Genomic DNA, 909,271 nt, shown 5'->3' with positions numbered 1-909,271 from the left:
GCCAGGGAGGTAGCCAAATCACTGCTCTGCTCGCCTGGTGTCACTCTCCTGCGCCTTCTCTCTCCTGATCCTGAACACTTTACACAAGCTGTCCTTTCCTTCTTAATTCTCTTTCTCCAGGAGCTGTAGCAACTCTGGCTACACAGCCCCTTCAGACCTCCTGACACTGTATGTCCATCTACCTTCCTCTCTGTCCTCTGACTGAATGATCAAAAACTCCCTATCCCTCCTGACCAAAATCTATTTATAGGGTAGTTCACCCTAAACCAGGTTTAGAGGTCCCCCTTCTGGCCTGGAGTGTGAATGTGTTGTGTGTATGTGATTACCTGGTGAAAGGTATCCTTCATCACTTCCAAGCGTGACATCTGTTGTGAATTCTGCTTTTGGGCTCCCTCCGGTGGTTGTAGGTGGTAATGCAGTTGTCCCTGGCCTGCAGTCCTGGACAGGTGTATCTGCTGATTGCAATTCTGACTGGGGTATTTAGGTTTGCAGGACTCATTAGTCCTTGCCAGTGGTCAATGTTTCTTGGGAAGTGTTGGATCTCTGTCTGGCTTCTCCTGCTTAGCTGCCAATTCAGCAAAGATAAGTGTCTGTTTCTTTTTCTATGGCACACAAGCTGTGTGCTTGTTTTTTATTCTATTCCTGCTCTGAGTGTAGGAGTCTCTGGAGTTGCAGATATACGTTCCACGTCTTTAGTTAGTTGGAGGAATTTTTTGTATAATCTGCTGTGGATATTTTTGGAAGGGTTTTAATACTGACCGCACTGGACTCTGTTCTATCCTTTCCTATTTTAGCTAGAGTGGCCTCTTGTGCTAAATCCGGTTTTCTGCCTGTGTTTGTCTTTCCTCTCCTACTCACAGCCAATATTTGTGGGGGGCTGCCTATCCTTTGGGGTTCTGCTCTGAGGCAAGGTAGTATTCCTATTTCCATCTATAGGGGTATCTAGTCCTCCGGCTGTGACGAGGTGTCTAGGATTTGTTAGGTACACCCCACGGCTACTTCTAGTTGTGGTGTTAAGATCAAGATTTGCAGTCAGTATAGTTACCACCTACTCCAGTGAAAGTTTTCATGCTGCTCCAAGGTCACCGGATCATAACAGTACAACTGGCCAATAATGAGTTAAATGCATCTCAGAAGAAGGGAAGAAAGGTGTTGAGCCATTTTTTTTCTTCAGTCTGCTTTATCTTCTCTTCCCTCTTTATCTCTGGGTGGCTGAGGAGCCTAGGGCTAGCATGAATGTTCAGGAATTAGCTTCTCGTGTAGACCAGCTTGCTGCTAGGGTACAGGGTATTTCTGATTATATTGTTCAGACTCCTGTTTTAGAACCGAAGATTCCTACTCCTGATTTGTTTTTTGGTGACAGGTCCAAATTTTTGAGTTTTAAAAACAACTGTAAAATGTTTTTAGCTTTGAGACCTCGATCCTCCGGTGATTCCATTCAGCAGGTTAAAATCGTCATCTCCCTGCTGCGTGGTGACCCGCAGGATTGGGCGTTTTCCCTGGAATCTGGGAATTTGGCTTTGCTTAATATTGACTCCATTTTTCAGGCTTTAGGATTATTATATGATGAACCTAATTCTGTGGATCAAGCTGAGAAGACCTTGTTGGCCCTGTCTCAGGGTCAAGAGGCGGCAGAATTGTATTGTCAGAAATTCAGAAAATGGTCTGTGTTGACTAAATGGAATAATGATGCTTTGGTGGCAATTTTCAGAAAGGGTCTTTCTGAATCCGTTAAAGATGTTATGGTGGGGTTTCCCACGCCTTCCGGTCTGAGTGATCCTATGTCTCTGGCCATTCAGATTGACCGGCGCTTACGGGAGCGCAGAACTGTGCGCGCTGTGGCGTTGTCCTCAGAGCAGATTCCTGAGCCAATGCAGTGTGATAGGATTCTGTCTAGAATGGAACGACAAGGATTCAGACATCAGAATGGGTTGTGTTATTATTGTGGCGACGCTTCTCATGTCATTTCAGTCTGCCCTAAGCGGACAAAGAGGATCGCTAGTTCATTTACCATCAGTACTGTACAACCTAAATTTCTGTTATCTGTGTCCTTGATCTGCTCATTGTCATCATTTTCTGTCATGGCGTTTGTGGATTCAGGCGCCGCCTTGAACTTAATGGACTTTGAGTTTGCCAGGCGTTGTGGTTTTCCCTTGCAGCCTTTGCAGAACCCTATTCCTTTAAGGGGCATTGATGCTACACCCTTGGCTAAAAATAAGCCCCAGTTTTGGACACAGGTGACCATGCGCATGGCGCCAGCCCATCAGGAAGATTGTCGATTTCTGTGTTGCATAATTTGCATGATGCTATCATGCTGGGTTTTCCGTGGTTGCAGGTACATAATCCTGTGTTGGATTGGAAGTCCATGTCTGTGACTAGTTGGGGTTGTCAGGGGGTTCATAATGATGTTCCTTTGATGTCAATCTCCTCTTCTTCCTCTTCTGAAATTCCAGAGTTTTTGTCTGATTTTCAGGATGTATTCGATGAGCCCAAGTCCAGTTTCCTTCCACCGCACAGGGACTGCGATTGTGCTATTGACTTGATTCCAGGCTGTAAGTTTCCTAAGGGTCGACTTTTCAACCTGTCTGTGCCTGAACATACCGCCATGCGGAGCTATATTAAGAAGTCTTTGGAGAAAGGGCATATTCGGCCATCTTCTTCACCGTTGGGAGCGGGGTTCTTTTTGTTGCTAAAAAAGATGGTTCCTTGGGACCCTGTATTGATTATCGCCTATTGAATAAAATCACGGTCAAGTTTCAATACCCTTTACCTTTGCTTACCGATTTGTTTGCTAGGATTAAGGGAGCTAGTTGTTTTACGAAGATTGACCTTCGGGGGGCATATAATCTTGTTCGTATTAAGCAGGGTGATGAATGAAAAACTGCGTTTAACACGCCCGAAGACCATTTTGAATACCTTGTGATGCCATTCGGGCTCACTAATGCTCCATCTGTTTTTCAGTCCTTCATGCATGATATTTTTCGGACTTATATTGATAAGTTCTTGATTGTATATTTGGACGATATTTTGATTTTTTTCGATGATTGGGAGTCTCATGTGAAACAGGTCAGGATGGTATTTTAGATCCTTCGTGACAATGCCCTGTTTGTGAAAGGGTCAAAGTGTCTCTTTGGGGTGCAGAAGGTTTCCTTTTTGGGCTTTATTTTTTCTCCCTCGTCTATAGAGATGGATCCGGTTAAGGTTCAGGCCATTCATGATTGGATTCAGCCCCCATCCGTGAAGAGCCTTCAGAATTTTTGGGGTTTTGCAAATTTTTATCGCCGTTTCATTGTTTTTCCAGCGTGGTTAAACCCTTGACCAATTTGACGAAGAAAGGCGCTGATGTGGCGAATTGGTCCTCTGCGGCTGTCTCTGCCTTTCAGGAGCTTAAACGTCGATTTACTTCTGCTCCAGTGTTGCGCCAACCGGATGTTTCCCTTCTGTTTCAGGTTGAGGTTGACGCTTCTGAGATAGGGGCAGGGGCCGTTTTGTCTCAGAGGGATCCTGTTGGTTCCTTAATGAAACCGTGTGCCTTCTTTTCCCGTAAGTTTTCGCCTGCTGAACGCAATTATGATGTCGGCAATCGGGAGTTGTTGGCTATGAAGTGGGCATTTGAGGAGCGGCGACATTGGCTTGAGGGAGCTAAGCACCGTACTGTGGTCTTGACCGATCATAAGAATTTGATTTACCTCGAGTCTGCCAAACGGCTGAATCCTGGACAGGCTCGATGGTCCTTGTTTTTTTCCCGTTTTGATTTCGTGGTCTCGTATCTTCCGGGTTCTAAGAACATTAAGGCTGATGCCCTCTCTAGGAGTTTTTTGCCTGATTCTCCTGAGGTCTTGGAACCGGTCAGTATTCTGAAAGAAGGGGTGGTCCTTTCTGCCATTTCCCCTGATTTACGATGGGTTCTTCAGGAATTTCAGGCTGACAAACCTGACCGCTGTCCTGTAGGGAAACTGTTTGTTCCTGACAGATGGACTAGTAGAGTGATTTCTGAGGTTCACTGTTCCGTGTTGGCTGGTCATCCTGGCATTTTTGGTACCAGAGACTTGGTTGGTAGGTCCTTTTGGTGGCCTTCTTTGTCGCGTGATGTGCGTTCTTTTGTGCAGTCCTGTGGGACTTGTGCGCGGGCCATATTTCTATGGATTTTATTTCCGATCTTCCGGTTTCCCAGAGGATGTCGGTTATCTGGGTTGTTTGTGACCGGTTCTCTAAGATGATTCATTTGGTGCCTTTGCCTAAATTGCCTTCCTCTTCGGATTTGGTTCCGTTGTTTTTTCAGCATGTGGTCCGTTTGCATGGTATTCCGGAGAATATTGTGTCCGACAGAGGTACCCAGTTTGTTTCTAGATTTTGGCGGGCCTTTTGTGCTAGGCTGGGCATTGATTTGTCTTTTTCTTCTGCATTTCATCCTCAGACAAATGGTCAGACCGAGCGAACTAATCAGACTTTGGAGACTTATTTGAGATGCTTTGTGTCTGCTGATCAGGATGATTGGGTGGCTTTCTTGCCATTGGCCGAGTTTGCCCTTAATAATCGGGCTAGTTCGGCTACTTTGGTTTCGCCTTTCTTTTGTAATTTTGGTTTTCATCCTCGTTTTTCTTCTGGGCAGGTTGAGCCTTCTGACTGTCCTGGTGTGGATTCTGTGGTTGACAGGTTGCAGCAGATTTGGGCTCATGTGGTGGACAATTTGGTGTTGTCTCAGGAGGAGGCTCAACGTTTTGCTAACCGTCATAGGTGTGTTGGTTCCCGGTTTCGGGTTGGGGATCTAGTCTGGTTGTCTTCCCGTCATGTTCCTATGAAGGTTTCTTCTCCTAAGTTTAAGCCTCGGTTTATTGGTCCTTATAGGATTTCTGAGATTATTAATCCAGTGTCTTTTCGACTGGCGCTTCCGGCCTCTTTTGCTATCCATAATGTCTTCCATAGATCTTTATTGCGGAAATATGTGGAGCCCGTTGTTCCCTCTGTTGATCCTCCGGCCCCTGTGTTGGTTGATGGGGAGTTGGAATATGTTGTTGAGAAGATTTTGGATTCCCGTTTTTCGAGGCGGAAGCTTCAGTACCTTGTCAAATGGAAGGGTTATGGCCAGGAGGATAATTCTTGGGTTTTTGCCTCTGATGTCCATGCCGCTGATTTGGTTCGTGCCTTTCATCTGGCTCATCCTGATCGGCCTGGGGGCTCTGGTGAGGGTTCGGTGACCCCTCCTCAAGGGGGGGTACTGTTGTGAATTCTGCTTTTGGGCTCCCTCTGGTGGTTGTAGGTGGTAATGCAGTTGTCCCTGGCCTGCAGTCCTGGACAGGTGTATCTGCTGATTGCAATTCTGACTGGGGTATTTAGGTTTGCAGGACTCATTAGTCCTTGCCAGTTGTCAATGTTTCTTGGGAAGTGTTGGATCTCTGTCTGGCTTCTCCTGCTTAGCTGCCAATTCAGCAAAGATAAGTGTCTGTTTCTTTTTCTATGGCACACAAGCTGTGTGCTTGTTTTTTTTATTGTATTCCTGCTCTGAGTGTAGGAGTCTCTGGAGTTGCAGATATATGTTCCACGTCTTCAGTTAGTTGGAGGAAGTTTTTGTATAATCTGCTGTGGATATTTTTGGAAGGGTTTTAATACTGACCGCACAGGACTCTGTTCTATCCTTTCCTATTTTAGCTAGAGTGGCCTCTTGTGCTAAATCCGGTTTTCTGCCTGTGTTTGTCTTTCCTCTCCTACTCACAGCCAATATTTGTGGGGGGCTGCCTATCCTTTGGGGTTCTGCTCTGAGGCAAGGTAGTATTCCTATTTCCATCTATAGGGGTATCTAGTCCTCCGGCTGTGACGAGGTGTCTAGGGTTTGTTAGGTACACCCCACGGCTACTTCTAGTTGCTGTGTAAAGATCAAGATTTGCAGTCAGTATAGTTACCACCTACTCCAGTGAAAGTTTTCATGCTGCTCCAAGGTCACCGGATCATAACAGACATCACCCTCCCCGTGAGGAGAGCAATGCCACTGTGACGACCAGGACCCTGGGGCGTCACACATGCGTCGGTTGTCAATTCTGACGTATGCTCAGTAGGATCTTGTCACTGTGCAATTCTTCTCAGTGCACAATGACAGTGCACAACCTCGCTGGCTCTAATGAGAAATGATGAGCTGGAAAGTGAGTGCACTGTTAGTGCGCATTTTAAGGAGAGAACAGGGAGAGATCCGCCCTGCCCTAGATAGTGAAGTCACTTTTGTGGGTGGCCTGGTCCCTGCTCCCTGCGTTCCTTTCCTGACTGACAGCCAGCTATGCATCAGTGCATAAGCGGCTGTCAGTCAAAAGTGCCAGGTTGTGATTATAGCTGTTGCTCTCACTGGGGTTTGTCACTGTTTGGTGGTACTATGTAGTCACGGTGTAGCGGTATTACTTTTTTTTTTCCCCAATATTTTTTATTAGGATTTTAACAATTTTTAACTGGGTAGGGTAAACCAGGAGGGGGAGGAAGGGAAGGGAGGGAATATGAAATTAGGAAATGAAACCCCTATGAGAATAGGAGGAAAATGGCAGGTGTACAAACGTATAGAAGTCATATTTTTATGATACATCCTGAAACAAAATTCCTACGTGTACATTAGCTTATGATGTAGATTAAAGTATTATTGAAAAAGCTTAAACAGTGTAACTGAGATATAAGATTATGTGTTGTAGCTTCATAAAACCTGAAACAAAGTTCCTACATGCGTACATTAGCTTATGATGTAGCTTAAAGTATTATTGAAAAAGTTTAAACTGTGTATCTGAAATATAAGATTATGTATAGTGGCTTCATAAAACCTGAAAAACTAGCATAAAATAGATTTCTTATATGAATACATGTGCTTGTGAAGTTATTGAGTTCAACAACGCTTCTCTCGTAAAAATAATTATTTAGACTGAAATACAAAACTAAAATCTGTAGTACTCAGTAAAATATGAAAACCTGCCCGGTCCGGGATCACCTTAAGTGACCCAGAAACCTGTTGGAGGGCAATGTCCAGTTCAATATTAGTAAGACATTCAAGTGGGAAGCAAACTTATTTCAAGTAGGGTATGCTTCTGGTGTGGCCAGAGGGACGGTATCAGGTGGAGTTGAAGAAAACGATAGCCCCACTTTTTTTAGGAGAGTCATTCCCTCCTCCGGACTTGAGAGAGTGTACGCCTTTGAATCAAGTTTGACATATAAGTTGGAAGACTTTGTCCACAGGTAGCGGATTCCAGCGTGTGTGAGTCTCCGGGTGGTTTGGAAAAAAGATTTGCGTCTTTGTAGCGTTATTTTTGACAGATCCTTAAAAAAAGATAAGTTGCTGCATGGGGCTGGGAGAACTTTTGAGTTTCTTGTCAACCCCAGAAGGTCGTTTTTAACCCCTGTGGGGAAGAAGGACACAACGACGTCGCAGGCAAGATGTGAAGGAAGAGATGGAGGCCTCTGGATTCTGAAGACTTTCTCAACTAAATTTTCCCCATCTCTTTTGGGTTACAGGTGGGAGATCATTTTAGAAATATACTCTTTTAGTTGTGCAGGTTGAATCGATTCAGGTATGCCCCTTATTTTAATATTGTCTTTTCTTCTGAAGTCCTCATAGTTGGCCAGATATTCTCTGAAGAAGGTGATGTCTTTTTGAATCCCCTCCAGAGAGTCCAAGACTGAGTGTGGATTGCCAGTCTGGGCAGGAAGCGAGATACGATAGTTTTGGACCATGGGTTCCATCCTCCTTTTGTCTTGAAGCAGAGTACCGCTGTCCCTGTTAGGGCAAAATTTAGAGTCACCAACAATAAAATGAGCAAAATCTTTGAAGAGCTGTTTAATAAATGATTCAGAGGCTCTTTCCGTGTTTGGTTGTTGAGAAACGGAAATTTTTGGTTCATAACCAGTATGATTGTTGCTCCTCTTCAAGATATTTGTTGATGTTAAAAGAGCCCTGCAAATGTCTATCATGAAGCTTTCGGATGGATGGTCGTCGGAAGCTGGGATGTTATCTATTAAAGTAGTCGGAGAATGGATCACGGGTCTCTCTTCCTGGTTCTTTTGACTTTGTTTTTTAGGCACATGAGTCTCAAGCTCCATAGGGCTCCCCGGAAGGGAATTCTGGGTGGAAGTTGCGTTAGAATCTGTGGAATTGTGAAAATTACTGTCCTCACCATCAGAGTAGTCTGTCATTTTTATAAATTCTTCAAAATGGAAATTTCCTGATTTCTCGGATAAGTCAGAGGAGTTATCTGAGTCATAATTAACAACCTCCTGTTCCTTTTGGACTCCTGTGATGATCCTGTCTTTATTGAATGATTCCGTAGAAGAAAAGATATAGGGGGTGAATCCTGTCAACATTTCTCCTCTTTCACATATCAGATTGATATTCTCTGCCAACATATTTTGTTGTGACCTGAGCTGTGTGAAAAAATCACCCACTGAAGTGTCAGAGGACTGGTCGCAATCATTGTAGTGACTAATGTCTGGTGTGTCCCTGTAGCGGTATTACTTGATCTATAATCTATATCTTGATTTACTCCAGGCAGAGTAATATTTCTAATAGCGACCCCTAACTGGAGAATGAAGGGGGAAGCAGCATAGGCCTGTCTGCTTTCAAATTCCTGGGTTGAATTTCAGTGCCAGTCCTAATCTGGCCCTGGGTGCACCGTAAACATAAGTGGTTCTATTTCTGCAAGTTCTGCAAGAATCAGGTATGCTTCTCTAACCGTGCACAACCCTTTTTGGTTCACTGCCTCCCTGCTTACAGTTAATACTTTGCCACACTGTCACAATGGAGAAGGTTGCGCAGAACCGTACAGCTCCAGAGCCCATTCCGAATGCTCTGAATGTCCTTGTTACAGCCCACCGTTTCATGTTAGCTCAAGGTTATGAGCACAGATGACAGGATTATTCCCTCTAGTTTTGTGTGAAGTATTTTGTAAGAGATTTGAGATCAACAACGTCAAACTCATTTTTTTTACGCATTCATAATACAATCTCAGGAGTGCGGCTGTCTGACCCTCGCCAAAAGGGCTTGAATATTTTTAGATATGCCACGAATGGCTGTGAACATTCAGCAGCTCTTTATAGCAAGAAGTATAAAATATTTCTGCTTTTCTCAGTGGCACGCTGCTCTTACAGCCAATGAATATTATTGGCAATAAGTATTAGTAGATATTATATTTTTGAAGGTAAAATGAAAAATGTATCAAATTATGGGGTAGTCGCTAACAGGGTTTAAGGACTTTTGTCAAGTGGGGATCCACTTGTGTGCTTACGGATATGCATGCACCTACATGGGTTTCTTTTCCAGGACTTTACATATTGATGACCTACCCTAATAATAGGCCACCAGTATCAATCGGTGGGGGTCTGAGACTCGGCACCCACACTGATGAGTTTCTCACAGTTCCTGCAGCAAATGGATGTACACAGTGTACAGAACTAGAACAGCAAAGCTCCATACACAGTGTAGAGGTCATTCTCGGGTACTGCACTTAGGCTCCTATTGAAGTGAATGGGTGCTAAGCTGCAGTACATAAGGATATTCACTACGCAGTATATGGAGCTATGCTATTCACTATATAAAAATAATTGCACCATACAGTACACAAAAAATAAACGCAACACTACACAAATCCTATCTATACTAACATTGTGAGAAAAAATGACATTGAATTATAAATAGTGCATTATTTCATTATCTCTTGATTAAAAGAACATTTAGCTCTTTCCTCCAGAGACTAATTGTATGGGATGATTTTATTTTATTTTTTTTAAAAAGGAATTTGATTCATAGCAAAGGCCATTCACAAACGCGTTTCAATCCAATGAGATTTTTAGACGTCCCTTGAGCCTGCATGAAAAAAGTGTCATTTAATTTCACACTCAAATAATCCTTTAACAGTTTTCTTTCAAACAGAATATAAAAGGCAAACATTATTAATTTCCTAATTAAATAAAATAAGTCATAAATGATACGTCTGTAACCCCTGACAGATAGTAATATGAATTTTCTGAGCAGACAAAGACCATTGCTAGCGGAGAATGATAAATTACTCTTTCAGATTTTTTTTTAATTCATCAGATGGCACCGACTGATTCATTTGGACTTCAAATAAGTTTTGAAAATTATTTGCATTTTTTAAAGATTCCTCTTAAAACATATCCGCGTATCTGACAGTACAAAAGATGGTGCAGCTGTCACCGAATATTTCTATTATACATGATCCTCATAGATCTGTTCGTCACATCAGAATTCAAAAAAGTATATTTGTGCACAGGGGTGTAAATACTATATGTAGGGGTGCATTTTATGAATCCATACAGTGTCTAAAAATTTCTCCATGGAAGTTGATAAGTTGCATATTTCTGAGGCTCCACTGAATAAATAACACTTTTTTGGAAGATTGCTCTCACCTTGTCTTTTTCTTCTGGTACCCTAGGATTTGAGATGGTCCCGCTGGGGCTTACACCCAACCGTGGAGAATTTCTTACAGTGCAGCACATCCTCTTCTCTTTTTTAATAATTCATCTAGTGGTATTTCTATATTTTTTTTATCCCAAAAGGACACACACATCTAGTGGGATTTATTAAGACTCGGAAACGTCTGTTTGGTAATATGATTACTATTTCCCTCTACACCAGGGGTGGGCAATTAATTTTCCCAAGGAGCCACATGAGAGATCATGACTATTGTGGAGAGCCGAACCAATAGGCCGAAATTAATTCTGCTCAATATTAATATCAATATATTATAATTATTATATTATTGATAATTCTATTAATATTAATTGTATCACTTAATATTGAGCAGAATTAAATATGCTGACATCCTCCTATATATCATTTGAACCCGCGTACAGCCCCTTCTGTATATCGTATGAGCCTCCCCAACAGCCCCTTATATGCGGCATGAGCCCCACACAGCCTCCCCCATATGCGTCATGAGCCCCACACAGTCTTCCCCATATGCGTCATGAGCCCCACACAGTTTTCCCCATATGCGTCATGAGCCCCACACAGCCTTCCCATATATGTCATGAGCCCCACACAGCCTCCCCCATATGCGTCATGAGCCCCACACAGCCTTCCCATATACATCATGAGCCCCACACAGCCTCCCCCATATGCGTCATGAGCCCCACACAGTCTTCCCCATATGCGTCATGAGCCCCACACAGCCTTCCCATATATGTCATGAGCCCCACACAGCCTCCCCCATATGCGTCATGAGCCCCACACAGCCTTCCCATATACATCATGAGCCCCACACAGCCTCCCCCATATGCGTCATGAGCCCCACACAGTCTTCCCCATATGCGTCATGAGCCCCACACAGCCTCCCCCATATGCGTCATGAGCCCCACACAGTCTTCCCCATATGCGTCATGAGCCCCACACAGCCTCCCCCATATGCGTCATGAGCCCCACACAGCCTCCCCCATATACGTAATGATCCCCACACAGCCTTCCCATATACGTCATGAGCCCCACACAGCCTCCTCCATATACGGCATTAGCCCCACACAGCCTCTCTATATACACTGCATGAGCCCTGTACAGCCTGCCCCATGTGCAGCAAGTTGCCCCCATAGCATCCCCATGTGCAGCGCCATGTCACCCCCCATGTGCAGCACCATGTCACCCCCTTAGCCTCCCCATGCTCACCCAAATAGCCCATACACATGAGGAGAAAAAAAGCCACCACATACTCACCTCGGTCCCGTTCCCTGGTGCTCTGCTTCTCTCCCTGCCTCCGGTGCGCGGACTCTCCGCAGTACACAGCTGATGCGATGAAATGATGTCATTGCGTCAGCTCTTTCATGTGCTGATTGGTGGAGGAAGTGGCTGGAGGCCCCTCCTCCACCAAAGACAGAGGTGTATCTAGGTTTTCTTGTACCTGGTGCAAGAATTTAGTTTGGCGCCCCCCCCTTTCCCAAGTACATATGCGATTTGCACACTTAGTCATGTACCGACGAGCTGCTCTCTTTAATAATAATAATTTTTATTTATATAGCGCCAACATATTCTACAGCACTTTACATTATAGATGCTCTCAATGTACAGTGAAAAACTGAAGCAAGAAGAGAAGCTCGTTGTCACAGGACCATAAGTATGAAAGTCGCATATGAGTGAAGTGTCCATGTGACGACTGCTGGAACCTGCAGAGCTGAATCCTGACATCGCAGCTTCTGAATTCTCACAATGAATGCACTGCACACTTTTAGGATTCTCCCTTGCTGGTGGCAAGAGTGAACGGTCATGCCAGCACAAGCATGCGATATGTATACTTCTGGCCACACTCCGATTAGACGTGTCTGACCTCGCTTAGTTCATTTTCATTGAGTGAGGCCATGCATGTCTAGTCAGCGCGTGACTGTGTAAGGAGGTGGTGGGGACCCTCACTTGCCTTCTCTCTCCTATACACCGAGCACGTGTCACCCTGATGGTCCACTAATGTTGTATTTGGTTATGTCATTTAGTAATGTCATTGTCATATCTTGTATCTAGTGATGAGCGAGTGTACTCGTTGCTCGGGTTTTCTGGAGCATGCTCGGATGGTTTCCGAGTATTTATGACTGCTCGGAGATTTCGTTTTCATCTCTGCAGCTGAATGATTTACAGCTACTAGCCTGCTTAAGTACATGTGGGGGTTGCCTGGTTGCTAGGGAATCCCCACATGTAATCAAGCTGGCTAGTAACTATAAATCATTCAGCTGTCGCGATGAAACTAAATCTCCGAAGACTAACAAATACTCGGAGACCACCCGACCATACTCGGGAAAACCCCAGCAACGAGTACACTCGCTCATACTCAGAGGTCACCTGAGCAACGAGTATACTCGCTCATCACTAGTTGTATCCTAGATGCAGGGCCGTATTTGCCACTAGGCACTCGAGGGCACGTGCTTAGGGCGGCGACATTGCGGGGTGCGGCACCTGGGCAAGGAATTTTTTTTTTTTTTAGTCACAAACGCAACTGACCGCAAAACCCCGCCCCCCCCCCGCCTTCCCGCCCCCACCCCCGCCTCCCCGCCTGAGCGGTCACATGGTACCTGTCATTAAGGTCATGAATATGCGCATATTCATGACCTTATTGAGGAGTATCACATGACCGCTCACTCAGGAAGAAGGCGCTGCGGCGGGACAGAGCGCCAGAGGGATGTCGGCGGCTGCGGCGCGCGCGGTGTGTGGGACAGGCAGCTGACAGGTGAGTATGAGGACGACGGGGGGCGATGTTCTGCAGGGAGGAAGGGGGGGCGATGAAGTTCTGCAGGGAGGGAAGGGGGGGGCGATGAAGTTCTGCAGGGAGGGAAGGGGGGGCGATGAAGTTCTGCAGGGAGGGAAGGGGGGGCGATGAAGTTCTGCAGGGAGGGAGGGGGGGCGATGAAGTTCTGCAGGGAGGGAGGGGGGGCGATGAAGTTCTGCAGGGAGGGAGGGGGGGCGATGAAGTTCTGCAGGGAGGGAGGGGGGGCGATGAAGTTCTGCAGGGAGGGAGGGGGGGCGATGAAGTTCTGCAGGGAGGGAGGGGGGGCGATGAAGTTCTGCAGGGAGGGAGGGGGGGCGATGAAGTTCTGCAGGGAGGGAGGGGGGGCGATGAAGTTCTGCAGGGAGGGAGGGGGGGCGATGAAGTTCTGCAGGGAGGGAGGGGGGGCGATGAAGTTCTGCAGGGAGGGAGGGGGGGCGATGAAGTTCTGCAGGGAGGGAGGGGGGGCGATGAAGTTCTGCAGGGAGGGGGGGCGATAAAGTTCTGCAGGGAGGGAGGGGGGCGATGAAGTTCTGCAGGGAGGGAGGGGGGCGATGAAGTTCTGCAAGGAGGGAGGGGGGGCGATGAAGTTCTGCAGGGAGGGAGGGGGGGCGATGAAGTTCTGCAGGGAGGGAGGGGGGGGGGCGATGAAGTTCTGCAGGGAGGGAGGGGGGGCGATGAAGTTCTGCAGGGAGGGAGGGGGGGCGATGAAGTTCTGCAGGGAGGGAGGGGGGGGCGATGAAGTTCTGCAGGGAGGGAGGGGGGGGCGATGAAGTTCTGCAGGGAGGGAGGGGGGGGCGATGAAGTTCTGCAGGGAGGGAGGGGGGGGCGATGAAGTTCTGCAGGGAGGGAGGGGGGGGCGATGAAGTTCTGCAGGGAGGGAGGGGGGGGGCGATGAAGTTCTGCAGGGAGGAAGGGGGGGCGATGAAGTTCTGCAGGGAGGGAGGATGATGTTAGGGAGGGAGGGGGGCGATGATGTTCTGCAGGGAGGGGCGATGTTCTGCAGCTGTCGCGGTCCTGTAGAGTTATCGGACATGTTTGTCTTCTCTGTTGGGCGCAGATGGAGCAGATAACGGCAGACGACCCCCATCCTCCGCGGAGTTCCGTCCACTCTGATATTCTGACCTATAGCGCCGCTCCTCTGGTGAAAGTGAGTGCAGGCGTCACATGACCGGCAGCCGCGTGCTATACTGCACGTGTCCACAGCTACAGAGCGCTCTGTCCCCGCCATTCTCCGGTGTCTCCTGGTGCTGCAGCTTCAGCCACCATTTCCATTATATTGCAGGATGTCAGCGCCGGACCGAGCGTTCAACCGAATCTCCTGAGACAAGTGGACGAGGAGCGCAACACCCCGAAAGGTGAGCGGAGGATACAATGTAACAACCACAGGAAGGTAAACCCCGGCAACCAGATCCAACAGTCACAATAGGAGATGTCACAGCTCACCTCCTCCTCCTTAAAGGGAACCTGTCACCCCCAAAATCGCGGGTGAGGTAGGCACACCGGCATCAGGGGCTTATCTACAGCATTCTGGAATGCTGTAGATAAGCCCCCGATGTATCCTAAAACATGAGAAAAAGACGTTATATTATACTCACCCAGGGGCGTTTCCGCTGTTCGTCCGGGTCCGGGGCCTCCCATCTTCATCAGATGATGTCCTCTTCTGCTCTTCACGCCGCAGCTCCGGCGCAGGCGTACTTTGTCTGCCCCGTTGAGGGCAGAGTAAGTACTGCATTGCGCAGGTGCCGGGAAAGGTCAGAGAGGCCCGGCGCCTGCGCAATGCTGTACTTTGCTCTGCCCTCAACAGGGCAGGCAAAGTACGCCTGCGCCGGAGCTGCGGCGTGAAGACCAGAAGAGGACGTCATCTGATGAAGATGGGAGGCGCCGGACCCGGACCAACAGCGGGAACGCCCCTGGGTGAGTATAATATAACGTCTTTTTCTCATCTTTTAGGTTACATCGGGGGCTTATCTACAGCATTCCAGAATGCTGTAGATAAGCCCCTGATGCCGGTGGGCTTACCTCACCCGCGATTTTGGGGGTGACAGGTTCCCTTTAACACCTCCCATAGAAGTGAATGGTCCCCACAATACAGTCTGATGTTCCTTACATATTACAGTGTCACCCGGGCTCAGTACATGGGGTGTCGCGCCCGTCACCCGGGCTCAGTACATGGGGTGTCGCGCCCGTCACCCGGGCTCAATACATGTGGTGTCTCGCCCGTCACTCGGGCTCAGTACATGTGGTGTCTCGCCCGTCACTCGGGCTCAGTACATGTGGTGTCTCGCCCGTCACTCGGGCTCAGTACAGTCATGGTCAAAAGTATTGACACCCCTGCAATTCTGTCAGATTATACTCAGTTTCTTCCTGAAAATGACTGCAAACACAAATTCTTTGGTATTATTATCTTCATTTAATTTGCCTTAAATGAAAAAACACAAAAGAGAATGAAGCAAAAAGCAAAACATTGATCATTTCACACAAAACTCCAAAAATGGGCCAGACAAAAGTATTGGCACCCTCAGCCTAATACTTGGTTGCACAACCTTTAGCCAAAACAACTGCGACCAACCGCTTCCGGTAACCATCAATGAGCTTCTTACAATGCTCTGCTGGTATTTTAGATCATTCTTCTTTGGCAAACTGCTCCAGGTCCCTGATATTTGAAGGGTGCCTTCTCCAAACTGCCATTTTTAGATCTCTCCACAGGTGTTCTATGGGATTCAGGTCTGGACTCATTGCTGGCCACCTTAGAAGTCTCCAGTGCTTTCTCTCAAACAATTTTCTAGTGCTTTTTGAAGTGTGTTTTGGGTCATTGTCCTGCTGGAAGACCCATGACCTTTGAGGGAGACCCATCTTTCTCACACTGGGCCCTACATTATGCTGCAAAATTTGTTGGTAGTCTTCAGACTTCATAATGCCATGAACACGGTCAAGCAGTCCAGTGCCAGAGGCAGCAAAGCAACCCCAAAACATCAGGGAACCTCCGCCATGTTTGACTGTAGGGACCGTGTTCTTTTCTTTGAATGCCTCTTTTTTTCTCCTGTAAACTCTATGTTGATGCCTTTGCCCAAAAAGCTCTACTTTTGTCTCATCTGACCAGAGAACATTCTTCCAAAACGTTTTAGGCTTTTTTAGGTAAGTTTTGGCAAACTCCAGCCTGGCTTTTTTATGTCTTGGGGTAAGAAGTGGGGTCTTCCTGGGTCTCCTACCATACAGTCCTTTTTCATTCAGACGCCGACGGATAGTACGGGTTGACACTGTTGTACCCTCGGACTGCAGGGCAGCTTGAACTTGTTTGGATGTTAGTCGAGGTTCTTTATCCAACATCCGCACAATCTTGCGTTGAAATCTCTTGTCAATTTTTCTTTTCCATCCACATCTAGGGAGGTTAGCCACAGTGCCATAAGCTTTAAACTTCTGGGTGACACTGCGCACGGTAGACACAGGAACATTCAGGTCTCTGGAGATGGACTTGTAGCTTTGAGATTGCTCATGCTTCCTCACAATTTGGTTTCTCAAGTCCTCAGACAGTTCTTTGGTCTTCTTTCTTTTCTCCATTCTCAATGTGGTACACACAAGGACACAGGACAGACGTGGCCATTATACAGTATGGAGCATCATTTGTGGCCATTATACAGTATGGAGCATCATGTGTGGCCATTATACAGTATGGAGCATCATGTGTGGCCATTATACAGTATGGAGCATCATGTGTGGCCCTTATACAGTATTGAGCATCATGTGTGGCCATTATACAGTATGGAGCAGTATGGAGCACTGTGTGGCCATTATACAGTATGGAACATCATGTAGGGCCATTATACAGTATGTGGAGCACTGCATAGCCATTGTACAGTATGAAGCACTGCGTGGCCATATTTTTTTTTTTGTTTTAATGTATATGAAACAGTGTGATCAGCAGTGCTAAATGGGTGTGGTTGGGACTTGGATATGGGTGTGATTAGTTGTGAAATGGGTGTGGTCAGAGGCGTGGCCTAAAATTTGCCGTGGCGCACTTAGTGCGCCGCAACCTTTAGACCTTTTTCCCTTCAAAAGTTGGGAGGTATGGCACCGCATTTCCCAGATCACACCAAGTACCGCAAATCCCATAGGGAATGAATGAAACCAAACGCAGTGTTGCCGTAAGTGATCCGTTACGTGGCAGATGCAGAAAAACTGCCTGATCTGCTGCAAAAGGCAACTTTCACATCAGCGATTCTTCCCAAAGTCACTGCCGATAGTGTCATACTCACCAAAGGGGGAGGCAGCACTAAAAGTGCCTAGGGCAGCAGAAACTCTAAATACGGCCCTGCCTAGATGTGCATGTACTTGTATACATTTAGTTTAGGGACAAAATGAGTTAAACTGTTGGGAGGAGTTAAAAGAGGGATGATGCAAAGCCTCAGAACTTAAGGGAAGGCACCTCCTGCTCTTAAAGCAGAGCCTGGGGCAGGCTTGCCCAAGGCAGGACATGCACCATAGCAAGGACAGAGGAAGCTTCCCTGGCTTGACGAGCAGCAAGGATAGATACTGGCTCAGTGGGATCGACCCCAGGAGAAGTACGGGGTTCGGGACCAGGATTGGAGCTGGTGTGGTGCAGCTTACTGAAGTCGCAGGGACAGAGCAGGAAATATTGTCTTGTTCGCACTGTGTTCAGTAAAGTTTTGCCGTTGGAATAGAACTTTGGCTTGTGATGTGTTCTGAGACCTCGTCCCCTACAAGAGAAGTAAATGTGTGCTGAAGGTAACTGACTGTACCGCAGGACTGGGACATCACCTGCCTTTTCATGTGCAAGGTGCTTGGAAGTTCACTAACTGTGACTTAGTAAACTTGTCCATGACTACCACCCTGTTCCACCTTGTTACAACTGCATGTATGTAAATCACCGCCACAAGAGAATCCTAACAGCGTGCAGTGAGCACTATGAGAATTCAGAAGTCTTGCAGTCACATAGAATGACTGCAGACTCATCACAAACCTAGACAACCCCTTTAATGCTCCAAACATAAATAAAAATATGAGAATTAGTCAGTATCACAAATAATATTTACATCCAGGTACCTTATAGATGACATCATCTCTGGAGTCGTTCTCCTTGTTTTCATCTTGTCCTGACCCCATGATGAGTTTTCTCATCCACAGCCATCTCTGCAGACTTCCATCTTCTCTGGCAAATCTCCACATGATTCCTTTAAAGATACCAGTGTCATTATAATGCTCCTGAATAAAAATATCTGCCCTATGCTGAGCCCATGAATAAATAATTGCTCCTCACTATATTGTCTGCACAAAATATGACCCCACACTGTCCCTCTTATGGTACATGCTCTTCACACTGACCTTTCCTTTCCACACTGGCCCCCTCTTCACACTGTCCTCTCACACTGTGTCCTCTCTATAGAGCCCAGTTGCTATACTGTACCCTCTCATCACACTCCCCCCTCCTTGGTATACTGTCTCTCCTGGCTGTACACTTATACTGTCACCCCATGATACACCCCCACACTACTCAGTCTCTATTCTGTGCTCATCCACTTTTCTTCCACCATACTGTCTCCTCACACTATTACCCTCCCTCCTCATATTGTCTCCTCTCATATCCCCCCTGTTCACCACACTGTCTCCTCATATATTTACCCCCTCACTCTCTATACTGCCTACTCACATATACCACTTACTCCCCATACTGTGTCTGCACACATCCCATCACCCTCACTCCCCATACTGTGTCCACATACATTTTCCCATCGCTACTCATACTGTCTGCACCCATCTCCCCATACTGTTTTCTCATACATGCCCCCATTCACCCATACCATTTCCTCATACCTGCCCCCATACTGTTTCCTCATACATGCTCTGCATCTCCCCCTTTGCTCCTCATTTTGTGTCTTCAAATCCCACACACATTGAACTCCCCCATCCCCACTCCAAATCTCCCCCCACACATTAAATCCCCTCAACCCCACTACAAATCTCCCTCACACATTAAATCCCCCATCTCCACTCCAAATCTCCCCACACACGTTAAATCCCCATCCCCACTTCAAATTTCCCCCCACACACATTAAATCCTCCCATCCCCACTCAAAATCTCCCCACACACATTCAATCCTCCCATCCCCACTCCAAATCTCTCCACACACATTAAATTCCCCAGGTGGAAACAGTGAGCAGGCAGGCACCGTGTGGCCCGTGGACCTCTGATTTCCAGCCCCACGTCTGTTTCAGTCAGCGGGCCGGACTGAGACAGCCAGAGGGCCGGATGTGGCCCTCAGGCCGCATTTTGCCCAAGTTTGCTCTACACAGATGTTGGGGTAAAGGCTTGACTCTGACGGCACTCTGAAGTTGCTTTATTTTTTAAAAGGCATTATCTCTCAATAAACATTTATCACTAATCCAGTGGATAGATAAAAGTGCAATTACGAGGGGCCACATCAATAATTAGTACAGGGGCACTAGACCACCATTCCATTGATGTTTGGATGGAACATTGATCACATGCGAGTACTATCTCTCTATAGGGCTGCCAGAGGTACCTGAGCACTGTTTTCAACTACCAGCATTCCATAAAAGGGAATTTCTCAGTAGGATCAACCCTGCTAAGCCATCTATATGTCATGGAGGTCATAGGAAGCTGAATATAATTATACCTTGAGATCTATGATCTGATTTATTCCAGAGAAATCCCCTTTTTCATATATAAATGAGATGTTCAAGGCTATGGGCAGGGCATAGATCTGCATGAGAATCTGCCTCCAGAGATTATTTTAATTAAACAGGGCAGTGTGAGACATGTAATTAACACAGCAGAAGAACAGAATTTTATCTCCTACCAAACACATTTGCTGCAGCTCTCACAGCTCTACTGTATTACAGTAATATTGCCACACTGTCATCCTCTGAGATTGAAACTGAAGCTGAGAGGAACCTGTAGATGTGTCAATAATAATCTCACACAGCTCTGCAGTGAGATCAGGAGAGCAGAGAGCGGCCATTACAGATCACACAGGTAACTTCCACACTGGTAAATAGTCTCTGGAGGCAGATTCTCAAGAAGATCTATGCCCATATAGATGGCTTAGGAGGATTGATCCAACTGACAGATTTCCTTTAAACTCCTCCAAAATGGGACTTCTACTGTTCTAGTAATCAATGGGGATCCCTAACCATCATACACTCCTAACATTGAAATTGCAATACCTAGAAAAAGGTCATGAAATTATGTTGTGGTATGGTCATTTCTCCAAAGTGTCCCGGAAGCTGTTTTTCAACACAAAATTCCAGGCCGCATGTTTCTTGTGCTACTGTGAGCAGATTGCGTGGCCTAAAATTGCTATCATGGCATGCATCGTCTTACGGATTTGTAGTATTCTTGGACGGGGCAGCAAGGGGAAGACATTGCAAAGTTTGTGTCCTACTTGTTGAGTGTCAGGATTGAGGTCAACAAGATTCTTTGCCTTTTTTTTCCAAAGTAAACCTTTTCCCTGGGTAAAGCAAAACTTAATTATTGAACTGATACGTAAAATAATCGGCATTTCATTGAGGTTTCGTTACAAAATGTTCCTCCACGAATAGTAAGAAGCGAACTGGAGAGTTAACAACCCAAAGGAATTTTTCAGAAAAAAATGTAAGAATATTCCTGTAAAACTGGAACACATGTAGGCATTCATAGAAGATATGCAAGAACATAACATCCATTGCCAGAGATCTGCTTTGATTGGATGCATACATTAAATAATGATAATATTAGTTTATTAGATGCTCACATTGTGTTAGTCTTGTAGCAGTTTATTATAAAGCTGTTTTGTTACTTTACAGCTGAAGTGCTTTCTGCCTCAGAACAACATTATCCAGCTTTTTTTTTATTACCAAGTAATAAGCTCCTTAATTTTTATGCCTTGAAATGCGTCGGGCAGTTAAGTAGACAGCTGTAAAAACAGAGAACAGCACTAATGCACCATTTGCACATAAAGCCATCAATTCCAGCCTGTTAACGGAGATCACAAATTCCCATAGAAGTGGCGCACTGAAAAATAGCACTTGAACATACTAATGAGAATGGTGGAGTTTGCAGCTTCTGAAGCAGCAGCACATCCATTAATGTATTATTTATGAAACTGTAAACTGCAAAATAAGTGTCAGGCTGTAAATTATGTTTCGTTACAGTTCTCTACCATTCGCTGCCATTTCCCAGCATTCTCCTAACACAAGGAACCACAGCAGATGTAACACAGCCGACTATTACATACGGAGCTGCTGTCATGTGGATGGGTGCAAAGTGGTAGCAATTTCTCCATCAGTGATCCGCTACAGTAGTGCGATCTTGTGTTCTGCACAGATACAGTCTGTTAAGAAGGGATCAATCAGCCACAAATTTTGCATCATAGTATGAAATACTAGAATTTTGGGATAATAAAAGGATTGGCAGAGTTTTACCAATATTTGTCAATGTTTACCAATATCAAAATTGTGTACCTATGGAATAATATATTTAAAGGGAGTCCATCACCACCAAAATGCATTTTAATTTGGATAAAGAGTATTGTAGGAGACTTAGCCCCTATAACAGCCATACTAGCACTATCCTTGGTATTATACCTGAACTTGTCTGATTGACAGTACTCGCTTCCCAGACTGAATGCTGCTGTCGTGTGTGTGGTCGCGTGCACAATGCGTTCTACTTGTCTCCTTTCCTCAATGCCGTTTGCAGCACCTCCTGGTGTATTAGTGTAGCAAGCAGCGTGGGAATGATGGAAACAAGGAGCATAACGCTGCACACTTGCAAGCAGCAACGCTCTGGGAAGTGATTACTGTCAATTAGAAGCAAAGGAAGGGTCCCAATATGTAAATGGGACACTCCCTTTGCTTATAATTGACAGTGCTAGCTTCTGATTGACAGTGCTAGCTTCTGATTGACAGTGCTAGCTTCTGATTGACAGTGCTAGCTTCTGATTGACAGTGCTAGCTTCTGGTTGACAGTGCTAGCTTCTGATTGACAGTGCTTGCTTCTGATTGACAGTGCTAGCTTCTGATTGACAGTGCTAGCTTCTGATTGACAGTGCTTGCTTCTGATTGACAGTGCTAGCTTCTGATTGACAGTGCTTGCTTCTGATTGACAGTGCTTGCTTCTCTAAAGTTATTTTCTCAGGCATGGTACCAGTAACAGGTACAGTTCTAGTATGGTTCTTATAGGGGCTAAGTCCCCTACAACACTGTAGATAATTTAAAATGCTTTTCAGGGTTGACGGACTCCCTTTAAGTCTAGAGTCTCATAACAAAAACAAACTTGGGATAAGCTCAGATGTGTTGGATATACATCATATATGAAATCTTGGTTCCCAAATATTACACTATATTAATTTACATAATTCTCTGTTTTTCCTCAAATACCAATAGTCCCTACAGTTTGAAAACATTAGCATGGATAAGCATTCACTAGATATTAACAGGTAGTACAGATGGATAAGTGGCTGCTGATGGCGGCTTTGAAACTGTAAATGGATGTGGCAGGATCCTTGTTTTTCCAAAAGCAGGACTTGTACCTCATCAGGCATTTATAGCAGTCACTTTGGATATGCAAGTAGTATTCCCTACAAGGCAGCACACCTTTTAACCACTTGCTCTGTGACCTGGTCTTATTCTTCTCTATTCTATTTTTTATGTAAAGATGTCCAGTCCAAAAAATATATACTCCACTTTGAAGACCGACTCAACCATTTCTGGAATTATGTAATTTATTATTCCAGGTTCTAAAAGTCTTAATTAGAGCATCAGCACTTTCTCTGAGATCCATTATATGTGCTAGATGCAGAAAGTATACGCATGCACAATGCAGATGATGCCTTCATGGAAAAATAACTCAACATCCCAAGGTCGGGGAAGTAGTTACTTCAACTATGAGTGTAAACGAGAAGAGCAAAGATGGCAAAGCTGAGAAATCATATGGATAGCCCAATGTGGAGCAGAGACACTGGACATATACAGTCATGGCTGAAAGTGTTGGCATCCTTTAAATTGTTCCAGAAAATGAAGTTTTTCTCCCAGAAAATAATTGCAATTACACATGTTTATTTCCTTTGTGTGTACTAGAGCAACACAAAAACAAACAAACAAATAAATAAAGGCAAATTGGGCAAAATTTCACACAAAACCCCAAAATGGGCCGGACAAAATTGTTGGCACCCTCAACTTAATATTTGGTTTCACACCTTTTGGAATAAATAACTGCAATCAATTGCTTCCTATAACTTGATTTGGAAAGTCACACACCTGTCTATATAAGACCTCGCAGCTCACAGTGCATGTCAGACCAAATGAGAATCATGAGGTCAAAGTAACTGGCCAAGGAGCTCAGAGAAAGAATTGTGGCAAAGCATTGTTCTGGCCAAGGTTACAACAGAATTTCTGTAGTACTCAAGGTTCCTCAGAGCACAGTGGCCTCCATAATCCTTAATTGAAAGAAGTTTGGGACCACCAGAGGTCTTCCAAGACCTGGCCATCCAACTAAACTGATGAACAATCATGGGAGAAGAGCGTTGGTGAGAGAGGTAAAGAAGAACCCCAAGATCACTGTGGCTGAGCTCCAGTGATGCAGTAGGGAGATGAGAGAAAGTTTCACAAAGTCAACTATCACTGCAGCCCTCCACCAGTGGGGCCTTTTGTTATGGACCTGGTGGTTAGGAGCACACGGAATGACCTGATGGTTAAACTAACACAGGACAAGCTCTGGGAAGTGGGAGCTCTGCTGACCGCAACCCCTAATCCTATCACACACACTAGAAATAGCCGTGGAGTGTACCTAACTCTGCCTAGACGCCTCTTCACAGCCTAAGAGCTAACTACCCCTAAAGAAAGGAAATAAAGCCTACCTTGCCTCAGAGAAATTCCCCAAAGGAAAAGGCAGCCCCCCACAAATATTAACTGTGAGTTAAGATGAAAGTCACAAACACAGGAATGAAACAAGTTTCAGCAAAGGGAGGCCAGACTTACTAAACAGACTGAGGATAGAAAAGGTATCTTTGCGGTCAGCACAAAAAACTACAAAAAGACCACGCAGAGTGTGCAAAAAGACCCCCGCACCGACTCACGGTGCGGAGGTGCCACTCTGCATCCCAGAGCTTCCAGCTAGCAAGGCAAAATCATGATAGCAAGCTGGACAAGAAAACAATGAACAACAAATTAACTAGCAGGGACTTAGCTTCTGCTGGAGTAGACAGGTCACCAGAAAGATGCAAGAGCGAACTGAACCAGTACTAGAACATTGACAGCTGGCATGGAGTAACGATCTGAGTGGAATTAAATAGAGCAGCCAGCCAAAGGATAAACTAGGTCACCTGTGGAAGGAACCTCAGAACCAGCAGCTCCACTCACAGCCACCAGAGGGAGTCCATGGACAGAACTCGCCGAAGTACCATTCATGACCACAGGAGGGAGTTCGATAACAGAATTCACAACAGCCTTTATGGCAGAGTGACCCGACGGAAACCTCTCATCAGTGCAAGACATATGAAAGCCGGCATAGAGTTTGCTAAAAGCACATGAAGGACTCCCAGACTATGAGAAATAAGATTCTGATGAGATGAAGATAGAAGTTTTTTGGTGATGATTACAAGTGGTATGTGTTGAGAAAACCAGGCACTGCTCATCACTGCCCAATACAATCCCAACAGTGAAACATGGTGGTGGCAGCATCATGCTATGGGGGTGTTTTTCAGCTGCAGGGAGAGGGCGACTGGTTGTCATTCCAAGAAACATGAATGCGGCCAAGTACAAATATATCCTTGATGAAAACCTCTTCCAGAGTGCTGTGGACCTCAGACTTGGCAGAAGGTTCACCTTCCAACAAGACAATGACCCTAAGCACACAGCTAAAATAACAAAGGAGTGGCTTCAGAACAACTCTGAGACCATTCTTGACTGGCCCAGCCAGGGTCCTGACCTAAACCCAATTGAGCATCTCTGGAGAGACCTGAAAATGGCTGTCCAACAACATTCACCATCCAACCTGACGGAACTGGAGAGGATCTGCAAGGAAGAATGGCAGAGGATCCCCAAATCCAGGTGTGAAAAACTTGTTGAATCACGTGGGATATTTCAGTTTTTCTTTTTTAATAAATTTGCAAAAATTACTAAATTTCTGGGTTTTTTCAGTCAAATTCAGAGTGTACATTAATGAGAAAAAAATGAACTTTTTTGAATTTACCAAATGGCTGCAATGAAACGAGTGAAAAATTCAAAGGGGTATGAATATGTTCCGTACACACTGTATATGATACACATTTCAGTCTTCCCTTCACAATAATAATATACACTGTGTGCAGAATTACATGATGAGATGAGTGACTCTTGACTGACCATATGGATGGTCTGTGATTGAATCAGTAACGTGTACAGACCTCAACTTGGACGATCGAATTGACTGTGCCTTTGACACTTTATGAGTACAGTCCTACTCTCTTTATGTATTTATTTTACCCATTTACCATTATAGCACTTTTAATTCTACATCGCTTTACAGATATTATCATCACTGTCCCCATTGAGGCTCACAATCTAAATTCCCTATCGGTATTAGTAGGAGGAAACCGGAGAACCCAGAGGAAAACTACACAAACACAAGGAGAACATAGAAACTCCTTGCAGAGGACGCCAGCACTGCAAAGCAATAGTGCTAATGCTAACCACTGAGCCACCCTGCTGACCATTTATTTTATCTAATTGTACTAGGAGTATAAAAACCTACAGCTGAGATAGCATCACCACCATAAGAAAGCTGGTGCAAAAACACGTGTCGGGGCTGACGAAATCCCAGTAGAAGAGGATGACTGGTACACATGCATTATCTCTAAACAACTGTGTTATAAGCCTAAACCACAATATATACATGCATAATTGACTTACTATCATAACACTATGATGCACATAGTCTATAACCCTTGGATTTAATGTTGTAGGTTGCTCTGTACCGTATCTTTACCACTACTTAATCATGTTGTTCATTGTATGTGGGTCACTTACTGTTTCATCTATGAGATATATTAAATTGCTGTGGTTATACATAGTCTCGATTTAACTTTTAACTTTGTCCTCTCTTGCTGCATTGGATGATGCCTATAATCAGTGAGAACCACTTTGTAATCATGTAATCATGGTATTTAATAAAGCATCTACTTTACAATATGGTTGATTGACAATGGTGTTTGGCTTTTATATATATATATATAGTGGCATGGCCACCATTACCTTAGCACATGTGTGCACTTTCACACCAGTCTCCCTGGACAGCATCTTCTAAGATCTCCCACTGGAAAAACCACCATTGCATTAAACCCACCAGGCAGCCGCCCAAGCATATCTATGGTTATAGCGATGTTTGAAAAAGACCCAGTCGGGGTCAAAGCGTAATTTGCTATCGTTTTGCCTATTATGCACTGTTTTGAATTTTGTGGTGTACAACTATATACTCAACTAATATAATTAAAAATGTCCTGCTAAGAATCTCTCTGAGTGCGGCTGATTCACCTCAACTCGTCTATTTTTTAATTCTTCCAGTTCAGCCAGCACCCCTTCCACTGCTATGTGTGCATCCTTCCCATTCTCTATGACATGAGACAAGACATGAGACAAGAAAAAAGCCAGACTGCAATTTGCCAAATGTACGTGAGGAAGCCAAAATCCTTCTGGAAAGGCATCTTGTGGACAGATGAGACCAAGATAGAGCTTTTTGGCAAACACAGAATGTAGTTTACAAAGAAAAGAACACAGTACCTACAGTCAAATATGGTGGAGGTTCAAAGATATTTTGAGGTTGTTTTTCTGTCTCTGGTACTGGGTGCTTTGACTGTGTGCAAGGCATCATGAAATCTGAAGATAAACAATAGATTTAGAGTCACAATGTAGCACCCAGTATTATAATGCTGGGTTTGCATTCTAGGTCATGGGTCTTCCAGCAGTAAAATGACCCCAAACATACTTCAAGAAGCACCTAGAAATAGAAATGGATGAAAACAAAGCACTGCAGAGTTCTGAAGTGGCCAGCAATGAGTTAATCTAAATCCCATTGAACACCAGTGGAGAGATCTTAAAATTGCTGTTGGGTGAAAGCACCCTTCAAATATGAGAGACCTGGAGCAGTTTACAAAAGAAAAATGGTTCAAAATTCCAGTTGAGAGGTGAAAGAAGCATGTTGATGCTTATAGGAAGCGATTGTTTGCAGTTATTTATTCCAAAGGGTATGCAACCAAATATTAAGTTGAGGGTGGCAACAATTTTGTATGGCCCATTCTTGTTGTCTTATGTGAAATTGTTTCCAATTTGCCTTTTTTTCTCTTTTTATTGCTGCTCAAATACACACAAAGGAAATACACATGAGTATAACAAAACAAGTGTAATTGCAATAATATTTATGGGAGAAACAATTAATGCACACATATATATATATACTGTGTATATATAGTGAGGCAGTGACCCCTGTTACAGCTACCAAGGGGCGCTGTATGTGCTCTCCAGAATGTGCATGGAAGCGTAGTGAGGCCATGAGGGCGTACTACAGACACAGGTGTGGCTGTAATTAGAATAGTGAAGCAGTGACTGATTAAAAAGCCCTGTAGTAGTGGGCGAGGTGTGTCAGTGTGTTCTTGGAAGCAGACAAGGCAATTGTCTGCAGAGCTCTCTCTGTGTGGAACAACACAGAGGCTAAAGGAACCAGAGAGACTGACACCCTGCGTTTTGGGCTGTCTCATGTGTATCCGGCTACACTTCAGAGGATAAAGAGTGCAGTGCGCTGAGTGAGTGCAGAGACTTGATACAGGCATGCGGTCACCCAGGGAAACTGGACAGAGGGAAGTTCGGCCTGTGTATTGACTGCATCATATAGCCATGCATTATTAATGGACTGTATGAAGAAGCTGTATACTATATTGACTGTGTGAAGTAACACAATAAAAGAACGTTTTATTTGAACTTGCTTGGGTCACTGCCGTTTCACTGTGTATGGTCCTACCGCTGCATCACATATGGTGGAGAATGCGGGCAGTGTGAACTGAGGCATACCCAAAGCGTGCTGCATGTCAGTGATTAAGCCTGCAAAGCTACAGTTTAAGCCAGCTGATAAAATGGAGGAGCTTTTGAAGCAGTTTGTCCGCTCACAGCAGCAGCAAGAGGCGCTGCAGTTGCAGTGGCAACAGTTGGAGCTACGAAAGCAGCAACAGCAGCAGACTACTGAATTGTTGATGCAGCAAATCGCTGCTATGCGAGAGGCAGGTCCACCAGGGACAGCATTCCGGTCTGAGGCTCGGTACAAGGTCCGGTCAGCGCTGAGGAAAAAGGAGCCTGAGGATGACATGGAGGCTTTTCTCATAATCTTTGAACGCACTGCGGAGCGGGAGAGCTTGCCGGTGACTCAGTGGGCCGAGGTGGTGTCCAATTTCCTGATGGGAGATGCTCAGAAAGCCTTCATAGACCTCAGTCGGGATGATGCCCTGGACTATGGGAAGCTGAAAGTGAGATCCTTGCTAGACTGGGGGTTAATACATATGGGCGGGCCCAACTGGTGTTCCAGTGGTCCTTTTCCGAGAGTCGCCCTGCCCGATCTTAGGCGTATGACTTGCTGCAACTCGTTAAAAAATGGCTTCAGCCTGAGACATTAACCCCGCTCCAGATGGTAGAGAGGGTGGTGGTTGACCGCCTGGTGAGGGCTCTGCCAGCAGCCATACCGCGTTGAGTGGGACAAGGGGACCCAGGCACTCTCGATGAAGTGGTGGGACTGCTAGAGCAATATACAGCCACTCAGGACTTTATACGGGACACTGCTCCATTTCGGCTGTCAAGTAAGGTTTCCCCAGCCCAGGAGCCGGGGAAAACTAAAACGGCTCCTGGGCACAGTCGTGCCGCTGCGATCAGGTGTTGGCGCTGCCAAGGGCCAGGCCATGTGGCTGCTAACTGCCCATTGGTCTCTGAACCTATGGACTGCAGGTATGGTCGCCGTATTTCTATGTATGCTCAGCCAGGCGGTACCACAACTACAGGCACCGCCGACAGTGAACCCCAGCTGTGCCAGGTACTTGTGAACGGGTACCAAACAGAGGTCCTCCTGGACTCGGGGAGCATAGTGACCATGGTTCATGGGTCCCTTGTTGCCGGTGACAACCCCAAAGGACTGAAAGTGGAAGTGATGGGTATCCACGGGGAAATCCGGGAGTACCCGACCATGGATGTTAATTTGTCCACACCATGTGGGGACATTAAACATGTGGTGGGAGTGGTGAAGACGCTTCCATATGGGGCTGTGTTGGGGAGAGATTTGCCCCTGTTTTGGTCCCTGTGGGAGACCAGGGTCAACTCTCTCAAGGAAAGTGTTGTACCGGGTGCAGAACCCAAAGATATTGAGATACCTGCCATAGAGTTCGCCAACCTAGGGACAGAGTGTAATCCTGATAGGCTCCCCCTAGAGGTAGTGGCAGGAGAAACTAAAGATGTTGTTTCAGGCGTAGAACCCGAAGATCCTAAGATGTATGCCACAGCGGTCGACAATTTAGGATTAGAGTGTAATCCCAATAGGCTCCTTCTAGAGGTTGTGGCAGTAGAGGTTGTGGGGACCCCATTGAACCCTGAGCTGGAGGTGTTCCCTGGTAAGCTTGGGACAGCTGAGATCCAGGGTCCCTTTCGGAGACGCAGGTATGAGAAGAGCCAAGAGTGTATGGTCGCAGAGGCGACTGGGGATGTGCGCACGAGGAACCCTCTGACACTGGTCAAGGATGGGGCCGGGGGTCAGGGTAAATTAGATAGCGTAGTTAGAAACACGTGTGCACAACCGTATGAGGTGCACGGGTAGATTCCCAAACCGTAATCAGCAAATAATACAAAACCCGGCACTCAACTTTGTGGTGTGAAGAAACAAAAGATTTATTATCCCAAATCTGAAAACATTTCGGTCCCACAGCTGGACCTTCATCAGTAACGTTTACTGGGACAATGTATGGATTCAAGTGGCTATATGGCCTGCCCGGAGGTTGCTACCAATATAGTATTGGATACCCCTGGTAAATTAGATAGACCGCTCGCTAGATAGCAGTGTCGGGAGGCTCAGGTTCGGGTGCGGCGTAGTACAGGTATATGCTCAGAGTTGCCAGCGCGGTCTGCGGCGTTTCAGCATGATATAGTCACAGAAGCACGGGTAAGGGTACACAGCAAACGGTAACGGACCTGAAAGCAGATCCTTAGGTGACAGGATGACCCGTGGGGTTAGTGAACTTGAAGTAAACAAAGTAAAGACCACCCAAAACTGGCCCAAATCTGCGGTTAATCAGAAAAGAGTGTTTGGCTTCTGCAATGGAGATCGGAGTGGGTGGTCCCGTAATGAAATATGGAGGAGAAATTCAAAGGGGAGGGATGCGTGTGCCGATCAATGGTTCCGTTCCCTACTTTGGTTTCTTAATGTAGTATCGAGCGGGGATGTCAGGGGGTCATACCGATGCCCTATCTTTTGCCCTTAAGGGGTAACAAATGTTCAACCCCACAGGTATGAACAGGGGGGGAGGATATGTGAGGCAGTGACCCCTGTTACAGCTAGGGGGCGCTGTATGTGCTCTCCAGAATGTGCATGGAAGCGTAGTGAGGCCATGAGGACGTACTACAGACAGGTGTGGCTGTAATTAGAATAGTGAAGCAGTGACTGATTAAAAAGCCCTGTAGTAGTGGGGGATGTGTGTCAGTGTGTTCTTGGAAGCAGGCAGGGCAGTTGTCTGCAGAGCTCTCTCTGTGTAGAGCAACACAGAGGCTAAAGGAACCAGAGAGACTGACACCCTGCGTCTTGGGCTGTCTTATGTGTACCCGGCTACACTTCAAAGGATAAAGAGTGCAGTGCGCTGAGTGAGTACAGAGACTTGTTACTGGCGTGCGGTCAGCCAGGGAAACTGAACAGAGGGAAGTTCGGCCGGTGTATTGACTGCATCATATAGCCATGCATTATTAATGGACTGTATGAAGAATCTGTATACTATATTAACTGTGTGAAGTAACACAGTAAAATAACGTTTTGTTTGAACTTGCTTGGGTCACTGCCGTTTCACTGTGTATGGTCCTACCGCTGCATCACAATATATATATTATATATATATATATATTTTTTAATAAAAATATCTATCTATCTATCTATCTATCTATCTATCTATCTATCTATCTATATATATATATATATATATATATATAGTGAGGCAGTGAGGAGGTTCACATATGAGGGTCATCACGTGTCCCCCAGGATGTGCATAGAAGCATACTGGATGCGCTGGAGAGCACTGTAATTACGGTCACAGCTGTGGTTACAAAGCAAAATAAAAGAGACTGTGGACTTGGTCAAAATATTTGACCAAGTCAGATTTAGAGAAACCTGGGCTTTTATTTTTGGAGAGATCTGTAGGAAGGTAGTAGGATGAATTTTTTCCTCCACCCCATTTAAACTTTCAGTTAAAGGTTGAGGTGTCAGTATTAGAATTTGCAAGCATCAGAGCAGGAGCTCTGTGTATCTCAGGTCTTTTTGAGAATAAACACAAACCAGAGCCAGAGAGAGCAAAGCCATTGCCACATCCTCAAGTTACATGGTGGTGCAGTCACCCATATCAATGGATTGATAAGTACTACTACGGACGAACCGGCTGCGAACTGGAGGATAATGTTTGAGTTTATTTCCGTAAGTTGCTAAAATAAAGGCATTTGAGCTGAACTATCTTGGGTCACTGCCTCATTACTGCATTACCGGGATAAAGCATCCGCCTTAACACTTTTTTGGACACTGGGTGAAATGTAATGGAAAATTGAAACCTGGAAAAAAATAGCGACCACCAAGCCTGCCGGGGAGTCAACTTTTTAGCAGACTCGATGTAGGCTAAATTTTTATGATCTGTGACCACAGTATTAGGATGAGCCGCCCACTCCAAAAAATTTCTCCACTTCTCAAAAGCCAACTTGACCGCAAGTAGTTCTCTACTACCCACATCATAATTTCTCTCTGCTGAAGTGAACTTCTTGGAAAAGAAAGCACATGGTTTGAGATTGGTCAAAGTGGCGGGTCCCTGGGACAAAACCACCCAACCCCCACCTCAGAAGCGTCAACCTCCACAATTAAAGGTTCAGATGGATTCAGCTGAACCAACACCGGGGCTGTCATAAAACACTCTTTCAACTTTAAAAAAGATTTTACAGCGGACGTTGACCAATTTTTTTACATCTGCCCCCTCAACCGTGAGATCAGTAAGCGGCTTAACCACTTGAGAATAACCCTTGATGAAGTTCCGGTAGTAGTTTACGAACCCCAAGAAGCATTGCAAACCCTTAAATTCCCGGGCCTGAACCCAATCCCTAATAGCCTGCATCTTCTTGGGATCCATGCGAAACCACTCATTAGAAACAATTAAACCCCAAAATGACAGTTCTTGTACAAAAAATGAACATTTTTCCAATTTTGCAAAGAGTCAGTTTTGAATGAGTCTCTGAAGAACAACACGTAAATGTTGCCAATGGGTCTGAATATCAGAGGAGTAAACTAAGATGCTGTCAAGGTAAATAACCACAAAGCGACCGATAAGGCCCGCAAACACCACATTAATAAAATTTTGGAAAATGGCCGGGGGATTTGTCAGGCCGAACGGCATAACCAGATACTCGAAAAGACCTTCTGATGTGAGAAACACCATCTTCCACTCATCCCCCTCATGAACCCTTATCAAGTTATTGGCTCCCTGTAAATCCAATTTAGAAAACCACTTCGCCCCAGATAATTGGTTACACAGATCAGGGATGAGAGGGTGTGGCTATGTGTTTCTCACAGTGATTTTGTTAAGTTCCCGAAAGTAGAGGCAAGGATGCAAACCACCATCTTTTATTTTCACAAAGAAAAAGCTATCCGCCACAGGAGAAACAGAAGGACGGATATGACCCTTACGGAGACTCTCAGCAATATACTCCTTCATGGCCAGCCGCTCTGGACCAGACAGATTAAACAATCGGGCCTTGGACAACTTAGCCCCAGGGATGGATCGATGTGGTGGTAGAACCTCAGCCTCATTTTCGTAGAACACGTCTTCAATGTCTTTCAGGTACTCCGGAATACCTTCCAGACCAACAGACGACACAGATACAGATCTCAAGAGTTTAGCTAAGGACACAGATTTACAACATTGGTTGGTACAGTTTGACCACCATTGAACAATTTCCCTGGTCTCCCAATTAATAACATGGTTATGATGTTGTAACCAAGGCATTCCCAAAACCAACCCCGCACGTAAATTGTCCAACACAAAGCAACTTATATTTTTGACATGAACTGGGCCCACCTTGAGTGAGAAGACCTCTGAGACAAGAAAGGATCCACTTCTTGGTGAGAGGAGAGGAGTCAATGGCCACAATTTTGACTGCAGTCTCAAGCCTAAAGGTACCGTCACACTGAACGATATCGCAAGCGATCCGTGACGTTGCAGCATCCTGGCTAGCGATATCGTTCAGTTTGACACCCAGCAGCGATCAGAATCCTGCTGTGCCATCGTTGGTCGCTGCAGAAAGTCCAGCACTTTATTTCGTCACTGGACTTCCTGCTGACATCGCTGAATCGGCGTGTGTGACGCCGATTCAGCGATGTCTTCGCTGGTAACCAGGGTAAACATCGGGTTACTAAGCGCAGGGCCGCACTTAGTAACCCGATGTTTACCCTGGTTACCAGCGTAAAAGTAAAAAAAACACTACATACTTACCTTCCGCTGTCTGTCCCTCGGCGCTCTGCTTCTCTGCCCTGTGTAAGCACAGCGGCCGGAAAGCAGAGCGGTGACGTCACCGCTCTGCTTTCCGGCCGCTGTGCTTATGTAGTGTTTTTTTTTTTTTACTTTTACGCTGGTAACCAGGGTAAACATCGGGATACTAAGCGCGGCCCTGCGCTTAGTAACCCGATGTTTACCCTGGTTACCGGCATAGTTGGTCGCTGGAGAGCTGTCTGTGTGACAGCTCTCCAGCGACCAAACAGCGACACTGCAGCGATCCGGATCGTTGTCGGTATCGCTGCAGCGTCGCTTAGTGTGACGGTACCTTAACTGTCCCTATCTTACATTGAATCACCAAGCGAGAGTCAATCAGGTTGATGGTAGAGCCACAATCAACAAAGGCCGTGGTGAGGGACAGATCACCGTCTACCCCCAGCTCCACCTGGAGTAGAATCTTAGAAATTGAGAAAAATTGTACCTGAGGGTCTGGATAACTTCCTTGACCGTTTCCCAGACCTAGACATTTCCCGACGGCTTGACAGATGAAGGTTAAGGACAGTCCTTTTTCCAGTGACCTGGGGCTCCACAGTAGAAACATAGCTGTTTTTCCCTGTGGCACCTCATCTTCTCCTTGAATGAAACTGCTCCCACCTCCATGGGTTCAGCAATCTAAGACATATCATCTTTGCTGGAATATATAGGGGTTGCCAGCTGCATCATCCCCTTGGCATGAAGCCTACGGGCCTTGTGGACAGCCTGTGTCATGACATCCTCAAGGGAGTCAGGAAGAGGATGTAACACCAATGAGTCCTTCAGCCGTTCAGATAGGTCCCGACGGAACAAACCCCTGAGGGTTGCATTGTCCCATGATACTTCTGCAGCCCAAAGCCTGAACTCTGAACAGAACCATTCAGCTGAGTGATTTCCCTGCGCCACACTCATAACCATGTCCTCAGCCAAACGCACACGATCAGACTCATCATAAATGTGCCTGAGGGCCTAAAAAATTGATCTACAGACACTCTTTCAGGGGCTGCGGGAGGGAGAGAGAAAGCCCAAGCCTGCGGAGCCTCCCTTAATAACGAAATAATGAATCCCACCCTCTGACTCTCATCCCCCGAAGAACGGGGTCACAGAGAAAAAACAACTTACATCCTTCCCTGAAAGCCCAAAATATTTTTTGTCCCCAGAGAAGGTGTCAGGTAATTTAACTGGCGGTTCAGGGGTGATAAGAGAGACATTACCGACACCGTCAACCCGAGCTCCAAAAGAGAAAGCACCCTGCATAAGCAGCAGCAACCTCCCTCTGAACTTGCTGCTGAGACTGAGCCAGGGTTTTCTGCTCGACAGACAGCTTTTGCATCATCTGAGTGAGACTGCTAACCTGTCCAGATAGTGCACATAGAGGATCCATAACACACACACACACACACATTTCCCAGAAACCCCCACATATAAAGAGGGAAAAACTTTGAGGTCAGTGATAATGTGATTGACACCGTAACGGACTCATCACCAGAGACTGTACGTGTGTCCACGGACGTGCTGAGGAACCCGAGGAGTTTCTGCAGCGGAATGTGAACATGGCTGAAAGTATGCTGCAAGAGGAACAGGACCTGCAACACGTGACCACTGGGGGAGTGACTGGGGGCGGAGCTAGGTCCCAGGCTCCTAGCAGGGATAGTGGGACCCAGCAGAGCCAGGAGAATAGTCAGTAAAGCTGAGGTCAGACCAGAGGGCAGCGCAGTAACAAGATTGCCTTGCGCAGGCGTGTACTACGGAGGACAGAAAATAAACTTCAATCCAATATTGCGGCCAGCATGCAGCCAGCGGGTAAGGAAAGGGTGAATCAAACACCCGAAAACTCCGCCCGTATGACCCAAAACCAGTCCCGCCAAATTCAGGTGACAGGTTCCCTTTAAGTGGATTGCTATTGATCTGGTAGGGCCCATACACTGTGTGCAGAATTATTAAGCAAGTTGTATTTTAGAGGATTACTTTTATCATTGATCAACAACTACGTTCTCAATTAACCCAAAAGACTCATAAATATCAAAGCTTAATATTTTTGGAAGATGGAGTGTTTTTTTTTAGATTTGGCTATCTTAGGAGGATATCTGTTTGTGCAGGTAACTATTACTGTGCAGAATTATTAGGCAACTTAATAAAAACCAAATATATTTTCATATCACTTGTTTATTTTCACCAGGTAAACCAATATAACTGCACAAAATTTAGATATCAACATTCCTGACATGCAAAAACAAAACCCCCCAAAATTAGTGACCAATATAGCCACCTTTCTTTATGATGACACTCAACTGCCTTCCATCCATAGATTCTGTCAGTTGCTTGATCTGTTTACGATCAACATTGCGCGCAGCATCCACCACAGCCTCCCAGACACTATTCCGAGAGGTGGACTGTTGTCCCTCCCTGTAGATCTCACATTTTATGAGGGACCACAGGTTCTCTATGGGGTTCAGATCAGGTGAACAAGGGGGCCATGTAATTATTTTTTCTTCTTTGAGACCTTTACTGGCCAGCCTCGCTGTGGAGTAGTTGGAGGCATGTGATGGAGCATAGTCCTGCATGAAAATCATGTTTTTCTTGAACGATACCGACTTCTTCCTGTACCACTGCTTGATGAAGTTGTCTTCCAGAAACTGGCAGTAGGTCTGGGAGTTGAGCTTCACTCCATCCTCAACCCGAAAAGGTCCCACAAGTTCATCTTTGATGATACCAGCCCATACCTGTACCCCACCTCCACCGTCTGAGTCGGAGTGGAGCTCTCTGCCCTTTACTGATCCAGCCTCTGGCCCATCCATCTGGCCCATCAAGAGTCACTCTCATTTCATCAGTTCATAAAACCTTTGAAAAGTCAGTCTTAAGATATTTCTTGGCCCAGTCTGGACATTTTATCTTATGCTTTTTGTTCAAAGGTGGTCGTTTTTCAGCCTTCCTTACCTTGGCCATGTTCCTGAGTACAGCACACCTTGTGTTTTTGTTACTCCAGTAACGTTGCAGCTCTGAAATATGGCAAAACTGGTGGAAAATTGCATCTTGGCAGCTTCATGCTTGATTTTCCTCAATTCATGGGCAGTTATTTTGCACCTTTTTTGCCCAACACGCTTCTTGTGACCCTGTTGGCTATTTGCCATGAAACGCTTGATGGTTCGGTGATCACGTTTCAAAAGTTTGGCAATTTCAAGACTGCTACATCCCTCTGCAAGACATCTCACAATTTTGGACTTTTCAGAGCCCGTCAAATCTCTCTTCTGACCCATTTTGCCAAAGGAAAGGAAGTTGCCTAATAATTAAGCACACCTTATATAGGGTTTTGATGTCATTAGACAACACCAATCCTCAGAGATGCACATCACCTGATTTACTTAATTGGTAGTTGGCTCTCAAGCTTTAACAGCTTGGAGTAGGACAACATGTATGAAAAGTATCATGTGATCAAAATACAACTTGCCTAATAATTCTGCACACAGTGGAGTAAAGTCAGCCCATATCCACCAACACGTATTAGAGGTAGTAGACTATGCTATTCCTTACACAGAGGCACTTCCTCTTTGTCACACTTTGGCTAAATTTATTGCCCGGGAGCTGTTTTCCATGTTCTGTCACCTTGGGCTACCTAAGAAGATCCGTACTGATCAGGGGATTCCTCTTATGTTCAAGGTTACAAAGGAATAGTGTTAAGTTAACCACCAGATAATTGCGTGTGTCGGTGTACAACAGATAGATGGTCTAGTGGAAAGACTTAACAAAACCCTTAAATCTATGCTAAAAAAGTGGTCTCCATAGATGGGAAGGATTAGGATATGTTACTGCCTTATATAATGTTTGCCGTCCTGGAGGTACTGCAGTCCTCAATAGGGTTCTCTCCATTCAAACTATTATACGGTAGACATCCCAGGGGCCTGCTGGACATAGCCAGAGAGACGTGGGAACACGAGCCTACTCACCATAAAAGCGTAAGAGAGCACGTCGCGAGTATACAGGACTGGATAGTGGTTGTGATGCCGATTTGTAAAAGAACATCTAGTGGATGCCCAGGTAGAGCAGCGCCGAGCGTGCAATAAAAAGGCCATAGTCAGTTCTTTTAGAAAAGGGGATAGGGTATTAGTTTTATGGCCAACTGCAGAAACTAAGTTCATGGCCAAGTAGCAAGGGCTGTATGAAGTCCGGGAAAAGGTTGGGGAAGTGAATTACAGAGTATATAAGCCCGGCAAGAGAAAACCTGAGCAGCTATATCATATTAATCTGTTAAAGGCATGGAAAGACTGGGAATGTTTGGTTACAGACGCGACTCCGGTCATATTGGTGGTGGACCCTCCAAGACCTGCCCGGGAGGCAGCCAGGAATGACGTAAAGATAGGCCCCATTCTGTCTAAACAGCAGCAATGAAAGGCTTGGAAATTAGTGGAGCAGAATACAGACATATTCTCAGAACTACCTGGTCGTACATCTGTGATCCACTATGACATTGTCATCGAGCCTCAGTTTAGGGTGCGAATGAAACCATACCGTGTGCTGGAGGCAAGCCATCACGGCTGAGGTGAAACAAATGCCCCAGCTAGAAGTTATAGAGGAGTCCAGGATTGAGTCGGCTATCCCATTGTACTGATTCCAAAGCCGGATGGATTGTTACAATTTTGCAATGACTTCTGGAAATTGAATGAAGTGTCAAAATTTGACCTTTATCCAATGCCCCAGGTAGATGAGCTGGTTAAGAGATGGGCAGGTGCAGTACTTCACAACACTCAATCTGACCAAGGGTTACTGGCATGTGCCTCTGACAGATTCTGTGAAAGAAAATACCACCTTCATTACACCGGAGGGTCTCTATCACCATGTTGTCTTGCCTTTTGAGTTTCATGAGGCCCTGGCCATGTTTCAGAGGCTGATGGACATAGTTTTAGAGCCTCATGAGAGGTATGCAATGGTGTACATGGATGATATTATCACTTGTCGCAGGTGCACGCTCTAGTGGATTCTTTCCGAGCCGCGGGCTTAATGGCGAACCCAAACAACTCGTATACAGGCAAATAAATAAGGCAGCACACTGTGGCGCCAAAACCTGCAAACATGAAACATGAAAATTGAATTCCATTACTGCACTAGAAATATGAAAAATGGAGAAAGTTTAGCGCATAAATTGGCCAATTTATGTGTACCTTGTAGCCACGTTAAGGCATTTCTCGTATACAAGGTCCTAGCCATGCCTTTCCTCTCTGAGAATAAAGTCTTCATCTGAATGGAAGCCTAAAAGGGAGTCCTCTCTTTGTCTAAAAATCTCTCTCTATGTGGAGGGGTAGTGAACTTTCCATTAATATGCTTGTCTACAGGGCTCTGTGAACAGCCTGCTTCTTAAGCAATGACCTTTTGTGGCTTACCCTCCTTGTTGAGTGTGTCAATGACTGCCTTCTGGCCATCTGTCAAGTCAGCAATCTTCCCCATGATTGTGGAGCTTACTGAAACAGACTAATGGACCTTTTTAAACGCTTAGGAAGCCTTTGCAGGTGATTTTCGTTAATTATTCTAATTTACTGAGACAATGACTTTTGGGTTTCCATTAGCTGTAAGCCATAATCATTAACATCAACAGAAATAAACACTTGAAATAGATCACTCTGCTTGTAATTACTCTATATGAGTTTCACTTTTTGTATTGAAGAACTAAAATAAATTAACTTTTTGAAGTTATTCTAATTTTGTGAGAAGGACACACACCGTATTTTTCGCTTTGTGAGACGCACTTTTACCCCCCAAAATTTTGGGGGAAAATGGGGGTACATCTTACAATGTGGATATACAGTACCTTATCTGTGCTGCCACTGCAGGTGTCCGGTGTTTGCCGCCGCTCTCTGTCTCTGGTGCCGCCAGGTGCTGCCGCCACACTCTGTCCTCCGGTGTTTGCCGCCGCGCTCTGTCCTGTGCTGCATGGGGGCTCTGCCATTCCATCTATGCTTTCCTGTGCGTGTGCGGTGGATTCCTTGCGGGAAAATTACCACCGGAAGACGGCGCATGCGCAAATGGAGATCTCGGCACTCAAATCTCGGGAGATGAGTCCACCGCACAGGAAATCATGGGACTGCCGAGGCTCTGGCCTTTCACAAAATGTTTGCAGAGCCCCGGCAGTACCGGAGACCGCCGCAGCAGCATCGGCAGCGCCGTCTGGGCACCTGCAGCATCGGATACACCAGCAGGATCACTGGACACCCGCAGCAGGACCACCGGAGACACCTGGAGAGCACCGAGCAGCAGCGCCAGACACCAGCGGCACTGCCGAACACCCCTTCATCCCAGCCTGTGGCCTGCAGCATCACCCCACTCCTCCAGCAGCGACCCCGCTTCACCGCAACCACCACCCTCGGTAAGCAATAAGACACATGGATTATAAGAAGCACCACTATTTTGTTAAAAAAAATGTTTTCCTATTTTTCTCCTCAAAATTTGGAGTGCATCTTATAATCCGGAGTGTCTTATAAAGCGAAAAATACAGTATATATAGACTACCGTTCAAAAGTTTAGGGTCACCCAGACAATTTTATGTTTTCCATGAAAACTCGTACTTTTATTAATCAAATGAGTTGCCACATGAATTGAAAATCTAGTCCAGACATTGACAAGGTTCTAAAAAAAGGTTTTTAATTGAAATAGTAATTTTCTCCTTCAAACTTTGCTTTCGTCAAAAAATGCTCCCTTTGCAGCAATTCCAGCACTGCAAACCTTTGGCATTCTAGCAGTTAATTTGCTGAGGTAATCTGGAGAAATATCACCCCATGCTTCCAGAAGCAAGTTGGTTTGGATTGATGGGCATTTTTTGCACATATGGTCAAGCTGCTCCCACAACAGCTCAATGGGGTTGAGATCTCGTGACTGCGCTGGCCACTCCATCACAGATAGAATACCAGCTGCCTGCTTCTTCCCTAAATAGATCTTGCATAATTTGGAGGTGTACTTTGGATCATTGTCCTGTTGTAGTATGAAATTGGCTCCAATCAAGCGCTGACCACAGGGTATGGCATGGCGTTGCAAAATGGAGTGATAGCCTTCCAGATTCAAAATCCTTATTACCTTGTCCAAATCTCCCACTTTACCAGCACCAAAGCAACCCCAGACCATCACATTACCTACACCATGCTTGACAGGTGGTGTCAGTCACCCTTACAGCATCTTTTCAGTTGTTCTGCGTCTCACAAATGTTCTTCCGTGTGATCCAAACACCTCAAACTTGGATTTGTCTGTCCATAACACTTTTTTCCAATCTTCCTCTGTCCAATGTCTTTGTTCTTTTGCCCATATTAATCTTTTCCTTTTATTAGCCAGTCTCAGATATGGCTTTTTCTTTGCCACTCTGCCCTGAAGGCCAGCATCCTGGAGTCGCCTCTTCACTGTAGATGTTGACACTGGCATTTTGCGTGTACTATTTAATGAAGCTGCCAGTTGAGGACCTGTGAGGCGTTGATTTCTCAAACTTCAGACTCTAATGTACTTGTCTTGTTGCTCAGTTGTGCAGCGGGTCCTCCTACTTCTCTTTCCACTCTGGTTAGAGCCTGTTTGTGCTCTCCTCTGAAGGAAGTAGTACACATTGTTGTAGGAAATCTTCAGTTTCTTGGCAATTTATCACATGGAATAGCCTTCATTTCTAAGAACAAGAATAGACTGTTGAGTTTCACATGAAGGCCATTTTAAGAGTTTAATGGAACCAACAAATATAATGCTCCAGATTCGCAACTAGCTCAAAAGAAGCTCATGTTTATAGGTTCTCTAATCAGCCAAACTGTTTTCAGCTGTGCTAACATACTTGCACAAGGGTTTTCAAGGGTATTCTAGCCATCCATTAGCCTTCTTATACAGTTAGCAAACACAAAGTAACATAAGAACACTGGAGTGATGGTGGTTGTAAATGGGCCTCTATACACCTATGCAGTTATTGCATTACAAACCAGATGTTTGCAGCTTGAATAGTTAGTTGCCACGTTAACAATGTATAGATCGTATTTCTGAATCATTTAATTTTAGCTTAATTGGAAAACACTGTGCTTTTCTTTATAAAATAAGGAAATTTCTAAGTGACCCTAAACTTTTGAGTGGTAGTGCATATACAGTATATATATATATATATATATATATATATATATATATATATATATATATATATATATATACACACTGCTCAAAAAAATAAAGGGAACACTAAAATCCCACATCCTAGATATCACTGAATGGAATATTCCAGTTGTGAATCTTTATTCATTACATGGTGGAATGTGTTGAGAACAATAAAACCTAAAAATGATGAACGTAAATCACAACTAATATCCCACGGAGGTCTGAAGTTGGAATGATGCTCAAAATCAAAGTGGAAAATGAAGTTACAGGCTGATCCAACTTCAGTGGAAATGCCTCAAGACAAGGAAATGATGCTCAGTAGTGTGTATGGCCTACATGTGCCTGCATGATCTTCTACAATGCCTGGGCATGCTCCTGATGAGGCGCTGGATGGTCTTCTGAGGGATCTTCTCTCAGACCTGGACTAAAGCATACGCCAACTCCTGGACAGTCTGTCGTACAATGTGACGTTGGTGGATGGTGCAAGATATGATGTTCCAGATGTGTTCAATCGGATTCAGGTCTGGGGAACGGGCAGGCCAGTCCATAGCTTCAATGCCTTCATCTTGCAGAAACTGCTGACACACTCCAGCCACATGAGGTCTGGCATTGTCCTACATTAGGAGGAACCCAGGGCCAACCGCACCAGCATATGGTCTCATATGGGGTCTGAGGATCTCATCTTGGTATCTAATGGCAGTCAGGCTACCTTTGGCGAGCACATGGAGGGCTGTGCGGCCCTCCAAAGAAATGCCACCCCACACCATTACTGACCCACTGCCAAACCGGTCATGCTGAAGAATGCAGCAGGCAGCAGATCGCTCTCCAAGGCGTCTCCAGGCTCTGTCACATCTGTCAAATGTGCTCAGTGTGAACCTGCTTTCATCTGTGAAGAGCACAGGTCGCCAGTGGCGAATTTGTCAATTCTGGTGTTCTGTGGCAAATGCCAAGCATCCTGCAGGGTGTTGGGCTGTGATCACAACCCCCATCTGTGGACGTTGGGCACTCAGACCATCCTCATGGAGTCAGTCTCTAACCATTTGTGCTGACACATGCACATTTGTGGCCTGCTGGAAGTCATTTTGCAGGGCTCTGGCAGTGCTCCTCCTGTTCCTCCTTGCACAAAGGCTGAGGTAGCGGTCCTGCTGCTGGGTTGTTGCCCTCCTACGGCCCCCTCCACGTCTCCTGGTGTACTGGCCTGTCTCCTGGTAGTGCCTCCAGCCTCTGGACACTACGCTGACAGACACAGCAAACCTTGCCACAGCACGCATTGATGTGCCATCCTGGATGAGCTGCACTACCTGAGCCACTTGTGTGGGTTGTAGAGTCCGTCTCATGCTACCACATGTGTGAAAGCACACCAGCATTCAAAAGTGTCCAAAACATCAGCCAGAAAGCATTGGTACTGAGATGTTGTCTGTGATCCCCACCTGCAGAATCACTCCTTTAGGCCAGTCTCACACGTCCAGATAATTCCGATACCGGAAAAATCGGTACCGGAATTATCCGTGTCCGTGTGCCCATGCGTTTCTGTGGCACATCAGTGTAACACACGTGCGGCACACGTGTGCCGCCCGTGTGCCGACTGGGTACCACACGCACCGTGCAGGAGACAGCGCAGTCCCCTGCATCTGGTGCTGAAGCTGCCATTCATATCTTCTCTGCAGCAGCCTTTGCTGTAGAGAAGATATGAATAATCCTTTTTTTTTTGTTTCTCGTGTTTAAAATAAAGATCCATGTCCCCACCCCCCTCCCACCCCCTGTGCGCCCGCCCGCTGTTATTAAAATACTCACACGGCTTCCTCGCTGGCGCTGCTTCCTGTCCTGGCCGCACCTTCTACTGTATGAGCGGTCACGTGGGGCCGCCCATTACAGAAATGAATATGCGGCTCCACCCCTATGTAATATATATATATACCTATACATATGTGTGTATGTATATATATATACATATACTGTCTATATACAGTATATATATACACAGTATAAATATATATATATATATATATATATATATATATATATATATTAGAGATCTTATAAGCAAGGGCCATAAAAGAGGCACAAAGGTAAGTTGTAGCTTGATAAAGGACGGCTAAAATAGTCTACACAACATGCTGTCTGCAGAGTCCTAGTACCTTCATTCAATGGTTTCATCACAGAGGTCATCATCACATCCCATAGCTAAATACAGACAGAACATATCTCCTGTACGCACAAGAACCTTGTCAATCACCACAGAAGTCAGATTTGGACTGCGTTTGTGTATTTATTTACATAGTGTGATAGCTCCATCTAGAGTGATAACGTCATCCTGCAGTTATGATGCCTGCACAATATTTAAATTGTATAAAGGAAAGGAAAATATGGACTTTCTCTAAGCATACCTCCTAACCGTCCATTGGCACAGTCCCGAATTTGGGTTACTGTTTCGCAATCTCGGTAGGGCAGGGATATGTTCAGACTTCAACTCCATCTGTGTCCTTAGAATACAGATATAGTTAAATATACAACCACAAGAACAAGGAACCAACAGATCCTTGCTTCACACTTCTATCTAGGTAGAGCCTAGAGGTCCAACAAGGACCTTCAGGTCAAGTAATCTTAGAATATCTCATGAGCTGAGGTCTTGGCAGGTCTTCAGGTACTACTTAGACCAACAGCAGTGACTTGTAACACAGGAGCAGCGAGCAGGCATGTGAAAGTTATGTATGATCAGGGGCGGATTATAAGAGGGTCAATCTGGGCGGTAGCCCAGGGCCCAGTGGTGTGGGGGGACCCTGGGCTACCGCAGATTGCCCGCCACCATCAGGGCATTACTGCCCGTGCCCTGACTGGCGTATCATGTATGGGCCCGGTGGGCAGAGAGAGGGGGCCCGCATTGGGCCCCTTCTCATCTGCTCACCGGGCCCCTACCGGCTCTGCGGCGTTTTTCTATTGATGTGTGTGCGCGGTCCCCGCACGTCAATAGTTAACAACAGCCGCCAGCCAATTGGAGGCTGGCAGCTGAAGTCAGCCGCAGGCGCAGCGCACACATCGCCGGCGTCTGACATCATTGTCAGTTGCTGGCGAGTGCATGCTGCTGGAGGGAGCCGCCGCCTGGAGCGCTGGTCAGGTGAGGAGAACTCGGTTTGGTTTTTTGTTTTTTTTGCTAACCTAATGGCAATCCAGGCAGGCCAGAATGCTGGACAGTCAGTGACACTGTCTGACTGGGGGCAATATGCTGGAGCTGGAGGACACACTGGGGCAGATGATAGCTGGACACCCTGGGGCAATGCTGGAAACACTTGGGCAGATTGCTTGGCACACTGGGGGCAATGCTGGAGACACTGGGGCAGATGATTGCTGGACACACTGGGGCAATGCTGGAGACACTGGAGCATATGATAGCTGGACACCCTGGGGCAATGCTGGAGACACTGGGGCAGATTGCTGGACACACTGGGGGCAATGCTGGAAGACACACTGGGGCAATGCTGGAGACACTGGGGCAGATTGCTGGACACACTGGGGCAATGCTGGAGGACACACTAGGGCAGATGATTGCTGGAGACAATGGGGCAATGCTGGAGACACTGGGACAGATTGCTGGACACACTGGGGGCAATGCTGGAGGACACACTGGGGCAGATGATTGTTGGACACACTGGGGCAATGCTGGAAACACTGGGGCAGATTGCTGGACACACTGGGGCAGATTGCTGGACACACTGGGGCAATGCTGGAGACACTGGGGCAGATTGCTGGACACACTGGGGCAGATTGCTGGACACACTGGGGCAATGCTGGAGGACACACTGGGGCAGATGATTGCTGGAGACACTGGGGCAATGCTGGAGACACTGAGACAGATTGCTGGACACACTGGGGGCAATGCTGGAGGACACACTGGGGCAGATGATTGCTGGACACACTGGGGCAATGCTGGAGACACTGGGGCAGATTGCTGGACACACTGGGCAGATTGCTGGACACACTGGGGCAATGCTGGAGGACACACTGGGGCAGATGATTGCTGGAGACAATGGGGCAATGCTGGAGACACTGGGACAGATTGCTGGACACACTGGGGGCAATGCTGGAGGACACACTGGGGCAGATGATTGTTGGACACACTGGGACAATGCTGGAGACACTGGGGCAGATTGCTAGACACACGGGGGCAATGCTGGAGGACACACTGGGGCAATGCTGGAGACACTGGGGCAGATTGCTGGACACACTGGGGCAGATGATTGCTGGAGACACTGGGGCAATGCTGCAGACACTGAGACAGATTGCTGGACACACTGGGGGCAATGCTGGAGGACACACTGGGGCAGATGATTGCTGGAGACAATGGGGCAATGCTGGAGACACTGGGACAGATTGCTGGACACACGGGGGGCAATGCTGGAGGACACACTGGGGCAGATGATTGTTGGACACACTGGGGCAATGCTGGAGACACTGGGGCAGATTGCTAGACACACTGGGGGCAATGCTGGAGGACACACTGGGGCAATGCTGGAGACACTGGGGCAGATTGCTGGACACACTGGAGCAGATTGCTGGACACACTGACTGGGGGCAATGCTGGACACTCTGGGGCAATATGCTGGACATACTGGGGCAATATGCTGGACATACTGGGGCAGATTGCTGGACACACTGGGGCAATATGCTGGACATACTGGGGCAGATTGCTGGGACATACTGGAGGTAATATGCTGGACACACTGGGGCAGATTGCTGGACACACTGGGGCAGATTGCTGGGACACACTGGAGGTAATATGCTGGACACACTGGGGCAATATGCTGGACACACTGTCTGTGGGCAATGCTGGACACACTGGGGGTAATATGCTGGACACACTGGGGCAGATTGCTGGACACACTGTCTGGGGGCAATGCTGGACACACTGGGAGTAATATGCTGAACACACTGGGGCAGATTGCTGGACACACTGTCTGGGGGCAATGCTGGACACTCTGGGGCAATATGCTGGACATACTGGGGCAGATTGCTGGACACACTGGGGGCGGGACAGGAGGCATGGGCAGAATGTAGATACGGGGCATGATTGGAGACACGGGACAGAATGAAAGACATGGGGCAGGATGGATACGATGGAGACAGATGGGACAGGATGGAGAGATCATATGGGGTAGAATGGATACTCATGAGGGCAGGATGGGAGAACATATGGCTGGAGCCAGGAATGAGATACACGGGGCCAGGATGGGGAATATTATTACCATAGGGGCTAATTAAGGGATAATATTACTGCAGTGATGTATTTATTTTATTTTTTGAGGACACTGTTTTAAATGGGGGGGACGGTCTTGTTACTGTGCAGAGTGACACTATATCGCCTCTTTTTCTTCATGTGGTGTAATGTAGAAATTGGAAAAAATTAAGTAATGTGTTCTGCAAGCGGACCTTGAGATAACCATGTTATTTCCTGCAGAAACGAGCCCTGGTTGGAAGAAATGATGGCAGTCTGTGTTGGATGAAAGATGAAGGACTTCACTGTTGTGAATTCTGTTATCGAACTCCCTCCTGTGGTCATGAATGGTACTTCGGCGAGTTCTGTCCATGGACTCCCTCTGGTGGCTGTGAGTGGAGCTGCTGCTTCTGAGGTTCCTTCCACAGGTGACATAGTTTATTCTTTGGCTGGCTGCTCTATTTAACTCCACTCAGATCGTTACTCCATGCCAGCTGTCAATGTTCTTGTACTGGTTCAGTTCGCTCTTGGATCTTTCGGGTGACCTGTCTACTCCAGCAGAAGCTAAGTCCCTGCTAGTTTATTATTTGTTCATTGTTTTCTTGTCCAGCTTGCTTTCATGATTTTGCCTTGCTAGCTGGAAGCTCTGGGATGCAGAGTGGCACCTCCGCACCGACTCACGGTGCGGAGGTCTTTTTGCACACTCTGCGTGGTCTTTTGTAGTTTTTTGTGCTGACCGCAAAGATACCTTTCCTATCCTCAGTCTGTTTAGTTAGTCTGGCCTCCCTTTGCTGAAACTTGTTTCATTCCTGTGTTTGTGACTTTCATCTTTACTCACAGTCAATATATGTGGGGGGCTGCCTTTTCCTTTGGGGAATTTCTCTGAGGCTAGGTAGGCTTTATTTTCTATCTCTAGGGCTAGTTAGCTCTTAGGCTGTGAAGAGGCGTCTAGGCCTGTTAGGTACGCTCCACGGCTATTTCTAGTGTGTGGGATAGGATTAGGGGTTGCGGTCAGCAGAGCTCCCACTTCCCAGAGCTTGTTCTGTGTTAGTCTAACCATCAGGTCATTCCAGGTGCTCCTAACCACCAGGTCCATAACAGTACAGCTGGCCCAAAGTATTAATGCATCTCAATAGAGGGATAAGAGAAGTTCTGAGACCATTTTTTTCTCTGCAGTGCGTTTTGTCTTTCTTTTCCCCTTAACCTCTGGGTGGTTCAGGACACAGGTGTAGATATGGACATTCAAGGTCTGTCCTCTTGTGTGGATCATCTCACTGCAAGGGTACAAAACATTCAAGATTTTGTGGTTCAGAATCCGATGTTAGAGCCTAGAATTCCAATTCCTGATTTGTTTTCTGGGGATAGATCTACCGTATATACTCGAGTATAAGCCGACCCGAGTATAAGCCGACCCCCCTAATTTTGCCACAAAAAACTGGGAAAACTTATTGACTCGAGTATAAGCCTAGGGTGGAAATGCAGCATTTACCGGTGAATTTCAAAAATAAAAATAGATCATTATTTCCCCATAGCTGTGCCATATAGTGCTCTGCACCGTTCATTATTTCCCCATAGCTGTGCCCCATATAGTGCTCTGCACCGTTCATTGTGCCCCATTGCTGTGCCCATATACAGTGCTCTGCACCGTTCATTGTGCCCCATTGCTGTGCCATATACGGTGCTCTGCACCGTTCATTGTGCCCCATTGCTGTGCCATATACGGTGCTCTGCACCGTTCATTGTGCCCCATTGCTGTGCCATATACGGTGCCATATGCTCCCTGCATGTCCCACATATATACACAGCTCTGCCGCCTGCATGTCTCACATATATACACAGCTCTGCCGCCTGCATGTCCCTCATATATACACAGCTCTGCTCCCTGCATGTCCCACATATATACACAGCTCTGCCGCCTGCATGTCCCACATATATACACAGCTCTGCTCCCTGCATGTCCCACATATATACACAGCTCTGCTCCCTGCATGTCCCACATATATACACAGCTCTGCTCCCTGCACCGTTCATTGTGCCCCATAGAAATCTCTGCCGCCGCCGCTGCTGCAATAAAAAAAAAAAACACATACTCACCTCCCTTGATTGCAGCTCCCGGCGTCTCGTTCCGGCACCTCCATCTTCCCGGCGTCTCTGCTCTGACTGATCAGGCAGAGGGCGCCGCGCACACTATATGTGTCATCGCGCCCTCTGCCTGAACAGTCAGAGCGCAGACGTCGGGAAGATGGAGGCGCCGGCCGGTCGGGAAGATGAAGGACTTCACTGTTGTGAATTCTGTTATCGAACTCCCTCCTGTGGTCATGAATGGTACTTCGGCGAGTTCTGTCCATGGACTCCCTCTGGTGGCTGTGAGTGGAGCTGCTGCTTCTGAGGTTCCTTCCACAGGTGACATAGTTTATTCTTTGGCTGGCTGCTCTATTTAACTCCACTCAGATCGTTACTCCATGCCAGCTGTCAATGTTCTTGTACTGGTTCAGTTCGCTCTTGGATCTTTCGGGTGACCTGTCTACTCCAGCAGAAGCTAAGTCCCTGCTAGTTTATTATTTGTTCATTGTTTTCTTGTCCAGCTTGCTTTCATGATTTTGCCTTGCTAGCTGGAAGCTCTGGGATGCAGAGTGGCACCTCCGCACCGACTCACGGTGCGGAGGTCTTTTTGCACACTCTGCGTGGTCTTTTGTAGTTTTTTGTGCTGACCGCAAAGATACCTTTCCTATCCTCAGTCTGTTTAGTTAGTCTGGCCTCCCTTTGCTGAAACTTGTTTCATTCCTGTGTTTGTGACTTTCATCTTTACTCACAGTCAATATATGTGGGGGGCTGCCTTTTCCTTTGGGGAATTTCTCTGAGGCTAGGTAGGCTTTATTTTCTATCTCTAGGGCTAGTTAGCTCTTAGGCTGTGAAGAGGCGTCTAGGCCTGTTAGGTACGCTCCACGGCTATTTCTAGTGTGTGGGATAGGATTAGGGGTTGCGGTCAGCAGAGCTCCCACTTCCCAGAGCTTGTTCTGTGTTAGTCTAACCATCAGGTCATTCCAGGTGCTCCTAACCACCAGGTCCATAACAGTACAGCTGGCCCAAAGTATTAATGCATCTCAATAGATGGATAAGAGAAGTTCTGAGACCATTTTTTTCTCTGCAGTGTGTTTTGTCTTTCTTTTCCCCTTAACCTCTGGGTGGTTCAGGACACAGGTGTAGATATGGACATTCAAGGTCTGTCCTCTTGTGTGGATCATCTCACTGCAAGGGTACAAAACATTCAAGATTTTGTGGTTCAGAATCCGATGTTAGAGCCTAGAATTCCAATTCCTGATTTGTTTTCTGGGGATAGATCTACCGTATATACTCGAGTATAAGCCGACCCGAGTATAAGCCGACCCCCCTAATTTTGCCACAAAAAACTGGGAAAACTTATTGACTCGAGTATAAGCCTAGGGTGGAAATGCAGCATTTACCGGTGAATTTCAAAAATAAAAATAGATCATTATTTCCCCATAGCTGTGCCATATAGTGCTCTGCACCGTTCATTATTTCCCCATAGCTGTGCCCCATATAGTGCTCTGCACCGTTCATTGTGCCCCATTGCTGTGCCCATATACAGTGCTCTGCACCGTTCATTGTGCCCCATTGCTGTGCCATATACGGTGCTCTGCACCGTTCATTGTGCCCCATTGCTGTGCCATATACGGTGCCATATGCTCCCTGCATGTCCCACATATATACACAGCTCTGCCGCCTGCATGTCTCACATATATACACAGCTCTGCCGCCTGCATGTCCCTCATATATACACAGCTCTGCTCCCTGCATGTCCCACATATATACACAGCTCTGCCGCCTGCATGTCCCACATATATACACAGCTCTGCTCCCTGCATGTCCCACATATATACACAGCTCTGCTCCCTGCATGTCCCACATATATACACAGCTCTGCTCCCTGCACCGTTCATTGTGCCCCATAGAAATCTCTGCCGCCGCCGCTGCTGCAATAAAAAAAAAAAACACATACTCACCTCCCTTGATTGCAGCTCCCGGCGTCTCGTTCCGGCACCTCCATCTTCCCGGCGTCTCTGCTCTGACTGATCAGGCAGAGGGCGCCGCGCACACTATATGTGTCATCGCGCCCTCTGCCTGAACAGTCAGAGCGCAGACGTCGGGAAGATGGAGGCGCCGGCCGGGAAGATGGAGCGACGCCCGGCGGCTGGAACGAGGACAGGTGAATATGCTATACTCACCTAGTCCTGGCGATCCTCGCGCTGTCCCTCTGCCTGGTCTTCGGTGCCGCAGCTCTTCCTGTCAGCGGTCACCGGCACCGCCGATTAGAGGAATGAATAGGCGGCTCCGCCCCTATGGGAGGTGGAGCCGCTTATTCATATCTCTAATGAGCGGTCCCACGTGACCGCTGAAGAGAGGAAGAAGCTGCAGCACAGAAGACGGGGAGGAAGGCAGGGACAGCGCGAGGATCGCTGGGACTAGGTAAGTATACCTCAGCGCCCTCACCCTCTCACCCGCCGACCCTGCCACCCACATTGACTCGAGTATAAGCCGAGAGGGGCACTTTCAGCCCAAAAATTTGGGCTGAAAATCTCGGCTTATACTCGAGTATATACGGTAAGTTCCTGAATTTCAAAAATAATTGTAAACTGTTTCTTGCTTTGAAACCCCGCTCCTCTGGAGACCCCGTTCAACAAGTAAAAATCATTATTTCTTTGTTGCGTGGTGACCCTCAAGACTGGGCATTTTCCAATGCGCCAGGAGATCCTGCATTGCGTGATGTTGATGCGTTTTTTTCTGGCGCTTCGATTGCTTTATGATGAACCAAATTCAGTGGATCAGGCAGAGAAAATCTTGCTGGCTTTGTGTCCGGGTCAGGATGAAGCGGAGGTATATTGTCAGAAGTTTAGAAAGTGGTCTGTGTTTACTCAGTGGAATGAGTGTGCCCTGGCAGCAATTTTCAGAAAGGGTCTTTCTGAAACCCTTAAGGATGTCATGGTGGGATTTCCCACGCCTGCTGGTCTGAATGAGTCTATGTCCTTGGCCATTCAGATCGATCGGCGCTTGCGGGAGCGCAAAGCTGTGCACCATTTGGCGGTATTCTCTGAGCATAGGCCTGAGCCTATGCAATGTGATAGAACTTTGACCAGAGCTGAACCGCAAGAACACAGACGTTGGAATGGGCTGTGTTTTTACTGTGGTGATTCCACTCATGCTATCTCCAAATGTCCTAAGCGCACTAAGCGGATCGCTAGGTCTGCCACTATTGGTACGGTACAGTCTAAATTTCTTTTGTCCGTTACTCTGATCTGCTCTTTGTCGTCCTATTCTGTTATGGCATTTGTGGATTCAGGCGCTGCCCTGAATTTGATGGACTTGGAGTTTGCCAGGCGCTGTGGTTTTTTCTTGGAGCCCTTGCAGTATCCTATTCCATTGAGAGGAATTGATGCTACACCTTTGGCCAAGAATAAGCCTCAGTACTGGACTCAATTGACCATGTGCATGGCTCCTGCACATCAGGAGGATATTCGCTTTTTGGTGTTGCATAATCTGCATGATGTGGTCATTTTGGGGTTGCCATGGCTACAGGTCCATAATCCAGTATTGGATTGGAAATCTATGTCTGTGTCCAGCTGGGGTTGTCAAGTGGTACATGGTGATGTTCCATTGCTGTCAATTTCGCCTTCCACTCCTTCTGAAGTCCCTGAATTTTTGTCGGATTACCGGGATGTATTTGATGAGCCCAAATCCAGTGCCCTACCTCCTCATAGGGATTGCGATTGTGCTATTAATTTCATTCCTGGTAGTAAGTTTCCTAAGGGCCGACTGTTCAATTTATCTGTGCCAGAGCACGCCGCTATGCGGAGTTATATAAAGGAATCCTTGGAGAAAGGTCATATTCGCCCATCGTCATCACCGTTGGGAGCAGGGTTCTTTTTTGTGGCCAAGAAGGATGGTTCTTTGAGACCTTGTATTGATTACCGCCTTCTTAATAAGATCACAGTCAAATTTCAGTATCCTTTGCCGCTGCTGTCTGATTTGTTTGCTCGGATTAAGGGGGCTAGTTGGTTCACCAAGATAGATCTTCGAGGGGCGTATAATCTTGTGCGTATTAAACAGGGCGATGAATGGAATCTTTGGTAACAGAGATTTGGTGGCTAGATCCTTTTGGTGGCCTTCTTTGTCACGGGATGTGCGTTCTTTTGTGCAGTCCTGTGGGACTTGTGCTCGGGCTAAGCCCTGCTGTTCTCGTGCCAGTGGGTTGCTTTTGCCCTTGCCGGTCCCAAAGAGGCCCTGGACGCATATTTCCATGGATTTTATTTCAGATCTCCCTGTCTCTCAAAGGATGTCGGTCATTTGGGTGGTTTGTGATCGCTTTTCTAAGATGGTCCATTTAGTACCCTTGTCTAAATTGCCTTCCTCCTCTGATTTGGTGCCATTGTTTTTCCAGCATGTGGTTCGTTTGCATGGCATTCTGGAGAACATCGTCTCGGACAGAGGTTCCCAGTTTGTTTCGAGGTTTTGGCGGTCCTTTTGTGCTAAAATGGGCATTGATTTGTCTTTTTCTTCGGCTTTCCATCCTCAGACAAATGGCCAAACCGAACGAACTAATCAGACTTTGGAAACATATCTGAGATGCTTTGTTTCTGCTGATCAGGATGATTGGGTGTCCTTCTTGCCTTTGGCTGAGTTCGCCCTTAATAAACGGGCCAGCTTGGCTACTTTGGTTTCGCCGTTTTTCTGTAATTCTGGTTTTCATCCTCGTTTCTCTTCGGGGCAGGTTGAACCTTCGGACTGTCCTGGTGTGGATACTGTGGTGGACAGGTTGCAGCAGATTTGGAGTCATGTGGTGGACAATTTGACATTGTCCCAGGAGAAGGCTCAACGTTTCGCTAACCGCCGGCGCTGTGTTGGTCCCCGACTTCGTGTTGGGGATTTGGTTTGGTTGTCGTCTCGTTATGTTCCTATGAAGGTTTCCTCTCCTAAGTTTAAGCCTCGTTTCATTGGTCCGTATAAGATTTCTGAAGTTCTTAATCCTGTGTCATTTCGTTTGGCCCTTCCAGCTTCTTTTGCCATCCATAATGTGTTCCATAGGTCGTTATTGCGGAGATACGTGGCGCCTATGGTTCCCTCCGTTGATCCTCCTGCCCCGGTGTTGGTTGAGGGGGAGTTGGAGTATGTGGTGGAAAAGATTTTGGATTCTCGTATTTCGAGACGGAAACTCCAGTACCTGGTCAAGTGGAAGGGTTATGGTCAGGAAGATAATTCCTGGGTTTTTGCCTCTGATATTCATGCTGCCGATCTAGTTCGTGCCTTTCATTTGGCTCGTCCTAATCGGCCTGGGGGCTCTGGTGAGGGTTCGGTGACCCCTCCTCAAGGGGGGGTACTGTTGTGAATTCTGTTATCGAACTCCCTCCTGTGGTCATGAATGGTACTTCGGAGAGTTCTGTCCATGGACTCCCTCTGGTGGCTGTGAGTGGAGCTGCTGCTTCTGAGGTTCCTTCCACAGGTGACATAGTTTATTCTTTGGCTGGCTGCTCTATTTAACTCCACTCAGATCGTTACTCCATGCCAGCTGTCAATGTTCTTGTACTGGTTCAGTTCGCTCTTGGATCTTTCGGGTGACCTGTCTACTCCAGCAGAGGCTAAGTCCCTGCTAGTTTATTATTTGTTCATTGTTTTCTTGTCCAGCTTGCTTTCATGATTTTGCCTTGCTAGCTGGAAGCTCTGGGATGCAGAGTGGCACCTCCGCACCGACTCACGGTGCGGAGGTCTTTTTGCACACTCTGCGTGGTCTTTTGTAGTTTTTTGTGCTGACCGCAAAGATACCTTTCCTATCCTCAGTCTGTTTAGTTAGTCTGGCCTCCCTTTGCTGAAACTTGTTTCATTCCTGTGTTTGTGACTTTCATCTTTACTCACAGTCAATATATGTGGGGGGCTGCCTTTTCCTTTGGGGAATTTCTCTGAGGCTAGGTAGGCTTTATTTTCTATCTCTAGGGCTAGTTAGCTCTTAGGCTGTGAAGAGGCGTCTAGGCCTGTTAGGTACGCTCCACGGCTATTTCTAGTGTGTGGGATAGGATTAGGGGTTGCGGTCAGCAGAGCTCCCACTTCCCAGAGCTTGCTCTGTGTTAGTCTAACCATCAGGTCATTTCAGGTGCTCCTAACCACCAGGTCCATAACACTTCACCTAGAGACGTCACTGGTGAGTCAGTGTGTTACCTACACACTGACACTATACACTGTATACTATATACAGAGCTCCTATGTATAATGTCACCAGTGATCGCTGTATAACCTCTACACAGACACTGCATACTAAGTACAGATCACCTGTGAATACTGGCACTTATAGTGATAGTATTGTGTTTTTTTTTATTATTGATCAGTATTGTAGTATTCAGTCACTATGTGGTGGTAATATGTGGCCTGGAAATGGTGTTGCGGTATTTGTCCCTTGTATGTGCTATTTGGTCACCAAGTGGTGGTAATATGTTGTCTTGACATGGTGCGGTGGTATTTGTTCCTCGCATGTGATATTATTCGATCACTGTGGTTGTAATTTGTGGTCTGGTCATGGTGCGGTGGTATTTGTTCCTTGTATGTGATATTGGTCATTTTAAAAATTGAAAAATAAATCTGGAATAATCTGGTTCAGGTATATCATGACCCCCGTCACATGACCGGGGGGGGGGGCCACAGTGTCTGAACAGCCCGGCGCCCTGGCTACCCTTAATCCACTCCTGTGTATGTTGATTGGGTAGGGTCATCATGCTGTTTGGGGTGATTGTAAAAGTCATTATGTTGTGTTATAGAGTGTGGGGGCATCTTATTGTGTAGTGGAACTGTGGAGGGCATCATACTGTGTTTGTGGAGGAGTTTAGTCATATCATACTGGGCTGAAGACACTGGGGGAATCATACTATGTATCAAGAAATTATATTGTATCAGGGGAGCTCTGAACCCCCCATACCCCCACCCAAGACATAGTATAACTACTGTGATGGTGACATCTACTTTTAGAGTGCATTCATTAAGTACATTTATATTGTATTTTAAACCTCTATAGCATCACACCATTCCATGGTTCTGCAAACTGGAAAAAAGCCATTGTACAGCTGGGAATACCCCAGTGCAGAGGAAGTAATTTTCAGCCACCTATATTCTTAGGACTGGTGGGGCTACCAGAGGTGTGAACCCAAGCGATCGTTAAGAAATGACATAACGTATCAATATGCAATCACTTACTGAGATGCAAAAACTCTTTAAAGGGTGCTCCAAAATATGAAAAAAGAACAGACAGAAAAAAACTGGGATGTACTGAAATGTATGACAAATACAGCCATAAATAAATATGAATTCCATGAAGAAAAATAATACATCACTTTTGGTAGGCTGAAAAATGTACAGTAACTCCTGATGCCAGGGAACACATGCCATTGCTAGTGAGCTGCCATTGTATGAGTCTGATACGTTCATCACTGACAGTGCAGCAGAAGACAAGATCATAGTCGTACTGTCCAGAACACAGCAAATGTTTACAAGTCACTGAGAGATCAAGGTCTAGAGAGCATCGAGATGAGACAGCTCCGCAAGTCCTGTCACTGCTACAACATGTTCACCTGAGGGAAACATCCGTGAACCTATTATGCTTCTGTCTGGATTTATTCTAAATATATTTGTCGTCAAACTTGAAGACTTAGTATTCCCTAACCTCACAGTGGGTCAAGCAGCACCAGGCTTTTGGGACGGCAGTGGATTGTTAATTCAGAGCATGGAAAGCATTACTGAAGAATATATGATTGTCATATAGAAAGTCCTTCAGTATTGAAAGACATTAAACATTACCCTATACAGCACGTGTTTGGCATTAAAATAGGATTCAAATTGTGTTTGAAAAATTCAAGCCAATTCTTGAAAGTCAAAGAAATTTAACTCTTCATAAAAACTTCTTGGTAGGAGTGTCTGCCACAAAGGGTAAAATATCTTTTTAGAATGAGTTGTTCTAATGTTCCATCTTCAGGAGCACACTGCTCCTCCGCCTCCTGGCGTCTTGCATTGCTTAAGTGTGGCACTCCTGAAGATTGACAGTTTGGATCAGCGCAGTGTAAGGAGGAAGACTGGGCTGCAAGTATCTGTGTCGAGCCGGGTCCGGAACGGTCGGGGCTGCGTCCTATGTTTCCCCAGGGAAGAAATAGGGGACTGAACAAACCCCATGACCCGGGAGAGGGGGTGTGTACACAAAAAACTCAGAGCAGAAAGCGCATGAAGGGGGAGTTAGTTGCTGCCGCCAGAGAGCACAACAGTGTGATCAGCGCACTCCACACCCAGCGCAGCAATACCAAGCCGGGCACCGTCAAGCGGATAACCATCAGGCGGTGTTCATACGGAGGATTGTGTGTCAGCTGCAGGACTCTGGGGCACGTCTTCCCTAGCGGACCAGCGTGCATCAGCTCACGTACACTACTAAGACTTCTGCTACCTCGTTGGCCCTCACTGATCGGGCTCATGGACTGTGGGCTCAGAGGGTAAAACCGAAGGCCGACCACTGCCGCTAGAAGACAGATCGCTATTCTATGACCCCATCAGAGGACTCTACACCGGCCGTTGCTGGCAATACTACCCCATCGGACTGTGGCTTAAAGAGCATTAGCGGGAGCCACGATAAGGCTACGTTCACACTAGCGTTCGGCTAGTGTGCGTCGCGCTAGAGTCGGGCGACGCAGCGGCGACGCACGCGTCATGCGCCCCTATGTTTAACATGGGGGACGCATGCGTTTTTGCTTGTTGCATTTTCCGACATGTGCGTCTTTTTTTACGCTAGCATCGGACCAAGAAAACGCAACAAGTTGCATTTTTCTTGCGTCCGATTTTCGTCAAAAAACATCGCACGCGTCGAAAAACGCAGCGGTTTTTTTCGGTGCGTTGTGCGTCGCGTAGCCGACGCAGCGGCGCACAACGCTAGTGTGAACGTAGCCTAAGTGCTATTTGAATATAGGACTGTTGCGTTAATTCTGCCTGTTCCTTTAACTCTGATTCATTGTTTATTAACTCCCTGTGAGGAGAGCACCCCTTAATTTGTCTGTTACATTAAATAATTTTGTTATACCGTACTGCTCTGCAATCCCTGCGTACTGCATCTCAGCACCTGCTTACAGCTGCTCCATACTATGCACTTGTCCTGGCTGCTAGCACAGGCAGTTTGGAGAAGGGCAGAGGGACTAAGGCCACAGATTCAGAAAGCTTCAGAGAGCCGCAAGCTAGCACTGAAGCATAAGGCCTACAAGTAGCGCATGCACCTCATCTAGGTTAGCAACCACTCTGAGAACGCACTAGGCAATGAGAGGTGTACTATAAATTTAACAATCACTCCGCTCTTGAGAACAAAGAGGATTTTTTTTTTCAATAGTAGGCAAATCGCAAAGTTGCTTATTTTTGGAAGCATTTAAGCAATTTTACATAGCGTATTTAAGATCTTGAGACAACCCCTTTAAGGTTAAAGAACTTGTTTGAGCACAGGATTTAGGATGGTTTACAAACTCTTTAAAGGATAATTTTGTCATAAATTCCATTTCTAGAACACTTTTTCTTACAAGTCTGTATTGTAATGTTCCTCTATTGCCTGGAAATGGATTAAATTGGTAATTGGGTGTCACCGTTCCCCTTGTCACCACTTGCTCGTAGGGTGAGTTATTACATAGTATTATAGTATTATCATCAGTGATTGGACAATGTTGTGAATAACACACCTTTTGACAATAATAGTAATAATAATAGCTGTAGGTGTCCGTTAACCTATTTTGGATTTAAGAGGTTGTTCACTACTTTAACATTGATGATCTATCCCTAGGATAAGTTATCAATGTCTGATCAGTGGGGTATCACACCCTGCAGCTCTACCGATCAGATGTTCTTGGTACCGAAAGCAACGGGAAGTGTTCAGTTACGGAGCTGATCAGTCTTCTGATGGTGGCCATGGCCGGGTCCTGCACGTCCGCTCCCTATTCAAATCAAGAGGTCTGATATCATTTGAGAACCTCTGGAGCACTGGGAAAGTCTTCATGATTTTATTCTCATTGCTGTTGAACTGACACAAGTTTGAATGTCCAGTAATTTTTTGTTGGGCACGACTTGGACAATTCCATGTGGATCTTGTTACTGTACTGTTACTACTAGTGACGGCCCTGCTCGCTCACGCTGTCCCTCTATAACTGAAGGTGTGCTCCTCTGGTTGTCATCTCCAAGCGGATCTTCGGTGCTTGACCGTCGCCGAATGTCTCCTGGGCCTATGCCAGAAAGGAATGGGTCCCAACTCTTGACAAGTGTCGCTTGGCCTTCGGGACTTGACCGGCTTAGGGCGTAGGTTCCGGTCTTGACCAGTGCAGTCTGAACTCTGGGTCTTGACTGGCGCAGTTTTTGGCTCTCGGTCTTGACCGGCATAGTCATACGCTTCCTGCTGGCCTCAGTGCCATCTCAGGTCTGCTACAATCTCCTCCTTGCAGTTTGGGGCTTTTATATCCAGGAACTATGTCGTGTGAGTCACCTGACCAGGTCCAGCTCAAGAACTCGCTCCCCTTGCAATACTACTGGTACCTATTGGTTCCATCTGGTTTCACCCGACCAGCAGATGGCAGTCTATCCCCATTAGTGTCACAACACGCAAGGGCTCTTCAGGGGTATCATAGCTTCTTCTTACAGACATGCCAATCTCTCCTGCAGGACTCTTGTTTCAGAAGGCTTTGATAGTATTCTTTTTTCTGTCTTGATTTAGGATTCTATATTTCAGAATTATAAACAAGACAAAAAGATTATTAATATATATGGTTATGAAAAAGGGCAGTATTTTGTGTTCTTGGAGAATTCTCCAAGTTCTTGAGGCTTCTTATCTTTAAAAGGAACCATTATTGTCTGTGTCTTTATTGCTTGTGCTACTGTATGTAATTTGGTTGAGATGGCTGTGTAAGTTGATGGCTGGTTTCTTCCATACTGAACAGGTCCACATGTGATGAGCTTATAGACTGGATCCACATAACATGAAAAGTTAAATCCAGTAAACCAAATCCTGAAAATTGTATCTGACTGCAAATGGCTCCACATAATTATGGTACTCAGAGAAAACTCAACAGCAGGAGTCGATGTAAAACTTGTGTTGGAATTTTGTTGAGTTGCTCAAGTTGCTGCAAAGCTTGGATATAATAATGCTTGGATGTAAAAGCTTAGATGTAATAATATGCACTGAGTCATGAACTCATAAACTATAGTTCTGTTAGATTGGTTTGATATGTAAAATGTTGAAAGAAAGGAGCTGAATAAAATGTTGTAGGCTTAAGTATTCTAATACTCCTTCATGTAAAGGCTTCTCATTCACTGAAATATTAGCTGATTAATACGTCCTCGAAATTGTGAGTTTTCCCACTGCCATACTGCAGACCTTGCTTAACCTTCACAAACTCTTTCTATTAGTGCAGTCTAGAAGGAAACCTAACCATGTGACTAAAAAAAATGCTATCTGATTCCATTAGGTGCTTTATACAGACTCTTTAGATAAAAAAAAATCAATTTAGGATTTGTTATAATATATAATAGAGAAGAGCATAGTACAATATAATACAGTATTATACACTGCAGTGTAGTTTGATTATAGTATACTATTATATAACATAGAATAGTACAGTATACTTTTATATAGTGCAGTATAGTAGAGATCAGTGTATCATATGTGTTGTATGTACAGCAGTATCAGTGTCTCCTATGTGATGTATATACAGCAGTATCAGTGTCTCCTATGTGTTGTATGTACAGCAGTATCAGTGTCTCCTATGTGATGTATATACAGCAGTCTCAGTGTCTCCTATGTGATGTTTATACAGCAGTCTCAGTGTCTCCCATGTGATGTTATGTGAGCAGTGATAAATTTCCCTCTATGAGGAGACCTGTAGTGTAATATTCGTCTTGTTTGGTACAACTTACTACTGCAAGTTCTTTTCAAAACTTATCATCGCTGAGTCGCCTGCGCTCTAGATGGACACAAACCTGGAAAAGGGCATAAAAATTACGGGGAGTTACATTTGACCAAATATAGCAGGTTAATTTTCAAGTTGATAATTTTGTACCGCCTCTGAATAATATTATAAATATCCAAATGGCCCTTGATAGAAAAGCGGTTCCCCAGACGTAGAGGATGCCGCCTTCACATCATTGCAGGTGTAAGTGTTCATTATGAATATCTCTGTATTGTCCTCTCATATATTTATACATAGTAATAAGATCGCCTCTAGGCCTTTGCTTTTCCAAACTCGATAACCCCAAGTTTGGTAACCGCCATTGATATTGCTTCCATCCATTTCCTTAATAACCTTGGTCGCTCTTCTCTGCACCCTATGTCCTATGTTTTTTTTTATCCTATCAGGTCAACTCTTAATCAGAATCAACCCCCCCTCCCGGCTATTGAAACCTCCTGTGATATCAGTAGTGAGAGTCATATAGAAATTACTCTTATAATGTATTGCGCTGATTATCCTACAATGGAAGTCAATCCAGTGGTTTTGTTACCTGGCTAATATAGAGAGATCTGGAGCGAAATGCCCACCTCTATTATAAGACATATGAAATAGGGGTATGACAAGTATATATGAATACAGGGCTGCTCATTTCCTGCTTATTTTTGTTTAATCAAGTGAATAGTGGAACAGCAGGTATATAAAATATTCATGTAAATTCTATATTCTGTTTTCTCATTTATTCTAGATCTGATTTATCAAAAATACCTTTTTCATTTTTTGTTTAATCAAAATGAACCTATGCTGAAACTTGTTGCTTTATTCAAACCATCAGTACAGATTTTCCAACACCACTTTTAGCTTAAGGGTGCTTGGCGCCACCATGTGGACAGTTTGCATTGCTTTGAAGCCGCCATATTTTCTGATGATACAGCTATGTAACAAGATGCTCAGAGTTCAGGATAAGTTTTTACAATGAGTATTCTCATCCATTGTTGTGAAATGCAAAGAGCTCATGTTAAAATGTGGAAGCGGTATATCAATGATAGCACACTTTATGAGGAGTACCATTAAGGTAGTAAGGAAGGCATAACTAGAGAAGAGTAAGTGTCCCATAGCCCTTATCCCCGCCTCAACATCCCCTTCTCTGAAAATGCTTTCTTGCAAAGCCGAGTTTAAAGGGAGCCTGTCACTAGATTTATGCTGCCTGAACCATGGAATGCATGAATCAGATCCTGACTGCACCATCGTAGCCAGGTATGATGAGAAGTACAGCAAGAAAGGCCGGCATCATAGGGAGAGGCCTAGCTAGTATGGTGGAGCCCCTGACTGACTTCTCTCCAACTCGCTCCGGGTGATTGATAGCTCGGAGCATCTCAGAGTAAGCCATACCTGGCTGCAATCATGTAGCCAAGCACGGATTCATGTGTAATGCAGGTGCATGGATTCAACGTACAGAGATCACGAGGCAGAAACAGCCAGGAGTTGATATATTGGTATTTTTATACAACAATAACTTCTAAACAACTAGGGTTAGTAAATATGCAGTCTAACAATATAGATTATTGTAACAGGTTATGAACAAGCTAGAAAGTCTCTCAGTACTTAACGTTAGTGGTGCGCCCAGTACTGGGAGACACCATGTGAGTTCTCACTTGAAGCTCTGGCTCTAGCGGAGGTCACCGGGTTTTCCCCCTAGGCCGCAAGTCTCTTCCTGACGTAGTCTGATAAAGCCCGTTGAGCCTCCCACACACCAACCGGCCCCCTCCTAACCTGTAATCCTAGTCCCAGCCGACCCCGGCACCATAGGTGATAGCTGGAAGTGAGGGCCCTGCTCACTAGCACTGTTCCTGCTCTATCGCAGTTGTGCCTCTCCTGTCACAGCCGCCGCACGGTTCTTCTCGGTTTGACAGTTGGCGAAAGTCTCTCAGGTTCGGGGCAGAAAGGACCAGGCCTCAACTCTTGACAGGTGTAGTCCGACCTGGGAGGCTTGACCAGTGCAAGGCGCAGATTCCGGCTCTGACCAGCGTAAGCTGTACTCGGAAATATCCGGACCTTGCCAGGTGGTGACCGACACCCAGGTAGCACAGGCTCCCTGCTGAGGCCTGTCACGTTGGTCTCTGTGGAGTCTCTGCAGCACGTCTATCCCACTCTTTTTCCTGGCATCAAATCCCCATGTGGTTTGGCAAGCTGGGCTCTTATATCAGGTAAGTTCTTAGGATCTGGTCCAGCACACAAGGTTGCTCGCTCTGCAAATCTTCCAGCGCACTTTGGTTCCGCTTGATTTTGGCTGGCCAGCAGATGGCAGTCTCTGGCACATCTTGCACCAATTTTCCAGAGGGCTCATGTTTTCTGGTTACACATGCTTCCTGTGGTTCAGGAAGCATAAATCTAGTAACAGGTTCCCTTTAGAAACAGAGACAGGAAGGGCATGCACCGACACACGTCACACAACCAGGTTTTAATGTAGAGACAAACTCTTTACATTTCAACTCATTTCCATCCAATTATTGACGAAGAACAAAAAGCTCGGAGTATGTTTCTCAGTAAATATTTTATTAACAGGTTTGGCTTGGCTTTGTGTAGTATGCACCACATTGACATTGAGATGAGAGCTACGGTAAATATACAGCATTTCCGATCACAAAATTCTCACTCTCCTGTTGAACAGTCTGAGGCAAGAAATGTATTGGTCGATACTAACAAGTCAGAGGTCGGCTACAATGTGTTTGGTGAACAGAGTCGTGTCCTGGCTTTTTAATGGCTTATACAATAGAAATAAAGATTTATCCACATGTATCTCCCTGCAGAAAAGGAAAACTAATGCGTTGTGTTATAGCTGCTGGTTGGTCTGAGGGGCGGAACATGACACAAGGATTTTCTCGATGCTGCTGTGAATTCCTCTGTTATGCGCTGCGCCCTAAGGTATAATACATATTAGTTCTCCCCGGAGTGTGCCTTTATTAATGCTTTATATTGCAAATCACAGACAGTATCCATCAACAAGGTTATTAATAGACCTTCAATGGCATTTCAATCTAAAGCAGATTTCCATTCAGTTGTGGTGGCCATCTTGTAAAGGTGACACCAAGAACAGCAACCGAGGTATTTGCCACACAAATAAAAAGGGTTTCTCATGATTTCACCATCACTGCTCAATTGCCTCCAGTTGTCTGTGCAGCTCTTTGTTTATTTCCCTGAAGTGATGACATCACGTCCATCCACGTGACCACCACAGCCAATCACTTTCTTTGGTCACACTACACTTGTAGACACATCCACCGAGGTCACTGATTGGCCACCACAGTCACATGTGTGCACAGTACTTTATTTTTGCAGGGAAATAAACAAAAAATGGCAAAACCATTTCAGCACTGGCTCTAGAGTGGTGATGGGTTTAACAGGTAACTGTTTTTCATTTTTTTTAATCCTGGAGAATTCCTTTAACTACAGAGACCTGTAAGGCTACGGTCCCATGATAAGATTTGTACGCTGAATATTTTTGAAAAAATGCAAGTAACTTATTTTACTTAATACGTGCAGAAATATTAAAAAAAAATCATCAAAAACGCATCATTAGAGCATAGCCAAAGAAACAGAATCAGTCACAATCTGATTGCATCTTCTATGGTCAAGTTTCCAAAATAGTTGCCACAAAAATGATCAGAAAACAGAAATAATTACTGAACATTGTATCACAAGGCTCTGAATTATTGCAGTGAAGATTCCCAGACAACCCTAACCTAAAAATGAAAAAATGTGGAAATAGAAATATCTCCAAACAGTAACACTCTCATTATCCAACACAGAAAGAACATTGGCTGAAAAGCAAAGCAGAGATGGCACACAAATGGCTCTTGGCATGCCTTCTGCTTTTTTGTTAGTCTTCTTCTGCATGATGATATTTTTAGGTTTTTCAGACCAATATTGTAATGTTATCAAATCCAAGAATTTCCAGATGAAACTCGGCGAAATATAATGCTTCAATATTCTCACATTTGGATTCTTTTATTAAAACTTGGATTATTTGTTTTAGACAAATTTCAATTTCAAGTGTATATGGGGCTCAACTTTCCAAACCCCCCATCTGTTCCAGACTTCCCAAGATCACTCCCAAAAGGGGTAGAGATTTGGAAACTCCACCCAAAAGTGTGTACATTAGGGTGGGTTTTACCAGGAAAGTGTGGGCGTTCCTGGGAGTCACAAGTATTGGGTAGAAACCAAAATAGTAATCATCAAAACTCATGCATATGTATATTTTACGGATCTGTATTATTTACACTAGTAATCTTTGGGCCCATATTGAGTCATGAAGAAAGATAGAAGATGCAAGAAATATAGATCTCCTTAATATTCAGAACTTATGAAGATGTCTGTGAAACCTCGATCCAAGCATGGACCACAATACACGGGACTGTCTGCTGGTCTTATATATCACTATGAGGCAGTCAAGCTTGTGTCGGGAGACCCGCGGACAGTCCACGCATTATGTCTTGTGCTCAGACCGAATTTCTGGGACGTCTGTATGAACCATAAGTGTTAGGCCCGCTGCAGATGAGCGTAAGAAAAATAATCTGATTTAAATTCAGAAAACACCCGATTTTTAACAAATTGTCATCTGTGTGCCATCCTTGTATCCGTTTTTTATGTTCGTGTGTAATCCGTTTTCATGCATCTACATTTCCAAATGCGTATGATCATAGTAACATAGTAACATAGTAACATAGTTAGTAAGGCCGAAAAAAGACATTTGTCCATCCAGTTCAGCCTATATTCCATCATAATAAATCCCCAGATCTACGTCCTTCTACAGAACCTAATAATTGTATAGTAACATAGTTAGTAAGGCCAAAAAAAGACATTTTTTCGGCCTTACTAACTATCGGATCAAATACAGTTTCCTAGGTTAATAGAAATGTATTCATAAAATCGGATGGATGTTCTGTGTGGGATCCGATTTTTTTTTTGTATGCACCCATAGACATGAATGGGTGAGTGTCATCTGAGTCCAATCAAAAATCGGTCAGCACAAGACCGATTAAAACACAAGTCTTTAAAGAAGTTTTGCTTAAAGAACTGACAGCAACAATTCATGAGGATAAAAGAAGAAATGAAGATATACTCACCCCGGGAAATATGCTCCCCACTCCAGCACTGATGTTCTGAAAGTCTCTACCAGAATGGAACTGATGACCTCAACTGTTCTGATCCTGCAGCTGCACTGAGCACATTGAGCTTTTATGGGGTATGGTATACCACCACTCCAGTGGCTTTGTTTATTGCACCACCGGAGGTGTGATTTAAATGAAAATCCTCTGCCCCCCTGTCTCCTACACACCTGTCGTACCCTTCATTCTTTCCCAGCGGTGCTCTGGTCCATCGCCAGTGAAAAGTGACCTACCGGCACGCTCCAGTGTCTGCTAGAGCGCACCGGATGTCACTTTTCAATACATCTCTAGGAAAGCCTCGTTCTGGCCTCGTTCCCTCACTCATAGACTTGCATTGAGCTCTTGTGATGTAACTTCTGACTTCTGGCGCACCAGAAGTTAAGGGCACAAGATCTCTCTCTGGACCAGAGAAGCATCGGTAAAAGGTGAAGCCACCGGAAGCTGAGTATAAGATCAGAGCTTGGGAGATTACACTTAAAGCACCACTCCAGTGCTGAAAAACCCAGATGGAGTGGTGCATTAATAAAATGACACCAAAGAGGACATTGTGGTTGAAATTGGTGTTTCCTCCAGAGTCTCATACACATGCATCATGGTTTCTGTTAAAAACGAAAGCCACGATGCTGTGCCGAATATGATGACTAATAAGGCAGTTGTTTTGAGGCAATAGTAGCACCACAAGCAGTGTATTCGTCTTGTAGCAAAACTGGCAGAATTTATCTTAATGTGAATGGGGCCCTCCCATTTCTCCACCAAGAGATAATTTGGAGAGAAAGAAGGATTGGACATTTTGAATATTAATGCCCTGTCCTTTCGTTCTCAGGAAGGATACATCAGCACTAGCGGTGTCTGGCAGAATCTTTCACCCTTCTCTCCATTGAAAATACATGCATGCTCAACCAAACCGAGTGTGCATGTGTGCAAGGAGCTTGGGGAAGAATAGCTGTTGGCCCAACGTGCCTTCAGCTTTTGAGAGCGTATGGCCACCTTGGTGCCCCCTCTATGTAGATCAACGTACTTGACATTTTACTGCATTTGGGATGATAAAGACCACAAGATAATTGGGATTTCCAAAAATACGAGAAAACGGAGTTATCACGGTCAGCCTAATGATAATTGAACAGTACTTCTGATCATTAATTAATCTACAATTTCAATAATATAGCAATATATTCTACTCTAAGGGTCATTGAAAAGTTATGGATTTGGAAGGAAAAGCTTGGTTTACCCAATTCAAGAAGGGCTCCGGGCAGATCTGGTGCAGAGTCTGAAGGGACGTGACAGGGTACAGGGCCATGCAGCGCCCCCTCAGGTCCTGCACCAGATATTACGCGGTAGTGCCCATAGGATTCATTTACAACACCCAAGGAAAATAGTTTAAAATTGCGATATAAAAGGACGTTGGAGTTTCGTCAGGGAACATGTCCAAGTTCCCAGAAATAAACTTAAGTTAACGACAATCTTATGTTTATTTTGGAAGAAATAACCTCTTTTTAGGTTATTTATTATAGTGTAATAACATTTCCGAAACAGTATAATTAATTTAACTTAATCAGCATTTTCAATAATGTATGTATCAAAACATATCAGGTTTCCACTGATATCTCATGCAAATACATTTCTTGCTCAGACAGTAAAATATAAAAGATCAGCAGAAGGGCTAAAACATAGCTGACGGCTGTACTACAGGTTATTGCAAATGAATGATTCTACAGTTTACATACATGATAAAGATATAACATGGACACTAATCATCAGAACATGGCGTCATCTGTTTCCCTATACCGAGTAGTCCGTGTGGTGATGTCTATGTCATGCTTCGCCTTATGACAAACATACAAAATGGCACAATTGTAGAAATGACTCCTCTTGGAGGAAGTCAAAGCCGAGGGTCAGTTGACCTTTCCCCATGGCTTAATGCTACATCTAAAACAAGATGAGTGTCATCATTACCCAATTAAGGGCCGTCAGAAATATGGCACCAGACTTATTTTTGCTACTGGATAGTTATGTTCTTTTTTTTATGTTTAGAACTAAAAAGAAATATGTTTAAGAAAATAATATTCATTTTTTGAGACCCTTTAAAATCAAAATGTTAAAAAAAACCTGAAAATTTAACTTATGATGTGAATATTTTCACTTTAGATTTAAAAGGAAATTTGTCACATTCAAAACAGATTGTTATACTAGTTTGCAGAAAAATATTTGGTAGAAATTGCAATTTATTTAATCTCATTCTGGGCTTTTCAGTCAAGTGGGCGGTTCTTATCATTGACTGACAGATGTCAACCGCACGTGCAGTGGGCAGCATCAGGAGAAAGGAGACAGGGAGGAGAACATTCATGGCCACTGTCCGTACACTCGCCGGCAGCATTCAGACAGTATTGGCTCTGGGGAGCAAGCCCGGTCAGTCAGAAGCACGAGGCTGGCCCCAATATGCAATTGAGGAGGAATAACAGGGCACCAAACTTTAGGTCTTGCCATTGAAGCCTCCTTATTTGCATATAAATTAAAAGTTATTTTCTCAGGCACTGTACCAATAACATCTACTGTACTAGTATGGTTGTTATAGGGGCCAAGTCCCATACAACACTGTATAGCCTATTTAAAATGAATTTTGGGGCTCATGGACTCCCTTTAACAATTGCTCAGTCCCTTCACAACTTGCATTGTCCTATGTAGAAGGACCATAAACAAATGCCAATCTGGACAAAAATAGGTCTAATGCAAACCCAACTTTAAAGGGACACTGTCACCTGAATTTGGAGGGAACAATCTTCAGCCATAGAGGCAGGGTTTTTGGGTTTTTGATTCACCCTTTCCTTACCCGCTGGCTGCATGCTGGCTGCAATATTGGATTGAAGTTCATACTCTGTCCTCCATAGTACACGCCTGCACAAGGCAAGGCAAGATTAATAATGTTACAATTATAAGATTGTTCTCTGTTTTTGTAGATATCTGTCAGACTTCAAGCTCTTGAGCTCTAATGCAGAACCCATAACAGACCCCAACTTATCAATTGCCATTCACAATACAGTGGTCATTGTCAGTGGAATGGGAGTTTTTTGACTCAAACCTAGGGGCGATTGCTAACTTTGCCCTTCCTATAGCTACACCTTTAATCCTTTTTAATCCCCATTAAAACATATCTGTTTTCAGATATTCACACCAGTTTCTAGTCAACTTTTAATAAGTTAAAGGGAATCTGTCATCAGGTTTTTGCTACCTTATCTGAGAGCAGCCTGATATAGGCAAAGAGAAGCTGAATCCAATGATGTGTCATTTAGATTACTGGGTGCAGCCATTCTCACACAATAAGAGCTTTTAGATTTAGCAATACAGCAGAGCTGAGGAAGCTGCTCCCGCCCACACCAGGCTCTCTGTGTACATTCTCTATAGACAGTGAGCTGCCTATCACAGGAGGGGTGTGTCGGACTAGCAGGTGCTGCTCCTGGTGCTAAAACAATCATCGTAAGCACATGAGAGGCATTGCGGAAATCTGTTTGATCCCTACAGCATGCTGTCCTCAGCTTACATAGCAGAAACCTGCTGACGGATTCCCCTTAAGAAACGGGATGGATCAGCTCTTTCCCATTAAATGAGCAGGTTTCTGTGGGCTCCAAGTGTTACTGATATAATATCTTACTTCTGCACATACTTGACCAAAATTTAGAGCAGTATCCAGTTGTGAGATGTTTCTAGTGTAGATTCATCATCATCAGATCCTTTTATTCTTCACTATGCTATGATTTAATTTTGTTGAAAAAAAACAACCCCCAAAACTCCCTTGAAGCAATAAAATGTTATATGAGGCTACAACAACTACTTCCACCACTAAGACTTTGCCCTAAAAGATGACTGTCACACGGGCTATGTAGCTGACTAGGATCCTATAGATTAATTTGTAAGCTGCTCATCTGTAATAGAAATTCTGCTACAAATACCAACACTCCGAGGATAACGTCGCTAATAAGAAAACTTCATACTCCACTTTCTTAAAAAGCAGCACATTCAATTCATCGCCAATATGGCACAAAATCCAGAAAGCTGGCGTAACCCTTCAAAACCAGTTACCGTAAGTTCTATTCTAATGGACTGCATGAGTGTCTGAGATTACAGCTGAGAGAAAGATATTTAACGGGATTGCTCAGTTTTATGGAAATAAGTTGAATTATTCTACAGTGAAAACATATGTATCCCACTTACATGCGCTGTGTTCTATATCCTCACCGACATTAAGATCTTTACGTACAGTCAGCGAAAGGAAACTTTCTTGCTTACGTGTAGGTTCCGAAGACCCATCATGACTGATTACTTCTCTGATACAAAGTATCCAGTCCAGGAAATCATTTGTAAGTAATGCAGCCTGCTCTCCAGGATGATGACCCTTTCATCATTAGTAAGGTTGGTACATACCCACTTAGCCCATGACACTCAGGACAGGAGTGAGATATAAGTGGCTGCTTAGGTTGGATAAAAATGTGAGAAAAACCTCTAATGAAAAAAAGATAAAATCCAGAAAGATGGATCCTTGAGAAACATTTATTGAATATACAAGAAGACAGAAAAAAAATCAGACGTAGTCCTCGGTACTCAGTAAGGACTACGTCTAAAACACGTCTGCTTACTCATTAAGGACCATGGATGAAAAGCATCTGATTTTTTAATGATGTTAGAGTGATTTTTTTTATGGCTTTTTATATATTCAATAAATGTTTCTCAAGGATCCATCTTGCCGGAATTTTATCTTTTTTCACATTTCTCACCGTTCTCCTGTTCTGATGCTGCCCATTCCCAGTAAGTCTCTACTTTCTGATGCAGCAATGATGTCTCAACACAGGAACACATGACCTGCTGAGGCCAATCAATGCCTGAGTTGGGTCATTGCTGAGGTTAGTGATTGACTAAAGGTACCTTCACACATAACGATATCGTTAACGATATCGTTGCTTTTTGTGACGTAGCAACGATATCGTTAAGGAAATCGTTCTGTGTGACAGCGACCAACGATCAGGCCCCTGCTGGGAGATCGTTGGTCGCTGAGGAAAGTCCAGAACTTTATTTCGTCGCTGGACTCCCTGCAGACATCGCTGGATCGGCGTGTGTGACACAGATCCAGCGATGTCTTCACTGGTAACCAGGGTAAACATCGGGTTACTAAGCGCAGGGCCGCGCTTAGTAACCCGATGTTTACCCTGGTTACCAGCGTAAAAGTAAAAAAAACAAACAGTACATACTTACCTACCGCTGTCTGTCCCCGGCGCTCTGCTTCTCTGCACTCCTCCTGCACTGAAGTCACCGCTCTTCTTTCCGGCCGCTGTGCTCACAGTCAGTACAGGAGGAGTGCAGAGAAGCAGAGCGCCGGGGACAGACAGCAGTAGGTAAGTATGTACTGTTTGTTTTTTTTACTTTTACGCTGGTAACCAGGGTAAACATCGGGTTACTAAGCGCGGCCCTGCGCTTAGTAACCCGATGTTTACCCTGGTTACCCGGGGACCTCGGGATCGTTGGTCGCTGGAGAGCTGTCTGTGTGACAGCTCTCCAGCGACCAAACAGCGACGCTGCAGCGATCGACATCGTTGTCAGTATCGCTGCAGCGTCGCTGAGTGTGAAGGTACCTAAAGGCCCCGTCACACTAAGCGACGCTAAAGCGATCCCGACAACGATACGACCTGTCAGGGATCGTTGCTGCGTCGCTATGTGGTCGCTGGTGAGATGTCACACAGTGCGATCTCCCCAACGACGCAGCAGCGATGCGGCGACCTGTAGCGACCTGTACAACGATGTCACATGGCAGCTATTTCATGACGATTAACAGACCTCAATGAGGGAAGTCCTGTCATGAGGTCGTTGGTAAGGTGTCAAACACAGCAATGTGTGCTACCCAGCGGGACCTCAATGACCAAAAAAAGGTCCAGGCCATTCCGACACGACCAGCGATCTCACAGCAGGGGCCTGGTCGCTGCTACGTGTCACACATAGCGAGATCGCTACTGAGGTCGCTGTTGCGTCACAAAACTTGTGACTCAGCAGCGATCTCGCTAGCGATCTCGCTATGTGTGACGGGGGCTTAAGTGTGGAGAGAAAGCAAGAAGTAGAGACTAGTGGGGGACCCAAGCACAGTGGAAACGGCCACGGATTAATATTTAGGAAGTATGACTTATTTTTTTAATTCCATTCTGGAATTTTTTTTCCAATTCTGAAATAAAAAATCACCATCTAATTGCATGTTGAGAACTTTAGATACTAAAATATATTAGAACGTATAACCAAATTAGAACTATTATACCCTGTTACAGTACAGCACTACTTGAGCAGAAGTGCATGATATTAGCCATTTTCCTTTTCTAGCTATTATATAATATTGCCAATATTAATATAAATGTGCAAAGTATTTAATCCACCATTGTGTTGTATCTCGAACTACTTCTGGCCAATTGTCTTATTCAATATCTGCAGGCTGGATACATTACAGAGGGAGATACAGTAGGATTGGATGGGCTTTGTGGTCCACATCAGTAGTTGTCACTAGTGATGAGCGCAAGTGCTCGTCCCTCGAGTTTGCCTAGGGTGCTCGGGAATGCAGCTAGTATCGCGGGTGCTGGAGTGACATGTTCTGGTCCTCATGGCAGCATATTTCGCAGCTGCAAAAACGTTCCGAGATTGCCCGCGTTTGTCAGGCAATGCCTGCGTTTTTTGTGGAGGTCTAACAGCTGCCCAAAATGCGTCCGCGGGGACTCGAACATGTAGGTCGCGAACCTGCAATACTCGGTGCATGCTCGAGCACCCTAGGCAAACTCGAGGGATGAGAACTTGTGTTCATCACTAGCTGCAATCCAATGAAATGAAATGAGATGACCTAGCAGTAATCCAGCCCCACGTGCAGAGACATCTAACATCAGCAATCTTTCTTCGCACTTTATGCCCTGATATTTCTTTAATACAAAATATAACGTTCTGTATACCCTTGTGCTTTTTACATTTTAATATATGAGAAAATCAATGCTGTTTATAGTGATCGCTTTCGGGTTGGATACAAAGCGGCCCATGTGCCCAGTAATATATATATTGTAGACAGCAAAACAGCGCTGAAGGATCATCAGGAGATCATCAAGAGATGCAGTTTACACATGATGCAGAAATACCAAAGGCCAATGATGAAAGCAGCACTGTGCATTGGGCACTGCACATATGGGGGGTCATACAGGTAATATACTTTCATCAGATTCATCACAGAATCATTATTAGGCCGGGATCACACACAGCGAGATACGGCCGAGACTCGCAGGTTAAAAACAAGCTCTGGCACCGGCACTCCAGAGCAGAGCGGGCGGCCGCATAGCAATACATGGAGCCGCACGCTCCGCTCTGCTGGTGCCAGAGCTTGGTTTTAACCTGCGAGACTCGGCCGTATCTTGCTGTAGAGTGACTCCGGCCTTATGGATGGATCTGATGAGCTAAACTTCATTGAATATTCACTCTGATTTCATCTAATGAATATGACTGAACTAGATTTTATAGTGTAAGATTATTGCACATTGGTGATCAGATGAAAAGGTTACAAAGTAAAACTTTATAACTACTAACTTTGCATTAAGGTGGAAAATGTCACTAAAGTGCAGCTACCAATAACAATAAGCTTTCTGCCAGCAAGTTTATGATACTGTACCGCTGCATATAGATCACCTCACATTAAAGAAATGCATTAAATTTTTTTTGCAGGTTTCAGGGGGTGAAATCTATAAATATTTCATGGATACTAAATATCCGCACATGCTTTACACTAGGACAGCAATCTGATATAGGAAATCTAAGCTATTAAAGGGAATCTGTCCATAAAGCTATTTACCCGCAAATATAGGGTTAATCTGGAGGTCAATAGTGTTTAAATCAGGTGTACCTGGCTTATTTGAGCAGTGGCTGTAAGGAGAAAATGAAGTTTTATTCTCCCAGCAGCTGCTCGCTTCCAGTCTTTGGAGCGTACAGGGACCGATTACAGTCATTGCTCACTACACAGAGAGCGAGTCTCTAATACTCCTTCACGGCTGCAGAGCAGGCTGTCAATCAATGTGCTGTGGAATCGTCACAGGATTCTCACTGTGTAGTGAGACGTACTTGTAACCCTTTGACAAAGAACCGTTGCATCCATTCGAAATGCCTCACTTTCTTCATTTCTACCTTGTTTCAGAATTATATTTTTAAATCTATGATGGAATAAAGTTTAAAGAAATTTTACCAGGAGCTGGAAATATCTTTTTTTCTATTTTTCTGATTGTAAACCTTCCCCTATGCAGGGGAGAATATAACAATGTCTCCCTGTAGCTGCTGCTTTAGTAAGCTGGCTACATAGGATTGAAATGGTACTTTTCTGCAAATTGACCCTATATTTGCAGGTAAATAGCATTTCTGGATGATACAGGTCTCTTTTGAGGGGTTATCTAGGACTATCTTAATTTTTCACTGTGTGCCTTAGAAATAACAGGCACATACAGTACAGACCAAAAGTTTGGACACATGCTATTTTTTTACCTAAATGTCCCTGTCCTCAATCTGACATTGTTTTGCTTTTGTTCCTGTCTGTTACTGTGACATAGCTCCCTTTTCCCTGTATACAAGTCCCCTCTAGCCAAGTAGGCGTGATCCTCAAGGAGACGCTCACAGAGAGGAGTTGAAGACCACGCCCAATTGGGTAAAAATAATATATATTATATATATATACTGTAGTTGCAAACTACGTGTCTGTTGTGCCGGCACAGAGTGGTCACTTATCGCTTCTGCTGGTGACTCTGTGGATTCAGTTGATATCACGTCATCAGAGCAGCAGCTTCGCTTCTTATCTTCCGCTCTGCTGATGGGGAGTGACTTCGATGTCATGCTGATTGATAACCGGCTCCATGCTGCATAACTGCGGGAAGCTGGCTGTCAATCGTAAAGACGTTGGCAGGTCGCACCTTATCAGCACAGCAACCCGGAAGAAGAAAAGCTCCTTTGTTGATGTGGAGCAGCTGATTGCTGACAGGAGTGGTCAGTGACTGCTCTGAACCAGTGCCGAGGTAGCGACTATCTGCCTGTTAGTTTATTGGCTCATAGTAAAAAAAAAAAACAATGGATAACCCTTTTAAAGATATGTTTAACAACAAGGAGAATTTGGCAGAATTAAGATTGCTGCTCAGGACTTTATCAAAGGCTTTAACTAAGGTTTAGTGCAAAAAGCAAAGTGTGTACAATTACCTTGCATCTTATAGATTATCATTGTAAATAAAAACTGGAGAATGTGGAATAAAGATGTACTGATAACACATCCTAAAACCTGCAATGTTAATAAGCTGTAGTGAAAAAAAATATGGTTGTTTTAATGCTTTACCATACCTTTCTGCTATACATCTTGCCTTTTTTTCTTTTTTTTTTATAGTTATAACAGTTTTCATCGCAAGTCCATAGCTACAAGTGACCCCCAAAGTATGTTACAAAATAGGGTAAATGGGGTAATTCACAGAAGTGGAGCAATCATAAAATCGTTGTTATTTAGTTCATTCAATGTTTTAATGACAATATTACTACAACAGAGGACAATGAAAGTGAAAAAATGGGTATGACCAAAGCAAATTGAAAAACAGTGACCAAAGATTCAGACTTTATTTTTTCTTTTTTTAAATGACAAAACGAGAAAAAAATATTTGGATTTATTTCTTGGTGGAGAATGACAGACGTAGAAAGACAACAGGCAAGAAAGACATACAACGCTCTCACACATTGGCATCCAAGATATCCGTTACTACTCCATAAGCTGACAAACACTAACTGGTCATTTTGGCTTTCGGTAAATGTAGATTTCATTTTTTCTGGTTTTCAACAACGTTTTATTGATACATCCACTCTCTGCGAATTTCCTGCCGGGCTTCCTGGAGAATGTATGATGGAAGTGATAGCGACATGGACTGGACTGACATTAGATTGCCCTTCAATCAGTCCATACTTGCAAAACAACTTGTAGCAATCCCTATTTTCTTTCTCATGCATCTGTGCTAACGTAGGCAAACAATCATGACTTGGCCTTTTATAGGCCCTGCAAACAGATGTTCGGAAACATTAGGTTACCCACCATAATGTGGCTGTGCTTCATATTACATATAATAATTCACAATAATGATATTCTATCATTCTCCTATAGCTCAGTATATTCACTATTAATCCTGGCCTTAACATGTTATAATAATCTGCATGGTTGCTGTATGTGGTAATCAATGTAAACCGTACCCCATTTATGTCTTTCCCACATATAGCAGCCTTATATTCATTCATGTATCAGTCATTCGTAAGAACATATTACAAGCATTTACCCCCATTGGGACAAAAGACATTCTCAATCTCATATTTTCACCCCTGCTATTTGTTCTTTCAAATCTAGAATTATTGTCAAGACTGGTAATGTCCAAAACAGAGTTCCAGAAGGGTTTTCTTTTTTTCTCATTCTGAAGTCTCGAAGGGTTAAGCCAAGACTTTAAAGTGTTTCCTTAAAAGGGTGAGTTAGGTGAGCGAACAGTCTCAGATGAACTTGGTGAATAGTCCTCTGACTCCGAAGTCAGTTCAGGTGCAGCTGGCTGGGCCATGAATCGTCTCCTCACATCCTGGTTGCGTCTTCGTCTGAAAACCTGCCTCTCCTTATCAAGAGCGGTGGTCTGGGGGGGGAGAGCAGGAAACCATAAAGGATGTTAAATTCTGGTTATAACAATACAACTTTAAGACATAGAAGTCACCGAGTCAAAATGTAACTTCTGATTAGTGATGTTAACATAGAAAACATTGAATTTAGAAGTTTTTAGGCTCCTATGACGTATGGTAAAATCCACCCAACAGTAGCCTACTCTCGACTTGCTTAATCTCAACAGTGCACTTTGGCTTTGTGCCGCAAAAACTCTCAACTAATGAAAGACTCAACTAAAAACAAGATGAGAAGTTCCCAGTTTTCTACCAACATTGAGACACAAAAGAATAAACTGTTCTGCATTGCAAAATCCCAATGTGTTGTATGAAAACAGGTAAGGAGCAAGCCTGGAACTTGACCACTTCATTCTTCAGTGTCTTTACACCGTCTACAATTGAATACCAAGAAAAGACAGAAACTCTCCTCAACTTAGATGTCTTTCTGCATTAGCTGGTGGCACAACTTGCTAATATATTCCTTTCAGTTCTATTGGCTAATATATAAAGTTATGCTGAGTAAGGCCTTCAAGATTATTGCACACCATAATTTATATCACCTATTTATTTCACCAAGAGGGTTAAAGATGCTGTCCGCCTTTCAGGAGATTTTTTTTTTTCCTTAAATGCATGTAATTGGGCCTGAAAATCATTTTTGCAATTAAGTTCCATTAAAATATTTTCAGAATTTGCCTATGGCCTCTGTGTTGAAAAGTTTATCTTTTTCCTAAGCGTCTCTTGGCTGATTTTTGACCACAGACCACATCAAAGTTGAAGGCGTAGGGAAAAAAATAGCAATAGTAAAACAGTGCAACATTCTTAATAAAACCCAATTGCAAAAATTATTTTTAGCCATTTACAGGCATCTAAGCAAATACACAAAATGTCCCCAAAGATGAACAACCCCGGGGTCAATCCTTATTTGTTAGAAGTCTCTCTTGACAATAAGCTGATCAAAATGTGTAATACAGGACAGGGTGTCCAGAATGGGAGATGCAACTTGTAAGCTCTCTTCGTTCCGACCATAAGAGGACAATCTTCTGTCCAGGATTATCGTCATTAAAACTAAGAAGTCTGTACTATGGTTTGATGATAAGTTTTCTAAATTGTACAGCCCCTTGAAGCCTTGTTCACGCAGTGTTTTTAATGTCTATTTTTCCTCTTACACAAAATTTGGATCCCAAAATTTGAAATATACAAAAGGAAAGACTGATACTTCTGGTTTTTTAGGAATCCATCCTGATTTTGGCTTAAAAATGCCTTACTAAACCGTAAACTTAACTTGCAGCCATGAAAATTATTCTACATGTTATATGTCATATTATAAATAAAGATTATTATTATTATATGGACATCTAGAATGGCTGGCCAATTTAGCACTTCTTTAGGCATGAGGGTAAAGATTGATAAAGAACCTATGGTCTCTGTGGCACAGGGATTGGGGATCCCATAATGTGATTCTGAATTGGTAAATAACAGTGAAGGTTTCATGGCTAATTTCCACGATTAATTGGGGTTGAACAAGTTTAAGGGAGTTATCTCTCAACAACGAGAAGACCAATCAGCTGTGAAGTTGCAGCCATTTTGACTGGCCATGCTGCTATCAGAAAATACAAGAGGCCTTTAGATTATAACGGTTGGGGTTTTAACTTATACAAAAAAATAATTTATAGACCAGCTTTATTACAAAAGTGGACAGTCCTCATGACACAAGCCCTTTAATTTTAAGGTAGAGGGCTTCAGTAAACCAAGCAGAGCAAAAAATTAAATAAAATAATGATTATTGGCTAACAGTGACAATATTAAATATTCATCTGCTTCTATTATAAATTATATGAAAATATATTTGATCTATGAAATGTGCTTTAACGCAGGTATTAAACAAAATTGAGTATATGAAGATGCATTTTAAAGATTTTTAAGTACTTTACATTAACGAATGTACATTTCCCTGTTATCCTTCAAACCACACTTGGATGGAAGGGCTGATTGTAAACATAATTATTATCATGCTTTATTTATATAGCGCCAAAACATTACGTAGTGCTGTACATTACATTGTGGAGTGTCCATCTTACGTAAGTAATTTGTGCCCCTAGTGCTTCTGTAATATAAAAATTGACTTCATGTCTGGGTGCAGTTTAGCATCCGCATGAAATATTCTGTCCAGGTTCTGACCACTGGAGAGGGATGTGTGCAACTATCCAAGTGCGGCTGAGGTACGATGTTCTCGTAAATCCCATAGAAATTAATGGGACATCCAAGATAGCTCGGCTGCTGATTGAGTATGTCCTTTCCACCTCTGGTGGCTGGAGTCTGGAGGAGTTATTTCCCTCTAAGACATGAGAGGCTGAGGTGGCTGAGATGGGGCTAACCCTCTGGGTTGTCCAGAAATAGCTATGAAGTCTAAAATAATTAGAGTAGATATTTCCAATTTCTGCAGAAGCTTAATTTTATATTCTTTATCTTGAGATCCAATTGACATGCCTATAATCTGCAAATGAGCTGTATACTGTAGCGTTCTATAGACTTCTAAATAGATTACTGGCGACTGTCAGCCAACCTTATAATGATGGTGGAACCCGTGAAGCACGTGTCATTCCTTGGAATCCCCCATCCCCATTACAACCTCAAGTATCTTTGTTATAGGGGTCTATAATATGGAGATCCTTAGCCATATTTCAAAGAGCATCCAGGGTTTGCTATACGTTTTCTTTGTGTGATCGTCACCGAGACATGGTGGATTTTTAATATTTAAATAGAATTAAGTTTATATTTTTCATCTATAACTTGATTTCACTAGCTGGATATTGGATGTCTTTTCCCCCCTTCCTCTGAAGATTATCCCAGGCGTGGCTCTGGCATTTTCATGAGTGGGAAATATTTGCAATAGCGGACATTTATTGACTTTCTCTTCTTCCCGATGTCCCTGTTCGGGAATCACTGACATTCAATGAGTTCCCTCAGCTTAGTTATGATGGCAGCATGAGGCAAACAAAACTTTTGACTCTTATTTCAGGGCAAATTCTCTCAATTTACCTGTCAGATTCAAATCAGCCAGAATAAAATCGTTCTGAAACTGAAATGTCAAAAATTGGTCCAAAATGTCAATGACGTGCATCACCCCCTACGTGACCACGTGACACTCGGCACCGGAAGAACCGGATGCCCATCCTGAAGACCGGGGAGCTCCGAGAACATAAAGAGGAAGGTGAGGCCTTAGGACATGTGAGGATAATTGCTTTTCATTTTAACCTCTTTGTGTCCCTCAAAATAATTTGGATGGATTTGGAGGGATTTAATTTCCAAAATCTTGGATTTGCCAAGATCAGATGTTTTGGAGAGATTTATAACAAATTAATTTTTTTGCTAACTTATTTACTAATCTCTTACATTAAATGGGAATTGCTATATTCTTTATGTAAAATACCTCAAGTAAAGCAAAGGTATAAATGAATCCTACTGTCTATTTATCACTACAGCCCCAAGTATCTGCTTTGCTGAATATAATAATGGAAATATAACCTTCCTATTTACTTTGCTCAGGCTCTGCACGATACCCAAGAGAGTCATTCGCCTCAAGGTGAATTGTGCCTGTAATTCCGAGCACTGAAAACTGTGTAAATAAGTAATGCCCTGCTTGTGGCGTAATGGTTGTTTCAAGAATATGTCCATTCTCTTAACGGTCAAAGCACAGCTTAGCAGTGTATTACTTTATCACAGGAAAGCCTGAGACTGAGTTTTTGAAAAGCCATCCTCGGCAGCTGGATGAAACGAATGGGGTTGTCAGCCATGTCCGGGAGGATAGACAAGGTTTACATTGGAATAATTTGTTGTAAAAGTTTTATGTCCGAAGCCAATAGTGATCAATGTATGTAAATGTCTCCCAGGCTGCTGTCGGCCACATCAGTCTTCTCTTCACTGCCATTTATGCATATAAATATAATTTCTTTGTAGAAGGGCTAAATTTGTCCTTTTACCTGTTAAAATGAACCTGTCACCTCTTAAAATGCTATTCACCTTCAGATATAGGTGTAATCTACAGATAAACAGCATTTAAATCATGTCTATAAGGGCTCGCGTATTTTCAGTCCAAGTGTAATCCGACAAATGCTATGCTATGGGGCCATGGACATGTTCGATTTTTTCCTCAGACAGAAGTGTATGAGGAAATATTCGCTGCATGCCTGACTTTGATCCAATTATCGGATCGCACTTGGCTATGCAAATCAATGAGTCATCGGACGGCACTCGGATGTAATTGAGCGCAGTCCGATATTCGCAGCCTCACAGAACCTATAACTTTGCCCTTTCTCTGGCCAAACAATCCTACTTCACCACCCTCATCACCTCACTATCCAACAACCCAAAATTACTTTTTGAAACCTTAAAATCCCTCCTGAAACCTAAAGTACAGGCCCCCATCACCAATCTCAGTGGTGAGGATCTGGCCACTTATTTCCTAGAAAAAAATCAACTACATCCATCAGGATATCTCAGCCCAATCTCCTCAGTGCCTGGATCCCCTTCCCTGCTGCACCTCAAGCTCACAAGACATCTTTGAGCCTGTTTCAGAAGAAGTTTCCAAGCTCCTCACTTCTGCTCGGTCTACAACCTGCAACAGTGACCCCATTCCTTCACCTCTCCTGCAGTCTCTCTCACCAGTGGTCACCACTCACCTGATAAAATATTTAACCTCTCTCTTTCTTCAGGTATCTTTCCCTCCTCATTTAAACATGCCATCATTACCCCTTTACTTAAAAAGCCATCCCTGGACCAGAACTGCACGGCTAACTACAGACCTGTCTCTAACCTTTCCTTCATCTCTAAACTCCTGGAACGCTTGGTCCACTCCCGTCTAATCCGCTATCTCTCGGATAACTCTCTTCTCGACCCCTTACAATCAGGTATCCGCTCTTTACACTCCACTGAAACTGCCCTCACTAAAGTCTTTAATGATCTAATAACAGCTAAATCCAAAGGTCATTGCTCTCTGCTTATTCTCCTGGATTTATCTGCCGCATTTGACACTGTGGATCACCAGCTCCTCCTCACTATGCTCCGCTCCATAGGCCTCAAGGACACAGCTCTCTCCTGGTTCTCCTCCTACCTCTCTGATCGCTCCTTCACTGTATCTTTTGCCGGCTCCTCTTCCTCTCCTCGTCCCCTTACTATCGGGGTTCCGCAGGGCTCAGTCCTAGGCCTCCTCCTTTTCTCTCTATACACTGCCCCTATTGGACAAATAATTAGCAGATTTGGGTTCCAGTATCATCTTTATGCTGACGACACCCAATTATACACTTCTTCCCCTGACATCACCACCACTCTAATTCAAAATACCAAGGATTGTCTGTCTGCTGTCTCTAACATCATGTCCTCCCTCTATCTGAAACTAAATCTCTCTAAAACTGAACTACTTGTGTTTCTCCCTTCTACTAACCTCACTCTACCCAACATCGAAATTACCCAATAACTCCCAAACAGCATGCCCGCTGTCTTGGGGTCATATTCGACACCGAACTTTCCTTTACTCCCTAAATCCGATCACTCACTCGCTCCTGTCACCTGCATCTTAAAAACATCTCCAGAATCCGACCTTTTCTCACCTTTGAAACTGCTAAGACTCTTACTGTCGCTCTTATTCATTCTTGTCTGGACTACTGCAACTCTCTTCTAATCGGTCTCCCTCTTTCCAAACTTTCTCCTCTCCAATCCATCTTGAATGCGGCAGCCAGGGTCATATTTCTGTCCAGCCGCTCCACTGTGCCAGTCATTACACTGGCTACCCATTCACTACAGGGTCCAGTATAAACTCATCTCTCTCACCCACAAAGCTCTCCACAGTTCTGCACCACCTTATATCTCCTCTCTCATCTCTGTCTATCGCCCTACATGTGCCCTCCGTTCTTCAAATGACCTAAGGCTAACATCCCCCGTAATCCGAACCTCGCACCTCCGTCTCCAAGACTTCTCTCGTGCTGCACCAGCTCTCTGGAATGCACTTCCCCAGACAGTCAGACTGATACCTAGCCCCGACGTATTCAAGCGCGGTTTAAAAACCCATCTCTTCAAACAAGCCTACCACATCAACTACTCAGTAAACTAACTTTGCCCTGTTCCCTCCTTCCAAATATTATTCTGAATCTGCACCCTACTATTCATCTGTCTCCACACCCTCCATGCACATGATAACTGCACTTGATACTTGACTATTGCACTTAAACACACGGGCTGATGACCGGATCATGCAGCTTTATATGAAAATCCCTATTTATTATAATTGCCAGACCTGAAATAACAAGCACTTTTCACCTATTGTGCCCCCCCATTTCCTTGTAGATTGTAAGCTTGCGAGCAGGGACCTCACCCCTAATGTCACTGTTTAAATTGTCTTAACTTGTACTGAATTTATTGTCTGTACATGTCCCCGCTTAATTGTAAAGTGCTGCGGAATATGTTGGCGCTATATAAATAAAAATAATAATTATTATTATTATTATTATTAATGGAGAAGATGGAGACATTTTTTCTTCATCTTCTCTTAATCTGAGAGCATCGGATCACACCATGCTCACACTCCGATCTAACTCTGATCAGAGTTTGATCAGTGTCATTTGTAAATTCTCAGGAATCTACAACGGTCTGCAGCTGCCATTAGGCTTACTGACCGAAGCAGTGGCTTCAGGAAGAAAGCGAAGTTATAATCTCCCTGCAGCTGCTCACTTCTAGTCATCGGGGTGGTGCAGAAAGCAGTTTCAGTCACCACTCACTACAAAGTGAGCATGGCTTTAATCACTCCCTGACACTGTGACTGACAGCCTGCTCTGCACACATACGCTGCACACACAGTCTGCAGAGATGTCTATCAATCAATGTGCCAGAAAGTGATTACAGCGGGATTATCAGAGCCAGCTCCAGTTGCTCATGGCAGCGGCAGGTGCTGGCAGTATGGCACAGCTGGTAACTGTCCCATATGGAGAGGGATCAGCTCTCAAACCTGCTCCATATACCTGCACCTGACATGTACATTGTACATGAACATCATATGTCGGGAAGGGGTCCCGTTTTTATGGCATATTCATGGGACAAGCAATTAAGGTATGATAGGCATGGGTTCCACATTTCATGGCCCTCAGATTTTGTGAGAACCAGGTTGAAGGACCCCTCTATAGATTTCAGTTGAGGATTTGTCTCTCCACTGTTTGCTAACAGGCCATAATAATTTAACATTATTGTACCCCTAAGATTTCAGTACATCAATTGGACTTCATTTATCAGAACTGTCTCACAGAAGACATGTGTTACCATGGCAACCAATTATAGTGCTTTCATTTTTCAGAGGAATTTGAAGGCGTCACTCTGGTCGCTATGGGCAACCACACCAGTCTGTTGTTAATCAGTTTGGATAAATTACAGCCTATATGTTAACATTTGTTGCCCAGTTAACTCTTTTGCCGACTCAGAAAAACAGAAATGTAGTACGGTAATTTTTGTAAATTTATTAAAAAAGAAAAACTGAAATATCACATGGTCATAAGTATTCAGACCCTTTGCTCAGTATTGAGTAGAAGCATTCTTTTGAGCTAGTACAGCCATGAGTCTTCTTGGGAATGATGCAACAATTTTTCACACCTGGATTTGGGGATCCTCTGCCATTCTTCCTTGCAGATCCTCTCCAGTTCCATCAGGTTGGATGGTGAACGTTGGTGGACAGACATTTTTGGGTCCCTCCAGAGATGCTCAATTGGGTTTAGGTCAGGACTCTGGCTGGGCCAGACAAGAATGGTCACAGAGTTGTTCTGAAGCCACTCCTTTGTTATTTTAGCGGTGTGCTTAGGGTCATTGTCTTGTTGGAAGGTGAACCTTCAGCCAATCTAAGGTCCAGAGCACTCTGGAAGAGGTTTTCATCCAGGATATCTCTGTACTTGGCCGCATTCATATTTCCTTCAATGACAACCAGTCGTCCTGTCCTTGCAGCTGAAAAACACCCCTATAGCATGATGCTGCCATCACCATGTTTCACTGTTGGGATTGTATTGCGCAGGTGATGAGCAGTGTCTGGATTTATCCAGATATACCGCTTACAATTATCGCCAAAAAGGTCTATCTTTGTCTCATCAGACCAGAGAATCTTATTTCTCATAGTCTGAGAGTCCTTCATGTGTTTTTAAGCAAACTCTATGCGGGCTTTCATATGTCTTGCACTGAAGAGAGGCTTCTACTGGGGCACTCTGCCATAGAAGACCGACTGGTGGAGGGCTGAAGTGATAGTTGACATTGTGGAACTTTCTCCCATCTTCCTACTATCTTGGGTTTCTCTTTTACCTCTCTCACCAAGGCTCTTCTCTAACGATTGCTGGACGGCCAGGTCTAGAAGACTTCTGGTGGTCCCAAACGTCTTCTACTTAAGGATTATGGAGGCCACTGTGTTCTTAGGACCCTTGAGTACTGCAAAAATTCTGTTGTAAGCTTGGCCAGATCTGTGCCTTGCCACAATTCTGTCTCCTTGGCCAGTTCCTTTGACCTCATGATTCTCATTTGGTCTGACATGCACTGTGAGCTGTGAGGTCTTATATAGACAGGTGTGTGCCTTTCCAAATCAAGTCCTATCAGTTTATTTAAATAAAGCTGACCTCCAATGAAGGAGTAGAACCACCTCAAGGAGGATCACAAGGAAATGGACAGCATGTGACTTAAATATGAGTGTCTGAGCAAAGGGTCTGAATACTTATGACCATGTGATATTTCAATTGTTTTTTTATTATTATTAAATTTCCAAAAACTTCTGCATTCTGTTTTTTTTTCAGTCAAGATGAGCTGCAGAGTGTATATAAATGAGAAAAATAATGAACTTTTTTTAATTTACAAATGGCTGCAATGAAACAAAGGGTGAAAAAATTTAAAAGGGGTCTGAATAATTTCAGTACCCACTGCATATGGGCAAGTTACACTAGTTCCAATTATATTAAGAAATATTATTTGGACATGCCACCTCTCACTAAGTGAAGATCTGACTGCTGGACTCACCAATCCTCAGAAGGAAGGTTCAACAACGCCATTGACAATGAAGTAGTGTTGTGTTGGGAGAATCTGATTGAGGCCGTTCACACATTTGACAATCACGGTCTAAGTACTGACTGCGAAGTCCATAAGGGCTGCGGTTATCCAGAACCAAACTCAACAGCCCCATCGACATGGACAGGCTGATGAGTTCAGGTCAGGAGACCACGGCCAGACTTTCAAAAGGCATAAAGGTTGAAATCCAATAAATCAATTTTTTTCTCCTGACATCTACTACTGGGGAAGAGAGTAGTGCCATTCACATTAGACAGATGGCCAGTGTCACTGAAGTTGGCAGGTTTGGCTGACTTTCATCAAATTTGTAAGAGCCACTACCTGATCAAGGGGCTGTGGACCACCTCCAACCACGCGACCTTGGGCAACATCCCAATACCTGAATTTTCAGGGATCAATGTGTAACACTTTCTAATGTAATTTCATCTCAGTACAAAATTACCTTTAAGTGAACAGCTCCCAATTTTCACTTTTTAGTAACAACATGATACAGATCGTTGCACATTATTGGCCTATAATTAGATTGTTCTACACGTCGTTACTGAGTATTAACCTAAAAATAAAAGTCACTTTATGGACCCTGTGCATTTGCTTAAAACAAAAGTTTATAGACACAAAGAAATCAAGCTCTGTATCGTACAAACAGAAACATAGCTAAAATATATTGTATATATAGAGACAAACAGAACGAAGAGTCAGACAATAAACTGCAGACCATGACACACGGAAGTGACTGATGCTCAATGCATTGTCTTGTTATGCATTGTTAGTCGTCAGGTTTTCGGTAAGGATTGTGTTTTGTGTGGTTTAAAACTACAGACTATAAATATAATACATTACACTGATATTCTGAAAATTTAATATGTAGTATACAGATGTAACAGAGCTGAGTTGGCCATTTGGTGTGGCCTCTGTCCTACGTAGTACATCTTACCTGCACAAATAGAGGTAATTAGGGGTTGTCTCATGTCTTCAATCAGTAGCGCAGTGCTCCGCTGACTCCTACTGTTTACCGGGGGCGCTGTGCTTCTGATTGACTGACAATTCAGACCGCGCTGCTGTTCCAGACTGAGCACTCTCCAATACTGCACACAGGCTCCGCTTTGCCTCTGCAGTATCAGAGGAGCACAGGGAAGCGGAGACAGATCCTTCAGAACAGAGCTTCAAAGTTCTAGAGGAAAGAGCATGTAAGTGCAGAACTCTTAGCCCAGGAGACCTGCCTCCGCGGATAGACTGCAATGGTGGCCAGTAACCTAGGGAACTGATAGTAAACAATAGAATTAAAGGGTTGTCCACTACTAGGACAACACCTTCTTAAACTAAATGTTTGGCCCCGATAAAATAAAGCCTATACTTCCCTCCCGTGTCGGTACCATGTTGGCATTTGCGGTCCCGGGCCTGTGATGTGTGGTGACACGTGATGCCGGCGCCCAATCAGCGCTGGCGCCATTGTCTCCGCCTTTGGACAAACAGAACATGCAGAGGAAGTCCGTGATCAGCTGCAGCCCTGGCTTCCTCTTCATGTTCAGTTAGTACAAAGATGGAGACAGTGCTGATTAGGTGCCGGCATCACGTGTCACAACACCGCATCAGAGCCTCGGGGAGAACGACGTAAACTGCAAAGTTGCTTGTTTTAACAAGCTTTTTGCAATGTTAACCATTTATAATATGATTAAGGGCTCGTAACATGACCATAATATTGGTCCGATCCGGCAAAACATCAGATCGCACTGAGACCAATCTTAGTCTATGGGGCCGTGCACATGTCCGAGTTTGATCTAATATTCAGATTGGACATGCAAGTCAATGAGTCAGTGGAAAACATCAGACTGCACTCGGATGACATCTGAGTGTAGTCCAATTTCCATGGACTGACACAATGGAGTTGGAAAAACTTCTTTTTCCATCTTCTCCTCATCCAAGAGAATCAGATCGCACTCTGATCAAACGCTGTTCAAACTCTGATCAGACTGTGATCACAGTGTCACTTGGACTATCAGCCGGATTTTCTCCGATGGCGTACTCTACGGTTGTCTGTCCCTGCCCTAAGTCTTTAAATAACAACTTCAGCTCTGCTACATCTGATAAAATTAAGATAACATTTTTTTTTATATTTTTGTACTTCAGGTTAATGCACCGCACTTTATTTGTATGTACACTGTCTTTTAAACCACAAGAGGTATTCAGCAAATGTGAGATGAAGAAAGCTGGCCATGTCAGCGTGAATAATGGACAAAAAAGGATGGAAAAGGCGGATGCGAAATCTCAACAGAGACTGAGATTATAACTTATAAAGCGGCATATGGACTGGGTATAAAAAAACAAAAAATTAAAAAAGCATGTTTATCCACTGAAGGAACTGGTTAATGGAGACTGCCAGCACGTCGCCATGGAAACACTGACTGTTGGCGCTGAACCATCTCATACCTTATCCAATACATTCCTGGCTGTTGGTAGTAGTCCAAAGACCCTGATCTCTTGATGGAAAAACCGTGGTCCAGCTGAGCAGAAAGAAATGGGGCAACTCAGTGGATCATCAATTTGGTAAAAAGATTCTATTTCCACATGACCCTGGTATAATATAATACATCATATTATCTATCCCCCCCCATACCCTCCATTGATCAGAGGGGTCACAACAACATCATACCCCCTACTGAACAATGGATCATTTAATGGAATAATACAAGACAAAATGACCTACTTACTAAAAGTGTTACTCTTCCTCAATATTCAACGTATTGAATATTAATAAAGCAGCGCTACAGGAAAACTCATAGAGTGTGTTATCCCGGATGTAATGCCTGAGGGTCCGGTACGTGACTGCTCTATTTCATATGTTCCACGCGCTGCCTCCCCCTTAGGCCCTGCACTAGGCCCTGCACTAGGCCCTGCACTAGGCATAACACCGTATATCTGTTCTCAAGTGTTCCTTCACTGCCAACATCAACATGTGCGTCTGGGAATATCTTTTAGAGTATTTATTACTGTCCTCTAGATCATTACTGTGGTTGTTCACACAATGATGGAACATGTTAGATCATTTTAATTACAGTTACATTATTTTCCAATATATAACTATACTACTAATATAAAAATACACAACTGATAAGATAACTACCGTACTAATATATTATGCATCAGAAGAACTAATTAATATACCAATAAAATAAGTACACTACTAATAATATAATTACACTACCAATATAGCACCTACTATACTAACAGAAGAACTAAACTGCTAATATGCAGTAGTACCTAATATACTAATAAAATAACTACACTACTAATATAGTAACTACTATACTAACAAAATAACTACTAATATAGTAACTAATATACTAGTAAAATAACTTCACTACTAATATAGTAACTAATAAACTAATAAAATAACTACACTACTAATATAGTAACTACTATACTAACAAAATAACTACACTACTAATATAGTAACTACTATACTAAAAAAAAAAAAACTAATATAGTAACTAATATATTAGTAAAATAACTATACTACTAATATAGTAACCAATATACTAGTAAAATAACTACACTACTAATATAGTAACTAATATACTAATAAAATAATTCTAATATAGTAACTAATATACTAGTGAAATAACTACACTATGAATATAATAACTATTATACTAATAAAATAACTACACTACTAATATAGTAACTACTATACTAACAAAATAACCACTAACATAGTAACTAATAAACTAATAAAATAACTACACTACTAATATAGTAACTACTATACCAATAAAATAACCACTAATATAGTAACTAATAAACTAATAAAATAACTACTAATATACTAGTAAAATAACTATACTACTAATATAGTAACTAATAAACTAATAAAATAACTACTAATATACTAGTAAAATAACTATACTACTAATATAGTAACTAATAAACTAATAAAATAACTACTAATATACTAGTAAAATAACTATACTACTAATATAGTAACTAATATACTAATAAAATGACTACACTACTAATATATAGTGATGAGCGAGTGTACTCGTTGCTCGGGTAGTCTCCGAGTATTTGTTAGTGCTCGGAGATTTAGTTTTCATCCCTGCAGCTGAATGATTTACAGCTACTAGCCAGGCTGAGTACATGTGGGGGTTGCCTTGTTGCTAGGGAATCCCCACATGTTTTCAAAGTTGGCTAAAAGATGTAAATCATTCAGCTGCAGGGATGAAAACTAAATCTCCGAGCAGTCATAAATACTCGGAGACCACCCGAGCGTGCTCGGGAATACCCGAGCAACGAGTATATTCACTCATCACTACTAATATAGTAACTAATATACTAATAAAATAACTTCACTATGAATATAATAACTAGTATACTAATAAAATAAGAATACTACTAACATAGTAACTACTATTAGTGATGAGCGAATGTACTCGTTACTCGAAATTTCTCGAGCACGCTCGGGGGTCCTCTGAGTATTTTTCAGTGCTCGGCGATTTAGTTTTTCTTGCCGCAGCTGAATGATTTACATCTGTTAGCCAGCTTGATTACATGTGGGGATTTCCTAGTAACCAGGCAACCCCCACATGTACTTATGCTGGCTAACAGATGTAAATCATTCAGCTGCGGCAAGAAAACTAAATCTCCTGCGGTCACCCAAGCGTGCTTCGGAAATCTCGAGTAACGAGTATATTCGCTCATCACTAACTATTATACTAATAAAATACCTACACTGCTAATATAGTAACTACTATACTTATAAAATAACTACACTACTAATATAATAACTACTACACTAATAGAACTACCCTACTAATATTAACTACTAAACTAATATAATAATTACTAAACTAATATAACGGAGAACTACACTACTATAACTGCTATACTAATAAAATAACTAAACTACTAATATATTAAGTACTATACTAATAAAATAATTACACTACTGATATTACTAAATACCAAACAACTACACTACTAATATAGTAACCAATACACTAACCAATAACTATTATAAGAATAAAATAACTACACTAATAATATAGTAACTACTATGCCAATAAACGAACACCACTACTAACATAGTAACTACTATACTAATAAAATAATTGCACTACTCATATAGTAACTATTATACTAATCAAAGAACTGCAATACTAATAAAACAACTGTTACACAAAAAGTAATATAGTAGCTACTATATTGATAGAACTATGCTACTAACATTGCAATGACTCTAGTAATATAATTAGAAATAATCTAGTAATATAATTACCTTACAATCATAATAAAAACAATTCACCTATAATTACATGATGAATAAAATAAACTCTCTAAATATAAAACTTACACTACAAATATGACTACATTACTAATATAATAACAATTGATAGCATTAATTCCTCACCTTTCAAGTTAGTCCTTTAGGAAATTAACAGAATATGATCTTAATGGTCTAGACGCAACACGATGATCATGTTTTATAATTGAGTAACATTAAAGGGGTGGTCCACTTTACTTTAACAGATATATTGAGGGCATGATTTTATGGTGCATACTAATCTATGAGTATTACAGGTAGCCCTCCTGTCCTTGTCAGTACAGCCTTCCTCACAGACTGGTCAGTTCTCTTGTTTTCAATATAGCCGATAGTGGAGGACGTGACCAGTCCTGTCCATTAGCCTCCTCCAATTGAAAAACAGCTTTACCATGAGCAGTTTTTTTCTACTGGAGGAGGCTGAGGAAGGAGCAGACATATCATTAGGGCAACGTGGGCAGCAGCATATGGGCCCAAGAGGTAAGGGGCACACTTTCACCTTCAAATCAGCAAGCAGGTCCTGCCATAGACACAAAGAAAGGTCTATATGCTGTTCTTGCACAGGGGCACTGTCCTGTCTGTGTCTGCCACTGGGTTGATTAGCTATAGAAGGTGTTGGTGGAAATAACCCCATGACCCCTGACATTTAATTTTCACATGTACCGATGAAGGGGGCTTCAAACAATTTTTATTCCCTACACCACAAAGGTGCTCATGTTGAAACCTTCAAACAATTAGTACTAAAAAATTTGCGCTCGATTGAACACTGTAAAAAAGTGGATAATCTTAAAGTGGAAGAAAGGAAAGCAACAACATACCTAAGGGAGAACAAAGAGGTTATAATAAAAAGTGCAGATAAGGGGGTGGAGTCATGATAATGGACAGGACCTGGTAGTTGAATGAGGGCAAACTCTGTTTGAGTGATCAGGATTACTACGAGAAGTTAGATTCAGACCCCTCCATATCAATTTATTTGAAATTGAATACTCTGGTAAAGAAAGCTTGGGAAAAAGGGATCCTGAATAAAAATGAAACTTTTTGGGGGATATTCCCCGTTATAAAACACCCGTTTTTTATTTCCTCCCGAAATTGCACAAGAACGCAACCAACCCCCTTGGCCACCCTATCATCTCGGGTATTAACTCGATAACTGCGGACTTATCACATTATGTTGATCTATTTCTTCAAAAGTTTGTATTGAATTTGGACTCCTATTTGAAAGATTCTTCTGAATTGATCAAATTAGTGAGACATCTACTCCCTCAGAGTAATTGTTTATTGCTAACTTTAGATGTGACATCACTGTATAGCAATATCACCCATGAGTTGGGTATGCAAGCAGTGGAACATTTTCTAACAATGTCTTCACTTTTGATTGCACAATACAGTTGTGGCCAAAAGTATTGACATCCCTGCAATTCTGTCAGATAATACTCATTTTCTTCCTGAAAATGATTGCAATCACAAATTATTTGTTATTATTATATTCATTTAATTTGTCTTAAATGAAAAAACACAAAAGAGAATGAAGCAAAAGGCAAAACATTTCACACAAAATTGCAAAAATGGGCCAGACAAAAGTATTGGCACCCTCAGCCTAATACTTGGTTGTACAACCTTTAGCCAAAATAACTGCGACCAACCGCTTCCGGTAACCATCAATGAGTTTCTTACAATGCTCTGCTGGAATTTTAGACCATTCTTCTTTGGCAAACTGCTCCAGGTCCCTGATATTTGAAGGGTGCCTTCTCCAAACTGCCATTTTTAGATCTCTCCACAGGTGTTCTATGGGATTCAGGTCTGGACTCATTGCTGGCCACCTTAGAAGTCTCCAGTGCTTTCTCTCAAACCATTTTCTAGTGCTTTTTGAAGTGTGTTTTGGGTCATTGTCCTGCTGGAAGACCCATAACCTCTGAGGGAGACCCAGCTTTCTCACACTGGGCCCTACATTATGCTGCAAAATTTGTTGCTAGTCTTCAGACTTCATAATGCCATGCACACAGTCAAGCAGTCCAGTGCCAGAGGCAGCAAAGCAACCCCAAAACATCAGGGAACCTCCACCATGTTTGACTGTAGGGACAGTGTTCTTTTCTTTGAATGCCTCTTTTTTTCTCCTGTAAACTATGTTGATGCCTTTGCCCAAAAAGCTCTACTTTTGTCTCATCTCACCAGAGAACATTCTCCCAAAACGTTTTAGGCTTTTTCAGGTAAGTTTTGGCAAACTCCAGCCTGGCTTTTTTATGTCTCGGGGTAAGAAGTGGGGTCTTCCTGGGTCTCCTACCATATAGTCCCTTTCATTCAGACGCCGACGGATAGTACGGGTTGACACTGTTGTACCCTCGGACTGCAGGGCAGCTTGAACTTGTCTGGATGTTAGTCAAGGTTCTTTATCCAACATCCGCACAATCTTGTGTTGAAATCTTTTGTTAATTTTTCTTTTCCGTCCACATCTAGGGAGGTTAGCCACAGTGCCATGGGCTTTAAACTTCTTGATGACACTGTGCACGGTGGACACAGGAACATTCAAGGTCTTTGGAGATGGACTTGTAGCCTTGAGATTGCTCATGCTTCCTCACAATTTGGTTTCTCAAGTCCTCAGACAGTTCTTTGGTCTTTCTTTTCTCCATGCTCAATGTGGTACACACAAGGACACAGGACAGCGGTTGAGTCAACTTTAATCCATGTCAACTGGCTGCAAGTGTGATTTAGTTATTGCCAACACCTGTTAGGTGCCACAGGTAAGTTACAGGTGCTGTTAATTACACAAATTAGAGAAGCATCACTTGATTTTTCGAACAGTGCCAATACTTTTGTCCACCCCCTTTTTTATGTTTGGTGTAGAATTATATCCAATTTGGCTTTAGGACAATTCTTTTTTGTGTTTTTTTCATTTAAGACAAATTAAATGAAGATAATAATAACAAAGAATTTGTGGTTGCAATCATTTTCAGGGAGAAACTGAGTATTATCTGACAGAGTTGCAGGGGTGTCAATACTTTTGGCCACAACTGTATACAGGCAGGTCACGGGCTGCGCGATGGGGACGAGATTCGCCCCAAGTTATGGCAACTTGTATATGGGTCTTTTTTTAGTCCATTTTCATCACGCAGTCCCCTCTGGCATTGGGCCGTATTAATTTCTACCGTTGTTTCATAGACGATTTGATTTTGACTTCGAATGGCCCTGAAATTACGGCCCTTGATTTAATTGATGAATTAAATAGGAATCCATGGGGCTTATCATTTACAGTGTCCATGTCCAACACATCCATCCAATTTCTCGATCTCCTCACCAAAGTAGATGATCAGGGGAGGTTGTCCACGTCAACACATTTCAAACCTGTTGATGTAAACAGCTATCTCAGGTTTGATAGTGGGCACCTCCCCAGATGGATTAAGAATATTCCATTTGGCCAGTATTGGAGGGTTCGTAAAAATTGCACAAATGATCAAGATTTCATGAAAGAATTGGGAATTCTTAGGCTGAGATTCCTACAGAAAGGATATCCTATGAAGATATTAATAGATGCCTATAAGAGAACTCAACCTCTCACACAAGATTGTTGCATTGCAGAAATCCTTTCCGATAATAAGATCAATAAAACGAAATCTAGGGAATGGAAAATGGTAACCACTTACAACCAATCTCGAGCAAGTATTCAAAGGTTATTAAGCAAGTATTGATTAATCTTACAGGCTGACCCAATTCTTTCAAACCATTTGCCCAACAGGCCAAATATTTGCGGAAACCGCAATTTGCGGAGTATGGTGTCACCTAGCAACATTTTTTGGAATTAAAAAAATACAAAGGAGAGAGATACCCATGAATTCTAATTTGGGTTGTTACACTTGCAACACCCCAAAATGTCTGTGCTGCAGCACAATTGTTGGTGGAGCCACCTCTTTCAGATCCCAAACCACTGGGGAGAGGTTCACCATCAATTGCAGGTTGGACTGTCAGTCCACTTATGTTGTTTATCTCCTGCAATGGACGTGCGGCCTACAATATGTGGGTTGCACTCTTCAGACAATGCATGCTAGATTAAACAAGCATCGTCACAATATACGCAATGGGTTTCAACAACATAGTGTGTCCAAACATTTTTGCACTTTCCATCAAAAAGATCCAAAAATCTTAAAACTTATAATTATAGATCAAGTAGCTGTTACTGCTCTGGATCGTTATAGCAACTTGATAAAGAAAGAAAGTTTTTGGATCTTTAAATTGGGCACTTTGAGTCCTGAGGGTCTGAATTTAACCAATGAGAATGTGGCTAAGTAACAGTAGTAAGGATAAAAGAAATGCACTGTATGGTAATAATTAGAAAAGGAAAGGACTGAATGTGTATGTCCTTGTCAGATTGCAGATGCTAAGCAGGCTGGGTCAGCACGAGCATGGGAGACTGGCTGGGAATCCCTGGTTATGACATTAATAAAGAAAGAAAAGATAAAAGGGATAAATTCATATTTCCTTTGTGTTCTTATAGTTTTTGAATAAGGATTTTATATGCTACAGTACAATCTGTTATTAGTATTTTTAGATTGTGCATGATAAATATTTTGTAAAAAAAAACGTTTTGCAGGTGATTAGGTGGTTGAATCATTTTGAAATATATTATCTTTAGATCAAATGTTATATTTTATTTTATCATGATATTGATATATTTTACATATTTTTACATCTATATATTGTACATTTTATATTTTATATCACTTTATTTTTTGAGCATTTTTGGAATTTGTTTTGTTTTATTGCTTCATTTCTGACAGCTGACTGCTTGTATAGAAAGAGTTAATCGACATCATTGAATGCTTCCATCCTATTGGTCCCTACCCCTATTTAATGTGTCACTTCCTACACTGACCGTAAATCCACCTGAGGAAGGTAGCAGTCCGCTACCGAAACGCGTAGTGGTTTAATAAAAGGTTGGTTTACCACTAATCCATTGCAGTGTGCTCTATAGCCATAGCGTTCCTTAAATTGACCACATATTTTTTCCAAAAAACATTCATATTCCCCTTGAAGGATTGTGGTTGGAGAAGCTTGGGGCCATACAGTTCATCTCCAGGCAACAGGACCTGAAGTGACATCACATCCTGTGAAGTGGCATTACATGACTGGATCTTGGGCCCACGTGACCAGACCAGGAAGCACAGGAGCAACAGAGCAGGAGTGCAGGAATGCACGGAGATGTCCGCTACCGGAGTTGTGCAGGGGTGCACAACCCTTCCAGGTGAGAGGCTAATCCCCCACCTTTCATTCAAACATCCCAATTAAATCACCTGGTGCTTCTCATGCTGCGCTCTTCCATGTTTATTGTCTTACTGGGTTGATGGACTGGCCTGGTCACATGTTCCTCCATCATTCTGTGGCCAGGAGGTGTAGAAGGCGATATTACAATTCACAGGAGAATAATCTGTAATACTTACCGAAGACAGGAAGAGAGATGCCGGCGCCTGAAATGCAGGGACTGATATGCAGCACCAGGAGGGTGAGTAGGACTGGGGAAGGGTGAGCCATGTGATATTTACCTGTCCCCGTTCCACCGGGCTGTGTCTTCCGGGTCCTCTGGCTGTTATGTTCAGGTCAGAGGGCACGATGGCGATGACGTGGTTAGTGCACGCCCTCTCCCTGAACAGTCACAGCAGAGAATCGGCAACGCTGAGGAGCAGCAGGCAGCAACGAGAGGTGAGTATGTAATTTTTTTTTATCGTAGCAGCATTATATGGGGCCATCATTAACCTTTGTGCAGCATTATATGGGGCATATTTTTGTATGGAGCATCTTATGGGGCCATCATTAACCTTTATGGAGCATAATATGGAGCATATTTTAATATGGAGCAACTTATGGGGCCCATCATGAACTTTATGGAGCATCTTATGAGGCCCATCACGAACTTTATGGAGCATTACATGGGGTGTATTTTGTATGGAGCATCTTATGGGGCTCCTGATTCAATATGGATATTCAAAAACATTTAACCTACTTATGTCTCAATTAATTTTACTTTTATTGGTATCTATTTTTATTTTGGAAATTTATCAGTAGCTGCTGCATTTTCCACCCTAGGCTTATACTCGAGTCAATAAGTTTTCTCAGTTTTTTGTGGCAAAATTAGGGGTCTCGGCTTATACTCAGGTCGGCTTATACTCGAGTATATACGGTATATATTAGTCAATGCCATAAAATCATGTACACAACGCATCTGCTGAAAAAGAGAGAAAGTGGACAACCCCTTTAAAGGATTCCATCATAGAAAAAAGCTAATTTTTCACAATTCCTAATGCTTAGAAATGCTGATGTATTCCAGTTAATGTGCCCAAGGCTGATATCTAGAATAGGTTGATGAATGCGTGGTCTTGTCTGGATCTATCATACACAAACGCTAATCGTGCTCATGACGTGGCAATGGTTTAATGCTGCCACCTACTGGTCTAACGTGTCATTGGCCTATTCCAATGTGAGGTTCATATACTGCAATAATTCTGCAACATTTGGAGGCGTTATTTGCTAGAATCAGATTAATTATTGGGGCCAATGTCTTTTAAATATGTCCCTATGTCTAGATCAGGGGTGGGGAACCTCAGGCCCCAGGGCAATTTACGGCCCTCAATGACCTTTTATCAGGCCCCCGAGCAGTTTCTCAGGGACCCGCATTCTTGGGCAGGGAGCTGTATTTTGATTACAACCAGCTCATTAATTTCTACTTGCTCTATTAGCACACACACGCAGTGTTCACTACTGAACACTGAAGGGCATGCAATGAAAGATTACGTCCTGACACAAGTGCCACAGTCAGGATGTACTTTGTGGGCGGAGATTGTCCGGCCCCAGTAGGATGTTATAAATTTCCAAATGGCCCTTGGCAGAAAAAGGATTCCCCACCCCTGATCTAGATCTTGATATCATGGCTCCTCCTAGTATTCTTTTGATTCCCTTCTCACCCAGTATGGAAATCCCTTGTAGGGTCCCAATTGCCATTAATATGCTTGGTAAAAGAGGGTCCAGGCAGTGGGACTGAGTTACAGTGCTCGCATGTCCACGGTCTCTGGACACATCAGGTTGATGTTTTAGGAGAGGATAATAAGACGGGTGCTGTCACGATATTGTATGAAATATAATATGATTTTGTAGCTTTGCCTTTCCATGCTGCGGGCTAAAAACCCCCTTTCCTTGTGTGTTTCGGAATGTGTGTGTAGAAGAGCTTTTATTGCTTCTTGCTGCATTCCTGACTTTCAGCTCCCAAATCCCTCATGCCCCTCCTAAAGGAATTTTTACGATCGATATAGATGCATAGACAGTTGTACCAGCTGAAACTGGTTGGATCTCCCTTGTAAAACATGAGGTTCTTTGTCCTAATATTGCAAGATATTGGGCCAACGATTTAGGCTAGGAAAATAAAAAGTACATATTGTTAACGTCCATCGGTGGATCTATCCACCACGGTAAACGCGGGCTTCTAGTTCCAACAGGGGCAGAGTATGGATTTATCTGGAACTATGCATTGCATCAAGCCCAAATTTGGTCTCATTAGAACGCCAATGTTAAAATAAGGTGAATGCTGGGTGTGTTATGATTCTGACATGTTCTGGACCGAAAATACACAAATTATAAGAATTGTTGGAGAAAACTAGAAGGCTGAAGATAAAGGAGGGTCTGAGTAAACCAGCCCTGTTGGTGATGTCACGGGCTGCGGTTTATAAGTTTCTGCCAGGCCCCCAGCAGTTAGTTTTTACCTGAGGAGCCCTGACTGCTAGTTCTGATGAACTGGGACATATGGGAGCTCCGCCCACTAGCATGGTTTTGCCTGATATGAACTGAGAACATGTGAGTTTTACCTTTCTTCTTTATTCCCTGTTATTTTATAATTGCTTGTACATATTTTCAATTGTCTCATATTGTAACATCTTTTATACCTTTTTATAAACACTGTCTTAATCTTTATTGGAGTAAAATATTTAAAATACTAGATTCGTTCTCCTGTTCTAAAACATACCCTAAGTCTTCTGAAGGGAATTACGCTACTGTTTTGGGTTAGCTTCGGACCCATTTAATCGAAGCTGGTGGCAGCATACCTTTGTTCTGTGCCTTTGGGAGTCATTGTAGTGACTGCGGCGTTGATAATTATTGTTCATGTCTGAGCGGTAGTGGTTATATTGCGTTGCTGCAGCGTGCCCAATAGCCAGTAGTACATAGCAGGCAGACTTTCTGGTGACTAATTACCCTAGGTGCAGTACCTAATCTGACCTGAGGGTAAGGGGGCGTTAGAGAGCTGCAAGTTCAAGCAGAACTGTAAAGCGTGATATACATAAATCCCTGCAGTTCGTGGTATATTGAAGAGCAGTGGGATAACTAGAATAAGCCCCTGCTGTAAACTAAGAGGTTAATAGCCTTGTGTGTGTTTTTTCATCACATTGTCGCAGTGGAGGGACAACTAAGATAAGCCCCCCTGCACATGTGATAGCCATCTGTTGGCCTAAAGTCACCCCGATCCGTGATGTGGGAGTGACGGTAACGGTGTGAATCGTGACATATTAGTGGCAGCGGTGGGATTCGTGACAGGTGCTCTTTAAGGGATTTTTGTCGACATTATACATCATTAAAAGTTCAAAGTGCTTGTAAAAAAAAAAAAAAAATTGGCAATTTATCTTTAATAAAAATCCTCTTCATTTTAAAGAATGAGGGGATTTTTAATTCTATAGTTTACTACTTGCAGCGTAGGTTACCGACCACTGCTGCCGTCTATCAACGAGGGCTGGTCTCTTAGGCATCAGAGAGCGCACAGTTCGGACTAGTGGAGGAAAATGGTCAGAAATGACAAATGTCGGTAGCACGCCGCCCCCGCCACCAGGAAGCCAATTCTGAAAGAAGCATTGCAGGAAGTCAATTGAGACTCAAAAAAAGTTACTGGTCACATAAGTTTTTTAAAAAAAATAAGGTTAAATTATTATTATTATTATTATTTTTAAAAGGGTAACTGTAAGATGGCAGATATGGCACCTGCTTTGGGTCCTAACTAGTGATGAGCGAATATACTCGTTACTCGAGATTTCTCGAGCACGCTTGGGTGATTTGCGAGTATTTTTTAGTGCTCGGAGATTTAGTTTTCATCGCCGCAGCTGAATGATTTACATCTGATAGCCAGCATAAGTACATGTGGGGGTTGCCTGGTTGCTAGGGAATCCCAACATGTAATCAAGCTGTCTAACAGATGTACCGTATTTTCCGGCGTATAAGACGACTGGGCGTATAAGACGACCCCCCAACTTTTCCAGTTAAAATATAAAATCTTAAAAATCGGGGGTCTTCTTATACGCCGTATGTCATCTTATACGGCCGGTGACTAATGTGCCTTTTTTTTGGGGGGGGGAGTGGTCCCGATGACGGAGGGGCGTCTCACAGGGAAGTGTGAGTATGCCCCATTACCTCATATTGTAGCTGCAGCGTCAGCGTGGGGTGCTGGGCAGCGGCGGCGGCTGCTCCTTTGTGCCGCGTGGGTGCTGTGGGGCAGCGGTTCCTTTTGGTACAGCGCCGGGGCTCTGTGCTGTGGGGCGGCAGCGGCGGCGTATCTTCAGGGAGAGTCAGTCGGGGCTCCTCCGGCATCTCCCGAAATCCCGGAGGCGCCGGCAGCTCCATTGCTGCGATGAGGTGGCCTCCGGGAAAATGGCCGCTGGGGGCGGCGCAGGCTCAGATTCAGATCTCGTCTCCCGAGATCTCGGGACGAGATCTGAATCTGAGCCTCCGCCGCCCCCAGCGGCCATTTTCCCGGAGGCCACCGCATCGCAGCAATGGAGCTGCCGGCGCCTCCGGGATTTCGGGAGATGCCGGAGGAGCCCCGACTGACTCTCCCTGAAGATACGCCGCCGCTGCCGCCCCCGCTGCCGCCCCACAGCACAGAGCCCCGGTGCTGTACCAAAAGGAACCGCCGCCCAACAGCACCCACGCAGCACAAAGAAGCAGCCGCCGCCGCTCCCCAGCACCCCACGCTGACGCTGCAGCTACAATATGAGGTAATGGGGCATACTCACACTTCCCTGTGAGACGCCCCCTCCGTCATCGGGACCACTCCCCCCCACCCACCATAGATACCCGGCGTATAAGACGACCCCCGACTTTTAAGAAGATTTTCAGGGGTTAAAAAGTCGTCTTATACGCCGGAAAATACGGTAAATCATTCAGCTGCGGCGATGAAAACTAAATCTCCGAGCACTAAAAAATACTCGGAAGTCACCAAAGCGTGCTCGAGAAATCTCGAGTAACGAGTATATTCGCTCATCACTAGTTGTAACCACTAAAGAGCGTGCTCCAAAGGCCCCTATTCTAAGTTTAATTTAACTATGGCACCCCATGCATCAGCTATTCTCTGTAATGTTAATTTTAATATTATTCCAATGACATTACTATATTTTTTCTGACCTGTGCGAACACAATTTGTCTTGTTTTCTTTGCTGTGAGGTAACAAGTACATTGTGCCTTTTGTGTGTGTGTGTTATTACTGTGATATAAAATTATGAAAATATTATTCCCCCTCTGTGACACCACTTTCTTTATAATTACTATGCTGTAGCATCACTGAGTAAATTATCCCTGTACTGTGACATCACTGTGTTTATTATCCCTGTACTATGACATCACTGCGTATATTATCCCTGTATTGTGACATCACTGTGTTTATTATCCCTGTACTGTGACATCACTGTGTTTACTATCCCTGTACTATGACATCACTGCGTATATTATCCCTGTACTGTGACATCACTGTGTTTATTATCCCTGTACTGTGACATCACTGTGTTTATTATCCCTGTACTATGACATCACTGTGTTTATTATCCCTGTACTGTGACATCACTGTGTTTATTATCCCTGCACTGTGACATCACTGTGTTTATTATCTCTGTACTATAACATCACTGTGTCTATTATACCTGTACTATGACATCACTGTCTTTATTGTCTCTGCACTGTGACATCGCTGTTTATTATCTCTGTACTGTGACATCACTGTGTTTATTATCCTTGCACTGCGACATCACTGTGTTTATTATCCTTGTACTATAACATCACTGTGTCTATTAACCCTGTACTGTGACATCACTGTCTTTATTGTCTCTGTACTGTGACATCACTGTTTATTATCCCTGTACTGTGACATCACTGCGTATATTATCCCTGTATTGTGACATCACTGTGTTTATTATCCCTGTACTATGACATCACTGTGATTATTATCCCTGTACTATGACATCACTGCATATATTATCCCTGTATTGTGACATCACTGTGTTTATTATCCCTGTACTATGACATCACTGCGTATATTATCCCTGTATTGTGACATCACTGTGTTTATTATCCCTGTACTATGACATCACTGTGATTATTATCCCTGTACTATGACATCACTGCATATATTATCCCTGTATTGTGACATCACTGTGTTTATTATCCCTGTACTGTGACATCACTGTGTTTATTATCCCTGTACTATGACATCACTGCGTATATTATCCCTGTATTGTGACATCACTGTGTTTATTATCCCTGTACTGTGACATCACTGTGTTTATTATCCCTGTACTGTGACATCACTGTGTTTATTATCCCTGTACTATGACATCACTGCGTATATTATCCCTGTACTGTGACATCACTGTGTTTATTATCCCTGTACTGTGACATCACTGTGTTTATTATCACTGTACTATGACATCCCTGTGTGTATTATCCCTGTACTATGACATCACTGTTTATTATCACTGTACTGTGACATCACTGTGTTTATTATCCCTGTACTGTGACATCACTGTGTTTATTATCCCTGTACTATGACATCACTGTGTTTATTATCCCTGTACTATAACATCACTGTTTGTATTATCCCTGTACTGTGCCATCACTGTCTTTATTGTCTCTGCACTGTGACATCACTGTGCTCATTATCCTTGTACTGTGACATCACTGTTTATTATGCCTGTACTGTGACATCACTGTCTTTAGTGTCTCTGCACTGTGACATCACTGTGTTTATTATCTCTGTACAGTGACATCACTATTTTTATTATCCCTATACTGTGACATCACTGCCTATATTATCCCTGTACTGTGACATCACTGTGTGTATTATCCCTGCACTGTGACATCACTGTGTTTATTATCCTTGTACTATGACATCACTGTGTCTATTATCCCTGTACTGTGACATCACTGTGTTTATTATCCTTGTACTATGACATCACTGTGTCTATTATCCCTGTACTGTGACATCACTGTGCTCATTATCCTTGTACTGTGACATCACTGTTTATTATGCCTGTACTGTGACATCACTGTCTTTAGTGTCTCTGCACTGTGACATCACTGTGTTTATTATCTCTGTACAGTGACATCACTATTTTTATTATCCCTATACTGTGACATCACTGCCTATATTATCCCTGTACTGTGACATCACTGTGTGTATTATCCCTGTACTGTGACATCACTGTGTTTATTATCCTTGTACTGTGACATCACTGTGTCTATTATCCCTGTACTGTGACATCACTGTGTTTATTATCCTTGTACTGTGATATAGCTGTGTGAATTATCTTTGTGCTGCGACATCACTGTTTATTATCCCTGTACTGTGACATCGCTGTGTGTAATATCTCAGTACTGTGACATCACTGTGTATAATCCCTGTACTGTGACATCACTGAGTTCATTATCCCTGTACTTTGACATCACTGTGTGTATTATCCCTGTACTGTGACATCACTGTGTGTATTATCCCTGTACTGTGACATCACTGTGTGTATTATCCCTGCACTGTGACATCACTGTGTTTATAATCCCTGTACTATGGCATCACTATGTTCATTATCCCTGTAATGTGACAGCACTGTGTTTATTATCCTTGTACTGTGACATCACTGTGTTTATTATCTCTGTGCTGTGACATCACTGTGTGTATTATCCTTGTACTGTGACATCACTGTGTTTATTATCTCTGTGCTGTGACATCACTGTGTTTATTATCCTTGTACTGTGACATCAGTGTGTTTATTATCCCTGGACTGTGACATCACTGTGTTTATTATCCCTGTACTATGACATCACTGCGTATATTATCCCTGTATTGTGACATCACTGTGTGTATTATCTCTGTACTGTGACATCACTGCGTATATTATCCCTGTACTGTGACATCAGTGCGTTTATTATCCATGTACTCTGATATCACTGTGTTTATTAACTCTGTACTGTGATATCACTGTGTTTATTATCCCTGTATTGTGACATCACTGTGTTTATTATCCCTGTACTGTGACATCACTGTGTTTATTATTCCTGTACTATGACATCACTGCGTATATTATCCCTGTATTGTGACATCACTGTGTTTATTATCACTGTACTATAACATCACTGTGAATGAATGAAAAACCACAAGTACACCAGTCACTAAATACAAAATAAAAGTACTGATATAAAGAATAAAAAAATTATAAACTGTATATATTAACCAGTGACTAGTGTCCTGTGGAGAAGGGAGTGTAGGAAACACCAACGTATCAGACGAAAGCAACCACAGCCGACATGGAGTAATCCAAGAAGAACCCCCAGACAGGGATAAGGTACAAAAAATGTCTTTATTATATCAGATTGGCAATTATTAACAATAATAAAAAATCAAAAGAATTGTGCGCACAAGGGACAATATAATTAATAATTAAAATCAATACAGAATGGTACAGGCTGACCCAAAGAGTATATATAAAAAGATATAGAAACAGGTACATACACCCCCGGACAAGTTATAGGTAACTAAAATCATATGGCCAGAAAATTACATATTCATATCATGGATATTCAAAAGTTGTGCAAATTATGGCAAAGAGTCCTCGATCAAAAAAGCCAAAATGTGCGTGCAATGCTGCAGTGTAAAGTGCGCCTCTCTGGGACCTGGCTGACCCATTGTTACAGGTAAATCTAGCATAACATACATTCCCCTCCTATTATAGGCTCTTATACCGGCACTTGGCTTGTGCTGTGGCCGGGCAGTGGCAGCTGTTTCCTGCCTTAAGGACAGTGTTAGGATCTTATACTATTATACAAACGTCTAGCCATTTACGTATATCCATTGTTTGCGATTTTTTGGCACATCGTAAATTAGCCATACACTGCTATTAATCCTGTATTGCTTGGTTTATGCAAATTTTGTGCTAACCACAACCTTTATGGTCCTTGCACTTTATTGCACACTGCACTTTTATTTGCAGTATACATTTTATGACATTTTATTAAATGCCATATTAACTTTAAATACCTTTCTGTTTAGCACTTTACACTGCAGCATTGCACGCACATTTTGGCTTTTTTGATCGAGGACTCTTTGCCATAATTTGCACAACTTTTGAATATCCATGATATGAATATGTAATTTTCTGGCCATATGATTTTAGTTATCTATAAATTGTCCGGGGGTGTATGTACCTGTTTCTATATCTTTTTATATATACTCTTTGGGTCAGCCTGTACCATTCTGTATTGATTTTAATTATTAATTATATTGTCCCTTGTGCGCACAATTCTTTTGATTTTTTATTATTGTTAATAATTGCCAATCTGATATAATAAAGACATTTTTTGTACCTTATCCCTGTCTGGTGGTTCTTCTTGGATTACTCCATGTCGGCTGTGGTTGCTTTCGTATAACATCACTGTGTTTATTATCCCTGTACTGTGACATAATTATGTTTATTATCACTGTACTATAACATCACTGTGTTTATTATCCCTGTACTATGACATCACTGTGTTTATTATCACTGTACTGTGACATCACTGTGTTTATTATCCCTGTACTGTGACATCACTGTGTTTATTATCTCTGTTCAGTGACATCACTGTGTTTATTATCCCTGTACTGTGACATCGCTGTGTATAATCCCTGTACTGTGACATCACTGTGTGTATTATCACTGTACTGTGACATCACTGTGTGTATTATCCCTGTGCTGTGACATCACTGTGTATAATCCCTGTACTGTGACATCACTGTGTGTATTATCACTGTACTGTGACATCACTGTGTTTATTATCCCTGTACTGTGACATCACTGTGTGTATTATCCCTGCACTGTAACATCACTGTGTTTATAATCCCTGTACTGTGACATCACTGTGTATATTATCCCTGTACTGTGACATCACTGTCTTTATTATCTCTGCACAGTGACATCACTATGTTCATTATCCCTGTACTGTGACATCACTGCGTATATTATTCCTGTACAGTGACATCACTGTGTTTATTATCTCTGTGCTGTGACATCACTGTTTGTATTATCCCTGTACTGTGACATCACTGTTTATTATCCCTGTACTGTGACATCACTGTGTTTATTATCTCTGTACAGTGACATCACTGTGTTTATTATCTCTGTGCTGTGACATCACTGTTTGTATTATCCCTGCACTGTGACATCACTATGTTTATTATCCCTGCACTGTGACATCACTGTTTATTATCTCTGTACTGTGACATCACTGTGTTTATTATCCCTGTACTGTGACATCACTGTTTATTATCCCCGTACTGTGACATCACTGTTTATTATCCCTGTACTGTGACATCACTGTGTTTATTATCTCTGTACAGTGACATCACTGTGTTTATTATCTCTGTACTGTGACATCACTGTGTTAATTATCCCTGTAATGTGACACCACTGTGTTTATTATCCCTGTACTGTGACATCACTGTGTTTATTATCCTTGTACTGTGACATCACTGTGTTTATTATCCTTCTACTGTGACATCACTGAGTTCATTATCCCTGTACTGTGACATCACTGTGTTTATTATCCCTGTACTGTAACATCACTGTGTGTATTATCCCTGTACAGTGACATCACTGTGTTTATTATCCCTGTACTGTGACATCACTGTGTTTATTATCCTTCTACTGTGACATCACTGTGTTTATTATCCCTGTACTGTGACATCACTGTGTTTATTATCCTTCTACTGTGACATCACTGAGTTCATTATCCCTGTACTGTGACATCACTGTGTTTATTATCCCTGTACTGTGACATCACTGTGTGTATTATCCCTGCACTGTGACATCACTGTGTTTATTATGCCTGTACTTGGATATCACTGTCTTAATTGTCTATGCACTATACACCGATGTCTCTACCTTGTGCCAGTCATTACACTGGTTACCCATCCACTCAAGAATCCAGTACAAAACTACTACCCTCATCCACAATGCACTCAATGGCTCAGCACCACCCTACATCTCCTCTCTGGTCTCAGTCTACCACCCTACCCGTGCCCTCCGCTCCGCTAATGACCTGAGGTTAACATCCTCAATAATCAGAACCTCCCACTCCCGTCTCCAAGACTTTTCACGCGCTTTGTCAATTCTTTGGAATGCACTACCCAGGTTAATACGATTAATCCCCAATCCCCATATTTTTAAGCGTGCCCTAAAAACGCATTTGTTCAGACTGGCCTACCGTCTCAACGCATTAACCTAATTATCCCTGTGTGGCCCATTCATATAAGTTAAACCAAAATCAGATTCCTCGCATTATGTTCTCATTCACTTTATACAGTTAATAGCCCTCTAGTGTCTGTACTGCTACATACTTAGGCAGTTAACTGGTTCATGCAGCTTTACATGAACACCCGAGCCTTACACTATGGCTGGTCCGAATAACTAAAGCAATTGTTACCATCCACCTCTCGTGTCTCCCCTTTTTCCTCGTAGTCTGTAAGCTTGCGAGCAGGGCAAATGCTGGTGAATCCTACAGCCACCCAATTACACATGCACATATACATACCTTTTGTTACCTGTACACTCCTTTTCCCTGTGCATGTGTAATTGGGTTGCTGTATGATTCACCAGCATAGGGTTATCTAGGAGATTTAGGGACAGCCACCGAGGAGCGGGAGCGCCATTTCTCGTTTTCATTTGATTAGGGTGCCAACCTCCGCTGATAGGTAGGCTTTTGAAGCAGAAATAATTGTGCAGGGTGAATGCAGTCAGCACGGTTGTTTGTATGGTGATGGTTTAATGTTTTGTGTCCGTTTTAATAGGTACTCATTAAAAGTTAATTTTTATCTGATATATCATTGGGATACAGTATAAAGTTATTTTTTGTTGGTTTTCTTGATTTTTTTATCTTATTACCGGTAGTTTATTGTTTGATAATTTCTCTGAAATTCAAGACTATGAACAAAAGTAGTGTGGAGTCTTAGGGTATGTGCACACGCTGCGGGTTTTGCTGCGGATCCGCAGCGGATTTGGACCTGCAGATCGGCAGAAGTTTTCCATGAGTTTACAGTACCAAGTAAACCTTTGGAAAACAAAATCCGCAGTGCACACGCTGCGGAAAAAAATGTGCAGAAACGCAGCGGTTTAGCATGTTAATTCTTTGTGTGGATTCTGCAGCGGTTTATACCTGCTCCTCAATAGGAATTCGCAGGTGTAAAACCGCAGGTGAAATCCGCACAAAAACCGCAGTGCGGTTTTCCTGCGGATTTACCAAAATCAGTGCAGAAAAATCCGAACAACTTTCTGCAGCGTGTGCACATGCCCTTAACGTTCCGCAGTAAAACAACCTTAAAGTGGTTGCCCCCTTTTAGATATTCAACACTGTGTCTCCGGAGCTACTCCGTCTCTGTTGTTTGGCTGCAGTGGTGACGTCATGTCATCAGCGCTGTAGCTAATCACTGAGGTTATGCCATCTACATCGACAGAGCTGCTGAGCTCCGTGACTGGCTGCAGCGCTATCAACGTGCTGTCATCACAGCAACCTATACGCAATCAGTGGAGCAGCGCCAAAAAATCAGTGCTAGCGCCATGAAGGGTAGGTAAAGCACAGTTTGTATTTTTACAACGAACTGAGCCAGCAGGTAAATATTTCCTGTAAAGGGACAACCCTTGTAAAATTCCAAACAGGCATATGAATGAATACCTTATTAAGACGAGGAAAGGCCTATTATAGGGTACGATTATTTTTGATGTTTTAATTGTCTTGTTTCTATAACTTTTAGGTTGTGGATTGAACTCTACAGATCTCCCATCTCCATCTTCTGGTGATTTTATTTCACATTTAGGAAAATTAAGTTGATCTTGAATTATGTCCGACAATTGCCAATCCGCCATTCAGTAGATGATTACATTTACTATCATTTCCCTTTCTTTACTGTTTTCATTATCCTTTGCTTTTTACCAATTACTATTCTTCTTGCTGCTCACATAATGAGTACAGATCTTTGAGGTTCCTTTCTGTGCTGACCTCGATGGTAGTAAAGGGGTTCACAACTGATTTCCAACTGCAGGATGTCCTCAATGAAATGTGTCAATGTATGGCTTTCATGAGTCCGGCAGCGTCTGATAATGAATGTAGACTGCACAGTATTACGTTACCATGTGCTTGGTAAATGGCGCATAAGCTGTAATTGGTACCAGCAGTGGCTTTAGTTACAATGATACCGACTGTGTCGGACATTGTCTGGGGCTGACAGACGCACATCTGCTACAAATAGCTTATTCCCAGAACATGAGCGGAAGGTCACCATTCACATTGCTGCACGATGAACTGCCCAACTTTTACAGTATTTATACAGACTGGGCATTTTACTCTATGCAGTCTACGCATAGAGGGAATTTTTACAAAAAATACTAATATGTAATTAAATGGTGAAAGCACACTTTAAAATAATAACCAACTATGATCAAATGTTACTGAAGTTTCATGGGGACAGTTTTATTGTATCTATAACCACTGACCCGAAAAAGCTTGTTAAATGTGTTAATATGGCCCTAATTGGGTCTCTAAGGGGTAATGCTTCTCCTTGTGGAGAATACCAAGCCATCGTAAGGAGACTTAGAGGCCATGCAATGCTCCTCAAGGCTCGTTAAATTGTCAACATTGAGTTTTAGTATACCATTAGGTGGCGCTAGATATCAGTCCTCTTCCTCTCTGAAGAGGCCTATTTTCTTGTGGCCCTAATTGGAAGTCATCTACCATACGGCTGAGTCCACACGCAGAGGCTTGGATTTAACTTCTCCTTACACATTCGCTTCATTTTTCAGAAAAACATCTATTTCACCAGTAAAGCGGCACTGCTATTAGTGCCACAACAGCCAATATGGGAGTGCTAAACCGCTCGGCTATCTCTGGTGGTCCCATAAGAGTGAATGGAGTGGCAGTGTGCATGATTGACCTACACTCCATTCACATGATGCTCTTCAGAGCCCTGGTTCTCAGGGTCAGAGGGGGTTCCAGTGGTCGGACCCCCGGAGATTAAGAAGTATACCCCATTTAGGTATCACTTTAAATCCCGGTTGTTTGTTTGGGCTTGGCATGTCTTGAAGTGCATGTTCACCTCGTAACACTGTTAGGGTATGTGTCCACGTTCAGGATGGCCGGCGCTTTGGAAGGAGCGGAAAACTCGCTCCGCCCCCTTCTGGAGACGCGATGATGCCGGATTTGTTCATTGCACACATCCGGAATCATCGCACCCCACACATAGGGCTCTGTGTTTTATCTTACGACGGCGCAGCGTCGCCGCAAGGTAAACGGACATGCTGCAATCTAAAAAGACGCGCCGCATGTCCGGAATCGCAGGGCCGCCGGATGCGTGTTACCATGCATAGTGGAGACGGGATTTCATAAAATCCCCTCCACTATGCTGTAACATCTGGATGCTGCAGATTGAACGCTGCGGCTCCACGCAGCGTTCAATCCGCAGCTAGTCCGGATGTAAAACGGCCCGTGGACACATATCCTTATGGTGGTATATAGACTGCAGCTTGTACATAAACTATTGAGTAAGTGTGTGCATAAACTGAATTCTTTATCTTAGGCCACATTCACACGTTCAGTATTTGGTCAGTATTTTACATCAGTACTTGTAAGCCAAAATCAGGAGTGGGTGATAAATACAAAAGTGGTGACGTGTTTCTATTATACTTTTCCTTATTGTTCCTCACCTGGTTTTGGCTACTGATGTAATAGTGCATGTGTGAACATGGCCTTAGGGCTCGCTAACATTGGATTAGTGCTATCTGATATTTTATTGGATAGCACTGGGACCAATGTTATTCTATGAGGCAATGCTGATCAGTTTTTTTTTTCTCATGCTGATTCGGCATGAAACAAATCACAGCATGCTTCAAGTTTCTGTGCAAATTGAATGCCACTCACCTATTCAAGTCTATGGGTGCATGGAAAACATTAGATTGCACCAGGATGACATGCAAGTGCAGTCCGATTTATGGATGGAAAGTCTAGCTCTAATACATCTAGATGGCAGGCTGCATGGTTGCATGATGCAACCATACAGCCTGTCATCCAGAAGAGACACTGAGCAGCGTTTGCTACAGAGCTACACTTGTCGTGGGACAAATGGATTATCATCTTCTCTGCGGAAAGGTGAGAAATATTGTTCGTTTTTTTAAACTCTTTTGCAAAAGACAATGGCTTCGGTGGAATGGGCGAGGTCGTAAGTATGGTTTAATTAAGATTTATTAAAGGAGTCTGTGTCATTATTTCAATTAAAGGACTTTTTTCTGTCTGTGTGTGTGTGTGTGTGTTTATATGATATGACTGTGGGGTTAGTAATGGTGGTGTCTTATTAATGCCCCTCCGATACCAATCTTGGGGCTTGATGTAACCTGACAATACAATATATATATATATATAGGTCATGAATGTTGAGGACTACATGGCAGCAGGTTTAATAATCCTCTAGTGATAATCTCCTGCTGATAAAACAGTGATTTTATCAAAACTACAGCAAGCAGACCAGTAAGTGACACATCGCTGGATAAGGGTCTATGGCTCTACATCATGCAGCTTTCAGATTAGGTGGCAAAAACCTGGTGATAGATTCCCTTTAAGGGCTTGTTTTCACTTGCGAGGAACACGTCCGTATCTCGCATGTGGAAACGAAGCTCTGGCGCCGGCACTGTGGAGCGGAGCGTGCGGCCGCATAGCAACACATGGAGCTGCACGCTCCGCTCCGGAGTGCTGGCACCAGAGCTTCGTTTCCACATGTGAGACACGGACGTGTTCCTCGCAAGTGAAAACAAGCCCTTAATGGCCAAAAAATAAAGTATGTACTCTACATGGGTACATGGCTTTTCCCATTGCACTATAGCTGTTGCAAGCTTGATGACAGTTTCCAGTAGCGACCAGTGGAATTGTGAATCAAATAAAAAACAGATTATAGTCCAGGGTCGATACTAGATATATGTTGAAATGTATTTACCAGGTTAATTATCTGTTTTATAACAATATTGTAACTAAAAAGGTGCTGAATAATGCAATGTACTGTATATTAACCCATAAAATGGCCACTAGCCCCGAAATAAGCCAATAATGAAAATGTGTTCATCAGCGAGGCAGTAAAATAAAATGTTTTCTCAATATTGTAAGCAGTTTAAGATACACCCTGGTTAATAAGATCAATGCTGTGGGATGCTCGTACTACAGCACCCAACAGGCTAGCAAGAAAAGAAAAAACGAATGTAAAACTGGATTGTTAGAAAGTTAGGAAGGAATTGCCCGATCCCTTTCATGGACAAGCGTGCTGGCGGTCCTCGGATGTGCTGCAGAATGCTGCCGCCTATGTTATCCACGTGAGCAATGACAACATAATACATATGAGCAATGAGCAGACACTATGCAATGTGCATGTGTGCAAAGAATAACTGGGAGAGAAATCGCGAAAAACGCATGCAAGTAAGAAAATGTGCATAGTGCTAAGGTAAGGAGAAAGCCAACAACTCAAAAGAAAGAAAATCATGAGAACAGGTAAGTTTCATGCTTCCATAATAAAATCAAAAAAGCATTGCTAATAATGATGTTCTTCTATCTACATGGCAGGGTCAATACGCACAGCCCACATTCATAAGGGTAACAGCAATAGCACACCTATCATTAACATCAGCCGCGGGGGGAACGTTAAACATTTAGGGTCAACAGTCATGTTCTCATCCAAGAGTTGGATTTGCTGCTTGGAGAGTCCTAGACGCCTCTGGAGGTGATTGGATAGGATAATGCCCAAGTGTTTAGAACAACCTATTAATTTAGCTTTTGTCCTTTTCCAAGGAATTTATGGCTACGGTAACATGATGGCTATTCTCAGCTCTAAATCTTCAATAGCTGTTGGCCGACGGCCATTCCTCTTGACCTCCTCAACACGCGGCTCTGCCTGAAGCTTTTCTAACAAAACAAAGCATCAGGCATGCTGAAATTCAACATGCCCGATCGTTATTTTCTCCAATATCATCATTTGGAGGAGGATCAGGAGCCCACCGTATACATATGATACTGGTGTATTTGCAGATTTGGCCAACTTTGCTACAGCTTTCGAGGGGGCTTAGGTCTAACTGATGCAGGTCTGTCCATATTATACACCAGTGACTATTACATCCATCAAGCTTCTGCTGAACTATCCTTACAGCTCCATAAATCCCCATGGTGCTGTAACTCCAATTCAGTAGAAGTAAAGGGATGAAGAAATTGGAAGAGGGGGCTGAGTTCTTGGTGGTACATCCAAAATATGGACAGTTCCAGTTCCTGACCCTAGCCATAAATATGCTATTTTTTACATAAATGCCCCCGTTCTCAATCTGACATTGTTTTGCTTTTGTTCCCACACCTGTCTGTTACTGAGATATAGCTCCCTCTTCCCTGTACATAAATCCAGTCTTCTTAGCCAAGTAGGCGTGATCCTCAAGGAGACGCTCACAGAGAGGAGTTGAGGACCACGCCCACTTGGGCAAAAATTATATATATATATATATATATATATATATATATATATATATAACCAGGATAATTGGTCTATTGATTTCAATGGATGCTTGTGATGCTCCTGTCTATTCTCTTGTACTAGGAGGGCCGCCTAAGTTACTGACTAGTTAAGATTTCTGTAGGATACCCGGATTATCTCCAGAGTAACATCTTTATGAGCGCCCCCCCCTCCCGAAGGTCAATAATTAGCACTGCTAATAATTGTATCTCTGACGTCAATGTCCTACCTGACTCTCTAGACATATCGACATTTAAAGTGGAATATCATTTCGATCGGATCTATTTCTCCTAAGAGAACGGTGTTAATCTGTCCTTCTCCCTCTGGGGAGCAATGAATAGTGTTGTACAGAATAAATGTTTTTAATGGCTGTAAATTTAGACAAGTCTTTTCTTAACTGGAAGGATGTTTTCGATGCCCGCTCATTACACTTTCTACGTGTGACGTCCTGAGTTTGGTGGCGGTGGCACATTTCGATACATATCTCCATATCATTATAGCACACCGGCCATGTTTGTAGTCTGTGTCAGCATGACAGTGTTCTTCTTATGTGAATATGGAGCTTTGCTATATGTTACTATACTCTGTGGATAGCAAAAAGTCTAACCAACCTTCCCATGTTACTGTGAATCATGGAAACAAATCACTACTTGCTGCATAGATGTTTTATTAAGCTTACTGTTATGTTCTCATTTTGAATCTGCCATCTAAAAGGAACAAGATCATTTCTTTATACAGATATAAATCCACTGTATCTGGTATATTATTAGCCTAATCGCTATGTAATTGATATAATGTGAAGCTCCTAGTGTGCTTATATCCAAACTAATAGCCTAACTATCAATAGTTCCCAGTGAAAAGATTCCTTAAAGGGAATTTGTCAGCAGGTTTTTGCTATGTAATTTGAAGACAGCAGGAGATAGAGGCTGAAACACAGAATTCAGGGATGTGTCACTTGTCAGATTCAGTGCTGTTGTTTACTAACTGTGAAGGATTTATCACTAAGAAATTAACATAGCAAACTAGTCCAACACGCCCCCTCCTGTGATAAGCAGCGCACTGTCTATGGACTTTGTACACAGAGCCTGGTGTGGGCGGGGCTAGCTTCCTCAGCTCTGCTTCATTCCAAATCTAAAAGCTCCATTTGTGTCAGAATGCCAGCACCCAGTAGTCTAAGTGATATATCGTTGGATCCAGTTTCTCTTTACTTACATTACACTGCTCTTAGACGCGGTAGCAAAATCCTGCTGAGAGATTCCCTTTAAGCTCAGGTTTACTCCTATAGTTTGCAGATGTTTAGCTACATCTTGGTATACAAAATTAGAGGTGCAATCTTAAGACTAATGATGTACAGATGCACTATTACTACAGCCTTACCTAGTAATAGTGGATCTCATTAGTCCTACATGATCACACAAACATGCAGTATAGGGCTGTACAACGTAGGGGTGATAATCGTAGGGGTAGGTAAGTGACTTACTGCAATGACGGAGACTCCAGCAGTGGTGCTGTTCGGCTTTGGACCTGTGTTGAAATGTTTCTTGATCTTTCCAGCCACCGACAATGGGTACTCATTTTCAGGCAAACCATCATCCTGGGAAGATTGGATAATGATAAATTAGTAGAACGTCATAGTCAGAAATTAGGGCAGTCCGCACAAATTCTAAGTGTATTGCAATGCGTGATCATGCACATCTGAATTTCAGACATGCCCATCTATCTTATTTCTTCGTCAAAGAATACGAGTTTGTAGAAGCCATCATGTGAGAGCAACTGCAGCACTCTGACTACAGCACACACTGATTTCAATGGAAATCAATACTGTGAACTTTTCAGTCATTGAACAGACTACTAGAAACATCGATAAGGACTCACCATTCCAGCTATGGTCAGAATGTTGAAAATAATAGTAAACGTAGAAAAAAACTGTCAGAATGGTATCTGGCCCACACAGAAAAGTGGGGGCCTCAGCACCATAATAGGGGCTATTTTTAATTTTGTTCTGGGTTTTCCCATCTTGGACTGAACAACTTAGTTCCTTAAGGCCGGTTTCACACGTCCGTATATTTCCGGTACTGGAAATATCCGTGTCCATGTGTACTACGTGTGGCACACGTGTGGCAACGGTGTGCCGCATCAGTACCACATGGACAGCCGCCGGGGAAGAAGTGCTACTGTAAGCGCTGTTCCCCGGCGGCTGGTGCTGAAGCCGACTTTCATCATTCTTCCCTGCTCTGCCGGTGAGCAGAGGAGAATGATGAGCGTTATATTAAAGTCCAAACGACAGCAGGTGGTGGCTTTTGGGACTGTTTTTTTTTATTTTTTCATCATTGGTGTGCCGCTATCCTCTCAATTTTCCCAGTTTGGCTGTGCTCACTAGCCTTGCGAGCACCCACCTGCCTTCTGATTTGGCTCTACCCATTTGGTATTGCATGTGGATCCCATTGAAGCTCTCAGACCTCCTTCTCCTGCCTTTTCCTGTAGTGCTAATGTCATTGCCAATGGGGAGTAGCTCACATGACTTTCTGGAGCCATGTCTTAAGGCTGCTCTGCATTATTTCCTTGTGACCCAATATAAAAATCCATTTCAAAAGACTGACCGTCACATCCAAACATAGACTAAGTGTGAACAGGTGCTGAACCTAGAGTCGCCAACTCATGTGCTGCCTTATTTACTTGACTAATATAAAAATCAACATAAAATAAAAAAACAAACATCTCTGGAACTGTATGGCAGATATAAAAAAAAATAAAAAAATGGAATAATCAGGAAAACAGTGGGAATAAAATAAGCACAAAAAGGCCACTTCTGACCTAGTGACAGGTCCTCTTTAAAGGAGTGTTCCCATCTCCAAGATCCTATCCCAATACGTAGAAGGTGTAATAACAATACCATTAGCAAATACCTCCAATTAAAGATGTAGTATAAGTTTTTCTGATTTGCTATGTCTCTTTTCTCATCTGCAGGCATTGCAGGACCTTCGGTATCCATGGTTACGACCACTAGCAACTAGCTAACTAACTGCCACTATGTCAGTGGTCGTAACCATGGATACCTAAGGTCCTGCCTATGTAGGACATTACAGTAGCTTTGGTATCCATGGCTACAACCAGTCATAAAGTGACAGGTAGGTGTTAGTAAATATACCCATGGATACCTAAGCTACTGCAATGCCCTGCACACAGTAAATCAGAAGAACTACTGTATACAACATTTCTAATTGGAGATATTTGATAATATTATTATTACACACACCTACTACATATTGGAATAGGATTTTGGAAATGGAAATACCCCTTTGAGCCAATTCTCCCTCCACCTCGCCCCTTGTTAGCCATCAGCATGTTTTTCTGGAGAGATGAGTCTTTTATAGGCTTTTGCTACCTATTAGCAAAAGGCACTGGCATGGGCTGCCCGTATGGAATGTAACCCCCTTATCATCGCTAGCATATCACTTACATTGACCCATGGATGTTCCAGAACCTGCAGAGCAGAATACCTCTGGTCTACTTCTACCTGTAGCATCATGGTGATCAGTCCCTGAAAAAAGAAACAATGGGAGACTCAATTGTATTGACTGTATGCCACCAATGTAATGTTATTGTAGATTTAGGGGAATAACTAGACTATTTCAATAGAAATCCCCTATCCTTAGAAATAAAACTCTAGTTTTGTTCTTGGCATCAACAGTAAAATATTTCAGCAGCGAAGAAGAAACTTGGCGGCACACACCGGTCTTCAAACAGGTATTTATTTAATAACTTCACGGCAGGGGGGTGTATACAAAGAGAGCAGCAGGCGAACGACGGCCGTTTCGCGCCCTCCTGGCCATCCCGTGCCGTGAAGTTATGAAATAATTACCTGTTTGAAGACCGGTGAGTGCCGCCAAGTTTCTTCTTCGCTGCTGTATCGCTGATGGTCGTTGTTGTGGCTGTAGCACCTAAGGTCTGCCGGCTGGCTGGAAGCTGTGAGTTCTATGCATTTTGGTCGGAGTAGCGGTGGTGCGGTCAGCTGTTCTCTCCCCCGCACGTAGTAAAATATTTCACTTTTCAGATTGCTCAGTCAACAAAGACTGAGATTGTAAAACTGATAAACCTCCATAGATAACATACACTGCCATAATATTTCTACCTAATCACAAGCAGCCCTTTCTCGTGTCACATTCAATGCATCTACATTAGTAATAGGAATCAGTGATGTCTCTAACATTTCATTTCCTCCATTGACATACTCACCTTCCAGTGTCCCCACTGATCCAGCACAGGCCAGTTTGGAGATCTGGAAGCGGTGTCTGTTCCATGTGATTGGCTGCAGCGGTCACTAGAACAGCGTGTCATTGGATGTTTCTCTAGTCACTTGACCGCTGCAGCCAATTACAGGCTGCAGTGGTGATGTGACTTCCGTATACAGCAGAACCCTGGAGCAGCCTGCACTGGATCAGTGGGAGTGCTGGAAGGTCAATATGCCTTTGCTTATTATTTTTAATCAATCCATGCTTAAAAAAATATTATAATATCGGACAGCTCCTTTAAGACTGGAACATTGCAAGTTTGCAACATTATACTCTTATGAAACCAAATCTCATGAGTTGTGCATTCAGCAAAAACTTCTATTATGTCCGAAGAGTATATCCAATGACATATAAGGCTGAAGCCATAGGACAACGTTGGCCGTGCCTCTGTTGTGCGGCTACATTACGTAATGCCGGTGAATGTGGGACAAGTAGCAAAAAAGTGAGAACCAGTTGGATTTTGGTGTGAAGTTGGCGTGTAGCCCCAACCTAAATATTCTGAAAACATTTTAAATGACCCTGATAGGTAGTAAGTGCAAATGACCCTGACTGAGGCTGGGGTCACACCAGTATATATCCTCTCATCCGGTAAAATCTCGCCAATTATGCTAATCACACGCTGATCAAACTCTGATGTGATCAAAGTGTTATCCGATTTTTGATGAGAAGATTGAAAAAAATGTCTCCATCTTCTCCATTGTGAAAATTGGACTGCACTTAACTATCATCTGAGTGCAGTCCGCTGTTTTCCATGGACTCATTGACTTCAATGGCCGAGTGTGATTCGAATATCAGATCCAACTCATGCATGTTTCGATTCTTTCCTTCGACCGAAGCAGTCAGAGAAAAAAAAAACGATATGTGCACGGCCCCATAGAGTAACATTGGTCCGAGTGCGATCCGATGTTTTATTGGATCGCACTCGGACCGAAAATATGGACGTCTCTACGAGCCCTAAATAATACTCATATTATCATACAATTAGAAGTACAAGACTCTTATATTACCTTAGCAGATTCAGAAACATTATCCCAGTAAGGTGATGGGAAATCCACTTGACCCATTAGGATTTGATCAAAAAGTACTTCTTGGTCGTCTCCACTACTTATTGAAACAGAATAGAACAAATAAAAGAAAATTCACAATTAATACAAATTCATGTCAGTGCATGGAAACTCATCTTCCAACACAAAAGTTAATACAGTGTTATCCCATTAATGTTTATTTTCCCTTCAACTTTATTTAAGGTGGAAGAAAATGTAAAAAAATAAAATGAAAATATCACTGAGACATCCAACTTAAGGAGATGTTCTTCCATAGTGTAAATGCAGCAGATTTTCCGTTGCAAATTCATTGCTTATTGCAGAACTAGGGTTATGATTGAAACGTAACTAAATCTCATTCCCACACTCAAAAAACACTGTGGAAAATGGACGCAGATTAGAAATCTCAAAGATATCAATTAAAGCTGACGTTGTCAGTGCGTATTTCACCCATTTCAATGCATCAGCTAAAATAGGTATAAAATCTGTAACATACAGGTAACCCCCACATGTACTTATGCTGGCTATCAGATGTAAATCATTCAGCTGCGGCAATAAAAACTAAATCTCCGAGCACTAAATACTCGGAGGACCCCCGAGCGTGCTCAAGAAATCTCGAGTAATGAGTATATTCGCTCATCACTAGTGTTGAGCATTCCGATACCGCAAGTATCAGGTATCGGCCGATACTTGCGATATCGGAATTCCGATACCGAGATCCGATACTTTTGTGGTATCGGGTATCGGTATCGGATCAATAGGGATGTGTAAAATAAAGAATTAAAATAAAAAATATTGATATGCTCACCTCTCCAGCGGCCCCTGGACATCACGCTGGTAACCGGCCGGCTTCTTTGTTTAAAATGAGCGCCTTTAGGACCTGCGAGTGACGTCGCGGCTTCTGATTGGTCGCGTGCCGCCCATGTGACTGGCACGCGACCAATCAGAAGCCGCGACGTCATTCTCATTCACAAAACTCCTAATTCTAGGAATTAAGGACCTGCGAATGACGTCGCGGCTTCTGATTGGTCGCGTGCCGCCCATGTGACCGGCACGCGACCAATCAGAAGCCGCGACGTCATTCTCATTCACAAAACTCCTAATTCTAGGAATTAAGGACCTGCGAATGACGTCGCGGCTTCTGATTGGTCGCGTGCCGGTCACATGGGCGGCACGCGACCAATCAGAAGCCGCGACGTCATTCGCAGGTCCTAAAGGCGCTCATTTTAAACAAAGAAGCCGGCCGGTTAGCAGCGTGATGTCCAGGGGCCGCCGGAGAGGTGAGCATATCAATATTTTTTATTTTAATTCTTTATTTTACACATCCCTATGGATCCCAGGGCCTGAAGGAGAGTTTCCTCTCCTTCAGACCCTGGGAACCATGAGAATACCTTACGATACTTGGTGTCCCATTGACTTGTATTGGTATCGGATATCGGTATCGGCGATATCTGATATTTTTCGGGTATCGGCCGATACTATCCGATACCGATACTTTCAAGTATCGGACGGTATCGCTCAACACTACTCATCACTACTTATTACCCCATATCCCACCGCTACACGGGAATGGGAAGAGAGTGGCAAAGTGCCAGAATAGGCGCATCTTCCAGATGTGCCTTTTCTGGGGTGGCTGGGGGCAGATGTTTTTAGCCGGGGGGGGGGGGGGGGGCCCAATAACCATGGACCCTCTCCAGGCTATCAATATCTGACCTCAGTTACTGGCTTTACCACTCTGGAAATTTCGCGGGAGCCCATGCCAGTTTTTTCCGTGATTTAACCCTTTATTTTAACACCTAGAGCTACCAAATTTTGCATACACAAACTACTAACATTATTAGTGAGGAATATGTAAAAATATAACGAATATGAAATGGTTTACTGTATGTAATCCATGTCTCATATACTGTCGGGTTTGACAAGGAGACCGCAAAAGCCGGCAATTAAATTGCCGTCTTTTCAGGTATCTAGCGCTGTATGAAATATAAATACATACATATATATATATATATATATATATATATATGTGCGTGTGTGTGTGTGTGTGTGTGTGTCACTGACATTAGATCTAATATATATATATATATATATATATATATACACACACACTGTATATATGTTTTCATGAATATTTGAGCCCATGGATCCATTATATGTCCATTTTGCAAGGTTGCGAGAAAAAAAACGCAGTACGGATGCCATACGGATTACATTCAGAGGATGACATGCGTAAAATACGCAGCTACACCCTGCCTACGGAAGACATACGGATCACTGTTCAGGAACTTTTCTGCGTATCTCGACCGTAAAAAACGGACCGTATTTTTATACGTTATGTCTGACCCCGGCCTAACAGTTCTTTCAAATTAAATATCTACCCTTGAAATTATTATTTATTTATTTTTTTAATCTAAGTGGGACCTAATTTTGTGTGCCATATGTGGCCAGATTCATGCGAACATGTCTGTTTTTTATCCAGAGAAAGGACCCTTTTCACTTGTTTTGTCATCTGAATCCATCCGTATGTCCATTGTTTATATCCCATCAGGAATCTGTTTCTACATACCAGCAGTTAAAAAAAAAATTACCCGACCAAATAGAGTTTCCATTATTATTAATTGCAATGAATCCTTAAAAAACAGATGGAACATAAATGATCCGTGAGGTATTCACGTTTTATGGGGGGACCTTTGCGCTCCCATAGATTTCAATAGAGGAGTCTCATCCAAAATTGAGGAGATACTAGTGGCATGCTGCCACTAGTATCATCGTCCCGTGTGCTATCCAGTGTGAACACGGACAGCACACGTACAGGGTGACACATTACAGAACATATATGGCCCCCAATAATTGTCTACAATGATGTAAGTGATATACACGGAATAAGGAAAAAGGGAAAAAAGAAATGATGAATCTATTATATAAGTCCATAAATATATCAGTTTACATAGAAATATTTGCACTAAGAAACTTACCCACGGAATGGAGGGAAGCCACAAAGCAGGATGTAAGTAATTACACCAGCGGCCCAGATATCCACCTTTAATCCATATCTGGAGAAACACAAGAACGGAATAAAATATTCAAACAATAGTAAAATAAAACAACTAATAATCATATCATGGGCCTAACCAAATACGAATATGAGAAATCCCCAATGGCTGCGACCATCAGAGACTGATGAGGTAGCAAATCTGGGTATTTCTTTTGTAGATCAGAGTTCCGGGGCTTATTCATGAAAAATAGCCTACCTGTTGAAGGAAGGGCTTCAGTGTGACTGGGTAACAGGCAGACCACCCTACTTCTGCCGATATATCTACATGCAGGGCTAGGATGAATACCGAATATGGGCCCAGGGTAGAAAAACAACTAAAGGCTCATGTATACGTTAGTTTTTTGACGTACGAGAAGAACGTACTGAGTTCTATCAAAGTTTCATCAGTATTTTTCACTGATGAGAAAAAAAACGGTTCTCCCCTTTCTCCTATCAGTCAGTGAAAAGCGGATCGCATTCATATGGCATCCGAGTGCAATGTGATTTTTAAACAGATCCTCAATCATTGCCGGGTTTGATCAGATCTTTGACATGTCTCTGTGATTTTGCATGGACCACTCAGTTGGCAAAAAAAATATGGACAAGTGAAAAGCCCCATAGACAGTCATAGGTACAAGTGGTATTCATGAAAAACACAGATAGCACTCGTACATGAAAAACTGACATGTGAATGAGCCCTAACCCTGACCCCCTCAGAGCCCTAACCCTGACCCCTCAGAGCCCTAACTCTGACGGTCTGACCCCTCAGAGCTCCAACCCTGACCCCTCAGAGCCCTAACCCTGACCCCTCAGAGCTCTAACCCTGACCTCTGAGTTCTAACCCTGACCCCTCAGAGCCCTAACCCTGACCCCCCAGAGCTCTAACCGTGACCTCTCAGAGTTCTAACCCTGAGCCCTAACCCTGACCCCTCAGAGCCCTAACCCTGACCCCTCAGAGCTCTAACCCTGACCTCTCAGAGCTCCAACCCTGACCCCTCAGAGCCCTAACCCTGACCCCTCAGAGCTCTAACCCTGACCTCTCAGAGCTCTAACCCTGACCCCTCAGAGCCCTAACCCTGACCCCTCTGAGTTGTTCCCTGACCCCTCAGAGCTCCAACCCTGACTCCTCAGAACCCTAACCCCTCAGAGCTCCAACCCTGACCCCTCAGAGCCCTAACCCTGACCCCTTAGAGCCCTAACCCAGAGCCCTAATCCTGACCCCTCAGAGCCCTAGCCATGACCCCTCAGAGCTCCAACCCTGACCCCTCAGAGCTCCAACCCTGACACCTCAGAGCCCTAATCCTGACCCTTCAGAGCCCTAACCCTGACCCCTCAGAGCCCTAAGCCTGACCCCTCAGAGCCCTAAGCCTGACCCCTCAGAGCCCTAAGCCTGACCCCTCAGAGCCCTAACCCGGACCCCTCAGAGCTCTAACCATGACCCCTCAGAGGCCTAATCATGACCCCTCAGAGGCCTAACCATGACCCCTCAGAGCTTTAACATTACATCAGTTGTTGGTCAGCACTTGGGACCAGGAATATTAATGAGGTATAAGGGTATACACAGTGCTTTGTCCGCATGTTTTTCTGCATGAAAAAACCCCAGAGAAGTGGTGGGAAAAACACTGCGTACAATATGCATATTTTGGGTGCTTTTTTGTTGCGTTTTCACATGCATTTTTTTCATTCATTTGAATGGGTGAAGAACACTTAAAAAATGCATGGGAAAAATCAATCGTGTACATGAGATTATTTAAATCTTATTCAGTTGGCTGGTACTGTAAAACACAGAGAAAAACAGAGCAAAAAAAAAACTGAACAAATCGCCATGTGTGAACATAGTATTATGCAAAGAAAAGTGGTTTTGTTTCAGATTGAGAAATGATGTGCTTGTGATTTACAGCGAGCTGTAGTACCAGACACAGACTGGGGACACAAGTGGCGCTGTTTGCAAAAAAATATTTTTTTCTCCCAATCTCACGATGTCCTTTAAGGACGCCTAGAAGAGGACTGGAGACGGAAACTTGAGAAGACAGATATGATTAAGCATTGTATTGTTCTTACACTACACTAGAAGGGCTTAGGGAATAAAACATTAGCTGGAAAGATTTCTTACAGTATTACAACACATTATACATGATTCTAATTCCTTAGATATATTTTCACATTTCCTTGGCAAGTGATCTTATTAAAGGGAACCTGTCACCCTGTTTTTTCAATAAGAGCTAAAAATAGCGTTCAATAGGACCTGAGCTGTGCTTTACAATAGTGCCTTTATTATCCCCTGATTCCCCACCTTTGCTGCCAAAATAACTTTGTAAACTTGCCGTTTTCGGCTGTCAATCACCCCGGTCCGGTCCGATGGGCGTTGCCAAATCGCTGTCTCTCCCCCCGCTCCTCGGCGTGTCAGACGTAACTCGATCTGTGAATAGCACAGATCGCGCTCATTTTTGGCGGTTGCACAGTGCATTAGGCACTAGCGCATGCGCAGTATGTATTGCCCAACTGTTGGCAAAGTATACAACACATCATTGCGCATGCGCTGGTTTTCACTGTAACCTCTGTGCCCCGGAAGTCAGCATATGCACAATTTGCATATGCTGACTTCTGGGGCACAGAGGTTACAGTGTAAACCCGCGCATGCGCAATGATGGCCTGTATGCTATGCCCACAGTTGGGCAAAGCATAATGCGCAGGTGCGAAATACAATGCCATCGGTGGGAAGAAGTTTCTTAGTGAAAACCCGGAGGTGGTGAGAATCGGAGATTAGCCAACGCCCGGGGTGTTGACAGCCGAAAACGGCGAGTTTACAAAGGTATTTTGGCACCAAAGGTGGGGAATCAGAGGATAATAAAGGCACTATTGTAAAGCACAGCTCAGACCCTATTGAAAGCTATTTTAAGCTCATATTGAAAAAACAGGGTGACAGGTTCTCTTTAAACATATTTGTTTCGGTCTGAATTTGCTGGTAAATGAGACTTTTCAAAGTGCAAAGAACATGTTATATTTTCGATTTTTTTTTTTTTTACAATATATGAATACCAGGCCTTACCCAGTCTCTGCAATGATTTCTGGAGCTACATATGTTGGGGTTCCACACACAGTGTAAAGAGGTCCATCGACCACGGTGGCCAGTCCAAAGTCTCCAAGCTTTAGAGATTTACTTCCGTCCTGGTGCTCATACACCTGCAAAATAATGGGAATGCACACTTAACGCAAATCGGATATATTTATCTCTTTTGCTTCACTGGACCTTACATAAATGTTGAAGCTGATCTGTCGTGATATTTCACAATACAAACTGTATGCATTGTTAAATGGATCTCTATGACCTGACTTTACTGATGTACTTGCTTTGAAAATCCATGTCAGAATGACTCTATAATCCTTAAATTAAGATGATTTACGGAGTCCAGTGATAAACGGAGATCGCTCATGAGGCCAAGTGTATGCAGTCTCTGCCCTCTCACCTTGCATGACTGACAGCTGCAGCCTGTCCTGAGCAGTGTGAGATCTCAGCACAGAGGGGGGACACAGAGGAGCTCTCAGAGGGCTAGTTGGGAGAGGATTTAGTTAAACTTTTATAAAAGTTTATTCAACCATTCTGACATGTATTTTGTACATTGGTCTGATCTGGTCTAATGTATCTATAAATAATGGATGCAGTATGTATTGTGAAATCTGGTGACAGATTCACTGTAAAGGGTGAATCTTGTACAATAAAATTACATTTTGTAAATATGAGAACTATACATGGTATAAATGGTTGTTCATCTGTGATAACATTCGTGAACAGATGGGTTTTATTTGGCTTTACCACTCAGAGATAAATGTCACCAAAAGGGCTCATGCAAACGACCATTTAAATCGAACAAGCGCTATCTGTGGTTTTGAAGGATCACACTCGTACCCATGTTATTCTGTAGGGCTGTGAACATGTCCGATTGTATGTCTTGGCCAGAGTGGTCCGAGGGAAAAAGCAGTGGCATGTCCGATTTTGGTCTGAATATTGGATCCAAATCGACAATGCAAATCTATGAGTCCGTGAAAAACATCAGACGACACTTGGATTTTCACAGACTGACAAAATGGAGAAGGTGGAGAAACTTGTTTTTTCTCACCACCTCCGAGAAAAACTGATCCCACTCTGGTAAAATTTTGATCAAATTCTAATCAGAATTTGATTAGGGTAATCAAAGAAAAAACGCCCGATGTAGAGAAAACAGTTGTGTGACCTTAGCCAAGGAAGAAGTGTGACCTTAGCCAAGCAAGAAGTGTGACCTTTGCCAAGGAAGAAGTGTGACCTTAGCCAAGGAAGAAGTGTGACCTTAGCCAAGGAAGAAGTGTGACCTTAGCCAAGGAAGAAGTGTGACCTTAGCCAAGGAAGAAGTGTGACCTTAGCCAAGGAAGAAGTGTGACCTTAGCCAAGGAACAAGTGTGACCTTAGCCAAGCAAGAAGTGTGACCTTAGCCAAGGAAGAAGTGTGACCTTAGCCAAGCAAGAAGTGTGACCTTAGCCAAGGAACAAGTGTGACCTTAGCCAATGATGAGGTGCCTGGTGGCCACTTATCTACCTTTTGTTATTAAACTTTGTCAAACCCAAGTGCTCTCTATTGTTCTTTGCTTTACTTTTAACTTATAAGGCAGTCTTGTTAAAATATCCTAACAGAGAGGGATGAAATATAAGAGAAGAAATGCTGGACAGAATTACAGCAGGGGAAATGGCAGCTTTGCAATGAGGATCCTTTAACAGACGGAATACAACACTGTACGGTCATAAATAAAAAATAAAGTGGAAATCCTTCAGTAACGAATTTCAGAAATTAATTAGTATATTTTATAATATATGCAGAGTTTAAAATTGAAAAGTAGAATAATCACTTCATTCAATAAATGAATTGCAGAATTACAGCTGTACAATTCAGGAAATTAGCTGTGATTAAAAAGTGCTTTATACTTGTAATTGAACAGTACAGAACAAATCACAGAAAGCCTCCAACAGTGACAGTTCCGCTGCCTCGCTACATGATAAATATCTTATCTAAAAATCCCCCATTTCAACATTAGGTTCATAGGCCACCTTATCCTGAAAGAACCACTGACCACATGGCAGCAGTGAGTGCTACTAGCACTTCTGTAGCATACGGTTTCTACAAGATCATGGACTTCTAAGTAATCACCTCTGGTGTTAGGACTTGTATTCATACAGAAACTGTCTTGAAAGTTCTAAAAGACACAGTCAGGGTTCATTCTGACGTCTTTTTTTTCATGTATGAGAAACAGTCCTATATTCATCAGGGATTTTATTCAGAGTTTCATCTGAGTTTGATCAGAGTTTCATTAGTTTTTCTCAGATGAGGAAAAAAAAGTTTCTCCAGCTTCTAGTAGCAGTCTATGAAAAATGGACAGCACATCGATGACATCCAAGTACAGTCTGATTTTTTCACAGACCCATAGAGTTTCATTGCTGATTTTGATCTAGCACTCGGACATGTCTCAGGTATATTGTGCAGACCACTCTGTCTGACAGAAAAAAACAAATATATGAACAGCCTTATATACTATCATAGGTACCCCCTGACGAAGTACATGATCTGAAACGCGCGTCGGGGTGCACTCCGCACTCACCATTCTGACTATCCAGGTAATCTTCCTTACATTGATACCCTTTCATCTGCCTATATAAATAATCAATGTGCTTGTGCTGTTCCTTCCAATCCAGCTCTGGTCATTATTCCACAGTTACTTTTTCATACGAGTCTTGCCTCTTCTATACAATTACCAGTAACACAGCCTTATGTATATACCTATGCAAAGATGCTAGGGTTTATTACCCCACTTTATCTTTCAGCTGTAGGCACTCTCATCCAGGTACTGTTTCCTTACGCATACATTGTCTCCTTACCCAGAGATGTAAGACATTATATCTGATTACTTTGTGTGCCTACAGTTCCTTTACTTATTCCATGCTGTACCTTTGCTTCCTCGGCAGGTCTAATCTCAGAAACACTTCTTCATATTATAGGCACCAATTATGAATCATTCTACTGATGCACTATTGATCTTTCCTGATAAGTTCACATATACCATCGGAGTTTTCTTTCATATTATTAAACCTTGTATCTTATACATCAACTACATCTGGCAGACTTTACCATACACAGCCATCACCCTCTCATAGTCTCTTTTTTTGATCAATATACTTTTTTTTTATTATTATTGTGTATTATCATGCTGTACACATGAGTGCGGGAACTCTTGTTTGCAGTGCCAACTTTTAACATAATTTGTCTAAATATTTTTTTTTCTTTTCTAAGTATTACTTATACAGTACAGTATTTCTATTTTATTTGGACCTTATGTTCGGCAATTTCTTCCTTCTCTACATATCATGTTACATCTATGAATATCACAAATACGTGAAAAATGGACGTCTGAATGAGTCCTTAGGCAGAGTTCAGACGGGCATTTAAAAAAAAAAAATCGTACAATTTTCATCCATAGAAACATGGATGATTGTTCATCTGAAGTGTCATCAGCGCGCCATCCGTATGTCCAACATGATCCATATGGGATGCAGTTTGCTTTGCGCACCCATGAGAAGTCCGTGTGAACAAGTTGTCGTCTGAACAGCCCTAACATTGGTTAGTGTGCTGTCTGTGTGAGGTCAGGTATTTCACAGCATTCGGACTGATAATACGTAATGGATTTCCAGGAACATCACAGAGAATGAGAATGTCAAAAACAGTAGAATATAAGCACTGGGTCCTCACTACGGCACATGAAAGGCGACATTTCCACGTAGAATCTTCACTGTGAAACTTCTCCAGCGGAGATACCGCAGTGATACCTGCAGTGACATTTGCCGCTGAGGATATCATTATAAAACCGGAGCAAAGGAACCACGCACATCACACCTTGTATTACAAAGGGTAAAATTTGCATCTACATCCTACATTGACATGATGTGGATCTTAATCCCGCCATCCTTGTCGATTTACAGTAGACTACTTTCCCAAGATGAGCATTTGGTGAGTTTTCGATGTTGCAGATTTTCTGCACCGATCAGGTAAATTAGATTACTTGTGTTTTATTCATCACTTTTTAATGTGTTTTTATCTCTCTTTTGATGCTGCGTTTTTTATCTCTTTTTGGTATGTCAGGTTTTAAATAAAGCTGCTCTTTGCTTGATACTTCCTGGTATTTGGCTTTGACAAAACTTTATTGATAAAGTGATTTATGAATCACGTGTTTTTTTTTACCTGCAGATTTTCCGCATATAATGCAATTCTATAGGGAAAACCCGCACCTACAAGCGTGCCTGCAAATGACATGTCACAGATTTCACAAATGTGCTGCAGGTCACTTTATGCAGCGTAAAAAAAGCACAGAAGGCAGGAGATTTCTATAAATCCCATACACTTTGCTGGAACTGTGAAATTTGCTCAGAGAAAATATGCAGCATGAAAAACTCATCATGGGAACTTAAAGAGGTATTCCCATCTCTAAGAGCCTATCCAATATGTAGTAGATATATTAATATTAGCAAATACCCCCAATTAGAAATGTAGTATAGTTTTCGCTTTTCTCATGTACAGGAATTGCAGGACCTTAGGTATCCATGGTTACGACCACTAGCACCTAGCTAGCTAAATGTCACTATGTCAGTGGTCGGAACCATGGATACCTAAGGTCCAACAATGCCTGCAGATGACAAAAGAGATATAGCGAATAAGAAAAACTACACTACATTTCTAATTGGAGGTATTTGCTAATGTTATTATTATTATTATTACACCTACTACATATTCAGATAGGATCTTGGAGATGGGAATACCCCTCTAAGCTTACTTACTCTGTGGAAATATTTTACAGCAAGTCTATGAGGCCACGTCCACGCTATCAGTATTTGGTCAGTATTTCACATCAGTATTTGTAAGCCAAAACCAGGAGTGGGTGATAAATACAGAAGTGACGTGTTTCTGCTGCACTTTTCATCTGATCGTTCCACTCCTGTGTTTGGCTTACAAATACTGAGCTGTCACGCTCAGATCGGGAGACCTGCTGGCCAGTCTCATCATACGTTTCAAACTCGGTACCATTTATGAGGCCATTTGACCTAATAGTAAGTAAAAAATGGGTTATTTAAGTATTTTAAGTTTAATCAATCCTGAAAGAATTTACCGGATTTTTAAAAATGGGTTAAGATTCAAAAGTGTACTGTATTAAAATAATAGAAGAAGCCATACTCAATAATAATAATAATAATCATCCTGTACTAGCCAGACACTCTTTTTTGCTTTCCTGCAGCAATCATGTATACCGACATGACTTCCAAGGTCTTGTGCCATACATGTACTGCCGCTGCTGCCAGTGATTGTCTGCAGTCACATGGATGGATGGTACGTGACTGCTGCAGCCAAGTATGTAAAGACAGACTGGAACCTCCGGAACTGTAACGCAGCACCGAAGGGGGATCGAACAGGTTTTTGTTTTATTATTTTATGACATTTACTGCTCTTATTATAGGCTAAGTGATTATTTAGAATAAGGTTGAGCAGACCCATATAATTAAGTATGGACTTATACACAATACATAGCGATTAAATGAAAATCAATCTCAGCTTTCTCAGAAATCATTTTAAATCTACCAAAATGTATTGATCATTACTGTAGCATAAATCAAAGCATTTTTTGCTTTCGAAGCAGCAGTGGATGATAGATGTTATAAGTCAACCAGATACAAAGCTCAGCCTTTATGTTCTCAGTTGCCAAACCAGAGAGTTCATGCTTGGCTTCCCTTCCTGCTGGACGGACCTGTAAGGAATCTTAGTAGTCATTCCCAATTAATTGAGATGCTTTTTGCATTATATCATGGGAATTTAATCAGCAGAACAATTTCACAATTCTATTCCAACTACACTGCTGCCTCATTATCCCTCCTATTCATCCCATTTTAGCTCAAAGAAGCATATGTTAAACACATTGCAAGCTAGCGAAAAGAAAAACAACACAATTTTGCCTAGTCCTGCCAGCTACCCGACAATCAACCAACTATGAAATAATTTGCTTTGGAATAAAAGGCAGAAAATGCCATGTTAGCAATTTGGCCTATTCCTGGCGGTAAAGAGAAGACCCTGGAAACAATTAAAAAAATCTTATGAGAGTCACAATATAATGAAAAATGTTGAATCTTCATGGGTTATCCCAGCATATGGTATTTATATTTCCCACATCCAAAAACTGCATACACATAACTTATTAGTTCTGACCTAGTAAGTACACCAGTACCTGTTGTCACTGAACTGGGGGTTCCTTGGACCCACAAATGAAACTGATTCCTTCCACCCATCATCTATATTTAAATAAGTCTTCTTTAAATGTAATTGTTAACTTTACAGTTAAAATTGTACACACCAAACATGGCATCATTAAAGGGGTTTAGAGTGGATCCTAAATTCTCTAAAATAACTAAAATTGTGTGAATTTAGGAATGATAGTATACCTCTCCATCAGGGGTCCCCACCATTGGCTCGGGACCATGATATGTGGCTAGCGGCTGTTGTCCAGCTTAGTGCATTAACACCAGGTCTAGCAAACAGCTATGAAGAGAAGGTCTCCAGATGGTGACCTTTGAGTAGTCCTGAAGAAAGCAGCAGATCTGAATGTACCTTTAATGGCGGCGGGTGGGGGATAACTATAGAAATTTTGAGATAGGATGATACTCACAGTTAGAGGGGTGCTTGAAGCTGGTTGAAATAGTGTGGTGAGTGTGCTTGATGCAAGAATACCCAATGGGGGAAAAGTCGAGACCTAAGGATGTAATTTCTGCCTATAAGGGAAGTACAAGGTCTTAGTGTGCTTTCTGTGGGGAAGCTTTGGCTGTCCTTATACCAGCAATTTGGGCTCTGGGTGTCACTAAGGTGGAAAGAGGGGGCATCTCTTCGGGATGAATGTAGGTCTCAAGATAAGTAAGGTTGGTGACCACTGCTATAAATCGATGACCCATCCAAAATAATCTAATTCATCCAACACAGATGGCTCTCAAGAAAGCTAGTGTATCCTATGTTGGGCTGAGGTTCGAACATAGTTATTATAACCCTAATAAAAGGAGACCCCATAGGTCAAGCAAAGAGCCTACTAAGGAATAATTCATTGGCCTCTAGGATTTATTTCTTATTGGGTAATTTGCAAAATAACCTTTTCGATCTGAAAGAAGTTTTCCACTTTCAGGAACGTGGACCCCAAACGCTCTAAAATACCTGAAATATTTTCATGTTTTCAGTGCAGTGGCGACATAAGGTCAACCACGTACATCACAGTTCTACTAATGACTGAGCTCGGCAACTCGTGCCATCTACCTCGGCAGAGTCGAAGTGCTCAGGGACTGGCTACAGTAGTACTATAAACATGATGCAGCTGCAGAAAAACTACAAGATCTGAGCCCCAGTGAGGATTGGCACTGGAGCCGTGGAGGGTAAGTACCTGTTCTGTTTGCTATTTCAATAATTTTAGAACATTTTGGGTCTATTTACCTGAAAGCATTTTGGGTCTATTTTGCAAATTATCTGATAAGAAATAGAATCTAGTAGAAACCTATGGGGACACATCTATTAAGACTAATAAGTATGTTCAAGCCGCTACCCAACAGAGGACATGCTGGTTTTCTTAAGAGTCAATGTTTTCTGGATGCATTAGACTAAGATGGGTCATCGATCTTTGTTAAATTGACTCAACACTGTATGACCATAAGTTTAATTACAGAATTATACAGTGGCATGTAAAGGTTTGGGCACCCCTGGTCAAAATTACTGTTATTGCAAACAGGCAAACTGAAGATGAAATGATCTCTAAAGGGCCTAAAGTTAAAGATGACACATTTCCTTTGTATTTTAGGCAAAAATATATACTGTCATCATTCACATTTTAAAAATTACAAATAGAAAAATGTGCCAATGCAAAAGCTTGGGCACTCTTGGAGATTTATGTGCTCATATTACTTTGTGCCAGGTTTCAGATCTTAATTAGCCTGCTAGGATTATGACTTTGTCACTATCATTGGCAAGAAAGGCCACGTGATGCAAGTTTTCCATTTTTATAAAAACCCCAAAAAACAGCCAAAAAAACAGCAGACATGGGTTCTTCTAAGCAGCTGCCCAGCACTCTGAAAATGAAAATGGTGGAGGCCCACAAAGCAGGAAAAGGCTATAAAAAGATAGCAATGCGTTTCCAAGATGACCTTTCCTCAGTTTGAAATATGTAATTAAGAAATGGCATTTTACAGGAACTGTGGAGGTCAAGATAAGGTCTGGAAGACCAAGCACAATTTCAGTGAGAACTGCTCGTAGGATTGCTAGAGAGGCAAATCAGAATCTCCGCTTAACTGCAAAAGACCTTCAGAAAGGTTTAGCAAACTCTGGGAGTTGTGGTACATTGCTCTACTGTTCAGACACACCTGTACAAATATGACTGTTGTGAATTCTGTGGCAGAGCTCCCTCCTGTGGTCACAAGTGGTACTTCGGCTGATTCTCTCTATGAGCTTCCGTTGGTGGAGGAGAGTGGTACTGCGGCTTCTGAGTTTCCTTCCTCAGGTGATGTGGTGAAGTCGTTAGGTGCTACTCTATTTAACTCCACCTAGTGCTTTGATCCTGGCCTCCAGTTAATGTTCTAGTATTGGACTTGCTTCCTCCTGGATCGTTCCTGTGGCCTGCTGATCTGCATAGCTAAGTTCCGCTTTTGTTATTTTTGTTTGCTGTTTTTTTCTGTCCAGCTTGCTTATTTGGTTTTTCTTGCTTGCTGGAAGCTCTGGGACGCAGAGGGTGTACCTCCGTGCCATTAGTCGGTACGGAGGGTCTTTTTGCCCCCTTTGCGTGGTTGTTTGTAGGGTTTTGTGTTGACCGCAAAGTTACCTTTCCTATCCTCGCTCTATTCAGAAAGTCGGGCCTCACTTTGCTAAATCTATTTCATCTCTACGTTTGTCTTTTCATCTTAACTCACAGTCATTATATGTGGGGGCTGCCTTTTCCTTTGGGGTATTTCTCTGAGGCAAGGTAGGCTTATTTTCTATCTTCAGGCTAGCTAGTTTCTCAGGCTGTGCCGAGTTGCATAGGGAGCGTTAGGCGCAATCCACGGCTGCCTCTAGTGTTGTTGGAGAGGATTAGGGATTGCGGTCAGCAGAGTTCCCACATCTCAGAGCTCGTTCTATGTTTTTGGGTTATTGTCAGGTCACTGTATGTGCTCTGACTTCTATGTCCATAGTGGTACTGAATTACCTAATCATAACAGTACTGGAGGCCCAAAGTACTAATGATTCTCAATAGAGGGAAAAAAGAAGTTCTGAGACCATTTTTTTTTCTCTGCACTGTGTTTTGCCTTTTTTTTCCCCCTAGACATTTGGGTGGTTCAGGACACAGGTGTAGCGATGGACATTAAAGGTCTGTCTTCATGTGTGGATCAGCTCACGGCAAGAGTACAAAATATTCAAGACTTTGTGGTTCAGAATTCTATGTTAGAACCAAGAATTCCTATTCCTGATTTGTTTTTTGGAGATAGAACTAAATTTCTGAGTTTCAAAAATAATTGTAAACTATTTCTGGCTTTGAAACCTCGCTCCTCTGGTGACCCAGTTCAACAAGTTAGGATCATTATTTCTTTTTTACGTGGTGACCCTCAGGACTGGGCATTTTCTCTTGCGCCAGGAGATCCTGCATTAAATAATATTGATGCGTTTTTCCTGGCGCTCGGATTGCTGTACGATGAACCTAATTCAGTGGATCAGGCAGAGAAAAAATTGCTGGCTCTGTGTCAGGGTCAGGATGAGATTGAGGTATATTGTCAGAAATTTAGAAAGTGGTCCGTACTCACTCAATGGAATGAAGGTGCGCTCGCAGCTATTTTCAGAAAGGGTCTCTCTGAAGCCCTTAAGGATGTCATGGTGGGATTTCCTATGCCTGCTGGTCTGAATGAATCTATGTCTTTGGCCATTCAGATCGGTCGACGCTTGCGTGAGCGTAAATCTGTGCACCATTTGGCGGTATTATCAGAGCATAAACCTGAGCCTATGCAGTGCGATAGGACTATGACTAGAGTTGAACGGCAAGAACACAGACGTCAGAATGGGCTGTGTTTCTACTGTGGTGATTCCACTCATGCTATCTCTGATTGTCCTAAGCGCACTAAGCGGTTCGCTAGGTCTGCCACCATTGGTACGGTACAGTCAAAATTTCTTCTGTCCGTTACCTTGATCTGCTCTTTGTCATCTTATTCTGTCATGGCATTTGTGGATTCAGGCGCTGCCCTGAATTTGATGGACTTGGAGTATGCTAGGCTTTGTGGGTTTTTCCTGGAGCCCTTGCAGTGTCCTATTCCATTGAGAGGAATTGATGCTACACCTTTGGCCAAGAATAAACCTCAGTACTGGACCCAGCTGACCATGTGCATGGCTCCTGCACATCAGGAGGTTATTCGCTTTCTGGTGTTGCATAATCTGCATGATGTGGTCGTGTTGGGGTTGCCATGGCTACAAGTCCATAATCCAGTATTAGATTGGAAATCCATGTCTGTGTCCAGCTGGGGTTGTCAGGGGGTACATGGTGATGTCCCATTTCTGTCTATTTCGTCATCCACCCCTTCTGAGGTCCCTGAGTTCTTGTCTGATTACTGGGATGTATTTGATGAGCCCAAGTCCGATACCCTACCTCCGCATAGGGATTGTGATTGTGCTATCGATTTGATTCCTGGTAGTAAATTCCCAAAAGGTCGACTGTTTAATTTATCTGTGCCTGAGCACGCCGCTATGCGGAGTTACGTGAAGGAGTCCTTGGAGAAGGGGCATATTCGCCCGTCATCGTCGCCATTGGGAGCGGGGTTCTTTTCTGTGGCCAAGAAGGATGGTTCGCTGAGACCTTGTATAGATTACCGCCTTCTAAATAAGATCACGGTTAAATTTCAGTACCCCTTGCCGCTGTTATCTGACTTGTTTGCTCGGATTAAGGGGGCTAGTTGGTTCACCAAGATAGATCTTCGTGGTGCGTATAATCTTGTGCGTATTAAGCGAGGCGATGAATGGAAAACTGCATTTAATACGCCCGAGGGCCATTTTGAGTACCTAGTAATGCCATTCGGACTTGCCAATGCTCCATCGGTGTTTCAGTCCTTTATGCATGACATCTTCCGAGAGTACCTGGATAAATTCCTGATTGTATACTTGGATGATATTTTGATCTTCTCGGATGATTGGGAGTCTCATGTGAAGCAGGTCAGAACGGTGTTTCAGGTCCTGCGTGCTAATTCTTTGTTTGTGAAGGGATCAAAGTGTCTCTTTGGTGTTCAGAAGGTTTCATTTTTGGGGTTCATTTTTTCCCCTTCTACTATCGAGATGGACCCTGTTAAGGTCCAAGCCATCCATGATTGGACTCAGCCGACATCTCTGAAAAGTCTGCAAAAGTTCCTGGGCTTTGCTAATTTTTTTGTATAAATCATTTTTATTGGTCACAGCAATAAAGAATAAAGGTAAACAGTACAAACTGGTAAATCTGTGCGATGGTAGGCAGTAATTACAAGTCGAACAAGAGGAGCATTGTTACATCATTTAAGTCTTATAATTTAACTGTCTGATTAATAATGCTATTGGCTGTCCCGAGATTATGAGATAATAACAATAGAAAACAGCCGGGATAGTTGGTAACCATTGATTGGTTCCTTTGTATTCATTTAAAATACTATATATATATATATATATATATATATAATCAAACTGGATATGGGGAGGACAAACATAGAAAGTCAGAAAGGGGAAAGAAAGGAGGGCAGGAAGAAGAAGAGACGGATGGAAGAGGGTGTGGGAAATTCAGGGAAGGAGTGTGGCTGCCTCCGTACACCAGCTGACAGAACGCACGCCAAGAAACGGCCCGGAAGTACACGAAAATAGGCTATACAGTGTGTCGGGTTCTGGAAACCCAGAGATCTAGTTCAGAAGTTTCCCTAAAAGCGATCCAGGGTGCCCATACGTTGTAGGTTTTTTCTGCGTTACCTGGTGACTTGTTTATCAGCTGCTCCATTCTATAAGGCTTTGCTAATTTTTATCGTCGCTTCATCTGCAATTTTTCTAGTATTGCTAAACCATTGACCGATTTGACCAAGAAGGGTGCTGATGTGGTCAATTGGTCTTCTGCTGCTGTGGAAGCTTTTCAAGAGTTGAAGCGTCGTTTTTCTTCTGCCCCTGTGTTGTGTCAACCAGATGTTTCGCTTCCATTCCAGGTCGAGGTTGATGCTTCTGAGATTGGAGCAGGGGTTGTTTTGTCGCAGAGAAGTTCTGATTGCTCGGTGATGAAACCATGCGCCTTCTTTTCCAGGAAGTTTTCGCCTGCTGAGCGAAATTATGATGTTGGCAATCGAGAGTTGCTGGCCATGAAGTGGGCATTCGAGGAGTGGCGTCATTGGCTTGAAGGAGCCAAGCATCGCGTGGTGGTATTGACTGATCATAAGAACTTGACTTATCTCGAGTTTGCCAAGCGGTTGAATCCTAGACAGGCTCGTTGGTCGCTGTTTTTTGCCCGTTTTGACTTTGTGGTTTCGTACCTTCCGGGCTCTAAAAATGTGAAGGCAGATGCCCTGTCTAGGAGTTTTGTGCCCGACTCTCCGGGTTTATCTGAGCCGGCGGGTATTCTCAAAGAGGGAGTAATTGTGTCTGCCATCTCCCCTGATTTGCGGCGGGTGCTGCAAAAATTTCAGGCTAATAAACCTGATCGTTGCCCAGCGGAGAAACTGTTTGTCCCTGATAGGTGGACGAATAAAGTTATCTCTGAGGTTCATTGTTCGGTGTTGGCTGGTCATCCTGGAATCTTTGGTACCAGAGAGTTAGTGGCTAGATCCTTTTGGTGGCCATCTCTGTCGCGGGATGTGCGTTCTTTTGTGCAGTCCTGTGGGATTTGTGCTCGGGCTAAGCCCTGCTGTTCTCGTGCCAGTGGGTTGCTTTTGCCCTTGCCGGTCCTGAAGAGGCCTTGGACACATATCTCTATGGATTTTATTTCAGATCTTCCCGTCTCTCAAAAAATGTCAGTCATTTGGGTGGTTTGTGATCGCTTCTCTAAGATGGTCCATTTGGTACCCTTGTCTAAATTACCTTCCTCCTCTGATTTGGTGCCATTGTTCTTCCAGCATGTGGTTCGTTTACATGGCATTCCAGAAAATATCGTTTCTGACAGAGGTTCCCAGTTTGTTTCGAGGTTTTGGCGAGCCTTTTGTGCAAGGATGGGCATTGACTTGTCTTTTTCCTCGGCTTTCCATCCTCAGACTAATGGCCAGACCGAACGAACCAATCAGACCTTGGAAACATATCTGAGATGCTTTGTTTCTGCTGATCAGGATGACTGGGTGTCCTTTTTGCCTTTGGCTGAGTTCGCCCTTAATAATCGGGCCAGCTCGGCTACCTTGGTTTCGCCGTTTTTCTGCAACTCTGGGTTCCATCCTCGTTTCTCTTCAGGACAGGTTGAGTCTTCGGACTGTCCTGGTGTGGATACTGTGGTGGACAGGTTGCAGCAGATTTGGACTCATGTAGTGGACAATTTGACCTTGTCCCATGAGAAGGCTCAATGTTTCGCTAATCGCAGACGCTGTGTGGGTCCCCGACTTCGTGTTGGGGATTTGGTTTGGTTGTCTTCTCGTCATATTCCTATGAAGGTTTCCTCTCCTAAGTTTCAACCTCGTTTCATTGGTCCGTATAGGATTTCTGAGGTTCTTAATCCTGTGTCTTTTCGTTTGACCCTTCCAGATTCTTTTTCCATCCATAACGTATTCCATAGGTCATTGTTGCGGAGATACGTGGCACCTATGGTTCCATCTGTTGATCCTCCTGCCCCGGTTTTGGTGGAGGGGGAGTTGGAGTATATTGTGGAGAAGATTTTGGATTCTCGTGTTTCAAGACGGAAACTCCAGTATCTGGTTAAGTGGAAGGGTTATGCTCAGGAAGATAATTCCTGGGTCTTTGCCTCTGATGTCCATGCTCCCGATCTTGTTCGTGCCTTTCATATGGCTCATCCTGGTCGTCCTGGGGGCTCTGGTGAGGGTTCGGTGACCCCTCCTCAAGGGGGGGTACTGTTGTGAATTCTGTGGTCAAGCTCCCTCCTGTGGTCACAAGTGGTACTTCGGCTGATTCTCTCTATGAGCTTCCGTTGGTGGAGGAGAGTGGTACTGCGGCTTCTGAGTTTCCTTCCTCAGGTGATGTGGTGAAGTCGTTAGGTGCTACTCTATTTAACTCCACCTAGTGCTTTGATCCTGGCCTCCAGTCAATGTTCTAGTATTGGACTTGCTTCCTCCTGGATCGTTCCTGTGGCCTGCTGATCTGCATAGCTAAGTTCCGCTTTTGTTATTTTTGTTTGCTGTTTTTTTCTGTCCAGCTTGCTTATTTGGTTTTTCTTGCTTGCTGGAAGCTCTGGGACGCAGAGGGTGTACCTCCGTGCCGTTAGTCGGTACGGAGGGTCTTTTTGCCCCCTTTGCGTGGTTGTTTGTAGGGTTTTGTGTTGACCGCAAAGTTACCTTTCCTATCCTCGCTCTGTTCAGAAAGTCGGGCCTCACTTTGCTAAATCTATTTCATCTCTACGTTTGTCTTTTCATCTTAACTCACAGTCATTATATGTGGGGGCTGCCTTTTCCTTTGGGGTATTTCTCTGAGGCAAGGTAGGCTTATTTTCTATCTTCAGGCTAGCTAGTTTCTCAGGCTGTGCCGAGTTGAATAGGGAGCATTAGGCGCAATCCACGGCTGCCTCTAGTGTTGTGGGAGAGGATTAGGGATTGCGGTCAGCAGAGTTCCCACGTCTCAGAGCTCGTTCTATGTTTTTGGGTTATTGTCAGGTCACTGTATGTGCTCTGACTTCTATGTCCATAGTGGTACTGAATTACCTAATCATAACATATGACCTTCATGGAAGAGTCATCAGAAGAAAACCTCTCCTGCGTCCTCACCATAAAATTCAGCATCAAATGTATGCAAAAGAACATCTAAACAAGCCTGCTGCATTTTGGAAACAAGTCCTGTCGATCGATGTGGTTAAAATAAAACTCTTTGGCCACAAAAGGCACTGTATGTGTGGAGAAAAAAAGAGCACAGAATTTCAGGAAATGAACATCTCAACAACTATTAAGAATGGGGGTGGATCAATCATGCTTTAGGGCTGTGTTTCAGCCAATGGCACGGGAACATTTCATGGGAGAAGGTTGAATATATAAAAATTACATTTCAACAAATTCTTGATGCAAATGTAACACCATCTAAAAAAAAAAGCTGAAGTTGAAAAGAGAATGGCTTCTGCAAATGGATAATAATCCTAAACTTGTCAAAATCCACAATAGACTACCTCTAAACGTGCAAGCCGAAGGTTTTACAATGGCCCTTACAGTCCCCTGATCTAAACATCATTGAAAATCTGCAGCTAGACCTCAAAATAGTAGTGCATGCAAGACGAACCAGGAATCTCACAGAATGGGAAAGGAACAAAATCCCTCAAACAAGAATTGAAAGACTCTTGGCTGGCTATAAAAAGCATTTACAAGCTCTGATATGTTAAAAGTGGGTGCTACTAGGTACTAACCATGTAGAGTGCTGTCACATGTTTATAGCGCACATCACTACTGCAGCCAGTCACTGAGCGCTTCGACTCTGCCGTGGTGTCACTGCTACATCTTAACACATTACATGTGAATGTGGTTGCATTGTTACTCTCAAGGTACTGCGACAAGCAAGTCTTAAAAAAATCCTAATCAGAATCTAATGTTTACTGATCTCTTCTACCTTCATATTTGCCATAGTATAAGTAGATATGACATTGCCTTTCACAAATTGGCCAAACATTGCAATAATTGACTAACCGCATGTGTTAACTCCTAAAAGAGGAGGGCAGCATGAAATGGCAGCAACAAACCTGATTCAATCCAGCACTGTGTCACTTACTGGGCTACTTGCTGTAGATTTGATCATATGACATCATATTCATGTGCTAGTGTTCTCAATGATGGGCTCTGTCCAACCCCACTCTTGCCATTGATTGGCAGCATTCTGACTACATTATGCATAGACAGAAAGCTACCAATCAATGGTGGGTGGAGGAGCTAGCCAGAGCTCGTGAATGTGTTATCAAAACTAAAGCAAGAAGCCCAGTAAGTGACACATTGCTGGAATCAAGGTTTCTGCCCCCACTTCATGCTGCGCTCAGATGGAACTGCAAAATCCTGGTGACAGATTCCATTTAAGCTGAACGTCTAGCTTTTCATTTTATTTTTATTATTACTTTTTAATAACATTTTCTTTCATCGTTTTATTGTATCGTGTTGTAATTTTGCAATATGGTGAGAAAACGTTTTGGGTTTCACAGTCAACGTGCTTCTTTATAACTCGTGCTTATGGCTCCAAGAGCAAATTGGTTCCCGAGCCTCTGACGCAATGCTTGGCTCGCCAGAAATTCTTTAATGAACACATACAACTGGATCTCATCATTGTGCAGCAGTCTGACTCAAAGAAAGAGCCACGCTTGTCTGTTTCTGTGCCAGGGAAGGATGTCTGCATGGATGACAGCTCAGCTATGTATTTACGATTCTTTGGAAACCACATCTAGTTAAACACATCTGTCCCCATAAAAACAAGTAATATTCGCCATAAAAATCCCTTTGAAAATGTATAATAAAATTATAGATATGTTAGTCAACATGGCTTCATGCTGTCACTGAAGGATGTGGATGCTGATGTGCGGAATGTTGTGCAAACCAGACATGTATATTACAGAGTTCAGCTAAAGGGGGATCATGTATGAGAAGAAGAGTGTTTATACTGTCACCAGCGATCAGGTTTCCATTGTGATCCGTTTTGAAAATTAAAGGAGGCTTCTGGCTGTTGGTGCAGGCAATGCCAACGCTGTGATAGGTGATCTAAGACCCCTATTACGGCTTTAGAGCCCATGATTTGGGGGCCCGGTGCCAAATCGGATCTGCACACTCCTTTCCACATCCGCTGAGAGGAAGCGTGATTGTCATGCGAAACGGCTACCAGCCACAATTGTCTCCACAGACTCTGCTTATGGAAATCACAATAGAGTTACATTTTATGCCAACTGATGAATGCCCCCAATTTTTTCTATTCTGTATTTCTGTACATACAGTATGTTCATTTTTGGGGGGTGTCTTGTTTAGTGGTTTTTCAGGAGGCTTTCAGCTAGTATCTGCCTGAACAAAACGTGCTGTGCACATACACAAAGCCGGCTTCATACCCGGCGGGTGCTGGCTTTTACATACCCGGCGGGTGCTGGCTTTTACATACCCGGCGGGTGCTGGCTTTTACATACCCGGCGGGTGCTGGCTTTTACACAGCAGACACCCATTAGTGGCTGATGCAATTGCATTTTTGAAACCAGCAAAGTCCGACAGTCAATGCAACGAGCACCGTTCCCACCTGCAGAGGCGCCAATGGACACGCAATTTTACATCCACAGGCAAACATGACCCACATGCCTCCCTTATGAAACGATGTGCGCAGGATATAGAAATGGCAGATAATTCATTGCACTTTTAACCCCTTAATGACCATCAATACATTTTTTATATAATTTATTTATAAGAGAATAGCCTCCCCATACAGGTGACAATCCAGCAGCTGTCGGCTGTCCACTATAGCTGACAATTTGCTGCATCAGCCACCATCAGTGTCGGCAAGTCCATATCTGTTTAACCCCTTCGATGCTGCTGTTAATAATGACTATATCATTAACAAAGTGTGGCTTCTCTCTGTTTATCCCTGAGATCATGACTGTGTGGTCCAGATGTTTGCCATGGCAATTCACGGCCAAATAGCGGCCTTAGAGTCTGCCGGGCTATAGCGACATGTTCAAATGTTAGCGACATTTAGGTGGTAAAAATCACATTTTCATTTCTGTCATGCCACTTTGCATTAATTCCTGAAAATCACCTGAAGGGTTAATTAACTACCCGACAGCAGTTTTCAATATGTGGATGGGTGCCGTTTTTAAAATGGTCCCACTTTTGAAGTTTTTCCAATGTATAGGACCCTGAAAGTCACTTCAAACCTAGATAGGTCACACAAAAAAAATAATTTGTAAATTTCCTTGAAAATATGAAAAGTTACTGCTGCATTTTTAAACCTCTTAAAAGGCTAACAAAATAAAGTAACATTTTACAAACGGTGCTGATATAAAGCCGATATGTGGGAAATGTTATTTATTAATGTTTTTCTGTGGTGTGACTATCTGGATTAAAGGGATAATCATTCAACTTTTGGTTCCAATGTAGCACACAGCCAAATAAAAAGAAGTAGTGGTGAGCGAGTGTACTCGTTGCTCGGGTGGTCTCTGAGTGTTTGTGACTGCTCGGAGATTTAGTTTTTGTCTACGCAGCTGCATGATTTACGGCTGCTACCCAGCCTGAGTACATGTGGGGGTTGCCTGGTTGCTAGGGAATCCCCATATGTAATCAAGCTGGCTAGCAGCCGTAAATCATGCAGCTGCGGCAAGGAAAACTAAATATCCGAGGACTCACAAATACTTGAGACCACCCGAGCAACGAGTACACTCGCTCATCACTAAAAAGAAAGAGAGAGAGAGAGAGAGAGAGAGAGAGAGAGAGAGAGAGAGAGAGAGAGAGAGAGAGAGAGAGAGAGAGACAGAGACAGAGACAGAGACAGAGACAGAGACAGAGAGAGAGACAGAGACAGAGAGAGAGAGAGAGCTCCTGGGAAAATGCTGCTACGGGGCATGCTCAATTGAAAAAAACAGAATCGGTTGCCGATTCATCATTTCACAGATCCTGCGCCATAGGCTTTCATTACAACAAACTCCAGACACCGCCGGATCCGTCACTATGCGTTTTTTCGACGGACAAAAACAATGTTCCTATGTATGTTTTTTCTGGCCGCCGGAAAACAACTTTTCGACGGACCCAGTGAAAAACGGATGAAATGTTAGGCCATGTGTCACAATCCGCCGCTAATACAAGTCTATGAGAAAAAGACGGATCCGGCGGCAACTTTTGCTAGATCAGTTTTTTTCAAAATTCGCCGGATTGTGACTGATAGCAAAAAACCTGATGTGTGAAAGTAGCCTAAGGGTACATGTCCACGTTCAGGATGGCCGGCGGTTATGACGGAGCGGCAAACTCGCTCCGCCCAAAGCTCCGCCCCTTCTGGAGACGCGATGATGCCGGATGTGTTCATTGCACACATCTGGGATCATCACACCCCACACATAGGGCCCTGTGTTAAACCTTGCGGCGGCGCAGCGTTGCCGCAAGGTAAACAGACATGTTGCGATCTAAAAAGACGCGCCGCATGTCCGGAATCACAGGGCCGCTGGGTGCGTGTTACCACGCATAGTTGAGACGCGATTTCATGAAATCCCCTCCACTATGCTGTAACATCTGGACGCTGCGTGTTTGACGCTGCGTCTCTAGGCAGCGTCAAACACGCAGCGTTTCCTGAACGTGGAAACATACCCTAAGGCATGTGGGGAGGTCTACAGTCTATGGACCTTTACAAGGTGGCCATCCCCATATATTTACTTCCAAATACAGAGCTAACATGTGTAGCTATGGATGAACCCCAGACAAGAATATTTCCTAAACAATAGTTCTAAAAGGTTTATAAATGATCTGCACCTAAAGATCTACAATATCTCGGAGCCTCATATTATTTGTACCCTGGCAGAATTCTCCGCTTTCTACCCTGATAAACAATGAAACGTAGGACAGGATTAGCCGACAAACCTTCTGGGGCAGCAGTGCTATAATGTGACTGCACCAGGGTGAATGAAGGCATCAGACAGCCATCACTGAGCAATGCAGAACGCCTGCTAAGGGCAGGAGACATAACTGAGTATCCTAGAAAATGACCCACAGATGCGGATGCTGGACCAGGTCATTACAAATGTAGAGGTTACATAAGGCTGAATTCTCATGTCTGCATTATAGGGTCTGTGCTTGGGCCACAGCACCTGCCCGTGGGTCTCCTTACCTGAAATAGTAGCCTCATACATGACTTGGAAGATATTCATTCAGGCCAGCAGACTTGTGGTCAGGCCCGGTATTGCAGCCTAAGTACGGACTGTGTGACATGGACTTGTAAATTCAGCCCAGGTAAATTCTAGGACTATTCTGTCAGTATTTGGCTATGGTAACACCAGCGTATATTCTCTCATCCGAGAGAATCCGGATGATTGCGCAAATCAGTTAGATCTGATTCTCTCAGATGAGGAGAAAATGGAGGAAAAATTTTTTTCATCTTTTCCATTTGGTGATTGCATGGAAATGGGACTGCACTCAGATGTCATCCGAGCGCATTCCAATGTTTTCCACGGACTCAATGATTTACATGGTTTACTGCGATGCAATGTTTTGATCAATGTGTGCACGGCCTCATACCATAACATTGGTCCGAGTGTGACCGAATGTATTGTTGCAACGAAAATTTGGTTGTCTGCACGGCCCCTTTGAGTGATAAAGAAGCAATTTGCAGAATCGGTCCAATTCTCTTGTATGAGAGAATATACTCTTGTGTATTATGTCTTTTAGGCCGGGGTTACACTAGACCGTAATACGGCCTAGTGCAATGCGATAAAAAAAAAAAAAAAAAAAAAAAAAAAAAATCGCATTGCACTCGGACCAATGCTACCATATGGGGCGGCTCCCACCAGCCGACTTTTTGTCGCCGTTTTCCTCGGTCCGAGACAATCGCAGCATGCTGCGATTGTCTCGGACCGAGGAAAACTCTTGGCTCACTCGCACCCATATAAGCCTATGGGTGCGAGTGAGACAGCGCACACCACCCGGATATCATCGTTATAAGCGGACCCCGGCAATGGAGGAGATGGAGAAAATCATTTCTCTGCCTCCTCCGCAGCTGTGCTCCGATCCTCCCTGTGCAAGAGAATCGGAGCACAGACGCATGACACTCAGCTCCTGCTCTGCTGCGAGCAGGAGCCGAGGGTCATTAGCATATCGCATCCGATGCTCTCGCATCCGATGCAATACGCCAGTGTGACCCCGGCCTTATAGCTCCTCTCAGCTGTTTTTTTAACCACAGAGTAAATAAAAGTGTAATGTGCAAAAAAAGGCGCAAATATAATAATTAATTGGATGCAAACACAATAAAGGTGCAAAGCGCGCAAAATTATACAAAAAACAGGTGCAAAGGTAAATGGAGTTGGGGCCGATGTGTTTATGATGAAGGTTTGGAAGGTTATAGGTCGCTCGTGTAGTACTGCTCAATGGCAGCCTTGCTGGCAATATGTGGGAGCGAAAATGCTTTATTAAAGGGGTTTATTAAAGGTCACTTTTAGCCATATGGATGAGTGGCAGGGAAGGGGGTTGGAGCAGAATCTGGACCTTCTTATTTAGTGCTAATGTTTATGATCTTTATAAGTGGGCGTGGCTCACAGGATCCTCGGGGGCGGGCTTTTAAGGTACTCTGCCTTGTTTCCCTCTGAGTAATGCCCTCTTAGAAAAGACCATAAACTGAGAACGAAATAAAAAGGTCTCTGAAACCGTACAGCGGATTTTAAAAGATCTAAAAATGGATTTCTCAGTAGCGCAACGGGAATGAAATAAGAGCAAAAACTGGTCACTTTTGATCTGGTGAAAAGTTCTGTTTAGGGCAGGGACAGACAAGCACATTTTCTTGGCTATGCAAGTCAATGAGTCCGTTGAAACCATCAGATGACATCGGAGTGCAGTCTGATTTCCAAGCACTGACAGAATGGACAAGATTGAGTGATTTTTTTTCCTCCATCTTCTCCTCATTCGAGAGACTTAGAGAACAATAAACTGACACTCTAATCACATTCTCTCAAGAGTTTGATCAGAGTGTCATTTGCCCGATTTTGTCAGATGAGTACACGGTCATCCACACCTGCCCTAAGGCCGGTTTCACATGTCAGTGGCTCCGGTACGTGAGGTGACAGTTTCCTCACGTACCGGAGACACTGACTCACGTAGACACATTGAAATCAATGCAACTGTGCAGATGTCAGCGTGTTTTCATGGACCGTGTGTCCGTGTGCAAAACACGGAGACATGTCAGTGTTCGTGGGAGCGCACGGATTACACGGACCCATTAAAGTCAATGGGTCCGTGTAAAACACGTACCGCACACGGACGCTGTCCGTGTGCAGTCAGTGTGCCGTGCAGGAGACAGAGCTACAGTAAGCGCTGTCCCCCCAGCGTGGTGCTGAAGCCGCCATTCATATCTTCTTTCCACCAGCGTTTGCTGGAGGGAAGATATGAAAAATCCTTTTTTTTTTATTTTTCGTGTTTAACCCCTCTGTGACCTTAGACGTACTATCCCGTCGAGGTGCCCTGGGCTTATCTGACCCTGGACGGGATAGTACGTCATAGCCGATCGGCCGCGCTCACGGGGGGAGCGCGGCCGATCGCGGCCGGGTGTCAGCTGCTTATCGCAGCTGACATCCGGCACTATGTGCCAGGAGCGGTCACGGACCGCCCCCGGCACATTAACCCCTGGCACACCGCGATCAAAGATGATCGCGATGTGCCGGCGGTGCAGGGAAGCACCGCGCAGGGAGGGGGCTCCCTGCGGGCTTCCCTGAGCCCCCCGCAGCAACGCGATGTGATCGCGTTGCTGCGAGGGTCTCCTCACCTCCCTCCCTGCTCGAGCCCCGGATCCAAGATGGCCGCGGATCCGGGTCCTGCAGGGAGGGAGGTGGCTTCACAGAGCCTGCTTAGAGCAGGCACTGTGAAGCCTGCAGCGCTGCATGTCAGATCAGTGATCTGACAGAGTGCTGTGCAAACTGTCAGATCACTGATCTGTGATGTCCCCCCCTGGGACAAAGTAAAAAAGTTAAAAAAAAAATTTCCAAATGTGTAAAAAAAATTAAAAAAAATATTCCAAAATAATGAAAAAAAAAAAAAAAAAAATATTATTCCCATAAATACATTTCTTCATCTAAATAAAAAAAAAAAACCAATAAAAGTACACATATTTAGTATCGCCGCGTCCGTAACGACCCGACCTATAAAACTGTCCCACTAGTTAACCCCTTCAGTAAACACCGTAAGAAAAAAAAAAAAAAAACGAGGCAAAAAACAACGCTTTATTATCATACCGCCGAACAAAAAGTGGAATAACACGCGATCAAAAGGACAGATATAAATAACCATGGTACCGCTGAAAGCGTCATATTGTCCCGCAAAAAAAGAGCCGCCATACAGCATCATCAGCAAAAAAATAAAAAAGTTATAGTCCTGAGAATAAAGCGATGCAAAAATAATTATTTTTTCTGTAAAATAGTTTTTATCGTATAAAAGCACCAAACCATAAAAAAATGATATAAATGAGGTATCGCTGTAATCGTACTGACCCGAAGAATAAAACTGATTTATCAATTTTACCAAACGCGGAACGGTATAAACGCCTCCCCCAATAGAAATTCATGAATAGCTGGCTTTTGGTCATTCTTCCTCACAAAAATCGGAATAAAAAGCGATAAAAAAATGTCACGTGCCCAAAAATGTTTTCAATAAAAACGTCAACTCGTCCCGCAAAAAACAAGACCTCACATGACTCTGTGGACCAAAATATGGAAAAATTATAGCTCTCAAAATGTGGTATTGCAAAAAATATTTTTTGCAATAAAAAGGGTCTTTCAGTGTGTGACGGCTGCCAATCATAAAAATCCGCTAAAAAACTCGCTATAAAAGTAAATCAAACCCCCCTTCATCACCCCCTTAGTTAGGGAAAAATAAAAAAAAATGTATTTATTTCCATTTTCCCGCTAGGGTTAGGGCTAGGGTTAGGGCTAGGGCTAGGGTTAGGGCTAGGGTTAGGGCTAGGGTTAGGGCTAGGGTTAGGGCTAGGGTTAGGGCTAGGGCTAGGGTTAGGGTTAGGGCTAGGGTTAGGGTTAGGGCTAGGGTTAGGGTTAGGGCTAGGGTTAGGGCTAGGGCTAGGGTTAGGGCTTAGATTACATTTACAGTTGGGAATAGGGTTGGGATTAGGGTTAGGGGTGTGTCAGGGTTAGAGGTGTGGTTAGGGTTACCGTTGGAATTAGGGTTAGGGGTGTGTTTAGATTAGGGTTTCAGTTATAATTGGGGGGTTTCCACTGTTTCGGCACATCAGGGGCTCTCCAAACACGACATGGCGTCCGATCTCAATTCCAGCCAATTCTGCGTTGAAAAAGTAAAACAGTGCTCCTTCCCTTCCGAGCTCTCCTGTGTGCCCAAACAGGGGTTTACCCCAACATATGGGGTATCAGCGTACTCAGGACAAATTGGACAACAACTTTTGTGGACCAATTTCTCCTGTTACCCTTGGGAAAATACAAAACTGGGGGCTAAAAAATAATTTTTGTGGGAAAACAAAAAGATTTTTTATTTTCACGGCTCTGCGTTATAAACTGTAGTGAAACACTTGGGGGTTCAAAGTTCTCACAACACATCTAGATAAGTTCATTGAGGGGTCTAGTTTCCAATATGGGGTCACTTGTGGGGGGTTTCTACTGTTTAGGTACATTAGGGGCTCTGCAAACGCAATGTGACGCCTGCAGACCAATCCATCTAAGTCTGCATTCCAAATGATGCTCCTTCTTTTCCGAGCCCTCCCATGCGCCCAAACGGTGGTTCCCCCCCACATATCGGGTATCAGCGTACTCAGGACAAATTGGACAACAACATTTAGGGTCCAATTTCTCCTGCTAACCTTGGAAAAATACAAAACTGGGGGCTAAAATATAATTTTTGTGGAAAAAAAAATATTTTTTATTTGCATGGCTCTGCGTTATAAACTGTAGTGAAATACTTGGGGGTTCAAAGCTCTCACAACACATCAAGATGAGTTCCTTAGGGGGTCTACTTTCCAAAATGGTGTCACTTGTGGGGGGTTTCTACTGTTTAGGTACATTAGGGGCTCTGCAAACGCAATGTGACGCCTGCAGACCATTCCATCTAAGTCTGCATTCCAAATGGCGCTCCTTCCCTTCCGAACCCTCCCATGCGCCCAAACGGTGGTTCCCCCCCACATATGGGGTATCAGCGTACTCAGGACAAATTGGACAACAACTTTTGGGGTCCAATTTCTCCTGTTACCCTAGGGAAAATACAAAACTGGGGGCTAAAAAATAATTTTTGTGGGAAAAAAATTTTGTTTTATTTTTATGGCTCTGCATTATAAACTTCTGTGAAGCCCTTGGTGGGTCAAAGTGCTCACCACACATCCAGATAAGTTCCTTAGGGGGTCTACTTTCCAAAATGGTGTCACTTGTGGGGGGTTTCAATGTTTAGGCACATCAGTGGCTCTCCAAACGCAACATGGCGTCCCATCTCAATTCCTGTCAATTTTGCATTGAAAAGTCAAACGGCGCTCCTTCCCTTCCGAGCTCTCCCATGCGCCCAAACAGTGGTTTACTGCCACATATGGGGTATCAGCGTACTCGGGACAAATTGGACAACAACTTTTGAGGTCCAATTTCTTCTCTTACCCTTGGAAAAATAAAAAATTGGGGGCAAAAATATAATTTTTGTGAAAAAATATGATTTTTTATTTTTACGGTTCTGCATTATAAACTTCTGTGAAGCACTTGGTGGGTCAAAGTGCTCACCACACATCCAGATAAGTTCCTTAGGGGGTCTACTTTCCAAAATGGTGTCACTTGTGGGGGGTTTCAATGTTTAGGCACATCAGTGGCTCTCCAAACGCAACATGGCGTCCCATCTCAATTCCTGTCAATTTTGCATTGAAAAGTCAAATAGCGCTCCTTCCCTTCCGAGCTCTCCCATGCGCCCAAACAGTGGTTTACTGCCACATATGGGGTATCAGCGTACTCAGGACAAATTGGACAACAACTTTTTGGGTCCAATTTCTCCTGTTACCCTTGGTAAAATAAAACAAATTGGAGCTGAAGTACATTTTTTGTGTAAAAAAGTTAAATGTTCATTTTTATTTAAACATTCCAAAAATTCCTATTAAACACCTGAAGGGTTAATAAACTTCTTGAATGTGGTTTTGAGCACCTTGAGGGGTGCAGTTTTTAGAATGGTGTCACACTTGGGCATTTTCTATCATATAGACCCCTCAAAATGACTTCAAATGAGACGTGGTCCCTAAAAAAAAATGGTGTTGTAAAAATGAGAAATTGCTGGTCAACTTTTAACCCTTATAACTCCCTAACAAAAAAAAAAATTGGTTCCAAAATTATGCTGATGTAAAGGAGACATGTGGGAAATGTTACTTATTAAGTATTTTGTGTGACATATCTCTGTGATTTAATTGCATAAAAATTCAAAGTTTGAAAATTGCGAAATTTTCAAAATTTTCGCCAAATTTCCGTTTTTTTCACAAATAAACGCAGGTACTATCAAAGAAATTTTACCACTATCATGAAGTACAATATGTCACGAGAAAACAATGTCAGAATCACCAGGATCCGTTGAAGCGTTTCGGAGTTATAACCTCATAAAGGGACAGTGGTCAGAATTGTAAAAATTGGCCTGGTCATTAACGTGCAAACCACCCTTGGGGGTAAAGGGGTTAAAATAAAGATCCCTGTCCCCTCCCCCCTCCCAGCCCCTGTGCGCCCGCCCGCTGTTAATAAAATACTCACCCGGCTCCCTCGCAGCGTCCTCTCAGCGCCAGCTTCTCCTGTATGAGCGGTCACCCATAGGGGTGGAGCCGCATATTCATGACTGTAATGGGCGGCACCACGTGACCGCTCATACAGGAGAAGCTGCGGCGAGGACAGGACGCTGCGAGGGAGCCGGGTGAGTATATTATTAACAGCGGGCGGGCGCACAGGGGGTGGGAGGGGGGTGGAGACAGGGATCTTTATTTAAAACACGAAAAAACAAAAAAAAAAGGATTTTTCATATCTTCTTTCCAGCGAACGCTGCTGGAGAGAAGATATGAATGGCGGCTTCAGCACCAGATGCAGGGGACAGCGCTCATCTCTAGTGCTGTCTCCTGCACGCTCCGTGTGGTACCCAGTCGGCACACGTGTGCCGCACGTGTGCCACACGGATGGCCTACGTGAGCTGACGGACACACGGACATGGATAACTCCGGTACCGATTTTTTCGGTACCGGAATTATCTGGACGTGTAGGACAGGCCTAAGGCCGGGATCACAAGCTCTGTGAAATCCAAGCTCTGGCGCCGGCACTCCGAAGCGGAGCGTGCGGCCGCATAGCAACACATGGAGCCGCACACTCCGCTCCCATGTGCCGGCGCCAGAGCTTGGATTTCACATGCGAGACACGGACGTGTTTCTCGCATGTGTGATCCCGGCCTAAGGCTGAGTCACAGCTATAGCTACAGAGCATTCTCCTCTCCACCCCTGCTGGTGAATGCACGCTGTGCTTTATGTAGCCCTCTATTCTACATATTTCCACAGGTACTGCACTGCTATTACAGCCGCAGATACTATAGTACTATATACTGTACTGCTTCTTCACCAGGCCTTGTATCCTGGGCTGTATCGAGTATCTGCCCTGGTGAATGACCTGTATCACTGATGGCGAGGGCCACGCTATGTTTAGCTGCATTACTCAGCTTAGCGGGGCGCACAGCACAGAGATTAGTCAGACCATATAATGAAAGAAAGGGGGCATGAATGACATGTATGTGCCCTATATGAGGTCTTGTTGTGTCTTCTAGGTTTAATATAGAAATATAATTGACATTTTATGGGGACAACTTTATCTTACCCTAAAAACGTGACTTTACATATTTTGGATATCATGTGGGACCATTTCTACATTTCTAATGCCTTCTTTTTTGTTCCAGGTGTTTCACCCCATTAAAACATGCTGCAGGCTAAATCTGTCAAAAGTTCAGTGTGTAGAAAGATTGCCTGAGAACTAATGGATGAGCCAAGACCCCGAGAGACGTGTGTTCTTATTGTGTCTCATACTATTACTGACCGCTGACGCGATCGCTACAGCTCCGCCATAAAGCCTTCTATGTAATAATTAAATACCGTATATATTTCACCCAGAAGAGCGCGATAAATCCTAGTCTGTAATGAGAGAGAGCTCAGTTATTATACTAAATGCTAAGCACATGCAAACTGGCATCGAAGGAACTGACCTTGTCCAAGTGCAGCCATCTTCTACGTTTCCCTCATCCTAAAGAGTTTTGCCTAGTGCCAACGTTCAACAGTTAGGACATTTTTTAATAAATATACTGGCTTAGTCTCGTCTTGACTGACAATCTTTGCCCTATCCGGGGGGTGTTTGTCTCCCCTATCCATAGCTTTAGACGATACCACATACAGAGGAGTTCCTGGAGAAGAACATCACTTACCAAGTTCTTCCCACCTACTCTGCCCATGGCGGAGACACGAATATGAGCGTCCGACCCCGACCACAGGAGGCGCTATTCTGGAAACAGCCCAGTGAGGCAGAACTATTTTATTTCTGTATCTACCATAGCACAATTTTGACTTTGTAGTCTTGACGTTAAATCTGTGCACTGGCCAAAGAAGAATATTACATGAAGGTCCAGAAAGGTCCATGAAAAGGGTCCTCCGACAGGAGTAGTAGCAGGTCTCTATTCATGCACGACAATGGAAAGCGTTATTCCATTTTTAGAAAAGAGGAGGCAAAATGTTTCCTGTAATCTAAAAGAGCCGGCTATTCGCCTCGGCTTCGATCTCACAGTTTTTGGCTGCAGAGGTGACATCACGTCGCCAGTTCACATCATCACTGAATCTATTTAATGAACTCAATCAATGAAGAAAGCTCGAGTCTATGGGATCAGTGATTGGCTGCAGCGCTGATGAGAACTGTCAACTTAACAAAATCAGACAGCACTCACCTTTCTCCGCTCCAGTGCCGCCTTGTTATCTTACATCACAAGAAAATATTTGAGGTCCGTTATTCTAAAAGTGAAATCCCCCCTGAGCCTAAGAGTCCGAAATGGTCGCTTTGGTCTATATGAGAAGGCCAATACTATTAAAGACCCGTGACTGTTGGGGCTCTGCTGAAGATTCTGCATTGTGAGGCATGGTACTGTGTATGAGGCATGGGTAACAAATAATACCCTTATATCTGTGGCCACTTGGCTAGCAGGAGCCAACAGGCTTTAAACAGTCATTCTTCATAGCGCAAATACTATATATCATAAATCAAATAAGCGCTGTCTACCCTATCATTTACACCACAAACGTAGCAAAAGATGATACATACCGGGCTGGTGCTTTATTGGAAGTGTAAGAACTAGTGATGAGCGAACGTGCTGGGATAAGGTGTTATCTCAGCATGCTCTAATGCTAACCAAGTGACTTCAGCGTATTCGAATAATATGTTCCAGTTCCTGCGGTTGCATGTCTCATTGCTGTTAGACAGCTGCAGCACACACAGGGATTGCCTAACAAACGGGAAATCCATCCATGTGTTGCAGCTGTCAAACAATGAGACATGCAGCCGCGGGGTCTCAAATGTATTTTTCGAGCATGCCGAAGACACTTGGTTAGCACCAGAGCATGCTGAGATATCACCTTATCCCAGCACGTTCGCTCATCACTAGTAAGAACCTATATTGGCATTTTTCCATCATGTTCTTGTGGTACTTACCAACAAATTTTCAGGTTTGATATCCCTATGAACAATGTTCAAGCTGTGCAGATATTTGATGGCGCTCATTAAGTTATAGAGCATCCCATTGGCATCTCGTTCTGTGTATTTGTTAGTAGAGGTAATGGCATCGAACAGATCCCCACCCTGAAAAAGACAAAATAATCTCCTGAAGACATATTAAAATCACAGTAAAATAATAATCTGTTTATAGGGTAAAATAAAAGCCGAGATATCGTCAGCCTCCTTTCAGTAAGTGCTGATTGGCTTCCGCTGACGGCTGGATCTTCATACAGTGCTGGCCACTTGTGGGTGAGATAGCGCCCCCATGTGGAGGCCAATGGTGGCGTGATCTTTAAGGCTATGTATACCTTGTCTCATGCAAAAATGCTCTTTACTGGCTGTTATAGGATTAATCTGCAGATAAACAGTGATATAATGCTGCCTGGCCGCCTTAGTCAATGTGCAGATGCCGGGAGAAAAATGAACTTGCAGTTATGGCTGAAAGTGTTGGCACCCTTGAAATTGTTCTAGAAAATGAAATTTTTCTTCCAAAAAATTATTGACATTACACGTTTTGTTATACACATGTTTATTTCCTTGGAACAATAATGAACAACACAAAAAATTGAGAAAAAAATGCAAATTGGACATAATTTCACACAAAACCCCCAAAATGGCCCGGACAAAATTGTTGGCACCCTCAACTTAATATTTGGTTGCAAGCCGTTTGGAATAAATAACTGCAATCAATCGCTACAGTCATTGCTCACTCCCAGACAAGCGTTGATTGCCAGCCTGCTGTGCTGCGCCTCTGTGCAGAGGGAGCTGTCAATCACAGTTTTAGGGAGTGATTACAGCCGCTGCTGACACTACAGTGACGGTTATCGTTCGGCTATAATGCCCTATTACTGACAGTGAGTGGCTGCCGGGAGGATGTAGGTTCATTCTCTAGCTGTAGCCGGGATTCCAGTAAGGCGGTCAGGAAACATTTTAACGCCATTTACCTGCAGATATGGGTCTAGTGTGGACATGACAGGTTTTCTGTAAGGGACTTTCTAAATAGTCTTAATTGAAAAAAAAAAGTTGATAATTTTCCTGGGGTAGAGTGCCTGTAATTCCTTTATCTGCTCTCTCTGTACTCTCTTCTCTCACAGTTAGGCCGGCGTCACACACAGCGTAAAACATATATATATATATATATATATATATATATATATATATATATATATATATATATATATATAATATTTCTTCCAGCGCGAGATAGCTTTAAAGCCGGTAATTCAATTGCCGGCTTTTGCTCTCTCCTTCCTAAACCTGACATGATATGAGACCTGGTTTACATACAGTAAACCATGTCATATCCCCCCTTCTTTTTGCATATTCCACACTACTAATGTTAGTAGTGTGTATGTGCAAAATTTGGCCGTTCTATCTACTAAATTAAAGGGTTAAATGGTGGAAAAAATTGGCGTGGGCTCCCGCGCAATTTTCTCCGCCAGAGTAGTAAAGCCAGTGACTGAGGGCAGATATTAATAGCCTGGAGAGGGTCCACGGTTATTGGCCCCCCTGGCTAAAAACACCTGCCCCCAGCCACCCCAGAAAAGGCACATCTGGAAGATGCGCCTATTCTGGCACTTGGCCACTCTCTTCCCATTCCCGTGTAGCGGTGGGATATGGGGTAATGAAGGGTTAATGCCACCTTGCTATTGTAAGGTAACATTAAGCCAAATTAATAATGGAGAGGCGTCAATTATGACACCTATCCATTATTAATCCAATACTAGTAAAGGGTTAAAAAAATACATAAACACATTATTAAAAATTATTTTAATGAAATAAAAACAAAGGTTGTTGTAATATTTTATTCAACGCCCAATCCAATCACTGAAGACCCTCGTTCTGTAACAAAAAAAACATAATAAACCAACAATATCCTTACCTTCCGCAGATCTGTAAAGTCCAACGATGTAAATCCATCTGAAGGGGTTAAAATATTTTGCAGCCACGAGCTTTACTAATGCAACGTTGTTGCAACGTTGTCCCTAGATCGTGGGAATTTTCTCCCAGGCTCGAGTTCATATGAGGACAACCAGCAGAGGGCGCCTCACCGCAAATGAAGGTAAATATAGGTCATTGACCTACTTTACCTTCATTCCCCGGGGTTTTGCAGCCACGAACAACGTTGCATTAGCAAAGCTCGTGGCTGCAAAATATTTTAACCCCTTCAGATGGATTTACATCGTTGGACTTTACAGATCTGCGGAAGGTAAGGATATTGTTGGTTTATTATGTTTTTTTTGTTACAGAACGAGGGTCTTCAGTGATTGGATTGGGCGTTGAATAAAATATTACAACAACCTTTGTTTTTATTTCATTAAAATAATTTTTAATAATGTGTTTGTGTATTTTTTTAACCCTTTACTAGTATTGGATTAATAATGGATAGGTGTCATAATTGACGCCTCTCCATTATTAATTTGGCTTAATGTTACCTTACAATAGCAAGGTGGCATTAACCCTTCATTACCCCATATCCCACCGCTACACGGGAATGGGAAGAGAGTGGCCAAGTGCCAGAATAGGCGCATCTTCCAGATGTGCCTTTTCTGGGGTGGCTGGGGGCAGGTGTTTTTAGCCAGGGGGGGGGGCAATAACCATGGATCCTCTCCAGGCTATTAATATCTGTCCTCAGTCACTGGCTTTACTAATATGGCGGAGAAAATTGCGCGGGAGCCCACGCCAATTTTTTCCACCATTTAACCCTTTAATTTAGTAGATAGAACGGCCAAATTTTGCATATACACACTACTAACATTAGTAGTGTGGAATATGCAAAAAAAAAGGGGGATATGACATGGTTTACTGTATGTAAACCAGGTCTCAAATCATGCCGGGTTTAGGAAGGAGATAGCAAAAGCCGGTAATTGAATTACCGGCTTTAAAGCTATCTCGCGCTGGAAGAAATATTAATAGATATACATATATGTGTCTCACTGACATATATATATATATATATATATATATATATATATATATATGTATATATATATATATATATATATATATATATATATATATATATATATATATATATATATATATATATATATATATATACCTATTCTATGTGTACACATTTATTCTACCTATTCTTCTGTAAGCTGTCAGTGTGATTTTACTGTACACCGCAATTAATTACCGGCTTTTCTCTCTAAGACCGCTGCGTATTTCTCGCAAGTCACACTGCTGGTCCGTGTGTAATCCGTATTTTTCAGGCTTCCATAGACTTTCATTGGCGTATTTCTTACGCAGTACGGTGACAAACGCAGCATGCTGCGATTTTCTACGGCCGTAGAAAGCCGTATAATACGGATCAGTAAAATACGGCAGATAGGAGCAGGGGCATAGAGAATAATTGTGCCGTTTGTTTTGCGAGTTTTACGGACATATTTTCTGCGCTCATACGTCCGTAAAACTCGCAAGTGTGACGGCGGCCTTAGAGATAGCAGCAGGGAGTGAGATCCAAAGAGGAGAGAAAAGATAAAAGAAGAGGCATAAACAACAGGCTACAGACAAGGAGAAAACAGGAGATTACTGTGGAGTTGGAGCTGTGCTGACATATGAGATATGAGCTCTCGTCCAGCCTATATTACAGGGAGAGACACTCCAACAACTTGGATCAGGCCGCACACTGCATATCAGGGGTTCAGAAATTGGATGAAGAATGCAGACTGAAACTTAGTGACCACTTGAGATGGGAGCAGTGATATGTAGGACTCCATCAACCAGGTCAGTAATCTGTGACAGCTGGATGGGATCCCTGCAAATCTCCTTACTTTCCGGTATTCTTGGCTTGGAGTCCTGAGAACCATTTCTCCCATCTCTAGCAACCACTAACAATAACACATCTAGAATTTTTTTTTCCATCTCAAAGGTGTCCATAGCCTTTAATAAGAATTCTTCTGTTTACCCACAGAAATACGTGGCCATTGCCCACCATTAGTGGCAACATGTGGCAGCAGCACAGAATGGAAACCCAGCCTGCAAAGTTTTCTTTTTTTCTCATCAGATCATAAAAATGTATTTCTTAACTACAAGAAAAACAGTATAAAAAGACACAATCTGCCATTCCATGGTATAACTACTTATCTGGTATTGCTTTACTTGTTCTAATCACTAATGCAAAATATATGTTTTCCTTTATTGCAGCCGGGATGAAAGTATTAATTAAGATATTTGATATTTTAAAGATCTCTATTGGAGTAAGACCCCCCCCCCTCCCCCCCCCCCCCAACATCACTGGTTTCAGTCAACCTGTCACATTTTCTTATTACTTGATATGACTTAGAACTGTAAATAGGTTGAAAAATTAAAAAAGTTAATAAGTACTTTTTTTTTATACTTTAATTTGTGTAATGCAAGGTGGCCTGACCAGAAACTGTTCCCAGATGTCCCAGCTGTGATCAGCACTTTGGGAGATGAGGTCTGCGGTGTGTTAAAATAGTGATGTTGGCCATCACCACCAGATGGCAGCAGTGGTCACTAATCCACCATAACTCTATGGACACTGGCTTCCAATATGACGATTAGTTTTGACTAGTGATGAGCGAATATACTCGTTACTGGAGATTTCTCGAGCACGCTCGGGGGTCCTCCGAGTATTTTTTAGTGCTCGGAGATTTAGTTTTTATTGCTGCAGCTGAATGATTTACATCTGTTAGCCAGCATAAGTACATGTGGGTTGCCTGGTTGCTAGGGAATCCCACTAAAAAATACTCGGAGGACCCCTGAGCGTGCTCGAGAAATCCCGAGTAACGAGTATATTTGCTCATCACTAGTTTTGACCTACAAGTTGTTTTATATGATTACATGGAGCCATTTTATAGAAATAATTTTGTAAAAGAAGCAGGACCACTGGTAGAGAATATCCAACACAGGATCTAGAAAAATGAAGCTTCCTATGCCTCTTCCATATTTAAAGGGGGTTTTCCATTTCCAATGACCCATTATCTCCAGGTGCAGTTCAGAGTTAAACAAACAACCTGCGCTTTGCTTACCCTACCCAGGTCCAGTGTCTCCACCGCTGCCGTGCTGACTTCACGTTGACAGTGCTGCAGCTCATTAACTACATCAGCAGAGCCAATAAACTCAGTGACTGGCTGCAGCACTGTCAACATGATGTCAGCACTGCAGACAAACATAGACAAGAGCAGCGGCGGAGACTAGGTCCTGTACCCAGTAAGGGTAACTAAAGGTCAGTTAGGCTGTAGCTACACGGCGACTTTAGAACAACGCGTTTCGGCCACAGATTGCTGAATGTCGCTGCTACATCACATCACAATGCAAGCGAATTGGATCGAACTGTTGCAAAAAATCCAAGTGGTACTGACATTTTGTGAGTCAAGTCAGATGCAGCACCTTGTGGGTCGCGCGCAGCCCTGTTTGTCTCCGTGTAGTCTCAGTCTTAGGCCGGAGTCACACTACAGCGAGATACAGCCGAGTCTCGCAGGTTAAAACCAAGCTCTGGCACCGGCACTCCGGAGCGGTGCGTGCGGCTCCATGTATTGCTATGCGGCCGCACGCTCCGCTCTGGAGTGCCGGTGCCAGAGCTTGGGTTTAACCTGCGACACTCGGCCGTATCTCGCTGTGTGTTACCTCAGTATTTGTAGCTAAAACCAGGAGAGGAACAGTCAGAGGAAAAGTCTAATAGAAACACGTCACCACTTCTGCACTTATCACCCACTCCTGGTTTTGGCTTATAATTACTGAGGTAAAATACTGACCAAATACTGAGCGTGTGACCTAAGGTTTGTTCAGAGTGTCAGCATAGTGTCATCCGATTCTTTCAGATGATACAACCAGAGCACAACGGGGGGAAGATGGAGAACATAATTTCATGTAACATCGTAACATGTCGACCATTACATTGTAGTAAACTAGTGGAGAGAGTTGTCAGCTCCTGCTGATGTATTCAGGCCGGGTTCGGATGACCGTATAATAAATCGTGCCTTTTTCATGCAGAAACAAACGGACAATATTCTATCTGTACGTCTGATTTTATGCATCAAAAATTTAAGAAAATATACGGGGTTTCCTATGTTAACGAACGCAATGGATGTGTTAAAAAGGAACGTCATACTGATGGTGTCCATATAACATCTGTGGGGGGGGTTTTAAAGCAAATATTGAGTATTATTTGTGTATTTACATGCTGTGTGTATTTACACGTGGACCATGGTGGCATAGTGCCACGTGGCGTGCTTCCTACAGAGCAGATCATGCTGGCAGGTGCTTCAGCAATGGCTACCTCATTACTAATGTAACATACTGACCAAGATACTGACGCGCGAAGCGGCTTCTGTATCTAAAGCAGAGTGTTTTCATTCACTACCAATATAATGAAGAATTTAAACATAAATGCTTCGATTTAAAGTCTTAAAGATGGGAGTAAGTTGTTACGATATTTCAAGCTGTTGTGTTAGAACTGATTGAAGAATCAGCACCAAAGTATATAAGAAAGTTGTAGAACTGTTCAGTGTTGCCCATGGATTAAGCATGGCCGCTGACCTTCACTAGCTCCATCACTAGGTACAGCTCGTTGGGCATGTCCATCTCCTCAATGAGCAGGACGATGTTGGGATGCTTCACTCTTCTCAGGATGGAGACCTCATTTTGGATCATATGTTCCTGATCAAGAGAAAAGAAAGACATGGATGAATACTCCAAAGTGATAAGACAGAACACTGACCATCGTATTCACAATTGATAAAAACATTAATATATAGTGAAAGTATAATATTTTAAAGGGGTCCTCCACTTATATCTTTATTTTCATTAATGTGTTGGCAACATGATTATGTGGCTCTTTCTAATACATCAAAATCAACATCGAAATTCGAGCATCAAAAAGAAAAGTTGTGTAATTCTGGAAATCAGGGAATGGATACACATGTTAACAATATTTTAAAAATAACAAGATCTATTCAGTATCGAGTATGAGAGCCATGTGCAGAAAGCCACACACTTACACGACTTGGTTACCATCAATACAATTATTAATAGTTGCCTGAGGAACGTTCTGCCATGCTGAATGCAGTGAGGAACGTTCTGCCACGCTGAATGCAGTTGGGCACATAATCAAGATCCGCTGCTGGCAGCTCCCTTTGCAATTGCCGGCCAATGACATCCAGATGTGGTCGGTGGGAGATGCTTTAGGCAAGATAATACATTTAGGCCACACAGACTGCTCGCTGTAGCACGAGCAACTTGCAACCTGGTGTTGTCATGTTCAAAAACGGCTCCTGGGACACTTTAGAGAAATGTCCAAACCGATGATTCCACAAGCGTGTGATGTAACGCCAAGCCATCAGTGTACCTGAAATGTAGGCTAGAGGTTCCATCTATGCCATCCCACAATATAATCATCCAGTGTGATATTCACTGCTGAAGGGCTCTTCATGGCATTGCTCACATAATATACTGACCAATCTCTGGCTATTATTATGCACAAGACAAAAGTAATTGGTTGGAAATTGCACAAGGAGCTGCCAGCAGTGGATCTTGATGATTTCTATGCTTAATTGCATTCAGCTTGGCAGAAAATTCCTCAGACAGCCCCTTCTCATTCCCCACACTTAGCCACGATAAAATAAAAAAGCCTATACTCACCTCTGGTGCCGGCGCCTTTCCCGTGGTGTTGGAACTCACGTTCCCAGGGCTCCCATGCTGTTGAATAACAAGCGGTGCCGGTGCCCAATCAGTGCTGTGGTCCCTGTACCCGCCTTTGGACAAATTGAACATGAAGAGGAAGTCCGGGCCAAAGTTGATCTCTGACTTCCTCTTCATGTTCAATTCGACAGAAGGCGGTGAGTGACGCCAGAGCTGATTGGGCGCCAGGCACGCTCATACAACCACACGAGAGCGCCGGGACCACGAGTGCCGACACCGTGGGAACGGCGCCATTACAGGATGAGATTATAGGCTTTTTTATTTTATCAGGTGAGGAATGAGAAGGGGTTGTCTTAGTAGCGAACAACCCCTTTAATAACCTTATTGATAGCATCCAAGGCTGTAAGTGCTGGGATTTCTCAAGTGCAGCGTTTTCAGTTGGAAGAGGCTGATAAACAGTTCTGGGGACAAACTTTGAAGTCTGTGAAGGAGGAGAACCTGTTAAAAAATCAGATTCCCAATACATGCTAAAAAGAAGTGGCCACCCCTTTAAGGAACTGTCTAGATTTAAAAATAATAATCCTTTATAAATTATTCCAATACGATTAAACTTATATACGGTAATTATTTTTGCACTGATCGAAACCCCATCATGGGTGATGGGAGCGCAGTATAACCCCAGTGGGTAACACTAAGGGAATTATTAATGAGGGGGCGATATGATTAGGACATGTAGGTCCAGTATAAAACTCCTAATTTACTCAATTCTGTAATTACATTTCCAGTCTCCTGAGGTCAGCGCTTCTCATTAAAAAAGCAGATTTCTAGTTCTCGGCTGCACTGAGATAATGGTAACATCTCTTAAGATGGCACCAGCAAGGTTGGAATTATTAACACTCACTCCAGGAAAGAAAAGTCACATGAGGCTAGGGTCGAGATTGGGACATCTTATTCATATTCCATCCTATAGTGTCCAACACATAGAGTTCAAGTCCTCTTCCTCTATGAAGATGCAATTTGTATTTTATATTTTCAAGAATTTGTCATTTTATATTCTTATTTTTCAAATGTAAAATTATTATTATTTTTTTTTTTACTAGTCATAGCCATCTAGGAATGAAAGCCTGCATTCACACGTTGCGGTCGAGTAGCATTCTTTTAGCTGCTAAATGTAGAGATCCAAATGCTGGGGGCTCCCAAGAAAATGAACAATTCTCAGTGATCACCAACAAGGAAAAGGAAAAAGGACAGGTAACACCTGAGGAAGCCTGGTCACAGCCGAAACGCGTTGTGGTTTTAATACGTTTTTTAAATTCCTTTTTAGCTTTATTTTTCCTTTTTCTTGTTCACTTTAGTGATTACTGGGTATTGCTCATATTCTTGGGAGCGCTCAGCAGCTCCTTTTCCTACCAGGTATCACACGAGCTTATAAAGAATCGTTCAACGTTTCATCCAGAAAACTTTGACTATTTTTTTCTCACTTGTCATCTATATACAACCTTTTTTTTCACAGGAACAGCTATTAATAATTTACAAGACCATTTACAGTTTCCTATGTTACAGAATTGGAATGTGCCCAGAAAAATTGTATATTATACTGTAACTGCGTAAGGCATCCAAATTTTTTTTGCGTGCCCATAGACTTGAATGGGCGAGTCTCATTCAATTTATGGAAGAAACTTGTGCACGCTGCAATTTATGTTACATGCACATTTGGTCAGTAAAAAAAAAATCACTCATCTGCGCTGCTCCATTGAATAACATAGGTCCGAGTGCGGTCCGTTTTTTTCAGACAGTACTCAGACCAAAAATATGGTGGTGTGAACGTAGCCCTAACAGCAACAATAATGCGCAGTCACTGATATGAATGCCTTCAGAAGTTGCTGAATGCAATCGCTCTAGGGTAGACTAAATATGATGGCCATGGCCAATGCACAGATCCAAAAATGTAAATATATTAAGGCCAAAGAGTTGAAAGTGCACAGTATAAGGACTAATGCACATACCGCAGCTTTAAATCTAACAGCGGAAGTCACATGGAGGTACTGTGTGGCCCCCCAAAAAAAAATTTGGGTATTTTAGATTTACAGTATCTCAACTTTCCCAATGGAAAAGGAAAATAATAATAATAATAATGAGGCCTCATTCAGACCTGTGATTTTTCATGAAAAACGGCCAAGAGTGATTTTTAGCAGTGTTTGGCCAGTGTCTCAGTTTTTACCATCAGTTTCAGGAATTTTTCATGTATGGAAAAATAAATAAATAAATAAATAAATGCCAAAGCTTCTCCTATACATTACAATGTTAATCAAGGACAGCACACGGATTGTACACTGATGATATCTTTGTGCTTTCCGTGATTTTCATGGACTTATAGACTTGTACATGTCACTGTGATTTTTTTTTGCGAGCACCTGGTCTGCAGAAATATAATAAAGACGTGTGCAAACCTCCTGTCACGATATGACTGACCCGGTATGAAACGACCCAACCGTAGGTCGGTCACAAACAACACAACAAACAAGGGAACACCGGGGACACAATTACAACGGTGGGCCCTGTCAGTAGGGAACGGGGGACTGGACACCTCCTGCACATGTGCCCTGGTCTTGCTATCGTCCCTATATCCCTATATGGGTTCTTTCACCCCATCGCCGACCAGGATACCTTGCCCCTCACTTGCCCTGCTCTTATCCCTACGTAGGGAACTGGCAGGTGAGAGCACTGGTCCCACCGCTGCACTAATGCAACAAGAGGTAAGGAAAGACAGACACCAAAAGGGGCTGGGTAATAAGATCACCACACTTGGCTTTCTGCTGTAAAGCACCGCGCAGCAAGAAAACTACACCAGGAAAATCGCACTCAGCTTTAGAACACTGCTCCCAGAAAGCTCCTTCTCCCTCCTAGGTTGCTGCCGAATGAAGTAACACCAACAGTCAGCTGATGCACCAGGTGACCTCTTAAAGTATGGTGGGAGTGGTCAACCCCAACATCAGCTGACCCAGCAGCAATGCAATGTAATACACCAGCGGCCACCGAGGAAACTGCATTAACCCCTGAAGACCTGAAAGGAAAGAGGTTTTAAACTGAGGGAAACCAGATCTGCCACAAATCCAAAAATGAATCGTGACACCTCCATAGGTTATAATGGGTACACGGATAGAATTTGTGAAAGATAGATGTCTTAATGGGCCTAGCTACCAGTCTCTAGTCTTCTGTACATTCCCATCCCACACACTAATGATCAGGACCGTATATATTTAGGGCTCATTCACAAGTCAGTTTTTCTCCTAAGGCCGGGGTCACACTTGTGAGTTCAATGTGAGAAACTCGTGCGGGTCTCTCTCATCAAGTCACGGCACTGCCGCCGGCACTCGGGACCGGAGCATTCAGCAGCATAGAAATACATGCAACGGCACGCTCCGGTCCTGAGTGCCAATAGCAGTGCTGGGACTTGATGAGAAAGACTCGCACGAGTTTCTCGCATTGAACTTGCAAGTGTGACACCGGCCTGAGAGTCGTAATCACGGATAGAACGATGATGTGAAAGACGGATGTCTGAATTGGGTCTTTCTTTTAAAGCAAAGTATTTCAGATAAACCACTCACCTTTCCTCTGCACTTGCTTTTGTTGATGATTTTTAGTGCATATTCTCTGCCAGTTGACCTAGAAAAAAAAAATTAAAAAATAATGATATAAATGAGCAATATTTTGCAAGGTGCTTAATGATGAAACTTTTTTTCTTTTCAAATTACATTTCAAGAGCCATACCTCTTATATTCCCATCAATATAGTGGTATAAGGACTTGCTTTTTGCATGATCAGTTGCATTTGTCAGGGGCACTAATTTGGCATATGTATAATAACTCAGAAACATAGCTAGCTGGGGTGGGAGGTGGAGGGCAGTTGCCCCAGGTCCACTCAGGTCCCATCACATGTCTGTGTTTCCGATATGTGTGGCGTCCGTTTTCACACAAACTGGAGAAACGTACACACATTATAATCTATGGGGCTGCACATATGTCCATGTTTTCACAAGGACAGTGTGTGTCCCACACGTAGACATGTTTCCGTGTGGTGTGTACTGGAATAGAATGCAGAGTAGAAATTACAGATTATTATATATTAAAGATATGCAAATATATATATATACTAGATGGTGGCCCGATTCTAACGCATCGGGTATTCTAGAATATGCATGTCCAAGTAGTATATAGCACAGCCCACTTAGTATATTGCCCAGCCACGTAGTATATTGCCCAGCAACATAGTATATTGCCCAACCATGTAGTATATTGCCCAGCCACGTAGTATATTGCCCAGTGACGTAGTATATTGCCCAGTGACGTAGTATATTGCCCAGTGACGTAGCATACAGCACAGAGCCACATAGTATATTGCACAGCGACGTAGTATACAGCACAGAGCCACGTAGTATATTGCCCAGTCATGTAGTATATTGCCCAGCTACGTAGTATATTTGTCACAGGTTAAAAAATAAACATATACTCACCTTTCCGAGGGCCCCTTGTAGTCCATGGCAGCTTCCGGTCCCAGGGTTGGTATGAGTGCAGGACCTGTGATGACGTCGCGGTCACATGACCGTGACATCATGGCAGGTCTTTCTAGCGCAGGCGCGCAGGGCCTGTGATGACGTTGCGGTCACATGACCGTGACGTCATGGAAGGTCCTTCTCACGCAGGCGCACAGGGCCTGTGATGACGTCGCGGTCACATGACTGTGATGTCATGGCAGGTCCTTCTCCCATACCATCTTTGCCACCGGAACCTGCAACGGAAGATGGCGGCCGGCGCGAGCGACTACGGAGGCTGAGTATAGCAGGTTTGCTTGTTTTTTTAAATTATTTTTAACATTACATTTTTTACTATTGATGCCGCATAGGCAGCGTCAATAGTAAAAAGTTGAGGACACATAGGGTTAATAGCGGCGGTAACGGAGTGCGTTACCCGTGGCATAACACGGTCCGTTACCGTCGGCATTAACCCTGTGTTAGCGGTGACCGGAGGGGAGTACGTGGGCGACAGGCACTGACTGCGGGGAGTAAGGAGCGGCCATTTTCTTCCGGACTGTGCCTGTCGCTGATTGGTCGCGGCAGCCATGACAGGCAGCTGGCGAGACCAATCAGCGAATTAATAACCGTGACAGAAAGACAGACAGACGGAAGTGACCCGTAGACAATTATATAGTAGATATACTATATATATATATCAGTGAGATATATAATCAGTGCTTTGAGTGTACATTTTTGGTAACCTGAAAAGGTAAAGCAGACAGCTGAGAGCTGATATTATCAGGCTGGGTAGGTCCCTGGTTATTGGACCCTTCCCAGCTTAAAAATACCAGCCCACAGCCACCCCAGAAGACCACATTAGATGTGTCAATTCTGGCACTTTGCCTTGGCTTTTTCCAATTGCCGTGGTGCATGGGCAATCGGGGTAATGGTTTTGGGGTTAATGTCAGCTATGAATTGTCCAAAAACACAGCTGACATCAAGCCCTTGTGTTAGTAATAGAGAGGTGTCTATCAGACACCCCCATTACTAACCCATAAAAAAAATAACACACACAAAAAATTATTTTATTTAAATAAACACTCCTCGACACTTTCCCCAGTTCACCACTTTATAAAAAAAAATCCCAAGCCGGTCCGACATAGTCCAGCGACTCCAACGTAGTACAGTGAATGGAAACCTATAAAGAACGTACACAAAACACAGGGAAAAGGAAACAAAAACACTTTCCCTTGTTCACCACTTGAAAAAAGTTCCCACGTTGTCCACCGAATCCAGTGATTCCTCCCTTCAAAGTCTATGAAGCTGTTGGCAAAGCCCATGGAGCCTCAGGACAAGGCTCCGTAGACTTTGTGAGGCAGATTTAAGGGCTTCGTTGGATTAAGGTGGACTACATCGAACCTGCGTGTGAACTTTTTTTTTATTATGTCGAAAAACAAGGGAAAGTGTTTTGTTTTTGTTTTCTCTGTGTTTTGTGTGTACAGTATTTACTTTTTAGGTCTCCATTCACTGGACTATGTCGGATTCGCTGGATTATGTCAAATCTGAGTGGGATTTTTATTTTTTTTTAAATTTAAATAAAGTATTGACACCTTTCCATTACTAACACCAGGGCTTGATGTCAGCTGTGTTTATGAACAATTCACAACCTTCAAAAACCATAATCTCAATTGCCAAAGCACCAGAACATTTGGGAAGAGCAAAGGCCAGAATTGGAGCATGCCATGTGGTGCTTCACTTCTGGGGCAACTGCGAGCTGGTATTTTTAGTCTAGGAAGGGCATTTTAACAGGGTATCTATTGTTAACCTTCTATTAATTTATCATTTTATGTTCCAATATGCGGTGCTTGGTTCTTTTTTTTCTATGACAATTGATGCAATTGAATATTCATGATTTACAGCGTGTACAGTGAATATCACAACGGTCTATTAATGTTTGTTTTTACGTTGACATTTTTACGGTCTATCGCACAGAATCCGTGATTCCATCTGCAGCTTTATCACTTTTTCTGTATCCTTTTTACATCTATCAATAGGGTGCTGGACCCCATCTCCTCAATGTCTCAGCTCAGGGACAGGAATCCATCTCCTCAATATTACAGCTCAGGGCCACGGCTCAAAACACCAATATCACAGCTCAGGACCATGGCCCCACATGCTCAATGTCTCAGATCAGGGCCCCATCTTCTCAATGTCAGAGCTCAGTGCCAGGGCCTCACATCCTCAAAGTCCCAGCTCAGGGCCAGGACCCCATCTCCTCAATGTCACAGTTCAGGACCAGGGTCCCCATCCTCGATATCACAGCTCAGAAACAGGGCCTGATCTCCTCAATATCATAGCTCAGGGCCAGGACCCCATCTCCTCAATGTCACAGCTCAGGAACAAGGATAATAAGTAATTGCTGCAGCCAAAGAGCGGACAAAACATGAGTAAAGCCTCACTGCTATGGTCAGTGATTGGCTGCAGCGGTCATGTTCCATCTCTGCCAGAAAAGTAAGCAAAGAGACTGTGACTCTGATAATTGTATGGAGTAGCAGCAGGGGATCAGTAGGTGATTTTTTTTTATTTTTTACACCAGGCTGGACCAGTTTTTATTATGAAAAACGAAGTGGGTTGCCCTTTAAGTGCTACCCAGCGACTTTGACCATTAGACAAGACCCAGTCCAAGATCTTAGCATGCTGATAACATAACGAATGTGAATGTGATCATGTTGGGGACTCTCTGAATCGGAGATATGCAAGTGGCCAGACATTTAACAGATTTGGATTTCTTGAGATTTAAGTGCCACAGCACAAGAAAGCCGGTGTATTTCTATAAAAGCAGCAAAAAAAAGGTTCTAAACTACAAGCATCTATAGCACCAGTGAGAAAAAGAGACTTTCACACGTATCCTGAGCCAAACGAGCTTCAGTATTGGGGTGACCTGGGGATCTGTGCTAATTACTATGCGAGCCAAAGCGACGCAATAAAAAGAAAACCTTGATTATAATTTATTTGCAATATTTAATTATGATGATTAAAATGAAGGATCAAAGGCATTGTTACATGTAATTGTTATCTTATGCCATTCATTTCTAAACGGCTATTTTTTCCAGCTGCGCCTAGAAACAATTTATATACATTTTATTGAAAGCTCCGATATAATTCATCCATCCGCTGAACTGTGCAGCTGCTCCTTATTGTTGCACATTAATCATCCTACAAGCACCGCTTCATATTTTCTCTGTTACCAATATTAATACAGTTTATATTCGGGGCATTAATTAAGTTCTTGGCCTCGTTCACCATTACATTGTAGACTGATATAGGCTGAGCGGCTGTACATTGGCATAACACATCAGTAAGGTCGGACCTTTTTCCGCTATTCATCACGTTGGCTATATTTCTTGCACATAATGTAATAATTAGGCTTTTTGAGATATTCTAGACCTTTTGGGTCAAGACCAAAGATAATATGGATTAATAAGTGGGTTGTCTTCTTGTAAACCTGATCTTCTACTCCTAATGACTTCCCCTGAAGAAGGCACGCCGCCAAAACACGCGTAGGGGCTGTGGCACCATCTCCTGGACATCAGCAATAACTGACATCTCCGTGTGAGTATACTGGCATATACTATCCTTATGATTATGGGCATTACTGAGTAGGAGTATTTAGATGTGCCACTATGGCCGATAGGCTACCCTAAGTATTGCTCTCCAAATTTACTATATGGATGTGTGTCAGACGTACGAACACATTGCTATGTGGACTATTATTTACTAGGAATGCTGTTTGTCCAGGAGGGGTGCCGCATATATTTGTTTGTCTCACATTCTGAGCATTTTGTTGGCTACCAGACTTTTTAATTTGTATGTTTTTCTATGGTTTTCAGTATATATATTTTTTTTTATACTTGTTTCTAATAAAAAATTTGTTCTTAATACGCAACTTTTTCATATGGTTTCTTCTGTATATACAGCGTAGAACATGTGCAAACTATGCTTATTATGTAGACACAATACAATAGATATTTAGCGTCTGTTAGATTTAGGGGTATGCGTAAGGCTCTTTACTCCTAATCCTGTAAGACTTTATCGTTTACAAACATCTGATTTTATTTTGGAATTGGGTAAAACAAATGAGAAACCGAATAATTGTAAATTACGTAATCGGATCATGAAGGGTCAGGACATGAAGGGGACCAAGTTGGACGAGAGGCTAATTGGAAAGGCCGGTCACCAGCGGCTTCTTCTCATCCGCTGCTAGTGACTGACAGGTCTTTCCTTATACTTGCGCGCAGTGAGAGACGTGACGGTCTTCTGTACGGAAGAGAGGGCCTCAAACTGTCCCTGGAACGTTAACTGTCACTGTCCCGAGAGTAAAATTAGAGATGCCCGAGTCTCTGACCTCACACTCCTGCTAATGTCCTAAGCTGTCCCCTCCCCCAGGAGGCCTAGGACAGATATGTTAGTGTATATACACGTAAGACAAACAGGGATAACCAAAAGCAACTTACATACAAATACACTCACCAAGGTTAAAGAGGAATTAAGGGAAGGCTAGGAAGGTACAAACCAAATGGGAATAGAATAATGGAGAAAGTATACACCACAGAGCAGCAGATAATCTTCAGCAACAACTACAGACTCCAACTTCAGCACCGCAACTCCAGCAAGCCAGGAAGCAAAACTTTCACAGGCAGGGATGACAAGGTCTAGCATACAAAGACTCTTGCTCTTAACCTCTTAAGCGCCAAAGGAAACAGTCCATTTAAAGGGAACCTGTCACCTGAATTTAGCGGGACAGGTTTGCGGTCATATGGGCGGGGTGTTCGGGTGTTTGATTCACCCTTTCCTTACCCGCTGGCTGCAATCTTGCCTTGCGCAGGCGTGTACTTCGGAGGGCACAGCATGAACTTCAACCCAATATTGCGGCCAGCATGCAGCCAGCGGGTAAGGAAAGGGTGAATGAAACACCCGAAAACCCTGCCCATATGACCACAAACCTGTCCCACCAAATTCAGGTGACAGGTTCCCTTTAATATGAGGAACAAAACACACAGGCTAAACGGAAGACCTGTGATTCACAGTACGTAAATATCACCTAACCCCAGATCTCCCAGAAGGATATGACACACGACCGTATTTTTGGTCTGAGTGCTATCTGTGAAAAATGCGGAAGGCACACGGACCAATGTAATTCAATGGTGCAATGAAGATGAGTGAATGTTTTCACTGACCGAATCATGAAAAAAGTCGCAGAATGCAGTAGTTTACCACGTAAGGGTAGGTACAAAACAATCATTCAGAGCTTCAGAAAAGCGGGACGATTTTTTTCTCACTTGTCATCCGTATACAATCCGATTTCTTAAGGCAGAAGCTATTATATTTATTTACAAGACATTTACAGTTTTCTATGTTACAGAACTGCAATGTATCTGTAAAAATCGGTTGCTATACTGTGACATTCGATTTTTTTTGCGCACCCATAGAATTGAATAGGTGAGTCTCATCCAATTTGCGAAAGAAATTTGTGCATACAGTACCTCGATTTCTTTCATACGGCAATTCAGTCGGTGAAAAAAAACCACTCATCTGTACTGCCCCATTGAATAAAATTGGTCCAAGTGCTGTCCGTTCAAGTCTACTGGTGTGAAAAAAAAAATTGTATTTCACATCATAGCATCCGATTTTTTACGGATACATTGCAATTCTGTAATATAAGAAACTGTAAATGGTCTTGTAAAATTATTAATAGCTGCTGCTGCAAAAAAAAAAGGATTGTATACGGACTGCAAACAGATGACAAGTGAAAAATAAGTCGTGCAACTTTTCTGGATGAAGCTCTGAACAATTTTTTAAACAGTCGTGTAAAGCTACCCTAAGGAAAAGGGCAGGCAGAAGTCTCCGGGGACCTGCTGTCACGAATCCTCCGCTCAGTGTGTTTTGGACGCAGTGACTGACAGCTCAATCATCCAATCTAGTGCAGGGTATTCTGAGCTGTTGGCATTTTGACTGACAGCTCAGCCGTACAATCTGTGACTGGGAGGTGCTGAGCTTCCTTCAGGTGTTCCCTGTTCCAAGTGATTACTCAGCTACTTAGCTGAGCTGTCAGTCCCAGATCTTTGCCAGATGTAGCATTTGCTCGGTGGTTTGCCGTGTATTCCTGTGCTCTGTTTGTTGATCTACTTCTGCCTGACCTTGGACCTCATCCTGACCATCTATTTGCCTAGCCCCTTTGGTCTGATCCACTACCTTCCTGGTATTCTGACCTCAGACCGTGACCTGACTATGCCTTTGTCTTTCCCCTTTAGTTTACTAATTGCTCTCTTGATATTTGGTCCTGGAACGTTGGACGACCTGGCCTCATGGCTTGTCCGTGAGTAGTGACTAGCGTCACACCTTCCTTTCCGACTAGTCTCCTGTGCGACTGTCACCGACAGCTTTTAAACTATTTTAGGCTGACATGCCACAGCATTTCAGAAATAAACATACCTGGCTGAAGCCATGCAGCCTGTTGATGGGGTAGCATGTACAGTTAGGTCCATATATATTTGGACAGAGACAACATTTTTCTAATTTTGGTTATAGACATTACCACAATGAATTTTAAACAAAACAAGTCGGATGCAGTTGAAGTTCAGACTTTCAGCTTTCATTTGAGGGTATCCACATTAAAATTGGATGAAGGGTTTAGGAGTTTCAGCTCCTTAACATGTGCCACCCTGTTTTTAAAGGGACCGAAAGTAATTGGACAGATTCAATAATTTTAAATAAAATGTTCATTTTTAGTACTTGGTTGAAAACCCTTTGTTGGCAATGACTGCCTGAAGTCTTGAACTCATGGACATCCCCAGACGCTGTGTTTCCTCCTTTTTGATGCTCTGCCAGGCCTTCACTGCGGTGGTTTTCAGTTGCTGTTTGTGTGTGGGCCTTTCTGTCTGAAGTTTAGTCTTTAACAAGTGAAATGCATGCTCAATTGGGTTGAGATCAGGTGACTGACTTGGCCATTCAAGAATATTCCACTTATTTGCTTTAATAAACTCCTGGGTTGCTTTGGTTTTATGTTTTGGGTCATTATTCATCTGTAGTATGAAACGATGACCAATCAGTTTTGCTGCATTTGGCTGGATCTGAGCACACCGTATGGCGGCTCTGAATACCTCAGAATTCATTCGGTTGCTTCTGTCCTGTGTCACATCATCAATAAACACTAGTGACCCAGTGCCACTGGCAGCCATGCATGCCCAAGCCATCACACTGCCTCCGCCGTGTTTTACAGATGATGTGGTATGCTTTGGATCATGAGCTGTACCACGCCTTCGCCATACTTTTCTCTTTCCATCATTCTGGTAGAGGTTGATCTTGGTTTCATCTGTCCAAAGAATGTTCTTCCAGAACTGTGCTGGCTTTTTTAGATGTTTTTTAGCATAGTCCAGTCTAGCCTTTTCATTCTTGATGCTTATGAGTGGCTTGCACCGTGCAGTGAACCCTGTGTATTTACTTTCATGCAGTCTTCTCCTTATGGTAGATTTGGATATTGATACGCCGACCTCCTGGAGAGTGTTGGTCACTTGGTTGGCTGTTGTGAAGGGGTTTCTCTTCACCATGGAGATTATTATGCGATCATCCACCATTGTTGTCTTCCGTGGGCGCCCAGGTCTTTTTGCATTGATGAGTTCACCAGTGCTTTCTTTCTTTCTCAGGATGTACCAAACTGTAGATTTTGCCACTCCTAATATTGTAGCAATTTCTCGGTTGGGTTTTTTCTGTTTTCGCAGCTTAAGGATGGCTTGTTTCACCTGCATGGAGAGCTCCTTTGATCGCATGTTTACTTCACAGCAAAACCTTCCAAATGCAATCACCACACCTCAAATCAACTCCAGGCCTTTTATCTGCTTAATTGAGAATGACATAACGAAGGGATTGCCCACACCTGTCCATGAAATAGCCTTGGAGTCAATTGTCCAATTACTTTTGGTCCCTTTAAAAACAGGGTGGCACATGTTAAGGAGCTGAAACTCCTAAACTCTTCATCCAATTTTAATGTGGATACCCTCAAATGAAAGCTGAAAGTCTGAACTTCAACTGTATCTGAATTGTTTGGTTTAAAATTCATTGTGGTAATGTCTATAACCAAAATTAGAAAAATGTTGTCTCTGTCCAAATATATATGGACCTAACTGTATCTATCAGCTGTCAGGTTACCTTTAAATTTACAATACCTTGATTAGAAAAATGCAAGACCACAGTGAACTTCGATTACATGTTTAAAATCTCCATATTCAAGCAAATACGTCATCTTCATCCATCTCTCTATCCTACAATTGTAATTTAACACTTGAACTTGCAGGTTAGTAGAAATTTATTGTACCCAGTGATAGACTCTACATATGTGTCAAGATTCCTACAATACAAACTTTGTACAATACATTAGTTATGTCCACGAGTAATGGACGCCAGGATTCCTTCGGGAGCTCTTAAAATATCTGGGAGACAATTTGGGTTGCGATAAATCTGAAGTGCATATATTATTATAGTGGAGGATCTGCAACGTGATTCCAGCGTATCTCGGTCTGTGTTCCCAGCTGATCTGAACAGAAAAATAAGATGCACCCAAATGTTATGTGGTGGGGTTTTACTCATTATACTTTTAAAGGCTATTGACTTTTTTTCATTAATGCATATATTTTAGGCTAAAAAAAAATTGTGATTGGGTTTCATTAACAATTTTGAACTGTGTGCTTTTTTTTAGGTGGTTTCCTTTCATATTACTGACTGCTGAATGAGTCAACTGAAAATTCATAAGTGAACTCGCTCTGACGGGGAGTTTGTAACTCTATATGACTTTTACTATGCTCCTCTCAGCTTGTTTACGACCACAGACCGCATCAAAGTTGAGCTGTTCTTTCATGTGGTCATAAATGAGCAGAGAGTGGTCTGTAATAGACAGGTAAAAACCTAATAAACTCCCTGCCAGAACAAGCTCACTGGTGGTTCCTTAGTTAACTCATTCTGCAGTCAAAAATGTGGAAGGAGATAAAAATCTTGTAAAAGCCAAATGGTGCAACATTTTTAATGAAAGCCAATTACAAAAATTATTATTAGCCCAAAATACATATCCTTTAGTTAAAAAAGTGACCACGGAAAGTGTCCATAAAGTCCATATAATTTAAAGCGGATGCATGAGAATGTATCATTGCTTGCGCAATAACATGAAGCAAAATAATATTCATCTATTTATTTTGATCTTTCCAATTTTCATAAAATATCTAGCTTTCTCCTCTGTTCACTATGCTAATATATAAAAGTGAGAATAAAACAGATGTCACGGCGAAGCCATCCATCTACTGACATCATATTTCTCACTCATGTTGCAAAGTTTATTTTTCCAATGTCCCTATAACTGAGTGTTACATAAGATAAAATGAAGACCTGTAGGAGGGAGATGGTGATGGGTCAGTGCTCGCTAAGCCCCCGATCACTTCTCTATGGTCGGTGCAGGATGAGTGGGCAGACAGGTGTAAATATGCCTGGTTCTTACAATATATTCTTCCACGACATACAGTGGGTACGAAAAGTATTCAGACCCCTTTAAATTTTTCACTCTTTGTTTCATTGCAGCCATTTGGTAAATTCAAAAAAAGTTCATTTTTTTCTCATTAATGTTCACTCTGCACCCCATCTTGACTGAAAAAAAACAGAAATGTAAAATTTTTTGCAAATTTATTGAAAAAGAAAACTGAAATATCACACGGTCATAAGTATTCAGACCCTTTGCTCAGACACTCATATTTAAGTCACATGCTATCCATTTCATTGTGATCCTCCCTGAGATGGTTCTACTTCTTCATTGGAGTCCAGATGTGTTTAATTAAACTGATAGGACTTGATTTGGAAAGGCACACACCTGTATATATAAGAGCTCACAGCTCACAGTGCATGTCAGACCAAATGAGAATCATGAGGTCAAAGGAACTGGCCAAGGAGACAGAATTGTGGCAAGGCACAGATCTGGCCAAGGTTACAAAAGAATTTCTGCAGTACTCAAGGTTCCTAAGATCACAGTGGCCTCCATAATCCTTAAATGGAAGAAGTTTGTGACCACCAGAAGTCTTCCTAGACCTGGCCATCCAGCCAAACTGAGCAATCGTGGGAGAAGAGAGAGAGGTAAAGAAGAACCCCAAGATCACTGTGGTTGAGCTCCAGAGATGTACAGAGATAGGTTCTACAAAGTCAACTATCACTGCAGCCCTCCACCAGTCGGGCCTTTATGGCAGAGTGGCCCGATGGAAGACTCTCCATGCAAGACATATGAAAGCCTGCATAGAGTTTGCTAAAAAGCATATGAAGGACTCCCAGAATATGAGAAATAAGATTCTCTGGTCTGATGAGACGAAGATAGACCTTTTTGGTAATAATTCTAAGCGGTGTGTGTGGAGAAAACCAGGCACTGCTCATCACCTGTCCAATACAATCCCAACCGTGAAACATGGTGGCGGCAGCATCATGCTATGGGGGTGTTTTTCAGCTGCAGGGACAGGACGACTGGTTGTCATTGAAGGAAACATGAAAGCAGCCACGAACAGCGATATCCTGGATGAAAACCTCTTCCAGAGTGCTCTGGAACTCAGACTTGGCCAAAGGTTCACCTTTCAACAAGTCAATGACCCTATGCACACAGCTAAAATAACAAAGGAGTGGCTTCAGAACAACTACAGTGGGGCAAAAAAGTATTTAGTCAGTCAGCAATAGTGCAAGTTCCAACACTTAAAAAGATGAGAGGCGTCTGTAATTTACATCATAGGTAGACCTCAACTATGGGAGACAAACTGAGAAAAAAAAATCCAGAAAATCACATTGTCTGTTTTTTTAACATTTTATTTGCATATTATGGTGGAAAATAAGTATTTGGTCAGAAACAAACAATCAAGATTTCTGGCTCTCACAGACCTGTAACTTCTTCTTTAAGAGTCTCCTCTTTCCTCCACTCATTACCTGTAGTAATGGCACCTGTTTAAACTTGTTATCAGTATAAAAAGACACCTGTGCACACCCTCAAACAGTCTGACTCCAAACTCCACTATGGTGAAGACCAAAGAGCTGTCAAAGGACACCAGAAACAAAATTGTAGCCCTGCACCAGGCTGGGAAGACTGAATCTGCAATAGCCAACCAGCTTGGAGTGAAGAAATCAACAGTGGGAGCAATAATTAGAAAATGGAAGACATACAAGACCACTGATAATCTCCCTCGATCTGGGGCTCCACGCAAAATCCCACCCCGTGGGGTCAGAATGATCACAAGAACGGTGAGCAAAAATCCCAGAAACAAGCGGGAGGACCTAGTGAATGAACTGCAGAGAGCTGGGACCAATGTAACAAGGCCTACCATAAGTAACACACTACGCCACCATGGACTCAGATCCTGCAGTTCCAGACGTGTCCCACTGCTTAAGCCAGTACATGTCCGGGCCCATCTGAAGTTTGCTAGAGAGCATTTGGATGATCCAGATGAGTTTTGGGAGAATGTCCTATGGTCTGATGAAACCAAACTGGAACTGTTTGGTAGAAACACAACTTGTCGTGTTTGGAGGAAAAAGAATACTGAGTTGCATCCATCAAACACCATACCTACTGTAAAGCATGGTGGTGGAAACATCATGCTTTGGGGCTGTTTCTCTGCAAAGGGGCCAGGACGACTGATCCGGGTACATGAAAGAATGAATGGGGCCATGTATCATGAGATTTTGAGTGCAAACCTCCTTCCATCAGCAAGGGCATTGAAGATGAAACGTGGCTGGGTCTTTCAACATGACAATGATCCAAAGCACACCGCCAGGGCAACGAAGGAGTGGCTTCGTAAGAAGCATTTCAAGGTCCTGGAGTGGCCTAGCCAGTCTCCAGATCTCAACCCTATAGAAAACTTTTGGAGGGAGTTGAAAGTCCGTGTTGCCAAGCGAAAAGCCAAAAACATCACTGCTCTAGAGGAGATCTGCATGGAGGAATGGGCCAACATACCAACAACAGTGTGTGGCAACCTTGTGAAGACTTACAGAAAACGTTTGACCTCTGTCATTGCCAACAAAGGATATATTACAAAGTATTGAGATGAAATTTTGTTTCTGACCAAATACTTATTTTCCACCATAATATGCAAATAAAATGTTAAAAAAACAGACAATGTGATTTTCTGGATTTTTTTTTCTCAGTTTGTCTCCCATAGTTGAGGTCTACCTATGATGTAAATTACAGACGCCTCTCATCTTTTTAAGTGTTGGAACTTGCACTATTGCTGACTGACTAAATACTTTTTTGCCCCACTGTATGTGACCATTCCTGACTGGCCCAACCAGAGCCCTGACCTATACCCAATTGAGCATCTCTGTAGAGACCTGAAAATAGCTGTCCACCAACGTTCAACATCCAACCTGACTGAACTGGAGAGGATCTGCAAGGAAGAATGGCAGAGGATCCCCAAATCCAGGTGTGAAAAACTTGTTGCATCATTCCCAAGAAGACTCATGGCTGTGCTAGCTCAAAAGATGCTTCTACTCAATACTGAGCAAAGTATCTGAATACTTATGACCATGTGATATTTCAGTTTTTCTTTTTTAATACATTTGCAAAAATTGCTACATTTCTGTTTTTTTCAGTCAAGATGGGGTACAGAGTGTGCATTAATGAGAAAAAAGTAAACATTTTTGAATTTACCAAATGGCTGCAATGAAACAAAGAGTGAAACATTTAAAGGGGTCTCAATACTTTCCGTACCCACTGTATCAAGGTGTCATTTCATTCTGCTTCATATGACCTACATGCCCATATAGATGGCTTAGGAGGGTTCATCCTACTGACAGATTCACTTTAAGAGTTTTTTCCATCTAATAAAGTGTTGGCATCTCACTAGGATATATCACCATTATGTAAACGGTGAGGGTGTGGGAACCTGGACCACCGCTGGTCCTGAGAATAGAGAGGCCCCAGTACAGATATAGTGTTGAGGCTCAGTAACAATTTTTCATAGTGTCTCTGCTACAATAAATTGTGCAACCAGCGCAGTGAGCCTTAGGGCCCCTTTCCACTTGTGAGAAAAACGGACGAGTGCAATCCGATTAAAAAAAAAAAAAAAAACGGATTGCACTCGGACCAATGTTATTTAATAGGTGACATTCCATCTGCGATTTTTTTCTCTGCCGAAATTGGACTGAGAAAAAAAAAAAATCGCAGCATGCTGCGAGTCTCAGACGAGACTCGCCAATGCAAGTCAATGGGTGCGAGAAAAAAAACGCATGGAATACGGACCATCCGTATTCCATCCGTATTTTATGGATACCTTACCATTCTGTGGCACAGAACACTGTAAATAGTCCTGTAAATGACTGTATAAAAATAGTAGCAGAGAAAAAAAAAACGGATTGCATACGGATGTCATACGGATGTCAAAACGGATGATGCGATTAAAAAATCTCATTACACTCGCATAACAATCGCACACGTTACATCCGTTTTTTCGGTCCGTAAATCGGACCGTTTTTTTCTCACACAAGTGGAAAGGGGCCCTTACTGTGCAGAATAAACTTTGAAGGAAATGCAGTGTTTAACCACCACTGTGGCCCCTTCATTCTCTTCATTGGTAGGTATCAGCAGTCGGATCTGTGACGCTAGTCACTTCTCACGGCCAAGCCATGAGTCAGAGTGGTCAAGGAGTCCAAGGTCAGAAGCCAGGAGGGTACGTCATAAACAGAAGGAAGAGACAAAAGCAGAGTCAGGTAAAAATCCGAGGTCAGAGTACCGGGAGGATAATGGATCAGAGCTTAAGGGGTTAGACAGGTGGATGGTCAGAACGAAGTCCAAGGTCAGGCAACAGATGAAGCATACAGAACTCAAGGCATAGGAAAGCACAAACCTCACCAGCTGAATGTACGTCTGGCAGAGTTCTGGGAAACTCAGCTCAGTTAAGAAGCATGGCAATTACCTGGAATAGTGAACACCTGGAGACAGCTGACGCCTCCCAGTCACAGATTGGATAGTCGAGCTGTCAATCAACACACTGACAGTTCAGCACGCCCTTGTTCCAGATTGGATGACCAAGGTGTCAATCAAAGTACTGACAGCTTAAGCACACCCCTATACCAGATTGGACAGTTGAGCTCTCAGTAACTGCATCCCAGACACCCTGAAGGGTGGAACCGAGACAAGATTCACACCGAGCTGAAAATGATGCCATTTCCTAACAACATACCATCATCTAATTGAAAAAAACTATGTACCATAAGTGTCTGCTACTGACAGCTGCAGGAAGCAGCATTTTTAATTGAACTCAAGAACCACAGTGCAGCACTCCATATCATCATGGACTTCTTACCTGTGGCTTGGTCTGCCCATATAAGTATGCCACAGTGAAAAAAGTAAATAAAAGTTAGATTAGATGGACATATAGGGGACTCTGGCCCCTAATATCATGCCTGTTGTTTAATTTTTTTCAGCTTTTATTATCCAGAAAATGTTCTTTACTCCATATGCAAATGTGGGTTCTTGCTGCATCCAGGCATGGCCAAAACTCTCAGTGCACCGTTCCACCCCTCCAGCCTTGGTTGATTGATAGAGTGGTCTGAACTTAAAGAGGTTGTCCACTACTTTTATCATTGATGACTTATTCTCAGGATAGGTCATCAATGTCTGCCTGGTCAGGGTCCGACACCCAGCACCCCAACCAATCAGCTGCTATCGGTGTCGCCGCAGCCAGCCGGAACTGCCCAATAGCGCAGCTGCTCCACCTTCTAGTAGTGGCCAGGGCAGGGTACTGCACATTCGCTCCTTATTCAAATCAACAGAAGGCGAATGTGTAGTTCCCTGCCGCAGCCACTATCAGAAGATGGAGCAGCACCGCAAGTGAGCATTTCTAGCAAGGAACCGCTGCCGCCAATACCAAGAACAACCGATCGGCAGCTGTGCCGGGTGTTGGACCCCGACCTTTCAGACCTAAGGCTAGGTCATCAGTGATAAAGTAGTGGACAACCTCTTGAAAACTCACACGCTGACCTTGCAGGAGCAGAGTGCACACAGTGTCAGTGCAGGAGCCACAACAGACAGGAGATATGGATGTGTGCGCACCTTCTTGGCTCCTGCACGGATAGAGCCGTGGCACTCCACTTCTACAGGGTCAGTGTGTGCGCATGGCTGTGTGCAGTTCAGACAGCACTGTCAATCAGTAAAGGGGCGGGGGTGTAACGGTGCACAGAGAGTTCTGGCCACACTAAGGGTGCATCGAGCACCCACATATGCATGCAGATTACAGATCATTTTCTGCATAATCAAAGCTATGAAAACTTCACATGCATGATTTTTATGAAACCTGTAAATGACCATTTGATTAGTTTAAATTGAGTTTGACAGACTTCCTTTAAAGGGGTGTTTACAATGATGTTATTAATGACATATTTAGCAATCTAGGTAACCAATATTTGATTGTGGGAGTCCAGTCAGCACTTCTGAGCTTTGGTGGTGACCACATCTGATCAGTTGCGGAGCTGAATGCCCTAGCTCTGAGCTCTGTCAATAGTTTAATAAATGTAGTCGGGAACTACAGATCAGCTCCCATTCAAATGATGGCAAGTGCCGGACTTCCTCCGAATCTGGCATTGATGACCCATCTATACCATAGCTCATCAATATATTTAGTGAGTTCTCCGGAGAAAAAATGTTACTTGCCTTTCTATACACTCTTTCACTATGGCAAAATTTCCATCTCCTATGGTTCTTCCAACTTTGTATCTCTCTGCTATAGACACCGGTACCTGGAATCCTTCATCCATGATATCTGTAACAGAAATGTGAATACTGACATACTGTATAATGCAGGCCACAAAACTAAATCATTGAAAATGTTGCACTTTTAGGCTTGGGTCGCACCAGTGTACATTCTCTCATCTGAGACAATCAGACCGACTATTCAGATTGTCAGCAGAGTGTGATCCAATTCTCTCGGGTGAGGAGAAGATGGAAAGAAAATTCTCCATCTTTTCTATTGTGTCAGTTTGTGACAATCGTACTGCACTCAGATGTCATCCAAGTGCAGTCCCATGTTTTCCACGGATGCAATGACTTGCATTGCAGAGTGTGATCTCGTAATTGGATCCAATTGGATGCCACAATTTTTTTTAGGACTGGCTCGGTCCAAGGAAAAAATCAGTCATGTACACGGCCCCACAGAATAATATTGGTCCGAGTGCGATGTGAGGGTTTGTTAGATTGCACTCAGATTGAAAATACAGTCGTCTGCACGAGCCCTTATACATATTTACCTGTCTATCTATCTATACATCTATCCATCCTAGCTAGCCTGCTTTAAAGAGTTTACTTGCACAGTGTGGCCACTAGGTGGCAAGAGAGCCTCATTTTGCTTTAGAGAAGCTTATAAGTAAGGGTTAACCATTGTATTCATAGCATAGCTTCCATTGGGGAGGATTGAGTGTGGACTTAGGCCCTTGACAACAATGGCATCCCAACAAACACACAAGTAGGTTTAACACAACATAATTAATTGAGCATTGTTTTTTTGTTGTTTTTTTTTATTTAGACTTTTTTTTTTAGATCTCCAACCCCCACTCTTGCGAGGAGATCACAGACATTACCTAAATGATCAGTCCATACAATATATCCTCACATTACAGTATATTAATGCATGTTAATTTAAAGGGAACCGATGAGATGATCCATGCAGGCAGTATGAAAGAGATCAGCTCTGTAATTACATCTGTGTATGTTTCAAAGGACTTTTCCCATAATTAATTCATCTTAGGGCTCATTTCCACTTGCGAGGAAAACGGACGAGTGCAATCCGATAAAAAATCGGATTGCACTCGGACCAATGTCATTCAATAGGTGTCTTTTCATTCGCGATTTTTTTTCTCAGCCGAAATCGGACTGAGAAAAAAATCGCAGCATGCTGCGATTTGCTGCGAGTCTTGGACGAGACTCGCCAATGTAAGTCAATGGGTGCGAGAAAAAAAACGCACGGAATACGGACCATCCGTATTCCATCCGTTTTTTACGGATACCTTACAATTCTGTGGCATAGAACACTGTAAATAGTCCTGTAAATGACTGTATAAAAATAGTTGCTGAGAAAAAAAACGGATTGCATACGGATGTCATACGGATGTAAAATGGATGGTGCGATTAAAAAAATCGCATTGAACTCGCATGACAATCGCATACTTTTCATCCCTTTTTTTCAGTCCAGATTACGGACCGTTTTTTTTCTCGCAAGTGGAAATGATCCCTTAAACTGAATACCTCCCCCAATAGCTGCTGCCCCACTGATGATGGAATAGTTTATACTTTTCTTCTGTGACTCTCCGTTCCAAAGATATGTCCCCCGGAAATAAAGATGCATGTGTTCCCTACAACCTGCAGAACTTAATATACCAACAAACGGGGCAAACAATACAAACGCTTGGCCACATATATATATATATATATATATATATATATATATATATATATATGCAAAACCAAAAAAGAACCACTGGGCCCAAGAGCACAAAAGCAGTATAAGTAGAAATACATTTTATTGTACACAAATTTAAAAAAAAAAGCATAAAAATATTATTTAATGTAACGACACAATTTTAGAAGAGATAAGACAACAAACTAGTACCGCAAAAAAGGAAACAGGATATTGCACAAAAATGATGACCACTGTAGGAATACACAGTAACCAAATAAATCATATAAAGCTCAATACAGGTCTATGGAAAATACAATATAGATTACTACCCAGTTGGTCAAGACTCAAATAATCCCATAAAAATATCTAAAGTGCATAGTGCCAAAGTGCAATCAATCCAAAATTAGCATGACCTATCAGTAACTGTGCAAACATATGTATTCCGAATCATACCCCAAGTGAAAAACTAAGAAGAGTGCCCAGTAGACAAATATATATATATATATATAGATGTAGTATAATAATGCACTCAAATCAGTTAAATTGGGGGCACAGTAAGGTTACCCAGCATAATAGGCACTGTATTCAAATAGTAATACAAAAAGTAAAACCTGCAGAACTTGTGGGCGTTTGTTTTTTGTCCTCTGACATTGGTCAATCAAAACATGGCCACGCCCACAGAAGGTGGAAGGCGGAAAATTTGCATCTCTGTTTCCAAGAGGAATAACTTTGGAACGGAGGGGAACAGAAGAAAAAGAAAAACTGTTTCAGTGTCAGTGGAGCAGCAGCAATTAGAGGAGGTATTGGTTTCAATAAAAAAAATACATTCGAAGATCCTCTTTAAAATGGAAGGAGGTGACTGAGATGACCAGTCACAGAGGTATGTCCCCACTGGCTTTTCCCTGCCTGACTTTGCATGATTGACAGGTCTCCTCCTATGTGTGTATAGGGAAGGAATTGCCAATGTGAATGGAAAGGGCAGCAGGGGCCAGTGGGGACATACACCTCTGGCTAGTTATTCTATTCACTTTGTCCCTGGCCGCTTTATTAAAGAATGTTTCTCTAACAATCCGCAGCTTTTCAGACTGAAGCATTCTGACTTCAATAACAGAGCTGATCTCTGATTCTTACCGTCCATGGTTCGAGCAGCATGAATCATCTGCCAGGTTCCCAGTAACAGCGCCTAGGAGCTATCCAAGGGAAAAGTACATACTGCATGAGAAGTCCGATGAGAGGAGCGTTAACATCATTGTTCTTCATACTGTTGGGGTCTTCCAGATGGGGTGCAGCCCACATACAGCATGGTGGCTCACTGATTAGCACCATGGTCCTGATGCACTTGGGGCTACATTTGTGCAGGTTTCCTCTGGGTGATCATGTTTCCTCCCACACTACAAAACTATACTGAAAGGTTCAGGTGTTGGGGGTGCGGTGCCCATATGGAAACCACTGACCACTCTTCGCGCCAGATTTCAATGTTAGCAATGGTTTCCAGGCTGCGTTTTGTGCCTCGAAAAGCGCATTATAAATATCTGTTGTTCTAGGGCAGCAAGCACAGATACACCTGCTTAGTGCTCCTAATCGCAGTAATATATATGTATATGTAGGTGGTGTAGTCTTTCTAGGTGACACTATTTCTCATCTTACCTTCCACGGAGACATCACCCTCGTCCATAGAGCTGCACACTTTGGTGGATGCTAATGAGGTAGAGGAGCCGCTGTGCTGAGAACCCTGAAAGAGCAAAGAGGCCGGTTATTATATTACTAGTTATTTCCAAACCAGAGGAATGTAGATAATGCATTATCCTTTTTTCTCCAGAAAAGCCATTTCTTGCATGATTCGGATTTTAGTTTCTGCAATGTTTTTTCTAAGGATTAAAATGTTCTCTTTCCAGGAGGATTGTCCATGTGCGGATCTTCATCAATGACTATTTCTGTGACAGATCAGTGTTGATGGAGCAGAGACAAGTGTTTCTTACCCGCAGTAACCATCGGGTATCAGTGACTGTTCTTGATTGACATATACTGAGTATATATGATCGGTTGTCATGGTTACGGGACATTACCGTGCTTTATATCATGTCATTAATGGAGATGTCTCGCTGAGTGAATAGGTTCCTGCTTCGAGGGACTTCCTTGATCAGATTCTATTGCAGAGGAACGTGCAATGAAATGACCTCACTGCCCTTTGAAATGAATGGATCTGGGACCGATGGCGATCTCTGTACAGCGCTGCAGGATATGTTGGCACTATTTAAAGCGGTGTTCTCATCTCACAGATTCACCGGCTAGGTCATAGTTTTGAGACCCAGAAAAAGATCCCACAATTTGTGCCACCAAGACTGGAGAGGAGGCCGCATGTGCCCAGATTTATCGATCAGCATTTATGGCAGTTCTAAGAACAGCTCTTGATCAGCCATTTTCTGCACCTCCATAGAGGAATGGAGAGAGCCACACATGTGCAGCCACTTCTCCAGTCACAGTAGCCACGACACATGACTACATGATCGCCTAATGGCACCCTGCAGGTGCCACTGGGACCCACTACCATACATCTGGGCATATCCTGACAGAAAAGTCTGAGGTGACTATATTCCAGATACATGAAGATAGAATCCAATCTTGGCCTAAAAATGTTCCGGTCAAAATGAAAAATAATTGTGTTTTCAGCCCCCCCAAAAATCCATACAGTGTGGTAAGTTATGCAGAGGTTTATAGAGTACAGCATATACCCGGGCAAAATCTGTATCCGATCTGAGGAGGTCATGGGGTTAGAGGAGTAAAGGCATGGATTCTCATACTAGGCCTCCTATGGGCATTTCCTCAAAGAATCAGCATTATTTGATCTTTTTACCTGCTGAAAATCTTAACAGTAAATAAAAAGTATATATATATATATATATATATATATATATATATATATATATATATATATATATATATATATATATATTACATCTAAAAGACTTCAATTATACAAATACTTGATTTTTCCTTATGAACTGGTGGTCACTATGAATAGCTGAGAAACATTTCCCTTATATCATTGAGAATACAGTTATTCTGTCCAGAAATAAACTTTTGCAGACCCAAGTTAGAGGGCTCGTCTACTTTGGAAAACTGATTTACAGGTTGTTGGTGCCCAGCACTAATGTTCTCCTGACATATAGGGAAAGTGCAATGTAAATGCCTGTATTCCTTGTAATGCCATTGTAGATAACTTGAAGAAATGTATGGCACCCTTTAGGCCGGGATCACACATGCGAGAAATACGTCCGAGTCTCGCATGGTAATACCCGGCATTGCCACCGTCTCTCTGGAGCGGAGCGTGAGGCTGCATGTATTGCTATGCGGCCGACGCTCCGCTCCTGAGTGACTGCGGCAATGCCGGGTATTACCATGCGAGACTCGGACGTATTTCTCGCATGTGTGATCCCGGCCTTATAGGGCTTTACTCTGTCTACTTTGCTGGCCTATCCATAGGGATCCACAGGTGCAGTCACCTAGGATTGTCTCATGGAGTATTACTACAATGGGGCATTTGCTTTACTACACTGGGGTCACTGGAGTGGAGTGACGTCCCAGGATTCGTACTCTACATTGATGGCTCCTTTAAAACAAATGTGGTGATAATTCATTAAAATCGTTGCAAACTCAGAGGTTTGTAATGACACTTTCCTAAATCACCAAATCTGTCTTTAAAACCCATAAAAAGTTTAACGAAAGTTAGACCCCTTTCACTATATATACGGTAGAAAAATATGATAAACTTACCTTATTGTATGAGGTTGGTCGGGTAAAAATGTGTGAAGGGTACTGTTAGTATTCCTTTCTTTAAAGTCTGCGTATTAATTTATTGTATGCCCATACTGTTATGATTAGGTAATTCAGAACCACAATGGACCTTGAAGTTCAGAGCACACAAAGTGACCTGACAATAGCCAAAAGACATAGGACGAGCTCTGAGACGTGGGAACTCTGCTGACCGCAATCCCTAATCCTATCCAACCACACTAGAGGCAGCCGTGGATTGCGCCTAACGCTCCCTATGCAACTCGGCACAGCCTGAGAAACTAGCTAGGCCTAAGATAGAAAAATAAGCCTACCTTGCCTCAGAGAAATACCCCAAAGGAAAAGGCAGCCCCCCACATATAATGACTGTGAGTAGAGATGAAAATACAAACGCAGAGATGAAATAGATTTAGCAAAGTGAGGCCCAACTTACTGAACAGACCGAAGATAGGAAAGATAACTTTGCGGTCAACACAAAACCCTACAAACAACCACGCAGAGGGGCAAAAAGACCCTCCGCACCGACTAACGGTACGGAGGTGCTCCCTCTGCGTCCCAGAGCTTCCAGCGAGCCAGAAAAACCAATTAAGCAAGCTGGACAGAAAAAATAGCAAACAAAAATAACACAAGCAAAACTTAGCTTATGCAGAGCAGACAGGCCACAGGAACGATCCAGGAGGAAGCAAGACCAATACTAGAACATTGACTGGAGGCCAGGAGCAAAGCACTAGGTGGAGTTAAATAGAGCAGCACCTAACGACTTCACCACTTTACCTGAGGAAGGAAACTCAGAAGCCGCAGTACCACTTGTGACCACAGGAGGGAGCTCTGCCACAGAATTCACAACAGTACCCCCCCCTTGAGGAGGGGTCACCGAACCCTCACCAGAGCCCCCAGGCCGACCAGGATGAGCCATATGAAAGGCACGAACAAGATCGGCAGCATGGACATCAGAGGCAAAGACCCAGGAATTATCTTCCTGACCATAACCCTTCCACTTAACCAGATACTGGAGTTTCCGTCTCGAAACACGAGAATCCAAAATCTTCTCCACAATATACTTCAACTCCCCCTCCACCAAAATCGGGGCAGGAGGATCAACAGATGGAAACATAGGTGCCACGTATCTCCGCAACAATGACCTATGGAATACGTTATGGATGGAAAAAGAATCTGGAAGGGTCAAACGAAAAGACACAGGATTAAGAACCTCAGAAATCCTATACGGACCAATGAAACGAGGCTTAAACTTAGGAGAGGAAACCTTCATAGGAATATAACGAGATGACAACCAAACCAAATCCCCAACACGAAGTCGGGGACCCACACAGCATCTGCGATTAGCGAAACGTTGAGCCTTCTCCTGGGACAAGGTCAAATTGTCCACTACATGAGTCCAAATCTGCTGTAACCTGTCCACCACCGTATCCACACCAGGACAGTCCGAAGACTCAACCTGCCCTGAAGAGAAACGAGGATGGAACCCAGAGAAAAACGGCGAAACCAAGGTAGCCGAGCTGGCCCGATTATTAAGGGCGAACTCAGCCAAAGGCAAGAAGGACACCCAATCATCCTGATCAGCAGAAACAAAGCATCTCAGATATGTTTCCAAGGTCTGATTGGTTCGTTCGGTCTGGCCATTAGTCTGAGGATGGAAAGCCGAGGAAAAAGACAAATCAATGCCCCTCCTAGCACAAAAAGCTCGCCAAAACCTCGAAACAAACTGGGAACCTCTGTCAGAAACGATGTTCTCTGGAATGCCATGTAAACGAACCACATGCTGGAAGAACAATGGCACCAAATCAGAGGAGGAAGGTAATTTAGACAAGGGTACCAAATGGATCATCTTAGAGAAGCGATCACAAACCACCCAAATGACTGACATTTTTTTCAGAGACGGGGAGATCCGAAATAAAATCCATAGAGATATGTGTCCAAGGCCTCTTCGGGACCGGCAAGGGCAAAAGCAACCCACTGGCACGAGAACAGCAGGGCTTAGCCCGAGCACAAATCCCACAGGACTGCACAAAAGAACGCACATCCCGCGACAGAGACGGCCACCAAAAGGATCTAGCCACTAAATCTCTGGTACCAAAGATTCCAGGATGACCAGCCAACACCGAACAATGAACCTCAGAGATAACTTTATTGGTCCACCTATCAGGGACAAACAGTTTCTCCGCTGGGCAACGATCAGGTTTATTAGCCTGAAATTTTTGCAGCACCCGCCGCAAATCAGGGGAGATGGCAGACAAAATTACTCCCTCTTTGAGAATACCCGCCGGCTCAGACAAACCCGGAGAGTCGGGCACAAAACTCCTAGACAGGGCATCCGCCTTCACATTTTTAGAGCCCGGAAGGTACGAAACCACAAAGTCAAAACGGGAGAAAAACAGCGACCAACGAGCCTGTCTAGGATTCAACCGTTCGGCAGACTCGAGATAAGTCAAGTTCTTGTGATCAGTCAAGACCACCACGCGATGCTTAGCTCCTTCAAGCCAATGACGCCACTCCTCGAATGCCCACTTCATGGCCAGCAACTCTCGATTGCCAACATCATAATTTCGCTCAGCAGGCGAAAACTTCCTGGAAAAGAAGGCGCATGGTTTCATCACCGAGCAATCAGAACTTCTCTGCGACAAAACAGCCCCCGCTCCAATTTCAGAAGCATCAACCTCGACCTGGAACGGAAGCGAAACATCTGGTTGACACAACACAGGGGCAGAAGAAAAACGACGCTTTAACTCTTGAAAAGCTTCCACAGCAGCAGAAGACCAATTGACCACATCAGCACCCTTCTTGGTCAAATCGGTCAATGGTTTAGCAATACTAGAAAAATTACAGATGAAGCGACGATAAAAATTAGCAAAGCCCAGGAACTTTTGCAGACTCTTCAGAGATGTCGGCTGAGTCCAATCATAGATGGCCTGGACCTTAACAGGGTCCATCTCGATAGTAGAAGGGGAAAAAATGAACCCCAAAAATGAAACCTTCTGAACACCAAAGAGACACTTTGATCCCTTCACAAACAAAGAATTAGCACGCAGGACCTGGAACACCATTCTGACCTGCTTCACATGAGACTCCCAATCATCCGAAAAGACCAAAATATCATCCAAGTATACAATCAGGAATTTCTCCAGGTACTCTCGGAAGATGTCATGCATAAAGGACTGAAACACCGATGGAGCATTGGCAAGTCCGAAAGGCATAACTAGGTACTCAAAATGGCCCTCGGGCGTATTAAATGCAGTTTTCCCTTCATCGTCCCGCTTAATACGCACAAGATTATACGCACCACGAAGATCTATCTTGGTGAACCAACTAGCCCCATTGATCCGAGCAAATAAATCAGATAGCAGCGGCAAGGGGTACTGAAATTTGACCGTGATTTTATTTAGAAGGCGGTAATCTATACAAGGTCTCAGCGAACCATCCTTCTTGGCCACAAAAAAGAACCCCGCTCCCAATGGCGACGATGACGGGCGAATATGGCCTTTCTCCAAGGACTCCTTCACGTAACTCCGCATAGCGGCGTGCTCAGGTACAGATAAATTAAACAGTCGACCTTTAGGAAACTTACTACCAGGAATCAAATCGATAGCACAATCACAATCCCTATGCAGAGGTAGGGCATTGGACCTGGGCTCATCAAATACATCCCGGCAATCAGACAAGAACCCTGGGACCTCAGAAGGGGTGGATGACGAAATAGACAGAAAAGGAACATCACCATGTACCCCCTGACAACCCCAGCTGGACACAGACATCGATTTCCAATCTAATACTGGGTTATGGACTTGTAGCCATGGCAACCCCAACACGACCACATCATGCAGATTATGCAACACCAGAAAGCGAATATCCTCCTGATGTGCAGGAGCCATGCACATGGTCAGCTGGGTCCAGTACTGAGGCTTATTCTTGGCCAAAGGCGTAGCATCAATTCCTCTCAATGGAATAGGACACTGCAAGGGCTCCAAGAAAAACCCACAACACCTAGCATACTCCAAGTCCATAAAATTCAGGGCAGCGCCTGAATCCACAAATGGCATGACAGAATAAGATGACAAAGAGCAGATCAAAGTAACGGACAAAAGAAATTTTGACTGTACCGTACCAATGGTGGCAGACCTAGCGAACCGCTTAGTGCGCTTAGGACAATCGGAGATAGCATGAGTGGAATCACCACAGTAGAAACACAGCCCATTCTGACGTCTGTGTTCTTGCCGTTCAACTCTGGTCAAAGTCCTATCGCACTGCATAGGCTCAGGTTTATGCTCGGATAATACTGCCAAATGGTGCACAGATTTACGCTCACGCAAGCGTCGACCGATCTGAATGGCCAAAGACATAGACTCATTCAGACCAGCAGGCATGGGAAATCCCATCATGACATCCTTAAGGGCTTCAGAGAGACCCTTTCTGAAAATGGCTGCCAGCGCACCTTCATTCCATTGAGTGATCACGGACCACTTTCTAAACTTCTGACAATAAATCTCTATCTCATCCTGACCCTGACACAGAGCCAGCAAATTTTTCTCTGCCTGATCCACCGAATTAGGTTCATCGTACAGCAATCCGAGCGCCAGGAAAAACGCATCAATATTACATAATGCAGGATCTCCTGGCGCAAGGGAAAATGCCCAGTCTTGAGGGTCGCCACGTAATAAAGAAATAATGATCCTAACTTGTTGAACTGGGTCACCAGAGGAGCGAGGTTTCAAAGCTAGAAACAGTTTACAATTATTTTCGAAACTCAGAAATTTAGCTCTATCTCCAGAAAACAAATCAGGAATAGGAATTCTTGGTTCTAACATAGAATTCTGAACCACAAAGTCTTGAATATTTTGTACTCTTGCAGTGAGATGATCCACACATGAAGACAGACCTTTAATGTCCATCACTACACCTGTGTCCTGAACCACCCAAATGTCTAGGGGAAAAAAAAGGCAAAACACAGTGCAAAGAAAAAAAAATGGTCTCAGAACTTCTTTTTTCCCTCTATTGAGAAGCATTAGTACTTTGGGCCTCCAGTACTGTTATGATTAGGTAATTCAGAACCACAATGGACCTTGAAGTTCAGAGCACACAAAGTGACCTGACAATAACCAAAAGACATAGGACGAGCTCTGAGACGTGGGAACTCTGCAGACCGCAATCCCTAATCCTCTCCAAACAACACTAGAGGCAGCCGTGGATTGCGCCTAACTCTGCCTATGCAACTCGGCACAGCCTGAGAAACTAACTAGCCTGAAGATAGAAAATAAGCCTACCTTGCCTCAGAGAAATACCCCAAAGGAAAAGGCAGCCCCCCACATATAATGACTGTGAGTTAAGATGAAAAGACAAACGTAGAGATGAAATAGATTCAGCAAAGTGAGGCCCGACTTTCTTAACAGAGCGAGGATAGAAAAGGTAACTTTGCGGTCTACACAAAACCCTAAAGAAAACCACGCAAAGGGGGCAAAAAGACCCTCCGTACCGAACTAATGGCACGGAGGTACACCCTTTGCGTCCCAGAGCTTCCAGCAACAAATTAGACAAGCTGGACAGAAAAAATAGCAAACAAATAGCAAAGAAGAACTTAGCTATGCAGAGCAGCAGGCCACAGGAATGATCCAGGGAAAAGCAAGTCCAACACTGGAACATTGACAGGAAGCCAGGAACAAAGCATTAGGTGGAGTTAAGTAGAGAAGCACCTAACGACCTCACCAGATCACCTGAGGGAGGAAACTCAGAAGCCGCAGTACCACTTCCCTCCACCAACAGAAGCTCACAGAGAGAATCAGCCGAAGTACCACTTGTGACCACAGGAGGGAGCTCTGCCACAGAATTCACAACAGTACCCCCCTTGAGGAGGGGTCACCGAACCCTCACCAGAGCCCCCAGGCCGACCAGGATGAGCCACATGAAAGGCACGAACAAGATCGGGAGCATGGACATCAGAGGCAAAAACCCAGGAATTATCTTCCTGAGCATAACCCTTCCATTTAACCAGATACTGGAGTTTCCGTCTAGAAACACGAGAATCCAAAATCTTCTCCACAATATACTCCAATTCCCCCTCCACCAAAACCGGGGCAGGAGGATCAACAGATGGAACCATAGGTGCCACGTATCTCTGCAACAACGACCTAAGGAATACGCTATGCATGGAAAAAGAATCTGGAAGGGTCAGACGAAAAGACACAGGATTAAGAACCTCAGAAATCCTATACGGACCAATGAAATGAGGTTTAAACTTAGGAGAGGAAACCTTCATAGGAATATGACAAGAAGATAACCAAACCAGATCCCCAACACGAAGTCGGGGACCCACACGGCGTCTGCGATTAGCGAAACGTTGAGCCTTCTCCTGGGATAAGGTCAAATTGTCCACTACATGAGTCCAAATCTGCTGCAACCTGTCCACCACAGTATCCACACCAGGACAGTCCGAAGACTCAACCTGTCCTGAAGAGAAACGAGGATGGAACCCAGAATTGCAGAAAAATGGCGAAACCAAGGTAGCCGAGCTGGCCCGATTATTAAGGGCGAACTCAGCCAAAGGCAAAAAGGACACCCAGTCATCCTGATCGGCAGAAACAAAGCATCTCAGATATGTTTCCAAGGTCTGATTGGTTCGTTCGGTCTGGCCATTAGTCTGAGGATGGAAAGCCGAGGAAAAAGACAAGTCAATGCCCATCCTACCACAAAAGGCTCGCCAAAACCTTGAAACAAACTGGGAACCTCTGTCAGAAACGATATTCTCTGGAATGCCATGTAAACAAACCACATGCTGGAAGAACAATGGCACCAAATCAGAGGAGGAAGGCAATTTAGACAAGGGTACCAGATGGACCATCTTAGAAAAGCGATCACAGACCACCCAAATGACTGACATCTTTTGAGAAACGGGAAGATCAGAAATAAAATCCATAGAGATATGTGTCCAAGGCCTCTTCGGGATCGGCAAGGGCAAAAGCAACCCACTGGCACGAGAACAGCAGGGCTTAGCCCGAGCACAAATCCCACAGGACTGCACAAGAGCACGCACATCCCGCGACAGAGACGGCCACCAAAAGGATCTAGCCACTAACTCTCTGGTACCAAAGATTCCAGGATGACCAGCCAACACCGAACAATGAACCTCAGAGATAACTTTATTGGTCCACCTATCAGGGACAAACAGTCTCTCCGCTGGACAACGATCAGGTTTATTAGCCTGAAATTTTTGCAGCACCCGCCGCAAATCAGGGGAGATGGCAGACACAATTACTCCTTCCTTGAGGATACCCGCCGGCTCAGACAAACCCGGAGAGTCGGGCACAAAACTCCTAGACAGAGCCTTCACATTTTTAGAGCCCGGAAGGTACGAAATCACAAAGTCAAAACGGGCAAAAAACAGTGACCAACGAGCCTGTCTAGGATTCAACCGCTTAGCAGACTCAAGATAAGTCAAGTTCTTATGATCAGTCAATACCACCACGCGATGCTTAGCTCCTTCAAGCCAATGACGCCACTCCTCGAATGCCCACTTCATGGCCAGCAACTCTCGGTTGCCCACATCACAATTTCGCTCTGCAGGCGAAAACTTCCTGGAAAAAAAAAGCGCATGGTTTCATCACTGAGCAATCAGAACCTCTCTGCGACAAAACAGCCCCTGCTCCAATCTCAGAAGCATCAACCTCGACCTGGAACGGAAGAGAAACATCTGGTTGACACAACACAGGGGCAGAAGAAAAACGACGCTTCAACTCCTGAAAAGCTTCCACAGCAGCAGAAGACCAATTGACCAAATCAGCACCCTTCTTGGTCAAATCGGTCAATGGTTTGGCAATACTAGAAAAATTGCAGATGAAGCGACGATAAAAATTAGCAAAGCCCAGGAACTTTTGCAGACTTTTCAGAGATGTCGGCTGAGTCCAATCATGGATGGCTTGGACCTTAACAGGATCCATCTCGATAGTAGAAGGGGAAAAGATGAACCCCAAAAATGAAACCTTCTGCACACCAAAGAGACACTTTGATCCCTTCACAAACAAAGAATTAGCACGCAGGACCTGAAAAACTGTTCTGACCTGCTTCACATGAGACTCCCAATCATCCGAGAAGATCAAAATGTCATCCAAGTACACAATCAGGAATTTATCCAGGTACTCTCGGAAGATGTCATGCATAAAGGACTGAAACACTGATGGAGCATTGGCAAGTCCGAATGGCATCACTAGATACTCAAAATGACCCTCGGGCGTATTAAATGCAGTTTTCCATTCATCTCCTCGCCTGATTCGCACCAGATTATACGCACCACGAAGATCTATCTTGGTGAACCAACTAGCCCCCTTAATCCGAGCAAACAAATCAGATAACAATGGCAAGGGGTACTGAAATTTAACCGTGATCTTATTTAGAAGGCGGTAATCTATACAAGGTCTCAGCGAACCATCCTTCTTGGCTACAAAAAAGAACCCTGCTCCTAATGGTGACGATGACGGGCGAATATGCCCCTTCTCCAGGGATTCCTTCACATAACTGCGCATAGCGGCGTGCTCAGGCACGGATAAATTAAACAGTCGACCTTTTGGGAATTTACTACCAGGAATCAAATTGATAGCACAATCACAATCCCTATGCGGAGGTAGGGCATCGGACTTGGGCTCATCAAATACATCCCGGTAATCAGACAAGAACTCTGGAACCTCAGAAGGGGTGGATGACGAAATTGACAGAAATGGAACATCACCATGTACCCCCTGACAACCCCAGCTGGACACCGACATGGATTTCCAATCTAATACTGGATTATGGGCTTGTAGCCATGGCAACCCCAACACGACCACCTCATGCAGATTATGCAACACCAGAAAGCGAATAACCTCCTGATGTGCAGGAGCCATGCACATGGTCAGCTGGGTCCAGTATTGAGGCTTATTCTTGGCCAAAGGCGTGGCATCAATTCCTCTCAATGGAATAGGACACTGCAAGGGCTCTAAGAGAAACCCACAACGCTTAGCATACTCCAAGTCCATCAAATTCAGGGCAGCGCCTGAATCCACAAATGTCATGACAGAATACGATGACAAAGAACAGATCAAGGTAACGGACAGAAGAAATTTTGACTGTACCGTACCAATGGTGGCAAACCTAGCGAACCGCTTAGTGCGCTTAGGACAATCAGAGATAGCATGAGTGGAATCACCACAGTAGAAACACAGCCCATTCAGACGTCTGTGTTCTTGCCGTTCAACTCTGGTCAAAGTCCTATCGCACTGCATAGGCTCAGGTTTAAGCTCAGGTAATACCGCCAAATGGTGCACAGATTTACGCTCACGCAAGCGTCGACCGATCTGAATGGCCAAAGACATAGACTCATTCAAACCAGCAGGCATAGGAAATCCCACCATGACATCCTTAAGGGCTTCAGAGAGACCCTTTCTGAACATAGCTGCCAGCGCAGATTCATTCCATTGAGTGAGCACGGACCACTTTCTAAATTTCTGACAATATACCTCTATCTCATCCCGACCCTGACAAAGAACCAGCAAATTTTTCTCTGCCTGATCCACAGAATTAGGTTCATCGTACAGCAATCCGACCGCCAGGAAAAACGCATCGATATTACTCAATGCAGGATCTCCTGGCGCAAGAGAAAATGCCCAGTCCTGAGGGTCGCCGCGCAAAAAAGAAATAACAATCAAAACCTGTTGAACTGGATCACCAGAGGAGCGAGGTTTCAAGGCCAGAAACAATTTACAATTATTTTTGAAACTCAGAAACTTAGTTCTATCTCCAAAAAACAAATCAGGAATAGGAATTCTTGGTTCTAACATAGATTTCTGATCAATAGTGTCTTGAATCTTTTGTACTCTTGCCGAGAGCTGATCCACAAATGAAGACAGACTTCTAATGTCCATCGCTACACCTGTGTACTGAACCACCCAAATGTCTAGGGGAAAAAAAAGGCAAAACACAGTGCAAAGGAAAAAAAAATGGTCTCAGAACTTCTTTTTTCCCTCTATTGAGAATCATTAGTACTTTTGGCTTCCTGTACTGTTATGAAAGGCAATTCAGTACCACAATGGACATAGCGGTCAGAGCACATACAGTGATCTGACAATAACCAAAAATCATAGAACGAGCTCTGAGACGTGGGAATTCTGCAGACCGCAATCCCTAATCTTCTCCAAACAACACTAGAGGCAGCCGTGGATTGCGCCTAACTCTGCCTATGCAACTCGGCACAGCCTGAGAAACTAACTAGCCTGAAGATAGAAAATAAGCCTACCTTGCCTCAGAGAAATACCCCAAAGGAAAAGGCAGCCCCCCACATATAATGACTGTGAGTTAAGATGAAAAGACAAACGTAGAGATGAAATAGATTCAGCAAAGTGAGGCCCGACTTTCTTAACAGAGCGAGGATAGAAAAGGTAACTTTGCGGTCTACACAAAACCCTAAAGAAAACCACGCAAAGGGGGCAAAAAGACCCTCCGTACCGAACTAACGGCACGGAGGTACACCCTTTGCGTCCCAGAGCTTCCAGCAACAAATTAGACAAGCTGGACAGAAAAAATAGCAAACAAATAGCAAAGAAGAACTTAGCTATGCAGAGCAGCAGGCCACAGGAATGATCCAGGGAAAAGCAAGTCCAACACTGGAACATTGACAGGAAGCCAGGAACAAAGCATTAGGTGGAGTTAAGTAGAGAAGCACCTAACGACCTCACCAGATCACCTGAGGGAGGAAACTCAGAAGCCGCAGTAACACTTCCCTCCACCAACAGAAGCTCACAGAGAGAATCAGCCGAAGTACTACTTGTGACCACAGGAGGGAGCTCTGCCACAGAATTCACAACAGCAGCCCCCCACATATATTGCTGACCGCAATCCCTAATCCTATCCAACCACACTAGAGGCAGCCATGGATTGCGCCTAACGCTCCCTATGCAACTCGGCACAGTCTGAGAAACTAGCTAGGCCTAAGATAGAAAAACAAGCCTACCTTGCCTCAGAGAAATACCCCAAAGGAAAAGGCAGCCCCCCACATATAATGACTGTGAGTAGAGATGAAAATACAAACGCAGAGATGAAATAGATTTAGCAAAGTGAGGCCCAACTTACTGAACAGACCGAAGATAGGAAAGATAACTTTGCGGTCAACACAAAACCCTACAAACAACCACGCAGAGGGGCAAAAAGACCCTCCGCACCGACTAACGGTACGGAGGTGCTCCCTCTGCGTCCCAGAGCTTCCAGCAAGCAAGAAAAACCAATTAAGCAAGTTGGACAGAAAAAATAGCAAACAAAAATAACACAAGCAAAACTTAGCTTATGCAGAGCAGACAGGCCACAGGAACGATCCAGGAGGAAGCAAGACCAATACTAGAACATTGACTGGAGGCCAGGAGCAAAGCACTAGGTGGAGTTAAATAGAGCAGCACCTAACGACTTCACCACTTCACCTGAGGAAGGAAACTCAGAAGCCGCAGTACCACTTGTGACCACAGGAGGGAGCTCTGCCACAGAATTCACAACACCATACATCTCTGAATACCTCCCAATAACTTATTGTATGCTCATACATTACTGTATACTTTCCAATATTTTACTATATGTTCATAAATCTCTGTATACCTCCCAATAATTTACTAACCGATCATACATTACTATATACCTCCTGAATGTTCATACAATTGCTTTGTATCTCAAAAAACTTTATTGTATGTTCATACAATTCTTAATACCTCCCATAAATCAATAGTAAAAGTAAAGATAAGAAACTTTGAAATATATCCTATTAGACAAATATGCCTTTTTCCCCACTTATCAGTTAGTTTTTCATTCCGTGCACTGATCATTCACTCTCAAAAACTGCATAAATCTGACTCCAAATCTGTCTTCAGTGAGGGATCCAACTACACCTTATGATAAAAAAAACTCTGATGAGGGGAGGTGGGAGCTGGAAGGAGACACAAGCGGAAAGACACAAAAGACACTGTCACATCAATGTTTGAACATACTGCTGCAATCCCTGCCCTGGTCACTAGGTGGCGCCACACTAATACCGGGGTTACTGCTGGATATCGGCATGGGACAGTTTAGCTTTTTGAGACAGTTGTTCCTTTCCTGTCCATCTGTGTTTTGCTGTAGTAAGCTGGTGTGTAATTAGCTCTCTGCTGGGAGCCATGGGAAGGGATCCCACCTATATAAACCTCAGAAAACAATCTCCAGCTGCCAGTAATTCAGTTCCGCTAAGACTTGGTCACTCTCATCCATGGCTCCTGTGTGCCATTTTGTATATCCAGTTTTCTGATCTCTGCTTGTGTTCTCACCACCCGCTTGCTTTCACATTTTATCCCTGACGTGACTGCACGTGATGAGCCTTCTTGCCTCCACCTTGCTCCACCGGTCAGCAGCTGACTCCATGGCTCCTGCCCAGTGGCCACTGTGTAAGTCCAGTTCCCTGTTCAGGGCTTAATAGGAGAAGGCCAGGACAATCCATAGGAACTGGTCAGCGGAGTAGCTTGTACTAAGCCTATCCATGGAAGCCCAATTAACAGCTGCCAGACTTCCACAAACAGTGCACCCATAACAGACACTAAGGGCTCATTGACACGTCCGTACACGTATTATCCATGTTTTGATGGATGGAACTTGTGCCTGTAGTAGTGAATGGGGCCGTTCATATGTCCTTGCTTTTTTGCAGCGGATTTTACACGGATTGTTAGATAGGAAAAGGTGGAGAAACTTTTTTCCCACGTACGAGATAAACTGATGAAACTCTGATAAATCTCTGATGACATAATGATGAAAATCACTGATAAAATTAGGTACAATTTTCTCATAGGTCAAAATAACTGATGTCTGAATGAGACCTAAAACTGCTAAAATTTTGAGATCTTTTAACGGCCAGAAAGCGTTTTTCCATATGAGCACACGGCAGCTTATTCTGAAAAGTCACCTGCAAGTTCAGCTACACTTTAAAGATAGTGAATGTCACATCTTAGGGAATATACCGTAAGTATTTTTACAGTAGACACAACTCATTTTTTTCTTCCGAAAGTTACATAATGTACATCGTCTTGGTCACTGAAGCAAACACATGAGAAACCTCAGCATATCAGAATTATTTTTGCAATATCAACCATTTTGCTCAAAGTAGTTGTTGAAAAGCTTAAATATTAATATTTCCATATCTCCTAATACTCCAGTATGTAAGGTGCATGATCATATTTCAGTATATTATAGCAGGAAATTCACAAGATGGAAGATCACATCTAAAAATATGATCATGTAACAACTTATTAATGCTGGAAGTTAATAAATGTAGGAACCCGCTACGTGCCATTACATATGGCATTATACTGACAGTGTGGGGCCCCACTTTATTAGCGGTTTCTATGTAAAGAGTTGGTGATGGCACAATCAGAATGGGATTCCCTAAGTGGTGTGTTCCATAACATCCCATCATCCCAGGACGGGGGCACTAATCACTTGGGGTCCCACACCCACATATCATTCAGTGCAGGACATGGTCGTGACCCTATTCTCAGTAGCGTAACATGCAGCTCGTGGGCCCCAGTGGAAAAGTTTCATCAAGGTCCCCAACTATCACAGGTTTTTTAAAATATTGGTCTTCTGATTTGGGCCAAAAGAACCTTTTGGGTCCCGTAAGGGTCCAGATGCGACTGCAATCCCCTCCCCCACAATAGTAATGCTCCTGCCTATTCTCTACTTTCATAGGGCTAGTCTATACTTGCGCTTCTTCATCCATCAAAACTCCTTAGTTTGCCTATATTAGAGACAGCTAGCCAACAAGCTGTCACCTAAACTTGCTTCAGTGATGTCTGCGTCTGTCACTAGGTACCACCGTTTTTACTCTGCAGAGTTACTGGTGTAGTTGGGACCACTGGTTGGACCCAGCCTAATGGGTGTGTTTTTTCTACTGATTCTGTACTTTGTTTCGTGCCTCCTGATATTGGCTCAGTTTTGTAGGACCATCCTTGTTGCAGGCTCGCTTCTACAGTCAGCAGGTACTTTGTGGACACAACCCAGGGGACCCTATAGTTCCATATCACTTTATGGGGGTGAAGCCTGGGGTTACCCTGGGATCTGGTAGGTGGAGTGGCTTGAGCCAAGTCTGTCTGAAGTTGCCTTTTTTGGTTCTTCAGCTTCTGACAGACAAAACACAAGGTTTCCTATGAATAAAACGCATATTCTTGTGTATGTGGAGCAGTGTTTCCCAAACTCCAGTCCTCACGGACCCCACAGGTCATGTTCACAGGATTTCCCTAGTATTGTACAGGTGGTGGAAGTTTCATCAAGCCCTCGGGAATAGTGATGAGCGAATATACTCGTTACTCGAGATTTCTCGAGCACGCTCGGGGGTCCTCCCAGTATTTTTTAGTGCTCGAAAATTTAGTTTTTCTTGCCGCAGCTGAATGATTTACATCTGTTAGCCAGCATAAGTACATGTGGGGGTTACCTTGTTGCTTGGGAACCCCCACATGTAATCAAGCTGGCTAACAATTGTAAATCATTCAGCTGTGGCAAGAAAAACTAAATATCCGAGCACTAAAAAATACTCGGAGGACCCCCGAGCGTGCTCGAGAAATCTCGAGTAACGAGTATATTCGCTCATCACTACTCAGGAATTCTCTCACCTGTGCAACACTATGGAAATCCTGAAAACATGACCTGTGGGGTCCGTGAGGACTGGAGTTTGGGAAACACTGATGTAGAGTTTATTCTCACACAGGTTACAGTGGGGATCATGACACATTGAAGTTGCTTGTCTATAGCATTTTTCATTTTCTTAAGAGTTCATAAAAATGAGTTGGCATCTGACTGCTCGCTATGGGCAGCTCTTGCACTTTTTCCTGTACTGGTTTTGGTAAATCTCCCTCGAAGTGATTGCGCCTATTATCAGTAACGTGCAACAAATGAAAGTCAAGAACAATGGACTCCTGAGCTGATCACCTTCAGCAAGAGTCATTAACAGCGGAAATTGTTCAGTCATTTCCAAAGTCTCCAGACATTTGGCGCTCATAGGGGTTGACCTACTTTGCTGAATGAGATCAGTTCCATTACACCATATAATTTATTGCCTGTTCGCACAATTCAAAGGCAGAAGATCTGGCACCATTAGGCCACAAAATGCTACCTGTTAGATTTAATGTGAGCAATAACCTATTGAAGTCCGTGCTACATAATTAATTTGCAGATTAATTAACGAAAGGGCATGCCTGTCCTCCGAAGGGATAAAATATTTCCTGTATGATAAAATTAATTAACAGCAAGATGATAGGACTTTTTCACGATGAAAATGGTAACATAAAAAATATATACTAAAATGGTTAAAAAAAAAGCTAATAACAATGAACATGGGCATTATATAAGAAGGGATGTCAGGAGGGACCACACCGTCCACCGCTCTTTATTCTTTCACTGTATTCCCCTTCAAAGCAATATGGTTATGAAAATTAGAGGTTGCAGGAACAGACGAGGTGTCACGCCAGGGACAGTGACAAGAAATGTCAATGCCGCTTTCATGTTTTACTGTATTACTCTTGTTATTGTAACAGCACAGATGATGGAAGAGGCATTTCATCTTCCACAGATGAATGAATTTTATTTCACATCTTTTTTCTCTGACAGACATATGTTATAGTTTCTTTATTCTCACAATCATATTCAGAATCTGCTACATGAATATAATACATTCAATTCAGCTCAAACGGGGTATTCTCATCTCCAAGATCCTATCCCAATACGTAGTAGGTGTAATAATAATAATAATAATATTAGCAAATACCGCCAATTAGAAATGTAGTTCAGTTCTTCTGATTAGCTATGTCGCTTATCCCATGCGCAGGACATTGCAGTTGCTTAGGTAGCCATGATTATGACCACTCATATAATGACAGCTATACTAAGCTACACCCTGTGTATGGGATAAGCGACATAGCTAATCAGAAGAACTATACTACATTTCTAAGCGGAGGTATTTGCTATTATTATTATTACACCTACTACATATTGGGATGTGATCTTGGAGATGGGAATACCTCTTTAATGTTTACCTTTGCAACAATTTTTTTTTGGTAATTAGATTACCCTTCCTTTGTTCTCATATTGTTTGGTTTCTCTATATTCTCTGGATAATAAGAGAGGAGGAGGTGTTTGTGAAGGGTACTGTTTTCCATTTGGTCAGACGGGATATAGACCCACGCCTCTCCTACCTTGTGATAGAACAATGTTATATATGTAATATATTATTATTTTATTTTTCTTGTTTTCTGTTCTAAGGGCAGCACTGTGGTTCAGTGTTTAGTCCTGTTGCTTGCCAGCACTGGCGTCTTGGGTCCACATCCCACCAATAGAGGTGTACCATCCATAGCGGCAGACCACGCCCCTACCGCCCCTCTCCCTGTTTGTTGTCACAATTTTTATGGTATCTGGATCCATGGGATGGAGATACCCTTGAATAGAATGGTGCAATAGGGAGTCATCAGCGCACCACTGCACCACTCTGCCAGTGCACCATGATGTGATTACACCACACCTCCTGGGCGGATGGAGCCTCAGTCTTCACAGTGCACTGACGGAGCAGACACTGCTGGAAGGTGAGTAGTTTGTATTTTTTTATTATTACTACTTGTGGGAGCATCTAATTGTGTGTGGGGAACTGTGGGGACCCTCATACTGCCTATGGGGCACATCATATTGTGTGTTAGGGCCCTCATACTGACTGTTTGGGCTGTGGGGGACATCATACTGTGTGTGGACGCTGTCATACTGTGTTGAGGCCTTCATATTCTCTGAGGGGGACAATATACTGTGTGCAGCGGCTGTGGGTCCTCACACTGCCTTCGGAGGGCTGTGGGAACCATCATACTGCGTGTGTGGGCCATCATACTGCCTTTGGGGACTGTGGAGACCATCATACTGAGTGTGTGGGCCATCATACTGCCTTCCGGAGCTGTGGGAACCATCATACTTCGTGTGTGGTCCATCATGCTGCCTTCGGGGGCTGTGGGAACCATCATACTGCGTGTGTGGGCCATCATACTGCCTTCGGGGGCTGTGGGGACCATCATACTGCGTGTGTGGGCCATCATACTGCCTTTGGGGACTGTGGAGACCATCATACTGAGTGTGTGGGCCATCATACTGCCTTCAGGAGCTGTGGGAACCATCATACTTCGTGTGTGGTCCATCATGCTGCCTTCGGGGGCTGTGGGAACCATCATACTGCGTGTGTTGGCCATCATACTGCCTTTGGGGACTGTGGGAACCATCATACTGCGTGTGTGGGCCATCATACTGCCTTTGGGGACTGTGGAGACCATCATACTGAGTGTGTGGGCCATCATACTGCCTTCAGGAGCTGTGGGAACCATCATACTTCGTGTGTGGGCCATCATACTGCCTTCGGGGGCTGTGGGAACCATCATACTGCGTGTGTGGGCCATCATACTGCCTTTGGGGACTGTGGAGACCATCATACTGAGTGTGTGGGCCATCATACTGCCTTCAGGAGCTGTGGGAACCATCATACTTCGTGTGTGGTCCATCATGCTGCCTTCGGGGGCTGTGGGGACCATCATACTGCGTGTGTGGTCCATCATACTGCCTTCGGGGGCTGTGGGGACCATCATACTGCGTGTGTGGTCCATCATACTGCCTTCGGGGGCTGTGGGAACCATCATACTGCGTGTGTGGGCCATCATACTGCCTTCGGGAGCTGTGGGAACCATCATACTTCGTGTGTGGTCCATCATACTGCCTTTGGGGGCTGTGGGAACCATCATACTGCATGTGTGGGCCATCATACTGCCTTCGGGGGCTGTGGGGACCATCAAACTACATGTGTGGGCCATCATACTGCCTTCGGGGGCTGTAGGGACCATCATACTGCGTGTGTGGATCATCATACTGCCTTTGGAGGCTGTGAGAACCATCATACTGCATGTGTGGCCATCAAACTGCCTTTGGGGACTGTGTGGACTATCATACTGTGTGTGTGGGCCATCATACTGCCTTTGGAGGCTGTGAGGACCATAATACTGCGTGTGTGGGCCATCATACTGCCTTTTGGGACGGTGGAGACCATCATTCTGCATGTGTGGACCATCATACTGCTTTTGGGGACTGTGGAGACCATCATTCTGCATGAGTGGACCATCATACTGTCAATGGGAAATATCATACTATGTATGGGGGCCCTCATACTGCCTGTGGGAGCTGTTGGGTCATTGTGCTGTGTATTAGGGGCTGTGGGGCAATCATTATGTACATAGGGGGCAATGACTGTGGGGGCCATTGTACTGTGTGGGAGGCACATTAGAGGCATCAAGATGTGCATGGTATATTCATTGGGGTCATTGTGGCAGCATCATAAGGGGACGGGGGGCAATGATGTCTGTAAAGCAAAGTTGAAATTATTGGCACATTACGCGAATAAAATAAATGAATAATATTACTAATGCTACTTTTCTATAATGTTTAAAAAAAAATGTGTCTCCATGGCTACAGACTACAAAATATCACTTTGTAGTCAGTTCGTTTGCATCCTGTCCGTATAGGTTTTTATATGAGTTATAGACAAAATACAGAATAATATTTTATAAATCAAGACTATTTTGCTGTTTTCAATGTTTTCTGCAGCATTTATTTTCACCATTGCTGGTGACAAATGTCTTCTTTAGCTCACAATGTAAAAGCATCCCAGGCACTAATCGAAGACTGTTTCCACATGGCATACTACAAGTTCTCGAGCCGCCGCAGTTCTATTGACGCCTATGGTGATGTCCGCTGAGTGACTCATGGGCTGCACAAGTTTGTGGCCAAGAAAATGATGTTCACACATCAAGCAACAACTTTTGGAATAAAATCTTCACTTTTTGGAAGACCCCTCATTTAAAAAAAGCTCCACAAATCCCTGAGCAGAATAATATAACAATATGACAGCAAATGCCAGAGTAAAATTATGTGGAAAGTTTTGTTCCTTTGCAATTCATTAGAACCGAACAAATCTCTAACTCTGACATAACGGTTGGTTTTCTGTGATTATTCCCTAGAAACAATTCACTAAAGCTTGAAATAGCTGACACTCTGGGAAATAGGTATTCACAGGAGAAGTTATTTGGGTTCAACACATTTATGAAAAGAAAAATGTAGTTTAATCTAAAACTTTGCTGCAGGGAAAAAGTTGGAAATTGGAATTTAAAGGAGTATTCCCATCTCTAAGATCCTATCACAATATGTAAAATGTATGATAATAAATATAGTAAATACCTCCAATTAGAAATGTAGCATAGTTCTTCTGATAAGCTATGTGAAGGGAATTGCAGTAGCTTAGGTATCCGTGGTTATGGCCACTCGTATAATGACAGTTCTTAGTGGTTGTAACCATGGATACCTAAGCTACTGCAATGCCCTGTACACGTGGTAAGCGACATAGCTAATCAGAAGAACTATTCTACATTTCTAATTGGTGGTATTTGCTAATATTATTACTTTCTACATACTCGGATAGTATGTTGGAGATGAGACTACCCCTTTAACGCCCAAGTGATTTTACAGTCATTCAATACAAGAAAAGTATATCAGAAACATGAAATATAAACTGCTGTACAATACACAACACTCAGGGAGTGTTTCCTATATAAGTCACATTCATAATATTAAAGAAGAATCCCCATAATTACATTACTATGATGATGAATATTAAGAAATCATGTTTGCTATAGAGCAGAGAGCAACCAGTAACAGTTTGATTTCAATGGACAGTGTGTGGTGTTGTTTTACTCCTGAGGTGGCGCTGCAGGAAATGAAACACGTTCTGACTATACACTCTAGTCTTCAATTGTAAACTTGTATGACTTTTAAACTTATATTTTATTAAATTAAATCCTTGAGTCTGTATGCTTAGGAGTCCAGTAGGCGGTGCTTAGCAGTAACTGAGAGCTATATCTGTCTTACTGGACTATTATGCAAAAAAGTATTGGTTCAAATGAAAATGATACAAGTTACTGGATCTTTTGCCACAAGTCTCATATTTAATTTTCTCATCTCTTTCTGCTGTATATCATGCTGCCTGCAGATTAGACATCGTGATCAATGTGACAGATTCCCTTTAAAGCTGTTTTTCACTATGTAATCTGGGAGCAACATACTATAGGACAAGAGAGCCTGATTCCAGTGATGTGTCACTTACTGGGCTGCTTGATGTAGATTTCATAGAATCCCTGTTTTCTCTGCTGTAGATGTAGCAGTGGTCATAATGCTGCTCTGTGTGTAACCGCGCCCACACCACTGATTGGCAGCTTCCTGTGTACACCGTGCATTGTAAGCAAGCTGCCAATCAGTGTTGGGGCGGGGTTACACAGATTAGCCTGACTGTCATGCACCTGAGACCTAGTCTCTCCTGCCGATAAAACACTGATTGTATTGAAACTACAACACACAGCCTAGTAAGTGACACATCCCTGAAATCAGGCTCTCTTGCCCTATATTATGCTGCTCACAGATTAAATAGCAAACACCCACTGACAGATTCCCTTTAACCTTATTCTGCCTGTTGCTTTTGATAATACATTGTTGCGAACACATTAGCCCAAATATCATTAGTTGCGAACACATTAGCCCATATATCTGTCCACTGAAACTCTTTCTACAGCTGTAATCCATAAAGTCTCCATACTTTTCAATGTAACAAACTATACTCCTAAAAAGTACATTTTAGAGGAGAGTAGTGAATGTACATGCGGACTACATTATATTTCTAGGACTAATGCATAAGGCCACAACATAAATTCATGCCGTACAGAACTGTGATACTGTTCCCATGGCCTTCTATGGGCTCATACTTTGTGCATTGGATCCCATTTGGAGGCACATGGAGGATTTTCTCATGTTTTCTATATGAGTTTGGGGCTTGCACCGTGGCATTATTGTGCTGCCACAATTGTTACGTTTAACATCAGATTCTCATAGAAATCTATTGGTGCTTTAGTATAAATGGGTGTCCTACTTATTACTATCAATGAAGCAAGGGGAAAATCCTCCCCTATTATATAGGAAAGAAGAAAATCAGCGCAAGTATCTGATAATTCATCATACAAATCCCAGATTAGAAAAGAAGGTTGACTTTATTTTTTTTCCCCAGAAACGGCGCCACTCTTCTTCAGTGGTTGGAGGTGGTACTGCAGCTAAAGACCAGTTCTGCTGACTGGAGCTTAGCCCATGGAGAAGAGAGGTGGTGTAGAATATTTTTTAATCTCAGATAACTCTTAAATGTATACAGTAGTTGGTTATGATTGTCATACCTTTATGGAAACACAAAACCGAGTAGACGGGATGAGTTAGCAACCCTTAGTACAAGACAGTTAGTCATATAGCCTGATGGAATATACAGGATACAGAGAACTGTGTAACTAAAAGTCAACTTCAAGAGAGGAAGCAAATATGTCACACTCCACTCCCAACACTACATGTTATTCCATGTGCAAAATAAAGATGTAAATGTGCTGTCAGGAAATCACAGAGTTTTCAGCCTGGCAGGACACATATTTATTGCAGGATACTGCAACTGCTGAGAATAAGATGAGCGCTTGTCAACCGGGACAGATTAGTTCACATATAATTGCACTGCTCGACATTATTTGTGTATAAAACAGCTATCAGGATGTGAGCTTCGGCTACGCCACATTTCAGAGCTGGCAGTGGCTTTAATGACAGTAGTCATATTCACTAAGTGGAATTTACAGAAACAAAATCTAGTAATGCACCCAAAATATCCAAAATGATAAATATTAAATGAAAGGGGCAAATAATATTGATGACCTATCCTATCACTCATTATTTCAGGAGGCGGAAAGATTTAAACAATGAACCAAGCTGAACAACTCAGCTCCATTGAATATGTAGCGCCCACTGCTGAGTACTGCAGATCAGCTCATATTACGGTAAATGGGGGGTGACCTGGAGTACCCGGCAGAGACTGATACACACTGAACAGTGCTGAAGATCATTTTACATTATGTTTTTAACAGTTTTTTTCCTAAAGCCCCCCAAAAATAATATTCAAAGTGAATCCTGATGGAGCCATTAAATATATTGAAGAAATTGGGAATACAACAACTGTAACTGTGGACTCCATTTGACCTTTTCTCTGGTGGCATCATGTGCCCAGACTACCCTGCCAATGATGTTCAACCATTAATGGTGACTATTAGAGATGAGGGGATAAATTCATGTGCAATTGAATTCTACTCAAATTTGACAAAAATCTGCATTCATCATAATGAACTCCTCACTGCCACCCGCTGGGCCATCGTCGCATCTTCAGATTGGCTTCGGCGGTAGTGAAATCTCTCAGTAATTAGGTCTGGAGTGGTTGTATGCATGTGCCCGTAAAGGTAGCGTGGGGCAAGTATACACAGAACCCTCCGCAGATCACCACTGCAGACGGTGAGGAGCGGAGGGGCCAGAGTTGTGAGCGGTAAGGTGAATATAAGGATTTTTATTATTTTTTCTAGATATTACGTTTATTATTTTTTTAGATATATTTGTAATACTTTGCAATACTGCTACAGACAGTGATAATACTGGCACAATTCTAGTCGGTATGATGCCTGTAATATCTGCATTTCCCACAGTTCTATTGAAATGTACTGATTTTTTGGGAGACCTTACCATACTTGCCAACATTTGTAGGTAGCATAATCTGTGGCAACAATTTTTGGAAAGCAGCTACAACTGTTTTTGAACTGACTCCCATTCGAGTCCACTTCCTTCCTCTCTACGCCCATTCTTCACCTCTCCACACTCTTTCTCTGCCTACCTGAATTGAAAACCCTCTCAAAGTATCTCATTTCTGGGAGGCTTCAAGCAGGTTCAGGGAGGTTCCTCCTTATTCTGGAAGCCTAAAATGAAACTCGAGCCTTGGCTGTCAGTAAAGAATTTCTAGTTTTTTTAATTTTATACACAATACTACAACTGAATGCTTTTAACCCTTTAAATGCAGAAATTAGCCAGTGAAAACCCTTAATGTGATGAATTCTATTATTCATGTACAGTGTTCTGTCTACACGCTACCAACTGGAGCTGTCATGATATGGCATTACACCACTGATTAATAAACTTCTAAAGTATCCCATCCAAAGATATATAATACTTACATGGAACATGGCTTGGTGGAAAAAAATTTGTCTATGGCCTTTATTAAAATAATTTAATACATGGATAACCAAACTTCAACCAATCATGTAACAATCTTATTACTTAAAACCCGATCTGTGGCTTAGTCAAAGCTCAAGCCCACGTACCCTTTACAAAACCTGTTGTCCATTCAGCTTCCTGAACGACTGACCCAAGGCCGTGACTTATTCCTAATTGTAAGGCAGTATAATGGAGTAGCACTTATGATATGGCAGTGTTGAGGACTCACACGGCGCCTCGGAGCGGCCATCTTTTATCCTATACAATCCCCACTATTTACATACACCTCGCCCTATTAGCAGACATCATGGGGGAAACACAAGCTTCCACTGCGATGCATCACTGACTGGCAGCCAATCCTTAACTTTCTTTCCCCCCATGTAAGAGCGGGAAGACCTAGGCGGGAACACCTTTTCCCGCCATATAATCCTTCAGGAGAGGAATAGAAATGCATGGTGATGCCACATATTCCTCTCCTGATGGTCAGGGTCTGCCATTCTGTGTATCCTATGTTGTGACATGGTCTTGGGCTATTATGATGACCTCTGTGACAGTCCACTAACAGAATAGGCCGACGTTCTGATATTCTGGGAACTAGAACTACGATAGATATGACTTTCAAAAAGAATCTCACTAAGGATATTGGACCTGACGCATCGAAACTGACAGTAAGGACTCGTTTTTCACTGTAAGGACCAATATTTTTCACGGATAGAACATGTACCCATTATGATTTATGATGTAGCTTTCAAGGCTGTGTTTTTATTTTAGTTTTTTAAATATTACATGTCTGCTTTTGATCCGAGTCATGTTTCAAAATCACTTATACAAGTCTTTCATCACTTAAACTGCTCTTGAAAATTAAAGCTGAGCTCTGATTTTGATGCTCATAGTAACGAGCCAGTTTTGCTGTTAGAATCTATTATATACAGTGGGGAAAAAAAGTATTTAGTCAGTGACCAATTGTGCAAGTTCTCCCACTTACAAAGATGAGAGAGGCCTGTAATTGATATCATAGGTACTACAACTATGAGAGTCAAAATGAGAAAACAAATCCAGAAAATCACCTTGTCTGATGTGGCAAGATTTATTTTGCAAATTATGGTGGAAAATAAGTATTTGGTCATTAGCAAAAGTTCATCTCAATATTTTGTTATTATTATTATTAATTAATTAATTCATTTATTTATATAACACCATTGATTCCATGGTGCTGTACATAAGAAGGGGTTACATACAAATTACAGATATTACTTACAGTAAGCAAACTAACAATGACAGACTGATACAGAGGGGCGAGGACCCTGCCTTTGCTGGCTTACATTCTACAGGATGGTGGGGAAGGAGACAGTAGGTTGAGAGTTGCTGGAGCTCCGGAGTTGGTGAGGCGGTAGCTTCGGTAATGGTGAGGAGGTAGCGGGGTCAGTGAAGGCTGTAGGCTTTCCTGAAGAGGTGGGTTTTCAGGTCCCGTCTGAAGGATCCGAATGTGGTTGATTGTCGGACGTGTTGGGGCAAAGAATTCCAGAGGATGGGGGATATTCGGGAGAAGTTTTGGAGGCGGTTGGGTGAGGAGCAAATAAGTGTGGAGGAGAGAGGGAAGTCTTGGGAGGACCGGAAATTACGTGAGGGAAGATATCGGGAGATTAGTTCAGAGATATATGGAGGAGACAGGTTGTGGATGGCTTTGTAGGTCAGTATTAGTAATTTTAACTGGATACGCTGAGGGAATGGGAGCCAGTGAAGAGATTTGCAGAGGGGGGAAGCGGAGGAGTAGAGAGCAGAGAGATGAATTAGTCGGGCAGCAGAGTTAAGGAAGGACTGGAGAGGTGCAACGGTGTTAGCAGGGAGGCCGCAGAAAAGGATGTTGCAGTAGTCAAGGTGGGAGATGAGGGCATGCACAAGCATTTTAATAGATTGACGGTTGAGGAAAGGACGGATTCTGGAGATATATTTGAGCTGGAGGCGACAGGAGGTGGAAAGATGTGCGGTTTGAAGGACAGGGCAGAGTCAAGGGTTACTCCAAGGCAGCGGACTTCCGGTACGGGGGACAGCGTGATGTTGTTATTTGCGATAGATAGGTCAGGTAAGGCTACTTTCACAATAACGTCGTGCGCTGCACGTCGCGATGCGACGTGCAGACGCAATGACGCTAGCGTTGTTAGCGCCGCACAACGGGTGCAGCGGATGCAGATTTTCTACGCATCCGCTGCCCCATTGTGAGGTGCGGGGAGGTGGGGGCAGAGTTCCGGCCGCGCATGCGCAGTTGGAAAAAGCGGTCCGTCGGCAGCAAAAAACGTTACATGTAACGTTTTTTGCTCCCGGCGGACCGCCACAACACGGCGCAACCGTCGCACGACGGTTACAACGTGTGTCAATGCGTCGCAATGCGTCACTAATGTTAGGCTATGGGGCAAAAACGCATTCTGCAGACAACTTTGCAGGATGCGTTTTTTCCCCTAAACGACGCATTGCGACGTATTGCAAACGACGCTAGTGTGAAAGTAGCCTAAGGAAGATCTATGAGATGGAGGAAAGATGATGAGTTCAGATTTGTCCACATTGAATTTGAGTAAGTGAGAAGAGAAGAAGGAGGATATGGCTGATAGACACTCCGGGATTCTGGACAGCAGGGAGGTGATGTCTGGGCCAGAAAGGTAGATCTGAATGTCATCAGCATAAAGGTGGTACTGGAATCCATGGGACGTTATGAGTTGTCCCAGGCCAAGTGTATAGATTGAGAAGAGTAGGGGTCCTAGAACAGAGCCTTGGGGGGAGAGAGAGGGTGGGATGAGGAAGTAGTGTGGGAGTGGGAGACACTGAATGTGCGGTTGGAAAGGTATGAGGAGATCCAGGATAGGGCAAGGTCTTTGATGACAAAGGAGAGAATATGTAGTAGGAGGCAGTGGTCAACTGTGTTGAAAGCAGAGGACAGGTCTAGAAGGAGGAGTACAGAGTATTGTCCGTTAGCTTTGGCTGTAAGTAGGTTGTTAGTAATTTTGGTCAGGGCTGTCTCAGTTGAGTGATGGGGGCAGAAACCAGATTGTAGATTGTCAAATAGCAAGTTAGATGAGAGGTGGGAGGAAAGTTCAGCGTGGATGTGCTGCTCCAGGAATTTGGAAGCGAATGGGAGCAGCGATATTGGGCGATAGCTGGACATAGCAGTTGGATCGAGGGTTGGCTTTTTAACGATAGGCGTGATAGTGGCATGTTTAAAAGCAGAAGGGAAGGTGGCAGAAGTTAGTGATAGGTTGAAGAGGTGGGTTAGGGATGGGATAAAAGTGGTGAGGTTGGGGAGGAGGTGGGATGGGATGGGGTTGAGCACACAGGTGGTGCAATTTGGAGAGGAGACAGTTAAGCCCCCGTTCAGTGATGCTGGATAGGGAGGTTATGGGGTTTATATCCTTTGTTGGCAATGACAGAGGTCAAACAATTTCTGTAAGTCTTCACAAGGTTGGCACACACTGTTGGTGGTATGTTGGCCCATTCCTCCATGCAGATCTCCTCTAGAGCAGTGATGTTTTGGGCCTGTTGCTGAGCAATGCAGACTTTCAACTCCCTCTAAAGGTTTTCTATGGGGTTGAGATGTGGAGACTGGCTAGTCCACCCCAGGACCTTCATATGCTTCTTACAAAGCCACTCCTTCGTTGCCCTGGCAGTGTGCTTGGGATCGTTATCATGCTGAAAGACCCATCCATGTTTCATCTTCAATGCCCTTGCTGATGGAAGGAGGTTTGCACTCAAAATCTCACGATACAATGCCCCATTCATTCTTTCATGTGCACAGATCAGTCGTTCTAGTCCCTTTGCAGAGAAACAGAATCAAAGCATGATGTTGCCACCCTCATGCTTCACAGTAGGTATGGTGTTCTTTGGATGCAACTCAGCATTCTGTCTCCTCCAAACACAACGAGTTTTGTTTCTACCAAACAGTTCTACTTTGGTTTCATCAGACAATATGACATTCTCCCAATACTCTTCTGGATAATCCAAATGCTCTCTAGCAAACTTCAGACAGGCCTAGACATGTACTGGCTTAAGCAGGGGGACACGTCTGGCACTGCAGGATCTGAGTCCCTGGCGGCGTAGTGTGTTACTGATGGTAGACTTTGTTATGGTGGCCTCAGCTCTATGCAGGTCATTCACTAGGTCCCCTGTGTGGTTCTGGGATTTTTGCTCACCGTTCTTGTGATCGTTTTGATCCCACAGGGTGAGATCTTGCATGGAGCCCCAGATCGAGGGAGATTATCAGTGGTCTTGTATGTCTTCCATTTTCTTATTATTGCTCCCACAGTTGATTTTATCACATCAAGCTGCTTGCCTATTGCAGATTCACATCTTTTACTAGCACTTGCGGATTACTGCAAACATTTTTTCAAACTGAGTGTTTTTGGTTTTACCATTCTCTTTTGTGTCTTCAGGTTTCTTGGTGGTGTGTGAACATGTTCTTACAGACTTGTTCTCTGTGCAGGTAGCCCATGTGTTCCTGTTTCCATAATTGTTCTCTTGTGTCTACAAGACTGGGGAGTTCCACCACTCCTCTTGGGCTAGCTGCACAAAAGCTGTTCTACCCTGTATGCACACATGGATTTTTCCTCTCTGAACCCTGTTCACACAGGTAATGTACAGATGATCAGGTTTTTAAATACATCAGATAGGGATTGCATACATTAGTTAGGACTGCTCTGATATGGGTATACCGTGAAGATTGGTAGAGCAGCTTAGTATACATTTTTTGCAAAAAACGTATCAACCAAATACCCTGTTATTTACATCTTTTACTAGCACTTGCGGATTACTGCAAACATTTTTTCAAACTGAGTGTTTTTGGTTTTACCATTCTCTTTTGTGTCTTCAGGTTTCTTGGTGGTGTGTGAACATGTTCTTACAGACTTGTTCTCTGTGCAGGTAGCCCATGTGTTCCTGTTTCCACTATTGCAGATTCAGTCTTCCCAGCCTGGTACAGGGCTACAATTTTGTTTCTGGTGTCCTTTGACAGCTCTTTGGTCTTTACCATAGTGAAGTTTGGAGTGTGACTGTTTGAGGTTGTGGACAGGTGTGTTATGCTGATATGCTAAAACAGGTGCCATTACTACAGGTAATGAGTGGAGGACAGAGGAGCCTCTTAAAGAAGAAGTTACAGGTCTGTGAGAGCCAGAAATCTTGAAAGTTTGTAGGTGACCAAATTCTTATTTTCCACCATAATTTGCAAATTAAATCTTGTCAAATCAGACAAGGTGATTTTCTGGATTTGTTTTCTCATTTTGACTTTCATAGTTGTGGTCTACCTATGATGTCAATTACAGGCCTCTCTCATCTTTTTAAGTGGGAGAACTTGCACAATTGGTGGCTGCACAAGCCTCCCGAAGAAGCAGGGCGGCGAAACACACGCGTCGGGGCAGGAGGTAAAGGGTTGTGACAGCGGCATGCTAAGAGAGCACCTAAATAATCAGATAATAAGGGCTTTCAGTGTTATCATTTGCACTTGATACTCTCATAGTGATTGTGTTTTTTTCTAACCTTCACAGCAGCATTCCGGCTATTGAAGCTATTTGTTTGGTTGGTGATAGGATCTAAAATAGGGATTAACACTAGTGTGACTCGTATTTACTGGCACAGATTATAAGTTGATAATTAAACGGCAAAGTTTGATTCTTTATGCAACACTACCCTTTGGTGGTGAGTTTAAATATTGATTAGGTCCTTTTGTGGAAAAGCACTTTATGACTATTTACCGTAATATATGTAATCTTTACACTCTTTTTTTGCACAATGCACTTTATTATATCTAAATATTATTTGCTCTTTTGCTGTTACTATTTTACCTAATTAATCTGTCAAATTAATGCCTGCTGGGAACCTTCCTTTTGGTTTACCTCCATTATTCCAGCTAATTTCTATTCCTGAACATTTTTTAATTGTGTTGTATTTAATTGAATAAAAACTAATATAGTTTTTAAATACATTTTGTTGTCACTGCAGATTTTTCTTTTGCATCTAAACTATGTGACTATGGTGCATAAGGAATATGGTCTTCTAGTACAATTGGTGGCTGACTAAATACTTTTTTTCCCCACTGTAGGTTCGCCATAAATATGTCATTTATTTGCAGTCATATAGCCCAATGTCAAAAATACTAATAAATAGTATAAGGTCAGTTGCCACCAGACTGTTCTTTACAGGTGTATACATTGCGGTATCATTGAGTAAGCCATTAAGATTGTATGTATATTTCATGTAAACTTATCAGGACTGTACAAGAAATGCTTAAAGGGAACCTGTCAGCAGGATTGTGCACAGTAACCTACAGTGTCAAGTTGGTGCCGTTATACTGATGAAAATGATACCTGGATTATTATTTGGACATGACTGCTATATTGATTTAAGTTATTTCTGTTGTTATAAAATTTAGTTGAATAAAAAGTTTATTTAACCCCTTAGCGACCGCCGATACGCCTTTTAACGGCGGCCGCTAAGGGTACTTAAACCACAGCGCCGTTAATTAACGGCGCTGTGGAAAAAGTCAATAGCGCCCCCCACAGGCCGATTTTCTCCGGGGTCTCGGCTGACCCCAGAGAACATGATTCGGGGTTTTTTTAACCCACCCCGCATTTGCGATCGCCGGTAATTAACCGTTTACCGGCGATCGCAAAAAAAAAAAAAAAAAGCGATCTCTTTTTAATTTCTCTGTCCTCCGATGTGATCGCACATCGGAGGACAGAGAAAAGGGGTCCCAGGTGGCCCCCCAATACTCACCTAGCTCCCCCGATGCTCCTCGTGTCTCCCGGTGGGCGCCGCCATCGTTAAAATGGCGGGCGCATGCGCAGTGCGCCCGCCGGCCGGCACCGGGAGAATCTTTGGGGTCTCAGCTGCCGGGGGTAGCCGAGACCCCAAAGAGCATGATCGGGGTCGGTTTTACCGACCCCTGTTTTGCGATCGCCGGTAATTAACTGTTTACCGGCGACCGCAAAAAAAAAAAAAAGTAAAGTGTAATTCTCTGTCCTCTGATGTGATCGCACATCAGAGGACAGAGAAATAGGGGGATTCGGGGACCCTACAATACTCACATGTGTCCCTGGATCCTCTTGCTGCTCCTCCTGGCCGCCGGCAGAAGAACATGGCGGACGCATGCCCAGTGCGCCCGCCATCTGTCTCCATCTGCCGGCCGGCAGGAGAACAGCAGTTGGGGCTAAAATTAGGGTTAGGGGTAGGGTTAGGGGTAGGGTTAGGGGTAGGGTTAGGTTAGGGGTAGGGTTAGGGGTAGGGTTAGGTTAGGGTTAGGGGTAGGGTTAGGTTAGGGGTAGGGTTAGGTTAGGGGTAGGGTTAGGTTAGGGGTAGGGTTAGGGGTAGGGTTAGGGGTAGGGTTAGGTTAGGGTTAGGGGTAGGGTTAGGGCTAGGGTTGGGGCTAAATATAGGGTTTGGGTTGGGGCTAAATTTAGGGTTAGGGTTGGGGCTAAATTTAGGGTTAGGCTTCTTTCACACTTACGTCGGTACGGGGCCGTCGCAATGCGTCGGCCCGACATACCGACGCACGTTGTGAAAATTGTGCACAACGTGGGCAGCAGCTGTAGTTTTTCAACGCATCCGCTGCCCAATCTATGTCCTGGGGAGGAGGGGGCGGAGTTACGGCCACGCATGCGCGGTCAGAAATGGCGGATGCGACGTACAAAAAAACGTTTCATTGAACTTTTTTTGTGCCGACGCTCCGCCAAAACACAACTGATCCAGTGCACGACGGACGCGACGTGTGGCCATCCGTCACGATCCGTCGGCAATACAAGTCTATGGGCAAAAAATGCATCCTGCGGGCACATTTGCAGGATCCGTTTCTTGTTCAAAACGACGGATTGCGACGGAATGCCAAACGACGCAAGTGTGAAAGTAGCCTTAGGGCTAGGGTTAGGGTTGGGGCTAAAGTTAGGGCTAGGGTTGGGGCTAAAGTTAGGGTTAGAGCTGGGATTAGGGTTTGGATTAGGGTTGGTATTAGGGTTAGGGTTGGCATTAGGGTTACGCTTGGGATTAGGGTTAGGTTTGGGATTAGGGTTAAGGTTAGGGTTGTGATTAGGGGTGTATTGGGATTAGGGTTAGGTTTGAGGTTAGGGTTGAGATTAGGATTAGGGGTGTGTTGGATTTAGGGTTTTGATCAGGGTTATGGTTAGGGTTGACATTAGGGTTGTTTTGGGGTAAGGGTTGTGATTATGGTTAGGGTTAGTGATTAGGATTATGGATCAGGTTGGGATTAGGGTTAGGGGTGTGTTGGGGTTAGGGTTGGAGCTAGAATTGGGGGGTTTCCACTGTTTAGGTACATCAGGGGGTCTCCAAACACGACAGCCAATTTTGCGCTCAAAAAGTCAAATGGTGCTCCATCCCTTCTGAGCTCTGCCGTGCGCCCAAACAGTGGTTTACCCCCACATATGGCGCATCAGCGTACTCGGGATAAATTGGACAACAACTATTGCAGTCCAATTTCTCCTGTTACCCTTGTGAAAATAAAAACTTGGGGGCTACAATATCTTTTTTGTGAAAAAAAAATATTTTTTATTTTCACGACTCTGCATTCTAAACTTCTGTGAAGCACTTGGGCATTCAAAGTTCTCACCACACATCTAGATAAGTTCCTTGGGGGGTCTAGTTTCCAAAATGGGGTCACTTGTGGAGGGTTTCTACTGGTTAGGTACATCAGGGGCTCTGCAAACGCAACATAATACCCGCAGACCATTCTATCAAAGTCTGCATTCCAAAACGGCGCTCCTTCCTTCCGAGCTCTGCCGTGCGCCCAAACAGTGGTTTACCCCCACATATGGGGTACCAGCATACTCAGGACAAATTGGACAACAACTTTTGGGGTCCAATTTCTCTTGTTACCCTTGTGAAAATAAAAACTTGGGGGCTACAATATCTTTTTTGTGGAAAAAAAAAATATTTTTTATTTTCACGGCTCTGCATTATAAACTTCTGTGAAGCACTTGGGCATTCAAGGTTCTCACCACACATCTAGATAAGTTCCATGGGGGGTCTAGTTTCCAAAATGGGGTCACTTGTGGGGGATTTCTACTGTTTAGGCACATCAGGGGCTCTCCAAACGCGACATGGCGTCCGATCTCAATTCCAGCCAATTCTACATTGAAAAAGTAAAACGGCACTCTTTCTCTTCCAAGCTCTGCGGTGCGCCCAAACAGTGGTTTACCCCCACATATTGGATATCGACGTACTCAGGAGAAATTGCACAACAACTTTAGTGGTCTAATTTCTCCTGTTACCCTTGTGAAAATAAAAATTTGTGGGCAAAAAGATCATTTTTGTAGAAAAAAATGCAATTTTTTTTTTCACAGCTCTACATTATAAACTTCTGTGAAGCACATGGGGGTTCAAAGTGCTCACCACACATCTAGATATGCTCCTTAAGGGGTCTAGTTTTCAAAATGGTATCACTTGTGGGGGGTTTCCACTGTTTAGGCACATCAGAGGCTCTCCAAACACGACATGGCGTCCAATCTCAATTCCAGCCAATTCTACATTGAAAAAGTAAAACGGCACTCCTTCTCTTCCAAGATCTGCGGTGCGCCCTAACAGTGGTTTACCCCCACATATTGGGTATCAGCGTACTCAGGAGAAATCGCACAACAACTTTTGTGGTCTAATTTCTCCTGTTACCCTTGTGAAAATAAGAATTTGTGGGCGAAAAGATCATTTTTGTGTAAACAAAAACGATTTTTTATTTTCACGGCTCTACGTTATAAACTTCTGTGAAGCACTTGGGGGTTCAAAGTGCTCACCACACATCTAGATAAGTTCCTTAAGAGGTCTAGTTTCCAAAATGGTGTCACTTGTGGGGAGTTTCCACTGTTTAGGCACATCAGGGGCTCTCTAAACGTGACATGGCGTCCGATCTCAATTCCAGCCAATTCTGCATTGAAAAAGTCAAACGGTGCTCCTTCACTTCTAAGTTCTGCGGTGCGCCCAAAAAGTGGTTTACCCCCACATATGGGGTATTGGCGTATTCAGGAGAAATTGCGTAACAAAATTTATGGTTACATTTCTGTTTTTACACTTGTGAAAATAAAAAAAATGGTTCTGAATTAAGAGGTTTGCAAAAAAAAGTTAAATGTTCATTTTTTCCTTCCACATTGTTTCAGTTCCTGTGAAGCACGTAAAGGGTTAATAAACTTCTTGAATGTGGTTTTGAGAACCTTGAGGGGTCTAGTTTTTAGAATGGTGTCACACTTCATTATTTTCTATCATATAAACCCCTCAAAATGACTTCAAATGTGATGTGGTCCCTAAAAAAAATGGTGTTGTAAAAATGAGAAATTGCTGGTCAACTTTTAACCCTTATAACTCCCTAACAAAAAAAAATTTTGGTTCCAAAATTGTGCTGATGTAAAGTAGACATGTGGGAAATGTTATTTATTAACTATTTTTTCTGACATATCTCTCTGATTTAAGGGCATAAAAATACAAAGTTTGAAAATTGCAAAATTTTAAATTTTTTTGCCATATTTCCGTTTTTTTCATAAATAATCGCAAGTAATATCGAAGAAATGTTACCACTAACATGAAGTACAATATGTCACGAAAAAACAGTCTCAGAATCAGCGGGATCCGTTGAAGCGTTCCAGAGTTATAACCTCATAAAGTGACAGTGGTCAGAATTGCAAAAATTGGCCTGGTCATTAAGTACCAAATTGGCTCTGTCACTAAGGGGTTAAAAAAAAAAAAAAGATACCTGGATTAATTAAATCTGTGTTGTGGTTGTCGTTTAATTTTTATTTGTAGTTTTCAGTTAATGAAATTCTTGTGCCTCGGGGTGGCCTGTGTGCGGGACCTGCCCCCGATTTTTCCTACTGCTTATAACAGTGTTAGCTTTGAAAAACATTTTTAGAAACAGCAAAATGACACCTGCGGCATTAACTTACCGATAGATGCTACTGCGCATGCGCCACCGCCATCTTGCTGCAGGCAAAAAAAATTTTACCAACAAAATGGCACCAGCAGGGGCGCATGCGCAGTAGCATCTAACACTGCTAGTGCAGTGGTGCAGGACCCGTAGAAGCGCAAGGGAGTACGAAACGGCTGTCGTCCGATTTTTTCTTCCCGTTCTACACCCACCCTGCTGAAGATGTTTTAAATCGTCACAATAAAGATTGGATTTTAGAAACGGTGAGTGCCACTTTTTTTCTCTTCAGTATATGGATTTATGCAATTGTTTACAGGGTTTGGCACCTGTGAATCCGAAAGGGCGATGTATTTGACGTGGTAATCACACACAGTGGATATTTGGGCTCAGGTGTTGCAGCGGTGCAGGATTCTTTCTTCTACAGTATTGATACCACTGCTGGTGCCATTTTGCAGCAGCCAAACTTTTTTCCTCCAAAAAAATGTCACCATGGTGGGTGTTTGCACAGTTTGAGAGCATCGCTTGCTGACAGATGCTGCTGCATATGTACCGCCATTTTGTTGGAGGGGAAAAAACTTGGCTCCAGTAAGATGGCGGCCGCGCTATCGATAAGGCACCATTTTGCTGGATGTAAATTTTTTTTTCAAAGCCAACACTATTATAGGCTGTAGTTAAAATAGGAGGCAGGTCAGTGAAAGATAAGTGACCTGTCAGTTAAGCCCATAAGGATGCATTTGTGAACAGAGCACTAAAAAAAGAGCCACCCACAGGCCGCACCGGAGCATGAGAATCTCATTAACTGAGTACTACAACCACAAGATGGATTTCATCAACCCAGGTATCATTTTAATCAATGTAATGGTGCCAACCTGACAGTGTCTGTAGTTTACTTAGCAAAATCCTGATGACAGGTTTGCTTTAAGGGGTTATTCCCAACATGTGTCTTGAGCAGCACACACATTGTTAGTCTCTTCACTTCCTTGTTGCTGGGTGGGCAGGCACTCCACCTTGAGTGACAATTCTGGTCAGTTTCCTTCTGCTGAGCTTATCGTGCTAATGTGACACACTCAGATCTGTCAGTGTTTGTTCTGACGTCTACACTGATATCACAATATTTGCAAATAGAGGAAACTATGTCTTTGAACAGATGCTGGGCTCAAGTGAGCAGTAATTAGGAGAACTGACCTGGCTAAACAGCCTAATTCCTGAAGGTAAGGGAACAAGGAGGAATAAGCAGAGCTTGTGATTTAGCAGGACTGTTAACAGCTCTGAATCAGGAGCAAACAGGGAGGGAGATGGAGATGAGCATCTAACTGCTCTATAAAAATCAATGGGCTGAGAGATCTGACTTGGATGTTAGGAGTTAACTCTTCAGCCTGGAATGTAACTAATGCACATACTCATCCAGTCTATTGTTGTTAGTCTCCTGGCAACAAGCAGTACATTATGTAAGGCAAAAAAAGCAAGTCAATAGCAAACTTGCTTATTTTCACAGTCTAACTATAGCAACTTCATAACATGAGAATAGAATACGCCCATTAAACAATATTGGAAAAGAAGAGGCGACTAAAGACAAATCAATGTATTCAGCTGAATATTTTATTGTAGATAAGCAATGTGGTTTGTTGGAACGTTTGCAATAATTAACAATGAGTTTTCATCCTGACTTTACACAATTAATATTACAATGAAAGAACTCATGCGGGTACAACCAATACAAAAGTGTAGGTGATGGTCAATGGGCCTCATGTATGAAAATTAAGAAAATAACCTCCATGGTGCTCATTGCCAACGATCACCTATTTTCTCTATACACTTTATTAGCCAAAAATTGAACCCTGACTGGTGACTATGAACAACAATGGTATTTTTTCTCATTTTGATACATAAAGCCCAGTGTAACTAGTATTTTAAAGGTATTGTTGACACATGAATATAAATTCTGTTTCAAAATGGCTGCCTTTTGTGAATGCAGGGGCCTAGTTCCTAGTACAGAGGAAGGTGCCCTAGTCACAAAGCAACCTATAATAGACCATGTTTCATTTTCAAGTGAGTATAGAAAATGAAAGCTGGACTTTCATTGGTTGCTGGGGTAGTAATAATACTAATGCTCAGTGAGGCATAGACCACTCACATTCATGTTGCCTATGACAACAAATTCAAATTTTTTCTTATATATTACACCCTTGAATCGATCGATTGGGCCTACGCCAAAGCTTAGACCTCTTATATTTGTGTCTCACTCTTTCCCATTATTGTTTCTCAAAGCCAACGTATAATAATAATAAAAAAGACAAGGGCCCGATTCATCATACCTGGAATTCATTGATGTTTTTTGCTCCAAATATTTCAAAATGGTGCACGTAAACCATGAATTTTGCACAAAATCAAAACAGTTTTTTTTTTAATTTTGTCTTTTTTTGCATATTTTTGGTGGAAAAGTCACACGTTCCTCTAAAAAAAATTGAAGCATTTGCCCCAAAATTTCAGACATAAATAAAATAACTCCAGCATGGGGTGGGACTGGAGTATAGCTGTGCAAAAAAAATTGTGACTTTTTAAAAAAAATTGATGAAGCAGCTGAAAAGATCTGGAAGCCCCCAATCCCAGACAACGTCGAAGACATTAAAAAAAGCTACAGACAGACACATATAGAATAGACTTCCAAAAAGGCACAACTTAACAGAAGTGTAAGGCACAAATGAAAATCAGGTGACAAATACCAAAAATTTGACAAAAAAAAGGTATAAATGAATCGGGCCCATAGTGTATCATTTTACCAACCTTTTCCTGTCAGCCATTTTGGTAACAGAACCAACAGTCATGAGAATGCTCAATAAGAGGTTGCCCGGTCAAAAGTTATAGCCTATCCACAGGTAGGTTATAACTTCCTAATTGATGAGGGTCCAACTGTTGGCAGATTGGGGTATCTTTATCGCTGACAGGGAACTTTTATCCCCTTTACAAAATAGCACAGCAGATTATACACCCGACCAAAGAGTCATCCATTCTCTATGGGGCCCCATAAGGATTGATGGAGCAGCATTTGAACAGGACCCCATTTTGTTGACCGGTGCCAGTCTCATCGATTGGACCTCCACTGACGGAGAACCCCTTTAACACGAATCTCACCTCGCAAATATTAATCGTGCTGACCATCAATATCGTACAAACATGACAAACATTGTACAACCATGGGCCTCATGTATGAAAACTATCTGATTAGGCAAAAAAGTAGAGGATATAGTAAATTGTCCTTCTTGCTCATAGCAACCGATCCATGTGGAAATTTGGTGGCTCTGGGCAATGAACCGACTCTTTCTATGATCTAGTTTTGATAGATAAGGCCTCATGAGTATATTTTATTGATAGAAAGAAATTTCCATAACGATATAATAACCAATTAACAATGCTCTCCTCACACACCCAACGCTCAGATCCTAGAAAACATGACTTAATAAGGAATTTTTAAAAAGTGCAAACAGTAAATGAAAAGATCAATAAGCGATTCAATGGGTACAATCGGAATATTAAATGGCTTTGCATTAATAAATTAGGCATTATCACGAAGCTTTGTTAAGACTCATCGATCAAGAAAAGCAGTTAAAAGTTAAGCACAAAATGATCATTAGTTGACAATATCTTGACAATTCCGAAGTGATAGAGTAGACGTTAGCAAAATACCACGAGACAAGAGCTGCACATCTGATTCATAATATGCACATTGGGGACCAAATTGTGGTGTAGAGAGACTGAATAAATCATGTATCGGGAATTAATGGTCCATCTGCTACAAGGACAAATCTCCTGCCAACTGTGGTCAACCTGAAATAAACCAGCCTGCTACAGCTCGGCTCAGGTGGGTGCTAGGAGGTGCCAATACGGGGGGGATATATTCAGACATAATAAAAAAAAAAAGAGTCAGCCTTATTTTAACAGTAACAGCGCCCCTTTGGTCAATGGGCTGTGTTTGGTATCGCATCTCGATTTGCTTGAATTAGAATGGGCTACAAAACCAGATATAGCCCAATAACCAAAATGGCACTGTATCTGACAGAAAAATGTGTACTGGGCAACCCCTTTAATGCAATATTTTTCCTGTATTGAATTTATAATTAAGGTTTTTTTTTCCAATTTTAATATTCGTTGAATTTGCACAGCAACTCACTTGAAAGTATCAAGGTACAAAATCCAGAATTAGGCCTCATTCAGAGTTTTGGATCAGATTTGGGTGTTTGGTCAATTTGTCAGCTTTTACCATCAGAATTTCATAAATTTTTCTCAATTGTGGAATATAGTAAAACTAGTCCGAATTACAATGTCAGATTGTCACATACTCTGGATTATCAGATGGCAATAAAAACGCATATTGAAATTGCTGGCAGGATTATCAAACCCTCCACAAAAACCTACAAAAATAATCAGTTTTTTTATTGGCTGTCCCTATTCCTTTTATTTTTTTGTATTTTAAAGATCTATATTATTTTAAGGTTCTTACCTAGAAACACAAGATGACAGTGTTGGACTGGAGTGGCAAGGGCCCACCAGTAACATTGAATCTAGGGGCCCACTGTTCAACTATATGCAAAAATAACCTGATCCTAGTACAGATATTTACTTATGTTTCTATATAATATTAAACTGGGTAGTTTATTTAATGAATGATTACATGATGCTTTTCTCTGTGAATATGGAATCAAGCACTGCTTATTAGCAATCCCACAGAGGGGCCCACCAGGGGATTTATCTGCTGTCCTGTTGGCCAGTCCTAGCCTGTTAGATGGATTACCAGAATTTCTGAATTATATTGTACGCCAGATTAAATAAATTTGACTCAAACTATTAACGACAGAATTGCTCCTCTTACCAACGGGAATAATCCCCCCCCCAAAAAATACACAGAAGTCAAGAGGAATTTCAGGTGATTGCCCTGAGCGCTTGCCAGCCAGTTATGGCCATACGTAGTGTGCCAATAGGACAGGCTGTTGTCTGCTTACTGGCGGCAGGGAAGCCAGAGGGAATATGAAATTCTTTAGACTGCCATGTTTTATTTTCGAAATGCTCTCTCCGCATTAATGATAGCAATATCAATATTGCTGTTAATACAATAGTCTAATATTTCCAGACTAGGTTGCCCTTTAATATTGTACGTAGGCAGTGTCCATTGGATAGTCGGGTTTTGCATAGATAAAATCTAAAGTCTTGGTTTATGTGGATATCCAAGAAGAATCGTTTCTCCTTGCGGAGATTGACATGCTAAGCATGCTGAGATGAGGAGACTGAAAGACTTAAACATTGGTTTATGTGGAAGGGCAGATTCTGATATAATGAGATCAGCAATTATAACTTTTATACTAAGTTTGTAATATTTGGGCTCCTTGACATGGATGGCCCCTGCTGATTCTCATGTGGTGTAATATTTTATGACCAGAAGCCACCACTGCTGCAGACGACTGCATATATTAAAATGACAAGCCCCTGAATCTCAGCATGCTGGAACAATGCCTAAGCATTACCTAGTGCGACTGCAGATTTGGACGCAGTCATTATGAGATCATTTTTGGAAGTCACACTCATGAGATTGTGTTTCAGGTGCGTCTTGAAATGTGCTAAATATGCTTGAATAAAATAAATGTGACATACCTAGTGCCCCAAGAATACTTTATGAACCAGAGTCAGCCTTTGTTTCACGTCATGTTACGTTAATTAGCTTAAACTATCACCGAGCCACAAACCAGAAACACTGCTCCGTTTTCTCTTTTAAACTGAGTCTCCTACTGAATCCAAATCATCCGACGACAGGTGACGATACAGGTCCTGTAAGATGAAGTGGATTATAGATTTGTTCACCTGTTATTTCTCGTAATATATTATTCATATTCATTCTGTCACAAGCAAACGTAGCACTGACGATTCACAGAAACACATTCAAAATAGTGTAAGAACTTCATAACACCATGTGAAGAAATACAGAGCAAAAAGTACACGATACGTGAGACATAGTAACGGGTCAGAAACACTGCAATAAAGTAACAGAGGAAATAAAATGGATTTTATAGCAGGAGACAGTTTGATTGTTCCTTTTCCTTTCTTGACAGAACAGTTTAACGGGATATAACAAATTAGGTGCTAACGGCGGAAATATTTTCTGAGAAAATGTCTACTGAGGTTAAAGTCAATAATCTAGAAGAAGCAACAGAAAGTGGAAAAAAAGAAGCTGTGTATGAAAATAGGTTACAGAAAAGAGAAGCAATTATTATGCTGGCATCAAGCTCGGAGTATAGTTCTGTGATTTATTGCAGTAAGACCAAGAGTCATGTGAAAGTCGCATTTAAAGGGATCCTGTCAGTTCCCTGGACTGTTCCCAACATATAACGTACAGATGTAGCCAAGTTTAGCTTGACAGATACCTCACCATCTTGATAACTTGTCACAGAAGATTATCTCACTTAAAAGGATTAAGATTACTTTTTGGTGCCCTAATATCCAGGTGTTGTGTTATTTGTGCAAACTTGCCTACATGGGGATTTCTTTAATCTGGGATTTCTTTATATGATTCCTAACACTGCAATCTTTGAAACATAAACGTTAGTCCTACTGCTTTGTATATTCTAATAAGCAAGGACTAGTCCAGCGAGACATTGTTGTCCCCAGACTAATCTGACTCTGGTCTTCTAATCGCCCTTTCATGGTCATGACTGACAGCCGTCATAACGGTATTACCATAGAGCAGAGGTCCCCAACCATTCTGACCTTGAGAGCCATTCAGCTATGAAAGAGGGTCCCAAGCCACATTCAGGTCTGAGAGGTCGCGAGCCACATCCAGCTCTTGCCCCACTCACAGTAATGACACTCAGAGCCCCCATTGCCGATATGACAGCCAAAGCTTTTCCACTGAAATCGCACCAAGGCAGTACGCGAAGCGCCAAGGTTTAGTATCTTAACCCTATTCAGATCTGCTCTTCTATGATGGGCTGCAAACAAAAGTCACCATCTAGAAATCTACTCTTCTGTGCAGGACCACACAAAAGTCACCATCTAGAAATCTACTCTTCTGTGCAGACCACACAAAAGTCACCATCTAGAAATCTACTCTTCTGTGCAGGACCACACAAAAGTCACCATCTAGAAATCTACTCTTCCTGATAGCCACAAATCACACATCACAGGCCCACAAGAAACATCACGGGCTCGCAAGTCACATGTGGCTCTTGAGTTACAGGTTCGGGGCCCCTGCGATAGAGTATTGTATGTAGACTGTCAATAAAGCTCAGCGAAGTGCAATTTCAGGATCCAAGGCAAGAATAGTCCGGGGGACAACACTCCCCTCCAGACTAGTCCTGCCTCATTAGAATAAAGGATGGGTCAGGATTAAAGTTCATTTTACAAAGATTGCATAAACCCTATAAAATACCTTAAATGCCTAATCAGGGGATTTGATACATTCTCTTTCAATGCAACTTTCATGAGAATATCATACAGATAACATGTAAATCACGAAAAAAATCACATTGTAAGAGAATTACTAATAAACTGTCACAAAAAAAAAATCTGCATTTAGCCTCCAACCGGAGGACTGGACTGCAAATTGGGTGCACAATGCCAAACTATATTGTGGTCTTGTAGGCCATGTGCCTCACTGTTCTCTCCGAAAGTCAATGCATTTAGCAGAGAAAGTAGCAGTATATGCTATTATTCTTTTTCCTGTAATCCTTGTGGAAAAAAAACTGTGTATCACATGAAAGTTTAGCAAGGTCTCATGGAATACAATGGACAGCATATTTGTAAGCAATGATCAAGTGTTTAGAAAGAAACAGCAACCGCCACACAATTTCTATACAACGTTTTTCACTTTTGATGTATTTCTCTCCCAATTGCTGGGATGCAGGCGCCAGATTATCATATATTCAGGATTATCATAACCTTAGAAAGTACATAAAAGTGACTAGTAAAGGTAGCGAACCTTCAGGAAAGAAACCTAATATATAGTTTCTACAGTTCCTGCGCTGACTTATTCATCTCCATAATAACAGACTGTGGTCTGATCCCGCTGTCACACTTCCCTTCATCTATTCTCTAATGGTGCAGTGACAAGAGTAGATAATTGGTGAAATAGCATATGTAGGAATTCACGTCACCGATTATTCACCTAAATAAACACGCCGGCCATCATTCCTCTTGAATGAGAAAAACGCCAATTCATCAGGTGTTCGGATTAATTACGCCAACAAAAAACTCACTGTTTTCAGCAGCACTTCGCACCATATAAACAGGAATATGCTGCTGACAACATGATGCCGTATGGGGACAGAACAATCATATTATCACTCTGTTTCCAATATTTTTCATTAGCCGCTGTAAACAGGTGAAACAAATTTCACAATGGCATTTGGGGTGATTTTAGACTCATTCTTCCTGTCCTTTCAGTTAGAGTTTTCAGCAGACTCCTTATCATCAGAGGCAGGATAACAATGATGGGTACACATCTAAACACAACTAGGCTATCTACTATATAATTGTTTAAGGGTCACTTCCGTCTGTCTGTCTTTCTGTCTGTCTGTCTGTCATGGATATTCATTGGTTGTGGCCTCTGTCTGTCATGGAAATCCAAGTCGCTGATTGGTCGTGGCAAAACGCCCACGACCATTGCCACGACCAATCAGTGATAGGCACAGTCCGGCGGCAAAATGGCCGCTCTTTCCTCCCCACAGTCAGTGCCCGCTCCATACTCCCCTCCAGTCAGCCCTCACACAGGGTTAATGCCAGCGTTACCAGAGCGCAGTGTAAAGCAATCCTGTAACGCAGCTATTAACCCTGTGTCACCAACTTTTTACTATTGATGCTGCATATGCAGCATCAATAGTAAAAAGATCTAGTGCTATAAATAATAATAATAATAATAATAATAATAAGGTTGTGATCTCGCGAGATGATGACGTAGCGGTCTCGTGAGACCGCAATGCACTCTTGAGACCGGAGCGCGCGAGGAGCATCGGTGCAAAGTGTGGGCCAACGGAAGATGAGTATATAACTATTTTTTATTTTAATTATTTTTTTTAACAGGGATATGATGCCCACATTGCTATATACTATGTGGGCTGTGCAATATACTGCGTGGGCTGTGCAATATACTACGTGGGCTGTGCAATGTACTGCATGGGCTGTGCAATGTACTGCATGGGCTGTGCAATATACTGCGTGGGCTGTGCAATATACTACGTGGGCTGTGCAATGTACTGCATGGGCTGTGCAATATACTGCGTGGGCTGTGCAATATACTACGTGGGCTGTGCAATGTACTGCATGGGCTGTGCAATATACTGCGTGGGCTGTGCAATATACTGCGTGGGCTGTGCAATATACTGCCTGGGCTCCAACTCCAATATTTACCATGCTACGAGCTAAAAATATTTGGTACTAATTTATGTGCAGATGCCATGCGCGTTAGTTACGTAAAGGACAGCTACAGAAACATTGCATAATCACAGAATCAATTAATTAATCTTAAAACTTTTCAAGTGTGTTTGTGTATAATTGCTGCTGTTCATTAATGAAAGTACGCTTATGCTACGGGGCAAAATAAGTGATGAATATTCCCATCTGGCAAACCAGCGCCGACATACACATCTGTCATTACAACAGCACTAACATCAAAGTCTGGCACCAGGAGTAGCTTCAAATCTGTGCTTCAACATGTCAAAACAAAAGGTCTGGCAAAGACGACCTTCCATCTAGATCAGGAAAAATAAACCTTACACTGACGAGAAAAAATCCTGAAAATTGGGGCATGCATTGCTTAAAAGAAGGAACGGATTTTCTGTAACAGTACCCGTTGCTTGGCAACAGTGCAAAAGCATGAGACCAGTTACAGATACTTTTCAGTACATGTATATTTAAAGAATATTCAGCTAATGATGGAAGACGTGCCAGGAGATAGTCTCCATACTAAATGAATGATTAATATGGAACCCTTTCACCATAATATTGCAAAATAAGCCATGGAGTATCATATCTTCATAATGATAATCCGGCTGACGAGAATACATCAGATTCAGGGTGAGAATATGAATTCTACCTAGGAGATCAATTATTTTGTCTGTCATTATGCATTTTATCGTATGTCATAAAATCATAATATCATTTCAAGAATAAGGTCACGATGACTGAAGGACAACTGTGACTCGATGACCTGAGCTTTAGTGAAGGACAACAGTGCTTCAATAACCTGCGCTTGAGTGAAGGACAACAGTGACTAGATGACCTGAGCTTGAGTGAAGGACAACAGTGACTTGATGACCTGCCCTTGAGTGAAGGACAACAGTGCTTCAATAACCTGCGCTTGAGTGAAGGACAAGTGACTAGATGACCTGAGCTTGAGTGAAGGACAACAGTGACTCGATGACCTGAGCTTGAGTGAAGGACAAGAGTGACTTGATGACCTGAGCTTCAGTGAAGGACAACAGTGACTCGATGACCTGACCTTCAGTAAAGGACAACAGTGACTCTATGATCTGACCTTGAGTGAAGGACAACAGTGACTCAATGACCTGCCCTTGAGTGAAGGACAACGGTGCCTCAATAATCTGCGCTTGAATGAAAGACAAGAGTGACTCGATGACCTGAGCTTGAGTGAAGGACAAGAGTGACTTGATGACCTGAGCTTCAGTGAAGGACAACAGTGACTCGATGACCTGACCTTCAGTAAAGGACAACAGTGACTCTATGATCTGACCTTGAGTGAAGGACAACAGTGACTCAATGACCTGCCCTTGAGTGAAGGACAACGGTGCCTCAATAATCTGCGCTTGAATGAAAGACAAGAGTGACTCGATGACCTGAGCTTGAGTGAAGGACAAGAGTGACTTGATGACCTGAGCTTCAGTGAAGGACAACAGTGACTCGATGACCTGACCTTCAGTAAAGGACAACAGTGACTCTATGATCTGACCTTGAGTGAAGGACAACAGTGACTCAATGACCTGCCCTTGAGTGAAGGACAACGGTGCCTCAATAATCTGCGCTTGAATGAAAGACAAGAGTGACTCGATGACCTGAGCTTGAGTGAAGGACAACAGTGCCTCGATGACCTGAACCTGAGTGAAGATGGATGATGACCTGAGCTTGAGTGAAGGACAACAGTGAATCGATAACCTGAGCTTGAGTGAAGGACAACAGTGACTTGATGACCTGACCTTGAGTGAAGGACAACAGTGACTCGATGACCTGACCTTGAGTGAAGGACAACAGTGACTTGATGACCTGACCTTGAGTGAAGGACAACAGTGCCTCGATGACCTGAGCTTGAGTGAAAGACAACAGTGACTCAATTATCTGAGCTTGAGTGAAGGACAACAGTGACTCGATGACCTGAGGTTGAGTGAAGGACAAGAGTGTTTTTCTGACCTGAGCTTGAGTGAGGGACAACAGTGACTCGATGACCTAAGCTTGAGTGAAGAACAACAGTGACTTGATGACGTGAACTTGAGTGAAAGGCCACAGGGATGATGACCTGAACTACTGTATATTTTTACATAGTTTTAGGAATCTTCATTAGCATATGAAAGGGTTAAAAAATGTATTTCTAAATATGCACTCACGGGGGCACTCATGCCATAGGACGCAATTACCAACTCTCTTGAAACATCTGGGAGGCTCAAAAGAAAAGGCAGACCCCCCAGAAGAGTTGGTGAATCTCCGAGGTGCCGTCAAAATCTCTCAGAAAGCAGCACTTCTGTATGTTTCCTTGTTCATGTCACCAGGATGCGCCAATATTGGACAGTACCCTGGTCTATCCCTGTCCCTGGATTACACCTCAAGTTAAAGATGTCAGGTTCACATGCCTTACTAAGGTCCTAAATTAACCCTTATCAGAGGGTGAATAGAAGCTGAAGTGTATAGGAATGCACTTAGCAGACAAACAAGGGGAAGACAGACAAGGTTAAATGAAAATAAAAATCATACAAAATACACTCCCCATACAATAGAGTGAAACAAAGGGGAGTTAAAGGAAGGAGAAACCAAATAGGAGAGGATGAGGATATGCACACAGACAAGCTTCAAGCAACAGTCTCCTGAACAAACTCCAAACGCCAACTCCAAACACAGACAACACCGCCAACTTAACCAGGCATTAAGAACTAACACTGGTGACTTCTACGTATATATATATATAATGTTCTAAGTATACATATATAGCAGAAGGGAGTGGCCAACCCTGAACAGCTGAGACAATCCAGATAGGAAAGATCCAGGAGCTTCAACTTAATCCTTGCACTGCTAGCAAGTAAAAAAATCTGCACTATTTCATAAGTTGGTGAAGTAGTTCTAACCAGTGCAGGAGTTTGTGACACCAGACACCGCAATCTTCTGGTCTCTCTCTGCCGTGGTATTCCCATGACAGACACCCCACATATAAGATAAGGATTATTTTATGGAACAACATTTATTGATTTCATCTCCACTTTGTTCTTGTGTAAGAATTAAACAACAAATTGCCCATCCCCTTCTAAATTGTACAAAATACTTAAAATAACTCATTGTATATGTGAAATATTGTATATCCAGTAAAAGCTTAGAGCATCACTCCAAAGTTTTTTTTATTTCATCGCTGGAGTTGTATCACCAGTCCATGTTCCCTCACCCTCGTAATATACCAGCCGCTCTCTTATGCTATTCCCTGTGCTGCTCCAGTCCCGTTCAGCCATCTTGTGACCGTAGCTTTTAATTGATGTAATGATCACAAGCTAACAGTATAAGACTATAAGAGTCTCATTCTGTCTTCATAGCCTGACATCCAGCAGGTCACAACCTGAAAAGACTAACCAGTGCGACGGCGGTAACAGAAGAAGACGGCGGCTGGTAAGAACATTACTAGGAGCAGGGAACTTACATCAGTAATCAGCGACGAAATGAAAAAACGCTCTCCATCCAATCTCTATAAGCTCGAGCTAGTTTGCAAAGAAGAATAGGAAAAAAAATCAGCCTCTAGATGTGCAAAAATGGTACAGACATACCCCAAAAAACTTGCAGCAGTAACTGCAGGAAAAGGGGGTCTTACAACGTATTAACTCAAAGGGACTGAATACAAATGCACAGCAAAATTTTCAGATTTATATTTTTAAAATATTTAGAAAATCATTTATCATTTCATTTACTCTTCACAAATACTTATTACTTTGTGTTGTTAATTAATGTAAAATCCTAAAAAAAAAAAAATACATTTACGTTTGTGGATGTAACGTGAAAAATGTGTAAAAGTTCACGGGGTATGAATACTTTTTCAAGGCACTGTACATAAATCTCATCCACTTTGCTGAAACCCGGGGAAGGTCCTCCGTTTATTATTTTATATGCGTAAAAGTCCATGAGGCCATGGTTTTTTAAAACCCTTTTAATATTTTGCCTAGTTATATTACCTAGAGGAGAGCATATTGGAAATGTTTAGAAACAATGTAGTTGAGTACATTCATGTTTGGTCCCGGTGGGATGGTGCTTGGCTATCTTGTACATATACGTGCATTATCCCCATCTGTTCTCTGCTTCCATTTTGCTCTTTACTCATACGCTCATTTCTACTACAAGATCCTGTGCGCATATAATAAGTGTCTATACGGGCAGGATAAGGGTCTCCATCTGATTGTATTTGGTGTTACAATAGTAGAGACCTAGGTTTGATGGAATTCTTGTATTGATTGATAGTTTTCATCCAGAATACACCTTTCAACAACGTTCGTGATGTCACTGTGCCCTTAGTGGGTCAATAATAATATCCCTGGTGGACCAGTGCCCACATACTTGTCCAGGACCTTTATGTAACAGTACAATTTTATTCAAACTGTAAATTTTTACAATAGCAAAATGAATACAATTGGTTTCTTCACCATAACTGTTTTTGCCAAGTCTTCATACCATACACTTTTATGACAAGTATCCAGTCACAGATTATATAGTTACATAGTAACATAGTAACATAGTTAGTAAGGCCGAAAAAAGACATTTGTCCATCCAGTTCAGCCTATATTCCATCATAATAAATCCCCAGATCTACGTCCTTCTACAGAACCTAATTGTATGATACAATATTGTTCTGCTCCAGGAAGACATCCAGGCCTCTCTTGAACCCCTCGACTGAGTTCGCCATCACCACCTCCTCAGGCAAGCAATTCCAGATTCTCACTGCCCTAACAGTAAAGAATCCTCTTCTATGCTGGTGGAAAAACCTTCTCTCCTCCAGACGCAAAGAATGCCCCCTTGTGCCCGTCACCTTCCTTGGTATAAACAGATCCTCAGCAAGATATTTGTATTGTCCCCTTATATACTTATACATGGTTATTAGATCGCCCCTCAGTCGTCTTTTTTCTAGACTAAATAATCCTAATTTCGCTAATCTATCTGGGTATTGTAGTTCTCCCATCCCCTTTATTAATTTTGTTGCCCTCCTTTGTACTCTCTCTAGTTCCATTATATCCTTCCTGAGCACCGGTGCCCAAAACTGGACACTGTACTCCATGTCTAACTAGGGATTTGTACAGAGGCAGTATAATGCTCTCATCATGTGTATCCAGACCTCTTTTAATGCACCCCATGATCCTGTTTGCCTTGGCAGCTGCTGCCTGGCACTGGCTGCTCCAGGTAAGTTTATCATTAACTAGGATCCCCAAGTCCTTCTCCCTGTCAGATTTACCCAGTGGTTTCCCGTTCAGTGTGTAATGGTGATATTGATTCCTTCTTCCCATGTGTATAACCTTACATTTATCATTGTTAAACCTCATCTGCCACCTTTCAGCCCAAGTTTCCAACTTATCCAGATCCATCTGTAGCAGAATACTATCTTCTCTTGTATTAACTGCTTTACATAGTTTTGTATCATCTGCAAATATCGATATTTTACTGTGTAAACCTTCTACCAGATCATTAATGAATATGTTGAAGAGAACAGGTCCCAATACCGAACCCTGCGGTACCCCACTGGTCACAGCGACCCAGTTAGAGACTATACCATTTATAACCACCCTCTGCTTTCTATCACTAAGCCAGTTACTAACCCATTTACACACATTTTCCCCCAGACCAAGCATTCTCATTTTGTGTACCAACCTCTTGTGCGGCACGGTATCAAACGCTTTGGAAAAATCGAGATATACCACGTCCAATGACTCACCGTGGTCCAGCCTATAGCTTACCTCTTCATAAAAACTGATTAGATTGGTTTGACAGGAGCGATTTCTCATAAACCCATGCTGATATGGAGTTAAACAGTTATTCTCATTGAGATAATCCAGAATAACATCCCTCAGAAACCCTTCAAATATTTTACCAACAATAGAGGTTAGACTTACTGGCCTATAATTTCCAGGTTCACTTTTAGAGCCCTTTTTGAATATTGGCACCACATTTGCTATGCGCCAATCCTGCGGAACAGACCCTGTCGCTATAGAGTCCCTAAATATATAGTTGATATACTTTCTTGATGTATTGGATCATTTCTAACATCATATTTTTCTCATTTATTTTAGTTTTTTTTTTTTACTGAAGGCTGCCATATACAAGCACTGGGCAATAGCTACTGATTTCAGGGCTGGACCTTTATCTTATCAGTATGGAGACATCCCAGCTCTTCTCCGACATATGAAGTTGAGGGACAGAAGCATTGGGCATGTAAAATTCTAATGCCTGATACTTTTGTTCTCCTTTTAAAAATAATTAGCTAGTATTGAAACCTCATGTAATGCACACTCCACTGAACTGAGCGTGCACAAGTATGGGAGGGTCGGGAGAGATAGCCATCAGCAACACAAGCATTTGATGGAACACTTCTTGGAGGTGGTTTGCATGTTGACCTATTCCATAGACGGACGCAATAAGATAACCAAAGAATACCAGATTTGGCCAAATGAAAGATGTAACTGCCTATGGGCAAATCACTGACCAAATGTTAGTGCTCATTATCATGCAGCCTAGCGTTGAGCCAATTACCGTAGTCAACAAATGGGTGTGAAAACATAACATTGGTCAACCATAATAATACTCTGTGTTCCTTAACGTCTCTATGCTAAGTACTCCCTACATCAAAATATCCTCAAGGCTATATCTAAGTAATATCTATGAAACACAGCATTAGACCAATGTGAGTACTCCCTACACATCCCATGAATTGACAACTTTGGCGTTAACATATCTCAACATTCTAAAGGTTCAAATCAAACCATTTTATTTGGATACTTTGGACTCTAAAGTATCTAGAAAATGAAGAAAACAGGATGAGGTCCCATGAAAACATTGCATGTTCTGGCGGGAATTTTATCTATTCGTTCAGGGTACTCCTGCAACTCATTCCATGAAACCCATCTGTCAATCCAGCATTTAATATCAGACAGTAGAGATGAGTGAATCCAAGCTTTTTGAATGCCAAACACGGACTTCTCCCGAAAGTTCATTTTAATATTCGGAATTCTGGGGGAAGTCCTGGAGGAGATTTAGGAAAGAGGAGAGAGAAAGAGGGAAAGAAAGCGAGAAAGAGAGAAAGGGAAAGAGATTTCAATGGAGTTCGGGTCAAGTTCGGCTAAAGTTCTGGTACCAGAACCGAACTTTGGACTAAAGTTTGGTAGGGTACCAGAACATGAACTTCCACGGGTCTGCTCATCGCTACCAGACAAATTAAAGTTCAAAAGGCAAGTCATGGACACACTGTGACAGGCAGATCAGACATTGCCTTCAAGCGTTTTCATTGTCTGCCTTAAATGGCTACAAAGGGGAAATCAGCAGTGATACTATAAATTGCTCATTTTGGCTTATCAAAACAATTTAAGAATCCAATGATAAAAGATAGAGCGTAAGGAGCCCATGGGGTACAATGGAGAATTTGTTAAATCTCCACAAGAACCTTTTCTGAATAATTTAATAGCTTACAATGTGACATGGAGCAACGCCAAAAATCTAAGCTTATCCTGGCTGTACTGTACCTCTAATGTGCGGCTCCCAAGAGGTCATCTGGTTTAACAAATTATTTTTCAAATATCTGATTAGTAAGTTAGGGATATAAGGGATAACGTTTTTCCTTGTGGAAAATAACATGCCAGGCATACCAGTGTAAGGAGGCTTATTCCTGTCCTCTTCCACAAGCAAGAGGCAATTTGCACATTTAATTTCCCATAGGAGCATTGCACGGCTTATAAGCCTCCTCACACTGGCGTGTGAGGCATGGCACTCTCCACAATAAAAAACATTATCCCTTAGATCCTGTCAAAGGCATCTCATACAGCCAAGTCAGATCTCATTCTTTGCACTGATGAGGGGAAAAACGCTGAAACAGGTGTCTGCAAATTGAGATTCTGGTTTGGATTTTATCCTGGCTCGGTAAAGGGTTAATATTGACTTTCAGGAATGCTCCTTCCAAAAGATGGCAATATACTGTAGTTCAAGTCTTCTTCCTCTCTGAAGAGGCAATTTGCATATTAGCAAGTTAAGGTACCGTTACACTTAATGATTTACCAACGATCACGACCAGCGATACGACCTGGCCGTGATCGTTGGTAAGTCGTTGTGTGGTCGCTGGAGAGCTGTCACACAGACAGCTGTCCAGCGACCAACGATGCCGAAGTCCCCGGGTAACCAGGGTAAACATTGGGTTACTAAGCACAGGGCCGCGCTTAGTAACCCGATGTTTACCCTGGTTACCATTAATGTAAAAAAAACAGTACATACTCACATTCTGGTGTCTGTCACGTCCCCCGGCGTTTTGCTTCCCGCACTGACTGTGTCAGCGCCGGCCGGCTGTAAAGCAGAGCACAGTGGTGACATCACCGCTGTGCTTTATGGCCGGCGCTCACAGTCAGTGCGGGAAGCTGAAGGCGGGGGACGTGACAGACATCGGAATGTGAGTATGTAGTGTTTTTTTTTTTACTTTTACAATGGTAACCAGGGTAAATATCGGGTTACTAAGCGCGGCCCTGCACTTACTAACCCGATATTTACCCTGGTTACCAGTAAACACATCGCTGGATCGGCGTCACACACGCCGATTCAGTGATGACAGCGGGTGATCAGCGACCAAAAAAAGGTCCTGATCATTCCCAGCGACCAACGATCTCTCAGCAGGGGCCTGATCGTTGGTCGCTGTCACACATAACGATTTCGTTAACGATATCGTTGCTACGTCACAAAAAGCAACGATATCGTTAAAGAAATCATTATGTGTGACGGTACCTTTAGTAACTGATAGTCTCCTCATTTGGGACCTTCACATATTAGAGTCTAACTGAGAACCAAAACAAGATAAATTACCGTAAGTAAAGTATCAATCAATATATTATTCTTAAATTTCCAAATTTAAAACAGTAATTGTAGAAAAGAGATTTTTCGCACGTAACTGACTAGTGATTTGGTAATTATTGCCTGGAATTATGCTCCTATCATCTTTATCAATGGTAATCACACTAAAATTAACTGCAGAATTTCTATAATGAAGAACAATGGAACGGAATTCCTCCGCTACATTGTAATTATGTTGTTTCCACCCCATGTGACAGGGAATATGTGCATAGTGGATAACTAATACCACTCACTGAATCTTACAGAAAGGGTTTATTTTTCTGAAAAAATATCCACAGCTTCTATACAGTTTATTCTGTGTGACCCATCATTGGCTTTTTATTGTATTAGAAATGTCAACTTTTTGTTTTCTGAAAAAGATGAGAAATGTCAGAATGTCTCCAGATTTAGTGGTCTTATGTGTCAGACTATAATGTCCATGTATTTGTAACTTTCTTCATACAGTTTCAGAACATGTAAAAATGCACGATCCTTCCAAACGCACTAATTCACTTTCATCTAATGACGTTAGTATCTTGGCTTAAGATTTGCAACTCAGTGGTTAGCATTGTTGCTTTGCCGATATGGGGTCCTGGGTGCAAAGAGTTTTTATGTTCTTCCCGTGTTTGCGGGGGTTTCCTCCCACATAGGAGGTCCTGGGTGCAAAGAGTTTGTATGTTCTTCCCGTGTTTGCGGGGGTTTCCTCCCACATAGGAGGTCCTGGGTGCAAATAGTTTGTATGTTCTTCCCGTGTTTGCGGGGGTTTTCCTCCCAGACTCCAAAATTTAATTTAGATTGTGAACCCCAAGAGGGACAGTGATGATGATTATGTCTGTAAAGCGCTGTGGAACATGATGGCGCTATAGTAACAGTTAGCAAGGTTGAAAAAATACATTTGTCCATCCAGTTCAGTCAGTCAGTCAGAATAAATCCCCAGATCCCCAGATCTACGCCCTTCTAAAGAACCTAATAACTGTAAGATACAATATTGTTTGAGAATGTCTCCAGGTATTGTAGTTCCCCCATCCCATGTTAATTTTGTTTCCCTCCTTTGTACTCTTTTTTCATGCACCCTATGATCCTGTTTGCCTTGGCAGCCGCTGCCTGGCCCTGGCTGCTCCAGGTAAGTTTATCATTAACTAGGATCCCCAAGCCCTTCTCCATGTCAGATTTACCCAGTGGTTTCCCGTTCAGTGTGTAATGGTGATATTGATTCCTTCTTCCCATGTGTATAACCTTACATTTATCATTGTTAAACCGCATCTGACACCTTTCGGCCCAAGTTTCCAACGTATCCAGATCCATCTGTAGCAAAATATTATCTTCTCTTGTATTGACTGCTTTACATAGTTTTGTATCATCTGCAAATATCGATATTTTACTGTGTAAACCTTCTACCAGATCGTTAAAAAATATGTTAATAAATTAAGTGCTAAATACATGCAGTTGAAGGGAGTCTATGGCCTCAATTTATAAGGGAGTGTTTATCAGATGGCGTTCTGGAGTCAGAGACATGCCTCTTAATGAACCAGGTCCGTTGGACAAGTGGTGTGTGCCTCAGCACAAATCTTACTCCAGTCGGGGGACTGGTGTAAGGCTTGTGGTGTAAGGCACACTGAAACTTGTCATGAATTTGATAAGCGGGTGTTAATCAAGCCCTTATCTTGTCCCAGTTTTGCTCACTTTTTCGGAGCTGAGTGAAAACAGAAGGAGAACATAAGTCGCAAGATTCTAGCGCAGCCTTGCATTTAGCACTTTTTAACGCTTTTAACACCAGAATTCTGTCGTAAAAGCTTTGATGAATGGAGCCCTATAATTATTTGTTCTAAAGCCCTGATTTATCAAAGCAATTTTCCCAGAATTCTTGAGTAAATTGATTTGAATAGCTGCAAAAAATGTTTGCAAAAATTCTGCGACTTGTGGAAATTCCACACGAGTTTCTCGCAGCTCCGCCAAGATAGGAGTAGCTGAGGTGGGATAGGGGTGCAGCAGGGGGTTTGATGCCACATCCCATCTAACTCATAATGAGCTGCGACATTCCTTACACTACAAATCTTACTCCAGTCAGAGGCTCATCGGACGCTCCTAATTCAATAAGAGAAAAAGGAAGTTTTCTCCAGTGATGAACTTTAAACCGACGCGTTTCGACAGCTAGGTCTTAGTCATGGTCAAAACCTGTCGAAACGTGTTGGTTTTACCTCCAGGCTATCTGTGGTATGCCATGCCCTTGCTTTTATAATGTCAATACAATAAACATGAAGTTTTATTCATAAAGTGCATGGCTGGAGAAAACGTCCTTTTTCTATTTGTGACCCACGCCCCGGACCAGGGCGGCTCCGTGCGAGGACTCATTGCCAGACAAGGTGCTTGTACACATGGTGAGCTGACATCACATCTTTTCCCTTTCCATTACCTGCTGTAATTCAGTAAGAGGCGCCTCTTAATGAATCAGACGTGTTTAACGCCCCCTTATCAAGACTGGCGTGAAATCACTGTCCTTGATGAATCAGAGCCATATTGCTTTAGTCATGAGACAGAACCACGTAAAACTGGGAAGATCACAATAAAAGTATAGAAGGATCATCCTTATTCTCATTTGCACATGGAAACACAAGAAACAATGGAATGAAACATAAAGGGAGAAGATACAGATTAGATATCAGAGAAAACTTTTTGATAGTGGGGGTGATCAATGAGTGGAAAAGGCTGCCACAAGAGGTGGTGAGTTCTCCTTCAATAGAAGTCTTCAGAGACTGGACTGAGATGGTTTAGTAAATCCTGCATTGAGCAGGTGGTTGGACACGATGACCCAGGAGGTCCCTTCTAACATTCTATGATAAGTTAATTGAGTGGGGGCGACACGCTACTACTGTACAGCTCCCAAGGAAATGGGGCAGTAAACAATGTCTAGCATCTAACTGAAAAGAATATTTGGCAGCAGTAAAGCCTGGTACATCATCTGTTTTCAGCCAATCAGAAATGCCGAGAACTCTTATGGTGATGATAATTGCCTGGTAGCTGTTGATTGGCGAACACCAGCTCACAAATATCATTTTCAGATGGATGCTAAGAGAACTTCCAAAACATTGCATTGTTTTAGATCAGTCCTACAGAAAGATTTTGAAATTTGTGAGGGGTCTGGACCTAGTCAGTCTCAGCAACAGACCAGCTGTGAAAGAGGCCTTGGAGGAATTGGAGTATGAGCAAGGGAGCAGCTGTCTGGCTGTTGAGAGAGGTCAGTGAGAATGAAAGAAAGATGGGTCCTGGAAAAGAGCTCATCAAATATAGTGCTTAGGAGGCTGATGAGTCTAAGAGACTGTTTGCAAGGAAGCCAGTGGCTAGGTATTGTCAGAACAAACTTAAAATTAAGAGATTTAGGCATAGGAATGATTGTCGTAGGCCTGACCAAAGGCTATTAGCGATTAAAACTTGGAACATGCATGCGATGTAAGTGGAAGAAGAAGGAATTAGGTCTACAGGTGACCACATCACGGTATCACTAATATAGAATCAGCACCAGCAGTTGTTCTCCGTAGTGTTGCTATAGTCAAGGAAGACTAAATACTAAAGAAACTGTTGCGCTAAACTGTATCCTGTTGAAATCCGCTAAAGTGCAACTTTTAAAGAGGTGGTATCCCAGTGTATGGACCGTCGTCTTAAACTGTGGTAAAAGGGAATGGTGTATGTGATATACAAGTGTGAGAGGTGCATATAGTACAAGCATGCATCGATTCTAGAAACAGGTGCTGGCTTACTGGTTTCAAACATTCCCAGAGGCACCAGCTCATTTATGCGCCAGTATGCTGTGTTACATGGGTTTGGGGAACAGCTGTTACCTACCTTGGGGCATATCCTAATCTACTGGCCTTATATAAAGATTATAAAACAGCTGCAACTCTTCTATGGCTTACTAGAGTTGAACAAAATGGTTCTTGGGACTTTGGTCCAGCACTATGTCGGTAGTCCATGGCTACTGGACAAAAGCCCTGCTAATCTCCTTACACCTGCTGGCATTCCCAGTGTCTCTCATGATTGGTAGGTCCGGTGTGATGTCGTGAGTGCATCATGCCACAACAATGATGTCACACGAGACCTAATAAACAGAACGGGCATTGGGAATCCTGGCAGAAAATGGAGGATAATGGCTGTAGCGGATACTACCGACATGACTGCTGTACCAGAGTTCTTCATATCATTGTCTACCACTTGATGTTCAACAGACTTTGCCCACTGATTGTGAGAGTAATCAGTAATCTGTCTTCCAGACAATAACCATTATGCTTATAAAATAACAGCTGCTACTAGAATGCCTGTGGCACATTGTGAAAAAAAATATTGTGTGAACTTTGTAGATTGTGAGCCCTCGCGGGCAGGGTCCTCTCTCCTTATGTACCAGTCGTGAAATGTATTGATTAAGATTATTGTATTTGTCTTCTATTATGTATACCCCTCCTCACATGTAAAGCGCTATGGAATAAATGGTGCTATAATCTACTATATAATTGTCTAAGGGTCACTTCCGTCTGTCTGTCTGTCTGTCTGTCACGGATATTCATTGGTCGCGGCCTCTGTCTGTCATGGAAATCCAAATCGCTGATTGGTTGCGGCAAAACAGCCACGACCAATCAGCGACGGGCACAGTCCGGCGGCTAAATGGCCGCTCCTTCCTCCCCACAGTCAGTGCCCGCTCCATAATCCCCTCCAGTCAGCTCTCACACAGAGTTAATGGCAGCGCTAACGGACCGCGTTATGCCGCGGTGTTATGCACTCCGTTAATGCTGCTATTAACCCTGTGTGACCAACTTTTTACTATTGATGCTGCCTATGCAGCATCAATAGTAAAAAGATCTAATGTTAAAAATAATAAAAAAAATAAAAAATCGTTATATACTCACCGTCCGTCGGCCCCTCGGATCCAGAACAGGCCTTTCCCACTCCCCGCGACGCTCTGGTGACTGCTCCATGCATTGCGCATCATCTCGTGAGACCGCAATGCACTCTTGAGACCGGAGCGCGCGAGGAGCGTCGGTAACCGCTTCGCCATGATCCGGGGGCCAACGGAAGGTGAGTATATAACTATTTTTTATTTTAATTCTTTTTTTTAACAGGGATATGATGCCCACATTGCTATATACTACGTGGGCTGTGCAATATACTACTTGGGCTGTGCAATATACTACGTGGGCTGTGCTATATACTACATGGGCTGTGCAATATACTGCGTGGGCTGTGCAATATACTACTTGGGCTGTGCAATATACTACGTGGGCTGTGCAATATACTGCGTGGGCTGTGCAATATACTACGTGGCCTGTGCAATATACTACGTGGGCTGTGCAATATACTACATGGGCTGTGCAATATACTACGTGGGCTGTGCAATATACTACGTGGGCTGTGCAACATACTACGTGGCCTGTGCAATATACTGCGTGGGCTGTGCAATATACTACGTGGGCTGTGCAATATACTACGTGGCTGTGCTATATACTACGTGGCCGGCTGCGAACAATCAGCGACAGGCGCAGTCCTGTGTATTCAATGTATTATTCTAAATTCTTCATAAATAAACTACATACATATTCTAGAATACCCGATGCGCTAGAATCAGGCTACCATCTAGTAATACATAATAATAATAATAACTATGTAGCGCTCCTCTAAGGTTTAGCATTCTTCAGTGCAGTGTGCTGTGTATGTGCTATTCAAAATCACTGAAGCATCCTTCTCTGTGTGTAGATAAATTAATTAGAGAGAGGCTGACAGTTTCTGAAAAACCAAACTCAAATGTGCAGATAATTACCCCTAAGGCAGACTGGATTTCTCCATAACACGGACATCACATGGCAGAAATGGAAATGTCACATTTCCCCTGTCATACCTTTAAAAATTTGATGTCCAAACAATGGATGGATATATCTGTATTCGGGAAACCTAACTGCTTCTGTGGCTGCAATCACCATGGTTTTTAGACTTTAGGAACCACAGAAATGTAATATCAACCCAACCCAAATTATGGATATATCATAGTCCTGTTTAGTTTGTCTAGGATGGTAAAAATATACTCAAAAACATGAATGTGAATTGTAGATCTGCACAAAATTCTGTGGTGACTCCTCTGCCAGAAGGTTTCAAAGATTCCATCTGGAAGACATTTCTGTATTTTATCATTTTTTATTTTATACTTTTTTTTCCTTGAGTGTATGTCTTTTTGTTATTTTATCTTTTTTAAACTTTTTTAAGCACTGTAGCTTTTTTCATAAATGAAATCTAAAATTGTATGCTTCTTACTTGCTGCTCTAAACGAACCCACAACTTCAACGAGGGAAAGAATAGCCTGGTTGTACTACCCAGTGAATGCCAGAATGCAAGAAGGGTACATGACACTACATACAGAGCTCCAGTGTACAATATCACCGGTGATCACTGTATTATCTATTTACTGACACTATATACAGAGCTCCTGTGTATAATACAACCAGCGATCACTATATTATCTATACACTGACTGTATACAGAACTCATGTGCATAATATCACAGGTGAGCACTGCATTATCTATACACTGACACTATATACAGAGCTCCTGTGTATAATATCACCAGTGATCACTATATTATCTATACACTGACACTATACACAGAACTTCTGTGCATAATATCACCAGTGATTACTATATTATCTATACACTGACGTTATACACAAAACTCCTGTGTATAATATCACCGGTGATCACTGTATTATCTATACACTGACACTATATATAGAGCTCCTGTGTATAATGTCACCGGTGATCGCTGTATTACCTGTACACTATAGACTATATAAAGAGCTCCTGTATATAATGTCACTTGATCACTCTATTAGCTGTACACTGACACTATATGAAGAGCTCCTGTTTAAAATGTCACTGGTGATTACTGTATTATCTATACACTGACACTGTGTACAGAGCTCCTGTGTATAATGTCACTGGTGATCACTGTATTATCTGTACACTGACACTATATACAGAGCTCCTGTGTATAATGGCACCGGTAATCACTGTATTACCTATACACTATAGACTATATAAAGAGCTCCTGTATATAATGTCACTTGATCACTCTATTAGCTGTACACTGACACTATATGAAGAGCTCCTGTGTAAAATGTCACTGGTGATTACTGTATTATCTATACACTGACACTATATATAGAGCTCCTGTGTATAATGTCACTGGTGATCACTGTATTATCTGTACACTGACACTAAATACATAGCTCCTGTGTATAATTTCACTGTTGATCATCGTATTACCTGTACACTATAGACTATGTACAGAGCTCCTGAGTATAATTTTACTGGTGATCACTGTATTACCTGTACACTGACACTATATACAGTGCTCCTGTGTATAATGTCACTTGATCACTCTATTAGCTGTACACTGACACTATATGAAGAGCTCCTGTGTAAAATGTCACTGGTGATTACTATATTACCTGTGTACTGACATAATATACAGAGCTCCTGTGATTCCAGCATTACCTGTACACTATATACGGAGCTCCTGTGTATAATGTCACTGTTGATCCCTTAACTATCTGTAAACTGACACTATACACAAAAATCCTGTGTATAATGTCACTGGTGATCCCTGTATTACCTGTACAATAAATACTATATACAGAGCTCCTGTGTATAATGGCACTGATAGTAATATTATGATTATTAATAATGTTTTTGTTATCAATATTAATGATCAATATTGTAGTATTCCGTCACTATGTGGTGGTAATATGTGGTCTGGTCATGGTGTGGTGGTATTTCTCACTTGTATGTGGTATTATTCGGTCACTATGTGGTCTGCTCATGGTGTGGTGTATTTTTCCCTTGTCGTATTATTCAGTCACTATGTAGTAGTAATATGTGGTCTGGTCAGCGTGGCGGTAATTATGACTTGTATGTGGTATTGTTCGGTAACTATGTGGTGGTAATAACTGGTCTGGTTATGGTGTGGTGGTATTTTGCATATATTTGGCCTGTGGCTGCAGATTCCAGAGATTAGGTGCCAGAGACCATTGAGGTGACAGAAGGACGGGTGCTTGTCTTTTCCAATTTGAGCAAGGTTCCTTTAGTACTAATTTTAAGAACTTGTAGCATATCCTTTAATACTATTCACCCTATTAAGGAGTGACTGGGACAACGTGCACTGGACAGGAGGTAATGAGAGGGTACATGAAGGTACATGCAGGGGTAAGGGCTTTTACTTTTAGCTCCTGTTACTTGTTTTTTGTGGTTGAGGAATGTGACTTTTTTTGAAAATGAATGTGGCTTTAAAATGGGCATGGCTTCTTAACAAAAAACAGGGAACCTGTTAAAAATTCAAATACCGCCACTGGGTGAGCGGACAAGTGAGTGTGAGAAGTATGGTTCCCTTCACAGTTACATTCGAGTCACGAATGTCAAGAATCAGTCTTTGTGACAGTGTATATAACTAAGATTCAGGGCAGTCAACACCAATCTGTCAAAATACTCTTTCAGAAGTCTATAAATCTATGTTGGCACAAGTATGAGCCACACCAGTCAGCTCCATTCTCCTTAGGCCACCCAAGAATACATCACACTTGTGAGATACTAGCTTGTTGTCGCCATTTCACCCGCTTTTAATTACGGTTTAGTTACGATCAGACTTTTACAGTTTTTGCTCAAGGCAAGAAAACATAATATTCATATCTTTGGGAAACTAGGTTACCTCCATAACATTTCTATTTAGAGTACACTAGTGATGACTTCAAACAAAACTGTGCTGTGCGCCCAGTGGGTCAGTAAAAGCCAGGGGCAAAAAATTGAAAAAGAGTCAGAAAGAGTGTTTCCTTTTATTTAGCACTTGATGTTTCCCTGTGCTTCAGACATACATGCAATCACAATGGCACAATAACTGGAGATATTACCAGTACAAGAAAAATATGTTATGTATCTTTAGAAATAAATAACATTAATAAAATAATAATACTATCTTTAGAAACAATTATATTTTCTCTTGTAAATTCTATCCCTGGTTCACACCTATACCATTCTATATATTTTTATAGATTCACCTTTTTGCTTCACATGTGCCATTTACATAGGGGACCATAGGAAAATTCGGACCTGTACCATAGGCAAACATTTTCTATTCTACATAAGTCTTCTGCCCAGAATAATAGAGTAAATCAATGTTCTTTTCACTTTTGTGTGGAGAAAATAGAATTAAAACCTTTATAGAAACCCTAATAAAAAGCCGCCATAGTACTACCATATGGCCTCATCACGACAATGAGCAAAATATATAATAATAATTGGGTCACAGGCGCAGAGCTTTGTAAGGATGATACTTTACCTAAGTAATGAGAACTAAGGAGTCTACAGAGAATAGACAGATAGATGTGTAGATTAATTGTAGTATTAACAAAATGACGTCTAGTCTGTATGTTTTCCATTCAAAAAGCTTTTTATTTTTAAGTCAACAGTTATTTGCTGCATCCAAAGTCTCTCATTTTTTTTCTTCTAGTTCTCATTAAAGGAGTCCTCCAGGCTTAGGATATTGTTGAACGGATCGGTGCTACGCTAACACCCGGCATTCCCACCAATCAGCTCCGTTCAACAGTGGACGGAGCTGTGATATTCTGCTACATTCACTGCTGACATCTGGCCGCGTGTGGGAGTGTTTTGGGTATTGGTCCCACACCGGTCATCAATATATAGTAAGCCCAAAAATCCATCGGACGTCCATAAACATGACCTTCTGATATGTGTCACATACTGTACATGTCAAAGGATCACATTAGTAAAGTCTGTCATTTCCAACGACTGCCAATTTTTAAGAACAAAATGGCTTGAGTCTCAAGACGCTAGAATTCCTTCTTAAATAAATAACTGATGATTCCAGGAGCACAGACTTTACAAAACCATCACAGAAAATAAAAAATATCAGAAGACTAATCTCTGTGGATTATGGATTTGCCCTTTAAGGACACTGATTAATCCAATTTTCATTGCAAGACACATAGCTATTCAAAACCATGAAGTTCAAAAGAAGAAGACAGCAAGACCAACCTTAGCAAGGGCGAGAAACTGATAGATAAACATGTAAATGTTATGAAGGGAATCCTTTATCTTTTTGGATGAGGGCTAAGTGACATTCATAGAGAATGTGGATGATGGCTTTGTATGTTATTACTCTCTAAAACACCATCTATACTAAGCTGGAGATGTATAACCCAAGTTATTAAAGGGACTGTGTCATCAGGTTTTCCCCACATAAAGTATGGCCACCATCTTTAAGGCCTCTCTTGCCGCACACCAGAATGTCGTAAAAAAAGTCTCCAATCCCAAACAAGACCTTTCATTATACCCCCATTTGGTGCAGTCCGTTCAGATGGACGTCTTGCTTCGGCGCCCTATGTAACCCGGAAATCACCATTTTCCAGCCCTGCTTCGTATGGATGGCGTGTCCTATGTCACCCACACAGTGTCCCCCAATCGCGTTCCCTGCCGAGGGCATAGCAAAGTACTGTAGTGCGCATGCACCGGCTTTACTTCCGGGTTATCAGCGCTCTTTGGCCTTTCCCCTTGCATGCACAGTACAGTACTCTGAACATCGTAGAGAGAAGTGCGCCTGCGCAGGAGAGCGATGGGGGGGCACTGTGGGTGACATAGGACACATCATCCACACGAAGCAGGGCAGAAAAATGGTGATTGCAGGCACAGAGGATGAGCCGAAGCAAGACTAGAGACACCCATAGGGCCGAGCCGCCCTGTCTGTGGCTATAATGAGAGATCTTAGTTTGGAATCTGCACAGGGGATCAGGGACTTTTTTCACAGCATTCTACCATAATGTAAGAGAGGCCTTAATGGTGGTGGCCTACTTATTTATGGGGGAAAACTGGTTCCATTTAAGAAATGTAGTCTTGAGAGAGCATTAGCATGTCCCTAACGTATAATATATATATTATATATATCCGCACACACAATTCATTCTGGCAGAGCACATTTCGGATTAACAGGTGACATTGACAACAGGAAGCGATGTATAAGTGCATGGAATATTCTGCCAGCAATAACAAAAGATAAGAGATGAAAACTGTACCCTCTGTCTCCGCAGGCTTCCTGGGCTTGTCGGTGATGGGCTTGGCGACTTCCCCGAGCGAGGAGTGGAAAGCTGGCTCCCTGGGGTACCATTGACTGGGAGAATAAAACAAGGAGAGCAAGTTAATTAAAAAATGATCTTCATCTCCACGTGACCTTGTTTGCACTGAGTCAGCCTGTAATGTATCACTGTCATTTGTCTGCACTTTCCCTATAAGAAACAACCATTTGTGCTTCGCTTCATTCATGAGGCTGATTGCAGTCTACACGGCAGCAGTGAAACGGCGAGAATACCAATCCACACCCAGCCAGTGTGGCCTTACACCTGCAGCAGGATGATGTATGTCCTGGAGGTACCGGCTGAAGCGCAGCATAACCCTGCAGAACCGGTAATTGCATGCTACATATTATACACTCTAATACATGAACCAAGAGGAGAGCAAGAGCAAGAGGATCACAGTCACTGTGCAAAGTATTATAGAACTAAAATATTAATAAAAGAAGCAATTTATTCCCTCTCTGTCTAATCACTTGCATAGTTACACTGATAGTGCATTAAAGTTTTACATTTCTTAATTAATGTGGCAGTTTTGTATTCACAATATACAAATATAATCTATAGCTAGATATATATATATATATATATATATATATATATATATATATATATATATACACACACAGTACAGACCAAAAGTTTGCACACACCTTCTCATTTAAGGATTTTTCTGTATTTTCATAACTATGAAGATTGTGCATTCACACTGAAGGCATCAAAAGTATGAATTAACACATGTGGAATTATATACTTAACAAAAAAGTGTGAAACAGCTGAAAATATGTCTTATATTCTAGGGTCTTCAAAGTAGCTTTGATCACTGCTTTGCACACTCTTGGCATTTTCTTTATGAGCTTCAAGAGGTAGTCACCAGGAATGGTTTTCCAACAATCTTGAAGAGTTCCCAGAGATTCTTAGCACTTGTTGGCCCTTTTACCTTCACTCTGCGGTCCAGCTGACCCCAAACCACCTCGATTGGGTTCAGGTCTGGTGACTGTGGAGGCCAGGTCATCTGGCGTAGCACCCCATCACTCTCCTTCTTGGTCAAATAGCCCTTACACAGCCTGGAGGTGTGTTTGGGGTCATTGTCCTGTTGAAAAATAAATGATGGTCCAACTAAATGCAAACCGGATGGAATAGCATGCCGCTGCAAGATGCTGTGGTAGCCATGCTGGTTCATTATACCTTCAATTTTGAATAAACCCCCAACAGCGTCACCAGCAACGCACCCCCACACCATCACACCTCCTCCTCCATGCTTCCCAATGGGAACCAGGCATGTAGAGTCCATTCGTTCACCTTTTCTGCGTCGCACAAAGACACGGTGGTTGGAACCAAAGATCTCAAATTGGAACTCACCAGAACAAAGCACAGATTTCCACTGGTCTAATGTCCATTCCTTGTGTTCCTTAGCCCAAACAAGTCTCTTCTGCTTGTTGCCTGTCCTTAGCAGTGGTTTCCTAGCAGCTATTTTACCACGAAGGCCTGCTGCACAGTGTCTCCTCTTAACAGTTGTTATAGAGCTGTGTCTGCTGCTAGAACTCTGTGTGGCATTGACCTGGTCTCTAATCTGAGCTTCTGTTAACCTGCGATTTCTGAGGCTGGTGACTCTGATAAACTTATCCTCAGAAGCAGAGGTGACTCTTGGTCTTCCTTTCCTGGGGCGGTCCTCATGTGAGCCAGTTTCTTTGTAGCGCTTGATGGTTTTTGCCACTGCACTTGGGGACACTTTCAAAGTTTTCCCAATTTTTCGGACTGACTGACCTTCATTTCTTAAAGTAATGATGGTCACGCGCTTTTCTGTACTTGGCTGCTTTTTTTGGCATAATACAAATTCTAACAGTTTATTCAGTAGGACTATCAGCTGTGTATCCACCAGACTTTTGCACAACACAACTGATGGTCCCAACCCCATTTATAAGGCAAGAAATCCCACTTATTAAACCTGACATGGCACACCTGTGAAGTAAAAACCATTCCCGGTGACTACCTCTTGAAGCTCATCAAGAGAATGCCAAGAGTGTGCAAAGCAGTCATCAAAGCAAAAGGTGGCTACTTTGAAGAACCTAGAATATAAGACATAATTGCAGTTGTTTCACACTTTTTTGTTAAGTATATAATTCCACATGTGTTAATTCATAGTTTTGATGCCTTCAGTGTGAATGTACAATTTTCATAGTCATGAAAATATAGAAAAATCTTTAAATGAGAAGGTGTTTCCAAACTTTTGGTCTGTACTGTATATATACACCACACTAATTTATATACAAATATATACATAATAATATACATCTATAATCTATAGGTATATATTATATATATAAAGATATATATGCATATAATACTAATTTATATACAAATATATAAATATTAATCATAATATATTAATAATAAACACATTTAATCAATAGCTATATATTATACTGTATATATATATATACATACAATACTAATTTACTGTATATACAAATATATAAATATTAATAATAATAATAATAATAATAATAATATACAAATATAATCTATAGCTAGATATTATATGTATATATATATATATACACACATACAATACTGATATATAAAAAAAATATCAATATTATTATTAATAATAATAATAATAATAGTAATAATAATAATAATAATAATAATAATAATAACATACAAATATATATCCTATAAATGTTATTGCATTGTTTATATAATGCTATTTTTTCTCCATTATCTTTTATAACATAAAAATGTAACATAACTATGAAGCACAATCTAATGACTTCATGCAATGCTTTTATAGCTGAATGACATCTAACAGTTCACCTGCTATAACTATAATTACTGGCTGCTTACATTGTACATTGTAACTAAGGTGACTGCACAATATACCTTATTATACCCGGCTCGGTGCTAGAAATATTTACATTAACACATAATAATAATAATAATAATAATAATAATAATTATACTATTCACTATCATCACCGTAACATAGCTGAAATAATAATGCAGCTGTAAAGGTTTCAAAAATTGATCTAACGTTGTGAATGTTTAGGAAATGAGTAGGTGAACTTACCTTCTATAAGCTCTAACATGGGTAAGGCTTATGTGATAAGACAGGTTGTATATAAAAAAGAACAAACCAAACACGACGTGAATGAATGAATGTAAAGCCAGTGCTGCCTTGTGGTTGCTGAGGCTCTGGCAGCGCGGTCGGGAGGCAGCGAGGAGTTGATGGGATGCTGAGCTGCTCATACACTGAGATGCAGGATGCAGGAGCAGACGCTTTTAATGCGTAAGCCTGACGTCTTCCGAGCAGCAGAGGGAGGTGCAGGTGCAGAGTTGGGGCTATATCAAAGGTATCCGAACATTGCCGCGAAACCAGTGGAAGGACTGCCCCCCTTCCATCCCATCACTGTCACTATCCTTCTCTTGCCATTACACCCAAAGGCTGCTAATTTAATAAGCTTTGGTGTGAATCATTAAAGCTCTTCAACAAGGGTAAAATATCAATTGACTCATCTTCAAATTGGAAAGACAATAACTTTTAATATCCAATGATGATTATTGAAACAGCAATTAAGTGGGAGAGCTGTCTTACTACTGTAAGGTTTCTAGAAGAATGTGGCCAGCACGGTGGCTCAGTGGTTAGCACTATTGCTTTGCAGCGTTGGGGTCCTGGGTTCAAATTCCGCCAAGGACAACATCTGCAAAGAGTTTGTATGTTCTCCCCATGTTTGCGTGGGTTTCCTTCGGGTTCTCCTCTTTCCTCCCACACTACAAAGACATACTGATAGGGAATCTAGATTGTGAGCCTCAATGGGTTCTGAGAATGTTTTTTCGGGACATATTATACTTCATAATAGTGGTAAAATTTATTCGTTATGACTTGCATTTATTTATGAAAAAAAAACGGAAATTTGGCAAAAATTTTGAAAATTTTGGAATTATCAAACTTTTAATTTAGGTGCCCTTAAATCAGAGAGTTATGTCACACAAAATAGTTAAAAGGTAACATTTCCTACATGTCTACTTTACATTAGCACACTTTTGGAAACATTTTTTTTTTTGTTAGCACATTATAAGGGTTAAGAGTTGACCAGCGATTTCTCATTTTTCCAACAAAATTTCCAAAACCATTTTTCTAGGGACCACCTCACATTTGAAGTGACTATGACAGAAGGTACCCAAAAGTGACACCATTATAAATCTGCACCCCTCAAGGTGTACAAAACCACTTTCAAGACATTTATTAACTCTTCAGTTGCTTCACGAGAACTTAAGCAATGTTGAAGGAAAAAATTAACATTCAACTTTTTTCACAAAAAAATTACTTTAGATCCAAACTTTTATATTTTCACAAGGGTTACAGGAGAAAATGGACCCCAAAATTTGTTGTGCAATTTCATCTGAGTACACCCATACCCCATATGTGAACTGCACTGTTTGGGCGCACAGCAGGACTTGTAAGGGAAGGAGCACCATTTGACTTTTTGGATGGAATCGACAGCGGATACCATGTTGCGTTTGGAGAACCCCTAAAGTGACTACACAGTGGAAACCCCCACAAGTGACTCCATTTTGGAAACCACACCCCTCAACGATTTTATCCAGGGTTACAGTGAGGATTTTTAACCCACAGGTACGACCCAGAAACACAGAATTTGATAACATTAGGTTGTCATATTGAATATGTCGTCACTAGTGTTGAGCGCAAGTGCTCGCTAGTCTAGTTTGCATCAGGTGCTCGGGTATGCACCAAATATTGCAGGTGCACGATAGACATGCTCGAGTTCTTAAAGGATCCGTGATACTCCCTGCATACCCAACCACCCGATGCAAACTCGAGTAGTGAGAACTTATGGTAAAAACTAGCCATCACATAGTCATCTTTTTTCTAACTCCAACCATAACACAATCCTAAACCTAACCCTAACCCCAACCCTAACACAACCGTAACCCCAACCCTAACCCTATCACAACCCTAACCACAGCCCTAACCACAACCCTAACTGCAAAGAATAGAAAAAATTACAATTTTTTTATTTTCTAATTTTTATGTCAATAAGGGTGTGACAAAGGGGGATTTTGATTCACTATTTTTATTACTGTGATAGGGTCTATTACAGTGATCCAAAGGAACCAATAAGAAAAATTCCCTATTGTTGCTGGGTACCGGCTGGCAGATCTCGGCAGGCACACTGCGCATGAGCCCACCTTTCTTTTCTAGGGAGAGGATGTGGAGGGCTGGGAGACAGATCAGGAGGTACCGGGGATGGCGAAGGTACCAAGGGTTTCCGGGGACCCCATTTTTCTCTTCTCTGATATGCTAGATCATATCTGAGGAGAAATTAATTTTTAATCTGACTTTTTTTTTGGTGAATAACGGCGATCATGTGAGAGACGATCATAAAACCGGCCCTGATCATGTTCTCCAGGGTCTTAGCCGAGACCCTAGAGATTTTCTGACGCTTGGAGCGCTATGCCCTTATTTCTCAGTGTCGTTAAAAAGCGGCGCTGAGGAATAAGTACCCTTAACTGGAGTCGTTAAAAGGCGTATTGGCAGTCGTTAAGGGATTAAGGTAATTGGACACCTTTGATATGTAAAACCCTGTTTTGACATATGTTAGTGGTTACATTTTGTTAATATAATTGGCTCTTTAGAGAGGGAGAGGACTTGAACTCTAGAGCCACCTATTGAAAGTAGCAATCCGAAAAGTCAATATTGACCCTTTAAGGAGCCTTGCCACATGACTTAGGTAAATCTGGTGTAGGGAGTCCTACAGACCAGAAAATGCTCCCTGTGAAAATAATATACTGGGTATCTCTGACTTGGTGAAAATCAAAGATTCTTTATAGGGTTTTACATTGACTTTATAGAGTAGAAACCTTTACGTCGTACTAAAGAGACAGTTTTCTTCCTTTTGGAGGAGAGCTAATTTGTAAGCACTGCCCCACAATTTGTGAGCAAAAGAAAGACACCTGTTTGCATATAAGAAAAATAAAGGGTCTGTCTTATCAAATATATTGGGGGCATGTTAGTGGGACTAATTATAATACCAGTGATACTGAAAAATGTCCCACAAATAATAAAGAAGGTGGATTGCGTAAGCCTTGAGGAACTGGATGCCGGCTGGTATAATTGGGACTATGCTTTGTTCTGGACAATGTGCTTTGAAATCAATATTGTTTCTTCCTCAGGTATATACACCCACCAAAACTTATACAGCCATATAAATAGCAAATGGCCATGACGCAATCATCACAAGATCTGGATCATACAAGTGATCAATGGCAGTGACCTACATACAAAAAAAGGTGTACTCTGTAGAGCCAGGGTTGCGGCTCAGCGGATGAAGCTGCAGTCAGTCCTTGCTTGATTAATTGATCACACGCGCCTTTCAGCAGCTTGTGCCTGGTTCCAGCACAATTTCCCCATATGAGCACCGCTTCCCTCAGGCCTTCTCTGTACACCATCATGGTATCACACTATGTTGTGGCCCTTTTGTATCTTGCAGCACTAAAGCCAGCTTGTCTTCTTTCTGGTCTGCCGCTTGGCTTTCTCAGGACAGTAACTTATGTTCATAGCGGTCACACTGCCATTGTGCAAACACTGGTGTCATCCTTGCAACCCGCTAGCAATGTCTATGATGAGATGTATGCCATGGTGGAATATCTGATTAATATAATCCAGTAGCTGCCATTAATTACTGGGTACTATACAGTCATGGCGTTTCGGCAATCTCGGAATGATATTGGCGATCATTTGCAGAAATTAGCTTAGAAAAGCAAGTTATCGGATTCTCATTTTATAGTGAAGAGTAAAGAATAAAAGCATGGAAATATAAGTATGAAAATCAGTTATATGCTGCTGTAGGCAATATAATTACTTCTCTTTTTGCTTAAAAACCGTAGCATCAAACACTGCCCTACTTTCAAACAACAGATAATGCACAGTTCAATATGCACATTCAAGCTTTTAGCTCTTGAAACAGAACTACCAAAAACTATGATATGACAGAGCATTAATTCACAGTGAAGAGATTCCTAGGGAAAGGTTCTAAGACGCAGCTCCTCGCCTCCAAATATTAGGCCCAATGGGAACTAAATCTGTGCAGTGAGCTCCCTATAGTGGCAGCTCCAGTCAGATAGAATTTTATCATTAACTAGATGGTATAGGATAGTTAACCTTATGCCAAAAAAGCAGCACCCCAAACCATCACAAGACTCGAGTTAGTTCATTAAATACAATTTAATAATTATTTTGACCACCATTAATCCATTCATATGTAATATTAATTTCAAATTAAAATTTTAATTATAAATCCACACCCTCCTAGACCACTGCCAATAGTTCATAGTATTCTACACTTAAAATTAAAGGGGAAGACCTGAAGCGTGGGCAATAGCACAAAGTAAATTGAAGGTCTTGGATATGCTACAAATTTTTGCTAGGATGCCACTCTTGTTTAATTATCACCTTCCACATTTATACTCCTTGCCTGATGTGGTCCTGTGGGCGAGGTACGGTGACAAATTTACCATTCATGTTTTCTTAGATACTTCTGAATTGCTCACCCTGGAGGATTTCCAAACTAGGTATGGGGTTCATGCAGGGGAGGAGATATATATTACTGGAAGGGGTCCAGGATGGGGGACATTATACAGGATGGGGAACATATATTACTAGAAGGGGCCCAAGATTGGGGATATTATACCAAGAAAGGAAGACATTACACCAGGAAGGGGGCCAGGATGGATGACATTATACCCGGAAAGGGAGACATTGTTCCAGGAAGGAACGTTGTAGAGTCTCCTTTTGCGGCAATTACAGCTGCAAGTAGCTTTGGATAAGTCTCTATGAGCTTTTCACTTCTTGTAACTGGGATTTTTGCCCATTCCTCAAGTCAAAATTGCTCCAGCTCCTTCAAGTTACATGGTTTCCTCTAGTGAACAGCGATCTTCCAAGTCTGACCACAGATTGTCAATTGGATTAAGGTCTGGGCTTTTACTAGGTCACTCCAAAACTTTTACACGTTTCCCGCTAAAGCATTCAAGTATTGCTTTAGCAGTATGCTTTGAGTCATTGTCTTCTTGAAGGTGAACTTCCATCCCAGTCTCAAATCGCTGACGGACTAAAACAGGTTTTGCTCAAGAATACCCCTGTATTTCACCCCATCCCTCTCCCCCTCAACTCAGACCATTTTCACTGTGCCTGTTGCCGAAAAACATCCCCACAGCATGATGCTGCCACCACTATGTTTCACTGTGGGAATGGTGGTCTTCGGCTGACCACATAGCGTTTACTTTGATGTGCAAAAAGTTCAATTTTAGTTTGATTTGACCACAGCACCTTCCTCCATACATTTGGGGAGTGTCCCACATGTCTTTTGGCAAACTCAATATGAGGCTTAGAATTTTTGTGTCTAAGTAAAGGCGCTTTTATTTGCCTACTCTTCCATAAAGGCCACCTCTATGACGTGTACGGCTTATTGTGGTCGTATGGACAGATACTCCAGTCTCTGCTTGGGAACTCTGCAGCTCCCTCAGGGTTACCTTTGGTCTCTGTGCTGCCTCTCTGATTAATGCCCTCCTTGCCCGGGCTGAGAGTTTTGGTGCGCAGCCCTGTCCTGGCAGGTTTGTTGTGGTACCATATTCTTTAAATTTGATGATAATGGATTTGGTGGCGCTCCATGGAATCATCAGAGATTTTGATTTTTTTTTATAACCAAACCCCTACTTGTACTTCTCAATCACTTTGTCCTTGACTTGTTTGTAGATCTCCTTGTTCTTTGTGGTGCTTCTTGCTTAATTGTGTTGCAGCCTCTGTCGCCCTTCAGAAAAGGTAAAGTGTATACACTGACAGACAATGTGACACTTAGCGTGCACACAAGTTGACTTCCTTTCACTAAGCAAGTGACTTATTAAGGTAATTGCTTGCATCAGATATTTTGGGGCTTCGTAGCAAAAGGGGTGAATACATGTGCACGTCAATTTTTATTTATTTTATCCCATAAACTTGATTTTTGCCTTAATTTTTCTCACCTCACTAACTTAGACTATATGGTGCTTGATGCATCACACAAACTGGATTATGAAAATATTTAAACATAGGTTGTAATGTAAAAAAAAAATTGGTAAAACGCTTAGGGGTGAAAATTTTTTCAAGCCACTGTATGTCTTCACTGGATCTGGAATGCTACAAGGACCATACATCTGACGAACATGCAGGTGGGCCCAGGTAAAATTTGGCACCAGGGCCCATCGGACTCTAGTAAAGCAACTGGGTTCCTCATAGGGTTAAATTCCTATACATACAATTCCATCATGCAGTGCATGTGCAGTTTGGAGTCGTGCCAGGGTCTCTGGGCTTTTCAAAACTGGAGGAGCTCTTGGGGACCTCTGATTCACCTAAATCCCTCACACAATTATATTCTCTTCTCCAGTCATCTGTTGGACAGCCTTATGATATGGCTTATGTGAAATAGGTGGCGGATATACTGGATTTGATGATGGAGGAATGGCGGGAGGTGGAAGACACATTGTGTTCCTCAGTGGAGAGTGCTAGGGACTGTTTGATCAAGACCAAATTTCTAAACAGAGTTTTTATACCCCAGAAAGGTTGAGTAACTTTGGGATTTGTGTTTTCATAGTCCAACGGCGGTGGGCTCTTTTCTACACTCAATTTGGTCCTGCTCAAAAATTCTTCTATTCTGGTCTGAGCTTCTATTGTGTCTTCATGAACACTATTAATTCTCTAGGTTGTTGTCCCCTAAAGTGTGCCTGCTGGAGATTATAGAAGACCTTATTGAAGGATCTCTTATTTAAATTCCTGCTTTTCTGTGCTAGGAAAGTAATTAAAATGGCATGGAAATCCACGGAAGTCCTCAGTATGCGCCACTGGCTGCAATTAGTCAATAAATATATTTCACTATGTAAAGTACACTATGTGAATAGGAGATGTGGCTATAAATTTGATAAGACCTAGGGACGATAGTTAGCAATAGGATCCCAATGGGATTATTAGCAGTGTTCTCTGCATCTTTAGTGTTATCATAGGTCTGCAAAAGGTGTTGACATATCGCGGAGGTGGGTGGATCAGCGATGGGGAATGGTATGACTGAGTGTTGTGTATGAGGTGTATGTACAGAGTGTATGGGTATATATCTCTGATTCTTTATTTGTCATTAAGTATTTCACTGTTCACTATATTAATCTAGAGTCATGCTGCCATTAATATACTCAAGTCTTCAAGGTGTGAAGACCTTCCATCTTCTTATTGAAGTTATTTCAAAGAACATTGTCATTGATGATACTTGTCACATCAATTGCATGATTCTAGTGGATGCTATTGTTTATTATGTTTTGTTATTGTCTTAAAATGGCGTTATGCCTTTAAAAAATAAAAATAAAAGGGTAGGTTTCACTTAGTTTATTTAGTATGACTTTTTGTTTGTGGGTGAAAACCACACGTACATGTATAGTCATGGCCGAAAGTTTTGGCACCCTAGACATTATTCCAGAAATTGAAGTAATTCTCGCTGAAAATTATTGCACTTACACATCTTTTGTTATACACATGTTTATTTCCTTTGTGTGTGTTGGATCAACAGAAAGAAAAACAGAGAGAAAAAAGGCAAACTGGACATAATTTCACGCAAAATCCCCAAAATGGTCTGGACAAAATTATTGGCACCCTCAACTTAACATTTAGTTGCACAACCTTTGGAATAAATGATGGCAGTCAATCGTTTCCTATAACCATCAACAAGCTTCTTACACCTCTCAACTGGAATTTTGAGAGGTTTTGCAAACGGCTCCAGGTCTCTCATATTTGAAGGCGTCTTCTCGCAACAGCAATTTTAAGATCTCTCCACAGGTGTTCAATGGGATTTAGATCCGGGATCATTGCTGGCCACTTCAGAACTCTCCAGCGCTTTGTTTCAATCCATTTCTGGGTGCTTCTTGAAGTCACTTTGAGGTCCCTGTCCTGCTTGAAGACCCATGACCTAGGACACAAACCCAGTTTTCTGACACTGGGATGCAAACCCACTTTCTAACATTGTGACCCAAAATCCTTTGGTAGTCTTCAGATTTCATTATGTCTTTCACACAGCCAAGGCATCCAGTGCCATAGGCAGCAAAAAAATAAAAAAAATCTTTGAACCTCCATCATATTTGACTGTAGGTACTGTGTTCTTCTCTTTGTAGACCTCATTCTGTTTTTGGTAAACAGCAGAATTATGTGCTTTACTAGAAAGCTCAACTGACCACAAGATGCTTTCCCAGAAAGATTTCAGCTTTGTCATGTATATTTTGCAAAACTGAAGTCTAGCTTTTTATGTCTCTGTGTCAGCAGTGGGTTCCTCCTGGGTCTTCTCCCATAGTGTTTAATTTCGTTCAAATGTCACCATAGCTTGCTCTGACACTGACAATGTACAGAGCCAGGACACCACAGCTCTGCACACTGTGCAGTGGCCTTTCTCAGGTTCTACAGCTCATCTTCCATTCACTTCAATAGAAGTTTAGCTGCAGTACTGGAAATAAGCCACTAGCTGGAGTCCTGAGCTATGATGTTGGGGCTGCTTACACTGTTTATTTCCTGCCACTGCAGCACCTCCAAATAGAAGATTGTTGGAGCTGCCAGGTGTGGGACCCCCCTTCCTCCTCTGGTATTAATGAATTAACCTATATATAGGCCATAAATATCTACATCCTGGGCAACACCTTTAATTCCCTTATCATCCTAACCACATTAGTCACTAAGGTTAAGGCCAGATGCGACTGTTATAGCCATGCGGTTTTAAGGGTGAAACCAAGTATTGCTTAAAGGGGTGGTCCACTACACTGATAACCCCTTCTCCATCACTATGCTTGCCCTTAGTAAAATAATAACACTGATACTCACCTCTGGTGCTTGCACCACTCCAGCAGTGTTGTCACTGGTTCTCATGGGGATTGCGTGTCATTGTTATGTTACACAATCCCTGCAGCCAATCAGCGCTTCACTCTCCCCACTTTCAGACAAATCACACAAATCCTGAGGAAGTCAGAGCAGCGGCTGTTCACTTCCTCCAGATGTATATGATTTGTCTGAATGTGGGGAGAGTAAAGAAGCCACTGAATGGCCACAGGGATTGCATGACAATGTCACGTGATCTCCGGGAGAACCAATACCGACACCGCTGGAACGGCGCCAGCATTGGAAGTTAGTTATTTTATTGGGGGAAAAATAGGGATTGAGAAGGGATTCTAGGAGTAGCTGACCACCGATTTAACAATTTGAAAACCATGATGACTCTGGGTCGCTGCCTTTCTTGGCCACATCAATGTCAGCGTTTCTTTTAAGCTGAGCAAGTTGGGAAAAAAGGAGTTAACATAATTTACCAATGAGTTAAAGGAGCCCACTAACAGCTATCCGCAATCTTTGGTGTAATTTAACTCTATCATTTCCAAAGCTTAAAGCTTGGAGGGAGCAGTGGTCGTGGCCACAATATGGCAAGGGAACACCACATGTCACCTTACCAGTAAGGTTTCCAAATAGTTCTTATTGAACATAACAGGATTTGGAGGGGGAATGAAGGGAATTTTGCCATTTCCTTCCTGAGCACTATAGCAAATAATCCCCCTTTAGAAACAGTGACCCCTATGTAAGGCATTACATTCTTGAAACAAACCTATATTGTAGATTACATATGCATACATATATTTTCTGCATGAAATACTTGGGGTAAAGCCGGCAGCACAGTTGTGGTCTGGTTATAACGCAGTACAATCCATTTTTTTATTGCGTGATGGACATTATCATAGTAGGGTCATTATCATAGGTTCTTCCACATTAATGAAATGCACCTTGTTAAAGTCGGGTCACCCAGTCACAACCACAGGATCTACAGTAAGTGTGTTACCTGCGTCATGTCTGCGTCACAACTGCGCTGTCTGACCTTACCCTTAGGGGGAAAGAGAACAACATAACAAACGATGAGTGCCACAAACATCACTATAGTGACCAATCACTTACTGGGAGTCTCATTATGGGCAAATAATGGCAGCCATTATGTATTTTGTTGCCTTGGGAAACAGACCATTACTGCTATTCCTGCCATGTAAGAAATTAGCATCATTACCAGGAAATTGCATAATTATGATAAAAGACCATCCTGCCATTGACATATTTTAGAAAGTCAAAGCTGCGACAGTTTGCAACACATCTGGAAATCTTCCTGCCTCCCACAAAGATAATTTCCTCCAGCATTAACAGAGGAAGAAAGCTGGAGTAGGCTGCAGCTGAAAAGGTTATGTAAATCTCTGCTTGCTGCCAGTGAAAGGAAATGTTAGCATTACTGAAAGCCTGTCCTCATCAGGAGTGACCGGGTGCACAGCTTGTCATAAGAGTTTGGATACACTTAAAGCGAATCTGTCTCCTATGTAATCTGAGAGCAGCATGATGTAGGGGCTGAGACCCTGATTCCAGCGATGTATCACTTACTGGTCTGCCTGCTGTTATTTTGATACAATCACAGTTTTTGCTGGTGCAGATCTAGCAGTGCTCAGAATGCTGAGCTCTGTATAATTCCACCCATAGCACCGATTGGCAGTTTTCTGCATCCACTGTTATTTTATTGAAACAGCAACACACAACCTAATAAGTGACACATGGCTGGAATCAGGCTCTCTTCCCATACGTCATGCTGCTCTCGGATTACATAGCAAAAATCTGCTGACAGATTCGATTTAAAGAGGATCTGTCACCAGATATGGCTATATAATCTGTGTGCATCATTAAATAGGTCACCTGGCCCTGGTGTGGACGGTGTACTTACTTTGAAAATCCATCCCAGAATTACTTTTACTAAATTCTGAGTGCTTACCACTGGGACCCCAACCAATGATCAGCACAGGACTCCCATGTTCTTGTTTTATTGGAGCGTTCTAGTATGTGTGCTGCCACTTTCTTTAACCCCTTAAACTGTGTCTTTTATTTTCCTCATAGGTCCCACGTGAGGTGTATGAAGTTGAGCCAACATTTAAAAAAATGTTCAGTCCAATAGGCCATGAATAGAACGGTGGTCTGAATGCCTCCAATCCTAAGAGGGTATTTCGGAGCCTTGTTCTCTGGGTTAGTGGGGGTCTCATGAGCTGGACCCTCAATGCAGGGGTGAACATAAAACAGAGGCCTAGAGGGTAAGGGGTTCCACCTCCACTCATAAAGCAATGGGCCCTTATAATGTTCTTGCACAGGGGCCCCCCTTCCGTCTGTGTCCGCCCCTGCCTCAATGATCCTGCGCGGAGGTCTTAACTCGCTGCGGTGGAACACCCATCAGTAGTATCATTACTATTATAACTCCAAGGCAGGTTTTTTCATACTAAGAACAGTAAGTTTATAGTTAATCACAATTAACAGCAAATTTTACTGTAAAAAGTCACTTATCTAAAGTCAACAAAGTCCTGGAAGGTTTTGTTTGCAGCCCTCTAACACATTGATATTGATATAGGAGAAGAATGGATTTATCATGAGATCTCCAGCGTGACTGATGGAATGGTTAGTAATTATTTGCAGCATTTATGCGTCTTCCTGAGTAATACTGCTGTCATAGGACGTACAACAAGCCTCCTGGTAAACGGAAAGGTCAGCCGCTTCGGTTCAGAGCACACAATCAGATCCTGACCACAACACCAAAATGTCAGGCAATATGAATTGTGAGTCAAGTGGCTAACAAAATGTCTCCAAACTCCACCGGCAGGGGCTGACAAATGTGTTTATCCTGAATATAAAATCTAATACATCGGGATAATTTTGGAAATTAATCTAGAAGCCATTTTTAATGAGTATGGTAACTCTTCTGAACTTTTCAATAAAATACGCACACGCTCCCTCTTATCATGCATCACCTCTGATGGCCGTCACCTAAACTGATAGCCGTCTCCTATGGACCACATAATTTGGGCAAGATTTTCAATTGCCCTTTATTCTATTTATATGGCTTTTATTGAGAGGACCATCTCTCTATAACACAATATTTAAGGCAATTTTGGGAAAAAACTTTATTCTTTATAAAGTTCAACACACAAAACAGTGTTGTGGATTGTACTTATCATATAGGACCACTTCTCTTCCTCATAACATGGTGACGTCAGGGTGGTCCTCCATTCTAAAATACTCTCAGCGTGAGAGGGGCATTCACCATTTCATTAAACTTTCACTTAATATCATCCAAAAATGTCTAGGCTATTGGTAGGAGAGAATTGTTTCCGCAGACAAGGAGCTTCTACTCACCATAGTTGTCTATATTATATCATATAGAAGCATAGTACTGCAGTGCTTAGGCCTGCTACATGCCATCTTAAACAGAGATACAAGTTGTCTGTTGGGTATAACCCTGTCTGATGAGCAGTGCTATGGGACCTGGGGATAGGTGAGAACTTGTTTTAACTAGACATCCCCTTTAAAGAGGACCTTTCACCAGTTTGAGGATGTTGAAATGGCCACGTCATGAAATGGGCATCTCTTTCTTCCCCTGCATGAGATTGACCAATCATAAACAAACAGGAACATACTGGGGAAAAAAGAATGCGACCCCACAATAAGTTAGAGCAGGTTTCTCAGTGTGAGACATGTAATAACAGACAGTCTGCTCTACTATCTGGTCTCACTGCAAAGCTGTATGTAATTGACAAGTACAGCAGAGATTACAAACGCCTTCATTTTTCCTTTAATGGCAGCCAGTGTGGAGGGAGGGGTTGTACAGTAGATTTGACAGCACTGTGAGAGGAGAGCTGCAGCTACAGATGTGTTTATAATAAGACAAAACTCAGCTCTGCTGTACTGCTCTACCTTCCACACTGACTTCTGTGAGATACAAGTTGAAAGGAGAATATAATCCAGCTCATCTCTGCTCTGCTCACGACACTTTGTAATTATACACAGCACTGCAATGTGATCAGTGAGGAGAGCAGACTGTCATTACACACCTCAAAATGAGAAACTTGCTGTAAGATTTTGTGGGGGCGTGTTCTTTGTTCTCCTGCATGATGCTGCCTTCTTATAATTGGTCAACATCATGCAGGAGAAGAACACGAACCCAGTAAAAAATCTCTGGTAATGTCTAGATGAACCTTAACAGAAATTATAACCTAAACTTTATTAGCTAATATATTTGCAAGCGAGAGAAGAAATTAATAAAATAAAAAAAGATTAATTTAGCTGTGCAGCCAGTTTAACATTGTCAAACTAGTGAAAGGTCCTCTTTAATGACGAGCCAATTTTATTCATTTTTTCTGCTTTTCATGAACCATAACCTTTTTTTCCACTGGCGTCGCTATATAAGGCTCTGTTTTATGCAGGACAAATTGCATCATTAACCCCTTTACCCCCAAGGCTGTTTGCACCTTCCTGACCAGAATTTTACAATTCTGACCAGAGTCACTTTATGTGGTAATAACTCTGGAACGCTTCAACAGATCCAACTAATTCTGAGAATGTTCTTTTGTGACATTTTGTACTTTGTGATAGTGGTAACATTTCTTCAATCTGACTTGCACTTATTTGTGAAAATATGGAAATTTGGTGAAAATTTTGCAATTTTCAAACTTTGAATTTGTATGCCCTTAAATCAGAGCGTTATGTTACACAAAATAGTTAAAACAATTTCCTACATGTCTACTTTACATCAGCACAAATTAAAAAAAAAGAAGTTTTTTTTAGGAAGTTATAAGGGTTTAAACTTGACCAGCAATTTCTCATTTTTTTAGGGATTACATTACATTTGAAGTGACTTTGAGGTGTCTATATGACAAAAAATACCCAAAATGACACCATTCTAAAAATTGCACCCTTCAATGTGCTCAAACCCACAATCAGTAAGTTCATTAACCCTTCAGGTGCTTTACATGAATTGATGGAATGTGGAAGGATAAAAGTAACATTTAACTTTTTTCAGAAAAATTTTACCCAAGTGTTTTTATTTTCACAAGGGTAAAAGGAAAAAATGGACCACAAAATGTGTTGTGCAGTTTCTCCTGAGCATATTTTAATAAGGTAAACAGGATAAATTGCACAGCAAATTGTATGGTGCAATTTTTCCTGAGTACGCTGATAGCCAATACGTGGACGAAAACTACTGTTTGGGTGCACAGCATGGCTTGGAAGGGAACACCATTTGAACGCACCATTTGACTTTTTGAAAGAAAAATTTTCTGGAATAATTAGTAGATGCCATGTCGCTTTGTAGAGACCCAAATGTGCCTAAACAGTGTAAACCCTCATAAGTGACCCCATTTTGGAAATTAGACCCATCAAGGAATGTATCTAGATGTGTGGTGAGCACCTTTAACCCCGAGGTGCTTCACAGAAGTTTATAATGTAGAGTTGTAAAAATAAAAAAATAAAAATCACATTTTTCCCACAAAAATGTTCTTTTAGCTCTATTATTTTTTATTTTCACAAGGGTAACAGGAGAAAATGGAACCAAAAATTTGTCGTGCAATTTCCCTGATACCTCATATGTGGTCGAAAACTACTTTTGAGGCACAGTGCGAAGCTCAGAAGGGAAGAAGGGCCATACTGGAGTTCAGATTTTGCCTTGTCACATTGGAAGAGCCCCTGAGGTGCCAAAACAGCAGATCATCCCATTACAGACACCATTTTACAAACTAAATCTCTCAATAAATTCATCTAGGGGTGCAGTGATGATATTGACACTACAGGTGGGTTACATAATTTTATATCATTGGGCAGTGAAGAAAAAATAATGACATTATTACCACCCAAATTTTGTTTTAGCCCCAGATTTTACATTTTCACAATGGGAAATATGTAAAAATGGCACTAAAATGTGTCCCACAATTTCTGCTGAATGTAGAAATAACCCATATGTGGCTGTACAGTAATACTTAGCCACACAGCGAGACTCGGGAGGGACGGAGCGCTATTTGCCTCCTGGAGTGGAAAATTTCCTAGACCAGTTTGAGGACTACATATACAGACCTTATAAGTGCTAGAAGGGCAGAATCCCCTCTCATTTTGGAAATTATACCCCTTTGGGAATTTATCTGCAGGTGTAGTGATGATTTTGACTTCATGGCTGCTTTCCAGAAACACGCAGCAGTGGATGATGATGTGTGAAAATTGTAAACTCCCGTTGAGGTAACCAGTACATTGTAGTGACCAATACGTTATGCCCAGCTCATGCTTCTGGAGACCCGCACCTGTAAATTAGGTGGAATCTCATCACTGCTGAAGTGCCAAACATGTGGATGCTAAATGTGGTTTAGGAACACTGTGAGGGCCAGAAGGGAGGGGGGCATTTGGATTTGGGAGAGCAGAACTTGCTGAATTTCATTTTGGGGGTGAGGAGCCATTTTGGTCTTCCAGAGCCTTTGTGCTACCATTAACGTGGAAGCCCCCAATATTTCCATTGACAGATGACAGACCTGAGTGGGGACTTTTTTTGTGGATTGAGTTGAAGCTTTTATTGGGAACATTTTAGAAAACGTGTGGGATCAAATTTATCCAGCGCTCTTCTTACTTACTTTGGGGTTTCCATTTAAATCTCTGAGTGACATGATTCAGATGAACCCCCCGAAGGATCCATTAACTATAATGAGGCAGCAGAGTTACCTCTGTTCAGCGAAATTTTCAGAAATGCACAGAGCTGTGACGGATTGCATTTTTATGAACACCTAAAAAGAAGGCACCGCTAGATCATAGGACAGATGGCCTCCACAGTGCCTCATTATAGTGAATCTTCTGCAGGAGGTTCTGTATGAATCAAGCATTTTAGATTTATACAGAAACCGCAATGTAGGCGCTCAGTACAAAGTGCAGGATAAATATGAGCCGAGCCTTACTGCAACCTTTGGGAAGCAGAATGAACAAATCAACAGCAGGTGAAGAATTGGTTTTATTTATTTTTTACGCCGTTCCTCGTGCTGTGTAAGAGATTAGACAACTTTATTCTTCGGGTCTGTGTTATTACAGCGATACCAGATTTATATTGTTTTTTCTGTTTGGCTCTGTCACACACTAAAAGACGATTAAAAAAAAAAAAATAGTTTTTGCATAGCCGTATTTTGAGAGCTATAATTTTTCTATATGTCGGCCGAGAGAGTCATGTGTGGTCTTGTTTTTGAGAGACGAGTTGGTGCTTTTATTGATAACATTTTCGGACTCATGACATTTTTTGATTGCTTTCTAATCCGATGTTTTGGAAGCAGAATAAAAAAACACCAGCAAATCTAGAATTGATTTTTTTTTTTTTTTTTTTTAATACCGTTCCGCGTTTGGTAAAATTGATAAGGCAGCTTTATTATTTAGGTCAGTATGATTACAGCGATGCCACATTTATATAGTTTTTTTTATGTTTTGGGGCTTTTACACAAAAACAATTTTATAGAAAACTATCTAGCGATAATATCTCGGGGGCGTCGATCGGAGAGGAGGAGGAGGGTCCCTCCCTCTGCTTGCCTGCTAAATAATGCGATCGATATCGCTCACAGTATTTAGGGGGTTAAAGTGCCTGGAGAAATGTGGGCAAAGTCACCATGACATATGGATACGTAAAAGGTCGTAAAGGAGTTAATATATTTTAGCATTCTATTGGCTACATATACATTTCCAGGGAATTGCAATTTTCAAAATTTAATTTTTATGCCCTTAAATCAGAGAGTCATGTCACCCAAAATACTTAATAAATAACATTTTCCACATGTCTACTTTACATCAGCACAATTTTGTAAACAAATTTTTTTTTGTTAGGAAGTTATTATAAGGGTTAAAAGTTGACCAGCGATTTCTCATTTTTCCAACAAAATTTACAAAACCATTTTTTTTAGGAACCACCTCACATTTAAAGTGAGTTTGGGGATGGCAAGGAAGGTAATAGCAAGGAACTGGATCAAAGAGGAACCGCCTACAAGGGGTGAATTCCTGAATTATGTTAAATATGGTCTCAATTTGGAAAAGGGGGTCTATAAAAGACGTGGGAAAATAGAAACATTTGACAAAATGTGGTCTCCGTGGCTCGAGCTGGGATGAGTAGTTATGGGAAATGGGAGGATGAGGGCCTCTGAAAGGAAGAGAGTGTTAGAGGAACAAGCGGACATAAGTGAGTCAAATGGCTCAAAGAACCATCAATACTGGTAACAAAAGTATAACTGGGTATGAGCTGTCAGGGGAGGGGGGGGGTTAGGTTTTGTTGGGATTGTTGGGGGCTTGGAAAATGTTAAAATTTTGCAAAATACTGGAAAATGCATAAATTGTATTGTTCACATTTGCTTTCAATAAAAAACTATTTAAACAAAAAAAAAAAGTGAGTTTGGGGGGTTAAATTTACAGAAAATACCCATAAGTGACACCATTTTAAAAACTGCACCCCTCAAGGTGCGCAAAACCACATTCAAGAAGTTTATTAACCCTTCAGGTGCTTCACAAGAACTAAATAAATGTGGAAAGAAAAAATGAACATTTAACTTTTTTGACAAAAAATTTAATTTGGAACCAATTTTTTTTATTTTCACAAGGGAATCAGGAGAAAATCGACCATAAAATTTGTTGTGCAATTTCTACTGTGTACGCCGATACCCAATATGTGGGGAAAAGCCACTGTTTGGGTGCATGGCAGGCCTCAGAAGAGAAGGAGCACCGTTTGACTTTTTGAATACAAAATTGGCTGGAATCAATGGTGGCGCCATGTCGCGTTTGGAGACCCCCTGATGTACCTAAACAGTGGAAGCCCCCCAACTCTAACTCCAACCCTAACCCCAACACACCCTTAACCCTAATCCCTACCCTAACCATAACCCTAACCACAACCCTAACCCCAACACACCCCTAACCCTAATCCCAACCTTAACCATAACCGTAACCACAAAGCTAACCTTAACACTCCTAACCCTAATCCCAACCCTAACCGTAATCCCAACCATAACCACAACCCTAGCCCTAACCATAACCCTAACCACAACCCTAACCCCAACACACCCCTAACCCTAATCGCAACCCTACCCATAATCTCAACCATAACCACAACACTAACCCTAGCCCTAACCATAACCCTAGCCCTAACCCTAGCCCAACTCACTTCAGCCCAACCTTAACCCTTACTTTAGCCCAACCCTAACCCTAACTTTACCCCAACTCACTTTAGCCAAACTCACTTTAGCCAAACTCACTTTAGCCAAACTCACTTTAGCCAAACTCTAACCCTAATTTAAAAATGGAAATAAATATATATCTTTTTTCTTTTATTATTTTTACCTAACTAAGGGGGTGATAAAAGAATTTTTTATTTGTTATTATTTTATTTATTTTGATCACTGTAATAGGGTGTATCACAGTGATCAAAATGAACCAATGGGAAAAATTTTCCATTGTCGCTGGGTGCCGGCCGGCAGATCTCTGCGGGCGCACTGCACATGCGCCCACCATCTTCTCCCAGAAGAAGATGCTAGTGACCCGGGGGACTTCACGGGGGGATGCTGAAGGATCCAGGGACAACAGGGGTATTGGGGGGAGGATCAAGGGAACCCTATTTCTCTCTCCTCTGATGTGTGATCACATCAGAGGAGAGAGAAATTAAATGTAAAATCTGAATTTTTTTTAGTTCGCCGTTATACCGTTAACAACTCTGATTGCAACACCGGGGTCGGTATCATGTTCTCCGCGGTCCCAGCTACCCCCGGTTGCCAAGACCACGGAGAAATTCCATTAATTAACGGCGCTGAGGTTTAAGTACCCTTAACGGTCGCTGTTAAAAGGCGTATCAGCCAGTCATTAAGGGGTTAAAAGGACACATATATGGACAGTTACACAGGGGTGAGATTGTTTGATACATCAGTTCAATTGCATCATGAGTATTATTGGATTAGTTTAGATCAGAGATAACTGTTTCATTCCATAGTTATTCATATGTCTAAGTTTTTGCACATTTGTTATTAATTTCCTGCTTCATCTTGATGTTTACATACAGTGGGGGAAAAATATTTAGTCAGCCACCAATTGTGCAAGTTCTCACACACACAATCTTATTACCTAAAACCCAATCTGGGGCTTAGTCAAAGCTTAAGCCAACGTACCCTTTACAAAACCTGTTGTCCATTCAGCTTCCTGGACGACTGACCCAAGGCCGTGACTTATTCCTAATTGTAAGGCAGTATAATGGAGTAGCACTTATGATATGGCAGTGTTGAGGACTCACACGGCGCCTCAGAGCGGCCATCTTTTATCCTGTACAATCCCCACTATTTACATACATCTCGCCCTATTAGCAGACATCATGGGGGAAACACAAGCTTCCACTGCGATGCATCACTGACTGGCAGCCAAACCTTAACTTTCTTTCCCCCCATGTAAGAGCGGGAAGACCTAGGCGGGAACACCTTTTCCCGCCATTTAATCCTTCAGGAGAGGAATGCAAATGCATGGTGATGCCACATATTCCTCTCCTGATGGTCCGGGTCTGCCATTCTGTGTATCCTATGTTGTCACATGGTCTTGGGCTATTATGATTACCTCTGCAACAGTCCACTAACAGAATAGGCTGACGTAAATGGTTCTGATATTCTGGGAACCAGAACTACGATAGATACTACTTGCAAAAAGAATCTCACTAAGGATATTGGACCTGATGTATCGAAACTGACAGTAAGGACTCGTTTTCACTGTAAGGACCGATATTTTTCATGGATAGAACATGTACCCATTATTATTTATGATTGCGTACATTAGTTAGGACTGCTCTGATAAGGGTATACCGTGAAGATTGGTAGAGCAGCTTAGTATACATTTTTTGCAAAAAACCTATCAACCAAATACTTTGTTTTTTACATCTTTTACTAGCACTTGCGGATTACTGCAACATTTTTTCAAACTGAGTGTTTTTGGTTTTACTATTCTCTTTTGTGTCTTCAGGTTTCTTGGTGGTGTGTGAACATGATCATACAGACTTGTTCACTGTGCAAGTAGCCCATGTGTTCCTGTTTCCATAATCGTTTTCTTGTGTCTACAAGACTGGGGAGTTCCACCACTCCTCTTGGGCTATCTGCACAAAAGCTGTTCTACCCTGTATGCACACATGGATTTTTCCTCTCTGAACCCTGTTCACACAGGTTATATACAGATGATCAGGTTTTTAAATACATCAGATAGGGATTGCATACATTAGTTAGGACTGCTCTGATAAGGGTATACCGTGAAGATTGGTAGAGCAGCTTAGTATACATTTTTTGCAAAAAACGTATCAACCAAATACCCTGTTTTTTACATCTTTTACTAGCACTTGCGGATTACTGCAACATTTTTTCAAACTGAGTGTTTTTGGTTTTACTATTCTCTTTTGTGTCTCCATTATTATTTATGATGTAGCTTACAAGGCTGTGTTTTTATTTTGTTTTTTTAAATATTACATGTCTGCTTTTGATCCAAGTCATGTTTCAAAATCACTTATACAAGTCTTTCATCACTTAAACTGCTCTTGAAAATTAAAGCTGAGCTCTGATTTTGATGCTCATAGTAACCAGCTAGTTTTGCTGTGAGAATCTATTATATACAGTGGGGAAAAAAGTATTTAGTCAGTGACCAATTGTGCAATTTCTCCCACTTAAAAAGATGAGAGAGGCCTGTAATTGACATCATAGATAGACCACAACTATGAGAGTCAAAATGAGAAAACAAATCCAGAAAATCACCTTGTATGATTTGGCAAGATTTATTTAGCAAATTATGGTGAAAAATAAGTATTTGGTCCCTTGAAAACATGCAAGATTTCTGGATCTCACAGACCTGTAACTTCTTCTTTAAGAGGCTCCTTTGTCCTCCACTCATTACCTGTAGTAATGACACCTGTTTTAACTTGTTATCAGTGTAAAAGACACCTGTCCACAACCTCAAACAGTCACACTCCAAACTCCACTATGGTGAAGACCAAAGAGCTGTTGAAGGACACCAAAAAGAAAATTGTGGCCCTGCACCAGGCTGGGAAGACTGAATCTGCAATAGGCAAGCAGCTTGGTGTTTTGAAATCAACTGTGGGAGCAATAATAAGAAAATGGAAGACATACAAGACCACTGATAATCTTCCTTGATCTTGGGCACCATGCAAGATCTCACCCCGTTGTGTCAAAATGATCACAAGAATGGTGAGCAAAAATCCCAGAACCACACAGGGGGACCTAGTGAATGACCTGCATAGAGCTGGGACCACCATAACAATCAGTAACACACTACACCACCAGGGACTCATATCCTACAGTGCCAGAGGTGTCCCCATGCTTAAGCCAGTACATGTCCGGGCCCATCTGAAGTTTGCTAGAGAGCATTTGGATTATCCAGAAGAGTATTGGGGGAATGTCATATGGTCTGATAAAACCAAAGTAGAACTGTTTGGTAGAAACAAAACTCGTCGTGTTTGGAGAAGACAGAATGCTGAGTTGCATCCAAAGAACACCATACCTACTGTGAAGCATGGGGTTGGCAACATCATGCTGTGGGGCTGTTTCTCTGCAAAGGGACCAGGACGACAGATCCATGTACATGAAAAAATTAATGGGGCCATGTATTGTGAGATTTTGCGTGCAAACCTCCTTCCACCAGCAAGAGCATTGAAGATGAAACACGGATGGGCCTTTCAGCATGATAATGATCCCAAGCACACCCCCAGGGCAAGAAGAAGAAGTGGCTTCGCAAGAAGCCTATGAAGGTGATAGAGTGGCCTAGCCAGTCTCCAGATCTCTACCGCATAGAAAACCTTTGGAGGGAGTTGAAAGTCCGTGTTGCCCAGCGACAGGCCAAAAACATCACTGCTTTAGAGGAGATCTGCATGGAGGAATGGGCTAACATACAACCAACAGTGTGTGCCAACCTTGTGAAGATTACAGAAATCGTTTGACCTCTGTCATTGCCAACAAAGGATATACTGTATAACAAAATATTGAGATGAACTTTTGTTAATGACCAAATACTTATTTTCCACCATAATTTGCAAAATTAATCTTGCCAAATGAAACAAGGTGATTTTCTGGATTTGTTTTCTCATTTTGACTCTCATAGTTGTGGTCTACCTATGATGTCAATTACAGGCCTCGCTCATCTTTTTAAGTGGGAGAACTTGCACAGTTGGTGGCTGACTAAATCTTTTTTCCCCACTGTAGGTGATAGTAAACATGACTTATTCCTTCCAAAGACCATAATAAGGACCAGGGAAAATACACATCTTTGTATCGTGTTAGCCAGTAGATAGAAAAATATTAAAATTTGAGAGTCCTCAGTGTTTGAAACCTTTTAATGGCTAACTGAAAAGATGGTAACAAATTGCAAGCTTTTGAGCATATTCAGGTCTTTTCATCAGGCATAGAATGACACAAAATCTGAGAAATCACATATTTATGCACAAGAGGACACATGAATAACGCAATTGAGCCTTATCTATGAACTGATCCAATATTTACGGCCACAACTGTTTTCTCTACGTCCAACATTGATAGTTCTGATTCATGTCACTTGTCTTATCTATTGCATTATTCCTGTGTCCTCTTGTGCATAAATATGTGTCACGAGTGGGTTACGTCCTCCTGGGAGCTATGGGATTAGAAAGTCACTACGTATTGTGAATCACAGATCTTCCATTTAGCCGCTATGTTTGTGTTTCATATTAAATGGATTTAGAAGAGGTTTTCGACCCTTTCTATGCTGGTTAGAAACTTGCAGCTGCATAACACAGCTGTTCCTGACCTGGTCATTACCTCTTCATTTTAAATCTGGTCAGAGTTTCTCTTCCTTGCCAGTGAAAGGTTTGCTTCCTAGCTCCGTGGAGACGTTGTGTTGAATTGGAGATCGTTGTTGCTACTGGAGATTATTGCATGCTAATTTTGGGTGTATGCTTTCCTCACGGTCCTATTCCCATTTGGTTGGTACATTCCTATCCCTCCCTATATACCTCTCTACTTTTGTTCAGTGTTTTTGTATATTTGTTGCTTTCTTTTATCCCTGTCTGTCTTACATGTTAATACACTAGTATTTTTGTCCAAAGCTTCCTGAGGGAGGGGACAGCTTAGGGAATGACAGGAGAACAGCAAAGCTGGTGGCCCAAACCTCCTCACATTTAGAGACACCTTTGGGAGCAGGGATAGTTAGGGCCCCAGTCCTAGGGACAGTTTAAGGCCCCTTCCCCTAATCACGTGCAGTCACTGCGCGCCAATATGAGACTCTTCATATTTTGTGTTATTCTAGGCCTGATGAAGAGACCTGAGTAGTCTCAAAAGCTTGCAATTTGTTACCATCTTTTCAGTTAGCCATTAAATGGTATCAAGCACTGAGGACTCTCAATTCTTAAGGAAAAGGGGACACTCATTGCAGGGGGAAGAAAGGCAATTGCGACAGCTAAATAGGAAAATTTGAAGTGGTTGGATTTACGTTATTTCATGACCTTACTGTCGCGATTCCACCACTTACAGTGCCCTATAGGATTGAGAGCTTGCTGAGCTTTCAGGATTGTGAGTAACAGCTCAATTGCCCATTCTGAGGCAGAGGTTTGAGAATTGTGATTGCAGCTTAGCCATCCTATATGGCTGGGTCTGTGGCATCTCCTCCTCCAGGTGCCATCTATTCGTGGTGATTACATGGCTACTTAGCAATCTGACAATTGTCAGACTATTGCTAATTGTAGCTTTGCTCAAGTGGCGCGTGTTCGTCCTGTGCTCTGTGATATATTCTGATCTCGATTGCTGACCTTGGATTTACCGTTGACCATCCGTTTGACCTACCCCTTTGACTATTATGAGCCCTCATGGTACTGACCTCTTGACTACCTTACCTAACTGCAAGTCTGTGAGTAGTAACTAGAATCACACTTCGGCTTCCTTCATGTGTCCTGGTGATTTTGCTACTGGAAAAAACAGTACTGTGAGATCTGTGGTCCGTGTGTACGTATGTAACATTCGTGTGTCCGTGTGCTGTCTGTATCCATGCGCTGTCAGTGTGACATGTATGGAATGAAATGCAGTATAGAAATTAAAGTGTGTTATGTATTAAAGATATTCCAAGATAAGGATAGTGATGAGGAACATGATAGATAGATACAGTAGATAGATAGAAGTATGTCAGTGTGCTATATAATCAGTGCTTTGTTGTTTTTTTTCTGTACCTATTTTTTATTTTTAAATAAATAAATTACTTTAAATAAAAGGGAACGTCGACCACTGGGGGCTGATATTAACAATCTGGGAAAGCGGCCATTCGCCCTAAGTGTTTCCAGGCTATTAATAACAGCTCACAGCTGTTTGCTTAGCCTTTACTGGTTAGGTTACAGGAAGACCCTACCTAGAAAAAAAATAATGTAGCATCGCCATATAAATTCTAACCAGCAAAGGCTAAACAGACAGCTGTGGGTTTAAATTAATAGCCAGGGAAGGGACCATGGATATGGGCCCCCTCCCAAGCTAATAACATCAGCCCTCAGCGGTCCAGAAATGGCGCATCAATAAGATGTGTTAAATCTGGTGCTTAGCCTCGCCATTACCATTTGCCGTGGTGCGGTGGCAAGTGGGATAATAGGGTTGGGGTTGATGTTGGCTTTATGGCCTCTGACATCAAGCCCAGGGGTTACTATTGGAGATGCATCTACGAGACGCACCCATTACTAACCCCCTTGTCATATTGTTAAAAATACACAGCCAGAATAAAGTCGTTTAATTTGAAGAAAGACACAGAGTCCTTTATTTGAAATACACACTCCCCACCCTGTGTTACCTATTTATTAGAGTTAAATAAAAAATAAAAAACACCATATTCCACACCTATCCGACGATATTCCATTTCTCCCATGCAAAAAATCCATCTCTGCTTCATCTGGATGCATTTTCTGAACGGTGGCATGATGCGACTTATCAGCCTGACATCCATGAGACACTGAGCTGACCGTCAAATCGCAGCTTCATTGACCTGCGGTGACATAGTTGAGATTACTGCAGGTCACTGAAGCTGCGGTTCCCATGGGCAGCTCATTGTCAGTGGTCCAATGAATTGTGGTGACCTCAATGAGATCACTGCTAACACAATGAGAAAGTTCTCACAGTGCTGGCGGTGACGCAATGAAGGTTACTGCAGTTCTTCGGCCGGCTCACACTGAGCTGAGCATGGGAACAGCTGGCAGTGACCAGCGGTAACCTCTATGATATTACCACTCAACACTGAAGCTGTGTTCCAAGCTCAGCTCAGTGTCTCCTGGATTCATGACTGAGCGATCGCATAATGCCACTGCTCAGCCATGGATTATCTTTGGACAGGTGAGGAATATGTTTTTATATTATTTTAAATTTTACAGTAATAAATGGGAAAATGAAGATGGGGTGTGGTAATGTCAATTAAATAACTTTATTCTTACTTTGTCTCTTTTAAATATGACTATTGGGTCAGTAATGGGGGCATCTTATAGACGCCTCTCCATTAATACCCCCTGGACTTGATGTCAGCTGACAATACAAAGCTGACATCAACCCCAGCCCTATTAACCCACTTGCCACCACACCAGGGCAAATGGGAAGAACGAGGCTAAGTGCCAGATTTGATGCATCTTATGGACACGCCATTTGTGGTGCGGCTGTGGGCTGGTGGTGGTAGCCTGGGAGGGCAATATCCCTGGCCCCTTCCCAGGATATTAATATCAACCCACAGATGCCTATTTAGCCTTTGATGGTTGGAATTTATAGGAGGGCCCTAAGTCATTTTTTTTCTGGGGTCTCCCGTAAACTAACCAGTAAAGGCTAAGCAAACAGCTGTGAACCTTTTGGGATATTGTCCCCTTTCCCAGATTATTTACATCAGCCCTGCTGATCACAGGGAGAGCAGGCGACAATAAGCAGAGCTGTCTTCAGCACATGGAGCATGGAAACAGTGCAAACTGTATCGCTTTTTCCCAAGCGGTACATGTCACGTTGATGACATGGGGATGTCATCCGTGTGTCATCAGTGTGCACGTGTGGGATGTTTGGCAGCCCGTGCTGCTGATATAAAACGGACATTTCATTGTGTTTTCCACATGGACACACAGTGTGAAAAACTGACATGTGCGCACTACCATTGAATACAATACGTATTTGCGGAACGCATATGAACATGAAAAACGAACGTGTGAAGGGGGCCTTTCTATATGACTATGTTACAAGTGCCATTGCTCTTAAGTTATTATATGTGTTAAACAGGTACACCAAATCCAGAGTTTTGGAGCTTCAATCTGCTGCACTCTTTGGAAGTTTTATAGTTGGCTTGGGGCACAAGAAACCTATCAAGAGATGACGCAGGCAGATTTGTCTTCTTCGAATGTAATACTTTACGAATAGATTTTATCTTCAGGCTTCATATAGTAATGTAGACTCTGCTTTAATAAAATGTGATTGACACTTTTAATCATGTTTTATATATTGAATTGGTGTCTCCCTGGTCCCTACACAGATCAGGCTCCTACTGTTGTTTCACTTTTCAATAGCAAATGAAACATTTCTTTAAAACATGATATGAATACACATCCAGGTCTTAACAATTCTTCTAACTACTCACACAATGTATCCTCCTGGGTCAGCGCAGCCTTGTTTAATTCAGTTCGGTACAGTCTGTGTTTTGCCAAATAATAAAACAAGAAAACAGGACTGGATTTGCATCTCATTGGCCTGTTGGCATGAAATGTCTCGGTCCTTAGATTCTGCCTACACCTTTAGGCAGGGCCGTATTTAGAGTTTCTGCTGCCCTAGGCACTTTTAGTGCTGCCTCCCACTTTGGTGAGTAAGACACTATCAGCAGTCGCCTTTTGCATCAGATTGGCAGTTTTTCTGCATCTGCCGCGTACCGGATCACTTACGGCAACACTGCGTTCAACCTCATTCATTCCCTATGGGATTTGCGGCACTTGCCATGATCTGGCAAATGCGGTACCATACCCCCCAACTTTTGAAAAAGGGAAGGAGTTATGAAGTTTGCGGCGCACTACGTGCGCCGCGGCAAATTTTAGGCCACACCTCTGACCACACCCATTTCACAACTAGTCACACCCATATCCACGTCCCAACCACAGCCATTTAGCACTGCTGATCACACTGTTTTATATACAATAATTATAAACAAAAAAAATATGGCCACACAGTGCTCCATACTGTATAATGGCCACACATGATGCTCAATACTGTATAATGGCCATTGGCCGCACATGATGCTCCATCCTGTATAACGGCCACACATGATGCTCCATCCTGTATAACGGCCACACATGATGCTCCATCCTGTATAACGGCCACACATGATGCTCCATCCTGTATAACGGCCACACATGATTCTCCATCCTGTATAACGGCCACACATGATGCTCCATCCTGTATAATGGCCACACAATGCTCCATACTGTATAATGGCCGCACGTGATGCTCCATACTGTATAATGACCACACGTGATGCTCAATACTGTATAATGACCGCACATGATGCTCCATACTGTATAACGGCCACACATGATGCTCCATCCTGTATAACGGCCACACATGATGCACAATACTGTATAATGACCGCACATGATGCTCCATACTGTATATTGGCAGCACATGATGCTCCATACTGTACAACGGCCACACATGATGCTCCATCCTGTATAACGGCCACACATGATGCTCCATCCTGTATAACGGCCACACATGATGCTCCATCCTGTATAACGGCCACACATGATGCTCCATCCTGTATAATGGCCACACACTGCTCCATAGTGTATAACGGCCACACATGATGCTCCATACTGTATAATAGCCACACATGATGCTCCATACTGTATAATGGCCGCACAAGATGCTCCATACTGTATAATGGCCACACAATGCTCCATACTGTATAACGGCCACACATGATGCTCCATCCTGTATAATGGCCACACATGATGCTCCATCCTGTATAATGGCCACACAATGCTCCATACTGTATAATGGCTCCACATGATGCTCAATACTGTATAATGGCCACACAATGCTCCATACTGTATAATGGCCACACATGATGCTCAATACTGTATTATGGCCACGCACAGTTCTCCATACTGTATAATGACCCCCCCTCTTGTATGCATGGCTCATATTCCCCACCCCCCTGTATGCATGGCTCATATTCCCCACCCCCCTGTATGAATGGCTCATATTCCCCACCCCCCTGTATGAATGGCTCATATTCCACCCCCCCCTGTATGCATGGCTCATATTCCACCCCCCCCCCGTATGCATGGCTCATATTCCACCCCCCCTGTATGCATGGCTCACATTCCACCCCCCCCTGTATGCATGGCTCACATTCCACCCCCCCCTGTATGCATGGCTCATATTCCTCCACCCCCCCCCCCCCCGTGTGCATGGATCATATTCCTCCACCCCCCACACGTGTATGCATGGCTCATATTCCTCCACCCCCATCTTGAATGGCGCGGCTTACCGTCCTCCTTCTTCCCCCCTCCCCTGTCCCCCCATCCCTCATACTCACCTGCTCCTCACCACGCGGCCGCGACGTCCCTCTGGCTGTCCCGACTCCCGGCGCGCTGCACCTTCTTCCTGCGTGAGCGGTCAGGTGATACCGCTCTGCTCATTAAGGTCATGAATCTGCACATATTCAAGACCTTAATTAGCGGTACCACGTGACCGCTCATTAAGGACGAGCTCCAGACGCCGAGACCAGGCATCGCTGGAGCAGCAGGGTGAGTATTGTCTTCAAGGAGGGCGGGTGGGAGGCGGGAGGGAGGGAGGGTGGGCGGCCAGTTGGGGCGGGGTCGTTCGGGAGGTGACCCAGCTTTAAAAAAAAAAAAAAAAAAAAAAACCTTGCTCAGGTGCCGCCCCCTGCATTGTCCCCGCCCTAGGCACGTGCCCTCACGTGCCTAGTGGCAAATACGGCCCTGCCTTTAGGCCACATTCACACAGTCAGTGTTTGGTCAGTATTTACATCGGTATTTGTAGCCAAAATCAGGAGGGGAACAATCAGAGGAAAAGTATAATAGAAACACGTCACCACTTCTGTATTTTTCACTCATCCTGGTTTTGGCTTCCAAACACTGATGCGAAATACTGCAGCTTACGTGACATAACACCGTCACACGATCCCCAGGAGACCTGTTCCCGACATCACTGGAATGGTGACGTATCAGAGGTGAATTCAGGCAGAATTTTTCTTCTATCGGAGAATGTGGTAATTGATTAGGAATTGTCAGAGTAGTGGGCAACCTCTTTAACCCCTTTACCCCCAAGGGTGGTTTGCACGTTATGGACCGGGCCAATTTTTACAATTCTGACCACTGTCCCTTTATGAGGTTATAACTCTGGAACGCTTCAACGGATCCCGGTGATTCTGACATTATTTTCTCGAGACATATTGTACTTCATGATATTGGTAAAAATTCTTTGATATTACCTGCGTTTATTTGTGAAAAAAAACGGAAATTTGGCGAAAATTTTGAAAATTTTGCAATTTTCCAACTTTGAATTTTTATGCAATTAAATCACAGAGATATGTCACACAAAATACTTAAGTAACATTTCCCAAATGTCTACTTTACATCAGCACAATTTTGGAACCAAAATTTTTTTTTTGTTAGGGAGTTATAAGGGTTAAAAGTTGACCAGCAATTTCTCATTTTTACAACACCATTTTTTTTAGGGACCACATCTCATTTGAAGTCATTTTGAGGGGTCTACATGATAGAAAATACCCAAGTGTGACACCATTCTAAAAACTGCACCCCTCAAGGTGCTCAAAACAACATTCAAGAAGTTTATTAACCCTTCAGGTGTTTCACAGGAATTTTTGGAATGATTAAATAAAAATGAACATTCAACTTTTTTTTCACAAAAAATTTACTTCAGCTCCAATTTGTTTTATTTTACCAAGGGTAACAGGAGAAAATGGACCCCAAACGTTGTTGTACAATTTGTCCTGAGTACGCGGATACACCATATGTGGGGGTAAACCACTGTTTGGGCGCATGGGAGAGCTCGGAAGGGAAGGAGCGCCGTTTGACTTTTCAATGCAAAATTGACAGGAATTGAGATGGGATGCCATCTTGCGTTTGGAGAGCCACTGATGTGCCTAAACATTGAAACCCCCCACAAGTGACACCATTTTGGAAAGTAGACCCACTAAGGAACTTATCTAGATGTGTGGTGAGCACTTTGACCCACCAAGGGCTTCACAGAAGTTTATAATGCAGAGCCGTAAAAAAAAAAAAAAAAAAAAATTTTTCCCACAAAAATTATTTTTTAGCCCCCAGTTTTGTATTTTACCAAGGGTAACAGGAGAAATTGGACCCTAAAAGTTGTTGTCCAATTTGTCCTGAGTGCGCTGATACCCCATATGTGGGGAGGGAACCACCGTTTGGGCACATGGGAGAGCTCGGAAGGGAAGGAGCTCCATTTGGAATGCAGACTTAGATGGAATGGTCTGCAGGTGTCAAATTGCATTTGCAGAGCCCCTAATGTACCTAAACAGTAGAAACCCCCCACAAGTGACACCATTTTGGACAGTAAACCCCCTAAGGAACTCATCTAGATATGACGTGAGAGCTTTGAACCCCCAAGTATTTCACTACAGTTTATAACGCAAAGCCGCGCAAATAAAAAAAAATTTTTTTCCACAAAAATTGTTTTTTAGCCCCAGTTTTGTATTTTTCCAAGGGTAACAGGAGAAATTGGACCCTAAATATTGTTGTCCAATTTGTCCTGAGTACGCTGATACCCGATATGTGGGGGGAACCACCGTTTGAGCGCATGGCAGAGCTCGGAAGGGAAAGAGCATCATTTGGAATGCAGACTTAGATGGATTGGTCTGCAGGCGTCACATTGCATTTGCAGAGCCCCATATGTACCTAAACAGTAGAAACCCCTCACAAGTGACCCCATATTGGAAACTAGACCCCCCAAGGAACTTATCTAGATGTGTTGTGAGAACTTTGAACCCCCAAGTGTTTCACTGCAGTTTATATCGCAGAGCCGTGAAAATAAAAAATCCTTTTTTTCCCACAAAAATTATTTTTTAGCCCCCAGTTTTGTATTTTCCCAAGGGTAACAGGAGAAATTGGACCCCAATAGTTGTTGTCCAATTTATCCTGAGTACGCTGATACCCCATATGTTGGGGTAAACCCCTGTTTGGGCACACGGGAGAGCTCGGAAGGGAAGGAGCTCTGTTTTACTTTTTCAACGCAGAATTGGCTGGAATTGAGATCGGACGCCATGTCGCATTTGGAGAGCCCCTGATGTGCCTAAACAGTGGAAATCCCCCAATTATAACTGAAACCCTAATCCAAACACACCCCTAACCCTAATCCCAATGGTAACCCTAACCACACCTCTAACCCTGACACACCCCTAACCCTAATCCCAACCCTATTCCCAACCGTAAATGTAATCCAAACCCTAACCCTAACTTTAGCCCCAACCCTAACTGTAGCCTTAACCCTAACCCTAACCCTAGCCCTAATCCCAGCCCTAACCCTAACCCTAGCCCTAATGGGAGAATGGAAATAAATACATTTTTTTCAATTTTTTAATTTTTCCCTAACTAAGGGGGTGATGAAGGGAGGTTTGATTTACTTTTATAGCTGTTTTTTTAGCGGATTTTTATGATTGGCAGCCGTCACACACTAAAAGACGCTTTTTATTGCAAAAAATATTTTTTGCGTTACCACATTTTGAGAGCTATAATTTTTCCATATTTTGGTCCACAGAGTCATGTGAGGTCTTGTTTTTTGCGGGACGAGTTGACGTTTTTATTGGTAACATTTTCGGGCATGTAACATTTTTTGATCACTTTTTATTCCGATTTTTGTGACGCAGAATGACCAAAAACCAGCTATTCATGAATTTCTTTTGGGGGAGGTGTTTATACCGTTCCGCGTTTGGTAAAATGGATAAAGCAGTTTTATTCTTCGGGTCAGTACGATTACAGCGATACCTCATATATATCATTGTTTTATGTTTTGGCGCTTTTTATACGATAAAAACTATTTTATAGAAAAAATAATTATTTTTGCATCGCTTTATTCTGAGGACTATAACTTTTTTACTTTTTTGCTGATGATGCAGTATGGCGGCTCGTTTTTTGCGGGACAAGATGACGCTTTCAGTGGTACCATGGTTATTTATATCTGTCTTTTTGATCGCGTGTTATTCCACTTTTTGTTCGGCGGTATGATAATAAAGCGTTGTTTTTTGCCTCGTTTTTTTTTTTTTTTCTTACGGTGTTTACTGAAGGGGGTAACTAGTGATATAATTTTATAGGTGGGGTCGTTACGGACGTGGCGATACTAAATATGTGTACTTTTATTGTTTTTTTTTCTTATTTAGATAAAGAAATGAATTTATGGGAAAAAAATTTTTTTTTAATTATTTAGGAATTATTTTTTTTAATTTTTTTACATGTGTGGAAATTTTTTTAAAAACTTTTTTACTTTGTCCCAGGTGGGGACATCACAGATCGATGATCTGACAGTTTGCATAGCTCTCTGTCAGATCACCGATCTGACTTACAGCACTGCAGGCTTCACAGTGCCTGCTCTGAGCAGGCTCTGTGAAGCCACCTCCCTCCCTGCAGGACCCGGATGCCGCGGCCATATTGGATCCGGATTTGGAGCAGGGAGGGAGGTGAGGAGACCCTCGCAGCAACGCGATCACATCGCGGTGCTGCGGGGGGCTCAGGGAAGCCCGCAGGGAGCCCCCTCTCTGCGCGATGCTTCCCTATACCGCCGGCACATCGCGATCATGTTTGATTGCGGTGTGCCGGGGGTTAATGTGTCGGGGGCGGTCCGTGACCGCTCCTGGCACATAGTGCCGGATGTCAGCTGCGATAGGCAGCTGACACCCGACCGCGATCGGCCGCGCTCCCCCCGTGAGCGCGGCCGATCGCGCTGGACGTACTATTCCGTCCTTGGGAAGTAGGGCCCACCCCACATGGACGGAATAGTACGTCCAATGGCAGAAAGGGGTTAATACCCATTTATGATAAAAGCTAATATTGCTATTATTTTAACATGGTTGTAAAAGACCATGCTCAGTGTAAGAAAAATACATATTACATCCACATATATAGCACTCGCAAAAACTAGAGACCGCTGCAAAATTGTCAGTTTGTCTGATTTTTCTCTTTATAGGTATATTTTTGAGTAAAATGTAAATTGTTCTTTTATTCTATAAACTTCTGACAACATGTCTCTGAATTTCCAAGCAATAAATTTTGTATTTTTTTCTGACAAAGAAAAATGGTCAAAATTTAAAAAAACAACCCAGTGCTTTCAGACCTCAAATAATGCAAAGAAAACAAGTTCATAATCATTTAGAAACAACAATACTAATGTTATAACTCAGGAAGAGTTCAGAAATCAATATTTTGTGGAATAACCATGATTTTTAATCACAGCTTTCATGCGTCTTGGCATGCTTTCCCCCAGTCTTTCACACTGCTCCTGGTGCAAAAATGTAAGCAGTTCTTCTTTGTTTGATGGCTTGTGACTATCCATCATCCTCTTGATTCATTTCCAGAGGTTTTCAATGGGGTTCAGGTCTGGAGATTGGGCTGCCCATGACAGGGTTTGATGTGGTGGTCTCTTAATTTTTGCCAGAGTTGTATATAATTCTCCTTGACATTATTCATTAAGGGAAAATCATTATTCGATTTTCCTCCTTATCCCCAGGATCTTCTCAGATCGGAGCTTCCTGTATCACTTTCCACAGATTAAAAGAGTTATTCCCGATAAAGTAAATTATCCCCAATCCATAGGATAGGGAATAACGTACTAATTGCTGGGTGTTTGACTCCTGGGCCCAGCCTACAATCCTGAGAACAGGCTATGGAGTTCAGGAATTGCAGAGTCCGGTCTTGAATTGAGTGGAGGAACATGTGCTTGAACTCATCTCCATTAATTGTCTGTGGAACTGGTAGGGAATTTTGTCAGTCCCAAAAACACTGAATAGAAGAAAGGTCAAGCATGAGCATATCCGCTGCATTCAAGACAGGGCTCCGCACAACCTGGGCTCCATAGGTCTGTTCTTGGGGGTTCAAAAGTAGGACACCCAATGATTAATAGGTTAATTGTTGTGAATTCTGTTATCGAACTCCCTCCTGTGGTCATGAATGGTACTTCGGCGAGTTCTGTCCATGGACTCCCTCTGGTGGCTGTGAGTGGAGCTGCTGCTTCTGAGGTTCCTTCCACAGGTGACGTAGTTTATTCTTTGGCTGGCTGCTCTATTTAACTCCACTCAGATCGTTACTCCTTGCCAGCTGTCAATGTTCTTGTACTGGTTCAGTTCGCTCTTGGATCTTTCTGGTGACCTGTCTACTCCAGCAGAAGCTAAGTCCCTGCTAGTTAATAATTTGTTCATTGTTTCCTTGTCCAGTTGGCTTTCATGATTTTGCCTTGCTAGCTGGAACATCTAGGATGCAGAGTGGCACCTCCGCACCGTGAGTCGGTGCGGAGGTCTTTTTGCACACTCTGCGTGGTCTTTTTGTAGTTTTTTGTGCTGACCACAAAGATACCTTTCCTATCCTCAGTCTGTTTAGTAAGTCTGGCCTCCCTTTGCTGAAACCTGTTTCATTTCTGTGTTTGTGACTTTCATCTTAACTCACAGTCAATATATGTGGGGGGCTGCTTTTTCCTTTGGGGAATTTCTCTGAGGCAAGGTAGGCTTTATTTTCTATCTCTAGGGCTAGTTAGCTCTTAGGCTGTGAAGAGGCGTCTAGGCAGAGTTAGGTACGCTCCACGGCTATTTCTAGTTGTGTGATAGGATTAGGGGTTGCGGTCAGCAGAGCTCCCACTTCCCAGAGCTTGTCCTGTGTGAGTTTAACAATCAGGTCGTTCCGGGTGCTCCTAACCACCAGGTCCATAACAGTTACTGCTATCTGAAGGGATAGGATCATTTATTATTTTGGGATTAACCCTTTCAGAAGACATTGACACTCAACAATGTGTAGTAGCCAACAGAGGAGGCCAATGTGTAACAATGCAATGGCAAAGTGGAGCCAGTGAAGAAGACAATATCAATTGGCAGGAGATGGCACAGATCTTGATATGACCACTGCTACATATAAAGTAGCTTCTGATTTGGGCATTGTATAGAACTATGTTCTGGACCCTAGATAATTCAGATATTAGTAGACAGTGGTATCACTTAGGTCGCATTATTATGCTATATCATGTATAGCAGGGGTGTCAAACTGCATTCCTCGAGGCCTGCAAACAGGTCATGTTTTCAGGATTTCCTTGTACTGCACAGGTGATAATTTAATCACCAACTCATTATTTGTGTAGGTAATTAAATTATCACCTGTGCAGTACAAGGAAATCCTGAAAACATGACCTGTTTGCAGCCCTCGAGGAATGCAGTTTGATAGCCCTGATGTATAGCGCAAAATTTTTCTCCAGGAACCTTCACATTTCCTACCTCAGCCCTGACCGTATTGAAATAAAAGTCATAGCAGCTACACCAATGTGAAAAAACCCTACTAAGTTTGCAATGATTATTGAGCAGAAACTATGAAACGCAGATAAGATTAGTCTTAAGTATGAAGCCGGCTGAAATGATTGTTTTCATGTTTTAGAAATTATTTGTGCTCAGCTGAAATTAAATCTTTCATTTAGCACATCACTGGTGTACAGCCGAGCATATAAATCCTTTTCTCCATTTAACGCTCTTCAATTTATTCCTATTTTAATCCTTGGGGCAAGAGCTGCTTCTAGAATATTCAGAAGATAAATGAGTTTTGTCAAGCTGTGGCCGGCATTATTGACATCCAGTCTCACACTGGGTACCGTATTTGCTTTCATGGAAAAAGGCCAATATGAATGGCAAGGCAGACATGAGAAAGATGTGACGTGGCTTGAAGGGAAGCGGTCGCTATCTTCTCCAATATTAAATAATCTTTCGGGAGTGGAAAGAGACTAAATTAAACCCTAGACATCAACTTGTAATTTTTTTTGTTGCTTTTTGCTACATACTATACTATTTATATCCATCGGACTAGCCCACACAAAATGTTGAGCTGGTCCACCATCGCTATACTGGCAACTTAATTGTCTGTGTACTGGCTATATGTACAGATGGAGCTATCCTGGACCACAATGCAGAAGGACATCCAGACACAGAAGAGTGAAACTCAACACCTAGGTACACAAATAAAGAGATTTGTTGTTAGGGCTAGCGGAACGCACCGAGTAAATCGAGATGTTTATTGATATTGGTGCGTTCGCAGCCCGGGGTCCACTGTGCAGGAGTACCTGCTGCTAGCAAACGGCGGAGCTATATGGCGGTATAGACTAACTCAGTTAATTCACTGAGTAGCCGTGAAAGGAAAGCACTGTGCCCTGTTAGACTCCACAGAGGCACAGGCTAACTGCCCAAACAGAGAGCAGTCAGTGGTCACACAAACACACAAAACTCCTCGCCGGAGGAGCCAGCATTCTAGGGGCTTATTTCAGCCGGGTCCCTGAATACACTCAGACTCAATCTCCTCGCCGGAGGAGCCAGCATTCTAGGGGCTTATTTCAGCCGGGTCCCTGAACACACATACATGTGACCACACTGGCGCAAAGCACATAACATTAGACAATACTAGTGCATGGCCGTGCGGTCATGCGCAGCTTATATAGTTGCAGCACAGGAAGCTGCTACCGAAGTTTTGCCCTTTCAGGACCTTCCTGGAGGACCAATGCGATGCGCTGCAGTACCTGAGCATGTGACCCTCGACCTCCAATGGGAGACCTTGCCCTGGGCATGCTCAGTGTGTGTAAATAAGGACTTAGTCCCTGAGAGGCCTGCTCGCCGCAGATCAGTGCAGGGTACCATAGGAAAGCCAGAAAAGGCAGTAGTGACCCTATGCACAGAATCAGCCTCAGCGAGACGCTGGGAGCGACGTCTCCGCTGAGCAGACCCCACAGCGTCCGATGCTGAATGGGAGACCGCAGCAGACACGGATCGAGATTCCCCCTGTGCAGCAGAGGAAACTCGACTCCTAACATTTGTTGGGTTAAGAGTTAATGGGTTTATCCAGGACTTTTTTCTATACAAAAAAAAAAAATAGAACTCGTACATCTTTAGTATTAAATTAATGTGCGGGTCCTATTTTTTCTTTTTTGTGTAGTACATATAGGTGGGGGTTAGCCTCCTCCAAGGCCAAGCACCCATATCAATGCATCATTTCCAAATAATTGGGAGCTACGCCTGGCTTCCTTTTCACCCCCATTCACATGACGCTGTTTTGGCACATAGAGAGGTAAGACATATAGTGGTGAGTCACCATCCATATTAAAAGGTACACCTTGACATGGTTGGATGACTTTTGCACGCTTTGATCAAAAAAATCTAAGTACCTTTATGCTTTTAATGTTTGGAGAAATATTGGCATTCGTGTATTCATTTGTTGCATTGTGCTTACGCATCATGTATCTTTTTGCTTTCTTTTACTATGGGCTTAAAAACTAATAGGCAGGTAGTTGCTAACAACGTGCCTGTTCTACAAGGAGCGGCACAGAGTGGTCATTGACCTCTCGTGTCGGTGACTCAGCTGCTCTTCCTCTCTAGGCTGCTCTGTTGACAGGACATGACTGTTGATGTCATGCTGATTGAGAGCCAGTTCCCCGCAGTAAGGCAGCAGGTAGCCAGCTGTCAATCAGCATGACATCTACAGTCATGTCCGGTCAACAGAGCAGAGCGACCTAAGCGGAAGCTGCTAAAATTGATGGCAGCAACGGTCTGTAACCACTCCATGCCGGAAGAGATTGACACTGGTAGCACCTACCTGCCTGTTAGTTTTTAGGGAAGGCCCATTTAACTTCTTGCACCGTGAGATCTTTCTTGTGCATTAATTTAAGAAAGACTACCTCCTATATAGCTAAACAATAAGGCTATGTTCTAAATTGCATTTCGGAACTCATTTATAACGGAAATCATGAAGTAGTCTTAGAGCTACGTTATATGACTTATAATGGTATCCATCAGCTTAAGATGTCATGCCCATTGATTAGATGGGTAGACTAGAGGGGGTTTTTGAGTGAGAGTCTCTATTTGTATAACAACAGTACATATGGGCAGCTATTATTTATTATGTGATAGCAGAAAAACACTAAAAGGGAACCTGATAGCCCTATTTCCATATCTAAAAAATATGCTATGGTTGAATAGGTGTTTTATCCCCAAGTAACAATGATACTTTTTTTTGTAGAGATCTAATGTGCCAGTCAAAGAAATCTAGCATAGAAGCCCCATGCAAATCAGGCTGAAAGTGCACTGGGGGCGTGTGTTAAGGACCGGCGGAACGCACCAAGTATAGATAATAAGAAACTAGGTGCGTTCGCAGTCCGAGGTCCACCGTGCAGGTAAAAGACCCTGCTGCTAGTAAGACGGACTATATGGCGGTACTAAGTATACACACATGGGTTAACTTCACCCTGCGTGAAGGAAGCGATCCTGTTGCGTCACAGGACCGCAGTACCGCACATAAAGCGCGAGCAAGAAGTCAGCGGACTCAACCCCTACACAGGATTGAAGTCCGATTAGACACTTGCTGGCACAACACCGCAACTGGGTTTGTCAGAGGAACAAAAATAATAATATAAAGGAACAAGAGTGCGTGCGGTGCCGCACTGACGGACGCCACTAACCACCCAGGCTTGGGTCAGGAAAGCGCAGAGCAAGCGCACGGCGCCGTACTGGCGGACACAGCAACTAGTAGCTGTAATGTGTGTTTCGTGCTGTTGGATAAGTCGGGCGCTAGACAGCAAACATACACCTTCCGCGAACAGACATTCAATAGGGAGGGTTATTTAAAGAGCGACTATCACTCACAACACACACACATATTTACAAGACAATACTAGCGCATGGCCGTGCGGTCATGCGCAGTTTATATAGTAACAGCACAGGAAGCAGCTCCAGAAGTTTTGCCCTTTCAGGACCTGCCAAGAGGACCAATGGGATGTGCTGCAATACCTGAGCATGTGACCCTCGATCTCCAACGGGAGATCCTGCCCTGGGCATGCTCAGACAGAGAAAAGCAGGACTTAGATCCAGAAACGTCCACTCGCCGCTGCCCAGCACTGGCTTCAATGGCAGAAGCAGGAAAAGCAGCAGTAACTCTACGCACAGAGTCAGACTGAGCGAGACGCTGGGATCGACGTCCCTGCTGAGCAGACTCCACCGCGGCTGGAGAAGAATGGGAGACCGCAGCGGAGACGGAGATTCCCCCAGTGCAGCAGAGGAAACTCGACTCCTAACAGCGTGTCAGTGCAATTGGACTGCTCCTTCTAAGTGCATTGATACACCCCCAGTGCACTTCAAGCCTATTTGCATATTGATTCTACACTAGATTTATCATGATTGGCACATCGGAAGTCCACAAAAAAGGTATAATTGCTATTGGAGACAGGCGCCTATACAGCCACTACTTTCATATGCAAACAATTTCAGGCATGTTCCTTTACTAATGTCTAAAAAAATACAGCAGAAAAGGTAGTAAAATAAAATGATAACAAAAGAAAAAACAACAACAATTACATCTACTGAGTCCCGGCCAATCTACTATATAATTGTCTAATGGTCACTTCCGTCTGTATGTCTGTCTTTCTGTCTGTCACGGATATTCATTGGTCGCGGCCTCTGTCTGTCATGGAAATCAAAGTCGCTGATTGGTCGTGGCAAAACAGCCACGACCAATCAGCGACGGGCACAGTCCGGCGGCAAAATGGCCGCTCCTTCCTCCCCGCAGTCAGTGCCCAATCCATAATCCCCTCCAGTCAGTGCTCACACAGGGTTAATTGCAGAGTTAACGGACCGCGTTATGCCGCGGTGTAACACACTCGGTTAACTCTGCTATTAACCCTGTGTGACCAACTTTTACTATTCATGCTGCCTATGTAGCATCAATAGTAAAAAGATATAATGTTAAAAATAATAATAATAAAAAAAAATCGTTATATACTCACCGTCTGTCGCCCCCCGGATCAGGAACAGGCCTTTCCCGCTCCTCGCGACACTCCGGTGACCTCTCCATGCATTGCGGTCTCGCGAGATGATGACGTAGCGGTCTTGCGAGACCGCTACGTCATTATCTCGCGAGACCGCAATGCACTCTTCAGACCAGAGCGCGCGAGGAGTGTCGGTAACCGCTTCGATCCGGGGGCCAACAGAAGGTGAGTATATAACTATTTTTTATTTTAATTTAATTTAATTTTTTTAACAGGGATATGGTGCCCACATTGCTATATACTGCATGGGCTGTGCAATATATTACGTGGGCTGTGTTATATACTTCATGGGCTGGGCAATATACTACGTGGGCTTTGCACTATACTGCGTGGGCTGTGCTATATACTACGTGGGCTGTGCAATATATTACGTGGGCTGCGCAATATACCACGAGGGCTGTGCAATGTACTGCGCGGGCTGTGCAATATACTGCGCAGGCTGTGCAATATACTGCGCGGGCTGTGAAATATACTGCGCGGGCTGTGAAATATACTGCGCGGGCTGTGCAATGTACTGCGCGGGCTGTGCAATGTACTGCGCGGGCAGTGCAATGTACTGCGCGGGCTGTGCAATGTACTGCGCGGGCTGTGCAATGTAGTACGTGGGCTGTGCAATATAGTACACGAGCTGTGCAATGTACTACACGGGCTGTGCAATATACTGCGCGGGCTGTGTTATACACTACGTGGCCTGTGTTATACACTACGTGGCCTGTGCTATACACTACGTGGCCTGTGTTATACACTATGTGGCCTGTGTTATATACTGCGTGCGTGGTACTGCACGGGCTGTGCAATATACTTCGCAGGCTGTGCAATATACTACGCGGGCTGTGCAATATACTACATGGGCTGTGCAATATACTGCGTGGGCTGTGCAATATACTCCGTGATCTGTGCTATATACTCCGTGGGCTGTGCTATATACTCCGTGGCCTGTGCTATATACTACGTGGCTGTGCTATATACTACGTGGCTGTGCAATATACTACGTGGCTGTGCTATTTACTACGTGGGCTGTTATATACTACATGGCTGTGTTATATACTACGTGGCCGGCCGCGAACAATCAGCGATAGGCGCAGTCCTGTGTATTCAATGTATTAATCTAAAATCTTCATAAATAAACTACAAACCTGTACATATTCTAGAATACCCGATGCGTTAGAATCGGGCTACCATCTAGTCATTAATAACACATTAACAGTGCTCCTTTTATATATTTACCAGTGACCAGCATGTAACTACTGCAGACAATTAGTGGCTGTAGCAGTCATATACTATACTGGCAACATCACTCAGCACTGAGCCATAATGCCGGTATTATAGAACGTGATCAATTTGGCCACCAAATGCGCCCCTGGAGCATTAAAGCTACAGTAGATCACAGCTGTTTTTATATTTTTTTCAATGATATTTTAGTTGTAAGAATACTTTCATTTTTGCACCCCAATAAATGAAGGGGGAGGATTATGCCCAGAAGCTAAATCCTAGTGTCTGAAGGTCCTAATGATATTTTCTAGCATTGTCTGTATTTCACAAGATTCCCAAGGTTATGGCCATATATTGTGAAGCCTAATAAAAGAGAATATTGAGAACATCCTAGGAAATGTACAACAGATACTACTAAACCCAAAAAAGTGTCAAAAAATAAAACTGTGCCAGGAGACTATGGCCGCTCAGTGCAATGTGCCCTATACAGGATACAACCTAGTGATGACAACAACCATTCTACATCAACAGCTGACGGGAATAATTCTATGGATCAGAACTTCTTGTACAATACCATATAATAGCTTAGTAGGAGTATTATTACGTTCCTGAGAACATCCGGATTGTTGAAGCTGACGTCAACTGTGTAGGCAGCACAGAGCTCCACGTGAAGACATTTTGTTCGAACCGACCTCACTGTCCCCTAAGTTCAATTACCTAATTTTATTATTTCCTTTGAGATCTTCACTAAAGAGTTCTATGGCATGAAATAGCTAAATGTCCTGGCCTATGAAGATGCCAGGAAAACAATGGGGCAGCACCAGACTTAATTTCTTTGCTGTACTCTTTCCTATTCAATATTCAATTACACTCCCACACATCATCCATTATTTCAACCCTGGGAGTAGCTCCGCACTGAAGAGTACATGATGTGGGTGTCTTTTACGTTAATGTGAAGGGCATTGGAGATTCTCAACATATGACTATGATGACCCAGTAACAGACAAAATGATAGAATTCAAAACAAGGTGTGATCGATACATGCACCATGGCTTCATAATACAAGTTGGTTCCAGAAGATTTGTCTGGGGATAGTCTGGGCATTGGGTATTTTTTCCTATATAGCTAAGAACATGGAGGCAGGTACTTGCTAACTACCTGACTGTTCTAACCGGTGACGATCTCCACCGGCTCATGGAGGTCAGCGACTGCTACTACTGGCTTTTCTGCTACTTCCATTCATGTCACATTTACAGAGCAGCTTCTTCGTTTCTGCTCTGCTATGTCAACGGGGTGTCATTGCTGATGGCATGCAGGCAGAAATCATCGCCAGGCACTACATGTTTGTAGTTAGCAAGTGCCTGCCTGCCGGTTCTTACAGAATAGGAAAAACTACTGGACATTTCCTGTCCCTCTAGTTATAACAAGATCTGGAGTAAAAAGTTATTCATTAAGATAATACAATGCCTTCCTTACTCATTTATTTAGGAATAGTGATGAGCGAACGTGCTCGGTTAAGATGATATCCGAGCATGCTCGGCGTGCTCAAAAACTATGTTTGAGTCCCCACGGCTGCATGTCTCGCAGCTGTTAGACAGCCGCAACACCTGTAGAGATGGCCTGTATGTTAGACAATCCCTGCATGTGTTGCGGATGTTGAATATACCATTCGACATATTTTTCGAGCACGCCAAAGTCACTCGGCTAGCACACAAGCATGGTCGAATAACACATTATCCAAAAACGTTTGCTAATCACTATTTAGGAACTGATTATAATTTATCTGATATTTTATATATAAGTTGTGCATGTTTTATTTTATCCTGTCAGGTTAGTTATTATAGAGATTCACTTCTGTTAGAAATATTAATCATTTCTATTTTGAGCATAAAGTTTTGTACTTATAAATCATGTACTAATTTATTTTTTTGTGGTTAATTATATATGGTTTCATAAAATTTTAATAGATTTGTTTTAGACATTTTTAAGACCATTGTCAATATACAGTATATTGTAATCTGCATATAATGATGGCCAGGAAAAAAACAAATTCAATTAATTTATTCCAATGAACTAGAGACACACAGTCAGTCTAATGTAGATTAATACTTTTAATAAATTATGGATATTTAATATGGACAATTCTGGACATCATTGACAATGAAAAACTGATTTTACTTCTAGTACTTTGCAAAAGTATTCTACAGGTGAGGAGAAAATGGTGCAAGGTACAAATGCTTTCAATAATCGAAGTGTTTATAGTTTATTTGGATCAAATAATAATATGGAGATTTAATCAACAAAATAAAAATCTAAATCAAATCAATATTTGGTATGACCACTGTTATGAAAGGTAATTCAGTACCACAATGGACATAGAGGTCAGCGCACATACAGTGACCTGGCAATAACCCAAAAAACAAGAACGAGCTCTGAGACGTGGGAACTCTGTTGACCGCAATCGCTAATCCTCTCCAACCACACTAAAGGCAGCCGTGGATTGCGTCTAACGCTCCCTATGCAACTCGGCACGGCCTGAGAAACTAGCTAGCCTGAAGATAGAAAATAAGCCTACCTTGCCTCAGAGAAATACCCCAAAGGAAAAGGCAGCCCCCACATATAATGACTGTGAGTAAAGATGAAAAGACAAACGTAGAGATGAAATAGATTTAGCAAAGGGAGGCCCAACTTTCTGAACAGAGCGAGGATAGGAAAGGTAACTTTGCGGTCAACACAAAACCCTACAAAAACCACGCAAAGGGGGCAAAAAGACCCTCCGTACCGAACTAACGGCACGGAGGTACACCCTCTGCGTCCCAGAGCTTCCAGCAAGCAGTAAAAAACAAATTGACAAGCTGGACAGAAAAAAACAGCAAACAAATAGCAAAGAGGAACTTAGCTATGCAGAGCAGCAGGCCACAGGAACGATCCAGGAGGAAACAGGTCCAATACTAGAACATTGACTGGAGGCCAGGATAAAAGCACTAGGTGGAGTTAAATAGAGCAGCACCTAACGACTTCACCACATCACCTGAGGAAGGAAACTCAGAAGCCGCAGTACCACTTTCCTCCACCAACGGAAGCTCACAGAGAGAACCAGCCGAAGTACCACTTGTGACCACAGGAGGAAGCTCTGCCACAGAATTCACAACAGTATCCCCCCCTTGAGGAGGGGTCACCGAACCCTCACCAGAGCTCCCAGGACGACCAGGATGAGCCATATGAAAGGCACGAACAAGATCGGGAGCATGGACATCAGAGGCAAAGACCCAGGAATTATCTTCCTGAGCATAACCCTTCCACTTAACCAGATACTGGAGTTTCCGCCTTGAAACACGAGAATCCAAAATCTTCTCCACAATATACTCCAACTCCCCCTCCACCAAAACCGGGGCAGGAGGATCAACAAATGGAACCATAGGTGCCACGTATCTCCGCAACAATGACCTATGGAATACGTTATGTATGGAAAAAGAATCTGGAAGGGTCAGACGAAAAGACACAGGATTAGGAAACCTCAGAAATCCTATACGGACAATAAAACGAGGTTTAAACTTAGGAGAAGAAACCTTCATAGGAATATGATGAGAAGATAACCAAACCAAGTCCCCAACCCGAAGTCGGGGACCCACACAGCGTCTGCGATTAGCGAAACGTTGAGCCTTCTCCTGGGACAAAGTCAAATTGTCCACTACATGAGTCCAAATCTGCTGCAACCTGTCCACCACAGTATCCACACCAGGACAGTCCGAAGACTCAACCTGCCCTGAAGAGAAACGAGGATGGAACCCAGAGTTGCAGAAAAACGGTGAAACCAAGGTAGCCGAGCTGGCCCGATTATTAAGGGCGAACTCAGCCAAAGGCAAAAAGGACACCCAGTCATCCTGATCAGCAGAAACAAAGCATCTCAGATATGTTTCCAAGGTCTGATTGGTTCGTTCGGTCTGGCCATTAGTCTGAGGATGGAAAGCCGAGGAAAAAGACAAGTCAATACCCATCCTACCACAAAAGGCTCGCCGAAACCTCGAAACAAACTGGGAACCTCTGTCAGAAACGATATTCTCTGGAATGCCATGTAAACGAACCACATGCTGGAAAAACAATGGCACCAAATCAGAGGAGGAAGGCAATTTAGACAAGGGTACCAAATGGACCATCTTAGAGAAGCGATCACAGACCACCCAAATGACTGACATCTTTTGAGAGACGGGAAGATCTGAAATAAAATCCATAGAGATATGTGTCCAATGCCTCTTCGGGACCGGCAAGGGCAAAAGCAACCCATTGGCACGAGAACAGCAGGGCTTAGCCCGAGCACAAATCCCACAGGACTGCACAAAAGAACGCACATCCCATGACAGAGATGGCCACCAAAAGGATCTAGCCACTAACTCTCTGGTACCAAAGATTCCAGGATGACCAGCCAACACCTAACAATGAACCTCAGAGATAACTTTATTCGTCCACCTATCAGGGACAAACAGTTTCTCCGCTGGGCAACGATCAGGTTTATTAGCCTGAAATTTTTGCAGCACCCGCCGCAAATCAGGGGAGATGGCAGACACAATTACTCCCTCTTTGAGGATACCCGCCGGCTCAGATACACCCGGGGAGTCGGGCACAAAACTCCTAGACAGAGCATCCGCCTTCACATTTTTAGAGCCCGGAAGGTATGAAATCACAAAGTCAAAATGGGCAAAAAACAACGACCAACGAGCTTGTCTAGGATTCAACCGCTTGGCGGACTCGAGATAAGTCAAGTTCTTATGATCAGTCAAGACCACCACGCGATGCTTAGCTCCTTCAAGCCAATGACGCCACTCCTCGAACGCCCACTTCATGGCCAGCAACTCTCGATTGCCCACATCATAATTTCGCTCAGCAGGCGAAAACTTCCTGGAAAAGAAGGCACATGGTTTCATCACCGAGCAATCAGAACTTCTCTGCGACAAAACAGCTCCTGCTCCAATCTCAGAAGCATCAACCTCGACCTGGAACGGAAGCGAAGCATCTGGTTGACACAACACAGGGGCAGAAGAAAAACGACGCTTCAACTCTTGAAAAGCTTCCACCGCAGCAGAAGACCAATTGACCAATTCAGCACCTTTCTTGGTCAAAATCGGTCAATGGTTTAGCAATACTAGAAAAATTGCAGATGAAGCGCCGATAAAAATTAGCAAAGCCCAGGAACTTTTGCAGACTTTTCAGAGATGTCGGCTGAGTCCAATTATGGATGGCTTGGACCTTAACAGGGTCCATCTCGATAGTAGAAGGGGAAAAGATGAACCCCAAAAATGAAACCTTCTGAACACCAAAGAGACACTTTGATCCCTTCACAAACAAAGAATTAGCACGCAGGACCTGAAACACCATTCTGACCTGCTTCACATGAGACTCCCAATCATCCGAGAAGATCAAAATGTCATCTAAGTACACAATCAGGAATTTATCCAGGTACTCTCGGAAGATGTCATGCATAAAGGACTGAAACACTGATGGAGCATTCGCAAGTCCGAATGGCATTACTAGATACTCAAAATGGCCCTCGGGCGTATTAAATGCAGTTTTCCACTCATCGCCTCGCTTAATACGCACAAGATTATACGCACCACGAAGATCTATCTTGGTGAACCAACTAGCCCCCTTAATCCGAGCAAACAAATCAGATAACAATGGCAAGGGTTACTGAAATTTAACCGTGATCTTATTTAGAAGGCGGTAATCTATACAAGGTCTCAGTGAACCATCCTTCTTGGCTACAAAAAAGAACCCTGCTCCTAATGGCGACAATGACGGGTGAATATGCCCCTTCTCCAAAGACTCCTTCACATAACTCCGCATAGCGGCGTGCTCAGGCACAGATAAATTAAACAGTCGACCTTTTGGGAATTTACTACCAGGAATCAAATCGATAGCACAATCACAATCCCTATGCGGAGGTAGGGTATCAGACTTGGGCTCATCAAATAAATCCCGGTAATCAGACAAGAACTCAGGAACCTCAGAAGGGGTGGATGACGAAATAGTCAGAAATGGGACATCACCATGTACCCCCTGACAACCCCAGCTGGACACAGACATGGATTTCCAATCTAATACTGGATTATGGACTTGTAGCCATGGCAACCCCAACACGACCACATCATGCAGATTATGCAACACCAGAAAGCGAATAACCTCCTGATGTGCAGGAGCCATGCACATGGTCAGCTGGGTCCAGTACTGAGGCTTATTCTTGGCCAAAGGCGTAGCATCAATTCCTCTCAATGGAATAGGACACTGCAAGGGCTCCAAGAAAAACCCACAACGCCTAGCATACTCCAAGTCCATCAAAATCAGAGCAGCGCCTGAGTCTACAAATGCCATGACAGAATACGATGACAAAGAGCAGATCAAGGTAACAGACAGAAGAAATTTTGACTGTACCGTACCAATGGTGGCAGACCTAGCGAACCGCTTAGTGCACTTAGGACAATCAGAGATAGCATGAGTGGAATCACCACAGTAGAAACACAGCCCATTCAGACGTCTGTGTTCTTGCCGTTCAACTCTGGTCAAAGTCCTATCGCACTGCATAGGCTCAGGTTTAAGCTCAGGTAATACTGCCAAATGGTGCACAGATTTATGCTCGCGCAAGCGTCGACCGATCTGAATGGCCAAAGACATAGACTCATTCAGACCAGCAGGCATAGGAAATCCCACCATGACATCCTTAAGGGCTTCAGAGAGACCTTTTCTGAAAATAGCTGCGAGCGCACCTTCATTCCACTGAGTGAGTACGGACCACTTTCTAAATTTCTGACAATATACCTCTATTTCATCCTGACCCTGACACAGCCAGCAAATTCTTCTCTGCCTGATCCACAGAATTAGACTCATCGTACAGCAATCCGAGCGCCAGGAAAAATGCATCGATATTACTTAATGCAGGATCTCCTGACGCAAGAGAAAATGCCCAGTCCTGAGGGTCGCCACGCAAAAAAGAAATAACGATCCTAACTTGTTGAACTGGGTCACCAGAGGAGCGAGGTTTCAAAGCCAGAAATAGTTTACAATTATTTTTGAAACTCAGAAATTTAGTTCTATCTCCAAAAAACAAATCAGGAATAGGAATTCTCGGTTCTAACATAGAATTCTGAACCACAAAGTCTTGAATACTTTGTACTCTTGCCGTGAGCTGATCCACACATGAAGACAGACCTTTAATGTCCATTGCTACACCTGTGTCCTGAACCACCCAAATGTCTAGGGGAAAAAAAAGGCAAAACACAGTGCAAAGAAAAAAAATGGTCTCAGAACTTCTTTTTTCCCTCTATTGGGAATCATTAGTACTTTGGCCTCCAGTACTGTTATGAAAGGTAATTCAGTACCACAATGGACATAGAGGTCAGCGCACATACAGTGACCTGGCAATAACCCAAAAAACAAGAACGAGCTCTGATACGTGGGAACTCTGTTGACCGCAATCCCTAATCCTCTCCAACCACACTAAAGGCAGCCGTGGATTGCGCCTAACGCTCCCTATGCAACTCGGCACGGCCTGAGAAACTAGCTAGCCTGAAGATAGAAAATAAGCCTACCTTGCCTCAGAGAAATACCCCAAAGGAAAAGGCAGCCCCCACATATAATGACTGTGAGTAAAGATGAAAAGACAAACGTAGAGATGAAATAGATTTAGCAAAGGGAGGCCCAACTTTCTGAACAGAGCGAGGATAGGAAAGGTAACTTTGCGGTCAACACAAAACCCTACAAAAACCACGCAAAGGGGGCAAAAAGACCCTCCGTACCGAACTAACGGCACGGAGGTACACCCTCTGCGTCCCAGAGCTTCCAGCAAGCAGTAAAAAACAAATTGACAAGCTGGACAGAAAAAAACAGCAAACAAATAGCAAAGAGGAACTTAGCTATGCAGAGCAGCAGGCCACAGGAACAATCCAGGAGGAAACAGGTCCAATACTAGAACATTGACTGGAGGCCAGGATCAAAGCACTAGGTGGAGTTAAATAGAGCAGCACCTAACGACTTCACCACATCACCTGAGGAAGGAAACTCAGAAGCCGCAGTACCACTTTCCTCCACCAACGGAAGCTCACAGAGAGAACCAGCCGAAGTACCACTTGTGACCACAGGAGGAAGCTCTGCCACAGAATTCACAACAGACCACCCCCCTTTACCTTCACAACAGCATAAACTCTTCTAGGTACACTTGTACAATGTCAATGATTTTGTAGGATTATTGTCAGGTGTAGGTTGAAATACAATCAATAACTGAAACAGAAACATCCATGTAAGAGGCTAAAACTGGGTAAAGAACATCCCAGCTCTACTACAAAGTTGAGGATGTGGAATACTGTTTCATGTCAGAGCATAAACACTATGGCAAGACTGAGTTCAGCAACAAGACACAAGGTAGTTATACTACATCACCAAGGTCTTTCCCAGGCCAAGATTTCAAAGAAGACTGGTGTCTCAAGATGTGCTGTTCAAGCTATTTGACAAAGCACCAACAAATGGGCAACAGTGAGGACATTGATTATCCAAGGAATGTTAGTGCAGCAGGTGAAATACACATGCTTACTTCCCATCGAAATCGGAAGATGTCCAGCAATACCAGCAGCTAAGAACTGTCCGCAACCAGTAGCAACCAGCTTCACCCATCTACAATTCAGAAATGTTTACCCAGAAGTTTGGCCTTAATGGAAGAATTTTGGTCAAATAATGTCAACATGGATACATGGTTAACTGAAAAATGACAGTGAGTGCTCTTGACTGATGAGTCAAAATAAAGAGGTACAATAATATGTGTGTACAGGCAAAAGTGAAGCATGGTGGAGGTACCTTACAAGTTTTGGGCTGCAATTCAGAAAATAAATTTGGTGATTAATGGTGTTCTCAATGCTAAGAAATACAGGCAAATATTATCCATCATGCAATATCATCAGGGAGGCGTCTTATTGTCTGCAAATATATTCAGCAAACTCTGCAGTAGGAAAACAACCTGCACATACATGTCAATAAGAACTATCTCCCACATAAAGAAGTCCACGCAGTCCTGGAAGTGATGACATGGCCCCCATAGAGCCCTGATGTTAACATCGAGTCTGTCTGGGATTACACGGAGAGACAGAACGATTTGCACAAGAGGAAATCCACAGATGATCTGTGGTTAGTTCTCCAAGATTTTTGGAACAACCTCACTGCCAAATTTTTTCTAAATCTGAGCATGTCCCTAGAAGAACTGATGCTTTAATGCCGTTTTGAAGGTAAAGGGCGGTCACACCAAATATTGATTTGATTTAGATTTCTCTTTTGTTCATTCACTTTGCATTTTTTAATTGATAAAAATAAACTATTAACACTTTTCTCCACACCTGTTTTGCACCATACTGTATATTATTAGTTACATTAAGTTAAATAATTAGAAATAACTGTAATTCCTATATTTTCTTGCAGACCTCCTGAAATGTAGTTTGCAGACTTCTGCTAATTTCAGACTGTTCTCTTGTGGATATAATAATAATAATCTTTATTTTTATATAGCGCTAACATATTCCGCAGCGCTTTACAGTTTTTGCACACATTATCATCACTGTCCCCGATGGGGCTCACAATCTAAACTCCCTATCAGTATGTCTTTGGAATGTGCGAGGAAACCGAAGAACCCGGAGGAAACCCACGCAAAAACGGGAGCAACATACAAACTCTTTACAGATGTTGTCCAAGGTGGGATTAGATCCCAGGACTCCAGCGCTGCAAGGCTGCAGTGCTAACCACTGAGCCACCGTGCTGCCCAATACGTTCCTCTAAGTAGTAGATGCTGGATGGGGGGGGTTTGTATCCTGGGTGATGGTGCCTCATTGGCTCTCATGTATCAGCACCGCTACTTAGGGTGCTTTCACATTGCATTTAGGTACATGCTTGGTGGCCCTGCCGGGGCACAGATATAAATACTCCGCAAATTGGGATTCAGACATATGCGCCGACGGGCCATAGACTGTAATGGTGCAAGCAGAGCAATCACGGGTTCTGACGTGCATCATTTTCTGGAGTGTACGCCTACTGTCGGTGGACACTCAGACATAGTAGACTGCGATGGGTGTCCGTCTCCAGTGGGCGCAAGGGAAGCAGAATGATACTGAGAGCAGTATGATGTTAGGGAAAAGACCCTGATTCCAGCAATATATCAATTACTTGCCGCAGCCTTGATGAAATCACTGTTTACTGGAAGATTAGCAGTTGCTGAGAATCTACCATAATGCTTGAGCTCTATATAAAAAGTTGGTGACAGATTCTCCTTAAACAATAGCTAACAGTTGTTCAAAAAAACACATGGATGGATATAGTGGAGTAACTATCACATGAAATTTTGACACTTTAGACGCCATCCGGGGCCCATATGGGACCCTAACCCCAGTACTATCATTTACCTCCTTTACTCCCTTGGATGGACATACAAGAAGTCAAGTAAACACCACGGTGTGCACAGTTTTGCATTTGTAACTAATCCACACAAATGTGGTAGTTAAGTAAATGGATTTTGACATTTTTCCAGCAGTAAACTTCAAAGGGGCTATCCAGGACATTGTTGGTTTTCTGTTGTGAATTTCGCTCTTGGGCTCCCTCCGGTGGTTGTAAGAGGCACTTTTGTGAGTTCTGCTCTTGGGCTCCCTCCGGTGGTTTTAAGTGGAATGGCTGCTCCTTGGATTTAGCTGTCAGCAGCTGCTTCCACTGATTGTCTTTTCTGCTCGGCTATTTAGCTTGGCTCTTTCCTTCAGCTTGTGCCACTTGTCAATGGTTCCTGGTTGGATTCACATCTCTTTGGATTTCCCTGTTATCCTGACCAGTTCAGCAAAGCTAAGTCCTTGCTTGCTCTTTTCTGTCCACAGGTTGTGGACTTATCCGTTCTGTGCTTTCTATGTTTGTCCAGCTTGTCAGTATGAATTAATTCTGTGATGCTGGAAGCTCTGGGAAGCAGATTTACCCTCCACACCTTTAGTCAGGTGTGGAGATTTTTGTAAACTCTGTGTGGATTTTTTGTAGTGTTTTATACTGACCGCACAGTATTCCATCCTGTCCTATCTATCTAGCTAGACTGGCCTCCTATGCTCATCCTAGTTTCATTCTGTGTATGTCTTTTCCCTCTCCACTCACAGTCATTACTTGTGGGGGGCTATCTATCCTTTGGGGATTTTCTCTGAGGCAAGATAGTTTTCCTGTTTCTATCTTTAGGGGTAGTTAGTTCTCAGGCTGTGATGAGGTGCCTAGGGAGTGTTAGGAGCATCCCACGGCTACTTCTAGTGTTGTGTTGAGCTTAGGGACTGTGGTCAGTACAGATACCACTTCCTTCAGAGCTCGTTCCATGTTGCTCCTAAACCACCAGATCATAACAGTACAAGTGGCCAAAAATGAATTACCGTATATACTCGAGTATAAGCCGAGATTTTCAGCCCAAAATTTTGGGCTGAAAGTGCCCCTCTCGGCTTATACTCGAGTCACGGTAGCGGTGGGGTCGGCGGGTGAGGGGGAGAGGGCGCTGAGGCATACTTACCTAGTCTCAGCGATCCTGGCGCTCCCCCTGCCGTCCCACGGTCTTCTGTGCTGCAGCTTCTTCCCCTCTTCAGCGGTCACGTGGGACCGCTCATTAGAAAAATGAATTGGCGGCTCCACCTTCCATAGGGGTGGAGCCGCGTATTCATTTCTCTAATCAGCGGTGCCGGTGACCGCTGATAGAGAAAGAGGCTGCGGCACCGAAGACCAGCTGTGACAGGCAGAGGGAGCGTCAGGATCGCTGGGACTAGGTAAGTATGTAATATTCACCTGTCCGCGCTCCATCTTCCCGGCGTCGCTCCGCTCTGACTGTTCAGGTCAGAGGGCGCGATGACGCATATAGTGTGCACGGCGCCCTCTGCCTGATCAGTCAGAGCAGAGACGCCGGGACCGGACGCTGGGAGCTGCAAGCAAGAAAGGTGAGTATGGCATTTTTTTTTTATTGCAGCAGCAGCAATGGCACAGCTTTCTATGGCACAGCTATGGGGCAATACTGAACGGCACACAGCAGTATATGGCAGCTATGGGGCAGTACTGAACGGCACACAGCACTATATGGCAGCTATGGGGCAGTACTGAACGGCACACAGCACTATATGGCAGCTATGGGGCAGTACTGAATGGCACACAGCAGTATATGGCAGCTATGGGGCAGTACTGAACGGCACACAGCACTATATGGCAGCTATGGGGCAGTACTGAACGGCACACAGCACTATATGGCAGCTATGGGGCAGTACTGAACGGCACACAGCACTATACGGCAGCTATGGGGCAGTACTGAACGGCACACAGCACTATATGGCAGCTATGGGGCAGTACTGAACGGCACACAGCACTATATTTCAGCTATGGGGCAGTACTGAACGGCACACAGCACTATATGGCAGCTATGGGGCAATAATGAACGGTGCAGAGCACTATATGGCAGAGCTTTCTATGGCACCTCTATGGGGCAATAATGAACAGTATGGAGCATTATATATGGCACAGCTTTATATGGAGCATCTTATGGGGCAATAATGAACGGTATAGAGCATCTATTTTTATTTTTGAAATTTACCAGTAGCTGCTGCATTTCCTACCCTAGGCTTATACTCGAGTCAATAAGTTTTCCCAGTTTTTTGTGGCAAAATTAGGGGGGTCGGCTTATACTCGGGTCGGCTCATACTCGAGTATATACGGTAAATGCATCTCAAAAGAAGGAAAAAATTCTGAGCCATTTTTTTTTCTGTGCTCTCTTTTGTCTTTTTTTTCCTCTTGATCTCTGGGTGGTTCAGGATTTATGCTCTGGCATGGATGTTCAGGGTTTGTTTTCTCGTGTGGATCAACTTGCTGCAAGAGTACAGAGTATCCAAGATTATGGTGTCCAGACTCCGGCTTTGGAGCCTAGAATTCCTACTCCTGATTTGTTTTTTGGAGACAGATCCAAGTTTTTGAACTTTAAAAATAACTGCAAATTGTTTTTTGCTTTGAAACCCCGTTCTTCTGGTGATCCCATTCAGCAAGTAAAAATCATCATATCCTTGCTGCGTGGTGACCCTCAGGACTGGGCATTCTCCCTTGAATCAGGGGATCCGGCATTGCTGAATGTAGACGCATTTTTTCAAGCGCTCGGATTGTTGTATGATGAACCTAATTCTGTGGATCATGCAGAAAAAACCCTGTTGGCCTTGTGTCGAGGTCAGGAAGCGGCAGAATTATACTGCCAGAAATTTAGGAAATGGTCTGTGTTCACTAAATGGAATGAGGATGCCCTGGCTGCTATTTTCAGAAAAGGTCTTTCTGAAGCCCTTAAAGATGTTATGGTGGGCTTCCCTACGCCTACTGGTTTGAGCGAATCTATGTCTCTAGCCATTCAGATTGATTGGCGCTTGCGCGAGCGCAAAGCTATACACCATATGGCAATGTCCTCTGAGCGGAGTCCTGAACCTATGCAATGTGATAGGATTTTGACTGGAACAGAACGGCAGGAATTCAGACGTTGGAATAGCCTGTGTTTTTACTGTGGTGATTCTGCTCATGTTATTTATGATTGCCCTAGACGTACTAGGAGGTTCGCTAGGTCTGTTACCATCAGTACTGTACAGCCTAAATTTCTTTTATCTGTGACCCTGATTTGCTCATTGTCGTCCTTTTCTGTCATGGCATTTGTGGATTCAGGCGCTGCCCTGAACTTAATGGACTTATAATTCGCCAGGCGCTGTGGTTTTTCCTTGCAGCCTTTGCAGAGCCCTATTCCTTTGAGGGGCATTGATGCTACTCCATTGGCCAAGGATAAACCTCAGTACTGGACGCAGATGACCAAGTACATGGCTCCTGCACATCAGGAAAATTGCCGTTTTCTGGTGTTGCATAACCTGCATGATGTTGTTGTACTGGGTTTTCCATGGTTACAGGAACATAATCCGGTGCTGGATTGGAAAACTATGTCTGTGACTAGTTGGGGTTGTCAAGGGGTACATAGTGACGTTCCTTTGATGTCAATTTCCTCTTCCCCCTCTTCTGAGGTCCCTGAGTTTTTGTCGGATTTCCAGGATGTATTTGATGAACCCAAGTCCAGTTCCCTTCCTCCACATAGGGACTGTGATTGTGCTATTAACTTGATTCCTGGTTGTAAGTTCCCTAAGGGCCGACTTTTTAATCTGTCTGTGCCAGAGCATGCCGCCATGCAGAGCTATGTTAAGGAATCTTTGGAGAAAGGGCATATTCGGCCGTCTTCGTCACCATTGGGAGCGGGTTTCTTTTTTGTTGCTAAGAAGGATGGCTCCTTGAGACCCTGTATAGATTATCGTCTTCTTAAAGGGAACCTGTCACCCCGAAAATCGCGGGTGAGGTAAGCCCACCGGCATCAGGGGCTTATCTGCAGCATTCTGTAATGCTGTAGATAAGCCCCCGATGTTACCTGAAAGAGGAGAAAAAGACGTTAGATTATACTCACCCAGGGGCGGTCCCGCTGCTGGTCAGGTCAGATGGGCGTCTCTGGTCTGCTGCGGCGCCTCCCATCTTCATTACAAGACGTCCTCTTCTGATCTTCAGCCACGGCCCCGGCGCAGGCGTACTTTGCTCTGCCCTCTTGAGGGCAGAGGATAGTACTGCAGTGCGCAGGCGCCGGAAAGGTCAGAGGCCCGGCGCCTGCGCACTGCACTACTTTGTCTGCCCTCAACAGGGCAGAGCAAAGTACGCCGGAGCCGGAGCCGTGGCTGAAGATCAGAAGAGGACGTCTTGTAATGAAGATGGGAGGCGCCGCAGCGGACCGGAGACTCCCATCCGACCTGACCAACAGCGGGACCGCCCCTGGGTGAGTATAATATAACGTCTTTTTCTCCTCTTTCAGGTAACATCGGGGGCTTATCTACAGCATTACAGAATGCTGTAGATAAGCCCCTGATGCCGGTGGGCTTACCTCACCCGCGATTTTCGAGGTGACAGGTTCCCTTTAATAAGATCACGGTCAAATTCCAATACCCCTTGCCTTTGCTTTCTGATTTGTTTGCTCAGATTAAGGGGGCTAGTTGGTTTACTAAGATTGACCTCCGAGGGGCATATAATCTTATTCGTATTAAACAGGGTGATGAATGGAAAACTGCATTTAATACGCCCGAAGGCCATTTTGAATACCTTGTGATGCCATTCGGGCTCTCTAATGCTCCATCTGTGTTGCAATCCTTCATGCATGATATTTTCCGCAATTATCTTGATAAATTCATGGTTGTATATTTGGATGATATTTTGATTTTTTCCGATGATTGGGAGTCTCATGTGAAGCAGGTCAGGATGGTGTTCCAGATCCTTCGTGATAATGCTTTATTTGTGAAGGGGTCTAAGTGCCTATTCGGAGTTCAGAAGGTCTCTTTTTTGGGTTTTATTTTTTCTCCCTCGTCTATGGAAATGGATCCTGTTAAGGTCCAAGCTATTCATGACTGGATTCAACCCACATCTGTGAAGAGCCTTCAAAAAATTTTGGGCTTTGCTAATTTCTATCGCCGTTTCATTGCCAACTTTTCCAGTGTGGTTAAGCCCCTTACTGATTTGACAAAGAAAGGCGCTGATGTGACGAATTGGTCCTCTGCGACTGTTGAGGCCTTTCGGGAGCTTAAACGCCGATTTACTTCGGCCCCTGTGTTGCGTCAGCCGGATGTTTCTCTTCCTTTTCAGGTTGAGGTTGACGCTTCTGAGATTGGGGCAGGGGCCGTTTTGTCTCAGAGGGATTCTGATGGTTCTTTGATGAAACCGTGTGCTTTTTTTTTTTCCAGAAAGTTTTCACCTGCGGAATGCAATTATGATGTCGGAAATCGGGAGTTGTTGGCTATGAAGTGGGCGTTTGAGGAGTGGCGACATTGGCTTGAGGGAGCTAAGCACCGCATTGTGGTCTTGACTGATCACAAAAATCTGATTTACCTCGAGTCGGCCAAGCGGCTGAATCCTAGACAGGCTCGATGGTCCCTGTTTTTCTCCCGTTTTGATTTTGTGGTCTCGTATCTTCCGGGATCTAAGAATGTTAAGGCTGATGCCCTCTCTAGGAGTTTTTCGCCTGATTCTCCTGGAGTCCTTGAGCCGGTTGGCATTCTTAAGGAAGGGGTGATTCTTTCTGCCATCTCCCCTGATTTGCGGCGGGTGCTTCAGGAATTTCAGGCTGATAGGCCTGACCGCTGTCCAGTGGGGAAGCTGTTTGTTCCTGATGGATGGACAAGGAAGGTGATTTCTGAGGTTCATTGTTCAGTGTTGGCTTGGTCATCCTGGGATTTTTGGTACCAGAGATTTGGTTGCTAGGTCCTTTTGGTGGCCTTCCTTGTCGCGCGATGTGCGTGCTTTTGTGCAGTCCTGTGGGACTTGCGCCCGAGCCAAGCCTTGCTGTTCCCGCGCTAGTGGGTTGCTTTTGCCTTTGCCGGTCCCTGAGAGGCCCTGGATGCATATTTCCATGGATTTTATTTCGGATCTTCCTGTTTCCCAGAAGATGTCTGTTATCTGGGTTGTTTGTGACCGGTTCTCTAAAATGGTCCATCTGGTACCTTTGCCTAAGTTGCCTTCCTCCTCAGATTTGGTTCCATTGTTTTTTCAGCATGTGGTTCGTTTGCATGGCATTCCGGAGAATATTGTGTCTGACAGAGGTTCTCAGTTTGTCTCTAGGTTTTGGCAGGCCTTTTGTGCTAGGATGGGCATTGATTTGTCTTTTTCTTCGGCGTTTCATCCTCAGACTAATGGCCAAACTGAGCGAACTAATCAGACCTTGGAGACCTATTTGAGATGCTTTGTGTCTGCTGATCAGGATGATTGGGTGGCTTTCTTGCCGTTGGCCGAGTTTGCCCTTAATAATCGGGCTAGTTCAGCTACTTTGGTTTCACCTTTTCCTTTGTAATTTTGGTTTTCATCCTCGTTTTTCTTCTGGGCAGGTTGAGCCTTCTGATTGTCCTGGTGTGGATTCTGTGGTGGACAGGCTGCAGCAGATTTGGACTCATGTGGTGGACAATTTGACGTTGTCTCAGGAAAGGGCTCAATGTTTTGCTAACCGCCGTCGGTGTGTTGGTCCCCGGCTTCGTGTGGGGGATTTGGTTTGGTTGTCTTCTCGTCATGTTCCTATGAAGGTTTCTTCCCCTAAGTTTAAGCCTCGGTTTATTGGTCCTTATAAAATTCCTGAAATTATTAATCCGGTGTCTTTTCGTTTGGCTCTTCCAGCCTCTTTTGCCATTCATAATGTTTTCCATAGATCTTTGTTGCGGAGATATGTGGTGCCCGTTGTTCCCTCAGTTGATCCTCCTGCCCCGGTGTTGGTTGAGGGAGAGTTGGAATATGAGGTTGAGAAAATTTTGGATTGTCGTTTTTCGAGGCGGAGGCTTCAGTATCTTGTCAAGTGGAAGGGTTATGGCCAGGAGGATAATTCTTGGGTTGTTGCCTCCGATGTCCATGCCACCGATTTGGTTCGTGCTTTTCACTTGGCTCGTCCTGATCGGCCTGGGGGCTCTGGTGAGGGTTCGGTGACCCCTCCTCAAGGTAGGGGGTACTGTTGTGAATTCTGCTCTTGGGCTCCCTCCGGTGGTTGTAAGTGGCACTTTTGTGAGTTCTGCTCTTGGGCTCCCTCCCGTGGTTTTAAGTGGAATGGCTGCTCCTTGGATTTAGCTGTCAGCAGCTGCTTCCACTGATTGTCTTTTCTGCTCGGCTATTTAGCCTGGCTCTTTCCTTCAGCTTGTGCTACTTGTCAATGGTTCCTGGTTGGATTCATATCACTTTGGATTTCCCTGTTATCCTGACCAGTTCAGCAAAGCTAAGTCCTTGCTTGCTCATTTCTGTCCACAGGTTGTGGACTTATCCGTTCTGTGCTTTCTATGCTTGTCCAGCTTGTCAGTATGAATTAATTCTGTGATGCTGGAAGCTCTGGGAAGCAGATTTACCCTCCACACCTTTAGTCAGGTGTGGAGATTTTTGTAAACTCTGTGTGGATTTTTTGTAGTGTTTTATACTGACCGCACAGTATTCCATCCTGTCCTATCTATCTAGCTAGACTGGCCTCCTATGCTCATCCTAGTTTCATTCTGTGTATGTCTTTTCCCTCTCCACTCACAGTCATTACTTGTGGGGGGCTATCTATCCTTTGGGGATTTTCTCTGAGGCAAGATAGTTTTCCTGTTTCTATCTTTAGGGGTAGTTAGTTCTCAGGCTGTGACGAGGTGCCTAGGGAGTGTTACGAGCATCCCACGGCTACTTCTAGTGTTGTGTTGAGCTTAGGGACTGCGGTCAGTACAGATACCACTTCCTTCAGAGCTCGTACCATGTTGCTCCTAAACCACCAGATCATAACAGTTTTCTGGCTATGGGGCTAAGAACTTCTAGACAGGTAGTTGCCAACGTCTTTCCTGTTCTCCCCTACAAGTATCTGTTCTGGCTCAGGAGGCGATTATCAGGCTTCATTTGACCTCACTTCTTACTCTTCCACTCTGTTCTGTTGAGGGGGTGTCACTGCTGATGTCATGATGATTGACAGCTGGCTCAGTCTAACGTAAGCAAGGTGGCTGTCAATCAGCATGACATTGGCAGTGACGTCCTATCGACAAAAGCGGAAGAGGACAATCCTGATGACGTGACATCACCAGAAGCTGGACAATCGCTTGCAGGAGCAGTTTATGACCTATTAGAGCCAGAATTGATTGTAGCACGGCAGAACATGCAGGTAGATAGGAACTACCTACTGGTAAGTTTTTAACCCATAGCCAAAAAAACTCAAAGTCCTTGATATCCCCTTCACGTCTATTCTGCAGCCTATATAACCCTTGCTCCGATCTGACTGCATTCCAAGCAAGCAATTATCATGCACAACCACAACAGTCCAGTGACAAGTCCTTGTTAAATAATAGTTGTGTCCTTGTTTTCAGTTTTAGGTTGCCTTCATAGCTTCTATGATGACTAAAGAAAGTTCTGCTGAACACGCATGAAGTTTATACTAACAAAAGGGCTGCATCTATCGATGAAAATGGCTGCTATTCTTGTCTAGGTCATGGCCATCACAATAGTCATCTGAGTCATTCATCTATTCACTGTGGCACTGCTGACTAAAGCATCATCCAACACAAAACTAGTGGTACAAAATGGAGGTCAGGGTCACACAGAGGGTTACATATAATGGACTATTTATACAGTACGGAACCAAAGACGTAAGGACCAACTTGTCTCGGTAGTTATATTACTGGCACAAAAATGAGGTGGAAGTGTTTTTAAATTGTGAATGTCTACTGGCATTATACAATATGTTGTGTTTCTGTTTCTTCGGTTAGTTTTTATGATGAGGACACAATACAAATGAAGAATGGTGATGATGAAGTTATTGGATGTAAGAATTATGGTTAGGTCAAGGTTTGTAGGACAGAAGAAACAGACAAAAAAGATAGAAAATATCCATCGGGGATCAAATATGTCTGACTGCTGAGGATTCATGTTGAAAAAGTCACCACTAACTGTACCCCAAAAATTATATAAATCATAAAACACTCTAAAAGGGAACAAAATTATACTTTCTATTCCAAAGGTAAATACATATTTAAACGCAAAAAATGTAATCATGGTAAACATATGGACAACATGTGCCAAGAATTCGTTGACATGTACCTGAACTGGTTGATGCAGGAGACTTGCTGCGTCGGGAAGGTCCTGGACTCTTGGTTGTACTCCTGCGTGGTATATTAGGAAGCTTGGTATATGATGTAGATTTCACAACCCGACACTCTGAAAGAAATAAAAGGCATCTTGAAATGCATTCTTTCTCTTTCTAAGGGGTCATTTCAGGGGTTATAAGGGCAAAGTGATGTTAAATACAAGACAAAATGTAATGCACTAGAGGAAAAACACAAAATATATTTGCACAGTTTCATAGGTTTATGGACGAAAGACATATATATGTCCATCAAGTTCGACTTATACCCTAATATGCTGATCCAGAGGAAGACAAAAACCCAAATGAGGCAAATGTTAATTGCACCATACTAGGGGAATATTCTCTCCTGACTCTACATACAACAATCAGACTATTTGCCTGGATCAATCTCCCATCACAGAGTTTAGTACCCAGACCCTTCAATAATATAGGTGAACTTAGTGAATTGATGTTTAGAACATAATGTGGCAGAGAGATCTATAGAACAGAAGAGTTTCACGGAAGATGCGGTCATCAAGTAAACATGACATTCAGTATGTTCAGAGCCTTCAGAATTTACTGACTGGCATTGCAAATAATGAAGAAAATCTACTATCTATTAGCCATGGACTCGAGCTGCATCAATAGCTCAGAATTTAGGGGGACGATTAACAATTCAGTTTGTGTCTGAAGCTGCTACCCATCCTTACTCATGGACGATAACATTTGCCCAATAAATTAAATGCTCCATAAAAAATATCTGAAAGCATGTAGACATTATTCCATAAAATAAAATACAATGGTGAAAATGATGGTAAAAAATGAAGGTCAGTCAGTCCGAAAAATTGGGAAAACTTTGAAAGTGTCCCCAAGTGCAGTGGCAAAATCCATCAAGCGCTACAAAGAAACTGGCTCACATGAGTTCCGCCCCAGGAAAGGAAGACCAAGAGTCATCTCTGTTTCTGAGGATAAATTTATCCAAGTCACCAGCCTCAGAAATCGCACGTTAACTCCAGCTCAGATTAGTGTCGAGGTAAATGCCACACAGAGTTCTAGCAGCAGACACATCTCTACAACAACTGTTCAGAGGAGACTTTGTGCAGCAGGCCTTCATGGTAAAATAGCTGCTAGGAAACCGCTGCTAAGGACAGGCAACAAGCAGAAGAGACTTGTTTGGGCTAAACAACACAAGGAATGGACATAAGACCAATGAAAATCTGTGCTCTAGTCTGATGAGTCCAAATTTGAGATCTTTGGTTCCAACCACCGTGTCTTTGTGCGATGCAGAAAAGGTGAACGGATGGACTCTACATGCCTGGTTCCCACCGTGAAGCATGGAGGAGGAGGTGTGATGTGTGGGGGTGCTTTGCTGGTGACACTGTTGGGGATTTATTCAAAACTGAAAGCATAATGAACCAGCATGGCTACCACAGCATCTTGCAGCGGCATGCTATTCCATCTGGTTTGCGTTTAGTTGGACCATCATTTATTTTTCAACGGAACAATGACCCCAAACACGCCTCCAGGCTGTGTAAGGGCTATTTGACCAAGAAGTAGAGTGATGGGGTGCTACGCCAGATGACCTGGCCTCCACAGTCACCAGACTGGAACCCAATCGAGATGGTTTGGGGTGAGCTGGACCACAGATTGAAGGCAAAAGGGCCAACAAGTGCTAAGAATCTCTGGGAACTCCTTCAAGATTGTTGGAAGACCATTTCCGGTGACTACCTCTTGAAGCTCATCAGGAGAATGCCAAGAGAGTGCAAAGCAGTCATCAAAGCAAAAGGTGGCTACTTTGAAGAACCTACAATATAAGACATATTTTCAGTTGTTTCACACTTTTTTGTTAGGTATATAATTCCACATGTGTTAATTCATAGTTTTGATGCCTTCAGTGTGAATGTACAATTTTCATACTCATAAAAATACAGAAAAATCTTTAAATGAGAAGGTGTGTCCAAACTTTGTCTGTACTGTATGATCTGCTAAAGTTCACCCATGCAAGAAATGGCAGCCATATAATAATTGATAATGCCCAAATATTTGTCACAGACCTCTGAATGTACTGTGAGTACAACAAAGCCTGGCTGAAGAAAAACACAGTAAGATACAAAAAATGAACATAAGTAAAACGCCCAGATAAGAGAAATAATTTTTGCCAAGATACCAATAGCTGGAGCAGTATTCTAGTGTTACTTCAATGGACAAGGCTGAATACCCAGTAGAAGGCAAGGAGAGCACAAAGATCATCAGGCATCAGGCGGCAGAATAACATGGGAGGAGAGGGGAGGAAAAAAGGAGGGCAGGAAGGTGCACCAATAGTGCTTCAGCAGGTCATACATAATTTTTTTTTTTTTTTTTTGCCTGCATCCCTTGACTTGGTGCCGTTAGTATTTTTGAATTAGTCATATTCAATGTGGTAGAGAGGGGAGGAAAGACAGGATATAGCCCTACTATTGGCATTAATGTTGTGCTAATATTTTAGATGCTTTTAATGTGTTTTGTGCTTTTGTATTAATAAAGCATTAATCTTTATTGGTGATCCCTATTCTATGCATCTTTCTCTTCTCTGTTTTACACAGTTGTTCTTTGACATGCTACAGGATTGATATCTCCAATTGGTTTGGTGCCCTCCTTATCTTTTGTGTTAATTATTAATCTTCTATCATCTGGTTCAAGAATTTAGTTTGGGATAATGAGCTTAAAATAATTAATATTCTAAATAAGAATATATTTAAATGGTATTTATTAATAGTCTAAAATAACACCTTTCAAGAGATGGCCGCTCTTCTTCAGATAAAATTATAGGTCTTTTATCTGAAGAAGAGCGGTCATCAAAATGAATTATTTTAGACTATTAATAAATACCTTGTGCTTCCTAATAGCGCTAGTACCTGGCATTTTCTATTTTATTTCCTCAACTATATCCAAATATCCAAAGGTACAAGAAGGAAGGAAAGGTTATGTTGGCTTGGAGCCTTGCAGATACTGTGCGTTGTAAAAAAAATTGCAATTGTGACAATAACAGAATGTCACAAACACGAGCAGTAATTATAGTTCCTATTTTAATAAGGATACTACTAATACACATTGATCAGCTGTACATTCAGTCTACATTTTAGATTCTATCAACTGTATAGACAGTAACTGAAAAAGTTACATAATAATAATAATAATAATATTGGCAATATAGACCTGTAAAATATAATTTGCCTTGGCACATACAAAGCACAAGGGAAATTATGAAATGAAAAGGCCTTTAAATTACAATATTATCTTGATTGCATTTTTATCTGATGATGGCTTTAAATTCTTTAGTCAATATCTATAATCAAGTAAATCATAGTCCAGAGTATCTGCCCACTGCAGACTGTGATTTTACTCCCTAAAGGATGAATTAACATAAATTAATCAGGACATCTCAACTACAAAGTTATTTAATTATGAAATATTTTAATCTATATCTGTAACCATGTGAGTAACAGCACTGTCCTAATTTCTCTGAAGAGCATGACAGGATGCGCCTTTCTAAAAACTTTGCCCAGTTGATAAAATATATTGTCAGGACTGACTTTAGGGGTGAGAGACCTACAGGTGCTTCTCACAAAATTAAAATATCATCAAAAAGTTAATTTATTTTCAGTTCTTCAATACAAAAAGTGAAACTCATATATTATATAGATTCATTACAAACAGAGCGATCTATTTCACGTGTTTATTTCTGTTAATGTTGATGATTATGGCTTAGAGCCAATGAAAACTCAAAAGTCATTATCTCAGTAAATTTGAATAATTAACAAAAGACACCTGCAAAGGCTTCCTAAGCGTTAAAAAGGTAATTTAGTCTGTTTCAGTAGGCTCCACAATCATGGGGAAGACTGCTGACTTGACAGATGTCCAGGAGGCAGTCATTGACATACTCCACAAGGAGGGTAAAGGTACCTTCACACTAAACGACGCTGCAGCGATCCAGACAACGATCCGGATCGCTGTAGCGTCGCTGTTTGGTCGCTGGAGAGCTGTCACACAGACAGCTCTCCAGCGACCAACGATGCCGGTAGCCAGGGTAAACATCGGGTTACTAAGCGCAGGGCCGTGCTTAGTAACCCGATGTTTACCTTGGTTACCATCCTAAAAGTAAAAAAAACAAACGCTTCATACTTACCTTCCGCTGTCTGTCCTCGGCGCTGTGCTTCTCTGTACTGGCTGTGAGCACAGCGGCCGGAAAGCAGAGCGGTGACGTCACCGCTCTGCTTTCCGGCCGCTGTGCTCACAGTGAGTGCAGGAAAGCACAGCGCCGAGGACAGACAGCGGAAGGTAAGTATGAAGCGTTTGTTTTTTTTACTTTTAGGATGGTAACCAGGGTAAACATCGGGTTACTAAGCGCGGCCCTGCGCTTAGTAACCCGATGTTTATCCTGGTTACCAGCGAAGACATCGCTGAATTGGTGTCACACACGCCGATTCAGCGATGTCAGCGGGAGAGCCAGCGACCAAATAAAGTTCTGGCCTTCTAGCCCCAACCAACGACATCACAGCAGGATTCTGATCGCTGCTGTGTGTCAAACTGAACGATATCGCTAGCCAGGACGCTGCAACGTCACGGATCGCTAGCGATATCGTTTAGTGTGAAGGTACCTTAAGCCACAAGAGGTCGTTACTAAAGAAACTGGCTGTTCACAGAGTGCTGTATCCAAGCATATTAATGGAAAATTGAGTGGAAGGAAAAAGTGTGATATAAAGAGGTGCACAAGAAACCGGGATAACCGCAGCCTTGAAAGGATTGTTAAGAAAAGGACATTCAAAAATTTGGGGAAGATGCACAAGGAGTGGACTGCTGCTGGAGACATTGTTTCAAGAATCACCACACACAGACGTATCCAGGACATGGGCTACAAGTGTCGCATTCCTTGTGTCAAGCCACTCATGACCAATAGACAACAGAAACGTCTTACCTGGGCCAAGGAGAAAATGATCTGGACTGTTGCTCAGTGGTCCAAGGTGTTGTTTTCAGATTAAAGTAAATTTAGCATTTCATTTGGAAATCAAGATCCCAGATTCTGGAGGAAGAGTGTAGAGGCCACAATCCAAGCTGCCTGAGGTCTAGTGTGAAGTATCCACAATCAGTGATGGTTTGGGGAGCCATGTCATCTGCTGGTGTAGGTCTACTGTGTTTTATCAAGACCAAAGTCAGCGTAGTCATCTACCAGGAAATTTGGAGCACTTCATGCTTCCCTCTGCCGACAAGCTTTTTGGAGATGGAAATTTAATTCATCAGCAGGACTTGGCACCTGTCCACACTGCCAAAAGTACCAATACCTGCCTTAAAAACAACACTCACAACATTGGCCAGCAAACTCGCCTGACCTTAACCCCATAGAGAATCTATGGGGTATTGTCAAGAGGAAGATGAGAGACACCAGACCAACAATGCAGACGAGCTGAAGGCTGCTATCAAAGCAACCTGGGCTTCCATAACACCTTAGTAGTGCCACAGGCTGATCGCCTCCATGCCACGCTGCATTTATGTAGTAATTGATGCAAAGGGAGCCCCAACCAAGTATTGAGTGCATTTACTGAATATACATTCCAGTAGGCCAACATTTCAGATTTCAAAATAATTTTTCAAGCTGGTGTTATAAAGTATTCTAATTTACTGAGATAATTACTTCTGGGTTTTCATTGGCTGTAAGCCATAATCATCAACATTAACAGAAATAAACACTTGAAATAGATCACTCTGTTTGTAATGACTCTGTATAATATATGAGTTTCACGGAAATAAATTTTCTTTTTGATGATATTCTAATTTTGTCAGAAGCACCTGTATGATGTATCAAGGGGTACATGGCTGTTTCAGTGTTAAGGAATCACTGGTTTGCCATTTCCAACATTATTCACCAAATTTGGGTCCCCATTATTAAGTTCAAAGGCCTTACATTTGTACAACTTTTCACCCTAGCTGTATCAGTGTCACAGGTAAGGTAACAGAAGGAACCCACATCAAATAGCTGGGAAAAAAAGCTTGTATAATTTCCGTCTGTGGAGAATACAGAGCATCCATGAATTACGTGGACAATTCTTTGATATTAATACGTGGCATGTAATGCTTTACTTTCCCTGCGGAGGCACTGCAGCAAAACTGAGCACTTGTTGCCAAGTTCCCCAACAGGTTGAAGTTGATCACCAAAGATTCCAACAGCGGAACATCCCAATCTCAGTTTATTTTTAGGATACAAATTTAACAAAAGAGGTTGTAGATCCATGGTAATTTAATTCAATCATTTGTCAGGTGATCTTATCCCTACCTATCTAGTACATTTCACAACTGCTATTATACAAGTAGGATAGTAAAATAAGAATAACAGTTAATAACATAAAATGGTGAAAACACAAAAGTAAAAGAGCTAAATGCTTTTGAAGTGTACAAATGTCCGTACAACTCCAGGAAATCTGAATCCACCATCCATTTCACAGAACATCTTACTAAAGATGTTTGATCTTCCGTGTCAGAGTGGATGTTACAGAATAGCTGAAGAAATGATTTATAAAATGCCAGAGATTATATGAATCACATGTTCTACTACTGGAGAACAGACATTCGCCTTCCAGGACAGACATGGCCCCCGTAAATCATATTTATCTAATTCACTGCTGATTAGACCAACAGCATACGGAGCACAGTACACTTGGCTCTGGCACAAGGATTGCTCTATGCTGTGCCAGGGGATGACTTAGCTGTACTTCTATTAGTATTTGCAATGCTAAATATATTATGAGCTAAACCAATCAATAAAATCTATAAAAAAAGACCTGCTAAGTCAAGGTTGTATCAACATCAGTTCCCCAAGGATGATTGAGAAAAAAAATTGCACATTGCGTCATTATGTTTATTGTTATTATTATTATTAATATTATTATTTTTTTATTGTGAGATTGTTGTTGATTGATTGAAAATTAGAACCGCTTCTTATTTTACATTATTACTTATTTTTTGTATCTATATATATAATTGCCTAAGGGTTTTTCCGTCTGTCTGTCTTTCTTTCTGTCTGTCTGTCCTGGAAATCCCGCCTCTCTGATTGGTCGAGACCGCCAGGCCTCGACCAATCAGCGACGAGCACAGCGACGATGATGTCATAAAGGACGTAGAAATCCCGCATCTGATTGGTCGAGGCCAGGATTGGCCTCGACCAATCAGCAACGGGCACAGCGACGATGATGTCATAAAGGACGTAGAAATCCCACGTAGAAATCATCATTGTCCATATACTACAGGGACATGCATATTCTAGAATACCCGATGCGTTAGAATCGGGCCACAATCTAGTCTACTATATAAAGCTGAATGTGTGTGTGTGTGTGTATGTGTGTATGTATGTGTGTATGTCCGGGATTGGCATCTGCACCGTCGCAGCTACAGCCACAAAATTTTGCACAGTCACACGTCTGGACCCCGAGAGCGTCATAAGCTATGTTGTGATGCGAAATTTTAACCCCGCACGTTCCAATTCACCAAACAATTTTGCCCCTATCTACATAATGGGGAAAAAAGTGAAAGGAAAAGTGTTGGAGGCGTCGCAGCTACAGAAACAAAATTTTGCAGTCACACGTCTGGACCCTGAGAGCGTCATAGGCTACGTTGTGAGGTGAAATTTTAACCCCGCGCTTTCCAATTCACCAAACAATTTTGCCCCTATCTACATAATGGGGAAAAAAGTGAAAGGAAAAGTGTTGGAGGCGTCGCAGCTACAGAAACAAAATTTTGCACAGTCACACGTCTGGACCCTGAGAGCGTCATAGGCTATGTTGTGAGGTGAAATTTTAACCCCGCGCTTTCTAATTCACCAAACAATTTTTCCCCTATCTACATAATGGGGAAAAGTGAAAGGAAAAGTGTTGGAGGCAAATTGACAGCTGCCAGATGTGAACAAGGGGGACTTAAAGAATAAGAGCGATGGCGCAAAAGAGTATATACCGATCAGTTGCTAAGGTGGGGCCCCGACATGGGATACTCACCACACACGGGGATATGAACACACACACAAAATGCGCCACACACTACCACGTGCTTGAACACATAGACCACCCTCAGCACACATTTCACCACACATACACCAACCTCGCCACATAAAAGTCGAAACACGAAAGTCGCCGCTCAAAACTCGCCACGCGCAAAACTCGCCACATGCAAAAACTAGGCTCACGCAAAACTTGCCACAAGTGCAAAACTCACCTCATGGAAAACTCACCACACGCAAAACTTGCACACGCGGAAAAATTGCCACATGCACAAAATTTGCAACACATGGAAAAGTTGCCTCACACAAAACTTGCACATACTCAAAAGGCACCAGATATAAAACTCACCACGCGCAAAACTCGCCATGCGCAAAACTTGCTGCACACAACTTGCTACACTAACCTGTCACATGCAACTCGACACACAAAAAGTTGCTACACGCATGTTGCCACACAAAACTCATCTCACAAAAGTGACTACATGCATGTCGCCACACGCAACTCAACACACACAACTTGACAAACGAAACTCGCCCTAAAACACACACAAGTCTGGTATTAGCCTTCAAAAATAAAAATCTGATTAATAAGCAGACAAACTACAAGAGCAACAAATGTACCATATAGGAAATACGGCAGCTGTCAGTCACATGACCTGTCTATTATGTGTATGTGTGAGCTAATATATACTGCCAGGGTGAGGGCTTCCTGTTGGCTGGGGATTTATCAGGCTGACAATTTATCTTACAAATACTGAGGTAAAAATACTGAGCAAATAACGTGTTAACGAGGTCTAATACAGGAGATCACACAGGTATATACTATATACAGGGGAGATGACACACAGATATATACTATATACAAGAGAGATGACACACAGGTATATACTATATAGAGGAGGAGATGACATACAGGTACATACTATATACAGGAGGAGATGACATACAGGTATATACTATATACAGGAGGAGATGACACACAGGTATATACTATATACAGGAGCAGATTACCTACAGGTATATACTATATACAGGAGGAGATGACATACAGGTATATGCTATATATAGAAGATGACATACAGGTATATACTATATACAGGAGGAGATGACATACAGGTATATACTATACACAGGAGGAGATGACATACAGGTATATGCTATATATAGAAGATGACATACAGGTATATACTATATACAGGAGGAGATGACATACAGGTATATACTATATATAGAAGGAGATGACATACAGGTATATACTATATATAGGAGGAGATGACATACAGGTATATACTATATATAGGAGGAGATGACATACAGGTATATACTATATACAGGGGAGATGACACAGCAGGTATATACTATATACAGGGGAGATCACACACAGCAGGTATATACTATATACAGGGGAGATGACATACAGGTATATACTATATACAGGAGATGACATACAGGTGTATACTATATATAAGGGAGATGACAAACATGTATATACTGAGGTGAAAATGAGAGGTGTGAGGTGAAAATGAAAAGGTGTGAGTGCAAAATGAGAGGAGTGAGGTAAAATAGTGTAGTGATCGGAAAATGACAGATGTGAGGTCGAAATGACGTGTTAGGGGGGAATGAGAGGAGTGAGGGAGAAAATGAGAGATGTGAGGGGGAAAATTAAAGATGTGATTGGGAAAATGAGAGGCGTGATGGAAAAATAAGAGACGTGAGGTGCTATAACTAACCACAGATATTTACTATGCCCAGGCAACGCCGGGCTCTTCAGCTAGTTATTAATAATATACTATTGTTATTACCATATATTATATCATTCTATAATGTTTGTTAAGGGCTATAAAAGAAAATTAGAACAGCTTGATATTTTACATTATTTATTTTTTTATTACTAATAATATTCCATTATTATTAACATATCTTATTATTCCATCTTGTTTGCTAGAGGCTACATAAGAAAATTAGAAAATCTTCATGTTTTACACTATTACTTATATTAATAATATACTATTCTTCTTGTTATTTTATTACCGTATCTATGATGATACGTATTTATGATGCCCTGTGTTGTAGTATTACTTACCATATGTATATCACTGGTTAAAGAGAATCTGTCAGCAGAATTTCATCCCCCAAACTATTTATATGTGCATGTAGCTCTTTCAAAGACAAGTCCAGCAACACTTTAACATGGCCAGTCCATTCCTCCATTACTGAGAAATCAGTGTTTGAATGTATATGCAAATGAGACTGAAGAGCTATGATAGATCTGAAGCCTCTGTCACTCCAGCTTTAGTCCCCGCCCATGTGCATATCAATAATTTGTGGGTGAAATGGCAGACAGGGCAGATGCATTATAAGTGACATCACTTTGGTTTCAGGCACAAGAGTTTGCCTCTATTGCAAAATGCATTTTTTCTTCATCTGTGCCAAGTGTAAAGAATACCTGAATATGTTAGAACTGCAGACACTGAACCAGCAGGGAGGTGAGGGTTAAGATAAAAACTGGATATCGGAATGATTTCCAAGACATGGTGTAGCGTAGCCAGTCAACTTAATCTCAATTTAGATTGCCAGAAATTTCTAGTGACCTCCACAAGTGTGGCTGCTTTATATAAAATGTACGCACCTATTTGAAATGCTAATTGATTGTGAACACTACAACATGGCGTAATTAAAATAATCAAACATCATCAACACAAGCTTTGATTCTGCAACTATGGGCACACAGCTGCCGTGTCTGCGTCAGCGGTGGAAAATTGTTAATCAAGGTTTTTAGATGTAATACACAAAGGTGCCAAAAAGCCGGAAATGAATGAAGATGCGTCCATGGTTACGAGACGTCTCCAGTGTATGGATGAAACATCCTGTGTTTTTCAGGTGTGATAGCTCTTAAAAGCAATTTATATATTACCGTGTGTAGAAGGGAAGTGCTCCAAAATATGTATCTTTACGTAGAGATTTGTTTAGTGATATATAATTCCCCCACATGTACTCAGTAGCCCCCTCCTCAAGCTGGTATATCAGGTTTCATTTAGGTCTTAGGCCAGCGGACAATAGACTTGTGACCTCATCCCCACACACCTGGGGCTGGACACACCTCTTCTAGCTAGACATAAAAGCACAAGACACATGTGCTCTGCCTCTTTTGCTGTGCCTGCATGCTGGAATGATGATGGACCCACATGGATTAAGTATACTCTGTATCCCCTTTTCTTAATAGGCCCAGTACTATTCATTAGGGTTAGCTAGCCATAGGTGGGAGGGCTGATATTGTATGTGTGATTTGGGTAATTGGACAGTTAATTGATTGTTGTGATATTACTGGACATTGTGGGTTATTACTGTGTGATATTGGTGGGATATCACTGTATACTGTAGTGATATTACTGTATTAGAGTTGTATATCTGTATAATTGTATATATATATATATATATATTTATATATATATTTATAATTATAGTCACCAGCTTGGGTATAAATATATAATAAGACGCACCCCAAATTTTGAGGAGAAAAATAGGAAAAAAACTTTTTTTAATAAATTGGTGGGGCGTCTTATAATCCATGCGTCTTATTACTCACCAGGGGTTGTGGCTGCAGTGGATCAGGGTCCCATGGTCGGTGTTGGAGGCAGGAGTGGAGCATTGCTGCAGGCTGGGATGAGGGGGTCCGCAGGGGGGCTCCTGTGCTGCAGTGGGGCTCCTGTGCTGCAGGGCTGTCTCCGGGGCTGCAGGGCTGTCTCCGGGGCTGCAGGGCTGTCTCCGGGGCTGCGGGGGGCTCTGGCGACATTTTGTGAAAGACCAGAGCCCCCCGGCAGTTCGTCCATGTGTTCCTGTATGACTGACTCTGGGAAAATGGCCGCCGGAATCTCGAGAGATGAGATCTCAGTGCTGAAATCTCATCTCCCGAGATTCCGGCGGCCATTTTCCCGAAGTCAGTCATACTGGAACTAACTCCGGGAAAATGGCCGCCGGAATCTCGAGAGATGAGATTTCAGCGCTGAGATCTCATCTCTCGAGATTCCGGCGGCCATTTTCCTGAAGTCAGTCATACAGGAACGCATGGACGAACTGCCGGGGGGCTCTGGTCTTTCACAAAATGTCGCCAGAGCCCCCCGCAGCACTGGAGTTTCCAGGATCTCCCGGGACAGCAGTGGGCAGCAGCAGACAACCGCGGCAGCGGTGGCGGGTGATAGCGGTGGCGGGTGGCAGCGGGCGGCAGCGGGCAGCAGCGGACACCCCCTCATCCCAGCTTGTAACGGTAAGCGGTATATCCGCTTTGTAAGACGCACCCCCATTTCCCCCCCAAATTTGGGGGAAATAAAGTGCGTCTTACAAAGCGGAAAATACGGTATGTATGTTATAGATTGCAGACTTGTGTGTGTGTAATAATTACCCTTTATTGTTACACTGTTTTGTCTCAGTTAGTATATAGCATAAGGAAAAGATAACGTTGAGGCGTATTAAGTGGATATTAATTATTAATAGTCAAGTTTGGCAATAATAGTTAATATTGGACCTCAATAGAGGTGTAGGGAGGTTTCCCCCTTTTGGTAACCATATGGTTTAGTATTTTGTAGGAGGGAACCCTGCCCTTTTTCAATGGCGAGCTACAGGCCCACTGTTTAGATTTTGTTTTTCATGTTTTGCTGTATGAATTTCTTGTCAACGTCTGTGAACTGATCAGGCCGTAGGGACGTGGACAGATTACACTGATACAGGGTGAACTGTTGTGGAATTCTGTGCATTCAGAGCGCTGATAGTTCAGACGGGTGACACAGATTTTCAATACAAGCTATACATGGAACAAAATCAATAATAGAGAACCCAGTCTTCTGATTTTTAACGTTTTTTTATTTTTCCTTTGCTCTCTTCCAAAGAGTCATAGTCGTTCTCAAGGTAAAGTCCAGCTGGTCAGTAAAAGGCATTCCAGAGATAAAAGGACCTTTTTGAAGCAGCAGAGAAGGGACAAGGAGGATGACCAAGATGGCTTCAGGAAGAGTGAGTATGGACTTATCAACCCTTAAAAGATTAGCAAAGCTCAGTAAATTTAATCCATTAACCCCCACTGTACCCAAATCTGCAGAAATGCTGTGGTCTGCCCTATTGCAACAAGCATGTAGGAATGACAGCATGTGCATAGACTGTCGATCTTGAATAAAACAAGTAAACGACTACAAATGTTATCCAAACTGATCTGTGTGTATGAGGAATCCCTGTGTAATGCAGATTCCCCAAATTTCCACTGCTAGTGTTGTGTGACTAATGTGCAGAGAGTGTGTGCCTTAGAGACACAACTGGCAGAGAACGATCAGTATAATGTGGACAGAGAAAAGCAGATTGACAGTCTTGAATCACAACTGCTGAAAATGAAAAATCACTGTGTTGATATGGAAGCACAGCTGATTCAGTCTGGGGCTGAGATCAAAGCTGTGACGAAAATGGCAGCAACTAGTGATGCCATTATTAATTAGTGCAGTGTGGAGCTGGATATTACTTCCCAACTGATTAATAGTCTGAAAAATATTATCAATGATTTTTCAAATGCAGTGCCGGCCTTCTCTTTGTCTCTGAACTCAAGGTCAGATCCCCGACCAATTGTGCCCTGTGCAGGGCAAAAAGGGGGGAGTGATGGAACAGGTGAGGGATCAAATATTTTATCAAATTTTGATCCAATAACGAAAAGTAATGACAGATATGTGCTGTCTAAATTACAAAGAAAGTTCAAACGTGACATTGTTACAAAACTATGTAAAGCAGTTAATACAAGAGAAGATAGTATTCTGCTACAGATGGATCTGGATAGGTTGGAAACTTGGGCTGAAAGGTGGCAGATGAGGTTTAACAATGATAAATGTAAGGTTATACACATGGGAAGAAGGAATCAATATCACCATTACACACTGAACGGGAAACCACTGGGTAAATCTGACAGGGAGAAGGACTTGGGGATCCTAGTTAATGATAAACTTACCTGGAGCAGCCAGTGCCAGGCAGCAGCTGCCAAGGCAAACAGGATCATGGGGTGCATTAAAAGAGGTCTGGATACACATGATGAGAGCATTATACTGCCTCTGTACAAATCCCTAGTTAGACCGCACATGGAGTACTGTGTCCAGTTTTGGGCACCGGTGCTCAGGAAGGATATAATGGAACTAGAGAGAGTACAAAGGAGGGCAACAAAATTAATAAAGGGGATGGGAGAACTACAATACCCAGATAGATTAGCAAAATTAGGATTATTTAGTCTAGAAAAAAGACGACTGAGGGGCGATCTAATAACCATGTATAAGTATATAAGGGGACAATACAAATATCTCGCTGAGGATCTCTTTATACCAAGGAAGGTGACGGGCACAAGGGGGCATTCTTTGCGTCTGGAGGAGAGAAGGTTTTTCCACCAACATAGAAGAGGATTCTTTACTGTTAGGGCAGTGAGAATCTGGAATTGCTTGCCTGAGGAGGTGGTGATGGCGAACTCAGTCGAGGGGTTCAAGAGAGGCCTGGATGTCTTCCTGGAGCAGAACAATATTGTATCATACAATTATTAGGTTCTGTAGAAGGACGTAAATCTGGGGATTTATTATGATGGAATATAGGCTGAACTGGATGGACAAATGTCTTTTTTCGGCCTTACTAACTATCTTACTAACTATGTTGTTAAGAGTGCATCCTTAGTAATGGAAGAATTTAAAAGTTCCAGACAGAAAGAAGTATGTTCTGTCCGGGCTCCTAAATCAGGCATGGCATGTGTTAGATGTTATGCGTGTGCTGGCTCCGGCCATATTGCCAGGTACTGCAATTGGCTGGGTACAATGAATGAGAGGAAATATTATTCTGTGAAATGTTTTAAAAGTGGTCACTTTGGACATATTGCAAGGAACTGTTACTGCACAAGTAATTGTGAGGGGCCTAGCAATATTGTCAAGGAGCACAGGCATTTTCACAGACATAATGGCATTTTCTCTCAGTCTGTGCCCAGCCATGGGCAGACTCCTCAAAATGGCCGATTACAACCAGGGAGGCTAGTAGGGAGGCTAGTGAGACCTTGATGTAAACTCAGTTTTCTGAGTTTTAGTCTGGCCTCTGGTCTTTCTGATTGTCTGTTTTATTTTAGTTTCTTTTACTCTTCTTCTATTTGCTAAGTTTGCTCTTTTGTAAGTGAAATGTATTGTTAGACCAATGAGGACCAGACAGGAGGCAGAAGGGTCTTATCTGAGGTTCATTGGGATTGCAATGATAACAGGATTTGTTAGTTGTTGGTTGTATGCTGTTTTCTATAAGACCCCCTGTTAAGTAAATGAGGTTATTTACTGGTACTTCTTTTTTTTAGCTCCAGTTTTCCATAGAATTCATAATGATAAAAGTAACACAGATCGCAGGATAATAGAGTCACATCCATGGATGCTCTGATTTGTTGCTTGAACTAAGATAGGTAGGGAGGTGTGTGTTCACGTAAGCTTTGAAGTTCAGCTGTAAAATTGACTTTGTTTGTTTTCCCGTGCATCTTAGATTGGATAAAGGTTGTTGTTACGTGAACTAAGATAGACGAAGAAGCATGGACAGATAACGGATGCACACGATGGAGTGTCATGTTATACTGTGTGCTGCTAATGTCATGATCAGCTGCAGCCGCAGAAGCGGCCCAGCCCATAGATGCCCCCAAGCTGACCAACCTCAGAAGACGTGGGGCGTGCGTCCCCCGGGGATGAAATACGGACCCATTAAACCGCAGAGGGGGACCCGGCCTACCCGAACTAGGGGAGGGCAGCGACCGGGGTTCTGTGGCAGCTGAGCATGTGGACAAGAAAAGAGACACGTATGACATGATTTCACCAATACTTCAGGTATAGAGAAAGTAAAGTTTACTAAAACAAAGTCACACAGTACATAAACAAAACATGACGATGTCAGGCTCCCGATTCCACACCTCAGAAGGGTACCACCCAGTGGACCCCAAGGCACCAACGGATCACCGAGGCACAGATAGGCAGGACATCAGGACCCAGACAGGACATCAGGGTACATGAGGACATCAGGGTACAGGCAAGACATCAGGATACAGACAGGACATCAGGACATCTGGACCCAGGAAAGACCTCAGGACATCAGGACACAGGCAGGGCATCAGGACACAGTAACTAAGATAGGTAGGGAGGTGTGTGTTCACTTAGGCCTTGAAGTTCAGCTGTAAAATTGACTTTGTTTGTTTTCCTGTGCATCTTAGATTGGATAAAGGGTGTTGTTACGTGAACTAAGACAGGCGGAGAAGCATGGACAGATAACGGACATACACGAGGGAGTGTTGTGTTATACTGTGTGCTGACCTTGAAGTTTGGACGGATAACATGGTTTTGTTTAAGACCTGATGCAGGATACAACTAAAGTCAGTGAACCTTAGTTTAACGTTTGGTTTTCCTAAGGGTGTTAATGTTTTTATGGTTCCTTTAATAATAGAGTCACATCCATGGATGCTCTGATTTGTTGCTTGAACTAAGATAGGTAGGGAGGTGTTAAGTAGCTGCGAGGGTTGTATGTTACTCTTTCGAATTGTGGAAAACTAGTAGGGGTGTCTGTATAGGAAACAGAGGCAATTGACTAGGATCAAACTATAAGAAAATTGCATTCATTTTGTGGGGTTCAGGAGAGATGAGGCATTAGCTAATTACTGGGCAGCTCAAGAAAGGTTAACAGGGAGAGGTCACCCTGAAGTAAAAGTAAAAAGAATGAGTGAGTTTGGGGGGACAGGGAAGCATCAAATAAGGATGTTTATTAACTGCACTGGGAGATCTCTCAGAGCGTATTGTTCCTTTTGTCCCATTTTAGGTATCTATGTGGAAGAGCACCTATCACTCCAGAGAAGAAGTCTTGACCTTTGCCCAGATGCCCCTGAGAGACTCCAGAACACCCATCTTACGTTTGGTGCCGAGCTGAAACATCTCCTCTCAGATTTCAGCCATGAGGAGGAGACTGTAATAAAACCCAACGCCACTTCGTCCTGCCATTTTCCTCCTGGTCATTATTTTATATATATTGGACTGTTATCTGCAGGAGAACCAAAAGACTGGACACCCAACTGCACAGAAGTCAGGCTGAGGACCAGTTAGGCTATGTGCACATGTTGCGGATTAGGCTTAGGAATTTCAGGTGCGGATTCTGCCTCTCCTGGCAGAAAATGCACCTGCGGATTTGTCGCGTTTTTGTGCGGTTCTGCAGCATTTTTTGTGCGTTTTTGCTGCAGTTTTCTTCCGGATTTGCTGTGTTTTTTTACCCCTACTGTTTTCTATAATGGAATGGGTACAAAAACGCTGCAGATTCACAAAAAAGAAGTGACATGCTACTTCTTTTAAACCGCAGCGTTTCCGCAGCGGATTTTCTGCAAAGTGTGCACAGCATTTTTTTTTCTCATTGATTTACATTGTACTGTAAATCAATTGTGGATCTGCAGCGTTTCTGCACTGCAAAAAAAGCTGCGGATCCGCAGAGAATCCGCAACGTGTGCACATACCCTTACTCAGCTGGAGAAGGGGGTTAAGGACATAAGAGAAATCCAGCCCTTTACCTCGAATCCAATATACATTGTATATAAATAATGATGTTATATTCATTGTCGTGTCACTGGGTAGTAATTCCATATGTATGCATATAGACACTTTAGTTGTAAGTCCAGGACTGTTGTGAATTCCGTTCTGGAGCTCCCTCCTGTGGTTGCTAATGGTATTTTTGTGATTTCTGCCCTTGGGCTCCCTCTGGTGGTTTCGAGTGGAACTGCTGCTCCTTTAGGTAGCTGTACCAGCTGCCTTCACTAATCGCCTTGCCTGGGTTTGTTATTTAAACCTGCTCTGGGCTTTAGTCCATGCCTGCTGTCAATGTTCTTGGTTGGATTTGGTTCTCTCCTTGGAATTTTCATATGGCCAGTCCTTGTCTGCAAAAGGTAAGTTTTTGTTAGTTTTTGTTTGTCTATTTGTTTGGACTCTATTGCTTTGCAAATATGTCTCTTTTTGTCCAGCTTGTCACTATGTGTTATTCAGGCTAGCTGGAAGCTCTGGGAAAGCAGATTTGCCCCTCCACACCGTGAGTCGGTGTGGAGTTCATTTTTGTAAACACTGCGTGGATTTTGTAGTTTTTTATACTGACCGCACAGTATCCTTTTCTCTCTGTCTATCTAGTTTAGTATTGGCCTCCTTTGCTGAATTCTGATTTCATTTCTATGTACGTCATTTCCCTCTCCATTCACAGTCAATATTTGTGGGGGGCTATCTTTCCTTTTGGGGGTTTTCTCTGAGGCAAGATAGCTTTCTATTTCCTTCTTTAGGCGTAGTTATTTCTTAGGCTGTGAAGAGGTGTCTAGGGAAAGTCAGGAACATCCCACGGCTATTTCTAGTGTTGTTGTTAGGATTAGGGACTGCGGTCAGTAGAGATACCACCTTCTCAGAGCTCGCTCCATGTTGCGTTTTAACCACCAGGTCATATCAGTGTGGCCTCTTAACCACCAGGTCATAACAGTACAGCAGGCCAAAAATTAATTAAATGCATCTCAAAAGAAGGAAAAGAAAGTTCTGAACCATTTTTTTTTCTGTGCTCTGTTCTGTCTTTTTTTTCCTCTTGATATCTTGGTGGTGCTGGATATATGCTCTGGTATGGAGGTTCAGAGTTTGTTTTCTCGTGTGGATCAACTTGCTGCAAGAGTCCAGAGTATCCAAGATTATATTGTCCAGACTCCGGCTCTAGAGCCTAGAATTCCTACTCCTGATTTGTTTTTTGGGGACAGATCCAAGTTTTTGAACTTTAAAAATAGCTGCAAATTGTTTTTTGCTTTGAAACCCCGTTCTTCTGGTGATCCCATTCAGCAAGTAAAAATCATCATATCCTTACTGCGTGGTGATCCTCAAGACTGGGCTTTTACTCTTGAAACAGGGGATCCGGCATTGTTGAGTGTGGATGCATTTTTTCAAGCGCTCGGATTGTTGTATGACGAACCTAACTCAGTAGAGCATGCTGAGAAAACACTGTTGGCCCTGTGTCAGGGTCAAGAAGCGGCAGAGTTATACTGCCAGAAATTTAGAAAATGGTCTGTGCTCACTAAGTGGAATGAAGAGGCTCTGGCTGCTATTTTCAGAAAAGGTCTTTCTGAAACCCTTAAAGATGTTATGGTGGGCTTTCCTACGCCTACCGGTTTGAGCGAATCTATGTCTCAAGCCATTCAGATTGATCGGCGCTTGCGTGAGCTCAAGGTGGTGCACCATATGGCAGTGTCCTCTGAGCAAAGTCCTGACTCTATGCAATGTGATAGGATTTTGACTAGAGCAGAAAGACAGAAATTCAGACGTCAGAATGGCCTGTGTTTTTACTGTGGTGATTCTGCTCATGCTATTTCTGATTGCCCTAAGCGTACTAGGAGGGTCCCTAGGTCTGTTACCATTAGTACTGTACAGCCTAAATTTCTCATGTCTGTTACCCTGATTTGCTCATTGTCGTCCTTCTCTGTTATGGCATTTGTGGATTCTGGCGCTGCCCTGAACTTAATGGACTTAGAATTTGCCAAGTGCTGTGGTGTTTCCTTGGAACCTTTGCAGAGTCCTATTCCCTTAAGGGGGATTGATGCTATGCCATTGGCCAAGAATAAACCTCAGTATTGGACTCAGTTAACCATGTACATGGCTCCAGCACATCAGGAAAATATTCGCTTTTTGGTGTTGCATAATTTGCATGATGTTGTTGTGCTGGGTTTTCCATGGTTACAGGTACATAACCCAGTGCTGGATTGGAGATCTATGTCTGTAACTGGTTGGGGTTGTCAGGGGATACATAGTGATATTCCTTTGATGTCCATTTCCTCGTCCCCTTCTTCTGAAGTTCCTGAGTTTTTGTCGGATTTCCAGGATGTATTTGATGAGCCCAAGTCCAGTTCTCTGCCTCCTCAAAGGGACTGCGATTGTGCCATTAATTTGATTCCTGGCTGTAAGTTCCCTAAGGGCCGACTTTTCAATCTGTCTGTGCCAGAGCATGCCGCTATGCGGAGTTATGTAAAGGAGTCCTTGTAGAAGGGGCATATTCGCCCGTCTTCGTCACCGTTGGGAGCGGGATTTTTTTTGTTGCCAAGAAGGATGGCTCCTTGAGACCCTGTATAGATTATCGCCTTCTCAATAAGATCACTGTCAAATTCCAGTACCCTTTACCTTTACTTTCTGATTTGTTTGCTCGGATTAAGGGTGCCAGTTGGTTTACTAAAATGGACCTTCGAGGGGCGTATAATCTCGTGCGTATTAAACATGGTGATGAATGGAAAACAGCATTTAATACGCCCGAAGGCCATTTTGAATATCTTGTGATGCCATTCGGGCTCTCTAATGCTCCATCGGTATTTCAATCCTTTATGCATGATATCTTCCGGAATTATCTGGATAAATTCATGATTGTGTATTTGGATGATATTTTGGTTTTCTCCGATGATTGGGAGTCTCATGTAAAGCAGGTTAGGATGGTATTTCAGGTCCTTCGTGCTAATGCGTTGTTTGTGAAGGGGTCTAAGTGCCTCTTTGGAGTTCAGAAGGTTTCTTTTTTGGGTTTCATTTTTCCCCCTCGGCTATTGAAATGGACCCTGTTAAAGTCCAGGCCATTCATGATTGGACTCAACCTACCTCTGTAAAGAGCCTTCAGAAATTTTTGGGCTTTGCCAATTTTTATCGCCGCTTTATTGCTAATTTTTCTAGTGTGGTGAAGCCTCTGACCGATTTGACGAGGAAGGGCGCTGATGTGGTGAATTGGTCCTCTGCGGCTGTTGAGGCCTTTCAGGAGCTTAAATGTCGTTTTACTTCTGCCCTTGTGTTGCGTCAGCCAGATGTTTCTCTCCCTTTTCAGGTTGAGGTTGATGCTTCTGAGATTGGGGCAGGGGCCGTTTTGTCTCAGAGAAATTCTGATAGCTCTTTGATGAAACCGTGTGCTTTCTTCTCCAGAAAGTTTTCGCCTGCTGAGCGTAATTATGATGTCGGCAATCGGGAGTTGTTGGCTACGAAGTGGGCATTTGAGGAGTGGCGACATTGGCTTGAGGGAGCCAAGCATCGCGTGGTGGTCTTGACTGATCACAAGAATCTGATTTACCTCGAGTCTGCTAAGCGGTTGAATCCTAGACAGGCTCGGTGGTCTCTGTTTTTCTCACGTTTTGATTTTGTGGTTTCGTATATTCCGGGTTCTAAGAATGTGAAGGCTGATGCCCTTTCTAGGAGTTTTTTGCCTGATTCTCCGGGAGTTCTTGAGCCGCCTGGGATCCTCAAGGAGGGGGTGATTCTTTCTGCCATCTCCCCTGATTTGCGGTGGGTACTTCAGGAGTTTCAGGCTGATAAACCTGACCGCTGTCCTGTGGAGAAATTGTTTGTTCCTGATAGATGGACTAGTAGGGTAATTTCTGAGGTTCATTGTTCCATGTTGGCTGGTCACCCTGGGATTTTCGGTACCAGAGATTTGGTGGCTAGGTCCTTTTGGTGGCCTTCCTTGTCACGGGATGTGCATTCGTTTGTGCAGTCCTGTGGGACCTGTGCTCGGGCTAAGCCTTGCTGTTCCCGTGCCAGCGGGTTGCTTTTGCCTTTGCCTATTCCTGAGAGGCCCTGGACGCATATTTCCATGGATTTTATTTCTGATCTTCCTGTCTCTCAGAAGATGTCTGTCATCTGGGTGGTTTGTGACCGGTTTTCTAAGATGGTCCATTTGGTGCCGTTGCCTAAGTTGCCTTCCTCCTCTGATTTGGTTCCATTATTTTTTCAGCATGTGGTTCGTTTGCATGGTATTCCGGAGAATATTGTGTCTGACAGAGGTTCCCAGTTCGCTTCTAGGTTTTGGCGGTCCTTTTGTGCTAGAATGGGCATTGATTTGTCTTTTTCTTCAGCATTCCATCCTCAGACAAATGGCCAAATGGAGCGAACCAATCAGACCTTGGAAACCTATTTGAGATGCTTCGTGTCTGCTGACCAGGATGATTGGGTGACCTTTTTGCCGTTGGCCGAGTTTGCCCTTAATAATCGGGCTAGTTCTGCTACCTTGGTTTCGCCTTTCTTTTGTAACTTTGGTTTTCATCCTCGTTTTTCTTCAGGGCAGCTTGAGCCTTCTGCCTGTCCTGGTGTGGATTCCGTGGTGGACAGGTTGCAGCAAATTTGGACTCATGTGGTGGACAATTTGACGTTGTCTCAGGAAAAGGCTCAGCGTTTTGCTAACCGTCGTCGGTGTGTTGGTCCCCGGCTTCGTGTTGGTGATTTGGTCTGGTTGTCTTCTCGTCATGTTCCTATGAAGGTTTCTTCCCCTAAGTTCAAGCCTCGCTTTATTGGGCCTTATAAGATTTCTGAAATTATCAATCCAGTGTCTTTTCGTTTGGCCCTTCCAGCTTCCTTTTCCATTCATAATGTGTTCCATAGATCCTTGTTGCGGAGATATGTGGTACCTATGGTTCCCTCCGTTGATCCTCCTGCTCCGGTGTTGGTTGAGGGGGAATTGGAATATGTGGTGGAGAAGATTTTGGATTCTCGTTTTTCGAGGCGGAAGCTTCAGTATCTGGTCAAGTGGAAGGGTTATGGCCAGGAGGATAATTCTTGGGTTGTTGCCTCCGATGTTCATGCTGCCGATTTGGTTCGTGCTTTCCATTTGGCTCGTCCTGATCGGCCTGGGAGCTCTGGTGAGGGTTCGGTGACCCCTCCTCAAGGGGGGGGGTACTGTTGTGAATTCCGTTCTGGAGCTCCCTCCTGTGGTTGCTAATGGTATTTTTGTGAGTTCTGCCCTTGGGCTCCCTCTGGTGGTTTCGAGTGGAACTGCTGCTCCTTTAGGTAGCTGTACCAGCTGCCTTCACTAATCGCTTTGCCTGGGTTTGTTATTTAAACCTGCTCTGGGCTTTAGTCCATGCCTGCTGTCAATGTTCTTGGTTGGATTTGGTTCTCTCCTTGGAATTTTCATATGGCCAGTCCTTGTCTGCAAAAGGTAAGTTTTTGCTAGTTTTTGTTTGTCCATTTGTTTGGACTCTATTGCTTTGCAAATATGTCTCTTTTTGTCCAGCTTGTCACTATGTGTTATTCAGGCTAGCTGGAAGCTCTGGGAAAGCAGATTTGCCCCTCCACACCGTGAGTCGATGTGGAGTTCATTTTTGTAAACTCTGCGTGGATTTTGTAGTTTTTTATACTGACCGCACAGTATCCTTTTCTCTCTGTCTATCTAGTTTAGTATTGGCCTCCTTTGCTGAATTCTGATTTCATTTCTATGTACGTCATTTCCTTCTCCATTCACAGTCAATATTTGTGGGGGGCTATCTTTCCTTTTGGGGGTTTTCTCTGAGGCAAGATAGCTTTCTATTTCCTTCTTTAGGGGTAGTTATTTCTTAGGCTGTGAAGAGGTGTCTAGGGAGAGTCAGGAACATCCCACGGCTATTTCTAGTGTTGTTGTTAGGATTAGGGACTGCGGTCAGTAGAGATACCACCTTCTCAGAGCTCGCTCCATGTTGCGTTTTAGCCACCAGGTCATATCAGTGTGGCCTCTTAACCACCAGGTCATAACACAGGACTACCTGTACATTGACACACTCAGTAAGTGTGTTCATGTGAAGGTGTTCATGCATTTACAGCCAGTAGATAACTCCAACTGTACGTGGATGAATGATCTGAATGTGCATTATGGATTATTAGCAGCCATGCTATTTTAGCTTAAGTCTCTATATGCAATATGGAATTGAAATATATAAGTATACTCTGTATCCCCTTTTCTTAATAGGCCCAGTACAATTCATTAGGGTTAGATAGCCATAGGTGAGAGGGCTGATATTGTTTGTGTGATTTGGGTAATCGGGCAGTTAATTGATTGTTGTGATATTACTGGACATTGTGGGTTATTACTGTGTGATATTGTTGGGATATCACTGTATACTGTAGTGATATTAAAGTATTAGAGTTGTATATCTGTATAATTGTATATATATATATATATATATATATATATATATATATATATATATATTATTTTTTTTTTTTTTTATAGTTGCCAGCTTGGGTATAAATATATATGCATGTTATAGACTGCAGACTTGTGTGTGTAATAAATACACTTTATTGTTACACTGTTTTATCTCAGTAGTATAGATTGCCTTGCACAGGCGTGCACTACGGAGGACATAGAATGAACTTCAATCCAATATTGCGGCCAGCATGCAGCCAGCGGGAAGGAAAGGGTGAATCAAACACCCGAAAACTCCGCCCATATGACCAAAAACCGGTCCCGCCAAATTCAGGTGACAGGTTCCCTTTAAGGGTCCAAGAATTCCATCAAGATTTTGCATTGTCTTAAATCTCACTGACAATAACATTATATCCTTAAAGGGGAACTGCAACCTTCTCAAAATAAGCCATTTTTTGCACTTATTTTATTCTGGCTGCTTCCCTCAATATTTAATTTATTGTTGTCTTTAAATCTGTCATATGGTTCCAAAGATATGGGCCTTTTTCTTTGCGGATAATGTTTATGATATGTAGTAAGGGGGCGTGGCTCACAGGATCATCTGGGGGCGTGTCTTCAGGCTCTTCAGTATTATTACCCTGTGAGCCACGTCCCCTTTGTAAAGACCTTAAAAAGTAGCGGTAAATAAAAATGCCCATATGTCTTGAACTGTATGTTGGATTAAAAAAAAAAAGATTAGGACTACTCAGTGGAGCATCAGGAATAAAGTAAGAGAAACAACTACCCACTTTTCCCTTGGTGACAGATCCTCTTTTATATATAAAATCACTATGTCAATCACCTTGAAATTAAGCGCATAGTCTAAGATTAACTGACTGACTGTTAAGAGGCCTGGACTTCCCTGCCAGGTTGGATGTATCGCAGGCACTGTCGTTGCTCTGGTCTGACATTCAGGTCCAGCCACTGGGTCTGCTGCATAGCGCAGACGTTGGTCCCAGCATCTTGCTCAGGCTCCTGTTAAACGTGTGGCTACTACTGGCTCTCTGGAGTCTAAGTCCAGAAATCACCTTACTGAGCATGTCCGTGATGTGGCGCCTTGTCATTGGTGCTCGGATGTTTTCGGCTTTGGTGATGTGCAGGTCCGGATTGGCCCACAGGCAACGCCCTGTCTGACTGGGCGTGAGTGTATGCTATACTTCCCTGTGGGGTTAACGGGGTATTGAACCACAGAGCAAGTTCAACCAATGTGTTCTTTTGCAATGGTTCTAACTGGGTATTGCACACTTCCTATTGTCCCTGTACCCCTCGTTGGTTAGGGGAGCTCGTACTTACCTTCCCTGTACCCCTCCCCTCAGTGGTTAGCTGACCTGGTACTTACCTTCCCTGTACCCTTCGGTGAGTAGCTGAGCTGGTACTTACCTTCCCTGTACCCTTGGTAGTTAGCTAAGCTGATACTAACCTTCCCTGTACCCCTCAGTGGTTAGCTGAACTGATACTAACCTTCGCTGTATCCCTCGGTCGTTAGCTGAGTTGGTACTTACCTTACCTGTACCCCTCAGTGGTTAGCTGAGCTGATACTAACCTTCCCAGTACCCCTCGGTGGTGGGCTGAGCTGGTACTAACCTTCCCTGTACCCCTCAGTGGTTAGCTGAGCTGATACTAACCTTCCCAGTACCCCTCGGTGGTTAACTGAGCTGGTACTTACTGTTCCTGTACCTCTCGGTGGTTAGCTGTGCATCTCTGAGTAGTACCTGGGGGTTTGGCTTTCTGTGTTCCATTCAAGCTGTGTTTAAGGAGTTACGTTCGCTAGTTGTTCATCCGTCATTATTTACACTAGCAGCAGTTTTACATCTCTGCACGGTGGACCCCGGGTTGCGATTGCACTTTATTATTTAATTTTATTTAGTGCAATCCGCCAACCCTAACACTGACACCCCCTATTCACAGAGCCTACTCATATCCTTTAAAGTGAATGCCTATTCAGATATGCCCTACATAAGCTACAGTAAGAAATGCTAAAAAGTAGCAGCCCTGGCTCTCGGGGGCACACAGTACGTATGTTCTGCATTGCATTGTCACCTATTCTGCTCAGTATATTCTATCTCTGGGATCTGTACAACGGATAGATCATTATCATGACACAGTAAGAAGAGATTGGTTTCTACATCACGCATGTCCTATGCTACAGTACGTTCAGCACTCGGACAGCTCCACACTTCTACTGCAGTCACTGGGATATGTTGGATTTGCATTTTTTTCCAATGTTCTTTGGAGATGTTTTTTTACAAAACCATAACGTCATAATGTGTTACTGAGAGTGCACTGTTGTAAGGGATCAGTGAAAGGCTTTCACGGGATGTGATTTATGTGATGTTTATCTCGCATTAACGTGGTTTTAGAAAAGCCAATGTTAAGTAATATCGCAATGTGGTTTTGAAAAGAAGCAAAAACAGAAATAATGGTCATATACCGCACCACAGAGAACATCAAAACCTGAAAAAAGTGGCCATTATATCGGCTATTGAGAGGTCACAAAAAGATCATATAGGAACGTCGATATCGGAGGGATTGGCTGATAGTCTAATGTGTATGGGGCGCCTCTCTCCCCTGACAGATGATGGAGATGGGGATTTGTCTTTAGTTTTCTACACCATGGAGAATGTTCAGCTGGCAGTTATCTAATATCTATGGGAGCCTTAGATTTACTGTATCTATATCCACCCTAGATCTTAAGAGCAATTGTCCAGGTTTAGAAAAACATGACTGTCTTCTCTCAAAAATAAGGCCCTCCTTCCCTAGTCAGAATGTGTCTGGTACTGCAGCTCAGTTATATTAACCCCTTCCCGACCTTTGACGCATACGCTGCGTCATGAAAGTCGGTGCCATTCCGACCCATGACGCAGCATATGCGTCATGGAAAGATCGCGTCCCTGCAGGCCGGGTGAAAGGGTTAACTCCCATTTCACCCGATCTGCAGGGACAGGGGGAGTGGTAGTTTAGCCCAGGGGGGGTGGCTTCACCCCCTCGTGGCTACGATCGCTCTGATTGGCTGTTGAAAGTGAAACTGCCAATCAGAGCGATTTGTAATATTTCACCTAAAAAACTGGTGAAATATTACAATCCAGCCATGGCCGATGCTGCAATATCATCGGCCATGGCTGGAAACACTTATGTGCACCCACCCCACCCCTCCGATCGCCCCCCCAGCCCCCCGATCTGTGGTCCGCTCCCCTCCGTCCTGTGCTCCGCTCCCCCGTCCTCCTGTCCGCTTCCCCGTGCACCAATCACACCCCCTGTGCTGCAATCAAACCCCCCCGCACTCCGATCCCCCCCCCCGCACACAGCGACCCCCCCCCGTGCTCCGATCCACCCCCCCCCCGCACAGCGATCCCTCACCCCGTGCTCCAATCCTTCCCCGTGCTCCAATCCCCCCTCCCGTGTTCCGATCCACCCCCCCCCCATGATCCGATCCACCCCCCCGTGCTCCGACGCCCCCCCGTGCCCTGATCTCCCCCCCCTTATACTTACCTGGCCGCCCGAGGTCCGTCCGTCTTCTTTCCTGGGCGCCGCCATCTTCCAAAATGGCGGGCGCATGTGCAGTGCGCCCGCCGAATCTGCCGGCCGGCAGATTCGTTCCAGAGTGAATTTTGGTCACTGAGATATATCCTATCTCAGTGATCAAAATAAAAAAAATAGTAAATGACCCCCCCCTTTGTCACCCCCATAGATAGGGACAATAAAAAAAATAAAGAATTTTTTTTTTTTTCACTAAGGTTGGGGTAAGAACTAGGGTTAGGGTTAGGGGTAGGGTTAGGGGTAGGGTTAGGGTTAGGGGTAGGGTTAGGGGTAGGGTTAGGGGTAGGGGTAGGGTTAGGGCTAGGGTTAGGGGTAGGGGTAGGGTTAGGGGTAGGGTTAGGGCTAGGGTTAGGGTTTCGGTATGTGCACACGTATTCTGGTCCTATGCGGATTTTTCCGCAGCGGATTTGAAAAATCCACAGTGCTAAACCGCTGCCGATTTATCGTGGATTTACCGCGGTTTTTCTGCGCATTTCACTGCGGTTTTACAACTGCGATTTTCTATTGGAGCAGTTCTAAAACCGCTGCGGAATCCGCAGAAAGAAGTGACATGCTGCGGAATGTAAACCGCTGCGTTTCCGTGCAGTTTTTCCGCAGCATGTGTACAGCGATTTTTGGTTCCCATAGGTTCACATTGAACTGTAAACTCATGGGAAACTGCTGCGGATCCGCAGCGTTTTCCGCAGCGTGTGCACATACCTTTAGAATTAGGCTATGTGCACACGGTTCGGATTGGCCGCTGCGGATCCGCAGCAGTGTTCCATCGGGTTTACAGTACCATGTAAACATATGGAAAACCAAATCCGCTGTGCCCATGGTGCAGAAAATACCGCGCGGGAACGCTGCGTTGTATTTTCCGCAGCATGCCAATTCTTTGTGCGGATTCCGCAGCGTTTTACACCTGTTCCTCAATAGGAATCCACAGGTGAAATCCGCACAAAAAACACTGGAAATCCACGGTAAATCCACAGGTAAAACGCAGTGCCTTTTACCCGCGGATTTTTCAAAAATGATGCTGAAAAATCTCATACGAATCCGCAACGTTGGCACATAGCCTTAGAGTTGGGTTGGAATTAGGGTTGTGGTTAGGGTTAGGGGTGTGTTGGGGTTAGGGTTGTGGTTAGGGGTGTGTTGGGGTTAGGGTTGTGATTAGGGTTACGGCTACAGTTGGGATAAGGGTTAGGGGTGTGTTGGAGGTAGAATTGAGGGGTTTCCACTGTTTAGGCACTTCAGGGGGTCTCCAAACGCAACATGGCGCCACCATTGATTCCAGCCAATCTTGTATTCAAAAATTCAAATGGTGCTCCCTCACTTCCGAACCCCGACGTGTGCCCAAACAGTGGTTTACCCCCACATATGGGGTACCAGCATACTCAGGACAAACTGCGCAACAATTACTGGGGTCCAATTTCTCCTGTTACCCTTGAGAAAATAAAAAATTGCTTGCTAAAACATCATTTTTGAGGAAAGAAAAATGATTTTTTATTTTCACGGCTCTGCGTTGTAAACGTCTGTGAAGCACTTGGGGGTTCAAAGTGCTCACCACATATCTAGATAAGTTCCTTGGGGGGTCTAGTTTCCAAAATGGGGTCACTTGTGGGGGGTTTCTACTGTTTAGGCACACCAGGGGCTCTGCAAACGCAACGTGACGCCCGCAGACCATTCCATCAAAGTCTGCATTTCAAAAGTCACTACTTCCCTTCTGAGCCCCCACGTGTGCCCAAACAGTGGTTTACCCCCACACATGGGGCATCAGCGTACTCAGGAGAAACTGGACAATAACTTTTGTGGTCCAATTTCTCCTGTAACCCTTGGGAAAATAAAAAATTCTGGGCTAAAAAATTATTTTTGAGGAAAGAAAACGTATTTATTATTTTCACGGCTCTGCGTCATAAACTTCTGTAAAGCACTTGGGGGTTGAAAGTGCTCACCACACATCTAGATAAGTTCCTTTGGGGGTCTAGTTTCCAAAATGGGGTCACTTGTGGGGGGTTTCTACTGTTTAGGCACACCAGGGGCTCTGCAAACGCAATGTGACGCCCGCAGACCATTCCATCAAAGTCTGCATTTCAAAAGTCACTACTTCCCTTCTGAGCCCCCACGTGTGCCCAAACAGTGGTTTACCCCCACACATGGGGTATCAGCGTACTCAGGAGAAACTGGACAACAACTTTTGTGGTCCAATTTCTCCTGTAACCCTTGGGAAAATAAAAAATTCTGGGCTAAAAAATTATTTTTGAGGAAAGAAACCGTATTTATTATTTTCACTGCTCTGTGTTATGAACTTCTGTGAAGCACTTGGGGGTTCAAAGTGCTCACCTCACATCTAGATAAGTTCCTTTCGGGGTCTAGTTTCCAAAATGGGGTCACTTGTGGGGGGTTTCTACTGTTTAGCCACATCAGGGGCTCTGCAAACGCAACGTGACGCCCGCAGAGCATTCCATCAAAGTCTGCATTTCAAAACGTCACTACTTCACTTCCGAGCCCCAGCATGTGCCTAAACAGTGGTTTACCCCCACATATGGGGTATCAGCGTACTCAGGAGAAACTGGACAACAACTTTTGGGGTCAAATTTCTCCTGTTACCCTTGGGAAAATAAAAAATTGCGGGCTAAAATTCATTTTTGAGAAAATAATTTTTTTTTTTTATTTTCATGGCTCTGCGTTATAAACTTCTGTGAAGCACTTGAGGGTTCAAAGTGCTCACTACACATCTAGATTAGTTCCTTTGGGGGTCTAGTTTCCAAAATGGGGTAATTTGTGGGGGATCTCCAATGTTTAGGCACACAGGGGCTCTCCAAACGCGACATGGTGTCCGCTAATGATTGGAGATAATTTTCCATTTAAAAAGCCAAATGGCGTGCCTTCCCTTCTGAGCCCTGCCGTGCGCCCAAACAGTGGTTTACCCCCACATATGGGGTATCTGCATACTCAGGACAAACTGGACAACAACATTTGTGGTCCAATTTCTCCTATTACCATTGGCAAAATAGGAAATTCCAGGCTAAAAAATCATTTTTGAGAAAAGAAAAATTATTTTTTATTTTCATGGCTCTGCATTATAAACTTCTGTGAAGCACCTGGGGGTTTAAAGTGCTCAGTATGCATCTAGATAAGTTCCTTGGGGGGTCCAGTTTCCAAAATGGGGTCACTTGTGGGGGAGCTCCAATGTTTAAGCACACAGGGTCTCTCCAAACGCGACATGGTGTCCGCTATCGATGGAGATAATTTTTCATTCAAAAAGTCAAATGGCGCTCCTTCCCTTCCGAGCCTTACCATGTGCCCAAACAGTGGTTTACCCCCACATGTGAAGTATCGGTGTACTCAGGAGAAATTGCCAAACAAATTTTAGGATCCATTTTATCCTGTTGTCCATGTGAAAATGAAAAAATTGAGGCTAAAAGAATTTTTTTGTGAAAAAAAAGTACTTTTTCATTTTTACGGATCAATTTGTGAAGCACCTGGGGGTTTAAAGGGCTCACTATGCATCTAGATAAGTTCCTTGGGGCGTCTAGTTTCCAAAATGGGGTCACTTGTGGGGGAGCTCCAATTTTTAGGCACACGGGGGCTCTCCAAATGTGACATGGTGTCCGCTAAAGAGTGCAGCCAATTTTTCATTCAAAAAGTCAAATGGCGCTCCTTCCCTTCCAAGCCCTGCCGTGCGCCCAAACAGTGGTTTACCCCCACATATGAGGTATCAGCGTACTCAGGACAAATTGGACAACAACATACGTGGTTCAGTTTCTCCTTTTACCATTGGGAAAATAAAAAAATTGTTGCTGAAAAATCATTTTTGTGACTAAAAAGTTAAATGTTCATTTTTTCCTTCCATGTTGCTTCTGCTGCTGTGAAGCACCTGAAGGGTTAATAAACTTCTTGAATGTGGTTTTGTGCACCTTGAGGGGTGCAGTTTTTAGAATGGTGTCACTTTTGGGTATTTTCAGCCATATAGACCCCTCAAACTGACTTCAAATGTGAGGTGGTCCCTAAAAAAAATGGTTTTGTAAATTTCGTTGTAAAAATGAGAAATCGCTGGTCAAATTTTAACCCTTATAACTTCCTAGCAAAAAAAAATTTTGTTTCCAAAATTGTGCTGATGTAAAGTAGACGTGTGGGAAATGTTATTTATTAACTATTTTGTGTCACATAACTCTCTGGTTTAACAGAATAAAAATTCAAAATATGAAAATTGCGAAATTTTCAAAATTTTCGCCAAATTTCCGTTTTTATCACAAATAAACACAGAATTTATTGACCTAAATTTACCACTAACATGAAGCCCAATATGTCACGAAAAAACAATCTCAGAACCGCTAGGATCCATTGAAGCGTTCCTGAGTTATTACCTCATGAAGGGACACTGGTCAGAATTGCAAAAAACGGCAAGGTCTTTAAGGTCAAAATAGGCTGGGTCATGAAGGGGTTAAAGCAAAAGGTGCACAGATGCAATGCCACATAGAGGTGGGGGGTGCTGTTTTTGAAAAAATGTAACATAGTAACATAGTAACATAGTTAGTAAGGCCGAAAAAAAGACATTTGTCCATCCAGTTCAGCCTATATTCCATCATAATAAATCCCCAGATCTACGTCCTTCTACAGAACCTAATAATTGTATGATACAATATTGTTCTGCTCCAGGAAGACATCCAGGCCTCTCTTGAACCCCTCGACTGAGTTCGCCATCACCAACTCCTCAGGCAAGCAATTCCAGATTCTCACTGCCCTAACAGTAAAGAATCCTCTTCTATGTTGGTGGAAAAACCTTCTCTCCTCCAGACGCAGAGAATGCCCCCTTGTGCCCGTCACCTTCCTTGGTATAAACAGATCCTCAGCGAGATATTTGTATTGTCCCCTTATATACTTATACATGGTTATTAGATCGCCCCTCAGTCGTCTTTTTTCTAGACTAAATAATCCTAATTTCGCTAATCTCTCTGGGTATTGTAGATCTCCCATCCCCTTTATTAATTTTTTTTTTTTGCAGCCATGTGTTTCTTTTCCTGGACAATCCCTTCAAGATCTGCTCTATATCATAGATTCTCTGTTCAATCCTAGTAAGCTCCTCCAGGGTGGGGGCGCCACCCTTGCTTCTTCCTACTTGGTTCAAATTGATTGTCAGGTTTCTCCTTATTTGAGTATAGGGAGAGTCCCGTCAGTTAAAGGGGTTTTACACTACTTGGACAACCCTTTCTCACTACTCATGCTTGGCCCCCCTTAAAAATAAAAACAGTGGTGTCGGCACCACACACACAAGCGCGGCGTCCAATCAGCGCTGGCGTCAATGTCCCACCTTTGGACAAATCGAACATCAAGAGGAAGTCAGAGAGCAGCCACAATCCTGACCTCTTGTTGACGTTCAATACATCTGAAGGTAGGGATAGTAATGCCAGCGCTCATTGGCTGCAGGGCTCGTGTGACACAACAACCTCACGTGAGCTCCGAGAACGCGAGTGCCGATACCGCTGGAACAGCACTGGCCCCAGGAGGTGAGTATACGCATTTTAGCTTGATGGGGCCCAACATGAGGAATGAGGAGTTGTCCAGGTTGTGGACAACCCCTTTACGTCCTTGGACATATCCATATGTCCTGTCTGGGAAGGGTTTCCCGACCTTGTTATGCAGTGTTCCAGAGTCATTACCACATAAAATGACACTGATCAGAATTGTAAAATTTGGCCTGGTCAGGAAGGTGGGAACAGGTTGGGGGATGGAAGGGTTATGTTGACTTGGCCTTTGAGACCTGACCTCTGCTGCATTCATTCTTTGAGAGTGCTGAAAAAGCTGCTCTGCCACTCCATTCTAATGGGGATAAAATGTCCCTGTTCTGCAGATCACTGGAATCCCCAACAGTCGGATCTCCACCGATCAATAAAATATCACCTATCCTGTAGATAAGTGATAACTTGTCTTCACCGGAGAACCGCTTTAATGTTGCCTCCTGACATGTAATCACCTTTAATAATAATTAATAGATAGCACTTTCAGAGGTTACATATCCTAGGAATGGAACATAAAATTATATTTTTACGTCAGAATTTTTTAGCTGCCAACATTTAGCACTTTATCATCTTGTTTCTGTATGTCCCGCACAGTTGTATGGAGGGGCAGCACGTGCTCTTGACCAGTCCACATAACTCCTCTCTGCCATGGACCTCCAGAAGGGGATTCTCAGAAAACTGGCGTGTCCCATACTAGATATCTGGGCAGCTCAGCAGTAAGACACCCACAACTTGACATCTATACCTACTTGGTGGATATATGATATGGTGCAATGACCCCTATAAAAAAGGAAGTGCGCACAGAGGACATGTTTTTAGTAGAACATATCTGCAGTCCTACATGTAAGGGAATCACATGAGTCTGAGTGTACAGCAGAAGTGTATAAAATGATAACATCACTGAACGGCGACCAGATAGAGCAGAATTCTAGGGTCTGAAGAAAGTGATGATTTTGTTTCCCCTTCTCAATGACTCACGCAAGGCAACTAACAACAAGCCTCCTGCACGCCGCTGATAAGAAATGTTTGTCAGCTCCGTGAAATGTGTGATTTATAATCCACATCTTATCACTAGATGTACTTTTTCAGGATATCACATGGATGGGTTATTGCTCCAAAGGTCCATTAAAAACATGTAAAGTAGTGTTCAAAATAATAGCAGTCCAATATGACTAACCAGATCAATCAGTGTTTTTGATATAAATTATGTCACCACATGTCAAACAATTTACCAGTTGGTGCAGTAGATTCTAAGAAACTCAACAGACTCGTCATTCATGATCTGCAAGTTTTTGAGTCTGTGTATTAGAATTAATTGAAAGGGGTGTGTTCAAAATAATAGCAGTGTGGAGTTCAATTAGTGAGGTCAATCATTCTGTGAATCAGGTGGCCCTTATTTAAGGGTGAAGTCGGGGCATGTTGTACATGCATTTCTCCTTGAAAGCCTGAGGAATATGGGTCATTTGAGATATTGTTCAGGAGAACAGCGTAGTTTGATTAAAAAGTTGATTGGGGAAGGTAAAACATATAATGAAGTGCAGACAATGATCGGCTGTTCAGCTAAAATGATCTCCAATGCTTTAAAATGGAAAGCCAAACCAGAGAGACGTGGGAGAAAATGGAAGACTACCATTGGAATGGATGGAAGAATAGCCAGAATGGGAAAGGCTCAGCCAATCATCAGCTCCAGGAGGATCACAGACAGTCTCAAGTTACCTGTGAGTCCTGTGACAGTTAGTAGACGCCTGTGTGAAGCTAATCTCTTACCAAAAAGTCCCTGCAAAGTCCCATTGTTAAAAAAAAGACATGTACTGAAGTGGATACAATTCGCCAAAGAACAAATCAACTGGCCTAAAGAGAAATGGAGAAACATTTTGTGGACTGATAAAAGTAAAATTGTTCTATTTGGGTCCAAGGGCCACAGACAGTTCGTCAGACGACCCCCAAACTCTGCACTCAAGTCACTGAGCACTCTGCACACAGTGAAGCATGGTGGAGCAAGCATCATGTTATGGGCATGTTTCTCTTACTGTGGTGCCGGACCTATTTACAGCATACCAGGGATCATGGACCAGTTTGCATATATTAAAATACTTGAAGAGGTCATATTGCCTTACGCTGAAGAGAATACACCCTTGAAATGGGGGTTTCAACAAGACAACTACCCTAAACACACCAGTCCAACAAAATTGCAATTGCTCTTACTTGGCTTGGAAATCACATGATCATCAGTTATATCACCAGCATATAACAGGTACCAAAAATCACTTTTTCATGTAAAATCAATAATTACCCAGCTGATTCCAATGTAACCAGCACAACAACCCCGAGCCCAGTGACTGGCTGCAACAGTCACCTGGGCTGTAAACGTAACATGGATACTGCAGTCTGGCAACAAAGACCAGGGGCAGCAGCGGAGAGGCAGGACAGCAGAAGATGAATATAGTGGATTAGAATATTTTTACCTACAGCAAGCTGATAAGGTTAAAAAAAACTTATTTATGGAAAACAATTTTACAAAGTTTAAAATTTATATCAACATTTCTAAAAGACAAAAAATAAATCTGATTATTCTAGAAAACCACAAAAAATATCAGGTCCCTTCCATGAAATGCAAATCCAGTTCATATTCCATAACCCTAAGATAACTCAATGCAAAATTTGGCTCATGCTTTAATGTTAACATTGGCATAAAAAGAGGCAATCAATTAACAATTTATTTTCTGAACCATCTGTACAGAAAAACAACACATAAAAATGACACGACATGACACTTTAGCACCCAAGCTGTCTGCCGAAAATTGCATTTTGCACACGTTCTAGGTGATATTTTTGCAACATAAAAAATTTTCAGCCAATCAGTATGCACATGGAGGAATACAGAAAATCACATGCAATGAAATTATTACCCAGAAAATTGCCTGTAATTATCTCAGCTAGAAATAGTCATATAGCAAAGCTCGGTCACCAGCCGATTCTTATTACAATTTCTTTACAAATGTTGCATTAATTGACTCATTTTAGTTAATACAGTAAATATAGTAATAATTGAAAGACATTTCATATATTTCATTTCAGCAACTATTTGCCAAAACTATTACCTTTGAAAATAGGGGTTGACAATGTTTATGGAAAAGGAATGGAGCTAGAATCTAAGATGACTGCCAGGTCTGAAGTGCAGCATGTGTATGATCATGGCTATCGAAGGTGATCTACCAACTTGGGTTGGGCCCCTCCGATGGTCCTACAGCCTAGTGGGAAATTCATCAATTACAGTAGGGTCCTTTCTTCTTGGCATATCTCAATACCCTTGGCACGACACGACCAGCTATGAAAGAATCCATAACTTTCAGAGGATGTCTATGATATACTGCTTGTGTCTACCTTCTGTCCAAGGTTTCGATAATGTATGGAATTTGAATTGTGAGCTCTATCTACACTTGTTGAAAAGTAATGGGGTAAACACATCTGTATTCCTAGGGGTCTGTGGTTTCAAAAGTCCCAGGTTAGTCTTTATAATCCCTGGAAATTTAGGGTTTAGTTAATTGTGCCTTGTGGTGGTTTGTGTTTTATTGTGGTAGTTAAGGGAAAGGTTGGATATTGTCTTGGTCCATTAGCAGACCATAGAAAGAAAAATGCATCAGAGCCAATATTCATCCAAAACCTTGTTTTGGCTTGTGTGGTAGGTGACATGTTTCTTTTACATAAAAAAAAATTGTGGTTACCTATTGTGGGGAGCTTTTTTTGCATGTGAATAAAGCTGTGGATACCTATCAACATTAGACATGGTGTGAATTGAATATCTGGACCCAATCCAATGGTGAGGTCAGCAATCTATAGCTGATGAAGAAGAACCCTACAATCTGCTTCTTACCGGACAGCATCACTGGAATGGTTCACAAATAAACGTATCCAGGTGTTAGATTGGCCAAGTCAAAGTCCAGACCTCAATCCAGTCGAGAATCTGTGGAAAGAGCTGAAAACTGCTGTTCACAAACGATCTCCATCAAACCTCGCTGAGCTCGAGCTGTTTGCCAAGGAAGAATGGGCAAGAATTTCAGTCTCTCCATGTACAAAACTGATAGGGACATACCCCAAGCGACTTACAGCCGTAATCGCAGCAAAAGGTGGCGCAACAAAGTATTAAGTTAAAGGGGCCGAATAATATTGCACGCCGCACTTTTCAGTTTTTGAATTTCCACAAAAATTTAAAATAAATAATAAATGTCGTTCAACTTCACAATAGTGTTCCACTTATTGTTGATTCTTCACCAAAAATTTACATTTGGTGTCTTTATGTTTGAAGCATGATATGTGGGAAAAGTTTGAAAAGTTCCTGGGAGCCGAATACTTTCGCAAGGCACTGTATTTAGGTACTTGGCGCACAAAATTGGCTAAGTGCACCAAGTACCTTCATGTCATAAGTACTGTATATGCTATAAAGCATAATGAAGTGCAAATGTCATATATTCAATGTTTGTATACATCTTACTGAATGCTGCTGCATGCTTTTGGTTATATATTATGCAGTCATAGCACTTTTCACCTGTTCACATTTGCTTTATTCCGCTCCGAGATGATGATCAGTTTTTTGTTTTTCATTTTAACCTACCGCAAGAAGGAATCGCAAATGACCGCAAAATCGCAACTCATAAAAATAGTGAGCGACAGCAAGTCTCGGACACGTTGTCCAGATGTTTTTGTTGTGTGACATGTTTGGGATTTTCTGTATGTCGTTTACATAATATAATATTATTTGGATCAACCAATATTGTCTGTGTCCAAATTTACCGTCCCGAAAATTCTAGATTTGTGCTTGAAATATCATTTTCTAACATTACAAGAAAAATAAATAAAAAAAAAGTACAGATCTGCCGTTTTGATGCCAGCTTCGGCTGACCTTATCAGACCATGTGGTTTATGTACCATGGCAACAGCATATTTCCTGAATAACTTAAACTATCCTTAGAATAGGTTATCTTGATCTCTAGGGATTTGTTTCACAGGCGCTGCAAGAACCCAGCTCCTTAGCTATGTCTCCAAGTGAAATTGAACTGCGAGGAGCTGAAGGTTCCAAGAAAACGAATGACAGGAGGTGACGAGTAAATGATGGAAACTTACATTCGTTATGCAAAGAAAGATCTCCTCATCTCGAATACGTGGAAATATACGACTCCGCATGTCAAGGACTGCTGAGATGTGATCGTATCAGATTGGATATCAATTAACAAATTTGTTGTGGTCCCAAAGCAAAAAAAAATGCTTAACCAATAAGTAAATATGTAAAAGGATTCTCATTTTTTTTCTGTTTTCTAGAAACAGTGGCACTGGTTCTGGAAAAGGTTTTTTTTTTTAACTTTTCCTAGACAAGCTCTTTAAAAAGGGGTTGTCCAGCCTTAGCGTACAAGTCTGCAGTCACTCTATGTAACTGCAGACTTGTGAATCCCCATACCGTGCACTGTGGGTGCTGTCAGGATTCTCCTGATACTATTTGCATACAAGAGGTCACATGCCGACTAGACGTGCGCGTCCTTTCTCAATGAAAGTAAATTGACAGAGGATGGACACGACTAGTTGGAATGTGGCCAGCAACATGCAAATCGCCTGCTCCCGGACTCAGCACCGGAGAATCCTAAAGCGTGTAGTGAGCGTAAAATGACGGCAGACTTGTACTTCAAGGCCGGACAACCGTTTAAAAGAGCACCAGGTCAAAAGTGGGCTAGTTTTGCTTTTAGTTTATTTTCGCTTTTTTTGTTAATTTGTCACACGGTTACAGATATATGAGATTTTTAATTTTGTGATCATTTTATGGTCTTTACCAAAGAGGTGATAATAATGCAAAGTGAGATAAACACACAACACCCTATAAATCTGTCAGTCACTTTTTACCTACCGTTATGCCTTCAATCCAATTGTGAAGCTGTGTAACAGGGAGTTACTTTGCGTCTCAAAAACAGGAATATGATCTCATAAAGTGATGAAGAGCTGAGCGTGATGAATCTGCGCGCATGTATCAGTGTTATCATCAGGATTCCTGGAAAGTGTTTGTACGTTCCATGCAGTTTGGCACAAACATACAACGCTGTCACCAAGAATGATGCATCACATAAAGTAGTCACTAATCCCTCGCCACTAACCAACTCATCACATTCATCCAAAAAAGGCTGAACACTGAGATGGCACGCAATAAAAATACAAGTGCTTGTTTATTTCAGAACATTAGAACTAAAACTGGTGAACTGATAAGTGTTAAAAGATTAATAGGTTATTGTGTAACAGATTAAATATGCTAGAATGAGAAAACATATCATTTACCAGTAGTTTATCATCATCTTGTTTCATATATGCAGGGTTCCATATTCACAAGTAAATGCTGAAAAACTGTGATTTTGAGGCACAGACTTATTTCTCCTAGGAATGTCCAGAAAGGTCTCAAGAAAGTAAAAGAGAAGATAAGATGCTTGTCTGTAGTGTCACCTTGAAAAAGACTGAGGCAGAACCTGTCAGCACCATTTTTCATGTTAAAGTAAAACCATGGCCATAATGGCGCGGTTACTCTGATATAATGATTAAATAGACACCTTTAGGGCTCAATCACATGAGCGATCATTCTCTCTTCCAAGATGATGGTAATGACACTCAGCTCAAACTCTGAGTTTATCCCTAGTGTCATTTTCCTGTGATCAGATTCTCTCACCTGAGAGAATAATAGCTTAGACATCTTAATTTCCCCGTCTTCTCCATTGTCGGTGTCCGTGTAAATTGGACTGCACTTGGATGACATCTGAGTGGAGTCCGATCTTTCACTTGCATAGACTTGAATTGGAGAGTGTGATCAGATCTGCGAAGCCACTCGTAGCATATTGTGATTTTTTTTTTTCAAGCCAAACATGCATGAGAAGAAAATGCAGATCTGCTCAGCCCCACTGTATGACATTGGGCCGAGAGCCATCCTATAAAACATTGGGTAGCACTCATTTGAGTTATACGCTCGTGTGAGCAGGCCCTTACTGAAGAAATCCACTTTGTGGTTTTTCTTTAATTAGCATTGAAGTTTTGGTGCAGTAAGCTTTCGGTATACAGGGACCAGACTTTGGGTAGGATCTTTGGCTCCTACCAAGGCTCCTCCACCTTTGGTGTCTGTATTTACCTCCTGTTTGAAAGCTTGTGCCGACACTGTCCTTGCCGTGTTTGGAGCTTGCGCAGATTGATCTCCAGCCGGACTCCAGTAAAATGGCGGCGATAGCAGATACATATATGCAGATCCTGACTCAATTATATCTCCAAAGGATGGCATTGAGCCGAGATCTCAATCTGTGCATGACCACAGAGGCAGGCGGAGGGGCTGGATGCAGTAGCCGAAGACCCTACCCAATGTCCCGGCGCTGTGCACCAAAAGCTAATGACGTCAAATACTGAGTAAAGAACAACCAGGATGCAGATTTTGTATCTATTTAATCTGTAAAGTAGCATTATGGTCATGCCTTTACTTTAACATGCAAAACTGTGCTGACGGGTTCTTTTCAGGCCTCCATTTACAATGGGCTAATGTCAGCTGAACCCGCTGATATCTCGCTGATGGTCAGAGGAGATGTTGGTGTCTGATTTTGGGCTACCAGTTACTTTGTTCTCCCGGAGATAAGTCCTCAGCCGACGTGCCAGTTGACGATGTTCTAATATACAACCCCTGGTAAAAATTATGGAATCACCGGCCTTGGAGGATGTTCATTCAGGTGTTTAATTTTGTAGAAAAAAATGCAGATCACAGACATGGCACAAAACTAAAGTCATTTCAAATGGCAACTTTCTGGCTTTAAGAAACACAAAAAGAAGTCAAGAACAAAAAATGGTAGTCAGTAATGGTTACTTTTCTTTAACCAAGCATAGGGAAAAAATTATGGAATCATGAAAAACAAACAAACAAAAAAACACTCCAAAACATCACTAGTATTTTGTGGCACCACTTCTGGCTTTTATAACAGCTTGCAGTCTCTGAGGCATGGACTTAATGAGTGTCAAACAGCACTTTTCATCAATCTGGCTCCAACTTTCTCTGATTGCTGTTGCCAGATCAGCTTTGCAGGTTGGAGCCTTGTCATGGACCATTTTCTTCAACTTCCAAAGATTTTCAATTGGATTGAGATCCGGACTATTTGCAGGCCATGACATTGACCTTATGTGTCTTTTTTCAAGGAATGCTTGCACAGTTTTTGCTCTATGGAAGGATGCATTATCATCTTGAAAAATGATTTCATCATCCCCAAACATCTTTTCAATTGATGGGATAAGAAAAGTGTCCAAAATATCAACATAAACCTGTGCATTTATTGAAGATGTAATAACAGCCATCTCCCCAGTGCCTTTACCTGACATGCAGCCCCATATCATCAATGACTGTGGAAATTTGCATGTTCTCTTGGTGTTTTCCCTTCCCCCATGACGGCACACCTGAGAGACTTTTGTAGAATGAAACCTTAGGGAGGGACCACCGCTTGTAGTACCCTTCTACCAAAAGTTAGGTCAGCAGAGGAAGAAAGATCTAGCTGGTAGTGCTTGAAAAAAGTTGAGGGTGAGGACCAGGTAGCGGCCTTGTAAATTTGATCAATTGATACCTCAGCCTTTTCTGCCCAGGAGGTAGCCACGGCTCTGGTGGAGTGAGCCTTGATGCCTTCAGGAACCAGAGTGCCACCCGCAGAGTAGGATAAACTAATAGCCTCCCTGATCCATCTAGCAATAGTACTTTTAGCTACCCCACACCCTCTTTTGCTACCCTGAAAGGCTACGAATAGGGTTTGATCTTTCCTCCACTGACTAGTTATAGACATGTATTGTAACATAGATCTTCTTACATCTGGCATGTGGAACTTTTGTTCCCCTGGATTTCTAGGATTACTACAGAATGATGGTAAAGTAATCTCCTGACTCCTATGGAACTTTTGAACCACCTTGGGGAGATACGCCGGGTCTGGTCTTAGAACGATCCTGTCATCAAAAACCTGAGTATAAGGAGGGCATATTGACAGGGCCTGTAAATAACTTACCCTTAAAACGGTTCTACTAGTAGCCTTAACATCGGCACGTAGGGTAAGTAACTTAGGTGATAACTCCTGTAAGGGCTCAAAAGGGTCTTTAGTTAGGGCTTCTAAGACTAAATTTAGATCCCAAGGAGGGATTTTTGGAATAACAACCGGTCGAGATCTACTACAAGATTTTATGAATCGTGAAACCCATCTATTTGAGGCAAGATTACAGTTATATAGGGCCCCCTAGGCTGAAACCTGAACTTTAAGGGTGCTGGTTGCTAACCCAAGATGTAATCCTGCTTGCAGAAATTCTAGGGTAGGACCCACTGGAGCCACCTCCCCCAATGGTTCACCCAGGAAGTCAAGAAATTTTTTCCATGTCCTACCATAGATCCTAGAGGTTATGGGTTTTCTGCTTTTCAATAGGGTGGAGATTAAACCTGGTGAGAATCCTTGGCGACTTAGTAACGCCCTCTCAAATTCCAGGCTGCCAGATGGAAGCCCTTCACCTGAGAGTGGGTCACTGGGCCCTGGGTTAGCAGGTCCGGAACCTCTGGCAGAATCCATGGGTCGGTTACCGACATCTGCCTTATAAGGGAGAACCATGGTCTCCTTGGCTAGAATGGAGCTATCAAGATTATTTTCACTTGATCCTCTCTGATCTTCCGAGTCACAGCTGGAATCATCACTATCGGGGGGAACGCGTAGACCAGAGAGAACTTCCAGAGTATCAGTAGGGCATCTACTGCAAAAAGATGTTCTCTTGGATTTAAGGAGCAGAACTTTTTGACTTTTTTGTTGTGTGAGTTGGTAAACAAGTCTATTTCTGGTGTGCCCCAGGCTTGGACTATTTGTTGGAATATCTGGGGGTTTAGGGACCATTCCCCCGGTCTTAAGCCTCTGCGACTCAGGAAGTCTGCTTGTGTGTTTTCTATGCCCCTGATGTTTAGTGCTGTCAGGGATGACAGGTGTTGTTCTGCCAACTGAAAGAGTAGATTTGATACTTCCATGAGGCTTCTGGACCTCGTCCCCCCTTGATGATTGATATACGCCACCACTGCTCGATTGTCCATCAGGATTCGAGTATGGTGGCCCTGGAGCAAAGGGAGAAAATGTCTTAGGGCTTTTTCCACTGCCAATAGCTCTTTTTCGTTTGACCCATAGTTTCTTTCTAGTAAGGACCAGGTTCATTGTACTGAGTGAGACCTCAGGTGAGCCCCCCAACCTTTACCACTTGCGTCGGTCGTGATGATGTCTTTAACCAGATTTTGCCACTGGTCCGCTATTGTCAGGTGGTCTTCCACCGTCCACCAAACTAGGGAATCCCTTACACCCAGGGAAAGACATAGATTTCCTTCTAAATGCCCTCTTAACAGTCTTTGAGCTGAGAGAACTTCCCACTGTAGTTGCCTTAGGTGGAATTGTGCCCATCCTACTGCCGGAATACACGATCTTAACGAGCCTAGTAGGGACATCGCCTTTCTTAGAGTCATTGCTGGTTGATGTATTGCTGTACTGGCCAGGTTTATTATCTTGGCTACTTTGTTTTCTGGAAGGAGGCAGAGCTGACGCTCGGAGTCCAGCATTAACTCCAGGAAGGACTGAAGTTTTACCGGTAGTGATCTTGACTTGGGATATTTATTATCCAACCCAGCTCCATTAGAGTTGATGTTACCACTGATACTTGATGAGTGCAGTGGGACTCTGACCTCCCTATTACAAGGAAATTCTTCAGGTATGGGACAATTACTACATCCCGGGACCGGAGGTATGATATTACTTCAACCATTACTTTGGTGAAAACCCTGGGGGCTGTAGACAGGTTGAATGGAAGGGCTGTATATTGGTAATGCTTTATCTAATTCTGAATATAGAGAGCTACTCTCAAGTATTTCCGATATTCCTGATGTATTGGTATATGGTAGTATGCATCTTTTAAGTCTATTACTGCCATGAAGCAGTGTTGGAAGAGAAGTTTTATGGTCGTGTTGATAGACTCCATCTTGAAGGAGTAGTTCTCTATAGATTGATTGAGCTTCCTTAGATTTATTATAGTTCTCCAAGAGCCATCTGGTTTTTGGATTAAAAAGAGGGGGGAGTAAAATCCGCCTGAAGAACCTTTTTGTGAATGAGTCCCAAGACCTCGGTTTCCAGGGCAGATTGCTCCTGCTGGGACCTCTTTCGGAGAGTTATTATAAAGTTTTGCCTGGGTGGATGGGTGAATTTTATTTTTAGGCCGTCTTTAATAATATTCATGACCCAGGAACTGGGGGAGATATTTATCCAGGCCGGAAAGAAGAGGGAGAGTCTTCCTCCCACTTCTGGCGTAATGTCATTGGGGGGATTTCTTTGCTGATATAGAGGGCCCTTTAAACATGTAGCCCAATCTTCTCTTATCCTTAAAGTCCTAATTTTTCCTCTCCCCTGGGGGGCGACCTCTGTTATATCTTCTCCTCCGAAAAAAAGTTTTTTTTTAATCTTTAGGGAAATTGGGAAAAACTTTCTTTTTTATCCCCTGCATGTTCCAGGATCTCTTCTAGCTTTTTCCCAAAAATTAGTTGGCCCTCACATGGAATGGAGCACAGCTTATGTTTAGATGGCAAATCCCCCGGACAACCCTTGAGCCAAAGGACTTTTCTTGCCGCATTGGACAAACTTGCTGCTCTGGCTGTTAGTCTTGTGGAATCTGCAGAAGAGTCTGCCAAGAAGGCTGCTGCTCCTTGCACTAAAGATATATTTGCAAGGATGTCGCCTCTGGGTACTTTGTCCCTTAGCTGATCCTCTATCTGCTGTAGCCAAACCATGCACGGGCCGTACATGTCCCAGCAATTGCTGGCTTCAGGCCCCCCCGCTGAGGCTTCCCAGATATGTCTCAGAAAACTATCTGCTTTTTTATCAAGCGGGTCTTTAAGAACACCCGAGTCTTCTAATGGAAGGGACGATCTTTTTAAACATTTGGCTACTGCCCTGTCAATTTTAGGGATCTTCTCCCAGGATTCAGAGTCTTTTCCCTCAAAAGGATATCTCCTTTTGGATGAAGAAGGTAAAGTACCCATTTTTTCAGTTTTTTTCCACTCTTTCTCAATTAATGCTTTGATTTTTGCAATGACCGGAAATGTGAGTTTCCTTTTCTCTTCTAAGCCACCAAACATGACATCTTCTAGTGACCTAGGTGTCTTCTCCTCCTTGAGACCCATTGCAGATCTAACTGCTTTAACTAATTTGTCTACGTCCTCAGTTGGAAAACATGAACGACCTCCTGAATCACTGTCCGAGGAGGAATCTGAAGACTGGATAGAGGCCGAGGAGGTAGAGGGAGAACGGGATGATTTATGACTCTGTCTCTTAGAGGCATCTGACTCTGTAGACGCCTTACGGCTTTTCCTTCTCGATTTACTAAGGGCCATTTTCAAGGAGTCTTTTATTTCTGCCTGTATTATGGCTTTAAGGCTAGTGGTGAAATTAGGGGTTTCTTCCTGAATGGTCTTATTAATGCAGTCAGCACAGAGATCCTTCTGCCACTGAACTGCAAGCAGGTCTTTACAAAGGGCACACTTTTGGTTCTTTGTTTTCCCGCTAGACTTCCTGGACCCCTAGTAATCAAACAGAAAAAATGGACCCTGTTACCATAAGGGTGGCATTCACATAGATCATTCACCACCGCCCATAATCAAGGGTACCGGTTTTGGAGGCTGGACAGATGCATGTGAAGCGTCCCTCCTGGACGCCGACGAATCTTGCCAGACAGGACTACTGCTGCTCCTACCACTTGAGCGGCTGCTCCTGGTATGCTGGTGGCTCGGCAAGGCATCTGGCGGGAGCTCCTGCTGTTGCTGCTGCTGCTGTGATGGTGGCTGCTGCTGCTCTTGCTGCTCCACTTCCATGATGAAGTTTCTGGGTACGAGTGCGTCTTTTGTGGTTATCACCCCTTTTATGGGGGATCCACTGCACTTCCCGCCTCCTCCGGTGCCCAATAGTGGCCCCTCCCCTGCTCTGCCGTGCCGTCGGAGTCTCTATCCACCGGCCGGCGTTTTCTTCATGGGTGCCGCCATCTTGGATCCGGCGCCCACCTTTGACGACACACGGGCACGCCTATTCCCAGCGTGCCTTGCACGTGACTTGAGACGGGCGACCCGGAAGCGGCCGCCGCACGGCAGAGAGAGGAGGGCGACGTGGCAGCCACGGAAGGAACCCGGCCATCCGACCGTGCTGTACCAACGCCCGCTCGGACGCAAAGCCCCGCAGACGGCGCATCCAGACCCTCGAGCTCCGACACACAGGCGCTGCCTGTTCTTCCACGCCGGGACGGGAGCTGGGTAAGTGGAATCACCGCCGTGTTCAGCATAAGGGTCCCTGTCAGGACAGGAAACCCAACTGAAGCGACGGAGAGGTACCGTCCTTTTATTTTCAGTAGGGTTTCCTGTCCTGACTGGGCGGATCCCCTCTCTCAGGTGTGCCGTCATGGGGGAAAGGAAAAGTAACCATTACTGACTACCACATTTTTTGTTCTTGAATTCTTTTAATGTTTCTTAAAGGCAGAAAGTTGCCATTTGAAATGACTGTAGGTTTGTGCCATGTCTGTGATCTGCTTTTTTTCTACAAAGTTAAACAACTGAATGAACATCCTCCAAGGACGGTGATTCCATAATTTTTGCCAGGTGTTGTAGAACACAGCAGAACTTGGCCAAGTGAGCGCTCCAGTGTTTGGAAGAGTTGTTAGAGATAAACCATCAAAGCGTTTATTTTCAAATCTACAGCTTGTCAATTCTTTCACTGTTTTTCACTTATTAAAAAGAATGGGCGAAAAAGTCAAGAGAAATAGCGCATGCAAAAGCACATCATAAACATGTCACAATGCATCAAAATACACTTATTTTATGCACCTTTTCTTCTGCTAACACTCTATTTTTTGTTGCAGAACAATCTACTACAAATACTCCGTGTGTGCACAGAGCCTTAAACATTTGCTATAGAAGTCACCGAAAGTAATATCAATACATATGCCACCAGCGTCCCCTAGTGGCCGCTCTGCTCTGCTGTAGGCACAATCTATTTCAATGGGAAAAGTGGAATTCACTCCTGTTAGACAACTCTGGAAGGTAAAGATGTCCGTCACGTGCCCCAAACTCTATTCTATACATGACAATAAACTTTACAGACCGTCAATGGATCACAATGGTCTGATTGTTACAAATTTTACAGTTGCATATCAAGAACGTAAACATATCATCAGAAATATTACCTATTGTTTAACCCCCTAGGCACCAAGCCAATTTTTCCAAATCTGACGTGTCATTTTATACTGCAACAACTCAAGATTGTTTTTACGTATCCCAGAGATTCTGAGATTGTTTTAATCATGACACATTGTACTTTATGTTAGAGGTAAATTTAGGTCGATATGGTTTGCATTTATTTATAAAAATATAGAAAAGTTTGAGAAAATTAGCAACTTTAACCCCTTAACACTCCAAGCCTGTTTTCACCTTCTTGACCAGGTCAAATTTTACAATTCTGACCACTGTCTCTTTATGAGGTTATAACTCTGGAACGCTTCAACGGATCCCAGTGATTCTGGGAGTGTTTTTATCATGACATATTGTACTTCATGATAGTGGTAGAATTTCTTTGATATCACTTGTGTTTATTTGTGAAAATATCGGAAATTTAGCAAAAATGTGAAAAATATTGCAATTTTCAAACTTTTAATTCTTATGCCCTTTAACCCCTTTACCCCCAAGGGTGGTTTGCACGTTAATGACCAGGCCAATTTTTACAATTCTGACCACTGTCCCTTTATGAGGTTATAACTCCGAAACGCTTCAACGGATCCTGGTGATTCTGACACTGTTTTCTCGTGACATATTGTACTTCATGATAGTGGTAAAATTTCTTTGATAGTACCTGCGTTTATTTGTGAAAAAAACGGAAATTTGGCGAAAATTTTGAAAATTTCGCAATTTTCAAACTTTGAATTTTTATGCAATTAAATCACAGAGATATGTCACACAAAATACTTAATAAGTAACATTTCCCACATGTCTCCTTTACATCAGCATAATTTTGGAACCAATTTTTTTTTTTGTTAGGGAGTTATAAGGGTTAAAAGTTGACCAGCAATTTCTCATTTTTACAACACCATTTTTGTTTTAGGGACCACGTCTCATTTGAAGTCATTTTGAGGGGTCTATATGATAGAAAATGCCCAAGTGTGACACCATTCTAAAAACTGCACCCCTCAAGGTGCTCAAAACCACATTCAAGAAGTTTATTAACCCTTCAGGTGTTTAATAGGAATTTTTGGAATGTTTAAATAAAAATGAACATTTAACTTTTTTACACAAAAAATTTAATTCAGCTCCAATTTGTTTTATTTTACCAAGGGTAACAGGAGAAATTGGACCCAAAAAGTTGTTGTCCAATTTGTCCTGAGTACGCTGATACCCCATATGTGGCAGTAAACCACTGTTTGGGCGCATGGGAGAGCTCGGAAGGGAAGGAGCGCTATTTGACTTTTCAATGCAAAATTGACAGGAATTGAGATGGGACGCCATGTTGCGTTTGGAGAGCCACTGATGTGCCTAAACATTGAAACCCCCCACAAGTGACACCATTTTGGAAAGTAGACCCCCTAAGGAACTTATCTGGATGTGTGGTGAGCACTTTGACCCACCAAGTGCTTCACAGAAGTTTATAATGCAGAACCGTAAAAATAAAAAATCATATTTTTTCACAAAAATTATATTTTTGCCCCCAATTTTTTATTTTTCCAAGGGTAAGAGAAGAAATTGGACCTCAAAAGTTGTTGTCCAATTTGTCCTGAGTACGCTGATAGCCCATATGTGGCAGTAAACCACTGTTTGGGCGCATGGGAGAGCTCGGAAGGGAAGGAGCGCCATTTGACTTTTCAATGCAAAATTGACAGGAATTGAGATGGGACGCCATGTTGCGTTTGGAGAGCCACTGATGTGCCTAAACATTGAAACCCCCCACAAGTGACACCATTTTGGAAAGTAGACCCCCTAAGGAACTTATCTGGATGTGTGGTGAGCACTTTGACCCACCAAGGGCTTCACAGAAGTTTATAATGCAGAGCCATAAAAATAAAACAAATTTTTTTTCCCACAAAAATTATTTTTTAGCCCCCAGTTTTGTATTTTCCCTAGGGTAACAGGAGAAATTGGACCCCAAAAGTTGTTGTCCAATTTGTCCTGAGTACGCTGATACCCCATATGTGGGGGGGAACCACCGTTTGGGCGCATGGGAGGGTTCGGAAGGGAAGGAGCGCCATTTGGAATGCAGACTTAGATGGAATGGTCTGCAGGCGTCACATTGCGTTTGCAGAGCCCCTAATGTACCTAAACAGTAGAAACCCCCCACAAGTGACACCATTTTGGAAAGTAGACCCCCTAAGGAACTCATCTTGATGTGTTGTGAGAGCTTTGAACCCCCAAGTATTTCACTACAGTTTATAACGCAGAGCCATGCAAATAAAAAATATTTTTTTTTCCACAAAAATTATATTTTAGCCCCCAGTTTTGTATTTTTCCAAGGTTAGCAGGAGAAATTGGACCCTAAATGTTGTTGTCCAATTTGTCCTGAGTACGCTGATACCCGATATGTGGGGGGGAACCACCGTTTGGGCGCATGGGAGGGCTCGGAAGGGAAGGAGCATCATTTGGAATGCAGACTTAGATGGATTGGTCTGCAGGCGTCACATTGCGTTTGCAGAGCCCCTAATGTACCTAAACAGTAGAAACCCCCCACAAGTGACCCCATATTGGAAACTAGACCCCTCAATGAACTTATCTAGATGTGTTGTGAGAACTTTGAACCCCCAAGTGTTTCACTACAGTTTATAACGCAGAGCCGTGAAAATAAAAAATCTTTTTGTTTTCCCACAAAAATTATTTTTTAGCCCCCAGTTTTGTATTTTCCCAAGGGTAACAGGAGAAATTGGTCCACAAAAGTTGTTGTCCAATTTGTCCTGAGTACGCTGATACCCCATATGTTGGGGTAAACCCCTGTTTGGGCACACAGGAGAGCTCGGAAGGGAAGGAGCACTGTTTTACTTTTTCAACGCAGAATTGGCTGGAATTGAGATCGGACGCCATGTCGTGTTTGGAGAGCCCCTGATGTGCCGAAACAGTGGAAACCCCCCAATTATAACTGAAACCCTAATCTAAACACACCCCTAACCCTAATTCCAACGGTAACCCTAACCACACCTCTAACCCTGACACACCACTAACCCTAATCCCAACCCTATTCCCAACTGTAAATGTAATCTAAACCCTAACCCTAACTTTAGCCCCAACCCTAACTGTAGCCCCAACCCTAACCCTAACCCTAGCCCTAACCCTAGCCCTAACCCTAACCCTAACCCTAGCCCTAACCCTAACCCTAGCCCTAACCCTAGCCCTAACCCTAACCCTAGCCCTAACCCTAGCCCTAACCCTAACCCTAGCCCTAACCCTAGCCCTAACCCTAGCCCTAACCCTAGCCCTAACCCTAGCCCTAACCCTAACCCTAACCCTAATCCTAGCCCTAATGGGAAAATGGAAATAAATACATTTTTTTTTATTTTTCCCTAACTAAGGGGGTGATGAAGGGGGGTTTGATTTACTTTTATAGCGGGTTTTTTAGCGGATTTTTATGATTGGCAGCCGTCACACACTGAAAGACCCTTTTTATTGCAAAAAATATTTTTTGCAATACCACATTTTGAGAGCTATAATTTTTCCATACTTTGGTCCACAGAGTCATGTGAGGTCTTGTTTTTTGCGGGACGAGTTGACGTTTTTATTGAAAACATTTTTGGGCACGTGACATTTTTTTATCGCTTTTTATTCCGATTTTTGTGAGGAAGAATGACCAAAAGCCAGCTATTCATGAATTTCTATTGGGGGAGGCGTTTATACCGTTCCGCGTTTGGTAAAATTGATAAATCAGTTTTATTCTTCGGGTCAGTACGATTACAGCGATACCTCATTTATATCATTTTTTTATGGTTTGGTGCTTTTATACGATAAAAACTATTTTACAGAAAAAATAATTATTTTTGCATCGCTTTATTCTCAGGACTATAACTTTTTTATTTTTTTGCTGATGATGCTGTATGGCGGCTCTTTTTTTGCGGGACAATATGACGCTTTCAGCGGTACCATGGTTATTTATATCTGTCCTTTTGATCGCGTGTTATTCCACTTTTTGTTCGGCGGTATGATAATAAAGCGTTGTTTTTTGCCTCGTTTTTTTTTTTTTTTTCTTACGGTGTTTACTGAAGGGGTTAACTAGTGGGACAGTTTTATAGGTCGGGTTGTTACGGACGCGGCGATACTAAATATGTGTACTTTTATTGGTTTTTTTTTTTTATTTAGATGAAGAAATGTATTTATGGGAATAATATTTTTTTTTTTTTTTCATTATTTTGGAATATTTTTTTTTATTTTTTTTACACATTTGGAAAATTTTTTTTTTACTTTTTTACTTTGTCCCAGGGGGGGACATCACAGATCAGTGATCTGACAGTTTGCACAGCACTCTGTCAGATCACTGATCTGACATGCAGCGCTGCAGCCTTCACAGTGCCTGCTCTGAGCAGGCTCTGTGAAGCCACCTCCCCTCCCTGCAGGACCCGGATCCGCGGCCATCTTGGATCCGGGGCTCGAGCAGGGAGGGAGGTGAGGAGACCCTCGCAGCAACGCGATCACATCGCGTTGCTGCGGGGGGCTCAGGGAAGCCCGCAGGGAGCCCCCTCCCTGCGCGGTGCTTCCCTGCACCGCCGGCACATCGCGATCATCTTTGATCGCGGTGTGCCAGGGGTTAATGTGCCGGGGGCGGTCCGTGACCGCTCCTGGCACATAGTGCCGGATGTCAGCTGCGATAAGCAGCTGACACCCGGCCGCGATCGGCGGCGCTCCCCCCGTGAGCGCTGCCGATCGCTATGACGTACTATCCCGTCCAGGGTCAGATAAGCCCAGGGCACCTCGACGGGATAGTACGTCTAAGGTCACAGAGGGGTTAATCAGTGAATCATGCAACACAAAATAGTGCCACGGGTTTACCGCGACAGCGAGGAGCCAGAAGACCGCAGCGTCTGATTTCTCCTACTCCTTCACTGATTAGAAGCACTTCATCTTCACAGTTAGGCTATGTGCACACGTTCAGTTTTTTTTGCGTTTTTTTCCCGGTTTTTCGCGGTAAAAACGCTATAAAAACTCATTAAAAACGCATACATTATGCATTCTATCATTTAGAATGCATTCTGCATGTTATGTGCACATGGATGCGTTTTTTTCGCAGTAAAAAAATGAGCATGTTCATTATTTTTGCGGATTTTCCCGCAATTCTATGCATTTGGGAAAAACGCACAAAAACGCACAAAAAACTCGCCAAAAACGCGTCAAAATCGCGGTAAAATCGCGGTAGAAACGCATGCGGATTTCTGGCAGAAATGTCCGGTTTTTGTCAGGAAAATTTCTGCAAGAAATCCTGATGTGTGCACATACCCTAAGGCTGCCGTCACACTAGCAGTATTTGGTCAGTATTTTACATCAGTATTTGTAAGCCAAAAACCAGGAGAGGGTGATAAATGCGGAAGTGGTGCATATGTTTCTATTATACTTTTCCTCTATTTGTTCCACTCCTGGTTTTGGCTTACAAATACTGATGTAAAATACTGACCAAATGCTATAATAAGTGTGACGGCAGCCTAAATGGTGCAGGTTTCTTTTAGCAGTGCAAGGGTTAATCTGCTCAGTTGAAAGCTCCAGAAGGCAGGCGGATTCAGGAGCTAAGTAAGGCAAGGTACATGGCCCCCGGGGTCTTAACTATCAGAATTAATTTGGGAACAGGGCGAGGTAGGGCGCCCCTAGCGTTAGAGACAGGGAAGGAGCCCCTGGTCTCGGGACACCCGACAACAGAGCAGTGACAGTTAATAATATTTCCCACATTTCTACTTTACATCTCTATAATTTTTAAGCATTTTTTGTTAGAAGGGTTAAAAGTTTATCAGTAATTTCTCATTTTTACAACAAAATTTACAAAACCCTACTTTTAGGGACCACTGTTATGACCTGGTGGTCAGGACAATAATGGACCTGGTGGTTAAGAGCTCACGGAATGACCTGATAGTTACTGATAATAAAGGACGAGCTCTGGGACGTGGGAACTCTGCTGACCGCTATCCCTAATCCTGTCACACACACTAGAAATAGCCGTGGATTGCTCCTAACGCTCCCTATGCAACTCGGCACAGCCTAAGGAACTAGCTAGCCCTAAAGATAGAAAAATAAAGCCTACCTTGCCTCAGAGAAATTCCCCAAAGGAAAAGGCAGCCCCCCACATATAATGACTGTGAGTAAAGATGAAAATACAAACACAGAGATGAAATAGATTTAGCAAAGTGAGGCCCGACTTACTGAACAGACTGAGGATAGGAAAGGTTGCTTTGTGGTCAGCACAAAAACCTACAAAAAGACCACGCAGAGGGCGCAAAAAGACCCTCCGCACCGACTCACGGTGCGGAGGCGCTCCCTCTGCGTCCCAGAGCTTCCAGCAAGCAAGACAACAATAAAAATAGCAAGCTGGACAGAAAAATAGCAAACCAAAGAAAAACAAGCAGGAACTTAGCTTCTGCTGGGAAGACAGGTCACAAGAACGATCCAGGAGTGAACTAGACCAATACTGGAACATTGACAGTTGGCATGGAGCAAAGATCTAAGTGGAGTTAAATAGAGCAGCCAGCTAACGAATTAACCTCGTCACCTGTGGAAGGAAACTCAGAAACACCCACCAGAGGAAGTCCATGGACAGAACCAGCCAAAGTACCATTCATGACCACAGGAGGGAGCCCGACAACAGAATTCACAACAGTACCCCCCCCTTGAGGAGGGATCACCGAACCCTCACCAGAGCCCCCAGGCCGACCAGGATGAGCCAAATGAAAGGCACGAACCAGATCGGCAGCATGAACATCAGAGGCAAAAACCCAGGAATTATCTTCCTGACCATAACCCTTCCACTTGACCAGGTACTGGAGTTTCCGTCTCAAAATACGAGAATCCAAAATCTTCTCCACCACATACTCCAACTCCCCCTCAACCAACACCGGGGCAGGAGGATCAACGGATGGAACCACAGGCGCCACGTATCTCCGCAATAACGACCTATGGAACACATTATGGATGGCAAAAGAAGCAGGAAGGGCCAAACGAAATGACACAGGATTGATAACCTCAGAAATCTTATACGGACCAATGAAACGAGGCTTAAACTTAGGAGAGGAAACCTTCATAGGAACATAAGACGACAACCAAACCAAATCCCCAACACGAAGTCGGGGACCCACACAGCGCCGGCGGTTAGCGAAACGTTGAGCTTTCTCCTGGGACAATGTCAAATTGTCCACCACATGAGTCCAAACCTGCTGCAACCTATCCACCACAGTATCTACACCAGGACAGTCCGAAGACTCAACCTGCCCTGAAGAGAAACGAGGATAGAAACCAGAATTGCAGAAAAACGGCGAAACCAAAGTAGCCGAGCTGGCCCGATTATTAAGGGCGAACTCAGCCAACGGCAAAAAGGACACCCAATCATCCTGATCAGCAGAAACAAAGCATCTCGGATATGTTTCCAAAGTTTGATTAGTTCGTTCGGTTTGGCCATTTGTCTGAGGATGGAAAGCCGAGGAAAAAGACAAATCAATGCCCATCCTAGCACAAAAGGATCGCCAAAACCTCGAAACAAACTGGGAACCTCTGTCAGAAACGATGTTCTCCGGGATACCATGTAAACGAACCACATGCTGGAAAAATAATGGCACCAAATCAGAGGAGGAAGGCAATTTAGACAAAGGTACCAAATGGACAATCTTAGAAAAGCGATCACAAACCACCCAAATGACCGACATCTTTTGAGAGACGGGGAGATCCGGAATAAAATCCATAGAAATATGCGTCCAGGGCCTCTTCGCGACTGGCAAGGGCAAAAGCAACCCACTGGCACGAGAACAGCAGGGCTTAGCCCGAGCACAAGTCCCACAGGACTGCACAAAAGAACGCACATCCCGTGACAAAGACGGCCTCCAAAAGGATCTAGCCACCAAATCTCTGGTACCAAAGATTCCAGGATGCCCAGCCAACAATGAACAATGAATCTCAGAGATAACTCTACTAGTCCATCTATCAGGGACAAACAGTTTCTCCGCTGGGCAACGGTCAGGTCTATCAGCCTGAAATTTTTGCAGCACCCACCGCAAATCAGGGGAGATGGCAGACAAAATTACCCCCTCTTTGAGAATACCCGCCGGCTCAGGAACACCCGGAGAGTCAGGCACAAAACTCCTTGACAGGGCATCAGCCTTCACATTCTTAGAGCCCGGAAGGTACGAAACCACAAAATCAAAACGGGAGAAAAATAACGACCATCGAGCCTGCCTCGGATTCAACCGTTTGGCAGACTCAAGATAAGTCAAATTCTTGTGATCAGTCAAGACCACCACGCGATGCTTGGCTCCTTCAAGCCAATGACGCCACTCCTCGAATGCCCACTTCATGGCCAACAACTCTCGATTACCAACATCATAATTACGCTCAGCAGGCGAAAACTTTCTAGAAAAGAAAGCACATGGCTTCATCACCGAGTCATCAGAACTTCTTTGCGACAAAACAGCCCCTGCTCCAATCTCAGAAGCATCAACCTCAACCTGAAACGGGAGCGAAACATCTGGCTGGCACAACACAGGGGCAGAAGAAAAACGACGTTTCAACTCCTGAAAAGCCTCTACAGCTGCAGAAGACCAATTGACCACATCAGCACCCTTCTTGGTCAAATCAGTCAACGGTTTAGCAACACTAGAAAAATTAGCGATGAAGCGCCGATGAAAATTAGCAAAGCCCAGGAACTTTTGCAGGCTCTTCACAGATGTCGGCTGAGTCCAATCGTAAATGGCCTGGACTTTAACAGGGTCCATCTCGATAGTAGAAGGGGAAAAAATGAACCCCAAAAATGAAACCTTCTGAACTCCAAAGAGACACTTTGACCCCTTCACAAACAAGAAATTCGCACGAAGGACCTGGAACACCATTCTGACCTGCTTCACATGAGACTCCCAATCATCCGAAAAGACCAAAATATCATCCAAATACACAATCAGGAATTTATCCAGGTACTCTCGGCAGATGTCATGCATAAAGGACTGAAATACTGATGGAGCATTGGAAAGCCCGAATGGCATAACCAGGTACTCAAAATGGCCCTCGGGCGTATTAAATGCTGATTTCCATTCATCGCCTTGTTTAATACGCACAAGATTATACGCCCCTCGAAGATCTATCTTGGTGAACCAACTAGCCCCTTTAATATGAGCAAACAAGTCAGACAGCAACGGCAAAGGATACTGAAATTTGACTGTAATTTTATTAAGAAGGCGGTAATCAATACAAGGTCTCAAAGAACCATCCTTCTTGGCCACAAAAAAGAACCCTGCTCCTAACGGTGATGACGACGGGCGAATATGGCCTTTCTCCAAGGATTCCTTTATATAACTCCGCATAGCGGCGTGTTCTGGCACAGATAAATTGAACAATCGGCCCTTAGGAAACTTACTACCAGGAATCAAATTAATTGCACAATCGCAATCCCTATGAGGAGGTAGGGCACTGGCTTTGGGCTCATCAAATACATCCCGATAATCCGACAAAAACTCTGGAACTTCAGAAGGAGTGGAAGACGAAATAGACAAAAATGGAACATCACCATGTACCCCCTGGCAACCCCAGCTGGACACAGACATAGATTTCCAGTCCAATACTGGATTATGAACCTGTAGCCATGGCAACCCCAAAACGACCACATCAGGAGGATATCCGCTTTCTGGTGTTGCATAATCTGCATGATGTGCAGGAGCCATGCACATGGTCAATTGGGTCCAGTACTGAGGCTTATTCTTGGCCAAAGGCGTAGCATCAATTCCTCTCAATGGAATAGGATACTGCAAGGGCTCCAAGAAAAAACCACAGCGCCTAGCATACTCCAAGTCCATCAAATTCAGGGCAGCGCCTGAATCCACAAATGCCATAACAGAATAGGATGACAAAGAGCAAATCAGAGTAACAGACAATAGAAATTTAGACTGTACCGTACCAATGGTGGCAGACCTAGCGAACCGCTTAGTGCGCTTAGGACAATCGGAGATAGCATGAGTGGAATCACCACAGTAAAAACATAGCCCATTCCGACGTCTGTGTTCTTGCCGTTCAGCTCTGGTCAAAGTCCTATCACATTGCATAGGCTCAGGCCCATGCTCAGATAGTACCGCCAAATGGTGCACAGCTTTACGCTCACGCAAGCGTCGATCGATCTGAATGGCCAAAGACATAGACTCATTCAGACCAGCAGGCATGGGAAATCCCACCATGACATCCTTAAGGGCTTCAGAGAGACCCTTTCTGAAGATTGCTGCCAGGGCACATTCATTCCACTGAGTGAGCACAGACCACTTTCTAAACTTCTGACAATATATCTCCGCTTCATCCTGACCCTGACACAGAGCCAGCAAGATTTTCTCTGCCTGATCCACTGAATTAGGTTTGTCATAAAGCACTCCAAGCGCCAGGAAAAACGCATCAACATCACGCAATGCCAGATCTCCTGGCGCAAGGGAAAATGCCCAGTCTTGAGGGTTACCACGTAACAAAGAAATAATGATCTTTACTTGTTGAACAGGGTCACCTGAGGAGCGAGGTTTCAAGGCAAGAAACAATTTACAATTATTTTTGAAATTCAAGAACTTAGATCTATCACCAAAAAACAAATCAGGAATTGGAATCCTAGGCTCTGACATCGGATTCTGAACCACAAAATCTTGAATGTTTTGTACCCTTGTAGTGAGATTATCCATCCAAGAGGACAGACCTTGAATGTCCATGTTTACACCTGTGTCCTGAACCACCCAGAGGTAAAGGGGAAAAGAGAGACAAAACACACTGCAAAGGAAAAAAAATGGTCTCAGAACTTCTCTTATCCCTCTATTGAGATGCATTAGTACTTATGTCCACCTGTACTGTTATGACCTGGTGGTCAGGACAATAATGGACCTGGTGGTTAAGAGCACACGGAATGACCTGATAGTTACTGATAATAAAGGACGAGCTCTGGGACGTGGGAACTCTGCTGACCGCAATCCCTAATCCTATCACACACACTAGAAATAGCCGTGGATTGCTCCTAACGCTCCCTATGCAACTCGGCACAGCCTAAGGAACTAGCTAGCCCTGAAGATAGAAAAATAAAGCCTACCTTGCCTCAGAGAAATTCCCCAAAGGAAAAGGCAGCCCCCCACATATAATGACTGTGAGTAAAGATGAAAATACAAACACAGAGATGAAATAGATTTAGCAAAGTGAGGCCCGACTTACTGAACAGACTGAGGATAGGAAAGGTTGCTTTGTGGTCAGCACAAAAACCTACAAAAAGACCACGCAGAGGGGGGCAAAAAGACCCTCCGCACCGACTAACGGTACGGAGGTGCTCCCTCTGCGTCTCAGAGCTTCCAGCAAGCAAGAAAAACCAATATAGCAAGCTGGACAGAAAATATAGCAAACAAAATTAACACAGGGCAGCGCCTGAATCCACAAATGCCATAACAGAATAGGATGACAAAGAGCAGATCAAAGTAATGGATAAAAGAAATTTCGACTGTACCATACCAATGGTAGCAGACCTAGCGAACCGCTTAGTGCGCTTAGGACAATCGGAGATAGCATGAGTGGAATCACCACAGTAAAAACACAGCCCATTCTGACGTCTGTGTTCTTGCCGTTCAGCTCTGGTCAAAGTCCTATCGCACTGCATAGGCTCAGGTCCATGCTCAGATAATACCGCCAAATGGTGCACAGTCTTACGCTCACGCAAGCGTCGACCGATCTGAATGGCCAAAGACATAGACTCATTCAGACCAGCAGGCATAGGAAATCCCACCATGACATCCTTAAGGGCTTCAGAGAGACCTTTTCTGAAAATTGCTGCCAGCGCACATTCATTCCATTGAGTGAGCACAGACCACTTCCTAAACCTCTGACAATATATCTCTACCTCATCCTGACCCTGAGACAGAGCCAGCAAATTTTTCTCTGCCGGATCCACTGAATTAGGTTCATCATACAGCAATCCGAGCGCCAGAAAAAACGCATCAATATTACATAATGCAGGATCTCCTGGCACAAGGGAAAATGCCCAGTCTTGAGGGTCGCCACATAATAAAGAAATAATGATCTTAACTTGTTGAACTGGGTCACCAGAGGAGCGGGGTTTCAAAGCCAGAAACAGTTTACAATTATTCTTAAAACTTAGCTCTATCTCCAGAAAACAAATCAGGAATAGGAATTCTTGGCTCTAACATAGAATTCTGAACCACAAAGTCTTGAATATTTTGTACTCTTGCAGTGAGATGATCCATACAAGAAGACAGACCTTTAATGTCCATCACTACACCTGTGTCCTGAACCACCCAAATGTCTAGGGGAAAAGAAAGACAAACACAGTACAGAGAAAAAAAAATGGTCTCAGAACTTCTCTTTTCCCTCTATTGAGAAGCATTAGTACTTTGGGCCTCCAGTACTGTTATGAACAGGTGATTCAGAACCACAATGGACCTAGTGGTTAAGAGCACACAAAGTGACCTGATAGTTACTAACATAGGACGAGCTCTGAAACGTGGGAACTCTGCTGACCGCAATCCCTAATCCTATCATACCACACTAGAGGTAGCCGTGGATTGCGCCTAACGCTCCCTATGCAACTCGGCACAGCCTGAGAAACTAGCTAGCCCTGAAGATAGAAAAATAAGCCTACCTTGCCTCAGAGAAATTCCCCAAAGGAAAAGGCAGCCCCCTACATATAATGACTGTGAGTTAAGATGAAAGTACAAACACAGAGATGAAATAGTTTTTAGGAAAGTGAGGCCTGACTTACTGAATAGACCGAGGATAGGAAAGATAGCTTTGCGGTCAGCACAAAAACCTACAAACAACCACGCAGAGGGGGGCAAAAAGACCCTCCGCACCGACTAACGGTACGGAGGTGCTCCCTCTGCGTCTCAGAGCTTCCAGCAAGCAAGAAAAACCAATATAGCAAGCTGGACAGAAAATATAGCAAACAAAATTAACACAAGCAAAACTTAGCTTATGCAGGGCAGACAGGCCACAAGCATGATCCAGGAGAAAGCAAGACCAATACTGGAACATTGACTGGAGGCCAGGAACAAAGAACTAGGTGGAGTTAAATAGAGCAGCACCTAACGACTTAACCTCGTCACCTGAGGAAGGAAACTCAGAAGCCGCAGCCCCACTCACATCCACCAGAGGAAGCTCATAGACAGAACCAGACGAAGTACCACTCATGACCACAGGAGGGAGCTTGACCACAGAATTCACAACAGAACCCCATATTATAGCGCACATTTTACTGTTATGGTTTGCGGGTGTCATGACTCACTGGGAAAGCCCCTGAAGAGCCAGAACAGCAGAATCCCCCCATAAGTAACCTCATTTTACAAACTATAACTACGGGGGGAACCCTGAATAAAAAAAATGACATACTGTCCCCCTATAGATTCAAATCAGCAAAGGCTAAACAGACAGCTGTGGGTTCACATTAATAGCCTGGGAAGGGGCCAGAGATATTGCCCCCCCTCCCAGGCTACCAACATCAACCATCAGCCACCTCAGAAAATGGTGCATCCATAAGATGCGCCAAATCTGGCGCTTAGCCTCGCTCTTCCCACTTGCCCTATGGCAAATGGGGTAATAGGATTGGAGTTGGTGTTAGCTCTGTATTGCCAGATTGTTTATTATTTTGTAATATAAAGGCGAGTATTATTTTGTTTTTTTAATAAATGTGTATAAGAGAGTTTTGAGTTTTATTTCAAATAAAAGATTTCATTCTTATTGTTTGTTTATTTCAAAACATAGTATGGGGTTAGTAATGGAGGCGTCTTAAAGGCGCCTCTCCTTTACTAACTCCCGGGCTTGATGTCATCTGACAATACAAAGGTGACATAAACCCAACAACCCTATTACCTCAGTCGCCACTGCTACAGGGCAAGTGGGAAGAGCGAAACTAAGAGAAAATGCATTAAAGAGTGATGAAAAAGTCATCCTACAAACCGTTACTGCTTGACCCACAAAAAATGAAGCCCTCATACAGCTCCATTGACAGGAATAAAAAAAAGGGATGGGTCTAAGAAAATGGTTACACAAGTCAGTTTTTTACAAAGTTTAGATTTTTTTAAAGCAATAATTATTTATCTACATATACAGTATGTTATATAAATCTGGCATACAGTAATAATACTGACCTGAAAAATCAAGTTACAGCAGAATTTACATTTTCTGTGACTTATACAGTAAAGTAAAAGAGTTATGGCTCTTGGAAAAATGGGAGAAAAAAAAACAACAAACCCTAAAATTGGCAGGAATCTAATATATAATTGCCTAGAATACTACTTCCTGCAATTTGTGCCAACTTCCGTGGCTTTGTCCGGAGCTAATGTCCGGAGCTAATGTCCGGAGCTAATGTCCGGAGATTAATTGCCTAGAATACTACTTCCTGCAATTTGTGCCAACTTCCGTGGCTTTGTCCGGAGCTAATGTCCGGAGCTAATGTGCGGAGATAATGTCCGGAGCTAATGTCCGGAGCTAATGTCCGGAGCTAATGTCCGGAGCTAAGTGACGTCAACAGTGTCCAGTGTCTGATTGGTTGCTGCCTGCTGCGAGCGACCAATCAGAAACGTGCCGTACTGTGACACACTCCGCCCGCCATTTTGGTTTGATTTTTGAATTTTTACCTCACAGCAAGTTTCTACTGCGTGGAGGCGGGCCCAGTGACGTTGCTCTTCAAGCTCCTGCCGAATTTCGTCAAAAAAATGATAATACCATTTACCAAAACTATATATATTTAGTTGTGAAGTGGTTCAGTGACATTTTCACACCAATTTTGAACTTTTGTTTGGTGTTTTCTCCATATACTGCCTATTATTCACTGACTGTTATACTGAGAGACTGCCGTTTATTAACCTCTTCTTTGCCACATTGGGTATATTGCTCTATTATTTGCCACATAAGGACATTGTCCATTATTGCCCAGCAATTTCTCTGCAATATAAACTGCCTATTTATTAATATCTGCATTCCTGCAAAGAACTATTGCCTATTATTAACTGGCTATTAGTGCAGCCATTTTTTGTTCTTTCTTACTATTATTTATTAATTGTATTATTCTTACATTTGAATAAATAAAGTATATATGGATTCTAGACTCCCGATTCTTTAGAATCGGGCTGCCATCTAGTGCATAAATATAAAATTTTCCTGGTGATGATGATGAATGTGTGTTTCCATTATTACTAGTAGTGAGACACCCCATATTGTCCAGGGTTGAGGACACTGCCTGGAGACACGTGCAGACATTGCCAATATTTAACAGTTACTCTTTTCTTTATTCCCATCTGCTTATGATATTGACATGGAAACAATTTGTATTAGTGTGAGATTTGTTGATTTTGGATCAGATAATCTGTAAAATGTTTGGATGACACAATCTTGGCCGGATTAACAAGTGCAAGGAACGTTGTGTAACTTGTGCAAGTCTCTCTTACCGCTTTCGTCCAGTAAGAAGTCATCCTGGTAACGGAACTTTTCAGGTCCACAAGCAATAAAAATGTCATCATCACCAAAGAAATCCTGAAGGCACATCACCTGAAAGAGAAGTAAGGATTTGTCACACCAGCGATCACTTCTGTATCCAAAGATATCATTTTAGCAGACGTTCTGTACATCAGACCCGTACTACTTGTAATGAAAAGGAAATATGTCCGCCACTTAGAGAAACATTTCAGTGGTCCCAAACCAGGTTTATACATTATAATGCCAAATACTTGAGCCATTTTACAAACAAATTCTAACACTTTAACCCCTTAAGCCCCAAGGGTGGTTTGCACGTTAATGACCGGGCCAATTTTTACAATTCTGACCACTGTCCCTTTATGAGGTTATAACTCTGGAACGCTTCAACAGATCCCAGTGATTCTGACAATGTTTTCTCGGGACATATTGTACTTCATGATAGTGGTAAAAATTCTTTGATAGTACCTGCGTTTGTTTGTGAAAAAAACGGAAATTTGGCGAAAATTATGAAAATTTTGCAATTTTCCAACTTTGAATTTTTATGCAATTAAATCACAGAGATATATCACACAAAATACTTAATAAGTAACATTTCCCACATGTTTACTTACATCAGCACAATTTTGGAACCAAAATTTTATTTTGTTAGGGAGTTATAAGGGTTAAAAGTTGACCAGCAATTTCTGATTTTTAGAACACCATTTTTTTTTTAGGGACCACATCTCATTTGAAGTCATTTTGAGGGGTCTATATGATAGAAAATACCCAAGTGTGACACCATTCCAAAAACTGCACCCCTCAAGGTGCTCAAAACCACATTCAAGAAGTTTATTAACCCTTCTGGTGCTTCACAGGAATTTTTGGAATGTTTAAATAAAAATGAACATTTAACTTTTTTTCACAAAAAATTTACTTCAGCTCCAATTTGTTTTATTTTACCAAGGGTAACAGGAGAAAATGGACCGCAAAAGTTGTTGTACAATTTGTCCTGAGTACACCGATACCCCATATGTGGGGATAAACCACTGTTTGGGCGCATGACAGAGCTCGGAAGCGAAGGAGCGCCATTTGACTTTTCAATGCAAAATTGACTGGAATCGAGATGGGACGCCATGTTGCGTTTGGAGAGCCCCTGATGTGCCTAAACATTGAAACCCCCCACAAGTGACACCATTTTGGAAAGTAGACCCCCTAAGGAACTTATCTAGAGGTGTGGTGAGCACTTTGACCCACCAAGTGCTTCACAGAAGTTTATAATGCAGAACCGTAAAAATAAAAAATCATATTTTTTCACAAAAATTATCTTTTCGCCCCCAATTTTTTATTTTCCCAAGGGTAAGAGAAGAAATTGGACCCCAAAAGTTGTTGTACAATTTGTCCTGAGTACGCTGATACCCCATATGTGGGGGTAAACCACTGTTTGGGCGAATGGGAGAGCTCGGAAGGGAAGGAGCGCCGTTTGACTTTTCAATGCAAAATTGACAGGAATTGAGATGGAACGCCATGTTGCATTTGGAGAGCCACTGATGTGCCTAAACATTGAAACCCCCCACAAGTGACACCATTTTGGAAAGTAGACCCCCTAAGGAATTTATCTAGATGTGTTTTGAGCGCTTTGACCCACCAAGGGCTTCACAGAAGTTTATAATGCAGAGCCGTAAAAATAAAACAAAAATTTTTCCCCACAAAAATTATTTTTTAGCCCCCAGTTTTGTATTTTCCCGAGGGTAAGAAGAGAAATTCGACCCCAAAAGTTGTTGTCCAATTTGTCCTGAGTGCGCTGATACCCCATATGTGGGGGGGAACCACTGTTTGGCCGCATGGGAGGGCTCGGGGCTCGGAAGGGAAAGGAGCGCCATTTGGAATGCAGACTTAGATGGAATGGTCTGCAGGTGTCACATTGCGTTTGCAGAGCCCCTAATGTACCTAAACAGTAGCAACCCCCCACAAGTGACACCATTTTGGAAAGTAGACCCCCTAAGGAACTCATCTAGATGTGTTGTGAGAGCTTTGAACCCCCAAGTGTTTCACTACAGTTTGTAACGCAGAGCCGTGAAAATAAAAATTTCCCCCCAAAATTATTTTTTAGCCCCCAGTTTTGTATTTTCCCAAGGGTAACAGGAGAAATTGGACCCCAAAAGTTGTTGTCCTATTTGTACTGAGTACGCTGATACCCCATATGTTGGGGTAAACCCCTGTTTGGGCACACGGGAGAGCTCGGAAGGGAAGGAGCACTGTTTTACTTTTTCAACTCAGAATTGACTGGAATTGAGATCGGACGCCATGTCGCGTTTGGAGAGCCCCTGATGTGCCTAAACAGTGGAAACCCCTCAATTATAACTGAAACCGTAATCCAAACACACCCCTAACCCTAATCCCAACAGTAACCATAACCACACCTCTAACCCTGACACACCCCTAACCCTAATCCCAACCCTATTCCCAACTGTAAATGTAATCTAAACCCTAACTGTAACTTTAGCCCCAACCCTAACTTTAGCCCCAACACTAACTGTTGCCCCAACCCTAACTGTGGCCCCAACCCTAACCCTAGCCCTAACCCTAGCCCTAGCCCTAACCCTAGCCCTAACCCTAACCCTAGCCCTAATGGGAAAATGGAAATAAATACATTTTTTTAATTTTTCCCTAACTAAGGGGGTGATGAAGGGGGGTTTGATTTACTTTTATAGCGGGTTTTTTAGCGGATTTTTATGATTGGCAGCCGTCACACACTGAAAGACGCTTTTTATTGCAAAAAAATATTTTTTGCGTTACCACATTTTGAGAGCTATATTTTGGTCCACAGAGTCATGTGAGGTCTTGTTTTTTGCGGGACGAGTTGACGTTTTTATTGGTATCATTTTCGGGCACGTGACATTTTTAGATCGCTTTTTATTACGATTTTTGTGAGGCAGAATGACTAAAAACCAGCTATTCATGAATTTCTTTTGGGGGAGGCGTTTATACCGTTCCGCGTTTGGTAAAATTGATAAAGCAGTTTTATTCTTCGGGTCAGTACGATTACAGCGATACCTCATTTAAATCATTTTTTTATGTTTTGGCGCTTTTATACGATAAAAACTATTTTATAGAAAAAATAATTATTTTTGCATCGCTTTATTCTCAGGACTATAACTTTTTTATTTTTTCGCTGATGATGCTGTATGGTGGCTCATTTTTTGCGGGACAAGATGACGCTTTCAGCGGTACCATGGTTATTTATATCTGTCTTTTTGATCGCGTGTTATTCCACTTTTTGTTCGGCGGTATGATAATAAAGCGTTTTTTGCCTCGTTTTTTTTTTTTTCCCCCTTACGGTGCTTACTGAAGGGGTTAACTAGTGGGCCAGTTTTATAGGTCGGGTCGTTACGGACGCGTCGATACTAAATATGTGTACTTTTATTGTTTGTTTTTTATTATTTAGATAAAGAAATGTATTTATGGGAATAATTTTTTTTTTTTTTTCATTATTTAGGAATATTTTTTTTTATTTTTTTTTACACATTTGGAAAAAAATTTTTTTAACTTTTTTACTTTGTCCCAGGGGGGGACAATACAGATCGGTGATCTGCCAGTTTGCACAGCACTCTGACAGATCACCGATCTGTCAAACAGCGCTGCAGCGTTACCAAGTGCCTGCTCTGAGCAGGCACTTGGTAAGGCACCTCCCTCCCTGCAGGACCCGGATCCGCGGCCATCTTGGATCCGGGTCCAGCAAGGAGGAAGGAGGTAGGAGACCCTCACAGCAACGCGATCACATCACGTTGCTGCGGGGGCTCAGGGAAGCCTGCAGGGAGCCCCCTCCCTGCGCGATGCTTCCCTATACCGCCGGCACATCGCGATCATGTTTGATCGCGGTGTGCCGGGGGTTAATGTGCCGGGGGCGGTCCGTGACCGCTCCTGGCACATAGTGCCGGATGTCAGCTGTGATAGGCAGCTGACACCCGGCCGCGCTCCCCCCGTGAGCGCGGCCGATCGCCTATGACGTACTATCCCGTCGGTGGGAATTAAAGCCCACCCCACCTCGACGGGATAGTACGTCATATGGGATTAAGGGGTTAAGCCATTCATGACCTTGGGATTTTCCATTTTTCCGTGTTCGTTTTTCGCTCCCCTCCTTCCCAGAGCCATAACTTTTTTATTTTTCCGTCAATTTGGCCATGTGAGGGCTTATTTTTTGCGGGACGAGTTGTACTTTTGAACGACATCATTGGTTTTACCATGTCATATACTAGAAAACGGGAAAAAAAATTCCAAGTGCAGTGAAATTGTTTGGCTTTTTTGCTAGGTTCACTAAATGCTAAAACTGACCTGCCATTTTGATTCTCTAGGTCACTACGAGTTCATAGACACCTAACATGACTAGGTTACTTTTTACCTAAGTGGTGAAAAAAATTCCAAAATTTGCTAAAAAAAAAAAAAAGCGCCATTTTCCGATACTCGTAGCGTTTCCATTTTTCATGATCTGGGGTCGGTTGACGGCTTATTTTTTGCATGCCGAGCTGGCGTTTTTAATGATTCCAATTCAGTGCAGATACGTTCATTTGATCGCCCGTTATTGCATTTTAATGCAATGTCGCGGCGACCAAAAAAACGTAATTCTGGCGTTTCGATTTTTTTTCTCGTTACGCCGTTTAGCGATCAGGTTAATGCTTTTTTTTATTGATAGATCGGGCGATTCTGAACGCGGCGATACCAAATATGTGTAGGTTTGATTTTTTTTTTTTATTGATTTATTTTGATTGGGACAAAAGGGGGGTGATTTAAACTTTTATATTTTTTTTATTTTTTTCACATTTTTTTTTACTTTTTTTTTTTTACTTTGGCCATGCTTCAATAGCCTCCATGGGAGGCTAGAAGCAGGCACAACTCGATCGCCTCTGCTACATAGCAGCGATCTGCTGATCGCCGCTATGTAGTAGAAAATCAGGTGTGCTGTGAGCGCCGACCACAGGGTGGCGCTCACAGCCACCGGCGATCAGTAACCATAGAGGTCTCAAGGACCTCTATGGTTACAATGGAGAAGCATCACCGACCTCCGATCATGTGACGGGGGTCGGCGATGCGCTCATATCCGGCCGCCCGGTTGGATGCGGTAGTTAAATGCCGCTGTCTGCGTTGGACAGCGGCATTTAACTAGTTAATAGCGGGGGGTGAATCGCGATTTCACCCGCCGCTATTGCGGGCACATGTCAGCTGTTCAAAACAGCTGACATGTCCCGGCTTTGATGCGGGCTCACCGTGGAGCCCTGCATCAAAGCAGGGGATCTGACCTCGGACGTACTATCCTGTCCGAGGTCAGTAAGGGGTTAAAAAGGACTAGTCACTAGTGATGAGCGAACGTGCTGGGATAAGGTGTTATCTGAGCATGCTCGGGTGTCAATAGAGTGTCTTCAGCGTGGTCGAAAAAACTGTTCGAGTCCCCGTGGCTGCACATCTCGTGGCTGTTCGGCAGCCGCAACACTTGCAGGGATTGCTTAATAGGCAGGCAACTTTGCATATGTTGCAGCTGTCAAACAGCCACGAGACATGCAGCCCAGGGGACTCGAACATAGTATTCGTGCATGTCGAAGTCACTCAGTTAGCACCTGAGCATGCTCAGATAACACCTTATCCAAGCACACTCGCTTAGCACTACTTGTCATCGCACCCGACATATATATTTTAGAAAATAACTGTATTCCCCATGAAATTCTTGTACCAGGGCTCCATTCCTTGGACACTAGAAGTTATACTGTAACTGACACCTCTTTAAAGGGGTGGTCCGAAACAAAATGTTATATTCATCCTAAACGTTATTTAATTTCATAAAATAATTTTTATCTAATATATTTTAATTAAAAATTCCCTATCTTTCCCTAACTAAACTATCTAACTGCTTTATTATTTTTTTATACTACCGTGTTTCTCCAAAAATAAGACAGGATCTCATATTATTTTTTAATCTGAAGGTGCGCTGGGGGTCATCTTCAGGGAATGTCTTATATTACAATCCCCAAAAGAAAATGTACTACAAAAAATAGATACAATTGAAAAATGCAAATTAAAATATAAATATATCAATTAGTCAGTAGATGGCACCTAACTGAACTGTAAATAGGGCATATTTTTGGAGTAGGGCTTATATTTTAACCCCTTAATGACAGCCAATACGTCTTTTAACTGACCTGAGATATAAGCGAATAGCCTCCCCATACAGGTGACAATCCGGCTGCTGTCGGCTGTCCACTATAGCTGACAACTTGCTGCATCAGCCACGATCAGTGTTTGCACCGTCCAAATCTGTTTAACCCCTTAGATGCTGCTGTCAATAGTGACTACATCATTATAAATGGTTAACAGAGTGAGGGGGCTTCCTCTTTATCCCAATCGGTGCCCTCAGATTTTATTGCAGCAAGCAAACTAGTAAGTGATACATCGTTATAATCAGGCCCTCAGTCCCTACATCAAGCTTCTCCCAGATTACATAAACACCTGCTGACAGATTCCCTTTAAAAGCTTTGATTGTTATGGCTTGCTCACACTAGCGTAGAACATGGCTGAGTGCTATCCAATATTTTATTACATAGCGCTCGGACCAATGTTATACTATGGGGCAATGCAAATCTGGGATTCTTTATTTCATGCCGATCCAGCAGGAGAAAATAAATGACAGTGTGCTGCGAGAGGCTTTGGAATTTGGATCACGCACACCCATACAAGTCTATGGGTGAGTGTGAAACATCGAACTGCACTCGGATGTTATCTGAGTGCAGTCCAACATCCGCAGACTCCGACAATGGAGAAGATTGTTAAAATTACGTTTTCCATCTTCTCCACACTTGCGAGGTAATCGAATCACTCTAAGATGACACTCTCCTCAAACTCTGAGGCTAGGTTCCCACGCGTTGTAAATTATAGATTCATCTTTGATCTCACTCTAAGCCTCCAGTCCTGTGACTTCACAGATAGAGACCATTTGTATGCTTGGTCACATTTGTCTGATCACCATATAAGCACATCCTAGGTCTCTTCTTTCCGGTCATCTTACGAGAGCCGAGTACAAAGGCACCTGCTATTTATCGGTGCAGACGAGATCGCTCCAGAATTCATTACTTTCCCTTAGAATCGGATCACCATGGCAACAATTACATCACAATGATGCTCTAAGCATGTCAGTTGTGTAGACAAATTCATAAGAAAAAACACCTCTGTCATACTGTGACCTCAATAAATTACATTAAAAAGCCAGACGCTGCAAGGGGGGCAAACATCCAGCTCTCGGAGCAAAAACAACGGAGCGTCAAGGTGCAGCGTCTTCTGTAGGCAGTGTAATGGCTGATTAGGGGTCAGAACTCAGATCTTTGTGTGGAGTCGGGAAAACGAGATTATTCGCCTCCAAGTATTAAATTCACCAATGGGGCGAATTAATTGTAAGTCACTTCCTAACCAAAAATGAAGTAAGAACATGATGTCTCCCAGTGGAGATGATGACTATACTGATGTAATATGATTTTCAAGATGGCATCTAGGTGAGACGCAGAAGAAAGGGGCAGCAGCCATGGGCGCAACTAGGCACAAACCAACCAAGACCTCAGCATTATCACTTATCAAGACACATTCATTAGGATCGCCACCTAAATGGATTTTTTACCTACATACACCTTGTCTTGAGACATGATATGAGTCCTACTAAACCTTATGGCTTCTTCACTGTCCTATTCTCAGAAGTGTGACATCTCTATTTTAAGAAAAACTGTAATTTCATCGAAAAACCGAGGAAAAACATTAGTCTTGCTGTCCTTATTCCCCCTACAACGAGATTAAGATGTTCTGCTACAACATACTGGGGGCAAATAAGACATAGGGGCAATTGTCCGGGCCAGGGCCTCCATCACCTCGATCCCTCCTCTGCTGCAATAATTCCTCAGGTGCTTTCCAAACCCTGCTAGGAGCAACAATGTAAGGATCAGACATGTTAAAACGTCACGTGACTAATCCTTGCTTTATCAGACAATAGACATTGGGTAACAGGTAGAGTTGGTGCAAATTAATTTGGAGGACCTGATCCATCAGCCGGGTCAGTAATCTGTGGCCGCTGGACAGAAGTACTGAGAAACCGTCTATCAACAGCCAGCATCTGCGGCTCTCACACCGCAACAATGACGTTACGCCAAGCTGGCTGATCAAAAGAGGAGCCGGACCTGCCGAAAGGTAAGAGGCGGCTCTCAGGGCTCCCGTCCACTGCTCACAGATTACCCAAGTGTCCGATGGATCGATTCGAACTAACTGATGTCAGGGGATCCCGGGTTCATCAGTGGGATCTGACTTCAATTAGCCACATTACCCAAATGATGGTCCCTGCCGAGACAGAGGCAGCCACACCACATTTAACTCACTCCCTTTTATGCAGAGGCATGGGGGAATCTGAAAATATTTGTGCATGGTCCATCCAATATTACAGAAGTATTCTATAGAGTACATAGTGTCACACAATATGGTGGCACCTAGAGGGTTTTTGGGTCCATAATATTATCCTCTAGTGACCCCTTGATTACCGCACACGTATCATAAATCTGCATCCAAATTTGTGCCAAATTCTGCAATAGTTACCGTAAATGCAATTTCTTTCAGATTTCACTGTGGATGACTGTTGGTAAAATCTCACCTACTTTGCTGGTAATAGTGGCGTAACTATAATGGTCACAAGGGATGCAGTTGCACCCGGGCCATGGAGCCTAGGAGGCCTACACGGTTTTTTTGGCTCGTGTGAGAAGACCAATACTGTTAAATGGGTTGTCCGAGACTTTTACATTAATGGCCTGTATTGAGGATAAGTCATCAATATCGGATAGGTGGGGTTGCGACACTCGGCACCTCCGCCGACAGTGTGAACCGGAACTGCTCAACTGCGGAGCTCCATAGACAGAATAGTTGCAGTGGCCGGGTACTGCATATCCACCCCATGTTCATTTGAATAGATGGTGGTTGTGCAGTACTCGGCCTCGGCCACTATACCGTCAACGGGCGCTGTGCTGCTCCACAACTGAGCTAGTTCTGGTCGCCGCCGACACCGAGAACAGCTGATGGGCGGAGGTTCCGAGTGTTGGCACCCTACCGATCTGGCATTGATTATCTATCCTACGGAGAGGCCATAAATGTTAAAATACTGGACAACCCCTTTAATGACACATGATAGTCGGCAGGTGCTGTACAGTTACGCCCTCGGCGAGTACTATAATACACTGTACATTTTTGAAAAACCCAAACAGAAATTTGCACATAATGTGAACATTATTCCTGAGCACATAATACATTTTTATGCGCACATAATAACACAGACCATTACAGTGAGTCCACAATCTGAATTAGACTCTTTTTTTGGTTATCGTGTATTTTATTATCCAGGAGCAGCATCTACTGGTAATGAGAGTCCGTCATATACAAAATATAAATTGTTCAACACTGCAGAAAGATTTCCAGAGTTTTCTTCCACAGTCTGATGAGAATCATAATAGCATAAACCTCAGTGATATACACAGAATCTGAAAGACTTTTTTACACCCTGTTCATCTTCAAGTTTTACATATAGGCCTATACATAACAGGCTGCCATGAGAGGTGGCGAGTTCTCCTTCAATGGAAGTCTTCAAACAGAGGCTGGACAGACATCTGTCTGGGATGATTTAGTAAATCCTGCATTGACCAGGGGGTTGGACATGACTCTGAAGGTCCCTTCCAATATACATGTATATGCAGCGCCCCAGAGTCCTGGTTCGTTGCAGTAATGTTATTCTTCCACCAGGGGGAGTGATGTTACGTCTGAAGGCAATGAAGGAGATCTTCTGTCCAGGTATCACAACCACAATACACACTTCACACTCCAGTCCGCCAGGGGGAGCCATGTTTCTATCTATTAGGGCAATTCTCACACTTAGGTAAAACTGGTGGGTTGGTTATGAAGTTAGACAGAAGCTGACTGGAGGGAGTAGGAGATAGTCAGTGAGTCCCGACCGAGTTTGGCAGAGGCTGGTTGGAGTGGGTTCCAGCCAGCTCCAGACTGCGGCCTGCGGAAGACGAGGGTACACGGAGCTGCGCCTGCATCCCATGCGGCAGATCCTAAGAAAGCTATGAAAACACTACTGAATAGAGGGCACCATCTATCATAATCAAATGTGCTCAACCTGCTACATGCCAAAAATAGCCCATAGAAAACACAAAGAGAAAGAGACATGCAATAACGCAGGGATCAACAAAAATCACAATTTTTATTAATTACAAATCCTAAATACAGCACACTAACAGCGTTAAAAACAATTAAAGAACATAAAAAAAGAAATTACCCAAGAAGACTAATTACCCACAGGGGACCTGAGAACCTATATAAATACCTTTATAAACCCAAACTATCCTGAGCAAGTAGCTGGACCAAGGACGTACTAACCAATAATAGCTATAAAGTGCAGGTGGTACAGACATTTAAATATGCATACTGCCGCAAAACAGTCCAAAAGTTTGTCAAACAGGTATAGACACAAGCTCCAGGACAGAAAATATGTATGCAGATCAGTTGTAACCTGTAATGCCATACAATTACCAAATAACGTCTCCAATAGACATGTTCGCAGAGGCTCGGTTCTCTAAGATAAAAGAGGTCAATAAGCAAAACAGCCCCCCTGTGGCCCACCCAACGCGTGTCGTCACATCTGTGACTTCATTATATAGGTTCTCAGGTCCCCTGTGGGTAAACTTGTGGGGGTCGGGGCGTCTCTAGGGTCCCTATAAAAAGCCTCAGGCCACCAGTCATACGGTTTTGTCCTACCCGTCAGGGGGACAGAGAGAAGAGACTTAACATCTACAATAGTTTTGAGGACCTTACCGAGTTGCTCAGCAGGGAGGTACTACAACGCCCAGGTGCTAGAGGAAGGCTATTGAATTCCACCTGGATAAGGGGACTCTGTATTTGCCTTCAGACCGGCCGGACTCTGCCTGCCTTGTGGTACCTACCCTGGACTGTGGATGCTGAAGCCTTCAGTAAAGGTAAAGAGGCTGCAACCTTGTGTCTTCGTTATTCACTGCGCCTTACATCATCCACCATCCACCATCTACACTCTGGGAAGCCCTGGGGACATACTTCACCTGTGGGAAGGTATACCATCTAGCTGCCATAACATCACCCCAGCGGACCCCTATGCAGCATCGGTCACCCTGACCGAGTACCACAGGTGGCGTCACGAACATTATCCCTTTAAAGACCTCTCCCCATCTTATCAACGGACCTCCCGAGGGCCACGGACCGGGTCAGCCACCGTGACATCCCCACTGAGAACCGAAGGGCCCGGTACCGAGTACCCCACGGGCCTTGAGGGCGCTCCATATACACATACACATCAATATTAACCCCTTCATGACCTTGGGATTTTACGTTTTTCCGTGTTCGTTTTTCACTCCTCTCCTTCCCAGAGCCATAACTTTTTTTTTTCCGACAATTTGGCCATGTGAGGGCTTATTTTTTGCGGGACGAGTTGTGCTTTTGAATGACACCATTGGTTTTAGCATGTCGTGTACTAGAAAATGGGAAAAAAATTCCAAGTGCGGTGAAATTGCAAAAAAAGTGCAATCCCACACTTGTTTTTTGTTTGGCTTTTTTGCTAGGTTCACTAAATGCTAAACCTGACCTGTCATTATGATTCTCCAGGTCAGTACGAGTTCATAGACACCTAACATGACTAGGTTATTTTGTACCTAAGTGGTGAAAAAAAATTCCAAACTTTGCTAAAAAAAAAAAAAAATTGCACCATTTTCCGATACCCGTAGCGTCTCCATTTTTCATGATCTGGGGTCGGTTGAGAGCTTATTTTTTGCGTGCCGAGATGACGTTTTTAATGATAGCATTTTGGTGCTGATACGTTCTTTTGATCGCCCGTTATTGCATTTTAATGCAATGTCGCGGCGACCAAAAAAAGTAATTCTGGCGTTTCGCATTTTTTTCTCGCTACGCCGTTTAGTGATCAGGTTAATGCTTTTTTTTAATTGATAGATTGGGCGATTCTGAGCGCGGCGATACCAAATATGTGTAGATTTGATTTTTTTTTATTCATTTATTTTGATTGGGGCGAAAGGGGGGTGATTTAAACTTTTATATTTTTTTTATTTTTTTCACATTTTTTTTAACTTTTTTTTTTTAACTTTTGCCATGCTTCAATAGCCTCCATGGGAGGCTAGAAGCAGGCACAGCATGATCGGCTCTGCTACATAGCAGCGATCATCAGATCGCTGCTATGTAGCAGAATTGCAGGTGTGCTGTGAGCGCCGACCACAAGGTGGCGCTCACAGCTGCCGAGGATCAGTAACCATAGAGGTCTCAGGGACCTCTATGGTTACTATTCTGAAGCATCGCCGACCCCCGATCATGTGATGGGGGTCGGCGATGACGTCATTTCCGGCCGCCCGGCCGGAAATGGTAGTTAAATGCCACTGTCTGCGATTGACATTTAACTAGTTAATAGGTGCGGGCAGATCGCGATTCTGCCCGCGCCTATTACGGGCACATGTCAGCTGTTCAAAACAGCTGACATGTCCCGGCTTTGATGCGGGCTCACCGCGGAGCCCTGCATCAAAGCAGGGGATCTGACCTCGGACGTACTATCCCGTCCGAGGTCAGAAAGGGATTAATAAAATAAAAACAATAATCAAAAAATAGATTCTTAATGTTATATGAAGGACTCTGCAAACTTGACAGATATCATTGAGCCATTTCCATATACTGTATTTCCTCTTGGATCAACATCCAGCATGCCGAGATATTGAGTGCTCACATAAAACATGATTTTGTGATACCATGTCACAAGAGGTTTATGTTATGTTAATATGTGTGGTATATATGAGCTTTCATATGCTCTAAAAGGGGTTGTCTGTTATGATCAGGTGACCTTGGAGCAGCATGAAAACTTTCCCTGGAGTAGGTGGTAACTATACAGACCGCAAACCCTGATCTTAACATCGCAACTAGAAGTAGCCGTGGGGTGTGCCTAACAAAACCTAGACACCTCGACACAGCCGGAGGACTAAATACCCCTATAGATGGAAATAGGAATACTATCTTGCCTCAGAGCAGAACCCCAAAGAATAGGCAGCCACCCACAAATAATGACTGTGAGTAGTAGAGGAAAAGACACACGCAGGCAGGAAACAGGATTTAGCAAATGAGGCCACACTAGCTAAATAGGAAAGAATAGGACAGGATACTAAGCGGTCAGTATTAAAAATCCTTCCAAAAATATCCACAGCAGAAAATACAAAAACTCCACCATCTAACTAAAGATGTGGAGTGTATATCTGCAACTCCAGAGAATTCAACAAGACTGAGAAAACACTGACACAGTCTAAGCTGGACAAGAGACAAACAAATGAATAGCACAGAATACAAGCACACTGCATGTGTGCCACAGAAAAAGAAACAGACACTTATCTTTTGCTGAATTGGCAGCTAAGCAGGAGAAGCCAGAAAGTGATCCAACACTTCACAAGAAACATTGACAACTGGCAAGGACTAATGAGTCCTGCAAACCTAAATACCCCAGTCAGATTTGCAATCAGCAGATACACCTGTCCAGAACTGCAGGCCAGGGACAACTGCATTACCACCTACAGCCACCGCAGGGAGCCCAAAAGCAGAATTCACAACAGTTGTCCAGGCTTGGGATGAAAGTATACAGTCGTTTCTGTGACTGCAGACTGTTGAATACTGAATAACACGTGTAGTGTGCACACTGTCAGGATTCTCTGGTGTTGCCGGCCAGAGCATGCGATTTACATACTTCCATTCACATTCCAACCTAACATGCTCGTCCTCTCTCAATGCATGTCTATTGAGAGAGAATGAGAATTTCTAGTTGGCGCGTGACCGCCCACTCTCACCAATAATAATGGAGAATCCTAACCGCAAGCACGCCGCATGCGGTCAGGATTCAAAAGTCTGAAGTCACATAAAGCAACTGCAGACTTTAATCCCAAGCCTGGACAACTCCTTTAACCCCTTTACCCCCAAGGGTGGTTTGCACGTTATGGACCAGGCCAATTTTTACACTTCTGACCACTGTCCCTTTATGAGGTTATAACTCTGGAACGCTTCAACGGATCCCGGTGATTCTGACATTGTTTTCTCGTGACATATTGTACTTCATGATAGTGGTAAAATTTCTTTGATATTACCTGCGTTTATTTGTGAAAAAAATGGAAATTTGGCAAAAATTTTGAAAATTTCACAATTTTCCAACTTTGAATTTTTATGCAATTAAATCACAGAGATATGTCACACAAAATACTTAATAAGTAACATTTCCCACATGTCTACTTTACATCAGCACAATTTTGGAACCAAATTTTTTTTTTGTTAGGGAGTTATAAGGGTTAAAAGTTGACCAGCAATTTCTCATTTTTCCAACACCATTTTATTTTAAAGGGACTCTGTCACCTGAATTTGGCGGGACTGGTTTTGGGTCATATGGGCGGAGTTTTCGGGTGTTTGATTCACCCTTTCCTTACCCGCTGGCTGCATGCTGGCTGCAATATTGGATTGAAGTTGATTCTCTGTCCTCCATAGTACATGCCTGCACAAGGCAAGATTGCCTTGCGCAGGCGTGTACTATGGAGGACAGAGAATGACCTTCAATCCAATATTGCAGCCAGCATGCAGCCAGCGGGTAAGGAAAGGGTGAATCAAACACCCAAAAACTCCGCCCATATGACCCAAAACCAGTCCCGCCAAATTCAGATGACAGGTTCCCTTTAAGGACCACATCTCATTTGAAGTCATTTTGAGGGGTCTATATGATAGGAAATACCCAAGTGTGACACCATTCTAAAAACTGCACCCCTCAAGGTGCTCAAAACCACATTCAAGAAGTTTATTAACCCTTCAGGTGTTTCACAGGAATTTTTGGAATGTTTAAATAAAAATTAACATTTAACTTTTTTTCACAAAAAATTTACTTCTGCTCCAATTTGTTTTATTTTACCAAGGGTAACAGGAGAAAATGGACCGCAAGCGTTGTTGTACAATTTGTCCTAAGTACGCCGATACCCCATATGTGGAGGTAAACCACTGTTTGCGTGCATGCGAGAGCTCGGAAGGGAAGGAGCGCCATTTGACTTTTCAATGCAAAATTGACAGGAATTGAGATGAGACGCCATGTTGCGTTTGGAGAGCCACTGATGTGTCTAAACATTGAAACCCCCCACAAGTGACACCATTTTGCAAAGTAGACCCCCTAAGGAACTTATCTAGAGGTGTGGTGAGCACTTTGACCCACCAAGTGCTTTACAGAAGTTTATAATGCAGAACCATAAAAATAAAAAATCAATTTTTTTCACAAAAATTATCTTTTCGCCCCTAATTTTTTATTTTCCCAAGGGTAAGAGAAGAAATTGGACCCCAAAAGTTGTTGTACAATTTGTCCTGAGTACGCTGATACCTCATATGTGGGGGTAAACCACTGTTTGGGCGCATGAGAGAGCTCGGAAGGGAAGGAGCGCCGTTTGACTTTTCAATGCAAAATTGACAGGAATTGAGCTGGGACGCCATGTTGCGTTTGGAGAGCGACTGATGTGCCTAAACATTGAAACCCCCCACAAATTACACCATTCTGGAAAGTAGACCCCCTAAGGAACTTATCTAGATGTGTGGTGAGCACTTTGACGCACCAAGGGCTTCACAGAAGTTTAGAATGCAGAGCCGTAAAAATTAAACAAAAATTTTTTTCCCACAAAAATTATTTTTTATCCCCCAGTTTTGTATTTTTCCTAGGGTAACAGGAGAAATTGGACCCCAAAAGTTGTTGTCCAATTTGTCCTGAATGCGCTGATGCCCCATATGTGGGGGGAAACCACCGTTTGGGCGCATGGGAGGGCTCGGAAGGGAAGGAGCGCCATTTGGAATGCAGACTTAGATGGAATGGTCTGCAGGCGTCACATTGCGTTTGCAGAGACCCTAATGTACCTAAACAGTAGAAACCCCCCACAAGTGACCCCATATTGAAAACTAGACCCCCCAAGGAACTTATCTAGATGTGTTGTGAGAACTTTGAGCCCCCAAGTGTTTCACTACAGTTTATAACGCAGAGCCGTGAAAATAAAAAAAATTAAAAATTCCCCCCAAAATTATTTTTTAGCCCCCAGTTTTGTATTTTCCCCAGGGTAACAGGAGAAATTGGACCACAAAAGTTGTTGTCCAATTTGTCCTGAGTGCGCTGATACCCCATATGTGGGGAGGAACCACCGTTTGGGTGCATGGGAGGGCTCGGAAGGGAAGGAGCGCCATTTGGAATGCAGACTTAGATGGAATGGTCTGCAGGCGTCACATTGCGTTTGCAGAGCCCCTAATGTACCTAAACAGTAGAAACCCCCCCACAAGTGACCCCATATTGGAAACTAGACCCCCCAAGGAACTTATCTAGATGTGTTGTGAGAACTTGGAACCCCCAAGTGTTTCACTACAGTTTATAACGCAGAGCCGTAAAAATAAAAATAAAAAAAATTCCCCCCATAACTATTTTTTAGCCCCCAGTTTTGTATTTTCTTGAGGGTAACAGGAGAAATTGGACCCCAAAAGTTGTTGTCCAATTTGTCCTGAGTACGCGGATACCCCATATGTTGGGGTAAACTCCTCTTTGGGCACACGGGAGAGCTCGGAAGGGAAGGAGCACTGTTTTACTTTTTCAACGCAGAATTGGCTGGAATTGAGATCGGACGCCATGTCGCGTTTGGAGAGCCCCTGATGTGCCTAAACAGTGGAAACCCCCAATTATAGCTGAAACCCTAATCCAAACACACCCCTAACCCTAATCCCAACGGTAACCCTAACCACACCTCTAACCCAGACACACCCCTAACCCTAATCCCAACCCTATTCCCAACCGTAAATGTAATCCAAACCCTAACCCTAACTTTAGCCCCAACCCTAACTGTAGCCTTAACCCTAGCCCCAACCCTAACCCTAGCCCTAGCCCTAAACCTAGCCCTAACCCTAGCCCTAATGGGAAAATGGAAATAAATACATTTTTTTAATTTTTCCCTAACTAAGGGGGTGATGAAGGTGGGTTTGATTTACTTTTACAGCGGGTTTTTTAGCGGATTTTTATGATTGGCAGCCGTCACAGACTGAAAGATGCTTTTTATTGCAAAAAATATTTTTTGTGTTACCACATTTTGAGAGCTATAATTTTTCCATATTTGAGTCCACAGAGTCATGTGAGGTCTTGTTTTTTGCGGGACGAGTTGATGTTTTTATTGGTAACATTTTCGGGCACGTGACTTTTTTGATCGCTTTTTATTCCGATTTTTGTGAGGCAGAATGACCAAAAAACAGCTATTCATGAATTTCTTTTGGGGGAGGCGTTTATACCGTTCCACGTTTGGTAAAATTGATAAAGCATATAAAATTGACAAAACAAAGAATATAGACGGCACCAGGCTCAAAATGCACCCAATCTTTGACGCAAAGCAGCACAATGTCTGCGCAGGATTCGTGTAGCAAGCACAGATAAAGCAGACTACGGCGGTGCTCCACATAGAAAAATCAAGTCCATTCCATATAGTAAAAAAGAAGAATATGTGGCACTCACCCAGAAAAGCTGCTGAATTAAAGTCCTTTATTCATGCTACGATAAAACGGAACACTTTTGGAGAGGCGGCTGGGATCGGGAGATGGTGCTGGGAGGAGGAGAGGTGGACGACGATCGTTTCGCGCAAATGCGCTTCAACGGGTCCAGGTGCACAATTAAAAACGTCATATCCTATATAGAGGACCAGCTGACGTGTCATTAACAGGTGTGTGAGATAAAAACACATAGGGTTAAGTGCAAAACACTATTAACAAGCACATGTAAATTACAACATTATAAGACACATATGAAAAAATCATGTCTAACTTTACAAAAAAATCATGTCTAACCTTACAAAAAAATCGACATGTCTAATTTATCATTAAGGCCGATGGGGCCCTGAGCATTAGTATCCATTATCCACTTTGCCTCCCGCTGCAGTAAGATTTTATTGCGATCTCCGCCTTGCACGGGACATTTAACTATTTCTAAGCCAGCGAACCGTAACACATTAGGGTTCGCATTATGATAATCCTGCATATGTTTAATGAACCGAGGGCACCCTTTGCCGGATAACACTGAATTATAATGCTCTTTGAATCTAGTGACCATCGGCCGTATTGTTTTGCCGATGTAGTAAAAAAGACATGGGCAGAGAATTAAATAGACAACATATTGGGTTTTGCATGTAATTAAATGCCGAACAGAATGACAAACAGGACCTACACGAATTGGGTTGTCTAGGAGTCTTAAGTGACAAAACTTACAGTTGCCGCATCTGTGGTTACCTGTTGGTTGTGACCGCGTAAGCCAATTATTACCCGTCGAAGATAATCTATTGTTGACTAGCAAATCCCCCAAATTTCTCGTCCGCTTATAACCGAATCTTGGACGACTCATGGCTATTGCTGCCAAATCCCGGTCGTTTTGCAAAATATGCCAATTTTTATTTATGGCTGCATAAATATTTTTATCGATAGGGCTATGCGTAAAGGTAAACGTAAATCTTTTTTGTTGCTCGTCGACTTTGCGAGGGACCTGTTTTTTGCGTTTACGGGTTTTTAGTAATTAATTTTGGGTGAGCTGTTTAACGCGTTGTTCTGCTGTTGCTAAAATCTGGGGAGGATAATTTCTTTTTAAAAAGTCATTTTTTAATTCCTTTAACTGGTGTTCGAAGCTTGTCTCGTTGTTATTAATTTTCCTGTAACGTACCATTTGACTATATGGGAGACTATTTTTAGTGTGTTGCGGGTGCGCACTAGAAAAATGCAACAAACTGTTTGTTGCAATTGATTTTTTATGGACTTGCGTATTCAATCTCCCATCTGTAATGTTAAGTTTAACGTCCAGAAATTCAAGGGTATTACCGCCGTAACAGGCTGTGAATTGCATGTTCTCATTATTCACTTCATTCAGATACTCAACGAACAAGTCAAAATCATTATGAGACCCATCCCAGACGATAAAAATATCGTCTGCGAATCTAAGAAATAAACGAATAAATTTCAAAAAAGGGTTCGTGATAGAAGTAATATAATTTTCTTCAAACGCAGCCAAAAATAAGTTGGCAAAAACGCAAGCCACGGGCGTACCCATTGCGGTACCGGTGCGTTGTAGGAACCACTTTTCGCCAAATTTAAAAGCATTATGGGACAAGATGAACCGTAAGCTTTCAACAATAAACGCAACGAAATCCTGATCCTTGTTCGTATTTGAAAGAATGGTTTCAATGGCTGCAATGCCTTTCTCCTGCGGAATCCTCGTATAAAGGCTAACAACGTCAATAGAGGTTAATACATAAGATGGTTGCCAGTTAATAGATTGCAGAGCCACCAAAAAGTCCCCTGAATCCTTTACAAACGAGGGGATTTTATGCAGCAATGGTTTAAGGAGCCAGTCGAGAAATTGGGACAAGGGTTCCGTCAGTGACCCAATCCCGGAGATTATCGGGCGACCTGGAGGATGAGTAGCGTTCTTGTGCACTTTAGGCAGACTATACCAATGCGGTGTAGAGGGATGGATGGGAAATAATTTTTCAGCTCTGCTTTTTAACAAAGTGCCCTTAGACACATATTTATTTAATAAACATCTTAATTTTTCTTTGTACTTCTCTGTTGGATTGTGGTCCAAAGAAATATAGGTGTTTTTGTCGTTTAGTTGGGACAAAGCTTCATTGACATAATAACTTTTGTCAAGCAGGACTATGTTGCCCCCCTTGTCCGCTTTTCTAATAATGACATCCTCCCACTGCTGCATTTCCCGTATTGCGGATTCCTCCATATGTGACAGATTCTTTATTGGTTTACGATATAAAATGGCCTCGACATCTTTGATTACTAGGTCCTGGAACAAATCAATCATATTGCCCGGAGAAACGGGGGGCATAAATGTGGACTGTAGGCCACCTTTAAAAGGCTCAACACCTAAATCTATGTCCTCAGCAGCTGTAGGTCCAATGCTGTTCTGCGAAGATTCGTCAAGATTGGCCAACATCCATACGTCTTCAAGGTCCTGTGGATCAGCGGGAGGAAACGCAATGAAGCCCAAAGTTCCAATAGTGGCCGGATTTTCTGTTGACGTGGTATGCGGCTTATTGCTCCGGTTTTTAGAGCCAGCGAAATATTTTTGTAAATGTAATTTTCGTGTAGCCTTAAAAAGATAGATTTTAAAGTTAGTTAGATTAAATTCGTCCGGAATGCAAAAATTAAGGCCTAAAGATAGCACAGTCTTCTGTGTGGGAGATAGAATCTTATTAGACAAGTTTATTATCTGGAGTTCATTAGACGTTATTTCCTCCATGAAACCTGCTTGCGCTTTTTCTGCGCATTTTTTTCTGCCACCCCGTCTGATCTTTTTTCTAAAGGGCCCTTCGCTCCCACCGATGTAGTGACGGGGGTAATCTCATTTACGTGATCTTCGACACCACTAGAATCCGAGTCCGTAATCCACCCGTCTTTGTATGGCTTGCGTTTATTGAATTTTTTAGGATGACGCTGTCTTTGAAAATTCCTTCTTTTGTTTTTATTCCAAGTAAAAACTTGGCCAGTTTCGAAGTCCTTCTTATCCCTCAAAAATTTATCTTTCTTTTGTTGTTTTGTCTCAATTTGGATTAGTACTAATTTCTTCTCCAGGATTATCATAATGCGAACCCTAATGTGTTACGGTTCGCTGGCTTAGAAATAGTTAAATGTCCCGTGCAAGGCGGAGATCGCAATAAAATCTTACTGCAGCGGGAGGCAAAGTGGATAATGGATACTAATGCTCAGGGCCCCATCGGCCTTAATGATAAATTAGACATGTCGATTTTTTTGTAAGGTTAGACATGATTTTTTTGTAAAGTTAGACATGATTTTTTCATATATGTCTTATAATGTTGTAATTTACATGTGCTTGTTAATAGTGTTTTGCACTTAACCCTATGTGTTTTTATCTCACACACCTGTTAATGACACGTCAGCTGGTCCTCTATATAGGATATGACGTTTTTAATTGTGCACCTGGACCCGTTGAAGCGCATTTGCGCGAAACGATCGTCGTCCACCTCTCCTCCTCCCAGCACCATCTCCCGATCCCAGCCGCCTCTCCAAAAGTGTTCCGTTTTATCGCAGCATGAATAAAGGACTTTAATTCAGCAGCTTTTCTGGGTGAGTGCCACATATTCTTCTTTTTTACTATATGAAATTGATAAAGCAGTTTTAATCTTCGGGTCAGTACGATTACAGCGATACCTCATTTATATCTTTTTTTATGTTTTGGCGCTTTTATACGATAAAAACAATTTTATAGAAAAAATAATTATTTTTGCATAGCTTTATTCTGAGGACTATAACTTTTTTGCTCATGATGCTGTGTGGCGGCTCGTTTTTTGTGGGACAAGATGACGCTTTCAGCGGTACCATGGTTATTTATATCTGTCTTTTTGATCGCGTGTTATTCCACTTTTTGTTCAGCGGTATGATAATAAGGCGTTGTTTTTTGCCTCGTTTTTTTTTTTCTTACTTGTGTTTACTGAAGGGGTTAACTAGTGGGACAGTTTTATAGGTTGGGTCTTTACGGACGCGGCAATACTAAATATGTGCACTTTTATTGTTTGTTTTTTTTTATTTAGATAAAGAAATGTATTTATGGGAATATTATTTTTTTTTTCTTTATTTAGGAATTTATTTTTTTTTCACACATGTGTAAATTTTTTTTTTTACTGTCCCCAGGGGGGGACATCACAGATCGTTGATCTGACAGTTTACACAGCACTCTGTCAGATCACCGATCTGTCTGAGAGCAGTGCAGGCTTACCAAGCGCCTGCTCTGAGCAGGCACTTGGTAAGACACCTTCCTCCCTGCACGACCCGGATGCCGCGGCCATCTTGGATCCGGGCCTGCTACAGGGAGGAAGGTAAGGAGACCCTCGCAGCAATGCGATCACATCGTGTTGCTGCGGGGGGCTCAGGGAATCACGTAGGGAGCCCCCTCCCTGCTTGATTCTTCCCTATATCGCCGGCACACCGCGATCATGTTTGATCGCGGTGTGCCGGGGGTTAATGTGCCGGGGGCGGTCCGTGACCGCTCCTGGCACATAGCGCCGGATGTCAGCTGCGATAGGCAGCTGACACCTGGCCGCGATCGGCCGCGCTCACCTACAGGGCGTGTGTGAAAAAGCGATTGCCCCCACCCCCTTAAAACATAACTTAACTGTGGTTTAACACATCTTTCGTGAGCTGAGTTCATATTCCCTAGCCACATGCAGGCTTAATTACTGCCACACCTGTTCTCAAACAAGAAATCACTTAAATAGGACCTGCCTGACAAAGTAAAGTATACCAAAAGATCCTCAAAAGCTAGACATCATGCCACGATCCAAAGAAATTCTGGAACAAATGAAAAACAAAGTAATTGAGAGCCATCAGTCTGGAAAATGTTATAAAGCCATTTATAAAGCTTTGGTACTCCAGCGAATTACAGTGAGAGCCTTTATCCACAAATGGTGAAAACATTGAACAGTGTTGAACATTCTAAGGAGTGACCGACCAACCAAAATTACCCTGAGAGCACAACGAGAACTCATCCAAGAGGGAAAAAAAACCCCACAACAACATCCAAAGAATTGCAGGCCTCACTTGAGGTTAGTAGTGTTCATAACTCCACCATAAGAAAGGGACTGGGCAAAAATGGCCTGCATGGTAGAGTCCCAAGACGAAAACCACTGCTGATCATAAGAATATAAAGGTTCATCTCAGTTTTGCCAGAAAACATCTTAACTATCCCCAATACTTTTGGGATAATACTCTGTGGACTGACAAGACAAAAGTTGAAGTTTTTGGAAGGCGTATGTCCTATTACATATGGCATAGAAGTAACACAGCATTTCAGAAAAGGAACATCATACCAACAGTAAAATATGGTGGTGGAAGTGTGAAGGTTTGGGTCTGTTTTCCTGCTTCAGGACCTGGAAGACTTGCTGTGGTATATGGAATTCTGCAGTCTACCAAAAAATCCTGACCAAGAATGTCCGGCCATCTGTTCATGACCTCAAGCTGAAGCGCACTTTGGCTGTGCAGCAGGACAATGACCCAAAACACATCAGCAAGTCCATCTCTGAATGGCTTAAGAAAAACATAATTAAGACTTTGGAGTGGCCTAGTCAAAGTCCTGACCTTAATCCGATTGAGATGCTATGGCGTGAACTTAAAAAGGCGGTTCATGCTCAGAAACCCTCCAATGTGGCTGAATTACAACAATTCTGCAAAGATGAGTGGGCCACAATTCCTCCAGAGCGTTGTAAAAGACTCATTGCCAGTTATTGCAAATGCTTGATTGCAGGTGCTGCTAAAGTTGGCCCAATTAGTTATGAGGTTTAGGAGGCACACACCTTTTCACACAGGACCCTGTGGGTTTGGATTTCTTTTCCCCTTCATAATAAAGACCTTCATTTAAAAACTGCATTTTGCGGTTACTTGTGTTACCGTATCTTCATCCTATACTGAAAATTGTTTGGTGACTTGAAACATTTAAGCGTGACAAACATGCAAAAAAATAGCAAGTCAGGAAGGGGGCAAACACTTTTTCAAACAGTTTGATATATATATATATCAAACTAGATATGCAAACTCGGCTTTGGGAAAATGGCCGCCGCGATCTCTAATGCGCACGCGCGGCATCCCGCGGCCATTTTCCTGAAGCCCCGTGCAGCAGAGCACTCGATCTGCGCACGCGCGGCCCCAGGAAGATGGCCGCCCCCACCGACGAAAGGGATGACAGCGCAGATCGCGCGCTGTGTCTTCACCACTACGCCACTACGCCACCAACGTAAAGCTGAGGAAGAACCAGCGATGTCACCACGCCCTCCCGACCTGACCAGCCTGATTGACAGGCGAAAACGGCGACTTTGGTAAGTTATTTCTCAGCATACATGGGGAATCGGGGTACACTACATACACTATAGGAACACACAGCGCAGGCCCTATTTAACAGTATTTATAGCTCAATCTCAAAAAACGGGGTGACAGGTTCCCTTTAACTGGAGCAAATGTTCTGGTATTACAGAAATGTGGGGTGCAACTCACCTTACTGCCACATGGTGGTGCTATGATGCAACAAATGTGTATATAATGAATTAATATATTAATTGAAGAGAAAAAAACCCTTCACTAAGTGCGGATGCATGAAATAGTAGACAAATTCAAAGTAAATATGCCTATTTTTATGATTCACATTCATAAAATATATTCTGAATCATATAAATTACTATTCAGTGTGGTATCCATGGTTAACCCCTTACCGATGCTTTGATGCAGGGCTCCGCGGTGAGCCCGCACCAAAGCCGGGACATGTCAGCTGTTTTGAACAGCTGACATGTGCCCGTAATAGGTGCGGGCAGAATCGCGATCTGCCCGCACCTATTAACTAGTTAAATGCCGCTGTCAAACGCAGACAGCGGCATTTAACTACCGCTTCCGGCCGGGCGGCTGGAAATGACGTCATCGCCGACCCCCGTCACATGATCGGGGGTCGGCGATGCGTCTCCATTGTAACCATAGAGGTCCTAGAGACCTCTATGGTTACTGATTGCCCGTCGCTGTGAGCGCCACCCTGTGGTCGGCGCTCACAGCACACGTGCAATTCTGCTACATAGCAGCGATCAGCAGATCGCTGCTATGTAGCAGAGCCGATCGTGCTGTGCCTGCTTCTAGCCTCCCATGGAGGCTATTGAAGCATGGCAAAAGTTAAAAAAAAAAAATTTAAAAAAATGTGAAAAAAATAAAAAAAACATAAAAGTTTAAAATCACCCCCCTTTCGCCCCAATCAAAATAAATCAATAAAAAAAAATCAAATCTACTATCTACCATATTTGGTATCGCCGCGCTCAGAATCGCCCGATCTATCAATTAAAAAAAAGTATTAACCTGATCGCTAAACAGCGTAGCGGGAAAAAAATTCAAAACGCCAGAATTAAGTTTTTTTGGTCGCCGCGACATTGCATTAAAATGCAATAACAGGTGATCAAAAGAACGTATCTGCACCAAAATGCTATCATTAAAAACGTCATCTCGGCACGCAAAAAATAAGCCCTCAACCGACCCCAGATCATGAAAAATGGAGACGCTACGAGTATCGGAAAATGGCGCAATTTTTTTTTTTTTTTAGCAAAGTTTGGAATTTTTTTTCACCACTTAGATAAAAAATAACCTAGTCATGTTTGGTGTCTATGAACTCGTAATGACCTGGAGAATCATAATGGCAGGTCAGTTTTAGCATTTAGTGAACCTAGCAAAAAAGCCAAACAAAAAACAAGTGTGTGATTGTACTTTTTTTGCAATTTCACCGCACTTGGAATTTTTTTCCCGTTTTCTAGTACACAACATGCTAAAACCAATGATGTCGTTCAAAAGTACAACTCGTCCCGCAAAAAATAAGCCCTCACATGGCCAAATTGACAGAAAAATAAAAAAGTTATGGGTCTGGGAAGGAGGGGAGTGAAAAACGAACACGGAAAAACGAAAAATCCCCCGGTCATGAAGGGGTTAAAGTGTATCCTATGTGTTTGGTAAATTTTTAGAAAAAGCAGTCGTGTGTACATGAGGAGTAACGTTATTACTGGTCATCATATGACTTGAATCCTGCATTTTACAAGTCTTCCCTCTGCAGGCTTGATTTCTAATTACCGTAGTTCTCTCTGAGCTATTGAGAGGAGACTAGCTGCTGTGATGTCTTCCATACCCTGCAGTCACAGACGTCAGGGACTCTTGCTCTCCTGTTTCTAGGTAACGTGTTCAGAAGCAGCAGCAACATGGAGGACATTTTACTGCAGTACTGAGCAGTGTAGCTGTAAATCTAGCTCTGGAAATATAAAATATAAACTTATTAGAAAGCTAGAGCACAATCTGTCTGTGTCTCCCTCTGCCCATATTTTTATTCTATCAATAAGACTTATAGCAAGCTGTAATCTGATCCGTCAGTGAGTTAGTAGTTCGACTTGTGGGTGCTCTCAGGGCCCCAAGAGGTGAGAGGGCCAATACCACCTCCAAAGAAGGTGGAATTGTGCATTATGAGGAGCTATTAAACTGCAAAGGGCCCATATATTGTTCTTCCACATGGGCCCTCCTCTGTCTGTGTCCGCTAGTGGACTCCCATGAGGACATATTGTGAGCACTACATGGCGCTGTTAGGTCACCTGGAACATTAATATGATATGCCCAGCCCTGTGATTTGCCTTACAAGATATATTGTAGTAAAAGCTGTCACCTTTACATAAGATTTCAACCTCCTCAAAGATGCTTCTAGTACAAAATGTTGCACTGGGTAATAATTATAAAATGCTGAACCTTTCTTTACAACATTACTTTTGAATTGCATTAGGAAACTGTTCTATGACTTTTCGGAACTCTTACTGCAACGTCTGCTTTTCTCCCCAAGATGTATATCAGTGCCCTGTTTCTCCCCCTTATAGTTACAGCAGGTCGCCCCTTTCCTGGCATCCTGAGAAGTCTTCACCCCCTCCTTCCTGTAGCCATATCAGGGCCTTATCACAGTTATCTGCTGTTATTTCATCATGTGTTTTTTTTCCATAGGTTGTACATGAATGACCCATTTTCCCCCTTGTAGATACAACAGATCGCCCCTTTCCTGGCAGTCATAGCAGGGCTTCTCCCCATTTTTCTATAGTCATATCATGGACTCATCACTGTGATCACACTGGTACTGCTTTTTCCCCCCGTATTATATATCAGTGCCCTACTTTCCCCCCTTGTAATTACAACAGCGGAGCTTCCAGACTTCTTTCTGTAATCGCCATAGGGCTTCATCATAATTAATACACTGTTATGACATTATCTACTTTTTTCCTCCCCCCCCCCTCCCCATTTTCAGTGCCCCACTTCTCTCCCTATAGTCACCGCAGGTCACCTCTTTCCTGTCTGCCCATAATTTTCTTGTAGTCACATCAGAACCTCGTCCCAATTATTGGACCCCTTCGCCGGGCACTCACCAACACTGGCAGCATTACTTCCCCAATATACATTGCAGTATTCCTCCTGACGTACGGTATGGTCACACACTACACATTTCACAGTACAAGATTTGATTATATTTTCCATTTCTACCCACAATTCACTGGTGCTGTCATTTCCGTTTTAACCACCGAGCTTCCAAACCACACCTGATATATTATTCATGCGGACGCACCAGAGCCAAATATCTCCAGCCTAAGACTACAAATCTAATGTGACGAGAAGAGTCTGCTTTTCGGCTGCATTCATTTCCTTTACTATGTATATTTAATGTCCACCTCTCTGTACTTCCAAGAAAAAAAAAGTCAACAGATGGCTGAAGGGGGCGAGGAATGAAGAAAATTGGCAAGGGTATCAGGGCGACTACATCACAGGAGGAAGGGACTGACTTCTCCAGCTCCCTCCACCTACAGTCCACATGGACACTCCGATATGTCAGCGGAAGGAAACGCTAATGTAGGAACATTGTTTTCACACTGGTGCATCCAGTCCTATTACAGATTAATGCTAGGGTTTCGGGGGTCATTGAATGTTGCCAGAGGGCTACACAGCTCCGGGGCTAAATCACTACATTATATATGGATCGCTTCATTGGTTTCTGTATTGCGTTGCTGGGGGTGTCTCATTATGTCTTATTGGGGCACACAGAAGTCATAAAGGAAAGTCTGGCTCCTTCCTCTGAAATGCAAAAAAGAAAGAAGCTCACAGACCCGGACCATCCATGGCTGCCTTGCAATACTACATTTCAGAAAGGGCTGGAATGGGCGCAACTAGAGTAGGCCCGGTTATGACAGAGGTTTGGAAGGGTTAACTGCCTGCTAGTTTTGCACATCCACCAGGGGGCAGTAAGATGGTGTCAATTACAGGTTAGGTCACACGGGGTAGGATTGGGTCAAGTTTGGGTAATTTGGTTATGGAGGGCGGGGTATCTCAGCATACCTTATATGAAGAGGACCCGGTTAGCAACGTTCTCTATTCAAGATCCAGTACCGGTGAACATCCCACCCACCGGCCCTTGCCTCATGTTTGGTCAGTAACGACCAGACTTCACTGGTGGGGGTAGAGTTTTTCGTGCAATGCTATATTTACATCATAGCAGTCAGAGATGAGGAGGTCAGGGATGGCCTTGGTTAAAGGGGTTGGGTTCACATCGGAGGTGTGATGACCCTTCATTATTATATGTACTTAATTCCCACTGGGACGGTTCCCAAGAAACAGAAAATGGTTGTGTGGGCAGTACTACGAAAGTTTGTCAACCCCAAGTTGGAGTGGTGTGACTGGAGATTGTTGTGTTTGTTCATGTCCAGTGTTGGGTGGGCCACCCAGGATCTCCTCAGGGAATTAATGATCGTTTTGTTTTGTTTATATACATGTTGTAATTAATTAAGGCTGCTGAGGCCATATATATTCCATCGTTACTCAGTGTTATGTTTTAATTCATTAATGCCATAGACACTTTTCAATACTTTAGTCAAGATTTCAGATTCAGCTGATCCCATATATAATGAGTTATCTCATGAAGACCTTTGTCAATATACTGTATTAGATGTCATGGGGGGATAATTCTCTGTTTGGGACCAAGTACCTATGAGAACAGAGCTGCTCGTATGCACAGCTCCGGCTTTGACAGACATCTGAATGGCCACCATGTTATAGAAAATTACTACTGCATTGTGAAAGCAGCAGCCTCTCGGTCCTTTGCCTATGGGGATATTATTCTTCCGTGCTATGTAAAAGCAGAGGAAAGTCAACAGGCAGAGCCCGGAGGTGATGGCATTTCATCTTATATATAATTGTCTAAGGGTCACTTCCATCTGTCTGTCTGTCTGTCCTTCTGTCACGGTTATTCATTCGCTGATTGGTCTCGCCAGCTGCCTGTCATGGCTGCCGCGACCAATCAGCGACGGGCACAGTCCGGGAGAAAATGGCCGCTCCTTACTTCCCGCAGTCAGTGCCTGTCGCCTGCATACTCCCCTCCGGTCACCACTAACACAGGGTTAATGCCGGCAGTAACGGACCGCTTTATGCCGCGGGTAACGCACTCCGTTACCGCCGCTATTAACCCTGCGTGTCCCCAACTTTTTACTATTGACGCTGCCTATGAAGCATCAATAGTAAAAAATGTAATGTTAAAAATAATAATAATAAAAAACCTACTATACTCACCCTCCGTAGTCGCTCGCGCCGGCCGCCATCTTCCGTTGCAGGTTCCGGTGGCAAAGATGGTATGGGAGAAGGACCTGCCATGACGTCAGCAGCAATGGGTTCATCTAAGCAGCTGCCTAGCACATTGAAAATGGTGGAGACCCACAAAGCAGGAGAAGGCTATTGTCACCACCTCGCAGTCCGGGGCGCCTTCTTTCTCTTCCCCGCCTGCTCTTACCTCTTCTGGTCCTGTCCTTAGCCAGCAGGGTCACGCTCCGGTCGTCCGCCGGCGCTCCGGGGTCCGTTGTTATGATTAGGCAATTCAGTACCACAGTGGACATAGAGGTCAGAGCACATACAGTGATCTGACAATAACCCAAAAACATAGAACGAGCTCTGAGACGTGGGAACTCTGTTGACCGCAATCCCTGATCCTCTCCAACAAACACTAAAGGCAGCCGTGGATTGCGCCTAACGCTCCCTATGCAACTCGGCACAGCCTGAGAAACTAGCTAGCCTGAAGATAGAAAATAAGCCTACCTTGCCTCAGAGAAATACCCCAAAGGAAAAGGCAGCCCCCCACATATAATGACTGTGAGTAAAGATGAAAAGACAAACGTAGAGATGAAATAGATTTAGCAAAGTGAGGCCCGACTTTCTGAACAGAGCGAGGATAGGAAAGGTAACTTTGCGGTTAACACAAAACCCTAAAAACCACGCAAAGGGGGCAAAAAGACCCTCCGTACCGAACTAACGGCACGGAGGTACACCCTCTGCGTCCCAGAGCTTCCAGCAAACAAATAGATAAGCTAGACAGAAAAAAACAAACAAAATAGCAAAGGAAAACTTAGCTATGCAGAGCAGCAGGCCACAGGAACGATCCAGGAGGAAAACAAGTCCAATACTGGAACATTGACAGGAAGCCAGGATCAAAGCACTAGGTGGAGTTAAGTAGAGCAGCACCTAACGACCTCACCACATCACCTGAGGGAGGAAACTCAGAAGCCGCAGTACCACTTCCCTCCACCAACGGAAGCTCACAGAGAGAATCAGCAGAAGTACCACTTGTGACCACAGGAGGGAGCTCTGCCACAGAATTCACAACAGTACCCCCCCTTGAGAAGGGGTCACCGAACCCTCACCAGAGCCCCCAGGGCAACCAGAATGAGCCACATGAAAGGCACGAACAAGATCGGGAGCATGGACATCTGAGGCAAAGACCCAGGAATTATTTTCCTGAGCATAACCCTTCCACTTAACCAGATACTGGAGTTTCCGTCTAGAAACACGAGAATCCAAAATCTTCTCCACAATATACTCCAACTCCCCTTCCACCAAAACCGGGGCAGGAGGGTCAACAGATGGAACCACAGGTGCCACGTATCTCCGCAACAATGACCTATGGAATACGTTATGTATGGAAAAAGAATCTGGAAGGGTCAGACGAAAAGACACAGGATTAAGAACCTCAGAAATCCTATACGGACCAATGAAACGAGGTTTAAACTTAGGAGAGGAAACCTTCATAGGAATATGACGAGAAGATAACCAAACCAGATCCCCAATACGAAGTCGGGGACCCACACAGCGTCTGCGATTAGCAAAACGTTGAGCCTTCTCCTGGGACAAGGTCAAATTGTCCACTACATGAGTCCAAATCTGCTGCAACCTGTCCACCACAGTATCCACACCAGGACAGTCCGAAGACTCAACCTGTCCTGACGAGAAACGAGGATGGAACCCAGAGTTGCAGAAAAATGGCGAAACCAAGGTAGCTGAGCTGGCCCGATTATTAAGGGCGAACTCAGCCAAAGGCAAAAAGGACACCCAGTCATCCTGATCAGCAGAAACAAAACATCTCAGATATGTTTCCAAGGTCTGATTGGTTCGTTCGGTCTGGCCATTAGTCTGAGGATGGAAAGCCGAGGAAAAAGACAAGTCAATGCCCATCCTACCACAAAAAGCTCGCCAAAACCTCGAAACAAACTGGGAACCTCTGTCAGAAACGATATTCTCTGGAATGCCATGTAAACGAACCACATGCTGGAAGAACAATGGCACCAAATCAGAGGAGGAAGGCAATTTAGACAAGGGTACCAAATGGACCATCTTAGAGAAGCGATCACAGACCACCCAAATGACTGACATCTTTTGAGAGACGGGGAGATCTGAAATAAAATCCATAGAGATATGTGTCCAAGGCCTCTTCGGGACCGGCAAGGGCAAAAGCAACCCACTGGCACGAGAACAGCAGGGCTTAGCCCGAGAACAAATCCCACAGGACTGCACAAAAGCACGCACATCCCGCGACAGAGATGGCCACCAAAAGGATCTAGCCACTAACTCTCTGGTACCAAAGATTCCAGGATGACCAGCCAAGACCGAACAATGAACCTCAGAGATAACTTTATTCGTCCACCTATCAGGGACAAACAGTTTCTCCGCTGGACAACGATCAGGTTTATTAGCCTGAAATTTTTGCAGCACTCGCCGCAAATCAGGGGAGATGGCAGACACAATTACTCCTTCCTTGAGGATACCCGCCGGCTCAGACAAACCCGGAGAGTCGGGCACAAAACTCCTAGACAGAGCATCCGCCTTCACATTTTTAGAGCCAGGAAGGTACGAAATCACAAAGTCAAAACGGGCAAAAAACAGCGACCAACGAGCCTGTCTAGGATTCAACCGCTTGGCAGACTCGAGATAAGTCAAGTTCTTATGATCAGTCAATACCACCACGCGATGCTTAGCTCCTTCAAGCCAATGACGCCACTCCTCGAATGCCCACTTCATGGCCAGCAACTCTCGGTTGCCCACATCATAATTTCGCTCAGCAGGCAAAAACTTCCTGGAATAAAAAGCGCATGGTTTCATCACTGAGCAATCAGAACCTCTCTGCGACAAAACAGCCCCTGCTCCAATCTCAGAAGCATCAACCTCGACCTGGAACGGAAGCGAAACATCTGGTTGACACAACACAGGGGCAGAAGAAAAACGACGCTTCAACTCTTGAAAAGCTTCCACAGCAGCAGAAGACCAATTGACCACATCAGCACCCTTCTTGGTCAAATCGGTCAATGGTTTAGCAATACTAGAAAAATTGCAGATGAAGCGACGATAAAAATTAGCAAAGCCCAGGAACTTTTGCAGTCGGCTGAGTCCAATCATGGATGGCTTGGACCTTAACAGGATCCATCTCGATAGTAGATGGGGAAAAGATGAACCCCAAAAATGAAACCTTCTGCACACCAAAGAGACACTTTGATCCCTTCACAAACAAAGAATTGGCACGCAGGACCTGAAAAACCGTTCTGACCTGCTTCACATGAGACTCCCAATCATCCGAGAAGATCAAAATGTCATCCAAGTACACAATCAGGAATTTATCCAGGTACTCTCAGAAGATGTCATGCATAAAGGACTGAAACACTGATGGAGCATTGGCAAGTCCGAATGGCATTACAAGATACTCAAAATGACCCTCGGGCGTATTAAATGCAGTTTTCCATTCATCGCCTCGCTTAATTCGCACAAGATTATACGCACCACGAAGATCTATCTTGGTGAACCAACTAGCCCCCTTAATCCGAGCAAACAAATCAGATAACAACGGCAAGGGGTACTGAAATTTAACCGTGATCTTATTTAGAAGGCGGTAATCTATACAAGGTCTCAGCGAACCATCCTTCTTGGCTACAAAAAAGAACCCTGCTCCTAATGGCGACGATGACGGGCGAATATGCCCCTTCTCCAGGGACTCCTTCACATAACTGCACATAGCGGCGTGCTCAGGCACAGATAAATTAAACAATCGGCCTTTTGGGAACTTACTACCAGGAATCAAATTGATAGCACAATCACAATCCCTATGCGGAGGTAGGGCATCGGACTTGGGCTCATCAAATACATCCCGGTAATCAGACAAGAACTCTGGAACCTCAGAAGGGGTGGATGACGAAATTGACAGAAATGGAACATCACCATGTACCCCCTGACAACCCCAGCTGGACACCGACATGGATTTCCAATCTAATACTGGATTATGGACTTGTAGCCATGGCAACCCCAACATGACCACATCATGCAGATTATGCAACACCAGAAAGCGAATAACCTCCTGATGTGCAGGAGCCATGCACATGGTCAGCTGGGTCCAGTACTGAGGCTTATTCTTGGAAAAAGGCGTAGCATCAATTCCTCTCAATGGAATAGGACACTGCAAGGGCTCCAAGAAAAACCCACAACGCTTAGCATACTCCAAGTCCATCAAATTCAGGGCAGCGCCTGAATCCACAAATGCCTGAAGTTGCTGCTCCAGGTCTTATCCTGCTAGGCTTATCAGTCCAATTTGCCTGTCTTACTCTGTGTTCCTTTTTCCCTAGGATCGAGTCTGGTCTCCACAGCATCCGGAGTCCAGTATCCTGTGTGGTTCCCTGCAGTCTTCTTCCTGCTTTCAAGTTCCACATTCAGCCCTGTTTTGTTTATGCATTTCTTCCTACCTCCTAGGTCTGCCTCATCGGACCCTCTATTGGTGGTCTAGGGGAAATCCCTGTATAGGGGTCACTCCAAGCCTTGGTCTCCTTAGAGGCTTTCTGGTGTTGTGGCCCTGTGGCCTTCCTTTGGGGTGTCTCCCCTAGTGTTTGTATTACTGTACAATAAAGAGTTTGAACCTGCTTTCCTGGTCTGGTTCTCCCTTCCTGGTATCAGTAACCGCTGTATTTGCGGTCCAGTGGGTCCACCTGATAGACACGTCTGTAGGGCGTGACAGATTTTGCCCAGGCCATGGACCCCGCTGATGCCAGGTTCGATGCTCAGAGGGAGCTCGCTAGTCTCCGCCAGAGTCAGGAACAGGTAGTTGCGTTCATGCGTACCCTTGAGGCCCGTCTAGCTTCCCCTCAGGGGGTGGATACATCTTTCTCCTCTCATCTTGCAGATCTCCATCAGGAGCTGGATCAACAAGGACGGATGCAGACCCAGACGCTGAGTTACATGACGTCTGTGGATGAGCGGCTTTCGAATCTGCAGCGATCTCCTTCTGCTCCGGTTGCCGCACCCGTGTTGGATCCCAGTGCCATAGGAGGCGTCTACTCTTCCCCTCGCCTCTGCAAACCCATCAGGTACTCTGCGGATCCAAAGATGTGCAGGGGTTTCATCAACCAATGCCAGCTGCATTTCAGGCTTCTCCCTCATCAATACCCTACGGATGTGGCGAAAGTGGCCTTTCTGGCATCACACCTGGAGGGCGAGGCCTTGGCCTGGTTCAACCCACTACTGGAGAGAGAGGACCCCATTGTATCCGATTTGCGGGCCTTTTTGGACACCTTCCGGAAGATCTTTGATGAGCCAGGTCGGGTGGCTTCTGCCACGGAGGAGTTGTTCAACTTACAGCAAGGTACTCTGTCGGTTGGCCAATACGCCATACAGTTTCGCACTTTGGCTTCTGAGCTTCGCTGGTCTGACGAGCCCCTGATCGGTGTCTTCCGGAGAGGGTTATCCAGTCGCCTGAAGGACGAGCTCGCCGTACGAGATCTTCCCGGTACCCTGGATGAATACATCTCCCTTGCCGTCCGGATAGATCGCCGCCTACAAGAATGCACCAAGGAGAGAACCCAGGAGAAAAGACCACCTCGATTGGCACCCTCTTTTCAGAGGCCCCTGTTACCAGGTAACGCTTCTTCTGCTGAAGCACCCAAACCCATGGAGGTGGATCATCTCCGGCTGAGTCCCCGGGAGCGTGAGGAGAGAGTCGCCCGGAGGTTGTGTCTCTATTGTGGTGGCTCCAACCATTTCCGCCGGCAATGTCCCAGAAGACCGGAAAACTCCTCCACCTAGGACAGGTAAGAGAGGCCATCCTAGGTGAGAGTGATACCTCTCTACCGTTAACTGTTTCCATACAGGTGAAAGTCGGTGACAGGCGATTCTCAGAGTTGGCGTATTTGGACTCGGGATCTGCAGGTAACTTTATTCAGCGAGACATGGCTCTCCGCCTCGGCATTCCTATACACCCCCTGCAGCATCCCCGCATCATCACCACCATAGACGGGAGACCCCTACTAGATTCCGTTGAGGGCATTACCAGTGAGGTGGAGCTTCAGATCGGAGCTCTCCATGCTGAGAGGATTGCCTTTTACGTGCTACCCACTCTCTCTCCGCCTTTCATGCTCGGTCTGCCATGGCTGCGTACGCATGAGCCAGTCATAGACTGGCGAAGTGGGGAGGTCCAGCGTTGGGGTTCGGCCTGCCATAGCCGTTGCCTGCTGTCCGTCCGGCCTATCCGTTTGCCTCCCTCACCTACGTCCTTGCCCGGACTTCCGGAGGCCTACTGGGCATTTACGGATGTCTTCGATAAACGAGAAGCAGAGGTCTTGCCCCCGCACATGCCTTATGATTGTCCCATCGATTTGGTTCCAGGTGCTTCTTTTCCTACAGGACGAATCTACCCTCTGTCCCCTGCTGAGACTCAGGCGATGTCAGAATACGTCACAGACAGCTTGGCCCGGGGATTCATCCAGAGGTCCACATCCCCTGTGGAAGCCGGGTTCTTCTTCGTGAAAAAGAAGGACGGGTCCTTGCGTCCTTGCATTGACTACCGCGGATTAAACGCTATCACGGTAAAGAATAAGTACCCACTGCCTCTTATTCCAGAACTCTTCGATCGGCTCCGGGGAGCCCGGATCTTCACCAAGCTGGACCTGCGAGGGGCTTACAACCTTGTCCGCATCCGGGCCGGTGACGAGTGGAAAACCGCCTTCAACACCCGTGATGGTCACTTCGAGTACCGGGTGATGCCTTTCGGACTGTGCAACGCACCAGCCGTTTTCCAGGAGTTCGTGAACGACGTCTTCCGTGACATGCTGTACGTATGTGTAGTGGTATACCTGGATGACATCTTGGTTTTCTCCCCAGACCTACCCACACACAGAAGTGACGTCCGACGAGTTCTCCTTCGATTACGGGAGAACCGCTTGTATGCCAAGTATGAGAAATGCCTCTTCGAGCGGTCTTCTCTGCCTTTCCTTGGATACATCGTCTCTGACTCTGGGCTGGAGATGGATCCTAACAAGGTGTCGGCCATCATGAACTGGCCTCGGCCGGTCGGGATCAAAGCCATCCAGCGGTTCGTAGGATTCGCCAACTACTACCGGCAGTTTATCCAGCACTTCTCGGATCTGGTCAAGCCTCTCACAGTACTCACACGCAAGGGAATACCTGCTAATGGATGGACTCCAGAGGCCGAGTGTTCCTTCCAGGCACTCAAACGGGCCATCTCCTCCGCACCAGCCCTGCACAGGCCCGTCGCTGAGAAGCAGTTCTTTCTGGAGGTGGACGCATCCTCCACAGGTGCCGGGGCCGTCCTCACGCAGAAAGCCGCCTCCGGACGCATGGTCTCTTGCGGCTTCTTTTCGAAGGCCTTTACCCCTTGTGAGCGGAATTACTCCATTGGTGACCGTGAGTTGCTTGCCATCAAGATGGCCTTGGAGGAGTGGCGTTACATCCTAGAGGGAGCGGTGCACCCGGTGGTGATCTACACCGACCACAAGAACTTGGCCTATCTCCAGTCTGCCCAGAGGCTCAATCCTCGTCAGGCCCGTTGGTCTTTATTCTTTGCTCGGTTTGACTACCGTCTTCATTTTCGTCCCGCAGATAAGAATATCAAGGCTGACGCCCTCTCCCGGTCTTTTCTTACCAACGATCAGGAGGAGGAACCTCGTCCCATCATCGATCCATCCAAGGTGATCATGGTTGCACTGCTTCGACTGTCGCAGGTACCTCCTGGTAAGACGCTGGTGCCCGAACTGAGTCGAGAACGCATCCTTCGCTGGGGACATTCCTCCTTACTAGCCGGCCACGCGGGTCTGACAAAGACTCTACAGTTGATCGGTCGGCACTACTGGTGGCCTGGGATGCGTCAAGAGGTGTCAGACTACGTCTCAGCCTGTTCTTCTTGTGCCCGCAACAAGACCCCCAAACGGCTTCCCACCGGTCAACTCTTGCCCTTGCCTATACCATCAAAACCATGGCAACACATTGCGATGGACTTCATCACGGATCTCCCTACATCCTCCGGGAATACTGTCATCTGGGTCGTGGTGGACAGATTTTCCAAGATGAGTCACTTCGTTTCTCTGCCTGGTCTTCCTTCGGCATCCAAGCTGGCCGAGTTGTTTGTTCAACATATCCTCCGGTTGCATGGGTTACCCTCCAACATTGTTTCCGATAGGGGAGTACAATTCGTGTCCCGATTCTGGCGGTCTCTCTGCAGGAAACTCGATATTGCCTTGGACTTCTCTTCGGCTTATCATCCACAGTCTAACGGACAGGTGGAACGGGTAAACCAGGTGTTGGCAGGTTTTCTACGACACTTTGTCAACGCACACCACGACAACTGGACGTCCCTACTGCCTTGGGCGGAGTTCTCGTACAATAATCATGTTGGTGAGTCTTCTCGTAACACTCCATTTTTTATTGTATATGGGCAACACCCGAGGATCCCGACTCCCTTGGACATCGCGACTCCCAATCCTGCAGCAGAAGCCGTGGCTCGCGACTTCGCCAACATCTGGAACAAGACTCGTGAGGCTCTTGTGAAAGCATCCCAGCGCATGAAGGACCATGCCGACAAGAGAAGACTTGATGCCCAGATGTTTCAACCGGGAGACAAGGTATGGTTATCAGCCAAGTACGTCCGCCTTAAGGTGCCCTCCTTCAAGCTCGGACCTCGGTACATCGGACCGTTCGAGGTGTCCCGGAGACTCAACGATGTGTGCTATCGGCTACTACTGCCTCCTTCTTTGCGAATACATAATTCTTTCCACCGTTCCCTCCTCAAACCTATGATCCTCAACAGCTTCTCCCAGGATCCGGGAGAGCGTCCTCCTCCGATTTCGGCTAATGACGAGTATGAGGTCAGTGCCATCCTGGATGTGAAGAAGAGAGGGCGTGCCACATGGTACCTGGTCGACTGGAAGGGGTTTGGTCCTGAGGAGAGGTCCTGGGAGCTGGAGGGCAACGTCCATGCTCTTCGTCTCCTACTGCGGTTCTTTGCCAGTCGCCGCCCTGGGGGGCCTGGAGGGGGGGGTACTGTCACCACCTCGCAGTCCGGGGCGCCTTCTTTCTCTTCCCCGCCTGCTCTTACCTCTTCTGGTCCTGTCCTTAGCCAGCAGGGTCATGCTCCGGTCGTCCGCCGGCGCTCCGGGATCCGTCCTTGCAGACATGCTGCCCGGGTCCTTGCTCCCATGTTTGCTGCACTTCCTCCTTTCTCTCCCTCTCCTAGGGAGTGCACAGGGGGCGGGCAGGTGAGCTCTCTGGCTTCTTAAAGGGTCAGCCCCTCCCTACTCACTGCCCCTCCTCCCGGCCTATCACCTGGAGGCTGGAGGTATATAAGGATCTCAGTCACTCCTGGACGCCGCCTGGGCAACTTCTATTATCCTGAAGTTGCTGCTCCAGGTCTAAAGGTACCTTCACACTAAACGATATCGCTAGCAATCCGTGACGTTGCAGCGTCCTCGCTAGCGATATCGTTTAGTTTGACACGCAGCAGCGGTCAGAATCCTGCTGTGATGTCGTTGGTCGGGGCTAGAGGGCCAGACCTTTCTTTGGTCGCTGGCTCTCCCGCTGACATCGCTGAATCGGCGTGTGTGACACCGATTCAGCGATGTCTTCACTGGTAACCAGGGTAAACATCAGGTTACTAAGCGCAGGGCCGCGCTTAGTAACCCGATGTTTACCCTGGTTACCATCCTAAAAGTAAAAAAAACAAACGCTACAGCGGCCGGAAAGCAGAGCGCTGCCCGGTGCTCACAGCCAGAGCAGAGAAGCAAAGCGCCGGGGACAGACAGCGGTAGATAAGTATGTAGCGTTTGTTTTTTTTACTTTTAGGATGGTAACCAGGGTAAACATCGGGTTACTAAGCGCGGCCCTGCGCTTAGTAACCCGATGTTTACCCTGGTTACCGGCATCGTTGGTCGCTGGAGAGTTGTCTGTATGACAGCTCTCCAGCGACCAAACAGCGATGCTGCAGCGATCCGGATCGTTGTCTGGATCGCTGCAGCGTCGTTTAGTGTGAAGGTACCATTATCCTGCTAGGCTAATCAGTCCAATTTGCCTGTCTTACTCTGTGTTCCTTTTTCCCTAGGATCAAGTCTGGTCTCCACAGCATCCGGAGTCCAGTATCCTGTGTGGTTCCCTGCAGTCTTCTTCCTGCTTTCAAGTTCCACATTCAGCCCTCTTTTGTTTATTCATTTCTTCCTACCTCCTAGGTCGGTTTAACACAGGTGTCTGCCTCATCGGACCCTCTATTGGTGGAATAGGGGAAATCCCTGTATAGGGGTCACTCCAAGCCTTGGTCTCCTTAGAGGCTTTCTGGTGTTGTGGCCCTGTGGCCTTCCTTTGGGGTGTCTCCCCTAGTGTTTGTATTACTGTACAATAAAGCGTTTGAACCTGCTTTCCTGGTCTGGTTCTCCCTTCCTGGTATCAGTAACCGCTGTATTTGCGGTCCAGTGGGTCCACCTGATAGACACGTCTGTAGGGCGTGACAGCTATAAGAAGATAGCAAAGCGTTTTCGAAGTTCCCTTTCCTCAGTTCGAAATGCAATTAAGAAATGGCAGTTACCATAATACCAACAGTGAAGGTCAAGATAAGGTCTGGAAGTCCAAGCAAAATAGTGAGAGCAGCCCATAGGATTGCTAGACAGGCAAAGCAGAACTCCCACTTGATTGCAAAAGACATTCAGAAAGATTCAGAAAACTCTGAAGCTGTGTTACATTGTTCTACTGTTGTTCCACTGTTCAGAGACACCTGCACAAATATGGTCTTCATGGAAGAGTCAACGGAAGAAAACCTCTGTGTCCTCACCATAAAATTCAGCTTCAGAAGTATGTAGAAGAACAACTAAACAAGCCTGATGCATTTTGAAAACAAGTCCTTTGGACTGATGTGGCTAAAATAGAACGCTAAAATGATCAATGTGTGGAAAAAAAAGGACACAGAATTTCAGGAAAATAATATCTCGCCAACCATTAAGCATGGGGGTGGATCAATCATGCTTTGGGGTTGTGTTACAGCCAATGGAACATTTTACGGGTAGAGGGAAGAAGGGTTTCAATGAAATTTCAACAAATTATTGATGCAAACATAATGCCATCTGTCAAGAAGCTGAAGTTGAAAAGAGGATGGTTTGTAGAAATGAATAATGATCCTAAACACACCTCAAAATCCACAACAGACTACCTCAAAAAGTACAAGCTGAAGGCTTTACAGTGGCCCTCACAGTCCCCTGATCTAAACGTCATTGAAAATCTGAGGCTAGACCTCAAAATAGCCGTGCATGCAAGACGACCCAGGAATCTCATAGAACTAGAAGAACGGATGAAATTCCCTAAAACAAAAATTGAAATACTCTTGTCTGGCTACAAAAAGCATTTACAAGCTGTGATACTTGCAAATGGGGGTGTTACTAGGTAGGTACTAACCATTTGCAGCAACCCAGTTGCCTTTTTGTAAATTTTAAAATGCGAAAGATAAAAATATATATTTTTTTACCTAAAACACAAAGGAAATGTGTCATCTTTAACTTTAGCCCTTTTAGAAATCATTTCATATTCAATTTGCTTAACGTTCACAATAACAGTAATTTTGACCAGGGGTGTCTAAACGTTAACACGTCACTGTATTTGCTATGAAATATGCCACACATCTACTGCGTGTAACTGGGTGCTAGATGATAATGCCATAGATATATATAGCAATCATGATAATTATTTATACATAAAAACATGACAATACTAAAAAAAAGATTAAGTGCAGAAATTACAATGTTACATAACATTCCAGACATCAAAAGATGAAAAAAAGCAATTAATTCCTGGGTTTAATTGAACGGTTATGCATAGTGAGACTGGTAACAGTTACTGAGAATGATTGATAACATAATCATAATGAAAGCTCCACATCGGACAGCTGCTTCGCCGCCTCCTGACAAACCGCTCACTCCTACATCTCACGGATGTTTTGCAATCATACAAGAATACAATATATTTCATAATAAACATGAGTGCACCTGGACTATCCTCTATGAAAAGCCATCAATATTTGGTTGGTGGGATCCCAACTACCGGGATCAGCTTAATAAAAATGAATGAGGGTGACACGGCTGAAATAAATTGTGGACTGTTACTGCTCCTCTGGAGCTCTGCGATTCTCCGGTATGTGGCTGGTGCCACATGAAGTGCTATGGAAGCCTGCTGGTTGCTTGGGTAAATGTTAGAGCCAAGAAATAGATCATCTCCCCCAAAAAACATTGAGAAGAATAGGATTCTGGAAGTCAGAGAGTGGAGATCAGGTTGATTACTGTTCTTGTCTAGTATAGGAATAAAGTGTCACCAAGTATGGAGCAGTGAAGCTGGAACTGGAGTGGTCATGCACATTATCAATCTTGGAGCCAAGGTGTGCACAAGGAAAATGGTTATAATGTGATTATGGACCGGGTCTACTTATTAGCCAGTGAACAAAGAAGTTAAAATCCATATAAGTAATGCAATGAATATTTTATTAGAAAAAAAATTTGTTTAAAAAATTAGAAAAATTTGGAAAAGGAGGGCCACATATTCTAGTAGTGTATATACATGAAATAAACAGTATATCTGGCCTGAAACGCGTTAGCATCTGTGTGACCCTTTTACTATTTCTAGAACCTTTTGTGAAATGCATTTAATATGAAGAAATAATAATTGGAACAATTGTTATCACATTGTGGGCAGTAGCTGAAAAGCTGCCGTGCGACTATCTTATGTCGGGTGAGCTGATGTAGATTCAATTTCTTATATAACTTGACCACAGGGAATGTTCAAGTTATACAGGGAGTCAAGTCTTTATATGTGTAGACTTAATAGCATAGTACCTGCGTAGTGCAAGGACTTGAACAGACACTGTGTTGGTCACCACAATACGTTCTACAATTGGATGTGTTAAAATAAAATATTCCTGTGCTGAGATAATCTTATAAATGTGCACCTGTTGCGTACTGTGTAATGGCTGTGTCTGACTGTACAGGGACATGGTCTAGACTGCAGTTTGCCAAAATGTTTGTTAGAGCTTTTTGGTAAGGTACATCATTCTACTGTTTACCGAAAACGGAATGAGGCCTACAAAGAAAAGAACAGTGTACCTACAGTCAAATATGGTGGAAGTTTAAAAATGTTTTGTAGTTGTTTTGATGCCTCTGGCACTAAATACTTTGACTGTATGCAGCTTAAGAAAACTTGGAACTTAGAGCAGATGAGATTAAATAGATGATTTTATATATAATCCAACAATAAAGGTTCAAAAATGTTTTGGTCTATGTTAGACCTTCCTCAGTGTGTCATTGTCCAATTGAAAAGATATCAGATTGCGTTTTATCCCCTGGGTCAGCTAGGAAGTGCTGAATGTGGTGATTCAAACACTGGTTCAGAGAGTCTATTTTTATTGGGGGACAATGCTATCATTGCCATATCAATAGATCTATAGGTAAAAATGTGCCAACAGGTTCCCTTTAAGATTCATGAACTGTATATATAGCATGCAGTAAGATCCCTGTAGTGGTAACTTTGGTCAGTCAGACTGTTATGTTTTAAACATACGTCATCACAGAGGATTTGGAACTTTGTAAAAAAAATAAATAAATGTGATGTGTGGCATCTTTTTTTTTTTACCTAGAAAAAGGAGCCAGTCCGGCGCCGAAATGCATTGTTGTAATAAAAACCTGATCTCTCCATTACAGGGATTTGCTATCTGGAAAAAAATTTTCTCCAGCCACCGGGCAGCAGCGGTGGATTCTAAGACCCTTAGCCTGTGTGCACACGTTGTGGTTTTTTGCGTTTTTTCCCGATAAAAAAACGCTATAAAACCGCAAAAAAAACGCATACAATAAGCATCCCATCATTTAGAATGAATTCCGCATGTTTGGTGCACATGATGCGTTTTTTTCCACGAAAAAAATGTATCGTGGTAAAAACCGCAGCATGTTCATTAATTTTGCATTTTTTTTGCGGATTTCCCACTACAAAATGCATTGGGAAATGTCCGGAAAAAACTGGCAAAACCGCGGCAAAACCGCATGCAGATTTCTTGCAGAAAATGTCCGGTTTTTCTCAGGAATTTTCTGCGAGAAATCCTGAACGTGTGCACATAGCCTTATATGTGTTGTGTCCAAGGACAACCACCCCAGGTGAGCAGTACCATCACTCTCACCCTCTCTCCATGTATTGTTGTGTGGCTGCACGCTCCGCTCCGGAGTGCCGGCACCAGAGATGGGTTTTCACCTGCGAGACTCGGCCGTATCTCGCATATGTGTGATCCCGGCCTAACAGTGAAGGTGGGAAAACAATGTTTTTAATCGGGAGGAAATGAAAAAAGGAAGAATTATCCTTACAAAGAGCTTGCAGGTATATTGTAGACCATAACATATAGATGAAAACAATATTAGATTGCCATGCCATACAGTGATTAGTGCTCCAAAGATATCAACAATGGCATATGCCATAGGCCAGATGTAGTGTATGCATTGGCAAAGCATACTATAATGCCACAATATAGAGTTCACCTATCGTGTACAGGATGCGCCCCTACACGTTTCCCCGCGGTCACGACTCATCAGGAGGCCTTCACGATAGCGATATCAGAGATGCCGGATGACATGATGAAACAACATGGTATGAGGCTGTTTTTCAGCATATGGCACTGGCAACTTCATAGAATTTCAGAAAACAACAAAAGGTAAATTGACTTCAGGGCCTCAGTCACATGAAAACCAAAAAGAATAGACCAATAAAATATAACTTTTATTCATTCGCATAAAAGTACATTACACACAAGACAATCTTCTAAAAATAGTCTAGAGGAATAGTCAATGTCCACCAGGGTTGAATCCAAGGTAAAGAACACTGTACTTAAATATATCAATGGTTTTGAGGACTATCAATTCCCTAAAGATTCCCTATCAGTCACCCTACATGACCCTACGGAGGTTGACACCCTAAATTACGCGATATGGCGCCCCACCTCCACGTCGGTATCCCTTGAAACCCTATTATCGCCAAGACTACAAAAAAATGGTTTTCAACCTCATAATTGAAGGATGAATGGACAAATGTACTGGGACATTATTGATAAAAAAATCTGTTGCCATCTACCATGAAGATGAAACAAGGGTGGACATGTCACTCGCTGTATATTACCATGAAGAACATCACAATACAAAGGTCTAAATAAAGATGCTTCAGAATTGTTATATTTTGGCGGGGCGGACACAGAAAAAAAGAGGGGACACAGAGAACAATATATGGGCCCTTTTCAGTCCAATAGTTCATCATAGTGCTCCCGTTATGTGCTTGTTCGCAGCTTTGGAGGTGGAAATGTGCCCCTTGACTCTTCTGGCAGGACAGCATGGCCGCCCCTGAATCATATGGAATACGAGTATTTACTTGCTCGGATTCTCCTTAGATTATCTGGAGATGGACTACATCTTTTAGTTTGTAAACTTTGAGGATATCTTATGTGAAGCAATTACAGGATGAACGACTGTGGCTCTGTATTCAACAGAAAGGTTACGGCTGAAGATGTTGTGCCATATAATCACTTCTTGTGTCGGACTTTGTGCCGGTTACCAGGGAGGCCTGAGGAGCTTCTGCAAAATGTGAAGTTACACAAAAGTTTGAAAAGGATAGAGCAATCTTCTGGTAGCTGGAGATCCAAGGCAGAGCCATCGTCAAAGGTCACATTGCATTGTTCTGAGGCAGAAAGACTTAATCATGGATATCTATCAGTGTCTTAGTAGATGCAGAGCATTTTCACCAGGGAATATCAACTGCATCTTTGCAGACAGGCAAAGCTGCCGATAAATAACCCTGCAAAGTTTATTTTACCAGAGTGAATTGTAAATGACATCTGAAGAAGCTGAACTTGAAGGAGAATTTAATCTTCAAGACAAGTGATCTCGATGTGTGCATCGACATTTCTGCCAAAAACCGGTGACCACAAAATATAGGCTGACACTCCAAGTAAGAAACTGTTCTATCTTATTGTAAAGATGCATCAAACAGCAAAAGTGGGAAGCATCTTAAAAATATATAGAAGGAAATGGAGTTCCAATCTTCTGCCCTGTAGGTAGGATCACAGCACCCCCCAGCTCCTTATTACACACCCATGAGATATGCTGCCAAGCTTCTAAAAAAGAGACTGTTGTCAGGTCCCACGACTTGGGAATCACAGTGCTGTATTGCCATTGTATTGTTTCTATTACACTGCTATGGAATCAGTTTGCCTTTTAGAAGTTTGTACTGCCTCTCTCCCTATAGCCCAGATGTGAAGTAAGTAACAGCTCCCTTCTTCCTCAGACAGTGTATGTCAGCCATGTTGCTAATTCAAATCTATACAGCTCTGGTTCAGAATTGTCTTTTTACCTACTGGAATTGTGCAAATTACAAGAATTCAGCTTGAAATAAACCTTCTAGTCAATACACACAGCCATAGAAACACTATCTCGCGAGCCCCACACTCATTGCCTAGTTATGGAGTCAGAGTAACTATTAATGTAATACGTGATGGCGCATGCCATATTTTTTATCATTTTTGTCCTGAAGAATTTCAATCTCCTTTAGCTTTCAGTTTACGATCAGTGACCAGAGGTACATTATGACCCCTTATACTGTATGTCTATGGGTGCTATATTACAGATGCGTGCATCATGTACCTGTAATACAGCAGTGTGCATGGTTTTGAAGGCTGAGTGCGCAAGGGAACCTATATTCTCCATTAGTGATCCTGCTCTTTATAGATCAGTTTGATTATGTATGACAAGGGTTTCCAATCTTCCATTCATTTGAAGTAGAGAAAGCTTACTTATTTGCAATCCAGTCATTTTTATCAGTTTTCAGCCCTATATTGGCTCTATTTCTAATTTTCAGTTTTCTCAGAGCTAGTAGGTGGAGAGTAACTACTGTGGTGTCTCCCATACACAGTGAGATGTATTTCTGTTCTCCTGTGTCTATGCAGCACTTAGATATCAGCACCATGAATAACGTTACACAGCAGCACTGAGCTGTATATGTCATGACTCTGGACGGGATGATCCAGCCTCCGTCCTGGTCAGGTCAGGGTTCATGCTAGTTGCCTCTCTCTGGTTCTGGGGGGGCTATTTAATGCTGGTGGTGCCTGAGTCTGATGTCGGTGATAATTGCATGCACTCGGTTAGTGGTCGCTGACCTAGGTTACTCATCTGTAATCGTTGTGCCTCTGTGCGTGTGAGCTTTGTTGTGTATGACCTGGTTTTGTCCCCAAACTTCTGCCTTTGTTTTCTGCTCGCTACTGATCTGTCCTTCCTGGTTTTCTGACCCCTTGACTCGTCTCGGTTTACTCTTCTGTCTTGTCCCTGGTAACTTGCTCTTGTCTGGATTTTGATCCTCAGCACCCCACTGACTACGTTATTGTTCGTTGCCCTGTACTCCGCGCTCTCGGCTGATTACCCACCCTCACATGATTCCCCATCTTCCCCTCTGCGATCACATGACTGTCTAGTCTCAGGTCCTGTGCATACTGCGTGCCTTAAGCCTCTTTCACACTTCCGTCTGCTGTCGAGCGTCGTAATGCGTTGTTGTGACGTATCGACGGACGTCGTAAAAATAGTGAAAAACATGCGCAACGCATCCAGTGTTTTGACGGATGCGTCGTTGCCTGAATTTCAATGGTGACATTTCCGGGGAGACGAGAGAGATAGAGACACTTTTTCCCTGACTTGAAAATCCTCCCGGGCATGCTCAGAGTGAAAAAACGGGATGTTGCTGGATTCCAGTGTTTGACGGTCAGCAACGGATCCTGCGTCCATAGGTTTCCATTGTAGCCAGCGACGGACAGCGCAGGATGCATCGCTGAGCGATTTTCCGACGTGTAGACGGATGAAACGGATGGCCATCCGTCACAATCTGTCGCTAATACAAGTCTATAGAAAAACACAGGATCCTGCAAAAAAATTTGCAGGATCCTGTTTTTTCAAAACTCGACGGATTTTGACAGGAAGAAAAAGACGGAAGTGTGAAAGAGGCCTATAGTCTCAGGTCTTGTGCGCACTGCTCCTTACACTCCTGGCTCTCGGTCCCATGCCCCCTGCTTATGCCATCTAGGCATTCCACAGTGACACTATCAGTGTCATTACAGTATGACTGTGAATCCAGCACTGAAGTGAAAAACTTTTGCTTAAAGTTGCAGCATGATCTTCCTGGTCTCTGACTGTGCTGAGTGCTCTTAATCCTCCTCCTCATTTTTGTCTCCTTGGAGCAGGAGAATCTTTTTTTTTTCTGCCAGAGGCCATTTGGATGTTTAGACCATCACTCGGGGACTGGTCAAAATTATCAACTTGACATTTATCTTGCTATATTTGGTCAAACATTTAAATCACTTACCCCTAATTTGCTGACTGGAACTGACTCTCTTTGGTGCAGTTGTGAAGTTAGGTGGCATTGATGATGTTGATACTCACAACTGTTTTTTCCAGATTTTGGTTGGTCTGGAGCACAGGCGACTCTCTGCGATTAATTTTGAAAAGAACTCACAGCAGGAGGCACCGGGGTACATACATCAGCTAAGATAATGGGGCACATACATCACAGGAGGGGCTGGAGCATATACATCACAGGAGGGGCTAGGGCATATACATCACAGGAGGTGCTAGGGCATATATATCACAGGAGGGGCTGGGGGCCTATGTACATCAGAAGGGGCAGTGGTGTCCGCTGCTGTTGTTGTCTGTGGGACTGTAGCCCGTTGACTCTGCCCACAAAGTAGATCCTAACGCTGGACACAATCCTTTATTCCACATGCCGCAGTGGTCAGTAGTGAACACTGAATGCACTTACACGCAGTGTCAAAGGCAATTAAAGGGCCAGTGACTGGCATTTTGCTGGCTCGAGCACTACGGTCCCCAGGATTCTGCCCGATGGCCCAGAGGTTCCTCACCCCTGCCATAGCAGTTAATACACTTCATAACCTCACACTTCCCTGTGCTGGCAGTCCTTTTTGCATTGAGCACTTTTTTTTAAGAGTGATTGATAAGTTTAGAAAGCAAGAAAAAGGAATGTCATAGGTTGTTTTCTACAATATTGTGAATGTGTTAGTCATGCAGTTTACAATAGTGTAGCCTTTAGAGGTCAAGCCTGTTGATTTTTTGCATCATATTCTAGTTGGTAAGCAGCATGCCAACTCATCTTTTGATATGTGTCAAAATAGTTCATGCCACTATGAACTGTTTTGATTTAATGGTAATACCTACCTTCCGGAGTAGAGATGAGCGAATATCCCCGGCTTCATCCTTATTCGGCAAGCTATAGCGCTTACCGAATAAGCTGCAGCAGGATCCCGTCTTCCTCGAGCGCTCCGGCTGATCAGCTGATCGGCTCCACATCGGCTGCATGTGTCACGGCTGTGTCACTGTCACAGCACATGCATGGAGAGCCTGTTTGTTGGGTTATCCTTACATGTGTTGTGAATGTCACACAGCCGGGGCACATGCAGCTGTAGCACCGGACACCTGATTATCGGGAGCGCTCCAGGTATCCGGGTTCCCACTGCAGCTTATTCGGTAAGCGCTATAGCTTGCTGAAACAGGAGGGAGCCGAAGATATTCAGATATCTATTCAGGAGGGGAACACATGGCATTACTTACTTGGCTATCTGTGCCTCTCCTGAAGGGTTTAAATGGCAGGAAGGTGTCATTCCCACCAATTTAGCTAGGGAACGTACACCGGAGTACCCAACATGTGGTTGCATAATATGCCTGGTCAACTGAAGGTGACAGCAGAGGAAGGTTTAGTTTTCTGCCCTGCAAACACCCCCTGATTGGTTGAGGGTGCTTGTAAGTGGAGAAGGAGAAAGGGTAAAAGAGGAGAACGCCAGAATCATAGAATTATAGAGTTGTGTCCAACCCTCTCATGTCCAACAGATGTCTGTCCAGCCTCTGTTTGAAGACTTTCATTGAAGGAGAACTCACCACCTTTTGTGGCAGCCTGTTTCACTCATTGATTACCCTTGCTGTCAAAACGTTTTTTCTAAGCCCGGATCTGATCTCTGGTGCTTTACCTGTGGAACTGCTACTTCACTCTCATTCCCTTAATTCTGTCCCGGCCCTAGGGTTAGTCATTCAGTTGGCCTTAACCGGCTTGAGCCTTTGGGCCAAGCTGCGGTGATTGGTGAAAGTTTTTTTAATTTATGAAGTTATTGGTTAATTTTTGGTTATCTGTTTAATAATCTAAAAAAGGCCGTGGCCACAGTTTCTATCCTGTCAATGTGTTATTTATTCATACGCAGTGTTGTTTTGGTTTACACTTTTATACTGGGTAATGCCATGGCCAGTATCTACCATCCCGCTCATCACTGGCACATACACTTAGCGCCTTTCTTGCTCTGGCAGACTCATAAATATGTTCAATATTCATAAGACATGAATAAAACCAAACCCTTCTTTTATCTTCCCGCGCATTTGATCTTACACAGCATTGCCCGTAAGAGAGAGAAATTTCCCAGCCAAGTCCGTGATGAAAGCTGAAACAAGTGCTCCAATTTCAAAGACAGATATGAAAAGATTCTGATGTACAAGATGCACCTCTCTAAGTGGATCCCTATTTTATCAGCCCCACAGCTAAAACCACATGCCCATTATTTAAAGGGCAACTTACATGAGCCAATGGCTCTGATGTGAAAGAAAAATGATGAGGCCACTTTAACAGTAAAGTTTTACCTAAATAACTTGTTTCACCGCGACAGGGACACTTCCGTGGAATGGGTGATTTTTTTTTTACCTTTTTGGCACTTTGGAAAATATAAAATTCAATTTCAGAGAGTTAGCCGAGCGTGGCGTCCAGCGGCTTATGAAATCCTTTTGCCATGGGATCTAATTGAAACGCTATCTACAAACAAGCAGCTTTTGATAAAAGAAATACATTCCCCACTGCTAGCATTTCACTGCAGATGTAGAGTAAAGCGAAATAAACGCCAGCCGTTCTGCACGCAGAAGAGAAATGTGAAAGCAAACTGAAAAGATAAGGTTGGAACAGCAAAAAAGACAATATTATACAAAAAGTATATGATACAAATCGTAGGTCATAGACGCCAGCATGGCCGAACTACTCATCCCCGGGAGACCCCGACATGGTAATTCCTAGATAAGAGGGCGTCAAGTCATTAAAATATTCCAATACTTGACAAACCTTTAATGCTCTCAATAACACAAAAGTTGACTAACTTCACAAATAATTTCCTTACTGTTTTTGTACCAAATTTTTACTTGCTTTGTCTTATTTTCAGGTTTGCGTACTTTTTGGAACTTAAAAGTAAAAAGAGAGAGCCACACGTATGGCCACCTCACTATTTATGGTGGGGCACAGGGGTTTTCAGGTTTTAGAAGACATCACTTTCCAAATGCTTTAAATAAGTTATAAATTTAAAAGTAAATAATTTTATTTATAAGATTTAAAAAAAATTATTTTAAAGAGAATCTGTCAGCAGGACTTACTATGTATGGTAATCTGGCAACAACATTTAGGGGCAGAGACCCTGATTTCTTCCAGCAATATATCACTTACGGTACTTTACTAAGTGCAGCAGTTGACAGAATGACAGTTTTCTTTGCTGCAGATGTAGCAGAGCTCTGAATGCTGTGCTCTGCATAGCCCCGCCCACATCACTGATTGGCAGCTCTCTGTCTATAGTGTACATTAACATAAAGTTGCTAATCAGTGCTGGGTTGTCCACACAAAAATACACTGTGTCCATAGCACTACCGTACTATTCCTGATTGCGGGCATGCAGCCAAATAGTGGATTTCCTGGAACTCCCCTACTATGCTGTGAGTACCCTTTTAGGGTATGTGCAAACGATCCAGAAGTGTCATGTTTGCTGAGTCCAAAGCGCTGCCATCTATTGAACGCAGGTGAATCCGCATGTGCGGAGTCACCGCGTGCAATACTTTTTATGGCTGAAATATCTGTTCACATCTTGACATTTGAAATAGACATGCTGCAGTCTGGAAAGACGCGCCTCATGCCCGTCTGACATCCCATCACTATAATTAACATAGGGGAATTTCCTAATTAGAAAGCCCCTTTAAAAAATAAAACAAAACACTGGAGTTATTAATTTGATTGTTTTTGAAAATTCAGATCAGTCCAATCTCTTTGGATTCGAACATGTCCCAGTTCAGAAAAGAGGTGACGTTTACCCAAAAGTGGGTATTTTCATCAAATTTGGGGCAGTTCTGGACTGTAGGATGCCTTTTTAACTCACCCAAATGTTGCTAAATATGCCTCAAATGGCTATGAACACAGAAGTAACTATAAAAATCTAATTTTGTTATACAACGTATTCCCATACCCTCCGAGGGAATATTAAATATGAAATTCAACTCCTTCTGCTATATTTTAATCCTAACACCACTGATGGGGACACATGTTATACTCATTACATGGTAATAATCCACAGTAATAATACAAACTTATACCTCTCTGCAATAAATAGGTGATTTTTCTTGCAGTTTAAATGACAAATGTTGTTACTCTACAACCTTGTCTTTGCACACAGAGATTAATAGCTTTGTTGGTGAGGTCTATTTGAAGGGGAAAGTAAGATGGAGTACAACTCAACATATGCAGTGTCTTCCTTCAGAAATTTGGCTTCTTCAAAGATACTTCCTTTGTATAATTTATTGGGTTGTTCCGATACCATTTAGGCTGACAGTTTACTGTACGGAGTGTAACAGATTCGTCAGAAGAAAGCGTTCCCTGGAAATGTGAATATTTAAAGAGCAACTTCTGTGTCTGTAACCCATAATCATAAATTAGAAAGAAGATAAATCAATTATAGTTATATTTTTTTTATAGGTGACTAGATACTACATGGCTTAAAATTATTTTAAGGAGCATTTTCATCAGAAATATGTATGGCACATCCACAGGATGTTTGATAGGAAGCTGATCTATTGTGAGAAGGGCGTTCATAGGACTCTTCTTAACTTATACATATATTAGGCTTAGTCTGCCCATAGAAGTAAATGGAAAGGTGGTCATACTCGACCTCCAATGGTCAATGAAGAGTGGAAAGAGTCGATCACTGTCAGTCCTCTGAGTTCTTTGGAGAGAATAGCGAGCCTAAAAAGACAAACAGGAAAACAGTCCCCTCATGCCCTAAAGAGGAGCGTGTCATTGTGGTATCCATCATTTATGCCATATTCTGTGGATATTCCAGAAATGTTTGTGATGGAAATACCTACTAGTCTCATGTGAATCTTAGAACCAGTGTTGGGCCCCTTGGGTTTGATCCCCCAGTATGTACAGCTGCTTGACCTTCTCATGTATGTACAGTTTCCGATTTTTCCAATACATAATTAAAAACTGAATTAACATCTGTAGAAAAAATTGAATGTAAAAGATATTGTAAGGGCACTATTTCTGCCCATAAACTACTGGCAAATATGACTAATTTTGGCTATTTTGGTGTTGCCTGCGGACTCGGACAGCCAAAAGGCTTTATGCAGTGGCATGCCGCACCACGTACCCGCCCGGTGTCTCAGTTCTACTGCTTTCTGCATCCTCGGGATACGGATACCGGAGAAATCAATGATGGAACAGGTAGCAGATGGCTACCATTGAGCCTGTGCATCTGAGAACGCAGCAGGCACGATGGCTTCACTACGTCGCGTCAGCTGTGCCTCAGTACACAGTGCAGACTGGAGCTCTGGGGGAATGGGGTTAGGCGAGTAGTTTTTTTTTTACATCTTACTGACCATTGGCAATGTTTGGGGACATCACTGTGAATGAGATTGTGTGGGGGACATCATACTGTGCATGGGTCGGTGTGGGGGACATCATACTGTGCATGGGGGCTGTGTGGGGGACATCATACAGTGCATGGGGGCTGTGTGGGGGACATCATACAGTGCATGGGGGCGGTGTGGGGGACATCATACAATGCATGGGGGCTGTGTGGGGAACATCATACAGTGCATGGGGGCTGTGTGGGGGACATCATACAGTGCATGGCGGTTGTGTGGGGGACATCATACAGTGCATGGGGCTGTGTGGGGGACATCATACTGTGCATGGGGGCTGCGTTGGGGACATCATACAGTGCATGGGGGCTGCGTGGGGGACATCATACAGTGCATGGGGGCTGTGTGGGGGACATCATACTGTGCATGGGGGCTGCATGTGGGACATCATACAGTGCATGGGGGCTGTGTGGGGGACATCATACTATGCATGGGGGCTGTGTGGAGGACATCATACAGTGCATGGGGGCTGCATGGGGGACATCATACAGTGCATGGGGGCTGCGTGGGGGACATCATACAGTGCATGGGGGCTGTGTGGGGGACATCATACTGTGCATGGGGGGCTGTGTGGGAGTCTCATACAATACTGATGCAGAATAGATGAAAGATGAAGTAAAAAAGAAAGCACTAAGCAGAATTTCAGTGCAGACCGCGGTACTGTTTTTTTTAGAAGTTAATCTATGTTGGCAGGAGAGATGAGCAATTCAATTTGTGCTGCCCTGGTCCGACATCTTGTCCTGTTCTCCATCGCAGCTGGTCATGACGTGCACTGATGGGCCTAGAAGGCACTAGAGGTGCCTAGGATGCCGGATTGAGGTTGCTGGGCACAGAACTGAGGACCAGACTGGATTTCGATCGAATTGTTCATCTTTGGCTGGTAGGAATGGGACACCATTAACAAACTGGTTCATAATGTTATAGTGTTGGAAAAAGACGCGTCTTTAGCCTCCTCAGCTCCTGTATTTGTCCATTTCCCGTTGCAATCGTCATCTTCTCTTAATTTACAGGATTTTCAGAATTTACCGATAAATGTATTTTACTGCTGATTAAGTCGACAGATGGGGAAAGATTTGAATGCGAAATCCTCCGGATTTTCTGTGCCGTGGCTGTAATCATCAATAAAATTGACATATGTTTCTTATTTCTTAAGTTTACTTTTTCTCTGAACTTAGGACAGAGACCTCTATAGCTCCGACCTGCCGTAGATTTTTAATGCTGTGCATAACAGGTTTCAATTAGTGCAATTAAACAAGACGAGTCAACATATACTTGCCTAGGATTTTGGGGGTCTTTGCCTATTACAGCAAACATAGAAATCCTTGTACATTTTCACTGCATTTTCTGATGCTTCTTATAAACATTTATAAAAATGGATTAAAAGTTTCAGGGTTTAGGCTGAGCCATGACGGAGAGAGAAAACAGCTGTGGCCATATCTCGCAGCGGTACTTTACATTCTCAGCCATCAGTGACCCAGATCTACTTTCCAAACACTTTAACTCCAAAATACTGTAAAAATAAACGTCAGATATGAGAACGCTGGGTCTCGGAGAGGAGTTAAATTTCAAGCATCGGTCATGTGCCAGATGGACCATCACTGCATTGATTTTATTCCAGAGAGATTAAACCTTGTCTGTGATCCGGCACCGGATATTGTTTTGGAAAATGGAGTGAAACAGAATTCAGTAAGGTCAAAGGAAGTCACATGGAATTAAAGGGAAAAAGTAAACTTTGGTTTTAATAAAAAAATGCAATATAGACAAATCAATAGTGAATTAGTTCCATCGCTCATACACATCATGTGCGTAGTGGGTTTAGCAAAATGCAGCATCAATTAACCTGCAATGTGCTGAGATCAGCATGTAATTTTTAATCCACTGATGTTTTCCATATCGGTTTTGATTAGGTCAATATGTAGATCGTTCTTTTGCAGCTCTGCCTCCAAATATCAAGTATGTTATGGCATTTCACATTAGGAAATGAACTGCTGATCCGTGCTGACATAGTGAATATTATGTTAAGGAGTTATAGAAAGTAAAGGGGAAGGAAGAATAAAGAGAATAAAATAAATAAAACTTGGCCCACCAAAGGAAACAATTCTGGGAGCCCAACTTCCAGATAGAGTTAGAATATTAAGGCTATATCTCATGAGACTTTTCTGCTGCGGAATTTTCACATTGAAAAACTGCGGCAAAATTTGAAATAGTAAATACAACTGCAGATTTGTTGAGGGAAAAGTGCGGATTTCAAGAAATCTTATTTACGACCCTTCTATTGTAGGAGAAAAGATTTTATTTATGCATATTCAAAAGTAAGAATGAACTGCGTATTCACTCTGGGAATGTACTAAAAATATATATAAGCAATTGATCTGCTCCAGAAAGACTTGTCTACTGTTAGACAAGGTGTACACAATTACCATATCGAAACTTGAGAAAAAGGGTGCCTCGTATCAAAATTAAAATTGGAGCTTCTCCTGATAAACATCCTCGGCCTCACCACATTCACCTCCTATATAGACACTTCTCGACCTAACCAACAAAAGTGCAGGTACAAGAGCAAACAATACTGTATAACCCAGAGTAGAAGGTGTCATGCCCGCAGGTGGTGCACGTGGTTCGTGGACCCACTGTGCCACAGGGCCAGAAGGGGTATAGCCAAGCGACTACCTGGTGTTCACAGGAGCTCCTCATGGTGGGGACAGGCTGGGCTGCAGGTAGCCACCAGGTCACACCCCTAGGCTGTCCATAGTATTGCAGCTGCCGACCCCAGAGGTTTGGTTCGCTGACACGGACTTGGGCTATGTTCAGGCAACACTGATTCGAAGACACAGAATATATACACAGAATATTTGGAGGCACACATTCTGGACTGGCTGCACAAGGACCGTGAGTTCGTAATCAGGAGTGGCCACGCAAGAACCAGGGGACCTAACAACTCACTACTACGAGAGACAACACACTAAGGGCTCCCACTGATCAGCGTAAATAAAATCGACCTAAAGTTGTTCTTGAAAAGTAGGACAGAGATAGATCGATTGATGTCAGTAACAGTGAGGGTGATCAACGAGTGGTACAGGCGGCCACGAGAAGTGGTGAGTTCTCCTTCAATGGAAGTTGGAAGGGACCATCAGGGTCATCGTAACCAACCCCCTGCTCAATGCAGGATTCACTAAACCATCCCAGACAGATGTCTGTCCAGCCTCTGTTTGAAGACTTCCATTGAAGGAGAACTCACCACCTCTTGTGGCCGCCTGTTCCACTCATTGATCACCCTCACTATGTGACAGCCCTTCAGATATTTGTAGACAGCCATTAAGTCTCCTCTTAAGACTTCTTTTTTTTGAAAACTAAGCATTCCCAGATCCTTTAACCGTAGGACATAGTTTGACGTCTACTCACCACCTCGACCATTATACACTGCCGCTCGCAGCATGCTGATTTTTTCTCTCAGTTCGATCTGAGCTGAGAAAAAAAAAAAATCGCAGATGAACACAATCCAATCATTCAATAACATTAGTCAGAGGGCAATCCGATTTTTTATTGAATTGCACTAGTCCGTTTTAAATGCAGGTGAGTATGAGCCGTAATAAGTACAGGTGTTTCTGCAACTCCCTATAGGAGAGGAAGCCTTATATACACGATGCCTCCCAGCAACTCTGGATGCCATCTTGCAGGTGAATCCTGACACTAAATGCCTCACATCTTTTGGCGGGGGCATTATACTATGTGTGCGCACTGCCTCTTTAAGAACAGGGGAGCGCCACCAGGTGTGGTGTGCACAAGTAGGAGGCACACTAGCAGACGGTGAGATAACTGTGCGACTGCGAGTATGTCGGCGGACATGCGTGGGGGAAGAAGGAGAGTCATGTGGAGACACCGGCATTAACATTACAGGAAGGATGTATATTATATGGCAATTGAAGGGATGGGGACCGCCGTTGATTGGATTCATCGCCTTTTGCAACTGTCTTGAGGCAAAACCAATACAAATCTTACAGTAAATTATCCACATCTGCTCTCTTGTGGCTTGGAGATTGATTGGGTTATTCTAAGATTACGTGATGGAAAGGCACCTTGGATTATCCAGCCACTGACTAAAAGGCTGGAGTTGTGTCTCACTGACAGGCTTTTCATTTACACGTAGTAATCACTGCACTTTCGGATCTTTGAACTCTTTAGATAGCAAACTCACAAAAGGATTAAATACGGTACATAAGTTCCTATTATAAATACAAATAATCAAAATGTCAATCCTTCGAGGAGGGGAGGCCGGTTATGCTCTTGGACTGAGTGGACATGTTTGAACATCCTGAACAGTATCCTGCTGGGATTCCGGTATTTCTGGGCCAAGTTCACCCTGAATGATCCTGAAATCACTTGAATGATCACTTGAAATCTGCCCGGATGAGGTCTAAAAGCTCCTGGCCTGCAAAACAAGTTGGTGGGGTCGGCAGTCATGTTAGCAACCTGTCACAGTGCTGAATGGCCAAGAAAGGAGACCAGGAGTGTACACGGTGGCAGCTATACTTATTCACTGCGCCGTGGGCACAACTGGACCTTGCTCCTCTATCAGTTTTTTAGCCATGGCGTGGAGTCTTTGATCCTATCGGCGGATAACAGGAGAGTGCTGTCATCCCTGGGTTCTAATGACATCGGGAGCTCGTGCCGGTGGTCAGAGTCAGTGAATATACAGGGCTGCATCAGGAGTGTCAGAAGCTCATGGGTGTCTTCTGGTGCTTGGGGGTCAGGATCCGAGTCTCTGAGGGGTCATGACGCGCAGTATGAATCTGGGGAAGGAAAATGGTGAACATCTCCCACGATGAAACCCATGCATCCTGTGGGAAGAGGCAGAGGATCTTTGGCGGGGATGTAACAGACAGGCTAGAGCAGTATGCTTACACAGCACAGGCTACGACCTCCACGAGACAGAAACTCTGAATAAATCTACAGGGGCCTCACAGTGTGTCCACAACAGGATCCAGATATTCACTTTTAGCACAGGATGAGAAAAATATCCACACAGGGTACCCATGGGATGACAAAATCCCTTATGGGAAATAAAAATGCTTCTAGTGGCGTACCACCCGGGGAATCTCCTTCATTGATGGATGTTCTCACTGCGGTCAATAAATGTAATGCTACTCTTATTTCACTCGAAAACCAGGTGGGCTATATCCAGGAAAGTATCTCCACAATCCGCCATGATATATAGAAAGGGGCCTGGCGTACAATGGCGGTCGAGGGCAGAGTCAGTGAATTGGAAGATGCTCTTCCCCTTGTCCGCGGGGATATTCAGATCCATACTCAAGCTGTTTGCTAAGGCAGATGACTTAGAGAATCGCCTGAGAAATAACACTGGGCTAGTTGGGGTGCTGGAAAAGGTGGAAGGGGGGGACCGCAACAGTTTTTTTTAAATAGCTACTGGACACCTTTGGTAGAGAGGTCCTCGCTCCTTTCTTTGAAGTGGAAAGGGCAAATAGAGTCCCTACAATGCTCGGCTCAGTGGGCAGACCCCCCAACCCATCCTAATTAAAATTCTTCAATATAAAGCTATTCAGCTTGGTGGCCAAAAGATTTCACTCTTTCCGGATTGCTCTATGAAAGCCATCTATGTTCTTCAACATAAAAAGGAGAATGTAGTCGCTGATTTACCCTGCCAAAATTAGAGTGGTGGCTCTTGGCTCAACCTCATTCTTCGAGTCTCCCAAGGATGCCCTAAGATGGCTCAACACTCACAAACGTCAGATCCAGTAGGACACAAGGTCCGATAGGGCCTGAATTAAATATGGAATATGGACATGGAGCTTAGACTCCTGATATAATGGGTGGAAGTGCTATCAGATTTGTAACTTTGACCCATTCAGGAGCCTCGCCCCCTTTTTTTTTGGGCCTCAGAAAGGAGGTTTCTCTCAGCAATGGGACATGCTTTGTCTAGAGACACTAGTACCTGATTTTTACAGCAAGAGAACGTATCAAATGGTTAGGGTGTTTTTTTGTGTCCCATCCTTTATGTTTAAGGGTTGGCTTGCAACATTTTGGGAGGAAGGATTGATTTTTTTGAGGAAAGGACAAGAGAATTTATGGTGTACAGTTGTTCTAGATCCTGGTTGACCTTAAGGGTAATTAATCTGGTAAATGTCACAATGTCATTGATGTTTGCAGATAGTATGTTTTCTAAAAATTGTTTAATTTCTTTAAAACATTTGTGGCTTGAGAGATAGTTCTAAAAGGCATGCAATCTTTGATTATAATAGAAAAGCTGGCCCTGCGAATGTAGGCCTGCAGGAGACACATATGACAAATGACTCCATTAAAGTACAACATAGGTCTTGAATTGGATATCTAATATATAATTGCCTAGAATACTACTTCCTGCAATTTGTGCCAACTTCCTGTCCGGAGCTAATGTCCGCCTGCTGCGAGCGACCAATCAGAAACGTGCCGTACTGTGACACACTCCGCCCGCCATTTTGGTGTGATTTTTGAATTTTTACCTCACAGCAAGTTTCTACTGCGTGGAGGCGGGCCCAGTGACGTTGCTCTTCAAGCTCCTGCCGAATTTCGTCAAAAAAATGATAATACCATTTACCAAAACTATATATATTTAGTTGTGAAGTGGTTCAGTGACATTTTCACACCAATTTTGAACTTTTGTTTGGTGTTTTCTCCATATACTGCCTATTATTTTTGTTCTTTCTTACTATTATTTATTAACTGTATTATTCTTACATTTGAATAAATAAAGTATATATGGATTCTAGACTCCCGATTCTTTAGAATCGGGCTGCCATCTAGTAGGATATAAATAATTATTCAAGATGAGTCAGCCTTTTGGTGCATTGAATATACCTTTTAAATACACAGACTCCTTTAAAGATGAGGAGGAGGGCAGGTTTGTTTGAGTATGCTGGACAATATATCATTATAAAATGTATTATTGTAGTAATTTACCTTCGTCCTCCGTATTCTAACATGCCCCAAGAAAATTCTAGGAAAACTTGATAATTGGCAAGATTATATTATATAACCTAATAGTTATGGGTGACTTTAGTAATATTTGTAACATTGGTAAAGATAGGCTCCATGGGGGTGATGACATTTTATCCCCCTTCACCGGCTTATTGGTGAACTGGGCTTAATAAATATATGGAGTGAAAAGTTCCCATGCTTAAGGACTTTTTGTGTTCCTCCTCAACATTCCATTCCATCTCAAGAATTGACCTGGTTCTTTGCAAGCCTCCTTTATATAAAATATTGAGTACTCTCCCCCGATCCCTATCAGATAATTTTCCTCTATTATTCCAGGTACAAATAGACTCATTCAGGACTAAACAGTCTTTGGGCTAGAAACTTAATCCATTTTAGCTGAAACTTATTAATTGTGATGACATTCAGGGGAAATTAGTGTAATTCTTCGATTCTAATGTGGGATTTACGTCCAGTAATATAGAGTGGGATGCCATGAAGGCTTTTTTTGAGGAGGGCGCTAGTTAGCGAAATAAAGATAGTAAAATATAATTCGTGAGAAAGGGGAGTGGAGTTGGAGGACAGAGTACGGGCAACCGAACTGGCCCATATTCTAAATAAATGCACTTAAAATTTGTCGAGCTGGAAAGACGCTCAAAAACATCTAAGGTCATTCTTATTGGATCAAGCGGATAATAAACGTACGGTTTGTTTTTAAACCATCAATTTTATGCGGAAGGAGAAGCTATTGGCCAATTATTAGCTACACCAGCACAGAGAATGCCGTTATCTATCAACTAAGGGCTACAGAGGGAAATGCATTACTCAAACCCCTAGAATATTGTGGATTCAACATGGATTCTACTCTAGTTTATACTCCTCCAGAGTTAACAACTCTCAAGAAGATCTCTTGGAGTACACCGGGATTGGAGTAACGGGAATGGTGTAAAACTATTGGACTATTCCATTGGTTGCAAAACTACAGCTACAAGCAAAGTCAAATACCCCAGCGTAAGAAATGAAGCAAAGCTAATAATATGATATTGAGAAGGTACAAACCACGTAAATGTATATCAAACTCAAATGGCTATATTCTTTTCTGCATCTGTGCCTTCCTTTGTCTATTTTTTGTGTTTTTTGCCTTTTTTCATTTACGAGTTGTCCTTTTATTATGCGCCATTTTTACAGTTCATTTTACATGAGTTTGCCTTTTTTATGTTTGGCAATGTGGGTGCAATTTGGAGTTTCCAGATGTTTTTGGCCGATTCCTTGTTTAAGCCTTTTCTAAAGGTTGCTACATTTTTGTACATATGTAATCCAGTCCTCCCCTTGAGTGATTTCATGTACTTCTGTAATGCTGGTGCAAATTTTGAAACATTTAGCAGAAAAAAAACAACTTTTAGTTCTAAAAAGTCACAAAAAAATTAAAGAGAAAAATATAGAACTTTTTTTATTTTGTGACTTAAAAGAGTAAACCTGCAGATTATAAATAAAGCCTGATGCGTTTTTAAACATTAGCAAAATATCTCTTTAGGATATGAAATAAACACAGTAATTCATCAATAAAGATATAGAAACACCACCATAGTCACAACATGAAAAGTAACCAGCTGAAGTGGACATCAAGGTTTATGAACATCTTACTGTATCATTGATTGCATGCAAACCATTACCGGATGCTACTAAGTGTTACTTTCCAGTGATATCATAGGCAGTAAATGTACAGATTGCTTCCATTTGGTGACTCACTTTAGGGAATTGTGATAGAAAGGGCCAAATTATGGATTGCAAATCATAAATGTTTATATGTTCAGGCTCCAAAGTAAACTGCGCTATCAAAGGGAATCTGTCTGACGGTTTTTGCTATGTAATCTGAGAGCAGCATAATATAAGGCAAGAAAGTCTGATTGCAGGGATGTGTCACTTACTGGGCAGCTTAGTGCAGTTTTGTTAAAATCCCTGTTTTGTCTGATGTAGATGTAGCAGCGCTAAGACTTCTGTGCTGCGTATAACCCCTGGCTGGCAGCTGCCATCTCCTATCTCAGAATGGGAAAGTTTGTCTTCACTGAATACAGATTTTACCAATGTATTCAGAATTTTGAAAATTCATGAGGAGAAAGAAGCAGATTTCTCTGATAAGGTATATTACGTTTAATATTTTTAATTTACAATAATTAATTACAGTAATTAATTTAATTTTAATTTTCAATGTACAGAAGGTTTTTAGGCACCAATTGTGTCTACATGGGAAACGCCCCTCTTGTAACTCCTTGAAGTGCCTTTTCAAGGTGGTACATATGCTTAAAGTAAGTTCATGCGACAATCAGGAATAGAAAGAATAGCAGCACTCACCCGATCCATATTGATGCATGATTTTTAATCCATTCTAAACGCGACATCATTGTATGCGGAGGTGCAGGTTGTTGTGAATTCTGTGGCTGAATTCACTCCTGTGGTCACAAGTGGTACTGCAGCTTCTGAGCTTCCTCCCTCAGGTGTTCTGGTGAGCTCGTTAACTGCTTCATTACTTAACTCCGCCTGATGCTGCTATCCTTGCTCCTTCTGTTTAATGCCAGCTCCATGTTCTGTGTCTCTGCTCTCTGCATGCCTCATGGCTATGTGTATAGGGGGCCGGCGCCTGAACTCTCTGGTTCTTATAGGAATCAGCTGCACCTGTCTAATCAGTTCCTGACGAATTATCAAGAGGCCTCCTGTATATAGTGCAGCTCCACCCTGTGGTCTGGGCCTGTGCAATGTGTTAGCTCAGTTAGTGTTTTGCTGCTGAGTTTGCCTGGCCTTGCTCTGAGTTACTCCCTCTGAGCTTTTCTCTGTGCTTTTGCCTTGTTCTTGTAGTCCGCCCTCCAGGAGGCAGAATATCCAGGTCCCTGTGTCTTTGTCCCTGTGTCTTGTTCTATTGCCTTGTCTGTACTTTGTCTTTTCTCGGTCTCCTTGTCTGTGTTGTGAATTCTGTGGCTGAATTCACTCCTGTGGTCACAAGTGGTACTGCAGCTTCTGAGCTTCCTCCCTCAGGTGTTCTGGTGAGCTCGTTAACTGCTTCATTACTTAACTCCGCCTGATGCTGCTATCCTTGCTCCTTGTCAATGTTTCAGTGTTGGATCTGAGCTTCTCCTGATTGTTCCTGTGACCTGCTGCTCTGTATAGCTAAGTGCTTTTTGCTTTTTTGTTGCTTTTTTTCTGTCCAGCTTGTCTTTTGTTTTGCTGGAAGCTCTGAGACGCAAAGGGTGTACCGCCGTGCCGTTAGTTCGGCACGGTGGGTTTTTTTTTTGCCCCCTTTGCGTGGTTTTGCTTTAGGGTTTTTTGTAGACTGCAAAGTTCGCTTTACTGTCCTCGCTCTGTCCTAGAATATCGGGCCCCACTTTGCTGAATCTATTTCATCCCTACGTTTTGTCTTTTCATCTTACTCACAGTCATTATATGTGGGGGGCTGCCTTTTCCTTTGGGGAATTTCTCTGGGGCAAGTCAGGCCTATTTTTCTATCTTCAGGCTAGCTAGTTTCTTAGGCTGTGCCGAGTTGCCTAGGTAGTTGTTAGGCGCAATCCACAGCCGCTTTTAGTTGTGTTTAGGATAGGATCAGGTGTGCAGTCTACAGAGTTTCCACGTCTCAGAGCTCGTTCTTGTATTTTTGGGTATTTGTCAGATCACTGTGTGCACTCTGATCGCTAAGCACCCTGTGTTTCTGGATTGCCTTCATAACACCTGTCATTAGCAAACATAACAGTACAAGGAGCCTAACTAATGATTCTCAATAGAGGGAAAGAAAAAGTTCTGACATCATTTTTTTTTTTTTCTGCTCTGTGTTCACTTTTTTTTTTCCCCCTAGACATTTGGGTGATTCTGGACACAGGTGTGGACATGGATATTCAGGGTCTGTGCTCTTCAATGGATAATCTCGTTATAAATGTACAAAAAATTCAAGATACTATTGATCAGAAATCTATGTTAGAACCAAGAATTCCTATTCCTGATTTGTTTTTTGGAGATAGAACTAAGTTTCTAAGTTTCAATAATAATTGTAAGCTATTTCTGGCCTTGAAACCTCATTCTTCTGGTAATCCTATTCAACAGGTTTTGATTATTATTTCTTTTTTGCGCGGCGACCCTCAAGACTGGGCATTTTCTCTTGCGCCAGGAGACCCTGCATTGAGTAGTGTCGATGCGTTTTTCCTGGCGCTCGGATCGCTGTACGATGAGCCTAATTCAGTGGATCAAGCTGAGAAAAATTTGCTGGCTTTGTGCCAGGGTCAGGATGATATAGAAGTATATTGTCAGAAATTTAGGAAATGGTCAGTACTCACTCAGTGGAATGAATCTGCGCTGGCAGCTTTGTTCAGAAAGGGTCTCTCTGAGGCTCTTAAGGATGTCATGGTGGGATTTCCTATGCCTGCTGGTTTGAATGAGTCTTTGTCTTTGGCCATTCAGATCGGTCGACGCTTGCGCGACCGTAAATCTGTGCACCATTTGGCGGTACTGCCTGAGGTTAAACCTGAGCCTATGCAGTGCGATAGGACTATGACTAGAGTTGAATGGCAGGAATACAGACGTCTGAATGGTCTGTGTTTCTACTGTGGTGATTCCACTCATGCTATTTCTGATTGTCCTAAGCGCACTAAGCGGTCCGCTAGGTCTGCCGTCATTGGTACTGTACAGTCCAAATTCCTTCTGTCCATTACCTTGATATGCTCTTTGTCGTCGTTTTCTGTCATGGCGTTTGTGGATTCGGGCGCTGCCCTGAATCTGATGGATTTGGATTATGCTAAACGTTGTGGGTTTTTCTTGGAGCCTTTGCGGTGTCCTATTCCATTGAGAGGAATTGATGCTACACCTTTGGCCAAGAATAAACCTCAATACTGGGCCCAGCTGACCATGTGCATGGCTCCTGCACATCAGGAAGTTATTCGCTTTCTGGTGTTGCATAATCTGCATGATGTGGTCGTGTTGGGGTTGCCATGGCTACAAACCCATAATCCAGTATTGGATTGGAATTCCATGTCGGTATCCAGCTGGGGTTGTCAGGGGGTACATGGTGATGTTCCATTTTTGTCGATTTCGTCATCCACCCCTTCTGAGGTCCCAGAGTTCTTGTCTGATTATCAGGATGTATTTGAAGAGCCCAAGTCCGATGCTCTACCTCCGCATAGGGATTGTGATTGTGCTATCAATTTGATTCCTGGTAGTAAATTCCCTAAAGGTCGATTATTTAATTTATCCGTGCCCGAACACGCCGCTATGCGCAGTTATGTGAAGGAATCCCTGGAGAAGGGACATATTCGCCCATCGTCATCACCACTGGGAGCAGGGTTCTTCTTTGTAGCCAAGAAGGATGGTTCGCTGAGACCGTGTATTGATTACCGCCTTCTTAATAAGATCACTGTTAAATTTCAGTATCCCTTGCCATTGTTATCTGACTAGTTTGCTCGGATTAAGGGGGCTAGTTGTTTCACTAAGATAGATCTTCGTGGTGCGTATAATCTGGTGAGAATCAGGCAAGGAGATGAATGGAAAACTGCATTCAATACGCCCGAGGGTCATTTTGAGTATCTAGTGATGCCGTTCGGACTTGCCAATGCTCCATCTGTGTTTCAGTCTTTTATGCATGACATCTTCCGTGAGTATCTGGATAAATTCCTGATTGTTTACTTGGATGACATTTTGATCTTCTCAGATGATTGGGAGTCTCATGTGAAGCAGGTCAGAATGGTTTTTCAGGTCCTGCGTGCTAACTCTTTGTTTGTGAAGGGATCAAAGTGTCTCTTCGGTGTGCAGAAAGTTTCATTTTTGGGGTTCATCTTTACCCCTTCTACTATCGAGATGGATCCAGTTAAGGTCCAAGCCATCCAGGATTGGATTCAGCCGACATCTCTGAAAAGTCTGCAAAAGTTCCTGGGCTTTGCTAATTTTTATCGTCGCTTCATCTGTAATTTTTCTAGCATTGCCAAACCATTGACCGATTTGACCAAGAAGGGTGCTGATTTGGTTAATTGGTCTTCTGCTGCTGTGGAAGCTTTTCAGGAGTTGAAGCGTCGTTTTTGTTCTGCCCCTGTGTTGTGTCAGCCAGATGTTTCTCTTCCGTTCCAGGTCGAGGTTGATGCTTCTGAGATTGGAGCAGGGGCGGTTTTGTCACAGAGAGGTTCTGATTGCTCAGTGATGAAACCATGTGCTTTCTTTTCCAGGAAGTTTTCGCCCGCTGAGCGTAATTATGATGTGGGCAATCGAGAGTTGCTGGCCATGAAGTGGGCATTCGAGGAGTGGCGTCATTGGCTTGAAGGAGCTAAGCATCGCGTGGTGGTATTGACTGATCATAAGAACTTGACTTATCTCGAGTCTGCCAAGCGCTTGAATCCTAGACAGGCCCGTTGGTCGTTATTTTTTGCCCGCTTCGACTTTGTGATTTCGTACCTTCCGGGCTCTAAAAATGTGAAGGCGGATGCTCTGTCTAGGAGTTTTGTGCCCGACTCTCCGGGTTTATCTGAGCCAGCGGGTATCCTCAAGGAAGGAGTCATTGTGTCTGCCATCTCCCCTGATTTGCGGCGGGTGCTGCAAAAATTTCAGGCGAATAAACCTGATCGTTGTCCAGCAGAGAAACTGTTCGTCCCTGATAGGTGGACTAATAAACTTATCTCTGAACTTAATTGTTCGGTGTTGGCTGGTCATCCTGGAATCTTTGGTACCAGAGAGTTAGTGGCTAGATCCTTCTGGTGGCCATCTCTGTCACGGGATGTACGTACTTTTGTGCAGTCCTGTGGGATTTGTGCTAGGGCTAAGCCCTGCTGTTCTCGTGCCAGTGGGTTGCTTTTGCCCTTGCCGGTCCCAAAGAGGCCTTGGACACATATTTCGATGGATTTCATTTCTGACCTTCCCGTTTCTCAAAAGATGTCAGTCATTTGGGTGGTCTGTGATCGCTTTTCTAAAATGGTCCATCTGGTGCCCTTGGCTAAATTGCCTTCCTCCTCTGATTTGGTACCTTTGTTCTTTCAGCATGTGGTTCGGTTGCATGGCATTCCTGAGAATATTGTTTCTGACAGAGGTTCCCAGTTTGTTTCAAGGTTTTGGCGAGCCTTTTGTGGTAGGATGGGCATTGACCTATCCTTTTCCTCGGCTTTCCATCCTCAGACTAATGGCCAGACCGAACGAACCAATCAGACCTTGGAAACATATCTGAGATGTTTTGTTTCTGCAGACCAGGATGATTGGGTGTCCTTTTTGCCGTTGGCTGAGTTCGCCCTTAATAATCGGGCCAGCTCGGCTACCTTGGTTTCTCCATTTTTTTGCAATTCTGGGTTCCATCCTCGTTTCTCTTCAGGACAGGTTGAGTCTTCGGACTGTCCTGGTGTGGATTCTGTGGTGGATAGGTTGCAGCAGATCTGGACTCAGGTAGTGGACAATTTGATCTTGTCCCAGGAGAAAGCTCAACTTTTCGCTAATCGCAGACGCCGTGTGGGTCCCCGACTTCGTGTTGGGGATCTGGTTTGGTTATCTTCTCGTCATATTCCTTTCATAGGTTTCCTCTCCTAAATTTAAACCTCGTTTTATTGGTCCGTATAGGATTTCTGAGGTTCTCAATCCTGTGTCTTTTCGTTTGACCCTCCCAGACTCCTTTTCCATACATAATGTATTCCATAGGTCGTTGTTGCGGAGATACGTGGCACCTATGGTTCCATCTGTTGAGCCTCCTGCCCCGGTTTTGGTGGAGGGGGAATTGGAGTAAATTGTGGAGAAGATTTTGGATTCTCGTGTTTCTAGACGGAAACTCCAGTATCTGGTTAAATGGAAGGGTTATGCTCAGGAAGATAATTCCTGGGTTTTTGCCTCTGATGTTCATGCTTCCGATCTTGTTCGCGCCTTTCATGCGGCTCATCCTGGTCGGCCTGGGGGCTCTGGTGAGGGTTCGGTGACCCCTCCTCAAGGGGGGGGTACTGTTGTGAATTCTGTGGCTGAATTCACTCCTGTGGTCACAAGTGGTACTGCAGCTTCTGAGCTTCCTCCCTCAGGTGTTCTGGTGAGCTCGTTAACTGCTTCATTACTTAACTCCGCCTGATGCTGCTATCCTTGCTCCTTGTCAATGTTTCAGTGTTGGATCTGAGCTTCTCCTGATTGTTCCTGTGACCTGCTGCTCTGTATAGCTAAGTGCTTTTTGCTTTTTTGTTGCTTTTTTTCTGTCCAGCTTGTCTTTTGTTTTGCTGGAAGCTCTGAGACGCAAAGGGTGTACCGCCGTGCCGTTAGTTCGGCACGGTGGGGTTTTTTTTGCCCCCTTTGCGTGGTTTTGCTTTAGGGTTTTTTGTAGACTGCAAAGTTCGCTTTACTGTCCTCGCTCTGTCCTAGAATATCGGGCCCCACTTTGCTGAATCTATTTCATCCCTACGTTTTGTCTTTTCATCTTACTCACAGTCATTATATGTGGGGGGCTGCCTTTTCCTTTGGGGAATTTCTCTGGGGCAAGTCAGGCCTATTTTTCTATCTTCAGGCTAGCTAGTTTCTTAGGCTGTGCCGAGTTGCCTAGGTAGTTGTTAGGCGCAATCCACAGCCGCTTTTAGTTGTGTTTAGGATAGGATCAGGTGTGCAGTCTACAGAGTTTCCACGTCTCAGAGCTCGTTCTTGTATTTTTGGGTATTTGTCAGATCACTGTGTGCACTCTGATCGCTAAGCACACTGTGTTTCTGGATTGCCTTCATAACACCTGTCATTAGCAAACATAACAGCAGGTGTCAGGAGAGTTTTTCAGATGCAGCAAAAGACCTGACTGACAATTACGTGTGGCACGTTATTAGTTCTTTTACTCTATGCGAAACCTCACCTATTCTCAATTTCTTCCCTGTAATAAGCATTTGGCAGAAAGAACAATTACCACATGGAAAATTACTAGTGATGAGCGAGTATACTCGTTGCTCGGGTTTTCCCGAGCATGCTCGGGTGACCTCCGAGTATTTGTTTGTACTCGGAGATTTAGTTTTCATCACCGCAGCTGAATGATTTACAGCTACTAGCCAGGCTGAGTACATGTGGGGGTTGCCTGGTTGCTAGGAAATCTGTTATGATCCGGTGACCTTGGAGCCGCATGAATAACTTTCACTGGAGTAGGTGGTAACTGTACTGACCGCAAATCCTGATCTGACACCGCAACTAGAAGTAGCCGTGGGGTGTGCCTAACAAACCCTAGACACCTCGTCACAGCCGGAGAACTAAATACCCCTATAGATGGAAATAGGAATACTATCTTGCCTCAGAGCAGAACCCCCAAAGGATAGGCAGCCCCCCACAAATATTGACTGTGAGTAGGAGAGGAAAGACACACGTAGGCAGAAAACAGGATTTAGCAAAAGAGGCCACTCTAGCTAAAATAGGAAAGGATAGGACAGAGTTCTATGCGGTCAGTATTAAAACCCTTCCAAAAATATCCACAGCAGATTATACAAAAAATTCCTCCATCTAACTAAAGACGTGGAACGTATATCTGCAACTCCAGAGAATCCTACACACAGAGCAGAAATACAATCAAAAATCCAGCGTGTGCCATAGAAAAAAAACCAGACACTTATCTTTGCAGAATTGGCAGCTAAGCAGGAGAAACCAGACAGAGGTCCAACACCTCCCAAGAACCATAGACAACTGGCAAGGACTAATGAATCCTGCAAACCTAAATACCCCAGTCAGAACTGCAATCAGCAGAAACACCTGACCATGACTACAGCCCTGGGACAACTGCATTACCACCTACAACCACTGGAGGGAGCCCAAAAGCAGAATTCACAACAGGAATCCTCACATGTAATCAAGCTGTCTAGTAGCTGTAAATCATTCAGCTGCCGCGATGAAAACTAAATCTCCGAGCACTAACAAATACTCGGAGGACACCCAAGCGTGCTCCTGAAAACCCGAGCAACGAGTATAATCGCTCATCACTAAAAATTACCTATTGGGCTATTTTTATTTAACCAAGTTGGTTCATTTTTGTTTTCTTTAAATCTTTTGTGAACTAATACGCCATTTAGATTTCTACTACATCTATAAGCCAATAATGGTTTATTTTTTTGCTGTTGTACCTAGTTCTTTATCACTTTCTATCAATTGCCAGTTTCTCTTTATTACTGATTTTATCATATTCAAATTGGAATTGAATTTGAAACTAAAAATACATCTTTTATTTATATAATGGTTACTTGTTTTTTACTAGACTTTTTCACAAATTCTATATGCGCTTTTTTCATTGCTTTATTTTGTGCTTCATTTAGTACAGCTGCAGGATAGCCCCTTTTTTAAAATTCTCAGATAATTATTTAGCTTGATCCAGAAAACCTTCTTCACTATTATTTATTTTTCTTAGCCTTAAATACTAACTATATTGTAGACTATACTTTTTCCCCTTAAAAATGTTATTTTAGCCTCAAATTTTACATTTTCACAGGGGTAACAGCAGAAAATGCACCATAAAATTTGTTGTGCAATTTCTCCTGAGTTTGCCGATGTGGTGACATACTACTGTTTTGGAGAGCGGACGCCATGTTGCGTTTGGAGAGCTGTTGATGTGCCTAAATAGTGGAAACCCCCCAACCATCGACCCCATTTTGGAAACTAGACCTCTCAAGGAATTAATGTAATTGTGTGATGAGCACCTTGGACCCACAGTTGCTTCACAAAATGTTATCCTATTTTTCCAGCAAATGTTGTTTTGTACCCAAGTTTTGCATTTTGCACAAGGGGAACAGGAGAAAATTCACAAACAATTTGTGGTGCAATTTCTCCTGAATACGCTGAACCCCATATGTGGAGGAAAACTACTGTTTGGGTGCACGGCAAGGCTTGGAAGGGATCGCCATTTTAGTTTTTGAACCAAAAATTGGCTTGCATCATTAGCAGACGTCATGTCGCGTTTTGAGAGCCCCTGATGTGCCTAAATAATGGCAACTCCCCACAAGTGACGCTATTTTGGAAACTAAACCCCTCAAGGAATTTATCTACATGTGTGGTGATCAACTTGAACCCACATGTGCTTCACAGAATGTTATAACATTGAACTGTGAAAATGAAAAAAAGAAATTGTTTCTGCAAAAATGTATGCATGTCTTTCCTCATGTGCAGGCACTGTAGGACCTTAGATATCCATAGTTACGACCACTGATATAGTGACAGTTAGCTAGTTGCTAGTGGTCGTAACCATGGATACCTAAGGTCCGGCAATGCCTGAACATGCGGAAAGACATGCATACATTTTTGCAGAAACAATTTCTTTTTTTTAATTTTCACAGTTCAATGTTATAACATTCTGTGAAGCACATGTGGGCTCAAGGTAGTCACCACACATCTAAATAAATTCCATAGTAAATCAGAAAAACTATACTACATTTCTAATTAAAGGTGTTTGCTAATATTAATATTATTATTACACCTACTACATATTGGGATAGGATCTTGCAGATGGGAATGCCCCATTAACATTGTAAAGTATAGGAGAAGCTTTGTCATTTATTTCTTTATCCATCCGTGAAACTAAATATTTCTTTATCCATCCGTGAAACTAAATGTTAAGAAAACTAAGGAGTTGGTGGCCAACTATAGCAGGATAAAGTTGGAATGCTTACCGATTACTATTGCTGGTCAGGAGGTAGAGCAGGTGGAGAGTTACAAATATTTGGGGGTCCATTTGGATAGCAAACTGGACTGGAGATGCCACTCAGAGTTTGTCTACAAGAAGGGAATGAGCAGATTGTATTTCCTAAGGAAACTGAGGTCTTTTAATGTGGGCAGCAAAATGTTAGAAATGTTCTACCAATCTGTGGTGGCAAGTGCCATCTTTTTTGCAATCACGTGCTGGGGTAGTAGTGTGCGGGCCTCTGATGCTAATAAGCTGAATAAGATTATTAAGAAGGCAAGTTCTGCTGTGGGCTGTAATCTGGACTCTTTTGGGGAGGTAGTGGAGAGAAGAACTCTGAAAAAGTGTATGGCGATTATGAACAATAATGCACATCCATTATATGAGCTATTCATGAGACAGAAGAGCACCTTCAGCAACCGGCTTATACTTCTGAGGTGTAAGAAGGAAAAATATAGGAAATCGTTTGTGCCAACTGCCATGGGGATGTACAACAATAACATTAGGGTTAAACCACCAAGGTGAATGTCTACTTATTTCTCTACATTTCAGTTCACTTGTTGTGTATGTCCTATTCTAATGTATAATGTTCTTCTGTCAACAAACTGTCATGTCAACTATGTAATTCCTTTATGATTTTTATGATTTAAGTTGTGCTGCTGTGATACCATAATTTCCCACGGGATCAATAAAGTGTATCGTATCGTATCGTAAAAAACACTGATGACAATGATGATAAAAATGGACACACGGACTGTACACTGATCCAAAACACTGATGACACCGGTAACTTTTTTTATGTATGTGTGTAAAAACGAAAGAGTGAATGAGGCCTTATCCAACGACTGTATTTGGTGCAGGTACTCAGCCCCCATCAAGCAAGTACGTGTATTGGAAAGTTTAGGCTTTTTTTTTTGCATTTGAGACCCAAACCAGAAATAAAAAAAAATCTTTAACATGACTCGGGCGTCTTAGATCAACTTTAGTGATGAGGGAGTGTGCTGGTTACTCGGGTGGTCTCCGAGTATTTGTTAGTGTTCGGAGATTTAGTTTTCATCGCGGCAGCTGAATGATTTACAGCTACTAGCCAGCTTGATTACATGTGGGATTCCCTAGCAACCAGTCAACCCCCACATGTACTCAGCCTGGCTAGTAGCTGTAAATCATTCAGCTGCAGCGATGAAAACTAAATCTCCGAACACTAACAAATACTCGGAGACCACCCGAGCGTGCTCGGGAAAACCCCAGCAACGAGTACACTCAGTCATCACTAATCAAGTTATTAAAATATTTAGTTATTTCTGAGAAAGCTGAACATTAGCCAATACAGCAGTCATTGCAGCTGCCACTGGGGTTTTCTACTGTTGTATTGTGTAATTTTACTGACTGATTTATTTTTCCAATATAGAAAGGAGAGACCGTTTCTTAAAAAAAAAAATGTAGATATCAGTCGTGCTGTGTCTGTGTATTTATAATCCATTGTCGGACTGTGGAATACCATGTGTCATTTCACAATATAGTAATTGATTTTTTGAATACCAAGAAAATAGGGCATTGTTGCGATTCCTGGGCGTCTGCCAATGACTTCATTATGTGAGGTGTTACAGCCGCAGCTGCTTCATAGCTCCACCACCATTCAGATTGCACTGACTGAATGATAAAATTCCAGTATACCCGCTCCTATGGCACAGGGCCAAGGGCATTCTGATGGAATTTATGGAGTGTTCACATATTCAGACAAATCGGTGTTCTAGGTTTAATCACACAAAGAAAAATCTCTTGTAATAAACATTCAGACTCAATACTGCTGAAAATAAAAAATCTGTTCAGCACCTACTGCTGCATCACTTTACTACTGTATTCATATATGGCATTATGTGCTTATCAATAAAAAAAAATCTGAGGCTACATGAACATAAGTCAACTCGGAGGCGTCACGTTGTCGACGCACGTGCGCTTTTCGTTGTCGTCAGGAGTGGGGCAGTGACATACAACGGATACATATGTAGTCATTAGCTTTGGTACACATGATGGAAATTTGGGCACCAATAACGTAACCCCTTGAGAAAGCACACATGCGAAACGCACTTATTTATGTATTGTGAAATCTTCTCTTGTGTATCATGGGTAAGAATCATGGTAGCACATAGCGATTATTGAATATGCACCGAGACGTTGGTTTATATATCGCACTGGATCATGTAATATTTGTTCTGGGGCTCTAGTCCTCTTATTTGCACATGAGGTTGAAATGCCCCTGTCTTCAGGTCGGACTTGGCACCTGCTCTGTGCCTGCCAACACTGTCTTTCCACCTCAGATTGACAGACAAGATGGCTCCTATATCTACAGAGTCAGCCAAATCTCACGCCTGCGCTAGCGATCAGAAGGCCAGCACTTGCATGATTCGCCATGCCGTTTAGAGCATGAGGAAGCACATACTGTATATGAGTCTTCCAAGAAACACAGCAGATGTGGCTGGTTCAGTGCATGATGTTGGAGAAGTCTATCTAAGTCAGGGGTGAGGAACCTTCTTTCTGCCAAAGGCCATTTGGATATTTATACCATTTTTGGGGGGCCGTACAAATTGTGAGCTAACTCGGCACACAAAGTAAGTCTTGACACTGACAATGGTATCAGGGCATAATCTTTCACTGCACGGGCCTCAGCGTTCACAGAGCAAGAAGAAATTAAAATGCGGGTGGCCATCAAAACACAGTTGCCAGCCCAAGTACACTGGTCGGAGAAAATGTCATCGTGATCCATAAATGCCCCTCGGTTCCACACTCCTAATCTGAGTCAAAGATGTAAAGATGCATCTGCAGGGACATAGAAGCCAGCCGGCACAGAGAGGCTGGCCGGCACAGAGAGGCCAGCAGGCACAGAGAGGCCAGCACAGAGAGGCCGGCAGGCACAGAGAGGCCGGCAGGCACAGAGAGGCCAGCAGGCACAAAGACGCCAGCAGGCACAAAGAGGCCGGCAGGCACAGAGAGGCTGGCAGGCACAGAGAGGCTGGCAGGCACAGAGAGGCTGGCAGGCACAGAGAGGCCAGCACAGAGAGGCCGGCAGGCACAGAGAGGCCGGCCGGCACAGAGAGGCCGGTCGGCACAAACAGGCCGGCAGGCACAGAGAGGCTGGCCGGCACAGAGAGGCCAGCAGGCACAGAGAGGCCAGCACAGGGAGGCCAGCAGGCACAGAGTGTCCAGCAGGCACAGAGAGAACATGTCAGTGTAACTTAAAGGTTTGTTTGGTTTGGAAAACCCGTTTTGAAATACGCTAATAACAATATTTACATGGGAAGAGAGTCTCTCATTTAAGAATGATAATCATTAACCGCTTGTAAAATTAAATGATGTAATACTTTATTTTCTCTGTGGTGGCGCTGCAGGTGGGAGACCTCTGTGGTGGAACAACATGTAATAAGCCTATCATTGGGGTCCATTCTAACTGGCCCCAAATGGTAAAAAAAATACAAATACATTATTATAGCAAATCTTTCTGCAATGATCTTCGAATAAGACAAACCAAAATAATTAAGGAGCCATATATAATGCTGCCTACCATAAACTTATAGATTCAGAAGCCATTGTATCATCTTCAGTAGAGAAACCTGTCATTTGGAGATAAAGTGCCTTGGACCAGAGGTGCGTTATATTCTTAACCTTAGAGATTTGTTTTTAAGACACAAGGCATATACGGTATTTCAAAATTATGAAAAATGGCAATGGCAAGAAGGTCAGAAACTAAAGATTAACTATTCGGAGGAACAGCACAGAGACCAGTGGTGGAGAACTCTTCTGCCTCCTTCTTCACCTTACAAAACCTATTCTGGCTTAATTATTTTAGTATTTTACAGTTGAAATTTGTGATAAAATAAAAGCACCTACCAAACTAAAATAGCAATGTCATGTCATCCCCAAATAATAGTGATATACGGTACTCACATGGACCAAACTATTGGTACCCTTCTGATAAAGTAAGAAAAACCCATAAAGGTCACTGAAATAACATGAAAATGACAGTCATTTTAAATTTAAATTTATGTTGTGCAACAACATATTAAGTTAAGGGTACCACCATTTTTCTCCAAGCCATTTTAGTTGGTTTCTTTATTTTTTTTGTATTCAAGCAAAATTCAGAAGCAATGTCTGATTCTCATTAGCTGCTATTCAGTAAATTTAAATTGAAAATTATTTTTGTTTCAGGTTTCAAGTTATTTCAGTGACTATTGTGGGCTTTTCTCAATTTTCCAGAAGAGTACTAACAATTTTGTCCACGTGTATATACTGCCAAGTGACAGCTCCAGCGAGTGCTAAAATGATGTTGCCATACAGCACTAATGTATATTTTAACCCCTTAACAACCGTCGATATGCATTAAAACGGCAGCCGTTAAGGGGCCTTATTCCCTCATTGCTGTTTTAAAACTGAGCTCGGGAATAAGGGTATAGCACTCCCAGAGTCCTAAAAAATTTTTTGATAACCAGCCAAGCAAAACTCACAGCTAGGGGCTGCAACCCTCAGATGTGTGGTTCAGCAAGGCTGGTTATCAGGAATAGAGGGGCCCCATGCTTTTTTTTTTTAATTATTTAAATAAATTTAAAAAAACGGCATGGCGTCCCCCTCATTTTTGACAACCAGCCTTGCTGATAGCTGAGGGATGCAGCCCCCAGCCGATCAGCACATGACAGCACGACAAACACCCAGTGTTCCGGCAGCCGAACCCGATCAGTAGGTGTTCAGTCCGAACGCCGAACTTTACTGTTTGGGCTTGCCCATCTTTAGTCCTAGGTGTTCACAGCCAATTAACTCACTTCACCTAATTGATATCAGCGCTGTTAGCAATTTTCTCACGGCGATCGCGCTGATGTCTGTTAGGTGAAGCGAGTTGATTGGTTGTAAACTCTCAGGACCTTTCTGATGGCGCAACGAATGTGATAACTTTCTCATGATCGCTGTGATGTCAGACAGGTTATAGTACTTCACCGCGAGACACTAAGCAGCGGTAGTAGAGGGTGCTCATGCAACCATGCAGCCTAACATCTAAATGTAGCAGAACTAGACCCATCATGGGAGAAATGGATTACCATCTTCTCAGCAGACAGGTGAGGAATATTATTGTTTGTTATTTTATTTCTCTTGCAGATGACAATGGCATCACTGGAATGGGTGATGACGTAGGTATGGTTTAATTAAGATTTATTAAAGAAGTCTGTTATTCTAGCAAATTAAAGGACTTTATTTTGTGTGTGTGTTTTTATACAATGACTATGGGGTTAGTAATGGGGGCATCTTATTGACGCCTCTCCATTACTAACCTCTGGGCTTGATGTCACCTGACATCAACCCTCTAACTATCACCCCACTTGCCACCGCATCAGAGCCAGTGGGAAGAGCGAGGCTAAGTGCCAGAAGTGACATATCTTATAGATGCGCCTTTTCTGGGGCGGCTGAGAGCTGATGTTTTTAGCTTGGGAGGGGCAAGTATCCACGGCCCCTTCCTACATTATTAATATCAGCCCATAGCTGTCTGCCTAGCCTTTGCTGGTTATAAATTAGAGGGGGACTCCAAGTCATGTTTTTGGGGAGTCCCCCATTTTAATAGCCAGTAAAGTATAAATATACAGCTGTGAGCTGATATTCATAGCCTGGGAAGCTCCTTGGGTATTACCCCCTTCCCAGGCTATAAACATCTACCCACAGCAGTCAGCTTTCCCTCTGCTGGTTAATACAAAAAGTGAATCTCATATTATATACATAACACCTCAGCAGTGCCACAGGCTGATCGCCTCCATGACATGGCACATTGATGCAGTAATGGATGTAAAAGGAGCTATTGCGTGTATTGAGTATTGAGTGCATTTACTGAACATTCCAGTAGGCCAACATTTTGGATTTTAAAATCATTTTTCAAGCTGGTGATATAAAGTATTCTAATTTACTGAGATAAAGACTTTTGGGTTTCACTGGTTGTAAGCCACAATCATTAACCAACATTAACGGAAATAAACACTTGAAATAGATCACTCTGTTTGTACTGACTCTACAGCTCTGGCAAAAATTAAGAGACCACCACATCAAAACCCTATCATGGGCAGCCCAATCTCCAGACCTAAACCCCATTGAAAACCTCTGGAATGTAATTGTCACGCTCACGCCCTGACTGGTGGGCGTGAGCTCGGGGGGTTTGTGGCCCCACTGTGCCACAAACCAGACTACCCTGGAAGGGGCGTGACTAGGACAGCTGCCTGGGTTTTCACTGGAGCCTCTGATGGTGAGGACAGGCTTGTGCAGCAGGCATCTGCCAGGTGCTACTCCAGGGTGGTGTCTGGCTGTGGCTGCTGATCCCACTTGGGAGACAGGAACACCTGGATTGGTGCGGACATTAGGCAGGACTGGCAGAAGAGCACGGCTGGAACACAGACGAGTAGGCTGGCACGGCTGAGACAGGGCTGGCAGAGACATGGCAGAGAACTCAGGGCTGGCAGAGACACGGCAGGAAACAGGACTGGCTAGGACAGCAGGAACACAGGACTGGAAGGCAGGGCAGGAACGGCAGGACTGGCAGGAACACAGGATACACAGGACTGGTTGATGTGGTGTATGAATCAGGCTGCACTCAGATGACACCCGAGTGCAGTCCTATTGTGAGTGTGATGAAGGAACAGGTAGGGACCTGTAAACACAGAAGATGCAGGTACGGAAACAAGCCAGAAGGAAAGGAGAATGAAGGAACAGGTAGGAACCTGTTCACACAGGAGGACCAAGTAACAAGTAGAAGGTGGAACAAAGAGAAGAGAAGGAGAAGGCAGAGCCAAGGAAGGAGCCGCAAGAGGCGGAGCCAAGGGCGGAGACGCTGGAGGCGGAGCCAAGAGCGGAGACGCTGGAGGCGGAGCCAAGAGCGGAGACGCTGGAGGCGGAGCCAAGAGCGGAGATGCTGGAGGCGGAGCCAAGAGCGGAGACGCTGGAGGTAACGCCAAGAGCGGAGACGCTGGAGGCGGAGCCAAGTGCAGAAACACAGGAGGCGGAGCCAGATAGTACCGCAAAGAGCGGGGCCAGATAGAACCGCAAAGAGCGGAGCCACAGATCAAAGCCAGAGAGTGCGAAGCAAGGTCTGAGTGCAGAGCCGCAAGAGTGCGGAGTGAAAGCAGACAGAAAACACAAGGAAAGAAAGCAGGGAAGAAAGCCACAGACAAGGAGACCGAGAAAAGACAAAGTACAGACAAGGCAATAGAATAAGACACAGGGACAAAGACACAGGGACCTGGATATTCTGCCTCCTGGAGGGCGGACTACAAGAACAAGGCAAAAGCACAGAGAAAAGCTCAGAGGGAGTAACTCAGAGCAAGGCCAGGCAAACTCAGCAGCAAAACACTAACTGAGCTAACACATTGCACAGGCCCAGACCACAGGGTGGAGCTGCACTATGTACAGGAGGCCTCTTGATAATTGGTCAGGAACTGATTAGACAGATGCATTTGATTCCTATAAGAACCAGAGAGTTTAGGCGGCGGCCCCCTATACACATAGCCATGAGGCATGCAGAGAGCAGAGACACAGAACATGGAGCTGGCATTAAACAGAAACCACAACATGACCTGGAGCAGTGGGTAAGATTGTGTGAGAGATGTGAGGCCATGATGTCATGCCAGCAGAGTTGTTACAGTACCCCCCCCTTTACGGCCCCTCTTCTTCAAGCCCGCCAGAATAACTTGTAGAAGAAGGATAGGAGCACACATAGTCCAGGCCAACATGACATCTTCAGGGTAGAATAAGGCAGGCGGGTCACCAGGAATCTCATAAAACAAAGTCTCTTGGTGCTCAACAGGGTTAACTTCCACAATGAGCTGGACCACCTCCTTCAGGTAGACAGGTAACAGGGAATTGAATACTGCTGTCTTGACATCTTCACCAGCCGGACACATGGAAACTGGAAGCCTTCTCATAGTATCCAACTTTTGCCCGACAGGTAGCAGAGATGTTCTTAGGTACGGAACACAAGAAAAGTCATTAGAGATGAGAGTGGGGAACAGCTCCACCGGGTCAGAGAAAAATTGAGGTGAACAAACTTCTGTTTTGAAATCTTCACCAGCCGGCCACAAGGACGCTGAAGGTATCCACATAGGAACCATCTTCTGCCCGTTATCCAGAAGAAATCGTCCAAATGGCGGGGATGTTCCTAGGAACGGATTACAGGAACAGTCGTGGGAGATGTGTGGAGAGATAGTCACCGCTTCCCCATCTTCAGTGACATCAGCACACCTTGACTCGACGACTAACTGTTTTCTGGTATAGTCGCTCGAGATGTGTGGAGACATCGTCACCGTTTCCCCATCTTCGGTGACGTCAGCACAACTTGACTCGACGACTAGCAGACCAGCTGAAGAAGATGACACTGCTGAGTGTCTTTGACGCATGGGAACCAGACACTTCTCAAGACTGGGAAAGTTCAAACGAAGCACTTTACTGGAACTCTTGACCAGAGCGGGTGGTAGAGTCCTTGGCTTAGAATGACCCATGGGCATAACAGACAGCATACGGTAGACAAACTTCTTCGTGTATAAGGCTCCAACTTGGAGCTGAAGTTGTCCTTGCAGGACTAGACTGCTCTTGAGTAGGGCTTGACCAACTTCAGACAACGCCCTTACCGGGTTCTGGAGCTGTATGACAGAGACCACACACCGACTCCGAATGGTTGGCGACTTTACCACACCAAAGCTCCCGGAAAACAGAGACACAGTCTTTGATTTTAATGGAGAGGAAGAACTCTCACCTAGGGCAGCCTCTCCTGCTGGCCCAAGGTTTTGGAGTTTTAGATCTACAGGGCAGAGACCGTCAGGATGTTCCTTGCAACCACAGCGATACCGCGTTCCCTTCTTGCGGCTGGATTTGGGCTGCTGTTTTGCCAGCCCACTTTTATCAGCCTTCTGGGGTTTTGCTTGGGTAGCTGCTGGGACAGGTAGAGGAACAGGTGGGTCTTGGACGGACTTGGTCAGACGTGACGATTTCTTCACGGGTTTTGCCCGTCTGGACCGCCTCTCAGATCTAGATGGGGAAGACTTCACAGGAGCAGCAGGACGAGGCTTGTCAAAGACTTTACGGAAGGCCACCAGGAAGGCCCCAAGACTCATGACGATAGGATCCCCTGCTTCCCAGAGGGGACAAATCCATAATAAAGCATCTCCTGCTAGGTAGGACATGATATAGCCCACCTTAATCAGGTCAGAGGGAAAACAAGCTGCATTCTGCAGGATGTAGCGCAAGCACTGTTCCAAGAAGCTTTGGCATTCCTCAGGATTCCCATAGAACCTAGGTGGGTCTGCTGGGTTGTGCTCTTCCTCATAGGCCAGAAGTTGGTTGTAGAGAGCGTTTGAAATTATGATTGGGCCCGAGGTCTCCTCAATTGGAACGACACAGCGCGGAACAAATTCTTCAGCTTGCTCATACTGGTAGAGAGAAAGTTCATCATGCTCTGAGAGTGGTAGGACATGGGATATAGCAGAGGCCATGGCCTGTGCAAACGGTCACGCTCACGCCCTGATTAATGGGCGTGAGCTCGGGGGGGTTTGTGGCCCCACTGTGCCACAAACCAGACTACCTTGGAAGGGGCGTGACTATGACAGCTGCCTGGGTTTTCACTGGAGCCTCTGATGGTGAGGACAGGCTTGTGCAGCAGGCAGCTGCCAGGTGCTACTCCAGGGTGGTGTCTGGCTGTGGCTGCTGATCCCACTTGGGAGACAGGAACACCTGGATTGGTGCGGGCATTAGGCAGGACTGGCAGAAGAGCACGGCTGGAACACAGACGAGTAGGCTGGCACGGCTGAGACAGGGCTGGCAGAGACACGGCAGAGAACTCAGGGCTGGCAGAGACACAGCAGGAAACAGGACTGGCTAGGACAGCAGGAACACAGGACTGGAAGGCAGGGCAGGAACGGCAGGACTGGCAGGAACACAGGATACACAGGACTGGTTGATGTGGTGTATGAATCAGGCTGCACTCAGATGACACCCGAGTGCAGTCCTATTGTGAGTGTGATGAAGGAACAGGTAGGGACCTGTACACACAGAAGATGCAGGTACGGAAACAAGCCAGAAGGAAAGGAGAATGAAGGAACAGGTAGGAACCTGTTCACACAGGAGGACCAAGTAACAAGTAGAAGGTGGAACAAAGAGAAGAGAAGGAGAAGGCAGAGCCAAGGACGGAGCCGCAAGAGGCGGAGCCAAGGGAGGAGATGCTGGAGGCGGAGCCAAGAGCGGAGATGCTGGAGGCGGAGCCAAGAGCGGAGACGCTGGAGGCAGAGCCAAGAGCGGAGACGCTGGAGGCGGAGCCAAGAGCGGAGACGCTGGAGGCGGAGCCAAGAGCGGAGATGCTGGAGGTAACGCCAAGAGCGGAGACGCTGGAGGCGGAGCCAAGAGCAGAGACGGAGCCAAGTGCAGAAACACAGGAGGCGGAGCCAGATAGTACCGCAAAGAGCGGGGCCAGATAGAACCGCAAAGAGCGGAGCCACAGAGCAAAGCCAGAGAGTGCGAAGCAAGGTCTGAGTGCAGAGCCGCAAGAGTGCGGAGTGAAAGCAGACAGAAAACACAAGGAAACAAAGCAGGGAAGAAAGCCACAGACTGTTATGTTTGCTAATGACAGGTGTTATGAAGGCAATCCAGAAACACAGTGTGCTTAGCGATCAGAGCGCACACAGTGATCTGACAAATACCCAAAAATACAAGAACGAGCTCTGAGACGTGGAAACTCTGTAGACTGCACACCTGATCCTATCCTAAACACAACTAAAAGCGGCTGTGGATTGCGCCTAACAACTACCTAGGCAACTCGGCACAGCCTAAGAAACTAGCTAGCCTGAAGATAGAAAAATAGGCCTGACTTGCCCCAGAGAAATTCCCCAAAGGAAAAGGCAGCCCCCCACATATAATGACTGTGAGTAAGATGAAAAGACAAAACGTAGGGATGAAATAGATTCAGCAAAGTGGGGCCCGATATTCTAGGACAGAGCGAGGACAGTAAAGCGAACTTTGCAGTCTACAAAAAACCCTAAAGCAAAACCACGCAAAGGGGGCAAAAAAAACCCACCGTGCCGAACTAACGGCACGGCGGTACACCCTTTGCGTCTCAGAGCTTCCAGCAAAACAAAAGACAAGCTGGACAGAAAAAAAGCAACAAAAAAGCAAAAAGCACTTAGCTATACAGAGCAGCAGGTCACAGGAACAATCAGGAGAAGCTCAGATCCAACACTGAAACATTGACAAGGAGCAAGGATAGCAGCATCAGGCGGAGTTAAGTAATGAAGCAGTTAACGAGCTCACCAGAACACCTGAGGGAGGAAGCTCAGAAGCTGCAGTACCACTTGTGACCACAGGAGTGAATTCAGCCACAGAATTCACAACACAGACAAGGAGACCGAGAAAAGACAAAGTACAGACAAGGCAATAGAACAAGACACAGGGACAAAGACACAGGGACCTGGATATTCTGCCTCCTGGAGGGCGGACTACAAGAACAAGGCAAAAGCACAGAGAAAAGCTCAGAGGGAGTAACTCAGAGCAAGGCCAGGCAAACTCAGCAGCAAAACACTAACTGAGCTAACACATTGCACAGGCCCAGACCACAGGGTGGAGCTGCACTATATACAGGAGGCCTCTTGATAATTCGTCAGGAACTGATTAGACAGGTGCAGCTGATTCCTATAAGAACCAGAGAGTTCAGGCGCCGGCCCCCTATACACATAGCCATGAGGCATGCAGAGAGCAGAGACACAGAACATGGAGCTGGCATTAAACAGAAACCACAACATGACCTGGAGCAGTGTGTAAGATTGTGTGAGAGATGTGAGGCCATGCTGTGATGCCAGCAGAGTTGTTACAGTAATCAAGAGGATGATGGATAGTCACAAGCCTCCCTAAGCAAAGTCTCCCTAAGCTAGAAGATAGTTGGGTACAGAATTTTTGCCTGTAGGACATTATTGCATGAGAGCTTGGCTGAGTAGATTACACACAGCAAGTCAGCAGGATCTAGGAGCAACATGGCAGATGTGACAACCTACATGGTCAGCTGCAGCATGTGCTACATGTTCGCAGATCGACCAGAAGAAGAATCCATTTTTACCTGTCAGAAGTGTAGACTAGTGGCCCTTTTAGAAGAAAAGGTGCGGGGTCTGGAAGAAAGAATAGCAACTTTGAAACTCATCAAAGAGAATGAAGACTTTCTAGACAGAACAGAAGCATCTCTACTGGTCACAGAAGGTGAAAAAAGTGTCAGAGAACCTCCAAAAGCAGATGAGTGGAAGCATGTGACCAAAAGAAGCGACCATGGAGAAATCACCAACCACACAACTGAAGAACCGATATCAAATCTTTGTAGAGGATGAAGATGGCACACCTAAGGATGAAGCAATACCAGCAAGCAAAAAAGAAAAGGGCACACAGCAACAAGTGACAGCAAAAAGTACAGCCAAGAAGCAACGAAGAGTGGTGGTGGGGGGGAGACTCACTACTGAGAGGCACAGAAGCAGCCATCTGCAGACCGGACATAACCGCAAGAGAAGTATGCTGCCTTCCAGGTGCGATGATCAAGGATGTGACCGATAGGATACCAAAGCTCTTCAGCTCCAAGGACGTCCACCCATTTCTTCTGATACATGTTGGCACCAATGACACGGCATGGAAGGACCTACCGACAATCTGCAAAGACTTTGAAGAGTTGGGGAAGAAAGTAAAGGAACTGGATGCACAGGTAGTTTTTTCTTCTATCCTTCCAGTAGACGGGCATGGCACCAGGAGATGGAACAGGATCCTTGATGCAAACAACTGGCTAAGACGATGGTGCAGACAACAAGGATTCGGATTCCTGGACCACGGTGTGAATTACTTGTATGATGGACTCCTCGCCAGAGACGGACTACACCTCAACAAACCTGGGAAACACACATTCGCCAGAAGACTCGCTACACTCATCAGGAGGGCGTTAAACTAGAAGAAGAGGGGACGGGAAGAAAAACATTAGACTCGACCAAAGAAGACCCAGGAAAACATACTCAGAAGGGAGGTAAGAACATTTCTAAAACAATCCACAGCAAGGAGATTGGAACAAAACAAAATCCTCTAAACTGCATGCTCGCAAATGCCAGAAGCCTGACAAACAAGATGGAAGAACTAGAAGCAGAAATATCTACAGGTAACTTTGACATAGTGGGAATAACCGAGACATGGTTAGATGAAAGCTATGACTGGGCAGTTAACTTACAGGGTTACAGTCTGTTTAGAAAGGATCATAAAAATCGGAGAGGAGGAGGGGTTTGTCTCTATGTAAAGTCTTGTCTAAAGTCCACTTTAAGGGAGGATATTAGCGAAGGAAATGAGGATGTCGAGTCTATATGGGTCGAAATTCATGGAGGGAAAAATGGTAACAAAATTCTCATTGGGGTCTGTTACAAACCCCCAAATATAACAGAAATCATGGAAAGTCTACTTCTAAAGCAGATAGATGAAGCTGCAACCCATAATGAGGTCCTGGTTATGGGGGACTTTAACTACCCGGATATTAACTGGGAAACAGAAACCTGTGAAACCCATAAAGGCAACAGGTTTCTGCTAATAACCAAGAAAAATTATCTTTCACAATTGGTGCAGAATCCAACCAGAGGAGCAGCACTTTTAGACCTAATACTATCTAATAGACTTGACAGAATAACAAATCTGCAGGTGGTTGGGCATCTAGGAAATAGCGACCACAATATTGTGCAGTTTCACCTGTCTTTCACTAGGGGGACTTGTCAGGTAATCACAAAAACACTGAACTTTAGGAAGGCAAAGTTTGACCAGCTTAGAGATGCCCTTAATCTGGTAGACTGGGACAATATCCTCAGAAATAAGAATACAGATAATAAATGGAAAATGTTTAAGAACATCCTAAATAGGCAGTGTAAGCGGTTTATACCTTGTGGGAATAAAAGGACTAGAAATAGGAAAAACCCAATGTGGCTAAACAAAGAAGTAAGACAGGCAATTAACAGTAAAAAGAAAGCATTTGCACTACTAAAGCAGGATGGCACCATTGAAGCTCTAAAAAACTATAGGGAGAAAAATACTTTATCTAAAAAACTAATTAAAGCTGCCAAAAAGGAAACAGAGAAGCACATTGCTAAGGAGAGTAAAACTAATCCCAAACTGTTCTTCAACTATATCAATAGTAAAAGAATAAAAACTGAAAATGTAGGCCCCTTAAAAAATAGTGAGGAAAGAATGGTTGTAGATGACGAGGAAAAAGCTAACATATTAAACACCTTCTTCTCCACGGTATTCACGGTGGAAAATGAAATGCTAGGTGAAATCCCAAGAAACAATGAAAACCCTATATTAAGGGTCACCAGTCTAACCCAAGAAGAGGTGCGAAACCGGCTAAATAAGATCAAAATAGATAAATCTCCGGGTCCGGATGGCATACACCCACGAGTACTAAGAGAACTAAGTAATGTAATAGATAAACCATTATTTCTTATTTTTAGGGACTCTATAGCGACAGGGTCTGTTCCGCAGGCCTGGCGCATAGCAAATGTGGTGCCAATATTCAAAAAGGGCTCTAAAAGTGAACCTGGAAATTATAGGCCAGTAAGTCTAACCTCTATTGTTGGTAAAATATTTGAAGGGTTTCTGAGGGATGTTATTCTGGATTATCTCAATGAGAATAACTGTTTAACTCCATATCAGCATGGGTTTATGAGAAATCGCTCCTGTCAAACCAATCTAATCAGTTTTTATGAAGAGGTAAGCTATAGGCTGGACCACGGTGAGTCATTGGACGTGGTATATCTCGATTTTTCCAAAGCGTTTGATACCGTGCCGCACAAGAGGTTGGTACACAAAATGAGAATGCTTGGTCTGGGGGAAAATGTGTGTAAATGGGTTAGTAACTGGCTTAGTGATAGAAAGCAGAGGGTGGTTATAAATGGTATAGTCTCTAACTGGGTCGCTGTGACCAGTGGGGTACCGCAGGGGTCAGTATTGGGACCTGTTCTCTTCAACATATTCATTAATGATCTGGTAGAAGGTTTACACAGTAAAATATCGATATTTGCAGATGATACAAAACTATGTAAAGCAGTTAATACAAGAGAACAGGGCCGGCTCCAGGTTTTCGAGGGCCCCGGGCGAAAGAGTCTCAGTGGGCCCCCCCTTTAACACATACCCCGATTTATGATGCACAGATACGGCAGAGAAATGTATAGTACAATGCCAGATTTCACTTCTTACATGAGTGACAGCTATTGTAAATTCTGCAGTGTATATATACAGGAGGAAAGGTGCTGTACAGTGTATATATACAGGAGAGGTGCTGTGCAATGTATATATACAGGAGGAAAGGTGCTGTGCAGTGTATATATACAGGAGAGGTGCTTTTCTGTTTTGAGTTTTTCTATGAAACAAAGACTTTTCTACATAAACAACGTTGTTTGGTTTTGCGGCCCCAACAGATCTGTGCTACAAAGTAACAGGCGGCTCGGGCATTAATGAGGGACCTGATGCTGAATCCTTTCCACAAACCCTAATGACCCAATTAGTGCCCTGTCATTAGAAGCTCATTAAACGCCTCCCTGTCCCGGGCAGTCATGTACAGTATGGGGGGATCCTGCAGCCCACCCCCTGACTGCTCCATACCATACACTGCCCTCTGTCGCGCTCACTATTACCCTGTGCATTTCTCCGTCATCGTTATCCCATGTTACACTTGTCACCCCCCACTACAGAGTAGCAGGGCAGCCAATGTCACCCCCTCCCGGATCCTAATGGCAGCAGGAAATGTCTGCTCCTCTATTGGGTTGGAACCTGATTTAATCAAGGAATAATGTGGATTTGTTGCCGGTGGCTGCAGGGGTAGGGTTAAGTGATGCCATGTCCTTGGTGGGTGCAGTGGCAGCTGCTGGGACCTGGACAGAGACAACCAATGTTGCTGTTACTGCACAGTGTGATGTGGAGGAGAGAAGCTGAGACTTCGGAGCAGAAATCACCCACATGCCAGCACTGGGCAGAGTCCCTCCAGTCACCAGCCTGGGGCCACGGGGCCCCAACATACAGCCCACAGCTCAGTTTTATCCATGGCAGCAGCTCCCCTTCCTCCTGGCATTTGGTTAACCCCATTTATGCGGGTCGGATTGTTATCTTTAAGGTTTAGCAATAACCTTCATACAGATGGGAAGGGGTTAAGCTTCTTCCTATCCCACTGGTGCAGGTTTGGTGCAGCATGCATGTATTCTGGGAGAGCTGGGTGGCTACAGGCTGCACCCCACCAGCTGCTCCTCCAGACATCACCCACATTTTTAGGCAGCGGAGACAGACAGCAGCAGACTGAGCCACAACTGCAACCACTGCTGGATACCATAACACTCACTCAGGCACTGATAGGACGGAGCTCCTCGGAATCTGCCTGATAAGTTCAGCTCAGCACTGTCTGCAGCCACCCATGGGGGAGAGCAGAGAACGTGCTCTCTCCGCCCACAAACAGTCACACTGGCTGCCTTCTGTTAACCCCTATGTGTGCCTGCCTGGCTGCACTGACTGAGTGAGAAGATGCTTGTGTCAGAGCTGGCACATAGGGGTTAAGAGAACGCAGCCAGCAGTGACATTGTGGGCGGAGAGAGCATGTTATCTCCTGCTCTGCTCTCCCAGCTGTAAGTGGGCCCCCCTCTCTCCCCAGGGCCCCGGCATTTGCCCGGAGTGCCAGGTGCTGACGCCGGCCCTGCAAGAGAAGATGGTATTCTGCTACAGATGGATCTGGATAAGTTGGAAACTTGGGCTGAAAGGTGGCAGATGAGGTTTAACAATGATAAATGTAAGGTTATACACATGGGAAGAAGGAATCAATATAACCATTACACACTGAACGGGAAACCACTGGGTAAATCTGACAGGGAGAAGGACTTGGGGATCCTAGTTAATGATAAACTTACCTAGAGCAGCCAGTCCCAGGCAGCAGCTGCCAAGGCAAACAGGATCATGGGGTGCATTAAAAGAGGTCTGGATACACATGATGAGAGCATTATACTGCCTCTGTACAAATCCCTAGTTAGACCGCACATGGAGTACTGTGTCCAGTGTTGGGCACCGGTGCTCATGAAGGATATAATGGAACTAGAGAGAGTACAAAGGAGGGCAACAAAATTAATAAAGGGGATGGGAGAACTACAATACCCAGATAGATTAGCGAAATTAGGATTATTTAGTCTAGAAAAAAGACGACTGAGGGGCGATCTAATAACCATGTATAAGTATATAAGGGGACAATACAAATATCTCGCTGAGGATCTGTTTATACCAAGGAAGGTGACGGGCACAAGGGGGCATTCTTTGCGTCTGGAGGAGAGAAGGTTTTTCCACCAACATAGAAGAGGATTCTTTACTGTTAGGGCAGTGAGAATCTGGAATTGCTTGCCTGAGGAGGTGGTGATGGCGAACTCAGTCGAGGGGTTCAAGAGAGGCCTGGATGTCTTCCTGGAGCAGAACAATATTGTATCATACAATTATTAGGTTCTGTAGAAGGACGTAGATCTGGGGATTTATTATGATGGAATATAGGCTGAACTGGATGGACAAATGTCTTTTTTCGGCCTTACTAACTATGTTACTATGTTACTAAGCCACCAAACAAAGAAGAACTGCAGTGTGAAAGACTGGTGGAAAGCATGCCAAGACGCATGAAAGCTGTGATTAAAAATCATGGTTATTCCACAAAATATTGATTTCTGAACTCTTCCTGAGTTAAAACATTAGTATTGTTGTTTCTAAATGATTATGAACTTGTTTTATTTGCATTATTTGAGGTCTGAAAGCACTGGTTTTTTTTTTTTTAATTTTGACCATTTCTCCTTTTCAGAAAAAAATACAAAATTTATTGCTTGGAAATTCGGAGACATGTTGTCAGAAGGTTATAGACTAAAAGAACAATTTACATTTTACTCAAAAATATATCTATAAGGCCGGAGTCACACTAGACCGTAATACAGATGAGTGGTATGCGATAAAAAAAAAATTGCATAGCACTCGGACCAATGTTAATCTATGGGGCAGCTCCTATCATCCGTTGTTTTCTCAGCCGTATTATATGTGCGAGAGAAATCGCAGCATGCTGCGATTTGCATTGTATATCGACCGAGAATCGCCAATGAAAGTCTATGGGTGCAAGAAAAACTTGCACACCACACGGACCATCAGTGTGACTTGTGAGAAATACTAATCGGTGTGCTTCAGAAAAGCCGGCAATTCGGTGCGGTGTACAGTAAAATCACACTGTCAGATTAGAATAGATAAAATAAATGTCCACACATAGTATAGGTATATATATATATATATATATATATATATATATATATATATCATTGACACACACAGACATATATACGTGCAGTACAGACCAAAAGTTTGGACACATCTTCTCATTTGAAGATTTTTCTATATTTTTAGGACTATGAAAATTGTACATTCATACTGAAGGAAGCAAAACTATGAATTAACACATGTGGAATTATATACTTAACAAAAAAGTGTGAAACAACTGATAATATGTCTTATATTCTAGGTTCTTCAAAGTAGCCACCTTTTGCTTTGATGACTGCTTTGCACACTCTTGGCATTCTCTTGATGAGCTTCAAGAGGTAGTCACCGGGAATGGTCTTCCAACAATCTTGAAGGAGTTCCCAGAGATGCTTAGCACTTGTTGGCCCTTTTGCCTTCACTCTGCGGTGCAGCTCACCCCAAACCATCTCGATTGGGTTCCGGTCTGGTGACTGTGGAGGCCAGGTCATCTGGCATAGCACCCCATCACGCTCCTTCTTGGTCAAATAGCCCTTACACAGCCTGGAGGTGTGTTTGGGGTCATTGTCCTGTTGAAAAATAAATGATAGTCCAACTAAACGCACACCGGATGGAATAGCATGCCGCTGCAAGATGCTGTGGTAGCCATGCTGGCTCAGTGTGCTTTCAATTCTGAATAAATCCCCGACAGAGTCACCAGAAAAGCACCCCCACACCATCACACCTCCTCCTCCATGCTTCACGGTGGGAACCAGGCATGTAGAGTCCATCCGTTCACCTTTTCTGCATCACACAAAGATACGGTGGTTGGAACCAAAGATCTCAAATTTGGACTCATTAAACCAAAGCACAGATTTCCACTGGTCTAATGTCCAATCCTTGTGTTCTTTAGCCCAAACAAGTCTCTTCTGCTTGTTGCCTGTCCTTAGCAGCGATTTCCTAGCAGCTATTTTACAATGAAGGCCTGCTGCACAAAGTCTCCTTTTAACAGTTGGTGCAGAGTTGTGTCTGCTGCTAGAACTCTGTGTGGCATTGACCTGGTCTCTAATTTGAGCTACTGTTAACCTTCGATTTCTAAGGCTGGTGACTCAGATAAACTTAACCTTAGAAGCAGAGGTGACTCTTGGTCTTCCTTTCCTGGGGCGGTCCTCATGTGAGCCAGTTTCTTTGTAGCGCTTGACGGTTTTTGCAACTGCACTTCGGGACACTTTCAAAGTTTTCCCAATTTTTCAGACTGACTGACCTTCATTTCTTAAAGTAATGCTGGCCACTTGTTTTTCTTTACTTAGCTACTTTTTTCTTACCATAATACAAATTCAAACAGTCTATTCAGTAGGACTATCAGCTGTGTATCCACCAGACTTCTGCTCAACACAACTGGTGGTCCCAACCCCATTTATAAGGCAAGAAATCCCACTTATTAAACCTGACAGGGCACACCTGTGAAGTGAAAACCATTTCCGGTGACTACCTATTGAAGCTCATCAAGAGAATGCCAAGAGTGTGCAAAGCAGTCATCAAAGCAAAAGGTGGCTACTTTGAAGAACCTAGAATATAAGACACAATTTCAGTTGTTTCACACTTTTTGTTAAGTATATAATTCCACATGTGTTAATTAATAGTTTTGATGCCTTGAGTGTGAATTTACAATTTTCCTAGTCATGAAAATACAGAAAAATATTTAAATGAGAAGGTGTGTCCAAACTTTTGGTCTGTACTGTATATATATGTATATATATATATATATATATATATATATATATATATATATATATATATATATATATATATATATATATACACACACTCATCTTTATATTTGATAGAGAGATAGCAGAGTAGCCAATAATTCAATTGTCGGGTTCTGTAAAATCACTGCAGAACCCGACAGGATATGAGACATGGTTTACATACAGTAAACCATTGCAGAACAGTTAGGTTTTTATATGTCCCTCACTAATAATGTTAGTAGTGTGTGTGTGTGTGTGTGTGTGTGTGTGTGTGTGTGTGTGTGTGTGTGTGTGTGTGTGTGTGTGTGTGTGTAAAATTTGGGAGCTGTAGGTGTTAAAGGATTAATTCACAGAAAAAACTGGCGTGGGCTCCCGCGCAATTTTCTCTGCCAGAGAGGGAAAGCCAGTGACTGAGGGCAGATATTAATAGCCTAGAAAGGAACCATGATTATTGCCTCCCCCTGGCGAAAAACATCTGCCCCACCAGCCACCCCAGAAAAGGCGCATCTGCAAGATGCGCCTATTCCGGCACTTAGCCTTTCTCTTCCCATTGCCCTGTAGCATTGGCATATGGGGTAATAAGGGGTTAATATCACCTTGCTATTGTAAGGTGACATTAAGCCTGGTTAATAATGGAGAGGTGTCAATAAGATACCTATCCATTATTAATCCAATAGTCTTTTAATGAAATAATGAAACACACAGGTTTTAACATCTTTATTGCACTCTCAATCCAAGCGAAGCCCTCATTCTCCTGTAAAAAATTTAAAAATAAAAAAACAACAATATCCCATACCTGTCCGCCACACAGTCAAGTCCCACGCTGTAATCCATATCTGGGGGCATTTACATTTTACAACCGGGAGCGCTGCTAATGCAGCCGCTCCCGGCTGTAAACGACTGGGGAATGAATGAAATGCAGGGAAAGAGCTACAATGACCCACAGTGCCGTAATCGAAGCTGCGCCCCCTGGCAGCATGAACTCAAATGAACTCTTCAGCGTGGAAAAATCAGATGGCTAGAACATCTGAGTAAATAGCTCCACATTATAGAAGTTTCTCAACTTTATAATTGACTCCATGGCTAAATAACTTTCTCAGAGGAACACAATTCACAACTCTAATTAAAAAAAGTCCCAGTGTATAATTAATGATAACAAGTGTTTAATGCACAAATTACAGAGAGACTTTGAAATCCCAAATTATCGCTATGTATCAATTCCTCCTTCAGAAAACATTTCCTAAAGGAAAATCTGAGTGTTGCTGTTGACAATTGGGATCAAAACGCATCTAAAATGTCCATTATATCTCATTACTTGAGACGTCAGTAATAAGTTGTACCATATTTTATTTTCATGGCAGCATAATTTCCAATTGGAATCCTCCTTAAAGGGGTTGTCTGATGTAAACAAGATATTCCATATTCATAGGAGAGGTGATAACTTACAGATTGTGGGGTTCCGACCGCTGGGTCCTGCACTGATCCGCAGAGCAGAGAATTTTTATCCCTCAGGGGGCACTTTATCCCCATTACAAAAAGTAGTGGCAGGTTAGATGCATGACCACCACTCCATTCATTCTCTACAGCAGCGGTCCCCAAGCTTTTTGACCTTGAGAGCCACATTCAGCTCTGAGAGGGGGTCACGAGCAACATGCTGGGCTACTCAAAAATGCACTATTTTGAGATGTACTCTTCATATCTGTTTACTAGACCTGGATCTAATGCAGCAAGCTGGCAGACAGTCGGGAGCCACAATTCCTGGGACTGCGAGCCACATGTGGCTCCCGAGCTACAGGTTGAAGACCCCTGCTCTACAGGGCTGCAGGAAAAAGACAAGCGCAACATTCAGCATCTCTATCATGAATATCAGTCAAGCATGAGTATTGTCGCTCTATTTTAAGTGTGCAGATAGACGGCCATATTTCTCGTGCGAGGATTGCATTGGAATCCTCGGAATGACCGTCGGTTCTCTGACCTGAGCATGACAGCTGCGTAGAAATACATCACGCTGTTGTGCTCAGGTTAGGAGAGGTGCCGCTGTGCCAGTCCGTGTACTGCGATGTGGTCAAAAGCAAGAAGAATACGGACATCTGTCTGCACCCTAATGGTAATAAAAAATCCACCGTTCTGTCCTTGAGTGCACATACCAGTGGTCAGACCCCAACCGATCCACCACTTATCACTTATCTTGTGGCATTATTACCTTTTGAAGCCCCTGACACTGAATTGCTGCCTTTTTATTGCTCCTTGCTTGTCTCCATTTATCTGGCTGCAGCCAATCACTGGCCTCAGTGGTCAGAATAAGGTAGATGACATGAGCCTGCATAAACTAATCCTTAGAATGGTGTTTTAAATATGCTCGATAGAAGATGAAGAGTAACACTCCGTGGACACTGATCGGTGAAAAAACGTCTTTATTAGTTGCATAAAAAGACATGGAGGCGGGGGAGCACAAGTGACCATGCGGACTAAGGACGTTTGCATACACACTACGCTTTAACGGGTCCAGGTTTGGCATTTTAAAGCTTTCTCATTTTTGACAGAGAACAGACAATACCTTTTAAGATACTTTCACCTTGCGTTTAGTTGCACATTTCATGGGTCCCGTCGGGGCATATGTCCAAACCCCCCACAAAACGGGTTTTGGACGTATGCACTGATGGGGTCTTTGAGAGAAACGGTTATTTTTATTAATTTTTATCCATAGGTGAGAAATTTATTTTTATTTTCTCTCTTAGTCCACTTTGAAATGTTCCAGACTTTAGGTGCTGTAAAGGATTATGGTATACAGATTTAAAGAAGTTATTAGTTTTTATTGTTTTTTCAATTTTTTTAACTTTAAAAGTGTGCCCATGATGGTCTTAAAAAATTTTTTTTTTTCCTGACCAGACCTCCATTTTTCTTCTGCACCGCTGCCTTTGTCCCCAGTCTGTCTCTTTGCATCCTTTTCAGACACACGACATCACATGACTTACTGTAACCAATCAGTGGTCACAGATTAGCCGCAGTAATGTATCATCCAAGCAAGAAGGAAGAGATAAGAAAGTGTCTCCTGACTCACATGGAACATCACCACTGCAGCCAATCAGTAGCTATTGATTAGCTGCTGTGGAACAATGAAATAACAAGAGCAGAAATAGGACATTTTTGACCTGGTAAAAAGGTTTATCCGGGACTATTTTTTTTCTATAGGCCCAAAAATTAGCAGGCAGGTACAGTAGTTGCTAACCTCCTGCCTGTTCTACCTGGCTCCGGTAGAGAGCGGTCATTGACCGCTCCTGCCAGCGATTCAGCTGCTCAGTGTCAACAGAGAAGCTCTTATTCTTTTGGGCTGCTTTGTCAACGGGGCTTGACTGCCAACGTCATGCTGATTGACAGACGGCTCCCCGCAGTTAGGCAGCGAGGAGCCAGTTGTCAATCTGTATGATGTCGGCAGTCACACCCCATTAACAGAGTAGAGTGGAAGAGAAGCCGATGTGACATCCGCGGAAGCAGCTGAATCGTCGGCAGGAGTCGTCTGTGACTGCTCTGTGCTGGAAGAGATTGGAGCCGGGCACAACAGGCAGGTAGATAGCAACCACCTACCTGCTTGTTTTTAGGCCCGTAGTAAAAAAAAAAAAAAAAGTTAAAATTGGATAAACCTTTTAATGATGTCACTGTAAACTTACAGGAGAACATCATCCTTTAGTATTCAGTGCAAGCATTTGCGTGAACATTGGCTTTACGTGTGTGAAGGATGACCCAGATACGCAGTCTGTAGGCCGTCCATACGATGGATAAAGTTCCTACATGAACCTTTGATCATGCGGCTTAATGTCAATTGTTACAGTCCATTTCCATAAACACTTGCAATCTATATAACTTAGTCTTTTTCTTATCCTTTTTTCCAACCATAACATACAAATGAAGAAACTGATAAAACTCAGGCAATGCAAAGCTACGGAAAAGATTAATCCACTATTAGCATCCAATTATGATTGAATACATTTCTAAATCCCAAAAGGATGTAAATCTTTTATAGAAAATGCTAATGTAGCTTTCAGGGTTTCCTATCCGTACCCCGTGGCAGCATTTCCTAATATATGTCAGGTATCAGAAGAATGACTAGTTATGGCATTAAATGCATGCAAATTAGGCTCCAAAATGTTAATTGCACTGAAAATAGAAGAAAACTTTCTGACTCATCTGCGACGTACAAATCCCTATAGAACACAGCTTACTAATTTGGAGAACTGTTTATGCTCAAAACGCCAAGCCGCAGTTTCCACAATGGTATTTATGTCATTTGAGGCACATTGAACATTGCATATTTATTGGCTCCGTCCATCCATAGCAAGGGAAGGTTCAACCCTTTGGAACACTGTTAAGTTGTCAACACATAGGTAAAGAGAACCTGTCAGCAGGATTGAGCCCTATAAACTAAAGGCACGGCCATAATGTGAAGGGGATCCACTCAGTGGCTACTGAATACTCACTATCATAGAAAATATTAAAAAATCCTTGAGGTCCCTTATATCCCCCCTCCCTTTTTTCTTTCATCGACCATTTGTCCTGAGGACTCAGGAGCTAGAACTCAAACCTGTCTTTACATAAAATGACAGGGTACATAGATGTGAAGCACATTAATTAAAATGCAAGGATTGTCTACAGAGAAAGACAGGAAAAGCCTTATTGGGATCTGAAGTGGATCAAAGGACGTTCTGACACCCTTTTCAAACAGCCATGGTCAATGCAATTAAAATAAGCAGTGTCGACATTGTGTCTCCGGGAGAAACTATAGAATATTAGAATTTCTATCCATCCGATATTAATAATACGTACATTTTCAGCAATGGAATAACGAGACACAAATACCCATATTTTTTTTAAAACTTATAACCCTCACCAAAAGGCCCAAAGCCATAGGGGCCATATAACCGTCAGCAGGTAGGCCATGTTTGGCCTAAGCATAGATAAAATCCTGATACAAAAGATTACAACAGTCTGGACCTTCTGTGATTGCACTATGAGCAGGGCCTTATTTAGGGTCTGCTGCCCTAGGCACTTTTAGTTTTGCCTCCCCCTTTGGTGAGTATGACATTATCGGCAGTGACTTTGGCAAGAATCGCTGATGTGAAAGTCGCCTTTTGCAGCAGATCCGGCAGTTTTTCTGCATCTGCCGCGTAGCGGATCACTTACGGCAACACTGTTGGGATTGTATTGTAGTTGATTTGTTTGGTGAGAAATTAGTCGTTTCTGCTAGTTTTTAGGCACCAGCTATAGTTCAGTGTCTTTACAGGCTGAGAACATTTACAATGTCATATAAAAAATACAATCAACTCCTCAATGGTTTCAGCTGCAAAATAATCTGGGCTTTGTAACACTCTCACCCCTGAGGTGATACCAGAAGTCTGGCACAAGAGAACTCGGCATGGATCTTATAGTGTAGCCGGAGCTCCTAGTAAATGTTACTGTATATCACAATGAAATCCCAAATATCCACCATGCAAGAGGCTGGAAATGCAGCTTTTCCAGGATGTATTTTTAGATTTTCGCTGTTTCTAGGGGTCAGATACAGGTTAGATTTCTTGATGCTTGCAGCCAATTTTTACTATATTCTGTAGGCCGTGGTTATTCAGGTTACAGAGCAATCAGCTAATTTACTGCCTGGATTACCACTATTTTAGGACAAAGCTACAACTTTTTTAAGGGGTATTCCACCTATCCAGGGGATAAGTGAAAACTGGAAGATTGGTGTGGGTCTGATATCAACGCCATGATGTACAATTCCAGTGACATGTAGCTCAGGAGAGCAGACTGTCAGTCATTACATGTCTCACACTGGTAATATCTCCTTTTATTTATAACAAGCTCTGAAGGCAGATTCTCAGAGAGATCTATGTCCGCCCCATAGATCTGAACAGCTCATTTATATATTAAGAAAAACATGGATTTCTCTGGAATAAAACATCAGATCACAGATATCAAGGAATTATTTTTTCAGTTCCTTATGACCTACATGCCCATATAGACTGCTTAGGAGGGTTGATCCTACTGACAGAGGTCCTTTGAGAGGCTGTACTGAAGTGTATAATAGGAACATCAATTCACAGTCACACTGATTCTGCAGGTCCTGCACCTCCCTATCACTTTAATCTTTGGATTATTATTCACAGACTAAAGGTACCGTCACACTTAGCGACGCTGCAGCGATACCGACAACGATCCGGGTCGCTGCAGCGTCGCTGTTTGGTCGCTGGAGAGCTGTCACACAGACCGCTCTCCAGCGACCAACGATGCCGGTAACCAGGGTAAACATCGGGTTACTAAGCGCAGGGCCGCGCTTAGTAACCCGATGTTTACCCTGGTTACCATCCTAAAAGTAAAAAAAACAAACACTACATACTTACCTACAGCCGTCTGTCCTCCAGCGCTGTGCTCTGCACTCCTCCTGTACTGTCTGTGTGAGCACAGCGGCCGGAAAGCAGAGCGGTGACGTCACCGCTCTGCTTTCCGGCTGATCGACGCTCACAGCCAGTACAGGAGGAGTGCAGAGCACAGCGCTGGAGGACAGACGGCTGTAGGTAAGTATGTAGTGTTTGTTTTTTTTTACTTTTAGGATGGTAACCAGGGTAAACATCGGGTTACTAAGCGCGGCCCTGCGCTTAGTTACCCGATGTTTACCCTGGTTACCAGTGAAGACATCGCTGAATAGGTGTCACACAAGCCGATTCAGCGATGTCTGCGGGGAGTCCAGCGACCAAATAAAGTTCTGGACTTTCTTCCCCGACCAGCGACAGCACAGCAGGGGCCTGATCGCTGCTGCCTGTCACACTGGACGATATCGCTAGCGAGGACGCTGCAACGTCACGGATCGCTAGCGATATCGTCTAGTGTGACGGTACCTTAAGACCACCAGTCCCATTTTCATTCTCCCTAAGTACTGTCATAGTACACTGCAATCAGATTTAGGCCTTTTTCTGTCCCTATATGTAACAAGTAGTAATGAGCGAGTGTACTCGTTGCTCGGGTTTTCCCGAACACGCTCGGGTGACATCCGAGTATTTGTTAGTGTTCGGAGATTAAGTTTTCATCACCTCAGCTGAATCATTCAGCTGCCTCTATGAAAACTTAATCTCCGAACACTAACAAATACTCGGATGTCACCCGAGCGTGTTCGGGAAAACCCGAGCAACGAGTACACTCGCTCATTACTAGTAATAATGATGGTCTCTGAGTGGTCTCTGAGTATTTGTGAGTCCTCGGAGATTTAGTTTTCCTTGCGCAGGTGCATGATTTGCGGCTACTAGACAGCTGAATTACATGTGAGGATTCCCTAGCAACCAGGCAACCCCCACATGTACTCAGGCTGGCTAGCGGCTGTAAATCATGCAGCTGCGTCCACAAAAACTAAATGTCCGAGCAGTCACAAATACTCGGAGTCCACCCGGGCGTGCTCAGGAAAACCCAAGCAACGAGTATACTCGCTCATCACTACTCCCCAATCATCCCCACTCCCCACATGTAATGTAGTGGGAATATATTAATATACTCACCTACTGCTGCTCTTCCCGGGATCCAGCGAATTTCTGCTCACTATGCGCTATGCGTGAGTCAGAAGTATCTTTTAGAATGTAAGTCTATGGTGCCTCGCTCTGACGCTCCATAGACTTACATTGTAAAAGCCACTTCCAGGTCATGAAGAGCGCAGCGTGACCCAGACAGTCTGCAGAGTGGTGAGAAGAGGAGCAGCGCTGCATCCTGGAGAAGGTGGTGGTAGGTGAGTATATTAATAAACACACTACATTACATGCACCTATACACAGATTTAAAGAGGTTGTTCACTGCTTTAACACAGATGGCCTATCCTTACAATAGGTCATCAATGCCTGATCGATGGTGGTGAAACACCCGACATCCCTACCGAGCAGCTGTCCCTGGTGTCAGCCAGTGGTGGCTGGAATCGCTCAGTTATGGAGCTGCACAGCACAGCTCTGTGGATGGACTAATGGCCACGACCAGGTACTGCACTTCACCTCCAACTGATTTGAATAGTGAGCAGATGTGCAATACCGGCCGCAGCCACTATAGAGTTGACGGAGCTGTGATGTGCAGCTCCATAACTGAGCAGTTCTGGCTGCAGCCACTGAGAACAGCTGATCGCCGGGGGTGCCGGCTGTCGCACCCCCACTGATCAGATATTGATGACCCATCAATGTTCAAATAGTGAATAACTTCTTTAACCAAATTTATTTTTAGATGGGATTGTATCTTTAAAGTATTTAAAATGTGATTTTGTCACTAGGGAGTAGGAGATATTGTGCTACTTTTCTATGAGCTGGTTTAAAAATGTGGTTGGATGCACGCTATTTGGTCTATATCCCTTTTGTTGTCACATGTGTTTTTTGGATCATACCACTGTTTGGGCAATGTGTCCCATGGTAACAGTTTCTGTTCTCACAGAGTTTTATATAAACACTGTAAAGGCAGCTGAGTAATATTTCCATACCATGTGCCACCAGACTGTTGAGTTAAATGATCTCATATATTTATTTGCCCAACTATTGAACATTTACGGCGACTTTCAATGAGAAGAAAAAAGCATTTTATTTTCGCTTGACATAGCGCTGTTATCTATATCTACTATATAATTGTCTAAGGGTCACTTCCGTCTTTCTGTCTGTCTGTCACGGATATTCATTGGTCACGGCCTCTGTCTGTCATGGAAATCCAAGTCGCTGATTGGTCGTGGCAAAACACCCACGACCATTGCCACGACCAATTAGCGATGGCCAGAGTCTGGCAGCGAAATGGCCGCTGCTTTGCTGCCCTGCAGTCAGCGCTGAGTGCTCACACAGGGTTAATGCCAGAGTTAACGGACCGCAGTGTAATGCACTCCGTTAACGCAGCTTTTAACTCTGTGTGACCAACTTTTTACGATCTAATGTTAAAAATAATAATAATTAAAAAAAAAGGTTATTCTCACCGTCCGACGTCGGCAGTGCAAGCGGCAGGTTCTGGTGCCAAGGATGCTATGCGAGAAGGACCTGCCATGACGTCACGGTCATGTGACCGCGACGTCATCTTAGGTCCTACGCTCATACCAACCCTGGGACCGGAAGCTGCCGCGTGCACCGCACACAGGCGCCAGGACTTCAGGGGGCCTTCGGAAGGGGAGTATATGTTTATTTTTTATTTTAAGTCTTTTTTAACCACGTATATAGTGCCCACATTGCTATATACTACGTGGGCTGTGTTACATACTGTGTGGGCTCTGTTATATACTACATCTCTATGCTATATACTATGTCGCTGGGCAACATACAACGTGACTGTACAATATACAACGTGACTGTCCAATATACTACGTGTTCTGTGCTATATACTACGTAGCTGTGCAATATACTATGTGGCTGTGTCGGTTCTGTTATATACTACGTCGACTGTGCAATATACTACGTGGCTCTGTTATATACTACGTGGCAGTGCAATATACTACAATATATGACGTGGCTATGTTATATACTACGTGGCTCTGCTATATACTACGTGGCTGACCAATATACTACGTGCCTGTGCAATCCACTACGTAGCTGTGCAATCCACTACATGGCTATGTTATATACTACGTAGCTCTGCTATATACTACGTACGCTGTGTTACAAACTACATAGCTCTGTTATATACTACGTCGGTTGTGTTATATACTACGTCACTGTGCAATATAGTACGTAGCCTGTGCAATATACTACCTAAATATTCTAGAATACCCGATACGTTAGAATCGGGCCACCATCTAGTTAATCTATATATTTCTCTGCAATCTGAGTTTGAAAAAGATCCCCGTCATGGGGTCGAAACATTACTTTTGTCGATTGCCTTATAAATAAAAGCAATTTCTTCTGAATTGTTGAGCGCTGAGTATTTTACATTACTCTATGTACAAGCTTTCATGATTTGCCAATATGAAATTTTTATGAAGATATACGGTAAATAAAGTTACAAGAAATGTTAATCTCCAAGTGCTGGACTATTATTTGTTTTCGGACATTTACGCTTGCAAAAAAAAGACACATTTACCGCTCCATACTGTGCAATTCTAGAAATCAATTATGTCACAGGATGGAAGTTTATGCCTAAGACATTAAATCACGAGTTAGGAGAGGTTATAGGAACTGGTTTGTAATGCAGGACGTTACAATCCGTAGGGAGGTCTACTCTGTAGTTTCCACTGATGGTAAAGCTGCCATGGAAGAAGGAAAGCCAGACAGCAGCGAAGGCTTCATTATTAGCATATATTAAAGGGTTGGACCATCTGTGCCCCAGCCTCCTGGTTGGTGGGTGGATCGTGCACGCGCTCCTGCTTGAGTGACAGTTCCAGACATCAACACTGTTGTGCACCTGATGTTGCTATACAAGGCACCTTTGCCTCTGCACCATTTGAAGCACATAAGGGAGGTGACCCCGTAATCCAGCGATCTCGGCCAGCCTGAGTGCAGTGCTTACAAGCTCAGTAAGAAAGAGCTTGTAAGCCCTGTGCATGTTCGGATTCCTCTCCTAGACAACAGCAGTGGTCGGTCCCCTTAGCAACGAGACGGCAAATGGGACAAATTTTAATGACAAGTGATTTGCAAAGTTGCTTGTTTTTACAGACTATCTAAAGACTACCACCTAAAAAGATGGAAATAACCTTATCAACCAGCTAAATTTATGTCCTTTCACTCTCAATAGAATCTTATATAGCTTTTAGGGCAATAATTCACCATGACCTGTGTTTTATCTACTCATTCTGAGCTTTTCAGTCAGGTGAGCGCTCCTAATCAGTGACTGAGAGTCTTTCTTGTATACAGAGATAGCTGTCAGTCACTGAGCAGGACCAGAGGGTATAAATCTTCTAAGTTCACTGGTCCAATACGCTGTCATGCCAGCTCTGCTTACTTCATCACCAGCAGGTCTGTAAATGATGAATTAAAGGGGTTGTACACTACTTCACCACCTGTGCCGGCGCTGTCCCAGCATTGTGGGCACTCATGGTCCCGGGGTTATTGTGCGGTTGTTGTGACACGTGACCCCGGCGCCCAATCAGCGCTAGCGTCACTGTCCCCACCTTCAGACAAGAATATGAAGAGGAAGTCCAGGCTGCAATTGATCTCTCACTTCCTCTTCATGTACAATTTGAAGAGGAAGGGTCACGTGTCCCAACAACAGCACAGGAGGCCAAGGGCTACAGGCAGCCGCGATGCCATTTTGCGTGGCCCCTCAACCATATGGACAGAAAAATGACTGACAGGTTAACTCCTTCATGACCCAGCCTATTTTGACCTTAATGACCTTGCCGTTTTTTGCAATTCTGACCAGTGTCCCTTTATGAGGTAATAACTCAGGAACGGTAATAACTCAGTGGTTCTGAGATTGGTTTTTTTTTCGTGACATATTGGGCTTCATGTTAGTGGTAAATTTAAGTCGATAATTTTTGCGTTTGTGAAAAAAATGGAAATTTGGCTAAAATTTTGAAAATTTCGCAATTTTCAAATTTTGAATTTTTATTCTGTTAAACGAGAGAGTTATGTGGCACAAAATAGTTAATAAATAACATTACCCACATGTCTACTTTACATCAGCACAATTTTGGAAACAAATTTTTTTTTTGCTAGGAAGTTGTAAGGGTTAAAATTTGACCAGCGATTTCTCATTTTTACAACGAAATTTACAAAACCATTTTTTTTAGGGACCACCTCACATTTGAAGTCAGTTTGAGGGGTCTATATGGCTGAAAATACCCAAAAATGACACCATTCTAAAAACTGCACCCCTCAAGGTACTCAAAACCACATTCAAGAAGTTTATTAACCCTTCAGGTGCTTCACAGCAGCAGAAGCAGCATGGAAGGAAAAAACAGGATAAAATGGATCCTAAAATTTATTGGGCAATTTCTCCTGAGTACACTGATATCTCACATGTGGGGGTAAACCACTGTTTGGGCGCACGGCAGGGCTCGGAAGGGAAGGAGCGCCATTTGACACCATGTCACGTTTGGAGAGCACCTGTGTGCCTAAACATTGGAGCTCCCCCACATGTGACCCCATTTTGGAAACTAGACCCCCCAAGGAACTAATCTAGATGTGCGGTGACCACTTTAAACCCTCAAGTGCTTCACAGAAGTATATAACGCAGAGCCGTGAAAATAAAAAATCATTTTCCTTTCCTCAAAAATTATGTTTTAGCAAGCAATTTTTTTTTTTCACAAGGGTAACAGGAGAAATTGGACCCCAATAATTGTTGCCCAGTTTGTCCTGAGTATGCTGGTACCCCATATGTGGGGGTAAACCACTGTTTGGGCTCGAAAGGGAGGAAGCACCATTTGACTTTTTGAATGCAAGATTGACTGGAATCAATGGTGGCGCCATGTTGCGTTTGGAGACCCCTAATGTGCCGAAACAGTGGAAACCCCTCAATTCTAACTCCAACACTAACCCCAACACACCCCTAACCCTAATCCCAACTCTAGCCATAACCCTAATCACAACCCTAATCCCAACACACCCCTAACCACACCCCTAACCACACCCCTAACCCTAACCATAACCCTAACCACAGCCTAATCTTAACCCTATTTCCATCCCTAGCCATAATTCCAACCCTAACTCTAATTCCAACCCTAACCCTAAGGCTGTTAGGAGTCGAGTTTCCTCTGCTGCACAGGGGGAATCTCGATCAGTCTCCGCTGCGGTCTCCCATTCTCCTCCAGCCGCAGTGGAGTCTGCTCAGCAGGGACGTCGATCCCAGCGTCTCGCTCAGTCTGACTGTGCGAAGAGTTACTGCTGCTTTTCCTGCTTCTGCCATTGAAGCCAGTGCTGGGCAGCGGCGAGTGGACGTTTCTGGATCTAAGTCCTTATTTGCACACACTGAGCATGCCCAGGGCAAGATATCCTGTTGGAGATCGAGGGTCACATGCTCAGGTACTGCAGCACATCCCATTGGTCCTTTTGGCAGGTCCTGAAAGGGCAAAACTTCTGTAGCGGTTTCCTGTGCTGCAGCTATATAAACTGCGCATGACCGCACGGCCATGCGCTAGTATTGTCTTGTAAATATGTGTGTGTGTTGTGAGTGAAAGTCGCTCTTTAAATAACCCTCCCTATTGAATGTCTGTTCGCGGAAGGTGTATGTTTGCTATCTAGCGCCCGACTTATCCAACAGCACGTAACACACATTACAGCTACCAGTTGCTGTGTCCGCCTGTACGGCGCCGTGCGCTTGCTCTGCGCTTTCCTGACCCAAGCCTGGGTGGTTAGTGGCGTTCGTCTGTGCGGCACCGCACGCACTCTTGTGCCTTAATATTATTATTTAGTTTCCTTACACACCCAGTTGCGGTGTTGTGCCAGCAAGTGTCTAATCGGACTTCAATCCTAGTTGGGCTTGAGTTCGCTGACTCCTTGCTCGCGCTCTATGTGCGGTACCGCGGTCCTGTGACGCAACAGGATCGCTTCCTTCACGCAGGGTGTAGTTAACCCATGCGTGTATACTTGTAGTACCGCCATATAGTCCGTCTTACTAGCAGCAGGGTTTTTCCTGCACGGTGGACCTCGGACTGCGAACGCACCTAGTTCCATTTCATCTTGTACTTGGTGCGTTCCGCCAGTCCTTAACAAAGGCTATGTGAATACATTGCGGATTCGTTTGAGATTTTTCCGCACCATTTTTGAAAAATCCGCAGGTAAAATGCACTGCGTTTTACCTGCGGATTTACCGCGGATTTCAAGTGTTTTTTTTGTGCGGATTTCACCTGCGGATTCCTATTGAGGAACAGGTTTAAAACGCTGCGGAATCCACACAAAGAATTGACATGCTGTGGAAAATACAACCAGCCAGACACAGAAGAATAGTGGCAGCAGCTGAGGATCAGTACTGGCAAGTAGGGTTGAGCGACCTTGACTTTTTTAGGGTCGAGCCGGGTTTCGCGAAACCCGACTATCTCAAAAGTCGAGTCGAGTGAAATCGGCCGATTATGGCGAAAAGTTGAGGATCGACCGAAACACGAAACCCAATGCAAAGCCAATGGGAATTTTTTTTTTTCTCTCTCTCTCTCTCTCTCTCTCTCCCTCTCCCCCCTCCGTCCGTCCCTGAACTGAAAAGCTGGTGTTACACAGTGCAAATCGCTACAGCGCACAAGCGACAACATGGCGATAGGCGTCCACGCCCCTAAGACCTATGTCATCACTCTGCCCACGCCCCTTCATTGGCTGAAAAAAATGGCGCCAAGCACGTCATACGAAACGCGACTTTGGCGCGAAAGTCGCGTACCGCATGGCCGACCCCACACAGGGATCGGGTCGGGTTTCATGAAACCCGACTTTGCCAAAAGTCGGCGACTTTTGAAAATGAACGATCCGTTTCGCTCAACCCTACTGGCAAGTGCTAATGGTGGCCTGTGTGGAAATCTCTGCATGTCTCATACAGTGGCATATAAAAGTTTGGGCACCCCTTGTCAAAATTGCTGTTATTGTGAACATATAAGCAAGTTGAAGATGAAATGATCTCTAAAAGGCCTAAAGTTAAAGATGACACATTTTCGTTGTATTGTAGGCAAAAAATATATATTTTTTTTTCATCTTTTAAATTTTAAAAATTATAAAAAGGAAAATGGTCAATGCAAAAGATTTGGCACTCTGCATGGTTAATAACACAGAAGATAGTATACTGCTACACATGGATCTGGATAAGTTGGAAATATGGGCCGAGAGGTGCCAGATGTGGTTTAACAATGATAAATGTAAGGTTATACACATGGGAAGAAGGAATCAATATTACCATTACACAGTGAATGGGAAACCACTGGGTAAACTTACCTGGAGCAGCCAATGCCAGGCAGCGCTACCAAGGCAAACAGGATCATGGTGTGCATTAAAAGAGGTCTGGATACACGTGATGAGAGCATTATACTGCCTCTGTACAAATCCCTAGTTAGACCGCACATGGAGTACTGTGTACAGTTTTGGGCACCGGTGCTCAGGAAGGATATAATAGAACTTGAGCAAGGACAAAGGAGGGCAACAAAATTAATGTAGGGGATGGGGGAACTACAATACCCAGAGAGATTAGCAAAATTAGGATTATTTAGTCTATAACAAAAAGACGACTGACGGGCGATCTAATAACCATGTATAAGTATATAAGGGAACAATACAAATATTTCTCCGAGGATCTGTTTTTACCAAGGAAGGTGACGGTCACAAGGGGGCATTCTCTGCATCTGGAGGAGAGAAGGTTTTTCCACCAACATAGAAGAGGATTCTTTACTGTTAGGGCAGTGAGAATCTGGAAATCCTTGTCTGAGGAGGTGATGATGGCAAACTCAGTCGAGGGGTTCAAGAGAGGCCTGGATGTCTTCCTGGAGAGTAACAATATTGTATCTTACAGTGATTAGGATCTGTAGAAGGACGTAGATTTGGGGATTTATTCTGATGGAATATAGGCTGAACTGGATGGACAAATGTCTTTTCAGCCGTGCTAACTATGTTACTATGTAATACCTAGTAGCACCCCATTTTGCAAGTATCACACCTTGTAAATGCTTTTGTAGCCAGCCAAGAGAGTCTTTCAATTCTTATTTGAGGGATTTTCATCCATTCTTCCTCGGAAAATTCTTCCAGTTCTGTGAGATTCCTGGGTCATCTTGCATGCACTGTTATTTTGAGGTCTAACCACAGATTTTCAATGATGTTCAGATCAGGGGACTGTGAGGGCCATTGTAAAACCTTTAGTTTGCGCAGTTTAAAGGTAGTCTACTGTTGATTTTGACATGTGTTTAGGATTATCAACCATTTATAGAAGCCATCCTCTTTTCAACTTAAGCTTTTTTACAGATGGGGTTATGTTTGTATCAAGAATTTGTTGAAATTTCAATGAATCCATTCTTCCCTCTACCCATGAAATGTTCCCCGTGCCTTTGCCTGCAAGACAACCCCAAAGCATGACTGATCTACCCTAATGCTTAATGGTTGGCGAGATGTTCTTTTTCTGAAATTCTGTGCTCTTTTCTCCACATATATTTTTGATCATTGTGGCCAAAGAGTTCTATTTTAACCTCATCGGTCCACAGGACTTGCTTTCAAAATGCATCAGGTTTGTTTAGATGTTCGTTTGCATACTTCTGATGCTGAATTTTATGGTGAGGACACAGGAGAGGTATTTTTCCAATAACTCTTCCATCAAGGCCACATTTGTGTAGGTGTCTCTGAACAGTAGAACAATGTACCACAACCTCAGAGTCTTTCTGAAGGTCTTTTGCAGTCAAGCGGCGGTTCTGATTTGCTTCTCTAGCATTCCTGCAAGCATCTCTCAATGAAATTTTTCTTGGTCTTCCAGACCTTATCTTGGTCTTGCAGACCTTATCTTGACCTCCAATGTTCCTGTTAGCTGCCATTTCTTAATTACATTTTGAACTGAGGAAAGGACAACTCCACTGTAGTTTATGGGAGTTGTGAAACATTAAGCAATAAGCAAAAAAAAACAACCTATTATAGAGAGCCATGTGCATGCATCAACTCTTCCTCTTTAGGGTATGTGCACACACATGTTCAGGATTTCTTGCAGAAATTTCCTGCCAAAAATCGGACATTTCTGCCAGAAATCCGTATGCGTTTTTTTTGCGTTTTTTCCCCGGAGCTTTCCCAATGCATAAAATAGTGGGAAAAACGCAAAAATCCGCAAAATTAATGAACATGCTGCTTTTTTTAACGCGATGCATTTTTTTTCGCAGAAAAAAACGCATCATGTGCACAAAAATTGCGGAATGCATTCTAAATGATATGATGCATTTGTATGCATTTTTATGCGTTTTTATCATGTTTTTATAGAGAAAAAATGCGGAAAAAAAAACACAAAAAATCCTGAACGTGTGCACATACCCTTAGGGTAAATTCAGATCGTTTTTTTTACACGGATTTAGAAATGGATTTTAATACAAAATCCACATTAAAAATTGCTTGAAATGCTCTGATTATGTTTCTAATTGGTTTTACTGGGAAATATTCAAAATAACGTGAAAAACAGTACTGGGTGCGCTATAGGAACTTTTCCCATTATAATTGGTCAAAAACTTATTCAAAGAGTATTTGATGTGGTTTTTAATGTGGACTTTAGGAGCAGGATTTTTTTCTAAATCCTTGTAAAAAAAAAAAACTCTGAAAGTACCATGAGAATGCTGACTGGTGGAGATAATGATCATATAAGTAGAATTTGCATCTATCAGATATGTATTTTATATACCCCTTTAATTTTTAGTGCGGCCCCCTATATTGGTCCAGTGTGACAATGTGACCTCTGGACCAAAATATGTTGTGTACCTCTGCTCGATAAATTCAGTGATATTTTCTATTTCCTCACTATACACCCTGTGTATTCTCACCCCTACAGACGTCCCCTCCCTCTGTACTAGCTTCCACTGCCGCCCTGTACCTTCCTGCTGTTATATCTTACCCTAAAGTTGGCCATACACATTATGGCCCCTATACATATCAGACTAAAGTAGCCTGAATTCGCCGATGTTGGAGGGATCAGCAAACAGTCTAATGTGCAGAGGAGTGAAGCCGCTGCCAAGGAAGCCGATGCCAACGGGTACAGCCAACAGCTTTATAATATGTGCATGGAGCCTTTGGGTACGAGTAGGTTGATAGTAGAACAATTACTGAATGAACGATCGTTACACAACATACACATTCTGGCCTATATACATATCAGACTAAAGTAGCCTGAATTTGCCGATGTTGGAGGGATCAGCAAACTGTCTAATGTGCAGAGGAGTGAAGCCGCTGCCAAGGAAGCCGATTCCAAAGGGTTCAACCAACAGCTATATAATATGTGCATGGAGCCTTCGGGTACGAGTAGGTTGATGGTAGAACAATTACTGAATAAACGATCATTACACTGACACAACATACACATTCTGGCCCATTTTGACCGTTCCAGTAGTTTCACTCACCGCACAAGTTTAAAGACATAAGACAAAGAATGACTAAAGGAACAAAAATTGCAAACACAGTCAACATATTTCAGGATGGTAATGGTGTTTGTTACAATGATATTAAAGTAATTATTCATAAAGAATGTTCGATATGGTAAACATTGGATATTTTCATAAACTAATGTATGTGGGCAGCCAGCAGACTTCAGCCCTAAGTAGACAACAGTCAGGAGCAAGTAGTAGTTGGATGTATGTCAGTAGCAACACGACAACCAGCTACGTACAGGAGTCACACAGACCTGACAGCAGCAGATTGGAAGGACATTTTAACTAAAAGTATACAGAGAGTTGTGTCATTTTGTCTTTACATATATGCTATTTTGCACTGTAATTGAGGATGAACCATGTAACAATGAAATCCCTATGCTATAACTAGTTCAGGGCCTGAGGGAGCAATGATATTACTTTGGAAAGAATACAGAAAAAAAAAAAAATAGTAAAACAAAGCATGATTGATCCTGGCGCTATCCCAGTTTATAGGACTTTTTCCAGATTATCAGATACAAAAATGAAATAATCATGGCTTGACCCATCTACTTGTGGGTTGAAATGTTGCTGTCTTCCTAGATTTGTGATGAAGCCATACAGGAATCTTTTTATTCTTTGCTGTTCCATCTCCATTTACTTTTTGGATAAGGTAGAGGACTGGGGATCGTCTCCCATGTGGCGAACCTGCATTCTTCTACACCCCATGAACTAGATATTTTGGTTGATCCTGTCCTAATCTGTTTTACTTTTTTATATATTTAAATAAATACATACATACAAGTCAATGACATTGTATCTGTAATCTACTCCTGAGTGTGTGAAATTTGCTTTCAAATGTGCAGACATGTTATTTATTTAGTGGTCAAATCAGCGAATGACCGCAGACACAGACTGACAGCTGTCACCCTGCCAAGTGGTCTTCCAGGCATGCTTAGAAATGAGGCCGTCCCATCAAGTTGTATCAATGTCAGAAACCATGATTGCTTTAGAGGGCGATATTGATGTTTCTGTTTGGCTTGTCCTCCTAAGAAGACTAGCTGGAGATCTAGAAATTATAGGGCATAAAATTAACTGAATCCCCTAGAGCATAAGTCAAGAATGAACAGTCACAAATTACATAAAATCAACACCTTGAAGGATGTAAAAAATTTGACCAGGCCAAAGCATCACAGTAGACAATGGCTACTCCCACCTATTAGGGAACCACCACATTTTTCTTCTTAAACGTTTTACAAGATTAATAGCATCACCCTGGTGATATCTCCTTTCATATAAAATAAGCTCTGGAGGCAGATTCTCAGGGAGATCTATGTCCAGCCCATAGATCTTAACAGCTGATTTGCATATTAACAAAAACATGGATTTTTCCAGAATAAAATATTGGATTACAGATATCAAGGTGTCGTTTTATTCAACTTTTTATTACCTACATGCCCATATAGATGTCATAAAAGTATTGATCCAACTGACAAATTCACTTTAAAGAATAGCACTTTCTGACTGGCATTGATGAACCTTTATATTTGTGCCTGTAGTGTATTATATAACCACCAGTTTCACAACATGGGGTGGCCAAGAGGTTTTTTTTTTTTCCGAGGCCCAAATTCTGTAGGGGGGGGGGGGGGGGGATGTTGCTCCGCACCCACTGATGCCTGTGTGAGTGCTCACCCAGGAAACCCAGATGATTAAATCAGTCACTGCATATGCAGAGCACAACAGCAGATGACAAATTCATCTCATCTGTAAATCGTATCCAGCCTCTGTTTGAAGACTTCCATTGAAGGAGAACTCACCACCTCTCGTGGCAGCCTGTTCCACTCATTGATCACACTCACTGTCAACAACTTTTTTTTCTAATATCTAATGTGTCTCCTCCCTTTCAGTTTCATCCCATTGCTTCTAGTCTTTCATCGTGCAAATGAGAATAAAGATGATCCTTCTACAATGTGACAGCCCTTGGGCCAGGGTAATTAAACAGTTACATAAAAAGGTTAGGTGGGTGCAAATACTTGCCTTGCCAACCAACACCATGCCCACTGATAACACTGTATGTACGCAAATATACAGACACAGCACTATTGGCAGCCAGTACACCCTGAAGGCTCAATGTTACAACTGAGCATGTGCAGAGTTCAACCACAATGGCCTCTGTCTTTCTCAGAACAGAGATAGCTATAACTCTGTTATATCTCAATAATCTCTCTACGCTAATTATGCCTACAGGAACATTAATATTACAAGTCCCATACGTTATTAACCATCACATACAATCATATCTTGCTGGTGACGGACCTCCTTTAATATGCGCCTTAGAGAACATAGATAATGGATCTAACTAGCAAGTAGATCAGTGTAGCCTGGAAATACAGTACATTATTGGTGAAAGCTGCAATTATCCATTAAAATATCCATTTGCCGTCAGCATATGTCTGCCAAGAATGAAATCACTTTGTACCGTTCTTGTGTTTCTTGCTCAAGGAGCTGTTTCTTGGCAACTGGAAGACAATCGGTTACCAGGGAGACGCGATAAAACTGACTGATTCAGAAAAATATGAAAAAGAGAAGCCGCCGATTGTCCCCTGACAACCTCAGAGCAAAAAAAAAAAAGAGTAAAAATCTAAGATATTCAAATATCCCATTTATGAAAAATATGTGATTTCAGTTTTAGTTTATCTCTGCTGATAATTCCCATCATTTTGCCTCCATACTGTATGTGCCAGCAACAAATGCTTTTATACCATTACAGAGTAAGCTGTGGTTTAGATTAGAACAAATTCATATGAAATACAATATATTAATCAGCTGCCACGGAAAACGTCAGTAAAGGAGAGCGAGAAAATGATCCGTCAGGAATCCTGGAGCTGCGGCGAGGGTGTGAGGCACTGAATCAGCGAAGATGGAAGTAATTGGTTTTCTGCTGGTGAGGCCGGTGGAGTCGGCTACGGACCTGATGTGATTACTAATGTTCACTGCCCACGGAATGAGCCCACTTCATAGTGGGTTTCCAAGAATAGTAAGAGGCGCACCCTAAGTGACACCCGCCGGTAAACATTCATCCTACGCCAACACTCATACCGTACATTAATGCAAAACACATTTTACATTTTTTTACAGACTTGTCAATCATTTTTGCCAACCGCAATCTTTTCTTTTTGTAGGTGACAACTTGGCCACAAATCACAAGCAGCACCTTTTAAAGCGTACCTGTCACCAGGTCAAAAGTGGCCGGATTTTTTGCTCTCATTTTATTCCAGCTGCTCCTCTGAGGATTCCGTGTTTTTTTTCTTCTTTCGTTAAGTGGTACTTTTTTTTTTGCCCATACAGGATATTAATACAGTCGCACAAAGATACACCCCCAAAGAATCACGTGAGCCCCACCCCTCATCGTAAAGACCATCAAAATTAGCATTGAATAAAAAAGGCCCGTATCTCTGAAACCGTAAGGTTTTAAAAAAATGTCATTAGCCCACAGATTCCACAAGAACATAAGAAATTCTATATAAAAATGACTTGCTGTGCATATGTTCAAGTTTTGAGCATCTTTTACTTGCTTCAGGTTTCTTTAGATGCCCAAAAAAATAAGTGTCCTGACCATCTAAAGAAGCTCTGCACTTTACAAGTGAATAAGGTTCAAAAGATGCTGAGAAGACGCTCTTGAGGACCTTACATGATCCCTTAGGCCAGGTTTTCAGTGTTTTTTAGATCTATATGGAAATAATGGCTGCCTACACTAGTATCATCTGTTTTCCAGAAAGGAACAGTGCATGTAACAGGCAGCTTCTGTACCCATCCAAAATGGCGATGAGCGTCAGACGCTGCACAAGAACCCAGACGACTTGCCCAATAATTTCAATATTCACCTGAACCCAACCTAACGTGATAGGATGCCCAGTCTCCATTCTTGTGATAAGTGGACAACGCATGCAGTAACTCTCCATTAAAATGAATAGTTGGTAAGAAAACCTCGACATGAAGAACATATTTCTTTAAGGATCTCTGAATATAAGTGATAAATTACATCAATTATTATAAGCTTCTCAGAAAACGCTCACACTTTACTGACATTTACTTAACTGTAAAGATGTCTTCAGAAGCACTGATGAAAATCACAGTTCTCTTGCTAATCTAGAATCCATTACCATCTGGTATACGAGGCAGGAGTGGGTGGCTGCACAAGAAGATTGTTCTACTAAGTTACATCAACTACGGTGACCTCACCGGAAGGGGGTAAAGAATTAACCTAGCAGTTCTGTCAAGTCACCCCGGACAGCATGGAATATTCAGACATGCCGAGCTCAGGCACATAACCTATCTACAATCTCAACTAATATTTCTATATAAAATGCTGTAGAACATCTGCCAGGACTCAGAGAAAGCTTGTGAGTCTTGCTTTTCCTGCCCACTTATTGATTGACAGCTTTTACTGTATTACAGTAATTTGTATACTTGAAGAAGGTACCAATCACTTGGTATCTGGGCAGGGAAGTAGGACCTTCATGATCTCTATACTATGGGAAAAAATACTATAGCAGTGGCCCCCAACCTTTCTGACCTTGAGAGCCACATTCAGTTCCTGTGCCACTCACAGCTGTGACAACCAGATCCCCCATTACAAGAGTAATGATAACCAAAGCTTTTTCACAGAAATCAGACTGAGGCAGTATTCTCATGAGCACTCCAACCACACTGTCACATCCAGCTTCAAGTACCTCCTCTGACAGATGTCACCATCTGGAGACCTGCTCTCCATAGACTTTGTGCTAATGCACCAAGACAGCCAAGACAGTGGGCTCATGAAACACATGTAGCTCTTGGGCCACAGGTTGAGGACCTCTGTACTACAGAAATGTGGCATGAACAAGATCTGATTAGAAAATTGTACCCCAAATTTGATGGTTCATACAACTACGCAAAGTCCAATGGGCGGCTAACTAAGGTGACTATATAGAGCTGATAATGAACTGTATGTATGGACGGCGTGGTAGAGATTTGTATAGCGAGCTTCTCTTAGAGCTGGTTTTGGATAGTAGCCATGATGATACTACAAGCAGGGAAGCAGTTGAGTGCTGAACACCCTCACATCATGAGCCTCATGTCACTTGCATGCCTTGCCTTTGTTGTAGGGACACCGCTGATCATACAAGATAAGGGACTCAATGGTTAAATGAGCGCAAGAAGATTTTTTGCCATATTGGAGTAACTGTAAATTCGACCAATACGGGAATATACAGAAGACTATAAGCAGAAATCATAATGGGGATCCCAAATATTGGTGTTTTCCCAGCTTGATCAGATCAAGATCACCAAGTGCTCATGTGTCCTGGCTTGCATTCTCTGTTGGAGGGGAATTTGAGGAATCGGCAAGGTGGTTTCCCCCTTTCCATGGTTAGGATCCCTGTGTAGGTTTATGTAATGTATCGGGAAGCTGAATGGGATAATTCTGAACTGGGACCGCATCTCTCATCAGCAATCTTCAAGGCTCACGTAAGCTCCCTCGATGAGACATCTAACCATGTCCGGATCCTTCTCGTAAACCATCTAAAGAGACGGATGAAACTTTAACACCACAATAAAAGATAATATTGTGCGTCTTCTAATAATATCTCTCCTCCAGCAATTTGGCAATTTACAAATGCTCAGAAATCACTGTGCTCTTATGTAAGCGTGTTCATTGTAAAGGTTACAATCATTTTCCCAAAAACAGCTGGATATAAAGTGACAGCAGCTGCAACTCTTATTGTGAAGATGCTTTACAGAGCGAGCAGAGATGTGCTTGATCTCAGAAACAGTCTGCAGGCAGGAATCACAGCAAATACGAGGGCCAGTCAGAAATTATTATTATATATGATAAAACAGTGCGGCCAACAGAAGTTTTATATATAATATAAATGGAGCGCGGAAATATTTTGACTCACCCTCATACCTTTGCCTAAAGTGGCATTTTAGTATTTGCTGCTTTCATAGAACGTTATCGCCTTTATCTGGATACAAGAGTTGGGCGATACATGAGGCTACATTAATAATGCTAGGATTAAATAATAGTAATAAATAATGTTATGCTCTAACAAGTCAAGTAATTATGGATATTTAGCGCATAATCAGCTTTTTCAGGGAAGGCTCATCAGTATTTCAGTTTGTCTCCTTTCTGTAAAATAAAAATAATTGCAAATGTAACCACGTAGCTCAAACAAATTTATCTTCTGCTATCTCTGCTCCCACTGCTATCTATCACTGCCCCCCACTGCTATCCATCACTGCTCCCACTGCTATCTATCACTGCTCCCACTGCTATCCATCACTACCCTCACTGCTATCTATCACTGCTCCCACTGCTATCTATCACTGCTCCCACTGCTATCCATCACTGCTCCCACTGCTATCCATCACTGCCCCACTGCTATCCATCACTGCTCCCACTGCTATCCATCACTGCTATCTATCACTGCTCCCACTGCTATCCATCACTGCCCCACTGCTAACTATCACTGCTCCCACTGCTATCTATCACTGCTCCCACTGCTATCTATCACTGCTCCCACTGCTATCTATCACTGCTCCCACTGCTATCTATCACTGCTCCCACTGCTATCCATCACTGCTCCCACTGCTATCCATCACTACCCTCACTGCTATCTATCACTGCTCCCACTGCTACCTATCACTGTTCTCACTGTTCCCACTGCTATCTATCACTGCTCCCACTGCTATCCATCACTGCCCCACTGCTATCCATCACTGCTCCCACTGCTATCCATCACTGCTCCCACTGCTATCCATCACTGCCCCACTGCTATCCATCACTGCCCCACTGCTATCCATCACTGCTCCCACTGCTATCTATCACTGCTCCCACTGCTATCTATCACTGCTCCCACTGCTATCCATCACTGATCCCACTGCTATCTATCACTGCTCCCACTGCTATCCATCACTACCCTCACTGCTATCTATCACTGCTCCCACTGCTATCCATCACTGCCCCACTGCTATCCATCACTGCTCCCACTGCTATCCATCACTGCTCCCACTGCTATCCATCACTGCTCCCACTGCTATCCATCACTGCTCCCACTGCTATCCATCACTGCCCCACTGCTATCCATCACTGCTCCCACTGCTATCCATCACTGCTCCCACTGCTATCTATCACTGCTCCCACTGCTATCCATCACTGCTCCCACTGCTATCCATCACCGATCCCACTGCTATCTATCACTGCTCCCACTGCTATCCATCACTACCCTCACTGCTATCTATCACTGCTCCCACTGCTATCTATCACTGTTCTCACTGTTCCCACTGCTATCTATCACTGCTCCCACTGCTATCCATCACTGCCCCACTGCTATCCATCACTGCTCCCACTGCTATCCATCACTGCTATCTATCACTGCTCCCACTGCTATCCATCACTGCCCCACTGCTATCTATCACTGCTCCCACTGCTATCTATCACTGCTCCCACTGCTATCTATCACTGATCCCACTGCTATCACTGCTCCCACTGCTATCCATCACTGCCCCCAATGCTATCTATCACTGTTCTCACTGCTATCTATCACTGCTCCCACTGCTATCCATCACTGCCCCACTGCTATCCATCACTGCTACCACTGCTATCCATCACTGCTCCCACTGCTATCTATCACTGCTCCCACTGCTATCCATCACTGCCCCACTGCTATCCATCACTGCCCCACTGCTATCTATCACTGCCCCACTGCTATCTATCACTGCTCCCACTGCTATCTATCACTGCTCCCATTGCTATCTATCACTGCTCCCACTGCTATCACTGCTCCCACTGCTATCCATCACTGCCCCCAATGCTATCTATCACTGCTCCCACTGCTATCCATCACTGCCCCCAATGCTATCCATCACTGCCCCCAATGCTATCTATCACTGCTCCCACTGCTATCTATCACTACCCCCACTGCTATCTATCACTGCTCCCACTGCTATCTATCACTGCTCCCACTGCAATCTATCACTACCCCCACTGCTATCTATCACTGCTCCTACTGCTATCTATCACTGCTCCCACTGCTCCCACTGCTATCCATCACTGCCCCCAATGCTATCTATCACTGCTCCTACTGCTATCTATCACTGCCCCCAATGCTGTCTATCACTACCCCCACTGCTATCACTACCCCCACTGCTATCCATCTATCACTGTTCTCACTGCTATCCATCACTGCCCCCACTGCTATCTATCACTGCCTCCACTGCTATCTATCACTGCCCCCACTGCTATCTATCACTGCTCCCACTGCTATCCTTCTATCACTGCTCCCACTGCTATCTATCACTACCCCCACTGCTATCTATCACTGCCCCATTGCTATTTATCACTGCTCCCTCTGCTATCTATCACTGTTCTCACTGCTCCCACTGCTATCCGTCACTGCCCCCCACTGCTATGCACCACTGCTATCTATCACTGCTCCCACTGCTATCTATCACTGCCCCGTTGCTATTTATCACTGCTCCCACTGCTATCTATCACTGTTCTCACTGTTCCCACTGCTATCTATCACTGCCCCCACTGCTATCTATCACTACCCCACTGCTATCTATCACTGCTCCCACTGCTATCCTTCTATCACTGCTCCCACGGCTATCTATCACTACCCCATTGCTATTTATCACTGCTCCCTCTGCTATCTATCACTGTTCTCACTGCTATCCGTCACTGCCCCCCACTGCTATGCATCACTGCTCCCACTGCTATCTATCACTGCCCCGTTGCTATTTATCACTGCTCCCACTGCTATCTATCACTGTTCTCACTGTTCCCACTGCTATCTATCACTGCTCCCACTGCTATCCATCACTGCCCCACTGCTATCCATCACTGCTCCCACTGCTATCTATCACTGCTCCCACTGCTATCCATCACTGCCCCACTGCTATCCATCACTGCTCCCACTGCTATCTATCACTGTTCTCACTGCTCCCACTGCTATCTATCACTGCTCCCACTGCTATCCATCACTGCCCCACTGCTATCTATCACTGCTCCCACTGCTATCTATCACTGCTCCCATTGCTATCTATCACTGCTCCCACTGCTATCACTGCTCCCACTGCTATCCATCACTGCCCCCAATGCTATCTATCACTGCTCCCACTGCTATCTATCACTGCTCCCACTGCTATCCATCACTGCCCCACTGCTATCCATCACTGCTCCCACTGCTATCTATCACTGCTCCCACTGCTATCCATCACTGCCCCACTGCTATCCATCACTGCTCCCACTGCTATCTATCACTGTTCTCACTGCTCCCACTGCTATCTATCACTGCTCCCACTGCTATCCATCACTGCCCCACTGCTATCTATCACTGCTCCCACTGCTATCTATCACTGCTCCCATTGCTATCTATCACTGCTCCCACTGCTATCACTGCTCCCACTGCTATCCATCACTGCCCCCAATGCTATCTATCACTGCTCCCACTGCTATCTATCACTGCTCCCACTGCTATCTATCACTGCTCCCACTGCTATCCATCACTGCCCCCAATGCTATCTATCACTGCTCCCACTGCTATCTATCACTGCTCCCACTGCTATCTATCACTGCTCCCACTGCTATCTATCACTGCTCCCACTGCTATCTATCACTACCCCCACTGCTATCTATCACTGCTCCTACTGCTATCTATCACTGCTCCCACTGCTATCACTGCTCCCACTGCTATCACTGCTCCCACTGCTATCCATCACTGCCCCCAATGCTATCTATCACTGCTCCTACTGCTATCTATCACTGCTATCACTGCTCCCACTGCTATCCATCACTGCCCCCAATGCTGGCTATCACTACCCCCACTGCTATCTATCACTACCCCCACTGCTATCCATCTATCACTGTTCTCACTGCTATCCATCACTGCCCCCACTGCTATCTATCACTGCCTCCACTGCTATCTATCACTGCTCCCACTGCTATCTATCACTACCCCACTGCTATCTATCACTGCTCCCACTGCTATCCATCTATCACTGCTCCCACTGCTATCTATCACTACCCCCACTGCTATCTATCACTGCCCCATTGCTATTTATCACTGCTCCCTCTGCTATCTATCACTGTTCTCACTGCTCCCACTGCTATCTATCACTGCCTCCACTGCTATCTATCACTACCCCCACTGCCATCTATCACTGCCCCCACTGCTATCTATTACTGCCCCCACTGCTATCTATCACTACCCCCACTGCTATCTATCACTGTTCTCACTGCTCCCACTGCTATCCATCACTGCCCCCACTGCTATCTATCACTGCCTCCACTGCTATCTATCACTGTTCCCACTGCTATCTATCACTACCCCCACTGATATCTATCACTACCCCCACTGCTATCTATCACTGCTCCCACTGCTATCTATCACTGCCCCGTTGCTATTTATCACTGCTTCCTCTGATATCTATCACTGTTCTCACTGCTCCCACTGCTATCCATCACTGCCCCCACTGCTATCTATCACTGCCTCCACTGCTATCTATCACTGCCCCCACTGCTATCTATTACTGCCCCCACTGCTATCTATCACTGCCCCCACTGCTATCTATCACTGCTCCCACTGCTATCTATCACTGCTCCCACTGCTATCCATCACTGCCCCACTGCTATCCATCACTGCTCCCACTGCTATCTATCACTGCTCCCACTGCTATCTATTACTGCCCCCACTGCTATCTATCACTGCCCCCACTGCTATCTATTACTGCCCCCACTGCTATCTATCACTGCCCCCACTGCTATCTATCACTGTTCTCACTGCTCCCACTGCTATCACTGCCTCCACTGCTATCTATCACTACCCCCACTGCTATCTATCACTGCCCCGTTGCTATTTATCACTGCTCCCCCTGCTATCTATCACTGTTCTCACTGCTCCCACTGCTATCCATCACTGCCTCCACTGCTATCTATCACTGCCCCCACTGCTATCTATCACTGCTCCCACTGCTATCTATCACTGCTCCCACTGCTATCTATCACTGCTCCCACTGCTATCCATCACTGCCCCCAATGCTATCTATCACTGCTCCCACTGCTATCTATTACTGCCCCCACTGCTATCTATCACTGCCCCCACTGCTATCTATTACTGCCCCCACTGCTATCTATCACTGTTCTCACTGCTCCCACTGCTATCACTGCCTCCACTGCTATCTATCACTACCCCCACTGCTATCTATCACTGCTCCCACTGCTATCTATCACTGCCCCCACTGCTATCTATCACTGCCCCCACTGCTATCTATTACTGCCCCCACTGCTATCTATCACTGTTCTCACTGCTCCCACTGCTATCACTGCCTCCACTGCTATCTATCACTACCCCCACTGCTATCTATCACTGCTCCCACTGCTATCTATCACTGCTCCCACTGCTATCTATCACTGCTCCCACTGCCATCTATCACTGCTCCCACTGCCATCTATCACTGCTCCCACTGCCATCTATCACTGCTCCCACTGCCATCTATCACTGCTCCCACTGCCATCTATCACTGCTCCCACTGCCATCTATCACTGCTCCCACTGCCATCTATCACTGCTCCCACTGCCATCTATCACTGCTCCCACTGCCATCTATCACTGCTCCCACTGCCATCTATCACTGCTCCCACTGCCATCTATCACTGCTCCCACTGCCATCTATCACTGCTCCCACTGCCATCTATCACTGCTCCCACTGCCATCTATCACTGCTCCCACTGCCATCTATCACTGCTCCCACTGCCATCTATCACTGCTCCCACTGCCATCTATCACTGCTCCCACTGCCATCTATCACTGCTCCCACTGCCATCTATCACTGCTCCCACTGCCATCTATCACTGCTCCCACTGCCATCTATCACTGCTCCCACTGCCATCTATCACTGCTCCCACTGCCATCTATCACTGCTCCCACTGCCATCTATCACTGCTCCCACTGCCATCTATCACTGCTCCCACTGCCATCTATCACTGCTCCCACTGCCATCTATCACTGCTCCCACTGCCATCTATCACTGTTCTCACTGCTCCCACTGCTATCCATCACTGCCTCCACTGCTATCTATCACTGCTCCCACTGCTATCTATCACTGCTCCCACTGCTATCTATCACTGCTCCCACTGCTATCTATCACTGCTCCCACTGCTATCTATCACTGCTCCCACTGCTATCTATCACTGCTCCCACTGCTATCTATCACTGCTCCCACTGCTATCTATCACTACCCTCACTGCTATCACTGCTCCCAATGCTATTACTGCTCCCACTGCTATCTATCACTGCCCCACTGCTATCTATCACTACCCCCCCCGCTATCACTGCTCCCACTGTTATCTATTACTGCCCCCACTGCTATCTATCACTGCCCCCACTGCTATCTATCACTACCCCCACTACTATCTATCACTACCCCCACTGCTATCTATCACTGCTCCCACTGCTATCCATCTATCACTGCTCCCACTGCTATCTATCACTACCCCCACTGCTATCTATCACTGCCTCCACTGCTATCTATCACTGCCCCCACTGCTATCTATCACTACCCCCACTGCTATCTATCACTGTTCTCACTGCTCCCACTGCTATCCATCACTGCCCCCACTGCTATCTATCACTGCCTCCACTGCTATCTATCACTGCCATCTATTACTGCCCCCACTGCTATCTATCACTACCCCCACTGCTATCCATCACTGTTCTCACTGCTCCCACTGCTATCCATCACTGCCTCCACTGCTATCTATCACTGCCTCCACTGCTATCTATCACTGCCCCCACTACTATCTATCACTGTTCCCACTGCTATCTATCACTACCCCCACTGATATCTATCACTGCTCCCACTGCTATCTATCACTGCTCCCACTGCTATCACTGCCTCCACTGCTATCTATCACTACCCCCACTGCTATCTATCACTGCCCCGTTGCTATTTATCACTGCTCCCTCTGCTATCTATCACTGTTCTCACTGCTCCCACTGCTATCCATCACTGCCTCCACTGCTATCTATCACTGCCTCCACTGCTATCTATCACTGCCCCCACTACTATCTATCACTGCCCCCACTACTATCTATCACTACCCCCACTGATATCTATCACTGCTCCCACTGCTATCTATCACTGCTCCCACTGCTATCACTGCCTCCACTGCTATCTATCACTACCCCCACTGCTATCTATCACTGCCCCGTTGCTATTTATCACTGCTCCTTCTGCTATCTATCACTGTTCTCACTGCTCCCACTGCTATCTATCACTGCCCCCACTGCTATCTATCACTGCTCCCACTGCTATCTATCACTGCTCCCACTGCTATCTATCACTGCTCCCACTGCTATCTATCACTACCCTCACTGCTATCACTGCTCCCAATGCTATTACTGCTCCCACTGCTATCTATCACTGCCCCACTGCTATCTATCACTACCCCCCCCGCTATCACTGCTCCCACTGTTATCTATTACTGCCCCCACTGCTATCTATCACTGCCCCCACTGCTATCTATCACTACCCCCACTGCTATCTATCACTACCCCCCCCGCTATCACTGCTCCCACTGCTATCTATCACTACCCCCACTGCTATCTATCACTGCCCCATTGCTATTTATCACTGCTCCCTCTGCTATCTATCACTGTTCTCACTGCTCCCACTGCTATCCGTCACTGCCCCCCACTGCTATGCATCACTGCTCCCACTGCTATCTATCACTGCTCCCACTGCTATCTATCACTACCCTCACTGCTATCACTGCTCCCAATGCTATTACTGCTCCCACTGCTATCTATCACTGCCCCACTGCTATCTATCACTACCCCCCGCTATCACTGCTCCCACTGTTATCTATTACTGCCCCCACTGCTATCTATCACTGCCCCCACTGCCATCTATCACTACCCCCACTACTATCTATCACTACCCCCACTGCTATCTATCACTACCCCCCCGCTATCACTGCTCCCACTGTTATCTATTACTGCCCCCACTGCTATCCATCACTGCCCCCACTGCTATCTATCACTACCCCCACTGCTATCTATCACTACCCCCCCGCTATCACTGCTCCCACTGTTATCTATTACTGCCCCCACTGCTATCCATCACTGCCCCCACTGCTATCTATCACTACCCCCACTGCTATCTATCACTACCCCCACTGCTATCTATCACTGCTCCCACTGCTATCTATCACTGCCCCCAATGCTATCTATCACTGCTCCCACTGCCATCTATCACTACCCCACTGCTATCTATCACTGTTCTCACTGCTCCCACTGCTATCCATCACTGCCCCCACTGCTATCCATCACTACCCCCACTGCTATCTATCACTGCTCCCACTGCTATCCATCTATCACTGCTCCCACTGCTATCTATCACTGCCCATTGCTATTTATCACTGCTCCCTCTGCTATCTATCACTGTTCTCACTGCTCCCACTGCTATCTATCACTGCCATCTATTACTGCCTCCACTGCTATCTATCACTACCCCCACTGCTATCTATCACTGTTCTCACTGCTCCCACTGCTATCCATCACTGCCTCCACTGCTATCTATCACTGCCTCCACTGCTATCTATCACTGCCCCCACTACTATCTATCACTGCCCCCACTACTATCTATCACTACCCCCACTGATATCTATCACTGCTCCCACTGCTATCTATCACTGCTCCCACTGCTATCACTGCCTCCACTGCTATCTATCACTACCCCCACTGCTATCTATCACTGCCCCGTTGCTATTTATCACTGCTCCCTCTGCTATCTATCACTGTTCTCACTGCTCCCACTGCTATCCATCACTGCCTCCACTGCTATCTATCACTGCCCCCACTGCTATCTATCACTGCTCCCACTGCTATCTATCACTGCTCCCACTGCTATCTATCACTGCTCCCACTGCTATCTATCACTGCTCCCACTGCTATCTATCACTGCTCCCACTGCTATCTATCACTACCCCCACTGCTATCTATCACTACCCCACTGCTATCTATCACTGCTCCCACTGCTATCTATCACTGCTCCCACTGCTATCTATCACTGCTCCCACTGCTATCTATCACTGCTATCTATCACTGTTCTCACTGCTCCCACTGCTATCCATCACTGCCCCCACTGCTATCTATCACTACCCCCACTGCTATCTATCACTGCTCCCACTGCTATCTATCACTACCCTCACTGCTATCTATCACTGCCTCCACTGCTATCTATCACTGCCCCCACTGCTATCTATCACTACCCCCACTGATATCTATCACTGCTCCCACTGCTATCTATCACTGCTATCACTGCCTCCACTGCTATCTATCACTACCCCCACTGCTATCTATCACTGCCCCGTTGCTATTTATCACTGCTCCCTCTGCTATCTATCACTGTTCTCACTGCTCCCACTGCTATCCATCACTGCCTCCACTGCTATCTATCACTGCTCCCACTGCTATCTATCACTGCTCCCACTGCCATCTATCACTACCCTCACTGCTATCACTGCTCCCAATGCTATTACTGCTCCCACTGCTATCTATCACTGCCCCACTGCTATCTATCACTACCCCCCCGCTATCACTGCTCCCACTGTTATCTATTACTGCCCCCACTGCTATCTATCACTGCCCCCACTGCTATCTATCACTACCCCCACTGCTATCTATCACTGCTCCCAAAGCTATCCATCTATCACTGCTCCCACTGCTATCTATCACTACCCCCACTGCTATCTATCACTGCCTCCACTGCTATCTATCACTGCCCCCACTGCTATCTATCACTACCCCCACTGCTCCCACTGCTATCCATCACTGCCCCCACTGCTATCTATCACTGCCCCACTGCTATCTATCACTACCCCCCCGCTATCACTGCTCCCACTGTTATCTATTACTGCCCCCACTGCTATCACTGCCCCCACTGCTATCTATCACTACCCCCACTGCTATCTATCACTGCTCCCAAAGCTATCCATCTATCACTGCTCCCACTGCTATCTATCACTACCCCCACTGCTATCTATCACTGCCTCCACTGCTATCTATCACTGCCCCCACTGCTATCTATCACTACCCCCACTGCTCCCACTGCTATCCATCACTGCCCCCACTGCTATCTATCACTGCCCCACTGCTATCTATCACTACCCCCCGCTATCACTGCTCCCAATGCTATTACTGCTCCCACTGCTATCTATCACTGCCCCATTGCTATTTATCACTGCTCCCACTGCTATATATCACTGTTCTCACTGCTCCCACTGCTATCCATCACTGCCCCCACTGCTATCTATCACTGCCCCCACTGCTATCTATCACTGCCCCCACTGCTATCTATCACTGCTCCCACCCCCTAATAAATAAGCCATGTCTTTGTTTTCACCAGGTTTCTAGTGGTCATGGCCTCCAACAGTCTTTGGTGTGTAGAACAAACATGTGACGTGAGATACAGTAGGTCTGTCCGTGGATATCTCACTGTCACTCTGCAGTTAGCCTGCACATGTGCAGTGTTCGCAGTCTCACTGCACATGATGTGCATGCAGCAACTTCAGCATTTGACCACTCGGCTGATCAACAGCTACAGCCAAACAGGCACTGAAGATTACTGGAACTAGCAATGACAAAATTAAAGAGTTTGGAGAAGGAGTTACTCGGATCAATTACATCAGCTCCTTAGAACTATTTAAAGAGGTTGTCCACTACTTTTACATTGATGACCTATCTTAGAATAGGTCATCAATGTCAGATTGGACGGGGTTCGACACCCATCACCTCCGCCGATCAGCTGTTATTGGTGACGGTAGCCACTGGCCTAAAGTGCTTACTTACCGAGCTCTGCTCCTTGTACTTGTAGTGGCCGGGGCTGGGTTCTACACATCTTATTCTTCCTATTCAATGCAATAGGAGTCGGACGTGTAGTACCCTTCGGCAGCTGCTACAAGCAGACAGAGCAGCTTGGCATGTAAGTACTTCAGGCCAACGGCTACCATCACCAATAACAGCTGATCGACGGGGGTGTCAAACCCAAGGCAATCTGACATTGATGAACTATCCTAGGGATAGGTCATCAATGTAAAAGTAGTGGACAACCTCCTTTAGGCCCATTGACACACACCTGTGTCTTGGGATTGAGTCTCTAGACCTCTGTGGTTGATGTGCTCCACCTTTTGTGCATACTGTGCTTCAACTTGTTTCCATTCCTATTGGGCTCCACTGTATCCGTCCTACTGTTCCTAAGTGTGCCAAGTCCTCGCTTCCCACGTGTCCATGTTTCCACCAGAACCTGAAGCTTAGAGGATCCACCTCACCAAGAGAGCCCAACAGTAGTTTCTCAATTTGAAAGTGTGCAAATGCTGAAGGATGCCCACTATGCTTACTCCATATTGATAGAAGAATCAGAGGAGAAATGCATAGAAGGAAAAAAAGTTGTGAGTTTATTATGGCACGATATGCTATGTTTTCTATAGCTAGCAATGCTCAAGGATTTTTAAAAGACTTTGGGATAACCCATTTAAAGCACATGGTTTCACAATGGAAACTGCATCCACTAGTAAATAGATTTCTGAGACCTGATAAAGCTGCTGTGCTTTCTTATAAAATTCATGTCAGAATAGGTGTCCAATACTAATATTAAATGATGATTTTATGAATCCAGTTCAAATATGAAGGAGCTCATGAGTCGAAGTGACTGACAGCTGCAGCTAGTACTGAGCAGTGAGGGACTTCGGCATAGAGGAAGGACACTGAGGAGCTGCCCCTCAGGCTAGGTGTGAAGATTGAGGTTATATTATAAGAAATAATTTTATAGCCTCTGACTGTCACTTGGGCCCCTACCCGGATATGCTCCAGCGACATCTGCTCCTGTTACCTGGCGTTGCCAGTCATTGTGCTTGTTATTCGCTGTACTCTGGTGCTAGGCTTCTATTGTGCTCATCTTGTTCCTAACCCAACTACTGACCTTGGCTACATTTGTTTCAGTGATTCCGCCTGATCTAAATTTTGCTTGTCTGATTTTGATTTTCACTGACCCCCTGATCTCCAACCCTGGATATTCCTTTGACTATGGCTTTGCCTTCTGTTCTAGTCATGGTTCTGTCCCTTCTCTTATGGACCTGGCTAGTTTGACTATCCTTACCCCAGGCTCGCTTCTCTGGTTAGCAGCTACTCTGTGGACACAACCCAAGGGCCCCATTCTAAGTCAAGATCTCAGTATAAGGCCGGGATCACACATGTGAGAAACACAGCACAGTCTTGCATGTTAATACCCGGCCCTGCCGCCTGCACTCCGGAGTGGAGCGTGCAGCCGCATAGCAATACATGGAGCCGCATGCTCCGCTCCTGAGTGCAGGCGGCAATGCCGGGCATTAACATGCGAGACTCAGCCGTGTTTCTCGCATGTGATCCCGGCCTAAAGGTACCTTCACACTGAGCAACTTTCCAACGAGAACGACAGCGATCCATGACGTTGCAGCGTCCTGGATAGCGATCTCGTTGTGTTTGACACGCAGCAGCGATCTGCTCCTTGTACTTGTAGTGGCCGGGGCTGGGTTCTACACATCTTATTCTTCCTATTCAATGCAATAGGAGTCGGATGTGTAGTACCCTTCGGCAGCTGCTACAAGCAGACAGAGCAGCTTGGCATGTAAGTACTTCAGGCCAACGGCTACCATCACCAATAACAGCTGCTAGTCACTGATGCTGTGCCCGCAGTGTCTCATTCATTCCCCAGTAGTTTATAGCTGGGGGCGGTCGCATTAGCACCGCTCCTTGCTTTAAACTGTACATTCCCCAGATATGGATTACTGTGTGTGACTGACTGTACACCGGACAGGTATGGGTATATTGTTGGTTTACTATTTTTAATTTTTTTTACAGGAGATCGAGGGCTTCACTTGGATTGGCAGACTAATAAAGATGGATAAACTGTGTTTATTGTCTTATTTCATTAAAATACTTTTTTCTTACTGTGTGGTGTTTTATAAAGCCTTTAACAACTATATTATTAATAAGGGAGGTGTCTTATTGACACCTCTCCATAACTAAGCAGGTTTAATGTCACCTTACAATAGGAAGGTGATATTAACCCCTCATTACGCAGCTTGCCACCACAACAGGGCAAGTGGGAAGAACCGGGCAAAGTTCCACAATTGGCGCATTTTCTGGGCAGCTGCAGGCTGCTGTTTATAGGCTGGGGGGGCCCATATCCATGGCCCCTTACCAGCCTGAGAATAGCAGCCGGCACCTGCAAGTTTTGCCGGGTTGGTTGAAAAACATAGCGGGGACTCCACGTCGGATTTTTCTTTCATTCATTCTCCCCTGTTCACGCTGCTCGCCAGCACAGCAGGGGAGAATGGATGAAAGCTGCGTTCAGCACCACATGCAGAGGAACAGCGGCTTACAGTAGTGCTGCTACCCCGGCGGCCGTCCGTGCAAACAGAAGACAATGCACACTGTTCTCCGTGTGCATGTGTGTGGCACGTTTTGCGGCCCGTGTGTACGGGTAAAACCGGACATGTTTGCGTGTACGTGAGAAAACTGTCACTACACGTATCAGAGACACAGACGTGTGAAACCAGCCTTAAATGTCTTTTATTGGGATTTTATGCGATATACCAAAACGAAGTAGCAAGTATTTGTGAAGTGTAAAGGAAATTGCATGTTTTTTAAAAATTATAAATCTGAAAAATTGTGAAGTGTATTTAGCCCCCCTGAGTCAATACTTTGTAGGACCACCTTTCGCTGCAATTACTGCTGCAAGTCTTTTGGGGTATATCTCTACGGCTTTTAACATCTAGAGGCTGAAATTTTTAAGTGTACGTGCAGCGCCCCAGAGTCCTGGTCGTTGCAGTAATGTCGCTCTTCCACCAGGGGGAGTGATGTTACGTCTGATGGCACCAAAGGAGTTCACCTTACCAGGTATCACAGCCATACACACACACACTTCACACTCCAGTCCACCAGGGGGAGCTAAGGGTTCTATCCACTAGGTCACTCCTCAGCTGACTGGAGGGAGAAGGAGATAGTCAGTCGGAGGAGAGGAGGGTTCCTGGCTGGAGGTCGACGAGGAAAGGTCTCCAGGTCGAGCTGGCTGGGGTGATCCCTGGTCAGATCCAGACTGAAGTCTGAGGAAGAGAGGAGGAAGGAAAGAAGGACACGGAGCTGCGTCTGCAACCCATGCGGCAGCATCCTAAGGAAGGACAAGAAAGGAAATGTGCTGTAGTGAGTGAGCAAAGAAGTCATAGCAACAGGAGTGAAACATCGATGGGAGACCAGCTAGGAGCAGGCTGCCTCCTTCCGAAGCGCAGACCCGGTGGCCGGAACACCGAGGGAGTAATAGACTCTACGCTTTACTTCAGAGACCAGCAGGACAGTCAATTAAAAGTTGGCTGTCCGACCTAAACACCTAAGCAGACAGGGTGGCGATAATGGAGGAGGGGCGTCACTAGGGTCCCTATAAAATAGCCTCAGGCCACCACCGTCATACGGGTTTGTCCTATCCATCTGGGGGACAGAGAGAGAGAAGTAACAACAGTGAGGACCTTATGGTAGCTAATGCAAGTAGGGACCTACTACATTACTGTGCGCAAGGGGAAGGCTACTGATTTCCACCCGGATAAGGGGACTCTGGAATTGCTATCAGACCGGCCGAACCCTGCCTACCCTGTCATCCGGCACCCTGGACTGTGGATGCTGAAGTCTTCAGTAAAGGTAAAGAGACTGCACCCATTGTGTCCTCGTTATTTGTCGAGCCTTACACCATCCATCACCATCTACACTTCTGGGAAGCCCTGGGGACATACTTCACCTGTGGGAAGGTACACCATCTAGCTGCCATAACACCACCCCAGCGGACCCCTGAGCAGCGTCGGTCACTCTGACCGAATACCACAGGTGGCGTCACGAACACTACCATTATCTACGAACTCTGCCTTTTAGTTGGGCGCCCCTAATAGGGCCACGGTCCAGGTAGGGCCACCGTGACATCCTCGCTGAGGGAACTGAAGGACCCGGGACCGGGTACCCCATTGCCCTTACGTGGGGGCGCTCCATACGCATACCTTAAGGCTCTGTTCACATGTTCGTTCTAAGAACAGAAACATGTAAAAAGTGATCTCTTGCCCCAATTATGCAAACACAAGCAGGGGGGCCGCATTGATTACAATGGGGTCCGCCTGGATTTCCATTTGTTATTTTAGACCGGAAACAGAAAAAAATTCTGCAGGAAGAAAAATGGACCCCGTAATAATCAATGAGGCCTCTCTGCTTATTCCATTTGCCTGTTTCTAAGATGGAACAGACATCATGGACTCTCCTGTACCCGTACAGCGCCCAAACTGTACAGTGTCTCCATGATAAAATACAGAGGTGCTTTACAAATCTGAGGTCTTACGGATTTTCTTCCTTTGTGACAGGCGCTGTGTCGCCGATCAGGAACATGTAATCACATTAGGAGCAGACACTGGGCTGTTTATGCTTTGATCCTCTTTATTATTCTTATTAATCGGCTAATCTCCCGCTAATAGAAAGCTGAAAAAAGCATTCTAGTCTATGAATGAGCTACAAGCCTCCATGAAAGGAGCTCAGGGCAAGCAGTGTCCATGGGCCTGACAGGACAGCAACTTGCTTTACATTGACAGTAACTAGTGATGAGATAACGTGCTGGGATAAGGTGTTATCTGAGCATGCTCAAGTGCTAACTGTGTATCTTCAGCATGCTCGAATATGTTCCGAGTCCCCGCGCCTACATGTTTCGAGGCTGTCTGACAGCCACAACACATGCAGGGATTACCTAACAAACACAAAATCCCTGTATGTGTGTCTGTCGAACAGCTGCGGGGACTCAAACATTTTTCGACCATGCGGAAGTCACTCGGTTAGCTCACGAGCATGCTGAGATAACACCCTATCAGAGCAAGTTCGCTCATCACTAATTTTCATGCATCATTTGGTATTATAATAAGGATGTAGTTATATACAGCCTACGTACAATCAGGGTCCACATCTGGTCAATATGTTCTGTGGCACTGTCATTTTCAGTGTGTTGATAGTGTGCTGACACTAAGCAATGATTCATTACGTTTTGCACGCCGGTCTTGATGAATAGTCCGCTAGAGTTCGGCCTCATTCAGATACCAGTTTTATCTCATGTACAAGGAAATCAGACCGATTACTTTGGTCAGAGTTTGATTCGAAAGTCATCCTTTCCCATACGTAAAGAAAAAACAAAAGTTTCTTCAGCTTCACCTATGTGACAGTCTGTGAAAATCAGTCCGCTCTTGGATGTCATCCGAGTGCAGTCTAATTTTTTTCACGGACCAATAGACTTGGATTGCCGATTTTGATCCAAACCTCAGTTCCAAACCAGACTTGTCTCTGCTCAGTCCACAATAAAAATCACGGACATGTGAATAGCCCCATGGTCTATGACAGGTGCGAGTGCTACCAGTGAAAACCATGGATAACACGCATACGAGAAAAATCGGACACCTGAATGAGCCCTAAGATGCATCATATTCATTAAGGGGGGGCATGTGACTCAATGAATTTGGCACATCTTTCAGCTTTTGTGTGCCAGCGTGAAATCTTCTCCACTCGGGGATTTTTGTGGTGTATATTATGATATATTTAGCGGTCATGCTCAGACATGCACCCTCAGCACTAAGCTCTGCCTAATTAAAAAAAAAAATAATTGGCGTAAGATGGTTTAAAAATTTGAGTTGCTCATAAATTCTGCAACTTTTCATCACTTTTATGCCAAAATTTGCTGAATCGGGACCTCAGTAATTATTGTATAATGAAAGTCTGGTAATGGATCTGCATTACGGCAAGTGGTACTCACAGAATTCTTCCCACAAGGGGGTATGTCTCAGGAAAAAGTATGCTGAACCAAATATGAGCCCCACCAAGGCATTAGTACTACAGGAGGGAAACAACACCATTACACCAATTACAGCAATGGCTGCACCCACCTATGACCTTGACTACGGTAGGTGATCCAGTTAACCCCTTCATGACCGGGGGATTTTTCGTTTTTCCATGTTCGTTTTTCGCTCCCCTCCTTCCCAGAGCCATAACTTTTTTATTTTTCCGTCAATTTGGCCATGTGAGGGCTTATTTTTTGCGGGACGAGTTGTACTTTTGAACGACATCATTGGTTTTAGCATGTCGTGTACTAGAAAACGGGAAAAAAATTCCAAGTGCGGTGAAATTGCAAAAAAAGTGCAATCCCACATTGGTTTTTTGTTTGGCTTTTTTGCTAGGTTCACTAAATGCTAAAAATGACCTGCCATTATGATTCTCCAGGTCATTACGAGTTCATAGACACCAAACATGACTAGGTTATTTTTTATCTAAGTGGTGGAAAAAAATTCCAAACTTTGCTAAAAAAAAAAAAAAAAAAATTGCGCCATTTTCCGATACTCGTAGCGTCTCCATTTTTCATCATCTGGGGTCGGTTGAGGGCTTAATTTTTGCGTGCCGAGATGACGTTTTTAATGATAGCATTTTGGTGCAGATATGTTCTTTTGATCGCCCGTTATTGCATTTTAATGCAATGTCGCGGCGACCAAAAAAACGTAATTCTGGCGTTTTGAATTTTTTTCCCGCTACGCTGTTTAGCGATCAGGTTAATACTTTTTTTAATTGATAGATCGGGCGATTCTGAGCGTGGCGATACCAAATATGCGTAGATTTGATATTTTTTTTTATTGATTTATTTTGATTGGGGCGAAAGGGGGGTGATTTAAACTTTTATGTTTTTTTTATTTTTTTCACATTTTTTTAAACTTTTTTTTTTTAACTTTTGCCATGCTTCAATAGCCTCCATGAGAGGCTAGAAGCAGGCATAGCACGATCGGCTCTGCTACATAGCAGCGATCTGCTGATCGCTGCTATGTAGCAGAATTGCACGTGTGCTGTGAGCGCCGACCACAGGGTGGCGCTCACAGCGACGGACAATCAGTAACCATAGAGGTCTCAAGGACCTCTATGGTTACCATTCACAAGCATCGCCGACCCCCGATCATGTGACGGGGGTCGGCGATGACGTCATTTCCGGCCGCCCGGCCGGAAGCGGTAGTTAAATGCCGCTGTCTGCGTTTGACAGCGGCATTTAACTAGTTAATAGGTGCGGGCAGATCGCGATTCTGCCCTCGCCTATTACGGGCACAGGTCAGCTGTTCAAAACAGCTGACATGTCCCGGCTTTGGTGCGGGCTCACCGCGGAGCCCTGCATCAAAGCAGGGGAGCCGGCATCGGACGGTATAGTACGTCCGATGCCGGTAAGGGGTTAAAGGGATCCTGTCACTCCCAAAATGGAAGGTGAGCTAAGCCCACCGGCATCAGGGGCTTATCTACAGCATTCTGTAATGCTGTACATCAGCCCCCGATGTATCCTGAAAGATGAGAAAAAGAGGTTAGATTATACTCACCTGGGGGAGGGGCGATCCGATCCGATGGGCATCGCGGTCCGGGCCTCCCATCTTCTTACGATGACGTCCTCTTCTTGTCTTTATGCTGCGGCTCCGGCGTATTTTTTCTGCCCTGTTGAGGGCAGAGCAAAGTACTGCAGTGCGCAGGCGCTGGGCCTCTCTGACCTTTCCTGGCACCTGCGCACTGCAGTACTTTGCTCTGCCCTCAACAGGACAGACAAAGTACGCCTGCGCCGGAGCCGCAGCGTGAAGACAAGAAGAGGACGTCATCGCATGAAGATAGGAGGCGACGGACCCGGACCGCGACACCCATCGGACCGAACCGCAGCGGGACTGCCCCTGGGTGAGTATAATCTAACCTCTTTCTCTCATCTTCCAGGATACATCGGGGGCTTATCTAAAGCATTACAGAATATAGCTTTTATTGTACTTGCAGACAGTGCGGTCCGGTCCCATGGGCGTCTCTGGTCTTGATCCGGCGCCTCCTCTCTTCTTACAATCGCCATCCTCCTTCCCTGCTTCATGTGGATGACGCGTCCTACATCATCCGCACAGTGTCCCACAATCACGCTCCTGTGCAGGCGCACTTCTCTGTGCCCAGCCGAGAGCAGAGCAAAGTACTCTAGTACGCATGTGCAGGGAAAGGCCAAAGAGCGCCGGCACATGCGCACCACAACACTTTGCCCTCAGCATGGTAGAGAGAAGTGCGCCTGCGCAGGAGCGCGATGGAGGACACTGTGCGGATGACGCAGGTGGTTGCAATTCCTAAACGTTTCACGGGATATATTTTTGTTCAATCCCTTTAAATAAACCTGAAAGTCTACACTTCAATTACATCTCAGTTGTTTCATTTTACATAAAAAACAGTGTCCTGCAGAGCTGAAATCATAACGATTCTGTCAATGTCGAAATATTTCTGGACCTAACCATTTCTGGACCTAAACTTTGCAAAGGCTGATAAATAATTAAATAAATAAATATAAAAATGCAATTATTCTGTAAGTCCCACTGGCCTTCTGCATTATGGTTGAGCCCCCACATCAAACATTTATGGTCTATCCTAAGGGGAGGCCAGGGAATTTCCAGTATATCTCATAAACTGATATAAAAATGGGAAGCCCTGTTATAAAACACGATTGTTACTACTCCTCTGGATTTATATGCCATGCCATCCTCCGCCAGGCCGCTTCCTTCTCTTATACGTTCTGTCTCTCGTCTGAACTGCGGCTTGTACTCGCTTTTTGATACTGTGTGAATAAGTAATCACTGAATAATTACTCCGTACAAGGCTCATAAAATATACATGTTTTATGCTAATGCACGAGATGTGGCTGCAGCCATTACTGAAAAGCATAAAGCCCCCGACCCCATAATAACCATCATACAGTCACACGTCCATTGCAGCCATTTCATAGTTTTGCAAGAATGTCAAAATTGTTTTTTTGCAACTCCATTATTTCCAATACATAAAGTAAAGGATTTTAACTTTTTTTTTTTTTTTTTTTTTTTTAAGTACAATCATCAAATGCCTCTTACCAGCAGGAACGGAAGCCAAGAAACACATTATGGGTAAATAAGTGAATGAAAGTAAATTAACGCAAAGCACTTGGCACTGCAGGAAGTTAGCACTTGTATTTTGTTGTCTGCCGACCTGGGTAATATAACATCCAAATTGGGTAAAAATGATCTGTGTTAGTGCACAGCCAGCAGGGGGCATAAATGCAGGGCCTTAAAGGGGTATTCCCATCTCAAAGATCTTTTTACAATATGTAGTAGTAGTATTAATAATAAGATTAGCAAATACCTCCAATTAGAAATGTAGTATAGTTCTTCTGATTCACCATGTAACTTACCTCATGTGCAGGACATTGCAGTAGCTTACAGTAGGTATCCATGGTTACAAACATTAACTGCTAACTAAATGACACTATATGAGTGGTGCTAACCATGGATAACTAAGCTACTGCAATGCCCTGCCCATGGGGTATGCTAATCAGAAGAACTATTCAACATTTTATACTACGTTTTTGTATCCGTTTACACTGTAAAAATGAATTTAAACAGATACAATTGTATTTACATAGAATGTAATGAGAAAATGGTATCAGTATGACATACAGTGCTATGTGAAAGTATTTGGCTCCCTGGAACTTTTCAACCTTTTCCCACATATCATGCTTCAAACATAAAGATACCAAATGTAAATTTTTGGTAAAGAATCAGCAACAAGTGGAACACAATTGTGAAGCTGAACAAAATGTATTGGTTATTTTAAATTTTTGTAGAAATTCAAAAACTGAAAAGTGCGGAGTGCAATATTATTCGGCCCCTTTAACTTAATACTTTGTTGCATCACCTTTTGCTGCGATTACAGCTGTAAGTCGCTTGGGGTATGTCTCTATCAGTTTTGTACATTGAGAGACTGAAATTCTTGTCCATTCTTCCTTGGCAAACAGCTCAAGCTCAGTGAGGTTTGATGGAGATCGTTTGTGAACAGCAGTTTTCAGCTCTTTCCACAGATTCTTGATTGGATTGAGGTCTGGACTTTGACTTGGCCATTCTAACACCTGGATACGTTTATTTGTGAACCATTCCATTGTAGATTTTGCTTTATGTTTGGGATCATTGTCTTGTTGGAAGACAAATCTAAGTCCCAGTCTCAGGTTTTTTGCAGGCTCCAACAGGTTTTCTTCAAGAATGGTCCTGTATTTGGCTCCATCCAACTTCCCATCAATTTTAACCATCTTCCCTGTCCCTGCTGAAGAAAAGCAGGCCCAAACCATGATTCTGCCACCACCATGTTTGACAGTGGGGATGGTGTGTTCAGGGTGATGAGCTGTGTTGCCTTTACACCAAACATATCATTTGGCATTGTTGCCAAAAATTTCGATTTTGGTTTAATCTGACCAGAGCACCTTCTTCCACTTGTTTGGTGTGTCTCCCAGGTGGCTTGTTGCAAACTTTAAACGACACTTTTTATAGACACCTTTGAGAAATGGCTTTCTAGTTGCCACTCTTCCATAAAGGCCAGATTTGTGCAGTGTACGACTGATTGTTGTCCTATGGACAGACTGTCCCACCTCAGCTGTAGATCTCTGCAGTTCATCCAGAGTGATCATGGGCCTCTTGGCTGCATCTCTGATCAGTCTTTTCCTTATTTGAGATGAGTTTAGAGGGACGGCCGGGTCTTGGTAGATTTGCAGTGGTATGATACTCCTTCCATTTCAATATGATCGATTGCACAGTGCTCCTTGGGATGTTTAAAGTTTTGGAAATCATTTTGTATCCAAATCCGGCTTTAAGGCTATGTGCCCACGTTCAGGATTGTTTGCAGAATTTTCCAGAACAAAACCGGACTCCTTTCGCAGGAAATCCGCATGCGTTTTTATCGCGTTTTTTCCAGAGCTTCCCAAAGCAATAATATAGTGGCAAATCCGCAGATTTTCCGCAAAATTAACCCCTTTCTGACATTAGACTTACTATCCCGTCGAGGTGTGGTGGGCCCGTATGACCACCGACGGGATAGTACGTCATATGCGATCGGCAGCGCTCACGGGGGGAGCGCGGCCGATCGCGGCCAGGTGTCAGCTGACTATCACAGCTGACATCCGGCACTATGTGCCAGGAGTGGTCATGGACCGCCCCTGACACATTAACTCCCGGAACACTGATCAAACATGATCGCAACGTTCCGGCGGCATAGGGAAGCATCGCATAGGGAGGGGGCTCCTGCGTGCTTCCATGAGACCCTTGGAGCAACGCGATGTGAGGGTCTCCTATCTCCTTCTCCCTGCAGGCCCCGGATCCAAAATGGCTGCGGGGCTGCTTCCGGGTCCTGCAGGGAGGTGGCTTACCAGGACCTGCTCAAAGCAGGCGCTGGTAAGCCAGGAGCACGGCCTGTCAGATCGCTGATCTGACACAGTGCTGTGCTGTGCAAAGTGCCAGATCAGCGATCTGACACTATAGTGTGATGTCCCCCCCGGGGCAATGTAAAAAAGTTTTAAAAAAAATATTTACATATGTAAAGCAAAATAAAAAATTCCTAAGTAAAGAAAAAAAAAAATTGTTCCAATAAATACATTTCTTCATCTAAATAATAAAACAATAAAAGTACACATATTTAGTATCGCCGCGTCCGTAACGACCAGACCTATAAAACTGTCCCACTAGTTAACCCCTTAAGTGAACACAGTCATAAAAAAAACGAGGCAAAAAACAATGCTTTATTATCATAATGCCGAACAAAAAGTGGAATAACACGCGATCAAAAAAAGGATATAAATAACCATGGTACTGCTGAAAACATCATCTTCTCCTGCAAAAAACGAGCCACCATACAGCGTCATCAGCGAAAAAATAAAAAAGTTAAAGGCCTCAGAATAAAGTGATGCAAAAATAATTATTTTTTATATAAAATAGTTTTTATCGTATAAAAGCGCCAAAACATAAAAAAATGATGTAAATGAGGTATCGCTGTAATCGTACTGACCCGAAGAATAAAACTGCTTTATCAATTTTACCAAAACGCGGAACGGTATAAAGGCCTCCCCCAAAAGAAATTTATGAATAGCTGGTTTTTGGTCATTCTGCCTCACTAAAATCGAAATAAAAAGAGATCAAAAAATGTCACGTGCACGAAAATGGTTCCAATAAAAACGTCAACTCATCTCACAAAAAACAAGACCTCACATGACTGTGGACCAAAATATGGAAAAATTATAGCTCTCAAAATGTGGTAACGCAAAAAATATTTTTTTTGCAATAAAAAGCGTCTTTTAGTGTGTGACAGCTGCCAATCAAAAATCTGCTAAAAACCCGCTATAAAAGTAAATCACGGTAAGGAAACACGGCACTCAGTAGATATGAGGGTTGGCGGTGCTCAAGTAGGGTGTCCACCCCGTATATTAAAGATGAATGAAACTTGGCACTCAATTTTTGAGAAGAAAAGCTTCTTAGTTTATTGATGCATCCAGGCAAACAAAACCGCTAAACGTTTTCGGTCCACACCGGACCTTCGTCAGAGCGTTTCTTAGACATTGACTGGATGAGGAAGCTAATGAGCCTGAATGAGCGTCAGCCAGAGCACGGGATATAGGAGCTGCAGTCTGCTGCAGGATCACAAAGGAAGGTGAAGCGCCAGAGGAGAGGCACAAAGCCTGGAGGGAGTAACGGCGCTGGATCCTGAGCGCTAGTAGTGCAGAGCAGAGGAGGAGATGAATGCCAAGTTTCATTCATCTTTAATAAAAGTAAATCAAACGCCCCTTCATCACCCCCTTAGTTAAGGAAAAATGATAAAATTAAAAAAATTTATTTCCATTTTCCCATTAGGGTTAGGTCTAGGGTTAAGGCTACAGTTAGGGTTGGGGCTAGGGTTTGGATTACATTTACGGTTGGGATTAGGGTTAGAGGTATGTCAGGGTTAGAGTTAGAATTGGGGGGTTTCCACTGTTTCGGCACATCAGGGGCTCTCCAAACGCGACATGGCTTCCGATCTCAATTCCAGCCAATTCTGCATTGAAAAAGTAAAACAGTGCTCCTTCCCTTCCGAGCTCTCCCGTGTGCCCAAACAGGGGTTTACCCCAACATATGGGGTATCAGCGTACTCAGGACACATTGGACAACAACTTTTGGGGTCCAATTTCTGATGTTACCCTTGGGAAAATACAAAACTGGGGACTAAAATATAATTTTTGTGGGAAAAAAGATTTTTTATTTTCATGGCTCTGCGTTATTAACTGTAGTGAAACATTTGGGGGTTCAAAGTTCTCATAACACATCTAGATAAGTTCCTTGGGGGGTATAGTTTCCAATATGGGGTCACTTATGGGGGGTTTCTACTGTTTAGGCACATCAGGGGCTCTCCAAACGCGACATGGTGTCCTCTTTCAATTCCAGTCAATTCTGCATTGAAAACTCAAACGGCGCTCCTTCCCTTCCGAGCTCTGCTGTTCGCCCAAACAGTGGTTTACCCCCACATATGGGGTATCAGCGTACTCAGGCCAAATTGCACAACAAGTTTTGGGGTCCAATTTCTCCTGTTACCCTTGGTAAAATAAAACAAATTGGAGCTGAATTAAATATATTGTGAAAAAAAAATTAAATGTTAACTTCTTTTTAAACATTCCAAAAATTCCTGTGAAACACCTCAAGGGTTAATCTTCTTGAATGTGGTTTTTGAGCACCTTGAGGGGTGCCGTTTTTAGAATGGTGTCAAACTTGGGTATTTTCTATCATATAGACCCCTCAACGTGACTTCAAATGTGATGTAGTCCCTAAAAAAAATGGTGTTGTAAGGCCGGGATCACACATACGCGAGATACGGCCGAGTCTCGCAAATGAAAACCCAGCTCTGGCACCGGCACTCCGGAGCGCAGCGTGCAGCCGCACAGCAATACATGGAACTGCACGCTCTGCTCCGGAGTGCAGGCGCCAGAGCAGGGTTTTCATTTGGGAGACTCGGCCGTATCTCGCGTATGTGTGATCCCGGCCTTAAAATGAGAAATTCCTGGTCAACTTTTAACCCTTATAACTCCCTAACAAAAAAAATTTTGGTTCCAAAATTGTGCTTATGTAAAGTAGACATGTGGGAAATGTTACTTATTAAGTATTTTGTGTGACATATCTCTGTGATTTAAGGGCATAAAAATTCAAAGTTGGAAAATTGCGAAATTTTCCAAATTTTTGCCAAATTTCCGTTTTTTCATAAATAAACACAAGTAATGTCAAAGAAATTTTACCACTACCATGAAGTACAATATGTCATGAGAAAACAATGTAAGAATCATCAGGATCCGTTGAAGCGTTCCAGAGTTATAACCTCATAAAGGGACAGTGGTCAGAACTGTAAAAATTGGCCCGGTCATTAACGTGCAAACCACCCTTGGGGGTAAAGGGACTAATGAACATGCTGTGTTTTTTTTCCGCGATACGTTTTTTTGCAGAAAAAAATGCAGCATGGGCACAGAAATTTCAGAATGCATTAAAATGATGATGAGATGCTTAAAGTAAGCGTTTTTTAAGCGTTTTTGCAGCGGAAAACCACCCAAAAAAATGCGAATAATCCTGAACGTGGGCACATAGACTAAACTTCTCCACAACAGTATCACGGACCTGCCTGTTGTGTTCCTTGGTCTTCTTGATGCTCTTTGTGCTTCAAACAGAACCCTGAGACTATCACAGGGCAGGTGCATTTATACGGAGACTTGATTACACACAGGTGGATTATATTTATCATCATTAGGTATTTAGGAGAACATTGGATCATTTAGGCTATGTGCACACTTTGCGGATTCCACTGCGGATTTTTCCGCAGCGGAATTCCAAAATTAGCAGTGAAAACTCGTTGCGGTTTTTACTGCGATTTCTTATGCGGATTTTCATCTGCATTTTCCTATTGGAGCAGGTGAAAATCCGCAGTAAAGAAGTGACATGCTGCGGAATGTAATCTGCTGCGTTTCCGCGCGTTTTTTTCCGCAGCATGTGCACAGCGTTTTTTGTTTCCCATAGGTTTACATTGGACTGTAAACTCATGGGAAACTGCTGCGGATCCGCAGCTGTCAAATCCGCTGCGGATCCGCAGTGGAATTCGCAAAGTGTGAACATAGCCTAAGAGATCCACAATGAACTTCTGGAGTGTGGAAAAGTTCCAGGGAGCCAAATACTTTCGCACGGCACTGTATGTTTGTGCACATATCCATTTTAATCCATTTTGGTTTTTTACAGTCTGCTGCACTTTTTCATCCTTTGAAAAGAATGATTAGTATTTATAACATTGCTGTCTATGGAAGACATATGCAAATGAAGAGAGAAATGGAATGGGAGGAGATACAGATTAGATATTAGAAAAAACTTTTGATGGTGAGGGTGATCAAAGAGTGGAACAGGCTGTCACGAGAGGTGGTGAGTTCTCCTTCAATGGAAGTTTTCAAACAGAGGCTGGATAGACATCTGTCTGAGATAGTTTAGTGAATCCTGCATTGAGCAGGGGGTTGGACACGATGACCCTGGAGGCCCCTTCCAATTCTAATATTCTATCATTCTATGAAATGTAGTGTGAAATCTTTGCACCCGTTTTTCAAATTTTGGGCCAAAAAAACGGTCACATGAACATGAGCTCCTGACACCCCTTCCAATGTCTATTAATAAAACATGTGGAGGGATTTTAACGGATGCAAAGAAATGTTAGAAAAACATATACAGCTCTAGCAAAAATTAAGAGACCACCACATGAAAACCCTGTCATGGGCAGCCCAATCTCCAGACCTGAACTCCATTGAAAACCTCTGGAATGTAATCTAGAGGCTGATGGATAGTCACAAGCCATCAAACTAAGAAGAACTGCTTACATTTTTGCACCAGAAGCAGTGTGAAAGACTGGTGGAAAGCATGCCAAGACGCATGAAAGCTGTGATTAAAAAATCATGGTTATTCCTCAAAATAATGATTTCTGAACTCTTCCCGAGTTAAAACATTAGTATTATTGCTTCTAAATGATTATGAACTTGTTGGTTTTTTTTGTATTATTTGAGGTCTGCAAGTAATGCATTTTTTTTGTTATTTTGAACATTTCTCCTTTTCAGAAAAAAAAAAAAAAATTATTGCTTGGAAATTCCAAGAGATATTGTGTGAGAAGTTTATAGAATAAATTAACAATTTACATTTTACTTAAAAATATACCTATAAAGAGAAAAATCAGACAAACTGAACATTTTTTGTTAAAGATAAATCATTTTGCATCAAATTTGCAACAGATCAGTTTTTTTTTGTTTACAATATAAAAATGTGAAACTTTCAAAAGTTAGAAAACTGGGGTGTGACACAGGCCTGAAGTGGTCTGAACCTCTCGAATATCTGATATGTATGGTGGGCTCCTGAGTGTTCACCAACAGATGAGGCCAGATGAGAAAAAATTTGGGCCGTTGAAATTTCAAAGGCAGAAGCTTTTGTTTTCTTGGGTGATAAGAGGAGTCTGCCAGTGGCTTACCTTTCTCTCTCCATTGAACACATGAACTCTCACTGAGGTCATATATGGCCAGATCTGATGGCTTGTCCAGCTCCAATGTACATCATAAAATTAAAAAAAACTTCCAGACAGAGGCTGTTTCTCTGATCGATGCCCTGTGTCCCCCAACAGTCACACAACAATTCCTTCTCCTTAAGGTACCGTCACACTAAGCGACGCTGCAGCGATACCGACAACGATGTCGATCGCTGCAGCGTCGCTGTTTGGTCGCTGGAGAGCTGTCACACAGACAGCTCTCCAGCGACCAACGATCCCGAAGTCCCCGGGTAACCAGGGTAAACATCGGGTTACTAAGCGCAGGGCCGCGCTTAGTAACCCGATGTTTACCCTGGTTACCGTTGTAAATGTAAAAAAACAAACACTACATACTTACATTCCCGGTGTCTGGTCATGTCCCTCGCCTTCAGCTTCCCGCACTGACTGAGCGCCGGCCGTAAAGTACAGCGGTGACGTCACCGCTGTGCTGTACTTTACGGCTAGCCGGCACTCACCAGTCAGTGCGGGAAGCTGAAGGCGAGGGACATGACCAGACACCGGGAATGTAAGTATGTAGTGTTTGTTTTTTTACATTTACAACGGTAACCAGGGTAAACATCGGGTTACTAAGCGCGGCCCTGCGCTTAGTAACCCGATGTTTACCCTGGTTACCAGTGAAGACATCGCTGAATCGGCGTCACACACGCCAATTCAGCGATGTCAGCGGGAGATCCAGCGACAAAATAAAGTGCTGGACTTTCCCCAGCGACCAACGATCTCCCAGCAGGGGCCTGATCGTTGGTCGCTGTCACACATAACGATTTCGTTAACGATATCGTTGCTACGTCACAAAAAGCAACGATATCGTTATGTGTGACGGTACCTTTAAGGTACCGTCACACTTAGCGACGCTGCAGCGATACCGACAACGATCCGGATCGCTGCAGCGTCGCTGTTTGGTCGCTGGAGAGCTGTCACACAGACCGCTCTCCAGCGACCAACGATGCCGGTAACCAGGGTAAACATCGGGTAACTAAGCGCAGGGCCGCGCTTAGTAACCCGATGTTTACCCTGGTTACCATCCTAAAAGTAAAAAAAACAAACACTACATACTTACCTACAGCCGTCTGTCCTCCAGCGCTGTGCTCTGCACTCCTCCTGTACTGTCTGTGTGAGCACAGCGGCCGGAAAGCAGAGCGGTGACGTCACCGCTCTGCTTTCCGGCTGACCGACGCTCACAGCCAGTACAGGAGGAGTGCAGAGCACAGCGCTGGAGGACAGACGGCTGTAGGTAAGTATGTAGTGTTTGGTTTTTTTTACTTTTAGGATGGTAACCAGGGTAAACATCGGGTTACTAAGCGCGGCCCTGCGCTTAGTAACCCGATGTTTACCCTGGTTACCAGTGAAGACATCGCTGAATCGGTGTCACACACGCCGATTCAGCGATGTCTGCGGGGAGTCCAGCGACGAAATAAAGTTCTGGACTTTCTTCCCCGACCAGCGACAGCACAGCAGGGGCCTGATCGCTGCTGCCTGTCACACTGGACGCTGCAACGTCACGGATCGCTAGCGATATCGTCTAGTGTGACGGTACCTTTAGGGTGTCCACTACTTTAATGTTGATGACCTACCCTTAGGATAAGTCAACAATGTCTGATTGTCCAAGGTCTGGCACCTGGCACCCCCACACTTATCAGCTGTTATCAGTGTAGGCGCCCGCTATCCGGGTGTACTCACTTAAAGGGCTGTTCTGTCTCCTTGTAGTGTCCGCCGTAGGGTAACTACACATCCACTATTGATTTGAATCAGAGGTGGATATGTCGTACCGTGTGGCAGCCACTACAAGTAGACGGAACAGCTCCGCAAGTGAGCACTTCCGTCCAGCACCCGCTGACACCGATAACGGCTGATTAGCGGGGGTGCCAGGTGCCAAAGGCAACCAATTATTATTATTTATTTATATAGCACCATTAATTCCATGGTGCTGTACATGAGAAGGGGTTACATCAAAATACAAATATCCAATCAGACATTGATGGACTATCTTATGGATAGATTATCAATGTAAGAGTAGTGGACAACCTCTTTAACCCCTTCATGACCCAGCCTATTTTGACATTAAAGACCTTGCCGTTTTTTGCAATTCTGACCAGTGTCCCTTTATGAGGTAATAACTTAGGAACGCTTCAATGGATCCTAGCGGTTCTGAGATTGTTTTTTCGTGACATATTGGGCTTCATGTTAGTGGTAAATTTAGGTCAATAAATTCTGTGTTTATTTGTGATAAAAACGGAAATTTGGCGAAAATTTTGAAAATTTCGCAATTTTCACATTTTGAATTTTTATTCTGTTAAACCAGAGAGGTATGTGACACAAAATAGTTAATAAATAACATTTCCCACACGTCTACTTTACATCAGCACAATTTTGGAAACAAAATTTTTTTTTGCTAGGAAGTTATAAGGGTTAAAATTTGACCAGCGATTTCTCATTTTTACAACGAAATTTACAAAACCATTTTTTTTAGGGACCACCTCACATTTGAAGTCAGTTTGAGGGGTCTATATGGCTGAAAATACCCAAAAGTGACACCATTCTAAAAACTGCACCCCTCAAGGTGCACAAAACCACATTCCAGAAGTTTATTAACCCTTCAGGTGCTTCACAGCAGCAGAAGCAACATGGAAGGAAAAAATGAACATTTAACTTTTTAGTCACAAAAATGATTTTTCAGCAACAATTTTTGTATTTTCCCAATGGTAAAAGGAGAAACTGAACCACGAAAGTTGTTGTCCAATTTGTCCTGAGTACGCTGATACCTCATATGTGGGGGTAAACCACTGTTTGGGCGCACGGCAGGGCTTGGAAGGGAAGGAGCGCCATTTGACTTTTTGAATGAAAAATTGGCTGCACTCTTTAGCGGACACCATGTCAAGTTTGGAGAGCCCCCGTGTGCCTAAAAATTGGAGCTCCCCAACAAGTGACCCCATTTTGGAAACTAGACGCCCCAAGGAACTTATCTAGATGCATAGTGAGCCCTTTAAACCCCCAGCTGCTTCACAAATTGATCCGTAAAAATGAAAAAGTACTATTTTTTCACAAAAAAAATTCTTTTAGCCTCAATTTTTTCATTTTCACATGGACAACAGGATAAAATGGATCCTAAAATTTGTTTGGCAATTTCTCCTGAGCACACCGATACCTCACATGTGGGGGTAAACCACTGTTTGGGCACATGGTAAGGCTCGGAAGGGAAGGAGCGCCATTTGACTTTTTGAATGAAAAATTATCTCCATCGTTAGCGGACACCATGTCGCGTTTGGAGAGACCCTGTGTGCTAAAACATTGGAACTCCCCCACAAGTGACCCCATTTTGGAAACTGGACCCCCCAAGGAACTTATCTAGATGCCTAGTGAGCACTTTAAACCCTCAGGTGCTTCACAAATTGATCCGTAAAAATGAAAAAGTACTTTGTTTTCACAAAAAATTTCTTTTCGCCTCAATTATTTCATTTTCACATGGGCAATAGGATAAAATGGATCCTAAAATTTGTTGAGCAATTTCTCCCGAGTACGCCGATACCTCATATGTGGGGGTAAACCACTGTTTGGGCACACGGCAGGGCTCGGAAGGGAAGGCGCGCCTTTTGACTTTTTGAATGGAAAATTAGCTCCATTTGTTAGCGGACACCATGTCGCATTTGGAGAGCCCCTGTGTGCCTATGCAATGGAGCTCCCCCAAAAGTGACCCCATTTTGGAAACTAGACCCCCCAAGGAACTTATCTAGATGCATACTGAGCACTTTAAACCCCCAGGTGCTTCACAGAAGTTTATAATGCAGGGCCATGAAAATAAAAAATAATTTTTCTTTTCTCAAAAATGATTTTTTAGCCTGGAATTTCCTATTTTGCCAATGGTAATAGGAGAAATTGGACCCCAAATGTTGTTGTCCAGTTTGTCCTGAGTACGCTGATACCCCATATGTGGGGGTAAACCACTGTTTGGGCGCACGGCAGGGCTCAGAAGGGAAGGCACGCCATTTGGCTTTTTAAATGGAAAATTAGCTCCAATCATTAGCGGACACCATGTCGCGTTTGGAGAGCCCCTGTGTGCCTAAACATTAGAGATCCCCCACAAATGACCCCATTTTGGAAACTAGACCCCCAAAGGAACTAATCTAGATGTGTGGTGAGCACTTTGAACCCTCAAGTGCTTCACAGAAGTTTATAACGCAGAGCCATGAAAAGAAAAAAAAAATTATTTTCTCAAAAATGATTTTTAGCCCGCAATTTTTTATTTTCCCAAGGGTAACAGGAGAAATTTGACCCCAAAAGTTGTTGTCCAGTTTCTCCTGAGTACGCTGATACCCAATATGTGGGGGTAAACCACTGTTTAGGCACATGCTGGGGCTCGGAAGTGAAGTAGTGACGTTTTGAAATGCAGACTTTGATGGAATGCTCTTCGGGCGTCACGTTGCGTTTGCAGAGCCCCTGATGTGGCTAAACAGTAGAAACCCCCCACAAGTGACCCAATTTTGGAAACTAGACCCCGAAAGGAACTTATCTAGATGTGAGGTGAGCACTTTGAACCCCCAAGTGCTTCACAGAAGTTCATAACACAGAGCAGTGAAAATAATAAATACGTTTTCTTTCCTCAAAAATAATTTTTTAGCCCAGAATTTTTTATTTTCCCAAGGGTTACAGGAGAAATTGGACCCCAAAAGTTGTTGTCCAGTTTCTCCTGAGTACGCTGATACCCCATGTGTGGGGGTAAACCACTGTTTGGGCACACGTTGGGGCTCAGAAGTGAAGTAGTGACTTTTGAAATGCAGACTTTGATGGAATGGTCTGCGGACGTCATGTTGCGTTTGCAGAGCCCCTGGTGTGCCTAAACAGTAGAAACACAAGTGACCCCATTTTGGAAACTAGACCCCCCAAGGAACTTATCTAGATATGTGGTGAGCACTTTGAACCCCCAAGTGCTTCACAGACGTTTACAACGCAGAGCCGTGAAAATAAAAAATCATTTTTCTTTCCTCAAAATGATGTTTTAGCAAGCAATTTTTTTTTATTTTCTCAAGGGTAACAGGAGAAATTGGACCCCAGTAATTGTTGCGCAGTTTGTCCTGAGTATGCTGGTACCCCATATGTGGGGGTAAACCACTGTTTGGGTGCACGTCGGGGCTCGGAAGTGAGGGAGCACCATTTGACTTTTTGAATACAAGATTGGCTGGAATCAATGGTGGCGCCATGTTGCGTTTGGAGACCCCCTGATGTGCCTAAACAGTGGAAATCCCTCAATTCTAACTCCAACACACCCCTAACCCTTATCCCAACCGTAACCCTAATCACAACCCTAACCCCAACACACCCGTAACCCCAACACACCCCTAACCCTAACCACAACCCTAATTCCAACCCAACCCTAGCCCTAAGGCTATGTGCCAACGTTGCGGATTCGTATGAGATTTTTCAGCACCATTTTTGAAAAATCCGCGGGTAAAAGGCACTGCGTTTTACATGCGGATTTACCGCGGATTTCCAGTGTTTTTTGTCCGGATTTCACCTGCGGATTCCTATTGAGGAACAGGTGTAAAACGCTGCGGAATCCGCACAAAGAATTGACATGCTGCGGAAAATACAACGCAGCGCTCCCGCGCGGTATTTTCCACACCATGGGCACAGCGGATTTGGCTTTCCATATGTTTACATGGTACTGTAAACCTGATGGAACTCTGCTGCGGATCCGCAGCGGCCAGTCCGCACCGTGTGCACATAGCCTAATTCTAAAGGTATGTGCACACGCTGCGGAAAACGCTGCGGATCCGCAGCAGTTTCCCATGAGTTTACAGTTCAATGCAAACCTATGGGAAACAAAAATCGCTGTACACATGCTGCAGAAAAACTGCACGGAAACGCAGCGGTTTACATTCCGCAGCATGTCACTTCTTTCTGCGGATTCCGCAGCGGTTTTACAACTGCTCAAATAGAAAATCGCTGTTGTAAAACCGCATTGAAATGAGCAGAAAAAACATGGTAAATCCGCCATAAATCCGCAGCGGTTTAGCACTGCGGATTTATCAAATCCGCAGCGGAAAAATCCGCAGAGGACCAGAATACGTGTGCACATACCGAAACCCTAACCCTAACCCTACCCCTAACCCTACCCCTACCCCTAACCCTAACCCTACCCCTAACCCTAACCCTAACCCTACCCCTACCCCTAACCCTAGTTCTTACCCCAACCTTAGTGGGGAAAAAAAATAATTATTTTTTTTATTGTCCCTACCTATGGCGTTGACAAAGGGGGGGGTGGGGACATTTACTTTTTTTTTTTTATTTTGATCACTGAGATATAACCTATCTCAGTGATCAAAATTCACTCTGGAACGAATCTGCCGGCCGGCAGATTCGGCGGGCGCACTGCACATGCGCCCGCCATTTTGGAAGATGGCGGCGCCCAGGAAAGAAGACGGACGGTCCCCGGGAGGCCAGGTAAGTATAAGGGGGGGGAGATCAGGGCCCGGGGGGGGGGGGCGTCGGAGCACGGGGGGGTGGATCGGAACACGGGGGGGTGGATTGGAGCACGGAGTGGGGGATCGCTGTGCGGGCGGGTGGATCGGAGCACGGGGGGATCGCTGTGTGGGGGGGGATCGCTGTGCGGGGGGAGGGATCGGAGTGCGGGGGGGTTTGATTGGAGCACGGGGGTGTGATTGGAGCACGGGGGGAGCGGGCAGGAGGACGGGGGAGCGGAGCACAGGACCGAGGGGAGCAGACCACAGATCGGGGGGCTGGGGGGGCGATCGGAGGGGTGGGGTGGGTGCACATTAGTGTGTCCAGCCATGGCCGATGATATTGCAGCATCGGCCATGGCTGGATTGTAATATTTCACCATTTTTTTAGGTGAAATATTACAAATCGCTCTGATTGGCAGTTTCACTTTCAACAGCCAATCAGAGCGATCGTAGCCACGAGGGGGTGAAGCCACCCCCCCGGGCTAAACTACCACTCCCCCTGTCCCTGCAGATCGGGTGAAATGGGAGTTAACCCTTTCACCCGATCTGCAGGGACGCGATCTTTCCATGACACATATGCTGCGTCATGGGTCGGAATGGCACCGACTTTCATGACGCAGCATATGCGTCAAAGGTCGGGAAGGGGTTAAAGCTCAATTATCTGTTTCCATCTTCATCATCTGATAAGCTCACTAACTATTCAATATCTCAGCTCCTTTGACAATAGAGATGGACTCATCTGTTGCTAGACCTCCTGTTAAATCCTGGTCAAAAAGTCTACTTATTTATTTCTATTATTTACCTGATGCCAACATATTTTACTGCACTTTACAGACATTGTCATTATGTCTTTGTAACATGGGAAGAAACTCACATACACATTGGGAGAACATACAATTCCCATGTAGATGTTGTCCTTGGTTGGATTTGAACCCTGAGCTGCACAGTAACAAAGTCAATCACTCAGATACCGTGCTGCCCATTTTGGAATGAGATTTATTAAATTAATCTATCAGTAGGTTTTTGTTACCCAAAAAAAACCGGAGGAACCTATGGCCACATCATCTACTCAAGATTTCCCTCTGTGGCTGAGTGCCACGTCTGGCCAGTTTCTGCCCAATCACACCAATATCAGTTTTGGTTAGTCTGTGTAATTAGCCAGCTGATTTGCTGAAATCTGTCTCATTTGCTGGAGTACTGACCTGTTGTACATAACAATCAGTCTGCCGATCACTATGATTGTAGTGTGTAAAAATCATCTAAAAGAAAACTGACCTGCAAAACTATTATAGAGCAGAAAAAAGGTTTCAGTTTAGGAGGATCATAACAGAAATGAAAAAAGGGAATTGGTTGTAGCGTTACAAAATATCTGTGCATAAACGGCTAACTAAGAGCAATGGCATCATCATCAATAAAGATTGATTGGATCAGTCCAAAATCTGTGAGCAAACCATGGTTTATCAGCAAAACGGAGAGCCCCTCTGTAAAGTCAGCCGTACTCTCTACATGACTGTCGGACGAACGATGCTTTAGTCAGTCGTTCGGATGACGGCCATCTAAGCTGACTCTCCCATCCACAGTAGCGCTCGCTCAGCCGAGTGCTCCTATGTGCTCTATGAGAAAGACGCTGACTGACACTTATCTCAGGGAGAACAATGCTATCGTCAGTCCAAAATTGGACTTGCCTGATTAACGTCTCTGCCGACCATGAGTTGGCTAGCGCCCCAATACAGATTACATCGTTGCTACATGTAGGTTCAGCCGACCTATGTCTATGGAAGCCCTAAGGGAGAGTCCCTCTGTGAGGGAGAGCCAATCTGGTGAACTCAATCCATTCGCTAATTAATGTGGCCAATAATATGAATGGCCGACATGTAATCAGGGCTGTGAAGTCGGAGTCGCTGTCCATTTTGGTGGAGTCGGAGTTGGTTTAAAATGGACGGACTCCGACTCCTAAAATATACAATCAATTGGGTTCAGTATAGGATGTGTTGTAAATGTTTTCATGATAATTTGGGAAAGTGATGACATGTCCTACAAATGTCTGTTCTCTTCCTGATCTAAGGATCTGGGCTTTTAGTTGAGATGAATCTGTGCTGCACTTTATGCACATGCTCAGTAGTGAGGCAATGCTGTGGAGATCAATCTGTGCTGCACTTTATGCACATGCTCAGTAGTGACCTGTGCTGTGGAGTCAGGGAAATTGAGGAGTTGGAGGTTTGGCTTACTGACTCTAGAGCCTTGCACGTAATGATACATTTTTCCCACTGCACGGCACATGTCTAGCAATGGCTTCTTCTTTGGTGATAAAAGTTTTACTTTACGGAGCTCAATATGTAAATCTAAGAACTTATTTCTACACATAGGTTGTCCTCATGGGACAACTCCTCTGATTCTAACAATGGATCAAGATTTTGACCAACTTGGACTTTTATTAATTTTATACCAAACATCACCCGTCGCACCTCCAGATAAATTCCAGTTCTTCTATCAGTAGCGAGCGAGAACGCTATAGCCAGGCAAGCATAAGAGCATAGCAGAAAGTGACTTGGGTAATTATCTACCAAGCACCTTACCTGTTTTCCATCCAGTGTATAGAGACGCTTCACCACCCCAGAATCCAGCTTTATGGCGTCAGTTATATCAGTGAGAACTTGCTCGAATGAATGGGCTGTTTTCTTGTTGAGGAGAATCCGGACGGCTTTGCGAGGCTTCACACCACTCCTGATGATTGTGACAAGCTTGGGCCTTATAAAATCTTTGTTCTCTCTTCCTTCCGAGGTGCTCGGCTTAGGGGTAGCCAGAGGTTGCACTGAGCGAGGGCTACCACTTGTCTTCACATTCACAGACCAGTTGGGGTTTACATTCTTTGTGTACTCCAGTTTTTTAAATGGCTCAATAGATCCACAAACATAACTTTCACCTTAATGAAAAGTGAAAAAAAAAATTGTTTTAGTGCAGTAGACCAAAACAAAAGTCTCTTCTTTCCTAGAACCAAACCTACTCTTGTCCATGGGTTGTGTCTGGTTTTGCAGCGCAGCACCAGTAAGGCCAGGTTCACGTCACCTCTATGCCCCCCATTCATGACCATGTCTGGGAAAATGGAAGAGCTATTAACTTCAAACTTGGTCCAAAATAACAAACTGGTGGTGTCTGTCATTATAGCCAGACACAATAGTATAGATGATTGGGGGCCACAAGCCCTATTATGCTTGCCTTAAAGGGAATTTGTCACCAGGTTTCCCTTGTATAATCCATTGCCACCCACTCTTGGAAATGTCCCTACAACTACTTTGTATAAACCCCATGTTCTTCACAAACATTATAAAAAAAGCCTTATACATACTAATGGGTGGCGCTGTATACTGTGGGTGCAGAGACCATGCTTGGCGCAACCTCTGTGCCAGCAATTGTCTCCACTTTTACTGATGTGAATGACATCTCCTACGTCATCCACGTGGCCTGTCTGACGCAGGAAGTTGCTCTGCTAGATCATAGCTGTGAAGGCAAGAGTTTTGTACGAGCTGTGTGGATGAAGTAGATGATCAATCAAAGGCGGAGGAGCAGTGACTGCCGGCACAGAAAGGCATCGGGTACTGCCGAACTACACACATTGGCAAACCGTGTGGGACAAATGTAAAAGATATTTTGGGAGGTATGTGGTGCAAATGAGTATATAAAAAGAGGGCTAAGAGGTGGTGGCAATGCATGATATATGGAAAAGCTGGCGACAGCTTCTCTTTAAATGTACTCATATCACCTGTAGGCAGTAGTGATGAGCAAGCGTGCTCGGATAAGGTGTTATGGAGCATGCTTGGGTGCTAACCGAGTGACTTAGTCGTGCTTAAAAAATATGTTCAATTCACCGTGGCCGCATGTCTCGTGGCTGTTCGACAATCACAACACATGCAGGGATTTCCTGTTTGTTCGAACAGCCACGAGACATGCAGGGACTCAACACTTATTAGTCGAGCTCGCCGAAGTCACTCGGTTAGCACCCGAGAATGCACCATAACACCTTATCCGACCACGTTCACTCATCACTAGTAGGCAGTAATACAGTCATTATTGTGTTCATCCTATAGTTTAGAAAGAAAATCAAGTCAGAGTTTTCACTTGTCTTACTACTCCTTACGTTCTAGATTCTAGAATGTAGAACCAGGATCCTTCTTTCCTCACTTGCCTGGTAATCATCTATTTTATAGGACTCTGAACATAGCCATACTCCCGTTAAAGAAAATTTATGATCAGTTGCAGACAGATTTATTACATTACAACTATGTCTGCACTAAAACAGCTGTTCTAGTGTACCAAGCATGAAGACGGCTTTTTGTAGGAGAAGATTGGAATTAATTACTTTACAAGACGGAGATTTAAATCCACCTGTTATAATGGAAACTTAGACCAATGGCGGCACATAACGAAAATAAAACTTCAAAAGATTTTGCAAGGATTTAACTGCGAGATGAGTGACATCTACTGTAACATGTATCCGTAATAATGGGCTCAGCTGCTTGGCACTATGGGGTTGGAAGAGGGTCCATTTGGGATACTTGGACAGGACTCTCTCTGAAAAAAGCTTGCTATATTATTAAATACCACCCTACCCCCCAAAAAAAAAAAAAAAAATTCAATTAAGTCAATTGCAATCATTTTGAACTATTATTGCCATATATTTTACTAGGAAAAAAAGAAAACCTCATTTGTCTAAAGCCTCTGGGACACCAGCAATATAAAATGTGAATGTACAAACTAGTATAGAAAAAATCACTTTACTACTCGCATATAGGGGCAGAATATATTAGCGACACAGACGCTACAAAACCTGCAGTAAATATGCTGAATATGCCAGTGACTTGCCCACACTGACCCCCAAAAATAGACATGCTGGAGATCAGGTACGGGTAAGAATAAAATATGGACATTGGAGCATAGCCTTTAAAATGCAGAGGGGGTTGTTGTTCATATAGTGCAAACAAAGCCTTGAAGGCGCCTTGCCACATGCGAGGGCGCACCGCTATACACAGGAAAAGTGATCACTGACACCTGGTGAGTTTGGTGGACTTATATGAAAATGGCTGTACAACCCTCAAAACTAAAGGGAACTTGTTATGTAAAAAAAAAATTAACTTGCAGATATGGGGTTAACCTGCAGGTTAATAACGATCTAAAGCTGCCCGACACCAGCACTGAGAGCCCCTCTGTCGGGTGGAAATTAACTTTATTCCTACCGGCAGACTCAGGCTTTCAGTCATAAAGATGTGGCTTCAGTCACCGCTCGGCTATTACTGCACCCCCCGCACTGACTGACAGCTCGCTCAGCATTAGAGCCAACAGTCGATCAGTGCTGTGGCAGTTACAGCCATCGCTCACTATGTACTGAGCGGTGACTGAAGCCAAGTCGGCCCACCCCTATGACTGAAAACCGGGGGCTGCAGGGAGGAATAAAGTTGATTTCCTCCCAGCAGTGGGACTCTCGGTGAGGCGGCCGCACGGCTTCAGAACGCTAATAACTTTCAGATTAACCTCATCTCTTTTTTTTTTACATGACTGGTTCACTTTAACAAGGATCTTATGAGTCCGGCTGCAGCTGGACTCAAAAAATCCTCATTTTAAAGAAGAAAATCTCATTCAAATGTTTATTTCATAATGCCTCTTAATTACTCGTGTAAGGATGTGTAAATTCATTAAAATATTTACCGATTGCCGTAGTCTTCGTTTTCCAGAGCCGTTCTGCCATGCTGTGGGGTCAGTGCTACTTCTATCAATGTAGAGAACAAAATGAGGCTCCATAGATTTACACTAGTCTGTTTCCAGGCTATGTGGGGCAGATGACCAGTGCTGCTCTGGGAACAGCGGAAGATGGCAATCAAAAGTATTTTAATGCACTTACACATCATTTCTAGTATACTTACGAGGGATCGCGAAATAATAATTGTGATCAGACATCTTGTTTAATATTAGACAGTGAAGCTTTTTTAAAGGATTATACATTCTGACATTGACCTTCATAGGAAGCATACCAGCCTCATCAGGTCTAAGTAATCTATTTAATAATTTTTTTTCAGTTTATAGTGTGAAGTCTGGTGACAGATCCCGTTAATGCATTGTATGTGATGTGTAGGGTTTAGCATTCTGCTGTGATATTTATCTACTTACTAAACAAAATCCCATTTTTACTACATGTTAGTAAGAATGGAAAAGGTCTAAACCTGGCCATAAACTTTCGATAACTCTAAGGCCGGCGTCACACTTGCGAGTTTTACGGACGTAAGAGCGCAGAAACTACGTCCGTAAAACTCGCAAAAAATACGGCACAATTATTCTCTATGCCCCTGCTCCTATCTGCCGTATTTTACTGATCAGTATTATACGGCTTTCTACGGCCGTAGAAAATCGCAGCATGCTGCGTTTGTCACCGTATTGCGCAAATAAAACGCCAATGAAAGTCTATGGAAGCCCCAAAAATACGGATTCCACACGGACCAGCAGTGTGACTTGCGAGAAATACGCAGCGCTGTTACAGAGAAAAGCCGGTAATTCAGTGCGGTGTACAGTAAAATCACACTGACAGCTTACAGTAGAATAGGTAGAATAAATGTGTACACATAGAATAGGTATATATATATATATATATATATATATGTCAGTGAGACACATATATGTATATATATTCTTACTACATACAGCCGCGATATAGCAAAAAGCCGGTAATTCAATTACCGGCTTTTGCTTTCTCCTTCCTAAAACCCGACATGATATGAGACCTGGTTTACATACAGTAAACCATCTCATATCACCATTTTTTTTGCATAATCCACACTACTAATATTAGTAGTGTGTATATGCAAAATTTGGCCGTTCTAGCTCTTAAAATAAAGGGTTAAATGGCGGGAAAAATTGGCGTGGGCTCCCGCGCAATTTTCTCCGCCAGAGTAGTAAAGCCAGTGACTGAGGGCAGATATTAATAGCCTGGAGAGGGTCCATGGTTATTGCCCCCCCCTTGGCTAAAAACATCTTCTCCCAGCCACCCCAGAAAAGGCACATCTGGAAGATGCGCCTATTCTGGCACTTGGCCACTCTCTTCCCATTCCCGTGTAGCGGTGGGATATGGGGTAATGAAGGGTTAATGCCACCTTGCTATTGTAAGGTGACATTAAGCCTAATTAATAATGGAGAGGCGTCAATTATGACACCTATCCATTATTAATCCAATTGAATGAAAGGGTTAAAAAAAACACACACACATTATTAAAAATTATTTTAATGAAATAAAAACAAAGGTTGTTGTAATATTTTATTTAACGCCCAATCCAATCACTGAAGACCCTCGTTCTGTAAAAGAAAAAACATAATAAACCAACAATATACTTACCTTCCGCAGATCTGTAAAGTCCAACGATGTAAATCCTTCTGAAGGGGTTAAAACAGTTTGCAGCAAGGAGTTCCGCTAATGCAGGCTGCTCCTTGCTGCAAAACCCGGGGAATGAAGCTAAATATAGGTCAATGATCTATATTTAGCTTCATTTGCGGTGAGGCGCCCTCTGCTGGTTGTTCCTAGATCGTGGGAACTTACCTAGAAAGCTCCCAGGCTTTCTAGGAAAGTTCCCACGATCTATGAACAGCCAGCAGAGGGCGCCTCACCGCAAATGAAGCTAAATATAGATCATTGACCTATATTTAGCTTCATTCCCCGGGGTTTTGCAGCAAGGAGCAGCCTACATTAGTGGAACTCCTTGCTGCAAACTGTTTTAACCCCTTCAGAAGGATTTACATCGTTGGACTTTACAGATCTGCGGAAGGTAAGTATATTGTTGGTTTATTATGTTTTTTCTTTTACAGAATGAGGGTCTTCAGTGATTGGATTGGGCGTTAAATAAAATATTACAACAACCTTTGTTTTTATTTCATTAAAATAATTTTTAATAATGTGTGTGTGTTTTTTTTAACCCTTTCATTCAATTGGATTAATAATGGATAGGTGTCATAATTGACGCCTCTCCATTATTAATTAGGCTTAATGTCACCTTACAATAGCAAGGTGGCATTAACCCTTCATTACCCCATATCCCACCGCTACACGGGAATGGGAAGAGAGTGGCCAAGTGCCAGAATAGGCGCATCTTCCAGATGTGCCTTTTCTGGGGTGGCTGGGGGCAGGTGTTTTTAGCCAGGGGGGGGGGCCAATAACCGTGGACCCTCTCCAGGCTATTAATATCTGCCCTCAGTCACTGGCTTTACCACTCTGGCGGAGAAAATTGCGCGGGAGCCCACGCCAATTTTTTCCGCCATTTAACCCTTTATTTTAAGAGCTAGAACGGCCAAATTTTGCATATATACACTACTAACATTAGTAGTGTGGATTATGCAAAAAAAATGGGGATATGAGATGGTTTACTGTATGTAAACCATGTCTCATATCATGTCGGGTTTTAGGAAGGAGAAAGCAAAAGCCGGTAATTGAATTACCGGCTTTTTGCTATCTCGCGCTGTATGAAGGAATAATATATATATATATATATATGTGTCTACTGACATATATATATATATATAGACAGTATATATGTGTTTTTTTTTAACACATGGATCCCTTGTATAGCCGTATGTCGGTTTGGCAAGCCTGCGATAAAAACACGCAGTACGGCTGCCATACGGATTACATACGGAGGATGCCATGCGCAAAAAACGGTGACACACCCTGCCTACGGAGGAGCTACGGACCACTATTTTCGGGACTTTTCAGCGTATAACGGCCATAATATACGGACCGTATTTGCATACGCTGAGTGTGACGCCGGCCTTAGTCAAATGGCTGACAGCTATTCCTTCAGATACCCTTATATACAAGTACACTCGGTCCAAGCAAGTGTATAGCTGACATTCGGATTCAACGTGCCCAAACCTTCTTTCCTCTAACATCTATTGTCAGGGCTAAATGGCGAAGCACAGTAGATGGCTGAATAAAGAACAGTAAGTCAACATTAATTTAATGTGTCTCACCCATCAGGTCCATGGCAGAAGAAAACAATAAAAGTGCAATGCTTCTTCTGACAAGCTGGTGGTCTCAGAGGTTGGAATCAGAATGATTTATTATGGTTTTATAATGTGTCCATAAAAATATTGTCTGTGATTTTTTGAAAAACTGTTCCGAAAAATAAAAAGTCAAGTTGGCCACCCCAGGTTGGAGCCATACCTATAAGAAGTGACCTGTGGTTTTGCCTTTCATGTTTGACAAGGGACATCTGCTCCAGACCTTCCTAAAACTCATTCATATCCTCCGCTCTACAGGCCATTATAACCCGCCCATGTTTTCATCTTCACAGCCCTGTACAGAAGCGCAGTCATTTTCCAGTTATTTAAGCACAAACTATGTCTGCGAGCTCATTTATACTGGTCTAATTTAGCTAAAGAAGGCAGATGAGATCTGGAGGATTTCTGCTTTACTGCACAATCTCACTTTTAGGGGGAAAAACTGGCACAATCTTTAATAACAGCTCCTGATTCAGAAAGGCAAGGACAAGGGAAGCAAATTGTGGCCGTGTTATTGCCTGCGCTGCCCCGAATCTGAGATTTACTCTCCAGACTGACATGGTCTTCATTATACTAAAAATGGCACCTGGTCATTACCATGTGGAGAACGGACCAGAGGAAGCATCGAAATGGCCGGGGAGCGACAACTCGGCTCCTGGTGGCACACATCTGGAGAACAAGGGTGTGAGATTCTGCATTATGCTGAATTTCCACTTTTCCTGAGTCATTTGCCCCTTTTTATTTGCCTTTGTATTTGCCCCTTATTCTCTATACGTTTGAGCCACTTTTTATATTTTCTTTCTTTTTTTAAGGGAATATGTCACCAGGATTTTACTAGCCCATCTGAGAGCAGCATTATATAGGGACCCTGGTTCTAGAAATGTATAATTTACTAGGTTGATGGTTGCAGTTTTCTCCAGCAGATCTAGCAGTTCTCTTAATGCTGAGCTGTGTATAACTCCGCCCACATCACTGATTGGCAGATTTCTGCCTATACACAGAAAGCTGCCAATCAGTGGTGGGGGGCGTGTTTGGACTACATGGCAGCAGGTTTACTAGTCCTCTAATGATAATCTTTTGCTGATAAAACATTGATTTTATCAAAACTATAGCAAGCTGCCTATTAAGTGACACATTTCTGGAATCAGGGTCTCTTTCTCTACATTATGCTGCTCTCAGATTAGGTGGTAAAAACCTTGTGATGGATTCCCTTTAAGTCTTTTTCTTTGACAATTTTGCTTATCCAAATGTTTTAGACAGATTCATGAAATGCCACATTTACCAAAAGTCAAATTTTTTGGCGCATTTCACTCCTATCCCTGCCTGGAGAAGTTTTCAATTCAGTGCATTTTTGCGATCTTTTTAAAGGATTTGTAACTTTTGGTGCTAAAAAACTGGTTGCAAAAACTGGTTAAAGAATAGAAAAAAAATGTTGGACTTTTGCGGCAAATTCATGAACCACATGCGCCATTTTGAAGTATTTGCCCCCAAAACATCAGTGAATACCAAAAGGCAAAAAAAAAGAAAAGTGACTTTGATTCATCATAAATCGTATTGGTTTTGCAGCATTTGTATTTGTATGTGTAGTTCTTTGGATGCATATTTGTATTTTTTTGCTTAGCTCCGGGTCTGGTAAAGTAATTACTGAATTCTAAAGTAACGAATCCATTACTGTACCATTACTTCAGATAACTAAGTAATACCACTGAGTATGTCTAATAGATTTATTAATTAATGCACCAAAGTTTGTTTAAATGGTCACTGATGTGGAGTTCTTGAACCTATAGGGCTGGCAGAATGCTGATGAAGATGGAAAGTTACAGCGCATGAGAATTGGGACATTTTTGGACATCTTGGATTGGTATGTGCACCAAAAGCATCCTTACCTTCTGGGGTATGACCCTGTTGTTGCTCTGACAGGTACGCTGCTCAGTTTATGCATTAGAACCTCGGTATCAGCAGCATTGATCTGTGTATGATGTGTAGTGTGAAGGGATATTACTGTAGACAGAATGAGGACGGCGTGATACATGATCTTTAATAGGGATTAGATATAAGTTAGTTATAACAGATTATCTAGCACAAATGTTGGTTTTCCGGTATGCTCGTGAGTAATCAACCTATTAAAAAAGTGTGTGCATTCATTAATCATAACTGTCATGATGCGGTGGGAAAGTACAGGACCAAAACCTGATGAAACCTGATGAAATGCACTAGTTTAGTGGATCACATCCCACACTAATGCATGGTTGGAGAATGCTGGAGAAAGGAAGCCACCAAGGTCCTGGTGCCCGAGCGGGCGTAAGGCTAGACCGCCACATCAGTGGCACATGGTAGGTGAGGGCACTGGTTACAGATTTTGTGAAGGCACTCATATCCTTTAAGTTACGCCTCCGCCATCAAATATGAAATAACTGAGGACTTAGCCTAGGCGTAAGCAATCTGACCGCGCCGCAGTCCCATAGAGAATGAACGGAGCGGCGGTCGAGCGCGTTCAATGCTGCTCCATTCTAACTAAGGACCCAAGTGCCCGGGTGTGAGGACCAGTGGGGGTCTCGGAGGTCAGACCTCCACCGATCTGAAAGCTATAGATGATAAAAAGGTAGAGAGGTAAAAAACTGGCAGGAGAAAAAGCACAATAGGGTCTTATCTGGCTATAAGATAGGAGAAAATGGCCGATCGTGCTCACTTGGTCAGGTTGTGCGCTCACAACCACTGAAATAGCTTAGACTGCTGCAGACCCACGGAGAAGGAAACATAGAGAGCTGCAAACAAATGGGTTAAATCTGCGTTGCGGTCAGAAGGACGATGAGGAGACGGGAATCCAGAGCACGCGGGTTATTAGTCAACGCGTTTCGCAGTTTCAACCTTCATCAGGACATTCACTGTGGTTCGTCCTGATGAAGTCTGAAACTTCGAAACGCGTTGACTAATAACCCGCGTGCTCTGGATTCCCGTCTCCTCATCGTCCTTCTGACCGCAACGCAGATTTAACCCATTTATCCCCAGTTCTCAACGCCTTATAGAGTGGAATTTATGTTTCATGGACTCCAGTAGAACTGAACGCGACCTATTGCGATATCAAAGCCTACAAAGACCGCATTCACTTTATTCATTATAATTATTATCATCCTTTACGGAAGGGTTAAATAACTAATTTAGCTCTGCTACACTGGTAATTGCCACTTCAAATGAAAATGGTTTAACGAAAGTGCAGCAATTAGACCCGTGGGTCACAGTCGTTTTAGGAACAAAAGACGCCTGTCCTCACTTCACAGACGTTATTTAGTAATCTGCACAGTCCCAGCAGGTCCAGACCGATCAGCGGTAAATGGCAGCTATGGGCCACGGCACGAGAAAAGCAGCATCGCCATGATTAGCTTTCTTCCTATAACCCCTCCACTTGTTTGTCATCAGCTTCCCATGACTGTTACCCTGAACATAAGTTTTATATTTCTACGTAATATATTTATAATCATAATATTTATTTTATTTTAATTTATTTAACTAATGTATTAATTTGTTATTAATTTAATTCATGTACGGTAATATATATTTAATATTATGTATTTATATATTATATTTATATTTTGTCAGCAAGACCCCCGTGCCGTGTCTGCTGAACTGAAGTTAGATCATTAAACATCCCCTATGGCGTATCATGAAGCCAAGAGTCCTATTTGTCCAGAAGCTGCCACTGTTTTCATGCACTCTTTCTTGTCGTACACTATATTTCATTGGTTAGTTCTTCTGATTGAGCATTCTGCCAGCACTATAGGTTCTGGAGCTTCCATTTCCTAGTTTCCAATGATGCATTACACCTCGTCAGCATTGGCTAAATCCGCTCCTTTCTGTTTTTGCTGTCCACACATGACAGTGAGAAGTGTACAGTGTAAGTGTCCGGCATTTGGAAGTGATTTTTAGGCTGAAAATGGAATGTGCAATCGTATTATTCATTATCAGATGAGTATAATATACTTGGAGTAACAGTGACCATTTAGGCCCTACCAGATCCACCCAGGAAAACCCACAGAAACTTCCAGTTGCCCATTTTGGGACTGGGGCTTATTCACACCTTTTTTCAGATGGTAAAGGAAGAAGCAAAATGTGATACCGACCTTCAGTGAGCTGATCCATGGAAATGATCTTCCTGATTCCGTCCACTGTGTAGATAGTTCTCACTCCCTGGGGCAGATTCACATTATCGGAAAGAGTTCTGGTCAAATCAGCCAGGAGAGCCTCAAAGGATCGGAATCGGTCAGGGGAAATGGCATAGACAATTCCTTTAAAATATCGATCACCGTTGCGATAGAATCGGACTTTCTTCGCCTTCTTCTCTGAACTCAGGGCCTGCAGGGTACGGGTTCGGTAAAAACTGCAGTGGGCACTATGGGTTGGACTTGGTAGCCCATTGGCTCGAGAACTTCTGCTGTACCTTTGCGCTTTATCGCGCTCATCAAAATGTTCAAGCTCCATGTCTCTCCCCAAGGACATCGTAGAGATACCTGCAAAGGGAAAGAAACGTTACTCACCGATGGATTAGAAACTCCTCTGCACAAATACACAGCGATGACGGTCATGTAATGGTTCAAAAACACCGTCCGTGGGCGGCGAGAAAAACGGGTCTCATTAACACCGCTACTATTCTAGTAGCACTGAGCGACTGAGCCGCCTTTTGTTACTTTCATATAGATTTGTTCGAGAACCATTAAGAGCTCAGTTTCTCATTTAGAAATAATGTAATTGAACATAAACACATATTAAAAATAGAAGAAACAATAGAAAAGAAATAAGAAATCCATCAACCATGATTGTTACATACAACGCCTGCTATCCAAACAATTACACGCAGATCTATGGGAGCAACGGGCGGCAAACAATGAATTCGGGGAATCTAATAATAGTGAAACGACTGCATGTTCTACACCGCCAAATATAGATGTGTATATATTGTATACAGCTCGGCACATTACACAAATGAATGAAAGCAAGCTTCAAAGATTCCTAAATAAGATCTTACTAAGAAAACATTTATATATGAGACTATAAAAGCAAATTAATCATGTGTTAAAGGGGATAACCCCTTGTTAATTACAAGCCGGCCTGGTGATAAGATGGTGCCCGCTTATTCAAAATCTCTCATCCCTGAGGAATGCTCGTGTACTAAAGAAACAGAATAGGTAATCTCAGGGGTGGACATATCATTGATCCAACCTGCGCCACCAACCAGGGGCCCACAAGGTAGGGGGGCCCATTTATGCCTCCAAGGCAGGTGCAATTTTGCATTTTTAGGAGATGTTGGGCTGCAAAGGGACCATATATTGTTCTTGCACAGGAGCCCTCTTCTGTCTGTGTTCACCAGTGGGAGGTCTAAAATACGAAATCTCATTTAGAGTTTAAAGGGGTTGTCCAGTCTTAAACCACAAGTCTGCAGTCACTATGCGCTGTGAGAATTCTCCGGTGCCGGAGTCGACAGCTGGCGTTCATGTTACCGCCAGTATATGATTTACATATTTCTAGCCACATTCCGACTTGACTGTATCCAGCCTCACTCGATTCCCCTGCATTGAGCGAGGTCACACATGTCTAGTTGGCATATGACCACATGTATGGAATTTACATTCTTGCGTTCATGAACCCGCCACTACCAGCACCGGCACAAGACTCCTCACAGTGCGCAGCGATGCGAGCATTCACAAGTCTGCAGTCACATAGAGTGACTACAGACTTGTAGCTTAACACCAGACAACCCCTTTAAAGAGCGTCTGTCAGCACAAAATGACTGTACAAACCAAGCATAGGCGCTCGGCGCACCCTAGTTATGGTCAGACGGTTCAGTCCACCTTTCCACCTACTTTTTTTCCATGAATCTTTGCCCTTATTTGGCTCATGTAAAGCCAGAATTGTCGATTGAGGAAGAGGAAAGTGTAGATAGACGAAAAACAAGTAGGTGGGAAGTTGGAGTGAACTGTCTGGCCACAAAAGTGTGCACCGAGTGCTTGAGCTTGGTTTGAACGGTCCTTTTGTGCTCACAATCTTTTGAATGGATTTCCTAAGAAAAGGTTTCTTCGATGATGTCAAGTTACCCTAGTAGTAGAGCATATAAACAGGACAACCACTCTTAGGCCGGAGTCACACTTGCGAGTTCAATGCAAGAAACTTGCGCGGGTCTCTCGCATCAATACCAGGTACTGCCGCCGGCACTTGGGACCAGAGCGTTCAGCTGCATAGAAATCCATGCAGGCTCCGGGTCCCGAGTGCTGGCGGCAGTACCGGGTTTTGATGCGAGAGACTCACGTGAGTTTCTTGCATTGAACTCGCAAGTGTGACCCCGGCCTTATAGTAATGACACAACCTAAACATACAAATATTGTGCAGATCTTTGTAAATTTTGGAATGACATTTGCTGACTGAGCACTACAGAGATACATTAAGACCCCTGCACCTCCCCCCCCACGAGTACAATTGTATGGCTACCCGTGAGCTACAGTATACAGGACAGGTGTATATTCATTATTTATTGTCAACTGTTCTGCATATGTTGTACACACAGCCAGGTATATTGCAGCCAGGTAAGTTGTAGTCTGCAGTGTTTCAGAGGAAACATACTATGAAAAGATGCTGGTGACGTCACTGCTAATGTGACAAAGTTCTCGTCACAGGCCAAATGGATTATCTTCTCGTCGGACACATGAGGAATATGGTGTTTTATTATTTTTTGTCTTTTACAGGTGACATGGGCATCGATGGATTATCTTCTTGTCGGACAGGTGAGGAATATGGTGTTTTATTATTTTTTGTCTATTACAGGTGACATGGGCATCGATGGATTATTTTCTCGTCGGACAGGTGAGGAATATGGTGTTTTATTATTTTATTGTCTTTTATAGGGGACATGGGCATCAATGGATTATCTCGTTGGACAGTTGAGTATAAATTTGCTTTTTTATTTTTCATTTTTAAAACAAATGGGTAAAAGAGGGGTGGAGTGTAGTGATGAGCTAGTATACTCGTTGCTCGGGTTTTCCCCGAGCACGCTCGGGTGGTCTCCAAGTATTTGTGACTGCACGGAGATTTAATTTTAATCGCAGCAGAAGCATGATTTGCGACTGTTAGACAGCCTGAGTACATCTGGGGATTCCCTAGCAACCAGTCAACCCCCACATGTACTCATGCTGTCTAGCAGCCATAAATCATGCAGCTGAGTCAACAAAAACTAAATCTCCGAGCAGTCACAAATATTCAGAGACCACCCGAGCAACGAGTACACTCGCTCATCACTAGTGGAGTGTTTATTTCAAATAAAGGACTTTATTCAGGCTGTATTTTTTTACAATTTGACTATGGGGTTAGTAATGGGGTCATCTTATAGATGCCTCTCCATTACTAACCCCTGGGCTTGATGTCAGCTGCCAATGCCAGCCTATCTATTCTATTCTGACAGGTCACATAGTGATTTTACTGTACATGGCAGATGAAACGTCGGGTTTTCTAGGGGATGGATGCGTAAAAATCAGACGGCACACGCATGACCCATGTGCTGTGCGAATTTTCTTCTCACATCCACTGACTTGCATTGGCCAGTCTCGTCCGATACACGCAGCCAATCGCAACATGCTGAAATTTTTTTTCTGAGTCTGATCTGACCCGAGAAGAAAATCACAGATAAGAAGGGAATCATAGAATAACATTAGTCAGAGTACAATGAGATTTTTTATCGGATTGCGCCTGTCCGTTTTTTACGCAAATGAGTATGAGCCTTTCGTGAGAAAAGCTATGGTTACTAGTCTACAGTGAACCCTATTGACATTTTGTACTTGGGATTCATTATTTCTTCAGAGCCTGAACCAGCCAAAGAATCCTATTGTCCTGTATGTCAGATCAGCCATATACAAGCCCTTCCTTGGCTCCGTACTCTGTACAGCGCATCACTTATGGCCAAATAATTGCTTTCAGTGCCACCTTTCCGACTAATTTATCATCACATGAGTAGCGCTGACACAGGTATATCGCAGTACAAACCAAAGTTGGTGTCGTTAGGCTAATTGTTCTAAATGCACTGATAAAAATTGCTTGTTATGAATTAATGTCAGGATCTGTGATCAGGTGATATAGAGCCAGCCTCGGGCACTGCTGCAGGAGGGATAGGAATAATTTCCCATTTCTAAGTACTAGAATATGCATATATTTGTTACCTACATATAGGATAAGCCCAGCCAATATTTCCAAGGTAGACAAATGTCATATTAAAGCTGTATGGAATTAAAGGGGTTGTCTGATCAAATGATGTTGACGATCTATCCTTAAAATAGGTATAGATATCGCAAAAGAATATTTCAAACTTAACTTTGAACAAATATCAGTCAAAAACATACCCCAAAAAAGTCCCTTACAATGACAGACTGTTACAATTTCTAGAAAAACACACAACAGCCATCCGGATAGTGGTTAAACTCTGATCTAAACATTTACAGGTCATATAGCTGGTGGATTAAAGGGCAATCAATCACCAGTCATAAACATCCAGCATAAATCTAGTGCTCAAAATAAATGGGATCAATCTCAGCAGACTTTTCCATATGGTGTCAGGTCAGCTCTTTAATAGACCAGTTCTGTGACCTATAAATGTTTAGATTATCCCATAACAGAGTTTATCCACTATCCCGGGTGGCTCTTGTGAAGCCAGTTTTTCTAGATATTGTTATTTTTTACTTTTTAGGTGTTTTTTAGACTGATATATATTAACTAGATGGTGGCCTGATTCTAACGCATCGGGTATTCTAGAATATGCATGTCCACATAGTATATTGCCCAGCCACATAGTATATTGCCCAGTCACGCAGTATATTGCCCAGTCACGTAGTATATTGCCCAGCCACATAGTATATTGCCCAGCCACGTAGTATATTGCCCAGTCACATAGTATATTGCCCAACCACATAGTATGTTGCCCAATGACCTAGTATATTGCCCAGTCACGTAGTATATTGCCCAGTGACGTAGTATATTGCCCAGTCACGTAGTATATTGCCCAGTGACGTAGTATATTGCCCAGCCACATAGTATATTGCCCAGTCACGTAGTATATTGCCCAGTCATGTAGTATATTGCCCAGTCACGTAGTATATTGCCCAACCCCGTAGTATATTGCCCAGTCACGTAGTATATTGCCAAGTCACGTAGTATATTGCCCAGTCATGTAGTATATTGCCCAGCCACGTAGTATATTGCCCAACCACGTAGTATATTGCCCAACCACGTAGTATATTGCCTAGTGACCTAGTATATTGCCCAGTCACGTAGTATATTGCCCAGTGACGTAGTATATTGCCCAGCCACGTAGTATATTGCCCAGTTACGTAGTATATTGCCCAGTGACGTAGTATATTGCCCAGCCATGTAGTATATTGCCCAGCCACGTAGTATATTGCCCAGTTACGTAGTATATTGCCCAGTCACATAGTATATTGCCCAGTGACGTAGTATATTGCCCAGCCACGTAGTATACAGCACAGAGCCACGTAGTATATTGCCCCGTGAAATAGTATACAGCACAGAGCCACGTAGTATATTGCCCAGTGAAGTAGTATATTGCCCAGCCACATAGTACAGGTCCTTCTCAAAAAATTAGCATATAGTGTTAAATTTCATTATTTACCATAATGTAATGATTACAATTAAACTTTCATATATTATAGATTCATTATCCAACAACTGAAATTTGTCAGGTCTTTTATTGTTTTAATACTGATGATTTTGGCATACAACTCCTGATAACCCAAAAAACCTGTCTCAATAAATTAGCATATCAAGAAAAGGTTCTCTAAACGACCTATTACCCTAATCTTCTGAATCGACTAATTAACTCTAAACACATGCAAAAGATACCTGAGGCTTTTATAAACTCCCTGCCTGGTTCATTACTCAAAACCCCCATCATGGGTAAGACTAGCGACCTGACAGATGTCAAGAAGGCCATCATTGACACCCTCAAGCAAGAGGGTAAGACCCAGAAAGAAATTTCTCAACAAATAGGCTGTTCCCAGAGTGCTGTATCAAGGCACCTCAATGGTAAGTATGTTGGAAGGAAACAATGTGGCAGAAAACGCTGTACAACGAGAAGAGGAGACCGGACCCTGAGGAAGATTGTGGAGAAGGACCGATTCCAGACCTTGGGGAACCTGAGGAAGCAGTGGACTGAGTCTGGTGTGGAAACATCCAGAGCCACCGTGCACAGGCGTGTGCAGGAAATGGGCTACAGGTGCCGCATTCCCCAGGTAAAGCCACTTTTGAACCATAAACAGCGGCAGAGGCGCCTGACCTGGGCTACAGAGAAGCAGCACTGGACTGTTGCTAAGTGGTCCCAAGTACTTTTTTCTGATGAAAGCAAATTTTGCATGTCATTCGGAAATCAAGGTGCCAGAGTCTGGAGGAAGACTGGGGAGAAGGAAATGCCAAAATGCCTGAAGTCCAGTGTCAAGTACCCACAGTCAGTGATGGTGTGGGGTGCCATGTCAGCTGCTGGTGTTGGTCCACTGTGTTTCATCAAGGGCAGGGTCAATGCAGCTAGCTATCAGGAGATTTTGGAGCACTTCATGCTTCCATCGGCTGAAATGCTTTATGGAGATGAAGATTTCATTTTTCAGCACGACCTGGCACCTGCTCACAGTGCCAAAACCACTGGTAAATGGTTTACTGACCATGGTATTACTGTGCTCAATTGGCCTGCCAACTCTCCTGACCTGAACCCCATAGAGAATCTGTGGGATATTGTGAAGAGAAAGTTGAGAGACGCAAGACCCAACACTCTGGATGAGCTTAAGGCCGCTATTGAAGCATCCTGGGCCTCCATAACATCTCAGCAGTGTCACAGGCTGATTGCCTCCATGCCACGCCGCATTGAAGCAGTCATTTCTGCCAAAGGATTCCCGACCAAGTATTGAGTGCATAACTGAACATTATTATTTGTTGGTTTTTTTGTTTGTTATTAAAAACACTTTTATTTGATTGGATGGGTGAAATATGCTAATTTATTGAGACAGGTTTTTTGGGTTATCAGGAGTTGTATGCCAAAATCATCAGTATTAAAACAATAAAAGACCTGACAAATTTCAGTTGGTGGATAATGAATCTATAATATATGAAAGTTTAATTGTAATCATTACATTATGGTAAATAATGAAATTTAACACTATATGCTAATTTTTTGAGAAGGACCTGTATATTGCCCAGTCACGTAGTATATTGCCCAGCCACGTAGTATATTGCCCAGTCACGTAGTATATTGCCCAGTCACATAGTATATTGTCCAGCCACGTAGTATATTGTCCAGCCACGTAGTATATTGTCCAGACACGTAGTATATTGTCCAGCCACGTAGTATACTGCCTAGACACGTAGTATATTGCCCAGTAACGTAGTATATTGCCCAGTCACGTAGTATATTGCCCAGTCACGTAATATATTGTCCAGCCACGTAGTATATTGCCCAGTCACGTAGTATATTGTCCAGCCACGTAGCATATTGCCCAGTAACGTAGTATATTGCCCAGTCACGTAGTATATTGTCCAGCCACGTAGTATATTGTCCAGCCACGTAGTATATTGTCCAGACACGTAGTATATTGTCCAGCCACGTAGTATATTGCCTAGACACGTAGTATATTGCCCAGTAACGTAGTATATTGCCCAGTCACGTAGTATATTGCCCAGTCACGTAGTATATTGTCCAGCCACGTAGTATATTGCCCAGTCACGTAGTATATTGTCCAGCCACGTAGTATATTGCCCAGTCACGTAGTATATTGTCCAGCCACGTAGTATATTGTCCAGCCACGTAGTATATTGCCCAGACACGTAGTATATTGCCCAGTAACGTAGTATATTGCCCAGTCACGTAGTATATTGCCCAGTCACGTAGTATATTGTCCAGCCACGTAGTATATTGCCCAGTCACGTAGTATATTGTCCAGCCATGTAGTATATTGCCCAGTCACGTAGTATATTGTCCAGCCACGTAGTATATTGCCCAGTCACGTAGTATATTGTCCAGCCACGTAGTATATTGTCCAGCCACGTAGTATATTGCCCAGACACGTAGTATTTTGACCAGTAACGTAGTATATTGCCCAGTAACGTAGTATATTGTCCAGCCACGTAGTATATTGCCCAGTCACGTAGTATATTGCCCAGACACGTAGTATATTGCCAAGTTACGTAGTATATTGCCCAGTCACGTAGCATATTGCCCAGTGACATAGTATATTGCCCAGCCACGTAGTATATTGCCCAGTGACATAGTATATTGCCCAGCCACGTAGTATATTGCCCAGTGACATAGTATATTGCCCAGTCACGTAGTATATTGCCCAGTCACGTAGTATATTGCCCAGTCGCGTAGTATATTGCCCAGTGACGTAGTATACAGCACAGAGCCACGTAGTATATTGCACAGCGACGTAGTATATTGCCCAGCCACGTATGTTACAGGTTAAAAAATAAACATATACTCACCTTCCGAGGGAGCCCTTGTAGTCATGTCGCCTGTGTGCAGTGCACTCGGCAGCTTCCGGTCCCAGGATTGGTAGCGAAGTTACGTAGTATATTGCCCAGTCACATAGTATATTGTCCAGCCACGTAGTATATTGTCCAGCCACGTAGTATATTGTCCAGACACGTAGTATATTGTCCAGCCACGTAGTATATTGCCTAGACACGTAGTATATTGCCCAGTAACGTAGTATATTGCCCAGTCACGTAGTATATTGCCCAGTCACGTAGTATATTGCCCAGTAACGTAGTATATTGCCCAGTCACGTAGTATATTGTCCAGCCACGTAGTATATTGTCCAGCCACGTAGTATATTGCCCAGTCACGTAGTATATTGTCCAGCCACGTAGTATATTGCCCAGACACGTAGTATATTGCCCAGTAACGTAGTATATTGCCCAGTCACGTAGTATATTGCCCAGTCACGTAGTATATTGTCCAGCCACGTAGTATATTGCCCAGTCACGTAGTATATTGTCCAGCCATGTAGTATATTGCCCAGTCACGTAGTATATTGTCCAGCCACGTAGTATATTGCCCAGTCACGTAGTATATTGTCCAGCCACGTAGTATATTGTCCAGCCACGTAGTATATTGCCCAGACACGTAGTATTTTGACCAGTAACGTAGTATATTGCCCAGTAACGTAGTATATTGTCCAGCCACGTAGTATATTGCCCAGTCACGTAGTATATTGCCCAGACACGTAGTATATTGCCAAGTTACGTAGTATATTGCCCAGTCACGTAGCATATTGCCCAGTGACATAGTATATTGCCCAGCCACGTAGTATATTGCCCAGTGACGTAGTATATTGCCCAGTGACATAGTATATTGCCCAGTCACGTAGTATATTGCCCAGTCACGTAGTATATTGCCCAGTGACGTAGTATATTGCCCAGCCACGTAGTATACAGCACAGAGCCACGTAGTATATTGCCCGGTGAAGTAGTATATTGCACAGCCACGTAGTATATTGCCCAGTGAAGTAGTATGTTGCACAGCCACGTAGTATATTGCCCAGTCACGTAGTATATTGCCCAGTCGCGTAGTATATTGCCCAGTGACGTAGTATACAGCACAGAGCCACGTAGTATATTGCACAGCGACGTAGTATATTGCCCAGCCACGTATGTTACAGGTTAAAAAATAAACATATACTCACCTTCCGAGGGAGCCCTTGTAGTCATGTCGCCTGTGTGCAGTGCACTCGGCAGCTTCCGGTCCCAGGATTGGTAGCGAAGGACCCGTGATGACGTCGCAGTCACATGACCGTGACGTCATGGCAGGTCCTTGTCGCATACCATCCTTGCCACCGGAACCTGCCGCTTGCATGGAGCGGTTACCGGAGCGTCGCGAGGAGCGGGAAAGGCGGCAAAAGGTGAGTATACAATGATTTTTTATTTTTTTTATTATTTTTAACATTAGATCCTGTCTTTGCATAGGCAGCATTAATAGTAAAAAGTTGGTCACACAGGGTTAATAGCGGCGGTAACGGAGTGAGTTACCCGCGGCATAACTCGGTCCGTTACCGCTGGCATTAACCCTGTGTGAGCGGTGACTGCGGGGAGTATAGAGCGGGCACTAACTGCAGGGGAGTAGGGAGGGACTAATCGGAATGTGGCCGTCGCTGATTGGTCGCGGCAGCCATGACAGGCAGCTGGCGAGACCAATCAGCGATTTGGATTCCATGACAGACAGAGGCTGCGACCAATGAATATCCGTGACAGACAGACAGACAGACAGAAGTGACCCTTAGACAATTATATAGTAGATAACTGACACAAGCTGAGGTTTTAATACTAGAGGATAGAACTGTCCCGACTGGGTATACCTTGTCGTGGCGGGATGGCTTTTATGCTTTTTTTTTTTTATAAAAAACAGTGTTTAATAAAATATCCTATGGTATGTACATGTACTATTACTGTCTACTTACGTACAGCAGGGTAAATGCTCATTTTGTTTCTACTGTATGTTTTGCAGTGTGAACAAGCGCCTTTACATTGCATGTATTCCAACTTATGCTCCTGCTCATTTCTTTGTTTTTGATATTTAAAGGTTACATTTTACATATTTTTTTACATATCTATAGGAATATTACAATAGGAGGCTGAGGATTGATTTTTGCTCAGTCAATTTGTTGTATAGATCCTTAATGTAGGTCATCAATATTGGATCGGTTTGGGGGTCTCACACAGAGTGCCCCCCAATCAGCTGTTATTAGTTTAGGTCGCCACCAGATATAAACATGAAACTGAACTGCAATGCACATCACCAGTCAATGTGTAGCAGCCGCTGCCGAGTGCTGCAGAGCAGACCCTATTCAAGAGAACGGCAGCCAATGTCACAATCTCCGGCGCGTGCAAACACACGACTCTTATGATTGGACGAAGTAGCACTTTCAGTTGGAGCAACGCCATTTGTGTACATTCAGAACCTGTAGAATTTTCAAGATCTCTGATTGCTGTCTGTGAATAGAAATATTACTCTATATACATACAGAAACAGCTATCTGTCATGACTTGGTGTGGCAGTGATGATCTCCTGCTAATAAAACATTGATGTATTGAAACTACAACACACAGCTCAGTAAGTGACGCATCGCTGAAATGAAGATCTCTTGCCCCATATTATGCTGCTCTCAGGGTATATAGGAAAAACCTGCTGACGGATTTCCTTTAACTTGGCTTCAGCGATCATATACTGTACATCCATGTCACCACTGCAGTCAATCACTGGCCTCAGCGATCTCTTCCTGTACATACAGGTATTATTGCGGAGGTCAGTGACTGGCTGCAGTGGTCACATGAATTAACTGTTTCAGCAAAGTAAACGGAGATTGATGGGGAGTACTGGATTGGCGGCATGGAAGCTATGAGGGATTTAACATGTCAGCATTTTTTTTCTATTTCATACTATTCGCTGCTATTAGAAAAACAACGAATAGGCCTTTAGTTTGCTATTTTAGTTTAATACCTAGTTATTGCATGCACTGCACATTTTATTGACCAAGCAGAGAGCAATTTGTCATTGAACTACTCTATAATAAAATTGTCATTGAACTCCGCTCTACTGTAAAATTTGCTCTGTACCCTCTATATAACTAAAATATACAAATCTCCATACTACTGTGATATTCGAGTCTTTGCTTCTCACCACATTGTTATTCTGACATTTCGAATGCCTCTAAGCCTATGAGATAAGTCACATCCGTTAGACCTGCGCTCTCTTCTCTAGTGCAGTATGGAGTTTGTCTGCCAAAAAAAAGACACCCTGATGACCTATAAATATCAAATATGTGACTGCGGTTATAATTGAGTGCCAAGTCCTGCTTTTGAATGGATGCAATGATAGAAAGAGATTGGTCTCGAGACCATGTGGGCAACTCCATAAAGAGCCTTCACGAGGCAACGCCACCCCGGTCCTATTCCCAGGATTATATAGTGGGGGGTGGCATAATGTAGTGTAGACGGACCCCTCTATTTTTCACTCCTGATACGTGATCAGCAATAGTTGCTACATTAATTTAGTCGTGGAACCAGTGGTACAGCCATTTTTCCAAAGTGTCCCAGTAAGCTGTTTGTCAACAAGACATCATCAGGCCGCAAGTTGCTCGTGCTACTGTGAGCAGCCTGTATGGCCTAAACGTGAGACCGTGGCCTGCAGTCTCAGAACTCGTCTCCCATCGAGCACATCTGAGACTGGTTGGCAATTACAAAGGAAGCGGCTGGCAGCAGATCTTGATGATTTGCCAAGTGCATTCAGAATGGCAGAATATTCCTTCGACAACTATTAATAACCTCATTGATAGCAGCCAAGTCATGTAAGCGTGGGGATTTCTGCATATGGTGCTCATACTTGATACTGAATAAATAAAGAAGTTATGAAAAATGTTGGTTCCAACTTTTCCCCATAAGCATATCAATAACATTGGTCAAGTCCTGTGATTTCCATAATTCCATGAATTTTCCTTCTTGGTGTTGCAATTTATGTATAAATACACAAATATATTACTGAGTATATAAATCTACATACATAAGGGCAAAGGAGAAAAAAGAATAACATTGGCTGGAGGGCCTCACAGATGTGTATATGGAGCCAAGAAACGTCTTGTCCTTTGTTCCTAGTACAATGGACATGTGAGCAGCTGATATCTGTCCATTTTGTGTAACAAAGTCAAATGACTCAGATTTGGCCATGACAGCAAAATCTGCAGCATACGAAGCTATCTCAATGCTTTTAGCGCCAGAAGTCAGAGGCTGTCTAGTTCGGAGATACTCAAACACGTCAGATTGGTCACAGAATTTTCTTCTACTATCCCAATCCTCTGTATTTGCAGATACCCATGCACAAACTGCAAATATCTCCCCATTCATATGAATAGAACTGATTTGCAAGTTAAAAAGGCAATCTGCAGTAAATATATCTGGTGCACCCTACTGCATCCTAAAAACTCTTCCTTCACCTATGCCAAACTGTGATGAAGAGATACAGTTAGGTCCATATATATTTGGACAGAGACAACATTTTTCTAATTTTGGTTATAGACATTACCACAATGAATTTTAAACAAAACAATTCAGATGCAGTTGAAGTTCAGACTTTCAGCTTTCATTTGAGGGTATCCACATTAAAATTGGATGAAGGGTTTAGGAGTTTCAGCTCCTTATCATGTGCCACCCTGTTTTTAAAGGGACCAAAAGTAATTGGACAATTGACTCCAAGGCTATTTCATGGACAGGTGTGGGCAATCCCTTCGTTATGTCATTCTCAATTAAGTAGATAAAAGGCCTGGAGTTGATTTGAGGTGTGGTGCTTGCATTTGGAAGGTTTTGCTGTAAAGTAAACATGCGATCAAAGGAGCTCTCCATGCGGGTGAAACAAGCCATCCTTAAGCTGCAAAAACAGAAAAAACCCATCCTAGAAATTGCTACAATATTAGGAGTGGCAAAATCTACAGTTTGGTACATCCTGAGAAAGAAAAAAAGCACTGGGGAACTCATCAATGCAAAAAGACCTGGGCGCCCACGGAAGACAACAGTGGTGGATGATCACAGAATAATCTCCATGGAGAAGAGAAACCCCTTCACAACAGCCGACCAAGTGATCAACACTCTCCAGGAGGTCGGCGTATCAATATCCAAATCTACCATAAAGAGAAGACTGCATGAAAGTAGATACAGAGGGTTCACTGCACGGTGCAAGCCACTCATAAGCATCAAGAATAAAAAGGCTAGACTGGACTTTGCTAAAAAACATCTAAAAAAGCCAGCACAATTCTGGATGAACATTCTTTGGACAGATGAAACCAAGATCAACCTCTACCAGAATGATGGAAAGGAAAAAGTATGGCGAAGGCGTGGTACAGCTCATGATCCAAAGCATACCACATCATCTGTAAAACATGGCGGAGGCAGTGTGATGGCCTGGGCATGCATGGCTGCCAGTGGCACATAAGCAGCCGAATGAATTCTGAGGTGTTCAGAGACATACTGTGTGCTCAGATCCAGCCGAATGCAGCAAAACTGATTGGTCGTCGTTTCATACTACAGATGGACAATGACCCCAAACATAAAGCCAAAGCAACCCAGGAGTTTATTAAAGCAAAGAAGTGGAATATTCCTGAATGGCCAAGTCAGTCACCTGATCTCAACCCAATTGAGCATGCATTTCACTTGTTAAAGACTAAACTTCAGACAGAAAGGCCCACAAACAAACAGCAACTGAAAACCACCGCAGTGAAGGCCTGGCAGAGCATCAAAAAGGAGGAAACACAGCGTCTGGTGATGTCCATGAGTTCAAGACTTCAGGAAGTCATTGCCAACAAAGGGTTTTCAACCAAGTATTAAAAATGAACATTTTATTTAAAATTATTGAATCTGTCCAATTACTTTTGGTCCCTTTAAAAACAGGGTGGCACATGTTAAGGAGCTGAAACTTCTAAACCCTTCATCCAATTTTAATGTGGACACCCTCAAATGAAAGCTGAAAGTCTGAACTTCAACTGCATCTGAATTGTTTTGTTTAAAATTCATTGAGGTAACGTCTATAGCCAAAATGAGAAAAATATTGTCTCTGTCCAAATATATCTGGACCTAACTGTATATGGCAATGGTCCCCAACCTCTCTTACCTTGAGAGCCACAATCTGCTGTGAGAGGTTCTCGAGCCACATCCAGAGTCCCCCAAATAGTGACATCCAGCTCCTCCTGCCTCCCCCCAGAAGTCACACCAAGACAGTATCTTTGTAACCAGGGGATTCCATCTCACCCCCATTGGGTATTTTAGCATCAAGCACTCCCACCACGCTATAGCACCCAGCTTCAAGCACCCCTCTATCTGGCAGTATCAGTATTATCTTATGTCCAGCTTGGTTCTTACTTAATTTATCTCCCAAACCCCCAGGCCAGTATATGCGAATCCCAACCTACTCTTCATAGCTGTTGGCTAGGCCTGGTGCTTATACACCAAGCTGCCATACATTATGGTCTCACGAGCCACATGTGGCTCCGGAGAAACAGGTTGGGGACCTCTGATATATGGTATGACAATATTTGGTAACCAGAAACTGGGCTCGTCCGTAATAAATTCTGTAAGCTAAACCGCAGCAATGTCTCTCTTTTCAAAATCTGTGTCAAAGGGGCGCAAGTCACACGTATTGCTCATCAAAGCCAGTTATATTTGTACCCCAATATGTGAACCTTATAACCATGGCCATAACGCCAAACCAACATTTTTGCTATCTTAAAGTAGCGGTATGTGTGTACATCTAATCCTATCAATAGTGTTCCCAAACTTTTCCAAATAGTAGTGTCCACAACTCTATTGTGCATATGTGAGGTACATAATACAGATATTCTGCTCTTCAGTGGTCATACAGTAGTGGTCATACAGTAGTGGTCATACAGTAGTGGCCACAGCAAAGAGTTTATTGTTTGATGGGTGGTCATTTTGATCTCTATAAAGACAAACTATGTATATTATCTACAATAATTTCATGCGTATGGTCAGTTTAAGAAAACCAAATCCTTAAAACAAGTAAGAACAAAGCTCCACCTTGGAGCTGTCAGGCCAATTATTTTGCACCGGTTCTACAGGTGGTGATGTCATGTCCATTGAGGCATCATGTTAGAAGGTCTTACAATTATGTATCTTTAAATCAAAACTCTTATCAGATAAAAGCCCCATCACAAGCCACAATATGTATAGACAAAGCCACATCATAAGATGTAATATGTATAGACAAAGCCTCATCACAAGCTGTAATATGCATAGACAAAGCCTCATCACAAGCTGTAATATTCATAGACAAAGCCCTATCACAAGCTGTAATATGCATAGACAAAGCCCCATCACAAGCTATAATATGTATAGACAAAGCCGGGCCCCATCACAAGCTGTAATATGTATAGACAAAGCTCTATCACAAGCTGTAATATGTATAGACAAAGCCCTATCACAAGCTGAAATATGCATAGACAAAGCCCCATCACAAGCTATAATATGTATAGACAAAGCCGGGCCCCATCACAAGCTGTAATATGTATAGACAAAGCTCTATCACAAGCTGTAATATGTATAGAAAGCCCCATCACAAGCTATAATATGTATACACAAAGCCCCATCACAAGCTGTAATATGTATAGACAAAGCCCCATCACAAGCTGTAATATGCATAGACAAAGCCCTATCACAAGCTGTAATATGTATAGACAAAGCCTCATCACAAGCTGTGATATGCATAGACAAAGCCCTCTCACAAGCTGCAATATGCATAGACAAAGCCCTATCACAAGATTTAATATGTATAGACAAAGAGCCATCATAAGCTATAATATGTATAGACAAAGCCCCATCACAAGCTGTAATATGTATAGACAAAGCTCTATCAGAAGCTGTAATATGTATAGACAACGCCCCATCACAAGCTGTAATATGTATAGATAAAGCGCCATAACAAGCTCTAATATGTATAGACAAAGCCCCATCACAAGCTGTAATATGTATAGACAAAGCGCCATAAAGGACCTGACAGATCCAAGGTGGAGCTTTGTTCTTACCTGTTGTCAGAATTTGGTTTTCTTAAAAATTCCCATTAGAAGCAGTAATATGTATAGATATATTGTATGTCAATGTTTAATCAAGAAAAGGGCAAAAATATAGAACAATGTGATTGTAGAGAAATTGTACTGCTGTTATCAGCTGCCTACTACCCTCACTTTAGCTGTACCTCTAGTTTGGGACTCAGATGTTGGTATTTGGTAAACTGATGTTATAGGTGAAACTATGGAATAAATATTGACACATTTGTATTTATTTTTTTGTTTACATAGTGATCTGTCTTTATACATTTCAGCTTGAGAAAGGTGTTTTTTTGATTGCTCAAAATGTCCAGGTTTATGTATTGATGGTGCACACAGGAAAAGTAAAAGAACTGTGATTTTATCTCTTGGTGAAAATACTTAGATATGGTAGAGTACAACAAAATTGCTACCAAGGGACATGTAATGATTGACTGTAACAGTCATCTGATTTGACGTTTCAGTGCACATAGGGCAGGAGAAGCAATGGTGGAAGTATAATGAAAAAGGAAAAAGGCTTTTCAGATATCCAGCAAGATGTAGGAAAACCCTGCTTTGTTTTGGTGAAAAGGTTCTCTCTATGAATTTTTTCAGTATTTTGACAAAGTCAAATTTGGCAAGAGACAGGTCGTGTTGCCAAAGATCATGTCACGACCCAGATGTCGGGTGACTCGGGACCAGGGGCTCCTTCCCTGTCCCTACCACTTGGGGGCGCCCTAGCTCGCCCTAATCCCCGGGATACTTCTGAAGGTGAAGATGCCAGGACCGCCACCCTTGCCTTATCTCCTGAATCCGCCCTCCGTCTGTTCTCTTCCCCCACCCAGGAAAGAGGTGTGCTACTGTGCAACGCAGTAATACAACCAGACGAACAAGGCAACACAAACAAGGGTAAATTGAAAACACCAAGCATACAAAAATTCACTCACATATAACAGAAGAATGCACCGTGGAGTGGAGGACAGGGAAATAACCAAAGTAAGAGGAGGGAAGGGAATTATCACACTTACAAACCACGCAACAGTCACAGATAACTCCTCCAAAACTCCTCATATGAACACCTCTCCTCCAAGCCATGCAGCAAATGCTAGCTCTGACATGGGTTTGAATCAGGATCTAGATTATAAAGGGGATTGGAGTGGCTAACTGAGCTCAGCTGACAGCTCAGATTCCCAGAGTTTCCAACATGGCCAATTAACTCCTTTTCTGTCAAATAGAAATGAACACCATTAAAAAGGAGAAGTGCTTCTGCTGAGCGCAGAAGTAGGAGCAATCAGACGCTGCTGTCTTCTGACTACTCTCTGTTGTGGTAACCCTGTGACAGACCACTGTATGCCTCTGCTACATTGCAGGCAAATGGTGTTGCATTGGAAGGTAACACAATAAGTGAGTCGTAGAAAAAGTTGGATTTTTACAACTTACTGGTTGCGGACTCAGTACCTTGCAGGATGCATAGGTTGCGATGTAGCAGCCATCTTTGACTCTGCATTCTGTGTTATAGACAAAGTCATCACGAAGTCCCAGTCTTAAACTATATGAAAACACAGAATCAAATCATAGAAAACTAGATATATCCCTTAATCTCAACATCTCCCCCTCTATCCTATGCAACTCTCAGTGAGGGGAGCATCTGATCCTCTCTAGTCATTCATCAATGAATACTACACTACAGGCAGTCATAAAACAACCTATTGTGGTAAAGGTAGGCTGGCAAATTTTACATTTTCTGCAATTTTGATGGCTTAATATTGTAACACTTAAAAATAATCTAAAGGATAAAAATGCCAACAACACCTTTACAATAAATACATTTCCGTAATTCTGTAACAGATACCCTTAGGATCCAAGCTACAGTTTACTTATCATAATTGTTAATGATGCATTAGAGATACCTTATTTGATTATGGTTTATCTATATTCTAGCCCAATACCTAATTGTCCTGGAAGTTCATTGTAAGAATTCTACCCTTATGTGTAATTACTATGCTTGCCATTCATTGTATAATGTGACGCCTCTACACCTAAATACTGAAGATTTTCTTCAATGGTCAAGAGGCTTGTGCAGTGTCATTGTGACCTTTGAGCCATCTGTTAATGAACAATGCATTATTCCTCTCCACCGCACCATCTGAATGGACATTGTCTTTATCGGGGCAAACATCTGTCCCCGCTGCATATGTGCCATTGACTGGTTTTATCGGTCTGCAGTTTATCACTCGTTTCTGGATGTCAGACATTGAGGATAGCTGATTTATTTTTGCCAAGCAGCTTTGCTTGTCTGACCCTTAGTCAGGAGGTTTGGCTTATATGGTTTTATGCTTTATTTTCTGATATATACAGAAGCAGTAATTACACAATGTATTGAGGCTACGTTCACATTTGCGTTGTGCGCCGCTCCGTCGGCGACGCAACGCACGACGCAAATAAAAACGCACCAAAACGCACGCAAAAACGCTGCGTTTTGCGACGCATGCGTCGTTTTTTGCCGAAATTTGGAAGCAAGAAAAATGCAACTTGTTGCGTTTTCTGCGCCCGACGCTTGCGGCAAAAAAAACGCATGCGTCGCACAACGCAGCACAACGCATGTCCATGCGTCCCCAATGTTAAATATAGGGGCGCATGACGCATGCGTCGCCGCTGCGTCGCCCGACGCAAACACGCAAAACGCTAATGTGAACGTAGCCTAATATATATGAATATTTTATGCTTTCCTTTACACAGTATTAACATATGTAGATTTTCATATTGATGAATAAACTCATATATATTATTCATTTGTTCTACTCCCGTATATAGCGCCATTAATTCTGCAGCGATTTACAGTCATTATCAGCACTGTCACCAGTGAGGCTCACAATATAAATTCCCCATCAGTACACTGTCTTTGGAGTGTGGGAGGAAATTGGAGAACCCGGAGTAAACCCAGGGAAACACATGAACCAATGTATGTACAGTCCAAATTTCAGTACGGATACCGGTCTCTTTTAGAAGTTAAATCAATTTTTCGGTGTAAAGAAGCGAGTGAATCACGCTGTATATTTTGTATTAGGGCCTTGGGAAATGTAATCAGTTTGATTTTTTTTTTTTTACCCTGCGTCAAGGGCATCTCGGAGAACCAGAGTTTGGACGCAGTGTGCCTGACAGGCATGAGTTAAAAAATTGCCTGTAATATCTCAATTTCAGGGCTCTAAAAGTAATCAGTGACCTTCACAGGGATGTATTAAAAGAGACTATATGACAGATGCAAAAAACTAATTTTTAATAACCATAAAAGTAATAAAATAAAAAGTTCCCAACTTTTGCAACCACCGCCAAATAGCCTCTAGTTTTCAGGACATAACTATTACTAAACATTACAATAAGGTAAAAAACTTAATTATTAGGGACTTAGATGCTACTGGAGTCAAGTTCACTCAAATTCAGACATGAAAAGCTCAGAAGGAGAAACACATTGGCAGAAAGAAAAGCAAGGTTGGCAGATCATATGGTCATATCATATCATCGATTATTATTACATGTTCGGGCGCAATGTGCCCGACAGGTCATTTTAAGCAAACCCTCTTATTTCTATGGCTGGGTTCACATTACGCTTTTGGCATCCGTTAGACGGACTACGTTACACCACAGCATAACGCGGTGTAACGCAGTCCGTTAACGCCACCATTTAGTTCAATGTCAGACGCATCGCTAGCGCACGCCCACAATGGGCGTGACCGTCATTGAGTGATGGACCCTGGGACGCGGGCTGCAGCGTTTCCGGGTCCGTCACTGCTAGCGCAGATAGAGCATCTGCTAACTCTATCTGCGCTAGCGCGCTGACATACCGGCACTTGCGTTAACAGCAGCCAGTTAACGCATGTGTTGAATGGGCTGCTGTTAACGCAATGTGAACCTGGCCTAAGAAAACCCTACTTATTTCTATGAAATATCCACATATGTTGTTATTCATTTATAAGATGAGCAAAGTAAACAATTTTGATGAAGAAAAAAAAACGCAAAAAGGGCAGGAGATGCTCACCTGCCTAGGCCTCCAAACAAATACAATCAGGATGCAGTGGACCCATGTTGTTAAGATGGCGGCAACACAGGTGCAGAAATACCAATGAGGCAGTCACTCACAACCTACCAAATTAATGGAGGGGGTGGCTGCTTGGCATATGACTGCACATTAGAGACTTGTATGTGGCGCTGTTCACACAATGGGAATGCACAGCATCCAGGTTAACAGCCTATTAGCGACGCCCTTCTATTAGCTCAGGCTGGCGAGCCCAACTGCACCCCGAAAAAATTTTATTTGTGTTTTTTGCATTTTTTCGGGGTGCAGTTGGGCCCATTCTATCTTGTAAACTGTGGTGTCTTAATGCATCTTAATAGCGCTGGGCAGCCCACCTGAGCTAATAGAAGGGCGTCACTAATAGGCTGTTAACCTGGATGCTGTGCATTCCCATTGTCTGAACAGCGCCACATACAAGACTCTAATGTGCAGTCATATGCCAAGCAGCCATCCCCTCCATTAATTTGGTAGGTTGTGAGTGGCTGCCTCATCGGTATTTCTGCACCTGTGTTGCAGCCATCTTAACCACATGGGTCCACTGCATCCTGATAGTGCATTTGTTTGGAGGCCTAGGCAGGTAAGCATCACCTGCCCTTTTTGCTCTTTTTCTGAATTTTTGGAGGTTCCTTGAATCCTGTTTTTGTGCTAGCATTGATGAAAAAAAAACCCCAGAAAGTACGAACCTTCAAAAGTGAGAACCTTCTGGCTCACTCTTAATTATCTGACCAAGATGAGCACAGACCACTCCCCTCTGCTTCACACCTGAATGCACTTTGATGCACATATATTGTATAGCATAAGTCTGCCAAGAAGTCAGTCTGCCCCGTGTATGACATAAGTGTAGCATAGAAGTGTGATGCTCAGAATTAATTCCACAATTGAACCAGAAAAGAGCTGAAGGTAACTGGACAGTCACTGTAAACAATGTTTCTGCTTGTTTTTACTCTCACCCCTATAACCCTTCACTTTCTGCTAACCCCCCTAATCCCTACACCTAGTAAGTAACTGGTCATGTCTTCTTCAATCCTCCCCATCCATCTCACCTCCTCCTCTGAACTGTTCCTCAACATACAATCCTCTGTCTCCACACACAGACAGCCCCCTCATGCCCTCTCCTGCTCCCACCTGCTAACACTTTCTCTGCTCCTTCTCACTGCCGGTGATATTGCTCCAAATCCTGGTCCTCCTCACCACATTCCCACAGTCATTTCTACCTCGCATCCACGCTTTACCTATCACAACTTTCCGTAACTTTTCTAACCTTATACCCATACGCCCAGCCCCCACTTCCCCAGTCCCACTAACAGGAGCTCTATGGAACAATCGCTCTGTCTGCAACAAACTCTCCTACATCCATGATCTTTTCATTACTCACATTACTTTCCTTCTTCGCCATCACCGAAACCAGGCTCACCCCTCTGACACAGCCTCTCCTGCTGCACTCTCGTATGGTGGAGGAGTTGGTTTTCTCCTGCCAGATAACTGCTCCTTCACCCCAATCCCACTGCCACCCTCTGTTACCCTCCCTTCCTTTGAGGTGCACTCGGTGCGCATCTATTCCCCTTCCAACCTTCAACTAGCTGTCTTTTACCGCCCCCCCTCCCGGGCCAGCCACCACCTTCTTTGACCACTTCACCACCTGGCTACTTCATTTCCTTTCCGCGAACATCCCCACTATCATCATGGGTGACTTCAACATCCCCATTGATACTTCCCTCGCAGCTGCCACTAAACTTCTATCTCTCACTTCTTGGTTCGGCATCGCTCAATAGTTTTCTGCAGCCACTCACAAAGATGGCCACACATTGGACCTCATCTCCACCTGCCTCTGCACTCTATCTAACCTCTCTAACTCACCTCTCCCTCTTTCTGACCACAACCTAGTCACATTCTTTTCCCTTTCCTCTCCAGGTCCACAATCTAAACCCCACAAACTTGCACCACAGAAATCTTAAACACCTCAATCTACACTCACTCTCTGAATCCCTCCTCCCTCTTACAGACATAAGTTCCCTACACAATGCGGATGACACTGCTGCTTTATATAACACCACAATAGCTGTAGCTCTGCAATCGGTTACCCCTATCACACATCAAAGTTTGCAAAATCAACAGGCAGCCCTGGCACACCAGCCTGAAAAAAGAACTGAGACGGGCTACCAAAGTTGCTGAGCGGAGATGGAAAAGATCCCACTCCAACGAGCACTTAATCCCATTCAAACAGTCCCTCACTAATTCCAAGGCCACACTCGCTGCAGCAAAACAAACCTACTTCTCATCTCTCATATCCCCCGTCTCACAACCCTAAACAGTTATTCAACACTTTCAATTCTTTCCTCTGTCACCCAGCACCCCCTCCCTCTCTACTCATCTCAGCTGAAGACTTTGCCTCATTTTTCAAGCAGAAGATTGATAACATCAGAGACAGTTTTGGTCGACAACCCACAGAGCCCTTCCTCCTAACTGCTCAGCCATCCTCATCAAAAACCCAACTTCTCCACCATTACAGAAGATCGTCTCTCCACTCTAATCTCAAGATCACATCTCACCACCTGTACACTTGACCTAATCCCATCCCACTTCATCCGAAACCTCACCACAGTCTTCATTCCAATGCTAACCCATCTCTTCAACCTATCACTAACAGCTGGTGTTTTCCCCTCAAGCTTTAAACATACCTCAATCACACCTATCCTCAAAAAGCCCTCTCTTGACTCATCCTCTGCATCTAGCTATCGCCCCATATCACTTCTCCCCTATGCCTCAAAACTAGTGGAACAACACGTCAATCTTGAACTGTCCTCCCACCGCTCTTCTAGCTCCCTCTTCAACCACTTTCAATCTGGCTTCCAGCCGCATCACTCCACTGAAACTGCCCTAACTAAAGTAACCAATGACCTATTAACTGCCAAAGCCAAACAATACTACTCTGTCCTCCTCCTCCTAGACCCATCCTCTGTCTTTGACACAGAGGACCATTCCCTACTATTACAGACCCTCTCATCTCTTGGCATCAGACTTTGCCCTATCTTGGATTTCGTCATACCTAACAGACCGGACATTCAGCGTCTCCCACTCGCACATTACCTCATCACCTTGCCCCCTATCTGTCGGAGTCTTGCAAGGTTCAGTCCTAGGGCCTCTGCTCTTCTCCATCTAAACCTTTGGCCTCGGACAGCTCATAGAGTCCCATTGCTTTCAGTATCATCTCTATGCCTACGACACACAGATCTACATCTCTGGACCAGATATCACCCTACTACTAACCAGAATCCCTCAATGTCTGTCCGCTATTAAATCCTTCTTCTCCGCTAGATTTCTAAAACTTAATGTGGACCAAACAGAATTCATCATCTTTCCCCCACCTCACTTGACTCCCCCAACAGACTTATCTATTAAAGTAAATGGCTGCTCACTCTCCCCAGTCCCACAAGCTCGCTGCCTTGGGGTAATCCTTGACACTGATCTCTCCTTCAAACATATCCAAGCCCTCTCCACATCCTGCCTACTTCAACTCAAAAATATTTCCTGGATCCATACATTCCTAAACCAAGAATCTGCAAAAACCCTAGTCCATGCCCTCATCATCTCCCGCCTTGACTACTGCAACCTCCTGCTCTGTGGCCTCCCCTCTAACACTCTCACACCTCTCCAATCTATTCTAAACTCTGCTGCCTGACTAATTCACCTGTCCCCTCGCTATTCCCTGCACTGGCTCCCTATTACCCAATGACTCCAGTTTAAAACCCTATTCATAACATACAAAGCCATCCACAACCTCTCTCCTCTACAGATCTGTGACCTCATCTCCCAGTACTTACCTGCACGCAACCTCCGATCCTCACAAGATCTCCTTCTATACTCCCCTCTTATATCCTCTTCCCACAATTGCATACAAGATTTCTCTCGCATATCCCCATACTCTGAAACTCTCTACCCCAACACATCAGACTCTTGCCTACCGTGGAAACCTTCAAAAACAACCTGAAGACCTACCTCTTCCAACAAACCTACAACCTGCTGTAACCACCGATCGACCAAACCGCTGCACGACCAGCTCTACCCTCACCTACTGTATCCTCACCCATCCCTTGTAGATTGTGAGCCCTCGCGGGCAGGGTCCTCTCTCCTCATGTACCAGTTGTGACTTGTATTGATTAAGATTATTGTACTTGTTTTTATTATGTATACCCCTCCTCACATGTAAAGCACCATGGAATAAATGGCGCTAAAATAATAAATAATAATAATGTGTCACAACAACCGCACGCGAGCCCCGGGATACGTAGTGCCGACACTGCGGGTACGGCATCAGCACGGGAGGAGAGTATAAGCTTTATTATTTTATGAGGGGTATGAGAAGAAGTTGCCCAAGTAGTGGACAATTTCTTTAAATTATGTTTACTATCCATTTGAACAAAAAAAGGAGTAAAAATATAATGTGTCGATAAAAGTAAAAGGGCTTGTCTCAGGTTATATCCACATTACTATGCCACTAATTAGGATTTATTAGAAATGTGCAGATCACTTTGAACAGCACTGGTCCTTGGTGCAGGTTGGTGCTCTCTGGCCATTGGCGCTGTGCGGATTTCCTGAGTTTCCGAGTTCTCCATGATTCGTCGGCCTAAAAATCAGATAAGTTGGAGACCACACTAGGCACCCCTGCCTGCAATGCCTGTGTTTTTACCTGCCTACACTGCTCTATATACCTAATTAGCATTGACCCACTGAAATTTCCAACATCCAATTGACAGGGGTGACGAGAGTTGAACCTCCACCAATCTGATAATGATTGAACTTCCAAAGGGCTCGTGAATTTCACCATTTTTTCAGTCCGAGTGTGATCCAACAAAACACTGGATCACACTTGGACCAATGTTATTCTATGGTGTCATGCGCGTGTCTGATTTTTTTTTCTCGGCCCGAGCCTGTCAGTGGAAAAAAATCATAGAATGCCTGAGTTGGATCCAATTATCGGATTGCGCCTCAGCCATGCAAGTCAGTGAGTCCATTGAAAAAATTGGGCTGCACTTGGATGACATGTGAGTGCAGTCCGATTTTGACGAACTGAAAGAATAGAGAAACTCATCCGATAAAATGGGATCACTCAGCTTTTGATGACAGTATGATTAGCATAATCGACCCAATTCTCTGATAAGAAAAAATACAATGGTATGACAATAACCTAAGGATAGTCCTTCATTATTGAATTCATGGAAAATGCCTTGAAGCCCTACTCCAGTAGTACTTGAAGACTAGAGTCTCAGCTGTGGAGGAAGTTTTGACAAAAGTGATATTAAGGTGCTCTAATGTCTGGTTTATTAGGGTGTGTGCACACGTTGCGGATTTGGCTGCGGATCTGCAGCTGTTTTCCATGCGTTTTACAGTACCAAGTAAAGCTATGGAAAACCAAATCCACTGTGCACATGCTGCGGAAAATACCGCGCAGATTGATTTTCATGTCAATTCTTTGTGCGGATTCCACAGCGTTTTACACCTATTCCTTAATAAGAGTCCGCAGGTGTAAAAACGCAGGTGGAATCCGCACAAAAAAACGCGGTAAATCCGCATATAATCCGCAGGGCGTTTTACCTGTGGATTTTTCAGATTCTGCACGGAAAAATCCGCACACGAAACAGCAACGTGTGCACATAGCCTTATGGTGGATTCACATGCTGCAAATATTAGTGCAGGAATTTCTGTAATTGCCCGATTCATCTGAACAGAACTTACAGAAAACCAAGCACATGCTTGCCGTCAAATCTAATTTTTTATTTGGGTAATTTTTTTTAGCAATTTTGGTTAAGTCTATGACCATTGGAAAAACCCAGGAGAAAAAGATTAAAAAGCCATAAATTTACCTGTGACATTAACCCCAACTGGAATTATAGGCCTCAATGCATTGAGTGTTTTTGCTAAAAGACTGACTTAAAACGCTTCTAAAAGTTGCAAAAATGTTGTGATTATTGGCATTTACACACCAGCGGAGCGGGAAGGAGCCACGGTGGGATGAGTGTCTATGCTCATCCGTCATATTTATCAAAAGGGACGCACCAGGAACTCCTGACTGGGGTAACATGACTGGAGAGGTGTAAAGAGATGTGCAGTCACCAGTGCTACCACTGATATATCATACTAGCTATTGAACCCGTTCTACGCCCGGGTGGCGAGCATTTATATTGGTATATGGTCTCCATCCTGGTATGTGCTTCTCCATCCTGCGCCCCATCCTGTTATGTGCTGCTCCATCCTGCGTCCCCATCCTGTCATGAGCTGCTCCATCCTGCGCCCCCATCATGTCATGTGCTGCACCCATCCTGCATCCCCATCCTGTCATGTGCTGCACCCATCCTGCGCCCCCATTCTGTCATGTGCTGCTCCCATCCTGCGCCCCCATTCTGACATGTGCTGCACCCATCCTGCGCCTCAATTCTGACATGTGCTGCACCCATCCTGCGCCTCCATTCTGACATGTGCTGCACCCATCCTGCGCCTCCATTCTGTCATTTGCTGCTCCCATCCAGCGCCCCCATTCTGTCATGTGCTGCTCCCATCCTGCGCCCCCGTTCTGTCATGTGCTGCTTCCATCCTGCACCCCCGTTCTGTCATATGTTGCTGCCATCCTGCACCCCCGTTCTGTCATGTGCTGCTTCCATCCTGCACCCCCGTTCTGTCATGTGCTGCTGCCATCCTGCGCCCCCGTTCTGTCATGTGCTGCTCCCATCCTGCGCCCCCGTTCTGTCATGTGCTGCTTCCATCCTGCACCCCCGTTCTGTCATGTGCTGCTGCCATCCTGCACCCCCGTTCTGTCATGTGCTGCCCTATTCTGTCATGTGCTGCTCCCATCCTGCGCCCCCGTTCTGTCATGTGCTGCTTCCATCCTGCGCGACCGTTCTGTAATTTGCTGCTCCCATCCATATGCCCCATACGCTGCTCCATAAAAGTTTATGGCCCCCATAAGATGCTCCATAGTATATGCCCCGTACACTGCTCCATAAAGGTTTATGGCCCCCATAAGATGCTCCATATTATATGCCCCGTACACTGCTCCATAAAGGTTTATGGCCCCCATAAGATGCTCCATATTATATGCCCCGTACACTGCTCCATAAAGGTTTATGGCCCCCATAAGATGCTCCATAGTATATGCCCCGTACACTGCTCCATAAAGGTTTATGGCCCCCATAAGGTGCTCCATAGTATATGCCCCCGTACACTGCTCCATTATGGTTTATGGCCCCCCCATAAGATGCTCCATATTATATGCCCCGTACACTGCTCCATAAAGGTTTATGGCCCCCATAAGATGGTCCATAGTATATGCCCCGTACACTGCTCCATAAAGGTTTATGGCCCCCATAAGGTGCTCCATAGTATATGCCCCTGTACACTGCTCCATTATGGTTGATGGCCCCATAAGATGCTCCATAGTATATGCCCCGTATGCTGCTGCGATATATATAAAAAAAATACCATGCTCACCTACAGTCGCTGGGCGCCGAGTGCTGGGGGGCCTGAGCAGGCGGGGACACCGGCGCGCTGTGGGGGTTAGGTGCCGGAGTCGCCGCTAGCTCAGGCCCCCGACACTTGCTATATTCATCTGGCCCTGATCCAGCGCTTCGTGCCGCTCCGTGTTCTGGGTCCTCTGGCTGTGACTGTTCAGTCAGAGGGCGGTGCGCATTAAGTGCGTCATCGCGCCCTCTGAACTGTGAACGTCACAGGCAGAGGACCCGGAGGACAGAGCGGCGGGCAACGCTGGAACGGGACAGGTGAATATAGCTCATACTCACCCTCCTGGCGCGTCCCTGCTATCCGTTGGAGATCGCGGTGTGCGTTCAGTGCTTACGCATACCGCGATCTCCTGGGAGAGTCACTCTGTGGGGTCCAGACTGTGCCGGCGCTTGCGCTTGCGCAGTCTATAAAGGCTTCGGACAGAGTGACGCTCCCAGCCTTATATTATAGACTAGATTGTGGCCCGATTGTAACGCATCGGGTATTCTAGAATATGCATGTCCCCGTAGTATATGGACAATGATGATTCCAGAATTCGCGGCAGACTGTGCCCGTTGCTGATTGGTCGAGGCAACCTTTATGACATCATCGTCGCCAAGGCAACCATTATGACATCTATGTCGATACTGTGCTCGTTGCTGATTGGTCGAGGCCTGGCGGCCTCGACCAATCAGAGACGCGGGATGTCTACGTCCTTTATGACATCATCGTCGCTGTGCCCGTTGCTGATTGGTCGAGGCCTGGCGGCCTCGACCAATCAGAGACGCAGGATTTCCTGGACAGACAGACAGACAGACAGACAGACAGACGGAAAAACCCTTAGACAATTATATATATAGATGACTCTTAGGCCGGTTTCACACGTCAGTGGCTCCGGTACGTGTGGTGACAGTTTCCTCACGTACCGGAGACACTGACTCACGTAGACACATTAAAATAAATGTGTCTCTGCACATGTCAGCGTGTTTTCACGGACCGTGTGTCTGTTTGCAAAACACGGAGATATGTCAGTGTTCGTGGGAGCGCACGGATCACATGACCCATTAAAGTCAATGGGTCCGTGTAAACACGTACCGCACACGGATGCTGTCCGTGTGCCATCCGTGTGCCGCCCGAGGTTTTATCTATATTAGTCCACAATCCAATGATGAGTATTTGGTGAGTTTTTTTATATTGCAGATTTTCTGCAGCATTTCTGCACCTTTTAGGTCAATTTGGTTACTTGTGTTTTTTATTGTCTTTTTTTAAATGCGGTTTTGAGGCGGTGTTTTTTTGTCTCTTTTTCACATGTCATGTTTTAAACAAAGCTTTGTTTTGCAGATGTAAGTTTCTAATTGTGGATTTTCTGCATCTAATGTAAATCTATGGGGCAAATCCTCGCAGAAAACTCAGCGTACAGTACCTGCAAGAGAAATTGACATGTTGTAGATTTCAAACATGCTCCGCAGGTCAGTTTACGCTGCATAAAAAAGCATGGTGGGTATGAGATTTCTGTAAATCCAATCCACTTTGCTGGAACAGTAAGGCCATGTGCACACGTTGATTATGGTATTTGCTGTTTTTTTTACCTCAGTATTTATTAGCCAAAACCGCGAGCGGATAAAAAATACAGAAGTGGTGACGTGTTTCTATTATATTTTCCTCAGATTGTTCCACTAATGCTTTTGGCTTACAAATACTGAGGTAAAAAAACTGACCAAATACTCAAAATGTGGCCTAGGACGGTCCAAAAAACTCCCCAAAAACTCATTATGGGAACTTTACCTTCCAGATTTGGCCTCAGGGTCCTACAGAAATGTCTGACACATCTATTCTCACTGTCCCGAGGTCCCTCGATTTCTTGGTAGTGAAGCGTCTTCTATTTAGGACGGCTTTACAATGTTATCTCCTGATACGAATCAAACATCTGTAATTTTTTTGGTTTACTACTTGATTAATGTAAGACGCGTTCCCATCCGGAATTTCTCACTTATGACTTCCTGTACAATCATGGATAACAAATTATTATGACTTGCGGTGACAAGATGATAACATCTGCTTCTCTGTAAATCAGAAGTTGCTATACATATAAATAGGAGGCACGCATAGATACATAATAATATGTGACGCACGGACGAGGCTGTCACGAAACGTTCATGGCTTCATGTAGGCAACAACCTGAATAAATAACTTAAGTACACATAACCTGGGTGGTAGTGAGATGAATGCTCAGCTCGGTAATCGCTCTGACATTACAGTACATTCATATAATGGCTGCTACATGACTGCTAATAGACTTTTTTTTTCTAAAATCTTGTATGACGCCTGGAAATCTCTTCTGTAGGCTTCCATAATACGCTGAATTTGGGTAGAATGGCTGGTGAGGTTCATGCTCTGGTGACACCATATATCTGTCACTAATTTTGGGGTTTGAGATGTTATAAGGGATATACCGTATACGTATAAATTCAGTATTTTCCAATGCATTTAGAAAGATCTACGCCAATTAATGGAGTATGCATTGATGCATAGTTAGGACTGTGGTGGATAGTTAGGACTGTGGTGGATAATTAGGACAGTGGTGGATTTTTAGGACGGTGGTGGTGGTGGATGGCTAGGACTGTGGTGGAAGGTTAGGACTGTGGTGGATAGTTAGGACTGTGGTGGATGGTTAGGACTGATGTGGATAGTTAGGACTGTAGTGGCTAATTAGGACTGTGGTGGATAGTTAGGACTGTGGTAGATAGTTAGGACTATGGTGGATGGTTAGAACTGTGGTGGATGGTTAGGACTGTAATGGATAGTTAGGACTGTGGTGGATAGTTAGGATTGTGCTGGATAGTTAGGACTGTGGAGGATGGTTAGGACTGTTGTGTATGGTTAGGAGTGTGGTGGATAATTAGGACTGTGGTGGATAATTAGGACTGTGGTGGATAATTAGGACTATGGAGGATGGTTAGGACTGTGGTGGATGGTTAGGACTGTGGTGGATAATTAGGACTGTGGTGGATAATTAGGACTGTGGAGGATGGTTAGGACTGTGGTGGATAGTTAGAACTGTGGTGGATAGTTAGGACTGTGGTGGATGGTTAGGACTGTGGTGGATGGTTAGGACTGTGGTGGATAGTTAGGACTGTGGAGGATGGTTAGGACTGTGGTGGATAATTAGGACTGTGGAGGATGGTTAGGACTGTGGTGGATGGTTAGGACTGTGGTGGATAATTAGGACTGTGGTGGATAATTAGGACTGTGGAGGATGGTTAGGACTGTGGTGGATAGTTAGAACTGTGGTGGATAGTTAGGACTGTGGTGGATGGTTAGGACTGTGGTGGATGGTTAGGACTGTGGTGGATAGTTAGGACTGTGGAGGATGGTTAGGACTGTGGTGGATAATTAGGACTGTGGAGGATGGTTAGAACTGTGGTGGATAGTTAGGACTGTGGTGGATTGTTAGGACTGTGGTGGATGATTAGGACTGGTAGAGGAGCATATGCTTTTTTCGTTTCTTTAACATATGCTCTGGGTGTGGTATAGAGAATATAATATACATGTCACAATTCAGTTGTAATGAATCTCATGAAAAGATACCAGCATTCGGGATATATTTTGGAAGGTGTTGCTAGAGAAAAAAAAAATGTCCTGCGCAGTAGCAACTATCGGATCAACTTTATACACACTGATAGCTGCTATTGCGCAGGCGGACGCCATAGAATTTATTTTTAATATCAGAATAACCTTAACCACACTTATTATTAACACAGTAAACATGCGATTATGCTGCAGCGCAGGTGCCAGCACTGAAGATGATTTTTTTTTCAGTATTTATATATAACTAGATGGCAGCCCGATTCTAAAGAATCGGGAGTCTAGAATCCATATATACTTTATTTATTCAAATGTAAGAATAATACAATTAATAAATAATAGTAAGAAAGAACAAAAATAATAGGCAGTATATGGAGAAAACACCAAACAAAAGTTCAAAATTGGTGTGAAAATGTCACTGAACCACTTCACAACTAAATATATATAGTTTTGGTAAATGGTATTATCATTTTTTTGATGAAATTCGGCAGGAGCTTGAAGAGCAACGTCACTGGGCCCGCCTCCACGCAGTAGAAACTTGCTGTGAGGTAAAAATTCAAAAATCACACCAAAATGGCGGGCGGAGTGTGTCACAGTACGGCACGTTTCTGATTGGTCGCTCGCAGCAGGCGGCAACCAATCAGACACTGGACACTGTTGACGTCACTTATCTCCGGACATTAGCTCCGGACATTAGCTCCGGACATTAGCTCCGGACATTAGCTCCGCACATTAGCTCCGCACATTAGCTCCGGACAAAGCCACGGAAGTTGGCACAAATTGCAGGAAGTAGTATTCTAGGCAATTATATATTAGACTAGATGGCAGCCCGATTCTAAAGAATCGGGAGTCTAGAATCCATATATACTTTATTTATTCAAATGTAAGAATAATACAATTAATAAATAATAGTAAGAAAGAACAAAAAATGGCTGCACTTACCAGCTCTTGACAATTCTTGTTATTTAAGAAATTGCTGGGCAATAATGGACAATGTCCTTATGTGGCAAATAATAGAGCAATATACCCAATGTGGCAAAGAAGAGGTTAATAAACGGCAGTCTCTCAGTATAACAGTCAGTGAATAATAGGCAGTATATGGAGAAAACACCAAACAAAAGTTCAAAATTGGTGTGAAAATGTCACTGAACCACTTCACAACTAAATATATATAGTTTTGGTAAATGGTATTATCATTTTTTTGACGACATTCGGCAGGAGCTTGAAGAGCAACGTCACTGGGCCCGCCTCCACGCAGTAGAAACTTGCTGTGAGGTAAAAATTCAAAAATCACACCAAAATGGCGGGCGGAGTGTGTCACAGTACGGCACGTTTCTGATTGGTCACTCGCAGCAGGCGGCAACCAATCAGACACTGGACACTGTTGACGTCACTTATCTCCGGACATTAGCTCCGGACATTATCTCCGGACATTAACTCCGGACAGGAAGTTGGCACAAATTGCAGGAAGTAGTATTCTAGGCAATTATATATTAGATATTTATTATGTAAACTAGGGGGCAGATCAGTGAGGGAACAGTGACCAGTCAGAAGCCGGTGAATGCCTAATCAGAGCACCACATGAAGACCCCCCCGCCACAGGCCGCCCCGGAGCACGAGCATATCATTAACTGAAAACTACAAATAAAGATTAAACAACAACCACAAGACGGATTTCATCACCAGGTACTGTATCATTGTAATCAGTATAACGGCGCTGACCTGACACTGTCTGTAGGTTACTGTGCACAATCCTGCTGACAGATTCCCTTTACTAACAGAAATGTTATTTTAGTTCCGAGAATCTCATGAAATAGACACATGGTTGTCACTATGAATAGATCAGAAGCTGCTATGACTGTGGTGGATGTCACTTTGAATGAATGCCTAATATCATCTAGGAATATACAGTTCTACTGTAAGATATACCGTAACTTGTTCCGAGACAGACATTGCCATTTAAAATGCTGTAAAAAGGTCCGAGAATACAGCAAAATAAACGTATAAAAATAATTAACAAACGCCTGATACAAAAGAATAAAAAGTAATTGCATATAACATTCAACAGCCTAAGGCTACTTTCACACTTGCGTTGTGTGACGGACGTCACAATGCGTCGTTTTGGAGAAAAAACGCATCCTGCAAAGTTGCCCGCAGGATGCGTTTTTTCTCCATAGACTTGCATTAGCGACGCATTGCGACATATGGCCACACATTGCATCCGTCATGCGACGCACAAAAAAAGTTCAATGTAACTTTTTTTGTGCGCCAAGTCCGCCACTTTCGACCGCGCATGCGAGGCCGAAACTCCGCCCCCTCCTCCCCGAAACTCACAATGGGCAGCGGATGCGTTGAAAAACTGCATCCGCTGCCCACGTTGTGCTACATTTAATACACTGTCCGTCGGTACGTCGGTTTGCGACGGCCCTGTACCGATGCAAGTGTGAAAGTAGCCTAACATGGAAACCAAAGAAGTAGTACATCAGTACATGTAGCACAGATACAAAGCAGTACAGTACATGTAATACAGGTAGAGAGCAGCAGAGTACATGCACTTCAATACACTCAGTACAGACAGAGAGCAATACAATACATGTAGTGCAGGTGGGGCACAGTACAGGTAGATAGTACAATATATGTAATGTAGCACAGGTAAATAGCATTACAGTACATGTTGTACTGGTAAAGTACAGTACATGTAGCACAAGTAAATATCTGTACAGTAAATTTAATATATGTAGAGAGCAGTACATGTACTATATATATGTATATGTAGTACAGGTAGAGCGGCACAGTACAGGTAATAGTAGTATAGTACATGTAATACAAACAGAAAGCAGTGCAGTTCATGTAGTAAATATAGAGAGCAGTATAGTACATGTAGTACAGGTAAGAGCAGTACAATGCATGTAGTATAGACAGAGAGCAGTATAATACATGTAGTACTGGTAGAGAGCAGTATAGTACATGTAGTACAGGTAAGAGCAGTACAATGCATGTAGTATAGACAGAGAGCAGTATAATACATGTAGTACTGGTAGAGAGCAGTATAGTACATGTAGCACAAGTAAATATCTGTACAGTAAATTTAATATATGTAGAGAGCAGTACATGTACTATATATATGTATATGTAGTGCAGGTAGAGCAGGACAGTACAGGTAATAGTAGTATAGTACATGTAATACAAACAGAAAGCAGTGCAGTTCATGTAGTAAATATAGAGAGCAGTATAGTACATGTAGTACAGGTAAGAGCAGTACAATGCATGTAGTATAGACAGAGAGCAGTATAATACATGAAGTACTGGTAGAGAGCAGTATAGTACATGTAGTACAGGTAGGTAGATATGGGCGAACCCCAACAGTAAAGTCTGGGGTCTGTTCTCTGAACGGACCTCCATAGACTGAATGTAGAAGACTAGGATCGTCGTGGGACCTCCATTTGGACTGCGGTGGACTGGTGTGTATTGTATTTTTTTAAATAAATGGGGGAAAGAGGAAAATGATGGGAAGGTGTGTTATTTTCAAATAAAGATTTTTTTTTTCCTGTGTTTTTTTTTCTCTTTTTACTTACTGGGTTAGCATTGGGGGTGTCTGATAGACGCCGCCCCATTACTGACCTCTGGGATTGATGTCAGCAGACATTACACAGCTGACATCAACCCCAAAATATTACCCCGCTTGCCAAGAAACCAGGGCAAGTGCCAGAATTGGTGCATTTAATGGATGCCACATTTCTGGGGCGGCTGCGGGTTGGTCTTATTAGACTGGGAAGGAGCCAATACCCATAGCCCTTCCCAGCCTATTAAAATCAACCCTCAGCTGTCTGTTTTCACTTAGCCGGTTATCAGAAATAGGAGGGGACCCCACGCCGTTTTTTTTTCATATACTTATTACTAATAAATAAATGAAAACTACATGGGGTCCCTCTTATTTTTAATACCCAGCTGAGGGAAAGCAGACACCTGGGGCTGGTGTTATTTTTCTGGGAAGAGGCCAATATCCATGAATCTTCCCAGGCTATTAATATCAGCTCATAGCTGTCTGCGTAGCCTTTACTGGTTATTAGAATAACACAGTAATGGTATTATGGGTGGTATAAATAACAAACATTTTTGCTGTTTCTCATCTCTGCATCCTTCCAGAACAATATTGTACATAGTGAGCAGTCACTGGATTGTGTGAGCATTTAAAAAAATATTAGCCTGGCACTTTTTACAAAAATGATGAAAAAATGTTTTAACCCCTTTACCCCCAAGGGTGGTTTGCACGTTAATGACCGGGCCAATTTTTACAATTCTGACCACTGTCCCTTTATGAGGTTATAACTCCGAAACGCTTCAACGGATCCTGGTGATTCTGACATTGTTTTCTCGTGACATATTGTACTTCATGATAGTGGTAAAATTTCTTTGATAGTACCTGCGTTTATTTGTGAAAAAAACGGAAATTTGGCGAAAATTTTGAAAATTTCGCAATTTTCAAACTTTGAATTTTTATGCAATTAAATCACAGAAATATGTCACACAAAATACTTAATAAGTAACATTTCCCACATGTCTCCTTTACATCAGCATAATTTTGGAACCAATTTTTTTTTTGTTAGGGAGTTATAAGGGTTAAAAGTTGACCAGCAATTTCTCATTTTTACAACACCATTTTTTTTTAGGGACCACGTCTCATTTGAAGTCATTTTGAGGGGTCTATATGATAGAAAATGCCCAAGTGTGACACCATTCTAAAAACTGCACCCCTCAAGGTGCTCAAAACCACATTCAAGAAGTTTATTAACCCTTCAGGTGTTTAATAGGAATTTTTGGAATGTTTAAATAAAAATGAACATTTAACTTTTTTACACAAAAAATTTACTTCAGCTCCAATTTGTTTTATTTTACCAAGGGTAACAGGAGAAATTGGACCCAAACAGTTGTTGTCCAATTTGTCCTGAGTACGCTGATACCCCATATGTGGCAGTAAACCACTGTTTGGGCGCATGGGAGAGCTCGGAAGGGAAGGAGCGCTATTTGACTTTTCAATGCAAAATTGACAGGAATTGAGATGGGACGCCATGTTGCGTTTGGAGAGCCACTGATGTGCCTAAACATTGAAACCCCCCACAAGTGACACCATTTTGGAAAGTAGACCCCCTAAGGAACTTATCTGGATGTGTGGTGAGCACTTTGACCCACCAAGTGCTTCACAGAAGTTTATAATGCAGAACCGTAAAAATAAAAAATCATATTTTTTCACAAAAATTATATTTTTGCCCCCAATTTTTTATTTTTCCAAGGGTAAGAGAAGAAATTGGACCTCAAAAGTTGTTGTCCAATTTGTCCCGAGTACGCTGATACCCCATATGTGGCAGTAAACCACTGTTTGGGCGCATGGGAGAGCTCGGAAGGGAAGGAGCGCCGTTTGACTTTTCAATGCAAAATTGACAGGAATTGAGATGGGACGCCATGTTGCGTTTGGAGAGCCACTGATGTGCCTAAACATTGAAACCCCCCACAAGTGACACCATTTTGGAAAGTAGACCCCCTAAGGAACTTATCTGGATGTGTGGTGAGCACTTTGACCCACCAAGGGCTTCACAGAAGTTTATAATGCAGAGCCATAAAAATAAAACAAAATTTTTTTCCCACAAAAATTATTTTTTAGCCCCCAGTTTTGTATTTTCCCTAGGGTAACAGGAGAAATTGGACCCCAAAAGTTGTTGTCCAATTTGTCCTGAGTACGCTGATACCCCATATGTGGGGGGGAACCACCGTTTGGACGCATGGGAGGGTTCGGAAGGGAAGGAGCGCCATTTGGAATGCAGACTTAGATGGAATGGTCTGCAGGCGTCACATTGCGTTTGCAGAGCCCCTAATGTACCTAAACAGTAGAAACCCCCCACAAGTGACACCATTTTGGAAAGTAGACCCCCTAAGGAACTCATCTTGATGTGTTGTGAGAGCTTTGAACCCCCAAGTATTTCACTACAGTTTATAACGCAGAGCCATGCAAATAAAAAATATTTTTTTTCCACAAAAATTATATTTTAGCCCCCAGTTTTGTATTTTTCCAAGGTTAGCAGGAGAAATTGGACCCTAAATGTTGTTGTCCAATTTGTCCTGAGTACGCTGATACCCGATATGTGGGGGGGAACCACCGTTTGGGCGCATGGGAGGGCTCGGAAGGGAAGGAGCATCATTTGGAATGCAGACTTAGATGGATTGGTCTGCAGGCGTCACATTGCGTTTGCAGAGCCCCTAATGTACCTAAACAGTAGAAACCCCCCACAAGTGACCCCATATTGGAAACTAGACCCCTCAATGAACTTATCTAGATGTGTTGTGAGAACTTTGAACCCCCAAATGTTTCACTACAGTTTATAACGCAGAGCCGTGAAAATAAAAAATCTTTTTGTTTTCCCACAAAAATTATTTTTTAGCCCCCAGTTTTGTATTTTCCCAAGGGTAACAGGAGAAATTGGTCCACAAAAGTTGTTGTCCAATTTGTCCTGAGTACGCTGATACCCCATATGTTGGGGTAAACCCCTGTTTGGGCACACAGGAGAGCTCGGAAGGGAAGGAGCACTGTTTTACTTTTTCAACGCAGAATTGGCTGGAATTGAGATCGGACGCCATGTCATGTTTGGAGAGCCCCTGATGTGCCGAAACAGTGGAAACCCCCCAATTATAACTGAAACCCTAATCTAAACACACCCCTAACCCTAATTCCAACGGTAACCCTAACCACACCTCTAACCCTGACACACCCCTAACCCTAATCCCAACCCTATTCCCAACTGTAAATGTAATCTAAACCCTAACCCTAACTTTAGCCCCAACCCTAACTGTAGCCCCAACCCTAACCCTAACCCTAGCCCTAACCCTAGCCCTAACCCTAGCCCTAACCCTAGCCCTAACCCTAGCCCTAACCCTAACCCTAGCCCTAACCCTAGCCCTAACCCTAGCCCTAACCCTAGCCCTAACCCTAGCCCTAACCCTAGCCCTAACCCTAGCCCTAGCCCTAACCCTAACCCTAGCCCTAACCCTAGCCCTAATGGGAAAATGGAAATAAATACATTTTTTTTTATTTTTCCCTAACTAAGGGGGTGATGAAGGGGGGTTTGATTTACTTTTATAGCGAGTTTTTTAGCGGATTTTTATGATTGGCAGCCGTCACACACTGAAAGACCCTTTTTATTGCAAAAAATATTTTTTGCAATACCACATTTTGAGAGCTATAATTTTTCCATATTTTGGTCCACAGAGTCATGTGAGGTCTTGTTTTTTGCGGGACGAGTTGACGTTTTTATTGAAAACATTTTTGGGCACGTGACATTTTTTTATCGCTTTTTATTCCGATTTTTGTGAGGAAGAATGACCAAAAGCCAGCTATTCATGAATTTCTATTGGGGGAGGCGTTTATACCGTTCCGCGTTTGGTAAAATTGATAAAGCAGTTTTATTCTTCGGGTCAGTAAGATTACAGCGATACCTCATTTATATCATTTTTTTATGGTTTGGTGCTTTTATACGATAAAAACTATTTTACAGAAAAAATAATTATTTTTGCATCGCTTTATTCTCAGGACTATAACTTTTTTATTTTTTTGCTGATGATGCTGTATGGCGGCTCTTTTTTTGCGGGACAATATGACGCTTTCAGCGGTACCATGGTTATTTATATCTGTCCTTTTGATCGCGTGTTATTCCACTTTTTGTTCGGCGGTATGATAATAAAGCGTTGTTTTTTGCCTCGTTTTTTTTTTTTTTTTCTTACGGTGTTTACTGAAGGGGTTAACTAGTGGGACAGTTTTATAGGTCGGGTCGTTACGGACGCGGCGATACTAAATATGTGTACTTTTATTGGTTTTTTTTTTTATTTAGATGAAGAAATGTATTTATGGGAATAATATTTTTTTTTTTTTTTCATTATTTTGGAATATTTTTTTTTATTTTTTTTACACATTTGGAAAATTTTTTTTTTACTTTTTTACTTTGTCCCAGGGGGGGACATCACAGATCAGTGATCTGACAGTTTGCACAGCACTCTGTCAGATCACTGATCTGACATGCAGCGCTGCAGCCTTCACAGTGCCTGCTCTGAGCAGGCTCTGTGAAGCCACCTCCCTCCCTGCAGGACCCGGATCCGCGGCCATCTTGGATCCGGGGCTCGAGCAGGGAGGGAGGTGAGGAGACCCTCGCAGCAACGCGATCACATCGCGTTGCTGCGGGGGGCTCAGGGAAGCCCGCAGGGAGCCCCCTCCCTGCGCGGTGCTTCCCTGCACCGCCGGCACATCGCGATCATCTTTGATCGCGGTGTGCCAGGGGTTAATGTGCCGGGGGCGGTCCGTGACCGCTCCTGGCACATAGTGCCGGATGTCAGCTGCGATAAGCAGCTGACACCCGGCCGCGATCGGCCGCGCTCCCCCCGTGAGCGCGGCCGATCGGCTATGACGTACTATCCCGTCCAGGGTCAGATAAGCCCAGGGCACCTCGACGGGATAGTACGTCTAAGGTCACAGAGGGGTTAAAATTTTGAAGAAAACAAAAAAATCAAATGTGAATTTACCCAAAATATATCAAGGATAGCTAAAGCATCTGGCAACAAATAAAATGCCCATTACAGCTGTCACGGAGGCGGTCAGGCAGCTTGTGAGTCCTGTACGTGGAACATGTCAAGTTAAGCTGCAGAATAAGGGGATTTACCCTGCACAACGCGACAGACCTCTATGGGGTCCTTGGATGGAGGGAGCGTCCAGTCCTGGATGGTCCTATTCCCTTTGTTACATATGGTGATCAGCTGCGAGGACTCCTCTCTCCAGAGGAATGGGAACTGGTAGCAAACCAAAAATTAGCCCAAGGGACTTGGAAGGGAAAACAAGCACCAGGCCTTCTTTTCTTGGTGGTCAAACCTAGCAATATAAAGTCGGCCCATTTTAATAGTTCGTTATGGATCATTTTGTTTTATCTTTGCCACGTATATGCACAAGGCCAGGTTTTGGGGGTAAAAAATGGGTAATTGTCCAAGGCTCCTATTTAAAGGGGTTTGCCCACAAAAAAAGTTCATTTTAGTTAATAGATCTTGGAAAAAAAATAAGTTCTACAATTGCATGTGTTTAAATAAAATGTTCCTGTGCTGAAGCCCTGCTATGTGTCGCAAAGGCGATTGGACAATGGAAACTATTAAAGCAAGTAAAATGTAAAAACATGCTTTAAAAAATATTTTTTTAAATATATAAAAGTTCAAATCACCCCCCTTTTGTCTCATTCAGAATAAAACAATAACATTTTTTTAAAATACACATATTTGATATTGCCGAGTTCACAAACACCTGATCTATCGAAATAAAAATAAAAAATTAATCCAATCCGTAATCGACATAACAAGAAAAAAAATCAAAATGCCAGAATTACATTTTTTGGGTCACCACAACATTGCAAACTTTGGATTATTTTTTCACCACTTAAATAAAAAAGAACTACGACCTCGTAATGACCTGGAGAATCATAATGGCAGGTCAGTTTTAGCATTTACTGAACATGATACAAAAAAACAAACAAAAATACACTTTTTTTTTTTGGAATTTCACTTTGAATTTTTGTCCCGTTTTCCAGTAAATGATACGGTAAAACCTATGGTGTAATTCAAAAGTACAACTCGTCCCGCAAAAAAAACAAGCCCTCACATGGCCATATTGACAGAAAAATAAAAAAGTTATGGCTCTGGGAAGAAGGGGAAAAAAAAGGAAAACCCCGATGTCGTGAAGAGGTTAATGACCTCCAGGATAACCCCCGATAGGGGAACTTATAAACTTTTACAACCTTAAACCACCTGGTACCTTATTACTAACCCTTCCTTTGGCTTCTCTAGACCACCAGACACCTAATTCGACCCTAGCATTATTCAGGCATTGTATAGAAGTATGCTTTAGGCAATAAATGTAAGTTTTATTTGGTCAATGTATAAAAATGTTGTGTGGGAAATATAATTTTTCCTAATGATGTTGTAGTTATATTTTATACTGTTTGGAAGCATTATTTGGCCGTTATAAGGCAGTTTTATTATGGCACTTACTGACAGTATTGTGTGGGTGATGTAAGGAAGGGTTACCGTACTGGGTATTGCATGGCAGTAAATACAAATGTAAAGTATAACTTGCATTTGTCTGACAAACCAATTACATATTTACACTGATTTTTGTCTACAGTTTGTCAGAAATTTGCTTTTGGGGCAAAAAGAATAAAAAAATACTTTTAAATGGTATTTTTTAACCTTACGGTATGTTCCCTGCCATGAGAAATAATGTTCTGATCACGTACATCTGAGCCAAGGCTTTAAATGCTGCTGCCTAAGGGAAGTCAGCGAGGATCAGGTTTAATTAGAAAAATACCATACGGCAGTTATCATGTTCAGAGAGACATTTTTTTATTAGAAATAAATCTTAACTAGAATATTTCTAGATTTACGGGCAATAAAATAAATATATAGGGACATGTCAATATTTTTACGGATGAGCCTAAATCTTGAAATTCAACCAATTTCCATTTTTTTTAAGTGATTTTTTTAAAGAACTTTCAAGGTAGATTTTGTGCCAGATGGCAAGCGTGCCAGTGATTTTATACCGCATTAGTCTACCTAATGTTCCATTTAGCACAAGCAATGTGTACTCGAAAGTGCTAAAGGTTTTAGGTAATGGGATCCCACCCTGGAGAGCTGCAATAAAAATTCTGCAATTCAGCACCCAAGGGTGTATACGTATGATCTGAGACCCTGTCGCACTCTATGACCGCGGCAACCAACACTCAATGTCCTCCATAGTATGACAGAAACCAAGTGCTAATGGCTATCTAAGTAACCATTTCTGACCCAATGCATCTTAAATAAAAAAGATGCAACTTTGCAATCAATCTAAATTAAAAAAAAATGTTCTAAAAAGGGAATCTGTCAGAAGGATTTCATCCCCAAACTACTGATATGTGCATGTAGCTCCTTCAAAGACAAGTCAAGGAAAACCTTTCATGGCCAGTCTGTCTCTCCACTGCTGGGACGTCTCGGTCCTGCTCGGCCCTTATTCACATTTACGTCATTTGACACAAGGTAAAGTTTTAAAACTAGAGGTTAGGACTGTCCCGAATAGGGTCACCTTGATGTAGTGGGATGGATTTTATGGGTTTTTTTTTTAATCAAAATTATGCCAACTTAGTTCCCAATGTTATTTTCATGCACTGTTGCTATTTATTAATATATTTATTTACGGCAGGTTATTTGTTAATTTTGCTTTTATCTTAGGTTTGTCTTTACATAGACAGTCGGTTCCTCCATTACTGAGAAACCGGTGCTTGAATTCAAACGCAAATGAGGCTGAAGAGCTATTTGTAGATCTGAATCCACTGTCACTCCAGCTCTATTCCCCTTCCAGGGCGGTCTCTACGTGCTTGACTGAGAGCTGCTATACTGAGTGACTTCAGTCAAAGGTGCCATCAATCAAGCAGGAACAGGAGGCTCTAGGTAAGGAATAGAGCTGGAGTGACAGAGGCTTCAGATCTACAAATAGCTCTTCAGCCTCATTTCATATAATTTCAAATACTGATTTCTCGGTAATGGAGGAACGGCCTGGCCATGTAAAAACATTGCTGGACTTGTCTTTGAAAGAGCTACATGTGCATATAAATAAATAGTTTGGGGTGTGAAATCCTGCTGACAGGAAAAACAAAAAATAGAAAATTATTAATGAAAGAGGTTGTCCACTACTTTATCTTTAGAATATCAGTCTGGGTCTGACCCTTGGCACCTCCGTCGTTCTAGGTGTTGGTGTTGGCGGCTGCCGACAGGAAATGCTCAATTGTTGAGCTGCTCCGTCTTCTGACAGTGGCCTTGACTGGGTACTGCACATCCGTCTCCTATTAATTTGATTAGGAGGGGATGTGAGAAGTTCTGACTGATGGCCACAGCCATCGAAAACAGCTGATCGGTGGTGGTGCCGGACCCTGACCAAGCAGACATTGATGACCTATCCTAAGAATAGATTATTAGTGATAAAATAGTGGACAACCTCTTTAACACTAGAAGTCCCAGAAATTTCGAGCTCCAAAGGTTCCAATGGTAGAAATGTTAAATGACCCCTGGGACTTCTAGTGTTAAAACCTATTGCAATGTTGTTTATTTTTTCATTTTAGATGCCTTCGGATCATTAAAAGGGTTGTCCATTACTCAGGCAACCCATTTCTCAATCCGTATGTTTGGCCCCAGTAAAAAACCAATAATGGCTCTCCTGGGCATCACGTGCCAATCCCACACATCCAGAGGAAGTGACAGCTGCTGCTCTCTCACTTCCTCGGGATGTATGTGATAGGTCCGAAGGAGGGAAGAGTGAAGCGGCTGCTGATTGGCCGCAGGGATCTCGTGACGTAACAATATTACGCAACTGTTGGGAAAGCCAGTGCCAACACTGCTGGAACAGCGCCAGCACCAGAGGTGAGTGTAAGTGTTATTATTTTACTGATGACAAACATACGGATTGAGAAGGGGTTGTCCGAGGAGTGGACAACCCCTTTAAAAATGCTGCTTGTGAAGATGGCATACCTTCAAAGCTGTCATACAAAATCAACAACTGTTGTAAGCAAATGTAATTTCCTATTTTAGTAGATATTAAAGTCCAAGTGTTAAAAAGGAAGTTACAAGAGGAAGTAAGTACACTGATAGGGCATTCATCCAGTATGCCCATTCCTAAGAAATTCACCAGGGGATATAAATATACCTGCTTAGTTGTGGTCTCATGGATACTAACCAATGACAGCACGCACAGAGCCCCATGGGGTGTCACCTAAACCCCCACAGATCCTGCACTGCTATCTATTGTATTACATGATTGGCTGACCACGTTTTTGCACTTTTGTTTTTTCCCCTTATTCTTCATCTAAGAGTCATTACTTTTTTATTTCTCTGTTGACATAGCCATATGAGGGCTTGTATTTCGAGGAAAGAGTTGCAGTTTTCAAAGACACTACTCAAATTTACCATATAGTGTACTAAGAAACATGACAAAAACTCCAAGTTAGATGAAATCTGGCAGCATGAATCAGAGTTCGGTTCTGTCCTTTGAGCCATGTATGTTCTACTCTGGAACGGCCGGGAACCATGCAACTCCAGTGACTAATCCAAGAGTCTGGTTTTCCGCAGCTGCTCCCCGTCCTCCAGAGTGTCAAACTAAAACATAATCTACATGACTAAAATGATGGTGTCATGCTTCCCGTGGTTCGGGCAGCCAGGTCTTCACCTGGCCTACCAGACACAAAATCACTATACCTAAAGCCCCCCCAATAAACATCAGACTAAGGTCTGACTATAACAACTGGTTCGGTTGACAGTTTAATGGTATGGGGGCCTGGACAATTGATGATTGGAGAAGTAAAGGATCTGATTTTGGACTGCCGATCCTTTTGTTCTCCCAGAGATAAGCATTTGGCGAAATGGTCGGCCGAACCATTGATTTGCTGACAGTCATCTAAACTGTATGGAGGGGGGAGGGATGTAACTGGACTTATGGAGCTCTACTAGTAAGACTACTTTAAATTTCCTTAAATTTTTAATATGTATTTAAACATTTATAGTGCTCTTTTAATGTTTCCATTTCACAATCTATTTTTTAAAAATCCTGAAATCTTGATGTTTTTACTATGTTTATGCAAACTAATACGAGCCTTAAGACTTTCTGTTCTATAGAGAGCACTTTCCAGCTAATACAGGTTACAGCAATTACAATAGCCGATATCACAGCTCTCCTCCACCACGTGTACCATAGAAGTCAATGAAATTCTCTATATTACTGTTTTTTGGTTGATGTGGTTGCTGTAAAGCATATCTGAGTGCCATGAGTAGACAATAAAGCAGGATGAATACCTTATAACCATGTACAGAAAATATAATAAAAGAATCTACAATAAAAACAGATTGGAAAAAAAAAATATGTATCACTATTCGGTTTTAGTTAGTAAAATTGACACAGGTGATACATTCCTTTAAGGAACATTAGAAGTGCAGTAAATGTTGTAATGTTATAATAGAGCGACCTTGCTACATCTGAACGGTATTATTACAGTACATACACTAGTTTCTATACATACCAGCTACCTATGAAGAGGGTGATCTTGAGCAGAGGAGGTGACAATTTCCTTCTAGATAAGGAAGCTGTGTATACAATTCAATAAGATACATATCACAATGTTGTACACGGGGGAAACTGTAGAACAAATATGCCCAGACCTCGGATCACTGCTGCGTTTGAACAGGAAACGGTGAAGGGCGAACACATTAGAAAAAGTAAATACCGGTATATAGAGAGAGAAAAAAGTAATGAGAGAGAAGTGGCAGTGACAGTGTGTATGTATATAGTGGAGGTCCTGCCCACATTAAGGGGGCAAAAAAAGCTAAAAGTAGACATACTGGTTTTCGAATCTTTCTCAGATGTCTGGAAACCCCAGAAACGGCTCTTCATTACCAATACTCTGAACCAATCTTATCCCATTTTAGAAATTGATCACTTTGCGGGACCATTCAGTGGAATGGTGCAGGGTTGTACAAAATACACACCAGGAGTGGAGCCAAAACTACATTAGGAAGATTGATATTTCTTCCATGTTTAGGACCTACTCCTGGTTTTGGCTTTCAAATACTGAATAATCTAAAGAAATATTCTGTAACTTTCTATGATCAATGTATGGAAATATAAGATGTTAATGGAATTCATTATATTGGCCATCAATATCAGATGTGGGTGAATTTTAGCCTCAGCTTGGAGTACTCTGACAAACGCTACAAAAATTTCATTTTTGACGTCACCATAATTTTACGAGAGACTCAGCCTTATACTTGAGCTCAGTTCTATTTGCATGGGAATAAGAAGCAGAGAGCTTCGGTACAAGGCCGTCGCTGTAAAATGTGCCGTGCCATGCCGGCTAAACTATCGGCTGATAGGTGGGGCCGCCAGGTGATGGATGGGCCTTCAATGGTCCGATAAAATCTCTCAAGCTTTGCTCTCTAACTGGAGACCATGATGGGAATGAAACATGTGCTGGTTTTATCTAATCGTGGATTGTATGGGTTCATGAACGTTGTAGTCCTGTATAGAAGCATATAAAGTCCCGATGGCTCCTGTATAGGACCTTATTGCAATGCTTTACAGATAGAATATCTCCACCCAATATAAGTCACCCACTGGAACATGGAAAGATTTGAAATCAGAGGGATAATTTAGCTCCACAGATGTCCATCCGCGAAGTATAATGGCGTCATACCGTTCAGACATCATACAGAGCCGTCATTCAGGCCTCTGTGACGCACCACATGCTCCCTTACACACATACAATACAGTTTGTAATATTGGTCTATGCCACATTTCTGTCTGTATGTGTCAGTGCAACAATGGAGGCAAAAAGAGGTGCAAAATAGAGCCATGAGCATGTTCTTGAGGCCAAAGAGGCCAAAAAAGTATAGTCACATTACTATAAATTCCAGCAGTCCCATACACAATAATGGAGCCATTGGTCCGTAACGCTGAAAGCAGCGTGAGTGGCCTAAACGTGCTACCATGAACTACAGTGACTCCCATTCAGCACATCAAGTACATAATTGTTCGGCAATTGCAAAGGCAGCTGCTGGCAGAGGATCTTGATGATTCTCATGCCCAAGTGTATTCAGTATGGCAGAATATTTCTTAGACGTCCATTAATAACCTCACAAATGGCAGACAAGACGTGCAAGTATGGGGATTTTCTGCATGTGGGGCTCATACTCAATATTGAAAGAATCGAGATGTTTTAAAAATTTCCATTTTTTCATCATTTGAATATCATTAACATATCTATCCACCATATGACTTCCAAAACCCCATGACTTTTTCATTTTGGTGTTGCAGTGTCAATGTTGAGGAGTGTTTATCACTTATTGTAGGTAAACTATTCCCAGTTTATACTTCGCAGTGTTGAGATGCTTTTTTTTTTACCTATTTTCCTGAGAGGCTATTTTTTCTCTAATTTGTGTTGTTTCTAGAGTTGAGCGCATTTGTTCAGATTTGGTCACCAAATCTGAATTTGCCATATTCGGACCATATTCAAACCCTATTCGTGCCGAATGTATGTTTGATGATCGGTTCCAAACAAACTAGGTAATTTCTACTCCCATTGACTCTAATGGCGTACGGCTGTGTTCAACGAATATTGCAATAACAATATTTGCTGCTGATCGTTTTCGGAACCGAATCTGAACAAATTCGCTCAACTCTAGATGTTTGTACACAAAACTACATGTGACTCATTGTGATTTGGACATGAATAAAAAGCATTACACTGTAGTAAATGGGATGAGGCACTAGAAAAGTGAGAATAAATGTTAACCCTGCTGTTCTGTTCGGCTCATAGTGACCAGAACAGACTTTTTGCGGCCCTGTAGATTTTTTTCTGTAAGTCTCTAAAACTTGAGACTCCTTGACTTTTCCTCATTTGGGGGGACCTACCTATGAGTATTTTTTTTTTTCCGTTTACTTTTTGCTACACGAAAAAAGTTACACTTGTTGTGTTCGGGTCATAGTGACCCGACATCGTTTTTTACAGCTGTGAGGCCATATTTTCAGTGAAATAAAGGAGTTATAACCTCAGTTGGGTCTATTTATTGCATCTACTATTGTATATCAATTGATTTATTTCCTAAATTATTTCAATGGGGTCGTACACGCGCTCTACCGGGGGTATGCACTGAGATCTGCGCACCATAAAAATGGCTTTATATTGATTATTTTTGGTGCGCAGTCTATTCTAAAATGTAGAGTGCATCCGGAGAGATCACTAGGTGTGCACTACACGTGTATATTATGCACAGAACGGATTGTTCAGAACGCGCTGTCTAAGACATTTTTTTTTGTAAAGCTGAGCTGTAAAGTCTTGCAAATAATTTTTTTTTTGCTAAGTAAGTCTGTCTTCCTGGCTTATCTGCTTGTTTTCAGAAGGGTTCTTATCTTCTCTGCTCTTATCAGTACACATATGCTAGCCCAGACATGTTACCTTTCAGTTTCTTTGGAGAGCAGCTGTGTGCTTCTAACCCCATGGCCTCTCCCGGCATCAAAAGAAAAAGATGCAGCTATTGCCCTTCTACTTGTGACAACAAGACGAGTATAACATGTTCTGGCTGTAAAACATTTCTATGCAAAAATCATGTGTATTGTTTTTCATGCAAGAATCCGTAAATTTATATGATCATGTAAATATATTCACATTGTAATGGTACAATTGTACAATATACAATGGTACAATTCACAAAATATGTGTAGTTTTCTATTTTCGTTTTGCTCATTGGATGGATCTGTTTTTTCAGAATAAAAACAAAAAAAAAAGATTTCTAGTTCATTTTTCTTTTTTTTTTTACTACCAAACATGTTCACAAACAGTCTAGTAAGCAAAAAGTATAAAAAAAATGGAGTTAAGAGTGTCTAAAATCAAGGTTTAATAAGCCGGGTCATAGTGACCCGGAACACTACAAGTGTATAGTAAATGCGAACAAAACAGCAGGGTTAGCTTGTGCTTGGGAATGATTGCATATGTAAAGAGTTACTTCCATTTATTCACTGAAAAAGTACAAAATGTATTGGAAAGGTAAAACACTAAGAGGCTGAAGCATCACTTATGCGACTTTTGACTTTTAGAATTCCTAGATCTTTTCTTAGCCAATCTCTTCAAAATGCATCATGTGGTTCATTAAATTTCCACAAAATAAAAAAGCTCTTTATTTTTGTAATGTCTTAGTGCAAAAAGTCGCATATTCTGCTAAAATGTTTTAATTTGTGCAAAAATATCAGATAGAGACAAAATCACTCCAAGGAAGACCTGGAGAACATTGAGCAAAATTTTTGCAACTTTTAAAGCTGGAAAAATCTGCCGACCTCTTGCATAATGATGGAAAAAAATAAGGTGAACACAGATAAGATAGATGTTAACAAGGCACAAAGTAAAATAAGAAAATGAAAAACAGGCAGAAAAAAAAATGCCAAAAACGAGAAAATGCAATAATGAATCAGGCCGTAAATTCCTACAAGAAATCATTCAGTCTACGTAAGGACTTTTTTTTCCTCTTTCGAAGAACATTTCTGGCCTTTTCATATATGGCCAGATTCTCAGTGTGGAAAATGAGAGAAGTTTCCAAATAGCTATAAATACTCTCAAGGATCTTGTCTGGACTTCGCCTCATATTAGTTTCTATAAATAATATTGTATGGCACATTAATAAATATATCAGATATTTTTTTTTTGCTTTGGAACTTGGATCCAAGTCTTTTCAAGAAGGAATGCAATATTTATGAAGTGTAAGCTTTAATAAAAGTAAAAACAACTTATAGCAAGCCAAAGAATGACAAATGGAAGGTTTACATTGGAATGGAATATAACTAAAGATATGACATCCGTATATACTATATATCAAGTTCTGCTACATACACCACGCTCTAAATTAAATGGGTTGTCCACCTTTGAGGACATTTTTTTAACCCCTTCATGACCCAGCCTATTTTGACCTTAAAGACCTTGCCGTTTTTTGCAATTCTGACCAGTGTCCCTTTATGAGGTAATAACTCAGGAACGCTTCAACGGATCCTAGCGGTTCTGAGAATGTTTTTTCGTGACATATTGGGCTTCATGTTAGTGGTAAATTTAGGTCAATAAATTCTGCGTTTATTTGTGATAAAAATGGAAATTTGGCGAAAATTTTGAAAATTTAGCAATTTTCACATTTTGAATTTTTATTCTGTTAAACCAGAGAGTTATGTGACACAAAATAGTTAATAAATAACATTTCCCACATGTATACTTTACATCAGCACAATTTTGGAAACAATTTTTTTTTGCTAGGAAGTTATAAGGGTTAAAATTTGACCAGCGATTTCTCATTTTTACAACGAAATTTACAAAACCATTTTTTTTAGGGACCACCTCACATTTGAAGTCAGTTTGAGGGGTCTATATGGCTGAAAATACCCAAAAGTTACACCATTCTAAAAACTGCACCCGTCAAGGTACTCAAAACCACATTCAAGAAGTTTATTAACCCTTCAGGTGCTTCACAGCAGCAGAAGCAACATGGAAGGAAAAAATGAACATTTAACTTTTTAGTCACAAAAATTATCTTTTAGCAACAATTTTTTTATTTTCCCAATGGTAAAAGGAGAAACTGAACCACGAAAGTTGTTGTCCAATTTGTCCTGAGTATGCTGATACCTCATATGTGGGGGTAAACCACTGTTTGGGTGCACGGCAGGGCTTGGAAGGGAAGGAGCGCCATTTGACTTTTTGAATGAAAAATTGGCTCCACTCATTAGCGGACACCATGTCACGTTTGGAGAGCCCCCGTGTGCCTAAAAATTGGATCTCCCCCACAAGTGACCCCATTATGGAAACTAGACGCCCCAAGGAACCTATCTAGATGCATAGTGAGCACTTTGAACGCCCAGGTGCTTCACAAATTGATCCGTAAAAATGAAAAAGTACTTTTTTTTCACAAAAAAATTCTTTTAGCCTTAATTTTTTCATTTTCACATGGGCAACAGGATAAAATGGATCCTAAAATTTGTTGGGCAATTTCTCCTGAGTACACCAATACCTCACATGTGGGGGTAAACCACTGTTTGGGCACATGGTAAGGCTCGGAAGGGAAGGAGCGCCATTTGACTTTTTGAATGAAAAATTATCTCCATCGTTAGCGGACACCATGCCGTGTTTGGAGAGCCCCTGTGTGCCTAAACATTGGAGCTCCCCCACAAGTGACCCCATTTTGGAAACTAGAACCCCCAAGGAACTTATCTAGATGCCTAGTGAGCACTTTAAACCCTCAGGTGCTTCACAAATTGATCTGTAAAAATGAAAAAGTACTTTTTTTTCACAAAAAAATTATTTTCGCCTCAATTTTTTCATTTTCACATGGGCAACAGGATAAAATGGATCATAAAATTTGTTGGGCAATTTCTCCCGAGTACGCCGATACCTCATATGTGGGGGTAAACCACTGTTTGGGCACTCGGCAGGGCTCGGAAGGGAAGGCACGCCATTTGACTTTTTGAATGGAAAATTAGCTCCAATTGTTAGCGGACACCATGTCGCGTTTGGAGAGCCCCTGTGTGCCTAAACATTGGAGATCCCCCACAAGTGACCCCATTTTGGAAACTAGACCCCCCAAGTAACTTATCTAGATGCATATTGAGCACTTTAAACCCCCAGGTGCTTCACAGAAGTTTATAACGCAGAGCTATGAAAATAAAAAATAATTTTTCTTTCCTCAAAAATGATTTTTTAGCCTGGAATTTCCTATTTTGCCAAGGGTAATAGGAGAAATTGGACCCCAAATGTTGTTTTCCAGTTTGTCCTGAGTACGCTGATACCCCATATGTGGGGGTAAACCACTGTTTGGGCGCACGGCAGGGCTCGGAAGGGAAGGCACGCCATTTGGCTTTTTAAATGGAAAATTAGCTCCAATCATTAGCGGACACCATGTCACGTTTGGAGAGCCCCTGTGTGCCTAAACATTGGAGATCCCCCAGAAATGACCCTATTTTGGAAACTAGACCCCCAAAGGAACTAATCTAGATGTGTGGTGAGAACTTTGAACCCCCAAGTGCTTCACAGAAGTTTATAACGCTGAGCCATGAAAATAAAAATAAAAAATTATGTTCTCAAAAATGATCTTTTAGCCTGCAATTTTTTATTTTCCCAAGGGTAACAGGAGAAATTTGACCCCAAAAGTTGTTGTCCAGTTTCTCCTGAGTACGCTGATACCCCATATGTGGGGGTAAACCACTGTTTGGGCACATGCCGGGGCTCGGAAGTGAAGTAGTGACGTTTTGAAATGCAGACTTTGATGGAATGCTCTGTGGGCGTCACGTTGCGTTTGCAGAGCCCCTGATGTGGCTTAACAGTAGAAACCCCCAACAAGTGACCCCATTTTGGAAACTAGACCCCGAATGGAACTTATCTAGATGTGTGGTGAGCACTTTGAACCCCCAAGTGCTTCACAGAAGTTTATAATGCAGAGCCGTGAAAATAATAAATACATTTTCTTTCCTCAAAAATAATTATTTAGCCCAGAATTTTTTAATTTTCCCAAGGGTAACAGGAGAAATTTGACCCCAAAAGTTGTTGTCCAGTTTCTCCTGAGTACGCTGATACCCCATGTGTGGAGGTAAACCACTGTTTGGGCACACGTCAGGGCTCAGAAGGGAAGTAGTGACTTTTGAAATGCGGACTTTGATGGAATGGTCTGCGGGCGTCACGTTGCGTTTGCAGAGCCCCTGGTGTGCCTAAACAGTAGAAACCCCCCACAAGTGACCCCATTTTAGAAACTAGACCCCGAAAGGAACTTATCTAGATATGTGGTGAGCACTTTGATCCCCCAAGTGCTTCACAGACGTTTACAACGCAGAGCCGTGAAAATAAAAAATCATTTTTCTTTCCTCAAAAATGATGTTTTAGCAAGCATTTTTTTTATTTTTACAAGGGTAACAGGAGAAATTGGACCCCAGTAATTGTTGCGCAGTTTGTCCTGAGTACACTGTTACCCCATATGTGGGGGTAAACCACTGTTTGGGCACACGTCGGGGCTCAGAAGGGAAGTAGTGACTTTTGAAATGCGGACTTTGATGGAATGGTCTGCGGGCGTCACGTTGCGTTTGCAGAGCCCCTGGTGTGACTAAACAGTAGAAACCCCCCACAAATGACCCCATTTTAGAAACTAGACCCCGAAAGGAACTTATCTAGATATGTGGTGAGCACTTTGATCCCCCAAGTGCTTCACAGACGTTTACAACGCAGAGCCGTGAAAATAAAAAATCATTTTTCTTTCCTCAAAAATGATGTTTTAGCAAGCATTTTTTTATTTTCACAAGGGTAACAGGAGAAATTGGACCCCAGTAATTGTTGCGCAGTTTGTCCTGAGTACACTGATACCCCATATGTGGGGGTAAACCACTGTTTGGGCACACGTCGGGGCTCGGAAGTGAGGGAGCACCATTAGACTTTTTGAATGCAAGTTTGGCTGGAATCAATGGTGGCGCCATGTTGCGTTTGGAGACCCCTGATGTGCCTAAACAGTGGTAACCCCTCAATTCTACCTCCAACACTAACCCCAACACACCCCTAACTCTAATCCCAACTGTAGCCATAACCCTAATCACACCCCTAACCACAACCCTAATTCCAACCCTAACCCTAAGGCTATGTGCCCACGTTGCGGATTCGTGTGAGATTTTTCAGCATCATTTTTTAAAAATCCGTGGGTAAAAGGCACTGCGTTTTACCTGCGGATTTTCCGCGGATTTCCAGTGTTTTTTGTGCGGATTTCACCTGCGGATTCCTATTGAGGAACAGGTGTAAAACGCTGCGGAATCCGCACAAAGAATTAACATGCTGCGGAAAATACAACGCAGCGTTTCCGCGAGGTATTTTCCGCACCATGGGCACAGCGGATTTGGTTTTCCATATGTTTACATGGTACTGTAAACCTGATGGAACACTGCTGCGAATCCGCAGCGGCCAATCCGCTGCGGATCCGCAGCCAAATCCGCACCGTGTGCACATAGCCTAATTCTAAAGGTATGTGCACACGCTGCGGAAAATGCTGCGGATCCGCAGCAGTTTCCCATGAGTTTACAGTTCAATGTAAACCTATGGGAAACAAAAATCACTGTACACATGCTGCGGAAAAACTGCACGGAAACGCAGCGGTTTACATTCCGCAGCATGTCACTTCTTTGTGCGGATTCCGCAGCGGTTTTACAACTGCTCAAATAGAAAATCGCAGTTGTAAAACCGCAGTGAAATGCGCAGAAAAAACGCGGTAAATCCGCCATAAATCCGCAGCGGTTTAGCACTGAGTATTTATCAAATCCGCAGCGGAAAAATCCGCAGAGGACCAGAATACGTGTGCACATACCGAAACCCTACCCCTACCCCTAACCCTACCCCTAACCCTAACCCTAGCCCTAACGCTAACCCTACCCCTAACCCTACACCTAACCCTAGCCCTAACCCTACCCCTAACCCTAGCCCTAACCCTAACCCTAGCCCTAGCCCTTACCCTAGCCCTAACCCTATTCTAACATTAGTGGAAAAAAAAAATTCTTTATTTTTTTATTGTCCCTACCTATGGGGGTGACAAAGGGGGGGGTGTCATTTATTATTTTTTTTATTTTGATCACTGAGATATAATCTATCTCAGTGATGAAAATGCACTTTGGAACGAATCTGCCGGCAGGCAGATTCGGCGGGCACACTGCGCATGCGCCCGCCATTTTGGAAGATGGCGGCGCCCAGGGAGAAGACGGACGGACCCCGGCAGGATCGGTAAGTATGATGGGGTGGGGGGGAGCACGGGGGGGGGATCGGAGCATGGGGGGGTGGATCGGAGCACGGTAGGGGTGGAACGGAGCACGGGGGGTGAAACGGAGCACGGGGGGGGGTGGAACGGAGCACGGGGGGTGGAACGGAGCACGGGGGGGTGGATCGGAGTGCAGGGGGGGTGATTAGAGCACGGAGAGGGTGATTGCAGGACGGGGGGAGCGGACAAGAGCACGGGGGGAGCGGAGCACAGGACGGAGGGGAGCCGGAGCAGTGTACCGGACAGATCGGAGGGCTGGGGGGGCGATCGGTGGGGTGGGGTGGGGTGGGGTAACATTAGTGTTTCCAGCCATGGCCGATGATATTGCAGCATCGGCCATGGCTGGATTGTAATATTTCACCAGTTATAATAGGTGAAATATTACAAATCGCTCTGATTGGCAGTTTCACTTTCAACAGCCAATCAGAGCGATCGTAACCACGGGGGGGGTGAAGCCACCCCCCCTGGGCTAAAGTACCACTCCCCCTGTCCCTGCAGATCGGGTGAAATGGGAGTTAACCCTTTCACCCGATCTGCAGGGATGCGATCTTTCCATGACGCCACATAGGCGTCATGGGTCGGATTGGCACCGACTTTCATGACGCCTACGTGGCGTCATGGGTCGGGAAGGGGTTAACTTAAACGCATGTACAACCCCTGGCAAAAAAAATTATGGAATCACCGGCCTTGGAGAATGTTCACTCAGTTGTTTAGTTTTGTAGAAAAAAAGCAGATCATAGACATGGCACAAAACTAAAGTAATTTCAAATGGCAACTTTCTGGCTTTAAGAAACACTAAAAGAAATGAAGAACAAAAAATGTGGTAGTCAGTAATGGTTACTTTTTGTAACCAAGCATAGGGGAAAAATTATGGAATCCCTTAATTTTGAGGAAAAAATTATGGAATCACCCTGTAAATTTTAATACCCAAAAATAACACCTGCATCAAATTAGATCTGTTCGTTAGTCTGCATCTAAAAAGGAGTGATCACATCTTGGAGAGCTGTTGCACCAAGTGGACTGACATGAATCATGGCTCCAACACGAAAGATGTCAATTGAAACAAAGGAGAGGATTATCAAACTCTTAAAAGAGGGTAAGTCATCAAGCAATGTTGCAAAAGATGTTGGTTGTTCACAGTCAGCTGTGTCTAAAATCTAGACCAAATACAAACAACATGGGAAGGTTGTTAAAGGCAAACATACTGGTAGACCAAGGAAGACATCAAAGCATCAAGACCCGAAACTTAAGGCAATATGTCTCCAAAACAGGAAATGCACAACAAAACAAATGAGGAACGAATGGGTGGAAACTGGAGTCAACGTCTGTGACCGAGCTGTAAGAAACTGCCTAAGGGTATGTTCACACGTTCCTGATTTCCATCCTTTTTTTTTCAGGACTGAAACCGCAGCTCTTGGCAGAAAACGCAGGTCCTTTTTTTGGTCCTTTTTTTGTGCTTTTTTGGTGCGTTTTTTGATCCTTTTTTTATGCAGTTTTCTATGCAGAGTCTGTGTGTTTTCTAGGAAGTTTTTTTAGGGTTAAAATGGCTGAAAATACCCTAACCCTACCCCTAACCCTAACCCTATTCTAACCTTAGTGGAAAAAAAAAAAAAATTCTTAATTTTTTTATTATCCCTACCTATGGGGGTGACAAAGGGGGGGGGGGGTGTCATTTACTATTTTTTTATTTTGATCACTGAGATAGGTTATATCTCAGTGATCAAAATGCACTTTGGAACGAATCTGCCGGCCGGCAGATTCGGCGGGCGCACTGCGCATGCGCCCGCCATTTTGCAAGATGGCGGCGCCCAGGGAGAAGACGGCCGGACGGACACCGGGAGGCCGGGTAAGGATAAGGGGGGGAGATTAGGGCACGGGGGGGGCATCGGAGCACGGGGGGGGGGGCATCGGAGTACGGGGGGGCATCGGAGCATGGGGGGGTGGGATCGGGGCAGCCACACTCCGCCCACGCACTTCCGCCCGCTTCCCCGCACTTCCTGCTGCAGCGGTTCGGCACCACAAACCGCAATAAATCCCGCAGATATATTTTTGATCTGCGGGTTTTACTGCGGGTTTGACCTCACAATGGAGGTCTATGGGTGCAGAACCGCTGCGGCTCCGAAAAAAGAAGTGACATGGTACTTCTTTTTTACCGCGGCTATTCAGCGCGGCTTTTTTTCCCGATTCCCGCATCATGTGCACAGTGGTTCCTGTTTTCCATAGGGTACAGTGTACTGTACCCTGCATGGAAAACAGCTGCGGAACCGCAGCGGCAAAAACGCTGCGGTTCCGCAGAAAAAAACGCACTGTGTGAACATGGCCTAAAGGAAATGGGATTTACATACATAAAAGCTAAAAGAAAGCCATCATTAGCACCTAAACAGAAAAAAACAAGGTTACAATGGGCTAAGGAAAAGCAATCGTGGACTGTGGATGACTGGATGAAAGTCATATTCAGTGATGAATCGCGAATCTGCATTGGGCAAGGTAATGATGCTTGAACTTTTGTTTGGTGCCGTTCCAATGAGATTTATAAAGATGACTGCCTGAAGAGAACATGGAAATTTCCACAGTCATTGATGATATGGGGCTGCATGTCAGGTAAAGGCACTGGGGAGATGGCTGTTATTACATCTAATATATAAAGCTGAATGTGTGTGTGTATGTGTGTGTGTGTGTGTGTGTGTGTGTGTGTGTGTGTGTGTGTGTGTGTGTGTGTGTGTGTGTGTGTATGTATGTCCGGGATTGGCATCTGCACCGTCGCAGCTACAGCCACAAAATTTTGCACAGTCACAATTCACCAAACAATTTTGCCCCTATCTACATAATGGGGGAAAAAGTGAAAGGAAAAGTGTTGGAGGCGTCGCAGCTACAGCCACAAAATTTTGCACAGTCACACATCTGGACCCCGAGAGCATCATAGGCTATGTTGTGAGGTGAAATTTTAACCCCGCGCTTTCCAATTCACCAAACAATTTTGCCCCTATCTACATAATGGGGAAAAAGTGAAAGGAAAAGTGTTGGAGGCGTCGCAGCTACAGCCACAAAATTTTGCACAGTCACACGTCTGGACCCCGAGAGCGTCATAGGCTATGTTGTGAGGTGAAATTTTAACCCTGCGCTTTCCAATTCACCAAACAATTTTGCCCCTATCTACATAATGGGGAAAAGTGAAAGGAAAAGTGTTGGAGGCAAATTGACAGCTGCCAGATGTGAACAAGGGGACTTAAAGAATGAGAGCGATGGCGCCAAAGAGTATATACCGTACAGTTGCTAAGGTGGGTGAACACACACACAAAATGCGCCACACACTACCACGTGCTTGAACACATATTACCCTCAGCTCACATTTCACCACAAATACACCAACCTCACCACATAAAAGTCGAAACACAAAAGTCGCCGCTCAAAACTCGCCACGTGCAGAACTCGCCACATGCAAAAACTAGGCTCTTGCAAAACTCGACACAAGTGCAAAACTCACCTCATGGAAAACTCGCCACACGCAAAACTTGCACACGCGGAAAAATTGCCACATGCACAAAAGTTGCAACACATGCAAAAGTTGCCTCACACAAAACTTGCACATACTCAAAAGGCACCACACATAAAACTCGCCACACGCAAAACTCGCCATGCGCAAAACTTGCTGCACACAACTTGCTACACTGACCTGTCACATGCAACTCGACACACAAAAAGTTGCTACACGCATGTTGCCACACAAAACTCATCTCACAAAAGTCGCTACATGCATGTCGCCACACGCAACTCAACACACACAACTTGACAAACGAAACTCGCCCTAAAACACACACAAGTCTGGTATTAGCCTTCAAAAATAAAAATCTAATTAATAAGCAGACAAACTACAACAAATGTACCATATAGGAAATACGGCAGCTGTCAGTCACATGACCTGTCTATTATGTGTATGTGTGAGCTAATATATACTGCCAGGGGGAGGGCTTCCTGTTGGCTGGGGATTTATCAGGCTGCCAATTTAGCTTACAAATACTGAGGTAAAAATACTGAGCAAATAATGTGTGAACGAGGTCTAATACAGGAGGAGATGACACACAGGTATATACTATATACAGGGGAGATGACACACAGATATATACTATATACAGGAGAGATGACACAGGTATATACTATATAGAGGAGATGACATACAGGCACATATATATACAGGAGGAGATGACATACAGGTATATACTATATACAGGAGGAGATGACACACAGGTATATACTATATACAGGAGCAGATGACCTACAGTTATATACTATATACAGGAGGAGATGACATACAGGTATATGCTATATATAGAAGATGACATGCAGGTATATACTATATACAGGAGGAGATGACACACAGATATATACTATATACAGGGGAGATGACACACAGGTATATACTATATACAGGAGGAGATGACATATAGGTATATACTATTGTGGAGACCAGACTGAACCAAAGGATCCATTTTGTCTCCCAGATGAAATCTGCTTCTGCACAGCAAACTTGACATTTCCTTTTATAGAAGTAATCACGCGCGCATTTCTCCTTGATATTGTAGCCTTTCACCCACATACCAGATATTGTAACTTTTCACTAGTATAGATTTGCTTTGTAAGTGATTATGAAATATGAGCGCTTGTGCGCATGTCTGTAAATGCCTAACTTCTTACTATATAAAGAAGGGGCAGCGCCCAGTGAGGCAGGCGTGCTCCGGGCTACCCCTGTTTATGAACACACAACCTTTGTGCTGCGTGTCATTTACTTGGATTCCTCAATCCAGGAAGCCAGGGACGGAAGAGGACTCAACATTTCTTGGCGCCCGAAACAGGGACCCGAGGCGAGAGTGTCTACTCGAGATTCACCTACGGATACGGACAACGGAGATCTGGGATAATGGACGGCAGATGAATTGAAAAACCTGGCCAGGTAAGAGACATTATTAGTTCTCTTTTATCTGCCCTGTATTATCCGAAAGATCTCTACGAGCCGTGTCACGCTGGGTTAGTCTAGTAGTGAGTAGATACCTATAACACTCGGGTTACCATATTGTATAGATTTATGAGTCCTGTCCCTGGCAGTGTGTGAACAAGTGTGAAGGTTGTGGCATGTTATGAAAGAAGGATAAAAGTACGTAGAACAATAAGCCGAAATTGTTAGGACAAGTCTTATTAGTAAAGTCAGCCTAACTGGGTCATGTGGTTGCGTCCTTTCGGGGAGACCTCCGCCCATGCTTGACTCTCTTTAAGAACTTGTTTCTTCATTTCTGGATAAGAGTTTGATAGAATGAGCCCAGGACACGGGTCCATGAGCCTGGGACAAGTATGATAACAGAGACGGAGAGTTTGGTGATCTGTTTGGTGTTGCTGATCCTGTTTGCGTGCATTGTAGGAATCAAGTTTATTCTGCACATTAGAAAGAACGGAGCAAATCAGCCCTTCAATATCTTAGCTCCCTAGGAAAGAAGACAACGAGACATCACTCTAGTGAGGTGGTTGTCCAAACGTCACCTAGGATAAGTGTAGCTATTATTGAAAAGAAAAATGGGAAATAAACAGACAAAATCCGTCTTAGGACAAGTAGAAGCAAAAGATATCATACAGGAAAGATGTGGAAAGACAGTCAGAAGGCAGATCAGAAGGGTAAGAGAAAAATTGGGAATTTCAGAAGCACTTATGTTTAGCACTGAATGGGAAAGACTGAGTAAAGAACGAGGTGGAATTATCAAAGACAATGGGTGGGAAGAAATCATACACTGTATGATAAAGGTCTCAAAAACAGCTAAAGAGGAGAATTGGAAGTATGATCCAGACACTTCCAAATGGAGTATGGGTACGGGAAAATGTTGTGCCACGACTCATTCAGTTCCTCCTCCTTACCTAGATCCAAATGTTCAACCATTTGTACCTTCTGAAGGAGGACAAACCAAACCAAATTTATATCCTGGGTTAAATGGGGTGGAAGGATGGGTGTGCAAAAATTGTGGCCAGCAGAATCCAGACTGGAGAACTGAATGTTCTGCCTGTGGGGCCCCCAGAGGTCATCAATTGTTAGCTCCTGTTAGGATAGTACCGAAACCCTTCAGAGAAACTGGTGTAGATGGAGCAATGGCAACTAGATATCACCAAACCCGACAATACTTCCCTTGGTCCCCCGCTGAAGGAATGTCTCTTCTACATAATGCACCAGATCCTACCCAGTACCCAGTTAGATTCGCACAGTATATACAGCAAATTATGCAGACTCATGCAGGAGTCTGGGCAGATGGAAAGGAATTATGTAGAATGAAAATGACTCCTGGTCTCTTCCAGGAACTGCTAACACATCTACAGGGACACAGGCCACAGGTGGGACAGGAGCTACAAGAGGGACAAGCGGGACAAGGTGCCTTACAAACGATAGAATCAGGAACACAATTTGTAGACCATTTAATAGTTTTCATGAGGCAGAAACAGAGGCAGAGAGGAACAACGGGAGTGGTGGCTCAGAGACCTGGACAATCGGTAGATGAATATTATCTAGGGGTAGAGAATAATTTTAGAGATGAAGGAATAGATCTAACCGCTCCAGGAATGATGAGGTTAATTACAAAAACCTTTATAGATGGATTGTCTCCAAAAGTAAAGGAAAAACTTAAGGCTGCAACTCCTGATTGGAGAACCTTGGAAGACCCACACTTGGCCAGGCAAAAAGCCGTAGGGATAGAGTTGGATTTAAGAGAAAATCATAAGCCTGTCAGAATAGCGCAAGCAAACACAACAGGTGGAAGGGCAAGACATAATTTTCCCTGTCATTACTGCAAGAAACCAGGACATTTCCAGAAAGAATGTAGAAAGAAGCAGGCAGACATAAAATCAGGAAAATTTGTACCAAAGAATAAGCCCTCAGACATCCAACAGACATCCATAGTGGATGGTCCCATACCAGATTCAGATTGACTCAATGTGTTACATAGTAACATAGTTAGTAAGGCCGAAAAAAGACATTTGTCCATCCAGTTCAGCCTATATTCCATCATAATAAATCCCCAGATCTACGTCCTTCTACAGAACCTAATAATTGTATGATACAATATTGTTCTGCTCCAGGAAGACATCCAGGCCTCTCTTGAACCCCTCGACTGAGTTCGCCATCACCACCTCCTCAGGCAAGCAATTCCAGATTCTCACTGCCCTAACAGTAAAGAATCCTCTTCTATGTTGGTGGAAAAACCTTCTCTCCTCCAGACGCAAAGAATGCCCCCTTGTGCCCGTCACCTTCCTTGGTATAAACAGATCCTCAGCGAGATATTTGTATTGTCCCCTTATATACTTATACATGGTTATTAGATCGCCCCTCAGTCGTCTTTTTTCTAGACTAAATAATCCTAATTTCGCTAATCTATCTGGGTATTGTAGTTCTCCCATCCCCTTTATTAATTTTGTTGCCCTCCTTTGTACTCTCTCTAGTTCCATTATATCCTTCCTGAGCACCGGTGCCCAAAACTGGACACAGTACTCCATGTGCGGTCTAACTAGGGATTTGTACAGAGGCAGTATAATGCTCTCATCATGTGTATCCAGACCTCTTTTAATGCACCCCATGATCCTGTTTGCCTTGGCAGCTGCTGCCTGGCACTGGCTGCTCCAGGTAAGTTTATCATTAACTAGGATCCCCAAGTCCTTCTCCCTTTCTGATTTACCCAGTGGTTTCCCGTTCAGTGTGTAATGGTGATATTGATTCCCTCTTCCCATGTGTATAACCTTACATTTATCATTGTTAAACCTCATCTGCCACCTTTCAGCCCAAGTTTCCAACTTATCCAGATCCATCTGTAGCAGAATACTATCTTCTCTTGTATTAACTGCTTTACATAGTTTTGTATCATCTGCAAATATCGATATTTTACTGTGTAAACCTTCTACCAGATCATTAATGAATATGTTGAAGAGAACAGGTCCCAATACTGACCCCTGCGGTACCCCACTGGTCACAGCGACCCAGTTAGAGACTATACCATTTATAACCACCCTCTGCTTTCTATCACTAAGCCAGTTACTAACCCATTTACACACATTTTCCCCCAGACCAAGCATTCTCATTTTGTGTACCAACCTCTTGTGCGGCACGGTATCAAACGCTTTGGAAAAATCGAGATATACCACGTCCAATGACTCACCGTGGTCCAGTCTATAGCTTACCTCTTCATAAAAACTGATTAGATTGGTTTGACAGGAGCGATTTCTCATAAACCCATGCTGATATGGAGTTAAACAGTTATTCTCATTGAGATAATCCAGAATAACATCCCTCAGAAACCCTTCAAATATTTTACCAACAATAGAGGTTAGACTTACTGGCCTATAATTTCCAGGTTCACTTTTAGAGCCCTTTTTGAATATTGGCACCACATTTGCTATGCGCCAGTCCTGCGGAACAGACCCTGTCGCTATAGAGTCCCTAAAAATAAGAAATAATGGTTTATCTATTACATTACTTAGTTCTCTTAGTACTCGTGGGTGTATGCCATCCGGACCCGGAGATTTATCTATTTTAATCTTATTTAGCCGGTTTCGCACCTCTTCTTGGGTTAGATTGGTGACCCTTAATATAGGGTTTTCATTGTTTCTTGGGATTTCACCTAGCATTTCATTTTCCACCGTGAATACCGTGGAGAAGAAGGTGTTTAATATGTTAGCTTTTTCCTCGTCATCTACAACCATTCTTTCCTCACTATTTTTTAACGGGCCTACATTTTCAGTTTTTATTCTTTTACTATTGATATAGTTGAAGAACAGTTTGGGATTAGTTTTACTCTCCTTAGCAATGTGCTTCTCTGTTTCCTTTTTGGCAGCTTTAATTAGTTTTTTAGATAAAGTATTTTTCTCCCTATAGTTTTTTAGAGCTTCAATGGTGCCATCCTGCTTTAGTAGTGCAAATGCTTTCTTTTTACTGTTAATTGCCTGTCTTACTTCTTCGTTTAGCCACATTGGGTTTTTCCTATTTCTAGTCCTTTTATTCCCACAAGGTATAAACCGCTTACACTGCCTATTTAGGATGTTCTTAAACATTTCCCATTTATTATCTGTATTCTCATTTCTGAGGATATTGTCCCAGTCTACCAGATTAAGGGCATCTCTAAGCTGTTCAAACTTTGCCTTCCTAAAGTTCAATGTTTTTGTGACTCCCTGACAAGTCCCCCTAGTGAAAGACAGGTGAAACTGCACAATATTGTGGTCGCTATTTCCTAAATGCCCAACCACCTGCAGATTTGTTATTCTGTCAGGTCTATTAGACAGTATTAGGTCTAAAAGTGCTGCTCCTCTGGTTGGATTCTGCACCAATTGTGAAAGATAATTTTTCTTGGTTATTAGCAGAAACCTGTTGCCTTTATGGGTTTCACAGGTTTCTGTTTCCCAGTTAATATCCGGGTAGTTAAAGTCCCCCATAACCAGGACCTCATTATGGGTTGCAGCTTCATCTATCTGCTTTAGAAGTAGACTTTCCATGCTTTCTGTTATATTTGGGGGTTTGTAACAGACCCCAATGAGAATTTTGTTACCATTTTTCCCTCCATGAATTTCAACCCATATGGACTCGACATCCTCATTCCCTTCGCTAATATCCTCCCTTGAAGTGGACTTTAGACAAGACTTTACATAGAGACAAACCCCTCCTCCTCTCCGATTTTTACGATCCTTTCTAAACAGACTGTAACCCTGTAAGTTAACTGCCCAGTCATAGCTTTCATCTAACCATGTCTCGGTTATTCCCACTATGTCAAAGTTACCTGTAGATATTTCTGCTTCTAGTTCTTCCATCTTGTTTGTCAGGCTTCTGGCGTTTGCGAGCATGCAGTTTAGAGGATTTTTTTTTGTTCCAATCTCCTCACTGTGGATTGTTTTAGAAATGTTCTTACCTCCCTTCTGAGTATGTTTTCCTGGGTTGTCTTTGTTCGAGTCTAATGTTTTTCTTCCCGTCCCCTCTTCTTCTAGTTTAACGCCCTCCTGATGAGTGTAGCGAGTCTTCTGGCGAATGTGTGTTTCCCAGGTTTGTTGAGGTGTAGTCCGTCTCTGGCGAGGAGTCCATCATACCAGTAATTCACACCGTGGTCCAGGAATCCAAATCCTTGTTGTCTGCACCATCGTCTTAGCCAGTTGTTTGCATCAAGGATCCTGTTCCATCTCCTGGTGCCATGCCCATCTACTGGAAGGATAGAAGAAAAAACTACCTGTGCATCCAGTTCCTTTACTTTCTTCCCCAACTCTTCAAAGTCCTTGTAGATTGTCGGTAGGTCCTTCCTTGCCGTGTCATTGGTGCCAACATGTATCAGAAGAAATGGGTGGACGTCCTTGGAGCTGAAGAGCTTTGGTATCCTATCGGTCACATCCTTGATCATCGCACCTGGAAGGCAGCATACTTCTCTTGCAGTTATGTCCGGTCTGCAGATGGCTGCTTCTGTGCCTCTCAGTAGTGAGTCTCCCACCACCACCACTCTTCGTTGCTTCTTGGCTGTACTTTTTGCTGTCACTTGTTGCTGTGTGCCCTTTTCTTTTTTGCTTGCTGGTATTGCTTCATTCTTAGGTGTGCCATCTTCATCCTCTACAAAGATTTGATATCGGTTCTTCAGTTGTGTGGTTGGTGATTTCTCCACGGTCTTCTTGCTTCTTTTGGTCACATGCTTCCACTCATCTGCTTTTGGAGGTTCTCTGACACTTTTTGCACCTTCTGTGACCAGTAGAGATGCTTCTGTTCTGTCTAGAAAGTCTTCATTCTCTTTGATGAGTTTCAAAGTTGCTATTCTTTCTTCCAGACCCCGCACCTTTTCTTCTAAAAGGGCCACTAGTCTACACTTCTGACAGGTGAAATTGGATTCTTCTTCTGGTCGATCTGTGAACATGTAGCACATGCTGCAGCTCACCATGTAGGTTGTCACATCTGCCATGTTGCTCCTAGATCCTGCTGACTTGCTGTGTGTTTTCCTTCTTGTGTAATCTACTCAGCCAAGCTCTCTTGCAATAATGTCCTACAGGCAAAAATTTGCGCGCCGTAAGGCGCGCGGTTTGGTGATGCTTTCGAAGCAGCTGGTCCCGGCTGTACCCAACGATCTTCTAGCTTAGGGAGACTTCGCTTCTCCCAGAAGGCACCTGGAATATGCAAATTAGCCTCCTGAAGCTTGAATCCCTGGTTTTGCTTGAATCTTCCCTACCAGCTAGAAGACCTATAATACAGGTGAATGTGGGGGGAAGAGAGATTCCATTTTTAATAGATACAGGTGCAACTTCCTCAATTTTGAATCAAGATTTTCTTCCAAACCCGGAAGATATTTCACAACAAACAACTTTTGCTGAGGGTTATGATGGGGTAATTCAAACACTACCATATACTGTGCCCCTAGAGGTCTCATTAGGACCTAAATGTTTTGCATCCAGATTTTTGTATGCCAGAGGTGCCCCAACATGTTTGTTGGGAACTGATGTCTTGAAGAAATTAGAAGCTAACATCAATTTTAGGGAAGATGGCACAGTCATGCTGACTATCCCTGATGATGCAGAAACATTAGAACAATATGTCAGAATTCAGGCTTTTGAGGATTATACTGAAGAAAAAGAGTACACCACAGATCTAGACCTCTCAACGGTCCCAGAAACACTGTGGGCACAGGGTGACACTGATGTGGGATTATTGCATATCTCTCCTGTAAAACTATCTGTGCAACCAGGAACTGTTCTCCCACAGCTCAGACAATACCCTGTGAGTGCCCAGCAGGAACTAGCGATTACAAAACAGATAGAGGGATATAGAGAGAAAGGGGTTTTGGTAGAGATACAATCACCTGCTAACACTCCTCTGTATCCAGTCAAGAAGAGAACTCTTGATAAGGGTTCTATGCCCAAATATCGTATGGTACATGATCTAAGAGAAATAAACAAAGTTCTAGATCCAATCACCCCAGTTGTACCCAATCCTCATACGTTACTATCACAGATACCAGCCAGTTCTCAAGTGTTTACTGTAATAGATCTTTCAAATGCATTTTTCTCGGTTCCTTTACACCAAGACAGTTGGCATTTGTTTGCATTTACATTTAAGGGCAAACAGTTGGCGTGGACACGCCTTCCACAGGGAATGATACACTCCCCTACTCTTTATTCAAATGCCCTACAAACAGTCCTTCAGAGGTTTGAACCCGAACCACAGGTAGTAATTTTGCAGTATGTGGATGACCTACTACTTTGCTGCCCAGATCTAGAAACTGCAGAAAGGTCCACTGTGAGTTTACTATGTTTTCTAGAAAAAGAAGGGTGTAAAGTGAATAGACAAAAGCTACAAGTTTGTCAGACCAAAGTGGTCTTTCTAGGTCATTGCATTTCTCAAGGTAAAAAGCATCTTACACCTCAAAGAACTGAAGCAATAAGACAGATGAATGAGCCTAGAAATCATAAACAGCTACGAGCATTTTTAGGAATAGTGTCTCATTGTAGACAATGGATTATACATGCCAGTCAACTAATGCAACCACTGTATGACTGTGTAAAAAGTGAACCTTATTTGTTGACAAAAGAAGGTCAGATTTCGTTCCAACAATTAAAAGATGCCCTTGTTTCAGCTCCAGCGTTAGGGCTACCAGACTACACCAAACCATTTCAGCTTATGGCTGCAGAAGTTGATTCCCATGCTACAGGAGTTCTTACCCAGAAGCATGCAGGGAAACAAAGACCAATTGCATATCTTTCAGCAAGGTTAGATCCCGTAGCTAGAGCAGCGCCAACCTGTGTACGTGTAGTTGTTGCTGTCTCACTATTGTTGGACAAAGCATCAGAAATTGTCCTAGAGCATCCACTCACAGTTCAAACTACACATGATGTTTATGGGATATTAAACCAGGTCCAACCAAAACACATTTCCATGGCCAGACATTTGCGGCTTCAGTGTTCTTTGCTGCTACCCTCCACTATCACATTTGCAAGGCTTCAGACTCTCAATTTAGCTACACTGCTACCTCTCGAGTCTAAAGGGGGGAATAAGGACACTGATCCACACGCAAATTTTTTCCCTACAGATACACATGATTGTACAGAGCTCATTTTACAAGAAACGGTAGGCTTACCCAATGTATCCGAAACACCACTTCAAAATCCAGATTTAGAGCTGTTTATAGATGGTAGTAGGTTTGCAGATGACACAGGTAACTTCCATACAGGGTATGCAGTTGTGTCAGAATCTGAAACTCTCAAAGCAGAACCGCTTCCACCGAAACAATCTGCACAAGAAGCAGAACTAACAGCATTGATTGAAGCTCTAAAAATAGCTGAGAATCAGACAGCTAATATATACACTGATTCTAGGTATGCACATGGTATTGTGTTTGATTTTGGAGTAATCTGGAGAGCTAGAGGTTACATGACAGCGTCAGGACAACCTGTAAAACATGCTTCTCTGATCAAACAGATCTTAGAGGCTGCACAAGAAACAAAAGAAGTAGCAGTAATCAAGGTAGCTGCACATGTGAGACTCGACACTAGGGAATCTAGGGGAAATGATAGGGCTGATAAAGCAGCCAAAGCAGCAGCAGTCAAACCCTTACAACAGGTCCATACTGTAAACCTCACAGAAAATACTGAAGATAGACTGAGACAAGCACAGGAAGATGCAGGAGAAGAGGAGAGGGACAGGTGGAAAAAGGAAGGGGCAGAAGAACAAGAGGGAATTTGGAAGAAAAATGGACTAATATGTCTACCTAGAGCCTGGTACCCGATAGTAGTTGGTGGATTACATCACCCTACGCATGTGTCTGCAAATGCAATGACACTACTGGCAAAGCAAGTCTGGTTGGCTCCAGGTTTTGGCAACTACGCAAGAGACTATTGTGCTGTTGTGCTGCATGCGCTATATGCCTGACACATAATCCCGGACAGACAGCAAAGACCCCTATGAAGCACCACGTCCGACCTCTCTACCCGTTTCAACGGTTGCAGATAGACTTTATCCAGCTGCCAAAGAGTAATGGGTATGAGTATGTGTTGGTGTGTGTGGACATGTTCTCGGGGTGGCCAGAGGCCTATCCAGTTCGGAAGGCTTCAGCTAAAAACACTGCTGTAAAGCTAGTTACCGAACTGGTGCCCCGTTATGGTCTCCCTGAAGTGATCGAGTCAGATAGGGGTACTCATTTCACTGGAGAAATATTTCAAAATGTACTGAAAATGTTGGGTGTTGAAAGTCAGTTACACACTCCGTATCATCCTCAAAGTTCTGGTAAGGTAGAACGCATGAATGGAACTTTAAAATTAAAAATACAGAAAGCCATGGCTGAAACAGGAAAGCCTTGGACAGAATGCCTTCCACTGGCCCTTTACTCAATACGCAATACCCCAAGGGGTAAGACTAAACTGTCTCCATATGAAATTTTGTTTGGCAGGACTGCCAATTTAGGATGTTATTTTCCACAGCAACTTGTGTTAAATATTGAATCACTGACTTCCTATGTGCAAAATCTTCAGAAACAATTAACTAAGGTGCATGCACAAGTTTTTACTTCCCTTCCAGATCCTGACAACACTGAAGGAAGTCACAAGTTGGAACCAGGTGATCAAGTCTATATAAAAAGACACACCAGAAAGGCTCTTGAACCAAGATTTGACGGACCCTTCCAAGTCCTGTTGACAACACCTACATCAGTCAAGCTTGAAGGAAAGGCATCATGGATACATGCAAGCCATTGCAAAAAAGCAGTATAAAACTCATGATATTGATGTTAATAATGTTAACCACAACGAAGGCATGGGAAAGACTAAATTCTTTAGCCCCTTTGAACAATAGATTCGTACAACATCATAGAAAATTAGTGCACGACTTGTTAAACAATACACAAACCCTGACAGATTGTTGGATCTGTACCCATTCGCCGGTATCAGCCACAAGTATACCTTTTCTAGCAGTTCCCGTATCAGCAGAAGAAATATTCGCTTGGCCTAATTGTTCAGACAACCTGGCCAACAACCAATCTGGCAACACTAGACTATGGAATACTACAATCGCTATACCAATTGTGGGATGGGTAGAATTTCCTTGGTGGCAGGGTAATCTCTCAGGGAGTAGTACACATCTACAATATTTGGCCTATAAGGGTGGAGCCTGGGTCCCTAGGAATAAGACTGGATTAACTAATTTAGGACAGGTCCCCACAGAAAATCTACAGCTCAGTTTCAGTACAACCGCCCCTCCCTCTGATGCTTTCAAACCTGTAGTATTGGAAAGATACATACATAATAGAAAATGGGAACATTCTGAGTTGTTCCCCCAAGGTGATGATAACAGTTGTACAAGTAAGCTGGGGAAACTGGTTTGTAATGAATCCAATGAGTATGTCAACGGAATGCATGTATGTGGTAATCCCGCAGCCGGGTACTGTAGCCCCTTGGGACAAAAACCCTCTTGGTGTATGCTTCAAAATGTATCTAGTTTTGTGGATTTGGCTCACAGATTGGTATTGCAGCACTCAGCTCTATGGGATCTGCCTGAGGGTACATTTTGGATATGCGGAGAAGGAGCATATAAATGGCTTCCCGTAGGTATAAAGGGTACTTGTACATTAGGACACCTAACCCCGGCTACTTTCATAATTTCAAATAAACAAGTGAATATGCAAGCCGTGCCCAAGCACACACTGTATAAAAGAGCTGCAGATAACTCACCACGTCCCTCGGGGAGGCCACATATAGTACAAATGGGAATTCCCAACAAAATTGCTAGTACCATTTTTATTTATCCTATGTTAACACAAATGTGGGATAAATTAGTTAGAGCCACGGATTATCTAGATGATCAGATCTGGGATATATTGGATATACTAAACACTAGTGTAGCTGTACAGAATCAGCTTATAATAGTCGTCAACCAACATACCCTGGTATTGGATTACCTAACTGCCTCACAAGGGGGTATGTGTCAAATCATTGGACCCACCTGCTGTCATTATATAGACCCGAATAGTACTATGAGTATGACATTCAAATTAAAGGACGTACAACGACTCAGAGATCAGTATGACAAAGACAATGACCAGAATAAGGATAGCTGGTGGTCAGATACCTTTTCTTTTCTTAACCCAGCCAACTGGTTCAGAGGGATCGGTGGGTGGGTTACCGGGATTATGCAGAGCATAATACATATAGTTATGATTATTGTAATCATATATGTGTTATTCAAGATTGTACTCAAGGGTATCTCAGTATGCACAAATAAATTTTGTGTAAGAGTATAAAGTTTATTATTGCCGTACTAATTTTCTTTTATATTTTAGTATACTGCCGCATAAAGAAGAAAATGCACAAGCTTCATGCAAAAATTTATGACAAATTATAAAAGAATATGTCAAAGGGGGGAATTGTGGAGACCAGACTGAACCAAAGGATCCATTTTGTCTCCCAGATGAAATCTGCTTCTGCACAGCAAACTTGACATTTCCTTTTATAGAAGTAATCACGCGCGCATTTCTCCTTGATATTGTAGCCTTTCACCCACATACCAGATATTGTAACTTTTCACTAGTATAGATTTGCTTTGTAAGTGATTATGAAATATGAGCGCTTGTGCGCATGTCTGTAAATGCCTAACTTCTTACTATATAAAGAAGGGGCAGCGCCCAGTGAGGCAGGCGTGCTCCGGGGCTACCCCTGTTTATGAACACACAACCTTTGTGCTGCGTGTCATTTACTTGGATTCCTCAATCCAGGAAGCCAGGGACGGAAGAGGACTCAACATTTCATATAGAAGGAGATGACATTCAGGTATATACTATATATAGGGGAGATGACACACAGCAGGTATATACTATATACAGGGGAGATGAGATACAGGTATATACTATATACAGGAGATGACATACAGATGTATACTATATATAAGGGAGATGACAAACATGTATATACTGAGGTGATGAGGTGAAAATGAGAGGTGTGAGGTGAAAATGAAAAGGTGTGAGTGCAAAATGAGAGGAGTGAGGAAAAATAGTGGAGTGATCAGAAAATGACAGATGTGAGGTTGAAATGACAAGTGTTAGGGGGGAATGAGAGGAGTGAGGGAGAAAATGAGAGATGTGAGGGGGAAAATGAAAGATGTGATTGGGAAAATGAGAGGCGTGATGGGAAAATAAGAGAAGTGAGGTGCTATAACTAACCACAGATATTTACTATGCCCAGACAACGCCGGGCTCTTCAGCTAGTCTTCAATAAATGCACAAGTTTATGTTGATATTTTGGACACTTTTCTTATCCCATCAATTGAAAGGATGTTTGGAGATAATGAAATCATTTTTCAAGGTGATAATGCATCCTGCCATAGAGCAAAAACTGTGAAAACATTCCTTGAAAAAAGCCACATAAGGTCAACGTCATGGCCTGCAAATAGTCCGGATCTCAATCTAATGAAAATCTTTAGTGGAAGTTGAAGAAAATGGTCCATGACAAGGCTCCAACCTGCAAAGCTGATCTGGCAACAGCAATCAGAGAAAGTTGGAGCCAGATTGATGAAGAGTACTGTTTGACACTCATTACCATATATACTCGAGTATAAGCCGACCCAAGTATAAGCCGACTCCCCCTAATTTTGCCACAAAAAACTGGGAAAACTTAATGACTCGAGTATAAGCCTAGGGTGGGAAATGCAGCAGCTACCGGTAAATGTCAAAAGTAAAAATAGATACCAATAAAAGTAAAATTAATTGAGACATCAGTAGGTTAAATGTTTTTGAATATCCATATTGAATCAGGAGCTCCATATAATTCTCCATAAAGTTTATGATGGCCCCATAAGATGCTCCATATTGAAAAATGCCCCATATAATCCTACATAAAGGTTAATAATGGCCCCATAAGATGCTCCATAGACACATTTGCACAATATAATGCTGCACAAATGTTGATTATGGCCCCATAAGATGCTCCATAAAGATATTTGCCCCATATAGTGCTGCACAAACATTATGGCCCCATAGATGCTCCATACAGACACTTGCCCCATATGGTGTTGCTGCGATAAAAAAAAAATGACATACTCACCTCTCCGTCGCTCAGGCCCCCGGCACTTTCAATATTCCCCTGACTTCATTCCGGCACCGCTCCATCTTCAGCGTCTTCTGCACTGACTTTCAGGCAGAGGGAGCGCACTAACCACGTCACCGTGCCCTCTGACCTGAGCGTCACTGCACAAGACGCTGAAGACGGAGTGGCGCCCGAAACTGGAGCAGGTGAATATCGCGCAGCGCAGCGCTCCCCTTCCCGTTATACTCACATGCTCCTGGCGCGGTGCAGTCCCTGCTTCCCCGGCGCTGCTGCTTCTCCCTGAGTGGTCACCGTTACCGCTAATTACAGTAATGAATATGCGGCTCCACCCCTATGGGAGGTGGAGCAGCATATTTATTACTGTAATGAGCGGTACCATGTGACCGCTCAGTACAGGAAGAAGCTGGTGCGCCGGGCAGCCAGGGACCTACAGGGACTGCGCCAGGAGCAGGTGAGTATAATTAGACAGCCCCCGATCCCCCTCCCCTGCCGACCCCTGGGTATGACTCGAGTGTAAGCCGAGAGGGGGACTTTCAGCCCAAAACAATGGGCTGAAAATCTTAGCTTATACTCGAGTATATACGGTAAGTCCATGCCTCAGAGATTACAAGCTGTTATAAAAGCCAGAGGTGGTGCAACAAAATACTAGTGATGTTTTGGAGTGTTTTTGTTTGTTTGTTTTTCATGATTCCATAATTTTTTCCTCAGAATTTAGTGATTCCATAATTTTTACCCTATGCTTGGTTAAAAAAAGTAACCATTACTGACTACCACATTTTTTTGTTCTTGATTTCTTTTAGGCTATGTGCACACGTTGCAGATTAGCCTTAGGAATTTCTCGTGCGGATTCTGCCTCTCCTGGCAGAAAACGCATCTGCGGATTTGTCGTGTTTCTTTTGTGCAGATCCGCAGCATTTTTTGTGTGGATTTGCTGCGTTTTTTACCCCTGCGGATTTCTATAATGGAATGGGTACAAAAACACTGCAGATCCGCAAAAAAGAAGTGACATGCTACTTCTTTTAATCCGCAGCGTTTCCGCAGCTTTTTTCTTTCTCATTGATTTACATTGTACTGTAAATCAATTGCGGATCTGCAGCGTTTCTGCACCGCAAAAAACGCTGCGGATCTGCAGAGAATCCGCAACGTGTGCACATACCCTTAGTGTTTTGTGCCATGTCTGTGAGCAGCTTTTTTTCTACAAAATTAAACAACTGAATGAACATCCTCCAAGGCCGGTGATTCCATAATTTTTGCCAGGGGTTGTATTAGGGGCTAAAAATCTTTCTTGTAAATGGATTTCATTAAATTTTTGCACTGTGGACAAATTTGTGCAAATCTAGGACTCCTGGGACATCTACTGTAGGACGCCATAAGTACGGTAACTTCTTAAATACCTGATGGATTCACAGCAGTAACACCTTCCTCCTTGATCCCTTCCACCCTGACCCTCTCCTGATTTTCTATCCCTTATCTGGTGGTATATATCCCCTTCACTCTCACCCCTTTTTTTCCTGTTACACATCTTATTGAGTTCACAACATTGGCCATTAACCTGAATTTTGCATTTGAGTTTGCAATATTCTTGTAATTTCAATAAAAATTAGAGCTGACAAAAAAAATTGCACTGTTGTTACACACCTGTCCCAGGTCAGTGCCCTGCTCCCTTCACCCCAGTCCATTAAACTATCCTGTGGCCCACGTCAGGCAAGTAGCCTTGTGTGCTCCAATGTGATCATCTACCTAAGCCTATATAAGGCCTACCAAGACACACACTTGTTTCTTGGTATTAAGATTCTTAATTGTTTGGGCACCAAGACCTGCTCAGTACCTGTCTGTGGTCGACAGGACCTTTTCTACCTTTCTGCAGTCTTTAGGACCTCTGTACCTTTCCGCAGTCTACAAGGCCTCTGCTACGTGTCTGTAGTCTCCAAGACCTTTGCTACCTGTCTGCGGTCTCAGGACCTCTGCTATCTGTCTGCGGTCTCCAGGACCTCTTCTACCTTTCTGCAGTCTTTAGGACCTCTGCTAATTGTGTGTTCAGTCTCCAGGACCTCTGCTACCTGTGGTCTCCAGGACCTTTGCTACATGTCTGCAGTCTCCGGACCTCTGGTATCTGTCTGGGGTCTCCAGGACCTCTTCTACCTTTCTGCAGTCTTTAGGACCTCTGCTAACTGTGTGTTCAGTCTCCAGGACCTCTGCTACCTATGGTCTCGAGGACCTTTGCTACATGTATGCAGTCTCCAGGACCTCTGCTACCTGTCTGTGGTCTCCAGGACCTATTCTACCTTTCTGCAGTCTTTAGGGCCTCTGTTAACTGTGTGCAGTCTCCGGGACCTCTGCTACATATCTGTGGTCTCCTGGACATCTGCTTCCTATTTCTTGCCTGTTTCAACTGCTTGCTGCACCAACACTCGTGGCCCGATTGGCCACCCAGACCTTGGGCTTTGCGGATCCACCTTCTATGGGTCAATACATAGAAGCAGTAAACCTTCGCGCACTGCTTGTCTTTCCCTTGTCGTACACCTCCTCTAGTTACATGCACACCGAAGAAAATGTCCTCGAACATGGAATAGGCATGGATTAAAGGACTTTTATTTGAAGGATGTGGTGAGTGCTGCCTTTCATTTCTTCCACCACTACATAAGTTATGATAGTTTTCACATAAGAGCGGTGGTGGCATTTCACTGGTAGATTAATATGATCCCATTGTCTGGCCAGAAGGGAAATCATATTCAAAGTTATACAAATGTCAGACAAGTTCCTAAACTAATCACAAGCATTATACTGTAATTCCATGAATGGTTCTTCTTATGAGGATCACAATGAGGTAACGTTAATGAGGAGTAATGACACATAGTGTGGAGCTAGCAGTACAAAATAATTCCCTAGGTACAATGTATTATTTTATCAAATGAAATAAACTTCATTTGTATGCAAATTCTGTGAGAAGTACATTACACAGTCATTACTGATATAACATAATGACACTTTGTATGTTCTCCTTGTGTTTGCTTTAGTTTACTTTAACGTGGTCTAGTTTTTTGGATTCCAATCAGTTAAGATGTCGTATATACTGTATGTCTCCGGGTCCTCTTATAATTAGTCGGCCTGGCGTGATGAATGTGTGGCGTCATAGGCCTGCAAATTAAAAGAAGAGTCACAGATGCCGGGAAGTAGGAGGCAATTCTCAGATCTCCTGTCCTACGGCCATACAATGCTGACCTGGCCTCTAGTCCAGGTCCTGGGAATCTATCTACACCATCGCTAGTGATGATCTGGTGATCTACATCCTATGTTGAGAAATTTGGTGGTAACAGGAAACATGGCTAAGGGGACATTTATGGCACATCTATAGGATGGACCCCATGGCGCTGGCTTAGCAATATTTGGAGCTCCTATAGAAATAAATGGAAATCTTCTAAAATAAGGTTATTAAAGGGCAACAAGGTTTTTAGGCTCTGTCTCCCTGGACATAGCATTGGCTGGTTGCTTGGCTTTTCAAATAGTTTTCATGTCATTCCTCTAGGAAATCTAATCCATGAAAACTCATCAACTCATCAATAAATTGTTGGTTGATCTGGGAATTTAATCTAATTAACAGTCAGAAATTCGGATTTTAACAGAATGTTGTAACCTCACGTGGCTCTACTTTGTTTTTCCTTTGATCAATACAACTATAACTTTTGTAAGTTGAGATTGATTGTCCAGCAAATGTCCTTTGTAACTAATCAGCCATAACATTATAAAATCCTGCTGATTATTGTGTACATTCACCTCGTGGCACCAAACAGCTATAACTCGTCAAGTCCACTCCATAAGACCTCTAAAGAGTTCTTCAAACTGCCTTCAACCGAAAGGCATCTGCTTCTCTAGATCAGGTGGCCAGAATAAGCAACAGAAAAAGGTCGGAGGCAGTTCTCAGGGCTCCTGTATGACTACTGACCTGACCAATGAACCAGGACTTGTGTATTGATTGCCACCAACTCTAGTGCCCTGTGGTATCTGACACCAAGGTCCTCTGAGTCCTGTAAGTTGTGAGGTTTGGCCTTCATGGATTCTTCCTGCACATCTCACAGATGCTCAATTGGATTGAGTTCTGGGGAATTTAGAGGCCAAGTCAATAAATTTAACTCTTTGTCATGTCCCTCAAATCACTCTTGACCGATTTTTGATGATGTGATGCTCTGTGTGTTCTCACATATTTCTATCTTAGCATTAACCTTTTAACAATCTGTGCTCCTCCAGCTCTTCAGTCTGAGCAGACTAGGCAATCTACGCTAACTTTCACTTCCCATGTACATCAATGAGCCTTGGGCGCTCATGACACTATGAGTCCATTTGAACTACTTTTTCCTCATATTGTGACCAGGTATTGGTAAGAATGGCTGCTTTTTTACTGCACTGGTTTGTCCTTCCTAGGAACCCTTTTTGCGTGTACTGCATTAACCACAACATATTGGGAATACAGGTGCTTCTCACAAACTTAGAATATCATCACAAAGTTAATATATTTCAGTTCTTCAATACTAAAAGTGAAACTCATATATTACATACAGTCATTATAAACAGAGTGATGTATGTCAAGTGTTTATTTCTGTTAATGTTGAAGTTTATGACCTACATCCAATGAAAACCCAAAATCTCAGTAAATTAGAATACTTTATAACACCAGCTTGAAAAATAATTTTAAAATCCGAAATGTTGGCCTACTAAAATGTTTGTTCAGTAAATGCACTCAGTACTTGGTTGGGGCTTTCTTTGCATCAATTACTGCATCAATGCGGCGTGGCATGGAGGCGATCAGTCTGTGGTACTGCTGAGGTGTTATGGAAGCCCAGGTTGCTTTCATAGCAGCCTTCAGCTCGTCTGCATTGTTGGGTCTGGTGTCTCTCATCTTCCTCTTGACAATTCCCCATAGATTCTCTATGGGGTTAAGGTCAGGCGAGTTTGCTGGCCAATCAAGCACAGTGATACTGCTGTTTTTAAACCAGGTATTGGTACTTTGGCAGTGTGGACAGGTGCCAAGTCCTGCTGGAGAATGTAATTTCTATCTCCAAAAAGCTTGTCGGCAGAGGGAAGCATGAAGTGTTCTAAAATTTCCTGGTAGACGGCTGCGCTGACTTTGGTCTTGAAAAAACACAGTGGACCTACACCAGCAGATGACATGGCTCCCCAAACTATCACTGATTGTGGAAACTTCACACTAGACCTCAAGCTGCTTGGATTGTGGCCTCTCCGCTTTTCCTCCAGACTCTGGGACCTTGATTTCTAAATGAAATGCAAAATTTACATTTATCTGAAAACAACACCTTGGACCACTGAGCAACAGTCCAATTCTTTTTCTCCTTGGCCCAGGTAAGACGCTTCTGGCGTTGTCTATTGGTCATGAGTGGCTTGACACAAGGAATGCGACACTTGTAGCCCATGTCCTGGATACATCTGTGTGTGGTGGCTCTTAAAGCAATGACTCCAGCAGCAATACACTCAAATCCAAATTTTTGAATGGCCTTTTCTTAACAATCAATTCAAGGCTGCGGTTACCCCGATTTCTTGTGCACCTTTTTCTACCACACTTTTTCCTTCTACTCAACTTTCCATTAATATGCTTGGATACATCACTCTGAACAGCCAGCTTCTTTAGCAATGACCTTGTGTGGCTGACCCTCCTTGTGGAGTGTGTCAATGACTGCCTTCTGGACATCTGTCAAGTCAGCAGTCTTCCCCATGATTGTGGAGCCTTTATAGATGCTTGGGAAGCCTTTGCAGATGTTTTTTTTTAATAATTATTCTAATTTACTGAGATAATGACTTTTGGGTTTTCATTGGCTATAGTCATCAACATTAACAGAAATAAACACGTGAAATAGATCACTCTGTTTGTAATGACGCTATATAAATATATGAGTTTCACTTTTTGTATTGAAGAACTGAAATAAATTAACTTTTTGCTGATATTCTAATTTAGTAAGAAGCACCTGTACCTGATGAGATACGTTGTTTTGCAGATAAAGCATGTCTAAAGAGTCTAACAATCCATAAACCATGTAAGGGAACCTCTGGTTGTGGCTTGTCATTTATTTCAGATGGAAATGCAGAGGATTAGTCCTATTGGGTGACAATCAGGCTAATCCTCTTGTGCAGATCCACAGCAGTGCTACAACAAAAATCCAAGTACATAGCTTCCAATTTCTGACATGGAAATATACAACGGTCTTCAGTCGGCCATTTTAAAGTATCGTCATAAAGACAGATCGGAAGAAAAGAGGCTATAATAAATACACTATATGGATAAAAATATTGGATACAAATCTTAATCATTGAATTCAGATTTCTCCTTCAGTCCCAATGACCCTGGTGTATAACATCTGGCTCTGCGTCGTACCACGTCTGCCTTTACTAACATTTGTGAACGGTGCATAGCCTCTGCGGCGGTGGTCGGCGTACGGCTCTGCTCCATTAGGGCGTTAGGACCCAGTACGAGGTTTGCTGTGACGTTGCAGTGGGCTTCATACAGTCTGATCAGAATGTTAAACTAAGAACCTCATGTTCAGTTATATATATTTTTGCCTAGCGGCATTAGATCATTGTATGATTTTTGGAGGTGCTGTCCACTCTCTTTTTTTGAGCATATTGCATGTTCTGTTTTCTTCGGATGTGCACTCCTCCTATTTGGCACAGGTGATTTTAATTAGCAGTAGACTGTAAAGTAAGGGGTCCAGCCCATTTTTGCTCTCACTGAATAGCTGGAGGAAGGTGAGTCTCAGTGCTCCTTTCATTTGTTGTGGGTGCTGTGTGGCGGCCGTTGTTGATGTGGTTTTGTGCTGGTGGGGTGACACGGTCTGGAGTCATGGGGACTCTGTCTTGCAGCAATGGGTGCTGTGGGGCACCGGGCCGTCTGCCTTGCTGGTGTATTGCCGCTGTGGCAATGGTCTGCGCACGGCTCCGCTCCGTTAGGACCCACTACAAGGTTTGCTGTGACGTGGCAGTGAGATTCATAATGTCTGATCAGAATGGTAAACTAAGAACCTCATGTTTAGTTATATATTTTTGCCTAGCGGCATTAGACCATTGTATAATTTTTGGAGGTGCGGTCCATGCTCTTTTTCTCTCTTTTTTTCAACATATCGGCTCATTATAAAGAACTCACCGATACCACAGTGCTACTGTTATAGGACGTCACAAATCTAACAAGTCAGTACATCAAATGTCTTCTCTCCTAAATCTTTCACCATCACCTGTGAGTGGTATTATGGAGAAGTGGAAGCATTTAGCATCTCAGCCACAAAGTTGAGACCACTTGGAGCATAGTGCGATCGCCGAGTACTGAGGCGCATAGGGCATAGTCACCAAGCTGTGCTGACAAAAGCTTCATGGCATTGATTTCCATAGCTGAGCAACTGCAAGTGAGCCTTACATGACCAAGAACAATACCAAGCATTGAATGAAGTGGTGTAAAGCAGCCACCACTGGAACAATGTAAACGTGTTCTGTGGCGTAACAAATCACGCCTCTGTATCTGACATCTAGTGGAAGAGTCTGTGTTTGGAGAATGGCAGAAAAACATTACCTTCCTGACTGCATTGTGCCAACTGAAAAGCTTGTTTTTCAAGGGTCTGCCTAGGTCTCTTAGGTCCAGTGAAAAGAAATCTTAATTCTTCAACACAAGACAATATGGACAATTGTAGATTTCAGCTTTGCGAGAAGAGTTTGGGCAAGGCCATTTTCTGCTGTCCATGACTGTGCACCAGTGCATAAAGTAAGGTCCATAAAGACATAGTTGGGGGAGATTGGTTTGGAACATGACAGGTCCCACAGAACCCTGACCCATCTAACATCTTTGGAATGGACTAGGGGAGTGATTCTGAATCTGGCCCTCTCCACCAAAATCAGTGTTCGACCTCACAAATTCTCGTCTAGATGAATAGGCAGAAATTTCCACAGACACCTCCACAATTTTGTAGAAAACGTTCAGAAAGGATGGAAGCTGTTGTAGCTGCAAATAAGAGACTAGCTCCATATTAATGCAATTGTCAATGGATTTAGAGTGGGGTGACATAAAATCTTCTATAGGTGTAATATGGAGGTTTCGTGATTCTTTAGTCTATTTAGTGTATATAAAGCAAATTGATCTGCTATTCAGTGTCAGTAAGCAGAGAGCATTTCACATGAGCTGTGTAATGTCTACCACTGTTGTGCTAACTCAGGAACAGGAGAAATCTCTGTTTTATGCCCCACATACACACTAGATATTTGTCGGCCAAACGATGGTTCGGCCCAGGTTTGAACTGGCCAACAGAACAGGAGAATCCTCCGGTGGACCATGTGTAATAGTGGGCCACCGCCCTCTTATATAAGTAGCACTTAGCACTATATACTTGAATCATTATGTTCAGACAAAGGCGGCATCTTATTCATTTACTAATCTACTCAGCTCATTGTTATATAAGTTTGTGATTGAAGATAATGTCACATTTGCATGAAGCTGAAACGCAGGGCCCTGGAGTTGGATACTGGTGGGCCCTTGGCTCCCCAGTCCAAAACTGGTTCGGCTGATTATTCAGCTGGCAACTATCTTCCCGAACTCTCACATATTACGCAGGAGAGCTCCTGTAATCTCTATGAGAAAGTATCTGGCAGACATCTCTGGTGGTGACTTATCTCTTAAAAAAACTAAAGAATCGGCAGTCTGAAATCGGACATAACGGTTCCTCATCTCCCCTGACCTCATCTGTTGAGGGTTAGTTGTACAGCCCCCATAGACGTTAGACTGCTCGGCTACACCTGTCCATATCGGTGGGTTTTGTCCAAATTAGTGTAATGTTTATGGGGGTCTTAACCCTCAGGCAGTGCTAACTACAAACAGGTTTCCCCTGAGTTCATAGGCCCGAGAGGATGTGTTCAGCTGCCCTTCTCATCTTCAAGAGAAGGGAGTCAATGATGTGAATATACACCGGCAGGGGGTCCCAGTTTAATAACAGCAGTGGAGCCCTCTCAATTACTATGTACGGGCCTCTGAGAAAATCCTATATGTATATTTTATACATAGAACATGGCTTCTGTCCACTACAACAGATCACCATCAGACTAAACTGTAAAACAATATCGTCAGACATGTAAGTCTAGCCATGAAATTAGATATGTAATGATAAGAGAATCCATGTCACAGAGGCATACGTAGGCCTGGCAGCCATGATATTAGATATGTAATAATAAGAGAATCCACGTCACAGAGGCATTCGTAGGCCTGGCAGCCATGATATTAGATAAGTAATGATAAGAGGATTCATGTCACAGAGGCATACGTAGGCCTGGCAGCCATGATATTAGATATGTAATAATAAGAGAATCCAGGTCACAGAGGCATACGTAGGTCTGGCAGCTATGATATTAGCTATGTAATGATAAGAGGATCCATGTCACAGAGGCATACGTAGGCCTGGCAGCCATGATATTAGATATGTAATGATAAGAGGATCCATGTCACCGAGGCATGCGTAGGCCGGGCAGCCATGATATTAGATAAGTAATGATAAGAGAATACATGTCACAGAGGCATACATAGGCCTGGCAGCCATGATATTAGATATGTAATAATAAGAGAATCCATGTCACAGAGGCATTTGTAGGCCTGGCAGCCATGATATTAGATATGTAATGATAAGAGGATCCATGTCACAGAGGCATGCGTAGGCCTGGCAGCCATGATATTAGATATGTAATAAGAGGATCCATGCCACTGAGGCATTCGTAGGCCTGGCAGCCATGATATTAGATATGTAATGATAAGAGGATCCATGTCACAGAGGCATACGTAGGCCTGGCAGCCATGATATTAGATATGTAATGAGAAGAGGATCCATGTCACAGAGGCATACGTAGGCCTGGCAGCCATGATATTAGATATGTAATGATAAGAGGATCCATGTCACAGAGGCATACGTAGGCCTGGCAGCCATGATATTAGATATGTAATGATAAGAGGATCCATGTTATGGCTGGCAATCAGGCAACACAGCGTGCAGTAATCAGCGCACATACAGAGATCTGGCAATAACCAAAAACAATAGGACGAGCTCTGAGACGTGGAATCTCTGTAGACTGCAGTACCTGATCTATCCTCACACAACTATAAGCAGCAGTGGATTGCGCCTATCACTACCTATGCAACTCGGCACTGCCTGAGGAGCTGACTAGCCTGAAGATAGAAATACAAGCCTGACTTACCTCAGAGAAATACCCCAAAGGAATAGGCAGCCCCCCACATATAATGACTGTTAGCAAGATGAAAAGACAAACGTAGGAATGAAATAGATTCAGCAAAGTGAGGCCCGATATTCTAGACAGAGCGAGGATAGCAAAGAGAACTATGCAGTCTACAAAAAACCCTAAAACGAAAACCACGCAAAGGGGCAAAAAGACCCACCGTGCCGAACTAACAGCACGGCGGTGCACCCCTTTGCTTCTCAGAGCTTCCAGCAAAAGTTAATAGCAAGCTGGACAGAAAAAACAGAAAACAAACTAGAAGCACTTATCTAGCAGAGCAGCAGGCCCAAGGAAAGATGCAGTAGCTCAGATCCAACACTGGAACATTGACAAGGAGCAAGGAAGACAGACTCAGGTGGAGCTAAATAGCAAGGCAGCCAACGAGCTCACCAAAACACCTGAGGGAGGAAGCCCAGAGACTGCAATACCACTTGTGACCACAGAAGTGAACTCAGCCACAGAATTCACAACAGTACCCCCCCCTTGAGGAGGGGTCACCGAACCCTCACCAGAACCCCCAGGCCGACCAGGATGAGCCACATGAAAGGCACGAACAAGATCTGGGGCATGGACATCAGAGGCAAAAACCCAAGAATTATCTTCCTGAGCATAACCCTTCCATTTGACCAGATACTGGAGTTTCCGTCTAGAGACACGAGAATCCAAAATCTTCTCCACAATATACTCCAATTCCCCCTCCACCAAAACAGGGGCAGGAGGCTCCACAGATGGAACCATAGGTGCCACGTATCTCCTCAACAACGACCTATGGAATACATTATGTATGGAAAAGGAGTCTGGGAGGGTCAGACGAAAAGACACCGGATTGAGAATCTCAGAAATCCTATACGGACCAATAAAACGAGGTTTAAATTTAGGAGAGGAAACCTTCATAGGTATATGACGAGAAGATAACCAAACCAGATCCCCAACACGAAGTTGGAGTCCCACACGGCGTCTGCGATTAGCAAAAAGCTGAGCCTTCTCCTGGGACAAGGTCAAATTGTCCACTACCTGAGTCCAGATCTGCTGCAACCTGTCCACCACATAATCCACACCAGGACAGTCCGAAGACTCAACCTGTCCTGAAGAGAAACGAGGATGGAACCCAGAATTGCAGAAAAATGGAGAGACCAAGGTAGCCGAGCTGGCCCGATTATTAAGGGCGAACTCAGCCAACGGCAAAAATGACACCCAATCATCCTGGTCAGCGGAAACAAAACATCTCAGATATGTTTCCAAGGTCTGATTGGTTCGTTCGGTCTGGCCATTAGTCTGAGGATGGAAGGCCGAGGAAAAAGATAGGTCAATGCCCATCCTACCACAAAAGGCTCGCCAGAACCTCGAGACAAACTGGGAACCTCTGTCAGAAACAATATTCTCAGGAATGCCATGTAAACGAACCACATGCTGGAAGAACAAAGGCACCAAATCAGAGGAGGAAGGCAATTTAACCAAGGGCACCAGATGGACCATTTTAGAAAAGCGATCACAGACCACCCAAATGACCGACATTTTTTGAGAAACGGGAAGGTCAGAAATGAAATCCATCGAAATATGTGTCCAAGGCCTCTTCGGGACCGGCAAGGGCAAAAGCAACCCACTGGCACGTGAACAGCAGGGCTTAGCCCTAGCACAAATTCCACAGGACTGCACAAAAGCACGCACATCCCGTGACAGAGATGGCCACCAGAAGGATCTAGCAACCAACTCCCTGGTACCAAAGATTCCTGGATGACCGGCCAGCACCGAACAATGAAGTTCAGAGATAACTTTACTAGTCCACCTATCAGGGACGAACAGTTTCTCGGCCGGACAACGATCAGGTTTATTAGCCTGAAATTTCTGCAACACTCTCCGCAAATCAGGGGAGATGGCAGACACAATGACTCCTTCCTTGAGGATACTCGCCGGCTCAGATAACCCCGGAGAGTCGGGCACAAAACTCCTAGACAGAGCATCCGCCTTCACATTTTTAGAGCCCGGAAGGTATGAAATCACAAAATCAAAACGAGCAAAAAATAACGACCAACGGGCCTGTCTAGGATTCAAGCGCTTGGCAGACTCAAGATAAGTAAGGTTCTTATGATCAGTCAAAACCACCACGCGATGCTTAGCACCCTCAAGCCAATGACGCCACTCCTCGAATGCCCACTTCATGGCCAGCAACTCTCGGTTGCCCACATCATAATTACGCTCAGCAGCAGAAAATTTCCTGGAAAAGAAAGCACATGGTTTGAACACTGAGCAACCAGAACCTCTCTGTGACAAAACCGCCCCTGCACCAATCTCAGAAGCATCAACCTCGACCTGGAACGGAAGAGAAACATCAGGTTGACACAACACAGGGGCACAGCAAAAACGACGCTTCAACTCCTGAAAAGCTTCCACGGCAGCAGAAGACCAATTAACCAAATCAGCACCCTTCTTGGTCAAATCGGTCAATGGTCTGGCAATGCTAGAAAAATTACAGATGAAGCGACGATAAAAATTAGCAAAGCCCAGGAATTTCTGCAGACTTTTTAGAGATGTCGGCTGAGTCCAATCCTGGATGGCCTGAACCTTAACCGGATCCATCTCGATAGTAGAAGGGGAAAAGATGAACCCCAAAAATGAAACTTTCTGCACACCGAAGAGACACTTTGATCCCTTCACGAACAAGGAATTAGCACGCAGTACCTGGAAAACCATTCTGACTTGCTTCACATGAGACTCCCAATCATCTGAGAAGATCAAAATGTCATCCAAGTAAACAATCAAGAATTTATCCAGATACTCACGGAAAATGTCATGCATAAAAGACTGAAAAACAGATGGAGCATTGGCAAGTCCGAACGGCATCACCAGATACTCAAAATGACCCTCGGGCGTATTAAATGCCGTTTTCCATTCATCTCCCTGCCTGATTCTCACCAGATTATACGCACCACGAAGATCAATCTTAGTAAACCAACTAGCCCCCTTAATCCGAGCAAACAAGTCAGAAATCAATGGCAAGGGATACTGAAACTTAACAGTGATCTTATTAAGAAGGCGGTAATCAATACACGGTCTTAGCGAACCATCCTTCTTGGCTACAAAAAAGAACCCTGCTCCCAATGGTGACGACGATGGGCGAATATGTCCCTTCTCCAGGGACTCCTTCACATAACTGCGCATAGCGGTGTGTTCAGGTACGGACAAATTAAATAAACGACCCTTAGGGAATTTACTACCAGGAATCAAATCGATAGCACAATCACAATTCCTATGCGGAGGTAGGGCATCAGACTTGGACTCTTCAAATACATCCTGAAAGTCCGACAAGAACTCTGGGATGTCAGAAGGAATGGATGACGAAATAGACAAAAATGGAACATCACCATGTACTCCCTGACAACCCCAGCTGGTTACCGACATAGAGTTCCAATCCAATACTGGATTATGGGTTTGTAGCCATGGCAACCCCAACACGACCACATCATGCAAATTATGCAGTACCAAAAAGCGAATAACTTCCTGATGTGCAGGAGCCATGCACATGGTCAGCTGGGCCCAGTACTGAGGCTTATTCTTGGCCAAAGGTGTAGCATCAATTCCTCTCAACGGAATAGGACACCGCAAAGGCTCCAAGAAAAATCCACAACGTTTAGCATAATCCAAATCCATCAGATTCAGGGCAGCGCCTGAATCCACAAACGCCATGACAGAATATGATGACAAAGAGCACATTAAGGTAATGGACAAAAGGAATTTGGACTGTACAGTACCAATAACGGCAGAGCTATCGAACCGCCTAGTGCGTTTAGGACAATTAGAAATAGCATGAGTAGAATCACCACAATAGAAACACAGTCTGTTCAGACGTCTGTGTTCGTGCCGTTCTACTTTAGTCATAGTCCTGTCGCACTGCATAGGCTCAGGCTTACTCTCAGACAATACCGCCAGATGGTGCACAGATTTACGCTCGCGCAAGCGACGACCGATCTGAATGGCCAAGGACATAGACTCATTCAAACCAGCAGGCATAGGAAATCCCACCATTACATCCTTAAGAGCTTCAGAGAGACCCTTTCTGAACAAAGCCGCTAGTGCAGATTCATTCCACAGAGTGAGTACTGACCATTTCCTAAATTTCTGACAATATACTTCTACATCATCCTGACCCTGGCATAAAGCCAGCAGATTTTTCTCAGCTTGATCCACTGAATTAGGCTCATCGTAAAGCAATCCCAGCGCCTGGAAAAATGCATCAACATTACTCAATGCAGAATCTCCTGGTGCAAGAGAAAACGCCCAGTCCTGTGGGTCGCCGCGCAAAAAAGAAATAATAATCAAAACCTGTTGAATAGGATTACCAGAAGAATGAGGTTTCAAGGCCAAAAATAGCTTACAATTATTTCTGAAGCTCAGGAACTTAGTTCTGTCACCAAAAAACAAATCAGGAATCGGAATTCTTGGTTCTAGCATCGATTTCTGATCAATAGTATCTTGAATCTTTTGTACATTTACAACGAGATTATCCATTGAGGAGCACAGAGCCTGAATATCCATGTCCACAGCTGTGTCCTGAAGCACTCTAATGTCTAGGGGAAAAAAAAGACTGAAGACAGAGCTAAGAAAAAAAAATGATGTCAGGATTTATTTTTTCCCTCTATTGGAAATCATTGAAGGGCTCCTTGTACTGTTGAGGCTGGCAATCAGGCAACACAGCGTGCAGTAATCAGCGCACATACAGAGATCTGGCAATAACCAAAAACAATAGGACGAGCTCTGAGACGTGGAATCTCTGTAGACTGCAGTACCTGATCTATCCTCACACAACTATAAGCAGCAGTGGATTGCGCCTATCAACTACCTATGCAACTCGGCACTGCCTGAGGAGCTGACTAGCCTGAAGATAGAAATACAAGCCTGACTTACCTCAGAGAAATACCCCAAAGGAATAGGCAGCCCCCCACATATAATGACTGTTAGCAAGATGAAAAGACAAACGTAGGAATGAAATAGATTCAGCAAAGTGAGGCCCGATATTCTAGACAGAGCGAGGATAGCAAAGAGAACTATGCAGTCTACAAAAAACCCTAAAACGAAAACCACGCAAAGGGGCAAAAAGACCCACCGTGCCGAACTAACAGCACGGCGGTGCACCCCTTTGCTTCTCAGAGCTTCCAGCAAAAGTTAATAGCAAGCTGGACAGAAAAAACAGAAAACAAACTAGAAGCACTTATCTAGCAGAGCAGCAGGCCCAAGGAAAGATGCAGTAGCTCAGATCCAACACTGGAACATTGACAAGGAGCAAGGAAGACAGACTCAGGTGGAGCTATATAGCAAGGCAGCCAACGAGCTCACCAAAACACCTGAGGGAGGAAGCCCAGAGACTGCAATACCACTTGTGACCACAGAAGTGAACTCAGCCACAGAATTCACAACAGATCCATGTCACAGAGGCATTCGTAGGCCTGGCAGCCATGATATTAAATATGTAATGATAAGAGAATCCATGTCACAGAGGCATACGTAGGCCTGGCAGCCATGATATTAGATATGTAATGATAAGAGGATCCATGTCACAGAGGCATACGTAGGCCTGGCAGCCATGATATTAGATATGTAATAAGAGGATCCATGTCACAGAGGCATACGTAGGCCTGGCAGCCATGATATTAGATATGTAATGATAAGAGGATCCATGTCACAGAGGCATACGTAGGCCTGGCAGCCATGATATTAGATATGTAATGATAAGAGGATCCATGTCACAGAGGCATTCGTAGGCCTGGCAGCCATGATATTAAATATGTAATGATAAGAGAATCCATGTCACAGAGGCATACGTAGGCCTGGCAGCCATGATATTAGATATGTAATGATAAGAGGATCCATGTCACAGAGGCATACGTAGGCCTGGCAGCCATGATATTAGATATGTAATGATAAGAGGATCCATGTCACAGAGGCATACGTAGGCCTGGCAGCCATGATATTAGATATGTAATGATAAGAGGATCCATGTCACAGAGGCATACGTAGGCCTGGCAGCCATGATATTAGATATGTAATGATGAGATGATCCATGTCACAGAGGCATACGTAGGCCTGGCAGCCATGATATTAGATATGTAATAATAAGAGGATCCATGTCACAGAGGCATTCGTAGGCCTGGCAGCCATGATATTAGATATGTAATAGGAGGATCCATGTCACAGAAGCATACGTAGGCCTGGCAGCCATGATATTAAATATGTAATGATAAGAGGATCCATGTCACAGAGGTATACGTAGGCCTGGCAGCCATGATATTAGATATGTAATAATAAGAGGATCCATGTCACAGAGGCATACATAGGCCTGGCAGCCATACAGTGTCTGCTCACTGGCTCCAAGGACCAGATGCCAGATCATTTTTCTAGTTCATTTAGTCTGATCAGACCATTACAATACTGTAGACACAGTCTGGATACTTAGCACTGCAGACATAGAGAAAATTCCTGAAAAAATCCCTCCTATGTGAAAAAAAGGGAAAAAAAATCACATTCCACAAAGTCCTCATGAACCGCGGATCTACAGGGAAAGAGGGACTGGCGGGATTTCCCATTTAGAACAATATTAGTGTCATGTATCTCACCCTACTGATTGATTTCCAATAGAGAACACACATTTATCGATAGATTCTACCTTCTAATTACGGTAACTTTCAATTTGTAGAAGAATCTAACATGTAAAACTGGAAAAGCCTATGCTAACCAGTGGGAAACCATCAGTGCTGTATACTGCCATACTGCCTATATATATACACATCGTATCCTATGGATAGCAGAGGAATCCCGCTAGAATATGAGGTGCTATCATATCGCATCCACTGAGAGGAATACATGGCAGGAGGCGACACACACGGTAAGACATGTGTCTGGTTCTGGTGTCCCCAGGGTGCAGCACCTGCCCTGCGCTCGCTCTTCTTCCGCCATACAATGTGCTGACCATGCGGTATATACAGGGGACGCCCCGGATCCTCAGTGACTACGGTATAAATGACATTCTCTTTATTCCCACATTGCAGGGATCCTCAGACACATGAATTACTCCCATCCAAAGTGCAGGGAAATGAATGAGACGGACAACTCCCTTCTGCCAAGTACCATGCGTTCCTCCCGCCACTTCATCTGCTGCAATCCAGGGCACGGATACCTAAGCCATGTGCCATGTAGAAGCAGTAATATTTTATTAATCAATACGTCTCCTGCACGGATCTCACATTTACATGTCAGGCGCGGAGGAATAAGATGGTGAGCTCACCCTCTCCAGGCTGATGATGATTGAACGCCACTTGAAGCATTTTAGGATGCCTGGAAGAACTGTATTTCTTTGTCTAATCAGTATTCTGCAGCAAGGGAGTATAATTAACCCTTATGTTTCTCAAGGCATGATCACTTCCTCCAGGTCCCTTCTGCAATATAAGCCATTTTTTCTCCAAAATGCAAATTTGGGCTCAATGCGGAGGACTATAGATGGAACCGCTACATAAGTTTTGCAGCATAATGAAGTGCACCCCCTCCCATTCCCCAGTATATGAAGATGGCAGTCTGTACAACTATTGTCTGTCCTGTCCATCCATAGACAATTACTAAGGCATCAGAGCCAATTATCTCATGGGGAGGAGGGGGATGTATAGGATGAACCTGCATCTTGTATGCATTGTCACCGTGCTGGGGGCCACGTATGGTGCATCTGTCAGCATCAATCACAGCACAAAATCCAGGCCACTCCAATAACACAGAAATATATATATATAAATACACAGTACTATTCCATATAGGATTAACCATCGAGGCGCTGTCACTTTTTGGAAAGGTTAGAAGAGCATATGCAGAGGCCAATCCTATGCTATATACAGTATATAGAGGCCAATCCTATGCTATATACAGTATATAGAGGCCAATCCTATGCTATATACTGTGTATAGAGGCCAATCCAATGCTATATACAGTATATAGAGGCCAATCCTATGCTATATACAGTGTATAGAGGCCAATCCTATGCTATATACAGTGTATAGAGGCCAATCCTATGCTATATACAGTATATAGAGGCCAATCCTATGCTATTTACTGTGTACAGAGGCCAATCCTATGCTATTTACCGTGTACAGAGGCCAATCCTATGTTATATACAGTATATAGAGGCCAATCCTATGCTATATACAGTATATAGAGGCCAATCCTATGCTATATACAGTATATAGAGGCCAATCCTATGCTATATACTGTGTATAGAGGCCAATCCAATGCTATATACAGTATATAGAGGCCAATCCTATGCTATATACAGTGTATAGAGGCCAATCCTATGCTATATACAGTGTATAGAGGCCAATCCTATGCTATATACAGTATATAGAGGCCAATCCTATGGTATATACAGTATATAGAGGCCAATCCTATGCTATTTACTGTGTACAGAGGCCAATCCTATGCTATTTACCGTGTACAGAGGCCAATCCTATGTTATATACAGTATATAGAGGCCAATCCTATGCTATATACAGTATATAGAGGCCAATCCTATGCTATATACAGTGTATAGAGGCCAATCCTATGCTATATACAGTATATAGAGGCCAATCCTATGCTATATACAGTGTATAGAGGCCAATCCTATGCTATATACAGTATATAGAGGCCAATCCTATGTTATATACAGTATATAGAGGCCAATCCTATGCTATATACTGTGTATAGAGGCCAATCCTATGCTATATACAGTATATAGAGGCCAATCCTATGTTATATACAGTATATAGAGGCCAATCCTATGCTATATACAGTATATAGAGGCCAATCCTATGTTATATACAGTATATAGAGGCCAATCCTATGCTATATACAGTGTATAGAGGCCAATCCTATGGTATATACAGTATATAGAGGCCAATCCTATGCTATATACAGTGTATAGAGGCCAATCCTATGCTATATACAGTGTATAGAGGCCAATCCTATGCTATATACAGTGTATAGAGGCCAATCCTATGCTATATACAGTATATAGAGGCCAATCCTATGCTATATACAGTGTATAGAGGCCAATCCTATGCTATATACAGTATATAGAGGCCAATCCTATGTTATATACAGTATATAGAGGCCAATCCTATGCTATATACAGTATATAGAGGCCAATCCTATGCTATATACAGTGTATAGAGGCCAATCCTATGCTATATACAGTATATAGAGGCCAATCCTATGCTATATACAGTGTATAGAGGCCAATCCTATGCTATATACAGTATATAGAGGCCAATCCTATGTTATATACAGTATATAGAGGCCAATCCTATGCTATATACTGTGTATAGAGGCCAATCCTATGCTATATACAGTATATAGAGGCCAATCCTATGCTATTTACCGTGTACAGAGGCCAATCCTATGTTATATACAGTATATAGAGGCCAATCCTATGCTATATACAGTATATAGAGGCCAATCCTATGCTATATACAGTATATAGAGGCCAATCCTATGCTATATACTGTGTATAGAGGCCAATCCAATGCTATATACAGTATATAGAGGCCAATCCTATGCTATATACAGTGTATAGAGGCCAATCCTATGCTATATACAGTGTATAGAGGCCAATCCTATGCTATATACAGTATATAGAGGCCAATCCTATGGTATATACAGTATATAGAGGCCAATCCTATGCTATTTACTGTGTACAGAGGCCAATCCTATGCTATTTACCGTGTACAGAGGCCAATCCTATGTTATATACAGTATATAGAGGCCAATCCTATGCTATATACAGTATATAGAGGCCAATCCTATGCTATATACAGTGTATAGAGGCCAATCCTATGCTATATACAGTATATAGAGGCCAATCCTATGCTATATACAGTGTATAGAGGCCAATCCTATGCTATATACAGTATATAGAGGCCAATCCTATGTTATATACAGTATATAGAGGCCAATCCTATGCTATATACTGTGTATAGAGGCCAATCCTATGCTATATACAGTATATAGAGGCCAATCCTATGTTATATACAGTATATAGAGGCCAATCCTATGCTATATACAGTATATAGAGGCCAATCCTATGTTATATACAGTATATAGAGGCCAATCCTATGCTATATACAGTGTATAGAGGCCAATCCTATGGTATATACAGTATATAGAGGCCAATCCTATGCTATATACAGTGTATAGAGGCCAATCCTATGCTATATACAGTGTATAGAGGCCAATCCTATGCTATATACAGTGTATAGAGGCCAATCCTATGCTATATACAGTATATAGAGGCCAATCCTATGCTATATACAGTGTATAGAGGCCAATCCTATGCTATATACAGTATATAGAGGCCAATCCTATGTTATATACAGTATATAGAGGCCAATCCTATGCTATTTACTGTGTACAGAGGCCAATCCTATGCTATATACAGTATATAGAGGCCAATCCTATGCTATTTACTGTGTACAGAGGCCAATCCTATGGTATATACAGTATATAGAGGCCAATCCTATGCTATATACTGTGTATAGAGGCCAATCCTATGCTATATACAGTATATAGAGGCCAATCCTATGCTATATACAGTATATAGAGGCCAATCCTATGCTATATACAGTGTATAGAGGCCAATCCTATGCTATATACTGTGTATAGAGGCCAATCCAATGCTATATACTGTGTATAGAGGCCAATCCTATGCTATATACAGTGTATAGAGGCCAATCCTATGCTATATACAGTATATAGAGGCCAATCCTATGCTATATACAGTATATAGAGGCCAATCCTATGCTATATACAGTATATAGAGGCCAATCCTATGCTATATACAGTGTATAGAGGCCAATCCTATGCTATATACTGTGTATAGAGGCCAATCCAATGCTATATACAGTATATAGAGGCCAATCCTATGCTATATACAGTGTATAGAGGCCAATCCTATGCTATATACAGTGTATAGAGGCCAATCCTATGCTATATACAGTATATAGAGGCCAATCCTATGCTATATATAGTATATAGAGGCCAATCCTATGCTATATACAGTGTATGGAGGCCAATCCTATGCTATATACAGTATGTAGAGAGAGCGACATATATAATGTGCAATTCTGTATAGGAGGAACCTGCATCGTCCATGCAATTTAATTACAGGGGATATTTATACATATAATAGTAACATCTATATGTGACAGACAGACAGCTATTCCTCATAGTCTTGCTGCAACACATTGCCAGGCTTGCAGAATTGCAGGGAAAGCTCAGTGCCTCCAGATGTAATGAGTTGCTCTGTGCCCATCTCCCTGTCACCAGCTTGCTGCAGGGCACAGGCGATGAGAGCATTACAGCATTACCTAATCCATGGCAGCACAATGAATGGGTGATGGCAGTGCAGGCACTTACCTTGTCTGCTACTGCTGCTGGGTGAGAGGAGGGCACAGGCAGTGAGGGTGTCCTGCAGGGTATTGTGCCGGCACAGACAGGCTGGGGGTCTTTGTTATGGAGGTGCTGGCCCCTGACTGACTCTGACTGCTGAGGTGCTGAGTCTGGGCTGCAGCTGCTTTCCTTCTGCTGTTATTGCAGTGATTTGCATTAGCCCGGCCCTCATTGGGATGCTGCTCTCCTCCTCACACCAGCAGCATCCAGCAGCCATCCTGCCCACCACATATGTGCTGCTGCCCGGCCTGTGCCCGCAGGGGATTGTCAGCAGTGGTCAGGGCACAACCTCAGCGCCCAGTACTGCCCTGCACATGAGGCATCAGCGGCTGCACAAGGAGCCTGAGGGACAGGGCAGTACAGACAAGGCACTGGTCTCAGGAAACCCCAGGAATGGGCTTTGTAATGTACAGAGGGATAGATAGATAGATAGATAGATAGATAGATAGATAGATAGATAGATAGATAGATAGATAGATAGATAGATAGATAGATAGATATTAGATAGATAGATATATTATATAGATAGATAGATAGATAGATATATTAGATAGATAGATAGATAGATAGATAGATAGATAGATAGATAGATAGATAGATAGATATTAGATAGATAGATAGAAAGATAGATATTATATAGATGATAGATAGCTATTAGATAGATAGATATAGATATTAGATAGATGATAGATAGATATTATATAGATGATAGATAGATAGATAGATATTAGATAGATAGATAGATAGATAGATAGATAGTAGATAGATATTAGATAGATGATAGATAGGTGATCGATATTAGATAGATAGGTGATCGATATTAGATAGATAGATATTAGATAGATGATAGATAGATAGATAGATAGGTGATCGATATTAGATAGATATTAGATAGATAGCTATGAGATAGAAAGATATGAAATAGATAGATCTATCGATAGATAGATGATAGAAGATAGATAATGGATAGATGTGAGATAGATGATAAATAGGTTGGATAGATAGATATGAAATAGATACAGAGTACATAGATAATTGATAGATATGAAATAGATAGATAATAGAGTAGATAGATAGCTGATTGATAGAGAGATAGATATGGGATAGATATATATGTGATAGATAAATATATTGGATAGATAATAGATAGGTAAAGATAGATAATTGATAGCTATTGGATAGATCATAGAGATAGATAGATAATAGATATATAAGATAGTTACATACTGGATAGATAGATAGATAGATAGATAGATAGATAGATAGATAGATAGATAGATAGATAGATAGATAACAGAGAGAGAGTGAGAGATAGAGAGAGAGATAAAGGATAGATAGATTGATTATAGAAACAGGGGTATTGCTAGGATCTTAACCCCTTTTGCCTCCACAGCCAAGATCCGTTTTTACATTTACATTTTTCTTTCCAGTCTTCCCAGATCTTTAACTTTATGCATTTTTTATGGCTTTTTATTATGAGAACCAAGAAAAAATTTCACCGGGGATGAAATGGTGAAACAAAATGCAATTCTTCAGGTCAGTTCAATGAAGATACCAAACGTGCAGAGATTTTTTTTGTTATTCATAGGGGTGGTCCATTACTTTATAGTGATGACTTATATATAGGGCTCGTGCAGATGACAGTATTTTCAGTCTGACTGAATTCTGACAAAACATCGGATAGCCCTCAGACCAATGCTATTCTATGGGGCCGTACACATGGCAGATTTTTTGATGCCTGATCAATTTTGATCCGATATTCAGATCGCAAGTCAATGAGTGCATGGAAATCGTCAGGCTGCACTCAGATGACTTCTGAATGCAGTCCAATTTCCATGGACTGACAGACTGGAAAACATGGAGACATTTTTTTCTCTATGTCTTACAAAATCAGATTACACTGTGATCACGCTCTGATCAGAGTTTGATTAGCATAATTGTTCCAATTTTCTCAGATGACAAAATATACTCGCGTCTGCACCAAGCCTTAAGGTACCGTCACACTCAGCAACTTTCCAACGATCATGACCAGCAATACGACCTGGCCGTGATCGTTGGAAAGTCCTTTTATGATCGCTGGAGAGCTGTCACACAGACAGCTCTCCAGCGACCAACGATGCCGAAGTCCCCGGGTAACCAGGGTAAACATCGGGTTACTAAGCGCAGGGCCGCGCTTAGTAACCCGATGTTTACCCTGGTTTCCAGCGTAAAAGTAAAAAAAACCAAACACTTCATACTTACCTACCGCTGTCTGTCCCCGGCGCTCTGCTTCTCTGCACTCCTCCTGCACTGGCTGTGAGCGTCGGTCAGCCGGAAAGCAGAGCGGTGACGTCACCGCTCTGCTTTCCGGCCGCTGTGCTCACAGCCAGTGCAGGAGGAGTGCAGAGAAGCAGAGCGCAGCGCTGGAGGACAGACAGCGGTAGGTAAGTATGAAGTGTTTGTTTTTTTTACTTTTACGCTGGTAACCAGGGTAAACATCGGGTTACTAAGCGCGGCCCTGCGCTTAGTAACCCGATGTTTACCCTGGTTACCAGTGAAGACATCGCTGGATCGGCGTCACACACGCCGATCCAGCGATGTCAGCGGGAGATCGAGCGACTAAATAAAGTTCTGGACTTTCTTCAGCGACCAACGATCTCCCAGCAGGGGCCTGATCGTTGGTCGCTGTCACACATAACGATTTCCTTAACGATATCGTTGCTACGTCACAAAAAGCAACGATATCGTTAACGATATCGTTATGTGTGACGGTACCTTTACATTCCGGTGTCTGTCACATCCCTCGCCGTCAGCTTCCCTGCACTGACTGTGAGCGCCGGCCGGCCGTAAAGCAGAGCACATCGGTGACGTCACCGCTGTGCTTTACGGCCAGCGCTCACAGTCAGTGCAGGGAAGCGGACGGCGAGGGACGTGACAGACACCGGAATGTAAGTATGTAGTGTTTTTTTTTTTTACATTTACAATGGTAACCAGGGTAAACATCGGGTTACTAAGCGCGGCCCTACGCTTAGTAACCCGATATTTACCATGGTTACCAGTGAACACATCGCTGGATTGGCGTCACACACGCCGATTCAGCGATGTCAGCGGGTGATCCAGCGACGAAATAAAGTTCTGGCCTTCTAGCTCCGACCAACGATGTCACAGCAGGATCCTGATCGCTGCTGCGTGTCAAACACAACAATATCGCTATCCAGGACGCTGCAACGTCACGGATCGCTATCGTTATCGTTGTAATGTTGTTCAGTGTGAAGGTACCTTTAGTATAAGGCTACTTTCACACTAGCGTCGGATTCGGCCCATCGCAATGCGTCGGGCCGAGATTCCGACGCTAGCGTTTGATGCGCTGCATAACGGAGGCAGCAGATGCATTTCTCCAGTGCATCCGCTGCCCCATTGTGAGGTGGGGGCGGAGTTCCGGCCGCGCATGCGCGGTCGGAAAAAGCGGTCCGTCGGCAGCAAAAAACGTTACATTTAACGTTTTTTGCTCCCGGCGGTCTGCCAAAACACGGTGCAACGTGTCAGTAATGTTACTATATGGGGCAAAAACAACTTTGCAGGATGCGTTTTTTCCCCTAAACGACGCATTACGACGTATTGAAAACAACGCTAGTGTGAAAGTAGCCTTAGTCACAATGTGTCGTTTTGGGAAAAAAACGCATCCTGCAAATGTGCCCGCAGGATGCGTTTTTTCCCCCACTTGTATTGCCGACGGATCGCGACGTATGGCCATACGTCGCGTCCATTGTGCACTGGATGCGTCGGTATTTGGCGGACCATCGTCACGTTTTTTCATACGTCGTGTCCTGCATTTTAAACTGCGCATACCCGGCTATAACTCCTCCCCCTCCTCCCTGGGACTTTACTATGGGCAGCGGACGCGGTGAAACACTGCGTCCGCTGCCCACTTTGTGCAGAAAATCACCACTGTCCGTTGGTACGTTGCGCTGATGCTTTGTGACGGCCCCACACCGACGGAAGTGTGAAAGAAGCCCCAATCGGGACAGTACCTAACTCTTGTAGTTCACCTCATAATGTGTCAGGGGACATAAAAATAGATAAGAGCAGCAGAGTAGGACCCAGGTCTCGTCTGTTCAGACACCCACCCAAGGAAAGCTATATAAACAAAATGAACAGCCGAAAAAAGGAAGATAGATAATGAGAAAGATGAATAGTCAGAAAGAGAGAAAGCGATAGAAACAGGTAGATAGATGTGAGCCACATAGATATTAAATAAATGGATTGCTATTAGATAGATAAATAATTAGATTGATATTAGATAGACAGATAGATAGATAGAACACATAAGGACCCCTCACATGAAAAATCAGAGAGACCACATGAATGTAAAGTTCCAAAAACATGAATAATTTTATTGAAAAGACATACAATTAAAAATCTCAACCATAATACATAAATAGGTCATAGAAGTTAAAAAATAAATACACAACTGCTCAGCATATAGTTTTAGTAACAGTTCATTAATTGGCGCCCCCCGAGGAAGCAGCATTTGCGAAACGCGCGTCGGGGCCCCTCTTTCCACGCACGGCCGCAGGTTGGTACTTCTCTTATGTGCCTCTTACTACCACTAAGAAAGCATAAGTATGGCTTTACCCATTTATGTGTATGGGATTTTCCCTTAATATTTGTGCCCATGCACTGAGGGCAGCATAGTTATATGGGGTACCCTGCCATATTATATCTGCACTAGGCACTTTATTTGTATTTTTATATATACTTAGTATCTCCCTGCACCTGTTTATTATCTGAGAACAATTGTCTTCTTATTATTGTTACCATCTGCCCGGTTGGTTACGTGATATCATAACTATTGTTTATACGTATGTTGCACTGCTTTCATTATTGTTGAATGTTATTTTTGTGTATCTATATACACACCCGTGGTATGAGTACACATTGATTTTCTTGCTCTTCAGCTTAGTATAACGTCCGTGTGTGGCACTAGTGTCGCCTTTCTGTTTTTTCATTGCGTCTCTTTATTCTGATTTCTATTTGCAGTATTTATGTACTTTTAAATGGTCTTTCAATAAAATTGTTACTTTTAGCTCTGGTGTCCATTCTTTTTTGGTTTATATGATATTTGTGATGGCGGAGCATTTACCTCCGGTGCCCTCCCTATAGGTTTACTTCTCGGCACCTGAGTAGGAGCAATCAGAAGCTGCCGTCTTCTGGCTCCACACTGTCGCGGTAACCCTGTGACATAGGCTGGTTTCACATTTGCATTCGGCTGAGCTGCGGAGGACTGCGCGCTTCCTCGTTAAGCTCCACCTACTTCCTCACTTCTTCCGTTTAGCTCCGCCTACTTCTGCATGCGTCCTGCGTACCTATCTTTAACATTGGGTACACAGGACATGCGGATGTATGCGGATGCGTCGCTTTGACGTGCCCACCGAACGCACAGAAATGCAACATGTAGCGTTCCCGTGCGGTCAAAATGACGCATACGCATACATCCGCATGTCCTGCGTACCCAATGATAAAGATAGGTGCACAGGATGCATGCAGAAGTGGGCGGAGCTACATGGAAGAAGTGAGGAAGTAGGCGGAGCTTAATGAGGAAGTACGCAGCCCTCTGCAGCTCAGCTGAATGCAAATGTGAAACCAGCCTTAGATATTAGATAGATAGATATGCAGACACCTGTTATGTGAGATTACTGCTAACGGTGTATTATACAGGTCGATGATGGATGATACCACTGTATTCGGAAGCTAAAGGCACTGATCTTTTTCTTGGTGAACCTACGTCAGTCACTGTCAGTAATGAGGATTACCCAGTGAAGCTGACCAGAGGGATAATGGTTGTATCTGACAATTATACAATAATTGTTACATGTTCTGTTGCTAAAAAAAGACAAAACCTGTAATGGTATTGCTGCCGGTCGAGGCTTATACACTCTAAACATGGCTGTCTAGATGGCATTCTCATAGGACACGTGACGGCTGGGTGTCCAGATGTTAATCATACTTCACAATATAAGGGGCTACTAATGGTGAATTTCATTCCTAGACGCTACGTTTACATATTGTAACGTGGTGCTGAGCCGTGGTCGAGGCACGTGTCTCCAGTTCCCCAACACTTCACTTGTCCTGCTGTTCTGAGTCCTTTTTCCCACTGCTGGCGACCAGGAACCCCCGTGCCCGGGACCCCTGCTAGTCCAACGTGCCCAGTCTAGTCTAGGCCCATTAGCTTCCAGAGTTATATGCTCAGGATCTCGTGGCTAGGCACTCTCTCCTAGGACCTGTCCTAGGCCACTGTCTCTGTCACTTATGGTCAGGATCTCACTATCTCTTTGGTGTCCTCACCCTTGAACTTTTTGGTCTGCTCACTAAGCACTCTCGGCCCTATCTGTTTTCCTAGCAGTGAACAGTCACTTTCCCTTACACTAGCCCCTTACACTGTGGGCTAGTCCCAACTATTAATTCTAACTATTCCCATACTCAACTACACATGATATTACCATCATCATTAACATATCTAACGCATTACACTATTCACACAACATCACAATGTCACAGTACACGCAGGACACAATTCACATAACACTACAGTAGCGCAATTGGTGTCTTCAGGGAAAAGAATGTGAAACTGCTTTGGCAGGAAGGAATTAAAAAGGTTGGTCACTATATCTTGTTAATGCAGCTGTTTTTACAAATTGACCAGCACTTCTCTCCACTTTTACTGTAAAAAAAAAAAAGTCAAAATTTCAGATACGTTGCACCTAAGTCACCAAGTGAGTCACGTGCGACTTGCAACCAGCAACAGAAAATCCAACACTTTTGTACGCATTTGCAATTTTGTGTTGCAGTCTCCGAAGGTCTCGGGTTACAATGCGACACCACAGCAATTCATTAGTTGCAATGTAGTAATGTGACACTATGATTTCAATGTCAACACATCCCATCCAAAGAAGAAAAAAGAACTGTTCAAATCTGACACCAAACGCCTCTATGTACCTACCTCTTCTTGCTCCCAAGTCAGTTCCAGCTCCAGAACAGAAAGAACATAAAATTGCTTGTACAAAATGTGAACATTTAAAAACAAAACAAAAACCTGTAATAATACTTTAAAACACAGGTAATAGATATTTTAAAATGACACTAAAAATTCTGCATGAAGATTCATACATATGACAGTATGCTTTGTATCACAGTACATGGACGGGCCAAGGGTTGTATGCTGATGGTTTATATATACAGCTGAAACCAGGAGTTACATACACTATATAAAAAAACACATATGCATGTTTTTCTCAGTATCTGACATGAAAACAGAATACTGTAAACCTTTCCCATTTTAGGCCAATTAGGATTACCATAATTATTAATATTTGCCAAATATCAGAATAAGTAGAGAGAGAGAGTGCTTTAATGTATTTTTATTACTTACTGCAAAGTCAAAAGTTTACATACACTAAGATTACTATGCCTTTAAACAATTCTGAAATGCCCATATGGTGACGTTATGTGCTTGGAAGCGTCTGATAATTTGTTTTCTGTAACATCTGAGTTAATTAGAGAAACACCTGTGGATGTATTTTAATGCACACCTGAAACACACTGCTTATTTGTGTAGCATCATGGAAAAGTCTCGAAAAATCAGCCAAGATATCAGGAAGAGAATTGTGGAATTGTGGAATGTCCAGCCATCATACTGCTCAGGAAAGATATGGTTTCTGTGTCCCAGAGATGAATGTGCTTTGGTCCGACATGTGCACATCAACCCAAGGACAAAAGCAAAAGACCTTGTGAAGATGATTGCGGAAATTGGTAACATTGTGTCAATAGCCACAGTGAAATGAGTGAAATGAGTACTGCATCAACATGGGCTGAAAGGCCACTGCCAGGAAGTAGCCATTACTTCAAAAGAAACATAAAGATGCCAGATTAATGTTTGCAAATGCCCACAGGAACAAAGACCTTATTTTTGGAGACATGTCCTGTGGTCTGACAAAGCTAAAATTGAAATTTTGGGGCATAATGACCATTGTTACGTTTGGAGGAAAAAGGGAGAAGCTTGGAAGCCTATGAACACCATCCCAACTGTCAAACACGGGGGTGGCAGCATCATGGTGTGGGGTTGTTTTGCTGCAGGAGGGGCTGGTAAGCTTCAGAAAATAGATGGCATCATGAGAAAAGAAGATTATGTGGCAACTAGATGGTGGCCCGATTCTAACGCATCGGGTATTCTAGAATATGTATGTATGTATGTATATAGCAGCCACATAGTATATAGCACAGGCCACGTAGTATATAGGAGCCCTGTAGTATATAGCAAATACTATGTGGCCTGTGCTATATACTATGTGGCTGCTATATACATACATACATACATACATATTGTAGAATACCCGATGCGTTAATACAGGCCACGCAGTATATAACAGTGGCCACGCAGTATATAACAAAGCCCAAACAGTATATAACACAGCCCACATACCATATAACACAGCCCACGCAGTATATAGCAGCCACGCAGTATATAACACAGGCGACGTAGCATATAACACAGGCCACGCAGTATATAACACAGGGCACGTAGTATATCGCACAGCCCATGCAGTATATCACACAGCCCACACAGTATATAACACTGCCCATGTAGTATATAGTAGTCACGCAGTAAATCATACAGCCCACGCAGTATATAGCAGCCATGTAGTATATAACGCAGCCCACGCAGTATTTAGCAGTGTGGGTACCATATCCCTGTTAAAAAAAAAATAATAATAATAATAATAATCTTTATTTTTATATAGCGCTAACATATTCCGCAGCGCTTTACAGTTTGCACACTTTATCATCACTGTCCCCGATTGGGCTCACAATCTAAATTCCCTATCAGTATGTCTTTGGAATGTGGGAGGAAACCGGAGTGCCCGGAGGAAACCCACGCAAACACGGAGAGAACATACAAACTCTTTGCAGATGTTGTCCTGGGTGGGATTAGAACCCAGGACCCCAGCGCTGCAAGGCTGTAGTGCTAACCACTGCGCCACCGTGCTGCCCAAAAAAAAAAAGTAATTAAAATAAAAAGTAGATATATATTCACCCCCTGGGATCCAGCGAAGCTCTGGCGAAGCTGTCCCGACGCGCGCGCGATGCGACCGCCAGCTTCCGTTCCCAGGATGCATTGCGAAATTACCCAGATGACTTAGCGGTCTCGCGAGACCGCTAAGTCTTCTGGGTAATTTCGCAATGCATCTCCGGGAACGGAAGATGGCGGCCGCATCACGCGCATCGTTGGATGACGGAAGGTGAGAATAGCAGGTTTTTTGTTTTTTTTAATTATTTTTAACATTACATCTTTTTACTATTGATGCTGCATAGGCAGCATCAATAGTAAAAAAGTTGGAGACACACAGGGTTAATAGCAGCAGTAACGGAGTGCGGTACCCGTGGCCCATTACCGCTGGCATTAACCCTGTGTGAGCGGTGACTAGAGGGGAACATGCGGGCGCATGGCACTGACTGCAGGGGAGTAGGGGAGGGACTAATCGGACTGTGCCCGTCGCTGATTGGTCGCGGCAGCCATGACAGGCAGCTGGCGAGACCAATCAGCTATGCGGGATTTCCGTTACGGTAGTTGCCGACAGAAAGACGGAAGTACCCCTTAGACAATTATATATAGTATAATAGTACTGAAGCAACATCTCAAGACATCAGCCAGGAAGTTAAAGCTTGGGAAGAAATGGATCTTCCAAATGAAAAATGACCTTTTGTTGGTAACAAAGTGGCTTAAGGATAACAAAGTCAATGTTTTGGAGTGGCCATCACAAAGTCCTGATCTCAATCCTATTGAAAATTTATGGGCAAAGCTGAAAAGGCAGGTGCGAGCAAGGCGACCTACAAACCTGGATCAGTTACACCAGTTTTGTCAGGAGGAATGGGCCCAAATTCTGACCAACTATTGTGAGAAGCTTGTGGAAGGATATCCCAAACGTTTGACTCAAGTCATTCAGTTTAATGGAAATGGTACCAAATACTAAAGAAATGTATTTAAACTTTTGTCTTTGTTTTAAAGCATTTTTATTACTTACTGCATTCTCTATTTCTCTCCTTATTCTGGCATTTGGCAAATATTAATAATTATGGTAATCCTAACTGACCTAAAACAGGGAAAGGTTTATTCTGATTTCAAGATGTTGAGAAAAACATGCAGATGTGTCTTTTTATATATTGTGTGCAAACTTCTGGTTTCAACTGTAAGTGAAATGTGATTGCGAAACATTGTAGTAATCAGAGATAGGAAGTGATTGGGAGAAGAGGAGCGGGAAGGGAGCGATAACACAATCGGATGGGTTTGTAACAACATGCCAAACATTATGAAGGCACCTGGTATGTCACAACCAAGAAGAATGAGGGATAGTATGGAGCTGGATGTCGTCCGTGTGCTGCCATGCGGACTCTGTTGGGTACCGCATGTGTAGAAATATTTCCTTTGTACATACAAAGTCCAATAAAGCCTGAAAGATCTCAAAAGGATTCATATTGAATTTGATAGGTATTATGCACCTCTTTTGGAGGTCAAACATGAATGCTTCTTTGTTTAACAAGCCCCATGGAAAATGTAAGTTCTAAAAAATGTTTCAATTCCAGAACATAAGTTGGCATCCATAAATTTGACCTAGCATAATAGGATTGTGGATTCTGGCTGATAAGTTGGGGCACATATACATTTGTTTGCAGGACAATATGCTCTAGCAAGATATCTGTCATAAACAAATTTAAAAAATTAATTGCGCAGAGAAGGGTGGGGTGGGAATGGGTAAGGTAGGAGTATTTGGGAAATTCTGGGATTTTTCAAGTGCCAATGTTAATGTTAATTTATCTGTTAATGTTTATTGCTATAATAATATTTCAATAAAAAGATATTAAAAAAAAATTAATTCGTCCAAAATATTCCACCTCCACTTTTATACCTGGAAAGGCATTAAAATTAGGGATGACTGGAGTAGCCGAATCTGAAGCCTCCCATCTGGGAAATGCTGCATAAAGTGGCAAATCTCCTTGTACATTGGTGTGCGCCAATTCACTATAACCAGGGACAGCGCTTGTACTGGGCAGTGTTCCCTGGTGTGGAGACATTTCTCCAGAAGCGCTATTTGCCCCTCGTGTACTGATCCTTGTCTTTGAGGATGGACCACAATCACTGCTGATTTCTGAGCTATAACTGTCGCCGCTACTAAAGCCCTCGAAATCCACATCGCCATCTGATAGATCATTTTCTTCACTGTCAGAGCATAAAAGTGCATACACCTACTCTACAGTGTACATCAGAGTAGACATTTTTTATATTTTTTTGCCCAGAAATAATAGAAAACTCAACAGCATTTGTTATATGTTTTTATAAATTAACTATCCATAAAATTATGTATAATTACCTATCTACTATATAATTGTCTAAGGGTCACTTCCGTCTGTCTGTCTGTCTGTCCCGGAAATCCCGCATCACCGATTGGTCGCCGCCGCCAGGCGACGGGCACAGTCCGGTGGCAAAATGTCCGCTCCTTCCTCCCCGCAGTCAGTGCCTGCTCCATACTCCCCTCCAGTCAGCGCTCACACAGGGTTAATGGCAGCGTTAACGAACCGCGTTATGCGGCGGTGTAACGCACTCCGTTAACGCTGCTATTAACCCTGTGTGACCAACTTTTTACTATTGATGCTGCCCATGTAGCATCAATAGTAAAAAGATCTAATGTTAAAAATAATTAAAAAAATAAAAAATACTTATATACTCACCCTCCGTCAGCCCCTCGGATCCAAAACAGGCCTTTCCCGCTACGTCATCATCTCGCGAGACCGCAATGCATGGAGCGGTCACCGGGGCGTCGCGAGGAGCAGGAAAGATGCGGAGTAAGTTGATCCCTAATCGACGTGGCATGCGATTAGGGATCAGCTGATGCCGCACAGTCTGAAGAAGGTAGAGGGAGATGTCATGATCCCAATGGCAGTGGATCACAAAAGGACAAGCACAAAAAACAAAACAAGCTCTAGGGTGATGGAAACTGAGCTGACCGCGATCCTGAACCTAACACACAACTAGCTGTAGCCGGGGAACGTGCCTACGATGATTCCTAGACGTCTCGCGCCAGCCGAAGGACTAACTTCCCCTATTAGAAGAAACACAGACCTCTCTTGCCTCCAGAGAAACACCCCACAGAAATAGCAGCCCCTCACATGTAATGACGGTGAAATGAGAGGAAAGCACATACGTAGTTATGAAAACAGATTCAGCAAAATGAGGCCCGCTAAAGCTAGATAGCAGAGGATACAAAAGTGAACTGCGCGGTCAGCGAAAAACCCTACAAAAAACCATCCTGAAATTACTTGAACTCATGTGCCAACTCATGGAACATGAGGAGTAATATCAGCCCACTAGAGCAACCAGCAAAAAGGAATCACATATCTGTAAGCTGGACTAAGACAAAAATTAAGCAAAACGTGGAACAGGAAAATCAAAAACTTAGCTTGTCCTGAAGATTACAGAAGCGGGAAGCAGAGGTAACAAGACACACTGATTACATTGATAGCCGGCGAGGAAATGACAAGAAAGCCAGGTTAAATGGGAAACTCCCATATCCTGATAGAACAGGTGGACACCAGAGACCGCAGAAAACACAAGTCACCCAGTACCATCTGTAACCACCAGAGGGAGCCCAAAAACAGAATGCACAACAGTACCCCCCCCTTGAGGAGGGGTCACCGAACCCTCACGAGAACCACCAGGGCGACCAGGATGAGCCCTATGAAATGCACGGACCAAATCAGCAGCATGAACATCAGAGGCAACCACCCAAGAATTATCCTCCTGACCATAACCCTTCCACTTGACCAAATATTGGAGTTTCCGTCTGGAAACACGAGAATCCAAGATCTTCTCCACAACATACTCCAACTCTCCCTCCACCAGCACCGGAGCAGGAGGTTCAAGCGAAGGAACAACAGGTACCTCATACCTCCGCAACAACGACCGATGGAACACATTATGAATAGCAAACGATGCCGGGAGATCCAAACGAAACGACACAGGGTTAAGAATCTCCAAGATCCTATAGGGACCGATGAACCGAGGCTTGAACTTAGGAGAAGAGACCTTCATAGGAACAAAACGAGAAGAAAACCACACCAAATCCCCAACATGAAGTCGAGGACCCACGCGGCGACGGCGATTAGCAAACTACTGAGCCCTCTCCTGGGACAACTTCAAATTGTCCACCACATGACTCCAAATCTGATGCAACCTATCCACCACCATGTCCACTCCAGGACAATCAGAAGGCTCCACCTGACCAGAGGAAAAACGAGGATGAAACCCCGAATTACAAAAGAAAGGAGAAACCAAGGTAGCAGAACTAGCCCGATTATTAAGGGCAAATTCGGCAAGCGGCAAAAAGGTAACCCAGTCATCTTGATCAGCAGAAACAAAACACCTTAAATAAGTTTCCAAGGTCTGATTAGTTCGTTCCGTCTGGCCATTCGTCTGAGGATGGAATGCAGACGAAAAGGACAAATCAATGCCCATCTTAGCACAGAACGTCCGCCAAAATCTAGACACAAACTGGGATCCCCTGTCAGAAACGATGTTCTCCGGAATCCCATGCAAACGAACCATGTTCTGAAAAAACAGAGGGACCAACTCAGAGGAGGAAGGTAACTTAGGCAAGGGTACCAGATGAACCATCTTAGAAAAGCGGTCACACACAACCCAGATGACGGACATTTTTTGAGAGACAGGGAGATCCGAAATAAAGTCCATGGAAATGTGCGTCCAAGGCCTCTTCGGGATAGGCAAAGGTGACAACAATCCACTGGCCCGAGAACAGCAAGGCTTAGCCCGAGCGCAAACTTCACAAGACTGCACAAAAGAACGCACATCCCTCGACAAGGAAGGCCACCAAAAAGACCTGGCCACCAAGTCTCTAGTACCAAATATTCCAGGATGACCTGCCAACACAGAAGAATGGACCTCGGAGATGACTCTACTGGTCCAATTATCCGGAACAAACAGTCTTTCAGGCGGACAACGATCTGGTTTATCCGCCTGAAACTCCTGCAAAGCACGTCGCAAGTCTGGGGAGACAGCCGACAAAATCACCCCATCCCTAAGGATACCAGTGGGCTCAGAATTTCCAGGGGAGTCAGGGACAAAACTCCTAGAAAGAGCATCCGCCTTCACATTCTTTGAACCTGGCAGGTATGAAACCACAAAATCGAAACGGGAGAAAAACAGTGACCAACGAGCCTGTCTAGGATTCAGACGCTTAGCAGACTCAAGGTAAATCAGATTTTTGTGATCAGTCAAGACCACCACACGATGTCTAGCACCCTCAAGCCAATGACGCCACTCCTCAAATGCCCACTTCATGGCCAAAAGCTCCCGATTACCAACATCATAATTCCACTCAGTGGGCGAAAACTTTCTAGAAAAGAACGCACATGGCTTCATCACTGAGCAATCGGAGCTTCTCTGCGACAAAACCGCCCCCGCTCCAATCTCGGAAGCATCAACCTCAACCTGAAAAGGAAGCGAAGCATCTGGCTGACGCAACACAGGGGCAGAAGAAAACCGGCGCTTAAGTTCCTGAAAGGCCTCCACAGCCGCAGGAGACCAATCAGCAACATCAGCACCCTTCTTAGTCAAATCCGTCAAAGGCTTAACAACACTAGAAAAATTAGTTATGAAACGACGATAAAAATTAGCAAAGCCCAAGAACTTCTGTAGACTCTTAAGAGATGTAGGCTGCGTCCAGTCACAAATAGCCTGAACCTTGACGGGATCCATCTCAATAGTAGAAGGGGAAAAAATATACCCCAAAAAAGAAATCTTCTGGACTCCAAAGAGACACTTTGAACCTTTTACAAACAAAGAATTGGCCCGCAGGACCTGAAACACCCTCCTGACCTGCTGAACATGGGACTCCCAGTCATCAGAAAAAAACAAAACATCATCCAAATACACAATCATAAATTTATCCAGATATTCACGGAAAATATCGTGCATAAAGGACTGGAAGACAGAAGGAGCATTAGAAAGTCCAAAAGGCATCACCAAATACTCAAAATGGCCCTCAGGCGTATTAAATGCGGTTTTCCACTCATCACCCTGCTTTATCCGCACAAGATTACACGCACCCCGAAGATCAATCTTAGTGAACCATTTAGCCCCCTTAATGCGAGCGAACAAATCAGTCAACAATGGCAAAGGATACTGATATTTGACTGTAATCTTATTCAAAAGACGGCAATCTATACAAGGCCTCAAGGAACCATCTTTTTTGGCCATGAAAAAAAAACCTGCTCCCAAAGGGGACGAAGATGGACGGATATGTCCCTTTTCCAAGGACTCCTTAACATAATCCCGCATAGCAGTATGCTCTGGCACTGACAGATTGAACAAACGTCCTTCAGGAAATTTACTGCCAGGAATCAAATCTATAGCACAATCGCAATCCCTGTGAGGAGGAAGCGAATTGAGCTTAGGCTCCTCAAAAACATCCCGATAATCAGACAAAAATACAGGAACCTCAGAAGGAGTAGATGAAGCGATAGAAATCGGAGGTGCATCATCATGAACCCCCTGACATCCCCAGCTTAACACAGACATCGTTTTCCAGTCCAAGACTGGGTTATGAGTTTGTAACCATGGCAGACCAAGCACTAAGACATCATGTAAATTATACAGTACCAGGAAGCGAATCACCTCCTGATGAACGGGAGTCATACGCATGGTCACTTGTGTCCAGTACTGAGGTTTGTTCATAGCCAAAGGTGTAGAGTCAATTCCTTCCAAAGGAATAGGGACTTCCAGAGGCTCCAGACTAAACCCACAGCGGTTGGCAAATGACCAATCCATAAGACTCAGGGCAGCGCCTGAATCCACATAGGCATCGACGGAAATGGCTGATAATGAACAAATCAGAGTCACAGACAGAATGAACTTAGACTGTAAAGTACTAATGGCAACAGACTTATCAACCTTTTTTGTGCGTTTAGAGCATGCTGATATAACATGAGCTGAATCACCACAATAAAAACACAACCCATTTTTCCGCCTATAGTTTTGCCGTTCACTTCTGGACTGAATTCTATCACATTGCATTGTCTCAGGTGCCTGTTCAGAAGACACCGCCAAATGGTGCACAGGTTTGCGCTCCCGTAAACGCCGATCAATCTGAATAGCCATAGTCATAGACTCATTCAGACCTGTAGGCGCAGGGAACCCCACCATAACATCTTTAATGGCCTCAGAAAGGCCATCTCTGAATCTTGCAGCCAGGGCGCACTCTGTTGTGAATTCTGTGGCTGAGTTCACTTCTGTGGTCACAAGTGGTATTGCAGTCTCTGGGCTTCCTCCCTCAGGTGTTTTGGTGAGCTCGTTGGCTGCCTTGCTATTTAGCTCCACCTGAGTCTGTCTTCCTTGCTCCTTGTCAATGTTCCAGTGTTGGATCTGAGCTACTGCATCTTTCCTTGGGCCTGCTGCTCTGCTAGATAAGTGCTTCTAGTTTGTTTTCAGTTTTTTCTGTCCAGCTTGCTATTAACTTTTGCTGGAAGCTCTGAGAAGCAAAGGGGTGCACCGCCGTGCTGTTAGTTCGGCACGGTGGGTCTTTTTGCCCCTTTGCGTGGTTTTCGTTTTAGGGTTTTTGGTAGACTGCATAGTTCTCTTTGCTATCCTCGCTCTGTCTAGAATATCGGGCCTCACTTTGCTGAATCTATTTCATTCCTACGTTTGTCTTTTCATCTTGCTAACAGTCATTATATGTGGGGGGCTGCCTATTCCTTTGGGGTATTTCTCTGAGGTAAGTCAGGCTTGTATTTCTATCTTCAGGCTAGTCAGCTCCTCAGGCAGTGCCGAGTTGCATAGGTAGTGATAGGCGCAATCCACTGCTGCTTATAGTTGTGTGAGGATAGATCAGGTACTGCAGTCTACAGAGATTCCACGTCTCAGAGCTCGTCCTATTGTTTTTGGTTATTGCCAGATCTCTGTATGTGCGCTGATTACTGCACGCTGTGTTGCCTGATTGCCAGCCATAACAGTACAAGGAGCCACACCAATGATTCCCAATAGAGGGAAAAAAGAAATCCTGACATCATTTTTTTTTCTTAGCTCTGTCTTCAGTCTTTTTTTTCCCCTAGACATTAGAGTGCTTCAGGACACAGCTGTGGACATGGATATTCAGGCTCTGTGCTCCTCAATGGATAATCTCGTTGTAAATGTACAAAAGATTCAAGATACTATTGATCAGAAATCGATGCTAGAACCAAGAATTCCGATTCCTGATTTGTTTTTTGGTGACAGAACTAAGTTCCTGAGCTTCAGAAATAATTGTAAGCTATTTTTGGCCTTGAAACCTCATTCTTCTGGTAATCCTATTCAACAGGTTTTGATTATTATTTCTTTTTTGCGCGGCGACCCACAGGACTGGGCGTTTTCTCTTGCACCAGGAGATTCTGCATTGAGTAATGTTGATGCATTTTTCCAGGCGCTGGGATTGCTTTACGATGAGCCTAATTCAGTGGATCAGGCTGAGAAAAATCTGCTGGCTTTATGCCAGGGTCAGGATGATGTAGAAGTATATTGTCAGAAATTTAGGAAGTGGTCAGTACTCACTCTGTGGAATGAATCTGCACTAGCGGCTTTGTTCAGAAAGGGTCTCTCTGAAGCTCTTAAGGATGTAATGGTGGGATTTCCTATGCCTGCTGGTTTGAATGAGTCTATGTCCTTGGCCATTCAGATCGGTCGTCGCTTGCGCGAGCGTAAATCTGTGCACCATCTGGCGGTATTGTCTGAGAGTAAACCTGAGCCTATGCAGTGCGACAGGACTATGACTAAAGTAGAACGGCAAGAACACAGACGTCTGAACAGACTGTGTTTCTATTGTGGTGATTCTACTCATGCTATTTCTAATTGTCCTAAACGCACTAGGCGGTTCGATAGCTCTGCCGTTATTGGTACTGTACAGTCCAAATTCCTTTTGTCCATTACCTTAATGTGCTCTTTGTCATCGTATTCTGTCATGGCGTTTGTGGATTCAGGCGCTGCCCTGAATCTGATGGATTTGGATTATGCTAAACGTTGTGGATTTTTCTTGGAGCCTTTGCGGTGTCCTATTCCGTTGAGAGGAATTGATGCTACACCTTTGGCCAAGAATAAGCCTCAGTACTGGGCCCAGCTGACCATGTGCATGGCTCCTGCACATCAGGAAGTTAGTCGCTTTCTGGTACTGCATAATTTGCATGATGTGGTCGTGTTGGGGTTGCCATGGCTACAAACCCATAATCCAGTATTGGATTGGAACTCTATGTCGGTAACCAGCTGGGGTTGTCAGGGAGTACATGGTGATGTTCCATTTTTGTCTATTTCGTCATCCATTCCTTCTGACATCCCAGAGTTCTTGTCGGACTTTCAGGATGTATTTGAAGAGTCCAAGTCTGATGCCCTACCTCCGCATAGGAATTGTGATTGTGCTATCGATTTGACTCCTGGTAGTAAATTCCCTAAGGGTCGTTTATTTAATTTGTCCGTACCTGAACACACCGCTATGCGCAGTTATGTGAAGGAGTCCCTGGAGAAGGGACATATTCGCCCATCGTCGTCACCATTGGGAGCAGGGTTCTTTTTTGTGGCCAAGAAGGATGGTTCGCTAAGACCGTGTATTGATTACCGCCTTCTTAATAAGATCACTGTTAAGTTTCAGTATCCCTTGCCATTGATTTCTGACTTGTTTGCTCGGATTAAGGGGGCTAGTTGGTTTACTAAGATTGATCTTCGTGGTGCGTATAATCTGGTGAGAATCAGGCAGGGAGATGAATGGAAAACGGCATTTAATACGCCCGAGGGTCATTTTGAGTATCTGGTGATGCCGTTCGGACTTGCCAATGCTCCATCTTTTTTTCAGTCTTTTATGCATGACATTTTCCGTGAGTATCTGGATAAATTCTTGATTGTTTACTTGGATGACATTTTGATCTTCTCAGATGATTGGGAGTCTCATGTGAAGCAAGTCAGAATGGTTTTCCAGGTACTGCGTGCTAATTCCTTGTTCGTGAAGGGATCAAAGTGTCTCTTCGGTGTGCAGAAAGTTTCATTTTTGGGGTTCATCTTTTCCCCTTCTACTATCGAGATGGATCCGGTTAAGGTTCAGGCCATCCAGGATTGGACTCAGCCGACATCTCTAAAAAGTCTGCAGAAATTCCTGGGCTTTGCTAATTTTTATCGTCGCTTCATCTGTAATTTTTCTAGCATTGCCAGACCATTGACCGATTTGACCAAGAAGGGTGCTGATTTGGTTAATTGGTCTTCTGCTGCCGTGGAAGCTTTTCAGGAGTTGAAGCGTCATTTTTGCTGTGCCCCTGTGTTGTGTCAACCTGATGTTTCTCTTCCGTTCCAGGTCGAGGTTGATGCTTCTGAGATTGGTGCAGGGGCGGTTTTGTCACAGAGAGGTTCTGGTTGCTCAGTGCTCAAACCATGTGCTTTCTTTTCCAGGAAATTTTCTGCTGCTGAGCGTAATTATGATGTGGGCAACCGAGAGTTGCTGGCCATGAAGTGGGCATTCGAGGAGTGGCGTCATTGGCTTGAGGGTGCTAAGCATCGCGTGGTGGTTTTGACTGATCATAAGAACCTTACTTATCTTGAGTCTGCCAAGCGCTTGAATCCTAGACAGGCCCGTTGGTCGTTATTTTTTGCTCGTTTTGATTTTGTGATTTCATACCTTCCGGGCTCTAAAAATGTGAAGGCGGATGCTCTGTCTAGGAGTTTTGTGCCCGACTCTCCGGGGTTATCTGAGCCGGCGAGTATCCTCAAGGAAGGAGTCATTGTGTCTGCCATCTCCCCTGATTTGCGGAGAGTGTTGCAGAAATTTCAGGCTAATAAACCTGATCGTTGTCCGGCCGAGAAACTGTTCGTCCCTGATAGGTGGACTAGTAAAGTTATCTCTGAACTTCATTGTTCGGTGCTGGCCGGTCATCCAGGAATCTTTGGTACCAGGGAGTTGGTTGCTAGATCCTTCTGGTGGCCATCTCTGTCACGGGATGTGCGTGCTTTTGTGCAGTCCTGTGGAATTTGTGCTAGGGCTAAGCCCTGCTGTTCACGTGCCAGTGGGTTGCTTTTGCCCTTGCCGGTCCCGAAGAGGCCTTGGACACATATTTCGATGGATTTCATTTCTGACCTTCCCGTTTCTCAAAAAATGTCGGTCATTTGGGTGGTCTGTGATCGCTTTTCTAAAATGGTCCATCTGGTGCCCTTGGTTAAATTGCCTTCCTCCTCTGATTTGGTGCCTTTGTTCTTCCAGCATGTGGTTCGTTTACATGGCATTCCTGAGAATATTGTTTCTGACAGAGGTTCCCAGTTTGTCTCGAGGTTCTGGCGAGCCTTTTGTGGTAGGATGGGCATTGACCTATCTTTCTCCTCGGCCTTCCATCCTCAGACTAATGGCCAGACCAAACGAACCAATCAGACCTTGGAAACATATCTGAGATGTTTTGTTTCCGCTGACCAGGATGATTGGGTGTCATTTTTGCCGTTGGCTGAGTTCGCCCTTAATAATCGGGCCAGCTCGGCTACCTTGGTCTCTCCATTTTTCTGCAATTCTGGGTTCCATCCTCGTTTCTCTTCAGGACAGGTTGAGTCTTCGGACTGTCCTGGTGTGGATTCTGTGGTGGACAGGTTGCAGCAGATCTGGACTCAGGTAGTGGACAATTTGACCTTGTCCCAGGAGAAGGCTCAGCTTTTCGCTAATCGCAGACGCCGTGTGGGACCCCGACTTCGTGTTGGGGATCTGGTTTGGTTATCTTCTCGTCATATTCCTATGAAGGTTTCCTCTCCTAAATTTAAACCTCGTTTTATTGGTCCGTATAGGAGTTCTGAGATTCTCAATCCGGTGTCTTTTCGTCTGACCCTCCCAGACTCCTTTTCCATACATAATGTATTCCATAGGTCGTTGTTGAGGAGATACGTGGCACCTATGGTTCCATCTGTGGAGCCTCCTGCCCCTGTTTTGGTGGAGGGGGAATTGGAGTATATTGTGGAGAAGATTTTGGATTCTCGTGTCTCTAGACGGAAACTCCAGTATCTGGTCAAATGGAAGGGTTATGCTCAGGAAGATAATTCCTGGGTTTTTGCCTCTGATGTCCATGCCCCAGATCTTGTTCGTGCCTTTCATGTGGCTCATCCTGGTCGGCCTGGGGGTTCTGGTGAGGGTTCGGTGACCCCTCCTCAAGGGGGGGGTACTGTTGTGAATTCTGTGGCTGAGTTGACTTCTGTGGTCACAAGTGGTATTGCAGTCTCTGGGCTTCCTCCCTCAGGTGTTTTGGTGAGCTCGTTGGCTGCCTTGCTATTTGGCTCCACCTGAGTCTGTCTTCCTTGCTCCTTGTCAATGTTCCAGTGTTGGATCTGAGCTACTGCATCTTTCCTTGGGCCTGCTGCTCTGCTAGATAAGTGCTTCTAGTTTGTTTTCTGTTTTTTCTGTCCAGCTTGCTATTAACTTTTGCTGGAAGCTCTGAGAAGCAAAGGGGTGCACCGCCGTGCTGTTAGTTCGGCATGGTGGGTCTTTTTGCCCCTTTGCGTGGTTTTCGTTTTAGGGTTTTTGGTAGACTGCATAGTTCTCTTTGCTATCCTCGCTCTGTCTAGAATATCGGGCCTCACTTTGCTGAATCTATTTCATTCCTACGTTTGTCTTTTCATCTTGCTAACAGTCATTATATGTGGGGGGCTGCCTATTCCTTTGGGGTATTTCTCTGAGGTAAGTCAGGCTTGTATTTCTATCTTCAGGCTAGTCAGCTCCTCAGGCAGTGCCGAGTTGCATAGGTAGTGATAGGCGCAATCCACTGCTGCTTATAGTTGTGTGAGGATAGATCAGGTACTGCAGTCTACAGAGATTCCACGTCTCAGAGCTCGTCCTATTGTTTTTGGTTATTGCCAGATCTCTGTATGTGCGCTGATTACTGCACGCTGTGTTGCCTGATTGCCAGCCATAACAGCACTCATTCCACTGAGTAAGCACCGACCATTTCCGAAATTTCTGACAATATATTTCTGCTTCATCTTGCCCCTGAGAGAGAGCCAATAAAGCTTTTTCAGCCTGAATCTCTAGGTTAGGTTCCTCATAGAGCAAACCCAATGCCAGAAAAACGCATCCACATTGAGCAACGCAGGATCCCCTGGTGCCAATGCAAATGCCCAATTCTGAGGGTCACCCCGCAGGAAAGATATAACAATTTTGACTTGCTGAGCAGGGTCTCCAGAGGAGCGAGATTTTAAAGAAAGAAACAACTTGCAATTGTTCCTAAAATTCAGAAAACTAGATCTATCTCCAGAAAAAAACTCTGGGATAGGAATTCTAGGTTCAGACATAGGAGCATGTACAACAAAATCTTGTATATTTTGAACCTTAGCAGCAAGATTATTCAGGCTGGAAGCCAAACTCTGGACGTCCATGATAAACAGCTGAGGTCAGAGCCATTCAGGGATTAAGAGGAGGTAAGACGCAGCCAGGCTGCAATTAAGGCTAGGCAGCAAACTCTGAGGGGAAAAAAAAAAAAAAAACACTTCCTCAGACTATTTTTCCTCCTACTTCAGCCAATACGATACCACTTTCTGGCCGGCTATACTGTCATGATCCCAATGGCAGGGGATCACAAAAGGACAAGCACAAAAAACAAAACAAGCTCTAGGGTGATGGAAACTGAGCTGACCGTGATCCTGAACCTAACACACAACTAGCTGTAGCCGGGGAACGTGCCTACGATGATTCCTAGACTTCTCGCGCCAGCCGAAGGACTAACTTCCCCTATTAGAAGAAACACAGACCTCTCTTGCCTCCAGAGAAACACCCCACAGAAATAGCAGCCCCCCACATGTAATGACGGTGAAATGAGAGGAAAGCACATACGTAGTTATGAAAACAGATTCAGCAAAATGAGGCCCGCTAAAGCTAGATAGCAGAGGATACAAAAGTGAACTGCGCGGTCAGCGAAAAACCCTACAAAAAACCATCCTGAAATTACTTGAACTCATGTGCCAACTCATGGAACATGAGGAGTAATATCAGCCCACTAGAGCAACCAGCAAAAAGGAATCACATATCTGCAAGCTGGACTAAGACAAAAATTAAGCAAAACGTGGAACAGGAAAATCAAAAACTTAGCTTGTCCTGAAGATTACAGAAGCGGGAAGCAGAGGTAACAAGACACACTGATTACATTGATAGCCGGCGAGGAAATGACAAGATAGCCAGGTTAAATAGGAAACTCCCATATCCTGATGGAACAGGTGGACACCAGAGACCGCAGAAAACACAAGTCACCCAGTACCATCTGTAACCACCAGAGGGAGCCCAAAAACAGAATCCACAACAGGGAGATGAGTGAGAGGCTTAGATATGCACTACGCATGCCCAGGAATCCCAGCCCCGCAGTAAGAATAAATCAGAAGACACTGCGGGGCGGGATCGCGGGCAGGGCGGCCGCACAGGCGCAGTCAGCTAGACTGCAATTGAGGACGGAGGACAGGCAGCGCTCACTGCGCATGCCGAAGGCATGAGAAAAGAGTGCAGGCGCAGGGTCATTTGAAAACGGCGCTGAGGAGGCGGTGCCCGGTGCCAAGACGACATAAGTGACGGCGGTGTTGCATTAGTGCTGCACAAGGTGGCTCTTTTAGTTACAAACGCCTGGGGGGGGGGGGGTGACAGGTTCCCTTTAAGCCTATCCCTAACCCTAAAGGTACCTTCACACTGAGCGACTTAACAACGATGTGTTTGACATGCGGCAGCGATCTGGTTCCTGCTGTGACATCGTTGGTTGGAGCAGAAAGGCCAGAACTTTATTTTGTCGCTGGATCTCCCGCAGACATCGCTGAATCAGCGTGTGTGACGCCGATTCAACAATGTCTTCACTGGTAACCAGGGTAAATATTGGGTTACTAAGTGCAGGGCCACGCTTAGTAACCCGATGTTTACCCTGGTTACCAGTGTAAATGTAAGAAAAACAAACACTACATACTTACATTCCGGTGTCTGTCGCGTCCCTCGGCGTTCTGCTTCCCCGCACTGTCAGCGCCGGCCAGCCGTAAAGCACAGTGGTGACGTCACCGCTCTGCTTTACGGCTGGCGCTTAGACAGTGCAGAGGTGATGGCGAGGGACACGACAGACACCGGAATGTAAGTATGTAGTGTTTGTTTTTTTACATTTACACTGGTAACCAGGGTAAACATCGGGTTACTAAGCGCGGCCCTGTGCTTAGTAACCCGATGTTTACCCTGATTACCCGGGGACTTCGCATAGTTGGTCGCTGGAGAGCTGTCTGTGTGACAGCTCACCAGCAACCACACAGCGACGCTGCAGCGATCGGCATAGTTGTCTAGATCGCTGCAGCGTCGCTTAATGTGACGGTACCTTTACACTAACCCTAACTTTAGCCTAATACTTTAGCCTAATATTAACCCTAACTTGCTTTATCTGTTTTTTTTTTTTACTTTATGGCAAGATCGCTGACTGACACAGCTGTTGTCAGCAGCATTTGTCACACTGTTTCTCCTCTGATGTCTGATAGGATATATAAAACAGTGTACTTACAATTGCTCATTTTGCCTTTCTACCCAGGTAATAATTTTATTTTCTCTACTCTATGTAGAAACAGGAAGTCTATTGTCCCTACATTTATCATTCCCCTTTTCAACTCCTGACGTAGCTGTTCTGCCCCTCTCCCTGCCAGGGACATTTCAGTGACTTATAACTCATACAGTGAAACGAGACCTTCTTTCTCTATATAGAGCTTAGAAGGATTCAGCCAGTCCATTATTAATCACGTGATGTAATAGACATAATGGAAAAGAGAGAAGAATTATCTGGTAGAAAGGCAAAATGAGCAATTGTAAGTACACAGTGCTATATAGTATGCTGATTGCAATATATTAAGAGGATACAAATGTTGATGTGGGTGCTTCTTTAACCCCTTCATGACCTTGGGATTTTCCATTTTTCCGTGTTCGTTTCTCGCTCCTCTCCTTCCCAGAGCCATAACTTTTTTATTGTTACATCAATATGGCCATGTGAGGGCTTATTTTTTGCGAAACGAGTTGTACTTTTGAACAACATCATAGGTTTTACCATGTCGTGTACTAGAAAACAGGAGAAAAAATCCAAGTGCAGTGAAATTGCAAAAAAAAGTGCAATCCCACACTTGTTTCTTGTTTGGCTTTTTTACTAGGTTCACTAAATGCTAAAACTGATCTGCCATTATGATTCTCCAGGTCCTTATGAGTTCATAGACACCTAACATGTCTAGGTTCCCTTTTATCTAAGTGGTGAGAAAAAATTCCAAATTTTGCTAAAAAAAAAAAAAAAATTGCGCCATTTTCCAATACCCATAGCGTCTCCATTTTTTTGTGATCTGGGGTCGGTTGAGGGCTTATTTTTTGCGTTCCAAGCTGACGTTTTTATTGATACCACTGTTGTGCAGATACGTTCTTTTGATCACCCGTTATTGCATTTTAATGCAATGTCACGGCGACCAAAAAAATGCAATTCTGGCGTTTCGAATTTTTTTCTCGCTACGCCATTTAGCGATCAGGTTAATCCTTTTTTTTATTGATAGATTGGGCGATTCTGAACACGTTGATACTAAATATGTGTAGGTTTGATTTTTTATTGTTTTATTTTGAAAGGGGGGTGATTTAAACTTTTATATATTTTTTTTTTTCACATTTTTTTTCGCTTTTTTTTTTTTTTAACTTTTGCCATGCTTCAATAGCCATGGGAGGCTAGAAGTTGGCACAACTCGATTGGCTCAGCTACATGGGAGCGATGATCAGATCACTCCTATGTAGCTGAAATCCTGCATTGCCATGAGCACCGACCACAGGGTGGCGCTCAAAGCAATCCGGCATCAGCAACCATAGAGGTCTCAAGGACCTCCATGGTTACTATCCTAAGGCATCGCTGACCCCCGATCATGTGACGGGGTCGGCAATGCACTCATTTCCGGCCAGATGGCCAGAAGCGCCGCTTAAATGCCGCTGTCAACATTTGACAGCGGCATTTAACTTGTTAATAGCGGCGAGTGGATCGCGATTCCACCTGTCACTATTGCGGGCACATGTCAGCTGTTCAAAACAGCTGACATGTCCCGGCTTTGATGCGGGATCACTGCCGGAGCCCACATCAAAGCGGGGGTTCTGATCTCGGACGTACTATCCCGTCCGAGGTCAGAAATATTGATTTATAGGATTGCTACATCCAATATTTGGCACTAGATTTCTAGTCCTCTTCCTCTCCAAGGAGGCTATTTGCATGCACCTCTATGACTCCTCTCTTACGACTCTTTAGATACTAGAGTCCTAATATGGTGACATCCATGACCCCTTATGGAAAAATATCAAAGCCAGTGTTGAACCAAGGACAAGAAATCCTTCAACATAAATTAAATTTACACTGTACTAAGTTCTGGCTCTGTGTCCTTATGTGCAATGTGTTTGCTTGTGTTATTGTGATTTAATTAAATCTACACAGATGGCTTATTATATAAGAGCTAATTACTGGTCTCACCACGTTGGAATCGTAAACTACATAATTGCAAGATTACAAAGAATGAACATCATTGAAAGTTACTTTATATCAGGAATCATGGGACTTCTAAATATTAATATCCTCTAATATTGATGAATAATTTAAGAAGGTTTATGTTGCATGGGTCCTCTGAAATACAGATCTATAGGTCTATATGAGTAACATTAATTTGCAATTATTGTGATTTTTTTTAATTATACATGCTGATACATTAGATGTATGTGGACACTAGAGTCGATCGAGTAAATTCTGCTGGAATTGAATTGTACTCACACTTTACAAAAATCTGCATTCACCAAAATGCTCATTTTTTTTGTAATTCGCTTGCAGACATTTTTTGGAACCAGATAGAGCCATGAAAAGGTAAAAAAAAAAAATACTTATACTTACCTCTTCCATTTCTCCACTCCTCGTCATCACCAGTCCAGTTCTCGCCGTATCTTCTGATTTATGTCGCTCGCACTTTCATTTCCAGGCCTCTCACACTGAGGCCTGGGACAGTACTGCGTATGCATGCGCAAAGTCACAAAGACATCATGATGTTCTGACCTTTTTGGTGCTTGCACAGAACCCTTCCGGGCCTCATCAGAACTGGGAAAAGCCGGGGGATTTCAGTGAGAGCGATGGGGATCAGAAGACGCGATGAGGACTGGACAAGTGGCGGTGAAGAGCTGTAAGGCCGGAGAGGTGAGCAATAAGGTGACTTTTTTTTTTTTTTACATATTACATTTAATATGCTTCAGGGTCTGGAGAGACCTCAGATCATAATAAGGGAGATTACATTTTCCCAGTAAAAAACTTGCGAACAGGCGAATTTAAATTTTGCCTGATCCACTCATCTTTAGTTGACACCCCTTTTAATTATTGAGTACATGTGTTTCACAGCCATTGGAAGAAGGTGTGTAAAATCAAGAAACTGGTGGTCCTAGTGCAACGTGCCAACAACTGAGACTTCAGGCTTTGAAACCACATGCAGAGTAGTTTAGTGTTGAGGAACATATTTCATACTATCCTTATTGAAAAAAATGACCAAGTATAAGATTGGCAAGGCTACGGCTAGGTGGATTCATAACTCGCTCAGAAATCATACTCAGAGAGTGGTAATAAATGGTTGCACATCCAGTTGGAAAAGTGTTTTAAGTGGGGTACCACAAAGCTCTGTCCTCCTGGCCCCAATGTTGTTCAACATTTTTATAAATTATCTAGATAAGGGAACGGAAGGTAAACTAATCAACTTTGCAGATGGTGCAACTATAGGAGGGATAACTAACATTAGAGAAGACAGAGAAAGGATTCAAAATTATCTAGATAAGCTTGAACAATGGGCAGCGACTAATGATGTGCTTTACCAAAAAGCTCCATCTTAATCTCATCTGCCCACTAGAAGCTTTCTTAAAAGGATTTTGGCTTACTTATGTACATTTTGGCAAACTGTAGTCTAACTTTTTTTGTCTCTGTGTCAGCAATGGAGTCCTCCTGAGTCTCCTGCCATAGCCTTTCATTTAATTGAAGTGTCGACGGATAGTTCGCGCTGACACTGATGCATCCTAAGCATACAGAACATTTTGAATCTCTTTGGAACTTGATTGGAGCTGCTTATCCTCCATCTGGACTACGCTGCGTTGCAACCTTTCATCAATTTTTCTCCACTGCGTTCACCTCCAGGGAGATTAGCTACAGTGCCAAGGGTTGTAAACCTCTTGATTATGTTGCACACCGTAGACAAAGGAACATCAAGATCTCTGGAGATGGACTTCTAACCTTAAGATTGTTGATATTTTTTAACAATTTTGGTTCTCAAGTCCATGCTTAGGGTGGCACACACAGACACACTAAGCCAACTTCTCCCCTTTTTTATCTGGTTTCAGGTGTGTTTTCATTTTGTCTACACCTGTTACTTGCCATAGGTGAAATTGAAAGAACATCACATGCTTGAAACAAAATTGTTTACCCTCAATTTTGGATAGGTGCCAACAATTTTGTGAGGCCCATTTTAGGGATTTTGTGTGAAATTAAGTTCAATTTGCCCTTTCTTCTTAATTTTTTTGGTGTTGTTCCAGAACACACAAAGGAAATAAACATGTGTATAAGAAAATCTGTTTAATTGCAACTATTTTGGGGGTGAAATACTTATAATTGTAGCATGCTACAGTTGGAAGGGACCACCTGGGTCATGTTGTCCAACCCCCTGCTCAATTCAGCATTCACTAAACCATCTCAGACAGATGTCTGTCCAGACTCTGAAGACTTCCATTTTATGGAACAATTTCAAGGGTGCCAACACTTTCAGCCATGACTGTATTAACTTTTTCTGGTAAATTTGTATACCTGTATGCGGCCATACTTTGTTTTTATTTTGTACTAAGCTCTTTTGGGGCACTTAGGGAGGTACACCAGACCTCTGTTTTCATAAAGGCATATCGTTTTCCTCTATCAGATTCTGTATGGATTTCACAGAAAATACTGTGGCATGTTCTACGAGGCTCCAATTGTACAGTGGTATCCTCTCCCGTAAGCTTTGGTCCTAAGGGACAATATTTCCATACGAAAAAAGTCTAATGGGGGCATGGAAGGGGTATGGCATCATATTAAGGAGTCACATGGCTCCCAATTACTGATCCTAAAGTCTCTCTACCTGTCGGTATAAGCTATAAATGTAAGTAATATTTCAAATATAAGTTGAAGACAGCTACCGTAATTATCTCCCATAAGTGATCTCATGTATCATAAGACATTTTTTATATATTTGTTACATGGCTCCCAGACATTGTCTCAGAGGAAAAGATTCCAATTATCATGTTAAATAAATCTCAGGGGCTCAAAGGGAAACTTCATGGGAATAAATTGGGTTACATAGAATGATGTTGTGATGTGTCTTTCTGTTTTTATTCATTTGAACAGCATCGTGTTATTTTAGCGCTGTGGGGTGTTATTATTTTAGCAGTCTATAATATTATTTAAAGGCTGTATTATTATATTATTATTATTAATAATAATTATTATTATATTGTATGGATTTATTGTCTTTCTTTTAACCCCTTTCCGACATCGGGCGTAATATTACGCCGATGTCGGACACCCTCCCTTTAATGTGGGCTCCGGGGCTGAGCCCACATCTTTTCCAGCACATGTCAGCTGTTTTGAATAGCCGCCGGAGGAATCGCGATCCACCCACGTCTGTTAACCCATTAAATGCTGCTGTCAAACTCTGACAGTGGCATTTAGCATGCGCTTTCGGCAAGCGTGCCAGAAATACTGCCCATCGGCACCCGTGTCACATGACCGCGGGTCGCCGATGGGTTGGCATGGCAATGAGAGGTCTCCAGCAGACCTCTACGGTTGTCACTGCCAGATTGCTATGAGCGCTGCTTGGCGGTCGGCGCTCATAGCAAGTCAGCAATTCTGCTACATACAGGAGATCTGATCATTGCCTGTAGGTAGCAGAGGCGATCGGGTTATGGCAGCTGCTAATCTCCCATGGAGACTATTGAAGCATGCCAAAAGTAAACAAAAAATGTTTTTAAAAATATTAACAAAATAAAAAAATATAAAAGTTCAAATCACCCCACTTTTGCCTGATTCAAAATAATAATAAAAAAAATCAAACATACATACATTTTGTATTGCCACTTTTAGAATCGCATGATCTATCAATATAAAAAAAGAATTAACCCAATCGCTAAACGGCGTAATGAGAAAAAAAAAGTCAAAACGCCACAATTGCGTTTTTTTGGTCGCTGCAACATTGCATTAAAATGCAATAACGGGCGATCAAAAGATCGTATCTGCTCCAAAATGGTATCATTAAAAACAGCAGCTCGCAAAAAATAAGCCCTCAACCAACCCGATATTATGAAAAATGGAGATGCTATGGGAATCGGAAAATGACACAATTTTTTCTTTTTTAACAAATTTTGGAATGTTTATCACTGCTTAGATAAACAGTAACCTAGACATGTTTGATGTCTATGAACTCGTAACTGGGGCCTGATCCCAGTCCAGCCAGCACCGTCATCAATTTTTGAGTGCGCATCTTTAGGATTAACTATGAACTCATAATGACCTGGAGAATCATAATGGCAGGTCAGTAGTGATGAGTAGTGTTGAGCGATACCGTCCGATACTTGAAAGTATCGGTATCGGATAGTATCGGCCGATACCCGAAAAATATCGGATATCGCCAATACCGATATCCGATACCAATACAAGTCAATGGGACACCAAGTATCGGAAGGTATCCTGATGGTTCCCAGGGTCTGAAGGAGAGGAAACTCTCCTTCAGGCCCTGGGATCCATATTAATGTGTAAAATAAAGAATTAAAATAAAAAATATTGATATATTCACCTCTCCGGCGGCCCCTGGACATCACGCTGGTAACCGGCAGGCTTCTTTGTTTAAAATGAGCGCGTTTAGGACCTGAGAATGATGTCGCGGCTTCTGACTGGTCGCGTGGCGGTCACATGAGCGGCACGCGACCAATCAGAAGCCTCGACGTCATTCGCAGGTCCTAAACGAGCTCATTTTAAACAAAGAAGCCTGCCGGTTACCAGCGTGATGTCCAGGGGCCGCCGGAGAGGTAAATATATATATATATTTTATATTTTAATTCTTTATTTTACACATCCCTATGGATCCGATACCGATACCCGATACCACAAAAGTATCGGATCTCGGTATCGGAATTCCGATACCGCAAGTATCGGCCGATACCCGATACTTGCGGTATCGGAATGCTCAACACTAGTGATGAGCGAATATACTCGTTGCTCGGGTTTTTCTGAGCACGCTCGGGTGACCTCCGGGTATGTGTTAGGGTATGTGCACACGTAGAATGGTCCTCTGCGGATTTTTCTGCAGCGGATTTGATAAATCCGCAGGGCAAAAACAATGCGTTTTTCAGGCGGGTTTATCGCGGATTTACAGCGGTTTTTGTGCGGATTCCACTGCGGTTTTACATCTGCAGTTTTCGATAATGGAGCAGGGGTAAAACCACTGCGGATTCCGCACAAAGAATTTACATGCTGCGGAATGTAAACCGCTGCATTTCCGCACGTTTTTTTCCGTAGCATGTGCACTGCGGATTGCGTTTCCCATAGGTTTACATTGTACTGTAAAAGCATGGGAAACTGCTGCGGATCTGCAGCAAAATCCGCAGTGTGTGAAAATAGCGTTAGTGTTCGGAGATTTATTTTTCAACTCCTCAGCTGAATGATTTACAGCTACTAGCCAGGCTGAGTACATGTGGGGGTTGCCTGGTTGCTAGGGAACCCCCACAAGTACTCAGCCTGGCTAATAGCTGTAGCTGTAAATCATTCAGCTGCCGCTATGAAAACGAAATCTCCGAACACTAAGGGTATGTGCACACGTAGTTTTGAGCTCTGTGGATTTTTCCGCCGCGGATTTGAGAAATCCACAGGTAAGTGGCACTGCGTTTTTCCTGCGGATTTACTGTGGATTTACCGCGGATTTTGTGCAGATTCCACTTGCGGTTTTACACCTGCAGATTCCTATTATGGAGCAGGTGTAAACCGCTGTGGAATCCGCACAAAGAATTGACATGCTGCGGAATGTAACCCGCAGAGTTTCCGCACGTTTTTTTCAGCAGCATCGGCACTGCGGATTGCGTTTTCCATAGGTTTACATGTAAATGCATGGAAAGCTGCTGCGGACCCGCAGCTGCAGATCCACTGCGGATCCACAGCAAAATCCGCAACGTGTGCACATAGCCTAACAAATACTCGGAGACCTCCCAAGCAATGAGTATATTCGCTCATCACTGTAGGTCAGTTTAGCATTTAGTGAACATAATAAAAGAGCAAAACAAATACCAATGGGTCATTCAAAAGTACAACTTGTCCCGCAAGAAACAAGCCCTCACATGGCCACATTGACCAAAAAATTAAAAAGTTATGGCTCTACAAAGAAGGTGGGGCGGGTGGGGGGGAAAGGGACCAAAATGCAAAAACAAAAATACCTCCAGACATGAAGGGGTTAACTTTAGGGTAGTTTGTGAAAGACTTGGGTTTTTTGTTATTTTTTTAGGTACTGCCGCTTTTCTACAAACTAAACAAAGGGGGTCTCGTAGCAGTGTTACGCGTAAGGCCGGCGTCACACTGGCGTATTGCATCCGATGCGAGATAATCTGATGCAATATGCTAATGACACTCGGCTCCTGCTCGCAGAAGAGCAGGAGCCGAGTGTCATGCGTCTGTGCTCCGATTCTCTCGCACAGGGAGGATCAGAGCACAGCTGCGGAGGAGGCGGAGAAACTAATTTCTCCATCTCCTCCATTGCTGGGGTCCGCTTATAGCGCACATCACTCAGATGATATCCGAGTGGTGTGCGCTGTCTCACTCGCATCCATAGGCTTATATTGGTGCGAGTGAGCCGAGTTTTTCTCGGAAAATGGCAGGCAAAAGTCGGCTGGTGGGAGCTGCCCCATAGCTTAACATTGGTCCGACTGCACTGGACACGATGACCCTTGAGGTCCCTTCCAACTCTAGCATTCTATGATTCTTTGATTAACGAGCTGCAGCATTTAGAGTCAGTGTAAATGTGCGTATTATTGTGATTACTTCTGAAGTTCACTTCATTTTGCCTGATTAACAGAAGTACTGCACTGTGTGCAAACCAATGTCACCCAGTTTATTGGAACACAGAATATACTAAATACAGGTATCAATTCTAAAAAAGAAAAATAATAATGCTCATTAATCGCTGCAATGCTAATTATAATAGTAATTGTAATAATTATTTTAATATCTATAATTTACCGCTTTATTTCAGGGCTTTTGACAGTTCTTTGAATGTTAGAATAATCATTTCATGGGTGAAGTGTAAAGATGACTATGAGGTTACATGAGTAAATGGAGAAATTGTTCAAAATGTCAGAACTCTATTACCAAGAACATCTTTGAATTTGTCCTGCTCTACTCATTACAGATCTGTCTCTAATCTCTCCTTCATCTCTAAATTCAGACAACCCCTTTAATGTTGCAGACCTGTTAATCCTTGCATCGTGCCCACTGTGAGGGTCCTTCAATGATGGCGCTGAGAGTGGTAGGTGTGTGAACACAAGTACGTGATTTGCATACATGCGGTCATATGCCAACTAGATGGGCTTGACCTCACTCAATGCAAGTGTATTGAGTGAGATCAAACAAAGTCTAGTTGGAATGTTACCAGAAGCAGAAGTGTACATAGAAATCATGGGGCCCCATAGCAGAGGTATAAAATCTTATCGGTTGTAGCTGTCATCTCCTATATCAGTAATGTAAAAGTCTGTCATCAATGAATGCATATTTAAAGAGCAAATTGAGAATTTTGAAAGCGAAAGATCAGTCATTTCTTGAAAATGAATGATGAAGCCAATTGGTAACGTCGCTGCGGCATAACTGGTGGTAAACTACAGTACGTACATAGTGTACTCACTGGCAACTAAGGCTACGTTCCCACGATGAACTTTTGGGGCGTAAAAAATGCAGCATCTTACAATTTCAAAAAAGTGGATGGGATTTATAGAATTCTCCTGCCCACTGTGCTCCCTTTTAGTTTTCAAGATTTGTATCAATTTACCAGTTAATTACCATTGTTAGGGACATTTTGGGTAGGGTTGTAGGTTCATGCCATACAATTGTTTACGGGGCTGACTTGATATTACAATTGATCTTTGTACTAAACTTGGACCTTGTATTCATGTACTTATGGTGGTTCTGGTGACGCATTCATGTATGATGAAGGTTCTGATGACGTATAAATTTACTGATGATGGTTCTGGTGACGTAGCCAAGTACTGATGGTGGGTCTGTTGATGTATTAATGTACTGATTGTAGATCTAGTGATGCATTCATGTACTAATGATGGTTCTGGTGACATATTCATGTACTGATGGTGGTTCTGGTGACGTATTAATTTACTGATAGTGGTTCAGGTGACATAGCCAAGTACTGATGGTGGGTCTCTTGATGTATTCATGTACTGATAATGGATCTAGTGATGTGTTCATGTACTAATGGTGGTCCTGGTGACATATTACTGTACTGATCATGTTTCTAGTGACATATTCATGTACTGATGGTGGTTTTTGGGACATATTTATTTACTGATGACGTTTCTGATGCCATATTTATGTAATATTGATGGCTCTGGTGCTCAAATTATATACTGATGATGATTATGGCTTTGGATTCATGTACTGATGATGGTTCTGGTGATAAATATATCACCAGAATCATCATCACTACATGAATAGAGCACCAGACCAACCATCACCAAATGAATATGTCATCAGACCCGGACTAAATCATCAGAACTACCATTGGTTTTGTGCAAGCTGTATTTGTTGCATGACGGATGCAAAAACCATCAGAAGTATCCCTTTATCTATGATGGAGGTCAGTTTATTTTCCATTAGGGTATCTGCCAAATGCTGGACACCTTAATTGAAACCAAACAGCCCCGATTATAGTTATGCTTTAATAGCATCCATAGCTTTCCTTGGGTTCTAAATTTAAACTATAGGATGCCAGGGATGAGTATCGCAATTTTTTCCCCCTGTATTATGTAAATGGTGTGCAAAAAATGATTGATTCTGTATCTAATTTTGAAATTGCACTCCCTGTTAAGTCACATCCCTAAAGTACACCACTTTTTTTCTTTTACATTTTTTTGTGAAAATGATAACAATTCTAGTAGAAGTGGTCATCAGAGTTTGCTACTTAACCCAGTGGAGTAGAAGGGGGACGTGCATTATGAGTTGTGTTACCTTAGTCTCTGAGCCATTCCTTTGCTTTGGGGTGGGGGTTACCATTGGCTTTATCTGCGTAGGGCACCAAAATACTTTGTCCCGGCCCTGCATCAGTGAGTTACAGTGGCATGTAAAAGTTTGCACCCTTGGTCAAAATTACTGTTATTGTGAACTGTTAAGCCTTTTGAAGATTAAATGATTTCTAAAAGCCCTAAAGTTAAAGATTATACATGTCCTTTGCATTTTAGCGAAAAAATAAAAATAAAAAGTTTCATCTTTCCTAACGATGATAGTGAACAAGCCATAACCCTAAGGCCCCTTTCCCACATCAGTTTTTTGCCGTCAGCCACAATCCGTTGGCTCGACGGATCCGTCGCAGATTGTGAAAAACTGATTGTGACGGATTCGTTTTTTCGACGGATCCAACTAGCGGATCTGGCTAATTGGATCCTAAATAAATCGGAGCACACTCAACTAAAAAAAACGGAATCCATTGCTGGATTCCGTCATTTGACGGATTCGGCGCCCATAGGCTTCCATTCGAGCAAGCGACGGACGACGATGGATCTGTCGCTGTCTGATTTTTCGACGTGCACAAAAAAAGTTACTTTGTTCGTTGTCTCCGGCCACCGGACAAACAATTTTCAACAGATCCGGTGAACGACGGATGAAACGTGAGGCCATTCGTCGCTAATACAAGTCTATGAGAAAAAACGGATCCGGCGCCATCAGTCTCCGGATTTGTTTTTTTTTTAAATTCGACGGATTGCGACTGATAGCAAAAAACTGATGTGTGAAAGGGGCCTACCAGGCTAATTAAGGTCTGAACACTTGGACAAAGTTATCTGAGCACACAAATCTCCAAAGGTGTCCAAACTTTTGTATTGGCCCATTTTCCTTTTTGGAATGTTTAAAATGTTAAAGATTTTTTTTGCCTAAAGTACAAAGAAAATGTATTATCTTTAACTTTAGCCCGTTTAGAAACCATTTTATCTTCAACTTAACTGTTCACAATAATAGTAGTTTTGACCAGGGGAGCCCAAACTTTTGCATGTCACTGTATATATTTCTTGTCTATTTTTCATGTATATGTTCTGCCCATGATTTTTACGGACAAAGCAGGTACCCATTATAATCTTTGGGTATGCTGACATGTCAGGTTTTGGTGGACTGTGTGTCTGCAAAAAACCCCATAAACTTGTGTGTTTTTTATCAGCGTCACGGATGAAAATCACCCATAAAAGTCTATGGGTCCATGAAAACCACGGACAGCACACGGATGGCATCAGCCAGTGTACAGTCCATGATTAACCTTGTAATGAGTAGGAGAATCTTTGCAAGATATTTATTTATCCATTCGTAAATATCACTGATAAAATACTGATGTTAAAATCTGACACACAGACCAATCATTGATGATCCTTGGACCATTTTATTGCGCACGTGAAAATAACTGACGTCTGAACGAGGCCCGATTTTGAGTACTTATTACACAATATAACATGTTGTAGATCGTGAAGTTTTGTTTTTGCATTAATGTGGCTTTAGCAATCTCTACTAGGATAGTCGAAGTAAAAACTAGGGTAATAAGGATTTAGCTGCTGTCTGATTATGTCCAGCCTGCAAAGAGCAGACGTGATCAACTGGTATAATATGCTGATGTTTTACAATACAAAGAACACCGTAAGGGTAATTTACCAGTCCATGAAGACACAGATCCATAAGGCTTCTTGACACTGTGCTCTAGTCAACATAATCATTCAATTACTTTGTACTTTATATGCATCATTAAGATATTTGTATTCAATGATATGACATTTGACTAGTTTCCTATCATAATTAGCATTTGAACTTTATATATGAATTAATACGTGTATAAAAAACACAGTTGGATGATTAGATTGACTGGAGCATACAGTATCAAGAAGCCTTATGGTTCTGTGCTTTTCATATTGTGAGGCAGTCAGGGGAATCATATACGAGGGCCGTTATGTGTCCCCCAGGATGCGCATAGAGGCATCCTGAACCCACTGGAGAATGTTGTAATTACAGACACACCTGTGGTTACAATGCAAAATAGAAGACAGTGTGAATTTGGTCAAACTATATGACCTAGTCAGATTTAAGAAAACCTGACATGGGCTTTTATTTTTGGAGAGATCTGTATGTTTAGCAGTGGGACAGATCTCTCCCTCTACTTCGGATATTGGGAGTGGACCATGTCCATGGAACACATTTAAACTTTCAGTTGAGGTTTGGGTGTGTCCGTGTTTTGTTTGTCAGCAGCAGAGCAGGAGGCTCTGTACAGGAGAGGTCTGTGTGAGTCTGAACTCAGGCCAGAGAAGTCAAAGCTACTGACGAACCCACAAGTGATACAGTGGTGCAGTCGCCATGGCAAAGGACTGATTCGGACACTCTGACTGCGAACCATGTGATACAAGTTCTGAATTTATTTTGTCAGTTTGAAAATAAAGATGTTTCAGTAGAACTTTTTTGGGTCACTGACTCATTGCTGCACGGACACGAAAGCCACTGCCCTACAACATATATATATTTATATATTGTAGTGCAGCAGTCTTTATACAGAGCGAAAGAGAGGCAGGGACCACAGAAAGTTCAACATAAAAAGGTCTTTATTTCCAGACTCGCATTAACTGAAGTAATATCCTCCTGTTTGTAGCCAGGTTCCCAAAAACAGTCCGTGTTCCAACCCGCTACCATGGGCAATGGCACCAGTGTAACTCCTGGGTGTGTCAGCTGCTTTGGAGTCCATGACTCTGTGGTTGTACAGAGCCTCCTGCTCTGCAGATTGCAAGACTCAAAACTGACACACCCAAGACCAAACTGAGAGATTAAATGGAATCGTGGCCATAGAGCCACTCCCAAAACCCGAAGTGGAGAGAGGGTTTCACCCCACTACCAAACCTGCAAATCCCTCTAAAAATAAAAGCCGTGCCGGGTATTCCTAAAATCTGACTGGGTCACCTACTTGAACTCAATCCACACTTCCTTTTATTTTGCCTTGTGATTCACAGGCGTTTTGCTGTAAACACAAGGTGCTCCAGCAGGTTTAATATGACTCCGTCTGCATCCTGGGGGACACATATATATTATCCCCTTCACTACCTCACAATATATACGGTATATGTTTAATATTGCAATTAGAAACTTCTGCAACTACAAAATGTGACTCAAATGAAAATCTTAATTATTCCTCCGTTTTAAATGAAAGATAGATCCTTCCCTGTGGACTTTTCCCTTAATTCGTTCATTGTTTCCTTTGCGTCAGTGAACTGCTTTCCATGTATCCAAATAAAGGTGATCACATTGATCCTGAAGATTTGCATATTTCAAAGGCCAAGTTTTATAAGCACAAATTATATTTGTATCGTGATAATGTGTATTACTGGTAAACCAAAGTATATGCAAAATATCTATATTTTTGAGAATTGTAATAGTTAATGGTCTGTCCTCAGGGCAGGTCGTTAATAATTGGTTGATTAATAGAATTTCCAACTATAAACTGAATGAAGGCTACAGGGAAAGCAGTCCCTTTTTTGTGTTCCGAGGCTAGTACCGCAGCTTAGTCTCATTAAAGGGGTATTCTTCAGTTTGACCGTTATCCCCTATCAGTGGTTGGGCGTTGCCATTAAGAGCTCCATTCAGACTGAGCTTTTGAGAGCACCAGTTCTCATGATTGCTGGAGTCCCCAGTGTTTGGACCTTCAACGATCAGAAAGCTTTTAAGCTTGAGAATATTGTATTTAGGAGAGCTGTGGGGCCATCATATTGATAATTGGGAACTGTGAGGCCATCGTATTGTATATAAGGAGCTGTGGTGGCCACATACTGTATAAGGGTCTGTGAAAGTCACATGGCAAAACAGGTAACAACGTTCTTCGGCATCCTTGGGTATTACTATCATAATGTATATTTGGAGCTTTGGAGCCATCATATTATACATTATATATTGAACAGTGGAGGACAACAGAGTGTATGTAGGGAGCTGTGGAGCCACCACACTGTATATATGGAGCTTTGGGCCATCCTACTGTTTATAGGGCGCCTTGGGGCCATCATGCTGTATAAAGAAAGCTGTGGGGCTATCATACTTTATATAGGTGTTTTGTGTGGCTATTCTACGGTGTATAGAAAGCTGTGAGGGACATCAAACTATACATAGTGGAATTGTGGGGCCATTATACTGTATATAAAGAGCTAAGGGGCCATCATAGCATACATAGGGAGTTGTGGGCACCATCATATTGTATATCGGGAGCTTTCATACTGTGTATGGAAAGGCTATGAGAGGCATTATACTGAGAATAGGGACCTATTATACTGCGTATAAGGGGGGGGGGCAAAACTTGTATAAAAACAATAACATTTCAGCTTATCCGAGGTAGTATGTAAAAAAAAAGCAGGCATTTCCCACGGGCAGTGCAAGGATTAAGGCTGTGCGTTGGCATAAAAATATATATGGAAGAGTCGATATATGTAAAGTATCCAGCAGCACATTCAAAAAAGTTAAAAAAATAAATAAAATCAACAATTTATTGAGTAATTTTTAAAACATGATAGCGAAAAAGATTTCCCTGGAACTAGACTACTTGATGCAAACAAAATGTTCTTAGCTATAGAATGTGTATAAGGGGGACTATTGGACAACTCACTATCTATGGGGGCTATGTAGCCATCATACTGTGAATTTGGGGCCATAGGGCATTATAATATATAGAGAGCTGTGTGGGCCATCATAATGTATGTAGAGTGCTGTGGGGATCAATATACTGTATATAGAGCTATAGGGCATTGTACTGTGTATAGGGGCTATGAGCCATCATACTGTGTATTTGGGGGCTATAGAGCATCATACTGTGTAGACTAGAGGGTGCATTATACTGTGCATAAAGGAGCATATAGGGCATTACATTGGGTATAAGGGGTTGTGAGAAATCATACCATGTATAAGGGCAGTGGCGCAAAATACCATGTATAGAGGCCTATCGGGCAATGTATAGTGGGCAATGGGGCATAAGGGCAGAAGGAGTTGATGTTATGGTTCAAAAGAGGGGATGGTATGATAGTTATAGATCATAAGGACGGACGGTTTGGAGGTTTTACTGATGGTGGTTCTGGTGAAGTATTCCTGTACTGATGTTGGTATTGAAGATGTATTTTTGTTCTGAGGGTTGTCTTGGTGCTGTTTTTATGTAATGATGATAGCCCTATTGCATTTAGTCAAGAACTGCTGGTGGTTTTGGTGATGTATTCATGTGCTGGTGGTGTTTCTGGGGCTGTATTACTTCATAGGAGACAGTAATAAATACTATAAAGGCACAGATGATTGGCCTCGGGGAGACCAAAACATCCAACACCGCGGAGACACCATCACGTGTTTCTCAACGCAGTGATTCCAGAACACTGCCCCCATCCCTTATGGGAAATATGCAGATGCAAGTAAAGAAGCTGCGGAGACACCATCACGTGTTTCTCGACGCAAGCAGTGAATAGCCAGGCCTTTCCCCGGGAAGGAACAACCACGGGAAGGGCAGCATCCTATGAAGGAAAGCCACCTATGCCAAGCATGGTATCCATCCACAGACAGCTGTTTCGGGGTTTTTGCCCCTCATCAGTGTGGAGTAGGAATCTGGCTATTAGGAGCAGTGCCTAGTAAAAAGGCTATAAAGGCACAGATGATTGGCCTCGGGGAGACCAAAACATCCAACACCGCGGAGACACCATCACGTGTTTCTCAACGCAGTGATTCCAGAACACTGCCCCCATCCCTTATGGGAAATATGCAGATGCAAGTAAAGAAGCTGCGGAGACACCATCACGTGTTTCTCGACGCAAGCAGTGAATAGCCAGGCCTTTCCCCGGGAAGGAACAACCACGGGAAGGGCAGCATCCTATGAAGGAAAGCCACCTATGCCAAGCATGGTATCCATCCACAGACAGCTGTTTCGGGGTTTTAGACTGATGAGGGGCAAAAACCCCGAAACAGCTGTCTGTGGATGGATACCATGCTTGGCATAGGTGGCTTTCCTTCATAGGATGCTGCCCTTCCCGTGGTTGTTCCTTCCCGGGGAAAGGCCTGGCTATTCACTGCTTGCGTCGAGAAACACGTGATGGTGTCTCCGCAGCTTCTTTACTTGCATCTGCATATTTCCCATAAGGGATGGGGGCAGTGTTCTGGAATCACTGCGTTGAGAAACACGTGATGGTGTCTCCGCGGTGTTGGATGTTTTGGTCTCCCCGAGGCCAATCATCTGTGCCTTTATAGCCTTTTTACTAGGCACTGCTCCTAATAGCCAGATTCCTACTCCACACTGATGAGGGGCAAAAACCCCGAAACAGCTGTCTGTGGATGGATACCATGCTTGGCATAGGTGGCTTTCCTTCATAGGATGCTGCCCTTCCCGTGGTTGTTCCTTCCCGGGGAAAGGCCTGGCTATTCACTGCTTGCGTCGAGAAACACGTGATGATGTCTCCGCAGCTTCTTTACTTGCATCTGCATATTTCCCATAAGGGATGGGGGCAGTGTTCTGGAATCACTGCGTTGAGAAACACGTGATGGTGTCTCCGCGGTGTTGGATGTTTTGGTCTCCCCGAGGCCAATCATCTGTGCCTTTATAGCCTTTTTACTAGGCACTGCTCCTAATAGCCAGATTCCTACTCCACACTGATGAGGGGCAAAAACCCCGAAACAGCTGTCTGTGGATGGATACCATGCTTGGCATAGGTGGCTTTCCTTCATAGGATGCTGCCCTTCCCGTGGTTGTTCCTTCCCGGGGAAAGGCCTGGCTATTCACTGCTTGCGTCGAGAAACACGTGATGGTGTCTCCGCAGCTTCTTTACTTGCAGTAATAAATACTATGGCATTCCAGAATACAATATAAGTGATCAGACAATCTCTGATTAAAGTTTCCTAATGGGACTAAATAATAGTTAATAAATATTGTAAAAGCAAAACCCCCAAAATAATGATGGAATAGTGTTAGTTCACAACAGGTTTAAATTGCACTGAGAAGAGGGGCACCATTTAAATTTTTAGCTCAAGCAGCAGAAAAGCTAGAATTGGCCAAGAGTAATCTTGCTGTTATGTAGTCCTCCATAATCAAGAGCTCTATAGAACACCGGCCCACCTCAGATTGGCAGCTTTCTGCCTATGCACAGAGCACACAGAAAACAGTCAATCAGTGGTGTGGGCGGGATTACATAGAGTTTAGCATTCAGAATACTGCTACATCTGCATCAGATAAAACAGTGGTGTTTTGGTATTAAGACTTCAGTGCTTCAAAGACTGTTAATTGCTCTACGGTTCTTGACCTGACCTGCTCTGCTACCTGTCTGTGGTCCCAGGACGTCTCCCGCCTGCCTGCGGTTTCCAGCATACCAGCGGTTTCCAGTCTATCCACTGTTCGTCTCTAGTCTGTTTGTTTGTTGCGATTTCCAATATCCCATCTCCCTGTGGTCCCTTGAATGTCTCCTGTCTACCTGTGGTCTCCAGTCCCTCAGCTGTCCGTGTCCTGCGTGCCTCACCCATCTGCAGCACTAACGCCCGTCGCCCATGTGCCCACCCGCGCCTTGGGCTTGGAGGATCTACCACACTTGGTTAGCCTAACTCCTTGGCTTTACTTGATTGTTCTTTTGAATCTCACTTTGGTACTGCTCCACTTACTATGTTAAGGTGGGTGGTTAGAGGTTCCTGACCTGCAAGTGTCCATACTACCTTGTTGTGAAGAATGGGGGGGGGGGGCATGTTAGATTGTGTGCCTTGGCATTGTCAACACTAACCCTAATCAGACTGATGTACTATCCCCAGCAAAACTCCAAACCTTTCTCACATTGAAAAATATTGCCTTGCTGATATGTAATAAAGGTAAGAGGACACAATTCTCTCCGATGTTCTGTCATGAATATGATCCCGTTGAATCTGAAACGTCAAATCTCATTTCATCCACACTGAATCCGTGTCTATTGTCCAGAAAATAGCAGCAGCAATAAGACCTAAAGCATCAGATTTAATGAGAGCCGACAATATTCTGCCCAAGTTTGACATCTGCATGTTAGGAAATAGCGACTTGAAGTTTAGAACAAAAATTTTGTGTCAAAGTATCTCTGTGTGATGACTGCTGTGTCTACTGCCACAGCACTGCAGGCAGGCATAGGTCGTATGAAAATTCGCTACCACGAGGAACATCATACCGGACCATGGAGTCTGCATGATTACTTACCAGACCAGAAAGACAACATGAATACTTAATACACGGCACGGTAGCCTCAGCCTTATTCATTATTTAACTTGTTTGTCTTCATTTAGGATGATCTGCATTATTTAGGAATTTATCGTAATCATTCAGATGTGTTCTCCTTACTTATAGAGGTTGCTCAAACACAAACATGTTCCTTTCAATTGAATGGGTTAATGCTAAATAATGCTACATTCCTAAATAATGCATAACATTGCGTCCCTGCAACAAAAAGAACAAACCAACCTATAAGCAAACTAATGCATTGAGGGGCTGCAGCACTTGCCCGATGTGCCTCCGTCAAATAGCCTACCGGTGTCGGGAGCAGGTCCATTACGGCTAAGGCTTCTTTCACACTTCAGTTGTTTGGCGTCAGTTAGGTCCGACATCGTGGCGGATCGACGGATCCGTCAAATTTGTTGAGAAAACGGTACTAACGGATCCGTTTTTTTGACGGATCAGTTACCCTGATCCGTTAAAAAAACGGATCCTTTAGAACCATTGTGACCGTTTTCCCATCCGTTGTAACCGTTTTTTGACTGATCTGTTTTTTTAAAAGGGAGGATCTCAATGTGATTGGCTACTGGAAACTACTGGAAAACTATATATACTGTGTATTTACACCACATCTTTGAAAGGTTGTAGAGAAAGTGGCAAAGATGGAAGGGGTGCTGGCTAATATTGTGAAGATATGTGCGGATTTCACTTTTGAGGCTAATCGATTGGCAGTCATCGTTCGAGAGAAGGAGGAGGAAAGACTGCGTATCCTGCGGCAGCGGCGGAAAAGAAGGCTGTGGATCCATCCTATCACAGCCCAACGCATGACCCGTGGTGTTTATTCCACACTTTACATTGAATTAAGGGAAAATCATCAAATTCTTCAACTATGTGAGAATGAAAGCAGTAAATTTTGAAATTTTGTTGGGCCATGTGGAAGAATCTATACGGAGACGAGACACCCAGATGCGCTTCTCCATATCACCAGCGGAGCGTCTCATGGTGACTATTCGGTAAGTTGTTGTTTTTTTTTTTTTTACATGATTCTCATTCATCAGACTTATAACTGTAATGTTGAATGCCTCTTCTGAGAAAAAGAGGAGTTAAACGCTATAGCGCCACCTGTTGGAAGTAGCGATCCTACAAGTCACAATCAACCCTTTTAACAAGTCGTGCATTATGACTTGAGATATTGATTTGGCTTTTATCCTAAGTCATATTGCACGACTCGTTAAAAGAGTTGATTGTGACTTGTAGGATCGCTACTTCCAACAGGTGGCGCTATAGAGTTTAAGTCCTCTTTTTCTCAGAAGAGGCAATTTGCATATTATATTTCACAGGGGAGCATTGCATGGCGAATAAGCCTCCTTACCTTGACAAGCCAGAGATGGTATGGCACTCTCCATAAGGAGAAACGATACCCCTTAGACCCCAACTGTAATGTTTTTTTTTGAAGTTTTTATTAATTATTGTCTTTTCCTTTTGTTAACAGATTCCTTGCAACTGGAGAGTCGTTAACATCCCTACATTTCCAGTTTAGGCTTGGGATATCCACAATCTCAGGGATCATCAGAGAGACCTGCCGGGCATTGTGGGATTGCTTACAAGCAGAATACATTCCAGAGCCATCACAGGAGAGGTGGCTGGAGATTGCCCACAAATTTGAACAAATATGCCAGTTCCCAAATTGTGTCGGAGCAGTCGATGGGAAGCATATAAGGATTGTCAAACCTCATGGCTCAGGATCAGAATTTTACAACTATAAAAAGTACTTCTCAATTGTATTGATGGCCATAGCTGACGCACACTGCAAGTTTATCGCTGTGGATATCGGTGCGTATGGACGCGCAAATGACTCCCAGATTTTTAAAACTTCACCAATGGGGCGTCGTTTATATTGAGATACATTTGACTTTCCACCGCGTAGACCTCTCCCTGGAACCACCGGTCCACCATTACCATTTGTGTGCGTTGGAGATGATGCCTTCCAGCTTTCCCCTCACTTGCTTAAACCCTATGGAAGTAGTGGACTGACCCAGAGGAAGAAAATTGTTAATTATCGCTTAACCAGAGCACGAAGAGTTGTGGAATGTGCTTTTGGCATATTAACTGCTAAATGGAGAATCCTACTAACTGCAATTAAACTGCAGACTGAAACTGTTGATGATGTGGTGAAGGCTTGCGTGGTACTTCACAATTTTGTATTGTCCAAAGAACAAGTTTCCCTGGAGGATAATGTGTCCGAAACCACCTTGCGGGATTACCACAACACAAGTTTTCGCAGTCCAGTATCAGTCTCCAGAATGCGGGACAATTTTGCAGACTACTTCATGTCTCCTCAAGGATCAGTTGACTGGCAGAATGAAATGGTGTAAAAAAATTGTTTTCACACTTGTAAATATATTTTGTTTTGTGACCCAACCTTTGGACTTTTACCTCACAGTATCGTTTGTTTTGAACCGGTACCCCTTTACACATTTTCTACTGTTACTATTACCATAACCTTGGTTGCTTTAATACAGTTTTAAAACAAAAAAGGAAAGACAATAAAATTGTTTTTAACCCCTTTCTGACCTCAGACGGGATAGTACGTCCGAGGTCAGAAGCCCCTCTTTGATGCGGGCTCCGGCGGTGAGCCCGCATCAAAGCTGGGACATGTCAGCTGTTTTGAACAGCTGACATGTGCCTGTAATAGGCGCGGGCAGAATCGCGATCTGCCCGCACCTATTAACTAGTTAAATGCCGCTGTCAAACGCAGACAGCAGCATTTAACTAATGCATCCGGCCGGGCGGCCGGAAATGACGGCATCGCCGACCCCCGTCACATGATCAGAGGTTGGCGATGCTTCTACATTGTAACCATAGAGGTCCTTGAGACCTCTATGGTTACTGATCGCCGGTAGCTCTGAGCGCCACCCTGTGGTCGGCGCTCACAGCACACCTGATTTTCTGCTACATAGCAGCGAACAGCAGATCGCTGCTATGTAGCAGAGCCGATTGTGCTGTGCCTGCTTCTAGCCTCCCATGGAGGCTATTGAAGCATGGCAAAAGTAAAAAAAAAAAAGTAAAAAAAAATGTGAAAAAAATTAAAAAAATATAAAAGTTTAAATCACCCCCCTTTCGCCCCAATCGAAATAAATCAATAAAATAAAATCAAACCTACACATATTTGGTATAGCCGTGTTCAGAATCGCCCGATCTATCAATAAAAAAAAAGCATTAACCTGATCGCTAAACAGCGTAGCGAGAAAAAAATTTGAAACACCAGAATAACGTTTTTTTGGTCGCCGCGACATTGCATTAAAATGCAATAATGGGCGATCAAAAGAATGTATCTGCACCAAAATGCTATCCTTAAAAACGCCAACTCGGCACGCAAAAAATAAGCCCTCAACCGACCCCAGATCATGAAAAAAGTTTGAAATTTTTTTTCACCACTTAGGTAAAAAATAACCTAGTCATGTTAGGTGTCTTTGAACTCGTACTGACCTGGAAAATCATAATGTCAGGTCAGTTTTGGCATTTAGTGAACCTAGCAAAAAAGCCAAACAAAAAACAAGTGTGGGACTGCACTTTTTTGCAATTTCACTGCACTTGGATTTTTTTTCCCGTTTTCTAGTACATGACATGCTAAAACCAATGATGTCGTTCAAAAGTACAACTCGTCCTGCAAAAAATAAGCCCTCATATGGCCAAATTGATGGAAAAATAAAAAAGTTATGGCTCTGGGAAGGAGGGGAGTGAAAAACGAACATGGAAAAACAAAAAATCCCAAGGTCATGAAGGAGTTAAACCAAAAAAAGTTTATTTATTTACAAGTTCTCATAATCTGGGGTGGAGATAGTAGCGGAGGGGCTGACAGGGCGGACCACATCGAGAGTGGGGGACAGGACATCACGGGGAGGAACAGAAGTGGAATGGGTGGTGAAAACATGAGGTTGGGCAGGGAGTTGAGGTACAGATGTGGTTTGTGGGAGGTATGGTGTAGGTGTTGGTGGGATCGGGAGCGGTGAAGTTAAAGGGGAATAATGGAAAGGGGAAGGTAGGTACTGGGAAATACTGAGGGGGGAAGGAAGGAATGACGAAGGAGTAGAAGTAGGATGGACGGGAGGAGGATGGACGGGAGGAGGATGGACAGGAGGAGGACGGACGGGAGGATAGACGGTGGCTTGAGAGGGGAAAGGTGTTGAAACATGAAGGGTAGGTGGAGGGGTTTGGGACATCACCTGCACTAGAGCAGTGTGGCAGCATTGCATCACATGCATCTGCAGGTCAGGAGTTAGATTTTCCATGTGCCTGAGGACCGACTGAAAAAAACTGTCTTGGTGACTGGTTTGCATCCGATTGCATCCTATCTAGACGACTGCTGAGTTCAAGTATGCTTTTGTTAAGCATATTGTACCCAGCAGACGTTTGCTCACTCAAAAGCTTGATGGCACTCTGGAGGGATGCATTCAGATGCAAAAAAATCAGGCGCATAGCTCCTTTCCTGACCTCTCTGGCGCTGCCGTCCTGACCCCAAAGGTGGTCTAGATTTTGCGGCAGTGGCAGAGGGGTGGGGTAAAGGGAACTCTAACTCATCACCTGCAGCTTCAAGTGACGAAGTCCGCCCTGCTGCTCCAGCGCTGGTGGATGGGGCTGAGGGATCAAACAAAAGGGAAGGTACAGATACAGAGGGGTCGACGCGGTCCCCGATGGCGAACTCCTGAGAGATCGCTCCAGAGGGGTGCAACTCTGATGCAGGCTCCCGAGTGCTGCAGAAAGTGCTGTTAAAGAAGAAGAAAAAAAAAATTAGTATCTTGATATTACAATTGCCCTTGCTGCCAAAAAAAATTGAAGGTTACACATTTTTACAGTTTGACTGAAAACATGTGGTGTTGAATATTTACCTTCTGCTCAGCAGCGTTGACCGGAGGAACGACAGGGCTCTGGCATATTTGTACCTCTAGATCCACTCGGGGCCTGCATCTCCTTATTAAACTCCCTCTTGAAGCGATCCCTGAGTGACCGCCACCGCACGATAATCCTGTTACCTGGAAAGAGATAGCAAAAATTGGTTACTATACAACACATTAAATCATGCTAACATAAGGTAATGAAGTGTGAATACTTACGCGCTAGATCCTGGGCCCCAGCATCGAGTTCCTCCCAGTTATCCAGAACAGCACTACACACTTCCTCCCATAGCCGTCGGGTGATTAACTGGTCAGCATGGCGGCGGTCCGACATGTTCCACAGCGGCTCCCGACTTTGGACCGCTTGTATGAGGGTGTCCACATCAATGCCCTCCTCTTCGTCAGCCTGTTCGGGAGCACGCTGTGAAGCCTAACAAAAAAATAAGAATAAAAAGGGAAAGATTATACCACATGAATTTTACAGTTTACTAAACACCAAACCAAAAAGGAACTTACTCTTCGTCGACCGCCGCGATTATCATTCCGACGACTATGGGAGGTGCTTTGAGGAACTCTACGTCGAGTCCCGGATTGTGAAGACTAATAAAAAAATAAATAAATAAATTATGTGCTTGGATAGAGGCATATGTATTGTGTGTGCTGTGCTGAATGTTTGTGTTGGGTGTAGTGTGTTGTATGTGAGTATCGGTCTCTGCAAAACTTACACTATGCGCTCCCGCTCCTTGTATTTCTCCACCCTGTCCGTCTCCTTCTGTAAGCCCCTCTGCTTCATCTTCCTGTGAAAACAGAATAAAGACAGAAAGGGTTAAAATACAATTACCGTAGTTGTACCTAAAAAAAAAAAAAAAAATTATGAAGAACAAAAATAAACACCTCAGTTTGCTGATGATGTGATGGGGGGCTCTCAGAAGAAGACATTATGGTCTTGGGGGGCCTTCCTACGTCTGTCTTAGGTCCCGCTTGGTCCCTAGAATCTGCAAGTATAAAGAGAGTTCTAAGCTACTATACAAAAGGATAGATGCAGCTTTCGGGACTTTACACTTACATCTGTTTTCAAAACTTGGGGAGCCTGCCTGCGTACGTCTTGGGTCGGTCCCTTGCTTGGTTCCTCTAAAATCTTCCAATTTAAAGACAGTTTTAATTAGAATGATTGTGAATAAGTATGCCAACTTACATTTTGATTTCCCCCCCCCCAAAAAAAAAAAAAATAAATTGTTAACCTTCAAACTTGATATGCTAGATATGCTTGATGCACAAGCTGCCAAACCCTCCACCTCCTGTTTCCCCACAAAAAAAACCCCAAAATCCCTTTAAAGCAACACCAAAACTACTTCAAACTTGATATGCGCCATGCGCATGCTGGTAAACCTACCTAAACGAAGTATTAACCTTATAAAAAATGTTCCTCATTCAAAATTAAAATACCAATTCCCAAAAATGTTAATTATGATTACCCTACAGTTTGTATTTTCTAAAACCAGATAACATTTTCTATACCAAAGGTTTGCATTACACATTTGTATATATAACCTTTACTGCATGTATACCCAGTTTTAAATTTATCTTGAAATGAGGCTACGGACAGTTTTGTGAAATTTTTATTACTATATTTTTTTACATTAATTTTTTTTTGTTTGGAAAGTAGTAGCTACACTGCTCTTTATTTTAAATACCAGTACAGTATGAAAAATAACAAGAATGCAGAACACATCACACAACATTTATACACACACAAAACACATGTTACAGCACAGCTATTCAAAATACCAGCACAGTATGAAAATAAAAATATAAACAGGGCAGGTGGGCGCACGCACGCACGCACACGCACGCAGAACTCATACTGGATGGCAGTACTCACATGGCTGTCTCAGGCAGGGTCTTGCTGGCAGGGTCTGTCTTGCTGGCAGGGCCTCTCTGGCTGGCAGGGCCTCTCTGGCTGGCAGGGCCTCTCTGGCTGGCAGGGTCTTGATGGCAGGGTCTCTCTTGCTGGCAGGGTCTCTCTTGCTGGCAGGGTCTCTCTTGCTGGCTGGCACATTTTGGAATGAAGCCCACCTGTCCTCTTTATATAGTTTTGGGGTTGTCTGGGCAAAGTATCCACTTTTTCGAGCATGCTCAATTAAAAAAAGTGGATTGGGGCGACGGATCCGCCAAATGACTGATTGCGACGGATCTGTCGCCCATAGACGCCCATTCTAGAAAGTGGCGGATGCGACGGATCCGCCGCGGTCCGCCATTTTGGCGCCGACAAAAAACGTTACAAAGTCCGTCAATGTCTAGACAACGTCCACCACATCTCGACGGATCCGTCGCATGGCGGATGGAACGGACGACCATCCGCCACAATCCGTCGCTAATGCAAGTCTATGGGAAAATAGCGGATCCGCCAAAAAAAAAAAGGCGGATCTGCTATTTGACGAAAATGGCAGTTTGAAACTGATGCCAAAAGACTGAAGTGTGAAAGAGGCCTAAGCCATCAGTTTTAACCATTTCAACCCCCGGGCCATTTTCCATTTTAGTTTTTTCCTCTACTTCTACCAAGAGCCAAAATTTTTTATATTTCCAAGTGCGTTGAAATTGCAACACAATGAGGGTAGATATGATGTTTTGGTCTCCTCTTATTACATTTTATTGCACTGTTGGGGGGGCCAAAACTATTTAATTCTGGAATTTTTATATTTTTTCTTGATAAGCCTTTTACCGATCGGATTAATTTATTTTCTATTTTAATAGATCAGGTTTAATTTTTAATGGGCATAAAAAGGGGGATGGTTTAAAACGTCTGTTTTTTTTCTTCATTTTTCATATTTATAAAAACTTTCTTTTGCGTTCTTACTGTATTTAATGGTCTGCTAAGAGACTTTAAGCTGTGATTGCCCAATCACTTGCATTATATACAGTATAGCAATGCTACAGCACTGCTATGTACAGCAGGTGTCACGATCTCCTATGAACATCAGCCACAGGCCGGCATTCACAGAAGGATCATATTGATAGGCACGGGGATCATCAGCAGATCTTCGGCTGTCATGGCAACCCATTAGCACCCCGCGATCACATCACGGGCGCGCCGATGGTGGAGTGGAATGATGTTAAATCAGAGATTGACATTGGGATTTAACAGGTTAACATCTGCACACTGAGCTGCACTCCACTCGTGACTATTAGGCCGGGGTCACACTAGCGAGTTTTACGGACGTATGAGAGGTGCAAAAACTATGCATTGCACACGGACCAATGATTCTCCGTGGGGCAGCTTCCATCAGCCGTATATTTGTCGGCCGTATTTTATGGGCGTAGAAAATTGCAGCATGCTGCGGTTGTCAGCGTATTGCGCAAAACATCTGCCAATGAAAGTCTATGGAGGCGAGAAAAATACGGATTTCACACGGACCAACAGTGTGACTTGCGAGAAATACGCAGCGGTGTTCTATAGAAAAGCCGGCAATTCAGTGCGGTGTACAGTAAAATCACACTGACAGGTTTTATTACAATAGATAGAATAGATGTCTACACCTAGTACAGGGGTATATATACAGTTAGGGCCAGAAATATTTGGACAGTGACACAAGTTTTGTTATTTTAGCTGTTTACAAAAACATGTTCAGAAATACAATCTATAATATAACGCTGGGAGCGTCACTCTGTCCGAAGCCTTAATAGACTGCGCAGGCGCGACGCTCCCAGCGTTACATTATAGATGCCGCCGAGAGCAGGGGGTCGGGAGTACGGGTAGATGCCGCCGAGACCAGGGGGTCGGGAGTACGGGGAGATGCCGCCGAGAGCAGGGGGTCGGGAGCACGGGGGCGCCGTATGTGCGCCCGGCACAGAAAGTTTTTACTTACGCCAGTTCCGGCGCCATTGTCTTTCTCCTCCTGGTGCCGGAATCGGCGCCTGCGCAGTACGCGCTTTCCGGCGCCATTTTATTGAAGACACACTGCAGTGTCTTCAATAAAATGGCGCCGGAAAGCGCGTACTGCGCAGGCGCCGATTCCGGCACCAGAAGAAGCAAGACAATGGCGCCGGAACTGGCGTTAGTAACAAATTGCTGTGCCATGAGGCTGTGGCACTTCATGCCACAGCCATTTGTTACTTACGGCATTTCCGCCGCCATTCTCTTTCTCCTCCTGGTGCCGGAATCGGCGCCTGCGCAGTACGTGCTTTCCGGCGCCATTTTATTGAAGACACACTGCAGTGTCTTCAATAAAATGGCGCCGGAAAGCGCGTACTGCGCAGGCGCCGATTCCGGCACCAGGAGAAGCAAGACAATGGCGCCGGAACTGGCGTAAGTAACAAATTGCTGTGCCATGAGGCTGTGGCACTTCATGCCACAGCCATTTGTTACTTATGGCATTTCCGCCGCCATTCTCTTTCTCCTCCTGGTGCCGGAATCGGCGCCTGCGCAGTACGCGCTTTCCGGCAGTGTCTTCAATAAAATGGCACCAGAAAGCGCGTACTGCGCAGGCGCCGATTCCTGCTGCCGGAATCGGCGCCTGCGCAGTCCGCGCTTTCCGGCGCCATTTTATTGAAGACACACCTGCAGTGGAGCCGGATGATAGGTGAGTATGGTATTTTTTTTTTTTATATGGCAGCAGCATACGGGGGCATATAATACAATAGTGGCGCAGGATGGCAGCAGCACATGACAGAACGGGCGCAGGATGGCAGCAGCGCATGACATAACGGGCGCAGGATGGCAGCAGCGCATGACATAACGGGCGCAGGATGGCAGCAGCGCATGACAGAACGGGCGCAGGATGACAGCAGCACATGACAGAACGGACGCAGGATGGGAGCAGCACATGACAGAACGGGGCGCAGGATGGCAGCAGCGCATGACAGAACGGGCGCAGGATGGGAGCAGCACATGACAGAACGGGCGCAGGATGGCAGCAGCGCATGACAGAACGGGCGCAGGATGGCAGCAGCACATGACAGAACGGGCGCAGGATGGCAGCAGCACATGACAGAACGGGCGCAGGATGGCAGCAGCGCATGACATAACGGGCGCAGGATGGCAGCAGGATGGGAGCAGCACATGACAGAACGGGCGCAGGATGGCAGCAGCGCATGACAGAACGGGGGCGCAGCATGGGAGCAGCACATGACAGAACGGGCGCAGGATGGCAGCAGCGCATGACAGAACGGGGGCGCAGGATGGGAGCAGCACATGACAGAACGGGCGCAGGATGGGAGCAGCACATGACAGAACGGGCGCAGGATGGCAGCAGCGCATGACAGAACAGGGGCGCAGGATGGTAGCAGCACATGACAGAACGGGCGCAGAATGGCAGCAGCGCATGACAGAACGGGCGCAGGATGGCAGCAGCGCATGACAGAACGGGCGCAGGATGGCAGCAGCACATGACAGAACGGGCGCAGGATGGCAGCAGCACATGACAGAACGGGCGCAGGATGGCAGCACCACATGATGGAGACCATATACCAATATAAATGCTCGCCACCCGGGCGTAGAACGGGTTCAATAGCTAGTTATATATATAATATGGGCTGAAAGTGCACACTCCCAGCTGCAATATGATAGTTTCCACATCCAAATCGGAGAAAGGGTTTAGGAATCATAGCTCTGTAATGCATAGCGTCCTCTTTTTCAAGGGACCAAAAGTAATTGGACAATGGACTCTAAGGGCTGCAATTAACTCTGAAGGCGTCTCCCTCGTTAACCTGTAATCAATGAAGTAGTTAAAAGGTCAGGGGTGGATTCCAGGTGTGTGGTTTTGCATTTGGAAGCTGTTGCTGTGAGCAGACAACATGCGGTCAAAGGAACTCTCAATTGAGGTGAAGTAGAACATCCTGAGGCTGAAAAAAAGAAAAAATCCATCAGAGAGATAGCAGACATGCTTGGAGTAGCAAAATCAACAGTTGGGTACATTCTGAGAAAAAAGGAATTGACTGGTGAGCTTGGGAACTCAAAAAGGCCTGGGCGTCCACGGATGACAACAGTGGTGGATGATCGCCGCATACTTAATTTGGTGAAGAAGAACCCGTTCACAACATCAACTGAAGTCCAGAACACTCTCAGTGAAGTAGGTGTATCTGTCTCTAAGTCAACAGTAAAGAGAAGACTCCATGACAGTAAATACAAAGGGTTCACATCTAGATGCAAACCATTCATCAATACCAAAAATAGACAGGCCAGAGTTAAATTTGCAGAAAAACACCTCAAGAAGCCAGCTCAGTTCTGGAAAATTATTCTATGGACAGATGAGACAAAGATCAACCTGTACCAGAATGATGGGAAGAAAAAAGTTTGGAGAAGAAAGGGAACGGCACATGATCCAAGGCACACCACATCCTCTGTAAAACATGGTGGAGGCAACGTGATGGCATGGGCATGCATGGCTTTCAATGGCACTGGGTCACTTGTGTTTATTGATGACATAAGAGCAGACAAGAGTAGCCGGATGAATTCTGAAGTGTACCGGGATATACTTTCAGCCCAGATTCAGCCAAATGCTGCAAAGTTGATTGGACGGCGCTTCATAGTACAGATGGACAATGACCCCAAGCATACAGCCAAAGCTACCCAGGAGTTCATGAGTGCCAAAAAGTGGAACATTCTGCAATGGCCAAGTCAATCTCCAGATCTAAACCCAATTGAGCATGCATTCACTTGCTCAAATCCAGACTTAAGACGGAAAGACCCACAAACAAGCAAGACCTGAAGGCTGCGGCTGTAAAGGCCTGGCAAAGGATTAAGAAGGAGGAAACCCAGCGTTTGGTGATGTCCATGGGTTCCAGACTTAAGACAGTGATTGCCTCCAAAGGATTTGCAACATAATATTGAAAATAAAAATATTTTGTTTGGGTTATGTTTATTTGTCCAATTACTTTTGACCTCCTAAAATGTGGAGTGTTTGTAAAGAAATGTGTACAATTGCTACATTTTCTATCAGATATTTTTGTTCAACCCTTCAAATTAAACGTTACCATCTGCACTTGAATTCTGTTGTAGAGGTTTCATTTCAAATCCAATGTGGTGGCATGCAGAGCCCAACTCGCAAAAATTGTGTCACTGTCCAAATATTTCTGGCCCTAACTGTATACATATATATATATATATATATATATATATATATATATCAGTGAGACACATATGTATATAAATATATTTATATTTCATACAGCGCTAGATAGCTTAAAAGCCAGTAATTCAATTGCCGGCTTTTGCTATATCCTTCCCAAACCCGACAGTATATGAGACATGGTTTACATACAGTAAACCATTTCATATCCCTTATTTTTGTACATATCCCTCACTAATAATGTTCCAAGTGTCTGTGTGCAAAATTTTGGAGCTCTAGCTGTTAAAATAAAGGGTTAAATCACCGAAAAAGTTGGCGTGGGCCCCCTCCAATTTTTTCCATGATTTAACCCTTTATTTTATTAGTGAGGAATATGTACAAAAATAAGGGATATGAGATGGATTACTGTCTGTAAACCATGTCTCATATCATGTTGGGTTTGAGAAGGAGATAGGAAAAGCCGGCAATTGAACTACCGGCTTTTAAGCTATCTAGAGCTGTATTAAATATAAATATATATATATATATCTATATATATAATTGTCTAAGGGTTTTTCCGTCTGTCTGTCTTTCTGTCTGTCTGTCCTGGAAATCCCGCCTCTCTGATTGGTCGAGGCCGCCAGGCCTCAACCAATCAGCGACGAGCACAGCGACGATGATGTCATAAAGGACGTAGACATCCCGCGTCTGATTGGTCGAGGCCGCCAGGCAACGGGCACAGCGACGATGATGTCATAAAGGACGTAGAAATCTCACGTTTCTGATTCAGCGACGGGCACAGTATCGACGTAGATGTCATAATAGTTGCCATATATAATATATGTTTCCATGAATATTTGAGCCCATGGATCCATTGTATGTCCGTTTTGCAAGCCGGCGAGAAAATCTCTCTGTACGGATGCCATACGGATTACATACGGAGGATTACATGCGTAAAATACGCAGCCACACCCTGCCTACGGATGACATACGGATCACTATTTTGGGAACATTGCTGCGTATTACGCATGTAAAATACAGACCGTATTTCCCTATGCTGAGTGTGACTCCGGCCTTAGAAGCACATGATGGGCTCATTAATTTAGCCGTCATGTGTGGGGAAAGCTGCAAGCTTGTTGTGCGAGCCTGCATCTAAGGCTCGTACATGACGTTTGACGGACGTCAAAGATTGTGGAAGGATAAAAATGACTGGATAACCTCTTCAAAGCCCGAGAAAACCTCTTTAAAGCCTGAGAAAAGACTTAATCTTAGATGTCATTTTTCACCTTTTGACATGAGAAAATCCAAATATAGTTGCCACCACCTGTATTTTAAAGGGAACATGTCATTTGATTCACGTTGTCCCAACCATTGGCAGAATGAATCAGAGCCTGGCAGCACAATTGCAGTGAGGTATGTTTTACTTTGAAATGCTATGACATTTCCATGAAAAATATGGTTTAAGGCGCCGAATGGGCAGTGCTGGTCTAGTCACGTTTCTCCCTATAGTCTCTGGCTGGCTTCTCCCTGCAACGCGTCAGTTGACTGACAGGTCTCTCTCCTTATGTACACCTATGGGAGAAACTTATCAATCAACTGGAGAAATCTCTCCCTATAATCCCTAGCCGACTCTTCAAACTAGGTTTAGTTTAGTGTGAAATCCCGCAAGTTTTCATAGCCAGACCAGGTTCAAACATTGAGTGTTTGGTCAGTATTTTACCTCAGTATCTGTAAGCCAAAACCAGGAGTGGGTGATAAATACAGAACTGGTGGCGTGTTTCTATTATACTTTTCCTCTAACTGCTCCTCTCCTCGTTTTTGTTACAAATATTGAAGAACAAATCGCACAAACTACACAAAGTGTGTACATGGCCTCCAAGTTCATTCATGCTTCAGTATATATTTTGCATCACTGTATGTCAAAACCAGAAGTGGAACTTACAGAGACAAATGAGAATTGAAAGATTGACAGCTGTTCTGTGTTTTGGAGACACTCCTGGTATGGGCATACAAATTCGGGATTAATAGTTCTCACGCTGCGAGCGGTGACGCCAGTAAGTTTGCCGCAGTTCATTGGCTATGAACTGCGATAACCTTATTGATGTCAGCACTCGTCGCAGTAGCTGGAATCGCACGCTACTGTCAGTGTGTTTTGGCTGACTTCCTGAGCGGTCGCATTACTTATGTCACTGCTTAACACACCATCTGGATGCAGAAGAGTTGGAGATAGTTGTGGGATGTTGGATGGACCCCTTTGGAATATTTGATTTGTTAACCCCTTTACCCCCAAGGGTGGTTTGCACGTTAATGACCGGGCCAATTTTTACAATTCTGACCACTGTCCCTTTATGAGGTTATAACTCTGGAACGCTTCAACCGATCCCGGTGATTCTGACACTGTTTTCTCGAGACATATTGTACTTCATGATAGTGGTAAAATTTCTTTGATATTACCTGCGTTTATTTGTTGAAAAAACGGAAATTTGGCGAAAATTTTGAAAATTTCGCAATTTTCCAACTTTGAATTTTTATGCAATTAAATCACAGAGATATGTCACACAAAATACTTAATAAGTAACATTTCCCACATGTCTACTTTACATCAGCACAATTTTGGAACCAAAATTTTTTTTTGTTAGGGAGTTATAAGGGTTAAAAGTTGACCAGCAATTTCTCATTTTTACAACACCATTTTTTTTAAGGACCACATCTTATTTGAAGTCATTTTGAGGGGTCTATATGATAGAAAATACCCAAGTGTGACACCATTCTAAAAACTGCACCCTTCAAGGTGCTCAAAACCACATTCAAGAAGTTTATTAACCCTTCAGGTGTTTCACAGGAATTTTTGGAATGTTTAAATAAAAATGAACATTTAACATTTTTTCACAAAAAATTTACTTCAGCTCCAATTTGTTTTATTTTACCAAGGGTAACAGGAGAAATTGGACCCCAAAAGTTGTTGTACAATTTGTCCTGAGTACGCCGATACCCGACATGTGGGGGTAAACCACTGTTTGGGCGCATGGGAGAGCTCGGAAGGGAAGGAGCGCCGTTTGACTTTTCAATGCAAAATTGACAGGAATTGAGATGGGATGCCATGTTGCGTTTGGAGAGCCACTGATGTGCCTAAACATTGAAACCCCCCACAAGTGACACCATTTTGGAAAGTAGACCCACTAAGGAACTTAACTAGATGTGTGGTGAGCACTTTGACCCACCAAGGGCTTCACAGAAGTTTATAATGCAGAGCCGTAATTATAAAACAAAAATTTTTTCCCACAAAAATTATTTTTTAGCCCCCAGTTTTGTATGTTCCCGAGGGTAACAGGAGAAATTGGACCCCAAAAGTTGTTGTCCAATTTGTCCTGAGTGCGCTGATACCCCATATGTGGGGGGGGGGGGGAACCACCGTTTGGGCACATGAGAGGGCTCGGAAGGGAAGGAGCGCCATTTGCAATGCAGACTTAGATGGAATGGTCTGCAGGCGTCACATTGCGTTTGCAGAGCCCCTAATGTACCTAAACAGTAGAAACCCCCCACAAGTGACCCCATATTGGAAACTAGACCCCGCAAGGAACTTATCTAGATGTGTTGTGAGAACTTTGAACCCCCAAGTGTTTCACTACAGTTTATATCGCAGAGCCGTGAAAATAAAAAATCCTTTTTTTTTCCCACAAAAATTATTTTTTAGCCCCCAGTTTTGTATTTTCCCAAGGGTAACAGGAGAAATTGGACTCCAAAAGTTGTTGTCCAATTTGTGCTGAGTACGCTGATACCCCATATGTTGGTGTAAACCCCTGTTTGGGCACACGGGAGAGCTCGGAAGGGAAGGAGCACCGTTTTACGTTTTCAACGCAGAATTGGCTGGAATTGAGATCGGACGCCATGTCACGTTTGGAGAGCCCCTGATGTGCCTAAACAGTGGAAACCCCCAATTATAACAAACCCTAATCCAAACACACCCCTAACCCTAATCCCAACGGTAACCCTAACCACACCTCTAACCCAGACACACCCCTAACCCTAATCCCAACCCTATTCCCAACTGTAAATGTGATCCAAACCCTAACTTTAGCCCCATCCCTAACTGTAACCTTAACCCTAACCCTAGCCCCAACCCTAGCCCTAACCCTAGCCCTAGCCCTAGCCCTAATGGGAGAATGGAAATAAATACATTTTTTAATTTTTCCCTAACTAAGGGGGTGATGAAGGGGGGTTTGATTTACTTTTATACGGGTTTTTTAGCGGATTTTTATGATTGGCAGCCGTCACACACTAAAAACAAGTTTTTATTGCAAAAAATATTTTTTGCGTTACCACATTTTGAGAGCTATAATTTTTCCATATTTTGGTCCACAGAGTCATGTGAGGTCTTGTTTTTTGCGGCACATCCAACAAAAGTAGATACTTCAGCTCCAATAAAAACTTGAAAACTTTAATAATCCAAATGGTTAAAATCGACAATCCTTACATGCGATGGACCAAACAGGTGTTAGTAATGAATAAGGCTACGCGTTTCGACCTGGATCGGTCTTACTCATGCCCGTGTTACATTGCAAGTAAAAGCTACACATATATAGTATTCCAAGGCGAGAGGTTCCACCCTCTCCACATCACATGATTTGCGGTGAAAGGTCCTTCAGACATATATGGGGCAAAATATTCACCATCTTTGGCTAATTTGACAATGGTTCATTGGGAACAAGAATTTATTTATGCTGTTGAGAACCCTTATGTTGACCACATCTCCTGGTATGGCAGATACATTTGATGACACCCTCATTATTTGGGGGGGTGATGTGTCTGCCATACCGGGATTTATGGAATACATTAATTCTAATAATTTTGGGATAAAATTCACCTATGTTCAGGATAGCAAATCCATTTCTTTTTTAGATCTGGAGCTGAGTGGTACTGTTGGCGAAGTTATCACCAGTCGAACTCATATAAAACCAATTAGTGGCAATACAATTTTGCATGCGAATAGTAGTCACCCATCCCATACTATAAAATCCATACCAGTGGGGGAGTTCACCAGGTTGAAACGAAACTGTAGCAATGAAGAGGATCAATTAAAAGAGTTCCAGGAACTAAAAACTAAGTTAAAGGCTAGAAATTATCCGAATTGGACTTTGAACAGGGCTATAAATATAGTGGAGAAAAAACAAAGGGAGGACCTTTTAGTCCCCCCTAAAAATAAAAAATGTGCAACTGGTAATAAAGGTAAAAACAGAAAACATGCAAATAATTTACATGTACGCTTACAATTTTCCCCACAGTTCAATTCAATTAGAAATATTATTAATAATAGATTGCCAATACTATATGAAGATGAAGAGTTAGCACATTTATTACAGGATGGTGTAAATATAGTGGCTAGAAGGGCACAAACCATTGGCGACATTATTGCCCCAAATTCATCTCAATCTGAAACTAAATCTAAATCTACTACCTGGTTAGACTGTAAGGGCTTTTTTAAATGCAGCACCGCAGCCTGTAGTACTTGTACCCATGCGCAGCTAGGAAACAAATTTTGGAATTCGGATAAATCTAAAAGCTACAATATTAAAAGCTTTATAAATTGCCATACAAAAAATGTAGTCTATGAAATAGAGTGCACTACGTGTCACAAATCATATGTGGGCTGCACATCGCGCAAATTAAAAACTCGCATTACAGAGCATTTGAGAGATGTTAATACATGCAATGTGACAAATAGAAATTTATCAATGGCTGCAAAACATTTCCGTACGGTGCACAATGGAAATACCTCATCCTTTAAAGGTGCATGCCATAGAAAAAGTGTATCAGCCGAATCGAGGAGGAGACATAAATAGACGTCTCCTTACGAGAGAGGCGTTTTGGATTTTTAATCTCAATACTCGATTTCCATCGGGGTTAAATAAAAGAAACGAATTGTTATACTATTATTGCTAATTATATAGTGTTATTGTTTTAAACTGTATATTATACTCACATATATGTCTGAAGGACCTTTCACCGCAAATCATGTGATGTGGAGAGAGTGGAACCTCTCGCCTTGGAATACTATATATGTGTAGCTTTTACTTGCAATGTAACACGGGCATGAGTAAGACCGATCCAGGTCGAAACGCGTAGCCTTATTCATTACTAACACCTGTTTGGTCCATCGCATGTAAGGATTGTCGATTTTAACCATTTGGATTATTAAAGTTTTCAAGTTTTTATTGGAGCTGAAGTATCTACTTTTGTTGGATGTGCTGCTGCTAGACGTTTGGGTCAAGACGAACTTTCGTGCTCCATTACTGCTGGTCTGGTCGGTGAGCTGGCTTAGGCTTTTTTCAGCCGTTCTCTCTATATACTTGTTTTTTGCGGGACGAGTTGACGTTTTTATTGGTAACATTTTCGGGCGCGTGACATTTTTTGATAGCTTTTTATTCCGATTTTTGTGAGGCAGAATGACCAAAAACCAGCTATTCATTAATTTCTTTTGGGGGAGGTGTTTATACCGTTCCGCGTTTGGTAAAATGGATAAAGCAGTTTTATTCTTCGGGTCAGTATGATTACAGCAATACTTCATTTATATCATTTTTTTATGTTTTGGCGCTTTTATACGATAAAAACTATTTTATAGAAAAAATAATTATTTTTGCATTACTTTATTCTGAGGACTATAACTTTTTTATTTTTTTGCGGTTGATGATGGACTTACCGACAATCTGCAAGGACTTTGAAGAGTTGGGGAAGAAAGTAAAGGAACTGGATGCACAGGTAGTTTTTTCTTCTATCCTTCCAGTAGACGGGCATGGCACCAGGAGATGGAACATGATCCTTGATGCGAACAACTGGCTAAGACGATGGTGCGGACAACAAGGATTCGGATTCCTGGACCACGGTGTGAATTACTTGTACGATGGACTCCTCGCCAGAGACGGACTACACCTCAACCAACCTGGGAAACACACATTCGCCAGAAGACTCACTACACTCATCAGGAGGGTGTTAAACTAGAAGAAGAGGGGACGAGAAGAAAAACATTAGACTCGAACAAAGAAGACCCAGGAAAACATACTCAGAAGGGAGGTAAGAACATTTCTAAAACAATCCACAGTGAGGAGATTGGAACAAAACAAAATCCTCTAAACTGCATGCTCGCAAACGCCAGAAGCCTGACAAACAAGATGGAAGAACTAGAAGCAGAAATATCTACAGGTAACTTCGACATAGTGGGAATAACCGAGACATGGTTAGCTGAAAGCTATGACTGGGCAGTTAACTTACAGGGTTACAGTCTGTTTAGAAAGGATCGTAAAAATCGGAGAGGAGGAGGGGTTTGTCTCTATGTAAAGTCTTGTCTAAAGTCCACTTTAAGGGAGGATATTTGTTATGAAAGGCAATTCAGTACTACAATGGACATAGCGGTCAGAGCACATACAGTGATCTGACAATAACCCAAAATCATAGAACGAGCTCTGAGACGTGGGAACTCTGCAGACCGCAATCCCTAATCCTCTCCAAACAACACTAGAGGCAGCCGTTGATTGCGCCTAACTCTGCCTATGCAACTCGGCACAGCCTGAGAAACTAACTAGCCTGAAGATAGAAAATAAGCCTACCTTGCCTCAGAGAAATACCCCAAAGGAAAAGGCAGCCCCCACATATAATGACTGTGAGTTAAGATGAAAAGACAAACGTAGAGATGAAATAGATTCAGCAAAGTGAGGCCCGACTTTCTTAACAGATCGAGGATAGAAAAGGTAACTTTGCGGTCTACACAAAACCCTAAAGAAAACCAGGCAAAGGGGGCAAAAAGACCCTCCGTACTGAACTAACGGCACGGAGGTACACCCTTTGCGTCCCAGAGCTTCCAGCAACAAATTAGACAAGCTGGACAGAAAAAAATAGCAAACAAAAAGCAAAGAAGAACTTAGCTATGCAGAGCAGCAGGCCACAGGAATGATCCAGGGAAAAGCAAGTCCAACACTGGAACATTGACAGGAAGCCAGGATCAAAGCATTAGGTGGAGTTAAGTAGAGAAGCACCTAACGACCTCACCAGATCACCTGAGGGAGGAAACTCAGAAGCCGCAGTACCACTTCCCTCCACCAACAGAAGCTCACAGAGAGAATCAGCCGAAGTACCACCTGTGACCACAGGAGGGAGCTCTGCCACAGAATTCACAACAGTACCCCCCCCTTGAGGAGGGGTCACCGAACCCTCACCAGAGCCCCCAGGCCGACCAGGATGAGCCACACGAAAGGCACGAACAAGATCGGGAGCATGGACATCAGAGGCAAAAACCCAGGAATTATCTTCCTGAGCATAACCCTTCCATTTAACCAGATACTGGAGTTTCCGTCTAGAAACACGAGAATCCAAAATCTTCTCCACAATATACTCCAATTCCCCCTCCACCAAAACCGGGGCAGGAGGATCAACAGATGGAACCATAGGTGCCACGTACCTCCGCAACAATGACCTATGGAATACGTTATGTATGGAAAAAGAATCTGGAAGGGTCAGACGAAAAGACACAGGATTAAGAACCTCAGAAATCCTATACGGACCAATGAAACGAGGTTTAAACTTAGGAGAGGAAACCTTCATAGGAATATGACGAGAAGATAACCAAACCAGATCCCCAACACGAAGTCGGGGACCCACACGGCGTCTGCGATTAGCGAAACGTTGAGCCTTCTCCTGGGACAAGGTCAAATTGTCCACTACATGAGTCCAAATCTGCTGCAACCTGTCCACCACAGTATCCACACCAGGACAGTCCGAAGACTCAACCTGTCCTGAAGAAAAACGAGGATGGAACCCAGAATTGCAGAAAAATGGCGAAACCAAGGTAGCCGAGCTGGCCCGATTATTAAGGGCGAACTCAGCCAAAGGCAAAAAGGACACCCAGTCATCCTGATCGGCAGAAACAAAGCATCTCAGATATGTTTCCAAGGTCTGATTGGTTCGTTCGGTCTGGCCATTAGTCTGAGGATGGAAAGCCGAGGAAAAAGACAAGTCAATGCCCATCCTACCACAAAAGGCTCGCCAAAACCTTAAAACAAACTGGGAACCTCTGTCAGAAACGATATTCTCTGGAATGCCATGTAAACGAACCACATGCTGGAAGAACAATGGCACCAAATCAGAGGAGGAAGGCAATTTAGACAAGGGTACCAGATGGACCATCTTAGAAAAGCGATCACAGACCACCCAAATGACTGACATCTTTTGAGAAACGGGAAGATCAGAAATAAAATCCATAGAGATATGTGTCCAAGGCCTCTTCGGGACCGGCAAGGGCAAAAGCAACCCACTGGCACGAGAACAGCAGGGCTTAGCCCGAGCACAAATCCCACAGGACTGCACAAAAACACACACATCCCGCGACAGAGACGGCCACCAAAAGGATCTAGCCACCAACTCTCTGGTACCAAAGATTCCAGGATGACCAGCCAACCCCGAACAATGAACCTCAGAGATAACTTTATTGGTCCACCTATCAGGGACAAACAGTCTCTCCGCTGGACAACGATCAGGTTTATTAGCCTGAAATTTTTGCAGCACCCGCCGCAAATCAGGGGAGATGGCAGACACAATTACTCCTTCCTTGAGGATACCCGCCGGCTCAGACAAACCCGGAGAGTCGGGCACAAAACTCCTAGACAGAGCATCCGCCTTCACATTTTTAGAGCCCGGAAGGTACGAAATCACAAAGTCAAAACGGGCAAAAAACAGCGACCAACGAGCCTGTCTAGGATTCAACCGCTTAGCAGACTCAAGATAAGTCAAGTTCTTATGATCAGTCAATACCACCACGCGATGCTTAGCTCCTTCAAGCCAATGACGCCACTCCTCGAATGCCCACTTCATGGCCAGCAACTCTCGGTTGCCCACATCATAATTTCGCTCAGCAGGCGAAAACTTCCTGGAAAAAAAAGCGCATGGTTTCATCACTGAGCAATCAGAACCTCTCTGCGACAAAACAGCCCCTGCTCCAATCTCAGAAGCATCAACCTCGACCTGGAACGGAAGAGAAACATCTGGTTGACACAACACAGGGGCAGAAGAAAAACGACGCTTCAAGTCTTGAAAAGCTTCCACAGCAGCAGAAGACCAATTAACCAAATCAGCACCCTTCTTGGTCAAATCGGTCAATGGTTTGGCAATACTAGAAAAATTGCAGATGAAGCGACGATAAAAATTAGCAAAGCCCAGGAACTTTTGCAGACTTTTCAGAGATGTCGGCTGAGTCCAATCATGGATGGCTTGGACCTTAACAGGATCCATCTCGATAGTAGAAGGGGAAAAGATGAACCCCAAAAATGAAACCTTCTGCACACCAAAGAGACACTTTGATCCCTTCAGAAACAAAGAATTAGCACGCAGGACCTGAAAAACTGTTCTGACCTGCTTCACATGAGACTCCCAATCATCCGAGAAGATCAAAATGTCATCGAAGTACACAATCAGGAATTTATCCAGGTACTCTCGGAAGATGTCATGCATAAAGGACTGAAACACTGATGGAGCATTGGCAAGTCCGAATGGCATCACTAGATACTCAAAATGACCCTCGGGCGTATTAAATGCAGTTTTCCATTCATCTCCTCGCCTGATTCGCACCAGATTATACGCACCACGAAGATCTATCTTGGTGAACCAACTAGCCCCCTTAATCCGAGCAAACAAATCAGATAACAATGGCAAGGGGTACTGAAATTTGATCTTATTTAGAAGGCGGTAATCTATACAAGGTCTCAGCGAACCATCCTTCTTGGCTACAAAAAAGAACCCTGCTCCTAATGGTGACGATGACGGGCGAATATGCCCCTTCTCCAGGGATTCCTTCACATAACTGCGCATAGCAGCGTGCTCAGGCACGGATAAATTAAACAGTCGACCTTTTGGGAATTTACTACCAGGAATCAAATTGATAGCACAATCACAATCCCTATGCGGAGGTAGGGCATCGGACTTGGGCTCATCAAATACATCCCGGTAATCAGACAAGAACTCTGGAACCTCAGAAGGGGTGGATGACGAAATTGACAGAAATGGAACATCACCATGTACCCCCTGACAACCCCAGCTGGACACCGACATGGATTTCCAATCTAATACTGGATTATGGGCTTGTAGCCATGGCAACCCCAACACGATCACATCATGCAGATTATGCAACACCAGAAAGCGAATAACCTCCTGATGTGCAGGAACCATGCACATGGTCAGCTGGGTCCAGTATTGAGGCTTATTCTTGGCCAAAGGCGTGGCATCAATTCCTCTCAATGGAATAGGACACTGCAAGGGCTCTAAGAGAAACCCACAACGCTTAGCATACTCCAAGTCCATCAAATTCAGGGCAGCGCCTGAATCCACAAATGCCATGACAGAATACGATGACAAAGAGCAGATCAAGGTAACGGACAGAAGAAATTTTGACTGTACCGTACCAATGGTGGCAGACCTAGCGAACCGCTTAGTGCGCTTAGGACAATCAGAGATAGCATGAGTGGAATCACCACAGTAGAAACACAGCCCATTCAGACGTCTGTGTTCTTGCCGTTTAACTCTGGTCAAAGTCCTATCGCACTGCATAGGCTCAGGTTTAAGCTCAGGTAATACCGCCAAATGGTGCTCAGATTTACGCTCACGCAAGCGTCGACCGATCTGAATGGCCAAAGACATAGACTCATTCAAACCAGCAGGTATAGGAAATCCCACCATGACATCCTTAAGGGCTTCAGAGAGACCCTTTCTGAACATAGCTGCCAGCGCAGATTCATTCCATTGAGTGAGCACGGACCACTTTCTAAATTTCTGACAATATACCTCTATCTCATCCTGACCCTGACAAAGAGCCAGCAAATTTTTCTCTGCCTGATCCACTGAATTAGGTTCATCGTACATCAATCCGAGCGCCAGGAAAAACGCATCGATATTACTCAATGCAGGATCTCCTGGCGCAAGAGAAAATGCCCAGTCCTGAGGGTCGCCGCACAAAAAAGAAACCGGTTTTTACGTACCGGTAATAGGATTTTACAGAGTCCACGACAGCACCCACAACGAGAGAGGGGATCCGCCCACCTTCCGGACAGGAACCTACAGGTTAAAAAGGGGCGGTCCCCCTCGCCCTCCAGTTTGTGTTCCAGAGTACAAGGGATACCGCCAATTAATCAGTACATGACAATATTATCTTAAACGCTACTAAATACCACCACCTCTATAGAGTGATCTCTAAGGCACACCTTCCAACAGAGTGCAGGAATAAGTAACTAAATACGGGGGGAATGTATGGGTGCTGTCGTGGACTCTGTAAAATCCTATTACCGGTACGTAAAAACTGGTTTTCCTATCGCCACGACAGCACCCACAACGAGAGACTTTCAAAGACTATTTAACTGGGAGGGACCACAGCACTAAGTACTGAACGGCCAAACTGTAAGCTGGAATTAACAGATAGATCAAGGCGATAGTGCTTATAAAAGGTGGAAGGTGATGACCAAGTTGCCGCCTTACATATCATTTCAATGGGGACATCTGCCTTCTCCGCCCAGGATGATGCCATGGCCCGAGTGGAGTGCGCCCTGATGCCTTCTGGTGGTGTTACTCCCCTGGCAGAATAGGCAAGACATATCGCTTCTCTAATCCATCTAGCGATAGAGTTCTTCGTGACACCAGAACCTTTTTTCTGATTCTGGAAAGAAACAAACAGAGCCCTACTCTGTCTCCAGCTTTGTGTCCTATCCAGGTATTCTAATATCGCCCTTTTTACATCTAGGGTATGATATTTTTTCTCCTCTTCTGAACCTGGATTTTCATAGAAAGATGGTAAATAAATCTCCTGACTTCTATGAAATTTAGTTGCTACTTTTGGTAAATATGCAGGATCAGGCTTTAAGACAATCTTATCCTGGAGAATTATTAGATAGGGAGGATCTACTGATAACGCATGTATATCACTGACCCTCCTGGCAGACGTTAATGCTAAAAGTAGAGCTGTCTTTAAAGTTAAATTTTTTATCGAAATAGAGTCTAATGGCTCAAAAGGAGGTTCAGTCAACGCCTCAAGCACCAAATTTAGATCCCAAGGGGGTATTCTTACAATATGGATTGGGTTAGAACGCTGACATGCCTTAATAAACCTAGCAACCCATCTATTACCAGCTACATCACTGTTATATAGAGCTCCCAAGGCTGAAACATGAACTCTCAGAGTGTTGACTGCTAAACCCAATTCCCAGCCCTTCTGAAGGAATTCTAAAATAGCTGAAATCGGAGCCTTATCTCCTAATGGTTGCTGATGAAACATAAGGAATTTTTTCCAAATTTTTGTATAGATCTTTGTAGTAACCTCCTTCCTGCTTTTCAATAAGGTAGTAATTAAAGCATTGGAGAACCCCCTCTCCCTCAGAAGCTCCCTCTCAAGTTCCAAGCCGTTAAGTGAAGAGTCTCCAAATTTGGATGACGAAATGGACCTTGAGAAAGGAGTTCCGGAACCACTGGCAACACCCAGGGATCGGTCACTGACATTGTCCTGAGGAGAGAGAACCAAGGCCTCCTGGGCCAGAAGGGGGCAATTAGGATCACTCTGGCTCCTTCCTCCCGGATCTTCCTGAGAACTATCGGAATCAGACACATAGGAGGAAAGGCATATGCCAGCTGGAAGTCCCAACGGACACGAAGGGAATCCACTATGAATGGTTGGTCTGCTATGTGCAAGGATGCGAACCTCCTGACCTTCCTGTTCTTCCTCGTAGCAAATAGATCTATTATCGGCAAACCCCACAGATTGACTATTCGATCGAATATCTGTTGGTCTAGGGACCACTCTCCCTGACGAAGGGAATGGCGACTGAGATAGTCCGCCTCTATATTGAGTTCCCCTTTTATATGAACTGCCGACAGGGATTGTAAGTGATTCTCGGCCAGAGACAATATCTGTGCTGTAGTGGTCATTAGGGATCGTGATCTTGTCCCCCCCTGATGATTGATGTAGGCTACCACAGTCATATTGTCTGTTTGTATCTGTACATGTGCATTCCTCAGGGATGGTAGTAAGCAAAGAAGAGCCTGTTTGACTGCCACAAGCTCTCTTAGATTTGAGGAATTCTGGGATTCTTGAATCGACCATCGCCCTTGGGTTAGAATGTCTCCCATATGGGCTCCCCAACCGAACGGACTGGCATCTGTTGTAATTACGTTGTTCGGAGTGATGGTCCAGAGAACCCCTTTTGACAAATGTGCCAGATTGAGCCACCATCTCAGATCGTGAAGAGTGGTGGGTGATAGACCGAATTTTCTGCTCAGAGCACCGCGAAGATCTTTCTCTGCTTGAAGAACCTCGTATTGAAGCATTCGAGTATGAGCCTGAGCCCATCTCACTGCCGATATACATGCAGTCAAAGATCCTAGTAGAGACATTGCGTCTCTTAAACTTAAGTTTGGAGTTTTCCTTACAGCCGTGATTCTTTGAATGATCTTCTGCTTCTTCTCTTCTGGTAGGAAGGATGACTGATCTTCTGAGTCTAGAAGAACTCCTAGAAAGATTTGACGTCTTGTGGGTTCCAGTTTTGACTTTTCCCAGTTGACTATCCACCCGAGTTCCTGTAGGGATGATATTATGGCATTTACCCTAAATGTACACTGAGCAATTGAATTTCCAACTATCAAAAAATCGTCTAGATAGGGCACTACAAGGGTTTCCTTTTCCCTAATATGGGCCATTACTTCCGAGATAACTTTAGTAAAAATTCTAGGTGCCATGGATAGACCAAAGGGCATTGCCAAATATTGGAAATGTTTAATCTGATGGTTTACCTATACTGCCATCCTGAGGAATTGCTGGTGATTTCTGTGAACTGGAAGATGGTAGTACGCATCTTTTAGATCCAAGACCGACATGTAGCACCTAGGAAACAAAAGCTTAGTTGTTGATTTAATGGATTCCATCTTAAAAGCGTGGTACTGAAGATATTTATTCAATTTTCGTAAATTTATGATAGTCCTAAAGGACCCATCAGGTTTAGAGATTAAGAATAGCGGAGAAAAAAAACCCGTCTTCTCCTGATGTTTTGGTACCTCTTCAATAACTCGCTTTGTAAGCAATTGTTGAATCTCTAATTCTAAGGCCTGTTGTTGGGCCGGAGTGTCCAGTGATGTTATCACAAAATGATTTGGTGGAGTTCTCAAAAATTCTAATTTTAATCCTGACTCAATCACCCCCATTATCCAGGCACTAGAAGTAATCTTTTTCCATTTATCTGAGAAGAACTTTAGTCTTCCCCCTACTGGTAGATCAGTTTTATCTGTAATTACGTCTACGTCTTGAGAAAGATGAAGGGTTCTTATAGTATCCACCTTTCTTCTTTTGATCCGATGTTTCCCAGTCGCGATTATTTCCCTGCTGGTCTGACTGGAATCTTCTGAAGGGCATGCGTCTCCGGAAGGCATTCCTAAAAGTGGGATTAAACGTTTTAGGAAATCCCTTTTTTCTGTCTTCTGCCTTTGCAAGGATGTCATCCAGCACCGGGCCGAATAGGTACTCACCCCTACATGGAATGGAGCACAATTTGGCTTTTGTCTGAGCATCCCCCTTCCAGGTTTTTAGCCAAAGTGCCCGTCGGGCTGCATTTGAGAGACCCGTCGATCTTGCAGCCAATTTCAGGGAATCAATCGAGGCATCCGCTAGATAAGCCGCTCCTTCCCTGACCTGAGACAGGGAGTTTAACAATTTATCCCTGGGTACTTTTGCTTTAAGCTGTTCCTCCAGCTGAGTCACCCAGACCATAACTGATCTTGCCGTACAGGTGCCTGCGATTGCGGGCTTAAAGGCTCCAGATGATGCTTCCCACACCTTCTTAAGGAGCATGTCAGCCTTCCTGTCTGAAGGATCTTTAAGGAGTCCTACATCCTCTAACGGTAGCGAGCCTGTTTTTGAGGTAGAGGCTACTGCCGCATCTATTTTTGGGATCTTCATCCACTGGGATAAGGTGTCATCCTCAAAGGGGTACCTTCTTTTTGCGGCCGAAGGTAAGAACCCTTTATCCAGCTTGTCCCACTCCCGTTTGACCAGATCTTTAATGGTATCTACCACCGGGAAAGCTTTGCGACTTCTCTGGCTCAGCCCTGCGAACATGATCTCCTGGGTTGTTTTCGGCTCTTTACTCTCAGCCACACCCATAGTCGCACGGACTGCCTTAATTAAAGTCTCCATATTATCTGTGGCAAAGCAAGGCCTTCCTTCCTCATCTGAGGAGGACGGTGATGAACTCTCCGAGCACTCGCCCTCTTGCAACGAAGGGCTGGAATCGGATACCATTTCCATACTACTCTTCTCATGCCGCTTAGATTTAAGAGAAGATTTTATTTCTTCCCTAATTACTTCCCTCAAATCCAATACACGAAGGGGGGCCTCTTCCTCTAACGTACGGCATATACACGTCTGACATAATCTCTTTACATAGGTGTCAGGTAGTGGCTCCGTGCATAACGCACACTGCTTATGTTTGGACTTTGAGGCCTTCTTCCCCTATAACAAAACATAGTATAGAAGACAGTTGTATCAGCCAGTGGCTCAGATATAACACTCACCACTGCTGATGAAATTAGAGTACCGGTTTCTGAGGGGGTGAGGTGCGATGTGACGTGCCAGGATCCTGCTGCCCACGTGCCACATCTCCACTCTGAGATCTGCTGCTGCTCCTTTGCTGCTCTCCTTTTCGGTGTTCGGCGTCTCCTGTGGAAGACATGTTGCCGCACACCACTCACCAAGCGCTGCCTTCTTTTCAAAGGTCCCGCGCTCCTCCTCCCGGCCTCCTCCGGAAGTCGATCGATCACTTCCGGGTCATAAGCGCCGACCTGCTCCCGCAGCATCGCGCGCATGTGGACGACCCAGGGCGGCGTGCCTTCCCCTGGGAACGCCACTTCGGCGTTCAGCCGCTCCTTGCCAGACGAGGGGGGAAGCTGGACACAGGACTTCCCCCGACGCTGCTTCCGGGCCCCCGACTCTGCCGTTCTCACCTGGACACCGCACAGAGGCTTGGCGGACCCGGGTAGGTGAACGAGACCTGTAGGCTCCCGCCGTCCGGACAGGAACCCAAACTGGAGGGCGAGGGGGACCGCCCCTTTTTAACCTGTAGGTTCCTGTCCGGAAGGTGGGCGGATCCCCTCTCTCGTTGTGGGTGCTGTCGTGGCGATAGGAAAATAACAATCAAAACCTGTTGAACTGGATCACCAGAGGAGCGAGGTTTCAAGGCCAGAAATAATTTACAATTATTTTTGAAACTCAGAAACTTAGTTCTATCTCCAAAAAACAAATCAGGAATAGGAATTCTTGGTTCCAACATAGCTTTCTGATCAATAGTGTCTTGAATCTTTTGTACTCTTGCCGAGAGCTGATCCACAAATGAAGACAGACGTCTAATGTCCATCGCTACACCTGTGTACTGAACCACCCAAATGTCTAGGGGAAAAAAAGGCAAAACACAGTGCAAAGAAAAAAAAAATGGTCTCAGAACTTCTTTTTTCCCTCTATTGAGAATCATTAGTACTTTTGGCTTCCTGTACTGTTATGAAAGGCAATTCAGTACTACAATGGACATAGCGGTCAGAGCACATACAGTGATCTGACAATAACCCAAAATCATAGAACGAGCTCTGAGACGTGGGAACTCTGCAGACCGCAATCCCTAATCCTCTCCAAACAACACTAGAGGCAGCCGTGGATTGCGCCTAACTCTGCCTATGCAACTCGGCACAGCCTGAGAAACTAACTAGCCTGAAGATAGAAAATAAGCCTACCTTGCCTCAGAGAAATACCCCAAAGGAAAAGGCAGCCCCCCACATATAATGACTGTGAGTTAAGATGAAAAGACAAACGTAGAGATGAAATAGATTCAGCAAAGTGAGGCCCGACTTTCTTAACAGATCGAGGATAGAAAAGGTAACTTTGCGGTCTACACAAAACCCTAAAGAAAACCAGGCAAAGGGGCAAAAAGACCCTCCGTACCGAACTAACGGCACGGAGGTACACCCTTTGCGTCCCAGAGCTTCCAGCAACAAATTAGACAAGCTGGACAGAAAAAAATAGCAAACAAAAAGCAAAGAAGAACTTAGCTATGCAGAGCAGCAGGCCACAGGAATTATCCAGGGAAAAGCAAGTCCAACACTGGAACATTGACAGGAAGCCAGGATCAAAGCATTAGGTGGAGTTAAGTAGAGAAGCACCTAACGACCTCACCAGATCACCTGAGGGAGGAAACTCAGAAGCCGCAGTACCACTTCCCTCCACTAACAGAAGCTCACAGAGAGAATCAGCCGAAGTACCACCTGTGACCACAGGAGGGAGCTCTGCCACAGAATTCACAACAGATATTAGCGAAGGGAATGAGGATGTCGAGTCCATATTGGTGAAATTCATGGAGGGAAAAATGGTAATAAAATTCTCATTGGGGTCAGTTACAAACCCCCAAATATAACAGAAATCATGGAAAGTCTACTTCTAAAGCAGATAGATGAAGCTGCAACCCATAATGAGGTCCTGGTTACGGGGGACTTTAAATACTCGGATATTAACTGGGAAACAGAAACCTGTGAAACCCATAAAGGCAACAGGTTTCTGCTAATAACCAAGAAAAATTATCTTTCACAATTGGTGCAGAATCCAACCAGAGGAGCAGCACTTTTAGACCTAATACTATCTAATAGACCTGACAGAATAACAAATCTGCAGGTGGTCGGGCATCTAGGAAATAGCGACCACAATATTGTACAGTTTCACCTGTCTTTCACTAGTGGGACTTGTCAGGGAGTCACAAAAACACTGAACTTTAGGAAGGCAAAGTTTGACCAGCTTAGAGATGCCCTTAATCTGGTAGACTGGGACAATATCCTCAGAAATAAGAATACAGATAATAAATGGAAAATGTTTAAGAACATCCTAAATAGGCACTGTAGGTGGTTTATACCTTGTGGGAATAAAAGGACTAGAAATAGGAAAAACCCAATGTGGCTAGACAAAGAAGTAAGACAGGCAATTAACAGTAAAAAGAAAGCATTTGCACTACTAAAGCAGGATGGCACCATTGAAGCTCTAAAAAACTATAGGGAGAAAAATACTTGTTACGAACGCTGCGCATACTTACCCGGCTTCTCCCGTCCCTCGGCGCACTCGCGATCCTGTCCAGCGCCGCTCTGCTTCCTCCTTCGCCGGCTCACGGCGTCCGGTCCCTCTGCTCATGTGCGGTCGCGTCTCCTCCATCGCAGAGCCTTCTGGGAGGTCGCGACCCGGTGGCTCCGCCCCAACATGGCGGCGCCCATCGGGTATTTCTTCCCGGCGTCTCCCTAGGTAAGACGCCTTTGCTTTGTAGGTGCACTGTCTGCCGTCAGTGTCCCTATGCCCTAGGCTCCCCTGCACCAGTGTCTTCTCTCAGCCCAGTCTTTACTTTGTCTTAGTGTCCTGCCAGCCCGTGTTCCTGCTGTGTCTTTCCTGTCCGTGTTCCTGCTGTGTCCTGCCTGTCCGTGTTCCTGCTGTATCCTGTCGGTCCGTGTTCCTGCTGTATCCTGCCTGTCCATGTTCCTGCTGTATCCTGCCGGTCCGTGTTCCTGCTGTATCCTGCCAGTCCGTGTTCCTGCTGTATCCTGCCAGTCCGTGTTCCTGTTGTATACCGCCAGTCCGTGTTCCTGCTGTATCCTGCCAGTCCGTGTTCCTGCTGTATCCTGCTACTCCGTGCTCCTGCTGTGTTCTGCCAGCCCGTGTTCCTGCTGTGTCCTGCCCGTTCGTGTTCCTGCTGAGTCCTTCCGGTCCGTGTTCCTGCTGAGTCCTGCCAGTCCGTGTTCCTGCTGTGTTCTGCCGTTCCGTGTTCCAGTCATTTTCAGTTAAGTCTTGTTTTCCTATTATTCCCTGCCATCCTTATAGCCTGTGGTTTCCTTCTTTATCTTGGGTCGCCCCTTTGGCTCTAGCTGTTGTGTCTCCATTCCCCCGAGGTCCTGCTCCTAACACTCCCTGTATAGGGGGTGATTCCATCTGGTCCGCTCGACCCCGGGGGCTCTAGAGTCACGACCCAGAGGGTCCACTCTCGGATTTCTGCCCGAGTACTTACAGTAAGCAAAGGCCATGGACCCCGCTGGGGCCTCTGCTGCGCAGAAAGAGCTACTCTTTTGCGAGAGAATCAGTCCCGCATGATGTCTTTTATGAAAGCTATGGATTCTCGTTTGTCCACGCTCCAGTCCTCCGATCCTGGCAACGCCGCTCTACTCGTTGGCTTACAGCAAGAGTTAGCTCAGCAGCGTGACACCCAGGCCCATATACTGAGTTATATGTCTTCTATTGACGATCGGCTGCTTTCCATCCAGACAGCCGCTTCTACGTCTGCTCCTGCGTCCCACCCTCCACCCCGCTTGGCTAAACCGCCTCGGTACAATGGGGATCCTAAGTCCTGGCGAGGATTTCTAAACCAATGCCGTCTTCACTTTGAGCTTCTGCCCCAGCATTACCCGACGGATCGGTCCAAAGTTGCGTTTTTGATTTCCCATATGGAGGGTGACGCCTTGGCATGGGTTAATCCACTCTGGGAGCGAGACGATCCCCTAGTCTCCCGGTTGTCTGAATTTTTGGAGACTTTCCGTCTTGTCTTTGACGAACCTGGACGTCTGGCCTCTACAACTGAAGCTCTATTTTCTCTCCATCAGGGATCGTTATCCGTAGGCCAGTACGCTATCCAGTTCCGCACACTCTCCTCTGACTTGGGCTGGAACAATGAGGCGTTGGTGGGTGCTTTTTGGCGGGGTCTCTCTGGGCGCATAAAGGATGAGTTAGCTGGTCGGGACACCCCTACTGTTTTGGAGGAATTAATTTCCTTAGCTACCCGTATTGACCTTCGGTTCCAAGAACGCGCCCGTGAGCGGAGGTCTCTTCGTCCTTCTTCTGCCACCCGTAAGCCACTCAGTCCTCAGCCTAGAACCTCCTCTCAGGCGTCCGCACCGGAACCTATGCAAGTGGACCGTCTTAAGATGTCCGAACAACGTCGTAAAGAGAGGCGCACTCAGGGATTATGCTTTTACTGCGGGAGTGCTGCTCATTTATTACGCTCTTGCCCTGAACGTCCGGAAAACTCCTCCGCCTAGGTCAGGTAAGAGAGGCCTCCCTAGGTGTGTGTGTGATCCCTCTCAACCCCTTACTTTGTCCGTTCTTTTGCATATTGCGGGCAAAGGCATTTCTCTGGATGCGTATGTGGATTCGGGCGCAGCAGGGGATTTTATCAGGTTGGAGGAGGTTTTGAAATTCTCCATTCCAGTCAAAACCTTAGAGGCTCCTGTGATTCTTGCATCTGTGGATGGTAAACCATTACAGGAGACCATTACTCAAGTAACACTTGAGGTGGAACTTCAGGTTGGGGCTCTACACAAAGAGAGAATTGCATTTTATGTTTTAGCGGGTCTGTCTCATCCTATGCTCTTAGGTCTTCCTTGGTTACGGAACCACGAGCCCATTTTAGATTGGCGCAATGGTAATATCTTGCGCTGGGGTGAGCTTTGTCGGGAACGTTGTCTGCTGCCGGTGCGTCCTGTGGGATCTTCCTCTAACTCTTCTCCTTCCCCTTCTTTTCCCGCCTTACCTTGTGTCTACAGCGCTTATTCTGATGTCTTCAACAAGAAGGAGGCTGAGGGTCTTCCGCCTCACCGGATCTATGATTGTCCCATAGATCTCGTGCCTGGAACTAACCCGCCCAGGGGCAGGATCTATCCTCTCTCTCCTGCTGAGACTCAAGCTATGTCTGAGTACATTCAAGAAAATCTTGCTAAAGGATTCATTCGCAAGTCTTCTTCTCTGGCCGGAGCAGGGTTTTTTTTTCGTGAAGAAGAAAGACTGTTCTCTCCGTCCCTGCATTGATTATCGAGGCCTAAACAACATCACGGTGAAGAACAAATATCCTCTGCCACTCATTCCGGAACTCTTCGACCGTCTTCGGGGTGCGCAAATTTTTACCAAATTAGATCTACGTGGCGCATATAATTTGGTCCGTATTCGTGCAGGCGATGAGTGGAAGACTGCCTTCAATACTCGTGACGGTCACTACGAGTACTTGGTTATGCCGTTTGGTCTCTGCAACGCCCCCGCGGATTTCCAGGAATTTGTGAACGATGTATTTCGGGATCTTCTCTACTCCTCGGTCGTAGTTTACCTTGACGACATTCTCATCTTTTCTCCGAATCTCTCCACTCACAGGCGAGATGTCCGTCGTGTTCTGCAAAGGCTAAGAGAGAATCATCTGTTCGCTAAGATTGAGAAGTGCGTCTTTGAACAATCTTCTCTTCCCTTCCTGGGATATATTGTCTCAAGATCTGGCTTAGAGATGGATCCAGAGAAGGTTTCTGCTGTCCTGAATTGGCCTCGTCCTCTTGGAACAAAAGCAATCCAACGTTTTCTTGGCTTTGCCAACTACTATAGACAATTTATTCCTCATTTTTCTTCCATGACCAAGCCTATCTCTGCTCTAGTTCGCAAGGGAGTCAACTCCAGTCTTTGGACCCCTGAGGCTGAAGAGTCCTTTCTGTCTCTTAAACAAAGCTTCGCTACGGCCCCTGTGCTTCATCGTCCTGATGCTAATAGACCATTTGTCGACGCATCCTCTATTGGAGCTGGTGCTGTACTTTTGCAAAGATCCTCGTCCGGACGTTTGGTGACCTGTGGTTTTTTTTCTAAAACCTTTTCCGCTCCTGAGTGTAACTACTCCATTGGAGATAAAGAACTTTTGGCTATCAAGCTAGCCTTGGAGGAATGGCGTTATCTCCTTGAGGGGGCTCTTCATCCATTCACCATTTACACAGACCACAAGAATCTGGCCTATATTCAGTCTGCCCAAAGACTAAATCCACGACAGGCCAGATGGTCTTTATTCTTCGGACGATTTGAATTTGAACTTCATTTCCGACCCGGAAATAAGAATGTCAAAGCAGATGCTCTTTCAAGATCCTTTCAGCCTCTGGACTTAGAGGATTCTCCGGCTCACATCATTGATCCTGCGAAGATCGTCACTCTTGCTCCTCTAAAGGTACTGTCACACTAGACGATATCGCTAGCGATCCGTGACGTTGCAGCGTCCTCGCTAGCGATATCGTCCAGTGTGAAAGGCAGCAGCGATCAGGCCCCTGCTGGGAGATCGCTGGTCGGGGAAGAAAGTCCAGAGCTTTATTTCGTCGCTGGACTCCCCGTAGACATCGCTGAATCGGCGTGTGTGACACCGATTCAGCAATGTCTTTGCTGGTAACCAGGGTAAACATCGGGTAACTAAGCGCAGGGCCGCGCTTAGTAACCCGATGTTTACCCTGGTTACCATCCTAAAAGTAAAAAAACAAACACTACATACTTACCTACCGCTCTCTGTCCTCCAGCGCTGTGCTCTGCACTCCTCCTGCTCTGGCTGTGAGCGTCGGTCAGCCGGAAAGCAGAGCGGTGACGTCACCGCTCTGCTTTCTGGCTGCCCGGCGCTCACAGCCAGACCAGAGAAGCAGAGCGCCGAGGACAGACAGCGGAAGGTAAGTATGTAGCGTTTGTTTTTTTACTTTTTAGGATGGTAACCAGGGTAAACATCGGGTTACTAAGCGCGGCCCTGCGCTTAGTTACCCGATGTTTACCCTGGTTACCGGGGACCTCGGGATCGTTGGTCGCTGGAGAGCTGTCTGTGTGACAGCTTTCCAGCGACCAAACAGCGACGCTGCAGCGATCCGGATCGTTGTCGGTATCGCTGCAGCGTCGCTATGTGTGACGGTACCTTAAGAGTGATTTCAACTCCTCCTGGCAAGACTCTTGTGGCTAACCAAGACAAGGAGAGAGTTTTACGTTGGGGTCACTCCTCCAAAATTGCAGGTCACGTAGGAGTCAATTAGACACTTTCTCTTATCTCTCGGCATTACTGGTGGCCATCTCTCCGACAAGACGTCACCAAATTCATCGCTTCTTGTCCTTCTTGTGCAAAAAATAAAGTCCCTAGGCAGCTTCCTTCCGGTCTCCTGCATCCTCTGCCTGTGCCTTCCGTTCCTTGGAGTCATATAGCTATGGACTTCATCACTGATCTACCTTGTTCCTCGAATTGCTCTGTCATCTTGGTTGTTGTAGATCGGTTCTCCAAGATGGCTCACTTCATCGCATTGCCTGGTCTGCCTTCCGCTCCTGAGTTGGCAAAGATCTGTTTACACCAAGTCTTCCATCTTCATGGTTTTCCTCATCATATCGTCTCAGACCGTGGAGTACAATTTACCTCACGTTTTTGGAGAGCTCTCTGCAGTCTATTAAAGGTTAACTTGGACTTTTCTTCCACCTATCACCCTCAGTCCAACGGACAAGTGGAGCGAGTTAATCAAGTCCTGACTACATATCTGCGACATTTCTCCAATGCACACCAAGATGACTGGGTCTCTCTTCTCCCCTGGGCCGAATTCTCATATAACAATCTTCCCAGCGAGTCTTCCTCCAAAACTCCCTTTTTTGTAGTCTATGGTCAACATCCGAACATTCCTCTTCCTGTTTCTCTTTCCTCGGGGGTACCGGCAGCGGATTTCTTGTCCCGGGAATTCTCTACGATTTGGAGTGAGACCAAAGTGGCTCTTGAGAGAGCTAGCCTTAATATGAAAAAGTTTGCTGACAAAAGGCGTTTGGATGCTCCGCCATATTCTCCGGGTGATAAAGTTTGGCTTTCCTCTCGCTATATCAAGCTTAAAATCCCCTCTTGCAAACTGGGTCCCCGCTACATTGGTCCTTTTCCTATCTTGAGTCGCATTAATGATGTTTCTTATAAGTTGAAATTGCCTGCCTCTTTGCGCATTCCCAATGCCTTCCATGTGTCTCTTCTCAAGCCTGCAGTCTTTAATCGTTTTCACTCCGCTACCTCTTCCTCTCCTCAGCTCTGTACTTCTGATGGAATCTTTAATGTTAAAGACATTCTTGCCAAAAAGGTAGTTAGGGGTAAAACTTATTTTTTGATTGATTGAGAGGGATTTGGTCCTGAGGAGAGGTCCTGGGAGCCCCGAGAGAACATCAATGCTCCTCTTATCATGAAAAGATTCCTTTCTAGCCTTAAAAAGAGGGGGACTAAGGAGGGGGTACTGTTACGAACGCTGCGCATACTTACCCGGCTTCTCCCGTCCCTCGGCGCACTCGCGATCCTGTCCAGCGCCGCTCTGCTTCCTCCTTCGCCGGCTCACGGCGTCCGGTCCCTCTGCGCATGCGCGGTCGCGTCTCCTCTATCGCAGAGCCTTCTGGGAGGTCGCGACCCGGTGGCTCCGCCCCAACATGGCGGCGCCCATCGGGTATTTCTTCCCGGCGTCTCCTAGGTAAGACGCCTTTGCTTTGTAGGTGCACTGTCTGCCGTCAGTGTCCCTATGCCCTAGGCTCCCCTGCACCAGTGTCTTCTCTCAGCCCAGTCTTTACTTTGTCTTAGTGTCCTGCCAGCCTGTATTCCTGCTGTGTCTTTCCTGTCCGTGTTCCTGCTGTGTCCTGCCTGTCCGTGTTCCTGCTGTATCCTGTCGGTCCGTGTTCCTGCTGTATCCTGCCTGTCCGTGTTCCTGCTGTATCCTGCCGGTCCGTGTTCCTGCTGTATCCTGCCGGTCCGTGTTCCTGCTGTATCCTGCCGGTCCGTGTTCCTGCTGTATCCTGCCAGTCCGTGTTCCTGCTGTATCCTGCCAGTCCGTGTTCCTGTTGTATACCGCCAGTCCGTGTTCCTGCTGTATCCTGCCAGTCCGTGTTCCTGCTGTATCCTGCTACTCCGTGCTCCTGCTGTGTTCTGCCAGCCCGTGTTCCTGCTGTGTCCTGCCAGTTCGTGTTCCTGCTGAGTCCTTCCGGTCCGTGTTCCTGCTGAGTCCTGCCAGTCCGTGTTCCTGCTGTGTTCTGCCGTTCCGTGTTCCAGTCATTTTCAGTTAAGTCTTGTTTTCCTATTATTCCCTGCCATCCTTATAGCCTGTGGTTTCCTTCTTTATCTTGGGTCGCCCCTTTGGCTCTAGCTGTTGTGTCTCCATTCCCCCGAGGTCCTGCTCCTAACACTCCCTGTATAGGGGGTGATTCCATCTGGTCCGCTCGACCCCGGGGGCTCTAGAGTCACGACCCAGAGGGTCCACTCTCGGATTTCTGCCCGAGTACTTACAATACTTTATCTAAAAAACTAATTAAAGCTGCCAAAAAGGAAACAGGGAAGCACATTGCTAGGGAGAGTAAAACTAATCCCAAACTGTTCTTCAACTATATCAATAGTAAAAGAATAAAAACTGAAAATGTAGGCCCCTTAAAAAATAGTGAGGAAAGAATGGCTGTAGCTGACGAGGAAAAAGCTAACATATTAAACACCTTCTTCTCCACGGTATTCACGGTGGAAAATGAAATGCTAGGTGAAATCCCAAGAAACAATGAAAACCCTATATTAAGGGTCACCAATCTAACTCAAGAAGAGGTGCGAAACCGGCTAAATAAGATTAAAATAGATAAATCTCCGGGTCCGGATGGCATACACCCACGAGTACTAAGAGAACTAAGTAATGTAATAGATAAACCATTATTTCTTATTTTTAGGGACTCTATAGCGACGGGGTGTGTTCTGCAGGACTGGCGCATAGCAAATGTGGTGCCAATATTCAAAAAGGGGCTCTAAAAGTGAACCTGGAAATTATAGGCCAGTAAGTCTAACCTCTATTGTTGGTAAAATATTTGAAGGGTTTCTGAGGGATGTTATTCTGGATTATCTCAATGAGAATAACTGTTTAACTCCATATCAGCATGGGTTTATGAGAAATCGCTCCTGTCAAACCAATCTAATTAGTTTTTATGAAGAGGTAAGCTATAGGCTGGACCACGGTGAGTCATTGGACGTGGTATATCTCGATTTTTCCAAAGCGTTTGATACCGTGCCGCACAAGAGGTTGGTACACAAAATGAGAATGCTTGGTCTGGGGGAAAATGTGTGTAAATGGGTTAGTAACTGGCTTAGTGATAGAAAGCAGAGGGTGGTTATAAATGGTATAGTCTCTAACTGGGTCGCTGTGACCAGTGGGGTACCGCAGGGGTCGGTATTGGGACCTGTTCTCTTCAACATATTCATTAATGATCTGGTAGAAGGTTTACACAGTAAAATATCGATATTTGCAGATGATACAAAACTATGTAAAGCAGTTAATACAAGAGAAGATAGTATTCTGCTGGATGGATGGATCTGGATAAGTTGGAAACTTGGGCTGAAAGGTGGCAGATGAGGTTTAACAATGATAAATGTAAGGTTATACACATGGGAAGAAGGAATCAATATCACCATTACACACTGAACGGGAAACCACTGGGTAAATCTGACAGGGAGAAGGACTTGGGGATCCTAGTTAATGATAAACTTACCTGGAGCAGCCTGTGCCAGGCAGAAGCTGCCAAGGCAAACAGGATCATGGGGTGCATTAAAAGAGGTTTGGATACACATGATGAGAGCATTATACTGCCTCTGTACAAATCCCTAGTTAGACTGCACATGGAGTACTGTGTCCAGTTTTGGGCAGCGGTGCTCAGGAAGGATATAATGGAACTAGAGAGGGTACAAAGGAGGGCAACAAAATTAATAAAGGGGATGGGAGAACTACAATACAAAGATAGATTAGCAAAATTAGGATTATTTAGTCTAGAAAAAAGACGACTGAGGGGCGATCTAATAACCATGTATAAGTATATAAGAGGACAATACAAATATCTCGCTGAGGATCTGTTTATACCAAGGAAGGTGACGGGCACAAGGGGGCATTCTTTGCGTCTGGAGGAGAGAAGGTTTTTCCACCAACATAGAAGAGGATTCTTTACGGTTAGGGCAGTGAGAATCTGGAATTGCTTGCCTGAGGAGGTGGTGATGGCAAACTCAGTCCAGGGGTTCAAGAGAGGCCTGGATGTCTTCCTGGAGCAGAACAATATTGTATCATACAATTATTAGGTTCTGTAGAAGGACGTAGATCTGGGGATTTATTATGATGGAATATAGGCTGAACTGGATGGACAAATGTCTTTTTTCGGCCTTACTAACTATGTTACTATGCTGTATGGCGGCTCGTTTTTTGCGGGACAAGATGACGCTTTCAGCAGTACCATGGTTATTTATATCTGTCTTTTTGATCGCGTGTTATTCCACTTTTTGTTCGGCGGTATGATAATAAAGCGTTGTTTTTTGCCTGTTTTTTTTTTTTTTTTTCTTATGGTGTTTACTGAAGGGGTTAACTAGTGATATAGTTTTATAGGTGGGGTCGTTACGGACGCGGCGATACTAAATATGTGTACTTTTATTGTTTTTTTTTTTTATTTAGATAAAGAAATGAATTTATGGGAATAATATATATTTTTTTTCATTATTTAGGATTTTTTTTTTACATTTTTTTTTACACGTGTGGAATTTTTTTTTTTTTACTTTTTTACTTTGTCCCAGGTGGGGACATCACAGATCGGTGATCTGACAGTTTGCACAGCACTCTGTCAGATCACCGATCTGACTTGTAGCACTGCAGGCTTCACAGTGCCTGCTCTGAGCAGGCTCTGTGAAGCCACCTCCCTCCCTGCAGGACCCGGATGCTGCGGCCATCTTGGATCCAGGTCTGGAGCAGGGAGGGAGGTAAGGAGACCCTCGCAGCAACACGATCACATCGCGTTGCTGCGGGGGGCTCAGGGAAGCATGCAGGGAGCCCCCTCCCTGCGCGATGCTTCCCTGTACCTCCGGCACACCACAATCATGTTTGATCGTGGTGTGCCGGGGGTTAATGTGCCGGGAGCGGTCCGTGACCGCTCCTGGCACATAGTGCCGGATGTCAGCTGCGATAGGCAGCTGACACCCGGCCGTGATCGGCCGCGCTGCCCCCGTGAGCGCGGCCGATCGCGCTGGACGTACTATTCCGTCCTTGGGAAGTAGGGCCCACCCCACATGGACGGAATAGTACATCCATTGGCAGAAAGGGGTTAAAGGTAATAATTGGGTAAAAGAGGGATGGTGAGTGCACAAATAAGGGACTTTTCTCTCTGTGTGTTTTTTGCTTTAAACTCACGGGGTTAGTAATGGGGTTCTTATACACATCATTTCATTACTAACCCATGAGCTTGATGTAAGCTGACATTAAAAAGCTGACATCAACCCCAAAAACCATGACCCCACTTGCCAACACACTGGGGCAAGCGGGAAGAGCCAAGACTCGGCGCCAGAATTAGCATATCTAATGGATGCGCCATTTCTGGGGTGGATAAGGGCTAGTGTTATTAGTCTGGGAGGGGGTCAATATGAATAGTACCTTCCCAGCGTAGTAGTATCAGTCTGCAGCTGTCTGCTTAGGTGTTGCTGTATATTAAAACTAGGAGAGACCCCACATCTTTTTTTGGAGGGTACGCCCTTTTCAATAAATAGTAAAGACTAAGTAGACAGCTGTGAGCTGATTTTAATAGCCTGGGAAGCTCCATGTTTATTGCCCCCTCCCCAGACTATTAAGATCAGCTCTCAGCTGTCTGCTTTCCCTCAGCTGGTTAACAAACATAAGGAGGACCACACGCCATTTTTTTTATTTATTGGCTTAATAAAAGTACAGAAAACTACATGCACAAAGCACTGATTATATATCTCACTGACACATATCTTCCTTTCCATTTATCTATATCTGTTGTGGGGCAGTGACCCCTGGTACAGCTAGGGGGTGCTGTTTGTGCTCCTAAGAATGCGCACAGAGGCCATAGGTGTGCATGGCAGTTGCAGGTGTAGCTGTGATTGGAATGTGAGGTAGTGACTCGTGTCACAGGTAGGGGACTTTGTGTATTCTCCCCAGGTTGTGCATGGAGATGAACGAAGTCCATAGCTGTGCATGGGAGTCATGGAATTCTGGTCCGGGTTTTCCATGTGGCTGAAAGCCACAGGTTTGTTTGTTAAAAGCCCTGCAGTAAAAGGTATGGGTGTGTCAGGTGCAATGTGAGTGTCAGTCTGGTGTGTGCTGGTGTCCAGCAGAGGCCTGCAGAGCGCTGACTGAGTGCATGGAGGCACAGGCCAGTGGAGCCAGCTCCCAGGGCAGCTGAATAGCCTGGCACCCGCAGCATATACAGCGATGCAAGACGTCCTTGGTACTGGTCTCGGATGTGGACAGTCCTGTGCCTGGAGGTGGATGTCCTGTGCCCGAAAGGGTGACACCGGGCAATAAAATGCCATGTGCATAATTCTCAGGTGAATTGGCTAATAAAAAAAGCATCATGTGGGAACGAGGACCCCATGGGTAAAGATTGCAAACAGGTGGATATCCGGAGGATATCCTGGGCTGTGTACGGCTGTGTGAGTAAAGAGACTGTGATGCAGTGATGCAGGACACCCACGGGAACTAGTCAGAGGAGGGTTTGCGTGTGTAGTGTCTGCAATATATCAGGCTGTGTATAGAGACACTAATATGGCGTGCGGTCACCCCACGGATACTGGACAAGGAGAAGTCTGGCCTGTTTAGGGACTGCAAACTAAAAGCCATATGATATGCAGTGCTGTGAACTGATCACTGATAATATGCACTGAAATTATATGAACTTGTGTGTGAATTGGACTTTAATGCTGTGAGGAAACACATTAAAGAGACTTTGTGTTGGAACTTTGTGTGTCACTGCCTCTTCACTGCGTACGGTTGCTCCCGCAGCATTACACTGTATATAAGATTGTTTTATTAGTTAGAAAACTACAGTACATAGGTGAAAAAACGCATGACACTTGTCTGTCACTCTCCAAGTTTTCTGGCTGTGAATCTCAGAAACGTTATATATGTAGATGGGAGCGTATTCTACTTATGAAAGACTGATCAAAAATACTGGTGTGTGAATTAAGCCTAAAGCATACTTGAATGCAGTTGTGCAGCCAGGCTCTGATTCCTGCTGCCTGTGGATTAAAGTGACAGGTCTACTTAAATGGAGTGTTTATGGAAATTAGTGTAAAACATATGTAATTAAAACATGAGTAAAGACAAGACAAAATATCAATTACACTTCCTACATTTTAACAATGCCAATCTGCCAAAATCTGGCAATGGAATACAGCACATTTGAGCGGCATCATAATCGATAGAGCCATGTACTGTAAATATAATGAATATCTGAACTAGGGGTTTATTAGACACTACCCCAAGAATGATGGTAAATAGTATTTAATCATGAAAAAAGGTGCAATCAACATGCATAGAAAATATTTACATTATGCAGCATCAAAGGAATTTAAAAGAAGTGACACCGGGCAATAAAGTGCCATGTGCATAATTCTCAGGTGAATTGGCTAATAAAAAAAAATCATGTGGGAACGAGGACCCCATGCAAATTGCAACATAATGAGTCCTGAAGAAGATGCTGCCTCCTGTGGCGATACATGTAGGGTTCTCATTCCGACATGATGCTTTTTCTATGAGCCATTAAATTAAGATAAGACAAATATAGATTCTTATATTTATATACATTATTTGTTGCATTGTGTTTACCATTTATATTTACTTTAAGTAATTTTCCGATGAGGAGATAAAAGTACATAAGGAAACATTGTGATGCATATTCATTTCCTGGAGAACATATTAATAGTGTCATAATTATACAAACATTTGGGGCAAAAGGAAACGAAAAGAGAAAGGAGGATATATCCTATGACTAAGGGCGCATGTGTGCACCAAAAACGCATCAGGCTCTGTTTTTAACCATTTAATTTTTAATGGCTACCTAATAAAAATTCTTGAATTTTATTGTTGGATGGACATGCTGTATATACCGTAATCCTCTTTTTTCCTTATGTCGGCGGTATTTCACCAGCGGGATCTGCACCCACCACTGAGGTTCAAGCTCCAGCAGTGAAGTTGTACAGCGTGGTGAGCTTCATACCATACTTTTCTCATTTCAGGTGAAAGTGGAGCAGGAGCCGATAGTAACCAACAGATCACAGCTCTTACACGTTTATGGGCAGATTGGATGATACGAGCCATTGCTCTACTTGTTGTTTGCACTTATACAGTAATTACTATTCTTGTGTATAATATAATAGTCCCAGAATGTATTTGTAAGTTCTGGGGATATCCGGACATTGTGAATTTTCTAAGAACTCCTGAAAGAACAAATAGATAGTAAGAAGAGGCCAAATGCAAAAAAAGAATGTTGTTTTCCAATCTACGATGGTATGTAAATAACAGAGAAAAAAAACAATACAAATATCTCGCTGAGGATCTGTTTATACCAAGGAAGGTGACGGGCACAAGGGGGCATTGTTTGCGTCTGGAGGAGAGAAGGTTTTTCCACCAACATAGAAGAGGATTCTTTACTGTTAGGGCAGTGAGAATCTGGAATTGCTTGCCTGAGGAGGTGGTGATGGCGAACTCAGTCGAGGGGTTCAAGAGAGGCCTGGATGTCTTCCTGGAGCAGAACAATATTGTATTATATAATTATTAGGTTCTGTAGAAGGACGTAGATCTGGGGATTTATTATGATGGAATATAGGCTGAACTGGATGGACAAATGTCTTTTTTTCGGCCTTACTAACTATGTTACTATGTTATTTTCTTGAATGAAGCATTCCCAACATTTACATGCCACAAAGGCCCCACTTACCACACTGATTCTGACTGCAGATTGCCAGAAGGAGATACACTTGCCCGTCTACACACTGACACTATAGAGAGGGCTTGGTAAGATGAGGGACTCAACAGCAACCAATCCTGACCATAGAGGATAGAATGTATCCCCATGTGTCAGGAAGAGTCATGAGCAAGCAGAGAATGAACACGCATGGGAGGCAAACAAGTTGGTCTTGTTTGTCAGAAGGACACAGAAATGAGGAAAGGGGCTAGGAGCTCGCAATGGAGCAGTCTAGATCGAAAGGGAGTCTTGGGCTGTGATGAGCAGCATCCAGAGAGAGGGAACATCACTGGTGAGTCCCACCAGCAGAGCAGAGTGACATGTGAACCCAAGTGTGCACCAGCCCAACTTTTTTCACCAATTTGGTCCACGACCACTGGTCAAGATAGAAGCAGTCTTTTTTTCACATCTGTGCTCTATATTCAAGCTATGATGGATCTGACAGTTATGGACAGATTCTGAAGGACTCCATTAACTTACAATAGGGGCTCTCGGGTTTCATTGTGGTGTAAATCGTTTTGACAGGAGGAATTGTGCTGCATGCTGAGCTGTTCTTTACATCAAATACAAAGCAATCTGCAATGGAAAATCCAAACAGGGCATCCATTGCAAATGCTGTCATATTTAACAGTAAAAAAAAATGTACTTGATGCAGCAATATTCTTCCCTACAAAATTATGGTTACCACATCAGAACCCAATGGACCCTGTAATAAGTCAATGGACTGTGTTAAAGGTCATTGGTTTGCGACAGATCCAGTACTATTAATTTCATGATTCTGCTCCTACAATGGAACAGAAAAAAACAGAATACCTAATGCAGATGTCAATTTAGCCTTAATTGGTTTCCTAGTGTTGCATCAATGGTCACCTAAGAGTCCTAGCAATAGAATTGAAAGTCATTACGGGGCTGTGACCGGGGCCAAACAGATCACCTTTGGTGCTTTGAAAACAAGAAAAATAATGAAAAAATAACAGTCAACAAACCAATATGTACAGCTTTGGCAAAAATTAAGAGACCACCCCATCAAAACCCTGTCATTGCCAGCCCAATCTCCAGACCTGAACCCCATTGAAAACCTCTGGAATGTAATCAAGAGGATTGTGGATAGTCACAAGCCATCAAACAAAGAAGAACTGCTTAGATTTTTGTACCAGGAGTGGCATAAGGTCACCCAAAAGCAGTGTGAAAGACTGGTAGAAAGCATGCCAAGACGCATGAAAGCTGTGAGTAAAAATAATAGTTATTCCACAAAATATTGATTTCTGAACTCTTCCTGAGTTAAAACATTAGTATTGTTGTTTCTAAATGATTATGAACGTGTTTTCTTTGCATTATTTGAGGTCTGAAAGCACTGGGTTGTTTTTTTAAAATTTTGACCATTCTTCTTTTGTCTGAAAAAAAAGATATAAAATTTATTGCTTGGAAATTCGGAGACATGTTGTCAGAAGTTTATAGAATAAAAGAACAATTTATATTTTACTCAAAAGATATACTTATAAAGAGAAAAATCAGACAAACTGAACATTTTGCAGTGGTCTCCTAATTTTTTCGGGAGCTGTATATTCTCCATGCAGTATCTTATGTGACATTGTACAGTATAAGTTACCTGTACAAATATCTAGGTAGTATCTGCTGTTGCTCTTACCTGTAATCCTTCTCTATAACACAGGACCACTTCACACCATAGCCTTTTGAAATTTACAAAAAGAATTGGCCAGATATGCAATTTGGCTTGGGATGTGGGACTCTTGTGCGCACACAGCCATTCTCTTCGGATATAGCTTCCCACCTTTTTGGCATCAAAACAGCCACAGTTGAGATATTATAACCAGGGTTTAAACTGATCCATCACCCTGGGACTGAAAAGTGACCCTGCACATGTAGAGTCACCCTACCTGGTGCCCTGTGTTTTCTCAGTCTGCCTCCTCTGCTCAGATCGGCGTCCCAGTACTTCTGCTTCTAAGATCGCTCCCACAGTGTCATCAGGAGTACAACGGTAAGTCTAAACCATGCCTCTCCTGCCTTACTATGTTTGTCCGCAGAAACCAGGCATGCGCACAACCCAATGTGTCCGTATCGGAGGACTGGCGTTATGTCTATATCTAGTCTGTCATCTATGTTATAGAGATGACAGTTTACAAGCTTGAAGTTTGCACATTGTGTCCATTTCGAAGGTGTAGCTCAAGTTTGACAGAAAGATAAATCATTATATATACAACTAGATGGTGGCCCGATTCTAACGCATCGGGTATTCTAGAATATGTATGCGTAGTGTATAGCACAGCCCACGCAGTACATTGCACAGCCCACGAAGTACATTGTGCAACCCACACAGTACACGTTGTATATTGCCCAGCCCGCGTAGTATATTGTGCAGCCCACGTAGTATATTGCGCAGCCCACATAGTACATTTCGCAGCGCAGGTTGTATATTGCGCAGCCCCCGTGGTATATTGTGCAGCCCACATTGTATATTGCGCAGTCCACGTTGTATATTGCGCAGCCCACGTTGTATATTGCGCAGCCCACGTTGTATATTGCCCAGCCCACGTAGTATATTGCCCATACCCACGTAGTATATTAAATATAGATCTCAAGGCAGGGATATACAATGAAAAAATAGAACAAAATATACGATTGTATGTACTACATAATTGTGCCTAACCTATATCCCATATGGACAAGAATTGTGGACAATTCGGAGATATAAATACAAGAAAAAAGAGAAAACAAACCGAACTCAAGCCCAAATCAATAGATAAATATTTATTTAGGGGGTAGAGTACACCATGTAGTAGGGGGAAAGAAACCAAAAAAGAAAGCACTAAAACCAGGAGACGAAAATATTTAAACAAAATCTGTCCACAAATGGCTGCACAAAATAGATATTATTACGTGCATATTAATAAATAATAAAAAATAAATAAATATACATATAAATGTACGCAATACAAAATTATACAAAAATGGCCTAATGAGTAAAAGTGCATGTGCAAAAATAGTACATATTATATACTGAGAGACCACCTAAACACTAAAGTGCATATAATACTTGCGTGTTGAAAACATGGGCATATGTGTTTTTGAATGTGGTGCCGAAAAAGTGCAAATGAACAGCCACTAGGGGTAAGGAAATAGCCAAATACAGGTAGATGCGCTAAAGTATAAATCAGTATACCAATGATGTTCCCCAGATGCAGGAATAGTACAATCATATGAGCCGCAAATACCTGTATAAGTGAGGAGTCGTCTCCTGGATGTGCCTATCCCCGACGCGCGTTTCGGCGTCAGCCTTCGTCAGGGGGTGGCAACATCCAGAGGAAAGGAAGTATTTAAAGAGGGAGCAGCCAATGAGCAGGGGGAACGAGTGTGGAGCGACGCGCACAAACGTTGAATGTAACCATGGCGACAGCCGCCGCCAGTCCATGTGATCCCCGCCGCCGCGTGCAAATGACGCAGCCACGGGGGACATGGAACCGGCAGACGGAGTAACCAGGACAACAACGGAGGCGCGCGTACCACCCGGCCCGCTGTCATTGGTGGATGGAGGACATGTGACCAACAGGTCCTAAAAAGCAAAGGAAATGAACAGATCGGGCAGGTCCTGGTGTGCTGATATAATGATAGACAAAATGTGCAGGCATGTATATAGTTAAGAAGTAAGAACAAAATATGAAAACCGCAAAGAAAAGAGAAGAAAAAAGGGGTGGTATTAATAAGAAATAAAATATAATATAATAAGAAGATAGGTGGTAGAATGGGGGACCAAATAAATAAACAAATAATAATAATAAATAATAATGAAAAAAGAATAAATAAGAGCAATGAAAAATAATAATAATGGAAACAATCAAAAAAAAATAGAAATGAAATAAAATAGGATATAAAAATAAATATAAATGAGAAAAAATAATAAATGAAAAAAATAATAAAATATAAGAAATAATAAATAAATAAAAAATAAATAAAAATTAAATAAAAATTAAAAAATAATAATAATAAACAAATAAATAAAAACCATGCAGTCATGGGAAAAGGACAAATGGAGTGCAAAAAGGAAAATAGACCTAGAAACACCTCAATTGCTAAAAAAGGGGGTATAAAGTGAAACCCTACGTGGTAAGTAAAAAACGTATATGTGTGTATGGTGAAGCTAGAATAATAATAATAAAACGTATAAAACAACGTAAAAAACAAAACCGTGAATAACACGTGGACAAAAATATATATATATATATATATATATATATATATATATGTATAAATAAATAATAAATATGATGATAAATAATAAAAGTACATGAATGTATGCATACATTCCCTTAAATATGTGTTCACATATATATACACAAAGTGAGCCAGAAAATAGGTGTATATAAGAAAAATATAAACATAAACAGGTAACGCACGATATTAACGAAAAATTGATGCCAGTGTGATTGAAAAAATGTGTAAAAGTGCAAAGCAATAAAAAATAAATGAATACAAAATAAATGAAAACAAACAAAAAAAATATATATATATATAAATAATAATATATTAATGTGGTCCATCATTCTATCTTTTATATCTCAAAGGAAGGAAATCTTCATCTGGTATCTTCTTGAGTGCCGAAAGGAAGAAGTAAACGAGAGATGGAAGGTTACTACCATGGAACCAATGCAAGATATCTCCAGCTTGAAAAAAGTGTGACAACAGTGATCCAAGAAAAGACTAAAGAGAGAACAAAAAAATGTAAGTATTATATAATAACCCCTTTAAAATAGAACATGCCTAAAAACATAAACGGACACGATGCTCGCTAAAAACAATATAAAAACAATATTTTAATAGTATAAATAATTAAAAATACTATAAAAACATGAGACACATGAATATTAAACTGGAATGACTGGTGGAACAAGTGATCATAAAAATGGAACAAAGCTAATGTTTTCATTAAGACCTCTGGGTTGTATTGTATCTAGTGACCATATCCATCTAGACTCCATTTGTGCCAGTCTTTGGCTAATATTGCCTCCTCTAATTGATGGAATAATTCTGTCAATACCTCTGACCCTAAAGCACGCTGGATCACAATTGTGGAACTGTTTAAAGTGTTTTGGAATGGTCTTTAAGATGGAAATGTCATTTTCATTCTGTGCGGCAATAATGCCATTCACGTGTTCACGTACACGTACTTTAAACTGGCGGGTGGTGAGGCCGACATAGATTTTAGGGCAAGGGCAGGTAGCATAGTAAATGACAGCCTTGGTTTCACAATTGATAAAGTGTTTGATTGTGAAATGTTTTGACCCCGACGAATCACTGAATGTATCAATCCTCTCCACGTTAGGACATGCTACACAATGCCCACATTTAAACGAGCCTTTCTTTTGTTGTGTCTGGGCAAGAAAAGTTTTTGGATTACTCTGGTAGTGGCTCTTTACCAGCGTGTCGCGGATATTTCTAGACCGCCGGAATGTGATATTGGGATACTCATTGAGATATTTAGAAAGTGTCTCGTCTGCAAGTAGAATAGGCCATGCTTTCTCGAGAACTTGTCTCATTTGATGATTTTTTGAATGGTAGTTGGTGACAAAACGCACATTCTTAGTATCAGATGGTCTTGGACCTGAATATAGTAATTCGTGTCTGGACAAGTGTCTAGCTCTATTATAAGCTCTTTTTATGCTACGGCGGCTGTATCCACGATCCATGAATCTAGATTTTAATTCTTGTGCCCGTATTTCAAAATCACTATCCGTAGAGCACAAGCGTCTGAGTCTTAGAAATTGGCCTACCGGAATGGATTTAATCAAAGGCTTAGGGTGAGCGGATGAAGCATGTAGCAATGAATTTGTAGAGGTTTGTTTGCGGAATATATCAGTTTGAAGAGTGTTGTCCACGTCACGTTTTACCATGACATCCAGAAATTCCATCTGTGATTTATGATGATGATAGGTCAGACTAATATTCAAGTTATTCTGATTAAGATTAGAAATGAATGAGTCCAGTAGTTCCACAGTACCCTGCCAAATGAAAAAAATGTCATCAATGTACCGTGTCCAAAATAGGACACGGCACATAAATTGATGACTGTCTGACATAAAGAGGTCCCTCTCCCACAGCCCCAGGAATAGATTTGCATATGCAGGTGCATATGATGCACCCATCGCGGTGCCCTGGAGCTGTAGGTAGAGGGCCTCTTTAAAAGTAAAAAAATTATGAGTCAGACTGAATTCTAATACTTCAATAATAAAGTCAATCATTGTGGCAGGGTAGTCAGACGTATTGAGGAACCATCTTGTTGCACTTATGCCATCCGTATGTTTGATACTCGTGTACAGTGATTCGACGTCACACGTGACGAGGATAGTATCCTCGTCCACGTGTAGTCCATCGATTTTTTTAAGAAAATCACCCGTGTCCCGAGTGTAAGAGGGGAGACATTCAACTAAAGGTTGAAGTTTATGATCTATAAACTTCCCTATGTTTTCCACAAAATTATGATTGCCGGAGACAATTGGTCTACCGGGTGGTGACTCAGGGTTCTTATGCACCTTAGGCAATAAGTAGAAGGTTGGTATGCATGGTTCTTTCATTGTCAATGCCTGGCATAATTCCTTGGATATGGTGCCCTCGCTATTAGCCCTATTCAGAATGACATTGAGTGCAGATGTAAAAGATGACAATGGATTGAAAGTAAGCTTTTTGTAGCATACTTTATTTTTTAATTGCCTAAAGGCTTCAGCCTCGTACATAGGGGAGGGCCAGATGACAATATTACCCCCTTTGTCTGCGGGTTTTATTACTACATCAGGTAAATCCCTAAGTCTCTGGAGGCTTTTTCGTTCTTCAAAGTTAAGATTACCCTTGGTAATGTGGCGAGGGATCTTTTTGAAATTTTCACTGACAATTTTAACAAATAGATCAATATTGGAGCAAGTGACAAATGGAGGGAATTTTTTTGAGCGTGGTGCAATACAAGGAGGAATCTTACCTCCTTCTGGTACTAGGTTTTCTTGAGCAAGTTCAGTTAAGGCTTGTAGTGCCGTTTGTTCCGTGTCTGTAGGAAACAATTCAAATGTGGCTTCATCATGGAAATATTTTTTAAACATCAGGGATCTTGCAAAAATATGCAAGTCCTTGATGGCAGAGAAAACGTCAAATTGGGAGTCAGGACAAAAAGAAAGGCCCTTATGAAGGACCTGAAGGTCACTTTGAGAAAGAGAATGAGAACTCAAATGAATTACCTTTAATCTATTGTCGTCAGGGTAATCAAAATTATGTCTGTAAGGCGTGTTGCGTAAATGTCGTTTGCGTTTAGATGTATCCTTGTATGATGTTGACGAGGAGGCAGAGGCATCAGAGTACTCACTCAATGATGGAGTGGATGATATGGATGCAGTCCGGGTACGAGAGGGGTCAATAGTGGATACTCTTTTCCACCGATATATCCTGTTCATTTGAACATCCTTTAAGTCGCGTGACAATTTATTGGCATGATTTTCTTGAATGTCTTTAACCCAAATATCTAGATCTTTTTCCATGGCTGAATTGATCAATTGGAAATTGTCCGCAGTTAATTGGGTTTTTGCCAATGTATAAGTAGTTTCCAATTGTTGGTCAATCATCAGAATGCTCTTAGTATTAAGATTAATCAATAATTCCATAAATTTTTTGGATGTACTGTTACACACATCTTCCCAGTTCTTTATAAATTCATCATCTTCTATGGGAAAAGAAGGTATCACCTTAACCCTAAGACCCCTAGGGATGAGATCTTTGGTGATGTAGTTTTGTAAAAAAGCTTTGTTCCACCATAAGCGAGTACGCTTATGTAACAATCTTTTAATAGTGGTATTAAAATCAGTAGAACCTTGGCCACCAGGGCCATTGGAATCAGACCCACCACTACCAAAAAGTTGGTTAACACAGCCGAGCCAAGAAAGTTCCTTGGCTTTTAGGTCCATGGCCAAAGAGGAAAAACCTGTGCAAAACACAGTAAATAAGTTAAATATAGATCTCAAGGCAGGGATATACAATGAAAAAATAGAACAAAATATACGATTGTATGTACTACATAATTGTGCCTAACCTATATCCCATATGGACAAGAATTGTGGACAATTCGGAGATATAAATACAAGAAAAAAGAGAAAACAAACCGAACTCAAGCCCAAATCAATAGATAAATATTTATTTAGGGGGTAGAGTACACCATGTAGTAGGGGGAAAGAAACCAAAAAAGAAAGCACTAAAACCAGGAGACGAAAATATTTAAACAAAATCTGTCCACAAATGGCTGCACAAAATAGATATTATTACGTGCATATTAATAAATAATAAAAAAAAAAAAAAAATAAATAAAAAAAAATAAATATACATATAAATGTACGCAATACAAAATTATACAAAAATGGCCTAATGAGTAAAAGTGCATGTGCAAAAATAGTACATAGATTTATATAGATAGATCATAAACTTCAACCTTTAGTTGAATGTCTCCCCTCTTACACTCGGGACACGGGTGATTTTCTTAAAAAAAAAAATCGATGGACTACACGTGGACGAGGATACTATCCTCGTCACGTGTGACGTCGAATCACTGTACACGAGTATCAAACATACGGATGGCATAAGTGCAACAAGATGATTCCTCAATACGTCTGACTACCCTGCCACAATGATTGATTTTATTATTGAAGTATTAGAATTCAGTCTGACTCATAATTTTTTTACTTTTAAAGAGGCCCTCTACCTACAGCTCCAGGGCACCGCGATGGGTGCATCATATGCACCTGCATATGCAAATCTATTCCTGGGGCTGTGGGAGAGGGACCTCTTTATGTCAGACAGTCATCAATTTATGTGCCGTGTCCTATTTTGGACACGGTACATTGATGACATTTTTTTCATTTGGCAGGGTACTGTGGAACTACTGGACTCATTCATTTCTAATCTTAATCAGAATAACTTGAATATTAGGCTGACCTATCATCATCATAAATCACAGATGGAATTTCTGGATGTCATGGTAAAACGTGACGTGGACAACACTCTTCAAACTGATATATTCCGCAAACAAACCTCTACGAATTCATTGCTACATGCTTCATCTGCTCACCCTAAGCCTTTGATTAAATCCATTCCGGTAGGCCAATTTCTAAGACTCAGACGCTTGTGCTCTACGGATAGTGATTTTGAAATACGGGCACAAGAATTAAAATCTAGATTCATGGATCGTGGATACAGCCGCCGTAGCATAAAAAGAGCTTATAATAGAGCTAGACACTTGTCCAGACACGAATTACTATATTCAGGTCCAAGACCATCTGATACTAAGAATGTGCGTTTTGTCACCAACTACCATTCAAAAAATCATCAAATGAGACAAGTTCTCGAGAAAGCATGGCCTATTCTACTTGCAGACGAGACACTTTCTAAATATCTCAATGAGTATCCCAATATCACATTCCGGCGGTCTAGAAATATCCGCGACACGCTGGTAAAGAGCCACTACCAGAGTAATCCAAAAACTTTTCTTGCCCAGACACAACAAAAGAAAGGCTCGTTTAAATGTGGGCATTGTGTAGCATGTCCTAACGTGGAGAGGATTGATACATTCAGTGATTCGTCGGGGTCAAAACATTTCACAATCAAACACTTTATCAATTGTGAAACCAAGGCTGTCATTTACTATGCTACCTGCCCTTGCCCTAAAATCTATGTCGGCCTCACCACCCGCCAGTTTAAAGTACGTGTACGTGAACACGTGAATGGCATTATTGCCGCACAGAATGAAAATGACATTTCCATCTTAACCCCTTTACCCCCAAGGGTGGTTTGCACGTTAATGACCAGGCCAATTTTTACAATTCTGACCACTGTCCCTTTATGAGGTTATAACTCCGAAACGCTTCAACGGATCCTGGTGATTCTGACATTGTTTTCTCGTGACATATTGTACTTCATGATAGTGGTAAAATTTCTTTGATAGTACCTGCGTTTATTTGTGAAAAAAACGGAAATTTGGCGAAAATTTTGAAAATTTCGCAATTTTCAAACTTTGAATTTTTATGCAATTAAATCACAGAGATATGTCACACAAAATACTTAATAAGTAACATTTCCCACATGTCTCCTTTACATCAGCATAATTTTGGAACCAATTTTTTTTTTTTGTTAGGGAGTTATAAGGGTTAAAAGTTGACCAGCAATTTCTCATTTTTACAACACCATTTTTTTTTTAGGGACCACGTCTCATTTGAAGTCATTTTGAGGGGTCTATATGATAGAAAATGCCCAAGTGTGACACCATTCTAAAAACTGCACCCCTCAAGGTGCTCAAAACCACATTCAAGAAGTTTATTAACCCTTCAGGTGTTTAATAGGAATTTTTGGAATATTTAAATAAAAATGAACATTTAACTTTTTTACACAAAAAATTTACTTCAGCTCCAATTTGTTTTATTTTACCAAGGGTAACAGGAGAAATTGGACCCAAAAAGTTGTTGTCCAATTTGTCCTGAGTACGCTGATACCCCATATGTGGCAGTAAACCACTGTTTGGGCGCATGGGAGAGCTCGGAAGGGAAGGAGCGCTATTTGACTTTTCAATGCAAAATTGACAGGAATTGAGATGGGACGCCATGTTGCGTTTGGAGAGCCACTGATGTGCCTAAACATTGAAACCCCCCACAAGTGACACCATTTTGGAAAGTAGACCCCCTAAGGAACTTATCTGGATGTGTGGTGAGCACTTTGACCCACCAAGTGCTTCACAGAAGTTTATAATGCAGAACCGTAAAAATAAAAAATCATATTTTTTCACAAAAATTATATTTTTGCCCCCAATTTTTTATTTTTCCAAGGGTAAGAGAAGAAATTGGACCTCAAAAGTTGTTGTCCAATTTGTCCTGAGTACGCTGATACCCCATATGTGGCAGTAAACCACTGTTTGGGCGCATGGGAGAGCTCGGAAGGGAAGGAGCGCAGTTTGACTTTTCAATGCAAAATTGACAGAAATTGAGATGGGACGCCATGTTGCGTTTGGAGAGCCACTGATGTGCCTAAACATTGAAACCCCCCACAAGTGACACCATTTTGGAAAGTAGACCCCCTAAGGAACTTATCTGGATGTGTGGTGAGCACTTTGACCCACCAAGGGCTTCACAGAAGTTTATAATGCAGAGCCATAAAAATAAAACAAAATTTTTTTCCCACAAAAATAATTTTTTAGCCCCCAGTTTTGTATTTTCCCTAGGGTAACAGGAGAAATTGGACCCCAAAAGTTGTTGTCCAATTTGTCCTGAGTACGCCGATACCCCATATGTGGGGGGGAACCACCGTTTGGGCGCATGGGAGGGTTCGGAAGGGAAGGAGCGCCATTTGGAATGCAGACTTAGATGGAATGGTCTGCAGGCGTCACATTGCGTTTGCAGAGCCCCTAATGTACCTAAACAGTAGAAACCCCCCACAAGTGACACCATTTTGGAAAGTAGACCCCCTAAGGAACTCATCTTGATGTGTTGTGAGAGCTTTGAACCCCCAAGTATTTCACTACAGTTTATAACGCAGAGCCATGCAAATAAAAAATATTTTTTTTTCCACAAAAATTATATTTTAGCCCCCAGTTTTGTATTTTTCCAAGGTTAGCAGGAGAAATTGGACCCTAAATGTTGTTGTCCAATTTGTCCTGAGTACGCTGATACCCGATATGTGGGGGGGAACCACCGTTTGGGCGCATGGGAGGGCTCGGAAGGGAAGGAGCATCATTTGGAATGCAGACTTAGATGGATTGGTCTGCAGGCGTCACATTGCGTTTGCAGAGCCCCTAATGTACCTAAACAGTAGAAACCCCCCACAAGTGACCCCATATTGGAAACTAGACCCCTCAATGAACTTATCTAGATGTGTTGTGAGAACTTTGAACCCCCAAGTGTTTCACTACAGTTTATAACGCAGAGCCGTGAAAATAAAAAATCTTTTTGTTTTCCCACAAAAATTATTTTTTAGCCCCCAGTTTTGTATTTTCCCAAGGGTAACAGGAGAAATTGGTCCACAAAAGTTGTTGTCCAATTTGTCCTGAGTACGCTGATACCCCATATGTTGGGGTAAACCCCTGTTTGGGCACACAGGAGAGCTCGGAAGGGAAGGAGCACTGTTTTACTTTTTCAACGCAGAATTGGCTGGAATTGAGATCGGACGCCATGTCGTGTTTGGAGAGCCCCTGATGTGCCGAAACAGTGGAAACCCCCCAATTATAACTGAAACCCTAATCTAAACACACCCCTAACCCTAATTCCAACGGTAACCCTAACCACACCTCTAACCCTGACACACCCCTAACCCTAATCCCAACCCTATTCCCAACTGTAAATGTAATCTAAACCCTAACCCTAACTTTAGCCCCAACCCTAACTGTAGCCCCAACCCTAACCCTAACCCTAGCCCTAACCCTAGCCCTAACCCTAGCCCTAACCCTAACCCTAGCCCTAACCCTAGCCCTAACCCTAGCCCTAACCCTAACCCTAGCCCTAGCCCTAACCCTAACCCTAACCCTAGCCCTAGCCCTAACCCTAGCCCTAACCCTAGCCCTAACCCTAGCCCTAGCCCTAACCCTAGCCCTAACCCTAGCCCTAATGGGAAAATGGAAATAAATACATTTTTTTTTATTTTTCCCTAACTAAGGGGGTGATGAAGGGGGGTTTGATTTACTTTTATAGCGAGTTTTTTAGCGGATTTTTATGATTGGCAGCCGTCACACACTGAAAGACCCTTTTTATTGCAAAAAATATTTTTTGCAATACCACATTTTGAGAGCTATAATTTTTCCATATTTTGGTCCACAGAGTCATGTGAGGTCTTGTTTTTTGCAGGACGAGTTGACGTTTTTATTGAAAACATTTTTGGGCACGTGACATTTTTTTATCGCTTTTTATTCCGATTTTTGTGAGGAAGAATGACCAAAAACCAGCTATTCATGAATTTCTATTGGGGGAGGCGTTTATACCGTTCCGCGTTTGGTAAAATTGATAAATCAGTTTTATTCTTCGGGTCAGTACGATTACAGCGATACCTCATTTATATCATTTTTTTATGGTTTGGTGCTTTTATACGATAAAAACCATTTTACAGAAAAAATAATTATTTTTGCATCGCTTTATTCTCAGGACTATAACTTTTTTATTTTTTTGCTGATGATGCTGTATGGCGGCTCTTTTTTTGCGGGACAATATGACGCTTTCAGCGGTACCATGGTTATTTATATCTGTCCTTTTGATCGCGTGTTATTCCACTTTTTGTTCGGCGGTATGATAATAAAGCGTTGTTTTTTGTCTCGTTTTTTTTTTTCTTACGGTGTTTACTGAAGGGGTTAACTAGTGGGACAGTTTTATAGGTCGGGTCGTTACGGACGCGGCGATACTAAATATGTGTACTTTTATTGTTTTTTTTTTTTTATTTAGATGAAGAAATGTATTTATGGGAATAATATTTTTTTTTTTTTTTCATTATTTTGGAATATTTTTTTTTTTTTTTTTTACACATTTGGAAATTTTTTTTTTTACTTTTTTACTTTGTCCCAGGGGGGGACATCACAGATCAGTGATCTGACAGTTTGCACAGCACTCTGTCAGATCACTGATCTGACATGCAGCGCTGCAGCCTTCACAGTGCCTGCTCTAAGCAGGCTCTGTGAAGCCACCTCCCTCCCTGCAGGACCCGGATCCGCGGCCATCTTGGATCCGGGGCTCGAGCAGGGAGGGAGGTGAGGAGACCCTCGCAGCAACGCGATCACATCGCGTTGCTGCGGGGGGCTCAGGGAAGCCCGCAGGGAGCCCCCTCCCTGCGCGGTGCTTCCCTGCATCGCCGGCACATCGCGATCATCTTTGATCGCGGTGTGCCAGGGGTTAATGTGCCGGGGGCGGTCCGTGACCGCTCCTGGCACATAGTGCCGGATGTCAGCTGCGATAAGCAGCTGACACCCGGCCGCGATCGGCCGCGCTCCCCCCGTGAGCGCGGCCGATCGGCTATGACGTACTATCCCGTCCAGGGTCAGATAAGCCCAGGGCACCTCGACGGGATAGTACGTCTAAGGTCACAGAGGGGTTAAAGACCATTCCAAAACACTTTAAACAGTTCCACAATTGTGATCCAGCGTGCTTTAGGGTCAGAGGTATTGACAGAATTATTCCATCAATTAGAGGAGGCAATATTAGCCAAAGACTGGCACAAATGGAGTCTAGATGGATATGGTCACTAGATACAATACAACCCAGAGGTCTTAATGAAAACATTAGCTTTGTTCCATTTTTATGATCACTTGTTCCACCAGTCATTCCAGTTTAATATTCATGTGTCTCATGTTTTTATAGTATTTTTAATTATTTATACTATTAAAATATTGTTTTTATATTGTTTTTAGCGAGCATCGTGTCCGTTTATGTTTTTAGGCATGTTCTATTTTAAAGGGGTTATTATATAATACTTACATTTTTTTGTTCTCTCTTTAGTCTTTTCTTGGATCACTGTTGTCACACTTTTTTCAAGCTGGAGATATCTTGCATTGGTTCCATGGTAGTAACCTTCCATCTCTCGTTTACTTCTTCCTTTCGGCACTCAAGAAGATACCAGATGAAGATTTCCTTCCTTTGAGATATAAAAGATAGAATGATGGACCACATTAATATATTATTATTTATATATATATATTTTTTTTTGTTTTCATTTAGTTTGTATTCATTTAGTTTTTATTGCTTTGCACTTTTACACATTTTTTCAATCACACTGACATCAATTTTTCGTTAATATCGTGCGTTACCTGTTTATGTTTATATTTTTCTTATATACACCTATTTTCTGGCTCACTTTGTGTATATATATGTGAACACATATTTAAGGGAATGTATGCATACATTCATGTACTTTTATTATTTATCATCATATTTATTATTTATTTATACATATATATATATATATATATATATATACATATATATATATATATATATATATATATATATATATATATATTTTTTTTTTGTCCACGTGTTATTCACGGTTTTGTTTTTTACGTTGTTTTATACGTTTTATTATTATTATTCTAGCTTCACCATACACACATATACGTTTTTTACTTACCACGTAGGGTTTCACTTTATACCCCCTTTTTTAGCAATTGAGGTGTTTCTAGGTCTATTTTCCTTTTTGCACTCCATTTGTCCTTTTCCCATGACTGCATGGTTTTTATTTATTTGTTTATTATTATTATTTTTTAATTTTTATTTAATTTTTATTTATTTTTTATTTATTTATTATTTCTTATATTTTATTATTTTTTTCATTTATTATTTTTTCTCATTTATATTTATTTTTATATCCTATTTTATTTCATTTCTATTTTTTTTTGATTGTTTCCATTATTATTATTTTTCATTGCTCTTATTTCTTCTTTTTTCATTATTTATTATTATTATTTGTTTATTTATTTGGTCCCCCATTCTACCACTTATCTTCTTATTATATTATATTTTATTTCTTATTAATACCACCCCTTTTTTCTTCTCTTTTCTTTGCGGTTTTCATATTTTGTTCTTACTTCTTAACTATATACATGCCTGCACATTTTGTCTATCATTATATCAGCACACCAGGACCTGCCCGATCTGTTCATTTCCTTTGCTTTTTAGGACCTGTTGGTCACATGTCCTCCATCCACCAATGACAGCGGGCTGGGTGGTACGCGCGCCTCCGTTGTTGTCCTGGTTACTCCGTCTGCCGGTTCCATGTCCCCCGTGGCTGCGTCATTTGCACGCGGCGGCGGGGATCACATGGACTGGCGGCGGCTGTCGCCATGGTTACATTCAACGTTTGTGCGCGTCGCTTCACACTCGTTCCCCCTGCTCATTGGCTGCTCCCTCTTTAAATACTTCCTTTCCTCTGGATGTTGCCACCCCCTGACGAAGGCTGACGCCGAAACGCGCGTCGGGGATAGGCACATCCAGGAGACGACTCCTCACTTATACAGGTATTTGCGGCTCATATGATTGTACTATTCCTGCATCTGGGGAACATCATTGGTATACTGATTTATACTTTAGCGCATCTACCTGTATTTGGCTATTTCCTTACCCCTAGTGGCTGTTCATTTGCACTTTTTCGCACCACATTCAAAAACACATATGCCCATGTTTTCAACACGCAAGTATTATATGCACTTTAGTGTTTAGGTGGTCTCTCAGTATATAATATGTACTATTTTTGCACATGCACTTTTACTCATTAGGCCATTTTTGTATAATTTTGTATTGCGTACATTTATATGTATATTTATTTATTTTTTTTATTTATTTATTTTTTTTTTATTATTTATTAATATGCACGTAATAATATCTATTTTGTGCAGCCATTTGTGGACAGATTTTGTTTAAATATTTTCGTCTCCTGGTTTTAGTGCTTTCTTTTTTGGTTTCTTTCCCCCTACTACATGGTGTACTCTACCCCCTAAATAAATATTTATCTATTGATTTGGGCTTGAGTTCGGTTTGTTTTCTCTTTTTTCCACGTAGTATATTGCGCAGCCCACGTTGTATATTGCGCAGCCCACGTTGTATATTGCGCAGCCCACATGCAGCGGTCACCGGGGCGTCGCGAGGAGCATCGGTAACCGGCCGCTTCGATCCGGAGGCATAGGCAGCATGAATAGTAAAAAGTTGGTCACACAGGGTTAATAGCAGAGTTAACCGAGTGCATTACACCGCGGTCAACGCTGCTATTAACCCTGTGTGAGCGCTGACCGGAGGGGAGTACGGAGCGGGCGCTGTGACCAGAGGAGAGTACGGAGCGAGCGCTGTGACCGGAGGGGAGTACGGAGCGGGCGCTGTGACCGGCGGGGAGTACGGAGCGGGCGCTGTGACCGGAGGGGAGTACGGAGCGGGCGCTGTGACCGTAGGGGAGTACGGAGAGGGCGCTGTGACTGGAGGGGAGTACGGAGCGGGCGCTGTGACCGGAGGGGAGTACAGAGCGGGCGCTGTGACCGGAGGGGAGTACGGAGCGGGCGCTGACTGCGGGGAGGAAGGAGCGGTCGCTGACTGCGTGGAGGAAGAAGCGGCCATTTTCTTCCGGACTGTGCTTGTCGCTGATTGGTCGTAGCTGTTTTGCTACGACCAATCAACGACTTGGATTTCCATGACTGACAGAGGCCGCGACCAATGAATATCCGTGACAGACAGAAGGACAGATGGAAGTGACCCTTAGACAATTATATAGCAGATACTAGCAAATACCATATTCATTTATATATGATGTTAGTTATCAATAATGGCTATTATATATAATTAGTAAATCAATTTGTATATTATTAATCCCAGTAATTATGTTTATTAATATTTTATTAGATTAGTTCTAGTATGGATTTTAAAATATACATAAATTTGGATACATATACAGTATGTGGAAAGTGAGTGGTGTATAAGGTGAATGAGTACTTAAAGAATTGCAAAGAAAAAGTGAAAAAATAATAACTGAAAAGAATAAAAAACTATTAGTGATGAGCGAGTATACTCGTTGCATGGGTTTTCCCGAGCTTGGGTGACCTCCGAGTATTTCTGACTGCTCAGAGATTTAGTTTTTGTTGACGCAAGCTGCATAATTTAAGGCTGCTAGACAGCCTGAATACATGTGGGGGTTGCCTGGTTACTAGGGAATCCCCACATGTATTCAGGCTGTCCAGCAGCCGTAAATCATGCAGATGTGGCAACGAAAACTAAATCTCCGAGCACTAACAAATACTCAGAGACCACCCGAGCTTGCTCAGGAAAAACCGAGCAACGAGTGCACTCGCTCATCTCTAAAAACTATGTCCAAATTATGAAGTATAAGAGTTGAATATATTGTTTCATCAACAAAATTTGTAAGTCTGTGAGAAGTGATCAATTGTGTCTGTACTACAATAAAATATGAATTCTGAAAAAATTGAGTAAAGTAATATTTTTAAAAAAAGATGTGTATCAATGGCGAATTATACAGTATGAAGTGTACCATATCACAAAGAAGACAGGCAAGTACCGTATTTTTTGGACTACAAGACACACCTGACCATAAGATGTACCCTAAATTTTGAGGTGGAAAAAAGCAGAAAAAAGATTTTTATAAGATGGGGGTCCATCTAATTGTCTGAATTTCAGGTATCTTACCTGAGAGCCGGCGGTGGTACAGCGGGGTCACAGAAGGCAGGGTCCCTTCCTCAGGAAGCGGGTGGCAGCAGAATTGGGGCAATGCTGCAGTCCCAGGGTGCGATGCTGAGAGTCTGGTGTCGGCAATGAGGCAGAGCTGGAGCAGGGTACCATCCTCAGGATGCCGGCGGCAGAGTTGTGGCGATGCTGCGGCTGTGGGGAGTGCACCTGAGCAGGTTCCCTTCTTTAGGATGCAGACGGCAGAAATGTGGCGGTGCCACTGCCCAGTGTGCACGGTGAGTAGACTGCATCTTCTTGAAGCCGTGGGCCACTGGAGGCTTCAGGTAAATAGCTGCCGGAGGCCGCGCATGCGCAGATTGAGATCTCGGAGGCCCAAATCCAAAGTTCTCATTAAGGTCAAAGGGAACAATTGTATTTGGCCTATAAATCCACCGGTTTTCTACCCGAGATAGGATCTTAAATAAGTCCCCCCTGTTGAACCCAACGATACCTGATCAATGGCTTTTATTTTCAACAAGCTTGCATTCGACTTATGGTATTGCTTAAAATGTCTCAGCAGTGCTTTTAACTGTCCATCATCTTCCTAAGTCTTGGATTTTTCGATGCCTCGCATATGATCCCTCACTATGATTTGTAATTCACGGGTTGTCATACCTATATAAGTTTTGGCAGAAGTACAATGTAAGAAATGTTTTGATCGTGAATGATTTTGTCTTATCAAAGTTATGAAAATTTTTGCTCTTGACTTGATTCATGCAAGCTTTACACTGTCCGCAGGAGCATAAACCTTGGATGTAGTTGGTAAAAGAATCCTGTTTGTTCTTACTTGCTTGATAATGGCTCTAGACCAATAGATCTTTAAGGTTTTTTGATCTTTTGGCTGTTTTTTTTTTTTACATGGTTTTGCAGGAAGTGTTTTACAAAGAATAGGATCCGTTTTGCGAATATTCCAATGTTTCTGGTCGGTATTTGTGAATTTGCTCCACTGGTTGTTAAAAGGAGTAATAAACAGTAGCTGATTGGCATTTGTGGTGTTATTATTTTATGTATTTATTGCATAGCAGATGGTTTCTGGACTTATTTACAGCTCTATTATATTAAAGTCATATCTGTCTATGTCCGTAGCCACGTTCTCTGAATCTGTGGAGCAAATTCTTTTTGTCCTCAGGTACTGGCCAACAGGAATTTTATGAATAGTTGAAGGAAGGTGTGACGAGTCCGCATGCAAGATGGAATTTGTGGCTGTGGGTTTGCAGATTATGTCCGCTGTTACGGTACAATCTGTTGATACTTCAATATTTATAATCAAGAAATATTTACCGTATATCAAGAAAACTCAATCTCAATCTACTAGTGTAAGTGAGCCTGATATTCCAAAAAATAAATTAAAGTAGGAGGGGGGGAAAGATGCCCCCATCGCAGTGCCTTACAGTTGATGATTCATATATTTCTGTAGCATAGGTCTACTGTATATATATATATATATATATATATATATATAAAATATAATGCTAGAAGCGTCACTCTGTCCGAAGCCTTTATAGACTGCGCAAGCATGATGCGCCTGCACAGTCTGGACCCCACAGAGTTACGCATCTGGGGATGAGGATTGTGGCCCAGGAGATCATGGTAGAGATCGCGGTATGCAAGCACTGAACGCATACCGCGATCTCCAGCACCGTGTCCCGGCTCCATGTACTGAGCACCCAGCGAGAAACGCTGTGGCCCAGGAGGAGGGAAGTATGTGGGCGAAGTGTGGGTGGTGACTGTGTGTCTCTGTGTGCGAGCGGGGTCTGCGTGTCTGTGTGTGTGGGTCTGCCAGGGCTGTGTGCGAGGTCGGCGAGGCTATGTGCGGGGTCGGCGGGCTGTGTCTGGGGTCTGCAGGGCTGTTTGGGGGTCTGCCGGGCTGTCTGGGTGTCTGTGGGCTGTCCGGAGGTCTGCCGGGGCTGTCCAGGGGTCTGCTGGGGCTGTTCGAGGGGGACTGCCGGGGCTGTGTACTGGGTTGGTGGGGCTGTGTGCAGGGTCGGAGAGGGTCGGCAGGGCTGTGTGCGGGGTTGGCGGGGCTGTGTCTGGGGGGTCTGCGGGGGCTGTCCGGGGGTCTGCCGGGGCTGTTCGGGGGGGGGGGGCAGCTGCCAGGGCTGTGTACGGGGTTGGTGGGGCTGTGTGCGGGGTCGGAGAGGGTCGGCAGGGCTGTGTGCGGGGGTTGGCGGGGCTGTGTCTAGGGGGTCTGCGGGGGCTGTTCGGGGGTCTGCCGGGGCTCTGTCAGTGTGTGTGTGTGGGTGCAGGCATCGTCCGATGGGACTACAAGTCCCATCCAGCTATGCCTGCTGCAGTGACAGTGATTGACACATTAGCCAATGATGCCACAAGCAGGAAGTTGATACTACGAACCAACTATTGCCATTTTATTTAGGTGTATCCATATACATGGCCCACCCTGTATATATATTATATATTGCTAATCTTTAGGAGTGAGCTGATACAAACAAGCATTAATTCCCACATCTTCCTGACTATCTATTTAAGAGTCTTCTCAATCCTCTATGGACAATCCCTACTTGTTTAAAGGTACCTTACAGGGATACCCAACAGTAAGCTGTAAGTTGAAAAACAATTTGGAAAACATTACAAAAAAGTGTTCAATTCCACTGCAGAGAAAAATAAGCATTAAACAAAAACCATTGACTACTGTCTGTTTCATGCAGGATAGGACTGGACCTTCAAAACATGGGATACTCTCTGGGGTTCTCTACTTAAAAGATGAGGATCCTGAACACAGAACCACCATCTAGTAACTCCAAATTCACTAATCTACTATATAATTGTCTAAGAGTCACATCCGTCTTTCTGTCTGTCCTTCTGTCACGGTTATTCATTCGCTGATTGGTCTCGGCAGCTGCCTGTCATGGCTGCCGGGACCAATCAGCAACGGGCACAGTCCGGAAGAAAATGGCCGCTCCTTACTCCCCGCAGTCAGTGCCTGTCGCCCGCATAGTCCCCTCCGGTCACCGCTAACATAGGGTTAATGCCGGCGGTAACGGATCGCGTTATGCCGCGGGTAACGATCTCCATTACCGCCGCTATTAACCCTGTGTGTCCCCAACTTTTTACTATTGACGCTGCCGATGCGGCATCAATAGTAAAAAATGTAATGTTAAAAATAATAATAAAAAAAAACCTGCTATACTCACCCTCCGTAGTCGCTCGCGCCGGACGCCATCTTCCGCTGCACTTTCCGGTGGCAAAGATGGTATGGCAGAAGGACTTGCCATGACGTCATGGTCATGTGACCGCAACGTCATCACAGGCCCTGCGCGCCTGCACTAGAAAGACCTGCCATGATGTCACGGTCATGTGACCGCGACATCATCACAGGTCCTGCGCCCATACCAACGCTGGGACCGGAAGCTGCCGTGGACTACAAGGGGCCTTCGGAAAGGTGAGTATATGTTTATTTTTTAAACCTGGCTGGGCAATATACTACTTAGCTGGGCAATATACTACGTGACTGGCCAATATACTACGTGGCTCTGTGCTGTATACTACGTCACTCGGCAATATACTATGTGACTGGCCAATATACTACGTGGCTCTGTGCTGTATACTACGTTGCTGTGCGATATACTACGTGACTGGGCAATATACTACGTTGCTGTGCGATATACTACGTGACTGGGCAATATACTACGTCACTGGGCAATATACTACGTAACTGGGCAATATACTACGTGGCTGGACAATATACTACGTCACTGGGCAATATACTACGTCACTGGGCAATATACTACGTGTCTGGGCAATATACTACGTGGCTGGGCAATATACTACGTAAGTGGGCAATATACTATGTGGCTGGGCAATATACTATGTGGCTGGGCAATATACTACGTAACTGGACAATATACTACGTGGCTGGGCAATATACTATGTGGCTGTGCGATATACTACGTTGCTGTGCGATATACTACGTGACTGGGCAATATACTACGTGACTGGGCAATATACTACGTAACTGGGCAATATACTACGTGGCTGGACAATATACTACGTCACTGGGCAATATACTACGTCACTGGGCAATATACTACATGGCTGGGCAATATACTACGTAAGTGGGCAATATACTATGTGGCTGGGCAATATACTATGTGGCTGGGCAATATACTACGTAACTGGACAATATACTACGTGGCTGGGCAATATACTATGTGGCTGGGCAATATACTACGTGGCTGGGCAATATACTATGTTGCTGTGCGATATACTACGTGACTGGGCAATATACTACGTCACTGGGCAATATACTACGTAACTGGGCAATATACTACGTGGCTGGACAATATACTACGTCACTGGGCAATATACTACGTCACTGGGCAATATACTACGTGTCTGGGCAATATACTACGTGTCTGGGCAATATACTACGTAACTGGGCAATATACTATGTGGCTGGGCAATATACTATGTGGCTGGGCAATATACTACGTAACTGGACAATATACTACGTAACTGGACAATATACTATGTGGCTGGGCAATATACTACGTAACTGGACAATATTCTACGTGGCTGGGCAATATACTATGTGGCTGGGCAATATACTACGTGGCTGGGCAATATACTACGTGGCTGGGCAATATACTACGAGGACATGCATATTCTAGAATACCCGATGCATTAGAATCGGGCCAACATCTAGTAGAATGTATAAAAATATGTTTTCTAACCTAGATTCCACTTCGCAACACTGTTCCTGTTCCCCAAGCCTTCATTGTATTCATTTATAAACCTCCATGAGGAAGAGAAGATCAAATATTGAAATTCAGAGATTTTAAAGTTTCCCAGATGTTTGTTCTAATGGAATAATATTCATCTACTGAGACACATATGGGTTCCTGGAGGAAGATAAATAATAAAGTATTGACAGGACACTGATGAATTTACTGGATAAGTCTGGCAGGTAACCTAGAGGGTGTGTTATTCAGTATTTTAAATATTTATTATAATGTTAGACGCTCAGCTTATCGTACGGCAATTGTCTGATAGCTGGTAAAGCCAAAAATCACTGAGGCTGAATGTAGAGGCTTGGCTGCTTTCCACCTTTTAATTGAGGTTGGACCTAGATGATGCTTGAATATTAAAGAACATAAAAGCTATATAGGAAAAACCTTTTAATTCAGCGATACAAGTTTATGCCATACTGGAGAAAATCTATAATATTAAACTATTTGTCCAGTGCAAAACACATTGACCCCCGATTCATCTTGGTCATTGTGCCTTTTTTCCGGAGTAAAAGTTGGCACTTCCATGTTTGCACTTTATTCGTTATTTAAAGTAGCACTCTCATCAAAGTGTTTATCCTCTTAATATATGGCAGTCATCACATTATATAGCACTGTGTACTTACAATTGCTCTCACGCAGAACAGTATAACTCCCCTCCACCCAAAAAAAAAACTAAAAAATTCCTGAATTGTAGGTCTTTTAATAGAAGGAGATCAATAACATCATGTGACTGAAAATGTAAACTCGTCCCGCAAAAAAACAAGCGGAAAATTATAACTATGAAAATATGTCGATGCAGAAACTTGTTTTTGCAACAAAAAGTGTTTTTTAGTCCGTGACAGCAGCCAAACATAAACGATATAAATGTAAGCGCACCGACCCGAAGAATAACTTTGTCTAGTCACTTATGCCGCATGAGGAAATGAGTGAAAAATAAAATAAATTCCTCACCTGCTGTTGAGTTTTTCATTCTACCTCCCAATGATTGTAGTAAGGCTCGGCTCACATTCATCCTGTTTTCCGCGCTTGCACTGGGGTTTCCGTGTAAATCTCTGAAATAGGTGGTTCAGACGGAACTCCTGGCGGAAAATCTACTATATAAAGCTGAATGTGTGTGTGTGTGTGTGTATGTGTGTATGTATGTCCGGGATTGGCATCTGCACCGTCGCAGCTACAGCCACAAAATTTTGCACAGTCACACGTCTGGACCCCGAGAGCGTCATAGGCTATGTTGTGAGGCGAAATTTTAACCCCGCGCGTTCCAATTCACCAAACAATTTTGCCCCTATCTACTGTAGCATGGCTAAAGGGTGTGTAGTCGATGGGAGGTATGTGCCACATAAGTGCCTTGTTGCTGTAATGTAGCCCGGAATATTGCGTTGTTTTATATAACCATATGTTTGTGTTTCAGGACCTGTGGTGATGTCAGACCACATGGCTAATCATGTGATAGATTACTGGGTGTGGTTAGTCCTATATAAGACTAGCTAATCCTTTACACAGCAGATATGTGTGGAGGTGAAACCCTCCTGAGTGTGTTCGGCTTCAGGACTGAGCCGGATGAACTGGACACTTGTTTTCCTTTGCCTGAACCAAAGGCTATTTTGCTTTCTGTTGTTTTGCCTCATGGTTTATGAAGCAATAAACCCAGTGAACTTTAAAGGAACACGTCTCCTGAGTGTCAGCCTTCGCAGCTGAGTGAGTGAAATCGCTACAATTGGTGGAGACCTGCGAGCAGCGTTCCCAGCGGAGACGTGAGTTTATTTTTGAATGTCCTGGGTCAAGGCTGTTGCAAGCCAGCAAGCATTGCCGGAGAAAATGGAGGACCTGCTGAAACACTTGGTCCAGCAGGAGCAAAGGCAGCAAGAGACCAACAGGCTGTTGATGCAGCAGATACAACAGAGCCAGCAGCAGATACAACAGAGCCAGCAGGAGCAACGGCAGAGTCAGCAGGAGCAACGGCAGCAGTTACAACAGAGCCAGCAGGAGCATCAGCAGCAGATGCAGCTTCTGGCAACCGCCATCCAGGGCAAGGCGAGCGCCCCAACCCCAGGTTTGGCTGATGACACCCACGTCCGGAAGACGGTAAGACGTGCATTGCAGAAAATGACTCCCGGGGATGATGTTGAGGCCTTCCTGACGGTGTTTGAGAGGGTCGCTGAGAGGGAAAAACTTCCGCCAGAGCAGTGGGCAGAGGTACTTGCGCCATACCTGACGGGAGAACCCCAGAAGGCGTACTATGATTTGACCTTGCAGGATGCCAAAGAGTATCACAAATTGAAAGCCGAGATTCTCGCACGTCTGGGGGTGACACTGACTGTCAGGGCACAGCGAGTTCACTCCTGGGGCTATCACCGGGACAAACCACCTCGTTCCCAAATGTTTGATCTGTTGCACCTGGTCCAGAAATGGCTGCAGCCAGAGACCTCTGCGCCTGCACAGATGGTAGAACGGGTGATGATGGATCGGTTTGTCCATTCCCTCCCGAGGCCTATACAGTCTTGGGTTGCCCAGGGTGATCCCCAGAATGCCGACGAGCTGATCGGACTGGTTGAGAGATACCAAGGGTTGGAAGGCTCCTTCGGGAGGCAGCCCATGCCGTACTGGGGGTCCCAGAGGGCAGCTGAGTCCCAAAAAGGGGTGGTGCGTCCAAGGTCACAAAGGGCGGGGGAGGTGGTGCCCAAGGTCCCCACGGGTGATATTATTTGTTGGAGGTGCCACAAGCCAGGACATATAGCTGCCCGTTGTTCCCAAGCCACTGAGCAGATGGACTGCAGCATGGGACGCCGTTGTTCATACTATGCGTATCCAGTCTGTAGTGTGAACTCTCCATCCAACGAGGGACCTCAAGCGTGTCCCGTAAAGGTGAACGGTCGAGCAGTAACGGCACTGTTAGACTCGGGGAGCCTAGTGACCCTGGTGAGGGCCACTTTTCCTCTTCATCTGCTCCCAGGAAAGAAGGTCGGAGTGCGGTGCATACATGGTGATGCAAAGGACTACCCTATGGCCAGGGTGGACATTGAAACGGCATGTGGCACTGAATCCCACATAGTCGGCGTAGTTCAGGACTTGTTGCACCCTATAATTATTGGCCGGGATTTCTGTTTGTTTTGGGATTTGTGGGGAAAGGGTTCTGAGCTCCCTGGCAGGGAACCAGTGAACCCTGGAACGGTATCGCCACACCCAGAGGCAGACAGCTTTCCTTTTTGTGTTCTGGTTGGGGATGAGGAGGAAGTATCCCCTACATCTGACATTCTGGAGTTAGAGGTTACCGGTGAAAATTTTGGGACTGCCCAACATAGGGACCCCACTCTGAGGGAAGCCTTTAATAATGTCACAGTTATTGACGGGGTGGTACAGGAGCCGGGGGCAGACAAAAGATTTCCCCATTTTCTGTTGAGGGGGGAATTGTTGTACCGGGTCACGAAAATAAGGGAGGAGTTGGTAGAGCAGTTGATAGTGCCGGGTCCGTATAGACGGAAAGTGTTGGACATGGCCCATTCACACATCTTGGGTAGACACCTAGGGGTGGAAAAAACGCAGGAACGGGTTGTGCAGAGGTTCTATTGGCCTGGGTGTCACCGGGAAATAGTGAACTATTGCAGGTCCTGCCCTACATGTCAGCTAACTGCTCCTACTCCTCATTTCCGGAACCCCCTTGTGCCACTGCCCATTATTGAGGTACCGTTCGAGAGAATTGCCATGGACTTGGTCGGTCCCTTAGTTAAATCAGCTCGGGGCCATCAGTATATATTAGTCATCCTGGACTATGCCACACGCTATCCTGAGGCAATTCCCTTGAGGAATTCTTCCTCAAAGAGCATAGCCCGCGAGTTGGTCCATGTCTTTTCCCGGACAGGTCTGCCAAAGGAGATCCTGACTGACCAGGGTACACCTTTCATGAGCAAGGTGATGAGGGAGTTATGCAAAGCCCTGAAGATCTCCCAGTTGAGGACCTCGGTGTACCATCCCCAGTCAGATGGTCTTGTTGAGAGGTTTAACAAGACTCTAAAGAGCATGCTGAGAAAAGCTATAGAGAAAGACGGTAGAGACTGGGATTGTCTCTTACCCTATCTGATGTTTTCCATTCGTGAAGTTCCACAGGCCTCCACAGGGTTCTCACCGTTTGAGCTTCTATATGGCCGACATCCACGAGGACTCCTGGATATAGCCAAGGAAACCTGGGAAGCCGAAGTCACGCCCCACAGAAGCGTCATTGAGCATGTGGCCCTGATGCAGCAGAGGATTGCAAAGGTGATGCCTATCGTGAAAGAACACCTTCTCCAAGCACAAGAAGCTCAAGCCAGGGTCTACAACCGGTCTGCAAGAGTGAGGCAGTTCAATTCGGGAGACCGAGTTCTGGTGTTAGTTCCAACGGTGGAAAGCAAGTTCTTGGCCAAATGGCAAGGGCCATATGAGGTTGTCGAGAAACTTGGTGAGGTAAATTATAAAATTCACCAACCAGGAAGACGGAAACCATTCCAAGTTTACCATGTCAACCTCATCAAGCCATGGCAAGATAGAGAGCTGACAGTTACTCCGTCATTGTTAAGCAACCCAGAAGGTGAGGTTGGAGCGGTTACTATAGCAGAGACGCTATCGAAAACCCAGAAACAGCAGTGCCGGGAGTTACTCCAGAAAAACAGGGACCTGTTTTCAGAATTGCCAGGATACACGAAGGTCATAGAGCACGAGGTCCTAACAGAGCCCCATGTGCGGGTGAATGTGAAACCTTATCGTATTCCTGAGGCTCGTCGAGAAGTTATCTCCAAGGAAGTGGAGCGTATGTTGAGGCTTGGAGTCATTGAGGAATCCAAGAGCGGTTGGTCAAGCCCAATTGTCCTGGTCCCAAAACCTGATGGAGAGTGGAGGTTTTGCAACGACTATCGGAAGTTGAATGAGGTCTCCAAGTTCGACGCTTATCCCATGCCCCGTATTGATGAGCTCATCGAAAGGCTTGGGCACGCCAGATATATATCCACCTTGGATCTGACAAAGGGGTATTGGCAGATCCCCATGGCGCAGGAAGCCAAGGAGAAGACAGCCTTTTCGACACCTGATGGATGCTTCCAGTATGCCCGGATGCCGTTTGGCCTACAGGGAGCTCCGGCGACCTTCCAGAGGGCTATGGATAGAGTTCTTGCACCCCATAAGGCCTACGCTGCTGCGTACCTAGATGATATCGTCATCTTTAGCCCGGACTGGGAGAGTCATCTGGAGAAAGTCCAAGCGGTGTTGGATGCTATAAGAGAGGCCGGATTTACTATAAACCCAAAGAAGTGTGCCTTGGGTAAAGAAGAAGCTAAGTACCTTGGATACATAGTGGGTCACGGAGAAATAAAACCCCAAATCAGTAAAGTGGAGGCAATTCAAACGTGGCCAAAACCAGTTTCCAAGAAGCAAGTTAAAGCCTTCCTGGGAATCGTGGGATATTACAGGAGGTTCATCCCAAACTTCGCCACGATGGCTGCGCCTCTGACTGACCTGCTAAAAGGGACAAAACCAGTAATGGTTAAGTGGTCCGAAGAAACAGAGTCAGCCTTCCAAGAAATGAAAAACGCTTTGTGTAAGCAACCCGTTCTGATGGCCCCAAACTTCAAGAAAGAGTTTATTCTTCAGACAGATGCCTCAGATGTTGGGGTGGGAGCAGTCCTTTCCCAAGAACTACATGGGGAGGAGCATCCTGTTCTCTATCTGAGTAGGAAGCTGTCCTCATCTGAAAAGAACTACTCAGTCGTTGAGAAGGAGTGCTTGGCCATAAAATGGGCAGTGGACACATTACGGTACTATCTGCTGGGACGTAAATTTAGACTGATATCCGACCATGCCCCACTTAGGTGGATGAGGGAAACGAAGGGTAGAAATGCTAGGGTCACCCGTTGGTTCTTATCCCTGCAGGACTTCAGTTTCCATGTGGAACATCGGGCCGGAAAGCTACACGGTAATGCGGATGCCCTATCAAGAATCCCTTGTTTAGTGGGAGAAAGTGCCAAGCCCCACGGCTTTAGGCAGAGGGGGGAGGTATGTAGCATGGCTAAAGGGTGTGTAGTCGATGGGAGGTATGTGCCACATAAGTGCCTTGTTGCTGTAATGTAGCCCGGAATATTGCGTTGTTTTATATAACCATATGTTTGTGTTTCAGGACCTGTGGTGATGTCAGACCACATGGCTAATCATGTGATAGATTACTGGGTGTGGTTAGTCCTATATAAGACTGGCTAATCCTTTACACAGCAGATATGTGTGGAGGTGAAACCCTCCTGAGTGTGTTCGGCTTCAGGACTGAGCCGGATGAACTGGACACTTGTTTTCCTTTGCCTGAACCAAAGGCTATTTTGCTTTCTGTTGTTTTGCCTCATGGTTTATGAAGCAATAAACCCAGTGAACTTTAAAGGAACACGTCTCCTGAGTGTCAGCCTTCGCAGCTGAGTGAGTGAAATCGCTACACTACATAATGGGGAAAAAAGTGAAAGGAAAAGTGTTGGAGGCGTCGCAGCTACAGAAACAAAATTTTGCACAGCCACACGTCTGGACCCTGAGAGCGTCATAGGGTACGTTGTGAGGTGAAATTTTAACCCCGCGCTTTCCAATTCACCAAACAATTTTGCCCCTATCTACATAATGGGGAAAAAAGTGAAAGGAAAAGTGTTGGAGGCGTCACAGCTACAGAAACAAAATTTTGCACAGTCACACGTCTGGATCCTGAGAGCGTCATAGGCTATGTTGTGAGGTGAAATTTTAACTCCGCGCTTTCCAATTCACCAAACTATTTTTCCCCTATCTACATAATGGGGAAAAGTGAAAGGAAAAGTGTTGGAGGCAAATTGACAGCTGCCAGATGTGAACAAGGGGGACTTAAAGAATGAGAGCGATGGCGCCAAAGAGTATATACCGTACAGTTGCTAAGGTAGGACCCCGACATGGGATACTCACCACACGGGGATATGAACACACACACAAAATGCGCCACACAATACCACGTGCTTGAACACATATACCACCCTCAGCACACATTTCACCACACATACACCAACCTCGCCACATAAAAGTCGAAACACAAAAGTCGCCGCTCAAAACTCACCACGCGCAAAACTCGCCACATGCAAAAAATAGGCTCACGCAAAACTCGCCACAAGTGCAAAACTCACCTCATGGAAAACTCGCCACACGCAAAACTTGCACATGCGGAAAAATTGCCATATGCACAAAATTTGCAACACATGCAAAAGTTGCCTCACACAAAACTTGCACATACTCAAAAGGCACCAGACATAAAACTCACCACGCGCAAAACTCGCCATGCGCAAAACTTGCTGCACACAACTTGCTACACTAACCTGTCACATGCAACTCGACACAAAAAGTTGCTACACGCATGTTGCCACACAAAACTCATCTCACAAAAGTCTCTACATGCATGTCGTACACACAACTCAACACACACAACTTGACAAACGAAACTCGCCCTAAAACACACACAAGTCTGGTATTAGCCTTCAAAAATAAAATTCTGATTAATAAGCAGACAAACTACAAGAGCAACAAATGTACCATATAGGAAATACGGCAGCTGTCAGTCACATGACCTGTCTATTATGTGTATGTGTGAGCTAATATATACTGCCAGGGGGAGGGCTTCCTGTTGGCTAGGGATTTATCAGGCTGCCAATTTATCTTACAAATACTGAGGTAAAAATACTGAGCAAATAACGTGTTAACGAGGTCTAATACAGGAGATCACACAGGTATATACTATATACAGGGGAGATGACACACAGATATATACTATATACAGGAGAGATGACACACAGGTATATACTATATAAAGGAGGAGATGACATACAGGTACATACTATATACAGGAGGAGATGACACACAGGTATATACTATATACAGGAGCAGATTACCTACAGGTATATACTATATACAGGAGGAGATGACATACAGGTATATGCTATATATAGAAGATGACATACAGGTATATACTATATACAGGAGGAGATGACACACAGATATATACTATATACAGGGGAGATGAAACGCAGGTATATACTATATACAGGAGGAGATGACATACAGGTATATACTATATATAGAAGGAGATGACATACAGGTATATACTATATATAGGAGGAGATGACATACAGGTATATACTATATATAGGAGGAGATGACATACAGGTATATACTATATATAGGAGGAGATGACATACAGGTATATACTATATACAGGGGAGATGACACACAGCAGGTATATACTATATACAGGGGAGATGACATACAGGTATATACTATATACAGGGGAGATGACACACAGGTATATACTATATACAGGAGGAGATGACATACAGGTATATACTATATATATATATAAGGAGATTACATACATGTATATACTATATATAGGAGGAGATGACATACAGGTATATACTATATATAGGAGATGACATACAGGTACATACTATATATAGGAGATGACATACAGGTATATACTATATACAGGGGATATGACACACAGCAGGTATATACTATATACAGGGGAGATGACATACAGGTGTATACTATATATAAGGGAGATGACAAACATGTATATACTGAGGTGAAAATGAGAGGTGTGAGGTGAAAATGAAAAGGTGTGAGTGCAAAATGAGAGGAGTGAGGGAAAATAGTGGAGTGATCGGAAAATGACAGATGTGAGGTCGAAATGACAAGTGTTAGGGGGGAATGAGAGGAGTGAGGGAGAAAATGAGAGGTGTGAGGGAGAAAATGAGAGATGTGAGGGGGAAAATTAAAGATGTGATTGGGAAAATGAGAGGCGTGATGGGAAAATAAGAGAAGTGACGTGCTATAACTAACCACAGATATTTATTATGCCCAGGCAACGCCGGGCTCTTCAGCTAGTTCTCTATAAAGAGCCAGTTGGAGGAACTGTGGAAGCCATCTGGCCTATGATCCGGTGGTGTCTGTATTTTTAGGTGTGCACAAAAGCGTGGTCCACCAAAGTTTTGTGCACTTCTGAAAAAAAAGGACAATGCTGAACAGAGGCCACACAGAGTCTAAGTGAACTCTGCGGCCTCATTATAGTGAATGGATCCCTCAGGGATCTCATCTGAATAATGTCACTCTGAGAATTAGATGGAAAACCCAAAGTAAGTGCTCAACGTAGAGCGCAAGATAAATGTAATCCCAAACATTATGTAAAATGTTCCAAATAAAATCTTCAACTCAATCCACAAAAATAGCAAGTCCCCACTCAGGTCCGTCATCTGTTAACAAAAAATCAGGGAGATCTCACGCTATGAATAATGCAAAGGCTCTGAAAATTGAAATGGCTTCTTGCCCCCAATAGAAATTCAGAGAATTCTGCGCTCCCAAATCCAAATAACCCCTCTCTTCTGAGCCCCACAGTGTGCCTAAACCACAATTAGCTCCCACACCTTTGGCATTTCTGTAGTGATGCCTGCATAATTTACGGTTGCATGTCTCCAGAAGCAAGTACTGGTCACTATAATGGCAGTTTGTAATTTTCACTCAGCCACATCCACTGCTGCTTGTTTCTGGAAAACACCCATGGAGTCAAAATCATCACTACACCTGTAGATAAATTCACTCAGGGGTATAATTTAAAAAATGGGGTCACTTAAGGGGAGTATTCTGTTTATGGAGTCCGCAAACTATTCTTGGACAATCTGCGCTCCAGGAGCCGAATCCCCTCCCTGGCCTCACCATATGGATAAGCAGTAATGTACAGTCACATATGGGGTATTTCTACATTCAGCAGAAATTGTGTGTCAAATTTTGATGCCATTTTTACCCATTTCTCAGTGTGAAAATGTAAAATCTGGAGCTATAACTAAATGTTGGTGGGAAAAATGTAATTAGTTTTTCTTTACTGCCCAATGGTATAAAATTCTGCGACACACCTGTGGTGTCAAATGAACATTGCACCCGTAGATGAATTCATTGAGGTATAGTTTGCAAAATGGGGTCACTTATTGAGGGTTCTGCTGTTTTGGCACCCTCAAAGCAGCAAAATCCGAACTCCAATATCTTCCCTTTTGAGCTGTGCACTGTGCATCAAAAGTAGTTTTCAACCATATGTGGGGTATCTGTGACCATTTTCTCCTGCTATCCATGTGAAAATGAAAACATTTTGGGTTAAAAACATTTTTATGGTAAAACTTTTATTTTCATTTTTACAGATCAAAGTTGTAAAATTCTGTGCAGCATCAGTGGGTTTAACGTACTCACCACACGTCTAGATAAATTCCTTGAGAGATCTGGTTTCCAAAATGGGGTCACTTGTGGGAGGTTTCCACTGTTTAGGTACATCACGGCCTCTCCAAATGCGACATGGCACCAGCAGAGCATTCCATCAAAGTTTGCATTCGAAAACGTAACTCCTGACTTTCTGAGCCTTGCTGAGCGCCCAAACAGTAGTCTTCCCCACATATAGAGTATCTGCGTCCTCATGAGAAATTTCAAATATTGGATTCTCTTTTTCCCTGTTACCCTTGTGAAAATAAAAAAATTGGGGTCTGAAAGAATAGTTTTGTGGGAAAATGTGATTTTTTTTTTAATTTTCACAGTTCTATGTTATAAGCTTCTGTGAAACACTTTGGGGTTCAAGTTGCTTAACACACATCTATAAACATGTCTTGAGGGGTCTAGTTTCCAAAATGGGGTCACTTGTGCGGAGTCTCTACTGTTTGGGCACATCAGGGGCTCTTCAAACGCGACATCGTGTCCACTAATTATTCCAGCAAATTTTGCATTCAAAAAGTCAGATAGCGCTCCTTCATTTCTGAGCCCTGTGGTGCGCCCAAACAGTATCTTTCCCCCAGATATAGGGTATCAGCGTACTCAGGCGAAATTGCACAACGCCAGTGTAGTGCATTTTTCATGTTACCTTTGTGAAAAAAAAAATTGGGGCTAAAATAAATTTTTGTGGGAAAAATATGATTTTTTAATGTTCACAGGTTTACATTATAAACTTTAGTAAAGCACCTGGGAGTTCAAGGTGTTTGCCACATATTTATATAGGTTCCTTGAGGGGTCTAGTTTCCAAAATGGAGTCACTTGTGGGGGGTTTCCACTGTTCAGGCACATTAAGGCTTGTCAAAATGCGACATGGCGCCTGCTAATGATTGCAGCAAACTTAGTCAAAAAGTATCCTAACAAATTCGACATCGAGTAAAATATCTCATCTTTAACCATCCTTGTCCTCCAGAAGCGCCAAAAAAGAAAATCTGATATTAGTAAATATCATTCACATTCACATTCACATGCAGACCTTGCACCAAGGCTGGCATAGTTCCCGCAATCGTGCTGCAGACCAGACAATTACAAAGAGTTGATCCACCACATGGATCATTTGAGTGAATATACAAGACATCCAAAGGGTGAGTGCAAAAACCATAATCTGTTGCGGCGGATGTAAACATACACCTACACTTAGACTTTGCGCCCCTTGTCTCCCCTTTTATCTTCCCCTATATTCTTGTATTTATTATTTTGTGTGATATAAGTCTCTGATTTAAGGGTAAAAAAAAAGCAAAATGTTCAAAATTTTTCCAAAATTTCCGATTTTGTCAGAAATGAATGCAAGTCATATCAAACAAATTTTAACACAATCATGAAGTACAAAATGTCACGAGAAAACAGTCACAGAATCAGTGGGAAACGTTGAAGCATTCCAGAGTTATTACCTCATAAAGTGACACTGGTCAGAATTGTAAAACTTGGCCTGGTCATGATGGTGTAAACAGGCTTGGTGTGTAAAGAGATTAATATTTCTTTAAATTAGCTTATTTCATTTGGTAGTGGGGGACCAAGATCTCGATGTCACTACTCGGAGAGGCTCTGGATGTGGCTTGCGATTGTCTCTCAGAGCTGAATGTGCCTCTCAGGGTAAGAAAGTTGTGGAATGCTGTCCTAGTACATAGCAAAAATTACATTCTCCTATGAAGCCCAGCAACAAAGATGATGGTGAAATACCAAGATGGTGGTGACGAGGGCCTTCAGTAGGCCTCTGGTTGCTATACTAACCCACTGATGTGATCATGTGCTCACATTGGAGCCATTTAAATACCGCTGTCAGATATTGTAGTGATTGGAGCTAGCTCTGGTCGCTGCCGTCAGAGGGGGCTGTTGGCTGTAAAATGCAGTGTAAGGCCGGCTTCACACTCAGCGTATGAAAATACAGTCCGTATATTACGGCCGTAATACGCTGAAAAGTCCCGAAAATAGTGGTCCGTAGCTCCTCCGTAGGCAGGGTGTTTCAGCGTTTTTTGCGCATGGCATCCTCCGTATGTAATCCGTATGTCATCCGTACCGCGTGTTTTTATCGCAGGCTTGCAAAACCGACATGCGGATATACAAGGGATCCATGTGTTAAAAAAAAAATATATATATATATACTGTCTATATATATATATGTCAGTAGACACATATGTATATATATTAATATTTCATCCAGCGCGATATAGCAGAAAGCCGGTAATTCAATTACCGGCTTTTGCTTTCTCCTTCCTATACCCTACATGATATGAGACCTGGTTTACATACAGTAAACCATCTCATATCACCATTTTTTTTTGCATATTCCACACTACTAATGTTAGTAGTGTGTCTATGCAAAATTTGGCCGTTCTAGCTAGTAAATTAAGGGGTTAAATGGCGGAAAAAAATGACGTGGGCTCCCGCACAATTTTCTCAGTCAGAGTAGTAAAGCCAGTGACTGAGGGCAGATATTACTAGCCTGGAGAGGGTCCATGGTCATTGCCCCCCCCTGGCTAAAAACATCTGCCCCCAGCCACCCCAGAAAAGGCACATCTGGAAGATGCGCCTATTCTGGCACTTGGCCACTCTCTTCCCATTCCCGTGTAGCGGTGGGATATGGGGTAATGAAGGGTTAATGCCACCTTGCTATTGTAAGGTGACATTAAGCCAGATTAATAATGGAGAGGCGTCAATTATGACACCTATGCATTATTAATCCAATACTAGTAAAGGGTTAAAAAAATACACAAACACAATATTAAACATTATTTTAATGAAATAAAAACAAAGGTTGTTTTAATATTTTATTGAACGCCCAATCCAATCACTGAAGACCCTCGTTCTGTAACAAAAAAAACATAATAAACCAACAATATCCTTACCTTCCGCAGATCTGTAAAGTCCAACGATGTAAATCCATCTGAAGGGGTTAAAATATTTTGCAGCCACGAGCTTTGCTAATGCAACATTGCTCATGTCTGCAAAACCCCGGAGAATGTAGGTAAAGTAGGTCAATGACCTATATTTACCTGCATTTGCGGTGAGGCGCCCTCTGCTGGCTGTTCCTAGATCGTGGGAACTTTCCTAGAAAGCTCCCTGGCTCGAGATCATAAGAGGGCGCCCTCTGCTGGTTGTCCATAATACTGATCAGTTTAATATGGCAGATAGGAGTAGGGGCATAGAGAATAATTGTGCCGTATGTTTTGCGAGTTTTACGGACGTAGTTTCTGCGCTCTTACGTCCGTAAAACTCGCAAGTGTGAAGCCGGCCTAAGAAGCAGGTGTTGTTCCCGAGCAGACTCCATACATTTGCAGCCGTGTAGTTCCTGTAACCCATTTCAGTGTCTTTTCTGCAGACATAATGCATTTGGCAACAGGTAGTGGACGGTAAGTTACACAGAAGGGAGACAGCCAGTCACAAGAAAATGGAGTCATTTTTCAGAGGCCCGCCAATATAATTTTTAAATCAAGTTTTTTGATGATGTCTTAATTCCCACAGCCATTGCAGAAGATAAAACAGATGAACATTATATACAGTACAGACCAAAAGTTTGGACACACCTTCTCATTTAACCCCTTCATGACCTTGGGATTTTTCGTTTTTCCGTGTTCGTTTTTCACTCCCCTCCTTCCCAGAGCCTTAACTTTTTTTTTTCCGTCATTTTGGCCATGTGAGGGCTTATTTTTTGCGGGACGAGTTGTACTTTTGAACGACATCATTGGTTTTAGCATGTCGTGTACTAGAAAACGGGAAAAAAATTCCAAGTGCGGTGAACTTGCAAAAAAAGTGCAGTCCCACACTTGTTTTTTGTTTGGCTTTTTTGCTAGGTTCACTAAAACTGACCTGATATTATGATTCTCCAGGTCAGTACGAGTTCATAGACACCTAACATGACTAGGTTATTTTTTACCTAAGTGGTGAAAATAAATTCCAAACTTTGCTAAAAAATAAAAAAAAAAATTGCGCCATTTTCCGATACTCGTAGCGTCTCCATTTTTCATGATCTGGGGTCGGTTGAGGGCTTATTTTTTGCGTGCCGAGATGACGTTTTAAATTATAGCATTTTGGTGCAGATACGTTCTTTTGATTGCCCGTTATTGCATATTAATGCAATGTCGCGGCGACCCAAAAACGTAATTCTGGCGTTTCAAATTTTTTTCTCGCTACGCCGTTTAGCGATCAGGTTAATGCTTTTTTTAATTGATAGATCGGGCGATTCTGAGCGTGGCGATACCAAATATGTGTAGATTTGATTTTTTTTAATTGATTTATTTTGATTGGGGCGAAAGGGGGGTGATTTAAACGTTTATATTTTTTTTATTTTTTTCACATTTTTTTTTACTTTGGCCATGCTTCAGTAGCCTCCATGGGAGGCTAAAAGCAGGCACAGCACGATCGCCTCTGCTACATAGCAGCGATCTGCTGTTCGCTGCTATGTAGCAGAAAATAAGGTGTGCTATGAGCGCCGACCACAGGGTGGCGCTCACAGCTACCGGCGATCAGTAACTATAGAGGTCTCAAGGACCTCTATGGTTACAATGGAGAAGCATCGCCGACCTCCGATCATGTGATGGGGGTCGGCGATGCCGTCATTTCCGGCCGCCCGACCGGATGCGGAAGTTAAATGCCGCTGTCTGCGTTTGACAGCGGTATTTAACTAGTTAATAGGTGAGGGCAGATCGCGATTCTGCCCGCGCCTATTATGTGCACATGTCAGCTGTACAAAACAGCTGATATACAGTTGATATATATCAAATTAGATCTGCTGGTTATTCTGTATCTGGAGTGATCACACCTTGGAGAGCTGTTGCACCAAGTGGACTGACATGAATCATGGCTCCAACATGAGAGATGTCAATTGAAACAAAGGAGAGGATTATCAAACTCTTAAAAGAGGGAAAATCATCACGCAAAGTTGCAAAAGATGTTGGTTGTTCACAGTCAGCTGTGTCTAAAATCTGGACCAAATGCAAACAACATGGAAAGGTTGTTAAAGGCAAACATACTGGTAGACCAAGGAAGACATCAAAGCGTCAAGACCAGAAACTTAAAGCAATGTTTCCAAAACAGGAAATGCACAACAAAACAAATGAGGAACGAATGGGAGGAAACTGGAGTCAACGTCTGTCACCGAACTGTGAGAAACCGCCTAAAGGAAATGGGATTTACATACAGAAAAGCTAAACGAAAACCATCATTAACACCTAAACAGAAAAAAACAAGGTTACAATGGGCTAAGGAAAAGCAATCGTGGACTCTGGATGACAGTCATATTCAGTGATGAATCGCGAATCTGCATTGCGCAAGGTGATGATGCTGGAACTTTGGTTTGGTGCTGTTCCAATGAGATTTATAAAGATGACTGCCTGAAGAGAACATGCAAATTTCCACTGTCATTGATGACATGGGAATGCATGTCAGGTAAAGGCACTGGGGAGATGGCTGTCATTACATCGATGCAAATGACCTGTTCATTGTGCAAGTGGCCCATGTGTTTCTAAGTTTCTTGGTGGTGTGTGAACAGGTTCCTACAGACTTGTTCATTGTGCAAGTGGCCCATGTGTTTCCGGTTCTGTAATTGTTCTCTTGTTTCTACAAGACTAGGGAGTCCACCACACCTTATGGGTCATCAAAGCTGTTCCATCCAGGATGTCCACATGAAAATTCCCTCTCTGAACCCTGCTTATACAGGTACTATACAGATGATCAGGTTTTTAAATACATCAGATAGGGATTATATACATTAGGTAGGACTGCTCTATATGGGTATACCTTCACGATTGGTTTAGCAGCTGGGCATACATTTTTTTGCAAAAAAACGTATCAACTAAATACCATGTTTTTTTCCATGTTTTGACTAGCACTTGATTATTACTGTGATTTTTTTTACAACAGAGTATTTTTGACCTCACTGTGCTCCTTTGTGTCTTCAAGTTTCTTGGTGGTGTGTGAACAGGTTCCTACAGACTTGTTCATTGTGCAAGTGGCCCATGTGTTTTTGATCTACTATATAATTGTCTAAGGGTCACTTCCGTCTGTCTGTCTTTCTGTGTGAAAGAAATAAAACAAGGCAGTAGTCACCAGTGCAGCAGCAAAGGTGGGACTGACTCGGGGGCAATTACAATGTTAGCAGCATACATAATAATATACAAACAAGGAATAAACACAAAAAAACAATAGTGATACTAACAATAGGTATACACCAAATAACTGTGCAAATAACACGTATATAGAATATGTGTAAAGTAGATAAAATGCTGATAAGCAATCTTACATCATATGGGTACAAGTGAAGTGCACTAAACCATTAGGATGTTAGTATCACTATTGTTTTTTTGTGTTTATTCCTTGTTTGTATATTATTATGTATGCTGCTAACATTGTAATTGCCCCCGAGTGAGTCCCACCTTTGCTGCTGCACTGGTGACTACTGCCTTGTTTTATTCCTTTTATACATATATATTCAATAAAGTTTGTATTTTATATACATTTGGTGGTCCCCCCTTTTGTGAAGGCTTTTTGTTTTGGTTTCTCTTATTGGTTCCTTCATGGTTCAGTCTGGGATATTATTTGGTGTTTCTTGTCTTTCTGTGTGTCACGAATATTCATTGGTCTTGGCCTCTGTCTGTCATGGAAATCCAAGTCGCTGATTGGTTGTGGCAAAACGCCCACGACCATTGCCACGACCAATCAGCGACGGGCACAGTCCGGCGGCAAAATGGCCGCTCTTTCCTTTCCGCAGTCAGTGCCCGCTCCATACTCCCCTCCAGTCAGCCCTCACACAGGGTTAATGCTAGCGTTACCGGAGCGGTGTAACGCACTCCGGTGACGCAGCTATTAACCCTGTGTGACCAACTTTTTACTATTGATGCTGCGTATGCAGCATCAATAGTAAAAAGATCTAATGTTACAAATAATAATAATAATAAAAAAAAAGTTATTCTCACCCTCCGACGTGGCCTGCTGTCCTCGGCAGTGCAAGCGGCAGGTTCCGGTGCCAAGGATGCTATGCGAGAAGGACATGCATGACGTCACGGTCATGTGACTGCGACGTCATCACAGGTCCCGCGCTCATACCAACCCTGGGATGGTATCCGCTCCATGCATTGCGATCTTGTGAGATGATGACGTACGGTCTCGTGAGACCGCAATGCACTCTTGAGACCGGAGCGCGCGAGGAGCATCGGTGCGAAGCGGGGGCCAACGGAAGGTGAGTATATAACTATTTTTTATTTTAATTATTTTTTTTAACAGGGATATGATGCCCACAATGCTATATACTACGTGGGCTGTGCAATATACTACGTGGGCTGTCCAATGTACTACGTGGGCTGTGCAATGTACTGCGTGGGCTGTGCAATGTACTGCGTGGGCTGTGCAATGTACTGCGTGGGCTGTGCAATGTACTGCGTGGGCTGTGCAATGTACTGCGTGGGCTGTGCAATGTACTGCGTGGGCTGTGCAATGTACTGCGTGGGCTGTGCAATGTACTGCGTGGGCTGTGCAATGTACTGCGTGGGCTGTGCAATGTACTGCGTGGGCTGTGCAATGTACTGCGTGGGCTGTGCAATGTACTGCGTGGGCTGTGCAATGTACTGCGTGGGCTGTGCAATGTACTGCGTGGGCTGTGCAATGTACTGCGTGGGCTGTGCAATGTACTGCGTGGGCTGTGCAATATACTGCGTGGGCTGTGCAATATACTATGTGGGCTGTGCAGTATACTACATGGGCTGTGCAGTATATTACGAGGGCTGTGCAATATACTGCGTGGGCTGTGCAATATACTGCGTGGGCTGTGCAATATACTACGTGGGCTGTGCAATGTACTAAGTGGGCTGTGCAATGTACTACGTGGGCTGTGCAATGTACTTTATGGGCTGTGTAATATATTATGTGGGCTGTGCAATGTACTACGTGGGCTGTGCAATATACTACGTGGCTGTGCTATATACTACGTGGGCCTGTGTTATACACTGCGTGGCCTGTGTTATATTCTGTGTGTGGGCTGTTATATACTACGTGAGCTGTTATATGCTACATGGGCTGTTATAAACTACGTGGCTGTGTTATATGCTATGTGTTATGTTTGCTAATGACAGGTGTTATGAAGGCAATCCAGAAACACAGTGTGCTTAGCGATCAGAGCGCACACAGTGATCTGACAAATACCCAAAAATACAAGAACGAGCTCTGAGACGTGGAAACTCTGTAGACTGCACACCTGATCCTATCCTAAACACAACTAAAAGCGGCTGTGGATTGCGCCTAACAACTACCTAGGCAACTCGGCACAGCCTAAGAAACTAGCTAGCCTGAAGATAGAAAAATAGGCCTGACTTGCCCCAGAGAAATTCCCCAAAGGAAAAGGCAGCCCCCCACATATAATGACTGTGAGTAAGATGAAAAGACAAAACGTAGGGATGAAATAGATTCAGCAAAGTGGGGCCCGATATTCTAGGACAGAGCGAGGACAGTAAAGCGAACTTTGCAGTCTACAAAAAACCCTAAAGCAAAACCACGCAAAGGGGGCAAAAAAAAACCCACCGTGCCGAACTAACGGCACGGCGGTACACCCTTTGCGTCTCAGAGCTTCCAGCAAAACAAAAGACAAGCTGGACAGAAAAAAAAGCAACAAAAAGCCAAAAGCACTTAGCTATACAGAGCAGCAGGTCACAGGAACAATCAGGAGAAGCTCAGATCCAACACTGAAACATTGACAAGGAGCAAGGATAGCAGCATCAGGCGGAGTTAAGTAATGAAGCAGTTAACGAGCTCACCAGAACACCTGAGGGAGGAAGCTCAGAAGCTGCAGTACCACTTGTGACCACAGGAGTGAATTCAGCCACAGAATTCACAACAGTACCCCCCCCTTGAGGAGGGGTCACCGAACCCTCACCAGAGCCCCCAGGCCGACCAGGATGAGCCGCATGAAAGGCACGAACAAGATCGGAAGCATGAACATCAGAGGCAAAAACCCAGGAATTATCTTCCTGAGCATAACCCTTCCATTTAACCAGATACTGGAGTTTCCGTCTAGAAACACGAGAATCCAAAATCTTCTCCACAATATACTCCAATTCCCCCTCCACCAAAACCGGGGCAGGAGGCTCAACAGATGGAACCATAGGTGCCACGTATCTCCGCAACAACGACCTATGGAATACATTATGTATGGAAAAGGAGTCTGGGAGGGTCAAACGAAAAGACACAGGATTGAGAACCTCAGAAATCCTATACGGACCAATAAAACGAGGTTTAAATTTAGGAGAGGAAACCTTCATAGGAATATGACGAGAAGATAACCAAACCAGATCCCCAACACGAAGTCGGGGACCCACACGGCGTCTGCGATTAGCGAAAAGTTGAGCTTTCTCCTGGGACAAGATCAAATTGTCCACTACCTGAGTCCAGATCTGCTGCAACCTATCCACCACAGAATCCACACCAGGACAGTCCGAAGACTCAACCTGTCCTGAAGAGAAACGAGGATGGAACCCAGAATTGCAAAAAAATGGAGAAACCAAGGTAGCCGAGCTGGCCCGATTATTAAGGGCGAACTCAGCCAACGGCAAAAAGGACACCCAATCATCCTGGTCTGCAGAAACAAAACATCTCAGATATGTTTCCAAGGTCTGATTGGTTCGTTCGGTCTGGCCATTAGTCTGAGGATGGAAAGCCGAGGAAAAGGATAGGTCAATGCCCATCCTACCACAAAAGGCTCGCCAAAACCTTGAAACAAACTGGGAACCTCTGTCAGAAACAATATTCTCAGGAATGCCATGCAACCGAACCACATGCTGAAAGAACAAAGGTACCAAATCAGAGGAGGAAGGCAATTTAGCCAAGGGCACCAGATGGACCATTTTAGAAAAGCGATCACAGACCACCCAAATGACTGACATCTTTTGAGAAACGGAAAGGTCAGAAATGAAATCCATCGAAATATGTGTCCAAGGCCTCTTTGGGACCGGCAAGGGCAAAAGCAACCCACTGGCACGAGAACAGCAGGGCTTAGCCCTAGCACAAATCCCACAGGACTGCACAAAAGTACGTACATCCCGTGACAGAGATGGCCACCAGAAGGATCTAGCCACTAACTCTCTGGTACCAAAGATTCCAGGATGACCAGCCAACACCGAACAATGAAGTTCAGAGATAAGTTTATTAGTCCACCTATCAGGGACGAACAGTTTCTCTGCTGGACAACGATCAGGTTTATTCGCCTGAAATTTTTGCAGCACCCGCCGCAAATCAGGGGAGATGCCAGACACAATGACTCCTTCCTTGAGGATACCCGCTGGCTCAGATAAACCCGGAGAGTCGGGCACAAAACTCCTAGACAGAGCATCCGCCTTCACATTTTTAGAGCCCGGAAGGTACGAAATCACAAAGTCGAAGCGGGCAAAAAATAACGACCAACGGGCCTGTCTAGGATTCAAGCGCTTGGCAGACTCGAGATAAGTCAAGTTCTTATGATCAGTCAATACCACCACGCGATGCTTAGCTCCTTCAAGCCAATGACGCCACTCCTCGAATGCCCACTTCATGGCCAGCAACTCTCGATTGCCCACATCATAATTACGCTCAGCGGGCGAAAACTTCCTGGAAAAGAAAGCACATGGTTTCATCACTGAGCAATCAGAACCTCTCTGTGACAAAACCGCCCCTGCTCCAATCTCAGAAGCATCAACCTCGACCTGGAACGGAAGAGAAACATCTGGCTGACACAACACAGGGGCAGAACAAAAACGACGCTTCAACTCCTGAAAAGCTTCCACAGCAGCAGAAGACCAATTAACCAAATCAGCACCCTTCTTGGTCAAATCGGTCAATGGTTTGGCAATGCTAGAAAAATTACAGATGAAGCGACGATAAAAATTAGCAAAGCCCAGGAACTTTTGCAGACTTTTCAGAGATGTCGGCTGAATCCAATCCTGGATGGCTTGGACCTTAACTGGATCCATCTCGATAGTAGAAGGGGTAAAGATGAACCCCAAAAATGAAACTTTCTGCACACCGAAGAGACACTTTGATCCCTTCACAAACAAAGAGTTAGCACGCAGGACCTGAAAAACCATTCTGACCTGCTTCACATGAGACTCCCAATCATCTGAGAAGATCAAAATGTCATCCAAGTAAACAATCAGGAATTTATCCAGATACTCACGGAAGATGTCATGCATAAAAGACTGAAACACAGATGGAGCATTGGCAAGTCCGAACGGCATCACTAGATACTCAAAATGACCCTCGGGCGTATTGAATGCAGTTTTCCATTCATCTCCTTGCCTGATTCTCACCAGATTATACGCACCACGAAGATCTATCTTAGTGAACCAACTAGCCCCCTTAATCCGAGCAAACAAGTCAGATAACAATGGCAAGGGATACTGAAATTTAACAGTGATCTTATTAAGAAGGCGGTAATCAATACACGGTCTCAGCGAACCATCCTTCTTGGCTACAAAGAAGAACCCTGCTCCCAGTGGTGATGACGATGGGCGAATATGTCCCTTATATGCGAATATGTCCCTTCTCCAGGGATTCCTTCACATAACTGCGCATAGCGGCGTGTTCGGGCACGGATAAATTAAATAATCGACCTTTAGGGAATTTACTACCAGGAATCAAATTGATAGCACAATCACAATCCCTATGCGGAGGTAGAGCATCGGACTTGGGCTCTTCAAATACATCCTGATAATCAGACAAGAACTCTGGGACCTCAGAAGGGGTGGATGACGAAATCGACAAAAATGGAACATCACCATGTACCCCCTGACAACCCCAGCTGGATACCGACATGGAATTCCAATCCAATACTGGATTATGGGTTTGTAGCCATGGCAACCCCAACACGACCACATCATGCAGATTATGCAACACCAGAAAGCGAATAACTTCCTGATGTGCAGGAGCCATGCACATGGTCAGCTGGGCCCAGTATTGAGGTTTATTCTTGGCCAAAGGTGTAGCATCAATTCCTCTCAATGGAATAGGACACCGCAAAGGCTCCAAGAAAAACCCACAACGTTTAACATAATCCAAATCCATCAGATTCAGGGCAGCGCCCGAATCCACAAACGCCATGACAGAAAACGACGACAAAGAGCATATCAAGGTAATGGACAGAAGGAATTTGGACTGTACAGTACCAATGACGGCAGACCTAGCGGACCGCTTAGTGCGCTTAGGACAATCAGAAATAGCATGAGTGGAATCACCACAGTAGAATCACAGACCATTCAGACGTCTGTATTCCTGCCGTTCAACTCTAGTCATAGTCCTATCGCACTGCACAGGCTCAGGTTTAACCTCAGGCAGTACCGCCAAATGGTGCACAGATTTACGCTCGCGCAAGCGTCGACCGATCTGAATGGCCAAAGACAAAGACTCATTCAAACAAGCAGGCATAGGAAATCCCACCATGACATCCTTAAGAGCCTCAGAGAGACCCTTTCTGAACAAAGCTGCCAGCGCAGATTCATTCCACTGAGTGAGTACTGACCATTTCCTAAATTTCTGACAATATATTATGAATATATTACACTGGTCTACAAAAAAAAAAAACAATTTTCTGGCATGGACTTTAAGAACAGTGTTACCTAATTTGAGGGTGCTGAATTCAAATCTGATCTTATAATTTCTCTATCACATCACGTTTTTGCGCTCCAGGTATTGCCCATTTTCATGAATTCCATGATAAATATAAGTAGTGTATGAAAAGTGCCGGTTTATACGGTTCACTGAGGTAAATTTAGTTTTCATTTAGTCTCCCAATAAATGTGAGAATATCTTTGTTTTCTTTGAACATGCATAATTCCCATTTGTTATGATAACACCCTTGTTTTCTTTCCTACTGGGACAGTAGAGCTACAGCAGAGCATTGGGTGAAAACTGAATGGAGCTACAGCAGAGCATTGGGTGAAGTCTGAATGGCCTCAGCGACAGAGTTTGGCATCTGGCGATAAGAATGTCATCCATGATCCTCTATAAGAAGGACATTGTCTTTCCTCCCTTACACATAAAACTTGGATCGATGAAGCAGTTCGTCAAAGCTCTCAATCACAGTGGAGAATGCTTTAACTATATATGTTCAACCTTGCCTGGTCTTAGTGAAGAGAAGAAAAAGGCTAGAATATTTGATGGACCTCAAATAAGAACACTTATGAGAGACCCAAATTTTCATATTTGTGGATCTCCACTCAGAAATGGCGCAACCACTTCAGCCCACGTGTCCACCGGTAAATGCTCACGTTCTGCAATACGTTCGAATACGGTGAGATATGCTTCTACATCAACGTCAGCAGTCATTTTAAGCAGGGTTTTTTGTACGGCTTTGCACCAGCAACACTTTGTGCATGATCCCTCTCATCTCGGGGCTGCCGAATCAAAGCCTGCTTTATTGCATTCAACTGCTCTTGCTGAATCTGGTTTTGATGGTCCAGGGCTTGCTGGAAGTAAGTATTGGTCTGCTGTTGTTGCACATTTGCCTGCAATAACTGTTTCACTAGTTCCTCCATATTACTGGACTCTTGGCTCTTCAAAAGCGCATGAGCTTTGAGCCAGGACATACACAGAGCACTTTATCTGCAGTCACAGTCCAACAGCCACTATGCCCGCATTCTCAAAACCATTTGTGGGAATATAGCTCATCAGGGATCTCTGCTTTGGCCCAAGCAGGTGGCTATGGAGTCACAACGAACAATAGCAGGCTAGCGAGTTCCACACACGTATGTGTCAGGTGTATTTATTGTACACATTTGCCGTACAATGTTACACGTGCCAAACATGAAATAAAATATCTAAGGCCGTCTGGCCACTAACTAACAACAAGATACTAACTGCAAAATAAACCTATACAACAAGAAAGAAGTTTGTGCAACCTTACTGTGTCAGCTCCCAGACCAGCAGATGAGAGACTGAGATCCCAGCAGTTCCTTGATTATATCAGCTGAAGCAAAAGCTGGATCGTATGTGTGGAAGGGAAGCACCAGAGCTTTCAGGCTGATCACTAAAGAAACCAGGACCGGATTACAGAGAAATAAACAGCTTCACAATCAATACCGTGATACGTATGAAATGAAACGGGGAGAAACATATCTGTTTTCTAGTACTTCTCCCCTTGGCACCTCACAATATTGAAAAAAAAATCCTTTTTGCTGGCAGGTGCCAGCAGTGGCACCTGCGCTGCAGCATAATAGCATGTGTAATGTCTTTATAATTAATGTGATTGAGGTTATCGTGATATTCCCCCCCAAAAAATCCATTTAAAAATGGACAGCTGCTACTGTGCACCAAGATGGTGCAGCTTATGCCTGCACAGTAGCAGCTATCGGGCGCCATTTTCAGTAAATATGCGATTATGCTGCAGCGCTGGAGCCACGGCTGGCGCCTGTCTGCAGAAGGTTTTTTTTTTAATATGTATATATAATATTCATTATGTAAACTAGGGGGCAGGTCAGTGAGAGATCAGAGACCTGTCAGCAGTATTCATTATGAATACCTAATCAGAGCACCACATGAATACCCCCACAAGCCGCCCCGAAGCACGAGCATATCGTTAACTCAAAAATGAAAATAAACATTAAACAACCACAAGACGGATTTCATCACCAGGTATCATTGTAATCAGTATAATGGCGCCGACTTAACACTGTGTGTAGTTTACTGAGCACAATACTGCTGACAGGTTCCCTTTAAGTAAAATATGGATTTTTCATGACATTTTTTAAGACATCAGATCACAGATATCAAGGCATCACTTTATTCAACTCTCTATGACCTGCATGTCCATGTAGACAGGTCAGGAGGGTGGATACTACTGACAGATTCCCTTTAAAGTGCTCATCTGGCTTGAAAAAATGTCAAGGAAAATTAAAGTTCAATGATTATATTATCATTATTATTATACATGCAGCCCTCTTATCTGCTTACTGCAAGTTCTCCAGCCCTTTCCTGCTTCAACACTGAAGAATGTGATCCCTCTCTCCTATGTCCAGACGTCATCAGATCAGTTGACCAAAGGGATGTGAATGATAAGACAAGATCCAGAGTGTCCAGTGGGCAGCGGTCGGGTGGTAACCCATTTATTCACTTGATTAAATAATGTCTCAAAACAGAAGAGAGGGGGCGCTCTTTCGTTTGTGCCGAGATGGCAAAGGACTAGAGAATTTCAGGCACACATAGAAAAAAACTAAAAGTGATGGCTGCAATTAGCATATTTATTGGAGGTGCATGAGACATACATTTCATGTAATGAGAACTGTCAATTTCAAAACATTTTTTTTAGATGGACAATTCCTTTAATTAAAGTACCATGTTTGCCGCCTTGACAATTGGAATCACATACCTATACACTTGGGAATAAAATAGCCGATAGCTCAATTTGATCACATTTGCTGGGGAGGATGGACGCCAGCACAAGTGGACCTGTCAATCGAAGTCATCATCACGGTCTTCTTTCAGGGTGTCGTCTAGTTTTCTCTGAGTTTTCCTCTTTTGTACTTACAATGGTGCTGGTTTAGTTCCCAGGATCAGGGAACATACATTTCCAGCACATAGTTGTAGATGGGTTAATGTTTCATTTTAGGAGAACGACTCTGCTTTGTTGCCTTATGTGCAGCATCTTTCTTTTTTCTTACTGTCTTTTGCTTAGTAGAAGAATTATATCCACCTCTGAAAAACAGAAGAACAAACAGTAATAGTATACCCGAATCATTGAGCGTAACTAAACTTTAATTATCATCTTTTTATTATTATTTTTCAGTAATTTCAAAGTGATTATTTTTGTAATATACTTAATTGTCCTGTCTCGCCAAAATAACAAGTTCTTCATTATAAACTACTTTTAACTGCTGCATTAAAACAATCGGTGTATGAGATGGTCCCTCTCTCAATAAGAGGGTGGTGAGAAGAGAGGCTCAGATACGGGAATTCCTATACACAGACTGTTTAAATTATAGTGTCGAGATCTTTGCTGAGCAGCAAATGAAAGCAGCTTCGAAAGGAGCTTGAACTAGTGAATGAAGCAACACTGCAGCAAAGTATTTGGGGGAGAACATAATAAAAGGTAATCAAGAGCATCCAAAAAATGCATAACTTCTATTTCTAGTGAAAGATTAACAAAAAAAAGTTTAAATACTATTTATATAGGATATGCTTTGTAATTTAGGGGTTTATTCTAGGCTAATTTTAGCTTTGTGATGAAAAATAGATATATTCAAGCTACCAATGTCTTCTCTTGATTTTACCAACACTCTTTGCTGAACAGTGACACATCGCAACTTCAAGTATAGAAACTGTATAATGTCAGAAGAGAACGAAAAATGTAATCGTCATTTACAGAATTGTAGTGCCAAACATAGTGACCTGCCATAGTTCATATCTACTTCACTGCAATGTTATCTCAATTACCAGCAGTTGGACGCCATAGTTATGTGACATGTCATCAGCATGGAAACACCATGTCCTAAATACACAAAGAACAAAAGGTTTCCATGGGATAGATTATTAATTTTTAAAGTGCATCTGCCGTTTTTGGTGACTTTTCAAAATAAGCCGTCATATGCTTATATGGCTTTTGTCACCAATTTTCCTCTCTGCTTACTCCATCTCTAGCTAATAACTGCTTTGATGTCTTGAATACGCAGCTCACATAGAAAAGAGGAGAAATCCTGCTCCCCCAGCTTTGTTTAGCACAGCAGCAGAAGCAGGGAAGACATTGCACAGCAGTACTGGGAGGTTTAAAAGGTTCAAAAGGAACCGGTCACCAGTTTTTGAGTCTTAACAAATGCTAAGACATTTATCTGCCATTATGTATTCCACAAATGTTTACATCGTTTCCTGACTACCCTTTGTATATCCAATCATGATCATTTGATTTAGTCCCGCCCTCTATTTAAATGAGGATAGTCCGGTCTGATGGGCGTCATCCCTGCAGCGTCTGTACCTCTTCTCTGCGCCCAATAGCCGTCCTTTGGTTGATGTCGATGATATATCCTGCAGGCAGAGCAAGGGACATCACTGCGCATGACCTACAATAGGGCAGAGGAACGTGCGCCTATGCTGGCTGGCGATGATACTACGCAGGAACGAGAATTTGTTGAGCTATGTAGATGATGTAGGATGCGTCAATCAAAGCTGGAGGATGACTATTGGGTGCAGAGAGGAGACACAGATAACGCAGTAATGATGCCCAATCGGAGCCGGAGGATGGCTATTGGGAGCAGAGAGGAGGCACAGACGCCACAGTGATGACACCCAATTAGAGCCAGGGGATGGCTATTGGGAGCAGAGAGGAGGCACAGACGCCACAGTGATGACACCCAATTAGAGCCAGAGGATGGCTATTGGGAGCAGAGAGAAGGCACAGACGCCGCAGCGATGACACCCAATCAGAGCCGGAGGATGGCTATTGGGAGCAGAGAGAAGGCACAGACGCCGCAGCGATGACACCCAATCAGAGCCGGAGGATGGCTATTGGGAGCAGAGAGAAGGCACAGACGCCGTAGTGATGACGCCCAATCAGAGCCAGATGATGGCTATTGGGTGCAGAGAGAAGGCACAGACGCCGCAGTGATGACGCCCAATCAGAGCCAGATGATGGCTATTGGGTGCAGAGAGAGGGGGAACAGACGATGCAGTGATGACGCCCAATCAGAGCTGGAGGATGGCCATTGGGTGCAGAGAGGAGGCACAGATGATGCAGTGATGACGCCCAATCAGAGCCGGAGGATGGCTATTGGGAGCAGAGAGAGGGGGAACAGACGATGCAGTGATGACGCCCAATCAGAGCCGGAGGATGGCTATTGGGAGCAGAGAGAGGGGGAACAGACGATGCAGTGATGACGCCCAATCAGAGCTGGAGGATGGCTATTGGGAGCAGAGAGAAGGCACAGATGCCGCAGTGATGATGCCCAATCAGAGCCGGAGGATGGCTATTGGGAGCAGAGAGAAGGCACAGATGCCGCAGTGATGATGCCCAATCAGAGCCGGAGGATGGCCATTGGGTGCAGAGAGGAAGCACAGACGCTGCAGTGATGAAGCCCAATTAGAGCCGGAGGATGGCTATTGGGTGCAGAGAGGAGGCACAGACGCTGCAGTGATGAAGCCCAATTAGAGCCGGAGGATGGCTATTGGGAGCAGAAAGAAGGCACAGACGCCGCAGTGATGATGCCCAATCAGAGCCGGAGGAGGATGGCTTTTGGGAGCAGAGAGAAGGCACAGACGCCGCAGCGGTGACGCCTATAGGATCGGACAATACTCATTAAAATACAGCGTGGGACCAAATCAAATGATATTGTTTGGATATACCGGGGGGGGGGGGGGGGGGGGTTCAGGACTCAGGAGGCGATGGAAACGTTTGTGGAATGCATAACAGGAGCAGATACAGTTGGCATTTGTTGACAGACTCAAAAACAGGTGACGGGTTCCCTTTAACTATAAATTAAGTATTTTGGTGAGACACCGGTAGCAGCAGCATCTCTTGTGCCTTTATGTCTCTGTCTCCTTACAGCAGCTCCTCCTCTCCATAAACTTCTTTGGGCAGCGTGTAACCTGATCCCTTGGTAAGCCAATAATCCATCTTAACATCATTTCAGATGTTTTTGAGTGAATAAGCAGTTTGAGGATGATGGAGTAAAAAAGTGACAGGTAAGTGGACAAAAATGCATTTTTCTCAAATAATATATATTACAAAGTTTCTACAAAGATGGAGGAAATAGCGCTAATTTTAAGAGAACCTGACAGCACAATTTTGTAATGTAAAATAAAGACATGGCGGTATTAGCACCGTAATACGGATTACGTTGATACCTTGGGTGAAAAAATCCACTTTGTTCTTTGATCTCTATGTTGAAGTTTTCTGCTGATTAGATTTTGGTGCACAAGGGCCGGCCTGTGCACGGGTTCTTTGGTCTATGATTCCCCTCCACCTGCCTCCGGACTTTAAATGTCAGATCACTGCTTTTTCAGTGACCTACCTCCTCTGCACTAGCACAGTCACTGCTGTCAAATTGAGATCTCGGTTCAATTACGTCTGTTAGAGACGATTGCGCATACAGTGCCTTGCGAAAGTATTCGGCCCCCTGAAACTTTTCAACCTTTTCCTACATATCATGCTTCAAACAAAGATACCAAATGTAAATTTTTGGTGAAGAATCAACAACAAGTGGAACACAATTGTGAAGTTGAATGAAATTTATTGGTTATTTTAAATTTTTGTGGAAATTCAAAAACTGAAAAGTGGGGAGCGCAATATTATTCGGCCCCTTTAACTTAATACTTTGCTGCGCCACCTGTTGCTGTGATTACAGCTGCAAGTCACTTGGGGTATGTCTCTATCAGTTTTGTACATGGAGAGACTGAAATTCTTGCCCATTCTTCCTTGGCAAACAGCTCGAGCTCAGCGAGGTTTGATGGAGATCGTTTGTGAACAGCAGTTTTCAGCGCTTTCCACAGATTCTCGATTGGATTGAGGTCTGGACTTTGACTTGGCCATTCTAACACCTGGATACCTTTATTTGTGAACCATTCCATTGTAGATTTTGCTTTATGTTTGGGATCAGGTCTTTTGCAGACTCCAACAGGTTTTCTTCAAGAATTGTCATGTATCTGGCTCCATCCATATTCCCATCAATTTTAACCATCTTCCCTGTCCCTGCTGAAGAAAAGCAGGCCCAAACCATGATGCTGCCACCACTATGCTTGACAGTGGGGATGGTATGTTCAGGGTGATGAGCTGTGTTGCCTTTACGCCAAACATATTGTTTGGCATTGTTGCCGAAAAGTTCGATTTTGGTTTCATCTGACCAGAGCACCTTCTTCCACATGTTTGCTGTGTCTCCCAGGTGGCTTGTTGCAAACTTTAAATGACATTTTTTATGGATATCTTTGATAAATGTCTTTCTTCTTGCCACTCTTCCATAAAGGCCTGATTTGTGCAGTGTACGACTGATTGTTGTCCTATGGACAGACTGTCCCACCTCAGCTGTAGATCTCTGCAGTTCATCCAGAGTGATCATGGGCCTCTTGGCTGCATCTCTTTTTTTTTTTTATTCAAATAAATTTTTATTAAGAATAACAAGGCAATTAACATGTTACATTTACATTTTCAATATAGAGTATTTCCCCCCCCCCCTCCCCCTTCAAACAGCCCCCTTCGATCCCAAAGCCCCCCACCCCCACCCCACAAAGCAGCTCATCTTGTTAATTACTACCATCATTAAAACAATAGAGTATCTAATCCCTCAACCATTCGTATAAGCCACACTTCACATTACTATCCCATAGCAATCCATGGAGACCACATTTTATTGAACGTTTCAGTTTTCCCTTTCTTCTTATAAATCCCTTTTTCTAGTGTTAGGCCCTGTTTCACATACTGGAGGAACTCTCCTCTTGACGGCGGCTCTTCCCTAATCCAGTTTCTAGCTATCACCTTCCTAGCCATATACAACAATCTGGCTATAGCTATCTTTAGGTGTTTATCCACTCCAATCTCATCCACGCATCCCAACAAACAGACAACTGGATCCCTTGGCACCGTGCATCCATACGCACCTTCCATACGACTCAAAACTACCACCCAGAAGGCAGCCAACCTCGGACATGTCCACATCATATGAAAAATGTCTGCATCCGTAGACTTACACCTCGGACATTCAGAGTCATTACGCAATCCTGCCTTATATAGCACCATCGGAGACCTATAAACTCTGTGTATCACATAGAGCTGTGACAGTCTATACGGTTCACTCAGCGACAGTCTTGGGATCCATTCCAACACCGACTCCCAAGTCTCGTTATCTATTGGGCCCAAATCCCTTTCCCATTTAGCTCTTGCCATTATTGGAAACCCCAATAGAAAAGTGTGCAACAGATCCCTGTAGAGTGGATATGACTCCTCCAGTCGTCCCATCATTACACACATACTCCAGTACTATATCCCTTTGAATCCTAATACCTCCGTTCCTACTCTGAGCTCCAAAAGCATGCCTCATCCGCAAATATTGATACTCCCCTGCAGACCCAAGACCAAATTCCGCCTGCAATTGGGAAAATGATTTCAGTTCACCTTGTTCAATTATTTGACACACATACTGAATCCCTTTGCCCAACCACTCTATCAGTACCCCCAATGCCTCAAATTCTTTCAGATTGTTATTATGCCATAGCGGCGAGTATCTAGTCAAGTCCGTGATCCCACGTATGTGCCTCAATCTACTCCATAGCTTGCGTATCAATAGCAAAGTCGGATATAGCTTCCCCAAACTCTCCAAGGATCCATCCTCCAAACATTGCACCACTGGCCTTCTTTTTGTCACCACCTCCATCAACCGCTGTACTGCCCCAGATGACCCCCCATGCGCCCAGCCCCTTAAATGCTGACTCTGGGCTGCAAGAAAGTACAACTCAGGGTTAGGCAATGCCAGACCCCCATCATCCTTGGGTCGCTGAAGTGTCTCCAGTTTGATACGCGGATGCTGCCTCCCCCAAATCAGATTCCTAAACAGAGAGTTGATCTGTCTAAATTTCCCATGTGGTATCCAAACCGGCGCATTGTGAAGAATATACAATATTTTCGGCATCAGAATCATTTTGATAAGATTCACCCTGCCTACCACAGACAAATGTAGCTTAAGCCATGCATCCGCTTTTGCCTTGAGGGCACCCAAGATTGGAGTCAGATTCTCATGTATATAGTCAGTGACCGGCATAGATACCCATATTCCCAGGTACTTAAATTTACTCGTCACCTCCAGTCGCCCGTCCTCCAATGGCTCCCCATCCACATCGTCCACCTTAAACAAGATAGACTTACTCCAATTTATCCTAAGTCCCGACACTGATTGGCTGCATCTCTGATCAGTCTTCTCCTTGTTTGAGATGAAAGTTTAGAAGGACGGCCGGGTCTTGGTAGATTTGCAGTGGTATGATACTCCTTCCATTTCAATGTGATCGCTTGCACAGTGCTCCTTGGGATGTTTAAAGTTTTGGAAATCATTTTGTATCCAAATTCGGCTTTAAACTTCTCCACAACAGTATCACGGACCTGCCTGTTGTGTTCCTTGGTCTTCATGAGGCTCTCTGTGCTTCAAACAGAACTCTGAGACTATTACACACAGGTGGATTATATTTAACATCATTAGGCATTTAGGACAACATTGGATCATTCAGAGATCCACAATGAACTTCTGGAGTGAGTTTGCTGCACTGAAAGTAAAGGGGCCGAATTATATTGCACGCCCCACTTTTCAGTTTTTGAATTTCCACAAAAATTTAAAATACGGTAACCGATAAATTTTGTTCAACTTCACAATTGTGCTCCACTTGTTGATGAATCTTCACCAAAAATTTACATTTGGTATCTATGTTTGAAGCATGTTACGTGAGAAAAGGTTGAAAAGTTCCAGGGGGCCGAATACTTTCGCAAGGCACTGTATATCGCCCACTGCAATAACGGTAGCATTTTATTGCAGACCAGCTGGAAACTCAACCTGCGCAAGTGCTGCTCAAACCTGCGCAAGTGCTGCTCATAGCAATGATGTTGCCGGCACAAGATTTCCAGCAGAGGAGGAAAGTCACTGATAATCCTGCCATTCAAAGACCGGACGCAGACGGAGGGTAGGGAATAACAGACCCGAGGCAGTCGGAAGGGCAGGGAAACAGAGACTGGAGGCAGTCGGAGGGCAGGGAATCACAGACCGGAGGCAGGCAGAGGGGAGGGAATCACAGACCTGAGGCGATCGGAAGGGCACGAAAACACAGAACGGAGGCAGGCAGAGAACAAATTACAGACCGGAGGCAGGCGGAGGGCAGGGAATCACAGACCAGAGGCAGGCGGAGGGCAGGAAATCACAGACCAGAGGCAGGCGGAGGGCAGGGAATCACAGACTGAAGGCAGGCGGAGTGCAGGGAAACACAGACCGAAGGCAGGCGGAGGGCAGGAAATCACAGACCGGAGGCAGGCGGAAGGCAGGGAATCACAAACCAGAGTCAGGCGGAGGGCAGGAAATCACAGACAGGAGGCAGGCGGAGGGCAGGGAAACAGACCGAAGGCAGGCGGAGGGCAGGGAAACAGACCGAAGGCAGGCAATCACAAACCAGAGTCAGGCGGAGGGCAGGAAATCACAGACAGGAGGCAGGCGGAGGACAGGAAATCACAGACCGAAGGCAGACAGAGGGCAGGAAATCACAGACCAGCGGCAGGCGGAGGGCGAATCACAGACTGGAGGCAGGTGGAGGGGAGGGAATCACAGGGAGGAGCAGATAACTTCAAATGCTGATTAAAGACCAACAAAGTGGATTTCTTTGCCAAATGTTTCAATTTAATCAGTATTTCAGCCATGTCTTTACATTACAAACTCTTGCTGATAGGTTCCCTTTCAGTTGCACCACAAATAAAAAACCTTCATATGGGTGTACAGTATCACAAGCCAGCAATTGCACAGTGTTATTGTACCGCACCTAGTGCGTCCGTCCTACTAAAATTAAATACAATTATTTATCATGAACATTGTCCTACAGCTCATGGTCATTTAAAGACATTGTCCACTGAATATGTGCACACGTTGCGGATTTTGCTGCGGATCTGCAGCGGATTGGCTGCTGTGGATTCGCAGCAGTTTTCCATGCGTTTACAGTATCATGTAAACCTATGGAAAACAAAATCCGCAGTGCACATGCTGCGGAACAAACCGTGCGGAAATTCTGAGTTGTTTATTCCGCAGCATGTCAATTCTTTGAGAGGATTCCGTAGCGGTTTACACCTGCTCCTCAATAGGAATCCGTAGGTGTAAAACCGCAGGTGGAATCTGCACAAAAACCGTGGTAAATCCGCAGTGCGGATTTCCTACGGATTTACCAAAATCAGTGCGGAAAAATCCGCACAACATTCTGCAACGTGTGCACATAGCCTTAAACACATTCTAAATAGGCCCAGGGTGGTGGGAACTAAAAACTGATACTCACCTACAGGATCAGATCCTCTGTACTATGTGCTATGCCCTTCCACTTCTGGCATCTTCTTCCAGCAGGGAGCATCACGTCACCTCTGCAGCCAATCACTGGTACATCCTTGATATGTCCGAGTCGCAAAAAAGTTTTTACCTCTGCCTTCTGCAGCGGTTACATATCGTCCCCCACCAGAAGAAGCCTGATGCTAGGGGAGGACATAGTGCAGAGTACAGAGGAGCGGCACCCATCTGGTAAGTCAGTTTCAATTTAAGTACAGCCCCTTTAAATATCAAAACACATCAATAGCCATGCATTTACTATTGTGTGGTCAAACTATCAGAAGAATAGATTGAAGACTTCATGCCCTATGGGTGGTTGGCATGCTTTGTACTGCTGTATGGTGGCACCATGATGTTGATATTCCTTAGGCAGCAGAATGGGCAAAATGGAACATGGTATAATTGTTTCTGTAGATTCTTTGTGAAAGCAGAAGAAGTCTGAGGTCAGTATGGCCCATGGACGCACTAGTGACATATTAGTTGGTATATGGAACAAAAAGGGAGCTAAAAGACAGCAGAACTAAGGAGAGTAAAACTAATCCCAAACTGTTCTTCAACTATATCAATAGTAAAAGAATAAAAACTGAAAATGTAGGCCCCTTAAAAAATAGTGAGGAAAGAATGGTTGTAGATGAAGAGAAAAAAGCTAACATATTAAACACCTTCTTCTCCACGGTATTCACGGTGGAAAATGAAATGCTAGGTGAAATCCCAAGAAACAATGAAAACCCTATATTAAGGGTCACCAATCTAACCCAAGAAGAGGTGCGAAACCGGCTAAATAAGATCAAAATAGATAAATCTCCGGGTCCGGATGGCATACACCCACGAGTACTAAGAGAACTAAGTAATGTAATAGATAAACCATTATTTCTTATTTTTAGGGACTCTATAGCGACAGGGTCTGTTCCGCAGGACTGGCGCATAGCAAATGTGGTGCCAATATTCAAAAAGGGCTCTAAAAGTGAACCTGGAAATTATAGGCCAGTAAGTCTAACCTCTATTGTTGGTAAAATATTTGAAGGGTTTCTGAGGGATGTTATTCTGGATTATCTCAATGAGAATAACTGTTTAACTCCATATCAGCATGGGTTTATGAGAAATCGCTCCTGTCAAACCAATCTAATCAGTTTTTATGAAGAGGTAAGCTATAGGCTGGACCACGGTGAGTCATTGGACGTGGTATATCTCGATTTTTCCAAAGCGTTTGATACCGTGCCGCACAAGAGGTTGGTACACAAAATGAGAATGCTTGGTCTGGGGGAAATTGTGTGTAAATGGGTTAGTAACTGGCTTAGTGATAGAAAGCAGAGGGTGGTTATAAATGGTATAGTCTCTAACTGGGTCGCTGTGACCAGTGGGGTACCGCAGGGGTCAGTATTGGGACCTGTTCTCTTCAACATATTCATTAATGATCTGGTAGAAGGTTTACACAGTAAAATATCGATATTTGCAGATGATACAAAACTATGTAAAGCAGTTAATACAAGAGAAGATAGTATTCTGCTACAGATGGATCTGGATAAGTTGGAAACTTGGGCTGAAAGGTGGCAGATGAGGTTTAACAATGATAAATGTAAGGTTATACACATGGGAAGAAGGAATCAATATCACCATTACACACTGAACGGGAAACCACTGGGTAAATCTGACAGGGAGAAGGACTTGGGGATCCTAGTTAATGATAAACTTACCTGGAGCAGCCAGTGCCAGGCAGCAGCTGCCAAGGCAAACAGGATCATGGGGTGCATTAAAAGAGGTCTGGATACACATGATGAGAGCATTATACTGCCTCTGTACAAATCCCTAGTTAGACCGCACATGGAGTACTGTGTCCAGTTTTGGGCACCGGTGCTCAGGAAGGATATAATGGAACTAGAGAGAGTACAAAGGAGGGCAACAAAATTAATAAAGGGGATGGGAGAACTACAATACCCAGATAGATTAGCGAAATTAGGATTATTTAGTCTAGAAAAAAGACGACTGAGGGGCGATCTAATAACCATGTATAAGTATATAAGGGGACAATACAAATATCTCGCTGAGGATCTGTTTATACCAAGGAAGGTGACGGGCACAAGGGGGCATTCTTTGCGTCTGGAGGAGAGAAGGTTTTTCCACCAACATAGAAGAGGATTCTTTACTGTTAGGGCAGTGAGAATCTGGAATTGCTTGCCTGAGGAGGTGGTGATGGCAAACTCAGTCCAGGGGTTCAAGAGAGGCCTGGATGTCTTCCTGGAGCAGAACAATATTGTATCATACAATTATTAGGTTCTGTAGAAGGACGTAGATCTGGGGATTTATTATGATGGAATATAGGCTGAACTGGATGGACAAATGTCTTTTTTCGGCCTTACTAACTATGTTACTATGTTACTATGTTACATATTCCCCAGAACAATGCACAGCAATCCCTCGGGTCCGACAAGTTACACAATGTTCGGCACCGAATATGGAGGCGTCCTATTAAACTAATTTCATCCAACCACTGTGTCATCCTCGTCCTCTTCCTCCTGCACTGCTCACTTCTATGGCCCCCTGTCCCTTTAATCCTCTCAATCATTTCTGAGCCGAGCACTGCAGAGGCTTTACTCCTAAATGCGAGATTAAACTACAAGAGACGTGTAAGAAAATTGGCTTCTTATAAGTGATTTTCAGTTCTTAGCTGAACGCTAGCGCTGCTGATAATAAGAGAAGGGAACCAGAAATGTATGAAGCCCATCTGCAGAATGTGCGCAAGTCTATAGGAATTTGGGACATATGGCAGCTGAGCCCTGACAACCTCTCTCTCGGTGTTTGCATGTTCTTTTATTCTTTATTAATCTGGTAAAATGAAGTAAACATAATTGTGCTGGAATATGCATAAAGCCTGTAAATCTCCGTGCAGTCTGTGTGCACCACCATGGTGAGCGTCCTTTATGCAAATATATGCAGCACTCAGTGACCAAATATTAGGTATATAAATGTGTATGAAATTGGCTCCCCCTAGTGACAGCTGAATGCATAAATAACTTAAAGGGGTTCTCCGGGACTAGAGAAAAAAAAGGAAGAAAATGTAATTATGAATAAATTCCTAGATTATTTTTTATTAGCAAATCACATTTGTTTTCACTATAGTAGATTAAACTGGTTACTGTCTTATTACATTGACAGAAACCTGTCCAAGAATGTTAAAGAGGTTGTTTAGTCTTTTTTTCCGCCTGTTCCGGCAATTCAGCTACTCCATGTCAACAGAACAAATTTTCTTCTTTTGGGCTGCTCTGCCAACGGGGGCGTGACTGCCCACGTCATGCTGATTGACAGCCCGCTCTCCACAGTTAGGCAGCGGGGAGCTGGTTGTCAATCGGCATGATGTCGGCAGTAAACCCCCATTGACAGAGCAGCCCAGAAGAAGAAGAGCTGCTTGTGTTCATGTGGAGCAGATGAATCACTCCGCCAACAGAGCAGAGTGGAAGAGAAGCTGCTGCTCTGTCGTTGTGATGTCAGCGGAAGCCGCTGAATCGTAGGCAGGAGCAGTCTGTGACCTCTCTGTGCTGGCAGAAATCGGTGGAGGGTACAACAGCCAGGTAGTTAGCAACTACCTTCCTGTTAGTTCTTACGCTCATAGTAAAAAAAAAAAGTCCTGGATAGCCCCTTTAATAGGACAGGACCCAGGTGCGTTAGAAAGCTTGAGTGCTGTAATCTGGAGAACGCTTGCCAGTACTTGGTATAGGTGATTTCCAGTTCACAGAGTTCACACGCTCGCAGGCTTATCTGCACATGCTCGCAGGCCTATCTGCTCATGCTTGCAAGTTTATCTGTGCATGCTCACAGGCTTATCTGCACATGCTCGCAGGCTTATCTGCACATACTTGCATGTTTATCTGCACACGCTCGCCGGTTTATCTGCACATGCTCGCAGGCTTATCTGCACATGCTCGCAGGCTTATCTGCACATGCTCGCAGGCCTATCTGCACACGCTCACAGGCCTATCTGCACATGGTTGCAGGTTTATCTGTACATGCTCACAGGCTTATCTGCACATACTTTCAGGTTTATCTGCACACGCTCGCCGGTTTATCTGCACACGCTCGCAGGCTCATCTGCACACGCTCGCAGGCTCATCTGCACACGCTCGCAGGCTTATCTGCACATGCTCGCAGGCCTATCTGCACACGGTCGCAGGTTTATCTGTACATGCTCACAGGCTTATCTGCACATACTTTCAGGTTTATCTGCACACGCTCGCCGGTTTATCTGCACACGCTCGCAGGCTCATCTGCACACGCTCGCAGGATTATCTGCACACGCTCGCAGGCTTATCTGCACATGCTCGCAGGCCTATCTGCACACGCTCACAGGCCTATCTGCACACGGTCGCAGGTTTATCTGTACATGCTCGCCGGTTTATCTGCACACGCTCGCCGGTTTATCTGCACACGCTCGCAGGATTATCTGCACACGCTCGTAGGCTCATCTGCACACGCTCGCAGGCTCATCTGCACACGCTCGCAGGATTATCTGCACACGCTCGCAGGCTTATCTGCACACGCTCGCAGGCTCATCTGCACATGCTCGCAGGCTTATCTGCACACGCTCGCAGGCTTATCTGCACATGCTCACAGGCTCTGTTGCACATGCTAGCAGTCATATCTACACATGCTCATAGGTTTATCTGCCCTTGCTCACAGGTTTCTTTACAATTTGTTATAAAAACAAACAAGTTTTCTTTACTTATTCACTGGTGAATCTCCACCGCATCTCCCTATGTCTGATATCGGCCTAAGGGTACCGTCACACTATACGATTTACCTACGATCACGACCAGCGATATGACCTGGCCGTGATCGTAGGTAAATCGTAGTGTGGTCGCTGGGGAGCTGTCACACAGACAGCTCTCCAGCAACCAACGATGCCGAGGTCCCTGGGTAACCAGGGTAAACATCGGGTAACTAAGCGCAGGACCGCGCTTAGTTACCCGATGTTTACCCTGGTTACAAGCGTTAAACTAAAAAAAAAACAAACAGCACATACTTACATCTGGTGTCCGTCACGTTCCTTGCCGTCTCTGCTTCCCGCACTGTGACTGCCGGCCGTAAAGTGAAAGCACAGCCGCTGTGCTCTGCTTTCACTTTACGGCCGGCAGTCACAGTGCGGGAAGCAGATGGCAAGGGACCTGACGGACACCAGAATGTAAGTATGTGCTGTTTTTTTTTTTTTTTTAACGCTTGTAACCAGGGTAAACATCGGGTAACTAAGCGCGGTCCTGCGCTTAGTTACCCGATGTTTACCCTGGTTACAAGCGAACGCATCGCTGGATCGCATCGCTAGATCGCTAGATCGGTGTCACACACACCGATCTAGCGATGACAGCGGGAGATCCAGCGATGAAAGAAAGTTCTAAACGATCTGCTACGACGTACGATTCTCAGCAGGATCCCTGATCGCTGCTGCGTGTCAGACACAGCGATATCGTAACGATATCGCTGGAACGTCACGAATCGTACCGTCGTAGCGATCGAAATGTTATAGTGTGACGGTACCCTAAGCGCTGACATCACATCAACAGCCAATTACTGAGATCATCGGATCCACCCTTGTGGATGGAATGCCCTGCCCAGAGCCGCAGAGCTCAATGATTGGCTATTGACGTAATGTCAGGGCTGCAGTCAAAATCATGCACCAGGAATAGCGGAGGGTCACTGGTAGACCCAGGAGGGTAAGAAAAGCATGTTTTGTATATATATATATATATATATATATATATATATATATATATATATATATATATATATATACACACGCACAAACAGTACCCCGGGACTACTGACCACATTGAGGATACAATAGTCCAGAACACGAATGCAGTTCAGTAACAGGATAAAATGTCCAAGGAGATGAGAGTCCAATAATCCAGCAGACAGAGGATAAAAAATCCATACACTTCCCTTTGTCTCTGACGTGCTGGGTTCACACCATCCTCACCACACAGGAACCGACCTCTCAGCCCTCGTCCCCCCTTATGTCCAGGGGTAGCCAGACAGGTCGGGGTGGTTTTCAGGCCTCTCAGACCTGACAAAGGTGCCTCCGGGATTAAGGCACCACAGGGGGTCATCAAGAGGCATAGATACAGTCAGGCTGCAGTCAGCAAGCGAGTCAATTCAACCACCAGCCCCCTGGAAGGCAATCGATACCCCAGACAACACGGGGAACACACGGAACGACACAGGGCAACAAGAGAACACCACGAAAATCAGCAAAATACAAACATACACAAAATGATACCCACACAACACACCACACCACCACAGGGACAACCCCTTTATCTGTTAGGGTCAGTTCTTTTCTGGATTGTCCATGTTTTTGAGGATGCTGATAACGGTCGCGGTATGTTAATTCTCCCACAATGTCCGAGTGCTGATTATTCTGCTGAAAGCTGAAATCTGCAAAATGTTGGTCTCCTAACGCTACTCTAAAGAATCTGTCTACTTTTTATTTATGATGAAAGCAATCCTGATAGGAGAGCTGCAATGTACTGTACATATGGCACAGCACGTCTAGGGGCAAAAGATATCTTGCTTTATGTAATAAGATGTTATTTTTTTCTGATATATTGTCATAGGACCTGGAATAAAAAAAAACAAAGGATGATAGAATTCTCTTTACTTATGTGCTTGCTTTTCCCTTGTGAGGTGTGCTGGATCACTTGGCTGTTTCCTGGCGGCTTCTTGTGCGGCAGAAATCTGTAATTAAAATAGAACAGACACGATTACTGTGAGCTCCATTGAGGCCTGACTCACAAAGCTCAGCTCAGATCCTTCAGTGGCACTACATTTCCAGAAATAAGGCTGTATCCACATGCACTGATTCACAGCCAGCTTTCTGCAAAGACTCTGATAAAAGAATGACAAGCTCCGACTCCTATTCCTTATTTTAGCCTGTGGGGGAGTTAAGCCTCCAATCATTCAGGATCGGAATGAACAGGGTTCCAGCCTTATGCTAGCGCAATCACGTATTAATGAAGAGTAATATGGGAAATAAATAAATGATAAGTAGCCAAAAATATATGAGAACCAAGTCACAATCAAAGCCAATAAATGATAAGTAGTAATGGAGGAAGCTATTACTGTAAATGTGATGTTGATATAAATAGGGGTAGATTGCATTTTTATAATGGCCTACAAGTTAAACTGCTTTCTGCTAGACTAAGCAAGCAATGAGGCCAATACCCACATGTAAATGAGATACTTTTGTTCATTAATGTATTGTATATGTTACCATGTTACTCATGCTTTCCTGTTGAGAGACAGTAACTATTAGGTACAAAAATGACACTTATGCAGTCACTGCTGTAAATTCAGAACAATATAAGTGACATTCTGGAATATACTAGTTTTTAAAGCATCCACTAGTACCTCTGAGCCTTGTGGTGGCACTGGTGGCATTGCTGGTCAACTAGCGTTTAGAGGATCTGGTCCATTAACTATTCACAAAACCATGCTACTTTGTAATTCTGGAGTTTCTTATATGGTATCAAGTATTACACATACAGCATCAGAACCAAGCTCCGTACATAAATAAGGTGTAAGAACCAAGTTCAGTATATAAGTAAGGTATCAGTGCCAAGCTCAGAACATAAATACAGTGTAAAAAGCAAGCCTGGTACATAAAAAGATATCAGAACCAACTCCGTACATAAATACGGCATATGCTATGACTAAGGGCAGTACTGCCTGAAACGCGTCAGCTTGTTTTTATGATGCACTAATAAAGGACAAGATTTTATTCTATTTTCATCTCCTCCATTCAATATTTGCATGAGCTGGACAAGTGAGTGATTAGGATAAATACGGTGAAAAAACTAAGTTCAGTACATAAATACAGTTTAAGAACCAAGCTCAGTACATAAAATACGGTTAAGAATCAACTGCAGTACTTATATAAGGTATCAGAACCAAGCTCAGTACATGAATATAGTGTAAAAACCAAGCTAAGTACATAAATAAGGTATCAGAACCAAGTTCAGTGCATAAATGCTGTTTAATAACTAAGTTCAGTACATAAATATGGCGTAAGAACCAAGTTCAGTACATAAATACAGTATAAGAACCAGTGCTTCATCTGCTGACTGCAAACTTTGATAATGCAGTATAACTACCTTGTGTTTTGTTGCTGTTCTCAATATTGCAATAATTTAGGACCTGTGACTTGAATTTTATATTCCAAGAAGGGCTGTAATGTTTTTATTTTTCCATTAAGGAATGGTTTGAGGACATTTTCTTCCCTGACATAGAGACAGTTTTATTAATACCAATTTCGGAAACATAAAAATTAAGTTAGCAAATCCCCTGTAGTAAGTAAAAAAAATAGTAATAGCCCAATTAAATAATATAGGATACTTAGTTATCAATGTTTTAATCAGGGCTGTGGAATCGGAGTCGTGGAGTTGGAGCCTATTTTGGTGGAGTCGGAGTCGGTATAAAATGGACGGACTCCGACTCCTAAAAAATATAATAAATTGGGTACAGTATTTCAATGCAATTTGTGGTGAATATTTTTTTCATAAGAATTTGGTAAAGTTATGAAATGTCCTATAAATGTCTGTCCTATTTCTGATCTAAAGTCTAGACTTTTAGCTGAGATGAATCTGTGCTACAGTTTATGTTCATGATAAGTAGTGAAGCTCCTCCTCTACAGATAAGGGGAAAAATAAACACACAGGGAAGGAAAGCCTACATTCATCTCAGAATTTCTGGAATGAACAGGAAAGCAGGAATAAAGAAGGTAAGTACTTCCTAAAGCATATCTAAACTTTCAATAAACTGTGCATAAATCAATAGTCCAGTATATGTTGTCTCTGCAGGCTTGATGTTTTAGTTTGTTTTTCCTCTTAGCTCCTGTTTGGAGAAATTAGCTGCTCTGATGACTTATATACACTATACGTAGAATATAAGGGGAAAAAATGTTTTCTAACATCTCAAACTCGTAAATACAGTAACAGGATCAGCACAGATATTGCTACAGAAGAACAGCAAAATAATTCTTTACAATTAGTTGATCTTGTTGAAGCTGCTACACACCTCTTTCCTATTCATCACATGCGCTGTGTTGTGCACACGCTGCAGCTGGCAATAAGAGATAGTCTGCAAGAGGGACATGCTGGAACTCTGATTAGCAAAGTGAGGATACTGGCTATTGCTGCCAGAACCCCTAAAATTGATTCCATCTTGAGGAGACGTGCTGGAAAAGGGGCAATTGTGGATCAAGCCACTCTGTGGGGCAGCACCTATTTAATGATTGAGCGATTGCTTGAGCTGAAACCCTTCCTTGTAGATATGGCCAACCCTCAGATAACACTATCTGAAGGTCAATTGACACAGGTGGCTGAATTGAAGGAATTGCTTCATCACCCTTTTACAGTGACTAAAAAGTTACAAGCTGAGGATTTAACTCCTGGCATTTTTATAAAGGAGTGGAAGAACTTGTTGTTTTGCCTGTCCCAAAAAGGAGGTTTAATCGCAGATGGCATTGCTGCTTCAATGAAATGGAGAGACATTGCTATTAGAAAATAAAATTCTTCAGGCAGCTGTTTATGTGGACCCGAGTCATCGTATATTGCTGGATGATCAACAGCTTACTAAAGGAAAAGAAGCTTTGATTGAGGTAGCAGTTATGATGAGTGGGCTACAGGACGGCCAAGAGCAAGAGGACCCGGGTCCTGCCAGTGCTGCTGCTGCCGTTCCTTCATCCTCATCACATGAGGAATTTGATTTCGACAGGTATTTGGACAAGGAGCAGGCAAAGCGTTACTGCAGGGAAAAAGATTCCACTCCCATAGAAAACAGACTGACCATATTTCAGCAAAATTTTTTACTTGCTCTCAAAGATGTAGAAGAGTTCAATCGTTCATCAAAACTGACTGTGCATGAGGCAATTCCTTTATACCCTGAAATTGTTAGAGATGTTGCCCATGTGGTTACTGCTTTGCCACCAACCAAAGTTAGTGTAGAGAAGTTGTTCTCTAGCCTTAAAATAATTAGGTCAGATTTGAGGTCATCTATAAAGGAGGATCTGATTGAGGCGATACTATTTCTCAGAACAAATTCATAGAATGCATAAATGCTATTCAGTACGTTTTTGTTGAAAACTGTTTTTTTCCACTTACTGCAGAGTGCATAATAAATTGTAAATATGCAAAGTTTTTTTGTTCTAAAGTTGTATTCCAATATATTTTATGTTGTATCTAAATGGCTTGATTATTGTATCATAATAAAGATTAAAAGCCTGAGGTTACCATTTTACTACAGTAAATTTATCACTTAAACTTAAACATGAGCCATGTATGAGGCAGTCGGAGTCATGGGAATTGAGGAATTGGAGTCTGAATTGGAGTCGGAGGTTTGGCTTACTGGCTCCACAGCCCTGATTCCACAACCTCACCTTTGCAGTACAGATTGTTGATATTTTTCACCAATTTTGGTTCTCAAGTCCTCAGACAGTTCTCTTCTCCTCTTTCTGTTCTCCATGCTTAGTGTGGCACACACAGACACACAATGCAAAGATTGAGTCAACTTCTCCCCTTTAGATCTGTCTTCAGGGGTGATTTTCATATTACCCACATCTATTACTTGCCACAGGTGAGTTTGAACAAGCATCACATGCTTGAATCAAAGTTGTTTAGTTAAAATTTTGGAACGATGCTCACAATTTTGTCCTGCCCATTTTGGGAGTTTTGTTTGAAATGATGTCCAATTTGCTTTTTTTCTCATTTTTTTGTGCTGTACCAATGACGAAAAAAGAAAATAAATGTGTATAACAAAAGATGTGTAATTGCAATAATTTTCTAGGAGAAATACTTCATTTTCTGGAACAATTTCAAGGGTGCCAACACTTTCGGCCATGACTGTACACAGGGTCTAAGAGTGCCTACAAATCCTAAATACTGGGCCATACGGAGTCCGTTTATCACTGTACAGCCCTGTGCACACAATTTTGCATACAACCTTAGATTCTAATAGTGTCTGAAGGTTTGTACTTTTGGTTTAGGATTTTTTAGCTGCTTGTTCTTTCAAGTGTTTAGGGTTTATTTCAGGCTTGAACCTTGAGCAGTTTAGCTACTAAACAAGAATAACTCTTTGAGGCCGTAGCCAACAGTATAATTCGCCTCCTACATAGTGATAGGCAATTAACATCAGCAGGAAGCCAGTGATTTGGAGAAAATATTGCATCTCTCCGCCTCCATCTCCACCAGGGACCTGTTTTATGAAGATGAAGGAGCCGGGATAGTGAAGCATAGTGTTATACCCCGGTCAATGGCGTATGATGCGGTCAGTGCTTTTGATTTGCGTCTTTAATCACCAGAGCGTAATGAAGCTGCCGAGTGCATCAGCTCTGATAACACCGTCATCTAGGAATATGGAGTGTCCCCCGATATTCTGCTCATGTTCACTTCCATAACACCAACGCTATTCTACAAATCTACAAAAAAAGGGGAGTAGATTCGCTTGACCTTTCAGTGCACAGAAAATTTCATTCACGGTGAAGGACAGTCGGTTGATTTGAACTTCTTTTTCTTAGTCATGCAGTTAACATGACCTCGATCTAGGTATGTTTAAAGGGCCTGTCCAGGACAAGAAAAATAGGACTTCCTACTTTAAAGAACAGCCCCATCCCTGTCTACAAGTTATAGCTGGTATTACACTTCAGCTTTATTTAACTAAATGGTGCAGAACTGCCATACCAGACACAACCTGGAGCTGTTGGAAGAAGGAAGAAATGGTTATTGAATCCTCGACAACCCTAGTCAAAAAAAATTGATGCTCTCAGAATAACTGTCAATTCTGATATTAGTAAGAGGTAATCTTACCTATAATAGTCAAAACAGACATGAACCAGATCAGGGCTGGACCATTATCACTTCCCTCTACCTCCTTCCTGACTGGGCACATTTCACATTTCTAATTTTTTTTTTCCCTTTACAACCACAAAAGACCAATAAATTTATTTTTTATTGTGTTTCATTTTCTGTAGAAATTACAGAAATTACAGAATTTTACGGGGGCGGGTATAGAAATAGCAATTCGGACCAGCGGTGTTTTTTTTTTAGTTTTGGTTTACGTTTTTTGTTTTATATTTTCACTTATTTTGCACACTGTGCTCACCATAAGGTCTTGAAAGACCTTTGCAGGGCATTGGAACATATCAATACATTCTTTTTATTGCTGACTTCCCCTGTAACTAGGACTAGTATGTTAGGCACAGTTACAGGAGAAATTAAACCTCCTGAAAGCATAGCAGAACTGACTGGGTCTCCTAGGACCCATCAACCACCACTCCCTCCGTACATACACCCAGCAATCACATGATAACTGGGTATGGAGAAGGGAGCACTGTAGGTGCTTCCTGATCTGTATACACAGCGCTTGTTCAGGGTTGTGAATACAGCAATCAGGAAAGCAAGCATGATAATAAATCATGTCTGCCTGCTCTGTGGGGAGTCTGGCTGTGTCTGACAGCTACAAAATCTCCAGAAATTTTAGAATGTCAGTGCAGAACAAAGTGAGGACCGCCAGGACATTTAATGTCTAAAGACGGTCCAGAAGTAGTTAAAAAAACTGGAACTGAACTGCTGTTGTATCCTGGACTGTTCCCTCTTGTTGCTTGTTTCCACCACTCGCTATGAAACATGAATCAGGGATCAGTCGGAGTTCACCACTGACATTTTGAGCTTTACAACATCGACCAGGATCTACCCACAATAATACTGTATATCACTGACAAGACAGCCGGCATTAGCTTCTAAGCCCTTGAAGACCGCTGTGTGCCATAACGTAGCCTGATTGATATATATCCAATAAATACACTTGTCTGCTAGAGGCAAGTGTTCCCTAGTCTTATTTCCCAGGACGGTTATGAGTACAGAGTATATAAAAGGATCAAAAAGTGGAATTTGTAGACGGTACATCTCATCAACATGTTCCTAGATTAACTAAATGAAGACTATGCGAGAGATGGAAAGAAAATGACTCGTTCCTGTATTTGAAGAAATTGTTCCCAATGCACAACCACTGCACATTTTCACTACTTCGGCATATGGACTCTTTACATTATGTTCACACTGAGATTTTTTTTAGGTGTTTTAAAAATCACAAATTTTTCAAGTGCAAAACTCTTTAAAAAAACTCTCCCTTTTATTTCATGAGTTTGTTTGTGGAGTTTTTGTATTTCAGAAGCGGTTTGAAGAGTAAGGCTGTGTTTTTTCTCAGCAGTCAAAACCTGCTCTCTTGGCAGTAAAACTGGTGTCTTCAAATGGCCTTTTCTTTCAGCGTTTTCTCAGTGTTTTTGTGGCATACCTTTTGGTGCAGATTACTTGATTTGTCTACTTTTTTTTTTTAAACGTTTTTTGACGATTTTCTAAAGTTTAATAAAATCCATTATGCAATGAATAAAACACACTTTTTTTTTTAAAGTGAAACTGGATAAAACTGGGGTGAAAATGCAACATTCTTTTAACAAAATATGTTGCCAGTACATTTACGCCAGTTTTCTGGTGTACATCGCTTTGATAAATCGGGGCCTTAGGATAAGTTCTCTTGATGAGTTTTCGGTTCGTTTAGTTCCATTAATCACTTTATTTATTGCTTGCATTTTTTTGTGCAATTATTGTATTTTTTCAGCTGCAGTTTTTGTCTCTTTTAGGTGCGTCATGTTTACAGTTTATTTTGGATAATTTCTTGTTGTTGAGCTTTGAAAAACACTTTATTGATACAATTGTGTGCAGATTACATGCATTTTTAGAGAATTTCTGCAATAAAAACGCATATTCGTTTTTTTACATACAGATTTTCCTCATCACATTCAAGTCTATGGGAAAGTTTGCAAAATATATAAGCAAGTTTACCGCAAGAGATATTCACATCTTGCAGATTACAAAAATTGCTCCACACAGTGCAAAAAAAAAGCAGTGGGTGGACGACTTATTAAAATATCATACAATGTTCAGGAAGGACCTGTCACACGCTGCTTTTTTCTGCAGCGAACATATGCAGTGGGGAAAAAAAAAAAAAAAATCAACAAATCTTGGGAACTTGGCGCTGTGTGCACACAGAGTTTTTTAATGAGATTTTTTGGAGCGAAAACTGAGCTGAAACGTTGATTTTCTGCTCAGTTCAGCGCAGCCGCCGAAGTTGCTGCTTCTACGATAAAGCCGCCAGGTTTTGCTGTCATTTTCGCGGGAACTCCGCAGCCGTCAGCTTTTTACTATAGCTGAGAGCAAGAGATTTTGTGTACAAAAATGTTGTTTTTTATAGACAACCTGTGCACATACGCACTTTCTGCTAAAAAAAAAACTCATAAAAAAGACTGCGTTCCCACAGCCAGCCTTAGAGACTTCTTCCAATTTCTATCATAAATACACTTTTGCTGTTCATATATGTTTTTTAGTCTTTTTTTTTTCCTGAAGAGGGTTTGAAAAAAACCTGGTGGAAAAAAAAGAAAGTGAAGGTGTGACGCCCCAGGGTCCTGGTCGTCACAGTGGCATTGCTTTCCCCTTGGGGAGAGTGATGTCATGCTTGGAAGTGATGAAGGATAACTTTCACCAGGTAATCACTTACATACAACACGTTCATACTCTAGGCCAGAAGGGGGAGCTCTGAACCCGGATTAAGGGGAGCTGCCCTTATATATTCTGGCTGGAGAGGAAGTTAGAGAGCAGTCTGTCAGAGGACAGAGAAGAGAGCAGACTGACATATAGTGTCAGAAGGTCACTAAAACCATGAGAAAACCCTCTAAAAAAGCTCATGAAAAAGGAAAAAGCTACACAAACAACACTTCAGCAAATGAAAACTTCAGCGTTTCCTGAAGAATCTTTTTACTTGAAAAACTCGTTGGGTTTGCCTGAGTTTAAAAGACGTTGGACAGAGCCTAGTTTGGAGTAGTTTCCTTCAGAATCCACTTCAAAGAAGTGACCTTCCCTTTTTTTCCACCAGGTGCTTTTTTTTTTAAACCTCTAGAGGTGCTCTTTTTTCTAGTGCAAGGGAATAGGGTGTTTTGCGGCTCCTAGAAGAAGTGCCAACAAAACATGTTTACAAAGTTTAACATTTTTGGAAGGGGGAGATAGCAGGACCTCTGAAGGGGACAGGGTGTGTGAGATTATCCTAATTTTCCTAGTGTTGAATCTCATCACACAAGGACCAAATTTTAGGGCAGAATATTTCTGTCTTGTATATTCAAGGACTTGCTTTACCCAGTTGTCAGTTTAATTTTCTTTAATGTCCTTGTTTTCTTTCATTTTTTGGTTGGCATTTTGGAAGGATGCTAAAGGACATACAATGGTTGGACGCTCCTCCATCTGCAGCCATATTAGGCTACTTTTACACTAGCGTTAACTGCAATCCGTCAAAATGCGTCGTTTTGCAGAAAAAACGCATCCTGCAAAAGTGCTTGCAGGATGCGTTTTTTCCCCATAGACTTGTATTGACGACGCATTGCGATGGATTGCCACACGTCGCTACATGTAACGTTTTTTTGCTGCCGATGGACCGCTTTTTCTGACCGCGCATGCGCGGCTGGAACTCCTCCCCCACCTCCCCGCACCTCACAATGGGGCAGCGGATGCGATGGAAATCTGCATCCGCTGCACCCGTTGGGCGGCGCTTACAACGCTAGCCTCGGTAACCTCGGCCCGACGCTAGTGTGAAAGAAGCCTTACTGTATGGACGGGACTGTTGGGAGGACGGCACAGAAGATTTGACCATGAAGAACGTGAAGCTTACCAATATTACAATTAGGGCAGATCTTCAAAAAAGATTATTTATTTTATTTCTATACACATGTCCTACCATTAGTTACTAAGTGGCGAAACTCATGAGGCTTGTGCAGAATGACGTACTGGCAACATATCATTGACGGTATGTGTTTTCGCCCTGTAAATGGATCTCCCAGCTTATAAATGTCCCCCACTGAATGAAAATGCCAAAACTGAACGTTCATTTTTTCTTTACTGTCCTAAAAATCATCAATGGAAATAATACTGGCAAAATCGAAACCTCTAGCTCCCAACAAGCTGTCTAAGTGCTTACCTTCTGGCAGCATGTACCCCAGCAGTGGTCTCCAGCCAAAACTACAACTCTTAAATGCTCTGACAACCAATGCTGCAGGATGTAGTATCGGCAACAGCTGGCCGGAGGTCTCTGCACCAGAACGTGCTTGAAAGGAGAACAAGTCACCAGATAGAGCAGATCTGTAGACCCACCTGATGTAATAGCCAGTGAGTTGGTAGTGATGAGCGAACATGCTGGGATAATGTTATCCGCATACTCGGGTGCTAACCGAGTGTCTTCGGCGTGCTCAAATAATATGTTCAAGACCCCGCAGCTGCATGTCTCGTGGCTGTTCGACAGCCGCAACACATGCAGGGGTTACCTGTTTGTTGGTCAATCTCTGCACGTGTTGCGTCTGTCTATCAACCGTGATACATGCAGCTGTGGGGACTCGAACATATAATTTGAGCACGCCGTAGACACTAGGGTTAGCAGTCGAGCATGCGGATAACACCTTATGCGAGCACAATCGCTCATCACTAGTAATAGGCTGTTATACGGACAGAGGTGCATCTCATGTAATGGTGTGAATGGCGCCCTGTGCAGCCTGTGTCCCACCTTGATCATGGGGGTCTTCTGCATCCTGTTGTTCATTTGTGTCTGGACATGGTATTGCAAGTATGGCTGCTGATTTTTCTTTTTCAGTGATGTCTTTTATTGATTTTTAGTTCTTTTTTTTCTGTGAATTGTTTTGCAGAGTCATAAGAAAGAAGAAAGCACTACTGTAAGGTATGCACACTACACCTAAAGAATACAGTAAAAATAAACTTTATTGGCCCACAATTACACAAAGTGACATAAAAACATTAATAAAATGTTTTGCAGATCCCTGTCTGAATGAAGAAGATGTCGGCATCCGCACCTCCTCTCTGGACAGCACGGCAATCTATTATTTCTAGCAATCCCATAGAAAATGCGTGTACCCGACCCCCGCTCCATTCATATGGGTCTCTGTAGATCAGTGGGGGTTCTGGTGGTTGGACCTCTAGCGATCTAGAAGTTATTCCTTATCCTATCAATAAGGGATGACTTGTAGACTTGGTGCAAACCCTATCATGTATCCTGTCTCCGCCATATAACTCCTCTATGACTAGTTGTTGGTTTTTTTTTTAAATAAAATATAGATTTTAATGAATTAGGTATATTTAAGTGATAAATCTAACATAAAAACGCCTTTTTTATTTATTTATTTAAGAAAATGTTATTTTTTTTACTCTAATCAATATAATTAAAGAATTAAAGGAGTTGTCCGGACAGAAGTATCCATGGGATGATGTTTGCTACAGGCACAGCTCCGATACAAAACAATGGGCGCTGTGCTGGAGTAAATAATAGCTGATCGGTGGGGGTGCCGGGTGCCGGGTCCCCATCGTTCTGCTATTCTGTAATTCATCCAAAAAGTATACACCGACTGAATGACTGCATGGCCTGAGTTCATGACACAATAAGACCACCTTCACACGTTCAGTATTTGGTCAGTATTTCACATCAGTGTCTGCAAATTGTCTCTTCAGGAAGGAAGAGGACTAGAACTCTAGTGCCACCTATTGGAAGTAGCAATCCTAACTGTCAATGTCGACCCTTTAATGACCCTTGTCACATGACTTAGGATAATAGCCAAACCAGAATCTCAATTTGCAGACACTGTGTTTGGCCGGTTTCACACGTCCAGATAATTCCAGTACCGGAAAAAATCGGTACCGGAATTATCCGTGTCCGTGTGCCCCTACGTTTCTGTGGCACATCAGTGTGGTACACGTGCGGCACACGTGTGCCGCCCGTGTGCCCACTGGGTACCACACGCACCGTGCTGGGTACCACACGTACCAGCATCTGGTGCTGAAGCCGCGATTCATATCTTCCCTGCAGCAGCGTTTGCTGCAGAGAAGATATGAATAATAGTGTTTAAAATAAAGATCTATGTGCCCCCCGCCCTCCCACCCCCTGTGCGCCCCCCCAGCTGTTCTGAAAATACTCACCCGGCTCCCTCGTTGGCTGTCGCTGCTTCCTGTTCTGGCCGCATCTTATCCTGTATGCGGTCACGTGGGGCCGCCGATTACAGTAATGAATATGCGGCTCCACCCCTATGGGAGGTGGAGCCGCATATTCATTACTGGAAATGAGCGGCCCCACGTGACCGCATACAGTTGAAGGTGCGGCCAGGACAGGAAGCGGCGCCAGCCAGCGAGGGAGCTTGGTGAGTATTTTCAGAACAAGGGGGGGGGACGGTGCGCACAGGGGGTGGGAGGGGGGGGGGTGGGGGCGGGGCGCACAGGGGGTGGGAGGGCGGGGGGCACATAGATCTTTATTTTAAACACTATTATTCATACCTTCTCTGCAGCAAACGCGGCTGCAGGGAGGATATGAATCGCGGCTTCAGCACCAGTGGGGGGGGGGGGGGGACAGCGCTTAATGTAGCGCTGTCTCCTGCACGGCACACGGACAACGTCCGTGTGCGGTACGTGTTTTACACGGACCCATTGACTTTAATGGGTCCGTGTAATACGTGCGCTCCCACGAACACTGACATGTCTCCGTATTTGGCACACGGAGACACGGTCCACAAAAAATCAATGACATCTGCACAGATGCATTGATTTTTATGTGTCTACGTGTGTCAGTGTCTTCGGCACGTGAGGAAACTGTCACCTCACGTACCGGAGACACTGACGTGTGAAACAGGCCTTTGGGGGTACTGCATGAGAAAATATTCAGAAAAATTCCCACGCTAGAGTTCATATCAGGTTATACCAGCAGGGGGCGCAGCACCGCAAGTCTAGGTAGCTACGTTCCCCTGCTTTCAATTTATTCCCCAGATTTTGCAGTCAGGAGCAAAGCTGCATTAGCAGGCTCCTGCTTGTAAAATTATTTAACCCCTTCAGATGGATTTACATCGTGGGACATGACTGTAATGGCAGAAAGGTATGGGATATTGTTGTTTTTTATTTTTCCTTTTTTACAGAACGAGGGTCGTCATTTGGATTGAGAGTATAATAAACTATTACAACAACCTGTGTCTTTATTTCAATAAAATACTTTTTTCCTAATGTGTGTGTGTTTTATTAACCATTTACTACTGTTGGATTAATAATGGATAGATGTCTTATTGACGCCTCTCCATTATTAACCTGGCTTAATGTCACCTTACAATAGCAAAGTGGCATTATCCCTTTATTACCCCATATCACACCGCTACACGGGAATGGGAAGAGAGTGGCCAAGTGCCAGAATAGGCGCATCTTCCAGATGTGCCTTTTCTGGGGTGGCTGGGGGCAGATGTTTTTAGCCGGGGGGGGCAAAAACCATGGTCCCTCTCTAGGCTACTATTAATATCTGCCCTCAGTCACTGGCATTCCCACTCTGGCGGAGAAAATTGCGCGGTAGTCCACGCCATTTTTTTCTGCGATTTAACCCTTTATTTTAACAGCTGAAGCCCCCAAATTTTGCACACACACACCTCTAACATTATTTGTGAGGAATATGTAGAAATATAAGGGATATGAAATGGTTTATTGTATGTAAACCATGTCTCATATCATGTCGGGTTTGGGAAGGGGATATCAAAAGCCGGCAATTGAATTACCGGCTATTGTGCTATGTTGCGCTATATGAAATATAAATAAATTATATATACCGTATATACTCGAGTATAAGCCGAGATTTTCAGCCCAAAATTTTGGGCTGAAAGTGCCCCTCTCGGCTTATACTCGAGTCACGGTAGCGGTGGGGTCGGCGGGTGAGGGCGCTGAGGCATACTTACCTAGTCCCAGCGATCCTGGCGCTCCCCGCCTGTCCCACGGTCTTCGGTGCTGCAGCTCTTCCCCTGTTCAGCAGTCACGTGGGACCACTCATTAGAGAAATGAATATGTGGCTCCACCTCCCATAGGGGTGGAGCCGCCCATTCATTTCTCTAATCAGCGGTAATGGTGACCGCTGATAGAGGAAGAGGCTGCGGCACCGAAGACCGCGTGACGGGCAGGGGCAGCTTCAGGACCGCCAGGACTAGGTAAGTATTTTATATTCACCTGTCCACGTTCCAGCCGCCGGGCGTCGCTCCATCTTCCCGGCGTCTCTGCGCTCTGACTATTCAGGTCAGAGGGCGCGATGACGCATATAGTGTGCGCGGCGCCCTCTGCCTGATCAGTCAGTGCGCAGAGACGCCGGAACGAGACACCGGGAGCTGCAAGCAAGAGAGGGGAGTATGGCATTATTTTTTTTTTTATTGCAGCAGCAGCAGCAATGGCAGAACTTTCTATGGCACAGCTATGGGGCAATACTGAACGGCACACAGCACTATATGGCAGCTATGGGGCAATACTGAACAGCACACAGCACTATATGGCAGCTATGGGGCAGTACTGAACGGCACACAGCACTATATGGCAGCTATGGGGCAGTACTGAACGGCACACAGCACTATATATGGCAGCTATGGGGCAGTACTGAACGGCGCAGAGCACTATATGGCACAGCTATGGGGCAATAATGAACGGCGCAGAGCACTATATGGCATAGCTATGGGGCAATAATGAACGGTGCAGAGCACTATATGGCACAGCTTTATATGGCACATCTATGGGGCAATGATGAACGGTGCAGGGCACTATATGGCACAGCTTTATATGGCACATCTATGGGGCAATAATGAACAGTATGGAGCATTATATATAGCACAGCTTTATATGGAGCATCTTATGGGGCCATAATGAACGGTATGGAGCATCTATTTTTATTTGTGAAATTTACCAGTAGTTGCTGCATTTCCTACCCTAGGCTTATACTCGAGTCAATAAATTTTCCCAGTTTTTTGTGGCAAAATTAGGGGGGCCGGCTTATACTCGGGTCGGCTTATACTCGAGTATATACGGTATATATATATATATATATATATATATATATATATATATATATATAGTATAGCAGCCATGTAGTATATAACACTGCCTATGTAGTATATAGCAGCCATGTAGTATATAGTACTGCCCACGTAGTATATAGCAGCCATGTAGTATATAGTACTGCCCACGTAGTATATAGTAGCCATGTAGTATATAGTACTGCCCACGTAGTATATAGCAGCCATGTAGGATATAACACTGCCCACGTAGTATATAGCAGCCATGTAGTATATAGTACTGTCCACGTAGTATATAGCAGCCATGTAGTATATAACACTGCCCACGTAGTATATAGCAGCCATGTAGTATATAGTACTGTCCACGTAGTATATAGCAGCCATGTAGTATATAGTACTGCCCACGTAGTATATAGCAGCCATGTAGTATATAGTACTGCCCACGTAGTATATAGCAGCCATGTAGTATATAACACTGCCCACGTAGTATATAGCAGCCATGTAGTATATAGTACTGCCCATGTAATATATAGCAGCCATGTAGTATATAACACTGCCCACGTAGTATATTGCAGCCATGTAGTATATAGTATTGTCCACGTAGTATATAGCAGCCATGTAGTATATAGTACTGCCCACGTAGTATATAGCAGCCATGTAGTATATAGTACTGCCCACGTAGTATATAGCAGCCATGTAGTATATAGTACTGCCCATGTAGTATATAGCAGCCATGTAGCCCACGCAGTATTTAGCAGTGTGGGCACATATCCCTGTTAGAAAAAAGAATTAAAATAAAAAATAGTTACATACTCACCTCCTGGGATCCAACGGCGCTGTGCCGATACGCGCGCTGCTGCCGCCATCTTCCCTTCCCAGGATGCATTGCGAAATTACCCAGATGACTTAGCGGTCTCGCGAGACCGCTAACTCTTCTGGGTAATTTCGCAATGCATCACCGGGAACGGAAGATAGCGGCAGGCGCGATCGGCTCGGCGGACTACGGAGGGTGAGTGTAGCAGGTTTTTTTTTTTTTAATTATTTTTAACATTACATTTTTTACTATTGATGCCGCATAGGCAGCATCAATAGTAAAAAGTTGGGGATACACAGGGTTAATAGCAGCGGTAACGGAGTGCGTTACCCACAGCATAACGCGGTCCGTTACCGTCGGCATTAACTCTGTGTGAGCAGTGACCGGAGGGAAGTGTGCGGGTGCCGGGCACTGACTGCGTGGAGTAAGGATCGGCCATTTTCTTCTGGACTGTGCCCGTCGCTGATTGATCGTGGCTGTTTTACCGCAACCAATCAGCGACTTGGATTTCCATGACAGACAGAGGCTGCGACCAATGAATATCCGTGACAGACAGACAGAAAGACAGACAGACAGAAGTGACCCTTAGACAATTATATATAGATATATATGCACTGTAATTAAAATATATATATATATATATATATATATATAGTTTAACCCCTTCATGACCCAGCCTATTTTGACCTTAAAGACCTTGCCGTTTTTTGCAATTCTGACCAGTGTCCCTTTATGAGGTAATAACTCAGGAACGCTTCAACGGATCCTAGCGGTTCTGAAATTGTTTTTTTGTGACATATTGGGCTTCATGTTAGTGGTAAATTTAGGTCAATAAATTCTGCGTTTATTTGTGATAAAAATGGAAATTTGGCGAAAATTTTGAAAATTTCGCAATTTTCACATTTTGAATTTTTATTCTGTTAAACCAGAGAGATATGTGACACAAAATAGTTAATAAATAACATTTCCCACACGTCTACTTTACATCAGCACAATTTTGGAAACAAAATTTTTTTTTGTTAGGAAGTTATAAGGGTTAAAATTTCACCAGCGATTTGTCATTTTTACAACGAAATTCACAAAACCATTTTTTTTAGGGACCACCTCACATTTGAAGTCAGTTTGAGGGGTCTATATGGCTGAAAATACCCAAAAGTGACACCATTCTAAAAACTGCACCCCTCAAGGTACTCAAAACCACATTCAAGAAGTTTATTAACCCTTCAGGTGCTTCACAGCAGCAGAAGCAACATGGAAGGAAAAAATGAACATTTAACTTTTTAGTCATAAAAATTATCTTTTAGCAATAATTTTTTTATTTTCCCAATGGTAAAAGGAGAAACTGAACCACGAAAGTTGTTGTCCAATTTGTCCTGAGTACGCTGATACCTTATATGTGGGGGTAAACCACTGTTTGGGCGCACGGCAGGGCTTGGAAGGGAAGGAGCGCCATTTGACTTTTAGAATCAAAAATTGGCTCCACTCTTTAGCGGACACCATGTCACGTTTGGAGAGCCCCCGTGTGCCTAAAAATTGGAGCTCCCCCACAAGTGACCCCATTTTGGAAACTAGACGCCCCAAGGAACTTATCTAGATGCATAGTGAGCACTTTGAACCCCCAGGTGCTTCACAAATTGATCCGTAAAAATGAAAAAGTACTTTTTTTTCACAAAAAAATTCTTTTAGCTTCACATGGGCAACAGGATAAAATGGATCCTAAAATGTGTTGGGCAATTTCTCCTGAGTACACCAATACCTCACATGTGGGGGTAAACCACTGTTTGGGCACATGGTAAGGCTCGGAAGGGAAGGAGCGCCATTTGACTTTTTGAATGAAAAATTATTTCCATCGTTAGCGGACACCATGTCGCGTTTGGATAGCTCCTGTGTGCCTAAACATTGGCGCTCCCCCACAAGTGACCCCATTTTGGAAACTAGACCCCCCAAGGAACTTATCTAGATGCATATTGAGCACTTTAAACCCTCAGGTGCTTCACAAATTGATCTGTAAAAATGAAAAAGTACTTTTTTTTTTTCACAAAAAAATTATTTTCGCCTCAATTTTTTCATTTTCACATGGGCAGTAGGATAAAATGGATCATAAAATTTGTTGGGCAATTTCTCCCGAGTACGTCGATACCTCATATGTGGGGGTAAACCACTGTTTGGGCACTCGGCAGGGCTCGGAAGGGAAGGCGCGCCATTTGACTTTTTGAATGGAAAATTAGCTCCAATTGTTAGCGGACACCATGTCGCGTTTGGAGAGCCCCTGTGTGCCTAAACATTGGAGCTCCCCCACAAGTGACCCCATTTTGGAAACTAGACCCCCCAAAGAACTTATCTAGATGCATATTGAGCACTTTAAACCCCCAGGTGCTTCACAGAAGTTTATAACGCAGAGCCATGAAAATAAAAAATAATTTTTCTTTCCTCAAAAATGATTTTTTAGCTTGGAATTTCCTATTTTGCCAAGGATAATAGGAGAAATTGGACCCCAAATATTGTTGTCCAGTTTGTCCTGAGTACGCTGATACCCCATATGTGAGGGTAAACCACTGTTTGGGCGCACGGCAGGGCTCGGAAGGGATGGCACGCCATTTGGCTTTTTAAATGGAAAATTAGCTCCAATCATTAGCGGACACCATGTCACGTTTGGAGAGCCCCTGTGTGCCTAAACATTGGAGATCCCCCAGAAATGACACCATTTTGGAAACTAGACCCCCAAAGGAACTAATCTAGATGTGTGGTGAGGACTTTGAACCCCCAAGTGCTTCACAGAAGTTTATAACGCAGAGCCATGAAAAAAAAAAAAAAAAAAAATATTTTCTCAAAAATGATCTTTTAGCCTGCAATTTTTTATTTTCCCAAGGGTTACAGAAGAAATTGGACCCCAAAAGTTGTTGTCCAGTTTCTCCTGAGTACGCTGATACCCCATATGTGGGGGTAAATCAGTGTTTGGGCACATGCCGAGGCTCGGAAGTGAAGTAGTGACGTTTTGAAATGCAGACTTTGATGGAATGCTCTGTGGGCGTCACGTTGCATTTGCAGAGCCCCTGATGTGGCTTAACAGTAGAAACCCCCAACAAGTGACCCCATTTTGGAAACTAGACCCCGAAAGGAACTTATCTAGATGTGTGGTGAGCACTTTGAACCCCCAAGTGCTTCATAGAAGTTTATAATGCAGAGCCGTGAAAATAATAAATACATTTTCTTTCCTCAAAAATAATTATTTAGCCCAGAATTTTTTAATTTTCCCAAGGGTAACAGGAGAAATTTGACCCCAATATTTGTTGTCCAGTTTCTCCTGAGTATGGTGATACCCCATATGTGGGGGTAAACTACTGTTTGGGCACATGCCGGGGCTTGGAATTGAAGTAGTGACGTTTTGAAATGCAGACTTTGATGGAATGCTCTGCGGGCGTCACGTTGCGTTTGCAGAGCACCTGATGTGCCTAAACAGTAGAAACCCCCCACAAGTGACCCCATTTTGGAAACTAGACCCCGAAAGGAACTTATCTAGATGTGTGGTGAGCACTTTGAACCCCCAAGTGCTTCATAGAAGTTTATAATGCAGAGCCGTGAAAATAATAAATACGTTTTCTTTCCTCAAAAATAATTATTTAGCCCAGAATTTTTTATTTTCCCAAGGGTTACAGGAGAAATTGGACCCCAAAAGTTGTTGTCCAGTTTCTCCTGAGTACGCTGATACCCCATGAGTGGGGGTAAATCACTGTTTGGGCACACGTCGGGGCTCAGAAGGGAAGTAGTGACTTTTGAAATGCAGACTTTGATGGAATGGTCTGCGGGTGTCACGTTGCGTTTGCAGAGCACCTGGTGTGCCTAAACAGTAGAAACCCCCACAAGTGACCCCATTTTAGAAACTAGACCCCCCAAGGAACTTATCTAGATATGTGGTGAGCACTTTGAACCCCCAAGTGCTTCACAGACGTTTACAACGCAGAGCCGTGAAAATAAAAAATCATTTTTCTTTCCTCAAAAATTATGTTTTAGCAAGCATTTTTTTAGATTCACAAGGGTAACAGGAGAAATTGGACCCCAGTAATTGTTGCGCAGTTTGTCCTGAGTATGCTGGTACCCCATATGTGGGGGTAAACCACTGTTTGGGCACACGTCAGGGCTCGGAAGTGAGGGAGCACCATTTGACTTTTTGAATACGAGATTGGCTGGAATCAATGGTGGCGCCATGTTGCGTTTGGAGACCCCCTGATGTGCCTAAACAGTGGTAACCCCTCAATTCTAACTCCAACACTAACCCCCCCACACCTCTAACCCTAATCCCAACTGTAGCCATAACCCTAATCACAACCCTAATTCCAACCCTAACCCTAAGGCTATGTGCCCACGTTGCGGATTCGTGTGAGATATTTCCGCACCATTTTTGAAAAATCCGCGGGTAAAAGGCACTGCGTTTTACCTGCGGATTTTCCGTGGATTTCCAGTGTTTTTTGTGCGGATTTCACCTGCGGATTCCTATTGAGGAACAGGTGTAAAACGCTGCGGAATCCGCACAAAGAATTGACATGCTGCGGAAAATACAACGCAGCGTTTCCGCGCGGTATTTTCCGCACCATGGGCACAGCGGATTTGGTTTTTCATATGTTTACATGGTACTGTAAACCTGATGGAACACTGCTGCGAATCCGCAGCGGCCAATCCGCAGCCAAATCCGCACAGTGTGCACATAGCCTAATTCTAAAGGTATGTGCACACGCTGCGGAAAACGCTGCGGATCCGCAGCAGTTTCCCATGAGTTTACAGTTCAATGTAAACCTACGGGAAACAAAAATCGCTGTACACATGCTGCGGAAAAACTGCACGGAAACGCAGCGGTTTACATTCCGCAGCATGTCACTTCTTTGTGCGGATTCCGCAGCGGTTTTACAACTGCTCCAATAGAAAATCGCAGTTGTAAAACCGCAGTGAAATGCGCAGAAAAAAACGCGGTAAATCCGCCATAAATCCGCAGCGGTTTAGCACTGCGGATTTATCAAATCCGCAGCGGAAAAATCCGCAGAGGAACAGAATACGTGTGCACATACCGAAACCCTACCCCTACCCCTACCCCTACCCCTAACCCTACCCCTAACCCTATTCTAACATTAGTGGAAAAAAAAAAATTTCTTTATTTTTTTATTGTCCCTACCTATGGGGGTGACAAAGGGGGGGGGGGGGGTCATTTATTATTTTTTTTATTTTGATCACTGAGATATAATCTATCTCAGTGATCAAAATGCACTTTGGAACGAATCTGCCGGCCGGCAGATTCGGCGTGCGCACTGCGCATGCGCCCGCCATTTTGGAAGATGGCGGCGCCCAGGGAGAAGACGGACGGGACCCCGGCTGGATCGGTAAGTATGATGGGGTGGGGGGGGACCACGGTGGGGGGGGGATCGGAGCACGGGGGGGGAATCGGAGCGCGGGAGGGGTGGAACGGAGCACGGGGGGCGTGGAACGGAGCACGGGGGGGCTGGAATGGAGCACGGGGGGGGAGCACGGGGGGGTGGAACGGAGCACCGGGCGGGGTGGAACGGAGTGCAGGGGGGTGTGATTGGCGCACGGGGGGGTGATTGGAGCACGGGGGGAGCGGACAAAAGCACGGGGGGGAGCGGAGCACTGGACGGAGGGGAGCCGGAGCAGAGGACCGGCCAGATCGGGGGGCTGGGGGGGCGATCGGTGGGGTGGGGTGGGGGCACATTAGTATTTCCAGCCATGGCCGATGATATTGCAGCATCGGCCATGGCTGGATTGTAATATTTCACCCGTTATAATAGGTGAAATATTACAAATCGCTCTGATTGGCAGTTTCACTTTCAACAGCCAATCAGAGTGATCGTAGCCACGAGGGGGTGAAGCCACCCCCCCTGGGCTAAACTACCACTCCCCCTGTCCCTGCAGATTGGGTGAAATGGGAGTTAACCCTTTCACCCGATCTGCAGGGACGCGATCTTTCCATGACGCCACATAGGCGTCATGGGTCGGATTGGCACCGACTTTCATGACGCCTACGTGGCGTCAAAGGTCGGGAAGGGGTTAATTAGATTTTAAATGTTTAATACTATATATGCCGTATACGGTATATATATATATCACTTATATACATATACATGCACCTTCTGGAAAACGTGTAGAGGAAAACATTAGCAAGAAAGAAGTAAGCGAGATCACAAACCTGAGCAATTTCGGAAACGTACATCCTCCTTTCATCGTTTACTTTGTAGTAGGCCTGTAATAAAAATCCACAAATGTAATTACATGAATTAATTAGTCTATGTATTTATTTCATGACTTGAATCAGTCATGAGTCTTAGAATAGAATCCATATTTACTATAATCTAGCAGAGGAAGAAATTAGTACCGTAATTTTAGTTATTTTATGTACTTAAAGGAAATGTCTAGGATTTTTTTTTCTAAAAAAAAGAAATATGATAAAATAAAAAAATAAGACTATTCAACTGTGTAATTTCCTGCTGATCCAGTCACCTCCACGTGGAGTAACCCACAGAACCAGCCTCAGTGCTGATGCTTTATGGACGGCACGAGACCACTGAAGACAGCGATCGGCTGCATCTTTCACGTGGATGCGTGGTGTCCTCGCTGTAGGACAAGTCAACAAAAACAGAGATCTACGGGGGATTTAACAGTTAAGTTATGGCTATTTTTATTTTATTTTAGCAAATTCCTTACTGTAAAAAAAAAAAATTATGGAAACCCTTTAAAGTGGAGCTATCCTAACAGGGATGGAGACTGGAGGACATTACAGTAGAGTTTATCATTAGACATTATTTATCATAGTAACATAGTTATTAAGGTTGAAGGAAGACTTTAAGTCCATCTAGTTCAACCCATAGCCTAACCTAACATGCCCTAACTTGTTGATCCAGAGGAAGGCAAAAAAAAACCATGTGGCAAGAGTAAGCTCCACATTGGGGAAAAAAATTCCTTCCCGACTTCACATACGGCAATCAGACTAGTTCCCTGGATCAACGCCCTATCAAGGAATCTAGTGTATATACCCTGGAACATTATACTTTTCCAGAAAGGTATCCAGTCCCCTCTTAAATTTAAGTAATGAATCACTCATTACAACATCATAATAATAATAATAATCTTTATTTTTATATAGCGCTAACATATTACGCAGCGCTTTACAGGTTGCACACATTATTGTTGCTGTCCCCGTTGAGGCTCACAATCTAAATTCCCTTCGTCTTTGGAATGTGGGAGGAAACCAGAGAACCCACACAAACACGGAGAGAACGTACAAACGCTTTGCAGATGTTGTCCTTAGTGGGGCTTGAACCCAGGACTCCAGCGCTACAAGGCTGCTGTGCTAACCACTGCGCCACCGTGCTGCCCCAAACGGCAGAGAGTTCCATAGTCTCACTGCTCTTACAGTAAAGAATCCGCGTCTGTTATTATGCCTAAGCCTTCTTTCCTCCAAACGCAGAGGATGCCCCCTTGTCCCTGTCTCAGGTCTATGATTAAAAAGATCATCAGAAAGGACTTTGTACTGTCCCCTCATATATTTATACATTAACATAAGATCACCCCTTAGTCTTCATTTTTCCAAACTAAATAGCCCCAAGTGTAATAACCTATCTTGGTATTGCAGACCCCCCAGTCCTCTAATAACCTTGGTCGCTCTTCTCTGCACCCGCTCCAGTTCAGCTATGTCTTTCTTATACACCGGAGACCAGAACTGTGCACAGTATTCTAAGTGTGGTCGAACTAGTGACTTGTATAGAGGTAAAATTATGTTCTCCTCATGAGCATCTATGCCTCTTTTAATGCATCCCATTATTTTATTTGCCTTTGTAGCAGCTGCCTGACACTGGCCACTGAATATGAGTTTGTCATCCACCCATACACCCAGGTCTTTTTCATTGACGGTTTTGCCCAGTATTTTAGAATTAAGCACATAATTATACATCTTATTACTTCTACCCAAGTGCATGACCTTACATTTATCCCCATTAAAGCTCATTTGCCATTTATCAGCCCAAGCTTCTAGTTTACATAAATCATCCTGTAATATAAAATTGTCCTCCTCTGTATTGATTACCCTGCAGAGTTTAGTGTCATCTGCAAATATTGAAATTCTACTCTGAATGCCCCCTACAAGGTCATTAATAAATATGTTAAAAAGAAGAGGGCCCAATACTGACCCCTGTGGTACCCCACTGCTAATCGCTACCCAGTCTGAGTGTGCTCCATTAATAACCACCCTTTGTTTCTTATCCCTGAACCAGCTCTTAACCCACTTACACATATTTTCCCCTATCCCCATCAGACAAGGATGACTTCCAGAGAATGCTCATCCATGTGACAGTACTGGCTTCTCTCCATGTCAGCTGTAATGCATCATCATCTATTCATTCTATACTGAGAAACCTATATACAAAGCCAAGGGACATGAGCGGTAAAAATTCAAAGAAGCTATCCAAGACATTAAATCCTAGGAACAAAACTGATGCTTTATTAATCAAGAATAGAATATTAAAGGGAACCTGTCATCAAATTCATGTTTATTACTGAAACATTGCGGTATTTCAGAGAAAACATACTTTGAATCCCGGGCCGGGACTATATGTCTCGGATGACTAGTCCGACGCAGGTCCCTGGCCAGTTCTACCCGCTCCAGTCCCTTTTAATGACAGGTTTCTTCCTATGTACAGTGATATAGAAGATGCTAAGCACAGCCTAAATAGGGGAGGTGCACAGTCATAGGTGCCCAAACCTGAACGTATACAATATAAAGTGACTAGCACACTCCAGGGTGTTGTGATGCAAAAAAGTGGGGATTTATTACATACAGTAAATCACAAACGTTTCGGTCGATACTGGACCTTCATCAGTGTGCTAGGTATAATTGTATACTTGTATGGCCCCAAAAAACAATAGACTACTCGGATTTGCATCAATCAGACATGCTGGAAAAAAAGCAACAAGCCGGGAAGAAACAGAACCAGGCTGGTCAACTGACGGTGAGTCAGAATAATGGGTGGCGCTGAGGCTCAAAAGAGCTGTCAGTACGCCGGGACACTAGGGATAAATGCGGTATCCACCGCTAATAGAGTGACTCACCGTCAGTTGACCAGCCTGGTTCTGTTTCTTCCCGGCTTGTTGCTTTTTTTCCAGCATGTCTGATTGATGCAAATCCGAGTAGTCTATTGTTTTTGGGGCCATACAAGTATACAATTATACCTAGCACACTGATGAAGGTCCAGTATCGACCGAAACGTTTGTGATTTACTGTATGTAATAAATCCCCACTTTTTTGCATCACAACACCCTGGAGTGTGCTAGTCACTTTACATTGTCTTCCTATGTACAGACATAGATCCTGGACTCTGACTCCAACTCCATAGCCTTGATAGTTATACAGGATACAGCAGAGGCACTATTATCACAGGTTGTTATGTAATCTGAGAGCAGAAAGATGTAGGGGCAGAGATCCTGATTCCAGTGATGTGTCACTTACTCAGCTGTGTGTTTCTGTTTCAATAACGTTGCTGTTTTATCAGAAGGAGATTATTACTAAAGGACTGTTTCGTGCCTCCTGGTCCGACCAGGCCCCCAGCACTGATTGACAGAAAGCTGCTAATGTATAGCGTGCACAGAAAGCTGCCAATCAGTGGTGTGGGCAGAGTTATATACAGAGCTCAGTATTCCGAGCTCTGCTAGATCAGCAGCAGATAAAACAGGGATTGTATTAAAATGACAGCAGGCAGACCAGCAAGTGACACATGGCTGGAATCAGGGTCTCAGCCTCTACATCATGCTGAAGACAGATTCCCTTTAAACACATCCTATCCTGGAAGTGCCATTTCCTAGTGATATGTGAAGACCACCATGGTATAATCTGACAACTGAGCACATTGGTATTTTCAGGAATTGAATGGAGTGGAGAAGCTGGCGGACTACTTGTAACAGACAATACCCAGTGACCATATAGGTTGTCACCAGGTCTCCAAGATACCACTAGTAGTGATGAGCACAAGTTCTCGTTACCCTAGTCCTAGAGTGACATGTTCGAGTCCCCGCGTCCGTATGTTTCATGTAAGTCAGGAAATCTCTGCATGTTTTATGGTTGTCTAAGAAATGTGAAACATGCGGCCGCGGGGACTTTCACTCCAGCACCCGCGATGCTCGGTGCATACCCGGGCACCCTAGGCAAACTCCAGTAACGAGAACTTGCGCTCATCACTACTAGTGATATCTTGGAGAGCTGGTGACAAACAATATGGGCACTGGGTATGGCCTGTTACAAGTAGTCCGCCAGCCTTTCCACTCCATTCAGTTCCTCACAATGCCAATGTGCTCAGTTGTCAGATTGTACCATGGCGGTCTCTTCCCAGTCGTTGCAGTATTATAACTCCCACCATGTAACTGCAGGATAGCTGACAGCTTCTACTACACAACACAAAAATAATCAACCTTTGCTTCTTGTTCTATCCGGAGTTCAAAATCTTTCAGCTGATTTTCCATTATAATTTTCTCTTCTTCCAATCGCTTAAGATATTGGTTCAAGGCTCCCTGGAAGTGAAGCAAGAAGGCACATTAATGGAGACTGAGGATTATCCAAAAAACTGCGTAACAGTGGTAGATGAAAAGAAATCACACAGAAACCAGTGATGTCATCAGATAGAGACTCTGAGGCCGGAGTCACACTAAAAAAAAAAAAAAATCGCATAGCACTCAGCCCAATGTTAATCTATGGGGCAGCTCCTATTATCCGTTGTTTTATCAGCCGTATTCAGGATCCGAGTGAAATCGCAGCGTGCTGCAATTGTCAGAATATCTCGGCCAAGAATCGCCAAGTCTATGGGTGCGAGAAAAAACGGATCACACACGGACCATCCGTGTGACTTGCGGGAAATACGCACCGGTGTTCTATAGAAAAGCCGGTAATTCAGTGCGGTGTACAGTAAAATCACACTGACAGGTTAGAATAGAATAACTAAAAAAAAATGTCTACACACAGTATAGGGGTGTATATATATATATATATATATATATATATATATATATATATATATATATATATATATATATATATACACTAGATTGTGGCCCGATTCTAACGCATCGGGTATTCTAGAATATGCATGTCCCTGTAATATATGGACAATGATGATTCCAGAATTCGCGGCAGACTGTGCCCGTTGCTGATTGGTCGAGGCAACCTTTATGACATCATCGTCGCCATGGCAACCATTATGACATCATCGTCGCTGTGCCCGTTGCTGATTGGTCGAGGCAACCTTTATGACATCATCGTCGCCATGGCAACCATTATGACATCATCGTCGCTGTGCCCGTTGCTGATTGGTCGAGGCCTTGCGGCCTCGACCAATCAGAGACGCGGGATTTCTACGTCGATGCTGTGCCGGTCTCTGATTGGTCGAGGCCTGGCGGCCTCGACCAATCAGAGAGCAGGGATTTCCAAGACAGACAGACAGACAGACAGACGGAAAAACCCTTAGACAAATATATATATAGATATTTATATGTCATATAGCGCTAGATAGCAGAAAAGCCGGTAATTCAATTACCGGCTTTTGCTTTCTCCTTCCCAAACCCGACAGGATATGAGACATGGATTACATACAGTAAACCATCTCATATCCCTTATTTTTTTTACATATTCCACACTGATAATGTTAGAAGTGTCCGTGTGCAAAATTTTGGGGGCTCTAGCTGTTAAAATAAAGGGTTAAATCACGGAAAAAACTGGCGTGGGCTCCCGCGCAATTTTCTCCGCCAGAGTGGGAAAGCCAGTGACTGAGGGCAGATATTAATAGCCTGGAGAGGGTCCACGGTTATTGCCCCCCCCCCTCCGGCTAAAAACACCTGCCCCCAGCCACCTGTTATGAAAGGCAATTCAGTACTACAATGGACATAGCGGTCAGAGCACATACAGTGATCTGACAATAACCCAAAATCATAGAACGAGCTCTGAGACGTGGGAACTCTGCAGACCGCAATCCCTAATCCTCTCCAAACAACACTAGAGGCAGCCGTGGATTGCGCCTAACACTGCCTAGGCAACTCGGCACAGCCTGAGAAACTAACTAGCCTGAAGATAGAAAATAAGCCTACCTTGCCTCAGAGAAATACCCCAAAGGAAAAGGCAGCCCCCCACATATAATGACTGTGAGTTAAGATGAAAAGACAAACGTAGAGATGAAATATTGTATTGTATTATTGTATATTGTATATATTGCTATTGTAAGGTGACATTAAGCCTGGTTAATAATGGAGAGGTGTCAATAAGACACCCATCCATTATTAATCCAATATTAACCCCTTCATGACCCAGCCTATTTTGACCTTAATGACCTGGCCGTTTTTTGCAATTCTGACCAGTGTTCCTTTATGAGGTAATAACTCGGGAACGCTTCAACGGATCCTGGCGGTTCTGAGATTGTTTTTTCGTGACATATTGGGCTTCATTTTATTAACCATATACAAAAACGGAGTTCAAGTCCAGAATAGTGTGTAAAAATATCAATTTTATTAATCTAAATACTAATAACAATCATTATCAAATACCATATACCTAACATTACATGCTAAGCAAGGGAAAGCAACAGCGGTACCAGACCTGTGTGACCAGCCACTCACTGCCATAACATAAATAAAGTGCTTAGTGCTATTATCATATTTAATGGGACAAGGAAAGGACCCCCAGGATCAAGTATTATTGTCTATCTAACATCAACACAATGTAATTCACCTGGCACGTTTCCTTACCCACGTAGCAGGCAGCGGATGGTCACACAGCACAGTGTTGTACATCAGCACAATTTTGGAAACCAAATTTTGTTTTGCTAGGAAGATATAAGGGTTAAAATTTGACCAGCGATTTCTCATTTTTACAATGAAATTTACAAAACCATTTTTTTAGGGACCACCTCACATTTGAAGTCAGTTTGAGGGGTCTATATGGCTGAAAATAACCAAAAGTGACACCATTCTAAAAACTGCACCCCTCAAGGTTCTCAAAACCACATTCAAGAAGTTTATTAACCCTTCAGGTACTTCACAGCAGCAGAAGCAACATGGAAGGAAAAAATGAACATTTAACTTTTTAGTCACAAAAACGATGTTTTAGCAACAATTTTTTTATTTTCCCCAAGGGTAAAAAGAGAAATTGAACCCAAAACATTATTGTACAATTTGTCCTGAGTACGCCGATATCTCATATGTGGGGGGAACCACTGTCTGGGCGCACGACAGGGCTCGGAAGGGAAGTAGCGCCATTGGACTTTTTCAATGAAAAATTGGCTCAAATCTTTAGCGGACACCATGTCGCGTTTGGAGAGCCCCTGTGTGCCTAAACATTGGAGCTCCCCCACAAGTGACCCCATTTTGGAAACTAGACCCCCCAAGGAGCTTATCTAGATACATAATGAGCCATTTGAACCCCCAGGTGCTTCACAAATTGATCCGTAAAAATGAAAAAGTACTTTTTTTTTCCACAAATTTCTTTTAGCCTCAATTTGTTCATTTCCACATGGGCAACAGGATAAAATGGATCCTAAAATGTGTTGGGCAATTTCTCCTGAGTACACCGATACCTCATATGTGGTCACAACCCACTGTTTGTGCACACGGCAAGGCTCGGAAGGGAAGGAGCGCCATTTTGACTTTTGAATGAAAAATTTGCTCCACTCTTTAGCGGACACCATGTCGCGTTTGGAGAGCCCCTGTGTGCCTAAACATTGGAGCTTCCCCACATGTGACCCCATTTTGGAAACTAGACGCCCCAAGGAACTTATCTAGATGCATAGTGAGCACTTTGAACCTCCAGGTGCTTCACAAATTGATCCGGAAAAAAACTTTTTTTTCACAAAAAATTTCATTTAGCCTCAATTTGTTCATTTCCACATGGGCAACAGGGAAAAAATGGATCGTAAAATTTATTGGGCAATTTCTCCTGAGTACACCGATACCTCACATGTGGGGGTAAACCACTGTTTGGGCACGTGGAAGGACTCGGAAGGGAAGCAGTGCCATTTGACTTTTGAATGAAAAATTTGCTCCATGTCGCGTTTGGAGAGCCCCTGCGTGCCTAAACATTGGAGCTCCCCACATGTGACCCCATTTTAGAAACTAGACCTCCCATGGAACTAATCTAGATGTGTGGTGAGCACTTTAAACCCCCAATTGCTTCACAGAAGTTTATAATGCAGAGCCGTGAAAATAAAAAAATCATTTTCTTTTCCTCAAAAATTATTTTTTAGCCTGCAATTTTTTATTTTCACAAGAGTAACAGGAGAAATTGGACCCCAAAAGTTGTTGTCCAGTTTGTCCTGAGTATGCTTATACCCCATATGTGAGGGGAACCACTGTTTGGGCACACGTCGGGGCTCGGAAGGGAAGTAGTGACTTTTGAAATGCAGACTTTGATGGAATGGTCTGCGGGCATCACGTTGCGTTTGCAGAGCCCCTGATGTGCCTAAACAGTAGAAACCCCCCCACATATGACCCCATTTTGGAAACTAGACCCCCCCAAGGAACTTATCTAGATGTGTGGTGAGCACTTTGAACCCCCAAGTGCTTCACAGAAGTTTATAACGCAGAGCCGTGAAAATAAAAAATAATTTTTCTTTCCTCAAAAATTATGTTTTAGCAAGCAATTTTTTATTTTTGCAAGGGTAACAGGAGAAACTGGACCCCAATAGTTGTTGCCCATTTTGTCCTGAGTACGCTGGTATCCCATATGTGGGAGTAAACCACTGCTTGGGTGCACATCAGGGCTCGGAAGGGAGGGAGCACCATTTGACTTTTTGAACGCAAGATTGGCTGGAATCAATGGTGGCGCCATGTTGCGCTTGGAGACCCCTGATGTGCCTAAACAGTGGAAACCCCTCAATTCTAACTTCAACACTAACCCCAACACACCCCTAACCCTAATCCCAACTGTAGCCATAACCCTAATAACAACCCTAACACACCCCTAACTACAACCCTAACGCCAACACACCCTTAACCCTAATCCCAACCCTAACCATAATCCTAACCCTAATCCAAACCCTAACCCCAACACACCCCTAACCCCAACACACCCGTAACCCCAATCCCAACCCTATTCCCAATCCTAACTCTAATCCCAACCCTAACCACAACTTTAACCCCAACACACCCCTAACCCTAACCATAACCCTAACCACAAGCCTAATCTTAACACTATTTCCAACCCTAGCCCTAATTCCAACCCTAACCCTAAGGCTATGTGCCCATGTTGCGGATTTGTGTGAGATTTTTCCGCACCGTTTTTGAAAAATCCGCAGGTAAAAAGGCACTGCGTTTTACCTGCGGATTTCCGGTGTTTTTTGTGCGGATTTCACCTGCGGATTCCTATTGAGGAACAACGCTGCGGAATCCGCACAAAGAATTGACATGCTGCGGAAAATACTACGCAGCGTTTCCGCGCGGTATTTTCCGCACCATGGGCACAGCGGATTTGGTTTTCCAAAGGTTTACAAGGTACTGTAAACCTGATGGAAAACTGCTACGTATGGTCAATCCACTGCGGATCCGCAGCCTAATCCGCACCGTGTGCACATTCCCTAACCCTAGCCCTAACCCTAGTTCTAACCCTAACCCTAGTGGAAAAAAAAAATATTTTCTTTATTTTATTATTGTCCCTACCTTTGGGGGTGATAAAAAAAAAAAAAGTAAATGACGCCACTTTATTTTGATCACTGTGGTTATATCACAGTGATCAAAATATACCTGGAACGAATCTGCCGGGCAGCAGATTCGGCGGGTGCACTGCGCATGCGCCCGCCATTTTGGAAGATGGCGGCGCCTGTTGTGAATTCCGCTCTTGGGCTCCCTCCGGTGGTTGTAAGTGGCACTTTTGTGAGTTCTGCTCTTGGGCTCCCTCCGGTGGTTCTAAGTGGAATGGCTGCTCCTTGGATTTAGCAGTCAGCAGCTGCTTCCACTGATTGTCTTTTCTGCTCGGCTATTTAGCCTGGCTCTTTCCTTCAGCTTGTGCCACTTGTCAATGGTTCCTGGTTGGATTCACATCTCTCTTGGATTTCCCTGATATCCTGTCCAGTTCAGCAAAGATAAGTTCTTTCTTTGCTCTTTTCTGTCCACATGTTGTGGACTTATTCGTTCTGTGCATTCTATGTTTTGTCCAGCTTGGATTAATTCTGTTAAGCTGGAAGCTCTGGGAAGCAGATTTACCCTCAACACCTTTAGTCAGGTGTGGAGATTTTTGTAAACTCTGTGTGGATTTTTGTAGTTTTTTAATACTGACCGCACAGTATTCCGTCCTGTTCTATCTATCTAGCTAGACTGGCCTCCTGTGCTACATCCTGGTTTCATTCTACGTATGTCTTTTCCCTCTCCACTCACAGTCATTACTTGTGGGGGGCTATCTATCCTTTGGAGATTTTCTCTGAGGCAAGATAGTTTTCCTGTTTCTATCTTTAGGGGTAGTTAATTCTCAGGCTGTGACGAGGTGCCTAGGGAGTGACAGGAGCATCCCACGGCTACTTCTAGTGTTGTGTTGAGCTTAGGGACTGCGGTCAGTACAGGTACCACCTCCTTCAGAGCTCGTCCCATGTTGCTCCTAAACCACCAGTTCATAACAGGCGCCCATGGAGAAAATGGACGGACACCGGGAGGCCCGGTAAGTATGAGGGGGGGGGGAGATCGGAGCACGGGGGTGGCATCGGAGCACGGGGGGTGGCGTCGGAGCATGGGGGGAGCTGACAGGAGGACGGGGGGAGCAGACAGGACGACAGAGGGGAGCGGAGCACCGGACGGAGGACTGGGGAGGCGATCGGTGGCGGTGGGGGGCAGATCAGGGTTTCTAGCCACGGCGGGCACATTTGCAGGATCCGTTTTTTGCCCAAAACGACGGATTGCAAAAAACGCAAGTGTGAAAGTAGCCTTCGTGACAGTGTCGCTGAGCGATTTTCCGACGTGCACAAAAAGAGTTCCTCTGTGAGTTGTCTACGCCCGACGGACAGCAATTTTCTGACGGATCCAGTGCACGACGGATGAAACGGATGGCCATCCATCACAATCCGTCGCTCATACAAGTCTATGGGAAAAAACAGGATCCAGCAGAAAAATTTGCTGGATCCGTTTTTTTTCACAAAACGACGCATTGTGACGGAAAAAGAAAGACGGAAGTGTGAAAGAGGCCTTAAATCTGCAGATTAACCTCATATTTCCATGTTACATTAACATTTTTTTTAAAAATTCCATTTACATTTTTTTTTTAATCTTTAACTTGAACCTGCGAACATTTGAACACTTGTAATATATATCACAATACTTGAGTATAGACTACATTACACTATAAAACTAACAATTCATGGTCCCCTGTGCTTTGGCTGCACCCAATCATCAAGGTGGCGGTGATGGGGGCTTCACCAGGCTCCTGGCTGCCATGTCCACCAATCAATACCTTGCGATGCGTCGTAGGGGTGATGAGTGCCAAAAGAAATGCCAAAATGGGACTGCGCCATTTCTCATGCAGTGATTGACGGCAGCGTTTAAGTGGTGAAACATGTGCGATCAGAGCAAACGTAGATGCAGGCGGTGGCTGTATAATAACTCAGCCAGAAGTTGCCTTGTTTTGAAGGAACAATAATGATATGTTATGGGTTGTTAGTAAAATATATTATTATGTAGTTCCTTAAAGGAGTATTCAGACTAAATTAGGAAAACATGACGCGGTGGCGGGATTACAGAAACAGGCGATCAGGGAGTGCTAAACTGTTTAGTAATTCTCATTCATTTCCATGGAAATCCTCGCATCTTAATATTATCCCATTGGAGAAATCCTAGTAAGAGGATAGAGCTGCTACAAGGAGAAATTCCCTGCAGTGTGAAAGACGGCGCATCCGGCAGGAAGAAAATGTCACAGCGTCAAATATGAGATTAAAGTCATTGTAGTGTATTATATGGACAAATGTGGGTGACCTCGATGGGGGAGAAGTGAATGTGTTGGGGAAGGAAGGGATGGCATTTATGGGGACAGAGTCAGGATATGAGGAGGTCACTGACGGCAGACTGACAGGTAATCAATAATACAGAATGGTGATGTATGAAGACCAAGGATCCACACAGCTCAAGGAAATAACAGCCATTCATCCATTCATCTGAAAATTCATCTAATCCCAATAATCAGACTGCAGATTACTAAGAAAAGACACAATAAGGATGAACGGATGAGAATTACGTAGAGCACGTATGTCAAACTCGGCCTGCAGGCCAAATTTGTGTATATTTGGCACACCCGGCCTCCCGGATGCCAGTTGAAAGCAGCGATGGAGGAAGGAGCGTCAGCTGACACTACCTCTCCCATCATTTCCCCTCTGCTTCTGAGGTCTCAGTGCAGCGGGCACGATGACGTAATTACAATGCGCCCTTTGTACCGAAATGTTCAGAGGATATGAAGACACCATGAAGAGACCGGAGCAGCAGGGGATGTGATGAAGGGGAGTATTTGTTTTTTTTAATGCGGGGCCCATTATACTGTGTGGAGGACTATGTGGGGCCATAATACTATATAGAGCACTATGTGGGGTGCATTATACTGTACGGAGGACTATGTGGGGCCATAATACTATACGGAGCACTATGTGGGGTGCATTATACTATACGGACCACTATGTGGGATCCATTATACTGTATGGAGCCCTATGTGGAGCCATAATACTATATAGAGCACTATGTGGGGTGCATTATACTATACGGACCACTATGTGGGATCCATTATACTGTATGGAGCCCTATGTGGAGCCATTATACTAGATGGAGAACTATGTGGGGTCCATTATATTCTATAGAGAACTATGTGCGGTGCATTATACTGTACGGAGGATTATGTGGGGCCATAATACTATACGGAGCACTATGTGGGATCCATTATACTGTATGAAGCCCTATGTGGAGCCATTAAACTAGATGGAGAACTATGTGGGGTCCATTATATTCTATAGAGAACTATGTGCGGTCCATTATACTGTATGGAGGACTATGTGGGGTCGATAATACTATATAGACGACTATTTGTGGTCCATTATACTGTATGGAGGGCTGTGTGGTTGGGGAATCATGCAGTGGAATGTAAAAGTTTGGCCACCCCTGGTCAAAATTACTGTTATTGTGAACAGTTATGCAAGTTGAAAATGTAATTATCTTTAAAAGGTCTAACATTTAAGATCATTCAATTCCTTTGTATTTTAGGCAAAAATATTTTTTTCCTCTTTTACATTTTAAAAATTACAAAAAAGAAAATGGGCTGATACAAAAGTTTGGGCACCCTTTATGGTAAGTACCTAGTAGCATCGCCTTTTGAAAGTATCACAGCTTGGGAACACTTTTTGTAGCCAGCCAAGAGTCTTTCAATTCTTGTTTGAGGGATTTTCTTCCTAGGAAAATACTTCCAGTTCTGTGAGATTTCTGGGTCGTCTTGCATGCACTGCTATTTTAAGATCTAGCCACAGATTTTCAATGATGTTCAGTTCAGGGGACTGTGAGGGCCATTGTAAAACCTTCAGCTTGCACCTTTTGAGGTAGTCTATTGTGGATTTTAACATGTGCTTTAAATCATTATGCATTTGTACAACTTTTCAACTTCAGCTTTTTTTTATATATATATGGTGTTATGTTTGCATCAAGAATTTGTTGAAATGTCATTGAATCCATTCTTCCCTCTACCCATGAAATGTTCCCCGTGTCATTGGCTGCAACACAACCCCAAAGCATAATTGATCCACCACCATGCTTAATGGTTGGCAAGTTGTTCTTTTCCTATGCAAATTGCCTCTTCAGAGAGGAAGAGGACTAGAACTCTGTATGTAGCGTCACCCGTTGGAAGCAGTGATCCTTAAAGTCACTCATTATCCACCCTCTAACGAGCCTTGCAGTATGACACGGTGTTTCGGGGTATTGCCCCTTGTCAGTGCAAAGTATGAGATCTGACTGCACTGACGAGGGGCAATACCTCGAAAAACCGTGTCTGCACATTGAGATTCTGATTTGGCTTTTATCCTAAGTCATACTGCAAGGTTCGTTTGAGGGTCGATAGTGATCGCTGCTTTCAACAGGTGGTGCTATAGCGTTCTAGTCCTCTATGACAAGGCAATTTGCATATTTAATATCCCAGAGAAGCATGTTAAGGTACCTTCACACATAACGATATTGTTAACGATATCGTTGCTTTTTGTGACGTAGCAACGATATCGTTAATGAAATCGTTATGTGTGACAGCGACCAACGATCAGGCCCCTGCTGGGAGATCATTGGTAGCTGAAGGAAGTCCAGGACTTTATTTCGTCGCTGGACTCCCTGCTGACATCGCTGGATCGGCGTGTGTGACACCGATCCAGCAATGTCTTCACTGGTAACCAGGGTAAACATAGTTACATAGTTATTAAGGTTGAAGGAAGACTAAATGTCCATCTAGTTCAACCCATAGCCTAACCTAACATGCCCTAACATGTTGATCCAGAGGAAGGCAAAAAAACCCCATGTGCAAAGAGTAAGCTCCACATTGGGGAAAAAAATTCCTTCCCGACTCCACATACGGCAATCAGACTAGTTCCCTGGATCAACGCCCTATCAAGGAATCTAGTGTATATACCCTGTAACATTATACTTTTCCAGAAAGGTATCCAGTCCCCTCTTAAATTTAAGTAATGAATCACTCATTACAACATCACACGGCAGAGAGTTCCATAGTCTCACTGCTCTTACAGTAAAGAATCCGTGTCTGTTATTATGCTTAAACCTTTTTTCCTCCAACCGCAGAGGATGCCCCCTTGTCCCTGTTTCAGGTCTATGATTAAAAAGATCATCAGAAAGGTCTTTGTACTGTCCCCTCATATATTTATACATTAAAATGAGATCACCCCTTAGTCTTCGTTTTTCCAAACTAAATAGCCCCAAGTGTAATAACCTATCTTGGTATTGCAGACCCCCCAGTCCTCTAATAACCTTGGTCGCTCTTCTCTGCACCCGCTCCAGTTCAGCTATGTCTTTCTTATACACCGGAGACCAGAACTGTGCACAGTATTCTAAGTGTGGTCGAACTAGTGACTTGTATAGAGGTAAAATTATATTCTCCTCATGAGCATCTATGCTTCTTTTAATGCATCCCATTATTTTATTTTCCTTTGTAGCAGCTGCCTGACACTGGCCACTGAATTTAAGTTTGTCATCCACCCATACACCCAGGTCTTTTTCATTGACGGTTTTGCCCAGAGTTTTAGAATTAAGCACATAATTATACATCTTATTACTTCTACCCAAGTGCATGACCTTACATTTATCCCCATTAAAGCTCATTTGCCATTTATCAGCCCAAGCTTCTAGTTTACATAAATCATCCTGTAATATAAAATTGTCCTCCTCTGTATTGATTACCCTGCAGAGTTTAGTGTCATCTGCAAATATTGAAATTCTACTCTGAATGCCCCCTACAAGGTCATTAATAAATATGTTAAAAAGAAGAGGGCCCAATACTGACCCCTGTGGTACCCCACTGCTAACCGCTACCCAGTCCGAGTGTGCTCCATTAATAACCACCCTTTGTTTCCTATCCCTGAGCCAGCTCTCAACCCACTTGCACATATTTTCCCCTATCCCCATTATTCTCATTTTATGTATCAACCTTTTGTGTGGCACCGTATCAAAAGCTTTTGAAAAGTCCATATACACTACATCCACTGGGTTCCCTTGGTCCAATCCGGAACTTACCTCTTCATAGAAACTGATCAAATTAGTCTGACATGAACGGTCCCTAGTAAACCCGTGCTGATACTGGGTCATGAGGTTATTCCTCTTCAGATACTCCAGTATAGCGTCCCTTAGAATGCCCTCCAGGATTTTACCCACAGTAGAGGTTAAGCTTACTGGCCTATAGTTTCCGAGTTCAGTTTTTGTTCCCTTTTTGAATATTGGCACCACATTTGCTATACGCCAGTCCTGTGGCACAGACCCTGTTATTATGGAGTCTTTAAAGATTAAAAATAATGGTCTATCAATGACTGTACTTAATTCCTGCAGTACTCGAGGGTGTATCCCATCCGGGCCCGGAGATTTGTCAATTTTAGTGATTTTTAGACGCCGCCGCACTTCCTGCTGGGTTAAGCAGGTGACATTTAATTGGGAATTTTTATCACTAGTCATTTTGTCTGCCATGAGATTTTCTTGTGCAAATACTGATGAAAAAAAGTCATTTAGCATATTGGCTTTTTCCTCATCCTCATCCACCATCTCACCCAGACTATTTTTAAGGGGGCCAACACTATCATTTTTTAGTTTCTTACTATTTATGTAGTTAAAGAATATTTTAGGATTATTTTTACTCTCTCTGGCAATGAGTCTCTCTGTCTCAATCTTTGCTGCCTTGATTTGCTTTTTACAGAATTTATTTAATTTTCTGTATTTATTTAATGCCTCCTCACTACCTACTTCCTTTAATTCTCTAAATGCTTTCTTTTTGTCCCTTATTGCGCCCCTTACAGCTCTATTTAGCCATATTGGTTTCCTCCTATTTCTAATATGTTTATTCCCATACGGTATATACTGTGCACAGGTCCTATCCAGGATGCTAATAAACGTCTCCCATTTTCTCTGTGTATTTTTGTGTCTCAGGATATCGTCCCAGTTAATTGCACCAAGATCCTCTCTCATCCGTTGGAAATTTGCCCTCCTGAAGTTTAGTGTCCTTGTAACCCCTCTACTACACATCTTTTTAAAGGATACATGAAAACTTATTATTTTGTGATCGCTATTTCCCAAGTAACCCCCAACCCTTATATTTGATATGCGGTCTGGCCTGTTGGTTAATATTAGGTCTAGCAGTGCCCTCCTTCTTGTTGGGTCCTGAACCAGTTGTGAAAGGTAATTGTCTCTCATAATTGTCAAAAACCGATTACCTTTGCTGGAACTGCAGGTTTCTGTTCCCCAATCTATTTCAGGGTAGTTGAAGTCCCCCATAATAATGACTTCTCCTTGAGTCGCAGCTTCATCTATTTGCTTTACGAGGATATTCTCCATTGCTTCCATTATTTTTGGAGATTTATAACAAACCCCTATCAGTAATTTATTATTTTTTCCCCCTCCCCTTATCTCCACCCACAGGGATTCTACATTTTCATTAAATTCACCTATATTATCGCGCAGGATGGGTTTTAAGGATGATTTTACATATAGACACACCCCTCCCCCTCGCTTATCTGTACGGTCATTTCTGAACAGGCTATAGCCCTGCAAGTTAACAGCCCAGTCATGGCTCTCATCCAGCCACGTTTCAGATATCCCCACCATGTCATAATTATGCTCCAACAACATTAGTTCTAATTTGTCCATTTTGTTGGCGAGGCTTCTGGCATTAGTATACATGCACTTTATGTTCCTCTCTGTACTTCTATTTCTTAAATTATTAACTGTTCTGACCCCACCCCCCATGCCACCGCCACCCCCAACTTCCTTATTTGTGCCCAGGACTCTGTCTGCACTATCTTCCCCTCCTATAAAATGAATACCCTCCCCCCCAATTCCTAGTTTAAACACTCCTCCAACCTTCTAGCCATTCTCTCCCCCAGCACAGCTGCACCCTCCCCATTGAGGTGCAGCCCGTCCCTAGCGTAGAGCCTGTAGCCAACTGAGAAGTCGGCCCAGTTCTGCAGGAACCCAAACCCCTCTTTCCTACACCAATTCTTGAGCCACTTATTAACCTCCCTAATCTCCCGTTGCCTCTCTGGCGTGGCAAGTGGTACCGGCAGTATTTCGGAAAATACCACGTTGGAGGTCCTTGCTTTCAGCTTGCAGCCTAATTCCCTGAAATCATCTTTAAGGACCTTCCACCTACCTCTAACTTTGTCATTAGTGCCAATGTGCACCATGACCGCTGGGTCCTCACCAGCCCCTCCCAATAATCTGTCCACCCGATCAGCGATGTGTCGGACTCGAGCGCCAGGTAGGCAGCACACCGTTCGACGATCCCTGTCTTTGTGACAGATTGCCCTATCTGTTCCCCTAATAATTGAGTCGCCCACTACCAGCACCTGTCTGGCCTGCCCTGCTCTCCTATTTCCCTCCTTACTGGAGCAGTCACTCCTCCGGCTTTCAGAGGAAATGCCTGGCTGCAGCAGTGCTACCCCTGTACTGGCACCCCCCTCATCTGCCGACTTAGCAAACTTATTGGGGTGTTCCAGATCAGGACTAGCCTCCCTGGCACTCTTCCCTCTACCCCGCTTCCTAACTGTCACCCAGCTTGCTACTTCATTGTCCTGCAGCTCCATCCCACCATCCCCCCCCTCATCTGTCCCATTGAGCGTCTGCTCCGTGAGCAGAAGACTCCTCTCCATGTTGTCTATGGATCTCAGTGTTGCCAGCTGCACATTTAGAGTCAGAATCTGGGTTTCCAAATGCACAACGTGCTCACATCTCGCACAGCAGTATGCACCCTCGATCGGCTGCTCAAGGACTGCATACATGTGGCAAGATGTGCACTGGATGGCATTAACAATCGTGGAGCACATTTCCTAATGGGGATTGCACCAGACAGAACAGTTCAATAAAAAAAATAAATAAATACAAAGTATTAATAAAAATCAGACAGCAATTCAGTAATTCCTCCCCTGAAAACTCCCTGACTCCAAAGTCACTGAATCACAAGTCACACTTACCGCCGTCCACACTTACACTCAGGTCACACTCAGCTCGCTCACACTCGCTCTGCTGAAGATTTATAGAGATTTTTTTTTTTTTTTTTTTCCTAGTTCCCCTCAACAGCAATCAACCTTGCTGTTCAAATGCACTTCCAAAAAGGACTTGAGCCACAAACAGCTGCCCCTTATAAACCCTTAACTATGAGCCCCCACCCTAAGTTAACCCTTATGAATATAGCTACCCCCAATTCAGCAACTCACACCAATTCACACAGGTATTTGTTAAAGGCTTTCCAAATACCTCTTCACTGAATCACAAGTCACACTTACCGCCGTCCACACTTACGCTCTGGTCACACTCAGCTCGCTCACACTCGCTCTGCTGAAGATTTATAGAGATTTTTTTTTTTTTTTTTTTCCTAGTTCCCCTCAACAGCAATCAACCTTGCTGTTCAAATGCACTTCCGATGTTTACCCTGGTTACCATCCTAAAAGTAAAAAAAACAAACAGTACATACTTACCTACCGCTGTCTGTCCTCCAGCGCTGTGCTCTGCACTCCTCCTGTACTGTCTGTGAGCGTCGGTCAGCCGGAAAGCAGAGCGGTGACGTCACCGCTCTGCTTTCCGGCCGCTGTGCTCACAGCCAGTACAGGAGGAGTGCAGAGCACAGCGCCGGGGACAGACAGCGGTAGGTAAGTATGTAGTATTTGTTTTTTTTTACTTTTAGGATGGTAACCAGGGTAAACATCGGGTTACTAAGCGCGGCCCTGCGCTTAGTTACCCGATGTTTACCCTGGTTACCGGCATCGTTGGTCGCTGGAGAGCGGTCTGTGTGACAGCTCTCCAGCGACCAAACAGCGACGCTGCAGCGATCCGGATCGTTGTCGGTATCGCTGCAGCGTCGCTTAATGTGAAGGGGCCTTAAGGTGTTTAAGTCTCCTCATACTGGCATGCCAGACCTGGCATGTCACTCTCTACAAAGGGAAAACTTACCCCTTAGATGTTCTTTTCCTGATATTGTGTGCCCTTTGTTCTCCACACATACCTTTTGATCATTGTGGATAAACAGTTCTATTTTAACCTCATCGGTCCACAGGACTTGTTTCCAAAATGAATCAGGCTTGTTTAGATGTCCATTTGCATAATTTGATGCTCAATTTTATGGTGATGAAGCAGGAGAGTTTTTCTTCTGATGACTCTTCCATGAAGGCCATATTTGTGCAGGTGTCTCTGAACAGTAGAACAATGTATCATAACTCCAAAGTCTACTAAATCTTTCTGAAGGTCTTTTGGTCTCCACTGTTCTTGGTAACTGCCATTTCTTAATTAGATTTCAAACTGAAAAAAGGGCAACTCGAAAATGCTCTGCTATCTTCTTATAGTCTTCTGCTGCTTTGTGGGCCTCCACCATTTCAATTTTAAGAGTGCTTGGCAGCTGCTTAGAAGAACCAATGTCTACTGTTTTTTGGAACAAAATTAGAGAACGCTGGGTTTTTATAAAGCTGGGAAATTTTCATCACCTAACCTTTCCTAACGATAATAGTGACCAAGCCACAACCCTATCAGTCTAACTAAGGTCTGAAACCGTGGTCAAAGGTATCTGATCACAGAAATCTCCAAGGGTACCCAAACTTTTGCATTGGCCCATTTTCCTTTTTGTAATTTTTAAAATAAAACATTAATATATATATATACCTAAAATACAAAGGAAATGTGTCATCTTTAACGTTAGCACTTTTAGAGATCATTTCATTTTCAACTTTCTTAACTGTTCACAAGAACAGTAATTTTGACCAGGGGTGCCCAAACTTTTAAATGCCACTGTATCAAAGTTGGCACACAACTTTGTCCAAGCTTTTATTTTTCGCCCTGTGTGTATTTGCGTTTTGACATCCCTGACCTAGAGAATCTACTTCATAGCACATAGTTTTATATGTGCTTTAATATAGCGTAGGATGCCCCCCTGTGGTTATCTGTAAAAATGCACTGTAAGTTTCTAAAAGTCTGGGATGGCACAGGTATTACAATAACATAGAAGCCCCTATTCTACAGACATGGTGGGATCAGGTAGTGGATGTGGCACACGCTTTACAGAACAAAATAATAAAATGGTTTCCAGTAAAGATGTGTTGCTTGCGTGGATTTTAATGCTCATTATTATTATTTATTATTATAGCGCCATTTATTCCATGGCGCTTTACATGTGAGGAGGGGTATACATAATAAAGCACAAGTACAATAATCTTAATTAATACAAGTCACAACTGGTACAGGAGGAGAGAGGACCCTGCCCACGAGGGCTCACAATCTACAGATCACTCCAGACTAGAGATGAGCTAATTTGATTGGGTCAGGGCTTATTCGGCAAGTTATGGCGCTTACCGAATCAGCTGCAGAGGGAACCCGGATACCTGGAGCGCTCCCGATAATCAGCTGTCCGGCTCCGCAGCTGCATGTGTCACGGCTGTGTGACAGTCAAAGCACATGCATGGAGCGCCTGTGTGGTGGGCTGTAGCTTGCCGAATAAGCAGGGACCCCATCAAATTCGCTCATCTCTCGATGAGAGTTTGGTTTAATGGAGATATCACTCTCGATCTGCGCATGCGCCGCCTCTGGCGACATTTTATTGAAGACCTGGAGACCAGCCATGGGATCACACTGCTCACGCACCACTCACCCCAATGATGGCGGCGGTGCAGAATTTCAAAAAGGAGGCAGAAATCACTGCCTGTCATAGTAACAGAGGAGGCAGGCGGAGGGTGTTGTGTGTAGCCCCTCTACTATGCAGTGACCTTCTAGAATGTCACTACAAAACAGAACGTGGACCACCCGGACGTTTATTCTCTATGGGCGGTTTTGAAGTGACCCAAGCTCTGGCTGTCAGACACAGCTGGAGACCTTGGGGAGAAGACAGAAGCAGTTTATTACCGCTTCTGCCTACTCTTTTCTTAGCTACATAGTGCTCAATGAGAGCTGCATAGTGCACAGAAGTATTGGCACTATTGATCGCTCTGTATGACCTGCCGATCAAATGATCTCCGAGTTGCTCTTGGGCCCTATCAGGCCTTTATCAGCTCACCCAGTGACACTTGGCACAAAATCGGTCCATTTTTCCCAGTAACTTGATACCCCAGTTACAGTGGAAAAAAAACAACAAGAGAGAAAAAAAAATGTCCCCAGAAATATTTTATGATCTCTTGGGAACCAAATTTTATGTACCGGTGTATATATATGAATTGTAAGGCAGTGAGTGGTGTTATATGCGAGGGTCACTGTGTCCCCAGGATGCGCACAGAAGCATATTGAGGCCATGGAAGTGCATTGCAGTCACAGGTGTAGCTGTAATTGCAATGCAAAATAAAAGTAAGGCCGGGGACACACACAACGTATAAAAAAACGGTCCGTTTTTGACGGACGAGAATCGCACAAATGTTACCAAAACAGTGATCCGTGTGCAGTGCGAGGATGTGATTTTCTCGCATCAAATGATCCGTGTGACATCCGTGTGACATCCGTATGGCATCCGTATGGTGAGATTTTCTCACACACGCAAAATGAGCAAATAATGGCTGAGCCTTTCCTGTCACCTGCCCAATGCCTGAGAATTTCTCGCAAGTCACACTGATGGTCCGTGTGCTGTGCTATTTTTTCTCACCCCCATAGACTTTCATTGGCGATTCTCGGCCGAGAAACGCTGACAATCGCAGCATGCTGCGATTTCACTCGGATCCTGAATACGGCCGAGAAAATATCGGATGATGGGAGCTGCCCCATTGATTAACATTGGGACGAGTGCTATGCGATTTTTTATCGCATTGCACTCGTCCGTATTACGGTCTAGTGTGACCCCGGCCTAAGTGTTGGTCTTGGGCAAGCTATTTGTCCAAGGCAGATTTAGGAAAACCTGACATAGACTTTATTTTTTAAACTGACTACAGGATGGTAGTGGGGCGGTCCGTTTCCTTCCCAGCCGGGTTTTCCATAGGGCTTACAGCCACAGGTTCCTTATAAAAACCCCTGCAGCAAAGGGTTGGGTGTGTCAGTTTGGTTTTGCAAGCATGCAGAACAAAAGGCTCAGCAGAGCCCACCGTGTGTGAAGCAAACAGAGCCAAAAGGCCCGGCACCCATCAGCATACATGGCGGTGCAGTCACCTGCGGCAACCAGTGCCGGTTATGGACGATCTTGTTTTCCTGGCCGTAATCCGGGGGATATCTTTGAGTTCCAGTTGTAAGTTTTCTTTGGAAATTAAAAGACATTTGTTTGAACTTTCCTGTGGTCACTGCCCGTCTGTCACACTGCACCAACCCCGCTGCACTACAATATATGTATGTACAATGGATATAAAAGTCTATGCACCTCTATTAAAATGTCAGGTTTTGGTCATGTAAAAAGAGCATACAAAGAAGAACATTTTATTGTGACCCATAGTCTGTGTAAGACAAGGCTGTAGCCCTATATAAGGAGGAGGACGACACAATAAAAGATCACTATTACTTACCACCTGCATCTGATCATAAGATCGAATGGAGGAGAGACGATCTAAAGATGCAGAAGACATGTATTATTACCTACTAAATAATAAATAATAAGAAAAAATATCAGTCCGCAAACACAAAATCAATTTCTAGTATTTTTAAGTCTCTGTTGTAAAATAAAAATGATTATTATAGAATCAGACATTGGCGTATTGGGGTGCCGATGAGTGTGCCAGATATATGGGGGTACAGATGAGTGTGCCAGATATATGGGGTACAGATGAGTGTGCCAGATATATGGGGTACAGATGAGTGTGCCAGATATATGGGGTACAGATGAGTGTGCCAGATATATGGGGTACAGATGAGTGTGCCAGATATATGGGGGTACAGATGAGTGTGCCAGATATATGGGGGTACAGATGAGTGCGCCAGAAATATGGGGTACAGATGAGTGTGCCAGATATATGGGGTACAGATGAGTGTGCCAGATATATGGGGGTACAGATGAGTGTGCCAGATATATGGGGTACAGATGAGTGTGCCAGATATATGGGGGTACAGATGAGTGTGCCAGATATATGGGGTACAGATGAGTGTGCCAGATATATGGGGGTACAGATGAGTGTGCCAGATACAGTGGGGCAAAAAAGTATTTAGTCAGTCAGCAATAGTGCAAGTTCCACCACTTAAAAAGATGAGAGGCGTCTGTAATTTACATCATAGGTAGACCTCAACTATGGGAGACAAACTGAGAAAAAAAAATCCAGAAAATCACATTGTCTGTTTTTTTATCATTTTATTTGCATATTATGGTGGAAAATAAGTATTTGGTCAGAAACAAAATTTCATCTCAATACTTTGTAATATATCCTTTGTTGGCAATGACAGAGGTCAAACGTTTTCTGTAAGTCTTCACAAGGTTGCCACACACTATTGTTGGTATGTTGGCCCATTCCTCCATGCAGATCTCCTCTAGAGCAGTGATGTTTTTGGCTTTTCGCTTGGCAACACGGACTTTCAACTCCCTCCAAAGGTTTTCTATAGGGTTGAGATCTGGAGACTGGCTAGGCCACTCCAGGACCTTGAAATGCTTCTTACGAAGCCACTCCTTCGTTGCCCTGGCGGTGTGCTTTGGATCATTGTCATGTTGAAAGACCCAGCCACGTTTCATCTTCAATGCCCTTGCTGATGGAAGGAGGTTTGCACTCAAAATCTCACGATACATGGCCCCATTCATTCTTTCATGTACCCGGATCAGTCGTCCTGGCCCCTTTGCAGAGAAACAGCCCCAATGCATGATGTTTCCACCACCATGCTTTACAGTAGGTATGGTGTTTGATGGATGCAACTCAGTATTCTTTTTCCTCCAAACACGACAAGTTGTGTTTCTACCAAACAGTTCCAGTTTGGTTTCATCAGACCATAGGACATTCTCCCAAAACTCCTCTGGATCATCCAAATGCTCTCTAGCAAACTTCAGATGGGCCCGGACATGTACTGGCTTAAGCAGTGGGACACGTCTGGCACTGCAGGATCTGAGTCCATGGTGGCGTAGTGTGTTACTTATGGTAGGCCTTGTCACATTGGTCCCAGCTCTCTGCAGTTCATTCACTAGGTCCCCCTGCGTGGTTCTGGGATTTTTGCTCACCGTTCTTGTGATCATTCTGACCCCATGGGGTGGGATTTTGCGTGGAGCCCCAGATCGAGGGAGATTATCAGTGGTCTTGTATGTCTTCCATTTTCTAATTATTGCTCCCACTGTTGATTTCTTCACTCCAAGCTGGTTGGCTATTGCAGATTCAGTCTTCCCAGCCTGGTGCAGGGCTACAATTTTGTTTCTGGTGTCCTTTGACAGCTCTTTGGTCTTCATCATAGTGGAGTTTGGAGTCAGACTGTTTGAGGGTGTGCACAGGTGTCTTTTTATACTGATAACAAGTTTAAACAGGTGCCATTACTACAGGTAATGAGTGGAGGAAAGAGGAGACTCTTAAAGAAGAAGTTACAGGTCTGTGAGAGCCAGAAATCTTGATTGTTTGTTTCTGACCAAATACTTATTTTCCACCATAATATGCAAATAAAATGTTAAAAAAACAGACAATGTGATTTTCTGGATTTTTTTTTCCCAGTTTGTCTCCCATAGTTGAGGTCTACCTATGATGTAAATTACAGACGCCTCTCATCTTTTTAAGTGGTGGAACTTGCACTATTGCTGACTGACTAAATACTTTTTTGCCCCACTGTATATGGGGTACAGATGAGTGTGCCAGATATATGGGGTACAGATGAGTGTGCCAGATATATGGGGTACAGATGAGTGTGCCAGATATATGGGGGTACAGATGAGTGTGCCAGATATATGGGGTACAGATGAGTGTGCCAGATATATGGGGGTACAGATGAGTGTGCCAGATATATGGGGGTACAGATGAGTGTGCCAGATATATGGGGGTACAGATGAGTGTGCCAGATATATGGGGGTACAGATGAGTGTGCCAGATATATGGGGTACAGATGAGTGTGCCAGATATATGGGGGTACAGATGAGTGTGCCAGATATATGGGGGTACAGATGAGTGTGCCAGATATATGGGGGTACAGATGAGTGTGCCAGATATATGGGGTACAGATGAGTGTGCCAGATATATGGGGTACAGATGAGTGTGCCAGATATATGGGGTACAGATGAGTGTGCCAGATATATGGGGTACAGATGAGTGTGACAGATATATGGGGTACAGATGAGTGTGCCAGATATATGGGGTACAGATGAGTGTGCCAGACTCCGCTTCAAGAACATTTAACTCAAAACAACATAAAAGTGTTACATTGTTAGTCCAGTGAAGTTGTAGGGAATCCGGCACAATGACCGTATCTGAATGCCCACACTCAGCATCATCGGAGAGAACTGAGAAGAAACAATCTCTGATAAACCCCTTAGTCTAGAGCTACATGGCAACATTTGTCAAGGTCGTCACAATACAAGCTTCTCACATTGCTAATGGCATCTCTTGGACCTGATGAGGGTTGTGTACTTACTTTAAAAAAAATCCACAAGAGAAAGGCTTTATAATCCTATGTAAGACTGTGTGCACACGTTGCCTTTTTTTTGCGGTAAAAAACGCAGCATGTTCATTAATTTTCCGTTTTTTTTGCGGATTTCCCACTCCAAAATGCATTGGGAAGTGTCCAGAAAAAAACGCGGCAAAAACGCGGCAATAACGCATGCGGTTTTCTTGCAGAAAATGTCCGGAATTCTCAGGAATTTTCTGCGAGAAATCCTGAACGTGTGCACATAGCCTAAAAGTTTTCCTGCCCAGTAGTAAAACGAGCTGAACCCATAAAATGCTCCTGTTACATTAGGATTGCACAGCCAATCAGTAAAGTAAATACACCAGTATCATCAGATCCTTCTCATAGCGCACTGGAGATTTTCGATCCCTAAAATCTGTGCCCATTTCCCCCCTTGATGTGTTAATCGAGTTTACAAAAAACACAAACTCTGTCTTGCATCACTCACAACTTTTTTTGAAAACATTTAGTGCGACACCACATGAAAAATCGGCTGCAAACCCGCCGCACGTAAACCGGGACTTATGTAATTACAATTTATGTGACCGGTTTTTAGGCTGTTTTAGGCTCTTTCTAAACTTAGAAGTGGAAGTTTTATACTTTTCTATGTTAGTCTAAAAATCTCATTGATCTGGCACAGATAACGGTCTTCTTGATAACAGACAAAAATATTTAAAAAATGATAGCACTACATGCGTATAGTTGTTCTTTTACTTAAAGAGCTCCTGCCACTAAAACAGACAATTTTTGGTGCTTCAAAATTCCGTTGTTTTTTTTTTTAAATCCGCCATACGGTTCCAGAGCTATGGGCCTTTTTATGTGCTCACCGGGTAAGAATACGGATGGGGTTAAAGACACGCCCCTGAGGATCCTGGGAGATACACCTAATTCATTTTTATGAGCATTTTTTGGGAAATTGTTGAGTAAAGTCAGAAATCAGATGAATCATTTCCCTATGATACCACCAGTCTAGGGTTGTCTGAAGTCTACAAAAATCAACATGGCAGATGTCAACCGACAGCCTTTTCTTAGAATCACCCCCGCGAAGCCATGTCCCCGTACATATGACGTAGCTGAATTTTGGTGGGTGCAGCAGATTTAACCCCACATGTATGGCCGGATACAAACATTACAGAAATGGCGGCTCATCACTCACCGGTCGGATTACCGCGTAAGTATTCAGACTTCTCTTGAAGTGCACGGATTTGGGTCTCCAATTGTTTATTTAGCTCAATTTGCGTTTCATATCTCGTTTTCCACTCATTACCTGCGGTGGGTTTAAAAAAAGAAATCGATTTTTTTGAGCATATTCCTGTATGACTCCGCTGTGCATTAGATGACACGATGATTTATAGTAGATGGGCTATAATATATGAGTGATATATTGGACTGATAGTATCGGGATGGTTGGTGGCTGATCCCCGATTATGGGGGTCTTCCTTCTTCTACATTCCTATATGTTACTGAATAAGAGGGACAATATGTGAGGCTACAGCTCTGTGCCGACCCCATCATGGCTTCTTCTTATAATAAATCCATGACCAACATGACAAATCTCCTTTCATATGCTTCCCATTGAGTAATAGTGGGGTCCAGTAGGGAATCTGCACACATTTAGTATTTGCTACAGATTTTTCCACCAAAAAAAAACAGATCGTTGGTAGGAAAAATACGTAAAATACACTTGTATTTCTGGATGTTTTGGATACAGGAAAGATATATATCTTGGAACATGCATTTTTACTTGAGTTTTTTTCCCATTCATTTGACTGAGTGATAAATAAGCAGCGTGTGCAGATTTCAGAGATCTCATCTAATTTGCTGGTAGTGTAAAACGCTGGATTTTGTTCGATGGCAACATGTGTACAAGCCCTTAGGTTTTCGCGGTTTGGATTCTTGGGTTTGTGATTACAATAATATCTCTGAAGACTTTCCTATTGTTGATGGCAAAAATATACCGAAAATTCTAAAAGAAAAAAAAAAGAAGTCACTGCAGACACTTTTCGGAGCAGTGGGCCATGGGTGTGGGGTATAGCAAGCGAACAGATCCACCATGATTTATGTCAGAAAGCGGCTTAAACTAGAGCAGAAATGTCCTTCATCTCATAACTGGGGTATCATTCCTGACACATCAGAATTTGGTGCGTCTTAAAGGGGGTTTCAAGGACTATTATCTTTTTTAACTATGGGCCGAAGAACTTACAGGCAGATAGTTGTTAAATGCCAGCCTGCTGTACCCGATGCTGATCTCTGTCTGAGCGGTCACAAACCACTTCTGCCGGTGATTCAGTGGCTTCCGCTGATGTAATGTCGACAGAGCAATAGCTTCTCTTCCGCTCTGGTCTGTTGACTGTCTACGTCATGCTCATTGACAGCCGGCTCCCTGCTGCCTAACTGCGGGGAGCCACCTGTCATTCAGCATGACGTCGACAGTCAGGCGCACCATCTACAGAGCAGTCCTGGGGGGGCGAATAGCTGTTCTGTTGGCATGGAGAAGCTGAATCGCTGACAGGACAGCCATGATTGTGCTGACCGGCACCGGGTAGAACAGGCAGGTAATTACCTTTGTTCGCAGCCACCTGCCTGTTTAATTGAAAGGCGCATAGTGAAAAAAATAAAATGTCATGGAGACTAAATTGCCCTTGACCCAATAATAATAATAATAATAATAATTTTATTTATATAGCGCCAACATATTCCGCAGCGCTGAACCCAATCTTGTTGACTATATCCATCCTTACCACCTGACTATTCCGGATTTATCACTGTACGTGTAATTTGCAGGCTATTTAAGGGAGCACACGAGTTCGTTTTCTCAGCATGTTCCTAAGCTTTTACAGATTTCGTATATCTGAAGCTCCTTGCAGTCATCACTAAGGACTCATGGGGTTATTGAAATACGTCATCATTAGTACTAATACATGTTGTTTGACATAAAGGCATATTTCATTCTGCACCAAACATATAAAGACTGACTGCAGCGTCACCGAAGAAAGAAATAAGGGAGCAGAAGTAGAATTTTACTCGATCATCATTGGGATTACATGGAACTAGGCATAAAGAAAAACAAAACCAACAAAAAGAAAACTCGGAAAAATCCCATGCATATATGTAATATATAATATATGTATATCCTATAATATTCTGCACCCTGACATCCGCTATGATCCCACCCATGCCCACTCAGTCTCCATTGTTTTAGTGCTTTATATATTTGAATTGGATTTCAAAAGCGTGAATGCTGTGCACGTCGCACAAGGAATATCTTCTAAATCACATGTAACCTACCTGCAGGGAAGTAAAAAAGAGACTTTGTGAGCTGCCAGAGGGGGAAGGAAACTGATTCTATTCAGAGGCCGCCCACATCAGCAGCACTAAGGGGCTCGCATGTAAGAAGAAAAAGAAAGAAAGGCATTTTCTATACCACACCACAAATGATTATAAAGCATCTATGAATAGATTTGTGGACTTTTAGTATAAAAAGGGTTCTGTAGATGAGCTCTTCAGGGGGATTCACACATAGTGGTTCTAGATTAACTTTCTGAATTAGGTAGTTTGCCCAAAACTAGCCCAAGAGCTCAGATTAACCTCTTCCTGCATCGTCCAATTTTTCTTTTCACGTATCTGTTTTTTCCTTCCCAGAGTCATAAGTTGTTCTTTTCCATTGATATATGTACAGGGCTTGATTTTAGGAGGCGAGCTGTAATTCTCATTGACATCGTTCACTTCACCGTATAATGGACTGAAAAATAGTAAAAAATTCCCAGTGCAGTGAAATGGCCAAAAAATCCCAGGAATTCCACCATAGTTTTTTTCGGGTTTGTTTTTTTAGGTGTTTATTGCGTGGTAAAATTAACATGTTAATGTGATTCTTCAGGTCAGTACGATTCTGCAAATTCCACATTTATTTCTTTATTTATTTTTTTAAGCCATGAAAAAAATTCAAAAATTTGTAAAAATAAAATATTACATTGCATCACCATTTTCTGACACTACTAACTTATTTTTTTTATTATTATTGGAGCTGTATGAGGACTATATTTTGCGTTGTGAGCTGACGCATTTTATGGCATTTTGTGGGTTGAAATGGAGAGCAAATAACAGCAATTCTGGCTTTTTTTTTTTCCTTTACGGAATTTGCTATACAAGTTAAATAAGTTTATATATTGACTTTTACGGATGTGGCGATACTGAATATGTTTATTTTCTTTTATGTCTTTATTTTTAACGGGGAAAAAGTGGAGATGCTTCAAAATTTTTACTTTTAAACAATTTTTCCCTTGGAAGTCTAACCTGTGACTGATCACTTGTTCTCTTTACGGCCAGTCTGTGCATTGTGATCCGAGATCGGACCTATGATCACGGACGTCTGACGGAGCCCTTTACCTTCATCCTCCGCGCTGTTCAGCTTTCTTTCCAGGTCCATGACTGTGTTTTTCATTTCATATATTGAGGCCTGTAACATTTCCCTGCACAAAAGAAAGAAAATTAATTAAAAATTATTATTATTATTATTTATTTATATAGCACCATTAATTCCATGGTGCTGTACATGAGAAGGGGTTATGTAAAGGGTTATAGATATCAATGACAGACTGGTACAGAGGGGAGAGGACCCTGTCCTTGCGGACTTACATTCTACGGATTCAAAGAGGGTCTCCGTGATTTGAATTGTGTCCGGCCATCCTATGGACAAGTCTTCATGGTCCGATCGTGGGGTTCCAGCACATTTATGGGTTACAGCGCCACCTCTGTATGGACCATAGTGCCTGGTACTGGACGTCATGTCATTTCCTGCACTAACAGACACGGCTGCCCATATGGAAAAAGATGCTTGTGCAAAAAAAGAAGTGGACGCAGTTCTTCAAAATTTCTATGGTCGCTCTCAGCAGCTCATTCCCCAGTGGTTCTCAGCCCGGGTGGTCGCATCCTGGCACCTTCCTGGTTGAAAACTAATTATCCCCCAGACATTGATTACAGCATGGGACAGAACGACGGACAGGTTCGGTATATTGTTGTTTTTTTATTTTACTTTTATTACAGGAGATCGAGGGCTTCGGTGGAATTAGGCGAGGTCATAAGTATGGTTTAAATGGGATTATTAAAGGAGTCTGTGTCATTTTTTCAAATAAAGGACTTTATTCCGGCTGTGCCTTTATTTACCATATAACTATAGGATTAGTAATGGATAGGTGTCTTATAGATGCCTCTACATTACTAATCCGTGGGCTTGATGTCACCTGACAATACAAAGGTGACATCAACCCCACAAATATGAACCCCACTTGCCACTGTTACAGGGCAAGTGGGAAGAGACGGCCAAAGCGGCAGAATTGGTGCCTCCAATAGATGCGCCTTTTCAGGGCAGCTGCGGGCTGCTGTTTTCAGGCTGGGGGGGGGGGCCCTATATCAATGGCACATTACCAGCCTAAGAATAGCAGCCCCCAGCAGTGAACTTTAGCAAGGCTGGTTGTCAAAAATGGAGGGAACCCCACGCCGTTTTTTTAAAATTTTTTAAATTATTTATTTAAATAAATAAAAAAACAGCGTGGGGATTCCTCTATTCTTGATAACCAACCTTGCTGAAGCTGACAGCTGAGGGTTGCACCCCCCAGCTGCGAGTTTTGCCTGGTTGGTTCAAGAAAATAGGGGGGAACCTGTTATGGACCTGGTGGTTAGGAGCACCTGAAAAGACCTGATGGTTAAACCGATGCAGGACAAGCTCTGGGAAGTGGGAACTCTGCTGACCACAACCCCTAATCCTATCACACACACTAGAAATAGCCGTGGAGCGTACCTGACATGGCCTAGATGCCTCGACACAGCCTAAGAACTAGCTAGCCCTAGAGATGGAAAATAAAGCCTACCTTGCCTCAGAGAAATTCCCCAAAGGAAAAGGCTGCCCCCCACAAATATTAACTGTGAGTTAAGATGAAAGTCACAAACACAGGAATGAAACAGGTATTAGCAAAGGGAGGCCAGACTAACTAAACAGACAGAGGATAGGAAAGGTAACTTTGCGGTCAGCACAAAAAACTACAAAAAACCACGCAGAGTGTGCAAAAAGACCCCCGCACCGACTCACAGTGCGGAGGTGCCACTCTGCATCCCAGAGCTTCCAGCTAGCAAGGCAAAATAATGAAAGCAAGCTGGACAAGGAAACAATGAACAGAAAATAACAGTCAGGGAAAGATCCATGAGCGAACTGAACCAGTACAGGAACATTGACAGCTGGCATGGAGTAATGATCTGAGTGGAGTTAAATAGAGAAGCCAGCCTAAGAATTAACCAGGTCACCTGTGAAAGGAATCTCAGAACCAGCAGCTCCACTCACAGCCACCAGAGGGAGTCCATGGACAGAACTCGCCGAAGTACCATTCATGACCACAGGAGGGAGTTCGATAACAGAATTCACAACAGGAACCCAAGTCAGGTTTTTCATTTATTTAATTCGTTAGATCGAGGAATACCCCCATCCTCTGCACCTACTGTCACTGTTATTAGCGGAAGAAGGTGTCAGATGATGGGAGTAAGGCTGCCGTCACACTAGCAGTATTTGGTCAGTATTTTACATCAGTATTTGTAGCCAAAACCAGGAGTGGAACAATTAGGGTATGTGTCCACGTTCAGGATTGCATCAGGATTTGGTCAGGATTTTATGCAGGTAAAATCCTGACCAAATCTACACCTGAGGTCACACGCAGGTCACCTGCGCTGTCCTTGCGTTGTTTCAGCAATGTAAGGACATGCTGCATTCTTAAAAGACGCGCCGCATGTCTGTTTCCGCGGGTCTGCCGCATGCGTCTTTTAATGCATAGTGGAGACGGGATTTCATGAAATCCCCTCCACTATGCTGTAACATCTGGACGCTGCGTTTTTGACACTGCGGCTCAACGCAGCGTAAAAAACGCAGCATTTCCTGAACGTGGAAACATACCCTTAGAGGAAAAGTATAATAGAAACATATGCACCACTTCTGTATTTATCACCCACTCCTGGTTTTGGCTACAAATACTGATGTAAAATACTGACCGTGTGACGGCAGCCTAAGAGTCCCAAAATCCCCACCTGCTGTCATCGTTCTGACTTTGATATGAGGCCGGGATCACACATGCGAGAAACACGTCCGTGTCTCGCATGTGAAATCCAAGCTCTGGCGCCGGCACTCCAGAGCGGAGCGTGCGGCCGCATAGCAACACATGGAGCTGCACGCTCCGCTCCCAAGTGCCGGCGCCAGAGCTTGGATTTCACATGCAAGACACGGACATGTTTCTCACATGTGTGATCCCGGCCTAAGGCTCATCATTCTCCTCTACTCGCTGGCATAGCAGGGAACAATGATGAGAGTCGTCTTCAGCACCTGCCGCCAGGGAACAGCGCTTACTGTAGCGCTTCTTCCCCGGCGCCGATGCGTGTAACACGGCTGACATCCATATGTGTTCTCCGTGTGCACGTGTGCGGAACATTTTGCCATCCGTACTGAGGGTAAAAAATGGACATGTCTACATGTGGGGCACATGGACAAACGGTCTGTGGAAACACATTGACATGTGCACAGGCCCATTCATTTGAATGGGTCTACGTGTGTACGTGCCTCCGGTATGTGTGAAAACTGCAACCACACGTACCGGAGACACGGACGTATGAAAAAGGCCTTACACACCTTGCACCAAAGTGTTACACAGCCGCCACTACAGTGTTACACACCTTGCACCACAGTGTTACACAGCTGGCACTACAGCGGTACACACCCTGCACCACAGTGTTACACAGCCGGCACCACAGTGGTACACAGCCGGCACCACAGCGGTACACAGCCGGCACCACAGCGGTACACAGCCGGCACCACAGCGGTACACAGCCGGCACCACAGCGGTACACAGCCGGCACCACAGCGGTACACAGCCGGCACCACAGCGGTACACAGCCAGCACCACAGTGTTACACAGCCAGCACCACAGTGTTACACACCCTGCACCACAGCGGTACACACACTGCACCATAGTGGTACACGGCTGGGACCTGCATTGGCTGGATCTTGCTCTAATTGCTGTTATTTAACCATTTAAATGATGTTGTTAATAATTTTACTAGTAGCAACTTGGGATAATTCTAAAAAATTACTTTTATTGTGTAACCATTTAAAAATACTAAACCCACAGAAAAAAAAAAATCCTGTCCACTCTTGTATGTAAGGGAGTAGTGTGGATCCCTGTGGTGGAGTATTCCTACATCCACATACTGGTAAAGCTCGGCTCTCTGTGCTGGATTTTGGACACGTTTATAGGCCATTCTATAGTGGATGAATTAAGCGTCTTTTCGGTACAGGTGTTGAAGTGTTTATCCCAATAACTCACATATATGTTCTGTTGAGTCTTGAGATGGAACTTGGCCTCTTTGATTGCAGATATTTTGGGTTCTTTACTCTTCCTTTGGAATATTAGTGGTAATCTGCTACTTTTCATCGTTCTATGGTACCGCACTTTCTGCACATGTGCACTTTATTGTCAAATGATTTTTGCTTGTTTTTTTCTGTAGGTTTAGTCTGGTTACCCAATAAAAGTGAGTTTGTAGAATGATCCCAAGTTGCTACTGCTCATTTGAATGTTTTGGTTTTGGTCCTGCCCCTGCTTCTTCATATGTTGTCAATAATTGTAATGGCTGATGTGCCGCCTGCATTGGCGCCCAGTGATGCGCTCGTGGGGTGGAGATGGGACCCCATGTAACCACGGTCCGCTACAGCCCCCATGGCCGCCACCTCCCGGTCCGTATACACATAAACCATTCCTCTCACTGCTGGATTGGGGAAAGAATGAAAAAGTTACATTTTGGGGGAAAAAAAATGAAAGGTTTTTTTTTTACAAAGTTCATATTTTTTTTGTTATCACAAAAGTAGAACTCCGGCTCCACACTAGGTCCGGCCATATCGCACTGACCGAGGACTCGCTCCGCCCGGGCACGGTTACTGCAGAGCGAGAGCGGGAAAAACAACACCCAAAAAACTACTGGTGGAACGTGTGTGGGGGAAGGGCTCGCCACCGTGTGTGGGGGAAGGGCTCGCCACCATGTGTGGGGGAAGGGCTCACCGTGTGTGGGGGAAGGGCTCGCCACCGTGTGTGGGGGAAGGGCTCGCCACCGTGTGTGGGGGAAGGGCTCGCCACCGTGTGTGGGGGAAGGGCTCACCATGTGTGTGGGGGAAGGGCTCGCCACCGTGTGTGTGGGAAGGGCTCGCCACCGTGTGTGGGGGAAGGGCTCACCACCGTGTGTGGGGGAAGAGCTCACCGCCGTGTGTGGGGGAAGGGCTCACCGCTGTGTGTGGGGGAAGAGCTCACCGCTGTGTGTGGGGGAAGGGCTCACCGTGTGTGTGTGTGGGGGAAGGGCTCACCGCTGTGTGTGGGGGAAGGGCTCGCCACTGTGTGTGGGGGAAGGGCTCGCCGCTGTGTGTGGGGGAAGAGCTCACCGCTGTGTGTGGGGGAAGGGCTCACCGTGTGTGTGGGGGAAGGGCTCACCGTGTGTGTGGGGGAAGGGCTCACCGTGTGTGTGGGGGAAGGGCTCACCGTGTGTGTGGGGGAAGGGCTCACCGTGTCTGTGGGGGAAGGGCTCACCGTGTCTGTGGGGGAAGGGCTCACCGTGTGTGTGGGGGAAGGGCTCACCGTGTGTGTGGGGGAAGGGCTCACCGCTGTGTGTGGGGGAAGGGCTCACCGTGTGTGTGGGGGAAGGGCTCACCGTGTGTGTGGGGGAAGGGCTCACCGTGTGTGTGGGGGAAGGGCTCACCGTGTGTGTGGGGGAAGGGCTCACCGTGTCTGTGGGGGAAGGGCTCACCGTGTCTGTGGGGGAAGGGCTCACCGTGTGTGTGGGGGAAGGGCTCACCGTGTGTGTGGGGGAAGGGCTCACCGTGTGTGTGGGGGAAGGGCTCACCGTGTGTGGGGGGGAGGGGCTCACCGTGTGTGTGGGGGAAGGGCTCACCGTGTGTGTGGGGGAGGGGCTCACCGTGTGTGTGGGGGAGGGGCTCACCGTGTGTGTGTGGGGGAAGGGCTCACCGTGTGTGTGGGGGAGGGGCTCACCGTGTGTGGGGGAAGGGCTCACCGTGTGTGTGGGGGAGGGGCTCACCGTGTGTGTGGGGGGGAAGGGCTCACCGTGTGTGTGTGGGGGAGGGGCTCACCGTGTGTGTGTGGGGGAGGGGCTTACCGTGTGTGTGGGGGAGGGGCTCACCGTGTGTGTGGGGGGGAAGGGCTCACCGTGTGTGTGGGGGAGGGGCTCACCGTGTGTGTGTGGGGGAAGGGCTCACCGTGTGTGGGGGAGGGGCTCACCGTGTGTGTGGGGGAGGGGCTCACTGTGTGGGGGGGGGAGGGGCTCACCGTGTGTGTGTGTGGGGGAAGGGCTCACCGTGTGTGTGTGGGGGAGGGGCTCACCGTGTGTGTGTGGGGGAGGGGCTCACCGTGTGTGTGGGGGAGGGGCTCACCGTGTGTGTGTGGGGGAAGGGCTCACCGTGTGTGTGGGGGAAGGGCTCACCGTGTGTGTGGGGGAGGGGCTCACCGTGTGTGTGGGGGAGGGGCTCACCGTGTGTGTGGGGGAGGGGCTCACCGTGTGTGTGTGGGGGAAGGGCTCACCGTGTGTGTGTGGGGGAAGGGCTCACCGTGTGTGTGGGGAGGGGCTCACCGTGTGTGTGTGGGGGAGGGGCTCACCGTGTGTGTGTGGGGGAAGGGCTCACCGTGTGTGTGTGGGGGAGGGGCTCACCGTGTGTGTGTGGGGGAAGGGCTCACCGTGTGTGTGTGGGGGAAGGGCTCACCGTGTGTGTGTGGGGGAGGGGCTCACCGTGTGTGTGTGGGGGAGGGGCTCACCGTGTGTGTGGGGGAGGGGCTCACCGTGTGTGTGTGGGGGAGGGGCTCACCGTGTGTGTGTGGGGGAAGGGGCTCACCGTGTGTGTGGGGGGGAAGGGCTCACCGTGTGTGTGGGGGAGGGGCTCACCGTGTGTGTGTGGGGGAAGGGCTCACCGTGTGTGGGGGAGGGGCTCACCGTGTGTGTGGGGGAGGGGCTCACTGTGTGTGTGGGGGAGGGGCTCACCGTGTGTGTGTGGGGGAAGGGCTCACCGTGTGTGTGTGGGGGAGGGGCTCACCGTGTGTGTGTGGGGGAGGGGCTCACCGTGTGTGTGGGGGAGGGGCTCACTGTGTGTGTGGGGGAGGGGCTCACCGTGTGTGTGTGGGGGAAGGGCTCACCGTGTGTGTGGGGGAAGGGCTCACCGTGTGTGTGTGGGGGAGGGGCTCACCGTGTGTGTGGGGGAGGGGCTCACTGTGTGTGTGGGGGAGGGGCTCACCGTGTGTGTGTGGGGGAAGGGCTCACCGTGTGTGTGTGGGGGAAGGGCTCACCGTGTGTGTGGGGGAGGGGCTCACCGTGTGTGGGGGAGGGGCTCACCGTGTGTGTGTGGGGGAGGGGCTCACCGTGTGTGTGTGGGGGAAGGGCTCACCGTGTGTGTGTGGGGGAAGGGCTCACCGTGTGTGTGGGGGAGGGGCTCACCGTGTGTGTGTGGGGGAGGGGCTCACCGTGTGTGTGTGGGGGAGGGGCTCACCGTGTGTGTGTGGGGGAAGGGCTCACCGTGTGTGTGTGGGGGAGGGGCTCACCGTGTGTGTGTGGGGGAAGGGCTCACCGTGTGTGTGTGGGGGAAGGGCTCACCGTGTGTGTGTGGGGGAGGGGCTCACCGTGTGTGTGTGGGGGAAGGGCTCACCGTGTGTGTGTGGGGGAGGGGCTCACTGTGTGTGTGGGGGAGGGGCTCACCGTGTGTGTGTGGGGGAAGGGCTCACCGTGTGTGTGGGGGAGGGGCTCACCGTGTGTGTGTGGGGGAAGGGCTCACCGTGTGTGTGGGGGAAGGGCTCAACGTGTGTGTGGGGGAGGGGCTCACCGTGTGTGTGTGTGGGGGAGGGGCTCACCGTGTGTGTGTGGGGGAAGGGCTCACCGTGTGTGTGTGGGGGAGGGGCTCACCGTGTGTGTGTGGGGGAAGGGCTCACCGTGTGTGTGTGGGGGAGGGGCTCACCGTGTGTGTGTGGGGGAAGGGCTCACCGTGTGTGTGTGGGGGAAGGGCTCACCGTGTGTGTGTGGGGGAGGGGCTCACCGTGTGTGTGTGGGGGAGGGGCTCACCGTGTGTGTGGGGGAGGGGCTCACCACTGTGCGGCACTGGTGGAATTTACCGTTATTCGTACACCGAATCCGCGATAGCGGAAAGCGAGAAAAGCTCTGAAGCCTGGAAGAAGAAAGTGGAGGAAAAACAGCCAGCCTCCGGCAATGAGAGGGTTAAGGTAAGGCCGCTCCATACAGACGTCCTCCCTCCTCAGTGTGAATGGCGGTCTATGGACGCGGTTACTGCAGGCCGCCATCACCATAGTCAGTACGGCTCTCACTTCATCCTGGCCTCCGCCTGCAGCTGCTCCGCTCTCCGCTCGTCGTCCGCTGCCGCCCGGCTTCTCTCCGTCCTGCCTTCCATACCAGAGCGCCGGCTTCAGAGATGTTGATGCGTTTCTATGCCAACAGGACCAAATCACGTGATCCAGACTCCCACCACTACGGCTTCTGTGCGCAGGCGCCTTCCTGGTCACGTGGTATTGTATCTCTGCGACCGAAGCCAACAGAAGTCGGAGGTGAACGCGCAGCATGGACAGGGTTAACTCCCAGGGACCATTGCGAAGTGCGCGGGAGAAATGGAGGCGCAGTCTGTGTGGGTGTACCGAGGTCTGCGGGAGGCGCTGGGTAATCACGGGGCACCGAGGACGGCCACAGCTAACTGCTATTGGGTTTATTAGACGGTGTTTGACGTGTTCTTCATATTTAAAAAAATGTATAGGTTTTTACTTTACTTTTATAGACCCCCCTCATCCCCAGGGGACCTGTACTAATTTAACCCATTCACCCCGTGAGGTCTCAGGAGCGGAGCCCGCCACAGATCATCAGAGGAGAGAGAAATAAATGGGAAATCAAAGTAACGGGGATCACAACACTGGGGGCGAGAATCCTGTGCTGCAGAGACCCCCGAGATTCTCCGGCGCTGGGGGCGCTATATCCTTATTTCTCAGCCATTAAAGGCGTATCGGCGGTCGCTAAGCAACTAAATGACCCCGTCACTGATTGGTAGCAGCATCTAAACCAGGGGTGGGGAATCTCAGGCCCCCGGGCCATTTACGGCCCTCGATGACCTCTTATCAGGCCCCCGAGCAGTTTCTCAGGGACCGCATTCTTGGGCAGGGAGCTGTATTTTGATTACAACCAGCTCATTAATTTCTTCTTGCTCTGTTAGCACACACAGTGAAGGGCATGCAATGAAAGATCACGTCCTGACGCCAGAGTCAGGATGTACTTTGTGGGCGGAGTTTGTACGGCCCACGAAGATGGTATAAATATCCAAATGACCCTTGGCAGAAAAAAGATTCCCCACCCCTGCACTAAAGGTTAAACAGCAGCAATCAGAGCCGGCTGTATAACAGCTGGTGATTGCCTGGTATGGATGGAGCAGGATCAGCTCCTGAGCCCGCACCAAACATGCACAGTCTGACAGTGACAGTTTCTTTAGGACACATATGTCAAACTCTGGCCCGCTGGCCAAATCTGAGTACATTTGGCCCGTGACATGCGTGACTGGAGCACTATGAGGCAATTATACTGCATGGAAGGCAATGCAGGGCCTTGTTACATTGTGTGGAGGACTATGTGGGGACCAGTGTACTGTAGACTGTTGGGCCCATTGTACTGTATGGAGGACTGTTGGGCCCATTGTACTGTATGGAGGACTATGTGGGGCCCATTGTACTGTATGGAGGACTATGTGGGGCCCATTGTACTGTATGGAGGACTATGTGAGGCCCATTGTACTGTATGGAGGACTATGTGAGGCCCATTGTACTGTATGGAGGACTATGTGGGGCCCACTGTACTGTATGGAGGACTATGTGGGGCCCACTGTACTGTATGGAGGACTATGTGGGGCCCACTGTACTGTATGGAGGACTATGTGGGGCCCACTGTACTGTATGGAGGACTATGTGGGGCCCACTGTACTGTATGGAGGACTATGTGGGGCCCACTACTGTATGGAGGACTATGTGGGGCCCATTGTACTGTATGGAGGACTATGTGGGGCCCACGGTACCGTATGGAGGACTATGTGGGGCCCATTGTACCGTATGGATGACTATGTGGGGCCCATTGTACCGTATGGAGCCCATTGTACCGTATGGAGGACTGTGTGGGGCCCATTGTACCGTATGGAGGACTGTGTGGGGCCCATTGTACCGTATGGAGGACTGTGGTTCCCAGTGCACTGTATGGAGGACTATGTGGGGCCCATTGTACTGTATGGAGGACTATGTGGGGCCCATTGTACTGTATGGAGGACTGTGTGGGGCCCATTGTACTGTATGGAGGACTGTGTGGGGCCCACTGTACTGTATGGAGGACTATGTGGGGATTACAATTGAGAATTAAACTGTGATGGGGTCACCATTCTTTGTTGGGTGGATGGAGTGGGGTACAGTAAGGTCATCATACCATGCTTGTGGAGGGGTTCACTGTGGGGGTTTCATACTATGTTAGGACATATGCTCTTTTACTGCTCTTAACATATATTATTCAAACCTTTTCTTGTAAGATCTATGCATTCAAATTGACTGTGTTTGTGGGACAACCCCGTTGTTTGTTTCCATTTGAAAAAGTTAATCGTTATTTGATGATCAGAAAAACGTCCTCAATTATAGATATTTTTTAAATAAATATCAAGGTTGGCCGCGACTTTGTCCAAGTTTTTAATTTTGGCCCTCTGTATATTTGAGTTGACGTCCATGCTTTAGGGGGGTTCAAATGGGTTATTGTGATCTCCATGCCTGATTGTGTCTTTTTATTTTTTGGTTCCGCCAGCAGTAATGCTGGGGCGCCCCTGTGCTTCTGCGGCACTTCTCCCTCCATACACACACCATGTCTGTAGTTTCACAAGACCAGGGTGGGATAATGGAGCTGGGTGCTCATTAAACTAAAAAAATGGCACTTCCTGTAAGATGGCATCTATGCAAGCAATTTTTTTTTGCTGTTGCACAACATTCAGCAGGTATTGGTGATTATATGAACTGGTACGTGTGACCTTGTCCTCATTGTGTAAATTGTATAACCGGGTATTAAAGTTTGATTTTTACATTTGCAGACAAATTAACAAATGAAGCTGCTGTTCTGTCCGAACACACAAAGCGGATGGAAGACTATAACGAGACCCTGCAGAGATTAAACGCGAGCTTTGACCAGGTGAGATGATATAGTGCTAGTTATGTACATGGGCTGCGACAACAATATAGAACATTTTTAACCCATAAAATCAAAGCGGGGTTTATAATATAACTTTCATTATGAAATCTTCAGTGAAACTCAAATTAGTTAATGGAAAAAAATAAGTGCACCCCACATCTATAACTACTACTTCTGGTATTTTGCATGATGTGCCATTTCTTTGCATGGAATGAACAAGTTGGTGACATATTGCAACATCTTTTTCCATTCTTCAAGAATGACGTGTTTTTTTTTTTGAGTCTTGATACTGGATGGAGCGTGATGACCACTTGTCTCTTTCTAGAATTCCCCATAGATGTTCAGATTGGGAGACACTTGGCCGCTGAATCGCTTTCATGCTGTTCTTCAGACATGCAACAGATGTGTGTTTTGTATCACTGCCATGCTGGGAAAGTGCTCATCTACCAAGGGCACAGAGTGATGGCCGCGTCTTCTCTTTCAATATACAGGAGTATATCTGTGAATTCTTGATGCCATCAATAACCTGTAGCTCCCTGATACCAGCAGCACTCATGTATCCCACATAAGGACACTGCCACCACCATGTTTTACTGTAGGCACCATACATTTTTCTAAATGTATGGGCTGTATTAATTTTTTCATAAGCTGAAGATTTTGTAATGAAAATGATATATTAAGAGTCCATGTGGACAACTGCCCTTGCATCGCACTGCATACTCACCCGATCTGTTGCTGGATGGTCACCACTTCATAGCCGGATTCATTGTAACCTAGCATCTACGGCTACTTTCACACTAGCGTCGTACGACGCACGTCGCAATGCGTTGTTTTGGAGAAAAAACGCATCCTGCAAAATTGCTTGCAGGATGCGTTTTTTCTCCATGGACTAACATTAGCGACGCTTTGCCACACGTCGCAACCATCGTGCGATGGTTGCTTCGGACCGTCAAAACCAAAAAGCGTTGCATGTAACGTTTTTTGGTGCATCGTGTCCGCCATTTCTGACCGCGCATGCGAGGCCGGAACTCCGCCCCCTCCTCCCCGCTGCTCAGAATGGGGCAGCAGATGCGTTGAAAAACTGCATCCGCTGCCCCCATTGTGCGGCACATTCACAGTATGCGTCGGAACATCGCATTGCGACGTGCGTCGAACGACGCTAGTGTGAAAGTATCCGAAGATGTTTGAGAGAGGTAGTGACACCTGGTTGTCACCGGTCTGTGCCTCCTTGTCCTGTCCTTGATGCTGAAAATGGCCACAGGTGGGTCACAATGACAGTACAACACTGCAATCTTCATGACCCTGTGTAGTGTTAGGATGATGATCACTGAGCATTAATATCTATCCCTCATATCCACATCACAGGGCCTAAGTAACCTCTGTCCTATCTGTCTGCTCATCTGAAATAATTGGCCTTTTTTTTTTTTTCTACAGGTTCAGTCCAGACTTGTGCGTGTTGCTTCTGTAAAACCAGAATTCAGCAAAACCCTCGTTTAAAAGAACGCTCTAAAGACCGGATGGCGATGATCAGAGGATGAAAGCATGATATGTACATCACTCTCCGTTATTTGTATATATAAGGCAGGATCATCACAATTGAGGATGAATATTGCCGAATGTTATAATAATAAATCCTGATATAATTGTACAGAATGATGTGTGGTGTACTTTAAAGAACCACTCCAGTGATTTTTTTTTTATTTAACTGCTGGAATGGCACCACTAATGCAGGTTTCCTGCCCATAGTAATATATTTACCCAGGCTTCAATGTTGTGAGCACAGCTCCTGACTGCCCGGAGTCAGAGATAACTGTCACAAACTCTGTGTAGGTCTGAGGCCATCGTACTGGCTTCATAGACTTACACTGAGAAGTGACTTCCCACTCGCCCAGCAAACACTGGGTCACAACCTGCAGAAGACGACCAGAGCAATGTCGGGAACAGATGAAGGCAGTGGCTGGTGAGTGTAATGCTAGGGGTTGGGAACATAGGTTAGTGACACCACTCAGACGGTGCTTTAATAGCCAAAGCAGCATCTTCCACGGTGTTTTTATTACACTATACATAAAAGTATTGTACACCTATTAAATATTATATTCATATTTCACTTTTTCCCTAGTATATAACATCAAGCTGTATTAGGAGTCACCCTGTAAGCGGCCCCCCTGTTCTGCAGTAATCAACGGACAAATGTCTTTTTTCGGCCTTACTAACTATGTTACTATATGTTACCATGTTAGCACAGCTTCTTTTGGTAGTCATCTGATACAGAAAAAAGTTCTGTAAAATAAAGTGTGACGGTCTTGCAAGCTATGGCTGATTTAATGTCAGGGTTTTTTCTGTTATGTGAAAAAAGAATTCCGAACTTTCATCCGTGTTCTGGATCACAATTCCATCAATGTTACATCATTTTTTTTTTCATATGCAAAGAAAAAAAACCCTGGGAGGTTCTCCTATAAAAACAGAAAGCACTAGGATGCCAGAGACTTGTAAAGTAAGACTTTTATTTATTTATTTTTTTAAATTGATACTGTCTACAAAGAAAACATACATGTAAACAGTCCCATAGACTAATTGCATGAAAAATGCAGGTAGAGCATATGAGAAAACTGGATGTGAAAGAGGCCTTAGGCTATGTGGACGCTGAGAAAGTGTTCAGTTTAATATCTAGTTTTCTGTACATTTGAGGCTTTTTTGATAATTTGTTTTTGCTCTTGAAAAACGCCCTGCCGGATGGGGAAAAAAAAAGGATATGTGACTTCTAGATGGATTCTTCATGCAATCTGCCGTAAACTTGACATTGTCTAGTCTATAGGTGACATAACAGATTACAAGTAGTTCTGTAAAATACTCGACATTAATAAAAATATAATGAAAGGAAATCGGTCAGATTTGTCACCTAATCTGAGAGCAGCATAATGTAGTCAGTCTCATCACTTACTGACAGGGCTGTTGAGTCAGTAAGCCAAACCTCCGACTCCTCAATTTCCATGACACCGACTCCACCAAAATGGGCTCCGACTCCACAGCCCTGCTTAGGCCGGATTCACATTAGTGTTTGTGCGCAGCGTATGATCCGCATGCGTCTTGTGCACATATCTTTAACATTGTGTACATAGGGACATGCGTTCGCGTGAGGATGCGTATGCATGTCATTTCACTGTGTCCGGCAAACGTAACATGTTGCATTTTTTGAAGCGACAAATATTGTGCAATCGTCTGCATGATTGCTTAAAAAACCCCAAAACATTACTGTCTATGGGAGCGCATTGGTACTCAAGGACATGTGTACAAATGCGTTCAATACGCATGCGTACTTTAGACTGCGCATGTCCAGAAAATGTCACCTCCACCATGCGCATTAAAAACGCAAATGCATGCCAAAACGCATGCAGCGTTTTTTTGTCATGCGCAAGATGATGTGCAGGTGTAAGCATGCTTTGGCATGCAGACCAGGGCTGTGGAGTCGGTAAGCCACAGTTGCGATTCAGACTCCTGGATTTTATCAGGCTCCGACTCCTTCATAAATGGCCAATTCGTAACAATTAATTTACTGTTGTCAAATATTAACATCGCACTTATTCAGTTTCTCACCATCATATAAGTAATCAGACCACTTAGAGCAAAAACTATATTTATTAGAATACAATTAGAATATAGCAAATAACTTTTATAAACTTTTCTAAACTCTTGTAGTAAATATGCAATAAACACTGTTATGCAGTTAATAAGAAGAAATCTATAAATTTGTCCTCAGAAAAAGTATTGCCTCTGTCAGATCCTCCTTCATGGATGCCCTCAAATCTGATCTAATTATTTTGGGAGCAGAGAACAACCTCTCTACACTAACTTGGGTTGGTGGCAAAGCAGTAACCACTCGGGCAACATCTCTGACAATATCAGGATACAGAGGAATCGCTTGTTGCACTGTTATTTTTGATGAACGGTCAAATTTCTCAATTTCTTTTAGTGCACATGAAAAATTCTGTTGAAATGTACTGGCTGTGTTCTTTGATGGGGATGACTCTTCTATGCGGGAACTCTTTGCACGGTCCTTGCGATCCAAATATTTTATTAAATTAAATTCTTCATCAGTTGATGAGGGTGAAGATGTGGCAGGACGACTAAATTCTTCTTGTTCCTCCTGACTGTTCTGCAACCCTTTCATCCTTACTGCTATTTCAATCAGAGCTTCTTTTCCTTTAGTTAGCTGTTGATCATCTAGAAGAATCCGATGCATTGGGTCTACATAAACAGCTGCCAAAAGAATGGTATTTTGTAATAGTAGCTCCTCTCTCCGTTTCATTGATGTAGCAATGCCACTTGCAATTGACCCTCCTCTTTGGGACAGGCGAAACATCAGGTTCTTCCACTTCTTTAAGAAAATACCTGGAGTTAAGTCCTCTGCTTGTAATTTTTTAGTCACTGTAAATGGGAGCTCTAGCAATTTTTCCAGCTCAGTCACCTGATTCCACTGACTTTCATTTAGCGTCAGTTGAGGGTTAGCCATGTCTACAAGAAAGGTTTTCAGTTCAACCAAGCGCTGAATCATTAAGTAAGTACTGCCCCATCGTGTGGCTTGATCAATAATTGCCCCTTTTCCAGCATGTCTCTTCAAAATTGAGTCAACTTTAGGGGTTCTGGCAACAGTAGCCAATTTTCTCACCTTGCCAATCAGTGCAGCAGCATGTCCTTCTTGCAGACTGTCTCTTATAGCCAGCTGTAGCGTATGCACAACACAGCGCATGTGATGAATGAAAGAACGTATTGACAGTTTCAACAAGATCATCTAAACTATCATGTTGCTGTTCATCTGAAGCAACTTCAGTTTGCTCCTCAGTTACAATACTGTGTTCCTCTATTTCAAACATTTCTGTGTCTGTGGACCCAGAATGTTCTTCTAGCTGCTGGTCACCATCATTACTCTCATTCATTAGGTTAATAGTACTTATAATATTTGAAGCATTGTCAGTTACGACAGAAAGAACTTGCTCTTTTTTAAGTTCATAGTCTTGCAGAACCTTTTCCACCAAGACCTGGAGAAACTCAGTGGTGTGATGCGCTTTGGTGTCTTTTACTGCCAATGTCTTGGTAACGATTTCGTTTTTGTCACAAACAAATCGGACATTGATGGCAAAATAGTTCACTCTGTGACGTGTGCAGGCATCCATTTTAAGAAACAGAAAGCATCCCTTGAGTTTTTTTAAGTTCTTCCTTTTGTTTAAAAGCTTCTTCGATTACTAATTTTCTAATACTCTCTCTCTCTCCAGAGAAACACCAAGCTTGCGGGCCATTTCCCCATTCAGACACACAAAAGCTGGTCGTGAAAAAATAATGAAATAGGCACACTATCCTTTACAACAAGCTCTATGATGTTTTTAAAATGTATCTACTGTCATTGTCACAGTAACTTTGTCACTGACAAAATATCTTGCAACTGATGGCTGCAAAGTTCTCTGCTCCTTTGTTTGGCTGGAAGAGCTGGGCACTGGTTCATTGGTTTGGATGCAGTCTCTCCCATCCACTGCTTTCAGTACTTCTGGATGAAAGCGCTGTAGATGTCTCTTTAGATTAGAAGCTCTGGTAGGAGCATTTTTATCTTTGCCTGAATATGCACTGATCTTGGCTTCACAGCATTTGTTTTCGCCTGGATCATTTGCCATACACTGACAGACATAATGTTTTCTATCTTGAGTGATGGTGAAATGTTCAAATACAGCTGATTTAAATGTGACGCTTCTTTGACACTCAGGTTTTTAATTCTGCATTCACAATCCAAATGACAATTATTTTTACTAAAAACAATTGTACAAAATTATTGCCAGGTCGTACAACTGATATAGTGGTCAGTAATACTGTTATTCCTCATGTACTCAGTTAACTGATGCAAAGTTTGTTGAAAGGATAATACTTCTTACAGTCTTCCTCTTCTGAGTAGCAGCTGTGAGATGCTTGGAAGACGCACACCAAACATCTAGTCTAGAGGAGGAGCTTTACTACTAAGAATTTGCAACACATTTTCAGTTTCATACATTGTAAGTAGGGGGGTTGGGGCAGCATGAGGTTAACCAAGTATAAGATTAGATAAGGGCAGTGGAGAACAGTGACATACAAGAAGTAAGAAATGTCTATCTCCAGCAGAACTGCTTATCACTGTTGTTCATAGTTTGATAGAACATATATTTGAGTAACATTTATAAAATTCATATGAAAGTTCAATTATGAAATATTAATACATTTTTTTTTTTTTTTTTTTAAAGTCTGAGTCGGTACATTTCTACCGACTCCGACTCCACAGCCCTGATGCAGACGATACACTGCAGACACATACGCAAATGTGAACTTAGCCTTACTGAGCGACTTTCTGTAGCTTTGATAAAATCATTTTGTCATTGATAGATCATTACAGTAGTAAGCCTGCTGTCATGTACTTGTCCATATTCATGAGCTCTGTATACCACCACCACTGATTGGCAGCTTTTGGTGTACACTCTGCATAGGCAGAAAGCTGCCAATCAAAAGGTGTGGATGGGGTTATACAGAGCTCAGCATTCAGAGAACAGTGAAGTTGGCAGGAAGTAAAATACTGATTTTATCAAAATTGCAGCAAGCAGCCCAGTAAGGGATACATCACTGGAATTGGGGTCTCTGCACCCACAGCATACTGCTTTTAGAAGAGACGGCAAAAACCTGGTGACAGATGCCTTTTAACTCATAAATGGCTGAAACTTATTGAGGGGAGGTCTAGCTACCGAGCTGCTGACTGGTTTGTGTAATCTTAAGGCACAATTCATTTTATAAGGCAGCACATGGAGGATGTATCCCAGCAGCATTACGTGGCTCAGTGGCCAATACTGCGGCTAGCTCATAAACATCTGGCTTCGAGCTAAAGAAATTGCGCATTTCCAATATGGGCTCACCTTACATTTTGAGGCGATCAGATGTATTACCGCGCTGTGGTCAATGGTGTCAGGTGCAGGTAGAGCGACATAATAGGGAGGCAAGAACAAGAAACCTTGATCTAAATAAGTTATTTTATTATACTTTGAAAATAACATTTTAGGCAGAAAGTATATTCTGTGCGGAATGTTAGTCTGACAGCACACCTACCAGGCCAAGTACCACCACCCACTTGTCACTTTAGTCCATCATATTGTGAATGACTTAGAAAATTGATAAGGTTATAGCATTGAGTGACTTTCATACAGCACATTAAAGAAAAAAAATACATGTAGGTCGCACACAGTTCTTCATTGCTCTGTGACCTGGGAGGACGAGGAGACGAAACATCAGTTTTGTCTAGAACAAGTCTAGAATCGGAACCGTAGAAAAGTGGAATTTTTTTTTTCTGCAACTTGTCACTTTCCAGATCGCAATGTCACCGTGTTATGGTGCATTATTACAGCAGCGCCATACACCAGTATTTCCTTCTCATTTAGCCATGATGGGAAATATGAAACCAACCTAAGATTCGTGGGCACACGGACCAGTACATGTTGGCAACCGATCAGAGTGCAGATCCAATGTTACATAATTGTGTAATGTGATGCTTATCATGGGCCACACATCCACTTTTCTGTGGACCCCATTTGCTCAACGTCCCCTAATACTATATTTAGCTTTGTGTTGAAAACCATTGCAGACTTCTAAGTGACCACAAGATGGTGCCCCAATCCATTAACACTAGGCCCATTTTCCTGCAAAGTAGGGCTTTGTTCACATAGTTATACACATCAATAACGGCTTCAAAACACGCAATTTTATGCATTTTTTTTTTATTCAGTGTGGGTTTTTGATACATTTTTTACTCTTTCTAGGGCAAAAATCTAAACAAAATTAATTTTGCTGCAGTCTATATGCAGAAACTGCATCTATCACTAGTCAAAAAAAAAAAAAAAAAAGTGATGTGCACCATAGGTGCGATTTTCTTCATGGGGACTGTGTCTCAAAATCTGCAAAGAATTTTATGTGACCACGCCCTAGAATAAGGCTACTTTCACACTAGCGTTAACTGCAATCCGTCACAATGCGTCGTTTTGCAGAAAAAACGCATCCTGCAAAAGTGCTTGCAGGATGCGTTTTTTCCCCATAGACTTGTATTGACTATGCATTGCGACGGATTGCCACACGTCGCATCCGTCGTGCGACGGATGCGTCGTGCTTTGGCGGACCGTCGGCACAAAAAAACGCTGCATGTAACGTTTTTTGCTGCCGACGGACCGCTTTTTCCGACCGCGCATGCGCGGCCGGAACTCCTCCCCGCACCTCACAATGGGGCAGCGGATGCGATGAAAATCTGCATCCGCTGCACCCGTTGTGCGGCGCTTACAACGCTAGTGTCGGTAACCTCGGCCCGACGCACTGCGACGGGCCGAGACCGACGCTAGTGTGAAAGAAACCTAATCAAAACCTGACGATATATCTATATAAAAACACTTAGATGTCTCTGACCTAATATTTCACTTCAAGAAAATGCATATATAAATATAACTCTGTACTTTTATTATATATTCTATGACAGTGCAAGTCAATCCTGGCAGTCACACTTGGTTCTAATATTCCTTCCATCTTTGGTTATTCTACTGTGTTTTTATCGAACGCTTTGGATTTAAATGTCAGTTTAGTATTTTTTATGCCGAATAATAAGATATTCTTAGAACACAGCACAGTTATTGGTGCAAAAGCAAATTTTAGTATTTAGTCCATCCGTAAATATTACACTAAGAGGCTTGATACATATTGCAGTTAGTCCATGGCTGCCATGAATGTTTTACAGGCTTGTACAGGTAACTGAACTGGATGGATTATTGCTTCGCTTATTTTCTTTTGAGGCTGTGTGCACACGTTCCGGATTTTTCGGTATAAAAAACGCAATTTTTGTGCACATGCTGCATTTTTTCCCGCAAAAAAAAAAAAACGCAGCATGTTCATTCTTTGTGCGGAATCGTGGGAATTCCACACACATAGAAATGCATTGATCCTCTTACTTCCCGCATGGGGCTGTGCCCACCATGCGGGAAGTAAGCGGATCATGTGCGGTTGGTACACAGGGTGGAGGAGATGAGACTCCTCCAGGCCCTGGGAACCATATACCTGGAAAAAAAAAAAATGCTATTCTCACCTTCCGTCGGCCCCAGCAGCCTTCCCGATCCTCGCGATGCTCCCGTTCCCAGTGATGCTTTGCGGTAATGACGTAGCGGTCTTGCGAGACCGCTGCGTCAAAGATCATTGCCGCGAGGCAATCTACTCTTCAGCACTACATTTTCACAAAGGCAGCTAGTAGGGAACCTAAATGGTCATTTTAAAGGGATTATCCCACTGTAAAATATCACTTACTGTATAGAGTGTTTGCAATTTACGGGTTGAAAACAATAAGAAAAAAAAAATCCAGTGCAGAGTTTATTTCTGGTACCACCTTGTGTTCAAAGAGTGTAGCCCGTCTCCACTTTATGAGCAGAGTGCCGGTGGTCACACATGCCTAGTTTCTCCCTCTACATACAGTTCTATACATAGTTTACTGCAAAACTGACAATAGAAATGGCTTTCTGCCCCGCTTGTCAGGCAAGATACATGGTAGTGTAGCTGATAAGCCCCTTGGTCTCTAGCAGAAGGAATCTATGTTAGCTGCCAGAAGGGGAAGGAGACCAATTCTGCTTTTCACCCAGTCCAGTGATGGGTACTATTTATACTATAGGCACTGCAAATTACCTTAAAAAACACCAATACCCAGTCAGGAAATAGTGATTCCTGGGATATCCCATTTACCACAAAATCCAAAAAGTACATAAGTATTGTCTTCAGAAGGAATATTAAATGTATAACGTCTGTCTGGAGAAGATAAATCAGGAATTTCCTTTTAGGACCAGGCCATTATTATTACTTTGCGTTTCAGACTATTAATATTGCTATTGTTTGTATTCGTATAGTGGAATATTTTTATCAGACCTGATCTTTGTGCCAATGTTTCGCACGGTTCTTACTCTAATAATGTATAGAAGAGAAGTCTATTAAAAACCAAGCGGATATTGTGTTAGCCAGTGGAAAGGTTTAGTCTCATTAAGGCAGAGGGGAGAGCGGGATGACGGCGTCAGTGCGGATCCTTCTTGTCCCGTTTCTCTTTCAGTTTGTATTCGTCTAGAATGACGTGACTGGTTTCTTTTGCAGTTTTTTTCACTATTGCCTTTATACCTAAATGGTCAATATTAAGTGCAGTCACCCCGACATTGATTGCAGAATTTACGGCATCGTCGGTGGCATGACCGGCATCTTTCCCATACCTACAAAAAAAAAAAAAAATCAAATAGTTCCATTGAGAAGTAACCTGTTAAAGATGAAATTGGTAGAATTTGTGCATCTGTGTAATTAATGTGCCAGGACGAGTTCTCCACTTAGTATACATAACCCACGTGCTACAGGCTCAGGCCATACAGACACTGAAGCGTCACCATAATATGAAGGGATCACTCTACTTTGTGCTCGATATGTGGGGAAAGGCCTAATCCGAGAGTGATCACCAAAAAAGGGGGCAGGATTTATTTATTTTTAATTTTTGGTTCTGCGCTTCCTGGCAAAATAACTGCACATTTGAGAAAAGATATAAAAACAATTTTAGATTCTGTCAATGTTCAATCAATAGTGTAATTGCTGTCAAAATAATTACATGGAATTAGCAGAATATAAGAAGGTTGATCCCAAGACAGCAAGTTCTCACCTATCCGAGGGATGATGGATAATCCAGTGATCACTAGAGGTCAGATCCCAGGAGCACCCAGTAATCCTGAGCATGGGACCTTAGACTATGAGAATTGGACTCTGCAGATAGATGACTGTCGCCAAAGAAAGCGGAGTACGGACCTCCTATTTCCGGCACTGCCACAGACAATAAAGGGAGCAGAGATCGAGCACATACACCTCCACTTTATTCAAGAATTGGCTCTACAGAGTCGATCCTCGCAGATTCCACAGTGCCAGTCTCACAATCATTGGGGGCTCCAGTGCTCTGACCCCCAGCAATTATTAGGTTAAAGATTGAGGAGATATATCACTCTTGGGAATAACCTTTTAAATGATACAGGTTAGGCTTGAATTAAGAACCATTACAAACCATCACCCCCAGCACAAGACACTTAACCCTGCTGTTGTCTTCGGTCTGGGGAGACCGATTTTGAACTTTGGTATTTTTTGGGGTGTTCAAGATGCGGTTCTGAAACTTGTGGTTGATTGACTGAAATGAGGATGGGTCGGTCGGCCACGGGTTTCAGAGCCGCATCTTGAATATTTTAAAGAATATTGAAGTTCAAGGTCGGTCGTTTTTGACCGAAGACAACAGCACGTTTAATACATACAGATCTATACAGGTTTCTGAAGACCAATCTCACCCCCTGACAGTAGAAATTCAACTATTACACCTGTATTACAGAACAATTGGAGGAGAAATTCTACCCTAAACATGGGACATGTTACTGTAAGAACTTAGTAAAATAAGTTGTCCTATGTTTGGAGGCTATTCGCTTGAGTGCTGTGGAAATTGCCATCCTTTGTTATAGATCTTTGGAGCTAAAGGCCGATACCACGTGCACTCGATTTGGGTTATTGTCCGCATATTCCTTAATATTTTAATGCAGCGCTTCTGACTACATTTTCTAATTACAGCCATTTGAGCATTTCCACCAAGAAACAGATCCGTTATCCTCAGATACTGTGAGACAAATGCAATACAGAAGGCTTCCAATTTGCAGCCATGTCCCACAAATCTCCATAGACTTGAAAGACTGGTCTGAATGGCACCCGCTCAGTCACACTATATTGGCAACAGGACCCCCATTGCACATGTCTACAATGGAGAGGTGCTGGCGCATTCACAGATCCGTTCGTTTTTATGGTATCTCTGAAAATTTTTGGAACTCCCATAGGAATGAGAAGAGGCGTACACCTGCAGCAGCCGCCTCTCCATGGCGGAAACATGCAACGTGGTGTCATTCTTGGCGCGAACAGGTGCCAGCAGAGGACTATGAAGCTATCTGAAGTTCATGAGCATCTTGTGGAATTGCCAAATGGTCATAATGATAACTAATTATAGGAATATTAATACACTGTATAAACAACAATACCCCAAAGTAATAATTTAAGGATTTAATAATTAAAATGTCAAAATTAGTGATGATTGAAGAGGAAAATGACTAAAAGAACAAACAAAAATAGTAATCACTTATGGTTTCGTAGCCGGAGGTTCATCCACATGGAGATCCCTATATCTAAAATGGAAATATTAGTCTTATTATAAATACAGATAATTATTATGGATATTAGATTCATTTTTGGTAATAGAGCATAAAATATCTTGGAACTGCTTGGATAAATTCTTATTTTCAACCATTAAAGTGGATCTGTTGGCATAATAAAGTATTATGACGTTTGGGTAAAAGTTGTCAAGTCAAACTATTAGTTAAAATAGTAAAAAAAAAAAAAAGTTATGAGTCTATATTACACACGTCGACCCAAACTATTATCTTCAGTTACTGATGGTAAAACAGGTAGTCAGACCTACTTGTATTTAACCGTATGCACAGTCTCTGAGGCCACACTCTTGGTGACGTTCTTCGCGGCGTGCTCTAAACCCTGCCAGACCGTTGCGAATCCTTTAAATAAAAACAAGAAAAATTTGTGGGAGGTGGATCTCCAAACATCACAAAATATCATCTTTGTAGCCATGAACATGCCTTGTACTCCACTTGCTGCTACCACCATAGCGCCATCCAATGGCGATTTACCATCCTTGTCTTTCTTCAGTGATTCAGGGAGAAGTTTGCTGCCATGTTTCTTCACGTGTGGCCCCAGCTCTCTCCCAACACAACTTGCAACAGCACAGACTCCATCCACTAGGACAAAGAAACACCCATCAGTAATAAATATTTAGCACAAAGAAAAAAAAAGACAAAAAAAAACACAAGGGTAAAGCAGACATCACTCATTACCAAATAATTCTGCTATCAAAAAGTGTACCCATAAAGCCATTAACCTTCATCAGGCTGCATAATTTTACAACGTTAACAGGCTGCAGAGGTACAATTGTACCTTCACATATATTTTATTGAAATTTGGCCAATATATTCTGGACCAAAACTGCCGAGATGTCACGAAATTTCAGCCCTCTACGGCTTTTCGAAAAAAACAAACGTTTTTTACGTACCGGTAATAGGATTTTACAGAGTCCACGACAGCACCCCTACGAGAGAGAGGGGATCCGCCCACCTTCCGGACAGGAACCTACAGGATTTAAAGGGGCGGTCCCCCTCACCACTCCAGTATGTGTTTCAGAGTATAAGAGACACCGCCATTGAGTTAGTACATAAACATATATACTTAAACATTACTAAATACCATCACCTTCTAAAGAGTGATATTTAAAAGCACACTTTCCAAAAGGGTGCAGAAACCAGTGATTAACTACGGGGGGGGGGGAATGTGCGGGTGCTGTCGTGGACTCTGTAAAATCCTATTACCGGTACGTAAAAAACTGTTTTCCTATCGCCACGACAGCACCCCTACGAGAGATTTTCAAAGATCAATCACCTGGGCGGGACTACAGCACTAAGTACTGTACGGCCAAAAACTAAATTGGCCTTTGATGATAAATCAAGACGATAATGTCTATAAAAAGGTGGAAGGAGATGACCACGTTGCCGCCTTACATATTACGTCTATGGAGACGTCTGCTCTTTCCGCCCAAAATGAGGCCATGGCCCGAGTGGAGTGGGCCCTGATGCCATCTGGTGGTGTCTGGCCTTTGGCCGTATAAGCCAAATATATCGCATCTCTTATCCATCTGGCGATAGACGCTTTTGTTACACTCGCCCCCTTCCTTGGGTTCTGAAAGGAAACAAACAGAGCCCTACTCTGCCTCCATGGTTCTGTTTTGCGCAGGTACTCTAATACAGTTCTTCTGACATCTAACATGTGATATTTCTGCTAGTCAGCTGAATTCGGATTGTCACAGAAAGATGGTAAAATTATTTCCTGACTTCTATGAAATTTGGAAGCTACTTTTGGTAGGTATGCTGGATCTGGTTTTAACACTATCCTATCCTGAAAGACCATTAAATAAGGAGGATCTATCGACAATGCTCGTAAATCACTCAATCTCCTAGCGGAAGTCAGGGCCACTGGAAAGGCTGTTTTTAAAGTTAAATTTTTAATTGAGACAGAATCTAATGGCTCAAAGGGGGGTACTGTTAAAGCATCCAAAACCAAATTTAAATCCCATGGTGGTAATTTAGGAACATAAACTGGGTTACTACGTTCGGTAATAAATCTGGATACCCATCTATTTCCCGCCACATCACTGTTATATAATGCCCCCAAAGCTGATACTTGGACTCTAAGGGTATTTACCGCCAAGCCCAATTCTCGGCCTTTCTGTAAAAACTCTAGAATAGCCGGAATTGGAACCTTGCCGGAAAAGGGATGTTGGTAGAAGGCAAGGAACTTTTTCCAGGTTTTAGAATATATCTTAGTGGTAACTTCTTTTCGGCTATTTAAAAGGGTAGATATCAAAGCATCTGAAAACCCTTTCCTCCTCAATAACTCCCTCTCAAATTCCACGCCGTCAGATGCAGGGATTCCACATTGGGGTAACGGAATGGACCCTGAGAAAGAAGTTCCGACTGACCGGCAATACCCAGGGGGTCGGTCACAGACATTGCCCTGAGTAACGAGAACCATGCCCTCCTGGGCCAAAAGGGGGCAATCAGGATCTCGCTCGCTCCTCCCTGATCTTTCTGAGGACTATAGGGATCAGACACATTGGGGGAAATGCATATGCCAGAGGGAAATCCCAGTGAATCTGAAAGGAGTCTATTATACAGGGTTTGTCCGCCACCCGAAGAGAAGCAAACTTCCTGGTCTGTCTGTTCTCTCTTGTTGCAAATAGGTCTATATCGGGTAACCCCCATAGGTCTACTATCCGTTTGAACACCTGTCGACTTAGAACCCATTCTCCCTGACGTAGAGAATGACGGCTGAGGTAATCTGCCTCTGTGTTGAGCTCTCCCCAAATGTGAACGGCTGAAAGAGCGAAAGTGAGCTTCGGCTATGTTGAGTATGTCTGTGGTGGTGTTCATTAGAGACCTTGATCTTGTCCCTCCTTGATGGTTGAGATATGCTACTACTGTTGTGTTGTCTGACTGGACCCTTACATGTGAATCCCGCAGAGATGGTAGCCACCTGAGTAGGGCCTTTTTTTACTGCCGTAAGCTCTTTCCAATTCGAGGACTCTTGAGCCTTGAGAGAGACCATTGCCCTTGAGTCCAAACATCTCCTATGTGAGCTCCCCAACCTATCGGACTGGCATCGGTTGTGACCGTGTTGTCTGGTACTACACTCCAGTGTACCCCTTTTGCTAAATGTTCCATATTTGGCCACCATCTCAGACTGTGTAGAGTGGTGGTGGATAGCCTGAGTCTTCCGCCTAGCTGACCTTGAAGACTCCTCTCTGCATCCAAGACCTAGGCCTGCAATACTCGAGTGTGGAATTGAGCCCACTGGACGGCCAGTATGCAAGATGTTAGGGATCCCAAAAGGGACATTGGGAGATGGGAGGGGATGGGAGAACTACAATACCCAGATAGATTAGCGAAATTAGGATTATTTAGTCTAGAAAAAAGACAACTGAGGGGCGATCTAATAACCATGTATAAGTATATAAGGGGACAATACAAATATCTCGCTGAGGATCTGTTTATACCAAGGAAGGTGACGGGCACAAGGGGGCATTCTTTGCGTCTGGAGGAGAGAAGGTTTTTCCACCAACATAGAAGAGGATTCTTTACTGTTAGGGCAGTGAGAATCTGGAATTGCTTGCCTGAGGAGGTGGTGATGGCGAACTCAGTCGAGGGGTTCAAGAGAGGCCTGGATGTCTTCCTGGAGCAGAACAATATTGTATCATACAATTATTAGGTTCTGTAGAAGGACGTAGATCTGGGGATTTATTATGATGGAATATAGGCTGAATTGGATGGACAAATGTTTTTTTTCGGCCTTACTAACTATGTTACTATGTCTCTCAAAGTCAGATCTCGTTTTTTTGTCACAGTACTGACTTTGTGCACAATCCTCTGCTTATTTTCTTCCGGAAGGAAACATAGTTGATTTTCCGAACTTAGCAGAATACCCAGGAAAGTCTGAGTCGTTGATGGTTCTAATCTTGATTTTTCCAGATTGACTAGCCAACCCAAGTCCTGTAAGGAAGATATTACATGCTTTAGGCGACTCCTACACTGAAAAAAACGAATTTCCCACTACCAGGAAGTCATCCAAGTAGGGTATAATTAATGTATCTTGTTCTCTGACATAGGTCATCACTTCTGCAATGATCTTGGTAAACACCCTCGGTGCCATAGATAGACCAAATGGCATTGCAGTAAACTGAAAGTGTCTGACCTGATCGTTTAAGCGCACCGCCATTCTGAGGAACTGTTGATGATCCTTGTGAATGGGCAGATGGTAATACGCATCCTTTAAATCCAGGACTGTCATAAAGCATCTGGGAATAAGAAGTTTAGTCGCCGTTTTAATTGATTCCATTTTAAAGGCATGGTATTGTAGATACTTGTTCAATCTCCGTAAATTTATAATGGTTCGAAAGGATCCATCTGGTTTGGAGATCAAAAATAAAGGGGAATAGAACCCTTCCCCCTGCTGATCTTTTGGAACCTCTACTATAACCTTCTGTCTTAACATCTGAACCTCTTTTTCCAGGGCCTTCTGTTGGTCTAAGGAATCAGGGGCAGTCAAAATATAAAAATTAGAAGGTTTTTCCCGGAATTCTAATCTTAATCCCGACTTAACTATACCCAGAACCCAATTGCTCGAAGTTATTCTGGCCCACTGAGTATAGAAGTGCTTTAACCTGCCCCCTACTGGGAGATCTGTATTAACGGTAATTTCTTCTACGTCTTGAGGAAGATGATGAGGCATTAAAGTCCGAACCTTTCTTTTTCGGCTCCGTTGATTCCCAGTCTCGGTTTTGGTAAGGTCTTCGGTATGGGAAGCGTCTCCTGAAGGTATTCCTAAAGGTAGGATTGAATACTTTAGGAAAACCCTTCTTCCTATCCTCAGCTTTAGCCAGGATGTCATCCAATACCGGGCCAAACAGGTACTCACCCCTACACGGAATTGTACACAGTTGAGCTCTTGCCCGAGCATCCCCTTTCCAGGTCTTAAGCCATAGAGCTCGGCGAGCAGCGTTCGAGAGACCTGCTGATCTGGCTGCCAGTTTCAGAGAATCCACTGATGCATCTGCCAAATACGCCACACCCTCACGTATTTGAGATAGGGAGTTCAGTATCTTGTCTCTAGGCACTTTGAATTTTAGCTGTTCCTCCAGCTGGGTTATCCAGACCATGACGGATCTAGCTGTACAAGTACTAGAGATCGCAGGTTTGAATGCTCCAGGCGATGACTCCCACACTTTCTTCAAAAATATATCCGCCTTTCTATCTGACGGATCTTTCAGAAGACCTACATCCTCCAGAGGCAAGGTACCAGCTTCAGATGTAGAAGCCACAGCCACGTCCACTTTAGGGACTTTCATCCATTCCTCCAAGTCATTATCGTTAAAGGGATACCTTCTCTTTGCAGATGACAGCAGGAAACCTTTGCCCTGTTTATCCCATTCCTGTTTAATAAGGGTCTTAACTGTATCCACTACCGGGAATGACTTCCGACTTTTCTGGCACAAGCCCGCAAACATTATGTCTTGCGCAGATCTTGGTTCTCTGTTCTCTGCAACGCCCCTGGTTGCCCAGACTCCTTTAACTAATATATCCATGTTTTCAACTGAAAAACATGGTCTTCCCTCTTCATCTGAGGAGGATGGTGATGAGGAGCGAGAACATTCACCTTCTTGCAAGGACGGGCTAGATCCAGGAGATACGTCCCTGACCGACCTTTCATCGCGGCTGCCTCTAAGGGAATAACTTATTTCCTCCCTGATGACCGCTCTGAGGTCTGACGAACGAAGGGGAGCCTCTTCCTCCAAGGTCTGACAGATGCAAGCCTGGCAAAGCCTTTTAGCATAACTGTCAGGCATTGGAGTTGTGCATAAAGCACATTGCTTATGCTTAGATTTAGCTGTCCTTTTACCCTAAAACAAAGCACAAAATAACGGACTATATCAGCACCAGGTGTATTGTTAACACTCACCATTAGGCTGATCTCGTGAATACCGTTTTTGGAGGAGAAGGATCCATATGTGACGCTGGGGCGCTCCCATGCCGCTGCCCTCGTACCACTCTGCTGCTACTTCTTGAGCGGCCGCTACCGCTCTTGCTGCGCTGCTCCGGCACCTCTCCCTGAGGGTGCTCTGTGTCCCCTACTGAGGACATCTTGCCGCACAAAGCATTCCATAGGCGCCGCTCTTTCATAGCTGCAGCCGCACTCCTCCCCCGGAAGTGTAACAACTACTTCCGGGTTCACCAGCGCCGGTGAGAACGCAGACCGCGCGCTTGATCTGCGGACCAGGACGGCACTGCCCGACTCCTGGGACGCGCTCCATATGGCCAGACGAGGGGGGGGTCTGCACGCAGGACACCCCCCGACGCTGCTTCCAGGCCCCCGATTCTGCCGTTCCCAACGGACACCGCACAGAGGCATGGTGGACCCGGGTAAGTCCTGCAGGCTCCCGCTGTCCGGACAGGAACCCAAACTGGAGTGGTGAGGGGGACCGCTCCTTTAAATCCTGTAGGTTCCTGTCCAGATGGTGGGCAGATCCCCTCTCTCTCGTAGGGGTGCTGTCGTGGCGATAGGAAAAAGTTATTGCAATTTTAAAACGGAATAGTTACAATTGTACCTACTCAGCCGGACGAAGGTTAACTGGGATCAATTTACTATCAAAGATCAGGGGCCCAACTATAGGGGGTACAGAGGCTGCAGTTGCAATTGGAGCCTAGGGAAGGGAGGTGAGCGGCAAGTGGTCTGTTTGGACCTTTTGAGAGATCAATACTAGTAAAGAAATTCTGAGAATGTGATAATGGATGCCAGCACATATTTCAAGCTGCAACCTGTCCTAGTTATGTCAGGATGAGTTACAACCCAAAAAAATACCACTTGAGATGCGTCACCTGTCAGAGGAGTAGCACTGTAAGCAAAACATACCTAATCTGCTTTTTCCGCTGCAGAGCAGGGCTGTAATATAACAAAAGGAAAAACCTCGACTGATTACAAGGGGTTTTTCCTCTGGCTTTATCCTGCTCCGTTCTCGTTTGTAAACGAGTTCTGCTGAGTCAGTCTGACAGCTTTACAGCAGGGCACAGAGACTGACTGAGCACACAGCCAGACACAGTGGACACAAGTTTTTCTCCATCTCTCCTGTTATAGCCCTGCGGCTTAGTGAGTAGGCCAGGTAAGTTTGTTCACGATGCTGCTCTGATACTTGGGACTCAAGTCTTGAGCAGTGTGTCTTCATGCTGAAAGCCATCCTGACAACTATGAAGAGTTGCAGCTTGATATATGGGATGGCGGCTATTTTTATGATATTCCTGGGGAACCCCTTTAGAAGATCGGTTGGAGATTTTGCCTTGCGGCACATGAGCATCAAGTTACGTAATGGACAAGGCTTTACCTCTACTATTCAGTTCAAAAGAGCTTTTAAGAAAAGTCACCAGAATACTTTAGATCTTTACCTAGGAATTGACTGACTTTAACTGCTCCTCCGGTGGCTTGCTTGGCTACGTTGAGCCCTTTGGCCACTGTGGGACTGACCTCCATAGGTTTATCCTCGGGTTGTATGTGCTCTCTTAATTTGGTAGCGCCTTTGTGAATGGCTTTTTCAGTCAATTCTGCGCCTTTAACCAGACCCCAACTCAGCCAGGAAGCTCCTAGATAACGAAAATAAATTAAAACACAGCAAAACTTTATTGTTTAATATCAGCAGTGCAGAAGTTTATGGCCATATATATTGTAAACTTTTCTCATTTCTACACTTTGTTTCCAAATCTAGAGTTCATGTTTCAGACACATGGCCAACACTGATTTTAAGTGATTTTTGCAATGTAGAGCATAAAAGATGGAGTACAAATTGTAATAGAGTATGCCTTTTTGATGGCTGGCATGAGAAGCAACAACATCTAATACATTCCATTGTATGGTGAAAAGGGGACAGACGTCTTCCATTATGGCAAATCATTGTGACTAGTTGTTCAAACAGCAAACTGCCTCCTAATCAGAGATCCAAACAAAACATTCACAGCATCAATGCTCTTCTTTAATTTACTGGCACACCCAGGCTTGGACTGGCCCACCGGAGAACCGGAGGATCCTCCGGTGGGCCCTGGCACTGACACCTGCTGGCAGGGCCCCCACTGCTCCAGACTCCAGAGCCCCCCGGCTTGAAGAAGATACTCACCCTGCTCCAGCGATGGTCTCGGCGTCTGCACTGCAGCTCGTCCTGAACGAGCGGTCACGTGACACCGCTCATTAAGGCCATGATTATGCGCATATTCATGACCTTAAATGAGTGGTGTCACATGACCGCTCAAGCAGGAAGAAGGTGCTGCGCCGGCGCCTGGAGTCGGGACAGAGCGCGAGGGATGTCAGCACGGCCGTGCAGTGGGACAGGTGAGTATGAGGGACGGGGGGGGTTTGGGGGGGATGAAGGAGGACATAAGCCGGCGCGCCGAGCAGGAGCGGAGAGATAAGCCTGCATACAGCAACAGGGGGGGAATATAAGCCATGCATACAGGGATGGGGGGGGGGGGGGGGGGGGAGATATGAGCCTTGCATACAGGGGGGAATATGAGCCATGCATACAGGGAGGGATATAAGCCATACATACAGGGGGGGGATATAAGCCATGCATACAGGGGGGAGTATAAGCCATGCATACAGGGTGGAATATGAGCCATGCATACAGGAGGGGGGGGATATGATCCATGCATACAGGGGGGGGGGGGATATGAGCCATGCATACAGGGGGGGGGATATGAGCCATGCATACAGGGGGGGGGATATAAGCCATACATACAGGAGGGAATATAAGCCATACATACAGGGGGGGGGATATGAGCCATGCATACGGAGGGGGGGGGGGCGGGGGGGGGGAGTTAAAAGCCATGCATACAGGGGGGGATATAAGCCATGCATACAGGAGGGAATATAAGACATACATACAGGGGGGGGGATATAAGCCATGCATACAGGGTGGAATATGTGCCATGCATACAGGGGGGGGAATATGAGCCATGCATACAGTGGGGGGATACGAGCCATGCATACAGGAGGGGGGGGGATATGAGTCATGCATACAGGGGCGGAATATGGGCGATGCATACAGGAGGGGGGGGGAATATGAGCCATGCATACAGGGGGGGGGTGAACATGAGCCATGCATACAGGAGGGGGGGGGATATGAGCCATGCATACGGGGGGGGGGGGGGAGGAATATGAGCCATGCATACAGGAGGGGTGACTGAGCCATGCCTACAGGTGGGGGGGGGGGAAATGAGCCATGCATACACGGGGAGATATGAGTCATGCATACAGGGGGGGGGTAATATGAGCTATGTATATGGGATGGGAGGGAGATGAGCCATGCATACAGGAGGGGGGTCATTATACAGTATGGAGCATCATGTGCGGCCATTATACAGTATTGAGCATTATGTGGGATCATTATACAGTATGGAGAACTGTGTGGCCGTTATACAGTATGGAGCACTATGTGTGGGTGGTCATTATACAGTATGGAGCACTGTCTGGCCATTATACAGTATGGAGCACTGTGTGGCCATATTTTTGTTTGCTTATAATTATTGTATATAAAACAGTGTGATCAGCAGTGCTAAATGGGTGTGGTTGGGACGTGGATATGGGTGTGACTAGTTGTGAAATGGGTATGGTCAGAGGCGTGGCCTAAAATTTTCCGCGGCGCACTACGCGCGCCGCAAACTTTATACCTCCTTCCCTTCTTCAAAAGTTGGAAGGTATGGTACCGCATCTGCCAGATCATGGCAAGTGCCGCAAATCTCATAGGGAATGAATGAGGCCGAATGCAGTGTTTCTGTAAGTGATCCGTTACGCGGCAGATGCAGAAAAACTGCCGGATCTGCTGCAAAAGGCGACTTTCACATCAGCGATTCTTGCCAAAGTCACTGCTGATAATGTCATACTCACCAAAGGGGAGGCAGCACTAAAAGTGCCTAGGGCAGCAGAAACTCTAAATATGGCACTGGGGGGCTCCATTATATTCTGTGGGGGGACTGCATTATACTCAGGGTACTACATTGTATTATGGGGGCTACATCATACTATATGAGGGGTTACAGTATACTCTATGGGGGGCTGCATTATATTCTGTGGTGGGGCTGCATTATTCTCTCAGGGGACTACATAATATTATGGGGGCTACATCATACTATATGAGGGGGCTACTGTATACTCTATGGGGGGCTGCATTCTCTCAGGTGACTACATTATATTCTGTGGTGGGTGGCATTATACTATATGAGGGGGGGGGGGCTGCATTATACCCTATGGGTGCTACATTATATCCTATGATGGGGACTGCGTCATACTTGAGAGGGTTGCATTATATTTTGTGGGGTGCTGCATTATATTCTATGAGAGGGGACTGCATTATATTTCATGAGAGGGCTACATTATATTCTGTGAGGGGGCTACCCCAACCCTTGCTACATTATTAAGACGTGAACTACCTTATATTATACCCTGATATTAGCGCTTTTTACCGCACAATTGGTGGTCTTGTATCTATTTCTATGCAGCTACATAGTGGGCCCCAAGAATGATTTTCTCTGGTGGGCCCAAGGTGCTCCAGTCCGACGCTGGGCACACCATCAATATACAGGTAATAAAGTGCAAGTGGAAGGTTTCACCTCTTGTGACAACTGGGGCTTGGAGTGAACATTTTGGACTGAGGACACCCCATTTTATGTGCATCAAATGGGAGTTGGTGCTGACATGTGCATAATAAGGTCGCTTCAGGGCTGAACATACATTTCTGAAAACACCGTATGACTGCTGAGTCTTGACACTGTTCAATATCCACACTGTCAGGATTCCCCGATATCGTCAGCCTGAGCTGTCGTCACGTGACCCAAGTATGTGATTTCCTTAGTCTGGGTCAGACTCACTCCTCACGTCTCGTGCTAGTTGGGACATGTCGACCACTTGAACGGACTGTAGGAGAATTCTGACATTTGTGTTAGACCTGGAAACCTCTTTAAATATTAATCAAATATACTAATTACTGTCTAGACGAGTAGTCCCCAAGCGGTGGTTCAGACGTCACATTTGCCTGACCACATGACAGTATGTCTGCGTAGCAGGAGTCTCTGTCCATTTTGGTGTAGTTTGAGTAGTTATAAAATGGACCGACTACATAAAATAAATTAGTACAGTAGTTCAATGCAGTATGATGTAAATTTTTTCGTAAGGTGACGTAACAGTTTTTTTTTTCCCTTTACACACACACAACCAAATTGTAATAGCATGTATAAAGGCATGAGAATGATCCCTTTGTGTCTGTCTGTCCCTGCCGGCAGCACGGCCGTGTGCATGGACCAGTGTCATGGAGATGCTGGAACATGGTGGCGGGGCCAGAGCATAGGTATGAAATTCAGGACATTGCTTCTATTTCTTTCTATATCCTAAGAAGAATTGAATGACTCCATAACACTTATTACATTTCTTTCAGCTTCTTCTCAGATGTTTTTCCCTCCTCTATGAAAAATTGGGCATCAGTAATAGTCATGGCTCCGGTATCTTTACCTTGGAGAATTCCCTGGGCCACCTTCTCACTCCATGTAGCTTGTTCTTCCTTCTCCCTTGGAGTCGGCTCAGGCTCGGGCATAGAAATCACGTGTATTGTCCGAGTCAGGTCAATGACTTCACCTGATGCTTCACCGGCCTTCATAGGAGAAATACACAGTTCAGTAAAGCACACCATGAGCCGATACAGCTTACCTGTCTGTATAATATTTAGTTTATCCTTTCAATATTTTATATTGAATGTCACCCCCCCCCCACCAACAATGGATCCCTTGGGGTCCGGGACACTTTGTAAAGAACGACTGGCTCTATAGATTATATCAGTGCATTTATCTCAGTATCTCTGGACGTACCATAACTGCCAGCCAAAAATCAGCTAGTGGTCTAATATATACACACACACATGGCTCGATTGTAATGGCTTGATTGTATTACGTGGGGGGAGGGGATTTAAGTTTCAGGGTCAAGGTGTACCCCCTCTAATGTAATTGGGGTCTAAGTCCAGAATGGGTCAGAAATGCGCATTTTCTGTCTTAGATCAGCTGTGAAACAAGGGACGGAAACTTATTTTCTTTTGCCAGATTGCAGGCTCTCCAGATTACACCATGGGTGGTTTGGAAGAATTTTAGGTACAAAGACGACATTGACCCAATTGAAGAAGCATTGAATAATTAAGGACAAAGGGAATGGATGCAATCCAAAATGTACGTATCCATTTACTAAGAGACAACTGTCAGGAATTGTTCCTGCAACACTTCTGGAGGAAAACAAACTAAGAAAAATCTAAACGAAAAGTCAGGAATTATCAGTGTCCCTTTAACTAATCCCACAGACATTAGGATCATCAGCTTACAGTAGATCCATCATCAGACTATGTGACCACATGTGAGGGCAGGTTAGTTGTGCTATTTGGCTAATAGGTGTAACCAGAGCAGACAGTTATGAAGCTTCGCCCTCCCTGATTATTGTGATGGACAGGTCACTGTATGTTCTCATACACAGCAGCCATCAAACACGCAGCTTTATTCTTCTATTGCTCCCATTAGCAAAATGGCACAATATTTCTGTTGCAGTTTTTGCTGCACAGATGGCTGATCTGTCTCTGTATTATACGGCCTCCTCATAGATGACATTCTGATGACAGATCTGCTTTAGCTCCTGGATCCTGTAGGTGCAATGCAGAAAATACTGCGCTCACTATATCAAATCGATATCATAAAACCAGCGAGTAAAACTCCGTTCTGCCCAAGCCATGTACATCGTATGACCTGGGTAATCTTTTCTTGCTTTTCACTTACTTGAATTCTCAGGTCGGACATTTGTTTCATTAGGTCTTCAAAGAGCTCCAGATCCGCTGCTGGGAGCTCAGCGGAGAGCACTACCCCCACGTAAGAGCCGGGGAGCTGCGACATCAGGTCGGGGAACATGTACACCCCATTATTAGAGAGTAAGACTGGAGACTGGTTAGACATGAGCGGGTACAGCCAGTCACACACCTGCCAAACAAAACGAGGTTAGGTGTTATTGTACAGATTTCTTCATTTTTGCACCCTCCTATGTAACATTAGTTGTTTTTTTGTTTGTTTGTTTTTTTTGCTCCGCTCCTCTTCTGAGTGACGTCAACGCTCTGCAGACTTTCTGGGTCACGCTGCGTTCTGACCTGGAAGGCACTCGAACATCAGAACGAGGCACCATAGGCTTTCATGTTACAAGACTAGAAGGTGACATCACTCTGAAGGGGAGCAGAAAGATCCTATAGAAGGTGGTGGAAGGCGGAGTATATTAACATATGCACGGATTTATTAAAAACAATTCTTCGCGAGTGCCTAGACCTAGAGCACGGCCCCTTTAGTTTACATACTGCGGGGATAGTTACTATATACCGTACAGCAGCCTTAGAATTACTGGAACTCTTATTCAAAACACAAATGAGTAGTAAATACGGTAGGTCAAATGCCAGTGTCAGCGTGGCAGAAACACAATCTCACCCATGCGTTTTTAATGAAGAGGATGGTGTGTCGTTATAAACAGTGCAGGATGCCGTCTACATATTTATATAGTATAACGAGGTCTAAATATTCTTCAGGTAACATCATCTGAATTCACAAGCCCTGTTTACGGATCACATGATTCAATATGGCTGTTATTATTTGGCTTCTCTAAACCACGGCCCTCTCCTAGATACATCATTGTTTAATCACACAGACATCACTATGCAGTCAGGGCAAACAGACTACAGAGGTGGCCAACACAGCCACTATGGCTACCACAGAAGAGGTAACCCAATTTAAAAAGGTGCCAGTCATTGACTGCTCTTGCCAGTGATTCAGAAGCTCCCTGTCTGAGCAGCATTTTCTCTTCCTGTTGACAGGGCGGGACTACTTGTGTCCTGCAGATTGACAACAGGCTTCCCCCAATTAGGCAGTACTTCTCGGCTGTCAATCAGCATGACACCAGTAGTCCCGCCCTGTCAACAGGAAGAGAAAGTGCTCTGTTGACGGAACAGCCGAATCTCTGGCAGGAGCAGTCAATGACCGGCAACGGGTACAACAGGCAGATAGTTGCCCCTTACCAACTACATACTTTTTTTTTGGACGCAGTAAATCTAATAGTTTAGGCTTCTATCTTAAAGGGTTCGTCCGGCACCTAAAGTGTATTTTCTAAATATCTATCCTTACAGCCTAACCAGTTTTGTAATTTCCTTTATTTCACAATACCCTACATGTCTCCCTATCTATAAAGGCATAGTGATAGGTAACTTGTTGTTTGATGGCCACACAGTTTTATTTAACCCCTTAGTGACGGAGCCAAATTTTTGAAATCTGACCAGTGTCACTTTATGTGGTAATAACTCTGCAACGCTTCAACAAATCCCAGTGATTTTGAGACTGTTTTTTCGTGACACATTATACTTTCTGATAATGGTAAATTTAGGTCAATATGTTTTGTGTTTATTTATAAAAAATATCAAAAATTTTAGAAAAATGTTAAAAAATTAGCAATTTTCAAACTTTGAATGATTATCCCTTTAATCCAGATGGCCATACCAGAGCAAAATATTAATAAATAACATTTCCCACATGTTGGCTTTACCTCAGCACCATTTGTAAAATGTTATTTTAATTTGTTAGCATTTTAGGAGGATTAAAAATGTAGCAGCAATTTTTCATTTTTTCAAGGAAATTTACTAAATTTTTTTTTTTTAGGGACTTAGCCATGTTTGAAGTGACTTTAGGGGTCTCATATATATATTGGGAAACCCCCAAACGTGATACCATTTTAAAAACAGCACCCCAGACATATTGAAAACTGCAGTCAGGTAGTTTATTAACTCTTTAGATGCTTTACAGGAATGAATGCAAAGTGGCATGATAGGAATGAAAATGTGTATTTTTACCACCTAAATGCCTCTAACTTCTGAACAGATTACTACAGCAATCAGACTCTAAGGCTGCTATTTGGTCATGAATTGCCATGGCAAACATCAGGACCACAAAATCAAGATCTGAGGGCACCAATTTGGTTAAAGAGGAAGCCCCCACACTCTGTTCACCATTTATAATGATGTAGTCACTATTGGCAGCAGCATCTAAGGGGTTAAACAGAGTTGGACGGTGCAAACACTGATCGTGGCTGATGCAGCAAGTTGTCAGCTATAGTGTACAGCCGACAGGTACTGGATTGTCACCTGTATGGGGAGGCTATTATCTTATATCTCAGGTCAGTTAAAAGACGTATTGGCTGTCATTAAGGGGTTAAAGTTGCTCAAATTTATAAATATGTAATGTTGGCAGATAAATATATATATATATATATATATATATATATATATATATATATATATATATATATAGACGGTGGCCCCATCACTGGAAGGTTTTGGAGGTACTACAACTCCTTCTCTTCTTGCATATTGTACCAAATATACAGCTTACCTGGAGGAAAGCAGGAGGGCGGTTCGGGTCCATTTCACTACTGGTGTCCATAAACTTAATAATACGGAGATACCCTGGATATGAGGGGGCGCTCACTAATCCATCGGGTGTCACATAGAAGATCTGGACTCCCCTGGGTATAAGGATCAGTTCTTCTGCGTCTACTCCCAGACTCTGCACTGGCGGTGGCTGTGTGGGCATAGCGTAAAACTCATCCCCGAATATCGAATGTTCCCCAGACTCAGTCCCATAAGAAACAGTGTAATGTCCATCTGTGGCCTGGGGGGTATATGCTGGGGGTGCGGAGACCCCCGCTAGATGCGGATCCATTGCTGCTCCACTGTTCTGTGCTATATACGAAACCCCATTCACTGGCTCTGAAGGAAATGGTGGTAACGTTGGCGGTGTTGGCCTTTCAGGTTTTTCCTTCACTTTTGGTGGCAGTGATGGATATACCGTGGGCACTGGGGTAGATGTACCCACAGCGGGAGGGTTTGCAGGGGGTCCTGACATGCTCTGCTGTAAGATATTCAGTCTGGTATTGACGTTCTCCAGGGTCTCTCGCATTTTCCCTTGCATTTGTCTGGCGGCATCCCATGCTGGTCCGATGCACTCAGGTCCCTGTAAGGAGACACTTAGTCCTCTTATCAGATGCTCCTGGCCTTGCTTGTAATAGTTGCGAGCTTCTTCCTTGTATCCGGTCTCATCGGTGTTCAAACCTTTGTTAATGTAGACAAACGCTTTCCTGTATTCTTCCTCGATACTTCGTATTAAAGCGTTGTCCTGCATCTCTGCTAGGGGCTGCTTTTCCATTACTGCAAAAACAACAAAAGGTGCAACATATCAGAAGAAAATACAACTCAGGCACATAGAAATGACATCACTATCCGTACGACTGATTAGGCCGGCAATGATCAGCCGATGTTGGCTTCATTTTTATTATACAGATGTAGCAGAGATGAAATAACTTATCTTATTTTTTTTTTATTTAAATGCATATTTTTGGGGCCTCAAAATATTTTGCAACTGTTTTTTAAATTTTTAGTATAGTTTTTTTTGCATTATGAGTAAACAAATGCCTCCATATTTGGCCGAGAACTTCTACTGAATTGGCAGTTTTTAATTTTGTACCACTTTCCTCTCCCCATCTCTTTGCATTAAAGAACCACTCCTCCCATCAAAGTTTTTATCCTCTTAATATATTGCAATCATCATATTATACCGCACTCTGTGTACTTACAATTGCTCATTTTGCCTTTCTACCCAGTTAATTCTTCTCTTTTCTCTGCTCTATGTAGAAACAGGAAGTCTCTTGTCCCTGCATTTATCATTCCCCTCTTCACCTCCTGACCCATCTGCTCCCTTTTCCCCTCTGCCAGGGACTTTTTCAGTGATGACAGGGATAATAGACCTCCTGTTGCTACATAGAGCTTAGAAGGAGTCGGCTAGTCACGTGATGTTATAGACCTAATTCAAATGAGAAGAATTAGCTGGGTAGAAAGGCAAAATGAGCAATTGTAAGTACACAGTGCTGTATAATATTACAGTCATCATATTATAAGGATACAAATTTTGATAAGAGCGCTTTAACTGGAAATCAGTCAGTGTGGGGATGTATGTGGTGTCTTTTCCTGGCAATTCTCAGGATCTTGATGCAACGGCCATGTCAATAGTCTATGGCAGCCAGACCAGAGTTCTGTGACCCTCCGACTAAATGCGGCACCACCTCTTCTAATTAAAGTGCCCCGCTATGTCATGTGTGCAATGAACTGCAAGGTAACAAGTTACAAACTCTTCATCAGAACCAACTCCCTGACCAATTCTTCGTTTACTTATTCTACAGCCAGTAAAGTGCATGGAAACGAAGCCTGTAAAGGCCAAATGGCGCAATGCCTTGGAATTATCTTAATATATACTTACCTTGTAACGTCTTCACATCCTGTTCCTCCCAGATGTGTCCGGGTCCCAGAATTCCAAGCGGCGTAAGTTCACCGACCTCCATATTGGGACACCCAAGTGATGGGTGTCTCAATATGGAAACTGCTAGTGGTACCAGCCTCTTGTGCGGTACCACCAGCCAAACACTGTCGCACCACACACACACACACATTGTATACGCCGTACGCACCACACACACACTGTATACGCCGTACGCAGCCTCTTGTGCGGTACCACCAGCCGAACACTGTCGCACAACACACACTGTATACGCCATATGCAGCCTCTTGCACGGTACCACCAGTGAAACACCGTCACACACACCGTCACACCACTCACACTGTATACGCCGTACGCAGCCTCTTGCGCGGTACCACCAGAGAAACACTGTCACAAACACACTGCCGCCGGGATCAGCCGAATGATTCACTGACCGCCGCCATCTTTGTACAGGAGGAGCGCATGCAGTTTTAATGTGACCGCCGCTATCTGTCTGCACAGAGATGGCAACGACCTGATTTACTGCGCCTGCGCGAATTCTTTTAACACAGGGGGGAGGGGTGAGTGCACATAGGAAAGAGGACACACAGCAGGGATACAGCTCAAATGAGAGAACACACGAGGGCAGAAGACAGCAGAGGAAGAAGAGAGAAAGAGCAGACAAGGGGGATAGCACATGGGGTAGACAGGTCAAAGAAGAGAGCACAGACGGGAGAAGTCAGCACATGGGGAAAGAGAGTAAATAGGTGGGTGAGCACATGGGGGGCAGAGATTCTCAATGCTGCAAAGCCTGCCCCATAGTAACATTACCGCCCTCCCGATGCGATAGCATCCGGCCTCCATCTAGTTTAGAGTGTATTGCCTTACGGATGTCCACAGAGGACCACATGAGGGCACGTAAACTGAATTATGATTCTGTCCTGCAGACCTGTATTGCAGTCTGTGCCTGAGCACCACATGTATAAGGCCTTATTAGAATGATTTGTTTATTTTGTACGCATTCCTTCCTTGTATGAAAGCTCCAAGAAAACAGAGCAACTCTGCATGTTGGCTGTCATCCATTATGCACAATATTACCCCACAAAATGCCCCAAAACAACTTATTACATATGCACAAAATTTCATTAAAAAAAACAAAAAGAAAAGAAATGGACCCATCATCGCACACCATGGTGTATGAACACGTCATCTGTGTTTTTTTTGTTTTTTTTTTTAACATGAGTGATACCTATTGCAAATTCTACGATAGCTCAGAAGCCTCCATACACTGTATGATGTGCCCCATATATAGCATGGGCTTCAAATATTGCTCCAAACAGAAAAAAAAAAACAAAAAACGCTACCTTTCCTTGCTGGCTGCTACTCTGCCCCGGATCCCTAAGCGTCACCATGTTCTGGCTCTCTACACGGTGATTGTACAGGCCAGAGAGTGCGCGCTGTCATCGCACCCTCTGATCTGAAATGTCACAGAGTCAGAAGACGCTGCAGCGGCGGAGGAAAGGGGAGAGGTAAGTATAGCAAGTAGTGGGGCCCTGAGCAGAGTGGAAGGGGAGTCACTAGTGGGTGCCAACACCGGGTCCCCATAGCGCGTCGGGGTCCCCAATGGAAGCTGGCCCTGGATACAGGAATAGTAAAAATATTCTCATTAGTGATGAGTAAACGTGATCGGATAAGGTGTTATCTGAGCATGCTCAGGTGCAAACTGAGTGTCTTCGGTGTGCTTAAATAATATGTTCGAGGCGCCGCGGCTGCAACACATGCAGGGACTGTCTAAGGCAAGGGTGGGGAACCTCAGGCCCCAGGGCAATTAACGGCCCTCGATGACCTTTCATCAGGCCCCCGAGCAGATTCTCAGGGACCGCATGCTTGGGCAGGGAGGTGTATTTTGATTACAACCACCTCATGAATTTCTTCTTGCTCTGTTAGCACACACACACACTGAAGAGCATGCAATAAAAGATAAGTCCTGACACCAGTGCCAGAGTCAGGATGTACTTTGTGGGTGGAGTTTGTACGGCCCCCGAAGGATGGTCTAAATATCAAAATGACCCTTGGCCATTCCGCACCCCTGGCCTAAGGGTATGTGCACAAGATCAGTAATTGCTGCGGGTTTGACGCTGCGTATTCATGCATCATCAAACCCACAGCCGCCAGCTGTTACACCATAGTGGATGGTATTTCTTGAAATCCCATATCCACTGTACATCCATAGACGCCTGTGGCTCACTAGTGGACGCTGACATGTGGCACGTCTTTCCAGACCACAGTGTCTCCGCAAGAGAAATGTCACCAATAGAATCTATTGGACGTGGTGAATCTTATATGTGTTGAAAAGACAAGGCATGCATTCAAATAACGGCGGAGCGAACATGCGCTGCATCCAAAGCACTGCTACTTCCGGATTGTGTGCACCCGGCCTAACTAACAGGTAATTCCTGTAACAGCTGTGAGACCTGCGCTGCGGGCCTCGAACATATTACCCAAGCACGCCCCAGTCACTATGTTAGCACATGAGCATGTGGATAACACCTTATCCGAGCACGCTCTCTCATCACTAAGGCTGCTTTCACACTTGCGTCATTTGGCATCCGTCGCAATGCGTTGTTTTGGGAAAAAAACGCATCCTGCAAATGTGCCCGCAGGATGCGTTTTTTCCCCAGACTTGTATTGCCGACGGATCGCGACGTATGGCTGTGCACTGGATGCGTCGTGTTTTGGCGGACCGTCGTCACGAAAAAAAGTTGAAGGGAACTTTTTTTTCGTACGTCGGGTCCGCCATTTCCTACCGCGCATGTGCGTCTGGAACTCCGCCCCTTCCTCCCCGGGACCATACAATGGGCAGCGGATGCGTTGAAAGACTGCATCCGCTGCCCACGTTGTGCCAAATTTACACAACGTCGGTACGTCGCGTCGACACTTAGCGAAGGCCGTGTACCGACGCAAGTGTGAAAGAAGCCTAATTCTCAGCAGTCACATTCTCCTTCACTACAGCTTTTATTCACAGAGGCCTGTCTGCCTCACAGATTAGAATGAAGTGATTACGTAACAGCAGATAATCGCTCAGACCTGACTGGGATCACTGTAATCCACACATTGTGGCCAGCACCTAATACTAGAGTATTATGCTGGTAGTACATATAGGAAAGATGACCATAGGCCAGTAAAATCCAACTGTACAAATTTAAAAAAAATCACTTCCAAAATAGTGATTTACCTTCAGCTACAAGGGTGATCCCCATGTAATTGGCATTTAAACATCCGTCAGACTTACTGGAAACAAGGCTACAGGGAGAAAGTGAAGTTACATTCTCCCTGCAGCCACTTGCTTTCCAGTCATGGGGGTGGCGGTGCAGGGAGAAGTTAGTGTCTCTGCTCACTACATACCGAGCATGGCTGTAATCTCCCCGGCACAGTGATCAACAGCCAGCTCTGCACAGACAGGATAACAGGCCATCAGTGTGCCAGGGAGTGGTTACAGCACAGTCATTGTACAGTGGGCAGTGACTGTATCCACGCCCTGCACCGCCCTGATGACTGGAAACAAGCGGCTGCAGGGAGAGTATAGCTTTAATTTTCTCCCTATGGCCTTGTGGACATTATTAGGTTATTTAGATGCAGGCTACTACCAAAGGCTGCAAGTAGCTTTTTTTTTTTTTTTTTTTTTTTTGGGGGGGGGGGGACCTGGAAGATTGCTGCACTGAGGGGTTAAATAAGATCCTTTCCTGCATATTTTGATATAAATAGAGATCAGTGCATGTGTTGAGTCATTGCTGTAAGCAGAAGAAAGTTTATGGATGCTGCAATACAAAGCAATAGGCCACATCGGCAGTCTCACAGCACACTGGTTCACAGAGGGATAATCACACCAACTGGCCACCGGCCAGCCCAAGCATGTGACATCTTAAAAGCTCATGCAAGTCCACAATTGTCATCTCTGATCATGTGCAATTACAATGGCTTTCAGCAATGAATGACTACTCAAAGCGCTGAGCAAATTCCTGCTGCCGCACACAATGGGTTAATTTGGGCTCAGATCCAGGCTGCATTGTCCAAGCATGTAACCCTAGACTGCTCAGTATGGCGGCTTAGATACTTGGGTCCACATGATGGTGAAGGGTCCCTGTGCTTTGTGTGTTCTGTTCACATGAACCAAGTTCTTTGAAATGTTCCAACATTTTTGCAAAACTTGAATTTGTGCAATATTTAGAAACTTTTGGAATTTTTCCACCACACCTGGCCAGCTCTTTTTTTTTTTAGAAAACTTGGTGGTACTGTGGCATGTCTGCCCAACAAATTAATCATGAGTTTAACCAGAACTGGACCCCAGCCCCTGGATGACAGAGGTGCACAGCAGATGCAAGATATTAAGAGTCACGTTCATCTTAAAGGGAATCGGTCATGTCCCAAAATGCTATTAACGTTCAGATATGGGGTTTGTCTGCTAGTCAAGGCTACGTTCAGACTAGCGTTGTGCGCCGCTGCGTCGGCGACGCAACGAACAACGCACCGAAAAACGCGGCAAAACGCACGCAAAAACGCTGCGTTTTGCGACGCGTGCGTCGTTTTTTGCCGAAAATCGGATGCAAGAAAAATGCAACTTGTTGCGTTTTCTTGGTCCGACGCTAGCGGCAAAAAAGACGCACGCGTCGCAAAACGCAACAAACAAAAACGCATGCGTCCCCCATGTTAAACATAGGGGCGCATGACGCGTGCGTCGCCCGACGCTAACGCGACGCACACTAGCACAACGCTAGTCTGAACGTAGCCTTAGCCGCACTGCCACTGATAAACTCAGGATATACAGTAGTAAGCAGCGGCTGTAACCACGCACTAGCACTGACTAACAGCAGAGTCTGCACTGTTGCTCTACTGAGCCGGCTGTCAGTCAGTGCTGACGCATGGTTACAGCCGCTGCTCACCATGTACTGAGCAGTTACTGATGCCATGCCAGCTGTACCTGTTATGACCTGGTGGTTAAGAGGCCACACTGATATGACCTGGTGGCTAAAACGCAACATGGAGCGAGCTCTGAGAAGGTGGTATCTCTACTGACCGCAGTCCCTAATCCTAACAACAACACTAGAAATAGCCGTGGGATGTTCCTGACTCTCCCTAGACACCTATTCACAGCCTAAGAAATAACTACCCCTAAAGAAGGAAATAGAAAGCTATCTTGCCTCAGAGAAAACCCCCAAAAGGAAAGATAGCCCCCCACAAATATTGACTGTGAATGGAGAGGGAAATGACGTACACAGAAATGAAATCAGAATTCAGCAAAGGAGGCCAATACTAAACTAAACTAGATAGACAGAGAGAAAAGGATACTGTGCGGTCAGACTCACGGTGTGGAGGGGCAAATCTGCTTTCCCAGAGCTTCCAGCTAGCCTGAATAAGACATAGTGACAAGCTGGACAAAAAGAGACATATTTGCAAAGCAATAGAGTCCAAACAAATGGACAAGCAAAAACTTATCTTTTGCAGACAAGGACTGGCAATATGAGAATTCCAAGGAGAGAACCAAATCCAACCAAGAACATTGACAGCAGGCATGGACTAAAGCCCAGAGCAGGTTTAAATAAACCCAGGCAAGGCGATTAGTGAAGGCAGCTGCTACAGCTACCTAAAGGAGCAGCAGTTCCACTCGAAACCACCAGAGGGAGCCCAAGGGCAGAACTCACAAAAATACCATTAGCAACCACAGGAGGGAGCTCCAGAACGGAATTCACAACAGTACCCCCCCCTTGAGGAGGGGTCACCGAACCCTCACCAGAGCTCCCAGGCCGATCACAACGAGCCAAATGGAAAGCACGAACCAAATCGGCAGCATGAACATCAGAGGCAACAACCCAAGAATTATCCTCCTGGCCATAACCCTTCCACTTGACCAGATACTGAAGCTTCCGCCTCGAAAAAAGAGAATCCAAAATCTTCTCCACCACATATTCCAATTCCCCCTCAACCAACACCGGAGCAGGAGGATCAACGGAGGGAACCATAGGTACCACATATCTCCGCAACAAGGATCTATGGAACACATTATGAATGGAAAAGGAAGCTGGAAGGGCCAAAGGAAAATACACTGGATTGATAATTTCAGAAATCTTATAAGGCCCAATAAAGCGAGGCTTGAACTTAGGGGAAGAAACCTTCATAGGAACATGACGAGAAGACAACCAGACCAAATCACCAACACGAAGCCGGGGACCAACACACCGACGATGGTTAGCAAAACGCTGAGCCTTTTCCTGAGACAACGTCAAATTGTCCAACACATGAGTCCAAATTTGCTGCAACCTGTCCACCACGGAATCCACACCAGGACAGTCAGAAGGCTCAAGCTGCCCTGAAGAAAAACGAGGATGAAAACCAAAGTTACAAAAGAAAGGCGAAACCAAGGTAGCAGAACTAGCCCGATTATTAAGGGCAAACTCGGCCAACGGCAAAAAGGTCACCCAATCATCCTGATCAGCAGACACGAAGCATCTCAAATAGGTTTCCAAGGTCTGATTGGTTCGCTCCGTTTGGCCATTTGTCTGAGGATGGAATGCTGAAGAAAAAGACAAATCAATGCCCATTCTAGCACAAAAGGACTGCCAAAACCTAGAAACGAACTGGGAACCTCTGTCAGACACAATATTCTCCGGAATACCATGCAAATGAACCACATGCTGAAAAAATAATGGAACCAAATCAGAGGAGGAAGGCAACTTAGGCAACGGCACCAAATGGACCATCTTAGAAAACCGGTCACAAACCACCCAGATGACAGACATCTTCTGAGAGACAGGAAGATCAGAAATAAAATCCATGGAAATATGCGTCCAAGGCCTCTCAGGAATAGGCAAAGGCAAAAGCAACCCGCTGGCACGGGAACAGCAAGGCTTAGCCCGAGCACAGGTCCCACAGGACTGCACAAACGAACGCACATCCCGCGACAAGGAAGGCCACCAAAAGGACCTAGCCACCAAATCTCTGGTACCGAAAATCCCAGGGTGACCAGCCAACACCGAACAATGAACCTCAGAAATTACCCTACTAGTCCATCTATCAGGAACAAACAATTTCTCCACAGGACAGCGGTCAGGTTTATCAGCCTGAAACTCCTGAAGTACCCGTCGCAAATCAGGGGAGATGGCAGAAAGAATCACGCCCTCCTTGAGGATCCCAGGCGGCTCAAGAACTCCCGGAGAATCAGGCAAAAAACTCCTAGAAAGGGCATCAGCCTTCACATTCTTAGAACCCGGAATATACGAGACCACAAAATCAAAACGTGAGAAAAACATAGACCACCGAGCCTGTCTAGGATTCAACCGCTTAGCAGACCCGAGGTAAATCAGATTCTTGTGATCAGTCAAGACCACCACGCGATGCTTGGCTCCCTCAAGCCAATGTCGCCACTCCTCACATGCCCACTTCATAGCCAACAACTCCCGATTGCCGACATCATAATTACGCTCAGCAGGCGAAAACTTTCTGGAGAAGAAAGCACACGGTTTCATCAAAGAGCCATCAGAATTTCGCTGAGACAAAACGGCCCCTGCCCCAATCTCAGAAGCATCAACCTCAACCTGAAAAGGGAGAGAAACATCTGGCTGACGCAACACAGGGGCAGAAGTAAAACGACGTTTAAGCTCCTGAAAGGCCTCAACAGCCGCAGAGGACCAATTCACCACATCAGCGCCCTTCCTCGTCAAATCAGTCAGAGGCTTCACCACACTAGAAAAATTAGCAGTAAAGCGACGATAAAAATTAGCAAAGCCCAAAAATTTCTGAAGGCTCTTTACAGATGTAGGTTGAGTCCAATCATGAATGGCCTGGACTTTAACAGGGTCCATTTCAATAGCCGAGGGGGAAAAATGAATCCCAAAAAAGAAACCTTCTGAACTCCAAAGAGGCACTTAGACCCCTTCACAAACAACGCATTAGCACGAAGGACCTGAAATACCATCCTAACCTGCTTTACATGAGACTCCCAATCATCGGAGAAAACCAAAATATCATCCAAATACACAATCATGAATTTATCCAGATAATTCCGGAAGATATCATGCATAAAGGACTGAAATACCGATGGAGCATTAGAGAGCCCGAATGGCATCACAAGATATTCAAAATGGCCTTTGGGCGTTTTAAATGCTGTTTTCCATTCATCACCTTGTTTAATACGCACGAGATTATACGCCCCTCGAAGGTCGATTTTAGTAAACCAACTGGCACCCTTAATCCGAGCAAACAAATCAGAAAGTAAAGGTAAAGGGTACTGGAATTTGACAGTGATCTTATTGAGAAGGCGATAATCTATACAGGGTCTCAAGGAGCCATCCTTCTTGGCAACAAAAAAAAAATCCCGCTCCCAACGGTGACGAAGACGGGCGAATATGCCCCTTCTCCAAGGACTCCTTTACATAACTCCGCATAGCGGCATGTTCTGGCACAGACAGATTGAAAAGTCGGCCCTTAGGGAACTTACAGCCAGGAATCAAATTAATGGCACAATCGCAGTCCCTATGAGGAGGCAGGGAACTGGACTTGGGCTCAAATACATCCTGGAAATCCGACAAAAACTCAGGAACTTCAGAAGAAGGGGACGAGGAAATGGACATCAAAGGAATATCACTATGTATCCCCTGACAACCCCAACCAGTTACAGACATAGATCTCCAATCCAGCACTGGGTTATGTACCTGTAACCATGGAAAACCCAGCACAACAACATCATGCAAATTATGCAACACCAAAAAGCGAATATTTTCCTGATGTGCTGGAGCCATGTACATGGTTAACTGAGTCCAATACTGAGGTTTATTCTTGGCCAATGGCGTAGCATCAATCCCCCTTAAGGGAATAGGACTCTGCAAAGGCTCCAAGGAAAAACCACAGTGCTTGGCAAATTCTAAGTCCATTAAGTTCAGGGCAGCGCCAGAATCCACAAATGCCATAACAGAAAAGGACGACAATGAGCAAATCAGGGTAACAGACAAGAGAAATTTAGGCTGTACAGTACTAATGGTAACAGACCCAGGAACCCTCCTAGTACGCTTAGGGCAATCAGAAATAGCATGAGCAGAATCACCACAGTAAAAACACAGGCCATTCTGACGTCTGAATTTCTGTCTTTCTGCTCTAGTCAAAATCCTATCACATTGCATAGAGTCAGGACTTTGCTCAGTGGACACTGCGATATGGTGCACCACCTTGCGCTCACGCAAGCGCCGATGAATCTGAATGGCTAGAGACATAGATTCGCTCAAACCGGTAGGCGTAGGAAAGCCCACCATAACATCTTTAAGGGTTTCAGAAAGACCTTTTCTGAAAATAGCAGCCAGAGCCTCTTCATTCCACTTAGCGAGCACAGACCATTTTCTAAATTTCTGGCAGTATAACTGCCGCTTCTTGACCCTGACACAGGGCCAACAGTGTTTTCTCAGCATGCTCTACTGAGTTAGGTTCGTCATACAACAATCCGAGCGCTTGAAAAAATGCATCCACACTCAACAATGCCGGATCCCCTGTTTCAAGAGCAAAAGCCCAGTCTTGAGGATCACCACGCAGTAAGGATATGATGATTTTTACTTGCTGAATGGGATCACCAGAAGAACGGGGTTTCAAAGCAAAAAACAATTTGCAGCTATTTTTAAAGTTCAAAAACTTGGATCTGTCCCCAAAAAACAAATCAGGAGTAGGAATTCTAGGCTCTAGAGCCGGAGTCTGGACAATATAATCTTGGATACTCTGGACACTTGCAGCAAGTTGATCCACACGAGAAAACAAACTCTGAACCTCCATACCAGAGCATATATCCAGCACCACCCAGATATCAAGAGGGAAAAAAAGACAGAACAGAGCACAGAAAAAAAAATGGTTCAGAACTTTCTTTTCCTTCTTTTGAGATGCATTTAATTCATTTTTAGCCTGCTGTACTGTTATGACCTGGTGGTTAAGAGGCCACACTGATATGACCTGGTGGCTAAAACGCAACATGGAGCGAGCTCTGAGAAGGTGGTATCTCTACTGACCGCAGTCCCTAATCCTAACAACAACACTAGAAATAGCTGTGGGATGTTCCTGACTCTCCCTAGACACCTCTTCACAGCCTAAGAAATAACTACCCCTAAAGAAGGAAATAGAAAGCTATCTTGCCTCAGAGAAAACCCCCAAAAGGAAAGATAGCCCCCCACAAATATTGACTGTGAATGGAGAGGGAAATGACGTACACAGAAATGAAATCAGAATTCAGCAAAGGAGGCCAATACTAAACTAGATAGACAGAGAGAAAAGGATACTGTGCGGTCAGTATAAAAACTACAAAATCCACGCAGAGTTTACAAAAATGAACTCCACACCGACTCATGGTGTGGAGGGGCAAATCTGCTTTCCCAGAGCTTCCAGCTAGCCTGAATAAGACAGTGACAAGCTGGACAAAAAGAGACATATTTGCAAAGCAATAGAGTCCAAACAAATGGACAAACAAAAACTAGCAAAAACTTACCTTTTGCAGACAAGGACTGGCCATATGAGAATTCCAAGGAGAGAACCAAATCCAACCAAGAACATTGACAGCAGGCATGGACTAAAGCCCAGAGCAGGTTTAAATAACAAACCCAGGCAAGGCGATTAGTGAAGGCAGCTGCTACAGCTACATAAAGGAGCAGCAGTTCCACTCGAAACCACCAGAGGGAGCCCAAGGGCAGTACTCACAAAAATACCATTAGCAACCACAGGAGGGAGCTCCAGAACGGAATTCACAACATGTACCCTTATGGAAACAGTTAGTTTGGGCTTTCAATGTGGCGGCCACATGGCTTTAAAACTAACGCCATATCAGCAATTTAAATAGCTTTTTTTTTTTTTACATGACAGGTTCCCTTTAATGAATATTGGTCTGTCTCTAGAAGGATGGCCCTAAAAGGATAACCGCAGAAATATGCCAGAAAAATAACCCACTGCTATAGATGCATTATTATTATTCATTATTGCTATCTGACAGTCGATCTGCTTCATCCTCAGGTATGTCCTCTGGCTGCAATCCCAATCCCATCACCCAACTTTCCTGATCCTTGTCACCCTGTATCCGCCTGCTATTCCTTGTATGTCCTCTAGCTGCTATTACGGTTTTGTTTGTTTTTTTGTGTGCGTTTTCTTCTTTTCCTTCCTGCATGTTTTCCCACCATAATTATTTGATGCCAACACAGATTTGGCTTTATCTTTCCATTTGATTCTATTTCCTTTTGCATTTTCCCTTCTGACTTCTAATTAATCCCCTCCTGTGTCTGATCAGCCTCCCTGCTGCTCCTCCCTCCTGATCACACCTGGCCTATTTCATGCGCACTTAGCCTGTTATAAATTCAGAGACACAGGTCTGTCTCTATAAGGGTGGCTCTAAAAGGATGACAGCAGGAATATGCCAGAAAAATAAGGAAGAAGTGAACAGAAGGTACGACTAACCACTGTTAATAAATGTACTAAATTTCTTTCCCTTTCCGCCACACTTACTCATCATGCTGACATACCCGAACAGCTTTGGCTCCATTACTCCTCACTCTCCTTCGCTATCCTCATCACCCTCTAACCAAGTAATAATCTCTCCTTCCCTCCCTCCTGCCTCCCCACCTGACGACCTCCGCTGACCTGCTCCTCAACCTCAGATCTCTCCTAATAAAACACAAAACAAGGCGCCCACTCTCCTTCTCCCACCTGCTCTGTCTCTCTGATTCTCCTCACTGTTGGCTACATATCTCCCGGTCCTGGACCCCCACAGCTCATATCTCCCATTACTACCCTCTCCTATCGCTCCCAACATAAACACCCAAAATCTTGCCCACCTCAAATCCGTGCCCTCAACGCCCGCCACCTTGCTCCATCTCTCTGGATCACTCTGGAATGCCCGCTCCGTCTACAATAAACTCCACGTGATTCATGACCTCTTTACCTCAAAATTTTTCCTTCCTGGGCCTCACTGAAACATGGCTGACACCCTCTGACATAGCCTCCCCTGCTGCACTATGTTATGGCGGCCTCCACCTTACTCACACTCACCGTCCAGGCAACAGACATGGTGGAGGAGTGGGCCTTCTCCTTTCTTCCAACTGTACCTTTAACCCAAGTCCACCTCTACCCTCCCTTATCCTCCCCTCTTTTGAAGTCCACTCTGTCAGCCTCCAAATGGCTGTCATATACCGACCTCCAGGCCCGACCACTGCCTTTATTGACCAATTCTCCACTTGGCTCCTTCACTTTGTCTGCTGACATTCCCACCATCATCATCATGGGTGACATTAACATCCCCATTGACACCCACCAGTCAGCAGCCTCCAAACTCCTGTCCCTTACTTCATCTTTTGGACTTACTCAGTGGTCCTCCTCAGCCACCCACACAGACGGACACACATTAGACATGGTCTGCTCCCTATCCAACTTCACCACCTCCCCTCTATCTGACCACCATCTACTCACTTTCTCATCACTGTCCTCCACACCTGTCACTCATGTCCAGCAACATGCACACCCCTGCAGAAACCTCGCACACTCTCTGACTATTCAGCCACTGTCCTCCATAGCTTCACTCCATGAGACAGACACTGCCACTTGTTTCTACAATGCCACTCTGGCATCAGCCATCGACTCAGTCACCCCAGTCATGCATAGCAGAGTGCGACGAATCAATAGACAACCTTGTCACAATAACATCACTAATAAACTTCGGCAGGTATACAGAATTGCAGAACGGCATTGGAAGAAAATGCATTTGCAAGATGATTTCACTGCACTCAAACAAGCAACACTGGCATTCAAATATCAGCTCTCACCTCTGCTAAACAGGCCTACTTCACAACCCTGGTATCTTCCTTATCCCACAACCCCAAACAGTTGTTCAACACTTAACTCCCTCCTCCGCCCACCACTGCCCCCTCTGAACTTCATTAATCTCTGCTGAGGGCTTTGCCACACACTTCAAAAATAAGAGACCAAACAAGGCAAGTCTTTGTTGTCTGACCACCACAACCCCTTTGTATGCCAGACCAATGCCCAAACCCCATAACTTCTCTCTCCAAAAGTCACTGGACAGCTTGCTCATCTTCTCTTCAAATCACCCCTCACCACTTGTGCGCTTGACCCCATCCCATCTCCTCCCCAACCTCACCACCACACTAATCCTATCCCTAACTCATCTCTTCAATCTATCACCAACTTCTGGTACCTTCCCCTCTGCTTTCAAACATGCCACAATCACACCTATCCACAAAAAGCCATCCCTTGACCCGAGTGCTATGTCCATCTACCGACCCATATCTTTGCTCCAATGTGCTTCCAAACTACTTGAGCAGCACGCCCATGCTGAACTTCTTGCATCTAACTCTCTCTTCCACAGCCTACAATCTGGCTTCCGTCCCCACCATTCCACTGAGACTGCCCTGACCAAACTTACGAACGACTTATTTACAGCCAAAGTTAACAGACAATTCTCTATACTCCTCCTTCTAGACCGGTCCTCTGCCTTCGACATAGTTGACCACTGCCTCCTACTACAGATCCTCGCTTTCTTTGTCAAAGACCTCGCCCTATCCTGGATCTCCTCATACCTCACCAACCGCCCATTTACCGTTTCCCACTCCCATATTACCTCTTAGGCCGGGGACACACACAACGTATTAAAAATACGGTCCATTTTACACGGACGAGAATCGCACAAATTTTTACAAAACAGTGATATGTGTGCAGTGCGAGGATGCGATTTCCTCACATCAAATTATCCGTGTGACATCCGTATGGCGAGATTTTCTCGCCGGCTTGCAAAACGGACATAGAATGGATCCATGGCCTCAAATATTAGTAAAAAAAAAAAAAAAAAAAATTATATATATATATATATATATATATATATATATATATATATATATATATATATATATATACATATACATACATATACACGCACACACATATTTATGTTTCATATAGCGCTAGATAGTAGAAGGGCTGGTAATTCAAGTGCCGGCTTTTGCCATCTCCTTCCCAAACCTGACAGGCTATGAGACATGGTTTACATACAGTAAACCATTTCATATCCCTTATTTTTTTTACATATCCCTCACTAATAATGTTAGAAGTGTATGTGTGCAAAATTTGGGGGCTCTGTCAAAATAAAGGGTTAAATCGCAGAAAAAACTGGCGTGGGCTCCCGCGCAATTTTCTCCGCCAGAGTGGTAAAGCCAGTGACTGAGGGCAGATATTAATAGCCTAGAGAGGGACCATGGTTATTGGGTCCCCCCCACTGGGGAATGAATGGGAAGCAGGGGAACGTAGCAGGTCACACTGATGGTCCGTGTGTAATCCAATTTTTCTCACCCCCATAGACTTGCATTGGCGATTCTCGGCCGAGATACGAAGAAAACAACGGATAATAGGAGCTGCCCCATAGATTACCATTGAGCTGAGTGCTATGCGATTTTTTTATCGCATTGCGCTCGGCCGTATTACGGTCTAGTGTGACTCCGGCCTTAATCTCGCCCCCTCTCTGTTGGTGTCCCTCAAGGCTCTGTCCTAGGACCTCTTCTCAATCTGGGACAACTCAAAGTCCTATGGCTTCCAGTACCATCTATATGCCAATGACACTCAGATCTACCTCTCTGGCCCAGATGTCACCTCTCTGCTCTCCAGAATCCCAGAGTGTCTATCGGCCATATCCTCGTTCTCCTCTCGCTTCCTCAAGCTCAATGTGGACAAAACCGAATTAATTATCTTTCCTCCATTTCGCACACATTCCCTACCTGATCTGTCTATCACAATAAATGAATTCACACTTTCCCCCCGTCCCGGAAATCCCCTGCCTCAGAGTAACCCTTGACTCTGCCCTGTCCTTTAAACCGCACATCCAAGCTCTCGCCACCTCCTATCTCCTCCAGCTCAAATATATTTCCAGAATCCGTCCGTTCCTCAACCCACACTCTACCAAAATGCTTGTGCATGCCCTAATCATCTCTCGCCTTGACTACTGCAACATCCTCCTTTGTGGCCTACCCTCTAACACTCTCGCACCCCTCCAGTCCGTTCTTTATTCTGCTGCCGACTAATTAATCTCTCTCCTCGCTACACTCCTGCTTCCCCTCTTTGCAAATCCCTTCACTGGCTCCAAATTTCCCCGGCGTATCCAGTTTAAACTACTAACACTGACCTACAAAGCCATCCATAACCTTTCTCCTCCGTATATTTCCATACTAATCTCTCAATATCTTCCCTCACGTAATCTCCGGTCCTCCCAAAACCTCCTTCTCTCCTCCATGCTTATTTTCTCTTCACCTGGTCGCCTCCAAGACTTCTCCTGAATATCCCCCGTCCTCTGGAATTCTGTGCCCCAACACGTCCGGTTATCCACCACATTTGGATCCTTCAAACAGAACCTGAAAACCCACCTCTTCAAAGAAGCTTACAGCCTGTAATGACCACACGGCCACCTCAACACCATCGGAGCTACAGCAACCCCCAACCTATTGTCTCCATCCCCACAATCCTGTAGAATGTAAGCCCGCAAGGGCAGGGTTCTCTCCCCTCTGTATCAGTCTGTCATAGTTTATTTACTGTAAGTGATATTTGTATTTTGATGTAATCCCGTCTTATGTACAGCACCATGGAATTAATGGTGCTATATAAATAAATAATTAATTATGAATATGCTCCTCATACTCAAGCGCTCCCTTGTGTAAGGCTGTGTTCACATTTTTTTTTCTGTAGGCATAACCTGCTCTCTTGGCAGTAAAGAGAAATTTTCCAAAGTCTGCTTCATTTTTCTAATGGCAATTTGCATATACTCCTGAATGTCAGAGTGATCAGCTTAACAGCAAAGAAAATGAACTTTAACCCCCAAAACACATTTCAACATCATTGCAGTCCTGCCTTAAAAGGAGCAGCTAACATCGTTTTAGTGATTGATCCATTAACACAGGTGTGGGTGTTGATGAGGACAGGGCTGGCGATCAATCAGTCATGATTAAGTAAGAATGACATCACTGGACACTTTAAAAGGAGGCTGGTGCTTGGTATCATTGTTTCTCTTCAGTTAACCATGGTTATCTCTAAAGAAACACGTGCAGCCATCATTGCACTGCACAAAAATGGCCTAACAGGGAAGAGTATCGCAGCTACAAAGATTGCACCTCAGTCAACAATCTATCGCATCATCAAGAACTTCAAGGAGAGAGCTTCCATTCTTGTCAAAAAGGCTCCAGGGCGCCCAAGAAAGACCAGCAAGCACCAGGACCGTATCTTAAAACTGTTTCAGCTGCGGGATCGGACTACCAGCAGTGCCGAGCTTGCTCAGGAATGGCAGCAGGCTGGTGTGAGTGCTTCTGCACGCACTGTGAGGTGGAGACTCTTTGAGCAAGGCCTGGTTTCAAGGAGGGCAGCAAAGAAGCCACTTCTCTCCAGAAAAAAACATCAGGGACCGACTGATATTCTGCAAAAGGTACAGGGAGTGGACTGCTGAGGACTGGGGCAAAGTCATTTTCTCTGATGAATCCCCTTTTCGATTGTTTGGGACATCTGGAAAACAGCTTATTCGGAGAAGAAGAGGTGAGCGCTACCACCAGTCTTGTCTCATGCCAACTGTAAAGCATCCTGAAACCATTCATGTGTGGGGTTGCTTCTCAGCCAAGGGAATCGGCTCACTCACAGTCTTGCCTAAAAACAGACATGAATAAAGAATGGTACCAGAATGTCCTCCAAGAGCAACTTCTCCCAACCGTCCAAGAGCAGTTTGGCGCCCAACAATGCCTTTTCCAGCATGATGGAGCACCTTGCCATAAAGCAAAGGTGATAACTAAATGGCTCATGGAACAAAACAGAGAGATTTTGGGTCTATGGCTTGGAAACTCCCCAGATCTTAATCCCATTGAAAACTTGTGGTCAATCATCAAGAGACGAGTGGACAAACAAAAACCAACAAATTCTGGCAAAATGCAAGCTGATTATGCAAGAATGGACTGCTATCAGTCAGGATTTGGTCCAGAAGTTGATTGAGAGCATGCCAGAGAGACTTGCAGAGGTCTTGAAGAAGAAGGGTCAACACTGCAAATATTGACTTGCTGCATTAACTCATTCTAACTGTCAATATAACCTATTGGTACTCATAATATGATTGCAATTATATTTCTGTATGTGATGTAAACATCAGACAAACACTAATAAAAACCAGAGGGCAGCAGATCATGTGAAAATATGATTTTGGTGTCATTCTGAAAAATTTTGGCCATGACTGTACTCGATTATAAGCCAACATTTTCAGCCCATTTTTGGGGGCTGAAAGTCCCCCTCTCGGCTTATACTCAAGTCATACCCAGGGTTCGTAGGGGAAGGGGAGCGGGGGCTGTCTAATTATACCTCACCTGCTCCTGGCACGGTCCCTGCAGATCCCTGGCACCCCAGCTTCTTCCTGTACTGAGCGGTCACATGGTACCGCTCATTACAGTAATGAATATGCTGCTCCACCTCCCATAGGTGACCGCACAGTACAGGAAGAAGCTGCGGCGCCCGGGAAGCAGGGACTGCACTGCGCCAGGAGCAGGCGAGTATAACGGGAAGGGGAGCGCTGCGTGATATTCACCTGCTTCTCGTTCCAGTGCCGCTCCATCTTCAGCGCCTTCTGCAGTGACACTCAGGTCAGAGGGCGCGATGACGTGGTTAGTGCGCACCCTCTGCCTGAACGTCAGCGCAGAAGACGCTGAAGATGGAGCGGCGCCGGAATTAAGTCAGGTGAATATTGAAAGTGCCGGCGTCCTGAGCGATGGAGAGGTGAGTATGTAATTTTTTTTATCGCAGCAACAGCAAATGGGGCAAGTGTCTGTATGGAGCATCTTATGGGGCCATAATCAACATTTGTGCAGCATTATATTGGGCAAATGTGTCTATGGAGCATCTTATGGGGCCATCATAAACTTTATGGAGAATTATATGGGGCTCCTGATTCAATATGGATATTCAAAAACACAACCTACTGATGTCTCAATTAATTTTACTTTTATTGGTATCTATTTTTACTTTTGACATTTACCGGTAGCTGCTGCATTTCCCACCTTAGGCTTATACTCGAGTCATTAAGTTTTCCCAGTTTTTTGTGGCAAAATTAGGGGGGGGAGGGGGCGGCTTATACTCGAGTATATACAGTACTCATTGCTTTATATTGGTGAAAAACTGCCGAGAGACGCGACATGCTGCAGTTTTCAATAACGTAGCAGTTTTCTAATTCAGTCAGGAAAAATTTTTTTAAAAAAAAGAAAAATGTATGTGCATGAGATTTCCGAAATCTCCGCTTTTGCTGGCAATGTAAAATGCCGCTTTTAATTTGCACAAAAAACTGCAGCAAAAACGCAACGTGTGAACATGGCCCGAGTGGCATGCACGTTTAAAGGGTTTTTTCAATGAGGTTGAAGCCTCTTTTGTAACAACTCCAAGAGTCATCATCGCCTGATGGAAAGAGACTAGTACAATATGCAAACTTTACCAATATTTCTACGTTAAACCTGTAACATTATGGTATAAAGTATCTGAGAATTGATTGGCTTAAGCTGACTTCTCTTATTTCATTATTTTCCTTCCTCTCCTTCCAGAATTAAAACCTTCCCTTTTCCCCTCCATGTCTCTTTCCTAACACCTTTATTTTACATTACTTAAACCCCACCCCCATATATGATGAATCGGGGCCATAGTCTTTTAAAGGAGCACTACAGAGAAGTAGAACAAGTAGGTTTTATGGTAGGTCCACATGGTGCAGAAATGCTGCAAATATGCAGTGAATCGCAGGACCAACAGTGGTTGAAGAATTATTTTCCCACGTGGGAACTGACCTCTGGTTCAGATTCTAAAGTCCACAGAGCAGCAATTTTTATGTCAGACCCTCATTGCGTATTTCACTATTTGAACAATAAATGGGTGGAGACCGCTATAAATTGGAGGTAGATTTTTCCATCCTGTGCAGGCATAACCTTATCTGCAGCCATGGAAGGCCTAGAACAGTCACCGCCCAAATTTACGAGTTCTTAGACAAGTTCTCTTAAAGTTGTGAAAAAGCAATGCCGGTGAACAAACAGCCTTGTGACTGGAAATGTTTTGCAGCCAAGAATATCTTCGTACATTCCAGCATTGTCTCGACTACTGGATGAATGTCGTTTTCATCAGTCTTGGGAACAAAGTCCTACAGAGAAAGCCTACTCTCCACAAAAACAAGGAGAGCAGATGCTCAAAAACAAAGTACCAGCTGGAACGGGCAATTGCACAAACTCATAATCCATTATCAGCTATTAAACCCTGTTAATGATTGAAAAATCTCATAAAAAAAAAAAAAAGAGGTTTGCAACATATCAAATCTATTGATATAGTCTGAACATCTGACACTCAGGCCCCAATTTATCAAAATAATTTTGCCAAAAAATGGCTTTGAAAAAAAAAAATTTTTTTTGCCAAAGTTGCACAAAACTTTTGCAACTTTTAGCGTTTTCTTGTTAGTTTCTGCTAACATCACCAAGACGGGCAGAGCTGGGGCACGGCGGTGGCGTTACACCGTTGTACAATTCATGACGAGCGGTGGCGTTCCCTACAGTGAGGCGTGCACTAATCAGACGCTCCCGATTAAGAAGTGTGCTCCCCTTAATGAATCAGGAGTGTGACTCCAGAACGCCCCCTCATCAAGACCGGTCTTAATGAATGAGGGCCTCAGTATTTTATAATCTGAATTTTTAACATTTTTGTCTCCCGTTCAATTGTCCCCATTTTTTTTCCTTCAAGGAACCATAAACAAAAAATATTCGTAGGCCAAATGATTGTTTCACCGTTGGTTCGGCTGGCAGCCATCTGTCTCAACTTCTCCATACACTGGAGTGTTGGCTCTGCCGAGCGCTCCCATGTTCTCTATGAGAGCCGCTGCCGGACATCTGGTGGTGGTTTATCACATGAACAAAAGGATCTGCAAAAATTAGACATACTGGATCCTTATCTCCCCGGACATCATAGGTCAGGTGGCCTCCATACACATCAAACTGTAGGCCAAAGCCATGGATATTGGCAGGTTCACCAATGTATATGGGAAGGGGGTCAAAGTTCCTGACACTAAAAATATCTGTAGGGTTACATGAGAGTAATTTCCCTCAATCCATTTTGCCAAATGTAGGGAAAAAAAAATAAAATTATGGAATAATATGATAGTCTATGCAATTCTGTGCAACTATCAAATACATAAAAAACAAACAAGGAGGGAAAAAAAGGGTCAGTAGATAATGTGATGAAACAGCATCAACTCTTTTACTGAAGCAATTGGTGTGCAGTAATCATGCAACAAGATGAAAAGGACGTGCACATCCAAATAAAACAATGATCCAGATAAGGCTGGGAAAAAGAAAAAAGTATACTAAAAGGGTGTAGGGAGGAAGCTACTGGATGTATATTTCTACATATAGATGAGGCCAATGATGTGTTATGATGACACCAAGAATATAGGTCAATCTAATAAGAAATATATCAGCCAATAAAAAAACAATATGTTCCAAGAACACACAGATAGATGGCTGCGATTGATTATCATAGATACAAGTCAGTATAATTATATATTTACAGGCCAAATACATGGCAGCAGTATAGAGGAAGTCAGCAGGGTAAATATTGCAAAGCTCAGAGGCCACGTGCTTCTTATTCAGCATCGAGTGCTTGTAGCACAGAATGGATTCACGTTATAATATACGGTATTTTGGTGTAAAGAGGACCTCTCTGGCCACATTTTTTCATATTGAACCAGATAGAACAATGTAATTGTGGCTCCAGAGTGGAATTTTCTCCTATTTTGCCTCTGATGCGGAGACATTAGCATTCGGCACCTAATATAATGTTCTGCTCTGCAGCTACAAGTACATAGTGTCTCCAGCTCAACATGAAACATTCGGTGAAAGGTCCTCTACAAAAGGACTGTATTCACCCATACAACAGCGGAAACCATCTATATACATAATTGTCTAAGGGTCACTTCCGTCTGTCTGTCTGTCCTTCTGTCACGGTTATTCATTCGCTGATTGGTCTCGGCAGCTGCCTGTCATGGTTGCCGCGACCAATCAGCGACGGCCACAGTCCGATTAGTCCCTCCCCTACTCCCCTGCACTCACTGCCCGGTGCCCGCTCCGTAATCCCCTCCACTCACACAGGGTTAATGGCAGCGGTAACGGCCCGCGGTGTAACGCACTCCGTTACCGCTGCTGTTAACCCTGTGTGTCCCCAACTATTTACTATTGATGCTGCCTATGCATATAGTAAAAATAGGTCATGTTAAAAATAATTTTAAAAAAAAGCCTTCTATACTCACACTCCGCCGCCTTTCCCGCTCCTCACCATGCTCCCGGGACTGCTCCATTGCAAGCGGCAGCTTCCGGTCCCGTCCCAAGGCTGGTGTGCGACAAGGACCTGCCGTGACTTCACGATCATGTGACCGCTATGTCATCATAGGTCCTGCTCACACCAGCCCTGGGACCGCAAGCTGCCGCTTGCAATGGAGCGATCCAGGGAGCGGGGCGAGGAGCGGGAAAGGCGGCAGATGGTAAGTATAGCAGGACTTCAACGGGCCTTCGGAAGGGGAGTATATGTTTATTTATTTATTTTTTTAAGTCTCTATACTACGTGGCACTGTGCTGGGCAATATACTACGTGGCTCTGCTATATACTATGTGGCTGGACAATATACTACGTGGCTCTGCTATATACTACGTGACTGGGCAATATACTGCGTGGACATGCATATTCTAGAATACCCGATGCGTTAGAATCGGGCCACCATCTAGTCTTTAAATCAATAAATAAAACCACCCTGCAGATAGACTTGTTGACAGAGGTCTCTGATCAGATCCTAGTCTGCAGCTCCATTCAATATTTGGCTTCTGGAAAATGCTGCGTGGAGCCCAGCGCAGCCCCAGAGCATGGATGTGCTACAGTGGAGCAAGCATACTTCCCATTCCTGTACTTCCATATAGCAGGAACCTTTTTCTATTTCAGCTTCCATCCACATTCATTGGCTGCTGTGCGAGTAGCACTTTCTCCCAATAGAAGCTTTACTTCTATGGTAGAATATCTGTGTACATACAGCACCTGACGAGCTTAGTACTAGGCGGCCATCCAGCCTGTGAGTGCTCCTGTATAGGCTCTAATCACAGTGACTTTCTTTAATTTCCTTGACGAGGTTTTCTGGGCTTGAGCGACACTTCAGCAATTACTACTGTATGTAACTGCAGAGTCATGTCACAGTGCACACTGTCAGGATTCCCCTCCAGCTAGAGTAGGTGGGCCTGTGACCGCAGGTATGCCAATCATATACTTGTAGGCATGTGACCACCCACTCATGCTGAATCCTGATCCTGTGCACATTACACCATTTGCCAAGCTTGCGTTTTATGGGTAAGTTCACATGTAGCAGATTTGCTGCTGACTTTTCAATGTAGCTGCAGAAAATCCATATCGATTTTACGGCAGCGGTAGTTTGTGTTGGGAATTTTCCGGAGGTTCCCCCAGTTCATTGTAAAGGGTGAAGTCTGATGAATTCTGCACTAATAACAGATACACCAGATTTTAAAATCTGCAGCGGATGTCAATCTCCACATTACACAAGCAACGTGTGAACAGATCCATAGATTGAGATTTTGCCCAGTACAGCTAGAACTACCCCATTGGGCTGAATACAACTCATTTTTTACTACAACGAACTTCTGCAACAAAATCTGCAGCGTGTGAATTTATCCTTAGGATTCAAAAGCTGCATCCAGTCTTCTGGAATTATTCTACTGTACAGGGGTCACTGTCCGGGGTCTGTGCCGACAGCTTTGCCATATACAAGGACCTGTATGGGAGTAACTACTGGCACAAGTTTATGGGATAATAGGATCGTTATGGGAGTCACTTCGACCTACAACGTGAGCCACAAGGAGAGATGTGTCGTCCAGTTTATATAATAACACTGGGAGATGAAGGACTGCGGATTCATAAAGCCAACAATGCTGGATGCACGTCATCCAGGGATCATACTCATCTGTGAGGAAAATGGACGAGTGCAACCCCACAAAAAAAAGGGACTTAGGGTGCCGTTATAATTAATAACCAGCAAAGGCTAGGCAGACAGCTGCAGGTTTATATTAATAGCCTAGGAAGGGGCCATGGATATTGGCCCCCTTGCAGACTAAAAACATCAGCTCTCAGCTGCCTCAGAAAAGGCGCATCCCTAAGAAGGCACTTAGCCTCGCTCTCCCCACCAGTTTTACTTAAAAAAATAAACAGTAAACTACACATATATATTTCCTGTGTGTATGTAAAAGCTCGCGTTGAATTGAAATTGGATCTAATATAATCGAATGTTAGGTGTTAAAAGTCAGATTGTAATCGCATGGAAAACGCACTCGTCTGACTTCAGAAACAAATCTGACATTTTTTGTTTTTCTCATGGTGATGTGTATGAGCCTTCAGGAAATAATCTGCCTGAAAGTGTGCTACAAAAGGGGCCCATGAAATGAGAACAGTGCCCAGCAATGTAAAGCGACATTACCCTGCACGTGATCCGTCTTATGTCACGTCTAGCAACCACTCCAGGGTTCAATAATGCTCATTCATCGGGCGGCTTCTGATGGGAAGTCACCAGCTCCCCGCACTGTAGAGAAAGACGCCAGCAAGAATGGCCGCAGAGTCTAAAACGGGTTCACCTGGGAAACGTCAACAACTCAATCTAAGACAGGGCCGGACTGGCCATCTGGCAATTCTGGCAAATGCCAGAAGGGCCTGTCTGGTCGTGGGCCATCTTGTCTGCTACGTTGATAACAGAACTGTTGTGTTCAGGACACCCATACGGCTAAGAGTTGTGTCGGAGGAATCATTAGAAATACTGGTCTTGTATTAAATCTTCGGGGTAATATTAGGAATATATCCCATCTGGTTCTTGGGGACGAGGACAACATGGGCCTGTGTGATTTCAAATGCCAGGACTGAATTTCAGCCCCAGTCCGTACCTGCTAAATGATGCCATGTACACAAAACCTTAATGCTACATTCCCACCAGGAGTATTTGATGTTACAGATTTTCTGCACCTATTAATTATCAGTTATTTGTGCTTTATCAAAAATCTAAAGTGTTAAAAAAAATTAAAAAACAACACCTCATTGTGGGAACATGGCCTAATGGGGCTTTCTGGTTTTGGAACATCTGTCAGCTGCAGGTTGTATAAAGTTGAAAACCCTCCCCAGGTCCCACACTAAATCTCTACCGCTGCAGACGATCAGTGAACTTCACTCGAGGTGACCCCACTGATTGGCTGCTGAGAACAGATCCTGGCAGTAGCAGCGCCTCAGTGCTGGACCGGGGGAGGTGAAGCACAGCAGAGTTTGTTTGTAACTGCAGCTGAGTGACGGGAGATTTCCAGAACCAGAAAATCCCTTTAGTACACATGTTCCACTTCTCATAAAGACAACCTGGACACGTCTCATTATTACGGGCGCAGTATTTCGGATTCTAACCAACCTCATCCGCTGCAGAGCTGGATTACTATCTGTCACTACCTGAAATGTTACCCACCGAGAGCACTGAAGGCAAATTACCAAAGCAGTCCGTCACTCAGAGCTGTGCGGCCCTCAGGTAGACCGCGATCGGCCCTTATGTGACAAGGGGGAGGGTTACATTGTAGGGGGCAATATATGGTACTATTTCCCACAGTGACACTATGAGTCTCGCCCAGGAACAGCAGCGTCACACACAGATGTAACAGAGCTCAGCTTTCTCTTTACAGCTGCATTACTTGTCACTAGTTATGGGTCATGGGGGAAATTATCTTGCAGTCCTATGTAAAAGCACATAATGAATTATTGTATTGCAAGGGATCTAACAATCTTGGCTCTGCTACGTCTGTAACAGATATCTGCACAGAACTGGTCTAGCAGGATGGAATAAGGCTGTAGTATTGGTCACATGACAGCAGTGTAGTAGAACCAGTAGTCCCAGCAGAGTTGTGCCATGAGCTACAGGTGCACTGGCCAGTGTGCCCTCCCCACCATCACCTGGTGCTACTTACAGCAGGGTGTGCAGGTGCTCCTCCCTGGGTCACTGCTCTGTGAGTACTACACCTCTTCTCTACAGCTCTGCTACACCGCCCACTCTCCCAGCATTCACCAGGAACAAACATTCCTTAAAGGGGCAGCAGCATATTTCAACTTAAAGTGGCAATGTACTGGAAAATGTATCAGATGTAAAATGGTCTGCCCTGGTTGTATGATTAGCAGCAATACATTCCTGCTCATGTATGCAATAATCATCCCCGAGGCCAAGCCATGTTATGTACATGTGGAACTAGGCTGGATTCAGACGTTGCTGGTTCGTATTGGTTTTTAGTCGCGGAAAATGGAAGAAAAGATGCCACATACGAACACGCTGAAAAACACATAAAAACGCAATTCCGAGTCCGCTCACCCTCAGCAATGTAAAGATGACATGGCCGTGCACATGTTCATTTTTTTTTATACTTCCTTTAACCGCTTCAGTTCGAAAACTAAAGGAAGTGACATGTTCATTCTGCTGGCGGCTTCTGCTCCAAGTCCTCCTGTCATGAAGATGCCGGGTGAAGGCGACAATGGCGAAACTGCCGCAAAATCGACCGTATAAAGCACTGGCTTGGAAAAAACGCAGACTCTGCGCCGGCGTCTAAAGACACTGTGTGCATATAACCGCCGAGAGGAAACTCCAAAATCCTCCTAAAAAAAATCAAAACTCCTCAAAAACTTTTAGTTTCCACTCTAAAAACTCAATGTGAACACAACCCAAAGCTGCTTTCGCATGCGCTGTATTCACGGACCAACCACTCGTCTCCTGACCTGGACTAACTGCCTCACATGTGCCTATGAGGTCAGGAGACCATGCGGTTAGGCCCAGCATGGTTTGTGTTTCGCGGCCATGTGAAACTGCCTCTTAGGCCACATTCACATGTTCAGTTTACATCAGTATTTGGTCAGTATTTTACCTCAGTATCTGTAAGCCAAAACCAGGAGCGGGTGATAAATACAGACGTGGTGACGTGTTTCTAATATACTTTCCTCTGATTGTCAGCCAAAACCAGGAGTGGACCACTGATGTGAAATTCTGACTAAACACTGAATGTGTGCACGTCTGTACGAGGCCTTATGGGCTCGTACTCATCTGCGTGAAAAACGGGCGAGTGCAATCAGATAGAAAATCAGATTGCACTCTGACCAATGTTATTCAGTGATTTCCTGCTCATCTGTGATTTTCTTCTCAGCTCACATGGGACTGAGATCATAAAGCAGAATGCTGCAATGGTCCTTGTGGCATGCGAGTGCCGGTTTTCACGCACGCATCCCATTTAAAACCCGACATTTCATCAGCCGAGTACAGTAATTTCACTGTGTGTCCAGTGAGAACAGAATAGATATACACATAGAATAAATATTTCATTCAATAGATATTTTATTTAATGATGCTAAAACGGTGTAAGAACTTGAGAGATATTTTCGTGAAAAGTCACTATATTCCACCGACATCAATCAAACCCCTTTGGGTCAAAAGGACCCACTAATGGTTGTTATCTGGCACTGTCTGGCTGCACCAATGTCTCTCGCAGCATTACCTCTGCCTCTGAGGAACGTGAAAATGCCATCAATCACCACATCCCGTGCGGAAGTTCCTATGTTGTCTACTATGCAACATCTGGTTGCAGGAAAATATCGAGAGAATTACGGATAAGGGGCAGAGAGCATGTGAGAGACCTTGGTGCAGCGAAGACAGTGGTCACCACTACAACACTAAAGACGGTGCCACAACATTTTTAAATTTATCATGGGAGTTATCCCAAGATCTTTATGGTTCATGGCAACGACACCATCCATGGGGGTATACGTGGGGTCAACATTAAGAAGATTCTGGCTCAAAGAGACTGAGACTAAATGGAATGTTAAATTGGGAACCATGAACCATGGCCCCCCATCCTTTCTTTAAATCTATAGTATTTTTTTGTAATGTTCTTTTTTTAATTGGGTTAGTTTTGCCGTTTATTTTTCTTTTTTCATGGTGTTGGCTGTTCCTCCCTTTACAGTTCAAGCATCTTCTTACCCAATAATTCTATCTCTTGAAGGTTGGACTGACTATGGATTACCTCTGACATACATGCATTTGAAGGGCACAGCATTCAATTCACAGCTCCTGGAGCATATTATATTGTTGTCTAATATTTGCATTAATGATCTGTAGGAACTGGTTTGTTGTTACATTATACCACTATTGTGTATTCACCTGAGTATTTAACTTTAAAGGGACACTGTCACCTGAATTTGGAGGGAACAATCTTCAGCCATGGAGGCGGGGGTTTTGTGTTTTTGATTCACCCTTTCCTTACCTGCTGGCTGCATGCTGGCTGCAATATTGGATTGAAGTTCATTCTCTGTCCTCCGTAGTACATGCCTGCGCAAGGCAAGATTGCAGCCAGCATGCAGCCAGCGGGTAAGGAAAGGGTGAATCAAAAACACAAAAACCCCGCCTCCATGGCTGAAGATTGTTCCCTCCAAATTCAGGTGACAGTGTCCCTTTAAAGCCTGTGGTTTGCACGTGAGTGTACATCTGTCCGCCCCCCGCACCATTTTCGGTGTCCATATGGGTGTCCGCACATACCCGGGACTGTGCCCACACCTCCCGGCTATGTGCGGCCTCCTGTGATTGCCATGGGCTGTGCGGGTGGCGTGTACGGCGATGTGCGCATCAATAATGTTGAGGATTATGGCTTACAGCCAATGAAAGCCCCAAAATCATTATCTCAGTAAACTAGAATACTTTATAAGGCCAGGTTCACATTGCGTTAATGAGTTAACGCTAACGGACTGCGCAAATAATGACTATCAGGAACTTAGCTTCTGCAGGAGAAGGCAGGTCACCAGAGAGATCCAGGAGCGAACTGAACCAATGCAAAAACATTGACAGCTGGCATGGAGTAACGATCTGAGAGGATTTAAATAGAGCAGCCAACCAAAGGATAAACCACGTCACCTGTGTAAGGAACCTCAGAAGCAGCAGCTTCACTCAAAGCCACCAGAGGGAGCCCATAGACAGAACTCGCCGAAGTACCATTCACGACCACAGGAGGGAGTTCGACAACAGAATTCACAACAGTGCTGTGAGCGCCGACCACAGGGTGGCGCTCACAGCCACCGGCGATCAGTAACCATAGAGGTCTCAAGGACCTCTATGGTTACAATGGAGACGCATCGCCGACCCCCGATCATGTGACGGGGTCGGCGATGACGTCATTTCCGGCCGCCCGGCCGGATGCGGTAGTTAAATGCCGCTGTCTGCGTTTGACAGCGGCATTTAACTAGTTAATAGGTGCAGGCAGAT

General features: G+C 43.7%; 3 protein-coding genes and 2 long non-coding RNA genes across 12 annotated transcripts; 2 read left to right on the top strand and 3 right to left on the bottom strand.

Moving 5' to 3' along the window:
* Nucleotides 1–76,091: 76,091 nt before the first annotated feature.
* Nucleotides 76,092–636,810, bottom strand: DCLK1 (doublecortin like kinase 1). Of its 7 annotated transcripts, none has more exons than XM_069758966.1 (18): nucleotides 636,549–636,810; nucleotides 541,766–542,152; nucleotides 531,194–531,540; nucleotides 378,929–379,028; nucleotides 316,198–316,314; nucleotides 252,283–252,377; nucleotides 186,613–186,697; nucleotides 183,225–183,333; nucleotides 166,611–166,668; nucleotides 161,902–162,021; nucleotides 155,329–155,475; nucleotides 125,814–125,947; nucleotides 122,706–122,783; nucleotides 119,695–119,791; nucleotides 117,856–117,936; nucleotides 115,876–115,989; nucleotides 88,678–88,751; nucleotides 76,092–77,153 (listed from the first exon to the last, which is right to left on the bottom strand). In XM_069758966.1, the coding sequence occupies exons 2-18, from the start codon at nucleotides 542,139–542,141 to the stop codon at nucleotides 77,096–77,098; spliced, it is 2,190 nt and encodes a 729-aa protein (XP_069615067.1). In that variant the 5' UTR covers nucleotides 542,142–542,152; nucleotides 636,549–636,810; the 3' UTR covers nucleotides 76,092–77,095. The 7 variants fall into 7 exon arrangements, with proteins under 7 accessions (XP_069615067.1, XP_069615069.1, XP_069615066.1 ...); XM_069758968.1 differs by having other exon boundaries at nucleotides 119,695–119,788; nucleotides 636,549–636,749; XM_069758965.1 differs by lacking the exon at nucleotides 88,678–88,751 and having other exon boundaries at nucleotides 119,695–119,788; nucleotides 636,549–636,744.
* Nucleotides 636,811–740,681: 103,871 nt separating this feature from the next.
* Nucleotides 740,682–799,139, top strand: LOC138671077 (uncharacterized). The gene is made up of 5 exons (XR_011319425.1): nucleotides 740,682–740,721; nucleotides 776,474–776,525; nucleotides 790,651–790,737; nucleotides 798,751–798,782; nucleotides 798,879–799,139. It is a non-coding gene; the product is annotated as an uncharacterized lncRNA (long non-coding RNA).
* On the bottom strand, nucleotides 771,687–848,539 carry CCDC169 (coiled-coil domain containing 169). Its single transcript, XM_069758963.1, has 8 exons — nucleotides 848,344–848,539; nucleotides 840,338–840,420; nucleotides 837,108–837,218; nucleotides 832,903–832,943; nucleotides 814,181–814,279; nucleotides 809,913–809,966; nucleotides 788,620–788,696; nucleotides 771,687–773,634 (listed from the first exon to the last, which is right to left on the bottom strand). The coding sequence occupies exons 1-8, from the start codon at nucleotides 848,424–848,426 to the stop codon at nucleotides 773,532–773,534; spliced, it is 651 nt and encodes a 216-aa protein (XP_069615064.1). The 5' UTR covers nucleotides 848,427–848,539; the 3' UTR covers nucleotides 771,687–773,531.
* Nucleotides 848,540–848,544: 5 nt separating this feature from the next.
* Nucleotides 848,545–852,877, top strand: LOC138671076 (uncharacterized). The gene is made up of 3 exons (XR_011319424.1): nucleotides 848,545–848,689; nucleotides 851,127–851,224; nucleotides 852,659–852,877. It is a non-coding gene; the product is annotated as an uncharacterized lncRNA (long non-coding RNA).
* A 5,367-nt stretch (nucleotides 852,878–858,244) lies between these two features.
* Nucleotides 858,245–906,040, bottom strand: LOC138671074 (spartin-like). 2 transcript variants are annotated; one of them, XM_069758962.1, is made up of 9 exons: nucleotides 905,949–906,039; nucleotides 878,944–879,758; nucleotides 876,307–876,504; nucleotides 875,009–875,147; nucleotides 870,904–871,098; nucleotides 863,944–864,102; nucleotides 863,772–863,862; nucleotides 863,433–863,478; nucleotides 858,245–861,501 (listed from the first exon to the last, which is right to left on the bottom strand). In XM_069758962.1, the coding sequence occupies exons 2-8, from the start codon at nucleotides 879,754–879,756 to the stop codon at nucleotides 863,433–863,435; spliced, it is 1,641 nt and encodes a 546-aa protein (XP_069615063.1). In that variant the 5' UTR covers nucleotides 879,757–879,758; nucleotides 905,949–906,039; the 3' UTR covers nucleotides 858,245–861,501. The 2 variants fall into 2 exon arrangements, with proteins under 2 accessions (XP_069615063.1, XP_069615062.1); XM_069758961.1 differs by lacking the exon at nucleotides 863,433–863,478 and having other exon boundaries at nucleotides 905,949–906,040.
* Nucleotides 906,041–909,271: the final 3,231 nt, after the last annotated feature.

Source organism: Ranitomeya imitator, chromosome 3 (assembly GCF_032444005.1).
Source record: "Ranitomeya imitator isolate aRanImi1 chromosome 3, aRanImi1.pri, whole genome shotgun sequence".
NCBI lineage: Eukaryota > Metazoa > Chordata > Amphibia > Anura > Dendrobatidae > Ranitomeya > Ranitomeya imitator.
Note: the sequence above shows the minus strand (reverse complement) of the source record. Positions and strands in the feature narration are given on the sequence as shown.

What these genes read in the sequence shown, in the direction of transcription:
- LOC138671074 (XM_069758961.1), bottom strand. Translation starts at nt 879,756, where the DNA reads ATGGAAAAGCAGCCCCTAGCAGAGATGCAGGACAACGCTTTAATACGA. An exon ending in GGCCCAGGGAATTCTCCAAG is followed by an intron (nt 871,099 to 875,008) that starts GTAAAGATACCG and finishes TTCGTTATCTAG; the next exon opens with GAGCTTCCTGGCTGAGTTGG. An exon ending in GTGCATACGGTTAAATACAA is followed by an intron (nt 861,502 to 863,771) that starts GTAGGTCTGACT and finishes TTTTTTTTGTAG; the next exon opens with GTATGGGAAAGATGCCGGTC.
- DCLK1 (XM_069758964.1), bottom strand. Translation starts at nt 542,141, where the DNA reads ATGTCCTTGGGGAGAGACATGGAGCTTGAACATTTTGATGAGCGCGAT. An exon ending in TCAAACCTGAAAATTTGTTG is followed by an intron (nt 125,948 to 155,328) that starts GTAAGTACCACA and finishes ATTATTTTGCAG; the next exon opens with GTGTATGAGCACCAGGACGG. An exon ending in GGCTTCCCTCCATTCCGTGG is followed by an intron (nt 119,792 to 122,705) that starts GTAAGTTTCTTA and finishes TGTTTCAATAAG; the next exon opens with TAGTGGAGACGACCAAGAAG.
- CCDC169 (XM_069758963.1), bottom strand. Translation starts at nt 848,426, where the DNA reads ATGGAAGGCAGGACGGAGAGAAGCCGGGCGGCAGCGGACGACGAGCGG. An exon ending in CAGGCGGAGGCCAGGATGAA is followed by an intron (nt 840,421 to 848,343) that starts GTGAGAGCCGTA and finishes TCTTTTGTGCAG; the next exon opens with GGAAATGTTACAGGCCTCAA. An exon ending in ACGTTTCCGAAATTGCTCAG is followed by an intron (nt 788,697 to 809,912) that starts GTTTGTGATCTC and finishes TTTTAATTACAG; the next exon opens with ATTTCTGCCGCACAAGAAGC.